General features: G+C 39.5%; 52 protein-coding genes, 4 long non-coding RNA genes, 1 other non-coding gene and 1 pseudogene across 133 annotated transcripts; 29 read left to right on the top strand and 29 right to left on the bottom strand.

Annotated features, from left to right (window-relative positions):
• Window positions 1–20,637: 20,637 nt before the first annotated feature.
• LOC117204362 (protein yellow-like) lies at window positions 20,638–31,229 on the bottom strand. 3 transcript variants are annotated; one of them, XM_033441673.1, is made up of 7 exons: window positions 30,683–31,229; window positions 29,565–30,030; window positions 27,822–28,045; window positions 23,369–23,508; window positions 22,788–23,111; window positions 22,468–22,717; window positions 20,638–21,994 (listed from the first exon to the last, which is right to left on the bottom strand). In XM_033441673.1, exons 3-7 carry the CDS (start codon window positions 28,036–28,038, stop codon window positions 21,054–21,056), a joined length of 1,872 nt encoding a protein of 623 aa, XP_033297564.1. In that variant the 5' UTR covers window positions 28,039–28,045; window positions 29,565–30,030; window positions 30,683–31,229; the 3' UTR covers window positions 20,638–21,053. The 3 variants fall into 3 exon arrangements, with proteins under 3 accessions (XP_033297564.1, XP_033297565.1, XP_033297566.1); XM_033441674.1 differs by lacking the exon at window positions 29,565–30,030; XM_033441675.1 differs by lacking the exons at window positions 27,822–28,045; window positions 29,565–30,030; window positions 30,683–31,229 and adding an exon at window positions 25,444–25,572.
• A 144-nt stretch (window positions 31,230–31,373) lies between these two features.
• LOC117204531 lies at window positions 31,374–37,820 on the bottom strand. Its single transcript, XM_033442033.1, has 11 exons — window positions 37,619–37,820; window positions 37,321–37,499; window positions 36,401–36,867; window positions 35,816–36,059; window positions 35,359–35,541; window positions 33,336–33,594; window positions 33,096–33,259; window positions 32,688–32,903; window positions 32,314–32,585; window positions 31,816–31,948; window positions 31,374–31,707 (listed from the first exon to the last, which is right to left on the bottom strand). Exons 1-11 carry the CDS (start codon window positions 37,815–37,817, stop codon window positions 31,492–31,494), a joined length of 2,532 nt encoding a protein of 843 aa, XP_033297924.1. The 5' UTR covers window positions 37,818–37,820; the 3' UTR covers window positions 31,374–31,491.
• A 2,044-nt stretch (window positions 37,821–39,864) lies between these two features.
• LOC117204363 (protein yellow-like) lies at window positions 39,865–45,843 on the bottom strand. Of its 2 annotated transcripts, none has more exons than XM_033441677.1 (6): window positions 45,657–45,843; window positions 43,273–43,786; window positions 43,052–43,154; window positions 42,883–42,971; window positions 41,899–42,191; window positions 39,865–41,508 (listed from the first exon to the last, which is right to left on the bottom strand). In XM_033441677.1, exons 2-6 carry the CDS (start codon window positions 43,768–43,770, stop codon window positions 41,244–41,246), a joined length of 1,248 nt encoding a protein of 415 aa, XP_033297568.1. In that variant the 5' UTR covers window positions 43,771–43,786; window positions 45,657–45,843; the 3' UTR covers window positions 39,865–41,243. The 2 variants fall into 2 exon arrangements, with proteins under 2 accessions (XP_033297568.1, XP_033297567.1); XM_033441676.1 differs by having other exon boundaries at window positions 43,273–43,771; window positions 45,657–45,842.
• A 6,260-nt stretch (window positions 45,844–52,103) lies between these two features.
• Window positions 52,104–54,157, bottom strand: LOC117204364 (major royal jelly protein 5). The gene is made up of 3 exons (XM_033441678.1): window positions 53,580–54,157; window positions 53,195–53,450; window positions 52,104–52,746 (listed from the first exon to the last, which is right to left on the bottom strand). Exons 1-3 carry the CDS (start codon window positions 53,819–53,821, stop codon window positions 52,123–52,125), a joined length of 1,122 nt encoding a protein of 373 aa, XP_033297569.1. The 5' UTR covers window positions 53,822–54,157; the 3' UTR covers window positions 52,104–52,122.
• A 290-nt stretch (window positions 54,158–54,447) lies between these two features.
• On the top strand, window positions 54,448–57,109 carry LOC117204361 (major royal jelly protein 1-like). 2 transcript variants are annotated; one of them, XM_033441672.1, is made up of 4 exons: window positions 54,448–54,469; window positions 54,946–55,470; window positions 55,951–56,365; window positions 56,440–57,109. In XM_033441672.1, the coding sequence occupies exons 2-4, from the start codon at window positions 54,982–54,984 to the stop codon at window positions 56,664–56,666; spliced, it is 1,131 nt and encodes a 376-aa protein (XP_033297563.1). In that variant the 5' UTR covers window positions 54,448–54,469; window positions 54,946–54,981; the 3' UTR covers window positions 56,667–57,109. The 2 variants fall into 2 exon arrangements, with proteins under 2 accessions (XP_033297563.1, XP_033297562.1); XM_033441671.1 differs by lacking the exon at window positions 54,448–54,469 and having other exon boundaries at window positions 54,764–55,470.
• A 3,419-nt stretch (window positions 57,110–60,528) lies between these two features.
• LOC117204571 (ubiquitin carboxyl-terminal hydrolase 31-like) lies at window positions 60,529–75,605 on the top strand. Its single transcript, XM_033442103.1, has 4 exons — window positions 60,529–61,619; window positions 71,832–72,205; window positions 72,297–73,707; window positions 73,798–75,605. The coding sequence occupies exons 1-4, from the start codon at window positions 60,735–60,737 to the stop codon at window positions 73,912–73,914; spliced, it is 2,787 nt and encodes a 928-aa protein (XP_033297994.1). The 5' UTR covers window positions 60,529–60,734; the 3' UTR covers window positions 73,915–75,605.
• A 2,159-nt stretch (window positions 75,606–77,764) lies between these two features.
• Window positions 77,765–119,789, top strand: LOC117204572 (protein tweety). Of its 4 annotated transcripts, XM_033442106.1 has the most exons (10): window positions 77,766–78,103; window positions 100,211–100,296; window positions 103,056–103,264; window positions 112,934–113,206; window positions 114,531–114,865; window positions 115,229–115,660; window positions 115,927–116,028; window positions 116,100–116,342; window positions 117,527–117,720; window positions 117,801–117,929. In XM_033442106.1, the coding sequence occupies exons 3-9, from the start codon at window positions 103,127–103,129 to the stop codon at window positions 117,696–117,698; spliced, it is 1,695 nt and encodes a 564-aa protein (XP_033297997.1). In that variant the 5' UTR covers window positions 77,766–78,103; window positions 100,211–100,296; window positions 103,056–103,126; the 3' UTR covers window positions 117,699–117,720; window positions 117,801–117,929. The 4 variants fall into 4 exon arrangements, with proteins under 4 accessions (XP_033297998.1, XP_033297997.1, XP_033297995.1 ...); XM_033442107.1 differs by lacking the exon at window positions 100,211–100,296 and having other exon boundaries at window positions 77,765–78,103; window positions 117,527–117,684; window positions 117,801–119,789; XM_033442104.1 differs by lacking the exon at window positions 100,211–100,296 and having other exon boundaries at window positions 77,767–78,103.
• A 4,374-nt stretch (window positions 119,790–124,163) lies between these two features.
• On the bottom strand, window positions 124,164–129,130 carry LOC117204375 (putative pyridoxal-dependent decarboxylase domain-containing protein 2). 4 transcript variants are annotated; one of them, XR_004487073.1, is made up of 11 exons: window positions 128,971–129,130; window positions 128,664–128,849; window positions 127,635–128,048; window positions 127,282–127,563; window positions 127,128–127,199; window positions 126,826–127,062; window positions 126,407–126,751; window positions 126,036–126,321; window positions 125,692–125,949; window positions 125,168–125,609; window positions 124,164–124,670 (listed from the first exon to the last, which is right to left on the bottom strand). XR_004487073.1 is itself a non-coding variant. In XM_033441698.1 (10 exons), the coding sequence occupies exons 1-10, from the start codon at window positions 129,034–129,036 to the stop codon at window positions 125,359–125,361; spliced, it is 2,397 nt and encodes a 798-aa protein (XP_033297589.1). In that variant the 5' UTR covers window positions 129,037–129,130; the 3' UTR covers window positions 124,164–125,358. The 4 variants fall into 4 exon arrangements, 3 of the variants coding, with proteins under 3 accessions (XP_033297589.1, XP_033297591.1, XP_033297590.1); XM_033441698.1 differs by having other exon boundaries at window positions 124,164–125,609; XM_033441700.1 differs by having other exon boundaries at window positions 124,164–125,609; window positions 126,036–126,309.
• Window positions 129,131–129,761: 631 nt separating this feature from the next.
• On the bottom strand, window positions 129,762–130,943 carry LOC117204472 (39S ribosomal protein L12, mitochondrial). The gene is made up of 4 exons (XM_033441896.1): window positions 130,783–130,943; window positions 130,289–130,529; window positions 130,073–130,201; window positions 129,762–129,993 (listed from the first exon to the last, which is right to left on the bottom strand). Exons 1-4 carry the CDS (start codon window positions 130,851–130,853, stop codon window positions 129,877–129,879), a joined length of 558 nt encoding a protein of 185 aa, XP_033297787.1. The 5' UTR covers window positions 130,854–130,943; the 3' UTR covers window positions 129,762–129,876.
• Window positions 130,944–131,601: 658 nt separating this feature from the next.
• LOC117204459 (cytohesin-1) lies at window positions 131,602–192,011 on the bottom strand. 9 transcript variants are annotated; one of them, XM_033441874.1, is made up of 7 exons: window positions 191,846–192,011; window positions 188,354–188,427; window positions 140,410–141,015; window positions 138,207–138,318; window positions 136,305–136,535; window positions 135,078–135,147; window positions 131,602–134,737 (listed from the first exon to the last, which is right to left on the bottom strand). In XM_033441874.1, the coding sequence occupies exons 1-7, from the start codon at window positions 191,922–191,924 to the stop codon at window positions 134,650–134,652; spliced, it is 1,260 nt and encodes a 419-aa protein (XP_033297765.1). In that variant the 5' UTR covers window positions 191,925–192,011; the 3' UTR covers window positions 131,602–134,649. The 9 variants fall into 9 exon arrangements, with proteins under 9 accessions (XP_033297765.1, XP_033297766.1, XP_033297769.1 ...); XM_033441875.1 differs by having other exon boundaries at window positions 136,305–136,532; window positions 191,846–192,010; XM_033441878.1 differs by lacking the exon at window positions 191,846–192,011 and adding an exon at window positions 189,195–189,333.
• On the top strand, window positions 183,819–187,687 carry LOC117204466. Its single transcript, XR_004487094.1, has 3 exons — window positions 183,819–185,826; window positions 186,454–187,256; window positions 187,332–187,687. It is a non-coding gene; the product is annotated as an uncharacterized LOC117204466 (long non-coding RNA).
• A 2,193-nt stretch (window positions 192,012–194,204) lies between the features above and the next one.
• Window positions 194,205–199,563, top strand: LOC117204463 (lactosylceramide 4-alpha-galactosyltransferase-like). Of its 2 annotated transcripts, none has more exons than XM_033441887.1 (5): window positions 194,205–194,590; window positions 194,727–195,018; window positions 196,183–196,573; window positions 197,429–197,639; window positions 198,057–199,563. In XM_033441887.1, exons 2-5 carry the CDS (start codon window positions 194,838–194,840, stop codon window positions 198,324–198,326), a joined length of 1,053 nt encoding a protein of 350 aa, XP_033297778.1. In that variant the 5' UTR covers window positions 194,205–194,590; window positions 194,727–194,837; the 3' UTR covers window positions 198,327–199,563. The 2 variants fall into 2 exon arrangements, with proteins under 2 accessions (XP_033297778.1, XP_033297779.1); XM_033441888.1 differs by lacking the exon at window positions 194,205–194,590 and adding an exon at window positions 195,319–195,506 and having other exon boundaries at window positions 194,880–195,018.
• Window positions 199,564–200,170: 607 nt separating this feature from the next.
• Window positions 200,171–202,226, top strand: LOC117204458 (probable splicing factor, arginine/serine-rich 7). The gene is made up of 3 exons (XM_033441871.1): window positions 200,171–200,274; window positions 200,352–200,779; window positions 200,873–202,226. The coding sequence occupies exons 1-3, from the start codon at window positions 200,267–200,269 to the stop codon at window positions 202,012–202,014; spliced, it is 1,578 nt and encodes a 525-aa protein (XP_033297762.1). The 5' UTR covers window positions 200,171–200,266; the 3' UTR covers window positions 202,015–202,226.
• A 437-nt stretch (window positions 202,227–202,663) lies between these two features.
• LOC117204461 (tumor susceptibility gene 101 protein) lies at window positions 202,664–205,536 on the top strand. 3 transcript variants are annotated; one of them, XM_033441883.1, is made up of 9 exons: window positions 202,699–202,910; window positions 203,073–203,148; window positions 203,250–203,334; window positions 203,464–203,529; window positions 203,605–203,768; window positions 203,850–203,970; window positions 204,064–204,293; window positions 204,364–204,719; window positions 204,791–205,536. In XM_033441883.1, the coding sequence occupies exons 2-9, from the start codon at window positions 203,095–203,097 to the stop codon at window positions 204,975–204,977; spliced, it is 1,263 nt and encodes a 420-aa protein (XP_033297774.1). In that variant the 5' UTR covers window positions 202,699–202,910; window positions 203,073–203,094; the 3' UTR covers window positions 204,978–205,536. The 3 variants fall into 3 exon arrangements, with proteins under 3 accessions (XP_033297772.1, XP_033297774.1, XP_033297775.1); XM_033441884.1 differs by having other exon boundaries at window positions 202,739–202,756; XM_033441881.1 differs by having other exon boundaries at window positions 202,664–203,148.
• Window positions 205,316–206,875, bottom strand: LOC117204465 (transmembrane protein 258). Its single transcript, XM_033441890.1, has 3 exons — window positions 206,375–206,875; window positions 205,705–205,944; window positions 205,316–205,620 (listed from the first exon to the last, which is right to left on the bottom strand). The coding sequence occupies exons 1-2, from the start codon at window positions 206,375–206,377 to the stop codon at window positions 205,705–205,707; spliced, it is 243 nt and encodes an 80-aa protein (XP_033297781.1). The 5' UTR covers window positions 206,378–206,875; the 3' UTR covers window positions 205,316–205,620.
• A 334-nt stretch (window positions 206,876–207,209) lies between these two features.
• On the top strand, window positions 207,210–209,520 carry LOC117204462 (protein abrupt-like). Of its 2 annotated transcripts, none has more exons than XM_033441885.1 (4): window positions 207,210–207,327; window positions 207,806–208,006; window positions 208,097–208,688; window positions 208,824–209,520. In XM_033441885.1, exons 2-4 carry the CDS (start codon window positions 207,812–207,814, stop codon window positions 209,090–209,092), a joined length of 1,056 nt encoding a protein of 351 aa, XP_033297776.1. In that variant the 5' UTR covers window positions 207,210–207,327; window positions 207,806–207,811; the 3' UTR covers window positions 209,093–209,520. The 2 variants fall into 2 exon arrangements, with proteins under 2 accessions (XP_033297776.1, XP_033297777.1); XM_033441886.1 differs by lacking the exon at window positions 207,210–207,327 and adding an exon at window positions 207,504–207,611.
• Window positions 209,521–209,761: 241 nt separating this feature from the next.
• LOC117204464 (transmembrane protein 208) lies at window positions 209,762–211,461 on the bottom strand. Its single transcript, XM_033441889.1, has 5 exons — window positions 211,155–211,461; window positions 210,809–210,961; window positions 210,584–210,720; window positions 210,397–210,481; window positions 209,762–210,231 (listed from the first exon to the last, which is right to left on the bottom strand). Exons 1-5 carry the CDS (start codon window positions 211,158–211,160, stop codon window positions 210,097–210,099), a joined length of 516 nt encoding a protein of 171 aa, XP_033297780.1. The 5' UTR covers window positions 211,161–211,461; the 3' UTR covers window positions 209,762–210,096.
• Window positions 211,462–212,161: 700 nt separating this feature from the next.
• On the bottom strand, window positions 212,162–214,759 carry LOC117204316 (PCI domain-containing protein 2). Of its 2 annotated transcripts, none has more exons than XM_033441580.1 (5): window positions 213,716–213,950; window positions 213,592–213,633; window positions 213,387–213,508; window positions 212,828–213,309; window positions 212,162–212,745 (listed from the first exon to the last, which is right to left on the bottom strand). In XM_033441580.1, exons 1-5 carry the CDS (start codon window positions 213,734–213,736, stop codon window positions 212,231–212,233), a joined length of 1,182 nt encoding a protein of 393 aa, XP_033297471.1. In that variant the 5' UTR covers window positions 213,737–213,950; the 3' UTR covers window positions 212,162–212,230. The 2 variants fall into 2 exon arrangements, with proteins under 2 accessions (XP_033297471.1, XP_033297472.1); XM_033441581.1 differs by lacking the exon at window positions 213,716–213,950 and adding an exon at window positions 214,736–214,759 and having other exon boundaries at window positions 212,231–212,745.
• LOC117204315 (protein lingerer) lies at window positions 214,751–225,265 on the top strand. 8 transcript variants are annotated; one of them, XM_033441572.1, is made up of 15 exons: window positions 214,751–214,861; window positions 216,737–216,935; window positions 217,053–217,416; window positions 217,490–217,753; window positions 217,833–218,026; window positions 218,104–218,343; window positions 218,429–218,749; window positions 218,840–219,277; window positions 219,342–219,566; window positions 219,634–219,841; window positions 219,921–220,120; window positions 221,129–221,338; window positions 221,480–221,602; window positions 221,695–221,970; window positions 222,050–222,298. In XM_033441572.1, exons 2-15 carry the CDS (start codon window positions 216,804–216,806, stop codon window positions 222,296–222,298), a joined length of 3,444 nt encoding a protein of 1,147 aa, XP_033297463.1. In that variant the 5' UTR covers window positions 214,751–214,861; window positions 216,737–216,803. The 8 variants fall into 8 exon arrangements, with proteins under 8 accessions (XP_033297463.1, XP_033297470.1, XP_033297467.1 ...); XM_033441579.1 differs by having other exon boundaries at window positions 214,855–214,993; window positions 221,168–221,338; window positions 222,050–225,265; XM_033441576.1 differs by having other exon boundaries at window positions 214,855–214,993; window positions 221,698–221,970; window positions 222,050–225,265.
• A 1,229-nt stretch (window positions 225,266–226,494) lies between these two features.
• LOC117204321 (WD repeat-containing protein 13-like) lies at window positions 226,495–229,153 on the top strand. The gene is made up of 4 exons (XM_033441597.1): window positions 226,495–227,030; window positions 227,109–227,785; window positions 227,991–228,283; window positions 228,383–229,153. The coding sequence occupies exons 1-4, from the start codon at window positions 226,958–226,960 to the stop codon at window positions 228,627–228,629; spliced, it is 1,290 nt and encodes a 429-aa protein (XP_033297488.1). The 5' UTR covers window positions 226,495–226,957; the 3' UTR covers window positions 228,630–229,153.
• LOC117204322 (rho-associated protein kinase 2-like) lies at window positions 228,920–237,806 on the bottom strand. Its single transcript, XM_033441598.1, has 11 exons — window positions 237,137–237,806; window positions 236,921–237,063; window positions 236,797–236,820; window positions 233,308–236,313; window positions 232,823–233,271; window positions 231,821–232,355; window positions 231,481–231,741; window positions 231,392–231,400; window positions 231,152–231,278; window positions 230,966–231,037; window positions 228,920–230,843 (listed from the first exon to the last, which is right to left on the bottom strand). The coding sequence occupies exons 1-11, from the start codon at window positions 237,228–237,230 to the stop codon at window positions 230,314–230,316; spliced, it is 5,250 nt and encodes a 1,749-aa protein (XP_033297489.1). The 5' UTR covers window positions 237,231–237,806; the 3' UTR covers window positions 228,920–230,313.
• Window positions 237,807–238,781: 975 nt separating this feature from the next.
• On the top strand, window positions 238,782–238,853 carry Trnaq-uug. Its single transcript has one exon. It is a non-coding gene; the product is annotated as a tRNA-Gln (tRNA).
• A 345-nt stretch (window positions 238,854–239,198) lies between these two features.
• Window positions 239,199–241,077, top strand: LOC117204339 (2-(3-amino-3-carboxypropyl)histidine synthase subunit 1). The gene is made up of 4 exons (XM_033441627.1): window positions 239,199–239,788; window positions 239,935–240,242; window positions 240,349–240,732; window positions 240,817–241,077. Exons 1-4 carry the CDS (start codon window positions 239,476–239,478, stop codon window positions 241,045–241,047), a joined length of 1,236 nt encoding a protein of 411 aa, XP_033297518.1. The 5' UTR covers window positions 239,199–239,475; the 3' UTR covers window positions 241,048–241,077.
• Window positions 241,078–241,575: 498 nt separating this feature from the next.
• LOC117204340 (protein dimmed-like) lies at window positions 241,576–243,391 on the top strand. 2 transcript variants are annotated; one of them, XM_033441628.1, is made up of 3 exons: window positions 241,576–242,067; window positions 242,310–242,548; window positions 242,622–243,389. In XM_033441628.1, the coding sequence occupies exons 2-3, from the start codon at window positions 242,324–242,326 to the stop codon at window positions 242,853–242,855; spliced, it is 459 nt and encodes a 152-aa protein (XP_033297519.1). In that variant the 5' UTR covers window positions 241,576–242,067; window positions 242,310–242,323; the 3' UTR covers window positions 242,856–243,389. The 2 variants fall into 2 exon arrangements, with proteins under 2 accessions (XP_033297519.1, XP_033297520.1); XM_033441629.1 differs by lacking the exon at window positions 241,576–242,067 and having other exon boundaries at window positions 242,291–242,548; window positions 242,622–243,391.
• A 191-nt stretch (window positions 243,392–243,582) lies between these two features.
• Window positions 243,583–245,608, bottom strand: LOC117204338 (DNA polymerase delta subunit 2-like). Of its 2 annotated transcripts, none has more exons than XM_033441626.1 (6): window positions 245,358–245,608; window positions 244,979–245,214; window positions 244,598–244,814; window positions 244,303–244,537; window positions 243,946–244,238; window positions 243,583–243,864 (listed from the first exon to the last, which is right to left on the bottom strand). In XM_033441626.1, exons 1-6 carry the CDS (start codon window positions 245,524–245,526, stop codon window positions 243,746–243,748), a joined length of 1,269 nt encoding a protein of 422 aa, XP_033297517.1. In that variant the 5' UTR covers window positions 245,527–245,608; the 3' UTR covers window positions 243,583–243,745. The 2 variants fall into 2 exon arrangements, with proteins under 2 accessions (XP_033297517.1, XP_033297516.1); XM_033441625.1 differs by having other exon boundaries at window positions 244,979–245,283; window positions 245,358–245,607.
• A 423-nt stretch (window positions 245,609–246,031) lies between these two features.
• Window positions 246,032–251,577, bottom strand: LOC117204341 (triokinase/FMN cyclase). The gene is made up of 17 exons (XM_033441630.1): window positions 251,226–251,577; window positions 250,998–251,160; window positions 250,646–250,924; window positions 250,390–250,578; window positions 250,071–250,312; window positions 249,945–249,986; window positions 249,677–249,880; window positions 249,490–249,612; window positions 249,157–249,414; window positions 249,003–249,064; window positions 248,014–248,163; window positions 247,781–247,886; window positions 247,362–247,636; window positions 247,176–247,288; window positions 246,765–247,094; window positions 246,450–246,684; window positions 246,032–246,370 (listed from the first exon to the last, which is right to left on the bottom strand). The coding sequence occupies exons 1-17, from the start codon at window positions 251,400–251,402 to the stop codon at window positions 246,229–246,231; spliced, it is 3,090 nt and encodes a 1,029-aa protein (XP_033297521.1). The 5' UTR covers window positions 251,403–251,577; the 3' UTR covers window positions 246,032–246,228.
• Window positions 251,578–251,847: 270 nt separating this feature from the next.
• Window positions 251,848–254,412, bottom strand: LOC117204450 (MAPK regulated corepressor interacting protein 2). Its single transcript, XM_033441857.1, has 6 exons — window positions 254,102–254,412; window positions 253,938–254,022; window positions 253,543–253,661; window positions 253,337–253,405; window positions 253,106–253,159; window positions 251,848–253,030 (listed from the first exon to the last, which is right to left on the bottom strand). Exons 1-6 carry the CDS (start codon window positions 254,151–254,153, stop codon window positions 252,960–252,962), a joined length of 450 nt encoding a protein of 149 aa, XP_033297748.1. The 5' UTR covers window positions 254,154–254,412; the 3' UTR covers window positions 251,848–252,959.
• Window positions 254,413–255,708: 1,296 nt separating this feature from the next.
• On the bottom strand, window positions 255,709–259,913 carry LOC117204420 (TOM1-like protein 2). 4 transcript variants are annotated; one of them, XM_033441783.1, is made up of 9 exons: window positions 259,270–259,913; window positions 258,852–259,021; window positions 258,253–258,534; window positions 257,888–258,157; window positions 257,411–257,708; window positions 257,218–257,338; window positions 257,012–257,141; window positions 256,520–256,570; window positions 255,709–256,379 (listed from the first exon to the last, which is right to left on the bottom strand). In XM_033441783.1, exons 1-9 carry the CDS (start codon window positions 259,325–259,327, stop codon window positions 256,182–256,184), a joined length of 1,578 nt encoding a protein of 525 aa, XP_033297674.1. In that variant the 5' UTR covers window positions 259,328–259,913; the 3' UTR covers window positions 255,709–256,181. The 4 variants fall into 4 exon arrangements, 3 of the variants coding, with proteins under 3 accessions (XP_033297674.1, XP_033297676.1, XP_033297675.1); XM_033441785.1 differs by having other exon boundaries at window positions 256,148–256,379; window positions 257,111–257,141; XR_004487088.1 differs by having other exon boundaries at window positions 256,252–256,379; window positions 256,520–256,742; window positions 259,270–259,912.
• A 533-nt stretch (window positions 259,914–260,446) lies between these two features.
• LOC117204359 (dynein regulatory complex subunit 3-like) lies at window positions 260,447–263,024 on the top strand. 2 transcript variants are annotated; one of them, XM_033441666.1, is made up of 9 exons: window positions 260,447–260,808; window positions 260,884–261,167; window positions 261,236–261,408; window positions 261,491–261,648; window positions 261,739–261,931; window positions 262,009–262,216; window positions 262,289–262,537; window positions 262,609–262,685; window positions 262,765–263,024. In XM_033441666.1, exons 1-9 carry the CDS (start codon window positions 260,544–260,546, stop codon window positions 262,904–262,906), a joined length of 1,749 nt encoding a protein of 582 aa, XP_033297557.1. In that variant the 5' UTR covers window positions 260,447–260,543; the 3' UTR covers window positions 262,907–263,024. The 2 variants fall into 2 exon arrangements, with proteins under 2 accessions (XP_033297557.1, XP_033297558.1); XM_033441667.1 differs by having other exon boundaries at window positions 260,448–260,808; window positions 262,609–262,675; window positions 262,763–262,893.
• Window positions 262,984–264,685, bottom strand: LOC117204360 (enoyl-CoA delta isomerase 1, mitochondrial-like). Of its 2 annotated transcripts, none has more exons than XM_033441668.1 (6): window positions 264,420–264,685; window positions 264,164–264,287; window positions 263,829–264,100; window positions 263,575–263,753; window positions 263,368–263,489; window positions 262,984–263,300 (listed from the first exon to the last, which is right to left on the bottom strand). In XM_033441668.1, exons 2-6 carry the CDS (start codon window positions 264,261–264,263, stop codon window positions 263,140–263,142), a joined length of 834 nt encoding a protein of 277 aa, XP_033297559.1. In that variant the 5' UTR covers window positions 264,264–264,287; window positions 264,420–264,685; the 3' UTR covers window positions 262,984–263,139. The 2 variants fall into 2 exon arrangements, with proteins under 2 accessions (XP_033297559.1, XP_033297560.1); XM_033441669.1 differs by having other exon boundaries at window positions 263,157–263,296.
• Window positions 264,680–274,712, top strand: LOC117204358 (F-actin-uncapping protein LRRC16A). 5 transcript variants are annotated; one of them, XM_033441661.1, is made up of 24 exons: window positions 264,680–264,870; window positions 265,118–265,215; window positions 265,313–265,363; window positions 265,445–265,638; window positions 265,734–265,911; window positions 265,984–266,222; window positions 266,295–266,389; window positions 266,527–266,565; window positions 266,833–267,020; window positions 267,125–267,202; window positions 267,281–267,614; window positions 267,692–268,088; window positions 268,157–268,475; window positions 268,539–268,652; window positions 268,726–268,931; window positions 269,037–269,124; window positions 269,238–269,462; window positions 269,609–269,629; window positions 269,786–269,927; window positions 270,003–270,252; window positions 270,330–271,114; window positions 271,192–271,431; window positions 271,613–271,677; window positions 271,961–274,712. In XM_033441661.1, the coding sequence occupies exons 1-24, from the start codon at window positions 264,834–264,836 to the stop codon at window positions 272,072–272,074; spliced, it is 4,497 nt and encodes a 1,498-aa protein (XP_033297552.1). In that variant the 5' UTR covers window positions 264,680–264,833; the 3' UTR covers window positions 272,075–274,712. The 5 variants fall into 5 exon arrangements, with proteins under 5 accessions (XP_033297552.1, XP_033297554.1, XP_033297553.1 ...); XM_033441663.1 differs by lacking the exon at window positions 266,527–266,565; XM_033441662.1 differs by lacking the exon at window positions 269,609–269,629.
• A 425-nt stretch (window positions 274,713–275,137) lies between these two features.
• LOC117204581 (uncharacterized protein RAB5IF homolog) lies at window positions 275,138–276,409 on the top strand. Its single transcript, XM_033442126.1, has 4 exons — window positions 275,138–275,403; window positions 275,486–275,589; window positions 275,672–275,801; window positions 275,878–276,409. The coding sequence occupies exons 1-4, from the start codon at window positions 275,305–275,307 to the stop codon at window positions 275,917–275,919; spliced, it is 375 nt and encodes a 124-aa protein (XP_033298017.1). The 5' UTR covers window positions 275,138–275,304; the 3' UTR covers window positions 275,920–276,409.
• Window positions 276,410–276,757: 348 nt separating this feature from the next.
• Window positions 276,758–280,220, bottom strand: LOC117204580 (EKC/KEOPS complex subunit TP53RK). 3 transcript variants are annotated; one of them, XM_033442124.1, is made up of 4 exons: window positions 280,089–280,220; window positions 277,530–277,728; window positions 277,186–277,449; window positions 276,758–277,118 (listed from the first exon to the last, which is right to left on the bottom strand). In XM_033442124.1, the coding sequence occupies exons 1-4, from the start codon at window positions 280,092–280,094 to the stop codon at window positions 276,865–276,867; spliced, it is 723 nt and encodes a 240-aa protein (XP_033298015.1). In that variant the 5' UTR covers window positions 280,095–280,220; the 3' UTR covers window positions 276,758–276,864. The 3 variants fall into 3 exon arrangements, with proteins under 3 accessions (XP_033298015.1, XP_033298016.1, XP_033298013.1); XM_033442125.1 differs by lacking the exon at window positions 280,089–280,220 and adding an exon at window positions 278,955–279,071; XM_033442122.1 differs by lacking the exon at window positions 280,089–280,220 and adding an exon at window positions 278,835–278,916.
• Window positions 277,886–281,694, top strand: LOC117204579. Its single transcript, XM_033442121.1, has 2 exons — window positions 277,886–278,415; window positions 279,369–281,694. The coding sequence occupies exons 1-2, from the start codon at window positions 278,265–278,267 to the stop codon at window positions 280,031–280,033; spliced, it is 816 nt and encodes a 271-aa protein (XP_033298012.1). The 5' UTR covers window positions 277,886–278,264; the 3' UTR covers window positions 280,034–281,694.
• LOC117204577 (rab11 family-interacting protein 4A) lies at window positions 280,523–296,748 on the top strand. Of its 7 annotated transcripts, none has more exons than XM_033442120.1 (11): window positions 280,523–280,661; window positions 283,923–284,032; window positions 284,110–284,481; window positions 286,102–286,176; window positions 288,061–288,099; window positions 288,948–289,065; window positions 295,091–295,255; window positions 295,354–295,723; window positions 295,821–295,966; window positions 296,077–296,127; window positions 296,228–296,747. In XM_033442120.1, the coding sequence occupies exons 3-11, from the start codon at window positions 284,243–284,245 to the stop codon at window positions 296,348–296,350; spliced, it is 1,326 nt and encodes a 441-aa protein (XP_033298011.1). In that variant the 5' UTR covers window positions 280,523–280,661; window positions 283,923–284,032; window positions 284,110–284,242; the 3' UTR covers window positions 296,351–296,747. The 7 variants fall into 7 exon arrangements, with proteins under 7 accessions (XP_033298011.1, XP_033298007.1, XP_033298010.1 ...); XM_033442119.1 differs by having other exon boundaries at window positions 280,560–280,844; XM_033442118.1 differs by lacking the exon at window positions 280,523–280,661 and adding an exon at window positions 282,751–283,456 and having other exon boundaries at window positions 296,228–296,748.
• Window positions 289,072–291,617, top strand: LOC117204582. Its single transcript, XM_033442127.1, has 3 exons — window positions 289,072–289,760; window positions 290,584–291,140; window positions 291,251–291,617. Exons 1-2 carry the CDS (start codon window positions 289,398–289,400, stop codon window positions 290,860–290,862), a joined length of 642 nt encoding a protein of 213 aa, XP_033298018.1. The 5' UTR covers window positions 289,072–289,397; the 3' UTR covers window positions 290,863–291,140; window positions 291,251–291,617.
• Window positions 296,749–297,405: 657 nt separating the features above from the next.
• Window positions 297,406–299,611, bottom strand: LOC117204576 (piggyBac transposable element-derived protein 4-like). The gene is made up of 2 exons (XM_033442113.1): window positions 299,458–299,611; window positions 297,406–299,333 (listed from the first exon to the last, which is right to left on the bottom strand). Exon 2 carries the CDS (start codon window positions 299,275–299,277, stop codon window positions 297,571–297,573), a length of 1,707 nt encoding a protein of 568 aa, XP_033298004.1. The 5' UTR covers window positions 299,278–299,333; window positions 299,458–299,611; the 3' UTR covers window positions 297,406–297,570.
• A 1,225-nt stretch (window positions 299,612–300,836) lies between these two features.
• Window positions 300,837–395,662, top strand: LOC117204396 (circadian locomoter output cycles protein kaput-like). 4 transcript variants are annotated; one of them, XM_033441749.1, is made up of 14 exons: window positions 300,837–301,091; window positions 322,840–322,931; window positions 380,318–380,484; window positions 380,616–380,689; window positions 380,767–380,865; window positions 386,351–386,699; window positions 388,056–388,316; window positions 388,417–388,567; window positions 388,658–388,769; window positions 388,920–390,138; window positions 390,414–390,464; window positions 390,551–390,594; window positions 390,739–390,891; window positions 390,982–395,662. In XM_033441749.1, exons 2-14 carry the CDS (start codon window positions 322,855–322,857, stop codon window positions 391,066–391,068), a joined length of 2,844 nt encoding a protein of 947 aa, XP_033297640.1. In that variant the 5' UTR covers window positions 300,837–301,091; window positions 322,840–322,854; the 3' UTR covers window positions 391,069–395,662. The 4 variants fall into 4 exon arrangements, 3 of the variants coding, with proteins under 3 accessions (XP_033297640.1, XP_033297641.1, XP_033297639.1); XM_033441750.1 differs by lacking the exon at window positions 300,837–301,091 and adding an exon at window positions 360,553–360,635; XM_033441748.1 differs by lacking the exons at window positions 300,837–301,091; window positions 322,840–322,931 and adding an exon at window positions 323,600–325,559.
• Window positions 395,663–396,432: 770 nt separating this feature from the next.
• Window positions 396,433–405,307, bottom strand: LOC117204401 (JNK-interacting protein 1). 5 transcript variants are annotated; one of them, XM_033441753.1, is made up of 8 exons: window positions 405,082–405,307; window positions 402,561–402,785; window positions 401,250–401,491; window positions 400,284–400,559; window positions 399,942–400,094; window positions 399,451–399,731; window positions 399,175–399,353; window positions 396,433–398,734 (listed from the first exon to the last, which is right to left on the bottom strand). In XM_033441753.1, the coding sequence occupies exons 1-8, from the start codon at window positions 405,162–405,164 to the stop codon at window positions 398,662–398,664; spliced, it is 1,512 nt and encodes a 503-aa protein (XP_033297644.1). In that variant the 5' UTR covers window positions 405,165–405,307; the 3' UTR covers window positions 396,433–398,661. The 5 variants fall into 5 exon arrangements, with proteins under 5 accessions (XP_033297644.1, XP_033297647.1, XP_033297645.1 ...); XM_033441756.1 differs by having other exon boundaries at window positions 401,250–401,470; XM_033441754.1 differs by having other exon boundaries at window positions 402,573–402,785.
• On the top strand, window positions 401,430–402,785 carry LOC117204409. Its single transcript, XR_004487085.1, has 2 exons — window positions 401,430–401,552; window positions 402,534–402,785. It is a non-coding gene; the product is annotated as an uncharacterized LOC117204409 (long non-coding RNA).
• Window positions 405,215–407,781, top strand: LOC117204408. The gene is made up of 3 exons (XR_004487084.1): window positions 405,215–405,352; window positions 406,783–407,026; window positions 407,103–407,781. It is a non-coding gene; the product is annotated as an uncharacterized LOC117204408 (long non-coding RNA).
• Window positions 407,782–409,871: 2,090 nt separating this feature from the next.
• On the top strand, window positions 409,872–414,910 carry LOC117204398 (tryptophan 5-hydroxylase 1). The gene is made up of 13 exons (XM_033441752.1): window positions 409,872–410,592; window positions 410,662–410,778; window positions 411,074–411,178; window positions 411,539–411,752; window positions 412,023–412,126; window positions 412,224–412,291; window positions 412,383–412,433; window positions 413,027–413,125; window positions 413,203–413,249; window positions 413,337–413,472; window positions 413,664–413,790; window positions 413,998–414,227; window positions 414,366–414,910. The coding sequence occupies exons 2-13, from the start codon at window positions 410,680–410,682 to the stop codon at window positions 414,706–414,708; spliced, it is 1,623 nt and encodes a 540-aa protein (XP_033297643.1). The 5' UTR covers window positions 409,872–410,592; window positions 410,662–410,679; the 3' UTR covers window positions 414,709–414,910.
• A 371-nt stretch (window positions 414,911–415,281) lies between these two features.
• Window positions 415,282–418,116, top strand: LOC117204402 (suppressor APC domain-containing protein 2). 2 transcript variants are annotated; one of them, XM_033441759.1, is made up of 5 exons: window positions 415,282–416,538; window positions 416,754–416,900; window positions 416,973–417,185; window positions 417,252–417,394; window positions 417,474–418,116. In XM_033441759.1, exons 1-5 carry the CDS (start codon window positions 415,690–415,692, stop codon window positions 417,478–417,480), a joined length of 1,359 nt encoding a protein of 452 aa, XP_033297650.1. In that variant the 5' UTR covers window positions 415,282–415,689; the 3' UTR covers window positions 417,481–418,116. The 2 variants fall into 2 exon arrangements, with proteins under 2 accessions (XP_033297650.1, XP_033297651.1); XM_033441760.1 differs by having other exon boundaries at window positions 417,252–417,399.
• On the bottom strand, window positions 416,943–418,317 carry LOC117204407. Its single transcript, XR_004487083.1, has 2 exons — window positions 418,162–418,317; window positions 416,943–417,150 (listed from the first exon to the last, which is right to left on the bottom strand). It is a non-coding gene; the product is annotated as an uncharacterized LOC117204407 (long non-coding RNA).
• Window positions 418,318–418,453: 136 nt separating this feature from the next.
• On the top strand, window positions 418,454–421,191 carry LOC117204406 (platelet endothelial aggregation receptor 1-like). Its single transcript, XM_033441765.1, has 4 exons — window positions 418,454–418,970; window positions 420,345–420,482; window positions 420,632–420,763; window positions 421,007–421,191. Exons 1-4 carry the CDS (start codon window positions 418,922–418,924, stop codon window positions 421,069–421,071), a joined length of 384 nt encoding a protein of 127 aa, XP_033297656.1. The 5' UTR covers window positions 418,454–418,921; the 3' UTR covers window positions 421,072–421,191.
• Window positions 421,192–421,657: 466 nt separating this feature from the next.
• LOC117204397 (cold shock domain-containing protein E1) lies at window positions 421,658–428,137 on the bottom strand. Its single transcript, XM_033441751.1, has 11 exons — window positions 427,989–428,137; window positions 425,568–426,854; window positions 425,303–425,482; window positions 425,019–425,209; window positions 424,717–424,927; window positions 424,405–424,634; window positions 424,075–424,336; window positions 423,763–423,999; window positions 423,484–423,689; window positions 422,807–423,391; window positions 421,658–422,717 (listed from the first exon to the last, which is right to left on the bottom strand). The coding sequence occupies exons 2-11, from the start codon at window positions 425,961–425,963 to the stop codon at window positions 422,549–422,551; spliced, it is 2,667 nt and encodes an 888-aa protein (XP_033297642.1). The 5' UTR covers window positions 425,964–426,854; window positions 427,989–428,137; the 3' UTR covers window positions 421,658–422,548.
• A 547-nt stretch (window positions 428,138–428,684) lies between these two features.
• On the top strand, window positions 428,685–430,464 carry LOC117204400 (annotated as a pseudogene).
• A 409-nt stretch (window positions 430,465–430,873) lies between these two features.
• LOC117204404 (ataxin-3-like) lies at window positions 430,874–432,982 on the bottom strand. Of its 4 annotated transcripts, none has more exons than XM_033441761.1 (6): window positions 432,666–432,982; window positions 432,427–432,591; window positions 432,116–432,252; window positions 431,749–431,903; window positions 431,552–431,683; window positions 430,874–431,439 (listed from the first exon to the last, which is right to left on the bottom strand). In XM_033441761.1, the coding sequence occupies exons 1-6, from the start codon at window positions 432,687–432,689 to the stop codon at window positions 431,018–431,020; spliced, it is 1,035 nt and encodes a 344-aa protein (XP_033297652.1). In that variant the 5' UTR covers window positions 432,690–432,982; the 3' UTR covers window positions 430,874–431,017. The 4 variants fall into 4 exon arrangements, with proteins under 4 accessions (XP_033297652.1, XP_033297654.1, XP_033297653.1 ...); XM_033441763.1 differs by having other exon boundaries at window positions 431,564–431,683; window positions 432,666–432,981; XM_033441762.1 differs by having other exon boundaries at window positions 432,427–432,601; window positions 432,666–432,883.
• Window positions 432,983–433,247: 265 nt separating this feature from the next.
• On the top strand, window positions 433,248–440,988 carry LOC117204487 (SRSF protein kinase 3). 2 transcript variants are annotated; one of them, XM_033441929.1, is made up of 6 exons: window positions 433,248–433,945; window positions 434,295–434,508; window positions 434,589–434,904; window positions 435,062–435,640; window positions 435,713–436,007; window positions 436,087–440,988. In XM_033441929.1, exons 1-6 carry the CDS (start codon window positions 433,725–433,727, stop codon window positions 436,376–436,378), a joined length of 1,917 nt encoding a protein of 638 aa, XP_033297820.1. In that variant the 5' UTR covers window positions 433,248–433,724; the 3' UTR covers window positions 436,379–440,988. The 2 variants fall into 2 exon arrangements, with proteins under 2 accessions (XP_033297820.1, XP_033297821.1); XM_033441930.1 differs by having other exon boundaries at window positions 433,250–433,945; window positions 434,313–434,508.
• Window positions 440,989–441,541: 553 nt separating this feature from the next.
• LOC117204486 (sodium/hydrogen exchanger 8) lies at window positions 441,542–445,637 on the bottom strand. The gene is made up of 5 exons (XM_033441928.1): window positions 443,901–445,637; window positions 443,636–443,805; window positions 443,189–443,560; window positions 442,790–443,121; window positions 441,542–442,340 (listed from the first exon to the last, which is right to left on the bottom strand). The coding sequence occupies exons 1-5, from the start codon at window positions 445,186–445,188 to the stop codon at window positions 442,316–442,318; spliced, it is 2,187 nt and encodes a 728-aa protein (XP_033297819.1). The 5' UTR covers window positions 445,189–445,637; the 3' UTR covers window positions 441,542–442,315.
• Window positions 445,638–446,125: 488 nt separating this feature from the next.
• On the bottom strand, window positions 446,126–448,198 carry LOC117204488 (2-(3-amino-3-carboxypropyl)histidine synthase subunit 2). 2 transcript variants are annotated; one of them, XM_033441931.1, is made up of 6 exons: window positions 448,149–448,198; window positions 447,920–448,026; window positions 447,329–447,662; window positions 446,774–447,255; window positions 446,406–446,700; window positions 446,126–446,326 (listed from the first exon to the last, which is right to left on the bottom strand). In XM_033441931.1, the coding sequence occupies exons 2-6, from the start codon at window positions 448,022–448,024 to the stop codon at window positions 446,157–446,159; spliced, it is 1,386 nt and encodes a 461-aa protein (XP_033297822.1). In that variant the 5' UTR covers window positions 448,025–448,026; window positions 448,149–448,198; the 3' UTR covers window positions 446,126–446,156. The 2 variants fall into 2 exon arrangements, with proteins under 2 accessions (XP_033297822.1, XP_033297823.1); XM_033441932.1 differs by having other exon boundaries at window positions 448,109–448,185.
• A 2,001-nt stretch (window positions 448,199–450,199) lies between these two features.
• On the bottom strand, window positions 450,200–461,096 carry LOC117204485 (mucin-17). Of its 5 annotated transcripts, none has more exons than XM_033441924.1 (16): window positions 460,856–461,096; window positions 459,630–460,278; window positions 459,296–459,476; window positions 459,130–459,210; window positions 457,477–459,042; window positions 457,158–457,409; window positions 456,966–457,067; window positions 456,651–456,755; window positions 456,167–456,311; window positions 453,562–456,068; window positions 453,084–453,494; window positions 452,763–452,966; window positions 452,151–452,686; window positions 451,839–452,082; window positions 451,673–451,775; window positions 450,200–451,591 (listed from the first exon to the last, which is right to left on the bottom strand). In XM_033441924.1, the coding sequence occupies exons 3-16, from the start codon at window positions 459,398–459,400 to the stop codon at window positions 450,852–450,854; spliced, it is 7,101 nt and encodes a 2,366-aa protein (XP_033297815.1). In that variant the 5' UTR covers window positions 459,401–459,476; window positions 459,630–460,278; window positions 460,856–461,096; the 3' UTR covers window positions 450,200–450,851. The 5 variants fall into 5 exon arrangements, with proteins under 5 accessions (XP_033297815.1, XP_033297816.1, XP_033297817.1 ...); XM_033441925.1 differs by having other exon boundaries at window positions 450,852–451,591; window positions 453,093–453,494; XM_033441926.1 differs by having other exon boundaries at window positions 450,852–451,591; window positions 459,130–459,186.
• A 513-nt stretch (window positions 461,097–461,609) lies between these two features.
• LOC117204509 (PP2C-like domain-containing protein CG9801) lies at window positions 461,610–464,417 on the bottom strand. Of its 2 annotated transcripts, none has more exons than XM_033441979.1 (7): window positions 464,277–464,417; window positions 463,605–463,911; window positions 463,283–463,509; window positions 463,013–463,213; window positions 462,607–462,904; window positions 462,029–462,518; window positions 461,610–461,894 (listed from the first exon to the last, which is right to left on the bottom strand). In XM_033441979.1, exons 2-7 carry the CDS (start codon window positions 463,769–463,771, stop codon window positions 461,679–461,681), a joined length of 1,599 nt encoding a protein of 532 aa, XP_033297870.1. In that variant the 5' UTR covers window positions 463,772–463,911; window positions 464,277–464,417; the 3' UTR covers window positions 461,610–461,678. The 2 variants fall into 2 exon arrangements, with proteins under 2 accessions (XP_033297870.1, XP_033297869.1); XM_033441978.1 differs by having other exon boundaries at window positions 464,226–464,351.
• Window positions 464,362–470,294, top strand: LOC117204508 (protein zyg-11 homolog B-like). Of its 2 annotated transcripts, none has more exons than XM_033441976.1 (10): window positions 464,362–464,496; window positions 465,271–465,518; window positions 465,723–465,894; window positions 465,986–466,180; window positions 466,267–466,661; window positions 466,739–466,884; window positions 467,197–467,585; window positions 467,809–468,178; window positions 468,344–468,683; window positions 469,787–470,294. In XM_033441976.1, the coding sequence occupies exons 2-10, from the start codon at window positions 465,386–465,388 to the stop codon at window positions 469,933–469,935; spliced, it is 2,289 nt and encodes a 762-aa protein (XP_033297867.1). In that variant the 5' UTR covers window positions 464,362–464,496; window positions 465,271–465,385; the 3' UTR covers window positions 469,936–470,294. The 2 variants fall into 2 exon arrangements, with proteins under 2 accessions (XP_033297867.1, XP_033297868.1); XM_033441977.1 differs by lacking the exon at window positions 464,362–464,496 and adding an exon at window positions 464,689–464,995.
• A 2,635-nt stretch (window positions 470,295–472,929) lies between these two features.
• Window positions 472,930–478,786, bottom strand: LOC117204510 (polyadenylate-binding protein 2-B-like). 5 transcript variants are annotated; one of them, XM_033441981.1, is made up of 8 exons: window positions 478,465–478,628; window positions 474,893–475,029; window positions 474,685–474,799; window positions 474,506–474,573; window positions 474,175–474,416; window positions 473,999–474,091; window positions 473,849–473,920; window positions 472,930–472,951 (listed from the first exon to the last, which is right to left on the bottom strand). In XM_033441981.1, the coding sequence occupies exons 1-7, from the start codon at window positions 478,490–478,492 to the stop codon at window positions 473,887–473,889; spliced, it is 717 nt and encodes a 238-aa protein (XP_033297872.1). In that variant the 5' UTR covers window positions 478,493–478,628; the 3' UTR covers window positions 472,930–472,951; window positions 473,849–473,886. The 5 variants fall into 5 exon arrangements, with proteins under 5 accessions (XP_033297872.1, XP_033297874.1, XP_033297873.1 ...); XM_033441983.1 differs by lacking the exons at window positions 472,930–472,951; window positions 478,465–478,628 and adding an exon at window positions 475,618–475,745 and having other exon boundaries at window positions 473,887–473,920; XM_033441982.1 differs by lacking the exons at window positions 472,930–472,951; window positions 478,465–478,628 and adding an exon at window positions 475,610–475,737 and having other exon boundaries at window positions 473,887–473,920.
• On the top strand, window positions 476,027–477,357 carry LOC117204511 (magnesium-dependent phosphatase 1-like). The gene is made up of 4 exons (XM_033441986.1): window positions 476,027–476,254; window positions 476,364–476,418; window positions 476,492–476,713; window positions 476,793–477,357. The coding sequence occupies exons 1-4, from the start codon at window positions 476,209–476,211 to the stop codon at window positions 476,947–476,949; spliced, it is 480 nt and encodes a 159-aa protein (XP_033297877.1). The 5' UTR covers window positions 476,027–476,208; the 3' UTR covers window positions 476,950–477,357.
• A 1,797-nt stretch (window positions 478,787–480,583) lies between the features above and the next one.
• LOC117204507 (discoidin domain-containing receptor 2-like) lies at window positions 480,584–645,932 on the bottom strand. 2 transcript variants are annotated; one of them, XM_033441972.1, is made up of 16 exons: window positions 645,583–645,932; window positions 575,843–576,021; window positions 569,895–570,000; window positions 553,166–553,397; window positions 537,796–537,943; window positions 536,725–537,032; window positions 518,759–518,966; window positions 508,870–509,209; window positions 505,868–506,058; window positions 505,406–505,587; window positions 501,418–501,540; window positions 498,703–498,812; window positions 494,382–494,582; window positions 493,185–493,277; window positions 486,326–486,467; window positions 480,584–485,800 (listed from the first exon to the last, which is right to left on the bottom strand). In XM_033441972.1, the coding sequence occupies exons 2-16, from the start codon at window positions 575,940–575,942 to the stop codon at window positions 485,450–485,452; spliced, it is 2,835 nt and encodes a 944-aa protein (XP_033297863.1). In that variant the 5' UTR covers window positions 575,943–576,021; window positions 645,583–645,932; the 3' UTR covers window positions 480,584–485,449. The 2 variants fall into 2 exon arrangements, with proteins under 2 accessions (XP_033297863.1, XP_033297866.1); XM_033441975.1 differs by lacking the exon at window positions 645,583–645,932 and adding an exon at window positions 627,950–628,056.
• Window positions 645,933–766,119: 120,187 nt separating this feature from the next.
• On the bottom strand, window positions 766,120–896,129 carry LOC117204376 (discoidin domain-containing receptor 2-like). Of its 4 annotated transcripts, XM_033441701.1 has the most exons (12): window positions 895,539–896,128; window positions 856,093–856,140; window positions 845,399–845,401; window positions 816,176–816,241; window positions 802,812–802,943; window positions 791,682–791,787; window positions 784,973–785,204; window positions 776,121–776,576; window positions 771,417–771,624; window positions 770,383–770,934; window positions 769,930–770,027; window positions 766,120–768,735 (listed from the first exon to the last, which is right to left on the bottom strand). In XM_033441701.1, exons 5-12 carry the CDS (start codon window positions 802,885–802,887, stop codon window positions 768,568–768,570), a joined length of 1,896 nt encoding a protein of 631 aa, XP_033297592.1. In that variant the 5' UTR covers window positions 802,888–802,943; window positions 816,176–816,241; window positions 845,399–845,401; window positions 856,093–856,140; window positions 895,539–896,128; the 3' UTR covers window positions 766,120–768,567. The 4 variants fall into 4 exon arrangements, with proteins under 4 accessions (XP_033297592.1, XP_033297593.1, XP_033297594.1 ...); XM_033441702.1 differs by lacking the exon at window positions 816,176–816,241 and having other exon boundaries at window positions 895,539–896,129; XM_033441703.1 differs by lacking the exons at window positions 816,176–816,241; window positions 845,399–845,401; window positions 856,093–856,140.
• Between the last annotated feature and the right edge of the window lie 106,797 nt (window positions 896,130–1,002,926).

The raw sequence follows: 1,002,926 nt of genomic DNA, 5'->3' as shown, positions 1-1,002,926 counted from the left end.
TAACGCTACCTTTTTTGCAATATTAAAATTTTGTTCTAATTCATTAAATTAATAAAGTAGATTTAATCAGAAACGAAGTAGTAAAATATAAAATCAAAGAACGTTAGTCCGTTAAATAAAAATTACACAAACTAATCATTTCTTTTAGATCAGGATTTTCAGGTTTAACCCTTTCCGTGCCCATTGTCAGGATCTCATTCACGTGCCCAGGTGCTACTTGAATGGGAGAAAGACACTGGGCACGATGATCTAGAATTAAGTAATGTAATAATTTGTCAGCGACTGACGATGTGTTAGTGTACCGTGCACGACGTATTTTCCACGTTATGTGTGTGTGTTGTTAGGCCGTGGAACTGCGTCGCTTTTTTTCATTCGTTAAAACATCAAATATTAAAAATGTCGAAACATATATCGATTCAATTTACGTCTCGATACAATCACAATTTGTGATAATATCGCCCACGCGATTAAGTGTAACCACGCTTTAAATATTGCCGTAAATTACAATTATAATTCCAAGTTTACTTACATTTATTTTAACGATATCATTTCCTCAGACGTGTTTTATCACGTTTTACGCAATGGTCACTAGCCTTCGTCAGTCGATTTCAGGAAAACGGTACGTACCTTAGAGTGTGCATGGTGTGCGTTAAGCTCGGGTGTCGGAGGCGTCCCGGGACGTCCTCTCTAGTGTAGGACCTTTGCGCCCGAGCGTTTGTGTGAGAACCGTGGAGCGAGTGTGTTGGTGTGCCTGTTTTGCCATTTTTAAATATAGCGCTAGGTAGGATAGGTAGTATACTTTCTGGTATGTCTGTTAATTATAAGTAGGTAGGGCCGGGCAGGTTGGCACAGTCTCTGGTCGGGTAGGCGCGTTTTCGTGTGACCAACCTGTTTCTGGAAATCTAATTTGAAAAATCGACGGTGAAACTGGCACGAGTAGAGCATGCACTCGTCTCTGGTTTTGCCTTTCGATTTTTCGAATTTCGCGGTCGCGGTCGCGAATGGGTCGAAACGAACGTTTATTGCTCGAGCACGCACATGCGAGTGAGCAACGATCACTGCTGTGATCGTTGGTCAGTCCATGTGCACTTCAATCAGCTTCCGCGGTTTATATTTTTATTTTACCTTGGTAAGTTTTTTTTTTTTGTTTGCGATTTAGAAGTCTCGAGCTTAGATTTAAGTTTCAGCGGGCATTGCGCCCGAAGAAAGAAGAGGCTATAAGCCGAAGAGGCCCGGCAAACTGCCACTCAAGAGGGCAACTACTAATGGCTGCCCATCCTCTGGGTCATCCAGAGCATGGGAAGTCATTATTGTTACTACTTTGTCACTATGCTCGATTTTAGTATTTGTAGTAGTAGTAGTAGTAGTAGTTTGCTTTTTTGGCCGATGTATATATCGGTCCATCGTCCCATTGGGCAAATCGCGATTTTTCTTATTAGTGTTGCGACAAATTAATTACGGGTTGTATTAGAGTTGCGAAATAACATCGCGACTTTTCATTAGTGTGGCGAGAAAATGATTACGGTTTGAATTAGAGTTGCGATAAAATGATAATCGCGTTTGCTTTAGAGTTGCGAATTACGATATCGCGATTATCTTTTGCAATTTTTAGAATTTTTCCTGTTTTCTATTGTTTAAAATTAGATTATAAAAGTGTTAGTTTTCAATTAATTTTATAGTATTGCAAGTAACAATACCAGAATATTCAAAGTAGCTTTTTTATGTAGTAAATAGTAATTTTTATTAAATTCACTATAAGAGTTAGCGTTGCGATAATGTTCCATCGCGAGTTCTATTAATTTTTCCCTTTAGCGTTGCGATAATGAATGATCGCGTTTTGTTTACTAGAGTTGCGTTTACAAAATGCCCAAACCCTCCGACTGCAATTGTCGGATACTGTTCCTGGATCACACGTACAGCTGCAAGAGCTGTACAAGTGTGATCATTCATCGGCAACCTCCTACATGGTTGCACTGCGATATGTCAGCCCTCCACTCGCGATTTTTTTTATTAGTGTTGCGACAAATTAATGACGGGTTGTATTAGAGTTACGAAATAACATCGCGGCTTTTCATTAGTGTGGCGAGAAAATGATTACGGTTTGAATTAGAGTTGCGATAAAATGATAATCGCGTTTGCTTTAGAGTTGCGAATTACGATATCGCGATTGTCTTTTGCAATTTTTATTATGAATTTTTAGAATTTCTTATAGAACTATGCGTATCAGAATTTATCCTGTTTTCTATTGTTTAAAATTAGATTGAGAAAGTGTTAGTTCTCAATTAATTTTATAGTATTGCAAGTAGCAATATCAGAGTATTTAAAGTAGCTTTTTCATATAGTAAATAGTAATTTTCATTAAATTCACTATAAGAATTAGTGTTGCGATAATGAATGATCGCGTTTTGTTAAGTAGTGTTGCGTTTACAAAATGCCCAAACCCCCGACTGCATTGGTCGGACACTGTTCCTGGATCACACGTACAGCTGCAAGAGCTGTACAAGTGTGATCATTCATCGGCAATCTCCTAAATGGTTGCACTGTGATCTCTTGCTATTGGCATTACGTATTTTTTAAATATGAGTGCATAGATTCATATTTATTAGCGTTGCGTATCAAATTTCGGGTATTTTCAGAATTTCTTCTTTTTTTTTCTTTAAATGGTAGGTTAATTGATATTGCAGATATAATGAAGCACCCTTTGTTCGATTTTGCGTTCGATTTTGAAAATATTCTGCTTCATAAATATTAATAATAAGTGATCATTGCGAAACAAGAACATAACATTTAAGCCATTAATTTATGACATTTAAACCATTACTCAACAACATTTAAACTATTACTTTATAACATTTAAATCATTAATTTAAAACATTTAAACCATCAATCTACAATATTTAAACTATTAATAAACGACATTTAAACTACTAATTTATAACATTTAAACTACTAATCAACGACATTTAAACAACTAATCAAGGACATGTAAACTGTTAATCGACAACATTTAAACTATTACTTTATAACATTTGAACCAACAATCTACAACATTTAAACTATTATTTTATAACATTTAAGCTTTTAATTTATAATATTTAAACTATTGCTTTATAATATTTAAACTGTTACTGTACAAGATGTAAACCATTAGTTAACAACATTTGATATGTTAATTCTTCACAATTAAATTATTAATTTGTAACAATTGAGCTAATAATTTATAGTAATTGCGATATTTATTTATAGCATTTTATTATTAACCTAAAACTATTACTCGATTAATTTTTAACAATTATGATTTTAATTTATAACAATATTATAGAGTTATCAAAATTACTATAAATTGAAATTTAAACAAGAAACGAGGGTTATTTAATGTGTAACTAAGACAACCAAATTGATAATTCATAACTCACACTTAACAATTAACAACTCATAAGAATTCGGCAACTAATGATTAATAAAATTCAATACACGCTACTTCTTTACTCTAAAATAATTTTACATCTTCTGCTTCCGATGCTTAAAAACTCTTCACATAAATGGGGCCCGAGCGTAGTTACCTCCTTGTGGTGAGACCTGGTAATTGGCATCGTTTTCCAAAAATTAATCAGCTGATTAATCTTTGGAAAACGATACCAAGCCAAGAACTACGCAACAGTTCAGTTTGGATCACCAAAAGCCTCTAAGAAAATTTTGTTCAAACTAATTGATAGTCGAAAACTAGTATTGAAGAAGTGTGAATGTAGTGTTAGTTTGCAGAAACTATTAAAATGATAAAAATGGATATCGTATTAAATCGTTGAAGTCGCCAATTTACGATAAAAATTAAGAAATTGTTCAATTTGTGTTTATTATAATGGAAAAACCGTCTCCTGCTATGTCAAAAAATCGTTGCCGTTTGATTGACATCTCGACACCTTGTCAAGGTATATAAGGAACACGGAAGTCGCGCGCGAGCTCTTTTGTGCCTGAAATTCCGGAGAGTGAACATCGAAGAAGAATTTAAATATAAGGTAAATAAAAAAAAATATCAAATAACAACATTGCAACTAGTAATTTATAACGTCTAAACCATTAATTTACAACACTTAAGCTATTAATTTATAACATTTAAGCCATTAATTTATAACATTTAAGGAATTAATTTATAACGTCTAAACTATTAATTTATAACATTTATGTTATTAATTTATAACATTTAAGCTATTAATTTACAACATCTAAACCATTAATTTACAACATTTGAACTGTTATTTTATACATTTAAGCTATTAATTTATAGCATTTAAGCTATCAATTTACAACATCTAAGCCACTAATTTACAATATTTGAACTGTTATTTTATACATTTAAGCCATTAATTTATAACATTTAAACTATTAATTTTTAACATTTATGCTATTATTTTATACAATTACACCATTAATTTCTAACATTTAAACTATTAATTTATAACATTTAAGCCAGTAATTTATAAAATTTAAGCTATTAATTTACAACATCTAAGCCATTAATTTATAACATTTAAGCTATTAATTTACAACATCTAAGCCATTAATTTGTAACTTTTGAACTGTTATTTTATACATTTAGCTATTAATTTATAACATTTAAACTAATAATTTATATCATCTGAGCCATTAATTTGTAACATTTAAGCCATTAATCTAAAACAATTACTCCATTAATTCTTAACAGTTATACCAATAATTTATAACCACATTCTCCCATTAATTCAAAGTAATGATGCTCTTAATTTATAACAGTTGTACCGTTAATCGGGAGTAACTCTACATTCATTGATTTAAATCAATACCATCAATTCGTAGTGAGTGAATTAATGATTTATTTTGTTTCATTTTATTAACGAAATCTATCAAGTCTTTGAAGTACTATTTTATTTCTATAAAGCATTATTTTTTAATTTTAAATACAGTATTTAATTTCTCATTTCACTATTTCGTATAAAACCTGTCTTAACACAGAGTGTAATCTTAAGATGTAATTTTCCATGTCTGCTCGAAACTAAGGAAACAACACCATATTCATGGAATCAAGGAAGCGAGTGCAATTTAACCGAAGGCAACCACATCTTATCTGTCAGCTGGACATCAGTCAGAGGACATTTCAAATCATGTTGTTTTTTTGCCTCGGAGTATCGAGACCGTTAGATTACAAGTAATGTAAGAACAAATAAACTCCGGGCAAAACAATGTCGCTGCTACAATGTCGCTTTATTATAAAATAATTTTGCATCTCTGCTTCCAATGCTTAAAAACTGTTTATGTAAATGGGACCCGAGCGTAGTTACCTCCTCGTGGTGAGTCCCGGTAATTGGTATCGTTTCCCAAATAATAATGCACCAAGTACTATTTTGAATATTAGTATTATTTGAGAATATTAGTATTATTTGAGAAACGATATCAAGCTAAAAACTACTTGAATATAGTCTGGTCTTGATCATCCAAAATAGTTTTGGTGATCTAGACCGGACTAATATCCCCCCGCGGGGGCGCCGTGGGACATCGTGGGACATCGTAGGATATCGCGGGACACCGTGGGATGCGAGCGTTTTAGCCTTAATTAATCATAAGATAGATACCTATGTTATGTGCATTGTAAGCTCATTCTGTACAAAGATACTTATCTATCTTGGAACGAAAAATAAAAATCTCGTCTCTCGTGATGCCCTCGCTTACCACATTGGAAAAATTGTTCCTACGATTTATCGGTTCACGGTCGCTCAGTTCTTTCAAACCGTAGCGTGACGTACTCGCTCGCGCGTATTCCGGGTACGTGCGGGTCAACGCGCACTGGCTAACTCTTTCGATTCGTAAGTCGCCCCAAGCACACCTCTGTCTTGATGACTACTCGACGACTGCTCGTCCTTTGCCTCGAATCACGGGAGTTGTCATCGCACTGGTGATGCCTGCGATTCGCAATACTGTCCAATTGGCACTTCGGTACTCGGGCAGAGACCTGCATTTCACGTCCTCCGTAATCCTGTCCAAGTGACGAACCCGCGGGGGTGGACCCCACTGTTCAGTTGGGGCCTTACCTTCGTAATCCTGTTCAGCGGTCCCTCCCCGGACCCTCACTTGCTCAGTTGGAGTGTGTTAAATTGCAGGCTTATTTGCTAGATCGCTAGTATCATCGGTCGGTGCCATCGACCGTGATAAGATCCAGACGACGTGACAGGAATCGGGCGAAGGTCAATGTTTGGGCTTTCCGCTGAACCTTAGGGTTATTTGGTGCACGGAGGTACGTTACGTAGGTTTGTTAGTTCTTTCGAGAGATCGTGATTTCGTTTGTTCCGGGCGCGCCGCGGTTTTTCTTTCATCGTCTGATTGTTGGGGCTTCCTTTCCGTAGTAGCCTCATATTGTTTCTTTCGTTCCAAGTTAGACAAATGTGTCTTTGATACCGAATGCGGCCAGTAGGGTTGCGAATTATTGTACTGATCGATGTAATCGTTGTGTGGGAGGTAGATGGTGTGTTATGTATGTTGTTTTACGTTTGATTCGTGTAACTGCTGCGTAGGAGATAGGTGTTTCGCGGTGAGGCTACGAAACAACTATCTCTTTACACAGGCCCATGGTTAAGTAGAGCCAAACTCGACATTCTGCCAACAGGTTGAATGTCGAGATCGATGTGTAGTGTTACATAACCCATGGGCGGGTCTCGTGCGTAGTCACCTCCTCGTGGTGAGACCTGGTAATTGGCATCCTTTTCCAAAAATTAATCAGTTGATTAATCTTTGGAAAACGATGCCAAGCTAAGAACTACGCACCAGTCCAGTTTGGATCTCCAAATGCCGCCAAAAGAATTTTGGATGATCTAAACTGGACTGCACCGTGGGACACCGTGGGATACTGTCGGTCCAGTTTGGGTCTCCAAATGCCGCCAAAAGAATTTTGGATGATCTAGACTGGACTGCACCGTGGGACACCGTGGGATACCGTCGGTCCAGTTTGGGTCTCCAAATGCCGCCAAAAGAATTTTGGATGATCTAGACTGGACTGCACCGTGGGACACCGTGGGATACCGTCGGTCCAGTTTGGGTCTCCAAATGCCGCCAAAAGAATTTTGGATGATCTAGACTGGACTGCACCGTGGGACACCGTGGGATACCGTCGGTCCAGGACAAATGCCGCCAAAAGAATTTTGATGATCTACTGGACTCGTGGGGTCGGTCCAGTTTGGGTCTCCAAATGCCGCCAAAAGAATTTTGGATGATCTAGACTGGACTGCACCGTGGGACACCGTGGGATACCGTCGGTCCAGTTTGGGTCTCCAAAGCCTCCAAAAGAATTTTGGATGATCTAGACTGGACTGCAACGTGGGACACCGTGGGATACCGTCCAGTTTGGGTCTCCAAATGCCGCCAAAAGAATTTTGGATGATCTAGACTGGACTGCACCGTGGGACACCGTGGGATACCGTCGGTCCAGTTTGGGTCTCCAAATGCCGCCAAAAGAATTTTGGATGATCTAGACTGGACTGCACCGTGGGACACCGTGGGATACCGTCGGTCCAGTTTGGGTCTCCAAAAGCCTCCAAGAGAATTTTGGATGATCTAGACTGGACTGCACCGTGGGACATCTTTGGACACCGTGGGACGTCGTCAGTCCAGTGTGGGTCACCAAATGCCGCGAAAAGAATTTTGGATGATCTACACTGGACTGCAACGTGGGACATCGTCGGTCCAGTGTGGGTCACCAAATGCCGCGAAAAGAATTTTGGATGATCTACACTGGACTGCAACGTGGGACATCGTCGGTCCAGTGTGGGTCACCAAATGCCGCGAAAAGAATTTTGGATGATCTACATTGGACTGCAACGTGGGACATCGTTGGTCCAGTGTGGGTCACCAAATGCCGCGAAAAGAATTTTGGATGATCTACACTGGACTGCAACGTGGGACATCGTCGGACCAGTGTGGGTCACCAAATGCCGCGAAAAGAATTTTGGATGATCTACACTGGACTGCAACGTGGGACATCGTCGGTCAAGTGTGGGTCACCAAATGCCGCGAAAAGAATTTTGGATGATCTACACTGGACTGCAACGTGGGACATCGTCGGTCCAGTGTGGGCCACCAAAAGCCGCGAAAAGAATTTTGGATGATCTACACTGGACTGCAACGTGGGACATCGTCGGTCCAGTGTGGGTCACCAAATGCCGCGAAAAGAATTTGGATGATCTACACTGGACTGCAACGTGGGACATCGTCGGTCCAGTGTGGGTCACCAAATGCCGCGAAAAGAGTTTTGGATGATCTACACTGGACTGCAACGTGGGACGCCGTGGGACAACGTTGGACACCGTAGGACACCGTGGGACACCGTAGGACACCATGGGACACCGTGGGACACCGTAGGACACCATGGGACACCGTGGGATATGTCTTGGCTATGTCGAATCCATTCTGAGCTCATTCTGTACAATGATACTTATCTGACTTGGAACGAGATATAAAAATCTATTCTTTTTTTCCACTGAATCTTGCGGTTATTTTGTGCACAGGAGTGCGTCGCGTGAGTCCATTGATTCTTCTGAAAGATCCCGATGTATGAAATCATTCTCTTATTTCAAACCAATTTTTAACGAATTATCTTATTGTTTCAAATTGAGTTATAACGTCATAAACTTGCAAATTAGTAACAGGTAGATTCAAATACCTCGAAACAAGGTTTCGTGCGCGTTTCCACAGTATTCTTTAAATATATTTAGTGGCGAACTTTTGTATTCTTGCAAATATTTTCCATTATTTAAAACACGCGACTGTAGTGTATTATTGGAATGTATATTTCGTATTCTAATAACGAAAATTCACAGTATATATTCTAATTGCGAACAATATAATTCTTGCAAACGATTGCATTGCATTCACGTTATTCATGAGCATTTGTTTGCTATCGAAAAGTATCTCACAATTTTCGACTAAATAATATTTTTCAAACTTGTTCCAATTTCTTAATAATAATTTTTAAGCGTAAAAAAATAGCAGTATTTTCTAAATAAACGTTCGATAGGAAAAAGAAGAAAATTGTCGAAACGACGTTTCGCTTCTTCCTCAAACCCCCCCCCCCCCCCCGCCCTTAAACAACCGCCATTTCCACCACTGGACTTTACACGGTTCCTGCCTGATGTTAGTCTCCCTGATGATATTCGCTGGGGTGGCGCAGCATCCATGGTACGTCCTCTGTTTCTCCGCATCGAACGGTGAGTCGCATGCATTTTTGTTCCTCCGGTCACTCAATCATGTCGTAGGATGAAAGGTCCGAATCGGCACGGGTGACCGGTTGTATTACGTAGAATTTTGTTGCGAGCATAGTGACCGCGGGTATTTCTTATACCCGTGAGTAGTAACATTCTTTTTTTAAATTTATTAGTCTAGGATAGGTCTTCTTGCACAGCGCGATTATAATAATTGGTTTAAATACATACACTTGAGAATATATTCGTGTTATTTATAAATATGCATGTTAATATTCCATATGAATATTTGCAAATGGCAAATATCTACACGAATATATCTGTATGACATGAATATGCTTGATCTTAAGCAATGAATTTATCGTGACAATATCAAGTCACGTTCGTTTATTTCATTTCGGTTAGAATTTAAAATATGAGTCAAAATTCATTTTTCCCGTACAAGAATGTGTGAAATTTTACGTGCAAGAAGACACTTCGCGACAGGCAGATTTTTGAATCAAAGCAATAATTTTGAACACTGCTTCTGCACTTTCGAGTATATGCTTTGATGAAGAGATCGCCTGAGATTATTTCTTTCTTAGTAATATATTTAGAGTCAATTATTCCATTTGATCGAGTCTCAGTCTTTTTCAATTAACGCTACCTTTTTTGCAATATTAAAATTTTGTTCTAATTTATTAAATTAATAAAGTAGAGTTACTTAGTTACTATTAAATTAATAAAGTAGATTTAATCAGAAACGAAGTAGTAAAATATAAAATCAAAGAACGTTAGTCCGCTAAATAAAAATTACGCAAACTAATCATTTCTTTTAGATCAGGATTTTCAGGTTTAACCCTTTCCGTGCTCATTGTCAGGATCTCATTCACGTGCCCAGGTGCTACTTGAATGGGAGAAAGACACTGGGCACGATGATCTAGAATTAAGTAATGTAATAATTTGTCAGCGACTGACGATGTGTTAGTGTACCGTGCACGACGTATTTTCCACGTTATGTGTGTGTGTTGTTAGGCCGTGGAACTGCGTCGCTTTTTTTTCATTCGTTAAAACATCAAATATTAAAAATGTCGAAACATATATCGATTCAATTTACGTCTCGATACAATCACAATTTGTGATAATATCGCCCACGCGATTAAGTGTAACCAAGCTTTAAATATTGCCGTAAATTACAATTATAATTCTAAGTTTACTTACATTTATTTTAACGATATCATTTCCTCAGACGTGTTTTATCACGTTTTACGCAATGGTCACTAGCCTTCGTCAGTCGATTTCAGGAAAACGGTACGTACCTTAGAGTGTGCATGGTGTGCGTTAAGCTCGGGTGTCGGAGGCGTCCCGGGACGTCCTCTCTAGTGTAGGACCTTTGCGCCCGAGCGTTTGTGTGAGAACCGTGGAGCGAGTGTGTTGGTGTGCCTGTTTTGCCATTTTTAAATATAGCGCTAGGTAGGATAGGTAGTATACTTTCTGGTATGTCTGTTAATTATAAGTAGGTAGGGCCGGGCAGGTTGGCACAGTCTCTGGTCGGGTAGGCGCGTTTTCGTGTGACCAACCTGTTTCTGGAAATCTAATTTGAAAAATCGACGGTGAAACTGGCACGAGTAGAGCATGCACTCGTCTCTGGTTTTGCCTTTCGATTTTTCGAATTTCGCGGTCGCGGTCGCGAATGGGTCGAAACGAACGTTTATTGCTCGAGCACGCACATGCGAGTGAGCAACGATCACTGCTGTGATCGTTGGTCAGTCCATGTGCACTTCAATCAGCTTCCGCGGTTTATATTTTTATTTTACCTTGGTAAGTTTTTTTTTTTTGTTTGCGATTTAGAAGTCTCGAGCTTAGATTTAAGTTTCAGCGGGCATTGCGCCCGAAGAAAGAAGAGGCTATAAGCCGAAGAGGCCCGGCAAACTGCCACTCAAGAGGGCAACTACTAATGGCTGCCCATCCTCTGGGTCATCCAGAGCATGGGAAGTCATTATTGTTACTACTTTGTCACTATGCTCGATTTTAGTATTTGTAGTAGTAGTAGTAGTAGTAGTTTGCTTTTTTGGCCGATGTATATATCGGTCCATCGTCCCATTGGGCAAATCGCGATTTTTCTTATTAGTGTTGCGACAAATTAATTACGGGTTGTATTAGAGTTGCGAAATAACATCGCGACTTTTCATTAGTGTGGCGAGAAAATGATTACGGTTTGAATTAGAGTTGCGATAAAATGATAATCGCGTTTGCTTTAGAGTTGCGAATTACGATATCGCGATTATCTTTTGCAATTTTTAGAATTTTTCCTGTTTTCTATTGTTTAAAATTAGATTATAAAAGTGTTAGTTTTCAATTAATTTTATAGTATTGCAAGTAGCAATACCAGAATATTCAAAGTAGCTTTTTTATATAGTAAATAGTAATTTTTATTAAATTCACTATAAGAGTTAGCGTTGCGATAATGTTCCATCGCGAGTTCTGCTAATTTTTCCTGTTAGCGTTGCGATAATGAATGATCGCGTTTTGTTGAGTAGAGTTGCGTTCATAAACTGCCCAAACCCTCCGACTGCAATTGTCGGACACTGTTCCTGGATCACACGTACAGCTGCAAGAGCTGTACAAGTGTGATCGTTCATTAGCAACCTCTTAAATGGTTGCACTTCTATCTCTCGCTATTAGTGTTGCGTATTGCTTAAATACGAGTGCGTAGATTTATACTTATTAGCGTTGCGTATCAAATATCGGGAATGTTCAGACTTTTCTTTTTTTTTTTTAATGGTAAATTAATTGATATTGCAGATATAACGAAGCACTCAGCGCGTTTGATTTTGAGAATTTTCTGCTTCATAAATATTAGTAGTAAATTAGTGTTGCGAAATAAGAATATTCAGTTCCACTCTCGGCGTGTTGATCGGGTTTACATAGAGTGGAAGACGATTGAATTTTAGTAGCTCTTCTGGCTACTGCTTTGTTTCCTTTTCAGCGCCCCTTATTAGCACGTTTATTACTGAAAATACTGCTATAAGACATATTTCTTTGCCAGCTTTAACGTTACCATGACTGCTAAAATACAGAACTTTATTACGAATGTATAATATATATATATATATATTTACATATATTAATCTGTGAGCGATTTCATGCGCAACAAAGTATTATAATGAAATATCTTAATGTTGCTATGAAGGCTTAAAATATTTTTTAAAATTTAATTCATCGCAATTGGAACTAGTGCTGGTGATTGTTCGTTCTTAGAACCATAACTTTTACATTTTTCGACTGCGATATTTTCAATCTTTTAACAGTAACGTAGAATTTAATAAATATTCGAATTTCATATTGAATTTTTTATTCAGATTAAATTCAATTACTTAAAATACTTGTTTTCAACGTAACCCTAGTTTCGATTAAAAAGATACAAGTGATTCTCTATATTTGCTAAAATTTAATCAATAGTAATTTGATCTATAATTAACCATTATTAGTAGTTTATTTTCCATGTATAAAATGTTCTCGTTTTAAAGATACCTGTTTCTTTCATATACCAAATCAAGTAAATGAGTTTGTTTCAAATTTATCAATTTGCAGAAAGTACATTTCAATTACATATATGAACATTTCATAGCATATTGAATATGTATGCTAGATACCCAAATGATTTTTCTTCCATCGTCTGATTGTTCAGGCTTCTTCCCGTTTCCCCATTTTTAAAAGAAGCATATTGCGGTAACGTTGGAGTATATAACTTTTCGATATTTTCATAAGTTTAGTACAACGAGTCGTATGTCTCTTCTGCAAGACTCTAAATTGTATATGCAGTGTCAATAGTTTCATTTCCATTCTTTCGTTCCAAGTTAGACAAATGTATCTTTGATACAGAATGTTGCCAGTACGGTACCGAATTATTGTACAATGTTTGTGCTGATAGATGTAATCGTTTTCGCAGATTAATCAGTTGATTAACTTTTGGAAAACCACAACATCCATAAGTACAAATATTGCACAATAATTCAATACCAAGCTAAGAAAAACGCTAATACAGTCCAGTTTGGATTATGAAAAGCCACGAAGAGAATTTTGGATAATCTAAACTGGACTGCAACGTGGGACGCCGCTGGACGCCGCTGGACGCCGTTGGACGCCGTTGGACGCCGTGGGACGCCGTGGGACGCCGTTGGACGCCGTTGGACGCCGTTGGACGCCGTTGGACGCTGTTGGACGCCGTGGGACGCCGTGGGACGCCGTTGGACACCGTGGGACGCCGTTGGACACCGTTGGACGCCGTGGGACGCCGTGGGACGCCGTTGGACGCCGTTGGACGCCGTTGGACGACGTGGGACGCCGTTGGACACCGTTGGACAACGTTGGACACCGTTGGACACCGTTGGACACCGTTGGACACCGTTGGACACCGTTGGACACCGTTGGACACCGTTGGACACCGTTGGACACCGTTGGACACCGTTGGACACCGTTGGACACCGTTGGACACCGTTGGACACCGTTGGACACCGTTGGACACCGTTGGACACCGTTGGACACCGTTGGACACCGTGGGACACCGTGGACACCGTGGGACACCGTGGGACACCGTGGGACACCGTGGGACACCGTGGGACACCGTGGGACATCGTGGGATGCGTACGTTTTAGTCTTAATTAATCGTAAGGTAGATACCTATGTTAAGTGCATTGTGAGCTCATTCTGTACAACGACATTTATCCACCTTAGAACGAAAAAAAGAAAAATCTCGTCTCCCTTCACTCGCTTACCACACAGCACTTATTGTACTCGCGATTTATCGGTTCGCGATCACTCAGTTCTTTCAAACCGTAGCGTGACGTACTCGCTCGCGCGTATTCCGCGTACGTGCGGGTCAACGTGCACTGAACAACTCTTTGGATTCGTAAGTCGCCCCAAGGACACCTCTGTCTTGGTGACTGCTCGACGACTGCTCGACGTTCGCATCGGATCGCGGGAGTTGTTGTCGCGCCGGTGATGCTTGTGAATCTATTGGGGATTCAGTCGTGGATCTGCAGTCCTGTCCGATTGGTACTTCGGTACTCGGTCAGGGACCTGCAATTTCACGTCCTCCGTAATTCTGTTCGGCCCCGCGGGAGTGGACCCCACTGTTCAGTTGAGGTCAATGCCTTCGTAATCCTGTTCAGCGGTCCCTCCCCGTGAGTGGACCCCACTGTTCAGTTGAGGCCTCTTGCCTTCGTAATCCTGTTCAGCGGTCCATCCCCGGGTTCCACATGTTCAGTTGGAGTGTGTTAAGTTGCTGGCCTATGTGCTGGATCCTCGGCTGAATTACCCGTGATTCACTGGCATCATCGGTCGGCGCCATCGACCGCGACTCGTGTAAGTTTCGAACGGCGAAACAGGAATCGAGTTACGGTCAATTCTTGGGCTTTCCGCTGAATCTTAGGGTTATCTAGTGCACGGGGGTACGTTATGTAGGTTTGTTAGTTCTTTCGAGTGACCGCGATCTCGTTCGTTCCGGGCGCGCCGCGATTTTTTCCTTTATCATCTGATTCATCGGGCATTTTCTTGTTTTCCAATTTTTAAGGGAAACTTATTGAGATCTCGTTAGAGTTTATAACTTTTCAATATCTTCAATATCTTATAGTGTCGCAAAAGTAGAACGTTAAGCAGTTTAGTACAGTGACTCGTATGTCCCTTCTGCAAGACACGAAATGGTATATACAGTGTCAGTAGCTACATTTTCTTCTTTTCGTTCCAAGTTAGATAAATGTGTGTTTGATACCGAATGATGCCAGTAGGGATGCGAATTATTATATGATATGTGTACTGATCGATGTAATCGTTGTGTGGGAGATAGATGGTGTGTTATGTATGTTGTTTCACGTTTGTAAGGATTTATGTAAGCGCTGCGTTCGAGATATGTGTTTCGCAGTTAGGCCACGAAATAACTATCTCTTTACGCAGGCCCATGATCAAGTAGAGTCAGAACTCGACATTCTTCCCAATAGGTTGAATGTCGAGACCGATGCATAATGTTGAATAATTCATGGGCGGGTCTCGTGCGTAGTCACCTCCTCGTGGTGAGACCTGGTAATTGGCATCCTTTTCCAAAAATTAATCAGTTGATTAATCTTTGGAAAGCGATGCCAAGCTAAGAACTACGCAACAGTCCAGTTTGGATCACCAAAAGCCTCTAAGAGAATTTTGGATGATCTAGACTGGACTGCACCGTGGGACATCGTTGGACACCGTGGGACGTCATCGGTCCAGTGTGGGTCACCAAATGCCGCGAAAAGAATTTTGGATGATCTACACTGGACTGCAACGTGGGACACAGTGTGGGTCACCAAATGCCGCGAAAAGAATTTTGGATGATCTACACTGGACTGCAACGTGGGACATCGTCGGTCCAGTGTGGGTCACCAAATGCCGCGAAAAGAATTTTGGATGATCTACACTGGACTGCAACGTGGGACATCGTCGGTCCAGTGTGGGTCACCAAATGCCGCGAAAAGAATTTTGGATGATCTACACTGGACTGCAACGTGGGACGCCGCTGGACGCCGCTGGACGCCGCTGGACGCCGCTGGACGCCGTTGGACGCCGTTGGACGCCGTGGGATGCCGTGGGACGCCGTGGGACGCCGTGGGACGCCGTGGGACGCCGTGGGACGCCGTGGGCAGCCGTGGGACGCCGTGGGACGCCGTGGGACGCCGTGGGACGCCGTGGGACGCCGTTGGACACCGTTGGACACCGTTGGACACCGTTGGACAACGTTGGACAACGTTGGACAACGTTGGACACCGTTGGACACCGTTGGACACCGTTGGACACCGTTGGACACCGTTGGACACCGTTGGACACCGTTGGACACCGTTGGACACCGTTGGACACCGTTGGACACCGCTGGACACCGTTGGACACCGTTGGACACCGTTGGACACCGTTGGACACCGTTGGACACCGTTGGACACCGTTGGACACCGTTGGACACCGTTGGACACCGTTGGACACCGTTGGACACCGTTGGACACCGTTGGACAACGTTGGACACCGTTGGACAACGTTGGACACCGTTGGACACCGTTGGACACCGTTGGACACCGTGGGACACCGTGGGACACCGTGGGACACCGTGGGACATCGTGGGATGCGTACGTTTGTCTTAATTAATCGTAAGGTAGATACCTATGTTAAGTGCATTGTGAGCTCATTCTGTACAACGACATTTATCCACCTTAGAACGAAAAAAAGAAAAATCTCGTCTCCCTTCACTCGCTTACCACACAGCACTTATTGTACTCGCGATTTATCGGTTCGCGATCACTCAGTTCTTTCAAACCGTAGCGTGACGTACTCGCTCGCGCGTATTCCGCGTACGTGCGGGTCAACGTGCACTGAACAACTCTTTGGATTCGTAAGTTGCCCCAAGGACACCTCTGTCTTGGTGACTGCTCGACGACTGCTCGACGTTCGCATCGGATCGCGGGAGTTGTTGTCGCGCCGGTGATGCTTGTGAATCTATTGGGGATTCAGTCGTGGATCTGCAGTCCTGTCCGATTGGTACTTCGGTACTCGGTCAGGGACCTGCAATTTCACGTCCTCCGTAATTCTGTTCGGCCCCGCGGGAGTGGACCCCACTGTTCAGTTGAGGTCAATGCCTTCGTAATCCTGTTCAGCGGTCCCTCCCCGTGAGTGGACCCCACTGTTCAGTTGAGGCCTCTTGCCTTCGTAATCCTGTTCAGCGGTCCATCCCCGGGTTCCACATGTTCAGTTGGAGTGTGTTAAGTTGCTGGCCTATGTGCTGGATCCCCGGCTGAATTACCCGTGATTCACTGGCATCATCGGTCGGCGCCATCGACCGCGACTCGTGTAAGTTTCGAACGGCGAAACAGGAATCGAGTTACGGTCAATTCTTGGGCTTTCCGCTGAATCTTAGGGTTATCTAGTGCACGGGGGTACGTTATGTAGGTTTGTTAGTTCTTTCGAGTGACCGCGATCTCGTTCGTTCCGGGCGCGCCGCGATTTTTTCCTTTATCATCTGATTCATCGGGCATTTTCTTGTTTTCCAATTTTTAAGGGAAACTTATTGAGATCTCGTTAGAGTTTATAACTTTTCAATATCTTCAATATCTTATAGTGTCGCAAAAGTAGAACGTTAAGCAGTTTAGTACAGTGACTCGTATGTCCCTTCTGCAAGACACGAAATGGTATATACAGTGTCAGTAGCTACATTTTCTTCTTTTCGTTCCAAGTTAGATAAATGTGTGTTTGATACCGAATGATGCCAGTAGGGATGCGAATTATTATATGATATGTGTACTGATCGATGTAATCGTTGTGTGGGAGATAGATGGTGTGTTATGTATGTTGGTTTACGTTTGTAAGGATTTATGTAAGCGCTGCGTTCGAGATATGTGTTTCGCAGTTAGGCTACGAAACAACTATCTCTTTACGCAGGCCCATGATCAAGTAGAGTCAGAACTCGACATTCTTACCAATAGGTTGAATGTCGAGACCGATGCATAATGTTGAATAACTCATGGGCGGTCACCTCCTCGTGGTGAGACCTGGTAATTGGCATCGTTTTCCAAAAATTAATCAGTTGATTAATCTTTGGAAAACGATACCAAGCCAAGAACTACGCAACCGTCCAGTTTGGATCACCAAAAGCTGCGAAAAGAATTTTGGATGATCTAGACTGGACTGCACCGTGGGACACCGTTGGACAGCGTTGGACACCGTTGGACACTGTTGAACACCGTTGGACATCGTGGGACACTGTTGAACACCGTTGGACATCGTGGGGCGCGGTGGGACATCGTTGGACACCGTGGGATACCGTGGGATACCGTGGGATGCGTACGTTTTAGTCTTCATCGCTTACCACACAGTACTTATTGTACTTGCGATTTATCGGTTCGCGATCACTCAGTTCTTTCAAACTATCGCGTGGCGTACTCGCTTGCGCGTATTTGAAGTGCATACGGGTCAATGTGCACTAGACAACTCTTCGGATTCGTAAGTCGTCCCAAGGACACCTCTGTCTTGGTGACTGCTGGACGACTGCTCGACGTTTGCATCGGATCACGGGAGTTGTCGTCGCGACAGTGATGCTTGCGAATCTGTTGGGGATTCAGTCGTGGATCTGCAGTCCTGTCCGATTGGTATTTCGGTACTCGGTCAGGGACCTGTAATTTTTTACGTCTTCTGTAAGCTTATTTTGCCGCATGGGGGTGGAACCCTCTGTGCAGATGGGGACTTACTTTCATAATACTGTTCAGTGGTCCCTCCCCGGGTTCCACTCGTTCAGTTGGAGTGTGTTAAGTTGCCGGCTTATGTGTTGGATCCATGGCTTGATCACCGGTAGATCACTAGCATCATCGGTCGGCGCCATCGACCTCGATTCGTGTAAGTTTCGAACGGCGGAACAAGAATTAATTATACATATACAATCACGGAGTGATTATACGTATTTTATAGAATTTTACTAAGCTTTCTTCGATTGAATTTGTTTTTTCGATTGAATTTGTTTCTTCGATTGAATTTGTTTCTTCGATTGAATTTGTTTCTTCGATTGAATTTGTTTCTTCGATTGAATTTGTTTCTTCGATTAAATTTATTTCTTGAATTGAATTTGTTTCTTCGATTGAATTTGTTTCTTCGATTAAATTTATTTCTTGAATTGAATTTGTTTCTTCTATTGAATTCACCTTTCCCTTTATTACATTTAGATTATTACTATTAACTGTAAAGCAACTGTATAACTGGTATAATTATTAATTATATGGCAAATAATATGAGCTAATTAGCTGCGATCCTGACTAGGTGTTCGTATAAACGAATCTATGGTATATTACATTAGTGAAATACTTTTGGTACTTAGTCAATTATAAATAAAAATGGACTATTCTAGAATTAATCAACTCCATTCACACCTCTTATCGATTTCCATGAATAAGCAGGGTTAATGTTCAATCTACCATTTTTTTTAAAACGTAGCACGGGGTCGTTTACGTTTCTGAATATTCTGGTCTTTTTTTCTACGATTTATACGAAATAAACTGCTGCTGCCTATGTGTCATTCGGTTTGAGGATTACTGTGCGCCCTGTTGCTTAGACTGACCTACTTTTCTTGGTGTAAGGAGGTTTGCTCGCGTGCAGGGATATTTTGGCCAATTTTTAATTGTCAATAAGTAAAAAAGAAAGCCGAAGTCGCAATTGTTTTATTTTTGATTTTCTTATTTCGGCTTCAGGAACACTTAAATTTTCCGACACCTCTAGCCGAACATTTTGTATATGTATTACGATTCAAGTTAAAACTTGCAATATTTTACGTATAAGACTTTTTAACCTTAGACGCCACTAACTTAGTTTTAATCTTACAAATGGTAAAATTAATAATCGCATTTTATTAAAATGAAAATTATTAAATTAATACAAATAATTATCGTTTCCTGTTTCCTTGTTCACAAAATAAAAAAACATGTCGAATACTATCTTTGAAATAAATTTTTGTATTTGTACGCAGTTTCCAGCTTGGGGAAGGTTTTAAATTTTATAAAATCGTTACAAATATCGTACGATTTTATTAGGAATGGAAGGAAGGTTTCGGGCGAAGATCAACAGGAAGGAGAACAGAGATGCAGTTGGTGCATCGTGTCCTCGATTCGCGCTACTTGAAACCGCACACGCGTGACCTACAGCAACCATATGAACCCTTCTGAAACGCTTAGCGCAAATGGAAGGAACGGTTCCCTCCAGAGAGATCATTTATCTTTTAACAAGGTTGTTCTAACAAGTGTACGGTTCTTTGCGAGAGCTTTCCTCTTCGCATCGACGCGTTTCGCGATAAGTACGTCATTTTTGAGCTTCCATTCGTTTACGTTAAGACAGTGATGCATTTATTATACGCAGTATAATCCATTAAATTTACTTATTTACATGCTGTCCCCATTCGAATTCAAACGTTTTATTTAGTTACATTTTCGGTCTGTTTGTTTATTTACATTTTTAGTGTGTTCTCTTATATTTATGGATTACATAAATATATTTTAATACCATTTCTGTGATCAGTGGAATCAATTAATTTCATACGAACAATCATTTAACGAAATAATAAAAAAAAGTTTAAAAAAGACGCCTGCAGGTCGAAGAAACGTCGAATCTCGCGTGGAAGCGGGTTGCATAACGCTAGGAGTCAGAAAGAGAGTAATCGCGTGATTAATTAGCAAAGTTACTTTTATTGCTTAACTATATTCTAAACACGCAAGCGTAGCATACGTACAATGAATAAAAACTGGCAGTGTATGTGAGAAAATTTTCATCCACTCTAAATGCTGGCTTTCTCCGTAACTTGCTTGATTTATATCAAAAGTGATAATGAGTATCTATAGTTTACATTTCATCTAACGAGGAAACATGGGAAAATCTTTCTTCTCATAAGAATATTTTAATGCTACATTTATTTAACGATACGCTTTCTCCTGGTCGCACGATCTCTCGGTGTGTACATTTATTCGTTACCTCATCTTCAATACCATATACGAATGGAATTAAAACATTGTGATCAAAGTGATCACCCAATGTATTTGCTTAGAGATTTTATCACGCTTAAAATATTAAAAAATACAAAGCTTCTCCGTTATTTCCAGTGAAGACGAATTCGAGGTAGTTGTTTTCTCTATTCTCAACATGTCGCGGCGTAACGTCTATTCACATTTGTCTTCCTGAGATAACAGGAACGACTGCCCCAGTACCCTTATCCCCAACATATATTTTCATTCACAAATATTCCAATTTTTTAACAAATTCTTGCCCACCACGTATACCTCAAATCTCTTAACAAAACGCGAAGAATCTTCAACAAATCTCGTCGTAACCGTGCTCAGAGCCAGGCACGACGTAATTAGGATCGCAGACGGTGTCCTTGATAGCCTGCTTAACATTAGCCTTGAACACTCTATAGTTAATCTTGCTACTATCGATACTTCCATAAAGGTACATAGCCAACTTATTCGAAATGAGCCAAATATTCTGATCGTATTCATGATCAACCTTGATGTCATTGGGGAAGACCAAGGACAAATTACTAGTCCCTATAACTCCAAGATTTTGTGGAATATATTCCTTCCTGGTGTCCCAACACCAAACAGAGTCTCTGGTCACCATATTGAAGAACATCACTCCGTTTCTATCGATCACGGAACCGGAAGAATGACCGTAGTCTTTGGCTCTAGGTCTACCAATCGGCATAAAAAGTTCCGTATTCTCTTCGGCTGTCTTTTTATCAGCGAGAATAGACGTCGAAACGGCGAATTCCCGAAAACTGGACATAGGATGGAAGAACAAGGTTCTATCGTCGTGGATATCCACTGGACTCAGAGCTATCCCGAAAATTCCATCCGTCCATTGGAATTTTATACCATGGAGTTCGTATTTGGCGGCCAAAGGATCAGGATAGAAGAAGTGATGCTGGATTCTGAAAGAGGAATCCTTGAAGAAGTCGTAGACCAATAATCCATAGCGGAACACGTCCGAAGCGTAAGCTACCGCCAAATCACAATTCTCGTTTCTGATGTCCACCACGATGTTCGAGTACAACGAATCTTCCTTTACTTGGTCACTCGGTATAATGTATTTTCTGAGAAGGGTATCTGTCGTTAGGTCGAAGATGAAGATGGCCGGAGGACAGGCTGATTTGCCTCCTTTCGCGATATCTACTTTGCCCGAGTCTAGGACCCACAAACGGTCGCATTCGTCCACTTGCACTCTAAAGACGGAAGTCAGTCCATCGCAGTTACCTGGTAATAAAATAACGTTCGCTAATATTCACGTTAAGAATCATATATTGCTCGACAGCATTGTAAGCAACGATATTTAGCGATACGATATCAAAGCTCTCCCTGTAGTAAATGCTTTCTAGTGAGCCATTACACATACAGAATCCGGTCGAATAACATGTAAAAGCGGACACCGCGTGATTCCTTTTGAAAAATAAGAAAAATACGTAGAATAAAATTTGTTCATTCTCGGCTTAGTTTTCGAGAAAATTGAATTTAGAAGCGTAGCAAGTATACATAGGTAATAGCGGACTGGACGGAACTAAATAATCGACAGGAGGTCACTCTACGTGTGAAAACAAGTTAGTCGAAAATGTAGAATAAAATTTCTTCGCAAGACACTTTGTTTCCAATAAAAATTAATTTGAAAATTTATCATATGCATGTACTATATTTGTGTTATTCGGATCTTGCATGTATTCAAGTACGCTAACCTGGTCGATGCCATCCCCAGTCTGGATAAGGTCTCAATTTGGGACTTTTCGTCTTGGAAGGTTTTGGCACGGTAGCCAGTGTAACCGGAATACCGTCTTTCCATTTTGGAAGAGTAATGAAAACCTTGTCTCTCCAAATTTCCAGTCCCAGCGGTAGGTTGTTCTCCGCGATGAAATCTCCGTCGTAAATAGCCGAATCTCGAGCCTCCACGCTGTCGTAAGTATAGTCAATCGTGGACCACGCGTAAACCTGTCGAATTATTTGGAAATTTTAGCCGAAACGTGTTTATTTATTTGACTGGATTCTTCGTGAAACTTACCAATTCCATAGCAGGTCCAACATAATCGTCTTCGATTTGCCCTCGTCCAGAATCGTAATTAAATCCATGAGATTCCAGTTGATTCACCGAATGTGGATCCGTCCTAAATAGGTTTCTTTCCGGTAGTCTGGAGCGAAGCCTTTTCTCGAAAGATTTCGAGAAATATTCCCTCGAGTCCGGCGTCGAACCATAAAGATGATTGTTGTATTCTGGAGTCGTGGGCGATCTCTCCAGCGAATTCTCTTCGAGTTTTGGTGAGTCACAGTTTATGTGGCCAGGAAGTTCATCGTGGCTCGATATCAGGGTTTTGTAGTTCCTTAAAGACTAGAGTATTCGATATTTAGTACCAGAATCCGTGGAAATTATACCGTGTAGCAACTATAGTAAGTACTATGTTACATAAATTTACTCTTAAAGTTACCAATAATTAGGGTGGAAAATTTCAATTATCAACTCGGTGTTATTATCCTGAAATCCATTCGAGAATGAACTTAGATTACTCTCATTCGGAATTACTTTAGTGTCACTTACAAGAGGTAATTGTATGTTATTAAATTACATCAGAGGGAAAGTGTTCGTACCGAGCGAAAGCCCGAAGGCACGCTTCTTTGGCTGATGGTTCCAAGATCGCGTGAAAGCGCGTTGCTTGCAGGCTGGATCGCGATCTCCTGGAGACCGAGCAGGCACATCGACAGCAGCCACGGCATCATGTTCGCCATGCCTGAAAAGAAAGGAGATTCCGATACATGCGAGGGAATTACGACCTTCGTTAGCCGATTTCTCAACCAAGTTCACGTTGACCCGGTTATCGCGATCGAGCGTAACCGTTTTGCCCCGAGCGACGTGAATTTGATAATCGTTATGCAATGGCTATTGGATAATAAACGAACAGGAGGCAGCAGTACGTGGAAAGATCGATGGTATAATTTATTTCTGATGACAGCTGTGAGATCGAGATTTCAATTTTTTACGCTAATCAATACCATTATAACGGAATTTACGAGTCTCTGAATTATTTTTACGACAATACTGGTTTAAAAAAATGGTCTCGAGAAATATAAATCTGAAAGAGAGAAAGAAGACTGAGATCGTCTTAAAGTTTACATTGAACTTTTTCGTTTGAATGCCATAGACATTTATTTGACATTTGGCGAAGCAAAGGTAAGCGAATAAAAGTTCGATCGATGATAAGAAATTCATAACGGTATTTTCAACCAAATTGGATCTACGAAAGTCACCGGAGGATAGAACGTGAGTTACGGCTGCAATGGTGTCCTATACCTGGCGATATCGTGACAAGCTTCCACAGTTATCGCTACTTTCCTATCGATACCTCTCTATGGTATAGTTTCTTGGCCAGGTTTATGACTCTAATAATGTCACTGCAAGCGAGATTCGAATAAAACGATTATTCTCAATGGATAAATTTATAGCCTTGCTTTTAGTTTTTCAGTAAAATATCAAATCTTTAAAAACCTATCTCTCGAAGAAATTGAAATGTTACATTAAAATAGAACTTTACAGGACATTTCATTTTGCCATTTCGTTCTATGTACTTTGTCATTCGTGCTTTACTGTCTCATTTAAACGTTTCATTTAAATACACGATGCGTGTGAGTATAAAACTTGTGAACAAGATATTTACGCCACTGTATTGTATTATCCAGCAACAAGATAAGATAAGCATCTTTTCTCAAGCTGCGTTGATTATAATACAATAATTGCTGTACAAATTTACTACAGCTAGCAGAATATTTAAGAAATGTAAAAAATTAATCGAAGAAATTGAAAAGAATCTCATTGAGTATGATGATCGTTCGTGATAGAGACTTGTGAATGAAAATCGAGCTTGGTATTAAGTACACCAAAATACGCATGTTGGAGTTGCATCACCGGTTGTGAGAGACCGTAGTATATAACATGCAATTAACACGAGTACGTTCGCGTCGGCCAGGAAGACGGCGGATTTAAAAGGAAAGCGAACGCGCTCGTAAATCCAAGATGATTTTGCAGTTTAGCAACTTTCAAGGTGACGAGAGCCGCTTGAATAGACTTTCCCTCAAGAAAATCATGACAAACGATCCACTGAAAATGGAATAGAAAAACGATTTTTGTCTCTAATGTCAATTTCTTCGACACAAAGGAAAATCACCCAATTTTTCGCTCCACGTAAAATATCACAGTATGTCGTCTCCTCGTTGAATGTGTTTTAACGCAAACAAATTTGGAGCAAAAACAAGTATACAGCATTTGACTAAAGAAAAAAAAGAAAAACAAAAATTAGTTTCGAAATGTCGTCACTTCACACGCAAAAAAGTTATGTTCGTCGCATAATGTCATCCTCTATCGGTCCTTACGAGATATACACCTGCTCTTGACAGAATTATTCAGAACTTTTTTATCCCAGAATTTGTTCATTTTATTATTCAAAATTATTCCAACTTTACTATTCACCTTTTTGCAATGCGACAAGTTTCATCCAGCATCCAACGACGCGTATCTCATCACCGCGAAAGTGAAGCGCGGGACATAGCCAATAAATTCCAATGATATTTCACGCTTCGCCGCTATAAACCGACGATATGGAATAAGACAAAGGAAGGCTTGCGAAATAATTGAACTCACAGTGTGGGTTCTATCCTTTCGATCAAAGTACCTGCAAGATTCCTCGGAAGTACGAAGAGTGTTCTTCAAGGTGACCCACTGACTCTCGGTCTTCCTTGGCCACGGTAATTAGTCGGAAAGATCGATGTATTATCGACTGATACTCGAGTTGAGCGTAGAAACTGTAAGCAAGAAACTGCAGCTGGACTTTTGCAAGAAGGATCGAGAACAACGCGCGACAGATGACGGTCAAATGAAGATGTTCGCTCGGGATGAGAGCGTGGATGTTACCCGACTGCCATATTCACTATCCGGGTCATAAGTGTGTCTAGGTGTACTACGAAAGGAGAGAATGGCGAATCCCTTCTCTCGAAGAAGATTTTCCCTCTCGTCGGAGGCACCGCGGTATAGGTCATTGGCGGCGAGTTCATGAGAGCTCGTTCCGTGCTCGTGAAACGAAGAAAAAGAGAGCCGCCCACACCCGCAACTATGTCATATCGCGCGAAAATGTTATAACGATCGGTAACACGAGCTACGCACCATGCGGAACTCGTTAACCCGTTTTAATTGCATTCTTCCTTAACGCTTGCAGATCGAGTCTATCGTTATCGTTATAAATCGTTTCACACGTAGGAAATTTATCTGATAAATACAACTCGTAAATATAGGAACGTTGTTCGTAACAGTTAACGAGAAAACGACAGAAATTTCGTTTGAGAAATACTGATAATTAACGGTCGAAATAAATGGGCTCTATGGCGAAATCGATCGAAGACAATAATTGCGACGATAGGTGACATTTTAGCGTACTTGAGCGTGCACTTAATTGCTCACGTTCTAATACTATAGTGGAAGCTATTACCGACGGTGATTGCAAATAAGTCGATGACTACTTTGATGAATAGTTGAAAGACAATTTCGTTCGATAGCTTCTCCCATGGCGATGTTTTTTACATCGTACTATGTTCTTTGAGGTAGCTGCAATCCGATCGTGTGTTTCTATCGTTGGAAAATTTCAGTCCAAAGCGATTCCAGTCTAAACTAAAATAAGAAACGATAGACAACGGCTACGATTAATGAGTATGTTAACTGGACGAATGATTTAATTAAACGAACGAGATTGTTGTTATTGTTTCTTCGTATCGTAAATCATGTTGGCCAAGTGTTTATCGATTAAGTAACTGTACCTGTACTTTCAGGAACATGAATTCTGGCTCTGCCATAACGTTTCTCGCAATCTAGCTCAGCAACAAACTCGCTACTTGCCCCGATGCTCGATATTCCGAACGAGTTTTGAAGCAATCGTTCGAAGTTACGAAACGGGGGATTCGTTGGGCCGAATGCATCGGAGCATCGTTACGCCAGCATTAATCTCGTGAGAACTCTTTAGTTTCTTCGATCAAAGCAGATACGAATCATGAAGAAGGAGGAGAAGAAGAAGAAGAAGAAGAGGATAAAGAAGAAGAGGGAGCAGAAGAAAGAGGGACAGGAGAGACAGAGATAAATTGAACGTGCGGATGATTGAAATTCCGCGGAGACTGTCAGCCATTCAAGGCAAAAGCATTTCACACTTGTTTAACGATCGCTTGGAAAAAGTATGCGTTTGAGGGACTGCGTTTATATGGATGCGATAGATTCTTCTTGGGTGCTCGCTGCTTCTGTGAATTGATCGATAACTTCAAAATTCTAATGCAAATTTTAATAGCTCGCCACGCTCGAGTACCTAACGACCGGATAATTCGAGCATGTTCGACATTGTCTCGTAGCAGGTTGGCATACACGTCGCGTCGTTCGATTGTCGAAAGCGAGGAAAATCGCATTGCACAATGACAAATTGCGATAGTCGTTGCCACGTCGAAGCAGTGAAAAACGACCGAACAATCGCACGTGTATATAGGTTTTCCCGGAAAGTGATTTGTTTTACGAGGCAAAGTTATTTTTACGAGGACACACCGGCCGAACGCCAGCATTGTTCTTACGCGGCGAAACTTTGTTTAATTTTACGACGTTATGGCACGCGGTCTTATTCGACTTATATTTTGAGTATTTTTTTTTAATTAAAATGAATTGCAAATTTTCATTGGAATATTCCATATCGACGTTTCGATTTCACACGAATCCACCGTTTTACGTATTCTTGCATATCATACGCGTTATCTACATTTTTACACCTTTCTTATCCGCGGTCTAACGTGTCAGAATATTTTTGTATTCTAAATATTCTCAACCTCATACTATTATTTTCGTCGTTACTGTTACTGCTACGTTTGTTACACCACGTCGCTCGCTGCTATTTTTACAATCATTGGTAACACGTATCACTATTTCTTCGTTCTTCTAAATATAATCTCATACGATGTTTCGCAATTAGAAGAAAGTTCATACTACAAACGCTTCATGCCGTAGTCGCAAACCGACGTTCAAACTTGCCTGTGCCAGATGTGTCACGCACTTTAGGTAACTTTTGACCGAAACAGCCATGGTAGTACTTGGAATTAGGGGTGTCCCAGCTGTAACCGAAAGAATGAGTCGGAGAGACGTAAGCATAGCTGTTGGATTGTTTAATGAGGTTGGTCGACGTCCATGAATTCTTGGACCAACCGCGCGTTCCAACTTCCGATTCGATACTTCTCCTTTTTCTCGTCATGGCATGTCTGCAAAAAAGGGAGACGAGAGATCACCTGTACGTCTCAATTAAATGGCGCAATTAGGTCATCGAGAAAGCGTCGTGGAAAAACGTGGACCGCAATATAATAGGCTGCCATTCAAGGCGCTACATACTATTTCGTAATAGCTGCGACCGCTCGACTACGAGTTTTTCTTGTTTTGCTGTGTAAAACTATTTGTACGATGATAACTTTTTTGAACGAGTCAGTTTCTGTATTAATTTCAGCTGTTGGAATAATAATATCTTTCTAATCCTTCTATAATTTTCTAATACGGCAATGTTTCAATTTAATTTATCGATTGAAAACGTTTTGCTAAGTCGGCGAGTATTCGCTGAAAAATATCTTTGGCAAATGTCAGGCTTTTATCTTGTACCTTCTGGTTGTAGAAGTGCATTAAACTTTTAAGGTTCTTTCTCGGCAGCTGCGAGAGAAATATTCGCTGTTTACTCAGCAATTTCACAATACAACCCGAAAAAAGCGAATTATTTAAACACAAAAAGAAAAGTACACGTTTCCCCACAGCCCACGCTAAAAACCGTTTACTTTAATCTCAAATGCTGTCGCAAGAATCACGCTACTTGCCTACTTAAAAGAAGAATATACGCGAGTTAAAACTTGTTAATGTGAAATTTGTAACAGCTTTGTTATGTGTACATATTATGTAACATGCTATATTGCAATGAATAAACATTGATCTTACGAAGGTACTTACATCGAATGCATTCGTTACATTTATAACGCGAAATTCGAACCAATGCCGCGTTAATATTTTCGCGTCAACGAATTGACATTTAACACGCTTGCTTAACAAACGTGTGAACAAGCCGGAAGACGAAGTATCAGCACGGAACTCAAGTGCATCAAGAGAAAGATGCATGCTTGCGCATGTAAATTAGACGCAATTAAATATCGATACGCTTTCCCTTTTTACCGCACACATCCTGCCTTCAGCATATTGTAAATTTCACTCGTATTCGTTAAAATATTACCGAGAGATGTGTCGAACGAATCGTTCGCGTTTAAAGAATAACAGAAGGAAGCGGAAACGCTCCTTCCTCCAACTTGATGCTATTCAAACACGAATCTCTAGCGATTCGTCTCGATCGTATAAAAGTCAAGCTCATGGTCGAACCGACTGAAAAGCCACAGAAACAAATGATCCACATTATCCGAAACGCTACCTATCTCGTTCCAATGACTCGTTCGACAAGTGGCGCGAGACAAATGCCGCGAATTAAGAGTAAACACTGCTTTTCACCGGATAATGTACTTTCGGTTTCGCCAACTATTTCCTGTCTATATCCAGGAATTCTCTCTCTCAGCGAGCAGGAATATTACGGAATATCGACTATCGAAGAGGAAGAACACGGTTAAACGTATTGCTACAATGGATACATTTCCTGGTGAACTATCGTCCAGACGAATATATCAGAACGAACAAATATATCTACATACTTTTAGGAAACTACGTTATTTTTCAGATGATTAATTCTCATCGACTTACCTGTTTATGTATCTTCTCTGTATAGTTACAATCGTAGAAACGTGTAGAAAGATCCTCGCTTCCTTTAGAAATTTCCTAATTTTGTTTGATTCGATCGAATACAGAACATCGTATCATAATAAATTACAAGAACATGCTATTACGGATTTATGAGGACGAAAGTTTCCAAGCCTTTTTATTCTTTTAAATTCACGAGGTACTTGAGAACGGTATGGTAGAAAATATACATCGAGACGTAGGTTTTTCTTCTTTTCAGGTGCCACTTCTTACAATTGTTCGAGTTTCTCAGATGTAATTGGTACACAGAACGATGCACAGAACCGCCCGAGATTATTTAATCGCGCGTACTGACACTCGAGGACCGATGGACAGACTGAAATTGGATCGTACGGTTCGGCCGAACCGAGAAAGCAGAAAGTAATGTTTTTCTACTTCTACAACCGCCGCTTTTCGTGCTCGTTGTTTTCTTTTTATATAAACACAATAATGCATCTAATAAAATTTTTAATCGATAACAACCGCGTTAAACGCAGGTAGTTACTTCAGCGAATAATTACTGTAACGTTTACGTTACGTCATACTTTATTTATATCTGATTATAATTATGGGGGGGGGGGAACATCGAAATATCTTTGATAATATCAATGAAATTTAATCTAAAACGTGTTGTGTAATATTCTCTGTTCGCTATTACTTTCATTTGTTTTTTGAATTCTAATTGAATTACGAAGTGAATTAGGAGGTAATGTTGAACTGTGCGGGAAAGTTAATATGGATGGATAAGCTTCTGGAATACATACACCTTGAAATTTTATCGAGCCATCGCGAATAGAAATTTCAAGAACTTTGTTCGCGTCCAATCGTTCTGGACGCTACGAATTTAATTAATTATCGAATAATAGAGTGAATGTGAAACTCATGGGTGATCTACCTTACATTACTGGCGTTTATCTTTTCGATAACTCGTTTCTGTAAATTTATTTATCACAAAAACATAAATAATCGTAGATTCGAAAAGCGTATTTTATAAATTTTATAATGTCTGTAGTATCATCGCCTTTTCCTGTTTTCCGATTTACGGATTCGATTTGGTGTGACCTTTGGACGATTCAACTTACCAACTATCGTAACAAATTGACAAACTCTTGGTCGAAGAATCAAGTAAAATACAAAAGAACATACTGATGGAGTCATTAAGAAAACCTGTTTCTTATATAGCCGACTAGAGCCCACGCGAGTCATCGCCATTTATAGTACTTATCGTGTTCCATAATCTATAATTTTTGTTTATCCCCTTTAACAATGTACTGTAATAATTTACATAAGACCAAACTCGGTCTAAGAAACGTCAAAAAGTTACGTCATTTCTGCTATCTTAAGAGCGATTGATTTCTTAGGAACCCCTACGGTCAGTTCGGGGAGAATTACTCAACATGCAACAGGTTTTTCAAACAGAAAGGAGAGTTTCTGTTTTATTGCGTAAGTGTTTTAAATTGATCGATTTAATTAAAGAAAAATAAAGCTATGACGATCAAAACGTAGATATCCAGAAACAAGTGTCGAAAGAACAGATCATTCTGTTCGAGTGATCGCATAATTAGGCTTTAAGGTTCGATTATCTCTAGACAATAAACCTTATCTTCTTTTCCCTCCCTTTACTCCTTCTTTGTATTTTCCTTTATTTTTCCTTGCTTACTTCGTTTCTCGGTTCGTAAATGTGAAACGCTGTATTTGCGCTCGCAGTAGAAATAAACTCTTAAAAGCTACACTGAAACTAAGACAATGAAGTCGAAAAATATCATACCAATATTATCACACCAAGTATATTATATATTTCTTTATTTTATCCCCGACCTACGATATAACCGAATTTCGAGTAATATTTATTTCATATCGAGAACAGGATTTTAATAGATTTATCAATAGATCACAGAACGTCGAATAATTGACAGCAAGTGCCCCTTATCAATCTTCCCACATCTCCTTTCAAAATTCGGAAGTTCACGTCATCGTAATCTAAGGTCCCTGCTGCTATTCTTTGATATCTGTTAGTCAATGCCCACAGCTCTTCTTTTCCATGGCAATCCTTCACTTTGAGACCGCTGGTGAATTGGAGTGTCCGTCTATTCCTAGCGACTAGCCCCTACAATTGCAAAATTGCGTTAATTTCTCTAATTTTGCTTCTTAAAAAATATAGCGAGCAATATAATCGAAAGGAGAAGATTAAAAATGTCTATACGTGACTACTCACGATATTCTCCCTATTAAGCGAACGAAATTCGTTCCAGCAACCAATCGACGTGTCATTCACGAGTCCGAAGAAAACAGCTCCGCTTCTCGATACCGCTTTAGCGCTCGCTTGAGTCCATAGAATATCTTCGGCCCTGAACATCATGGATGAAACATAAACGTTTATGAAATTTTTAACTTGTAAGTTGATAAAATGTTTCGATAATTCTCGGTTCTCTTCCCGTCCATATTGCCCAGCAGTTACGACTCTGACTCTCATCTTAACGAATAACGCCAAACCAATCAAATATATATATAAATTCTTATGAGTGAATGTATTTCAATCTTCAAACGTTTCATTCGCCAGAACGATAATTCACCAGAGCCATAAAGACGTAAAGATAGAGTACGTTACGTTTTTAGCTCGACAACGCACTACATCCTTACGTCGTGGACACGCATTCACGTGTTAATCACAGCGTAACATATCAACGAACGCTATTTATCAATATATATTTACACTCGATACTGCACTTGATCGCCCTGAACCAGCATCAGCTGGTAAGTGTCAGCATGGTCCAAATTGTGAGAAGACATAGGACTGAAATAAAGATTGTTCGTCAAGGGGGATATAGCCATCCCCACGATACCGTCTCGTAATTGAAAGCTTGTCCCCTCGATCGTGTAATTTATATATCTGGGATCGAAGTTGAACGCGTTCGAAGTTAGTCGGCGAAATGAACTGCCGTCGTAAACGATTAAACCATAACCATCTACATCCGCTATGTACACCTGTAGCATCAACAAGTATATTTCACTAATTCCAGTAGAGTTACAGATGTGCGATCAAGATTTCTCTTAACCCTGACAGATAAGACATGGATGAAGACTCACGTAGGTTCTGTCGCAATCAGGATTAAAAGTTTGAACCGCTGGAGTTATTAATAATCCCTGACCCGACGTCGAGTTTATCGCAATGTTCTCTGGTATTTCAACTTGTTGCAGCAGCTCAGAGGTTGTTAGATCGAAGACAACGAGCTTGGCGGGACACACGCGATTATCACCGATAACACCGGTGTCTAAGACCCACAGTCTGTTGCATCTGTCGATCTGATAGAAATATAATAGTAAATATTATATGATGGCGAATTTATCTTCTATCAAACGAATTTATCCAAATACAAACTCCTCCTATACGGATGAAGAGTTGCTACTAACGGTGAGAAATTATTATACGGCTTCTAGCCAGATGTGTTCAGATAAATAGAGTTCTGTTGGAATTATAGAGAAATTTTGAATTACCGAAACTCTGTAAACGCTTATAATGCTAGAACAAGTTTTAGTGCTTGTCCAGTTCCAATTGGGGTACGGTGTCAGAAGAGGGCCACCAGGTCCACGTTTATCAGATATGACGTTCAAAGACGAAGGCACGCCTTCGTCCCTTATCACCGTGACAAATGTTAGATCTTTAATGAAGAGTACGAAGAACATTTAATTAACTGTTTTCAGCGAGGAGAAATAATATAGTAACTGATACTTTACTGCGCCATCGATCCACGTCTATGGGATTGACTGTTGTATAATTGTATTCTCCAGAACTAATGGCAGCTTGCCTCCTTTCTTCACTACCGAAATCGAAGTCAATATATTTCCATTCGTAAACCACATGCATCGCATTTTCCAAGTTCCTCGCAAATGGATTATAAGATCTTATCCAGGAAGTTGAGCCTTGACAGATGATACCAAGGAACACAACCAACAACCATGGCGTTAACATGGTTCTGAAGAATAATTTGTCTCGTCAGACAAGATAAAAATCACAAATGGAATATACAGATACAGACAATAGCACCTGCGCGAAATTGTTGCAATGGAAATGCAATATGCGTGAAAGGATTCTAACAAGGAAATGCAAAATTATGACCAATGTTCGGGCAATAAATACAAGTGGTAACGGCCTTCTATATATCAGACAGATAAGATAATAAGTATTGTTCTATATTTAAGGCCTGTTTCCTGCAACTTGGTCACTTTTTAAGATATTAAGTGACAGGTAATGATTTAATAATCAATAATTCTTGGTGAGTGAATGGATTAGCTGATGAAATAGGATAACATGTCCTGTACCGTTGATACAGTTTTTCATACGTATTTAGTAAAAATTTGACGCAATTGTCGCAATTCTATTGTAATAAAAAGTTTCAAATTATAGCAGATCCCTCACGACGATCTAAAATCAAGTGTGCCAATTACCCTTTGAAGCATAAACGTAAACGGAGAAGGAAAGATTAAGAATTAGAACTCGTAAAAGCTTTCGGCTTAATCACATGGAAAGAAATACTTTAGATAAAAATAATTATTTGACTACACGTAAATGTTTTCCAATAATAATTTCCTGTAGAAAGATTAGTTAAAAGTAGATAAAAGAATGCAATTTTTTTAACACAATTAGTCCTGTAGCTCGGTATTGCGCAATGTCAGGGTTAATATATTATGGTACAGAAACATAATAGACGATCAAAGATTGGGAAATTTGTTATAGCTGTTGGAAATGTAATTACGTAAAGTATCTAGGAAAATTCCTTCCCAAATAGTTTATTGGAAAATACGTCTTTAAAATTTCTTACGATATGTGAGTATTTCATATTCAATTCGAAAGAAACGCTTAGGTTACAGTTTCTGTATGTTACATAATAAAATTCAATAAATCACGAAGTCAAATTGTTAATACTCTTTTCCACTTTCATTTTTATTCTTTTCGTTTCAAATAGGACGTTCTCCGTGGTGTACGTATTTATTGGTATTGTGAAACATCCTTTAATTAATGTGTATAATATATATGATATCAGTATCTAGACATATTTATTACTTGTTTATTAATCGTTTGTTGGAAGCACTCGTTACTTTTACCTTATATAAAAATTCCAATTTAGGGGAGTAGGGTAAATACATTCGATGTATAACATCACATACACATTTTTTATTACAATACTAAAACCTGTACAAACATAGAGTGTGATTCGCAATTGCGCGATCAAATAAGCCGATATTAATAAATAACATATCCTAATAAATCTATATTAACAATTAACGCGATTACACAAATTTCTATTACAAATCTAACTCATGGAGTTACCGTTTTTTCAATTTCATATTGTCTATCTTAAAATAGGCTCTCGAAACTCCAGAAACCTCTACAGCACCACGAGCAGCAACAAAAGTTCGTATTTAAACTCAACCTTCCTTCCAAAATCGTGACTTTTCTCCGCTGACTAATACCTTGTGGTTGGTAAGGATTTGTATCCTTCTTTACAATTTATCCTGATCTGAATATTTCAAAATCATGCGATTGACATCAGAATCTTTCGTTTCTGATCCACGAGGAATACGCGTCCATGGATCTGATAGCGAAAGGACGCCATGAATGGAAGTGGTTTTGGGCATAATACGATTCCAAACGATCGTTCATAAAAAATGGTCTATTGGCGAAAGTCGAGAACCGCCATGATGGCCAGAAGCTCCGATGATAATAGTTGGAGAACTGCTCGCGGTGCCACGACTCTCATTGCCGATGAAAACGTCTTCCTAGGGTGGAGACATCGCATTTGGTGCCGCGAACTAATTCATCCACGAAACCAGCTTGGATCCTGAAATTGGTTTCGTTCGAGTGTAAAGTACCGCTCATGTATCTCTGGAAAGACACCGACAGGACCCATAGTTCTTGTTTACCCTTCTTCGATGTGATGATCTAAAAGAGAACATCGATCAGTGTTGGAATTCATGTTACGTCATCAGGAAGATTTAGACTTAGTAACGGATTTTGCGAATGGATCTTCCTAGGAAATTTCCTCGACACGTTAAAGAACAATGTTCCATTGACACGACACGTTTCTTGGCGTGTTACTAAATGCTTCTGTAAAGCATTGACGGAATAATTATACGAATTCTACATAAACGCTTCGAACAATGCGAAATAATCTAACGAGGAAAACTACGAAACATGCCGGATGCTTTGTTTATACCTTCAAACCAGAGGGAAACTGCAACGTCTCCGGGTTGCTGACGATTATCTCGTTATTCTTTCCTCCAAACTGAGGATAATGCTTGCTGTTCCAGCATCCAATCGCTAGATCAGACAACAGTCCATAGAAAAGAACTCCGTCATGATTCATAGCCTCGGCTACGGACTGCGAAGACCTCTCATGTTCAAACGGCACGAACGACCTTGCAGCGGCTTCGGGTTTCTCATGGAAAAGTGTGTAATTCCTGGATTCGAACGAACAATCGTTTTTAAAAGTACCTCTTTGTAATTATGTAATTTTATAACAACTTTGTAACTGTCGTGTGTACACGACAGCCACTCGAGACTTGGCAGTTTGGGAGAAAATATTCATCGACGGCCTGGTTGGTTCGATCGAAGTTACACTCGTTCGGCAACCGGAATTCCAAATTCGAATCTCGCTTCAGCAACCGGATCGATTGAATATATTTTTCCCTGCACGCGTAAGCTCGTTTAAACCGCGTCAAGACAGCGAGAAATGTCGGAACAATCATATATTAACAATCATAAGTTAACTATCATAAATTAACAGTCACAGAGAATTCACCTGATTACAGAGGTAGATACCCAGGATTCCACTCTGCTGGCTAACGAATGGAAATAAAGAATTCTATCGCCGTTGTGAATCGGCCCCAATGCGAGGCCAAGGATTCCGTCCATCAAGTCAAACGTGTCACCTTTGATGTTGAATGTGCCATATGGCGGATAAGGGTAAAACAGGTTGTTGTTGATCTTCCAGGATCTTGAATTACGAAAATCGTAAACGATTAACGCGAATCCTGTCACATCGGCGATATAGGCGAACGTGTCCTTGCAGTTGTTCGTTCTGTCTCGGACGTCAACGGCCACCGTGACGAATAGAGAATCTTCATTTTTGTACTGGTGCTCGGGAAATCTGTACAGCATGATCAGTTTATTGTCACGCAGGGAAAACACGTGCAGCTTCGGCGGACATACTTGTTTGCTCCCTAGCTTTCCGGTGTCGAGAACCCACAGTCGATCGCATTCATCTATCTGAATGGCAAATGATTGAGTATTTTTTAGTGACTGAACTAAATTTCGCAACATCAAGAATTTATAGAATTTTCTTGCTCGGTAAGGAATTTCCTTTTATTCGAGGCCGAGGGTAATAATTTAATAACTTGTTTATCAGAATGCGTCAATGGAAATGGTAAATTCGGCTTAACGATTGCATTAGGAAAACGGAACAACATATTTCAGTTGTGGACTACGTAGAAAAATAGGTTGTTGATAAGTTTATCAGTCGTTGTTTACATACGAAATGCAATGCATGAGTAAACGTAGGCATTTTCTTGGGTATTATTCATACTTCGTCGAAGAATGTGCAAATATGTAAGTAACAGTATGAAAGTAACAATACGAAATATTTAAAATAGTAGTCTTCCAAGTTGCAAATGTCTAAATGTCGAAAACAGTGTTTCGTATGATTGGAAATCTCGATCGTACCTGCATTCTGTAAACGCTGATTATCGAAGCGCAGTTTCCTGCGTCGTTGTAACTCCAATTTGGATATGGTGCGATTAGGGTATTTCCATCGAGCGATACCTCATCGGTGACATAACCCAAAGTTAGAGGTACGCCATCCTGAAACCTTGGAATGGCGATGAACACCGTCGATTTGGACTCTTGAAACAATAACAAAATATATCATTCGTAAGATCGTGGAAAATTCTTTGCAAGTAAGATTGATGATTTTAACTGGAAAAATATTTTGAACTAGAAAATATTACGTCTTTTTTATTACCTCCGTTGTAAACATCGACGTCTATGGGTAATGGCGAACCAGGTATAAAATTTCCACTTTTAATAGCCGCCAATCTAGCATGCTCGCTTGGAAATACAAAATCTAACGATTTCCACGAGTAGATGATCTTCAATTTTTCAAGAGCCCGCAAATTGACGATCGTCAAAAGCAGCAGGATCCACGTGCAAAGCTGCCTCATCTCCTGAAAAATAACGAAATCATTGCCGATTAAACGTTGACAGTGATTTATTCGCAAATAATTCCACGCTATGTTATCGGGAAAATCAATTTTTCGGTTTCATTTCATGAGAGATTCTCTGTAATAGCATATGATTAGAAGCATCAGCGTGATTTACCATTTCTAAGAAAGACTGTATACCTCTCAATTATCTGGCATCTTAATTTCCAATCGATGGTAATTACAATATCGACCTATGTTTATCTTTCTTAAAACACTTGAATAAATAGATGTATCTTGTCATAAAAAAATATGAATACTCAAACAACGCGCTGAGAGAGCCATTTTATGACAACGGAGGTGAAAATATCTAGTCATACGATTGTACTTAAAAAGGAAGCTGTGAATAATGTGAGATTAAAACTTCGATAACATTTATTGCGTTACATAAATACGCGATGTTTATCGCATCTTTGGAACTATCGTCGAAAGGCACGTGCAGAAATAAAAGAGATTAGGATTACGCATACGAAAACCTGTCTAATCTATTTTGCATAGTCTTAGCAACTTAAAATCGAATCATACTGTCGCTATTTCTTCATAGAGCAGAAAAAACGATTATAGTTGTTAAGAAGCCTACGATAACAGAGTTAAAACTCACCACAAGATTGTAAAAACGTAGCGAAACGTCGCGTAGCACTAGCTCACTATCAATTCTTAAGGCGATCTGTAGACCGATCCAAAATTTCGTTGTGTCAAATTGTTCAGGAAAATTCTGTTTCTCTTGCTCGTTCTCTCATGAAATTAATCTCTTTTTGGTGTCACCTGACTCTTTCTCCCGCGCAACTTTCACCGTTACGGACAAGACATTAACAAAAGCTGTTAACAGCCCAATGGCATCGACTTGGATTCGTGCGACCGAAAGTGTCGAGATTCGATTCTCAACGTTTTTTCAAATCTTTTTCGGGAGAATCGGTGTCAGTGACGTTGACGCACTTTGATTCTGGTATCTTCCAAGTGCTAAAATGCAAAATAACATTAACGCTGTCGACGATGTTTACATCGGCACTTTAATCATACGAGTATCAGCGTAAGATAATGCACAAATTAAAATTCTTCCGAGATCAACAACCATGCAAACGATCACTTAGTTTGATTAATTTTCGTTGGAATTTCAAGAGTTCTCGATGCTTAATGCGAATACTTGAAGCGTAATGGATATTATATAAAACCGTCACGAATATTGTCTAGCTTTGTAGAAGAAACAACGAATCTATCTTACATGCAATCAGTTCATTGATAACAAAACAAGACAGAACGGAACGTAGCACATAGCGTCACCGCGTTCGATCACCGACTGAACAGAGAGATGCTCGTGGAGCAACGATTCTGTTGCGAATAAAGTCTCTTCACAAAGATCGAGTGAGTTGAGCTCCTTCGAATGTCGTGATCTCTTTGGTCACGGTCACATGCCAGGACCACAGAATCGGAGAATTTCACTTGGCTATATAATTATCAGCCAGTTAAATATATTCGTCTTTGTCTTATATAGCAAAACGTTAGATAGCATTAAAAAAGGTTAACGCGTGGGAAAATCCCAGTATATTTAGAGAGACAATTAATGAGTGTGATAAATTTGAACGGTGACAAGATGTTCCGAGGAAATTAATCTAAGATTTTACGTAAATATGATTGATTCTTCCTTTTTCTTAGATCGTTATCTTAGAGAAAAGTCGAGATCGTTAGTTGCACGTAAATTTTTCGACACACTGAATTAGGTTTTTGTCGACCAGCCGACTACCGACACTGTAAATTAGTTGCGAAATAGGAATTGCGTATTCTCTGTTTTTAGAGCGAAATTCTTGCGTGATTGTTACATTCTTTTAAAACTGAGCTTCATACAAATGAATGAGTAGAAAATGAATTAATCGAGATCGATCGTTTGATTTTTGAACAATTAAACGACAATTATATATATTCTCTTACACCGAAATTAACAAATTTTACAGGAAATGGAATTGAAGACTTTCGTTTCTCAGGGTCTTCTACATTTTTCCAATACATCACGTGTTGTCACGTATTTTAATATCAACAGAATGAACTTAACAACATGTACATAATACGAATATGTTATTGGCATATTTTCCTTGTTCCCTTGTTCAATTACGAGATAACAAATCTATTACATTTTCTTAATGTCAATGAACTGTCAATAACCCAGTAATGGATTTCGACATTTTTCTGTTCTCGTTTAAAATCGGTGTGTGACGGACGTTGCAATAAATTCATATCTCTTCGGTTATACATAGATAATTCATGGATTACGTAATAAGTATGTGCAGCTCTATCTCCATAGTTGTTTAATAGAAATTTTATCTGTGACGTTATATACATAAACAGCAGCAATTTTCGCTTTTTCTGAAAGACCCGAACGATATAAATGACGATTGCGACAATATCAATTGTGTAATTACGTTTACGCATGCAGAATTTTATTTAATAGATAAACATAATCATTGCGAGTTTGTATTTCGAGTTTGTACGCGAGTTGCGTAGTTCTATCGATTGTTTCTTAATTTCTAAAGATCCCATTCAGTCGGGACATCTTTTTTTGAACGTTGCCTGTTTCTAAAATTTTCTTTCTCTTATTTGTTATAACTCTTTTTCTTATTAATTATAACTTAAACACACATTTGCACTGAGTTTATCAAGTTCGAAATAATTTATCGATTTTTAATAATTTATACAGAATTTTATATTCACGGACTTTTTAATAATTTACAGCCTATATAGAAACCTTGATATTTCACAAGCATTTTGAAAAAGTGACATTTGGATATATGGGATGTGAAAGGAGCTGTATGAGTTAAGAAAACATTCCACGCCTTAAACAAAATACTTCTCCTGGAATTTTATCTGCTGTATTAGAACATGATGTGATTCACTGTGTAAATAATCGTCCGAATGATCGTAGGATTAAACAGCGTTAGCTTTTAATGAATAAATAACGGTATAAAATACTTCTGTTTCTATATATAACATAATACTCGGTTTTACAAATTACTGATACGTTTCTGATACTCTTCAATGGACACCTACGCTGAAATTGCTTAACAATAACATTCACTACTCTCTGTTTTACAAATGTTTATCCATAAAACATAAATATTTATCCATGTTTATAGTATATGATTTACAAAATTGCCGTTCTACTCTACAGTTGCTAAGATGTCAACGATAAACATTTTTCCCTCTTTTCTAACGAGATTCCTTGCTAAAAGAAATTTATGAAGCTTCTTCGATTTCTCTTGTTCGAAGGTAATGGGCTTACCCATATACATCTAGATTATTCTAGGTCTAATATTAGGGAAGTTTAAGAAATTTTCCTATTAGACGTACGTAGGTACGTCGAAGACGCAATCGATTCTTCGACACTTGTTCTTCCTTTTAGAATCCTATGGTGTTGTTGTAGAAATGCGACGGAAAGTCGGAAAGTAAGTAGGTCCGAGTAAAAGAATCGAGGATCGGATGTTTCAGCGGACGCTGTATGGGCATTAGCCTCATTATTCGAATGTTGATATCGCGTGCATTCACCTCTCGCCTGAAGAACTTCTGGAACCTGCTAGTCAATAACCAAAAGTTGCCACTATCGCGCTCCGTCCATCGAATTTCAGCGACGAACTGCAGCTTCTCCGGACTGTAAGCTAAGATCCTGAGGAAAATTCGATCGATACGAATAAAAAGATAGATCATGGCAAAGAGTGGAATCTTTTAAAAAATTCTCTGACGTTTGAGATCTAGTCGGAAGATAAAGATACATGGTACAGACTTCCTCCAGGAGGATCTTCTACCGTTTAAAAATTCGCATGAAACTCTAAATATGTATGTTTTTCAACTTGATTCGAATCGATAAAAAGGTATATAAATAGACTACAAAAAAAATAACTTGTTAAGAAATCGTTTAAATATCGGAGAATTTTTTAGTTTGATAATTATTTGTAAAGCAAACGAGGTTACGAAGGACAAATATGTATCGTCATTCTTACGATCTTCATTTAAATATAACACAAGGTTGTCTTTGTAGAATGATAATAACATGTACCTCTGTTGGTTAGTTTGTGGTTGCCAGGCGGCAATGGCTGTTTCGGTAAGCGGAGAGAAAAGGATCGTGTCGTCTCGTGGATCAACGGCCAGAGCAAGTCCTTGACTAGACTTTTTACCCACCAAGGTCACCGGTAGCTGTTCACCAAATGCTGGTGGACCCGCCTGAAGTGCAGTGGTTGGCACGCTGAACAGACGATCGGTCGCTAGAGGTTGATAGTAAAGCGTTCCAAGTCTGGCAGAAAATGCGAGTCCAACGACACCGTCCAGCAATTCGAACGTATCGCTGCCAATCTGTATAAAGTACGTTTATCCGTTTACGATTTAAATAGTATCTGTACGATATAAAAGAAAACTGTGGTCTTAGATATCGATACAATGTGTTTTTACAAAAGTTGAAGAAAAAAAGGGTTTTCATTATCAAAAGTTTCTCCGATACTACGAAAAAGATCTAATCCTGAAGAGGTCAAAGTGATTTATGCTTGAAAATGAATTGGAGATTTTGTTCAATTTTTTCGGGATTATCATATTATCTTTTTTTTTTTCTTTTTGTTTTATCTATAGGATATCGTTATTGGCTGTTCACTTCCTATAAATTTCCAGAACGAACAAAGCAATCACCTCAGCGTGAAATTTCTTGCCATTTCTTAGATAGTAAAACACTCGACGCAGGAAAGTAAAATCGTGGCGAGCATTACGAAGTTCGACTCGGCTCTGGCTGCGTAACTATTCATCGCGATCAGAAGCCGCATAACCGTAGGAACTCACCACGGAAGAATTTTACAACTCGATTTATTCGCCACGCGTACAATCTTGTGTTGGTTACGAGTTGAATGTGCGTAACGCGTTCGTTCGTAATACACTTAATTAGTACTACGATATATTTAATGATCCATGTTGGCCATATTGCTGTTGGCCATACGCTGTTGGCCATACTTCAGAGAGGAAGAAAAGAATGTTTCGAAGGAATCTATAGTCTTCTTACCCTGTAAGTCGAGAATTCTGGATGTGGATACATGGTTGCGTGCACCACACGCCAGCTCCTGTCCGTGGCACCATCGAATACCAATAGACCTTGAGACAAAGAGCAACAGTAACACTATAGCATCTAAATAAAAGTAAAATGAAATAAATAATTAGAGATTTTTATTTACCAGGTCCTGCAGTGTCAGATATATAAAGGAACACGTCGTCGCAGGTAGTTGCCGCGGTATCATCGATAATGAGATTCGTCATCAACGTGTTTGGTCTTAAAACCTGAAGAGGGAAAGTTGACTTTTTAAAAGAATCTAACTTAAACCATCTCATAAATTCGCTATCAGTCAATCTGATTTCCTTATCAATCAACTGTTCGAAAGATACGTTCAAGACTCACCTCTCGTGGAAACGTGAACTGTCGCACCAGCTGATTGGTTTTCACATCGAACACCATTATTTTCGGAGGACAAACCGGTCTGAAGTCATCAATTGACGTTATTACGCCGCTATCTATGGTCCATAGTCGATTACATCTGTCTAGCCTGGTCCTGTACACGGAGATCAGCTTGGAGCAGTTCAGATCGCCTTTCCCAGCGCTGTGCCAGTCCCAAGAGGGGTAAGCTTGGAGTTGCGGGCTACTTTCTAGCGGAAGATTCCTCGGGATGTAATTCAAGGTCGCCGGGACGCCTGCTCGTAATCTTGGGACGCTTATAAAGATTTTGTCCCACGCAATCTCTATTCCAGTAGGTACTACATTCTCTGGACGATACTGATTGAGAAATTCTTGGTCGTACGGAAGTGCAAAGTCTAGCAACGGCCATTGAGCTATAGTTTCGAGGACTTCTGCGGTCGTTGAGGCGCAGGCGAGTCCTGCTAAGAGGATCAGTAGCTGCATTCTACAACAGAAGTGACTTAGAACGAAGACTACGTAATTTATGTTGTTTGTGGCGATTTATCAGCGAGAACAGTAGATTCTGCATAAGAATAATTCAATGGAATGTGTAGAAGGTACACAAAATGGCTTAAATATCGAAAACCAAGGTTTCTTAGCATTTGAATGGTAGCTCTTGAAACGAAACGATGCAGCTTTACATCGCTTTAACGAGTCTTTGCCTCTAGTACTTTTTATGGCAGACGATTTAACTGTATAAAACGATTTATATTGCCACTTAAACGAAATAAGGACGTAACTCTAATACGTATGTAAAGATGACCGATACATAATATCTCAGTGCAACTGGTTATTAGTTGTGTTGCAATTGATGTCGTAAAAACATTTTTATTACACCTTTATGCATCCTTGGAGCTGAGAAATTCTGATGGTGTGAAAGACACGAACGTACAAATTTTCGATTCCAAAGACCGATAGACATTCAAATAAGAACTGATCGATTAAACTTTGTATCGTGTACCGAAAAGAGCACGAGTAAGCTCACCAACTAATTTTCCGCGTATTTTATAACAACCAACGGTCACAATGCACGCGACACAATGATGTTGATCGGACATGCGTTAGCAAGAACACGTATCACGCACCTATTGAATATTATCACGCGAGTGTCTCACTCAACATTCGTATTGATTATTGTCGTCTTAAATTAAAGATCGCATCAATCGAGCAATTATCTTCATAAAAGTTTCCATAAAGAATTCGACGAGAATTATGAAATTTGGAAATTTTTCTATGCATCATAGTTGGATAAAGTAACACGTGATATTACTTTGAGAAGAATTTTCCCACTTAGTCATCGAACTTGATCTTGAACTCATCGGATATCCGATTTCGATATTCAAGCATAAATTACATACTAGTCAATAGTTATGCAAACTCGCTAGACGTAGTTTTGCGTAATGCGATGATAAATTTTATAAGCGTAGGCAAACGTTTCTCATACGTAACGGTGTTTTCCATTTCAGAACATTGTAGATGTTTGTTAAATAAAATGTTAAAAATTGTAAAATGTAAATATTAGAAAGCTGAAAGATATTGCTAATAATACCAATCGAATATAATATGACTTCGTACATTCAGTTTTATCGATCATTTATAAAATTATGATTTTATTTACGTGAAATGTCATCAAACTTTAAAAATACGAATTTTCACTATCTACGCTGTTTCGATAATTATTAATTATAAAAATGATGTTTTTGTTTATTCATCTTGATATTCGATTTGAACGATGTTACAAACGAGAAGAACGAAAATGTTACAATTTTCCGAACTAACGGAGCATAAACCGGTGATTTGACGCAACCGAAAGTTATCGATTATTGAATTCCAACAAAGTCACGGTCTTAATTCTCCGCTCTGACAATTTTTTACACGGTTCAAGTGCAACGGGTCTCGGATGTCATTAAACGTTGCGTTCGATCTTCAAACGTTACACAACTCGAATATTTCAAATATTTCCCGGGAAGTTACAAATTTACGCTCTAACGTATCGTAATCGTTCTCCGCAGCAATTTTCATCGATCAACGAAGATGTTTCGCGATCGAGCAAAAACATCCTCGGGTATCGTCGAGCTACATTGAAAAACTACTATCAGCTATATTACAGTATTCTGTTTCAATGCTTTTTACCTATAACGATCTTTCTATTATATAATAATCCACGACACTTGAAATATTATTAAAATTTCAAAACTTTTTGTATTACGCACGTAATATATCCATAAGAATTTTCTAAGTGTTCGAGCAAGCTATTCGTGAGCCACTGTTCGTCACTGTCATTGCCAAAGATCGAAAAAAAATCAATAAAAATTATATGAAAAACCAACCTTGTTCAGCCTAAAAATCGTCAAACTTGAAATAAGAAAATCCAAAGGAATTGAAAGAACAGACTCATCCAGCGAGGTCGTGCACCCAGCTCGAACTAGCTGCAAATCCGTTGAACGAGCGTGTACCAAGTCCCGCTGTCTGAACACCGACTGGTCTAATTTTCTTGCATCGACTAGGATCCTAGCGGTCCGAGTGACAGGAGGCAAGCTAACCACAGAAAATCGACACATTGTATAAGTATACATACGGTATATCAGTGAGGCGAATGATCCTTCGTGACATTCAGGGATACACTTTTGCGAAATGTGTTCGATAGATCAAGGTGGGTGTGTTTTCGACAAAGGTTACCATTGATCTTGCCACTGATCTTTAAAAGCTACTTTCGAATTTTCTCTGTAAATTAGTCACGCTAGTGCCCGGTAGAATTCAAGTGAACTTAAATTCTGGTAGATTAGATTTTCGAAAGTGGAATTTTGAATTAAGATAAGGATGGGTCAAACGGGGTTACGGTTCGAAACTTTCGAAAGATTAGAAATAATTCTGGAATATTTATGTTCGCAAACTTCTTCGATAAAAGTAAAGATTCGCAGATAAGAAATTGCACTAACTGTGGTTCAAAGTTCTGGTTGGATAATTTTCATTTCTTATACGCTGTAGCCAAAAGATTACGTTTATAAGATTCTAAAATCTCACGAACTTGCGATTCTATGGTATTAACGATTCAATGACATCGTTCAAATGTTTCAATGATACGGCAAACTTGAGGGAATCATATGTCACGCGAGCAAAGGTTACTATTTGAGCGTTCAGGACTTTGAATCAGAGTGTATCCGATAGGAATCGCTATAATGGAGAAAGCGATTTACGGACAATACTACAAGGACTAACATTCAACATTCATGGTGACCAGCTACGTAAAACGCTCACATGGAACGCAGTGTCCCAGCTGTACAATACAAACGAGAAAATTACAAGTATTTCGTTTCAAACGCTTCGGATTCCATTTGTCCACTTGTATTATCTACTCGTTCTAACAAATAGCTCTAATAAATTTAGTTAACAGTTAACCATATTGGACACGTGTCCGCTCTATCGTCTATTACGAAAGTAATTTCTGTACTTCACATCTCTCCAGGGTCAGATTGCTACATTTTTTTCGAACGAGCCAGCCAAAAACGTAGGTGTATCAAGAAGAGTGGGCGCGGTCTATAGTTCCGGGGACTTTCGATCGGGGTTACGTATCAAGGCCTTCCACATAACATTTACCACTAATGTAGCTCGTTCAATTGCCATTTTCTTGGCGCACCGGTGCGACTATGTATCGGAGATACCATACTTGATTTTAATCACGGCATTCATCGTTTCGTTCGCTCTTTAGCTATAGCCCAACGTGTACTTTAACTACAAATCGTGTAAGATGAATTCGATCGATTGGAACAAACCGTTTCACGGTATCAAATACGATAGAACAGTTTGCTTTGTCTCGAGAATAATTCTTGCCTGAAAATATAAATCTTCGTTTAATCACGCGAATAGGATTTATCGACATGCTTTGCAAATTTTACGTTCATTTTACGTGTATATATTTCTTTCATTTTATTCTATTCGCGAGAATAGAGAAAAAAGACGAAAGAGGATTAGACAGCCGCTACAAATGAATTCAAAAGACCTCGTAAAACTCAGATTTATCAGAAAGTATCCGTCGATTGAAGTAACGTTGAACAAGATTCGCGTGCCAATTTCTTAAGAACAATTCCAACAAAACGGATGCGATAAGGCGGCCCTCGTCAGTCGATTCCAATCAAGACTAAAAGAAATTACGGGGTACCAAGGTAAATATTGCGCAAGAATCGCCCGCGTCGCTGATCTATAGCCGCGAAGAATGAAGCATTTTAGGGTTACGCAAGATGTTCGACTTGAAATATCATGGGAATAGCTGAGTGCATAGGGTCGCAAGAACTCCCACGGAAAAACGGAAGCAACGAAATCTCACTGTTTCCCTTCCATCGTGATTGATCATGCGAAACAGGGCGGATGTTCGATAAACGATTACCAACGACGATCATTTGTCACTTCGCGTGATTCAGAATCGTGCTTGGCATTATGTTCCCCAGGAGAGCGTTTCATTTTTCTAGAACGTCTATTATCCATCACGTATCGGATTTCATACTTTCAAATGTAACGAACTGAGTTTTAAATCCACCAAGGTTCTGTAAGCTTGAATCCTGCAAAATATTATCGGGGTTAATTTTGAGTTATTTGGAGATTTTTACGATCAGACTGTCAGACGCAATTTTCAACATTCGCAGAATGCTACTTGTACTTTTCGCACAAATAGCCGCAGTCCAGTTACGATCGTGCGATTGATACTGTGTGCCAGTTTGTTACGACCAGTAGCTTCGTAGCGTATCGTTGTCAACGACTTTTCTTGTTCGTAAAGAATATGTAGAATCTATGAACAATGTGCTACTGTAATGTTACAGTCGAGTGAAGCCGCGAAAGTGACAGTAGATAAATGATTTGTGACTATTAAAGGTCAGGTACGCGTCGTTTTTGCGAAATCATTCGTCTCTTTTCTTTAGACTAGCGACCAATTCCAACGTGGTTGTCTAATTATTCTAGACAACCACGATACTTAAAATTTTCCTCCGAATAATAAATCATTGGCGAAACAAATAGTCCAATCTATTATTATCAAATTTTGAATTGTTGTTTCGTTTTATGATTCTTCAAGAATCCAAGGCACCGTCGACTAAAACCGCTCGAAACCGATAATTCTCACCTTATCACCAGGAAACTGGCGAGGAAAACAATTATCTGCCGCGAGAAATCTGGACAACGTCTCGCTACTCGGACACTTTCGTTGCATAAGTCGTTTCACGTTCAGATTATTCACAAAGACACAACGGTCTGCCCGCGCAAAAGTACGGGTGCTGCAAGGTTGTTTTGTAGGACTTGCGTCAAGCGATTCAATGAACCCGGCTCTCAGTGTGTTTCCATACCGAATTCATTCTTCTGCAATACGGAACAGCGTCGCATGCACGCATACGTGTCCGTCTTGGAAAGTTCGAATGCGGTTGCTCGACCATGTACACCATTGTCGCACACATTCTGAGTTACGAGATCTTTTGCTGAATTCCACTGATTTAATTTCGCTTATTTATTGAGTCGTGCCACGCCTCAGTTACTCGCGTCGGTGAATTTTTGGAAGAAAATTTTTTCCCATAAAGGAATTTTTTTATTCTCCGACAGATTTCTCATGCGTAGAACGAAGTCCCTTTTTGAAGACGGTGTTTGTAAGGTTTTGCAAATTAAGAGAATGGAAAGGAGCTAACGGTAAAAAATAATAACGATAAATAAAATAAATATATAATTTGAATTATCCGTTTTAGACTTTCGTCGTTTATTTTTTACGTAAAAGAACTTCTGTTGCTAGAAAAATTAGATCACAGATAGATACATATTTTTTTTAATATCGATAATTCTTGGCAAAATTTGTAAGGAATTTAAAGTTTGGGACGTTGCAAAAAGCGCAGAGAGGGAAATAAAAACTCGATCATTCATCAGATTAGTACGAGTAGAATGATACTCTGTTAATTCGTTATATCATCACACAGTGCTAATCATCGTATAATTCGAGTAACGAGGTTTGAGTAATTGCCGCGTAATCGTTGGATTCTATCAAATCTAATTAACGCCGACATTCAGCAGATAAGAAAGAAAAGAACAGAGGGAAAAAATGTTACGGTCGATTTGTTGCGAAAAATTTCACGCTTCTTGACTATCGCTTGAAAAATTGTTCCATATTATTATACACACACCTTCTGATCTGTGTTGAAGTTTCAATTTACAAAAACATGATCGTCCGTTTAGTAAGCGCGTGTCAATCTGTCACGATCAAGATTTCAAAATATCACCCTTAATGCGGTCGGTTCGAAACGATTCGATCGGTGGTACAAAATGGTTACATTGCACGCTCGGATAATCGTATGGTCAAAAATCGAAACTCGATCGCGATCTTGCACGCAATCTTTTGTTCCTTATTTTCGAAGGTATTTGTACTTAAATTTATATTTAAACGTAAGTTTTCAAATTATTGAATTTCTAGACTTGGATTTTTCAATTTTTGAATTTCTAAACTCTTTAACGTAGGCTCTCAAATGTTTCAACTTTTAAGCTTTTAAATTTAGAACGTAAAAGTTTTAAATTGAGATGTGGAAACTTGAAATTTTAGTAAATCTGAAACCAAACGTACGATAGAATTACTTAAATGTAAAATACAGATTGCTATTGACACGCGACGTATTGGACAAGACACGGTGAACGACAGGTTTAAATCGCGCTGGACCTGTTCCGAAGAAACGATGAAAGTGGAACACCACACGATTCTAACTTTTTTTCTATTTTTTGATTTCTAGCAACCACAACAAGCTATCCTATTGAGGAACGAATCAAAGATACCAAATTTAGAAGAACTCGAACGCTGTTACCTACGTGAAAGGAATTTGTAATATTTATTCGCTATTTCCACTTAACTTTCCAGCAATCAGTATTAATTGATAGTTTCAGTCATCAAATTACGTTTCTAGGAATTTTTGATGTCGTTTGAAGAAACTTAAGTATCTCGTAGTATTCATTTGTTATTTCAAAATACTTATTTCATTTATGTTACTATCTATTGAGCTGGCAACTAAGTGATTAGGTGATAATGACAAAATCCTCAATCACATAGTTGTCAACGCAATAATTTACTGCATTATAAAATTGTATAATCTGTAAATAAATACGCTTAATAATAGTTGACGTGGAAATTCATAGAAAAATCCGCATGAAAATTACGTAGCATGGTGAGTAGCAAATCACCTCGTCAAGTGAACTACAATTACGTGTCTTCGTAGAGTAGTAGCTCCAGTAACTATCATTTTTTTCTCAACCATGGTTGGAACACGTTTCGACAGCGTGCACGCTCATACACGTCGCAAGAGGCTAATTAAACGAAGTCGTGATCCCAGCAGACCTCTACGCGTGTCATAATAAGAAATTCTGATGGTAATCGTGCACGCTATACCACCCAATTAGCATAAACGATATCGTTGAATTTTTATTTAATTTATTGTGTCGACAATGATTAGAACTGAAAGCTTTCGAAACCTAGAAATAGAAAAATAATTAAAATGCCAAATAGTAAAATTTGTAGAAACGATACAAGGCCGAGATATTCAACGCTTCAACGAATAAATTCAACGCTGAAAAAATACTTTCTAGGCTGGTTTTATTGGATTTATGCGTATTAGCTGTTGTAAATGGTAATTAATAGGAAAGGCATAAAGAGATATGGATTATTTTATGCGTAACAATATATGGAACGAGCTTTCACTCGGGTAGTTGCAATGCAGGAAACAAATTCAATACCGTATATCGATTTTCATGGAAAGCCGCGTTTCTGCTTTGAAGAAAGAGTTTCGTTCTTTGCAGAAATGTGATAACACGTTGTGACACGCGCTTTCCAATTCTTTTTATTAAAACATTTATGCAATCGTATTGATTGTAAGGGAATTTAAAGATAGTCGTAAGTGTTAGGTTGCCTCAAAAGTTTCTTTCATTTTACAAAGAAACAATAGATGCAAGACATTTTTTGTTTTATATTATTTATCGTATCTATCATTTTATATACATAGTTCAATAAAATAATATAAAACATATCGTGCGTCTATTATTTCCTTTTAAAACGTAAAAAACTTTTGAGACAACCCAATACGTATGTGCATAATATTTTGAAATATCATAATTTAAAAACATTTCGCGACCAACTGTTATTATACAATGGTCTCATTTACCTATAAATGTAACTGTGCAAATCTTAGCGCAGTTGCGTGACCTGATAACCACAACTGTTGGCCAAATGTGACAGCTGGAAAAAATATTAAGTTGCATACGCGTTCTATTTTATCTTTTCAACGTTCCAGTGAATTATTGCCCGTTCGATTTAGCGGAAACGTTTCTTGTTGTCGACTAACGCCGACTAATCATGGTCGCAGCAACGAAGGAGTGATTGTAAGAGAGAAAGGTTCCGTTTTTTCCGACGAAGTTTCTTGGTACCGTTGCATTACAGCTACGGGATACATAGTCAGCCTCACGAAATGATTTGCATCTTGATTTATAGCCCTGTTTGACGCAAACGGCCGTAGAAATGACTGCTGGTATAGTTTTACGGTATCGATTTGAATCGACAGTCGAACCGTATGCATAAATATTTTTAATTCCTTTGTTTCTCTTTCCTTTTCATAAAAATGTAGGATCATCGAAAATCTACGAACATTTCAGTCGATCTCTGCAGAACTATTGAACGTTAAATATTTCAAGACGAGGCAAGGCTAAGAATAAAAGATACGATAAATAGAAAAATAATATATTTCATTAGAATTTAATTTATTTAATGCTAAACCTACCCTACGATTCTCAACGTCACATAACATTCAACGCCTGTGTGGCACCGCATCCAACCGAGCCTTGCATATAATCAGGAAAGTTCGATTCAAGCACTCGCATCCTCCCTCTCGCGTAATCCGCAACCACATGAGTAACAAGGGAACATTCGGCACTGGTGTACACCTTGTCGAAACATCGTGAAACAAATGGATTGACCGCGTCCCATCGGTAAACATCCGGTTCGCCTTCGTACCGGAAGAAAAGGGCGCTGCCATTGTCCGTACCCAAGAAGATCATCTTCTTCGGTTTCATACCAAGATCGTGGATCTTGCCATTCGCAGAACCACTGCGTAGATGTTCCGTTCTGATGGAGAACAAACGGCTACTGCTTAAATAAGTGAAGATCAAACATGTGCTCCCGTCTGAACGTCGGAGAAGCGCAAGATACAAAACGTCTCTTCGGGTTGTGCCCATGGCGACGGCTTGGGGCAAAACGACGCGGTAGCCTCGACCTAGAGTGACATCGTAGACGAGGATGGCTCTTGACGCAGCGTCTGACGCATAGACGAACACTCTGCCGTCCTGACTGTAATCGGACACCAGGTATTGCAATCGGGACGCCGAACTCGTCAATCCAGTCAGGTCTACGGTCTTCACTAACTGTCAGAAAAACGATGGAAGAAATAACGAGGTAACTATAGGATTTAACGACATTTCCCAGTTTTTGGAGACGATTTGAAAGATAGCTGAATATTGTCAAATATCAGGGAATGGAGTGGAAAGTGGTTAAAAAAGTGTGAAACAGTTAGAAGGATAGTAGTCAACCTCGTTAATAAATACTACGATATGAGATTTGACGTAGCGTTGCTCGAGCTAGTCGATAATTTATGCCATACGATAATAAACTTGAAACTTCTATTTTAAAGAATGCAAATCTGTTCTCCGTGATAACGTAATGCAATCGACACTTAACTAGACAGATAATAATAATTATAATCCATTCGCTCCTATTGGACTGACAAGCGTAAAAGTAGCCACTTTGTTTACGCTAGGCGAAAGTATTAATAGGATTACACAGAGACATTATAGATTAGCAAACGACGCTTACCTTGCCTGTGACGACGTTGACAGCGAGGATTTTTGGCGGACACCTTCGCATAGGTTCGTCCAAAGTGTTCACCACTCCAGTATCGAGAACCCAGAGAATGTTCTGAGGATCCAGATAAATGTCTACCACGTTCTGTAGTGCCGTGCAAGTTCCTTCCTCCTGAAGAGACCAACAAGGATAGGGGACCAGGGTTGCTTCGCAGCTTTGGACATCCTGAGAGATCTTCGCCAATGTCACTGGAATACCAGCCTTGTACCTACATCGCAAACCGGTTTGTTCGAAATGAATTAGACGTAATACCAATAGTCTTACCAAAGACTCTAGCCGATTCATCGAGCAGTTTCCTGAGTCTGAAGCATCGAAATTACAATTCTCTGACTTGTACCTGGGAAGGGCCACAATGGCGTTGTTGGTATACAACGCGACCCTGGTCGCGATTACGTTTTTCGAAATGTATTTTCCACTACTTTTGAACATGTTCTTGGTGGTGGGACAAGGCCACTCGAAGTTTCCACCGGTCCATTTTATGGTTTCGGGTAAAGTCGCGTTTCCACCGTTCGTTATCGCAAGAATGACCACAATGGCGGTCGTCGTAAACACAGAAATAAATTGTCTTGCGATGTGCATAGTATTCTTTATGGAGACTAAACTGAAGAGTCTTTAAAATTACGCCAGTTATATACGAGGTAATGTGTTCGCCATGTTGCGAAATACAGGAAGAAATATTTTGCATTTTGACATCCCTTAACATTGTTATCCTATATATCGAACCCGGAAGATTCGTAAATGATCGGATGTTTAATAATCGTTTTACAATTAATTGTCACGATGATTGACCAAATTAGTCATCGGTATATTCATCAACTAACACTATGATCGTGTCAGTGTTATTTAATACAGCTTGAACATCTTCAGAATTACATATTTGTCACGTAATTTTGTGTAAACTGGTGTATGCAGGAGTATGATTAATTTATTTATAAAATTCTTATACGAAGGAAGGAAGTTCATCTTACAAGCGAAGCTTCCTCGTTCATTACTCGCTGTTTGGTAAATAACTTCGAGAATACGCTTCCTTGTTGCTCTCAAGAGTTCGTGCCGTCTCGCTCCGGGCGGAAGTATTGCGACAACCGGAAGAACACGCTACTTTATAAATATACAAAGTGCACATGATTAATTGCTGCATAGGGTTCTACGGACAGTTTGTATATAAGCTGCATGTCAGATATAAGATTCGCGTATTCGAGAGTTTGTGTTGTTCACATCGTAAAATCGCGTAAGTCTTTATCTCATCCAATTAATTGATTTTCGATTTGAAGAATTTAAGCATTTCATGTTTCTATGGCGTCATAATTAGGCTACGAATATTTATGCAGATCTATATTTTTGCTTGAACGCGACTAAGCAAATGGAACCTAATCGGAAATATTTCGTTCATTAAATATTGTAATAAATACATTGCAATTTAAATAACTTTTTATACTTTTTGTGTATTATGTACATCCTACGCGTTCTACGTTCGTACATTTTTACACCTTTGAAAATTTTCATAAATACAGAAACATCCGCAGTCTGATTCTAAATATTTGAGATTTTCGTGTGCAAGTGTTTTGGTCGGTCTCTTATAAAAAGAAGCTACAACGATGACGAAAAGTCAGGATAAAGTTTCTACCGAACACAATTGCTCAGAGTTTCGAACAATTTTAATATTTACTCTTCGTATTCTTTTCTCTTTTTTCACTTCCCTTTTACAGTCCCGTAAATCATTTTCTACGAGAAACGATAGGATGAAAAGATTGATCTACATCGTCCTTTGTCTAACGACCGTAACAAATATTGTACCGCCGAGTAACGGTAAACCAGTGGTGCCAAAACCTTTGATCCTCTCAGGACTTAGCTTAAATTGGCCATGTCAAAGTACGAAGAACATTTACGAGACAAGCGGTCGTTACATCACAAGAAACGTGATCGCTACCAGAGCACAAATATACGAAGACCAAGCGATCCTAGCTCTGCCACGCTATAAACCAGGAGTACCATTTACTTTGGGTGTTCTTTCCATGAAATCGCAAAGTTGCGAGCCAAAGGTAGCCCCATTCCCCTGCTGGGCAATTCAGGAAGAAGGAAATTGCCAGGCACTGCAGAGTGCGGTAGATATAGTTCTGGATGTACAAGATATCTTGTGGGTTCTCGATGTTGGAATCGTCAACACTTTGGAGCAACCTGTACGTAGATGTCCTCCGAAGGTCGTTGGAGTCAACGCCAAGAGCGGAAAGGTAAGTGGTAGTTTGATCGTTGATCTAGGTCAAAGATTGTGCGAGAGTAGAATTAGTCTGTTGAGGTCGTCTGGAGATAAAATTCCAGATTATTGTGAGATATTATGGACATGAAGTTTAGGGTTAAATATACACTTGTTGGAAAGTAGAATCGTGGTTGACGATAGGATCGTTCCGAATGAATAGAATGGCAGTTAAACATAGTAGAAAGTAAAATTCTGGTTAATTAAAGGGAGATTGGAATCTGAAGCTACAAGTGCCTGATATGATTATAAGCCTCGACTTAATTAAAAGTTACCGAGACATCTACCGAGCCATGCGTTACCTAATAAACGAAATTACATTGATGTTTATAACATCAGTTAGCGTCTCTTTAAGGTAGCAATTAAGGATCGAATCGTTGGAAGATTTCCACAATCTTTGAAAATGGCATCATCGTTAATCCATGATCCTAAAAAGAGGAAATATTACCGATTTCAGGTTGTAAAAGTGATCGACTTGAGCTCGTTGGTAGACAATACCTCGCAGCTCCAATACATGGTCATTGACTACGCAGAAGATGGTCAAGTCTATGTGTACATTTCTGACGCTGGTACCGGTGCCATCATCGTTTATAATGTCACGACTGATAACGGATATCGCGTGGTTCTTCCATCAGCAGTGGCATCCAACACAGACAAACCCGACGTCCTATACATGGCGCTCGTTAGAAGGAAGAGCTGCGGATCGGTCGTCTATTTTACGTATCTAGGCTCCAGCAGAATGTTCGCGGTCAAAGCAGTGAATCTGAGAACAGGAAACGCGAATGGATCCATAGTAGACATCGGCAGAAAGAAGAACAAGATCGTACTTCTGGGCACTGACAATGGATCTGCCATCTTTTTCAGAATTAAGGGTAAAGAAATTCAATTAAATTAAATTAGATTTCATTTCTAAACCTTATTTATGGTATTTTTATTGTGTTTTTAGGTGATTCCAATATCTACATGTGGAACACCGACACTCCTTTCGTCCAAGACAACTTCCTTTTAGTCGAACAAGCTGGAGAGTGTCGACTACCAACGGGAGTTATTCCTGGTTATAAGGATCTAATGTGGGTGATCGAGAGTAACTTCCAAGATTACATCGAGAATTCCGTCAGCTGTTCCGGAGCATCGGTGGCTATCCATCCACTAGTGAGTTCTGCCGGCGAATAGTACTAAAAGCCGGAAGCAACGCGCCTGAAACACCACGGTTGCGCGTTATATTATTTTAACTAATATCGTTAGCGATAGCGTTTGAGTTGTAGCGGAATATTAGACACAGTTATATCTTGACGTTGTTCAAAAAGTATTATCAATTTGATCGAAGCTTTGGGAGAAAAACGGAATAGAAAATTTTAGGAAAGACTATATACTGTCGATGCTGTCGAAAGGGGTTAATCTAGTCATAAAACGCTTTCCTTCGAGCATCCTGTACAAAGTGATTTAATCTTCGAGGAACATCGAAGCTGGACAAATATCGACCAGTGTCAAATAAAAAGCTTCGCAGGCCGTTTTCTAAATGGCCGTACGAAACGAAGCGAATCTTACTGCAAAGAAACGGTAATACCTATGTAAACATATCATTGTATTTTTCGTCGTTTTGTCACGTACAAAAATATCGTTAATAATTTCCCTTGCATATATGAATGCACTGAAATTAAGCTTGACAATGTCGTGATTGAAATTTCTTTATAAATTCATCTCGATGTCACGCAAAATGTGAAAGGTATATAAGAAAGTAGATAAACACGTTAGCACAGTATGGAATTAAATCGTTAACCGAGATATTAATACAGTCCCGAATAGTTACGTCAATTCCATTCTAATGGATAATATTAATGTGGTTAGGGAAAATTGTTCCACTTGAATTAGTTTCTAGTGTCGATGTTTCGCACGATTGTTATATAGTTATTAATTTTCGGCAATTATTTTCCGACGACTAGCTTAATTTTGTGAGTCCAACATGTCTCTCATATCGATCTAATGCGATGACAGGCGTTGATCGTTCTAGCCCGCGTTACATAATGAATTCCGACTATATGTACACACATAGCATCTCATTAAATCTAATTATTCGTTTACCGTTCATTGAGTACAACACACATTATCATAATTACTCGACATGTTGACCAGGTTGAAAACGTTTATTAAATGTGTTTTATTTCTTAAAAATTATTAATAGTTATTCAAGCTAGGAAATATTATTCAGTAAAAATTAAATTATTGATGTGTGATTGAATAATTATTATTACGATAAGAAACGGGAAATTCCTTCTAATTTAAGACCAGAAGGTGTAATCAAATGATTATTTTATATAATCTGCTTTTCACTTTTAAATTAGATTTAAATTCATGAGAACGAATATTTTTCAATTTATATGGCTCTCGACTTAAGAGGCACTGACACGAAAGAATGATTAGTGTAAGGGCACCACGAATATCATAAATTCTCTTTTCATACTTTTCTGGCTATCTACAGCATAGTCGCTTGTGCAAGGGTAATTCCGATTCTGGACAAGCATGGAATAGCTTTCAACCAGAAGATAAAAGAACACAATTTGCTTTTCCAAAAAGTCGATTCGCCATGAAAAACGTTTCAACGTATTTAAGAAATGAGCTACTTTTAAAAGGAGTTTAACGTTCCACCGGCCCTTTCCGAGGATATGAAACAACAAAGTCCATCCTTGACGTCACAAAAAAGCCCGCTGGATGCGTCCACTTTGGTACCATGCCAAATAGTCAGTCGTTGCATTTCACCATTTCTGCTTTATCGTACGATGTCAGCTGCAAAATAAAATTAATCTTTCTAAATTAATTGTAACATAAAGTGTAAAAATATAAAAATGATAATATAATAATAATAATAATAATAATTCTACGTACGAAGTTAGGAACTAAAGTATTTCGTTCGTTTCACGCTTCTTTTAAATCTGTGTTAAACGAACCGAGAGTATTGGAACCAGTCATGTACAATTATGAATTCTTCCAAGAAATTGTGAGACCTGTACCGAAAACATGCGACACGTCTGACCAATGGATGATTTTTTATCCTCTTCCGTTCCCTAAAACGAAATTATTGCAGATGTGAAATTTCTCTTTTTCTTAGAAAAGAAGATTGTTCCGTTTCTTCCGTTCATTTACCTGACATGATTGACACAGTCGGTTCTTCTTCAAGATATCCAGTATATGTTTTACTTGCAGAATAACCGAGGACAGAAGTTCCTAAGTTTCATAATGGAACATTAATTAAAACAGCCGACGGCATCTTCAAGATCGCATTAATTAAATTAATTAAATTAATTAAATTAATTAAATTACTTAACTAACTTGGGAAACTAACTTAAAAAAAAAGTATTTTTATACATAAAACGTAGTTAAGAAATACCGCGAAACAAAGTTTTTTCCAAGTTGCCGTATGTCACGCGTTTGAATAAATGTTTGCTTTTTAAACGATGAATGTCTTATTCATTTTTTAAATGTTAATTATTGTCAGAATACATATAGATAAAATATAAAATGTAAAAATATATTGTTCACTAGCTAGTTATTTTGTTTCAAGTTATAGATAACAATCTTAGCCGAACAAGCGAAATTATTTGGCTTTTCCAATAACCATAGACATCGTTAAACATAGACATCCAATTCCATGACTGATCGAAGACATCCATCGTTTACACGTTTATTATGAAAATTAGACGCGAACATTTTATTGATATTGAGGAGAGAAAAGCTAAATTCCGGCCAAATCGTTTCCTTTTCTTTCATTTCATTTTTTCATTTCATCCCCATTATCCGAAATGTCTTTTTGTCGCCATCTTGATACCAATATGAAATTTTGTTTTATATCTTTCTTATTATGAATTTAATTACTATTAATTAAATGACATATATAAATACATAAGATTTTACGAGCAGATAAAATGTGTAATATTAAGAAATGTGGATAATACGATACCTCTGAATCACAAAGAAAACACGACCTCGCCAGATGGCGAATTTCCAGATAAAACAATCTTTTTATAGACTCATGGAAGCAAATTGCCGACAATTAATTCGTGGAATGGAAACAAATACGAAGGAAGAAAGTATCGCGCTGTAAAATATATAATCTGTAGAACGATGAACGATCATGGTGAAAATTGATACGAAGAATATGAGTTTTGCAAATGGATCGACGACTTGAGACTGTATCGTTTCTGAAAGAGCGTCAGCAAAAGTGGAAATATTTGCAGTTTGCAAATCAGCATTCTATGAAAATCGACGACGAAGAGGATGTAAGTCATCGTATTAAGTTGTACATATTAGATTCTTAAATAAATCTCAGCATGGAATAGATTGAAATTCATTACTCTATCACTAGATTTGTGATTTTTACGACCCACCATAATATTTTAGAACAATTTGTACATTTTCTTAGCTAAATTGTAAGCATACACAGTTGTTCAACAATTAACCGTCAAATATATAAATCTAATATGTTTTTACAAAGACAACTCTGTTTTACCTTCTAATATAAGATTACGTTAAAGTATTGTTTTGGTTCAATTATTAATTTAATTACTTACGTTATTTTATACAACAATGTCCATAACTTGTATTTAATGTACGGTTGACTTCCATTTATTTGAACCTGCTGTGCGACAAGTACTTATTTCTTTACTATGTACTTACAATTTTCCATTCGTGCAATAGTAGTAGATGTTCCGATAAATGAATTCAATGACCAGAAGTTTATCTATTCGATCGTTGACTAATGTTTTATTTGCCATTCAAACGAATAACATGCATACATAGTTAATTACCATAGGTAATTACAATCGTAGCGACACAACGTTATAAATTGTAGAGGGCATGAAAAGCACTATGATTTTTTTCGAGGTCGGTATTTCAGAGCGTGATACACGAAACCTTATCGATGTCACGTCTATCATGTCTTTAGTCAATGGCTTTGACTAACGATGGTATTGGTCACTCTCGTCAGGGAGCGCTTCAGTCGCAAACATAATACATCTACCATCATCCATTTCGTGTAGTCTATGATCAAAGCATCATGAAATCGTGGAAGCCTGTGTGATAAAGGCAAATGGCCGCCGTAGTATACGAGTGCGGGTTACGTGTATGATGTTTTTCCGCGAGCAGTTTTTGACGTACGGCATGTAAAAGACGCGTGGGTTGAGCGATCAACGAAAAGCGTGATGTGAACGACAAGCGAAAGCTTAAACGGTGTTTCCGTGGCCGGCGATGAACGGTGAGAATGCTAGTGCGGTGATGAAATCGGTGTCGGTGGGTAAGCTGGGCGTGGAAGAGGTTAAATTACCGAAGCTAAAAACACAGGATTCCGTCTCGCGTTTAAAGTGTACGTTTACATTGTCGAGAAATCCATTTCATAGTGCAAGCAGGATGTTAAGACGACGTGCGAAACAAAATCGCGATTCGAAAGACGGTGGCAGTGCGGCGGGCACCAAAGACAGACACAATATGCAGCAACATCAACAGCAAGTGGAAAGTATGCAGCAGAATATAGGCCGATTGCACGGCAGTCAAAGTTATCCGGATAGGTCAGGTATGAAAAAAGTGTTTCGAAGACCTTCGTGGAGAAAGTTCATCAACAAGATGGTCCAGCACATGTCGAATGTGGGCACACAGAATCACAAAACGTCTCACAGGGACGATCTCGGGTCCAGTGCCGGAGACATAAGGGTACCTCCACCTAGACCGGCGCATATACCACCTGATAAGGTGCCAGGGGTCATAGGTTTACGCAATCACGGTAACACGTGTTTCATGAACGCTGTATTGCAGTGCTTGTCGCATACGGACATACTAGCGGAATATTTCGTGCTGGATCAGTACAAGATCGATCTCTCTAGAAGAAATAAATTGAACTCGAAAAAGTACGGGACGAAGGGAGAGATCACTGAACAGTTAGCCCTGCTGTTGAAGGCCATTTGGAGCTGCCAATACGACCCAGAGATGAGCACGGCGTTCAAGAGCGTCGTCGACAAATACGGAAGTCAATATCGCGGGAACTTGCAGCACGACGCTCAGGAATTCTTGCTATGGCTATTAGATAAAGTGCACGAGGACCTGAACCAAGCTACCAAAAAAAAGTATAAAATCATCAAGGTGAGAGAGTCAACACATTTTTTAAGGTTATGCTCACGTTTTGACAACACGTCTCCCACATAATGAACAGGTTTGTAGTCATTCATTGCGAACGATTACATAATGCCAGTGATATGAATAATCATTAACCAACTACGTTAATTTCTTCGTTTTTCGATATTCTCTTATGACCGTGAAGCGAATTTATGCATTCACAGATGCTAAAAGTATTCGCAATGAGTTTTCGATTCTTTCTTGGTTTGCTCTTGTGTGCACTGTAAAAAGACGTGTTTATACGAACACAAACCTTGAGTGAATTTTATTTATTACTTGAAGAAACAGAAAATCCAGTCAATCGCAAACGGTTATAATCAAGCCTTAACCTAAATTCGTTCCACGTTCAAAAAGTACATACCGCGTTTTCTAAACGGATTCTATCGAAATTCGGCTGAATTCACGCTTGCATTCCAGAAGAAGGAATGGGTAAAACAAATCGTGTACTTACCATATATGTACTTATTATCGAGAATGATACATTTGACTTTTTTATTAATGCATGTGTTGTGTGTTTCTTTCTTTTAAATATTTAACCAATAAAAATATATCCATCAGTAAATATTGAAACAATAATACGAACGTTTGCTTATCGAAGATGAATTACGATTTTTATTATTTATATAAATTTTATTAATTTATCAGATATAGTAATTGTTGACAAATCATAATTATCCTATGTTCGTTATCTGATGCTCCAAATCGGCATTGTTAGAGGCAGCTATCAGAAAAAATTAGTACAAAAGATATCTGCTAATCAGTTAATTATCTACGTATTATAACATCTATTTTTTAGTTGCATATGACAATAGAAAAATTATTGAAGTCTTATCGAAATCATCATTTTTAAACTTAGCCATAATAGATTGTGCAGGGAACAAAGAGAATAATCCTCTGTATGATATAAGACCTAATACCTCGTTTTAACGAAACAAAACAGATTCATTGAAACATAAACTGGTAGTGGTATTTTGAAGTTAAAAATAGTTTGCACTCAATAAACCGCGAACTTGACTAGTGAATCGCTTTTTATGCCAATGTATCATACATATAGAACAAGATAGGGATAATAAAGCAGAGACAGAACAAATTTTAGTTCGCTGATTCACCGCAACGAGATGCCCGCCAATGATAAGTGACGTAATGAGAAAAAAGTGCGCATCATACTGGCCAATTAATTGTTCGTTTTTCGCCATTTTTTAATTTGATATTTATTACTTAAAGGACAGCTACCGAATCATGTTTAAATAATCGAATATTTCTTCCATGTATGTAGTTACACGCGTGAACGCTGCGTTTCTTTCTTGGCTAGCTCACGAAACAACGTGTTTGTGATTATATGTACGATGAGGTAACACATATTAACCGAATATCTCAAAAGTATCGACAGTAAAACGAAATTTTGGTTACATATTACAAAATGTAGAACTTTTTATCATTTATATCGGTAATAGGTTTTATTGGAAGATTTGATATTTTTAAAACTCGTTAGGGATGACAAGTTCGGTTAATAAATACTAAAATTTAACTTTCAATTCTATGTTCTTTCGGTTTTTTTTTTTTTACGTGACACATATATCTAATAATCTTGTTAAATTGTCTGTTTATCGTACTTCAAAAAACAGTAATGAACAAAAGTAATTATATATAGTTAAGCGTGAACTATCTTTCGGAACGACTTGTGTTATATCGTAGTAAAAAGTAAAGAAAGGTTCAAGGTATTTGTCGCGTAGAGAAACAATGGTTATTCATAACAAAAGAGAAAATGTGAAATTATTCCTGACGTTTCGCTTCTCAGTATATGTACTTCTTTGCTAGTGAAACTAATAACCACGACTGCTAACTCGGTAAAACTTAATCGCTAATTATCTAAACAGCTGAATTTCTTTTTAATGTATGTTCGCACTTTCTATTTTACACACAACTTTCGTTAAAATTTTATTGTTCATCAATTGCATATCTTTGTGCCATCTCCCCATCGTTTCACTCTACTATGACATTATGCACAATTGCAAATAGAGATACAAAAATGGAAATTTGTTTGTATCGAGACATTATTTTTTACAGTAACTCGTGAAAATGTTCCAACATTTACCACGGAAACTTTTTTATAACACTGTAATGACACACGACTGCTACGGTTATATTAGGTTGTCCGAAAAATGTCCTTCTTTCGCAAACGTGTTTTTTGCAACAATGCAACAGAACAAAATGGATCGTACGTAATTCGACAAAATAATATAAAACAAAAAACGTTGTGCGTCTATTATTTTCTCATAAAACGAAAGAAACTTTTCGGACAACCTAATGTTAGTAAGATTTGGAACCAGTCTGAAGTTGTATGTAGAAGCTACAGAACATTTATTCCAAACATAACCTTACGAAAATAATTTTAATAATATGCAGCTTGAAGAGCGATCTTAAACATACAATTAATGTTAATGATGGTCTGGCTTATTAATACAATCAAAAACTGACTATTCGAGCATTTTGTTTATTTTTGCCAGCTCTGTTTTGCTTGTAGTAAATATAGTTTCTGTATATATTTTCAGATTGATTTCAAATTTTACCAATGTAATCATGTCTCGTTGTAATGCTAATAAATTTCTAAGTTCGATTTGTATAACACATAATACGTTCATCAAATGTTGTTCATTTTCTTCTTTTTTTCTTTTTTTCTTTTTTTTTTTTTTGCTTTCGCGGAGTAAAGATACCTGCGATAAAAATTGTTTGAGATGTTTGACACATTTACCGCAGGTTGTTACCGACTTGACGCATCTTGTCTGGTTCTTTCTCACTCTCTCTTTCGTACTTCATCCTCTAGGTAAGTAAACGGGCCCACTCGATCCGTTATCTTATCAGCCATTTCTTGCACACTATCCAAGTGTTTGTCGAGCATCAGATAAGGAAGCGATCTTCGACGAGCAAGTCGATAATCCGGATTAGGAACTAACAATGTCCGACATGTCGCCCCTGTGGCTTGTTAACTCGCTGCTCGTGCCACTTTTTCGTAACTAGTTTTTTCCTCGAGTGCCCTTCATCGGCTACGTTGACCGACTTCTTCGAAACCGGTCATTGAAACGCCTTGAAAATTCGAAGATGCTCTCCGCAGGCATTAATGCCTTCTTGCATAGAAAGTCGGTACATTCGTTCTGTACAAGTTTTTTCTATTGCACGCTCAACCATACGTGTAGCGATTAATTCGTTATTTAAGAACGAAACAGAGATCTTGTTTACCGATATACTAAACTTTTTGATAAGGCTAAACTGAACAATATATTTGTAAATTTTATGCAATTAGTACGTTTAATAGAGTAATAACAGCGAAAAGGGAAAAATAATTTGAAGCGACAGACGCGTATTTATATGCTTCAGTGTGCGCAACATAATAATTTTAAATAAATCGATAGCTGGGAAAGTATTTCAGAGAGATTCGACGCTTCTCAAAATGCATGTAACCACTCGAGCACGTGCTAAACGACAGTGCACGTATTATTGACCTTGCGATAAGATCGTCAGCTCTCGTCGCTTTAAAAGTAGGATGCCTAGTTTACCTAGATGAAGATAGTATGCTGCTGCTGCTGATATTATTTATTATAAATCGAATGATCACGAAACGAGGCTTCTCGGGTTTAATTATCAAAGAGAAAAGTGACTGTGTGAATAATCTCTTTCATAACGGCAATGAAAGCTTCGGATCGTTATGCATACCAACTTGTTGCGTTACAAAATAAAATTCTTTCAACTTTATTTATATAACTAAATAAACGTCATCGTGTATCGCTCTTGACGCTACAGCATACGTACCTGTCTGTGACTAAGTAAACATTTAAATTTTTAATTTGAATAAGTAAAGTTTACTCGTTAGTGTAGATCCCTAGATTATAATCGACCGTTTTATCGGTCAAACAGTTTGCTCATGTGTCTTATTATGCACGAATTCCACAGATTATCTGCAAACATCGTTATCTATGGTTTCCGATTATTTTCACGCGACGTCGCACGAACCAATTCCTAAGCGTTCACTAAAATCGCGTCGCTTGGCGCGTTTACGAGCAAACTCCACGTGTCTTTGGTCGATCATTTTACGATTCTCGTTGCCAATGGCTTATCGCCTCTCTTGTTCCTCGAACTTTCGATTATGCGTTCGTTCGTGGCATGGTCGAATAAAATTTACAGATGTCCTTCGCCAAGTTTTCTTTTGTAAATGAATGCCAACGAACGTGAATTGATTTAAAAACAGACATCGGTAGAAAATTGTCGAAGGTGGCAGACGTTTGAATTCGAAACACCGTGACGCAACATCTCATGAAAAACTACCTTTAATGAGACCTTGAGGACGCGTGCAACGCGATGCGTATTTTTATGTCGTCAAAGGTCGTGCCGCTCTAGCAAATCGCGATGAAAATTCAAGGAAAATTTATACACCTCGAAGTGAAATCTAAATATAATTTATTTCCCATTTACTCGTGTTGTGGTTACATGTCTGAAATACAAAACCAGTCCAATTTTTGCTAATTCTTGATTTCTATATCACGTGCAACAAGATTTGTTAGATCGATAGATATAAGTTTTTTTTTTTAAAGATATATAATTTAACATTGCGGCCAAGTAAAAGCACAATTTATTTTTAATATTTACTGTTACTTAATAATATTTATTAATAGCGTTCCTTTGTGTAAAAATCAACAGAGATTCGATTCTTCCGGACGATACGCGTCGCTAAAATTGATTACAGAGAACGTAGATATGAACAAGTATTTTTTTCTTTTTTTTTTTTTCAAAGTTAACGTTGAATGGAATGTTTGATAAGGCTTGCGTAGAAAAAAAGAGAAAAAATAATAAACTTATTTAATTAACTTATCAAGACCCGACCACGTAAGGTCAAATATTTTCTGTCGTACAAACGATCAGCAACGTGCATCCTCGCTCCAAGCATCTTATTGACACTAAAGCGTTGTTTCCCCGTAAATAACGTGGTATTTCTAAATTTAAATTAAAAATGAAATCTTCTACTGATTTTCGTAAATGGACATTTTACTAGGCTGATATATCAAACACTCTGTGATCTTTTTAAAATTACAAAAGTAAATATATGTCGGAGATGAAAGGACACCGGAGCCTTCTCTCTGGAAATTCGGGAAGATCCGTAAAATTGTAATTAAAGTTTACAGTCGTAATTAAACAATTTGCCGTCATCCTGCCCAATTGTACTTGTTTGCGATTTGTGATAATAAACTTGGACTCAAGGCGACCATCAGTCGCCGAACGTAGCCGCGGTCAACGGGACGGACGCTTCGCCTAACAAAGGTGTGGAATTATAGTATGACCCTCATTAAAAGAAATACCAATAGAGGTACTTGACAGTAAAACATTCCAACGGTTCCTTCGGACAATGAATACCTGATGTTGAGGCACATACACAGCACAAGTCCAGTTAGCCCGAGGACCCGCTATACCTGGGTTTTTCCGGCAGTTAAGATTTTCCAAACTGATAGACAGTCTTTGTCCCAAACTGACCAATTGACAGCGACGTCAATTTCCTTTACTTTCGGAACGAGGGCTATACCCGACGGATCCGATGATCTCGTGTCCTTAGACACACCCCATCATAGTTTTTCTCTGTGGCATCATTGGGACGAAAATTCTTTCTTTCTTGAGATCCCACCGACGAAGGGAGCAGCGCCTGACGATCAGTGAGTTTGAGTTAGAGCAAGTATATCGTTCATCCCGTTGACCGTAGATTCGTCATCGAACCTAAGACCAACGTCACTAACAGCGCAAGTGCCCAACCACCGCCGTTGATTGTCGAATCGGTAGTGTCCATACTCGTAGCATCAGGCCGTATCTTCGTTATCATACAACGATGGCCAACTCCAAGGGAGGTCTATCAAACGCCTACAACCCTGTTCCTGACTCCTCTCCGACATATAGTTGGTTCAGCGTGCTTCGCCGGCGTCATTCTTGATATTTTACCGGACTTTAATAGTAATTTATCCGATAAATTGCTTTCCTGACGACGGAATTCTTCGAATGTCTACAAAATGACATTATTTTCGGCCATTCCACTCATAATAATTTGTATCATGTTTATTTTATATCTTAGATATTATATCGTTTTAGTAAGTAGTTTAGAATGTGATTTAGCTATTTGTTCGTTTATATTATAGACAGACGAAAGCGTGTGATACAGTATCGTTATAAGTAAGAATTGACCTTGAATGGGGCCACGAATCAGTCATCGTTCTAAGGCCACATTATGTAGCTTTCATTGATCGATTCATATTCTTTCTTTTCTTCAATTTCGGCCGTATCATCATCCATCATAATTTAATACGATTTAATCGCGTTCAAAGCTATATACGTATATAATTAAATTTAATTAGGCTATGAATCCTTGACATATAAAAATATATGTAATGTAATGTAATAAAGTAATTGGATTTTTCGTACCAAGCATAATATCTTCGTGCTGTTTTTTACCGCGTGCCAACGATACATTTAATAGCGATGATATCGCCAAAGCGACGAAACAATTTGCAAGCTTAACATTAGTCGCGAAGATATAGATACGCTGAAATTAACAAGTTATCGAGAAGTCCAAATTTCAAGGTTTAGAAACTGTCGCGCGATCGCCTACCAGTTGGAAACGTAATTTATCATAAAAACTGTATACATATGTATTATATTTAAATGCTCTCCATTAATTAAAACATTTTAATCAAATGCTGTACTAGACAAAATTTGCTCGAAGCGGTTTCGATTAGAAATTAAATTTTCAAATGGGTTTTTTCCCATTTTATCAGTCAATTGACGTGTAATAACACGCGCGAGTCGAAAGATTAAAAAGATCTTACGTTCTTCGCTCTTTCATCTCGACGAACAGATGCTTCTGTGTAAAGATACAAGTTGCCAACTCTTAAAAATTAATCGCTAGGAAATAATTAGACACGTTAAGATTTTACAGAAATATAAACATGCATCCAGAGCTCTGATTTCTTGCTTATAATCATTATGTGCCGTTTCTATGACGGCCTTGGCGTAGTATTACATATACTTTGAGTCATAACATCGAATTAATTACTATCTCTCCGCTCGTCTAATTGCTACTAATCAGAACACTGATGGCCCTGATGTAGTTTATAACTATTATCGGATCTAGTCAGCGATGCCGGATTCGCAATAAAAAACAAAAGAATAAAAGAAAAAAACAGAGTAAAAAAAAAAAGGAATTCATTGAGTGTGTACTAACGATAAAAAGAAAACGTTTTTGTCGATCAAAGCATGAATACGTTGTACTTCAAATACATCAACTATATGGTAAGATCAATGATGTTGTAATGTGCTTTACCTTTTCCCGATGGCGATGATGTTGTGTAGACTAAAAAATACCGATGGAGAAACTCGAGTACTTTCGGATTCCAGCCACTGTACTGCAACATATTTCAACGCATTCCATGGCTGTCGAGCTGAAAGAAGTTAATTATAAGTTACGGGTCGAGGGACGTTAATTGCTATTGTTACGTAAAGAATGTTTAGATAAGCCACGCTTCCTGTTTTTTGTTTTGCGATTCTGTAAGAAATGAAACACCGATGCATCGATATTTGTCGCGTCTTGTCCTAGCACCGGCAATTTCCAACGAATCGTTTTATGAATCACTTTGTTTGTCTTTAAAAAGGTCGGTAAAGAGAGGATGTTTGTAGTTCGAGCGTGACTTTCGTTAAAACCAAACGTATATGTGTTTCTCCTGAACGTTTCATATCCAATGTACGAGGAAATGAAAAGTAAAAAGTGAATGCAGCGTAAAGTTGTAAGTATACGGTCAAGTTATAGCGAAGAGCTAGTTTCGTTCAAATACAAGAGAAGTGAAAAGAATGTAAAATCGTAACCGGAAGCTGAGCACGGCGAAAAAACAAAAGTTGTCTTCGTCGATATTAATGAATTCCGTAAAGGTTACCGACCGGTTGACCAAACCTGTTCAATCTTTACGTAACTACACATGTACGAACGTGACATTGACCAATTGTGAAGTTGCAAATTGTAACGTGTGTCGATACAACCTGTAAGCATCGAAAATTATTTCCGGCGACCGGATCGACGATACATCCTGTCCACAGCTCTCTACAATTATCGCGTTTCGTGGTTTTTCGACGCATACGAGGAATCGTCATTTGCAGCAGATGATTTAACTTTATCTAGAAAGAAAAGGTCGCTTTTTCCTCGCAGAAAAAAGTCTTTTTCTTATTCACCGGGTACACAACATAATTCCACTTGATGCTTTTACTCTGGAGTCTCTTAAAAATAGCTTTTTCATTCTTAACTATCCCCTTTCTCGTTATTTCATTAAAGGTTAGAATAGACAACATGGACTCGGATAATTCCTGACGGTATTTGGTTTCAATCGAAGATTATTTTATTCAAAACCTTCGATTATATAAAACATATATATTTCCTTTGCAAAGGCTACAATTGGAAGGTCATGAAAATGCACGTTTCGCGATCCTATTAAGGGAAGCCTTCTATGCCGACCGAGCATGCTGTTTCGAGAATCCGCTGATCTGAAAGGGGACATAGAAAAAGCATGCGAGGCTTAACAACGTGTTTCGATATACTACCGATGACGCTAATCGAATTATCATTTTAAAATTTCCGACTGATGTAAGGTAAAAATATACATACAAAATACCAATATATACGCCAAGGTATACGCGTCTGTGTAATATATTCACGACCAAAAGTTATGTATACCTGCGCCCGTGAAAAATAAATACATTCTGTAAATGATCACTGTCGTTTGTTGGGACATTGTTACGATTACTAAACAAACAGATCGAACATGAACTTGTGAATTTTAGCGAGTGAACGGCAATCGTCCGGTGTCCATTAGGATATCCCACTTACGTCGCGTCTTCTATCGGGCCTGTTGCGAAACTGAAAAGTGCAACAGACGGTATAGACAACAACGAACTACCGGTAGACAGCTATTATTAGAACGAACGTGTTATGAATGATCCGTCTTTATGTATCTTGGGTGATGAACTGTTTGTACGATGTCTCGATCCATCTTAAGACAGTTAAAAAATAAATCCACAGGATTCCGTGTTACGTATAAATAAACGTTCGTGTACAATGTACAGTATCAAACATGACAGCGATGGTACGCACTCTTGTCGTATAAAACACGGAAATACTTGGAAGACGAAGCGGTAAACTTACTTTCAAGTTACCGAAGCAATTTAAGGTTATTTATATCTTACTTTCTTTCTGTCGCCTTAATTTTCTTCTCAACGTATCGACGAGTCGACGCTATTGCTTATCCTTAAAGACGATGAATATGTTAAATACGTTAAACGAGATTACTCATTACTAAGATTATTGTCTGTTCGATAAATCTTCGTTTGATTACGAATCTCTCGGTTCGCAACACGTATTTTTAACTCTCGTTTCCTTTATTCGTATATTGCAGCATGCGAGAACGCTAAATTGCGCATTGTCCGATAAAGTTTTACGATTTTACGTTAAGTTTCTCCTGCTAGTATTTTTCCGTCGTTTTTTTCTTTTAGCAAATTAATTCGTATGATATATTGTTTGTTTGGCTTCTCATCGTGTTTAACCAATCGATGACGTAAACTAAAATATTCCTAAGCTTGATTAAATGCAGGTGTACAAAAGTGTACACAGTTATTTGCAGTCTCATAAAACACTATCAATATTCTTACAATATTCATGATAAGGATTAATTACATTGTCATCATTGCTATATTTACTTGAATGCTTTTCGATATCACGACGATAAGGCCGCTAGTGTATCTCAAATGATCGTAAACCGAATTTCATAATATAACGCGACAAATCAAATTGGCATATTATTATTAATTTAACTTTCTAAAAATAACAATGACGAATAAAATCTCAAATTCTATCGTGTAATTCATTGAAAAAAACCTGAAGCTATACCGGGACGTACGTACTTCAAATCTTCGAACATATGATAAAGTAACGTAAAATAATATTTTGCAAATTAGAAAGTTTCTTCATCTCCTCTCGGAAGGTTCGTTCCATTTTTGCTTCCATTTAGCGTGTTATCTGTAAATCGATAAAAAAAGAACAAATCAAATATGATGGATAGTCTCAAATGTACTCATTTATTAATGGAAATCTTTTTATGTAATTTACAGAATTCGTTCGGCAGACCGGATGACATCGTGGCGGCGGAAACTCTGGCGAACCATGTCCGCTGCAACAATTCGTTCGTGCACGCGGTGTTCCAAGCCCAGTTTCGGTCTAGCCTAACTTGCCCAAGATGTCACCGGCAGTCGAACACGTTCGACCCTTTCCTCTGCGTGTCAGTACCTGTACCGCAAAATCACCGCCAGATGAACCTTTTCGTAAACGTCCTCTATACGTCGCAACAACCGCGGCAAGTGAAGATAGGCGTGAGCGTAAACCAGATGGCCAATGTCAGAGAGCTGAGAGAGATCTTGGCCAGTGACACCGGTATCGATGAGAATCACATGTTACTCACGGAAATTCACGACGAAGGATTTCACAGGTAGAACTTCATTGCTCTACGGACAAGCCTATTAAATAGATCGGTATCGCGTTAACTTTTCACTACTTTGTTTGTTATTTATTGTTTACAGAACTTTCTCCGATTGCCAACCTCTATCTGTGATTACGGAAAATGACCCGCTCTACTGTATAGAACTGCCACAGCTGAAAGAACCAGCGGAGCAAGCGTATATCTTACTCGTGTGGATCAACGTTCTCACAAAAGGAGATCTAAGACAGCGTTTTAGCAGTCCGTACACTATGCAAGTGTCTAGAGAAACGTCGTACGAAGATCTACAAAAACTCTTGTTGAAGGAGATGCATAGTGTTCTGGCAGACGATGTTCTTACGTCGAGTCAGAGTCCTGGACTGTTTAACATTCGTGTTGCGGACCCCGCTGCTACACCTATTCAGGACGAGCATCCATGTATAGATCCCTGTGTGGAGCACCCTCTTTACACAGAGCAGATCGAACAAGCGTTGGCCCTTTGTGCCGATGACTCCGGTCCTCAACATGTAAAATTAATTCTAGAGTGGGACGAAGCCACTAAGTGTAATATTATTCAAGATGACAATGATCAAATCGAAGAGCACGCCAGTGTGAAGCAATTAAAAACGAATTCAGAACTAGGAGGAGCTGTTACTTTGGAAGAGTGCTTCGATTTGTATACGAGAGCCGAGATATTAGGGGCAGAGGACGCGTGGCACTGTCCGTATTGCAATAAGAAACAAGAGGTGGTGAAGAAGTTGGGACTTTGGTCTTTACCTGATATCTTAGTTATTCATCTAAAAAGATTTCGACAACAGTCTAAACAAAGGTCTACGTCGAAATTGACCATGTTAGTCGATTTTCCTTTGTACGGTTTCGATATGACTCCACATCTTGCTCATAATGGAGTACAAACGCATAATAACGTTAGTAGTTTAGGTGGTCTAGGTTGGTCGCCTTGGAAGAAACCCAGACCACGCCAACAAAATATTCCAAAATACGACGAAAACGTTTACGATCTTTATGCGATTTGTAATCATCATGGGCAAGATTTACAGGGAGGTCACTATACCGCGTTCTGTCGGAATCCGTACGATACTCAGTGGTATTGTTTCGACGATACCCGAGTAGAGGCCGTGAACGATACCAATTTAATAACAAACGCTGCGTACATGTTATTTTATCAACGAAGAGGGTTAACTAATAATTCTGGAAATTCTTCGGCTGCTTCCACAAGCTCAGCCGGATCCGGACTTGATCATTGGGTCTCGAAAATGCCGCCTTTTTATTTCAACAACAAGACTAATAACAACGTTTCAAATAACAATCAAAGTAAATCGCAGGAAGTGTTGTGTCAAGATAAGATCGTGGAAGAAAAGAACATAACGAATTTCAATAGGGGATGTCGCAATTACGCTACTTTACAACCCAAGAAAAGGAATGTTGCGACAGAAACGGATATCGGTCAGATTGATCATTACTCAGACGATGAAGCACCATGCAGAAGAGAATGGGTAAGTTCAGAACCAACAACGTATAATTTTAGACCCTGGACAATGTACGAGTATTCTCTTTTTAATTTTGGTGTATATGTATGCTTTCAGGCCTCACCGAAGCCCGTTCGAAAAATGTCGTCCATTACGTTAATACCGCAATCTACGATAATTCACAGTGCCAGTAGTGATCCAGACACAACGATAATACACGAGTCGACGTTGTAACACACAATTTAAGCCAGATCTGGTCTGGCTCGAGCAACGCTCAATGTATAGTGCCTGGAACATGGTGTGTAAACGATCAGAGACAAATTAGAACTGAAGACAATTTTTCAAGACAATTTCTCGCGGAATTTAAGTCCATTCGTTTCGTATCGAAGACTTAACATAGTCCGTTTAGAAAATATTTTGTTCCGAATTTATACATTAAAAAAAAAATGCTTTTCTTTTATATTATCTAACGATCGACCGAGCAAAGAATATTAAGAGCCTCTCTAATTTCTTTGTTTTGATATCGAAGAAAAAAAATGAAACTGCGACATTAAACGGATGTTTGTTGACAATGCAAGCGTAACTGGAGGCATTAGTGATTTTTGTATTTATATCGTGTTTACACAAACTGCGTGAATTGTATTGTACATTCTAGTTGTTAGAAGACTTTTTAAGGAAAGGACAAATATTATATTCAGTATCAAAAATTACGAATCCCTTATTTACGAATTGTCTATTGTTAATACGTAGATTTTCAACGCAATAGGTAATTAATGTTCTACATATGTCCAGCAAGAATGTACGTGTGTCAAAGAAACTTTGTACGCGAAATTTTTTAAAACACGCGATTCATGTATCATACCCGTCGCGTTACAATGAAACTATGACAATAACTGAATCTTGTGTGTAGCAGGATTCACGTATTACAGAGACTTCATTTTCAATGATAATTCTTGCCTGGACATACTATGTAGTCGCTAACCATTGTTTTGAATCTATGCTTAACTCTAATATTTATATCGTATTTGTATCACCCACTAGTGGCCTTATCTCAGTAATTAACATTGATATGTCATTTGCAATCATACAAGCATATTTACTATTTCGACGTCGTTTTATTATCGAACATTGAGACATTGTAGCATGAAAGCCACCAAATTGTAACGTACGTATCGTTAATTATTCTTTGGATTCTGACGAATCGACGACCAAGAAAATCAATACATGTACTTCCACTTCAAAGTCTTGTTCTTCCTGCAAACAATCGGTGCAATTGAAATTTATCATTTGGAAAAGTAACGTGTCGGTTCTTAGAAGCGTGGCTTTCGTAATATATCCTTCAGCGATGTTCTCTTTTTCTTTCTTTCTTCTCTTTTATTGTCAAATACTCTAATCTCTCAGTTGTAACGATCATTCCACTTAGACGCGTTTATAAATAGAAAATGATGGAAAGCACGGAAGCATGAAAGTGAAACTGATTTATATATACGTATACATAAATACATGCACGCAAGTGTATAATTTACGAGTGAAAGATATTTAAGTTATTTTAAAAGTAACATTTTTTTATTACTAGTCACACGTATCGTGGACGGGGGGTGGCGAATAAAGAATGTATGTGATGAATTATAAATGTAATTAACGTCGAATTCAGTGTAAGTAATATAAAGAAAGGCATTCGATCGTAGCAAAACAACGTGATGTATACTTTGGTATACTCGTTCTAACAGTGTTTGTAACGTAAGTTGGTTCCTGTGGCAAGACTAGGCCAAATCAAGTGCCATGATGGTCCTGGAGGTATAATACTCAACAAAACTTTCAATATTTTCATACTCGATCACCCGAGAGAATCGTTTCCTTCAAGTCTAGCAATTGAAAGCTTCAGAGTCTTTTAAATGAATAGTCAATCAATTCTATTTATCGAGTTACAAAAAAGTAACAGGTGATATTTCTATAAATATTCCAATTACTGGATTTGGAAACAAACACTGCGTCAGGTGGCTGAGTATCGTTTAGTTAAAGATAAAACGTTCCCTTCGTGGCACTTAAAAAGGTAGAATGAACGTGCAGAATGCGTGATAGGAAGATGAAGCAGAGGAAAGCCGCTACCCGTTTATTATTCTATGATTTTAGAATTTTGTGCATTCACGTTAATCGACTGAGGGATACGTTATTAATTATTCATATTATCGCTGCTGTTTTTGTTGAAATAAATTAAAGAATGTGTATATATATATATATTTTATATATATATATATATATATATATATATATAGATAGATATATATATAGATATATATATATATATATATATAGATCAAAGAACGTCATTCCACTTTGTACACCCTGAATTATGTCAATGCTTTGACCTATGATTCTAAATACTTCGCGTTTTTTTTTTTTGAAGTAATCATTGTTGGAGCTTGTTATGTTTAAAAGTAGGAATTAATTGTCACGTTTTTTATGACTTTTAAAGAGCACGCGTGGGAAATTTTCCTCGTATCAATGAATGAAAATTTTAATGTGGAAAGAAAGTATCGACCAATTGTATACTAGTCTAATATATTTTATTATAGCTTGCAAAATATACGATAATTTGTTGTAACGACGTAATATCGAAAACGAAACTTCTAACAGGACGAATATCAAGTTCATCCGATTTTATTTTAATCACACCAGCTCATGGATAGGATGTAGATCGAATAGGTGAGAAAGCAAATTTGAATTTGAAACGAAATATTGTATAATATTATTATTCAAGTCTAATGTAAAAAGTTTATAAATAATTAGGGATAAAATAAATCGTAATATACAGAGATTTGTCAATAAAAAGTAATATTCATACGTAAAGTATTTGGAATATAGTAATTTAAAGAAAACGATTATGTATTTGGCTATTATTTACATTAAAATTCGATTATAAAACATGCGTTCGTTTCAGCACTATATCGACTCCCCGATCTTTTCTGTTCTTTAAATACAAATATAGTCTTTATTTTGTTATGAAGAAATTTAGCAATTGCGTTATATAATTACTTGTTTTTAATAATAAATATGCCGTTAATATTAAACGGAAAGATATATATATACAACTTATGCTATGAAAGGAATTAAGTATTTGGAGAATACATCCTTCTGTATCGGAATTTTGTAATTTCGTGCCATCTGATTACCACTAAACAGTTTACGCAAATGTAAGTGTTGGACAAAGGTTGCGTTTCTCACTTTCGTTCTATCCGTGAAGGAAGTTTCTGTATTTCTGTTAAAATTTTTTATCCTTTATTTATGTTATTTAATATTATCAAGTTTAAAGTAAATATCCGTTTTTGTTAAGTAGAATTTTATTTCTTAAGGAATTTTAACATTTTCATTCATGAATTGTTAGTAGGTGATCATTGTTGACAGCTGATAACTTAATATAATCGCAACTTATTTTTAACTATATGACGAAAAAAATTTATAACATCATAAGAAAGAAATACAGGCATGTGAAAATAAATTCTAAAATCTAAATCTTCTTAAACTTATCTAGCGTTTTCGCATTGTATTCCATCTTTTCATACGATGTATTGATTATTAGTGGTTCTAATAGCTAACCACAATTGTGATATTTTATCAAATTACAGTCACTTACGTTGTTACATTATTACTATTATTTGAATCTAACTTATTTAGAAACATTTTTCAAAACAATCATTTGATTCGATCAATGTTGAGGTTAAATTAGTTAATACAGAAATTTTTAATATTGAAGAGAAAAGATTAAAAATGATATCAGGATTTATCTTGTAATAATCGATAATGTAATCTATATCTTCAATATCTCGATTCTCAACTCGATTCATACCGATATCAGGCGCTTAGGAATATTTAAATCACAGCATGTATAATGCAGCACACTCTGCACGTTTATTGTATACGCGAAGAGATACGAGAAATCCATAAGCATAAGCTATGAAACGTATCGCTGTTCATAATACATCGAAATTCATACATATTCCTTGCATAGTAGAGCAAAGAGAGTCAAGTGGCTCCTATATTGCACGGTCTGCTCGAATAGATCGTTTCAATTTACGAGAATATCACGAAGCTTCTCTTATTCAACACGTCAGGGCACAATTGGGATCTTGGATAGGGTTAGAGACAGCAAACAATGTCATCGAGCGTTTAATCGAAGGGTGTGCAGAACAGGAGAAGTGTTTTCTCTTCGATATTTACCTCGAGCGGAACAATTCGTCGGAGCGAACTGTACATACGTCTTACGAGGAAGATGGAATTGCGTGTTAGTACGTTGGGATTGGCCGTGGCGCCACCCGCCAACCCACTCCGCGAAGACTTTCAGTCGAGCTCGAACCTTCGTCGGGTGTGGAGTGTGTGTTGTATCGTTGTGTGTCAGTGTTCAGATTATTCACTGAAAATTAAGGTAAGAGAACTTTTTCACTTAATAGCTACCTAAATACATAACAACGATACGTATCCTTTGGATTTATTCGACGATCATAACCGGTATACGGAGCCGGCGAATAAGTCGCGTGAAAAGCCTTTAACCATGTCCTTGTTCTCATTGTTAGCCGATGTTGCATGGAAACGAAAAGATTGGTGTGGTGTGCGATCGAGTTTCAATAATTTCTTTCCAAGCTCATGTTTGAAATACGTACCGGGTCTAAGTAACCGTCGGCGTTCTAACGAAAGCAACAACAAGAGACAGCGCCTCTTCTACGAGAGACAGAGAGAGAACGTGGTGGCGCTCAGAGCTGTCTTCGTGTGTACTCTCGGGATCGATACACAGTACACACTTGGCGCGACGTTCGTGTAAGGTTACGGTTTGTACGGGATCGCATGCGGGTGTGTATAGCAGCCTCTTTCCACGCTTGTCTCTCGCGGCGTCGTCGTTCCGTTGTATTACGTGTCTCCTCTTTACGTGCATGTTCCCTAACAACGAGGGTGGACTTTTGGTCTAGCTACGAGACAAAATTCAAAGAAATCGAGAAGTATACGCGCCGTACTATGCGGGCACCTCGTGAAACGCACCCTCTCTCAAGGCTATCGTGCCGGCAACCGATCCTGAAAAGAAACGCATGAAAATGACAAGTAAGTGCTACGAATATATTCAAAGGGAAGATTCGGTGTTTGGCATTTCACGCACTGCGAATTACAATAATGAGACTTGTTGTTCACTTTTCTTTATATGAATACATTACATAGAAAATGTTACCGGTTACCTTGACCACTATTGCTTGGCTTAAAAGACGGAAAGATAATCTCGCTAAAGTAAAATTAGCCTTGTCTTATAATATCAAGTCATGCTTGTGATGGATTATGGTCGAAGCATCCGAACAAGAAGCATTTTCATTCTAATTTCTTCTCTGAGTTTATAAACTTCAAGATTATTAGGTATTTCTGAAATCTTAGTGATTTTATAAAAGTTACGAAAAACCTATTAATATACTTATACCTATTATACACATATTACGACTGTTCTTTCGTGGACACGATTTAAACTAAGTTCATTGTCACTTTGGAAGAGTTAACGAAAAATAACATTTTACTTTGAATTCGTTACTTTGAAATATAAGTTATATATTAGATTTGCCGTACAAAATATCCACGATCCACTAACCGGCAAAAGTCTATTTAGATTGAACGACAAGCATAGGTTTATTTCGACTGTCAGTCAGTTCGCATAAAAACAATTCCACTCATGATACACCTCTTAACCTCAATAGAAAAATAATATTAAACGTAGCGTGACAACGCGCAATAACGCGAAGCAAATTCTTCTTTCACCGCGCTATATAACCTGCACGCTACTGTATTTCCAATATTTCCAGTTGAATTTTTAACAAGAATATTCTCTTTTTCCTTGTAAGAGGAAGTCAAAGGTGAACAAGGAGTTAAAAGCACACATAGCTGTCGCTCGTCTCGCATCGAATCCGACATTTTTTCGTGTGTTCTCTTGAAAGTCGGCATGGTGACCGACAGCAGGATAATCATAATACGCTGGACAGATTGTGGGAACCGAAGAATCGCAGTGCGCGCAATCGTCTCAGATTAGGATAGGATTCGCTGAGTCAGTGACTTTTTACGTAATGAGAAATTGTTAATATTCTAACCTATTTATCGGCTGAACAATCAATCGTATTTACTAGCGACTAACCTGCATAGATACATCAATGTTTTAGGAAAATTCCTCCGTGTGTAGTTCTTACTTTTGTCTTGTACGTTTCTGACTGCTATGCACATACTTAATTACAATTAATTATTCAAGTTCGAACGTTAACCTTTTGTCTAACGATTTCCCAGTAATTATTTTTACTAAGAGAAAATATCTTTTCCATCTTTGACTATTCATGTCATCTACGATTATTATTTAAATTGCTCCAGTAGTTGTCTTTAACGAGCCTTATCTGTTGCATGAACCATCTGTGAAGCATCCTTTGACTATGACTCACCTTCATCTATGACTTTACTATATTCATGCGTGTTAATGTATAACCTATATGTATATATAAAGTGATCCTACAGGAACTCTGGTCGTGTACTTTTCTTTGTTCCAAAGCATCTGCTAATAGTACCAAAAAGATAGCAGAATAATAATATTCAATTCGTGATCTTCTACAGAAATTTGATGGATTTGCAATGGTGGTTTTGTGATACAATACCTTTTTTGTAAAGTACAAACGTATATTGATAAAGGCTTGCTTTTTTCTTTATTTTGATTTTTTTAATGCAAGCTTTATATTTCACTTAATAATCGTAGTGGTAGGAAGCTTCGTAAAGACTATTGAGGAGTTTTATAAGCAATAAAAACGACACGAGGCGTATTGAGAACTGTAAAGCAAGTACAGGTGTTATTCGCGCGTTTTTTTCGTTGCTAGGGCAACCCAGATCGCACGACGTTACTAACCTTAATGCTTCTTACGGCACGAACGTGATGAATTGTGGAATCGCGATTAATCGATTTGTAATAAGAGTTACGCTGTTAAAACGACTGAAAGTCGTTCAAATCGATACATCGAAACGAAGAACTAAACACGAAATATGTATATACAATGTACGTATACTTCGATAGTCACGGCTTTCACGCGAAATTTTATCCTTGTATGTACGTACTCGACAAGATAGGTTAGTAAACAGCGGAAAAAATCAAAACAGGTGTGTGTAAACTGTGTACACTACATTAGTAACATGCTGGCACTTCGGACTCGTTGTTTCTTGCTAGTTTTTATTTTTTTTCAGTGATTTAAAACCAACAGAACGCCTGTGTGTCAACAGAGAATTTGCGTTTCACGTAACGTTGCTACGCAGCAAAACTCTAGTTCGCTTTTGTTCGAGGTATGAGTTCTCTATCGAGATGTTCCGAATCAATAACAAACCAACTGAAAGTGGTGTCAATTTCAGTGAAACTAGAACACGACAGTATCATTTCGTTAAGCGGTGTGCATGGAAAGGTTAGTCCCGAAATATGCGGTTCATTCAAACTTACCGTGTTTTGCGGAAAATTTATATTTTCGACCGAAAACTAACTCTCGGCTGTCGTGTATAGTGATAAAAACAGTTATCTGGAAACAGAGGTACGTTTGTGTTAATGATAACCTCTTCGTTGAATCACGAGCAAAGATAATCAAGCGGCCGAGTAACGAATGAAATGTTAGGTTATCTCGTAAAGATGTATCTTCACTGGTACTCGCGAATAGTTTGTCGTCTGTCATTTGTTTGCGTATTATCTGCAAACACATATATTCATGAAACATGGTATGACATAGAATGGACACAAAATGTTTGCGAGTATCTTGCCAGTACTGTTCGTGAACTGTTCACGAACTGGTTCGCCGTTGAGCACGCGTCTTAACCTATTAAGGATCAAGAAACAGTTTATCACAATGTTATAAGTATGAATTTCTTGAATTTCTTCATTGGGAAAATTAGAGAATGTAAGTAGAAGGAATAGTGACAAAAAGAATATTGATCGAATCCACTCTTCCTTCTTCTTAGTCACAAAGATATTAAGCGTTAACGCTATGTTATTCCTTAATGCGGTTTTTCTGAGATTTGTATTTAAAACCATGAAGGCCATCAGGATGATAAAATAATCCAGTCATCTCGTCTATTTTATTTGAAATTAAGATAATTGAGATACTGTTAAACACATCCGATGACCAATCGTTTTGATCGTTTAACGATTTTATTTCATGTACCCAACTAAATGTAATGCTTTAGATTTTCATAGTTAATGTTATAATACTATGCGGTAATCCATCCCTTACGCTTTAATAAGCACTTGTTAACACGATGTTAAATATGAATATGCGGGTTAGTTTATGAATAGGTACTTGTATTCTGCGTATCGTATTAAATTCACTCTTCGTTGAATAGGTTCCATGTATTGTAATTCTTGCGACATTAATTTCAGGATATATTGATGTACGATGTCTACTCTTCGCTTAATAATCGAAACAATCGATAATCAGTTGTAGAATGAGAAAATGGAGACTAAGGAACAAAGTAAGAAAACATCGTCAGAACGTTTAAATGTCGTCGCACCAGATTTCTAACTCGGTGGAAATAATTGGGCCAATCAATAGTTACGACTACCCTTAGTACACGCTTCGCTTCTAATGAACTCAAATCACGCGCGAAGTCATCATAACGCGCTCAATTCGTAGTCGATAAACGAGCTATGAATTATATTATGTTCTATCTACATGTATAATTTGTATCATACAGATGGCTATCGTTGTAACGTATCGGCATATAATTCGTCGTCTTTGTGAACTCTTAAGACGGAGTAATCTATACATAAAACAGTAGAAGGGTTGTGTCCGTACGTCGAATAAAAAAAAATAAATCAGTGAACCAGGAACGGCCCGTAAGCTATGGAATCGAGAAAAGCTAATTTTTTGAACTTTCCTCTGTACTCGCATCACGTAGAAACGACTGAATGGATTTTGATGAGATTTTCTCTGTCGTATAGCCTAGTGACCACGAAAGATAACGGGGTGTGTTTCATCTGGATCCGTTTCGTGGAAGCTGAGAAATAGCCTGTCATCTGAGTTGTGTGTGCTGCCACGTTTCCTAAAAGTCAAGCAACGATGATTATTTTTCACGTCATGTAATTTAATATTTTTTACTACAGGGAATAACCCAATTGTTAGCATAAAAAAATATTAATTCGCTTGAAAATTGTTGCGTACATTAGTAGTCCACGCGAACGAAGTCGCGTGCAAAAGCTAATGATTGCGCTGAACAGGCTGCTTCCTATCGACACAATGGTATAGTAATAAACTAAAATAAAACAATGATCGGGTCGAGTCCTCGACGCTTGCACGCTCTTCGTTCCATCGATAATTCGCCTTCTTACCCTCGTACCTTCGTACCTCTGCCTTCTTAATGAAAATACTTCCGGTAGCTACCTATCGTAGACCACCGGATACGATCGGACACGTCAATCATATTTATTAACATACAATACACTATGACATACCTCTCGTTACGATTCGGAATCTCAAACATCCCATTGACATCTATCAACGATCCACGAAAGGAACCATCCACAGGAACTCATCCGTATAGAAAAGAAAGCAGAAACGCTTCATACTGAAATTCCCGGTGATTCATGATGCCCGTGAAAGGCTCGTCGCAGTGTGCGAGCCTCTCCACGAGGAGCAGGCTCTCCAGAGACGAGGAGATTTTCGCGTGACACGCGACCACGTTCTCTCAGAGCACGCGTGTTTCGCGGTTGAATCGAACGGAAGCGTTATTGAATCGGCAATACGGCCGAGTGGCTCATTGGAATGCAGTGATGCATCGCTATATACATATACGTGAAGCTGGCGGGTGCCGGTGGCCGATGTGTATAGCGCATCTTCGGGCTTAAACAAACGATCGGTATGCAAGGTGAGAGGCCGACCTATTCAGGCCTCGACAGAATGCAGAAAAAGCCGACGTTTCCAGACAAAAGGTATCGGCACTAGGTTCTGACCGAGTGGAAGTCTTCCTGGAGCCCGTTATTCGCTTGTCGGCCTGCTTCTTCAGCCTTGAAAACGTGCCGGGGAATCTGAAACCCTCATCCGTACGGGAGAATTCGTTCTGTTCTGGACAAAACGTGTTACGCACGTGCTTCTTCTACTGGAAGATGTTGTTTCAACGAATGGAAAAGCAAAAGAGAACGAGTTAGGCTCTAGGGTTGCATTGGAAAAATAATCGCGCTTCGATGTATATCGGATGTTTGATATATTGACAAAATTCTCGATTATCGACGAGTAGTCAGTTGTTCGAGCTTGTTATGCTTCCAACAACCTGCACTGACTGGAAAAAATCCTGGACACGAATTTCTCGTGTGGTTGGTCTTATGGCTGCTCCGAGTTAGACATGGGTGGGCTCCGAGGCTGCATCACTATTTTTGGAGTACTCGAAGTTGACTACATAGATACTTGTGATTTCTTTATAATTACCATGTTATGTGGTATTAATAATCGTTGCGTTCATGTTGGTTTATGATGAAAATTAGAAAGTGTTGAAGTGGTCACCACTTCTAAGAAAACTCTACATCTGGTCTTTTTTAGTTTTCTCAAGCACTGAAGCCATCGACAGCGTGTAGACAAAAGACTGCGACAAAGACAGACCATAAACGGTAGACAGGCGACGTTGGCTTCGGGGTTTTTAGTTATTGGGTAACACAGCTAGCGAGCGGATCTGAACCAGCTTAAATAGTATTCTTACTTACAATTACACTTCTATTTAAATATATTTTCTGCCTTAAAATTTATCCACGAGTTTTCTCTGTTTACACATCGAATAACCTCAACAGAATGGAAGAAAAACGAGGAAATATTGGTATGGAAAAAGATATTCTATGTAATGTGACATAATCTTCTGGTATAAAACGATATGATATGGTAAAACGATTCGATAGATGATATGGTAAATACGTATATCGAATTTGAGAGAAAATTAAGCAATATCGAGCGGAAATGGTCTGTACAAACTCCAAAAATCACTTTCGTAGAGTGAAGTAAGTGGGGACTGGTCGGGAAACAGCTCACCAGATAACTTCTTTCGAAGCTTTCTCTTCGGCTTATCGGACAACTACGAGGCAATAACCGAAGCCGAACGAAATTACGTAAACGTTTTCGAATTTAGAACTGGATAACGACTAATCCCGAAGGAATAAAGAGTTTCTAGTGCTGTTAATCTAGCACGGAGGAAAAACGCCGAGGGCGAAACTCGGCGTACTGCGACAAAAGGAACTTCTTTCTAGGCTGCTCACGGGAAGGAAAATATATGAACAGGGCAGTGACAAAAAACCTGCCTTATGTAGCTGCTCCTATATCCTCTTGGATTCTTTCGCGAAATTTCTCACCGAACGAATTTAATTTCGAATCGCGCTCGTCCAATTATCAGGCTCGATTCATTAAATTGCCATTGTAGGCTGCAAAGAAGCTCGTAATCGTCCGTGCGATAGAAGTTTCTAATACGCGACTTTTTCAATAACTTGTCGATTCGCTAACGTTTATCGATCGATACATTTTCGAGTAAGAAAGATTCAGGTCGGCGCGCAGAGTGGTATCACGATAAAATTTTAATCAAGCGGTCCAAGCGATTCAAACTGAACTTTATTCTTGCCGATTTTCCCATTTCACCCGTAACGTTGGTAACAAAACGCGAGTAGTGTGAAGTCAACCTGTAAGCTCGAAGAAACGTGAAAAGCGGCGCCGGGTAGCTGAAAGCGCTGTTATAATCATTTAGATATAAAGAACGGTCCGGAAGGAGCAACTTTCAGCCGGTTTCCGTCGCAAATTATCTTTGAATTAACATCGCGAAATATAGTTCTCCGCGGCGACGAAGACGACGACGACGACGACGACGTTCCTTTTCAGAGGTTGAATTTTCCGTGCAAACGCTTCGGGCCTCGTTGCACGAAGTTACCTAGAGTATTGCGAGATCGAGACGAGAGGAAGCGAGAAGAGAAGCAGGCTCAGGGCAGGGACTTTTTAACAGTAGAATTGCAAAGCAAACTATGTAGAAGCGCCTCGGGTATAGCATCTTCGTCTCTCTCGTTCTTTTTATCTTTCGCGTGGCTTGATGAAAAGAAAAATTACCCGGCCAGAAAGAGAGCACAAATAAATTATCCCTCGGATACGGCAGTTGTCCGCCGCCTTCGACACGTTACGCTAATTATTCGAGTAACTTGAGATTGAACAACGCCGTTTATTAACGCGCCTCTTCCTCTATCTGGTTAGAGGATCGTTCGAATGAATATGCAAGCGATTAATCGAGATAGGAAGCGCGTCCAGCCGATTCAAGCGGCATTTTCAAATGTAGCGAGAATTTGCGTTGTCAGAGACAAGTTGGTGATTGTTTCGCGAAAGTGAGACAGCATCAGAGTTAGGTTTATTTCGGTCGATTTGGTTAATCGTTTTGGAAGTTTCAATGAGAAGCGACCGATTCGATGATCGTCTACGATTGTCCATCCGTAGATGTCTCTATGGGTTTATAATTGGAAGTTTGTTTGCTTCTAAAACAACTATCGGAATGAGTCGTATCTTACCTCTGGCTGATCTGAAACCCGCTATAAACGAATTCCTCGGTAGCAGTATAACGATACAAAGACGAAACGATGAAATACAATAGCACAGTAACTGCAAAACGTATTTGTACGCTTGCTTACAGTTCCCAGCGAAGTGCATCGTACGTAATTCGTTTCCTACATCTTTTACGAGGGAAACACTGGAAGAATATTCGTACATTCGTTGCAAGGAACGTTAGGAAAAAATTGCGAGGTTATTTTCTGGAGGGAGAAACGAGGCGGTCGCGTATCGGTGAGTGCATTTTAAAAGTTGCACTGGATCGGTGAACTGGGTAGCGCGAAAAGGGTCGCTAAAGGGAAACTTTTATAATTAAAAACGAGCCAGAAAAAGTAGCGTAAACAGCGTTATAGCCTGGTCCCGGAATGCGTACGATCCCCGTGCATCTAGCAACAAATGTCCGACGTGAAACGTAATGGACGCTGAGGAAAGTACATAATTACCATAAAACGCGTGTAATATTAAACCTAAAGCGTTGGATTTCTTTTTACGAATAAACGAACGTCAGGTTGTTCGTCTCCTCTGGCTGGTGTCCTAAAATTTTTCCTCCACGAAGATTACCGTCGTTTCGACCGTGAAAAGACAAGTGAAACAGCCTAATACGATTTTTACTGTATTACGTAATAACGCGCAAGGGAAATACAATATGCAAGTACAGGATCGCAAAGAGTTAACTATCGTTAGCGACGATGACCGTAAGTCATGTGGCATCGACCTTCTGAATGACCGCTCGATAGCTATAGGGCAGCCAAAGCGGTATCGATCGAGCAATTATTTGTTATTCTTTCGATACTTTTATCTTCATTTGCCATTATTCTTTTGTGTTATATTCCGAACGGTTTACTCTTACGTATTCGCGTTCTTATTTTTATTCGATAAAGACGAATGACTAATAATCAAGGGATTTGGAACGGTCATTCTGCGACAACGGTGATTCATCGAAGCGATGGTTCATCGGTCAACTTAATCCACTTTGACTTTATAATGTCGAGTCAATATTCTTTGTATTATTCGAGTACGTTATATCAGGGTACTATTTTTCAATCGTAAAGTGACGTTAATATCAGAAAATCTCCTGCGATCTCCGTACCATAAAACTACCTTCCAATATCGAAAACATCGAACCCGGGTAAAAAAGATATCGATCGAGCTATTATGGAATTGTATAAAAAGCAGCGTATCCTATCACGAAGAACGTGAAATTCCAATGGGAGAATGGAAAATCGAATCGAACGAGCCGCTCGTAGAAAGCACGGTAATCGAAAGGCACCGGAAACCACGCGGAAAGGAAAGGTTGACCAAAGAAAAATTTCCCAAGCATCTGGTCGACAGTACTGTTTATTCGGTCACATGGTGCATTCGGCTTTGGGAACGTTGTAAATCGTCGCGTTTACCACGAGAAGACACACGATGTGGCATCTGGTCGAAAAATCGCGTCCCTGCTCCACCTTCTACCCAGCCCAATCCGCCTTCGTCGCATGTGCTTTTTCTTCCTTCTTTTCCCCCTGCAACAGTAAATCCGTCTCGCTTCTTAAAGTCCTTCTCTAGGATTTAAACTGGCCAACTTCCGGCTAATGTGCTCGCGGCAATATTTACCTAGTACCTTGCCGTGAATTTATCACTGTGGCGTGCAAGATACGGCAGAGACTCTCGCGATTTTTTATCTGTCGCGACTTAAATTGTTCGAATTGGATTCGTGCACGGTCTCTTCCAGCTCGACTTTCAATTACATATCCGAGGAATGGTGCTAGAGAGAGACCAAGCACGGGCAAACGGCGGAGTCTCGTTAACTCGTGTTCGTCGCTGTAAGAAATATACACGATACGTGAGTTCGTGGGTGTTCGTTGGAAGAAAGATTAATAATTATGGCGCAAATAGTATTAATCGGTTGCTGTTTCCCGAGGATTGCCAAGCCTTGATAGAAACTATTCGCAGACGTGGTCGACGCGTAAGATAGATAGAACGGAGGAGCTCGTTTATCTTTACCGGAGACGATCTTTTTAAATTTATGACGAGGAAAATTGCAAAATGGTCGCTTGGTAATGCATCAATGGCACCGATTGCCTATTTGGAATTTCATAAAACGCCTTTGGCATGATATAGGGCACACTTTGGAACAGCCATGCATAGGAATTAAGGGACGTGAAAAATGAAACTGCAACACATTTTATGTAATCCCCTTGTATCCTCATAGGCACTCGATTTCCTTTGTCATTAAAATTTCAATTATATACTTTCTTCGACATCGCATATTCCGACCAATATTTCTTATCGCTTTCTCTTCCCAACGATACGTATAATAATTAGACCGGATGTTAAACTGGATCGAGTAATAATTAATTAGTGTTATAATTGGAAGGTTTCTAGTATTCTAGCCTGCTTCGAATAGAATTTGACACCAATGGGTATCGATCTACATCGGATTAATCCATCGTTTCGGAATCCGCGATTTTCATCGATACTTGGTTCCAGGAACTGGCTGGCATTCCCATCGACCAACTGGATTCGGTATTTGCATTCCGTAACCATTCCTTGAACGACGTTATTGGTTCCTCGAAGCTCGACGGCAGAGCCAGGATAATACGAAGAACTGAAAGAGATCCTTAGCTGACTGATTCCTTCTCCGGAATGGAGAAGTGCCTTTGAAGATTTAAAACAGTCAAGCTTCGTTCTTCCTTTCTACCTTTGGCTTCCACTTTCTTCTAGCTCCACTTTGTCAACGAGCTAGGAAAAATTAATGCCCTCGTAATACTTATGTTCATTCGGTATTAAAGGGAACGTTATTAAACGAATGTTTGAATAACGATCGCAATTCCTCAGAATTAAAGATATTCGCAGAGCGAAACGTGCGCGTCCGGTGATTTTGCGTAGCAGTCGACATCAAGAAGAAATTAAGAAGCAAAATGACGAACATCGGCATTGGATAATTTTAATTAACCCTTTGCACTCGAGAACTTTTTCGGTCGGGCGTACCAGCTACCCCGTATGATTTAGCGTATACGTGATGCGTGTCTTACAGTTAGCGTAAATTGATTTTATATACAAATTAACTTACAAGAACATTATATTCTAATAATTTATCTATATTTACATCTTTGAAGATATGATTTTGCAATATTAATTTCTGTATTTTCTTTTATGATAATTCATACAGCATTCACCAAGATGCATTCTTGAATATGATCGATCTCATTTTTCGGCAGTTCAAAATCAAGCTCTTTCAAAATCTTCATTTCAGCTAATTTATAAATAGGTTTCCGAAAACCATTTTTTTAAGGTTTCTAAGCTATAATACTTTTGCCATGATCGTCGAATCCGAACTAACGTTGGAGACGTTGTCGGAACCATAGTTTCGAAGAGACATGGGATTAAATATTTCATCTGCATTTTAAAGTCAAACGCTTTACACTTCATAACAAAGAACACAAAGAGTTAAGGAACCCATTTACGAACCAATATTGCACTCTCATCAATTGAAGATGTGGAAATCTAGCATAAACAGGGATTGTCGCCTCTCGAGTGCAAAGGATTAAAAGCATTACAAATAAACGTAGAAGTCGGAGTTCAGATGATTTCGATATTACGATTTCTTGAATATTAAACGTCACGTTAGAGACTGAGAATTCTTTTGTATTCGATGGACTAATCTAAGTAATGATCTAAGAATCGAATCACGGTTAAATGGATAAAGATGTCGGCTAGAAACTATCGCTACCAATCTAAAACGAAACTGGAATCCCGGATTCCGGTTTCTGGGTTGGAAGGAATTACGTTATTTAGCGGTGAAATTTTTCTTGGCGTTGTTCAGGTTACGAGCACGCCGCGGCGCCAGAAGGAACGCGGAAAGGGGAGACGTTGAAAGAGGGCGACTCTCTTTCGCCGGGGAGCATCGACGTTTCGAATCTTTGTAACAGACGGCAGCTGCGGTTTAACTTTGTAACGCGGATAATAGCGTCGCGGCAAGTTTTCCTACCCCTCCCGCCACCATTCTGTCCTCGTAATTTCGTTTCGCTGCAAGCGTACACTTTTATCAAGCGCCCTGCTGCTTATCGATGCACCTCCTCCGATCGCGTACGTTTCCCTTTTGGGCTTTTCGTTCCGCGGAGACAAAAGGTGGATCGATGTACGCGACGAACAATCGCGTTCTAACAACGAGACACATTATACCCATATAATCCATTGTACGATGAATCGTTCGTTTTAGAATTGTCGTTTCTCAAACTAATTCGTGACTAATTACGATACCTTTACGACGTCTGCAAAATATATCTTCGTGCTTGTAACACGAAGCTTCTATTTAATTGTACGAACGCAACAACGATGTCCGTGTCGTATTACGGCGCTTTATCGCTGCACCAGGTTTTCCCGTTTTCTTCTTTTCTCGACGGAGTCGAAGATTTCCAAGAGCGAACTTATCTCACGGAATACCACGAACGTTATTACCTCGTGTAATTACCAAAATATCGTTACGATCAAACGTCACCGCACGAACCACGAACGAATACACGCTGCCCTAGACACGCGGATATCACGAGACGGTTTATCGCTACTTTAAAACTGTCAAAGTTCACGAAACCGCAACCAATTAATTCGAAAGCTCGAAAACTTGCATGTCACCGAACACGATCATTCCGTAATAGCGTTCAGGATATCAATTTCGTATCGATTAATCGAGCCGTGGAACCGATCAAGTAGCGAACGAAGAGCTGCGGCTAAGGATCGCGAATAGATTTCGATCGGTTGGATTCAACGGTTCGATAACGAAGCGAAATATCGAACTGGGAAGGCGTGGCATAAAGGAGCCCGCTGGAGTTAACCGCGAGAGCGCAGAAATCGATCGGCGGAAGTCGTTGCTTTCCATCTCTCTCTCCCTTTTTCGCCCACCCCGCTCACCCTCGCTCTCGCTCTTTCTCTCGCTCTTTCTCTCCTCGTATAGCTTCACCGTTTCCTCTTCGACGTATTGCTGACATTGTTGTGTCGGGTGACGTACACCGGTTCATCGTACGCCCAGAGACAGGAATTACTCGTCGCGATTCATTCAAAATCACCGGTTAACTGCTGCGATCCGGAAATACCCGCTTACGAAAAAGCCGGCCTAGATACGCATCAAGGAAAATCATGATTTTTAAATCACCAGGAACGCACAATTCATCGAGAGTACAAATGCGGCAACTTCCTTTTCTATCTCTTCTTTTCTTCTTTTTCTCTTTTCTTTTTTCGTTTTGTATTTTCTTTTATTCCTCTTCTTTTTTCATCTTCTTTACGGCGATATCTTCTTGCAGTTGATGTGGCGTATCGCGTCGTGTCGATTCGATATTCCGCGTACCAGCGGTGGCTGAGGAATTGGGGCCACGAGCGAAAGAAAGATAACGAAGCCTGACCTATTTGACGCTTTCTTGCGCTCGACGCATTGGGAACGGTTTTTGAGGTACATGCCCCGTTTCTCTCGTTGTAACGTGTGTAGAAGACTTTGTCAATTTCCGTAGAATGCGGTCTGGTTACGCGATGTGTAGGTCTCTTTGTGCTAAATACATAAAAGTTACCGCTCGATGTATCTGCGCGATAATTTAGTAAATTGACAATTTCTCAAGCACTTTGTTATCTTCGTTAGAGTCAAAGGTTTGAGGATGAACACGACCTATAATTAGACTATTAGAAGCGAGGTAAAGAGGAAGAAAATTACGTGGCAAAAGTGGTACGTTAAAATTCAGTAAACTGCCGAGGAAAATGTCCCGCATGATCTTTATCGCGATTTTGCAAACGTTTTACGACACCGTCCAGGGGAAAGTGCAAGTACCCCCTTAATTCGAATTATCCGGGCCGGTTGAACGCGGTCGTTCGAAATTTGTCGTCCAGCCTTTTACCCTGATCCTCTTCCTCGTAGATTCATAGTCGACGACACTGTATCGAGCCCGGAATAGCCAACTCGCCGTGTGCAGTAGTTTCCAACGTTTCAAGCTGTCGACAAGCTCCGAACCGAACGAACTTGCCCCGTAAAAAATGTTTTACCTCTCGAAATACAGGGGATGCAAATTTTTCCTACCTTCCACGCCCGCTGCTTCTCGGCTTTTTTCTGCTCCCGTATTTTAAAAGCTCTCTAACCTCCTCCCTCTCTTGGTGAAAGAGAAAAAGACGAAAGAAAAAAGGGGACAGAAAAGAGAAAAAGTGGCAGCGGAGCGCGGATGGTTCGTGCTTTTGGTCGTGCAAAAGGATTCTGACGATAGAATTTTACGCGTATCGCGAAAGATAGAAATTCGTCGCGTCGAAACAACGCGGCGATGACTAGCGTCACGCGATTCTTTTCGTCGTAAACGTGGCCGATCGTAAAAAAACTGAGGATCATCCCATAGAAAACTCTCGATGCAATTTCATCGCGAATAAAGCATTTCTCCAGGAATAACGAAACGAGGGGAGAGGGTAGGAAATGGACAGGCTGAAGGAGAAAAACGCGATAATTCGGCGCGTCATCGTAAAGCGTGTAGCTTCGCTCGTAAAAGTTGCCTATGTACGTCGAAGAGAACGTTGAAGGAAATCGTTGCTTTCGTTCGTGGAGAAGGTCCGGCGAGAGCCGCGTTGCCTCGTAAAACGAAACTCCTGATAATCGGGAACTTTGAATGGAAAACGTGAATGAAGATATACCGGGTACACGCCTAGATACGGACAACTTTTTCCTTTGTCGCGCGAAGGATTAACAGGCGAAAGAGGAGTTTGACTATTTACAGGCCGATCTTTATCGACGAGGTTGTGTCAGAAATACTTGTCGCTGTTTGCTTAGGCTTGAATGATGCATACGCTTGTTGCTAGACAAATGAATGTACATATATACCAACGTGTCTGAATCTGGCCGTGAAATTCCAGGTAGAAACAGCGACGTACATTACGACGTGTATTACGATATATCACGACAGTTACGTCACCGTGTTTCCATTGAAAAGTATAATCGGTGGAAATAAATCGAATCTAACATCGTTGGCTCGTGGCATTAGCAATCGCGTTTGCAATGAACTTGATTCGAAGTTGCTTTGCGCGAGGCCTACCAGGTTGAAACTTACGAGACGGTATAATTGCTTTTGGCGGAACAATAAGTACGCTCATTGTGCCAGGTGTTTAGAGTTCCGGAGAAGCGCAAATAGAGATTGTCGTTGCGTCGATTAAACGTTTTCGTTGTAATTTATAGGGCGTGTCGCGTAACTCGATGATAAAGTATCTTGATGTTTGTTAAAATGATTTGAGGTGGTGTTAGATGTAAATGCCCAAGAAATACTCTCGATGTTTAACAATATAATTTATTTGACAATCAACAGTCAACAATCAACAATCCCTGCTTCTCGACTATGTTTGCTTCGTTGATACACTTGATCCTTCGCACTTCGCTCCATTACGATATCTGTTAGCTTTTTCGGAACTAGAATTTTCCAGGGTACAATATATCATCGATGTTAGTGAGTAATTAGATTATTCGGGGGCTTTCTTTTATATTCGTCCGAATATCGAAGACTCTTGCCATTTTTAGTTTGGTCTTCGTTGGTACGTAGATATCTGAAATATAGCCGTGTCCTTTCGGACGACCTGACCTGACCTAATGCCATTAGGCCTTGCTTTTGAAAATTCTACTAGGCCAGATCTGGTGCACGCAGGTCACTTCAATGTACATTCTTCGTTGACGTATGGTATCTGTTAAATGAATCTTTAACAAACATCCAACGCCCGGAAATATTCAGGAACTTGAAATGCAATCAGTCGATCGACCAATGAGTAATCTGCCACGCCATAAACGATGATTCATAATTGCTTTTACCGCAATTGCTTCGCCATTGTATTCATCGCAAATACAATTAAGTAAATTAGCCGAAACAACGGTATCGTGTCGTCGTTGCAAACAAATTAAATCTCACTCACCCATTTCTACTCACAGTGGCGATCTATAAAGCGAATAAAACGCTAGTCGTAATTGCCTTTGTTTATCTGTTAACGTTACTCGAATTGGCAATTTCTTAGGCACGATGATCTCTTCCTCAAACAAATCCCATAATTTCTAAATGGAAAAGTTACTCGGCTATGATAGAACACGAAGAGACGAAGAGGCGCTGATCTAAAGTTTGAAATCTAAATCATCGCTACCGACAAGTCAAGTTGCTCGTGAAACAAACAAAACACCTTACCCGCGACTTAATTAAACTTTTTCGTCGGATTGCCGTCAGGAAGCGCGTTCTGCCGGTTCGCAGCTCGGCGTGTGCTCCCGTTAAAATTCAACGCGCGTTGCATGCATGATAACGAGCGATCAGCATCCGTCGGTTCAGCTTGGTAATTCATGCGCGCAAAACTTCTCCACGGAAATTTCAAATATCCGACGCTTGGTCTACGTCGCGACCGGTTGCAGCCATCTCTTCTCTAAAAGGAGAAAAAAAGGGAAAAAAGAAAGACAAAGGAAAAGAGCAAAAGAGAAAGGGTGAAGGGGAGGGGGGAAGTCGATTCGCCAAAGTTTTCTCATTGTCTCAGAGCGCGGAAAAGTTTCGTTGCAATTCCGTGGAAGATAACTATCGACAGCTCGTCGTACTTTGCCAGCTGCTCGCACCCGCCATCGAGCTTCATTTGCAACGAGCTTTTAACGTTAATATCGTCCCACCTAGGTTCGCCGTTTTGGATAAAGAAAATACCGGGAACAGGTTGAACGTGTTCGTAAGCGATTTATAATCCACAGGCGTGATTTCCTTTTTATGCAGCCGCGATATTAAACGGCCGGAAAGCTTCTTGCGCAGCTTTTAAGCGACTCTGCAAGAACTTGAAAGTTTGTACCCAACTATAAAACGATATCGATGGAACGAGACCTGGATTAAGGTAGATTTATAGATATCCGTTTAGAAACACTACGTCGCTTTCATTAGGATAGATAACATCGCGTGTAATTAAACGCGGTGCTTTATCTACGAAGCGAGACACGTACACGTTGATTAAACGACGAATTTTTATGCATTTATAGGAAATTTATGAAGGCAGAAATGCAAAGAGTACGACAAAGAAAAATATATATAATATATAAAGTATTCAATGTAAAGTAGATAGAAAAATTGTTATGTCGATTTTTATAAGCAGATTCATTCGACGATGTTCGGACAGCCTTGCCAAGTTTCAAATTACATTTCCGTTTCGTTCCTGGTCTTCGAGAGTTTCCCTTTACTTAGAGTACTATTCAAAGGAAAGTTCTTCCTCGATCTGGGTCTGTATCCTCTGTTCCCAACTTGTACGAAGTATTCCTAGGCGACTCGGTAGGAGGTAATTTTCGCCGCTTACATTGCTCTAATTACCAACTTTTATTCCTACAACTCCGTTCCTTGGGGAACTCCTTCTCTCTTCGATTACTAAAATTTCTTCGATTCTATCGCGGATGATTTTCAGACAATCTTTTGTGTACCCTACGGTCTTCGTTATCGGGGAATTTGATAATTCGAGAGGAAGATACGAACACAAACGCGAAAAAGAAGCGAGGGAAACGGTAGGGGTTAAAGCCGGAGACTCGAGAAATATTCGAAGCAACGGTAATTTCAACAGGAAATATTCACGGAGCGGTAGCGCACTTTTCTCATCGAACAGGCTGCGTTTTCCAACCCCATCGTCTCGTTGCAGAAGCGTCTCGTGTCTAATAACTGTAATTTACTTAGTCGAGAATCGACGTTTAATTACGACTACTTTCAGGAAACGTTTTCAATCGTTCGTATATCTATGATATTCCACGGAGAAGTTGAAATTGCACGAATTCCAAGTACGATCGTTACTACGAGGCTGCGTTAATAGATAAGAGACGAGTAGATAAGCTTTATATCACGTGCACCGTTATCTCTTATAGTTACCGAGCTAGGAAAAACGAAAAAAGAAGGTGGAAAGATACAAATTATCGTCGATGAGACAGATCGGTCGGATCGTTGTTCGAATTCATAAATTCTTAAGAAATAAAATCTCCGATGTCGCGGAGATTTTCTGCGTCGTTGGCGAGTTTTGTCTCGTGGAGGAACGCACGGAAATAATTTGACATTTCGGAGGAAGAATCGTGGCTAGCCGATGATCACTACGGAAATTACACAGAGGAAATAATTACTCGCACCGCTCGTCGTTTTGATTTTACGCGCGATTCTGTAAACACTGCAATTATCATCGTTCGTATATACAACGACCGTGCGAAACAGAAATCAGCGCCAGACTGTTTAAACAATTACGTGGTCTCGATAAATCATCGAGACGTCGCGTGAAATCGTTGATGACTCGCGATTTCTATATCGTCTGGTCATTTCTGTATTTCCTATCAAGTAATTCGCTAAGAATTACGTGCAAAGTTTACCAAAAATTTAAGCAAATCTCTACTACAGACTTTTGGAAATAATATAAAAACAACGAGTGGAAGATCAGTGGAATAACGTTTGCATCAAACTAATTAGTAAACGTTGATTAACATTGAATAGGCAGCTATACGTATGTGATTTGCGGATATATTCTTTCTTTAGCTTTTAGGTGAGAAATTCATACAAAGATCGCAAAAATGAAAAATTCATATTCTCACAAGAACATAGGTATCGCATATAATTAGGTGGTAATGACAAAATCCGCAATCACTTAGTTGTCAACAAAATATGTTGAGCAACGTTGCTGATATTTCAGTCGACGTTTAACTTGCAACATTCTCTTATGCAATAATTAATCAATTTTTTGTAATAAGAGCTGCAGTAGTTCCGTGTATGTTATTTATCGGAATAATCACGATTTTTCTCGTGAATCGTTGCGACGCTTGGAACGTGACATAGAAAGGTCCCAAGAATGTCACGTGTTACAACACGTAGTAAAAAGCACACTCTGATAAGATAATCTTGATAACTGTGAAATCGTTGACCGCGCGTATTACCGGGCAAATAGGAAATTCAAGTCGTACCTCGTGTTCGACTTTTATTGTAAATCTTCCGAAATCTTGGTACGAAATTTGATCGTACAGTCGCGATCATATTCGTTTGTCGCAGCCACGCTCTGTGATCTCGATCGATCCAAATTTAAAGCGTTACACAGATCATCATTGAACGCAATTGAAAACAATTGAAATCCTCTGAACGAGACATTAAGGTCCTCCAACAACGAAACTAAAAGCAAACCGTTTTGTCCATGCTGCTTTATCGTTATTTTCATTTTCTCTAAACGGTGGCGAATTAGAGCGAAGGAAGTAGATCGTCAATGTCCACAAGGGAATCGTTCCAATAACATAATTGTCCATCCTCTGCTCCATTATTTTCTTTAATGCCCAGCAAATTGCTTCTATCTCTGTATAAAGACCAGTTGCATTGTCATTATAATCGATACGTGCATTGTAATCAATTCGTTGTGGATTACTGTTATTTAAACTAAGCACACGGAATAGAATTTTCCCCACTAAGTCATCCAACATGTAGGTTTCGCTTTAGCGTCTGGCCCTTTTCACTTGGCTCGAGCTTGGATTTGAAAATCGAATTCCTGCTCCATCTATTTTCGTCTACCTGAAACGCACATCCAGAACGTGCATCGTCTACGAGATAAAAATTTCCTTCCCGAAAGTGATTACGTACCATATTGTGTACAAGTATCCTCGAACTCGAGATCGCGCAATTCTCATAACAGCCCAGCTTTTCCAAATTCGTTCTGTCAGACATCCCACGGGGACGTGCCCATATCGTTCAAACTCGAAGACAGTTAACTGGAATCAAAACGAAAGGTCGGTACCAGCATCGCCATCCTCGCTTCCGCGAGGGTGGACTCGTTTCGGACGCGATTATTTGCCACAAACAGTAGCCGTAGAGGAAGGAAGTAGGAATTCTCGGGGATGACTGGCGGAACCGTAACACGGTAGTCTAGTCTCTGTCGCGTGGACACACAAACGATGATGTGCGACTCTTTCGTGGGCCGGTTTGAAACACGGCTCGTAAATGTTAATCACCGTTATACCCGGTGAGGCTAATCCAGGTCGGTTGTACACCGCGTTGGCTTCCCTCCCAGCGGAGCCGAGGTGATTCCTGCAACAATTTCGGGCTTGTTTGTTAATGCAGCGTGCACACGAGCGAACGGTTCCCCGCACTACGATGTATTTAACCTTCGTTGCTGTTGCAATGAAAGATGCAGGTGGAAGCAGCGCGTGGAAAGTTAGAACCCGCGTTTCTCTGACCTGCGAGCTATTTGTCGAGAACGCTATACAATTGCTCGTGAGAGTATTTCAACGCTTGCCGTAAAAACCTTTGACGCATATATTACGCGTGTTACGTGGAACGTCTTGGAGTTTCGTTAGCGCTGCGATATCGCTGAAGTTTGAAGATTCCTTCATATTTAATATGAAACTTCGATTCGATCGTAGAACCGATAGGTGATGATAGTCGATGATATTATTTGCAATCGAATCGCAGAACTGTAATTATTGACAGAGAGACGTCGCTTTGAGTTAGGCTTAGACACGTGTAGCATCTTGAGAGCTAAGTACCGCGCTTGACAATATTTGTCGAGGTGTCGTGCATAAGGTGTCTCGTGTTAATCAGACTCTGCAAATATCTTGAAAATTCGATATGATACGAGACACGCGTTTCGCCGTATTTATATCGCGAGAAACGTTATTTTCTATGAATCAGGCAAATTACGAAAGATACATGCGAGGTATATTAGTGGTACCTTAAATTGTATTAGTCGACGACATCGAGGCTATTCCAGATCAATCAAACGTACATGCGTTTCCAACATCTAATCTGATCACCATATGCATTCAATTTACGCGATACGATTCTACTTCCGATCGAAATTCTCTCGCTCTCGTGAAATACCGCAAATAAAAACTAACCACTCTCAAAGTTTCCAATCCTTCCGTTATCTGTCAAAGCACAGCGCGATTGTAATCCAAATGGACCACTCCGTGCATTGTATTATATAAATCTAACAATTTTCTATGATTTTGAACACGCTTCGTTTATCTGAATATCTGCAACGTAATCGACGCTCTCGTCATACGAAAGCTATGCACGTGGATCTGCACGGAAATCGCTCGATCTTGTTCGCCGGAATGACCTTGTGGATATGCTCACGGATCGCACTGCTCGATGGAATCTGTTGAAATAATTACGCAGCATGGCAAAGCAGAGATGCTCGCACGAATAGTTTCGCAAAGTTATTCAAACAGCGTGCCGCGATCTTGGCGGAATGCACGGCCACCTGAGAACGAGTGCACTTGTTCCCGCGATGCAACCTCTGATGGATCCGAAGAATTTCATGCTCGAGCAGCTGGATGCCTTTGTGGCGTATGGGAACCACGAAAGAGCAACGTCACAATAAGCAATGCAATTGCCGCGGTAGCTTGCCACTCTTTCCACCTTTAATTCCAACGAAACCGCCTGCGAACTACACCGTGTCCACTGATTCCAGATTGTCAGAGAATTTCGAACGTGATTTAAGATTTATAGCGGGTGTCAATTGCCGAACGTTTCATTAAGAATGAAAAGTTTTCATGAAACTTTGGAATGAAAGCGTAGGTGTGGTTAGGGTAAGGAGAAACGATTTTGAAATATTTATCAAAGTTTGAGAAAGAGTCGAGCGAAAAAAGAAGATTCGCGAGTTTCCTTACGAGCGGAGTAATTTTGAAATCTGGTTTAAGCGAGGGTAGAAAGAAAGGTCGTGGAAGAATAATTTATGCGGCTGAACCCACTAACCGAATCGTCGACGATGCAGACGAAATTTCACCCTCGAATTTCTTTCGCTCGAATTTTTATCGAATAAAGTTTCAAGCGTTTGACGTTTAACCAACGACTCTACAATTAGTAGAGACGTTAAGAAGTTTATGCAATAACAAAACATTACCGGAAGTTTTTCGAACTTTTTGAAGCCTAGAAAGTAAAAAATTAAGCTCGTGCATATGGGAACTATTCGTTTAGATTCTGAGGATTTTTTTTTTTTTACAGGACCATTACAGCGCTTGCATAAGGCTCCTTGCATTTTCTATCATTAAATATTCTATGAAATAAGTCCACCATAAGCTTGTAGGCGGGTAATGCATTAGATATCACTAGCCAACTCAACTATTATCCTTAATCCCATGTGGGACCACGTATACCTCAACTGTTGCAAACCACGTTGCAACCTGATATTTACAAGTCTGCCTGACGAATGAAATATTCAAATCTAAATTCGCGAACACGCGGTATTATCTCGTAGTATTACGATATAAGCCGCGAAAACGTCGAAATAACACGATGGAAACGTTCGAATGGTCGAAATTGTGCCCGCAGAAGTAACCAGGTGTAACGTAGTTTAAAGCCGGCATGTGGCAGCTGGTCTTTTCCCACGGTGTTCACGGCAGCCCGAGGAAGTTCAAGAATGGACTGGACCATCGTACTTCCCTTTGCTCCACCTCCGTCGTTTTTTTCACCTATTTTGTCCGAGGGATCCGCTCTTCTACGGTCCTGCGTTTATAATTCCGACGACGACGACAAAGAACTAACTGGGAATGCAAAGTAAGAACCTCCGTTTCTGAACGTTTTTGTGGTCACAGGACAACGATACCTTTGAATCGACGGTTTTGCAAACACTTGTTAACGTATAGATACTATCTGTCCTGAAATTATCTTGTAAGAAGAGATCTTTGTTTTGTCCTGTGAAAAGTTTACGTTTGTTTATGGAAGATCGTTTTAACGTTATACTTCGTACGTAATTTGATCACTGTATTGCGAATAAGATTGCAAATAAAAGGAGTTTAACGTGTGTCGTTCCAAGTTAAAGAAGTTACGTTAAAAAACATAGGAAATGGATGAGAGTAGAAACGTTGGGAACTCGTCATCTTTCAGAAAGCGAATATCACTGAAACAAGGAATAGAAAAGACGGTGAAAGTAGGAAGAGATCGACACAATCGATGACGGCGTGCAACAGAGGAAGGGGATCAATTTATGTCGTGAACAAGATATCGAATAAATTCTAGTTCGACTCGGATCCATGGAAGATTCTAATTTTAAACAACACGTTCGACTCGACTGTTGCGATATCTCTAGCCTCCTATGAATCTCGCAGTATACATGAAAAAAAGACAAACTTTCTCTATTTTAAACGATCGCCTCCTGTTACATTTCACTGGAACGAGGAAAAGGCAGAGAAGATACATCTAGGAAGATGGCAATCGACGATGTCGTGCAGCTGAAGCTTCTACTTGCAGCTGGTTAACCTGTATATCAGATTCTACCGGAAATCATCAATTTTCTACGACGTTAAATGTATTAATATTCTACTTGCTGCTTGGATTCAGAACGAAATCTCCTAAATTTTATATAATACAATTTTATATATATATATAATATATAATATATATTATATATAGAAAATATTATACGTAGGAGGATATCGGATCCGTAAAGAAGATTCATCTGTGTTCACGCATTCATCTCAATTGTAAAATTCCAGAGGATATCGCTTCGGACCGGGAAAATGATATTTCGTAGTCTGCCGGTCAGATTCGGCGGGTATAGAGGATATTATACATGGGTGTGGCTGTCGAAATAGGGGTGGAATGGAGGAATAGAACCCGTAGCGGTTTATGTAAATCAAATGCTACGCGTAGGGATGCCGTCTAATCAAAGATTTCTCCTCTACCCTACTTCCAGTTCGCTGAAATTCAATCTCTTGAGCTTACATTGTGTCTTTGTTTCGTCTTCCTTCGATTAAAACTGTCATAATGTATTTATGCGGGTATTCTAATTGGTCTAGCGCGTCTAGCGTGCCACGGTATTACGTAATTGTAACAGATAATTTTGCAGCTTTGATAATTTCAGTTTAACAGAATTTTAATTCAACCGGTTTAAATGCGGAAAGCTGAATCTGCAACGGAAAAGCTTTGAAAGTTCCTAACCACTTCCTGTGCGAAAGTTTCATAGCTCAAGTTACTCGACATCCTTCCGAAATAATCGCAAGAAATGGTGAATCGATAATTATCTTAAAAGACGATAACACAAATAGAACAATGACGAACAAGCGAAGGAAGGAGCATAAACGCAACAAAGGAAGAAAAGACGAAACTAATATAGGGAAACCGATGTCCGATAAAGCTTCGGTCCTATTCGTGGACCTATTCGAACATAGCTGCCGGAGGGTAATAGTTCGTTAAAAAGAATCTCGAGATGCTTCCGGAAGAGGCACGTGTTCTTGTCGGGTATCGTCGTCGACGAGAGCGGAACGGAGCAGCTGGCACAGATTTCATTAATTAAGCGCTCGTTGCTTCCACAACGGCGCTTCGAACGTAATTGAATCAGTCCTGGCAAAGCGTTTCGGAGAAGTGACAAAGACTGAGCGGTCGAGAAAGAGAAAGAGAGCACATCATCGGGCAGCGTGACGTATCTAACAAAGATTAAACTGCGTCAAGATCGGCCAATTCGACTCGAAACTAAATGGTATCCGGATCGTATTGGATCCACCTTTTTGCGCGGTGGTTACCGGTTTAATTGCACGTTAAATCGGATAATCGGTTCGCGTCAAATATAACAGCATTAGCCGGCTTTCTTTCTATCGCCGAGCGTCGATTTCCCTGATCGATTCGCCGATCCGCCTCATCCTCACGGAACCTTTAATTTTCCCTCTACCCGAGAATCACCGAGTCAATTTCTACAATATTTTCCGTATACACGTATTGGTTTAACGTCAGATTGCTTTGGCAGTTTCAATTAAACTTGAAAATATTGGAATTCGAAAGGAGGGAAAGGAGAAGCAGAAGCAGAAGAAGAAGGAGAAGCAGTTCTTAACCCGCTGACTCTTTGGTGTTACAGCTCTCGTAGCATGTCTTGACGAGTAGGAGAGGCTCTTCAACGGGGTTTTCGGCAGACAAGGGTTCTCCAAAATGGCGGGCGGTCAGCAGCTTCCCGAACAGTACACGGTTCCGCAGCTCGCTAGGGTCTTCCACAGCCTGCCGCACCTCAACGTCTCTCTCCACTCGGTCAATAACACCTTTAATCCACATTCCGAAATCTATCTCGAGGTAAGTGCAAATTTGTCTTCTCTGCTGTTTCTTAAATTTTATCCGAAACCTTTCGGTTCTTCGACGAGAAACGAAACTCTCATCGGGATATTATCGTATCTCGTCAATTCCTCGACGAATCAGACGACAAATTCAGAAGAAATGCGCGAATCGTGTCCACGCCACCGGTAAATTTCGCCTGGGTCAGCGGAATAAATGGCGTATCGCGTGGTTAACAGAATCGTGATATCAATCCACCGGCTCTGCTCTCTAGTTAGGGCAGTATACGAAAGCAATCCAGGCTCGATTCCGTTTTGGCCAACGTACAGAGAGCATTCCCGTCGATTTCAAGCAAAATGTTCCTCGATGCTTTCCCCGTCCTAAAGAAATGAGAGATTCTTTGGCAATGCTCCGTGAACCGAGCATTCGTCGAGATAGTTACAAGCGTTGGATCCGTTTCTGAAACGAATCAAAAAGTTGTTTGGCTAAATTTGAATCTTTTGGAGATGTGGTGGTTCGATGGAATTCGTTGTACATGAGTAGTACAATTTTTATTAAGTTTAATATTTTAATATCGATGTATATGTAATACAATATATATGTCGGAGATGAAAGGACATCCCCAGAAAAACCCCAATACCCTAGTCCAGACTTTTACTATAGCTACACTTAAGTAATAAAACTAAGAAATAGTTTTAATGTTCTAATCCGATTTTATGACGATGGGCTTGGGCTCGAAGTGACATAACGGGTCACTAACGTAGCCACGGTCACGGGAGGGACGTGTACCTAACAGAGGTATGGAATAATTATATAGCTCTCTTTAAAAACAAAGATTGACCCGAGAGGTGGGGAGAAGAATATATAAGGGCAGTTCCACTTGGACTGTGAGTTCATTCAGATAAGTTCTACTTGTACGTTGAGTCATACGTGTATCGCATCGCATTCGTCATCCCGTTGACCGTGGATTCGTTATCGAACCTGAATTCATTGTCATCAGCATCTCGACCATCCGATCGTCGCTATTACTTGTAGCCTCTTGTAATAACCACATTTGTACCAATAAATATCAGCTATAACTGATGGTTCGTCAAACGCCCAAAATTCCAAACTTAACCGGACATATATAAAGTAAAAGCAGAATATCCTATCTTAATCAGATTATCGTTCGATTCGAAGCTTTATTTCGTCTTATTTGCAGTTTCAGAGAAATATGAAAATTGATTGCGGAACGTTAAATTCTTTGTTACATGAAAAAAATCATCCTGTAATTCGTGGTTCCAGTTAGCACGTTAATTAGAGTAATCGTTTCACAGGACGTTTTAAAAGCTATTTGAGTTCGAAAATTGGGCGCCGAACTCGCTGTGCGTGAAATAACCGTGAAATCGTCGAGCTCGACGAATCTTATTAATTCTCTCGTTTTGTACCATTTACTCTGGAAATTAATTACCGCGTATAAAATCTGTGGAACTCTGTAAAATAACTAGTGGAGAAACATATTACGTCTCGTTCAATTCGAAAGCGACCGCGACTATCCGTAAAAATATTTCCTTGAATCGTGCTAATTAACAGAGGCGCGCAATCCTCTAGTCGCAGCAAGATGAAATTACACGATGTTCCAGTCCCATCGGACGTTCGAATCCTCGTTTTTCCACTTATTTTCTTTGCCCCTCTGCCTCGTATTTTATTGACCATCGCCACACGTCCGTCGACGAGAGTGAATTGCCTCGTGTTCCCGTGTCTTTCGACGAAACTCTATACGAATGAACGATAATGACGTGTTAATCGACTGGCATTCTTTTTCGTCAACCGCGCCGGGTCTACCTGGATCCAGTCGCGTGCCGCTCGTTTCAAATCTGAAATCTTCACCGTTTATCGTTTGTCCGCGTGTTATTCGCGAACTGACGCAAACGCGTTCGTGAAACGTGATCGTATCGCGATAGTGTGCGAATAAAATGTTAACGACGTGCACGTAAAGTATTCGCGAACTGTTTATCGGTGAATACGCCTCGTAAAAACCGTTCGAGAGGATGAAATATCTCGATTGACAGACGTAACCTTTTCCGCGAACGTTCGACGAAAGCGGGAAAAATGACGGTGACCTACCCCGAAGGAAACGGGTATCCCAGACGCCACGAAACAGTTCCTCGGTACGTTTTTTTTATTCGGGCGAAGTGTTTCCAGTTTCTTGTCCCGTCCAGACGGATAGCTGTCCAAAAGGTAGCTGTATCGAGGAAAGAATCGCGCGGTTCGGCGTAACAAAGTGGAAGAGAAAGAGAAAGAAAGGTGAAGGAAAGAAGAGACAGGACACGGCCGGGATGAGAAGCGAAGAGGAAAAAGGACGAAGAGAAACGCAGCTGGATGCCACGAGTGCACGAGAATCCAAGCTGTGTGTAACTGGAAAGCACAATGGCCGGGAAAGCTCAAACAATGCACAAAGGCTTTCGTATAATACGCCTGGGGCAACGTGTGGGCTTTAACGGGCTCGAAACGTCAGACCGCTAACTAGCGATGGGCTCAAGACACTTCCAATCGCTTCGAATAGTATCTCCAGTCAGTCACATGATATTTCCGAGTTAACGGTTACCGAATTAGCCTGTTATCGTTCCGTCTTCGTGATCCTTCAGAGGTTTCCACAGTTAGATGTGAAACTAACGCGAACATTGATCGTTCGTTTCACGTGCCATCACTGTTATCCTGTATCTTAATTATTAAAAATAATATCAATAACTTCGAGATTTCTAAGGTCTTCGAAAATGAATCGAACCATTACTTCGCTAAACTAAAAACACGAAACGGCGAAAACCAATGTAAATTACAAAATTTTTTATCGAAACGGTTGCGATCGATGTTCATTGTGAGATACTTGAAACTACGTCGCATTCAAATTTCAATCAGTCAACGTACGATTATATTTCCATATATTAATAAAATATCGTGGAAGAATAATCCTGCACTTTTACCCTGACAAAAGTTACCGAACGTAGTAGAACATCGATATTTCACGTTTCGGTACGAACCTTTCCCCATCGCTGCTTACGCGGTATTCTCTCCCTCTACCACAGCAACCTCTTGCCCCGTACTCCAAAAGCATCGGGTTCTCGTGCCTCTCGACAAGAAGTACGATCGCCTGGTGCAACGTCTTTCGTTGCAGATGTCGAGGGCATGGGCAACATATTACTACGGGATCAAGACGGATATCTCGTTGCGTTTGAGCAATTCGATTGTCGCTCGTTCGCGAGATTTCCTGGGAAAGAGGTGCGTGCAACGGTGCTCACGTACATTGATCCTTTTTCCTGTAATCGGCGAAACGAACGCTGTCCGCCCAATTATCGTAGCGGCAGGTGCCGGATAACGAGAGCAACAGGAGGAAGTAGCACGTGTTTTGACAACGTTCATATCGTACGAGAGCTCGCAATCGAATTGTGAAATTTGTATAATTTTCAATTTCGATTTGGGGTCAAACTTTATGAGTGTGAATATTTGTGCCAAGTAATTATTTGTTTGCACGCTGCGTCAGCGATGTACATAAACCTTGACTGCAATATAAATGTACGATCGCATTTAATCTTTTATTTTCTTTCTTTTTTTTTTTTTTCTTGTTTCAATTTCATGAAATCGTTGAAAAAAGGTCGAAGGAACAAGAATGTGTAACGACCTCGATAAATTCGCGAATAACAAGCATTTGCCGGTTAATGAGCACATCCATATCGATACCGATCGTGGATTACGCTTTCATTACCGCATACAGAGCGTTTCCTGTTTCCTGTTCCAGTTTCTCATCAATCATATTTCTTGTTCATGCGTTTTCAATCATCGTAGATTACAGAGGAAAGATTCCAGTTTCTCTCGCGTCGTTGTTTCTCGTATCCAGCTTTCCTTCGCTTCCTCTTTTGTCTGCCATTTTTCTTTACCCCCTCCCTCCTTCCCCCGCCTGTCCTTCCACTACTTCGTTGCTGCTTTTTCTGCTTCAGTCAACCGGTGGATATTTCATTTTTCCCTTTCTTTCAGACTGTTTAACGTTTTCTTTCTGTTCCTTCGTAAGTTCCATTAACGTGCCGTTTTATGCGCTATTTCCGCCATTTTCTGCCTTTGAATCGAAACAGATGGAATTACCTTCAGCGTATAACGGAATTAAATAATATAGATATTCCGCTTTTCATAATATTCCTTCCCAGTATCGTCTGTTCTGTATCAAGTTATACGCTATATACCTGAATGAACGTTCGAACGTCTTTAAATTGGCATAATATCGGCGGATCGCTCGAAATCGTTCAACGATCGTACGAACCGTCAGAAACGAAAAGTGAGAAAGAGGAAGAAAAGAGAGGAAGGTAAATAGCGTCATAACGTGGAACGTTCACACTGGCCTGGTTGATCGTAGTATATCGGTGACATCGAAAGCGTGCGAAATTTAGCTGGCATGCACACGCAGACACGTTACTCTCGTATGCGTCGTCGGTAGGGTAGTCAGCGAAGGAGAAGCCTCGAGGAAACGCCTGTCTGAGCACCCTCGACGCAACACGAGCTCTGGTAATTGGGTCCCCGGCTATTGTTCCTGCTGCTTGAAAATATTTCACGAAACGCCCGCTGCAACGACACCGCCGCGCCGGGTAATTAAATCGTGAGATGGCGTTTTGTCGTATCTTTCATCGTTTGTTTCCTAACCTCCAATTCGACCGTAGATTAACGATCTCTCTCTCTCTTTTACCACCTCTATCACCTCTGTCTTTTTCATTTTCGTACAAATCGGTTTGTAGAAATTACCGTTTCATTACGCAAATTTTCTTTCGTCGTATCTTGTTACATTACCATGTTAAATAGACAATTTCCATAATGTTTGAAGTTGAAAAAAGAAAAGAGGAAGAAAGAACTGACGACCTCTGGTATCGAAGTGCGTGACTGCCTTAAAGAAGGGCACTGTACTTTAGTTAAGAGGATTTTTGTTCCAAAGGTATCTCACGTACTTACAAACGCCTTGAAAGAAATCGGAAAAAAGCCCGGGTACGACGACCCTGCTGGTAACCCTCTCTCGTTCATTCTATTTTCAGATTAGCATAACAAGCAGATAATATGACACAACTTAATTATACTGTCGCAATTTAAAGAATTACCATACCGTAGAGGTTTAAGCCAATGTACGTACAAATAGGGATATTATCGATCGAGATTAACGACGGGAGGTATCTTAATTAATTTCACATACGTCCATCTCCTCGTAACGAGTCATTTTCTTTTTATCCATATAGTAACGAAACCATGTCATTCTCAATGTCCACGTTTGATAATTAAAATGTTCAATACCCTTTCCCATGTATTTAGTAAAATTACGCAATATTCACTGCGCGATTATTTCCCTCCCTTGATAGAAAGTCATTTTCCGTGTACAGAAAATTCGTTCCGATGGATTAACTACCGTAAATTACGTTTTATGTAACGCAAAATACTTACGCGACTTAATCGAAGTATCGAATATTTCAAAATAGTCGAAAGTATCCAGAGATTTACACACCATGTGCCTCGATTGATAAAATCAGGGAAACAATTCAGATCAACCAGCGATTTTTGCCAACAAATTCTTCAAACGTTTCCGAGAATAAATGGAGTTGTGATTGCCCTCTCAACAAGATAAGTCTCTCGGCACTGCAAAGAGCTTGTTTAATGTGGCACAAACGCGGCGGATTTTTCTGATTAAAGTCGATGTACAACGAACGTTCCTGCTAATTCCACTGATCGTTGTTCGGGGCGGGCTCCTACTCTCTTTCCCTCTTCGCCAGTCACTCGAATAAATGCGTCCGAGTTCTTTACGCGTCGACGTTCTGCCACGGACACAACGAAAAGAGAAGGAAAGGAAGTAGAACGTTTCTACGATTCGTCGACTACGAACGTGGCGGCTACGTGGTGTAAACGTGAAGAGGAACACGAAATCGCACGTGTTACGTTGCGACACGGAACAAACAGAATGGTGTCGAAACACACAGTCGAGATCCTTTTCACTTACGAACTCGATCATTCAGATTCGAGCAGAGTTTTGTAACGTGACGATATAAAAGAACCAAGTATGCTAACAGGGCAAAAGAAACAACGCGTTTTTCGAACGATGCAAGAAGAGAGGGCGGTGAAGCCCGTATTTACTCTTTCAGAGGTTCGCGAGTCTCGAAAGAGAATTCATTTGCGATTTTATGTGCTACCTTCCTAGACAACCGGGTCCCATGAAGTTCGAGCACGCCCTTTCCGCACGTCCCTTCTTTTCTCTCTCTCTCTCTCTTTTTCTCTCTTTCTCTCTCTCTTCCTCTATCTCGAGTGCACTTCCGGATTTATTCCAGAGCTTCTGTCGCACTAGGTGCAACGACCGTCTTCAGTTCGTGTTCCGTAAACTGTAAACAGAGGCTTGCTGTCTAGACGCGATTCAGGTCTCGAAATTCGGCCACTCTTTCTACCTCTATCTTTGACTATCAAGCTTCAAACGAGAGTAATTAATACAGTAAGAATGGCTATTACAATTCATATTATATCTGTGCTGTAGCTGCAGCACAGAAAATGCTCCACGATTTGCAACGCAACCAAACAGAAATCGTTTCCAAACCAACTTCTTTGCTTTCCTGTAGTATTGATTTTCGAAAAGTTTGCCTAGAAAATGATCTAGGTGGATAATGTCAAGAAATCGCATTAGCATAGAAAAACTGCATACGTTCGATTCTTCCGATCGTAGAGCAACCGTACGTGCGAAATTCAGCTCGACGCGCAACGAGGTTTGTTTGGAAGAAAAGCATATCGGTTGCCGGCTGGGAAATGCGCCAGTGAAAGAAAGATTTTCCATAAATTCACACGTCTCTCTGTATCATTCGTCTTCAACTACTCGAAACTGTCGCTGAAGTTCTCGACAAAAGTGAGGAACAGATATCTCCCTGATGGCTAGCATCACGGTTTGCGATCATTTTCTTTTCTCTGTCTCCAACTTGGCGACACATATCTGCTTTTTCTTTGCGAATCGGTTTTGCTACTCGGTACCTCGGTATCGTTGCTGGATGACTCGGTTTCTCTGCCACCGATGATCGTTCGAGGATTTTTAAGGATGTAATTATCTACATCGAACGCGATATTTAAGATATTTTACGGGTTTCGTTAACCAGTTAGCTGTTGCGACCTCTTTGAAAAGTGTGTACCTAAAATGTGTCGCGAAAAGTAAGCGATGACGAGTATACTCGTCAAACACAGAGTATATGTGATTGTTATAATAGAGAATTGAGTAATGAAATGACTGTTTTATTTTCCTTACGCATGACGAGTAAACTCGCGTCACAACACAAAATATCGCCATTTCTTCATGACGAGTATACTCGTCAAAAACGTTCTTCCTCCTCTTATACGAATCGAGGTAATGAAATAGTTTCTTGTCAGAGGAATTCCATTTCTAAATTTGGAAAAAATGTAAAACATCAAATTGGTGATATCTTCGTTATATATTTTCAAACTATTGTATTCGACTTTGCTTTGTTCGCGTCGCTTCAGCAATTTCTTTCCAAAAGCATTGTTCGAAACAGTCGAAATGGACGCAGCATCTAGCTGTTTTCAATATTCATCACACGTTTTGAAATATGTAACACTCGCAATCGTGTTGTTCAGTCTAGAGAACATTCGCACCAATTAAATAAATTATACTTCAGTTTGTTATTAACCGGCCGGTGTAATAAACTGACAAACTGACTGAAATTAAAATTCGTCTCTCATTTTAATTTCATTATTGTCCTTATATTCGAACCGCTTTAAAAAGCCCTAAACTTTGCTACGATTTTTGTGCGACAGTTAATATCCCTGCGAATGAAAATTTTGCCGTTATCGCTGTTTGTTACACGTGGAAACATAGAGACGACCGGCTTCCGCGAAAAATCACAGGCATCGAGAATTATAGGCGAAGTTTATCGATGTCGCGTAAATAATGAAATGCAATATGTACATACACCGGTCGATGTAGCCGGTTTCACGGGGTGGCACGCGAGCCGCGAGGGTGGTTGACCCCACGGTGGCGTGCAGGCCTTTGAGTAACACGACAGAAAAATCAAATCTTCCGCGAGTCACAGCAACAACGACAGTGCGATACACCTTTCGAGCGTACTAAGCTTCCTCGCTAAACAGAATATGCGATAGCACTCTCCGCTACGCGTTAATCCACCCTTTACCAAACCAGATGGATTAATAGAATAACGACGATAAAAGTTATTACACAGCTGATAACGACGACACGATTTATCTTTGTTGGATCACGGTGCCAATATAGCTCGCGTGAAAAAATTCAATTGGCCATCGCCATTAAAAAATAATTTCAGTCGTGAAATTCGGTTATTCCATAATAGTCTCGCCTGTGCTTTTTCGATCCTAGATTTTTGAATCCTATCATCTCACAGAAGCCACTTCGATCAATTGCATAAATCGAAAAGCAAAGAAAGACGGCAATGCTAATTGTAAAAACAATGCATTTTGCTAATTTGCCTTACCGTTACTTTACTGTTACTCGTGTCATCTTACAGCGAATGACCCCGTGGTAATAAATAAAAATGAAATTGACCAATCTGGCTCCTTAGAGGTTCGTATTGCGTATAAAGAAAACTCAATGGGTAAAGAAATGAAATTTCAAATAACAAATATCCATCCGTCTGTCGATAAAACGCATTTACGAGGACAGATTCTTACGAGGGAAGTTTCCGCAGTGTCAATAACGATAACAAATACAGCAACTTGTAGCGGCAATTTCGAAAACTTTTCAATCTTCCCTCGTAATGCCTAAGATACTGGCGGCAATCGGCGATCGGCGATCGGCGAGCATTCTGGAGCACGTGAATTCACTATGATTCACTCGGTGTGAGTCACTGTACGGCGAGCGACGATCTTCGCGAGACAGGCGGATCACCTTTCGACATCCTTGCAGGCAGTTAATTAGCGCGAACAAGAGCAACAAGCGTGTTCTATAGCGGCGTTCGCTAATAATATGCTCCGATCGAGCGTAACCGGTGGTCCCGATTAGCGCGCGCATCCGTCGGCGATCGGCCGCGATTCGGTTCAACGTTCGCGTTATCGGGCCGGGAAATTAAGAGAACGTCGAGTCTAGTCGCGGATGTCCGCGTGGTTACTGGAAATACTCGTTCGCGTCGCATTTCTTTTAGATCGCCACCGAGTGTGACGTTCGTGTTCTGCGTGGTGATACCTCGTGCTCCACGATATCGAGACGGTTATTGCAATTTTTATGCGTTCAGGAAGTCGAGTTTTAAGCTTAATTAACGGTACTGGTCGCGTGAGCGGCAGCTACGAATAATCATTAATTAGAAAGTAGCTGGGAAGCTTCTCTGATCTCTCTCCCTCTCTCCCTCCTCTCTCTCTCTCTCTCTCTCTCTTTCGCTCTCTAACAAGGAGTCATTAGCGCTCGCAGGAAATTTTGGAAAAAGAAAAACGAAAGACACGAAAGAAAACGGAGCATCCCGGCGATGGTTTTAGATTTAATTAAACCTCGAGATTTCCGTCTACGCCGAAAGAAACACTACTCGAACGTTAATTGCCAGAAAAATAAGGCGAATGCAAACGGTGGTGCGGGGGGAGGAAAAACGGAAACGATAAAAATGAGATAAGGAGGTGGTATACGCGAACGGTTTTATTAAAGATGCACGGCGATAACTAACGTTTAACTTTAATTAACAGAGTCTCGGGATACTTGGAAGTATCCCTGCAGCCTGGTTAATCCTGACGTTGCTGGTGCTCCTGGTTTACCTGGTAACGAGATGCTGCGACCGGAAGCCGCGCCCCAGGAGGTCGATAACCCTGCTGAAGTGTTCGCTGGCCATCCTGGCGTTACTTTGCAGCGGAGCTGTTGCCGTCGGCCTCTACGGTAACGACGACGTGCACAACGGTTTGGTGCAATTGGTGGCCGCCGCAAAGAACGTCGATGGTATTCTCATGGGTGTACGGAATCAGGTTGGTCTGCCATCACGAGATACGTCTGTCTGACACGGACTCTCAAACGTCCTCCTGCCCGATTCTAATTAGATACGCTCCGATGATGATATCGTTATTTGCCTCGTTCCAATTACATAGGCGAATATGTCGATTCAGAATGATAATCGATGCTTCGAAATCAATGGCGAACTTGGAAGAACAAATTATGGATGTTTAAGATAGCGACGTTTATGTTGTGCAATGAAATAATTAATCGGAGTAGATTTGTTGGTTCTTTCGAAATTCAATTCGTTGGTTGATGTTTTACTCGATCTATGCATTATTTTTATCTTTTTTTTATCGTATTTATAAATTAAATTAAATCATTTGGAGAAAACGTTGTTTTTAGAGAAAGATAAAGGAAACGAAGAATGTTATCTTACTACGTAATGCAAGAAAGATCTTTCCTACTATTTCTGCTCTCTAGCGACGTTCAACGACTGCAAACCTTCGTTCCGTTCATCTTCAGTAGTCGCTTCTCGAAGGAAACATCTCGTCCACTTCAACTTTCTTATTACTACTTGTTCCTTCGTACATTCATGTTTACACTTTAACCGAAAAAATAGAGCTGCAACTCGTTCATAATTAGTTCACGGTCTTGTCTTCTTTTCCTTTTTCTTTTTTACATTTAAATGTTCCTTGATTAGCGCTTTTAATTCGGGTCAAGAATAGCGAGGAGTTTGCGGACAACCGTAATGGAAATAAACCTGAAAGAAGAGAGACTCGTCTCGTGATAAATAATCCGATTTCCAGCCACCAAGGAGATTCCATTTTTTAATTAAAGATCTTTATCTGACGGACTTAATTTAACCGAATCGCCGTAAACGGGATTAACTTCGTTTTTAAAGAATTCGGCGAGTGAATTATCACTCGTGTCCTAGAACTAGCGATTACTTCAATTATTTCCACGGTAAAGGAAGAAAACATTTTTTTTTTTTTTTATCAGTTTTGGAATTATAGCATAGCGTGATTTTATTGGACATTCGCAAGATCGAGCACGATAAAGATGTAAGACGATCCACGGTGCCATTTTTCGTGCAATAGCGTTCTATCTTCATTATTATAAAAAAAAACTTCAACATTATAATAAATTCATTTAGTTTGAATAGGCGATTAAATCCAAATTTTCAAAATCTTGACTTATGCCAATGTGATTGTCTGCCATGCGAGAGGATAAACTTCATTTGTCACCTTTATGCTCGCTTCATTCTCACAAATTACCCTATTAAATATGGCTATCCCGTTAACACTGTGAGTATTACCTTGGCGGTTGAAATCACTTAAAAGGTATTTGCTTTTCAAGACCGACACCATCGAGACGACATTGAAGAAGAAGGTGCAGCTACAGTTGACTGCCTTGGGGGACGATTTCGATGCCCCCGTCAGCAATAAAACCATGCTCGGTCTGCTGTTGGCCGCTCTGCAGAGCATGAAGCAAAACACGAACATCGCTGTGAACCGCAGCTTCGAAATTCGAAAACCGTTGAGCGGAATCAGCTTGGCTGGCGCGATCGGGATGGGAGAGAAGATAGAGCAATTAAGGTGGCCCGTCACCATGGCCGTTCTCAGCGCGCTACTCGTCCTCTGTGTGGTGCTGGTCGTCGGAGTTGCGCGACATTCCAGATGCGTTCTCATAACGTACGTGTTTCTTTTCTTTCGTATGTCTGGCAAAAACCGTGCGAAAACAGGGTTCTCCTGTCCGACTGGATTCAACTCTCTTAAATTACTACGTTTTTGTGCCTTCTCGCAGCTGCAAACGAACGAACGAACGATGGTAATCTTACATCGGTAAATTTCAGAAACGTCTTGACGATGTTAAAAGTTAGAGATAGGATGAGAATCGCTTTGAACATAATTCGACAACACGATACGATAATATTTCATAGTATTTCACGGTAATGTGAATAAATATCAAGTAGAAATGTTTGAAAAATATGGGAATAATAGATCGATTAGTTCTGGTTACTGTAATAATCGTTCGCTTTGAAATCTTCTTTTCAGATTTTCCGTGTTTGGATTATTTGCGGTGATAGTCTCGTGGTTGATGGCTTCGCTGTATCTCGCAACTTCAGTGGCCTTAGGTGATCTCTGCGTGTCCCCAGACGGTTACCTAACCAGAGCGGTACCGGCCACTCTAGCCTCCGAGGTTCTTTCGTATTACACGCATTGTGAGAACACGCGCAATAATCCATTCAGCCAGAGATTAAACGACGGTCAAATCGCGGCAAACAACATGAGAGACAACATGAGTACCGTGACCAGGTTGGCACTGGAACTATTCAAGGAACAACAATTGCAGCCGAAATTGACCAGCCTTTCGATCGACGTGAACACCGTAAACAAGCTCATGTCGGGATTAACGACGTTACTTGATTGCAAGCCTCTTCACAAACAATACGTTCATGCCGCGAAGAGCTTATGTCATTTAGGATTGTGAGTTTGGCACTATTTTTTATTCTTTCGCTATTTAACGAGGGTCACGAGAAATTGATGTAACTATATATGTACATGTATCATAAATTCTCAGAATGATACGAAACGCGAATGTACGATTCAAACTATCGATCGCGTTGTTTCTATGGTATTTTGTGTAAACTGTTTACCTGCTGCGAAATGATTGATCGCGGAAGGTTAAAGCACTCCATTAACTATCCGAGATGTAATTAAAGAAATACCGTAACACCGTTGAAATTCTTCAGATACGGACTAACTTTCATGCTGTTGGCGAGCTTAGCCGCGGGACTGTTCTTCACCGTGCTAGTTTGGGTAGACTCTCACACTTGGATCTATATTCGAAAGCGGTGAGTGTGTACGTTTAACGCAACTAAAAGATACAACGCGCGGAGTATGATTAACGAGGACTTTGTTCTAGAAGAGATTACCATCAAGTCGATGAGCAGGACCCGTATCTACCGCCATCGGCAGCTTCGCAGGCGATAGCAGCGCGGACCCTTCGAGGCCAAGGGTCGTACCCGCCTACAGCCCCTTCTGTATTTTATCCGAATGCTCATGGCACTCAAAATACCATTAAGCAGCCTCTCTTGCTAACGCCGCCCCCGCCGTCCTACGCTACTGCGACTGCTCGAGCACGTCAGCTGCACGAGAGCATGCTAAAGTTTGTGCATGAGATTTTATTCGGTTTCATTTATTAGCTGTCGTCTACCTTTATCGTACACGAACCTTCCGGTTGCTCAAGTAAACGTCGGTTTAGGGGAGAACGCTCAACGAAGATAGTTATTAGCGTGGAAGTTATCAAGCCATAATTTCGAGTTAATGGGAAGACCGTAAGTGGGCTAGTAAGAACGTGAATTTAAGTAGTACCAGATTATTAAACTTCAGCTTCATAAACGGGGTAATTATGGAGCTGCATTTAATACGATAAAGGTTGAACGTTAAGTGAACTGCGACAGTTCGTCAAATTAATTTTACGATGCGGTTTGAAATGGGATTTAGTTTTATGACGATTGTTCTTTCGGATCATGCGATGGGTGTTAAATTAAGTTTAGTACAAAAAGTTGGCACTTAATCCCTTTTCATAACTGTCATCAAATTGAAGACTTGATGTGAGAACCATGAAATTTTAAACGGATCAATTGTGAATTACATAGTTATTTCATATTAACGAACGTACAGATGTTACATCAAATCTTTACTTGTTCGCTTTACATAGACGATGTGTTTTTTATTGGATTTTATGAGATGCATTAATTTTCTATTTTTACCAGTGTGTTGAATCAATTCAGTTTACGGTTTACGATGTGATTTGTTTATGTCGATAGATACTATGTTAGGTCTGAATGTTGCTTTAATTGTTCACAACACTCTGGTGGCAATAATGCAAACAATATGGTACAGCTATTGATCTTTCAACCTTTACAATGAAATGAACGAAATCACATAATCGCTTGAAGACGAATTAATCATGGTTATCGCCAATTATATTTCAGGACAATAACTGTACAATCGTTTGGTTTCCTCTTTGGTGTTCTTACAGCATTCTGTCAGTTCAAATTTTTTTAAATATTCATATAGATATGTTTCTCAATTTTCTCCATTACTTTTTCTAATCGATGTTTAAAGCAAGGAAGAGAGTTCGTTTTTGCCTTTTTTTCTATACATGAAAACATTAGCGATAGTATGCTTTTGCGCGTGTTTTCATTTTTCATAACGTTCATGTTTAGATTATTTTACGAGATGAACGAATGATACAGAGTTTTCTTGATAGGAATTAGACATCAGAGAACCGTCCGAGAGAAAGATAATGCTGCAACTTTGTTCGTTTCGATTTGCCATTTACAGAGGTGGGGGTATTAACGGGAGCGGAGGAGGCGGGGATCACAAATCGTCTCAGCATAATCAGCAATCGACAGGTGGACGAGCTGAGCACCGTTCTGGGCTCGGAGATCAACCTGGCCAGTACGCGACTTTGAGCAAACAATGCAAGACCCTCGAGTCCAGTGACTTTTACTGAGGGCACGCCCCCGCAGGGCCCGGTAATTTCACCGTTAATCTTTTCTTTAATTTAAATACAAGTTTCAAATTTTGAAATGAAGATTCTGTTTTGGAATCCTAGGTAGAGAACCACCTTGGACACCAAGCGTGGCGTCCTTCACCGGTACCCTGTCTCACAACTCTCACGGACCTGCTCATCTGGCCACGTTCCAAGACTCTCGCAAAACACAGACTCTAGACCCGAAGAATCTAGCGAATCTAAAAAGAGGCCCGACTCCAGCTTGGAATCAGAATCGCCCGTTGCCACCAAATCCCAGTAGTCAACCGACCTGGGAGTTCGAGTCTCGTTCGCAGACCAATATGAATCAGTTTCGATCCCTGGTGCGAAACAAGACGCCAAACATTCGGATTCAAGACCAAATGCAAGATCAGGTGCGAACATTAGATAGAAATTTCACTAGGAATCAGTTCAACGGTACGACGCAAAACAATGCTGTACCAAATATGTACGGAACGTACAATCGAGCGCAATCGAGACAAGAAAACAAGTCAACGGTGGCGACGTTGAGTCAAGTACAGGGTAGCGATCCCAATTTGTACTCCGTAACAGAGTTATAAAATCAAACGACACACCAAACGCATAAAAACTGCCATTATTAAGATTTTTGGAATATCGTCCGATGGAAAGTTCGCTGTGGTCACTTTCACTGAATGTCTATTAAAAAATTTAAATCGTCAATGCACAATATCATTGTCCTAAGGGACTCCTTTTGAAAGCGACCAAGCACCAACGTGCATATTTTCATATATGCGTTCTTATTTTATACGCTAAACCCGAAGAAGAATGGCTCAACCGTTTGGTAACTTTTGATAAGAATCACGAACATTTATATACGTTTAAACGTAAGATTTCATAAAGGGTCTACGTTTTAAGAGTACAATCGGTGGAAACTGCGGAGCTAGAGTTTTCACCCATGCTTTCCGCAACGATATTCAGAATTTTCGGGGAATCAAAACAAAAGGGGAGAAAGAGTAAGATCATACATGTTTTGTAACTATACGATAACCATTCGCACATTTAATATTTCTCATCAGTTTCACGAACGAAAAGGATGAAAAACAATAAAGGAATTGCTATACCAACGTGTAAGAGTTTCGACGAAGATAGTTGTGCAAGCAGGAGTGGCGACAAAATCGAGAAGGTCGGCGAGTAATGTGAGTTAGGAAAAATGGGGGCAAAAAAGAATTTTAGAATCGGAAAGATCACCAGCGGGATGATGTATACCGCATTGTAAAAATTCGCGCTGAAATTGAAAAGCGATTAGAAAAGGTAAAAAGGATTCATTTACATTGATAATCGAAGTATATTTACATGAATATTACTATATGGAATTGTCCTGTGGAAACTTGGAGAACACTAATACGATCACTTTTCTTCTTATCGTTTATTTGTTCGAAACAATGAATATTTAGACCTGCGAAGTCTTGTATGCCCGAGACTTCGTAATTGTATATCATGTACAGTTATTCTTATCATTCTACGTTAGTTTATTCTGTAAATGATTATTGCTTCTTGATCGAGCAGACGAATGATAGGTTATGCGAACAAAGAAGTTGATTGCCATATTTATTATTGCTTGTTAATTATTCATTTTCATTAACATCACACAAGAAAGCACAACTGTATACATAAAGTATTAGTATGTATAAATCGCCTACAAGGAAGATGCAGAGAACACGTTTATCAGGCATTTTTGAAGATGCTGGAAATTTGTTAAGTTCCGTTTGAACGTTTCATGTTCATGGAGATAATTTATGCTGTTAATTTTTAGTCGTTATCGTGGCCTACTACTTTCTCTTATATATAATCGTTCTAAGCTACGTGCATCGTTACTCGCCCACGCAAAGTCATCTCATTCCGACATTTCAGTTCCGTCTCCTTTTAAATTAACTATATCGTACCGAGCTGTAAAGGTGAAACTTTTTGAACAACTTTTTACACGAATTATACGGCGATTATACCAAATGTAAACGATATTCCACGACACAATTTTTATATACTTTTGTATACTTTTTATCGAAGAAAGCACGAGACAGAATTATCATTGATTTTTCGGTGAACCATCTCAGTATACAGTTTATACGTTTGCGAGATAAGTATATACATATTAACATAAGAAGTTACCGCACGAAATACAGAACGAGTGATATGAATATATAAATATATATATAAATATATATATTATATATTATATATATATGTGTATGTATATTTATCAACGTTAATATTTAAAGTTCGCAACGAGACGATGAGTGTTCGTGAATTTCTATCGCAAAATACATCACGATGAACCGAAACGAGAAAACTAACGATAACCGTTGAAGAAACGGATTAAAAAGAAGAAACAAAATATTCTGCCAATACTCAGGCAAGCATACGTTTTTAAGTACAAACACGGTGAAAGCGCAAGCGTTATGTACGTCAGGTCTTTTTTCATTTTTTATATGTGACGAAAGTTCTAGAATCATCTGGTGTATCGATATCGAGTATCCAGATTGCATTTCACGAATTTATCCTTCGAGCCAGAGGGATGTTGGGATCTTGAAGGATAGATCGATGAGAATACCAATTAATCTATGATTCACACACACGCGCGCGCGTGCGCGCCCACACACACACACACACACACACACGCACACACGATGTTAACTTAGATCATAAAATTTGAACGAAGGAATTATCGACAGTCAGAACATTTTTTTCTCTTCTTTCTCTTTGTATATTTACTGTTTAAAAAGTTCAGTGAGAGATTATTCGCAAATATACTGGAAGCAACTATCGTTGCACGATGATGGTATTCTCGTCGATCAGAACAAAGTTTTCGTAATATCGGTGATTTTCAACCGAATAGGAAATAAAGCAAAAAGTCGAGATTGAATTATTTGCGGAGCGCAAAGTCTTCCTTGTAACGGTACTCCTAGTTGAAGGTGTCCGAACGAGATCATTCGCGATTGGTGAAGATAATTGCAACGAACCAGCGGACGACTTTATATTCCGCATCCTATTCAGCGAAAACGTGTGTAAATAGGCAGTAATACGATAGGCGTATAAGGTTGCCGAGGAAATGCGAGGAAGAACAAAAAAAAAAAAAAAAAAGAATGGAATGAAAAAGGAAGAAGAAACAAGAAGATGTACGTGTGATATAACTTAAATTTAGGTGTTACAAATTTTACACAGAGATAATATCGTTCTCCTCTGCCGTTTTCTTTCGTTTCTTATCGTTTCTTCGCTTGTAAGGAGGAACAAGGGAGGGGAAACGAGCGGCGATATCGCTGAGAAGGAGAGCCGCCATTACCGAAGAAATGTTTTACTATTCGTTTACGTTTACACGATATTATCAAGAGAGTTTAGAGGAGGAAATACGATTTTACGTTCACTGTTCGCAACGAGCATAGAAACGGTGTAGGTAGAAAAAGCATGATTAGGTATAAACACGTTTGATCCATTGTACATAGTTGTAATATTTATTAAAGTGCATAAAGTGCATAGAGTATAGCGACACATAGATTTAGTCATTAATTGATCATAATCTTAAGATCGAATCGACGAACGAGATCGGAAACGAATTAGAGCGTGCGTATGTGTGTGTATATGTGAACTTCGTTTTCTTGAATTTATCGAAGAAAAGGAACATCCTAGTCAGTGAGAAAAACAAAGGTTTTTCTTTTCGTACACGTTCGACTTTGTCCGGCAGTTGCATACGACAGAGTTTCTTGCCAAAACCTTTCCACATGGCTCAATTTTTCAAACGTTTTTTTTTAGAAGAGTTCGTTATACCTTGAATTGATGTATTTCCCTTAATTTTAAATATTCTACTTAATTAACTATCGATGAGGAAGAATTTAGCTGGCAAGGGAAAATCTTTGGATCCAAATGAATTTCTCGTCGTTCTTAGATTTTAAGCGAAGTTAGTAATCTCGAGTACGTGAAGCAAAACACGAGCGACATCATACGATGATCTTCATATGTCAATTTTGAGTTTCGGTTGGTACGATGGGGTTGGATAATATATATATAATATATATATATATATAATATATATATATATATTATATATATATATATATATATATCTTGTATACTGCAATATCTTTTTATGTAAAAGTGTATATATTTTTATTTTCGTCTTATTTTAATAAAGATTAACTCGAGATTCTTTGCGAATAATTTAAAAATAAAAAGTATTTTTAGTTTCTATCGTATATTTTATTGACTCCATCGCATCGTTGTCGCTCAGTATCGAGAGTATCGAGTATTATTTAAAATTTTTAATTAATCAAATGATAGAGTATTTAAGTTCTAGTAGGTTAAACAAAAGTGGGGAGCAAAGAATAAAGAATTAACGTAGAAAGACACTGTATGAACACAGTCGACGCGAGACAGTCGAAAGAAAAACCTTGACCAGTCTCTGTCGTCTTCAAGACTGTTAAAAAAACGCGCAAACGGGATCAACACGGTATTTTCCGGATTTACGAAACAAATATCTTTACACGATTTGAGAAGATCGTATGATAAAAAGGGAAGACTATCTTGTATTTTCTTCTCGAAAATATCTTTGTATGTTCTAATCAGAATCGGCCTGACACGAAAGTCTGAGTAAATCCTCGTCTCTCAAAGAGGAGGGCAGATCCACGAATTCGCGAGAGAGACTCGAAAATATCGATAAATTCTAAATATACGTGCACGTAGTCTAGATGGTCGTTGACGAAACTTTAATTCTAATCCTTTGTCAATTTGTATCATTGTATCGAGCAGCAACCTGCACGAGATCAAATTGAGAACCACTTTTTCCGATGAGTACAACCGTATTTAATTTTTCGCATCATTTTGATACTGTGTAAGTGGCGTGAAAGAGAGTTATATGTGTACGAATGTATGATAGGGAGAGAGCGAGAGAGAACTAATTATTTTCAGAAGCGTTGATATATATAGTGGAAATATAGTACGAATATAGGACGTAAAAAAATCTTCTCTAATCGGTGCATTGTTCTGGCCTATGAAACTTTTTAATTAATTTAACGAAGAACCTTTAATGAGATTAGATGATAAGGAAAAACAAATCAAACGTCAAGATTATCGAACGATATAACGTTTCGATTTTCACGAGGGCTAATTTTTCAAAGCTGGATCCATGACGAATGTACGATCGATTCTCGAAAGGTGTCGTTTTCCAATGAGATAATGTCTTGTTGGAACGCGCACGTTCTCTTTACACGAAATAGATCCTTTAACACGATAATCACAATTTCTTTCGAACACGGATATTGACGAATTTTCGTTGATAATTTAATTTAATTAAAACTGAAATTCTGAAAAACTTGATATTCGTTCGACGCAAACATCGCGCGAGAAATATTCGCCACTTAGAACTAGAAAGTTTAGATTCGATAAATTTTGTTCGTATAATAGACTATACAGTGTGTATGATTTCACGGATCAAATCTCAGCAATAAATGTAAAATTATCGTTTACGAACTTCTCAATACTATCTATTCGAATATCAAACAGCATTTAATCGATTAGTATCACATTTAATAAATAATCGTTTTATATCTTACACGCATAAATTACAGCTAAGAAACAGTCGATTTGTTGGGAAAAAGAAATATCGCACCGAATTGCACACACTGTACAGTTCAAGATATAATGTACGCACTCGAATGAAAGAAATTTTAACGCGATCGTTCGGTGTACATCGATGAACACGTTCGTTCGTTCGTTCGTTCGACCAAAATGAAAGAAAATGAAGTGCAACTGAGATCTTTGGACCTTGGAAATATCGATTCACGAAAATAATAGAGGGTATCGCCCCTTTGTTCTTGTGTTTCTTCTCTCTCGACGTACGAAAGAGGTTTAGTCACAAAGTGTGCAGAGGCTATTGAGATTTTACGTAAGTTTAAGATTTCTATGGTGTTTTTGTACGCGCGGAAAGATGCATTCTCAAGCGTGTATTGTAAAGAGAATTCTTTGAGAGGCATATATAAAGAGCAAAACGAAACTCGTTAATCGATACCGTTTTTGTGCATTGCGAATTACGTCTAATTGCCATATTCCAGACTTAATTCCTCCTATTGTAATGGTAACACGAATATTATGAAGAGAGAAAATAAAAAGACATAAGATCCACCGTTGTCTATGTTTAAATAACACCACTGCTCCCTCTACGGTGTATAATCTGTACAAAGCATACTCCTTTTAGATGGATGTTTGATTTTTAATCGATGAAACAATGGAAAATTGTCCTGGATCTTTAAAAAGTCGCTAAAAAAAAGATATAATAATTACATCTTATATTCTCTTGAATGCCATCTATACGTAATTTCCTAATTACATGTAACAATCTAAATTCCTTTGTCCCTTTCAAGGAAATGTTCTATATCTTTAAAAAAATATTAATTTCAATTTAAAAAAGCACTCAAAAACTTGAAGTTATGTTAAGATCATTTATTGAATTGCAGTACTTTATTAAAACAATTTTGGTACATAAATATACATATAATTTAATTTCTTTCCATTCAATGTAGCTATCAACAATTTACCGAATACTGTAATAATGTGAACGTATTTCTTATGGTTTTTTAACACAACAGAACTAAGTAATTCCTATTCCGTTGCAAATTACACATTATTACATCGTAACAATCCAAATTGCTTCAATGTAACTCTACATTATCGCTCTCTCTCTCTCTTTGGTTATCATTCTAATATCGGAACATTGTTCTGATTTTCCTTCTTTTTTTACACGCTTTGTTAGATGCTTAAAGAAAAGCTTAATTTTCTCGAATAAATTTTACAACGCGTGCGTAATACCTTCTTTTTTAAATGCTCGAAGCAATCGCGACTTTATTATGTATGTGTCTTTTTTCCGTTCTTAATGTATGTTGTGCTTCATGAAGAAAGAACTCGCAAATAAAATGTAAAAAATGTAGTCTGTAAAGTAAAATGTGGAAAAATTTAAGTTTGATTGATAAACTTATTCAGAATGTATGTGTACATATCAATGTAAAACACTGTTGTTGGAAACTTAAATAGTCAGCTGTTCAATTTATGTAGTTTTATTGTAAAATCGATACTCATTCGATAAACTAAAAATTTAAAGGGAACTCTTTTCATGTTGCGTTATGAAAGTAAGAAGATACGCTTCTGATTATTGTGCTACGAGAGAAATACTTTAATGAATGAGGAACAGTTATTACTTGTTATCAAATTAACTCGTAGTAAGATTAACATCTTTGCTTATTATCAGTCTAATAAGTACACAAGCCATCTTCGATAGATCTTGCTAGTATCCATGAAATTAAATTGTCGATGAAAGTAATAAAACGGATAAAATAGAAAAAAATAATACGACTAATCCAAGATGACAGAAAAGTAGCATAAAATAGTTTATTGAAGAAAGAACGACAGAAAGGACAGCGTGGCTTTACCTTTGTCGATTTATTAAGCTCCTCAACGCTTTAGAAACGCTAATTCTTTTGCTGTGCTCTGAGAATGTAAAGGGTAGCTTCTACCGAAAACGCTCGATCGTTTCACCTAGAGCATCGCTCCTTTGTCAAGTTCAGAGATTTGAACTTAACGAACTGAATCTTCTTCGATTAATCGTATCGTTTAATGTTTACTACGACTTCACCTCACCGGATTCTTCTTTTACCTGCGGGTGGGGTACGGTATTTGTGATTACAGAGATACTTTTTCCGCTCTGTAAACTGGAATGGCTCGATGAACGACTATGACTTTGGCTACCAGCGCCAACTGGAGTCTGTACAAGGGGCTGTGGTGGAGTTCTAGCACCAGATCCATTAATCACCGTGGAGTTTGGTTGCAATTGCATATGGTATTTGTAAATATTCTCTGTACTCTCGACAACTCCTGGATGCGAAAAATATGTCATTGACTAATTAATTAATTATGGATACGTAAAGGAAGTTTAACGTGTAAATAAAGTATGTACCGGCTTGTAAATTTAAACTACGTCCACGAACTCCAGTTTCTTTCGAGGGTGGACTCCACCAATTGACGAAAGTTCCAACGACAGGCACGTGTCTAAGAATACCTTCTTGCCATAATTTTTCTGCATTTTCTCTTTCCAAGTCCGTCTGTGCTGCTTCGATACCTCTTTTCACCACTTCGGATATAGTATCCAATAGCTTGGAGCTAGCTTCTACTTTTTGACCGACTTGTAGAACTAAGGATAGTAATTCGGCCACATCTGTGAAAAATTATATTTTGTTTCAAGTCCACATGCTAGATAAACTCAAATCAACTGTGGGACAAGAAATGTAAATCTTTGCTCACCTGTATCTTGTGTAACCATACCAAATCGTACACAAGCTAAGCCGTCGGCGCCTTCTCCTAGAGAAAATGCCGCGTCTGTGTTCCGTAAAGCTTCGACTAATTGCGTGTTTAATCTGTTCAATTCCTCTTTTGCCTGATCGGTCATGACGTGGATCCAAGTAGGAGGTGCGTATCGTACACCGCCTAAACCTGCCCAATCAGGCATTTCTACCAAATGTAAAGAGTCATTCTCTGAGACTAATCGCACGAACGTTGCTTTATGCTCGACCGTTGCCTGTAATATTTCCTATTATGCAAATGGCAGTGGTTAGTTGACAAATAATTGTCACTACCTTAACTGCATATGACCGTCACTTTTAAAATATACTCACTATCTGCTGTTCCAAACAAGCTATTACGTTATCTATATCCTCGGTCGTAGGAGGTTGGTCTGGATTTTCTAGAGGACAAATACGAATCGCAATACCATGATGTTCTATTTCACACAGCTCTATTTGTACGTTTTCAATGTCTCTTTGAAGAATTTGTCCTAGCCAGGAATTTAATTTATCGTAATAAGGAGGAACACGTTCTGTTGTCTGTGGATCCCTGTCTGCAGGTACAAATTGAAACACTAATGCACTGGCTACAGCTTCGAATAGTTGTGGATTATTCACGGGGTTTGTTAGGAGCTCGTTTATGGTATACGACCCTGTTTCTCCTCCAGGTGGTTGACTCTGGAAAACAAACCGTACGATTTGGAACGAAAATTCGAATTATGGAACAGGATATCATTGTTCGGATCAATTACCAATATCCTTATGCAAGAAAATTTCTTAATTTTATTGTATAATTCTTCCACAGCCAAAAAGCATCTCTTTAATCTATTATGTACACCATCTCTACCTAACACTTGCAAAGTGGCCCACAAGGGTAAAGTCGGTAAACGTCTTGACAACGAATCTGTCATTAAACCTGATACCAGAGACAAAGTTGTGTCTCTTGGAGTAGGTCGACCACCTTTCGTATCTGTTAATCTATACAGTGTCTATGTATACATTAAGAAAATTTCAACAATACCTAAACAGTATGTATATATGTATAAAAGGATACTACTACTGGTAGTGATGGTATACCAAGCCATATTCCAAGAGGTAACGTAACACTATCTGCGATCTTCGAAGGCTGAAAATCAAGAAAAAGTCCGTATATTACACACTTTTAACCTTAAAGGATAAAATGAAATAAATACTAAATATGAACACACCAGATCCTTCGCAGAATTATTTAACGCTAATGCGGCTAAAGAATGACCTCTAAGGTGGAGCCAGACATTGTACTTGTCGCAAATTGCACGCAATCTAGCGATATTGTCGCAGTGTCCCGTTAATACTGATCCCGCCTCTGCCAATACCAGGAGCGGTGTCACGCTATTTGATTGCGTGTCTTCCGCGAGGCGACGTTCCAAAGCTGACACGTCCATGCTATATCGCGATCCAAACATTGTGTTATGGGGGATGGGTCTTACACAATGGAGTGGCAAAGAAAGCTAAAAAATAGAACACAAATCTATGGTTATATGCCCACATTTTTTGTGAATCAAACTCTAAGTTTATATACCTGTTTGCACAGATGTTGAACCACACCTAAAGGTGCGGCCACAGAACTGTAAATTAAAGGTGGTGAGGCCGCAAGCGCGGTGAAACCTTCCTCCATATACCGGGGATATTTCCTGTGTAAAGCCAACCTGGTCACTCTGACTAAACCTTCCAAGTGATCTTCGTGAAACGAAGAAGCGCAATCGACGAAACGGAAAATATGACTTAGCCATCTGGTTGTATCTGCGGCCAATCGGCCAGCTAATCTCTGAGCATGCGATTTTGGAAGTGCGAGCGCGTAAGCAGAAACAGTGTGTGCGATTAACGCTAATTTTGCTGGCTCTGTTAATGTTGGTAAGGTAGTCACTTGACTCGTTGCCGTTTCCGTTGTATCATCTTTCACCGGTTGGGGAGCGTCTTCGTGAATTACCAAGTCCTGTAAGCATGATTTATAATTAAATTTCAAGTTTTTCCAAGAGTATAATTACAATCACTAAATAGAAATATATGTGTATGAACAAGAAATATATATGTATGAACAAGAAATATATGTGTATTATAATAAATACATGGTCGTGAGTGTAACTCAAATTACGTATATTTTAATGAAAATTGAATAATGTTTACCTATTACAATTAATATATCTATTACTACATCCAATAAAAGATAAATACAAATCGATACATGTTTGTAAGAACATCACGAAATCATATATGAAAAGTGAGAATGAAACCCTGACATGAATGGATCAAAAATTTTGAAAATTTTTACATTTTTTGGCAGATACGTTCAATTAAAGCCCTGACATGAATGGGTCAAAATTTTTGAAAATTTTTACATTTTTTGGCAGATACGTTCAATTTAAATAATTGAAAAAAGAGCGGCAGCTTCCAATTCTAGAAGAACAGTTAAACGATTCGTAACAATCATAGAGCCACGTGACGAGTATTCGCCAAAATCAGAGCTATACCGACCAATTAACATGCAAATCTAAGGGAAACAACCAATAGCCGCGAATCAATGGTTTCTGCTAGCGTCGTATTTACCTACCTGAATTAAAGTTAATATTTCGTCGGCAGTTTTTGATTGCGAGAGGAACCCAGAGGGATTGTTCCAGGTGGTACCGCCATCGTCTGCTGCCTTTTCGACAGCTTCCTCGAGCCTTGATATCACCTGCGAGGCTTGAAACTCTAATGCGGCTACTTCGTTCGACGTAGACCCACCTCCGGTACTGACCTGTCAAAATGATCGAAAAAGACCGGGATAATAGGGTATTGTCGGTAGCAAAATTTCTTTCGACACTTCGAAAGCTACTATTACGTTATCACGCACTGTCTTGATCACGGCTGACACGAACCTCGAGTATGTTTTGCGCTATACTTTCCATCGTCGCTTTATCGTTTGTGTCAGTCTCCTCAGCCATCGTGGCAATAGTCGTCGTGGCGCAGTACCGTCGCAATTCGACTTCCGTTCACCGCCGCTGAACACTAGCAAAATTCCCACAATTTCCGTTCTACGATTAAAAATAGATTTTATATAGATGTATACCCTCGAAACGCGATACACTTTAGGTTCGATAAAAGTATTTTGTATTCTTCTTCTGGCATTAACTGGTAATTAAAGAAAAGACGACTAGTTAGTTGATACGGTCCTTATTTTATCGATACGGCTTTTATCGCAGTGCCAGTTGTTCAATTCGCTGATTAGCTGAAATGCAGTACTTTGCATACGTATCAGCTTATTAACATACATGTGCTTTTAATTTAAACGAAGGACTTCGAATGAATATTGAAAATATGTTAGTTATTTGCAAATGTTCGAAGAAACAACTCTTATTAACGCGATTAAATTTTTTTAGTCGTTTTTTCCGATTTTATTAGAATTTGCAGAAATGGAAATTACGTTTATTTGAAAACATGCAATTGATAATATTAAATAAATGAATATTAAAATGCACAGTTTTTTATTTCACATTATGGTTTTCTGTACAATTCTAAATTATTTATATGATTAAAATTATTAAAATTTTTTATATAACAATAGTGTAAAGCATAATTTAAATGTACACTTAAATGTTAATCTTTACTTGTAAGATTTATTTATGAACAATGTACGCAAAAACATGGAAAATAAGTTGATAAAATGATAAAAATAGTGGAATTGTTTTATTTTTGTTTAATGGATCATTGTAAATGCTTACTTTATTATAAAATTCTATTAAATCCATAAAAGATGAATTTCCGTATATATTTACATAAAGGAATTAAACAATTTCAACTGTAGCACCAACTTTGGTGACAATTTCCTTTATCTTTTCAGCCTCTTCTTTCGGGATATCAGATTTGATTGTAGCTGGTACACTCTCAACAAACTTTTTGGCCTGTATAGAAAAAAGATTACAAATTTTAATGAACTTGATAGGATTTTGTTGTACACAATATATAAGGCAAAAGAGTTACCTGAACAAGATTACAATCTGGTAATATGGCCTTTATCTCTTTTATTAGAGCAATCTTTTGTTTTTCATCAAAAGCAATAAGTTTAATAGTAAATGCAGTTTGAACTATTTGAGGTTCTTCACTCTCTTCCTGAAACAAGACAATTTTTATGCATATATGTATAAGTATGTAATTTTTCTTAACTTTATGAAATTCTTATAATAGCAGCATATATACTTCTGCTTTTGGTGCAGCACCAACAAAACCACCCATAGGCATTATAGGTGCATCTGGCAAGTTTAATCTTTTTTTAAGTAAGTCGCTCAATTGAGCTACTTCTATAAGATTTAAGGAAACAATGTGATTAGCGATCATCTCTATTTTAGCATTAACTGGTTCTTGCTGTGTAGAAACAGACTCAGACACAGAAGTTGTATTAGCTGTAGCAGCAGCTGCAACTTCTGATTGTTGAATAATACTAAAACATAAGAATTAAAATAAAATTAAGAGTGTGAACGATCATTTTCTAAAACTACAAAAACTACCATTGTAAAATAGACACATCATTTTTTTACAATTCAACTTGTTTCATCATACTGTGTTACATCATTTTGATGTAATTATTCGGACTGTATTTTATATATTAAATAGTAGTTTAAAGATACCCAGAAAAGTGAGGTTATGCAATCACGTTTCATTAAATTGCATATTTTCAACATAATAATTCGTACCATTTGTGAAATTGGCGAATTTGATGGATATTCCTTTGACAGCTAAATCGTAATGTATGCATTATATTCATTTTACAGTGGTTTATAAAACTAAAACTTTTTTCACATAAAAACAGCGAACAATGAGAATGAAAACGTTAAGAAATGATAAATGGGTCAAACGTTTCACCACGACATCTAGGATCATTTTAGAGAATTTATAACGCCTACAGTACCATTGATGATAAAAATGTTTTCGTTAGAAAATAGTAAAATAAAAGCCGATTTGTAATAATTCGATAGTTGTATTAAAACGCATTAAAAAATTACTGTTTAAAAAGCTCAGATTTTCAGTTTACTTAATAGTTCGAAAATAAAAAATAACTTCACTTAATAGTTTCAGAAACGAACATTAATTTATGCAGTCGGGACGTATTTAAACTAGAAAATGTTAAGAATATAACATGTTCTGCACAAAATCACTGTTTCAACAGTTGCAGAAGTATAAGATTCTATATTTCTTTCGCAAGCTATTCTATTCTATACGTTACTTGTAATTTCACACTATACTGAATCGATAACGTTGCATGCGACAAGAAAATGATATGGGGGGTCAGGTGAACCCCAAACATGGTTCACGACAAAGCATTGAATATCGCGTGTAGTCTGTGCCTCGTCGGTCATAATACATACGTACATTATATTTTTGATTGGACATTAAAAACATTAAAACTATCGGAAATATATAATCGTATATTTAGTTAAAAAGGTACAAAAAAGACTTTCCAATCTTTAAATTTATTTATTTTAAATAAAGATAGTTGTCTACGAGATTTTTTACGAAATGGAAATATTTATTAATTACGTTTAAATTAATACATATAAGATCGTAAATACAGTACACAGATCAGTATGAATACATAACAATTATCGAGTGAAAATAATATACAACGAAATATACAATTCTGCACTGTAAAATACAGTTTTCTTTATACAATTCTTAGATTGAATAAATCACTTTACTAATACACAAGTTTTATTACTTGCAAGTGTGCATCATTTTTATCACTTGACGAGTTCTTCATCAAGAAACAAAATTTGTGCTCTCTTATTTTCGAATTCAATCAATCGTTTTGATTAGAGTATTTTAGACTAAATTATAACTTTACACATTGTTCGGGTTGATTTTTCTTTTCTTTTTATCACTTTATTTCTTATGAAAAAATTTCTCGTAAGTCGTATCGTTACTCTTTTTAAAATAGGTATTCGAACAATTCTACATCTCTGCACATCAGCGTGTTATTTCAATAATTTGGTGTAGTAGTAAATGTAATTAATCAATCTTTCCCCAAATAAAGTACAAATTATATTACATCAACCTACAAACAATTCTTCAAGGAAACATGATATGAAGGATGTGAACACGTTAAGCAATTCTCCTAAACTAACTTTACACAACTCCTTAACAATGTGTGACCAGTTTTTTTTACATCTATCGTTACTGTAGCATTACGGAAGGAAGGAATCATCGACGTTGTTGGATAAATATTACAGACGAATAATGATCAACGTGGTGTCCCTCGAATTGTTTGTATAATGTGGTTGCAGGCAGTTGAAGAAAGGAAAGAAAAAAGAGAAAATAGTCTGTACAAAGATGATTCAAGGACGGGTCGGTAACCACGAATCAATTGTCTGTCCATTAGTCGAATAGAAATAGTGCGTTTCTTCGAAAACTACAATTGGGTACAAATTACTGTCTCGCAGAACAGTTATACATCCTACCATGAGTAGCGTGACGTTAAAAAACTTATATCCTATTAGTCTTGGCCCTATATAATTACTTTTGCGTTTCATTATTTAATGTATGTATAATAAGGCTTCTTCGATGTCTGACTCTCTCGTATGTAGCAAGAAAAAAAAAGAGAACATAATTAATCCTGGAGTTCTATTACATACTCCTTGCATATGACGGATTAATTGTTACGACTAGCTTGAACAAGATCTCAAAGGCACCCGCATCTTTGCCTTTCCTTTTTATCTTCTTGTCTTTCCTCTATGTATTGGTACGATTATGATTTAAGCTCGCTAGGTAATCGCTAAGATGGACCTACGTTTAGAAATTGCGACACGAAGACGGATCGGTACGATTTCTTAAACTAGAATCGGAGAACAATAGCGAGTAGTGTAAAATCTGCTTCGGCAACTACTTAATTACAAATAAACATTTGAACATTTGAACATTTGAACATTTGAAATGCGCTATTTCCTGTAAAAAGGGCTCGATAAGTAGAAAGAGCTTGACTAGCGACAATCGATACACTTTGTAAATATAAAAAAGGTTGCGGTTATCTACAAAAATCATTACCAAATGTATTCGAAAAATCTATCGTGATATATTTTTCTTTGCCTAAATCATTTAAAAATGAAAAAGCAGGAAGAATAACCTAGACGAATAAGTTATTTTTAACGCATAATAACAAATCTATGGATTTCGTAGATAACGCGGATCCACGCTTCTGTAAATTAAGCTTATATTTCAGTTTTTTGTTGCGAGAATTTAAATACTGTCAGGATGCAGGCTCTTAATTGGATCTTATCAAGTTACTATTTAACTTTCGCGTACTATCATAACTATTATATTGCGATATATATAATGCACAAAGTTACGCGCCTCGTGCGTAATATGTATATTTATATATATGTATATATTTATATTTATATATATATAATTCAAACGAAAAAAACGCAAATCGTTCTAGCCTACTGTCACGTAATTGGCTAACATGCCATACTTACAAACTGTACGACAATGTACAGTTTAAGATGATTTCTGGCATATCGAGGAAACGTTTTGAACTAGTCTTATCTATACACTTTTCATTCTTCTCTCAAATAAATACACAACTATCACATTAATGCACGCGTCTTACCAATTCGTTCTCGCGTTTATAATTGTTCGTTTATAATTGTTTGTAAAGTCTTTGTTCCATCACACTTCCTAATCACCTTCGGTTGGAGGTAAAGAACCTCCGGTTCTTTTTCTTCCTTGCAAAGAACGCGAAACGGCATTGTCACGCGCGAAGGTTCCGTATAAAATAAATATTTTACGCATATTTGGATTGCTCGAAGCAATATCGAGCTTCGGTAATTCTCTAAAGCTGCCAGAAAATAAGAAAGATTTCACTCTTTCCAAAATTGTCTCTTCTTTGTTCTGGACGAATCTATCATCCCATCGATCGATAAGCTACACGCGTCATATTCTTCTATCAACTTCCCCAAACATTCCGCCGAAGCTTCCCTCAGAACATCTTTTACCTATCTTTTTGCGAATTCTACGAAAAGAAAAAGTAGTCTTCTCGCGTCTAATTCGAACTTGTCCAGCACCGTCGACGAGATCGTTGGATGTGTATACGGTTTACTACCTTCAAAGTTACTACAGCTTTCAACGTTTCTCTCTCTCTTTCTCTCTCTCTCTCTCTCTCCCTTTCTCTCTCTCTCTCTCTCTCTCTCTCTACTCGTTCATCTTTTAGGGAAACGTTTCGTGTCTATCGTCGAAATCTGTTTAAATAATACACATCTAGGCCCCTAAAACGCAGCGTAAATTCTTATACAAAACATAATGTCGAACGATCCTCAATCAATAGCATCGTTTTCCCCTTCCTTTCGTATTTGTCCCTGTGTCTTGCGTGTCGCTTAAACTACGTTGACGAACATTCATCAACAGGTGAAGCGAACATCTGTATATCTTCTGCTAGATCAGCGCAGTCGGATGGAGCTCCGTACAGATTAGTTTGATTGTATTTCACGATCCTGATAGGAACGTAGGCTCGTGAATAGACAGTCTTGTGTCTCGCCAGGCTTCTCTAGAAGCTGTGTCCATGGTAAAGTTTAACTCTTCGAATGTACATTTGTCTTTTGCGCCTTCTTTTTCCTGGCTGCAAGCATGTCGTAGAAGGGATTGTGCGATATGCTTTGCCTAGAATTGAAAAAATTGCGAATTATAGAAGCGAATTTGGATTGCATTACGAGCGAAAGATACGTTTTAGGCGATAGTAGAAATATTTGAATTTATTAAATCACTGATAAAATTAATTGCGATGTTTGTGTAAAAGTTGTTTGTGCTTAAAAACTTTTAATAACAAAAAAGAGGAAGAATCGTGTTACAAACCCTCGACCATTAAAAGCGTAAATTATATAAACTCAAACCGTCCACAATTTTCAGTAAAAGATTCACGGAAGCGTTAAATAAGCAGCACTAACCTCAGTCAGAAATGGAAGTCTTCTTTGAATTATTCACAGAATGAATAACAACTTACCGCACGCATTTGATCCATTCTTCTTTCTCTTCGTCCGTGGCCGCAGACATTCTGTACACGGTGTGTTTGCCTGTAAAGAGCAAAGAACAACAGTTACAATTCCGGTGTAATTACTGCGAGCACGACGACGTGCTATGAAAAAAAAGGGCTGCGTTAAATGGCAACGCAACACGCATAGGATTCGATCGTTTCACACGAGAAAGACGTTTTGCCCGACCGATACTTGAATTCTTTATCCTTCGTGCTCTATTAATTCCCTGGCTCTTCCAGGTTTCAATTTAGAGAAGTCAACGTGCGTTTAAAATTGCATTTTTTTCTCCAAGTGATCATTTCGTTCCTACGCTGAAATTACGCATGAGAAAAGGCAGCGTAATGCTTTTGATACGTAATTTAAAAAAAACAATGTGCATTCGCTTAGCTGATTCTCTTAATGGTTCCCACGCGTAGGATAATCATTAACCCATTATAAGAACCAAAGTCACGTCAACGCATCAACGTTTCATTTATAATTATATTCTTGACCAATTGATTACATCGAAGTCATATAATTCGTGCCGTAATACTGCGTTTACAACTTGCGACTTTCACGCGTTATTTCGCCTCTTCTGCCTCGACAGATTGACTCTCGTTCAGATAAGCGAAATTGCTTAAATTCAGGTGACTTGACCGGTCAACGCCGTTAGCCGCGCTGGAAACACTCGTTCCCGGCCGATCACGAAAGTTAAGCAGCAGCGGTCACGGGAGCGGTCTAGGATGGGTGACCGCTCCGTGAGGCGTTGACGAAGAGGAGACGCGCCGAAGCCATTTTTCGCCCTTGGAGTTTTGGGCCAATTCAATAGTCAGGAAATATTAGGACTGGCTAGAACAGAGAACGCGTGAAGGGGGGTGCAACTGAAGTTAATTCATAAAAGTGGTTGCTGGAGCACCCCTGTCATACGCGTTGAATGGTCATCGTGGAGAGTCTTAGTCGGTAAGAGTCCGACACTACTCTGCTGTTACGCAATTACTGCAACAGCGGAGTGTCCATGAGGATTTCTCCACGTACAAAAAAAAAAGGTAACTTGACCGAGCTGATCGAAGTTTCAACAATCTACGATTGTTAAAAGTGTCCAAGTATAGCGCAGGCTCGAGTAATTAAACGCGCTGATAGCCGTAATCGAGTGGATTGGGTGGTAGGTCACGGAACCGATCAATTAAGGCTTTCATCTAGGATCCCCGGTTAGGTACCTTCGACAACTTTTCCCTCGCTGTCCGTCTTGCACGCTTTGATGAACTCGGAGCCAGCGGCGTATAGCTCGAAGCAATGCGGCTTGTGCCGATCCTGCACCTCTCTGACCTGAATGTTTTCCAGCGGAATGATGCCTCGTGGCTCCTTGTCGGTCGTATACTCGAAGTAATACAGACAGTTGTCGTTTAATATGAACCACCGTCTCTTCCAGCTCTTGTAGCGTCCGCCTGAAACAACCATCAACGATTTAAAAGCTAACGATCGATGCACAACTATAATTGCGTTATTTACCTGCTGTCTCCGTCAGGGCAGCAGAGGGACAAAGCGATACGATATAAGAAAAGTACAGACACTTTGACGGGTTTTTCGTCTCGTTGTCGTCGGGGAATGCTTCCGGACCAACGATTCCCAAACGTATTTCCCATTTTTCGTTCTTCCTCAAATCTTGCATGAACGTAATACACGTAATTACGAGGCAGGCAACGTCCGTCAATTTGTAAATTCTATTTTTGCGTTTCAGCGCGACTGAACATAGAATGCCAGCAGTCACGCGTCGTATCTCGAATCACCGCCAGTATCTTTGGAATGCTTGGGCATAATGGTGAAAATATTCGAGTCGCCCGACCGAGGCTTTCGACCTCTGTGGCCGGACAGTTTGGGAAACGCTGTTCCAGGATGTTCTCACTCGTCCCTGTAACCCTTTGCAGCGACAACCTTATCGTCTCATCTGGTTTCGATTGTACACGGAGAGTGGGCTGTTCTCGATCGCGAATCGATCGTTTGATTATGGCTGGTTATTAACGATCGATTCCTTGTACGGATGCATCGAGCGAGTATTTTTGTCCGTCCCGTAGGCCTTTGAATACCCGCATACATCGTGGAAACCATCCGGATCGCTTTACGCGCCATGGGTGGCGTGTACTTGCGGAACTACGTTGGCAATAGAGAACGCGTTAGCTCGAACAACGATCTTGGGAATTTAGAGGATTCAACGGTTTAGATTGATATAAAATATTTACCATGTAGATTAATATAAAATAATAACGAAAATTTCTAAGACCAGAAAGTTACGTACAATGTGAAATGTAAAAAGTATTCTCAGTGGGTGAGAAGTTCGTTAAGTCCTGCACCTGTGATTACTTTGCAACAAGAAACGTATCTTTTACGACATCAATCAGTACGGATCATTACTTTACTTGTATTTACTTTACTTTACTGTGTCGAAAGCTACAAGCTCTACGTGAACAAAAAAGCAGACAGGTCTACTTAACCCTCCGTAGGTAAACGTATTTTTCATACCTCGTAAGCAAACTGCTCCAGGCATTAAGAAAATCTAAGAAACATCTCCAGTCTGTGTTATCTATCTATGGAATATCGTACGCTAAGCCAAATGTACGAAACTTCGTGGATCGCTAATCCAATTTACCTACAGAGGATTACCTAAAGAAAAGGAACAAGTTACTTTCACTATACACAGCCTCTTTTAACATTCCTCGATTTTTAGAATCACTTTCCGTTTTAGGCGAAAATTACTATTTTACTATTTATGCAATCTTCTCTCGATTACTCTTCTCTACTTGTATACCGGAGAAAAAGCTTTCTCCCTGTTGCAAAGAAAGGTCGATGGAAAATTTGTTAAAAAAAAAATCCGCCGCTGTAAAGGGTTAACATCCTCATGCACTCGTAACATTCCCCGGAAGAAAGGGGATCGCATGCAAGCCGGGATACATTCGCAACATTATTCGATCAACAATGGCTCGAGCAGCGTTCTTTCTTCGTCCTTCTCTCAGCCACGCAAAAGACGTTTTCTCGTTTCAATTCATACCGGGTGAAGGGGAGAAGGGAAACGTCAGAAGGGTCAAAAGTCGAATTGTACGTTGCACAGTCTACGAAAGAATTACCTTGCTTCCAGAGCCAGCCTTCCTTGTCAGGGTTGAAGAACGTGTGCATCAGATCGTTCCCGTCGTCTTCCGGTATCTTGAACGGTTCCGTCTTTATACTTTCGTATAAGCTCTGCAAAAGTAACGTACTGCTTTTAAAAAAATACCTATACGATCTTTGCGAGTAAATCATTTGGTTGTTCGAAATCAAGAGATATGATCTCGTATCTCTCATTGCTGTTTCAAAATTCGGATAATTCGGTGCGATGGAATCGCTTGTCTCGACGGTACGCAACGAGGAAGATACTAGAGGAAATTCGAGTTTCTGCGAGCCAAACGTGTCGTCAGTGGAAATTCTAGTTTTCCTAAACGTCTCTCGCAACCGTAAGAAAACACTTACTGCGAACATTATACAAAAAGGATTCGACGTTATAATATTATAAGTACAAATCGATTTACTCCAGACGATGCAAATAGCAAAAGAGACTATCTCGCTGAGAAGAGAAAAGGAAGCTACTCGTTTCATTTTTTACAAAACTTCAACCATTATCCACTTTAACCATTATCGCCAAAGCATAAATGAGAACTATAACGTTTATTCTCCGTTTATATGGCACGAAAGAAAATCAACGATGTACTGGACAGGGGCAGTATCGGCATTCCATTCTGCTCGTCGAAGACGATACATAAAATCGATGATATCCTGCAACTGGTAAATCTATGCTTACATAAGAGCAGCTGCATATGATCGCCAGTCTAGAATCGTTTTCGATCCGGCAACGCGTCGATTAGACGAGGTGAGACGAGGTGAAACGCAACGCGCCACTTTGCATAAATCTACCATTAAGAAATCACCGCAACGGACTTCCCCGTTAGTCAGTAGGTTCATTCTAATAACTGCGATCCGCCGGTTGTGAGGCGACTTGTAAAGCGCGCCAATTGCTTTATATCCTGGCCATGGATCACGCGGATGGAAACACGCGTGCATCACGACATAACACGAACGAAAGGTCGGCCACTGCACGCGAATGACGTACGTCCTTTGTTGCACACGCTATTGCGTTATTTATCGTGTTTGTTAAGACCCACTTGCCTCCTTCTCCACCGATCCTCGGCTCGTTTATTCAATTTGGAATTTTTGCACCAGTTCGTCTAACATTTAATGCCAATCGTCCGATATTCATTGGAATATAAGTCGATTAAATCCTAGTCGTATGGAATTTGGATTATCGAACTCCGTGTAGATACTGCGAGCGGACGACTGAATCGATCGGTCAAGCGAGAATCTACGCGTGACGCAAACGTTTGCCAGGAATTTACCAGAAATTTCTGATTAATACGCTTTACGTCATCGGAAACGGGAACGGGAATAAACGCAGAATGTTTCAATAACTCGGTTAAACCGCAAACAATATCGTAAAGATTGCTTCCTCATCGATAGAACTGATTAAAGTCAGCCGAAGCAATATACAAGTCTCATCTGGAAACACGATCCAACTCGATATTCCGAACGATATTCTAATGGCACGTGCAGCATTTTAGAAAAACGACAAATTGGAATTTCATAGCGCCCTATCTTTGAATTACGTCGAACGTGCACCGATTATTATCGACGATTTAGTATAGCGATCTAATTTCGACGTGTGTATCGCCTTTATTTATTTGCGGTGATAGAGCTCCACCTAATCATTACGGTTGCCCACACGTAATAAAATCGTTGCACCAACAGCGCTGCCCTAATTGCAGGAAATCTTTCGTGTATGTTTTCGCGGCACGGCTTGCGGAACAAGGAGAATTTGCATTTTTCGCGAAACACGAATATCGGGCGAAAATTGTAACGCGAAACGTGAAACTGCGAGTCCAGGTGGGAACGAGATTAAATCTCGAGGCACATACGCGAAAAGTAAAGCGAACCAAGATCGAATTAACCTTCGGAACTTTCACATTTTCATCGTCGCTCGAGGTTCGTACGATTACGCTGTAACGAACAACGAAGAGAAATAATGGAGCATTCTAGAAAATATCCAAAAATGTCCCCCGTCGATAGTCTGTAAATTATCGTTAAACATAGATCGCATGACTTTATTTATCGTCGTACGAGCAAAAAGATCTGGCTGCGATCTGACGTTGTAGGCTAGCTATATACGATTCGAGGAACGGTTCCCATAGAGAGACAAATGACACAGGAAGCGCAGATAAAGCGAGAGCGAGCTTTTGCACTCACCACAAGGAGTTCGCGAGGTAGGTCGCCGCCATTGTTGATGCCACGGTTCATGGAAATGAACTGTTCCACGCTGGGCTTATCCTTGACGCTCGGATTGTGCAGCGACGTGTTCAACATAATGATGGCGAAGCTAAGCACGTAACAGGTGTCCGTGTTGGTGAATATGTTCGGGTTCAACTGGCAGTACCTTTGCGCGAAACACTCCATCATCCGGTCGATCTTCTGCGCCTCACCGGGTAATCTGAACGACCAGAGGAACTGTCGAAGAGCTTGTACCAGGATCAGGTCTGTAAAATCGTGCAGTTCGACGAACGCTCGCAACACCCTCTCGTTGAAGTCGTGTCGTTCGCCCAGGTAGTCGCCGATCGCGGTTTTGTTCAGGCCCTCGCCCTTGTAAAGGAACTGGGCGACGTCCTCGGGCGTCGGGGCCAGCAGATTGTGCTCGATCAGGTACTCGATTCCCTTCTTAGGGTCCATGTTGAACTTCTTACGGCCGATAGACGTCTGTTTCGCCTTGTTCGACGGCTTGGTCTCGTCGGCCGCGAGACCACCGCCCTCCATCGCTTCCATCTCGGCCACCACTTCGCCCAGCTCATCTTTCAGTTGCTGCAACAGAAACGGACGGGTCAGCGAAACGTGCACGACAACGGCTTCCTCGTTCTCGCGAGCGAATCTCCACTCACGCTTCCATCTACCCTTGAATCGTCCTCTTCGTCCCGAATCGAACGATCGGTGTAACGCGATTTGCCAGGGGGAAGGTTCGAATCGAACGTGCCGTTTCGAGGTTCTAAGGTTGCTTCGCGGATCGAAGGTTTAACCTGTCTCCGCTTTCATTTGATTAATGTTGCGTGTAATGCCAGGTAGATCGAGTATCGCTCGAATTAGTCACCACGACTAGCGAAACATTTGCTCGGCGAAGCTTTTCCTGTGGACGTCGAGGATATAGGGACGAATGAAGTTTGGAAGTAACTCAATCTGTTGGGACAGATTGCCCGGAAACGAAAGATCCCGAAGAACCTGGTACATATGTACATCGTGTAGGAAAGTTGCAAAGGAGGTCAAGAAATCCGATAGAATCGAACGCAACTGCGACTTACAGTTACGGTTGATTTCTTCGTGTATCTTTACTTATAGCGATACTTTTAACATCAAATTCCAACGACAATTTGTTCCACCATTATTCGAGGTTCTTTCAAACGATCGGCCGTTTAACCGCATTGCAGCAAATAGTAATATCGCGTTAAGATTCGATGCAAGAAACACCGTAGGATTTCGTAAAATCGACCAAGTTTCTACGGTTCTAAGTTCGTTCTTGCCTGATGCTCCTTCGATTTTTTGCGCCTTACTACTTCCATCCTCCTCCTTCACTGTCGTCCCTTTATAAAAATCATCGCTACGGACGCACCCCATGTTTAAAGGAAGTCCTTCATCCGACATGGTCTCGTCTTTCCGATTTAGATAAGCAAAGAACTTTCCTAGGGTGAATACCGGGAGGGAAGCGTCACGAGTGTCACACCGGTATCTGTCTCGCCCACGTAGCGTTCGAGCTACCGTCTACGGTTTTATCATTACGGAATTAATCACAAATAAGACGCTGAGTTTCGCGTTTCAAGGTTTAGGATTAAAATTGCAGGAAATACCAGTTTCTCTGATCTCGCTATGTAGGATTTACTACCGTTTCGCTATCTTCTGTACAATTTTGAAGAAGGAGAGGATACGAATATCTCAGGAGAGAAACATGACAAGTACATTTTTGGTGATTTTCTGCTTTCAGATGTCGCACGCAACAATCGTGCAACCTTCTTTTTCGAGGTTTGTAAACGCCAAGCAGTTCACCAGCGATCGCAAGTACCAGTACGCGGACTTCCTGCCGAGTGTCTGACTCTACCAGTCGTTTGCAATTTCCTTCTGCGGTATTTCCCGCTGTACGCGCCGGATTTGGAGGGCATGCCGCGGATTCCGGTGTCCTTTTTTGTTTCCTTCTTCGAGCTGCTAAACTACGTCGAAATCATCGAAAGTGCTCGACCGACCAAGCAGTAGTTTTGCTTATTGTTAGTTAGATACGTCCGTATCGTTGCGAAAGAAGCGAAAAATCGTTCGACCGTTGCACCGTAATTGGCTCGACTTTATCGACTTTTATCAACGAATAGGTTACAAAACAGCTTAACTTTCAAAAGAATACAAGATCGATCGAATGTGTTACGAGAACTTGCTCCCCTTTCCCATTTTCTTTCCCCACCGACGTTTGAATTGGATAGAAATACGTGTCAATTTCTTCTACTTAATTACCCATCGAACACGATGCAACGATCTTCCGTGGCAGAAAATAATTCCATGCCGGAAAATCACAATTACGAAAATCAAGGCGAAACACAATCTCTTGTAACGTTGAACAAAAAGGAGGAAAAAGAGAAGAAGCCGCGATGTGTGTACGTAGTATGACAATGGAACGAGCGTACATTTTCATTCGTCGAGGTGAACAAGAGAAAAAATTGAAACGAGAAACGTTGGAATAATATTTCCACGGTGTCGTACGCGAACGCGTGTCTCACGGTTATGTTTTGACCCGGCCGCCTCCCAGAATGCACCACCTCCGACTTTAATACGGGATCAGACACTTCCGGAAAAACGCAGACACGTCTCTTAATTACGATATCGTGTCGAGGAAACTTCGAAATCTGTCGGTTCGGTTTCATTTATCCACCCAGAAGTTTTTTATCTTTGCGAATTTTGCCTGCCCATCCAATGCCTGTTTTGTTAGGATGATCATCTTTGCCCGGTATATCTTGAATCCTTGAATCTGATAAGTTTTTCGATAAAGAACTTATGTAAATAATTGATCAGAGTTGCGGATATATTTTCAAGCTGAATATTTGTGTTTCGATAAGTACAAGCGGACACGAGATCTTACGATCTTATAGCAATTTCCATGCGAGATTCGTTAGGAGAAGTGAAATAGATGAGTTCTTTGTAGATGATCAAAATAGGTTTTAAATGAAGACATTAGCGTGATTGAGCGTGCGCGTCTTGGAAAATGGCTTGAGGCATCACGATCTTGCCAAGTATCTTCTCAACTGCATCAAAATTTAATATCGTCGCAGTAGGGTGAGTCACGAATGCCGACCAATTATGAATACGTTGGAAAAACGAAATTTTTACGACGACCGAAGTTCACGTATAAATCTTTAGTATGAAGTTTCAAATTACTCTTAATTACTCGTGCAACTGATCAGCGCGGTATAGAAATTTTATCTGAGAAGATCGCGCGTAGAAAACATTAATATAAAATTCTGAATGCAATTCTCCCGCGAAATACTCTATTCATTGAATTCTTGCTCACGGTACGCTCACCCCTTGTAAGTTTTTAATTAACAACAGACTCGAACGAGTAACAATCCCGGGGATTTTATTAAACAAACGATTCTCCTTTTGCTCTCGCGTCCGCGGATTCATTCCGCTCAAACAATGAGCATCTCTGACAGCCATCGAGAACAAATCTTCCGGTTTTTCCGTTTTGAAAGAACCGTGAAAACTTTTCGAAAAAGCATGATTTTTTTGTTATAAAAAAAGAAGACGGAGAAATGAAGGGGAAGAAAAAGTTGCCCTTTCGTACGGCAGAAAGATAAATTCTGCTTAATTACCGACAAAAGGATATCCGGCCTAATTAATGTTCGGGGTCGGCTTTCTTTCTCGCGAGAACCGCGCGATATTTCTCGAATGCTTAAGCGAGGAAATTATTCAACGATCTCGCTCTCTGCCCTCCTCCATTGAATTGTTAACCCGATTTCCAGAAATTGTCAAACTAATTGAGCGCGAATCTTTATTCGCGGAGCCATGAAAATTCCTCTTTCTTCTTTTTTTTTTCCGCGATAACTTTCGATTCACGATCATGAAACGAATCGAAAGGAATTCTGCGATATTGTCTTCCGTTCTGCTAGTAATTGCGTGCTAAGGTATAACAAGCCGTCTGTCGGCTTTAATTGCGCGTGTTTATAATATAATGTATTACTTAATAAGGTGGGTGCATCGAACTGGCGAATTAACTTTTTCCGTTAGCCGGCGCTTGAAACGTCTGGTTATCGCTGTGTAACTTTGCTAAGAGAAAGTAAATAACTCGTTGAGTAAGTTATTTGTTACAGTGATATGTGCACAGAAGAGGAAACGAGGATTGCCTTTTTACAAATGCTAATCGGATTTTTGAGTGCTTCGAAAGATTCTATCTCTATACTTTCGACCACATCGTAAGGAATTTTCCAACGTGATACGATTGAACGAGAGACACGATGACTCAAACCGAAAACTCGAATAATGGTTTAGAAAACGTTACTAAACTCGATGACTAAGAAAGAATTCTTCGCTCGAAAATAACCTACGATATTTCATGACGTATTTTCACTGTCTATCGCAAAGACTATACGCACATAATACGCAAAATATGCCTGTTGAACAGACGTCTGTTTAGACTCTATTTCTTCAGTCGTGTTTGTAAAACTACGATTTCACGCGAATATCAACAGACTACTAAATAATACAAAAATAGTATAGTTGCTTATACAAACGTATCGATTTCTGCTTACTGAAATCATTTCGACGTAAGTATACTGTACATAGAGGCATCCATTTTAATATCAAATATTAGTCGCAAATATGATAAATCCGAAATATGAAACAATAAATTGAGTAATAACGGAGGAAAACAACGAGCGCGCTGTTTGCTCGGAATAATAGAAACGGGGGAAAGAGAATTCGTCGGGGATCAGAATCCGGGGCCGGAGTAAATTTTCCACTTCCTTTCAGCCAGCTCGTCCAAAAGCTGTTTATCGAGGCCCTACGCCCAAGGAAGTACAGTTTATTTTTAACCGGATACATTCACGACGCGTTCCACGCGTTTACGAGCGCGTCAACGTCCGTTTTGTCGCGGGACACTTGTCAATGAAAGCCTGACATCGAAATTTCGTTAGCGGAGGAATGATACAACGGAAGCTTGTTTGTGCTTATAAAATATGAAGCAGACGCTTCAAATAATTCAATGGTCACGTTTCTAGACAAATATCGAGAGTCAAACGAAAAGAAGAGATATTACAATCGAATTAGAGAAGAAAAATATTCTTGAAAATTCTTTTGGATTTGTTCGGTGGAACGTTACTCGTGCACCGTTCAGGCTTACGTAAGTCGAATGTAAAACAATGGATAATATGAGTTGTTGAGAAAAGCTACTAATGTTGGGAAAAATGAAGAAGAGACTACGTTACGCGACGAATGTCGAATGCGATGGTGTTAACGGAAGACCCTGAAGAGCAAACGGCTTCGGATAGGTATAATTATTTACTTGATATCCTTAGAGATCTTCGACCTGTGTCGCGATGCAATCGGGTCAGACTCGATACCTATGTCTGGAAGAGAGCAAACGCGTTTTCATATGTTCGAATAGATTTCTAAGAAAACAGTGCAATTTCGTCGTGAAGAATTTAATTGTACGCCGAAACGTCGAATTATTAAACGTTATTTTAACGTCGAAACAAAACAGTCTGGTCTAAACCAGAGCTATTGAATTTTTGTCCCAGAGCAATCATAATAGTTAGACTTTTAAATAACCAGCTAAACGTACGAAAATTAACCCAAGAGACATACAATTGCCTCGTCTAAATAGATAATCTTTCATCCACCATAAACAGTCTCTATTAATTCTGTAGAAAAGTCTCATATACGTGTCGCGTCTTACGACGACCTAAATGATATTAGACTACTTTAATCACGATTACATTCGCCCTTATCAATTACAATCGGCCAATTCACACAATTCCCCCGCAATATAATCCTGCATCGAAACAATGATTCCAATATTTTTCGCAGAGTTGTTCATCGTGTAGACGTGGAAGCTCGATCAAAGAAAGCAGAGAATCGTATGAAAAGGAGAAGGAAACGCGAGAGACTTTCGCGTTGAAAAGAGCGAGGGACAATCGGTCGCTTTCCGGTAGACTGTAGAGCGTTCGATATCCATCCTCTCTGTCTCGACGAAGATTAAACCTTGGTCGGTTTGGTCGCGAAATGACGAGTGAAGAGTATCGAAGGCTTTGTCGGGAATGGAAGGATGGAAGAAAAAATCGATGGATACGTGCAAACGACGCGGTGGTTCGCGCGATATCCTGGCGATCTTCGCCAGTGTCGCCCTGGAAAACGACGCGAACACGCGATCGTAAAATATTTATTCTGCCCGTCGTGGAAAACGATACAAACCGTCGTAATGCATTTCACGTTCGAATATTCCGAGTAGTTAAATCGTTTGTTCAACTGCTATCTTATTTTACTTTATTTTGTTCTTTTTCTTTTTCACTGATTTCCAACACGAAAACAAGTCATCAATTTTTTGTAGCAAGTATTTACTCATTTTTCTTTTTTTTTTTAAAGTTTAGAGTAATTTAGGTAATCCGTTTTTTAGCCTGTTTTTATCCGTTTATTCGCCTTTGATCGTAATACATATCTCACGATTGTTTACAATTTTTTATCACCGCCGTGATTTCATATATTATTATATTCAAAATTTCGGATCGATCAATTGGAAACGACATTTACACGTTCTACGATGTCAAAGATTGACGTGTACTAGTTCATCGTTTTAATATTTAGCCGATAGAACGAGCTCGACATCAATTATTCCTTGAAACGTCGCATCTCGTAAACTATAACATCCTATGTTCGTTATTCGTTAATGTCCACGATGGCTATGTGCAACTTACAATTTCACAACAAACGTAATCTAAAATGTTAACGTAATTATAGCCGCATAGCTCGCAAACTTATTGCATTAACACCACCGCTAATTATATCGAGCAGGAAGATAAAACGCGCGATGTTATTTCGTGTCGATCTCGCCATTCGAAGCGTTAGACATTAGACAAATTTGATGAGAGAGAGAAAACCTAGGAAGAAACATTGTTTGAACGCGAAAGGTAACTGTGCAAAGGTGAACAGCAGGAGTTGTGTACACGATACACCCTCCTGGAGGCAGCCAGCCCTCGGTAATATCGAAAAGAGGTGGGAAGAGGTCGGAGACGTTGTCCTGAGTACACCGACCGTATTAAGCGCGTTTTACGCCGCTCTACTTGTTATTCAGGTTCCACGATCGGCAGTTCGTTCGCAGGGAAAAAGAAATTTCACCGCGTCGCTCCGAGGCATGTCTTTTATTTTTACCACGACCACTTTGAAGAAACTAAAAATACGACTATCACTGAAACCACCCGGTAAATTGACCCTTTTTTCGGAAGTTATTGGTCAACTCGAGTCAAGTTTAAAAACATTTAAACAAAAAAAAAAGAAGAAGGAAAGTTTAAAATTTTGTAGATGTTAGATCGTTCTAGATAGATTTGATTATCTAAAAAGAATGCTATGATTCTAAATAAGGGATATATCATCTATGTTTACCCGGAGGGCGTTGTACAGTTAAGCCACCCTTGTGATGTTTACTGGCGGAAAAGAAACCCTCAAGCTGACCTATCTTCATGGTAGGCTTTAACTATACGGAAAGGGTTAATAAGGGTACGTAAGGATTACGGACAGAAAAACAAGTATTTCGAATCTTAAATTTTTGACTAGAAAATATCTGTCGCGTAAAAAGTATACGTCGCGTAATGGTAAATTTCTATTTAAAAAATTGTCCGCAAATAATTCTTTCATTAAATTTCCTGCTGTTACTTACAACAACCATAGTTCACGATAGTTCCAAAAATGACTGCCGGAACTACTATTGGTGAAGTGTGAAACGAGTAAAGGGTGAAACGATGAATATCGAGGTGTATCAGGGACTTAAAGCGCGAAAACATTGACGTAGAAACGCGACCGGCTGCCTCGGTCGTTAAGCCATTGCTACGTCTGCGGAAGGTGTGGCCCTTTTCCTATAGATAGGCTGATCGGAGGGGCGATAATGTCCCAGAGGGAAGGTAGAAGAACTTCACCCTCCTATACAGAGACCAGCCCTTTTGACTTGGTCTGAAATTTCTGCAACGCCACACCAAACTAATCGTATTTCCAACTGTCTTCGTGCTCGCTCTTAACGCCAACTCTTTTTCCGCCCAGTTCACCGTTCTAGATTTAGACGAATTAAGTTTACTTTTCCTTTTCTTCGAGAATAAGAATCGCGATGCAAGAGTTAATTAGTAGCAATAACATTTCTATCTCACCTAACGTTTTCACTTCACACAAATGGTGTTTTTTTAATTGCTTCGTATTACAGAAGCACAATCTTCTAATTACTCTGCAACATCAATAGTAATCATAGGCGATCTTCAATTTAACAGAAAATTTATTCGACGAGCTGCAAATAGTCGATAGAAAAAGAAAGGACGCGTCGCTACAAAGAAACTTTTTTCTTTCCACAAGTAAACTGATCGTTTAAGAGAGTTTTCCAAAACAAATATTTCGTTAACAAAACAAGCAATCGAATTGTTCGTTTGAAGTTCAACGAAAGCCTATCAACCTCCAATCCTCAATATCAAACGGAAACTTGCCCCAAGACCTATCACGCATCTAAAATCCTACTATGCAGGACAACCAGCAACCACCCTGTACGACAAACCTTTGGCTTGAACAAACGAAAGACAGGCAAACTTCTGCCAAGTTTGTACTCTTGCGCACATCGCGTTAAAGAGGCGATCGCGTTACTCCTTGACAACATCGCAAACCTTCAGAGACCCAGTCCGCTTCGTCTTCGACCCTCTTGTGAAACGGTTGTTCGAGGGGAAAAAACGAAGAAATTAGGAGCGAGAAAGAAAAAAGAATATAAGAAGAAGGAGACGAAGAAGAGATTGGTTCGCATCAGCGACGCAGAACTCTTTGCTCGTGGCAGTATAGCCAGGAAAAAAGGCAGGGAGACCGGAAGTGGGCTCTCGTTGTCTTCGATGGACCTCGTTAACGGGCGGTCGCGGCGATATAGCGCGAGTCACGGACAATAACGTTGGTCGTCTGTGCCGGCACAGAGTGGTATTGTCTGTTATGCAGCCGTGTTTCTTTTGTCCGTTCTCGGCTCCGCATCCGGCCACGACGCGGCCCCGTCCTTCCACGCCATCTTCTCGTCGATGCGTGAGAAAACATGCGTGACTCTCTCTCGCGGTATCTGTTGTATACACCGAGCGCAGACCAGACGCGAAAATGCCAACCGTCTGCAGCTTCGATGCTTCTGTGCCGGTAAAATCGATCGTCCTTCCGATTCGACCTTGAGTAACATCGACTCAAGGGCGTAAGCGCGCGCGACTCAATGAAGCGGCCACTGGATTCGACGCCGCCATCCGGTGCTGAACGCTCCTCAATGGAGAAATTGTTTCGGGGAATCTAAGTAATTGACTGTGCGTCTATGTTCAATTTTTGTCGAAGTAGAAGATGGGGGTGTTTGAAAAGAGCGTTTCAGGTTCATGTTCGCAGCTGATACGTATTCTAAGTTATCGCTAGTTCGAAATATGAATAATACGCCTTGAGGAAGACTTCGATAACTGTAGACAGTGAACATTTGCAAGTTGAATAACGCAGCGTGGCATGCGCATTCGGTTTTCACACGAATTGACGGTGTTGCCGAGAATGTCTTAAGATAAAAAGAAGGCAGTTAGACGAAACGATAGAAGAAACGTCCAGTTAGGCTAGAAGAACAGCGCGGGAAATCGCGCATAACAGCCACTGGGTTCGCATCGCGTATTGTAATTTACATGGGAACGTTTAACGATGCTATCGCTAAAATTGCCAAGCTCCCAGTAGTAAAGTCGCCCCGCGGACTTCTTCACCGCGGTTCGAGTTTAATGAACCTTAACCTTAACTCTAATGAATCCTGTCGAGACGCCACAACGTAATTGTTAACCCCGTTACGCAGCGCGTTGCTACTTTTACGGCTGACTCTCCGTTTCTAAAATAACACCGCTCCGCACTATATTCGTCATTAGATCAGTTGGTGACTGGCTCTTTAAGTCAAATGTTCTTTAAACGCACCGATTTGTTCGAATCTTTCATCCCGTTCTTTTTTTCCTCCCCTGTTCCCAACTTGTTTAAAACGTTCACATTCGCGAAGGGATATCGACTTTCGATTTGGTTCGAACATGTTAAATTACTGCGAGTAATCGCACGCAAATGAGGAGAGAGAGAGAGAGAGAGAGAGAGAGAAAGGGAGTCGTCGTTCAGCGGAGCATACTCCATTTGATTCACCTAAACGACATGCATGCGCTATTTATTTCTCGACTCGCGAGGGTGATCTTTATTTTTACACATCGACCCCATAGAAGCTTTTATTAATCAACCATACGATGACCTCTCCTCTTCACCCAAGGAATTACTCTCTTCGAGCGAATCGAGAGCAACACGTTTACCTCGTTGTTCCTATATGAATATTTTTAGCAGAGCGCATCTAAAAACGTACACTGTTATATACCATCATTATTTAATGTTACTCTCATAACTTATTCGAGGATTAAGAATAATTGCAAGATCCGTTTCATCCTAACCGTGGAATTTCAAGACCACTGACCCGAAGGAGGTTCACTTCGAAACAACCAAGGATCTTTCTAACTTTACGATCAATGGACTCATAAAGCTTTAGACCTCTTTAGAATTTACGATCTAAGATAGTTAGTTTCCCACTAATCTCCGTTAAATTAATTGTTTCCTGGAATCAAATGGACGATTCCATTGATCCATTCGCGATAATCGACAATTTAAATAAAATTAATCTTATCTTCCTTCCTGGTCTCCATATTTTATCGTAAACGAGATACTGTGGGAATATTGCCAGACACGATATAGAGCTAATACGCGGTGTTCCAAATATTAAAACACCTTGTACGAAAGAATAAATATCGTTTAAATCAACGAAGTCGTCGTTGAACGTTAGATAAAATATACAACGCACTCGTTCCAACGAAAATATCGCTTCGAGCAACCTCTAGCTAAGGTATGCGATCGTGCAAGGTGTCGCATGGTGGTTAGCATTGCTAATAGACGTGTTTGTCATCATCGACAGAAAATACAAACGGCAGTCCTTACCTGACCCCGTCAATTAATTCAGTCCGTGACAATGCGTCCCACGGTAAATCAACTACTGTCGTGACACAGGAAGCTTTGTTGACGCCATCTCTGTGAACTATGAACTGTCCTGCTTCGCAATCGACTCGCATTTCCTTTCTCTTATCCAGCATTTTTCTTTTACCTCGTATCAGTGGAGTATTTAGAATTTTCAAAAAAGATAAAACGAATTCTCCAACATAAATACAACGAATATGATTCACTGTGACGTTAATGAATAACTTAAATGCCATTTTAAAAGGATGACGTAAACTGTAAAAGTAATTTATGTAATTCGAAAAATTCTTAGGGTTGGCTCTGTTAAATACCGTTGCTTTTTCCCATTATTATTCCGCGGAATTCAACATTTAACCATTGTAAATTAAACTCCGATGTCTTTCAGCTTTCCCATGTCGAACAATGCGAGACCGCGCGCTCAATGCGATGGCAATTTGCATTTTAAGTCCCTTCCAGATAGAGGAGCATCGCAAAACGATGAATCATTCGCGAACGTCGATGTTCGCGCGGGCCTGCGCGCATTATCGTCGTTTTCGCGATAAACACTTACATAATATCGAGCGAAATACATACATATGTACGACGTGTAACGTCGTTGCGCCGGCTACGCGAATCGAGGCAGCTGATCGTTAGATTAATCGCAGCAACTGATCGCCAGATTAATCGCAATTTGTCTGGCTGTGCAATTCTCAGGATTCTATCTCGATGTTTACGTTAAATTAATCGATGTACGAAATCTAAATGAATAATAAGTCAAAAAAAGAAAGATACAGTCATGACGTTTGTTTTACAGATAAAATAAAAGACGACCCACTAACTCGACAATCTCGTCGATCGATGATTTATAGTCATTTTTCGTGTCGAAAGTATTAAAATAATGGGTCAAACGAAGTTACCGCGATTAACTTTTAGCAAAACATTTTTTTTTTTTTCGTTTTTCAGTAAATCGTATTATTTATTATCTGCAATCGGTTATCAAAGCAAACAGGCCTGGAACGTAACGAGGTTCCACAATCTGTGCGAAAAGGAAATGAGAGTATATAGCTTATCGCATCCTGTGTGTGCTCATAGCGATGCACATTGCTCTTCTTCGTTGCATCTCAGGATGCATCTGCTTCGAATCGTTCACCACGTTATTTACATTTTCTCGTTATTCTCCCTTGCTCCTTTATTGTGTTTACAGTTCATCTTGGCGGACCGTATCTTTCATTTTCGAGGGAAAGAAACACGGTCGAGCAGAGTCCGAGGAAAACCTCGCTGCACAGCTAAATGCACTGCACTAATTGCGTTCTTACCTACTGTTTCACTTGTACTTGAAAAAAAGAAGAAAAAAAAAAGAACAAATATTTCCAAGCTGTTTTACATTTCACCTCTTTCCTGGACAGTTTCTATACTCTTCCCTCTCCTTTCTCCTTTTTGTTTCTTTTAAAACAATGTTGCAAAGAGCTTTTCAAAATCTTGCAGCGTTAGAAACGAATTTAGATGAAACGAATTTTGTTGCAGTAAAGTTACGAATAAAAAAAAAAAGAAGAAAAAAGCGCAATCGAGCGACCTGGGAATTTTCCACGAACGCGAATTCGATCTGTGTACCCGATCACTTGACCCACATGAGAGCGGTGCTTTTAATCACGAACCCTCGTTTAATCGTCCAGAAATGAAAAGCTTCGCTCGACCGTCTTTTGTTGCTTGCGATGAGGCCCGAAAACGTGTCCACGCCGATCGAACCTGCCCAACCAGATGGCGAAAACAAAATTCTGTTCGTAGAATTACCGAAGCTTACTTTCCCTAACAATACTACCCACATACATTGCCCGTGAAGTAAGCCTTTGAAGATTCCGAAACCGAAGTAACGACGAGAAAAGAGAAATCGGATAAACAAGAATGCGAGGCAATCTTTCATTTGCGAAGCTACCGCTTCCAACTTAGTTTCGACAAACTTGCCGAGTCCGATACAAGAAAATGTCTACCGCCTACGACTAAAGGTCCGGCAAACAAAAGCAGCAACGTTTCGAGGAATTCGTACCTCCACGCAATATTCGTTACTTCCATCCCTCTTGTTCCGTACACGGTAAAACCAGAGCATCGTTCGGATTATTGCGAAAGCGAAAAAGCATGCCAGTTAAAAGTCTGCCGGAAGATGTTTCTTGGCCGTTGTCGAAGCGGATTCCCGCACACACACACACACACACACACACACACGTGAGACAACCAGAAGGGAAGTCTGGCTCGCTCCTTTTTCACATTTTCCTCGATACTTTTGCCGTAGGAAACAGTACCAGGCTCTCGTATACAATACGTGACCAAAGGCCTCGGGGAATCTGCATCGAGGACGTCTTTTTTCCCATCTTCCCATTGACATGTCGGAAACAATACCAGCTATTTTCCACCGGGGACAACCAACGAAATCGTTTTCCTTGCGCGAACTACTTCCTATGGGAAGCTTCTTCAGGAATCAGTCAGATAGTCGCGAATTATCGATTCATCGGTGAACCACGAGGAACGATGTTCCTTCAGAAATGAGAGACACTGAGTGGGGAGGATCGAACGATAAGGGACTCGAATTCGACGAATAATAAAGGACGAGGCAGAGATACGGCGATGATGGGGCTTTAGACACGCATTAAGATGGAATTTGTGTACCATTTTATAATGAACGAAGGTTGATCGGTCTGAAATAATTTGAGTATACGTATAGAGAAAATAGAGAAAATAGTCGCAAGAGCCTCGCGAGTATCCCTCTTGTTCATCGAGTGCAGATGAAATACAAATAACTGAGTGAAATTGTTCTTGTTAGAAAAGAGACCTCTGTTGTTGGAGGACGAAATGAAAGACCCTTTGTATTCAAACTTTACGTAGGAAACGTCGACGAAAGACTGGGTAAGAATTGAACCGACTCTAATCGCGTTACATAATTCGCATACAACTTCAAATTTCTCGTAAGGCCGAGACATGGCAGAAAATATCAAGCACTCGGTATGACCACAAAAGTATTCACCCGTAACTTCCACGAGTCGAATATACGATTCGTTTCGAAGGAACGACGCGACAGCCGTGTCTGCTCTCGAAACATCTTCGCGGACTATTTTGTCCTCTGCACGACCTCGTGACATTCTACTAGAATATCCGTCGAATTGGCACAGGTGCAAGCGAGAAGCGATTTAACGCAGCTGCGTTCGTGTTTGGCACGACATTTCCTTTCGACGGAGAAACTCACCCCTTCTGAACATTTTACTATTCCATTTACTCGATTCATTCACTAGAAGATGTCAGGTATTGTGTCATCTTTCGTTCCTCCTCCGCACGAGATCTAGAACAAATTTTCGTTCGTCCTTTTGTCCCTGCGAAGATGATTCGAGTGGATAAACCGGTTTCGATTTCGTTGTCGATACACGTTGTTCTGGATAATTGAGAATCCTTGTATTTAAATTGCCGCATTACTAGGAAATGGAAGTTCCAAATGCTTCGACGTATGAAAAGAGTGCGAGAAGATTTCGTGATTAAATTAACTATGTCGTTTAACGTTGTAATGTAAATGCATTTTATATCTCGAAGACGACTACCGATCCTCCTTCGCGGAATTTTTTCATTCGATCGACCATCGATTCCGACACGCCTTTACGTTCTTCGATCGGATGCTTCTTTCTCGAAGGGAAAAGGATTGCAAACGTTTGTACACTCGTAAACTCTCTAACGAATGATTTAGCGTTAGCCTTTCTGCCGTTAAGCGTTTGAAACGTGCCCGCGGCGAAGTGGCTGAAATGGGTAAATTGCCTTGACGTGTGCCTGTGCACGTGTATGGGGTAAACGTTACACCAAGGGTGGTTACTCCCATGCGCGGTTAGACTGTGAGCTTGACAGAAAACAGAAACTGAAGGAGAAATTTTAGAAGATGAATATAAAGAGTTTCAGAACCAGCGTTCAACAAGAATGGATACTATACTTCTCGGAGAGAAACTTTTAGAAAATTGAAGTTTGATTGGCCGTGGCACCAACACAGTAGAGAAAACACAATGAAAATAACGTATCTTCTCGTGCATCTCTTGTTACAGTCTGTAGTCCTTGAACGCACACCGTATTGTCACGCTATCGTAAAAAGTCAAACGTTACTTTCTACGAAGTAACGACGTAAAGGTTAGATGTACTGATCGAAGACTCGGTGCGCAACATGATCATGAAACAAAACGATGCTCGAACATTATCTTCCGTAATCCTAAGGTCGTGAAAGTTGATTTTTATTTCGTCAAAATTTCATTATCGAAAACTGTAAACAACTAATTGTAATTGTAAATGTAATTGATGACAGTCGAGCGTAAAAATTAGTCGCTGAAAATTTTCTGCATCTATTGTTGCAACGTAAATGCTATCTTTGTATTGGAGCTTCGATGTTCAACCAGTTTGTGCGTGGATAATCCTCGAAATTTACTAGAAGCGGCGAAAGACGTATCTCTGCTCGATTAGGTCGACCAGTTCATCAAGATCAATGCTCGCCTTGCCTGTTGAGCTAGTTAAGTCGTCTAAAATGAAAAGCAAGATATCTGTCAGAAACACGCAAGCCTCGAGCTTCCGCGTTCTTGGAACTCCGATCGCTTAACATCCCTTTAAACAGCAACTTTTGTACGACTAAGATATACCTATATCTACTTATCGGTTATTCGATTCGTTAATCCAAATATAAAGTGAACAATTCGTTCCCTTCTCCCTGATTTTTCCCGAGCGTTCAAACTCACGGAGTTTACCTCTATCGAATTACGGTGCAAACAGCATGGAAAGGAAGATAAATGCAACTGGCTATCGATAGCCGTGTGTTCGTTTTTCACGACGACAACGAGCGTAAAACACGATGATGGAATGCGCGGTTTCCGCCCCAAGTCATCGCACAGATATCGCCTCGTATTTTGACCCGGCGCGGCGATTTCCTTTCGCGTCGAATTGAAATACATCGTCGCACCACGCACTCGGGGGAACGAAAACTAGCAACAGATACCAACCACGGTCAGAAACAGCACCTAAAGCAAAGGAATCCAAGTCTGTGAATCCAAGCGGAGAGAAACAAAAAGCTGACCCTTACGATTCTCCATGCATTCTGGCGTTTACGTATAGCGTTTCTTTCGCGAAGAAGAAAACTCCTTTCGTTAGGAAGCGGAGACGTTCTTTTTAAGATTTGTATAAATACCTGTAAACTATCTCTTTTAATAATTGTAAGCTCAATTTAGTTTTCTCCGCTGGCTATATTGCGTGCACATATGAATTCGGTATTTTCTGCTGTGTCAAACTAATCATGCCACTCACGGAAGCAAAGTACAAGAATCACGATGCGAAATGCATGGGACAAAAACGTAGAGTTGTAGCGCGTGAGTCAAAGTGGCACGACGGATTCCATCAAAGATCTGAATCTTTAATAACGTCTGTCTTAACCGTTTGGTAAGCCCGTAACACGCATTCGGATAGGCCTGACCTGGCCTACATGTGTTTTCTTTTGTGAGTATCCGGAAAAGGAGAGCGTAGATCATTCGCAAAGAACCGACTAAAACCCGTACCTCGTTCAAACCAACCAATTTTTATGCGAATCAACGAACTCTATTCTTATCCTTTTCTTTTCCTTTTTGTCCTCTGGAGAAACCATTGTTTCTACGAGTACAAATCTTTCCCACCTGTTGACCAACTACCTTTAGAACCTAATTTTTCAATTTCCACAAAATCAACGAATGCAATTATGACAAAGACGCAATTGTTTATTAAAGTGGTCCCTTGAAAACCAGTCGATGGAGTTTCTAAATGAATTTCTACTTTATTGACAGACCGATACGACCGCTACACTGTTCAAGTACCACTCTGTGATTAAACGGAGGAAGTAATTTTCGTATTATTGCCGGTTCATCGAATCAGATTTTCTTTCTTCGTACGGACGAGATTCTGTTATACTCCGCAAACTACGAATACAGCAGAGCTCGAGCCTTCGATTACAGAGGCATTGATTCCCTGGCAAGGGAAGTCCGGATTACTGATTTATTGAACCAAGTCACTCCCCCCTCCCTTATATCCGCTGCTCTGATACGCTCTAGCATTACACTAGTCGCGTTACTTTACGCAAAACTCGTTTGCCACCGCTAGACGAGATTTAACGTGTCTGAGATTCGAAACGCAGAATCCATGGCACAAAGAAAAATGACAAGAATGGGGAATTTCGATATTACGATTCCCCTGGAACATACGAAATAACAGGAACGAATATCACGTTCGTCGGACAGACAATGTACCTGCTTGGCCGCCGACATTTACTTAACACATCCATCCTGGCAGATATCAAGCACCCTCGAGGTGCCGCGAAAACGTGCACACGAAACATTTCCACGATTTCCTTTTCCCCTTTCGCGCAATTATAACTCAGCCAGACCAACAGTCGACTCATTGTCCGATATCGATCGGTCTAACCACCCACGACAAGCTTCATCCGCCCATCCATACACGGCGTGCCATTCTCATCCGGCAAGCATTGAACCAAGGGAACAGGATATCGCGACAATTACAAGGAAATTTAAAGCGATCGTAGGGTAAGGTACAAAGAGGTTGGAAAGCAGCCGAGTGTCTCAGTCGGTGTCCGCGAGCGTGGCTAACGGCTCGACCGTCGAGGAAAAGAGGGTTACAGTCGTTAAAAGTCGCTGGAATGCGGCGGCTCGACATTTCTGCGCTCCCCTCCGTTGCATGGCGCGATCCTCGCGCGCTCGAAATACAGCCAGCTTCTGTACAAATCCGCGTCTCCACGCTCGAGAGAGACTTTCGCGGATATTCGCCAACGTTCTCCAGTGTTTCAAGGGATATCGGTGACTTTCAGGATTGGTTCCTTTCGCTTCGTTTCGTGGTCTCCTCGAGTGTGACTCTGTCTAACCGTTCACGAGCCATTATTTACCGCGAGCAAAATTCATAAATTTGGAAATTTGAAAAATTTTATCATCGACCTCTGGTGTAACGCGGTGGGTAAATTTCAAAGTGCAACGATACACGAGGATTTTATAAATTTTTATAAACGAACTTTATTTCGCGGATGAGTAATTTGGTTCGATAATTTTTTTTAAGCTCCGTGGTCCGTGTAATGCGGAACGTGTCTGTTACGCGTGTTACAGGATGGCCTACTGCAAAGGTCGAATTTCCATGTATCGCGATTACACGACGTACGCGTGAATAAATGCCGGCGAATGCGGGTGTCCGCTATTGCAGAAGGATAATTAAATCCCAATGGACAATGGAAGAAATTAATTAAAATCGGACGACTAAATACGTTCGCGATTGCCACGGGCGTAAAGCTGCAATGGGAATTTCTTTGTAGACGCATAGAAGAGAGAGTAGATTATGGAGATCGATTCTATTGATATTCATTAGCTCTGGCTGTGTATGCGAAATTCGTGTGCCTATTAGGGTATATAATTAATTTACCGTGAAGGTAGTACATACTTGATCCTTTATTCTTTCTATTTTCGGTGTATTTGAATCGTTATTGTTGTTTTATGGCGGTGGCATTGAATATTCATGGTGGGTCAACGTAGCGTCCAATTGGACAAACTTTGGAAAGTATAGTGTATTTAAATTACTACTGTGTTATTTTATACCGACGAAATTGAATATTCATCCGGAGGTGGACGTGGCATCTAATTGGATAGACTTCGAGAACTATGCTTTCCTCTCCAGTTAAGTCGCCATGATGGACGTAACCCATCGTAATATCCTGTAAACTTCTGTCAAAACAAAAACTAACGCTGCAGCTGCAACAAAAGTTTCCGCACAGTTCAGCCTATATGGATATCGTGATATTAATGATATTTCACAAATAAATATTCAATTGTGGAACACATCGACGTACCATCATCCCCCGGCTATTATCATAAGAGAAGAACCACGATATCTGGTAGCAAGGAGTCTTTATCTTGGAATTATCATTCGTTCACCGCTAATAACGGAAGCTATTATTATGCTAATTTCCACTATTCTTAGGTTAGCTCACGTGTATTGGTTCTGAAGGGCCCGTATTAATATTTATACAACATTTCAGAAGGGATATCTCCTGTACACCCTCGGTGCTCGTGTCCAGTTGCGATTCGTAAAACATGTGACTTCTCGTACAATCGACGCTCGTTCCTTCTGCTTTCTTCCCTCTCCTGTCCTGCTTTAATCCAATAATAGCTCGTGCACGTTTATTTTAGACCCCCAGAGACGAGACTGCACCGTTTCTGTTACACGAGAGTCGGCTACCTGGCTCGTGACACGCTTATACGGCTCAAAAGTGGACTGAAAGTTCATCTGCAACGAGTCTCAAGATCTTGGTACATACCGACTTCGATATGAATTATATTAGTTTCCGTTAACAGTATTTGTAGGATCGTTTATTCTTCCTTGTCTCATTTTCTTCGGCCGTGTAATATATATCTTTGCGATTGATGACGAAGTGCCTACGCCTTCCCACGCGTTAAGAATAGAATCCTTTGACGTAATATTATTTCTTTTCTCCTTGGCAAGTGCGATGACTCTAACGTAGCGTCGTGTCTCTCTTTGTATCCTTCTGACAGGAATAAGTCTTCCCTTTTTTATGTCTTCAGGGAGCAAACGGGCGACGACAAAGGATTCGATAGAGATGGAAATTTCCTGGTGCGAATCGCGTCCTTTCGCGACACTTTCTCCGTATTAAGACCAACATTCGTCAAAAGATATATTCATATATTTTAATACCCGAGTCTTTTCGATGTGAAATATTAACGGAAGACGGAGAGGGACAAAATTTCACGACTAGCATGAATGAACGATTCGTGCTTAAAAAACCGATCCAATAAAAATTTCGTAACCCACGCACTACGAATGCCATTCATCGTTTCAAAGAAACAGAGGAAAACAAATAAAAATACAAAAGATACAGGTTCAAAACGATTTGTCTGGCCGGAAGCGTATTTACGTCAACCACACCAACTTTCGTTCCATTTTTTTGACGACCTACATAGCGGCCACCTCTACGCGCCGCGACTCCGAAATGGAAAGGAAAAGGAGGTCCGGCTATTTTTTCTGGCGACCAACAGCCTTGTTTCGCGTCCTTGAAAGGTTGGTTCGCTAAGCGAAAAAAAGACACCACGGTAATCGCGAGATCAGAAGCGCCGTGCAAGACACGTGCTGTTAGAATGCTCTTCGCTTCTTTTCTTTCTTGGCTCCCCTCGACATGGCCTTGAGTGGTTAGTTTTCCAATTTATCTACCATACTGTCCGCGCAGCTTTGCCTCTCTTTCTTATTTCCCGATTGTCCTTTTACCTTCGTAACTGACTGTACGGCTCGATGAACCTCGATTAAGTTGGACATCATCATCCGCGCAATCTTCGCTTTTTCAAAAAGCAGCCTTTAAAATTGACTGCTAAAGTTTTACCTCGGTTTTTTTCAGAGATCGCCTCGAGCGTTAATCTAGGCTTTTACGATGGCTAACGAATAATTGTTTAATTATACTTTTTTATTAAAGCTTGTAACGATCGCAAGTTTCAGAGTTTATCCAGATTATGTGTTTCGCACATAGTAAATGAACTCTGATGGAATCGAACGCGCGATTTTTTGTTACGATTCTCTAAAAGATTGCAGACAAGAGCTATTTTGAAAGTTAAATTCTTGGTATAGTAACAGAGAGAAGAGGGAACAAAAAAGAACGGACAAAGACTAGATTTGTATCTAACCAACGGTATTTACCGCACAACAGAGATGCCAGACGTTGACCATGTGCTGCGGTTTCTATTCAATCCGATGCATACTGGGAAATGGCAGCTAAAAGCGGGCTAAACCTTCGGCGTTAAATTCTCTGGTGCGCTTCTTCTATCGCTCAACTCTTGGAGACCCAATGATCGAAACGGTCTTCCATTCTTCTCAGAGTAATAAACCAACAAAACGAACATCGGTTAACAAACTTAGGATTACGATCGAGTCACTCAACAGCGCGTCTCTATACCGTAAGCGAGAGAGTAAGCACATCATTCGGCTCTAACGCACGGTTAGTAGATACTTGTACGATTAGAAGAAAAACTTGTAGTCCGACGAGTTTTGCACAACATCGGTACGGCTATGTCGCGACACAGGTATTTCGCGTTTTCTCGCCAGAAATCTCTTAGTACGCGAGTATTCACGGTGGATAATAACAGGCATGAAAAAGGGGCGGGGGGAGAGGAAATAGAAACAAGATGGAAAAAAAGAAGGAAAAGCGGAAAAGGAGAAGATAAAAAATAAATGGTCGTAGAATGATAAGGCAAGGTGGAACGTGGAGCGTGAATTAGGGAGACGATACGCGTTCCGCCGAGAGAAAACGACGACTCGTTGGAAACGCGCAGACGTTATTATCATGCCCTGGCGGAATACCAGTTACTTCTACCACGTTCCAGTTCCTTTCTTCGCCAGGTATTCAGCGAACGGTCCCGGTAAAGTGACCTCTCAAGGCCGTCGGCCAAGCAACAAGAGAAGAGAGGACGAGGGAATTCCCCCTTTCGCTCGGTCAGCAGCCGCGCGCAGTTTCATCTAGCTGGACACGGAGCTCCGCTGCCGGAAAATGCGTCGTGGAAACACACTTCAGTGATTAGATCGCGTAACTACCTCTTATCTTCTTTTTCTATTTTTTCTTTTTTTTTTTCTGAATACTTTATGCATGCATTTTTCGTTTCACGGTAAATTTTGTCCTTTGAAGATCGATCGAATGATCGCTTCTCACGAAAAAAATGAGCCAAGACTGGTTTCACACTTTATCGTGACAGTCGTACATATAAATCACATTCACACCTATTAACCTAATACAAGATGATAAGAAAATGGTACGTGATAGCACGAAATTAAGTTCGTTTAACACTAGCGTGACACTGTGACATTTAACGTCATTAGAAATAACGATGGGCTAATAACCACTGGTAGCACATTTTTTAGCATGTGATTTTTAGAGGTTCTCGTTATCCCATTAATTTTCCTGATCGCAGAAAAGCAAAGAGAAAAGAAAAAGACAGAGAGAGAGAGAGAGAGAGAGAGAGAAGCTTACCACAGACGTTACAAGTCGTCACGGTAATTAAAAACGGTACTAATGGAATTACGAGCTGTTAACGCGTCTTTTTCAGCTGGAACGGCAGAAAGAACGATTTTGCTTTTGAATTTAGTGGTTTCACCTTCTAGCAAGGCTGCTCGAATACGTTGATTGAAATTATACGCTGCAACGCGCAACGACGCCGTTCTACGCTCAATTATAACCATCGTTCGTGTACTCTGTTGTAATTAACCCGACACCTGCGCCAGTGAAATTATCAAGCGCGGTTATTACGGTTTTATCGTAGCTACCATTAACTTTGCTTTCCGATTATCGATAATCTTTGAACGTTATGCTGCAGCATCGTAACGTGCGATAAAAATACGCTTAATGAGTGAAATCTGATTAATTATAAAAAGATGGATGGAAATATATACCAGTTTTACAAACATAAATTTTACAAGGAGAAAATCGTAAACCGCTTCAGTTCTTGGGAACACGCAACTAAAAGTAGCGCTCCACTTCGTTACGTGAACTTGCAACTTACAATCGTAGACATACATCGCGATATAACGAGTTGCAACTGCAGTTTTAGTCCTAACAGTTAAACCCTAAGTAGGAGGAGGGTGTGACACGTTTTCTAAGTTGGCGTCCTACATCATAGAATTAATTACTCTTTAACTGTGCAAATGTAGGAAGTACTTTGTTTTGCCTTTTGCTAAAAAAATCGCAATTAGTCATTGTTCGCGGAAGTGTTTGTTCGATCATACTCGAACGGTCGCATTTAACCTTGCCGTTGATGATACATAGAAGCAATCGCACATGCTCGTTTCCGTTTCATAGTTCGCTATAAAATTTGCCCCAACCACTATGACCTGATAGCGCGATACGCTCGATGCAGGATACGCAAATCAGGACAAAAGGAAACGATCCTGACGGACGGAAATAAGAATCGCTCTCGATGGAACTGCAGAACTTCCGGCGGCGAAGAATAGCATACCACGTATAATCAGCGAACGGTCTTTCTTTTTCTTTTTTTTTTTTTCAAATAAAATGGGAACACGGCTCGATCGAATCAAATCTTAGGATAAATAAAGTTAGGACAAGTAGGATGAGCGCAAGTTGTTTGAATCAAATTAAGCGATTTTCTTCATAATACACCAAACCCGGCTATGAACAACTTTTAAGCGATTTGTATTTGAAAACGGACTATTTAATTCGTTATTAGTAGCGTGATAAGCAACGAAATATATCTTATACATTGACAAGTCGACGACGGTTATAGGTTTCTTCAAGGATATATCTTGTATTCATCATTCATCAAAGATAAGTTTCTTGAACCAACATTGATATCCTCGTTTGTAATTATCATAATTTATTAGCTTTATTAATTTTCATATAATACTTGCTTGCTTACTCAAGTAACCCTGTCGTGTTATATTTCGTTATGGAAAAGCAGGCATACGAACAATCGAATTTCAGCGATAAGAATAGTTCTCTGTGCGAGAAAGGTGCGTCAGATTCGAACGGTATGCGAGTTTGCAGGGATGGAATTTGCGCGTGCTATTTAAACGAATGATTCATCGACGCCAGTAACGCAACTTCGATTTCTTCCGCCACCGTTTTCGTACGTCGTCTTCTCGCTGATATGAATGAATTCTCGCTCGTTTACGAATTGTATTTATAACCCTTTCGTCTGCATCTGGTTCCTCCTCTTCCGGATGATACACGTTTCTCACAGTACCGTGAAACAATTCGGTTCAAAAGTAGTCACGTTGTTGCTTTAAAGGAGAAACCGAAATATCGTATGATGTAAAAAGATTATCATACTTTTTAGCGTAGTGCGTAGGAGTGATAGAACGAGCGATCGGGGATTGAGCGAACGCTTATATTAGACTATTGACGTGAGTGACGAACGATTCGAAGAACACGCATAAAAATTTACCTGTGTATGGCAAGATACGTGTGACGCATGTGAAATCTTCGAACGAGTATCATTATAGCGTTTCGCTACTATTTTATTAAAAATCTGTCTGCAACCCAGTATTCCTGCGAATTGAGAATTTAAAATTGCCATGCTGAGTCTGAACCTTGCAGTGATCATACAGCTATCGTACCTACAATTATATTTTTACGTTTCTTCAATCAATGCTCTCGTCGATACTATCTTGAGACTTCGTTAAAGCTGAAAACCTGAATTTCAACGTTGAAGTTGTAGTATTACACAAGCCGATAGTTATGCATACCTTTAAGCATGCTTATCGATATAACCTTGAAATGTCCTTCAGTATATGAAATTTAAATTTCAATGTTCACTATTACAAGAGCGTACGCTGTATCCATTTACGAAACATATTCGAAATAACGATCGTTTATGGACGAACGTTGTGAGTGTGAACGTTGCTTGTATAATTCGTGCATTTCATTTCAACATGCATAAGGATGTAAATCCTGGAGAACTAGATGTTCGTTTAGAGAAGGAGGATACGTCCTGAGGAAACAGAAGTTCGCCAACGAAGGAACATAGTGTATGTATAACGCGCAAGAAACCTTATACCGCCAAGCTCTGTGTTACCCAAACGACTCGGTTTGTCTGTGCCCTTTGCATTTCACGTCATAACGGAAGAGTTAACAGTCCTTGGCCTTAAGAAAGGAAGCGGGAGGAAGTTCGGGTCGAACGGACGCTTGTGTGTTATTGCGTCTTCCAATTAAATTAGAACGTTCACCATTTCGCTAATGTTTTTCCGCCGTTTAAACGTTCAACGATACTTCGCAACGCATTTTCTTCTCAGGTCTGAATTTTTCGTTTTTCATTCCATTCGATCGGTGTTCGAAGTTTGAACGACTATTGGCATCGACTATAACCAACCACTATGGCGAGACCAATGCCTCGACTACAGTCGACAATTGATACTCCAAAGCAGCTGTGTGTATCTTCTTCGCAAATGTCTGTGCCATTCCAAATAATTTACAATCGAGAGAAGCAGTCTTTGCGCTACGATAACAAAGTCACAACGAGACTTTTCAATAATCGTTCGTTACCCTGAAAGAGTTCATAGATACCATTTACGACATAGAATATTCAACGGCAGCTGCGTCTACGATTCATTCGTTCTTTGATCGCCTGTTTGCCAGATTCTGTAACCTTGCTTCGCAGACGCCATCGCGACACTTGCAAAACACCTGCATCATTATATTTGCCACTATTCGCTCTAATAGTAGCGGTACTCGAGTACAACTATCTGTTGCGTAAGATTTTTTTTTTAATCTTTTTACCAGTAGCAAACTGATAAGCAGTACACGGTAACCTCTTAATCGCCGTAGTCTCTTGAACATTTTCAATCAAAATATAATTGCAAATCAATGGAAAGAACGTCGCGTGGCTCTGTTTTCCAGCGATTCATTCGGGCGTTTTCGTATCAACACCTCAATGAAACGCACATTACAACAGCGAGGTTCCTCCCACGCGTTGAAAGTTTGCCCTCTAAACCGGTAGCGTTCCATTATTTATTTCTGACAGTGAGTCATTAAATCGAGGTAATCGGAAGAATATCGATGTCCCAATTAGTTGAAAGAGAGACAGAAACGGCGGAAATCTTTGAAGTCGATCGGTGGGCGTGAGACATGTTAATGTTCGCACGCGTCCAGCAAGGCCGAGGACGCGAGAAGCGTAATTGGAAGGCATCCAACTGCCTTAATACTAGCAGAGATTTCTTTTATTAAAAAGAGGGCGGAACGCGCGGACCTGGCGACACTCCAGAAATTATGAATCGGTGAAAGAAAGGGAAGCTAGCCCATAAATGATGTATAAAAGTGTTCTCGATGTCTATCTTTGCTTTTCTACCTCTTTCTCTCACTCGTGCTCGCGTTACGGACGATGACTCCGACTTTTTAAGGCTTCCTTTTAATAGGACGAAAACCTTTTGTATCGGATCTTCAACCGACCTACTACTCTTCCAACCACAAAGCTCACCTCGTGTCTCATCGAAGCTAAACCGATGAACGTGTTCGCGAGAAAATCGTAGCGGTCGATGATTCTCATTGACCCTTTGAACCGGTACGTTCTAACTTGGATATATTTAACGCTAGATCGTGGCTAACTACGCATATTCGTATTTTTACGATTGCGATGGAACGAAAGGAACTTAGACAGAAATTTCTTTCATCTGGTAGATATTACAGAGAGTATTCTAGATATTTCATATATCTTTGCATAATATATGCATTCTCTGCATTTTCGTGCTTTTAAATTTCGCATTAGTGCAGAAAAATCAGCAGCTCATCCGTTACTTTACTTCCAAAAGAATGATTACAGTAATTTTATTTTGTAATTTCATGCACAAAGAGTTTTGTGATAAAGATACCACATAAAAATAAGTTATTCGTCTCTTTTGAAATTACACACCACCGATGTATCAGGATAATGAAATTGAGAAAGTAGCAGAAAGTTAAAGCGAAATTAAGCAATTTCACTCACTTGTCGGACAAGTCAATAATGAAATAATATCAAAGTGTATTTAGAAAACCCAGTTTACTATGGCACAGTAACTTGATCGAATCAAATAAATCAGGGAAGGCTTACGTAGATGGATCAACTGATCGATCACCATGAAGATCAGCTCGTGGAGACCTAACTGCATACAGAGAGACTCTGACTGAAAGTAACCCTGACGTTTTTACTCATCGCAAACGACTTCTCGGTCCTTCAGAAACAGCTATAAAAAGTAGATAGGTACAATCGTTCGACAGACGACTGTGTAATGTGCAAACACACGGGAGAACCGAGTCAGCCACGAATCGCGTTCCCAGAAGGAACCTCTATACTCGAGTTACCCATTAGTCATTAATTCAACAATCGTCGTCGAGGTTTGTTAGCTTTTCGATTATTATCGTACCACGATCGGGTTACGGCGGCACATCACGCGCCACTAAATTCGTCCATTGCAATTTTCTTAAGTACCCGGACCTAATTAATCGATAAGTGTCCCGAATGTCCGTTGAGTTAGGCTTTCACCGAGTGGTCCCTATTCGGTTCCGGCATTGGCTTCAACCGAGTAATCGCATCCTTGCGGAAATATATTTCCATTCAATCGCCCTATTACATTAGCCATCAGCGTTCTGTAAATATGGATGACGAATGACTCTTCGAATCGCAAACGATCGTTTCTACGACTTTGCTGTCCTCTTTATGATTCGCAACTACCACTACTCGTCTATTTTTTCTCGTTTTTACGCGCACGATAATTTAGCTTCGAGAAAATGTACTTTGAAAATTGATAGGTCGGCACGTGTGTTGAAACTCGGTTTAGTAAACGACATTAGGGGCGTCCATTAAATGCTCGCGGGTCTCTGCTAGAAAGCAATACCACGTGTACCATGCAATTAATGCAACTAGGATCGGTTGCTCGAAAACAAGTTAATAATAATAACAGTATTCTTGTAATGTTTCTAACGTCGTTATGCGTGCTTTGGTCTCGCTCGTTACTTTTTATTTACCACTTTCACTGTGAATTCAAACGACGATGTCCCAACTACGATAATTGTGTTGCAAAACTCGAAGAGAAGTTGCTTTACGTGTACAGTTACTTATCCATTCGTTAATATGTACCCTTCCTTTATGTGGATTTTAAAACAGGGAATACATAATTTTGTTCATGCGCCATCCTAACAAATCTTGACAGTTTATACTTTCCGGTGTGACTGTACGGTGACTTCAACGGTGAAAGGATTAAGAAGGGACACCAGGTAAAAAATACCTTAAAAAAATACCTTCGAATTCTAACGTACAAGCTATACAGCGTTAAAAGCTACGCGAATCGGCCGGTCACACAGTTCGCTTCGGTCTATTCGCGGTGCCGAATGGCCGTCGATACGCGGTATGCATACGAAGCAAGAGAAGATCGATATGTATGTCTCACTGTAAACACAATGCCGCGTTTAGAGTTAGCCAGTGACACGTGTTTCACCAGGGTAAACACATCTACGTGCGTTCTGCAGATAAATATAATTTTCCCCACGACCCATATGTTCTTGCTAACATATTGTTCAACGAAATCACCCTCGGCCGCTTACATAGCTTGTTGGAATTATGCAAATTTCAAGGTCCGAATAACACGCCAATTAATGGCGATTCTTTTCCCAGAAGCTCCTGGTAAATAAGTTCTTGTCTTTTCACGGTTCGAGTTCAGATTTCGAGCGACTATTATATTATTGCTCAACTGTGGCAGAGCAACTCGGTAAACCGAGTATAATGCACATCGTGTTGTGCGAATATTATTATTCTCAGCAACTTTGTCGTCCTTAGCGTTGTACGATGTTACAACAGATGCCAATATCGCAATGTGTTCCCGACTGTCGTATCATATGTATACAGCCTTGTATATGTTCTAGCCTTGGAAATCTTGAAAGTAGATGAACTAAATCATCCGTTCGATAGTCTGTTTATTTGCTCATCTCGATCTACGTTTATTTATCTTTTTATCTACGTCTTTTAAAAAACATACACACGTTCTTCTTCTCTTCCGCTGCACGTTCTTGCGAAATTTCTGGCTTTTACGTAGTACACGTATATTTTAATCCATTCATCTTTGTACACAGAAATCCACGTATTGTAACTTCAAATTTTCGTAATCTCTTTCCTTTCCAAACCTTTCATTTTGCGAATTCATACATCGTCTCTCTATTCATACCTTCGCTTTCCTCATTTTCTTATCTATCCAGTATCTATCCCCACCGTCTACGGGTTACGGCTCGTTCATTAAATAATTCGCCAACGAAGCACGATTTTCTTCGGTTCTCGTTACATTACGTCCCTCGACGTTGGCGCTCCAGTTCTTCAGATTCGCGGCACCGTCTTAGCACCTCCGAATTCTTCCATTCACGTATTTACCCAATTATACGTTCCATTCTCCTACAACATCGTCGCGGCGCACACCAGGCTGGCGTGCACCCAAACACATTCTTTTTTCCCCCTTGCTGTCCAAAAAGCAGCCGTATAACCCAGATACACGAGTGCTGGTCGCAAAAGGCGGGAACAAACGGAGCGGATGCGGAAAGAGGAATCGCGCCGCTTAAAACAGAACCTGTTTCCTTTGTTCACCGCGTCTCTCTCTTTCTCGTTTCTCTTTTCCTCCTTCCTCTTCCTTTATTCGGCCACGTCTCGTTGTGTCCTAATAAAATTGGATAGCGACGAATAGTAGGCAGAAAAAATGTGACAAAACTTTTAAATAAAAACGTGAGATTACTTTCGCACACTAAAATAGTTCGTCTGTGTAATCAGTGAGACACGATGTCTCTCTTTGAATATCTTCGTCCGTGGCGCGCCCAGAGTCAGTCTCGTTCGATCATTAAAAAGATAACTTATAGTCAACAGAATGCTTATCAAGATTTCCAGTTCTTACTCGCGATTCCGTTTGCCACATTCGCTTGTCAAATCGATTTTGCCGTTTATACCTTGTCCGAGCCAATTACTTCGAAGCAATTTAACTGGACACTCGCGAAGTGACAACGACCCTGTTTTATTAGCTTTATGTAATCCTCGATGACGAGAAGATGTCATCGTCGCTGGTGTCGTGAAACTGTTGACGTCAAATGAGGCGATTAAGGTTCTACTGATAAACAACCGTGCAAGCAAAGTCAGGTGCCATGGCTACCGATAAGGACTCGCTGTAGTAAACTGGCAATAAAATTTTCACGCGACGCGAGACAACTATATTCTGATGCTTTTATAACCAACTATGACGCCATAATAAAACGATTTGTTTGTCGTACGATTTACGTCAGGACGTAACAAAGATTTATCTACTAGAAGGTGTCATAGGAAAAATTGACAGCTGTGATTCATATTCTTCGAATCAACTTATACTAGTCAATGGTTTATAGAGTACTTTAATTTCGTTATATGCTTCTCCGACGTTCGATTATCTAAACGCGAACTGTGTTTTGCACGAAGTCCGTACAACTTTAACGTATCTACCGTTCCACGCATAGATCTCGAGCCATGATCCGATGCTGCGTTACATAATTCGACATGAAGCAAAGACGAAACTTGAACGACTCCAAACGCGGAAATTGTCTCTTAACTCATAAACTGATCGAATCTAAAGATGTAATCGTGCTTACGTTCGAGTTAGATCAATTTGTTATGAAATTGCAAGTTTAACATCACATGCTACCACGAACGTTACCAATGAACGTTAAACTCGACCGCTATCCTTCTCACCTTCTTTAACAAAAGAGTTAACAGCCTTCCTTCCTACCCACAATCATTTCATACAGCCAGTGTCTTCTATACTTACAGACCTTTAAAATGCTGAATGACTTAATATCACGATATATATACGTAGTAAAGATTGCTCGAGCAAATGCTTCTCCGGCTACTTTTTTCTACACATCACAAGCACGATAGTAGTAATCGTAGCACGTAGTACTCAATATTCGATACAGAGGCAGACACAACAAAAGACAGAAGCTTTCTCTGCCGAAATATGTATTTGTATCGCGAGGCATGCAACAATGCCGGGTATTGGCACCGATGGCTCGTCGCGAAATGTAATTTATGTAAAAGCGGCGTAGGTTCGCGCCGGACAACGGTGAAACTCGGAAACCGATCGACACACTTTTTCCCGTTGGACGATTTATGAGGACTCGATGTTTTAACGCCACGCAACACGACGAATAAATGCGACAGTTGTATCGATCGCAACACGCTGCAGGCCAACAAAGAGCAATAAACAAAGAAGGAAAGACAGAAGAAAAAATGGTACAAAAAGCAAAAAGAGAATGAAGAAAAAGGGAAAAGAAAGGGAAAAAAATTTCTCTGTTTCCTTTGAAACGATCGTCGCTGTTCCTATTCCCCACGGATCACTCGCTCTTTCCGACCGCCACCGAGCCACCCCATTAACCTAAAAATATTGCCGGCAACCACCAAGCTGAATAACTAATATCATAAAGTGTACCGCCGCGCACGTAACGCCACGATGTTACGTAATTTCCACGTGTACCACGATACACTCGATAAATCCATAAACTGGCAACGAACAAAGGAAGAACTGATACTTTTCTCCTCTCGCTTCGCTTTATCAAGGAGGTTTCCGATTAATCCGTATACCGCGAAATATTCAATGACACACAACTCGATTACCAGTACGCGATTCAAGATTCCACGAATTTCATTCGAGACTATTTAGGTCGGCGTAAATCCTCGATAAGCGGTATATACGAGATAGAAATCTCGACATTACGGTTCTCTCTCTTTCGCGTTGTTCGTTACCGAGGTATCACCGGGTCTTTCGAGATAGAGGAAGAAGATTTCTAGGAAGCATCGCTCTAGGAAGCGTGCGCGTGTTACGCGTTGATTTCACTGCGGCAAGGTCGTGCGACCGGCAAATTTCTTCGACGCCTGATCTGTGAACACGCAATTTGACGCGACCGTAAAAATTGATAGCCTCTAACAGCCTGCCATAGGGCAACGATTGCTAGCCGTTCTCACGATGCGTTTCGATCACTGACTTGTGCAGAGGTTCACGAAGATATTCCAACATTGTTCGATACTTGTTCGAATACGTTCGTAGGTTACTGTACGTAGATCATTAGTGCCACGAGCAAGTACTTAGTACTTAGTACTTAGTGCTTAGTATATAGTGTTTAGTGCTCAATACTCAGTGTTTAGTACTCAGTGCTTAGTACTCAGTGCTTAGCGCTTAGTGCTCAGTACTCAGTGCTCAGTACTCAGTGCTTAGTACTCAGTACTTAGTGCTTAGTGCTCAGTACTCAGTGCTTAGTGCTCAGTACTCAGTGCTCAGTACTCAGTGCTTAGTACTCAGTACTCAGTGCTTAGTGCTTAGTGCTCAGTACTCAGTGCTTAGTGCTCAGTACTCAGTGCTTAGTGCTCAGTACTCAGTGCTTAGTGCTTAGCGCTTAGTGCTCTGTACTCAGTGCTTAGTGCTTAGTACTTTGGAACTTTAGTACTTTAGTACTTTAGTACTAAATAGGAAATTACGTAACGATAACAGAATATTGAAAGTAAAGCGAAAATGGGAAATTTTCTCATCGAAAAAAGATGTATCATCCTTTTATCGCGATTTCACGAAAAGCTGACTCAACTATCTACCGGTACTTCGTTAACAACTTATGCAATTAGATTACGATTCTGCGAATCCGTTACTGTACGACCAGCAATTTTCTGATCACTATAAGCAAATAAAAAGTAAAAAAATAATTATCGGCATTACAAACGAAATATCGAGAATAATTATAATTGGCTGCGTAATAGAATGGGAGAATGGAACGCAGGGTTGCGATTAGCTCAACGATCAAAGCAACCCTGCATCAAATGGCCGTCTATTTGCGTAAGATCCATTCGTATCCTGATTCTCTCTATAAATAAGTCACCCTGACTTGGTTCGTCTGTACGATCTTCGATTCGTGACGTCAGAAACATCATGGAATGATATTTTCGTCAGGAATGCGAAAGAAGCCTGGTGCCATTGTAAACGATCGAATCACGTCGTTGTTTACAGAGACACGGTGTTCTCCACTCGTTTAATTCATTCATACAGAAACGTTTTTGTTTTACGGAAGAAGACAACTATTTCGGCGAAGACCCGTTGAAAGAAACGATCGTTATGATCAAAAGATGAAAATTCACGATCGTTAGACGAAGTATTACAAAACTGAAGACAGCCTTTGCAACAGAGATACGATACAAATTTTGGCGAACCTATTTGTTTGGTTCAGTAGTGCAGTCCTAAGAATACAGAAGGCCATGCAATTCTATAGTTTCCACTAGCCTGCTTTTACCTTGTTACTGGTGTGTAGAAACGTTTATCGAAACTTTATTGATCTTTGTACTTTGTGTACACGACGTGGTGATGCATTATCGTTGAGAAGAGCAATGTAATAAGACAAGTAAAAAATGCGTAGTTTGCTTTGTCAGCTGTACAGCCTCCAAGGTACACCAAAGATATACTACTTGTATTGCAAACAAATGTTATTTACGTGGTGTGTATCTAACATCAATTGTCAAACAACACTTCGTCAAATCATTTATTCTCGAAATCGTTTCTTTTTATGGTTGCTACTATTACTTTGTCTCGCTAGTGTCTCGCAAATTACACACTTCTTGTTGAAACGATATGCAAAATAGGGACGTGTCATCCTTTTATTTCTTCTCATGTGTATGTTCGCGCGTAAGAACTTTGGCATTTTTTAGAAAATAACAAGTCTGACTCGCGGAACGCGATCAGATGGACTTACTGATTTCGTCTACCGACTTCGAACGTCATCGAGCACATTCCCTCCAAAAATTACAAACACTTTTCTCACGTACGTAATATTCGTAAACACGTAGGAATTATAGACACGCGATTCCACAGATTTTCATCTTAAATAAATTTGAAGAAATGAAAATTGAATAAAAAATTGTTTCGCTCATCTCTCAAAATACCATAACAAGTACTTTACGTTGCACATTTTACGTATTTTCTTATAATATATACATTCTGTTCTATATCTGACTCTAAATTTTTCATAAATACCTAAAATTTATACTCCATGAGTTATATGCTTTATTAGTCGACTGAGGTAGAATTAAATTTATTCTTATAGAAATGAAAACAAGTTTCGAGAGTGTAAGTGTACATCGAATTGGCTTCATCAGTGTTAAGTCCCTAGAAATAAATTTGGCTGGTCAGCCAACTCCAGAGCGCCACCGTACTCTTATTTTACATCGTTTCTCTGTTCTTAATAGCGTCCGCGATTTATTTAGGAAGCGCCTTTTGGCGGCTTTTCAATTACCGATCGTCGAGATCGGACACATACATCGATCGATCGCAGTTTCTTGTTTGAGTTTCAGTCGCTCGAAGTAACCGCGCATAACCTCAAAATTTTACCGCGGTGTTTCACGCGACGGTTGATCACTGACATTTGTTCAAATAAATTCAACATCTTGCGATCGTTTTCGGAAGTTTTCAGGAATCGTATGCCACTTAAACAGACATATCCTTATTTTCTCTGATCGACTGACTTTACGCTTGACAGGAGCTGTTCGCGTGTTCAAGAAGGTAAATAAACAAAGAAGAATGTTAAGAAGAGATGTTGACATCGCTGACTATGATTCGACTGCACTTCATGCGCGTATTGAGTTTCACGTTATCGTGTAGCGATATATGTACGTACTTACTTCGATGATCAAAGCCGGTGTTTACGATTCAGAAATAGGCGGGAGTTTCTAAAAACCCTTTGTAAACACAAAGCGCACCAATGAATATTTGCGCGTTGTTTTCGTTTATTCGCACGTAAATGTAAATAAAAGAAAATATAAATGAAGATAAATAAGATAAATCGTATGTTTGATAAAATAAAAAAGTTTTGGAAAATACGCTCCTGCCAAATCGAGCAAGGCACGTGTAAGGGAATTTCAAGTGGGACACGTAAATCGTTCGAGGGATATAAGAGCAGCCAGACAGAACGTTCAACTAACCATAGATAATGTGCTAAGGTCCCATGTGCTCTTGGCCTGCTTTTGGTAGCCCTTCTTGTTCCTTTTGCCGGGTCTGCGCAAACTGGAAAACCATCCTGCGGCTATGGCGACGGCGCTAACGTCCCGACGGTTGTCCGTCTGCACGTTGCTACCGCGAACTTCGTCGAGGGCGTCCACCGACCTGCCGGTGAAAATCATGCTTGGCACCGAGTTCGCGTTGCCAAACTTCACAAACCAATGGAATTCGTTCCACTCGGCCCCCTTCACTTCTCTTGAACCGTGATACTTTCAGGAACAACCTAACCACACTTTCTGACACCATGCGCTGCATGCGACACTGTAGCCGTTCGATCTCGAGGGTGACATTGACATACGCTTCTATCGTTAACCGATCGTTAACGCGATCAAAAACGATCGCTCGCGTTACGAGTACTCGAGTAAACGTGACCCTTTGTCGAAAGAAACTGTCGACACGCGAGATCGAAGATCTCAACGGTTCAACGACCCTGAATCAGTAATGCAATTCCTTCAAAATTAGTATCTTCCGATCGATCCACGATCGATGTTTCACTGACGCGTATTGACCACTACACGTGATAATCTATCAATAAACGCATCTAAAATTTCGAAAAACGTCTCGGAATTCCTGATCAAATAATGTTCACTCGTCTATCGATGAAAATATCGGTGAACGAAGTAAGAGTCTGAAGTGTAGAATTTTTTACTAAACCTTATTTATCACTTAACATCGATAAACTCTGATAAGTTGGAATGACAGTAGTCACGCGAGATGATACGAGCAATTTAAAGCTTCCGCGAGATTTAAAAAAAAACACTGTCGCACGATCGTTTTATCTTCTTAAAGTCGACTCTCTCCGATAACAACAACGAAAGCAGCGTAATTTTGACCGGAGACCGCGATTGTATCGGGTTAGCTGAGATCGTAATGCTGCGGGATAAAGAACGATCTGCCTCACGCAGCGGCTGCCGTGCGACTCGCGACAACGAGCTAGAGTAAACGGTCGCGCTGGAAACGCGCTGGCGCCTCGTGGTGGACGCATCGTGAACTCAGTCACGCGTGTGCGAATACAGGCTGATTCTCGTAACTGGTATAACTTATAGCTTTCTTCTAAATAAAGATAAATGCATAGAAAATATTATTAGAATCGTTTGATGAATCGCTTATTCATGTATTTAAAATATAAAAAATAAAACAATACTAAATTAAAAACGTTAAATACGTTCTATCGGTTAGCTGCGTGGTAAATATGTATACAGTAATAATGCGCAGAAACATGCAGATACGTGAATCCCAATTAATCACATTGACCTTTGTTTTTCACGAAGTATTCATTTCCATGATTTGTTTATTTTCTCAAGTGCATGGAAATTTTTATGTAAAGAACAATTTAATTAAAAATTCTTTTACGCGCGATACACAATCGCGGACGTACGCAGCATGAGAATAGAAAACGAACAAGGTTGCATCTTGCACAGATCCACCTACGGAAGAAATAAAACCGATACAACTTGAATTTTTCTGAATCGATCTACGGTTTCATTCTTTTTTCTGCCAAGGGTTTTTTCCCGTTCATCGCGAAAATGAAGTACGAGCCACTCCAATTGCAAGGAGCAGCCTGTACACTATACCACGTTTGCGGTGGCTCTCGTATGAGGTCAAACCGATCCTACTCTTCATGGGCGAAGTACGGTTTAAAAAGGCAGCGAACGCAGGCGCGCGGACCGCGGGAATTTCTCAATTGCATGATGCAGTATCTCCTCGTTACCAAAAGACTTCAGCAACGTAATTTCGGTCGTTTTAACGCGCTACAATATACCGAGAGCAGTGCTTTTCGAAAGATTGATATTTGAAGAACGATAGATATTTTTTATGGCGAGCTATATTTTTTGCAAGGATGTTCCAAGTTTCATTGCACCAGGTTCACATAAATCAAAAGAAAAAAAAAAGAAAGAAATAGACTCTGTTCGAAATGAAATTTTTGAATGTATTGTCAAAAAGCTATAGTTTCAAAGTGTCCACTGAATATATATATACATATATCGTAATCGGCTAAAATTGTAAGTTGTATTTCTAGGAATACTTCATTCGAACGTTGAACATACAGGCAACACCAAGTGTACACTCTAGCACGCATACTTGCCGAAGATCGTGAAAAGAATGCTTCCGAGAACGAGACAGGCTGAAATTTCGCCGACTGCTTATCAATTGGAGGCGCTTGAGTGTCGAGCAGGGCGTTGACAGGCCACGGTTCAATGTGACCGTTTTATCTACTCGCCTGGGCTTCTTCGACAAATTATTTCACCTAACTTTCACGTTACTTAGGTTACCACGCTATTTCGCGTAGCTATATACAGCACTCGCTTGAACGTCAATGTACGGTTCTATTTAAAGTAGCCATCTCGTCCATTGGAACGGAATTTTATCGAACGATTACGCTTTTCTACATATTAATATGTATATATTACGATGACAAAATTGAAAATTAAACATAGAACGTTCCCGTGAAAAACATGATACTCGACGAAGCTCCTTTTGCTTCTTGCTATCGAATTCGACGTCAAGTATCCATTGAACCGCATCAAGCATATTAAAAAACACTGATAAAAAATTTTAAATTAAATAACGAAGTGGGGTTCATTCGGACGCGGATTATCGTTTCTTCGGCCCCGTTGGTTCAACGGTCAGCAATATAATTTGCGTATGTTGCGAAAATTATCAAATATAACTCACATAGATCTCGCTCGCTACTATCCATCTTAATGAAAAAATACGAAAATGCGCGCTGGTGTGGACAAGTGACGCGCTTCTCCAATAGTTAGCAACTAAATATATAGCTCGTTGATTAATTACTGCGTAATTGGGAAATGACCCGGAAAGTCGAAGCTGTAGATCGAATAAAACCGCTAGCAGCTCTATCGACGGAATTACAATGCAAATCAAAACATCGCATAATTCACCGTTTCTCAAATGCGTATCCTATTCGTAAATAACGACGTGTTCCTATTCTAATTCGGATTCCACTACTACGGGGCTGATAAATATCGTCGTGGGACGAAACGCAGAGAGAAAGGGGAATTCATTGCCGAATTGCTGATCACGAAATCTGCTCGTCGCAAAAAAGAATTGAATTCCATCCGCGTGATTCACGATTCACGGCTAGAAGAAACGAACGGAAGAAACGTTCGACTTTGTTTGCTCTCTTCTTTATCGGCTGACGATTCTTTCCCCACTCTAACCAGAGACGAAAAATCGAACGAGAAACAGATTAAGCGTACATCCCAATATTGCGAAGCAGCGAACAAGCGTTCATTCGCATTTGCAAACGATATCTCCTTGGAGTGATCGAATCGGTGATTCGATCACCGTGTTTAAACGCGATTCAACGACGTGTCGTCGTTGCACCTGCTACAGCTGCATCGTGAACGGGACGAGACGATTAACCAGGCGTGCACGCGTTTATCGCGTGACGGTTACGCAGATGCGCGCGCACGCCCCTCACCAAACTTGCCTCGATTTGTTTTGCTCGACTCGCACTGCATTTGACCAGAATTCGCAATTCGATATTTTCTAAATTGCATACGCATGGATTGCATGGAATAGGAAAACATAACAAACGAGATGGTTCTTTCTCCGATTTGTACTGAATGGTTTTCAAGTATCGATTGTGCTAGCATACAGACATGTACGTACAATGGAATAATGAGAATGTACGTATAGCACGTCTCAGAATACATATTATTTATATCATATTATTTATAGCGAGACGCTTTTTTATTTTGATGCAATGCGAGTAAGGAAAAGATTCAATCAAACACAGGTAACAAAACGGTGAGAAAGAACGAATAAAAAGTTTATCGTCCGAAGCGAAGCTTTGGTAAAACGAGGAATACACGTTTTTATTTTTTCTGGGTATACGTTTTTCAGTCGTCAATCTCAATTACAACGACGAAATAATAATAGAACAGACATCCAAGGAAAACAAAGTAAAAAGGTTCGGGATGAATAAAAGTGCGTTCAAGAGGAGGGTAATTCGAATGGTAAAAGTGATTACCGCTGGCAAGATTCCCAGTTATGCGATAACCGAGGACACAATCTAACCGACAGAAAACAACAAAACAAACGAGTCTATTTTCTCAATAAAAGCAACGCGCAGGCGTTACACTGTTAATGATCCATTAACAAGCAATTTCACAGGTTTAAATAATTCCACGAAATCACGATACAAGCAAGCGGGTGTCGTTACTCGACGAAAGTGCACGCACGAGTGTCATGAATTTTGCTCTTTCAGTCCCAGGGGATGCCATATACCGGTCAACGATGTAGGGTTCGCTGTTGCTCGCGTTCCATCACGAACTCGTCATAGTTCCCACCTCCAGATACATCATTAAATTTCCCAGAACGATCCCTAGCCGATATAAAATTACGTATACAAATCCGTGATCTTTTTTAATATTATTTTACTTTATTATTTTGCTTTTTTCGTAGAGAATTAAAAAATGCATCGAACGACGTATGACAAAATGTAGAGTTCCATTTAAGAAAATAAAGGCGACCTTGAAACATTTGGAACGTCTCCACTTTCGGAGAAGACACATGCATCACGTGATGCATCATTCAAAATCATTACATTTTTTCCTAATTAAATTCTTTTTATCTCCTGCCGTTTTAACGTTGACTTGACCCCGCTGCGTGAGACGCTCCGTATAGATTCAGATATGTCCGTGGATTGATCACCGTGGGAAGCTGAATCTGCACGAGGTCTGTGTACTAATACGGCACAATAGAATAAGAATATCGACTAATAATATGCCAAGAGACCCGTCCACGAACTTGTTAACCGAACTGGCATTAGCTTTGATTCAGTCTCTGTTGAAGAAGGTAGGCTACTACGAACGTAGTCCAGTTTGTACGATCGATGCATCAATCCAGTCCTGATGTAATTTAGAGTTTTGCTATATCGTGAAAATTATTATACGCGCGAAAGGATACGCCCTATGACTCACGTTACCTATTAGCGTTACCGCGAAGCACATCTACTAGTTATTGCATTGATATGTCAAGCTTCCTCCATGGGTGCTTGTCACTGTAATTTGACGATTTATTCTCTTTTAAGCGGTCGCATTAAATGGGCATCAAAAGAAATGACTTCGCTAAAGTGACTCGTGAATTTAAGAAAAATGTCAGAACTTGTGAAAAACCTTTCTCGCATATTTTTGAATGCTGTTTAATTTTTTGAGAAACAGTTCCCTCTTCTCTTTTATTTTACTCGATCAATGGAGTTCTATCTTCGAACGACCTTCGTTGTACGAATAATTTCTTGCACCATGGCGCAATACAATTTCTCGGAAGTAATCATATCGTCGTCGTCGTCGAGCTATTCAATTCACAAGTAAAAATAGACACGTTTGATTGCAATCACATCCTCCGATGGTAACGTAGTTTCATGCATACACAACTTTATTAACTTTACGTCGATCAACAGCAAGAAATTCCTATTTTCTTCTGAAGTTTTGAGATCGAGGAAATGCTCCATCGAAGGTGTAATACGATCGCTTCGAACAGCGAATAGTTTGCAAAATAATTATTTTCTGCGCAGCTGTTCTACTGCTTCAGAGCCATGTATCATACGAGAATATTATCAACATCGAGACAAATTAATTTTCTTCAGCTACGGAAGACACGCTTCGTGTCACGTCGTATGACATTCGATTTTGTGTGAATTCCTCGAATAACGGTATTCGATTGAAAGATCTTTACGCGATAATTTTTTTCATTCTTTTACTCTCTTAATATTGACTTTTCTTACGACCCATCAGAGAGAGTGAAAATTCTAAATAAAATAAACTGTTACATCACGTTACGTAATCAATCTCGGTAATCTGGGAACAAATTATTAATGGAAACGATACAGCTAACCGCAGTTAGAAATAAAAGAACATGCGAGCAACGATAAGGAGGCACTTGGACTGATTTGCATACGGCATTTTGAGTGCAACGATCGTATCAGCCTCGTTTGCCCCGTTTCGTGAAAACAAACTAAAGTTACGAAATCTTTCTTTTCGCATTACGCTGATAATCTATCTTAAACACATTAACTGCAGTGATACGCAATTTGCATGAAACTCGAATGTCTTGGAACCTAGGAAATATTCGATCGATGTATAAACGTTCGATCACGTACGATCCACTGCAATTGATTCTAGAAACTTCGACTTCGGTACACGAATTTGCCAATTTTATTTTTTCGAAATTACAACAGGCAACGAGGCGTGAAGCAAAATTTTGCGGTTACCTAGAAGAAAATCGAAAGTGGCGACTTTCCAAGAGCGAGCGAAGTCGAGGGAAAGTTTTTGAAACTACGGTATAGAGAAATCGGAAAGAATCGGACGCGAGATGAGCCGGAGATATCGCGGAGGTGGGAGAAAAATGAGTTCTTTTTTCCTCGGTATTCACTATCCATCGCGGCTAATAAAATCGCAGCAGTCGCTTCGAGGCCCACTGACCCGATTCCCATTCCTCGCTTTTCATATTTTCCGTGGCCGAGACGCGTGCAAATTGAACTTTCTAAGTACGTTTCTGCACGAATCGGTCAACGAAGAACGCTGAAATCAACAGGTCTACTAACATGACTTTGTAACAAACGCCAGTCGTACACGGTTATTTTCAAACCGAAACGTTTAGGTTCGTCCGTTTTTCTCTCACATTTCAAATATGTTAAATAAGCAACAATGAGATTAGAATGCTTGGAGGGAGTTGAAATAAATATAGGTATAAGGTAGAAATTAATTAAAACATTTTCGGGGATAGATACATCGATATGTGTTAAGATTTTGTGATGTCATGATAATTGCCGATGCGATTGCACGGGACTTTCGTCATTCTTGCACGCGCGGAAATCACGGCGAACGATTCTATTTACATCGCTAGAGTAATAAGCAACTTCGAGAACGACCTCAAAGTTAGCCAAATATTTATGATTTAATCGTTCGCTGCTTCGTTTCCAGATCGATTTCAATTGTCAATACGATCGTCACTGATTGACTCTTGCATCATCTTTGTCTCCGTATATCTTTGAATACTTCGTCCTCATGTTTTGTTATTTAACGCAATAGCTAAAGCTGAAACGATTCGTCCGAAATCAACTTGCCGATCAAGATCCACGGACAATCATCCTTCCATATCGAATTGATATAAAAGTTCAATACAAAAGAGCATGATCTTTAAGTCGAAGTTCGAAAAATAAGATTATTTCTGATCTTTTGAAAGGTCAAAACCGTGACCTTGGATGGCAATCGATTTCAGACCGATTTTAATACGCTCGATGGATTAGTAATCAAAATTAGACTAAAAGATATAAACTTGCCCTTCCTTCGCAATTAATATTGAACAAAACAAAAATTATAGAAACAGTAGAGTGATGACGTTGAAAACACGCTGTCAATAGGAAAACCAGACACACACACATCATAAAACGAGCACCAGGAAATCGTATCCAAACAAGCTTTATCAGAACGAAATTCACCTTTCGAGCTCGTTTGCCAGGGCAGAACCAGATAACGGAGCACGAGCAGCAGCAGAGCCATCCTCGTCCGCCGCCACAACGAGAGCTTGACGTCATGGATGTCGAGAGTCAGGATCCACATGGATCAGACGACGGACCGCTAGATCGATTAAATCCATTTAGGAAGACCGACGAGCGCAAGAAACACTGAGGATATTCAGCATGCGACTTTACCGATTACATATCTAGTCGACTCTCTTTTTTCTCTTTTGCCGATCGTGTTTACACTCGTTTGCTTCGTTCCCGTCTATTGCTCCGTGGAACACGTTGAATGAAAGGCGTACGCGCGAGATCAATAGAAACGGAAACGATGAAAAGGTTAGGGATAATCGATATCTACCAGCGCACCGATGTCTCTGTAATTGGAACTGAAAGGGAACGTAACGCGACACGTGACGCGTATCGTACCGAATCCTTTGTTGATAGCTGCAACCTTGTTGCGGGTTACGCTGAGAACCCCTACGAGTGTTATCGCGACTGAACGATACCTTGATTTACGTTTAATTACGTTAAACAAAAGATGAAACCCGCGAAATATCAATAGTAGCTTAATCGGAGGGAGATGTTTATCGAGATTCCTCGTGGCTAACTTCTCAGTTTCGATCGGTAAGATGCTTAGAAAATGATACAGATCTCCGTACGAAATAAATAGATATTGATAAGTAGACTACACACGTGTGTTATGTTTTGTAAATATTTGCAGGAACTAAATCAATGTTCGATCATAATGCTCGAGAACTTAGTTCCGGCAACTACCAAAAACTCGATGCTATACGTCAATATCGTTGGTACTCCTCGACCTCACTAGCATGAAGAAATTCATTCATCAAACTTTTTAATTAGGTCGATCAAAATCAATTACTCGTTTATGGGGACAGTGTTAATAGATTAATTCCCGACGTCGGAAACTTTAACGTTACTCTATATTCTTCGATATTTACCTTTTCTCTCGGAAGCGTCGTAATATGAAATGCGCATGCGCGCAAGCGTTTGTTATTTTATAGAAATTATACGAGATGTATAAGTAAACGAGAACTCTATCAATTATCACGGAAACGTTTTATCATAAAGACGACATCCTGGAATTTTTGTGAGGGCAGATATGCGCGCGTGCCAAGCGCCAAAGATAGATAGCAGTCAGGAATTTTTAGGCAATCGGTCATTTGTTGGACCATAAGGTAAACACGATGCCCACCAACGTAACTACGGATAAAAAAGAAAATCATTCGATTCGCCCTCTATGAAACATTATTGCAGCTATCAACGTGTCTTGTTTATGCTCGAATGTAATTATCAAAATTACATACAATATGAAACACATTGTGAATTATGGGAAGTTTGTGCAAAAAAATATTTAAGATTCGATATTAGAGGTTATGAACTCTCATCGATGTTTACATGCAAATACATATGAGGTTAAAATATTTTTCGTGTCTTTTAATAGTTTGCGAAATACTGATTTAGAAATTAAGATACAATGTTTTTCTTATGTAAAGGGAATATTCCATTCATATTTCATACTAAATAAGGAACACAAACGATAGGTAATTATTTATGTTACTCATTGATAACATACGTGTATATGCGAATTGTTCGAATGAACTTGATGACCTGTGTTCAAAGTCAGTTAATATCACGACTTCAGACTGTCTTACATAATAAAGAAAAAAGAAAGTTTAGAATTCATGTTTACAAACATAAGATAGAATTGCGTATGTGGCGCCCTCATGGTTCGCGACTGGTAACTTAAGCAATCGATAACATAGAAATCTAGTAACGACTACATTACCATTCAAACATTTGTTATTAAACTTATCATTATTAAAAAAGACATGCATTAATCTTTGTCCCACAGATTTTTCATTTTTACAGACCTATTCAAACGGTCAAATTATTAATTGCAGCTGGATATTAAATTTCAAAATTGGATCTACAAAATTACTACGGGACTATAAACTATCCTCATTGCTTATATCAACTATATTGCTATTCACGATAAACATTTCACGTAATAAGACACGAACTCATTTTACGTCGTAATTGATATTTCAAGTTGCAGGAACTGGTGCATACTGCCATCTGACAAGGCAGCGGTAGTCACTCGGACGACAATCGCGATTACTAATTGAACGTTGCTAATTGTCTAGCACAATCCGTCCAACGGTACTTCAAAGCTGCATACTTCGTTGCATTCCCGTGTTCGTTTTAAGTCTCCACCGAAGTCATTGGAGCCAGTTTCCCTTCGTAATGAGTTTCCCTTACAAAGCACTCCGACGTCTATTCAATTTCCTCGGTGTTATAGATCTTCCTCCCTCGAGAAATAACGGTTTGCCGCGCGGTAAGTGCAAAGGAAACGTATAAGAAGTCTATTGTTACCGACAGAAGAGGACAGGAGAAGCACAGGTAAGTCAAACTGAATAAGAAAAGAAACTATCTATGATCTATATCATGGGTTTTGGCTCTTTAAAGTGTAACGTTAAGTAACTGCTGCCAACGAATGGGCTCTTTCTATTCCCTAATAAACTTCCTTTTAGTTGACTCGTATGACATTACGATTCGATCAACTCGTGGTAGTTTGACCAATTTTCGTATCATGCAATCTTTCCCTTTTTCTAAAAACCGCTTTTCTGTCTACGAAATCTGGCATAACAATGTGCTTATAACAACATTACAGTTTTCTTCGCAATTAGAACTTAAAATTAATTTCAGAAAATACTTAATCCTCGTCTTCTGATTCCTTAAATATTCAGCAACAATACAACAAACAAACAAAAAAAATAAAAGTAATGAAAAAACGATAAAGAAACTCAAAAAATCGAAGAGTTTCTTCGAGTATAGGATGAAAGAAGCGTGGAGGATTTTCCTGAGCGAGACTAAGGGCGGTTCAGAGCGCAGCTATCGAAGAGGTCTAAGCTCGATCCCAAGATCCTCTTTCCATAGATGGACCCGTGGGGGATAAAAAAAGCACCTGACCAGTCTTTACCCGAGACTCGTCTGCGGACGAGGACTCCCGCTCCCTCGGAACCTATGTCTACCATGGAGGACACAATGAGAACACGGTGCGCGCACAACAACAGCAGGTTGCGCGTCCATTTAAAAGGAGAAACGTAGGTACAATGCACTCCGAGTAACAAAACGGACATTCACATAGACACGGAGAAACGCGACGAGCTGCTCTGAGCCGATGTTCGATGAGCGTCTATCTCGCTAAATAGTTCAAGCTGTTGTTAAACAACCGTTTATAGGAAAAACCTATGTGTTCGACCAGGAACGCTTAATCGCATAGAGTAAGTTTCTTTCTCTCTCTCTCTTTTTCAATTAACAAATAAAACACAGTCCAGGTTGAAATTATGAAAATCGCATCTTAATTTTTCCTGATTTAGTATTTAATTTAACGATCATTGAATGTTTGGTCAATTTATCGTTTGCGAAAATACATCGTTTGAAACATGTAGAATGTACCGAGTTTCCAACATACGGTAAAACACTACTCATTCGAACGAAATATTTTCTTTTCACCATTACTCAAAATATACATATACAGGGTGGTTGGTAACTGATGGTACAAGCGGAAATGGGGCGATTCTACGCGAAAAAGGAAGTCGAAAATATAGAATAAAAATTTTTTTTTAATTTTTTTTTTAATTTTTCCATCGAGACAACGATCTACAGTGAGATCCGTTATAACGAGACGCGATAAAGTGCACGCGTACCGAGCGAAAATTCAAAGTCGATTTTCTCGAAAACAAAGCCTCGAACGAAAAATTTTTATTCTATATTTTCGACTTCTTTTTTCGCGTAGAATCACCCCCTTTCCGCTTGTACCATCAGTTGTACTTGTACCAACCACCCTGTATATGTTTCGCGAGTTACATATTTTCACTTTATCATTTTAATTATAATTCTGTCGGAAGGTGGTAAATTCAAAAAGCAAACGACCTGTTCAGACTTCCAACTCACTGTTTTCTATCCGTCGAAAATTCCCAGACTACGACAACAGCTGACGATACATCGAGAAGACCCCGAGACACCTGGCCAAGGTACGAGGCATGGCAAAAGTCGATGGATATCTTTCCCCGGAAATATACGAATATTTCACAGCCCCAAGCTCCCTTTTCATTCGTCCCCTTATCGCGATTATTATTGAAAGAAACACTTCGGAACGGAGCACGAATTACCGATGAAGCAAAACTGATAGTGACAAGTGAGATCATTTCTTGTTTATTACGATAAGAGAGCCAGTTGAGAAACTGAATCGTTGTTCTAACGCGGTCACGTTTATTGTTCGTGATAATGCACAGCATCAGCTTCCGTAGGCTAACTGTAATAAACGTAACAAGGGCACGATACATCGGACATGCGATTTTTTTTTTTAACGACTTCGAAATTCGTTTGATTCGTTGCCAGCAAAATTCGCTTCTTACAAAAGATACAACTTGCGCGACGAAAATTACCAAATGGTAACTATATGAAATACGTACGAGGACGAAGGTTGTTAGTGAAAAAATATCTTAAGACCGATTTAGTATTAATATCGATTGGCAGTTTGCTCGCTGTAGCCACTGACGTTTACCAATCGAATCTACGACTTCCTATATATATGACAAAACATATTGTTTTTCCGAGTGCAATCTGTTTTTAAGATTAATCAGTAGCTTCTTTGCGTTGATGTTAATGTATGTCAATGTGAGTGAAACAATAATACGTTTTGCTACTTGTACGTATGTTAACATTTCCTATCCATTCCTTTAGTTGCTGAACAAGCGGCGATCAGTATCCTTTCTGTTTGTAGTGTTTTCTTCCGATACTTCTATCTTCTACTTCTATATCATTATTGTGCTATTGTTGAGTTATTGTTGCCTCGTACAGAACTATTTTGTATAAGACATTTCTTCTGCACGGTAAAATACGTCGAATAAAACACTTTACTTCTTGGAGCAATAGTAGAAAGGTAAGAAGGATAATAGAAAATTTACTTAGATTAAATAGAAGAAAATTGAAAAAGTTTCTTAAACAGTGAATATAAGTAAATTTGTGCGAAAAGAAATTGATTATTCTTTATCAATAAACCGTAACAGAAAAAGACTCAAGCCCGTTAACTCCTGAAGGAGTTCAACAATGTTATTATATATCATCATCGTATCATCATATACTATACAGGGTGGTTGATAACTGGTGGTACAAGCGGAAAGGGGGTGATTCTACGCGAAAAAAGAAGTCGAAAATATAGAATAAAATTTTTTTTTTTTAATTTTTCCATCGAGACAACGATCTACAGTGAGATCCGTTATAACGTGCCGCACGTGTACCGAGCGAAAATTCAAAGTCGATTTTCTCGAAAACAAAGCCTCAAACGAAAAATTTGTATTCTATATTTTCGACTTCTTTTTTCGCGTAGAATCACCCCCTTTCCGCTTGTACCGCCAGTTACCAACCACCCTGTATATTTACTTTCAAGTTTCATTGAGGATGCATCATTATTACAGAATTAAACGCAAAATGGGAATAGGAGTATTATTATATAGTAAAAATTACCGGCGTCGAATATTTTCCCATTAAATATCTCAGCTTGGTAACATAGCCAAAAAATCGAATAAACTAGGTTTCGATAGGGCACGTTCTTCGCGGGCAAACAAATAACACGAACGGATAACAAGCAGAACGATAGAAATATTGTAAAATTTCGGTACGCGAGATATCGGATAAAACTGTGAAAAATTCTTTCTCACGACACCGTTTCGCTTATACAGGCAGAGTCGCTAGAACAGAATCGCGAAGAAGAAGAGGGCAAGAGAAACAGGGCAATTGACTCACTTGTATCTCGAGTAGCAGCTCCGTCTTCTTTCGCCTGATGTCTATTAGAATCTTCTGGTGTTCTGGCGTCAATTCTGCGCAACAAAAAAGAGCAATCTTATTACGTGCACTTTCTTTTGCTATGCAACTGTGATATGTAATTTGTTCGCGTAAACGTTTTACATTAGCGGCAAAGTAACACAGTTCGGCAAATGTTGCATTTCCATTGTTTCGAAGAAAATCAGTTATAAAATCAAATCAATATCAACGCACGTTCGTCGATGAAAAAATACCAAAAATTTAGTAGATTCCAGATCGTGTCATCCTTGTCGTAAACTACGTGGAAAAAGAAAATGTACTTTGTACTTTGAGGAAACTAATTACAAAGAAGATTACGGCTTTCCTATCGTATTTAGTCCAGACAAAGAAGCAACGAAAATTGTCTAGTAACGCTAGAATCATCGAATTCGTCAGAATGGTGAATTTTGCATATTTTATGTTCGCAATTATTACACTTAGATAGTAATACTTAGGTAGTATTTTTTCCAAGGGATTTATTAGAAATACTATCCAACGTTTTCAAATCAAATTAATATCTTCTTTTGCTCGTTTACACGATACCTTTGATAGATTCGAGCATTCGTTTGAGAATCGAAGATTCATTTACAACGAACACAGGAACGTGATTATGACATTACATAAACGACTGTTTATTTTTACCATATCACTTTGGTTGTAATTTTATTAATAGCACTCTAAGTACGTGATATATTTAGATACACCTTACGAGCGTTTTGTTCTAACGTCAATTTATACTAAACCGTTGAATGACAGATTTGCTTGTTACTCACGAACGACTTACACGTGCTCCATTCTTCGGTCTCGTAGCGTGTCGGCGTACAAAAGGGAGACAGAAGCTCGATTGCGAATCAATTAAACAAACAGATACGAACGATTAATAATTGATCGTGAACTTGATTGGACGACAACCGGTCTCGATTGGAGCAGCGTTCGAACACAATAGCGCATCCTCGATGCCAGTCAGGCCGAGGAAGGGGCCTCATTAGAAGCAATTTAACGACAGATCTAAAAATAGGTCTTTCGAATTAAGGCTGGGGTCGTGGTACACGCACTGAATAAACGCAAATAGGATTAGACTTCGAAGGGGAACAAGTGGCAAATAAGTAGCTTTTATTATAAAAACCTTGAACCGCTTTTTGCAAAACTTTCATCTATTGTCATCGAAATCATACGTGCTGCTATATCTTTTTTCATTTCGTCATCGTTCGAGCGATATTTGTAGCTGAACGATATGCGAGTAATTGACCGTTGCCCAAATTATAATGTTTTTATTACACAGGGTGGTTGGTAACTGGTGGTACAAGCGGAAGGGAGGTGATTCTACGCGAAAAAAGAAGTCGAAAATATAGAATACAAATTTTTCGTTTGAGGCTTTGTTTTCGAGAAAATCGACTTTGAATTTTCGTTCGGTACGCGCGCGGTACGTTATAACGGATCTCACTGTAGATCGTTGTCTCTATGGAAAAATTTAAGAAAAAAAAATTTTTATTCTATATTTTCTACTTCTTTTTTTGCGTAGAATCACCCCCTTTCCGCTTGTACCACCAATTACCTACCACCCTGTATATATTTTTTTATTAGAAACACTTATGTATACTGTACGCGAAAAACGAATATGTTGCTTCACTAATGCAGGATCATTATAATAGATTGACATTATTCGTTATATTCTTAGGATACTTTCGTCCCTATAATTAGCACTCCAGTCATGCGTGTGTAAGATCAATGCATACAATCACGTAACAGTAGACACGCATTCTTCATCGCATCGATCGTTTTTAAAAAAAGAATGAGCAATAAGACGAGATATCGATCACAGAGGATTGATAAAAATATAAGGATGTATCGTATATAAGTAACTTCGTATCGAATTGAAATTACACAGAATTCATTGACACATCGTTTTTAGGTAAAACAATTTTCCAAAGTTTTGAAATATCGTTTTATGCTTCTTTACTTGTCTAGTCGAATAGAAGGTCGTTCAACTTGTTAGTCGTACCGTAATTACGGGACACCTTGTACAAGTGAATAGTATTACTAACGACGACGCTCGAACAATTTAAATGCTACGGCAAAAATACTACCACTAGAATCTCAAAGCGTTAACCTTTAAGCATCACGAACTTAGGTTGCGCTTCTTCCTTCGAACGTTAGGCGCGTACCCGTTATAATTTAAGCCCTAATAAAAAGGAACAAGAATCGAGCGATTAAACGATGGTGCAGAAGAGAAATTTCAAAGAAGTAACATACCGTGATAAATTTGAATCGGAATGACACGATCATAGGGATAATAAAACGCGAATGAGTGTCGGAAGTTAATAAGGTGACTGGCGTATAATTTGCTCGTTTCCCGAGTGAGCGTAAACATGAAAATACAACAGAAGAACGACGGAGGGAGGAGAAAAGGAGGAGGAAATGGTGCACCGCGTTTCATACGCCATTCATAATGCGTTCTGCCACCTGCGCTACGTCGCAAGGGTACCGTATGATCCCGTGTCTCGACCTCCGCGCGAGGTTATGTAATTCGAACGGGTACGCTAACCTCTTCCTTTCGCGCGACGAACGGAAAGTCGCGCCGTTCGGATTAGGCTAGGTTACGTGGTCGAGCGGAACAATTAGAAACTGTTGCTTCGTCGATGGCACGAGGAACGTATAACGGGGTCGATAGTCGTGTTTCACAAATCAGAAAGGGTCTCATAGATCCTATTTGCAATACCGTTAACTCTCGATACAATACCTTCGATGGATACCATAACATTAAGAAACCATCTCGTCGCCGATCTTGATACTACGATCCGTGATTGTCAGCAACATTAACGACGCTGCAGCGATAACAGTACTATCGTATTTCCAACGAGATTGGGACCGTCCCAACGCGTGTAGGTATAACACGCGATACGACGTTTTGCGTAATCGTGTGAATCACCAAGATATTTTGTTTCAAGATGCGCGAATGTAAACAAAAAAGATATCGAAACGACGAATGCATGGAAAGGTCTCTTTTTTTCTCACGTACTGTACAATATCGATCGCTAATGGGTATAAAATTGTTTCCGCGAGATTCCCGAATTCCAGTAAATCTCTTGCTCGGTCGCTCAATCTTCTTTGCTCTGTCTCTCTCTTTAATGCTACGAGAAGCTGCATTTTTGTTGACAGATGGAAGGTACACGTTCAAAAAATTTCGAACGTTTTATAACTCTTTATCAGACAGTTAGATGCTACGAGACGAGAATCAGAGTTGAACGAATCCCTTAGATTTTCTCGAGGAAAAGAAAATTTCGTTTTGTTTACGGGATGTACACAATGGAAAAGTAGAAAGAGAGAGAGAGAGAGAGAGAGAGCGCGTGCGCTCTGACAGGGAAAACCTAGATTTTTGCCAGGTTGCTACGTACATAGAGACAGATAAATTAGGCTTATTGAAAATGTTCTTACCCGTTGTGCCGAACTGGTCGAGCTGGTGAGCACCAGAATTTACTCCCGCACCCCCCAGACCGTCCAGATCCTGCCACATTTCCGAAAACACGCACTTTCCGGACACACGCACGCACAGAATCACCCACCTTCACTCAAGCGGCGCCATTTTCACTGTGTACTGATTACTCTCGGCTTATACGATCTAAGCGCCCTCCTCGATGTCGTAGATCAATCTTCAACTAATAGCACGGCGGCGTTTATTTTTTATCGACGATTGCGTAATTGAAAACTATTGCACAAAAAGTCAGTTAAAAATAATTTCACTCGTTCTACATATTTATGAAACGACCAGCTCTATTTTACTGTAGACATTTACAAAATAAATATACTGTCACATATTTATTTTTGAAGAAAGGAAAAGGTATAAAACGCTATTTGCTGAATTTGCAGATGAAAATAAGATCGATATTTCCAAATATATTACAGTAGAAGAATTAGACAAAATTATGTATAACTTTAAGCCCAGACGAAATACAAAATAAACATGACTTGTTATGTAAATTTCTTTTCTTAACCACATACTGCTTTGTCAACATATGTTAAGGAAGATCATGCATTTACCAATCTCCATTGTTGCCCCTGAATTTATCGCAACCATTACACAATTACAATTGCATATAGAATCTGTAGTACATAATCAATACACCATTATTGTACACTCGTATATTCATGTAATATTAATGTTATATATAATTATGAATTGTATTAGTCATAATTCACAGACTATACGAGTTCCAAAAATATTAAGGTAATTTTTTATAAATTTTCGCTAATATTAAGCGCAATTAAAAAACTATTGTAAAACAAATACAACAATCAAATTTACTTCCAGCTTTTTTGTTAATTGATGATTATCAGAAACTACCACTTTTTACATTTATGTGACTTATTATTATTTGGCATGTCGCAAATTATATTCCAAAACGTAGTTTATAATTGCCGTCGACCGGAAGATGATGATATGTCTGATCTTATATCACTGTGTTATTAACCATATCCACAACACAGAGTGCGATTGACATTTGTAATAATTGCGGCATTGAACTAAGCAAAAATCGTAGAAATAGCAATTGCACGAATAGTATTGTAGCATAATAGACCATCAATTATTGTAGTCGAATAGAGCATAGCATATAATACATGTATGTGTATGTATAGGATCTAGCATATAGCGTAGCATTTACAACTGTTCATTTCCCAAGGTACGCGAATGCAAATATAATTATAATCATAAAATACAAGGTGGAATGAAAATGGTAATACAACCGGATAAGGGATGTATACTTAAATGTGGTTAATTCAGAACTAAACAAGTGTAAATAATCGACAACAGTTTAAACGAAATGTGAAAGTAAATAAAAAAATATGGAACGATAGTTTTTCATAAGATGTTTCGTTTTTTCGAGAAAAATAAATTTAGAAATGTACCATGTACGTATATCAGATCAATTCGTGATTAAACATATTCAAACTTCATTTTCTTAAAAATAAGGCCTTGAATGGGAAGATATTATTTAACATCATTTAATATTTTTAACTTATTTTCGCATGTATATATGCCGATTGCTTAGTCATACGTAGTTGATATCCAATCAAGTTACATAAAATATATTCGTAAAGTTTTTAACTCGATTTTTTCAGAAACGAAGCTACATATAAGAAAATTTTATTCTACCCTTTTTAATTATGTTTCCATGTTAGAATCACCCCGAGGCCTGTTGGACTATGATTTCCGACCCACCCTGTATAGAGAGGAACAAGCCCTTTATAATTAGTTTTTGATTTCTGAAAACATCCAGGGAAATTACTAAAGAAGTAGGTATTACAATAAATTTAAAACTATGTCTTTCAACAATATGAACATCTAGAGGCTCTAAAATCTATTAGCTGTCAATAAGATTCTATCAATATTATTTATCAACAAGTAAAGAATAGTAATTAAGGAAATCCATAATAGATTTTGAAAAATGACTAAAAACATAAATTATAACAAAGATGACCGATACAATAGCACGATACAATTTGCAAAAGATAATTCACAATTTTCTAGTTATCTGCAGACAAAGAATCTCCGTCTTCAGCAAAATGTTGATCGCGCAATGTACGTTTAGGTTTCATTTCGCATGCGCGCGACCACCAGTTCGACCACGTACAGACGATAGACGTGTTACTCGCGTACAGTATCGAGCAAAGAAATATAAATACGAAATTGTTAATTTACTGGCAAAATTGTCTCTACGATCGTTACGACAGCCTTGAATAATAAGTTAAACCTATACGTTACACATGATGGAAACGTTTACATTCTAAAGTTTCACATATTTTATTCATACGTCCAGTGTATCAGTGAATGACAACCTTCATATTTTTTTTCGCAATGACAAGGAAAGAATAGAAAAAAATATTTGACTGAAAATTTTCTGGAAAAGTGCTGGGAGATGAATGTTTATTGGCAGAGTGTCGTTAGTGTAACCAGCCAAAAATGATGTGTATTGACGAAAGTAATCAAGTAGTTTTAGTAGTGTTTGTGGAAAAAAGCCAATTACTTCGATACAAGTGTACGACGTTATGTTCCTTGAACGATACGCGCAGAACAAGCAGAACGACAGAATCAATCCCCGGTTTATTGATTCTGTGAGATGAACTAATTCGAAAAGAGGACAGGGGCTAGAGCTGTTACTACCCAACTCGTTGAGTAACCAGGTACACGAATTTCGACCAATTGCAATTCTTTCAAAATATCTTTTTACTCGTCGCCTATTAAACTAATCTTTCTATCATATCAAAAATAAAACTACGTTGCTTGATTCAATATTAAGAAAGTTATTCTGTTTTGAAGGGTGTACGGAGACCTTTTTGACTAGTTATACGCATATACACTAATGTTGCTGACCACTCAGCATAACTAGTAAAACTATTGTAAGTTGTAATCGGCTGTCATTCAAGGAAAATGAAAAAGAGGTTTGTCCTCGGCTTCCTGTGCACCATCGTAATTTTCATCCTGATGATTTCCACCGATAACGATTTCATTCAACACATATCACCGTTCGTGATTGGTGTTTGGAACGACATCACGTGTTACGAAGAAGAAGGCGCGCCGGATGGCCTTCCGGATTTTGATCCGCAGTTAGGTTAGTTAAATTTAATTTATCTTATTTAATTACGATCATCCCTTGTAATTGATATTGCTTACCTTATGATACATGTAACAACTGCCTTACTACAAATCATCTATTTCATAATATTCCAATGAAACATCTCTACGGTGTTTCTAATCGGAACAACCAATCTTACACACATTTTATCTCTTCCTGTGAATTGCGTCGATTGAAGTGTATTTATATACGTACGTCGTTGTTTCTTTGGTGCAAGAAGGCAACTCGGAAGAATTTTGGATGCATTTTTTTTCATTCTCTGTATGTTTGCCTTAGCTTATCGCAGAAGACTGACTCATCAGCCAAACTCGTGAAGCTAAAGAGCAGGTCCTGGGTGGGTGGAGCTAATTTTGCTTCAAAAATTAGACAAAGTTGATTAGGATCGGACCATCCCTTCTAAGGCATTATGTAACAACGCAACTTTCTCCCTACTTACATGGGAGGCGGGGGATCATTAACTAATTGTAAGACATTTTTCAGGCTAGCAAAATTGCGCTTGTGCCTCGCTATTCATCTTCTTGAGGCTAGATAGCTGGCGTTGATAGTGCTTGACTCAATAAACAAATGTTTTTGTCCAAGGACGAAATACAAATTCCAATGTAAATTTGTCTTCTTTCTCTACAAGATAAAAATCATATAACTTCAAGATAAGAATTGTCTAATCGGTAGTTATTTCCGTAACATAATTAATACCTTAAAAAGTGTTCAAGATTTAATGTAAAATTTCGAGGGAAGTATTATCGCGAATTATTATGAAATTATCATTGAAAGAAGAAGAATTTTCAATTAATATTTCAATAATATTTTTCACCATGTTATTCTTTGTTGTTATGTAGACGTGCCTGGTACACCCAAATGCTTCAAGCTAATTGTTTTAATTTAAATCCCTCGTGATACTAAAAAAACCAAACATTAATGATATATCTCATACTCCTAATATGATCACCTAAATTGATAATAACAATTTAGAGCGTGTCTATACAATCACGTGATTAACATTTTAAATGAAAAATAACCGATGCTTTTTACTATATCTTATCATTTATATTGTTTTAAGACTGCTTATCAGGATCTTTTACCATTTTACTAGCAAATTTTGTAACGGTATAACTATATATCCTTTATACTAATCGACAACAGATAAACCAATGACGGATAGAAATATCTTCTTCCACGAGACATCCTGCTTCGACAAAGATGGTTTGGTGCTGAACGCTCGTCAAGCATGTGCCGTCGAATCCGCGGCCAAAATGAATCCAAGTATGAACGTGTATTTGCTGTTCATCTCCCCTTCGAAGATTTCGGATCAATCAAGAGAAATGTTCAATCAACTGCAAACCTATTCGAACGTTCGGATCAGGCATATTAAACCTGAAAAATACATGAGGGACACGCCTCTGCATCTATGGTATAGTAGTGGCATATTGAAAAAAAGTTATTGGCCAAGAAGTCATATGTCAGATATTCTCAGATATCTGACCCTTTGGAAATATGGAGGAATATATTTGGATCTGGATGTTGTTGTCATCGCGTAAGCGCAATTATATAGCACTGTTAAATATCTACTTGTTAAATATTTATTGTCAGTGAGTTTATAATAACGTGACTCTAAATTCATGTTCATATATTCTGCTAACTGTAAAATGACAAATTCATGAGAATATTGAGAAATCCGTCATGAGTATATTTCGTGTAAATATTATTCACGAAAGAGGAAGTTTTCATTGTATAGGCTCTATGGGTGTGCAAAGTCCCAAAAATGTCGGGATCCCGGTGTTCGAGACGGTTCAGGAAGAGATCGATTCGGGTTGGATGAATACCGAAAGTATCTCGGAGATTGAAAATCTCGAGATTCCCGAGAATCTCGAGAACTAGTTTTGTTTAATACGACCATGGTTTCGATTAGAATTGATTCTATGCATTCATGAATTCGATAGAAATTGAAGGTGGCTTCGTTATTCCGCATATTTATCGTCATTTTATATGTTTTAAAATCGAAAGGAAGGAAACTTATTTTGTGAAAGAAGTTTGAAATTACTGCAAATGTATATCGGATTTTCGAAATTTTTGGGAATCCCAAGATTCTCAAGCCCCGAAATTGCTTCTAAATCCGTCTCAATCCTGAAAAGATTTTTCGGCCCGACCCGTCTCAATATTTTCGGTATCTCGCGCATCCCTATTAATCTCGTATTAAGTGTAGTAGAGTTGTGAGTTGCTTGCTATTTGCGTACTTGCTACACTAAACAAGAGGAATGCTTTGTTTATTTATGTACTTTACATGTAAAAAAACAAGGAAATCATGCATGTTTTCATGGATTCTGATAGATTACAATATTTATAATTACAAAATCAATCAATAATATATTGTACGAAACGCTTGTGTCAGATCCCTCGAACGTTTAACAAATTTTGCTGGTGCCGAAGACTGGAAAAATGTTGCTGCCGGTGTTATGGGATTTGACGTTACAGAGTTGGGTCGTCGTATGGCAGATGCCTGCATTCGCGATATGCGAGCGAACTTCCGAGGTGACGTCTGGGGTAACAATGGTCCTGGTGTGATCACTAGAACGTTGCAAAAACTCTGTTCAACTAAATACGTGAGTACAATAATTTGATACTTGTACAACAATTTGATTCGTTGAAAAGTATTATTTTTTTACGACGGCATTGAAATAAATTAATATATACGCTATAACGTAAAGTGGGATAAGTATCGAATACGAATTTTATTCTTCAAAGTAATAATATATATATTATATATATTGATATATGTATTAATAATATATAAATGAACGAAGTCAGCAGATCTAAATATGATATTCAGGAAAATTTATAATTTATCTTTATTACATATTGCGTACTATGCTATTATATTATATGTAGTTAGAAAATAATGATTATACGATACGGGAAACTTCTTCAATATTTTGTTAAATGTACAAAATTCGATATTTCAAATTATTCGTTGATTTAACTTTGAAGAAACGAATATATAACATTTTATCTTCTCCCAGGTTCGTGACATGACAACAAGTCGGTGTCATGGCTTTAAAGTTTTCTCTCCATCGACCTTTTATCCGATCCATTACGAGAAATGGAAGATATATTTTGAAACAAAGGACAAGAACACAACGATGCAGATCGTGGACAAGGCGATGGCCATTCACGTGTGGAATAAATTCAGCAAATTCGAAAAAGTGGACGTAAATAACGATGTTCCGTACGTGATCATCGCGAGAAAACATTGTCCAAAGATTTTTAACAATTGTGGAAAGATATTTTAAAGAATAGAAGTGAATCTAAACAAAATATCTTCTACATTATGTCTTGTATGTATGTACATAATTTTTTACAATAACAAACTCTATGCTTTGTAGTTTGTACACCACTTCTTATCTAAATGGCCAATACGGGTGCTTGTACTCATATTTTTCTTAAAATATTGGTAAAAGATGATGCAGTTCAATCAACGACCGTAGTCAGATGCAAAATTTATTGAAGAGCAGATTATTACAATATCAAAGACCAAATTCAGGAAAAAAAAAAGTAAAAACAAATAATATACATGTATACATATTGTATATCATATCTATCAAATCTATACATATCCTGCATCTAGTTACGTATCTATGGATAATAAGAGACTACAGTTTTAATCGTATCAAACCTTTGTTAAAATATCCACTATTAAATCAAGAAACTTTAGTAGAACGCGAGAAATGACGTTATTTATGAACTATATAAAAATGATTGAGACATTCGATATAATCATAAAAATTCAGATAGGTACATATGTATAATAACTATGTAAACCTGAAAAAGTCTTTCAATCTTTAAAAAACGCTGATATGTACTGTGAAACATTCTTCCGCTGACGCGATTATATATTTTTGCATACCCTCTTCAAGCAGCATTATCTCATCTTTTATTAACAAGCTAAGAAAAAGTTGAAGAGAAATGAAAATGTATCAAAAATCGCACTTGAAAGGAAAATACGAGCATACGTTAATTGATAACAAGGAAATACATATCAGAAATATGTACTGCTCAAGAGCGAATGAATGTAAAAATGAACATTTCTAACATTGAAATATGCGAATTTAAGGTCTAAAAAAAGAGAATGTTTATATTATATAAATGAATGTTTGATGACGTCGAATTGACTGCCTTGTGAACACCCTGTTAATGAACACAGTGTTTGTTCGTGTTCCTATATACATAATATATATTTATATAATTCATGAATTATTATTATGCAAATACAAAAATCTTATTATGCACCCGTTTTGAAGGTTTTATGTGTTTTGTATGCATTTACAACTATTTGCATACCCCGGTTGTATGTTGAGAAAGAAATAAAAAATATTGAACCCTTATACATGAAAAGATAATACAAACTTTTATTAATTCCGTGTATAACCTCGAAAATGAAAAAGATATTATACATATGTCGTATCACATAAATAAGTAGTTAATTGTGCGCAATAATAAGATACGTGAAATAAATGATTCGATAGTGAATATTTGCATCTTTACATTTTTAGTTACATCCATTTATAGATAGGCAATGAAACTATACTCTCCTCTGTTTACATATACTGTAAAATATAATGCTGTTTTTATATTGACAGATAAAGCTATTAAAACTATTAAATTTGCATAATTAATTAATTATCGAGGTTTTGTAAGAGTAAAATAAATTCTATACACTGATATTAAGACAGATTAAGATTAATTAAACTACTATGTGCTTACATACATAAATTTCATTTTCATTTCCGTACGATATATGCGAGCTGCGATCACGGCTACATGTACACAAGTGTAATGTTAGGATAGGTATGTATTGTATAGCGTGATATTTCATAAATGTATATATATATATATATATATATATATATATATATATATATATATATATATATATATATATACATATATATACCATACACATTCCAAATGTATATGCATAAACTGGACTTTTAGATTTAAAAAACGGATATTTTTCAAATAAAGTTGTAGAAATATATAAATTATTACAAAATATCTATAAACATCTGTTATCGACTAATGATAAATCTTCCTAAGGATAAGCTACATGAAAAACATCTAGAATTTTATAGTTCATGCCCCCAACGTCGCTATGAAATTGTCGAGAAAACGCAAAGAATGTACGAGTTATATAGAATGAAAGAATACTACAACGTTGGAACCTTAATCTGATATGAAAAAGTAAAAAACACATAACTAATATCATGTTCGTCCATTTTTTGCCGTAATGTATCAATTAAATTAATTTTTTCGCGTAGCGTGTACAATTCGTTCGCATGCAGAATTAGTATTGAAGCCGTATCCTTCAGAAACCTAACCTCTTTCGAGTATATTAAAGAGATTTTTTACAAAATTGAGAAAAGAATGGCGGTTGGATCTACAAAAGTAGTACAGGTGACAAATATTGCACCTCAAGCGACAAAAGATCAAATGCAAACTTTATTCGGGTACCTCGGAAAGATAGAAGATATTAGATTATATCCTACTATACGGGACGTTGCAGTACCTGTTCAATCTCGTATTTGCTACATAAAATTTCACGATCAGGGATGCGTTGCAGTTGCTCAACATATGACAAACACTGTTTTTATTGATCGTGCATTGATTGTAATACCTTACCAGAATGGAGACATTCCAGATGAACAAAGAGCCCTTGAATTGACAAATAATGGTACAGTTGTTCCAGGTAAACATTAATGATAATCAAATTTTTATCTTATATCATCCTTCCGTAAACTTCATTTTCAGTTCTATATATGTATATAATTTTTATTCATAGGTCTTTATCCTTCTGAGCCCAAATTGCCACCAAATGTTGTAAATGCAATAGAAGGGATTCCTCCAAATCATGTTATTACCACTATGGATCCAAAATTAGAGGCAAACGGATTACCACCTTATCCACATTTACCTGGCCATTTAGATAGCAGAAGGATTGAAGAAATAAGAAGAACACTTGTCCTTGCCAATTTAGATCCTTCTGTGACAACAGACCACTTACTAGATTTTTTCAGTAATAACAATGTTGAAGTGAAGTATTTACGCATGTGTACTAGAGATTCAGATACAGAGCACTATGCATTAGTAGAACTCTCTGAACAAGCTGCTGTAGTTTCTGCATTATTATTGAATGGAAAGCTGCTTATGGACAGACCAATTAAAATTTATCATTCGACTCAAGCAATAGCAAAACCTGAAGCAAAAAGTAATGAAGCAGCACAAAAAGAAATAGAAGAAGCTATGTCCCGGGTAAAGGAAGCTCACAATTTAATTTCAGCTGCAATAGATCCAATGATCGGAATGCTGTCAAAGGACAAACGAAGCCGTAGCGGTTCTCGTAGCCGAAAATCTCGGTCGAGATCAAGAGGACGTAGTAGACGGTCCAGATCGCGCAAAAGATCACGTTCTCGTCACAGACGTTCACGATCACGTCATCGACGAAGATCAAGATCTCGTTCGAAACGTTCTCGTTCTAAAGATCGTAGACGAAAGTCACCTTCTCGTAGAAGAAGTAGCTCTCGTGGCCGACATCGTTCCCGCTCCAGATCTCGACGTTCTCGATCACGTAGATCAAGATCTAAGTCCAAAGATCGCAAAAAAAGATCTCCTCGTCGAAGGAGCCGTTCTCGATCTCGAAGTAAACGTTCAAAATCCAAGTCTAGACGGTCAAGATCTAAATCTAAGTCCAGATCCTCGAAATCAAAGTATTCAGAAAAATCGAGAGATAAAGACAAAGATAGAAGAAGCAAAGATAAATCGGATAATGGCAAAAAGAATGAGGGTGACAAGGTTGATAAAGAAAAGAGCGAAAAAAAATCTAGTAAAGAAAAGAAATCTGACAAAGAATCAAAATCTGAAGAAAAAAATAGAAATACATCCGAAAATAACGAAACAAAGGAGAAGATAGAGTCTGAAACTTAAATCTTGATAAATTACGGTCTATAAAAGTTTATTTACAACTCTCAATCATTTTGTTATTTTAATGTTACGATATATCGTAATGTATCGATCAATAAAAAATATAAGAATATAATACCGAAGATTCTTCTAGCTTATATGTACGGAAACAGTGTACATATTAATACAATTGTAATAACACAAATGATGAATACATCTTTATTACTATATTTTAATTCCTTATCTAACTTCTAAAAAATTTGGTAATGAATAATTAATAAATACAGTTATTCTATATTTAATCTTCCTTTTATCGTTTTAAATATTTATAAACTATATTAGTTAAGCAAGATTTGATTGTTGTAAACATTTGACATAATACATACATTTTTTTAACTTTTATAATAATATAAAAGATGTTTAAACTATAAACATAAACAACTGCAAATTATCAAAAGTAGTAATTATCAAATTTGTATTGTTTCAGAAATATTTCTTATCTAACAGTTTCTTCTCGTTAAAATATTCTCTTTATCATTCATAGATTCATAAAAAATGTCCTCATTTTTTAAAATTTTATATTATAATTCTTCTTATTGTATGTGGCAATAAATAACAAGGAATTTAACATATTCTTAGTTTTTCTCTTTGTGTGATTTTAAAATGTCCGGTATACATATATCCGGGGGCAGCACTAACTCGTTATTGAGGAGTCGATGATTATTGCAACCTCCTTTCAATAATTTTCTCTGTTCCTTGATTCAAAGTATGTAACAAGTAATACCGAATCATGGTATTGTAATGTTCAAGACACTTTAAGTGACAGACGAATGAATCAACTCAGTTTATTTACTTACAAATTGTAGCAGTAGAAAAAATTAAACAACATTTCATTATATGCATGTAAGGTTGACAGTAATGTAAGTCTGAAGCTTTCAAATACGTATAACGAAAGATAACACGGTAATATAATTGCTCCGTAGAATATTCATTGTTAAGAAATTTTGATATTTAACATCGGTAGAAAATCATTCGTACTTTAAAGAGAAAAGCGTCGGTTTATTTATCTTTCTTATATTCAGTAATTCTAAAATACGAGGTTAGATGGTGAAAATGACATCTCTAGATGAAGGGAAAATAAAGCAAAGCTTATCGAAGGTGTGTACTGTATATTTTTTTGGAGTATATACATATATTTTTAATATTATTTCTAATACATACACTTCAATGATATTTATAAAATGTATCTTATCTTTAAGTATCAAAATGCTGACATCACTAAGAAACATGTCATGAAAGTTTTGAGTCTTTATAAGGGTCTAAAATATAATGTAGAACCATTTGGTAAGTGTAAGAAATGTATCTTCTTTAAAAAAGAATGTATTTATTTCCAACTTTATAATAACATATAAAAATAAATATAAGAAACATGAATTCATTAATTTATTGCTAATGTATTTTATCTTATAACAGTATTTAATGATGGATCACGCAAAGAATTGTTTAATTTGCAAGGAACAATACCTGTCTCTTTTAAAGGTGATATAATTAGATACTTCTGTAAAAAGCAATTGAAAAAGTACAAAACAAATTTTTATGTTATATTGATTTTAGGTACCTATTACAACATTCCTATATGTATATGGTTAATGGATACACATCCTAATAATGCACCTATGTGCTATGTTAAGCCTACTGCTGATATGGACATTAAAGTGAGCATGTTTGTTGATCATAATGGGAAAATTTATTTACCATATCTTCATGATTGGGTGCCAGTAAGTAACTTGTATATAGTTATGTCTTATTATCCATTATCTTATGATATCATTATAGTAGTGTATCATTATTATGTTTAGCACTCATCTGATTTACTTAGTCTAATTCAAATAATGATTGTAACATTTGGAGACCAACCACCTGTTTATGCTAAACCACGACAAGGTATACAAACAAGTTCTACACCTTATCCAGTACAACGTAAGTATTTGTCATTTTTAAATATTCACATGAAAATTCTATTATTCTATTATTAAAGAAAATTCTATTATTAAAGAATACAATTTTATATAGCTTTCATGCCTGTACCTGGAAGTGGAACACATATACCTGGTTCTAATTTCCCACCATATCCACAAAATTCGCAGTATCCAGGTGGGAGTAATATTTATTCTCCATACATGTCTACTACATCTTCTGGGTTTCCATACCAGGGCTCGTACGGTTCATATGGAGGAAGTGCATCAAATTATCCATCACAGGGATGTACTGGTTCCTTTCCATATCCTCCATCAACACAGCCAGTAAGTTATAATTTTTAACAGGTAAATAATATACATTATTAGTACTCATCTCCTTTTTACAATTTTCAAGTCACCAACAGTGCCTGCCACAGCTGGTGCATCAGGTACAATTACAGAAGAACATATTAGAGCATCTTTATTGTCAGCAGTAGAAGATAAATTAAGACGAAGACTTAAAGAACAGTTCTCACAATTGGTAGCCGAGCTGGAAACGTTACGTCGAACACAACAAGAACTCACAAGCGGATTTACCCATCTTACCGACTTGTTCGAAAGATTAAAAAAAGAGAAAGCCGAACTTGAAAAAAATATAACTATACTCCAAGACAAAGAAGCTGAATTGGAAAAAGAAATTGCAAAACTTTCTGACAATCAGTCAATAGATGTTGATGAAGCTGTTACAACGATCGCACCACTTTATAAACAGTATGTATTTTTAAATAGTTATTTGTTTTCAATTCTTTTAAGTAACATTATTGTTTTTTGTACAATTGTAGAATGTTAAACGCGTTTGCGGAAGAAGCAGCCACAGAAGATGCTATATATTATTTGGGTGAAGCTTTACGTTGTGGTATCATAGATTTAGATGCATTTTTGAAACAAGTGCGACAGCTTTCACGCAGACAATTTATGCTAAGAGCACTTATGCAACGCTGTCGCCAAAAAGCGGGTTTGGCTGGTTAAACATTATACTCAATTTTTACAAAGTTACACTATTCAATATTTTATTTTATTACAAATGATGTACGCAAAACAAACTATATAAATCCCACAATAATAGAGGGATAGAGATATATGTTATAAAAAAGAAGCATCCTCGTTATAGAAATTGTATGCTATATATACAGTGATGTATTTTTGTTTCATGTTGTATACATTTTGTTCATAACAAAGGACTTGAACGTAAAACTTTTATACATAAAACTGAACAAAAAACATACACAAACACATACATATATATATATACACACACACAAAATGAACGAATGAAGGTTTAAACAATTATACTAAAAATAAATATCTTTGTTTTACGAAATTATATTTCAAAATGTAATGTATTTAAAAATATGTAAAAAGTGTGTAGTTTTTAATTGACTTTTTTAAAACTATGGAAAGAAGTCATATACCTCAAATAGTGACTTTAGATACATATTAAAAAATATAAATGCTTGTTCACTGTGTGATAAATGTATAGATTGATCACTACATTGCACGATTTAGTAAAAATACATTGTTTTTATTCCTAATGATGTGAGATTATTATATAATTTCTTAAATGCTATTACACATAATCCTAAAATTAGTTTTTCTCATTAATCGAATCAATCTGCAATAAAAAAGTGAGGCTTATAAATATTATAAAAAATTACAGTTTAATTGTATTGACTTAAATTTTTAGAAAATAATGTACCTATACATAAATTCCAACCCAAAGGAGTAAAAATAATATACCAAAACCAGAAAATATTGCTGCTACTAGAGAGATTAATAATTCTTTAAACATGTCCCTTGTAAATTTTGTGCTAGTAACTTCATAAACAAAGAACCATGCTGTAAAGAATATTCCAATTCCTAGTAACACCACTGCCAGTAATGGAAAAATTGCAGGATTTATGGGAGAGACATATCTTGTCATAGACTCGATTTCCACCTAAAGTAAAATAACAAGATTTTATTAGGAAAACAAATAATTATTCTCATTTATTTGACATACATACAAATTTTTAAATATCTTTATGAAACCTGTTTCCAAATTTCAAAATTAAAATTAATGTAAATATAATTACAGTTTTCTATTCTCTTCAAGCAGAATAAAACTTTTTGCATGAATGATTTTATAAAAACAATATTACGTAAAACACATATAAATGTACATATTATCAATTAAATAAATATATAGTTTAATATTAATAAGTTTTGAAGATATACATCTTTGGTGAAGAAATGCTGGGAAAGGATTCCATAAAATTATAACTGTACTACAACATAAAATACCGGATTAAATATAATAAAAGGATAATAAAAAGTGACGTTACTCTATGTGATATAAATTTTCATAATAGAATAAATATTACACTCACCATTGTATCAAATATTTTGACGTGGCTTATAGGACACGTAAACTTACACGCGACTAACGACAAGTATGCAATTGTACTCTGCAAACTTCAGTATAATGCACACTTATGAACGCAGTCATATACACAGGTTTCGGCAGTCACTAGTCACTATCAATATGGAAGACAAGTTTCTCGCTTTTTCGAGGCAAACAGAGATGAGTAGACTATCTCTGTTTCTATCTGAGCATTCATAGTATGTCACACATACACAGAATAAGAACTTTCTTATCTACCATGTTGATTTTCATGATTCAATTTTCGGACGGTTTTCCCTAGGCTTCAATATATTAGTGTCGAGACCTATTTATATGATGGTGCCATAGACATAGATATATTCACAGTTTAGTATACTATAGTAATAACAAATATTAATATATTATGTCGTGAGTATGTTCATATGTTCATGGATCGTGCTTATGAAAAGAGTAAATATAAGTAAGCTACCAATAGTTAAAATATAAGTTACTCAAATTTATGAGGATAACACTAAATTCCTACTACCTAGTATTATATATCTTAAAAAGTGAATTAAATAAATAAGCAAAAAATGTTGTCATTATTGACAAACAATTTACTGATTTGTCATTTATCAGTGTTATAAAATATACCTAAAAAAATTGATTTATTAAAAATAGATTTTACGTAATGACATATTATTACATAAATTTTACATTACATATGTACTGATATGTACCGATATATTTTTTAATCGTGACATTAAAAAGAATACAGCTCTAATTTCTTAGTCATAAACCTTTTAACTCATGTTAACACTTTAAAAATTATAATAAGTAACAATTTTTAACTAGGTATAATTATATAACTGATAGTGTAATGAATTTCATATAATTTTATGAATGCTTTTTAAAAAAATGTTACTTCTCTAGCAAGCATATCTCACATATCTATCGAAGGTAACATCATTTTCATTTTCAGCTAAAATTATCTTTATCATTATTATTCGTTTAAACCAATTTTATTTTAAATTGTCTGCATAATAATTATTCTATACATATCAAAAATATATATTTAATATATGTTACACAGAATATTCTTTTTATTATCACTTATTATCAGTTTTAAACCTGCGATTATTTCGAAATCAATAGTATGTTTGTCACCATGATATGATTCATAACACATAACATAGTATTATATTTCCATTCTTTGTATTCTTTGATATCTACAGATATTTCTTGTAGGTACTATGTACAATTCTGTATATTTTAAATACTTAGATATAGTAATACTTTATAATAGTCAGGAGGAATTGAATTTTTCTTGTAATTACATAAATAATTATTAAATTTGTAGTTATTAATTTTATAATTATATATTTTATTCTTAAGCTTTAATGAAATGTGTTATTAAAGAAATTCCTATTATTTATAGATAAACATGGCAAATAATTCATTGTCAGAACAATTCTCCTTAAAGTGGAACAATTTTTCTAACAATTTAACATCTGGGTTTCTAAGTCATCTTACTGAAAATGATCTAGTTGATGTTACACTTGCAGTGGAAGGTCAATTGTTACAAGCACACAAACTGGTTCTGTCAATATGTAGTCCATACTTTAAAAATATATTTAAGGTATATAAATTATCTTTTTTACATGTTAAATATCTATATCTAAATCAGTTGTGATTGCTCAGAAAAGAACTTCTTAGAATTATTTTGTAGGAAAATCCTTGTCAACATCCAGTAATTATACTTAAGGACATGAAGTATACTGAAATTGAGTCACTATTGAAATTCATGTATCAAGGTGAAATAAATATCAATCAAGAAGATTTATCTACTTTTCTAAAAGTAGCACAAACATTACAGATAAGAGGACTCACAACAGAAGATACAAATAGCACAAAATCGTTTCCTAGTTGTGATATTCAATCAGATATTGATTGTAATATACAAAATGTTGCTCAATCAAATTTAAGTACAATAAATAGAACTTCCAAAGAAATAGAAATGATAGATAGAAGAAAGAGATCCCATGACATAACAAAAAAAAGTTACAAGAGAAAAAAACAAGATATGTCCTTAACAGCAGAAAATATTCATGATCTATCTAATGAGAAAGTGGATAATGATAATCACGAAGTTCTATTTTTGACGACTGACACAAATAATGAGACAAATGAAATTGTAGATGAGGAAGAAAATATTAATATTCCTACTATAAAAATCAATGATAATAATAAAAGCGATGATAACCCTTTGCTACCTTTTCCCTTGAATACTGAAAATTCAAGAGAAAATTCAACTCAGCAAGGTAAAGGATGTATATAGATATCAAATATATAGGTGGTTTAAGATTAACATAGAAATAATATTCTGAAATTAATAAAATTTAAAAAACTTAGTAACTAATAAAATTTAGTCTTAATATTATATTTTAACATTATAGATGTTGAACCAGTAATTTACAGGCTTTCTGCACGAGGTCGACCACAATTAGTGCATGAGGGTTATGTTTACAATTTGACTTCTCGCTCTGAGGGATTGAATAGGTCTCATTATAGGTGTGCTGAACAGCATCGTGGTTGTAAAGGTAAATGTGCGGTTATTGCAGAAAGATTTATGCCTACAGGTGTACATGATCATAATCATCCACCTGGGTATCAATCAGAACATGATTACAGAAAAAAGAAAGGTTTAGATGTAGATACTTCTTAAATCATAAATATTTTAAGCTTGTAAACAGCATTTTATCATATTCTTATTTTGTTACTGAAACTTTAGTAAAAATGAAAAGTTCTTTCCAAGTAATATTGGCATATAGTATGGCATATAACAATAATTCTTCATAGAAAAGAAGCATACAGTTAGGAAGTATTCATTTGCTGTGCAATTTTATAGTGAAAATAAAATTTAGTACATTGCAATATTGCAAAAATTGTACATTTATAACTATACATAACAGTAATATAACAAGCCAATGTGGTATATGGACCACTGTATTTCAATAAACTGTGATGCACTTTTTTGCGATATATATATATATATATATATATAAAGAAAAACAATATAAAATAGGTGATGAGTACATTCCATTTAGTATTATATTTAATTTTCATTAAAGCCAAATAAAAGTATTTAATTTATGTTACTTGTTTACATATAGACTACTATTTGTCGTGTAATAAATATAATTTGTTTTTATAAATACATATATGTGTATATATACGTATGTACATATGAAATGAATGTTTTGCTTACTTACATTTAAGTTGTATAAAAATAATTTTTTTCTAAATTATCACACAGAATAATAACTTTAGTAATATATAAAATGAATTAATCCAAAAATTAGAAATTGGACATAGAGAAGTCGTTAACGACATATAAAACATTAAAAATTATAAAAAGTTTATTTTTATATTACACTTCATAAACTTCTTTTCTTAGATACAAAAATTGCCAAAATTAATATGATAGTGTTCATAAATATTATTCAATTTGTAAAAAGTTGACCTTATAATTTATGTAAAAGTTTATAAATTTATAAGAGGACATGAAAATAATCTGTTCATAAACATAGAAAATGTAGGAAACAATGCAGGCTAAGACAAAAGTAAAATAATAAGCAGTCTTGTTGCACAATGTTGCTCAACTTTATCCTACACCCATTAAATTTTTTAATATTTATTCAAAATGCATGCTTATTTCTATTCAAAATGTTAATGCCGTCTAGCCATCTTTTTTTCCAACTTCCGTTGTTTCTTCTCACTAATCTCAGGTTGCTCTGGAGTAGAGGCAAAAAACCATGGAGCTAATATTTGTTTCCATATCATCCAACCTCCCCTGAATGGTACCTGTTGTAATAATACAAAATATTTCATAATCTATTTAAACATTTTATGTACGCTTTAACTCGAAAATCGTGAGGAAATTGTAAAAATGTTATTTTAAATTGTTTTGTAATTTATGATGAGTCAATGTACTATTTTATATTTCTATCATTTACTAAGTATACTTACAAGAAGCCATAACAACCAAAAGTAATTTGATATAAGAGAGAGTACTTGTACTCCTGAAGTTAATATAATTAAATCTTTTACATGTCTGAAATAACATTAAAATGTCATTATATTTATCAAAGCTGTTACAGTCTAATAAAGTGTTATATTATTTGAAGAAATCATTAGAATATGTTGTGATATTTACTCTGCTATACCTCCTTCCATATTAAGATCAATTCCAGAATCTAAAAGCTGTCCGGATTCTGAATATGTTGCATGTGCTATATATTTCATAAACTGATAACTTCCTATATATACAATTGCAGAAAATATGGTTAATGTCTGTAATCATAATACATAATAGAATAATATATGTTGTTATATATGTACACTTTAAAAATAAAAATAATACCTTAAATACAAAACTCACAGTTGATAATGTTGTAAAGTTAAAGAACAACATTGTAACAGTAAAATATATTCCTATTGCTCCAATTATCATATTTTGATAAAAATTTAATGTAGTTTTATTTTCTTCCACTATCTGTTTTGCACCTTTTGTTGCTGCTTTAGTTTTTTTTATCTAGAAATGTAATGAATGACTTTACCTAGTACTCATATTGTTATAAAGCAATTTTATAAAAAATGATAATTATTGATTGACTTTGTTATGCAATGACACATTACAAATCATACGGAAATAATTGCATATCCAGAATGGTTAAGATGTAAAAAAAGAGAAAAAGAACGATATTTTAAATAATAATGTAACTTACCGTCATTTTCTTAGTAAATTATAGGTACAAGTATTTAATATATTTAATCAATTAATATCTATTTAACAATCAATACATGACGTAGACAATCTCGTAAGTATTTAAAATTGCTTAGGGTTTGTTAAAGCCACGTGAAAGATGTCATATGAGGAAGTCTCTAGGTTAACATTCCATAATCTATATTTCAATACAGATACGTAAATATTAATAGTCATCATTTTTTACGATTCATAATCATTCGAAATTCGAAGTTCTAATAAATAATTGTAAAAAAGGGTTACTTTAAACTTTTTACTAAGTAATGGAAGTAATGAGTATAGAAATAATATCTTATGATTATATATTATATATATATATATATATATATATATATGTATGTCTACTCGTTTAGTGGAGTTGTCGAAATTCTTTATATCCATATGAAATTGAAAGAAAATATCGATATATAATTTTCACAAAATATTTCTTATTTTTAAATTTATCTTTTTACATACAAAATTGTATTAAAAATAATACAAATTTGATTTTTACATCATTTATACAAATACACTTTTGCTTTGTTGAATATATATAAATTAAAATAAAAAAGTATTATTACTGCAACAGGAAATCTACATATGTATGTAATTATTAATGTGTGTATAATTAAAAATAATTAAGAAAAACGAATACATAGCTTTTCTATTCACTTCTTGTCATAAGTAAGAGAAGGATAAAAAGAGCTTTCTATCAGGAAGAATTTTCTCTCTGTATATACATATTTCATCAAATCTCATTTTATTATATTACATCACTAAGGAATTTAGGATCATTTAAATTTAAACATTTTAATACTAATTTAAATTGATCAAAAAGAGCTAATGATACATACATATGTACATATTCTAGATTTTCAAATTTTATTAATTTGTAATCTTAAAATATAATAAACAAATTGGATTTTATTTATATGATGATGCAGATTATAGATATTTACATTTAGATCTAGAATTGTTGAAGGTACTAAAATCAATTAAATCAATTTTATTGAATTTAAATTTATTTCTTACAGAAAGATACATGTAATCTAAAGATAATTAAAGTATAGTTGAAAGTCTTGGAAAAGGATTTTGTTTAGAGATGACTAATTTTTTATGTTGATGAGATATGTATCCTTTAATTTTTCCTTCAAAAATTAAATTTGCCACAATGCATTCTACTTCATCCATATCAACATCATCAATTCCTTGCATTTCCAATGCTGAAAGTAAATCTTGAATAGGAATCTGATGTATATTTAATACTAAATACACTTTTTTAAATAAATTTCTGTATGCTATTATCTTCAATTTTTCCACAATTAAATATATTCCTGCTCCTATAAAAAATAATTCGTGTTTTTCCATCACTTTTTCAAGATTGCATAAATCTCCTCTTTTAACAGCTTCCATTAATTCTCCAAATTCCATTAAGTTATATTTTTCTAATAAGTTATGTTTAGGCATATACCCTAATAACATTTTCACTGGCACAAGATAAGTTAAAATTAATCGTTTGTTTTTTGAAGATTGTTTATGACAATGTTCAAAAGCATAAGTAAGATATTCATCAGCTAAAAGATGAATAAGATAATTATTTATAAAATGATTAAAATGTCAAGTTTATTATAATAACTATCAAATTTTAATACTTGCCAGCTTTGTAATCACTATCAAACATTGCTTTACGGCCCACGAAAAATTTATAAGTAATTTGTTGTGCTAATGCAAAATGTGCTTTATATGGGGACGATTCTATTGCCCTTATTAAAGGTTTACATAAATGCAATTTATTTATTCTAAAATAAATTTTTAATAATTGGTTAACTAATGCCAGCATTCCCCATCGTTTTGTATCATCTTCTGAGCTACGATTGTCGCAAGCACATACTCGAAAACATCCCATTAGACAATCTGCACATTTCTCCAAAATTTCTCCAGGCTTCATATTTTTGCTGGATCTTGTATTCTCTGCACAAACTGCTAATAACCGTAATTCTAAACACATTACGTTCATAACAGGCAACATCCAATTTTCTTCCTTTTGCATTTGAAGAATCTTTGTCAAAGATTGAACTGCAGAACTTTGATAATTATACATAGACAATGGGTCATCTTTATGTATTGTTGTTATAGTTCTAAGGATATAAATATTACAGTCAACATTTAGAATAATAGTTATAAAAATATACCAATATTTAACATATTTAGTTACTTTAAGTGGTAAAGTACTAAGTCATCAAGTGGAGCAGATAAATGTTCCATTGCTTTTGCTATTGCAGTTTCAGATCCAATTTGTGAAATTGAAACATGATTATGCCGTAAAGACAATAAATCCTTAAATTAAAAAATTATATGAAGTGTTTATGTAAAATTGGTGTGTGTGTAAATATATTTTAATGTAAATATGTATTATTTACCGCTAAACCATCGCCGTCCTGATTCAACCACATACGTCTGATCTATAAACGTAAATATAACCTCGAAATAAATGATTTCTTTAATTACAGCATATTATATGTTATTAAATGTTTAACACATTACCTGCATTATATACGAATCCATTGTAACATGTGTAATTTAATACATGTATTTATTTTGAAAATGTTTTTGTTTTTAAACTTAATTACATTACTTGAAATTACAAATTGATGGTATATAATTGTATAGCTTAAACACAATTAAATTAACAAATGTCTTTATTATCTGTAATTACTCAATAAAATAATAAGGAAAACATTTCATGGTTCGACAATTAAAACTTATCAAATATATACAGAAATATTTGTTATATATATATATAGATATATAGATACATATAACTGAATTTGCAATGTACACATCCGTGATACATGTACATATACGCAAAGTTGAATCACTAGGAATTACAGTTGTAATGCATAATTGCGGTTATAAACAAACTTGGTCACGTGATAGATGTGCAACGGCTCTAGGAATTGGTTAGCAGTCGTCAGTGAATTATGATTTGCAGGGATATCACTATAGAAAATATTTAAACTATTTGACTAAATATAGTACATTTAAACGATAACAAATATACATCTAATATTATTATTTAAGAGGTTAATGTTTGAAAAAGTAGTTTTCTGTTCTGTAAATTTTACTTTGTGTCGCTCAAATTTTGATCACGCGATTTTACTTTTCTGATTCAATTAATCATGTTGATAGAGTCAGATAGAATATATACGCATATCCTCTAGATATAATTCTAGAGAAAAACGTACTTCAATATCGATAAAATATTATCTAAAATAATGTATTATTATGTGAGTTATTCAGAATGGATACATTTAACTAATAAAAATAATAAAAAATATATGGATAAATTTTTAACTGTATGTAACACATATATTAATATAGAAGAAATAATTAAATATTTGAATAAAATAAATAGTGCAATATAATAACTATTAGAAATAGATTCAAAAAGGATTTTCTCTCTATTATTACATGCCCAATAGTGTAATTGAAAATAAGCTTTTAACTTGCCTTCATTAAGTGTTGATTATACCTAGGAAATTTCTGATTGTCTAGTTAACAAACCTGAGCGTTCTAGTATAAAATCGGCTACCCGTATGGAGCCCGATAAAGCATAGAGGCGGTGCTGCCAAGTCAGGGAGGGGGGCCCGCGGTCACGTGACCGAGCTGCGTTTTGAGCGCACTAACCAGGTACGAGTAAATTCGTTGTTTTTTTCGTGGTTTTTCGCGCGCCACGGCCGAAAAAGCCGAGGCGTCGTGAATTTCGCTTGTTTCTGACTCCGGACGTGTCCTTCGAGTACGCAAACAACGCTTATAATAACTGTGAGTTACTTGCAAATACTTTGACTCAATCATCTTACGGAGATCTATCGATGCTCCACCGCGGCGATGGTTGACAAGCCTTCCTCGCAAAACCAGAAATGGCGTCTACCGTGCACATGGTCTGCGGAAAATATTCTACATCAACGTCATAGTACCGATTCAGGAATATAACGAACTCTACACGGCCAATTTCTTTATCATCCGTTTGAAGAATTTTCACAACTCGCTTACGAACAACAACGCAACGGACAAGGTGTTTTTTGTGATGCGCCAGATAATCCTCCTTCGTCATATTCTCACCGCGCACGTCAAAATTTCTCTCTTTTTTTTTTTTATTACTTCATCGTCATTTGAAATCTTCTGTGTTGCGAGAAGAAAGCTCACAAATCTTTTCGGTGTTTTCGGTGAATTTAATCGTTTGCATTGAACGACATGGTCCTTGGGAATTTCGCAAAATCTTGTGGATAAGGTTTAGATCATTCTGCATATCGCCCTGACGCTTACTTATTCGTTCTTCTTCTAGACAACCGTTTTAGGAAAAACGTGACTATTTTAAGAAATATCTGTTAAATCGTTTGATCTTGTATTTATCATCATTAGCCGACCCTAACCTTTTCATCTATGCTTAAAAGGTAGAAATAAAATTGTATCTTGCAGACGTTTATTTAATGTCGACTTTTTTTATTGTTAATTCTTCATACACACATTTTCATAAATGTGATTTGATATTGTGCTTGACATGTTTTATAACTGTTAAAATGTTTTTAAATACCAATTGTTTTTCTCACTTAGGTTATTTTCAAAATGCATATTTTTATGGTATAATTGCTAATACCGTGGGTTATGTGGGTATTCTAAAAATTCCTAAATTGAACAAGATGTATTTTATTCTTCTTCGCTAATTCTTCAAAATACATAGTTTTATTAGATATAATTATGTGTGATAATCATGGTTATACAATCTATCTGATGATAGTACATATACAAGTAATTTATGGTTATACATTTTTTATAAATATTAATTTGTGTATTTATATATTTACATTATTTTATCTACTTAATGGTATGAAATTTTATTGTATGATATTTTGGTTTATTCTTGATATCAAATTAATATTCTTAATTAATATTAATTAATTCTTATTTAGAAAAAATGTGATATTAATCTATGGTCATTTACTGAAAAATTTAGTTTGTTGAATTAGTCTTTTAACTTTTTAGTTAATTTATGTATTTTATCATATATTCTAAAAGATGTTATTTATTTTTAGAAAATTAGAAAGTGTTTTAAAAGTATGTATCTTATTTATAATATTACAAGTTACATTTTATAATCTGGAATCAATAATTTTGTGCATTATTTATACTTTATTCATCATTAGTGAAAAATAGCTAATTGCTATTAGAAATGTATAATTTTATCATATACTTCTATAAAGATAATAATTGAAGTACTTACAGACATTAATTTTAATTCTTATATAACTTTCAGAATGTAAAATTTATAATTAATGTCAAATATTTTCAATTTTCACAAAATTAAAAAAAAATTCAGAATTATATGTAGTTTTGTTATTGCAATATATTATACATTGCAATAAAATAAAATAATGTTTTTGACTTTTTATATTTTAATTAGTTAATAAAACTAAGTTTGAATTAATAGATGTATTTATAACACATAGTATTTATTTTCAGTATATTATATTAGATATACACAATTAATTGTATTCTTTGTTACAGACTGTAAATAGAGAGTGTATATAGTGTGATAAGGGAGTGATATAGGTGTGCGGCAGTTTAGTTGGCAATGAGTTCAAGCAACAAATCGGTGTCCTCCGGTGGGAGAGGCACCAATAAAAATAAATCATCACAACAACATGGGAAATCAGATCATCATCTAACTAAAGCATCGGATTCGATAAAGCATGAAAAAACGCAGGTCAGTAAATATAGCTAATTACTTTATTATTATGAGTGATAGAAAGATGTCTTTTTATGCACTTTTGTTTTTTGTTTATTCAATAAAGAATTTTTATTAAAAAATATGGCGTTGTAGCCAAACACTGTTCAGATGCGGCATGCACAAATCATTGACACTAGAATGGGCAGCGGTGAAGATCCTGTTTTGAAAGAGCGCATAAAGCAAGTCATGGATATGACTAGACGATCAGAAGATGAAGTTGTTATGGCTTTACATGATAGTGATGGTGACTTGGACCGTGCCGTTAATGATCTTTTGGAGGGAGTAAAAACAGAATGGGAAGTGAAAAAAAAGAAGCCTCGTCAACCTAGTGGTTCAAAACAAAATATGGATACCTCTGGTGGTCAAGATGAAGGTGGTGATTGGGATGAGAGGCGTAATCAACGAGGAGGTGGTCCTCCACGTATGCGAGGTCGTGCTAACCATGATAATCGTGGATGTACGTTAAGATAAATATTATACATATTGATATATATTATTGATGCCACGTGTCTAAATAAATCTTTATTTAGGGCGCGGTCGAGAAAATAAAGAGAACGAAAGAAACATGGAAGATGGTATTCGTGATGGAAGTTACAGTGGTAACAGAAGAGGAAGAGGTGGTCCAGGAAGACCAGGTCGAGGAGGACGAGGTGGAGGGAGAGGACTTGGTCCACGAACATTTGCTAACCGTAATGACCCATCATCTACTTCATCTGCTCATAGTTTTAATCGATCAATTGATACATGGACAGGTAATGAAGAGCAACAACAAGCTGCTCAGGAGCCAAAGATGGGTAAGTCTGTTTAAATATTTCAATTATTCACATTTTAAGTTATTTAATCTTATCTCACACAACAAAAATATGTGAGTAGATGCATGGAATAATTTGGATTCTGCAGAAGACTGGGAGAATGAAGAATATACAGGTTCATTGGCGGATACAAAAGTTTTTACACCGAGCACTTCTGCAGCAGAACCTACACCTTCTACAGAAGAAGCAAAAACTCAAGATCTGCAACCAGTGCAACCTAACCAGACTGTAAATTTATCATTACTACAACAGGAAGTATGTAACATTGCTTTTTAAATCAATATTAGTAATTACATGTAACAAAAAGTATCTTTTTTATTTATGCACATAAGGAATTACCAAAATTATCAGAAATACAACCAATACAACAACAAACTTTAATTCAACAAACTCAACAACAACAACCTGTATTGAGCTTACCTACAATGCAGCTATCACAGCAACCAAACGCTATAAGTGGTGGGGTATTAACAGCTGCCCAAACACAATATTTAACACAACTTACCCAACAAACAAGTGAAAACTTGAAATCTGCTGGACAAAATACATTCTCCTCGTCGATATCCAGCCAGGTAGCTAAATAATATACATGTTTACGAATTATTTTATAATGTAATATATAAACTAGAATATCGTTGTATTTCTTAAATATATCAGCCTCAGAGGCAGACAAAACAACGTCCAAGGGTGCCACCACCATCAAAAATACCATCAAGCGCTGTGGAAATGCCTGGAGATGCTGTTAATAGTGGCATTGGATTTCTTGATGTCCAATTTGGTGCACTGGAATTTGGTAGTGATTCAAGCTCTCTTGATGGTTCTGCAAATGAAAAATACAATTCAGCTAATAATACAATAGCTGGTGTAGAGGTATCTTCTACTACAAATGCTGTAAACACTGCCAATACAAATAATTCCATGGATATCGAAACAACGCAACCATCATCGACGACACCTTTTAATACTACTTCTCAAATGGTTACTTTATTATATAAATATTATTACTTGTCATTTTTTAATGCTTACAATTTATTGAATAATTAATAATAATTCTATATTTACTTACAGTTATCAAATAGCGACAATTTACCGGTATCGAGTGAACATTCGATAAACGCTCAAACATTCACTGCTCGTGGTAGCAGTTCTGGACAAACTTTAGATATAACTAAACAAGATTTCACTTCACAAGTCTCACCAGGAAATGCACCTCCGTATGGTACAACAACAACTTATCAATCTCAAAAGTCATCATTTCAAGCACCTACAGCGACTCCCAGCACTTATAACGCATATTCTACAAATGCTCAATCTGCTCAATCATCTTTTCAAACCGCATCCGGCACGAGTGCTAATAGTTATTCTGCAACAGCAACTGTTTCACAAGCAAGTTATAATTCTTCATCATCATTTCCTCAATCTAATACATCAACCTTTAGTCAAGCTTCTCCCTCTGCATCTGCATCTGCAACTTCAGGTTATAACCAACCAACAACTACAAATCAGGTAATTATTATGTTGTATAATACTAAAATGATTTATATTATATAAAATTCATTTTTTTAAATAGGTATATCAGTCTGCGACTGGATATGTACCTACCACAACATCTCAATATCAAGCACAGTCTGTAGCTACAAATACTGTATCAAATAGTAGTACAGGCTATCAAACAAGTGGGTATCAAGGATCGTCTTCGTTTCAGTCGACCCCACAAGCTTATCAACCATCTGTTACTACATTTACTTCACCTATTACCCAAACATCCGGAGCTTACCAAAGCGCAGCACAGTCTGTAAGTATTTCATTTCATCAGCTCGAATATTACTTAAATGCAAGAAATTACTAAACTATACTTACAGGTATATGCAAATGCATATGGCACATACGCCAGTCAACAACAAACAGCGTCTCACAATCATAAATTGAACAGTAATACAACAAAAGATTCTCAATATGATAGTAACACGACAACATCAAATAGTTCTCTTGCGACTACAACGGCACCCACATTAGGTCTTAGTTCTGCCTCCGTAAATAGTTCACAAACTAAAGTAACAAATTCTAATGGTAAGCAGTATCTAAACACTAAAAATTGAAGTTATTTCTATGGTCAGATAAAAAAAAAATTGTAATGTGATTTTTAAAGCGGTACCGAAAAGTACATCGAGTGGTGTAGTAACGGGTAGTAGTGGAACTGGAAATATGACAGGTGGTGGTGCAGCTGGTAGCATGACTCCAATGCTAAGTCACCAATATATTATGGGTCAAGGTGTACCTTATGCGTTCCAACAACCAATGTACAGTTATGAGGAATTACAGCTTATGCAACAAAGAATACCGCATATGGTCAGTTACTATTTGATTCCTCAATTTATTTATCTTACGTCTCAAGTACAACTTACTCATATGCTAATCGTAAAAGTAATTTGTACTTGATTCCATTAAAATGCTTCGTTAGAGTAATGTACACTTTAAAAAAAGTATATCATTTTATTTCATATACTATAACAGATATTATAACTATTATATTTCTTGAAACAATAATATTAGCATTCATAATCAAAAAGAAAAACTTATATTTCGGGTGTACTACTCTGCGTGCTATTCTATTTTGTCATGATTATTTAGTAAGAAGAATGCTAAAGTAATCATTTGTTTAATGCTTGGTAGCTGCTCGTTATTTCAATATTCTTTTTTCTTTTTAAGAAATTATGGATTTCTTATTCACATTTTCAAGGTGGCACACGAAGTTTGTTGTACTTTTTATAGTGAGATGTTTCGCATCAGATAAATTATTGAAAACATTTTAATTTCTGAAACATTATTTAGTAGAAAAGTAAAACTGTCTGTGATTAATTTGGAATATTATCGTGAAAGATTAGTCCGCTGAAATGAACCTATTACAGATAATATAAAATACCATTTTGATCATAGACTAACTGTAGTTTTTATATATATATATATATATATATCTTCCTTCATTATTGGTTTCATTTGCTCTATACCTCATGTTACGTATTTGAAATTGTATAAAAATATATAATATAATTTTCAAGTGGTTAAGTTGTACTCTATTTTAAAATAAATTACACTGGTATGTTTGTTAATATTAAAGATAAAAATTTACATTAGAACAATAATATTTTAAAACGTAGAAAATAATGGATTTTAAATTACAACATCTAAAGAAATTTTAAGTTAAAGTCTAAGACTCTAAGATAGGTACAACCAAACCGCATGTAACCTACCCCCAACCTAGTACGCGTAGACTTAGATATTAGTTAGCCTTCTTGTATTTGGAGTACACAGTGTATGCATGTAGTTTTGTGTTTGGCCTTCCTGACTAACCTGCAGCCAACTACTGGTTACTATGACGCGGCCTTGGGCTATCAGACAACCGGCCCTGCTACCAGTCTCGGTGGGGGACGAGGAGATGCACTTTCCGGTGTACAAGGTGTTCAAGGAGTACAAGGTGTACAAGGAGCCTACACCAGTATTAGTGACGCCAGGTTCGCCAGAAACGACAGCAATGCATCTCCAGTTCCATCAACTATGTCACAACAGGTGAGGTTTATAAACATTTAGTAGACATGACAATCAGCTTAAAAATATTGTTATAATACTTAAACATTGTTTTGATATTTCCGACTAAATTACAGTATTGTATTACATTTAAACAATTTTTTTAATTCATATTATTTGTAGACTGCTACACAGCATCAACAACCAATGATGAATCCTACACTACCTCCAACATATGCATACTTTGCATATGGTGGTGGAATAATGCCAGGTGGCTTTCAATATGGAACCCCTGCTATTTATCCTGTAAGTTAATCAACTTATATAATTAATTCTTTATTTATTTTTTAATATATTCTAATAAAACATTCGTATTTCATTTATCAAAATTACTATAGCAGATAGCGACTGCTGGTAACGCGGGTACGAACAGTGGTGCATATAGTGCTAAACCAGGAAGTTATGGATCTGGATATGGAGCTGGAGCAAGTTATGATGCTTTAGCATCTGCTGGTCCTGCGGCCGAATATAAAGGTGCGGGAAACAGCTATACCACCACACAAACTGGTAAAACAGGAACATCTACCGGAAATACGAATACTGGTGGATCATCTGCAACCGATATAAGCGCCACTATGTATGCTAAGAGTCATGTAGCGCTTAGTAAAGTGAATGTAAGTATTTCTATAAATCCAATTTCATAAAAATGTATTATTTTCAGCGAAAATTAATAACGCTTTAATGTTATTTCAGTCCTACGATAAACAAACTTTTCACTCAGCAACTCCCCCGCCATTTAGTCTGACTGGGAGCCAAAATGCTGGTTTGCCTGGTGCATATGGAACACCACATTTGTTTATCCCAACTATGCCTCATCAACTGCACCAGCCACTTCATCAAGATGGTGGTAGCAGTGCAGGCCAAAGGTCCAATACAAGTTCCCAAAACAAAGCCCAAGCAAAGCCTGGATATAGTCCTAGTTACTGGACTGGAAGTAATTAAAAAATTGGACTGCGCAAGGAAAATGAGAGGATAAAAGCAAAACTGCACCATTTTAGACAAACTACCATTTCGCCATATGATACACGGTGGTGTGAAATAAGGACATTGACACAATGATACAAAGGACACAAGACAAGACGATTTTTTTCTTTTTTTCTTTCTTGGTGAAACTAAATGATTCTGGTATGACACGAGTTAATGTAAAATATAAAATTAATCTTAAAATGTGGAAGGATTAAGCAATTTTTAAAGATTTTGTGTTTAACACAGTGGTAATATTTCTTTTCCACATAAATCTGCTACAACAATTAGTTAGAAAAAACGTTATACTCTTTTTAATTAGTCATATTAATTTCTACATTCTTATATCTTGAGATATTAAGTTGAATTACAAAGAAATCTTTTGACACGTTATTATTTTACTTATAATAATATATAATTCATTAATTGTATTAAACAGTTTTTGGTGTGTATAATGCAATATACATATATATATATTTATATATAAATATATTTCTTTAAAGTGAAATGTAATATGCAAAAAGAAAAAGAGGAGTGGTCAAATGCAGCATGAAAAAATTGCATAGTTCTTCCTACGTGAGGCGCATTCGTGCCAAATAAATTTATAGCGTTTATAACGTATAAAACCGTGAAACGAATGATCGTACATATTTGTCAAGATAAAGAAGAACAGAATTAATTGTAGTATGTTGAAACGCTATGAGAAAAGGAAAATCAAGATTTGTGAGTAGCTCTCGTGTGAAATACTGAAAAGATGATCTAGAAGAGTAATTGACTGTTAAATTTACTTCCGATCTCTTATCTGTATACTACTGTGCAATTGCGAATATACTGCATCGACTGCAAAGGGTGATAGTTTTTTTGTATGATGTAGGCATCTCGGCTCATTAACATCTAAAGTGCTTCTTTACATGAAAACAAAGCACCCCATACGTGATGGAACATAAAACTATACTATGTAAATTACAATTATTGTATGTATTTAACCATGGAACATCAGGTATATAAAGTTATAATCATCATAATGTTGTCACTTTTGGTATTTAAAAACGAATGTATAATCGCACTAGTTTCGCATTCTTGCGCGCACCCATATATAGATATATTTGATTTGGTCGCCTTGCATTTCTTTTAGTTACCAGAATTTTATGAACGTTATATTTTATTAACAAAAAGCTATTAAACCAAAAAGAAGATACCGTCATACCATGTTTTCAAAGAACGTTGATTTCAAAATGAGAGCGGTACTTATTTAATATATCTTATGTTTATAAAAGCGGCGTTGCAGATTAGATAGTGCCACAAACTACTAAGAAAAACAAGCAGAATTCAGTAATTTTCTTGTGGTGCCTTGAATAAAATTCAAATAATAGAGTTCAAACATCTGCTTTTTGCAGGAATTTCTCATATAACTTTTTACAATCCTTTCATACTGTAAGTTGTATTATCTAAAACGTACATTACCTTACCCTTATTCATATATTAACTTTTACTAATTACTCTATATCATCCATGTAATTTATCTTCTAGGAAATAATAGTTGATGCTTTAGTTTAATAACAATTTTAAAGTTTTCGTTTGCAGAGTATTGTTTGCCCTCTCCAAATTTATAGTTTTCAAAGAGATCCAAATGATTCTTGGATCAATAATTGCATTATACAAATACAATATATCTGAAAACAGATAAAAAGATTAATTTGTCAACAAATTATTTATAATTATTATGAAATAGTTACACCAGCTTTAAAACTACATTTTTGAAACTTATTATGTAAGGAAGTTCTTCGGATATAGAAGAAAAATAAGACACATATTATGACATTCTATTTGATGTTTACAAAATGTATAGTCCAAATAATAATCTTATGTGGCTACGTCGTAAGTTCTTCAATTTCTTTTTTACTTTTTGCTTTTAATTCATACTCATTTCTAGGATCTGCTTAAAAACTGTAATATTTGTTAATACATAAATAAAAATGAATTTTAGTTGATCAAAGTATTGAGTATTGAATGTTGAATAAATTTATGTTGAACATTACATGCTGATTACAAATACGTACATAAACGAGATCAACCCGCACTGTTTACATTTTTTTAATTTAATATTAATATAATTTTTCAACGAATGTAATAAAAAACAAATGTCGATGTTAGTGTACCGCTAATAAGTATTCACAATGACCTGTATCATTTTAATTAGATTATAATAAAGAGGAAAATGTAATTGTCGATTCCGTCTGATAAAACAATTTTCATACTATTACATTATTTATGCTGATTAGAAACATATTGTACAGTTATAAAATAATCAGACGAAAAGGAGTAAAATAATACATTAATTAACACAAGTCATTTTAGGAAACATACATTACATTTTTGTATTGTGGATAGCAATCATTACAATATAATTCCTATCATTAAGAGTAAACGAAGATATGAGTAAAGTATTTTCACGAGATGCTGTTGAAATCCTTACGACCTAGCATGTATTATACTTTGGGAATAAATTGTTTTATCGCAAAACAAGTACCGTTTCCGAGTACCACTGATACGAAAAAAAAGTACATAATTGTAAGTAAAATCTTGTTAGCAATTGCATTATACATATATATAAATATATACAAAATTGAATGACATCGATATGGATAGGATATGTTTGAAAATCATGGGAGACCAAGTGTAGAATAGTTCTCTTTAGAAGAACAAAGAAAATGTAAATCTGTAACCATAAATTACCGAGAAAAAAATGATCGATTTTATCGACAAAATCATTCTCGGATACGGATTATTCGATCATCCTGACTATACAGGATAACGAAACTTTACTGTGTAACACTAATGACTTAATAACTTTAAAATATTGTGCTATACAAAGAAAACTTTACAAATATACGTATGATTTTAAATGGTTGCTAAATATGTTATCATTAAAAGCTTTGAAATTAACTTAAATATTACTTTTATTTTCAATCTAACAAACTCAAATTTACATATTAACCATCTTGTTTTTTTAAAGAAATTTCTTTTTAAGATACATTATTTATTACAAATATACAATTTAATTAACGTTTTGTAATTAGTCCTTTAAGTAAATGTTTTATACACATTTTATATATAAAAAAATTGTTTTTGATTGCTTTAGCTTTACATTATAGTACTTATTCAGTCACCTAAAATCGAAAATATAATATATTTAAAGCGTTTATGTTAGTTATATAAACATTTTAATAAGTTAATAAATTTATATTAAACATTTTTAGAACATCTTTACGCATTCAAAATACGCATATTTATATAAATCCACTCATGTAAACATTTAAGGGTTTGGTATGATAATTGAAAAAATCAATTACTTTTCTTGTTTTTGTTTTTTTTCAATATAAATTTTCAAATATTTCCAATCTTATGTGTATGTTCAAATGAATTAGGGGCAAGTATATTAAATGTAATGTACGATGAAAGATAAAGTTGCAAAATATTCTACAAAATGATAGAATGTAAACGAAACTTAAACATTTAAATTAAAGAGTTCATTATAACAATTATTAAGCATTAATAATTTTTGTATTTTTATCAAGTAATGATCTATCGAAAGATGCAAAATTCATTGCGTCATTATTGCTATTATATAATTATTAAAAAAATAGCCACCACTACTGTGTATAAATATGGGTATCTGAGAATAAATGTATTAAAAAAAACCTGTAACATTCATACATATATATATATATATATATAATTATTGTGTAAAATATTTTAATTCAACCAGTACTATATAATTTTTTAAACAATCTTTAGTTGTCTAAATAAAGAGAAATTATTTAAAATGCAGAAACAAGATATTCACTATAAAGTAATTAATTTTTATAGATATTTAAGATCTTCAATTATTTGTTAATTAAAACCAGATTTGAAAAATCAGCTTGGATTTTTTATAAATATTTATCACTTATTGATCCTTAATTTTATTATTTACGTATTAACGGAACGTGGCTGCATATAAATACATTTTAAATATATAAATTTTAATAGTTTAATATCTAAAAACAATACTGTAAAAGAATGTATATAATAAAGATAAAATTGAAATGATTTATTATAAACATGTAATTTAAATATATATGCATACATATATGTTCTTATATACGAGTGCTTTATGTAACATATGTATGTATATATAAATGTACATACATATGTCTACCGTGCGTATTTTGTAACGAAGAACAAAAATGAATGATAACGATTCAATCTAACATTTTTAACGACAATATACTTAAAATTCTTATTAATTGCGTTTATATAAATTTTCAATATACTGCAAGTGAGAACGTACGAGTTAATGAAATATTTTTAAAAAATGTTACTTATTAACGTCAATAGACCCAAGAAAATTGGCACAATACGTATGTTTTGCTTCAAGCTATGACTAAACCAAAAAATAAAGAAAAATGCACAAAAGAATAATAAATAAAAACATTTTTAAACATTTGTATTATATATTTTTTTACAAAACATAAATTATTTAATAGGTTAAATGTCCATGTTTATGTAGCGTTTTATCTTATGCAATACTATATTTATTTTAACAAATCAGTACTTGATATTATTTGATTTGTATAAATATATAGAATTGTTACTATGTGGCATCAACAAGTTTTTGCTCTTGATGCTAAATACAATGCACAACGTGTAAATAAATTACCTACTTTAGGTTTGTATATGTATATTTATAATTCAATATATTGTAACATACTAAGATTTACAAATGATTAATATAAGATAATTACAGGAATGCTTTATATTCGTCGTAGAAATCAACTGTTAAAAGAAAAGTTTAGTAAAGATCCAAATATTAGAGAAAATTATATAAAATTAAGAGCAAAACTGTTATTTCTGCGATATGGCGAAAACTTAGAACAAAATAGTTTTAGTAGCTATACAGCTGAAGAAGAGAAATCTGAAATTAAAACAAAACTTTATAATATACAACGAAAATCAATTGCAGAAAGTTTTGCCTTTGATGGAATGCATCATGTTTTTGATCAACACAATGCACCTGTAATGATGCTTAAGTTTGCAAATAATGATAGATCAAAGTTATGTTGTGCATCATTAGATGGATTATTATCGATATGTGATGCTATCAGTACTCCTCCAAAAGTGATAGCTTTATTGGAAGGACATAAAAAAGGTGTCACTGCATTAGACTGGAGTATTAGTAATGACCTTATAGTTTCATCTTCTCTAGATGGTACAATAAGACTTTGGAATGTCCTGAATCCAGAAAATAATCCAACTTGTTTACGAGTGGTTAATGATCAACAGCGAGCAGAAGTTTTATGCTGTGGATTTATACCCGTAAATAATAATTTGATTGTTGCTGGTAATTCTCAAGGACTAGTACAGATTTTGAATATATCTACTGGTATATATACTCGCAATGGATCTTGCAAAATTGGTGGAAAAGTTAGTATTCTTTAATCTTTCTTAATGATAAATGTTTATGTTAAAATTAATTATAATTCATTTTAATTCTTATAATAACCTGCCATTTTCTTAATTTTTTATTATTATTTTTTTAATGAGTTCTATGAGAATACTGTTTGTTCTCACTTTTTAAAAATTTATTTAAAAAATAATATTAAATAAAAAGAGAAGTATTCTATTTCAGATTCTGTCATTAACTTGTGAGGGTAGCGGTGGTTCCATAATATGGGTTGGAAATGATAGAGGAATTATTATGTCATTTCAATTGGAATCAGGATCAGGACGATTAACGAAATTAAAGAGAGTACAAGAAATTGGTGGAATGATAAGTAGTCTTTCTTGGCGTTCATGGCTTTCAAAAGATGCTCCATGGCCAGCACTTTTAGTGAGCAGTGCTTGTAATGTAGTATTATTGTATCATATTATTGACAATCAAGGTTCTTTATCTCTGTGGACAAAATATCCAATAAAACACAAGTAAGTTGTTTGAATATTATTACAAGCATAAACGTTTCTTTAATACGAAAAATCTATAAAATTATAACAATAAAATGTAATTCATAAATTTGTTAACAGACAATACCTTGTGAGGTCTACTTTTTGCCCACAAATGGAAACATGTTTAATAGCCACTGGTTCTGAAGATGGTACAATACATTTATTGGATTCAGCAAGAAAAGGCAAAGCAGCAAAAATCAACCGACTTGAAGGTCATGCAACACCGACAATTGCTTTATCTTTTAATTATGATGAATCTCTTCTTGCATCTGCGGATTATCAAGGACTTATTATTTTATGGCGTAATCGTCAACGTCATATATAAACTTTTAATAATGTACAAACATAAAATAATATTATACAAACATTTTATAAAACTAATTACTATAAGTAAAATATTTATAATAAAATTTTAAATGTTCTTTATCTGTCTTGGAACTTGAGCAAATTAATTATATCATCTGTATTTTATCCAATACTATATTAAATTTTTATGATTTTCTGTAGAAATAAACTAAAATTAGTGAAGTTAATCAAAATACACGAAACTAAAATATTTCGTACGTAAATGTGTATGTTATAACGGTATAGGAAATAATAACAATGAAACACATATTCTGTTTAAATCAATGTCTGCTTTGTATAACAATATATTAATCGTTCTCTATTAATATCCTATGTATTATAATGAGCATGGAGTTAGCATTATCAATAGTGATAATAGTAATAGTAATTGTAATGGTAGTAAAACTGCATAATAATCGCAGTGCTATTAATAGTAGTTATAACATGTACGTTTTCGATTTCACATATGTTAATGAAATTATATATCGGTGCAAATATCAAGTATATTGGTATTATTTGTATTTTTTAATATTTTTTATTAATCTAATCTATTCTGCCGCTATATTATGATTTACTTTTGTTGTAGCAACATTGGAAACTTTGAAAGATATTTCCCAAAAATTGTATAATATTAATAATTAACAGTTACTAACATATCTTTGTTGGTTTTCACTTTTATATTCAAATAAATATTTGCATATTGTGAATTTAATAGTTAATACCATATTCATAATAAACAATCTTTTTCTTGTGCACTTATGTCTCACGCAATATTATTCTTCTGTAAAAAATTATCTAAATATTAAAAATGGTTAAAAAAGCTATGAGAGGTGCTCAAAAATATTTAAAAGTATGGAAAATAGTATGCAGGAAAGTACGGCAGCATATTTTCTGTGCTACTTCATCTGCAGTTTTACTAATTTGATTCATCAAATTAATTGAAATAAAAGTGCACAAATTGTGCCCATCACAGTTCTAGTAAAAATAACAGTACAACGTACATTTAAAAAGAATTATTTGTGAATCAGTTACTGTACACGTTTAGCTAAAGGTTGAGACTTAATTATAGTACCGTCCCTCGATTGACACTATAATACTTTTAGAGTAGAGAGCTGTTTTTTACTAATATAATTTTAATATAATACCAAGAAAGATACCGTATTTAAAGATAACAATAATTAAAAATCAATATGAATAATTATCATATATCATCAATGAAAGTAATAACATTAACTTACACAAATTTTACTTTTTTCATAACGATTACGTACTGAACAACTTTTAATAAATATTTACAGATATGAAATGAAATTATTCGTTAGTTTTGATGTAGCTTTTAAAAATCGATTGTCTGCTATTTGATTCAATTAATATTTACGTTTCTTTATCGTCACATGAAGCTAATTGTATAAAAAATTATATCAGTATTAAGCTCTATTTATGTTAATGTTTCTATACAACAAACAAAAATTTAATATAATACTATAGACAATCGATTGAATCTCAGCCACAATAAAAATTTGCTACATCTTATGTACAATAATTCGAGATTCATTTAATAGTGAAATCGTTGAGTAATCACTATACTTTTGCAACGAAATTAGTTCGGACGGACTTCAGCTAAATTATTTCTTTTAACATTTTACTAACGTCTTCGAAACACATTAGTTCTGAGTCAAAACACTACACTTGTCAATAGGCTCAATTTTTTCTTGACTATCACATTGGGCACTTTTTGAAGAAGTCGGATCAAGACTCTTTTTTTGTTGAATGTCTTTGGGAGGCACCGTTGGTAACGTATTGTAATTCAAGGAGTTTGATAGAATATGTTGGTCCTGTGTAAAGTCTATACTTTGCAAGAATTCTGACATGTTTTCTTTATCATGCAACTGTTCTACATTATCCTCTTTTGTTTGTTTATTAGAAACAAAGGGTGAGCCAGTTGTAGATAAATTCAATTTTAAACGATCTCTAGTATGCCTTAATTCTCCTAATTGATATTGTTGACTTTGACTACAATCATTTAACAAGTCTATTCCGTTTTGTGGTACTCCTTGTTCATCACCATCTATTTCGTCTCGTTCTTCAATCACTGATGTAGACGCACCAGGAAAGAATTGACTAACATATTTACTCTCGCTAGTTTGAAATTGAAACGGACGATTTGAACTGCTCACAAAAAACTCTTCGTGTCCTATAACCAAAATAAGTTTGATGATATAAGGTAAAATATAAATTCATAAATATTTTACATATGTTATATTAACTAAATAAAAAAAAATATATATATATAATGCATATAATACCAGACCATACCAGTATGATTGGTATCATCATAATCAAGGGGATACAGATCTAATCGTGGTTCGTCTATCATTTCCTCCCAATCTAAAATTAGAGAAAAGTTATATACGTCATAGATAATTTTCCAATTATTTTCTTATATATGAATTTCCAATTTCTAATATAATTTATTTGTACTTTAAAATATTTAAAATTTACCACTATATGAAGTTGGCTCCCAAGTAGTGGTTGGTTCTCCTTGAGTTTCTGTAGCCAGTGTTTCCTTCGGGTATTCGTATACACAGTGATAGCGCTGTTTCTTAAACCACACACTCTTTTTTTGATCCTGAATAGACCATACATTATAAATCTAATAAAATTTATATTACATTATATAAATGTAATCTAATATACGTAATATACATATAAAGAAAATATTGCTAAATAAGGAATACCTACCAATTCATCCTAGCAGCAAAAGCAAATATAGAAAGATATAAATATTTACATTATATTTAAACAACTGTATAGTAAGTTATAAAACTTACACTAGATTTTAATGTTTTATCTGGAGATCTTAGTGCAGAACGATGAGGCGCTAATGTTGCATTCCAAGCTGATGGTGTAAATTCTTCTTCTTCCTCTTCTTCTTCTTCTTCTCCTCCTTCTTCTCCACCTTCTTCCTCTTCATCCTCCCCTTCTTCTTCTGCATCCATTTCATCTTCGATATCAGCATCTAGTATTTCTCCTTCATTATTACTTAAACAACTTCGAATTTGCACTTGCTCGACATGCGGTTCATTATACCTCTGTAAAACAATATGAAATTATTACATATATAAAAAATAAATTCATATATATTTGATTATTTATTTATAATGCACCTACTTTCCATACAAATTCACCAGAGCTGGAGCTATTATTTTCATCTTCTTCTTCGTCATCTTCCTCCTCTTCTTCTTCATCATCTTCATCCTGACTAACCCACCCATGCTCTGTTCCAAAACTTGTTGACATTAAATCATCTTCTAATGGTAAAGGTAATGGCAATGGAAAAGATGAAGGCAATTGTTGCCATTTAGTTTCCTCCTCTGGACTTGGTAAAGGTGCTCCACCACTCGCCATCATAATGTGCGACTTATCATCACGAGAACGAACTACCGAACAATTATAATCCAGATTTTCTTCTTCAGATAAGTCTCCATTGGTTGTATCTCGTTCATCATCTTGTAGTTTTTCTCCTAGTCCTTCTAACAAAATCATTTTATTTGTTCGAGTATCAACTAATAATACATCATCCGAAGTAACAGATTCTTTTGAAGCGATTGATGTATCCCTAGAATTTGATATTAAAGACTCCGAGGTAAGAGTACTTTCACGTTCTTCTTGGATTGGACTAAGTGGTGAATCATATACGTTATACCTAAATATAATAATAGACTTTTAAGTTTGGTTTTAAATAATAAATAAATTATAATCATTATTAACCCTTTGCGGACTACCGCTGCATATATGCGTTCTGCGTAAGAAATCAATTTGGCTGAGGAACTCATATACGCGTTTGGCGAAAACAACTGATAAAGCCGAATGACTCATATATGTGTCGCTATGGGCGAGAAACTCATATATGCATTCGGAGAAAACAAATGATAGAACCAAAAGACTCATATGTGTGTCATTCTATTTATCCTGTGGAGAATCTGTGCATGTACATATGTCTAAAATTTGACATCTATGAACGAAAAGCGTGTCTAAGCAGAAATGTGCGCTGGTAATTTTAAATAACTATCGTGGCAGCAGCTGGGCCCCACGGTACGGTTGATTACGAATCGTCCCGTCCGCAAAGGGTTAAATAATTTTGTATTATATTGTTGGAAAATAAAACAGTACCTTATTGAAATACCCACTCCTCCACTACCTTGATTAGAAGATTCTTCACTATCATCATCGTCCCAATGTTTACTATCTATATCACTAGATATAGATGGATTATCATCATCGTGAGCTTCTAATGGTTCTACAACAGACATCTGAGCACAAGGTAATTTCTCTCTAAGTTCATTTCGAATTGCTGTTACAAACTCTTCTTCTATATCAAATGATACATAAGAATTATCACTACGTAAACTCATTGTAGAACTATCTTCATCTTCAATTTCATTTTCATTTATTTTGTCTATTTCTTTTTCATTGTCACTTTCATATATCTTTTCTATTTCTTTTTCATTTTCAATTTTATTTCTAGTTTCTCTTTCATCATTATTTTCAATATTATTTTCATGTTTATTTCTATTTTCATTTTCTTTATCATTTTTACTTTCAATTTGATTTTTATTTTTCTTATCATTTTCATCTTCAAATTTATTTGAATTTACATTTTCATTTTCTTCTCTATTTTTAATATCATTTTCGTATTTGCTTTTATTTTCAATTTTATTTTTGTCCTCATGTTCATTTGCATTAATAATTACATTATCATTGTCATTACTAATTCCAATTTCATTTCTATTTTTAATCTCAATTTCACTTTCGCCCTTATTTTGTAAATATTGTTTTAATTCACCTTGTTCTTTGAGATACTTAATATCTGTTTGTATATTATGTTGCTCCAAATCTGTTTCTTGAGAAGAAAAATTGGTATCACTTAAATGTTTTAATTCCATATTTTTCTTAATATCAATCACATTTTCTGCCTGTATTTCTTGTTTATCTTCTGATACTAATTTTATGTCAGTTTCTACTAAACTAATATTAGGGGTACAATTTTCATTATTCTCTATTTCAACTACAGTATCTATAGTATGAATAGAATCAGATTCATCTTCATTTGTACAAAGAATTTTATTTTCTGTATAATTAATTGAAGTTAAGTTTTCTGTCATTTTTCCAGAATCAGGAAGTGTTGCATAGTACTCTGCATCAAGAATAGTATCAAGTTCAAATAAGATTTGTAACTGTTCTTCTTCAGTATATATTGGTATATTCGCTGTAGAATCATTAGTAGAGGTGGAAGGAATTAAAGCATAAACATTCTCTTCTTCTTCACAGGATTCTTTATCTCTAAATCCAGAATCAGAACTTTGCTCATCATCAGGTGTAGATAATTGTTTTCTTTCTTCTTCATCTTCATTTGGTAAACATCTTCGGTTTATGTCTATATCTTCTTCATTAGAAAATTTATCACTTGCATTATACATAGAGTGTTTCTGAGATTGTAAAGTATCTGGTGTAGATTCAATAGTTACAGTTAATTTTGGTGTGGTATTATTTTCTTGTTTAGACGAAGATTCTATATATTCATTAAATTCACCTTCATCCAAGAAACCAGGTACTTTCTTTTCTAAAGCAGAATCCAATGCATGATTCCAAAGTGCAACATCAACTAAATTGCTTTCATCAGTCCCAAAACTAACTGAGAAATTATTAGGAAAACAAATATTGTCGCTGTTTTCATACTTAAATGGATCATTAGATTGAGATTTATTGTTTTCTTCTAACATTTCGCAAGAAGGTGTATCATCAGGTACATAACGTAGAAGAGGAAAATTAGGATCCCCCTTTGACAGAAGTCTTAATACATGTTTTTCACTGCATGCTTCTGTACTTGCACTTGCAACAGATCTAGTGTCAGATGCTTGATCATTTAAAGATAATCTCAAAATCGGAGTTTGAGTTTGATCCATAGTTAATGTCAGTAATTTTGGCCTTTCTGAAATGTCTAACATCCTGATTTTATTACAAGTATTATTTGGCAAAGGATCTCGTAATTTTCTTAACGCTTCGTCAAATTCATCTGCATGAATGCTATGTCTAAGATCGCTATCACTGCCGGTAGCGGGCAATTTCTTTTTCCCATATTTTTCTGACATTTGAGCTCCCATTGATAATTCTGCATCAGAATCAAAATCGATATGTACAAGTACCATTAAGTCAGTAACAGATTTAGATTTTTGTTTCACTTTTTCAGTGTAAACTCCTTGTTCAATTCGTCCTTTCCAACTTTCTTCTTCAGTTTCAGAACTAGATTCATGATGAATAATATTTTTAAAATTTGGTACGTTTTTTACTAGTTCACCAGGTCCGAGCCGAAATGACGACTGTCGAGGTGTATCGTCGACAATAGTGGTCCAATAATCTGAATCTATACTTCCTCGAAGATCTTGTAAACTAGCACTTCGAACATGTTTAGTGTTAACTCGCAAATTCTCCCACCTTTGTTCAAAATCCAAATATTCTGTATATTCATTTAAAAGAAGTTGCTTTACCTCATCCAAATTTGGTCTTTTCTGTGGATTTAAATTCAAACATAAATGAATTGCTTGATATATATTTGATGGACAATTTTCTAGGTATGTTTGCAATACTTGTATACCATTTGATAAAAGATCAGTTCTTAAAGGTAAGAGCATTTGAATTACTTGTTCATCACTCTTATCGTGGTATGGTCTATTTCCCCATGTAATAATTTCCCAAAGAAAGATAGCATAACTCCACATATTTGCTTGAGATGTAATTTCTCTAGTTTCGATAGTAGTATCAGTACATTCTACACTTTCTGGTGCTGACCATCTAATAGGTAATGCGCGATCTCCAACTACATAATAATCTTCAGGGTATTTCTCTACACCAGTTCCATAATCTCCTAATTTTGCTGATAGGTCTGATGCTACTAAACAATTTCTGGCAGATAAATCTGTATGTACAAATCCATGACTATGCATATGTTTCAATCCAGCAGCAATATCTAGTGCCATCCGAATTGGGATGTTTTCTTTATTAAGTGCTTCTTGAGATTTTTTATCATGATTTGATAATAAAAAACCTTTGAGGTCACCTACTGAACATGACTCAAATAGTAATAGATACGGATCAGTTTCTAAACAAAATCCTAATAAAGTTAAGATATTTTGATGATGTAGCTTCAAATATGGAGTAGCCTCTCCAAGAAACCAGGCTTTTTCCTTCATAGTAGCTTCTTCCGTAAGAATTCTCACAATAACACCACCATTTTTAGAAGTTCTCCTGTGTCCTTCTAAATCTGCACGACCTTCAACAACTTTTCCAAACCAACCATGACCTATCTCTCTTAAATACTTCAATTTTTCTCTGGGTACACATAAGTCCTGTGCATCAAACCACTCGTGACAATGTTCTGGGAGAGTATTAGAATCAGAATCATGTTCTTCAAAAAAAGATGTTGATAAAGGTAATGGTTTAGGTTTTGTAGTATTTCTAGGTCCAGATATAATATGTTCTACAGGCAAAGGTTCAAACTGTACTCTCTCTGAAGCAACTAACACATGTGGAACATTCAATTCTAAACCTTCGAGAGAATGTTCAAATACTGATTCCTGACCAATATTGTTCCCATCTTTGAATTCCTATAACATAAAACCACAATTATAGTTTCTAAATCTTTTCATAAAAAATTAAAATATATTAAATTATATTACATACTACAATTACTTGCAAATAATACACATGCAGCTATACCTAAATATTGAAAGAAAAATAACAGACATGATACATTTATTACTTTCTTTATATATAAAATAACATGATTGTTTTACAATATATTTAAATGTAATGAATATTAATGATTTTTTCTACATTCATAAATAGAAAGCTTTTGTAAAAATTATATAAACTGTTATAATTTTATGATCAACAATATATCTGAACATGTAGAATAAACAAATAGTATTTAATGCTAAAACAATCTTTTGTTTAAATTCACATTGCTATCATGCTTTGAATACTTAAATAGAAGGGATTAATTACAACTCTTGTTGATTCTAATATGATTTTCTAATAAAACTATATTTAAATTTTGTCATTCAAAAAATTTGTAGCATTAATTTTACCTGATTGCACTTTCCTGTTTTGTCCTACAATTAGTAACATATAAGTCATTATTCTTAGACAATAAGTAACCTCGGTAAGGAATTTCATTTGTTATAAATAACAAAATAAATGACAATAAATTACCTGAAATCCCTTAGGTCTCCTAGGTCTTCGACAACAAAGACAACCAACTAAGGTAAATGCTGTAGCAGTAACGCTTAAAAGACCAAGGATATATTGTATCCAGTATCGTTCCCATTTTGATGTGGCATAGGAGTATGGCAAATCTATTGTAAGCAAAATAACCTCTCATTAGCAACATGTTATCAAAATAAATATTCAAATATGCAATTAACGTACCTGTCCGTATAGAAGATGATACAGGATAGGCTGTAAGTGTCGGAAGACCCGCCCAAAACAGCCAACATATCCAACATAATATGATATTCAGCATCGCGCATTGAAACTCTTCAATGGTGTGATCGCGATCTATTTAAGTCATTCTTAAAAAATGTATTACTTCTTGAAAAAATGCATGACTGCAAAAGCTGAGAAAATCTAGTAGATCGTAACACGTTCTAATTTTACGACACACATATCACAACTATCTGTAATCTCATATTTTTGATGTCTACAATCTATTGGAAACTAGCTTCGGTATAGAATGTTGTTAAATAACTTTGTCACAGCGATGATGAAGTGTTGCAATAGTATGTAAAATAGAAATACACTTTTCTTAGGGAAACCACCTGGGCCAAGCATGATACGTATCGTAAACCGAATACAATACAATCGGCTACGGTCCGGTTAAAAGGTAGGTGTAAAATCACCACGCTTGCCAAACCCAGTTCTATTCTTGCCCCTCTATTCTATCTATTGCTTTATTGCTCTCTTTCTATCTCCAATGCTACACACTAATATGAATGTATTCTGACTAAACGATCGCCCTAAGTTGTAACATTTTGATTAGTGCAATATTATGTGTATGTTTGACTATTTAATAAATTGTTACAACGATTAAATAATACTTTTTTATTTCTACTATCATACATATGTTGTAGCAGTATATAATGTACATAATAGATTTAATGGTAATTAAATACAACATATATATATATATATATATATATTAAATGTTGTATTTAACCATTGTATGTTGTATATAATGTTGTATATCAACCATTAAATGTTGTATTTAATGGCAATTACAAATATAACATATAATGTTTTATTTGATCGCAATTAAATACAACAAAATTTTGCAAAAATTACGTCTATAATGTTAGATGTAAAGATTATATGTATAATTTAATCTAATGTAATAAATATGAATAATATAATAGGTGCACAATTAATGCTACCGAATAAATAAAAGATAATTTTAGAAAAATAATACCTTATTCTCTTTTACTCTTTTCCCAAATATTTTTTTGCTAAAATTAGTATTATTTCTAAGTAAAATGTTATTCAAATGTTCTATTATAAAAATAAATTTAAAATAATTCTACTATGTAACAGTATTAGATCTTTTCCCTTGTTCTTTTTCTTACTATTTTCTTAACGTATTCTTTTCATTCTTGACGTACAAGACTTTTATGTAAACAAACTTATGTATATATTTTATAATACGTATCTTATCAAAAATGTTTAATTAAGTTAAATATAACTAGAAAGAGTTTTGTAATTACAAGTTTTTATTAAAAATTTATAAACTGCTAATTTGGAAGATTATGTATTGTATTATGATTACTGTATACAATTACAAGAATTTTTAAATTGAACTATACATATGCATAGAAGTACAACAGGCAACAATAAATAAGTATAATATGTACAGTGACCCATTATATTTCTCTTAATATAATGTAATACGTATAATGAAATATAATTTACAATCCTTTAATTGTTAGTACAACAAACAACTTAACAAAATCATATAATTTAATGTATTAAGATAATTAATTAGACGGTAAAATCTTAAAAAATAAAAACGTTTAGTATAACTGGTCCCATGGTGTAATGGTTAGCACTCTGGACTTTGAATCCAGCGATCCGAGTTCAAATCTCGGTGGGACCTTAAAAACATTTTTTTCTAGTACAATAAAAAATTTATTAAATTTTATTAAAGAAAATAAAAAATTTATATCAAAATTTTGAAGATTCAGTAATACATAAAAATAATAGTTTTATAATAGTTATATGAATAACATATTCATTAATAATTTGTTTTGAAGTAAGTAGTTATGAAAACAAAATATAATATCATTTAATATTCAGAATAATAGTAATTATTATTATTATTATTACTATTATTATATTATTTTTATAAAACTTCTATTTTCTTTTGTTGCAAATTGAACAAGACAAAATATTTTTATTCATAAAGTATACATTTAAAGAAGAGGGCGTCGTTGTCAACTGTCACTTCGAAGTTCATTGCTGGTTCGTTCAATTTAAAAGGTTAGGATAATTTATAACCTTTCGTTTTTAGTTTTTGGATAGAAGAAAATTTTAATAATAGGTAGCGTAAATTTCTATCGAAATGAATAAAGAATAAGCTTGTACATTATGAATTCTATATATTATATACAAAATAAATGAATCATATTCGTATAATATACCCTTATATTAAACATTTTTTAACAGAAACGTAGATATAAATTTTAGGGTTAATAAAATTATTGAAAAAAATTGCAATCATGAGCGAAAAATCTGATTCTGTTGTGATAATTAAAGCGAAACCTGTTCGTAAGGTATTTAAAGCTCCAGTTAAAATAAATAAAATACCTGAAGAAATTTTAAACAATTCATTGTTAAATGCAGCAATTGCTGCGTTACCCTGTAATTACAATTTTGAAATACACAAATCAGTATGGAGAATTAGGGAAGTCAAAGCTAAAAGAGTTGCATTACAAATGCCTGAAGGACTTCTAATGTATGCTACAACTCTAGCTGATATTATTGAAGACTTTACAGATGCAGAAACTATTATAATGGGAGATGTTACTTATGGTAAGGAATTTTATTGTTGTGTATTAATAAAAAGATTATTTAATTGTAGGTTTTCCATGTACTTTTTAATTGCTAAAATACATAATTTAAACGTATATTGTATAAGTATATATAATTCCAAATAAAAACTAATATAATTGATACAGGAGCATGTTGTATAGATGATTATACTGCAAAAGCATTAGGTGCAGATTTTTTAATTCATTATGGCCATTCTTGCTTAATACCAATTGATCAAACTGTTGGTATTAAAGTACTTTATATATTTGTTAACATAAAAATTGATACTTCACATTGTATTGAATGCTTACAAGCTACATTATCAATTACAACAAAAATTGGACTTGTAAGTACTATACAATTTGCTGGCACATTACAAGCAATTGCAATGGAGATGAGAAGAAATGGTTATGAAGTATCTACTCCACAAAGTAAACCATTAAGTCCTGGCGAGGTATTGATATTTGTATATCTTATTAGGCTAGACTCAAATTACATATATATCCTTTTGCGTGTATTGTAATCTTTACATCATAAATAAATCATATTATTGCTTAAAGATTTTAGGTTGTACGGCACCACAGATTCGGTGTGCTGATGTAGTTATCTATGTAGGAGATGGTAGGTTTCACTTAGAAGCAGCAATGATTGCTAATCCAAAATTAAGGGCATTTCGATATGATCCCTATGAGAAGAAATTGACAGAAGAATTTTATGATCACGAACAAATGCTAAAAACTAGATTAGCAGCAATTGAACATGCAAAAGAGATTGGAAAATTTGGATTAATACTTGGTACTTTAGGAAGACAAGGAAATCTTAATGTTTTGAAAAATTTGGAAACTAGAATTAATTTATTGGGAAAGAAAAATGTCATTATATTGCTCTCAGAAATATTTCCAGATAAAATTAAATTATTTAAAGGCGTTGATGCTTTTATACAGGTTGTTTATAAATATAAAATTTGTTCTCTTAATTCTATTTTCATAATTATGATGAATTTATATTGTATGATTCCTATATTACAGATTGCATGTCCACGATTAAGTATAGATTGGGGAACAGCGTTTGAAAAACCTTTTCTCACACCATATGAAGGAGCTGCTGCTTTAAAAATGATAAATTTTAATAATGATAAGCCATATCCTATGGATTTTTATGCTTCAGCTAGTCTTGGGCCATGGACTCCTAATTACAAAGAATCTGAATTAGAAAAACAAACTAACACTTGTTGTGGTAAATGTAAAGATAAAACATAAACAATAAAGATTAATTTATATTTAACTTAATACCATTAGAAGTTTTATTTTTTAAGTATTATTCAAAAAATGGTTAGTAATACTGTTAAGATTTTAATAATTTACAAATGCTTTTTGACCCAATATTACTTTGTTATAAATTCAGTAACAAAGGTAATGATTATTTATTGTTTAGTTTTTAATATATTTTATTTTACATGCAACAAAATTTACATTTAATATATTATATGCAACAAACATATATGATACGTTTAACTGTAATTCACGCTACCTTCACGAGTAGTAGTGTGATTATAGAAATGTCCGCGTGGGCGAATTACGTCATACGCCCACCTGTAGCCGCACATCTATATAGTACCTTTTATGAATGTGAGTAATAAGTGTATGTCGCAAATATAATTTTTACACATTGCCCAAATTTTTCAATCCGAGAATTTACAAACTATTAAAAGATTTATATTTAACATTACTACAGCCGATTACACATATTTTCATAAAATTATAGTTTATAATCTATGTGTTACATCGTAAATAAAAAATTACAATTTCGCAGAATATTATTTAATTTTTACTTTTGTTAGTGCTGCGCTATTACAAGCGACTTAAACAGAAATATTTTCAAATAAATATTATATCGTAAATTAATTTTATATACACAAATGAAAATTTATGAGAAACAAACAATGTTTTACGAAAAAGTTATTAAGAAAAGGTCACAGGGTAGATCGCATAGTTCCCGGGGGTGGAAGGCTGTTTCGGCCGCACCCCGGCATCGCTACGTTAGTCGTCATTCCAACGTGGCTCAACAAGTACACGCGGCAGTGTACAGTTGATTCAAATATTTGAAAATGTACCATATAATATAAGATAACTGTAATCTTGTTTTGCTTCCAAATATATCGAAGAAAAGCGTAACGAGACACTCGCGTTTCAAGAATATTAACAAATTTAGACATATTCATTATCCTTATACTTTATTTCTCCATTGATCTGTTAATAGTGAAACAAAGTATCTTACTTGTAAGTATATAAATAACATTTCAATCTTACATTTAGATATTACAATTTTTTATTTAATTTGTATACTAAAAATATTATTCTTTTCTATAAAAGTAAGGATATTTATTTATCTATACATTGACCTTGAAATATTGTTTGTGAAATAATTAAATATTTAAATTATTTAACATTAACAAGGAATAATAAAAAATAATTAATCAAAGTGTGACTTTATGCTATAAATAATACATGACACTTTTAAGAAGGGAATCTCTGAATGACATCCAAAGTGATGAATAGGAATAACTGGGAGGGAAAATGGCCTAAACAACAAACACGGACTAATAAAACAGTACACAAGAACAGTAAGCGAACTAAAAAATCCGGACTAAAGTTATCAAATTCATCCAAAGGGATAACACCTAGACAAAGAACTCTTAGAAGATTGGAAAGTAATGAGAGAGAAAGAATGAGAATGCATAGTTTAAATGATGCTTTTCAGGTAGATATAACTGTAGTAATTTGTAACAAAAATTATCTATTTGTAGAAAAACATAAATGGTTGTATTTTGTAGTCTTTACGTGAGGTAATTCCACATGTATCAAAGGAAAGACGATTATCCAAAATTGAAACCTTAACATTGGCAAAAAATTATATAGTTGCTCTCACAGATGTGATATGTGCAATGAGAAGTGAAGAAAAAACTATAGATTCACAGTCAGAAGTTTCTCAATCTCAAGAATCATCTAAGAACATAAAGATTTGTCTAAATATGAATATTCCTATTCCTTCAAAATCCCGTAGTTAGGGAAATATCAATATTTATTGGAATAATTATTCATACACGTAAAGAAACAATTCTAAAAACACTGCAGGCCTCAGAAATAATAACAAATATTTTACATTAACAGCAGTATCAAAAAGCTGTTAAATTTTACTTTATGTAAATCTTTCCATTCAAGATTTATCCTCATATATCTGATTAAATAATAGGTCAAAGAATTAATAAATTCATATATAATTCTAATCTCATTTAATTTAGTTTTATTTATATCTTTTAGCAGTATTATTGAAAATACAGTGCCAAAGAATACTATTATTTTCATGAAATAAAGCAGTATTATATTCTAGTAGTTACTATATATATGTTGTGTAGTATTAAGAAATATTAATATGATTATAGCAAAATATTTTATTTAAATTGTTTTGAAATTATGAATTGCATGGTATATTGTTCCATATATTGAATTAAATACTGTTAATATAATAATTAAGAATACTTATAATATATATGTACGAGCATTTAAGAATACTATAAATGTTACCAAATATAAATTATTTATAGAATATATGTTATAATTTGTTATGTGAATATATATTATAGTTTGTTTTTTCATATATTTATGTATAAGTAAAAGGCAAATAAAGATATATTTTACTTATGTACTTATTTTCATGTTCTTTTCCTTTTCATCTCTATAAGTAAAGATTACATAAAAACATGAAAAAGGTATACAAATAAAATCGTTTCATTAGAAGAATAAATAATATGTTTGCCATGTACAAATTATGGAGAGATTATTTAAGAAAACTGATTATTTTCTTATATGAATATATTATTATATAATGCATTATCTAATGTTACTATATTGCATTGTCCAATGTCATTGTTTTAAAACAATTAAATATTTTAAGAAATTAATTCACAGCAAAGGAAATAGGCCAAGTTTCTAAATCCTGTAAATTAACTAACACACCTGTTTGTGTCTTAGAAAATGTTGGAATACAAATCAATCGTATTGTTTGTCCTTCATCTGCTGTGAATACATATTTTATTTTACCAAGACTATTTCTTCATTATAAATATAGAAATAAGAATGAATAAAGAATATATTTACCTGTGAATAATTTGGTATCATACTTCTCCATATTACCAACAAAATATATATCAGGACATTCTGTTATAATAAATGGATCAATTTTGCTAGATGGATAAGCTGGTATAGTATCTGGTGCAGTTGGAGCATAATGTCGCCAAAGTAACGTACGTTCTAACCACATTAAAGGTGAAATATCAACAAGTCCAGCAACTTTCATGATATCTATAATTGGTTGACCACTGGATCCAGCTACAATGCGAGAGTTTATACTACCAATCCATGGATTAGTAACTCCATAAAAGCTTTTAAACCTATATAATATGAATATTAACAATATTATGATATTCTGTCATATACACATATGTTTTACATTACCTGAAACATTGTGGCAAAATGCATGGATGAAGTGGTTGTTGAGGTAATGTATGACATGTTGGATCAAATTCTCCAGGCATTAATATTATGGGACAACATTGTATGATAGGATGAAGAAAGTTATCCAATTTATGCGTTATGTTTGCAGTCTCTTTAAATATCGCTGCATCATGTGCATTTGTCTCAAAATAATTTTTATAATTGTGGGTCTCCACAGATCCTCTTACACTATTTCCTATGTTAATATTATTGTTATTTATTGCAAATACTATTATTATTAATACACATTAAATACCTGCTATAATAATACACACAATAGATGCCACATCTTTATGAACTTCTTCACAACCAATCATTCCAGTGATCCATTCAAATAATAAATCTGTACTTAACGATTGTAAATTATTTGCTAGATCTAGACCTGAAATTATTAAAATCTTTCCTTGCGTTTCTAGTGGCCGATCAAATATTGATAATTTTGGACAACATCCTGGCAAACACCAATCTATTACCTGGAATCAATACATTTTATAAAAGAAAAAGAGAGCAAAACTCAATCAAATCAAAAAGACAAAATATCAAACTAAATCTAAGTTACAATTTTTACTTTAATTATATTATGTATTTCTTTGTAATTTTAATTATTTTTGTAAATTGTATAAAAGAAGATATTTACTGAAAGTTCACCATCCTTTAGTTCATGTCCCAATACAGCACAAACAATACCAGTAACTACATCTTGAATATTTATATGATTATCAACCAATTTAATACGTAATGTTTCATCTTCCAAGTACAATATATCTTTAAATGATGCATAATTTGCTCTAGCTGGTTGGGTTTGTAATTGAAGTTCGGTACTAAGTTCGCGTAATAACGATGGTTTCAACTCTTGATGTTTGTATAAAGTGCCTATTATAATACAAGTATCATTTTCGTTTCTTTCACTAAGTTGTTCAAGAGTAACTATTTTATTGTTTCCTACAGCAAAATATTAGATATAAAAAAATATAACCTAAAATGATAACAAATGTAATTTATATAAAAATATCTACCCCATTTAATTTTCGCTTTTTGCAAAAGGTAATCTTTTAATGCTTTTAATCTTGCTTTATAAATACTACAATACTGTTGTTCAAAACGTTGTTCAGAAATATTAAACTTTTTAAAGTCTTCGAATATACATGACTTGCGACGATACGTCGGTTGCGGTTGAATTTCCATTTCAGAAAATGCTTTTATTAGATATTTATAACAATACACTGTAGTTTTAGTAAATTGAATATATTACTATATTCACTAAAATTAAATAATCATAAAAATTAAGACACTGAATATAAAAAAGGAATATTAATGCAATTAAGCAATTTAATTTTTTCTTTGAAAGTTATCGATTTTTAATATTTTTATGACATACAACAAATAACATTTCACAAAATGTTGAAGCTATATTCGTTTTCGAGATATTTTTTGAACATTTAAATTGAAATGTGAAGAAATTAAAATTGCTATAAATACAACCTACTAAATAAATTATATTTAATGAAAGGTACGTTACAGTTACATATACATATAAGACATGGGTCGATTATTTATGAAGATAAGCAATTACTTATCAAAAGTGAGTGAAATCTCCATTAAAATTTATTTTGATATCAATTTTATCAAAAAATTTCATGTAAATATTATATGATTTTATAAAACTGGATATCAAATCTTAATTATTAAGTGACGTATGTAAGATAATTTATTTTATACTGATATCAATATTCGTTATGTGTTGACTATATTATAAATAAAAAATTATGCACAACCTTGAATACATAAATATTGTATGAACAAATAAGAGAGAATACACTTTATATATTAAATTAAATATTACCCAATATTCTACATTGTATAAAACATGATAAATTAATTAAATGATTATGCCGGATTTGGTGGCAATCCCATTGACCAAGTATCTAATAATTTTTTATCATGAGGTCCAGCACCTAAACTAAGCATAAGTCCAGAGAGATCACCACTATGACCACGTCCTCGCATGGCATGAACTACTTTGGCAATGCTACAATTATAATAAGAATTCACAGTTAACACAAGAAATATTGTTGAATATTAATATAAAATACACAATATAATTGTACTTTGCCCATTCCTCTTGTAGTGCAGCAAAATGTGCCTTTAAGGTCGAATTTCCAAGTTTCTCATTTTCAAGTGATTTTTCAATTTTTGTTAATAACGTTGGTAACTTTAGTGGCAATGTTCCTGTCCATCTAACAATATGTGAACTTGAATTTTCAACTTTGTGTTCATCAGTAACAATATCTAATCTACATACATTTGCACAAGGTAAAGGAACAGCTACTGACGTGTCAACACCTGAAATTAATGTGATTATTTATAAAATATTTAATAAAATATCTATATCTTAATATCTTTGTAACAAATAATGTACATACCAATAAAGTTACACTTGTTAGGATCCATATATTCTGTCGCTTGAGTCTTAACTCTTCTACATGCACGTGGAATAAGAGAACTAAGTCCATATAAAGATTCCAATCTTTCAATGTTTGGACCTCTTACCAAAATTTGAACGCCCGTTAAACTAGAATATAAAAGTTGTCTAAATTGATCCTTCCCCAGTACAGCTCTCAAATCTTTAAGTATCACTGTAGTAGATTTCCCTGAGACCTCTGAGAATTCAAGTGTTGTTTCTGGTTCATTTGAGTTTAAAGTTAAATTTACAGGTAATTTGGCATTTACTAAAGTAAATCCATCTTCAGTTTCTAAACAGTGAGAAATGCTATTTGATGAAATAAATTCAAGTATATATTCTTTATAAATGTGGTATTTTTTGTGATGCTAACCAATTTGATCCTCCAAATTGTAATTTAATTCATCATCTAATAAGCTCATGGGAAAAATTTCTATGAAATGTCTTGCTCCTGCACTAAGAATCCATACCAGCCACATGTGGATTCTGGTTTAATTGTAATTTATTAATATTCTATTTTGTAAGTATTGAATACTTATCCCATAACTATAAAACAGACCTTATAAAAACATGTTTCTCATTGGTTATATCACTAAAAGTTCTAGGCTGTCTGTTTGAATTATTATATAATCCTGGTCCATTGTTGGCTGTTGATAAACGAACAACTCTTTGTGGACATTCTGCTTCTTCTGCATTGTACTTCTTTTCAGCAAAATCTTGTAATTCTCGAATTACTTCTTTTAAATTATCAACTAAAAAGGGCCACATATTTAACAGAAATTGTTTATCCCTCATGAAAACAATAAAACTGCACCATTTACGAAAACCTCTTGCCTGTAAAAAGAAAAAGAGAATATCTTAATATTGATGAATTACTTTCTAAATTCCTTTCTAAAAATTTAAAATTATAATTAATGACATGGTTTGAATAATTTGTTGTAATAGCTACCAAACATGCTTTTTCGTTGCATAATTCACCTGGGCATCTTTTAATGTAAATGTATGACTTAAAACATGCCCCCTATATTCATCTCCAAAGTAGCAAACACCTTCTTTACCAGGATGTACTTCACAGCTTAGACTCCTTAAAAAATTAAAACATACATATGATTATCAAATTTTAGAGGATTGAGTAATATATAAATTCATGTTATTATATGTATAAAATATATATTTAAAAAATACGAAGGAATATTTCATAATTATTATACCTAAAGCATGCATGCTTTAGCAAGCACCAAATATCTTGAGTTAATGATTGCTGAGCAGAAAGAAATGATGTCCTTGTTTCATGTTCATTACTTAAATATTTCACATTACCAATACTTTGACATCCTTCACATTCATGCTGTCCATCTTCCATAACACTTTGACTTCGTCTTAGTATTTCTTTTGGACCATAGAATTTCAGTTTCTCTGTACTTTGATTATCATAATTACGATATGATTGAGTTGTAAATATCACTTTAGGTCCATGTGATTCACAGAAAATACATAAAGCAATCACAGCATTCATTGTTAATATTACTGTTTTTTTTATATGAGTGTTACAAATTTACTGTTCATATATTTTTATATCCTTATCACTCTTATCATCTTAAACACACACATTATGTATTATGTGTATGTGTGTGTGCGTATAAATAACGCAATATATTCGCAAGATTTAAATAAAATATTTAAATGTTATACATATTTAAGAATTTAGAAAGTTAGAATTATAATTTTAAACATAACCTCTGTTCATAATGTCAGATATAAAATGTATCTAATATAAAAACACAGTGTGAGTGTATTATTTATTAATTTTTAGTTCACGTTTTGAAACAACGAAATTAATTTTTTTCAGCTTTTTCACGTGATAAGACAGAAATGAAGAGAAGCCAAGAACACGTGACATTATGATAGTCTTTTATACATATCTGAACATACATTTATATCATTCGTTTGTATGATGCCTGCTCACGCATACACTCATAGTTTTGATGACCTCGTACATATAAGTAAAAGCAGAAATATATTTATGTAGCATAATGAATCGCTTCATCTAAGGTGTAACATGTAATATCATTAAATATTTATTAATTTCTTTTCTCATGTATTAATATATTTAATATTAATATAACTAATAATACTTATGAGATACTTATTACAAATTTATTATTTTGTATTACGATAAATTAATTTTAATTTAGTGCCTTCATATGCAGCTCTCATCCATATACCTACTGAATGTGCTTGAGGATCAGGATATTTGAGTTCCTGAAATAGATTTTAAATAAATTTTTCTTATTTTAATATATTATTACAAACTAAAATTTGTGAAGTAAACTATAATATTTTATATTTTTTACATGAGAAGATTGTGTATACAAAACATTTGTAGTAAAATTTTCAGCGGCTTTCACAGCTATTCCAAATGCATCAATAGGATCCACATTTCTACTTAATGCATTTTGTAAATCTATCTGTACTGCTGTTAAAGTCGTTAATAGAGTTTGGTCACCTACAGAGGATGCTTTAAATTGTTCAATTGCTTTATTTGCAGTAATTAACACATGTAACCATACATCTACTGTTATCTCTTTATCATTTTCATATTTTGAAAAAGCCTAAAATGTATTATACATTTAAGGAGTTAACCATATATGCAACCGAAAAGTTAAACATAATATATTATATCTTACTTCAGCAATATAGAAAAAAAATAAAAAATATAGCCTTCCTCGTATATCACTCACTGTCTTTTGAATGATATGACTAATTTGTAAAAATGTTATATACAAATTTGTTCCCAATAATTCATTTTTCTGTAAAATTTTTTAATTAAAATTCCATTATGTGTGTTTTTTTAAAACATATTTAATACCCAACCTGAATAGCATTTTGTATAGCTTTAGCTCCACATGCAAGACTTGTACCATAATTTCCATTGCCATATTTTTGATCCATTATATTCAATTGTCTTTCACATGCTATTATTGCTTCACATGCCATTGATATGATTAATAAAAATGTTTGACTAGTTTTATGATTCATTGTTGGTCCTTGTAAATTTAAAATATTCCAGTCCATATTCTACACATTCATTGAGATTTTATTATACTACATCTTCCATAATGCACTAATAGAATGTAATTACCTTATGGTCCTTTTTTAATGTAATTAATTTTGTTTTGTCATGCTAGAAATTAATTTTAGTTTCAAGTTAAAATATAATATAAATTGAAAAATAGAGAAGAAGCTAATTCCATAAATTTTACAATACCTTTTTAGTTTCTATTGCCTCTAAACCTAATGCTACTGGCCAAGTAGATACAAATGTTGGAAAATCTAAATATTTAATTAATATTGTATTGAATGAAAGATTTAATAGACAAATGTGAAAACCATTACTATTTGAATATTTCATAAATTCTTTCATATATATTCTTTTTAGTTTTAATCCATTTATTTCTATTTGTTGCAAAAGTTCTAAGATAAATATGTTTCCTTGTATTTGACCGCAACCTAAGGAATAGAAAATGTTTCAAGGTAACAGGGTTTAAAAGATAAGCAAAATTTTCAAATGTCTAGTTCTTTTATACCAAAGTTACTTATTATAATTGCAACCTCATGACCAATACAAAACTTTTTGGTTTCATGTATATCTGTTTTAGTTTGATTTTGTGATGTTATATTTAATATATCTATCAGTGGTTTGAGTACTTGTTTAACTAAATTTGGAAACATTTCCAATTTATATCCTTTATGAATTATATTTTCAAAATAATTATCTGTAAAATATAATCTTTTCTTTATATTATATTATTAGACAATTTAATTTAAAGAAAATTGTGTAACCTGTTTTTAAAAGTACTATTTCTCCACTATTTGTAATAGAATTACAAAAAGAATAGATCTCATCTAAACATTTTCCTTCTTCTGACATAGCTCCAGCTATTTTACATATAAAAAGTGTAGGTAAAAGATTATGTTCTTTTACACTATTACCAAAATAAAGCATATCACTGCTATTTATTGTTATTAGTCTAACAACATACCCTTTTAGTTCAGCATATAATTTTGCCAAATTAAAGTTTATAGAATATTCTGCATAATTTTCTATAATTAACAATATACCTGTATATATATATTTTATTTAATTATTTAATAATATAAAATAATATCTTATTATATAATTATATCTTATTACCTTCAGTGTAATCAAATCCAACTTCTTCAATAACTCTTAATATATTATCAACAGAAGGTGCAGAAAAGGTATTTCCTAAAACTGCAGCTGTTAACATCCCAGGACCCACAACTCCTGGATATATCAATTCATTTTCAGCTCTGCTACCAGATATTAATTTAACCTATTATTATAATGCCATATAATATCGTAATTAAAATCTTTATTTAATCATGACAAATTACATACCTTCCCAATCATATTTGCATAATCTTTACGTAAGATTGCATTACATTCTTCTAATGCAATTAAACTATTATGTATTTTTGCCATTCCCATAAGACTTTTATTCATTATTGTATCAAAATAGTCATATTCTTGTTCTCTTAATTCACACATCCTTTTGCATAAAAATATTACCTTCATATATTAGTGGAATAAACTTAAATAAATATTTATAATAAATATATTATATTATGTTAAAAATATAACTTATAGTTTTTAAATATTTGCTTTCAATATCTTATATTTGTAAATTGAAAAGGTTATTTAAACAGTTAACCTACCTAATTTGAGGCAAGTACAATTTGATCCCTTATAATAGGCTATATTTTTTTTCTTATTTCTCAAAACATAATGTTGTTATTCATTTTATTATGAAACAATAATTCAATTAGTTTTTATAAATTTGAATACAGACATATATAATTTAGAAACCTATACATAATCAATCTTGAGAAATTCATATGAATTGACAGTTTTATATTTAATATTAAAATTTATTTGCTGTTAAAAATATGTATAAATCAAATTAATACTATGAAATTTAATGTATCAAAGTTAATGTAAAAAGATTAAGAAAAATATCGTGTATATAAAGATGTATTTATTTATAACTGCTTGATTCAGCCTTAAATGGCCGAATGTTGCACTACATTTTGACTACTTTTGCAAACTCTGCTTTTCAAAAGTATCAACTCATATAAAAATTTTTGATAATCATTTTTTTTAATACTTAAAGTAAAAATTTAATAATTAGATAAGATTAAGTCAGATCAATATGAAATAAGAACTTTGAAAGCAAAGGTTGCAAATACATTGGTGACAAGGTTTATCTTGTCTAATAATCATGTAACAACCTTAAACATTATCAGTCTACAAAGTTATACTAAAATTTGCTTATATAAATGTATTTAGATACATTTGTCATAACAATATCAGCAGTGTAGTCATGCATTCACACAAACAATGCATGTAATATGTACATCATTCTATGCTTAAAAATTCATTATTTTCACGCTGCATTCATACCACGCAGGGATTTCTGTGTTTGCCTAACCCTATCTGGTATGTATTTATGAGTTGTATCTTTACCTGCGTTACTTTAAAAATCTACAAACGGAAATAGCAATCGTACTTTGTATCACATTAATTTTTCACCGGTTAATTTATAACTTTGCAATATCTTCTGAACTTGAACAAATTTTCTGTACAATTTTACATTAATCAAAATTTTGGAACAGCTTCAAACAGAAATGTATAATTTATGTGTATTGTTATATCACAATTCAAGGATAGTGTTGATAATAATGCATATTTAAGCTCATGCAAGTTACCAATCATAATCCCTTACAATATTCAAAAAAATGCTGTTCTATAGTTACATATGTATATGTATTTAAAGTTCCAAACAAATTAATTTTTAAAGTTGCATGTATAATAAAAAGTTGATATTTCATACAAGAAATTCGTTGTAACAAATAATTATGTATGAATTCTACAACAGTTTAAATTCGTCAATTGCAACTTTGTGGTATCCAACAAATTATGTTAATTTCTAATTTTTAGATTCAATTCTACACAGTTATTCACTTAATTCTTCAATTACTTTTAAATTACAAAACAGGCTAATCTTTAGCACTGTTTGCCATTCTGTACTACTTCAAGATGTATTTCCATAACTGTTATAAATTTCTGTGTCTTTCAAAGTGACTTTGTGATATTATTAAATAATCGTTTACCCCACCATGATTCCAAATCAAATGGTTTAAAATCTGAAATAGTATATTTATTTTAATCTATCTCAATTATATATAGTCTTTTTTTAAAAGAGAGAAATTATAGCTTACCTTGGAGGGTATCATTTGGTTCACCATCATTGTAATACACTATAGAACTAGGACCTGAAATTTACAAAATATTTTTGTTTATTATAAATATTTAATCAAATTTCAATTAGTTACTTATGAATTTGTATATACACAAAGATATACAAATCACAAGATATATATTTAATGCTTAGAAAGGTAAATAAAAGTAAAAAATTTACAGTCTGCTTCAATTAGATTTAAAAAACTTACTGGAAGGTTCTGAACAATCTGAACCATCAGAACACTCAGTTCTTTGTCGTGTATTAACTTGATTCCATGCTGATAAATAAAAATGATAATTGTAGTGTTATGATATTATGCAATACAAATACAGTATAAATATATTTCCTTATACACTGTGAAATAAAAATTTTGTTATAACTTTCAAAATCAAGTAACAGAAATGTTTAACCTACATTCATAGACAAATTTAATAAGTTCTTCATGCTGAGGTGTAATAACTTCTTGCATTTGATGCCTCTGTGAACTGAATTTAGATTTCCCATTCATGTGAAAGACTGGTTTTGGCACATGGCTGTGAAATAATAATTGTTTTTATTATACATATTAATGTACGAAAAAACTGCTCATAGTACATCACATAACTTTTTTCTAAAAGCATATGAAAATGATATGATTGTGTAATACTTTATGAATTATAATTTACGAGTTTCTAGGAATACAACATAGGAATTGCACGTGCTTACTATCAACGGACAATTATGAATTGCGTAATGTCGAAATGCTGAAGTTACAAAAAGAGAAAGGAAAGAAACGAACCAGGGTTAACATGGGTTCAAGCATTACTTACCGGGTGGCCTCGTGGTCATCATCAGGATCTGCTTTTCTCGTTAAATCACGCAAAGTTTCCAGCCTCTCAAGGTTCTGACTAATCCCTGAAAGATGATAATGTTCAACGAAGTTGATATTATAACTGTTTATAAATACAGTTAAAAATTCTTCTGGTATCTGTACCTCTTCGTGTCTTAGCGGCTATCTTGCTAGGTCCTTTTGATACAGTATACATGTTTCTTATGAGAAAAGCACAACAATAACTTTGAACTATATTTTCGATACCAGATCATCCGAGATTAATCTTGAAATATTAGTATAGAATCAATCAAATTGTATACTGTGCGTTCAACTAGTACCGATTAGACCAACCACACGGGTTGAAATGATCAGCGTGAAATACACGATGAGTGAACCACGTGACCTTAGCTTGTGGTATCGCAATGATATATATTCACGAACATATGTATCTGTACTTACACATCGATGGACCAATATGAGAAATTTGAATGCGGATATGTATCTTTTCATATAGTGAAACGATAGAGAGAAATAATTTATATACATATATAATATGTTATATTGTATATATTGATAAAGAAAATTTGTTTGATAACCATTTAATATGAATATTATTTTATTATAAAATAGGTCATGCGATCATATAATTATGATTAACAAAATAAAAATTTATTTGAAAAATAGAATTTTAAATAAAAAAACTTACAGTACGACACAATTTTCTCAGTCCTTTTTATGTTATATTCGATAATATATTTGCAAATATCAAAATAATTTAAAATATAGAAATATTGTTGATATAAATAATACCTGTAATTGTGATCTTGATTAAATATTAACATAAATATAAAATTGTAATTTATATAACTGTATTATAGAAGATCTTGATATGTTGTAATTTTATATTAATTTTATATAAGGATTAGAATTTTTAAATATAATCATCAGTATGTTGGAATATTAGAAAAGTTTATTACAAAACGAAAAAATGATGTATAATTTTAAAATATAAAGAAATTATTAAAAATATAAAATTAATTTCTTTCACAATATTCAATAAAAATTGCAATAATCACATAAAACAGAAGAATAATTTTTTATGTTATTACTTACATAGATTACAAGTATTTACGTAGAAGTAAATACAATTCACACAAATAAGCAAATTTAATTTTTCTTTCATCTTGTTTTAAACATCTATTTGAAATATTCTTAAATATTTCATCTATTCTAGAATAAAAGAATTAACATGTTTAGTGCTATACCTGCACTATTTGTCAAAAGTAATATATTTTTAGTAAAAATATTTGACTATTTGATATTAAAATAAAATATTCATTGGTAGAAGGATACAGCCTTATAAAATCAAACATTTAAAGATAGTTTCATAATGATTTATCACATCTTTAAAATTGCATAAAGAATCTTAGTTCTTATCATAGTACTGTCAATATGTTTGCTTTCTTCAAAGTAAAACTATAATTTTAAATTACAAACATAAGATTTACATAACGTTCCTTATTACCAATGATATTCCTATAATATAATTTTAGAATATATTAGTTATTTGTAATATATCGTTACATAATTATAACAATACTATCGATAAATTTATATTACTCTATAATAATAATACTTCATAAAGATCAAAATTACTATAATAATGAACGTATCATATTTATACAAAATATTAAATGATCGACAAATCTAAGATATAAAAATATTTCGATCTATAGCGTAACAAAATCGATCACAAAATGAAATATTAATTTTTTTTCTATTTAAATCCGCAAATTTGAAAAATGCAACTGCATAAATTAATAATTCTTATATAGTTCCAAGGCATGAGACCACACATTGTAATATGAATATTATTTTGCATACAATGTGTTTTTTTATATACAAATAACATAAGTTAGTATTTCTCCTATTTTTGCATTACATAATATTTACGCGTAACGGTTATTTTAAAATAAGTTATTCATTGTTATTAAATTTTTACAACGTAATAAAATGCTAATTTACGATCATTTAGTATCAATTCTATTCTTAAGTACATTTAAGCACAAAGCATTTTCTTTTTACTTTTTTTTATATTGTTTTCTTCAACTTATTTTATCAATGTTTCTAATATTAATATTATTATTAGAAGCATTGATTTATTAAAAAGTGTATTTGATGACCGAATTAGAATAAATTTAATTTTCATCAGTTTTCTAAAATGTAAATATGAAAATTACATTTAAAGAGCAAATAAAGATTTATCTTGATCCTTATTAATTTGACGCTGAATGTTAGAGTTTTCAGAATTTGTAGTATTTCCTGTACTAGTAGTAGTTGTAGGTAGAGTTGGTAGAGCTTCAGCAGCAGCAGCTCGTTCTGCTAAGAAACGTTCGAACTCTGAAGATGTTAGAGATTCTTGATCACCATGTGCTCCTGGCTGAAAAAGAAGTTGTTTTAATAACTACGAAATATAATTAAATGCAATTTACATATAATTGAACATTTTGAAGAAAATTTTAATGATGTGTTAAATGATTATACTACAAATTTTTAATCTCATTGTTATATATAACTCACCGTATGATCTAACCAGGCTGCCATCTCATTAAATTCAGATTCCCGGTTCAGCTGAATATTAAAAGAAAGAAACAAAAAAATAAAAATAAACATACCAAACGAAACAATAAGAATCTGAACATATGCATATATATAGGCAAAAATAAAGCAAAAGGAAACATAAGAGAAAATTAATTATTTCATGCTATAGAAAGCAGTGAAAGGAAGCAACTTCTAAATAAATCTACTAAATGAATAAGAATATAATCACAACGTTTTAATATTACAATGTGTAGTAAGTATGATATTCTTACCTTTATGAGAGTAATTTTAAGCTCATTGTATGAAATCGTAACTAAATTGCTTACAAAAATATAATTTTGCAATATTGTGTAATTAAATTTATAAAAAGTTTTGTAATAATCTTACTCTTTTCAATAATAATCAGTATCTATATTATTCATGATATTAACTAAATGCTTAGCAATAATTATAGGAACAGGGATTACGCACAGAAGTAGCAGTAGTAGAAGCAGCTGTAGAAGCAGTCTGCTGGGGATACTTAGGATTATTGCGATTGAGAATCGCTGTACTGAGACTTCCTCCGCTCACCTGCTCCAAATTATCCTCATATTTGCTACCGCTACAATAAAAATAAGTGGATAGTTATATATTAGGTATACACATTTAAAAGTTGCAATTAATTTAATATTAGAAACCTGTTTTTTGCAGTTTCGTAAGATGTATTCCGTGATTGTGCAAACATATCAAATTCATCACTATCACCTTCTTTCTTCTCCTTCCGATCTATCCTATTTTGGTCAATATTATCAGCTATGCCTGTAATTTAATATAAAAGAATTATCCACACACACACAAACATTATTCAATTATTACAAATATAATACTTACCTATTTCTGTCATTTTTTTCTCTAAAGTATCAGTTTCATCAGATAAATCAATAAGAGAATCAGCTTCTTGTTTATTAATTGATGAAGCAGAATCTATGTTTGGAGGATGACCAATTGTTTGTGCTAAAATAGTACTTGCAGCAACAGCTTTGTTTTTTGTATAACGAGAATAACGCAAAAATAAATTGTTTAATTCATCATTAATACGCAATAATTCTGCTGTCATTTCATCATGTGCCAGCTTTCCAATTAAATCAACAACACGTTCTTGCATTGCTTTGCATGTGGAATGAAGTTCCTACGAATGATAAGTATTATAATTTAAATATATATGTCTACCTTACATAAAAATATATTTTTCAATTTCATATATACAGCATTACATTGTTGAATAGAAAAGGCATTTGTTTTAATGGGTATTTGCTATAAGGTATTTACTGCTATTCATATATATAAGACAAATAATTATATTCATACAGTTAAAAGTTCAAGATCAGCAGGATCAGGTTGTTGACTATTATTCTGATCTGAACTTGTAAAATATGCCAACATTTCTGATAAGACACGCATGTTTCCTTGTACAACATCGAGTTCACTTTGTATTTTAGCCATTTGTTGTTCATTCAATATAGCTACTTGTCCAGATGATTGGTTTTGAAGTTGTTGGACTTGTGGTGTTACAGAAGTTACTGATTGCTGTTCAACTGTAGGTACATTCATGATATTTTGTTCTGACTCAGGTACACTCTACAATTATATTATAATAAAAAAAAATTATAATAATCACAAAATATATAAAACAATAATTTTTTGATCATATATCACCACAAAAAAAAGCTTACTCGTTCTGGAGTGATAATAGGTGCCATGGCATCCAAGTCTGTCATTGGAAATTGAATCCCTTTTACTTTCAATTCTTGATATACTTGAACAACTCCTTGGGTATGTGGCTGATGGCGGAACGTATCTGCCCATGTTTGAATTAAACTCAAGACCTTTTCTTGCACTGCTGTTGGTGGTTCATTTTTTGGTCCAATTAACTTAACCAATTCTTGTACAAATTCTCGTGAACAGGCAAGCGAATGAAAACGTTTTCCACAATTTTTTACGCATGTCTCCAATACCTATTTTTGGCATTCATCCATTAACATATATAAATTAATGCTTATGGATATTTGAAAATAAGGAGACTAGAAGTAAGAAATAGATGAGTTCTAACAAAACAGCTATCATTAACCTACTAATCATAGCTGCTACGTATGGTTAAAACCTAATTCAAATAACTGTAAAAAGAAGCAAATTATTTTGAAAAATTAATTCTGTTAAGAAGTAAATGCTTTATATTACATACATATATATTATTTAATTGTACAAAATAACTTTTAAATATTGCCTATGTCTTATCTGAAATGTAAGTATTATCAAATATATAAATACTAACAGTAAGAGTATACATGACTATAGTATAATTTTTTCCAGCAGCCTGATTTAGTCTACGCTTAATTGCTTTAATTGCATCTCTTGGCCCATCCTCTGTTTCATTTATAATATCACATATTTCCATATTAAGTGACCAATTTTCACTTGGCAAACTACCATCTGTAGCTTGCTCTGAAATATACAAATAAAGATGTTATAATTTATTAATTGGAATAAAAGATGTTAGATAGGTCATGATTCATGATGTGAATGTTGAAGATATATACATATACATGGAAAAAATCTATAAGTATTTAAGCATTCATTAATATTGATGTACAAATAGTTGTCCATATAAAAAGAACTTATTAACTGATTATTAACATAATAATAAAATAACGGACTTAATGGATTTCGTAAAGGTAAATAATAAAACTTACCTATTTTCTGGCCTACTGGTGTTGAAAATGGATTGACATTTACTCCAAAAAATGACATTGTTGCAGGTTGTATGAAACTGTTTCTATATTCAATAATATTACTTTGATTCACTTGTGCTTATGTAAGGCACGTAACAAATTTTGACAGGAACAATACTTGATAATAAATTAAAAACTTCTTATAATGAGTGACAGTATCATATGACCCAACGACGATAAAGTCAGACGTCAAATACAAAGTGACATAAAACTCTAACCAATCAGGCACAGCATTCTGAGAATGCCATTTTGATTGGATCTAACATTTAAAATAAATACATTTATTTTACGAATACCTCAAATTTCTAATTCAAAATAAATGTATTAATAACTTTTTAAATATATCTTCTCGAATAAGAAGGAACGAAATATTTACTTATTCTATATATTTTGTGAAAATAAGAATATTGAAATTTTATTATCTGTCTACCTAAATTTCTATCTAGTTTTATCTGTTTAATCTAACACTTTTCTCTAGAGTTTAGTAGTAACTGGACAAATTAGAAAAGGCGGATTGTATATTTTGTAATTCGTTATTAACTTTTTGTACGTAACGTTACGATACAAAAAACGTAATTTAATTTTACACTTATCAATGATAATTAGCTTAGGAATTTGAACATAGAATATGTAATTCCTAGACAGTTTTCATTCTGGATCAATATTTATATAAATCTCCATAATTACGTGATCAAACACTAGAGAGCGCCGTAAAGCAAAATTATAGGGATCTTACGACTTATTTAAAATAACTCAAACAATTTTTAATTAATAAATGTTTGTATTTAATTTATTAAATAAATGTTACTTAATTTAATAAATAAAACTTAACTTACATACATTAAATACTTTCAAGTTTTAAATTGAACTATACATTTTACAATCAAACTTTAGTGAAATCTCTCTCTCTCTCTCTCTCTCTCTCTAACTCTCTAAGTGACACTTTTTATTTCTTAAACTTTTGTCTGTAACTATTTATAAAAAATAATTGAAAACATTTGTACGGCGTGATCAAATAATAAATAATAAGGAATATAACAATGATATAATCTGACTTAACAAAATGTTGTTTTTAAAAGATAAATTTTGATAAAATAGATTTCTTCGGGTCGATAAAACAGGAAACTTCTTTGGTATGAAATTGACACGACATGGTTCTGAAGTTCGCCACAAAATTAATAAATCTTTGTTGCGCGGCAACCGCAAATGAAGGCTATATAAATTAAATCTTTTCGATGCAAAGCAGTACATACATATGTATATGTACTGTGATAATTGTTCATTTAATTTTGTATAGGATATTTATGAAATATCTAAAAATGATGATTGAGGAAGACGTTCCTACTATATTACAAGAGTTTGTACAACCTCGTGTAATAAATCAAGATATGTTAATAAATTTGGCAATTGAACAAGGGCCAAAAGGAGAAGCTGGTAAACTTTTTTACGAAGATGGTATTAAATTAGATGAAATAAAAGAAATTCGAATTGAATTTCTTAGTACGTATTATACATAAATTTTAAACTTGCATTTAGCTTGTTATACATACGTATACTTGGTATTTTTTCTTCTAGATATTCTAAAACTTGATTATCTATGGGTAATGCCAAATCTAATGACATTAAAATTATCCAATAATATAATTGAGAAAATAGAAAACCTAAATGCGCTCGTTAATTTAAAAGAATTAGATCTTTCTTTCAATCGCATTAAAATAATGGAGAATTTAAACAATTTAACAAAACTAGAAATATTGCTTTTATTTAATAATGAAATTCGTGAGATAGAAAACATAGATGAATTATGTCATCTTACGATTTTTAGTATTGGTAATAATATTATAACAGATACAAAACATGTATGTAATGTGCAAAATATACGTGGATATTAAATATTTTATATTTTTACATTTGTATTGTTATTTAGGTACTATATTTGAGAAAATTTAAAAAGTTACGTAGTTTGAATATGAGTGGAAATCCATGCACTAAAGAAGATGGATATTTGCATTATGTATTTGCATTCTTACCACAATTAATTTACTATGAATACAAAATGATAACTAATGAACAAAGGAAAGATGCTACAGAAAAACATTAGTAATTATAAAATATCCATAAAATAGATATATAAAAAACAATATATATATTTATTTTAAAATATTTATATTTTATAATTTAGTAGGACTTTAAATACTTTAGAAGAAGCAGAAATGAAAGAACAAGAAGAATTGGATGCCCAGCAAAAATATGAAAAGAAATTAGCTATCCTCACTGCTGCATATGTAGAACATCTTGATGGAGATTATCTCTTTCATCAAATGTTTGAAGATGACAAAGGTTTATCAATTTATTTATACATACAATAATTATTATTTACTTTTTCATGCACTTCCACATAAAAATTTATTAAGTGCATTTTGTGTGTAGAAGGAAAGGATTTATCTATAGTAACTGATGATACACAAAATGCACATGAAGAATATAAAAAAAATTTTACTGCTATATGCGAAGAGTTTTGTGAGATAGGTTTGAAAGAACATAATAAGCGAATGAATGAAATAAATCTTTACAATATTGCTGTAAATGAAGGTAAAACCATTTCAGAAAATCAAGGTAGAATGTGAGTGATATATATACATAAGCATCAAATATAAAATATTCAAAATTGATGGTAATTTGTACTATTTCAAATTATAGGATTGTAAATGAAGTCTTGCGCAGGAAAACTGACGCTTTAGCAACTGTTAAACAATTATTAAAAAAGCTAGTTGGAGATGTAGATACTGCTACATTAGAAAATGTAACTGAAATAGCACAACAATATTCTGAAGAATTTAGTGATATGGTAACTGATGCATGGACAAGATTAATGTCCATTGAAGTAGATCTGCATGAACAAATGGAGGTATATTTTAATCATTATGAGTTACATATAGAAAAATTAAATTGAAAATAATATTAAACTTATTTAATAAAGGATATAAATGAAGTATTTAGGATCAACATTTCTGATATGGTGGATTCTTTTCTAACAACTGCACGAGGATATTTTTCACAATTACGTAATTGTGAAGCAGAGTATAATGACACTATTAACGGATTAATTCTGTATTTCCTTAGTGGTATTGGAGATGATGCAAAAATGCCACGTCATTTATTAAATCTATGTGAAGATAAAGACATGTTAAATTACAATCTTAATAATTCTCATGAAAGGCATTTACAAGTATGTACGCGTATCTATGTATATTTTTATTGTTTGTACTTTAAAAACTAATATGAATTTTCTAATTACAGATAATAGATGTTCGAGAAGATATCATGATAAATCGATTAAAAAATTGGGTTGAAGAATACAGTGAACAGCTAATAAGGCAAGTTCTTTCGTTTTTTAGATATTTTCATATCTTTGTGAAGTTTAATTTTCGAAAATCTCTTATTTTGGTTTAATAGGCATGAGAGTGAAAGAAGTAGTCAACAAATATTAGAAATATCACATTTTGCAGATTCTCAACAACAAGAATTTCTGCAAGTATTGCAACAATTAAATTTAAATGTTGATGATTCAGAAATTATATTAGCACTTGATGAGTGACTTGATAAAATGATGCATGATCATTCAGAAGTTATATTATAAACGTATTACTTTGAAAATTAATATAGAAGTAAGTATTTTTGCTGAACTGTATATATTTATTAAACAATATAATATATCTCTTAGTACATGAATATATTCTCGTATAAAATATTTTATTTCTATAAAAATCGTATAAAAATATTTAATCTTTAACGTGATAGTTTAAAATACGACACTTTGATTAAAGTTTCTTATTTTTTCTTCAAAGCTTCCATATATAATTTTAGGCCAGTTTGTACTTCCGGTAATTGAATAAGTGTTAAAAATTGATTTAGATCCATATGTTTGTTTACTTTCAACCATAATGAATTACGTTTCCTTAACTCCATTTTTGTTGCTTGTCTAGCTCTGGCTTTATAAATATTTTATATGGTAAATATTAAGCGTACTTATCTTAATTAAATAAATATTGTACTTACAGGGTATGTGTTTAAAAGATTCAATATAATTTTGACACTTTTGGATTGCATTGGCTTTATCAGAAGCTAATTCATCTACAATTCCAATTTCTAATGCTTCCTTTGGATGAAATAGGGTTCCTCTATGAAATCAATAGTTTTCAATTAATTATAGATATTACTAAATGGGATAAATGTTTTGTTATACATTCATTAACAATAAATTACTTTAAAAGTGCTAATTCAGCTCTTCTATGTCCTAATATGTCAACATATATATTTCTAAACCATTCTGGAGCAATAATTCCTAATTGTGTTTCATTCAATCCTATAGTATGCTTTCCTTCAACTAAAACTCTATATTCACAAGACATTGCTAAAAGACATCCTCCAGCAGGGCTGGCACCCTTTATAAATAAAGTAACAAATATATATATATATTTCTCAGAAAATAATTATACTAATAATATTTATAATAATACATTAATTGCAGCAGCTATTGGCATTTCCAAATTATATAAAGTTAACCATGTGTCTTGCAATGTTTGCCAATATTCAGTTAGCTGTTCTTCAGTCCGATTATACATTTCGTTTATATCAAGTCCTGCTGAAAATATATTTGATAATGAAGATGTTAATATAACACCTTGACATTTTTCTTCTTGTACATCCATTAAGGACGTGTTTAAAGCATTTAATAATTCTTTGTTTAAATTGTTTACAGGTGAACGTGCCATAGATATTGTAGCAATACCTGTTAGGAAAAAATATTCTTGAATAAAAACATAACTTATGAAAATTAGGATTCTGATATTACCTGTATCATTTTTTGAAATTTCAACTAATTTTGAATTTGTGGCATAAGTTTGGTATAAAGGAATTCGTATTTTGTTCAAAATTTTTTTTATAGCAAACATGTTTAATCAGATATGGATTAAATCCTGAAATTATATAATATAAAATATTATTTATTTATACACAAATATTATTATTCACCTTAATTTTTTATTGCACACTTCACAATTATTTTCGAATATTATTAAAATATTGTACTGTATTTTGCTATCTTTTACCTTTGTTTCTCTCTGCTACTAACTTAAGTAACTTATTAAAGATATCTCAATAACCTATTCTGTACAATTTAATTATTTACATTTACAATTTACATTTACAATTAATACATTAATTATCATTTAAATCAGTTGTTTTATTATACAGAACATAACGTTATAGTAAATGATAAGAGTAAAAAATATAGTAAAAGAATTTAAATAAATACACTTGTAAGAATGGAACGGAACGGAGTGGAACAGAATGGATCGCGGGCAGGTGCTAATATGGCGGCTATTCAGCTTTATAGTTTCGTGACATCGCCCTTTATCTTAACATTTTTTTAAGCAAGATAGAAAACTTTGGTCACCGTGTGACGAAAAAAACAATGTCTTAAATGGATTCGTTGATGTTTGAAAAATAAGCCAATTAACAAAATGTCAACTAGATCGCAACTTACGAAAGATTTAAATGGTTTGTCTTCTACTGAATGTTTACGTTCGTATTATGGAACTGTCATACATAAAAAAAATATATTTCTTGTTCAAATAGTTATTGTTATAAAATGTTTATAGAAGTTTCATTAATCCTCATTTTATTTCACAAAAATATAAATTGGATTATAATACAATTTTTTTAAACCTTTTCCTTAATTTCGTATATTTTACAAAATTGCCATTAGCTTAATTATCATTTTTCATAAATTATTCATTATTTGTAGAATCGGTGAAAGCATTATTAGGTAAGCATGTGAAAATATTATTAAAGAATGTCGTAAAATTAGAAACAAAACAAGATAAACAGGAAAATCGTGTTCTGGTAAGTAATATTTGCAGTATTGCAATATTATAATGTATAATGAATTTGAAGTTATTTAGATTTAAAGTGATTCAAAATTAAATTTTTCTGATTTAAGGTTTTTTCACCATGCCGTTTGTTTCTCTTAACGGCCAAAGTGCCCACAAGAGTAAGATAATATGATTATTTTGTTTTTACAAATAAAATTATATGATTATTTTAATAATTGTGTTTAAAATATTTTTTACAGATCGACTGCCATTTTCATTATTTAGAAATAACATCTATAGAATCAAAAAGAGCAAACCAATTATCTTTAAGTGTTGGGGAAAGATATTACAATTTTACTACTACTGGAGCAGGTGCAGATACTACAGAAGTAGATGCAATGATTGAGGCCTTACATACTGCAATTCGAAATATCTTTCCCACTGTACCATTGAAGTATGTGTTTGTTACCTTATATGTATAAATTTATATTTATTTTAATTATTATAATATTAGAATAACTGATATTAAAATTATAATTTTTATTATAGTTATATTATAAGAAAAATAGAAGTAATACCAGCTAGTAGACTGCAGAGTATAAGAGGTAGTGAATTAGCTAGAAGTACAGAAGCAACAAGACATACTGGACCTTGTGGGGGGTTTTCAACCCAATATGCATGTATGTGTGATTTACATGGTGTACCATATAGAGAAGAAGTAGCCTGGGTAACTTGTTAAAGTATATGAAAATGTCCTACTATTATTATTAAACGTTTTTCAAGACAATTATATTTATAGGATGTTGATACAATATACCTCTCTCATGATACAAGAGAGCTAAATTTAAGAGATTTTGATCATTTGGATCAAAAAGATCTGGTGCCAATCATTTCTGCCTTGGAATATAATACTTGGTTTACAAAATTAAGGGCATCTCATCTTAAACTAAGTCACGAGCCTTTGGAAAGATTGTTACATGTTATGCGTAGATCCCTTTCCATTCAGGAACTTTATCTAGATAATCTTGGAATAAAATGGTAAAGCTAAAATAAATGCATAATTATGATACAATTAATTTTAGTAAATAAATTCCAAATATGATTTTTTAGGGACTTTGCGCACAAATTATCATTAGCTCTAATTTCAAATGCTAATACAATGTTACAGACTATTGATCTATCATATAATACCATTGAAGATAAAGGTAAGTATTAATTATAAAGACTTTTATGTAGGATGTTATTCCTTAGTAGATCCATTTTTTGTGGTTTCAGTTCTTCTTTTTTTACTCACTTTTTAAGTATGTTCTTAAAGTATCCCTATACAAATTTCTTTTTATAGGAGCCTCTAGCTTGTGTGGGATAATAGCCAAATTGCAAGGTGTGCAAATAACCATTAATGTTATTTAAGTTTATCCTTATCCTTTTATGTTTAGAAATAATCCTCCATTTATAATTTTACTCTTTTCCATGAAAAAAAGATGATTGTTACAGTGTATATTTAATTGTTTAACTTACATAATGTGTACTTACATATACTTAATAAATAGTATTGTACATTGCTATGCTTAATTTGACCATTAATTATTAATATTAATTAATATATGTGTCTACTAATAATATTACTTATAATAATATTATTTTTAAGGAGGTGCACATTTAAGCGGACCTATTGGAAAATTACCCAAAGGTTTACAAAAATTAAATTTGGCACATTGTGGACTAACTGGAAAAGGAATAAGTCAAATTGCACATGCACTAAGTTTAAATAGAAGCATGCCAACTAGTTTGCAATATTTAAATCTTTCAGAAAACTCTTTAAAAGATGATATCAATGTAAGTTGTTTCTAAATATTATTCCAAAATTTAATATAATAAATGGTTATATTAATATTATAATAGTTGGAAATGCAATTAATATAATTATTACATATTTACAGAATTTATGTAATTTTTTGGCACAACCTAATAGTCTAACTCATTTAGATCTAAGTGGTACAGATACAACATTAGAATGTGTAAGTATATTTTAGTTTTCTATACGTAAAACTCATGTAAGAGCAAATAAGCTCATATTTTACATTTACTCTATCTAGCTGTTTGGTGCTTTACTACGGGGTTGTGCAACTAATCTAGTCCATTTAAATGTTGCTCGTAACTCCTTTTCAAGTAAAAAGACCAAAGAAATACCTCCCAGCTTTAAACAGTTCTTTACTGCTACACTCTCATTAAAGTACTTAAATATATCTTGTTGTAAATTGCCGCTAGAGGCATTGAAACATTTGTTACTTGGTTTGGCATGCAATGAAAGTACAGTTGGTTTAGAACTTGATATGAGTGGAAACAATTTGGGCTCTATGGGTGCTCATGTATTGGAATCATGCATTCATGGTGTACGTTGCATAGCATCATTGGATATATCAGATAGTAGTAAGTACAGTATAATATAAATAAATTATTTGCTTTAATATTTGGATTCTATATCTTGTAAATATGTCTTTTCACAGATATGGATGTTGATTTAGCACAAGTAATAACTGCTATAGGAAAAAACAAGTCGATCAAACAATTATACATGGGTCGCAACACTGTTAGTATGAAAAGCAAACATATTGCTGTTGTAATGGATGCCCTTGTGCAAATGCTTCAAGAAGATGATTGCGTTTTGCAAGCATTACATTTACCAGATTCTCGACTAAAATCTGATCTCTATAATCTTATCAATGCCCTTGGTAGTAACACATGTCTTCATACTTTAGATATTAGTGGTAATCAGATTGGAGATCCTGGTGCCAGATTATTAGCAAAGGCATTACAAATTAATAATCATTTGAGAACTATTATTTATGATAAAAATAATATTACTCTTCAAGGTTATGCTGATATTGTTCATGCTTTAGAAAAGTACGCAATCTTTCATATTAATAATGAATATGTTAATATATTTTCTAATATGTGACATCCTTTTACAGGAATTGCAGTGTAAGACATATGCCATTTCCAATTTATGATTTGCAACCTTGTATGAAAACTTCAGCTGAAAAAACGGAACAATTAGCTAAAAAAATCCAGGACTTGTTACAAAGAAACGTTACTCCTTGTAAATATAGTCATGGACAAGCATTTAGATTGCAACAAGGATTTTTGTTAAGCTCCACACAACAAATGGTTGATAGATTGGTTGTACAGACGCAAGACACTATTAAAGCTATTGCTGCGGAGAGCTGCGATGCTAATAATGACATTAATTATGCAACTGGACTCATACAAGATGCAGATAATTCAAAACAGGTATAAAATACCGAATAATAAATACATTTTGAATAAATTTGTATGCAAATGATACTTTTGTAGCTTTTACCAAGATTGCACGAAGTTCTTCAACGACGAGATGAAAATAATCCAATAGAATTAAAATTACACGAAATGGCAAATGAATTGCATAAAGTTGTAACCATATATTTACAGGTATTTTATTATCAGATATATATTATTCTTACATTAGACATAATACGTTTCAATTATTAAAATTTAAATACAGGATTCCTTAGATGCTATGATAAAGTGTGCAAATGAACAGTGTCCTACGATACTTTCTCAAACGGTAATTAGAGGCGATGAAAGTGAATCAGTTGCAGTGGAAGATGATCTACGAAGTAGTTGCAAAGAAAAAAATCAAATTAGTAGTGAATTCATACATACCACTATCACAGAGCAAGCTGGGGCGGATATAGTCAATAGAGTCAAGTATGGATCATAATTACTTATTCGTTTTGACTTTAATACATATCTGTCAAATAATCAGTAACTTATCTCATTGCTTGTAATTATCTATTATTAATATTTTTATAGTGAATTAAATTTGGCAGTTGCTGCACATGTATCCGACAGAATAACAGATGAAGTAATTGAATCATTGTCAAGAAGCTATAAAAACTTAGTATGTATAATATACTTCACTATGTGTTAAATACATGCTAAAAGGTATTATACTAAAAGTTTAGTATTAAAATCTTTTAATTTTGATACTGATGTTCATATTTATATTTTCAGATTGGTGACTGTGATAGTAGAACAAGAAGCAGTACGCCTGATGTGTTGCGGCCTAGTGCTGGTTCAATGAGCAGTGGAAGTGTTATAGGAGTTACAAGTACTGTAGGTGTATCTACAGCATTACCAGTTGGTAGAACCAGTATTGCCTCAGAAGAAGATTGTCCACCAGAAACTTATTCACTTGTGAATTCTATCGGTCAATGTTCCAGTGATCAATCTCCAATGGTAAAAAACACAATTTTTTTTATTTATGTATATATTATATATATTATATGTATTATATATGTATTACGTATAATATATGTAATACATATATTAGAATAAACTTTGCTACATAATAATTTTAATATAAAACTTCCATGTCTGTCCAGAAATTGGATTATTTAAATCTTGTAAGTAAAGTAAATACATATTTAAAAATATAATGTTTGTTGGTTGACTTTTGTATACCAAATCTTTTGTAGTACATAATAATGAATTAACATATTACAATTATTGTAAAAAATTAAAATACATATTAATGATATTAATTATTGTTCTTTACGTAGGCTACGCCACATTTATCAAATAAACGAAAAAGTTTACATGGAAGGAAATTGCGGCCGAAATCTGTAGTCGATTCTGTGGAAGGTCTTTCAGCTGATGACATTCCAGATCTGTTACCATCCTTACCAAAAAGTCAAGCAGAAGGTTAATTTTTTTTTAACATGAAAAAATGTTATAGTTGATATATTTATCATTCCTGATATCAACATATTCTTTCAGCTATTTCAGAAACAGAACATTCTTTAACAGAATCACTAGATTCTGTTTCTGAATTACCTAATACTGTAGGACAGCAACTGCAACATTTAGTAAAATCTAGACCACGCAGAACAAAAACTAGAGCACCTACAAGACCAATGCTGAGACCAGATCAACCAGTGGATGGTCTTGCTCTTGGAGAAGGCCTCGATGTATTTTTCAGACCAACTACACCAACAACACCTCTTATATCCCCCACAAGTGATGACAGGTATTATTTTTAAAACTGTAATTCATTAATATTTTATGAAAATTATGTACATTACACTTCCTTTTATTTTGCTGTAGCTCTTTGCATACTTTTCCAACGGATGGTAGCCCAAATTTATCTCTTACGAGTCATAAAAGTATTCCACCTGAGACGGATAAAAAACCTGGCTGTAGCTCTCCAATGTTAAAAACACTTCTTGAGCCTGCCCCGCGATCACGATCTAGCGATAATTTAGAAAAGTTTTCTCCTCTTGTTGGCAGGAGATCTCAAGGTGATTCGCCGTTAACTGCATCTCCATTAACTCGGCGAAATACAACAGACAATGCGCAAAATCATGAAAGAATTCTTACAAAATCTGATAGCAACAAAGATACAAGTAATAATGTATGTAATAATTGTGTCGGTAATACCGCTGATACATCTAAACGTAGTACATTACCCATTATTGGTTCTGGTACAAGTACACGCAGTTTACGAGATTCGGATGAAAATAGTAAGGTATTACAACAAACAACTGCTACAAATTCCTCGGATAAAGATGCAACAGCTGTTCCTAAAGATTACGAAACTAGGAAAAGTTTAACAAAAAAATCTGCAATAGATACAGATAAGACTGCAAATCAACCTTTACCTTCTCTTAAATTAAGATCGACAGGTTTTGATCTTCGTAGCCCAACAAATGGTAGCAGTACAAAAAGTAATTCGGAAGTATCGAAATCTCCAGTGTTAAGGTCTCTAACCAAAGGAAATAGTTCACTTACAGATGGAAAAAGCAATGGTGCTCTTTCCAAAACTAAACCTGTTCCGCCTATAACAGCTCCTAAACCAAGACCCTGGAGCATGGCTACTGATAGAAAATCTGGTATGAAAAATGTAAATTATTTAATAATAAAATTCTTAGCTTATATAATAATATATATTATGTGTTTAATGTTTTAGGAGAATTTAATTTATTAAGCGATGGTTCTAGTCCAAATACTTCAGCTGGAAATACACCTGATTCTGGAGATGCACTTGATGAATCAACGGATAGTGGTGTAAGTGGTCCTGCTTCATTACCGCCGACGTTATCAGCAAGTAGTACTGCTAGTTCTTTAAGCAATGCCAGTGTAGAGAAAAGGTCAGTGAGGGAATTGGCAGCTAGTTTAAACAAAAGTAAAACTGAAAGGAAAGAGAATGGTAAGAAGCAAAAATATGTTTTTCTACTGCATGTTCAATGTATCTAATAACATCTTAAACACCATTCGCGATTCACGCATAATTTTTAATTAATTATTAATTCCCTGTTAATTCCAAGTACATTGTGAATATGCATGTTGTATCCTTTAATTAAGAAGCCTTGCTGTATATATTATTTTAGAGCATACCGCACCTGCAGCATGGAGGTCGGTGCTTCAACGTTCTATCAACCAACCAGATGTCAAGGTACCTTATGTAATGTTTGTTTTTTTTTTCTTTTTTTTCTCATTTTTTAAATCATTTAATATAATTTTTTAAAAGTGTGCAGCGTCCTAAGCCCTTTTATGATAGCTTGAAAAAATTGTTTTGCGCTTGAAATCCATTAACGTGATTTTATATTTTTACTTTTTTTGATACAGTTTATTTGTCTTAGCATTACACAAAAACATTATTACAAAATTATAAAAATACTTTGAAGTATCATGTTGGGTTAAATATAATTTTATATATACAATCGTTATATTTTTAGGTAACGGAAGTGCCGAAAACGGTTGAAGAAAATCGTATAAGTTTTAAACTTCGACGTACTTCATTTTTACGTGACTCAAATTTCAACTACAATAATGACGTAGTTGACGTTTGATCGTGACTTAATACAGTAATAATTTACAAATTAATGTCAATGACTGGATACTTATTAAGATATCTTTTATCAAAGTATTTTATATTGGGCACAAAAATCTACGATGTGACACGTTTGTACTTGTGCCATATGAAGTCAAATGCGAAAGCAAGTGTGCTAACTCAATATTTAGGGACAGGGTACTGGGGTCTTTATAGAAAGTACCAATTTATTATTAAGGTGGCATTAAAAATTTTATAGTTTTTTATAGAACTGTAATTTTAACGCAGTTTATCTTAATTTAGAAGTAAATATTTCTATTTAATGTACTAAAATGATTTAATATTTTCAATGCAATAAGTTAAAACACTTACTTCCATGAAGAACATACTAAATGCTTCTACATTCCTCCAGATTTTTAGAAAGAAATCAGTTTGATATTGTCAATGATATTATTTGGAAGATGAGCCATGTTATGTTTGTTTTAACATTTAAATATTTATATATTGTTTGTCTGTATATTTAAACTGATAGACTTTAATATAGATCATAAATTACATGATTTTAATTATTTTAAGTGTACAACCGCTGATCTGTTACCAAAAAATAAGCACAATATATTCTTATCGACATAAAACAATATTTCTTCCTATTATTTAATCAATGTCGCGTTGTCTTCCGAAATCAGTTTTTGTATTTGTTTTATTTTGATTTGTTTCTTATGCAACCAGTTATAACAAAACTGTGATCATAAACAAAAACGGTTCTATTTAGGTCAGGTCAATAATTGTTTACAATATTTTATAATCGTTTCCATACTGGTTGTATTAAGTTATTTAACATTTCTTAAATACAATCGGAATTGATAAGTGCACAAAGCGAGATTCAAGAATCATAAAATGTATGAAGTGTGCCATATAACATAACATAAAATAATAAATGCTTTGTTTTCCACATAATAAGGACAAAATTAAAAGATTTTTATATAAAAGATATGATACTGTCCATGACTATCATTGATTTATAAAAATTTAGTAACAAAATATATAAACATTATGTAATGCATATATAACATATATATGATGTGCGTAAATGGAAAAAAGAAAATAAACTAAACTGTCAGCTAAATTAATTAGAAAAAAGATATTGCAGACTATTATTATATTTCAAGAATTCTTTTGCGATATTTGTAAGCTGTATTCGCTATTTTATACCTTGTTGAAGATATATTGTGATTAAGAATAATTTAGTAAAATCTTTCTGCTATCTGCGTCCTCTTATAAAGGAACAGCTTTTTTACAAACAATTTTTTTGTATGATGTAAAAATGTATCGCAAAATACGAACACCTAACATAAAATTCAATTTACATAAATATATTAAAAGCTAGTTTTTGAATAGCAAAAGACTTCTGTACATATATATGTAAAAAAGTTACATATAGGTAAATTAGCCATAACTATAGTTACAGTTCTTATAGATAAATAAATATTTGAATATCTATTTGATATTGGGTTTATGTATTAATAACTGTGACTAATGAAATATGTAAGTCCTTTTGGATACAGGTATATATTTAACAACATACATCATATAACAATATTAGATGTTTAACTGGAAATATTCTTTTTCAGGCATAATTAAATCAATTGTGAAATGTTGTATTCTAACAAACACATTCTACTTTAATATTCCCTCATTTAAAATTATATATATGATATAGATTGGACATAAAATTTTTAAATCATTTAATTCAAAACTTTTTCTATCAGGTGATTATTTACTCTAAATCTTGCTATATGTAAATTAAATTCATGAAGTATTTGTTAAATCATACATTTCCTCAAATCAATGTAAAAGATTTTCAAATAATATAAAACAAATCAGTATCATAAAAGGTAGCTAATCATAATGTTACTTAATAATTCTTTTCACTGTCAATAATGTTCACTAATAAAATTGTAATTTAGTTATTTCCATAATAAAATAGTATTTGTAAACATGTATGTACTTGTACTTTTGCATAAGTGCATACAATTAACAATTTGTATACATATTACATTGCAGGTGATTTTTTGTATAAAGATACAGATAAATTAATTATGTACTTATGAGCAAAAAATATTACATTGGACTCTATAAATGTAATGTAAGAGTTAAAATTTAAGCAACTGTGCCAAAAAGGGAATTATATTATATGTATGATTAACAAAATTTGCTGAATTTCTAAAATCTTTATCTCTTCTTTAGAAATTAAAAACAAATATAATTTTTCTATATCATACTAATTATTACTTTACATGTTAAAAAGATCACCTGTAATAAACCATGTTTTAGTGTGTAAATATATTAAATACAATTACTATATATATTATGTACTAATGAGTGAGTAATATCATATTCACTCTATCGCACAATCACATGATGCGTGCGGAGAAAATCAGACGACATATACACACATTCTTTCTTCATTACATTCCTGTATTTACATTTACACATGTATACATATGTTGCGATGAAGCACGTTTCAAAATCTGCTATTAATTTTATTATATATGTATTATTACCCAATAAATATCAGTATTTGCAGGTTTCGATACGTTGCTTATTAATCATGCAATATAATTTACTAATAAATAAAGACTCCTATTACATATGCAGCACTAATTGTTTTTCTTATTTTATACACTAGCAACTTTGTATATTTAAATGATTTTCATTGCTAATTTTGGAAAAATATAAAATTTATTTGCTATAATAATAAAATTATATTGTTGTTACTTCAACAGGTTTTTATAATAAAGTTAATATGGTATTCATTGATACAATTATGTATTATTATACGTTCACAATATGTTTCAATGAAATAATTTGGCGGTGGTATAGTATATAGTTATACAATTATATTTTTAAATATTAATGGTGGTATATAAAATATATATGCAAGAAAAGACAAAATAGTTTTATATATGTGTTGTTTACGACATTAAACATTAAACTATTAAAAGTATATGTGATATTTATTGAAATAAATATCAAAAGATATAAAACGAATAAAATATAAAAAGATCAGTGCGCGTGCGTGAAAAATTGTATGAAATGCGTCTTGTGTGGCACATTTCCATAATTCAAGAGATGGAAGTATAGCAGCAGAAGGTTTAAGGAAATAAAGTGTATGGAATCTGTTTCACTTAGGAAATGTTAATGAGTTTTATTACATGTTTTATATTATTAAGCTGAGAAGGTGCAGAAATGTCACGTTCAAAACCTGAAAAGATTGGAAATGGTGGTAAATGCGAATTAAGTGTATGGACACGTGCGATAACAGCAAACTCCGAATGGCCGGATAAAGTAAACATAACCGCACTTCAATTAATTATGTTCTGTATATATTTTCATGATTTCATTCATAAGCGCTTTTTATTTACTATAGGAAGAATTTCTTGATGTTATATATTGGGCTAGACAAGCAATTGGTATTATAGTTGGTATAGGATGGGGTCTTATACCTTTAAAAGGTTTCATAGCTCTACTATTGTAAGTTAAAACATAATATAATCGCAATATATAATAGCAAAGTTATAATTATACATTTCAAATTTATGGTTTGATATTTCAGATTTGTATTAGTTAATGCAGGTGTTACATACCTGTATTTTAGTAATTTTCAACAAATTGATGAGGAAGAATTTGGTGGTATATGGGAATTAACTAAAGAAGGTTTTATGACATCATTTGCTGGTTTTTTGGTAATTTGAAGTTATCTAGTGCTATTTATTTTAATCTCTTTATCTCATAACGTTATAAAAAAATTATTATTTATAGGTGACCTGGATCATTATATATTCAGGACTACATTTTGATTGAGCATTTTCAAAACTGTACCAATGATGATTTGACTGATAAAGATGTTAATACATATATTTCAACAATCAAGTGCTCCATGCATATGTGCAATTTGCCTCATAAACATTTCTGTGAAGAGCAATTACTTATCATATAGATTATATGCGCTTTGAATTTGTAGCGCAATAAATATACAAAAGAATTTCTCATTACTCGGATAACTTGTTATATGGAATTAAACATTATCACAAAAAAGTATTTCTTCATCAAAGAGTTTCTTTTTTTGTATAGAAAATTATGTGTTATATTTTAAAGGTCAATTATTTGCTATTAAAGAAAATGTTTTTAAATATTAGTTATAAAATATTTTTATTTCAAATTTAGTTTCTTTGTTGCATATCATTGATACAAGTAAGTACTGTAAACTATGTTACGAAAACATGTTGCATATGCCAAATCAGATTATATATCTGTGCAGATAATTAATATAAATAAACATTTTAAATAACCATATTGCTCAATATTTGACCAGACTTAATACTGGATGTATCATTCATAAAATTTTTATACTCAATATTGTTTTTACTGTTTAAATATATTATGTATTAACAGTCTTAGCTTTTGTCTTAATAAGCACAAGGCTGTTATATAAAAAATCAATTTGAAATGTTAATATAACTGTGTATATGTTAAATTTGATTAATAACAATTTATTAGAACATTTTTCTGAGAAGTAAATGACACTGATGGAAAAAAATGTCTGTACCTATAAAGTTATTAATGTTCAAGTAAAAATAATAAATCAGAACTAATTAATATATAATCTTAAAATTATAGTTTAAAAATAAAACAGTACAGCTCAAATTTCATATAAGGTGGTTTATTTAAGGTATATTTAACATGTATAAATTATTGAGAATATGTTAATAAAATGCGTTTAATATATTCATAAAAAATATGTTGAAATTAACCGATCATTAATCGTTTCCGTCCTCGTAATTGTACTTCTTTATATTTAGAAACAATTTCTTTACACTGACTTTTATCTGTTCTGTTGTAATGTTTCTGATAAATCTCAAATATCTTTGAAAACAAAAGAGGTACTTCTGAATGTGCACTTAGTAATGATCGTTCAAGAACGTACAAGTCAACTGCTTTATCTTCTACGTTCGCTTCTATACGAGCCAAACCAAAATCTATTATAACAAAATTGTTCGCAACTAGAAGATAAAAAGAGAAATAAATATTATATCATTAAAGTGATCTTATGACATTAAAATGGTATACCATATTTTCCAATGTGATCTTCATCAATATTTTTCAAAAGTACGTTTGAGGTAGTCATGTCTCCGTGAATTATATTTTTCGAATGTAATTTAGCAATAATTGTTCCAAGTCCTTGCGCTATAAAGTTTAATAAACGATCATCATTTGTTTCTTTTGAAACTTTTTCATCGATAAAATCTTTTAGTATTATTGCATCTTGTATATATTCCATATAAATACACCGCCGCTCTAAATTTGCCAAATATATAGCTGGTGTTGCAATCCCTTAAAAAAAGTAAAATCTTAGAAAAAAAGATATGTTTTGTCAAATTATTTTGACAGTAATGATATTCGTATTATTTTACCTGCGGCTTTAGCACGAATTATAGCACGGCATTCAGCTTTTATTCGATCTTTTGTGAGACGCTTATCTAGATCAGCATGTCTATATTTTTTTTCGAATCTCTCTTTGATTAACATTAGTTTACCTAAATAAATACCCTTATACACACGTGCCTCGGCACCTTGTGCTATTAATTCGAAATCATTCATATTATTCAACATCTGAAATATGTATGCAAAAATATGGATCTCGCATACGTATACGTTCTAATCATGTTATTTTTTAGTATCATTTTATGAATTATATGAGTCATTTCATTAAATCAAAAAAAATAATATATATTCTTCATTCTTTTACTAAATTCACTTTCTATGATTACAAAGTTATACTGTCACATTATTGATATAAAGAATACTTATTATATTTGGAATGTTATTCAAACTGAAAACAATATCTAATAACCCGTAATTAAAAAATGTTCACGTGACTAATGTTGTAAATTTTTATATGTAATAGAAAATCAAATAGCAAGTTGCGATTCGTGAGAAGGGAAGATGAAGTTATTCGCGCTAGCAAGGGCAAGATGAGGGCAAAACGCGAATCGATCGTTACCCGAGAGCGTCCTGCGCGCTAATCGCTATCCCAGCGCTAGTATTCGCCTGTACTTTGTTCCTATCGGATTGACAAGCTAATACTGTGCTTTCTTGCCTTGTTCAAATTACAGAAAAACGCTTTTTCATATACCTAACTGGCAAAAATGAGAGACGAGGTGAAGATGGACGCGAATCGGCTAATCGCCGAAGTTTATAAGCGGCCAGCGCTTTGGAACCAAAGGCATATCTCTTATCACAATCGCGAGGTGACGAACCGCGTTTGGATGGAGATTGCATCGATATTCAAATTGCCCAGTAGGTGCATTGATGAAATCGTTTTTCAATCATATGTTATTCCCGCGCACATTTTTATCATTCATTCAAACTATCAGCAAAATTTTTAGTCTCATTTTTAGCATAATATCGTTCTAAGTGTGAACTGTCAATATTATTGATACAATAAAATAATTACTAAATTATTTATTTTCTTAACCGAGAACAATGTTTTTGTTATAATCATTACATATTTATGCAATAATTTAAATTTTACAACGGCGTGTAAGACCAATAGTACAAATTTTTACTTCTATACAGGAAAGGTTTTTTATATTGTAATTGCCTCAATTAGTGCACAAAATATGTATATACATTTAAACAATGCGATTATTACTTATTTGTGTAGTATAGTATTTTAGTGTACTCGCTAGTACGAATCGCCGTTTAGTTAACCTTACTTTTTCGTAGGGTGACATTACCGGATATATTGTACTTTAAATCAATTTGCATGTTTACTGTTTAATATATGAACTTTATAATCACATCAAATCTTACTCTATGAACCATTAATAACTTACAATCTATTGTAGTTTACAGTATTAAAACTCTGGAATATTTAAATCGCAAGTACATACAGACTTCTTAGGTGAAGACGCATGCGTACAAGCAGCCAATAAATTTCGACTATCGTATCTATAAATTACTTTCGTTATATTTAAGATTTTTATGATACAAATATTAATTCATAATTGTATTTTACAAAAATCATTTATTAATATAATTTTACGTATATAATTTTATATGCGAATCGTAAAGTGTAATGTTCATAGAATAAGATAATTTTTTAACTCAATTAAAATTACATAATCTAATTAAATTAACGCAAAGCTGATTAAAGTATTAAAAATATTAATATAAATTATTAAATTAGAATTCTGCAAGTATTTTTATTAGTAAAGTAAATAAAAATACATTGTTCATACATTTTTCAGAACCAGTATTAAAAGCAAAGTGGAAAGGATTACGAGATACTTTCCGGGCGGAGTTAAAAAAGGACCAAGTTTATCGCAAAAGTAAATTTCATCGAAATAGGCCAGTATGGATACATTTTAAAAGTCTGCAATTTTTGAAAGAGCAAATGTTACCCCGTCCTCCAATTTGGGAACGAAGTAATTCTTGTCAAGATGATGATCGGGTGCCTAGCGAAAGTGAGAGTGATGGAACGCTAATACAGAATGGTTCGTCGGTAACAAATAGGAATATGGACGATCGAAATACAATTGCGAATCATCTACTGTCGATAAATAACGATAACGGATTAAAAATCGACGCTGCCAATCATATAGACGTGAAGCAAGAACCCGAGGAGAATTTTGATAATCTTGAATTTCAGAGCGTCTCTGACAATTTAACGGAAAACGAAATGATGCTACAAAATATTTCTCCTGAACAGGTGCTCATGGGTGACAATGACAATATCCCGGTAGATCCTTTAGAAGGCAACCGTTTCGATGATAATTATTATTTTCTTATGAGTCTCTTGCCTCATATAAGAACACTGTCCGCTGACAAAAGAATGTTACTCAGAATGCAAATGCAAGAGCTGGTTTATAAGGAAGTTTATAAGAAAAATTCGGATGGCGTTACAGCATCATAAAGACAGAGATATTAAAAACGAGTACATATTTTGTAACAGAGATATAAATACTTACATACATGTTTCGTTGGACCCGACTAATTTATCAGAATCGTTTTACATTGTGAAATGAAAAGCAAATTAATTTTTATTTAGAAAAATTAATTAAATAATTAATAGATTGAAAATATGATACAAAGGGTAAAATTATATAGGCTTAAGTTAAACTTGAAATAAGTCAATACTCCGTAGGTTGAGAAATACTGGTGCTTTCTCGTACCTGCGGGTACGACCGTGATGTTTAGTGTGATGTATATAGGTGTAGTAAACGTATTCGTGTATTCACGAACATTCCTGTTTCGTTGCGCATGCGTACCTGCCACGGCTCCTCTTGGCTGATCGTTTCGTTCGTTTTCGCGTTACTGTTACGATTCGGTTGTGCTTTCGTTTAGTTTGCTCGCGATTGCCATAAGACGGTAGTGTTCATGCATCTGTTGCCTCGAACTCGATACTGTGGATTTAACTACGTGTTTTCGTGGACGTACCTGTCTGCACCAGAGATAGTTGCTGTGACGTTTTTTTGTGTGCGTCTATTACCTGATCATGGCTTAGTGTATACAGGTGTTTACTTCAGGTGACAGCTAGAAAGGTGCATCTGCCTCGGATTTTTCATTCTTCTTTATGTTCTATACGTTCCGCATTCAAGCGTACATAATTAACTCATTCACTCCATTGCGACCGATTATTCTAAGTTGAAAAACTTCATCTCGTATACATCAGTGAACATAATTTCTCTGCATTTTTTTGGAATTACCTATCGGTTCGGTTCAAGGTGAGTCAACGAACGAGCAACAATGCAAGGAACATCTTGATGTTTCTTTCTAAAATTCTCACCCTCTGAATACTACAAAAAATACATTATGTGAAATGAATACTAACGGGAACGAAACATCAATTATTTCAATGAATTATGCTAAATCAAATGTAGTATTTTCATTTCATTTTTAAATACCAAAATTTGTATATCATTCCTTTGTAGGTTATCACTAAATAAGTTTTGTGCAATGGTTGATCAATAAATAACGCTACTTAGGTACATTGAAGATAACTATTTAATAGACAGGAAAACGTGATATTTATATTTTCCTTTTTCATTAAGTAACAAATGATATTTTGAATAATATTTCGTATGCAATAACGAATAATTGATAGAAGCGATTTTCGTAATCGCGAAACGTTGAATATCCACGTTAATCATTATGAAGCATATATTTCAGTAAGTTAAGAGAGTTTGTAAAAAAAGAGAACCATATTACTTTCATCAAAGCCTGAATAATGACAAAGTTAACGATACTCCCGTGTCATTATAATTAAGGTTAGAGGTATTATACGCTGAGCGTTAAATATATTCTTCGTCTACACTTTCGAGCTTGCTCTAAATAGCGTACTGGAATCTCCTGGCGATTCGAAACGCATCTACGCATTCCGTTCCGAGTGACAAGTACCTGGAAACCGAGACGCCAGTTATCTCGTGGATAATTTTCGTAACTAGTCGTAATAATGCTAATAAAGATGTTTGTATTCAAAGCAGCACACCGTGTATTCATTTATGTATAGGACAAAAATATAAAAAAATAACAATTATAGAAAATTTCATAAATAAAGTAAATTAAGACAATTTATACGTTCGAACTAATAGTTTCTTAACATGTAACTAAAAGTATTGTGAAAATTTAAGTATAATTATTTAATTATTATACAGTTGCATTGTAGATAAGTAATAATAAAAGACTAATGTCACTAATTTATCTAAACGATTGCAAAATTTATCGATAATATTAGCACATGCATCTAAGAAACCTTCAAAACCTTCGTTACCAAAATGACAATTGAAACAGCGAATCGCAGCAACATATTTGTAAGACGATCTGGAATCACTAAAATCGCGGTGTTATATTACTTATATCGTTTCCTTTTTATAGTATGCAAGGCATTACATGCAGATGGTTTATTTCATATAATTTGTATGATTGAAATTTTGTAATTTTGATAATTTTCATATCAATTTATGGTTGTAATTTTAAATTAGAAAAAAGAAATATTATTATTTTAAATAAATAATGTATTCGGTATTTGGAATAGAATTGCAAAATGCATCTCGTTCGAATAACTTGCATTTTTACTAAAAAAGCGAAACACATGTTAGAACAGATATTTTTAAATTAGTATTTGTATTAGTGAAAAGATTCTATTGGTTTCTATATTAGGTGGTAATGACAAAATCCGTAATCACTTAGTTGTCAACCCAATATATAAAGTAAAATGTTTCGGGCTGCTTTTGAAACAGCAATATCCGATGATATCGCGATTATTAAAGTACACTTTTACCGAATGATGTTCCCTTTCGTGATTGTCTCTTTGACTATCTTAATTAGTATGGCTTCATTTTACATGTATAAGGCACACTCAACACGGATATGAAAATCGTTTAAATTAATGACACATGATCGAGTACAAGATAAACTGTAAGATATAAATGATCCATGATTATTTCATTTAATACCGTTAAATTCGTGTTAAGCACTTATATTGTACATATAAATATTATTGAATATTATTTCTTTTGACAAATCAATGAAATTTTTAACATGGTATACAATAAACATTATTTCATTGAGCACTTATTTAAAACAAATCTTGATGTTGTAACATAAAATTAATGACAGTCTTTATCTTCTGGTTTTTTCAAATCCTTCAAAAAGATGACTCACCATGGAACGTATGGTTATATTTCTTTTTACTGTCCTCAATCAGTCATTCTCCTATGTTACTGAATACATACACGTTTGTCACAGTCATGTCTGGCATACATTTCTTTTACGAGTCAGTAGAACGAACAGAAAATGCTGTCAGAATTTTCCCTTTTATCTCACGTGCGATCTAACATGAATAACATTTTTTGAATTCTGCTTTCGTTAAAAAAAGGGAAAACAGAAAAAAGATACATATTTCTTGACCTTGAACTATGCAAATATACCTTAATACATTACCTACATACGTAGTACGTATGTATGTAAACACTTAGTTACTTGGACTTTTCTCATGTAGTTGAAGTTTGACTCAGTGTACCATGACTTATTGTTAGTGCGCTCGGTTCTCACGCTTTTGTCGGTCCCTAAGCTGTATTAACGTTGCATATTCATTAAATCACATTCACATAGATTGTAAACTCATTGCTCCGTAAAGTTAGGAGAAGCGTTCTTACCGGTACAAAATATCGTTATCTCCTTCTTCCTTGGAGGAGAAGCTTGCCGTTAGTTCACCGGTCAAGAATGTTAAAAGGATAAAACGAAGATCATGTTACTTTTCATTTCATCTTTTTATTCGCGAACGGTCTTACTCACTTAAGGTCGGACTAGACTGCTTCGGAGAGATATTTTTCAGGTAGCTTAGCCGAATTTATACTTTTGAATGATTCATTTCATGAAAATATTGTTTTCATCCGCGTTTTCCAAAGTGACCAGTAAACAAAATCAATCTCTACTTTGGATGAATTGAACTGTTAAACGTATTCCGGTTGCCATCTTTCACATGTTTCACAGATGATTCATCCACGGTGATCATCCGAAATGTGAAGGTGCAAATTCGTTTTAGCTTCTCAGTGGATTCTCAATAAGCTGTGCAATTAGCTTAGCTTAGGTTTTGATGAAAATTTTTTTGTATAGATGTAATTGAAGCAAATGTTTTCAAATTTAGTGTATTAATCTAGTTTAGCTTAGTTAGCCGTTGAATCCTTAGCTAAGAAGATAAAACGAAGATCGTGTTACATTTCATGTCATTTTTTCTAGAAGCGATCAGTCTTACTTTCTTGCAGTTCCAGACCGTCTGACTCATTAAGAACGTTTTTCAGTAACGACCGGTTTTACTGGCGAGGTAGTCGGCGATTAAAGGAGCTCGAGCATCCCTCCGTTCTCGTTGTTCACCGAGCTTCGGCTCCAATCTGGCCGATAACGAAGGATGGTAAGCTCCCGTTCGCCCGGTGTAAATGTCTCGCCAGCTAACAGCGTGGCTACATCACGTGTCGTCGTGTCTGACAGTGACGTAGCTCGTGATGGTGACGCCATCTTACCGAGCACCCGCCAATCATATCGCGTGGAGGACGAGGGTGGTCACGTAAACGGAGCTCCTGGTGCCGTCGAATGGAGCCAAAGCGGTCCGCCCTCGCTTTCTATGTCCGTCGACCTGCATAATCTCATCAATCCGAATCTCCAAGACTCCGGGCATTATTCCGCTAGTCTCGAACACGCCGATGCCTCTGCGTCATCCTGTAACGTTAAATCTGCGAAAAATCACGAGGAAGAGGAAAGCTACGAGGCGTTTGGAGCTGTTGAGGGTGACGCTGATGACGGGGTGGAATCACCAGGTGGTAGCAGTTCTGCACCCTCACCCACAGGAAACAATACTGTCAAGTAAGTTCGTTGCCTTCTCTGTTTCTATATATACGTACTACCTGTATATTGATCGTTTTTTTGCGCGATAGTATCGATAGTATCTATACTGGTTTGGAGAGATCGAAGTACATTTTGCGCGCGAACATTTTTAAGTTCGACAAACTTAGATTCCGGACGTGACCTGTAGAGGGTGCATTGGTCGTTAGGCACACGTATATGAATTAATGAAATAATTGTGTTTATAAGTAGACTGCGAATTTTTATATATTTATGGAAAATTGGAAGATGCAAAAATTTGCAAAGTACGTGAAATATGAAAAAGTATGTAAAATATTAAAGGCAAACACACGTTATAATATTTATTAAATGAACCAAATCTCTATTTGGATCTCATTTTTTTAATTATATTGATAAAAAAATTTGTATAAATGTTTATAGTCTATTTATAATTCAGGTATGCCTGTGAAACTTTTAAAAGAACGATCAGGATAATTAAGAAGATAATTGCATTTTGTGATTTCTGGAATAATAAATTAATAGAGAACAGTGGTGTATAAAATGTAACAGATACATTCAATTTAGACTCTAATAAAGGAAAGGAAGATTATTTAGTAAAGTATTATTTAGAATAACGACAGGCACATCTTTTTTCTTAAATCTTTAACATGAAGAAATAATATTATAGATATAATAAATATAATACGTTTCTTTATTGAAACGTATCGAATGACATTTTGACATTTGTTTGAAATAACGATCTATATAAATGAAAATTTTTGATAATATAATATTCATATTATATTATGCTTATTTCAAAACTGCTGCACCGAAATGTGTTTGGTTTTCACGTCAGGCACTAAATTATTTGCCTTGCGAAACTGCGTGTACGTATTGTATTTTGTACGTCGAAACTTAATACAGCTTTTCTCACATTTTATATGAGTATCATTCGGACAGATCTATTCTCACGATTAGATCAATGTTTCGCTAGGTGGATGTGATGTGTAGACAAAAAACTTTCACGTAAAAAGAGAAAATAACTGAACATCTTATTATTTTCTGCGTTTTCCGGAATTATTAATACGTATAATTCCTCCTATTTTCTTCCGAACTGTACTGCGTATATTCTGTTACCTTGTATATGTAATCACCTTCGATATAATTATATCTAAGAGTATATAATATCTCGTATATATATGGTATATATATATATATATATATATATATATATATATATATATACCATATTTATTTCTTATCATTATTAAAACTGAAACCATCAACAAAATTATAATAATTGGCACAAGAAATTGAAATCTGAGTTTAGAAGGTTTCGAGATGTATGTACGTACGTAAAGCCATTCAATGTTAGTCATAATTGAGATTTATGTGCTTTATCATGACAACGTGATACAATGCACTAATTTATAGATAATGTAGATGGTATACATTTTTGTAAATTGTTAATTTAATACCTTCATTTAACATCGTAAGATGCTTATCTGTTAATTAATGGAATTAATGAAGTGTTTATAGCGTATCTTACTCGTTTATTAGTAAACAATATACATACTATTATTAGGATTTCTAAATACAGCTACAAATATTCTTAAAGCTCCTTTGTTCTGTTTTAATTAGAAATCCAAGAAGCCCCAATTCAACCATAGGAAGGCATTCTTGGCTACGAACGTCACTTAGACGAACTCCTCCGTGGTAAGATTTCTTCACTTTTTTTCTTGCAAAAATTCCAAACGTCTTCCTATTCGGAATTATAAATCCTACAATTCGTATTCTGTTCGTTTTATGAGAATCTTAGTGAAAAAGTTTAATTTACTCAAGTAATTGAGATAGGTTCGTGTCCTATATCTGCTTGAGGCTGCTATTTCAAAAATATTTATCTTTTAAAAATTGTAATATGTATATTATTCAAACAAATAAAAAATTTTTCGAGTATACTGAATTTCAACGTTAAGTATTTCAAATATTCACGCATTTGAAAATAATAATTTTGCATTTGTATTTCTGAATACAAACTTTCAAGTGTTCGGTACAAATAGGTACCTTAACTTTTCAATTCGAGCCTCTAAGTATGCAAAGCAACAGTTATACATAAAAGACAAGGTAAATTATGTCTGCAATAAGTCCTGGTTGGAAGAAAGCTCTTGGAATGTAGCACGAAAGTTAGACGGCATGCAAAAACGAAGTTTACGCGCCGCTGATACTATAATCGTCGTGTGTTAGATTTAATTCGCCGCGGGAGAATTTCCTTCGATTCGAAAGATGGAACAATGACGAGGTTACCGTGCGAAAAATTGCTCTTGTGAAATCGTCTGATAAATTACGGTTGTCTGGTCGTGTTAATAGACCGAGGCAGATAAGAAACTGGTTTAATTCCCAAAGAGAGGTATCCTGGAGTTATCTACAAGAAACTCGTTAAAATTTTTTCCAGGAACATGTCTATAACGATCTGTAGGACATGGCGGAAGTTCTTACCAATAGTACAGTGCTAGGAACAATATTAAGATAACGTACACAATGCTTCTGCATTCTATGTTGCGTCATAAGAATTTTCCTAGATAATATTCACTTTACAAAGACAATTACTCGGTCTGTGTAGTTGTAACTAACAGTACCGTGTTTACAATTTGTTCACTGTTCATCAGTCGTGACATCAGACTTATAAATAAACAAGTTAGTGGTGTTCTTCGTATCTGGTAAAATTGGTCTCGGATGATTTGAACCGACTATTAGGAGAAACGAGGTGGAAGAAAGAAGAAAGCGTTTTCGTGAATTAAACGTTTCTATTTCTACGTTTATTATTGAGTATTAAAGCAGAAAAAGTATAAATAAACAACATATGTGAGTCTTGTCCACGTCTACATATATGGATTGACGAAACTTCTTATGCATAAATTATGTGTTATAATATATACGAAACATTTTGAAATTTCATTATATTGTAATTTCTACATACATTTTCGGATTGGTTTTACATTTTATCAATATAATCACAAAAAGTCGTGGCTCGTGATGGTGTGAATGAAATTTTAAAAAGTTTCATATAATGGACACAATATATTCATAAAAATTGTCTATGATAAGTGTTCAAATACCTTTATGAATCACCGTATGTGGAAAATTACAATTTCAGTTGCACATTGTACGCTTGCCAATTATATCAGAATAGAATCGATCAATTTGTTGTTTATCTTTTATAATTATAGGTAATAAATATATATACTTAATACCTTGTTGGCATCGTTTACTATTTCGTAACTAATTTTGGCCTTCATCTGTTCTATTCGACTATATAGGCATTTGGTTCATTTATAGAAATTGTAATTTGACTGGATTTAGGTATTTACTCGTTTAGCAGACACGATGCTAGTTTACTCGAAAGTTTTATAGGATTCATGATTTTGAAATTGAAATAAATAATTGTAAGATCAGATGTACGTGTTGAAGGGGAGAGTGATTGATAGCTGAAATTCATTAACAGTGTTCTAAGTTAAGTCTAACACTTGTGTAGCGAAAAGTTCTATTGCGTAACAATATCTTGGCATATTTTTCACGGTCATGTTATCTTTTTTTTTTCAGTTCCGGAAGGAAGAGACTTAGTTCCAATGCATTAGCAAGGTAAGAACAAACCGTTAATTTCATATTTCGTTTCTTTTTTCTTACGATAACAACATACTATGTGTTACGTAAATCGTTTTTCCTATTTTAACGATAGCTTGAGAACCGCTGTAATCATTTGCTAAACCGATTAACTCCACAAAACAAGAAGTAGAAAGAAAATTAATGAAATTATATAAAAGTAGTGAAGTCAACCCTTTGAACGGTTCAATTAGTAATTAAAATTTAAAAAAAATATAAAATTTACGCGGACGAAACCAGATATTTTGTGTATTCTTGAATTTGTTAAACACGGAAAGGTATCTATAAAAACTAGCAAAAGATATTTTTACGTATTTCATCTCTGGAGTTGGTGAGTTGACGTCACGGGATAACAATAGCAACGATGTAACTCAACAGCGGAGAATTTACAATTCATAGAAAGAACCTTCCAGGGTGTCCTTATTCAACTGATAATTTTCAAGTCGTTCCTTTCACGAAACGCAAAACGACAGACTTTCTAAAGCGTGGGCATTGCCTGCACACGCACTTCCACATCTTATTTCCTTTTACGCTTCCATAAATGCTTCAAATATACGTTTTACTTCGTTATCTATATTTATCCTCTTACGACATTTCATTTTTTTCCAACGGTATCCTGTTTCGAAAATGTGATTATATTGCTAATATCGTATTCAATCGTATCGTAATTTCGTATCGTATTATCGTATTCAAAATATCGAACGTCTATGGTTTTCAGACAGAAAAATTTAATTCAATCGAGTCAAAATTTTAAATAAAATTGAGGTTTCAGTATTTTGCGTTTATTAAAATTTGATATTTGGTTATTCTATTTACTTTTTTTATAGCCAACTTTATCGAAGCGGCAGCTTCAATAGCTCTGGTAGAGGCTCCAACTGTGATCCCGCGGACGATATGTACAGCGATGTCTCCCTTGAGGATGATGTCATTGATCTCAATCATAGAGTAAGTACCATTGTTACCAATTATTAACTTAGATTCGATTTGATACCTAGTAAGTACTACATAGCTTTCCATAATATCACAACACTTCATGTATCTGAAGTTCCTCAGCCAAAGATCAATATCGATATAAAATTTCCTTAGAATATTAATCATGTCAAAATTCATCCATGCGAAATGACGTTTAACCTTATGTTTGTAATTATTTCCAAACAAAATTATCGCTCTTACAGTACAAGAGTAAAATCTAAGATTTTGCCGAATTTGCAGAGAACGTATTTCAAATTTAATGTGTGATGAGAGAAAAGGAATTTTATAAATCATCAGGATCTTAGATGTGTGCTACTATCACACCCTGTCGATCACCACCTCGATCAAGATCTCCAACCGAAAATCCTACAGATGATGTCAGATTCCATCAGCAACATTCACCACATCCACCACCTTATATTTATTATCCGCCGCCTTATCCACATTTGAATCCGTACGGTCCTTATCCGTATCATCCTGGCGCGTTTTATTCACCGCCTTACTGTAACGAGGTATCCCAAGAATCGAAAGGTTCCTCTTGGTTCAGCATTGTGTTACTGGTCTTTTTGTTGCTGTGCGTCGTTAGCATTATTTTCTATCGATCCCTGTCTCGTGATAGTCGGCGAAGATTAAACGCCAGGCTGCCCACCTTAGTGCAACCAGCGCAGGTAAATCTGGCTTCCGGTTGTTGCGTAATTGTAGTTTATTTTTTATTGTCATTTTTCCCCACTAACGTTACGCTACCGCGATTGTTTTAAAAGCATAAACGCCGGTTAATTACGGATCGTTACAAAATTAAATAGAGAGCGTTCAAAAGAAATGATTCAAGATTTTTGGGTTGTGAAGCACTTACTTATGAATTCTTTCGATTCGAAAGGCAATTCAAATTAGTTACAGCAAAATCATAGTTCCGGTATCATTAATAACTAACTTGCTTCTATTTGTAAAAGGTGTTTGTTTTGTTAAAGGTGTGAAAGTCAGTGAACAATAAAGCAGGAAGATGTGTCTACAATGATAAAGTTGTACTAATACTAGACATTACAAATAGGAGGAAGTTAGTTCATTGTAATATTGAAACTGACAGTCATTATTGCTTTCACAGGACTGAGTTTTAGATTTATTTCTATATAGATAGATAAATCAATTGTTCTACAAATCTTGAACCCTTTTTCTAGATATTCCACGATTATTTTAACTGTCAATGAGTACAATCATAATCATAAATAATCATAAATGTATAGAGACGTAAATAGTGATAATATTAAAAATGAAAGATAGCGATTGGTGTAAACGATAAACGTAAAGATATTTCCAATTAATTTCGAGTAGATATAATTTAAAAAATGGAGTGCGTTTTAGAAGATTAATAATAAATAGAGAGCACAAACATTTCTCACATCCAGGATTATAATCGTGGGGACAGGGTCCTTTAAAAAAAACGATTTCCTGACCGGACAACCCCTAAAAACGGTGATCTTTCTGAACCTGTAGACCGCGGACAGAAAAAGGGATGCGAAACAGAATTATCCCGCTGAATTTGTTCTATATTCTGATGTAACTGATCCACTCGATAGAGATTACAATATTATCTGCGATGGATGCGAGGATCGTCAACATGGAAATCAGTCGGACTGTATATGGGACAGAAGTAGAAATGAAAGTATCATAGAATATTCGTCGGAGAATAAAGTCAATGTTGCTACAGATATATCTGGTACGTCCATGAAAGAAGTTTCCCGATCGGTTGCTACTTGGAACCATGAAAGTTGAATAAAAACAGAAATCAAGTGATCAAGATTTAATAAAAAAAATATCACATAAGCAATATCGACAAGCGATAAAAATCGAATAATAAAAATAAAAATTCAAGGAATTTAAATTTAATACATATCAAGAAAACTTTCGATGTTTACACCTTTTCTTGGTACTTCACTGTTTACATATTACACATAATACTACAAATTTATAGGCGAACAGATAATAATTGCGATAACTAGAGGAAGAAATTGTACAATTACGAGTAAATGAGTGAATTGCATAAGAGTAAGGTAACTCATTTTATTAAGAGGCGTGATGTCTGTACTTGATGTAAATTCAATTGCATGTTTTATCGTGCATCAAATTGTACGTTATTCATAAACCGATATATTTATTACAGGTTTAATACTGCTTCTTAATGAAGACAAATAAGATTCTCGAGTTAGACAAGTGTAATCAAAACACGGAATTAATGAAGTCCGTTAATTCATTGGATAAAACAGAATTCCAGAATTTGTTACTTCTTTATAGTTATTAAAAACAACCATTTACTATGACATTATACATTTGATATAGAAGTGATTTTAGACGCTCTGTTAATGTGTATATTTTTATAACATGAACATATAAAATTTATAAAAAATTTTATCGCAACAATAAACCATCTATTGTTATAATAATAGAGTGAAGTAGCGAGGAAAATATTGTTTTGTGGTTTTGTATCGTATTCATTTTTGAACCTCGAATAAAAAATTACACATATTTAACTTTCATAAAAAGATAAATTAGTATGTAGTTTTATGTACTCTGTTATGTAATGCTTACGCGATTTTTAATTGTTCGCGTAAGGAAAACTGAATATATCTTCACGAGAGTAAAAGTAAATTAAAGAGATTTATAGAATAAGTTGGTATAAATGAAACAATTATAGAAACGCGTGAACAATAATGGGGCACAATAAAAAGAACCGTGTTAAGATATTCAATCGAACTAATTAAACTCTTGGTTTTAGAAAACTAAACATAACTACTTCATTAGATGATACGAACGAATAAAGTCATGAATCATGACTCACGATGACTCGTAAAATAAGCATAAAGTTTATTAAAATACATAATAAAATGCATAATACATTTTTTCATCGAATAAACAAATGCAACACTGAGCTCGATAGACAAATACGATCGGCATACGAGATGATAAAATTTATTAGTTGTTATATAAAATCTTTGACGAACTAAATTAGTCAGGTGTTAACAAATAAAACAGAAACGTAAAAATTAACAAGTTTATCGGAAATTAATTTGAAATAAAGTATGACATGTACTAGATTACAATCTGACGGAATTATTGAGTGGAGAAGTTGGCCTTTTATAAATTTTTTTATTATTCTTGTTGTGATTGGTTATCTCGCATGTACTGTTTATAAGAAATTAAAAGATTCGGGTGGACTTCGGGTTCCAGATTTGATGTAATGAAGACCAAGGATCATGAGATACTTTTCCACTGAAGTATTGATTCCATACGTAAGATTATACACAATCTTATACGAATAAGTTTTAATAGACTCATTCAGTTGATACAACTCTATAAATATAAGAGGTTACAGAAAAAAATTTTCTTTCTGAATTGAATAAACTTATAATATAAACTTATAATATACTACTATCTTCGTTTAAACCTTTGTTCATTTAAAACGTAAATTTTGTAGTCATTTATACATGTATATACGATTTGTTTATAATGATAATGGCCTGTTCATGGAAGTAGCTCTTAGTCACGTGTACGATGTTTCACAGATAATTTTGACGTCAAATCTGTTTGATAGTAACACAAACCATGCATCTGTAAAATGATCTGGGGCGTACATAGTTTTCTATATTTATTAAAACTATCGCACTACATATGTAAATTAATAATGACATAAATATGCGTTACTAATCGGAGGAATATCATTTACAATTAAAACAAAATGGTTTGTAATATAATACACTATTTACTTAATAATTTCAAATTCCGATAACTTTAATTCATTATTATATTATTCCTTTTATGAAACTATATACTAAATGAGAAAAACATTTACATTTTCTACTTCATTAGTAGGTAGAAAGAAGCACACAAAATACATTCTATTGGCTTTAATTGGATTTCTAAGGCATGCGTAGGGGTGGGCGAAATTCTGTTCAGTATAACATGCCACGTACGATATGTGTATACATTCAGTGGAGTTAGTCGATACGTAGTATGGAGTTCACAAATAGCCTCTCGGCTACTCCCAGGTTACAGTGGGCGATTGAGACGACCGATTATATTCGAAGTACGCCCAAAGAAACGGATGTGCGCGTAGTGTTGTGCTTCTCTCTGTACATCTTAGATTGTCTTCGTGTTTATTCTCGATATTTACCTATTGTTGTGTACTTGGACACATGAAATTTCGAGGTTAGGTTAGTGACAAGAATTGTTGACCGTAGAAGAGGATGGATAGGGAACCGGCGTGCCTTCACGTCGTTCTAACGGAATAATCTCCTGTATCGGATTAGTCAAAGAGGATGACGAGTCTACCTGACACAGGTGTGACGTGAGAGATCACGAATTAGAATGGATTCGAACAATTACGATGAGCAAACAGACACAGGTGCGATCGAACGTTACGATCGTGATAATCGAATAACTTCCGGGGAGGGGCCGTCTCCTGGACCTGGAGCCGGCCTCGAATATGATTTATGGGAAGGCCAGTTTCAATTTGTCGGACAGCCGTCTTCTCGCGGTAGTCGACTACCTCGTCGTCGTGGTCCTCGGCTTACCGAGCAAGTAAGATAGTATATTGAGATCATCACAGATCATTTTCCACATATGATTTATTCATTTCTTATGAATATTATGATAATGATAACGTAACATTGAATGTAAACTGAACATCAAATGTATCATTAACAATTTTCGGATAGATAAATTTGTTACTTTGTATTCCAAAAGTGATATCTGAAAAAATTTTAAATTATCCTATTGGGCATGATAAATAAAAGATAGTAAATAGAAGTGTATGATAAATAAAAAAAGCATAGTAAAATATATAAATACTAGTATATGGTTGTATAATATTCCTTAAAATCTTTGGAAATACCGGAAATTTCGGAATCTAAAGTGAAAAATATAATTGGCCGGAAACATTTGCACGGCACTGTAATTCAAACATAGGTATTTTTAGTAACAATTATATTTATGATAATTCATAATTTAATTGAATATCTTTTATAGCATCCATAGTAGCTATGCAGTGCTTATCGTTAGTAATAATTTTTTCTTAATACATTATTGCTACTATAATCGATTAGTAAAAACTGATATACTGATTAATGATAAAATGAAAAATTGATAACATAACAGAAAAGTAGATAGCAGCCGTATAGAAAAAATGAATTGGACGTATCAGAATAACGATCTACTCGTTTACTCTCAATTTTTAGTTTAAATGAAGTAATAGTTACGTGAGAATTAGAATGGTAGTTCCTTTGTAGTTGCGATGAACGCGTCTGAGGAATTATTGAAGGGCGAAAGAATGTTCATTCTGTTATACTGTCAATGAACTCCTTACTTCTGTTAATGGAATTTGAATTTTATTTAGCTAATCAACATAATTACGTGACATTAATATAATAATATAATAATAACATTTTTTATAAAGATGGAGATTTTATCGTGTAAAACAGAAATGTCTTTCAGTTTCATAGCAGGGTAAATTTACATTACATGCGCATTTATGTCTGGTATTCTAGAATTGAAGACAGTGGTGCTTATTAAACATATGGTATGAATTAATTATAGATTTGTAAAGAACGTATTGAATTTAAAATGAGATTGTCTGAAACTATTTCTGGTGATTAATACTTAGGTTTCATAACGATATTTAAATTTTGTTATATAAAAATTAGCGTAATATTAATGCAATAAAGCATAATATTAATAGGATTTAATTGTTTCGGCTTGAGAATCACTGGCTGACGAAGTCTATAGTGTGAACGCATACGTGCACAGGGTTTTAAACTCGAAATTATCATCTTTACCTTCAACAGATTAGGTTTCTTTATGTACATCTATGCTATGTCTTTTGAAAATTATGTTCGTAACTTCGAGCATTAAATCATGTAAAGCACTAATATATAATTAAAGGAATAATTTGAAACAATTATCCAATTAAAAATTAAGTATAATTTTAAAGTATATTGTATTTTTTCAGGTTCAAATGATTCAAGAACAAATGCATGCTTTAGTAGACACTCAATCGGTCGGGGAAGAACGGTATGCTAGGGCAAAACAGGAAAATGCTATGTTGCAAGCACGAATACTAATGTTAGAAGAAGCTGCCAAAGATGCTGAAACGAGGGCTGAAGAAAGACTTCAGGTAACTCATTAATTATAACATTCATTATAATATAGTTGATAATTATTGTGTATATATTATATATTGTAAATTTATAATATGTTATAATTGTATCCTAGGCGGAACAACGAAGACATAGAGAATGGGCAAGCCGTTTAGAACGCGAACGACAATTGCAACTAGAAAATTATGCCATCAAATTGCAAGCGATAGAATTAGAAGGAACTAATTTAAGAGATGAAATAGGAAGGTTACGCGAACAACTCGAAAAGGTTAAGGGAGAGAAAAGTCGGTTAGAAAATGATCTCGAAGAGGCTAGGAGAGAAATAGATACCGTTCGCGAGAGTGAGCGACAAGCCATAAGCCGGGCTAACGAAACTCACTATCAACTTGAAGCTATTAGAGAAGAACTTTCTATGAAAGTCGAAGATCAACAAAAAATAGAGGAATTAATGCAAGAAGTGGCACAACTTCGGGCTCGTAATAAAAGTACGTTTTTGATCAAGATTATTTACGAGTAATTGATTAGGATTGTTCGCGATAATATTATGAAAAATTATACATTCTTTGAATTTTTTCTAATAAGGTTTGGAAGAATCCCGAGATGAATTACAAGCTGCAGCGGCTCTGCAGGCAGGCCGTGAACTTTTAATGTTAAACCCCTGTAATAATTCTACTGAAAAAGGACCTAGCCTTGCTGTAGAATTATTAGCTGGGATGAACCAAGATCAAGTATGTTATACTCGTTATTTTTATAGAAAACATAATTCTTTATCAAATAACTAATATAAATATTTAATCTCGCATTTTATTCTCCTTTTTACAATTTGTGTTTTTTACAGATGGACGATCAGCTTCCTGAAGATAATGGTGGACTGTGTAGTATATCTGAAGTATGTACATATTAAGTTATAAATGTGTATATGTATAATTTAAACTTAATTATATCGATTATTACATTATATCATTACAATAATTATTAAATTATTATAGGTAAAACAAGCTTTAAAGGAGCAACAAGAGGTCAATACACAATTAAGGGCATACATTGATGGGATTTTATTGAACATAGTTGAAAACTATCCGCAATTATTAGAAGTGAAACAAACTCATTGAACTATTATACAAATAGACAGTTATTGAATTCAATGTTAATTGTTGAAGGCAGTTGTACATTACTTTGTTGGAACTCTTTATTATTTATAGATTTATACAAGCAACTTTGTCATGGTTATACACAAGTACCATATAGGAAAGCGATTGCCGTCCATGTGAACTTAAAAGTTTAATAACGTGTTATAAATATTGAATTAGCAAATTTTCACTGCCATGTTACTATTTCGGTCATACATTTTTAATATGAAAGGCAGTGAACAAATTAAGAAGTTAAAATATGAAGTAGGAAAACACATGTATAAAACTTAATTAAAAAATTACTGTAAGCTCTATATCATCCGAATTTAAAAATTCGGGGCCTTGTAACGTTGCCTTTATATAAACGGTATAAAATTATTTTCACAGAAATAGTTAATGTATAACGTAAGGTATAATACATTATACATAAAATCACCAAGTTTTTTCTCATAAAAAGATAATATAGTTGCATATTGGTATCATAAAAATTGTGGCGTGTTAACAAAATTTAATAGTGAACTACGTGCAAAATTTAAATACCTTAAAAATGAATGCTGAACGATATTGAGAATGTAATGAAGTGAATATATTTTATTTAAGTTTGAACCTAATTATGAATCTAATAGAACTCAATTTTTGAAAATTAAGAACGACTTTAATCATTTGTTATATTACGCTCAAAATTTTTGAATAAGCCATAATTATAAATTTTGGAATTTGTAACCAAATAATTATCTTTGTAAATCTAAGAATTTTGTAATTGAATAAATTTAATTCGTTTTTATACCTTATTGGGAAAAGAAGATAAAAAGATTATTCATGTCACAATTTTTATAATTATTATTTAAAGAAAATATGACAATTACTAATGAAACTTAATTCAACTATTTTGTACATAATTGTTAGATAACAAATTTTTTACATAACAAAATATAATAAAAAACAAATTCGAAACTAAACATTAAATGTTATCTCTAAAATTATAATGCAAATAAAAAATAAATATAAAATTAATAAATAATGTGCTCCAGGCTGCATAGCTTTCACGCGATTTTGTACTAAGTAAGGTTTTCTTATACATATATACATAAAATATATATAGAAAACGTATCTTACAATAGGATTGATGAAAAATGATGTATTTATAAAACAAGTGGAACATTATAGAACAAATCCAATATTTTGATACATGTAGTTTATGGTTAAAATGGTGTGTTACGATGTTCTTTATTAAAACATGTCAAACATAAATGAGGCTCATTAGGGCAATCAGCACAAAATGTTGCTACTCGTTTTGTCTTATTTCGTGCTAGTTCGGTACCAAAGGTTTTAACGTTTTCTTTATAGCAAGAAATGCAACGTTTTCTTACTGATACCAATTTACCCTCTCTCTTTTTAATTTCATGACGTTTCTTAATGGTTACAATTTCACGAGATAAATTTTGAAACCTCTCATCCTGACAATGTGATAGATAAATGACTAATCGTTTTTTGAACTCTATTAATGAAATAGGATTATTTTTTACACTGTTATGCATTACCCAAGCATTTATAACAGCTGTATTTAATAAAAGTTCAAATGCTAATTTTTTATACCATTTTACATTCTTGTGTGATGAAATACAACATATTGTCATTTGATCAGAAATATCACTTGGAGGCTTGCCTTCATTATAATCAAACAAAATTTTAGGTTTAATATAATTAGATCTTCTTCTTTTAAGAGTAACTGTTTCTGCAGAATGTTTAGTAGACAATAACAAGACATCACGTTTATCTCTCCATTTTATCAACGTTATACCAATGCTATTTTCCTTTGCAAATATTTCTCCTTTTTTTAATTTCTTTGTGACAACTTCTTTAGAAATTCCACGACAATTTCGTTGGACCATTCCTACTAAATGTGTAGTTTTAGTGATTAATTCTTGAGCCAAGTCTATACTCGTGTACCAACGATTAGTACATACAGTATGTCCCTTATAAAATATATTTTGACAAAGTGAAATAACAGCATTTGTAGGATTCGCTCTTTCTTGGTCTGACTTTTTACTGCAATATATTTGAAAGTTATAAGTGTATCCTGGATTGAAACATAATTTAAATATCTTGATACCATATTTATATTTTCTTTGTTTTATCAATTGTTTAATACGGCTATGAAATGGTATTACAAATTCATCGATATAAAGAGTTTCAGGTGGATCATAGTATTTCGTGAAATTTCTATTTAATGTATCAATAATTGGACTGATTTTATAAAGTCGATCATTTAATAAATTTGCATTTTCATTATTTGTAAAATGCAACATTTGTAAAAGTAATTCAAAGCGACTTTGTGACATTATAGATTGTGGGAAACTTTGTGTATATATAGAATCCTTGGACCAGTATAAGTGTAACTGAGGTAGTTTTACTAAATCCATCCAGATGAGAAGACCAAACAGTCTCTTTATTTCATTTTTGGTAGTGGGAACCCATTGGTTCAAACGACTTGATCGTTTCTGTGATAATACTTGTGCTGCATATAAATTAGTTTGGTGTGCTATTTCTTGAAATATTGCTTCAGTAACTAGCGATAAGTAAAAATATTCTTCTTTGTTTGGATTGCATTTAAATGATTTTAATCCAGGTATACCCACAAAGGGCTTGATATCAGGTTGATTTCCAACTGGATTTATCCATACTTGATCTTGTGAATTGATATTATCATTAATATCGCCTTTATTGCTGTCACTTTCATTGGAAAAAATTGAATAAGACTTAGAACTTGAGGCATCATGATTGGTTTCACTTGACGTGAAGCATAATAGTCTGTCAGAAGATGTAATTTTTACTTCACAGTATGGTTTTATGTCAGGTGAGAACTCTAGTTCAACAGATACATCACTGGAAGCCTCTATTTCTTGCATTCCTATATATTGAATTTGTACATAGATAATACAAATTGAGAATTGTATAATTGAACCTATAAGCAAAATTAGATAGTTAAAAAAAAAGAAATACATTACACATATTTGATAAATTAAAGAAGATTTAAAAAAAGGTTTATTAAATTAAAGAAGGTTTATCTTTTCAGATATATATCATACCTGTTATGTCCTATTTATTTAATTTCTGAGAATATCTTTAAATTGATGTATATGACTTAAAGACATTTCATAGCCTATACCATTATATACATCCTTAATAATGCACGATGTAATAACTACTGTCTAGAGTGTCTATGTCTGCTGATATAGTGAAATATCGATAGTCGGCATTATCGATAGCATCCGACAGATGGACACATCGACCATCGATAGCTATCGATAGCGATGGTATATAATACCAAATAATACAATATATTTTGTATATTACACGCTACTATTTTGTATTAGAAATAAAAGGTGAATTTTACTTTAAGGGACGGAGTTAAAGTTGAGCCTAAATTTTTATTTATCTTAGGAAATGTGACTGTTTAAACCCCCCTATAAATAACTAAAATACTATATACTATATTTGTATTAATAAGGAATAAATTTCACTACTCAGAATCGTTTAACTCCTGAGGAGAATATATTCATTTATAACATAATGTGCTACATAAATTTTAATCAAGAATTTGTTAAAGACAATAATAATTAATTACTTTGGTTTGTTCGCCGTAAAACAATGGATGTGAGTATTAATAAGTCAGTTGATCCATCACGTTTATCCACCGTTATCAAAAGTAATAAATTTTGCTGTTAATAAAAGTATAATGAATTAAGATTTTTGTTTGTAATATTTTAATTAAATAATAATTAATTTTGTTGTTGTTTTATCTTACTTTTAGGAAGCTCTAGATTTAAAAATGAGTGCAAAACAAAAAAAATAAATAATTATACTGATGAAATTGGAAATTGGTTAAGTTAAGAAATAGAACTGATGTTATTGATGTAGAATATTCTGTCAAAAAATTAATGCAAGATAAAACATTATTAGTGTGTATGATGGAAAAGTTTCAAAATAATGATGCTGCATATAAAGCAATAATTATTGAACTTAATGATGTTTTTCTGAAGATCGGTAATTTGTGCATTACATAAATCTGTAAATTGATTATTTTTTGATAACAATGGATAACCGTGGTGAATTAATTGACTTTGAAGTTTCTCAAAGACTGCTTTGAATTTAAATCACGGTCACAGTCTACTGGATATGTACATAATATATGCTGTTACCATAGACTTGTCATAAACAGATTTATCACACTATATAAATTTGTATCGCATGGTTCACGAGTATCGACGAAAGACCGAAGGACGGAATAGACATGACATCTTATGGCATTTTGCGTTTCATATACTGAAATATCGACCTGAAAAAGATATTTCCTATGCTGCTTCGTACATTTGGCCACGTAAAAGCGCAGCAACGATCAATGTTTAAAACATGTTTTAAGTATGCCTATCTTATACTGCCCTATAGTTCATGGAGCTATAGTATGTTAAAAGTCGGAACAACAGGAAATATGGCGGCATTGCGCCGAGTACGAAGGTGAATTTGTGTAAACTACGTTTGTTTGTGACGATTTCTTGAGCAAATAGGAAAGACAACATTGTAATGATAGTGTGCAATGCGTAGTGATAACATGTGCAGTGTTTTGTGACGAAAATAACAGCCCCTCGCGGCTGAATCGGATTTTCGGTGTTGGATTGTCGTCACACGAGACGTATAATTGGCAGTGCCCTCGAGGTGGCAGGTACGTAATACAGAAAATCACCCTTAAAAACGTTACAGCGTTATTTCTACAGCTATCATTATACTATTTATGAATACGATCATTAACAAATTTATTACGTTATTTGTATACTGTGTTGTAAAATTCCCTTGATGTTATTATCCCTTAATACTGATCCGTTTACGACCTGAATCGGGTGTGTACCCTGTTGTCATCAACAGGACATTGACTCCTTGAGATATGCCCTTGTTCGACCTTTCCCTTTAACTGCTCTTAAACAACATAAACTACGGTTATTCTAATTCCTTTCAAATACATATTAATATGAACGTATTTCATTGTTCTCAAGGCTCGGATTGAATAAGAACGATATCATTGAAAAACATCGTGAAATTCAAAAGTTTTAGATAATCAGATAAGAATCGAATCGAACTTTGTATTTTCAGTAGCACCACTCAGCGTTTCTCATACGTAAACAATGTGATCAATCACATACTATTGACCTAAGTTAAAACGTTTGCCGTTGGTTAGCTATTTAAAGCGACTGCTCTGGCAATGGCCGTGAATACGTATTTCATCTTTTGTTCGAGTCCTAAATTAGTTAAAGTTTGATCGATAACGTTCGATTATTGTATTTAGCGTTACACACGCATTTACACTGCTATTTATAATGAATGAAATATGGTTGAATGACACTTTACAACTAGGAATTACGAAATGACCTTCACATTCTATTTTGTACAACGCTTATCAAAATGTCAATGTTTTTCTGTTATTTGTTTTTATGACGTATATAATGTGTTATTCATTCCGACTTTGAAAACGATAAAAATAGTAGAGAAAATATTACGAGGTATGAAATAGTTAATTATATGATTGTGATAACGAATAATAGAACACGAGTTATACACGTGTACGCATGCTGGATACATTAGTATGGTACTTGGTATATAGGTCAAGCGCTCCTCAACATCGAGGTCATTGCCCCAGGATTTACTCCGTCGATAAAACAGTCTTTAATTGGCTAAATTCGTTCCATTACCCACATAGGATTCGACGATAGAGGTCACCGTTTGAGATATTCATAATTTATTTCTTCCTCTTAACACTGTTGAAGTTTGATCGGAAGTTGGGCATGTAGTTTTTGATGTGCAACACTCATCACACGTAATAACAAATTACGCTTATCTATTCCGAATAATACGTTTTATCTAACGTTCGTTTTTTTCTTTTTACGTTGAGAATAGATAATTCTTGATTTGGATTTAACGCGATATTGCCAACTTGTTAATTTCCTACATGATTATCATCTTTAAACACTTTTTTGTAATGTTCATTATTATAGTTATTACTATCGTTTTCAAATATTTCCGTATTTTTATCAAATCATCTAGTTACATTGGTGAATCAGCTAAGCATGGTCGATGCTTTGTCTTCTAAGTTAGACTTGGTTAGAAAATACTCAGAGGTAGAGCGTGTTGACCTTGAACCTAAAAACATATTTCAAACTTAACAGTGAAAAATATTCATCTTGTTTCTTTCTCGACAGAAAAATTTCTTATTTTTATATTTAGAATTTTATATAACAGTTTGTTTACAACTATTCTAAATGTATATATTTTATCTGAAGAAAAATAATAAGTAAAACACGACAAATTACACATTCCATTAGTCAACTGAATAAAACATTCTTATTAATAGAAAGCATACGTTTATTACTACGTGACTCATTATTACTCGCTCGTTTCTTTATTCTGACCCCTGTATGATGAATTTAGGGTCAACTTGCTTCGTTGGACTTCCTTTGGTGATCGTGAGACTCGTTATTATCATTCGATCGATTCTGACCAGCGTGTTCATTCAAATTAAAATTACGACAAACTTGTTGCGAGTACGTGTATCGTAATCGTATCGATAAGCATGGTTGTCTTTTAACGGCTTACGGTATGCCTGTTTCAAGAAAACGTATATCTTTTTGTGTTATTTTATTTTATCTCCATCTACAGCTATATCTCGCTTACTCCACATTAGAAACCATTTGTATATTTGGAACACATTAATACATTCTCACTCGCTCGTCCCTCCTGTTCTCACACATTCTCAGGCAGCTAATGCTCACACTCCAATGCAATATTAAAATACACGATAAAAGTTTGTTGGTGGACCGTACATTAAGACTTACGTTTGTAAATTGTTCGTAATACTACATTATCCAGCTTATATGATCGTTATCTAACATAACCTATCGAATGTTTTCTTTCGTGTCTGTGATCGACGGGCGTGTGTGTGGCAGTCAGTTACCATCGTATTAGACCGATCGTCGGTTCAATTTTTCTGTTTCTCTACTTCGCCGATGATAGTATTAACATCTAGGAAATTAACATTAATATCTTCGTTAGCGGATCATCGAGCTTCTCTAATTAGTCCTAGTATTTTTCCCTCTTCCGTTTCTACTTCTTTCAAGCTTTTTAGCTTCTTAAATTTTAGTTTAAGGTGGTGTTCCATGTGCTGTCAGTGATTCGCTCAGTAAGATACAGATTTGCCGTTTCAACTCGATCGGAAACTTATCTTGTGGTGTACATGGAATAACGTTTCAACGATAGAACGAGCTATTATCGAAACAGCAAATTTAGCAACGATAATCGGACGAAACTCGGCGAAGCGTAAGCACGCGTAAACATAATTCGTTCATCTTGACCTAGATACTTTGCGTCTGTTCCGTTGTATTTATAGGAGGAATCTAACCGGGAATTCTCTTTCCATCCGCTTCCATTAGAACTCGAGCGTCGTAATTATCTTCGATCGTGCCATCGATCGACAAATTCGTTATCGTTGTCGTCTCGTGACTCGCATTTATTTCCCTAGCATTCGATCGAATAAAGTACGAACGACGCTTCGATTCTCCTTCGTTCGTGACATCTGTTTCTTCAACGTCTTGCACGGTTTACGTGAGAACGAGGCTTAACGCCGGTTCACGTACAAGAAGCGTTCGATAGGATGTTATTTTTAGTACGACGCTGTCGGTTAGTCGACTAACGAATTATTAATAAATCACCGCCTATTTTTGATTAGGCGGATAGCGTCGATCGACAGACGGGCAAACTACGCGCGAGTTTGCATCTCGCGTAAGTTTGTCGAACGGTTCCACGACTACAGCAAACTCCTGAAACATCGCAAGTTTTCTCTAACGTTCTGCATTCTATAAATTAAAACGTCCGTATCTCTTTCAAGCATTCCACGATAATACGTTGCGTCTTTCGTCGTTTCGCTGTGAATGCAAGATTTTCTTATTCTTCGCGTTTCCAGCGTATGTTAATTGCATTTTACATACTACGATTAACGTATGTTAGTCGTAGAAACCCTCTCGCCATTGTTTGAAAATATAATTGGAAAAGTAGAAGTTCGATAGAAGGTTGTTCTATCTATTGGGTTGGCAACTAAGTGGTTGCGGATTTTGTCATTACCACCTAATGAAAAAATCCGCAACCACTTAGTTGCCAACCCAATAGCAGCTACTACACGATTTAAGCATCGTACCTTGGATATTTCACGTATCTTCCACTTAGTTGCCAATCCAATAGATAGAACAGCCTTCTATCTAATTTCTACTTTTCCAATTATATTTTCAAACAGATGAATTTGCTCGAAGTTAAGCAAAGGTGGGAGGGTTTCTACGATTAACATACGTTAATTGTAGTATGTAAAATGTGATTAACATACGTTGGAGACGCGAAGAATGAGAAAATCCTGCACTTACCACCTAATGACAAAATTCGCAACCACTTAGTTGCCAATAGCAGCTACTGCACGATTTAAGCATCGTACCTTGGATATTTCACGTATCTTCCACTTAGTTGCCAATCCAATAGATAGAGCAACCTTCTATCGAATTTCTACTTTTCCAATTATATTTTCAAACAGATGAATTTGCTCGAAGTTAAGCAATGGTGAGAGGGTTTCTACGATTAACATACGTTAATTGTAGTATGTAAAATGTGATTAACATACGTTAATTGTAGTATGTAAAATGCGATTAACATACGTTGGAGACGCGAAGAATGAGAAAATCCTGCACTTACCACCTAATGACAAAATTTCCAACCACTTAGTTGCCAATAGCAGCTACTGCACGATTTAAGCACCGTACCTTGGATATTTCACGTATCTTCTCGTATTACGAGAATCGTGTGCAATTTTCAAATATCCTATAAATGCATAAATATTCATCCTGCTTGTTATAAAACAAATAGCGAAATACGTTACTCGCCGATGTCTCAAATTTATCGCGAATCGAGTCGAACACCGCTGGGATTATCAATTTGCCATTAGTTTGTACGTCTTGGCAGGATTCGCGCGCGGTTATCGCACATGAGTCAAAAATATTTTTACGAATAAACGATGGTGTTCGTTATCAAGCATCGTAGAGTCAGAGTGGCTACTAATAAAGCGGACGTGTCTACTTAATTAGCACAGAAGGATGATCGTGTGGATTAAACTAGGTCAGGCGAGTGACGCGCTTACATGCCTGACCGGCTAATATTTATTCTTGGCATTGCACGCAGCGGAGATGCTGCAGCCCGTAAAAATATCGTTTACATTTACGCGATTTCCCGAGCGTCGCTTTGTCAACGCGCTTCCGACATTGCTGCACCGCGTGATGCTTGACGCGCAGCTCTCTTGGAAAAAGATCAGAAACTTGTTTGTCGTTAGTTTTAGTTTAACGGATTTACACGGTCTTTCTTATTCGCATAACTTTCATACTCGTCGCATTCCGCGTTATGTTTTCTATTAATATGCAGGGTGGTTGGTAACTGGTGCTACAAGCGCAAAGAGGGCGATTCTACGCGAAAAAAGAAGTCGAAAATATAGAATAAAAATTTTTCGTTCGGGGCTTTGTTTTCGAGAAAATTGACTTTGTATTTTCGCTCGGTACGCGTGCACTTTATCGCGTCTCGTTATAACGGATCTCACTGTAGATCGTTGTCTCGATGGAAAAATTAAAAAACAGAATTAAAAAAAAATTTTTATTCTGTATTTTTGACTTCTTTTTTCGCCTAGAATCACCCCCTTTCCGCTCGTACCACCAGTTACCAACCACCCTGTATATTATGGTCGAATATCTTGCGCGTATACGAGCGATCGATAATATTGGTGAAAAGATATATCGTTCTAGACAGTGCAATTTATTTGTACGTGTATACGTCGGATCCAAAAATATGGAATATTCAAATAGTACGGTAATTGTTTGCTGCTATTTGTATGCGATTTTTGTACGAAACGTTCATCGTGCGCGCGTCTTCGGCACCGATGCTTCTATTTCTAAATGTTAGAACGTTCGTTAATCCTACACCGGGTGCGATAGTCGAGCCAAATCCGCAGGAAAACAACTAGTCGGGCTCATGGAACGATCGATCAGGTGTTACGTGTTGGCTTTCAATGGTCCTTTGATCGCGTAAAACACTGGCGGTGAATCGGATAAGAAACACCGAGAAGTCTGTGAAAAATCTGTATTCGACTCGTCGAATCATTTCGAGTATGTACGCAAGTAAATAAGAAACGTAATAGAAAAGGTAAAATTCGTTGCAAGATATAGGAGAGAAAAGATAAATATTCGCTAATTGCTCAAAGCTTCTTAGAAGATAGTAATTCTTGTGCACTTTTTCATTTCCTAACGATTGTTCGATTCCGTTCAATTTTTCCTAAGATAGAACACTCTATAGAGATTAACGTACGATCGATATCGATTGCTGCGAGAAAGAACGTTCGGAAACGATGGAACTCGTAATTTTCCTCCCTCGAGAACATACTTATCTTGAAAGTTAATATCTTGCATCCAAATGAGATCTCATGGAACGTTGATTCTTAAAGCGAAGCGGAGATAACTTAGCGTGTTCACCTTCGGAAACTTCAGCGTTTGATCGATGGTAATCTTAACGGTCGATGAGAAGCCGGTGCACGTTGCTAATACGAACGTTGCTAATCGCTCGAATGGTCTCGCGATGGAAAGTTAACGAATTAACACTTTGACTGTCACACCAAAATCACACGTTTCGTTGAGGACGCCACGGCAGTATTTTTATTATTCAAAGCATATAATGGCAAAATAATAACAAATTCACGATATAAGACAACATTCTTCCCCAATGGACCGTTTATCTTATTGGCGGTCACGGCTGACCACTTTACTAACAGTTGATAGCGACATATTATGACAAGGCTTTGTTTATTTCAACAAACCATTCGCATTTGTTATTTCGTCGTAAGCAAAACGTGCAGAATATATTGTTGAAACGTGTAGAAGATATTAGTAAACAGTATTTGCTCATGCTATATACAGGGTGGTTGGTAACTGGCGGTACAAGCGGAAAGGGGGTGATTCTGCGGGAAAAAAGAAGTCGAAAATATAGAATAAAAATTTGTTTTTAATTTTTCCATCGAGACAACGATCTACAGTGAGATCCGTTATAACGTACCGCACGCGTACCGAGCTAAAATTCAAAGTGGATTTTCTCGAAAACAAAGCCTCAAACGAAAAATTGTTATTGTATATTTTCGACTTCTTTTTTCGCGTATAATCACCCCCTTTCCGCTTGTACCACCAGTTACCAACCACCCTGTATAATAGTAAGGTATGTGCACACTTGTAACTTTAATTACATGATTATAATAAAGCAGCATTTACGATTATTTTTTAAGCTGTGTTTATAATAATATTCGTAGATTATCCCTCAAAGATATGGATGCAAACACAGTGCACCGTTAGATGCAAGATTCGTTCTCATTTTCTTTTTTATCGATGTTCTAATAAAAATGTTCAATTGTTCAATGGTGCACTTTTTATTTCAAAGTGTCTTCTAATTTATCGGTTATACTCAAAATGCCCTAACTGTCAATTTTCATACAATTTTTGCAATTGTGAGAAATTCAGGCGTTCCGGTTACCAATGGCCAACGTGGCAGTCAAAGTGTTAAGGAGGAAGCGGTTTGACGTAGCCGCGTTCGCGCGTACCAAATCGAGCTCCGACGTGTAAAAGAGTTAACGATTTTAATCGTCCGGGTGTGACCGGGTTCAACGATACGGTCATTCTTCTCGCTAGTCAAATCTGCAAAGCGGCTCGTGAATTTCTTATTTCCATCGGAACTGCACCTGCCGCAGGTGCAGCTGCGAGCCAATGAAATATCGTTTCAGGCCGATGACCAAAAAGTTCGCCACGACGTCGATGGTTTCGGTGAACATGTTTCGATGCCAACCCCGTCTCCTCTCCAGACTATCTGTCTACATAGTAGCCGTAGTATAGTAGAGTCTTCTGCGTCCAAACTAACAGCATTTTCAGCTAAAGGAACAATCGGTTTTCTCGTATTAAATTCCACTCGGTCCACGCTTTGACCACCGTACGCTCTGACAAGCATATAGCACGAGTTCTCGCATACTTTTCGACCGATTAAAAACATTCAAACGGTCGCTCGGAAATCTCGTTCCGATTTACATTTCCACCCGAAATACGTTTATCGAATTATACACGTGGCTTTTCGTTTCACGACATTTCTCCATCTTTCGCGCAATTTGGACGTTCCATCCTTTCGGAAGCTTTCAGGTTTTTCGGCGAGAAACTTCTGATTTTTAACGTCGACCAAAGAGTTAAAAATTGGAAGGAAGTTTAACGAACGTGTAACATTTTATTGGAAATCAACGAGCATATTTAAAGATACTTCTAGTGACGTTTTTTTTAGCGCGATATGCTTGAAAACAATTTCCTCGACGGAGAGATACTAAGCAAAATTGATCGTTTTATTAAATTCCTTAAAAATCAGAACGAACTTTCCGAGCAATCGATATTATATCTGATATATCGATAATTCTTTCGTATTATTCGAGCATGTAACGTAGAAACGTTTCGTTCATAGCATCCATTGTTGCTCTTTTTTTTTACTGTTTTATTTAACGGTAGTAGACGTATGTAAGGCGCGAATTGACATTTGCAGTCCCTGAAGTGTTAAATAGAGACGAAGAAACTTGTCATTGTTTATTTGCAATCGCCCCTTATCGTTTTGGCTAGTGGACCTTATAAATCTTTCATCGCGGGTAACCGTGCAAAGCGTAAAGATATGTAGAAACGTAATTCAAAGTATATTCTTACGAAAGTCGCTTTCTTATTGTGTGTCACACCATCGAAGCTCTTATCCAAATACTTGGTTGCGAGAAAGTGCATCCTCGTCGTTTATTTTCGTCTTTCGTGCCACGATGCGTATAACGTACAGTACAGTGGAATCTCATCTGTATCCGAGCAGCTTGCGATTATTCAAATCAAATAGTTTGGATAACGGATAATACAAATTCTCTAGCTGTCCTTCTCGACTCGTCTTATTACTTCGGATAGTAAGATAACAAGGTTTTGAAAAACGGAAGTTGATCAGTTGTTTCCGTATTTCGTTCGACCATCTTCCGTTTCGACACACGACATTTACTTTAAATACAGATAAGCCATCGTATACTATATTCATTCGAAGAATACGCGTGTTTGTATAATAATTAAAGTTAATACGATGGAGCGCGACAGCTTCTACTATAGGGTCTCGTCTACGAGTTTCTGAGTATCTCAAATCCAGCGTTAGTTTGCTCGCGTAAATGAAATACGAATAAACGATATATTGTATTTGTAACTGGAGAGAATATTTATTAGCATAACGAGTTTCGTGTTTGGTTGAAAGAACGTTTGAACAGCAGAAGGTCAGATATTATAGAATATTTGGATAATGGTAATTAGGATACAGTAGGCTTTACCGCACATAGTAGCTGATGCTAACTACGCAACTAGCGAAAACCTTGCCGTCATAGCATGCGTACGTAGCATTCGATATCTTATCTTGTACAGTAAACAAGTCGCAACGTTATTGCAGTCCGTTTGAAAAATTCGAGAAATTCCTTGTCGCGAATAACGACGACGCAGTACAAATTTTCTATCGCTCGTTCTTGAAAGGAGAAAAAAAAGCAATTGCGAAAAGCGGGTATCGAACGTGAAAAATGAATAATTCACGATAATTGAGCCTGTTAACTGGCGCGTTTCTTAATAAGAAATTAAAAGGTGCTTAAAGAAGAATTATGTATATGGGTTAAAAAAGTACATGCCGGTACTTTCGATACGAATACGGTAATGCGTTAAAAGTAGTAATGAAGAGTAACAAGTGTTTGCTCAAGTAATGGATGAACGAAGCAACGTAGCGTGTAAATTTGAAAAAATCCATTCGAACATTACGAGATATCTTAACACGATTTTACTTCCACTATTTGTTTGCTATTTGTTCGAATAATCCAACAAAGTTGATCGTATTACGGTAAACATCAATTGTCGATTCAACTCGTCTAAAGTTGGTGTACATATTTTAATACGCTTACGTGTTACAAAAAGAGAGAGAAAGAAAAAGAAAGGATTGGATCGATTCATTTTTATCCACGCTAGATACAATATTTCAATACTCGCGTGTTCTGTACAGAATGCTGCAGTTTAAAACGCGTGCTTGGATTTTACAATGAATTGAATTTTCTTTCGTCCTTCCATTGTTATTAACATTTATGTACGCTGCATACAGAACAGACTTAAATTGAATCCGAGCTTCCCATAGAAATTACGTAACGCTACAAAATAAATCGCTACGAACCTTCGAACTCAAATTTTCTCAATTTCCGAATGGACCAGTTGCTGCTTGCATAACAAGATCCAATTATTTTCTTCGACAATGTTTCGAAGCTCGTCGCTGGCTAGTTATCGTGCGACAAGGTCAATAATAGGCCGGTCGTCGGATGTTATCTTCGTGAATCGTAGTAAATAGCTACTGATACGAGCAATAGTTATTTATTGTCGCGTATCTTAGTAATGTAGTAGAACGTCGTTCGTCACTCGTTCGTTGGATTCAAAACTCGAACGCGTTCGAATCTTTTACGCGCAATGACTGGCGAAAGTGTTGGGAAACTCGTAGAAGCTTCCCGTGTACGATATATCGTACAAAACGTTCTGAAATTTCATAACGAGACACGACTATCGTGATAATATCGGCAAAATTTCAAACGGATTTCTAAGAGAATTTATATGGAAGTTACGAGGTATTTGTTGCAAACACGCATTTCGCGAACAAGATATATTAATAAACCGGAAGATACGGTGCTTACAGATCGCTTGAGGCTATCATTCGATCTGTTTGAGACTACTATTCGTGCTGTATATCGATTTCTCATTAAGTATATGTTTGCGACAATATCTTCAGAAGAAATATCCCAGAAGGCAATCGGTGTAAATTTCTTTGTATCGTTTCTTCCTTATATCGTCTCGTTAAAAGAACTGCAATCAACGGAACAATTTAATCGTTGTAACAGATTCGCTGTTTGGTGAAATTATAATTATTGAACTGTCTCGTTGACGAAGGTTCTAGCTTCGGCCAACGAGAAAGTATTAGGTTTTCCGTTAAAGTGTCCTCCTTTTACAGACACGTCTTTTACAACAATGCATCTTTATACAAACATGAAACCTAATCTGTCGAACGTTGTGATCCTTATTTTGATAGAACAAAATAGATCATACGTAATTCGATAAAATAATATAAAACGAACAATATTGTGCATCCATTATTTCCTTATAAAACGAAAGAAACTTTTCGGACGACCTAATATTTACATACGTTCGTTCCCATTCGTTTTCCACACATTTCGTGTGTTACTATTGCGTTGGCAACTAAGTGATTACGGATAATGACAAAATCCGCAATCACTTAGTTGCCAACACAATATTACAATCGCGGTAGTCGTGTCTCGTTACGGTGCTAACGAAATTCCACAAAAATTCGTATATTCTACCAAATGTCCAAATTGGACAAATTGTGAATGTGAAATTTTAAATAAAAAAAAAAAATTCGTATAATTTCGTTATAATTAAGGTGGTCGTTGGTGAATGTGTCCACGAGAAATACTCTTAATGTTCAACGATAAAGTTTATCAAACTATCAACAACTAAGAACAATTAACGATTAACAATTAACTATCAGGAGTCAATAATCCGTTTCTCTAATTGTGTTTGCTTTGCTACGACGCTTAACCTTTCGCACTTCGCAGCTCCGGGCAGAATGAATCTTTGGTTCGAAACCAACGGATTCTTTTCTTTGTTGTCCTTCGATATCCCCAATACGCACGCGGTTATTAGATGTCCGCGACGGTTGCCGCGTATGCAATCTTCCGAATATTCGGCGAAAGAACCATAGGAATATCGATGGTACATTAGGCATGTCGGTCTTACGCTTTGAAGGTATAGCGCTTTGTATCGCGAAGCCGTTGGAAAGTTCCGTGGTCGAATGTCACCACATAATATACAGGGGGTTTGGTAACTGGCGGTACAAGCGGAAAGGGGGTGATTCTACGCGAAAAAAGAAGTCGAAAATATAGAATAAACATTTTTCGTTTGAGGCTTTGTTTTCGAGAAAATCCACTTTGAATCTTCGTTCGGTACGCGTGCGGTACGTTATAACGGATCTCACTGTAGATCGTTGTTTCGATGGAAAAATTAAAAAAAAAAAATTTTTTTTTTGATTTTTATTCTATATTATCTAACCTAACCCCCTTCCCGCTTGTACCACCAGTTACCAACCACCCTGTATAATATATAATATATATACAATATATATCGAAAATATAGAATAAACATTTTTTTTAATCTTTTTTTTTAAATTTTTCTATCGAGGCAACGATCTACAGTGAGATCCGTTATAACGTACCGCACGCGTACCGAACGAAGATTCAAAGTCGATTTTCTCGAAAACAAAGCCTCAGACGAAAAATTTTTATTCTATACTTTCGACTTATTTTTTCGCGTAGAATCACCCTCTTTCCGCTTGTACCACCAGTTACCAACCACCCTGTATATATTATAATATAATATAATAATTTCGTTTCGTTACGCATTTCGTATAAGTTGTACAAGATAGTCGTAAGAGAAGTCTTCTGCGGTAAGCGTTCGAATATACCTTCGCGAGCTCGTGTGCGACGAGTAGGAAACAGATCGCATTGATGCGCGCGGTTCCTGTGATCAAATGTGAGCGCAAAAAGATTCGTTTAAACTGCACGTTGGTCTCATTGTATCGGTGCATTCCGTTGGCTGGCTTTGTAGGTGATGCGCGACGCACACGTGTTTCGTACGAACCAACGAATCTTTGAATAGCATCCATTTTCCGAGAAAGTAATTCAGCATTGATTTAACCGCGTGGGTGTTCATCGAGAGGTGGATGGCGCAATAAAAAGAGAGTATCAGAAATTGTGCCATAACGATTTTCAGCGAGCGCCTCTTTAGATACAGCGGCTCTATTTTTGACCAAACGAATTCGTTCAATTGCAATAGGTTTCGCGCGTCACTCGCGTGCGAGAACGCAGCCGAACCAACAGGCAAACGTCCAGCTCGATGCTTCGTTTCTTCGCGAGAAATTCTCCTTTCCATTGATCTCGTCGTCTTCGTTTGCTATCGTCGGATAAACGCAGCGACCGATTACACGTCTAAGGATTCTTACAAAAATCGATAGATCCCTGTAACGTATAATCGTGGAAAAGTAATTGCCAATTAATCGCAAATAATCGTGGGCAATGGAGAAGTTTCGGTAAGACAGCGCGCGTAAGATAAGACAATGGGTCGAGTAAATTGCGTTAAAAAGCTTTTTACGTCTATCTTCTGATACATACGATTGGATTGCTAATTAAAACAGATCTTAAGGAACTTTGTATAAAAGTAATGGGTATAAAGTTCATCGAGAGATATTACAACAAACGATAGTAAGTAATAGTTGGAATATTTGAATGGAAAATGCGCTCGGTACGTACGTATCTACGATAGATGAGAAATCTCGTCAGTTTTGAATAATCGTGAACCTGTTGCGTTTTATTCGGAGCAGAGAAACGCAGCGAAATAAGATGGCCTGTTAAAAGAGGTAGTAGTTTATTTATTGCCTAGAGAAAACGTAGTAAACATAGTAAGCTGTAAAAGTTACGCGTAGTAATACAGTGGTAAATACGACCTCGCGATAAAATGATGAGAAAATAAACTCAGCTGCGCTGCAAATGTTCGTTGACGCGAATCACCGATTCGCAAGGAAGAAATACCGAATTAATATTACGATAGAATTGAAGCAGAGAAATATCATCGAGCTCGTGACGTTGAGGTTCTTTCGTGTGATTTGTTGTATATCGATCTTCTGGAGTGAGAACGATCAGCAAGCTACCACCACTGTAGGACAAGTTCAAAATCGAATTATTCGATCAACAGATTTGCGAAAAAAATTGAAGTTATTCGTTTATACGAACCATACTCGCTCTTGCTACAGTTTATCGATTACTTGCTGTATAAGACGGCGATAAAATATTTTAACGGTAATTTGGTTGTTCGTGTACCGTTCGTTATGACACTCCTTCGTAACGAAAGGGTTAAAATTATACAATCGACATCGGGGCACGTACATCGTCACCCTGTGTGAACGTTTCGAATTTTGTAGAAAAATGCGCGAAAAGATTACATTTTTTCTTTCATCGAAAACATTATTATTTCAGATGAGTCCGCGAGAAGGAAGAAAAATAAAAGATTTGGAAAAAATGATATCACGAAGTTATATTAAAAACACGAAATGCTTTACTCGAGCGCACTTAGAAGCTTAGATGTACGTGCTAACAAAATTATGTACCGTGTTCCACGCGTGAATGCAACTTTCTTTCGTATAGAGAATTTTCTTGATCTAAAAATTATATTTACCATCGAGTGGATCAATTATTTTCGTCGTCTTAAACGTCTTTTTGTTTTTTAAATATACGACAAAAGTTTTATTTCGGAATTAAATAGTCGTTTCCTCGCCGTTGAGGGTTTCTGGGGATTTCGAGAGATCGCGTTATCTTTTTAAACTTAAGCACGGTATATTTTCTCGTATGCGGCGGATGTTTGGACAATTTCAACGACCTATAATGCAAATACATACAATGTCAAATAAAGAACTAAAAGTAAAGGAGCGAAGGAGTAAAACGACGAGTCTTACGTCATAAGACGCGCTGGAAGTGGTGTCCGTTTGCATTGACGTAACATTGCAATCATTAAATTACTAAAGCTCGTACATTTGTTATCAGTGCTGTACAACCTCTGTAAATGAAGTTTCTTCGTATCTCTGAAAATAATTAAGTAACATAATTAGAAGATACGAGTGGCTCGCAGGAAGTCGCATCTATCGATTAATCCCATAAATAAAGTTGAAAAGGCTCTGACTTCTGAAAGATTGATACGATCGAAGCTGGTGATTTTATCTTGTACACATTTTATATGCGCTAAGGATTAATCCATTTGCACGTGGAGATTTTAATATTTCTTTCTATCAGCTCGATAATTAATAACCGATTATGCCGCTATAAATCACGACTACTTGCTTTCAGTGAGATTAATTTATATCTTTGGGAACAATTTCTTGATGATTACAAGGGAGAGGAGTTGATAAAAGAAATTCGTCCTTTGATCCATTGTAGACTCGTTAAAATTGACAGATCTTTTCTTGGAATGAAATGTTCCACGAATTTCTTATTTAGGAAACCAAGGTAACGACTAATCGTCTGAATCTTTTCTACCATCCAAACGTTCGTTTCTTTCTTCGCGTATAACGTGCCCGAAAATCGCATAAATCGATTACACGAGTATCCTCTTTTTTTTTTCTTTTTACGAACGTTATATCCCAACGTTGAGAAATTTAATTAATATAATTAGAAATTTCTGGTTCTGTACTACCCCTCTTGGTTAAAATATCTTATCTGCTATTTCGAAACCGAAGGAGTTTGTTTATCACTCAATGTAAATTATTCGGTCAGTGTTTCGTACCAGCTTCCATCATGATATAACTTTATTAGGAAAACGAAGAAGCACGAGGAATATCAAACGTTCCGATATGTCTTGAGAAACGAAAAAATGCCACGTTTTAGCCCAAAGAGAGCAATATAGTTACGTAATGTAATTTTTCCTGTGCAAATGCACGCGAGCCGTAGTTCTCGTACTCGAACGGCAGATATTAAAATCGAGCGAAGTCTCATCCTTCCACATACAGCGTATCGCTCGGGATATAGTGTTCCACGTGTACGTCCTGCCCCGTGCTTCAGGGGCAAAGGACTCTGCCTCTGTCTTACCTTCTCTACGATATTCTCCGCGTGTCTCTTCTTCTGGATGTGCATGGATACGTACACACGTATATATGAAATGTCCGCGATATCTATAAACTCTCGGTGAACTTTCGCGATTACATTTCCGCGAAGGAATGTCGCCTGTGCTTCGAGATATCGTTAAGGAAGAAGAGTTCGATGCTACGAAGATCCGCGCCGAGGTGGAGATGCTTGATAAACTCAGCCATTCGACTACCAAAACAACGGTTCCCGCGTCCGATCGATATACGTGCTCGTTTAAACGAATATTCCCGTTTCCCAAAGGAGCTACAATGAAGCGTGATCGTTGAATCGCGGATATTTATGTAAATTCGTTCTTTTTTTTTTCTTTTTTTTTTATAAAAGCAGATAGAGGAATAGAATCTAAGCAGTTTCTTTTACATACTAAATATCGCGGATAGGCAGGGCAAAACTGCATATTTTATACGTGCTTTTGCATATTACGCGCAGTTTTCTCTGCATTTTTTGCGCTTACAAATTTTACATAAACGCATAAAAACTCGCGGTCTAGTAACGACGATCGTGGTCGATTCGACGCATTTTACGATCAACGAAGACACGCGGACGATTCTTCTTGAAAGGCGTCATCGCACCTGTGCTTTTGTGTGTGCTTGGGGCGTTGGTCTTACAGCTTATCGTTATATCACCCTGGTATCAGCGTCAAGTTTTTAGTTTGCAACTACGAGGGACGATAAGTGGAATGCCTTTTAACACGTTCTCTGTTCTATAGTTTTCGTGAAATTTCTAATTCGATTCACGTAGGAACCGGCGATCGCTGTCATTTATTTTATATGCACGGGATATATCGGTGGTTGTAATCGATCAATGGCAACTGATGCAATATGTATGTTAATTCACTCGACCGAGGCTAAGGTGTCGAAGACACAGTTTTTTGACTCTTCCGATTACGAAGCAGTTTATCCTTGAGTCTTTTCGATATCAATATCCAGACTTTCGCACGTATAATTTAACCGCACCGTTGTCTTTGTAGCTATGTAAACTCTTCCAATCGCGAATAATGTTGTTCTCTGACGATACCAGGTCCCTTCTTGTCGATATGGGCTGTTACCTTATCGATTTAACACACCTACGGCATTGAGGCGTAAGTTGTCGTTTGTTTCAGCACGATACATTATCTAAGTGCTTTACAGTGTATTTAACGCGCTCTGTCGCTGTTACAAATTTTCCCAAGAAATACAATTATTCTTTAATTTCAAATCCATCCGTAAGAATTGACATTATGGGTCATCAGTGTCCCCTCCGTCCTATAACGTTATCGGCGTGTCTAACGTCAGTAACCACATAACCCCACGGAATTTAACGCGTCAAGCGGTTAAAGAAATGTCCGTGCTCCCCTAAAACGTGATATATATCACGCCGTTACGGTAGAACGTTGATTAACCAGGAACAACAGCTTCTGAATGGAAACGTAGCAATTTCCTTCAACTTCTGCTCATACGAAGGGCCACCGTGAAATTCTCCATTAATCAACGTCTCGATCATCGATCGTCGATCGTTCCTCTAATAATCGAGGATTTGCTGTGCCAATATCGCAGCAACCCTTCGATTGCGCGGCAGACACGCAGGGGCAGCTTCGAGCTAAAGAGGAGCCGAACACGATCGGACACCTTCTAAATGGACATCGATCGAGCGTGAAGAAAGAAGACAGACGTCTCACGATTCGCAGATAATAATCGGACAGAGACGGCAGAGTAAAACGAAATTGGTAGGTGAGCGTCGTTAACCGGCGCTCGCTGCTCGAGAGAAGAAGAGTCGTGGAACGACGGGCGGTCGCGCGTGCACCGTCACGGCCCACAGTTTCGTCGTCGTTGATCACGAACGTGTCGATCGTCGACCAGACCAAACACATGCACACACCTTGGGGTTATCCTCGTGTAACCGTTGCTCCTCTCTTTCGCTCTCGTACTGTGCCTTCCTGTCTTTCTCTTTGCTCTCTTTCCCGTAGACTCGTGCATTCCTCCGTCCACGGGCACGGTTTACCCTACGCTCGACCAGGAACAACCCCCGAAAATCAGCCCCTGAACGAACAAAGAGTCTAGTGTCTAGACGGCTGGATATTACCGGCGGCGACGACATGCACACCGTGTATCGCATTTTCTTTGTTTCTTTCGGTCGTTCGATACGCCTCTGCCTAGTTGCTGCCTTGGCTTCGTATTTTTAATGCGCCATATAATGTCAGCCTCTAACGCGCACCTAGGAAGGTTTGACTATCGCGCTACGTGGTAGATACGTATCTGGATCGCGTTATGCGGCACGATTGCTTTTCAAGCGATTTTCCAAAATGTTCAGACAGCTAAATAGATAGGGTTGGGTTCGTTTCAGCGGTTCGTTTTTCTTACATCGATCGTCGTTCGTTGTACGCTATATCAGTCAGAAGCGACGATGGATCTTTGAAGATCTCAAGTGGTAGGATTATTGAACTGGTTCCGAAGGATCGATTAGCCTGACGCGGTTAATCACCGACTAAAACATTGGAATTATACCGTATGTTACACAGAATGTAAGAATTTCAAGAGGAAAATTACGCGTTATCGTTAGTTGAGACTAGTCGTTGAAAGTTTGCGGTGGGAAAATTCGATACTGTTGATTCGTGATAATTTAAAGTTAAATGGTTTGCTGAAGTCAAAACATCGTTAAAAAATAGGGAAACGTTGAAAAGTTACTTCGTTAAAATATCAGAGCTCGTTAAAAAGTCGCTCTTTCAAGTTGCTTCTCTCGTAATATCTTATTACGTGTAATTGTTCCCTGCGGCCAAACACCGTACATACGTAGAATTACGAAGAGAAGCTATGTAAGAACGACAAAAGACGACGATAGTTTAAGAATAACGTTGCACGAATTTTCGTTTCGTATTAAAAAATCTGTGCGTTCCATCATCGATCGAACAGAGTGCTTCTTGTTGGTTCTCGTATCGAAACGAAGAAACAATCGACTAATGGATAATCTTCTTTTTTAGCTACAAGGAAAATCTGATCGTTGGATATTAAATAACGCACTCTGTGATAGCTGAACGACGATAAGACGTAAAAATGTTTGTGATTCGATCGAAAGAGACCCATACGTCGCGCAATTGTTCATCCGCGAGCTTGAAGCGGTTTTAAAACGAGTGCATCGCACGTAAGTTGCTTCTCGTCACCTTATCAGTTCTGTTGTATAGCGCACACACAGCGCAACGTAGCGATAGTAGAACGATGTCGACGACCCGATGTATCAACACAGACCTACCTGACGCCAGCTTCTAGATACAGACGTCTATCTATAAACTCGTGTGTCTCCGTACTGTGTCGAGCTACCTCGAAACCATGGAGAACCCTTACGGTCCCATTCTATAGAATTCGAACTGTCGATCGATAACTTTCTTCGATAATTCGTCCTCGATATCGGAATCTTTTTGCCGGCGCGTGCTTGCGAATCGACACGACTACGTTTTTTCGTTGTCTTTCTTGCGTCGTGAAATACACGCGTTTCCTCTTTTCTTTTTCTTCTTGGTTTTATCTACGTACCTTGGAGCGCGAATAAGTTTGGATTCGAAATATACCGAAAGCGAATTGGACAGTCAGTTTCTCGTATTTTCAGTTTTCAGTTGGAAGTTTGCTTTCGTGTTACGATGATGTACGACGAAGTGGACGAGCGACGTAAACATATTATTTCCTTTTTATTTTTCAAAAATTTAGATAAATAGAGGAAAGAATATAAACGTTTGCCAGGTACTGGTCGATTCTATTTTCTAGATGTTTTTTTAATCTTAGCATAACTTTTCTATTAATACATCTGGCGGGTTGAAAATTACAGTAGTGTAAGTCAACGTATTTCGACTCTTAAAAGCATCATCTCTCGAGTCTCGTAATTAAGTTACAACTTTATTCTCAACCGCGGTACGTTTTTACGACCTGGAAAAATATAACGAACTTTCTACGGTAATAAACAGGAGAAGAGAATCGTTTGATGAAAAAAGTAGCTATGGTCTGACTTACGTTATTCCGATTCTCAGCCATTCATACGACTACCCTATACGATGGAATAAGAAACCTCGAGTACGTAAATAGGGTATCACGAAACATTCGCGATAAACGTATTCGACTTGTCCCAAGACACTGGAAAGTGCAGTGAACGCGAGGAAATATAAAGAATACCACTGTACCGTGGCCGCGTCGAAGCGAACCGATTCCGACTGTTCCGGATATTGTAACGAAAGTCAATATTCCTTAAAGAACGGTTTTATCGATAAGAGCGATAAACAGAACCGTTCACCCTGCTCGATCGCACGAAATATCGTCGGTACGAAGACGGACACGCCGAGAAGAGAAAAGGAGGAAACGTTTTCCTGCACTTACTTTCTTTCCTTTTCGTTTATACGATCCGACGTTTGTTTTCGGAAACCATCGAACAACAGGCTGCTCATCTGTAAGTTGGAGCCGGACGAGGAATTCTCCGTGCGATAGAGTAAAAGCAAATCTGTAATGCGACTGTGCGGAATTGGCTGAACGTGAACAAAGGCACCGTTGATCCTGAGCAGCATCGGTTGATTGTTTCGAATTAGCGTTGTTATTCGAGAGAATACGCAATCGGCCCACGCCACTTGATGTTTTGTTCGCGACCACCGACTGAAATTACTTGGATTATGCGTTGCATCGATGAACATTGTCGGTTTCCATTTAACGCCATCGTTTCCTTGGCAAGTTACACGTATAACGGAGGCATGCGCTCGTTTTGATAGCTTCCTTAGTACGATCTTGACGAGATTCCCTTCCGAACAAGGTTTAGACTGCTTTGACAGTGGAAATGTGGCGTGGGCGTTCATGCAATACGTCTTCGATCGTATCTTGGTCTGTGGTTATGCGAATTGCAGGTAGACAGGTAGATATCGTACGATTTGATGGATCAGGTACTTCGTTATTAATCAGATCGACTGCGATTGACACGATTCTTTATATGTATTTCACTATATCGAGCGAAGCGAGCTACGGTGAATTTAATTAATTATAGACTTTCTTGTGATGTATATATATATGTATATCGATGTTCATAATTTATCAGATAGATTTTGAAGGAAATGTTCATCGGGTAGTTTGCAAGGTCTCGAGGTAGATCCTAAGTACGGTTTCCTCGATATGCTATAATTTAGTATGGTCAATAAATAAACGGCTAATACATGTTAACGTTATTTCGCGTTATACGTATCCAGGGTAATTTCGTTTTAGACTCACAGTCTGACACGTAGTTACCATCCAATATAACGATTTAAAGCGGGAAAGATAGGGTACAAAATATAAATAATGAAATTAATTTATGTAATTTTTATACATGGTACACGTGAATCTAAAGAGAATAGACAACGTTTCCTTGATTTAATCCAAATCGAGAATAAACTTTTTAAAGTAACACGCAAGTCGGATCGACTAATTCCATCGAAAATAATCGCTAAACGTCAATCGTATATTCCGATGCTAAATTCAAGAAACTTTTTAGAAAATAGAAAATCAGCATCTACCATACTTTTTATACACTAAAACGAAAAAAAAAAAAAAAGAAAGATACGTATCTCGTTCCACACATCTTGTCATTGTAAGGAAAAAGTATACCTTTACATCAGATATTCATTGAACCAGTACAAGAATATATGCATGAAAATCAACAGTGTATCGAACCTTTTTCACTTCAAGGTTCGACGAATAATTCTCAACCCGATCGACATGTGGCACATCCTTTCGGGAAAGTCTTCAGACATCGAACGTTTGATCGAATAAATTCCGTGCTGTTGAAAGAGAAAGGAAAGTGTGTAATAGATCTTCTCGGAGTAATATCACGAGCGATCTTACAGTTGCCAACGACTCACTGAAAAATCTTAAATTCTTTCTCTTGAATCCTACTTCATCTATTATTCATGACCTGCAATTTTTTATCGTATTCGCAATATTTTCGACGTTACAAATTCGACCAACTTTGTTGCAAATAGTTCGTGACGGGATCTGTCGATCGATCTTCACGTTGAATTGATTGCAATGATTCAGGCACGTGTCATTTTTGCTATATATTAGCGCCGGTAATTATCATTTTTTTTGCATTATCAAGCAATCAACTGTCATCGCCGTCTTCCGTGTGATGTACATCGTTCTTTCTCGTTGGTCGGTATCGTAGGTCTTTTTATCATCACTGTCTGTACCTAACAGATGAGCATTAGCGATAAAACAAGTATGAGAAGAAGAGCTTCGAGACGTTGAAGCTTAACCATCGCGAATTACGAGTACAAAAGAAAATTTCAATATGTATAGAACGAGGAAAAAACATTTTGATTTATTTGATTCTTTGTTAAAATCACAAAGGAAACAATTTGGTTTATTTCCATTGATTCGAAATGATACGTGAAATGCATCGTGATAACTAAAGGACGTATCCGATCAAAGCTATCTCGAGCTTTTCAAAGAACAATATTCGGACAGCGAGTTGTCGTAATTCGCTAAAAAAAGAACTTTCAAAGAAGATAGGTTTCGACGACGCGATAGCAATAAACGTAAATATCATATGTTTTATTACATTGCAGGAAATAATTAAAAAAATGAAGGATGACGTGGACGAGGATGATGCTGGCGCGTTGTCTTCTACTTCTGTGCCGGAAACGACAATCTCGTACGGGTAAGAGTCCAGTTTTTCTACTCCGAATCGTGTTCAAGGTGGAAGAGGTTGGAATTAACAAACGCGTTACCTTCATCGTATATTTATTTCTTAGAAATTATTCGACGAAAGATACATCAGGTAATTCTCAGTAATATGGAGATGCGTCGCATCGAGAGATATACGAATGCGAGATACAAGACTGAAAACGATGACGTATCGACGTTTGTTAATTTCACAAACAACGAATAGCCTGTAATTTAAATTGATGCCAGAATAATTTTAAACAAGCGATAGAATTCTGACTGTACGTACGCGCGTATAATTCGTCGATATGCATTTCGATCACGCGCCACGTGTCCAGTTCCTTATCCTGCGCGAATAATTCGCGATACCGATAAACAGGCAGTATTCGTCGTAGCGTTCGGTCATCGATCGACTGTGCTCGAAATCTCGCGCCTAAATTCAGTAAGAGCACACGTACGAGAATTTGTTTCTTATCGGAACGAGTGGAAGCAGCCTTATACAAGGGAACCGCCTAAAAATGTGTTGTTATCATGCTGCGCGGTCCGAGCGCGGGTAGGTAGCATTGGAAGAAGACGAGGGGAACGACGATTGGTCGTCCGCATGGGAGGGGAAACGCTGATTGTTAGGCAGAGTGGGGGTAGCGCTCCACCGGCAGTTCGCATCAGACTAGCGTACGTGTTGCGTCTTGATGTTCGTTAGCCTGTTTTTGGCAAATGACTATTCTTCTTTGTACATTCGTTCAAGCGTACGCGCAAGTACCGTATTGACAGTTTGACACGCGTTTCGTACGTATCCGTGCATTCGAAGAGGTTATCGTCGGGCGAACCGTGAACCGTGCCGTGGCATTGTATTTCACGCGAAAAATTGAATCGCAGTGTGTCGCGTATATCGATAGACAGCGTAGTTGGGAACCGCAGTTCGAAATCAACGTCTATAACCATACGGGTTTCGTACGTGTACCGATCGAAGTGACATTAGCCGAAACGGAATGTAGCAGATATTCTTTTGGCTCTATCCACGGAACGCATAATCGACGAAATAAGAAAACATTTTCTCCGTTCTAAGAGACATTTGGGACAGTGTGTCAAGGCCGGAAATTCTTCGAACTTACGTTGTGCCTTGGGTCTTTATCACGTTTCACACGATGTAACGGAACGCCTGAGCGGGAAGTAAAGGCTATCGTTTATGCATCTGAAACGCGTTTGGATCCGATGGTAACAGCTCGGCTCGTCGATCGATGCCCCCTCGCGATCCGTCTGTGTCTTCGTGTACGGATTTCCTGCTGCGCCTGGATCTAGAACACGGTGTCAAGGTCAAGAGAATCCGATCAAGAATTCGCGTGCATGTCAGACATCCGTAAGCAGTAACAGCAGTCTGCAAACGCTTCTAGACGCTCGTCGATACGTGACGTTTCATCGTACGAGGATCAGTGTTTTTCAAAGTTGTCGATCTAACGTAGCGAGTGTTGTCAAGATCGTACGATTTTAGGAGAAGAACGTTACCACGATCAAATAAGTCGTGACGATTCGAAGCTGATACGTAATAACAATAATAATAATAATAATATTAATAATAATAATAAATAGCTTCGAATGTAATTCTCGTGTGATCTATCGAGCGTCTACGAAGGTCACCGTGTTTCTACAGTTTTTTTCCATCGATGCGAGCTTCCATTGGACTACAGGCTGGCGCACGAAGCGATAAACTGACGTAGAATTTGGCGGGACACGAAACGAACGCTACTAGGAAGGCGTACGCGCTATTTGATAAAATAATCGGTCTCTTTTTTTTCTTTCTATTCTCCTCGTCTTTCTTTCTTCGTTTTTTTCTTTTTACGCGCGCGTCCGAAGCATCGTCTACGAAGCTTCGATCTCGCCGAGTGTTTGTCCGCTGTTGGACGCAGATAGAGAGGTTTCTTTATCTGTACGCGAAGAAACAAGCGCGATCGCGCAAGCAAGATTAACCGGCGACCTGGCTAATTTTAATTCGCGCAACAAACAAGCAGCGAAGACGCGATTGTCGCGCGATAACGGCCAAACATCGCCGCCGTAACGTCGAACGTCGCTGTTCGCGTGTTCTCCAATATGGCGAGTGACGCCGAAGACGAGTCCAGTATCTCGAGTGGTTTCGTTGTCTTCTGAATCGAACGTATCCCGTTCCAAGTGTCGACTATCGCGGTCGAAGGGCGCACAATCGACCATACAAAGTATACCGTTTATCCAGTGAAACGTTACGAGAGATATCGGACACGGTCGAATTTTTATCAGACTTGGACGATTGACATTCATGCGAACGTTACGATATGAGAAGCAAAGATGACGATCTATCGAATTCGAGGTTCTGTTTCGACGGTACAAGAAAATTTCGACATTCGCGCGGCCATGCGAACCGGTTTGCACATGGTTGAGGCGAATCATTAAGAGAAAATTCGTTGGACACGGTAAACTAAACTCGTTTGGAAAAGATGGCAACATTGTGGAGAGAGCAACAGGAACAAGTGTACCTGCACCCTCAGCAACACCAAACGTTACATCCGGGGATCATGGCCGAGCAAACGCACCATCACCATCATCGATCCACCGCTATCACCAACATCACCACCATGGATCTGCCAGTTCCAAGGTCAGACTCGTTGTTCTATTAACGACATAATGTCGGAGGATGCGTCAAGGTGAACGGATATGCGTGTAATTCCGTGTAATGTTAAAGGTACAGCGTTAATCGTTTTGTGGGTAACCCTGTTGCCCGGCTAGGGTGAAATATTTTTGTTACGTAATCGGCTGATGCCGGCCTATTTGACCGTAATGAAAAAATCAAGCTGGAATTTACATTTACTACGCAACTCTATTGCATATGAATATTAGATTGCTCGATCATTCGATATTTAAATAGGAAAATTTAAATTGCAATTGAACGAATAAGAATCATCTTGATAGATTAGAAATTCCATGCTTTTTTCCATCGCGTTCGAAAATTCTTCGCGCGCGTGGATAACGCGAGCCCTGAATCGAACTTTTCTCACTGCGATCGACATTATTTGCCGCGTTACAAACAAACATCGATACCTATTATTCTGCTCTTGTAGATCTGTTAAACAATAGCACGAGACAGATCGTTTTTGCGAGCGATTCGTTCGAATGAATTTTTGTTTTAACTAATCGCCAGGATTAAAAAGTAACCGGTTCGTGGAGCTCGATCGCTTGTCTATCCCGATATCCGCCGCGAACGATCGACAAAATTCCAGTAATGAAAATTCTTTCTCTTCCATTTTCGTTTCCTTTGATATCGCGTTCTAGTCGACACGGCCAGTTTGAAAATTAATGCGACAGAGAACGGTGTAAGTTACATATGTAGGTAGGAGCGCGCAGAGATTGCAGAGGTCGCGTACATATTGCTTCAACCTTGCAATCTATATTCTACACCGAGCATAGATAGCAGTTGACATTATGTTTATTATCAACGTGTATTATCAGTCCTCTGACAATCGGCTTTAATGGATTGAAGCAGTACTGGGTGGTCCATTAAAAATAAATCGAGACAATATCAGCGTTATATTAAAGAAAAGTGTTAAGAAAAAGTTTCTATATTAAGATTTCCCCAAGTTATCGCCGTTATACCTTTAGAATAGTTCTTACTCTTTATGAACAATTTGAATAAAATTGCAAATTCAAAAAATCCTCAAAGTTGCAAAGTTCTAAACTCTTTCGTATCGAAGATTTCGAACTCTCCGCTTCTCGATATTCTGAATCGTTCAACGTTCGAAATGGCAGAATGTTTCATTCCTTTTCTTTGAAATTCTCCGTTTTTTAAATTAATAATTAACTGTTATTTATGTTTTCTATTCCTGTTCTGTATCACACACGCGACCCCTTCTTTGCATTTAAAACTACGGCATTATAATTTAAAAAACGGCGATCATCGTTGAAAAATTATCAAACAAGCTTCGATTGACGCATTCTCGAGAATGCAAGCTCGAAACACGTGGCGGCTATAAATGTTCTTTATTACGTTTTAAATTTGCTGACAGACGGTCGCGGAAGCTTCGTTTTCCCCATCCGCGTCTCGTCTCGATAATCGAATTAGGAATTAGCTAAGGAATGTTCTGTCATCGAACGTTGAATGAAAAAACATGGCGACAGTTTGATGCAGAGTACACGCTGTCTCTTCTCGTTCGCAACTTATGACCCGTATGCTTTTTTACAAATTGTTTCTTTTTTATAAATCATTGCGAACACTCGATTATCGTTGCAGCCAGCGATTATCATAAACGTTGACTGGCGTATTTAATGTCAGTGGACACGTGAACGTTACACGTGATTCTACAAAAATCGAAGTCTACTGGAAGAGCGTACAATGTTGTTATTCCAGCATTTCATTTAGCATTGCAAGTTATACACAGGAAATTACGTAAAAAACAGAAAAAGAACACTATCTTGAATACATTATACAGTTGTAAGAAGTTTTTACGATATATGTACAACGACTCGAACTTTGAATATTAATGTTGGCTATAAATCGCTAGCCAATGAAAAATACTTTTAACGCGTTGCTTACGTTACAGTAATGCGAAGTAGATAACGGAAAGTACGTTTTCTCGGATACCTGGTGATGCCAGTTGCATCGCTGGTGAAACATTGAAAACGTTTTACACAAGGACGCAACTTGCAATCCCGACCTGGAACAGTAGTATTTATCGTAGATCTCTCTGTTACATTGATGACAACTATTTACGGTACTGTGTTGTATAGCTTTTAGTTCCGATATCGCACCTTGTAACGCACATGAAAAGTTACATGGTAGCTTTTATTAAACGTATTGTGAACGCGTTCGTTTCCATATCTGGTTCACAGCGATGCAATGTTTTCGTTTTAAAATTTCACGAAAATTGCCAACCGGCGAGTCTGTCAAGTTTAAAGATCAAAAGATACGAAAACTGCGTCCAAATTGTCCAAAGTTGACAACATTCACTTAACAATCTGCCACGTTAAACTCAATCGAAGACGATAGAAGAAAGATGAACGCAACAAACGACGCATCGAGCTGTATTCTTTTCGTATTTTTCGTCCATTGACTATATTCAATGGATCGTTACGGTTTCCTCTGCGCTTAAGACGTACGTGCAATTTTGTTTATCACGTGATTCGTGGAAAATCCGCTGCGTAATTTGCGTGACAAATTAATTTACTGCGACGACCTTTATAAGGATCCGCCGGTGGTGTTAACGACGTCTTTGTATCTATAGCCGAGGATTTTGTGTGCATACTTCTCAAGACGTTTTCGGCAGATTGAATGGAAAGAGCAAAGGGTAGAGCCGCGCGTGGTTTTTACGTTTTTCGTAAAATGGACCCGTCGAACGAGTCCAGGTAGAACATAAAATTCTGCGAAGAAAATACGTACTACGTTTTTATCGAACGATTATGTATCACGAGTAACCCTCGTCTACCCTTTGTGTCAATTTTACATGGTGCAATAAATTCTAAAAAGGTAGTAATTTCCGCTGTATCGTTTGAGGAGATCGGCAAAAAACACAGGAAACGATAGGCAACTTTATAATAAATTTTCACGCGAGCTTCTACGAGTACATATAGCAAAATCTTTTAGCTTTTGCAAGCATACAAATATTCTATCAAATGTTCTATCAAAGTTTAACTCCACTTACAGCTTTTTATCCGTTCAACGAAGAAATTTCCAAATATTTTTATCAATATTATTAATAATATCGATGTATATTTGTTATAAATATTCCAGTCATTTTTCACCATCGTGTCAATTTGATATCAGAGAAAAAATTAAGTAAAGAAAGCGTAGGATGAACGAGGATTGAGGGGATGAACGATGCACTTGAACGATAGCTAAATTAAAAAAAAAAAAGAAAAAAGAAAAACATGAAATAACAGAGAGAATATAGATCAGGAATTTTGCAGATGAAAGTAATGTGTATTATCTGCATTCGTGTTATTTTCATTAGGATTCATAGGAATATTCAAGGTTTCCTTTTGCAAGGGCGACGAACGCCGCCGATTAATTTGTTAAAATTAGCCAAGGACTATTATAATTAGCAAATAAACAAGAGTCTGTTGTGTCTACGCTTTTGTTATCGAAAAGACTCATGCTATAAATATGCAAATTTCGAAGGTTATATGCGCTAACCAAGATACTAACGCGTTTACTGATCGTTTGTTTTTTTGTTCAATGTTTAAACGGTGTACTCGCGAGTTAATCATAGTTCGTCCGTCTTCCTCTTTTCACTGATATATAATATTCCTCGATAATTTTTCCACTTACCACTAATCCGAACACCATCCAACTTCGAATAGAAACACATGCGATCACGATTTGATCGACTCGTCGACCTTGCTTACTTTTTTTTTTACAAGCACAACTCGTGTCCGCTCGTTCTTGTGATTTTAGAACGTAGTTTTGATCTACGATCCGTATATTACACTGTCTCTGGTGACTTGCTTTTCCCTTGTCGCTTTGACACAGACACGGTATCGTCGACTCCTTGCCAATGTCGTTACGCAACATCCAATTCTGCAGTTCGAATCACATTTTTCACAGGTAGAAGATAATTTCGATTTTTACCGTTGTACATAGGCAGAGCGAGAAAGAGAGAGAGAGAGAGAGAGAGAGAGAAAAAGAGAGATAGGGAAATATTTGAATAGATCCTCGGTTATAGAGCACCGGGATATTTATTGTGACCGAATGGAAATCAACTTGTAGCTTTTTTGCTTAATATGAAGTATTTATGTTGCTTTGGAAGTAAGCGGCAGAAACTTTTCGAATTTTAATATCCTTCTTTTATAAATAATAGAAAATGTAATTTTGCCTGTGTTTTCAACTGTAACCTTTCTCATAATCAATTTCCATTCCTTTCTCTCACGCGAAGCTTGGCTTACTTTGATAAGAAACGTAGACGACTTTCAGAATGTTAATATAGTTCTATAAAATCTCTATAACGGATGAAAAATGTAATTTATCAAGTTATCTGCGATCGTGGTATTTTTTTTTTTTTAGCAGGTAAGCTTAATCTATAGTTCGATGATTACACAAAACAGCTAATAAGTCTCGTATTAATTCATTACCAAACACGCTGCTTTTTTTTAACGAGCTATCAAATACTTTCAGATTCGAAAAAGTGTATTAGAATTCACAGAAACGTTCTCGAGAATGTGGTCTCGGTTTGACAAAGTTCAATCGATCGAAAATAACCCTGCTCTTTGCAATTATATTGCGTAACTAAAATCAGAATCCTGCTGGTGATACGAAAGCCTCCCCGCTGTGTATCTACCGTTCCACGATCAATTTGTACCTTCTATACAATTCACGAAATTCATTTTACACATGGACGAAAGTGAGCGGATATTTATGACCGAACTTATTCACGAAAGGCTGTCAGTGTACCATCGCTCAGTTAATCTGTATGTACACTTAGCAAAAATTCGCTTATTGTTGCTACGCGTCGACGAAAGTGTTCGAATATTTATGAGTGGCATTGTACGTCAGAGTAATGTACTTAGCGTCGGTATTTAAAATTCACGTCGCGATAACCGCGTGTCTATCGGCATCTATCTACGCTTATTGATGCTTCATTCATACGCGCAACTGGACGCCACGCTAATCCGTTTGTACGATCGGTAGTCGCAGAGAGATGTTTGCGGCGAAGGTGAAGGTTAAATCGTTCTTTCACGGGCTTAACCTTTTGGAAGGATCGAATCGAGAAACTCTCGGACGTGTCGTACGAATGATTTTTATGGCCTTGCGAGCAACTCTTCCTTTACTGGAAGCGTCGGGACGCGACACAATCCGCCACCTTGTCTCGTGACGAAACTTCGCTCTATTGGTCGTCCCAACGTTTGCCAACAAACGTATTCTCTCCGATGTTTAATAATTTCGATCGCGTCCCTGCGTTTATGTAACGCAACATGCATCTGTTTTTCTATGCAATTACCGCTAGTTACCAGATCGGGTCTTCTATTTTCTGCAACGCGTATGTGACGCGTCTTCGTTGCAAATGAGATAACTTGACGCGTTGATGCACTCGTTTGTTGCTAATTAGACGATCGTTCTCACGATTCCTAGTACTATAGTTTTAGTTTTATATCTTATCTTTTTGGGTTATCTAGCGTTTTGCGTGAACGGTAGTATCATAGACTTTCGAAGAAATCGAGTCTTCGTAGTTTGTCGAAGAGTATAGTTTCAAGAATACGCGTGGAAAACATCGTGTGTCTTTCGGATCCTTAAAATCGAAGAAGTTATAACTGTTGGAATGATGTGAGAATCAGTCTTGAAGACGTTCGTGGGCGTTTTAGTTTAGCGGAATAGCGTTTAAACACAGTTTCTTCCAAACTATGATATTTTAAAACATACTCGATCGATTGGCTCCGAAGTTTGCATGCTCCTTCGATGTACGTGTCGTGACGAGTGTTTGTTATTTTTTAAATCCACAATAGATACGGCAAAGATAACAAGATTACAGTCCAATTTCATTTTCAGCTAATACTGTGTATCCACTTACTCTGCTACCTCTGTCGTAGCCAAGTTCGTCCTAATTAAGAATCTTTTCCTTTTTCTCTCTCTTTCTTTATCTCGAAATCTCAAGCTCCACGGTACCATCGATTTTTCTTATTTCGCTAAAAAAAAATTTCTGACGTATTACAACATAAATAAATATCCGCGGAATATCGAATAGAAAAATTGCTCAGGTTTTCCGCAAAAAATCCTAAAGTCCTACAATATACCCTGTATCTTGCAACGTATCTTATCTAGAATACCTTTTTAAACGACTTGCAACGTGTCCTTCGAAATAACTATTTAAACGTTTCTCAAATTGTTGCAATCGTTGCAACACTACAGACATTGTACGAAGCTACGCAACAGTTGTTTACGTTTTAAAGAAACGAATTTTCCTGAATATATACAACTTGGATGAATTTTCTATCTCGGTAATTTTACAGTTTACATCCGCCCACGTACGCTTCCAAACAAATCGCATCGATATTCCGAATAAACTGGATCGTCAAAGAGAAACGTTCCCGTGCTTGTATTTAATTCTATTCGTATTATGCACGCGAAACGTGGGAGTTTCGAACGATCCGAGGAGCCATGAGCACATTCTACCGTTGCGTTATTCGATCGAGTATGGGTCGCTTATCAGTTTTCTAGTAGGCGATCTGGCTCAAATTTACCAACTTCTCTCTTGAATGGATCCAGGAGCGTGAATCAATCCTGTTGCTATACCACCTAGCTATGTGTTGGTACACGTGAAATACAGGCTCGTGGGTGGATCGATGTCGTTTTCGACGAGTTTCCACAGTATGACATTTCGTGCTCTCGCCAAAGTGGAAAAACAAACGTGAATGGTCTTTTAACGAGGTCTAGAGTTTCATTCCGTCGCCGCTGACGATTCACTTCGTTTCAGAATATATGTAACCGGCGTATAAATGTTTTCGTAATGAATGGAAAATAAAAGGCGAAAATAAAAGAGGGAAGGAGAAATTCGTCGAATCGCTGCGATATAATATAGTAGGGATGGCATTAATTTCAATTTGCGTTCGCGAATTTAAGTCGGATTCTAATAAAAATGGTTTTCGCTTTGCCTCTATTTCATTGCTTTCATATATTCGTAAAAGATTGTTTCGGTTCTCGCGTTTGAAAAGCGTGGTCGGTTTCAACAAACAAGTCGATTTTCACGAGTTGGTTTCGAAATACAGAAGGGCTCGTAGGTTTCGAAGATGTACAAACCGATATCGATCGGTTCCGTAGGTCGAAAAATACAGAGAAGCGGCGATGTTGCAAACGCTCTGGCGTTTTAAATTTATTTTAGAATTTCCTGTTATTCGTGCCATCTTCTTGCGACGAATCACCTTAAGGAAGTAAGTCGTTTGTTTCTTGATAATTGGATATTGTTAGTCATTTACTGGTTCGTAATGAAATTAGGAAATTAATAGAAAACGCAGTTGGTTGGAGCTTGCCTTCTGAGAAGCTCACAGCGAGGCCACGAAGTGGATCGAGTGTCAGAGTTTACACGTTTCGAGAATCAAAAAATCGTACGTTATCATCTGAGAATTATTTCTTCCTTCGTAGCACATTCAACGGGATTTGTACGTAACGTACAATTTCCAAGTCAAGTTCTACGTTCTATACAAATTGCTGATTGAAAACGAAGCTTCGAGATTCCGCTCCTATACGATACCTATACGTCTACAGCTACTATCGTAGAATCTATTAGAAAGCCAAAATTTCATGATTTCTCTCACCGTGAAGTACCGTTTCTATTTTACGAAGAATTGATTCGTTTCTTCTTGAAAAATTCAAACCGATTTGCTATATTTTACTCGTTGATTGAGTTCGTCATCGATCGGCTAAAAGTGATATACCGGGAGGAAACACAGTTGCACTGCAGAGAAACGTCGGACATATTTTTCCTTTGAAGATAAACGCGTGAATCCATTGTTTGATAATTTTATTACAGGAAAAGGACGAATATGAGGATGGGAAGGTGCAGGGGAGGATGCACCTTTAGCTCGATTATGTTTTAATTAAACTCGCCCGTGCCACGTGTAACATATTGCACGTGGAGAAGTTCACTCGGCTTTCAAAGCGAATTACAAACCATCCTGGAATACTGTTCGAAATATTATTGAAAATACACGAGCAGAGGTAACTGATAAATGTTATGCTCGCGAAAAGCGATACAGTTATGGAAACACGAGTATCTCGGCTTTAACGTGCAACGTTGTTATTTGGAAACCGATGTTGTTTCTCTCCGTAATAACAAATAAATCACAAAAGAAACGGCCCTCGATATTATATTAATATACATGTGGTTTAATTAACGGAAGGCGAAACGAGATCATCAACAAGGACGTGCAGCAGCTGTATATCTCGTTAAGTTCGAGGTACAGTAGCTCGCGAAAGTATTTCGACATTTGCAGAAATCTTTTCTAAATATTTATCGTGCGCGTTATGCGAAACATTTTGAAATTACATTAACATCGCGACGAGACTCTGTTATCGTGATTACGTTGGTGAAGTTTTAGGCGAATTGCGAGATGTACGTAGAGGCTACGAAATATACAGTGAAAAATATATGTGTTTTTCGCAGAGATTATGAAAGGTGTAAAGAAAAAGAAAAAAAAAAAGAGGAAAAAATGGACTAAACGCACGTAATTACGAAACTATCACGTTATTAAATTTAACCAAGTAAAATACATCAGCCACGTTGGTTTCGTATTTTTAGTTGTGTCCACAGGATACAAGATTCGAGCAAAACTAGTTTGTGTTTACTTGCATAAACAGTGTATTTATGTGTATTATACGAAACTTGTGTAAATATTGTTAGCGCTATAACGAGATACGATTATCCTGATTGGCTTGGTAAAGTTCGAAACGAATCAAGAAAACTAGATATGGAAACTACAAAATATTTGATGCAAGGATATCTGTATATCACGCAGATGTCATGAAACTATTTAAATAGTCAATTATTCGTTGTATTGAGAAGTCTCGTATCAACATTAATCTTTTACCTAATACATGTTTACTGTAAATATCTTGTAACTTTTGTATATACGTTTTCAAATTGGTTTCGAACGTTATCAGTGTAATCGCGACAGTCGCGTCTCGTTACGATTCTAATGATATTTCGAAATGCATAAAAATTTTCAAATACCGTCACGATCCGCTGTAAATCCAGCTGATTGCCGGATAGATTAACGGAAAAATATTTCGCTGTCACGGCGATGTTTATCGCGATCTTCGACCTTACTTCTTTTATCGGAACATTCTCGATGCGGAAATTACTTAATTGAAAGGATGATGTTGTGCGTACGATGCAATTAGCGTAATTGCGCGGTAACATTGTTGCATAAATGAATTGCCGGCGTATAAAATAAATGAGAAGCGTCACTCGCCAGATGGAACGAGATAAGAGGAAGAAGAAGGAACATGGAATTTCATAAAGGCGTACTTTGCGGTAGAGTCGATGGATCGCAAATTTTTATTGCCACGTCGTCGATTGTTTCGTACATACGTACATTTCTCAAAATGCTGTCAGTTTCGTCGGATCTCCTTTTTAAACATTTACCGGATGCCATCACCACACTATTTTAGTCGTGGCGAATCGCTACTATGCATTCCAGCACGGTCGAGGACAGGCAGATAGCGAGGAAAAAAACAAGAAAAAGAAACAGGGAAAAAGGAAAAAATGAATGTTCTCCGATCGATCGGAGCTACGGAAAGCAATGAAGAATCAGAGAGAAAAGGAAGGAACCGTGATCGATGAGAAACTCGATGAGACAGGATTTCTACGCGGTTCGACGCGTTTAGTGGAAAAGACGAACAGAATCGGACAAGCGTTGTTCTTAAAGTAGAAATGGTTGGAGGTCAGCCACGTCACGGTGCATCGTACGTATCGTTGCAAGTGGTAACGCTCGATCCGTCACCACGAGAATAACCAAATTTACCCGTGAACTTGAACTCACCTATCGCACGATGACATTGGCGACAAAGTTACAGAACCTCGTTGTCTATTGCTGCAATTCTCTTTTACATGCTTTTCCGTTGAACAACTTCACGAGTGACATAATCTCTAGTTCGAGAAAACCATTGGCGAAGCAAATTTTAACGAGGTATTCTAAACACGAGTTCCTTCCGCTCGAGCAACATTTGAATATCTTCGATTTGACGACTAATACCACGGCACTATCACGGTGATAGACAAATCTCGAATCTTCAAACTGAATTTCCTGCAAAACAAGGTCCGCCACGAGAAAATACTATTCTATATGTCTGACGACTTTATATTTTTACGAACTTAATTAAATAAATGGGATCTAAACGAATTTGTTTCGTCTATGAAATATCGTGATAAACGCTCTGCTTGAAATATCTCTTTAAGACTTTTGGAATCTTAAATTTTCCAAAAGTGCAGATCCATTATCCACCAGCGATAATATTCGCGCGTAAGTAAAAGTTGGCAAAAGAAGATGCTACTCTTGCAACATTTTCCAATCGGAGAACGAGAATGCAGTCTCAGTGAGACCTGCAGCTCTTGGCGAGGAACTGTGATCGTTAATTTTCTTACGTAACAGTTTACGATTGAAGCTTTCGTTCGCTGCCTGCGATAAGATGATTCTCGTTCGCGTATTTATTGTTTCGTTACCTTGAATTTCGTTCAAGATTCTTGATAGCGTTCAGCCGGCAAAAGAAGAAAACAAAAAGTTATTTACCAATAGGTCGTTTGAAGAAGGTCGGGCGTAAAGTATGTGCATAGCTCGCTACGATCACCGATAACGCGCAAATTCTCCCAGCAAAGTTAATTGTGCCGATCTCGAACGATAGAGCACCGTTTATGGTTTAATATGTTTGTGAAACATCGTCTCGATAACAATCGACAATAACAATAATACGTCGTCGGATTTGTCCTCTGGTGTAACACGTCCGAGAAGACGTTTCTTATCGATTATACATGTGACTCGATATTTCCAACTACCTGTGCCATTTCGAAGGATAACACACGCGGCTACAACAATCACAAACATTTTGTTGGCGATGCTCGTTATCGTATTATCCGATCGACAGCTTTTAATCTGGACGCCGATACGGTCTGTTCTTTGTCGATGCTCCGAGAACAGATTAATCGTCGTATTATTGTTTGTACGAGAAAGTTAAGAATTTTCGCAGAATTTAAAAAAAAAAACAGCCTGGAAATAACACGCTAGATTATTTTATTGCGGATAATGTATTTTGTTGTTTTCGTTCGAGTTACAAAATGACCGGGGATTCTCGTTCGATCGATTGGTTCTTGTTCAAAGTATCGTACGCCTTTGTAAATGGAAAATTGACATCGTTGATATTCGTCTGAATTTCATCTTGATTTTATCTCATTTTACCAAATGAAACGTAAATCCTCCGTGTTGATATTAATTCCTGACGCGAATTAATTTCTACCAGATAAGTCGCGTTCTGAAGCTCCCCGCAAGTAAAACATTCGTTGGACGCTGGATCGACAACAGGGGCCAGTCATTTAAAATTTCGCTATCTTTGCTACAACTTTGTGCCAAAGCATTCTCACGATTCTGTATTTATATCACATGTTTTTCTTACTTTTAATCATAGAATACGCTGACGCAGCATTTGGCGGGACAAGAACGAAACAGCCTGTACGTTGCTCGTATTAACACGTCCTGGCTTGAAGAAACAATCTATATAACGCTCATTCTATTTGAATTTCTTAATATATCGCGTTTACTTCTTATTTTGCAGCTGTTACGTATTATTCCTCTGCTTCGTTCTTAATTGGTTAATTTCAGGTTTGTCAAGGTGGGAGTAGAAGGTTTCTAAATTGGCAGAGAACTGCGCGTCTTCTGATAGAAACAACGATGACGTAGCCGCATCTACGATCTCGTTGTCCTCTACCTAGGACATGGCAGTCTACGTTGCCTCGATTTTGGTTACGTCATTCTCTATCGCGTAACGAACTTCGTAAACAAAGCTAAGAAAATAGATTTGCGTGCTGGCGTAAGATACGAAATGATATATCTACCAATTTGTCGATGCTTGACTGTTCAAGATGTGCTTCTCATACACGTTTATGAAACGTCGTACTGTGACGTCTTGTCATGCATATCCAAAGCTTCTCTTTGTGCGTTTACTTTTTTCCAATCTTCGTTCCTCGCTTTTCTTTTCCTCTTTTAGTTTCGTTTCTCTGCTCTTCTCGAAGTATTCGCACCTCTTTGAAGATCTCTAGTTCGCAATATTATATATTAGCATGAGATGCAGGAACCAACGATAATATTATGCCCCTTTGATCTGTAATTTCAAAGGACATATGGAATAAGAAGTTGCGTTTCAGTTGCTACCTGCTTTTTTTCTTCTTTTTTTCCTTTCTACTTTCTGTAACACGTCGTTTATTCTAACTATTCCAGCTATTCTAACGTATCGATGCTTGTATTAGATAACGTCGAATATTGTTTCTCTTCTAGATTATACGCGAATAAATATATTTAGGTTTATTCTATTTTTCTTTTCGTTATGAAGCATATTACAAAGACACGTTATAAACAAAGTCAGTGGTACGTTCTATTACATGAAATAGCCCATTAATAATGCGTAAATGTTGTTGTGAAATTATCAGTATACGTATCTTCTTTTCATGTACATTTATCTTTCGTCGGTCCTCGTTTCCCTAGCCTCGTTTCTTCCTTGACATTCATAAACACAGTAATGAAAAGATCGATACAGCGAGAAGATGAATTTGTTATCTATGAAAAATACATAGACCAAGTTTCTACACATTCGAACAGTGTAAGGCGTGTGTAAAACGATGTGTAAAAGCGTGATGCCTTTTTATTCTATATCGTAGCCTATCACAGTAACATAAGGAACTCATATCGGTTAAACGAATGATAATTTTGTTTGGAATTTAATGTATAATTTAAAGTATATACCATTGCTCGGTTCTTCTTTCGAGACACTCATCCAACGCGAGGCATTTCCTTCTCGTTGCACTTTTTAATTAAGTTTATCCTGCAACTCGTTCCCGCGTTTCGTATAGCTATGACGATCGTCCACTTTGATACGTAGCGTGTACATGCGTTCCCCGAAGTCCATTTCCTTCGATACGTAAGTTACCCTTTGCCGCGAAAAAATTCACTTCCTTTCTGTCTTAATTAAACTTCGTCACTCGCTAATTTAAATCGTCCCTGCTCCGACGATTAAGAACTACATATAATCAAATATCTATTATCTTCGTACGATTGCGTCGTGCAAAATTTACATTTATCGTCTGACACATTGCTTTGAAAAATTATCGTGACATTCAAGGAAAACATTGAGAAACATTCAGATGATGAAGTGTTTTCGGTAAATCGTCTTTTTATCCTGTTTTTTTCTTATTCCCCGTTTTATTCCTCCACGTTAGTTGTATCGTTCCTACCGTTTGCAAAACCATTTTCTTTTTCAATTTGTACGTTCTTTTTTTTTTTTTTTGGAAATATCAATTTATCGAAGCTTGCGTCGAGCGCTATACAACTACGAGCAGTTTAATTACAAACATCGACAGCTGCTGTTGTCTAGTCGTTGGAACGTAGCGAATATGTTGAAGCAAGTTTAACCCTTTCAGCAGGGGGATCGACTATAGTAATTTATTCAGCCGCGGAATTAAAAATTAATAGAGACAGAACCAGTTCCGTTCGAGGTAATTTTATTCCATGTGAATACGAGAGGATAGATGATATATTTATTTTTTAAATAGAAATGATACGATTTTGATATTTAAAGATGTGGTCAATCAACAGATTAACAGGTTAACGCAAGCAAATTCTTGCAAATGTAATTATGTTATAATGTCTTTTTTTGTTAATTTTAGAAAATTGCCCAGTAAATTATTACGCAAATGAGCTACTATTATACTAATCGCCGGGAGCAGTTCTTGATAAATAGAATCATTTTTCTCTGGGAAATGTACCGTAAAAGACATTAATCTATTTAGCTGCTAACATCATTATCGTAAAAACCTAGTTGATAATAAACGTATATAAAGTTAGCAAGCGTGAGGTAACGAGAAGGAAAATATAGAACCACGTGTTGTAGAAACTCTTATATGGTTTAAAATGTCTTAATCCACCGTAGTGACTGCAATAAGCATTGGCACAAACTCTTATTTTTCATCAAACATCTATCCTTGAGTTTTACATTCCATTTTCATAGTGGTATCAAAGTTTTTTGTAATCGTACGAAGGTTCTACAAAATGAAACGTTTGACATACCTGCTTAATTAGTATATAATTGCTACAATAAATACAATGATGTACTAATATTTATTGTAATCACTGCATATTATGCGATATCAAGTATTAATATCTCTTTACAGAATATCTGTTTACTTCAACCTATTATTTCTATCAAAGTTTCAGCCTAAAGTTACATGGCGCGTACTATATCATTAATACAAAAATTTCATATATATATATATAATAAACAAATTTTCATCCATGTATTTTATCAAGAATCATCCAAACTCTAGAAACACGCCATTTACAGCTAAATTTATCATATTTCCACGAAAGAATTACAAATCGATTATTTTGGCCACACTGGGTAGCTTCATCGTAATTTATTAACTCTATGATGATGTTTGAGCAATTTCATGACCTCGTTATAATTCCTTTATCGACTAAACGGCTTTCTGCGAAGACGAGGCTTTCCTGAACTAACCTGAGGCCACTTCTCCTTGCGCAACAGGTTCAAGGTCCTACCGCAACCTCTCTCGTCCTACCGCAACGTTTATTCGCGCCGGTGTTTCCGTATTCGACGGTCCCTCTCTTTCTACAACCTCGTCCGGTTCCTGTCCGAAACACCTGACGTGGACTTGCGCTCTCTCTTGCCCCGGGTTCCCAGTTCCCCCTTTGTTTTTCGGCCTTTCCAAAGTCGATTTAACCCGGCGACTCGTTACAATATGGAATTACTTTGGTTACGTTGTTAACGAAGTATTGACTCAACACTGTTCAACTATGTAAGTTTATAATATAATCAATGTCCAAGCGTAGCGTTAAAAGTTTTGAAACTAATTATAGTTTGTATAATTGTACGTTGTACTACACGTATTTGTAATTTCGCGTTTCGGTATAATTTACATACATAAACATAGAGCGGTAGAGAAAGATATAAAATGAGTAATTAATTTTGCAGCAAAAGTGGAAACATTTTATGAAATAATTGTTGGTTTCCGACATTTGCTTTTGTTATATATATATAACGCAATATTTCAAAATTATTGGACTATTGCGTTATACCTTTTCCTCTCGTTTATTGTTTTCTATAGATAGATACGATGTAGCATTGAGCATTATCGAGATTATTGCAGTATGTGTTTCCTCTTTGTTTGCTTTTCTTTATCTGGACAGGTACTATTTAGCATTAAACGTTATCCAGATTATTGCCTCGTGATCTTTCCTTTTGTTTTTGCTTCTTTTTTATGATATGATAGGAATTTATCGTCGCTTGAATCGTCGAATTGATTTCTGAGCTATTGGCAAGTGGGATTCTATTTTTACGGTCAAGTTTCGAATGGATTAGGAATTTAACGATATCCTTTAAATGGTCCTACGAATTAGGTACAATATCTGGGTTGACGTTACGTTTGCTCCTTGAATCGAAATTTCTCTGTTCAAATGGAACGATGGATTGTTGCACGACCGTAACAGAAGTTCCATTAAAAAGAACCTGGTTTTTTAAAAAGATATTCGTGACTAATTTTGGAGCGATTCTTACGGTTCTTAACCGTTTGAAGAGGAAATTCCAATATCGTTAGTTGACACGTACAGTTCGTACACATATGTATCAGAAGGGTTCAAAAGATTCGTCAATTTATATATTTTCTATCTATCATTTATTAATTGAATATGTAACGTCTAATGTCGTAATACTCAGCTGAGGATGTTATAGCTGTATAATTAATTTGAAGCAAATGGTAGTAAATAACTTGGACAACTCGCTATATCCAATAACTAAAGCAAGCATTCGTTCAATTTCCATTTATTTAATCTCACATTTATGATAATATCAATTTACTCAAACGTCCACAGTCTGCTAACGCGCATTTAAAAGATTTTTCCCACGCAAATTGATGGACTGCGGATCTTCACGGAAATTTACATTTCTACAAATATAAGCAAAAAGAAACGAAACCTAAATAGAAAAGTGTTCCACCTGCTGAACGTTGTAAGAGACTACTATACCCTAGATATTCTATACATTTTTCTCAATTATTTGTATTTTGCGTATTTCTACATTTTCAAACTTCTCGCAAGCGCATCAAAATTCCCGCTCCACGATAACAGTAACTGCCCTGGCAAAAGTAAAGAACACCGAGCGAAGCTCCGCAACGTGTAGATTTTTCCGAGCGTTTTTGGTGTCAGGACACGATTGCATCGTCTGGAAAGTTGCAGAATAGACGCGTTCCGAGGCGACGCCTGGCCAGAGAGTCGCGGCCGCGGAAAGTTCCCCCGGTTTCGTGCATCGGTTGATAACGCCCGTAGAGCCACGATATAACAGCCTTGACTTATTTCTCTCGTTGCGACGCAAAGAATTTTTGCCCGGGACGTGTAATCGCCATAGGAGAAACGCTCGTTGTACGCGAAAACAAACGTGTCGAGCGTCGTTCGATCGATCGGTTCGCGTCTCCGAGTTTTTCCATATTCTTCTCTTCTCTCGTCCGTCCAGGATGCCTGGCAGGAAAGGATACCAGAGGAAGGATAAAAGGCTGTGACGTTTTTCTCTAGAGTTACGAATGCATAACATCGCACCGTTCTTTCCCCTTCGACACTGATCGATTTCGCGTCGTTCGAGGAGAAACGTCGACCAGAGTTTCCCGACGATAATAACATAGGATCAAACTCTGTTACGTTGCACGTCTGTGTTATTCTGCTGTACAAAAATTAATAACTCGCATTTATTATCAATTGGACCGTTCGTTTTCGAAGCGACGTAGGTCCATTCTCCTTTTGCTTGGAGTTATCGAAGTATTCGCGTTTCTATCGGTTCAATAATCTTGATAACAGGCCCGTTTAGTTTGTATACGACTCTATGTGTACAAGTGTAAGATGTAAATTCATTGTACAAATAATTCTTTACTTTTTTTTTTTGACAATTAACTAGATCAATATCTTCTTGACGGCTAAGAATATACGGAAAATTAGTGAATTGTGTGGGTCGTTCGTTTCGAAGGCGTTTCGTAGAAACATTTTCTTTTTCTTTCGAGATGTCAAAGTTTTTGCGTTTCCATCGATCGAGTAATCCTGATAAGGTTTACTTCATTTTTCCATAACTTGGTTTGTATAGGAGGTAGATGTAAATTTGTTATACAAATAGTTGTTTTCAGAATCAACCAGACGAAATATGTCTTTTTGACGATCATGAATGCTCTTGCACACTGCTTTCGAAATTAACGGTCCGGTGAATTTTAATTATTTAAAATCTACGTCCAATGCTGTCATCCATTTTTGCCTATAAATAAGAGCGGGAAAACGAAATGTAACGCCGTTTAATTTCTGTATCATTTGTTTTTTTATTATCGGTGCCTCGATTGTTTGGACAGGCTATACGGGTTACAGGAAATGGATTTACAACATTTTCAAAATACATCAATGATTATGCAATTCCATTTGTTTCGTTTGATCGATACGAACGAACGTCTCAATATTTAAATTGTAAATTCTTTATAAGTAAGAGGTTCACACGAAAATATATGTAAATTCCTAATTTTCTCGATTTTATCGAAAAATCAACTTACGTCACTTTCGAAATAAAAATGACGTAAGTAAGTAAGGTTCGGTCGTAAGTCGTTGTCCTTAGAGAACGAGAGGTACGAGGATAAAATAGATTTTTATGATATTTGGATTTTGAATACATATTATTGTAGAGGGTGTTTCAGTTTTTTTTTCTACATTTATTTGGATTGTCGAATGTTAGGATATTGGAAGACACCGCTAGATCGTGGGTTTTTACATATCTGAAGGTGCAAAAATGTATATAATGTGTATAAATTTATAAAATATGTAAATTAGAATGCGCACACGTACCTGTTACAATACGAGTGTATAGTAAGTGAAATGAATCTCTGTTTCGGCGTGACTTCTTCAATTTTGCCCACAAACGAATGTGGATATGCACAAAAATTCTACATATCAGAGATTCATAAGCGTGTACGTTTCGAACACTTTTATTATTTCATGAATGAACATATTAAAGAAGTTTGCTATGACACAGGTATTTTGAACATCGAAAAGCGTTATACATTTACATAACATTTTCATAAGTACTAACATGGCAAAGTATGGTAAATGTAAAAGCGTCAAAGAGGAGATTCGCATGTTTGAGATTTTGTAAATGTTACGATACTTTAATATTTACCTTTGAAATTCAGAGTCAATAATTTTCTGTTCGAAAATAAAAAAAAAAGAAAACAAAGAAAAGAGAAGAAGTTGGAAAATGTCATCGAGTATATTTTTCGTGTTTCGAAAATGATTGTTAAAGATATCGCTATGCGCTCGCGCTAATCAGATATTTTTCCAAGTAAAGCATCGATGACGAAGGTTCGTCGAAGCACCGCGGATTTTACCCGCGCTTTTAATTAATTCCAGTCTGCTTAATTCCCCCGAGTCTCGGCTCTTAAGATATTTTGCATCATTAACAAAGATACTAATCTGCCGCTTTCTCTATCTATTAGGTTGTCCGAAAAGTGCCTTTCTTTTGCAGACACGTATTTTATGACGAAACCTAATCTGTCGAACGTTGTGATCTTTATTTTGATAGAACAGAATGGATCATACGTAATTCGACAAAATAATATAAAACGGAAAATGTTATGCATCCATTATTTCCTTATAATACGAAAGAAACTTTTCGGACCACCTAATATATATCGTTTACGATATCTGCAATTACGTAGATTATGATTGTGATCATTGTACATGATATCAGTGAGCAATAATTCGTTTGGTATCGATAACGAGGAACGATCTACTATACCATGAATTTTCTTTCTCGATGATACCTTTGTGAGATACGTTCTGCCTCGATGACAAATTGCCGCGTTTGGGAAGCAATTCTACCACGATGGGAATCTAGCGATCATTCTATAAACGAGATGACTCTTCCCTTTAAGCGATCAGGCATTCTATCGATGAAGAAATAACTCAAATACAGCGAACAATGAGTTTCTTTAGTAAAACGAGCAACGCGAGAGCGTTAAGAAAAATGTAACGACGAGATAGAATTAAGATGTCTGAACGAGTATCAACGATAGACGTCCTGAAGACGATTAAAAACATACGAATACGTCGTGATCTATCGAATGACAAAGCTAGTGCGCGATTCATCTTGCTGCTGATACTAATCTTCAAATATGAGATTCGTCGCAGTTCATTCATCATCGGACCTAGACATTAGATACAATTTATAAACATAAGTGATCCTATCATAAGCCTAAAAGAGCTGATAGAAAGATAGAAAGAAATTTATACATAGTATACAGTTAAGAAACGTAAGTGATCGTATTATAAACGTAGAAGAATTTATAGGAAGATAGAGAGAAATTCTAATCTCCATAGCGTATGAGGAGTCATCGACACATGGAGAAACGAGAGTCTATGCTGTCTATATGGCCCTTGTAGAATTCGAAAACGGGTATATCAATAAATAATAAAAATAATAAAGATAAGAAGTGAGGCAATCTAAATTGAAAATTACCGAGGCAGTACGTGTATGCTGCTTGAGATCAGAATCGTTTATAATGTTTATACCGTTTATACAATTGCAAAGTAATTAAAGTTCAATTTTCAGAATGTCCGAAGATTTAGAAATTCTTAACTTTTCACGTAAAAATGTGCAAATAGTGAATTTAGATAACGTTATGATGTAAAAATATGAATATATACACGTATTCTTCTTTTTGTTTCTATCTTACTTGAATAATGTAGCACAGAATGTCTTGGTTTAGCCAGTGGAATTTTTTGCTTTTATGAACTATCGCCTTTCTTTTATCGGCACCAAACGTGTTTATTATTATTTTATCTACCACACGGCCTGCAAAAGAACCTTGTAAATATCCGCAAAATATCGTGAAACACCTCAGTCAAGTCACGGAATAATTTACATAGCCCAGCCGTACTTTGGACAGATAATCGCGCGCATTGATTACGAGCAGAGAATAGGAAGCACCAAAATACGCACACTGATATTTTTTCTTTTTTCTTTTTTCTTTTTTTTTTTTTTTAGCAAGGGCAACAGCCCTGAAAAATGAATGCACGCGTGACTACGCGTCGCATTAGACGCGCTAGATTGAATGGTTGTTGGCGAAAGGAAAGAATGGCGAAATTACATGGACAAGCCCTAGTCATGAACGGTCGGTTGGAAAAGCTTTTAAAAAAACGTCTAGACAGTTAGGGAGAGAGTGGAAGTTAGGAAACCTGTCCTCGAAATACACCGACTCACGAAAATACTTTGACACTTACCGTAGACAATTTTTATGGATATATCGTGTACATACTGTTGATGACTATAGATTTACGGGAAATTCAGGGATGCAAAAAATGCAGAGAAAATGTACAATAATTATATTTGTAGAATAGTTATACGAATTATATTCACACATCGTGATATTTAAATTCATAAAAGTTAGAGCTCGAATTTAGATATCTTCTAATTATGTATATCGTATATAACACTCCCTTAAATTTTGTTAGCGCTATGATGAGATATGATTATCGTGATTATCTTGCCAAAGTTTTACACACAATTTCGAAATGTTATGCAAAAGTTACAAGCGGTATTTACTTCAGACATATTTCCTAAAAATCACAAAAATATTTGATACGACAGATATAATCATCCCGAACGTATAATTAACGCTAAAAGTGATCCGACTAAATATCGAGGCTTATCGGTACAATAAATAATTTCCGACTTCTGTGAAGCGTGTATTTGTTACAAATATATTTCGTAACTTCCATATACATTTTCAAGACCTGTTTCAAATTTTACTCGTATATGTACTCGTGCCTCGCTACGGTATATATCAAACTCTCAAACAATTTTTTTTTATTACACATATTATATACGTAGAATATGTTTGTACAACAAGTGTTCAAATATTTCTATGATTCACTGTACATAGTTCGTAAAAAACAAAATTCTCTGGTACGAGCCTATCGTTTCTTCGGTAAAACATTGTTTATTTTTATCGTCATTAGTCCGTTATCTGTGAGTAATGAATATTGATAGACACGATAAGAGAATTTTCAAGAAATACGTATTATTGACGAGGCATAACCTGACTTTGATAAATCGAAGGTGTTGTTCGAAGTGTAAGAAGTAATATGCAGTTTTGTTCGATTGCACGAACAACGACACGTTCGGTTCTTAATCTGTTTTCGCAGAAGCGGAATAGAATCTCGATCGGTGGTGTGATAATTTATCGTTTGTCCGTGATATATCTACGTACGTGGAAAGAGGATTGAAACGAGGGGAAGAAATGGTTTTGTAAATCGATTGCGATTCGCGTTGCAAATGCCTCATGTTCTTTTTCGTTCTCGTAAATTTGCAAAGTATCACTTGTGATATCCGTAAGTCGTTTAATCGACTTGTGAAGAAACAACAAGAAGAGTATCGATAAAATTGTCGGAGATACAGCAGGTTAAAATTTTGCGATCAATTTATGGTGTATGATGAAAAGAAAATAAAAGGTTTTGCAGTTCGTTGTTTATTTTCTTTAAATTAGTTGTTCCAGGCTTTCCTTTGTATTGTCATGTGTGACTTTTATTTTTGCAGACGGTTACGTTCCGCTGTTTTCTATATTAATTCATGCGCCTCGAGTTTCTGGAAATCCTTAATTCGAAATTATTTCAACATATCGTAAAAATCGCGATATCTCAGCCTCGTGTTAGACGTCTGATTAATTTTCTAGCAAAAGAAAAAAGAAAGAAAGAAATAGAAAAAGAAGTAAATATACGCGACATTCATTTCTTTGCGATCATCTATTTACCGCTAAAAGATCCAAGTTTTCTTCTTATCGAAGAAGCAATTCCAAACATTTAAGCAAATGTGCAGGCAATGTAATTATCGAAGTTCCATTGAAAAAAGTCATCATAATCGTATTCTTTCACGGAAGTGATATTATCTCATCGTATATTACCTACGATGGTATAAACGCGATCTTGGATAACGATTAGCTGATGCTGCGACTAAAATGCTAACGTTCGTACTACTAATATTTCAACTTCGCCTGATCGAACGATCTTTTCGCATATGTATTGCTCTTTGATTCCATCCGATTCACCTATTCAGACTTACGTCTTCTTTCGTGGAGAAAACGAACTGGAAATTCCTCGACCGCTTGTCATCAGGTTCATGAACTGTAATCTCCAAACGTGAAACGAAAATGCTTAGAAATGCTATAAAAGCATTTATAAAAAGCTGCCATAAACGCTAGATAAGCTTTATCTTCTAACCATTTTACCATCTAACTATTCGTATAAACTTTGTCCCTTCGAATCTTACGTAAAGAAATCGAAATAGAACGACATTGGATAGATACGTGTGCGATACGCAGTTCTTACATATGTCCGTGTAACCTAGAGATGTTCGATTGCCGATGCTTATGCAAATGTATATTTTCACGAACGTATATCACCGACCGATATGTGTACACATTAGAATATCTACTTATGCTTAGTATAAATTGAGCGCCATTCGTCGCGTTTATTTTCTAGCTATTTTATTATAAATCGGTCGTTTATCACCTTATAACGTAAAAATATTAAATAAATTAAAATTTATCGATGCTATCTACCGAATATAACCTTATAATAGGTAGATTATTACGAGTACTTTTTCTTTCAGGTATTTTACGTGTAGGATGTTTCTAGTAACCGGGAAGAGCATAATTCTGTTGCAAATGAAATCAGAAAACAACGACAGAGGAAAATTTTACTGTTTAACACGCTATGCCGTAATACTCTGCAACTTTTCTCACAGATTCACCGATGCACGCGGATGCGGGATACAGTCGCACTCTTATTTAAACACAACTCTACGATCGTTTTTTATTGCACCTAGTTTACTGTATTTTGCATACTTCTAAACACATAAACATGTTTACTTCGTTCACCGATCCGCAGAAGAAAAAGAATAGCAAACACACGGTTTTTATGAATATACATCTGTGTAAGCCTTAATATTGATCGAAATGAAAATGTTGGCTTTCCACGTTGCGTTACGACCCGCACCTTGTGTTTTCCTCGAACGTACCAAAGTCCACGGCCTTGCGATTGAGTAACACCAGAGACATTAGAAACGTGCATGTTGCACGAGTTTCCCGTAATATACACGGCCTGGTGAAACATCTAGAAGCTAACGGTGCTGAAATCTGCTGTCGTGTCCGGAAGAAGTTGTCGCGTGTTTAGACGTCGTTCATGAATTCCACGTAGAGAGAAGATCGGTTGATCACGAAGGACACGAGAAGTACACCGACGAGAGACAGCTTGCTCCTCCGAGATCGCTTTTCGTCCTCGAGTATCGTTTGTCGTCTGCCAGACGACGGATTCTGAGATCTGGTTTATGGATAGTATCACGAACGCGATAACGTCTGTATCTTGTCTGCATCTCGTCTGCTTACCGGTTTCCGCGTTCTCTAAGGCCTGCAACTATAAGATGGAATTCTGTCAGACGCGCGTCAGCTCTCCTCACTTGCGTAATTACGAAGAATGCAAGTTTGACGATGCAAAAGCCAGCAGGGAAAGCCGAGATTTTTATTTGTTCGATCGAATAGATTTTTAATAGTTTTGTTAGTACACCGTCGAATGGGTCGTTGGAAAAGTTTCTTCTTCTGTTTTCAATCTTCCTATTAAATCGCAGAAGCGTAATCTATGCACGCAAGTACGAGAGATAAATGGGACGAAGTTTTGCTGGCAAATACGTCGATATAAATCTTTTCTTGCGCTTATGGGAAATCTCCCATAGCGTAAAAATTCGCAGTATGTAGCATATAATATTTAAATATGCGTGAAATATTCAATATACTATATGTATAGTACTAGTTGTAATATCCAAGTACTAGTTGTAATAATATAACTTCCTATGGAACATCGTAATATTCGTAATCTACTTATAGGGGAATATTAAAAACGCATCCTGAAACGTGCATAGCAATGGTGTTACGAAAAAATTGACGTACGATCAGCATTTATCTACAAGCCGCGAGGAAGTAACGCGGTCGATCAGAAACTCGGTTGCTGATATTTAGGAAAATTGTCGAGGAATTTAGGATACAACTCGAGATATGAAATAAATGCGATATCACACTGGCAACTATATAACCCGAATAGATATATCGTGACATTGTGAAGTAAGAAAAATTGAAAAGATTTCTGTAAATCGAATTCGCGCATATGTTCCAAATTGTATTGATATTTTTCTGGAAACTGCAATGTATCGGAAACGAGAAAGGAAACGAAATTGAAAGGAGAAGAGAAATCGTTTGACATTCAGGTTTCGGTGTGAATGTTCCTTTAATTAGCTTATTTCGCGTAATCGGCGCGAGCTTCTACTCTATTACTCTATCAGCGAAATTTGTAGCTCGGTTCGTCAACCTTAATTGATCGGCCTTACTCGCGACACCTTATTAACTATGCGTGCCGCAAACCGCGGAGGCACAATATATTTCCCGATATCATCGGAGACGGTATCACGTTATTGAATTGCACGTTCGCTAATAATCGAACGTTAACTCGATTATTCGGCGTAACTGGCCCGCGACAGGCAGCAACGTAACTGAACCTCTTATATAAACCTTAAAATATAGTAATTTGCATACTAAACGCTGTTCCTCTTATGCCAATATCATTCATGCCCCATTCGATAAATTATACAAATTCGCAATTGGGTATAGAATTGTTGGATAATTCTGACTGATAACGTTGTTGCCTCTTGGTATTCCATTATTCGTCGCAATCGATGCCTGTCGGCTTAGGATGGCTTTCGACTTACAATAGACAAGATATAATACTATTATATTATAATATTATATGTTACATTATAAGACTGGTTAGAACACTCGTTTTTTAAATATTGGGTTGGCAACTAAGTAATTGCGGATTTTGTCATTAGGTGGTATTGACAATATCCGCAATTACTTAGTTGCCAACCCAATACATAGCTAAAGAACAAGACTAATATCTTTAACGAAAGTATGAAAATTTATACGTTCGAGTTTTTGAGATGAAGAGATGATATCGCGTAAATCGTTGATCACCTTCTTTTAGAAACGTTAGTATCATTTGTTTCGTTTTTTCGGATCCTATCGATCGTTTAGAGTCCCGTTAAAAAATCAGCATTGCTATTCTCACTGGTGACAGTGTAATAGGAAAGTACTTGCGTTCTTTCCGATCACAAGCGGCAGATACTGTCAAATAGAAGAGAGATAAACGTTTCAAAGAAAGACCATTTGAAAATTTCAGCCTCTTACAAGCACTGGTTAAAAATCGGCTTCGCCATTCTTTCGATTACAAGTCACGAAGAGAGCTTCGTTTCTCTTTTCTAATTACAATCGGCGGATAATCGACAAACGCCATTTCATCGTTTAGCAAAAACAGCTGCCTTTTGTTTCATTTGCACGAGGCATCGGCCTGTACAGGAGAAATAGAAGAGGATAGAAAGGGAATATCGATATTAAATTGCACGAGCAGGCTGTGCGGTAAAAATCGAGCACAATTTTGTGAAATTGCATTGAAACCGAGCGCCAGGATTGCGAGCTGGTGCACGCCTTGTTCCTGAAGGTAGGAAATTGCATCCATTAGCAAATTACTCTTACCTACTTTAGCTATGCTGCAAGTTGCTACACGTAAGGGCCTATGATACAAAAAAGGAGTATCGTTATCTATATTGGTCAAGGTAAAAATTAATTCGCCCGGAATTTTGTTCGAGTAAAAGCAGCTTGTGTGTCGTACGTGATTATCGAACGATACGACGCGATGTACGCGTCAAGATCGGTTTATCGTGGACGTTCGTTGAAACGTTCTTTCAAAATCTCTCAATGTCCGGAGTTTGCTTCCGGTAAAAATTGTATAAACTCGTATCTGGCGTGAATTCGTTATCCGAGAATGAGATATTTATTTTGTTATCTTTTTAGATTTCTACTTCCCTGGAGAGAGATTTTTGTTTAAAATGAAAGAAAAAAATAATAGATTAAGATAAAGTTCAATGTACGGAAAAGAAAAATGTTATTCGAAAGGAAATTACTGAATGCAATTTGTTCAAAAACGATAGAATTGGGTGACAGTTGTTTGTGTAGGCGTAGCGTGGATTACCATTAGTTTCGCAATGAATATGCAAAGGATAGTGTTGCACAAATTGTGCAGTATAAAATATCGTTATTTTAATTCGTGGATATCGATGGTGAAAGAAAGAAAATTCAAAAATCATGGAACCATGGACAATTTCGAGAGAACAAATAGACTATTCAACGCCATCCATCGCTTATCGATTGGCAACCTATAAATCGAGTTTTCGTTGGCGGTGTTCATTTAACAACAGCCTGTTAATCTCTGAATAATCGATATTATTTTAATAATAGTAACATGATAATGTGAATGTAGTTTGTAAGCGACAGATAAATCGTTAAGCTGTTGTTCTTTTGAATCTTCACAAACTCTACCTCTCTCGAGCGAATCTCCTATGACACATCGAGAGAGTTTTATCACTTTCGATGGTATAACTGGATCGCAGTCATACTAATCCGATGCAGGTCTCTGGTACTGAAATCTCTGAACGTATGAAACGACGTATCGTGAAATGGAAGGGCGCGTTTCTTGTCGCTAAATGTCAACGCTCACTGTATTGAATCAGTTAACTTTTGATATGCCAATAAAATTCAATAGCGTAATAAAATTCAAGTGTTCAATAGTATAATAAAATTTAATAGTGTCAGCGTTCGTTTGATGTAAACGCTTTTCCATTTTATATTTCCTTCGCATCGTAAGGTTCCAACTTTTCAAATGTACGATGGAAATGGAATAGCAAGGACGCTATTGAATTTTGTAACGTTTACTCGATATCTGTAACGTATGTATCTCGACAAATCATAGTTTCGAACGGGATTTCTTGTGTAATCCAACAAATAGGATTATCGAAATTTTACGAGATTTCACGATAGAGCAAACGAAATATTTTCATCCAACTCCGCCGCTTGAAATCACATGAAATTGCGACAGCATGAAAGAGAAATCTGTGATATACGATTGGTCGTTTATTAGTTCGTTAACATTGTTAGTTTGCAAGTTACAATACGAAAGCGCTCCGTAACATGGATTTTAGAATTCTGTCAATTTTTAAACTTTAGAAAATCAATCATATAAAGCAAACAATAATTATTGCTAACAGAATTCGACACTAAAATGCGCGTATACCTGAAATTATTATGCAGGTATGTATGTATGTATATGTACATTTGTCATAATAGTCGAAGAGTAAGTTGACATATTTTCGGTAATTAGCGTCGAAACGACGTGTGCATTCACGTTAAACCGTGAAACTCGTTAAGTAACGACCTTTGTGTTCGTTTTATGCAACCGATAGAATTCTCACAGAGATAGTAACGAATTAACGAGGAAAAATCGTGGCAGCAAATTGTTGTTTCCGTCGAGCGATCTCGCACTGCGATGATATCGCGAGTATATATGGAGATCGTTAATCATATGTAACGTGGAGGTGATGGGACGTGCGTAATTACATGCAACAGAAGGAGATAATTGATCGCTTGAAGTGGCATTAGTAGGTCAGATGCGTTAAATCTGGAACTTTGTGCTCTGGTTTGTTTGTACAGACAAGGAATGAGTCATGAGAACGTTCGTATCGTCTGTATACCATTTCCAGCGGCTAATGACACCGACGCGGAACTTCAACTATTTGAGTTAACAAGGAGAGGCGACGTTTTGAATAAGGCGACTTTTTGACGATCAGACGCTTATATTTTTTTATTACGATTGTACTATTTATGGCAAATGAAATAATATTAGCGAGAATAGCAAAAGATGATTGGCGGATTCTAACGATTCTATAGATTCTTTCCCTCGTGAACTTTTTAATATTTCAACCACGTTTAGACGCAACTTTTCCGATAAAAATGTTAAAAAGTGTTATAAGAATGAGGATAGTCTGTACTTTCATATTTTTGCAACCTTCGTGCCTATCTTAAATATTCAATAACCATAAATCATACGTCGATAAAGGAAAGATAATATTATAAAACAAATACTTTATATTTGCTAGTATTTTAACTTAAACAAGTCACGCCAGTGATTCTGCTTCCTCAAAGTAGGAAAACATTTTATTACGAAATATTTACAATGCGTATCTGCTCGGTGAGTAGCAGAACGTAGCTGGTATTTCTTCATCGACATAGAGCAATTGTCAGATTTACACTCGTTAGAATATAAATTGCACTTACGCACATCGAGAAACACATTTAAAGAAACAGTTTTACAAAGAAAGAAATCGTCGTTCGTCGTTCATATCTTTTCCGTATTATTTCTAGTAATCTATGTTTCGAATAATAATTAATCGTTACGCTTTATGTGTTTCACTTTGCATAGATAATCGACTAATAGAAAAACATACGAAAAAACAGCTAAAAAAATCTATTAATATTTTTTTTTCTATTGCATGTATTTCCAATAATAGTTAATTCATCGCTACGCTTTATGCGTTTAACTTTGCGCAGATAAACGACCAATAACATATAACATATAAGAAACATATAAAATTCCTCGGTTATATAAACGCAACAGCGTGGCTGTTCTCTCGTGTGCAAGGTCGGTTCGGATGGAGAAGCTGCGATCCTTGGAATATATTCGTAGTTGCTCCAGAATCGCGTCGATTCTTTTTTTAGACCAGCCATAGATTGTCTCGACTACGTTTTGTCCAGCTTGGTCGGTATCTAGTATCTACAGTAAAAATTCTGATCGCACGGACTCTTCCTCTGCTACGGCTTTCTTCCAAGCGTTTTGTATTAGTTCGATATTAATCTGACAGTACGTATGCAACTGACTAAACAATGTCCAAAACGAAGACGTCGTTAATAGTTTCTTGGCCCCCGTCGACAGCTGTCCACACTTTGCCACACTTGTGTCCTTCGTAGCGAACCACATGTGTGGATTTCGTATAAAGAACGCGACGACCGATATAAAACCGTAATCAGTTCTTGATTAACACGATCTCTTCGACTAATTGCCGTATACGTTCCATGTATTATCGTTGCAGGTCAGTTTTTTTATCGTCAAGGCAAACATTTTGCCAGATTTCGAACCTTTCTGCGAAGAAACATTTCTTTCTTTTGGTCCACGGGTTTACTAGCAAATACACTTGCAAATTTTTACGCAAATTTATATTTTTACAGATACGAGATTAAAGGAGCGGAATTTAAACGAAGATTCGTTTTATCCGTGAAACGTCGTAACTGGTACTCCACTTTCCGTATTCTATGGCTTTTGTACGTTGTTGTATCTTCGAATTTCCCCCCTAAATAGATACAAATTTTCAGTTTACTCGGAAAATTTTTTCTACGCGGTTTCTTCTAACGTTATCGAACCGACTCGGTTTGATTCACCCTGTAACGTTTCCTTTAACCATCGTCTGCTTTGGTTTTACTCGCAGAAAAATTAGCACCGATCATCGGGTGTGATTCGTATCGAAAATAGAAATCTGGCAGATTCACTTTTTGTCTCATAATCTGTAGTTTGGTGAAGATTGAAAGGAAGAGTTTCAACTATACCGTTCTTTAATCTGGAATTATTTCATCCTATGTTGTGACACGCACTTTATACGTTACAGTCATACGATACGTTGATACTACGAGTGATAGAAATTTCTTTAACGATACATCGACCGTGTATTCGCTATGTTTTTATTGGTAAATCTTAGAGATAAATGTTATAGGACTGTGCGGTAGGTCTGAGTCGAAGCTATCAAACAAGTACATTAGAATTATCTGTTCAACTTAAACATTTATATTTACTATTTATATCTTTTCTTATCGTATGTTATCGTGCTATACTACAAAGATTATTGGAAAGTGTCGTCGCTTCCTATAACAATTCCCTAGATTAACGAGACATCACTTGTTACATCTACGATACAAATTTAGCTACACGAGTTAAATATTACCATTGATCACTGAGTGTACTCGCATTTCTGTCAATTTAAATCTCCATGATTCGTGCTGATTATCATTATGTCGTACATTACACGTACGCAGATTATACGAGAAAAAATAAAAAAAGAAAATGATTCTATTAATTCATAAGAAAACTAATCTCGACGAGTTTATTTTACAATATGAAAATTTCTACAGCGAGATGTAATGGTTTCGTCAGAAAAAAAATTGCGATTTCAATTTCAATTTATAACTCAGTAATTATAAATATAAGAGGCAGCGCGATCGTGACAGTGTCCATCGTGTCTATCCGAGGTATGTTTATTCGAGGAATAAGCGCTAGAAAAGTTTACGCTGTTAACATCGTTAACGCGATGGCATCGTTCGGACGTTTGCGTATTCAAATCTCGAAAAAATCAGAAGCATCGAAGATCGTACAACCGCGTTGAATTTATCGCTCGTCGAATTTACGTTTATCGCGATTAATATGCAATTATAGAAAGTCGGATGGGTCTAGTAGCGAAATAGTTCTACATATCCGATACGTATGCATTCACTGACGCACATGTTTGTACTTGAAAATGGATTGCATAAATAAGTGACGTTATCGTCCCGAAAGAAAATGTAAATCGAGCACATAATATCGTTTTTACGTAATTCGTGCATTCTATTAGTTTCTATTGTTATCGACATTCACGAACCGCGTTTCTTGTTTCTTTATGGAGTTTCAAGATTTCGTTCTACCTGGTTCACCTTTCGTGTTAATTGCAGGAGAGCAATTGTCTCGACATTGACATATAATAGAACGTATAATATATACGCAATATGAGAAACGTTGGTATATTTTTATTGGCATATATATCGTATGTACTATAATTTCATCTGGAATTGTATTTTGAATGACGCAGCAATTTCGTGCGATTTTTCACTTGCTAGGTAAATTAACTTTACAGAAAATGTATATTTTCTATATACATACTCGATTCCTCGAAACGTCGAACTGGCTAAAACGTGCGATTTATTCTTCTCGCGTACTTTCAACGAGATTTCGAATTATATAAACGATAGAAGCTCGCATTTCTCGGCCATACTGCCGCAGGAAACAGGCGAAATTGATAAAAAACAGAAAACCTTCGAGATTATATCTCGAGGAACATGGAATCTTCGACAACTTTTGCTTTTGCATTCGTCGAATAAGAAATTCGTAACGTTCGCCTGTTTCTTTGTATTCCTTGGTAAATAATACACAAGTGGAAACGCAATTAAATCGAACGATACGACTTTTTTATTCGCTGTGCACGCGACGTTAATCGCGAGATCGATCAGCAAAGGCTATCGCGAAAGCTCGGGGTCTAAAAGCACACCAGGCAGTTTCGTGCATTTCGGTGCATATTTCCACGATCGCGAGTCACGCCGTTCTTTTTTCCAGCTTAAAAATACCTTGTTGCGAGTCCGAGGGGAACCGAGATTTATACGGCGCTTGGATCACTTTGAAGAATATAATTACGATAATCTATTTGTTTCTTTATTTATTCCGCTGTTGTGATAAAAAAAAGGACGGACAAATAGATCCGAAGACACAGATGAAAGATGTCGAATATTTTCAAACGTAATTTGTAATTTTTCGGTACGGAGAAAGGCCTCTATGTTTCTGTCTCTACAAATTTTCTCTGCAAGAGCCCATTTAGGGATATAGAATCCAGAAGATTGCGTTATTGCCGAACAAACGATAGTTCCACTTCGAAATCGTGACTTCCGACAAGAATACAGTATACTATACTTTTGCATAACACGAACAACAAAACGAAAATAAGAATATTATTAGAATTTTTGCAATATTCTTACGTTACGAATATTCGTTCTCAAATTGTTTGACAGGTATACTTTAACAGAGTATTATTATTATGTATCACAATTAGATTAGATTAACAACGATGATGTCCTACCTGTAATTATGATAATGATAATTAGATCCTCGTGAATTATTCGAAACGGTGATAAACGTACGAAAAACAACAAAGTCAAGGATGAACCGAAACGTAAAAATCTGTGTATCTGGCATCGTTTCTCGCATCGATTTCAGCGCATTTTCGAGCCACTCGTTGTTTCACGCGGACGTGTTCCGATTGACAATCATCGAGACACATACACGCGGAAATTCGGCGAGGAAGGGCGGAAAAGAATGGTCGGAAGTCCGTATCCGTTCGTACGGAGAGATTATAATTCGTGTCACGCGTTTTTAGTCTCCTCGGAGTATACAAGATGCGTACAACCATCCGCGACATGTTCGATGCTGATAAATTCGATCCCGCGTGTTTTTTCTTTTTCAAATAATGGAAATCGCGATACGTGGGATGTCTGCGCTTATTTATTTTCTTTTATTTCGAAGATTTCGTGCTTAGAGTAATAAGGATTACGTAGGTAGAGATGTTGAAGTCTCGGCGTTGTGCATCGGCGCATGTCCCAGCCGCGTGTTTTTATTATCACAAATTTTAGGTTCGAAGGTAACATTTACGTTTTAGTATATCACGTGAGCCCGTGTCGCTTGCACACGTGCAAAACGGCCTTTAAAAATACTTATCGGCCAGTTACGTTTTATCTCGACACATTTTATTGACTATGTTTCCTTCTTTCGCGTGTGACTGCTCGATTAGATTCGATTCTCCTAGTTACTCTGTACAGCGTATTTTCTAACGCCGTAAATATTATGTTGTATTAAATATTATATTATATTCGTTTATTGCGATTGACTTCTCCTGGATATTACATCATATCGATATGCTAATATTTGTATTTGAGAAATATAACGGAAGATGAGATTTGTAATTGCCAACGATCCTATTGAAATCATAGAATACGCGTACTAAATCGTAATTTGTATCTTTACGTGTATATGTAATATCAATCGGTGGCTATCGATTCTCTTTATGAAATGCATCGTGTAAATGTGACGCGCAACCACCGCACGAACGTTATTAATAATACGGTTTTCGTTATCTCGAGTAATAAGATTATAAGATCGTATAAATAAAAGTATAAGAAACCCAGTAATTTTTGTTATCAAACCATCTTACCGTTTATTGCACGCTTCTGTTCCACCGCAAGGAACTCCAACTTTCTACAGCGCACAGCTTTGTTTCATTTTTATCTTCGTCGATAAAAATAGGGAAAGTTAACGCGTATAAATAAATTCGTAAACATCGATAATCTTTTTCTTTTCGAAAGGAAACCTTTCTCGTTTCGAAAAGCTTCGCTGCAAAGGAGTGTCGGAATTGTAAGTGGTCGATTGCGTTAGAGGATTCTTGGAAAGGGCTAATACCGTAAAGTAATCCTGTTCCGGCTATTGCAACGAAATAAATTTCGACTTAGCGGATATCGATTTTACCAAAGGAAAGATTTAACTGACTGTTAAAAAAAAAGACTGACTGGAGGCTGACGTAAAAATTGATACATACGAAGATAGGATTAAAAACGTGGAATCAGGCAGTAAAGTGAACGGTACGTGGGAGAAAATCATTATATCTATTTGACATTATTACAGCGTTCGTCCGAAGCATTCAGAGGGATATCTGCTCGTTACTCGTAATACGAGGCCGGCTGATATAAGTACAGCAATTTTCAACGTGTTGCGGCTACCCAAAATAATACGGCCGTCTCCAAAATTCGACAAAGATTTTTTGGCTACAATTGGCACAAATTTAGCGTACAATTTAGTTGCTTGGCTCGTTAACAGTGAAAAAGAAGGAGGGGTGCCGTAAGTCGCTCGAAATTGAGGCAATTAGAGGGAGCAAGATATTTCCAGCATTTTCTTTCGCTTTTTTCGTAGCGGTTCTTGAAATTAAATTTTTGTTTTTTACACGGGAGAGAAAACGGAGGAATGATGCCTCGTAATAAGGTCAACATAATGAGAAATATAATTATTTAAGTAGTATTTGTACCGAGTAGCTACTAGAGGAGAGGAGTTGTTTAATACATAAAGTATTTCTGAAATCATCTCGTCAATTTCTTGCTTACTGCCGAATAGACGGGATGAATTTAATTGCAAATACATATACGAAATGAAGATGAGAAGTTCTGAAGGTATATCGTTCTCGTGCAAACAATTTTAACAAGATGATTTTATTTATACTCTTCTATGTGTGTTTAAGATTAGCGACGATTAAGTCGATACTTTTATAATATTTCTTATCTTCGCTAAATTGAATCAACATAAAGCTTTATTAGATTATGCTACTATCGTTCCATCTTATGTAAACAAATAATCAATATCTATTTTAAATTATTAAATGTAACGTAATGTAATATATATGAATTTTATTTTCAGGCGGTATATCAAGTTTAGATAAAAATTATTCGTCTTGACGAGCGAAACATTTTCCAAATTGTTATTATATAGATCGTTTATTACGTAGATATCGCTATCAGCGTACTTCTTATCAATTACTAACGCTATCAATTTATTACCAATTCATATGTTTCGCAAGCCTTGGTTTTCCTAATTAAACGTAATTATACTTTTTGTATACCGCTGAAATCTGCTCAAAGAAAATTGGATCTCGACAGTGAAACAAGGAAACAGAGGGACGTATCCAAGTGTACGAGATGCGCGGGCGAAAAAGACTCGAAAAGTCTCGCGAAACGAGAAACGAACAGCGCGTATATACACAGACGAGTTCCTACTCTCATCGTCGGGTATTTTTAAAAAGTAAGAAGCTTCGCTGTTGTACGACACATGTAAACTTCTGTTTCCATTCTCGAAATTGAATAATATTCGTACGCTGACGGAATTGTTCGTAGTTTGAACAGTTCCTACCAACGTACACTGTGCACGATGCACACGTAACTCGCAATAAGGAGATAGAGACCCGCAATTCAGCGAATTAACGCGTAATTTTAATGGAACAGGGACAGAACGAAAAGGGACTGGAAGAGAGTTGTCGCGTGCAGCAGTGGATGTCCTGATGAAACTTGGTTGCACATGGTGGAAGGTGAGAGCGGTCAGACGGCGTTACTATGGTCTGGCTACGTACCGTCTGTTTCTACTTGCTTTTCACCGTACAGCGAGCTCTAGGCTAAAGCGATCTACACGCTGAAACGTGTTATCCGCTTGATTAGAAATTTGTAATTATTTCTGTAATCGTAGCCAGGTATATATATTCGATCATTGTTGATTTTATTATTAAATCGAAACTAGTAGCGCCTTAGACACTGATAACGATTCATCTACTTTGATAAATTTATGAATCTGTTTTGTAAAATAGCGGATCTCCAAGGTGAGTCTCTCTTTTTCACGAAATTTTTGATTTCCATGAGACACCTAGTCATGCCAAATATTAATCGATAGACTATGTCAACCGATCTGAAACATTATGATACATTATGATCGTCGAACGAAAAGGAGGACGTAAAACAATACGATCTTTGTTTAACGCTCAATTCCTCGAAAAGCTAACGATCAACTTCGATACGAGTTTATCAGTTTGATTTCGTAGCTCTCTCATAGCAAATATAGAAATCCTTCCTTCGAGCAGAGGCTTATACGGCTAAACCTATGAATTCCAATTTTTTTCAACGTCCAAATCTTCGGTATATTCTTCTAGCAGAGAATTCATTTTATCGTCGATCGAACGGAGAACTATACGCTTTGCTAATTTTCACTGACATCTCTCTCTATTCTCTGTAGCATCGATCGAATGCTGTATTCATAAACATTTGGAGAGGCCCTTAAAGGACGAAACGCGGCCGAAATTATTCCGTGGTAGTTAATGACATCCATCCGTCGAAAGTTCGTAAAAGCGACGTGAAATTGCGAGCAATTCACATCCATTACTTGGATACGGACAGCGTTAAATATAACAGCGAACTAGCAGTACGGTGAAGTATACGTTCACCCTTCGTCCCTAGTGTAAAACCAAGCCAGACAGAGGAGGGCTGGATGATGGGGAACGGGATGAGGCAGCATTGGAACGTGGCTTCCACGAGTACCAGCCAGATCTCCCTTTTGCTCCTTTCTCCCTTTCCCTGCCAGGATTTCGGGACTGAGAGAGGGAGAACGACGGCAACGTTGCGAAGGTCACCTTCCTCTACCACCCTCACGCACCCTAACGAAGGGTGGTCATGGTCGAACGTGGTTCATGCCAGACAGAGAACACTGCTACGAAGAGGAGGGTGACTGGGATAAAAAGGATGCGCGAAGGCGTGTCCTGCGGGTTTTTCATACACCTTCAGAAGCAGCTACGTGAGAGTCCTCCAGGACGAAAAAATACCTCGTTTCAGTTAACGAGTTAAGAGTAATAATTTCCTTTTTTCTTTTTTAAATATCACACGTAGAAGTTATAAAATATTCGAGTTTACAGCGGTGGCTGTATAAATAGAAAAAATCGTTGTAAGTCGAAATCAGCGTGTTTGAGATTGTTGAATTGTTGCTTGTAATTACTCCGGGAAATATATAAAAATTTAGAAGATTTGTTATCTTTCGAATGATTAAAACGAACGAATGAAGAGAGAAATGAAACTTGTAATGCAGTTAGTTAAATTTGTACGTTCTTCCCTATATATATGTCGGAGATGAAAGAACACCGGAGTCTTTGGAATTTTGATTAATCCCGCAACATTGTAACCTAGAGTCTACTATAGCTGTAATTAAACAATTGTAGTTATTCAATCCGATTGTAATTGTTCGAGAGTCGTGATAATGAGCTTGGGCTCGAGGCAACAGCCAATCGCCGAACGTAGCCGCGGTCACGGGATGAACGCTTTGTCTAACAAAGGCATGGAATAATTCTATAGCTCTCCTTAAAAAGGAAATAGTTGTAACACTCGACAGTAAACATTCCAACGGTCTCTGTCCCGTAGCTCGCCACACGCAGACCCTATTCTTCGAGCAAGATGATTGCCAGATATCGATGCGTCTCCGCAGTACATGTTCAGCTAGCTCGAGGGCCCGTTATAAATCTTAAGATTTAGTCAACTAAAGTCCTTCAAACAAACAAACAGTCTTTGTCCCAACTACGGGAAAATAGGGGAGACCTATTTTTCAACGAGCAGCGTCTCCCACTAGCAACTTTCCCTCGAGGGCGGCTAGCATCTTTTTCTAACCACCGATATGGAGATTGACCAATTAGCAGCAACGCCAATTTCCCTTACTTTCTGAACGAAGGCTTTTCTCGACGAATCCGATGATCTCGTGTCCTTAGACACACCCCAATATAGTTTTCCTCTGTGGCATCATCGGGACGGGAAAGTCATTCTCTCTCGCGATCTCATCGATGAGAGGAGTACCCCTTTACGGCCAGTGAATATTACGCGTCCGACTTGGATTTTTGAGCACGTTCATCTGTCATCCCGTCGACCGCGGATTCGTTACTGAACCTAGGATCATTGTCATTAGTTTCTCGGGTATCTAATTACCACGGTCACTTGTCCGGTTCTGTGATAATCGTATTTGCACTAGCCAATGTCTTCTCTATTGCATAACGACGACGTGTAATCCAAACGAAGATTCGTTTCACGCCCCTAATCCTAGTTCTAATGTAAACCCGACATATATATAGGGTGTTGCAATTTTTATATATAATTGTTGCTTATCGTTGGACTAAACAGATTAGACCGAAGCTTTGAGATGAGAATTTTTTTTTTATTTCAATGACATGTATAAATTATAAAATATCGAGCAATGTACACTGGTGCAAAAAGAGTTTGTTTCAATATTTGTTTCAAAATTGGAAACTACAGAGTGTGAACATATATCGTTCCACTTGATATTTTATACAACGAAAAGAAACGTTAATGTATCAGTACGTGTCGTTTCTTACGATCTACCTCAAATATTGAAACTCTATTAAAAATAAAGAGTATGTAAATGTAGTACGTTTGAATTCTTGTGCATGATTGTTCTTTATCGTTAGACTAGAAATTCGAGATATTTGAGGTTGCCTATCACTCGGTTATCAAGATCACGTTGATAGATACAGTTATCTAAACGCGTCTCGCAATAATTGGTATGTTTTTTACCAGCGATTTATTTATTCTGGCCGTACCTTGAGATAGTAAGCACATACACTACAGCGACCTTCTAGTTTCGCGTAAACTGAACGACTCTTTTAGACTTTGATTAGTTCGAAAAATAACAGCGCGTATATTTTCCGTACCGATAAATTACCATTAAGACGATGAAATTTCCGGTGCTACGGATGGCATCGTTTCGTAGGTCAGTTTCAACGAAGCTCTCGTTCCCCTTTATACTCGGACACTACAGATGCGTTTGCAGAAAACTAAACAAATGTTCTAGAAAGAAATGAATAGACCTGACACTCGAAGCCAAAAACGAAATTCTAAATGCGTATCGTCGATCGCCCACAGGCCTTCACGATACTCGCTCAACGAACGAACCTGGCCCAAAAATAATATTCCACGAACCAACGAAATTCGCTCAAGTTGCTTGTTTATCTACGATTCACGGAGGAAAATTACCGCTGCAAGTACGAAAATCTCGCCTTAAATAGATCTCGTTCGCGCCAATCCATCCTTGTGCGAGCAAAAGTTACACCGACGACGACCCGACAACAACGAGCGTGCCAAATCGTCGAAAAGATGGACGAAGAGCCAAACCGTGCACCTGGTCACTGTCTGCGTCGTTTCTCTCCTTTGCGCTCTTGCTGCTGGCTAATTTTATAAAAACGCCGGTGCATGCAACCGCCTTAGGTGGAGAACCACGCCCGAAGCCGACGAAGAAGAGGCTAGACGTCCCGTTCGCAGGCAAAGAAAGGGAAAAATAACTAGATGGACGTGGCTGGTGAATCGGCGGGGAAGTCGACGTCCCTCGACCCACGAGGGAGGATAAAAAGAGCAATCGAAAAGAAGGAGGAGGCGCTCGATTAAGAAATAATGAAACAAAATGACAGTGTGTGGTGGCCCAGCGATGGAACGAGCGCGGGATGAAGAGGCGGCGGAGGACGAGGGAGGACAGGAAGGAGAGGAGCAACTCGAAGGAAAGAGAGGACAAAGTCTGGTCGATTGGACGTATAGTCTGTGCGTGTGTGTATTCGAGGATAGAGAGGGGCGTGATGATTTACGATTCTCGGTTGGGCAAGAGCGACGGAGACGAGAAACGACGAAGAGCAACGGAATGAATGTGGTGGCGGTGTTGGAGGCGGCGGAGGCGGAGGAGAAACACCGGATAGAGTTGTGTGGAATGGAAACGAAGAGACGGCGAAGCAAAGTGGTGGCAAGAGGAGGTTTTTGGCAAAGGGGCGAGAAGAGAAAGGGGGGTTCCGTGGTAAAAGGGATTCGGTTTCGCAGCGACGGGGAAGTAGTTTCGCGAAAGAGAGAGAGAGAGAGAGAGGAAGAGAGAGAAAGGGAGAGAGCGAGGGGAACCAGAAGAGGAATGAGCAGAGAGTCGGCTGTGCCGGTCGGGTTCGACTGGTGGTAGGGGAGAGAAAGAGAGAATTCGGGGCTGTTGACCGGGCTTCGAATTCGAAAGGCTCACGCAGGCTCGCAGTGAGGCAGGACGCGGATGCGCGACGGTGCTGACGACGTCGACGAGAACGACGAAAACGGCTACAACGCAGTCGCCGACACCGCCCGAATTTCACGATGCCTCGCTTAGGTGCGAGAGACCTTCCCTCTACTGCATCGTCGAATTCTGCACTGAGTTGCTAGGGCGATACTCGCTCATTCCTTTTACCCACGGCTGGCAAATGTATGGAATATATACAGGGTGTCTTCTTGAATATATATAAAATACAAGCTTTGATCGTAAATAGGTGGAAGGATCGTGTTCAGTTGGATTTGAGATTCGAGTAATTATTCGTTTCTGCAGACGCAACGAGAAGTAAAAGAGTCGTTCTATTTAACAAGGATATAGAAATTGGATGTTGTTTAGGTATATGTGTTGAATTAAATTTCCACTAATCTCTTTAGCGTAATTGTTCCATTAATGGAATATATTTTTAAACTGTGCATATTTCAAGTCATGCGAAGGTTATTAGATCAGCCTTGACCTCTGACATTATCCCGTAAAAAAAAAAAAAAAAAAAAGAAGAAGGAAAGAAAAAAGCAGGAAAGACGACGTTCTTAAAATTATAAAAGATAGAATCTCGTTTTATTTTCGTAAACTTCGAAAATTTTCAAATTATACGTATACGCTGGTCAGCGGTTTAGTTTAAAAATCTAGAGCACCAAATTCTCCGTTCCGTGAAAAATACGATATATAAAACGCATTTATTGATTTAATGACAAACTGAAAAAAGGAATAGAGATAACGTGGTTTTGTTGATGCAAGTATCGATCTCTCGACGTTATCGGACCAATTCTCAAATAATGTCAAAAGTTTATAGTCGCGAGTTACATAACAGACTTATACAATGTATTTGCAAATTTATCATAATCCATATTTTCTTTTTTCGTTCACGAGGTTAAAACATGCAGAACGCAACGAAAATGAGGCAAACGAAATTTCAGTTATGCACGTATCGCGAGCAGGTCTTATCTTGAGAGTCTTATCACCGGAGTTATCACCGAGTTTGTTTTCACTTCTGCATCGACGAGAAATAATTGGAAATCGTTGTAAGCAAACACTTTCAAAATTTATAATTAACGCGCCCACTCTTCGGCCAAATTTCTTAAATCCGTTCGTCGTATCTTTCTGTAAGCAACTCGAAAATTCTTTAACTTCTACGACAAAATTCTTTTTCGATTTCGAAAGGTAGAACAGAGTATATCGTTGGCACGGCCAAACTTTTCTACATCTTCGATGAATTTAATCTATTCTAATTTTTATCTCTGAACCTTATCAGTCTCTTAAAAAGCTTTCTCGCTGACCATTTAAATTACATCACAGATTTCATCAAAATTTCGATTGCTTCTTTTATAAGTGATAATATTTTTTAACGAGTTTTATCATCTTCCTTTCTTAGAAACAATTAATCTGACAACCAATATTCTTCCTTTTATTTCGTAGAATTGGAAAATGATGCATCAGTCCGAGCGTTTGTCAAACAACGAAATATTCCGTTTGACAAATATCGATATTAGTTAGATAGCAACGAGAATTAAAGAAAAAAATATCCATTGGCCTGCGATATACGTTTCATTCATCGAATGATAAAACTCCGATACAAATCACCTATTCAAACTTTTATAAAACATATTCAATAGCGAGAGATATCAGAGTTTAGTGGAGGGAGTTTATTACCAAAAAAAAGTCGGATAATCTTTGAGAGAAGAGCACACGAATCACCGGTTTCCATGAAACCCGAACTTTCATATTCCCAGGGAATTTGAAAAGTTCGAGATTAAAAATTTCCAGTTTCCAAACGAGCGAACTTGCAAATTTTCAAATTTCGCTAGCGTCTAGCTTCGACTAACGCCACTTTCGACTTCTCGAGCTTCAAAGTTTGAAAATATCAATACATTCGTAAAGCTGTGGAAGTGTGGTAACGTGGAAATTTTGAACTTGCAAGTTTTGCAAATCTAGAAATTCGAAGGTACGGAGGAAGTTTGTGAACTTGGAAATTTGAAAATTTGAAATTACGGAAGTTTGTGAGCTTGGGAATTCGGAAATATGGAAATTTACGCGAACTTGGAAATTTGATGATTGGGGAACGTGCTGGTATACCGCACGGATTTGGGAATTCCAAATGTTCTAAGTTTGCAAATTTAGAAATTTGAAGATACGCAGCGAGTTTTTAAGCTTGGAAATTTGAAAATTTCGATATCACGGAAGTTTCTAAGCTTGGAAATATTCGGAAATATAGAAATTTACGTGAACCTAGAAATTTGATAATTCGAGAACGCGTTGATATACTGCGCGCATTTGCAAATTTCCAACTTTCGAAGTTGGCGGATTTAGAAATTTATAGATATCAAAGTTCATGTAAACTATTTCAAAAATGTCGAAGCGTGAAAGTTTGCCGGCCTGAAAGCGCGAAATCGTAGAATTTTCTAAATTTACAACATCCTGAATCCGCACCGATTCTTGTCATCGAGCCGATGTTCGCGAACGATATGAAAAACGGAAGAGAGCTTGCGCCTGTGCAGTGTTCGCGTAACTCGGTTTCATCTGGCGACCTTGAACGTGTACCAGGCGCAAAGACAGAGAGAAAAAGAGAGAACCGTCAAGAGGGTTGGAGTCTACTCTTCTCGTCATCGAGCTCCGCGTAGACCGGAGTATCGATCCTGAAACGAAGTTGTCGGCCCTATCCCATTCGCAAACCCGTGCTCCGGTAACAACCCCTTCCCCGTCGGCGGGTCGAAAGTCTGGAGGCCTTGACTAGAGAGAGAGGGACAGCTAGCGTGAGTAAGAGAGAGAGAGAAAGGGAGAAAGAGAGAACCGGTCGTCAGGATGGGGACAACGGAGGGCGAGAGCGCGCGAGGGTCATGGATTTCGCGTCCCCGCGTGAAAACGTCGACGAATAGAGAGAAAGCGAAAGTAAAGGGGATCGAGCAGATGAGCTGGGGCGATAGAACCTTCGAAGCTTCCAATAAAACGCGCCAATGATAGCTTGATAAAGGCACTGTTCGACGTTTTACGAACCATTCGTCTCAAAGATCGCTGCATAACGCGTCGTCGTGCGCATCGCGTAGCTTGCTTTACGATGCAAACGATATTAAACGAAGCTAATTGAGCCTAATCTTTGCCTCTTGGCGTCCGACTTGCCGTTTCTATGGGCTTTCTTTTATAAAGGTTTGCACGTTGCCAAGGGTGTTTTAAGGGATCGAATTGGATCGTGTTGTTGGTTTTGGGGATTGGCGAGAGCGGAAAGGTGGAAAGATGTCGGAGGAAGATCGCAGTTTCGATAGAAATGGAATTCTCTATAAAAGCTGATGTTATTTGAGATCGGTTAATCCTGTTGCGTTCCTCTCGGCAGTTTTCACTGAAACTGTATTTTTCTAACGATAAAAAATATTTCATATTTTATTTCGTATTTTTCTAGCGATGGTAGTTAGCTATTGCTTCGAATAGTAGAATATGAAGAAATTCTTATCGGCATGCGTGATTTCTCGTTGAAAATCCGAGTTACGTGTCTACGTTGAAACGTTAGAAATCCTTTTTGTTCGATAAGATTGAAGTCGAATGGAAATATAAAAATAGGAGCGCCACAGGATTAGAAGATGATGCTACAGTTATATATTCTTCTCGTCCTTTCTTATTAGAACTGGAGGAATTTGAAAGCAGAGGAATATTGTAGTTACACCAAGTTCAATTACCGTTTCTGTCTCATACGTTCGGAAACGATGTGGACCGTCGTGCTGACCACGATTTTGAAATTTCTACGCGATCGATCGCGGCGACTGGAAACCGGAGACAGGAATTCGACTGGAAAGTAACTTCTTACGCCGACTGCATTGTTTTCGAGCTCGTCACTCCGAACATCATCGCTATAAACGGCGTCGTATCGTGTGCAGACGCTGACGTGACCAATGGCGTTTTTTTAGATAACGATGAAATATTTTCGACCTTGAACCTTCGGCTCTAAGCTGGTCCCCGAAACTTTTGCATATTTCGTTTCCCCTTTCGGTGTCAAATCGAAGAAAACAACAACGATAAAATTTGCTCAGTTGCATCTTGCTCTCGCAACTCTTCGACCTATGGATATTAAAATAATCTGTTCGCTGCCCCGTTCTATTATTTATCGATAAAGTGCTATTAATTGCGGCCGCATTTTCGTAACTTGCACGTTATATCACCGAGATAGTAGTTTCTTTGATTAAATGAATCACACAGATGCCAGACTGTGATCGACTTCGTCAAGGACAAGTTTGATTTATGAATCTAATCGCGTGTCGTGCCATTTCTTGCATAATTCGAGCGACGTCATTAGCGAAATTTTACAAGCCGCTAGTTACGAGTAATCAGTGGCAATAATTACTCTCGTGCAGCGGTTTGTTGTAGCAACGAGTTTCCTTAAAAAGTAAATTACATTTCACGATTAACTTTTCCGTAAAATCGCAAAGAAAAGGTCTGTGACTCGTACATCGTAACTTGTCGATTCGTTGATATAGTATTCGGTTAGTATAGTAAACTGTTACGCAAGAGTGAGTATTGTTGTTAAAATTGAGAAATCTGTAAGAAGCGAAATTGATGGTTTTGAAACTCTGAATAAACGAAGCGTATTGGACTGTGTGACAAAAGAAAAAAAAAAATTGATCTTCGAAAAGAACTCTCCAACGTTATGAGCAAGATAACGTTTATCGACGATATAATTTTTTTCTCCGAACGTTTCGCCAATTTATCGGCTATTTTTCATTGCCTCTTATCAGCCACGCTCGGTCAATTTACGAGCAATTTTTCAGTAGCTGTTTATCAATCGATATTCGATCGATCATTAAAATGAGCTAGCTTTCTAATTAAATCCATCAATCGTTCACCGATGTATTTGTTCGTTCGTCGTAATTAACTTTGCGGATTCCTAGTTTCATTATTAACTCTCTCCCCACCCCCTGCCCCCGATATTACAAAGGATCACCTTCGTAAACAATCTGAAAATCCCTCCTCCCTCGATCAAATCCTCTCTGATCTTTCTGTTTGCGTCAACCGCTTCAATTTCAATCGCTTTGCTCCCGCATCGATTTTAATATCCATTTGACGAGGAACGCGCGCGCAGATCTGCGTGATTCACGCAGTAATTATCAAAATTTGCGGTTTCCTGGTTTGTGTGGTACGCTTTTCCTAGGAATATCAGAATACAGCTTCATTAAGCGTTAAATGACAGACTGATTAGAGTAAACGTCAAGGAAGGAATTTCTTCGAGAGAGGATAATGTAGCTTACACTGTCTGGCCATGAATATTAGGACACTACAGCTGTTATTTAGATATTTAATAAACAGTGAACAGTTTCGTTGCTTTAACTTTGAAGTTAGTTTATTACAAGATACTAAATAGAGTAACGAAAGTTGCGTTGATACTTATGATCTTCGGTGTGTGCTATACTTGGAGTTTTAAATTGGATAATTATTGTATACCCTGGATCGTTAAAAATGTAAGAAGGTCGAAGAAACAGAAAACGAAAAGAGAAAAGTTTTTGCGATAGTTTACCAACATTTACACGAATTATCGAACTGGTCGTAAAGTTTCTGACGCTTCAAATGCTATTGCTTCGAGCACTGTCTAGGTCAGTTTTCTCTAGCTCGCGTTCCTCAGATAACACGGATGCATCTACGAAGCTAAATACTTTTAAAACAAACTTATGGACTCGACAGTTGTAGTTAAAACACGAACCTTGTAATAAATTTTTTTCAAGGAGAAAACTCGATTCACACCTGGAAATATTGCCAAGTTCGATAATTCTATTTTTCCACTGTGCAGCGCATAAACTGTCTAGAAACATCGACGTATCTGTTTAGACTTTTAATGTTTCGAAAAACAACCGCTTATTCCCTGTGTCAATAAATTTCTACGTAAGTTGACCAATTTCTCGATCGCTCGAATGCCTCGAATTGTACTGTCACCCGTAGGTCAGTTCTCCTCCCTATCTTTTCTTCGCCCCTAACACCTAACGTATGTACAGTACAGTTTCTCGCAAAAGCATTCCAACATTTTTGTTTGAAATTTCATTAGCACTTCGACCGTCTCGCGATTACAGAAATTACAAGAAATCTACATTTTTTCCAAAAAGACACCGCTTACGTCTTGAACGCTGATATTAATCTGACAATTATGCGATATTTTGTGGAAACGTCGGGTAACTGGTCCGCCGTCGTAGCGGAAAATTGAAAAATCTGAACCTTAAATCGCAGAAAGCATTACCTACGCCCTATAGTTTTTAGAATTTGTCAATTAAGCGATGCTTCTATGAAAACCATCACGATTCTCGGATTCGTCATAGTCGTGACGTCTGGTGCTTGTGAATAGAACAAAGCTTCGACCGGCTGGCTGCTGCCAGTGGCCCAGGATCAGAGAAGGGTTCGGCCGTATTACAGCCAGTCGCCCGTCCACGTGCATCGATTCATTCGTCACGGTGCCCCGACCTATCCAACGTGTAACTTCAGGACTTTGCCGCGCCGCCTGCAAGCGCGTGTATTCGTGTGCGTATGCTAACCGCATCCCGTCACGTGTACGACGATTACGTCCCGTCTGCGTATATTCCGTCTCTCCTCCGTTCTCTCTATCTCTCCTTCATTCACCACCTTTTTATGCACAACCACAACGTGCCAATTTATACACTGGATACCATAAGTATGAACACACAGCCGCTCGTTACATTCGTTGGAAAACTTTAACAAATTTTACTTTGCCGAGTATTTTGCGTCATAAGCGAGATAACCGGACCACGGATTTTTATGCAAATTCAAGCTTTTATAAAAATAGGAAATATAAGCGAAAACTTGTTTCGCCTATCGGATATCATAACAATGCAATATGTTTTGTATATTTTGCCATATTTTTATTATATTTGCATTTTATATGAATTCTGCGTATCTGTGCGTCCTCGAATTCCCTGTGTACACGCGAAGATGCGCGAGGTGAAGGTAACAAGCTGTAACAAGATAATTGCGAAATATAAAGACAGCGAGACGTGTTCGCTTTCTACTAAATTTCTAAATAATAATTATTAATACTCGTGGCTGACAGCGTGCACATGTATTTGTTATGTATCAAACACGATACGCCAGTGTAACGTTCTCGATATAGCTAAAGATCTGGTGGAACTGGATGGAGAGCCTCCTGATCCTTTTGGCGAGTCGATACATTCTCCATGGTGGAGTTGTGGTGAAACCGGCTCAAATCGTTTCACAGACGATCCCCGGGATACGTATCCGAAGCACGCACGACATCAGACGGGTTATATTTCATGGAAATAATAAAAACGTACGAATCGAAGATTTCACACAGCGGTTTAATGAGATTAATGAGCGGCGTGGTTCGAATTAATAGGACGTTATATGATTTTTGTGGTGTTTGTGGGGTTTTCTCTTGGGCGGGGGAGATGTTCTTTCTAAAGGGTTTAATTTTAACAGTTTCGCGAATATTGATTTTTGTAAAAATGCAGCTAGACGAGAGGTAGGTATACGGGAGAACTACGTGGGCTGTTGCTCGAACGTTCATTCTCTTTTGGTGAAAAATTCATTTGGTAAAAATGAACTTGCATGAGCGTGGTATGTAGAATATTCATGTAGGTTGGATGTCGGTTGAACATACCTTGACTTTTGTTCAAAAATTTACCTGACAAAAATGGAGTTAGATAATTACGGTATATAAGAGGGTTTTATAAGTAGAATAAATAGCATGTTGCTTGAATATTTATTTTATTAGTTGCTTTATAGTTTCTTTTTTTTTTTTAACGAGTATGTATAACGGTCCATTATAGTCTTTTATGACAGATCTTCTTCATCTTTGTCCTTTGTTCCTGGTCGTCTGGCCACCAGATACGTACATGCTCGAAAAAGTGACGAGTGACGTAAATTAAACAGGGACGTTCGTTTTCGCCTGTAAGGGATTTGTTCTAAGAATTATAATTAATTGCTGATACAGAGGTAACGCGAATCGAGTTCCACTTATTCTTGTTCCTTATCCCCCCAGCTATGCGGTCTACTGAGAAACGTCTACTAATATATCAAAGTTTTAATTATCGTGTAATTACTTCTGCACTAGTACAAACAGTCATTGGAATTTCAAAGTTCATTTCATACAGAACTTTAATATTCTGGAACCTTTCGTAAAACCTATATTAAAACATAAATTACAAATACTTTTTTAATCCCAAAGGATTAATCCTGGCCCACGCCGTTCATTTAAACAGAGTAATCGTTTCAACATTCTATCACAATCGTGGATTAATATTATTACTCGTGAATCCTATAAAACGAAAGGTCGACATCTTAAAATTAAAATATCGAAATATTCGACGTATAAGGAAGAAAAATTCAGCAAACGGGATTATTTCCTTACGCTAACGTTACAGTCTCCTATATCAAATCTTTAATTTTTTTAATCTGATCTCTTGCTGCATAACGCTGTCCGTTCGTACACTGACAATTCTGGTTCATAATGAAAATGTAGAATAAACAAACTGCGAACGTTCGCGAAATTGAATCAATGTTTCGAGCATACGTTGCACACCGATGTATACATTTACGCATATTTCAGAGTAACAGAACAAAGCACGGAAGCAGTTAACTCCTACGTCGGCCGTGGAAGACCGCGCGACCTGACCATCGCAATTCTGCTCGAAATGAGCCACATCCCGGCGAAAGTGTTACTAATATTTTTTTAGTCCCGCCACTGATAACGATTAGGTTCGTTGTACAGCTCGCGATAAGGATATTCTTGATACCAGATACTTGTCGAACTCTGTTCTATTTTCCGCCTCTACAAATATACTTTGCTTCGTAATCAACGTTATGCATCGTGTATTATAGATATATATATATACTTTGCACCAGACTATGGAACACGAGGCAAACTTGTACCACGGGATTATCACATTAAACCATGGATTTTTATGCAAATTCGTATTTTCTAGAATATAATTAAAGATATAGAATCTCGGTAGAAAGTTGTTTTACCTACCAAATATATATTCTAGAAAGTGTTTGGGTCAAACATTCGCGCGCGTGCGTGCGTATGTATGCGAGCTTATACCGTCTTGCCTTTATGATGACGATGATGATGATTTCAGTATTAATTATAGCTACCGCAAGTTCATTGCGTATTTATAATTTTCTAAACAAAGTATTCGTTCATTATACGAAAGTCAATCTCTTACTATCTTATATCCGTGGAAAGAAGAAGCTGCACTTCGAATATTTTCTAATTTTTGAATAATTTATGTTTTTTTCGTATGATATGCTTTCCGTGATAATTTTCCACTATCATCGATTCCTTTTCGTATCCTATTTTGTCCAGCTCCTCGAGATCGCTTCCCCATGGACTTCGACTATAACTGAAAGCATTGAAAGAGGAATTTTTAGCCGGCGCTATCTTGGACGATAACGCGTCCCAAGGCCGACAAGGCAGGGATAATTGGCCAAAGTGATTTTAGCATTGTGTAACATCGGATAACCCTGACGCACTGATTTTTCGATGTTTCCTGCATTGTTACGTCGATTACGGGGAAAGAAACGATAGATCTGGAAGAAAGGAAAGAAAGGAGAGAGGAACAATCGGATGGAACGATTCGAGTTTCTGCGATTGAACAATCTCGCGCGAGAATATCATTAGAATGGAAAATTAAAAAGAAACGTGTCAAACGACTTAATTACAAATTTGATTGTGTTAATCGGCTAAAAGCGATACCCTAGACTGTTGTAACGTTATTCTTTTTGGATAATAACGTTAAAATGAGATATATATGTGTATGTGCGTGTGTGTGAAATTTCGAGCAATTTCGACTGTTTTGATCTGGCGTTGTAGAAACGCCAATGATTGCATACGCGATGGCACATGGTCGTCGACGATTGCCAAGTCGGCCACTTAGCCAGATACGCAACAGAAATATCAGACACCGGGCCAAAGTGTCAGTTGTTTATTGTCGCGGACGTAATTAACAAAAAGCTGATTGTACCGTTACTCCATATAAAGGCAAACTCGATACGATAATGTTGTTTTGCAGATGTGAGTTTCTTTTAACAGTCAATTAATTTTTTTAATTTGTTATAACTGTTAATGTTACTGTAAACTGTACGATAAGTTCGTTATAGTAGCCAGTTATTTCGAAAAATTATAACATTATTCTACACAGAAAGTTATAGAATATATAACGTGTAATCTGTTTCCTTATACCTAAAAAATATCGCAGCTTTGTAAATGAAGTGAATTGTCTGTTATATGTATTTAACTCTTTATAAAGCTACATGTTGAAGTTACATATCGACGCGCATAATCTTTTTTAATTTTATTCAGTTTTACTTGCCCCTACCGTTATATTACATTTTTCATTTTTATTTCGTTTACTTCGCTACATCGTTTATTTATGATAATTATTATTCATCGGATTTCAGACTAAAGAAAAAGAGAGAATATTATATTTTTTGAAAAATGTAAATAATATCTTTTTTTTTTAAATATGAAAAGTCAATTGACCAAAAAATGTAATTTATTAAGTATTTCTCGTTAACTTCGTGACGTTGGACAAGATGTTTCAACTATTGGCCAAAATGCGATCTTTCAGTGCGTTCTATCAGATTATGAGACGCGTAGTACCGCAATTGAAGCCGCCATTGCATTTATGGCAATGATTCTATTATTAACTTAGACGTAGATTATAGTCATAGCAAAGACCTTGATTATTATATGCGCGTACACAACAGCTGTACCATTACGCAAGAATATTAAAAAACAGAGATTTATGGTTTGACTTTATCACTTTCTGCATTCGATCATGGTACAAACGGGTTACGTTAATGCCCAACTCATAATTGGTCGTTGGATCTCGTTTTTACTAAAAAAAGAGTCATTCGATTTTAAGTAATCGATAATTAATAAATATTATCATCGATATTAATTTTACTATTAACCTTTGTGCTGTAACACGAACGAAACTCAGACAAACCATTAATCATCATCTATATTGATCTCTTCGGGAACGAATTTATTGGATTCAGAATTCTTTTTGTTACACAATATTTGTTTAAAATATATTTGTAAATATTGAAAGACGTATTATCGTAAAACGTATTCCAAGTATTTTGAAATGTCTCAGAAAAATAACTGTCGCTTTTTTTTTTTGCAATTATGTTCAAACGAAATGTACACGTAGCATTCGTAGCAACGTTTAAAGAAGAATGAACAAGGTTAAATTAAATGAGAGATTTAAAGGAAAATCGCACGAGTGCATTTTTTCCTCTGAATCGAGATAACAAGGAATACATAAGATTCAAATGTACGCGATTTAATCGTAAATTTCCCTGCTTTTATGACTATGTATAACAGTGTGTTAAGTAAGCATACATTTAAAGTCTAATTCTGCTTAATGTTTCCTCTGGTTAAAGATCTTATCGCTTTTCTAATTCCCTCGCATATAACATAACTGCTATGATTTATCATCTATAGATAACAACGTATTTTTCTATATAATGTCTCGTACGTAAAGAATCTATCGATAAAAATACAATTATTCATTAACTTATCACTAGTCAGTTCGGTTACAATACGAAGAAGTCGAGTCGCAACGGTCGATCATCGATTACTTAATAGTACGCCTACTCAAATCTTCGTGTGTTCTGTCTCTTTTTCTAACAGTAACCATGAAAATATAAAACGAGTCATAATAAATCGAACTTCAGCCGCACAAAGTGCATAAACAGCAACCAGTTTTTCAGCTTTCACGCAGGCAGTTGCTCGCCGAACTGTGAACCAGTTCGGCCCGTTACATCACCCACAGATAAGGTTCAATTTTACATCAAGTGTTACGCGAGAAACGTAGACAAATCGATGGTACGAACGTTCGATGCAGTCGGAAAGACCAAACGTGTTAAACGTTTTATGTAACCTTCGAATTTTGTACTACCGACTCGTTTCAACGTACGAAAAAACCACGTTTCAAGGCTCGATGATGACACACAGACGCTGCTAGTTGGACGTAAAAAGCGAGAAATTCATCGGGAATAGACCGACGAAGAGGTTGGCCGGGTCATGCTGTAGTCTGGATGGGTTCGTACAGCCTGACACGTGATGAATATTTCCCTTCGAATCTGCGTCAAAGTGAAGACGGTCGTTACGAGCTAGACCATTTCACCCGACGACTGCTTGATGGCCTATACATGTGACACCGCACACGGTTTTTTCTCAATGCCTCCTTTTATCGTCGGACAGTTATTCAGACCGTGGTCTACAATCGAGAATAGAAATCGAGATGATCGTCGAGAGGGAAAGACGTTTGGTCACTGGAAACGAGTAGACGAGTGTTCGATGAAGTAACTCTATGAAGTTACGTTTGCTTAAAGTCTCTTCGTTGCGTTAAGCAAAAAGGGAAAATTATTTGTAACAAGAACGTAGGATTACGCGTGTAAAACAGTAACAATGTTCTGTTTTTTAACTGGAAAGAAAAAGGTTTGGAGTTAGATTTTATTCTATCCTATTTATATATACATTCGTATTTGATGGCATAATGAATTTTTATTATAGAGATAATAAGATAACGTTTATCGTAAAACTTATCGTCGCTGGATTATTTAACTTCGTTCAGCCACCAGTACTTTTACTATGAAACACATTCGTATTACTTAGACTATGAATAAGTAATAGATAGTAAGTAAAGATACTATTTTATTTTGACGAAGTTACGTTGTGAAGTTTAATATTAAGAATTCACGAAGTTATAAAGTTAATTTCTCTTCTAATTATACAACTTTTGCAAGCGATGTTTTCGCATATTACTTGCAATACTGAAGTACAATGAAGTGGATCGATCAACATCCAGTGTGTACGCTAGTTGAAAATTTGAATCAATATTGTTCGAACAATTTTTCATGTGCACTCTTTTCAAGGTATTTTATACGTTATTCGCATTATTTGCCGTTTCTACCATTCGACGTTTTCATTATTCGCTATACACGCGTCAGTTATTTGCATGTCCGTCATTTGTACGAAGAAATAAATCGCTTATTTAAATATCAAAGGTGAGAGGCAGTTGTTTCGAACGAAAGTTTAATTAAAATAAACTGCCCGTCGTATTCTTGATCTAATTTTTTTTTAAGTAGCGTAATTATATTTAGTGCGTTCTATTGGTATGAAATATATGTCGTTTGATCGAATTAGCGAAAACGTTCGAAATAAACTATACGTTAAAAAATAGAAAGATATAGAAGATGTTAATGCTCAGTGGACTACGTACACGCCCGTTATCTTCCTCGGCATAATAAAGAATAATTAAATCTTTCTGGCCTCGAAACATTCGGGAGACCTTAATTTATTACTAGTACATCGCGAATTTATATGCAAATTTACATTTTTGTGAACATAGATACGGAAGTAGAACTTGGACAGAGATGTGCTTCGCGTATTAAAAATTTTAATAAGAACCGTAGTTTCGATATCTTCTATATTCTTGCGTATTACATGCATTCTATGCATATTTGGATCTTTAAATCTCGCATAAATGCATAAAAGTCCACAGTCTAATCATTAACGTATACAAATTTTAATATGGTTTTTGTACATTGTCCGGTGAGTTCTCAGGTTTTACGAGTAGACTGCGGATATTTATGCAAATTCATACTTTTACGAACTTTATAAAAAAGAAAGAGAAAAAAAGAAAAAGAAACTCAAGTAGAAGATCTTTCTATCTCCCGATGTATCATCTACTAATATCGTTACAATTATCTACCAACATTGTAACGAGCGCTATATAAGATTTACACGTTACGAACCTAGTCCGAGTATTTTTGCATTTTGAAATTTCCCATAAATGCGTAAAAATCTACAGTTTGTTTAAAAATATAAATTGATTTCCGTTCTGGCAAATCGTAGAGGGTTGGCTGGTCGAATTATTTTCGTGGTTACACGATGCTGCCAGTTGACACACACGGCCTCACACGAGTGAGGAAATTTGGACGCGTCGAAAAACATTGCATTCGTCGGGCTTTCTGCGTCTCACCATGAGAAAAGCAGCAGATGAAACTCGATACGAAAACAAACAAGCTTCGTAGGGATTTCCCGATATCTTGAGTTTCCCGCACGATCACAGAGAATAGAAATTGCGTTGGGATTCGCACGGACCCATTCATGACCAAGCGACAGAAATAAGCATCGTTATCTAATAACACCCGTGACATTTGCACTCTCATTGCCCCCTATTCTTGCGACAATGTGTAATTTCGCGAACGTTTCCTTTGCAGATCTGCTAGAGCCAATACTAAGAGTACTTTCACGCCATAAGTGAAATCGTATCCTGATATATCCCGGTAGATCCTGAACGATGGACCCATTGGGCCAGTTAATGAAATTACCGAACAACTTGCACCGTGTATCCTTTCTCGTTGCTTTCCCTCTCTTTAACCGGTTGATTTTAACGGAACTTCTCGATGATCGTAAAATTAAAAATGAACAGAGACATTGGATTTGGATTTCAGTCGTTTTTCAGTCGATTTCAATCGTTCAACGTGTAAATGCGATGTAGTTGTTAACAGAAAGCGATGCGACGCGTAAAAAGGTAAAAAGTTTCTAAGTAAAAATTAGATTCTCGTGTTCCTTGGTCTTAACGGAGTTAAACAGGAACGAATAAGCGAATAAATTTTCTAAATATAGATGCCATCCCCAAGGGCGAGCAGCGAGCGTTTTTCAGAAAAGCGATCGCGATAATTATTTTCACATAGTATGATTCGATAAAATATTAGATTAAAGTTACATGTTCCGAGAAGTCTGTTTCTAATGCGTGCCTCATCGCCCACGTTAGAAAAATGCCATCTCATACGAAAATCAGAAGATAATTGCACTTTATTTGACTATTACGAAAGAGCGGGAAAAAATGGAAAGCACGGTATGTATTAGATCGATTAATTCGATTGATGAAGAATTAAGATTGCCTGCCTGTATTTTAAGACAGTATTCGTCTACAATGAAAGAAGAGAGTAGAGATTTAAGGAATATCGCGATGTAATCCCTTAATCCGTTGTCTTTTTATAAATCGTACAAGTGAATCGTCTCTAATTTTCGCATAACCGCTGGGATTAAAAGTTTCTAAAGATAGACGGAGATTAAAACGAAGCTCTTTCTCGTTTCTGTTACAGCAATCCAAGAGCGTCACGGAACATGGCAGAGAAACAAAGACGCGACAATCTTAATACGAATATCTCTGCGATGGCGACACTTGTTCCTACCGTCGCCGAGAGTCCAAGGAAAATGGACAAGATATCCATCCTGAGGTTGGCAGCAGCCTTCCTCAGAATGCGATACAGTAAGTCGATGTAGTAATGTAGCAAGAATAGATTGAAATACGAATGTGTTTATTCGTATTCTTCGAACATATAAACGCTAATAGTTTCTCATTTAATCGATTTATACGTATTGATTTGCGTACGTTTTCAGCGGTCGGTCGTGGTACAGTTGACTTCCTCCCTCGAGAGCTTGGCGAGCTGGACCTGGAAAAATATATCGTCGACGTGAGTACTCGTAAATCGATCCAGTCCTGTTACACACGTTTTGAACACGTTAAAATCGTTTTTGTTAACCGTAACAGAACTTGATCGAAAGCGGGGGGTTCTTCATAGTCATCACGACAACCGGGAAGATAGTTTACGTCAGCCGGCAGGTTCAGGAACACCTTGGCCATACCCAGGTAAATTTTCTTTTACTCACGTTCCTGCTATTTTATAAGCGAACATTTCCAAACGGTTGGATCTGGAAATGTAATCGTTCGTTGAGTGACATTCGATCATAGATTCAGTCGCTATTAAATGAAGTAAAATTTGGACGAAATAAAAAATTAAATCCGTAAGTAAATGTTGTAACGTGGTTCTAAAATCTAGCGAGATTGCAATGCTGACTACATGGAACTCTAAATTCGATCGATCGTCGAATTTAAACGACGTTAATCCAAGTGTATTTACGAGGGAAGATCCTGGAACCGCGAATTCGAAAACTTTTGAAATTTTGGGAATATGTAGAGAATATACGGGTACGTGATACTCAATTTTCTACCGAATGATAGTCCTAATTAAAAGAAATATCTTTCGCTAGAAAATCCTTTTCCTCTTTCTTATAGTTGGCGAGTTATAACGCAAGATCGGAAAGTAAGTTGTTCAGGCGTGGATTTCACCCCCTTAAAGTAAAGTTAGGTAGCAAAAAAGATTGCATAATACATACCTCTATATCCTCTAAGTATCTCCAAAATTTCATAATCTTTTTAACTTGCGGCTCGAGTATCTTCGCTCTTTAGATGGAGTAAAAATTATGTGCGTTCGAATAAACCTGGTTTCAACTCCAATAAATGTCAAGGTTGTGCAACGGCATATAACAATTCTAACAAAATCGTGAAACGTTCAACAGTCTGGATAAATTTCTTTGTCTTATGTTTTAAGATTGAGGTTTTTTTTAAATAAGAATTAGATAGAAGAATACAGTGGATCCTTCGTCTATGACTTTATACCTGTTCTTCATCTTGCCTCTATCTTTTTTAGCCTTGCCGTACCATAACGTTGTTTCTCACGAAAAGTTTCCTCCCTCTAAAGTCTCTAGATAATCTGTTCATCGTTTTCTCTAAAACTTTCCTTCTCCTCGCGATCCTCTCAAACTTCATTCCCGGCTCTCATCGCACGCTATCCACCCTTAAAACCACACTCAGCCCATTCACAAACACACATATACACCGACACGCAACTTCTTATCCCGTAACGAAACAAACGCGAATCTTCACGATTTAAGTCACATTCGTTCACATAGGTTCGCATTTTACTTTATCCGGAAATCCTATCTGTTTCTGTCTACAAATTCAGAAATGAGAATCCCGAACTCTTGAAATGTCATTAGGCGGGAGTCTATGCTACGAAGATTTTTATATTATTACACAACATATTTTATACGAACGTGAAATAATATTCGATATTTACACGTTTCGTGTTTTCATTCAAATATTTGATAACGTAAAACCGTGTTCCTTATATATAGTTCGTAACGTTAGAACGTAGAGTATAGTTCAACGTAAATTAACGAGATGTTAACGTCGTCGTTTGAAGAAGGAACAATTTGTACATTGAAAAAAAAGCTAGATCTTTCCATTTTCGTTAATCCACTGGAGAAAATTTGTTAACAAGTTGGAGAAATAGCCTTTTTACAACTAAATGGGTCGAGTTAGCCTTTCGGTGACTTAATAATACCAAAAGCATTTACTGCCTTACGAAACTTCCCTTTGTACGATTGCGGTTCTCTGCGATGCATTAATAAAGCACCGAACCAATTGCAGTTACGGTGAAACGTAGCTCGTGCCAAGGGTCCGGAATTATCGATCAAATGAGCATAACCAGGCCGCCATGGTAACTGACGTGCACCCGCAGTACCTTTTCAACGCGTTATGTCCTTCTGAAAATTCTATATAAACGGACGATTTCATCTGTCAGAAATCACTATATACATCGATTAACGAGTTTTTCACATTTAATCTTCTACCGGTATGTCGCAGATCAACTCTGACGAATATAATATATGTACATATTTTCTTCCGTAAGTTCCTCATCTCGCTATCAGAGACTTCTCATCAGCTGCCTTTGATATTCTCCCAATACAAGACCGATCAAACGTTGCTGATTATTTACTTATTGCATATTTATTAAGAATCTGAGTAGTCCCCGAATTTTTATCCCTAATTTTAACTGTAATTTTGTCTACCTAGAAGAAAAAATTCTTGATATCTTAGATCACGTACATTTATAAACAACGGTGCTCTCATATTCTCCTGAAATTCGATAGAAAACGTTAATGAAACTGTAAATGATGCAAATCGACGATAATTCGTAGCAAGGCATCGTCGAGCAGTATTATATACGTGATATTTCAATTTTAAAACAAACGATTAAAAGCATGAAAAGAGAACTGCCATACGTTTTTATACGAACATAAGGAACAACTAATCAGTGTTATTTTTAACTATGCGAATGATATAACGAGGCTGCAGCATGTAGCGAATAGCGTGTTTGCGTAACGAAGAGGAACATCGATGAAAACGAAACATTATCTTCCCCTTTTTTGGTCTATCGTTATACCGGTTTATCCCGTGTTCCTGTATTTTCGGCCTTTTTCCTTTCTTTTCTTTCTCTTCTTTTTTTTTTTTTTATCCTTCTTAATCATTCATTTGTCATTCTTATGGGAAGTAACTAGTTAGCTACGCGATTCGTGCTCGCTTTTCAATCGAATTGTTTACTGCACGTGTTCGGATTCGGATTATTTCGAACAGAATCCGCGGGGTTTAGATGAATACAAATACCGTGGCGTGTGTGATTTCAAAAGACAAAAAAAAAAAAAAAGAAAAAAAGTGAAAGAGGAATTGAAACGAAATGGGAAAAAATGTTGCCATGTGGAATATTTCAGCGTATAATAGAAAAGAAAGAAACGTCGCATGCAACGACGAAGAGGAAGGAAGCAAAAGAAGGGAAGAATTGCATTGTAGGAGTGAAGTTTTACGTGGCACGTGTTCCACGCTTTCCTCTGACATGGGAGGTTGAAACAGTAAAAAAATTACTCGATCTCAACGGCAAGCGCAGTTAGTTATTTTACAAAAAAATCACTCGGAGGTCGATAAGCTTTTTTTCCTTTTTTCTTCTCGTAACAACTCGATAGCCTGTCGATGGACATTTCGTTCCTATTTCAAAGCGCTGTTTCGAACAGAAAAAGAGAAAAAAAAAAAAAGAGAGAACAAGAAACATAGTAATAAGATACATCAGAGATTTTCCAATATTTTTCCTTCGATTTTTTCATAAAGTAGAGAAAACGTTATTTAAACTTTATAATTCGCTGAACGTTAATTGTCGCGTATTTCTCGATGATGAATCTTCTTTGGCAAAATGATAAATACAGTGGCGTTGAATATATTGACATTTCTTTCTGCCTTTTCGTTTTATTTGTATCGTTAAACGTTCTTAAAGCTAATGTTGCACAACTTACTCGTTGACTTCGCTTCGTTATTAACTTCATAACCGGTGTCCTCTAAGTGAAGGAACATGATGGAAATAACGAATAAAGTTTCCTCTGGAACTTTACATTATGGTATCCCGATAATTACGGAAACTGCGATTGAGAATATTTTTAATATGGAACATCTCGGTTTTCAATCTCATCTCATGGAACATCTCGGTGTTCTATCTTCGATGTACAATCGCATCGTTAATAGGTAAACGCATCCACTGCGTACGTTTCGAACGATACGAATTTATATTTGCATACGATTGTACAATGTGTATAAATTAAAATAAATTTTACCACATTGATGATATAATCCTAATTATCATTAAAAGAAAATAGTCCAAGGTTTTTTTCGAGTTATAGATTTAACGACGATAAGAACAAGCCCGACTGTAACTTAAGTATGGAAAAATGCACAGGCTATATACCTAAGTTACAAAAATATACAAAATTTCCAAAGCAGAGAGCTAGTTACGGCGTGAAAGAAACCACGGTTTTTTAGGTTCCGTCTCATTAATCTCGCTCGTAAAGATATAAATTTACATAAACGTCTGTAACGCTACACGTTGCGTACAAAGCCGATCTTTGTAGATTTTTTGAAAAAGACGATATAGAAATAGATCTTGAGCGAAAATTATCCGTACGAGCACACGGCACAGTAATAAAAATCCAATCAGCGGTGAACGTATTAGACTCAGCTCGGACGACTCGTCCCTTTTATCAAGCGTCTTCGTGCTTCATAGCCGCCCGAGCATGCTACAAATGCCAAAGGGAGAAGCTGCAACAAGTAGCAACAGGCGAAAGAAAGCAAAAAGCAAGCCACCATGGACGACGAAGCTTTTGCAGCTTCGACGAGGAAGCAAACGACGAAGACCAAACTCTGAACAGAGTCTGGCACCGTGAAAGGCAAAAAGTCCTGTTCTATCGATCCACGTGGTTCCGTAATAGAGGAACCTTCGTGGCGTTCCAGATTCGAGCATAACGATAATTCGACGCTCGAGCGTAACGAACCTGATGTTCGGCCGAGTTCCGACTTCGAAAGCGTAAGGATACCAGAAGATGGTTGAAAGAAAGAAGAGGGCTAGAGCCAAGAGGTGGGAAATGAAGGGAGATGAAAGAGGCAGAGACACGAGAGACCAAGAGGAAAGAAGAAAACGAGAAAGAGGAGGATCGAGAGAGAAAGGAAGAAAGATGGTGGTGGTGGAGCGAGGAGTTGTTTGCGCGGGATCCTCCGGGTTTTTTAAGAAGATAGTCACAATCAGCCGGTATTGTTCTCAAGGAGAAACTCCCCGCGGTGAAAACGAGCCCCGTCGCCGACGTGGTGCACCGCGTTTGCCACGATTAAATCGCAACTCCGCCATCGAGATGCAGGAGGAGACCGAGCAGGAACGCGTGGACGTGTAGCCAGTTTCAACGAAAGCGTTCGTGGAATTCGACGGAATCGGGATTCGAGCGGAGAAAAGCTACAAAAGTTCCAATAATAGCGATTGGAGTTGGATCTGAAGCAAGTCGATTGGTTTCGTTTGATCGTAGGTGAAGTTTGATAGATAGATTTGAGCCTAGGTATAGTCAGTTGAGTACAAGGTATTTCATTTTTATTTCTGTTCTATATTTCAGACGATATTCTATCGATATTCTATTGGCGGTCAAAATGCAGTGTTAAATACGGAATAGAATTAATTCCTGCAAACAGTGCAAGTAAGCTGAGGTCCGATAATTTTTAAAGGAAAGTCGTTTGTTTCGAAGTGATAAAGATATACAACATTTGCAAAGTATATGATGTAATAATTGCGAAGGAAGAAGGTGTACAAAGAGCTTGAATTTTCTAGAATTTCAGCTTTCAAATTTCAATGTACTCTCATTTACGTGAAACCAAGCGATGAGATGAATAAAGAGTACTCGTGCGATCAATTTTTGAAACCAACTTTTCCCACATTTTGTTTATTTCATTAAACAGTTTTAGTTGAGAAAATGAAATCAAGCGAATAATTCTGCTTAATTGTAATTATTATATAACTCAAGATGTTCCATACTCCTAATCCTTCTGTATCAATCTTTATCAAAGTATTAAACATTGATGTCTCCATCAAATTGCAGAAGAAAGGGATCGATCGATAAACACTTTAAAAAATATACGTATGGTATTGCAGGCGGATCTTTTAGGACATTCGCTGTACACCTTCATCCATCCCAAGGATCACGAGGAATTAACGAAAAACCTCACCCCGGATGAGATGCAGGGATTGGTGTCTTCGTCTACGCCGCATATCACCGATGGGGTGAACGATAATTCCAATTCGTCGGAAGATTCGACAACACCGAAGAACGATAGAAAACAATTCAGAGAGCAGAGACGTGGCTTTGAACTTAGAATGCTGCATCATACTGCATCGAGGCGCGAGCACACGCGATACGAATGGTTCGAGATCTCAGGAATGCTCAGGCTGGCGGATGCTTGCAAAAATTCCGATTCGAACCCCAATCGAACGAAACATCGAGGTAAAGACGTGTAGTGAAGTTGATTAAGATACCGTAACAGCATTCATAATCGTTAAAATTGAGGCTCGTGGGTGTAAGTTGTGTTCTTTTGGCGAAAATGTCCCGATATTTGACAAACATCCTGACTAATTTCATAAGAAGTCGAACAAGACACTGACATTAATGTACTCTGCCATTCATAAATCGCGAATCACTTTGCACGTTCAAGACAGATGTATGTGAAAATGTTGTAATCACAAAACGTAGTAAGTACTTAGCATGATTTAGTTCTCTTTATAGTATGCGTGTTTGTTAAGAGAGATTTTACACTGATCCGTTTTACTATGCTTTATTTTTTACATTAGCAGATGTTTCATCACTTACGGATAGGATGCTTATGGTGATTTGCTATTAATAATTAATCGCACGTAACAGACGAGACAGGATGTTTGCATGGCCATTTTTCAATATTTACGACTAAATGTCGATCCTTAATAACAAGCTTGTATATTACCTAAAATATTAAACTTAGAATCTTCTTCCAGAAGACACGACTTATACCCCTGAAAATATAATTTTTATACTTTTATACTATTATGAGAGTCTCGAATCTCGGGAATAACAGTATTATTTAGTTTTATCAATAATCTACGCTATATAACAATAATGTAATTTTTGTCATTACGATTTATTCATATTCTATTCGATAAATTATACTCATTCGTACACGAAGCAAATAGTCCATGGATCTTGATTGATTCGAGGCAAAGACGTGTCGAATTTCTTCCAATTCGGATTCTATGGGACGATGTTCCTCTTTTATCACGACACGTCGGGACCGGTAACGTTGGTTTTGAAACGGGTATCGCAAATATTTATCCTAGCCATGTATTTAAATTTAGACCGTCGCCTTCGTCGGCAAAAGGTGTAGGCGTAGAGTCGCAGATCCGTTCAACTGTGTAGATTCTCCGCTTTTAATCTCGTGAATCTACAGATTAGAACACGCATAAATGCATGCAGATGCGTCTTATATTTGAATACTATTCGTTGCTTTCCAATTGTTACCTCACGTTTTTCAATGATACCGTACGAGCAGAATTATATGGAAATCTGGAAGAAAAGATCTATTGCACATTTTGGTGAAAGTTGAATTAACAGCAAAGTATGGGACTCTGTTGATCATTTTAATAAACACAAGTAGCAGATACTTTCCTGACCAGAAGAAACACATTAGACTTTTGAAACTAGCGGAGCAGTGTAGCTTAGAAAACACTTATCTCCAAAATGTATTAAATCGCGCTTTAGTCGCTGGACCATTCGATTCCATGCAATTTGTATTAAACGGAAGATACCAAGGATTCTAATCTTCTTTTACAGAAATCACATCAACCAGCAACGATATCGTTTTTGTGGGTGTAGCGAGATTGTTGATGAGGCGGCCCATTACCAAAATATCGATCATAGACGCGAATAAGGACGAGTATATCACTCGACATTTGGTGGACGGCCGGATCATTTACTGCGATCACAGGATATCGGTAGTGGCTGGTTACTTATCAGAGGAGGTGTCGGGTATGAGCGCCTTCGGTTTCATGCACATGGACGATCGTATCTGGGCGATGGTTGCACTACGTCAAAGTGAGTAGGAAAGCTTGCATTTTTTGCAATCCTGCATTTTTCTTCTGATTTTTTTCAGTAATTATTTTACTTTTCGTTAATTAATATAATAAATTTATAGTGTACGATCGCGCGGAGACTTGCGGATCATCCTGCTATAGACTAACTTCGAAAACGGGCGAATCCATTTATTTACGCACTCATGGATATCTAGAAGTAGATAAGGATTCGCAAATCGCAGTGTCTTTCGTATGCATAAACACATTAGTATCGTAAGTATCGCGGTATATCTCTGGGATGACGCGAATTTTTCTTTTCTTAAATTTGTTACAAACAAATTTATGGTATGGCTATTACGATAGGGAGGAAGAGGGTGTCAAGCTAATGAATCAAATGAAGAAGAGATTTTCTGCTACGATCTCTGAGACTATGAGAGCAATGATTCAGAATGGTGACGATGCATCGATCGACTTGGTAATTTACTTTATAAATTTATGCGTAATGAATGATATAAGATTATATGATATAATGATAATGAATGATATGAGATAAAGAAATGGAAGAATATCATTGAACTAAAATAATTATTAGAAAATTATTAGAAATATTTAATCATACTTGCAGGGTTCAGATTCGCAACATTCGAGAAGTAGTGTGGAGGATCCCTCGCAACTAGAGGATGCAATTACGTATCTAGTTAGCGATTTATCGTCGCCTCTTCCGGAGGATCGCCTCACAGCATCGCCTATGCCAAACGAACAATACGTAAAGGCTGCAATGATTTCGCAACATTTACCGCCAGCTGCTGCTCAAGCTCGGAAACTGGGCATTAAAAAGATCAATCATTATTTGATGGTACAAGGCAAAGGAAGTCGGAATCAAAAACAAGAGTCAAAAGCAAATAATAATAAACACGATTCCAAAGAGAGGCAAGACAAATCAAAGTCACCTGAAGAAAAAATAACGCTACGTGAAGTAACAAAACAGCACAATCTTCATGATAATTCACAAGACAACCAGAGTTCACCACAAATGAACAGCATAATCACCACAAATGAGTCGACTGCAGAAACATATATAAGTACCCAACGAGATTCTGGAATGTCTCATCTTGAGGCCTCTCAGAATGTGAATATTTTGAGTCCTACTGCTGCAGCTGTCAAAGTCTCCGCAAATGTTTCAAATTCGCATAATCTATGTAAAATTAAAGTTGAACGTAACATGGATACATCGACCGTGGATTCATACATAAGTACTCAACGAGATTCTGGGATGTCTCATTTTGAGGTCTCTCAGAATGTGGATATTTTGAGTCCTACTGCAGCTATCAAGAACCCCAAAAATGTTTCAAGTTCGCATAATCTATGTAAAATTAAAGTTGAACATAACATAGATGCTTATACGCACCAACAGAAGCCTGTGATGGATTATGTTGAAAATAATGTCGATAACAATATTACATCTGACTCGAAGAATCTTCCACTGAAGAGGATATATAGCGACGAAGATACTAATACAAGTTGTAGTAAAAAAAGACACAGTAACGTCCCTTACGCGTCATCTGACTCAAGCGACGATCAACAGAACGTTTCATGCAAGTCTTTTATTGACCAGGAATTTTCAGAACATTCATCGGACTTCAATCAGTACAACAATATAAATCCTCAGTCGATAAATGTTGCGGAATCTCCGAATTCAATTTTAAACGACGTCGTTATCGATTATGAACAACAGGTGGATTCTAGCGTACCGTTTATATCCCCACATTTGGATGACGAATTTAACCGCCTTCAGGATCTGAAGGACGATCCGTTGCTGAATCCAGGCCTGGGCGCAAATCCAGGTACCGAACTGAGTAAAGTAACGCTGCATTCATCTACAAACAAAGTAAACAAACAAATTATGTATATTGCAAACAGTGGGTGATACTTTTTTCCATTTATATTTCAATCGTATTTTGTTCAAAATATGAAAAGCTTTCTGATAAAATTCTATAATTTTAAAATGGCAAAAATATGTACACTTAAATGTCCAAATCTTTCTCTTATATCTATTACTTTTGTGGTTTTTTTTGTTTACGTTAGGTTTCAATAAATGATAATTTAAAATCTTTTCCAGATATTATAATGAAAATAATTGATGATTTAAGATATGTACCGATTCTTGAAAGTAAGTATATATATACTTATTTATTATACAATATAAATACGTATCCAGGTGAATTTTTCAAATTACTTTTTTTTTTAATATTTCAGATCCCTTCAATGAAACGCAAGTACAACAACTACCTGATAACAATGTAAGTGTAGATTGTTAAAAATGTTTGGTATAGTATTACAGAATATATATCGATTATTCCGAAAGTCGTCCAAAGCCAAAAGGCACGGACTTAGAATAAATAAAATAAAATAAAATATATCGATTATTATTAATTTTATAATAGATTATCAATAAAGAGATAAAAAGGAAACATCTCCAACTCATGAATAGCATAGCATTACAAGAATCGGAGCTCAATAATATAGAAAGAGACCTGAAAAATCCAGTTTTACGAGCAAAAAGGGAAAGTTTAACACCACAAATGGGGTCCATACAGGTATGGATAAAAAAACAATTTCTAATTATAATCTTCTTAATGCACTTTATTTTTAAAAAATTAATCGCAACTTTTTATTTTGAATTTTAGGCAGAACATAATAAGCAGAAACAAATTCTTGAAACACTACAACAAGATCATATGCAAATAAACATAAAACACAATATTGGTGTATAAAAATTTTCGGGAATGCCTACAACACAGTTTCAAAAATACTTCTAAATTTAGCAAATTGTTCCTTTAAGAAGGAAAGTTTTATTTCACCAAGTTCATAATAATTAAAAGATAAGTATACTGAGAAGAAGTATACAGTTGGTAATGATGTGCGTGTTGTTGCACATCCATCGCACTGAATATTCCAATGAAGTTTACAATAACTTATTCGTCTATCAATGACACAACGATAAAGTGAAAGAACATGTAATAACAATCCAACAATATAGCGAGGTCGATTTCCGTTCTATGATTTAAGAAGAGATAATAATATTTATTATCAGAGACATCTAGTGAAAATAAAGTGTCAGTTGAAAGAATTTCAATATTTTGTTTTCAAATTGAACTAAGAAGAAAAAGCATTGCAAGTAGAAAACAAACTATTTAATTAAGATACTTTACGTCGTGTGTATGCAGAATTTTTAAAACGCACTACACATCGCCTAATGTTTGGCGTAAATATGAACAATTTATGTATTGTAAGTGGTGAGCGTGTTTTACATTTTTCAAGGTCCAGTGTTGCGCAGTTTTCAAATTTTATCATAGTAAACTTGTGTATAGTGTAAAACCAATTTTGGATGGACACACTATTTCTTTAGCCTTCAGGACCGTTTGTGCTCACCCGTTGTTCTCGATTGAGAACGAAAACTATTTCTACGTCGAATAGACTAGAATATGTATATGTATGAATGGATTTCACCAATTCTGTTTAAATTGTACTAATTATCGAAATTCGATTTAATCTATACTAATAAAAGCAAGATGGTAGTACAAAATTTCTGTTTTGAACGAAAAAAACTATGTCTTTAAAAAAGAATATATTATAAAAGGAATATTAGATACATAATTGTATGTAGCTTTTATTATTGTTACTTGAAAATAGTAACAATCACATATTAACTATAAACGTTTCGACTCTTATCGATTTCTTTTTTTCCTAAAACAATTTCTAAAATTGTGTGGATTGCTTATTATTTCTCTATTCATGTATATACTACTTGTGACATACATATGCACTTTTAAGCATTTGACGCATTAACTCGTTATTTTTACAAATTTTTTGAGAGAGTTCAATTCCATTGTATATATACGTAAATCAATGTTATATTTCGTGTTTGCGATCGTCATTTATGACGAACTTTTAGATTTTATTGGTCTCATTATCCATCCATAAGTAGCATAATCAGGCAAATGAATTTGCCATTGAATGTAAAAAGAATGTTAAAATATACAAAATGAAATTGTGCACAGGAAAAATTATACATTATGGACGTATTCAATACATATGAATAATATGTATATCATTTTAGTCCCATTTTCCTATGTACAAGTATCAATAAGGCTGATAGATTGTAAATAAGAATTTCGAATATTTTATTGATCGTATTACCGATTAAGGAAATACGTTTCCTTTTAGGCCGTTTTCTTCTGTTCTTTGTGTATTGTTCATCATTCATTCATGTTGTATATCTATTTACAGTTCATGTGCTATTTCTTAAATACACTAAAGAGTTTTTCATGCTCCTACCTACTGATACGAGTTATGATGATAGGTAGGATTTTAGAGTCGTAATTTACAAATAATCTTCTAATGTTCATGCAACCATCACCCCTTTTTCAACGTAAATTCGTATTTTGAAATATGACGACAAAGCATTGTACAAATGATATTTTTTAAAGTAACAATATTCGAGTAGACTCAAATCAGAGAATACAATTTATATTATTTTATGTGCTTGATGACTTAGCAAAAGTTAATATAGATTATGTATTTATCCTGATTATCTTTGAACGATGCTTTGTACAAATAAGATTTATGAAATTACGAAAAAAGGGTAATTATCTGCGTATAATTATCTACATATATGTGTATACATCATGTTCATTGTAAAAAAAATGATCGTTAACTCGTTTTTATGTCATTGACATCGATGTCAAGCGTATTGAGGTAGATCGTCGTTCTATTTTCATTTTCATCTAGCGTTATGATATATAAATGTATAATATATTAAGAAAAGTATAATATATTAAGATATAAACTATGCTCATTTTTATGGTTAAGAGAGTTCGACTATTCTTACCTCATGATCGCTTGACGTTGATAAGAATCTAAACTTTTTTACATACTATCATACTGTTAGTAAAGATATAAATGATCCCGCGTGTAATCATTATATTATGGGGGTGTTTAGTTAAGTGAATGGCAGATTTTCCAATTTGTCATTATCATCATAGTACAAATAGCAAATTTAAAGTGTCTATGTTTAGTGTCACTCTTGATCCCTTTAATTTATCAAGCAAATTGTTCATATGTTTTATGATTCTTGGTGATGCATTTTGTGCTTAGCCACCGTGCTCATGTTTTGTATGTCTAAAAAAAGTATGCATAGAAATGATATTTCTACAATTAATTGTTATTGAACCAATTACAAATTGGTTAATTTATGTAGTATCTATTATATCTTGTTAATTAAAAATATTATAATACATATAAGTGACTTTTATGTGTTTCTTGAAGCCTTGTAATAAGATAACAATATATAATTCGTATTTATATGAACATTTATTAATGGCAGTGAAAGAATATGTAATAGTCATTTGGTATGAAAGAAAATTACAAACCTGCCTCATCAAATAGAAATCAAAATCTTTACTCGATCAGAAAATATGTTACAAAATGAACAAAACGTGACATAAACAGATGGCACTACAGGATTCGCTATATATTTAATCTTATAATACTGTAAATACTACCTTTATTATATTTTATACTCTGCTGTTTGCACATTAGTGATTTTTACAATTTCTTTCTGTAAGATAACATAGCACAATTCAACACGATTGTGTTATACATCCTTCTTGTACATTTCTATACATATATCTTTACAAGTAAAATGACAATTTTCGAATTATTGTATGATCGAATTACAATATTGATTTGCTGTGCAAGCAATGTCAAAAATTTTTATGTAAAGCGATCGTCTCTCCGTAATCTTGTTTGTAAAAATGGAAACGAAGAAGAAGAGAGATAGAGAGAGGGAGAGAGAGAGGGAGAAAACGAGAAAGAAAGGAGGAAAAAGAAAGTTGAACTTTATGATGACAGTATTACGCTTCTGCGTAAGGTAACCGCATAGTAATATATTAATCATTACTTTTTAGAAATACTGAAAACTAATAATTTAAATTAAAATCTCCATCATGCAATATGTGAGTCGTTTTCTATTGTCAGATATATATATATATTCTTCTTTTTTTCTTTTTTCAAGCTTGCACAGTTGTACTTTGACACGAAAATTGGAAATATTAGTTCCTATTCTTTTTCTCATTTCACTATGTAATGAAATAAAAACGACACATATATTCGCATTCGTATTGTGTGTACAGAATTAATTACCGACTAAGCATCATTGTACAGGCTAATTTAGCTTTTAACTTCGGTGCTCTCGAAAACTTATCGAACACTATGTAAATTTCGCCGTAGCTATTAGGATACCTGCGAATGTAATTCGCTTTTTATGAGCTTCTTTGAAGAGAAATGCGCCTCCAAATTATACTACACTTTGCACATTACATGAAAGCATAATAAAAGTTATATAACTGTTTAATTACAGTTATCGTATATCTTTATTAAGTACTTTCACATTCATATATGTATATGACCTGAATACTTTTATATTAATTTTATATCCACGTTTTTATGTATATATATTTATACTCAATTCGAATATGTTGATATTGGTGAATGATAATCAAAGCAAGGTGTTGAGAATTATAAGAAACTTGTAATATTGGAGGTGTATAGCTCTTCGTAGATTGCCAAAGAATGATAGAAAATATAACTGAATTCCGTTTCTCTGTTTTTTCAAATTGAGAAAAAGAATTGATATTACTGTGCACGATGAGGAGATTCATGCAGAAATTTATAAAAATGTTTACAGTCGCGTTGTTCAGTGCAGCATAGATATTGAAATGAATGAATCTAAAGACAAGAGTTTACCATGTATACAAACATTAATTTCGAGGGACTCGTTTTCCGCTGTTTAATGAAACAAAATTAAAGCAAAAAAGATGTTAAACATGATTGAATTAAATTTTTGTCTTTTTGTTTACATGATTAGCATTAAAAATTGGTCTTAAGATTGTATATCTAGTAGATCGCATTCTTGCAGTAATCATTTCCTAATTTTTGTTTCCAAATAAATTAAATATGATTAAATGATAATACAAAAACGAAACACATATATAGAGAAGCATAAATAATGGGATGAAAAAAAGATAAATTCTTAGTATATTCAATACTGAAATATTATAACAATTGGAATAATGTACACGTATAACTTGTGTCAAGACTGAATTATCAAGACTTTGTAGAAAGCATAACATTTTTGTAAATAATACTGCCTGGGATAAATATATGTAGAAATTATATGAAAAAATTGCAAACATTGCAACCCTCGTTCAAATATGTATTTTAATCCTAATGTCCTGTCTATTTCATAGCATCGATATGCGTTCCTCAGTATATTTAATTGTTTCAATAAAAACAAAACAGAAAGTACAGTAAGATAATAAAATATTTAAAATGATAAGTTTATATTTATTACATAACAGGATCTTAAAGTAACTGCAAGACTGGCCGCCCTGCAAAGTATTACAGACATTATCACATTAAACACTGTCAACATAACTGACAGTATTTCTTCATGTTCTTGCTGGACTGTGATTATTTTCCTGCTAGTTTATAACACATTATTTGTCCCCATAGAATTCTGCTATTCTTAAACATTCTGTTGTTCTCTTGTTTTTTTTCTTTGCTTTTTTCTTCTGAGCATTCATCTAACTAAGAAATAAGTAAAGAGTTCTGCTAAGCATATAGGATTCATTTAGATCATGACTGTCAGAAAAGAACAATTTGGCCAGCGCTTCCAATGTAGGTATGTACATACTTATAGTACACGAACGAACAAAGCGTGTATGTTTGGTAACTTGGTAAACAAGGCATTTTGCCCATTTACCTTATCATGAGATTAAAAAAGAAAGAAAAAATCACGATCGATAACAAGGATTCATTCCTCTGTATAGCTATTGAAAAGTTGCAACCTTAATTTATGATTTTTTATCGAGTGAAGGTTCTAATCGAATTCCCAATCGAATATCTCGACGACGAAAACATCGAAAAACCTCAAATCGAAAGATAGAACGATAAATATAGGTTTCACTTTCCATAAATGATCAACGATATTTCCTTTTCTTCCTTTTGTCATAAGTAAATCTACGTTTCTTTTTAATCAAGTTTTAAAGGTAACGGACATAAATGTAGTCAAAGTATGGTTTTTTGCATCACGCACCTTTTTATTCTAACTCGACGATGCAGTTCATGAAAAAATTCAAGAGTAAGTAATAATGAGTTATACACACGCGGATGATATTAATTTGTACCTGTATGAGAAAATAATCGTAAAGGCACGATACTCGAGGCGATCTCAATCAAAGGCACGTATATTTGATAGACGATGGTGCAGACAAGAGTCTCTTAGTAATGAGTAAGCACTGCAGTTTGTCTCTCAATTTTTATTCAACATACTGTGTGTAACTGAGTTGTTCAATACGTGTACAGCGTGGATCAAATCCCAAGCACGTAATCATCTAAACTAAATGACACCTATAACGAGACTGATTCATTTTTAACATATACAGAAAAAAAAAGAAACTCGAAGAGCAATATTAGTAATTGTATTGGTTGCTACATATAAAATGTCGCTTTTTTCAAATAAAACTTTAACAATATGTAATTTCTTCAAAATACCACATATTTAATTCAAGTAATTTCCACATGATTCATTATCTATTATTTATTATTTTAGGTTTATGAGAATTATCAGTTCTAAAATTCAAAAGGTCTTGAGGTGAAGCTGTTACAATTTCTTTTAAGATGAAATAGGGAATATCACGTCCTTCTCCAAATGGTAAATACATATATGTATACAGTAGCTTTCATGGTATATAAGAAAATTATACGAATATTATAATTATTCGTGACGGCCAATAATAAGGTTGTGATGTTTTAAATATGTAAATCGTCTTAACGTTACATATACTTGATTTATAATAAATTTCCTCTTCTTATTTGTAGTTGATAATTGACAATAAGACAAAATTTAATGGGCATCCCATCAACGACATTTCATATGCACCAATCTAAGAGTATTTTCGTTGACAAAAGCGATACAACGAAGGATGTCAAAGAATTTTCGTATTACGAGACTTATCATGAGACTCACGATCGAACATTATAATAAGTATGGTACAAATTAATAATCGCGACTGTTTTATATATACCTTTCATTCTTATTCATTGTTTATATTTATAGATCGACCTTTTATCGTTCGGTGCGTGCGATTTGATTCGTACTGCATGAAAGTTCGCGAAACGCTGTAACGCAGTACAATCGATAATAATAATCAAGATTCAGGGAGGCCAATGTGCGTTTCAATCGTCGTTTTGCGATTCGAATCATCCGGAGGTCGCGGAATCGAATAAGATCGTAAAACGTTAAAGCCTTATCGTTTACAACGCAATCTATAATTAACGATTCTTTCAGAAAGAAAGATAGAAAAATAGACGTGTCTCTAAATACGATACGATAATAATATCTCTTGGCGCGTTTGGAGATCGTTTCCTTTCCTTTTTCTCTTTTGAAGAAAACGATATTCTTTCGTTGCCACGATTTAAACGTAATTCGGAGCAAATTCGAAACGTTTATACGGTTGAAAGCAATGAATCGGTCGTTCTACACGCGCACGACAAAAGAAATTCAAACTGAAATTTTGTTCGCTACCATTTTTTTTATTCTGAAATAAAATGTTGGAACGATCCACACTATTGTCGGTTTTGTCTCGTTCTATGTGTCGCTATACGGATATCTTGGTCGAAGGATCGAAAGGTTAACGATTAATTCTTATCTGGTAAGTAATTAGTGTACGTTATTCAAATATTAAAGATTTTTCACCCGGAGTTTAAGTCGCCGCATCCCATCGTAGTAACAAAACGTAATGAAAGCGAGGAAAAATGATTTCGCGACTAATGAAATTGCCTCACAGGAACTATGGATTGATTCGTGCATAAATGGAAAGTGGTGAACGCAGGATGGATGGATGAGATAATGGAAAACGGTCGAGATCTGTAGAAATGATAAATTAAAAAATATATAAATAATAGATTAAATTTAATAATTAATAAAAAACAAGAAATATAAATAATAAATTGAATATGTGGAAACAATAGATGGCATTGAATAATCGGTCCCGACGTGACGCTTCCCGAAATTGCTCGATACATACAGATATATGTACATACATATAGGTCTACATACAGGTAAGTACTTATGTGTACATGTATATGCATATATGTATATGTACATAAATTGGGTGTTTGATTCGCGTCTATCATTTTTCTTTTATAATATCTACAACTAAGGGCAGTATGTACAAGGGACAAAGGAATGTGAGATTTATCTTTTCCTCCGTAGCCGCTATACGACAGGCCAGCAGTACAATCTATTCGATATAGATATCCTCTATCGGGAAAGCAGTCTCGATGAACTTCGTGTAGAACCGATGGAAAGCACGCCTACGAAAGAAAACATAATATACTTACATATCAGTAACCTTTTTAACAATCGTAGGTGGTTTGAAACGAACGTTGGTTTATACGGTGGCTTATAATGTTCAATGAAGAGAACAATTTAAATTATATAACGTTACGGCCGATAAAGAAAAATTTGTTTTAATTCAGTCGTGAAATTAACCCCTTGTCCTTTAATTACAAGAATGATTTAGTTGGTTCATGACTAAACAGTAACTATTTATTGCTATAATACAACTTTTATTTAACATTCTCGGTCTAAGGAATTGAAACTGAAGATAGAGTTCTGAACGTAATCTATCTTTATTGAATCAAGAAAGGAATTCTCATGAGTACGATTTTATGTTGTGAGTAAAGGGGTTAAATGAAATTATGAATTATAATAAAAACAAATTGACAATAAGAAAGTACAGGGAAATGCATACCCGACGGCTTCGGCAACGGGCCTCGTAGATTCTTGACCGATGAAAACGTGGCAAGCGAACCTTTGCAAGGTAGGATGCTTCGTGATGAAGCCGAGGTAGCGATGATCACGAGGATGAAACGCGCAAAATGAAACATTCTTAAGCGAGTAGAAATAATCGTGACAGGGTCCTTGATTCTTCTGCAAAAACATAGCGTACCATTTGTTTAAAAGAAAAGGAAAGAATAGATACGATGGTGAAGGAAATTTAAGAAGAACTTTTAAATCTTGAATATACCCGTGGTTTACTTCTATCGACCATTCGAAGACCCTGATCGGACACTTCCAAGATACAGCTTTGTGAAACGGGAGATTCTTGCGAGTTTCCGACAATTCTTCGAACTGCTTGACAAACGACACCAGTGCCTTTATGCGCCAATGTCTCCACAGATCCCAAATAACCAAGAAGGTATCTTTCCCTCTTCACCTTCGGCGCCGAGGGATCAAAGTCACTGTAATCCATGTCGACCGCGTAAGCCGAGGGGAAGATACCTTGGCGACCTGTTCTCAGATTCACACCTTCAATACGAACACAAACATATAAACATATATCAATCATTACTAACAAGTTCATTGTCATTAATGTTCTTTAACTTGAATTTCAGATTGTTCAACATTATGTCATAAGAAGAGTTTCCTTGATCTTATCTAGGAATAATTAAAATTTTGTGTGATTGCTCAAGATAAAGAACGGGTTGGTCAAACCTAAGAGTCAAAGAATATTCGAACCTTCACACCATAGATCGTCAGCCTCTTTCTGAACGTAAATAGGATCACCGATTTCGAGGTCGATCTCATCATGATGTCTTGGTACGAATTTGTGCAATCCTCGATGCGTCGCCTCCAACAGCTCTAATTGAGTAAAAGGCACACCACCGCTTCCTTCGAAGCAACACGGAAACAAATATAATGGAAATTATAATGTAAAATTGTATTGAAAGTTGCAATGAACAATGACATTTCATCGTATGAGAAACAAATAGAAACTCTTAGCACGAAACACACGACCAAGTAAAACTAAGTAAAATATTTATATATAATTTACGAGAATGATATCGAGGAAAAAATCACCTGGTGTACTACTCGGCGAAACAGAGTCAGTGTTCTGTAACGTGTTACAGGGAATCGGCGACACACTTTTCGGTCCATTTTCCGGCGAATGGGCAGTGGAATGACCACTGTCAGTAGCCATTCGCTCGCTGTCAGGTGAACTATCCTCATGACGAAGCCTCGAGTGACATTTTCGTAAGACTAAATGCGGCCGGCTAGAACTCGAACCAGTTGCTGCATTCAATTCATCTGCCAAAGACGATGACGACTGCGTAGACGTCTGACCGATAGACAGAGCTAAAAAAAAAGCAAATATTTTACAAAACAAATAAATTTATTCAAGCAATTTGAATAATTAATAAATGGCTACCTTCTTCCCGAATGAGTAGGTACTTCAAATCATGTAAATTTAACATGTTTAATTTTCATGTATAAACAATGATAGACTACTCATAATGCGTTCGACGCATATTAGTACAAATGTGATCACAGGTCAATAAGTCTCAGTTATATGTATCTTCAACAAGTGACGTGACGTAAGTTAGATGTCATTATGGATTTTCTTTGGTTGCGGTCGTCGATTCTGCGGTTGAATGCATGGTATCGTCAAGATCAGTGAATCAAAACAGATGATGAGAAACGCAAAAGATAAGGCTGATTCGCGATGGATCGTGTTACACATTGAGGGTCACGTTGCCAAGGTATCATAGCGTAACAATCTTTTCCTCACTGACCTTTTATAGTATAAAATATCGTAGCAATTTTATTGTATATCTATTATAACCTATCTTTTTGATTTACAAAGGAATGGAAGAAAAAACCATGAACAAAGCTGAATTGTCTCTGATAAACTATTATGACTACTACAGTTCTATAATACGTAATTTAAGAAGGATTTAATAGTTACTGGGTGATATTATGTCTAAAGGGTTAAACATATGTATATGTATATATGTATATCGATATTTACAGTTTTAAGTTTCTTACATTTCTTCGTTTTAGGAATTTCCGGTAATCTCCGACGTCTGCGCTCGGTGCTACCACTTCCAGGACGATTCGAGGGTACATGTTCAGGTGTCGGCCAGGAACTCAGACTCGAACAGGAATCCCCGACGTCGCTGACTACGCTATCTCTACCACCGTTACCGGTTCCGGCAGCGCTACCTCCACCAGGGCCCGGTCCACCGACGCCTGCCGATCGACCCCTGCTGCTCAGTCCACCGAACAAGCTAATGTCACCCAAGGGTAGTCGTGTAGTGAGCTAAGCTACCTTTCACCATGCCATTTAAAGTGTGTAGATTTTACTTTCTTTTTCTCTCTAATTGGGTTTCCACAATAGTGAGTGCCACTAATAAATTCCCATCACGATTGAGAACGGATAACAAAATTTGTTTCTTTACACAAAAGCACCACGACACTCGTATCCTTGCATGCTTATATCTTTTCTGTTTAATCAATCAGCGGAATGGTCATTCGTTTTTCCTTTTTATTGTAATAAATTTCATTTCATTTGTCGGTCTATATCGCACGCAATTTCAGATCCTATCGCGTATAATGCCTGATGTTATGTAATCTGTTCTCAATGCTTTAACGACAGGGGGAGATCATTTCTTCAGGAGATGCAAGAGGATACACAGATAACACTGGAACGCACTGCACGAGTCACTATCCTAGTCATAAGTAAATCGACGTGCAAATTTGCCTTTACCATAGTAGCATTTCTAAAATTAAAAAAATATCGATAGCTTTTTTTCTTGGAAAGAATAACGAGTGCTTAAAAATAATTGTAACCTTGTACATCTATAAAGATTTAATTGGAAATGTTTAAATTAATAGAGGAACAAAAACTTCTTGCATGCAGAAATTACAAGAAGTTGCATTCAAAGAGGAAACATAGATGCACGACTAAATTTAAATTTGAATTTAAACAGGCCATCTAAATTGTTTAATATCAAACGACACGTAATTTATTGAACATGACATATGGTTGGAAATAATTAGAGGCTTGCCTACTCATTTCGAAAATTATAACTAAAATTCAATCTATTCTTTGAGTTAATTTCTCATGAGCAAGGAGTCCTCTGATTATCTCGAACAAAATTCAAGACGAGTTAGTTAAAATTGCCACTTTGATTTACGCTTATATCAATATCATTATAATTTTTAGAGGAAAATTCTGACTTAAACAAAAATTGCACGATCTCTCGATAATTTTTCAATTCCACAGTCTTGAATCAGAAATATTGATCTATGGAATTTATATGTTCGCAGGCCAAAAGAGAAGTAGTGTGCACTTACGATGTTACCAACCTAAAGTCGCTATCAGCGACGATGGAACAGTTGTGATCGAGATCTTCGCTATCGTCACCGGAAGTGTGTCCGCTCTGATTCTCGTGCCGATGAATGACCACCACTTCCTCGTCCTCGGAATCGCCTGCGACTCCATCGCAAGATCTCTCGACCTCTGGGTCGCTATCCTGCGACGAGGTCGGTGAATCGTCTATCATCACATCGTGAACGAGCCTGTTTTCAGTAATAGTTCGCAGTATTAATTATTGAAATTGATCATTTAAAATATAAAACTTTTAAGAGCAAAGATCAAATGTTACTAATGTTCTTACCAAACACCAGTAATGATCATTATATTAAATTCTTGATTAATTTTAGAGGCAAAGAGTGAGACACGAAGAAGTTTTAAGCGTGAAACTAAGAAATTGAGAAAGCAGGAGGATGATATTAACAGAATGAGAATGTAATGATAACAGGAGCTGTATCTGGAAAGTCTATGTTTGTATATACCAGGGAATCGACTATACAACTGTTAGTGAATCTTATATCATGTAGATGAATGATATATTCTTTAGATTAATTTTTCTACTAAATAATTAAATGTTTTATAATATAAAAATGACGTTCTTGTTATACAACGGATAATATGAAAGGTATATTTTCGTTTCTAGGGAATAAGTAAGATCTTTTATGTCATATTCAACGAATATCAGAATCAATTGAAACTTCGTAACAAAAATAATATGTCGTGTTTTAATACGTCTTCTGTTAAAGTATTATCTATTTAAAAAGCAAGTGAATCAAAGTTTACAGATCGGAAATGCCAGGAAACGTTTCGCGACTAAGAAATACTCGGATACCATTGTCCAACAGGTAAACGACGTGTTATTTTAATCTTGTGGTTTGCGGTATATGTATACGTATCTTCTACAAACTTCAATGTTCATATCGCCCAACAGTTATATGAAAAATTATATTTTATTTTTCTGGAAAATATAACGGTTGTTTTATAGATATAATTATTTATTATTATCGAAAACGGAGAGATGGTCAGTCATTTTAAATCCGATTCTATTTACGAACCTCGAAACTTATAATCAATTCGTTGCTGTAAAGAAATGGGGACGACAGATTAGATAATTAACGATAAAAACTGAGTCGTGACTGGTCCATTAATAGCGCGTGCTTGTTTTGTACAAAAGGCAAGTAATCATGACTGACAGCTAAAGTGGAAATCGTTTCACGTATACGATAGACTCCAATTGATTTTATTTCATTCTATCTTGCCATTGCATCGAGTATCGTTGACCGTAAATAAATAAAATTTTTACGCACATTTTGCATTTTCAAATTTCGGTTGATCACTTGCGAAAATACCATTTGATTTATAGATTTGACTTATTAGTAGCAATAAAGGAGATACTTCATTTTTATATTTTTGTGTTTAAGATCTCTACATTAATTCGTTATTTGTTATGATTAAAATAGAGACAAAGTAAAAGGATGTTATTTATACACTTGTAAAAGTAAAAAGGAAAAATCTTATAATAGTAAATCAAAGATGACATATAACGTTAAAAACGGTAAAGTAATATTTGATTTAATCATAATATCAGTTTAATGAAATATTAAATTTGTAGCTTTTCTTATGGAAAACGATAACATTTGGCAAGTGTCGTATATATACTGCATTCTTCCGCACTGAATTTATTTCACAGACAGGGAACAGCATCGACCGCGCCTCCACAGTGTATCTTTTTGATGCACTTATACCTTACCCCTTTAATCTCCTCCCGAATGTGCGATTCATCGGGTCGAAACCTACTCCCTAAGCAATAAAATCCTAACGCAACTCGACTCGAAATGTATTGAATTAATCATCAGTTACAGAAACGAGCTACAAAAACACAATGACGCTTTTCCGTAATGGTTAAAATTTTGCAATGACGAAGCTATGTCAGACCAGATTAATAAAAAGGCCACAAGTATTTCTACAAGAAAGTAATCGTACTACTACAAGTTAAATCAAGAGGGTTGCTTTTCTTCCCATTGTAATCACATACAATTAATTCCCAATTTCACAATTGCTACAATAGACATGCTATATCATAGACGTTCATTTACACCGAACGTTGCCAATTAATTTCATCCCGTCTCTACTATTTTTACAGCTCCTTACAGCTCGACCCTAAAAAACATGATCACCTACTATACTGTCAGAAGCCTTGTCACAGTGTCGATAGCGCAACCCCTATTTAAGGAGGTGTACTTTTACGTCAAAGATCGTCCTAATTCAGTCATCGTAACAAAAGCCAACATGTTCAAAAATCTACCTTTCTAATAAAACAAGGAAAAAGGAAGAACAAGTAAATTATACACTCTACAAATAGAATGTCCCATCGACGTGTCACCGATGTGCGTTTCACGCCATCCTTTCTAACGATTCGCCTTCAAACGTCAGAGACATCGCACGTTGTACAGGAATATATTCGGAAAGGCAAAACAGGAGAATGGAACGCCGTGTACTCACGTGTAATTGGAAAGTGGTGCCTTGAGATGCTGCGGAAGCCTCTCGAAATAGTGTCGAAATTCCTCAAATTCGGTATCGGCCATTCTGCAACAGCCAGCGAAAAACAGACGGCGTGGGGTCGGTCCTGAAGGCGGCCGTGACGGCCTGATGGAGAGCTGCTCGGCGACCCCCGGAAAACCGTTAGGGCCAAGATGTCGCTGACGTTGGGGACGACGTCGGTCGAGTACCACCGCTTCGACGCTACTCGCGACGCCCTATTGATTCCTGCGTGGTAAGCGTCGCGCACACCCCCGCGTGCACTCGATGATTTTCCGTGAACGCGCCGCCAGGAAATCGAACGGGAGAAGCCAGCCGGCCGAATGTAAGCCGAAACGCCTTGGCGAACCATAGCTCCTCGATTTAATATTTCAATCGAGCCGACCCGATCCGAACTGACGACCTTGAAACGCGCAAAACCAAAAATATCGACACACCATGTACTGAGATCTAACGATCAGTTTTTTACTTCGAAACAGAAGGGTAAATTTCCCTTCGATGGAACGGATGGATCGAGCGGTTTGCTTTCGTTAATGAGAAACCTTTTAACGCGTTCGACGTCCACTATAAATTGTGTATGTACGTAGAAGGAGCGTGTTTCTTCAGGGGATCTTAGAATCGTGGCTTTTTTTATTTTTATATTTTTTAGTATGATGAGAAATTTGATTTTTACAGACATGTAACGATAAGCTATTTTTGTGTAGAATGATTTCTTTTGTTTTATGACGAGGATTATTGCTATCATTCGTTGAATTATGCGATTTTCTGAGTCGATGAAATGTAGTATATCGCTACAAGCTAACATTGAATTTATAATTATGAGTATTCATGTTCTAATTACACATATACGTCTTCAAAATAGTAACTTTGATAATATGAAAATGCATAAAACTCATAATTTGACGATCGGAAGAAAAAATGTGCAAGACGAACGTGCAATTTTTAATATAAGAAAATAGATAGCAAACTAGACGAAATACTAAAAACAATTGCGAATGAAATATTGCATTAACTCAGCGTTGATTTTTAATGAATTCATACCAAAGGCATTTATCTTGAAGTTCAATCCACTTAGGAATTAAGAAAACCGTCATCCATAAATAGATCACCTTTGAACTGCCAAAATGGTGGCAAGTCAAGAGCGTTAATTTTTTATATTGGTTGGAAAGATGTATAGAGTAGCAAATTCCAGAAGGAAACGTTCTACGTGTCCTACATTCGAATACTATATTCTCGAATTATGTTTGTATGGGGATATCAGAAGTATATTTTAGGACGCATAGTAGTGAAGTATAGACTTAATGAAAACGAACTGTAGTAGAAGGGGAAGTTGAGATGAACGATCCAGGAAGAGTAATTAATGCCGGTTAATCGAGTTAAGGAAGTTGCGAGCGCTTGAAGTTTAGTGAAACACCTTGCGAGCGACCTTGCGTTTCTTCTCGATTTCCTGAATCAGAATCCTTAGCGTTTGAAGATTTCGTTATTTAGTTATATAAAATACAATTGGCAAGGAAACAGCACGACAGTTTGCATTCGATCCGCGCCTAAGATTAAATTTGTTCGTAAATCTGCCTATAAGGTAACAATATCGTTTTCAATCTATTTGATTGTAAAATGTTTCCTTTTTTCTACCGTATCTTGACTTTTATTCGTCTTCTCGTGCAGCCAACTTCTTCCTTTGAATCACTCGTGCTGAGAATGCGCTCCAAGAGGATCTTCCTGTCTGCAAACAGCGAATACTCATCGTCTTGTCCTTACTTAGTTGCCTATTTTTCACTAATCGATTAAATGGTTTGAAGAAGCCGATTTGTATTAAGACTTCAGTAGAAGAATTAAGAAGAAAGTAGAGACTCAATTTATATGGAAACTGATGATAAAATGATGATAACGGGCGATTTTTTCACAATAGGTAGATAAAAAGTTGTGTATTTTACATAATAATGTGTTCATCACTTTTGTACATACTAAAAGCTATATTATTTCAGGATATCGATTATACGTACCACAATAATCCAAGGATTATAACATTTTATAAACATTTAATATCCATACTAGGATATATTAATTCGATAACTTTGGAATTATCCGTTTTCGAAATAACTATTTTAATCTTAAAAACTTACAAAAGCTTCGTACTTTGAATTAAGTTGCTGATGACATGGAAAAGAGATGGTATGTAAGCATACAGAAGAAGAAATGAGAAGTAGTGATTTTGTTGCATAAGATCTTGTGTCGGGAAGGTTACAAAAGCAACAAGTTTGTATCTTCATTAAGACGTCTTGCAATATATACTATATTTTTCAAACTTGGCTACAGATTCTAATTTTCAACTTGTTTAATTCGTCTCATTTTAATCTGGCACGTTAAAATGATCGAAGAAGTAGCGAAAGATACAGAAGAATCCATCGAATCCAAACTACGACACATTTTTTGCGATAGAATGTAGTATTTGAAAAAAGTGGTGAAGGTTTAAAGAGACGGTTTCGATGATTAGCCCTCCGTAAGAAAACTGGGTCGTTGACAACCCAAGCGAGATTTCACTCTTGAATTTCTTCGAAACGAATTCTTATTTCTATTGGGTAAAGTTTCAAATGTTTGACTTAACGAGCAATTATAATGTAATATAACGTAATATATATACGTTGATAAGTATAGACCTCTTATAAGCTTTCCAGACTTTATAGAAGCCTAGAACAATAACAAAGATTAGGCTTACATATAAATGACCCAGTTTGCCAACCCAAGCCAATCTTGCTTCTTCCAACGGAGTATTAAATTTATATTACACTAACCATAAATAAAATATTAGTTATATTTAAGAAACCATCGAATTGATCTACGCGTTCAATATTTAAAGTTTAGTATAAAAATATTAAGATGCTTGCATTGATTTTTTATTAAAGTAATATTCATGAAATTGACATTAGTTTCGAACAAAATCTATATTATTATCGTAAGTTGTTTGATAGATCCATAAAGACGAAATATATGTATGCATACATGGCTCGCACGCCTTTCCAAGGAAGCATATTTATAGATCCTGGCACTAAACAAGAAAAAAGAAGGGGTATCGACCAATTTAATCCGTGTGCTTAGAAAACAAGTTGTTATAATTATATCGTTGATGTTGTACAAAAATTTGTATAAAGGATTTCGTTTCTTAGATAAAGATCGAATTGGTACTTTGTGTTTCAACGATATCTTAATCTTAAAGTTATTAGTAAAACAACAGAAGCAAATTACAAATGTTGAACTTTGGGCTCAAAGGACGACAGTATGATAAGAGATATCATGCTTTGTAGAATCTCTGTGAATGGGAAGTGAATTTGGCGATACGGGTAAAGGATGAATAGTACAATAATTACTTATGTTCATACGACATATACTACATGGACCGCCCAAAAATAAAATTTTTATCGAGTACAGAAAGATACGAAACATTAAAAAATTTAACATAAAATAGGAATAAGTATCTAAGCTGATATTATGACTACAGCACTTATCTTTTTTTTTGTGTTACAGTACTATAATTATACATATGTTAATATTTCATAATTATGCAATTAGATGCAAAAAAGATAAGTATTTACACAAATGCCAGAATATCATCTTTTTTTTTAATATCACAAGTATAAATGCATATGTATCTTTATATTTACTCTTATTATAAAGAAATTTTTTAAATAACCATAATAACAATCGCAGAACTGTTAAGTGAGAGCCTTACTGAAGAGTCCATACTAGCAGATCTTGGACGAAACACTCACTTTCTCTCTTCTCTCATTGTGTCTAAGGTATAGGTCTGTTAGGTGAGAGAACAATCACAGAAAAAAAAATTAATTAACAAATGTAACAACCATTCTCAGTTTAGGCTCACTTAAATATATGAAACAACACGGAAGTATCGAAAAGAAATTTTGTACAATGTAGTAAAATATCTTCTGCAAAAAGCAAAACTATCTTACTAAAAGCTTTCGATTTTTTGTCAAGATTCCATCGGTACTTTTAATTATTCTCGTGTTACTAAAGTAACATAGTCTCAACACCTTAACACTTTAAACAACAGAATGTATCGAAAATCGATGCGACCGATTGTTTCAGCAAAACATTATAACACAGTGTCTCTTATCTACTAGTTAAATCTCGCTATTTATCAATATTGCCTGAAAAAATAATCCAAAAGATATTTTCCGCGACGATTTAGTGACTGGCAGGCGGGGCCGATAAACGAAAGATTCTCTCCGCAGATCGAACGATACTCTCAATTCTCTTAATGCCAGAGGAACGCTCGGTATAATTCAACAAGGGTGCTAGCTGATAGTCGTAAGTGATGGACATTGGTAATGTGCTGCATCTGCTTTGCCACGAGGCGGAGGAGTGTTCTCGGCTGTTCGAGCTTTTATTAAACAGCCTCTTTGTTCTGTGGAAAAGATACACAAAAGCGAGAATGATTGTCTCGTTGAAAAAAAGAAACGGAAAAGAACGAAAAAAATTAAATTCTCCGAAGAAGATTACACTTCTCTAAAAGCACTTCTCCATTTAGGTATGTGGTTCACGCTCACTCGCGATATCGTTTCACAATATTTTCACAATCGTGGATTTAGTAATTCAGAAATGTTAATAATACGATAAATTGCGTAACATTTTCTACGACACGTCGTCTATTACAGACATATACTTGCTGATATTTAATAACAATTGAAACGTGTGCCCCGTTATTAATTTATGACTAACAACATTATATATTTAAACAGAAAAATAAATATCGAGAAAGAAATCCGAAAAATCTTCGATGATGTAATTGTTACCAAAACAAAGTCAAAGTCGAAGGGAGTATCACGAGTTGCTAAATGAACGCGGAAAAGCGTGAACTCGGTAAATCGATGGTTGGATTCGTGTCTTTTCCATGGTAGACTAATTTCACTTGGCCCAGAAACTCTGAGTATAAACGTATGGTGCGGATGGGAGGGAAGAAATCTTTGGAGAATAGCGAAGAGGGGTACCGAAAGAAAAGTATAACATCCCTGTTTCGAAGACCTTGCAATCTCTTCTCCCCATTCACCGTTGCTAGTTCTTGCGCCACCCACATTTCGTGCACTCCAGTGACGTCACACAGAATACATCGTGGAACCGGCACAGTCGCCGTTAAATGGGGTGAGCCAACACTCCTCTTCAACCCCATGAAAAGTCTTATCCGACCAATGGGGGAACTTCGTACTACTGTGCGTCGACCAATCGCGAACAGATCGTCATTGAGAAGGACACGTACACGGAGGGGACCGAGGTCTTAAGAAGAGCAGAAGACACTGGTACCGGGACACTGTCGCACGCGGTGCTTAGAGGGACGATTCATTGGATTAACAGCTATTGCCGATTCCGTCGAGAGAAACTGTTTCAGTGTTATCCAAGTTCAACATTTAGATAGATTTTTAAATAGAAATACTTACTTGCATCGTTCGATTGATTTTCTTATTGGTGAGCGAAAATATTATATGTTACAGTATAGATAGAAAATTTTGTAGAAAAATTAGAAAGTTTGTTCAGTTTGAATCGAGGATCAGTATGAGTGGTTCCGGAAAGGGCCTTCTCGGGGTGTGGCTATACAGAAGAGGCGAACACTGGGCCATTAAAGAAGGAAGTCCCATACATAAGTCGAGCGATGTGCGTTGATTTTTGAACTGTTGTTACAAAATACAAAATGCTTTTTTTAACTCGTTGTTCTTTCTTCTTCGACAAATTCATGTTCCGAGTTTCTTAATTGTTCCAAGCTGGAGCAATCTTTCTAATCCTTCTTTTCTTGAGACCTTTTCTCGTACCTATATGTATTTCATTCTTAAGATTATTACGTGACTTAAGACAATGTAGAAAATCGAAGCAAATAACGAGGGAAAAAAGGCGGTTGGGTGTGTGGTAAAAGTTAAACATAACGCATGGATATGTTCTCTCATTCGTTCAGATCCCCATGGTCGAGCGGAAATCAAACAGCGATAATAAAAATTCTGTCGTTTTTTCCTTGAAAAACCAAATCGGTGGCTTGGCACGAGCTCTGCAAGTTTTTCAGGTATGATGTTTAACGATATTACACAGGGCCTAATATCCACCCACTCTCACGCACGTCTGTCTCACCCACGTTAGGGTCAGAAAGGAAATAGAATTTTGAAAATTTATTCTTGCATACATATAAATAATAATACATTTTTTAATCTGTCATTTTTCATAAAAATATGTTAACATTACCTTATTAACGCTTACCTTTCTTTAAAAATCGATATTTGATTATTTACCAACTACAGAATTCTTATAGACAATAAAGATATCTGTAACATCTTTTTAAAGTGTCCTCTAACATTAGAAACATTAGAATGCGTAGAAACTTTCATGAAAATGTACCAATGTATTTTTAAATCAATATTCCGTAAAGGACCTGGGTGTGAATGTTATTCATATCGAGTCACGGAAATCATTGCGTCGCGGCTCCGAATTCGAAATTCTCGTCGATGTTGAATGTGATTCGAAAAGAATGGAACAGTTGACGAGGATGTTGAGCCGAGAAGTCGCTGCCATTAATTTGGCACAGTACGAGCAAACAGGAAATATTCCTCATGCTCCATCACTTTCCGCCGCTCCGAGTTTTGGTAAGTCATTAATAGATTTTATTTCTTCGTTAAATATCATTTTACATTGTTTAAATTTTGTACTTAAACTTCTGACTTTTTTACTATCAATTAGAAGTTTATAATACCTACTATTAATTTTTACTAAAAATTTAAAATTTAAACGATCATTTCATCGAACGATAATTCTTTTAGAGCAATTTCGTTGAATGATTTTTTACAATCAAAATCACTTTTAAAATAAAAAACTTTCCTGAACCAACAAGTGCTGATCATGTTCAAACTTTATAGATTTCAGCGAAGTAGATATGCCCTGGTTTCCACGAAAAATATCGGATCTAGATCAAGCTCAAAATGTGCTCATGTACGGATCCGAATTAGACGCGGATCATCCAGTACGTTTCTGTTTTCAAACACTGTTCTCTCTTGTTAAATACGTAGTACCTAAGATATATGCAACATTATATAATACGTTTAATTCAATATTTCCAGGGCTTTAAAGACCCGGTGTATCGCAAACGTCGTGTGCAATTCGCGGATATCGCAAACAATTACAGATAGTACGTTAAAAAAAAATCAATGATCTTTTACGAAAAAAAATATAATTATCAAATACGATATAAAACACTACTAACGTTAATTTTCTTTTAGTGGTCAACCAATCCCTCGCGTTCAATACACGCCAGAGGAGATCAGAACTTGGTTCGTAAATTTACATCAATGCGTTACGTATTTTCTCTTTTTTTTTTATTTGTTAAAAAGATGTTTTAACATTGTTCCGATAAAAATAAATATGTTCGTTGTGTGTATGAAGTTTCTGATAAAACTTTCGCTCATTGCAAGAAATCTTCGTACGTGCTTCGACAAACATGAAAGCAATCTATGACGGAGAAGAACAAATTCTTTTGATAACTTCGCAAGATTTCCCTTCAATTACGAAACGATATCCTAGTTCTACCAGTATAACAAGGAAAGTTTCAACTTCACCCGTCGCCTACGGGACGTATGAATCAGCCAAGATTGGCCCGCGTTGAATGCACTCCTTAATTGTCCTTATTTAATTTATCCTCGCGATCTTCGAGTGACTTCCCTAACACGATTTTCTCCAGATGTGTATACGAGAAGCGTGGATAAGTAATCTAGTTTCGTTGAAACCTACGAGACATATTCAAGAATGAGAAGATTTAACGCCAATTAATTTAAAACTTAACATCATCGTTAATAATATTTATAAATAATTCTTTGCAATTTTATGTTCTTAAAATTTATCAATGAATAACATTCGTTTTCTATAGGGGAACCGTTTTCCGCGAATTGCATCAGCTTTATCAGAAACATGCTTGTAAGGAATATCTGGAAAATTGGCCAAAACTGGAGAAATACTGTGGCTATAGGTAAAGATTCTTCTTAGGATTAAATCAAATGATATCAAACATAATTAATTTAAATAAACTTCATATTTGATCGACAGAGAGGATAATATACCACAGTTGCAAGATGTAAACGTTTTCTTGAAGCGTAAGTATACGATTAATGATAATAGAATTATTTTAATTAGAAATGAATGAAAAATAAACAAATACAATTTGTCTATGATACTATTAGGTACAACTGGATTTCAACTTCGACCCGTAGCAGGCTACCTTACACCAAGAGATTTTTTGGCCGGTCTTGCTTTTCGAGTATTTCATTGTACACAATACATTCGACATTCATCCGATCCTTTTTATACGCCTGAACCGTGAGTAATTTAAAAGTGTATAAATCATATTAAATAACATAAATATGTTGTACACATAACAAATAGATAATATAGATAAAAGTAAAGCTAGATAAAATTAAAGAATAAAAATAAAGCTGTAAACATATTTTCTTACTATTTCTTCTTTGTATTTTTCCTTTTTTCTTTTAACTCTATTGAATTATTTATAGGGACTGCTGTCACGAATTGTTAGGGCACATGCCGCTTCTGGCGAATCCAAGTTTCGCACAATTCTCGCAGGAACTTGGACTTGCTTCGCTTGGAGCTTCGGACGAGGACATCAATAAATTGGCAACTGTAAGTGTTCTATGCTCCAGGTAGTTTCTTACTTTCATCAAAAATTTATAAAAGCTCATTTCACGAGTGTAAAGAACGTCATATTAAAGAAATTAATATTTATAAATAAGAAGAAAATTCAGAAAACAAGATTGTATTTTATGTTAGCTTTAATTGTAGAAGTCATTAACTATGTTGAGCTCGTCCTTGTTTTATTTTTATTTTTAGCTCTATTTCTTTACGGTGGAATTTGGATTATGCAAGCAAGATGGTATACTTCGCGTTTACGGAGCTGGTTTATTGTCTTCTGTCGCGGAACTGAAACATGCTGTGTCCGTTCCCGAGAAGACGTTCCGATTCGATCCAGAAGTGACTTGCAAGCAAAAATGCATCATTACCGCGTTTCAAAATGCGTACTATTACACGGATAGCTTTGAAGAAGCAAAAGAAAAAATGCGGTAATGTTGTACATACTTTATTCTTCCGAAATTCTAAAATATTAAAATATAATAAAAATATTCCAAAATTCTAAAATATTGAAATAAAAATACAATAAAAAAGAAGATTGTAAAAGGAATATCAATTTCTGCTTTTAGAACATTTGCGAACCAAATACAACGACCTTTTGGATTACGCTATAATCCCTACACTCAATCAGTGGAAGTTCTCACGGACGCTCAAAAAATCACGGCGGTAGTCAGTGAACTTAGGGGTGACCTCTGTATCGTCTCAAATGCCCTAAAGAAGATACACGAACAGGATGATACGGTGGACGTTGAGAGGATAACCAGCCTTTTAACGCAAGGTATCGAATTACCTCAAGATTCTTCGTCTTCTGACAGCGATGTTGATAGAAGTCCTAATGTCGAGTCGCCTGAGAAACCAATAAAAAATCAGAATAAAAACTATTCTTCTGACAATATTGTTGTTAACTCATGAACGTTATTTCTGTAAACGTAGTCTGCGAATAGAACTATCAAAATTAGAAATTATGATTGTACGTATATAATTATAGAGTTTAGCAATATGTATATGAAATATGCACAGTTGTCTATGCTTGTAGAAAACGATATTTAAATTAGAAGATTACTAAAGTTGCACTGAGTAGAATGAAAATGAATAAAAAATTATGTGAAGTATAGTAATCAAAAGTTTTAATATACTAACATATTTACTTTCATCATAAAATATCCTGTTACGTGTGAATCATATTGTTTTAAAAAACTCGTCTGATTTTCTCTTTGATACGGTCTATAACATGTTTTTTGATATTAACAATTATCTTTTTTTGCTTTATCGAGATCCCTACGACAAATACGTATCAACAATCGATAAATAAAATTCAAAAATTTATAGTTAGCATCTTATTTCTTTTATTTATCAAACATCAAAATATCATGATTATTTTTGTAATATATTAATTTCATATATTGTTTAAGTTATATATGTATATATTATGCGTATATAAATTAAATATCATACTTTAAGAACTGTTTCTATGAGTAAAATAACTGTAGTACGTTCTAGATAGATTCGTACTTCGACACACCTGTTTCATCTGTTGCGTTCATATTTAGTTGCATACAATCGAAGGTTTAAAGAGGTTATCAAAAAGTTAACTGTTAATAAAATACAAAAAAGGAAAATGTATTCAAAACGCCTTAAGTGTATTCATATTTGGCACAAATAATTCTACTAATAATTTGGCAGTACACTTTAATAAATGTTAAATAAACGAAAAGACATTTATCAGATGAATGAAACAATATTTAATTAACGAAATGACTAATCGGACAAATATTCCTTAAAAGAAACAATGTTATACCTTCCACTACCAGGAAGGTAATATATGAGTCTGGAATATTTAAATGAATGTATGTTTTCTTAATAAGTATATTTTAAATACGCTTGCATATAAATATGGCGCAAATACAAACTTCGAGCGCGGATGGACTACCAAAGCACTTTGTCACCGCTATGCGTACACTTTTTGATATAATGGATGACCAAAATACAGGGTTTGTAAAATTTTCTGATATTGAAGGCAGATGGCAAGATGATGGAACGCAAGGTCTACCAAAAGGTGTTTTGGACAGCCTTAAAAAAGTCACTCCACCTAATGGATTATTGTCTTTTGAAAGATTTTGTACAGGACTCAAGATATGTTTGCTACAAATTCAAACAGATGGTGACTCTAAAAAACATGATGGTCAACCAAATAGACCACCATCTGCTCCAATACTTATACCTGATAATCAAAATAAAACAACATGGACATCTCCAAATACAGCAACTATTAGGCCAAATAATGCTATATCACAGCAACGTACCTTAAGCATGCCACAATTATTAGCAGGTCGAAAAGATGTTAATCATACACACTTAGAATTAATGGATAGTAGAGGCGGTCCTGAATTGAAGCTAAATAAGGCATATGGACCTCCTAAACCTCCACGGATGGGTGCTGCATTAGAAGCTAGAACTATTAATTCAGAAAGAAATTTTGACAAATCTGAAATTCGAACTGTATTACAAAATTGGCAGATGGGTTTGTTAATGAATGATGATAAAGCTATAGAAAAAAGACAATTACCAACGGTAAATTATAGATCTGACACTAGAACATTATTAAGACCAACCAGAGTATTGGGAGATGGTAAAGCAGTTGAGTTGCAAAATAATCAAGTTGGCTTACAGCCTAAGAAACCGTTAAATAGACGCAGAGAACCTAGGCGTCATACGTTGCAGAATGGTATTGATTACAATATGGTAAAGATATTCTTCTCTAGGATTCCCAACTAACGATTGGTGATTGGTGTTGGGTATGCATGAAATTTGGTGATTATTAACATGTAGACCATAATACAATTTATACTAAATTCAGCATAGTATATAATATGTTTATATTATATTTTAATACATAGTTGGGAAGCCTGTTTCTTAATTTTTAACAGCAGTAACTATTTGATAGCTCTCTTTTTTAGATGAAAAGAATGAAACAGATTGAACAAGAGAAAGATGTATTACTTCAAGGTCTAGCTGCAGTTGATAAAGCTAGAGAATGGTATTTGAAACAAATATCTGCTACTCAGGAAAAAATTAAACATCTTGGGCGTATGGGATCTCATGTGGTATCAAATATGCTTTCCAACTTTATAAAATTATCTGAAATATTCTGTGTTAACGTGTATGATTTTATTTAGGAACAATGGACAGAGGCACAGCAAGAACGTTTAGAATTACAACGTGCTCGCGTCTTAGAAGTCAACAGACACTTAGCTGCACTAATAAGTAGTTGGGAACGTGGTGGACTTCCTCTTCACATGAATCTTGCGTTTCTTAGCACTCCTACATCGACCCAACTTCAGCAAGATATATTATCTAGGTTAAAGCAACAGAATCATAGACTAACAGAGGTAAATGAAATAAATATATATGTAATTAATAATATATTTAATTCACATTTGATGATTAAAAATTAGGAAGTCAGTAAAAAAAGCCAACGGATAGCATTACTTGAACAAGAAAAGGACAACTTGGTACGAGAATTGTATAATAGACAAAGTGGTATAGTTCAATCTAGAAGAGCAACAATGATTCATGAACAACATGATCAAACATTCATGTAAGGTACTAACAGTTAATATTTTAATTCTTTTATGTATAACATAAAATTATATTTTACATAAATATTGTTCTTTTAGAATATAAATAAACAAGAAGATTTGCCTTTGATGATATAATGAATTACATGCAAAATATCAGATACACATATATTTAGAAAAATAATTAAAATCATTGTTATAAACTTTTATATCTGTTATATGTGTTGAAATATTTTAAATATCTGCATAAAACATGAAATATTTGTGTGAAATATTCACAGTACTAATACTCGAATGTACTTATACATTGTAAATGAAGTCTTAAATTTTTTATAATCCGTCCAAGTCTCAAAAGAGAGATTATGTTCTTCTCTAATAAATTATTATTCTAATTAATAAATTGCCTTGACCTAATTTTTTATTTTATTACGATATCATAATCTTAGTTTATACGCAAAATTAAATATGTTCGTATTACATTTTTGAAACTGATTATCCTTATCTTATAAACAACTATCCACAAAAGAAAATTGAACGAATAAATTATACACGTTCCGTACTGTAAACTGTAAGCTACATCTACTTCCGGAATTATGACTGTACGTGTCAAATGTTATCGAACTTTAAAATGTGATAATGTACTTCCCTAACCACCCAGCGTTACTATTGGCACTAAATTTACTTAAAAAAATAAGTGTCATTGCAAAAATGTACAATATAAGAGAAATATGGTAAAAATTAACGTTCGTTGGCATTCTATTTCAACTATAAAAGATATTTTAGTTACAAAAGTAAAGAGCTAATAATGTTTTCTGCCGACCATGTGTTCTGTTTAGAAAAACATGTGCGGAATCATATAACGGACTGGGGCTAATCCCGACCGATATAACGTTCCGTGTCTCAGGTCATATTAGTCCGGAATCTCAAGACCTCTCTCGTTATTTTGTTTAAAATAATATATAAATGCACAAATGAACGATATTGATAATAAAAAATTATAACAAATTTTGAAAAAGTACTAAATTTAAAATTAACTGAACAAAAGTCCAAAATATAAATAATAATTCATATCGGTAGAACAAATGAAATTGTAAATCTATATGTATATGTTTGTTAGAAATATATTATATATAGTCAGTGGCTTATTTTACACCCCACGCATGGTTCTTTAGCTTAGTAGAGTTTGGTGGGTATACTAGCTAAGCGCGTTAGTCCGCATTTAGTTAATAGTCATAGTCATTAAGAGGCAGTTGCCTCTGCTGCTGTCCGGAGTCGGCTAGTCGGAGTTCAGTTCAGTTGACGCGTTCAGCGAGTATAGATGCTAGCTGACATAGGGAACGTTGCATTGGAGCACAAATTTTATCCTCGCGATAGTGAATGTGTAAAGAACCCCCTTTTAACGAACGACCTTTAACCCTACTGAGTTCAAGTAATAGCCTAACTGCAGGCGCTGGTCGTCGATCTCTGTCTTCTGACATCTACAATTATCTGGATTATCGTTATCGGAACAGTTCTCCCCCGGATTTTGTGAGAGCTTTAAGCCCATCATGCTACCAAGACTGATACTACCAATAATTCTGCTACTCGTTATTATAGGTACGAACACGTTACTTGCGTTTCACTAGAATTTTCATACTGATTAAACATATCAGAGAGGATCGAGAAATCGATATTTCGCTTACGATAACGTAATTTATATGGCGGTATGTTATCACTATGAAAATTTTTCTTCTAATTTAATCGGCATATTGCAACTGTATTTTATCATTTCATAATAACTTACTTCTGCATGCGTGTCTTCATCAATTGTATAAAGATGACCTTAAGAAATATAAAAATTACATTAATAAATTTTTAAATTTGAAGGCGATAGATTTTATTTTAAGATCATGGAAAAGTTATTTTCGTATGATATTATTTGTACTACTTTCCTTAAACAACGTTGATTTGAATGTTGAATAGTAACTCTCTAATAGTAATTTGCTTAAGATAAAATAAATGCAACCGTTCTGTTAAAAGAAACGTCTCGGTTCATTCACCGAGTAGACAGATAATGTGTCACGATAATAAAGCGTACTTTCAATGATGCACATTCCGCGTTTCTTCTCGATTGTACCTTATGAAATATGTTTACAATTAAATTTCGTCTTTTGCATGAATAAGAAGAAATATATTTAAGCATGAATTTATTTATAGAAGAAAATAATAGTAATTTCTGATGCATACCCGAAAATCAATTAACCCGCGCAGACATGCTTTATCTCGTTAAATGTTTATCAATCTAGACAAGTGGGAAGTGCAGTGGACACATCCGGTACAAATATGTAGTTGCCTCTGGCAGCGTGTTTCTTCGTAGCATTATCTTTTCAGGGTAAATAAACTGCAGATATATTCACTGCGAACAGAAAATGTTGTAGAAAATGTGCAATTTATAACTTATTGTTTCAATATTTATCGCATTATTTCGTAATACAAAATTATTTTTATTACTAATAAAGTTTGTTCTATTTCCAAATGAATATTCATTTAATTTCACTAAATTTTAATCCACTTAGTTATATTAGAAGTTACATAATTGATTTCATATAGAGACTTATTTATCATCTACTGATAGAAGTAGTATTCTTTTATGCTATTGTCATTTAATCCGATGGTAAACGTTTTATATTCCGCTTATTGTTGTTTCCAGAATCACACATAAAATACAATATGAATATTGTATTAAATTATATATTTCCATACTACTCTTAATATGTATTAAATTATATATTTCCATGCTATTCTTAATAAAAGAAGGGAACTAAAAAATTAATTACTTTGTGTCTTTTTTATAGTTTAAATGATATACATATTGATATTTATGAAAATAACATAAAAGATACGACGAATAGTTAGAATTTGATTATTATGTGCTGTATCATATTGTTATATGTATATTTACTAAGTACTTCGATTTGGTTTAAATAATAGGCACATTATCAAAAGCTTGCGATTTGGATCAAATGCAATATGGATGTCGTATCTATAATGCACAATGCAGATGCGGTTACGGTTGTTCTTCCGAATACAGATACAATACTAACGAAGACTGCAAAGAAGCGTTAAGAGGTAATAACTTACCTGTTAATTTTATCCACGATATTAAATATCACTGTTAAACTTGTTCATAGATACTTAGACGAATACCTATAAGTATCCAATATTAATACTGGGAGAATTAACCGATTGCTTTTTATTATTTTATTATTATTTTTTAGGTAGGCGTAGTGATATATGTTATAGATCGAAACCTTGTTTGAATGGAGGATCATGTTTGCAAATATCATCAGATCCTGGATTTAAATGTCGCTGCGAAGGAACTGGTTATTACGGACCACATTGTGATAAACGTTAGTAATTATTATCATCGATAAGTAATGATTATAATTATAAACTTTGCAGACATATATTTTACTAACTAATTGATAACTATTCAATTCGGTACTAAACACAATCTGCTCAATTTTCAATTATTTAAAAATGCTAATAATATATTATTTAAAATTGAAGTATTGTTTTGATATAAAATTGAATAAGACTAGTAAATAGAAAATATAACAAAACATTTTTTAATGAAATGATACATTTTGCAGCTTGCCCAGGACCAAATAACCAACGTTTTCGAGGACCATTTCCTTACGAGTGTGTTGTAATTTAATTTGTAATTTACCTTCTTTTAATCTATCAAAAATCAAATACATATTAAGTACAAAAAATAAACATATTTTGCGAAAATTTACACATCTTTGTACATACATAATAAATATATTGTATATATGATAATCGTCTTGTTACTAGAAATATTTTAAAAAATTATTAAAATACTACTTACAAATAATATTCATTAAAAAAATTATAATCTATAGAAATCTCAATTTTTTATATATTGTTTAAATCTCTGAAATTCATAGAAAGAAGATATATCTGATATTTTCACTGTTTATTCATCAATAATTTTACAATATGTATGCACATGATGTGTTGGATCCATGAGTTTTTGACAAACGTTTAGTTTGTATCGTGCTTGCGTTAATGCAAGTTGTTATTTTACTCCTTTCCTATTTTCTACATAATGCCACGTGTACCTCGCTTGCTGTTTCTGATGGCAGAACTTATAAAATGCAATTTTTTTATTCTTCACATAAGTACTTTTTGTAATTTTTTGTATTATATATCGACTGAATCCGTAATACTAGTTTGATTTTATAACACGAGACTGCATCAGGAACTTAACGACATGTATATATATTTATATGTTATATATTATCTAGGACAAACAATTGGCCAGTTGTAACTTTTTTTACAAATTCATAGACATTTTCTCCTCAATAGAGTAACATGTTACAATAATTTATATAGTAGAAAACACATGTCTGCTTCTTCCATTAAAAAATTATGTAAATTCACAAATTTTAGTAAATAATACGAATGCGTCTTGTTTGATTTTTTTGATTATATGGCCAATTAATATTATCACATATGCCGTGTATTGCATATGATTTCATTTCCGACTATTATACATTATTTTAACTGATCGCAATACACATTACGGGTAAAACAAATATTCTAAAGAAAATAATATAAATAAAGATTTTATCAACATGTACGTATATTTTTATAAAGACAGACGGGACATTATCTTTGAACGTTACAAACAGACAGGTTGTCAAACAGTTCAATGTTAAATTATTTTCCAATCTATAACTGTACCTATAATAAACTGAATGAAGGAAATATCTTAAAATTTTTTATTGAAAAGAAAATGTAGTAATTAAAAGTTTTAATAATATTTCGTAACCATTGTTCACAATTATAAAAATCTACATGCTTTTCGAAAAAAAGATTTTCAGTAAATTTTTTAAAGAAATTGAAATGGTTCAGACAAACTGCCTTTCTGATTATCTTCATACTTTATAAGATGATAAAATGACTCGTTGTGTTTTATTTTATATTCTTTTCTCAACAAGAAAATCCAATTGATTATTATCAATGTTATTATTGTTGTCACATTAGTCTCAATTTGGCAAATGTTTACGATGCTTATAATAATAATAATCTCGGTACCGAAGTGTATGGACTAAAAACAAGTAATGTAGATTACAATTTGGATAAGCAATAATCCTTTCAATACGACATTACTCTTGGATGGCACCAGGGGTATGCTGGGATCTTTCCTGACTAAATCCACGTGTGCCGTCTGGCCCTCTTGGTTGTCTAACTATTGTTAATTTAGGACCTGTGTCTTCCAAAGATGTAGTACGTAAACGGCTGATCAGACGTTCGGGTCGTTGTTGAACTGCATCACTGTATAATAAAGAAAATAGAATGATATATCAATTAATCAAGATATTAACGAAAAGAAAATATTTAAGTAAACAATTTAAAAAATTCACCTTAATCGCGTTACATTGCATGCAGATGATTTACCAGTACGTTGATTCGTAATCAAAACGAATTCAACCTGATCTCCTGGTTGAAGTATTGCATGATCTCGAACTTCGCTCATGTGGAAAAATAACTTCTTACCCTCATCAACTTCATAAGCAAGAAAACCGAAAGGACCTTTCACTGCATCAACTGTTGCTCTCCTCTTTTTCCTAACTGCTACGATATTACAGGCGTGACCTGCCGAATCAACCTGTAATTGTACAGGATCACCAGCTTGTAATAGTTCTCGTTTGTTGACAAGTCCCATAATTCTAAATTCATATTCCGGAGTATCTTCGTCTTCATTAGCGGCATTTATCTTTATTAAGCCAGCATACTCTGCCTGGTCAGGATTTGCACTTCGTAAAGGTCTAATAACCGTTCCATCAAGTACTTCGCTAACTGGCGTTGGCCTAGGAATGCTTCCACGAGGTAGCAATGTGACGTATTCCGCGGCTACGCAACCACCATTACCTCTATTATTTCCAGAACTGATCGTACATTCAATATCAGCTCCTACTTCCAAAGCTCCTACATCCCCTTCAAAATTGCTAGAAAATAGAAATGATGAAAATATAAAAAGATGATAAAAAAATAGAAATATAATAATATTTTCTTAAATACGTATATGTTAATTATTCACCTGAAGTGAAAAAATATTTCTTTATCATGATTTACAGTCTCAATAAAACCAAATCCATCTTTAAGTGCAGCAATGAAACCTTGACAAACTTGATCATTCAATTTTTTGTTGCCATTTTGAGTTTTTTCACCAGAAGAGTTCACTAGAGATATGTCAACTGCAACAAGTTCTTTATTTCGTTTTACTTGACAGATACTAAATTGAACCTGAAACACTAATACTTTAAAAGAAATGCATTAATAAAATTACAATAGTACATATATATATATATTAATATACCTTGTCACCAAGTCTTGGAATATTCTTAGGATCACAATCTTTACTAAAGAAAATAACGCTCTTTTGTTGATTTTCTTTTGTATATCCAATAAGACCAGGTACAACACCATTTATACCCTGAATTATAGTACCCAATAAATCTTTTTCTATAATTGTTTCGAATTGAACTGTACCAGCTGGTAAATGCTTCAACCTAATTGCACTTTGTCGATTGTTTGAAAATGAAGAGGATGGGTCCTAATGTAAAGATAATTAATTAAAATATATTTAAAATGTTAAAATAATTTCGAAAAATATGTAAATCATACTTACTTGAATTACTGTGAATTCGACCTCATCTCCTACACTAATTTCTCTATCAACATCCAAGACTTCATTAAAGTGGAAAAAAAGTCGTGTATCTCGATCTACACAACGAATAAAGCCAAATCCATCTTTGAGTGTAACTATAATGCCTTGTTCTCGTCTTTCGCCGGATACAGTAAAAGATTCAGATAACAATAAAATTTCAGTAGCTCTCTTGAGTTGATCTCTAGTATCTGTAGCAATACGAAATTGGACCCAGTCCCCATGTCTACAAATATAAAGTCATAATTATTTCAATGAAAATTAAAAATGAATAAAAATATTCTATAAATATACCTGAGAGTAAAATCTCCTTTTTGATCTTTATCACCAAAAGGAATCTCAACTTCAGAATGCTGTGTATCTCTATATCGAATTCTTCCAGGTAATGGATCATTCTGATGACGAGCTGCAGTGCCCCTTTCCAGAGGTTTCAATACTTGTCCTTTTACTACTTCATTGCTAACTTCTTCAAAAACTATTGAACCAGGTGGTAGCTTAGTAATATTACAAGCTACTTCTTTACCCTGAAATATTAACAATAATTAAATTTATCTCAACGAAACGCGCACGATAATTGTTCATGTAGAATGAAGAAAATATTTATACATTTCGTATTTGTATTGTAAATTCAACGTCATCTCCTAGTCTAAGTTCTTCTTTCATAGATTTAGCTTCGCTAAAGTGAAAGAAAATTTCCTTAACTACGTCAGCACGTTCAATGAAGCCGAAATTTTCTTTCATTGAGCATACAACTCCACGATAGCGAACTGGACGTGTTGGATTTTCCAACCTTACATGACATGCACCCAAATTTCCACTGTAATTAGCAGTATTGCATTAACTCTGTATTCTGCGACAATTTATAATGTATAAATATGATAAAAGTTGATAATAAATAAATGATTTACCGTTGAGTCTCAGCAATTTGAAATGACACTCTATCACCAGCACGTAAAGTAACATTTCCTTCAACATCATCTTTCGTATATGGCAGAAAAAAACACTCTCCACGATTTTCATAACTGATACGTCCTTGTGTATCACCATTTGTATGCAATTCTGTTGTTACATTTCCAAGTACTCTTTCTTCATTTAGCACCTATATCATATATTTATGTGATTCTGTGCTCCTTATATATTATATTTAATACTTTAGATAATTTTTGTGTAAATATATTAATGATATACTAACCACTTCTGGAGCAATCTTACTAACAATACTAGCAATAGGTTTGCCTGTCCGTCGATCATAAGTCATTTCAAATTCAACGGGATCTCCAATTTTTAAGTGTTCTATATTACCACTAAATTGGCTAAAATGAAAGAACAACCTTGCTTGTCTTTCACAGCACTGTATAAATCCATATGAATGCTAAAAGAAAATAATAGTATTGTAATTATTATATGGTAAAACAAATATTAAAAAGCTAATAAAGAATAAGTAACAAGATCCTTACTAATAATTTTTCGATTATTCCAGTTTCTCGAGGTCCTTGATTCTCAAATTGATCTTGATAAGTAGAATTATTTGTTGTTGGCTCTTCTGTATAGCCAGTACTTCCTTCCATTCCTGTAAATGTTCCAAAAGGAAATCTGGTAACTTCATTACGTGACATTTTAGTGTTGGGATAACCGGCATATTGTATAGAATTTTTTCCATTCCCAGGAGGTGAATCCATCATATAATGATCACCACTATGATTGGTACCATTTCTGTAGATATTGGTTGTTGGTTGATGTGATCCCGTTATAACTTTGGGACTTGGTATAGTCATAGACTTGTAATCAAGTATTGCAGGGTCAGAGTTCATGATTGGCGGCTGGAACGTTTTCCACTGAGGATTTTTGGACATTGTCTCGAATTTGCAGAATTTTAAATGTAATCTTTACGTATAAGTTTTCCTCTTTTCTTGAAACAATTACTTAATTTCTTTTATGTTCACTTCTGTTTCACCACAATATATATTTATATATATATACTTATATTTAGAAATTTTTAGTCTTTTCAATTATTTAAGTGTTAACATAGATATCACAGAACGGTTCTTGGTACCTTATATCTTCATTCACTATTATAATGTTACAAGAACTTAATACAGAGGAAGAGAGGCTCTTTAAAATGCTGCAGAAATGCAGGCTCCTTTGTGACCAAGAAGTGGAAGGAAGGGTTTGAAAGTATTTTGACGTTTGTCATAAATTATTTATAAGAGAGTACCCAGGCAACTCTGTGCAAAATTGGCACTCTTTAAATACGAATACAAGTGTTTTATTAGTCAAGAGCAGCACAATCTCAGCCGCAATCACAATCACGGTCACTTTATAGCTCACCTAACTCTTTCTCACAAAGCTTGTGTACACAATATACAAATGAACAATATAGTTAATGTTGATTTACGAATTAATACAAGTACAAAATTCTTAGCACGTCATAGACCATTGATACTTTCCATATATGTATGCACATGTTATAACAACTGTTTGATATTTACTCAATTTAGCGTACACTAGAACAACTGTGTTCCTTTTAAACAGCAGTCATCCTTTATAAAAGGAGTAAATCAAAAAACATAGGAGATTTAAAAGATAAATGTTGACTTGAAAATCCTCAGATGTCTTCAATGCGTGCTGAGTGTGATTGTGTTGTTCCAATATTTCTATGTTAGCGTTTCTTTCTTCAGCATTTAATTATGGAATTTACAGTGAGCCTTGGTTTCAAAAATGTCCTAAACTAACAATTACACAAGCTGAAATAAAAAACATTTATTTAATTAATATAATCAAGCACACATTAAAGAAATAAAAATGTATTATCATAATGATTATGAGCTTTATGAAAATAATAGTAAGTAATTACTTTTCCTCTTAATACTTAAAAAAGTATCTACAATAATATACTAAGTTATATGATTATATCTAAAGAAGATTCTTTATGTTAAAATAAAAAAATAAACAATATTGTTTATGTATCTTAGATAAAGTATTATACATTTGTAGTAATAGATTATTTTATAAACATATTGGAATATAAAATTAAATTATTTGTTTCTTATTATGATTTTAATTTGTAATTATAAACTTTTACAACATGCAAAATTAAAAAATTAGCTATCATAAATCAGAACAGAAGTGTTATTCTAACTAAAGTAAAAAAATTGTTATCAGAAATAAAAAGAATAATATCTCATTTGTATATATAGGTTATTATATATATTTTTCAACCCACAATATTCAAATATATATAGCATTCTAAAATATATTTCTTGTGATCTATTTGTGGTTACATATGAGATAAATAAGATATTTACAATAATTGACTGCCAGTTTGACATTGACTTTTTATACTCCAACTGGCACTGTTTCTTCATTGCCTTTTATTTATTTTTCGAAATTTTACTCGTATTCAAAGTCTCATTTATCGATATGATGCAATTAGTCAAAACATCGTTATCATTAATTTATCATTTAAATCATAATTCTCGAACTTTACTGTAAATGGGATACAATACTTGAACACCCACATGAAAATGTTTGAAATATATGTAACAATATAAGCAATTACAAGTTTCTTTAAAAAGTAAATAAACAGACGTTTCATTCAACGGAATTTCATGCAAGATAATATTGAATTCAATATAACGATAACTGTTTATAGGATGTACCCAAACAAAAATCTGAAATATTGTACATGCTCGCTAGTTACGAGAATCTAATTTTTTATGAGGTCACTCGTTTCTTTGGGTATCATAATGATTTATCAAAGTCCCGTATGCATATAAAATATATATACAATTGTCAGGAAGCAAATAATTCTGCTAATTATAAATGTTTCATTGCAAAGCTCATAATCGAATAGCTTTAAAAAGATTTATAAAACTCACCACGACACAGCACAGCACTGACGACATGCCGCCATGTTGAATGTCAACATTCAGTATTCACATACAAAACAGGAGCAACTACAGAGTGACTACAGCTAAAAATTTGGGTTCATAGCCATCTGGTAATATTGCTACAAAAACAATTATTCGCTAGTCCTATTAACCGTAGAAAACTATAAATTTATATTTAAAAGCTAATAAATTTAATAAAGAATAAATAATTGGTTGATTATAGAAATAGGGTGCACATGAAAATGAAAGTGTGTTCTCAACATAACGTTTTTGAGTTATGTCCAGGAAAAATTTAAACCAATGATATTAAAGTGCGTTCGAAAAACTGTCAAGTTTAATATTTTGCCGAAGTTATCAAAAAAGCAAGTGTTTCATATTTGTGTTAAAAATACAAAATGGAGTGTTCTTTAACCCTTAGAGTGCTATGGACGCATATATGCGTCTGGCGAAAGCTATCGGTGTGGACTAAGGACACATATATGCATTTTTTGTAAGTGTCCGGCATGGACTAAGGACGCATATATGCGTTTGTCAATTTTTCCGAACACCTACGCAGAAGTAATACTATTACGTTTGTGTGAGATAAATATAAATGCATTTCTTAGTAACGGCAGTAAACAAATGCCAATAATGCCTCGTTATAACAGTTGTCTACCTGTTTTGCGGACAGTCGCATCTGTTTCGCGGACTGTTCCGTACCGGACAACGACCGAGGACACCCAGAAAATCCGCGGCATAAAGACAATTTATAACAACTTCCAAGAACCTCAGAGGCTCGTCACGTACCGGAGAGTCCAAGATAATGCCCTATATAATCTATATTCACGATAGTGCCCTATATAATCTATTTGATTATCTTTTACTTGTGACACTCTTCAAAATGGCAAGTAATATTGAAGAATATTTTACAAGAGACGACAGCGAAATAGAAAATTACGATTTAGGCGATTTGATGAATGATGTGTACCAATTTGATCCACCATCATCAGACAGTGAAGAATCGATCGATCAAAGAATAAATAGAAAACGGCCTAGAACACTAAGTACATCTTCAGAAGAGAAAAGTTCAGAAGTACCTGCAAATATCGAGACCTCTTACCAAACAGGAATATTATTGTGGTCAAAAACGAATTTCATGCCTAAACTACATATCTTTGAGGAACAAAATGCAGGAGTAAAAGGAAATCTGAACCCAGAATCAACACCTTTAGACGCCTTTCAAATGATATTTTCGGAAGAATTAGTCGCTCAAATTACCGAGCAGGCAAACAATTATTTCAAATGCGTACAACAGTGTACAGCATATAAAAAGAATTCCCTTTTGACGAATTGGAAGGATGTTTCAGTCCCTGAAATGTACGTATTTTTATGCATTTCAATGCTAATGCCGCGTTCGTAGAAGCTGTCTTTGAGAGAATATCGGTCTACGGACGAACTGTTGAAAGGCAATATTTTCCGCAAAATAATGGCACGAGATCGATACGTGGTATTATTACAAATATTGCACTTTAACGATAATAATGCAGCAAGTGACGATCCTTTAGCAAAAATACGACCAGTAATCGATAAATTAAAGATTTCCTTTTCGCGGTCATTTGCACCTTACGAAAATCTATGCGTCGACGAAAGTCTATTGCTGTACAAGGGCAGATGTTATTTTAAACAGTTTATACCATCCAAGAGAAGTAGGTTCGGCATTAAATTATTTCTCCTTAGTGACTGTAAAACTAATTATGTATTGGACTTCATAATTTATATTGGACAAAAAACAAACATTAGTAGAAGTAACACAGCCATTGGAATTTCTGGAGATGACGCTGCTTCAGCCATATCTTGGAAAGGGCCATACACTAATTGCGGATAATTGGTACACAAGTCCACATTTATATACCTTATTACATGAAAACAAAACCAACGCATTTGGAACCATTCGTAAAAATAGGAGAGATATGCCCCACATGGAAGAAAAGTTGAAGAGAGGAGAAATGTGCTACAGATCGACTGGCATTTTATTGGCAATGAAATGGCATGATAAAAAGGAGGTTTGGATGTTGTCTTCTGCACATGCAGCTGCATTGATTGAATCTGAGAAAAGAGATTATCGTACAGGATTATATAAGAAGAAACCATTATGTATTGCCAACTATAATTCCAACATGGGTGCTGTAGATAGAGTTGATATGATTTTGAGTACACTTAATTCCCTATGGGAAACTATAAAGTGGTACAAAAAATTATTTTTCCACTTGTTAGATTTAGCTATATATAATACATATATTTTATATCAAAAATCTACTGCTTCGAAACAAAAATTTAGTGAATTTCATTTAGCGTTGATAAGAGATTTTACGAAAATATTTCCAACGTAGAAGCATGGTAAGAGGAGGAAAGAGAAAGTCTGAGGATTTACCATTTCGTTTAATTGATAGGCATTTTCCATCAAAATGCTCTAATCATGCGGGCACAGCACAATTATCAAGAAGAAAATGTCTTGTTTGTGTGAAAAATAAGAGAAGGAGCGACACGCAATACGAATGCAGAAAATGCGATGTCGGATTATGTATCGATAATTGTTTTGCAATTTTTCACACACAACTGAATTATTAACTTATGCTTATAATAAATAATTAATACTAAAAAATAACGCTCTTGAATCATTTAATCTCGTGCAAAAGAATTACTATAACTTATTACGATTTACGCTTTGAATAGTCAATCAACAGAGTTCAGTCTAGCGAAAAAGTACTCCGTCCACAGCGATCGTCAGTGCTGGCCGCGCGCCGTCCGTACGGACCGCATAGGCCGCAAGTATTCAGCACTCTAAGGGTTAAATAACATTAAGCATTGGTAAAATAAACCAGTAATGCAGTCAATTAAAACTTATAACATGTACAGATTTTTTATTTATATATTTATTTTTGAAATACTTATCCATACTACACAAAGTAACTAGTTATTTATAATTTACAAATAAAATTTATTTTAATATAATATTAAAAATATTCTTGCACATATTATTAAATATTCAATTTCTGTGAAGTTTCTCCATTTGACGTTCTTGAGTATGTACCAAAGTGATTTAATTGATGCCAGTGTAAATCTTCAGATTCTGGCGTTGAAGGAGCAGTAGCACACTCTAAACTTAATTGAAGAGCCCTCCTTAAATCATCGTCCTCATCTGTGTCATCAGTCCCACATGCTTTTTTATTGTAATCATGAAAATCCAAACTTAATTTAAGATATTTATCTACATCATTTCTTTTATTCTCTTCAAAACTTAATTGAAGTGCTCTTTGTAATTCTGTATTTTCATCATCATCTTCATCACTTTTCTCAATCTTTATGGGAATTATCTTTTCTTGTAACTTGCTTGTCGGTACCTTTTCTTTACTAGTTAATGTTCTGGTAAACGTATTTGATATCACATTATTACTTACAGCTGTAAAACGAAAAATGCTCAATGTAGTAGAAGAAAATATGCTATTGTGAAATAATACAATTTCTTCTAGAATGAACAGTATTTAGAAATTCATTATTTTTTCCTTTGATACCTAGATAATAACCTTTTGGTTTTGTTCTTAATGATGTTTGTCCTTTTGACATAGGTTCTATTGGATTTTTCATAAGAATATCATCTGCAGTACATTGTGGAAGTGCACCAATAACAATAAAAATAGAATAACCTATAAAAATATGTAATTACCTATATATAATTTTGTTCTTTACTATATTTCATTAAGATGTTTACCTTCTTGTAACAACTGGGCTAAATACATTGAAAGATAAGTATCCGATATAAGTTCTGGCCCACTTAGGACTGAATTTAAATTAAACCATTGTCTTCCGATTTTTCTTATAGTGAACCAATGACCTTTGTAGTTACAAATATATGCTTTCATTTCTCTAAAAATAATAGGCCTCTTTTAAATTTATACATAAATAATAAAATTTAATTGTAAGTTTTGATATATAATAATTCATGCATATATGTATATATAATATATAAATATAAATTACATATTAATTTCTCCATTTATAGTGATACAAAATAATTATACTTAATAAATATCTTTAAACTATCTTTTAAATGAATTAGAAACAATTAAGTAACATACAAAGGGTCATTCTGTGCCATTATAGCTGCTGATTCCGTACTATTATATGGAATTAACTCCAATCCCCAAACTTTTAACGCACTACTGATTACTTGAACTGAGAAGTATCCACTGTCATCCATATTTCCTGATGGTTGCTAAGCAAAATAATTAATGCCCTTTACCACATATGATATTATTAGTACATATTAATATTTCAAATAAAATAAATTGTCGAATATCATAGAATGTTTAAAAAGTTATAATTTGTTATTATATTATGCAATACATTGCAATAAAAGATGCAAAATATCTACAATGCACAGATTCACCTCTAGAAAAAGTTTATAATCTTCGCTGTCAACACCAGATTCTGCCATTCTTATCCTCTCCTCTTCATCCATTTGATGACCTAAACTAGCAAGATCTACAGCATTGTAATATGGTCCTTGTAGAAGTGCGTTTAAACAATGTTGTGCGCATAAAAATCCCTCTTGCTGTAATAAACTTTGCCGTTAAAACGATTTACATTGGAGAAAGTCATTAGATGCTCATGTATATTATTATTTACCTTCTCATGAAATATGGTGTCCATTTTATTAACACTTCTTTAACGTAGTGTGTGGGACATATAAATACTATGTAATAACCAAATCATACGTCGAAAAATCTAATAAGATTCTACGATCAAACGTCACCCACAAAAATATTTTTTGGTTATAACCAGAAATGTGTCATATACAGTTGGCGGTACTTTTGGATATTATGATTCACGTATATAGTATTGCCATCTTGTAACAGATTCTATAGTTGTACAATTATAACTAAATGTTTCTCATTTAAAATTCGTTATTCATGCGTACTATTAATAGTTATCTAATTTTTTTATATAGAAAGTATTTATATAGATCAACATAGAAATTATTTTATACATAAATGATTTCTTATATAAGATCTTAATCTGAGCATAATGAAAAAATACAGAAGAATTTTATACAAAATATAAGAGATTAATTTAGATATATTTCGTATAATGTGCTTCCATTGATTATATATGTGTTAATTATAATTGGTATGTTATCGTTATATAATATGATACTAGCTGATACTAAACATTATTTTTGATTGGCTGCGATGTGATTAATACATTATTCATCGAAACGTGTTTCAAGTTTCACCAAAGGAAACCTTAAGCTAAGTACAGAGTACTCTATGAATTTCATCAAAGGATAGAATAGAGACTTTAGTATAACCGAAGCATCAGAAACTATAAAATAATTATTTAAAGGCTTTAGATCGAATTGGAAGCTCGATTCCTACCACGGGATAGAAAAGTATACTGAATTATTGAGTAACAAGCATTAACGAAGAGAGAAGTAGGAGATTGTGAGTGGGCGGGGGCGGCCATACTCAAACAACCGCCGAACGAAGTGCGCGGCACAGCGCAGAAATGAGACGATAATAAACCGCATCATAATCATATCGTTCGTAAACCCGGGGTGGGTGACGGTAACGGGTGTAAGTGCCTCCATTGAAACGAAAAATTACGGAAGGAAGCGAAGACGGAAGTGTGAGAAGTGTTAAAGAAAGAGACGAAAGCAGCCCGACGAATCGAGGTGCAGAGAACGGTATGAGTGCAAAGACAGACGTGAACAGGCGAGTCCTAGCAATACAGGCCAAAAAAAAAAGGCACAAGCCAAGTAAGCGAAAAGGAAAGGGTAATACTCAAGATGAATCAGAAACATCAGGAGCTCAATGCTCGAAAGCATCGGCTACTCAACAAGGACAAGGATCAGGTTTCTATCAGGATGCTTCTGCACAGAGACCATATTCCAGTGACAATGGAAACAGGTATCTGAGTTTCTTTAATATGTCATTTTATTCTATTATGTTGATACTATTCTAACTGTCATTTTGTTATTTATGTAAATGTCGTTGATATGATATGAAAGTTCCATCAAACTTTCTATCAAAATCTTTTTTACACAGCGACATGGATAAATTTTATCATTCGATAACTCTTGCGAAAAATAATAAATATTTGAATAAATGTATTTCGTTGTGTTCCGTTTTATTATGGAATAATTTAATTTAGAAACTTTTATCTGTTGAAAGCCCCATGAAAATTTTTGAAAGCAGTCTGTAGTCTTTTATTTTTTGATTCGACTTGCTCCCTACCTTTCCTAACTGGAACTTACAGATTGGAACCATGTCATAGCTCAAGTAACGAAACAATGGAGGATGGTGATGAAGTATACAGTAGTGAGGATGAAGAACAAGAGGACAGTAGTGACTATTGTAAAGGAGGATATCATCCTGTTAAAATAGGAGATTTATTCTTAAATCGTTATCATGTAACTCGTAAACTTGGTTGGGGTCATTTTTCAACAGTCTGGCTTTGTTGGGATTTACAGGTATATATCTGATTTATAATAAAAGGCATTTTTTTGTTCGGTAAAATTATAAGTGGAATGTTCTAAAATGTGTTCTTCAGGATAAACGATTTGTGGCACTTAAAGTCGTCAAATCTGCATCTCATTTTACTGAAACTGCATTGGATGAAATTAAATTATTAAAAGATGTGCGTGATATAGATCCCAGTGATCCTAAACGCAATAAAACCGTCCAGTTACTCAATGACTTCAAGATCAGTGGCATTAATGGTTTGCATGTTTGCATGGTATTTGAAGTGCTTGGGCATAATCTTCTAAAATTGATCATCAAATCCAACTATAGAGGAATTCCAAGAAACAATGTTAAACGTATCATCAGACAAGTTCTTGAAGGTCTTGATTATCTACATAATAAATGTAAGATTTTTTTAATGAAAACCGTGTTTAGTATTTAATATTACTATAGTGGATACAATTTGTGTCAATAGGTTATTCTAACATGATTTAAATTTGACATATTTAACATTATTATCATAGGAATTAATTACTAGCATAAAATACTTTTCTTTTTTAGGTAAAATTATTCATACAGACATCAAACCCGAAAATGTCCTTGTTTGTGTTGATGAAGCTTATATAAGAAAATTGGCTTGTGAAGCTACAGAATTACATTCACTTGGAATGAAGTTGCCAGTATCTTTAATCTCAACTGCACCAAAGGAATTCCAAGAACCTACTCCTAATTCTAAAATGTCTAAAAATAAAAAGAAAAAACTTAAGAAGAAAGCGAAACGTCAAAATGAATTATTAAAGAAACAAATGGAACAAATAGAAGAACTTGAAGAACAAGATAAACTCGCAAATAGTACAAGAGCAAATGGAGAATTAGAAACAAATAGTCCAGATCAAGACATAAATACAGAAAGTATAGAAGATAATACTGAAAGCAAAGGTTCACCTGATATCTTAGAACCATCAGCACCTTCATTACACATAAATGGTGTAGATAGTTTAACAGCTGAAGAGAAAGCAGAAAATCAATTACCTCAACAACCTGAAAAAATGGAAAATGCAAACTCATGTGACATAGAGAAGAATTGTGGTGAAGAAGTACATTCACCTGATCATGAAGATACAGACGAGTGTAGTGAAGGTAAAATTTACAGTACTATATTATATAACTTATAAATAATTACAATAACTTTACATTTATTATTTTTTATAGGTCGCAATTTACATCCACCTGAAAGTAAACAATTGAAAAGAGCATCTGTAGCTCCTTTAGATCCTGCCCTGGTAGAATGTGATGTTGAAGTAAAAATAGCAGATCTTGGTAATGCATGTTGGGTCTACAGAAAATTTACAGATGATATTCAAACTCGTCAATATAGATCATTAGAAGTGTTATTAGGCTCTGGATATGATACATCTGCAGATATATGGTCCACTGCCTGTATGGCATTTGAACTAGCGACTGGTGATTATCTCTTTGAACCACATAGTGGTAATTATTATTGCAGGTAAAGCATCATCTTTTTGTAATTGTTTAAAATTATTTATTAGTATCATTATAAAGTACATTTTGCTTCTTTATTACAGAGATGAAGACCATTTAGCACATATTATTGAATTGCTTGGAGAAATACCAAGACATATTGCTCTTTCTGGCAAAAACTCAAAAATGTACTTCAATAAGAAAGGTGAACTGAAGCGGATTACTGGACTAAAACCTTGGGGACTGTACGAGGTGCTTACAGAAAAGTACGATTGGTCGCCAAGAGAAGCGCGCGAGTTTGAAGAGTTCCTAACTCCGATGCTAGCGTTTGACCCGAGTATGCGAGCTACAGCAGCAGAGTGCCTGAAGCATCCGTGGCTGAAAATCAAAAAGTGATCATTTTTTTTATTGTTTTATCTTTAAATTCTTCAACACAACTACACTTCTACCATCCTGATGTAATTATACATATGTCGGGAGTGTGACAAGAGGCAACGACCGACAATGGTCAGGTTCTTTCGAATTATACATATAGCTTTATTTTTGCGTGACGAGTGCATCACCACTGAAGAAAACGCACAGTATAAAATTATTTAATATTTAATATTATAATATTATTATAATATACATACATAATGTAATAATGTTATAATATTTAATATTACAGAATGCAAAATTATTAAAAATATATTTTATAAATTATAATTTAGAAATGATTTTTACCTTTTTTAGCTATTGGTAATTTTGATTATCATTTACGTCCACGTGATTATGACTAATTTCATACAGCAAAGGAGATATTTAATATTGGGACAATTGGAAAAGAAAGAACTTGCTACATTCCACCAAATTCCAATATTTGCTACAGTTGAGTATGCTTCTAATTGTAACACTCTCGACGATGGCTGCCTACTTGTGTATTTATAAATTTGTTAAATCATGTTTTTCATTTAGTATAATGCTACCTTAAATTAAAATTTCATAGTACTTTATTATTTTACATGGTCATCGTTATATTATCCTTTACACTACTTGTCACTTAATTTATAAAATATCCCAAGAGTCATGGGACCTACTCATAATGTACTTTAAGAAAGGGCAAGCCCATTGTTGTATTATAACGAATATTGAAATTTTCATTAAAATATTTCTTTTTCATTAAATTGATTATTCGAAATTTACTAATAGCAGGTTTTTTCTCTGTGATCTCTCCTTGTGCTTAATTAGTGTGTGTTCAGAAAAAAATATAATAATCATTACTATCATTGTCTCTATACTGATTAAAAAGATACTCATAGCACATACTGGAACGTGTGTTTAAGGAACTGAATCTTTGTACAAATTCAATGAATGCAGAAATACATATATTGTTAGTATAATTAAGAGTTGGTCGCCAGATTCTTGGTAAAACAACAGATATGTTTCGGAATAAGACAGTGCATACTTTATTGAACTACAGAAAATAAACCAGACGAAAGGATTCGAGCTTGTAGTAATATATAGTAATCTTACAATAATTATAAATTTTAACTATCACATAAATAATAAACTTATAGGTATCAAAAAATGAATTTGTAATGGAATTATTGCAAATGCATATACACTGTCGGATTTCGAACAATAACCGAGGCATTCAACATTTGTGGTATATATTTTCGTTCACTTTTATTTATTATACATTTCTTTATACTGCTGAGAAGCGTGTATCATATACATATTGTACAATTATGAAAAAGGGAGACTAGTTTCTACATCATGACTGAAATTTCGGTAAACATAAAATAACCATGGTAAAGGAGATACGATGTTAAGTTCTGCGCGACCTTCTTTACTTCGAGCTATTGACTGATTATTAAGCTCTCTGCCGATAAATTGTCTTCTATTTTATAATGAAGATAGCGAAACAGTACGATCATTGAACTAGTGAACATTCAACATCACAAATATATTTGTGTTGTTGAATTCTGTTTATGCTTCCAAACGAATGTTCTGTTTCGCTGTGTCTGCCAATTTAAAATCATTTCATCATCAAAAAACTGAGTAGTTAAAAAGCATTTTGAATGAAACTGGTAGAGATGCATATGAAAAGGACAGTTATTATTAACTACGTTTCATTAGTTGAGAATATATTTATTCCGGGTAAAAGAGAAAAATAATTACTTAAAGTAAGCTATTTAAATATAGTTACGTTTATTTTTGTTAAGAGTTTGTAAATCAATGAGTCTTAAAAAGAGACTACTCTAGTAGTTTAATCCATAATTCACTTTAACATTTAATATTCGTACTTTCGAAAAATGAAAGGAAAGATATGGGATTGTTGATGTTGACTTTTACAATATTTAATAGAGATACATGATTCAGGTCGTAAGAATATTTGTTTTATTTTATTTTATTTCTATGCATATCCTTAACGAAAATGCCTCTTCTACCTGTACTGTGATCGATGAAATTCAAGCTTTTCATTTCACATTATCGTACTTGCTTAACTATCCCCGTGTAATCATGTGATCCCACCGTAATTATGATCTTGGGACTGATGATGGCAATCGTGTTGAATTTGTACAGTACGCAACCGAAGTTATCGTAATTATATACACCGATATTATTTTATGAAACGCGGCCAGTGAAATCCGGAAACAGTGCAGTAAATAACAAGGACACAAGGAATTGCATGGAAGAATGTCTTTTCCAAAGTACATCTCGAATTTTTGCACGGCCGTCCTTCTAGCTGATGACTGGTAACCGATCATTGTGTGTTTCTATGTTGTTAATGATAATTCTCATTTTGATGAAGAACAATATATAATACGATGTATGTTACCAAGCGAGGAGGATCTTCAAAAACGAATGATAATTTGCAATTGTGCAACAATCATGTTGTATGATAAGCGAATGATTGGTTTTTTTAGTAACGGTTCAACGGATTTCAACGACATGCGATTTCACCGCGTAGCCGCACATTACGATTATACATACCGAAATATACATATAAATATATAAATATATATATATATAGATATACATATATACATAGAATAAATCTAATGACAATTTATGTAGGTGTGATTCGCTGCTTGGCGCTAGGATAGTTAGGATGAAATTAACATACATTAATAGCAAAAAATGTGTATAGCTTGATGTACGAGAGACCGCCCGCCCCCCTCGTTTCCCTCTAAGGTTTGAAGAAGTAATGTATTCGTACATATATTAAAACTTGAAAGCTCGTTGCGCATCATTTTTTTTCTTATAATATATTATATAATTCCATAATAGAAGAACCACTTCTGCGAGTACAGAACAAGAAAGATCAATGAAGAGTTAAGCAAAGCCAAAGAGGCTTGTTTATACAGGGACCCAAATTTGGAACTTTTACAGATTTATGTTCCAGTCAGTAGATCTAATCATGCGCCATGTAAAGATATGACTGAATGATTAAAATTTACGCGCATTAATTATACATAGTGAGCTAAGTTCGATATAGGAAATCTAATTTTGTTCTTAAAATTCGTCTGAACTGGGTCTTCAAGAATTCTCACTATTACATGTTTCTTTCAATCTGCTATCGTTGGGATAAGATTCTTCGATCATAAAAAAGCAAGAAAATAGTAAATGAATTATAAAAACTATTAACGCACTGAGGAGGAACAAACAATATCAGTATCAAGGAAACGTATGTAAATGGAACATACAATGTGATTTTTTGTAATATTGCAACGTTAAAAAACGTGGATCGGCAGATAAAATTGTGGACTCGGAATGGAAATCTGATGTTTGATAAAATAAAAGAAAATGAATCTTACATGAACACCAAGTTATATTATGTAAATTGTGGCGTGTGTAACACACACGTATCTATGAGATATTGTATATATTGAAATGGAATTGGGGATTTTACACATTTTTAGACCGATGCGTCTGCATTAAAAAAAAAAGTTTATAAGTTTAGGGAAGTGCTTGAAAATCTACTCCAATGGATTATGCACGCTGTATAACGACCACTTAGTCAGATTATAATCCCTTGGAACATTTTCTGTAATAAATGGATACAATCGGGTATGATATTGTTTTACGAATTGATATATCGTCATAATGGTCATAGCGTTGTAGGATTATTTAACTCTGCATGCTTAGTCGATTGCTCGATGTTGTACATACACACATGTACTGTACTGAGCATTAATAAGGATATAACTATTGATAAAAATGCATATAGAAGCTCATGATATATGAAGATCCTTTTTAGAACTTTATTGGGTGATAATCCAATGCGTGAATAATATTTGAACAGAGAATATGTATAATTAAACTGACTGGAGCATTAGCAGAAAAGGAGGCAAGTGTGTTCTACCATGCTTTCAGACAATACTTCATTAATCAAAAGGATAATAATATTTATCCTTGTATTAACGTTGGCTGAATAGAATTTAAATTGCCGTAATATCAAATAAAAAATAAATAACATAAAAACAAATGATGTGCTCTTTATAAAAAGAAATGGTGCAAATTTTGCTCATTTTATCAACTTCGATCGTTCTAAAAATATCTTACATTGAATTTAAATTTCATGCAACGTTCATCACTGTATTTCCTATACTCGATGTGTTTTTGCACTAATAGAGGAAAGAAATGTATCATAAAATCAAAACTACTGTTTTCTATGCCTATATACATACATATATACATTTACCTTCATACCATTATATCTTCATGATCAAAAGGAAATATCGTAAAAGATCAATTATAAGAAGGGTATTAGGAAATTGCAGCAAATCGTTTTTAAAGACAAATATGCCTTATGCTCCAGTCAATCAATGTACAACCAGATGAGGCATGAAAAGTGTAGACATAATAAAGTAGAGATAATGATTCGAACAAATAAACGGATTTGATGTTTAGACGCTGCCTCCGTTATGTGCCCTGCCGCAGAAAAATAAGATAACAGACCCATGTACCCACCTTCCGAGATCGGTATATGATATTAAAAATAAATTCACATTAAAATAAAATTTACTGTATTTTTTTCTTTTATCTCCATATGGCCTTTGAAATCACTAAAAAACTTTTTTCAGAATCAATGGTTTGTTATACAAACTATATATTTCGAATTATTAATATCCTTATACATTAAGTGAGATTTTAATTGTGAAAGTTATAGATTACAATTGAAAATATTTATTCCTAAATTGAGAAAATATAACTATTCGATCTAACTATATTAAAATAATCGAATTTATTAGATAAATAAAATATTACAACATAAAAAATCAAGATATGCATCCACATATTGTGATTTATAATTAGTACGATATAAAAGAAATATGAAAGTAAAATACTTTCGTAAATTGTTATTATTAAAAAATTAAAAATTGTTTTCCTGTTTTGGATATGAAATATAAGTAGTACAATCTAAAATTTATTTCGGAAACGGATCATATTATTAATTAATATTACATATAATAAAAACATATATTAAGATACAAGAAAATATATATCTTTTATATCATACAAATTAAAATATAATACTTCACACATATATATTGTATGTACAAAATGTAATCATTTTATACACTGATACTTTAATAACATAATAGGGTATTTATAAATAGTATGATCAATAGTAAGCGACCTTGTGTAAATTTAGAATTATATGCTATTATAACACTAACTGTTACAGATTTTATTGAAAAAATGGAATGTATAAATACCCTATGGTAATATATCTTTATGTATCATATATGTATATACACAGATAAAAAATATGTTATTTTATATAATTCACAAAGAACTAGTTACTTAAAAAAAATTTTAATCGTCAAACTGATATTCGCACTAAATAATTAAAATCTCTATGTCTTAGATTAATCTATATTTTTATGAAATTATACTTATACTTCCTAATAAGTATATTTTTAGTGCCATATGAATTTTATAATTCATACAAATATTTATTTTGCACGATATGCAGTATAACTATTTTATAATGTATATAATCTGTATTGTGCAGAAATTTAAATATTTTTAAAAATATCACATTTCTCATTATTACATTATATTATTTAATCATCGTTAATTAAATCAACGTGAATTAAATACTTTTTCTCGTCCATTACTTATAATATTACATAGTGATTTAAAAATTATAACTTGTAAGTTTTTAAAGATGATCAACTGTATCATTGTTAATATAATGTAGGAATTTGTTATTTTTATACTTTCTCCAATATTAATGTAATATCAATTTCTACAATATGAGTTTGCAGGTATTTTTAACTGATGAAACAACTCATAAATTTATATATAATTTACTTGATACTAAATTTACTTGATCATTAATTAATCAGACCAATCCTCGTCCTCTCTGTAAATTAATAGCAATTAATGTTTCAAAATTTTAAGTGATACCCCAACTCACCCCTCACCAACAATAAGCTTTGACAGCAAAGCAATGTTTAGATGCCATATTATCTTCATTACTAAATTTTCATAACTATATAACAATCATAAACTGTTCATTGAGGTAATAAATAATTTTTTTATTGATATACTTTCTTCTGAAATAATACCTTATTGTCGTAGAGAATATTATTTCATTGCAATATAAATCAGAAAAAAGTGAGTTACGACCTTGGATTTTAAAATATTGTAGAAGAAAAAATTAAAACTATGCTCAGAATCACAGAAAATTTGTTCGTTAAATTGTAGTGGATGTCATTATTAAGGAAAGTTCATATACATTTACAATATAAGCAGAGCAATGACAGCACATTTAGCACATCACACAAAATAAATTAAATACTTAATATAGACCCATGACTTGGACGTCTTTTGCTTTGCTTTCCATGTATTTGATTCTGATTTTCCACAGACAAATTTATATTTAATTGTGCTGTTGATGCAGTTGTTACTTCATCATCTGACTCCATTGGACTAATTCGAATGGCTTGATACCATTGATTTGTTAAATCTGTCATTTGAGATTTACAATCTTTCAGTTCTTGCTGTGTAAACCTCCTTGTGAAAAAGGGGATAAAGAATTTTAGATCCCATCTTGCAAAACCACGAATACGGGACTGAAGAAAAGATACTTCAATCTCTTCTTCTGTAAGTTCTGATAAATGTTCAGAATCTATTGTTTGTCCCTAAAATAAAAACATACACAAAATATAAATATCTTTTTTATATAAATATTTTTATATATAAACATACCCATTCTCTAGTTTTACTTAGTGAAATTTCTTTATCTTTTCTTTTCCTTCTACTATTACTCTTTTGCTTCTTTTCTGCTCTCAAAAATTTCAGTAATGGCATAGTAGAACCACCAAATATTAATGTTGTAAACAATACAATAATTAAAGTAGTGGTTATAATCACATGTCGTGTTTCATCACTAAAATCCAAATGCAATGATAAAGCATAAGAAATAGCACCACGTAAACCACTAAACCACATTATGAACATCATTTTTCTAGTAATCTGATGTTCCCGGAAACGATTTACAAGAAAAGCTAAAGGGAAGATATTTGCAGCTCTTCCAATCAGACATAGAACTATAGACCATATAACCAATGCTGGTTCAACCTACAATTGATAATCAGTATTAATATAAGATATATTATGAAAATTAAATATAAATCTTATATCATATTACTTTACCCTATGTCTGAAACTAAACAAAGCTAATCCCAGATATGCAAATACACAAGTTTCAGCAATAAACGCTAAAGTTCTCATAGTTTGTTGCATTGTAATTTGAGTAACAGTTGATAAATTGAAATGTGTATAATGTGACATTACAATCCCATTAAATAAAATTGCCATAATACCTGAAACAATTGATTATATTAAACTATTAAATTTTTTACTTATCTTAATTTATTTATTTCATTTTTATATTAAATTTAAAAATTCATGTTCATACCAGACAGTTGTATGCCTTCTGCCAAAACATAAGGTGCATAAGTAAATACCAACATAAGTCCAAATTCAAGAGAAGGATTTTTTCTGAGATCCACATGTTTAAGTAATAAAGCACTTATGAGAGCAAAAACAACTCCAATGCCAGCAGAGGCAAAAAACATAAGACAAAATCTATTTAAGCCAAGTATAATGGCTTCACTAGTAGTTGTTGCATTATTGGACTCCAACACAGATGTAGTTAATACAATTGAAATGGCATCATTTAATATAGACTCACCGAAAACTAACATATTTAATACTGGATCTACCTCTAAAGCATGAAATATAGCTACAGTAGCAACAGGATCTACTGCTGATATCAATGATCCAAATGCAAAACTTTCGACAAAACTAAGTTTATATGCTACCTGTGCTAATCCTAACAAATAAATTCCAGCTCCAATAACAAATGCAGATATTGCTGTTCCAAATATAGCAAAAACTAAAATACTACCAATATTTTGAAAGAAATTTCCTTTGTGCAAATTATATCCTGATTCAAATATAATTGGTGGAAGAAGTACGAGAAAAAATGCAGTTGGAGAAAAGGCTTCTTCTTTTCTCCAATTAGCTATATTTTGATTTGACATGAGATTTATAATCATACCAATAGCTCCCCCCAAGAAAACAATTACCACCGACTCTGGTAGGTATTGAAAATTTGTTTGTAACATAAGATGTATAAGTAAAATACCTAAAGCTAAAACACAGAGGACAAAAAATATGGACATAGAACTATTATGTTCTTCTTCTGCGGATCCCTTATCGGGTAATACTGGTTCTGCTGGCACAACTGTTGTTGTACTTGTGTTTGTTACATTACTAATATCTGGACTTTGTGATGGAATTGTGAAATCTGACATATTGTTCCCATTTTTATCATTAATAATAGTTGTAGATATTATATTAACTTTTTCTGTTGTTTGATTAATATCATGATCTGGTCGAACTGAGGTTGTAAGTACATTTTGAGATGTATTTACTGTATTTGAAGCAGTAGCATTCAATTTTAAATTGTTGCTATCAGAGTTTTCTGATGTATGCGATTCTACTGATACATCAGTACTTATCTTTGTTGGCGTGAAATGTTTTAATACGATATTTGTACTGTCCAATGTGATATTTTCGTGCTTGAGGTTAGAAACCTCTTGCGCATTTGACACTACGGCCCACACATTAAAACCAAAAAATATAATATAAATTATAAAACTTTTATATAAGAGTTTATTACTAATTGAATAAAACTTCATTTTTAAAATATTTTCGTCACTTAGATGTACATTTCTCTGGTTATGTTTAACATTGCAATGACAGCTGATTCAGATTATTTCAATATCTCGTTATGTGCTTACGTCATATATTGAACACGTGTTTCAACTTCAATCATAGACATATACAGATATACTACGCATTTCCGTAAGACGTAATGTAACACGGTCGGTAAGAGGCAGAGAAGGTAACCCAGCAATGAGAGAGCAATATTGTGACTATTCCTTTCTCTCTTTAATGGATATTTTGATGGAGGAAGAAAAGGGAAAAAATAGAGGAAGAGCTTATGTCGTAGACGGTGTACGGTGGGTCGCTCCTTTATTGTTCTCCCCACTTTTTGCACAATGCGAAAGAGAGCGCGATACTTCCCGGCGATTTCGGTACTATCTGTGCCCTTCAATGTGGTCTTCAGATCGCATATAAGAATGCGTAGTCTATCTGTCTAAGTCTATGGTTTTGACAGGGAAATTTATACAGACTCATAAAACGTAAATTAACAAAAAATGTTTCATATAAACTATAAGTTATTTTTTAATACTGTTTCAGATAAATTAATAAAGAACGCAGTAAAATTAAAAAAAATTAACTCTTTCAGGAACGAATGCTTTTTGTCATTCTTAATCAGTACATTAACGAGTGTATTTTTAATCAATTGTCAGTAATAGAAACACTTCTTATCTGATTTTTTGTAAACAGGACATAATGCATTTTTTCGAAAATAAACACATTTATCGTTTAATTAATTAACAGTTTGTCAAAATACATGGTTAAGCATAGGAAATTATAGTTTATGCAGTTATAGTTAAGCATAGGAAACATAAAGTATGTGAAAGGATTAATTATATCACTAACACTTCTGTGTAAAGATTAGAGAAATTAAACAACATTCTTTCTCTTGAAATAATAGAATATAGAGAATAGAGTATAGAAATTATTATATTTATTATGTTCATTCATTATTATCTTCTCTGGAAATCGGCTCGTTTTCATAGCAACTTGGTAATCCATAGCGGCCAATTTCTGCTGAATGTACTGCATCTTTGCCTAATCTTTGTTCAACCCCTTTCCACGATCTATTATATAAAAATTCTGCTCCTGCTTTCCCAATTGCAACAACATCTAAATCCATTAAAATAATGGTATTAAACAAAATATGCTTTATTGTAATTTGTTGATATCTTTTGAAACATGTAAATACCTGATGAATTATTAATTGCTAGAGCATTCATCTTGTCTGTACATGGAATATTTTCATCACAGTTTCTAAGTTCACCAGTAATTAAAGAAACATCTGAATCTGTTGATGGCTTAAAATCAACATAATTCACTCCTCCAGGAAGTATTTGTCTAAAATCCATACAATATTGTGTATAACATTCCCTTGAACTATTAAATGCCAATTCTACTTCATAAGGCATTAATAGTGGCTTTAAGAATTCTCTAGAATCAAATATTTCATTTTCGGGGCATGTTATTGCAACAAAAGCATCGATCTGGAAAGATAAAATACATTGTTACCCATATTAGCAATGTATTTAATACTTCAAGTAACATTATTCAACATACCTCAGGAAAATTAGCAAGTTTTGTTGGATTTATTTTACCAACACTTAAAATATAAGATTTTTTCTTTTTTTCTTTTATGGTGTTTTTAACCATTGTTATTATTTTAAGATAATCTTTAATACCTAGAGTAGCCACAACTATACCAACAACTCTAGCATCTTTTAATTTCTCAACTACAAATCTTCTTCTTTTTAACCATGGTGTATTTAAAATTTCATATTCAACAACGCTATTATTTTCAAAATAGTACCATTTTTTTGCAGAGATTGTCATTGCTAATCTAGTAAATGTGTTTCCACCATTTCCCAAGAAAAATGCTATATAATCTTCTATTTTAGATTCCTTATCTAATTTAAAACATCTACCTAAGATTATCGTAGATGCATCATCTTTGACATCTGTGAATTCTACATTAGAGATACAGTTTAATGAAGTAAAGATTAAATTCTTATAAACAGCATTTAATATTTTATATATCTTTTCTGAAATAGAAATATATTTGTAAAAGTAATTGAATACATTAAATAAACATTTTTTTAGATTTAAGAAACTTACCAATTTTATGTGCATAAGCAATATCATAAAAAAATAAAATTTTTTCAGTCTGATCCACAAAATTTAATTTAAATTTACTAATAAGTTCTGATATATCAATTTCTTGTTTGGGTAACACATGAAACACAGGTAAACGAGTAGTTGGATTTAGACAAGCGTGACCAAAATGTATTATGCTATCAGCATTAATATGCTGAGCAGCTATTTCATCAACACAACAACTACCATAAGAAGTATCTCCCAAAATATATACTTTCTTGTTGATACAGTTTTCCAAACGTAATGCAATTTCTACTGAATCTGGTAAAAGGTTATCAGGAAATTGTAGGCAGACCTAGAAATATAGAACAGTTATCAGACCGATATTTGTAGTATGTATTTATAATTATGAACTTGACTGCTTTCAATTGTAAATATATTCATGAAATATTATTGTATATGTCAATATAAGGACAGATACATCTAACCTCCAAATCGTGTTTTTAGCCTATTGGAACTATAGAAGAAAGTTAAATATTTTATTAAAATTATATTATATGTCATATATTTCTAATTAATAAGACAACTATCACAGAAATAAAAGACTCAAACCTTATTTAAATTATGCTCATTAATCCATTTACCACATTTTGCTACCTCGTAAGAATCATCTTTACTAGTATCGTTCATTTTGTCTTCTATATTTCTATTAGTCATTTCTGAAATTATATCATTTCATATACTAATACACTAAATTGTACATAATAAAAATTGTTTACAAACAAATACATTTACATATACCATAAATCTATGAACGTGTTGCATACACATGTATTCACACCTATTGTTAGTACTTAAATCACGTACGCTTATACAACATGAAAAATCTGTATAGATTATATTCACCTATGTATACTGTATACATTACATACTTAAAATGTAATAATATTCACAAAGATAATTATAAATTTGAAGCTCTTTACAACAATTCTTGCATACGTCTAATTTTTTAATTATTCAAATTATTTATTAAATACTTTTTTGATGTCTTATTATGGTTTTAATTTTATAATATATATTTTTAATTTAACTTACCTGTAAAGTTTTTTTTATATATTCTTTATAAATAAAGAAATGATATATTTTTAATAAAATTGCAACTCACTAAAAATTAAATGTCAATGTTACTGAAGTTCTATGAGTTGAAATATTATATTAAGTTTTATAATTAAATTTGGTAATATTTTCATATATCCAATTGATGTTATTTCATTTCTATTAATTCAACAATTTTACATAACTAATAATTAAATACTTTAAGATATCCATTAAAATAGTCTGAAATAATTTTGATAATATACATCTACAAGTAGAAAGCATTAATTTGAGACATGTTAGAAGCTAAATAGTGTGTACTGTAATACAATTCCAACTAATTTTGTAATCTGTGGGATATATTAGAATATAGATACACGTAAAAAACATGTAATTTAATATAAATTTTATGTGCCTCTATTAAAATACTATATAATCCTGACAAGATAAAAAAGTTGACTGAACATTATCTTAAAAGGCACCTAAACTTGTGATTGAAATCAATATTTCCATAATATTAGGAGAGGAATTGTCCACTACAAGATATTCATGATATTCAAAATCATGTAATTGATAATGCTAATTACATTTTATCATATTAACCACTTGACTTCACTCTCGTCAGGCATCTCACATTACTGTGTAAGCTTTTTAGTATTAGAAATCGAATATTCTGCTGCAAACTGAAATTTTAATTATAGACAAGGATAAAAATATTTTCATACACATACTTGTGAAATATCGGCAATTTATTAGGATCAAAAGAACTATAGCATATCCAAATTTTAAAATCTTTGAAGAATTCATTAAGTCACGATTGCCGTCGAGAGTGTAATTGATATTATGTACAAATGATTATTTCTTATTGTAATACATTACATAGTTTTGCTTGATTCTCTGTATATATGTCAGTCTTGGATTGCTTTTGCCAAAAACATTTCATTGCCTCTGTGTATAGAGAGCTATCATGAAGTTTTGTGGGAAAAGGATGTAAAAATACAACCATGTAACTAAATCTTTGTTGCAAAAGCACTGCTGGTGATAATAAGTTATTCTTTTAATGTATGATCTTCAGAAAATGATTAAATCAGACCATAATCTTGTATGTATAACATACTGATTAAGAAATCTGCATTATGTAACATGTTAGCATTGATCGAATAAAAATTACAAGTCAGGTGTACATATAAGATATATTAGTCATCAACTATGTAGAAAATAAAAAGGCACATATAGAAAGATTTGTTTTTTAAATCTTATTCACCGGTCATCTACTGTTTATTTAAAATGTCACCAACATGTAATTACCCTTTTTCCACACATGTGCTCTCTACACATGTACTCATTTACTCAGATCTATTGTGATTTCATGTGATGACAAAAAACTTGTAAAATACTATATCTACTTAAAAAATGTCTATCTGTTTGATTTTGCATTGTAACATTTAAGACTGCATATACATTAAATAGAAATAAATTCAAATTATCATAGAAATTTTTGTGTTCCCTTTTCACCTTATATATCATTTGCCTTTTGTTTTCATTGTCTTCCATTTCAGTCTCTTAAATCACTACTTTCTCTTTATACCATACATTCTCTTCATCAATGTAGTTGATGGTATTGACAATAATAATTGTAATAATAATATAATAATAATAATAATGATAATAGTAATGATAATGATAATAATATTAATGACAATTATAATGATAATAATAATAATAATAATAATCATAATAATAATAATAATACAATTATAATTCTGAGAATGTGAATCTCAATAACAATAATACAAATAATACCAATAATAATAATAATAATATTAATACACATTAAAAATGTATGTACAATTTACCGACCCAGTTTTAAGTATCTGTAAGATTTTTCTACAAGTACTACGGACAAAGTGGAATAAGTTGTTTTAAATAATTACTTTTTACAAAATTACATTACAAAGTGGCAGATTCAAAAATCTGAGCGAATTAACTATTTATTTTACTATCTAGCTATTAAACTATTTGTCTATCTATCCACATGTACAGCTGCTAAATTTAGGTAAACGCGATGGCTTTATTACAGCTAAACTACTGGAAAGTATACTTGTTTTTATATTATGAGTAGTTATTGCCATTGCAGACAAAAATTTTTGACAAATTTTGGAGAAGTATACAAAATTGGATAATCCAGATAGTCGTTTTAATTTATGTATAAATGAAATTAAAATTGTAGGATTTGTACAAATAACTTAGCAACAATTTGCAGGATTTCAAATATGCATTGCCAAAGATAATGTCGCATTCTTAATATCAAACATAGTTTTTATATTATTCACATAACCACAAAAAAATCACCAAAAAAATGTCTAGTTCTTAAAAATTTTTTAAACGAACAATTAGCATGATGTTCACCATTAACTTCACTTGTTTAACATACTTTATTAAAGGAGGGTCACGAGCCTAAAATGCTGCGGACTGCTTGGTCAAGCACTGTGTCCTTTGATTCACTGGATTGTGATGCACTGTTACCACTACTGCCAGATAATGTATTTGTAGGACGTTTTTTAAGATTAAGAATGCTATCAATGGCAGATTGTACCTGTGCGGTAATGTCATCATGTTCATTACCATTTCCACTTTCGGTTGTTACTTGAAGAGAGCCTGGACATTGAGTTTGAGAATGTAAGGCCAGTCCATCTAGGCTGTCTGTATCTTCTAACAAATCTCGCTCGAGATCAGTAGCACTATTCCAACGTTTTTCAAAATCTGGAGTACTATCCTGTTCACAATTGTCCTTTATAACTGCGTTTTGAACTCCAGAAATACTCGTACTTGGTACAGTAGTACGACATTCACCATTTGCTCGTGTTCTTTCAGTTTTTGATGACCTTGTAACAGCCACAGCACATGCACTATTACTACCACTATTATTTATATTTTTACATTTAAACGAGTCTGTGGTAGATGGATATACACCAAGTTCTTTTTGTATTTCTACCCACTCATCATAATCACCACTAGTGCAATTTGTTGATTTAAGCATTGGTTTACATTCCATTTCATCACTTAGAAAGTCATCTTCTAACTCACGTTTTACAGATACATTAGTTAATGTTGGTGATAATTTCTCTTCTTCTGTAAGACCAGGTTCAACCTTTGGCACTAATGGCTTCTCTTCTTTTTTGAACTCTTCTATAAAATAAATACAAGAAAAAGATTATTATAATAAATAACATAACAGAAGAAATTTATTCATTAATATATTAACTTTACCATTAACTTTAGCCTCTTGTTCTCGTAACCTATTTAATATACTTTGTTCTTCAGCAACAAAAGTTCTATCAATCATCATCAATTCCGACGTCCTCACTTCTCGCTGTAAGTTTAAATTAAGTGATTATTAAAATTTTAAGAATAAAATTACATATTTTTAACATACCATACTCTCCATCAGAAGAAGATACGTGTACTTGTTCATCATAGAATTGAATTTTGATAGTAAATGTTTGGCTGTTTCTTCAAACATCTCATCAGCTTTTGCCAAGTCCTTAGAACTAAGTACTTGCTCATTTAAACAATGATACCGTACAAGACGTTTACAAGCATCACGCTTACTCAAAAATGGAGTGTTTACATCTGGATTTATCGCACCGTTTTGATCAATTTTCAATTGTTGCTCTAATCTGTAAATATAAAAATAAAGATATATTCGTATGCGTATCATTATATTAAAATAAAAGATTATACTTACAAATCACTACGATTAATTTGTCTGCAAATTGGACTGGATGCAGGTCTTTTTATACCTTGTCTTGGACTTACTAAAGGACTTGAATTGTTGTTGGGACTAACGGTTTGTTTATTGGGATTACCACTGGTATTTACAGGACTTTGAATTCTTTGTGGTCCTTTGCCAATCACTCTAGGTGAGGCCACCTGTCCTGCAGGTGATCCACTTTGAACTTGTATTTGAATAGGTGAAGAAAGTTCTTGTTTAACAGGACTTGACATTTGTATATTTGGTTTTATGTCTAATGGGTCTGTTTGACATTGGGTTGATTGTTGCATTCCCATTTGTTGTGTTTGGACTGAAGGTGATTGTTGTGCGTTACTCTGTACAGTAGCTACAGAGGTAATTGGTGGTGAAAAAATTTGCATATTGGCAGAGGACGGACTCAATATCTGATTTCCATGATTTTGATAAATCTTGTGCTGTTTTGTGTGCGTTTGGTGTACATTTTGATTATTTTGTTGTACACATTGTTGTCCTTGCACATTCTGTGATATCTGTAAATTTCACCAATAAGTCATCAATAAAAACATAAATGAAAATTCAATTATGATATAAAAAATTATTATATACCGAAAGGTTATTCATATAACTGTTAGATGAATTATTCTGTACCGTCGAAGATGTACTTGGATTCAAGCTTTGTGAAGTTACCACAGTAGTAGATGGTTGTGTTTGAGTTTGTACAGCTGATGTCTGATTTTTATACGAATTCTGGGATATTATATTTGGTGCCATTGTTGAAACTGCATTCATACTAAAACCCGTTTCTGTACCCTATATAAAATAAAATTGCATAGCATTATACATTCTTTTTACATTACTTTACACTTTTTACATTATAAGTTACTACAAACTTTTTGCTTTTTGTATTAATAATATAACAAGACTTACACTACTAACGTGATGTGTTGAAGCACCGATAACCTTTCCACTTGCCACAATTTTTGCTTGGTCTTGATATAACTTTGTTAAAACGGTTTGATCTGGTTGTGAACCCGGTTTACGAGTTAATATAACTTGTATTTGAGATTGTATATTTTTTAATAATTGCTGTTTTTGAGCAGTAAGTTGAATAGTCTGTACTCTTTGAACCATTTGACCATTTGAAGGAACTGATAAATGATTTCCAGGAGAAGATGGAAGTACAGGACCATTTGTAATAATTTGAGAAGATTCACTCTTAATTGGATTTGTACTTTGAGACACTACAGTGTTTATTTTGTTAGAATTATCAACTTTCTGAAGATTAGTTGTATTTGTTGAAATCATTGTCGGGCGGGGAACCGTAATTGTTTTTGTCACCTGTTATTATATTAAATTAACAACAAAAAGGAGACTGAATAGAAAAATGGAAAAAACCTACACATACCTGGGTATTTCCAGAATTTTGAGTAGTAACAGCAGTTTTTGTTCTTTTAATAATTTTTGTCTTCTTTGGCTGGTTGTTACCTAAATTTCTGATTTGCTGTTGATTTAGATTGTCAATAAATTGACTAGGAAAACTAGAATTTTGAATTTGTATATGTTGCGGCATTTGCGAAGGAGCAGCTTGTACTACAATATTCTGTATATTATTTTGAATTGTAGGAGCTCCACCAGAACTATTTACAATTATTTGACTCGTTGGAGTATTGATTTGTACACCTTGTAAATTCTGATTATTTGCATCTGGCTCACCGATCACTATTTTCTGAGTTTGGTTTTGATTTTGTACCTGATTAGTTGCATTTAATTGTCCTGCTAAAAATTGTTGCAACAACTGTTGACTGATTAATTGCATTTGTCCGTTTGCATTTGCAATTAATAACTGTTCATTAGGATTTAAATTACTTAATGCATTTAAAATTTCAGGAGTAATTTTTGGTGCATTATTTAATATATTATTTGTTGTTGAATTAAGCATTGTTGCAGTTTGGGTTTCTACTTTCTGAGATTCATTTTGCTGCATAGCATTAGGAGGTGGAGCATTTGTAATCAGAATATTTTGATGTTGATTATTTTGCTGCGTATTTAGTCCTTGTTGTATAGCATTAACCGTATTCTGGGATTCAAAATGATGCGTATTCACAGAAGAAAATGTGTTTGCTGCAACAACTTTTTGTTGTTGTACATTAACGTTTTGTTGTTGTACATTTACATTTTGTTGCTGTACATTTACATTTTGTTGTACACTTGTATTATGCAAAATAGCAGATGTATTTTGTTGTTGCATACTCGTAATAACATTTTGCTGTGCATGAGTTAAATCACCAATGGCAGACTGCAAATTTTGTTCAATGTTTTGTACATTACTAGATGCATTTTGCTGTAAAACATTAATTGTATTTTGTTGAATACTAGAATGTTGTTGCAAAACATTCATAGCATCATGCTGCATTGCGGTATTGCAAGAACTTTGTTGTTGTAACATGTTTAAAGAATTATGTTGAGCATTTGATCCAGAAGTTTGAAGATTTTGTTCAAAAACTTGTTGGACATTCTGCGTTTGTACAGTCTGTGCTGTTATTTGCTGATGTTGATTATGCTGATATATTGGTGTTTCTTGTTGCAGTGTTATTGATTCCTGCTGATGACTTTGATTACTTTTTGTCACTATGTGTTCATTTTGTACAGTTAAATTATTTGGTAAGGATTTTTGAACATGAGCAGCACTCTGAGATATTTTATTTAAATTTTGTCGCACATTAGTAGTAACACAAGCATTTGTAAGTCGCACTTGACTAGATTTCTGTGCAGAGACATTAGAATTTTGTTGATTAGTAGTCGTTTGACTTGTATTAGTCAATCGAGAATTTTGTACACTGAATGTAGTACACGAAGGTTTTGTTGCTAAAACATCAGAAGTTAGAACATTACTGTTTGGTTGTGGAAGGCTAGAATTAGATGACTGATTAGCTTTTGTTGTTGGTGTGAGATTTTGTACATTAATATTTTTCGATGCTTGCATATCCAATGTTTGTAGAGATACAAGATTGTTTTGAACACAAACATTTAACACAGGACTGGATTCTTGAGGAACATTTACACTTTTCTGTTGATTGTTTGATTTCGAGCATACTTGCACATGCTGTGGACTAGTAGCACAAGTAACACTTTGTGGAGCTGCAGAACTTACAGTAGTAGTAACCGCTGAAACACTGGATGATAAAGGTGATTTAACGAATTTTTGTCTCTGTAGCACAGTACTTTGTGTAGATTGTGTCGTCGTTTGTGCTTGTCCAAGAAGATGAGAAATAATTGGTGAATTTTGTCCACCACCTTGTGTTAATGATCGTATCAGTGCTTGAGCAGTAGCTTGATCCATTTCAGGCTGATTTAGTTCTGGTGTACGGTGTAAAACAACTCTTCCATCTTCTCCAAGAGCAAATCGTAATTGCCCTTGTACATTCTGCACAGGCATCTGAAGTTGGGCAACAAGTTGGCTATTAAATGTCTGAGATGCAGACGTTTGTGTGTTCGTTGTATTTGGTGCAGGTACTTGTATCAAATTCTGAGCAGAACTGGTAGGTATTGTAGGTACTTGAGATGAAAGTTGTCCCAGGTTTTGTCCCGAACTTGATTCAACTTGAACTTGACAAGAAACATCTGATTCAGTTGTAAGATCAGTATCAAAAATATCATCATCATCTCCAATTCCTGATATTTTCATTATACTAGCAAGATCCAGTCTTGGTGGTTCATCATCTTTCCGTTTTGCTTTCTTTTTCTTCTTTGCTTTTTTCTTAGGAGGTGGTAATAAAGTTTGCTCAACAACAGCTTGCGTACATGGAGTGTTACCAGTATTGGAACCTGAACCTACTTGTGAAATTTGTGGCTGAGGGCTTTGTACCATTGCATTTTGAATCACTATGGAATTACTAGTCCCTGAATTAGCAGCTATATTAAAAAATAAATAATTTTAATATAAATATTTTTTAACTCTTTTATAGAAAAATATATTTAAACAAATTTTCAAGTATATTATAAACACTTACGAGGTGCAGGACTAGAGGGAGTATGTCTAATTACTGGAGATGCAGCTGGAGGAAAACCATTAGGTACAGCAAAAAATGTAGGTGTAATGCCTTGTAACTGCATACCTTGTGCTGTGACGACTCTTACTAACTGCTGTTGTGTTAGCTATAAAAAAAAAAAAGAAACAGATTTATACAAGAACATATTTCTTCCACTATATTAACAAAAAAAATTGTCTTCCTAATTTTGTTCATGTTATTATCCTAATATATTTTTCAATATTGTAATATTATTTACACTAAAGTAACTTATCTGAAACTTGCAAAGATGCTACATATAAAACATAAAACACATATAAGATCCAACTGTTGATATAGCATGTAAAAATGTTGATGAACTTAAGTAATATTTAAAATGACATATAAAAATAAATTCATAAAGTATTAAGTAAGCAATGATTGTGAACATGATGAAGTTGAATGGCTGAATGGATGAAACCATCACCTGTGCAGTATGTGTTTGTTGCTGGGCGCTTGCTGGCGTTCTTAGTATGAGCTGAACACCACCTGGTTGTTGCTGTACAATAACGGGTCCGGTTGACGGCAAAACCTATGTATGAAATGTGATAAACATATGAAGCACAAAGCAGATATTTGTGACACTAAAATGCATGTAAGCTCTTACAATAGATATCAAGCATATTAAAAATATTTCATATAATATTGATAACTGCTAAAACAGGCACAATGTGTAAACTTTTAAATGATCACATAACAAAGAGACATGCACATGATGAATATCTTAAACAGATGTTATTACCTGATTTAACAGTAGACCTTGTGCTGTTGGTATCATTGTAGCTGTTGTAGGATTTGGTTGTGGTCCAGCAAGAACTAACTGTGGCTGAGTTTGTTGTGTCACCTTATAATAATTCAATATTTCATGTTTTAATAGAAATAAATAATGTCTCTAAGATATTTCGAATAGAATAGACATTTCAAAATATATTACTTGATTTGTAATTGTAGTATTAACACGTTGTTGTTTTTGTTGTGATCCAGCAGCTTGTTGATTTGGAGGTTTTGGTAAAATTTGTGGTGGCTGTTTTGCCGGTTTAGTCGCAGCTATTTGAATTTGTTGATTTCCAATTAAATGCGTCCTAGTAACCAACTGTGTTGGTGTTGATTGATACCCCTGTGGTGTACCATGAATTATTTGCAATACTTGCATGCCTTGCTGAAGTATTGGTGTATTGGGTCTAACCTGGAAATGAAATAAATGTTTGTGTTCAACTTTTTTTTATTTTACATTAATGTAAGTTGCTTCTTACCACAGGTGGACCAGGACTCCCACCAGGTGCTGGACTTCTGTTGTTCAGAGAGTTATTTCCACTTAACAGATGAGGACTTTTTGCAGGAGGATATGGACTAAGTACAGGACTCTGTATTTGGCTAACACTCATTGGACTCTGCATTGGACTTTGCATTTGTATATTAAAATTATTATTTGATGTCGATGTTCCAACAGGACTTGGACTATTTCTATTAGATTGTATTGAGTTTGATGCTGGACTTCTAAGTAATAGTCTGTTAGGACTAGGGCTTGGTGTAGGTGGTGCAATATTAGATGCTGGACTTTTTAATGGTATTGAAAATGGACTGCTTGGAGAACTAATATTTTGACTTTGAATGTTCTGCATAGATTTTACAGTATTTATTGTACTGACCACATTTGATGGCTGAGATGAGCCCGTTAATGTTACTGATGAACTTAAACCAGGGTTAATTCCCTGTGAATACTGTCGCTGAGGTTGAAATCCAGTTGTCTGAGAAGAACTTAAAGAAGAAGTATGGCTCAGTGACATATTCGGTTCGTTTGATGCAGATATATGCTGCACATTAGATGTTGATACATTAGATAAATTTGAGTGCATTGTACCAAGATGTGGAATATTTGTAGTGAGATTCACGTTTGAAGCGTGATTCACATTTGCTGTGGTTGAATGAATTGGTTCGCTGGAAGTGCTCGTGAATATACTGGAACTTGTCAAGGTACCGGTATTTGACATTTGTGAAATAGTAGAAACGTTTGAATTCGGGTGCTGCGATATAGCAGAACTTGGTACATGTGCAATATTTGACCCAACAATGTGTGGTGCAATGCTTTGTATACTTTGTATGGCTTGGAATGGAAATTGTGTACTGCTGGAATTTAGACTAGTTTGAGTCAATCCAGTTGTTAAAGCATTAATAGGTCGATTGAGACCTTGATTTATACCAGAATTTATACTGGTAGTAGTTAAATTTGTATTTATATTTGGGGTAATAGCAGTTAAGCCAGATACACCAGAGCTTGGGGATGTAAAGTTTGTGCTCAAACTGGTAACATTCTGGTTTATGTTTGAATTTAAACTTGTCAAATTCTGATTTACATTGGTAATTCCAGTATTCACACTGGGCAATCCAGAATTTATATTTGTTGAATTTAATGTATTGAGCCTATTAATTCCAGTATTTATACTATTTATATCCTGTCCCAAACCAGATAAACCATTATTAATACTGTTTGAACCAATATTTGAAGTTAAATTTGAGTTTATGGTATTCAAGTGATTGAGGCTAGGATTTATTGTAGTTAGTCCTGTATTTATACTTGGCAGGCCCAAATTGAGCAGAGGATTTGATGTAGTGATAACATTAGATGTGAGGGATGTAAGGCTAGTATTTAGAAGTGATAGTGGCAATCCCATATTAAGGCCCACCCCAAAAGTGGGGGTGGCCGGGGGTAGGCCCATACCAGTCCCCGAGGGATTTATGGTACCCTGATTTAAATGGTTTAACTGGTTTACATATACTATATGGTTCCCAGTCGTTGACCTATTTCCTTGGTCTTGCGGCTGTAAGATTTTGTAATAGAAACAAATATTACTTACTTACTTTAATGATATATCTTTCCAAATAAATATATATTTTTAATTACTTACATTGTTTGATGTTTGTTGCAAAGCAAATGTCAATGACTGGCCACTCGAATTTTGAGCCTGCAATTGTTGTAACTGTTGTAACTGAAATAAATTGCAGTAAAAATATGATACTAAGTATTATATGAATTTTAGAGTATCATTGAAGGTTTATTTAAAAAGTTCATACTTGCTGATGTGTCAAAACAGCAACAGGATTGTTACGCCGAGCAGTCGGGGAGGTTGTAGAGGATACTGAGTCCCCGAGAAGAGGGCGTGACTGAGGCTGCTGCATGCCCACGCAGCCCCTCTTTACTCCGGGCAGCGTCTAGCCACCTTTTCAGCTTATCTATGTTTGTTTCTATATACCCCTATATATTTGTAAGACATTATGAAAGTTATTAACTAAAATCAAGATAATAATAACTAAATTTAATATAAATATATAGCTATATAAAATTATACATAATTTCATATTTTAAGTTTTTAATAAATGTTGTATGTAAACCAATTGCAGAACTTACCACTCATAAATTACAACTCAATGACAGTAGAAGACTGTATTTGCGCTACGGCGCCATTCAACGCGTCTGCGACCTACGTCTCCTATTCCTGTCATGCATGTAACTTCTTACTTCATCTGTTGTTTAGGCAATACCCTTTTATGTTTTCAAAATATGTTTATTTACATGGATTGTTGATATTAGTTTTTAATATCACACTTTAATGTTACCCATGTTTTTATATTAATTTCTTGTATATAGTAGGTAGTTCTTCTTCGAACTACATTATCCATTAAAGAATAATTGCACAACTGCATTTTGAAAGTACTCTGACTTATCTTTAAAGCACATTTGTTGCAAAATTACATCCATGTATAAACACAATTGAACTACATTTTTCCATGACATAACATCAGAATTTGGGCATATAAAACAATTTTATCACTTTACAAATACTATATTCTGTATTATCCCAATTTATCAAATAACATTTAATAGATATCCTTTAGTAATCCATAGATATTCTTTAGTAATGTTTAAAGCACTAATATCAAGTCATTTTACATTTGAACTACAAACATAGTTCAGAACTGTTTCAAGTTTGGTGTTGTTTAAAAATGTCACATACACTACACTTATGGCTTCACAGATTCTATATTTAATTTGCACCCTGTAACATGTAAACAATATTCAATTAGTCATTGTAGATAGAATAACACTTTATAGTTTCATTCGAATAGCGTTACTTCTTTCGAATTTGCACTAAACTATTAATATTTAAGTTTGTTAGAACTTGTACTATAGAACAAAATACATAATACTACTGGGTAATAATGTCATGTACACTATGTCAGGAATCATGACAATTTTATGACACAATAACACTTGCATGTACAAGTAACCATTTTAAAGTGGAAAAAAAGTTTTGTAGAAAAATTCGACAGCTGGAAGCATATTTTGAGGTTATAACTTGCGCGCCTGTGTGCAAGCATACGTGCCACACAAGCCACTTACACGCATACAAGGGTCGCATACATCTCACTCTCACTTATAGGTACCAGCGGCGCGCGGATGCACACAACAAAAGCCCAACTGACAAGGCGTAAACAAAAGAAAAAGCAACCATCTGTGAAAAATTTTTCGGTTCGAATAGCTGAGAAACCCAAAGAAGGTATCCTGGATACAACTATTTCATATTGACGCGGAAAAATGCGAATAGCGTCGTGATGAAAAATTGTCAATATTACCTCCGCGAACGCGGTTTTGCCACCCGTGTTTTCTTCTCGCGATTTTACGTTTTTTCACACTTCTTTTTGCATGATTTTAGTTCTAGGCACAAAATTTTATTCTTTTACAAACAGAAACAATATAGATTAGGTACATAAGAGGAAAAATTCTACTTAAAATAATAAACTTCTCTGGTACACGACAGTTTCATGTACGCGTTACACTATTCGGTGGCAACGGCCATCATGTATTTGTCAAGGCTGCCATTAGCACAAGTCTATAAAATCCCAGAGCTTTTACCATTGGCGACACCTCGGTTATGGTACTGTAACTTTTTGCAGCACCCATTTAGCAAAATCTTTATCCTGATTGGCCAATATTTTACTTATGACCAATCAGTAAATAGAAAGTGTTGATGATCTTAATATGATAGCTTTTTCAAGATTTTAAACAATACAGATTCGCTAAACATTTTTATTCAATTATATCATAAGTACTTAGTAAACTCGACAATTATTATTATGAATAAGTGATTTTTGAAATTATTTGCCAACGCATTTACATTATGTATATACATAACGTAATGTAATACATAAATATATATATGTATATTTTACTTGCACACATCTATAAATTAAATTTATAATGAAATAAGTATTGCTACATGCTTATCTTTAAATGTATGTTTTTATTTTAAATAACAAAAAATTATATAAACAACTTAATCTCACAATAAAACATTAATTTCAACTCAATTCATTCATAAAATATCACTGTTGAAGAAAATTCTAAAATTTATTAATTTTCTTACAAATTGAAACTGTAATTTGTTATTGTAATTAATTATAAACCATATTCTGAATTGATAGATCCAACTACATATGCTACAACTGTAGCATGATCTAATTTCCCAGGGATCATGGAAACCTTATCCAAAGTTTTTATTCGTCGAGTTCTCTGTTCTTGTTTGGAAAGCTGAATTAATTGGCCATCTTTATTTTGTGCATAATATAAATCTGTATCTTCCAATATTCGTCTTTTAGCGGCAGTTATGCGTACCTTATTATGTATAAAAATTAAATGTTAGTATTAAAATTAACACTATGCCTTATTCTTTTCCTCCCTCATAAAAAGAACTTACAGTACATACATATTGTATTGCGTTCATTACTATTAAATGGTAAATAACTTACTGCAAAATCTAAGAGGAGTTCGCAGAGATGTTTGGCACTATTACATGGTGGTCCTTCTCCAGATACACCCCTTCTTAACAAATCTTCCATTCTAAGCAATGTGAGCTCGTGTCTTTGATATGCCTCAACTACAGGCAAGTTAGATTTATTTCTATTACTATTGCCGGATTCTGCATGTCTCAAGTTTTCTGCAGACTTTCGACGTGTTTTTGATCTTCCTTCAGTGTGATTTTTTACATTTGAATCAGGTACGGAATTGTGACATGGTAAAATAGCAAATTTTCCGACTACAGGATCAAAATTATCCGAAATTCCATCACTAGTCAAAAATACAATATCTCCTTTCTCAACTTCGGTCATTGCAAGAGTCAAATTATTCAATTCAGGATTAGATCCATCCACAGGGCCTAAAGCTCCAAGAGCATCACGCATGTCACGCATACAGTGAATATCATGGGATCCTCTTGTTATTTCTCTTACACCAGTTTTTCTGTCAATATGAAATATTGTTTTTATCTTAAACAATATTCTACTTAGTATCAGTAGGGATAATTTATAAGTTCTTGTTTATGTATTACCTTGAATACACATAAGCTAAACTGTCACCAACATTACAGGTACATGCCATATATTTATTTTTTTCTGTATTAGAATCAGAATTTGGCAGTGGCAGAACTGCACACACAGTTAATGTTGTAAGCATTCCTTGTTCCTGCAAAATTAACGAATGTGCAGCATGGAATGAACGAAGTAGTGCTATAAAAACGTCTTTTGTTGTAGTCATTTCTCCATTAATCGAAGGACAAAAAAGTGCTTTATTTAAGTATTCTATACTTCCATGTACTGCAGACCTTGCTGCAATACTTGCTTTGGTACCTAATAATTTTATTTCATTATAAAACACATATATATATGTATATGCATATATTGCCATATCTCTATATAATCTTATCTAAGATAGTCTACTATCATCTATAATCATACCCCAATTAACACCATCAGCAAGTGCTAAAATAGCTGAATTCGATCTTGCTACAATACCAAAACAATCTGCTATTGGTTCACCATTATTTGTATTATTTGTAGGATTTTTCTCATATAATGTAGTAGCAATTCCATAAGCTATTTCATGAGGATTAAACCAATCAGTAATACCAGCAATTGTAGGAGTTGTTGTTGTTGATGCTAAAGAAAATAATATTGTTAATGTATCTTGCTATTATTTCATAACTTCATAATGCCTTCAATACATACTATTTCTATACTGTTCTCCTTGATCTAACATATCAATGTAATCTATATCAATATCATTAATACTTAAATGTCTTTGTTGTACATTAACAGTTGTAAGTCCATTATCTGGACCTGTATGAGCGGAAACTACATCTCTATCTTGCTGAAAATTTCCAAGCTGCCTAATTGGAAGTTCCTCTGGATTTCTGCCATGCAAAATTGCTGGCCCTTCCTGTTTTGTTTCCAAACTGAAAATATATATATATATCAATATATGTCAACCCTTATTTAAGATGTTAATAAATAAAAATTATACATATGCACATTGCAAAAAGATTATTACCCATCAAGATACCGTGTAATAAAACAACCACTTGTAAAATCTTGCGTTAATGATCTAGGACTACGTAAAGTCTGTTCTCCCTGACTTAAATTTTCTACAGCTCCAGCCAAATTGCTAATAGATAGTTGTCGCATAAAACCAGCAACCTTTTTTCGCAAACTTGGCATTCTTTTATGAAATAAAATTTAAATGCAAGCAAAATGATCAATGCCACATAACATACAACATGACGTTATAAAATGACTGACACATATCAGTGGGCACTTAAACCATGATTTTATTTTGGAAAACACGTTCCTATCTAAACCTTAAAAACAAAGAAATTTATATCACAGTTACAAACTATATATCGCCATTTCTATGAGATATTTAATAATTCATATTTATATCCATACTTATATATGTGAAAAATCTAATATAATGCAGAGTAAAAAAATGATTAAATAATTAGATGCATTACAACTCTTAAAATTGAAAACTTTTAAATCAGTTTCTTTGACATATTCATTATTCATTTAATTTTAGGATAGAATATTTATCATTCTATAATATAAAATAATCATTAAGTTCACTACAAACAAATACTTTTAAACAATCCTTATATAGACATTATAATCGTACCTAGAAAAAATTCTTATGTATATTATACAGAAGTGAAATCGTAATACATACTGAAAAGCACATCGTTTTCCACTTTACCGCCATATTGATAGTGTGTCAATAACCGATGAATTCCCTTACAAGTAATATTTATCTTCTATTATGTCTTCAAGAATGAAAAGATTTGTGTAACTATTAAGGAATGTTCTCTAACTTTTACCTACAAATACTCTTCACAAAATAAATTTTTTTGATAAGGATAACAAATATATCAGATTTTTCTAATTCTGAGGTATGTATGTTTAAAATCATCATGAATCAACATAAAAAGATTTTAGAAATTAAACCAAACAAAAAAATTATAGTAGACAATATACTTTTCTGATTGTATTATTGTACTTAATAATCATGTTCACATATTTAACAATATGCATCTATATCGTATTTTTTAATCTGTTTTGACACTTAGCAAGTCAATATGGCGTCCTCTTCACAGGTGAGAGACTACAATTTTCTGCAGTTGTTTTCACAATTGCGTTCAGTGCTATTTGCATAAATAAGTTTACATAATCATTTAATAATTTTCTAAGAATATTCTACTCGCGAAATAAAGTTTAGTGTATCTAATAAATAACTTGTTAATTTCATACGTTTCTTTCGCTACGTGTTATACACAACGTGCTTAGATTACACAAACTGGTTAGAAACAAATATTTATTCCATTCGATGGACTTGTCATTATGTAATCATTATTTAAAATTCTGTCACCTGTATGTTAGGAATAAAATTATGTGTGTGGTTTTTTCTCGACATTTCCTTTAGAAAACGTCGCGTATACAATTGTATCTCATTTTTTAAGTGTACATTAGAATGTTTTTTAATATTTTGTTATCATAAGAAAGTTAAATTGCATGTGATCTAATTTTTTTCGGATGACAGGTGTATCGATTTTCATAAACTTAGTGTATTTCATTTTATAGTGTATGTTTAATATTAGAAAACTTACATTCTAAACATAGTGCATCAGATGTATATACATGTATATATGTGTGTTCTATGTTAACAGATTCTTTAAAATAAATATGAAAGAATGAGATGTTAAACTATTTGAAATAATCAATTATTTAAAAAGCTATAGAGGAAATAAAGGAAGAATATTTGTGTGTAAACAAGAAAGTAAAATGTTTGAGTCACCGAAAAGCCTCCTTGAGGTTTGCATAGATTTTATTTGTAACAATGTCTTGGATTTGTGTGACGTACACCTAGGTGATATGGAAGAACATTCCCCTAATTCACTGGATACAAACACATGTAGTAAGTATTCATCATAATTATTTAAGAAAATATTTTTTCAATTATCTTATATTTTATTCATATTTTACTTCATTTTAAAATGAATTTAGATATTTCATTAGAGTTAGAGGAAGCTATTTTAATGCAACAATTTGTTATAAGGTCTTAAATCAGTTAGTTAACTTTTAATAGATTGTAATAATACAGATATTTTAAATGCAATAGGTAAAGCATCTAACGATGGATCATCAAGTTCAGCTACAAGACTTAGTTTTAGACATCCAGATGCTTTTTTACCTGCTGAAGTATCAGAACAATTATTGGCTCACCTTTGTGAGAAAAAGACATTATCTGATTTAACAATTACACTTTTCAATGCAAAGTCCACAAGGTTAAGGTACTCATATCTCATTTTAAGTATGCAAATTTGATTGGAATGTAAAATCTACATAAAAAATGAAGTATTCACTATTTTTTATTATCCATAGACATGTACGGTTGAAAGATGCATCTACATTATCAGCGAAAGGCTTAAAAGTTTTAAAACAGCATAAAGTGGTAGATCTAATGGTAAATGGGTTGAAAATAACTGTTAATGATCTTATAAGTTGTTTAGGTGACTGGAGTTTACAAAATCTTAGATCATTAAGTGTAGCAAAAGGAAGTTTTATAGACTGTTCTCGGTATTTAATGCAATTAATTTATTTCTATAAATATAATTAAGTATTTTAAAATATTTAAATTATATATATCCATTATTTCATAATAGGTATTGTGTGGTAGTAACTTTAAGTAAATTGAGGTCATTGCATACATTAAATGTGTCATGTACAGAGTTTAATACACATGGTTTGGGGATAGTAGTTGAGGATCTTCCTCTTCTAGAAAGTTTAGACATTTCATGTACAAAGGTGAATGATATAACAGCACTGAAAAAGTGTAAAAATCGTCTAAAAACACTTAATATGTATAATGTGAAGATAGATGAAAATACAGATTTAGTCTCAGTATTATTGGAGCTGAATGAATTAAGGAATTTAGATATTTCGGATGAAAAAGATATGCATGCTCTTAACTGTATGTTTGTGCCCGGAAAGCCAGACATAGAAGATTTTTTGAAAGCTGTACATTGTATGCCATATCTAACTAGTTTAGATTTATCTGGTAATTATATAATTTATAATGTGTTTCTGTATAATATACAGATCAATTTAAGAACTTTGTCTTAATACTTAATATAGGTAGAAGTGATATAAATTCAAAAGATTTAAAAGAATTTATTAAAGCTCATACATATTTAAGGTTTTTGGGACTTGTAAGTACAGATGCTTGTTATGATGACAGTTTAACAAATCCCGCAGATGAATATTACAAGCCTGGACTTGTTGTAAGTATTATTAGGATATTCTATAGAAAGACAGTTATTAATAAAAAAAATACAGTAGACTCCCATATAACATGATGAAAAAATAGCAACCAGTATTCATAAAAACGTAATAAACGCACCATATGACATGTTAGATAAATGTAACATTTTAAAATATTTTTTGACTTTAGCTTAGAAAAATATTTTTACCTGCGTTATACTGGGGTCCACTACATAAGATTTCCACGAATAAAATATCCTATCTTAACATTTAAATAGACAAATGATTGAAAATATACTTGTATGTTCTAAGATATTTAATGTTTACTGTAGGTTACTGGTACAGCCACAGAATCCCAAATTTTGGAAGGTTTGAGAAGATATACATGCAGACCACTTTATCTCGAGAAATGTTTATTTAATTTATTCCGTTTAACACACAACTTTCTTGAATCACGGATTGATGTTATAAAATTAGTGTTGCCTGCAATGAGAGAACATCCACAAGAAGTACGTGTACAAGTGCCATGTACTGCATGTCTTTATAATCTCACAAAAGGTGAATTCTCCATTATGATTCACCCATCAATTCTCAAACAAGTTGTTGAACTAACAATGATTGCAATGGAATGTTATCCAGCCAACTATCGACTTCAAATGAATACATTATTAATTTTGTGTAGTGACAGAATTCTACAGGAAATTACTTTTGACAAATACAGGTAATCAAAATTCATAAAATTATATCTTTTGCATTTTATTGGATTGGTAACTAAGTGATTGCGGATTTTGTCAATAGGTGGTATTGATAGTTGCCAATAGTTGCCAACCCAATAGAAAGCATAAATATTACTTCTGTCTAAAATTTTATGTATTTATTAATATATAATTGCATTCTTTAAATCTATCTACAATTTATAGTTCAATTATTTTCCATTTATGTAGATGTGCAAGATTAGTGTTAAATTCTTTGTTGACCTTTAACGAACCCTCAATGAATCGTATGTCTGTTGCCATTTGCTCCATATTGGCAGCAAAAATATCAACGGTGGAAACATCTATGCTTGGTGCTCAACCTCAATATATGTCTAAATTATTAGCAATGGTTAGGACTAAAGTTGAAACTAGATCAGTAGACATAACAATGAAGTTTACATTAAGTGCTCTATGGAATTTAACCGATGAAAGTGCTACAACATGTGAAGTCTTTCTAGATGAAGGTGGGATGGAATTGTTTCTGAAAGTGTTAGAAAGTTTCCAAGGACAGTTTAGTGTTGAAACTAAAGTACTCGGTTCATTAAACAATATAGCAGAGGTTTGTAATATAATTCATGATTTTATAAATGCAGTAAATTTAGTTTAATTTTTTTTATAATTATTATATAAGTAGTTATTGTCTGGTTATGATTTAATCTATTAATGATTATAAGTACACATACACAGATTCGTATAATTGGCTATATTTTGTAATTCGTTATAGGTGGTTCATCTAAGACCAAGACTTATGCAACCTAGGTTCATTTCTATGCTTTCTACGTTACTGACATCTGTACATATTGATGTATCTTATTTCGCAGCAGGTATTGCTGCACATTTACTTAGCGATGGTCCACATACATGGCCTACAATATCCTTAATGCCAAGTAGAGATGTATTATTAGAACAATTAGCATATACTATAACACATTGGCAAACTCCTCAAGGGGAAATGGTTGCATATAGAAGTTTCCATCCATTTTTCCCACTTCTTCATTGTTCAGATGCATATCCTGTTCAGCTTTGGGCAGTTTGGGCAATACATCATGTATGCACAAAAAATCGTAAGTACATTTATATGAATGAATATACCTAATGTGATTATATATATGTCGGAGATGAAAGAACACCGGAGCCTTTGGAATTTTGGATAATCCCGCATCATTGTAATCTAAAGTCTACGATAGCTGTAATTAAACAATTGTAGTTATTCAATCCGATTGTAATTGTTCGCGAGTTGTGATAATGAGCTTGGGCTCGAGGCGACAGCCAGTCGCCGAACGTAGCCGCGGTCACAGGATGAACGCTTTGTCTAACAAAGGTAATGGAGTAATTCTATAGCTCTCCTTAAAAGAAATATTTCTGGCGGCACGCGACAGTAAACATTCCAACGGTTTCTGTCCCGTGGCTCGCCACACGCAGACCCTATTCTTCGAGCAAGATGATTGCCAGATGTCGATGCGTCTCCGCAGTACATGTTCAGCTAGCCTGAGGGCCCGTCATAAATTTTAGGATTTAGTTGACTAAAGTCCTTCAAACAAACAGTCTTTGTCCCAGCTACGGGAAGATAGGAGAGACCTATTTTTCAACGAACGACTAGCAACTTTCCCTCGAGGGCGGCTAGCATCTTTTTCTAACCACCGATATGGAGATTGACCAATTAGCAGCAACGCCAAATTCCCTCACCTTCTGAACGAAGGGTATCCTCGACGAATCCGATGATCTCGTGTCCTCAGACACACCCCATCATAGTTTTCCTCTGCAGCATCATCGCGGCGGAGAGTCATTCTCTCGTGAGGTCGTATTAGCGAGTTACTTAGAGTCTGTACGCTCGGTGGATATTCCACGTTTTCGCAAAGAGTCCGACTTAGATTTTTGTGAGCACGTACATCTATCATCCCGTTGACCGCGGATTCGTTATTGAACCTAAGACCAACATCACTAGTATCGCGAATGTCCAACCGCCGCGGTTGTTTGTCGAGTCGGTAGTATCCATACTCGTATTATCAGGCCGTACCTTCGTTATAACCCAACGATGACCAATTCCAATGAAGATTTATCAAGCGCCCACAACCCTATTCCTGACGCTTCTCCGACATATATTTAATCATATTAATAACAAAAATTATTGTTTATGTGTTATGTTTATATTATTACACTGTTGTAGCAAAACGGTATTGCAGTATGTTAGTCAGAGAAGGTGGAGTAGAGATATTAAAATGTTTGGAGAATATGCATACAGATCAGACAACAAGACCAAACCTACAAAGTTTATGTCGATCAATTTTTGAAACACTTGAACTAAATTCTCAATGATCACTATTGCCTTCCAAACTAAATTTGTTGAAACCATGAAGTTGGTATACTAGTCAATGTTTATCTCAATGCAATCTTATATCCTGTTCTGTAGACCAAATAATTAAAACTATTATGTGAACATGGATATTTGTCAAAAGAGGACTGAAATGAAACAAGTCCAGGATGTTGCTATTAAATTTTGTAGATTTACATTGAAGACCTGAATTATAAAGAATAACTGTGCATTATGAATACATTATATAATTATATTATATTATAATATTATAGATCTGATACTCAAAAAAGTATGTTGAATTTGTAGAATAAGTTACATTTAAAGCCTGATTATTACAAAAGAATACATTTAAATGCTTAAAGTTATGTATTGGGAGTTTAAAAGAGACAAATTTTTAACCTTCTAATATTACAATAATATTTTTTAATTATTAATTATATATTAATATGTCCAATATTTGTGTATCTCAAAGTGACTTAATTATGTAAAAATGAAATGATTTAATAAATAAGTGATAATTTTTTAAGAATTAATTTAGTTATCTTTTATAAGTCATATTGTTTGATATTATAAAATTTGAAAATATATTTTCATTTTAAAGTTCCAACCTAATAAATTCAGTAATTATTAAGTAGATTATTGAAAAATTTATCTAATTTACTGACATGTTTGAGGTATTTTTATTTGTACTAAAATTAGGTATCTAATATATCTCTTGTGGCCATTAAAAGTACTAATTATGTTAGAAATATTCAGAATCTGTACACATACTTCGTGTTAACATCACAAACAAAATGATAACTAGACTAGAATCTAATAAATATATGCTTCAAAAATGTAATTTATTTACATTACTATGTAGTTATTAAAAGATACAGTGGTAAATATTTTATTATGTTGTACTTTTAACATAATGAATTCCGGTCTTCAATTTTTTCTGTTATATCCCTTTTACAACCTTCCCATGAATTGTAAACTTTTTAAAAATCAATTGTGCATTTATATGCTTTCAGAGATATAAAGAAATACAAATTCTTCTAATAAAACAACAAACAAATTGTTCTAATAAAACAACTACAACAATATTCTGGTTATATCTGTTATTAAAATATTACTAATTTATATAAGAATAAAATTTATCCACCTGGTAACATTAATTGAAATGTAAAAATATCGGTTTAAATACTACTGACTGTTAATAAACACAAATCATTAATCCTTGGAGAAGTTAATTTTATTTTACCTATTTATAATAATGCTAAATATAAATATATATAAATCCAGTGATATATTCAACATGTGATTTTTAAGCCAAGAAAATCTTTATTGACCACCCGATCATGTTACATTTATATATTACACTTATATGTTAATTATCTTTTCTTTTCTTTTCTTTCTTTCTTTCTTTTTCTTAATGGAACGTAAAAACTGTTCATGAAATTTGTATGATTATCACTCAATTGATGCTGATGCTGCACTGCACCTGCAAAATACTTAGCGACATGGAAGTAACGTTACGAAATGTGGTTCGATTATTAATATGTGGAAACTTGGCTCTCCTCCTAACATCATAGCACAGTGGATTAATAGTTCAAAAACATTTTACACGCATCTTACAAATTAGTAGCAATATGTTTGAGATAAAATTGAGGATGTATAGTTAGTAATAAATAAATGAAAGTTGCACACATTATTAATATCATTTTAGAAATTGTAACAATCATTACTCTCCGCAACTTTCACTTACTGTAGCATACAAAAGTTACTATAAATTATAGTAATATGATATTACTCTAGATATTTACATTGCAGTTCAATTCTTTTCATTGTATATCTAAAGTATATTCTTAAATATAAACTTATACAATTGAAAAATATGAAATTATTAAACATTGATTTTAGAGTTATTATAAATATATGAAAACTATATTGTAATAATATTACTTAAATAGCCACACCATGAACTTTATTTTTAACCATAATTATATTATCAGCCTTTATACTATACCAAAAAATATTCTAAAATTATTATTGCTATTTTATAATTTATTAAAATCAATTTCTAAATTGTTAATATACTTCTTTGAATATCGCGTATACTATAAAAATTGTTCTCTCTGTGTACAATTTAATATTATCTTAACATATTTAATATTATTATCATCTTTATTAACAGTCACAATTATATTTAAGTAATTTAAAATCGAGAGATGATCCTTTTATATATTATATTAATTTGTTTTAAGTAGGAAAAAATCTAATTTTAAATGCATTATAGTCTAATATATTGAGCTAAATACAAATTTTAGCAAATAATAAAAATATTTGAGTTTTTCTACAATATGCTAATATGTCAGGTATAAAAAACAAAAATTACATTTTAAGAAATTTACTATAATTGTTACAAAAAGAAAGATAACATAAGTTACGGATGATGATATCTTACAATTATTTAGATATGCATGAAAAGGAATGACACATTTTTTATTTTGTAATAACCCAAGATATAAACATAAATTTTTTCAAAATGCATAACAGATTAACAATTACATTTCTTTTGTGCTAAAATAGTATTTAGTAATTATAGAGTTGTATATTTATGCATATATCCATATATATAAATTTGCGTGTGTACGTATATATATATGTATGCATTTACGTTGCATACATACATACACGCGCGCGCTCATTTAATCAGTGCATTTTTTTTGTATATATCAATATAATGTTATTAACATCCCAGTGTTTTATATACTTTTGTAATCTAAACAAACTGAAGTTCTTGGGAACTAATAAAGGCTGATACTACGAAATTGTTTGGATTTCATTGTAAATTATGAAAAAATACAATTGAACTGCAATTGCAAATTATCGCTGATCTACATTTGTAATTTTTATATGAAGATTTGTTAAATCAAATATGAATAATTGTGCCCATCTTTGTCCAATCTTTTTTTTTTTCTTTTGACATGAGGTTTTTTCTTTCTCTTTTTTTCCCCATCGTATCAGTTTTTTTTTCTGTGGACATATCATAAGAATTTACTTAAACACTTTAACTGCATGATAGTGTAATGCGTGTTCATAGAAATATGTAAGTTTTGTGTAACCTAAAAATAAGATATGCACAAAAACTTACAATATTTAGTGTTACAGTTCACATGGCCATATTCTATAAGTCTACAATATAAATATGAACATCACTTATTTATTTAAGAACAGCACAATACAAAATATTTAAATCTGCAAAACTTTTGGCAATAAGTAGATTAGAGTACAATAAAAAAATAAAATGTTTCAATATAAGTGTTTCTTCTGTTTTTAATAATATTTAAAATATGGCCAAGTGTTAAGGATGAATACGAATTTTGAGCACATTCCTAAGGAAGCTAATGTATCTAGATATAAATTTTATAATATCCACTGTAAAAGATTGATGGATACTCTGTATAGCATTTTTAATTTTAGATTATTTGACGTCATAAAAAGTTTACAAGATTTGTTAAATTATATAGATACATCAGAACATTAAAACAAGGATCTAGTACATACAATAACTGTCACTGGAAAAATAATAATTTTACATTTATTCAGGAATGGCTAGTGAATGTTATAATAGTTTATTTTATCATTTATCTTAGTATTTGTAATTTTGGAATAATATTATTTTTAACATTTATTATTTCACCAGCTTTTCCTATAAATGCATTGTTCTATAATACATACATTGGTTGTTCAAACAAAAAGATCTTTAACTTTATAGTGTGATTGTACAATACAAAACATATCAGAAATCTTCTGTTTAATGCATGTAATTGTTTTATGTATAAAAATTTATTATACTTTCATCAGATATTTTATGTTTGAACAATCACATAAACAAAATATCTTATAAATCACAATAATATAAAAACTTACCTCAATTTGTCAAATTGCAGTAAAATACATTAAAACGGTCAATACGGCATGTAGTATCCTCGCCTATAGCTTCTATGTATAGAGAATATTAAAAAGAAATATTATTTTGTTTGAATTATAAATAAATATATATTTAATTCTATAATATACCTAGGTCGTCTTATAGGTCTATATCCGAAATATGCACTACCACGTATGATTCCTCTGGCTATACCTCGGTAACCTCGTGCTCCCCGCGGCCCCCTTAAAGTTATTTAAATATACTGTAGTTATTATCTTTAAGAAACATATAGATATAATATACATGTAATGTATTTTTAAAGCACCTATTTGTCACTGATAATCCAGGTCTATTTGTTCTTTTAGGCATTACTTTAATTTGACGTCCTCTAAACATAGATTCATCTATTGCCATAGCTGTTTGTACAGAATCACGTTCTGCAAATTCTATGTAAGCGAAACCCTTGGGATGTCCATCAAATTTATTGCACAATATTGTTACTCTGTTAATACTGCCACAACCATGAAAATGTTGCTCTAATTCTTCTGCTGTGGCACCGTAATCAACCTTTAATTTTGCATAATGTATATTAATTAATAACTTCTTAATGAAATAAAAAGTTGTTTATTGCAATTTGGATGCAACATTTAACTTACATTACCAACATAGATGGACCTATTATCAACTTCCATTTTGTCTTCAAGTGACATATTTAATGGACTTGCTAAAAATTTGACAAAATATTATGTAATCATTTACAAAAAAAAATGTTCATGTACAAAATTATAGCACTAAATTTTGATATATGCTAAATTTAATATAATCTATAACTTACTTATTCCGGGTGGACTACCCATATTCATTTGTTTGTCCACTTCGGATTGTAATTGTTTTAATTTTTCTGCTTCTTCTTCCATCTCCCTAACACGTGCTTTAATAGCCTCTAGTTCCTACAATTAAAATATAAAAAAAATTTAACTTATAAAGAAAAAGTAACAAAAACATTTGTTATTTATTTGTTATAATAAAATAAAACAAGCTACCGGATCATCAATATTTGCTTCATTTAATTCACGTTTTACGCCATCGCACTGCATAATAGCATCTCCATCTTGACCATTTTCAAGTCCGTCTAGACCATCAATATGATCAGCAGCTAAAAGATCTGATTCAGACATTTCTGCAATAAAGATATAAAATACTATTGATATATAAAATATATAAGATATATAAAGATATAAACATACATATAAAGGATAGAAATGCTAGTAATAAAATATATTTTTTCTAAATATAGTATCATATACTTTTTTAATTTAGATTTAAATTAAACGAATAGAGGTTAAATTAACAAATTATTATTAAAAAAGGGTAAATAAAACATTCTATTATATACAAGATATATTGCATAGATCAAAAATAACTATAAACTGAAATTACTGAGTAATTTACAATATCAAAAAATTATTCAAATTAGCAATATAACATACCAAAATTGTTTCAGATGTGGTATAATACAAAAAAATATATTATATTACTTTCTTTCCTTCGCTCTTTTTGTTTAAATTAATGTAATTATAAAATATATTCGTATGATGATAAATATACAAAAAACTAAAATCAATTTAAGCAACAATACAATCTGATAAAAACAACTCCAATAGCGTGCAATGTAACAAAATATACGTTCGTAATCTTTGCGATGTATAAACAATATATAATACTTATTGTTGTTAATTATACAAATAAATATAACGTACGTGTATACCTTCAGACGTTGTTATTTAAAATAGTAATTTTATGATAAATTTAATAATTATTTTTAATCAACAGCTCACGATTCCACAAATTGGCTAAGCGAGATTGACGCTACTACTGAAGATACATACAACAAGGCACATAAGTTAGAAAATTGCCTTAACATGTATTCCTCCTGATTGGTTGCAACGAAATACAGGAATTTAATGTTATTGGTGGAAATAAGAGATTGCCGCATATATGAAAATCTAATGATCGTATAAGATTGTTTTCATTAAAAATACAAAGTTAATCTTAAAAGAATTAATATTATTCTCTTATATATGAAATATAATTTTTATTCTCCTTTTTATATAAGAAACAATTTTTTAACAATTGCTAGTACTTTACTATACTACTAAGTACTACTGTAGTTACGTTAGCAATATATGATCGTAGTTTTTTTACGTATATAGAGTTATCATTTTGATATCATCGTCAATCTTAAATAAAAATTATATTTTAAATATATATAATTTATAGAACTGCAGAAATTCTCTCAATATTATTTGTGCAATAATTCCAATTTAAGGTTATAAACAGTAAAAATCAGGAACAAAATATGTGTAAAACAAACTGTAAACCGAAAATAATTATCTTTGATTTAGGTTAAAAACTTTTTCTTTTTTTCTTACTTTTCTAATTGTTTTCTTATAAACAAATTGGTATTTTATTAAAATAGTAATTTAATAAAATACCAATTTAATAACGTTTCAGACTATACTTTATGGCCATTTTGGGTTGATACTCATGTTATTCCTCCTTTTAAAAAGTGAGTTCAAGGAACATAATTTTAATATATATGATTTTATGATCGGTGAAAATTTCTATTGAATTCGTTTAAGGAAAGGAAATGATGTAGTAGATTCTCGTGGTCAAATTATTCAATATTACAAAGAAGTACCTGATGTATTAAAACATTTATATGAAGAAGGATATGAACTTGGTGTTGCATCTCGTACATCAGAAATACAAGGTGCCAAACAATTATTAAATCTGTTTAATTGGGACAAGTATTTGAAATATAAAGAAATTTATCCAGGATGTAAAGTAACTCATTTTTCTAAGTAAGTATCAATGAAATTTCAGCTTTATTTGTTCCCATTTATCTAGGAAAAGTTGTTTTTATAAATTATTGTTTTTTAGGATTCAAAAAGCATCAGGAATTGATTATAAAGATATGGTGTTTTTTGATGATGAAGATAGAAATATTGTTGATGTGGGTAAACTTGGTGTTACTTGTATATTTGTTAAAAATGGTGTGAATCATGCACTTGTAGAAAGCGTCCTTAAAAAATTTTAATTTTTATAATTTAAGAGAAATGTATATAATAAATAGCTTTATTTTTATATTTTATTGCACTGAATATTTGAGATTAAAATGCTTCTAATTTATATTTAATAACAAATTCATGTTTTATGTATCTAAATTTGATTAATCATTGTAAAATAATATTGTAAAGGGCTATTAATAACAATATTATTGCTGTTATTTTGATTTAGCATCCTAAAATATTTAGCACAAGAAATCTGAGGAGTTTGAGAACATGTAGTTTTCAATAAATTTGTAACACAATCACTTGATAATGATAAAGATAAAAGATCTTTTAAAGTATTTACATCAAAGCTTTTAAATGGACATCCTCCTTCATACATGGGATTTGATGTATTCATCTGATAACATAATAAAAAGGGATGAGTTTGAACTAGATACCAAACTTTCTTGACATAAGAAAATATTACTTACACATATCAATTCGCAAGTAGGAGATTTATAATTTTTCCGAGATCCTTCTAAACCATAAAGGTGACGAATACTGTATATAAATTTTCGTTCATTTGATTTCCAATTATGTAAACAATTAGAAGAACAGGAATGAGGTTTAGAATATTCTTCTTTCCAATAATTTATAGCATCCTCTAGTTTCATTCCACCATCTTTTAAAAATAAACTATAATAAAAACGAGCATAGTGACTAAGTCTATGTGTCGTCCTTAGTTTTGTGTGCAGGTGTTGCATACAAAGTGGAAAATTTTTTATTTCTATGTCTATATTTTTTTTAGTTATATGTCCATATTTGATAGATATTTGATTCTCTTGCAATATTTTAGAATGAATTTTGTAATATAAGTAATTAAGTCTAATATCCTGATTTATAATATATTGCGCTTTTGATTTCATGCATATTACTTCATTACTTATATAAGTGTAAAACAATGATTTTAATATTTTTTTCCAGTTGGAGCAGTATACAATAGCATATCCTGCACTCAAGTCTAGTTTTCTTTTCTTTATTAAATCTGGTATTGCCTCATGTCTCACTTGAAAAAATAAAAATTAACGTAATTTTTAAGTCATTAAATTAGAAATATAAATTGACCTATATATATATATATGTGTGTGTGTGTGTGTGTGTATACCTTTAGTTTTAAGAAAATCACAATTCTCTGTATGATTTTTTGATACAATATGTTTAAAGACAAGCGGTTTTGAGAAGAAATTACATATATCGATTAATGTTCTATTAATCAGTCCTTTTTTATCTTTAAGCTCTCCTAATTGATATAAAATACTCTTAAATAGCCTATATAGTTGTCTTGGTAAAATATAATTCAGCCTAGTTTGGAATAATAACGTTTCTCTGATTACCCAATAATTACATATCTCCTGTGACACAGATGTTAATAATCTAAAACAGTTATTTATATATTACAGAATTGCTACATTAAATAATGAATTAATAAATTATATTAAAAAAACCTCATAAATTTGTATGTTTGAAGATTAATAATTATTGTAATCGCTTGAAAAACTTACCGCAATATAAAATGTCCAATTTTATCATATACTGAATTTTCTAATAAATACTCAAAATCACCATTAAATTCATGAGGTTTACCTTCGTACAATAATTGTAAGTATTCTAACCTATCAAGGACGCACTTTTCTATAATATGAAACGATATTTGTCCTGTAGGAGTTTTAATATAAAACATTTTTTAAATAAATAATACTTTTAAAGATCATTATTTTTTAATTACAAAACATTTTTGTATCTGAATAATTGCTAACGTTAAACATTGTTCGAAACTATTACGTCCAACTATACTTGAATAATCAAGACTGAATGTCACATATAAATTTATTTTATTGCAATACTTAAGACATGATCTTTATATGTTTAACATATTTTCATAGTTTACTTATATTCTGAGCAAATAAATAAGTTACGATTACATTTTCATTGTTTCTTTGTCAATCTAATTTTTAAACAATGGTATTTTAATATTTTGTAATTCTTTTTATGACTACTAAAATTGTATGTTTCGTGTTGTTTATTCACATTTAAATCCATTTTTTAATTTGCTATACAACATTTAATTGAACAAAAATATTATACTTTTCATTTCAATTCAATAACATAGTATATTTATGAACATCATGTGATTTGAGAACACCTGTTCTTTTTAACGAGATTGGTATAGTCATTTGAATTATATATTAATACTGATAGCATAAATTACTTTCATCCAATGTCTAATAATACCGTATTAAATATTTGAATACAATTTATATTTGGATATATTCAATGCTTACTTTGTAAAATTAAATAGATTGAATACAAATTTTTTTAGCAATTTTTCAATGCTTAATTCATCTTAGGAAGAGAAGGAAAGGCAAAGAATTACTAAATAGTAGGTTTTCGTTGAAATGTGTAATATTGTTTCATTTGACTGTTCGATACAAATAGGTTTTATCGTTGTGCTTCCCGCGATTTCCTGCTACTTGAACTTACAACGTGTACTTCCGTCTTTATCGACACATACATATAAGATATACGAATAGAATTATCTTACGCAAGACTTAGATTACCGTCAATAACGTTTAAGTGATAGTTCGCACTTAGAGGCAGACAGATAGAAATAGAAATAATACAATAGTTGACAAATAGGTTTCATTTATAACAATGTACAAACGTACATGTAATTATAATAGAAGAAATAAAAAGGACATTATGTTAAAGGTGCATGTGGAAACATTTATTTTTAGGGCGCGAACATTTCAATTTTTTTCTTTCTTTTTTTTTTTAATTAAAACATAATTTAGAACAACACGTTCTTCGTATGCCGTGTTTCTTTGTAAAAGATTTACTTTAGTTATTATAAAGTGTCATAAATGACTAGTTGGATTCTACACCGTAATACTGTACAGGGTTTCTCAAGTGTCGAAACATTTTCTTCTAAAATTCCGCGACAATCTTGTGTTCGTATATAAGTTAATATTAATTAAATAATTTAAACGATAATAGAAAATAACTTTTCTCGTTAATCAGACATGATAAATTAACGTTAAGACTGTTTATTATGTTATATTTATTTAATACCTTGAAAATTTGTAACGAAATGTAAGATAATTATTTTCTATATATATAATAATAATTATTCTCGATCGGAATTTCAGAACAAATATGGAATGGAGTACCCTATACACATACGTGGCTATTGAGTAACATGTATACTTTTATGATTTGTCCCTTAAATTGTCACCTGTATAGTACAAATAATTCCTAGATCGTTGTACATTGGTATATTACCAGTTTTCCAGTGAAATTTAATTACATTTTCTCGCTCGCTTTCTTATCACTAATTAAAATATATATATATATATGTATATATTATAAATACCTATATATATATATATATATAATTCCCTTTACATAGTCTAGTTATATCAATTTTGTTTAAGCTTTATTAGCCATAGACAATCTGCTTGGTATTTACAGAGATTAGATACAAAATTATAAACAGTTTTTAGTACAAAATAATTTTATGACTATAACGATTAAGGTTTAATAGCATAGAGCAGGCCTAGGCAACCTTTCACGGCCTATTAGCAGGTTTTCTCTTTCCTTCCCACTCTTTCCCTCTTCCTTGTTTTTTTTTAACGTGTTAATGATTATAATCATTCAGATGAAACATTTCACATTTACCAGATTCGCCTGGAGTGTGATATTTACAGATTCTGCAACATTAAGTTCCATTTTTTACCAAATACGCTTAGTTGCCAGGAAGAACATCAACCGGCTGACATCAGATTTCATTATAATGCTAACCGATGACGAACATTGCCTACCAAATGTTTTGTAACAATTATTCGGTATTATTTTGACAAGAATAAAGCAAGGAGAACTATCTTATATTATTCTTATGCCAAGATAGAACCACAAAAAATGATTCAAGTCGATGAAAAATTATTTTCTAGATGAAATATTACAATACAATATTTGATAATTTTTTGGTAGTTTATTTAAATTATTGGTTGTTGAAAATTATTGTCCCACGAAGAGAAAAATGCAAGATGAATCGAAAACTAAATGTATGATGGTATGTTATAGTGAAAAAGCCAGAGATTGCCTGTGCCTGAGTAGAAGATATAGCTAGGTGAGCTCTGCACAGTCTTCCGTGATTACCTCTACATTTCTCTCAATTCCACGTCAGATTAACAATCGGGTGTGCCGGGAATCTGATTCAATAAGACCACAGTTAATGACGCTCTTTTATCTTTGCGAAATTATAAAAGAAATTTGCTTAAAACAGTCGAAACTATGGAAAGTTCGTTTTACATGATGGAATTCGATAACTAATTAACAAATTCGTTGATATATTTGTCGTAAAAAGAGTTACAGATTTTAGCTGTATTGATGAAGATAAACAAGAAATATTCAGTAAACATAGACTGGAAAATTAACCCTGTCAAATTTATATATTTAAGTTCCTATTTCAGTGTACAATAAATAATCTGCGTTAGCTGAGTATTTTTTGTTTATTTTTTGCAAACAATGTAATAGGGATTTGCTTCAGCAACGGGGCTCGTTTTAAATGAATTAAATAAATTAAGTATTGGAAAATTGCTAAATAACATTCATCTAATCTATTTAATCCTGTTCTCAACTCGTAAATATTTGTGCACCTTCGATAATCTTGTATTCATCTTTAAATCGAATGCTTGTTAAAACGATCATACTTTTCTGTAAAGAAATGTTATCTTTAGAAATTTTAGGATATGTTTGTAATAAATATAATATATAATAAATACAGTACAATTAATAAAATATTATGCGAGTATCGATATACGAAAGTTATTACAATTCGGCCACGAGATTAAATAGGAATTTCTTTTCTTCAATACTTAATCCATTAAGTAAGTCAATAATGGAAAAGTACCCTGTATAGAAATCTTTTGCTATTTCGTACCATGCAAAACGTACTTAAACAAACGGGTTGAGGAAAATGCAAATAAATACTTTGCAAAATCTAATATAAAACTCGTCGTGGACTCGGTTACAGTAGAAAATTGGAACGAAACGGCAATTCCACTGTTTACGCAATGCTCTTCTCATTGTCAATACTATTTGCAATAGCACCAACATGGAAGATTGAGCGATCCCGGAAGCCTTGGGGCTTAAACGTGATTGTCGATCGTACACTTGTCGAAAAACATTCGTTCAAAGGGAACAGAAGAGAAACGAAATTCGTTCGCTTCACAGAAAATTCGACCGATTTCCAATTCACCCCGTTAACTGGGATCGTCGAAATCAACGTAGAGCTCACGAACCAAAGTGACGTTTATGAAACATTATTAGGTTCGTTGAAACGATTGTTTTCAAGCGATCGATGTAATAATGATGGAGAATATCTACTGACAGAATATCTTTTCGAAAAGGAAAGGATCAACTTTTAAAAGCATAGGAGATAAGATTCGTCGTAACAATGTCGTTAAAATAATTACTATATAAATGGATTATCTTTGTTCTTCGTTTTAATAGATTTCTTCAATGTTCTAATTCTTAACGATCATTGGAAACAATACTAAATTACTCGAATAATGCAGGACAGATATTTAAATAGAGGGAAGAACGTGCATTTTTAAGAAAATTTTGTGTTGAATCTTAGGAGATCAGAAGCGAATCTACATAATTTTTTATGAAGTTCTCTTAAGAAAACTTCGTTCCTTAAGCTATCTTTCATCAGCTGATATTCATTTTTAGTTTCTATCAATAAAGATAATTCTGTCAGTCGACGAAATTGAGATAGAACGCAACGTAAGATAAATAAACCCCTTTACTACTGAGATTTCCGAACCGGTGTAGGTACAGGTAGGTACGTAGAGATATACTAAATTATCACATGAGTAGACAAGTGAGTTACTCGTTAGCAGTAGGGGCAACGATACAGCCAAAGGCAGCAATATGCTTATATCGATGAATCTAAACGCAACTATGATTCGTTTTTCTGATGTCACATGCGAGTGACGGCAGTTTCTTTTCAATTTTTTCTTTTTTTTTTTTCTTTTTTCTTTACTTTGACGCTAATGAAGTGAAAACTATGAATTCGTGTGAATGTCTATTTTAACAAGGTGCCCGATTTCAGTATAAAATTCTACACTGTTAAACTGTCCTACGTTATCAATACGGAAAACAGTGTCCCTTAATATTTCTTTTTTTTTTTATTATCGATAACATCGTAAACTGATCTACGCTTGATTTGAATTTATATTATGATTATCTCGTATATTTTTACCCTTTTTTATTTTCCACTTCTTTCCTCGACTCTTTATTTCCTTTGTTCAACGACAGAGAAGCAAACTTACGAATATGTTACGTTTAAATTCAACGCACGTACGATTTATATACGAACGGCTATGTCTCTGATATATCTACTTCTTACGCGGCGTTACATTAAGATATATAAATAGTATTTTTAATGTTATAACGGTAACATCACCTACTTACTAGATATTGCGAATGCTATTAATAGTATTCATCTTGTATAAATACATACGGAACATAACGAATCGAATGATTAATTAGTTGAATGTCGTGAGAATAGCATCGCTAAACGAACATCTGACTTGGAAATCTTATAAACTCGTCGTTTTCTTGTCCCTTCGCATTTTTATTTTCTTGCTTCGTTCCATTACGAAACCAAGACTCCGATATGTTGATAACGTTCCAGACTTCACACCGGAATATTCTGTTGCTATCCTTAGAACGACCAATTCCGTTGGTTTCTCAACGGAATCGTGTTGACGAAAGAGACAAAAAGGAACACGGTTCCAAAGACGACACGCAAAGACGAATTGCTTGTACGCTGCTAATCTCGTCGTCTCGTTCGCGTTTGTCTCTCTCAGCGCAATGATAAACGTCTCCTACTTCTCGATGTACGTCTATATGTACAATATACTAGTTCTTTTTTTTGTCTTTGTATTGATCCCGCCTATCATATAAAGTTACAATTATGATGTGTCATAGTCATGGTGAGAGTCACCATTTGTCAACAGCGAAATATGTATATCTTCGTGAATCACGAACTACATGATATCGCCGAGCTCACACGCGAAAATTGCTACTTCGATACATTCGCCGAGGCTAAAAACTTTGTTAAGTCTTTTTCAATCTACAATTCGATTCTCTGCTTAATAACTTAACGATTTAGTTTCGTTCCTAAATATTATCCTAATTTTAATGTAATCCGACCGAATACAGAAGCCATAAAATAATACCATGGCGAATCTTTCTAGTTTACGATGTATGCGATGAGAGCCCTATCGTGTACGAATTACACGAGAAGTTCGATAGTCTTCGTTCGCTTCGTTCGAAGCAAAACCCTATCGAGCTGCCTAACGATTACGATAAATTTACGCACGATGAATTGTAACCACCTATACGTTCACAAACACACGCATTCATACTCGTTTTTTCATATGTCATAATCTTTTTTCCCTTTGTCTACTCGATTGACAACCCACGGAGGAGTTTGATACTTAGTTACCATATTGCCATACAATTGCAATTTCTTTCCTTTCCCTTCTCCTGTTCAGCCATTTTCTTATTTTTCTTTTATCGTTTCTTTATAAAGGAAAGACATTTTCCAAAGGGTAACTTCTAATATCCTAAACGGCGAGTATCTCTTATTTACCTCGAAGATATAGACATATCTTTAAATCCATGCAGGAATGTTCACAGCTGAATTATAATTACACGATATTGCTCCTAAATTTTCGACGATCATATCGAGGATCAACGGATCGCTCGAGATCTTTGCTGTCTCGTGCGTGAAACTGTCAACAGATTTCGCGCAGTCCAACAACTTCGGTGAACAAAAGTCGCCTCGCGTTCTCTTTGTTCGATTGTCGAATTCACAGTTTTACATTTGTATTCCTTATATGCGTCTTACGTCTAAACAACGGTCTCGTCGAATATGCTCTCGCGTCTAGATCATCTAGCGTCTCGACGAATCTCGCTGACTTATGTACTAAGCAAATACGATATTTCCTCGAGTATCTTCCTACTATTTCGACTTTGACACGGACAGTCCTTTTATATCTACGACAGTGCTGCGCGATGGATTATTCACATCAGTTTCCCTGAAAGTCGTTTCGAAGTCTTTAACGCCCCTACGGAATATCTCTTCGTATCGGTATCGTTCGAAAGAACTGTTTCGTGGAATAAATTATGTAAGCAGCCTGAAGAGTTCGATTTCGTTGCCGGAAACCAAGATTGAACCTTATCGTTGTATCTTCTTCTTCGATGTTTCTATACCTTTACGCGTCTCGATCCTTCGTTCGAGTACATCGAAAGCTCGCCTCGTCGAAGAATTCAGAACTTTGTTCTCATGGTTATCCAATGTGGGTAGACGGCGTCTTCGACCAGCCCATGGTCTATGTTCGAGCGTCGTTTAGCCGGGCACGCGTGGCAACCGCCACGAACCATGTGCTCCTCGACTTTACCGGACGTTCAATATCAGGACGTGGGCGCGTAGCCGAGGTTCTTCCGCTGGAGAAACATCGAGATCTCCCGGAAGGTCGGCCTCTCGGTCTCCTCACGTCGCCAACAATCCAGCATCAAATCGTAAATATCCTTCGAGCACGCGGTCGGTTGCGGTAAATAGTTGAAAAGGTTATCGGTATTCTCTTTGCAGCCGCTGTTCTCGCCATCGGCGTCGGTACACTCCGTGGCGCGATGCAATCGTCGCAGGCTCTGGACCACTTCCTCGTTCGACAAGTGCTCGTAGGGGACCCGTCTGCCCAGGTTCAAGATCTCCCACAGGGTCACGGCAAACGCCCATACATCGCTCTTCGTCGTGTACTTGCCCTGTGAACGATCGTATCGATTATTGGTTTCTTCTGGTTACAAAGAATTTGGCTGCACGTGATATTGCTTAGATTTGATCTTAGAAAGCTATGTATGTTTGTTTTCGAGTTGGGTCTAATCGATAAAATCTTTTTTATATCCATGTCACGACTATTAAAATAAATAGCAGTAAAAGTAACGGTAAATGGACTTTATCGTGCGTAATGAGAATCGAACATTTTTTAAACATTGTTTTGATATTTAACTCGATAATGCTTAAAACTAGATATATAGAAAACATATATGTATGTATGTAATAAAAACAAACGCTGATAACAGTAAAAATTAGTACGAACGATTGCTTAAAGATATATTTAAATGATCATACGATAAAAAGATATAGTTGAATTATACAGGCATATTGCGACGATTTGAACTACAATAGCTTCGTATATCGGTCATACACGATTTGTAGACAATTCGAAAACATGCATGCATGAGGCAATGTATATCGCGTTCGATTGGTATCGTTCGAATAAAGCTTACCAGGAATATGGATTCCCAGGCCATCCAGCGTATCGGCAGGGGTACCGTGCCATCGACTTTGTAATAATCGCTCGCGTACAATTCGTTGTCCGTACCAAAATCCGAGATTTTAATGTGATAAGCTTTGCCCACCAAGCAATTCCTGTAATCGAAAATCATCGTTATCGATGAACGCGATGAATCGACTGTTCTGCTCTACAAACGTTCCGATCTGCGCCACTTAATTAACTTCCGAAACAACATCGAACGAGCTTTTATCGTTATTATCGCTATTGCTAACGATCATCTAATTTACCGCACGATAACTGTTTCCATAGGTTTTTGATTCGTGTTATTTCGTCTGTCAAATTTCGTTTCCAGCGCGTTTCACGTGGACAGGAAACGTTGATCGGCTCTTGTGTTTCGTTTGTAGCTTTCGCTTGCTAAAAGGGTGCAGTTTTCTCTGTGCACCTCAAAGGGGAAACTTGTATCGAGAACACTTCGGGAATGATTGTAGGCTCGGCCGCAGATACGTGAATCAGTTTCGACTTCAGCCGGAGAATTCGAATACTTTTCCGACCGATTCATTTCGAATGAAAAAGGCACGGTTCAAATCGATCTCTCGTCGGTATGTGGGGTGCATAGCGTAGCCGCCAATCTGCATACGCGTACGCATTCTGTGCATGGTAGCCGACCGGAAGCAGGAATGGCTGCCTGCAGGCTGTATTTGCACGTACGTGTAGATGAGCTACGTTTCCTGTACAAGCACACGCAACTCCACAATCGAACGTAACGTTGTGGCAAAGTTTACAAGCGACCGGCTGGACCGTTGAATGATCATCGCGGATCGTTATGAGACGGGATAAGGTTCGCGGTCGTAAAAGAATGCGAATCTAAATACGGACGTATCGTGTTCTATCACGTGTACACGTTTATGTATGTACTGTATACATTAGCAGATTTATATACGTTTGTGTATGGTTGTATGGATGTTGCTATAATTCTAGTTTATATATAATATATAATTCAGATGCTGGTTTAATTCTAACTGGATTTGAAAAAGAGTTGTGCTTAATTATGGCTCGATCTATCCCGAAACGTCTATTGCTTGTGATAATTAGCGAGGTTTAAGATAGACTTGAACGTTTAAATTTGTTATTAAACGTCTCGTTTCTATGGTTTTTGGGGGATGGAATGTTTCTAGAAGAATAAAAACTTAAGAAATACCAAGTTGCTAATTTTTAGAAGCAACAAATTCTGTAATTAATTCGCCGTTTGTAATATTAGATTCCCATTAACTCTAAATCACGGAGGTGAATTCTCCTTTCATAAGGCTTTCAAGAACGAAGTTAAGGGAATCAGGCTACGGAGAAGTGACAAGAACGTTGTCACGCGATAACCGACGCGAATTACAAAGTTCGTCCATTAATAGAAATGAATCAATTCTGTAGCGAAGTTGCTCGATGGTCGAGCACATCCGTATACGTTTCTCGTTGTCGCGAAACGGTGTTAATTCGTGTCTTCATAGAGGACACTCGAACACCGCGAAATATCCATCTAACAGCATTCCATTTTGGTGTCGGTCGGCGGACTGCCTCCTGCTTTCAAAGACGAACTATAATTCTCGCCGAGACAAACGAGCAACTGAACGGTATTTGAGTATCCAGCGCTATCGAGTGAATGGAGTCAATTAATTTCGACGGTGGAACAAAGCTTCAATTTGCAGCCAGAACCTAGGTAATTAGCCGCACTTTATCGATCACGTTATTGGCTATAGCATGTTCCTGGAGTACACGGATGGCGACGACGACGACGACGACGACGACGACGGCGGCGACAACGATGCTAACCTGATCCACGGAAGTCCTGGGTCAGAACGTTAATGCAATAAGCAATGTTCACTAGCCGGATCCTATTGAGCCTCTGTGTGAATTATATTAAGTGGAAGTGTCTATCTGCAGATACCAGTATGTTTGACTCGATTATAATTGGATTTCGCGACAAGCGGGGATAGCTAACGACTGACGAACCAACCTCAAACCACTGATGTTCTAATTCGAACTACTCTGTTAAACTGTACTCCGTCGCTAATTATATTTTATAAATACTGCTCGCGAGCTTTCCACACTCACTGTAGACTTTGCTTACGATTTTTCGTTACTTAGGTACTACTCAGTCCCGGTATTAAGTTATTCATCAAAGAGGGTCTTGAAATATTCAGGGGGTCCGTAATGCGCGACAGAAGACTTCTTGCTCGAGTTCAGACGAACGAATCCTCCTCGAAGACAGAGGGTATCTACTTTCCCTCGACAACTCGAGAAGAGTCACTCGTACGGCTATTATCGATTGTCACTGCGTTCAAGTGTCTTCGGCGATGCTCTCGCGTTAGTCGTCGAGCCAAGGAGTTCGAAGGCCCTGTGTGCGATCGGCCGGACTTCGACCTCGTGATGTCTGGACGCCGTCAGATCGAAAACCGAGTAGCAGAGGTTGCTCTTGTCGCTAGAAAGAGGGTGACGGGAGAGGTGAATGATCTAAAAGAAAAAAAAAAAAGAAAAAGGAAGCGAGTAAGAGAGGAAAAGAAGAAAGGGACGGTAGAAAGATGTGGGAGGTAGAGAAAGCTATTCTCTACATTTGTAATCGAAGTCGGAACAAAGGAAGAGCCACGCTTAGTCGGGGTTGGAGTACCTACATTGAGTCTTCGTCGTTCTCCATGATCGAGCTACACGTTCTTGCGGCGTGTGCGACCACTATTGCCGTTTCTGGTAACACCATCACCATCACGAACCACCACCATCGCTATTGGTATTGCTCTTATCCTGACGACCACATAGAACCATTCTGTGTATGTGTATGCTTGTGTGCTGCTCCTTTCTATCGTCTTTCTCTTTATCCTTAAGTGTTTCACTCATACGCGCTTACTCATATACTCTCTTATATCCCGATCACACGCACGTTCTTCCTTTCTTCGACTATTACAGACGCACACGAATATACGTACGTATACACACGTATACACGTACAAGGAAGAGCCCTTCCGTCCGTTCTCGTCCTTTTTTCGATCGTGCCAATTGAATTGCATTACCGTTTGATCAGCGATCGATTCTTTCCTCTTTTCCACTTGGTCCGGCTCCGAGAATGACTTTATACGGCGCGCACTCGCGAATAAAATAAGGTGCCAGGAGAAATTGGCTGGCGAGTGTTAGGATAGGCAGTCGGGGTTGCGGAGCTTCTCCGACACCGGCGATACATACGTGAACTCGCCCCTTCCAATTGATTCTTTCCCTTTTACCTTCACTCAGATTTTCATCATGCTCGCTTAAACCTCGATTGGTTCCCAGCGAGATTTATCTTACCCTCTGAAAAGTACTTCAAATCTCGGGTCTCAAATTCGAATACGAAATATTCTTTCTTTATATCTGACTACAATATGTTGGTCAATCAATGTTATCCCGTGCAATGTTAGACAAAGTTGGAAAAGTAACGAGTCATCGACTATGAATCAAGAAGAGAACATGTAGGAATGTAACAGAGGTACAAAGTTACCTGTTCTTGAAAGAGAATTTTTAGGGACGAAGATTATAAGCTTTGGATTACGAGGTTCGTAAGAGGTCTGTAATAAGCTGATCTCTTAATTCCTCTTTCAGGGCTACTTCAGACTTCACAGAAAGCAGTTCCTTTTTCACGATGCGAGCTTAATTGGTCGTGGCACGCGATGCACGCGTGATGTTTCGATGGACGAAAGGAATCAGGTTTATGCCAGAGGATGGGCCACCTATCGTGGACGTTGCTCTTTCAACGCGTTACAGTCAGCGGAAGAATTTACGCGACGATCATGACGAAATTCCCACAGAATCATATGTTTCGCTGGAAATCGTCGGTTCGTCGCGTCAACGCTTATCATCCGGACGGACGTTTATCTACGGCATTACATTTTGATTAAATTCCGGGCCACCATGAAATTCTGATTCCTTTGCAAATGGATTCACCGCGTTTGCGGCTGCTCTCCAGTTACATCGTGCGACAACAGGTCGTTCACGTTCGACGACCAGCTCGGTAAAAGCCGGTTAAATATTTTCGTCGAACGTCCTCTCGCCGCCTCGTTACGAATTCTCGAAAATCGAACGAGTCACGATTCGACCTGATAAAATTTAACGAGTCAAATTCATCGAGTTATTTACAGTTATTTTTCTCTTCTGATTTCGAGAATTGTTACCTTGTTAATTGAATTTTGTATTGAATTTTCCACTGAAATATAAATATTTCAGCAGTGGTCAAATAGGTTAAATGGTAAAACAAAGAATGGAAAAACATGTGACGTGTGTTTAATTGTTTAAGAAATACTCCAGTGGGCCACGAATTTTGTTTGAACGAATTGCAGAGTTCTATTTTATGAAACGTTCCTTGTTAAACATTGCCCAACGAACGTGTAACTTCGTGTTTTCGTTAATATTCAAACAGAGCTCGGTTATTTTCCGGTTTTCCGTTCACTCGTGAAAAGTTGAAATTCGTGTGTGACGGATCTCGTGTGCAGCTCTCTCGCGATCACGGATATCGCATGTTATACGCGAAGATTTAATAAAGCTGATAGTAAAGTAACTTTAGTTTTTGCAATTTCACAACAAGAATCTTCTCTTTGAATCGACAAAGGGCTGTTTAAAGCTTTGTGGCAACCGAGAAATACGTTTTCTTTCGTCGGATCGTTTGAGGACTCGGACCGTACGAACTTTGATGTTTGGAATTTCCATCTCTATAATTAACCTACATCGTAACTAAAGAAAGAGGAAGAAAAATGCAGGAAACATTATGCTTTGCATCAGAAACATTGGACTTGCGACCGATAATATGAAAATAATTAAATATCATTTTTCTAAAGTCAATGTTAAATTAATTGTTATCGAAACATAAAAAGAAATAAAAATGTCCGATGTATTTAGGGAATGGCGTGGATGATGATGAGATCGACTTAAATCTGCTTCTAATAATACTACGGAGAGAACGTACAGGAAACGCATCCTGGTATTCTATTAAGATTTACGAGCGGTCGTTTGAGAGACACTGGTCAACCGGAAACTAGGTTCCACGTGTTGTAAGAGCACCGCGGTTAGCGTGAATATGTATGTAGAGCACATATGCACATATGTGCATCTATACTTCCCATCGATTCAACGGGGATGGCCATTGCATTTCAATAACAGGAACATGGATGGGTTTCGTTGCATACTGGCTATACATATACGCTTTTGTCTGTGAAAGTCAAGGGTTTCTGATCCTGGATATTATACGCCTTGTGCGGGATGTCAAAGATCATCCAATTCTATTGGCCAATAACAGAGCATTTGTTAGTCTTTAGGATTTTCTCCGAAATTTTTAGCAAATCTGTTGCCTCATCGATATCAATAAAAATAAAGTAAATACCTATATTAAGCGAAGTAATTTTTTTTTATGAAATACAGTTGGACATAAAATATATTCGAGCAAATTTATTTCGGGTCCATTAATTGAAAAATATAAATATAGTGGACTATTACTATCACGTACTGGGCGAGGAACAATATTGGCGAAATTGAATGACGCGTGAAATACATCGAAATAAAATTGATCGCACCGATATCGGAACGTTTCGTAGAATTGGGAATGTCCCATATTACGAAAATACTCTTTCTAGGGGGTGTCACGCTTGTACACTCTATAAAAGTTTATCGGGCCTTCCTATCGAATCGAATGTAATTTTGGTACTGGTACGTTGTTAGGAGATTCGTGCTGTGATAATTTCGTACGACTGGAAAGTTACGCCGGATTTTACGAACAACCAGGTCGAACTAATTTATAGTTGTAATAAACCGAGCAAACAATTTTGATGTTGACGCATAGCCGATAATGACTGCAACGTACACGTTTAATCGTTATTCCACGGGAAAATAAACTACCGTTCTTGCTATTTTCCGCTCGACGTATCGCTAACGAATCGCTGATTTCCCATGTGGTTTTGCGGCTTCGTTTGTTTTGGGGGCTTATGGAAATGCGCTCTGGGAAAGCTATAATTTAATTTCAACTTCAGCGACAAACCCCGATATCGGGTTTTCGCTTTCCTGCGAACTGATGCTTATCACGTTCTAAAGAACCACTTCTTTAAGCGGTATTTATTTCTGACCATTTCGTTAATCGTCAATTCTTTCAATTTTATTTTTATACCACATATCAATATTTCCAGAATGCTTAGAGGCATATCGATTATACAATTTCTTTTATAAACACAAAGGTAACTTTCAAAATTACGATACACATTTTTACCGGTACAAAAAAATAATCACGCTACTGGAATATTTTGTACACAAGTATGTGTAATCATAGAACAAAGAAGTAAAATTTTCTTAGCTCGCATAGTGTCTTATAGAGACGGAATGGTGGATGAAAAACCAGAAAATGCCATTCGGAATCGAATGTAAGTACGAAAACACAGGATTATATTCCAAAGCGAAAGCTACAGAAATTCGTCTTCCTCTATGGAATATCACATCACGGTAATCCTTTCAGGAACCTCGAAAATTGCTTTCTCCGTATTCGTAGCTACGTCTGTGTTGCGCCGACGCGACGAGCGGTTAAAGGGAAATGAAATCGCGAAGAGTACGAAACAGCTTGATTAAAGGACGTCATTTATACGCATTCCCTGTTGTATTCCACGGGCTAGAAGTCGAAACAACATTTACGTATCTCTCTGTCTTCTCTCTTTCTTGTCGACTCCTCCTATTTAGAGTAACAAAACATCTGCGCTACGAACGAAACGATGATAGTTTGGATGTGCGCCGCTAAGACGCGTTTATCCTCGTGGGAAAGAGAGATCCGGCCGGATACGTTCGCTCGAACTTCTCGTCGTACTCACCTAGTAGCCAGATCCCGGTGCACGAAGTTCAGATTCTCCAGGTACCGCATGCCCGACGCGATTTGCGCCGCCATGTAGATGAGACAGTTGAAACTGAAACGAGGAAAGCGGCGTGAGTTGCAAGAGGACGAAGTTAAGGCGTGAGACTGCAAGCTTTTCAGAGTTAGGGTGAGTCAAGGAGAGAGGGAGGGGGGGGGGTGATAGGAAAGGCAGATAGAGGAACAGAGAAGAGGAAGGCCTGGTTGGTTGGAAAGAGACGGACGGGTTCGTCGGAAACGACGGAACGCGAAGGGGGTTGCTGACTGTACTCGAAGGCTACGTCGCTCACGATTAATAAACGCTTCAAACTCCAACCTGGGCGAAACTTATTGGGTGTTAACTTCGCGACGCCTCGCCACAGCGGATGGAACTAAACCACGAGTCTTGCTGACGAACGCCGATGTTTCACCGGAGGAGTTATTGAAATTTTAGCGTTTGATTAATTTTCACGCGTTGCCTCGTAGGCATGGGATCAATCTCACTGTGTACTTGCGAATCCGGGTCAATTTCCGTACGATCCGAACGATATTCGTTACAGTTTCTGATGTTTTATTGCAGTTTCTTTACTTGTAAAGTGATATAACGTTGGCGAATACTGTAAAATACGACGTGTAGTTATAAGTATAGAAAGCGTAAATACTATAGATTATGTACAACGTGGATTAAGATTTTACTAGAGTTCGATGTTGTAGATGGAAAGCTATTACACAGACTAATCTTCTGGTTAAAGTACTCATAAAAGGCTCGAATCTCCTTGCTGAAAGTTTGATTGTACTTGAAAGTACCGCTTACTCGGGATACTTGCAAAGAGTTCTAACCCACCTTGTGAAGATTCGAATCTACTTAAAAGTATTTTCTCTTTTTTCCGAAATCGTCACTCATTAGGTGTTTGAAAGTACGCGGATAGTTTCGATTTTACTATTTTAAAGATATTTCCAAGATCCCATCTCTACCTGATGCAATTTTTATTTACTGTCTGAAGTTTATCAGACTGTGATTTCATTTTCTAAATGCTGTAACAAGGTACATTCTACTTCGGATGTTTTTCATACTGTTGCATATTATCCGCATTCGGTACATATTTCTACGTTTAAATTTAACAAATGCACGAACATTCGAAGATGATTGGTTTTCTAGCGTCGTTAAATGGATAGTTACCTGAGCGTTTTGACACCGATCGGCATAGAATGGGCATCTTCGGCAGTGATATGCGTCTTGAGGAATTGGCAGAGATCTCCATGTTCCAGGTACTCCATTACTACGCAATATGGCTCTTCGCGGCAGCAAGCACCCAGGACCCGGGCGATATTGCGATCCTCTAGAGCTGCCAGGATCCTGACGTCTCGTTGGAAATCCATCCTTAACAGATCCATAGGATTTACTAACTCGTGGCTTTATTACCTACGAATATTTGGTTTAGATGATTCGATCGTTCGACAAAACGAAACATCTGAATTCCAATTTCTTTTCTGCATTCTAACGTGTTCTTTTCTTAGGTAATCTTGTTATTTGTTATCTTCTTCAAATTTCTATCGCCAAGACCCGTGTACATAAACAGAAATTTCGTACGATAAAAAAGAAATAAAAAGAGGAAAAAAAAACAAGTATAAACGTAGAAAATCGTATACAGCGTCCAATTTTACATCAACGCGAGGCAACTGGAAGATTGTTAAAGCAAATGGAGCCATTGCTTGACTCGGCAGTGTCCATCGCGCGAAATAACCGTAAGATTTTCGAAGAAAGTTTCGACGTTTCGTTTGTATGCAGGCACCGGAGGTAAAACGAGCCCAAGACGTAGCCGTGTCGAGGGAAGCTCTGCTTTTCAGAAACGCGGTAACAAGACGCGTTTCCACGCAGCATCGTTACTTCAGCCTTACTTACGATCGACTTGGTAATGGCACTCTCGCGTGATAGCTTAATGCGGCCGTTAACAAAACTACGTGGCTCGTATCGATTCTCCATAAACTGCGAATTCTGGTGCGCTCCATGGTCCTGGCACCTCGGAACGTCGCGTGGGCGACAAATATATCCCTGATGGGGCTAAATTGTAAGCGAAATAATACGTTGCCCGTCTCGATGTCCGTAGGTGGAGCGCGTTAATTGCAGCTTGTCCATCGTCTTCCGATTCTCCTTATCAAATGTCCGCGTGATCAAGCGTCCAGGGAACGTCGTTACGCTATCTGTTCCGCAGGGATAAGCTTAAGAGGCGCGATTCATTTTTCGAATGAATATTCATGGAAGATAGGCAAGGCAAGAAATCGAGAGATGAAAATGTTGGCGAGTAAAGAAACACGGATATAATGAGAAGTGTCCGAACAAAGCTGAACTACAGTGGTGATATTGCCTTTGACCTTGCAATCGAGTTGAACGTAAAAGTAAAGCTACGTTGAAAAATATTATTTCTAAAAAAAAAATTGGATTTCACAAAATCGAAATGTTCGAGCGACTCTGTGTTTGTTCGTGAAAATTGAAAGCATTGTTCGATGGCTGGAGGACCGAAGTTATACATATTCCCCGAAAAATGGCCGCGATTGTTAACGGAGGGAGAAAAACTCTCTTCAATAATGAACGAAACACGAAACGATGGAACGGTAAAAGGGTGCTCAGAGCCGGGAAACGTGAACGCGATTAAATCATATCGCGTATCCGGGATCGAAGAATTCAACGTGCTGTTTTTTAACGAGAATATGACCGGCAGAACATTAACCGGCTCGTTATTTAACGTTGTTTTGAACAAAGCGTACGCCATCAAGAGAGTCAATACCTGTATATATCTTGATGCCGGCTATAACGCATAAAATATTCCTTATTCGTTGTGAGCAGGATCTTTCGTGAACGTAGACCAGTTGTCAAGAGCGAGCTGGTATTCTTGTTGCGTGTTTGGACGAGAAAGTTGAATTGGTTGGATCGTTAAGCGACCATCAAACATTTGCAAAGTGAAAGCCGAAGAAACACGAGATTTTTTTGTCTTTGATGGTGAGATCACGTGGATAAGTTGAAAGCACAAGGTGGAAGCGCGAGGTGGAAAAGGAAGTGGAGCAAGTTCCAGTCACGATAGGGGCGCGATAAGTCATCCTCGCGGTGGGAGACTTGTTGCGTGAGCAGACGTTCGAAGAACCGTGGAAACCACGGAGGAACCATGGGTCGGATCGTTTCGTTTTTTATTTACGATAAGGCGGAACGACAAGAGTATATTAGTAGAAACGATTGGTATACGTGATAAATCATGAACGCAATTACCTCTGTTAATACTACGAGGAGAGTTTCGAAATCTATTGGGTCAGCTTGAAAGCGAGGCAATGATTTTCCCATTGAAATTGACGCGTTGCCGTGTTGATCATTGGTGAGCAACATTGGCAGCTTCGATTAAGTACGTTCTTCATTTATCATTTTATGTTACACGGTTACCATTTTTTTATATTCATTGAAATGTCCGAATGATATTAACGGGTCATAAATGATTACAGAATTATGTGATTTAATTGAAACCTAATCTTAGACCTATCGCAGTCACGTACGATTGGTTGAGATGTAAAGAGAATATAGTATTTCATAAAAAAAAAAGAAAATTGTACGACGCCAAAGATAACGAGAAACAGCGAAGAAGCTTTGCATGTAAAATACCATTCTAAAGAGAAAGATGTTACACCGCGTCGAAGCGTGTGCTTTAAGACGCTGGAGCAAACTGTACGTTAGTGGAGCTTTTCCCAGGATCTCCTCGCTAAAAGCTCAAAGAAGAAGAAAAATCTTCTACGAACTAAATAGACTACGTAAACGACTCGTCTTTCGCATCCTTCTTGTCATCACCCGTGCGACATCATCGAAATTAGTTAGAAACTAGAACGTCACGGTCTTAAAAGTCTTGAAGGCGAATCGTTTTTCCATTCTCCTTTTCAGCAAGCATCAGATAACTCATTCGCGACGATGAAACTTTCCTTATCCCCTCCCTTGCACAGAGTTTCTCGGTCACAAAAGCTGGAGGGAGCTGCAACGATGTCCGATGGACGTTGTCGATATTCGTTTCGGAAGAAAGCTTTGTCGTCTGTCCCTGGTGGATTCGTTTGGTTTGCTCTTCCTGTCCCCTGGCCAACCACCCTATGATCCCTCTTTCGCGTCGCCACGAAGCGCGGCGAACTCCCGATACCCTATCTCTCTGGTCATTGTATGCAAATCTATTCCATTCGTGGAATCGAACTGGCCTTTTTCTGATGTCTAGCTTGATAGCCGCGAGAACGATCGTCTTCGCCGGTATATCTGGACGTTTCACCGCCGTGTGGTTTCCTCTATAAAACGACACGGCCACGATGCGACCGCTAGAACCAGGAGGAGAGGGGCAGAGAGAACCGGTGGCCCCGGTTTCGGAGGAAAAGAAAAACCGGGACACATTTGGGAAGAGCCAGCAATGCTATGAATTTTATGCACAGGGCAGCTATTCCGGGGATGGCGATCGCTCGATGCATTCGCAATCGGTTTGTATCACGACCTACGTTGCTCCTGTGCACGGTGCTGCTAGCGAAATAGACCCGATTTCGTTGCGTTATGCTCGCCAGCCATTGTGTATCTTGCAGGTAGCATCGGTATCGAGGACGCCGTTTCCTCGAACGGTGTCATTTATGTTTCTTTTTTGGTTTTAATCGCAATACTTTTGAATGGGTTTGAGAGAGATTTTGTAGATAGGTTCTAGTCATTATTTTCTATGCGAGAAGTGTTAGAAGCTTCTCTTTGTTATAACGACTACTGTTGCTTGTAAGCAGAGGACTTCTACTTTGGATTGCCGATTTTAACGAAACAATTAAGGTAGGTAATCCGGGTTTCTTTTTAATCAGGTTTTCCAACTGGATAGTTGAAAGATAGGGCAATAACGTCTTACGTCAGGGAAGTATTGGGCTATTTCTACTTGAATCTTGGGATAAACGTTATCCTTCTCCTTTCCCTTCTGCTTTAACATTCTCTCCTGTTTTACGTTTCCTTCTATTTCTTCTCTTTCGTATTTTTCTCCTCCGCTTTTTGCTTTTTCTATTCCTTCGAAGACATTGGTAATATTGCAATACCCGCTATTTCAAGAATTTGCTGCCATTTTTCATGGTAATTAATAAATAAAAATCGGTATTTTGAAAACTTCGAATTCTCGTCTTATTAAATCTACCGCTATCTTGTACTACCGAGGCAGGATAAATTAAATATAAAAAATTAGCCGTAACGAGCCGATCTTTCATCTTTCTTATCACCAACATCTTTCCCGGTGATCAGTTGACTCTTTGGAAAGTACGGCCTTGGTTGAATAGAAGAAGAAATCTTGCGTAAAATCAGGTCTCGCGTAACCGAGGCCGTTCTTCCGCGGTTGTAAAATGTTTATCGCCCTGACGTCGAGAAAAGCGGGACAAGAAGATGCGGGGCAATGGCTCGATCGAGCTCGTTGTAACGGCGAAACGGAATGCAAATTACGTGCGAGCGATGCGCCCAACTTTTCTATACTCACTTTTCTTTCTCGCTGGCTTCCGGCAGTAAAAATTTGACGGCGACGAGACGCTTGCCAACGGTGGTCGTCGTTCCGTATTCCGGGATCCCTTCTGCTTCCGCCACGTACACCTTTATGGGCATAATTTGTTTACATTTTACACGGGAATCGTTTTCGTTTGGGATCGGTCAGCTATGAAGAAGAATACTCCCGGTGCCGACCGTTTATTACAAAATAAAATGTCTGGGTATCGCGAGCTGCTCGTTAGAGCTATAAATTCGTCTAACGAGAATGGATGATCCCTGAATTAGATTATTCGTCGTACGGCGAATTTATCGCGAAACTTTCACCGGAACGGTTATACTCGCCGCCACGTTTGTGGAAGATGGCCGTCGATAGCGGCCAGTCAGACACCGGAAGTCAGATAAGGTTCGATACACACGAGCGATACGATATCGTTTCAGTTTCGTAGCGGTGACATGGCGCGATTCAACTTTACATTTTCAACAGCGATACTGTATGTTTGCGTGCATCGCGTTATTAGAAATACATTAATTGACAGAGTTAACAATATCGAAATTGTATTTATCGGAAGAGAAAGAGAGAAAAGTACGGGTTTCATATTCAAAAACAGGAAAGCTTATCGCTACGAACATACCAGTCGACTTTGAATTTACATAATGGCACAGCGTCACTGCTACGACATCGTTCGCATCAAGCCCAACACATTCTCTGCTATCGACGTGCGAATTACGTCGACGCAATTAACCAAGTAACGGTACCGACGCGATTCCCGCGTCTTCATGCTTTAAGCGTGTCAACAAAATTCATCCCGCGATTCTACAAAGTAGTAGGCCGTTCGTTAGAACAGCAATCGTAGATACAGGATTAGGCTGTATTTTAGTAAAAGCGAATGGGTTAAACAATCAACATTGGAGCATTGTCGCTGCCACATACGATATACATCGAAATCCAGCTGGGAAATTAGTAATTTTCTGATGGTAACCGACACCATTATCCTATGTAGAGCGAACAACGATTAATTCCGCGCTTGATCCGCGGTCGAGATTTCGAAGTCAAAGCGATCGCGTGCATGTAGATGCAGCGGCCGGCTGACACGGCCGAAACTCGAACGGGAGAGAAGCATCTCTCTTGGCCCGGTCATTAACGGTGTGCCAGCGGCCGGATAGGAAACAAAAGGGAATTATTAGCCGCTCTAACGCATTCGAAACTGATTATCCTCGACGAGCTAGACGAGGCGCTATTGTGACGGGAAGAATAACAGGGTGGACACTTCGTTAATCGACGTATTGTTGCGCGTAGCCAGTGGCGAATTGTCCGTGTACGGTCAACAAACGGATTGATTTCTCTCTCACTGGCTCTACTCTCGGTTTCTCTCGTCGCTACGGTGTTCTCTGGTTGTCGTTTAACCACCACCGTGCAAGGAAAGCTAGACGTGTATCGCGCGTATTCCCGAATTCATGCAAAATCGACGGCTGGGAATACCCGTCACGATGCCTCTGTCGCTCGTTGTTGTCGATTGGTTGCGCGAGCAGTGCTACCAACGCAACATCCGGTTCGTTCGTAATATCGGCCGTTTGTAATTTAACCCTGTGTGGCTCGATGGTATTTCAGTAGGTGTTTCCGTTGGTCTGTATTAGCGGGGTAAAGCGACACTTTATAAACAGCCAGTGTATTATGATAATGTTGCGGGAATCGCATAGAGAGGTTAGGTCTGAGGTTACAGCGCCGCCCCGATGATATGACGTACTATACAATAGCATTGGAAAACGCGAGATCGCTAATTTCGTGATTCTGTGATGAACGCGAATGATATGGGGCGATTATGTGACGTTCAGAAGCAACTTGATGTTATACGATGTAGGGATATATTTGTTTTTTTTTTTTTTTTGGATAAAATGTCTCTAACTGTCTTCTTTCGGAATTGCGCTGATAGAAGGTAATAGGATTTCCTCTTATCCGGTTTTCCTTTAATAGAACTCCGCTTTAATTATATTTTCGTTACGAAGTCCAAAGGGATAAATAAGAGAACTTCGTAAAGGAAATTTCAATCGAACGAATGACGAGGACATTCTTTGGATCTAATTTTGAAGCAGAAGAAAAGGAAGGAGATGGAAGTGTGTAAGAAGTTTAATTAAAGAGTTCTGTTTTCCTAGATAAATAATAAAGTATAGATAAATATTCTTGCCATTTAATATTCTGAACGCGGGTTAAAGTTAAAGAGAATTTATGGAAAATGAGGAATTAAAAATTTAGAAACTCCAAATGGAGATGAAAATGAAAATAGTACGATTTTCCTGCAACAAATGGATCACGATCAAGAAAGCAAACGAAAATTATCGATGGAACGTTATTTATTTGCGTATATGTCGTCGTAATATCTATATTTCATAAACAAAGTATCAAAAATTATTCCATTTTATTTACAACCTACAAATGATATTCTGCATATATTTTCAGCTTAATTGATTGCTCATTCATGCATCCCTATATCCAGTCTCGTGAAGACCGACTAAGAGGAAGCCTATCGTACAAGATCGAGATCAAAATGAACAAAGTATCTACGTTTCAATGCGAAGAGGATAATAAAGCAAATCCTAACACGGGGGTAATTCGTTATTGAAGTGGACGTGACGAATCGTCGATCGTGGCGTCCAATTCGCGTGTCTAATTTAAAATAGATATGTGGTTGGTACGTAATAACAATGTCGTTACCGTTCCGAAGGCCCCTTCGGCAAGTTTCGAGAGCATGCGGAGGCGATGCCGTGGGAAGAGCGGGACGCTTGTCTGCTCCAGACGTCTCTTCAGGGCCGAAAGTACCTCCTGTTGAGTCGGCGACTGAAACAACGAAAGAACAATGCATCGTTCGTGGTATCGATCGATAATCAACGATCTATGATCACGCTAACCGCGGTAACACGAGGGTTTCATGGGGGCCGGTCAGCGGATGAATTATTCGTCATTTCCCGCGCCAGTAAATTACCTGTGATGTATTACAAACCCGACAGACTTATACAATAATTTAAGTGGCAAAATTATCTCTATAAATCGGAGCCTATATCTCTCTCTCTGTATAAAATATCTCGTTCATCGTCGATTTCATCCATTTGACATCCCTCGAAAGCTTCCTGTCGACTAAAAATCTATTTTTCGAATAATTTCCATATGTCTATGATCGGGAATTGCATACACTCGTTCGTCACATCGATACTCTCAATTTTACGTTAAAACGTTCATTGTTACCGACGTGAAATAAAACGTGGGAGATGAGGGAGAGAGAGAGAAAGAGAGAGAGAGAGTTAGAGAAAGAGAGAGACAGAGAGAGAGGGAGAAAAAAAAGGGGAGCAGAGATCGCGTCGAAAGGACCAGTCGAACGTGACGGGTATAACATTCGACACGTCCCATTGTAAAACTGCATCGAGCCACCGATAACCCCTGGCGCGATGTTTTCGGAGGACGGCCGTTTGGGTCTAATGACGGATCGCGCGGGGACAATGATTGGCGTCGCTACGATGCGTCAAGGCCAGGCTCGACGAGCCACCCCGAAATGTTTTGACTGTTTCGAGTGGCGCTGTCGTCTGTCAATCACGCGCAGACGTCTCGACGTAGACGACCACTTTGGGAGCATTGTGTTCGAATCAATCTGTCTACATACCGCGGAAATCGTGGCGATCGCACTGCAATCGTTCCGTCCGATAGTCGGTGTTGCGTCTTCGCGTCAGAAAGAAATCTTGCCATCGACGATCTATCACTTCTGACTTTAAGAGCCTTTACAGGTAAAATTCGTACACCTTCACAGGTAGCGATTCATAACGTCGCCAAACATAAAGCTTATAGAAAATTCAAAGAAGTTCAATGGACAGGTAACTCACACGACGAACGAAAGACCCAGATTCGTATTCAGCTGTCGGATCGATCCATTCCTTTTCACTCTGTGGCGGGCAAAGATGTTGGTTGTACAGGGGATGGATGACTGGGTGCTCGATGAAACGGGGCGCGCGAACACGAGATCGGTATTCTCGAAAAATACGTCGTTCCGTCGGTTGGCACGGTGTGTATTCGGCGTACGCGTTGCAGAAAATAAATCACTGGCATGCTACAAATTTGCCGCGGCGTATTTTTATTCCAACAGATCGCGGCGGGTAGGCGCCGATTTAGGCGCAGGTTGCCGAATCAACCACCCCCTATGTGTAATATTTCTGCGATGTCGGCACGCGAGTCGACGGAAATTGGGGGATGGGTTGAGCACGCGAAAACGTGAAAGAAAAAAAAAGAGGGAGAAAGTTGGAGAGAGGAAGAGAGGCAGAGAGAGAGCGAGAGAAAGATAGAGAGAGAGAGAGAGAGAGAGAGAGGGCTAGAACGACAGAGGGTGGCAGAAGGGAGATAGGATTGCAAACGTGATTACACGACGCGCTTTCTCTCCGCAATTAACAGAGCGAACTGGCCCGGAAGCCACCGGACCGCGTAATGATGATACATTCCACGAGGGTTGCTCCGAGGGTATTCGCGAAAGGGTTCGACGCAGCCCGTTGACGGCAGTTCGTTTATACGTCGACAAACCGATCAATCGAATGATTCTGCAGATTGAGCGGAAACGTTCCTGAATACGCGCGATACTTTATTTGTTTGCCAGCGTGCATACCTTTTACGTTACTTGTTATGCGTAAACAACGTTATCCATCGTGCTCGGTGTCTTGATGTTTATGCAAAATGGTCGATACAACGTTTATTACTTTTATTGTATCGTACGATAGATATTGGGTGGTTTGGTTCGATCAAATGTTGGAAAATCTAGCAAATTTTTGAAGGGTAGTATGGAAAACTGAAGATCAATCATCCGAATTGGTAATCGATACAATGTCAGTATTACGGTCACAATTAAAACTGATTGAAGCTAGTTTCGTCAAAGGATTATTAAGGATTAATTCCAGAAATAATGGTATATATCAGAGCGAGGTATTATCTAAAAATCTTTCAGTTGTTAGTTTTACGTAACGCGACTGTATTGGTTTTGCTCGATCTATATTCAAAATACGTATAATTAAATTATCTCAACCAGTTAAAACTAATATCGACGAAACAAATCTGTTAACGGCCAGATTCAATGGAGCGTATTTTGCATCTGTAACATCTATTGCATTGGTTACACGAATTATTATCTAATCCGATAGAAAGCCCGCGGTATCGATCGAAAGTATTCGTATTGACCTTTAGTCGCGATTCGGTGATTTTTTATGCCAAAAGAGAGCCCTGGGGAACGTCTCGCGCGTTTGACGTCGACGGTGCGTAGCTCCTCCGCTTTTTTACTCTTTTCTCTCTTCATCCGCCCTCACGTTCCGGCGTTCTGGTATTCCGGATACGAGCTACGTTATACTGTACCCACGGGAGGTATATCTACCCCAAATGGTCTGCACTCGTTCCGCCATATTGATTTAAATTATTAATTGCGAACTTTCCCTCGACGAATAGAGTGCACGTTTAATGGTTACTGCAGAAATACAAGTACATTTGAGCAAGGGTGGCTATTATTTATAGATCCAGCGATAACGTAGTTGAATTTTTGCGCGTCGACTTTCGTTTACTTTGTTCGCGATCGAACGTTACGATTATTTCCTTCGTCGTCCGGACGCCGTTTTATCGGTCCCGATACGCGTTCTACCTATTCAGTCCCACCCTGCTCGTCTCCCCGTACGCCATTTTGCATATCTTCGCGTTGCGAAATCGAATTAGAGTTTGCATATCAAAGATCCGACCCATTCGGAGAGTAGTTTTAACGTACATTATGAAAATGTTTGCAAATACACGTTACGTTCCAGATTATCTCCTAAGTAATAAATTACGGTATTCACTCCGACGTTGTATTCAACTTTTATTTCCTCTAACTCGGCTACAGGCGTGCTCGAATTTCCCTTGTTAATTTCGAATAAAATACTCGTAATAAAAATTACGAGCAACTAGTTCCATCGGGAGAATAATCATCTCATAAAACACCTCGATAAACTCAGACAGAAATCGTACAAATGCAGTAGTATTGCGTTAACTGGTTCTGAGTAGGTATACTATCTGGCCAATTATCGAAGGAGGCATAGGGAATTGCGAGTATATTTCTTCTCCATTGATTGCGAGTCAGATACATACATTTGTTTATTTTACGAAAGCAACGTTATGCCGGGGTTTCGCATAAAATTGTTCGCCACCAGGTAGCGAGTTGTTGGCATTCTTATCGCGAATAAATGCATTGTGTTTACGTTGGAACTTGCGAACAACTCGCGAGCAGAGTACAACCAGACGTGTCGTGAACAGATCCTTTAAAACGTTGAGTGCGGATAATTCCACAGTGATGTCATGACCTGGCTGCTCCAGAAGACGAGCGACACCACGTCGGCGTCATTAGCACTCAGCGTGTTAAGAAATAAAAAAATTCACTCACACTGAACCATCGCCATCTCATCTCCGCGGTCAACGCGTTAATATATCATCTCTCGAATGAACAATGCCCGCTGGGAAATGCGTCGACGCTACTATCGAACGCGATCTATGATTTGTTCACGGACACCGACATGGATACAGGATTAGACACTTTCCTACGAATTGAATTTCAACATCTCGTAGAGCTAGGTGTCATCCATTTAACGCGACGCGACTGCACTCGAATCGAACTGCTACCCGTTGCAACTCGTACCAAAGTAAGGACGATTCGTACCTTTTTGTTTTCTGTCTTGTTGCCACGCGAAGAGGTCTTGGAGAAGATGCTGTCCTGGTCGCTGGTGCCGCTGGAAACGGCAGGCCCGCGTCCTGTGCTGTCCTGGTTGAGCAGGGGCACCGTGCCGAGTTCCGGTACCGCATAATCGTACGATGTGTCAACTGCACCATTCGCGTACACCGCTGTGGATGATATAGCAAAGGAGGAACGGGCGCGGAACAGGGGGAGGGTAGGGAGAGGAGAGTGCAGGGGGACAGTGTATTGATTGCGGTCAGGCGAATGCTTTGTTGTTTGGTACATACGTACGCGTAGCAGCGGTAGCTCGTAGCGAGCACAGGGACCAACGTGCGCCAGCGTATAAATATACGGTTGATACGCGTGTGTGCACGCGCGTGGTACGCGTACGTATGTATGTATGCACGCAAAACAACGCGGGGCGACCGTGTACGGAGCACGGCATACCTGAGTGATTGATGTTGCTGCCCTTGTTGTTCAGCATCATGTCTTTCATCTCCATAACGACGGTGCTGTAGCTGTAGTACGGTGCGTACTTCAGGGCCTGGTAGGGTTCTTGATAGTCGTCGAGTTTCACGATGTCCAGAAAACGGTTCCCTAAGTCCCGCGGCAGTGTCGGTAGCGAACCACCGGCGTACCTTACGAACAGAAAGAACAGAGACACTCGTTTCACTCGGATTATCCATCGTGGGATTTCCCTGTGTTTCGGTGATGCATCGTGTGGGACTGCGAATGGGAGGTGGCTACGGGAATACGCAGAATTCGGATTCGCTAGGGTGTGAAAATGTCTGGTACTTTTATGTTTATCCGACACCGTGCCGATAGCATAGAATGGAAACAGGGTTGCACCGTTGAGAAATCGACTAGAATTTGTATTCTAGTATTTTGTTCAGTTGGAAGGTTTGCTTTTTTCTTTGCTTTAGCTAAAGGTTTGCTTTAGCTAAACAACAAGGAAGAGTTGAGAAGAAAGGTGGTATGTGTGATGAAATCTTTAATTTGACAAAGAATAATCTGTATGCTTCTAAACACCGAATCTTCTAAATAAATACGAATCTTAAGTATTTTTAATATTTCGGAAAAATACATTTAGAGTAGAACTCTATTTAATCAGACGAAATTGTAGTTAATGCCCGATTAACTAAACTTTTGCTAGTTGAATTCACTTATCTGAACGTGAGTTCCTATTATATGATTGGGAAACGGTAAGTAGTGATAACCTATTTTAAACAAACTCCAATTATACATATAAACTATTTGTCCCGCCACAAGTTCAGATAAATGGAGTTCCAGCGTATTCCACTGTTCCAACGAAGAGTCTTTCAAACGAAATATGTATCTACGTATGTATGTACGAAATTAGGCTAGACCCAGATTCTCTGATAGAATTTAATAAAACTCACAAACTCACGATTGTGACCTTTGAATCGTCGCTAAAGAGTGACGGTATTTTTTAAGCTGTACGACAACCATTAGCCGAAGAGGATGCACCGTTAAAGAGAACAGCGCGACTGGAAAGCCGGCTTTAAAGCGTCTTTTGTAGCGACGAAAGTGCATCGTTTTTCGAGTGGATACTTTTTACTCGGCGAGTTTCGCCGTTCAACTTAAGTGCACGTCAGATATTCGTCAAAGGGTGGTAAAACGTTCGTACGTGCACTTGAAGCACTCGTCTATACGGTTCTCTTTTAGGACATTCTTCGAACGGCAATATTAGGTTGCACAAAGCGGAGCCAAGGTTGAAGATCAATGTTGAAACGTGTAGGTCGCGTCCGAGTTACGACGTGGCTCGAGGATCTCGTCTGGAGACATTCGTGCCATACAAACTCGATATATTGCCCGAGGATGTCCGTTATTGGACATCTACTAACGAGCACGACGGATGGAAAGTTTATTGGAAGGTGGCTTCCGCCGTCATGGAGTACTGTGAATGGTTGTAAAGTTGGAAAAGGATGTTGCGGAATTCCACGTTATTAGAACATCTTTATAATCAAGTAGGTTGCTTTTATAATTCGCAGAATAAGAATCTTAAAAGTATTCCTCGCTAATTGAAGGAGTTTTTAAGAGTACAATATAGAGAGAGATTTATTTAAAATTTTTCTGATTATTTTTCTTACATTTCTTGGATATTTTGGATTTATAGCCTATTTCAAATGTGTATGATGTATAGAGTGATTTATTTGAGTATCTTCCTATTCTCTTTTTTTTTTAATCTTTTAGATGTATTGGAATGCTACTGGAATTCTATTTATCTGGAAATCTTTGTAATTTTAAATTTCTTAGATCGAATTTATACTGTGTTATAGATGTGTATGATATGCAGAGTAATTTGTTCGTATGCCTTCACAATTTCGTTTTTAAATGTTTAGATGCATTGAGATTAAATTGTACTTTAAATATCATTCGTGAAAATATAAATCGTTTTAACGTATTTCTTTCGTCTCGCGACGATAACCATACATATATCGAATATAGCTGTTTTGCAACCATTTTATGCCGACAGTTGGCAAACATCGTTTCATCGGAACCTAAGCAAGGTACTAAAATCGGTAAACCGTGGTGTTTGCACAAGGTAGACGCGAAATCGACGCGAAACCGTAGGCCTATCACGAAAGCTAATATTATTAGTAGTAATATTTACTATAACAGCGAAAGCCGCAAATCCTTTGTGTCCACACCGTTTCCTTTCACCGTAACCGAGTGTCGCGGTGCCAGTATTGTATCGTACCGTTATCATTTGATTTCAAATATTTGCACGAAATATTTCCAACGAATATTTCCAACGAATATTTCGAGTTATTGTAACTAAACAATGGCAATAAATAAAATATCTTTGTTTGTCTACGTAATCCTCAACGATTTATAATAGTCATCTTTTCTACTTATTCTTTCAAATACCTAATCCAACTTTGGCAAATTTTGTCAACCGATGAATTACTACACTGTGAATATTTAAGCAAATTCATCTTAAAGTAAGAAATGGAAAAAATTAAATCTAATCGAATCAAATTTACCTAAATGTAGATAGAAAATTGTTTTACCTATTAAATATTAAATACATTTTTATATATTACGTGTATTCTATGCATCTTTGAACCTACAAATTTCCCATGAGCCTATAAAAATTTGTTCTTCTACAAATCGTCCTCCAATCAAAGAAACGTCTAAAATTTTTAAATTTCGCTTTGTCGTTTTTTAATAAAGTCGAAGACAAAAATAAATGGACAGGCAGTGGAAGATTGCTGAAGTTTAATCGAACTAATACCAGTACCGTGCAGTTTATTTTCATCCATTATATATTCTTACAGTACACGTATTATGTACCAGACAATTGAAATCAATATTTGTATTTATGCGTAAACAAGCCGTACTAAACAAAACTTCGTTGATATCTATTTCTATCAGCTGTCCACTTACTTTTGCCCCCGATTGTATAATCTTCATTCATCGAATACCTTTCATCATCCTCCAAAGTGTACGCCATGAGTGCGGCTCCTTTCTCGACCGTAGCGCAGGTAGATCCAAGATGGGATGGTGCCTTTCCAGTCATAGGACTGGCGAAACACTTTCGTTGCCTGTGCCTGGAGACGATGAGAAATATCGCAACGGCGAGCAGAAGGATCACGGCGGTTAGCACGCCGATCACGACCGCCATGTACGTCGGGTCGTCGTGCTTCGCAGTCGAGACCGGAAGTTCACCCTCCGCGGCACCGTTTTTCTCCACGAAGACGTCGCTCTGAATAGGTGACTCGGTTGTCGGTGCTTCCTCTGGCGTGAAGTTACCGTGAGCCACGTCTGCGTGAAAACAATCACCGGCACAGGGTTACTCGTGGTTCGACGACTATGAAATTAAACGAGTTTCTCGTTCGCTATCCGATATTATCGTGGAAATTATACAAAATCAAGGCACTAAAAATATCGGGAAAATGGAGCAACATTTTGCTTCAACGTTATTTTATCTCCTTCGTGTTCCGTGGTATGAAAATCCCGTTCGTTCCGAGAGAGTTCAGGGGAAAGGGGTTTATCTTTTCTATGGGATTACACCATGCGTAATGTAGCGCCTACTACAGAGGTTCGTCGGCCGCGAGCATTTGGGGCAGAAAAACATTATCGTACGAACCAACGGGTAAACGCGGAATCATTAAACGGAAGGAAGATACTTGAGCGCATATAGACCGCATAATCAACCTATATGCGTTTTGATGAAAAAAAGCGCGCAGTATACCGTCAAGTTCTCCATTTGCTTTATTGCAACGGCACTGAGTGATCCGATTGTCCGATTACCTCTTCGTTCCTCAGCTGTAGGTATATTTCATTTACGTATCTCCGAGGAGAGATTTTTAATATTCGTCGGCTACTCTAGAATTCGGGAAACGACGAAACTTCGTCTTGAAAGAGGGAAATCGTCGGAAGAAAAATATTTCAACAAGCTGTTTTGCCGCGAAAGGCGCGACAGAACCACGTTACACGCTGTCACAAGCAACTAAACGCGGCGTACGAGTCTTGAGCGAATTTTTTCGACACGAGACGCGACACACACGTGTTTCTCGCTGGTTAACTCGTGGTCCCTTTATCTCGGTTGCACGACGCTCGAATAATTCAAGCACCGCGAAAAGACGGTTGTGCGGGTTGTACGAAATTAGTTTCTGCCGCCCAATTGCCAAACGCGGGACCTACGCGTCGAGAAGAAAAAGTTTCTCTGTAGTTAAATTAAATTAGTTAAATAATAAGTTAGTCAAATTAAAGTATACACGATTTTGCATTATCAAATAATCTTTACTACGTTGAAATTACGTAATGTCAAAAAATATTCAGTGACTTATGAACAGAAACGTATATTCCGAAACGAGTTACTTTCTATATTAAGAACGTCCCGTATGATTCAGCGGGAAGATTACCGTGAAATTAACGAAATGGCGCGCGACGCTAATTAATTAAAACGGGCTATTGATAAAACTTGCTATTTCTCTCTCTCTCTCGTCTCATTGTGGGGAAATTTTTTTTCCAGCCCTCGCTCGCTGCTGAATTCTATCTCCGCGGTTTGTTTCGTTAAATGAGATCTTGCCAGACATTCGTGCGACGTAGCGGAGCCGTCGGGCGGAGCAGCAAAAACGGTTCGAGGTTAACGGTGTGATAAAGGAAAAGAAGAAAAAAAGGAAAGGACGGAAGATTGACTCGCAGAAGTGGGTAGCGAGGTTCACCGAGGTTTCACAGGTGAAGCCTTCTCTATCTCGATTCACCAAGCTTTTTCCACTCGCGCCAACGAGCAAACCCGTATTCCGTGGGTTCCTGGCAGGATTATACCGCACGAAACAAAGCTGTCGTCGCGTTTGATATCGGCTTTTACATGGTCTGGCAAGCGTTCTGCCCTCTCCTGTCGCCTCCGACAAACCGTCTACCGTTTCCCGTGCATCCCGTATGAAATCTGATATTAAACATTCTTTGCGTGGCCCAGGGGGTTAACTGTGAAAAGAGGTTTTGTCTCGCGAAGGCCACACCGTCAGATGGTACAGTGCGTCAGGTTCGCTTCTCTCTCTCTCTTTCTCTCTTTCTCTTTCTGTCTGTTTCTCGTTCCGTTCAGCAGCCATAGTTACGGGCACGCTGGTAATCTAACGGTAATGAGTATGCATGCGATGCAAACCAGTGGGGTTGCAGGTGCCGCTGACGAGAACCAAGGTGGTTGAAGAACGAGGTTTTCATACCACTGTTCACCGTTTCGAGCGGAATGGTTTCTGTGAATCGGTAAATATGGTTCTACTCGTAGAAATTGTGTGGTTACAGCAGACTATGTTGACCGGTTTTAATTAACTCTTGGATGGGCAAGAGCGGATCAACTCTGACTCATGTAAGTATTTTATGTTTACCTCTCTGTAAATCACATTTATCAATACGTTCTATCAAGCTATGTATGCTTATACATAAAAATTTTCAGATTACACGAAGACTTCTTTCATTCGTTCAACTATCTAAAAATTCTTCAATACCTTAATAATTCTTTGAACGAATCAAAAACGAATATCGTATTTGTTATCATTGTCGTGTTGCTACTAGATAAAAGTATGTCTATCGGAAACTAAAATTGTACGGCTTGTAGTAGGCTTGGAAGTAAATGCAAGGAAAAATATGTAAAAGGATAAAGTTGCTTTTCGATCAGTTGTTCCCTTTATTACTATAAAATGAAATCGTAAATGAAGCGACAACGATTCAAGCTGTACCGTGCAAACACTGTAGCTGTACGGTGGTAATTCGATGAAAATGGATCTGGCAGACGATAAAGGTGGATTTGACAAGGGCAAAGGTGATCGAAGAGCAATTTTCGTAAACCAACGATTGCGTCTCTTAGAAAAACGATGCATTGTTCGCAGATTGATTGGTACTCGAATAATTGTAGCCATATAATCCTTCTGTACAATTGATCGTTGGTGGCTGAGAGCCGAGATGATTGAAAAACGAATTTCTGGTTTCCATCGGGTGCCCTCTCCACTTTAGAAGAAGCGATTGCTGTACAGAGCAGGAAATGCGATTCTATGGCGGAGGTTGCTTCCATAGGGGACATGCGCGAGCGCACGGGTGTTAACCGTGTCGATTGATACTTCGAGCGCGATTTAAATTAAAAAGCCTGCCGGACAACGCCGCGCCGAACAACGTGTTAAGCAGTGCTCCTATTTTTACGCAACAATTAAATTCTTGTCACGGTTGCGCGTGTGCAAAGGACTTCGAGTATCATAATCGAAATTGAGTTTTCAATTAAATTCTTTATCCGGCGTGCTCGTTATCCTCGTTGCGCGTCCTCGTACACGTTGAATTGTTGCGTCTGTCTTGCGATTAACGCGACCGACTTTTTTCTTATTCGAATTAGTACGTAAAACGTCAAAGAAAGGACGCAACGTTTCATATACTACGATCTATGGTATTTGAATTACGCGCAGTCGAGTCTGGCTTATTCTTATTCGCGACGATCAGTCAAGATGATGATTCGTGCGTGATTTGTGAAATTGATTTATTAAATACATGCCGTGCTAGCTATGCAGCTCTTACTGAGAAATCGTTTTGGTATTTCGTGTTCAGGTATTCACCAGCCACGCTGTTTCTCGTTGCTACGTCAAATATGAAATGCGATGAGTATCGCTTTTGATCGATACGTACGAGGCTTAGAGCGTTTTTCAGATCTGCAGTTCTTAAGAAGCAACTTCTAAATAGCAACAAATGACTCGAATCTTCCAGGTTTCTGTTAGAAAACGTCGTTTTCCTAACAGAAGGTTTCTTTCCGCTATCCGACATTCATTTTTTCAGGCAAATGGTCGTAAAACATTCCAACCAGCCACAAAGATTACTACACCGTCGTATCAATACACCAAATAATATCATCAAGCAAGTACACGTTCGATACGTGGAAGCGGACAAACGATCACTTGCTTTCATATCTCAGATCCGAACGACCATTACTAAAACAATGTTCAATCTACGTCGACGAAATACGCGGTGCAGATTCAGCGGACCAAAAACGAAGGAAATTGCGAACTGGAAATAGAGTCAGAGGCAGCTATACATTACCGTAGCTCGACTAAATATTTTCCAAGTGGCTCCTTCGGCCTGCCTCGATACCGAATTCCCGTTTAATTATAGCGGGCCCTCTCTAGACCCGTGATTATTTCGCCATCAAAACAATAACAGAGCCGTCCTCCCGTGGCTGCATACACACTTCCAGAGTACAGTGGTAGTCAGATTTACGATTGGATCAGGATGCTGCGCGATTGCGACAAGGGTGGGCCATAACTTACGTAGGTGGATCTTCCGCGTATAAATCATCGCGCACCGAGAGATGCAACGGGATGCCTTTCTTCGAACAGGAATGAAAATAAAATCAATGGGAGTAGAAAGGGAGACGAAAAGAGGAGTCCGGTAAGAGACCTCGTTCTTACGTCCCGCGATTTCCTCGCGCTACGCTTTCGTATCTTTCCCTTCTTTCTTTTTCCTCGCTGTTTCTTTGTACCCTTCGTTTCGTCTCTACTTTTGCGTGGTCCGTGCAACAGGCACGTTACAGCCACGACAAGGACAACGAGAGACGGTGCAAAGACGGTTGCACGTGCAGCGTGCACACGCAGCTGACGCTCTACGTCAAATGCAACTAATGCGCTCCTTGATCTTGCGACGCGGTTTCCTCGCGAAGAAATAGGAAAAAGAGAGGCAGAGAGGCAAGGGGAAAGGAAGGCTCAACAATTTTAAAAGCGCTTTGATTTACCGCTGCAAACGGAAATGGAGCCGCGAACTTCGTTTCTCGGCCTTCGTGTTCGACCTCATTTTCAAGCACAGAGAGCGAGGCCGCTTAATCGAACGACGGCCATTGTGAATCGGCCACCGTGGGATTGTCTGGCGAAAGGATGCTTCCGGTGCTTGGAGCACGTCAGACGTCGCCGCCAATCGTTGCCTTAATACATCCACCCCTCGTTTTACCATTATTTATTGCCCGATATCGCGTCTATTGTCCAACGATTTTCCTATTCTCGGCTTATCGTTTCAGTTTCCACCTTTAAATCCGCATATCTATCGAACAATAAAGTATTACATTAATCGCAGATTAGTAATTCCTGGTATTCTTTGCCATTTTGATTCATCGATTGATTAGTCGAACTTGCGTTTGTCTTGCGTTCGTTTAAAATAACGGCAAATCCTTGTCTATCCATAATTTGTAAGACACGAGGCAGCAGAAGAAGGAAACTCTAGCGTTTCTAACGTTAATCTCCTTTTTCTCCGTGATGTTTTGTCTTGGGAGAAATCGCGAGTAAAAATATAAGAAGCGTAACTGGAACAATGTGACACGGTACAAATTTAACGCGGAACAGCTAACAAAGTTCTCGAACGGGGTGACTCGCGATTAATTTCGTCCCCCTGTTTGTAAGGTTTTCCCATGGATCCGAGTGACTTAATCTGGGAGCCAGGCGTACCAGCGGTGTCCCGGTAATGGGATTATTAACGAGATAAGTTTAAGGGAATTTTTCGCGGGCCAGTTACGTTCCTCTCTGTCAATTAATAATCGAGTATCCGGCGTAGAGTCTTTAGAGTAGACACTCGCCGGAGGCGGTTTCCGGGGGCCGATAACACGGAAGCGGAGCACAAGAACCCGGCCGGCGTGCCAGGAAAATGCTCGCGATATATCAGCGCTGGGACACGATATTTTGAATATTTAAGGAACAGAATGGGATGAGCGATCCTCGACGGTGAATCATTTTTACGGCAGCCACCGGTAACCGGAGAGGCGGAGAAGAAAAGGGGGCAGAGCTCCTCCACCTGGCAAGGCGATCCACGACCCAGCTTCTCGTATTTCCCTGTCCAATTACGTTTCTCGTAGAGGAGAACAAGAAGAAGCAGCGTAGAAATCCCTGCAGGACCTTCGCGAAAAATGGAACGAGGAAGAGCTGAAAGAATCTGACCGGGTACATCCATTATAGTATTCCCTTGTTTTTTTCTTATTATTCTTCCTTTCTCCTCTCTCTCTTTCTCTCTCTCTCTTGCTTATCGTGGACGTGCTTTAAAAGTGGATCGAACGATTGTATTCAAAGAAATTGCGAGGAAATAAACGGGCAGGAATTGTCGATAAACTTTTTAACGAATCCCTTTTGCCATCGACGAGGCGTCGCGCGACGCGAGGTTGTTCCAAGGACTCGCGAAACTCGATTGCCACGTTCCAGGCGATTCGTCTCTTTCTTTCGAGCACCTTGGCCTTTTCTTTCCATCGTTTCCGACGCTGTTCATCGTTATTCCAAAGCATCGATGTTTTCGTTAAGCTTCACTGGAGGTGAGAGAATCCGATGAAAATGTCGGTTGAAAGTTGTTAACGGTGAAACGGACTGAATCTATTTTATAAGGGTAATGTCTCGTATAAATTTGTGACTTTAAAGTCGAAAATACAATTATCGATCTTCTTGGAGGTTCTCCGTGACGCTTACATAATCAATTTCCAGCGACAAGCGTTCCCGCACCGAGAACGATTTCCCATTTCGCGGACAGGAATTATTCGTGGACATCAGTCACACGGTGGTCACATTTGTAGGGTGTGCCGTTAGACCCGGGTCATTTTTCTTCGACTGCTATTTCCTGCTTTCTATCCCCCTTTCGCCCTACGATCCTTTTCTTTCGAAATAAATGAGCGGCTGCTGCTGGATCAACGAGCATGAATTTCACGCAGAGCACGCGAATGAAATCCGTATGAAATTATCTGTCTAGAGGAGGGGTCGATTTCGAAAAGGGTGCACCGAGTAAAAGGGTTGTTCCCGATAGGGTGGCAAACTTGTCCAAATAAAGTAGTCGAGCTGACGCGTCATTAGCAACAGCCCGTTGCAGAAGCTTCTGTTTCGAGGCTCCTACAAAAGCCTTATCCTTTCAATCGATGAATCGTTTCGGATTCGTTTCGTCGATGTTGCCGGCCGATTCGTTTACCTGTGCAAAAACACGATTTCGATTAGGATTCCTTCCGGAGATCTCGTGAAATGATAGAACACGATTAAGAAGGGTTCCCTTCCCAATGGTACTTTTCTCTCGGATCATTTATTATCCTCAGAAAATCCTAATATAATGACCAATCCTTTATTAGGTCGTATAACACCTTGACGATCTTTCTCGATGGAATATTTTCTGTGCCACGGTTATGAAAGTTTCTTTTCAGACCTCGATTTTCTATACATAAATATTTAATATCCTCTTGGAATATTATTATATACTTCAGATATACGACCTTATCGATTCAACGATCCCGTATTTCGCTTGAGTCTACGTCTCAGCTTTTTCCAACCGCTATTTGCTCGACGGGAAAATTGTCCGCCGTACAGTTCCATGTACATCCTTTGAGATGGAAAAAACAGCGGACGACGGAACGTAGCCTGGAAGAGTTTCATGCCCACTTTATGAACCTGTTGTTAGGTGGGCAAATCTCGCTGACAAAGGACCCTTTGTGCCACGAATACCTTGTATAATGTTAAGTCTTCTTTCAGCGCTGTTCCTTCGTGGTCTCGGTTTGTGACGCGTTATCTTCGATGCGACGCGTTTTGCCGCGTTTAATTTAAGAATAAAGAAGGAAAAACAGATTACACGGTGTTCCATGTACGCGTAGCGCATACACACGTAAGTTGATTTCACACGTGGTTCTACGAAAACCAGCGCATTTAACGTTGCCTCGATCGTTGGCTGATTCTCTTTTCATTCATCGATTCTTCCGCTCGAAGAGCGTCTTTGAGGTCTATTTAGAAATGCTCTTGGGTTAAATGATAAAGCTCGGAAGTCGAGTTTCGTGACACGGTTTATACGAGGAGGGCAGACTCTTCTGTTCAATTGTTCGGTGACTCGAGCACCGTTGCGTTTAATCCCTCCGCTACGGATAACAAAGAATTTTTCTTCACAGAACCATGGCCGCTCGCTGGAAACGAGGAGAGTTTTAGCGCGTTTCATTCTTGTTGTTCCGGTACCTTTTTCAACGAACGCCAAAGCTTGTTTAATCCCTTCTTTCTTCTCCCGTTAGATTTTTCTCTGCCCTCGGTTGCTTCTCGTTTTTCTTCCTCCTTCTATCCGCCGGTTTGTACATCATCTTCGAATTAATTGGATTTCTTTTCCCGTGACTGCGCCGAACCGGACCGTTCGTCGATTTAATCGCACGGAAAAATGAACTAATTCGAAAGACGCGAACGAAACGGGACAAGGACTCGCATTCGAGGCTACCGTCAATTTTTACCGCTAACTCGACGGAGAACCTTATCCACAGGGACGTCGATTCGAGATCTTTGAATCCGACAAACATTTTCCAGAATCTTTTTCAAATATTATTATGTACGAGTATCTCGAATACGCATGAAATCTAAAGAATTTGTTTCGATCGACTAGAGACTACAATTCTCGATTCCCAATTATTAAATTTAACAAACATTTTCAGAAGATTTATCAAACCGTACGCTTAGTATTTCAACGCCTAAAACTCGGGTGAACTTGTTCGTCGAATATCGCGATTCGCAATTCTCGATTCGCACAAAATTTTTGTGGATATTTATTAAAATCTTAGCTCTTATATCGTGTTTTAAAATGAAAGATCTGCTTCGCATTTCACGATCCTGGATAACCTCGTGTTTCTATTATAAATCCTCTTTATACAATACGGAAGACAGAATATTCTGTAAACGCGGCTAAACTCGACGCAACGAGACGATTTCCATCGAATGCCGCGTTAAATCGTACGGAAGCTGTATTCGGTCGAGAGGATCGAGGACACTCCGTTATTCGTACGTTCGCGATTTTATATCGTCTCGTTGATAAAACGCTTTAACCTGTCTAACATTCGTGTCGTTATTTCTGCTGTCTTCGTCCGGACAACTTGATTTCTATTGAAACAGCTACGCTGACCTGTCCGTATATACCGAAGGCAGACCTGGTTTTCATTCGCGTGGAAGAAAAATATGGAGCGCTAGCGGGAAAGAGAGAAGGAAAGGGAGAAAAAAAAGCAGGGCAAAGGATAATAAAACAAGCAACGAGCAGCAGAAGCGGTAGCGAAGCGAGGTTCGATTTGCGATTCATCCTTCTGCATGAGAACTTATCCACCTGTTATCTTTCCTTTTTTTCTTTCTTTCTGTCTATAGACAGCGTGTGTACGACTTAATCGAAATCGTTTGACTGACAGATATATAATAAGCCGTTGTCAATTACCGTGTATCAATTTATATACACACGGGCCTGGTTTTATTCCTCGATGATTGACAGTCGCTGGCTGGTCTGTCAGATTGGTGTGTACGGGGTGGAAAATCGGTGGGAGTGGAAAGAGGGTTGAGCGCGGAATCGCGGAGCCTGCGAGCCCCGGCAGACTACGAGTCACGTCAAATCCGAATGAAACGACTGGAATTACAAAAAGAAATACCGTTTGTGCGTTCCTTCTCCCTACGGCGTTCACGACCAAAAGTCTGGGTGCCGCAAAAACGATTTTGCGTCACAAGCAGAAATTTTTCGTTTTAAGTTTTCGCCGCGGCGGCAGTACGACGCGTGACAGGACTTTCTTCCTTAGCTATTGTTTTTATCCTGCGATACGTTTTTATCCTCAGACCCGGGGAACGAACGCTGATATAAACCTATATGTATATACATATATATATATATGTACATGCGTGAACGTACTACGGGTACTGTACGTTTTATCGCTCGACACTTCAGACCGGGGAACGAGAAATGTTTCGATGAAGATTGTGCGATATATCATACCGCGGGGATCGCGTGTTTCGTGTGCTTGTTCTTTCGAGAGGGAGCCGCGAATCCCAATATTTTCACGTCGACTGGCGCGCGATTGTTCGAACATGAGGAATTTTGCTCGCTTACCGGAATCGAAGGTCACCTCGCTGATCATGATCCATCTGTCGGAGAAGTGAAGCCTCAACTTCACGTACTTGCCGACTCGATGATGGAGCTTGATGGTGATGTTTCTAGATGATTCGAAGATCTTGTCCTCCATGTAGGTATATGTTATTGGCTCGCCCGTGTAATATTTGCCACCGATGCTGAACAGTATGTCGACTTGGGAAAATATCTGAAAAATAAAGTATAATTTTTTGTCAGTCCAGATAGGAGAAAGAATAACAGAGAGAGAGAGAGAGAGAGAGAGAGAGAGAGAGAGAAAGGAAGAAATTTTCTGAGAGAGAAGATCCGTGGACTTTGTACGATAATAGAAGTGGAATATAACTCTTCGTGCCAATAGGAAACAGCTCTGAGACACGTAAACAGACACGTGAAGATATTGGAGACACGCAACCTCGGGTGGTTTAGGTTTGGGGCGCGATATAATATGAAATTTTGAGGCGTTCTTGGTCGAATCTTTTCTATTTGCGATTTATGATTTACGATCCAATAAGAAGTAACATAGAAATCTAACAATAAGTTAGAACTGAATGAATACAGCGCGAGTCTGACAGAGGAAGGTCAAAAGATTTGAAAAGAGAAGAAATTGGAGATGGTGGGATCGGCTATTGTAGTTAAAACGGCGGTTGATCAGATCTGTAACTTGAATATTGAAATATTTTTTAGATTTTTATTTCGAATACGTGGACATCTTACGAGATTGAAAAATTCTTCTATAGAAGAATTGACCAAACGTCAACGATCTGACGATCCAAGTTTCATTCGATAGGAAGAATGCTCGTCTATTTTATCCTCTGGATCGAAGTTCAGAAACAAAGTATCTGCATATTAGAAGAGAACGGAGCGAAACAAAGATCCATTTCTATCAAAGTGGCGGTAACCGGGAGAGATTGATCGAGGTGGCCTTAAAATACATCGGAAACCTAAATAAGCCGGCGTATAGACGAAATAAAACAGACGTAGACGAAGTGAGACGTTGATGGATAGAGCCGACGTGAAAACCCGCTCTTCGCCGAAGAAGATTTAGGAACAAAGTAAAATACGATCCTCCGGCGCGGAAGAAACAGAGGAAGAGATAGAACGAAGAGGCAAAACGAAAGTCGTATGACTTTTGAGAACGTTATAAAAGTTTAATACGTCCCTGAAGTTCGATAGGGTATATGATCTGATCATAAATCAGGGATATTATCCGAGGTCGCAAAAGGCTTTACTTAGCCAGCGTTGTATCGGCGCTACGTTCGTATGATCTTGCCGGTCGTCACGGGATTTGAGTATTTTACGATCCATCTCGTCCGTTTTTTGTTCCCCGTCTCTCCCTCTCTTCCCTCTTTTTTCCTTTCCCCCTCTACATTTTTTCTATCTCGCTCTTCTTTCTTTTTTTTTTTTTGCTTTGCTATGAAAGCGCATGTAAAAAACGTCGCGTGGAAGATGAAAATTGAAGCTATCGAAAGGAATAAAAACTGCAGCCACCATCGAATTTCACGTTGACAAAAATGTCAAGTAAAAAAGAAAAATAGAGAAAAAGAAGAAAGGAAAAACAAAATAACGAGCGAAAGAGGACAAATTGAATTTTCGACGGTGCAGCCTGTCGAGCGGTGAAATCCAAAGTGGATAATAATGCGAATCGCTCCGGATCGAGAGACACGAACGATAATTGGAAATTTTGTTAATTTCCGGGTAAAAAAATATTGTCGAATAATACGGGTATACTTGGCGCAACTTGTGAAACGAGATTTTAAAATAGGTCAGCAGCTGAAATTTACATGTTACGAGGTTTGAAACGAGTTATTTGAGACATTTCGTGTATAACGAGCTCGAACTTTGTACGGAGCACGCGCGATGTGAATTTGGAATTGTCAGTTTGTAAGCATTGCTATTTTCTTACTACGATACGAGGATTGATATTACGAAAGGGATATACATATTTTTCGATCATAGGCTACATCGGCTACATTCGTCTTCAATATTACACGCGATATATACCATCGATGCTGTTTGTTACGTAAACCGTAGGAAATTTTCTAATTTACTCGTTACATCGTTTTCACCGACTGTTACGCCATGCGGCTTGCCATAGATCATATTCTTAACCGTCGGTCGCGGCACTACAATGTCGCGGGCGGATCGTCGCGGCTACCCGACAAACAAACATTGTAGTGGCAAGCGCATAGTTTATTAAGCAGGGCGACCTCCAGAAGCTTCGATTCGTGGCCGTTATTTTATCCGGCGTAAAAGAATGTGGCGTGATCCGAACGTAGTGGGGGTCGACTTCCAGAAAAAACGGAAAAAATCGAAAGGCGGGCAGAACGTTTCGAGAAGCCAAACTGTCAATACATATCTTATATCGCGCATTACGTAGTTACATTTCTTTTGTTGTTCCATTTATATCCTTCTAATTAATAAGTTGTTGAAATAAACGTTAATTTATTAGTGTTAACACAGTGCTATATTCATTAAACCACCTCTGTTGTCCTAAACGAAACAGGGGAACGACTATTTCGCGGCGTCGATTAACATAATCGTAGCGAGAATTTACAACTCTCGTTGACGTGCTATCTCGCGATCACGTCTTTCCGCGAACGGTCGTAACATTTTGGTCCTTCGAGCCGGATCACGTGCCAGTGAAGAGTGCACTTACCAGTGACCACACAGTGCCACGTGACTTTATCAAAACCAGCAGCGGGAGCGGGAGCAACCACTACAGCGAAACCAGTGACGTCAGGCGCGTCACCTTCGAAGAAGCACATCCCATTGGCAAGGGAACGCAACCACGCAGCCTTCCGCCGCAGCTGGACAGTCATCAACGCAACGAATTTCACAACTTAACAATACAACCGAACGAGTGGCCGTCGGGAAGGAACAAGGCGTTCCTCACCAAACATACACGCGACCTCACGCCGCACGACAGTAAGGTAAGCTCGTTCCTTATTTCGACCATCTCCTATCCTCGGCAACGATGACGAGCGAAGACCAACTCATCTCCCTGCGTCGGAGACGAGGCTATTGTGGCGGCCGATTCACATACTTATCGACCCGACTGGATGAGTACGAGCAATCCGGGAGTCAGCAAAACTCCTTATTAACGAATTACGAGAAACAACTGACCGAAGTTGCGAGTCAATTCGAAGCGATCCAACTCGAATTAGAAGTATTGGACGAGGAGGAACAAGTGCGCGGCTTCGAAATAAGGGATCAGTACGTCGCGGTAGATACAAGGCTACAAAATCTTCTGAGGAACGCGCAAACAGCTTCGCCGTCGACATCCATAAACCCTCCAACCTGTGCATCATCCGCAAGTTTAAATCCGATATCCATTAAATTACCAGATCTTCGGCTCCCTACTTTTGACGGAAGCTTAGAAAAATGGAACACTTTTTATGACACCTTTTCCTCCACAATCGATAAAAATCCTAGTCTCACTGACATACAGAAATTCCATTACCTGCAGTCCGCCCTGCAAGGAGAAGCAGCCGATTGTTTAAACGCGTTACCCCTTAGCAATGTAAATTACAGTCAGGCTATAGCCGTTCTCAAGGAGAGTTTCGAATGTCCACGATACACAGCTTTCAGTCACTGCATGGCAATAATTGATTATCCAAAGATAACCAAGGAATCTCCAACGGAATTAAGGCGCTTAGTCCACACATTCAAACAACACATATATGCATTGAACAAATTAGGAGACTCCTACCCCGATACCAGTGCTGTGCTCACCAGCCTCATCCTCTCTAAAATACCACCGAGTATCCAAAAGCAATGGGAAATGACGCTGCCCAATAACGAGGTGCCTCCGTACATTCACTTACTAAACTTCCTAGAGAGATTAGCACGAAGCTCCAGACCGATCACCACGGTCAGACAAACAAGAGAATCACCGGAACAAACTACTCCGGTCCGTCAACGCGCATCACGAGGGCATGCACTTACGGCGACACAGGTTAATCCAACATGCCCCACCTGTCAAGGACCACACCCCATTTGGAAATGTGACACCTTCAAAACCAAATCCCTTCGCGAACGTATTCGGGAGGTCAAAAGAGCATCACTATGCGTCAACTGCCTCGGGAAAGGGCACACAACGCGGCATTGTTTCGCAGGATCATGTCGCGTATGCGGAGAACGACATCATACAATGCTGCACAGGACAAAACGCCATTCAGGGTCTCGTTCCAGCACGTCCAGCCCGAAATCTTCCCCATCAAATAGCCGATCCACAACACCTTCTTTGCCACCCTACGTATCACCCATTCGTTGCAAAAGGCACACAACAGACCACAGATCGGAAACACCACGAACAGCCGCGTCTCCAAGTCCACCGCCCATTGACAAACGAACACACAACCAATGACGCCGACGATCGACGACTCCGTTGATGACCGAACATATCAGACCAATAGCATCCGAATTACGGTTCAATGATCTAGTCCTCACAGCGCAGATTAACATTTTGAATGATAAACATCAACCAATCCGTTGTCGAGCGTTGCTCGACACCGGATCCAGTATGAATTTCATTACCGAGGAATTAGCAAAATCGCTAAAGATAAGGCAAAACAAATGTTCGGTCCCGATCGGAGCTCTAGATACCTTGACAACGACTTCTAAGCGACACATCACGGCCACGATCACTTCCACTGACGGTACATACACGCGGACATTAACGTTCCTTATCATTCCAACCATATCAACCTCAATTCCCAGCGAACCCATCGATCGTTCGACACTTGAGATACCAAAAAATCTCAAATTGGCCGATCCACGATTTCATTTACCAGCTCCGATAGATGTACTACTAAGCTCAGGTTCAACACTCGCGTCGATGTGTGTGGGACAAGTCAACCTCACGCAGCCAGACGAGCCTGGACTGCGTCTGCAAAAGACGCGATTCGGATGGGTAATCGGGGGGAGTCCAACTTCCCAAACCGCGACAAACATATTTCACACATCCACGACGACTTTACAAGCAGATCTCGCGCGGTTTTGGGAAATCGATGAAGGACCCTCAATTAAACATATCTCAGAGGCAGATCGACGATGCGAAGAACACTTCCAAATCCACACCCGACGCACCAGCGAAGGACGATACATCGTCGCTCTACCTTTCAACGATCAGCTTCAGTCACTCGGATCCTCTAAAACGCTGGCGAGTAAACGACTCGCCTCACTCAATCGCCGATTCCAGCACGACAAACGCTTCGAATCAGAATATCGAACGGTAATACAGGAATACCTGGCATTGGGACACATGACGAAGGTCAATGACAACCACTCCGACGATAACGGATACTATTTACCCCATCATGGCGTGACCAAAGCATCGAGTCAAACCACCAAACTCCGTGTAGTTTTCGACGGATCGGCACCAAGCACTACCGGAACCTCCTTAAACGATACACTTCACACAGGACCCAAGTTACAGGAAGATCTATTTTGTATATTAATTAGATTCCGCGCTCATCAATACGTACTCACTGGCGACATCGAGAAGATGTATCGGCAATTCCTCGTACGACCAGAGGATCGGAAATATCAAAGGATATTATGGCGCAGCGCGAGTGGAGAAACAGAAACATATGAGCTTAACACTGTAACGTTCGGTTTATCCGCAGCCCCGTATCTAGCTATTCGGTGCCTCAAGCAACTGGCAGAGGACGAAGGACATCGATTTCCACGTGCAGCACAGGTACTGCAGCGGGATTTCTACGTCGACGACGCTCTCACCGGAGCTGAAACGAAGGACGAAGCCCTCACGATCAGAACAGAACTCACCAAGTTACTTCAGCTGGCCGGCTTAAACATACGAAAATGGGCGTCAAACGATAATGACTTGTTACACGGACTTTCCTTAGAAGAAACAAATCACCAACATTTTTTGGGCGACTCGCAAACCTTGAAGACGCTGGGGGTGTTTTGGAATTCATTCGACGATTCTATTCTTTACTCGGTCGAAGTCAAACCCACGCCCTCGCGAGTCACGAAACGAATCATCAGCTCGGAGATTGCAAAAATTTACGATCCGCTCGGTCTGCTCGCACCGGTGATTGTTCGGGCCAAGATGCTACTTCAACGAATATGGTCGTCGAAAATCGATTGGGATGAATCACTTCCGATCGAGTTACATACAGAGTGGGAAAGGTACTATGCCCAATTACCCTTATTAAACAACGTCAGGTTCCCACGCAAAGCAATAATCGAGTCCGCTATGGAAATTGAACTGCATGGTTTCTGCGATGCCAGCGAAAAGGCTTACGGAGCCTGTGTTTATCTCCGAACCCTTACCATCAACGGCCGTGCTTGGACCCAACTTTTAACCGCAAAATCGAAAGTCGCCCCACTCAAGTGCCAGACCATTCCTCGGCTCGAGCTGAGCGGAGCACTCCTTCTTACGTCCCTGATGTCAACAGTACAACAAGCCCTATCACAAAAAATTACTCGAACTATCTATTGGACCGATTCCACTATCGTCCTCCATTGGCTCAATACATCACCTCACACCCTTAAAACATTCGTCGCTAACAGAGTCTCCGAAATTCAAACAAAAACCAGCATCCGCGATTGGCGCCACGTTCCTACCGACGACAATCCCGCGGACTTAATATCACGCGGCCAAACACCCGAAGAGTTCCTGCGCCCAACCATCTGGCAGCACGGTCCTGCATGGCTCTACCAGTCGGAAGGCTATTGGCCGACATGGGCTCTAACACCGCAAATTGAAGTACCGGAGCAGAAAGGGGCGATTTGTCTGTCCGCAAACCCCGCCGATTACAGTTTGTTGGAAAGGTATTCATCCTGGCCCAAGTTGATACGAATCATAGCTCGTTGCCTCCGTTGGAGACAGGAAAGGAACCGAGCGGCACCCCTAACCGTTACCGAGTTACGCATAACGCACAATAAACTGATAAAATTGTTGCAAAACATCCATTTCTCCGAGGAAATTCGTACACTCCAAAAAGATCGGAACGCGGCGATAAAGGGTAAGCTCACGCGACTCAATCCGTTCATAGACAAGGAAGGAATATTGCGAGTCGGGGGTCGACTCAGTCATTCGTCGATGACCTTCGCCCAGAAACATCCCATAGTATTACCCAAGTCATCCGTTACAACACGCATCATAGAACACGAGCACAAGATCCACATGCATTCCGGAACGCAGGCTACGTTATACGCAGTAAGACAAAGATACTGGCCCGTCGACGGTCGAAGTCAAGTATGGCGGGCGATCAAAGGCTGCGTCCGCTGCTGCCGCGCTCAACCACCGCCGGTAGAATACGTGATGGGTAATCTGCCGGAGGCGCGAGTAACGGAATCTCGCCCATTCACAAACGTCGGCGTCGATTACTGCGGGCCGTTCCACATCAAGGAAAAACGAGATCGTAACCGTCGTCAGATAAAGGTATACGTAGCCATTTTCGTATGCCTAGCAATTAAAGCGGTACACATCGAGCTCGTTGACGATCTCACTAGCGAAGCCTTCATCGCCGCTCTTCGCAGATTTATCGCTCGACGAGGGTATTGCTCCACCATCCATTCTGATAACGGCACCAACTTCAGAGGAGCAAGCAACGAATTACGAGAGCTTCACGATCTATTACAATCGGACGATCACAAGGAAAAAGTAACCGCATTTTTAGCCGACAAACAAATCGAATGGCGCTTCATTCCCCCTCATTCACCGCATTTCGGTGGGCTATGGGAAGCAGCGGTGAAGTCATTCAAACGCCACCTCAGGCGTGTAGCCGGCAACGAGTTACTCACCTCTGAACAATTGAACACTCTCATCATAGAAATAGAAGCAGTCCTCAATTCCCGCCCGCTAACTCCTATCTCCACCGATCCAAATGATCTCCTAGTCCTCACTCCCGGACATTTTCTCATTGGCGATTCACTAATGTGCTTACGTGATCGAGATTTCAGAGACATTCCATCGAACCGACTCTCCAGATGGCAGCATATCCAACAGCTTAAACAGCATTTTTGGAACCGCTGGCATAAGGAGTATTTGAACGAGTTAACCAACCGAAATAAGTGGAGCAAGGGTGGACACGGCATCCAAAAGGGCACAATCGTCATCCTCAGAGAGGACAACGTACCCTCCATGCATTGGCCTCTGGGCCGAGTTATCAAGGTTCATCCAGGCGCCGATGGTGTCATCCGGACAGCTACAGTTCAGACGGCAAAGAGCGTTTTGGATCGGGCCGTCAAAAGGCTTGTCCCACTGCCAATTCAACCCGATCTCGAGAAACCCGAACAACTAGCCACCGAGACGAACTAAGATAGGAACGTCAACCACATCTCGCTAATTTGATCGGTACCCTCTCAACGGGGGGAGAATGTTACGCCATGCGGCTTGCCATAGATCATATTCTTAACCGTCGGTCGCGGCACTACAATGTCGCGGGCGGATCGTCGCGGCTACCCGACAAACAAACATTGTAGTGGCAAGCGCATAGTTTATTAAGCAGGGCGACCTCCAGAAGCTTCGATTCGTGGCCGTTATTTTATCCGGCGTAAAAGAATGTGGCGTGATCCGAACGTAGTGGGGGTCGACTTCCAGAAAAAACGGAAAAAATCGAAAGGCGGGCAGAACGTTTCGAGAAGCCAAACTGTCAATACATATCTTATATCGCGCATTACGTAGTTACATTTCTTTTGTTGTTCCATTTATATCCTTCTAATTAATAAGTTGTTGAAATAAACGTTAATTTATTAGTGTTAACACAGTGCTATATTCATTAAACCACCTCTGTTGTCCTAAACGAAACAGGGGAACGACTATTTCGCGGCGTCGATTAACATAATCGTAGCGAGAATTTACAACTCTCGTTGACGTGCTATCTCGCGATCACGTCTCTCCGCGAACGGTCGTAACACCGACTACAACGTTATGAGCGTACGAGTGTACGGTAACGTGTTGCTTTGCGACTTGTCGATTCTACCGCGACAGTTTAACGCTTATTTGCATATATTAGTCACCAACTGAAGACGATCCAGACGCATGTGTCCGACGTAGACCTGTTGAAAATCGCTTCTAGGAAATGTTCTTAACAATGTGCTTTCTCATTGTATCGGTATAAATGGTAAAACCGTACTTTGAACCAACAGCTATAAACATACGTATGTAGACCTCAAAAGGTGAAACGAGTTCCGTAAAAAAAAAAGGAAATCCTTGAAATTTCAATTCGAACGAAAGACCATGGAAAAACTACTATTCGCTGTTTTACGGGCTATCGAATTATCCGTGGAAGGAAAACTTGCTTTCAGCCGGCGCGGCGTTGCGGTGGCGTACGAGCCGAAAGTCGATAATGCGATTGTCACAACCGCGGGGCAACATCTGGAACGGATTCGTCGTCGAATCGGTTCCCGAAGATTTCGTTATCGTAATTCGCGTCATGTAAATCCAATTACGAAAGATTCGTTTCAGGCCCGATGGGAGTCGGAAACGATATCCCAACGACGGCGTAGAGACGGACGGAGATAGACAGAGAAACGAGAAAGAGAACGAGGCGTTTATCCCGCCGCTATCGATATCGATGTTCCTGTATCCGTCGCTTTGCCTGGTGGTTCCCTGCTGGTGGATCGTCATAAAACTCGTTTGCTTCACCCTTGTCGTCTCTTCGGGGTGGATTTCGGTGGCGAAGGTCCGTCGACACCGGCCGTGTATTCAATCGAAGCTCGACGAGAGACAAGCGAGGAAAAGCTGTGCGAATGTGTGCGGGTAGAGAACGCGCGCGACCGCGCCAGGAGTCAGATGCAGAGAGACGGAAGCCGCGCACGGATTATCCGATATAATATACCGGATGAAGCGCAATAACTGATCTGGAAGTAAATCTCTTTTTTACAGTACGGTTCAACGAAGAAAAATGGAGAAGCCCGGCCCAGCGAGCGGCTCTTTTTTCCTCTGGACCGGGAAAATGATTTCGTTGAAACGTATCTGCAGTTCTCGCGCAAACAGAGAGCCTTACGCTCAAAGAGCAACATTATTTCATTCTATCGACGATTCGAGTACAACGTAGCAGCGTGTATAAACGTTTTAAAACGTTCTAATCTTTCGTTCATGCACGGATTTTTCCTTCTATCTCGTCATCGTATCGATTCGTCGGTTCTTTCATGCTTTCTCCATCTACGTACGTAGATCCAGTGGCCTACGTGTAATTTAACGAGATGATTTGACTGACGAAACTGGATGGTGCTTTTAATTAGTCGACTCGACGTTTCGTTACATCCTGCAAAGCGAGAGCTCGGACGTTTTTAAAAAATCATGCAGAGCCGGATTCGATTCGGTTCGCGTGAAAATAGTCGGCAGGCTTGGTCAGTGCAACGCGGCTCATTTCGCCCATTAGCCGGTCGTCGAGTCTTATGTATTATGCGGAATAGACGGCGCTCGCTTCCATTCGTGACCGTCAAAGGGAACGCACCCACCGGTGAAATTGAAATGGAGTCCGTAGGAAAGAGCATTCGTAAACAAAATTGACACGAGAGCAGCCTGGGACCTGAAGGGGGCGAAGAACCGTTGCATCGAGACCCGCTAGAGGATGCAATCACGGAAATTTATGCACTTTGACAAGCCGGAACGGTGAACCGGCGGCAAAGTAGACCGGGTTTCGGTCCTTACACGACCAAGGAAAAGTATTTGCACACTGTCAGAAACGCAGTGAAAGATCTTATCAGCTTGTCGAGTTTGCTCGTTTTCGTTTCCTTCTCTTCGACGAAGAAGGAATAAGTAAATCGACTCGCAGACGTTTCGGTCGTTACGTTTATTAAATTGCTACGCCAAACATCTCTCCGCGTATACAAGAAAATTACAAAGTGATCTCGTTACTTATGTTCGAGATTTCGTCAACTTCTATCAAACCGGATGCCGCCATCTCGTTTATGCGCATCAACCAATATCGGAGCAAACGCGTTAAAATGATCTACTGCTCGAACTTCGAATGAAATTCTATGACTCAAGGTATCACGCGTTTAACGATATCCCGGTGTCGTTACTTCCAACTTGAGCAACTAGACCGCGATAGTCTACGGTCTAGAACAACCGGTGTTCATGTACGATCAGAGGATTTTGTCTTCAGCACTTCATTTCGATTCGTCGTTTCGATAATGAAAATTCGCGTGGCTGCATTTTATTACCATTCAGCGAGAGAGAAGCTAGATAAGTCTATAAGTTTTCGTTTAGAATGAAAACGTGAGCTAATTTCTACCACTATACCTGATCAAACAGAGAGTTTTAAGAAACGTGTAAGATCATCTAGGACTGACCAGAAGACAGCTAAGAGTATTTTTTAGAACTCATGACATTTAACACGCTATGGTGGGCACAATCGTGGATACATGAGTTTTAGCTGGAATTATCGTAATCCTAAGATTTGTTACCTGCTAGTTCTGGGTCACTCGAATTAGAAAATATCACAGGACTGGTAGAACTGACTCCGCCATGATTTTGTCAAATCTAACGAGTTTGAAAAGTTTTTTGTCGGATCAGGAGAATTTGAAGTGATTTTGTTTTTGAAATGGTTGCTAGTAAGTTTGATGTGTTTGACCACAGAGACTGTCAGAGTCCACGGATTTGGGATAATTCTAGTTGAATCCTGTAAGTCCGTGCGTATATCGTGGAAGGTCTCAGGTAGGTCCCATAGTGGATACAGTATGCCATGGAACCGGGATACTATCACGGTAATGTCAAATAAATCCCATTGTTCCGGGTTTATATCCAGACGATCCCATGATCCAACTAGAGCACGACTATGAGGTCATTGGATTCGATTCGCTTATAATACAAATGTGCGAGAAAATTTTACGATTCCTGTGAGCCGCTACGCAAAGTGCAATCTCAGATATGCAATGGAAGGATTAAGGAACAGGGAAGTTCATAACAAAGTAAAGAAAGAAAAAAACTCAATGACGCGGAATTTTTTTGCAATTAGCAGTCCTTTTTCTTTCCTTAAATCCAATGGGCTTTGTTATTTTATAGCTGTTAGTTCGATAATTATAAACTAAAGATTGGATTTTCTAATTCCTCGAAACATGCACTCGAGAAAATACCAAGTCAGGAAATTCGACTGTCCACCCCCAGCAACTTGTCCAACTCACAATCATGTTTCCTCCACAAGTCCGCAACATTTAAGACTAAACTCATCGAGAGTACACGTATTTCATCTACAAGTCTGCGCGCCTATCTTGCTTTTTTCAAACTGTCCTTGCGCTTCAAAGAGACTCGATTGCATCAAGTTGCAGTTCGAGGGAGTCGAGTAAAAGTTCGCGTGAGCGATCTCTCGTACTGCAACGCGTACATATCTAGAATCCTTCGGCAAGTACATTGTTTCACAAGAAAAATTCCATCTCCGGTATATACAAACTACGTGTTTGCAAGCGAAAAAGTCCCGTAATAATTAGAAAGTTAGCGGCTCCTTTCGCAGTTCGTTTGCAGCTAATTTCTTGTCGTCTTTAAAGACGACGACGGCGACGCGACGTCTCCTTTTTGTCCCGAACGGGAGAGGCCCGCCCCTTTTGGCAACGTCGGGCAAAACGTCGCTCGTCAGGGCTTTTTTAAACGCGTGGGAGGAGAATAGCGTTTCGTATCGCAGTCTATTATCGCCCGTAGGCGGCGTGTTTCGTTGGCTGGTTCCGTCGAAGGGGAAAATGTTATTTGGATATCAAAGATGCGCCACGGGCAAAGCCCCGACACAGCCATTGTGCGAGGGGTTCCGGTTTATGAGCTTGCGAAACTACGCCGGTAGACGGGGTCACTCTGTATATAAAACCTGGCGACGCGGAAGGGAATCTGGAGGACGATCGGGTGTTCGGGTGCTTCTGTTTCCAGACTCGACCACCAAGAGGGCACCGACATGGCGGTATCAGAGGGCTGCCGCGTCAAAGAGCGTCCTCCCGTTCATAGTTTATTATACGCGCTTGTTACCGTATTCTCTCCCTCTCTTTCTCTCTCCTTCTGTCTCTCCCTTCTTCTCTGTTTCTCTTTTCTCTCATTCTTTTACAATATTCGTGATGGCCCGTGAGCATGCATATTTGCGTACGCTAGCGACCGGGATAAGTGAAGAATTTCGTACGCGTAATTTTTATCCATCCGTTTTGTCGGTCTCGCGAACACGTCACGTATCTACCGCTGCCCCCAGGTTCGTTTCAATTGCACGCGTTCCGCGGTCGAACGGCGAAAAAGCGCTTACCGTGGTCGTTCAGAGGAAGACCGCTCTCCCACGATCGCAACACGTCGAATCGGAACGCAAACGCGTTTTTCGCCCGCCGGTGTTCGCCGCCGCGCGTATTTGCGTTCCGCGGTGAACGCGCTTTTCCTGCAGGCGGGAATTTTTTTTTCTACCCTTCCCCTCTCTCTCTCTCTCTCTCTCTATTTTGTTCGTTCTCCGGTTCGCTCAGTTTGTCGATCTTCGGCATTAATTGCCTTGAAAAACGTGGGCCGTGCACGCCAGCCAAGCCCCGTCGAAATGTCCCGATGATTTTTCCTCTACCCAACCCTATCCCCACCTGTCCCACTGGTCATGGCTGAATAAAATATCGTCAGCTTTACCGTGGCCGCGCGCGTGAAATCGCTGATACCGAAAATATAGTCTCTTCCTGTGTTGGTCGGTGGTGCGCGCCTGTCGAACAGCGCGGCCCCGAGCTGCGGAGATCGAACGTTTCAATTAAACGGTGTTATTTATTCGGACAAAATGCTCCGCGTCAATGTATTCATGAGCGTGACGTCGTATGAAATTTTTAAAGTTCATCAGGCTGGTTATCAACGTTGCACACGGAGATACGCTGTTGCGAACACGAACGACCGTTGTCAGATAATCACGGTAACAATTATTGAAAATGATTTTTTGATGAGCGAGAATACGACCGATGTTCGATTAACATTGTATGATTTAGCCTTATTGATTGAAAGCCGAACATGCCAGGGGCACCCTCGGCCACCCACGCACCCTGTCGCTTACGAAATACACGAAATACCCGGAACGCTTTTATCCGAATCAAAATTCGGCCACTCCCCATTTATAGTACATACTGTTCAATAATCGTCCATGCATATTTCATCGCACGCGCTACCAAATCTTTAAATGCGCTACGCCGACGAGCAAAACAGCCGCGCGAGTTAAAGCGGATTTGCGACGAGCACCCTGTGGATTGCGTGGCCTGGCAAACGCGCTCTACCGGTGTGTTATTGCCGTTTCAAGTATTTGCGTTATCGTAGCACGGCGATGTTAACGGGAGCGAAAGTGTGTTCGCGTTTATCGTTCCGAAGAAAAAGATTACGATATTAATTGCGATGCGTTTGCTTGCGCGTTGCTTTTGCGTACGATAAATAATTTTCATATCAAAGCCGCTATGTTATTTCAGAAAGTGGCGAAACGAGATAAATGAAACATTTTTGATTATTTATCGTTTGGCATATTATCGATTGTCTCTGGCGGGAAGTTCGTTTATAAGTTGTATATACAGGAGAAATTTAATTACGCGAAAATAATTAATTCTATATAAGAATGTTGTACGCGTTCCATGGAACGTGATTTCGTTACTGCCGCGCGAAAATGCCTTGCCGTAGAAACTCGAAGATTGTATAAGCGACGCTTCTTTGACTTTTTTACTCGGTTAGGAAGTGGTAAAAAGCTCCGACGAGATATAGACGGTTTACGGGCAAAAGAGTCTTGATTGACTTTTGGCAAAAGAGATTTAGAATCGGTTAGCGAGGTGCTAGCAAAGATAGGTACCGGGGGTTTACTTCCTTTCCTTCCTTTTTCTTTCCTTCTCTCTCTCTCTTCGATTCTTAGGTTTCTGTTCTTTTTCTCCTCTTATTCCCTACTTTCTCGTCTCTATTATCTTTCCTATTATACTATTTCTCTCCTCCATTTTTTCTTGCTTTTCCCCCTTCTCCGTTCCTATTCTATCTTCTCTCAAAAGACTTCGCTTATATCGGTCAGATTATCCATGATCTGCGCGGAGTTAATCCTAGATATTCATCGTCAGTCTCTCAACTTTCAAATATTTGAAACTCGGGCATACGTAATATACAGGCACATGAAAATCAAAATTGAAAACAGATCCATTTTCCAGTAATTTGAGGAAACCAACAAAAACCAACTCGACATCGATCGAAATCAAATCATTTTGCGGAACGTGCCACAAATTGATAGTCACCTAATACGCGTTACTAATAAGCTTTTACACGTTTGAATATTTCAACAGTTACGATTTAATCCTGTCACGTTTTATCGGTTATTTACCACCCGATTATATCTTTCTAACGTTAAAAGATACATTCGATTTGGGCAGAATACGAAGGAAGAATTTTCATTAGCGCGCACGATTTCTCGTCTCAATTTTATGTCAAACACGGTTTTAAACGTTACGAATTCTTTCTGTTTGCTAAAATCAGAACGAGATTGAAATACAAATGGAACATAGCAGGGTTAAATACAGCTGTCTGCTCCAAATCCTCCGATTATTCTCTTCGTTATCAATAAACATTAAAGCTTTTACGACCATTGTCTTTAAGAGTTACATTATCCTTCTGGTTATCGATATACCAGTGACAAATCGCTGGGTCAGCAACGATTCGTCGAATCGGATAAATCTGCAGTTTTGATCTCTTTGTGCATGGTAATCGTGAATTTTATTCCGCGGGCGGAAATAATTCCATTGTCGGGCCGATTTCGCATTCGAGTCGCATGCGTCCGCCGCTATCGTGTCCGTATCAATGCAGAGGGTGGCGTGGAGCCGTGGGGGTTGAAAGAGAGAGGCGAGCAGATCGAGTGGCGGATGTATTTGCATTATATTATCGAACTTAACGCGGACGACGCGGAAGGGTCGCGAAATCGCAGCGAAACGGAAATTGTACAAGGGATCGAATTATTGGCCAAGCGACGAAGAATGTCACGAATAACACGAGTTCGCCAACTCATTTCCGGTTCGTCGTCACGCATTGGATTATAATCGTAACGAACGACACGCGGCAACGTTTCTTCCGCGTTTTCAAACGACCTGCGATAGCGTTTTTCTGTTCGCGCACGCGCGCGTTGGTATTAGATTTGCGAATTTACATTAATTTTACGGGACCGAAAAAGAAAAAAAAAAAAAAGAAGAAGGGACAGGAGGAAGCGTCAGAATCGAGGCTCGCGTGAACACACTTTAATACCGTCCGGCATGCGTGTAATACCTCGCGTATTTTTGTAATTAACGAAGCACGGGGGAATTAAAGCGAAACTTTCCTTGACTCGAGCTCGTCTCGAATTCATGGCATTTTGAAGCGGGAATGAATTAGTAACAGTCATATCGTTACTCTGCTCTTTCCCAACGACGATCGTTCGTAACGTTGTTAGCAAACGTAACGTAGTGGAATTTTTATATACAGGCTGTCTCGCAGCATGTATGATTCATCCTGATTCAGTCGTATGCTCGGCAGTGAATATAAATGTAATAAGAGGAAACGTTCTTTATTTTTCGTTAAAAGGAATATTCGTAATGTATAATCACGTAACGGAATCATACTATCATAGTGATACCACTTTGTCATTAAGAATTATTTATTATATAGACCATAGGAAATAGGTTAAAACTCGAAAGAAGTATCGAACGACACTGGTCTTCTCACAGATCCTGTGCGGTAGATACAGATAATTTATCTGGCATTTTCATGTAACAACCTAACATAATTCCTATTTATACAAGTGGATCATTTTCGTTAAATCGAATGACCGACAGAGAAGCATAAAGATTCACGATACCAACGTTGAAAGCGAAAAGGGAGCGAATTCGAGCGTTAATGCGTTCGGCTTAAAAGCATATGCTAATGAAAGCTAGATCGCCGATGATGAAAGTAAGTCGCTGGGCTGTTTAATAACAGAGATCACGTGTCCCGATTATTGCTGCTTTTAAGCAATATCGCGCGATCTAGCCAATAAGGCACGCTCCGAAGATACCCAACTACAGGAATTACCGTTTCAAATTGTATTTATATTCAGCCGGCGTCTGACTGATAAAGCGTCGAGTGGAATATTCGATCAACCGTGGGGGGATACGGAGAAGGAAGAGACGCTCCGAAACGACCAACCTAGAGCGAGCTAACGGTAAAAGGATCTCGAACAACTGTGGATGGTGAGCCTGTTGATCGTGCGCTGCTTGCGCATTCCTTACGGGGGTTACAGGAATAACGTCGCCAAAGCGAGGGTAAACGATTTCGCTTTCTGTGTGTTTACGCTGGCGACAAGGGCGTGGATACGTAATTAGACGTAAAACCTGTTCCTTCTTAATTCCCACTTTATCTTTATTTTACCGAGATCCACGATTTATAAAGGTACGGTGGAATTTTATTTCGGATCTTTTATTTCAACCATCGAATGATGTTTCCCAGCGCTTTTACGTGTGGAATTTCGTTAAAGATTCACGTCGCGCCGAGGGTCAGAGGCAACGACCTCTTCGTAATCGCGTTAAATTGCCATCTTGAAATAACTTAGAGCTAATTAAGGCGAGCGGAGAAGTACTGCGAGGTATGGAAAATGTGTTAGAATAATAGATTCTTGCGGAGGTTCGCTATGTACAGTCGACGATGAGAAAAAATTTGTACAGTTCGTACAGAGTACATTATCGCAATTCTATAGAAGTTCGTAAGATTGTACAATCTAAGAGAGCAACTTATAAAAAGAATATTATACAAACTTCTGAAATTCTCCGCCATAACCACAAAACTTTGGGTGATTTAATAATGCAAAATTAAGTGATAGAAGATTGCGAATGAAACACGATGTTGTTTCTCAAATCTCTCACGCTCGATGTTACATGTGCACGATATTGTACTTTAATAAATATCGTTAATTAACTAAACGACAAAGATATTCGTTTTCGATAAAACTGGCCCCAAATTTTACTACTACGCTCTGAGACGATTAACGAATGAAGAATTCAACGATCAGTAAAACACTCACCTGAACATCCTTGGTGAACTGATTGTTGCAGTAGATGTGGATGGCCGAGAACTCTCTAACCTTGTCGAATTCGAACTTGATCTCGACCGGTTGTCCACGTGTGTCGTTTCTCCATCCAACCCATCCCTGCGTGCGATCGTTATCGTAGTATCCCAGTTTGAAGTTATCAGGACCCGTCCTGCCGTCTGTCAGCTGGCCCAGTCCACGTCGTAGCTCCCCGTCCCAGTGTCCATCGTAGGTGGCATCGAAGAATTCCCATCCATTACCCCTTTTATCACCTTGCGGCATCGAATAGGATACCACGCCATCTGCGATCAGGAGGTCAAGGTGTAAAGTCACTGCTGAATGGTCATCCTCCACCTTTTAATGACTCGTGTAAAAGCTTCGACTCTGTCGGCTGACATCGTTATGATCGTATAGAAACACGATACGGGATACGTTAGGAGTTTCGACAATGCAGTGAAAGGAACAAAGATTAATGATACACAAATACGTGTATTTTAATGAATATACAATCCGTAGATATTAATTTTTTGATACCGCGTGAATGTAATTAACGGAATATGTACGATGGAAAATGATACGAGGAATAATGGACGTTTTCAATTAAACGTTGAAACTAAAAGGATATTTTATCCGAAGCAACATCGTTGGTTGATTAAGAGTTCGCTTAAACGTGGAAATTTGCAGTTTTTTTTATTGTGACAATCATTGACATACGCCCGCGTGCGTGCAAGGAAGAAAGAGAGAGAGAGAGAGAGAGAGGGCGCAGTCGATGCAAGTCTGGCAAAATACCCGAAGGCGTTTGAATTCACAATTAATTGGACTCGCTCGCGTTGCAAACGTGCAAGACACAATAGTAGGTCTATGTTGCTTGGTGTGTACCTTTCCGTTTGGTTAAACGTTTAATTCGATGTTGGTTCATCAAAGGAAGAAAGGGATAATTGTACAAGCAAGATTCTGAAAAGCAAATTTGCGCACACGGCAATGGCATAAGGGTTAATGGACAGTCCAGTGAGTATTCTAAGCGGCGGCAAGTTCAACGAAAATTGGAGAGTGCAAACAGCTTACCGCTCCAGTAACATCCGTAGAGCTCGACCCGCATGCAAACCGTCCGCGTGTGATGGCTGTAGGGCAGAAAACGGATCTTGCTCGCCCACAGAGGCGGCTCCAGCTCGTGCTTGGACTCCAAATACGTGTTCGTGTTACCCTGTATTACCTGTAACCGTGGAAACCTTGGTTAAAGACCAGGACAATTCCGGACTTCGGCCTAACCTTTGAGTTCTGTCGTTTCAGCCTCGCGAGAGAACGTGGCATTTCCTCTCTCTCTATTTCTTTCCCCTTTCCCTCTCACCCCACTGTCCTAGATACCTTCAACTTAGATCATTAGGAACATATACGTCACTCGGGGACACTCTAACTTTGTTCAACTCTCGAACAGCATCGAGGAAAGTTTCAACGAATCGCCGGGACGATTCGTCGGTCGTACAGCAATTTCTGACTCTTGCTTGGTCAGACTTTAGGTCTTTCCGGCACCTAAGCCAAAGACATTTGAACTTAACCCAAACCAAAAAGCAGCAGCACGCGTCACGGTGCGATGTTTCGCAACGGGACGTGCTTCGAACGAATGGTTCACGAGGGGAACGTTTTCGACGTGGATCCTTCCGCTTTCCCATGCGCGAACCTTTCAACGTACGTATGTGACGCGACGGCAATGGGAAAAGCTATAATCGGCGCGCGTCAATGTGTCTGCGACAAGTTCGGCCCCTCTTCTGTCCACACGGTATTCTGTCAAAGCACCTCCCTCGCTCGTGATGACATTTATATCACCGGGAAGATGCGTTTCTGCACTTCGGCACATACTGGCATACCATCGTCTGACCGTGGACATCCCGTCACAGGGCGGACACCGCGTTCCATCGCATCAGACGGGGGCTAAGGACTAATTTCATCCCACATTCCACCACGTTAGGTATGATGAGGGAGAGAGTGGGAAGCGAGCCGGGAATCGACGTGGGTTGGATCACAGAGGCACAGACAGGTCGAGGAAGAGCGATAGACGTATATAGCAAGAGAGATATAGTCCGAGGGTTTGAGTTAAACGTCCATCGCCCGCATTCTCTGATCTTCGTCAGGGAGACGAACATATTGCAGATACTCCTCTCTCTCTCTCTCTTCCCTCTATATCCTTGTATACGTTTCCACGTCTACGTCTTGGAACGTGCACATAGTGATGCAATATTGATTTCACGTTGTGGATTTATGAATAAAATAAGCGGTTTATCTGACGTTGGGAAAGGCTGGTGTGGACGGCGTGCAGAAACTCTAAGGTGGAAAAGGGGTGCAAGGTCTCCGGGGATCACGCGAAGTGGCGTTGCCCATGGCGAGTAGATAGCTACCGCCACGGAGATACTCTTGTGTATACGGTATACGTTGTACACACCTCGACACACGGATACACGTGTAGGTACACAAGGGGCGAGCGGATAAATCTACGTGGATGTGTGGACAAACCGGCAGTTTCTTGTGTGTTGCGGCCCAGCGTGCAACACAGTTGCGTGACGGAGCATTTTGCGGCTGGCACGACACATTCTGTGCACGTTTCCTATCCCTCCCACCCTTTAACATATACACGTTCCGTACCATCGGCCAGCCTCTGTCTCTTTTTGGTACGCCTAAGCATCGACTTCGACTACTATTACCGCCTCTATTCCCACCGCGCTCTTCCATTCCTTTGTACCACCGGCGTCACTCCATGTATAACCGAGAGGCCGTTTCTTTCGATTTGTTTGCGCGGTTATTGAAATACCTTTTCCACCTTGTTTTTGGTCGACTGTTTGCTCTTCCTGATATTGGATTACTTGGTCCACTGTTTCTAGCGTGTTTCGAATGTTGCTGTTGATACTTTTATTTTTTGTTAGGGGAGATACCAGCATTTTAGCGGGATAAAGGCAGTTGTTAACCGATAGAATTTCTCTACGATATGTTTTCCAAGTGTCATTTTTCTTTTCTCCCTTCGCATTGTAATTTGTTTGTTTGGGCTTTCCGAATTAACGTTCACTGTATTTTGAGAGAAGTAGATTTGCTCTAAAAATATCATCAAATCGGTACAGCGGTTAACGGATTGAATTCTTCGGGAAAAAATAATACGTTTGTTGCAAGTTTTATAATTTCAAAAAAGACCGAAACAATACCTCGTTGGAAATCCGGTCATTTATATGTAATATAAGTTCAGGATTACGTAAATAAATTACAATGTACCGCATTCGATAAATATGACGTAACTTTAAGAAATATTCTCTTAACCTAACCGTACCAAAAATGTTTTCTACGAGTACGACACGGATACGGGTCGTCGAATACGGAACGTGCCCGCCATACATATCGACTTTTCTTTATAAATATATAATTAAGGTTTTTCAGCGCTGGAGAGCAAGTTTTAGGCTTTTTCCACCCCGAAGCTGGTCCTAGCCGGCTTGCAGGTCATCGCTTCCTTCGAGAAACTGCCACTTGGAAAGCGCTCCCCGAGGTGAACCCTTACTTCTTGGTCGGCATATACCTTACAGAACGCAGAGTAGCAACCCACCCTTCTGTCTGGGGTCGATTCTTTCTCATTTCGGGCACCCAGGGACCCGTACCAGTAGCATGTTACACCATCACCTCTGCCACGCTTTCCACTGGCGTAGAAGCGTAAGTTTGTTCCCTTGGAATTTAATGAGATAGCCACGTGCGAGCAGAATTTAATTTCTCGAAATGGATCCGCTAAAACTATCGCCTATGCGAACATTCGTTCTTAGAATATTCTCGACCTTTGCTTTCTTTCTTCTTGACGTCACATTGAAATTGGTAATCATAGTCATATACACGCAGTGGAACTGTATTCGTTGGAACGAAATCTTTATTTACGGTCGATTAAATAAACTCGCAAATCGAATACATTTATTTGAACTTCTATCATGCGAATCCTGGTTATACGTATGTATCGCTTGCTACGCTCGGATAAATAGAATTCTACTCTTTTCGCACCGAAATTACCACCTCGCAATTTGTAAAATTTAATCGCAAGATCTAAATTCTTTTATCGTCAAATTAATTGCTGTCACGTAAGAGAGTTTATTTAACTACTGCTAACTGGTAATTTGTGTCTTGTGAAATTTCGCTAATACCATTGGCTCGCGCGGGTTCAGACAATTGAATTCGTAAATCCAAGTTAAGTTAATCTTTGTACAATCATCGTTAATAGCTGAAAAATAAATCGTGTCTAATACCGAAAACTCTACCATTGCTTGCCATTCTACTTCCTCGTTCGTTCCACGATCGAAGTTGAAATGTCAACGAGGCAATTTATCCCGTATATATCCAGACTGTCTGCTATACGTCGTAGGTCTCGTGTGATAAACACCGAACAAAGTACGATACTTTCGCGAGGGTCGACGCCATTGAACAGATGCACGCCATTCTTCCGCGCATTAGCCTTCAGGGCGATGACTGAAAAGGGTAGATATTACTTTTCATTACCTTGGCAGCGCGAGACCTTCGAAACGCTAGACGACCTTGCAACTCTACCTGTTCGCTACTACGTTTACACAACCGAATACGTTTACGGGAAAAGAGGCAAAGCTGTGGAGACGGAGAGGGAGACGTCGCGTGCCCTTCTAATGCGATTTCCTGCTACTTTTACTTTCCCCTCTCGATGCACGAATGCGTGCGTGCGTGCGTGCATGCGTAGCACGCCAGTGCATGCGCACAGGGGTCAAGTGTTAAGCGCTGAGCAATTATAGCTGATATCGATCTGCGTTATTGTTCGGGGTTCTCCGGTTCACGAGTGTTTGCTCGTGTGATACGTATTATCTGCCACTGTTCCCTTTCGTCTGACCATTATCATCGATATAATGGAAAGCGTGCTGATAAAATGTTTGGAACAATTCCATCGTGGCATTAATATTCTTTCGTTGATTGTTTGTGAATTAAGTGTCGATTAAGCATTCCTGTTTATTTTCTATTTTTCCTCATATTTTGTATATGAAGATGATAGAGGAAGAACGTGATAAGTGAAACCTTTTGTTCTTATAAGGGAGCAATTTCAAAATTCAATATGTTATTAGATAATCATTTTTTGTTACAGGAAGACTATGTTTTTATTTGGTCTTTTGAGTTAATTATATATTTTGTCTATTTTCTTGAACATTTTCAATACTAAAGAGATTAATACACGCTAGTAATCCCATTGACATTTTCACGAAACTTTGCGGATTTACTTCCTACTGTTAAAAGATTCACGTCGTTGGACCTAACAGACTGTTCTTTACGATGCACTTTCTCTTAATTATAAAAAGGTCAACGAGAAAAAACTTATCATCTTTTCTTCCTGAGATTTTTAAATCGTGAATTAAGGAAACGGAACTGCAGAAGTTAAAAAAGTATTTGGAACAATTCAGCGTGTTTGTAACGTCGAAATGTTTTGAAACAATTTTTTTAATTATAGCAGCACTCTATGGGAGCGCAGAATACGAAAAAAAAGATAAATAAACGTTTACCACGAGTTTATTACGTATTAAGCAAGTGAAATTGTAAGGCGTATGAAGCGAGTTGATCTTGTTAATAACTCGGGGACACGAGACAATATCAGCGAAGATAGCCGTTGTTTTGTATGCCTTTCATTCATCATTCAAACACTATAAAATTACATCGTGGTCTCGTTCCGCGACTATCAAAGATGCGATGTATTTTTGAAGAAGCAAACGACGCGGAAAATTTCTCAAGAGCGATTGTTTAGCCTCGAACGAGTTTTGTTATTGTCTCGCTACGGAATCAAGGTATCCACCTTTACCTCTTTGTTTCCAGCTATATCTATCGTATACTATATAAAGATATGTTTGTAGTAACATCGTTATTCAAGCCCTCATTTTTATGGCCAAGGAAATTGAATGTAAACATCGTATCGAGCAACCGAACGTTAATTGGAAGCCACCGAATAAAGATCATCTTTCGTTCGTGTGACGATAGAAAATAAATTCAAGATTCGGAGCACAAATACAAGAAAAATTATCGTATATACTTACTAGAAAGGGATTTAGCAAAAAGATACTGGAATAGATTTTACATAATATTCCTTTTGTTACAGAAAGGTATTTTAACATCTTTCACAAAAATTTATCATAAAAAATTTGTATGAATATATAATGTATGTTGTACGAATTCTGATTATATCGGTAAAATTTGAAAACAGTTCGAAAACGTATGTGCAAGTTACCAGACATTTATCGCAAACTACGTTCGCCGAGCAAAAATAAAAGAACGGAATGAATAATGAGCTCAAACATATAATTAGTATGAAAGATGGTCTCGCTGAATATTGTGATTTATTTATATAGCGAATAATTGATTATTCAAACTTGCAACGAATATCGTGTAACTTCAGGTTTGTTCCAAATTTTACCGATATAGTCTTGATAATCGCGTCTCGTTACAGTACTAACGAGATTTCAATATGTTTCCTACAACACGTGCAATATATATTCATAAAAAATATCTATAAGCGTTCAAACGCTTTAAAATGTAACACGGCGAAAACTGAGGTTTTAACATCCATTTTGTTTCATTTGAATTGCAAAAGATTGAGAATGACGAGAATATCATAACTTGCTCGTGAGAATATTAACAACGACGAATCAAAAGTAGAAACGGATTTCGCTGAATCGAGATACTCGAAACTCCTGTGTCGTCGAGACACTCGCGGCTCTTTGAAAATCGTTTAGCTTCATAGGTTTGGACGAGCTGTCGATCGAAAGTTAGCAACTTTGATTCCGTTTATATGGATGGGAAGCAACGTACGGGAAAACGCTAAAGAGATCGCTTATCCCCGAAGAGATGCTTGGAGGAAAAATTCGGTGAGCCAGGCGTTCCAACGTCCTCCACTTAAGATACGCGATTTTCAAGTACCTATAACTTATGCCCATGACCGTTTTTGCCTATCGAGCCGGCGTATAAAAGAAATTTATTGCATCGGAGCGTGTACGTCGCGTACCATGGACGAGCGTTTCCGTGAACCGCTACACTCGCGATGTTATTGGATTTTCGGTTCTCGATAGAACGATATTTTTACGAGAACGTTTTACTTATTTGCCTCCCACCGCTACTCGTAACTATATATCTGCAGATCCAGCTGATTACCTTTTACACGAATGCAAACATCGTATTCGCGGTAAATCGACGAGTTAAATCGACGAACGCTGCTCCACAAGGAATTTCGTACAATTTGACGGTTCGAATACGTAATCCAATATGCGATGTATCATATCACCTGTTCGCTAGGAGTGTGACATATTTCAAAAATCCTCAACTTCCACATATCTGTTACAATTAAATCTGTTAAAGCGAGATATTAAGTGGGATGACAATGTCGTCATTTCACCGAATCAAGTTAATGCTATTTGTCGAACGCTATCGAATAACACGAATGAGAAACTGGCTTTAGAAAACTATCGGGGGAATTATAAAAGAAAGCAAACTTCTCCACCGCAAATTGCTCGAGTAATTCAGATATTTCAAAATCTTTGTTCCAAACTTTCCGAAAAATTTGCTTTTCTTAATCGTATTACTCTTGCCGCAAACCGCAGGCCATTGAGATATTTTCCCTCGAGTATTCGACAATTGTAAAATTTCAGCGTGTAAAATCGCACAGATGTTTAATTTTCGGAAACGTTGGCAAGCTTTTTGGTAGACTCTGAAAATACACGTACCTATACATACTCGAGCACGGCTGCACGGTTCGCTCATCGCAGGAAATTTCGCGTTTCGCATCCCCGCCGCGTAGACCGGTGGTGGTTAAACTTTCGAGTCTGTCCGTGGTTCGATATCCATCCTGGTGGTATCTCCGGCAACGGGCGAAGATCTGGTTTCCGTCGAAGCGCGCCTCGCTTCATCCGGCCCATTAGAAACAGTTATGGTACCGGTTAGAATAACAATCGGCCGTGATAAAGCTTCGACCGAGCGTATTCCGTGACGCGGCCGAATTATCACGCGGACAACATTTCGCTAATGTTCCCGGCTTCCTGTGCGTGCGACATTATAACTAACATTACACACCGGCCGCAATATCGCGTCGACCTGTCACCCTTATTTTTTCCACCACCCCATCGCGCGCCATTTACCATTTACGTATGTACGTGTGCGCGTGTATGCGTGTGTGTGCGTACGTTTGCGTGCGTTTGCGTGCGTACGAGCGCGTGATTTACGTGGAATCGTGGCTTAGCCAGGTTCCAGGACTGGGAACCAACGCAACGTTGCTTGCGTGTCGACACGCAGGCATTCGTCTCCTCACGCACCCTCCTTCGCCCCTCTATACTTATCCCTTTCCGTAATTATCGGATTTCCACACGGAATTCCCGCGTCACGGGTCGAGGTACACACGAAGAAAAGCTGACAGTTCGAGCTGGTTGTTCGCGTGACACGATAATGACGAATTGAACGATCGGCGTATAGGGTGCTTTCAGCCTGGTGATACACCTGAGCAGCTGGTTATTCTTCGTGAAAAAATTATAGGGATAGAAGGAAGAAAGGTTTCCCGTTTGAGGCTCCGTTTTGAAGAAAATCAGGGTTGCAAGTTTGCGGCTATACGTGTACTTGGCTCTCTTTAAGCCGAATAGGGGTGGTAGTACGATAAGCAAAGTTACTTTATAGACAAGAATATGAAATGTAAGATAGAATTCGTTTATTTCGTAGGCTTTGTTCTTTAGAACATTAAATTCCGTATAGATGTCATCGGTATATCGTCAGAAGTTACACTGCAGATATTTCGTCGTCCATTGTCCAACATTAAGTGCACGTGCACTCACGAAATTCTGAATATTTTTGATTAATAATATGATATTTATAATTATCAACTATATCGTCTATCTCCAGACACTCCGTATACGCGAACGGCGCACGCTATCTCGCTTAACGACGAGCGTTTCGCGCGACAAGTCGACGAACTCGTTGATTTTACGAAGCGACGTTCAACGGTGAAACGAGTCGAGGAAATGACTCGCGTGACGCGTCAGTTTTAACCATCACCGGCTGTCGTTGGACGTGGTTGTCCGTGTTGTTCACCATGTTACTGGCTACCATCGCGTTTTTCTTCTTCGGTACTTTTCCCTTCTAACTGATGGAAATTAAACGTGGTCGAACAGAGCGCAACTTTTCCTATAAATTGTCGAGCAAAGATAGATAGATAGCTGCGCACGCGACGCTTCTCCCTCGCGCGCGTGCAACCTTTGTATCGGTGCAACGTGCGTGGAACTCCGTGATTAAGTGACGTTTCGAGATTCTACGCGGCGAGTTTGTCATAGTAAAATCGCGAGCTAGAGGACGTTCGTGAAAGAGAAAATGTTAACGATGGATTGTGGGTGGTGGACGATGGGAGAAGGGGCAGGCGAACGACAGCGTCCCTCCAGTGTCGAGGGTCACTGGACTCTACCGAGAAGCATGATTAAGGGTCGTTTTAAAGCTGCCGTACACGGGGATACACGGCCGCCTCCTTTGAGAGCGAAACCGGGTCACTCTGATTAATTGAAGTTTTTGCGAAAACCGGCCGATCTTGCCTGCCCCGATCCTTTCTCTATTTTCGTCCCATTAAAATACGGGTAATTAATGCCGTGACATCCCTCTGTGGGCCGACGTTACGCAACCGTATCGTCCCGCTGGGAGCTCTCGATAAAAAGATACAGAGTGTTTCGAAAGGTTAATTTTGATGAAGGTTGAAAAGAAAATGGTTTTCAGGGGATTATGTATCAGAATGGTTTGTCCAGGCGTTATAGGAATTTAATCTTTCCGATATCGAAGACGAGCGCGATCGTTCGATTGCAAATGTTTACGGATTCGCGAAAGGAAAATTGAAATCAAACAAATCGTCTTCTTCTTCGAAAGTTCTTTCATTTACGATAATGTAGTCCTTCACACACCGAAATAGCGTTCGAGGGACTTTATATTGGCTTTTCAGGAATTTTTAGAAATTACATTTTTAATACCTTCGAAGCCTATCTTCCATTCTATTTTCGTATCGTCAAGAGCTTTACATGGCTTCGTAAATAAAAATCGCGCGATGTGAAATCCGGTGACTTAGGAGGTCGAGCAAAATTATATCGCTGATCGTGACCGATTTAACGTTAAGGTAAACGAACATTAAGAAAACCAGTTACATTTCTTGCAAAGTGTGACGAGGCGCGCGTTGAGCTACAAGCCTCGCTCGAAATTAATATTTGAATAAGAAAACGAGTTTTTAGAAATTGAAGTGTTTTTCATTTTACTCGCTTCTAGCGTCCTGCTATAACTCTCGAATAAATCATTTTTCAACACGAACATACTTTCTAAATGTGTGGTAAGAATTTTGTACGAGTCAGTTGGAAGGCCCTTTATTCCACGAACCACTCTATAAAACACTGAACGGTACTTTTTATATCGTCTAGCAGGGTTTTGCATATTCGTGTGGCGGCATGGAATTTTTTTGCAGACGCGGGACGGCCGGTTATCAAAAGATGTAATCCCGGTTTAACAGCTTACGTTGCACTAAATAAAATAACGAGGCAGAATGGCGGTCGTAGAAAAAGGAAGACAGAAAGTGGAACGGGAAGTACGTCAGTGCTTATTAAAAACTATCGCAATGGAGGAAAGGCAAAAAGTAGAACGATTCTAGGGGCTTCGAGTATCGGTGGAACGCCTATTTTTCTATTTTTCCATATGTTCTCTGCCATTTTTCCTTGTTCGTTCTTGTTGGTCTTTTCGTACGAGAAAAGAGAACGACGTTCGCGAGGGGCGTGACACGTCGATTAAAACGGGAACACGCGGAGTAGCGCGTCGATAATCCGACAATCAGCCGCGAGAACGCTTCGTGTCGTTGAAATAAATCTCGACACGTCGCGTTTATCAGTTTCGGATCGTTGCTCGTAGCACGAGTGGCTGAATGGGGAAGAATGTTTCCTTTTATCGCGAAATCATCGTTTCGTTCGCGGCATCCGAATGAAACCTTTGCCAAGAAGAGACCAAAACTACTGGCCGAACTGGGGTTGAATATAAACTTTAAACGAATCGAAAGATAATTCTGGAAAATTACAGCGACTTCTTGTCGCCAACAGTGGAATTTAAATTATTAAAAGCGGACTCGCTGTTACTTGGATCATTAAACGCAATAAGTGGAACGAAACTTATACTTATTCGTTTTACACAAAGATACTAACTTCTCGTCAATTCCATTAATTACGAGTAACCGAACAAGTAAAAGTGGATAAAATCTCGTTAGAGACCGCTACAAACTCGCTATTATTTCAATTATCAAACGCGATAGATACATTGAAACTCGCCAAAAGAAATTTCCAACTGTCCGCCATCCCTTCTAATTAAAAACTAATCATTTCCTTCCATTTACAAAAAGTATCGCAAGAATTGTTATAGAATCGACAAAAGTCTCGGCCATTTGAAAACGCCATTTAATTATTCCGCTGACTAGGATGCTGCGCAGCCGTTCGTTATCAAATACGAGGACCAGAGAAAAGCAGGCCTCCTTCTTGCCCCAGAACGAGAACGTGCACTCGCATTCGCGGTACTGGCAGAAGGGAGAAGCTTGTTGGCGCCTGCAGCCTTAATTACCTCTGGCGGTCTTTTGAAGCAACACCGCTACCGTCTTTGGCTCGGTGACAATTATTATTACGCGGTACAACTTGCACGGCCGCGTACGCAAACAGCTACGAGGACATTCTTGCCTGCTTTCCCCGCTCTACTGGTAACCTATACGCGCGGTACGAAACACGGATGGCACCCGGCTGCCTTGAAAACTTGAGGCTTCCGCGCCATAGCGAGGCGCACGGTATTCGAGAGCACTCTTTTCTCTCCCTTCTATGGATAATTTCGTGGAAATATCCGAGAAATTCCGACGAGTTAAGCGTACACGTTGATGTCGCGGAAACCGTGGCCAAAAAATGAAGAAATTCGGCTTTCGTCGACGAGGAAGGTTCGTCGTGAGTCCGCAAGTAATTAAGGAATCTGCTGGTCCGCTTTCACGGTTAGGAGGATACGTCTCAAAAGATTACGTTTCTGGTCAAGGTTTCTCTTATTCCGCGCAAATACTAACCTCTCATTTTCTATAAAATGCATATGTGGTAACTGGATTGTGGATTTTTATGCAAATGCGCGTACTACGCAAAATATATAATATATTCAAAGTGCAGTGCTCTAGGTATATACAGGGTGGTTGGTAACTGGTGGTACAAACGGAAAGGGGGTGATTCTAGGCGAAAAAAGAAGTCGAAAATTCTTTTTTTAAATTTTTCCATCGAGACAACGATCTACAGTGAGATCTGTTATAACGTACCGCACGCGTACCGAGCGAAAATTCAAAGTCGATTTTCTCGAAAACAAAGCCCCAAAGGAAAAATTTTTATTCTATATTTTCGACTTCTTTTCTCGAGTAGAATCACCCCCTTTCCGTTTGTACCACCAGTTACCAACCACCCTGTATAATAATATATTCAGTAGATAAAATGAATTTTTGTCCACGTTTCACTTTTTTTTTACCGTATGTAGAAAGTATGGCTGTATTTAAAATAATATTCGCAGAAATATCAAATATCCGCAGCGTGGTTATAACACCCTTGTGTATCGCTTCACCCGGCCAAGTCATCCAGCGTCCGTTTTACTTTTGCTCTTTCTTTCGCTTCATCCAAAACGCGTTAAGTAGAGCTTCCCTTTGCAACGACGCGAAACTACAAGTGTGGCTCGACGAGCGTGTCAGAGAAGAAGATCTGAAAGTTGTCAGCGTTGGAAAAAGCGATGAATAATGGCGGAGTACTTTGTATTTAGAAAAAATACGCGAACCTATGCGTCAACTTAATAAATCGTCGTTTATTTGCTTCAAACGCGCACGATCTTCGTCGCAAAAGGAAACCGTTCAATCATCAAGATGTTATTCGATTTTCAGATGTTCAACCGGTTGTAATCGTCCAATTTACAAGCACGAGGATGGACTTCGTTACACCGACGAAGATCCCGCTGGAGACCGATAATTGGGACAGCCTGGTCGCGAATCAGTGAATAATCATGAGTCTGAAGATGGAAGTTGGTGTTTGCATGAAATCATAAGGTTGAACACGTGACGGGGAAGGCGTCGCCCTGAGAAGCCGAGAGCCAACTTGTGCAGTCTGTTGGTGTTGCTACATTAGCGCCGGCGCAAGTGGTCCATCAATATTAATAAGGCAGTAACTGGACAGCGGATGTATAGAGATGGCCGATCGGATAACCGATTTACCGAAAAGAGAGAGAAAGACAGGAGGTTCGCGATTGGTCGGCCTTCGGGAAAATTTACAGTTCTATTTTGCATGCTGGCTACGAGGGCAGAATTTTTCTCCCTCGGAACGTGAAAGTTCGACGACTACGACTACGACGACGACGGCGACGACGACGGGATGATTAATCCTGTGACGCCTAGTAGCCAGGGATTTGCATTTAATGACGATATCTGCCGGCGAGTAATTCGATATCCTGATTCGAGAATTTCTTTGAGCCTCGATGCTGTTGATAGCTTTGGTAAATCGTAGTTTCGCCTACACAGTCCGCCGTGTCTTTGAACCTTTTTCACCTTCTTGAAAATATCCGATCGGATTAACGTGCCGTAGTTTTGTTGGAAACTATAACCGTTAGAAAAGCGAACGTTTCAGGATAGGCTATAAATCACGAAGCGGAATACTCGGTGTACGTGCAACGTTCAACGCTAATTTCTATCGGTTCGGTAGTGTAGGAACGATGGTTCAAGCGTGCCCCGAGAGTAGTCTGGCGATCGTTATCGGCGTCGAAATTAGTCTTTACACGAAATCACGAAGTGGAACACGCGACGTGAAACCATCGTGGCTCGCAGACGAGACCGCCGGTCCCTTGGCACGTTCGATTCTTGGCTCGCCTCGGTCCATCAATATTAATAAGATCCCAAAGACCGGACAGCAGAGATACCAAGACGATCGAGAGACCAGGCAATTTGACCTGCCGAGCTTTTTCATTCCGCCTTTCGTTGGCAGCGTATCGTTGGTAGCGTCGTAAAACGAAGCGAGAACCCCATTCGTGCATTAATGACCGTCACGTCAGTTGGAAATCGCGCCCTGGAGGGACACACCGTGTTTAAAGTGTCGTAATAGCCATATCGACGAAGTCCATAAACACTGGACGAACCAAAGGACGATAAGTTTGGTAAAAACGTATCGTGTCGCCCTTGGCGAACTCCTTACGAGTCTCTTATTGCTAGTCTGCACGTTGCTTCTACTTTAAACCGGTACTTGTTGAAACAGCCCCGGTATATTCTCTGTCGTGCTATTCCCGCCGTTTCAAGTGCTCTTAATTCTTCGATAAGTTCCTTAGTTGCACGCTTAATCTAGTTTGAAATTTATTGGGACATTGACAGGTTTATTCGAGGCGCGATCGGTTCATTGGCAGGATGTTAAAACGTTCGAGGATTCTCATGCTATTTGTACGCAATCTTTTTGTTTGAACCCTTTCGATTTACGTTTTGATATGTAGGCGGTGTTTTGACAACGGTACCTAATCAAGTACCTCGAGTACCTAAATACCTCCTTTGTTTCTCGTAATGCTATAAAATATTTCAGATACTATTTGTATAGAAAAATGTACAATACAAGATGAATCGAGCGTTTGGAGATTATATCGATATTTTTTCAGAAATAGTCCATCGGGTGTTTCGTCACGACGGTAGAAAAATTGAAAGAAACGATTATTGAAACTTGTGATTAACGAAATTGAAAGCATACGGGTCGTGTGTAATGCGTATTTTCCAATATTATTGAAAAAGGTTAAAGCTGTATAATGCTACAGAAAATTAAAGTGTAAAACTTGTATCAAGGAGATAAAAAACGTATAACGAAAAAAGAGAGGCAAGCTTTTATTCGTTTGAATATTTTATAAAAAATAAAGGAACCATACAAATGCCTGAAAATCGTTGTAAATCCATCAAATTTCTACGAGACGTTACGAATTAATCATTTCGACCAGTAGTTTTAGCGGCAAATGTTAAAGATTCAACGGAACTCGAGCATTAATCTAACATTTTGCCAGGGAAAAATCCAAGATCCGCAGCCTCTCGAAAAGTTCTGTATAATTCAGAAGCCGCTGGCGAAACTCAGGAACACAAAGACCGCAGGGCTCCGGCTTCGGTACGGGCCTCGACAAAGTGGCACATCGTCGGTACGAAATTAGCTTACGGATTCGCGATAAGCTGCTTACGTTTCGAGCGGGATAATCCTTCCCGTTGGTCTTCGATTCTTGATCATAGGCCGGAGCGCTCGGAGCTTGCGCGTTCTACTCGCCCGGCGCGCGCTTCTGCGCTTCAAGAGCACAACCAGGAATAACAATCACGCCGCTTTAATCGTCACGGAATTATTATTTCAGGCCAATGACCAGCCTGCCAATTCGGTTTCGACTATTACGAGCGCAGCTGCTGCCGATCGACGGCGAGCAGATGCGCGAATCGTTCATAAATCACGATATCGTAAGCTGTTTTTATCAATCTCGCGGCTGCGCGTGCACTTTCGCTGGCGACCCTTTGGCTTCTTTGAAACGCTACAACGATCGGTGCCATTGATCGTGACGCTCGTTAACAGAAGGCAAAACATATCCCGAAATTGAAACGTAAGATAGAATCTCGTTAAAACGTATTAACAGAGACAGGGATGTTAAATTAATATTTTCAACGTTACGAACAATTTTTGGTTTCGTTTGGAAAGTTACTCGTTTCGAATATAAAGACAACAAAGCATTTTAATCGCTTCATCCTTTTCCGTATCTCATCGTACGCTTGATACCTTCGTGGTAAAATATCGTGTACTCTTTTAGAGATCTTTCGGTCTCTGAGTTGATTATTTCATTACGCCTTCCGATCTTCCGACGTAATTCGTTTATATTATGTCGCAGAAAAACCTATAAAGGTAGTATCGTATATATGTAATCGGTAAATTGCGTGGATTGAAACAAATCGAAACGATAAAATTACTTTATGTCAGTACCTAACCGTTTCTACGAATGATACAATGCCTATTACCATAACATTGAATCGAATGGAAGAAATAATCGAACGTATGAATTAATATCGTGCAACGAAAGCAATTACGCATAATACATAAGTACTCGATTAACGTTCAATTATAATATTTTTGTACGAAGCGAAGCATCGTACGACAAAAAGTTATTTTATCACTGCGATTTATGTTTAATCGCGGAATCTTCTGCAACGCGTTTGTACAGCGAATTACAACTCATCTTACGTATATTCAGTTAGTCTTGAAACTTAAATAGCATGATCGACTAGATTTGTGATAAGTCCGAGAAAGTCTGAGAGGTATATCGAAACTAGATGACTTCGTGTCAGTAAATTAGTTAATGGAGCTCCGGAAGAGATAAGGGCACTCACCTCTTTTCCTTTGATATCTCTGTATCGAACCCACTTGCCCAGACGCGGTCGCCAGTACTCGAGCAGATACGCCTCTGCATACTCAACACCGAGACCGTTGCCGAAGCGACCTTGCGTAGCGGTAGCCGTGATCAAGTGAACCGTATGAAGGTCGATCTCTAACCATTCTCGGGCTTCTTGGGTGATCTGATTTTTCGGACACCAAGCGCCACCCAGATTCTCCACTTTTAATCTGAAACAGATGGTTAAACGTCGAAGGTTATTATCCTTTCGAACTCGAGCAGTTTTGCTTCCTTAACACTAGAATCTACTATCAGAGTGGTAACAATTAATTTGTAATTTCTCCGATATAAACTTTATGAGTTTTTTTTTATATAGAAATCTTCAAGAATTTCTATGATTTATTTTTAACTACGAAACAAGGCTCGTTTTGCGCTCGGAATGTATTTCTTGTACACCTTTCGTTTAGATTTCTCTTGATACGAGTATCGTACTTCAATCATTGATAGTTCTAAAGTTAATAATTGCAACAATTTATCGACTATTTTTTATTTGTCATTTCTCGTTGCACGAACTAGCGAGCTTGTTGTTGTGAGAGAATCGACAGAAGCCTGATATTCGTAAATCAACGCGAAAGTGTGTAAAGAGAGAAAAGGTTAAAGGGAACGCAATCGAGAGGGTTGTAACTCCAGGCACGCTCGAACAAGTTTTCAAGCATCGGGGTAATCAGACACAACATTCTTGGGAGATTCCGTGAACTTCGACGTTTCTGCCCTGGAACGTTCGCGAGGATCGGCTATTTTTCACCTCGTCTTTCAATACTAAGGCGAACGTAACGAATTAATTAAACGTGAAGATACCCGGCGACCCACCATCTCCTTCTCAATCCAGCCGGTTTGCCGGGATTTTCAAACTAAATTCCGATATCGTAATACGATGGCTCGTTCATCGGCAACTTTTAATACTTTCATTATTCCAATAATAAATTTGAGCACCCTACAGCGGCAACTTCTTAGACTCGGGCTTACTCTTGCTCGATCTTGCACATTAAATACACTCTCGAAGTAACGAGGAGAAAGAAGAAGTAGGAGAAAAAAAAATAAGAAAAAAGAAAGGAAAAACACGAGTTTAACTACTTAATGGGATCCAGCACGAGCAGATAGCCCGGGAGAAGTATAAGTGATACTTGGAAACTTTCAAAATCATCTTTGTCACGTGAACCCTTAGCGCGCTTTAACCACGACAAAGACGTACCATGTTTCCTCCATAAAGCAATGTAGCAAATAGTTTTCTCCGGCATAGAAGGGAGCTTCCTTTCTCACGAAAATTACAACGTTTCGAGAAACTTTGAGATTCTCAGGTTGGTTTCCCACCCCTGCTATCCCAGACCAAACAATTTCAATCGTCATTAAAAAGGAAACAGCGACACGAGCGCTGCGAGGCTCATTTGAAATTAAAAACGAGTAGAATAATCATAACGCTGTAAAATCTTCGTACCCTCGCGAAACTTCACCGCCTGTGGGACCGGGTGCCCCAACTTCCACCCTCTAGGATTAACGTATTTCTCTCGTTTTCCCCCTTTACGCTTATTACGAATAATTAATAGTAAAGAAAAAAGAACGGTGAAAAGTAAACAACGAAATTGCGTTGTTGGACGAAAGAATCTTGCGCGGAATACTCGAATCCCATTTGCATAAAACATAGAACGTTTTGCACGCGTTTCTCCTTCTTTCTTCCGCATTTCCTGCAAATTTCATTTCCAGTTTTTAACGAGAATTAGTCTATGAAATTAGACTCGAATCGGACTATGTTGGCTGACTTGAACTATCTTAAGATCTTCGCTTTCACAAATTTTGTAGTCATTTCACGATATCGTGCATTCTTTTTAACCTCTTGCACGAAACAAGCGAGAAACAAAGAAAATTATAATTTCGATCAATCATTTAACTTACTACGCATATTTCTTACCAAAAACCATAAACCTGAAAAGAAGAAACACGAAATATTTTGAAATATACATTTCTGAACACTCGCCAATTACGAAACCCATTCAACTGTTTCGTTATTCATGGCTAAAGCCATTTTCCTCAAAACTTTTAACACGCAGTTCTCGCTCGCATCCAGCACCGCGATCAAATATAAATTATTCACAAGCCAGCGTCAGGATAATAAAAATTGTAGCTCGCCAAATTGAAAGATGAACGTGAAACCGTAGAAGCTCGCATTATGTGTCCAGATGACGATCCTTAAAAAGAAAGAAGCCGAAGGCTCGAGGTTGTCGAGGAGAGACACAGCGATATCTCTGGACAGCTCGATCCATCCTGACGCGTATACACACAGGTGATCTCGATCGAAGGTGCAAGCTGGCCATTTAATACGTGCAAGCTGTAGAGCTGAGGGATCGGCGCGGTTCGGTTTTAATCTTTCCGGGGGTCGAAAGCAAGGCGCGGAGAGGCTGGCCGTAGTCGGCATGAATAAAAGATGAGGCGCGAAGCGCCTTCCCTAATTGCGTGGACCGTTTAAATGCTTGGCTAAGAGGGAAGCTTCTGCCGGTCGTAACGTCACGCTATACCTGTATACAGCCGTGTTGGTATATCCTTTTGGATGGTGCGAGGTGAATGGCGCGGAAAGAGACGAGAAGCCTACACCGTGGATGGGGGACATCCGACGTCTTCGAGGTTTAAGCGGCACTCTCCCTCTCGGGAGAGTTTGTTTTAGCATCGTGCATTATTCTTCATTACTGGAATATTTGGAGGCGTGTCTTAACAACGTGTACCTGACGATATTTGCTCTATCCTTAATTGTCGCTAGGGAAATCGACCTGACGACGACGACGGCGGCGGCGGCGGCGGCGGCGACAACGACGAGACGACGATTCTCTTTTGGTCGCGATGAGGATAATTCGGTTTCTTTCGTAAGAGGAAAAGAGGGAGCCAACGCGAGCTTTGCAATCTTTGCGGAATTTTGAGAATGTAATTAGGATTTGGACAGGGTCTTCCCTTGTTTAATTTTGTTGATTTTAATTAACGGTGTATTTGCCTTTCGATGCAAATTGCAGCGGGGGAAACGTTTTATTTTTCTTCGTTCTTCGAGCTCGATGGAGAGGAAAAATCAGGTCTAGTCTATCGATCAGGTTTTCCTCTAGAATTAGCTTTCTACAAAGGTTTGTTATCAGATACGTAGTAGGAATAAACCCAGAAAGTTAAGGTATGTAGCAGCATCGTCCAGTGTTTATATATATTTTTCAATTTTCTAGGTAGCGTGACACGTAAATGTATCCGTTTAACGACTTTGTTGTCTAGATTTTTCGTATTCTACCTCCATCTTCTTTCTCTATTTCTAGTCTATCCATTCCACGATTTTTAACTACAACGCCAATCACGGCAGATATTAACATTACGGCTCTGTTATTTACTATAAAATTAAACCACTCGCCATCTTTTCTTCAAAGAGAAAGAGTGTCTCTAGCCACACCCGTTGCGTAAAAATAAATTATTCATCGGCTTCAAATTCCCAAGAGAAATTCTAGGTGTGTCACCGATAAAACGTAATCAAACGATCCAACAAAGCGTTTAAAAAAATCAACGGAGATCGGAGATCATCGTTCCATGTGCAGTCCCAAGAACTCGACACCTCGTGAGATGGTCGACACCTTGACTAACTACTCACGCCTGCAGAAATAACGATGATGCTTCTATCACTTCACGCTGCCTCTATCTCAAGAGGATTGAAGTTGAGTCCAGTTTATCTAAACTCGTCTCACCTGACCGCTCGTTCAGCTTTGCGCGTTACATAGTATTTACTCGCTGGTGTTTCAGGTAATTTGCAACAGGCCGGCAAAATTAATGCGTACCAGGGGATTTTTCCAGGATATTCTCCTATCGCCTCGGCGTGGTATCGTGTCTCGGCGTGGTGGTGCTAATAATCGTGCTTACCGGCCATCAAACCGAGAATGATAACGCGGCGGCGTTCTCGAGGGCAACGCGTCGTTATAACAACGTCTGGGGCCTGGTTTTGCGAGATTTACAGCTCTCACGATGCAACCGCCTCTTTATCCTTAACAACCAGCTCGAACGGTCCGGTTTCCTGTTGTTGGAACAACGAACAAGGAGGCGCAACGATACCACGGCCGGCGAGAACCCAAACGCAACCTGCAATTCCGTGATGGAATAATAGACAAATGGACGCGTAGGTCGGTTTTATGGTGTTGGTCGGGGCATTAGCTGGACCACAGACGCGAGCCAAAGTCGTCTCGTAAAATTGCATCGTCGTACGGCCGGCTGCAACAAAACGTTAATTGATACCGTTTGGCATTAACGACTAATTGGCATGGATCGTTGTATACATAGATGTCGCGTGTTTGCTGACGTGGTGTAACTAAGATATTGCCGGGTTTGCATCTGTTACGATAACGTAACTTAACGTAATTTACAGTGCCTCTGGAACGTATATGCAAATATAGATGCGAAGAATATTTAATTACACAGAGTTTACGATGCGGTTAGCTGCTGTCTGTCTTAAAGAATCTTAAAGCGCTTCGGACGTTCTGCTTTAGGTTTTAGATATTTCTCGGCCATGAGATTTATCGATAGTTTATTGGTAGTTTATGCGTGTGTATGTTATAGCGGACGTACCCCGTAAATCCATTTAAACGTATTACCCGTAGGAATGTTGGATGGTGGTAGACTTTTGACTCGTAAATTTTCATGTAAAATAGTAGTAGCTGCGTTTAGTAAATAATAATTTGTCTAATAAATAATAATTCGATTGCGCGATAATTCTTGCTCTGTATTATAAAACAGCCGGTCGAGAACTCTTACTTTCTTAGATACACTCATACTTTCTCCGAACTCTGAACTTCACGTTTCAATGAATTCTACACCACTTACGCTTGCACGCGGCAAATTCTTTCTTTGCTCTTTTTCCTTCGTTTTCAACGTTTATCCAGAACTTCGAGTTTTCTATTCAACGCAAAGCAAGATCGATTTAAAAAGAAAAAATCATTCTCGCGCTTAATATACAAGATACACTATCACATACGATTTCAAACTACTATCTTGAAAACTTTCGCCCTTTAATGCAGACAATTCCTGATTGAAAGAAGGAATATTTTACTTTCACATGAATTTTACTAAAATCGACGCGTCTCTGAATTTGTAGTATTAAGTACATCTACATTAATTTAAATTTGGAACGCGTAAATTAATCACACGTCTATTTCTCTGCCCTAGACACTCTCGACTCATCCAGCATTTCGTTCTATCACTTTCACGATTTTCTATTCAATTTTTGACCGATGTTACATTCAACATTTCCATACATTTCTCCATTAGCGTCGTCGTAGCCAAGATGGTTAAAATACTCTCCATTATTATCATTATTGGCGTCGAAAAAGTAATGCCGCGATCATCGCAGTTTGCCCCTTCCATCATTTCTGTCTTCAGCCGACATTTAGCCGACGTTTCGTCCGGCTACAGCCTACACGTGCCATTTAAAGCGACTTTTTGCGGGGCCCGGTCTCGAGAAAAGCATCGAGCGCCGTGTGTGGTCCGACGTCCGTCGAAAAAGAACGATCGGTCGCGTGTGTTCCGCGAGAGGAGACTTTGTTTCGAACCTTCGAAAATCCTGTCCCTTTACTGGCTGCATTAAATCGACCACGACCAAAAAAAGATACCGTGACCGGCTTAAATTTCCCATCGCGTTAACCGCTTCGCGGATGATTTCGACTTCGCTGAAATTAGCTGAGACGCGACACTGTCTCCTCTTAGCTGTCTCTTAGCAACGATATACCGTTTATATTATGCAAAATGTTCGCCAGGGGAATTGACATGCGGGTAGACTTATCTGATTCGGGTTGCGTAGACGCGCGTCGAACAAAAGAAGAAAAGCAAGGAGGGAAAAGAAACGACGGAAGAAAGAGGGAAGGAAGAGCAGGTCGTAATTCCTCGATAGGTCCTTGACCGATGGAAATTTCGAGTTCACGTCGAACCGTAAATTTCAGCGTTTTCGTATCGACGCAGCACGCGAGAACATTTGCCTGCTCCGTTTTCGCAGTCGGATCGTTTCCAGTTCCGTTGGATATCCGCGATCATTGTTTTTTAAACACAAAACTTCTTGCTTCCATTTAACGTCTCGATCGCCGTTACAGCAAGTCGGAGAAATTCCCTTTGACATTACGGTTCGATGAGAATTCGGAAGTTTAGAACAGGGGTGGATTTACGGTTGTAGGAAATTTGTAGGTAAATCTAGTGACTATGAGGTGATCTCGCAGTGGAGGAAATCCAACCGATAAGATTAAGGTTAGAATGTAGTCACGTCCCTGCAATTATCCTCTATCTTCCTCTAATTGTATTCTCCGGAGTTTCTCTATCGATCGTCTAATTGTAATAAATGTTTTTGTATTACTCGTTGAGAAAGGTATCGTTAGAATTTCTTATCGTAAAATGGTTGTGCAATTTCCCTCGATAACATGTTTTTCAGTTAATTAAAATACTCTTACGTTTCCGAATTAAACCCGGTAACAAGTACGCGATCAGGTACCGCAATTGGAGATAGTTACTCGATTAGGTTAAAGCTGGAGTGTGACCACGTTCCTGCAATTATCATGTGTCTCCTATTCTCGTTGCTTTCGCTGATGCTTCGCTGGCCACTGTGTGACCTCGGCAATCGCTGTTAGGTACTCTAACAAGGTTCCTGTTCTCCGATGCTTTTATTTTCCCCATATATTACCACGGTCGAGTATAGTTTTATAATTCTGAACACCGTTCTCGAACGTTATTATGAATCGTTGCTAGAATTTTTATTCGATAAGATGAAACCAAGCGATATAGCTACGGCTTTCTACGATTTTCTTTTTCACACTTCTCTCCTCTCCTCTTCCAATCGATTACTATTTATACCCGTTAACCTCCACTATCTTTTTCGTTTGATTATTCAATTGATCGACTAAAACACGTTTGAAATTTTAAATTAGCCAGTTGGAAAATTGAAGTTAACCGATACGGAGCATCGTGGACGCTACTACGTTCGAGCAATAAACGTTATCGCGATACGCTCTGCTCTTAGATAAGAAACTACTTCCTTAAAGGTTCGTTGCGTTTTTCTTTCGCGAAATCAAGAGCACACTGCCGATACTTAGGAAACCAACTATCATCCTCCGTTGGCCATTTTTCGTTCTTTTATCTTGCCACCCTATTCAGGGACGTTTCTATTCTCTCGCGGTTGGTATTGCTTCGAGGAATATCAGAAGTTCGCTTATTGGACCCGTTGAAATTTGTTCTCGTCCCGTACGATTCGATACAGCAGCCGTGCAAATTGAATTCCGGTTTTCGATTTGGTATCAGCGGAGAACGCGTGTAACGCGGATAACGACAGGCTGCCTGATTTTCTCGTTCCCGAATTATCGCGACACGACCCAGTTCAACTTCCCTCTAGTTTCATTAAAAAAAAATTTCTTTCCTCGGAACAACTAAACGGAACATCGTATCTTCTACGAACAATTTTTCTTCCACATCTTTCCCAGGGATCGTGGGTTTCCGATTTTATCAGATGCCTCGAAATTTTATGGAACTTTCGTAGAAGCTCGAGGAACGAACAATGGAACTGAATTACCCTCCTCCTAGCCTAGCGCGAGCAAGATCGAAAATGGGATTCACCTTGGTATCGTCAAACGCGAGTGTGTAATCGACTGCCGAGATACAAAGCCAGCGTATAACCCTCGTAGCTGCAGCCTTATCTGCCTCTTCAAAATTACAGTGTATCAAGTAATGACTCTAAAAGCCATTACTCGCATGAAGAGTCCGGGCTGGACGTCGTCGCGTTCCTCGTTGCACTAGCTAAGTATTTCTATTCTAGCCGACGCTGTTTCGCCATCGTATCTTGACAGTTTTAATTTTTACGAACAGGGAACACAAAGATTCCTCGTTCCTTTAACCTCTTAGGTACGATGCGCCACTATAGTGGTTTTCGCGGATGTCATTTTATATTACGACGCGCCACTATAGTGGCTCACTCATTTGCTCCTCGTTTGAACTGAACGTTCTTTTTCATTTGTCTTGCTTCACACTTTCCTTGTCCTCGCAACGTTTTATAACATTGTTAACAATATACAGATAGAATATATAGTTTTTATTTTTGATGCGCCAGTGTCAGATATCAAATGTTGCTTTCCGTTAAAATAAATATACCATTGTTAGATGCTTTTTTTAACTTGCCGATCCGTATCATTGTAATTTTTTAGAATCTTCAAGCTGAACATGTCGCTTCAAAATAGAAAACGAACAGCAATTTGAAAAACACTATCGCGCTACGAGTGTGAAAATTGTGACGTGTGTCTATGTGCCGTACCGTGCTTTAAAATATATCACACACAATTATATTATCAATTGTAAAGTAAATTATTAAAGTTCAAGTATATGCTATCTTTAAGAAAAGTTACAATTTAATTATCAAAAACTTTATTCCAATGTGCTTACGTATAGAACAGTATTATCCGTCACACATTGTAGTGCTATATCGTTTACGCGTAATTCGCGTCAAACTCTGCTGTACAGAGAAACAGCCCCGTACTTCCCTCCAGTTTCATTAAAAAAAAATTCCTTTCTTCCTAAGAGGTTAAAAGCGGTATCGAGGAAAATTGTTTTTGCCAGGTACGCGTTCTCATCGGCCAGCAAATGGGAATCGTGAAACGAAAAGATATTCCACGATCGGATCGTAGGTTTAGAAAAATGTTCCTACCAGAGCATTTCGATTAATTTTATTCCTTTTTACCTACGTACTCTGTTTAATTTCTTCGACGACGACGACGACGACGTATCCTCTACATTCTGTGATACTATTTCAGAATAAAATACGATAAAATTGTATTCAAAGAGTTTTTATCATACTCGAATAAAAACGAACTGTATAAGTAATTTTATTCTATTTATCGGTTCGAATATAATACGCAGCCTCTTAATGCAAGAATTTAGAAGATAAGTATAAAAAATGATGTCCACAGGAGTTCGAATTCGGCTATTCGAACAAGTTTCCACGATGCACGTGAAGAAACCGGGCAGTTACGTTCCAGTTTTTCCAAAGTGCGTTCACCCCTCGCGTAATTCCAATTGAATTCGCTCGTTGAATCGGACTGTGTGTACACGGTGAAGCAGCGGGCAAACTCGCAGTTGCGACTTGCCTTTTGACTTCTCAATCCACTGCTATTTCTCTCCACAGGAGACCGCTCTCTTATATACCGCGCACGCTCTCTAACCAGTATCTTAATTGCGTCCATTCTGGAAATATCGTTGAAACTGGGAACACGGCAAGAAAAGGGAAAAAGACGCGCGAAAGAAGCGGAAAAGCCATGGTGTCTCTTATAGTAAAAGCACGAGTCGTGTGTCTTCTTACGATGGCGCGCTTGAGAATCGTTTTCTGTACTCGCATATGGAAAACGATCGTTTCGCGCTACAGAAAACGGCTACTCCAGATTTGTCTGTAACATCGTTTCCGATGTTTCGCCATTCAACGAAGAAAAAGCTGCATTCAAGGGAAACTTTGTATTCGACTCGTTTCCTCTTTTCTCGCCCGTTTTTCTTTCTCCCTTCTATCCGTTGTTCCCCGTTTTCCATCTCTGAACATTCCATCCACGCGAAAAGCGTCTTCGGGGATTCGTTCATCGATCAGCCGTTGCCTCTTTATCCCGCAAGCCGCTTGAAATGAAATTATCACGGCGACGTTACCATTTCAACACCGTTAATTAAATTACACCGCGAACGTGTTTGACATCCGTACGAACTTTTTGCCAGAAGCCGAGAGAAGTAACGCGGCAATTTTTTAAATGTCACGCTCGCAACGCTGCCGCGACTGTGGAAACACGGCATGACACCGATTTATCGGTGCTTTGACGCGCTCTGACGGCGATCGTTCGTGTTCCACGGTCTCGGATACGGATTTTCGGTATTTTCGTCGTTTCGCTTGTTGCGGCTCTTTCTCAATTACCCGACGTCCTTAATTTTCGCGAGTTCTGTCCCGGTTTCTCGGCAGGTTTCCAAGCCACAGACAGACCGAGTTACCTTTATACATCAATTATGAACAGGATTGACACGACCTACTGGGGATAATCTGGCCTTAATTGAAGTCAATATGAACGATCGAACGACGTCTGGCATTTTTGTCGGTTCCCTGGCCAGGAAGTTTATATAGGACGAGCTATTTCTGATTTTATCTTTTGCGGAAAGAAGACCGAGTGCTTGAATATTTCATCGATTCAAATATGCAGACAGTTGGGAATTCTACCTTTTCAAGCTACGTAATTGTATTCTTTTCGTGCGTCACGTTTCGTTCCATCGAGGATTTATCGTAACCGCAACGAAAGAGACATCGTACAGACCTATCTTTTACCTTTGAAATCTATTATTTTTAAGCTTTGGTTGGATTATTCGGGTTACTTGAATTTACGTTTCTGTTCATACAAGTTAAGTTACTCGCGTTTAAGTAACGTCATTTTGATCTTATTACCGTTTCGAATCATTTTTCATCTAATCGTATTCCTCTATCGTTAAAAAGTTTCTCAATCTCGAAAATAAAACGGAAGAATCGTTATCGATGTGTGATCGATATTAAAAAACTTTTTTATAGCTTTAGGTGCTTTTATGCTCGTTTTAACGAGATTGAGATAAAAGAATTTAGTTGATGGCAAGCGGATGCTTAAAATAGCGTGGAAGAAAGTATTGTCTGCGATACTTATAATAACGAGAAAAATAGAGAACGAGTTGCTAGAAGTCTAGAAAGACAATACTGAAAAACAATCAATTTGAGGAAGAAAGTAAATTACCAGATGAATACATCAGAGACTTTGTTAAAAAAGTTAGCTGTAGGAAGATAAAGAAGAATATAAAAATCATCTCGGAAGGTCTGTAGGAAAGTTTGATGATTTGCGCGATATGATTAAACGCAAAGTTCATAAAGAGCAGATTAGATTTAGGAAGCCAATAACGAAGCTGGAAATAACATTACGTTACCTAGTAACTATCGTTTCCTTTAAACGATGGAATAGTCGAAAGAATCTCAATTTCGCTTGAAACTTAAGAGGGCCAAGTACTAGAAAACCATACCGATCCTCTCTTGAAAGAGAGAAAAATAGGGAAATATTACGAAATTTCAAAAACAGTATTTTTTACAACTTACATCTTTCTGTAATAAATACACTCGTAAGAATAAAGTAAAATAAAGTTTGCAAGTGATTCGTTCTTGAAAAAATGGAATATGACAACGTACCTGTGCAACGAAATTGAGAAAGCAAAACCGATGGGACCGATCAGCTCGTTCATCGAGAAACTTAGATGACAAAATGCAGAAACATTCTGTACGAAGGAAACTTAATCGAATTATGTGAAATAAAGATACGCGTATAAACCCGAGAGAATACTTGGAATAGTCTGAACAGCGCGATACATTCAAATCGATCGAGTCCATCTACCTTAAATGAAACTTTACAAGCAAGACACAATACCCAGTACAGTGAGTAGAGTATCCAATCACCGCAGTCGCGCGAAACCCAACAAAACCGCGGTACTTTCGATTCGATTTCAATTTATAGCGCCCACCCACCGTCCAATAGCGCAACCCATGTAACAATCTTCGAGTTGGAAGAAGAACGCTGTATCAAATAGCATTGTCGATGGTTGTTCTTTGGTGCGGTTTGCTCGGCGGTGCATCGTCAGCCATTCTAAGCACCTTCGCCCGAGGTCGCGGTGTATTAAATTAGACGGTGACGTGGACTGGCAAAGGAGGCACTTGGATGCGATGCGGGGGCGCCCCGAAGCTCATCAAGAGTCAGGCCCATTCAGCCAGTCATTGTCTGCGGTAATGGAATGTATTAATATCGGAGAGCCCGCGGGGCCGGCGACCGACGCTCTTCGTGTTCCACGTTGCCCGAGCTGGTTGGTTTGGCCCTCGCTTCGAGTTACAACCGCGGCCTGCACCAGAGCGGATATGTCCCGTGGGATGGAATATTCGTATAAACCGTTGTTGCGCTGCAACCGCCGCTGAATACCGGACCCTACGCATTAATATCTAAACGCCACCGACGGAAGGCTATCCGTGGGGCGAGACAAGGGGACGAGAGGGTGCACGAGAGGGTTTGGCTGGAACGAGAACTGGAGTCGGTCAGAAAGAGAACGAGACGAATGGAGTGACGATGGAAGAGAGCAAGAGAAACGGTATAGCGCACGCGCTGCCGTCGCATCTCGTATTCATGCGTTGCACCGTCGGTTACAAGAGGCGTTACATGGCCAACCCTTTCGCCACCAGCCAGGTGTAATATTCTTTTTACGTCGCTGGCCGACGTCAAACATCTCCCCGTGATAATTGTATTAGAGGCTCGCGGCTGCTGTAAGTTTTACGGTGGAAGGGTAGCAAAGGAGTTGCGTGGATAGACGATTTGAATTTCAGTTGCGTCGGCTAGTTGGAGATGAAAGAATGAATTTGAAAAATATATTAGATAGATTCGGACAAAGGAGAGCTCTCGGCGGATATAGTACTTTTGACGATGGCTGTCAGAAGTTTCCTGTCGTGGTGTAATTTTATTAGATCGAAATAAAGAGTTTTTGATGATAAAGGACTGCTTTATGAGTATAGCTTCTACCGTGAGTTATGAAATACAGTGTTATTAAATTTGTGTAAAAGGGACTTTATTAACGTATGATTCAAGCAGGAGAAGTGCAACCTGCAAACTCTTGCCAGCTACTGTATTAAAACAAGCAAGAAATGTCTCATTAATATAGGTCTGCAAATGAATCTCAAAGGAGACACGAACATCCCGCTTATACATATATTCGTAATTCCTTCTTACGAAGATGTCAAATTTACATTGAAGTGAAAAACTAAGAAAAGGCGGAATTTCTTTTACAGAAGGATAAAATAAAAGTCCGACTGGCAGTAAACGTTCGTTTCTCTCTTGTCTTATCTTTATCAATATAGATCCGCCATAGAATGAATACACTATACAGATAAATATATAAACAAACAACGTATTAATACAATGGAATATCTTTTGTTTATTTGTTAAGTGATATACTGCAAATATATATGATTTTATCCTCAATAACATTTATTCTTTTATCTCCAATAAAATCATAAATTGTTTAATCCATTTTCCCAATCATCGCATGTACGCATTGTTATACGCATTGTCATGTAAAATTACTTATTAGCAGACAAAAGTACGGGCGCGGATACGATCGCGTCGATGGAAGACCGATGAATATGGAACGAGGTTCGCATGCGTTCGATCACCGCGGAATTATCGAACTATCGTCCGGTTGGATTAATTGCACGGGGAGCGGCCTGGATAAACACCGCCGCGAAGGAAGTGTTTCGCGTAAATATTAATTACAGCCGAGCGACACAGCGCGCGTACGAAAAAGTGTGGAACATGCGATCCTGGTGATTTAATTGCACGTTGGATTATCTTAGGATTTATTCTTCCTGGAATATGCATCACCCTTGCGATTAAATTCATCAACCTCTTCGCGGGTTGCGAGAATCGAACAGCCTTCTCCGTTTCTTTCCTTTTTTCTCCCCTCTATTTCACCTATCCGAATAAATGAACCTGCACTGATAGGGCATTGATATATGTATTTCGATTAACTATTTATTTTTTCATCGCACAACTAGACTGTGGTTTATTATGCAAATTCATATTTTTACAAATAAAACCGAAGAAATGAGATTTAGATTTGTTCCGCTCCTTACATATTATGGAAAATACTTGCGACATTGAACGTGTGTGTGTATATTACATGTATGTATTGTGAATTAAAAATTTCTATAAACGTAGAAAGATCCGCAATCTACATTTAATCGATACTTTCGTTAATAACCGTTTTGTTATTTTTCATCCCCCGTTTACTCTGTGCTAATTACCATTGTGCTTCGTGTTCTTTTCGTACTTAAAACAACTCGCGAAAGTCGCGTGGTCGTTATAATTGCGCGATTTAAATGGCGTAAAGATTTTTTTCATTGTAAGATGATGTAGGCAATTTCCCATATTGGATACAGCGTCGAACGTTGTAAGCGACGAAATAATTTATAATAGCGTTTTCAGTCCCAAAGCGATATTTTTAGTTTACACTGAAAATTTTCAATACAAATTTCATATACCGCAATAATCACGTGATCGCGTATGCAAAATCAAGGTTTTTCACAAATTGAACCTCGGACTGAAAAATTTTATCCCGCATATTTCGCTCACTTTTGCATAAAGAATTACCTTCTGCATGTTTGTCCAATACGTTTGTACAACCGCAACCTCTATACACGCGTATACTCTTTTTTTTCATACTTGAAAAATTTTGTTAATTTTATCTGGCTGCACGAGTCGCGACAGTGAGAAATACCGCGTAGTCGTCACGTGGTTTCCGTGTATAAATCGGGGGAAAAAGCGCGTGACGCGGTCAGATTAGAAATAATTACTGGCGGCTTTTCCCACTCTGCTCTCTTTGTTTACGCGTGATAACGTCTTTCGTCGTGCGTGCACGCAAACTCGATAAACCGGATTTTACGTATTAACGAGTTACCATGGTGGCACGATGCAACGCATTTTTAATATTCATGCGAGCCGCGTCGCGATTAATGAATCCTGAAGTATTAATTTTCGTTCCCTTCGCGTTTCGGCCGCGATTAAACTGGCTGCCGCGCGTGGAAAGGGGCGCTGATTTACTTTTCCCGGCTGCGTATCACGTCTTCGCGAATTTGCCACGAGGTTTTCGACGCACGAACATCGTCGCCGCGTATGAATAATTCACCGAATAACTGCTTGGTTGGCATCTTGAAATAATTATGGTATAATTGGGCGTGAGCAAATCGGAGCCTCGAAAGGAACTCCCCTCGGGGGAGTCGTTTCTTTGGCTAGTCGTGCATTTGATCACATAGAGTGATTTAAATGTAAGAGATAATATTTCGTCGAGAGAGAGAGAGAGAGAGAGAGAGAGAGAGAGAGAGAGAAGGAAGAAGGGCGTAGAGAAGAAATAGGCAGTAAATTTTCGAGGCTCGAGTAGTTCGCGAGATCGTTCAATCTATGTTTCGAGTTTCTTGGATTTCTCTTTTGGATTTGTTATAAACGATGGTTGCTATTTTTTTCAATATAAAATTGGAATTCTAATGAGCTTCTCTTAATCTTCTGTAACTAAGCAACTATCATATATTATGTAGGTACGTTCTAATCTTCGCCGAAGCTTTTGCTCGCTTTGCAACGTCACGCTCGATTATTAATCGATGGAACAATAATTCCAATATCCCGTCTAGTTAACTGGATAAATAAATTTTATTTCATCCGAACAAATAAAATTCTTTACACGTCGCTCGTAATACTCACATACCAAATCAACATATACGCACAAGACAATACATGTTTGTAGAAATGTAAAGTACAACCACCGAAACTACAAATCATTCCACAATCCCATTTAAGTTTTGCATAACTAGTAAACGTGCTTTCCTAAATAAGTCTCTCCCGTCGCCGCCTTCGTTACCATCGCCAACTCGTCCCCCTTCGTTTACATGTCTCCCAAGATCACCGCTATTTCTCGAAAACATAAACCCTCGTCCCTCGATCTAACGACCTTAGTAAAACCCTCGATCAACCCTCTCTTGCCACTCGAATGGCACGCAGTTTCATCTTGGATACCCGTCTGCTCTAAACTGGTTGTCTCGCGAAATCCATCGTTATAACGGCTATTCGAAGATACAGGAAGGCGCGTAACATTGTCGTAAAGACAAAGTACTATAGAACACCTAACTCATTGTCAGATTCCCAAAGTAGATTTGAAAGTTAGCTATTGGAATTAAATGGGCAGTATAATTCACAGGAAACGTATTTTTGTTATTTATATAACAAATTGTTACAAAGATTTTACATTTATTATCTCTTCTTCGAAGTAATAAATTATCTCTATTGAGATATGTATAATTTTATGTGCTAGACCAGACTGACCGCGTAGTAGTGATACATGTATGTGAATATGAGTGTGTGGAAGTATGTGTGTGCGCGGCGCCTCGAAAACAAAGGAATGTAAATTGTTCAGTTAACAGTCTGGTATGGAAGAAGGTGAGACGCGTGCAAGTGTGCATCGATGAATATCTTTGAAATCGTTTATCAAATAAATATATAACTATTCTAATATGAATTCTGAATGTAAATTTAGTGTTCCTACACCATTATTTTGCCAATTAAGATCCAAAATTCTCAACAATCTCTAAACTGCGGATTTTTATGCGTTTATGGGAAAGTTGAAAATGCAAAATTGCACAGAATGCGCATAATATAAAATGTCTTGGTTATCGTGTGATTTTCATGGAAAAGTAATTATTTCGGCCTTTCGGTGCAAACGCTCCACTGTGTGCCAGCCCCTGCTACTCCATTGCACAAATACAATTTTAAGGTGTTCTTCTATTTTCTCCCATTGTCCTGATCGCTTAGGATCATAGAAGTTTCATATCCGTTACAATCGATCGACAAACAACGAAAACATCTTACAGATTCCTACATTTACCATTTTTGAACTCACTCTTCTTCTTATCCCCAAGCTGTCCCTCAGCAAGTAACTTTCCATGCATGCGTAGTATACGTTGGAGGGTCGTGGCCGATGGCAATTGGATGGCGCGCGGCCAGAGCAACAGAAGTCACCGATAGATAGGGATGACGAATGATATGGAGGGTAGGCTATCGAAATGAAAAAGCGTCGCTTACCGTGCTAGGTGCGGACCAACGTTTCCCGTGTCGAACGTAGAGCTTGCCGTGATATCCGCGTCCGGGATCGCGCCGGATTCCATACCAAGCGGCGCGATGCATTGGGCTGAAACAAACGAAAACAATCGAGTTTAAAGTTTCGTCTTGCAACGAAAAATTTACATACGAGTCTAAAGGAAGAAGGCAGAGAGGAAAAGGTTTGGTTGGGTATCGATGCTCGTCCTGTTTTCGCCAGCGGATCATAAATGGCTAAATAACCAGGTAACCGAGATGAATCTGTCGGATAGAGCCGGTTTACGTTCTTGTATACGACCGCCTTTCCTCCAGCTTCGATGCGAGGAGAACGAGAAGAGTTAGGACGACGGCAAGGACTACCTCAACGTTTTCGTATCTTCGGGACCGATCAAATTGTTTCATAGGGGAACACAGCAGCGTTACGGGGACGCAATGTATCCTGCTACCAGGAACCGGGCCTATCTTGATACAATATTGTCGGCCATGGAGAACTGGCCGCGTTATTTACGGTTTTGCCATCGTTCCGCCACGGCGAAAACTTCGAAATCGTGGCTAACGAAACATGCACCGTGGAGACGTTGTGCCTGTAACGTGGCACGATAAATCGTCGGTGGAACTAAAATTACGATTCGGATGGCAGTTCGTGTAAATTGATATTCCGCGTTGTCATCGATGCTCGTGATTTCATCGTCGAGTCGCGGAATATAGTTACTTGTTTGCATCCGTAATAGAAACTGGAATATTCAGTGTTCGTAACGTTTCACTCTTTACGCTCTGCTCAACTATCTGTGTATCACTTTATCAATGAACACCAGAGTTTATTAGAACGGACAAAATGATCGATACGTAGATTTTCATGGAAACTTTGTAAATTTATCGTTGAGGTTGAGGTTGACTGATTGAAGAACGAGTGGATCAATTTGTGATAGAAAATTATATTGAAATAATTAAAGGTATAAGTATAAGTTCATGCTGATTCAGATCCTTACTCTCTTAGTGTTACTAGAAAATGTTATGATAGCACGTTCATATATTTATAGCAAAAGGACATTACCAAAAAAGTTAAGCTTATAGCTTTGGCTAGAGGCTACAGGGAACATAAATAGAAATCTGTTTATTAGTTCCTTTGTTCCTAGACTTCGCAATCCAAAACATAATGTACATTCAAGGGTACAATAATATACACCTTTCCTTATTTAGAATATTTTTGCGTAATAGCAGTCTGCAGGTCACGGATATACATAAACAAAGATGTAGAGTTTTTCTTGAAGTAGTTGCTTCAACATTTATAACGACGCAATTTCGCAGATTCGAATAATTTCTCGTAAAATATTTCTCGCGTTATCTATATATTCCTACGTATTCACGCTTTTCATTGCAATTTCTCCGATACAATTTTTACGCTTCGGTTATCGATGGTTCTAACGTTAATCCTTTACTTTATCGCGTTTTCAGGAGAAGCGGAAAATCCGGATAAAACAATTTTATATTTACACGAGGGAATCGTATCTGACAAACGGGAACGATAACAGCGAAGAATTAAAATGACGCCTTTGCGATAGAGATGGAATTCCAAGCTTGCCAGTCAGAGGTCCGATATTCACGAATGTCTGCATTTTTCCTCAACCCCTAAATATCATACACACTTTGCATTACTAGTAAAATTGGATATACAATAGGAAGAACGCGTCGAATTCTCTAAATTTGAGGACGTCTGGCTGTCTCGCGAACATAGTTCGATTATCGAGGATGCTGCGAGGGGCGACTGGTGCGCGACGGGGCTGGGGGTGGTTTCGCTTCATGGCGCGGGTCGCATCGATTGCAATTTATGCATATCGAAGTTCTATTACCAACTAAAATGCGCCACGGTAAAATTTGCTGGAGCATCGTTTGCCTGAATGGATCGAATACGCGGCGAATAAACGATAATACGTAATGCCGGATATCGAGTGCAGGTGTACCGGAACAACGTGATGGGAGGTTGCAGCTTTGTGCCGCGAATAACCAGAGACCCCGCGAGAATTAATAGCAGGGAATTCGAGCTTATAACGGAAGGAATCCGTGCTAAGCCATCGAGAAACAGAATGGCCACGTAGGTAGCCATTAATATCGGTGAAACTTTGCACCATCCTTGGACGAATCCGCGACGTCGTAATTTCGTGGATACGATGGCAATGGTAGGGTCCGTCGTGTTATCGTCGGTAAGATGAAATTTCTACAGATTGCGAGCCTGTCGTGAAAAGCACGTTACTCTGTGCTTCGAACCGGCTAACGAAGTAACTCGCGTGTAAATGAATTAATTTCCGCGAACTTGTCGCGCGAACGTGTCCCCGAAAACTGGGGCATCGATGAAACTCGACGGCGCCCCCAAGTTTTGGAAAATTATCGTTACTATGTCGAGAGAAAGCATTCTCGCGAAACGAGCAGCTCGCGAAATAGTTATATCGATAGCTTTTACCGAGCTACGTCTCCTAAGATATTTATACGCCATAGTTTCTACGAAATTTAGATGCGAAAACGCAATGGATGTTTGTTCTGCCGAATACCTTCCGTTTGTGTATACGTATATACAGGGAGAAGTAAGAGCAAGGGAAATATAAAAGGGAAGTAGAAAGGGGAAAGGGGATAGAAAGAAGAGAAGACAGGAGAGGAGAAATGGGAAAGCATGGGGTAGGAGAAGAAAAAAGTAGGTGGATGAGAAAGGCAACGAAAGGGAGATGGAAAGCGGAGAAGCATTTCTATCCATTAGAGCACTCTAAAATTTCATAACAGCTACAAATAAATAAAGAACGATAAGAGGAAAAAATAGCACGAAGATCCATAGCGTCTCGTCTACTTGTATTATGGATCGCGTCCTGAAAATTTACGAGTAAGAATCAATAACGATACCCATCAGCGAAACAAAGCGGTCGCCCGTGAATCAAGCACGCTATTATTATTAATGAAGCCTCGATATATCGCTCGCACCCTCTAGAATTCTCACGATCCTCGGCTGTCGTTGCAACTTCTCCCTTTTCGCGAGGTAAACTTGAATCGTTCCTCTCGTAGAATCCGTTTCCTTTGTCGGCACGTTCTCCCTAACGAGCCACCACGGTGAGATATCGCGCTCGTAAATCGATCGTGAATAACGGGTTTCCGCGGCGTGGAAAACTTACTTCCCTGTTTCTGTTAATTTCGCCTAAGTGTTCCGCGGCAACGTTATTTTTTTCGTCGCTGTTAGCCTCGTTCTCGCGTTGTCCAATCGCGAATTGTCTCTTTCAACGTAGCGGACCCTTTAAGGATTGCGTTTGGTCGCTACGGAAACATCATTAATTGCTTCTACTCTATCGACACTGGGATGAATGGTCCCGAAACGGGGACATTTCTTTCCGCTGGTTTCCAGGAAAATTTATATCGCAATTAAGAGCAAGCATTTGATAAAGCCCGACGATGGCGTTTCCATTTCTTTAATGAAAAACCGTTTTCAACGTACGACCGTACAACCATTTTCAACGAAACGAAAGTTATGGCGATATTTCTCTTCTTGCCATGTATATTTCGCTTTTTTTTAGTTGCTCTCTCTTTCTCTTTCTCCTTTTTTCGTAGGTGACTCGTGGTTGCTCAACGAAACGCGATTCTGAATTGATTCTCCGGAAACGACTCTGCGCTATGTATTACATTAACGAGCCCCTTTTCGTGCTGGAGGTAAGGAGTTGAACGTTTAAGGGGTACAGCGAGAAACGAGTGTCTGTTACAGTTTATAGAATCGATGTACTTTGCTGCAAATGCTCTTGGTGTAAATATAAAGGTCTTGTTTCAGCCAGTGAAATTCTATCTTGGGATATTGCCAATTTTTTCATAGTTACGGCAACCGGTTCGTTCATTTTACGAAACGATTCTCTGGTTGAAAGTTTATCGCGCACGTTGAAAATTCTCGTGATGTTCGTGTAGCAACAGGTTAATACGTTTGCTATCTCGGCGAAAGGAACGTACAGGGATAAGCAGCGCACTTGGCCAAGCTTGTTTGAATATCGATTCGGGAATTTTCTGTAAAACGTTAACTATACGAATTTTGTAAGAATGTCGAACTGCAGGTAGGTTTTTATTCGTTACACGTAAAGTAACATCGATAAAACTCTATTTAATAGCAACAGAAAAATAAGACGATAATGATTTGATTTTAAACTAGTACGACATTTTTAATACTCTAGTGATTCGCTTGAAATTCTCTCGCTTTATACGAGCAGTATCCACACATTCTCCGATCTCCTCAGTTTCGTAAACTAATCGAATATAAACTTGAAAAATTGCCGAATATTCACATGGTACTCTACGCTTTGATCTACTTGCGCGTTCTCTCTGCCACTCGAATTGCTTTCCATTAGCTACCGGTACTTTGGCATTTCAACGTTCATTCAGTTTTCTATCACTCATCGTTCTCAAAGAATTCTCACCACCGCGATACGTGCTCCACCATCGTATACCTGCATCTATGAATTTATATGTACACTTTTAGTTTCTGAAAAGGATAAAATCGAAATGATGTTTCTCCTTCTTGAATCGGAATTCGAAGCACGATCTATCGTTTATCCCGGCTCCCAAACGATTTCGATACTTTCAACTGCTGAACTCGTTACAAGGAAAAGTAACGCGCCTGACACCGACAGATCGTTTAGCGAAGTTAACGGGCCTGCTGGATGCTGACTAAGCCACTCCGACATGCAAATCGATGCAGGTTGCTTTTTTCGTACGGACAGTGGACTGATGATCGATTAAACGCTCGATGTGGACAACTTGCGAGACGTCTACCACGGGAAATTTACTTGGACGTTTATTGACCCATTAAATTCCGGAGACCTTCGGTCGAGAATGGGTGTAAAAGTCTTCTTTTATTTCAGAAAAAGTGCCACTAATGCGGACACATTGAGGTACCTTTTAGGTACCAGTACTATACTTTCAACCGAGTAATGGGCAATTTCTCTACGTATTGTTTTACCTTTAAAAAATACGAGCAAATGTATTTGTTGTTTCGTGTAATCAAAATTCTTTAACCTGATCCAACCAAAGGTTAAATAAGATGAGTTCATTTCAAATTTAGGATACCAGAAACTCGTACAAAAACAGCACCGTATATTTTACGATTAAATTAATTGCTCCTAATTCCGAATGCGAATAATTTCATAATTTGTAACGGTCAACGTTCACTCTACAATTAAATAAATAAAATATTACCTAATCAGAAAAGTGAATATATAAGAAACGCAAATATCCAGGTATGTAACTTTCAAGTCTCGCGACAATATAGAGGGCTAAACGTAGAACGTAATCTCACCCTTGAAGCGAAAACCCGTCGGAAATGAAAGTCCATAACCCGAGACACATATGTACGATTCTTCTCGGTGTAGTTGGCGTACGTTCCGGCATTCGAGCGTACCAACACCACCGTCCGTTTCAATTCCACGAAAGTTGGTCGATCACCGCGAAGTAATTTGGATCGAACAAAATCGCTTGTCGTCGATGCATTGCGCACAAAGGTTTGCTGGTTGTAGTATCGAGCGGGCGTATCATGAGTTCCATGGTGCGGCTCTACTCCCCCTGCCAACGGCCAGCCTCGTGAACACTGTTTAAATACACAACTTCTGCCTAAAAGTTTGCAATTTGAAGAGAGGGGGGGGGTAGCAGTCTGACTGCGAGGCAAATGGTCGAGGGTGTGTAAGAGGGCGGCGACGACGGAGTTACAAACGCGCGAATCCAGCTTTTCCATGCGAACGCGGCCAAAGTCGATTCCGGATCGAAAGTTCGTCGACTGCGGTCAAGCGCCACGTGTATCGTCGTGGCGCGCGGCGCTCCGCGTCTTGCTCGTTAATAACTTACAGAGGAAGTTTCGCGATGAAAACTATAAACCTCCGGCGAGGGAAAGGGGACAGATCATGGCTTTGCAGTGGTCTACTTACAGAGGTCTACGGCGCTCGTCGTGTCGGCCAGAGCGAGAAAAAGCATAAGGTGGACGGCAGGTATCGCCCTCCCGGCGAAGAAACCGAAGCTTTTCACCATAGCTCCCGTTTCGCGCGAGGGCTTCACCCTCGCCCTTTTCTCACCGTGACTCCGACCGTGCCATTTCTGCCTCGTCAACCTGGAACAAAAAAGTAGAGAAAAACATGGAAACCGTTATGAGACTCGCCACCTTTAACGATATACCACCATAGCCCGGGGTGAGGGATTTCGAGGGTGTGTTTTGTTGTTCCTCGCTCTCGTTTCGCGTTCGAACGCTTTCGTCGCGCGGTACCTCTTCCGCTGGCAAGTTCGATGACTTCGTTAGGGTGGTACTCGAGGGGAGATGACAACGGTAAGGGAGTCGAGTGTCTCCCGGCCCGATCATCGATTTTATCTTCAATGAAAATACAAATAGGGTATGGGTTCTCAGACACCCAAACGAGTTTCGACTTTCAACGATCACTGACTGATCGGTCTTTTCACTTGTTGCGTTGATTTCGAAAAATTTTTCCTCGAAAATTACCACGTTCGAGAATATACACGGTAGAACTGTGTATTTATCGGAAGCGAATTCCGGCTAGCACCGGTTCAATCAATTTTTACTGATTTAATTCGCTTGTTCGAACGTGAAGTTATACGAATAAAAAATCATAGGTAATTGGGAGAACCAATGGACTCTTATTATATGATTTTCAATTAAATACATGAACTCTTGGTTGCACGGAATTTTACCATACTTTGATTCGTGTAACGTTCAAAGCGTAATTTATAAAATTTGAAACAACGTACGATGAGTTGGCAATACCGCGGAAGAGAATATCGGCGATATTGCGCGCAGCGTTTGCGATTAATTCATGAAATTATCCCGTTCGTGTCGAATGAAAAATTCAAACCGGACAAAGCTACCGTGAAATTTTCGTTTCCTACCGTGTTAATTTGTTGTTCTCCGAGGAAAAGCAAGCGAAACGGCTCGTTCGAACAATTAAAAACTTAAATCAACGCTCGAGCGTAATGTCGTAATTGTAAAATTATTACGTTCTCAGCATTAGCGTGCTTTATCTTATTTGTGGAAGCGTACGGAGCTTCTAAAAACAAAGCGCAGGGACAACAAACGGGTATCGTGTTTGTCGTGTCGGTAAAACAAAGTTTCATAAGCAAAACCAACAAAACGAGCAGACTCGAAAAATAACGCGTTTAAAAAGCGCCCTGAAGGGCTGCCCGCGGCCGTTTTGTCGATGTCAACCGATCCATTTTTATTCCGGCTCAGACAGGGTGCCGTTAAAACGATAGAGATGTACCTTCCTAATTATCCTTTGCTCGAATCTCTGATACATCGTTGCATGACATTGAAATATACTTGGTGTTTCAGAATAACTTGTAATGGGATAAATAATTTGTCCCATTGCTTCGGAATAAAGTCCTCGTTGAGTTAAAATCTACGAATAATGATCTTTCACAAGAGGCTTACAAACCCGAGATATAAATTAGTCTACCACTTGTTTGCATAAAATAGCGTTCTGCGTTTGTTGTTACAACAAATTTGTACTTGAAATATCGATTTACACTACGATTACGACGATGGTTAAATTATCACGAAACGAACGAATCTACAAAGAATTTTGTTTAAAAAGCGATACGAAGTCTGTTATATTTAAAATTTTCGAGATGAACGAGAAATACTGCTCTTCAGTGACTATAATCTAAGCTAAACGTTCCTCGCGACAGATCAGAATTTATTCTCAAAAGTACTCACTTAACAAGAAAGCCACAAACCCAAGTTAAACTTTTACAAAATTGGGAAACATCTGTATTGAGATACGTGTCATTTTGTGCGCTACTCGTTTCGTAAAACAGATAAATGCAACCGTTTCGTTAGTAGTGTGGTACAGAAGATGGTGAGATAAAAAGAGTGCTGAAACGCGTGCAAATATGTATCGACGAATATCTTGTAAATCACATATTAAATAAATCTGAAACTATTTTGATATCAATTCTAAATGTAATCTAAGTGTTCCTGTACATTTATTTCGCCGATTAAGATCCACGATTCTCAACAATCTTGTACGAAGCAAACGTACATACGAATGATAAGGCAAAGCGATCCGATTGCGTATGCCCGTGTCACTTACCGTTAACTGATCGCGCGACGTGATATCTCGAGACACGGTGTACGCAGGTGTGACGCGGCATGGGAAAGCGAAAGGTCGGATAACTAATTCACGACCGTGGACGACGCAACGGGAGATGGCTATGGATTTATTAGTGTCGAAGTGATTATTACTTCTCAAAAAAAAAAAAGAGGAAAAACTCTACATGATCTGTTTAGTCTTCTAGTTTTTTTGTGTAATAAATTAATTTGTATGGAAAAGAGAAAGGCGGCTGGCAAATGTACTTGAGAAGGCATTGACAAATTAATTTTCAGATATTTACGACAAGAGTTAGAAAATATTAAGAGATAATTTGTAAATTTGAGATAATTGTTTGTAGGGATGTAGAGTTTTAGGGAGGGTGTTGAAGTGGTTACCACTTCTAAGAAAACTCTACATCTGGTCTTTTTTAGTTTTCTCAAGCACTGAAGCCATCGACAGCGTGTAGACAAAAGACTGCGACGAAGTCAGGCCATAAACAGTAGACAGGCGACGTTGGCTTCGGGGTTTTTCAGTTATTAGGTAACACAGCTAGCGTGCGGATCTGGACCAGCTCAAATTATATTTTTACTTATTACACTTCTATTTAAATATATTTTCTACCTTACAATTTATCCACGTGTTTTCTCTGTTTACACACCGAATAACCTCAACAATTAGTTCGACAGTACGATGCCTGATTGCGACGTTATTGTCGGCGTAACGCGTCAAGCGAATAAGCGGCAAGAGAAAAGACGCGCGCGCTGTCGAGGAGACGACGGGGACGATACGCTCGTAAGAAAGGTGCGATTCCCGTGTCTGGACTTTGATGGAGTACACGGCGGTAATTGCGCCGGAAGTGAATAAGTAATGGCGAACGGTAGTAAGAAGTCGCCCGGTCGTAGGCCTCGCGTGCTCGCATTAAACATACATGCGGCAACTTACGGCCGACGAGGCGGAAAATCCACAGTTTAGTGCGTGTACGCCCCGTATACTTTGTGCTACGTCGGAACCGACGTTCTCCTCTCTATATCTATACATACACTGCCGTATCATAAGTATCCGGACGCTTTGGTCGATCTCTGGCGAGAGTATTTGAAGTTGATCAAAGTGTACGAGAAAATGGTGAATTGACATAATTAGAAGCGGTACGTGCTACCTTTGGAATTAAAAGGGTATAAAAAAATTACCTGTTAAAAGATGGGGCAGTAATGTACGAGACTCTTGAAAGGCATACTGATCGACTCCATTTTTTATCAATTTCTCAATTTCATTACACAGGCAGGATTAATGTTCAATTCCCAAGAAGCAAAAGATGTGTAGCCTTAGCGGTTGATTCATCGTAACAGGATGACATAAATAATGGTCAATTTTAAGGGAAATTTGAAAAAACAATGTTCGTAGCGTCATAAGTTTCCTGTACTTTCCAATTTATGAAATCAATCGATGCGTCTACTCGATGGCTCACCCGAAGTTTTATTCGAATCAAGTCATTGCAATTTAATTTGTCCATAATATCGCCAAAGTACGCAAACGTTCTGATACTTTTCAGCGTTAGCGTCTATCTCCCTGGAATATTTTTCTCTGGCGCTCTTTTAGAAAATTCTTTCAACTCGGCCAGGGCTTGTTACGAGACGTACTGGCACGGCAGCTTCAATTGCTGATCAAACAAAGTGCTTCAACCGCCTACAATTACGCCTATTGCGGCCCGGATGAACTTTCTCTACGATCCTCTAGACTTTATCCGCGGTGAAACGATGAAATTCTCTTCCGCCGACCACAAGCGGCCAAAGAAAATCGAAATCACTCGACCACGTCGATTCGTGAAATATCTTCCATTTGGTAAAATTCGAGGCTATGCAAATTTTTCCGTTCCATGGTTCGACGGAACGACGAGCGAGAAAGAGTCCCTCGACTCTTATCTCGATGCCGTGACTCTCGAGAGTGGTTTTAAACATTCCAATCAATTTCACGTCACCTGTTTCCTGTCGCGCGTTCCAATAACGAAATTATTCATCGACTGTTTTCTTTTCATCTCGCTGTTGCGGGGGAGCGGGCGGATTATCGATGCTCGCAAGGGAACAGATGGTGATGCGCGCCGTTGTCTTCATCTCGTTTACGAAACCTGACTCGATTTTCCTGCTCGTCAGGCTAGGCCAAGCTTTTGCAATTATTATTCCATCGACGAAGGAGGTCCGTTTTACGATCGGTATCGTCCTACAATGTCTATATACTTACGTATATACCTGTAGACCAAGCTACCTGCTGTTTATACGTTTATCTTGACTAGGTGTTCGGCGGGTGTGCACACGTGGAGTCGAACGAACGTAAGAGGCCCGGTTAAGCCACGGTGTAAGCCGCGGAGGCTCCCCGTGATATCCTAGTTCGACGTCGAATCTCTTCGTTTGCATAGCAATGAGTTTATGCAGATTAATACACGCGGTACGTCTACGCGTACAACGTCTCGTGGGATGTAAAGCACCGGTACCTACACGGATCCCGCGAGCGTGCATGCATATTTTATTGGCGGCGCCGGGCGCTTAAGGATTCCCGATCGCATAAACCCAGCACGCGCGTCGCGAACCTACACCCGCGATTTGTCTCCCTCTCGCAGTTCCATTAGTTATAATCCGCGGCTCTGAGACTTTATCAAACAATAGCCTGGGTCGGCCTGCTTGTCTCTCTGGGATCAGATATAAGCCCACCGGTCCGCAAGCTGTTTAGCGAATGATAGAAGCCCGATATACGGCCGGTATATATCGATTCGGTTTCTCTTCTCGTGTTTCTTTTTTCGTTCGGGCTGATCCGGCCCGTTGTGCTCCGGCGTTCGCGTGCTATGTCGGTAGTCTAGAACGTGGGCTTAGGATTTATCGGGGAAGATTTAGTGTCGTGTTTCGTTTAGAACACGATGCGTTTCTTCCTGATTGATTTCGTTTTATGGATACCGGTTTTTTGAAAAAAAAAACAAGTTTGCTTTCCGAAGAGCAGAAGAGAAAGGAGTTAGATGGTAAGGTAATTCAGGTAGAGATTAGATTGCTATCTTTTTATATCATCTGTCAAACGTTCAAGTGATCGTAGTCGAGCGTGTCTGACGATTATGTTTCATATTTCTACGAAGATCTAATGGAAATCGAGAGTTTAATTCGTGTTATGAATAATCATACTTTGCGTGGCTATAAGAATCGCTATCATTTTGTCGCTTGAGAAAATGATTATATTATTCTCGTAGAATAAGTTTAAATAACGTAATCGTTTAAAACCAAATTCGAAACATTTTCATCGTCGAGATCTATCTACTTTCGGAATTGCTCTATGTGTTTCCAAATTCTGTCGAAGAATGGTATGTTTGAGCGGCGGAAGAGCGACAGAGATTAGACAATTAGTACCAAGGACAGTTAGCGCTCAATTGGGGTGGTTATTGTAATCAAGCCTTGTACGGTTCGCTTTGTTTGCCCTCCTGCCCACTTTGCGATACAAAAGCTGTAACACTGGTGTTTGCATCTTGACTAACACGTTCTAATTGTAAGTGCTACATGGTTGTTTGCCACCTGTCCAACCTCCCTTTTCAAATTAAACATCATCGTGTTCCTTAGACGAATTACCCTTAACGTTTCGCATCTGTAGACGAAATATCTCGCGATATGATATTCGTATCACGTTTTGGACGGGATATTCGACTGAATAAACATGAGAGTCTGTTTTTCATACTATGATTGAATATCACTTCGTGCAAAAGAATATAAAAGATAAAACAAATTTGTTTTTTGAACTGTAACACTGTATTTAGTATGAATAGCATGGCGAATAATAGCGTAACGCTGTCATTAGCATTCACAGACGAAATGTCTGGCCAAATGACTTTTATTTCTATTTATTGAAGATCTGAAATTTCCATGGGCGTTAATTCTGGCTGTATACGGGACGTAAATATGTACATATAAATGGAAATTTATATTTGGTATTTTATATATATATATAGGGTAATTTTGTAATTTCCTGTGTAATTAAATGTTTCTAGATTCGTAAAGATTACAATATTTTAATATTCGAAATACGTATCTCGTCTATCGCAAAGCGCAATTGAGATATTGCAAATTTTGTATACCTTTTAATGTTTACTCTTTGGAAATTCTTGATTAACTTCTATCCTTCGGATGCGCTGGATTTGCATTGCTAAACTAGATAATTTACATTTTCCCTTTCGCAGTTTCAATTTTAGGTTATTCGTAACAGTAACGAAAGCGAGAGAAATAGCATTTATCGCGACAGTACATTCTCTAATCGACGCTTTACTTAAGTACCATGGTATTTAATTGCCACTTTCACACGAGTTGACTTTTACACCGAGACGATGTATTTACGTATCTCGCGTCGTAATGAAAACCACACGCCTTAAAGATATCTTATGCAAAGTATTGCACGAACAACGCTGCAGCTCGAGATACTCGTATCTCGTGCATATATGCGAAGGATTAAATCCACATATACGAAAAGGTTCGTCTCTTTTTCTTGCAAAAAACAGCATCGATTTCCTTTCTCGTGAAATCGAATGCATAAAGAAACGTGATAAAATACGGGTCTCGCGCTTATCGAACCTTCCATTGTCCGCAATTAAACGTACAACCGCCCACGCAGCGGCTATTTTATTGCACGGGGCGTTAAAACGTAATCGATGTCGCGATAACATCGACGAGGATGGCATCGCGGATAGATTTCACGGTAAAAAGACTGGTGAAAAAGGAGTCGTTACTGGCGCGGTGGATCGCCGCGTTGACCTTAATTACGGATCGAGAAGAGCCTCGATACGCTCTCGACGTTCCCGCGTCAGCCAGATGCAAGCGAAAAAAAGCAAGGAAAAGAAGAAAAAAAGAAGATACACGCGGCACATTGGTAATCCGGCGTATCATCGAAACCGACCAAATGGTGCAGAACGGGAAAGGCAAAGGAGACAAAGGGAGAAAAAATAAAAGGCTGTGTGGAACTGGTGGAAAAGCGATGCTTATCCGCCATGGAAATATGCGTACACGTCGGAAATGGGAGAAATACGAGCACGCTGCGCTCCATGTCCGAACGAAATGTTAATGTCAGTTAATTATCTGTAAAACGCCCGAGGCGGGGGATTCGTTTTCGAACCGGCGTGCTTGTAACGCGTGGGCGCGGCCCGCGTGTTTTCTGGAATCACGACGGCCGTACAGAATTTCTCGTTGTCGATTTCGACCTCGTGAAAAAACGCGGCTCGTTTATGCTTCCTCTTTCGCTCGATGCAACGAGAAAGAATCGCCGCGTTTCGTCGGATAATCAACTCTTTAGAATCTAGAATCTACGTAAATATGCATGTTACGTATAGCTGCAGATACAGTGAGCTTTCTAAAGATTCGTTAAGATAGTTGAAATAATTCTCCCGTGTTCGTGTTTTTCAATTTGTTCCTTTTTTTCCTTCGGTTTCAAGAGAAGGATAGGGCGACCGAAGGAGGACGCTGGCGATATTGGAATTGTTCACATAGCAATCGATGGCAATTTTTCACGTTTTTACCGTTGGTATTTCATCGCTACCATGTCAGCCTTTCGACGAGGGAATTTAACAACGAACAAAAAACATGGACGGATCAGGGCAAGTTTGCGGTTCGATCCTTCGCGTGATCCCCGCGTCCTGTTCGACAGCACGCTTCGACGATTCCAATCCATTCCGAGGCTGAAAATTCGTGTGTCTGAAAAGAGACAGTTGTCCGCCTGACGGACTTTCTTCCTGGCATTTCGTCGGTTCGGTCGATGCACGTTCGTGTTCCTTTCAAATATTTACCCACCAAACAGGCTCTCTGTCCTTGGCTCAAGATGAAAATTGCAAACCGCGATGGTCGTAAATACGATCAGGATAGATGGGAAAGGAAATGGTTTTCCGGCGATTTCAACACGGATTTTCCGCTCGTCTAAGATGCAACGTTACGTGGTGAACGTAATGGAGAAAGTATGCCACCGACTGTTCATCGTCTCGCATCGACAGACATCGGTGGATAAGATACCATGGAATTATGGTGGGCTTTATTCGAGAACCGTGTATCGCGACGTTTAGATTTATAGCGTTGTATGTAGAGGCCGGTCGACGTTCCATTTATCAGAATGGTACCTGTAGCATTCGGTCCGAATGGCTGCGAAACATCCGCAAACTTCGATCCCGCGAACAAATGGATGGAGTTCCGCAAAAGGAAAAACGCGGATGGAAAAATCACAATGGGAGGCGGCTTCGGATGCTTCGACGTTCCCTTCCTATTGTGCGCCGACTCGTGAAAAATGCACACTGATTTTCCGTAACAATGCTGACGAAAGGAGAGTTTTACCGATCGTCGGACTAAAGAGATGTACCGTGAAATATTTCCAGCCATCTTACGGATACGTGTATCCTCCATTGGCCCGCCATAAGTTCTACTATGAACGGTAGACGACAGAATGACCCGCGGTTTGTCATTGACGTTCCATTACGTGGATATTGCATGCCACTTGTTTCCTTTCCAGTATATTCCATTTTTTCTGTTTTTGTTTCTTCATATCAATTTGTCGTGGCATCGTGGAAATACGAGAAATGAGAGCAGGTGAACGTGCATCGAGTTTCCAGCAATTAATTGTATCGTAACAAATTGCGAGCGGTTGTTCGTTGCGAGCGATCGAATTACAAGTACAGTAGCAGAAACGCTTGTTTCAGACTACGGTCACAACGAAGAGTGTACGACTATGTATAGTTCAAAGTCAATGTGATTAAATTCCTATGTTCTGACAAAGGGATGCGTAGTTTTCCTGAAGCGCGTAAAAGCAATTGCGAAACAGAGGAAGAAAGAACAAATGCACGTTAGAATATACGTATCGCGTTAACGATGCTTACTTTTCATACTTAAACTCCATTCTACAATGATACGCGATCGTTGGGATGCTTTGCGTTATACTGTCGCAGTTTACGATATCGTAAAACGATACAATAACATAATCTATCGTTCATTTTCGTATAGCTGATCATCATTTTATTTTAGTATTGAAACGATATCTGGTAAACGTAAAACTTCCTTATCTTTCCGTTTCGAGTATACCGCAATAATATTTTTTTAGAGTATGCTTTTTAAAATGAAAAAGGATTTTGAATCGATTGTGACGAATGATAAATTTTGTACTTAATAATTTAAGTCATGTTTGTATTTTATTTATTCTATTACGCTTATTACGCTTATCATTATATTATCATATTACACTTCTTATATTTACCAATGGAAATTTATTTTAATATTCTTATTACCAAGGATTTTGGTACTGAATATTCTTCGTTATTGTACTTATTGTTATTATTAAAGTTGTTATTATATAGTTTTTATGACCTCAGAAACATTTCTTTTGTAAGATAATAATAGATCAATAAATATAAAAATATTCTACTGTTACGTATTTTTTAAAGACCAATCATTTTGACTAGCTTTGGTAGAGATGGCTACGTCTCAAATGTCGGTAGTTCTATTGTTAAATGCATTAAAGGTGCCGATCAGTCAAAAAGTCTTCCATCCTTCTGCTTTTTTTCTCCTTTCTTTGCTTCGTTTCGTGGAAATTGTTTCGAGTTAATGGTGTTTTCAGGCGAACGAAAATAACGATAGCTGTAAAGCACTCCGCCAGTGTTAATTGTAATTCAATTTCCTCTCGACGAAGTTGAAGCCCCACGGTCCGCGATGGAATTGCAGTGAAAACGTCTTACGGGGGTTGGTTTTCGTGGTTAGTCGGTGCAAAACCATAAAAGGGTCCTCTTCTTCAAGATGAACGTCGTCTAGCTCTTTTCTACGAGCACTCGACGGAGAGCGTCGAGTGGCGCCGCATTAGAACAACGACTTTATACAAGTCAAAGTCGTGAGTGTGTACTCCACCGTATGGTGAGCAGGAAGCTACACTTGTGCCCTGGTTAGGTGCTCACCGAGAAACCAGCCGCATTTTTCACGATCGCAAATTTATACGGTGTCAGCTGTTTTCGTTTACTTTACGCTGTTAACAAAACGACGATGGCTACTCTGATATCGATTGCGGTATATCGGTAGATCACGGATATTTGTTTTTATTAAGATAATTAAAAAAAGAAGAAAAATTGGAATCTAACGAAATATTTATTTCGTCTGTTGCACGGTATCGCGTATTTTGTACATTTTTGCACAGCACCTGCGTTCCGTAGAATTTTGCATCTAATCTTAGTTCCTTCCATTCTAATTTAAATGTAAGTATCAGCTTATAATTTATTTGTGCTACGGTGTAGTATCGTAAATTAAAGCGACGAGTGGAGAAAACGATTAATGTCGCAGGCGTATACTTCGAATATATTTCCTACATTCTGTTTTATGGCTGCATGCAATAAAATACATCGTATCCTACGATCAAAGGTACTTTCCTTGGATACAAAAAAGTCAAGATTCAAAGTTTCAAAGTGTCGCCATTTTTTCATTATTGGCTATTTGTCTTCTCGTTTCGGTATAGTCAAATTCATTTCGATTCAGCAGAATGGACACGGTTTACATTAGCGTCGATTTCGATCAATTTCCCTTAAACAATTTCTAACAAGAGAAAAGAAAACTTAAAAAACTCGCTTCACAGTAGAATACTCCCTTAAAGGGTGAGCCGTTATTTCTGCCTCTACGTAGCCTGTCGTGGCATCGCGAATATGTCACATCACGGTACAAACTAAAATAATAAATGGCAACCGGTGACGATGATTAATAATTTAATATCACGGTGAATATTTCAAGTTAATGATTACGAGGGTAGCGTAAAGTTCAAAGCAGACTGTAAAGCGACGGTAGAAAGTCAATTAAGAAACTGACTGCTGCAGCGTGCTTCGCGTCTCGTTATAAATAGTTTTTAACGTTAAACTCGGCACGCGTGTATCGGCACCGGTGCGACTATAAACTGCCACGCGGATTCCACGAAACACATTTCGCAAATGCAACACTCTTGAAATACTCGAGAACGCCTTTGAGTGTATTTGGCATCGCAGGTGAGCGGAACAATGGTGTCGGATGATCCGGCAGTTTGGTGGCCATTCGAGTAGAGGGATTGTAATCAGCACTTAAACCGAGTACTTTTCTCGACAAGACGAAGTGGCTGAAAGTATGTTGCTTATTGTGCTGCTAAATGATTTTATTTGACCCTCGGATTACCGAGCTGCACGGAGAAAAGGTTCGCGCAAACACTCGAGAGAACTGTTTAGCCGTGGCTGCCATTAATGTCCATTATTCTCGGGGATGGAACATGGATTCGCCGTCGAGTGTTCGTCCGTAACGGCCACAGATCCAACGAAACCACGGCTGGACGTTGTCCGTCGATGTTTCTTTTCTGACCGAACAAAACAAAAGCGAACGAGACGCTCTTCGAGGAGAAGACGAGACGCTGTTCACGCGCGTTTAAAATCTTGTTTGAACGGACGATCTCGTGTTGCGTCGAGATAAACTGTGCTCTTCTCGACCCTCTTTTTTATTTTTTTACGTACCGTGTAAAAATGTTGAGAATATGTAACCGTATTCCGTGAGCCAACATATATGCGAACCACTGGAATGTTTAGATCCACACGTATGTAGATATTTGCACAACTATTCGACGTAGCCGCGTGCCTCAGTGACGTCAGTGTTTGTTCATTTATTTCCTAATCTGGCGTCTAAACGCGTCGTTAGTCTTCTTCAAGACGTTCGTCGTCCGAGAAAGGCGACAACCGGTGCTGAGTCATCCGACTGACGCAATGAAAAAAAGGGGCTGAGAGGAGCGCAATCGAAGTTGGGCCATTTCCAAACGTAATTCTCCTCGCCCGCTGAATCACATTCCGATCTTTGCTACTGATTCGCGCCTTTTCATCCTGAGTATTAGAGTCGGCCATTGGATTAAATCCCCCATCATTTATCAACGATCAGAATAACGTTAGAATAGCTCGTAATGATTCCACGCGTATGCCGAAAAATCTAGAAATTCTCGAACGTGAAGTTCAAACGCCTTACACGCTCGTGTAACCTATGTCGTGTATAATTTGAAAATTTGATCTTCGCAAACTCTTTGAACGAAGAAGCGCGTGATTCAAATTAAGAACATTCGTGAACGTGACATCTGGAAGTTGGCCGTTTCATCGTCGCGTGTAATTTCCGCCGCGTTCAATCATTTGTCGCAAGTGCGTAAGACGTTTATCTGTTAATTAACCAATCACGCGATAGATTTATCCGATGCGTTTGGGAACCGCACAGGCCGTGCTCGGTTTATTTGTCTAACCTGTACGGCTGGCTGGCATTTATTGGCCATTCGCGTGATTTATCATCGCGAGATGAGCACGAACGATAATGATCGGTCGTGGGACGAGAAAGAACGCGCGCTCCCCTGGGTAAACTGGTACAATTTTTTAGGTCAGCCGACGACATTGGCAAGGTTACACGGACCGTTCGTTTGATTCAGCAAATAAAAACGGGGATAAAATTCCGGCTAATCAAACAGATCGGCAGTTCGTGCATGTGGCTCGGGTAAGTGTCGCATTGCGATGGCCTCTTAACGACTCGCGACTTTCCAGGTTAATTTCTGTTCAATCTGACTCGAGAGACTTTCAGGGCTGTCTCTGTCGTATTCTCAAACGACTTACTTCCAATAACTATTTTTCAACGCCTAACTGCTCTCGTTTCTAACCGATAGAAAAATCTAGAAACGATAAATCAATGAACGCCTTGCAGAGTGACAATTGAAATGCAGTGGTACACACGTTGAAATGCAATGTTAGCGACGATTGAACAGGTTGGAGGTGGGCGATGGAAAAGATATCGGTCATCGTATATCAGATCCATTATTTATTGGAATACGCATAACGCAAATACATGAGTTTTCGATGAATCGACCGTATCTGCGAAAAGTGCATGCACCACCAGTCGATCCGCCGAAGGGAATTCAGGGATACAAAAGCGGATGGAAAAGCGAAACCCCTGGCGCATGTATATGTATGCGCGCAACTACGTTTTCCCGATTCGTGTATACACACACACACACAAATATACATATGCATATATACATATACATATATATGCGCGCGTATGTGTGTATGTTTGTGTATACGTATCTACATATATAGTTACCTTTCGCAATAAAATACAGCGGCGCACGTAAAACGCCGACGCGCTCTGGCGAAGCAAAGAACAACAAACAGCGAGTCAGGACGGACGATTTACATGCATAAACTGCCTTCCCTCCAACTCTTTTTACCCTGCCTCCCGCTTTGTCCCTCCCATCCTCGGTTCCTGCGCCCTCCTCCCTCCTTTCCTTTATCCGGTCTACTACAATTTCTTTCAGATTCACTTCCTTAATAGCGCGGGATTTTCCTGCAGTCTAGGAAACCAGAGCTATCCACCGAAATGGAGCTCTGATTTTAATTTTCAGATAACAACCCCTCGTAACGCCGATACATGTGTAAATCAACGAGACGTGATACCGTTTCGTTGAGACGCGAGACTTGCTTTTTTTTTTTATCTCTTTGGATAATGTACAAAGCAGGAGACCGGTACGGACGAGTGCACAGAACGGGAAACGCGAAGATTGTTCGAATCGAGTTTGTATTCTGTGTAATGCGAATAGAGCAACGCGCGCGCAGTCTAGCGGAACCATTAACACTAGAACTATCGATAGTTAACACAAAACTACTTCTAGTCAAAATGACTGGTCTTTAAAAAATACGTAATAATAGAATATTTTTATATTTATTGATTTGTTACTTTCTTACAGAAGGAATTCCATTTTTGGTATAAACGAGGGACGACACATTTTTAAAATTGTAGAACGAGTCATTTTGACTGGTGTGGTATTTCTAGTATTGGCATCTAGAGATCTAACGTTCGATCCGGAATTTTCCTGATAACTGATATCATCATATTGAATGATACGCAGTAAAAATTTTAAAAACGTGTGGCAAGTTGTACAAAACGAGGAAACTGGTTAATTGGAGTTGGATAAACAGATTGCAAGACTTTTTTATACCTTGACAAATACCAGTCATTTTGACCAATACAAAATTCTTTTGAGTTCGAATACATAAAAAACAAAACAAAATTCATTATATTATTCTTTTAGTTATCTTTGCGAAAGTCATTACATCATTGCGGGGAAAAAATATAACGTGAAGTAGAAATTTAAAAATAAAATTGTAAAACCAGCCAATTTGACTGGTGAGGTAGTTCTAGTGTTAACTCTTGTGTCAAGTATAGCAGATGCGTCGTTTATTGCATATTATTTTCAATCGAATTCGTAGCACGCGAACGAACGAAACGAAATATCTGGCCAAGTTCGGAATTCGTTAACGAAACTCAAAATATAACGCCCTAAGAACTTACTATAGCCAATATAATGGAACGTTGGGAAAAATATCACTCCCGGCTCGTAAGAATTTATAGGAACCGCTGAAAATTCGCCGAGACTGCTAGAAGTCTTTCCAGCCACGTTAGAAATCCGATAGAAATGTGCTCAAATTTGTCAGAACCAACGAAAGTTACATTAGACTTGTTAAATCCAACAAAAGCTGCGTCAGATTCGGCAAATCTAATTTCACCCAGATCTGTCGGACTTTTCATAGAAATCGTTCGAAACGTGTCAGACTCGATAGGTCAACTCAATCTCGCTAAATTTAACGGAAATTACGATAATCTTGTCATTTTCGAAAAAGAAATTCTTGAAATATTCCTATTTTTGTACTACGTTCGTACTACTACATATATATCCACATATATACGCGCCGAAAATACATTTCCTCCAAGTATTCGTCTATCCTCCTCTACGTACAATCTCCGACCTAACTTGTAGTACTATTTCAGCGTCTGAGACAGGAACCTTTTAGCGATGAGTAGCCTTACTGACGACTTTGCTAGCGTCGAAACTCTCGCTTCCTTATTTTCCCCCTTTCTCACTACAGCATCACGGAACGATGTCATCTTTGGACCTTGGGACTTGAAAACCACGCAGTTACGAGATTTCTCGACTTAAAGATGGTTTTAGCTAAGTCTCTAGAATCTGGCTTCTATGGACACGAGATACGCAAGGGGGTAGTTCCTGTCTGCACCCTTGAGCTTCTAGGGATGTTAATTCCTGCTGACTCTGGGTCGACCTTTACTAGGTATGAGTTTAAGATGACCTTTACTCGGTCTTGACAAGTCGGAAATGATTCTACTCGGATCTAATTTGTTCACGGTGATTCTTGCTGAGTCTGATGTATACTTAGTAACTAACACGACTCTTATCGAAAATTATAAGAACCATTTTTACCGGTTACTTCAGACTTATATTTTTTAAGGTGGAAGCGACGCATCGGAGGATTTAAAGTAGCCATGTCGATGAAATGGAATAGCGTTTGAGAATTTTAGACAGACTTGAGAGAAAAGCTTCGAGTCACTTTCTATGTCATTCGTTCTCACGTTTCTAACTGTTTCGACTTTCTTATTTCTCTTGTCATATCCTGTATTAGAAATTAAATTTATAGGAATCTCTATAGTCAAGACGTAGGTATTACGTATGGTGTGTGAATAACAGTGTACTCGTTAGTAATTTCATATCAATCATCGTGCTCGTCAATTAGCCCGGGACGGGAGCGTGAAAGCGGCGTTACCAAAATAGTATTGTACGTTATATAAAAGCCAGGAATGAATTCAGCCGAAGGAGATACAATTTAATCGAATGCCTCATCCGTTTAATGATCCGTCAACGGACAAAAGCGACAAATTATGAAGCCCGTAACGAAGCACGTCAGCTCCGATGAAAACGGATCAAGGATAGAAAGAGAAACGAAGTGATTTAAGTTTCCATTCAAAGCGACGCGGCGGTTCTTAAATTACGCCTTTCATGTCCCCGTCGCGCTCTGACATGTTTGTGCCCAAGGAATCTTCCACATTTTCAAAATAACGTCGTTCGCGTCGTCCGCCGCTGAGGAATAAAAAGAGATAGCGGGCGAGGGAACACCCCTTTTATATCGTCCTATTAAATCAAATACCAGAGAGAAACTTCGCTGTGAGAAGCCACTCGTGAAAGAACGCGATTCAACGCGATTAAATGTGATTTCCAAGCGGCAGCTGTTCCACGAGGAATAACGAACTCTGCGGACAAAAAGAAAAGGAAAAAGAAAAAAAGAAAAGAAAAAAGAAAAACGAGCAGCGCGAAAAATCGCCCCCTATAAATCCGGACGCGGACCAAAACAATAATATTCTTAAGTGAAACGGCGAGAAACGAACGAAGAAGACGCGCGAAAGCGTCTGGTTGGAATAGCGCGACGCGATCAAAGCGATTGGTTATTAAGACGGATAGAAACGAGCGGGCTGCACACGCACCAGTTGACCTAAAACGAGAACAGACGTCGCGGAAGAAGAGAGGATAAAGCGTGTACGGTAGAAAAGACGAGGCGCCTCCGCGAACACTCCGACTTCTGTGCCCTCCGGTTCTCTCTCCGCATTCCGTCACTCTGTGTCTCGGCTCCCTAACAAGCCTCTAATGAGGAACGGGTGTTACTCGTGTCCTCCGCGGTACTTTTGCGCAATTACCATTTATCACATCTGCCTCTTCACCCTGCCACTCCTACGTCTCTCTCCTTTCTCACTTTCTCTTTCATTTTCCCCTCCTCCTCTTTCTTTTTTTCACTCTCTTTTCCGCTCCTTATGCCACTTCACCAGGTCTATCTTCCTCGTTCTCTTCCCTTCGCCGCTCCTGTCCACGCAGCCCCTTTCTTTATTTTTACTTCGCTGCCCCTTGTAGAACGTGCCGGGCACTGACACAATGAGCGGCGTGTTGTTTCGACGTATCCGGTACACGTCGTGTCTCGCATACCCGACTTTCCGGTCCAATCAGCCGCCACAGATTACAAGCGGAGCGGTTGTCCGTGATACCGGGAATCCTTGTTTCAGATGGCTCGACTAATTTACAATGAAACGGAACGTATGGTTTCACGCGGTTCCGATACATTTCCTTCGTATCTAATGGTGCTTGGGTAGCAACATTTCGATCGCGTGCAACGATTTACGGTGATGGGGGATGCTTCATCGAATTAGTCCTCGCATCAATTCGACACGTTATGATCAACGTAAAACCACTGTATGGCCACTGTGTCTTGTTTTATTGTTTGTAAACGAAACGGGCAATCGTATACTCGAATGGACACGTATTTCACGTTTCTATTCCCGATACGAGGGTTTTCCATTTCGATTAATCCTCGTTCGTCCTTCCATTAGCTTGCCATTTTACAAAGAATAAATGGGCAGTAACTTAAACAAATCATTAGCGATAAAATAAGAGATAGAAATTAAAACAGAAAATCCACGATATACTGCGAAGATCCTACAGTCTACGGTATTTCAAAATCCACGGCTGTAACGAGAATTATTTGAACAACGCGAACGCGAGTCGCGCTCCTTCAGTCGAACGGAGATAAATATAAATTCTGACATCGCAGCTGAAATCCCCGCGGGCTTCCTGAAAACCGGAGCACGTCGGGTGTTCGCGCGATTCCACCGTTGTCTTCGCCGACCATGCAACAGACGAGGATAGGTTAAACGATGCACGTAAGAACAAGTTTAAACGCGCGGGATAAATAGATTGTCGAGAGTTTCGCGCAAGTATCCGGCAGATTTCCGCAAGATTCGCGGCTACACCGTAACCACCTAAAGTTCGTCGCCCATTACGTAGGTCGTGGGAGAATACCCCGCGAACGTGTTCGCCAGACGATTGATTCGAAATCGTTATCGGTACGGTATGTCGCGAGGCACGTGCACGGGGACAAGCGACTCGCGCGACGGAAGTCACAGAGGCAGACAGCGGGAGATCGGTTTTCTTCGCGTTGATTATTTTCGTTGGAACGTTTCACTTTGCGCGTTCGACCTCGTAAAAGGGGCGAGAAGAAAATCGGCGAAAGAAACGGAGAGGAAGCGGAAAGTGGGACAGCGCAAAATCGAAAATCAGCTTCGTACAAGCGACGACGACCTCGGCCCTAGAAATTTCCGGCCCGGTGATAACATTCCGCTCGGCTAGATCGTATCTTTTTCGGTGAAAAGTTGACCGAGAGAGCGAGGCGAACCGATACCATTCCCCGGCGACTACGACGGAATCAAAGGAAGGTGAACGACAAGTTCTCGCGGGAATTGCAGCCTGTTCTACGCGTACCGTACCTTGTCACGTCATTATACGCGAATTGAGTTACCGGCTTCGATGCCGCGTCGAAAGAAAAGGGAGGGTGCGGCGAAACATCACGCAAACGAAGTGGATCGTTAAAGTCGCGAGTTTCGATCCTCGCCTCCTCTTCGCGCCAACAACGATCTCTCGTGTCCTGGGAATTTAATTTTAAGATACTCGGAAATGGGCGCGATAGCATTGCGTTTTCTTCTTTATCTTTGCTAGCGCTGAATACTTTCTTATGACGGCCGATACCTAATAGTCGTTTAGTCATTTATTTTTTAATGAAAACGGCGAGTATTCGCGAATTCCTAGAATTTGGTAGTAACATCATTTCGATAAAATAAGACACGTAGCCGATTAATTTTCCGTAGATCAAGACAAAGCAAAGATGATATATTATTTTTTAAGATTTACCTTGATTGTTTGTGTCGTCTGTTCGTCTTTAGGCGAGTTGAATATTAATCACGTACTAGACAATAAAATTGAGAAATTTACAAGAAACGAAGTCGATTGGTTTGTCCTCGGAGAATAATCTAAGAACTCAATCGACTTGAACCCGTTCAAACTGCACTTTCTAGTCTCGCTATAACTCACGGATTCGCTGCTTTGTAATTTTACAGTTTACGGCTGTCCATTATTTGTCATCGACATTTATTTCAACTTCGGATCTACCCCCTTCACGGTCCATTCTCCTAGAGATATAAAATAAAATTTGTCAACTCTGCCGTTCACAGTAAATCAGGCAAGCTTTCACAAACACATTGCCTGTAATACGAATAACAAACACCGTATTCAAACGGATTATATTTCGGTTTAAACTGGTTACATAGAAACTACGTTATTCGTTACCAAAATAATATATTTATCATTAAATTCCCTTCGCTTCATCGCATGCATCCACTAAACAAACGAAGTTTGTCTCGTTAAATTGACACGAGTCACTGTACGAAAATCGTTGTGTGTCACACACGTGAAAGTTATAAACTCGTTAAATTTGAGGAGTCGGACTGCCGCTGAACGAACGGCACATCGATAACAGTTAAAATTAGAAAGAATACCCGTTTAATGATGTTAATAACCTCGAAAGAGTGACGTAAAACAACGTTAAATAGACAGTGAAATATTGCCCGATCGCAGCAGACACGCAACCATCATTATCCATCGACGGTGGCTATAGCAGGTACGATAAAAAATTTGGCAAAGTAATTCGAGCTGCACCACGGTGCTGGTGTTGAAGAAAATGCGAGATTTGAGCAGCAAGAGTGAAGGAGAAAGGACGAGCTCGTACAGAGGGCGTACAGAGAGAAAGAAAACGGAAGGGCGCACGTACAAGAAAGTCGATTTACAGCGGCGAGCGCGTTTTTGAGCGGAGGAATTCTCGGGCGTTGATAGCGTCTCGGCCGGATAGATCGAATCTCCGCGAGTGAAAAGTCGACCGGTCGTTTAGTCGGGCATTCCCATTCTCCTAGCCTGGCTCGAGGAGGGTGGAAAAGTAGAAAGGATAGAGGTAGCGCGGCTGGAAGTATGAGAGGGAATAGATCCCAGGGATTCTTTCGAAACGGTTATTTCTCCGTTCATTAAGTTTTACGGTCTCCCGAGCACTGGCTCGCAGTGTTTCTGCGAGTGTAGATCGCGTGCTTCTCCGCGATTTTCAATGGCGTGCGACCTCATTACCGAAATAGTACTCATTATCGTAGCGGAGTGTCGGAAAGAGGGTCGAGGGGTTGAAAGGGGGGCGAGAGGTATTTCGTCAGGGTGTTACATGCCGGGCACTCTATGTAAAAAGGACCGCCTGCTAATGACCGCGAGTTATTCAGAGGCACGTAGTAGACCTGACCGAGCAAGAGAGAAGGAAGTAGAGAACATCGGTGGCAGGATCGTTGGGAATACTTAGCCGAGTGGTTTCTCCGGGCATGGCTGAATAGCTACGAGCATTCTTGAGGTAATCCGACGCACATTGTATCGAGCTAACACATACGCGTGCCATTACACGATCATATATTTTCTTGCTTTTCTTTACTTCACCGGCTAAATTTTCTGGAAATTTCGTTTTTCAGCGTGCCACTTTAACGTCGGGTATAAACCGTAGCGTCTAGAAATTTTACGACAGCAACTACGAAAAGATCGAACGGGTTCTCTCGTTGCGAGTAATTATTTAACGTCACGATAAATTTCTATTTTAAACCTATTTTTATAGAGTAATTCTTTTATTAGCCGTATTTTTATGCCACGCTACACGCCTAATTGATTTTCCTTGCTCGTGTCTTTTCCTTCCCTACTTTTCTTCCTTGTGTGCGGCTGTTTTCCATCGTTTTTTAATAATATTTTTATACCGCCATAAAAGAGGCGTATCAAGGTAAAACAGCGTATAAACTTTCTCTCCTTTTTCCTCTCCTTCTTTTTATTAGTATACCAGGTAACGCTCGAATCGCGAAAATGCCATTTTTCAAACTTTATAGGCAGTAAATGGTAAGCGAACCATCTCTCGGAACTGTTCGCGTTTGACTTACTACTTACGTCCATCGTTTAAAAACCGTGTCGCGAATCCATTCCTTATTTCCTCTGTTTCCCTCATTCCCTTTCGCTCGAATCCTGTCTACTTGGATTTTTGTCAACCCTATCAATTTTGATTTAGATGGCTCGTAGTCGAAACGAAGGCATGAAACGAGCGTTCGAATTACAAGCACACGCGAATGAGAACGACGCCTGGGATTTCCATTACGGACATGCTCGATCGGCCCTCCACAATGAAATGGTAGTTTATTGATATAGATGCGGCGTGTGCATCAACAAATTTTCATTTACCCGACGTGCATCAAGTTTCCAATTCGACGACGCATTACCGTACCCCTATGTAAATTTAAATAAAAATCATACATCCCATCTCTCTCCTTTACACCCGCTTGCATGGCATCCTGGTCGCAAGCGGGCGCGTATTAAAAACAAAAATCGGCTGGACGCTTTTACCCCAATAAAAAGTATATTCCGTTGGCCGTGATATTTTCGATGCTACGTGTAATCCGGGAAACATAATGGTAATCCCACGCTAAGCCGACCGATGAAACATTACGGTTCGTCCCGACCGGAGTATATCGACTGTGTACACGGAATTTTTCTCCCCGGAGAAAACAAAAATTTATATCTGCTTTCCTCCTTCTTTATTCTCCGCCGGGATATCGTTGGCGAGATTTTTGTCATGAATTTTTTTAAACTCCCAAAAATCCTCAAAACGTTTTCATTTGGAAACCAAACGTTTACCGTCGTACCGACCGTTTCCCATCCTATAGACTCGTTTAATATCATTCTCTATCTGCCTGTTTAACCTGCGAACTCTTCATTCGTCATATTCGGAAGATTTATTTTCATTTATTTATATTCTCGGAAATTAGACTATACGTTAAGTAAGTACACCAGTAGATAGCGACGGATAGAAAGGAGTATACGTAACAGAATTACACAGAGATTTACAATAATTTCTGAGGGAAAGTTTTTGATTAATTTGAAATTTCCACGGTTAAATGCAACGCGCAACGTGAAATTAGCACGGATTGAATAGTCTTAAAGGCAGTTACGGTAGGTAAAGGAAAAGGGTCGACTGATAACCGTCGCGTTAGAAATATGCTGAATATCAAGTACTCTTACACGTGCTAGCCAAGAGGATCGTATTTTACAGAACTTCAACAATGCTATCCCTTTCTCGGGCTGTCCTCTCTCCTTACCGTTCCTCTGCCTCGTCTTTCAGTCCTCCCCGTGCTCATCCTCAATGTGCCCGCGTTAAATAACAATGGGTCCGTGGAAGTGGGACTACTCGAAAACATTTGCCCGTTTCCTACCACCTTCCAGCCCGCCATCCCTTCGTCCCTTTCGCCAACCCTTCCACCCCTTTTGTCGCGATTCATTCGTCCTCCCGCATAATGACGCGCCGCGTCTATGGGAGCAGCGCAGTCGCATTCACCGAGCTAAGGCCTGCCAGCATCTCCACCTTTTGTCCTTTCTTCTTTCGCCGGTTTAATTGTTGCACTAACATTTGCCCTGCAGGGGATCGATCCAAGCTGGGGCGAATACAATTACGTCCAAGGTAAGGTGCACCTTGATTTCATTTCTCTCTCTCCTCTATTCCGAGACAGTACGTCCCTCGCGAGAATCGCGGCTGGATGTTCGTGGATGGAATTGATACGAACGAGGGACTTTTCGTGGCTCGAAAGAGTTACGTAAAATTGATAGCGGGGATTTTCATCGGCAGACAGAGAAATTTCCGACGTAGGATGCGAATTTCTTAACCGATTGCGAAAATGTAAATTTTTATGGTACGACTGATCAGCGATTTTAGTGTACTTTCATTATGAAGATATGGGACAGAGAGTTGTATATTGGCGAGGAAAATATTACGAGTATTTGTAAATTTAGAAGAAGCAATTTTTATATTGTCAGTGTCGGTGTAGTGGCACTAGAAGCATACAAAGGGAAAATTCTGAACGGGTTATGAGATTCGCTGGCTGCATAATCAGCAAGTAATCTCGATTCGTAATTGATAGAAATATTCGTGGAAATTTTGGAAATTTACAAGGGTATATTTTTGAAATTTGAACGATATTCAACATTTTTTTATACATCTTTCGTTCTGAATTCTTTGGTGCAAAGTTTATGTATTTATATAGCTTTCAATCTATATTTGTGTAACTATTCACAGTTGATAGTTCAAATTTCAAAAGTTATTTTCCTTACTGTAATGTCTGTAATGTCTAAATTGACGCTTTCAGGAACAGTTTGAAATATTAATTAGGTTAATATACAAATGAGTCTATTAAATAAAGACAAGATACCACCAGGGTTGAAGAGGTAGTTAATGGAAAGACGTTTGCTGGAACAACGTAGTGGAAATGTTAGTTCCAGGAATCACTCGGATGCTACTTGCAAAGGTGCTTTACCGCAGCAGAATTTTGCATATTTTTCCACTTGAATGTTGGGGCATGCCTTTATTCAATAAGAAGATAGAGAAGAAAAAGAAAAAGAAGATGTCGATCCTTTGTAAATATGTATTTCCTAGATGAATACGCTATTCTTACTGAAAATTCTTCGGAGAAATACATCAACTCTTCGATAGATGAACCAATTTTACGGTTGGAATACAATGAGATTCACTAACGCGATCTGATATTTTCATCTGATATTTTACGTCAAAGTATCAGATCTTTCGCGAAAGAAAGAAAGAAAATGCAATTCTAAACGATGTATAACCACATCTGTGTGACTAGTTTCACGCATAGTTCGAAGATACTCGTATTATTCAAGTTTTCAATCGGCTACAAAATGCAATACTAAAAATTTCAAAGAACTTTTTTTTCGATAAAGAATAAAAGCTTTCGTTAGTACGCGTCGCGCATATGTGACGCACTAGTTGCTTTCCACGGTCTCAGCGTCGCACGTATGTGAGCATTCTAAAAGCCGCTTGGATTATCTCTGCTTATCGACATATTACGCAACATGTTGAAAATTTGAAACTCGGACCGTGAACATCGACTTTTTCCTTAAACCGTAGCGAAAGGATCGACAAACGAACTATCTATTTTTGATTCCACAACTAGCTGATATCAAGACGAATTCAACGACCTAATGTACTACGACCTTTAGGTTTAGAGGTTCAGGTTTATAAGTACATCAATGCTATATTTCTTATTCCAAATACGATACTTTCTACTATAATTCCCATTGCAAGTTCGTATTTGTTAAGGTATTATCTCGTAATAGAGAGAGAAAGTCCGGAAAGTGTCTTTCTTTCGCAAACGTGTTTTTTACAACAGTGTACCTTCATACAAACGTGAAGCCAAGTCTGTGAAATGTCGCGGTGTTTATCTCAACAAAATAAAATGGATCGTACGTAATTCGAGAAAATAATATAAAACAAAAAACGTCGTGCGTCTATTATTTCCTCATAGAACGAAAGAAACTTTTCGGGCAACCTAATAGAAAAATATATTTAAGCAAGTTTAAGTACAATGTGTATGCACGCTGGCAGCGTTACATTACGAAAGAGCGTCGAAGTCCATGGGTCTATGGGTATTTATATAATTATGGAAAAACTGGCTTGTCTATACCTCGTTGCATCATCTGTGCAAGGCATGTTCCTAGAAAGCTACGAGGCTGAGAGGCTCTTCAAATTGACTTAGTGCTAAACAATACTCAATGGCTTCCAGGACTAAGAAAACTAAACTTTAGAAAAGATCTGGAGTTTTCTTAAAAGTGGCATCCACTTCAACAATATCGTACCGCGTTTTCCCGCAATTCTCGTTTTTCTAATTAAAGAAACTTAATATTTGTCAGCGTCGTGCCATCTGATCTCAAAACGAGAAATTTTGTCTGAAAAATCAATTAGCAATTACGGTAACAATACCCTGACACGAGATGCCGGAAAACTCCCTTACTAGAGCGAACTTCTTTCTTGCCAATTACGGTCGCATCGCTAATCAGGCATAATTACACCGCTAGCTCGGCAAATAATCCAGCGTTCCGGCTAGTTTCATTAAAGATCGCCGCACGGCAAACATACCGGACCTCGACACAGCCGTGGCGAGTGGCGAAGTTTCGCGATCCAATTTTTCAACGCGCTTATGCCCGGTGGGCAGCTCTTGCTCATCCACGGCGTAGCACAAGGGGGTGAACCGGAGGAGAGTAAGAGTTTGCGCAAGCCGGTCTCTCATTAGGTTAGGGCAAATTAGCACGCAAATGCAAACACACGTAGCCAAGCCTGCCCGTATCCACCACCAACATCACCGCCTCCTGCCTCTCTCGCTTTCTCTCACCCTCTTACTTCTCCGCCCTACAACAATCTCTCCGGGGGAACGTTCTGTGTTTCGAGATTGATTATCCCCTATCGGCTTGTGCAGCGTTCCCTTCACGGCGAAACTTCGCGGGCCAGCGTCGATAATGCACGAGGGGGTGACTGAGGGCCTCGTGTACGCAGCGCTTGCTCCCCTACAAAGTGTGGAGATCGTAAATTTCCTCCGGTGAGATCATAGACTGCGCCGAAGAGGTATCTACATACACCGGACGAGCGTGCAAAGCTGGATAAGCTTTGCGGCGAGATCGCGGTTAATCGGCCGCGATCTGTAAATGTTGTTTTTTCATTATTCGGCACCGTGAATGAGGGATGCAGCGTTTTGTTGCGTCGTTGCACTGGAAAATTGCCAAGTCCGACGGACGCGTCTCTTTGCCTCTCGCTTTCTCGAACGCGTTATCGCGTTCTCTTTTATACAAAACGATCAAAGAATTTGTTTGATTTATTACTCCCAATACTTGGACGTTCATTCCTCTCTAATTTGTACAGTCGAAGCTGTAATCGGATTATCCGAAGAACCCTTGGAAGAACTCATGGTTTTCTCTCGAGAGTATATTAAAAAAAAAAAGTAAGAGAAAGGGGGAAAGCAGAAGTAGAAAGTGGAGTTCTGCCTTATTACTTGGGGAAAACGGACTAGTCGGGAATACGGAGAAACAAGGGCGAAAGGCGGTCGCGTAATTGTTTCAGGGGAGCGCGCAGGAATTCTTTCTCTCCTCTCGCTGGGGATATCAGGCGCGACTTCGTACAATTTTGCAAACGTCGGCCGAGGAATTAGCAATCTGGTGAAAGACAAGTTTGCTGAGTGCGATAACGTGTCGTCGGAGATCCAAAGATCGAACGACCAAGAGAACGACGAAGGACGAAACGAGTGGAAATCACCAACGAAACGAGGCAAGAAAATCGAAGAAAAAGAAGATTCATGGCGTTCCGAGGGAACGAAGAAACCGTGAAATGGTATTTCCAAAGACCGTTTAGTCAGTTAGCTGTTGCGGCTTCTTTGAAAACTGTGTACCTAAAATGTGTGGCAAAAAGTAAGCGACGACGAGTATACTCGTGAAACACGGACTATGTGTGACTGTTTTAGTGTAGAATGAACTTGTAACGAAACGACCGTTTTACTTTTTAATTTTATCAACGACAAGGCTCTTCGTAACACGAAATATTGCAGTTTCTTCGTGACGAGTATACTCGTCAAAAACAGCTAACTGGTTAACGTATATGATTTCCGGCGGTAAATTTGCCAGCGTGTGAAATCGAGCAGCAACGAGAAAATGCGACGGAGGTCAGCGACAGCCGAGAGCAACGGAGTCGGGGATCGACCACATAACTTTCAGATTAATTAAATTTAAGCGCTGTTAAAAGGATTAATTAGCAGTAGGTACTTTTGCGAGGACACCGAACCTCGGGACAGAATTATGCCGGGACGAAAGTTTCGTCGAAGGGAGAATGAAACACCGGCTGCCGAGGGGTAAGGCTGCGTTTACACTGGCGCCAGCCAGCCAGGAACGTCGAATCTAGACTTATATCGGATCATTTAGCTGTAACAGAGCGTAACATTGACTTTAATTTGGCTGGCTGATTTAAGTGTCGTCTTCGACCGTGATTTTTACGGCAATGAAGGAATTTCGTTAAAACCCTTTGACGTCTTAAATACAGAACCAACGTTATCGATCGTAGACCACAAATGGAAGGAAAGTGTCTGAAATTAATCCTTAATTACACACCATTTGTCTCTGACAGCGTTATACGTTCAGTATTAAAGTACCTTTTGTCAAGAAAAACATATCGACAAACAAATATATGTTACATAATATATGTTAGATTAATTCATTGAATGATTTAAACTGTGAAAATCATTATCAATAATTTGAGAAACACTGCGAGTCTGAGAAAGTCTGTGACAGTGATGAAAATACACAGGTCCGTACTAAACGTATTTTTGACAGTTTCTTGGATGTTCGAAAAATATTGATCGTCTTAACATTTGTTAAGACTCGAGAGACATCTCTAGATCTTTAGCTCTAAGAAATTTTATATTCGATAACTTACAGGCTAATTATTACATAACGGTAAAGAAGCGAATACGTTTGAAAACAGGTCTTAGTGAACTATACAACGCGACGTAAGATATAAACAATGAGCGATATCGTGCCATGAAATACATCGTACTAAGAGGATATTGCGCGAGTACGCGGCGTGTGTTTCATAAGAACAATCGCTAACGACCTGTACCTACATCGGGCGGTATATCAAGAAGCCGATATAGAACGCAACGTGTATACGCGTTACCTAACGAGTCTCACACAACTAGACCCCTTAACCATCGCGAATTCATATGTCGCGAGACAAACAGACCGTGCAAACGAATTATAACATTAAATTAGACGCGAACCGCGTTAGCCAACGCGCAGACGACGCTATTAGCATATTCGCTGTAAGCTGTTTTAATTAAAGCTAACAGCGTCGGTCATCGATTCGCCGTAACGGCGAATGCGTTAAGGTAAAATAAAATCGCCGAAGCTTGCCGCGTAACGACCATCCGACCTTTTTTCCTTTCTCTTTCCCCTTATCTTCGGCTAAGGAGAAAACACGAGCCTATCTCATTTGCATAACTCGCTCGCTGTACGCGGTACGCGCGCAACCAGAGTCAGAGAGACGGGGGTTGTAATTTTCCTCGCGAACTGCGATGGCGTGCAGGCGGTGCGTCGCCTCCAACGGTTACGCACGAAATTCGTTGCGCACCGACAGCCGCGCGCGAAAATCAGCTTCACGGTTCGGCGAGCGTTGAAATTTCGACGGTGGTTTATAAAGGATCAGCGACGCGGCTGATGAGTTAAACAAGAGAATCCGGTAGAGGACGCATTGTTATCCGTCAGCCGGCGGAGTATCATCTTACCAAATATGCTTCCTGGCTGAGAAAGTGAGACTGACAAGAAGCACTTGGGGCTCGAGTAGCTTGTATACCTCGGCAGGAGTAACGGCTCGAGTACTCTCTAAAGTCATGAGAGCCGAATGTCGAACGGCTCGGTGTTGAAACAACCAATCCTAGCCGGTGAAGTATTCTCCGCGGTTTGAGAACTAATACTTGCGAAGATGTTGCTATAGTTTACGGAGCCGCTTTACTACGCGGCAAGGCGTGTGCTGAATTGCGCCTTCCTAACAGCGTCCATTAATACCGTAGACAAGAGCATAACTCGAGCACCGGCGCGCACACCGAATCTTCCTATTCATCCGGAAGAAATTCCCCGTGTTTGTTCAGGTCGACGGCCGCGTATCATCGCCACGAGTATTTTTATACACGGAACAACGCGGTTTGCGTGCTCGAGGTAACTATTTGCACGGAACTAAAGACTAATCCGCGCGAATCCTCGATCGCTCTCGATTCCTTTGAAAATTGTTCGCGTTCTTCCGGCAATAATTTCAATTAGGAATTCCATGATTTTCTTAGGTAAAGTTAGTAGGTAAGTTGCTCCAAGAGTTTGTAGATCTTTCGAGAAAAGTACTTTGCGAGAGAAAAGTACTTATCGGAGACTACGCTTCTTTGAACCATTGTACGGTAGAGATGTTCGTCGAGGAAAATTACGAGAGCGAATCGACGTTACGTCCGACACGAGAAATAAATAACGAACTGGATCTGCGATAAATTGGAGAATGTATGTAGAATGACCGCGGTGCAAAAGCGTCGTTGGACGTCATCCAAGAATTTATCCCACCGGTGTCTGCGTATCAAAATTTCAACGTTAGCAGGATTTGACCTACAGTCTGTTTCCACTGCTGAATATCTAATGGAATCGAATGCAAGAAAAGAAGTTTGTCGATCGATATCGATTCGATTTACGGCTGGTCTGTTTCTCCAACATCGTTCTCGCTTGTAGGATGTGTGCTGGAATTTTTAGTATCCTTCTTAAGACGTTCCTCTCGAAGATAAAATTTAAAAAGGAACGAATACAACTTCACTTACTTATTCACGAACGTAAGTATCTGCTATTTATTAGAGATAATGGAAAACACGATTCTGAGGATAGAACGGTAGAAAGAAAATATTCGATAAATAATACTAATGATACAAAGTAATAGTCTTGTACGCCTTGCACGCGAGACTCGTTGGAAAAAGCAACGAGTCAAGTAAAACGTTAGTTTATCCTATCATCTATTAAAATTGTCTAGACGCGACACGGACGATGTAGACGCAAAAAGCAACGTACTCAAATATATTCCATTACATTCTCGCTAAATCCAAGATAAAGTCATTGCAAACCTTGAGTTACAACGTTAACACGATTTCGCTTACATAGGCTCTTCGCTTTCAGCGATTAATTTATTTCGACCCGCGTTTCTCTCGGTCTCGGACGCGCTTGTAAGACGAACCGTGTAAGATCTCGCGGTCGGAATATAATTATCCTAGCGGCGGACGGAAAATAATTTCAGGCTGTCCAAGCGCTATGCATCACTCGGTCGAACCGATCGGGAAAGGAAGTTTAACGACCGGCTGCTCGCATCGAGCACGAGTCCGTCGCGATCGACGATTCCCGGCTCCGTCGTAAATCTTTCTCGAGTTCCATTTCCCACTCGATCTTTCCGGCCGGGTATCGACTTACTTTCACGTGCAGTGGACGTATCGGCGTCGCGCTGGCAGCTCCAACTTCGGGAAAACGCGGCTTATTTCCCGGATCCTGTTCGACGCTTCTTCCACGCGCCAACCTTCGCGGATAAAAGAAGAAAGAACACTCTTTCTCTCATCCTCTTTCCCAGCTCTCTCCATCGCGACTTCTTCGGGTTCGCGGTTTTATCTTGTCGGTATTATTCCTGCTTGGTGGCTGTGGCGGCGCGCGCATTAACGAAATTGTACGAGACGAGGGAAAAAAGCGTAATAACGCGTCGGGGCGTTCGGTGCACTTGAAAAATTCAGCAGTTAGACGATGCGCGGAGGCGGCACGGCCACGGAACGCAGAGAGGGAAGGGATTGTCTGGATGGATCACCGCGTGATACGGTTTCCAGCAGGACGCGTCGGCAAACGATGGAGTCGGGATACGGAGGCAGCAACAGAGGGCGAAGGTAGGAGAGGTTGAAGAGGGACGGTTAGGTCGCTTGTGTCTGTCCCCGGGGGCTCAGCTGCGGCGGCACCACGGTGATCGATGTCTCCACTCTCCGCAATTTGAACAATGTCCCGCTGTCTTGGACAGCTTCTATCTTTCTCTTTCAGCTCTTTCGCTTTCTCTTCCTTTGCTTCTACTACTCCTCTTGCTTTCCGTTTTCTCTGACTCTTCCTTTTCTGTTTCTTCTCTCCGCATCCTCTAACCCCTCTTCCCGCCGTTTTCCACCTTTTCCGTTTCCTATTTTCGTTTCCGTGCCTTTGCTTCCCCCTTTTTTCTCCCTTGTTTTGCTGTCTGACCGCCATTCTCGACATTCTCCGTTAAAACGAACGTTATACCGAGCAAGAAGGATGCGCGCCCATTCTTATTTGCTATTCCAAACGCGGCTGAATGCGAGCAGGAAGAATACGCGCGTGTGTATACGCGGCGGGGTTAAAACCGTAAGAAAAAACGGTAGCGACTTCTTGCCCCAATAGAAAGAACTCTGAGCAATCACGGGCTTCCTCGTGCGAGCTAAACAAACGCCACCGGAATGAGAATTTCTGAAACGTGGCTTGGGATCGACCTTTAAAAGTCTTTACCCCTCCGTGCGTGCCGACCTGCTTTCTTATTGGAAAACGCGTCCACAGATGGGACGATGAGAACACCCGATTGATGTGTTTTTACCGTTACGTTGATTCAGGTTATTTCTTGTTCCGAGTAAACGTTCTGTCAATCTTATCCTTTTGTGAATTCACATATGGAAATTGATCTTTGCTTCGTGGTTTCCCGTTACATGTACACCGTGTCCTCAAAATCGTGGTACAAATAACGTGAGGTCGTTTTTATAACTCGAAAGAGCGTGTACGGTAGAAACGTATTTGAATATCAATCGAGTACGTTTGCACTTGATATGCGAGATCTTTTTACGTCTCTTTATATGTACATAGTTCGACGTCAAGGCTCATTCGCTATCGATACCTTATTATCGATATCAAAGAGATTTTTTAAAGAAATCAGAGAGTTGGCTCGTACGAGTGAGCGAGTCGTCGATTAGAAAAGTTATGGAACGGAAGAGGAAGGAGGAAACGTAGCGAATCGAGCGTAATTCATTTAGGGAATTCGCAATTTCGTCCCTTATTCGCTCGAGGCGTTTGTCCTTCTCCTACATATAGGCATTTGTTATCGAGTTAGATTAGGCCGGTACCTTGAGATCAGAGTATGTTTGCGTAGAACCTTTGGCACAATAGTTCTCAAAGAGGCTGACAAGGAGTGTGCATACCTTGGATGAATACAAACAATGGCACGGAAGCAGCCGATGGTGCGCGCAATTGTGAGCTAACTTATTCAAGGGTTACGTCAATGCGGTACGCTGCCGGTATATTTGAAACTTTAAAAGCAAATCTCACCCTTTGTCCGATAAATTCCGATATTCTCCAGCTATTCGTGGTTCTATTAGCGACGAGGAATGGTCGTGTAAACGAATCGGTCTTAAGATCAACGTAACGACCGTAGGAGAACGATAAATCCCTTCGAATCTTCATTTTTACCTACTTGTTGTCCATATAAATTACTTCGATAAACCTTAACCGCGCATTAGATCCACGTATTACGTTAAAAAGGAAGTGATAAAAAAGCTAATTAGCTTTTTTAATTAACCGACTCCGTGTACGGTACACACGTTTAAGGAAAATTTCGCAATCTCGCTTTAAACACTACGCTCGCGATGCCTCTTTCGAGCATATTCATCTCCACCTCTATGAAAGAATCCGTCTTCGTCAGAAAGAAAAAAGAGAAGAAAAAAAGGGAGAAAAGAAAGCAGAGAAAGGGCAAACTTTTCGACGAGTTTACGCGGGTCTCTTTTTCCTGCGGTCGCGGCTCGAAACCGCGAAAAGAGAGTGAAATTCGGTTCCTGGAGATGAAAACCGCGGCGCGTCACGGCACGCTTTCGTAAGTCAGAATCGCGGTACGATTTTAATTCCGGCATTCGCAAAACGTCGAGGATTACGGAGGCTCGACGACGGCGGCGAGCTCGAATTCCGCTCGGAACCGGAGGATATTCGGCGCTTTACGTTTCGACGCGATGAATATTTAACGGTGGTGCTTGAAAACGTTAAGACGCCTCGTAGACGCGCGACTATACTGCAACGTTAACCTCCCCTTCTCCTTATCCGACCTTTTCATCCCTTTCGTAACGCGACGTAACAGGCGGTGCTTCCGTCTTAACTTCCGCCAACGGGGATCCGTATGTCGTTTCGTTGCGTCGACGTTGTTTACAACTTGCCAACGACGCTTTGCTATAATTACGCTGTGTCAAAAACTGTAAATTCCACGGTGCGTTTCCTCCACGATGCAACTTCGCTAAGACGGTTACAAGGGAGCGTGTACTTGACAAAGGTCGGTTGTTGCGGTGCGGAATAGGATACACCGAGGCTGGAAAATCCGTCAGCAATCAAAGGAACGAGGGATTCGAAGGAAACTCAGTGGGTAATCATCCGAATGACTGAAATTTTCGAAAAGATTGTTAGGAGAAATCTTTAATCTTTGTCGGACTCGTATATGATCCATACACGTATACAGAAGGTAAATTGATTGATTTTATCAAAATACAAAATTAATATATTCCGGTAATGAAGTCGATCGATTTGGTTTTTAAATGAAATGCTCGTTGTACGTATTTGTCACGGGTATTGAACAGTGGTAAAGCACACAATGGAACGAGTAGCCGAACGTTGCTCCTACGTAACGAGGATGCAATGAATTTACTTAAAAAATACAATTTCGTATAGTTTGATAGAATAATTTGTTGCGTGGCAAACTCGGAACGAAGGAAGGTAAGAAAGAACGAGGAGAGAGGAAAGTGAGGCAAAGGTTAGTTATTAGGAATTAACAGTATAGGATTTTCAAGTTCTTGGAATTTTTAAGCTACGTTGCGAGTTACGCGAGTCAAAGTTGCAGAAGTTGAGCCGGTTGAACAGCATGTAACGTGATTAATACCAAAGTAGAATGAAATTTCTGCAAGTTACGTCGCTGCCTGATTAAAACCCTACCTCTATTGTGGAGAGGCAGAAGCGTAACGGCGAACTCGAGAAAGAAAGAGATCGAAACAGAAATTATCGACGCCCGAAGATGGTACACGGCGAGATATCCGAATTGTATAAATGCATTTATCTAATAAACGTTGCTCGGTGAATTTTAATTCGCCGTCAAGGACCGAAACCGCCTTTTCCCGCCTTGTCCGCCGCTACAGAGGTAAAATTCAATTCCGCCGAGTAGAAAGTTTCCTGCTAAAGACATACTTGCAAATACTTCCTTAAAAAGAAACTTTGGAACCGGTGTGCCGCGGAAACTTCGGGCCTCATAAAGTACCACTTTGTCGCTAAGTAGATACGGTTGGAGAACGGGCACCGGTGAAAAGCTGACGTAATTACCCAAGATACATTTAACACGGTGAAACTACGATAACAAGGAATACCCGATGAACGTCTAATCAACCGTGCCGGCGTGTAAGTGCGATCACAAAGCAACTTGCGAAATAATTAACGCGGAAGGTCACGGGATAGTTGTTAATAACGAAAATTAACCGAGCTCGCACTGGACGCGAGGCGAACGAGAAACGGAAACAGAGTTACGGAGAGAATTGGAATTGAAGAGAGAGAGAGAGAGAGGGAGAGAGAGAGAGGGAGAGAGAGAGAGAGAGAGAAAAAGAGAGATGGAAAGAGGAAAACCGATCTTGCACGCCAGCCTTGGTTAATAATAACGAGAATCGCCAACTGTCGCGGATTTTAATTCGGAATGTTCAATTAGCGAGCGCGCGGCGAGCCGTGACACGGCCGTATCATCGCTGGTAACGACTGCCTTCGTTCTTCGCCGGCGTAACAGGCGTAAATTGGAAAGTGATACCGAATTCACGCGTCGCTGGGCGTACCATGCGATCACCGTGTTAATTATAGATATCGGGGAACGTTGCGTCGCCGGTGTATTTTAGGTAATTGGGGGTGGGTTCCTCTCGTCCGCCAAAATCGACTCGCTTACCCTTTTATTTTATCTCTCTGTCGCTCTCTTCCGCTCTTCGTCGTCGCACTCACATTTTCCATCGTCCAGAAAAGCGCGTACACGCGTCTACCACGAAGGAGCAGAAAGTAAAAAACGAAAAAAAAAAAGAAATAGCCCGGCAACGGGAGCCAGGAGGGGAGACTTTAAAATGTCCGACAATTTGTATCGGCCCTTCCGCCAGCCACCCCCGTCGGCTGTTAAAACGTTCGACGTCGTAATTCTCGCTGAATTAATAATTTCACTGCCGCGAAGTGGCTCTTTTTATTTCCTGTTCTTGCAACGAGAAAATTAATCCGGAGAGATTCCGGTGGATTTTGGTTGTAATTAATACTATTTAATGGCTGGTCGTACCGTAAAATGTCGACGTAAATCTAGAGGTAAATTCAACGCACCGAAATGACAAGAAAAAAATAAAAAGATAGAGCTTTTGTGTTTTAATTATTATTCCCCGTTATAATATATTTGCGATTTAAGAACTCGCGTTACAGGATTTAATAATCATACGGTGGGTAATATTAAACGAGTTATATAACCCGGATCGTTTCGATAGCAACGGTGTAATAGTTTCTAGGAAAGTTACGCGTGAGGAAGGGCGAACAACTAGTTTAGCGCAAGAACGGTGGTTTAGAAAGGAAATCGGATGGTGCAAACATTTGCACAAACTTTTTTATCTCTCCCGTGCTCCGTACTAACCTGCAAACTTAAATCCACGCTTTACGATACACCCAGTGCATCGCGCCGACTAATATATTCTTTCTTTACCAAGCCGTTTCACCCTATCCGGACCGGCGCTTGATCCAATTTACGTCGGGTTTATACGCGACGCCAAAAAATCACCGGTTCTCGTTACGAAAACACGCAGCGTGCCGGGTTAAAGCAAAACGGATCGCAAAGTACATACCTACGCGTGGTACGAAATAGCGGCTAACGACAAAACATGGTCGGTTCGATTAATTTCCAGTAACAACAGCAATTACGCGCGTACGCGTCGTTTTCATCTCATTCGTTGTCGACGGATAAACGATGCCGTGTTTTACTTGATCGACGCGTGATCCGAATGACGATCGTTCGTCCCGTCGTTTCGCAGCGGGATCGTAAAAAGGGGACCACGACACGAAGCCGCGTCGTCGTAGGAGCTCAGGTGCCTGTGTTTTGGATGACGCGTTAAGTGATTGGAAATCATCCGGGATCGTAGGCGTTGTATTCTGGTAATTTTCGTGGCGGCTTGCGGCGATTGTGCGTACAGGTACGGGATGTCTATGTACGTGGAAACGCGTACACGGTCGATCGAACCGAGAAACATGCCAGAGCAGGATGCTGCGGACGGAAAAGCGTGCTACTCAGTCGGTCCGTTTGTGATTTAGCGCGATTGCCGCCGCACGATTTCGTTGGCTGCGTGTTCACGGAGTGAAAGGGTGCACGGATACGGCACCACCGTCACCAATAGACGCGTCCACCTACCGGTTTGTACTTCCTAGCGGATGACTCGCCGCTGTACTGGTGTTAGGGGATCCATTAGCTAATGGCCGCACCAGCCATCTGCTCGACGCTAGCTTTTATTCGCCCGTTTCTGCCCTCTCTTTCCCGCACTCCTCTTAGCCTCGCCCTTCGTCTTTTTCTCACATCCCTGCCGCTTTCGCTGTCCCGTGGTTTAGCCAGACCCATAACGGGGGCCACCGATTCATTTATTCATATCTTCCTCTTCTTTTTTCCTTTTTTTCACTCGCAAGCGAACCCCTTGCTACACCCAACCCTGCCGCGGTTCCTTCGCGGTTTTCGTTCTACGAACCAAACGCGCCTCTCGTTATGTTGCTGTCTGTTATGGAATGGAAAAATGGGGTGCGAAATCGTTCCTGTGTGTGTGTGCCTGTGCGTGTGTGTGAGTGGGGAGAGGAGACGTTCAGGCAAGGAACTTTTCGTTACGACTTTAGGTTTGATAACGTAGAACGACGAAATATTGGTGCGATTTCATAGCGATTCGACAGATTTATATCTTTAATAACGAAATATAAGCGAGCGTGTTATGGTTCTGTTGTTAGATACATAAATTTGACGAAACGTACAGCGTGTTGGATACAGAATCACAAAGCTGCATTGTCCATCCGTGTTGCTATCTTCTCGTTTAGAATAAATAATTTTTTAGAAACCATGGAAGAATTATTTTCGAGTGTTTCGCAGAATGTTCGTGGGCTCGTGTATGGAGACAAATTACCAGATAATTTTGAGATTACGTTTCTGGAAATAGTGAAATTCATAATATTCTTGTTGCTCGATTACGAATGAAATGTATCTAGCGAGGAAATTCTAAACGGCATCGTCAACCTTATTTCCCTGCATTTCTTTCTGTCTGGAACGACAGTCTCTTATTTACACGAACACGTTTTTACCACGGGCAGAAATTATTTCCCCGTAAAAAATTCAAGGGGATACATATGGGTTTTAATTTCCGGACGCCTATATCCAGGATCTCGTACAAAGCTTGCTTGTTCCTTTAAAATGAAATGTGAAATCCCACTTCCTTCGCATGAATGTACGCGCCATTACACGATACGTATCAAAAACCATTGTGTCATTTGGTGCTTTTAGCGTTAACTAAAAATATATTGCCCTGGTTAATAGAATAATTTCAAAACTATTCAACTTCAATTTGTCGCGATAGTAAATTTTCAATCGTAGGTCTGTCAAACAAACGAAAAATAGTTTCGAATCAGAGTTTTATAGAACTCGGGAATTTGTATTTTGTGTTGCTTTTCCGCCGAATAAATTTTAATTTCGGCCGAAATGTTACGACGAAATTATTTTTTGATCCATCCTTCACAGGAACCATCCTACTTTCATACAACAACAAAAACGTGGAAACTATTCGCACAGAAAATATCCCCCAAAGACCAGAATTTTCTAAGAATAAGAAAGAAAAGAGACATATTCACGGAAACGTAAAGGCGAGTTTGAAAGCATAAAGCACTGGCGGCGCAGTTTCCTTCCACGGGAACCTACAGCAGCGACGAAACATGAATCACGAATCCACGAAGATTTAGAGAAACATTTTGACAGAAATGCACGAGGCAACGTTGCATATTTCATCGGTCACGGTCTCCGCAGGATCGGGGAGTCTCCTTCGGAAGCGTTCTTTGTCTTCGTTTGGTAGACTCGGCCCGGCTCAAGGGCTCACGAGTGAGGCTGCGAGGTTGAAAGGGCTATGCTTGGGTACTTAAACGCGTGATATATGCGATATATACTCGATGCTGCCCACAGGTACTTACCTGTGTACTGGCGAGGCAGGTAGAGGGCATGAGCTAAGGCCGACTTCTACACATGTTCGCCTACTTTACATTGCGGTGAGTAATGCGCCACGGACCTGGCATTAAAAGCGCCTGCAAAGTCGGCTTCGCCAAAGGATACAGCGCCAGCGACCGCCACGAGAGCCATGCGACGAGAAGATGGACGAGGCAGAATATCCCAGGTCCCGGTTTAATAATATGTCATTAAACGCGTTCGTTTAAAAAAATATTTCGCGTATCACGATTATGTGCAAATGCACTTTTCAACCTGATTCGCTTCTCTTGTTCTCGTCGAGTTCTTGTACGTTCGCCGGAGGAGGTCGACTCGATGTCATCGATATCGTACCACGTGTCCTTTGAATGTAAATTTGCGAATCCTCGCGTCGTTGCATAGCTCGATAATCGTCGATCGAATACGAAGTCGAACAAAGAACAACGTTTGGCTTCGTGTCAGGTATTCAATTTGAGAACCATACACCATCTTTCGACGCGTGCAAACGGTACACGTTTCTGGCCACAACAAGAAACCGAGAGCTGCGAAATTGAAATTCACGAAGTGGCGCCGAGTATTAGCGACGCGTACGAGCAATTCAATCGCATCGGTCGCCGATTTTGCATTTAATATTGCGCTCATTGTTTGTACGCGGTCGGATTAATTTTGCGTAGCAGTTTGCCAGCAACACCGGGCATATTGCTGGCTAATTTACCCACCGAAGAGTAGCAGACTTCGGCTATGCCCGACAAACGTTATTATTCGATCGTAGATTATAACAATGCCCCACGCGTATTTCGCGACCCCGCGTTAGATTTTCCCACCTCTGCAACGGTTAACGATACGATTTGTTAGTTTATCACTTTTGATTGTTCCATTAACGTTTCGATCGCTACACATTTTATACTTCCATTCCCTCGACGTTTTCCGCTTAATTACCCTGACGAGGCGGCATCAATTACGCGGTTACGCGTACCTCGTCGACATTTCAAACGATTATCCGATCGTTTGTTATTTCGTTATACTCCGACCGAGAGTTTCTAAATCAATGGGATTTTTCAAATCCGTCGACGCATAGGACGCACGACTAACTATGGTACACAGAGAACCGAGCCTTGTTGTTTCGGAGTTTCGCATTGCACGTCTGCTTCCCTCCAAGAAGTGCACCTACTAATTACCTGCTGCGTCAGTCTCCTCGTTAACAGTAGACAGGCAAAGGGAACTGCGAGAATACTCCGAGAAAGGGAGTTAGAGAGAGAGAGAGAGAGAGAGAGAGGGAGAGAGAGAGAGAGAGGCAGAGAGAGAAAGAGAGAGACTAGAATCCCGAAATAACGTGGTTAAACCGTGGCAACGAGTCGGATCAATTCAACGTTTCCACTGACAAGACTAGATTATTCTTCTTTTCGCGGTATTCTCGCAAGTATGGTGGTTTAATTATCATTTCGTTCAATTAAAATACCGATGCGCACTGAACGGAAGAGAAATTACATCCGTGCGGATATTTGTCGAAGCGAATCAAACAAGACAACATCGTTGTCGGCGGTGCTGTATCAATTAAATTAATATCAATACGATAAACAGGCGTATATAACGTGATTCCGGCGTTGTCGTTACTTTTAACTTAACCGAAGCTATCGATCGAAACGATAATACGATCGGTTGAACACTGGTCGTTTTTCGTGTCGCGAATCACGATTAGTTACCCGACCGAGGAAGTTTCGTCGTTGACTCGAACCGATTGTTTCCTTCCACAACTGCTCCTCCTAATTACTCGTCGACAGCCCGGAAGTCTTCCTTCTGCTTGGAACGTCCAGACCGTTTTCCCGGAGATAGAGACGCAGCCAGCGAAGAAGCAATCAAGGGACGAACGAGAGGGGAAAAAGTGGAGACGAGCCAGTCCGGCGAATCGAACGGCAAAGATTCGACGGATGAGGACGAGGAGTGCACGAGGACAGAGATTGAGTCGCGTGCACGGTGTGCTCTTCATTCATCGCGTCTTATCTCTTGCTTTTATGAATAGTGAAATTACGTTTAAATCACAATACGATGTCTAGACACGTTAATGATGCTCGACGTACAATGAGATTGTGTTCGTACCTCGAGCGCGCGAATGACCGACCGGAAGAAACTAAATCCTCGATAGCACTTAAAAAGCGGGGAGAACGGTGAACGAGCGTACTGTGAAGCTGTCCCGTAATCGCTTTAACCAAGTAGCCCAAAGGAAACAGAACAACAAGTTCAAAGGGTAAGACAGCCGTGGCGAATCGAATCGAAAGTCTGGACGAAGGAACGAGAAAGGCAACTTGAAAAGAGGCGCGGGATTCTACAGCGAGTATACATCGGTGTGAAAGTGGTTGAAAGCTAGCAGGGACGCTTTTGTTGCGCCACTTCAGACGTTTTATTAAAATTGGCCCCGCGGAAACACTCGACGCTTTACCGACCGCTGACCAAACTGCGAACAGTCTGAGTTATGGTCGCATATTTTCGAACGGCAACATTTACATCTTGGAAATTTACGTCGCGTGGTAAAATCCACGATGTGATTTATACTTCCTATGACTTGAAGCTTACGCTTAGCGAGGTTATTAAAATCGTCGAATTCACCGACTGGCCAAATGCAAATTCACAAATTCCAAGTGATAAGAAAATTGACCGCGGAGTTACGAAAGTAGACTTCGCTTCCAAAAGACCACGGCACCTGCCAGGCCACGATCTCGTTCCAATTTGATATTCCAAATAGCCAACATCGGGGACGCAGACTCATTTGAATCGAACTCGAACAAACTCGACCTTAATCGAATTCTAATCTAGTCCCGAATATTCTACGTCGATCAACCTTCGAGGCCATCGACGATCCTTCTGAGCAATTACCAGCGAAAATCAACCAGCATCCAGATGAGACTGGAACAAATTCTGCGACCGTTTCGCGTTCTACGATCGTTTCGCGGAACGTCGATAAATCCAGCACGCGCATCATCGCACGCGTGGTCTTTTATGGGTCCGTATAGGAATTCTCATTGAATGGACAGGAACTATCATAGCGGGGGCCGGCTGCCTTTTCTTGGAAGCAACGAGCAATCTGGAAGACGCTTCCATTGCTTTATCTGTGCATTCACAGCGTATGACTGTTGGCCAGTCGTCCGGCTGTATCGAATGTCCTGACTCAACTCGATTGCCGTAATACCGGGAAAAAGCTTAACGAACGGATTGTTGCTTCTTCGACAGACGAAACGTGCGGCTGTCACGACGCCGGATGAATGTCTAACAAGTTACGAGGCATTCGTTAGTCGCATGCACAACCGACTCATTCAGACGCCGTTGCGAGTGAATATCTTCATTCGTCGTTGGAAATATTTTTCGATGTCTCCCCTCTGACTAATTAAATTGTAAATTATGCCCAGTCGTGACTTCGAAGCGGCCCCTTTTTATCCGTGAAACCGTCTTTGTACCGTCGATACGAAATGAGCAAAGGATGTAACGAGTCGATTGTCGTTACACCTTGAAACGCGAGGAGAATGGCTGTCGGTGTAATTGGCAGTTTATCGGACTGAGAGGAATCGTCGATCGGAAGAAACGGAGGAAAATTGGCAAAGGTGTTACGCGACGCGTACTATCTAAAAGGTGTTGTTATACGTTTGAGCGATCGATTAAAATATTTTTCGGAGTTGAGATTAACAGAGATACGTAAGTGAGTTCGGCATCGAATAAACTATACTATATACGGTATAAAACTATACCGAAATATTTAGACTAAACTGCGATAGGCGGTGTGGATCAACACGAGAGCAGAGATATAGATAAACTGTTATAAATTGATGTATACCGATACGACTATCCGATAGAAAAATACTCCATGAATTTCGACTTGTCGATCGAATGGCGAGCGAAACGAAGTTTAAGGGAAGACCGTGTGCGAACGAGATGGAAACACGCGCTAGCGCGAGCGCAGAGGTAGAACGAAAATTGTCAGTCAGGATTAACGTTGTCCGTAGGCTCCATCGTGTGCATTACGTCCCAGGAAATATTGGCAATAATTCAAACGAACGTCCTCCACGTACGTGCTAACCTCCTCGGTCACAGTCAATCGCATCGAACGATTATTTCGGTAAACGTTGTTAAGCGTTGAATTTTGTAAAATGTAACTTTTTACACGAGTTTATAAATTTCTGGGAACGAAAACGTTAGCATGTATAAGTCACGATGACTCTTGACACGAAATCGCTGGAGATTATGTGCTCCGCTACTTCAGCTCTTAATCCCCTATCATTTAAATTTTATCAAAGAAAATCGCGACTTTGCTTTAACGCTTTCGAATTAATATTTAACACGTGTCGTAGCTACTATCGCGACAACATTTCCAATGAACGTTTAATCGCAGAAGCAAAACGTTATTGTGCGTTTAATTATCGTAACCTAGTGCCGATCTTTTGATTAATTCGAGATATTAATTACCGGTTTGAGGGTTTCATCGTAATTTCCAACTGAAATACAACTAATTACGTGCGATTAAAATTGCACGCCGCCGCCGTAAAATGTGTATTTCGCGATGCAAGCGTCGCGCCGTCGATCGAAACGACAATCGGCCGCCCCCTTTTTAATCATGAAACGAACACGTGCGCGTGTATATATATATACATATATATAAAAAGGATCACACGAGAAGGAAGAATGTCCGGATCAATATGAATTTTCATTTAACGTTCCCCTCCATCATCGTTCGACCGTATCGTTTGACAACATGTAACAAGCCGATGCTCGAGGAACGTGAAAAATTTCATAATTTCCTGAAATTTCAATATCGAGATAAGCGGTAATATCGGTAATTAAGCAAGAATTCTTACTCATATACACAATTTCGGATGGTTCTGCGCGACCCCGTGAACATGACTCCGTTAATTCTTCCTCTCGTAAATAGGCCGAATTCCCTTTGAGCCGAACACAACACGCGTGTACCATTTGCACGGAAATGCCTGTCGGTATTGAACATCCGTTCATCCAAAGCGCGCATCTCGCGGTTATACGAGAAATTGCTTAACGAACGGGATATAGAACGGAATGAGCTATACTAATTTCGCAGCACGAAACACTTTACCGCTTCTGCAAAGCTGCCACTCATTTCATAACGTTTAAGCAATTCCGTACGGCAACTGATTGTTAGGACGCTGATCGATACAACAAATTGCTTGTGTTTAGGGATTACTTAGGGATCAACAAGGGTTCGAAATAACAAACTTGTAGTAACTTTAACGTCGAGTTTGTTCACCCATTATCCCAGCCTAACTCATTCTATATCGTCTTTCTTATCGTTCAAGTTTAACGACTTTCTAAGATGCGGTGATCTAAACTACAAGTAACCAGAAGTTGATTAAAAACATCGTGCGAATGATGGTTTTGGCAACGTCGTATCGCTTTTGATATCAACCATCGTCGCGAGCAGCAACAGAACGATATGCATTCACGCGTTTTTACCATAGGTTGTCGAACTTGTTTTTCTTCCTACCAGATACGATGCACGTCGGAAAAGGATAAGAAATTAACCCTATAACCTTTTAAGAAGATTTCGGTGCCGTATCACCGTGATCTTAATTAACTGATTCATCGATCAATGAAACGAAACTCGGAGAGATATTACTAGCGGATGGAAGGGGCTCAGAGGATATTACAAATGAAATTGTCAACGCTTTTGAAGGAAACGCGTTCGTTAATGCAGGTTCGAGCGGCCGGTTCTTGAATATTCATCCTGCACGATGTTTCACAATGCACCATTGTTGCATTTCAATAGAATGGTTCTCATTGTTCAAATGTAATGCTTGCACGATCCGGCCGCGGAGGGGCCGCTCATAAACACCGACAAGCGTGAGAACCACGAGATGCTCATAGCTTTCGTGGTGCACGCTGATTTTTGCGCTGACGCGCTCGCGGCACGTCGCCTCCGCGTTCTCAACGGCGTCGAATTTAATCTCTTTGCCCCTTTAATTAATCTCTTCGTATGCCACGTCGTGGCAGTCCGTTCGTACGGGGCTACGGAAATCAGGTTGCGTCGTAGACCAAGGCGCGTACGATTCGCGTCCAAAGAGCTGTAATTACGCGGTGGAATTATTTCGTAGCTTTGAGCGAAGGCGATGCACGAGGAAAAAAAAGAATAGAAGTAGATGTGTAGGTACGTTCTACGAGAACGCGAGTTCCACTACACACCACTGTACACGCTGTAGTAGCTGTTGGTGCTATTACGCATCGTCGATCAGTCGCTAAGACTTGGTCGAAGAGGAACGAAAACCAGATGACTAAACTCGGTGATTAAATTCGACGAATTGGAAGTTGTCGATTATTATAGAAATAGAACGCACGTCGAAGAAATTAGAATAATTATAAAATATGTTAAAAAATTAAATATGATAAAAAATGTTGGGTGTACCGTGTATTAAGAACTTACAATTTGTTTACTAGCGATATTTTATTCATCATTCCAAAGACTGTCGCTTCAAAATCCGGATTCACGTTTTCACCAGTTAGTTATTAGGTAAATTCGTGTTATTGACACAATGCATTGCATTATCAATAAAATGCACATCGGTATGGCGATTCTACAATGTAGCAAGGCAGTTTGCTGGTTGTTACAACCTAGCAGTGGTATGGTTTGAATTTTTTGAAAAGAATGGAGAAAATTCAACGAAGAACACGACAAGGAAACGAGGAGAGCAGTATACCGTTGCAATCGGTTTCTTCGTTGGTCGATCGAAATAACACGTCACGCCGCGCCATCGCGGTGAACTCTGTAATATTAAACGTAATTGGCCCCCTGTGTCAAGTAGTACTTTCCTCTGTAACTGGATGATAAACGAGCGTGTACAGGCCGTCCTTGTTACGTATATGAGCGTATTAGATTTCTTAAGAAACGATTGCGTGAAAGTAGTTTAAATTTAAGTTTTAGCCGTCGGTGGAACGGAGGCGTGAGAAACGCTGCGCGACATCGGGATCTTTTAAGCTTTAGTGGTGGTGAGGAAATGGAAGAAAAGGAAACGGTTCTATTTTCTGAGGAGCGAGGACGTCTCGTTTTCGAGATAATAAGTAATTGCATGGTTAGTGGTTAACGAGCGCCGCGCTACATCGAGGATGCGTTCCGTGTCGAATTCACGGGGTCCGTTTTCCTCCTTCAACACGCTTACAAGCGGAATTGCTTAATGACGATACTCATTCTCCCGTTCACTTAGTTTAGTATGATGCCAATGGGGAAACCGCGACATAAGTGGATGGTGTCCTGTGTGCTTCCAAGCCCTTCTACGGTTAAGTGCACCAAGGGATGCCGGAGGGTGCAGTCACACCACTACCGACGAGTACGCACTACGAACTTGAGGGGATACTGTGGCCAGACTGGCTGCTGTCGCTTTCTCTGAAATTTCATGTTCACAGAGACGACGACGGAAAAACCGGCACGCTAGATTCCTGAATATTTAATTCGCCTTAGACTCCGGCTCATTCCCCTCTTTCTCTTTCTATATTTGTAAACGAGCTATTCTTCCATATAATTACGCGATTCTTTCGCGCATTACGCTGCAATACGTTTAAAGCATAGTTACGACGGGAAATAAATAGCCGGCTCCGGCCTTATCAAAAAATCTGCTTTATTACCTGTTTAATTTCTCAAAGCTCTTTCTTCGTAATGAACAGCCCGAGCTCGTTACCGTTATGCTCCATTGTTTAACCTCGTTCCTAAATTGAGCGAAAGAATTATATTAATCCCCCTCGGTGGTAACATAAAATTCGAGCGGTGGCTCAGCCAGGTGGAAATTTATTTCTCAAAAGTTTCGTAAGCACCGCGAAAATTATTGCCCGTGAACGGTAGTAACCGTGGTGAGCGGAAGAGACGGAACAAGGACGGGGACGAAGCCACTGTAAGGGTGGAACAGGGGTGAAATCGGATGGTACGCGTAAAAAATCGTCGATAAGAGGGAGAAAGAGTGTCCGTGGGGTGTAGTTAGTTTTTCGCGGCACCACCCGTTCTCTGCCTTTCCTTTCTCGTTGCTTGCTTTTTATCGTCCGTTCACGTGTGCGGAGGAGTACGTATGCTGTCAGATCAAAAGCATGAAAATGCGGGGGAACTGCGGCTGCGTCCGGCAGAAACAATGAAAGCAAATACGGGCAATGGAAAACTACCGGCACAAAAGGACGAAAAAGCGGTCATTGCGAGTTACAAAGGACCACGCGTGGAAAAGTACCGTGGATATCCAGTTTGGGCAAACACCGGGATGAATAAAAAAAAAAAAAAAGATACAGGCGCACACTCGCGAACAGAGACGGGTACATTTCGAAAGAAGAGACAGGAAAGAGCGAGACAGAATAGGGTGCGCCAGCAACGATATTGCCCAAAAACCGCCGACTATGGGTTCGATATATCGGTGATCACAGACGTAACCGTCATATGCTCCCTTTCATCGATGTCCAATGAGCGCCAGGTAAAAAACCGACTGGGAATCGATCGAGCTTGAAAACAACCTCGGAACCTGCGTGCGTGCGAGCGAAAAAGGAAATTCGCTACAGGCTAACCAGGTGGTAGGGATGGAGAGTTGCTTGCCGATAATTACGCGCAATTTGCCCGGTGAAATATCTGTGAAAGGCAAACTAATGCCGGGGGTGGTGACCGACGCCACCTATCGCGTCAATTTGTACCTCTGTATAAACGTTTCCGGGCAAATTTGAACGTTATAACACCAGAGAGCGCGTACGCGTTCCAACCACAAATAACGGATGTCTATTCTCGCGGATTGCAACCGGAGAATACCGAGGTACTTGATGCGGGGAATCACGGAAATATCGGTTCATCGCCGTCCGAGGCTGCGGTCTAATAAAGTAACAGCTCGGAATCAAATGGAGAAGCTCTATTGCGTCTCGACGAACGGGAAGACCCAGATGTTCAGACACGAAAAGGCCGCAGATGCGAGACAGTAACGCGACATCGAGCGTGAGACAATATCGTCGAGACAGGCTGTATCACACATCCAAGGTATTACCTGGCGCGCGATTGAATTTACAAACACGTAGAACATTTATATCGCGAGCAGTCAGATAGATCGAGACGATGCACGACTGTCTAGGTCCGTTATGACGCCTGGAAATCGTGCAATTTTTGAGATCGATGCATATTTTAACGACCGCGCGGGCAACGGGCGCCTGGCGAAGATCGTTCCTTCCACCTTTGCTGCAAGTATGAATTTCAAAATAGCAAAGGTACGTATACTTGTGTCGGCGGGCGATTTCGCTTTATAGTCTCGTAACTTCAGAGATTGATTCGCAGATCATTCAATTCCGAGAAATCGTAATCTCTGTAACTGTTTTTGCTGACATTCCTAGTCGCTCAATTTTCCAAGTTGATTCTCAATTGATGTTGCGCCGTAATCGACGAATTCCAATAAATTTCGTGCTTCGTTTAAGCAATTTCCTTCTGACATATTAGAAATCGATTTTCATACTAATCTGCCGCGTAAAAAGGATCTACCTGTTATTAGCATTCTATTCTCACGTAATTACTGGGGCTCGTTGATTACGATTTCTTCTACTCCGGCTGGCAACAACATCCCTCTCCTCCTTTGACAGAAAACCTGTTTGATCCGAAGAGAATAAAACGAAGAAATCGAATCACCTTTAATACGCTTCATTCCGCATGAGCGATTCAATTTCTGCGCACGCAGCCAACGTACACATAAAGTGCGACACGAACGCGAGTACTTTCGTGCCGTGCGGGCATTTCTGCGCGCGCCAGAGGTACCCGGAGTAATTGCGAAAAAGAGTTATTCCGCTGTCCGGCCGCCTTTCACCGAAAGCACCACGCGCGTTCCCTCGGGGAGGTCGCCATTGACTACACCGGACACATTCCCGAGCATCGAACGTTGCTTTTCACCGAGACGCAAATCTACGATCTTACAAGCAAACCCCTTTCGAACTCGCCACGATCTACGAGCTCGTCCTTCCACGCAAAGTCGCCAAGTGTCTCGAGAACGCTCGAGACTCGTTACCACTGCAAACGATTATCGCTTGAAATATATTAGCGACAAGCAACGTAACGATTTTCGAAGCCGTACGTACCTGCTACGATCGTTACCGTACAGATCTTGTAAAATTGTTGGAAAAAGTAATCGACGCGTTCCGAACGGTCAACAATGGAAACGCCGCTCTTGCGCTAAAATTTAATTAATTACAGCGACGAAGAGAGGAAACTCGTCGCGTTCGACGCAGGGAATCGAAAATACAGAAATGTAATTCATTATTTTGATTACGAGTCGTGTACGAGTTTTCGTGTGCTGATGCACAATGCACCGCGTGTCACCGTAATGGTTATGATTTTTCAAGTGCACGCATATAACGAGTGGGACATAGGCGAAAAAAGAGACAGAAAAATGCAGACGAGCGCACATTTAAATTCCCGTCTTAATTTGCGGCACCGAAACGACAGACGGTATTTCCAATTGAACACACGAAACGACCCCAGGGGTGGATTGGTGGCATCGATACAAATCGTACACTGGCGAACACTCGAGGAACGAGTGCTCCGTGCACTTTGAATCCTCCATCCTCGTGTCCATTATAACTGGAACCACTCTCGCGGCGTGCACGCTCGTATTGCTGGTAATAATTCGTACGTCTGTCTCTAAAGGGGGAAAAAGTGTCGGGGTCCGAAAGAAGAACAAACGACAAGTGGGAACACGTGCAACGATCCCGTATTTGATATCGGGAGTGGCGCGTTTCAGTGCTCTCTCGTCCCTCTGTTGCCTTCAATTTATTTCACCTTTCGTTTCTAAACAAAAGATCATTCTTACGGGACTCCGAGTTTCCACGATCGTCGTTGTTTGTCAGTTGTCCGTACTCGTTTACGGAGTAGACGTTCGTCGTTTGTCTTGGATGCCAGAAATGTTAGGAAAGTAAACACGAAAGCGCTACGAATATGTTATAGAAAATTTAGGAAGCAGAGAAGCTTCTTCTACCGGGAATTTAAATATTTCGTGCACATGGCTGTGACATACGCGCCTGCCATTTCACAGTTCGTTTATTCTAGCTACTGATTCGAGTTACGATATTTTGCACGGAGATGTAGATAGATTTTGTAAAAGACATATCATGAATATTTTCTCTAATTGTTAATCGTCCTTTATTCTAAACATTTAGAAGAGAAATATCCGCTGCTACTAAGATACGATTATTCTACCTCAAAAATCAAATACCTTATTCATCAAAAATATCCTTAGTTCAGCTAATAAATATCCTCTACTTCGATCTCGTTGATTACTGTCGCTAAATCTTTTTGTTAAAACACGAAAACTCAAAACTCCAATAATAGCGTCAAACAGTTAAGTTTCAGTTAATTAAGAGATCGCAATTTACGTGTGGATAGCAGCAAATATCTGTTAATCGGTGTTACGTACATGCACGGAAAATATAAGCCGAAGAACAGGGTGTAGAATTAAAAACAACGAAAAGATAGCAAGACAAAAAGAAGAAACCTTCTCGCTAATTACTTATTCGTAGCAGCGGAACGAGCCACTTCATATTCACGAATTAACTAGTTACAATCGAGTGCGCAATTACGAGGGTCGAACTGTAAAAAATTACCCGGTCACGATTGAAAGTGACTACACGAGCGGTTCGGTTTCTACGTCTGTTTGAGCAAATTGAACGGAGTTAATGAGACCAGGTGCGTATCGTTCGAAGCTCGGAGAACCGATCCTGGGAAAAAGAAGCGTAATCAAGCGAATACCGCCGATTTGCCGCTCATATTCGAAATTGCTGTCGTCTCGTAGCGATTATGTCCGAGCCAGTGATATCGAGAGTATGCTAATTCATGCAGGCGTGCGCGCACAGTGAGAGAATATGGATAGCTTGCAGGAAAAACGAAGAAGAGGAAGGAAGAGGAAAGATAGACAGGGTGGAAGTTGGATTTTCATAATGAGCGTGAAAAAGAGACGGTGTCGGGGCATCGGTGAACCAAACCGGAGTGAAAAAGGGGGTCGAGAAGAGTCGTTGAAGAGGGAGGGAACGTGCGAGTACTCGAGGAGAGGGAAACCAGGCTATGCGCGGTTCCATTGAGTAGGGCACATCTGCCGTGGCGCATTGTGTTGCACGCTGCGCTTCATCCCCGTGATCCGAGCTTCGAACGCGATGCAACCACGACTCGCTGCGACAGAAAAGGGTAAGGTAGAAACGGTGATGAAGAGGAATCGGGGGAAACAACAGCGATCGAAGAAGGAAAGCACGAGCTCATCGAATGACGGAAGGAAAAAAGAAAGAAAGGCAGAACCTCCCCTTTCAGTCTCGTGCCAGACCTTTATCGAGTTATTTCGTCATATCGTCCTACCTGCCAACCAATAAATCTGAGCGAGCCCTTTCACCGAGACATCCGTTCTGATTTATGACGGAATTAATATTAGATCCACCGAAAATATCGTCGATATATCGGGTTACGCGATTACCCCCGGGAAAGCTGGGATGGAAAAAAAAGAAGGTGCGCGCACGAGCCAGTCATCCGGTTCAAAATCGAGTACTCTAGCATCTGATATACCCTATACCTGTGAAATATGCCACGAATCTCGCAAGGGGAGGCCTATCGTTTGATTTATCCCTGGTCGTTCAAGGATTTAAATACTTCAGAGATACGTTCTTTGAATAAAAAAGGTGAACCTCGGCTGCGAGATATTTGAAGTCACGAGGCAAGCTTCGCGAAGAAGAATGGTCTTGAACTATCGCCAGGTTTAGAGCGAAAGAATGTATCGACCTAGATAGTTCGAGTTGTAGACAAACCGTCTGACCGAGGATCAAAGAATCCGTGCTTCGATCTCGGCCAAAAATCCGATCGATCGGTTCTTTCTCTTTTCCACGATAAGAGAGACGCTCTAAGCGACTAGAAAACGTCGTTACGCAGAATAAAACGAAACTTAACGAAGTAATATCGAAGATGCGCATGGAAAATTGTTATCCACCGAGCAACAGGATTTTCCGTTCTCCTGGCTGGATATCCGTTTGCTTATAATCTCCAGTGCATTTTTCATAGCAACGCGTTACGTTACATATTTATGTCACGCCCGATGTCCGACTCCTTTCACGTCGCTGGATATGCAGAAGCTGCACGAACATAGAACGAACGTAGCTCGCGTGGCTCTTACTACGTGGTACCCATTAATAATTTAGCAAGTTGAACAAAAGGGCGGTGCTTGAATTTGATGTTACCATAGTTCTGCTTCCATCTCTCCTTTTCTCTCGTTTTCATTCTCTCTCTCTCGCTCTGTGTGTGCTCATTCCCTTCCTTCCTTCCTTCCACTTGTGTCTGCTCCCTGCCTTCGTTCTGTTCTGCTTTCTGTTATCCATGACTCGTCGTACCCCTTGTATCCCTTGTATCACGATATATAAATCCTTTTCAGAGGCGCGCGTCCACCCTCTTCACAGAAAATCCGGACGGACGGGAATGAAAATGGGAGCTTACACGCGATTACAGACCCTCCGCCGGACCCTCCGGCCAGTTAGCCTACTTTCGAATAACTTTTGACATCGCACTCGACCAAATAAACCGGTTAACAGGACAACGGAAGCCTACTGTTGAATACGCTATGAATTAATGATCCCTCGTCGCGATGAGTTCTGGTTCAACGTTAGAAATTAGTCGAACAACGCTGGGTCGTTCGCTTTTTCAACTGGTCGACGCTTTGATGTTGGTACGGTTCGCTTGTATTACAGACAATGTCACTTCAAAAGGAACAAAAGCAAGTAATTCGTTACTATTTTTTAATTTCCCGACGAAACATAGTTAGAGCAACGTTCTCTAAGAGAATACGTGGCGCAGTCCTTTTGTCGTTTACCAGAAAAACCGATTGTCCGTTCTACCGTGACGCACCTACTAGCGTAACCTTTCTGCTATATCTCCAACGCACTGGCGCAGATGACGGATTATGCCGGTCATTGAATTTTTCAATCATGATGCGCGCTTTGTACGCGCTATTGTCACACAAGGGAGACTAACAATCGCGATCAAAGATCCTCGTATTCAAACACCCGTGATCGTACGCCTTTCACGTGTCTCCGATTTACATGTGGGGTTACGGCTCCATTCGTGGGGAAAATGAAATAATCTCGTTATGTAAATGGACATCCAGCGACACCCACTGTCATTACGTCGCATGACTTGGTCGTGTTTCACGGTTGTTTTCTATACTATCTATTCTTATACTCGACGAAAGTCAAAGAGCTTGAATCATCGACATTTCCACATACCTATTTTCCTTCACTGTCTGAACCTTAAAATCACGATCGCCTTAAGATCGCTGTGGTTATTTACATACAACGATTTCTCTATTAACTCGTACCACTTTCCGATCTTCTTCAAGAGGGAACATCTCATTGACTGTGTAAAATTCTACAAGGGGATTCTATCAAACGCGTGTTTTACTACCTCCATTCAGGCGGCCGGTTAATAAATGTTTCGCGACAGTACAGCCGTCGGCGGAAAGAAGTTAATAGGAACCTCTAAAGTTAATTAAGAAATGATAATAACTCACTGGCCGCGCCGGCATTTCTTATTTATGCCAGGCCTTCCTCTCTGCGTGTAATCGTGCCAGTGGAGGTTGCACGGTCCATCGTAACTCGTGTGACGGTAGCACACGCAGCGAGATTATGACACCAGCTCGTTACTCGAATGTAAGCTTACGACCATTCAGCACGAGACATCGCGTCCAGCCTTATTACGAGTGCAACGCGCGATTCATCGTAAATTAAAGGAACGAAGGGAGCAATCAGCAATCTCGCAATAGACCGACGCCGGAGATAAGGCTGCCTCGTTGAATCTCATTTAAGACCGAGTCTGTCTAAACGAAGTCGCTGCCGAGGGTGACTCGTTCTTCTCGACTCTAGTTACAAATTCCACTCCCATTGTCCAGGGTCAGTGATGCCAGAAAAATACTTTTTCCAGCGATTCCCCCACTCCGATATTCTCGGATATCTTCTTTCCACTCAAATGACGAGACTACGAGAAATAAATATGTAGCGAGTCGTTCGTTGGCCTTACCGAGAAATTTCTCCTGTTGCACGCGTGAGAGATACATATGCATGCAGGTCTCGTCGCGGAGCAACGTCACTGATCGTGCGTATTATATTTTTCTCTTTCCACTCGTACACGTACACGTATTTCTCGTTTTATAGCCGCGCGATCTGACATAATTCGTAATAGTTGGCTATAATCGTCGGCTAGAGATTCATAGTCGACAAATTACTCATTAAATTGCGTTATCTAAATGCACATCGGGCCTCGATGGATACGTGTCGCGATCACTTAGCGCGCAAGATGAATGAAGCGCGCTATCTGTATCGAAAAATAAATTGAAAATCTATAATGAAAGATCTTTCTCAATCCATCACGTTACGTCGGTTACCGAAAGAATGATGAAAGTTTGTTAGCTATTTTTTTTTTTTTTCGAATATTTGTCGCTCCACGCTATACGCGGTATTCTCTGTCTTGTCGGTTGTACGTCATCGAGTGTTTGATCGATTCACGATGGATATCGGTCGCGGGATAAATAAAAGCAGTCTGGTATAAATAAAACCGAACAAACACATCCTTTTCTCTATTTTTCGTTCCACCGGTATTATTCCTTTTGTACCTTCTATTTTGACTTTGTTACACGAACTTCCATTAAGTCTCGTCGATTTAGTGCTCAATACGCTATACCATTCTTGTATGCCCTGAATGTAAATAATTTTTCGGACGAATAATAGACGAAAATTGGTACCCACGATAAAAGTACGGAATTAAAACGCGGTTAACCTTAACTCTCGTTCTTAATTTATATCGGTGGTCATTAATGCGAGAGTATCGATAAGCGGGCGAGTAACAGAGGCAGTCGCGCGTTCTTCAAACGATTATACCCGGACGACTCGCTGATTACATTACAATCGTTCGGAGAGTTCTTGATTACTAGGCAATTAATAAAACCGATAACCGGATGCGGAAAGTCGGTTGGCGCCAATCGCTCAACGATAAATGGCAAATGTACGAAGGACGATTCAGAGAAATCGATAATGAGTTCGTCTCTTTCGCCGTGTACTATTCCTCGCCATCGGTAAACCATGGATAAAATGTTTATGTACACTCTGTGGTATATAACGTTCATAAAGTACGCTTTAAACCCTCTCGCGTTCTATATCGGGAATTTTCAGTTTGCTTCTTTCCAAGTATTTCTCCTTTCGATAATTCAATTTGTTATATTTCCTAGCTCTATCGTGATGTACCTAGCAGACATACTGATTACTTTCGTGAATTAAAAGAGTCGAAAGGTAATGTCGTTATAGATATTATTCATTAAAACCTACTTCGAAGTTTACGATTATTTGTGCCATTTCTCTATTACAAGTAACTTAGTCGATGTAAACGATTAATTTGTATTGTGAAAATTAGAACAAAAATAGAAGTTTATAGAAAGTACAGTTGATCAATGTGGCGTCTAGATATGAGCGTAACGCGTCTCAAAAAAGTGCAGAAAGAAGAGAGATAGAAAGAATCGTTAAGGTGTAGTAAACGATTGCAATGGTTACGTGGGAAAATTTTCGGGTAAACGAGTACCTTTCACACGGAAAATCGAGTAATAATACGATACCATGGACGGTATATTATCTTCCATTAGCGAAATCTCATCGTGCCAGGCCTTAATTATCATTAACGACAGCGAAATCGATAGCGGTCTGTCGGTGTACACGAGCTCGTCAAGTTTCACGGAGAGCGTCGATAAGCTATACGAGGCTGTGGAATAATTCGCAATAAGGCAGAACCCTCAGGAATCGTGCGCTCCGAACCGATTCATGGAGAGTTCATCCTTTTTCACAGACGTGACGCACACGCGTATGTAAATTCCCCCGCGTCTCGCTGCAAAGATTCCTTTCGCAGGAACGAGAAAACGCGGTTGTACAGAAATTGCTTTGCCGTGTTTTGCCCGCGTATACGATTTCTCCCCGCCCTTGTCCCTGCCACTTTTTCCTCTCCATTTTCTTACTTCGGTCACGCAGACACACCGTTTCACGTACGGGTCTACTACATGAATGGGATTCGGCGTCGAGACGTAACGTGACTGTGTACGTATTTCACTTTCGACGGGGTTGCTCTCGAGTCTCGGATTTCACGGCTACACCGACCAACCTGCGATTACTTTTCTTCCGCTCGCTCGAACTTTGCGTTACATCCATTCAATCCGGGGGTGTTATTGAGAATGTACACGCCAAGCGAAAAATACTTTACTACGTCAATGGATACGTATACATTCGTAGATCGAGGAACAGAGAAAGTAGTGTTTTTTCTACATATCGTGTATTTTTTAAAGTAAATACAGTTTGTACAGTTTTTATATACGATTTTCTCTGGACTCAGACCAGCGAAAAATAACAAAATTGTCAGCTTAATTGGTTTCTGATTTTATCTAGCTTTTGTAATGGAATTTAGTTATGAAAGATCTAACGATGAAATGAAATAAAAGTTGGTGTAGAAACCTTAATAGAATATTCGAATAAAAATAGTTTAAAAACGGAGGAAGATTTAACTTTGCCTAAATCAATAACTTCGTCGCTTCTCGATTAATTTTTAATCGTGAATTCTTAAAGATCCGCCTGGAACGAGCCTGTTTCTGTTTCATACTAAATGGATCTTTTCAAGACCATTTAAATTTGCAGACGTTCCGTGTCAAAGAGACTCTAGACTCGAACTTATTTCAAATCCAATAATCAAAAGTGAAAGTGAAAGCGGCACGCAGCGAAATACTCGTAACTGTTCCGGATAGATGGATTTGCACGTCCGATTAAACACTTTCCGAACAACGTTATGGTTCGGTGCGAATGCTGCGAAAGCAACGAATTCGTCATCCGAAAATTCTTCTGGCTCCGCCTTTAAGAGGCAGCGTCGCGTGCTTCGCTCGCGAGAGATGCCGACTGAAATTCTCTCGCAGCTCCGCGTCCCGACCCTGTTCCTTGCAACCACCCCGGCTTCTTCTGCTCTTTGCCTCTGTCGTGGAATATTAATTACGACCACTTCACAAAAGACACCGACCGGAAGTTTTTGCCGGTTATCAAATGCAGAACAGGTTAATTAAATTCTCACCGCTCGCGGTTCGCAAAGGAACGCTACGCGCGCACCCATGGCCCGCACAATGCCGGGGTCAGAACACCTCGAGGTTGTGTTAATTAGGCATACGATGAATGGCACTACATTCATCCGAAAACGCTTCAAATCAGCCTCGTGACTATGTCGTCATCTATCGCGCGTTCGAATCTTCCATCATCACGCGGCAGACACGTTCGCGCATCACGATTATCGCGTATGCTGACACGCACACATTCTTGCCCATTCTTTGACCGCGCCAACTGCCGGAAGTGCAATAAAATCAAATGGAATTACCGACGTATCTAGGTACTTGACTTTCATATTATTTCTGGATTGCACACGGAGGCACGATGTTATTTGGATTCGTTTATTTCTCTTCTCTCTTTCCCTCGTTTTGCTATACGTACCGTGAAATTACAGCGAGGATGTTTTTCAGCTCGATAATTTTCTTTCATGGCTGTCCGATACATTTTGATAAATAAAACCGAACGAACGAGCGAGCGAACGGACGTGGAAAATGTTGCGCAAAAAGTATATTATATAACATAGTTGTTAATACGCGAAGGGTATTTAAAGCGAGCTATTCATTTCCGAAAACAGCACATAACACGCTCTTTGTTCGCAGTTGACGAGTCCAGGAAGTCGCGGAATAATCAAACTAATTAGGCGATACCATCAATGCACGGTCAGCGAGGATTGATTTCCACGGACCTACAGACAAAACCCCATAAGCGTAATTGGATAGAGAATACCACCGCACAGTTTATATTGATCGGAATGTTCACATCAACGATGTAATCATATTTGTCCAGGCATGCTTTGGAGCCCATTTCCATTGTGTTTGCTTAATAATTATGGATCGATTTTGGTATTGGATAATATTGACCCCTGTTCCTGCCACATATCACTTCGTTGCGGTGCATAAACGGATAACGGGCGACCGCAATCTAGTGCAATCTAGATGATAGGCTAAAAATCATGTCGGTATGCTAAGCGCCGTACATTCCCATTTCATCATCGAACATCCACTATCTATCCCCTATTGTGGCGACACGCACGTTCGCCGCCCCTCGGCATCCCAATCATTTTCGATTTTCTACTTTTTAACGTACCAAACCTCGTTTACAAGTTCGTTTATTAGAGGAATAATGTATATAGAAAATATGAACGATACGTTGCTATCGAAACCTGTTCCAGTTTACATGCCGAAAATGATCAGCAAAATTTGACATGACCTGGCGTAGTCGTGTTTACTGAGTCGAGCATGGCAAGTTTTAATTAACGAGTCGAGCTGCGCGAGGGTGTTGCAGAAACCTCCATGCACTCCCCTACACCCACCGTAGTTGATCGCTCTAGAGGTATGTAACTTTATGTACATATATGCTACGATGGTGGCCTATAAACCCTTCAGGGATTACACGTGCAGATGCGCGTAAACCCGCTGCTAGATAGTAGCTGGACATCAGGCTTCAGTTATTTCGTCCATCAAAAACGCGCGGATCAACGGTGAAGATTTTCACGTGCATCATTCCGAATTTGGTTTGCGTCCGTTTCATATCGCTATCAACCGACGTTTCACTGGATCTACCAGACAGTTTCCATCGGAGCAATTTTTTACCTTCAATCACCGACGGCTTGCAAAATGTACAAATCCAAAATCTAATCACCTCTAATTGCCGAGTGGATGCATTGTTCGAAACGATTCGATTTGCTACGCGAAGTTCGGCCGGAAATTGTACCCAAGCGTTGTAATTCTATCTGGACCAATTGCTGTGCATTTCCTACCTTAGATTTACGACGTGTCAATATTGACTGTCAAGCACCAAAGAGTAAGATGCCAATAATGTGAAATTCGTAGGTAGATGTGGTAGATCGTAGAAACTTGTCTATATTCGCTAGCGATTTAACCGATAACATTTGCAAATTCAATAATCGAATTTCGAGAAAGATTTCACGAACTCTACAAACATCCTCTTTATACTCATAGATATGTACGTTTACCTTTTCTATGTATGAAGTTTCAAAAATTAAATTTCGTACATAATAAATTAAATCTAATAAATGTAGTCGAATTTTTGCGCATCACTCAGTATACTCGCGCACGGGTGTGTATCGGCCGATGTCGAACGTCGAAAAGTGTTCGTTCGCTCGGCAGGGAAGGTGTTACACGTATCCCAGGGGCAGCGGTGCATGTCGGGCTAATTGATTCCCAACGACGACGCGCACGTGTCACGCGTCATCAGCTGCAATGTGCATATGCACACGAGCAACACGCGCGTTTTATGTATACGAAGGGTAATTCTGCGAGTTTCGGTCTCGCTCGGTGAAATTCATACGCGATCCTCGCGTGACCGTGATTTTTAATTCATTTATGCCGTAGGTCTGAGATATTCGTCGAGCAAATTGGATTTTTAAGAGCTTAAATCGACACGCGGCACTGTATGAATGGAATATGAATAATCATCGGTTTTTCGTACCGTTGCCGATATTCGCCATTAAAATATTCCGCGTAATATTAACTACGAATGAAAACGAGATAATTTAGCGGAAACTCGTGGTTTCCCGTGTTGTACGGCTCGATGTTTTGCCCGTGTTAGCCGATGAATTAACTGATTTCGAGCGACAAGTGTTTCTCGTTCATGCGTGACTACGATCCACGTTACACGGAGAAGGCACTTGCTAAACGCGTTCGCAAACCACGTGTCCGTTTTCGTGGCGTTATCTTGAATCGTACAGTGTTATTAATGAGCTCACAATGTGAACGGGTTGTGCGTATCCCCGACAGGTATACGATGTAATAATAAGCTATTATCGTTGCGCTTTCATTGTCGTTGCGAGCAACGCTAGAAACCTGACCGCAACCACCTCGTCTCGAGATTCACGAGGAGAGATACTTTCTCGTCGGTTGCCTGCCGGGGTAATCCAATTTTTCTCGTTTCACTTTTTTCATTGGTGAACTTCGTTTCGAAACTTGTAATCTCCTAGATTGAATGTATAACCGCCAAAGGGAGTGCAGGTATACGCGTATATATTTCGTTCGATGTGCAAGCTGCATTTTATTAGAATAGTTCGCTCTAAGTTTTTTAATAGAACACCCTTCCTATATATATATATATATATGTATATACACGATGTATCTTTTCTTGTCTAACGCTACATAGCCGGGAGAGTAACTTTCTTTTTTTACAGCAGAGTCTCGAGTTATAGGAAGAGGTACCGTTACAATAATAAATGCTGGTGAAATTTTCGTCGGTAAAACGTAGATACAAAGAGAAGTATACACGGAACTGACGTAATTTTTCTACAGCCATTATCGCATTATCGGCTTTGAGAAGTTACATGCCGTGTGACAAGAAATCGGTAGAAGTTGCCGCGGGGAGTCTCGAGACAACGCGATCTTTTATCGATTTCTTGCTCGCGTCTTCTGCTTAACAAGAGAAATTCGAATTCAAGCTTACAATAGAATCCCCGGCCAAAGGAACCTGCGATAAACGAACAGAAGGGTCTTCATGGCGAATAAACACAAGCAACGGATAGAAAAATGTAATAAATATAAAGCTTTACAGCGACGATAGAAGACACGAAGTACAATCTCTCTTTAAGCGGATCGGTATTTCTCGTTTCTGTAATATCCTTTTCGTTTCCCGAGCGAAAACAAGCTATCGAAACACGGAACGTGATCACACCGTCCGCGTATTTTCCACGACGACGTTGAAAATCTCGACTTAAATCATTTAACAGGAGGTAGCGACACACGCGCGCGTTAGAAGTGCAATGGCAACTTCAGTAGCCACAGCGGCGTTCTATCTCGTCGTTTTCGACTCCTGCCATATTTTGCCCTTTCATTAGGCGACGAAAGCCACGTGATTAATGGAGTTCCGTTACCGCGCGGTTTTCATCACGACGCCCCGACAGCCACGTCAGTCAGGAGTTTCGTGAAGCGCGATACAAACGCGTGGAAACGGAAAGGTTTAACGGATGAAAAGACGAGGGAAGGGAATCGCGCGATCGTTCGCGCGAATCGTAAACACGTACATTTTTGCTACGGTGAACACCGTCACCCGCCGAGCGTGACTTTGCAAAACGAAAAACGCAGGGAAAGAGAGGAAGGTAAAAAACGACAGAAACAGAGGAGGGTTAGCGAGGGGCAAAAAATACGAACGAATCGTGCGTAGAAAAGAGCCGCGATGTTACGTGTCAATGGATATCGTTCTAATGAAGAGAGCTCGACTGATGCACCCATCTTTGCTCGGGCAAATCCTCGATTTCATAAAACGCCGTCTTATAAACGCGTCGACGCGCGTTCGGTGGTTCCTCTACTCTCTGTGAAATCAGTCACGACGACAGACGCAGAGAGTCCGCGTGTACCACGTTTTCGCGTAAAAAGGAAGAGACGCAAATGCTGAGACGCGGTCGTGTGCGTGCGTGTATCCGTGATACAAAACACTTTTGTACGAATCTGCATCGGCAGCTATATGATCCATGCGCGAGCGACCTCGACCCCTCCGGCTCCTTTTCACGAGTGCACATAATGCGATCTTATTTTATTTTGCGCCTCTCCGTTATCGTCTGCGTTCGTATAACGCCGCCGGCTGGCGTTCATGAGAGAAGAAGGGGAGTCGAACAAGGAGAAAAAAAGGAGGAATTTCCGTCCCTTTTCCAGCGCTTCCTCGTCTTCGCGCAAACGAAAGTCAAGTAGATTTTTCACCGACGTTCTTGCGCTTCTGTGCAAAACGCACAGTACGTTCACGCGCTCGATTGTGCATTGATTTGGGGGCAAACGTTGCCGATATATTTCTTCTACTCGATCGGGTGGTGCGGAATAAAAGTGCCGTTATATTTTCCAGAATTGACGCATGACAGGCGTAATCGCATTAGTGGTAACGAACGATAGGAATATATGGAATACGCCAAAGGAATTCTCTGTAACTGGGTTAACAAGTCGGAACTTTATACGATAGAACAAAATTAACTTACGATATTACGAGCTCCATTATATTCTCATTATCTTATAAAAGGCTACTTGCAATACCCTATTAATCGAGCTTCTCTGCCGGTAACAATTTTTGGAAGTAAATAAATTCGTCTTTTTGTAAGATACTATTCGAGAAATGTCGACACGAAAGTCGATATAAAAGATGATCGGCGTATCTACTCGGTGCTATCGGCGCTAGACATCGCGAATCGCTATCGATGGAACAAAGCGCATAGATAATGAACGACATTCGCGACGGGTTGGATCGTTGTCGATTGCCGCGCTCACCGCAACGATAATCGAGAGGTTAACGATCGACGTGACCGAAGGTATTGCGGAAAACGTGACGCGTTGCTATTGATTGTTACGTCGGCGTTGTTCGGAGCAACACCGTGCGTATGCCAGAAGAAGATGGATACAACGTGCGAGAGCGTATGCCGCTTGGCCTCGACCCTCCACGTAACAAATTGTTTATTGCCACATGCTCGACTCTCACACCGTACGGAAATGGGGTTGGGTGGCCGCGACGCCGGCCTCCCAAACACCCAATGCCAATCTTCGCCCATTGCCGCAGCATACGTTGTTCCTTGTCCGGGGGTTGCTGCAGTATAAACGTAAAATCGTGCACACACGCGCGCGCCTGGCTCATTGGCGTAGGGATACGGACACCAATCCCAGAGGGTTAGACAAGTTCGTAACTGCGGTCCGTTACAAAAATTCTAGAAGAGATCGTTGTTTCGTTCCTTTTCTTTTTCCTTTTCTTTTTCCTTTTCTTTTTTCTGCTTTTTTCCCTTAATATAGACGGATCACGCGTGGCTGCCAGAGGCTCATAATACATATCTGGAAGAGTGTGTTCTCGTATCCGTGCGCATACATACACGCATGCGTTCCTTTTCTTCTTTTGTCCGACAGCGCCGGATCCCGAACGTGGAGAGATCGACCGGACCAAGAATACTACGAAATATTCTTCTTGTGCATCCAGATATCCATGTAGGGACTTTCGTACGGAGCGGACGCTATTACGAACCGGTAAGAACGTCGGCGTACCCGAGGCATTTGAAAGATTTCAATTCCAGCGACGGCTCTCGCGGAAGAGACAGGAGTAATCGTCGGGGATCAGGTATTCAATATCGGGGAAGACTGAAATAATCGTGTCGAACGAACGACGCTCCGACACACCAACTTTAATTCAATCAACCGTCGAGTTTCTATCACGATTGATCAATATTTGCTGCGCGATAGTTCCCCGTTATGATTTTCCGTTTTCAAGTTTTCGCAGCGACGACGTTACGGAGCGCAATGTACTCTGTGAGACGTTAGCATTTCACAATGTCGATCTCCGACAATTTCTGCATGAGCAAGCATTTTGTGGTTCCATGCTGGTTTGACAAAAATTCGCTCGATACTCGGTCGATACAAAATGGCGAGAAAAAGGAAGAGAGAGAGAACGGCGGACAGTTAAGCTGGCAACTTTGCTCGAGGACCCTCGGTAAGGAAGTTTGAACAAACGAGCGTGTATCGGCGCGTGAGGTTGCGGTAAACGCGCGTTCGCGTAGGCTAGACGTTCTCCAGCGTGAAATAGGCGGACGAAGAGGCGGAGATCTTTCTTTGCTACAAGAAATACGACGCTGAAGAAGGCGAGAGGACAGCAACAGGAACAGCAGCAGCAGGAAAGGTGGACTCGATTCACCAGACAGTCGTTATCTTATTACTGATATCGCATCGCTGCCGTACGCGTCTCGTCCCGGTTTCGCCCCGTGTCCTGAACAAATGTTTGCGCCACACTACCGCGGACAGATAGTGGTGCAAACCGGTAGACTTCCTGTTTGCCCTTGAGTGTGCTCCGGTGCAAAGAACACGTACACAACGCACACAGCTTGCACGACAAACGAGGACAAACGTAGACAAACGGGGCCACGATCGGCCCGTGGTCCCTACTCCCTACTGCAACTGGGCTATTTGGGTTAGAACGAGTTATCGCCTTTCGGAAGTTTGCACCTAGTTGCACCTTCCGAAAGGCTTTCCGTGCGGTGCGCGCTGAACCTGCACTCTCATAATGCATTATCTCACAGGGAGATGTGTGTTGTACGCGAGCCAACGACGCGGCTAGCTCTCTCGGTCTTGTCGGATCGAACTTGGCATGTTTGCGTTCCTAGTTACGAACAACCACCGTTACGAAACAGTTCGCTTACCGTTTCGTCAACGTCGTTAACGGCAAGGCTGCAATTGATGACAACAGGCTTCTCGGAGATAAGACGTTGAGCTTAACGTTCTGATATGTATCTTCGATCGAGAAAGTTGATCTTTGATTTAACACTTTGATAGACTTACGACTAAGTATAAAGGAACATAAGACAAAGTACTATTTATGATTAAGTATTATACAATACCCAATTCCATAATTTGATAATTGTATCAAAAATTTAACGCACCGTTGCCTCAAGATAATAACAATAAAATTGTAGATACCGTCCAAAAATATTTCCGCTATAGAAAAAACAAAAAAAAATAGTTTTATCGCGCGGATAAACTAAGCCGCTTTAACCACTAGAAAACAGCAATTTCGTTGAACATGGTGCTTCAGCGGAGAGGATTCGATGCCCTCCAGTGAATACATATTCAACGATACATTTTTAAAAATATTCTACGAGGCTCTTTTAAACACCGCCCTCGTAACGTAATGTCGATAGGGGTACGCGTGGTAAATGAACGCTTTCATAATGGGTTAATACAGGCGCATACATAACGCGCGCCACGCATCGCAGTAAACGTTCTCGTTACCTTGACGCATATCCACTTTCGTACAGCCTGAGATAACGTAGGCAGCTTGGTAACGGAAAAGCGGTCGCGGTGAGTAGTTTATGGCATGGAAATGGTATTAGTCCCGATAAATATAAAGCATTCCCCGGGTGGCGCGAGCTGGAACATGGTATCGGCGCGAAAGCGTATTTCGCCTTCTAAGACAAATGATGTATCGCCCTTTAGGAAATATATCAGGCGTGAAAGATATGACGCGCGTGCTAGATGAGGAAAGAAATTCAATGGCAGAGCATCTCACAGGCTGTTTCATCGACGCTGCATGCCAGCCTCGGTGAAAGATCGATTCGCGGTCTAAAAGCATAAGATTCCTGAACGAGCACGCAGACGGCACCAGGTTTTATGTAACACTGTTACCATTACGGATGTTAGGTGGCTCGAAGATTCTATTGGTGGAACCGGATCGCTTTACTGTCCAAGCGGTACAAGCCTGACGCGCTTCTACGTTCTCGCGCTGAACAACTCGAAATAGCAATGTAACAGGCGTGATGGGTAAACGGTCGCGAGACTATTTGGAAAGACGCCGAGATACAAACTGTCTAACGAAGACGGGACTGACCTAAACAACTGTTACTGCGTCCAACGACCAGCGGTCTCGTAGTCGAACAGGTGCTGAGAGAACAGGTTCCTAAATTAAACAACCTCGATGCCAGTTTGGCGAAGTATCGGTTCGAAACGTACCTATGTAACATGGCTACGATACCTAAACGATTTGAGCTGTTTCTGCGATCTCTAAACGGAAGAATAAATAACATCGTGTAGGTAGTAGTAACATTTTTTCTCCGTAACAGGACAGAGTAGTTAAAACACCGAGCACTTTACTAAACAAGCACGCTTCTAATTATTTGGAGCAATCTACTCCGGATAATGGACTCTTTTCGTTGCACGTATGGAACGACAATGATTTCACCAGGTACGAAAGAAACGAAACAAAGAAGTTTGACGTATTAATGGTAGGGACGAGTAAAGTAAGACTTACTCGGGCGATAATAACCGATGCCGGCTAGCGAGATGCCTGCGGCCGATATAGCCTCGTTTATCGCGAAATCCCTATAAAAATGTTTACGAGAAAGCCGAGTCCCCTGACGGCTGAAATCGACGTGTTAATCGCACGCGATGCTGACAGTACTGTGCACAAAATGTGACTGTAATCTCACGCGCGTGATCACTCGACGAACAGGTCGATTATTCATTATGCGCCTCTGAGCTGTTTCAACGTGACGATGTCGTGCACGCAATTACTCCTAGGGGCCTCGATAAATATTTTGTTCGGGCGAAATTAAGGTTTCGGTGTGCCACGATGCTGCACGTTACGAGGCCTGGTTAAAGTGCCGTAGTAAATTGCGCCCGAGTATGACCCGGTGTCATCGTTCGTTACATCGGACGACCTTATAATTGCTCCGACGCGGAAAGAGACGCTCGTCTCTGCTTCCTCTGTCGGGGATGGTGGAACAGCCCCTAATAAACGTCTCGGTAAATATTCCTCCCCGGATAGAGTGTTTCGTTGCGTGAAAAGCGTAGGATCCGTTGTCGAAAGGCCAAAGGCCCAAGAGTGGTTGTTCGATCGAAACCGGTAGCGGTGGTGGTGGTGTCGAAAACGAGGCAGCGTTGAAACGCGAAAGCACAGGCCAACGAGGCTCGTTCCCGAATCGACAGAGAAATTTTGATGCGGCTCGCGCGTTTGTTTGTTCCGCGAACGGCCCGGGTAATTCCTAAATAATTACGCTTTTAATTAGGTAACGTTGAAAACGGGTTGCTAATTTTCATTTAATTTCTGCCTTGTAACGGGTTCTATTCAAACGGTGCGCCCAGCAACCGTGCGTTGGAAAATTTATTATCGCGAACGCACGTAATTGAACGTTCGCGAATATTTCACGAGATATGCGAGCAATTTTCCCCGAATCCTTAATGAAAGCTTATTAACTATTATCGTGGCCGTAAATCCAGCTGCGTAGTTCCTCGAATATATTGAGTCATAGAGGTTCGTGCATCACTTCACGAGCAGGAAACGCGAAAGAGAAACGAAGAGAAAGAGAAAGACAAAGAGACAGAGACAGAAAGAGATATGTCGCGCAAAAAAACCGTATCTAGCAGCGCGCCTGTTTCTCTACGTTTTAAATCATCGTTCTGCTAGGAAACATCGATTCCAATTGTTCTCCATGGACGCGGGTTATGAATTCGAAGCTAGGAAACTCGGAAAATCCGAGCGTTTCCTGGCGAAAAGCAACGAGACGAAAGTCGATATTCGAATTCGTAACAGTTCTATACTGGCGTGAACATTGTGCAATTCTATCCCCTGGGTGATCGTTTCGTGCGTTCGTTCTTCGTTCTGCATCGGTAAAATCCGTTAATTAATTCACAAACGCACAAAGTGAATACCAAATCGTCGCTCACGGATTCCTGCTTGTGGTTTTATCCTTTCACGCGTTACAATGTACCCCGATGGAAGCAACGGTTGCAACTGTGCGCGCGTGTGAGAAAGAGACCCGAATAGAATATCGGAGAAGAAAGAGAGAGAGAAGGGAAGAGAAAGAAAGGGGATAGTCGTTGCTCCGAAAATACGCACTTCGGGAATACATCAAAGGCAGGAGCCGGACGTGCATATTCACTCGCCTACGTTAATTTGATTGTTCTGTTTATTTCTGGTAAATGAAATTAAAATAGCTCTACTTCTCTGGGGCCCTGCAGTTTCGGCGACAACGAACGAGAAAAGAGGAAAGCAGGGAAAAAGGGTGGGGGTGAAAAGGGAAAAAGAGAGAAGGGTGGACGCGGGGCCGGTGGTAGCTTATTGCGACTCCACCTTTTTAATTAAAGTTTGAAACTGAACTAGCGCATGCAAGAGGGTTCCGTGGCTCCGAGCGAAGAGGAGTACGGCACATAAAATAGTCAAGTGTAGCTTTCTTCTCGGCCGAGCACTGTCATCCTGCTTGTTTGACATTCTTGCCATTATAAAATGAACACGGCACTACATCCGCGATGCCCTTCATTTACAAATGAAATTCGGGAAGTTTAATCATTTTACAACCCGTTCAAAGGTATCGTCTCATTCATCCGGTTGTAGCAAAAATTTCACCTATCACTCTTTTGGAGGATTCGATTCTTGTTAAATATAAAATATGTGGCCTGAAATACATCTCTTAGAAAGTAGCTTCTTCCTTTTTATGTTTATTAGCAACTGGATATTAATAAATTCATCATACAACGGTACGTTTTCTTAATGAAAATAGCTTTTTATCAGGTCGTAACAAAAAATTTATCTACTTGTTTTTAAACGATATTATCATTATTACAATACCTATATATAAAAATAGCTTCTCGATATATTTATATCTGTATAATAACTGTGTATAACACGCATCATTAACCCAGGCTCTATATTACTTTGTTTTAATTAATCGATGAAAATCACGAGTTAAATGAACAATCGTTGCGTCACAACGACTATTCACATGATGCATGAATAAGTGCAACTCGCGCAAGTGTCCCGTATCTAATTCACCTTCATAAGCTTTATAGCGGCATTGTGTTGCAGCCTGGAGCTACCATTAATTTCGTTAATGGTTAATCAATAAACAAGCAAGTCACGAGCATTGCTCTAGCAACGGGTAATACGTGTGTTCCTATGGTTTTGGCTGATCATCGAGAAAGAGTGGGAGAGGAAGAAAGAGAGAAATGGACGGGAGAGGCAAGAAAGATAGTAAGTAAACGGTACGTGTGCCCGGGACGAGAGAGCGTAAGAAAATAGGCACCTGTTCGGGCCACTGTTGTGCAGATGAGCGTTTGAACGCTAGGAAAATGAGAGACGGTCGAAAAAAGGAAGCGAAGGAACCAAAGACGCGAGAACGAACAGGAAGAGAAATTATCGCGGAAGAAACGCTATTTGTTATCAGTCCGAAGTAATATAATGGCTCATATGGCCGTTGATTGATGTTGCTACACTACATTTATATGCTCTGTTCAGGCCGATCTATATTCAGAGGAAGCATAATTTAACTTCAGCCCTGTTCTTTGTTGTTGGAAAACGTGGCTGTGGTGACGAAGAAGAATTATACCCTTCGATGTCTACCGAAAGTTTCTTTAAACAGCGCGAGCGAGTGAGAAGCACGCAGAGCGGCACAGTAAAGAAAAACGTTTTTAAATCCACGCATTAAGCGAAAGAAATTACTCTGAAAGAAATAACATTACGTTGCGAAATTGTTTCTTCTATGCACACGTATACGAATAACCGAGGCAAGAATACACGCACCGGGCGATTTGAAAACGCATCATTCAGCTTGCAATTCACGTTTCCACGACAAAGAGAAGCAATTTTCGCCGGACCGACGGCAATATGGACGTAAATACGCCGATTACGCGCGATTAATTATTTATGCGGTGGTCGCTTTATTATCGGTGCAAAACGCTTGTAACTGGTTGATTGTGCAAAACTGTCGTTCCACGGAACGCGCGTGGTATTATCTCAGGAAGATTGCCACGTCGAGTTGATGCGTGTCTAACCTAGTGCAGGAAGAAAGTACACCAAGAGAGATTCTAAACCAACACGTGAATGGATCGCGATCGTAAGAACCTTCGAAGGAGTCGTTGACATGAAGTAGTTTATAAGTAGAATGACGTGCATGGTATACACTACTGCATTACGCGAAGAGAATCGCTTATCGCGAGGAAGCAACCAGTGGTGCAGTTTCCACGTGGCCTTATGACAGTTACGTTTCGAAACGATTAATATCAGCTAGCTGTATGCGTGAACGGGGACATCCTCGTTATACCTATAGATGCGAGTTGAGAATGGTGTACGGACGTTACCTTGTCTCTTAGTCGCGACGCGCAGCGAGATAAGTGTACGAAACAGTTGGTAAACGGTGAAAGATAAGAGAAAACGGAGACTCGAACTTTTCTTCGTAATTCTTCTTGTTTAGAATTGTATACGTAAGCGGGCGGGGAAAGCTAGGAGTTTCTTAAATAAGCGAAACGTGTGTTGGTTTTTTCTGGTTTGTATGGTTTTCTCCGCGCTTCTGTGTATAGTTAGCGATGTATCGATTTGTTTTTACATCACTTTTCTGGCATTATTTTTACGATATTTTTATTTTTGTATTTTTACCCAAACAGTTACAAGATCAATGATTTGTTTTATGAATCAAAAATGAAATTTTTATCATTTATTTATGGAATATGTTTGAAGAAAGTATTTTTACATCTCGTGCCTTCAGTTTCTGGTTCAAAAAATTTGAATGCTCTACACTTTTTTTTATCATCGAACAGAGGAAAAATTATTTCGAGGAAAATATCTCTGAATAGAATAGCAGAGTTGGATTTTCCGTACTAATTGAACCTCCCCTATTTCCTCTATTTAAATAATTACTGTTTCGTCATAATTCTGAATTACTTGAAAATTACCGCATAGAGCTTACGTAATGATTTTTCGTCTCATTATTATAAAACGAATTCGTTGTGTTTAATATACAGAACACGTTTCATTTTTATTAATACATAATTTAAAAAATGAAATAAAAAAGAATATTCTGCTTTCATATACGTTATTCAGTCTAGTTAATATTTTATGCAACATGCTATTTGCATCGTTGCATTAAAAAGAATTGTTCGATAAGCAGTTATACGAAAAAGATATACTTTTCAAATAATAGCGCCATTTTTGTAACCTATGTGATTGCGAACTGCACTGCTGTCGCCTGAATTATGATTATAAATTTCTCGTTCCTACTGCCTTCTAAATCGTCACTTTTTCTTAAAAACTTTACATTTTTAATACGTAATTTGCATTCGGACTAGAAAGGTTCGTGCTTTCTTATAAATTCACAATATAAATATATCTCATATATGAAATACTAATAATATTGACGATAAAGGATTTACAAAGCACCGAGATAGAACGTATACGATTGTCAAATGGAGTATACAGAGAGTGCACCGTGTATATCTATGCCGAGTATGTCACCGCATACGAATACGTTACACGTCCTAATATACATGAAACGACACACATGTACTCACGCGCGCTATTCAAACGGAAGTTCAACTTTATCGGTCTAAGAATATTGGCAGGAAGGTAAAGGAAACACGTCGCCTCGCGCGCGATCAAGAATTCTAAACCACGCGTCAGAATCGAAGTCTGTCGAACTGTCAGTAACGATTGGAACTATCCTTCCTTTACGGGACGTGTTCCACGCGCACGTTCGAAACAATTTCGAAGAACCGAAAGCGAAGAAAGTGAATGAAAATAGGAAGTAAGAGAAAACACTCACGTTTTTTTGACAGCAAAAATAGCCGGCGTGCCTTGCGTTTTCGTGTCGCAGGATACGCTGAATCGTTGATTTCGTCTTCCTCTTTCCTTGGTGCACTGTCTCCTTCGTTGCGTCGTAAGGATATGAAGTATCACGCGCGTAACATGAAACTTCGCGACATGACACCGCACAGAAATCACTAACAGAAAACTGCGAACGATTCACGATCGACGAAATTTCGTCCTTCGTAATGTTAGAGGTTAAGCGTGCGAGTACAGTTTTCGCGCGTTATGACGAACGAACGTGGGTACGGCCAATCGACGAAGGCAATGCGTACCCCTCGCGACCCCGTGACGAACTGAGGATCGCGCTGACGGTACAGCGCCACCGTGACCCGTGGAGACACCGTAAACTAAACTTGCACCCGTATATACCGTCTGCCGTGGGCCCGCACACGCGACTAGTAAATACGAAAGGAGTATCTTCGAAGTTCGGTAAAGTTGTTCGTCTTTCGCATTTTCATTTCGCGTGACTCGATTTATCCGATCGTAAAGTGCTAATCGAATTGTTTGACATTTGTAATAGTGCCGTGATACCTTCCTTCAAACTCTTCGAGACAAGAACTAATCAAACGTCAAAGTGTTGACAGGGGTACAGTTTACTTCTGTGAGTACAAACAATATTTATAAAGACACCGCTTTTTCATGCCCAATGATGTTTTCGACGATATTCGAGAATATATGATGATATATTTGATTATTGTAATTGATGTATATAAGCTACATATGTATAGGTTGTATATGTAGTGATTCTTGTAAAGTGACGCCATTAGAGAGATATCGATATGAGCATAAAAATTGATCGATATGGTATAGATGGAGAGCGTAGACACCAGATTACAATATTGTGTCAGATCTTTTATACAGTTGCATAGATCTTGATAGATTAGGACAATAGAAAATTAATTTTTATTTCTTTAGAAGACATGATATATATTGTATCTGAATTGCTGTTCGAACTTGCATATATCATAATTTAAACATAATTAAATAAGTTTGAAAATGTACAGCGTTACGAACATGTCACGAAAATAACAATATACAATATAACCTACGTGCGCAGTGTATATATAAATTAAAAAATTGATAAAAGTAAGGTTTGATTTTACGATACACATAACCTTAAAAAGCAAATAGTTCTTATACGTCATGCGACGTATCTCTGCAAAACAACAATTTTGTACATGTATACTTTTCTCATATATCTTAAAACTTTGTAATAACCGTATTGGTCGCTTCATGAGGATCACTTTATACATCTATCAATTCGATCATAATTTCCGCTGCTTTTTGCCATAAAAATTCTACAATTCATTGGATTTCAAAATTCGGATGTTGTGTTTGCAACGTCTACACATACATATCGACCATTTTTCTTCTTTCTATTTTTATCCTTTGCAACATCGAACAGTACCATACAAGTTTACGACTGACCGTAGTTTTTCATCGTGTTTTTTTGGTTCCTCCTTTTTCCCCTGTTGTGTTTTCGTCGTTTCGAATGAATTTGAGTTACCGCATCGCTTCTCTACTACTCCGTTTCCATGACTGTAACTTCGTATATGAGAGACTATGCCGCACGTACGACTCCTTGCACGCGTTTTACGATTCACGGTAGACCCCGAGGTCTGATTCGGTTCGTCTGGCGCGACGAATGTCAAACGTCGACGCGAACATTCAGCGGCTCTGTAGAGGAACGAACGGAGCGTATAAGAGGATTCCTTTCAAAAATGTATCCTTAGGGCAGCTTCTGTAACGGATGTTTTGACATATTAAAAATGAAGAAATATCAGATATGAGTAAAACTCACTTCATATAGGAATTCAGACTAATATACGTACCTATACATTGTCAAGACATCTTTACTTTTAAATTCTCTTCATATCTTTATCCCTTCCTCTAGTTCTTTTGTAGTCGAACATAGGAATATTGATTATACACATTCATATCTCTTGTTTGAACGATGATATTAGTCATAATATATGATGATATAAGTATTGTACGTAAATATTTGTTTTTGATATCGTTTGTATAATCTTGCAATAATTAATTAATAGAGTGTGAATGTTTATGCATTTATGAAAAATTTAAAGATACAACAATATGTAAGTAGAAGTGAAGTATGTACTCGTTATAATATTTATTTATCTGTTCATTGAGTATTTTAAACTTGAACGGAGCTTTATTACTGTTTACACGAATATATTTACATGTGTAAATATATTTTTTCCAACTTCGATAATTACATATAAGTGGAATAAATTTCTGCATAGACGCAATTTCTTCAGTTACATTCAAACAGATATGAATCTGATAAACATTCTTTAATACCAATATAAAAGCCTTTAAACACTCTGTGTAATACAAATTTTTTTTTATGCGATTTATAAAAATTCTTACGATTTAAAAAAGAGGTAAAATCGAATTCCGGTATTCAGCTGCGGTGTTCACGCTTCTGATTGAGCGTCCGCCTCCGATATGTCGGCGAGCGTCGCGGCAATGCGATTGTGAACAATATTGCATGTCCATGAATCAAGCGTACCCATTCGAGATATTGCTCCCTATTGCCTTCTGTATGATAATGCATGCCGATAGTACGAAATCACTTCAGAGAATCAATCAGCAGACGTGTCGTGAGCATCTGAACGGAGTATAAGGCGTACTTGTATAACGCAAACAATCTTGCGTGCGACATGTGTAAGGTTGGTGTGTAGTGTGTATTCACAATGCCTTGTTGAAACACTTCAGTCGTACGCTGACCTCACTATGTATAAACCTCTAATCCCATTTAACTCGACGAGCTGTCGTTTTTAACAGTTTCTCCAACTCGTTCCCAGAAGCGTTTCCTTATTGTCTCTTTCTCGTTTCAAATCAACAGTCTACATACGGTATATTATATCTCGTAAATGTCGTAAGATTATTGAGCGAAGATAGTAAATTAATAATTCAATTGTTTAGATTTAATACCGTGTCGCGTGTTTTTTATAGGACAACTTTATTCGATCGTATGTTCGCATCGTTTAGTAATCTATCAGAGAATAGTCTCACGAGTCTTAGCAGCGTTGCGAATAAGCTGTAACGGATCGACTTTCGTTTTTTGCTGGTGATGCAATCGGAAATGTAGAATAAGATTTCCACGGAGCAATTCCTTCCTGATAAGTGGCTGGAGGGTTCAGCTTATCCAGCTGGTAGAAAAAGAAAAGCCGGAATTGTTTCTACGAACTACGCCGTCATTACACTCCTTCCTTTCTTCCGGGAGCTTAGATTTAGTGGCGCGCAGAAATAAACGCTTTCGGTGTAGCGAACAACAAGAATCATTTTTTACGGCAGTGGCAGACTTATTCGTGCGCAGAAAGGAGCTGGCCGCTTTTATATTTCTGCTCAAATTGTATGCTATTAATTAGAAAGGCGATAACGGTGTATAACCTTGGCAACCTGTGTACAGTGGATTTACTTAACGTTGCGGAGGAAATTATTTCGTAAATTATTAACTCGTTAGCGATAACAATTTGGAGATGAAATTTCGTTGCCGTAATTTGCTACAATCTTTGGTATAAACAAGATTATCCATGCTTTTTCTTCATTCTTTTTTCTTTTGGTAAAATAATTTTTAATAACTCGTATCATGGAACAATATGGAAACGACGTGCATTAAAAGTTTTTGTACCAGAGTTACAATTCAGTAGGATTTATACGTATGCATTAACAACAGCGGAAGATACGCATCAAGGTATTATCACTGTGTATAAAAATACCGTTTCCGAGATTTCAGATAATGTATAACATTATTCATAATCTGACAGCAAAAATATTTAGATATTATCAGTTAGCGTTGGAGATGTAATCTGGAAAATGCAGATACTTTGATGTTGCAACGTTAAATTACATTTTTACGAAACAATATTAGCTCCGCTAATATCCAGTCTGAGAAATGAATAAAGATATTTTTCCTATCGTATCATCGACTTCGAAACATGCAAGGAATCTGCCGGTCCGCAGAGTGTTTTAAATCTTAGCGTAGCTCGCGTTCTCCGTGTATATCGAATCAATTTTTCTTGCCACGATAAATTGGACAATAAAAATTAATCCCTTTCCAGAAATTTGAATTCTCGAAAAACGGAAGTCATTAATCATCAAGGTGCATTGTTCCTTTGCGCCCGGGCAAAACTTATCGCGCTTTAAAATCGTAGAGTTTCAAAGGTGGGCCGGTACGCGTTCGATATTTTGTTATGCCATTAATAACCACTGTCTCGCTTCTCGGTAACAGGCTTTCTCAATTAATCTATGTTACGAGTGTACCGAATGGCGAGGGGAATGTAAAAGCTCGAAAATTAATATTAACGCGTCGGCCAGAGAAAGCAACGTATCTGCAGACTGCAAATCGATATTTTACGTAGTAGATGTCAATGGCTAATGAAAACGTCGAATAATCCGATACCGATGTAGATATCCCACGTACTGCTGCGTTCCCGATATTTTTGTGCCGGATACTTATATTCCATGAGCTGATTCCGCTGACTGTAGACTGTAGTCGTTGGGTCAACGAATTGCCATTGTAACCTTGGACTACGCCAATTCAGCGTAGATCCGATCAAATTTAATCGAACACTTATCGCTACGATTATACATTTCTCTCGCCTTTTCGCTCGATTTTTCGTCACTTTCTTTATTTTCATCAAACATACAAGTAATGGTTGAAACATTTCACGTCGAAATAAACTTTAAATAGATAATATTGTTAACTGAGGGAATAGTTTAAAATTTCGAACATTTTCATTATTATTGTGCTCGGCAGTGGTGAAGCGTCCATTAAATGGTAGTTATTTATCGGATTGGATTAATAAAATAACGCGCGCATTGAAACGGATTGTCATCCACAGAGAGAGAGAGGGGGGGGGGTGAGAGGGAGGAGGAGGAAGTCGAGGAAGGAGAAACAGTTTGTTCGCTACCATTGAACGAGTAGTCATCCAGAATTTAACAACGCGCTCTTTCCCTCAGAATATTTTCATACGGGGTCCGTGCATTAAATCTTCATATATTAATTCTTCGCTTCGATCTTTGCATACAATTATCGAAATGTCATTAGCGTCTAATAGCCATTTTCGATTATTAATTCCGTATGAGAATCCTTTAATAGCAAAATCCATCGAACCATCGGTTCCATCCGAGCTTTGCGATTGAAGCGTCATAAGCGACGTTCTCTTCATGGAGCCAATATTCCAGGTAGGATCGATGTGTGCTCATACTGACGGAGTCGAAAGTAGCATGAATTAATCGTAACCAATCCCGGTCTATTTGCTATGCCACAGAGATTCTACCATCTCTGACGATTATGCGCGAACGCACTATTCCTCCTCTTTAGGTAGCTACTGTTCGAAATTCTGGCCGTTACGTCGGCGAGTGAATATCTGTTTTCAGTTGTCTTTCTCTTTCGGGCGAATCAAGGGCCTAGCCGTTAGCTAGATCTGTCTGATTCCTACCAATTTACAGTGGCTGCTGCCGCATAAGTAATAACGTCGCGATATAAACGCAAAATACCTCGCGGCGGGCGGCTACAGGCAGAGTGAGCCGCGGTGAGGGTTGACCTGGCAGCCGGATCGATCCACTCTACGTAGAACCTAGCCTCCTCTTTCACGTTTGTACCCCTGCGCCGCGCCTGCTTGCGCTGATGCCAGCCACAAGGTATCCGCGTTTTACTTCTCGACATTTCGTCTATCCAGCCGAAATCCTGCGCCAGATATTTAGGCCGAATATTTCCATTACGTCGATCGCGTGTCCCGAAAAGGTAAATATAATATAAAGGGAAAGCCGACCTTCTATATGCTCTAAAGATCGGCACGGATACGAAGAATAGTCGTCGAATTTACATGGCAAAGTTCCTGCGTGAAAAATTTTCAAATCGATTTAGGAAGTTACTGAAGTCGGTAGAGAGTAGAACAAAAGTTTTCTCACTCGAATGAAGTTTCCAAGATTGAAAGGAATCGATGTTATCTGCGCTATCCGGAATTCTAACAAATATCGTATTTTGAAATAAGATTTTGGTCGAGTTTTCTTGCAGAAACGATCGAGTGAAATTTATCGTTACTTTTTTGGGGGGAGAGTCTTCTGTTCGATTAGTATCGACGGATAATTCATTTCTGTTGGCCGATGAACAAGATTGTACATACTGTCAATCCGCAGGGGCTGCTCCAGATATTCTGGCCAAACATTCCAATTAGCTGGACTGGCTGCCACTGAACCGCAGAAAAGGATCGAATTCCTTATGCGGTGGATCCGTGGGCTACGAGCCCAGAGAAATCGTGACACGGTAAGTCGAGGGATTCGGAGATACGTCGACGTGTATTATTTAATGAATTCCCCACGGCGAAAGGAACAGGTAAAGAAAAACTGCTCGATCCTGTTTGGAACTGTTTCGCGAATCTCGCGCAGAATCAAGCAGAGACGATAATAATAGCAAAAAAGAAAAACTAAAGAAAGAGAATAAAAAAGGTTAAAGTGCTGATCAAAGAGCCACGGTTATCGGATTAAACTTAAATTAGATTACAGAACGAGGGTAAATCATTTCTACAACAAGTTGAGAAACAAGCGGCCGTAACTAGAATTCATTACGGCCACTTGACAGATATAAACGGTACGGTGGAATTGCACGACCCGAAAGAAACGTTCGTCAAGGTATATCGACTCGGGTCATGTAATACGTAGTTGTCGTAATCCAGTGACCGACTTCTGAATACGGGTCCACGACGTTCGCGTTCTGTCCTCTGTATTCCTTCCAATTCGCAAGCTCTAATGAATCACTGGTTCCCTTCAGACTCGTTGATTTCAACGTTAACGAGAGGATATTTAAACGGTAGCTTCAATTATCGCGTCTTCCGTTCACCGGTGTAATCGCGAATCCTTTGATGGCCAGTTTTACTAGGTCGTAGTACAATTTCGGATCCGGCAGATCTTTTGCTTTGCTGCACGTAGGAGAGGAGATTCTCTTAAGTACCGGAACTACTTTAGGATCCAAACTCCTGCTAGCTTCTGAATTGTTTAACGTCTGGAAGCAGAAACCCGACCTACATTCGTGCTTGCATTAAATATAGAGAGCCCTTCCGTCTAAGAGTGCTGCACGAGAGAATGTGTCGCATTGTTGTATCAGCGTCGGTTACGTATATAGCCTGTCTATTATTGCTCACTTTACACGGTTGTGTGTCTTCATACTGAGATTCAGCTCAACCAGTATCGGCAGGTTATTTCTGAAAGGATGGCTCCGCAGCTGTTTCGACGATGAAGGGGTTTAGATCCGCATTACTACATTAGTACAGTCCACAATTACTGTACCTGGCATGACTATAGCGTTCGCATAATGCATCGATATATGTACGATCGTACCTTGTTACTGGACTACAATCAGCCGAATGTCAATAGTACGCGACGTTAAGGCTATTCCGTTAATCTTCTATACCCGTTCTTTTCAATCGTGGTTACCGAGGTTGTTACCGCGGTGACGATAAATTAATAACATTCCAGCGAATTGACCGCAAACCGATGCCATAATCGAGTTCCATCGACGCCCGATTCCAGTCAATTTCGTTACACAGAAACGTAAATAACGCGTGGAACGAAATCACCATCGTGTATTTGCACCGTATTTAAACCGTTAAAGCTTAGCGCTTGGAAAACTGCCAGCGTTTCTCATGTAGAGTAATTTTCTTAACGCCTCGTCCAGTAATTTCCATCAAATTTCGATTCCAGCCGTTGATCTCACTCCGATCACATAATTAAATAACGTAACTGTGCGGCGCGGCCCGATAGTTTTATCAACGGTGATAATTAAAATCCGGTCCTGTATATTAATTACACGGCCCTTTCGCCACTTCTTTCGTGCTCCGACGAACCGAACAGAAAGGAGGGAAAAAAGACGTTTGCAGAAGGGAAACCGAGGCCAAGACAGACAACGGCGAGACGAGATAGACGACGAGGCTTCGTCCGGACTTTACTCGGTAATATTTCGAAGGGTTTTCCCACTGGGATCACGAGTGACGCCCGAAAGAGAGAGAAAGATAGAGATAGAGATAGAGATAGATAGATAGATAGATAGATAGATAGATAGAGAGAGAGAGAGAGAGAGAGAGAGAGAGAGAGAGAGAGAGAGGCGGCGTAACACAGGCAAGGAACGATCCATCGGTTCACGGGCGTCGAAAAGGGACGTCTCTTGTTTCGCGCTTGGCGCATCCTTAAAGCCTCGTGTATCCTGCTACGGCACGAGCTGGCACCGACTAAGGTGCCACGAAACGACGAGGTGTTCCCCGATGTAGTAAGTGTAGTAGGGTGAGACGTACACAACAAGGGGTCGGAACATTACACCCACCCCTTCCTACCTCCTGTGTGGCGTAAGCGCTGTTTATGGAGACCGCAGGCGGCATCTCCCGTCGAGCTTAGCGTTACTACTGCGCCCAGCCAGCCTCAGTTACGAGCGAAGGGATTTTCTGCCGGATGAGGATACCATCTCCGACAGCCGTGCGGGCTTTTCTGGCACCCCCTTTTGCGTCCGGATCTCGGTTTAATGTATAAAAATAAGCTCGTTCGACGTGCACGCGGCACACGCGACCGTGCGTGTCGCGCAGTGTATAGCTACATCGGTGGTTGCAATGAATTCGAATATCTGCCGCGTCTTTTTCGCGGAAACGCGCCACTGTTTCGCTTTCTTCCGTGCATTCGATGGCGTTACGAATCCCAGTCTGTTACGTTTTCTTTTTTATCTTTGTCGATAAGCTACACCGAACAAAGTACATAAGAGACGAACGCGTATACCTGCGTCTTTGAGAGTTGTTTTAGTAGAAGAACGACTATAAGACACGAAACAGTGAAATTGAGGGGATACCGTGTACGTATCTCGCCCGATACGAGTGGAAAAGAAATGGGGATGAAGTTTGAGATTCGCGGCGTTCTAAAAAAGTTATTGAGGCATTCGCGGGCCGGTACGCGTATTGTACTCCCTGACGTTTATATACGAGTATACTCGAATGGAATGGTTGCATTACGTTGAATGCGTGCCCTTTAGGTATTCGACGATTTAATGCAACCATCTCGAAAACCGCGGCTAGGGAAAAACGACGGGACAAGGGATGGAGGTAACGAAGGAATGGAAAGATGGGAAGCGGCGTGAGGTCATCGTGGAGGGGATGACGAGGGAGTAGGACGGGCGATGGATTAAAACATTTTTATTCCTTCTTTGTTTCCATGTTCCTCGTTCAACCAAGCTATCGCTTAGGAGGCATTGTTTCATGGCCACTCGCGCGACTGAACCCAGTAGCTGGAGGCGCTATCACGCGGACTCTCTTCACCTTGCGTTGTTATCCGGCTCCCTGTTCCCTCTCGAGAAATTATTTTTCTCTACAGACAGGTGAGACGCGTACAGTGAGCGAGATTGGACAGACGTCGGTTCTCACGAAATACAAGCTACTTGATAGAAAATAAGGAAACGAAGAAATAGGAAGAGAAAGAGAGTGGCAGGGCCGCATACCGAAAATATACAACTACCCGAAGGAAACAAATTTTCCTTTGTACTCGTTCGCCGGTCAAGATGCCCGCCGTCTATGAAAAGGATTCGTAAAATATTTTCATCCCCTTTCCATTTCATTTGCCATCGTGAAAACAAGTTCAGCTTTTAAGGCACCGTTTCCAAGGGGAGTAAATATCGTCGCGATATTTGCTTCAATTAGTGGCCCTTGTTGGACTTAATACTTTTCGCGCATTCGTAGCGACTGACTCTTCTTAAATCGCCCCGCGACCGAGTTCAAAAGCTCGACCGGAGGTTTTCAAGCTCGGTCACCCACCAAGGTAGATTAAAAGCTGTACGCGAAAGCTTCCTACCATCTCCGACTGGTTTCTCTCTCTCTCTCTCTTTCTTTTTCTTTCTGCAACGTCCCCTTCCAGTACTTTTTTCTCTTTTTTTTTTGTTTCGTCAGCCACGATATCTAACCGTAGGTAAGAGGCTTTCCCCTTTGAAGTCCCTCACTTCTGCAACTTGTAATTCTTTCATTAACGTACTTTGCTCGCCGTATTTTCACGGTTGTGGCAGGGCAAAACCGTAGAAACCATCGCTATCGCTGTTGCCGTCGACGCTGATGCTTCTTGCCGGTCGATCTATATATATATATACAGATAGGAAATCTTTAAACCATCTTTTCCTTCCATTCCTACGAAATCTGCCTCGTTCGATACTTTCTCTTTATCGTCTGTTTCCCTCTCCGCTTCTTCTAATTGCTGTCTGTTAATCTTCCAGCATTAACTCAGTTCTGAGCGAAATCTTTAGGGTTCTGGGAGCCATTTGGTTCCCGAACGGTATATAAAAAGGAAGAATTAGTATATTTTAGAGGCTATACCGGCGATCAGGTTTGTGTGTATAGGAATTCCTGGTGTCGGTGTAGCCGACTCACGGTGGGGAATGTTGCGAGGGTGAATAGGTGGAGGCTGGTGGGCTCAGGTGTTTCCACCGGCATAGCGGGGCAAAGTGGCGTGGTCGATATGACTGAAACTACCCCTGGTGTCCCCCTTCGATCCCCTCTATCAGACATAGCTTCCTTTTCCACCTATCATACACCATCTCTCTTTTACCGTGCCTGCACTGGCCGTTCTTTCAGTCGTTTTCCTTCATCCACCTTCGTATCGTTACCGCACGATACTACCGGTATTTATGGAATGTTGCTTGATAATATTTAATCACGTTGAATATTGACGACGTTCAGGCTGCACGAACGTTTAAGTTACTTACCAGCTTTTCTTGTACGGCGAATCTATGGTTAGCAGAAAACAATGTGACAAACGATGTAAAGGAAGTTTTTTGTTACATCGTTCTGGTACGGTTAACTTATACGAAACGAAGTGGAGGGAAAACCATCGCATTTAAATCCTAGCACCCGGTAATCAATTTTTCTCAAAGTACCTTTTCATCGCGCGGAATTAGCGCAGTCGGCTGGAACTAATTTCATTGGACGAGAATCGGTGTAATTTTCATACGTTCGTGGAAAACGGTACGGTGGTGATGTTTGACGTGCCGTTTGTACAGCGGAACTGTACGAACGTACGGACGAAGGGCGGAGAAAGGGCGGGAATTAACTTTACAGTCAGTGCACTTTTGTTCGCCTGGTTGAATGAGGTTTATTGATTGAAGTCGATTGTTGGCTCACGCGAAAACGTTCGAACGTGGCCGCGTTTCCTCTATGAAATTCTATGAATTCCGAAGAAACTGGGAGGAAATTCGTGGTTCCCCTGCCGGCATTCGATTTCGCCTTCTGATATAACACGGTTTCGAATCTCGGCTCATCGAATAGCCCGGTATAACGATAAACTGAAATCGTAACTTTTCTACGAGGAAGGGAGGACCGTATTAATCCAATAATCCCAAATAATTCGATATAATCTGCGGCTGTCTGTCAGTTAACTTTCGAGACGGTGCCGAGTACAAGAGTGCTAATTAGGTGATTCGATTAAAACCAGCGGGAAATTAAGATTCGTCGTAGAAAAGCGGCAATTCAAAATAAGACCGAGCCCTTATCGTTTGAATTTTAATCGCCTCGGAATTGTTTATTCGCGACAACGTTCTTTTTTTTAATCGTGTATTTTATTTCATCGTGTCTCTTGTTTTTGTTTTATGTTTTTTTATTTTGCCTTTCAACTAAGCGAAGTTACACGAACAAAGAGACGCGCTTGAAATTAATCGAATTCTGTTTTAGCCTGCGTGTGACATTTCAACGCGTGTAATAATATATAATGCCGCGTGTAATTAAATAAAATCCGTTTCCACGCAGTGTACAAATGTAAGCGATCGTGTCAGCGATAAAAAAAAGCTTATTAGCCGCACGTGCATGGCTTCTTTCTGCATGAGTGTCCCCTACCCCTCTAAAGGGGGTAGACATTTACGGCTGATATTGCAGACCGGTATAAATAATGACTTTGCAGTCAGTGCGACAAACAGTAATTAGCATTGCACGCGTGGACGAATACCGAGAGAAGTTTTTGAATTGTTGAAGGAGGGTTGAACAAAAATATATATGTTGCATAACGATTCGGTGACCTGGCGTACCCTTACTTTTTCATGGGTCCCCTAAAACGTTTTTCTACCAATTCATAAATTCTCCCGGTCTTAATAGAAAATAATCGATGTTCTCGTTTGCACGTAAATAATTCCGATAAATTTAAGGAACGTTAATGGACGAAAATCATGAGCCACGAATACTCGCGTGTGGTTCAGATTCTGCCCCGAGTGATAAATGACGACCGAGAGCTCGTGATAAGGCATCAAATTAAATTAAGGCGTGGATTGAAACCGAGCCAGAAATAATATCGATTGGTCGGTGTTCGTGTAACGAAATCGATGGAACGGACAGCATAGATAGAGGTAAACGCCTTATGACTGATGGTCACAGAATGAAAACGCAGAATTCGAATCGGTATCGTAACGAATTGAGAAATTAGACGAGAGGCAGGATCCCGTCTAATCGGGGATTACGGTCCTTCACCGGATCCCCGAATCGAACCAAACGCTCGCGTTGGGCGTGAAACGTTTCGGTGAGAGATATATTTTATTAAAACCACTTACGCGCTCCGTAACTTGACGAGGATTTCATAAATGAGCCAGCATCGTGATCCGCGTAATGCGCGACTAAAGCGCACAGTGAAAGACGAAAGCCGACCCACTTGTTCCGGTTATCAAGAGATGGAAGGGAGAGATAGAAAGGCCAGGGCAAAAATGAACATATAAAAGGAAAATCCTGGACTCGGTCCATGTCGCGCTTTCCATGGACTTTGGCTCCCGACGTGCCGGACAATTCGAGAGCGACTTTAATATGCACCCCAGAAATTGAATTCTCTCCCCCGTTTCTCCCTGTCGCCTATCATCTCGTCGCCTCCTTCTCTTCCTTGTTCTTCGTCAAAGCGATTTCGGCGCAAGAGTAGAAACGCAGGTGCGGCAAGATCTGTAATATGGGCTTAAGAACACTCGGTGATATTGACGGATATGATCGCTTCGCGAAGGGAAATGCCTGGCTGCTACTACCCTCGACTACCCCGCCATCACCTTTCAACCACCCTTGGTATCGCCAGCGCGTAGCTTCATGCAACTGTATATATTCGCAACAGTGACTCACGTCGCATGCCGCGCAGTGGGTGTTTTTCTCATTCGGTGCGATCATAAAGTCTTATTCTTGCGGCTTAACGCTTACGCGTGATCGGGGTTGTGTATGCCACAACGAGGGGTGTTTATCCGATGACCGTGTAATCCATTATTGCCTCTGCCACTTTCGATGACGTGTACCGCAGGAATGTCAAATTAATCTTACTCCCGTTCTAATATCGCGCCCGGACCACTCGTGAAATATACAGGGTGTCAGCGGGCCGGTCCTATAATCTGTTTCTTCCATACGGCGTTCTGTTTACCATAGAAACCGTACCATAGAAATCGTAGAAATCCGTCAGAATATTAGTAAGAGAGAGAGGGGAGGGGGGGAGTCGCGTCGGATAACGACACGGGTATGGCGAACTTTTAATTCAGCTATATTATTTTATCATTTAATTAAACGAGAGCCCCGGGAAAGTGCTTTGAAGGGACGTCCGTTTCTCTAACTTACCGCGAACATTTCTGCGGTTCACAGCGGTAAGTAGAATTTGCTCTCAAATAATTTCCAGACTTTTTGCAAACACTTTATGCGGCCTTCGCTACCCCTTCCCGGATACCGGCGGACTATTCCTCTTCGAGTAGGCGTTGTATTTTTAAATTTAACTTCTGAAAATCGCATCGCTTTATGCCGTCGTCCGCAGTCAGCTACATAACGTAAATATGAAATATTCATCGGGACCCACGGTTGCATACGTAGGCGGCTAGGCGCGCAAGAAACAGGAAAAGTTACGATTGTTTTAGCAGCCGCCAAGGAAAATAGGGTCAAAGTAATGCAAAGGATTAGAATACCTTATAACGGTGAAAGAAGCAAGTTTCCTATTACTTGTCTATGGAATAAGTAATAACGATATCGAGAATATTACGAGTCACGAACTACGAGTTTCGATAGTACATCCTTTTCTTTCGCTACAATCCGCAAGAACGGAAACTTTTTCATAACCATCGCGCTAAGTACTTTCTCGTTGTTCCGCCGGTAATGAATAATAAATTATCTTTTCGCCCGTTTCGTAGCACCACGGCTTAGAGTGTGGGGCCGTTCAATTTTCAGTCTAGCCTAGAAGTTGGAGAAACGTGGATCGTCGTTTGGGAAATGGTTCGCGGGAATTTCGAAGATGACCGATCCATTCGTATCGCGTAACAAATCGAAGATTCATAGCGAAACATTAGGAAACTTGGACGTTGGAATGGATCTTCCTAAACAGAATTGCAGATACTCCAATCAGTCGCGGAATTACGCTTCTCCTTCTGAAATGGCGGGTTCAGAGGGACAAAGTTTCGTCTTCTCGTTGCGCTATATACGGACCCTTCTATATCAACACACACAGTGCGTACCTACATATTCCTAGAATGCCCTGATCCGGAAGGGCAAACTTCGTTCCCCATTGCTATATGCCGTATCTAACCTGCGCCCGATGTTCCGCAGACGGTCGTTACTTTCTCGTTTACTACTCTTGATAAAGTAAGTCCGGCGTTTCAGGGTCCGCGTACTTTCCGTGCAGGTTAGCCCGTGTACCTAAAAGCCGAATTCTCGAGGCTTCTTGCTACTTACGAGAGCTAAATCCTCGCGATCCGTTAAGACCGGACGTAGAACGAGCTTGACAGTTTTCGGTAAGAAGCGTCTAAGATGAATTACTTCGTTAGAGACTTCTTCCGAGTCCGTTTCCACGGCCTTTGACGCCGGTTCGAGGACTTATGACCTCGTCGGGGATTACCCGAACGTCGATATTTCGGCGAAAAGATGGGGATTTATTATGACATAGCATAGATGATGCGACTATAGATGAGGAGATCGTCGTGTCGCGATATTGTACAGTTTTGCTTCGTAATATTTATTCGCGAGCCGCGATAAAACGATCGCATAAAGGACGCTGGACAACAGCCAGTTGCTTGTAACTTGGCGCGTATATATCCGCTGATTCTGCACGAAGATAATTTTTTACCCGTTTCGTGTGCCAGGTTGCGCGAAAGTGATGCACGATTCGAAACGAAGTTCAGGGGTAGGAATGTTGATGATTACGGATGCTGGAACAGACTATACGTTGCCATCCGGCTCATATTATATGGAGTATTGTGGGTGTTCTGAGGAAATCGATCGTCCACGAAGTGGCAATCACACAGAGAGTGAGACTCGATCACGTGATTTCCCGTGGGTGTCGTCAACGACAAATGACCCAGCTGCCGTTCCGTGGATGCTCCTCCAGCTTTGATCACGCTATGCTTACTTCGACGTTTTGGGACCGCGGCTCAACTCCCGAGGTACTTTTCCTTCGATCGAAGGTCATTGGTAACGTTCGTTTTATCGAAAAAAATGATCGGCAACCGAATGAAGTGGGATTGCACTGGGAATCGCATCGTACCGCGTTCCGTCTGTGCCAAACTCATCTAATAGAAATAATCTTTCTTATATCGTTAATAAATGGTCCGCGATATATGAATCTTTACTGGCACCTGCCTTTGATGCGTAAATAACTTTTGTAACTGTAGAATATTTGAGAATTTTATTAACTCTGATAATTTGTAATTGCTAATACGTGAACTTTGGCTACTGATATCAGCTCGAGCGATAACTGTTTCATCTGTCGTTGGAAATTCTTCAGAAGATCGAACACGTTCTTCAATAGTAATTTTTCGCTATTACTTTGCTTCTCCATAAATATTTATAAAACAGTTCGCCGTGTTCCTAAACTCAACGACAGCGTTCGATACGATGAAAGTAAATATTGAATATCCGATGCAAAACCGTAGACGGAGACAAAGGATCGTGAAACGGGCTTCGCCAAAGAAACGTAACATACTCCAGCTTCAGTTCGACGGACGTGGATCCATGGCGAATTAAATTCGAAGTATAAAGATAAAGTAGTCGGTTCGTGAGCGGCTTGTATCCACAGAGCTTACCCGTCGGGCTGAATGCACGCGTAATAGACACATACCTCGTGCGCGACGCACACAAGAGGCTTCACGCAAGCTACACACAAACGCGTCGGGTTTACCTAAGCATCCGAAACGTACAGCCCATCTGGGATATTACGCTCATTCCTTTCGATCCCCCACTTCCCACCCTCGCCAGCCCTTCGAGCAGAGGCTCGTCGCGGCGGCAACACAGAAAGATATTGCATAATGTCGGTGTATCGACAGGGACCCCGGACTTTTACCGAGATTTATTTTTCAATGCACTACGGAACGATTCTCTGCGGGAATGTATATAGATATATATACGCACGAGTATGGAGGAGAAAGAGAGTAGAAAAAGAGGATGGAAGGGGACGAGAATAGAGAGTTTGGAGGCTCGTGTGTTCAAAAAGAAAAAGGGAGAGGATAGAAGGCGCGGCGTGTCTCCGCGTACTCGATGGCCGCGTGGCGAGAACAAATCTCGCTTTTGCCTCACGCTCGATACCCATTACATTTTCCTGAATATCGTCAGGCAGGACGCGTGTTATTACGTATGTAGTGCGTTTATACACGGCGAGCCGATAGTTGACATCTACGCTCGTAGGAGAGGACACCTCAGTCAACATTCATCCGCGGGAAATGCACCGTTCCGCGGATGTATACAGATATCTGTTTCCTGGAAGCTCGTTGTGTAACGGAGACTCAGCTGTTTTGACGCAGTCAATCTCGTTTGGGGATTCAGGATCTTGATACCGCGAGAGGTGGTACCGCTCCTCTTATTTGGTTTTATGTCGATGGTGGCACGTCGTGGTTCTCGCGCTTCGTCTTTGCCGAAGCGCCTGCGTATTCGATTTTAAATGATCAAAGACGAATGACGAGTGTATATTTGATGGTCGCGTTTCTTGTCGCTCCTGAAAGGTTTCCTGATGAAATGTATGCATACGTTCGACATATTCTAGACGACGTGGTTTCTTCCCTTCATTTTTTCGATCAGAAACGTTTATACATATTTGTATATATTTGAAACGGGCGTGTCAGTGGAAACGTCTATTGTTACTTTATAAATAGGAAAGTATTTTTCTAACGTCTGTGGTGCAATAAAAAGGAGATGTTACGAGTAGGTTTCCGGCGTGCTTTCTTGGAAGAAGCTCGTCGGCAAGGAACGTGACGACATCCGCGACTCGTTTCCTTTCGATGAGTTTGTTCCTCCAGCTGGTCCTCGTCACGGTTTAAAAAACGTGCCCGCCCTTCGCCGTTTCTTTGCCATGGAATTGCGAGACTGTTTGTACAACGTCATCGTCGATACAACTTCGGGATCCACAATTTATTTTGACGAACCGCAGATCTTTCAACATCCTTCGAACGTTATTTAGAGCTCTTACGAAATTTCCTTGAAAAGAAATTTTAGACGCGCGTTGAAACCTGGTTACAAAATTATCATAAACTTTCTTACATAGAAAATCATACTTTTCGGTTTGATTATTTTCATTATTTCAATAACCGCTTTATAAAAGATTCGTGGTTGGATATTTTGATACAGAACGAACGTAATACATATTCATTAGTACAGAATCGTTTCTCAGGCGGCAATTAAAGTGAACCGCGTCCCCGCTGCAATATCATTTATTACATTTGTGTCGTATCGGGACGTTTATGTGACGTATAATAGAAGAACGATGATGAATGACTGGTCCGTTGCTCGAGCTTTGTTTAAATTCTAATGTGCTGTCCTATAAATAACAGCACGCATGATTCGTCGACCATTGTCAGCAAAGACAATGATCCTTGGATGAGGAGTATGCGCAGGGTGATAGGTCAACGGGATTCGTCTGGTCTCGATCTGAATCTCGAGATCGACCGAGTGCCAGCTGCGGTAGCTTCGAATCAGATTTAATCCGAGGTCGTACATTGACTTGACAGCAGTTCAATCGAGGATCGGTCGACGGGTACGTCGATCGACTGAATATTACACGCGCGTGCACTCTAATCTGCGAACTTAAGTGCGCGTGATTAATGGCGTCACGATGCAATGGTCCCTGAGTTACTTCTATCGATTCTCATCATAATTACGAACATCATTAATAACGGGTGTGTTTCGCGTTGCTACGATACCTCAATAATTCCCAATCGTATCGAGTTACGCAAATTGTTCGTGGAATAGAGAATCTGATACGTGATGTTGAATTTTTCGCCTTTGGCGTCATGTTCTACGGTGTTGCTGAAATTGGCGAGCCCCATGTATTCGTATCGGTGCGTTCTATTGATACAGATATCAGGAGGAAAATGTATTTATATTCGGCGTGCGCGCGATAGGAATGCGATCCGAAAATTGGTAATGGACTTTCCGTGTTTTCTGCCGATCAAATTTTCGAATCGATTCGATTCAATTGCGACTGTGCCTCTCTCTTGCCCTACCCACGTTTTCGCCGCCTTTCACCCCCTCGTCGCTTTTTGCGACGTGTATGATAGGAAAAAGGGAATATCATTTGGCGAAGTTGCCCGCAGAGAGCGATAACAACCGCGAATCTAGGACGAGTCCGAATATTATATCGCCACCGCTGCTCCACCAATTCTCGTTGACCGCGATCTCATAATTTTCCTGTCAAATTCTGGACATATATATACTGGGCGATACTTCAATCGATACCACGCGAGTTTCTCTAATAATTCGCTGTGATTCAAAACGGCCAGCACGTTACTTACTAATTTCGTTAGCACGATTGAATAATTTTGTCGCGACGAGCAAAAAGTAACTTATAGAACGTTGTAAATTTCCTTTGTGACGGATATCAATCAGGAAAATATTTCCTGCATTATACAACGAAAGCCAGGCGAGGTACGGAGGAAATGAATTAAAAATGGATCAGAGTTTCTGAAGCTATAGAAAGACAGGTTCGACGACGCACGGTCGCCTCTTTTCGCGTCGAATAAAATATAATAGCGGGTTCCTCTCGGGTTGATGTTATATAATTTTACCGATATCAGCGGTAAGATATTCCTGAATTTACATCCTACAGAGATATTTAAACAACAGGATGGCTCGCGAATTTTCAACAATTTCACGAAAATACATCTCGCCCGTACCCGTTCAATATGAAATGATATTCTGTATGTATTTTATGACCAGTGCGAAACAAGCCAATATTGTTTGTTTAAAAAATGTTTGATTTCATCTACCTTGAAAGCGTGCATCAATATCAAATATCGGAGAGATTCTGGGCAATATAACCGACTATGGCGCACGTGTTTTCGATATTTTTGATATTTCCTTACAATTTCGATTCCGTCTAAAACGAAAAAATTCTAAAAGAAGAGGAAAAACGAGACGTGAACGAGGGTGGAAAAAATGGAAATATTCGAGGCGTCTCGACGTTAGCGTGCACGTCGACGTTTCTGTCTACCAACGACGGATTTCTGTCTCTCTGTTTAATGGTTCGACGTAATAAACCGAGAAAGTAATCCTCTTTAACTGAATTGTTAAAGCAAATGTACGGCCCAGATTTTACAGACGCTTTCCCGCTATCCATCGCCGATTTAATATCGTTGGCGTACACGCGCCTCAGGGCCGCCAACGGAAAAACAAGTTCCTACCGAATTTTACGGCCGATGAAACCGTATATCGGAAAAATTCGTGACGAGAAGCTCGTCGAGCGTAGAAATTTTCGTTATTCATCGCGCACCGCCGCGAGTTTGAGGGTGGCCAGGATACCGGAAATCACCCCCGTTTATACCGCAACCGGATATATATCCGACCGAGCCTGTCCGTCAGGCGTCCGCAACGGACCCCGCAACGCGGTACAGTCGTAAATAATGAGTACGCTTTGGTATTTGTTTATTCAGGGAGCACTCAACGCTGCCCCTCTGCCCCCTCGTCTTCATCGACCAACTCCGCCACCCTTTTCCAGCGGCGGTGGTGAATTGCAACACGGTAGGTCGTCTCTATTATTTACGACACCACAATTAGCTAACCCGAAAGCATCTATCCTTCACACCTGACTAGCCTTAATAATTAAATTAACTGACGTGCGCGGTCCGTACCTCGCCGAGTCTTCCGCGAGCGTCGAGTTTTCTCTGACGCGAAGGCTACATTTTCACACACGGATAATTGAGAGAAGTAGTTAGAAATTCGAATCGTTCGGCAAGCTTTGTCCGTCGTCGACGAGAGACTGAAATTAAAGCTTCGTCCCGGCTACGATATTTTTTTCATGAGACGAAGAATTTGAATTGACGTTTTTATATCAGCTGCACCCTCCTGTCCGTCACCGGCTGTACGAATCGATCTCGCGTTCCACGTCGCCCTCGCGAACGAATCATTTTCAATTTTCTCTATATCTCGATTAACTGCAACGTTTCCCCTTCTTTTTTTATCTTCCCTCTCTTTACTTCTGTACCCTTCTCGTTCTCTTCTCTCTCCGCCGTTTTCTTTATACGTGACACCGAAGACCGATAGTTTTCAATGAAAGAAAATTGGAAAAGAATCTCCAGCGTGGAACTGGCAAGAAAATAGAGGGGCAGAAAGTCAGAGAATTCACGGGCAGGAATTTTCCGACGGTAGTTTCGCTGCGAAAAGTTTCGTCACGTGATGGCAGAAGTTTCGACTGCAACTGGTGCACCGCGGAATAATTGGTTCCACTCGGCGAAACGACGCTGCGGACAATTACAGATATAGATGGTCGACGAGGCGGCGGGCGGTTTTCGAGCGGGATCTCGAGACGGCACAGGGTGACGCGCAGGACCGCCCTTGGTCTTTATTACCACTTTTCTTTTCCTTTCCTTTTAATCGGCCGTACGCGATCGCTCTACAGGTTTGGCGTTTACAACTTGTAGCACGTAACGAGGGCGCGCACGTCCGCCGCAACGAATGTTTTCCACCGTGTCGGTCAGTAACTACCGCCATAACCCGCTCCCATAAAACTGTAACTCCATCTACTCGCATCCGTTGCTCACTCACGGAAAATGTCATCCCTGGAAATTGTAGACGTTAAAGCGAAACGATCTGAAGGGGACCGCCGGAAGATTCGTTTCGTTTCGCTGATTGTCGGATTAAAAAATATTATCCCAGGCAACGTCAGCGGCGAATAAACGAGCCACTACTATTTCCTGTCCACTTACCCTTACGCCCCTTACGACGGATGCAGCCGCTCGTGACACGCTATGGCATAACTATACCATGATTCGATCTTTCTTTCTTCATTCTCCTCTCTTTTCTCGCTCGTTCTCCGAGAAACCCGGCCGGTTAAACGTTCAAGAGTCGTAACTTCGGATAAATCGTTGCGCCTGATATCATTTTCAGCGTGATGTTTAACTACAGGCTTTCTTTTCGCGGGCGAACAATTTACACGGCGCGGAATCGCAGCGCGCACCGGCCCGCGTTATAAATCCTCGTCATAACTTTACATTTGCGGCCATTTGAATCCTCCAGACGTGGCTTTAGACCGGCACGGTAATCCGTAATTATTATTAACGATTTGAGGGGGATACCCGAGCTCCGTTGCCTCGCCCATTTCGACTTCCGTTGCTTTCGGATTTTCATCTTAACCCGCCTCGTATTCGATTCCTAGCGGATTCGTGCCGTTGTGTGTACGTACACGTACGTTGGTCCGTGCGGAGAGTCACGTCACCGAACGATGAAATATGAAGCCACGAAAGGCAAAAACCGAAGGACGTGGAAAACGCGGGCCACACTGCCATTATTTCATCGTGCCTTGGGGTTGGGTGCAATTGAAATATTTATCAGGGAACGTATGGGGAGGGGGGCGAAATACAGAGGCAGAAAAGGCCGAGGAGACTTCTTGGGAGACAAATAGTCTTGTTGCTCGGTAGGCTCGGAGGACCGTTTCGATGGCACAATTACGGTTACCATTTGACCCATGATATATCGAGCCACGTTAGTGAAACGTAGCAATATACAGGGAAAGAATTATAGAAATTTTTTGCTAGATAAAACGTCGAGTAAGAAGGTACGAGGAAATGTTTATTGGATCGGTGACGTTTGAATTCATTCTGAATATATAGATATAAATAATTCTAGGTACAAGTAAAATACTGATCAAGTATGACAGAAATAAAAAAATATATAATCAATATTGAAATGAACTGTGGACAGGTACGTGAAAAATGTCGAAGAATAAGTACATTAAATAAACTTAAGAAAATTTTATACGTAACTTCATTTCTAAAGATAGGACTTTCTCTTTGCCGAAGGAAACGAACTTATTCTCATATCGTGACGTATACGAGTATTATAAAGCGTATCAAAACTTTGAAACGCCTCCTATTCTCTACTAAATTACATTTCCAAGTCGCTCCTTTATTAAGTCTTCCTGACAACGCGTCTTTCGTCCGCTTTTATCCCGAACGTCCAGGATACTTTTTGATTACGAGTATCCGTACGATTTCAATGAGATCGTCGGACAGCGCGGAAAGTGGACACGCGGAGAGTGGTTCAACTTCCCTGACAACTTAATAATCCTTCTCTTCCCGTGTCATCCGCAGAATCTTTTCTCGCGGTTAAAAGTAGACCGGCCGTTCGATATCCGGCCGTGTCCCCCTGAGACAATCGCAGAAATGCGTTCGTCAATGAAAAAAAGCCAGTGTCGGACGAGAGAACGGAAACGAAGGATATCGGAGATCGGTTTTTATCACGTTAATTGCGTTTAACCGATTTCCGATCGACTCCGCAACCATTCGACTCGACTATGGAATCGTTTCGATATACGAGTCGTTCAATGGACCACCGAGGAATTGTAAGTTGGCCGATTTTTCGCGTTTGCGGTCGTTCGTGACCACGTTCTCGTCCACGATGTTTCATTTGGCACGAGGCGGAACTAGGACGGGTCCCAAAGACCCGGACTGGCGTTACTCCGAAAAATCTCTGACCTGGTCGCTTGTCGTGCGTGCGGCTGTCTCGCCAAAATCAGATTACCTTCGGACCGATGGACAGAATTAAGCTTTCGAGTTTCGGTCGCACCATTGCGGCAAAGCTGCTCGTGCAAGATAAGCACGGTGACCCCGGACCAACCGGAAACGTGTGAAATTCGGGAAACACAAGACGATAATTTTCTTTGCGAGAGTCTTTTAACGCTCCATCGAACGTTTGTTATCGGTGCAATTTCGATTTACCATGTACGTACATTCTTAGAATGTCTTTTATAATATCGTGTATACACGTTTTGTTCGATCGATATCTCCGTTCTTTACGGTCGACCAACTTTCACGATGCTATTCGATGAATGAAATTTATCGAAAATTACTCCCATTCAGAGACGTAGATCGTGTCCCGAAAAATTTGTAATCTCTTAACCTTTGGTCGAACGATGATTTTACCGAAATGGGATTATCTACGGATCAGTTGCCGGTACGGTTAAAAGAGTGCTCCATCGCGGTCGAGTTGCTCACGAAAGACGAGCGGTTCGTGAAGTGGCACGTGAGTCACGGGAACCGTACTTCTCTCCATTCATCCACTTTCCCCCCTCTCTGACCGTTTCCTCTCGTTTTCTCTGCTCTCGTCGGACAGCACAATACCTCGCTGGGGAGATATCCCGTGTTTATAAAATAAATCCCTTCATTGTTGCTCGGCAAGGCGAGAGAGTTGCCCGGTGCTTCGATGCATAACGCCTCAGCTGGCATCGCACGGGGGTGAACGAAAGAGAAACACGGCGAGAGGGGGGAATGAAAAGAGGGATCGGCGGGTGGAAGGAAAAACTGGTGGTAGAGCGAGCAGGGTGGAAGAAAGTAAACTGGGTAGAAGGACGAGAGGAAGCAGAGAGCAAAGAGGTGGAGAAGTTTTGCAAGGACGTCAGCTGCCATGCCACGGCGCGAGGCGTGTAACGTTGGAAAAGGGAGGATTAGAATATTTCTGGGACCGTGGCTAAATGTTATCTTCTTCGCTATGGTGAGTTGCTCTCTCGTTTTCGCGATCCGCCGTGTTCCCTGGAATCGCGAAAGAGAACACTCCACTCGGGCCGCATTACTCGGTTAATCTCGCTCGCGTTCTTTCGCTCTTTATCGAGAATGCGTTGCGGATTCTATTGCGTTTACGAACCGTGAACCAGCGAGGGCGCCTTCGCCAGGAACTCTCTGTTCGAAATGTTTCTCCGCGATTCTCCATTTCTTCGCTGTGATTTGAGACACGACGAGTATGCGAGATCTCGATACAACGGGCTAATGCTCGAAGATGAGACGAGATACGATGCGATGCAACGGGAGGATCTTTATTAAACGGATAATTTTATTCATCGAAGAAGCGCGAGGAGTTGGCCGAGGTCGCGAGACACGTAGTAAACGGGTGCGCAGAAGGTTTTTAAACCTAGTCGATTTGTGTTTAACTGATTTTAATCGCAGATCTAATCAAAGTGTATTTTCGAAAGATAATTTCACCGATGTTTATGAATGTTCAAAGGCGTCAACCTTTCGACTGGATCGGTTTTTTCGAGGCTTTTAGGCGGATGAAGGTAAAGGTGGAAGTCACCGAGAGGTCGTAATACGTGCCGCCGTTCCCCGAGCTCATCAGTAACGATAGCGCCACGCCATAACTGTCCCCATAATGGAATTCGTTAATACGGGATGTCGTTTGAGACACCTCGTTTCCGTAATCTTACTCCAGCCAGCTGCACCGTATTCCAGATACCTGGAAGAGAGAAAAAAGGAAAAGGAGGAGAGAAAAACAAGATCGCGAACGGTAAACACCTTGTCGTCGATGCGAACGCAATTTTCAAGGGATGCGATCTAACGACGTTGCTACCTATAGTCGTAGTTTGTAAACTGCATTTAAGCAGATGCAAATAGAAAATTGTGAGCAAAATCGATTCTCGAAACGACGTTGTAGTAGAAATAAGTCGTTGTAACTCGTTCCTATAGAGAAATGTATGCCTCGTTCAGGTTAATCAAGTTACTTTAGTTTAAACAACTTCGACTTCCTTTTGTCGATACGAATCTGTTATTTGACTCGAAATATTATGCAAAATTCTAAGTAGATGAGGTCTTTTTCAAATATTCCTTGACTGAAAAGTAATAATAACTACTGTGTAACGCGTTACCTCGTACTTTGTGCCGGTTAATGTCGGTGTCTTAAACCAAGTTAACTTTTTATGAACTTTGTTAGCCGAGCATTTGATTATGCCGAACAAATCATCAAACTTTTATACACTTGCTTAACGCTTCCTTACCTAAATTAACCAGCCTTTTTTAATATCGTCTTTTAAAATTTTTAACGATTCGCAATCTTTGTCGTTTCCTTTAACGCCATTTTACGTACCTAAGCTCAAGCTGCTCGAGTTCAAGTGACTTTAGATCAAATACACAACTTGATTCTCACGAACGTAGGCTTAAAATAAAATTATTTGAGTTCAAGCGACTCAACAGCAAGCAATTTCGAGAACATACTTCCGATTGTCACAAACGACGTCGAACGAACCGAATCACGGAAATCGAAACTATTCTCCATTGGGCCGCACGGTAGTTTGATTCTTCCACATTGAACGGTATAAATGACGTTAATTGAATAACGAATATAGACAAATAGGGGTGGCATCGAATCGATTTTGACGGACGTACCCGATTCAGTATAGCAGGCCCGACGCTCCTAAATCCTGCGTCAAGATTCATGTTGTCACGAACAGACTCGGACGACGACAGTTTACGATTTTACGTTGGCAATCGGCGCAAACGTCGATGTCCGGCATGTTGGCACGTGTGTACTGTCAATCACGTATGGCAAATCGTGCGTGTGTTCGACGCTCGTACACGGCAACGGGCCCGCGTCTGTACACACTCGAACGGTCCACATCACAACGCATGGATGCACGGCGAAACCAATGCAACGTTTAGGATTGGCCCCGGCATAGTGAGCGGTTGGTCAGCCGGAGATTACCGCGGCATAATTACCTCTGCACTGTATACCTGTGACCTCTGTTTAATCTGCAATTAATGTTTCAAATTGCCATAAACCCACGGAGTAACGGATGCCACTTATCAACGACGATAACCAACTCAGGGTGTGCATTGTTAGCGCGAGCTAAACAATGCATCGCGTTGAGTATTGTTGCGCGAGTTCGCGCATGATATCTAGTCGCCAGTTGTAAACCGTCCGACCGATTTTATATTTCGAGTTTCCTGGTTAATAGCAATTTGTTAACTTCGGCCAATGTCCATTAGTTTCCCGAGGTGTGCTCCGTGACTCGTGATCCTTACGACTACTTAGGACGATGGCAATATACATCTTTAAATATATCTCGATTTAGAAGGTAACATCTACGAAGAAAAGAAAGAACTGTGTATTTATTACCAACTTCGATCGTTCTATTTTGTCGTGTTGTTACGAAACCAATCCAATAATAACTATTACGGTAAAAGGCAATCGTGTTTTCGTATTCGTGTTCCACCCTCTGAAAATCTGTTCGCGGCGATACATATGGACGCGATGGACGGAATCTAAATGGTGTACATATTTTCTTGGCTGGAGCAAAGCATCGAGGGGTCGCGAAGTAATTCGTGGTTATTATTCGTTTACACCGAGCTAGAGGGGTCGAAGACACCCGAAACGCTCTATCCCTCTTTTATGTAGCGACGAGCAGTACGTTATTTCGGGGCAGTGCCTACTTAGGTACTTTTATATTCAATACATCCGCGAATAGCGGTCGGTACGAGGGCGTCTAGTAATCCCTCAGGACACAGCGTAGACCCATCTCAAGAACGAAGGTACTCGCCATAACGTCGGCCTCCATCGAAGGGTTACTGCCGTCTCCGAGGGAGCAAATATATATCGGGTCTATTTTTCAGACGTTGAGAGGCGCAATGGTGGTCGACCCATAGGATTCGGAATGCTTTTATACGCCCTGTTTTTCGACCCTCTCGAACTCGATCGCGCTCGACTTGCGGCGAATGCACGCACGGAGATTACAAGTGAACTATGAATTCACCGGCACGAATTTTATTCAATTACGCGATTAAGCGTAAATCCGTGTATCGTGTCGAGAATACTCTCGGGGATAAAGCTGAGTTTTTTTCCCCGTATTTCACGTACACCGAGCGATGCGGACGCGATTACGGGAGAATTATAAATTTTATACTTCGAACATACGCGATATTACATTATCTGATTAAGCATAAATCCACGAATCGAGTAGAGGGAAAAGAAGCGTGGCTATTTTATCACGTATAATAATATGGTAAAATACATTCTCACATATCTTGCCGGGTCAGCGAATCTTTAGAAAATAGGATCTTTTCTACCGATTGTCAGAATCATACTCTTTGTTCAGCACTTCTTAAATTAAAAACTTTCAACTACCCAATTTCTTTGTACGATTTGTTACGAATCCTAAAGCGACATTTTCACGTCGATACACGATTTCAGTGCCGTTACAACAAGTTACGTGTTTAGAATTCGAAAAATTCACAGGACGAATTATCTTCGAGAATTCCTCTAAAGAATCATCCCCGATATAAGCGTAATTTTCTTCAGCGTATAGTACGGAGGCAAGCGAAGCAAATATCGTGACGTATCGTCGTTGCGGTACGCGTCGAACGAACTCAGTCCGTCAGAATCAAGGAGAGCGGCCTGACGCGGTCGCCATTAGTCATCCGATAATGCGGAAGCACGTTCAGCGTTCGCAAATTTAATTAGCGCCCGCTCTTGCACGTTTTCAGCCGTCGAACGTCAGTGTCGTATCTGGATAATTTATTCATTCACGGGCCGACGCTATCTTAGGTCCCAACGGGAAAGTTGCATCTCATTTTCTCACCGGGACGCTTTCTCGTTGCGTTACGCTTATTTATATTTATAAGAAAAATTTCGCGCTAATGGACACGAGAATTCTCCGGGAGTTCTTTCGCGCGAAGTAACTCGATATCCGAGGAAATGCACTTTCGAACTGTCGCCTTGCAACGGTTACCGGTGAAAATGGTCCGCGTTACTCTCGTACCGTCTACCGATGCCGTCTTTCGCACGTTTGATATCATTTTTCTCCACGTCAGACGTTTATTAGGGCAGTTATTCAAATTACTTTGTTACGCGCTCTATGCTACTGGAGTTATCGAACGATGGCACAGGGACGATACGAGAACGGCAACACATTTAAAATCATTCGATATTTGCATATCGCGATAACGACACATTTATCACTTTCTCTTACAGTTGACGTTTGGTTTAGCGGCTCGACTTGCTTTCGGTAAATATCCATTTACGAACATTCACGGCATTAAACAGCGAAGTTTGCCTCCTTTATTGCATTCCCTCGTCTTCATGTCAGACTATATTAATTTCGTTCTATAAAAGACTTCTCCGGAGTGAGAGAACCGTCGATTCCACAAATCTACGGTATAGAATTTCTATTTATTTCTACTTGAACTTTTCTCTTTCCTGTCTACCCTTTATTTCGGTAGACGAGTTAAGCATACTTCTTAAATGACTTTGTTACCAAAGAGAAGTTAATTATTTTCTTTCTCTGTTAATCTATCGTTATCCTAAATTCGACGAAAACAGAGGCAACAAACCCAGAAAGAGAAACTAAAACAAGTCTAGCAATAAGAAAGCAAAACACAAGCAGATACAACAGTGCTTCCTTTCTCCCTAATAAAACATCGTTCAGCCACGTGCAAGAAGTAGCCGGGCGTTCGTAGACGACAAACACGGAATGTTTCGATAGCTCGTTAACTAATAGCGAGCCAAGCAAAACGTGGAAGGTCAGCGTGGTAATGCGAGAATCGTGTACAAAGGTCGTTCCGCGGCATCGTAGCGCCACCCTCCGAGTCGCAGGATTCCAGGCTTCGCTGGAACCCGGCCGAAGAAGGTTAGGGTTGTTGCTTTATGAAGGGTCAGACAAGCGTGCACGTACCACCGTCGTGCTTCGTCGCATGAACGCCCGTATTATGCGCGTGTACCGCGCCTATTAATGCGTTACCGTTGCACCATCGAGGGGTGAAGGGAGAGGAGTTGTTGGTCGTGCGATCCTGCAACGGTTCGACGAAATCTTCGAGGATGGAAGGGTGGCTGTCAGATGTGGCGTACTTCGACGCCAACCGGTAACACTGCAGCGGAGTGCCGGTAAATTAGATTATGCGCGACCTCACCCTCGACCACCCTCTTTCGCAGACACTGACCCTCGGGAGCCAAAGAAGGAGCGCATCGAACCGAAAGATCGTCCCACTGCCTCCGGATTTACCCCTACTGGACTTTATTTCCCGATATTGCCATGAGATATTTTTCCGCCTTGAAGCTTTCATGAGTGCCTTGAAATATTAATCCTATACGCGGCAAGATACGGCGGAATGTATAATGCACGGCCGGCGAGACACGTATTGTTTCAAATGAAATACGTCCGTTTGGCGGAAGGATGATATCGATCGTTCAATAATACACGCGTGGTATTTCGATTCCCCGATGGTCTTTACCTCTGCCTTTTCTCTTTTTGTTTCGTTAAGCTCGTTGGTGGTCAGTGGTGTTCTTGTTTGAGAGGAAATGGTACGTTCGCGCTGCAGGATGGTAAGTGTTAACGAAGAGAAATGTTTGAAAGGGACCGAACTAGAGGCGGAGAACATAGGTCCGAGATGGGATATATCCAGGCGCTGTGCGTCTCTTTCGGTTGATCCACAATTGTACATATTTCGAAAGAGCAACGTCACTCGGTTTATGGAATTAAATTGATGCCCGTTACAAAAACATTCTATTTTCCACCGACGTATAACAATAAGCTAAAACATTTGAAATTGGTAATTATCCTGTACGACTCGATTGGCAAAACATCACTGGGTCCCTAGTGACATCCCGAACGACGAGGGGCGCAATGGCGTGCGGAAGCGTACGTAGTATAATGACAAAATGATACGTTGAAGCGAAACGAGCATATCGCAAGAACGGCCCCCGTCATTCTGCCGTAATTATCGATGATTACACGATGCAAATACGGTTGTCAGTGTAGAACGGGACTCAAAGGCATCGAAGTCACGTTTGCGCGACCACACTGTTATGCACATCAGTCTAATATGCGCGGAAACCTTCTGACTGGTGCACTCCCTTCGTGTGAACCCTCAAGATATACGCGTGCCTCCATTGAATCGTTACTTAACGAGTGGTTCCATCGTGTAAGCAGCACATCGAGGGTGGCGTTGGTAGGTACCTGCCGGCGAAAGTTAGCCTTTAGGCGGAAAAGCTTTTTATTTCGAAGGGTTGTACGGGAAGAAACGGCTGGATACTGCGCCAGCCAGCCGATGCATTATGCAGCGACTGTTTGAAGTTCTTTCTTTTCTTTCTCTCCCACTCCTCCTCCACCCGCCTTTTTCTTCTCTCTCTCTTTTTCCTTCTTCATCTTTTTTTTCTCTCCCTCTCTTTCGCGCCACCCTTTTTCCACCCGCTCGTTTCTTTTTCTCCGCCCTTTCTCTACTTTCACGCTCTTTCGGCGGGGCAGCGGCTGTAACGCGGCAGAATTGTCGGTGAAATGCGCGCAAATTTCACCGTCGCGCCGCAGACGAGACCCTCGAGGGGTAGCGACGCCCGTTTGACGACACGAATGGAAACGTTTCATGGTGAAGTGGATTGATTACTTAGTTCAGTAGAGCCGCGAAGCAGAAACGATTATACGGCCATCGTTGTATTCGCTGAATAACGTTGAATTAATAACGGGTTAGTAAACAGAATAATTTCATGGGATTACCGTGAATTGTACGCAGGTCGGAGCGTTGTATTACTAGCTCACAGGCAACTTTGTCTCTTTAATGGGAGAAAAATCATTTTTCCCTATTGTTCCTTTTACACAATGTTCGTACCGCGTACCATTTTTCATTCCATGTTTCCTTCTTTTGCTTTCCGTCCTTTTTCTTTCGTCCTAAATACACGCAATAAACTTAAAAGACAAATTTGGGAAAAAACAGACTCGGAATTTCACATTCAGTCGCTCTATGAACCTAAAAACGAAACGTTCGCTATTGCTCTGCCGCTATAAATAAATCATTTTCCTCTTCCACCACGATGCCGCGCACAAACTGTTCCCTTTACGTAGCAAGAATCGCGCGACTGATATCCCAAAACGGTGCGACGTTCTTGTCCAACCATGAAACGATGTTAACATCATTAATCATGGCGGGGAGAAAGGTACGATGAAAAGTCCTGTACACGCGTGAGATTACGAAACCCGATCTGGCGAGGCCGTGTCCGGAGAAGAATCACACGAGATACCCACCAACGCGCGGGATCCAGACACGGCTGTAGGAGCCGTGAGGTGACGATAATTTATCCACGCCAGCCTGAAGAAAGGACGTTTTCACGTGGATCGGTGTAATTCAAGGAATATGAAAGTATCGCTGCTAATGAGAGAACTTGAATAAATTCACTGTCGTTAGGTGGCTGGAATATCCTTTCGCCACGGTGATTTACGTCGGTCTATAATTTATGCGTTTTTTCATTACGAACGGGAGGAGTAAGTTACACACAAGCCTGAAAGGTATCTAACAAACTTTACTCTTTTTCATGACCAGAGGTAATCATCTATCGGACAACGTCCGACTGGCGAAAATGAATTTTTTATACAAAAGAAAGTGGCGAGCCGAAGGGTGTTCTCTCCGCTACTCTGACAAATTCGTATCACCTGGTCCCTGTTTTACGACACATGCGTCGTAATTACGACGATAATTTCGGGAATACAGTGAGCATGAAATCCTCACGGGGACCATAATACCTACCATTACTTTAGAACGAAAAGAGGCAACGGTTTCCTCGGCCGCCATTGTAGGCCCCGGCATGAAATGTTTAGCATATTAACCAGCAAACCCCGGAAATATTCGTCCGTTACTTTCGCGAGGTTAAGGTCGTGATTACGGCTCCGTGAAACAGTGCGGATGGTTAAGGGTGCGGATGGTAAAAATAGCTGGCGAATACTCGAAAGTCCGTGGTCCGTAATGAGGGGCTTCCGCCGAGAGCGAGAGCTCTCGTGCAAATGGATCATAACAAACGAAATTACAAAAACTCATGATCATTCCGCGAGTGTAAATCACGATGGTTCCTCGAGTGGTTTTTCCGTATTGTTTTGGATTTCGAGGAGAACTTGCCGAAAAATTAATCGAAAAACGACGAACATGCGCACGCCAAACATATCCACCGGCGAATTAACGTTTAAAACGTATTTACATATGCACGTTGTAAAGCCGTGTTTTCCCACTGTAAACGAGAAATTTACAAACCCATTACGAACCTCAATGAATAATTCCGGACATTTGCACCAAAATATACAACGTCGTAATAAAATATGCACACCGCGTACGTAAATTCGACAAAACGAATGTCGACGGTCCCGCGAATAAGTTTCACTCGACGTATGGCCGCGCTACGTGCAATATCATCGATCGTATTACTTTCTTTCCTCTGTGTAGTCGCGTGTAAAGTCCCGTCTGGTCTCGCCCCGTCTAACGATATGCGAATCCATCCCGAGCCACGAGAGCGTGCAACTGGATCAACCGTGACTCTTTAACGCGGCGATCAGGCAATATCGTTTAAGCCGTGCTGCATTGCCGATAGGATTAATGGGCGCGAACGCAAGGACAATTTCGAAATGGCACTCGACACTCGTGCACAATTGCAATTGCGTCGAGTGGCGAGCGTGCGGAGCCACGGTTCGGTGCGCTTCTGCATCGACCAAAGGGGGATGATGTTGGTCTCTCGTTGGGAGATCAGGGTGGCGTGCTCGCTCGCGGAGTTAATCACCTCTATAAAAACATTAAAGAGGCGGAGTTAATCTTTTCGACAGTGAGTTTGCATTACTGTCCTCAAATACTTTGTAAAAGCAAACCGCTACTACACTCTGGCGTGCCGGTCACGAGATCGATTTATTCCATTTTGGACTTTCAGAGTGGTTAGTGAAAAAATAATAAAAAGAACGAAAAGGACAGGAAAAAGAATGGAAAAAGCAAATGAACGGCGGAGGAGGGAAAAAAAATTGAACGAATTCGGCGCGGCATCCTCGAAAGGTATCGAATCGTATAAAATTGGCCGAGGATATTGGTTTTCCCTTGTTTGCGCGATTCACTTACCCTGGGTGTTTTTCCAGCTACTGGGTCACGTTGGGAATTAAAAAAATAAAAAAAGGAAAAAGAGAAAGAGAGAAAAATAGTAGAAGACGAATCGAGCAAAAATGTTATGCGACTATCGTTGGAATATCGAGTTTCTTTCGAACAGCAGTCGCCTGCTATTGAAATACAGGAGATATTACGGATATAAAATGTTCTACTATTAACCATAGTTTTGACTTCCTACTAATATTAGATTCTCTTCCGACAAAACTACGATCATCAAATTAATTAAAGTCGATAGCATACGGCATAACGAACGATCGGTAATTTCATTCTACGACACAGCCGACTGGTTGCTTAAAATCGTTATCTTGGGATTACCGTTTTGCTGACGCGTAAACCGGAACACGGTGCAAAAAAAGGTAATGCAAGAAGCGTACAGAGAGAACAGGAGAGAAAGCGGGAAACGGGGTAAGAGAGCAAGTGTCGCGTGTCTCCATTCGATTTGGCTTTGCACGAGTGCCATCCAGCAGCTGGGTTTCGCCCATTTATAATTCCCTGTATGGAGTACGTGGCGTATGCACGTGGGATATTGCATTGGACACGGGAGCGTAGCACACGCCATTTCGGATTACACGTTACGAGATGAAAAGCGATCCTAGGAAGAGGAAGAGGGCGCTGCTGGATTTGCAGGCAAATCATCGTATTACCCTCGTTATTCTCGCTGTTATCAGCGGGATCGAAAGTTCTCCAAAAAAGGTTCTCATTTCTCGTCGAAGCGGAAGGGATTTATTTCTTTGAAACATTCCAAGGAACAATATTATTATAATACCAAGTAGCCATGTTATAATGAACGGCACGTACTACAAAAAACAACCCTTCCGAGAATCGGTCGATTCATTCGTCGAACGATGAACCGAGCTAAAATGCCGTAGCTACGTATTTTTGCGTAATTAAGCGCACACACAGAAAGAGTTTTCAAGGTATTTCCTTTGTTGCTGGAAAACTTCACTTTGTAATTATCTTTCGTTAATTAACATCAAGGGTGAAATACGGTTGCTTATCCGAAGCGGGCGTGTAGTCGTTGATCGAGTTACCTGGCTAAGGAACGTACAACGAGTGAATTAAACGATTCCAGTCCCACTACTGACGCGTTATTCGCAACTAGCCTTAGGTCGTACGCGGATGGCAGATTGCTGTAATTTCGTAAATGCGTTCAGTAGCCACCGCTTAAGATTGACATCGTACGCGCGAAGTACCAGTATAGCGTCGAGCACACAACCTCCATCCCTATAATTCATCCTGGCTTTCGCACATACGCTGCCGATCTTAACGCTACGCAAGAGATCCACGGAGGCGTTCGCTTGAAAAAGGGGAGATCGTCTGACGGGACTTTCGCTGAAATCGAGTTGGAAGGGGAGGCGGCTGTCGCAACAACGCAACGTGAAAGAGACAGCCCCGATTTCTTTGAGTCTCTTCCTTTGAGGGATTTTTTCAATCAGTTAGATAGCATTATAGTTGAATATTCTACGCTCTGTACATTAGGGTAATGGTATGTCTACGAAGAAGCGTATAGGTATAGCCGTATGGACGAGTTCGGTACAAAGTATTCTGTACTACGAGCTTTTACATAGAATTTGTAGAACTGCTTTCGATGCTGATAAATTTGGCAATGAATTCTGATGATAGTACGTATTACGTAGATGTAATAACGCGAAGCAGGTCTAGCGTCGATGATTAGACTGTCGCATGACAAACGATGGTTTAACGACAGGGACACCTGTCAGCGTTTAGGTGGTCAGCATCTGTCACAAAGTATCTCGGATGATGAAGACCTTCTGCAAGTTTTATCCAGCCGACCTGCTACTAATGACGAAGGCTAACGACGCGATCGTGTCTTGCATTATTATCTTGCCCTTGTCGGCAATAATTCCGAGTAATTCTTACACGATAATAACGCCAGGCTTACCAAGTTCTCAGTCCGAAATGTTTCACCCCTCTCGCTTTTTACAAAGACTCTGCTTTCATGGTTTTCGAACGTTCTTGTCATAGCCCCGATTTTCACTCAGCGCATACGTAACACCGACCGACCAGTTTGCAATCACGTTGTCGTAAAAGGAAGGGAAAAAAGAGGCACCTAACCCGAGCGAACACCTTCGAGGCGATTCGCACGTTTTTTCTGACTGGTTCGTTTCTTTTTCCTTTTCGACGTGCTCGCGTGTGCAGGCATGGATACGACAGGCAATTTGCATTAAGTTAATTGAACCCGAGACCGGCTTCTCTTTTTACAAGACAATGCACTTACAGCGCTTTCTTGTGACCGCGAGCCCGGTTGCAGATTGTAAACGCCGCTCTGCCGCCCGTAGAAGCGTTAAGACCGTTTTCCTCAAAAAGACAAACGCGCGTTGCGGACTATGAAACTGCAGGTATAAACGTCCGTCATGACGGTGCGCCGGTAATTAATTCCGGTCGTTCTTTCGTATTATTCTTTAGCCAGGAACACGGTACCGCGTCACGGGCCGTGAATCGGCTCGCGCGCAACAGGAATGCGATAAACGTGAAAAATTGCGTTACCCGGGAGATATCGTGGCCGCGTAAAGCGGAGGAGACGTTGGCAAGAAGACGGCGGTGACGTTATCGGTCGGTTTGATACTTCTTCGTTCGGTGGGAAAAGTCTATGGGAACGAAGCGCGTCCGTGGTTCTATTTGATAAAGAATTTTTCCGCAGCTTTAGCTTTCCGGGTATCTTGCTTTTTCACGTTGGTACAAATAAAAACGGCCGAATAGCTGAAAAGTTTATTTCAATCCATCACGGGTAATCCCAGAGCGCTTTATATAAAAGCATATACTGAACATGAAATGTTTTTCGAATCGTCTCGTTCCACCTTCCATTTCCTCCAGCGCGTTTTTGCCGTTGTGTACGAAATACGGGAAGAATAACATCGGCAAAGTGCAATACCCGATTCTCGATAACCGATACCCGATTTATATGCGGCAGCGTATCGCAGAAAGCGCATCGTGCCGTCGACTACCCTTTAGTTACCGTTATCGTTGATCAACCGGCTCTATAATCTCCGGGCATATCCAGGACGAAAGAGAAAGGGAGAGGAGCGATCATCGACGGGCACCGTTAATTCATTTCACGAAGCAATTTAGATAATCCCTCGGAGGTTATGTTTGGCTTAATCAAGGGGCGGGATCTGTTGTCCATGAAATAGCGAAGGGGCTGCATATGCTCGTGTTCGGGCTGCGTGGAAACACGCTTGTCAGACTCACGATCCCTGCACGCCAAACCGATGCGTTTCCAACTTTTTGAGCTCGATGGGGAGCCGATAGCGAGCCGGCGAGCATCGTCAATGCCCGTTTGTCGTTTCAACCCTCCACCGAGTTCTCGTCTTATCTCGCTCGGCCCGCATCCTTGGGAAATCAAGCACTGCACTCGCTCTTTCGCCCCCTTTCGGCTCGCCATTTGCATAAACACGATTAGTTGCTCTCATTGAATTATTCAAAACGTCTGAAACTATCATCGGGGCCTCTCTCCAACGGGGTTTCACCCCTTTCGTGGGTCCTGTTTCGCGCACCACGCGTCGGATTTCATCCCGCGTGAATTGAAAAATAACATCCGACCCACTCGCCTCGTCGCAATTGAAGAGAATACATTAACGTTGGCGTGATGCCGTTAGCGCCCTTGTTAACATGGAAGAATTAATTATACGCGCGGTGATACATCGCTAACGGTTTGTAAGATTCGGAATATAGATATTCTGATGTATTTCTTTATTTATTTTATTATGTGTCAAATAGATTCAGTACCTTCGAATTTCGTTATCGTTCGTATCAATTCCTCGGTGCTTGAGAATCAACGATATAACTTCTAGAACTAAAAATATAACTTTCGAATGTACCTTTCTTTCTTTCTAGCGTCTAGCGTAAGCCTCGTCTCTTTTCCATCAGAGGCAGCTTTCTCCAGCTGTTCTTTGAAATTCGCTATATCCACTGAGATCGTCTTTTCTTTTCTCTCACTGACAAACGATCTACGAGCATTCGTCGCCGGAGAACAACACCTCTTTTAAAAAATGACTCGACGGGTCCCTTTCAGACCGATACAGAATTACCGACGATTCATTCCAGCAACTTGGGAACATTTCAACAGCATTCGTAATAACGTGTCGGCATCCACGAGACACACGCGCGCCCTCGTGAGATTACATCGGTTTCACGTGGAAAGTGATGCTGCGTCATGGGGTAGAGCACCCTCTATGGCTGTCTACGATCACCATAGAAGAGGCCACCGTCTAGGAAAGCAACTATTCACGCTCCAAACCCTCGTACAACCGAAATGTGTTTTCTCTGGCCATTGACTGAAACGTAATCGTTCCGTTGTGGGAGAGCGACCTTCGAATCGTCGACGCTTAAACGATGTTGCTCCACCCCTCCTGCGTTACGAGCGTATATCGTGACCGTGAATAACGTTGACGAATGATGTACACCCTTTGAGTCTCCAAAAAGTCCATCGTAAGAGGTTTTACAGGGTGCGTAAAGAGAGAGGAAGCTCGTTTCGTGGTCTTAACGTTAAAGTTGGTAAACGGTGAAACTTGGTAAATAAAGGATATGACACGTTAATAAAGCAACCATTTGCGAAGCGGACTACGTTGAGAAAGTTTGGGGAAAGTACCGCGGGACGTTCGCATAAATGCGTGTTCCAGGAACTGTGGCAAATGACTTGTCATCCAGCTTCCTAAATATAAGATTATCTTGTGAGGAAGTTCGCGTGTTTGTACAAATATAGTAGCATTGTTACTTCGTACGTTGATAAATCGTTATGGTTCTAACTACGTAGCCTGTCCAGACATGTAACCCAAACCTAACTTGAATTTATGTTATTCTAAAGTCCTAACCTTAATTGTGATCACATAATCTAGCAAAAATAGACGATATTCTGAGCGATTTTCTTCGTCAACAGAATTCTTCTTCTTTCATTTGGAACGTTCGAACAACCACTATCTGCTCTCTGAATTTAAATGCTCGCGATAAGTCCAACTCTTCGATCGGCAGTAATTTTCAAAATACACGAATATCGATCAATGACAACGAGATGAGGTCACCGAAGTATCCTTTACACACGCCCTATATATCACGTACTTAGAGGTTAACGTATGGATAAGAACATCAAACGATCTGTTTGTATCGAACCTAAAACGTAGATTCCAATCATCATCAGAATTTAATCTGCGTGGAGGAGGTCGTCCTTAGGTACCATGATCATCCAGTCGATCGTCGTTTCCTAAACGTTCTGTCAGGAGACAGATCTCCTGCGATGCCTCGTATCTCGAGGTTCAGCATCGCTTCAAAGTCCACAGGTCTGTTCATGCTTCGGTATGACTAAGGGATCAGTGAACCCTCAGATCGTAGCCACGCGCCCTCATCGTCAGAGTGGGTTTCGATGTACCTCCACCCTGCTCGAATGCTTCGGGAACCAGGCAATTGATTTCGTCTGTCAGGTTTGCAGGGAAAGTATCTTGTACTCCTGTTGGTCTTCTGTTGATTGGCTTGTTGGTACATCTACTGATATGATAGTGTACAAGTAGGTGTACAAACCTTTCGTTGTAGCATTACGCTTTGTGATATTACGCATTGTATATTGCCGCTTTGCTGTACTTTCTTTTTACGTAACTGTGTTGACCTAGGGTCAGCAAACGAAAACTGTTACTTTAAACCTTTGCGATCGGTTGCCTGCACAGTGGCGGCGTGCGAAATTTCTCTTCAAACCGTAAATATTTATTGTTTCGATCAGTTGGTAGTGCCACCGGAAAAATGTGCAACTGCACACAAAGGTCGAAAAAGTCAAACAGACCGTGGTTTTATCGATCTGTAGATTCATTACTCGAATGGAGAAGAATTTCCTCCTAGCCTATTGTTTTTCTCCATGCGGACTAGTGGCTGTTATCGTTAGGAGAGATCGATAGAGAAAGTGTTACTCTGTATTTCCTGGTTAAGTGGTAGACACGAAACGACACAGATATTTATTCGACTTATTGGCTTCTAATGAAATTTCCCGATTCGGCTGCACGAAAGAAAGGCGTGACGAGTGGAAGTTGGAAAGGGTAGAGGATGGAGACCACCTTACGCGTCACAGGGTAGAAGGAACACAGAGGGAGTGTATACGAGTCAAGGGGGACGCGTCTGCCATTGAACATCTTGTAGCAGTAACCCTAACCACCCTTCCAAATATTGTTCCCCGACAATCAAGTGCTTTAAAGCTTCTCAACTCGCGGTGTACGCGCATGTGCTCTAGAATGTTACAGCCAGACGACAGAGACCGGCTAGGTATCTGAATATTTTCGTAACCTTTGGCGAATGCGACGAATGCAGCGCGTTTTGTTTTCACAGAAAATAAAGGCGAAAATTGAACAGCGCCGCGGAGGAACTCGTTTCGTTTCGATCGAACCCTTTGCTGGCTATTTTTTTAACAATTTATCTGTTCGCGGACGATCATCGGAGACTGTTATATGTGTGCGCCATTGCTCGACGAAGATAAATACTGTGTCCGTATTCAAAGCCCTTTTGGAGAAACTTTCAACGACCGATACACGGAATTCTTACAAAAAATAACGAGAATAATGATTCTTTTCATAATAACTCGCAATAGCGATTCGTCGTAATAATTAATTCATTCTCTGTTGGACAATCGCGATAATTTGATAATATGCTTAAGACAATGCTTTTAATGTTGCCTTTGACAATGAAACAAAGTTTGAAACTAAAGCTAGATTCTAAAGAATCAGTAGAATCGGTTATCTCATCCGGATCCTCGTATTGCTCCAAGCTATTAACGTATTCGTTATATTTGGCACCGTAGTGTCAAGCGAGCGAGAAATTATACGTTCTCTGTAGCGATTTCTGGAGAAGGTCCGAAACCGCCGCGAGCATTTAGAAGGGGGAAAAAAAAAACAAGTTAATTGTTTTCCGGAAGTCCAAAGGGACGTTAGCATTCGTTCAGAAGTCGCGACAGGTGAGCAGCAAAGAGAGCCAAGGGAGACAGAAATTTAATATTTCACTTATAATATCTTCGCTCCAATCTGGCCGCGACAGGTCCGCAACTTTGAAATGAAAATGCACGCGGCCGGGCCTCCCCACCCGTTGACGGACAGCCCTTATAAATATTCAGAACGGGACGTGAAATAGCGGGACACGCGAGACTAAAGGCATTCCTTATCATTCCACGGTCGAACTTACCGCCGCTGGTTGTGTATACGCGTTATCTCACGCATTGCTCTTTCGTATTGACCGGAGCCGTGTTTTCATAATTACGAGTTTCACTTTCTGCCGTCTCGTCTCTCCTTTATTTTCGTTTCTTTTCGACGAATGGTGCACGCGACTGCGCGGAAGTCAAGGACCATTATCGCGATCGTACAGGAAGAAAGCAAAACGAAGCAGGAAATTTCAAGTATAAGCGCGATACATCTTCCAGCGACTAAACTCGTATTTACGTGACCAATGTGTACTGCTTTCGTTTTCATAGGGCAGAAGTCTAACGATGAAGAGGGACGAGGCATTAAATCGATGCTGTTTCAACGTGCAGGAAACTGTCCGCGATATTTGGTCAATGATATTCCACATTATACTAAGAATGAATTAATTAACGAATAGAGTACGCGCAGGCTTGGAGTGGGTATTTATTTATGTTAATGTATCGTCATTTACCAGTGAAATTCAACAACTATACGTTTATTAAAATTCGATCCTCTTTGCCATCCAACCGTCGAAACCATCTAGGCTTTTTACATACAAGTAATATTAATTTAATGCGAAAGCGCGGCTCAAAAGAGAACGAATTTTCGGGAGAACGTATGCCAAAAACAGCGAACCGGTCAATTAGCGTAGCTCCCGCGGGTTTCATAAACTCGTTTTTCGTTCTTCGCCGGATTTTCTACAGCTTTCTTTCTCTCATCTACGCCGGAAGCTGCGCCCGATGATAACGGAAATATTCCATTAATTTCTTGTCCATATTCGATCGGATTTTGACAGGGATTATCGAAAATACATAAAACTGTTGCAAAAAAGGAGAAAAATGTAGGGAGACTATACGCGGCGGTTTCAATGGTATCAGCGTTATTAATAAACGACAAAAGTATCGTCGCGGTATTTCAAAATATCCCGATAAACGAAATACCTCGGAACGAGTATCGCAGATTTTAAATGTTGCTGAATAAAAGTTCGTGAAACGCCCGTGATTATCAGTGGGTACATTCGAAAAATTATCGCGACAACGCGGCAGCGGAGAAATGAATGCGATTCCAACGTTAAAAAGTATTCTCTTGGGCGGTGTAATATCGTAAAGCATATATGACGTTTAATAACGTTCTACGTGAAATTACGCGTTTTACAAAAATTTGTAACAATACTCTGTTAATTTTCAACGCATTCTCTTGCCCACGGTCAGATACGATACTGCGTACAAAATACGCATTACGCTATAAACTTGTTGCTATGGTCTATGACATCTATCACGTGATTAGAGATCTAATGAATTAATACACATACATCGATTAGATAGAGTAACTTTGTCAAGCTGAACGTTAATTATGGAAATTGTATGTGTTTATTCCAATTCAGAAACTAACGAACTGTACATTAACGTATATAATAGAGTTGTAGTGGCACATGAGTCAACGGAAGATTCGAATCGAGAGAAACTCATATTGTTGTATCTTGGAGTGCCAACGTTGTTTTGGTTTCCTATGTTCAAAGGTAAACGAACTCCGAACAAAATATTGTCCCCGTTATTTGTAATCGTCAACCGGAGTTACATTCGAGTTTTTTATAACAACACCGGTCGATACAAATAGACGAACGTGCTCTCTAGGACAGTCATTATAGAGTGTTATTATAGCGAGTCATACAGTCGAATAGCGATCGTAGAGTTGAACAGTAGCATTGAGCGAGCGACGATTACCACCGGCACACACTATCTCTGTACTTGTGCTTAAAGTGATTTTAATATACACTAACTATTACAATTTTATCACTCGTCTCTTTAATAAACCTCAGAGTCATGAAATTTTACATGCAATACGATATTTGGCTTTCACTCGTCGGAATTCTAGGCTTGCTAAATCTTACCTCGTATTTCGACTTACGAACGATAATTTACTTATTGTTATATATATAATGTATTATTATTTTACAAAGAATTTACTTATTTTTTGTCGAAGATTTCATTTAACAAACTCCTGCACGAATTTAAACCGTCTTCTATCCACTTTCTTTGGTCCAACTCGCTCAAATACCAATATACCGATCTTCGAACTCAGGGAAATCTTCTAACCTACTCTACAATTGGCGTGGAAACACTGAGACTCGCTCAAAACCGCTCCAGTTCACGCAAATCCGCTCGATCCCGTTCTAATTCACGCGAATATGTTCGAATCCGCTCCGACCAGCTCTGGTCCACTCCAACTCGCGGCTCACCTGTTTCAACTCGAAACTCGCTGGACCTCGCGGGCACGCTTCTGTCCAATATAGCTCTGGTTGAGGTTTGGATCGTGTCTTTCCAATGTTGTCCGGCTTTGCTGTAGTCTCTTGAAACTGAAATGGTGTCAACCGTATCTCATGAGGAGTAACTGAAGTCGCATCTCATGACCCCGATTTCGTGTCAGCCGAGTTTCTCGAGTGTAGTATAGCGTCGAGCAAACTCAACGACTTTGATGTTCTGGATTTACTTAATCTATCGTTCTTCATCCTTAATGCTATATGAGAATTTTGTATATTTATCATACTTGTCTTTGTAATATGCTTTCACTCATTATAATTCTCTGTGATTTCAATGGAGCAATTGAAATGGTGTGCGTTGTAACTTCTGAAAGGAAAGTTTTAGAATAGAACCAAAATGTATATTTCCGTTAATTTTTAATTTTCTCGTTATTCGGATTAGCAAAATGAAGAAACGAATTTTTATTAATTTTTAGATTTACATTATTTACCACACGAACGCTCTGAACTTTCAGCGTATACAGATGTAGATGGATCTAGAAACTGCAATAAATCTTTTGAATATTCGTAACATTTTTCATCGCATTCCGCATAAAATTTATATTGCTGTCCACTAAATTCTCGTTTTCTTTTTTTACCTTTTTCCCACTTATATACGTCGTTTATCATTTCGACTCTTATATCGTGCGACTTTTAAAAAGACGATGGATCTGCCACTGTCTTTTTATAAGGCGATATATGTTCCTTAAAGTCGCATCGAAGCTATTTGTACTCGTTAGAGCTTCAGTGAAATTTATTTTCAATCCGGCAACAGTATCCTTCTTTATACGGTATAGCTGGAACTAAAACTGGCACGAATATAGTGCTTTTGTGGAGTATGTTGCCGCAGCTTGTGTAAACCGATGCTTTGGACCGTGTAACTTCATGACGGTGAAAACAAATGTTGCCGGTGGAAGTGTGAAACTATTAAGACAGATCACTGCGCATCGAGCATTTTCACGAAAAATTTCAAGCGGCGGTCGTTGTCCGGTTGAACATTCTATTTTCTGCGCGGGATGTATTCATCGTTTTTTCCTTGTTATATTTTGATTGCGACGCGCATTTCAATTTAGGCAATACCAATGAATCGGAATTATTAACTAGCCAATTTTTTAGTCTCTTGTCCTTACTTACAAATATTCAGAATTGTATATTATATTTATTATACTAAAAGCTTTCATCCGGAACGAATATTGTTCCCGTTGATTTTATTGAATCAAAATGAATCGTTTCATTCGTATAAAGCTATTCAATGAATCATTCGGACATTGTATAAAATCAAATACGTCGTCAGTTATATTTCAATTGTTTACTAATTAATTTAACCAGTAATTATTACCGAATAATTGAAACATTTCACTTTTATTCTGCCTTTATGCTTCGCAGCTTTACGAAAAATACTCGTCACACCAGATGCGTTGTGATTTAAGAAACAACTTTTTCTTAAGATACAAATTTCTCTCGAATGTAAACTCTTGAGATAAAATTGATAAAATTTCTAACACACGAGCAGTTTTGTTCGAATTACATCGGAACAATCACTTGGAGCTTTTAAGAACGCAAAGCATGCAATAAAATATCTTGAGCTTATAAATCCTGGATCGCCGTGCGACCGGATATTAGATATGTGCGAGTGGCGTGCAACATTGACGCCGATAGATACCCCGTGCACAATGCATCACCCTGACGGACCCCCGTCAGTTTATGGTGGTGCACGTATACGATCATGGGGGTTCGCGCTATCGGCGTCGGAATTCGGGCGCACTTTTTCGTTTCGTATCACGCGATCTATGAAACATTGATAGAAGTCTGGTCAGGAAAAAAAAATCGTGGACGGAAAAGAGACAGAGTGTTTTCGAACGCATGCGGAACGACCATGCATCATCGTTCACGCTTCATCCCTTGATATGCAAGCCAGATCTATATGTAGACCTATATGTACGTACATACATATACTATATACGTAAACCTGCATATTTTGCGCGTGTATATACACACGCAATGCATGTGTGTACGTTCGTACATACGCATACATGTATACACGTGGCAATGTGCTAGCGCATAAATCGAACTTTTGCATTTCCGGCGTCGACAGTCGTCCCCCTCTACGTTCCCTCATTGCCTGGCGTCACACACTGCGTACAGGAAACATTCGCTGACCTGCCGTGCTTTTTTTTGTATTTCGTTCCTCTAACCCCCGGACGTATTCTACGTGTACGGCGAATTTATGTCGTAACATTCGGACGTGATCCGAGCGTACGTTTCTGCGCTGATGATGTTGTTGCGATCGAACAGCGTCGCGTGAAACGGCAGACACAGAACGAGGTACGTGTTGACTTTCATATAGGCCGAGTACTACCACGCGTCGCTTTAACAACTTGCAATTTTTACTTTCGCCAGGCCATCACCGACATTGATGGTTTTTGTTAATCCGAATTACCGTTACTTATATCTTCATCAGGATTATTCTTCTCGTTGTTTTAGCAAGGTTCGTACATTGTAAAGTTTCCTTCTCGCCCTTCTGGACAAGTTACTCGAAGAAGAGGATAAAAAGCAGGTGTACAGACGTGAAATACCCATTTTCATGATGGACGAGATTAAACAGCGAGTAGTACGAAAAACACCAGCCGTATGTACCTTTCATTCTCCGTATTTTCCATCCACGTTCCGCGATCCCTTCTCTGTACGCGCTGTTCTTTGCTTGATCGCGTGGATACCGCGTACGCGGGGATAACGCGACGTTTTTCGAAGCAAGAGGCCAGCCAGAGGAAAGGTGGAATAATTTATGCAAAGGCAGAGGTTAATTTGATTCTGAATTCAGACGAAAATAATCTGCCGGGATCTGCCGGCCGAGCCACCGGATGAGTTTTACCTTTACGAATTGGAAGGGTGACGACGGGACGAGGGCGACGGGTGAGAAGGTGCAGTTGGGAGAAAAGGGGTGGCTAGAAGGGGCATTCGACCGGTCAGAAAGCCGGAGGCATGCGCGATGAGCTTTTCTCTGGCAGCCGAGCCAACGAAATTAATATTTAATTTTCTATCCCTCATCCGCCGCGGAAGTTCCTACGGCCCTCTTGGCTTATACGCCACCGCGCTCGTGGTTTTATTGCCCTGGTGGCCGAGCGTACACGATGCTCCATTGTTTCGCGGCTGTATTATATTGCCACTCGAAACACGGTACTTTCTTCCTTGCCCTTTCCTCCCGACCCTTGATTGCTCCAACGAGCCACGTACGGCTCGAGTGGTGCACGGCCACCGGCGACCACCCGAACGTGCCAACATGGCGAATTAACAGCCCAATAATACCACGTATCATTCGCCATTTCCTCTATACAAACTGCGCTACGGTTAGTTACCAATGTAACGACCGTTCGAGAATCCTTTTGAAATATGTATATACGTGAACAGGTGGATCTCGAGGCCAAGGTCCGTGGAACGAAACTTCGATTTTATAGAATTCCAGTGAACGCGCTGTTGCTGGCAAAAACTCGCCACCCGTCGAACCGACCGGTCGCTTAATAGGGGACCAGGTGCGCCGACGTTCGATAACGCGTTTCGCAATTTTCGACGGGTCTTCCTGAATTTGGCAATCGATCAAAGAACCAGTCCCCCGATGAATCACGGGTGTGTATAGAAAGAAGATGGAAAAGTAGGACGAGAAAGAAGCGAAACCCACTAGGCGATACGTGGATTCGGGATTCCGGTTCGAATCCTCGGATTCTTTTTTTAAATTAGATTCCTTGAGGTTCGAGAACGAGGCAGGGCGATGTCTTCCGTCTCGTTCGTTGATCTTGGAAACAGAAGGATCAAGAAATCTGAACGTTTCCACTTCGTCTGGCCGGCTGGTTTCTCCTCCTCTCTAGTCCGGAACCTTGAGGTTAGCCTCAACTAATACTGGCACTCCGGCCCCAAGGCGATGTAACCTCTCATTACGTTCCCATGTCCGCCGCTGCTTCTCTGACCATCTTGCCCACGTTGATTTGATTATCATAATTGCACTTACCTTGGACCTGCTCTACTCGGCCGCAAATTTGACAGGCAAGACCGAAGGAGAGAAGACCATGGTCAAGGTATCTTGGTACCTCGTGGCTGCTAAAAGCGATAATGATTGCCATTATTTTAATACCGGCCGTAATAATGATCAACCTACGTAGTAATGATCGGCCACCGTGTCGGCGAACGCGTTGTACCAGTCTTTGTACGCGACGAGTGGTTCCAAGTAATTTATCGAGTCGCGGCTGAAACATTCAGGTAACACGATATTCCATGTAGCAACATCGATAAACCTATATTTTGTGTTCGAGAAGAACACGAGAACAAGTTCTGTCTCGAGTAACGTTCGTGAAATATTCTACGCGTGTTTCAATGGGTCTTACAAGCTTGTAATTGAAATAATTGTTACATCTACGATCGCGCTGTGCTATCGAGAGCCGCTTATTTCTCGCTGTTGCGGTTGAAAAGTAGAGATGCGCGTTAGTTTGAGCATTTTGAGAATATCGAACATACGTACGTACGAATTACGGTCATATCTACGTATTTTCGCTATCTGTCCATTTATTTTTTGTCCCCAATTGTAAATGAATTTGTACATCATCCAATCGCGTCCCGTCACTGCTATACGAATCCTATGTTACACAAATTATGCAGGCAATGGTAATTAATCGGCATTTTGTAGGAAGATTTCTTGATCATTTTCAGATCGTTTCCCATGCAGAACGTCGTTAAACTGCATTAGCTAGCAGAGATCGTAAACGTGTTACGTCCTTGCAGATCGATAAATGGAGACGCGTCGCACGTGGAACAGCAAGGGGTCGCTGCAATTGAAGAATAACAATAGCGGATCATCTTACACGAAATAGAACGATGTCAGTGTTGCGTTTCGCCTCTAAGTGAGACTCGATCTTAAAATTCTATTGAAAGAAGACACCGGATAAATTGAATGTTTACAGCGCCTCGTACGATACTTGCTTTTCGAGGGTGATGCTGTCATCCCTCGAAAACGCGTCGGTCTCGTGTGACGTTTGTGTGACAAGACGGGGTTGCTGGGTCCTTCTTTTTTTCTTTCTTTCTCTCTTTTTTATCATCCGACCGTTAATCGATCCTTTGCCTTCATTTTCAATCTGTCACGCGTACCGCAACGATTGCGAAACGCCTGAAATCGTTGACCCGGTTTTGCCAGGCAATATTACTTAGCGTTACGCGAAGTTTCGAAGCGAACGAGCTGGCCGGCTCGATTGATGGCGGGATCGATGCCGTATAATAACGAAATATCCTCGTTATACGGCTGTAACTGTCGTTGCGTAAATTCCATCGTGTTTAATCCGCGATATTAGTCAATGTCAGGAAGAGATTCATATTAGGAGAATCGGAAATGGGATTTATACGGGCGACATTGATAATACGTCAAAGAAACGGCTAAATACGAGACTACGACGTTTCTCGTTTCAAAACTGGTGAACGCGTTAACGGAAACGTTATTAATTCCGAGAGAGAAACGTCGAGCAGATCGGAATTAATAAAACGAATCGTTGATTTTTAATCGTTCGTACGTCAACCGTTCTTAAAACGCACATCCTCCGACTGAAAACCACTGCAGCGTGCGAAGAGCGAGATTGAAGGGTGCTGCCACCCTACGACGGACCAATAAACTCGGAGGATTCAGCGGAACAGGGAAATTCACCCTCATCCGGGTAGTTTTTCGCGAGAGAGCGTACCTTATCTTCCCGGCTGTTCTCTTTATCGCTTACTCCTCCGATATTGAACACGGAGCAGCGCGCTAGAAATTTCTGAGCGCGAACGAATTTATCAACCTCCGTATTACCTCCGGTTCCTCCGATCGCGTTTTGGATTATTCATCGAAAGCGCACTAATCTAATCTAAGAAGCAGCCCTCCTGTTAGAACGGAGAAAGAATTCGTTAGTCTTGATCCCGTTCGAGGCAACGAAATTTCATTTCGCCGGAGCTCGAGAGTCGATGCAAAATTTTAATAAAGGCCGTGGCGCGCGGGAAAAATGCACGCGCTTCGGGAGTCGCGCGATTGCGACTCGAGGGCAGCCTCGATTAAAGCGTTCACGATCGTTTTTCTGTTTTTTACTCTCGGCGACCGATCGCTGGCTTGCTCCCGCATTTTGCTCGTGTTTCCCTGGGATCCTCGTGCTCATAATTGAAAATCACTGTAATCCAATATCCTTGCTCGGGGGTGCGATATAAAACCGAGAGTGGATCCCGCTTAAGGTCGTTCCGCCCCGAAACGGCACGGCCCTCTCCCGATATACCGACCAATAAGGAGGTATCACGGTAACCTAAGAGGAATCTTCGAGTGTGCCTGGAAACCCTCGCCCTTCGGGAACGAAACCGCACACACGTATAACACGGTCGACGCACGACATTCCGCGTATTGTTCCCCGATGGGAATTCGGCTACCTTCCATGGTGAACACATTGCGGACTCCTTACTATGGTTTATTACGACTTACCGGGGGATGTTCAACGGTGTCGAGGTATTTACAGCTCAGCCCATTCCCATTGCAGTCAACCTTTACGACTTCTGTCCCCGGGACATCGGCTGACAAAGTGTTAGGGAAAAATAAGAATTATATCGGTGGCGACGACGCCGTTAAAAGCGGATCGCGTTAATCCATAGGGAGGAGCACCATGTATATTATCAATGACCTTCCTCTTTGTTGGTTAAGGAGATAATTCCTTTTTCGTGTTGTAATTTCTGGTTCGCGTGCGAGGATGTCGTATTTCACTGGTTTTTGTGGCTGCAAAATGTCTAATGGTGGACAACCCCTATTTTTTTCAATTAATAACCGCTAGACTTTACAGCCTGTTTATTATCTGGAGACTGGAGTTTTGTTTAAAATTTATTTCGCATCGAGCTGCGTATTTCGTGAACGTATGATATTCATTTTATTCTTATCCGTATAAAGAATTATACGTATTATTTAATTTATATATTTATTGTAACCATTTCCCTGCCAATCTTAAATTTACTATTACGAAATTTCACTGATCGTGAAATTTCTGTCTCACGAAGCTCCGTATCAAGGGTTAATATTTAACATAAACTTTGAACCCTTTAAGCTTCGAAATTTAGTAACAGGTCAGATCCTCCTCGCGAGCAGCCATCGTCGCCGAGTAATTCTCCAAAGTGTATGACACTGTTCTACTATCTTCGAGACTTTCGAGACATATTTTTCATCGTTCCCTGCCACCAAATTCCGCTGTACGCGTTGATAACAAATACGGTGTGTCTGTATCATTCTTGAATCATAGTCCCGCGAGGAAACGCGTGAAAAACTTAGAAAGAGTCGCACCTCGACAGGATCTGTCGGATTATTTCGCGCCCTTAAAGTTTTCAGCATAAATTGTCATTTGTCCTGGCTCGCGTTGCTATTACACAAGTCACTTGTATTCTTGTCCCTTGTCCCGTATATGGGTTCCTTGTAGGTCGTGAAAAGGTGGCTCCTTTTTCTTTCCCAGCTCTTCCCTCGCCCCCTCTTCCGCGTCGAAGCTTTCCGTTGAACCCGGAGTGGGTCTCCAGGGGCGGTGGCATCTATTTTATAAGACTGAGAAATATCGATGGCATCAATAACGGTTTATCTCGAATACAAATTGCCACCCGGAGAGGACCACTGCCTTAAGAAAACACTCGTAATCCGTGGAGAGTGAAACAGGGGCGTAGCGACAGGTCGTCGGTACCCATCGTCTATCTATCGCCCTGGGGCGCATCATCGACCCTTAGTGTTTACACGGGCACGTTGGTCGATGACGTTCCAAATTAATTCCATCGCCCTTTGCACTGTTGCTCGACTTCTTGATGGCACGCATCGTCCCTCAATTTTTTCTTATCGTGACGCGCGAATTTCGTCCAAACGTTCACGTACCCCCTGTTTACACAGCTTTTAATCGACCTCATTTTTCTTCACGCGCTCCTAATATATCCTTACTTTATTTATACCCGTTTTTAGACACATATTTCTCGACGTTGTCTCGTAAATTCATCTTTATCTCCTCTACACCGTCGCTAGACTTATCGTCGATTGGTTTTGTTTTATATTGACGATGATTACGACGGTCGTCATCCCGCTTATCTTTATCGGCCCGTTCTATCCATTCGTCGCTACCAGTGTCTACCTTTCTTTTTTTTTTTCGTTCAGAAGCCACGACCTCCATTGTCGAACTACCAGACGATCGTTTGGCATGGTTTAATGGCGTGGCCGGTAGTCGCGATGATGAATGACGGTAGCGGAACAAGAGACATTCGGCGCGATCCGACGCTTCAAGAGCTTTTTTGTCACGAAAGCTCGTTACGTCCCGGCGCCAGCCTGGCTAGCAACTATGCGCCAGGAACAATGTTGACTAATCGCTTTCCAAAACTATGCCGAAAAACTGACGGTCGAAATGCCGCACGGTTTTTGAGATCGCGTCGGTTGTTCGAGTTTCTTTCGTTAATCCAATTGTACGGATATAAAAGTTCCTGGGTAACGTTGCTTCCAGGAAAATGCGATCTCTGTAACAGCCGTGCAATTAAATCCCGTACAATTGCCATAACTGCTTTCAATGGTCTCTTAAGATATGTAGGAATATTGAAGTGTCATCTTGCTCGATCGGACGATGACATATTCGAACTAAGGTTTCAGTGTCTGAATTAACGCTGCAACTATTAGAGTGATAAAAATAACCGATTCGTAATTTTTCATAGAATACAAGTTTTATAGATTGACGTTCTTACAAATTCAAACGTTTCTTATTTTATTGTAAAACTTCGTTCTATTCTTTGCACTTTAATTCCTTTGATACAAGTTTGATATTTTAGCTGTCTGTAATTTTAGTGTTAAGCATTGAATTTGATCGCTCTTTCCTCTTGAATTAACGTTCTTCGTGTTCCTTTTACGTTTTCTTTTTCTACAAACACTTCCGTAATATTTCAGCAGATAAAACGTCAAGAAACGTCTCCCAGGGAATGTGACTTCTTTCTTCGTCCTTCATCGGACAGATGAATTAGTCCCCGGAATAATTCCATCGCGAACGCAGAAAACAAACCTTATTATTCCAGTGGATGTGGCTAATTTGATCGGCGAGAATTTGAAATGATAATGAATCCAAGTTTTTCTCGTTTTAGGTTCATCTTCAAACCCGTCCTTTAGCATACGCGTCTCTCAACGTTCATTCATGAATTATGCGCGCAGATTATTTGTATATCAGAGTGTTTGCTTTTTTAAACATTCTGCTAATTAGTTTAGCTAGTTCGTCGGAATTTTTTCCTGTGATAGATGCGAGATATTCATCGTAGGAGGTCTCACTGAAATATGTATAGATGAGAATTTTTATCTTTAAGAGCCAGTTTGCGTAACGCGATATTTATACACCAAATTATCTGTAGCGATATTATGACTATTGATTTACATGTATTTATTTATTTATGAATATTCAAACCTATTAAATTCTTTTACAAACGTAATAAAAAATACACTCGTTTAATCGTTGACGCGAAGATCACGCTGGAAACTAAAGTGGTCGTCGTAATGTTAATAAATATTCTATTCTCATCGTCATTTTATAATTAAACAATAATGTTAGAATTATCGCTTCGAATTCCTTTGATCGTTGCACGCAACATCTCTTTTGCAGTGTCCATAATTCAGACATCGTTTACGTAATTTATCTACTTTCAAATAGAAAATTCAGATTCCTGGAACCTCTTATTGCGATTAACATTCAAGAAATTCGAAGCAGCGCAAGATGTTTTTGCTTCACGTCACAGCTCTCCAACGCATTTACACGTGTATTAATAACACATGCCCCGAATATCCTGGTTGTTTGCCTTTTAATTATTTTCAAGCCGTACGTACGCTGCAGCCCGCAAAGCTTCCTATTTCCTCCACGCACGTAACGTACTCGTAACGATGTAACATAAACATGATTGATATATTATTAACCACATCCATTAAAGGAAAGCACTATGGGCCGGATGAAATATACGAGCTTTCCTGGGGGAGGCTTTCCAGCTCATACCGGACTGGAGAATGGTCGGCTGAATACGAGAAACGAGAAAGAGAGGTTTGACGGTGGCCGCGGGGGGTTCACAAGGAATAAGAAAAGAAAGAGGGAAATGCTCCTGCGTAAATTTAGCTCAAGGGTGACGGGCCGCCATGTGCTGCCGATCTCACGGTTCGAGGTTGCACAAGTGCAACAGCAAGGTCAAAGGGCGGAAGCCGTGCCATTCAAAATCGCCAGCGCGTTCCTTGCGCTGCATAGAAACACCGTTTCATATACGTTTAAGCAAACTTAGGTCTCGTTACAAATAACGTTATGTTATCAACTGCTTATTGGATAAATTTATTTTCAAAATACCATTTTGTTATCGCGACTCGATAAACAGCTACTCTTGCAAAAATGTTAAGAATCATTATCGTTTCTATTGTTAATGGTAATCATCGGTGTTGAGAATTGTGGATCTTAATCGCCGAAATAAAAGTAAAGGAATACTAAGGTTACACTTAGAATTCATATTCAAATAGCTTTAGATTTATTTAATAAACGATTTCCAGGATCTTCGTCGATATACATTTGCACGCGTCTCAGCACTCTCCATACAATCATATTCACATATGTGTGTCACTACTAATTTAATCTAGCACATAAAATTATACATATCTCAATAATGGGAAAAGTCGTTTTTAAAATATTCTTGCGTACTACCAATTAGACGTAGTAGCTTGTCTACTGGATAAAATTTCGAAACGTTTAGGAAACATAGGTGAAAGAATAATAAGTACTCGAGAAACGGTACAGAATAATAAGGAAGGATAAGTATCTAGCGTATTAGCTTGGAAATTGAACAAAAGGCAAGAGGGGAAACGGAGCATTCTACTGGGGGCGTATCCGGTGGTAGCATTTAGAAACCGAATTTAATATCTAGGAGAAGTCGCCGGGAAACGCATCGAAACGAACGATCCGGTCGATGTTGAACAGTTTAATATCTAGAGGACCCGCCGGGGGCGATTTACCTCGCGAAGGGTGAGAATCGTTCGAAAGTCGTTCGCTTTCGTTCGCTCGAGCAACCTTGCGCGCCCTTTCTCCCTTAATCCTTATAGTTCCCCATGCAACTCACTAAAGGCGAATCTACCCAAGATGAAATCGAAATGTTTACGTTTCCGTGATACTCGGGGCTACTGAAACCTTCGTTTTCATCGCGTACCTTTTCCGTTCCTCCTATACTAACCTACGTTAACTTGTGCGAACCGCAGTACATACTTAGAGATACGTTCAAGTTCTTTTGGCAAGCGGAGGAATTTCATCGCGCGTGTTTCCAAGAGAATTCAAAATTCTCGTCACAGGCCGCGCCAGGAAGATACTTGAAACATCAGACGCCCCTTGTGTCGACAACTTAAATATTCTGCGGTGCTCCTCCGTAAGACCGATTCGAAGAAGATTTAGTTTCGCGGAAGGGTAAGACAGGGAAGAGGGACGAGGAGTTGCTCGAGTAGGAGAAGAACGAAGGGGAAAGAAGGGTGGAAAAAGGGACGAGTAGCGTAGGATACGAGACGTGGAGAGAGACAAAAGCGAAGAAAGAGACGAGACGAAAGGAAGCCCGACCCAGCGTGTCAACTTAATGGAACGGAATTGAAATCATTTGCCTTGCGACAGGCAAGGCACGTCGTCGCCTCCTGAGCTTGGCAGTCCAGTCGTCGTCGGTTTCTAGCCTGTTCTACCTATCCTTCTTCTTCTTCTTTTTTCCCCGCGTCGACTCTCTTAGCGAATAATTGAAATTCTCGGAAGGCAAGGAAACAAAAAAAACGACACGCGAGGGATACACGCGGGACCCGAAGGGGCACGAGGGAAACAGAAGCCTTTCGAGACGGATAGCGCTACTAATGGAGTCCTGGTTAAGCGTTGGTCCGAGGTACAACCTTCATTACATTTATCTCCCTGGGTTTGTGGTCCTCCCCAAATGTCGGCCGGAGGGTCCTCCCCCATCGAAACATAAGGCCGTTAAACGATTTAATTCAATTCGTACGGCAGAGGCGAGAGGGTACAGGGGTGGACTCAACGAATTTAACGCCTCCGATAGTTTCACGCTGTGGAATTCTCTCGCGTCGACATACCACCTTACCTCAGCGTTTTAACACCCTCTAACCCTCCCTGTCTGTCGGCCACCCCTTTCGTTCGTTATTCCGGTGTTTCAATTTTTCTTTTTTTCTTTTTCGACTCGTCCCGCGTGAATACGATGCATTTGCATCGAGAGGTACGCTATTCTCACGCCTTGATTTGCTTGGGGAGTTACTTTTATGTAATTCGTGTGAGATTCGTGCATCGATATGGCGAGAGATTTATTATGCTACGCTCGCGTAGAAAAATCAGGCTGGTTCAAGATATTTTTTTTTTATTTCCGAAAGAAGCGGAAAAACGACAAACGAGAGTAGATTAGTTTTGCGACTGAAGAATTGTGAGTTGTAAAAAATTGCATATGGGATGAGAAGGGGAGAAGAAATGATCAAAGGCAGGAGTAAGGAAGAAGGGGAGAGAAGATAAATGAACGGGACGGTCATTAGGATTAGTATCAATCTTTATTTCTGTTGATTCCAATGATCAAACAGGAATAACCCTGTCTGATGTTAGATTTTTATATTCTACCTCCCCGCTACTTAACTCCAAATCTACTTCGTCGTAACTCGATCAAGGTTTTCAATCAACGTAAAATACATGCCATTATCTGTGTCATGTTCGAGCTCTCTACATATTTATGACCGTTAAAACACTAAATTTTATTTCGATTTTAACATTAAGCCAAATATGTATGTACGTACGTGTGTAATTATCAATACACCAAGAACTCCCGTATACGAATTTTACGAAACAAAAGGACGTCCCTTTCATTCGCATAAAAGCATCCAAGTCAAATATTCCGCGTACGATCAACCCGTCACTGCTTCCCCCGGTGGTTTTGACGGCGCATAATGTACGGTTGACACAATATTTGGAAAGTAGTTGGCAAGTTCTGCTTTACAATTATTGCGCAACCCTAACGCGAGCGCTGACGGCCGGATTGGTAGCCGGAGGAACGCGAGGGATACGGGGCGCAAGAAGCTAAGAGAGTTGGAGAGGCTCACTGCGTTCCCAAAGAGAGGAGAGAACAATGCGAACTTCGAGATAACTTCAGAGAAGCGGGAATCAACATGAAAGGGGAAGTTTCCATCTCTAATTGGTATTTAGGAGATCCGAAACAGACCCAACTTGGTGCCGTCCTTACGTGGCCCTCGCGTACAGCCCTTCGAACACAATCTCGTAACCTGTGTGTTACGCGTGGCACACGTACAGCCCGCTCAAACATCGCGAGCCACACCATTTCGAGATTTAATCATGGAAAATGAAGTTGACGGGCTTGACGATGCTCCCCTGCCCCTCCGTGAAAACTTTCGAGCAATTGTATTGCGTGTAATTCGCATCGCGTTCGATTTAGACGCGTCAGTTCCCTTTGCCCTATGAAGCTATATCTATAGATTTGGCTAAATTCAGGGATGATATTCTTGAAAGCAGATGTACAGTTACGAGGATGCAGATTTAAACGCGCGCACAGGAAAGGAATTCTCCGAGGCCTTTGGTGTTCCTCCAACTTTCAGTTTGGCAGCGTATTTATCATCCGGTTCGTGGTTCGGCGGCGAATTAAATTATACACGCGTCGATGTGCCTTAAAAAGACACACCCTACGACGCGGTGACAGAAGACGGGACCGTAGGTAGGTAGGTAGGTAGATGGTATGTTAGGTGGAATAGATGGAATTCGGATATAACACGAGATTGAAGGGGACGCGCGTGGAGAAGGAACGCGGAAAGTTCGGATCGATTCTGCGAGAGGACGACCACTTCAAAAGGCCCCCCAGTCTCGCTCGACGCTCCGAGACTTACTTTTCTTTGTTCCGTATGAGTCGCGTAGTTAAGCTACATGCAAAGTAACGCGTCTATATAGGCATGTACGTGCATGCATCTTTGAAATATATGTACATGTACGCGGCGATATACGGAGTGGTTCGACGATGGAAGCGATTTTATTATTCACAAAGCGACGCACCGCGCTACTTCTTGGATCCCTTCCGTTTCGCTGAAACGAGCGAAAGGAAGTCGAAAAGCCTGTTGCAGCAAATATGCAAATAGCGTCGTTTAACCAGCCCGCGTTCGAGGTCCGCTATGATCGTGTGAACGCCGACCGAATTTCGAAAACGATCATCGGATACCGATCGAGGGAAAAGTATTCTAATGAACGGATTAACTGGATATTCGCTTGGGATTATCCGCTCGTTGCATGTATTATATTCGTTACGATGCGAATATTTAAAATTCGCGCTCGATAATTTGCGACAGCGTCCGCTATGTAAATAAGTAATGGCAGATGGCAGCAGCTGTTTAAAACTCGAAGGATGAAATAGGGTAAATTTCAGGCAAATGATATATTTTAAACAACCCCGTTTCACTTTCCGCGAGGGTTGATATTTGGGGTTGAACGAGTTGCGGTTTTTTCGCATAGATGGCGCCAGTATGCTGTTATTACCATTTGCGAATTTCAACCCCTAAAATGTAGGGTCCATACTTATCCGTGCATTTCGTTGAGATATGTACGAACACAATATACTTATTTAAAAGGAACATGAATTTATATAAAAAAAAGTATATCCATAAATAAGGGTAATCTGCAAAAAATTATTTTCGGCGTCGATTTAAAAGAAAGCTTCGCTTTATTACTGTTTGCAGAGTATCGGAATACTAATCATGAAACTCGAAAATGTTAGGAATAAATTTATACGTTCGAGAGAGATATACGATAAAAGTTATATTGTGGCGTGGAAAACACCATATGAACTTCGCATAGGAAAGATCGAGGATAAAGGATAAATAAACGCCTTTATCGTAAATATGAAAATTTCATAGTGGCAGAAAAATATGGCACAAAAGGCACAAAACCGAGGTCCTTTTGATGACAGCAAGGGGCCATTGAATAAGGCAGCACTTTCTTTCTGCGTTGCCCTCTCGAAATAACTCTTGGGCGTCTTGTCCAAGCAAAGAAATAAAGCGATGCCACCGGAGGGTCGATCGAGTCCCATTAATGGTTGAACACTGAAAGGATCTACAGAACGGCTAGTGGCGACTGAACGCAATGGGCTTTGTATAGGTGTGACGGGAAAAAAGGGGCATGAAAGTAAGATTTCGTCTGGATTCGCGAGGAAAGAAAGCTATTCCGGCGTGTTTTTCCCCTATGCTTGCAATTTTTCTTCCCTTTCCTAAGGATTCCTTATATTCTGCAACTCCGTGAAGAAGAATATCATTCTCGCGTAAAACTATATATGAATAGTCTTTTAGATTATACTTGTAAACCTACCTGCATTATAAATTAAACTTCTTTCGCAATATTTTACATGACCACAGATCTAACTTGTAATTATTGGAACGATAGACCTTTTATGCTTTACGTCGCTTTTATTATAAGTACATAACGGTTCGTCGCCATTATCAACACGTACGAACCTTTGTTGGCACAATGAGTAACGTTTTGATTAGAAATTGTACGTGTCTTAAATCTAAATTGCTTAAGCAACGTGTATCGACTATCGAAGTCGTTCGAATTACGAGCGATAGATGTATATATAAGTGAAATATCTTTTTTAAAAGCTGTAATATATTTTTATTCGTGTAATCTTCAAAGGTCGCTTATTCATAATTCCATTCGTTATAACAATTATAATATCGATCTGTTGCTAAAAGAAATCTATCGTGAATTTAGTTGGCCCACCTTCGTAATTTAGGATATAAAATTGACACTTAAGTAAACGCGAACAATGTTCCGAATCGAGTACCCGATGAAAGTCAAAAGGCACGCGCGAAATGTAATCAATCGGTTGTATCGGCCCTCAACATCAGTTTTGTAATTCGTTTCGAACGAATTCCTGAATTCGTCTCCCTCTTTGGTTCGCCGCTCCTTCTTCGCTCTACTTGGCCGCCTTTTTCTCATTCGTCGAAGCTCGACGCTCTATTAGCAGTTTCTTAGAGTAGTCCCAAATGGCATTTCTATTGATGCTCGCTATGGGGTGTACCTTAACGCTCGAGGGAGAAAAGAGCGCCATTCTATGGCAAGAGAGAACTTTATGGACTGCGCAATGGCTACTGGGTTCTGTTCGAAGCGGACACTAGGGTTCCACCATCCCCCTTTATGTTCCCTTTACCTCCGACCTTCTCTTCCTGCTTCACCTTCTTTTTCTTCTACTATTCTTTTCCCTGTCTTTTACTGTTTCTCTGCCGTTTTTCTCTTTTTTCTGCTCCACGCAATTCCGCGCGATTCTATCCCTTTATTACGACTTCGACTCGCGTTCACGCGTTTCGTGACGATTATTGGCTAAGCTGACGAATTCGACGAAGGATTTCATCGTCCGGACAAAATGAGAAATTGTTTCCTCCGTCGGTTTGATTCGTCTTTCCTTTGTTTATAGCCGATAAAGCCAATATCGATGTTTTATCTATGATACAGGATATGAAATCGTAGGACTGGAAAGGTACCGTGTATGGCGACGCGTGAAAATAAAAATAATTTCCCAGCTTTGCGTATGAACTTTATTCGTTTTAGGGGAATAAATTGTTTGTGAACTCTAGCGTGTTATATTCGAAAGACAGTCCACGTATACGGGGTATATAATAAAATACGGAATGGCATCGTTTATTTAATTAAAGCTAATGAGATTAGCGCTGTGTCGACGGCACATCGAAACTTGGGAACGTAATATAAATTGTCACGGCTAGATGAGCATGAATCTTTAATAAAGTTTCCTGGAACTTTCGCAGACGAAAAGTCCGATCGTTGAACGACGGTCAGACGGCCGGGGCAGACATTTGCACACTCGATATGTTCTCGTATTTCGAAGGATAGGTATGGCATTCTCGTTCCAGGAAGCGGACTCCATTGACCGTAAGGATCTACCAATTTTCCTCTCGCTCGCTTTCCAGAATCGATTTACACATCGCTACATGCATTCGTCGCTCGGTTAAATTTTCAATACGCGCGACGGCTACTCCGCTCTAATCCGCTGTAATTCAATTTACGTTTGCAAAGCGCTAGAGCTTGCGTAAATTTGCACTCGTATATCCTATTCTATCCTATTTCGTTCTATTCCGACAACCTTAAGGAACTTAACCTGCAGGATTTTCTTCCTAAGTTCAACGTATTATTTATTTTATAAATAACATATAATATCGAATAAAATTTGATGTACAGGTCCTCCAATCTTTTAAAATCTCGTGAATAATAAATTTCAAAATTTCTCGCTCCTCTCTTAAAACTTCTTCCATCGTAGTCGTCCGATAGTATCGACGTTTTTGCGTCTACCGAGAGGGAAAGAAATCAGCGTGGTCGATTAATCGCAAAGTCGCAGCACGTCGACCGATAGCGACGAGCATGGTTCTTCATTTGTTCCTCGCCAAGGTAGAACGCAAATTGGATTATTCTCGAGGCGAAGTTGTTTCGTCAAAAGAAGAAGGAGACCGATATGATTGTCGATGTTGGTTCGTCGGAAGCCGCTTTTCCCTACCAACCCTCTCGAATCGCTGACAGCCTATGGAACCGTATTTCTTCCTGTTTTGTCACCAAGTCCTCCATCGCCACCGTTCTCTGATGGATTGATATTTTTAATGCGAAAGACAGCCGATACGGTTCGCGGATACCGAACGGTTCGACCCCCGAAAGAAGACGTTTTCCCTAGACATTATTGTTCCTCCGGGGCTAACTTTCGCTCAGGGTAGAGTGGCATCGAGAAACGTCGTTGTATTATTGCCTAAGATAATGAGTTTTCTTCCGAGAAACCGAGGGAAGACCGATCGGCTGTTCAAATATTGCGAGCAACGTAATAAGCAAAGTGCTCCCGCTGGCATCTAGGGCTGTAATAGAAATTTGGACGAGTTTAAACGACCACTTTCGCTACTCTCTCTCTTTCTCTCTCTCTCTCTCTCTCTCTCTCTCTTCCTCACTCTCTTCTGCGAGGCTTGACACGCTGAAATTCGTCTTGTCCCATTCGCGATGATTAATTGTCCGTGAATTCCTATTTACTCGACCGCTCGTTGACTCTCGAGAATTTCTAGGACGGGGAAAAGACGAAGGAACTTTGTCGGGAGAACTCGAGGAATCGTTAAGTTGCAAACCCTATGAGTGACGAAGTTATTGCCGCATGGCGAACACACCGATAACGTCCCGGTCGAAGCATGACAAACGGGTATCGATGGCTTTTAAAAAATTTAAGAACAATCGATATTGGATTTTGATACGGGCATCAGAGTTCGTTTAGCCGCGCGAATGCAGCCCGTTGACAGTTCGGCATCAATATCGCTACTGTATTTCTGTCTACACCAGAATCGTGCAATTTTTCTCTTGGACAGAACCGCGATAGGCGTGTCAATAAAAATACTGAACTGCTCGCAACTACATACCGTACATACCGATTAGCTTATTCGCGGTAGTTAACTGGTATCCGATAACCGGATCTAAAGGATGGAAACAATAGTACAAGCAATACCTTGATAAATGAATGAAACAGATCAACCGAGATACAGTTGCCCAATTGTTCTCAAGGCGGATTTTCCTATTGTTTATGCTATTTATATAAAGTATCAGTGCTGGTTTGTTGTAACGCTCGAGTGTATATCTATAAAGTTTCGACGAAGATCGATGCTTTAATCTCTTGTAAGAATAATCGTTTCTTTTTCATCGTGATAAGAATTGAAATGATTCTGGATCGAGATGTTTATCAAAAAATTATGTTTGTAACGATGATTTTGAAGTCGATGTAATGAATTAATTTGTCGAAACGAACAATTTTTGTCGAAGTGATCCATCTCATTCGTAACGATAACACAGATAAGCCACGATCCATAGGTCTTTCTACTTATTTCCGAAACTGTTTAGACAATTATTGCGTTATAACAATTGCATTTACTATTCTCGAATGTTTACGTTTTAACTTGATACATTTAAAAACGAAATCCATTTCTGCAGGAATCACCGCAAGATAACGATAATAATGGTCTGGAAACAATACGATCTACCCAGCTATAGGATAAATTCACGCAATTTCCAGCAAAAGTCACGCCCTTAAACCATCGAGAAACAAGCCTGCGCAATACCATAGCAATAACACTAGCTGAGCAACGCAGATTATCGGAACCAAGTTCCTTTGTTCCTCGCCCTTTGACCGGTCGAAGTAGCGAATTAGCTGGTGGAAGTTGCCGTTGAAAAGGGATCGATATTCACCGCGGGACCGTCTCTGGCACTCGCGTCATAAACCACGGCCTATCGTTAATTCCCCGAGAAACCAATACGATGACAACAGTCCTGGATCCCCGGCTACTGTTATTTCCAGAATTTCCAATGACTCTGGCCAACCTACTCGTTGCATTATAGTTCTGTGCTAGACAATGGTCAAGCGAAGTCGGGGTGCAGAAGGACGTTAGTCGAGGTCCGCAATATCGGCGTTTGGCCTGTCGCCAAGACGCTTCGAAATAGTCGGATAACAGGGATGCATATGTATACAGATACATATAAATGTATATATGTATATACATCTATGTATATACATATGTATAAACAGGGGAAAAACGCAAGGCACTATGTACTTTTCCATTCGTTTTCCTTGCTTTTCATACGACAGGTTTTACAAGATAAAAGATAAAATTCATTTGCTCGACTAACGACTAGTGATTTTTCGAGATCGATAATTTTTTTCCAGGGAGTATCAAGACGGATTTAGTAGCGCATTAAAAATTATATTACTATCCCTTTAAAGATACTGCGATCTTATCTACAGGGAATATACGTTCATCTAAAGGAAAGCTAATTTCTGCCTGAACATCTTTTTCATACAGCAGGTAATTTGCAAATTAAAATGTAACAGCCTGTATATATGTATATAGATAAAGGTGGTAGCCGCGTAGTATCGTAGCGTCTGGTAACATTGGTCAAATATTTATTCGCGTTGTTTCACCGTTCACCACCGGTGCGATTCGCTAGCGAACAACTGGAATGAACCTGACCGCTCCAAGGCGTTTCCGGCGGTTGATTTCGAACGCACGCTCCACGATATTCGAGTTTTAGATGGTCATGACGGTAAATGCGTTTTGGTATTCCGGTGTATTTTCCCTGGAGAATTTGCCTCGCCGCTTAGCACAGAGCAGACTGACCCTGTCCGCGGTAATGCTGATTGCATACGGTGTGAAGGAACTTTGGGGTGTTTCAGAGGGATCGTTTGCAGGAAAGCGAAATTTTAGGAACGTGCGAAAGATCGCTTGGTTTGCTGTTCGTTTGACACTGGAATGTTATTGTTGTTATTTTCGTGGAAAGTGGAAGTAGATTTCGCGAGTGGCAATAAGAGACTGACCGACATACGTAGCTATGTACGTAATGCGAGATTACCACGCACTTGGAGAAATGTATGGCGATCGTTAGACAGTGTTTCGTGACCAAGCTCTTTTAACCTTAGATCTACTCGAAATAGTAAAAATTAATTGACCACAGGGTTAATTAGTGGAAGGGAACGAAGTACCTTCCGGATAATGAAATTTAAACGACTATCGATACAACTAATACTTACAGATATATATATACAAGAAATAGGTTCTTTAAAGGTAGTTTAAACTATTATCAATTATATTATATTGTACCAACTTTCCATATGTTAATATTTACAAATTCGTAGAAAATCATGCTCCTTTCATATTTGTAAATAACTTCATTTACTCCGTATACATCTATTAAACCGACTTTTACGTCTTAAATGTCAAATCACAAAGCGATTATTAATATTCGTATCCTACAAAAAGTTAAAACAACGCATCATTTCGTAATGCAAGAGATCTTTTCGCGAAAGAAATAATTATTCCGCCAATCGTTCATCCTGAATTCTTCGTTAGTTAATTACACCATCGAATGGTTAAGAAACGATTTCCCCGTGCTTCCCGTTTCAATACCATTACCAAATCACAATACACCAATCTACCATCAAAACTACCCCTAATGATCGCGGAAAGGAACCAGCTCGAATACGCTTGTTACCCCTGAAACGCTCGTTTCTAATAGCATTTAAACGCGGCACGATAATACGGTGCACGCACTCGCAATCATTTTCGGCTGCGAATCGATAGCGGCCACCGCGTCGTGTCCCCGTTGTCGCGTTGTAACACACAGAGAGTATACGCGTCGCGGAGAGGTAATCGGGCGGAGAAAGAGAAAGGGAGGAATAAGCTGGACATGCTGCATCTGCGCGTGACGGCTCGGTGACAGCTCGGACCACCAAGCCAAAACGGAATCATTAGTGTGGCCCGTTAAGGGGGTTGCGAATTAACGAGCTTTTATCCGGCGGAACGGCGAAATTCGACAATACGCCGGACCAGAGTATTCCATTAGCGATTCCGCGATGCGTCGTCGGTCGGACGTCGACGATCGCTGGCCGACGCCGACGCTGCCCGTAATTTAATACGCGCACGGCGTGTTGGTGTGCACGGGCGCATTCTTATTAAGCGACCCATGGCGATTATCCGTAACCGAGAGAGTTGTTTAGAGGGGGTTACAATCGTGATACGATTATAATGCGGTTACGAGATTGGATGATGGGAGCTACGGTTCTGTACAAGGGCTACGAGTATTACGGGCTTATCTGTCAAAGATTAGCACTTTGTACGCTTAATGTAACGAGAACGTAAAGAGTACAGGTATATGATATAATAAAGTAATTATAAGTTGATCGATGGTACAAGGGTGGATAACTTGTTTCATAGGATGACTATGTGACTTTGATAATATTAATCCTTTTGCTACGAACACGCCGAGAGATACGAACTATTTAGACTTGAATCGTGCCTCTCGGTGAATCAACTTCGCTTCTTATGACTATATGAATTTCGTTGTTCATGTGCATGATTGATATTCAACGCTGAAGAAACAAGTTGCTTGAAGTAACTTACTTGTATAAATTCATTTGTCATAAGAGGATCGTCACGTAAACATAGTACATAAATTCTGAGGAAAATGTTAGGAAATAACGTTTGTAACATCATCACTTTTAAACGCCGTGCTTCTCCTACGTATGTGCTGTATGCATTCATGAATGGCAAATAAATGGTAAGCGACAGTGGATGAGATGGGAGGAGAATATGAATTGATAAATTAGTTTCAGTCTTACAAATTGGTCTGATACGTCACTTTTAAACACGAATGTTTATGTATGTACTGTACGCCTCTATGAATGGTAAGTAGATGGCGAGCGAGGGTGAATAGAGGATAGTTTGAAACGAATTAAAAATTTTGGAATCTACGCCGTTCCGCAAAATGAAGTGTGTGATGAGTTTGCTCATTCCGATAAATACGTTGAACTTGTTTTTTATATAATCGAGACGTAACGAGAAAAACGCCGAATATTCCAATCACGAAATCCTCGATAGAATATTCCACTCGCGAAACATCGTTTGTACACGCTGACTGCTTTCGGTTCTTTATGACGTTCGATTCGTTTTTACGATTCACGGTAAACTGTCGGCTGTGTACAAGCTTTCCAGTTGAATTCAGCCATTCGCGGCAGGGATTCATTTGATAATGGTTTTTAAATTTTCGCCGACCGTTCTTGTCAGCTGGAAGGGAGGCAAAAAGGGAAACGGGATACCTTTAACCGCTTTTGCGCGATGTAATAGTTTGTAAGCGGCTTACAGGTAGTTAGCTAAACTCATTCCGTTCCGGTGTCGGCGAACGGGAGTTAAATATCCTTCGTTGCTTGGGAATCTGTTGCGGTAGAATTGCTAGGCACGCTGACGAACTAACGGCCATTAACGCGTGAAAAGCCGGAATGTTGTAGCTTGTGGCGATGCACTTTCAATAGCGTTAACTCGTTCGTTGTTCGATCTTCTCTTTCAGATGTCTCTTCTATCAGATTCTGTGCGAACATGATCCAGACAGTAAATTATTTCTTTGTATTTGGTCTATTGGATAATCACAGCGTTGATGGATTTCGTTTTCAAAACCGTGTCAAACTCAAAATTAGCGTAGTGTAATGGATCCTTCGCTTTACATACGTAATTGTCGTAATACAATATTTTTATAAATAGCTGTAGGTAAATAAAATTTTTATCGCCGGCTATATTATGTTCATTATTGTAACGGTTAAAAGAGCCTGCTTCAATAAACAATTAAATTTTCTATTAAGATTTTCTATCTAGAATTATATATATAATTATAACCTAGGTTAATTACAATTAAAACTTATTTGATGACAATAATTGAAACATTTTCGTAAACGAGTACAATTTAGAACGTTGATCTGCATAAAAATTTGACAGACAATTTACCAAATACTCAGCCGATCCACCCCTTTCAAAGTTCTATCTTCATCAAGATTAGCCTGTTTCTTTTTTACTAATCGACATTTCAATTCGAAACCCATCCGGCAACGCGAATTTTTTAATGGACACCAATTCAACCATCACGTGTAATAAAACCAAATTAAATCACGGCTGAAGCGTCAGGCCTGTCAATCAATCAGGCTGTCGACGTCGTCGGTGAACAGCGGTGACTTAATCTCAATCGAATTAAGCCTGATCCATGGCGATTAACCTCGGATTAACCGATGCAATTCAACCAGAATAAATCGGTCGTCGGACGAAGGTCACGTAGTCGATCAATTACGGTTCACAGAAGTAATTCCGGTCGAAGGGTGGTTAAAGGTCGTACCTCATCGAACTAGCTACGCCCGGTGGTAACTTCCTTTTTCTTATCTTAATTAGACCGCTTGGGTTTCGGAGTGTGTATAAAGTGTCCTAACGACGTCCTAGAAACGGCGGCTTTGACGCGAGCGGACGAACACCCGGTTTAATAGCATTTCCATTTGCCTAATGATCGCGGGTGGTCGTAGCCGCGTATCGTGGCCCTATCCTCGCCTCTTATCGCATTTCCTCTCCGCTACACACGAGAACCAGCACCGTGTACCTCTGCCTAGCTCGTTTCTCATTGTTGTTGTTGTTGTTGTTCCCGCTACTCCTGCTGTCGCCGTTATTCCCGGTGCATTGTATCGTGCCTCTGTTACCCTCGCAGCCTCCCTCGATTCCGAGGACTTCGTTCCGCGGATGCGTCGCCATTGTGCGGAAGCTACTCGGCAAATAAGATCATTACCGCGTAAATAACTTTCTTACGCGGTCGAAGGCGTATCCTACGAGTCTGCTTGCTTGGCTACGCCATTTTCCATGCCAGTCTGTCCGACGGAGAACGACCGAGATATCGAATCAGTGGGAGGAACGTTGGCTCTATCGCCACGCAACCGATGTACCAGCGCGTAGGTAAATATGTGCGGAAGCGCCTAAACTGGTCGTCGGGCCGCAGACGATGTTTGCGGTCGGTCGTGTGCGAGTTTCGATCGCGATTACGCGAACTGTGTCTGAATAACGCATACCATCGCCGGAGGTAAGAAAAGTGAAATTCCCCTAGGCATCGCGCGATGCGGGTTTTGCGTGATTGTCGTAAGTGATATTAGTTCGATCGGACTTACTAATTCGTGCTGCCGTTGTATGGACAATGATTCTGTCAATATTTTATGAATAGAACGATGGTGTGTACTGGGAGTGAGAGACGAAGTTGTCGATGAACGAAATTTGTTATTGCATAGTTGATGTTGTTGTTCGAACGTAATACGTTATTCTTTCTTTATTGTTTAACTACTTCCGGCACGATGGGAATTTACATGCAAATAAAAATACATATAAATATATTAAAATAATATGGCTATACCACTTGACGATACAAAACGAGACGGCAGAACAAACAGCTGCTCACTTTCGATTCCAGTCAACATTTTCCAAATAACACGTAAACCTACACGTTCCCTCGTTTTTTATTTTACGACTTTATTTTAATCTGTATAAACGAAAGAAACATTCCTATAATATTTTCAGTCACGACCACCCAAAATCTTAAACAATCACGCGCTCGCCTTTTACCCGAGTTTAAAGCAGGTACTTGATCCTCTCTTTCATTTCCAACATTCAAGACTCAGTTCCTAGCTACAAACATTCCTATTAGATCACTGCATTCCTACGATATACGTGTACAACATACGCCCTCTCTTTCCGCCACAAAAATATTTACACACGTTTGTAGGAGCTTTTGGAATATGGGTAGCTGAGTTTCGAAGTAATTTCCGTTGCAGCGATTCGAAGCTGAGCACGTCAGAAAACACAATGCAGCCGTTAAGCGGAATTTCGGTGTCTTCGACTGCTCGTTACCGTTTCTACGACGTGCACGCCGATTCAACGGAAAACTGGCAGCTCGTTGTCTCCGCTTAAATCGAGGCATTGTGCTTCGGGCGCGCACGCCAGCTATTGCGGACGTATCTTGCTCGAGCGTGGTTAATATCTCGTCGACGCGGCACGCCAAGCATAATCTCTGACTCATTGAAACTTCGTCGCGCAAAAGCGCCAGCGACCCTAATAAGGGAACTCCTAATCTGCGAACGCGAGCAACCGGGAACCTGTATGCTCAGATGGGAACGCGATACTGCGGGCTAACTTCTTCGAAGTGAACTCTCCGAGGACTTGGAGATTTTTAGTGCTTCAACGGCTCGTGTTGCGAGACGTACTCGGTGTCCGTAACGCGATCGTGTCGTTTGTTATGGCGAATGCACGCGTGGTACGTAAGCTTTGATCATGCAATCGATGTAGAATATTAAAGCGCGAATGATTAAACAATATTTCTTAACTGATTTTACAAATGACAAATTACATGTTGTCAACATTAATAAATTCTCCCTCATAACGTGTATGATAATAAAACGAACGACGTTCTACGAGTAAATTTTGCACAAGTTAGCCGATTATCCTATGTAATTGTCAAAATCATGAAAATTTGAACGAAAAAATTTAGAACCTACGACATGTAATATATTAAGCTACTTATAACGCTACTAATATTATTAGCAAGTAAATGAGAACGTTCGTGTGATTTCCTTCGTGTAAGCTTAAGTTTAAGTTAAGTAAGTTAAGTGCTGTTACAGTATGCCAACCGAATAGCTTCTATATTGAAGAATGAAAGTTCTGAATATTAAATCCCTTGTACTCGGTTAGCTGTACCCCTACACGACATCACCGAAAGCTTCTTATAAAATTCGAAAGGTTTCGTTCTAGCACAGCACCCATTACGTGCAACATTCTTTCGCTGGAAATTATTTAAAGCTGCCAATATCTCCGCAAAGGATTAAAACTACGAAACGTGAGCTTCGTTCAAATGTCGAATTAACAATCGCTCCAATCAATCTAATTCTTGCCTTTGTTATATTTGATTCCTAATTACGGTACATTGTTACGATTTTAAAGAGGTTCGGTGGTATATATACAGTTCGTCAGGTTTTATATCGAACCAGGATAATGACAGGATGGAGGACGAAAGGGATGGAGGTGTAGTGGATGCGATTAATGCGAAATGCTTTCGTTACGTATGCAGTGTAGCACGTTGCACACCTCCATCGGGGTCTGTAGGTGGAACCTAAAGATTCTAGGCACACGTGTCTCGGTAATGCGTGTAGCGTGTAGCTGCTATACGACAGAAGAGACGCCAGCAAGTTGGCAAGCGTCGGGGGTAGACATTCTACGCCATGCAAATCATATCGCTATCCACTGTGCGTTTCTGTGCTCGCAGTGGGCGTGATACTGTAACGACACGCTTACATAAATATGTTTCTATTATAGGGTTGATCGGATTTACGATTAGCAATGCTATTAACGCGTTCCGTTTCCTTTGGTATTCGATACACTGGAATCATTCTCGCGTTTATTTTTAAACAAACCTGTCTCTAACCCTGATATTTCTGCGCCTGATATACAACGACAAAACTTATGGATTGGTTTTGTTGTCGTACGCTCGTTTCTATACAGCTATACTTTTATCAACGTGGTTTGGGTAATAAATGTAACAAACGATCTAAGCTGCTGTCTTGTTGTCTAACGAAATATTGTTTGGTACTGTAAGATATAATTTGAGTATATCGTTCGAATATATTTTTGTTATGTTATTTGGATACATTTTTATATTTAACACGCGGCAAGATATAGTTTGCCATCGATTGTCTATTTTTTTAAGCGGTTGTCAAGATTAATAATAAGACCGAAAGACACTTGGCGAGATACAACGCGATGTGCAGCTGCAAAAATATATTGGATGTTACTGTTCTTTTATGTTACTTACAGTCATGTATAATATAAAAAGCAATACAAGAAATCTGATTAATTTGCAAATTTACGGTAGTTGTCCACTCGAATAAGAATTTCAAAAGACTGTAAATTCTTGGATGTTAATATTTTAATTTTCTACATTCGAACGACATCATCTTCCTACATATACCATTTCATTGTCCATCGCTATTTTATCGATAATCCAATATATATACCTATATGGCCCGAACACACGGAAGAACGTTTCATTGTAGGAAGTCCTATTGGAAGAAAATCTTCCAGCAAGAATGGTCCTCGCTCCATGGTCAAATTCAGAAGTGTATCTTTCAAGATGCAGACGTATGCTCGTAAATTCCTGGCTGATAATAAAACAAAAATGCGAGACGCATCGCAGCATGGCGAAGGTCTTCTTCGACTTGGCTGGTTCTATTCTGGAAAAGCCAAGGAATAAGACAGTTGTAACCGGCAAGTATAATGACCCGTATTAATGGACGTCGGGACGTCGGGACGTCGTCGGTCCTTTCGAAAACATTTCTCCCAAGGCATTGGATGCGTCGCTTGCCATCCGAGGCACTCGATGAAGAGATGCTTCACAATTTTTCTTCGTCGACGTTAAGACGGAGATTTCCTCGTCTGATACCCGTCTGCATCGATATCAATGCTCAGACGACAATTCTCCTGCGTCGCTCAGGAGGAGACTTTTAAGTAATGGCACGTTGACAGCGGCCTCCCTTATATTTATGACAATAACCGATTCCCCCTTAGGTATCCACCGTGAACTTAAAATGAACCGCCTTATGGCCAATTGTAATGCAACGTCCAACTCGAAGAAGACTTTATTTGTGCATAAGATCGCCGTTAAGGGGGGGGGTCCTTTTCATGCCATTATTTAATGTTTTCTCTCATTCGTTATGGAATTTATGTTACAATGAAGCGATCGATATCTTCCGAGTGTAAGATTTTATGAGGAATCATATTACGAGTCCGAAATTTCATATGGGGTACCATGTTGCAATAAATTGAAGTCATTTAAAATTTCCTATCTTAAGATCCAAGGAACGACTATGTGCAAAGATATATTTTTTTCATTTGAGAGAAATAGGTCAGATTTAAAGTGGTCGATTCTTAATCAATGTCGTCGTATTGGAGCAGACAGAGTATATCTAATATCGGTTTGTACATGATGTTGTCACTTGATATTGTAAGAAGTATACCGATATTAAAATAAACTAATAACAAAATATGTATAAGATAATCATTACATTTGCAACATCGGAGAAATTTTGATGCCACAAGCATTTATCGAATCGTGACAATATGGCATGAAATTGGGAGAAGAAATTAAAAAGTTCTCTAATCTTCTGTATCTTCTATAATCGACACGGACATCCCTCAGAAATATTTAATTAATGTCGCGCATAACCGATCTAATAAATTTCATAACCAAAAACAATATCTTGCTGTATCGATCAATGTGTCAATTTCGTCAAAGTAAAAACGATATTTCATCTAAAGTTACACGAGCCCGTTTTCACACGATCGTGGTGTTTCTCTTGGAAACACCATGGCAGTATAAGAAACACACGCGCATCCCTGGTAATGGTAATTCCCTGTCCCACGAAATGCTTCTGCCAGCCGGCAGACGTTTGTCATTCAAAGCGGCCGATTCTGTGGTCGGAACGGAGAAAGGAACAAGGCTCAGCCGGCTGCCGCGAGTGGGTGTATTTTTAAGTAATTGCGCATCAACTTGGCCGTCTAGCTCACAATGGCAAAGTGAGTGGCAGCCGATGGATTTGCCTGGTCGTGGAGCACGGCGGAAAGAGATGCCGCGTGGCGGGAAACGGTATGCAGCAGCCACTGTTCCGTCTCAGGCGTAGAGCCTGGCGATTATGTAAATGTTGCTCACGGAGGCGCAACAGATGCCACTCGGGCTTCTTCCTCTCTGCCTCCTCTCTTTCGTCATGGTCGTGCTACGCCTACACCCTAATCCCAATAACGTCTCCAGCCGCGATGCTCCGCGGGATATTGTTTAGATCCTCGAACGAAATTCCTTACAAATTCCGGAAAGCACTGGGATCGACCCCTTTCGAGTGCTCGCGGTCCGCGCGACGAGGGTGCGAATTGAAAGGGAAGCGATCGAACGACGCTCACCTTCCCTCAATCGTGTTCGATTATCGGCTATATACCGGCTCTGAAACTTAATGCAAGTTCCACCGGGGCGATCCCACTGCCATACGAATAGACGTCGCGTCGAATGCAACGATAGCAACCGTGTTACGTGCCATGTTACGTACCGTGTTTCACCGGGCATCGTGATTATCGACACAAGGAGAGGAGAGCTTTAATTGGCGAATCGCGCTGCCTCCAACCATTTAATCTCGATTGTATCTCCGCGTGAATTCGTGGTCGTTTCTGAAAGAGCATGATACTATAACGCGTCGCAACGATGACGTTCTATCTGTTTACGAATATCTCAAGAACATTGCATTCTATCTAACACGTTTTACCACTCACCTGGCGAACCTTATATCGAATTACATTATATTTGCGATATCGTATCTCCAAGTGTAGATTATCGAAACACGTTAATGGCACGGTTACCGAAGGACGTTCAAGAGGTTCGTAGCAAGATATTACACGGTATTCTCACACGACCACGCAGCCTTCCCGTCGTTCTTGCTAGGGTCGGCAAACGTTATCGATTAATATTCATACGGATCTATCAGCTGGAATTAATTATCGAGCTCGTCCCGCGATAAATGGTATAGGGATCTATTTAAGATAAAATATATCGTGGCTTCTTTATCCTGGATTTTGCCTCTATTAAACGCAATATACATCAGCCCGTCCGTATAAACGGCCGCTGATAACGGACGCGCGTCTCTCGCCCTGGCGAAAAATCGAGGCGCGTCAGCCGCAACTACGCGCAACAGAATTACTCGTGTTACCGTACCTGCATACCGTATATCTCGGCTAATGGATCCGGTCAGGATAAATAGCCGGGAGAACGTCTCGTGGTGATCGCGCTGAGAGAAAGACAGAGAAAAAGAGAGTGGAGAATCGAGGAAGAGGCCATCGATTCGATCTCGGACGCGCGGCAGGCCAGAGAGCGTCGAAGGTGCAACGTGTTGTTAATAACCGTTTCCACGGCGTGGAATGCCAACTCGAGTTTAATCATCGCGGTCCGATAGGGCGAGAAACAGGCAGCGATACGCGGCGCGGCTAGCAGGACGGCGCGGCGCACGACGCCAGCACGCTTCGTCGGACACGGCTGATTTTCGCGATGATAGAACGAAAGGGGACTCATAAATATTCATGGACGAGCGTGTTACGATAATACCGCAAATGCGCTCCCCTTTGCCCCGTTTACGCTTTTTTTTTCTCGCCCTCGTTGTTGACTCGCATTCTACTGTGAATCCACTCCTCTTCTATTTGCCAGTGAACAGGGTGGAAAGTGGTCCAATGATGTGACGCGTTGTCGCGAATTGAAATCGTTGTTTAATTCTTTCGAATTGTTTTCTTTTGAGAGGATTTTTCTTTTACGAACAAATGTAACGATTTGATAATACAAATTACAATATACCAGAATTTGAAAAAAAAAGAAATGCATAAAGTATAATTTCTAGAGTGAGATATTTATTTATAATGCAATAGATCTGACACTGGCAATAGATCTCACTGAATGGTGTCAAGAAACTTATAGCTTATAGAAAATTATCTTGAGACGTTAGTCTCGAGTGTATTTAAAGGAGAACAAGATCATAAAGCGTCTTTATATTTTCTAAAAGAAATATATTTCAAGCACGCGATCTTTAAACCTTATGAAGAATTTATACAAAATTTAAAGTACAGCATTTTTTGCGAACTTCTGTCGAGCACACAATTATTAGCTGATTGTAGATAATACGAAGAAAAAGGAATGTATCCATCATGTTCAGAAACTAATAGGAACGAGATTACGATATTGCAGAAGAAGGAAAAAAGGTTCTCAATGAAAGGGGCAATTGACTCATTAATCAATTCAGCACATAATATATGACCTCGCAATTCGTCGCAATAGTAACTCTTTAGAAAACACGAAGAGGGCTATCTGGACGATATGTTACCATAAATCTTCTACCGATGAAACGCCCAAGCATCGGTATTGTGTGATGAAAATAAGCACTGCCGTCGCTCAACATCGTCCTCCTTTCAAGATGCCATATTTTTCATTTATTTTGAGGATGGTGTACTTTAATAACCATTATCCGGTGTCTCCATTATTATCTCTAATTTTGTTTATTTTTGCGCCCCCATTCAGCCAACCAAGACCCCAGATTCCATATGTTTAATCGGTGCCGAGCGAATAAAGCGAGTTGCTTGTGGTTAGTTTAGAGACTCGTGTTCTCCTTACCGGTTTCAGCGGCTCACGCTGGTTCGTTGATAATGAAAGAACGCGTCAATATTCATGGCCTCATGTACCATAATCATATGGTAAATGGATCTCATCGATTTTAGGTTTACGAGGCACGAAGTGGCAATGCTCGTCTTCCGATCGCGTTTCATAAGCATCGATGATCGACTGCCCTGTTGAAGGCTTCTCATCGGCCAAGGTGTTAATTTCAACGAGTATCGCGACGATCTACCTTCCATTCGACGTATCGAACATTATCCTCGTAGAGGAAAAAGGATATCAGAGAGTTGGGAAATAACTCACCAAAGCGTTATTAAATTTTGCTTGTGCTTTTCACTTTTTCTCTGCATCCAGTGGAAATACGATGCATATTTTAGGGTATCATATTTTAAAAATCATCGCTTGAGACATTTGAGAAAATTGATTCTAAGAGAGAGAGAGAGCGGTTTTCTAGGACATCACTTAACGAGGAGAAAATATCACGTTTTATTAAAAATTGAAATCCAAAGATTGGTATCTGCATTGCGAAGGAGATAAGGACTTTTTTAATCGCCAAATGTTCGAGATGTTTATGATTTTCTGTTGAAGCAATTACTTCTAGAAAAACTCTACACCTTTTCTTTTATATATCCGTGACCTGGAGATCGCTGTTACGAAGAGAATAGAATTTAGTGAAAAAAATTCAAAATAAGCAAAGGTCCATATTATTGTACCCTTGAACAGAAATTTTGTTTTGGGTTACAAGGTCTAGAAACAAAAGAGCTATAAGTAGATTTATATTACTGTTTCTTGTAGTCTTCAGCTAGAGCTACACGCCAAGGTTAACTTTGCTACAAATATATGAACGTGCTCCCTATCGTACTTCTTCAATTGTATTGTAACACTGAAAGGGTGAGAATCTGGATCAGCATACACTATATTTGTATTTATACTTCTACCTATACTTATTTCAATATATTTTTATATTACAAATTCATCCACTCGTTTTTCTATCAGTCAACCTCAACATTTTCTACTTCAAACCAATTTCCTAACATATTTAGTTCTTCTTATTCTACAGTTTTTCCAAGAAAATCAACGATATCATCCATCCCTGTTTTAGATATTTGTTCTTACATTTTCATTAAAAGTTTGTCTCATCTGCAGTAGCAAGTTACTGCAATATACGTCTCCTATTTTGATATCGCGTTGCAGATAAACGAGCAATAAAATCCAATAGATGAAGACGCCACTGAAAACCGCGAGGAATCGAGACAGCCGCTTCTTAATTGCCGCGTATAGTTCGACGTTCGATGCGACTGCCTCGAAGGCGTTCGGTTTCGCCTTTCTCCGCGAAACTTCCAGTTCCGCGGGCTGCTAGACGCGCGACCTTTTTCCTCGGAAAACTTCACCGCATTCAACTTTCCCCGGAACTGCATTAGAGTTTTCGTTTTCGAGAAGTTGCAAGCCCCAGGCTGTGAAGGACCTTGTGCGACGGCAATGTCTCGCAGAGTTTAGTCCGGATAACGGCGACTCGGTTAAACCAGCGACTATTTATTGCTGGGCTGGCTCTCTGGAACTCCGCAGAGAGTACGCCAGGTTGTGCGTGGTAATACTCCCAGTGTGCTCGATGACTCATCGTGAGAGTCTCGGGTGGCATCGCGGCTGGCCTGGCTGATTCGCTGATTACGGATTCCGTAAAAAGTAAACCAAGAAAACGCGGTTCGGACGGGCCATCGGGGGGAACCCAGTCTCCCAACCAGCTACACACATCTTTCACACTTCCACAACGGATCTACAAATGGACCTCGCTCGCGCTTGGGAAATCGACGAAGATCCACCAACGAAATACATGACTAAGACCAAAACAGACCACTCTTCAGACAACGGTTACTACCTGCCTCATCACGACTCAATCAAGGACAAGAGCCAAACTACAAATCTCCGCGTTGTGTTTGATGAATCTGCACCAAGCACCACTGGAGTTCCTTTCAACGATACCTCCTGGACCAAGCTGAACCACGACATTTCTAGGACCGTGACGGTCCATGATCTTTCCAGGACCGAGACTTTCAACTTCCTGGGACGAGGTGTTCAACGACACTTCGTGGGCCAAGTTGTTCAACGACACTTCCTGGGCCAAGCTGTTCAACGACACTTCCTGGGCCAAGCTGTTCAACGACACTTCCTGGTCAGTGGATTATAGCGGAGAATACAAACGCGGGGTCAATAAAATAGCCCATTACCTATCAATGACGAGGAACAAGAACCTACAGAATAAATATACACCACTACCAGCAATGTTTTGAACGAGACCGTTCGAGGGGGCGGTATGTTCGGAATTTTGAGCGGCCGTCCGTTTATAGCACGGGCAGGCCCATTCCCTTCTTTAGGAAATTCCAAATTACATGTCATCCCCGAGCTGTAAACCTAATGGCTCCAAGGTCAAGTAAAAAACCCCTGGAAGGATCAGCCGGAAGGTTGCGAGGGACAGACGAAACTCAACGGCTGGTAGGGAGAATCAGCAGCGTAGGAGGACAGTTCATCATCAGACATCGTACCGTACGGGTGAAATACTTCACTCCCAATAAGGTCTTACCACCCTCGTGTTCCTACCATCACACTTTACGTTTATACAACAAGTGCAAATACAGTGCTGGATTACTCTAACACTCGATCCGTTAAACTTCCTCCACCTTGAGCGTTAATGTATTTGAGGTACGCGGTTTGACCTCATCAGTTGCTCTTTAGTCGATAATCTGCAACATATTTATCATACATTTGGCAAAATTCATGAAAATATGGGATTTTTTGAGTTGACAAAAAAGTCGGTGCGCCGCTCAGGCTGGCAACTAAGTGGGTGCAGTTTTTGTCAATACCGACTGAACTGCATTCCTTAGTCGCGAAATCATTAAAATGTACAAAACATGCATAAAGACGACATCCATTTGGCAAAGTACATGAAAATTTGGGATTTTTGGGCTGACAACTAAGTCGGAGCGCCGCTCACGCTGGCGACTAAGTCGCTGGCTGAAGAAATTCGGTTAACAACCCTGGATACTTACAACTTAATTAGCAAAGTCGTTTCCAGTAATTGGCTATTTGCTCTGGTAATTATTAATCGTGCTAATTTGCAACGTTTTCAATATTTTAAATATTCGAATCTCAAGATAAAAGCGATTTCCAATCATGTAATTTTCCGCGTCCATGTAATGAACTTCGTTTAAGTTAATTCAACGTGGGATGGTTAAAAACGTTTTATAAAGAGAGCACTCTGTTCTCTTCGTTGGAACTCCGTCCCTCAGCTTTAACGCGTGTAATTAACGAGCTGCCGGTATATCGTGAAAAAGTCTCGACCAACTTGACCTTGACAATAGAATCGCCCGTGTAATGGCGCGAGCGTAGGAACGGCGGTCGCCGGGTGATTAATATGCTGGAACCTCTGTCGCGGCGGCGCCTCAAAGGCTAAAAAGAAGACGAGCACGCCGTGGATTCCGGTAGGCGAAGTCCGATGATCATCCGGTCGACCGATGGAAGGGGAACAAGTGGAATGAAGTACCTATGAACCTCTGACGTTTCTCGTGACTCGTGCTGAGAAGGGGGAAAAAGGGACTACCTGCCGTGTGGCTTGCCGGGAAACAAAAGCCGACGAAAAAAATGTCTTTCGACAACGCACCGATTTCTTGTCGACCTTTGTTCTTTTCGTTCAGATCCGATCGTCCCTGTCGACTACTTTCTCTTTAATTCCCTCCTCTTTTCTTCTTCTTTTTTCGACTTTGAAGCTTTTAGCCGTGGAAACGTACCAATTTTCCCACTTTTCCTGGAAGAATCGGAGGTGCGTCGCGGTCGTCGAAAAACAAGAATAAGAAGAGAAAAAAGGAGTGAGAGGAGTCGAATACCGATGGAGGAAGTGTAAAAGGGAAGGTGGCCCCGTCGATATATTCTTTGACAAGACCGGCAATGATGAATTATTCAACGTAGTAATCGCGACCGTGTCGCGATTGCGAATCGACGCACGGCTACGCGATTCTACGTACACCGTGCATGAAGAGGTAAGTTTAGCCGCGCTTCGATCCCTCTGGCTTCGCTGTTCATTTGTATTTTCCACGTGCGCCTAATGATCGTCGTTTAACGACTACTGATTTCTCGTTGACCTTGGTTAATTAGAGAACGTCATAACTTTACAACTGCCAAGTTGTTCGAAGATATAAACACGCGTATTTCGCATCACTCCGTGCTACTCTTTTTATTTTTTTCTTTTTTCTATTATTTCGAATTATAATTTAAATTATTACGAGCACGAGTTATTTAGATACGTACTTTTACGTACAACTTTGGACGACAGAAGATAGGAAAGATCGAAGATTTTCAAGTAAGGATGAATATATCTGTTGGAAAGAGAAGTTCACGAGGTATCTCATTAGCACCGCGTTTCAGAGTTAACAGTGATTTTACGAAGTCGTTGAACCGCACCAAGCTGCATAACGCCTTCGAAACGCTATCACGTAATGTCGTAAACAGCCGATAGCTTCTGCCAGCCGTAAAATTGCCAACTGACACGAGGCAGAAAACGTCGTGCGACTTAACGACGCTGGGAACGGTTTCCACCTTGTCCACAGTGAAACGACCTAAGATTTCAATATTTTCTTCCACTTTAAATCGATGAAAAATCGATCCGCTGACGCGTCCTCTTCACATTTACAAAAATCTGAAACTTCAAAATTTCGCGATGAGATTGCCAATTGAACCTATAAAATCCATCTGTTACATACAAGTTCACAACTATATTATCTATTATTTCTACTCGCAGTCAAATCTTTCAGTCTTCCTTTTCGAAAGAAAATACCCTAAAATCAACCACGATAATCCAGGACAGCAAGAAAATTTCTTATGGATATCCCATTATCTCGAGCAACTCCCTTGCCATCAGTTCAAATCCTCCGTGTCTCACCGGGATCGCGATCTCATTATCATGCAAGTTCCATTAACCGATATCTCCAAAACAAGCGTTCGAATCTTCGCTTGTTTGGTCAGAGATGCACTACGAACTCTATCTATCTATCCTACGTTGACTCTGAGTGTATCCATGACCATAAAACAGTCGGTTGGCACGAGTCAGGGTCGGTTGTCACCAAGAAAATCCTCTCTTTCTAGCATTTTCTTTTTGGCAATGGGAATGCGCTCACCCTTCGGTGACCGGTGTTCAGCGACGTCGGTGTACGCGTGCCGTCGGAAGCTGCGACACGGTTTGGCTCTCAGGAGGACAAATAGAAATGGCCCCGGGGGAAGGTGGCTCCTAGACAGAATGAGAAAACGTGATAACGACGAGAGGGAGTTTGTTGTCCGGCCTCGTACAACCGTTCCAAGCTTGGTCGTCTCCGCCCTCGACCACCGTCGAATTTCACCGACACTGACGTTGGGGTCCTTCCGTGACTCGGTGCACGCCTTCCACAGGCGTTTCGTGTACGCCAGGCCTTTGTTCGCGGGTAATTAGAGTAATTAACGGGGGCCGTGGACGTTGGTCTTTGTCGCGATTTATACACGTGCTTGGCCCCTCTCTCGCTGCAAGGATTCGTTTCACGGATGACGAGGGGTCGTCGAGAAGAGTGACTGGGATTTATGCGACGACGTCGAGAAAATAAAAGTGCAAGAATTCAAAATTGCCGCACTTTTATATTATTTATATTATTACAATTGTTTCGCGACGATAAAAGTGTGTTAGTGAATGGAAAATGTTAAATCGCGGATTACGGAACAGTTGGTTACGGCGATTTTATGCAGAGACGAATGTAACGAGAATAATTGCTCGATCGATACATAGCGACTGATTGTCCCCTCTCCTGTCACATGATTGCGTTTACGAATTAAAAAATGTTTATTTATTCTATGGGTGCGACTACGACCATCCCTCGAAGATGTATCAACGTTATTCGATATATTTTCACAAGAAGCGATAAGCTGTTTCGGGTACTATTTCTAAAAATTCTTCTCAGCAAAGTTTATCTTTCGTTATCAGATAAATGTTTCTAGAATATACAGAAGCCGAAGCGGAGCCTTTGTAGAGGTCCCATCAGGATCGTTACAGCGTGTAGTCAGCAAGAGCAGGACCGTTAGAGGCAACATTTTCGACAGAACATTCTTGTTGGCATAATCGGCAAAGACGAGGCTAGAAAACGAAGCACGAAGAGATTAAACGATAGCAAGCGGCAGATCGTTGTCGGAGCGGCGCGCAGCAACACGAATATCCGGCATAGTCGCCTAAACCGGCGCGACGGCCGCGCTAAATTCAACCCCTCTGACTCTCCTTTCCGTGACCCAGCTTATGAATCCCAGCGGTGTTCTGCGCTAGCTGAAACCGCGTTCCCAACCAACGTGTACGTACACGCACGCACACACACTCATACACGATCAAACATCTGCAAAAAAAGCGGCACGATAACGTACGCGTGGCAAATTTGTTGGTAACGCGTGTAAAACAGCTGGTTCAGCAACGAAGCTCGGTTAGTTCGGATCGAAAGGTGATTCCAAAAGTCGATTTAACCTCGTTCGTGGAACGTTAACGGGGCGTCGGACAAATTAACAATCGAAGAGTGGCGATTCAAGCGGGGCGCCGGGCGACGATAAATCACTGAGCGCCCGCAGCGGTCGCCGCGCCTAGATTAACCGTTCCATAAATTAAGGTAATCAATTTTAAGTGGAACGTCACGAGTGGACTGCCCGTGGCGAGCCAAAGGAAAAGGAGCACAAAGGAACCACGGGACCATGTAGGTGCGAAGATCCGCTTGGAGATTCATGGCGAAAACGTAGTCGCGATGCCTTAACCCTCATTAGTCGGTCGACACCCATGATGCGCCATATGGCCAACGAGAAGCAAAAATTATATACGTTGTGGAAGATTCTCAGCGTCTTCTGGACTGGTACGATGGTCCTTAGGCCGGTTGGAATAGGACAAACATTTCAGACAGAATAGATTTTCCTAAACTCGTGACTGATCCTTTAAAAGAGGATACTTTCATTCGAGGAGCGTTAATCCTATGAAAACAACCTCTGAAAAGAGGATTGACGTGAAAGAACGAGGAATAGCATCGTGGAGGGTAAATATGAATGCTGGAGGAATTCGAAAGTCTCGAGAAAGTGTACTTTCATCGTTGCACATAGAGGAGACATTGCTCTATTCTACGGGCTCGTCCTTCAATCATTTTTCTCTATCCAACGTGGTAGCTCGGGACGAGAACTCGTGACACTTTAAGTAACCGACCCTTTATCGTCTCGGAGGGTCTCTATGCGATCGAACTTTCCCAGCGACAGCTGGTAGTCGCAGAAACTCAGAAAAGAGTCTTGTACTCGCAGGGCAGAGTACAAGATGCGAAGCGGCCTGTATCACGATGACGGTGCAACGGTGGGACACGAAAGAAGCTTAACGAAGTGTAAGTAGGCGGGGGTCACTCCTCCGCGACGATAATATAAATCGTTAAAGGGACGATGACGAGCTTGTTTGTGGAACGCCTTGAACGACGGTGAATTGAAAAGTTGAACGATGAAACCCTGGCTACCGCGCGTTGATAAAAGACCACTCGTTCCTACCGAAGCGACCGTAATTGGTTCTTCTGGAACCGTATTTCATTGTTGGCCGAGTTTAATCGATGACAAGGTACATTTCGATGGGACCACAATACGCAGGTGAGAGACAGAGAAAGAAAGAGAGAGGAAAGGGAGGAAAAAGCAAAGTTTTATCGCGACCGCGCACTCCGGTTGCCAGAAAATCACGCGTCACTCGAGCTCATTCGTTATGCGTGGACACAGGTAAACACGATGGTCACAAATTAATGCGACTCGTTTCGGCGGTGGCTGTTTATTCAAAAAATTACCCGTCACGAATGGAGCGATCCATTCTCGACGCTCATAGCCCTGGTCGCCTCTTCGAGAACGAATACTGCATGATCCCATTAGCTGCACGCAGCTTGGGTATTCATTATATTCTACTTTTTTGGGAGGTATTTTTTTGAAACATTAAAGGCAAATATAGAGATGTATCATTTTATTCATTGATACACCGGTATATAAAAGTGAAATATGATGACGTGATACATTAGGAATATTTCTCACTAATACAAGATGCGATTTTATTCCTTTCGCATTTAATTTAAGAGGTAAAAAAGCATATTTAAAAAGAGAAGTTTTACTTAAACAAGTACACCAGATTTAGTCTTTGGATTAAATCAAACGAGCTTGTTAACTCGATGCAATTAAATTTTCGCCCGCACGCGATTAACGCTGTTCTATCAATTTAGGTCATCGTTTTCCTTGCATGATCGTCGGTTCTAAAGGACATTCGAACGGGAAAGGGACAACGGATTCGAGTATTCACCGCTATTGAACAAAGTTTCAGTGAACTCGTATTTACTGTAACACCGTATTCGCCCATCTTGTTTTGCGTTGCTGTTTACCCGATAAATTACTGTTTCACCGGCGAGTCGAGCGTTGTTGCGGCTTCGTAAGCATATTAACGTACCTTCGCGATTAGAAAGGTCCCTTTAGTCGCGAAGCGAAGTGCGATGGCTTGCTCGACATGAAAACACAGTTTAGAGAATTCGCTAATGCGAGCATCGAATTGTCTTAATCGTCCGTAATGGGACGCTAGAACGCGCGATCCGTTAATCGACGGTTGTAAATCAAGAGGCCAGTTTCCGAGTTTGAACAGGGTGGAGAAAATAGGACCCTGGGTTGCTTTTAGTATAATCCGCACGTATTTCATCGATTTAAGAGACCGTTAAATATAGGGTCGAAAATTTTTTGCTAACAGTAGCATCAGCATGTTCCAGAAAATATTGGGTCACTCTGGCTCTAGCAGCTTTTACGTTGAGGCTCTTAAACACGATAATCTACTAATTAATAATATCGGTGAATTGGCAAATAACTTTTATAATTTTACAATTTTACGCCAGTGTAATTTATGAAATTCACCTGTAGAACTTTGTCTGTTTTATTACCCGACTTGTTACTGTTGCTCGAAAGAATTTATCAACACAGACAACTTGCCATTTGTTACTTGCAAAATTTCGAACAAACGGGCTCAGCTATCAAAATTATGTGCTTGCATTCTCGTTTATAATTCGCTAGACATTTACTCATCCTAAACGAAATATTCATCGAATGAAAATTGGTCTTTCGTAAGATTTTGAGAACGTATAATTTAATACGCAGTTATCTGTAGCGATAAATATATTTCTCCATTATTCATCTTTCCATCGTTCGTTCCGTTTCAAAATACTCCAACTTCAAAGCACGCCGTAATAACATTTCTTTATCCAAATGAATCATTAAATGGAATGCTGCACACAATACTCCAAGTCGGTTCTACAATCGTACGGGACCAATTTCTATAACCTCACCATCTTCTTTCCTAAACACACTTAACTAGCTTCCGGTGATGGTCTAGAAAAACTGGTCCACTGTACGGTGGCGCGTAATATTTTCATAGGTCGACCATTATAAATTCTTTTATGATGCAAAATGAATCCTGAAGCAAGCCGGTATCTTTCATCGCGCGTAATCTAATTTCCCCTTGGCTGGCTCCCGCGAGATGTTTATATCTCGGGGAATTATGCGGCCGATTTGGATTTATAATAAAGAGCTCTGGGAATAGCGGTGCGAGCTCATTCGGAGGCGCAAGGGCGCATAAATTATGATAATCCAGGGTGAGTATGCGCGCGCGCACAAACGGTCAACGGGTGCTGTAGGCCCCTTACCGACAATTTAAATTCAGTTAACGTAACACGTCCGATTTGATGCCGGCAGCCCACCTGCCGCTAAGTGGCCGCCGATTTTTAAGAATGAAATTCTTAACGAGCCCTATGGCCTCGCCTTCGGTACCCATTCCGCCTCGTTCCACGCACAAAAACAGCCCCCTTCGGATTCGTGAGCCTCCGATTAAGTAAAATATACGTTCCGCATCTCCCTCCAGCCGGCCCTTTAAACTTTCCGTTTCCGAACGACTTCTTGCCGGGACGTGGTCGTCGAATTATGGGACATTAGCGGTCCATGGAAGCGGTATACGCTTAACGAGGCTTATTATTACGAGTCGCTCTTTCATTATAAATTTCCATAATCCGTTGCGGCATTTATCGTTGTGAAATAAGGCTCGCGAACGGTTTGTACGTCTCAATACACGAAACCGTCGTGTCCGATTTGCGATATACGCGACGTAATGGTTTCTCGACGAGAGATGGGAATAAAAAGGGAAGAGGAGAATAAGAAAATAATTGGCGTTTGGAAAGTGGTCGCGTGAAATCGTATTACGAAGATCGGTGATCGACATTGTTTCGCGTCTATAATTTACAGGCATCGAGATGGTAACACAGTTGTAATGTACCGTACGGAAGAGATCGCTGGAAGAGTTTTCGTCGTGTAATCGAAGCTGAAGTTTAGTGGCACTAACCCGGTGCCGTCGTGCTGTAAGGAGCCAATTAATTTAACGAAGTGCGCCATTACCTTCCTCTTGGTGTCGGATAAGCAAAATCAAAGACCCGAACTGCTCGAGAACGAGAACTTTCCTTTCTTTCTACCTTTCTCCCCTCTTTTATTTTCTCTTTCTTTTCCCACTATTCTTCTTCATTCTTCTCCTTCGTTTTCTTCTTTGTAAAGGAGAACGCAGTGCTGGTATCACGCGACTTACTTCGAGTCAGAGCTGGGATGGAGTTGGGTATTTCTCGGATCGACGAGTGCCTAACGCACATTCCCTTGGCGGATTCTTTTTCTCCTTTTTAACGTCTTATCGAACACGCGAGCTGAATTCTTTTCCCCCTCTGGTTTTATCGCCGCCAGATGTCCGCTGTCTGACCGCCTAATTAACCACGATATACTACGTTTTACGTATCCTTTCTAAACTCTGTCCTTTCAAATCGTTTCCTTCTTTACAACGTTGTAGTAACAGAATTATGCGCGTAATATGCAGGATTTATTTAAACGTAGAAAATTGCTCGAATTAACCTTTGATCCTGCAACTTGTATATCGTCTGTGAATGGAGCTTAGTCAGACTTCTGTGATTATACGTGTGTATATGTAGAAGCAGCAAGGTATATTTTCGTTTCAATGTTAGCTTAATATTAAGCCGCGTAATAATTTATTTGCGCTCGTTCATACACGAGGCGTATTAAACGCGATTGACCGTCAGGTTAAACAGATAGGTTACGAATAAATATGTAATATCATTAGGACGTTAAAATTGCAATACGATAAATTTAATGCGAATTAATTTAGCTTCGGCATTGTTGGTCATCAGAACAGTATGAATTAGGTTTGACATACAACTTATTTATAATATCGTTGATAACTTTCATCATGTATAATTCAGAACACAAATAGTAATTAAGTGCTCTAAAATTATCAGTTGTAGTTGATTTACGATAGTAGTTCCAACGATATCATTGAATCAAAAAACAAAAAAAAAAAAAAAAAATGAAACAGGCGTTACAGTTTCCCTCTCAGCTTTTTTATTTATCTTTTACAAAGTATAGATTCATTCTAGCATAGTAATATAAGTTCAGTAACTTCTTTCCCTCTTCGATCATCGGTTGAATTAGTCATTCGTTTATGTTCAAATCTCGTTACGAAAGTCAATATTTACCGTACGAAGACCTTACAGACTCAATCGTGGAACTTCTAATCGGACGTACACATTCGAGTAACGCGACATATGGGTCAATGTATCCAACCACTCGCTTCGTTCTCCCGTGAAGCACTCCCACACTGTATCGTGTTAGGAAGCTGTTCAGGAGTTGGTTAGAATAACAGCGATTGCGTTAAGTCTGCGCAACGTTCGAGAATAAAAGTAACTCGCTAATGGGTTGAAAATGCAGTTGGAATGAACGTTAATGGAATAAACATTTTCCGAAAAGCTCCGTGTCTCGAAGGCATACTTCTCCGCTTCTAGGAATAATATTTACGTAACCGGTCCGTTCCACGCACTAGGACGAGAGACTGCTGCTTAAGGAAAGAAAATAACCTCGCCTGGAAATATCGAAGCGTGGTCGAGTCACGCGGATTACGCGCCGGTTTAAAACACCCACGTGGTTTGCGAAAATCAAACGACAGACAAGTCACGAGCTAGCGATCTCTTCTCTCCACGCGATTGTTCACGGTAGAATAAAAGGAGGTTGTAACTTGTGCTTCACGCTTCCGTGGATTTGTGTCGTGTTTGATTATTCAACAGCATTATGAGTGTAACTTTAACAGATGTAGATCTGAAATTTTTGCGTAATGGTCGGTGGAATATTAAAGTTCAATTATTGTCTTTCTTTTCTACGATAGTTTTAGGTATATTTGGATTAGGTTATTAAACATATATTTAATTTTCATTTCAAGACATGGTAACGCAGAAGACATAGTACTTCATATAAATTATTCATTTGCAAGAGATGAGTAAATCGCTCAAGATAGTAACAATTATTCGCGTTCTCTGTATAAAATATGGAACGAAGCTTATTCCAAAGTTAAGTAACTTAACTCATACCGTTGCGAATCATCCACGATCTAACCAGCTAAATTATTAATTCCATTTCGAAACTGTAGAAATTTTCTTTTACTTCAACGATGCACAAGCTACTTTGCTCCTTCGCTATTATTCTTTCTACAATAGCCCGTATCCTTTCGACGATACACCGTGAGCACAGTACACAAGATCATTTCACTCGAAAGTAAACAGCCGTGCACGAACAGTACGCAGACAAACGGCCGCTTTACAAGCAAGCAACAAAAGATCCTGTGAATTCAAGATAAATTTCACGACATCCAACCACCCTCGATCCGCTCGTTCTCCGTTGGAGGACACCTCATCCGAATTCTTCGAACGTCTGGAACGCAACTTTTCCCGGCGACTCGGCCTTATATATAAGCAACAAGCTAGACGGTTGCTGCCGGAGTAAACGAGCTACGTTCCTTTCGTGAAGCGGTGCGAACGGAAGAGAAACGAGAGGAGAAGGAACGAGCCGATAGCACGGGACGTTTTCGACGTACGACTCGAAGATATTTTACTGCCGGCGACGAAACAATAAGGGCGAGTCCCTGCGTGTACTTTCGAATGCCACGGGCTGGCGAACTTCGCGAATAACCATTCGCCGTAATGGCAGTTTTATTGGAGATTTATTCGCAGGAGTACGCGCGCGCAATGATGCGCGACCCGTAAACAAGAATCAACCCCTACGCGCGTACCCATACGACGGGAACTCCACGGCGAAGCTTTACGTGGTTCCGCCGTTTTATATTCCTACCTAATTATCATTCGTCCCGTGGACTTTCTTCGTGGAGTTTCGCGGTCGAAACGACGCGACGTCCCGTTTCCTGCCTGCTTTCTTGTTCTCAACTTTCGATCGATGAAACGATCGCGGTTTCTTCTTACTTTTTTCGACGTTCCCTGGAGGTCGAAGTTCGTCGTGTCAGAACGTCGATAAATTAACTGCGTTTTTGCAGCGAAAGATCGATAGGTGGAAGAATTGGAATTGGAAATGGAAAAGGGGAGTCGGATTAATTATACGCGTCGTTTCTCCCAGATTTTATTATTTATTGATGACGCGATATCGTAATGGTAAATGCGGCACAGAATATGCGGTGTAAAATACTGCAGTATGCAACTAATGTTTCTTTAGTTCTCTTAAATATGTTACGAACGAATGAAACTTTTTACGAAAATGAAAGACAAAATTAAAATAGATGATGTGATCTGATGTAATTTGCATTGCTGGACGAATATATGTATATACTCGGTCCGCGTCCTTTTGCGTAGTTTCTAGGATTCTTGACGAAACACTAACACTTTCTGTGGGATCTATTTTAATTCTCAACTAATATGATGCAATTCAAATCGCTGTCACATATGATATATATATTTTTATAAAAATAATGCAAGTTCAGATCTCAGCCGTGCTCTTCGACGATTAATTTTTTATTTACTTTATATTTATTAACGATTTGTGGTCGCATCACGGTTGAGGATTAACATCCTTTCTCAATATTATATCGTTGTATTTTATCGGGCAAAGAAATCATCGTAAAGATCGTTTCTCTATAATTATTCATCGTAAAATCGAACATAGTAAAATATGAGTATAACCGGAGGAAAATATTTTTCCAAGAAACAGGCAATAGTTGCTGGGCTAGACCACCGTGCAATAGTTTCCTACGTTCGGTTTTATTCATAGGACACCGTTTCCAGACTCTGTATCCTGCTCATTCGTCAACAAGATCGATCGATCGTGGACCAGGAGCTGGACGGGTCGTTTTGTCTCTTTGCAGCGTAGATATCATCTTCCACGGCGGGAGGGGGACGGATATTAATACACCGGAATATGTAATGAATGATAGGGCAAAATGATACCCGATATGGTCGAGTCCGCGTCGTGTGCGTTTCAATGTGTCAGCAATACGCGGTGTTAACGAGCAACGTGATCGTAAGAGAGCTCGTTAGAAGAGTATCAATCGGAGATAATTGTTAATGAGCTCGCGACTTCTTCGAGGCATTAAGGATCATTGTCGAGCGTTCACGGCTCGGCAATTATAACGTGAAATAACGGTGGCTAGTGGTGGGAACGGGGCACACCGACACACCGTTTAATTGCTTAGAACTTTTACGTCTCGCCACTTGGCCACCGCGAATAAATTAGTATTCGAAAGCGTTGATTATTCCGTTGGAACTTCTGTGATGAATTATCGTAGCAAACTCGATCTTCAACCTTTGTGATAATGATGGGAAGTGTATCTTTGATAAGAATCACATTTTTCAATGCTTGATCGGTGAGTTGTCTTTGTGACACGGTTAACAAGATTCGTATGGATTTTTATGCAAAGATGGGTAACTAATTTTACAAATTCTTATATCGAAGACAGACATTAGAAAAAATTGTTCGTATCGTGACAAATAATATGGACACATGCGAGTTAATGCAAGTAAAATAAAACGAAACATAATTGATAGCGTCGCTTTGAAGTTTCTACGTTTTACCACAGAGAAAAAAGGAAAAAACGGTATTTCAGCCAGACTACACGCACCGCGAAGAAACCGTCTACCCTTCTCTCGCGATTAAATTTTCGCCAGCGGAGAATTTCCTTTCGTCCGGTCGGCCGAGAGACCGAGGTGAGTACAAACGAGAGGAACAGGAGGAAGATACGAGCGAGATGGAGAGGTGAACCGCAATGGGAAAGTAACGTATACAAAGACACGGACGGAATGTGGAATAAATGAGAGGGTGGCAAACGGGTGAAGGGGGCGGGGACGGGCCCGCAGGAATATTCTAGACGAGCCTATCGTTACACCACGCCGTCTGCAATCAATATTTCAGGAAAAGGTGGACCGACATGGGCAGGGTCGAAGGGCACAGTGGCGAAGTCCTGAGCCTGGCATTTACAATGAAACGAAGAAAGGATTCATCCCGTCCTTTTTCCACCTTGTCCTCTTCGTCTTCGTCTCATCCTCTTCGTTCTTTCTGGTCCCAACCTTCCGTTCCACCATCCCCTCACCTTCTTCTCGTTGGTGTACACCACGGTGCTGCTTGACTTGCCCGACGTCGAAGTTCACTTTATACCGACATTCAACAAAGCCTCCTGGCCCCTTCGGGGCTTTATTAAAAATTGAGGATGCAATTTGCCTCGCGGGCCTCCGTCGGCGGCCAACGTGCTCTAAATAAGGGAGGAGGATAGGCGAAGGTCTTAGACGCCACGCACGTAAACTCTTTCGTAACTGTAACCTCCGGAGAAAGTTTCGCGCGGATTTTCCGCGAACTCAGGCCTTGATGGAAGCCACCGGATAAAGACAGATTATTTCTAGGCGGCGCAAAACATCGCGTAATCGATGCGTCCGTGACCGAGTACCAACCATATCACGTTGTACGCCGACGGTGCTTAAGCAACAGGTTACGAGATTGGAAGTTTTTGGATCGCGTTGGGCGGAGATGGAACGTTGGTCAGAAAATTGATTAACTTCTTGATTTCACGATCTTTTTTGACAGTGAAACATATTGAACATTATTCATCCGCAATCTGTTCAATCGGTGGAATTAATAGATATGAGCAAATGCATGCGATCATATAATTGGGATAGGGCAAGTGTTATAATATATGTAGCGGCACATGAGTCAATGGAAGATTTGAATCGGGAGAGACTCACATTATTGTGTCTTGGAATACCAACGTTGTTTTGGTTTGCTAGGTCCAAAGGTAAACGAACTCCAGACAAAATATTATTGACGTTACTCGTAATCGTCAACCGGAGTTATATTCGAACTTTTTATACCAACACCTGTCAATACAAATAGACGAACGTGCTCTCTAGGACAGTTATTGTAGCGACACATATAGTCGAATAGTTAGTCGAATAGCGGTCGAATAGTTGAACAGTAGCATTGAGCGAGCGACGAGTGCGACAAACACACGTTATCTCTGTATTTGTAGTTAAAGTGATTTTAATATAATTGACTACTACAATTTTATCACTCGTCTCTTTATTAAACAAACCAACACGTTTAATATCCATCTCATATATATATATGTAGCGATGATATAAAAAAAACGTTTTAAGCAATTAATATTTTTCTATTATAATAAATTCATTGCTGAACATAGTTGATTAACATACGTAGTTTGGAGCAATGCTCTGCATTTATCGCGTGTTCTAAATGGGAAATCTGCATTGATTCGACTCGTCGAGTAAAATATATAAATGTCATAAAATAATTATCGATTATGTTGATTTCGTAAACAATTGGGCATTACGGCTAAAAGGTAGCGATTCGTATGGACATAATTCCATTTTATACCTGACAAAGATAAAGGATGTACGGTGCGACACGACAGGAACGCCTGAATTGCGAGCCATTGTGCGGCAAGTTATCGCGTGTCATCACGTACGAGTCATCGGTAACCATTCCGGGGAAAGATATCTCTGGGACATCGGGGATAGTCGTCGCGAAACTGGAGTTCACAGCACGTGCCATGGAAACGAACTAATGCACCGGCATTAGATGCACATGCGTCAGACAGCTAGACGATGCTTTTGTCGATCGTCTGAAGTCTAAAGCGATGCTAAGAATAGAGCGACAATCCATTGGTTTAACAGTTTCACAAGTTGTCCAGTGAAATTCCATTATCGCGTATAGAATATCGATAGCGAAATGTTTATGCGGAATGAGTCAGGATAACTCGAATAGCTCGTGAATGAGACGATACGAGTATAACGAAATTTTTGCATTGAAGAATTTGTGGGTATGAAATTAAAATCTAGTAGAAAAATTCATGTTATTCATACTCGAGTATAATTTGGTGTTACGATACAGCATACCATATTGTGTAAAATTATTCAAAAGATAAGAAGTTTACGTAAGTGGTGACAGGGAACGTATCGAGGCATTGCTATCACGAAAAACCATCTGCAGCAATTTTTCTCTGAATAAGTGTAGATCCTATGTATCGTTTCCTGTATTTATTTCGGTTTTGAGAAAAATACAATTGTATTATCTTTTCATTGAGTTCTTCAATTCCAGATAGGTTTTACATTTTTCTATTCGAAGTATAATAACCATGGCCATTAAACCAGTTTATAATAACTGCAATAAATAACGATAATTTAATTTAGTCAAACAAATTATCTACGATAATTAACGCGCAACCCATAAACTGTCGTTACGACTTCACAACAACAGGCGCGAAATTTTCTCGCAAGATTTAAACGTTTCGTTAAACTTGATTACGCTAAGCTCGATACACCTTTCCACAGCTGTAAAATTTATTTTTCAGCGGCGCTCGGAACAGCAAGTCGGCATTAAGCGTTAATCGCGCGGACTGTCTAATAACTCACAGTTGCCGCGGTTCACGGTCATTTTCTGCCTGTCGAAGCGCATAAAATCCGCGCCGGTGTAAAACAAATTTTCCTCTGGACGCGTTACGAAGCCGACTGTTAAGAGGGTGTGCGTTTCTCTTCCGGCTCGCGACGTTCACCGAAATCCCACCCACTGTTTCGCCTCGTTAAATACGGCCGTGTAATTAAAGCCTTTTCATCGCGTATCGCTCACACACACACACGACGATACTCGTGGCTGCAAATGGAAAATTAGCCCGTTTAAGTAATTTTCTATCTTAATATCGTATTTATTCGGTTTCAGGTCAACGAATGATGCGATTCATATCGATTTTGTTGCGATTATACATTGCGAAATGTGGTAGGTCTTGTATCTCTAACGACGCAATGTTATTACATGTTCGTCTGTGCATCGTTAGAAACATAAATCCGATATAAATGAAAGAGACGAATGTTCTATGCAGCTGTGTAATGTCGTTGCGATTTCTAACGACTGATGATACTATAGGATTCGACAGATTTATGTTTTTTAATATTGCGTCACGAGATTAAAAAAGAGACAAATTTGTAAAGGAGTCGTAAGTTGTTGCATAACGGAAGTGTATGAACTTTGGAATGTGAAATAGCAAAATTTCGAAAATTCACGATTTATTGAAATCGCTACTTAAGATTTACTCGACTTTTGGATTGGAATAAAAAGGAAATTTTATATAGGTTCGATACAGACGAATGTTCGACAATTTTATATTTCCTATAGCATACGCAATTATATTGATAAAAATAAATTGTCAGATCACGTAGCATTATTTGTGAAAAATATCGCAACGAAGTTGAATCGGACTTTAATCATATCCGCTGGCCATCTTCGAGTTAACGACGACGACACGCATTAATTACCGTTGCAAACGCGTAAGTCGATGGCAGATTCATAGCAGAATCGTATAAATGTCAGCTGGACATAAATCTTGGGACGCGATCGCGGCCTCGTCCTTGTTTCAGCCTCATTGGCCGAACGCTCTATCTGCATCGGAATTCCCCGCGGCGTTTCTAATTTATGACAAGTCCGCAACGTCCGTGGGGGATCTCCCGGAGAGCTCTGTCTGCGTTCGAGGCCTTCCGGGATAGACGGTCGAATGACGACTCGGTGCCGTCTGTGGGAAACGATACTGGACCTGTTACGAGTTATAAAATCTTCAGATTAGCTTCGTTAGTGGCTTATTAAAAGTTTATATTGTTTATACTTGTTGTTAAATTGTGGTGTAGGTGGGTTATTTGACAGTAGCCTGGATATTTTACTGCTGAAATGTTACATAATTAATTATCCTGTAATATAGTCTAGACGACGTAAATAAGCTAAATTTATTCATTGGATTATTTATCGAACATGAAAGTTTGTCTTTCGAAAACAAAGATACTATTCGCGTCTTTAAGCACGTCAATGAAACATAACATGCTTGAAACGAGGTTTTTAACCCTTCCAGCAAAATGGCTATATTTTAAGCTCGTCCAAGTTAAGTGGATACTTATGTACATTGTTTGAAAAATGCTTTCTGACTCTACAGAATTGTATATTAAATTCAGATCGTACTACCAGGAACAAAATTAATTCAAAAGGTCTGTGTACTTAAATTGCCACTTGCGAATATAATTACATTACTCGTCAAGTTCAATGTAGCTGCGTGGATATATTTGTCATCGCTTTTAGACAGCTGCGATATTAATTATTAGAAACTACACTACAAAAAAAAAAAAGAAAAAAAGGACAACATAGAGAAGAATTATTCTGAGAGATTAAAGTTTAATTCTTTCACGTCGAACTATTTTCTTGAGGAATTGGAAAAATATTTTACCTTTTAGGTACACAAGGTTCGAAGCACAGCGAATAACAGACGATAGATGTACGTTAGTTCGAACGTGACGATCGAGAAATATTTTTCACAGGAATTTTCTACGTCCACCTATTGACGCGTGCGTTACGAGTTTAGTCGTATTTTTTCTTTATACATACCGCCGTTTTCGTGCCAATCGCAGTTTTATTCGCGGGGAAAAAGGCACCTCTCTCGCCCGGTCCAACCTGTTACATTTTCAGGAACGTTCGCAGGAGAATCGGCCCGGTCGTGTATAAAAGTTGCATTCCGCAATATACTCTTGTATGCGCTGTATTCGGCTTAATGTCCATGGCTGAAAATGAAACTTCCACGAACGGCAGTTCCATGCTGCCGCCGTGGCGGCAATCTTTTCTGTTTTTACACGCTCGCTCGAACATCTCCATTCGAAATACATTTTTAATGCATGATCCCTTAATGGAAACGACGTCGTTCGAATTTAATGCATCTGACGTATACCACTCGCAATCTTCTTAGCATCGATCCTTCCTTCCTAAATTTATGAAAATTCGGATCTATGCCATCTCTAGATAAGAGTACTTCAACGATATAAAAATTAAGAATAATCGCGAAAGAGATAGATTTCGTTATGAACGTTTCGAAATGAAATGTCTTAAAAATACCGAATATTCAATATGTATTTGCCACTTAATGTAATGAACTGTGTTTTCCAGTTCTGTTTATTTTCTCTACTTTCCAATTCCCTATAATATTTTATTTATCCTATCTTCGATAAATAGTTGCGGGAAAAGATAAACAAAGCGTTCAATTGCGATATATATCCAAATTGCATGGCTTCGTCTCTTTCAAAATTCTTCTATCATTACGAGATTTCACTTTGTACGATAAAATCTTCGCCACCGGATGTCACTTCGATAACGTCGATCGATCGTAAGCTATCGAAACGCGCAGCTCGACCCTTTCGCAGGCCGACGAATTTTTTCCAGAGGAAACCGGCCGCCTCGCATAAACGTCGACCCATCTGTTAGTAATTTGTAAGATGAGTTGGGTAATTAAAAGTTTGATGCGAGCATTAAACTCGTCGGGTTATAAAACGAGGGGATGCTGACCGGGGCCCAGCTTTCGCTACACACGCCGCGTCGCCTGGAGAAAAAGCTACAAGGGGACAGCGTGGAAACGGCGGAGCCGCAAGAAAGGAAAGAGGAGGAGATTGTTCGGCGAAAGGGTGAAGAAGAGGACGAAAGCTACCTCGATACATGTATCGTTCGTAGGAGGCACGTTGCAGCGGCCATAAAGTGCTTTAAAATGTATAATTTTTTAAATATCTTTATTACGGCCGACGTGTCCCTGGCGGAGGGACGAGGCACAAGCTGGTGGCGGTCGAGTCGCGGTAATTGACCGAGCAAAATCTCGTCGGTGAGACGCGATAAAATGCAGCGTTGTGAAACTTTTAATGGCGGGCCACTCAACGCCGACGACGTGCTACTCGAGGCATCCGTGAAATTTTCGGTCGCACAAAGATCAGAGCGAGGATTTTTATTGTTAGCCCATTTCATCGTCGAGCGTTACGTTCTCGACGCGTTACGTTCGTTATCTCGCGTCTAGCTGACACTCGCGATACTATCATCCCTGGTAATCCTTCGTTTCCATCTTCGTTCCTCTCCTGCTTTGCCAAATCTTTTCGAACGATCGAAAATCCCAGTACACTCGCCCCGCGTCGTTACTTTTAATCTGACTTTGCGCGATTCAATTTCGTAAAGTTGCCCGATTACCATTGAACCGCTTAATTACCAAGGTTTGCTTGCGCGGCCCTTTATCGCTGTAATTTGTCGGTTCGTTTCACGAACGAGACAATCCAGCGGCACGATCGGCGAACTGCCGTTGTGGTTTCCGGATTGCACGCCGGAAATTGACGGTAAGATATCGGGAAAACCCAATGAAAGCCGGTTAATTACGGTTCGTCCTCGTTCGTGTTTCCACGGTATCGTATACGTTGAGCATATACGGTCGAGGCTGGTTCTCGTTTTCGTTTCACCGACTTCTCCCTTTTCACCGTCGATTCTGTTTGTCTCTCTCTCTCTCTCTCTCTTCTTCTTCTTCTTCTTTCTATGTGTGTGCGTGTGAGTTTATCGGCTGTTCGCCGCAGAACGCAAACGTGGAGAATAATACGCGCGCGCGATTGATTTCGCGACTATCGGGGAAACGTCAATCTCTCACATCGCGCAACCGGCCGTGTGTTCGCGTATCGTTTATAAAGTTACTGCTTAGACACGTGGAAAATAACGTTTACGTTTCCCCACGCTGCCAGCCGGATAGTCGATAAAAATATGACAGCCGACCGAAATTACGGTATCCTTTGTCAAATGTCCTATTTCGCTTTATGTCCCGCTCAAATTTTCTGCCGCATAATTTTCATGCAATACTTGTTAAGTATATAAGTATCAACGTATATGGACATCGATTTTTCTGTCTACGTCCATTTGTTTGCCATTCTGACTATCTTTTTATAGATTAACTCTTAAAGGAGTCAAAGTTCACCGTGACACGTCTTTTCTAGATTAAGAATTTAATGCAGCTAAACAAGTGGAATTAAATTTGTATTATTATTAAAAGAGTGGAAAAATATATAATACAGTAGCCAGAAATAATAACATTGGAATTTTTTAAATCCTTTACGGATTAAAGCAATACGTTACGCGAATGTATCGCGTTGTATCGAAAAGTTAATATATTTATGCCCCCTGTAGAGTCCATAAATTCCGTCTGCGTTCAAAAATAATCAAAATCCCCAAGTCCCCATTTGTAACGCAATCTCAAGCGACTAATCGACTTTAACCAAACTTCCGGACAACTCGCTTTAACGATGAATTAACAATCTCCCTTAATTTCGCAAGAAGTTAAAGAGCCGTCGTCCAAGACGATCAAACAGCACTTACCTCGTCGACGAAGTTCCACGATCGCAAGAAATCGAACATCGAATTGGTTGACGGGTTGGAAGGATCGTTTATTTCCTGGGAAGAAACTTCCTCGATGGCATATCATCTGGCGTAAAGTACGGGCCGTCTGATCGAATCCGGGGTCCATAAACCGCGGGACCGTAAAATAAAATCATTCAAACAGCTCCGTCGGTCGGAGGTAGTTATTAGCCCTTAATCCAGCTGTTGCCGTCGTACGGCAGCGACTTTCACATTCTCGTTAATCAAAAGCCGTTACGGGCTGGCCACGGGGCACCGTACGAATTGAACCGTTAAATTCGCGTATAACGCGGCTCTACGGGGCCGGAATATCGGTTTTGCATACGCATCGCCACGCGATCGACCAGATTCGTTATTGCACCTGCGTGTGTACACGTCGTGCTGCGACTTTTTCGCTCGACACCGACTCGTTTTATGTCGACGGGCTCGAAAAACGACCCGTAAATTGCGGAGACGGCGCGCAAGACGATTTTTAACGCGTCCATTCGTTTTTCTCTCGTTTACGAAACGGAATGAAATTTTACGCGCGTTTAGTGTGACTATGGTGAAAGTGTGCTCTGAAATAGAAGGGGCATAAATAGAGATTTTATTGAACCATTTGTACTATTGCTTTCGGTATAGCGTATTTTTGATACAATTATTTGGATGGTATTGTTTTTTGCGTAATTCGATACTGCACAAATTATTGGTGATATCGTGAGATCAGTTTTCGAAACTTCGTTATTCTATATTCTTATAGTTTTACGAGCTTTTTGGGAAGTACGTTTCACCGAGTTTGTTGAAAGTATGAAATTAACGTTTGCTGGAGTTTATGTAAATGTAGTATAACGTGAAATTGATAATAGATTTTTTATTAGATGCGATCAGTGGTAGAAAAATTTATTGAAAATAATCCACGACACGCGGTAAGAGAGGAGATATTTCGAATCGAAGTAATCCATTTTACAATTACTCGTTGCGCAGAATTATGTACATGGTAATAATTTTAATTGAATATAGACCAACCAAATGATTAATTTGCCTAAACTGTTAGCCCAGTAAAGCTAACATGGTGTATGTAATTCCCAGTAAACGCAACCACAACTAATCATGTTCAAATAGATTAACAGACACAATTAGTTTCTGTTAATCCGCATTACCATCCAATAAACATGCAACTTACTAATCGAAATATCAGATTCAATGGAAAATTCAATTACGCACCACAAAATGTCGTTAGATACACTCAGAACTAGGAAATTTCATCTTGGTGCTCGAATTTGGATGAATATCATCGAGTTTGACAAGATCGAACCGAGTTTCTTGATGTCTGACTAGATCCCACGAGGCAGAACAATCTGCTGTTCCGCGAATCTGCCTATGTTAAGCTATGCGATTGTATTCCCGACAATGTAACTATCCTGCATAGAATTTGAATAGACTGTATAGTAGTTATTACAAGAATCTGTGGAACCGCAACTCGATCTATCAAACTCTTACGTAGCTGAAAATGTTCTATCTGTGACTGTCTACGTCTGACTAATTTTATGACGTTTCCCTAGCACACGTACATGTACCAGATTCTCTAGGCTTAACTCGAACTTGTACGATTTTCGGTCGCAATGTATTTTTAGACGTTTTAATCCCTATCGGAACACGTAGAAGAGAAAATAAAAATTCTTTCCTAAAGATAAACCAACGATCGTTTAACTTTTCATCTTACGACTTAATTTATGATTATGTGTGAAAAGGCAATGGAGATGTGGAAATGATAGGCGATGTAACTGTGGGAAAGGTAAAGAAATGATGCTTCTTTGTATATAAGAAAGGATGTAAATTCCACGTGAAATACCGTGAAGAAAGAATTATAAGTGTTGCAATAAATTATTATAAAATGTCCATAAACTGAAAGACGGCGTAAGTAGCGAAATTAGCCGAGACACAGAACAGACATTTCTTATTTCTATTGGGAAACTGCACTTTTTAAATCTATTTACGTTGTTCACCATTTCAATTTCTCGAACCATCAGTTAACTACATTTTGAATTTACAAGTAAATGACAAGTTTGATTAATGTTCGTTAACTTTGACTCGTAATACGTGGCCTTAAATTTAAACCATATCCCGTATCACAAATTTTCCACAATATTATAGCGTAGATTAATCAAACTGTGAACCGAAAGGTTTACCAAAACGATCGAGTTCCCATCAAAGTTAATTTTGAAAACTCATCTTCCACCGAAGGTTTGACAGAGCACGGGTGCGTATATCAATTTTCGTTTACACGCGCGTCTCGCAGCCCGCTATACTCTTCATAATGCTTAGACTCCAGCATTCTAACGACGTCGTTAAAACATACTGACACAGATGAATGAGAATGATAGCGGTCCGGCCCCGTGGTGGGAGGGTTTAAAACAATCATTTCCATGTCCCTCGTCGCGGTAGTCGACGGGGCGCTTTGTTTCGTCAACCAGAGCCAATTTGTTCGTTTGTCAGTCGCGGAAGGATCTCGTCGGTTCGAGTCTCGCAGAGACGCCGAGAACGGACGTGTCTGCACCGAGTCGATGAGGGAGAACACACAGAGAAAGAGACAAGAAACGCAGATGGAATATAAAGCGAGAAACAGAGAGAGAGAAACTTTCGTGAGTTTGTGAAAGCGAGCGAGAGAGAGTGAGAGAGGAAGACAGGCGGATGGTCAAAGTCAAAGGAGACCAAGAAAGACATCGTTCAGAGCGAGAAAGAGAGAAGGTGGTGAAGCAGCGAGGGTCTAGAGGCGCTTAGTTGTCGAAGTACAAATTAGATTATGCGCCGTGTCGCTGCGGGGGTGCCCGGTCCCGTTTGTTCGTAGAAAAGTTACAGCCCTGTCTCGTTTCTGACGCCGGTGCTCGTGCGGTTGTCCCTTTTACGAGGCACCAGCCACGAAAGACCCTTTTCTGGTCGGTCTCTCGAGTCCCCTTCAGAGGGAGCCGCTCGCTAGCCCCCGCAGTTCCCGCGGGAAAAAATATTTCAATATTTACTTAAAGGTGTCCGGGAAATGGAATTTTTTTTCAATCGGATTATGGAAATCCCGGGACTCGGACGATTCCACGCGGTTTCCGTGTTTTCTTTGGACACGGCCACGGTGTCGTCAACAATCACATCGATCGCTTTCGATCGACGATTGCTTCGTAACACAGGAAGAATTTATTTTAAGGAGCCATTTTTCGTACACGGTTGTGTGCTCGATTTTCCAAAATGTCAACGAATCGTATCTTCTAGAGGCACAAATACAGTGGTCTATCGATAGATCGCGGATTTTTATGTACTTATAGGAAATTTGAAGGTGGAAAATTACAGAGAATGAAATTACGGACGTTGTACAAAGTAGCCAACAAATTGCGTTTTTAGGTCCGTGAATACGATGCTGTCAGCAATCGAAGGTTGTTTCGCGTTTGAAAAAAGATTTATGTGGCATCGTTGACAACTTCAATGGTTGCTTCGCGATTGGAAAAGAATTTATTAAGAAACCTCTTACGTTTGCGGCTGCGCGGTCGCCTTTCTTAGTTGCGAACAAACTTCGTGACTGAAATTCGATCTCATTAACCCGAAGCAGCTGAGCTACCACGGAGTTGGTCCACTGGCGCGATAGTTATAACAGGCGAAGTTGACTTTGGGATGGATACGGTTAAGACAGTAGAGACTGGAAGAATCGGTATAGAGAAGGTTGCTACCAAGGCACGAAATCCTATTACATATTAATATCGGTGTTACGAAGCTATTTTGTAACATCTCTTTTCTTCCGTTTCTATCCCCGTTTTAGTCCTGAATTATTGAGTCTACGAAACGCCACGATGAAACGAAGTTTTATCCGAAAGGTGGGAACGAACGGACAGAAATTCAGCGAATTCCGAGAAGAAAGTTTTTCTGTCTCGCACGTAGTAGAAAAATATCACTTGAGGTGTCACTTAAGGTTCGTGACGTCTGCTGTATTATCTATTAAATTTACGAAAGCTTGTCAAAGTAGCCAGCCAACTTACTTCCTACAACTATTTTTAAGGCTATTAATACCGTCACGACTTTCGAATTCTTATATTTCAACCATACTCTCATTTTACCGAACAAAAAGAATCTAAAAAGACTTTCTTCGTATTTCTTCCAAACCGAAGATAACTTTTAACGTTAGAAAATATACTTTGGTGGAAAATGACCGAAAGAACGTGGCAGGATTAAGAAACATTTAATCTATCTATAACTTCCGATCAATCGATACGTTCAGATGATAAAACAATTACAACGGATTACGATCAAGTTGCATACAATTTTCTATTAGAAACGTTTCCATATTTGTTTTACGAGAAAACAAATAACTTTGTTAACAAGAAGGCACACACTTCGATCCAGAGTTCCAAATCGAATTATCAGAATTGTTTTACACGACAAGTTCTCCCCTAAACGAGTAGGAAGACAAACAAGGATTCTGTACATATTTTTCTCCCGGAAACATCAGCGTTCCCCGGTGGTTCCCTGTTTATGTTTCTCCAAGTAGCAGCGGCGAAGGGGGGTGACAACCCTCGTTCGAGGTTCGAATAAATGCTAACCGCATTATACACGTCATGTAGCATTTTCGTCGCGTCGTTGAAATTATCTAGCCACCCTTGCCTCGATATTACCTCGACGCCATTAGTCCGCATCAGCCATAAGCAATTACCAATCGTTCTGATGGATACCGTAATGTATCATTTGTCATTTAAATTGAATTAGGAGCGGAGAGGGAGAGAGGACGACGCGACGAAAACGATACTTGGGTCGTCTTCTCCGCGGCGCAGCTGCTCGTATAAATTAAGTTTTCGAAATTTCGTGGCTGAACCGTGTATCGATCATTCGTCATCGGCGGGCCGAGTTCATGAATTTTCCGACGGAATTCTAATTTACGGCCAGGAACGGCTCTCTTTGCGTTACTATGAATATTAATCCGGAAACGGCCGATTTGCTCGTGGCGTATTCATTAACTGTATTTAATGACTGCAATTCGTCAACCATTGTTGTTTCGTTTCGTAATGCCGCTTATTTATGGAAACGTTACGACGATCGTTGTTTCACGAATATGCCGCTGTTTTTGATTAACGTAAATAACGAGAATGGAAGCTACGTTTATCACGTATGATTTTGATACCGTTAAAGCGGTATAAGTTGGTATGTGGGTGTGTACCGTTACTGCATTATTCGCTGTAATTGTTTGTACGAAATTGAGGCTGGTTTCATTTCAACTTATAAATAATAGAACAGCATTTGGCGGAAATTTCGCGTTTCATTTTCGAAAAATAATTGCTGGAAGTTGGAAAATAAACCGACAGAAACAGGGTATCAATAATTTTCTTTAATAACAAAATTGTGTCTGCGCCGACAGGAATTTTCAAAAGACCAAATATTTCAATAAGTATTCGATAAGTTGCCGTGTCTTCAAGATAATCTAATTTATTTATCATGTATTATATTTATCCATCGCTTGCTAAAATTATAGTGTCCTTTCCGTCGCTGTACATACAAAATATACAATTACTCGAATCTGAAATTCATACCAGAAATAGTTCCCCAATCCTTTTCTATTAAACCGGGCATTCAGGTTGAATTTCCGATAAAACGTACGTATAAAGCGAAGTAATCGATTCCGCCGGAAAGGAAGAAGAAAATAATTCGCGTCATAAGCTTGATTTTATGAGAAAATAGTGTGACACCTTGAAATCGAAGCCGAACCCGGTATCGCTTATAGCCCGGTAATTCTGCTTTGCATGAAACGGAGACGAGCGCGTAAGTAAACGTCAGCGCGGCGAGGGACGTGGCACGGCGCGGTGTGCGCGGGATCGATAATGCTCGCGTCGATTTTACAATTCATGAATTCATAATTCAAGCACCGTCTCCTGTGAGAGTGCCACCGTCACGTCACTATTCGGTCGACGAAGCGTACACCAGTTCAACCTGAGCATCGACTTCCGCAAGTCGAAGTTACATCGCCTTGTAAACAACAATTATAAATTCAGCGAAACTTTCACAACCTTACGCTTACCGTACGCTTTCCAGTCTTTTCGAACACGCTCGACTCAACAAGTTTTCCAGGAGATCGAATTCGACGATGAATCTCAAGAAACTAATAAATCCTGGTTCCTCTGTTTGCGAACTGGAATCATCGTCCGGAAAAGATCGTTTCGCTTGTAGCATCTTCCTCTTCCGCCCTTTCTTCGAGCCACGTTCGATGGCGCTAAGTCCGCCGCATTTACGTATTTTCACGATTCATCGTCGTTCTTCCCATAAAATTCGATGGCCCGTGAAACTTGCCTACCCCTTAAGCATCCTTTGTCCATTCTTTTTAGTTCTGATTCAACGAAGATTTAAGTCTAGTCTGAATTTATCTGTCTTCGTACAAGGATCGCAATTAAGGTGTAGGAATATGAATTAATTTGTTTATATAATATTATGTAAGGTCACCGTCTATGTTTGCCACTAGATTGGGATTAGCTTTCTATACTTTCAACAGGACTGCGAATATTCCTGTGTTTAGACCACGGTCCTGCTAGGTTGCCCTAGTTGATGAGTAGCAGGCGCGTGGGCGAAACACAACAGTTTTCTCTTCTCTCGATACTTCCATCTCTCTCACACTTTTCACCTAAGAATTTAAATTGTATAATAAATAAAATAGAGTATGAAAAAAAAGAAGCTTTTGTAGCTCTCGTATACGTATATACACTCTAGGAATTATATATCGCACAATGTATGCAAAGTGTTAAGAAGAAAGAGTTTAAACCCTCTTGGTAATAGTATTCACTAAGAGGGATAAAAATACGCTTGAGCTTCGAATGTAATTTTGGAGTTTCCTGTAGTACTTTAACGAGGCTTAATTTACTTTTTCATGATAATGTAGGCGGCTGAATTACAGTGAATGGAAAATGTAACGTAACGTGTGATGAAAAGAAATGAATGGAATGTTTGCAAATGCACGTACGTTGTCGGCTCGTACGTGCGAATACTATATTCAAATGAGAGGAGGATATACGAAACTTCCTATTATGAAAGAGGAAACAGAGTTCCGTGCTTCGTATTATGATTTTTTCTTACTGGCGCTAAACTATCATCATGACTAATATTTTGATACGTAACACTTTTCTTATGTTTCTTTAATTGCTCCTTCATTTACACTTACGAAGAATTATCTAAATTATCTGCACATATAAACTAACTAAATAAAGCAACAAATGGATTCTAGATTTCATACATGTACATACAATTAACGTTATCAAAAAATTTGTCTTCGCTTAACATTCCCATTAGACTCTTATTGTTTAACATCCCTGTAAATAATCGTTTTAACAGTCGATTCGTCCAGCTCGGATACATCATCGCCTCGTTTAAAAATTTCTGAAAACATCAACAAACGACATTCGAGTCGCTTATTCGTCAAATCGGTGACTACTCTATGAAGTAGAAAGTGAAGAACATTTCTAAAATTTCCGAAGTAACCGCTTTCACCTGTAAACAGTACATTTTTCAACGTTATTCACAGAATGCCGCGTTCATTGAGAGGTAAGAAATTTTCTCAGGATGAGTCGAAGCAAGGTGAGACACAAGTCGAACGGCGTCACATAGACCGGCGCAACGGTGACAGCTGAACGGCTTGCTCGAGGTGACGACTTATTTCCTCCGACGCGTTACCCAGTGTTCCAGCTTGGCCTTTGTTCGATGAATAATATATGGCGGTGAGCGTCTGCATTGTTTTGCGTACTCTGCAAACGCGCGCTCACCACGCACGCATGCACGACGCGCTGCACGATGCACGCACGCATGCACCCTCGCAAACCGGATGCTGCGCTCGCCCCCTCCTGCGCAGTCTACGCGATTTCCCGCTACGTGTCCGCGGCTACCACGATGTATCCGTCCCGTGAACTAAGCGCGAAACCAGCTTCGTCGAATCCACGTCCAGGGGATATCAAACACGCCGGCTTCGCTTCCAAGAAAACTTGGCGAGAAGATTTCGTTTGAGAAGTTCCTCTTGCGACTGGTCGAAGCGATCCTGCTGAAAAAGTCATGTATAAATGATGTCATGAGATGTAGCGTGAAGGTTTGAAATGTTATTTGAAGGTTCGTGTCCTTCAAAGTGAAACTTTAATTTTGCAAGCAGTCGAAGGTTTTGGCGTCTTCATTGTAGATTAAAGCGATAACCTTGGGAATTGGCAACCCCATCGGTACAGTTGATAGAATTAGTAGACGCAAGAGGCTCCCTTTCTGACATCCACGGGAAACTTGGATAGAATTATGTGTAATCTTCGGGTTGTAGATGTTTGTGCAAATCCGTATTTTTCTAAAACTGATTAAAGGAATGGAATTTAAACGAAGATCTGTTTTAATTATTAAATATTACGATGACTATTTTGCTGTGGATATTTTGTATACTTTTGCCAAATATCTGCCAATAATTCTACTAAGAATACCACGAAACATAGGTCGTTCCACGTGAGATTCGCACCTTCGTATATTTGTGTTAGTTTGCACCCACGTGTACGTGACGCGACTGACTAAATTAAACGAAGCACGGAATTAAATTCGATACCTGGAGCAACGGTGAATTTTACAACGGCGAACCGACATAAACTCGAATAAACTTCACCTCCTTTCTTCTCTCCCCTTTTTTCTTCCAGCCGGTAGATTGCTTTTGCCCTTCCCGTTCCCATTGGCATCTGAAGAATTCATAAGATCCACAGAGGCATCCCTTTCGCGGTAAACAATCGTAAAACGCGGCCCACGTTTCTCTTTATTTTTGGTTAAGGGAATATTTTAGGATAGCAATCCGTTTCGCACGATTATCAACAGAAAGAGAAGACTCATTCTCTTTCTTTAGAGCGAAATTAAAAATATTTTCGAAATGTTTCGAGAATACTTTCGCTGGGAACTATTTCACGAGAAACCTGTGGCACCGTGCCGTATACATTTACGGCTTTACACAAATGTTCCTTTATATGCTGGTCGTGAGAGCATCCCACTATTGCATATTCATACGGTGGCATTTTGACGAATCGTTCGTGAACAAATCGATCGAGACGGAACGCTTTCGCTTGGGAATGTTGGAATCACGCAAACATTGCTTATTTCCATTGTAAACAATCTAGTAAGTGTACTATCTCGATATTGACATATTCCAATATTGCATTTCCATGCTTTTTCCAAATTACTAGCAAACATCAATTGCTTTCATAATCGTTTATAAATTCCTAGATCAATATCCGTGTCTACCAATCTCGAATACAGAATGAAAATATTTTACGTAACAAGATGAAGTTGCCGTGGAAGTAAACTAATGTTTTCTTAGTTTCCAATAGAGTTTCATGAAAATTCAAATAACCCAGTTCGTCATTTCCCATTATTCGTATCTTCGACTCGATAAATCTAGTTGACAAAAATAGTAAAAGTAAACGAAAAATATTATTTTGAAAGGAATAGAATTGGAATAAGAACGAAGATAAATGAATAGATTACAAAACATCTTTAGAATAAAATCGCTATCTGTTCCACGAGAATAACAATGTGACGTGCGAATTTATTGGAATTTAATTGATCGTCATTATACTCGCATGTACGTAAAGGATATTCATGAGCGTGTAACATCCTGCAATACCATACCGTCGTCACATTCAACGCTTCTTGAGTTAATCTCTGGCGGAGATACGAGCATTCGAACGACACGATGGCAGACGTGTAACGTGTGCGGCGCTTGTAAAACGGCAGCAGAGAAGCAGCAGGAAAAACTTAATATCGACGAGTACTTTTAATCGGAGCCGAGGGCCAGCATTATCGCCGGTACTGGTAGAGACATGATTACCAGTTAGCCACCGAGAGTATGACCGGTCGGTTTCGATGTTCCCGCAGCTGGGCGCACAGCGGTTGGTCGTTTTGCGGTTATAGCGCAAAAGACCCGGCAAGAATTAAACGTATAATCAAACGGCGGTTCTTTATCTCGGTTCTTTCGACCATACTGCATCGAAAAAGCCTTTTCTCCCCTGCTTCTGCCAATGAAATCTCAATTTCAAGCGTGTGTTTGCCATTTCGAATTGGCTATAGCCCCCCCTCGAATTAAACTGACTCGATGATTGACCGTTTTATGCACCGTTTCGATTAGGAAGCATCGTTTGCCGTGACAGCCGACGACTGGAGTGCTTTTCAAGCACGAGACCGTTCCTCGATGTGTTCGACCAGCGTTTTCATTTTAAGGGCCTATGCTTCAATGAGTCTCGATTCTTCGTTTGACAGATTCTTATCCGTCTCGTAGAAACTTTTTTGACGAATACGTACGAATTGAGATCATTGATTTTTGATCTTTCGTTCTTTTGTTTCATATTATCTACGTTGGAATTGTTAGTGGTCTAAGCTGAAAATGTATTTATATACGTACGTAAAAGTTACATATTTATATACGTATTATACGTATTAAAAATGGTCCCACTGAATATCGAAGCTTATTAATATAGTGGACAGACGGTTGTTTAAATACTTTTGTAACCTCTGGAAAGTTTATACCTTCTTATATGAAATATATATATGTTAGAATATATAAATGTATCATTAATATATTATCATATTTACATATTTCTTCAAATTTATTTCGGACTTGATCAATATTATCATAACGGTGAAAGGTGTCTACAACTGTTTCAATATTTCCTTGGACCATTGTGTATGCGATAAAATATTCTATCGAGTCCAGAGGGAATACCCAGCAACCTACAAAAAGAGAAAAAATTAGAAATACGAGAAAACGAAAGGAAAAGAAATTGGATCAGAAGGTAAGTGCACGAAACTGATCCAGAAATTGCACGACGGAAAATCCACTAAAAGGCTTCGTTACGTGATCCTAATATACCAAGACAAAATTTCCATTTCCCGGAAGATAACTCTCCGAGTATAACGTTGCAATATTATTGCAAGTGAACGTATCTCAAACCTGGAAGCTTCAAGCAGCAGGAATATCAGAGCCCACGTAGCATCTACCCAATGATTGCTATTTACAAAGAGGCAAGCGGTCGCGTAATTCGCGCAAGAACCCGAAGCAGGAACCGAGCAATAGAAGGAAAGGCTTGATGTCGACGAGTGGCTTTAATCAAATGACTGCTTATTATCACGGCGGGTAGACAATTGATCAATTAGATAATCGACGCATACAGGCGTGCAACGTGTTCGCGAGGCCAATGCGAAACTTGGTTGCTCATTTGAACGAGCAACCTCTTCACGGTCCCCTGTTCCAAGAGGGACGATGGTCCCACGCGAGTCGTAGCATTCGATAGGTCGATTAAAAAGATCCTGCTCGGTTCTAGAAGGTAATTTGGCTGGCCAATTCGACAGCGTAGCCGCGTCATTTTCGAGCACTTGGCTGCAAACCGCTCGATTCGCGAAGTGGCCTCGAGAGGGTCGCTCGATCGGATCAATTTCATCGAAGCCACTCCTGCTCTGTTGCTCTAGATGTCAGCGACAGGGTACTTGGGGAGCGCCAACCCCCTTCGGCATAGGCACTCGTCTCGTGAACGCGTAGTCGTTCGAAAGGATCCTTCGTTTCCTCGAAATTCTCTCGAATCTGACCTGGTATCGCGTGGCTCGAGTATTCACAGTGGGTTATTGGGTGTGTTGCAGTACGAGAGATCGTTCGTGCGAACTTTTACTCAACTGCCTCGAAGTACAACTTAATGCAGTCGAGTTTTTTTATAACGTAAGGGCAGTTTGGAAAAAGCAGGATAGGCGCGTAGATTTGTAGAAGAATTGCGCGTTCATTCGATGAAATTTTATTACAGGCTGACTGGTAAAAAAATGGTTGAAGTGAGACAAGTTGCTAGGATGGACACTCGAATTCCCTGACTTGGCATTTTTTCGACATGAAGGGGATGAGAAGTATAACTGGTGAGTGAATGTTTCGAAGAACGAGGAAGGCTAATATCTGCGTCAATCAGGTAACGGTAGGCCCTGTGATGATCGCGCACGATGTTCGAGTGTCCGACTAACTGTTCGCAAGTTTAAGGAAAGCTGAAAGGGTATGCTAATTGCAAAATATTCTTATTGCGTTGTTGAACTTTCCTTGGTTAAAAACGGTTGCCGATTTCTTAAACTATCTCTAAAAACTCGTTGTCTTATGCGAATTATCGAAAAGAGTATTTCTTAATATTTTGTTACGTCTACTATAAAAGGTTATTATCATTGCATCTTATTTTATTTTTGTTTTGGGTTTGGTAATACCTGAATATTTTAATCCGAAGGTATTTAATAATTCATATTATTCGTACTAATAATAAAATGAAATGAAATCTATTAATATACTTTCTAAATATCGCTTCGTTACTCGAGTTTATCATTCTTCTATATCCTTCTACTCCGATTATGAAATTCCTATTAGACCATCTGTTACTTATACTGACGTCAATGATATCAGTGCTGTTTATAGGCTAGCAGCCAACAAATTTCTAATGCGTCTCATGAAAACCAAGTTTAGAATCTTACTGTTAAAAAAGCTTCTGATGAAAAGTCTCGTATAAGTAAGGATGTTGAACTTAAATAATTGAACTTTTGTAACATTAATTTCGAATGAATAATAAAACCAGCAAATAATTCAACGTAGATAAAATTGAAAGAGTAATTCTAAATTTTCAACCGGTAGCGTATCTATAGATACTTCTAAGCTCAAATATTTCAGACACTATACGCTCAAAATCTATGTATAATAGAACCTACAATACAATTGCTATGAATACGCTTTACAGCAAGATGTTCTCACCAAAATATACTCTATCATCTATAATGTATGCTCGTGTTTCGCCCGAATTCCAACAGTCCCTCCACGTCGATCTCTCCATGGTCTGACATTTGTATCTGCGATATCGACTGCTCGTCCTAAAGTAGACGCGTATATCTTCGCGCCAAAAATAAACTTTTCCCGATGACTGGCACGGCCGAGTCGCGTCGATCCAATTATAAAATGCTGCTGTGAATTTGCCAAGCAATTTCGCTCCTTTTCAAAGGACACTTCTCGGCCGTAACCGCGATAGCGAAAGAGCATTTCGCTGACTGGTGACTTCCTGTTGGCAATTAGAGGCGGGAAGCAAGGGCAAAAATAATGCCGCGCGAAACGTGCTTGAAGTTCTAACGACCCGTTGAGAGGGACAACGACGGACCAGAGCGCTATATCTCACCCCGTTCCGCAGGATATTTGTCTTCGAGCGCGGCCATTTGACATCCGATACTCCGCGACACGGCGTCGCCACAGCGAAAGTAGAGGAGGACGTCGTACGTCCCCTTCGAATCGTTCTCGATCCCTTCTCGTCCGGCTATTCCACGAAACGTGTCAGCGACGGCGCGCGTGCTAATTGCATGAAATATTGGAGCGCGCCGGTGGCCGAGAGAGTCTGCTGACTGCTTCCTCCTTTGCGCTTCTCCTTTTGATACCTTTTGCTCCAGGAAGTTGAACATCGTGGTCGAGATCCGAGAGGGAATGAATGAACGGATAGTTGGTATTTTCGAATGAATGGGAGTATAATAAGCGGTATCGACTTTTTGTTTGTACTAATGGGTGGTTTTTATTAGCTGATTGGATATGAAATCGTAATGCAATGGTTTCGAAGGGATGACGATAATGCCTGTATTATTGGTTTATGTATAATCAATAGATGTAAATGATGGTATTTTACTGGATATCGGTGGTTCAATATACTTACATATATATGGTAATATTTACCATAGAAAGTGCAGTTTCATAGGCACATCTATAGTTAACAGTGTCTAGTACGATTTCATTCAGATAAACATTATTCTGTTCAATTAAATATAAACATACGCTGTACAAATACTTCTAATGATTCAACATTCAATTTATTTCAGATGTTATTTTTTCGTTTTAAAACACTATGTGTCCATTATAATTTTCCGAATATCTCACGTTTCACAATATACTAATATTTGTTTAGAATTAAATGGTTGAATATATAGAGACGTGGAGACAAAATGTATACTCACCACTGTAGATATTGACGTTTAATAGCATGTAATAATATTTATCTGAATGAGACTATATCGACATCATCCTACATACCTACACATATCCAAACGAATAACATAAACCAACATCAAAGCTTCGCCAATCTGCTTATCGATTGTTCCAGATTTTTAATTCGTAGAACGAAGCGTAACACGTGTAACACGTGATAATGCAAATGAGATTAAAACAACTTTTGGTTAGACTTTGAAACGAACTGGACAGCTTTATCTAGCAACGTTCGCCGTGATATTCCAAGCGAAATATGGTCGAGACGTTTGATGAACGTTTAAGTGAGTGGTGAACCGGTGTACTCGTTATTTCGCGAACAGCCGGCCCGTTCGTAACAAGGCATACAGAGAGTTTGTTTCTAATGTCGAGTACTAAAACCCCACTTAATGAAAAGGAGATTAAGGGATCGGGCGGCTCAGAGGGAGATTAATCTCTTGAAAGCTCGCACGTTGTAATCCAACGGGTTCTCATTATTCACATTGTACGTACCGAATATATCGTGTGTGCTAATTCGTCAAACTAGTTTACCTTTATTTCCTATAATTAACGTAATGAAGAGTAAACCAGAACAATCCATTTGGGTTGTCGATATTTACACACTAGCGCGAATATAAGTATTCCAATATCAATACTAATTTTTGAACTAAACCATACTAAATTAATTAATAAATTGTAAATAAGTAAATGTTATGCCAGAAATAAAAGCAGCATTGTCGATTTATTACGTATAATTATTTAAATATTAGAAAACACGTTTGTTATCCTATTATTCTGTTTAGGAAATTTCTTATATTGATAGTAGTTAATAGATAGCCTTATATTAAAAACAGCAAAAACTTCAAGAGGAATATTTGTAGATATAGTGCTAAGTTATCATTCGAAGATGTTCGTAACGAATTTATGGCTGTATAAATACATCCGTTTTAACTTTATTACTTGAACATTGCAACCAATCTTCTACAGAATATTTTCTGCGTTAGTATGGTATGCAAGGTATTTCACAGGTACAATACGTTCAAATATTTATCCTACGTATACTACATGCGAGGACTATGTCTCTTTTAGCCACCTAGCTCCTGTTAAATTGTTAATCAGTCTGTTGCCTAATATAATAGGATATATAAATATTAATTGTGCAATTTATACCTCAATACCTAAATATACCTCACATAATGTAGACCTAAATATAATAAAAATTACGTAATTATTTTTCTAATTTCATAAAAATATCACATCATTATATTACTCGTAATTAACTTACTAACATTTTCGTTTCCGTCTATTTCTGATTTTTATTCAAATTATCTCTATTTTTCTTAACCTTCTTTAAACTTCACAGAGCGAAGTTATGTTTAAAATTCGCCAAAGAGGTTTCCCGAATTCCCGTAATTCGAGGTTTTCGAGAACTTTCGAGACCGGAATTGTATTCGCTTCGTAGGTGATGCGTTGACTGCCATGATTTCGTGGTTACCACGTATTCGTCCATCCATACGCGCAGAATTCCAGGGGCACACGATTGTTAAACCTCTCGCTTAGCATCCGGTTCGTAAAGTTCCACCGTGGGCAGCAGCAGGCTCAGATTTACTTGCGGCTAACGTAGTTACCTGTTAGCCTGAGGTTACGGTAAAGCTCGCTTTATCGTGCCAGAAATCTCGTGGATACGTTGTCATAGTTCAACGCTTACGACATGATTCCTGTTTTCTATTGGCTGCCATTCTCTCTCTCTCTCTTTCTCTCTTCTCCGCTCCTTCGCTGCTGAGTTACGCCTATTGTGTGTTGCAGACACTCGCGCGAATACCGTGTCGATAATTTCCAGGAAATAAGCTGTTATTTCTTTGAGAATTATGCGGAAATTAATCTGGAACTTGCGTGGTAAAATTACATCTTTGGAAATTTTATGGTAAGCTGAATATAAGTTTGTTCGTGTTTTTTATGGATTCTTTAGAAGTTTCTTTAAGAGATGTTTTAATTAAAGTCTATCTAATCGATATCGTGTATATTGTTTTATTACACTATCTTTGGCAACTTATTCGTCTTATTATTTTAAGTCTCTTTCTTTTTTGGTCAAGAAGTTTGTAATTGTAAATTTTCTCCGAATTGTTTGACGATTCTCCCGAAGAACGTTCTCTACATCTTTAAATAATTGAAAATTAGATGAAACAGGTTATCAGAGACATTATCATCTGTCATCTGATTTTAGCTGGAATCTAAGAGTAATAGTTCTACGAGCATTTAAATCTGTGTGGATTTTCCTCTCTGCATATTTATCTACTATAACTAACACAAATAACATCATCATATATCCTTAAGAACGCATATTGCTAGAACATTACTTACTTTACATATCCATAACGAAACGAAATATCTATTCCGAAATATAATATATAATTTCCAAAAAAATATCGCATGTCATATTTCAAATTTAAAAAGAAATTCAAATCTCATGTGACACTCAACCTTATTTTCAAATTGTGGTACGTACTCAGTTATTTTCTCACGGTTAATCTTTGTTCCCTTCAAATTTATAAAAGGGAGCATATTTATCCACGGAATCTGTCCTCTGCCTCCTAATAAGTGCCAAGGACCAACGTCTAATCTCGCAGTAAATTAAGAAACGTGATGTCAACCATCTAGAATGCGGAACTCTGCGTGGCACAAAGGCACTCTTCGTCATTCCATGCCTCCGATTCGACCGTAATTTCGGATGTGATGCAGCAACATTTTCGACCCGGGGATATATTTGCCATCACACGTTCGTTCGTCAGAACCGTGTGATGGATGGGAAACAATAATGGCACCCGTTAGAGGGTTGCGCAGGAAACGCATTAACGCGCCTACCTTTTCGTCATCCTCAGGTGAAGGAGTCGATTGTGGCCACCGACTGTTCCTGAAACCTTCCAGAAAGCCATCTAAGAAATGCCCTATATAGGGGTGTTTCGAATGAATATCATTGGGTTATGTGGGCGTTGACATAACGTCAATTTTACTTTCATATTCCATTAGGGAAACCTTTTATCGCTGAATGGTATCATGAAAAATCATTTCCATTGCGTTCCTGACATATTCCTGTTCCGATATAAAGCAGATAAATAAAAGCAAGCTGTATAATTGAGTCCAAGTGAAATTTTATACTTGAATTCTTCCGAAATATTCTTGAATATTCTTACATATTTGATTTCAGGAAGAATTTTATAATATAGTGGAGATATCGATGAGCATCTTGAAATTTTCTTGGACATATTGAGAACATAGAATATCTAGAAACGAATACCTACAATTAGGCACTCAGAACTTAAAATTAAATCTAAACATAAACGGCGTAGTTTGGCCACGAGTCGTAGAAAAATGTGAAAGGTGAAATCAGAATAAAATAGCATTAAAGATTGAAATATAAAAATATTAATCTAAGTTATCATTATTCGAAGGCGCCGATAATTTAATCGTATCTAGGCAAACAACGGTACAATAATATCTCACAACCGTGCGTCTCAATAACGTTCCGCGTTATCCCTTCACAAAAAAAAAAAAAGATGAACGAGTCTTCCCTCGATGAAGAAACTAGCCAGTGAACCGCAATTAGTACGATTTTCGGTAGCGACCGCTTGCAAACAGCATAATTATCCGAGTGCGTATTCGCTGAAATTTATATCCGTCTCGGATAACGAGTTAAAGAATAAAAGAAACGAGGGTTGGAAGAAAGGGGGAACGGCGGCCAGTGTTGCACGGCTGCCGCTGCTTAAGGGAAGTAACGAGCACTAATAACCGCGAGAATTAATTAACAGCCGACCGAGGCAAAGGGGCAGAGTGGTATAACTTGGAAGGGAATACATTCACCGCGGAAGAATACATTTTAAACACGGCGGTGTGCATCTTACTCGCGTCTAGGATTTAAGACCGTCTCGGTGGCCTGGCTAGATTCAGAAATGCTGAAAACGCTGAAAGGAAGCCTCGGTGCAAAAAGAGAGCAGTAAACGTGCTAAAGGAAAAGAAAGAAACGAGGAGAAGAAGAGCGTATCGGACTCTAGATCTATGCGTTGGGTTTCTCTTCGTGAAAGAAAATACCTGAATGAAGAAGGCCGCGCGAGGAGGAAAGAAATGGGAAAAAAGAACGGGAAATGGAGAACGAAATGGAGGGGAACGCACAAACGATAGAGCGTGAAGCGGCTTGTCGAGGGCGAATTAAAGAGGAGCTCCGTAGGAAAAGAAGAAGAGACGACCGGGAGAGGAAAAGCGGGAGCGAGGAAACGGCGTGTCACCGGGCTCCCGCAGTCATTAAAAACCGTAGCCCCGTCGTTCTGGCCATTAGAATGACAAATGACGTCGTTGACGGTGCCAAATTAGCACGATGAAAGGACGACAGCCACCTCGCGGAAGGCTGTCATGACGCGAGTTGTACGCGGCTACATCGGTCTCCGCTTGTAAAATCTCTGCCAAAGGACGCGGACCGTTTACGCGAGCAGTTTTTGCCCACAGTCATGCGAATGAAATACCGACGACTGCTCGCGATTATTACTGCACCTTTATTACTGTCATTTTCCGCGTAGTTCTAATTTTTCGTCGGTTAATGGACGGTCTCGATGTAAGTCGGTGCTTTCAGACATTTCTGCTCTGTGACGACTAACGATCGAACGCGAGAGAATACGCGTGGCAATAATCAAAGAGTGACCGGGCCGCTTTCAAACGCGTATCCATTCATTAAGGTTAAGCAGCATTTACGAAGCACGATCGGTTCCGCATTCAGCCAGCTGGTAGCCGGATTACCGTAGCATTACCTGGTAATTAGCTTCCGATGAGTCCACGCTTCATTGGCCACGTCCCTTGCTCGATTCGTCTCGTTGATATTCTCGTGCCTTCGATGAAATCGATCCCGATAACTCGATCGGATTTCCCGCATTCGTTTCCTATAATTAATTCTCTGACGCGATTCCTCCCTCTAAATATACGTCGACGCTCGTTCGCCCGGTTAATTTCTATCGGCGAGGATTTATCGTCGGTGACCGTAGCGTAGAAATGTCATCGGAACACACTGATCGAATATCAATCTTGTTTCATACGTTCGACGTCGCTCTTACTACGTCAATAAGTAACAAATTTAAAATATACGCGGAGATGAAATATTTAGCCGATGGACGCGTACCTTTGACAAACCCGTTTTCCCCGCCTCGATCTTCCACAATCTACAACGTCAACAGGCTCGCCAAACTGTCGAATTACAAACGTAACGCGTTAACGAGAAAATAGCGGAACGCGTTAAACGCAAGGAGAAGGGACGATGGATCCGTAAATCAGGGATAAAACGAATTGTCGTTGGGTCCATCGGACATTTATAGACTCAAATTCGCTTCGCTAAAAGTTTTATTTCGTCCAATCCAGGACAGATAGACTGGTCTGTGTTTCCTCTGTGTGTATGCAACTGGAAGAGTGTGTGTGTCTTCTCTTGTGTATCTCTTCGTGTACGATACGCGTGTGTGTTTCTCGTGTGTGCACGTGTTACACTTCGTTACACGTAGTTGTTTCCTCCTACGTCGCAATTAGTACAATATAATATGTATAGTTTTATTTTCGTCTATCTCGTTAGCATACAAAAGGATACAGGCACACAAATATCAAATATGCATCCGGTACTCGTTATTACTATTGATCAATTATAATTACACTCACAGTGGTATCTTTTATTTATTTATTTTTTTTACCTTTTCATCATTATTATTATTATTATTCCATGTCTCGCAATCACGCGTACATACATCCTTCATATGTAAATTTTCACGCTTTCCGTCGTTCGTTCTTCATTCTCTTACAAGTTACACGCTATATGTTACAATTATATACAAAATGGTCACTTCCCGTGTCTCGACGGGCTTATTTATAATACGTTTACACATATTATGTATAAATTACAATTGCTATATACATTGAGAGATAATGCGGCGCGTTTAATAGTTCCGGGGTGGCGAAAATGTTTCCTGAACCGTCGTCCTGTTAAACCTATGATATAAACCGATCGTCGTTGTTTTCCATCCTCGTACCTGCTCGTCGCGTTCCCTTCTACTCGTTGCGTGCTTGTGTAGCTGCACGTAAGCATCCGACATCCCTCATATTTGCACGATCGATGTCGATACGCGAGGTGGTCGAAGTGAACGCAACAACAGTGTCGCTCTGACGATATTTTATTTAGAGATTGTTTCGACAAACAGGCGCTTATTCAAACGAGACTTCGATAGAGTTATATATTTGAGCAAGAAATGCACCGAGATCGACGCCACAGCTGTTTTATTGCAAACTTACATTGATTTCAGTACATACTGTATTCTCAAGTTATGCTAAATTTCTCTAAACTATAACTTACAATATTATCGTTCCTCTCGTACAACATCTAATTCACAGTAACGAAGACAAAACGAACGAAACTCACAAACTTTCACATTTTACTTAAACAATTGCGAGTTGGTCGTTACTTGTTCGATTGAATTTTAATTTAAATCCCAGCCTCAAGATTCGAGTACCCCCGTAATTCGCTCAATAAATTCTATAAATTCTACTTTAGTTCTTCAACGACGTGATCTAAGAGAAGTTGAAAAAAAAAACCGGTAAATACGGTATAAAACATTTCACATTTTATATTATCGTCATACGTAACGTAACTGTTGACATTTGCTTCCTGCAAAAAGCACAATGTACGCATTTTTTGTTATGTCCGAAATACAAAAAAACTTAAGAACAAAGAGATAAGTATCTTGTAAAACGTTTATAATTATTCGTCGGTTTATCACGCTATCAAAGAATTAACAAGAAACAATAGTCCTCGGTGTTGCTCGCCCCAGCCTCTCGTGTCTGACTACTACGTTTGCATCTACTGAACGTGCCAGTACCATCGACGCATAAATTCTGGCTGATCCCCGAGTCTTCTCTGCCACGACCAACAACTTTCGTCGGGCATCTAACAACACTTTCGTGTGTGTGATGCAGACTCACGCATAATATCACCCCGAGGCTCGATCAAACGCTTTGACTCGTCCCGTTTTCTTTTTAATCCTCGCCTATTACGAGGCTCGCGAGCGCACGCACTTGTACGTCTTGGAATAAAAGATGGGCCAGTTTTTCCCCTGTTGGCCGTCACTATCGGCGTGCTTCTTCCCGCATTTCTCATGTCGGATCGAAAAAGGGTTGTAACGGCTGATTTATGCACGGGACTTTCTTCGGTTGCCTCGCTGCAGCTCTCCCCCTACAGCCTTCGTGTCTTTTCCGTATCGTAGGTACCGATGCAGAACCGATCGCGTCGTATCTCGAACGATATCGCCGGACCGTGTTTTCGCGTATCGTCGCATCGACGTTCAGACAGCGGGAATAAAAAAGGCTATGGCCTCATAAAGGCCGCGCCACAGGAAACAGAAGTCGCGACGGTATGGTAATCGTTGCATCGGGCGCGTATCGAAAAGTCTCGTAGACTCGACGAGCAGTAGATGGAACGAGGAGGTCGCGAGGAGTCTTGGTCGATGTTAATATCAAACGACAAGGTGCGTTGAAAAGGGCAATGCTCGATCGAAGTTCTTTCATAGGGATTTTTTGTTAGGGAGCATTCTACTTGCCGAGCTTCTAGATCGTTCTGTCTTCGTCGTTACGAGCCGGACTAACGTGGAAATTGTTTTGCCTACACAGACGTTCTAAGAAAAAGGTTGGCGGTGGATATAGCGGTGCAAAAGAAATACATTCTCGATTCGCGTCTTCTTTAGAAAATGGGTATAAATTTAAATAACTGCCGGGTAGTTTAATGATAAACGACTCGACGAAGGGAAAATCCTCGCAACTCACATCGTTTACGTTATCTCGCGATTATTACGATTTCGAGAAGAACTATCGCTTCCTGAGATGTAAAATCGTGGCGAATATATCCCGTTGAAGATAAAACGGATCTTCCCCCTCCCCGCTGCGAGAGAGTATAGAACGTGTGCGTGTAAAGTTTAATAAAACTCGCGCGAATAAGGCTGTGAGCCACTGGGAGAGAGAGTTGCAGCGACGATTTAGAACGAGCGTGCGATATCTCGACGATCTCGGTGCATACTCGGCGCACCGTTGTCATTGACATGTCGGCAGCATGCAGCTTCGCTGCACAAAGGAACCATAAAGTATCCTAAGAAGTACGCTGCGAGCAGGCACGAAAGTACCGTCCTTCGTCATCTTTATCTTCCTCCTCGTATCCCAAAGAAGAGGGAGTGTGCACCATCTTTAACGATCTCCTTCCATTTTTTTCCACTCCTTTACACCCTTTCCATCTCTTTTATCTCTTTTTTTTTTCTTACTCTTTATTAGCGAATCTCTAAGAACCTTCGGAATTCTCTCCGACCCCTGACCGGTTATTGATTTAATTCTTCCTTAACGTATAGTCTGCACGTGAACGTCATTCTCCTTTTACCGTCTGTGCACGCTTTAAGATAAATTGACGATTATTGCCAGAAGCGGACTGCCTAGGTACTGGAAGTGCAGGAAGTTCAAGGTACTTAATGCTCGGTGCCGGGGTTATTGCAGAAGTTCGGTGAAAAATTGCGGCGCGCAATAAGGATCTCCGTTTCCTTTCTCTGTCCGAGCTCGCGTAAGGCTGTCAACGGAAGTTTGAAAGCTGAACGCGATGCGGAGGAACATCGTGGAACGCGCGATACCGGAACTCGTGTTCACAGCTTCTCGATCGTCGCGATGCCGGATACAAAATGAGAAAGGACCTTGAAGCAACCGTTCTCTCTTCTTTCCTTTCATTCTCGTTCGCTCTTGTCAGTCCGCCGCTGAATTATTGCGATAACGTCGAAAACGATAACGCTTGTACGCGATATTCTTTTTCTCTTTGCGATTCGTTTCATTTTCTTCGTTTTTCTTTTGCTTTTAAATCTTGGATAAAATGAAAGTTAAAAGATAACAACGGTAGAAAGAAAGAACAGAAAACGACGATTATTATTGCGACCAAGTTATTTGCTCAGTGCCCCCCAACTTAAGGCGCTTGAAAGGTGTGTATAGGTAAGAAAGTATACGTGTGTGTGTGCGTGTGTGTGTATGTTGTGTGTGTGTCACGAGGTCCCTAACGGTTATATTTACACTCGAAGCACTCGAAGCTGTCACTCTTACGGTTTACTTTTAACATTCTACGGTGGCGACGATTAAACACTAAATATACATAGGTAAGTTTCCGATCGTTGTTAGATGCTACGCGTGTATCCCTTCGTTCGGCCAGGAACGAGAACGCGGCTTCGGTAAGAAAACTCTTCGTTGAATCTTTCATTAAACGATCTTTGCGTAAACATTGCAACTCCTTTACATCCGATAGAGTATAGAAGTAAAAGGCTCGAAGTATAAATCGAAAATATATTTTGTAAGCGTTCTATACATAGTTGCTTCGAGAATCGTTCACTTAATAAAAGAGAAGTGCGCCGAGATTCGACGAAGAGCTTCCTCGTGGAAGTTAGCGCGAGATCTATCAAATGTGCCTAGAGTCACGTCTCGCGGCTGCCTTCGTCTCGTTCTTCTAACTTTTATTAGTATTAGTTTTCTTAACATATCACAATGTGGTTGGTTCTCTCCATGCTCGCGTTAAATCACGTTTATCTATTTACCATTATTTTCTCGCATCGTTTCTTCGCGTTTTTTTTCATCTTTTACGTACACATGTATTTAATTATTGTTGTCTCATCCCTGTATTGTCGATTCCTTACGCCGGTTAATCCCTTGATTTTTATTTTCTCGTTGCATGAAGGCGATGTCGGTAGTGATAGAGAAATAAAGTTGGGCTTATACAATATATATATAATATATATATAATATATCGTTATTATACGCTTAAAATTCGCCGACGCGCCATAATTACGCATTACCTTTGTTGTATTTATATATCTATTTATATATATATATATTTATATAATTTTTTTTATCTCTTCCCTCGTATATATATCGCACATATACGCGTACGTGTGTATAATACGTATATAAATTAAAGATTCGTTTACGGGGCGTTATATGCTGCGATAATAAATAATACGGCAAAACACATACGAAGGCGCGTACACGTGCCTCTTTGCACGTATTACAGCATAGTCGGGATACTGGATTATTTATCTGACGTCAGTCTTGTGTGAGGCGGGATCGAAGCTCGCTAACGTTCTCCTTTTCCCACAAATCTTTTGTTCACCCCCCTCTCCCGTCCACCCCAAGCCTGTTCTTCCACGTCCCTACCGCTACCGTTTTCCGTTCGATATCATCGTGTCGATCTCCGCACGTTCTCGTCCCCCTATCCTTTTTTAGCTTCGCTCCTGTTCTTACCACGACAATACTTGACGTTCGTTCTATCACGCAGGAATCGTTCATGAATAGCATTCCAAAGCAACAATTAACGGCGATTAATTATCGGTCGTGAGCAGAAATCGCCAAAACCGAATAAATATTTTTACTAGAATAAAAAGACCAAAAATAAAAAAAGAAACCGTTTCTCTGTTTCTTCTTTCTTCGCCTCCGATTGCTTCTTACTTTACCTTTTTTTTTTTATTTTTTGTCTTTTTTCACTCTGCCGTTTTATCGTTTGCCTAGCCACGGATCGATAGCGAGCTCGATCTGGTTGCACATGCGCGCCGAACAGACGAAACCATTAAACACGCGATTCCTTCTGGAAATCCGCTCGGTCGCGTAGCAGCGCCGCGCCAAGTCGCGTCCAGTTGCATCGCGCCGGTTCTCTTATCGCGGCCGCGTTTTTCCGCGGCGAAAACACGACCTACGCGAATTACAATTTCGTTCGCGGAACAACGGTTCAACGAAGCTGCTAACGCTCGTGCATTTTATCGGCCCGGAAGAAATGTAGCATCGCGCGGAAAAACGTTCCGAACACGCGAGGCTGTATCAACGAAAAATACGACTCTCTTTACCTCCTCCCTCTTTGCTCTTTTTACTCTCTTCTTTCAGCCGGAACTTCTAAACCCTCTAACTCACTCACGGAGTTTGGAATTTAAGGGAGAAGAGGGTTACAGGATAACTTTTTCGCGCGTGTTCCATCCTGGCCTAGCTTCGCAAAGCTTCGCTGCGGGGAACGAAAGTCTTTTGAACGGAAAGAAAGTTCGGCAACTGCGGCGTGCGAACGCGTTTCCAAATAACGCGGACTCGTAGCGACCCGTGAAATCGAAGCTTCGTTATCCTCGACTATAATAATTCATGAAAACTCGCTGAAGATCGAAGAACGACGCGTGCTACAACGTTTGTTCTTGGTTCGTGGTCGTGTATACACCCTGTTACTCGGTAAAACTGACAGAAAATATAGAGATCGTAGGTGGTTGTGTTCGACGCGTCGATTTCACGAATCGCGCTTCTTTTTCATTAGTTTCGACGAGACGAATTTCCAGAGAAGAGTCTCGGCAGCTTGCTGCCGTTTAACTGATATGCCAATTGTAGTTTCAACTCCGGTTACGCGTATCGCCTACCTGCCGGTTGCAAGTAGGTTAAGTCCTCTTAAGCGCGGCACTCGAGGTATTGCGCCTCTACTCTACGGTACGCTCGGAAAGTGCGCGAATGGCAGTGCTCGTGGAGAAAGATTTCGATGAGATCGAGACCGCGGTTCGAGTGGCTGCGTCGAATTATAGACGGCTTTTCGCCTGTTCCAATCTTTTTTTTTTTAATTGGGCCGTTCGAGAATTCCGACGCGAACAAAAAATGTTCTCCATGCCCCGGTTGCGCTCGAACTCGATCTCTTGTCGTTTCCTCTTCTTCGTCCTCTTCTTCCGCTTCGTTTCGACGCTTCGACAGCGCTCGAATTTTCGCTAGATCTTCAGCATCCATTGTAGATTCTTTTTTTCTTTCGGGGAATTAGACTCGACGATCGAATTTATCAAATAGAAACGAACTGGGCGGTACATCGTTGCAACGTAAGATTCGTGGAGAACAAAGAATCGTGTAAAGTGGAAGATTAAAAATAGGAACGATAGATGATAGCCGATCTATGGATGCTGAAGACTTGGATCAAACGGTCGATCTCTCAAGGTGAAGTACGAAATGTTATCGTACCTTGGATCTAGCGGCGTACCGCGTGCATTCCGCAGGATGAAACAGTCCTTACGCATATCTGTGCAAAGAGTGTTCGCGGCGCTTGCTTCCTCTGCGCTCGCGCTCGCAAACTGGTTCCGGGCTCGGAGGATTCGAGTACGTCAGATTACTGGAGCCTCGTGGGGGTGGCGCGCTCATCGGGGGCGGTGGTGGAGGGAAAAAGCTCTGCAAGCACGCCTAATGCAACAGAACGTAAAGAGAATTTAACACGTAGCTTAAGATTTTGTTTGCCTATAGTATTGCCTGTATCACAATTTCTAGAATTTTGTTTACAAAACATCGAGATATAACACTTTCAATGTTGATCTTTGAGATACGAAAATATAGTAACGTAAACCATAATGAAAGAGTATTTACGTTTCGTAAACTTCCAAGCTAACAAATACGTATAACTAAACATTATAGTATTTACGTGCTTTAAACATTCAATAGAGAATAGGACAAAAGTTTCCAACAGACACATTTTCGATTTTATGTTCCACAAGCGATATCTAAAAGAATTTTAACAAATACATAACAAGTGTAAGGGTATAAATATAAGTATTGCAAATAAACGCTATTATGTAGTTATATAATATCAATTAAAATTCTTTGGAACATCACTGTATTCTCTTAATAATAGTCACTTGATTAAACAATTTACAATTACCCAGTGTGAAATGATTAAAAATTCCAAACAAACGTATTCTTTCATTATACATGAATAGAGACACAAATTTAGACACAGAATACGTGTAGAAGAATTACGGTGTTTCTACAGCAAACATATCGAAAAATCGGAGAAGAGCGGGTGCTTTCATGAGCTTTTTGTTTCAAGTAGATATCTCAATTAGTTGCTGAGATACGAGATTTCAAAGTTTACGGTATAACATGCACCGGAATATGAATGACAACCGAGATTCTTGGAATAGACCTGGCCTACTTCTTTTCCTGGAAATACGTACGTTGAACCACTAGAAAAAAGGCTGACTGCACGTGTGTCACTGACCAACGTGAAGGTGTTCGAGCTTGGGATAGATCAGGAAAAACGTGTGAACGAGATCCCGCTCGTGGAAGCGAGACGGGAATAGAAAATTGTGGTTCTCTCTAAACCACGATATCTCGGCAATGTAAGGTTGTATCGAGATGAAACAAACGGCATTTCAAAGGGTATGATTTCGCGCTGTTGATGTATTGGTTTTGATATTCTATTCGTGCTATGTAATGGTCTATTGTTCGTGGAAGAAATGGTATATTTGATGCTACGGTGCTGATTTAAGCCATTGTCAGTTTATGATCAGAAATGGTCATTGTCGATGGTAAATCAATGACACTTAGTTTAGTGGTATTTTCATAAGTATGAAGTTTCTAAGGTTTCCATTAAGTACTCACCTTTGCGCTACCCCTTGATGAAGACTTGGAGAACACGCTGTCCTGATCGCTGCTTACACTAGGCACAGGCATTGGTACTGCATAATCGTAGGTGGCATCTGTAAATAAAACGATTAAACTTTGAAAAAGTCGAAGATTTCAACATTTTACTATTGGGCAATTTTTTAATTTGAATCTAATCGAATTTTCAAATTTAAATAAGCCGGTCGTTTCAAAATGACAAAATTGCAATATTTAGAAATAGAAAAACTTGAACGGTTGTAAATTTAAACATTGGAATTTTTGGAAAATTAATCTACAAACTTGAGTCTGAATTTTTATGATAATTCATCGAAACTATTCCCTGAATTCTTGCAACAAAATGCTTATTAAAATCTCGAATTACATAATTACAAATATCAAATATCACCCGAACAAGTATCAAAGCGGTTGTGGGGTATCGATTGCACTTACCAGACTGCTCAACGCTGTCGTGGAGGTCCTTGTTGTCTATAACAACAGTGCTATAACCGTAATAAGCGGCATGAGGCGGTTCTCGGTGCTTGTTCTCGTAGAAGGGTTCCTGATACTCGTCCAACCTGACGTCACCTAGTAGACGATCGTTCAAGTCGCGAGGCAGTGTCGTTAGCTTGGTTCCGGCGTATCGATCGTCGAGTTCCTCGACTCGGTACGTCATCAACGACGGATCCTTCTCCGTGGTACCGTACGCGGATTCTGGCGACAGATGTTGATGATTGCTCGACGGAATCGCGTTCTTGGTACCAAGAGGACTGGCAAAATTCTTTCGTTGCCGATGTCGCGTGACGATCAAGAAAATCGCAACGGCAAGCAGGAGGATGACCGCGGTTAAAACACCGATAATCACGGCCATGTAGGTTGGATCTTCCTGCTTCGCTACTGGAACTTCGGCTTGCAGAGGATTGTCGCGGGCTGAGATTCGATCCCTAAGTCTCGGAGCTTCCGTCGTGGGCGGCGATTCAGGAGTGAAATTTCCGTGAGCGATATCTGTAACGCGACAACAATGCTTCCTTCGTGATCTTGAAATGCCATTTTGCGACAAATAAAAAATAACGTTTGAATAAAGAATATTCTTGCAGAATTGAACTAATATTATCTGCGAAGTTTTCGGAGTCACGAGGTATTAATGTTAGTAGATTTTAGACGTTTTAGAAGTAAATTTTACAAATTACAAATCATTCGATTATCCTGTTATCTATATACCTGTCCTATTTGACAAAAGTGTCGTAAAATTGGATAGAAAAAGTTCTTAAAACGAGTACAATCTACAACTTGTGTCTATTTAAATGCTAATATTATCGAATTATGCGCAAGAGGTCCTAATGTGGCGATTTGAAAGTAGTAAGAATTTATTTGCTGAATTTATATAAGTTTTTTTCAAACATAATTCGTAGATCTGACGGTAGAAGAATTTTTATGGTGATGGTAATTTTCAACTATGAGATATCGTTATCGTAAATAGTAATTACCAGAGTCGAAAGTGATCTCGCTGATCATGATCCACCGTGAGGCGAAGCTGAACTTCAGTTTAACAAACTTGCCAATGCGATGATGCAGCTTGATCGAGATGTTCCTCGAATGCTCGAAGATCCTGTCTTCCATGTACGAGTACACGATCGGGTCACCTGTGTAATATCTTCCGCCGACGCTGAACATTATACTGGCCTCCGAGAACACCTGACATGACAGAGAAACATCTTTCTGTTTTTTCGTATTTCTAATTACACAATATGATATAGAAGGAACCATAAAAATTCCCATCTAACAATCTATACACGAGACCACTCCTCGTCATTTAATATGATTATATTTTACGATTACGTGTATACTTTCCATAATAATCGAATAAACGATAAACGGATCTTTTTTTCTTGATATCAAGTTCCTGGAGATTGTTTTCTATTTTTAAATTAAGCAACAAGGTCTAAAAGGAAGGATGAAAGTCCCCATTTAGTAAGCTACACGCTATACTAATCTCAGAAAGGAGCAATATGATTGTACTTTACGGCTACGTACTTTCCATAAGAACTGCAATAATAAACGAATCTTCTATCCCGTAATAAAATGTACGAGAACTTATTTCATATTTCACCGGAAGCATCTGAACGAGGCTCGCACAACAGGTATATCCTCGTAAGCCGCGTTACCCGGAAAATATACTCATATATAAAATCGCGGCAAAGGTTGTAGCAGGCAGTAAAATGAAGCTTCTCATTGTGCACGCTAAACATGACGTAGTGGCTAATATTCAACATTAATTATATATATAAATCAGCATCTTAAGCCGAGCAAGCTCTGGAGAACGCTGGCCTGTACGTCGTTCCGGCAAGCTGGATATTAATATATCTCGCGATTCCGCTCGCGCAAATACACACTGGGCTATTTACTACGGACATAACGAGCAACTTTATAGAGGCAACACTCGGTTGACATCGACGACTTCGATAATTGCCAGCCACCCGTGGCTGTGCGTACTCCGCCGGAACGGAGACGCGTGGAATGCTAATTCCACTGCGGGAAAGCGTAAGATAGTTACACGAGAAGAGAATGCCAGCCGGAAACTATGAGTAGGAAGCCCGTGGCAGGCGGGGATCGTGCGAGAAACAGGTAGCGAACAGCGAAAGAGTGGAGAACGGGAAGAGACAGAGAGTGTGAGAGAGAGAGGAAGAGAGAGAGAGAGAGAGAGGAAGAACAGGGCGAAGACCAGGAGAACGGCGCGAGAGGCTTGGAAATGGAGATTACAAAGCTGAGATTATCTAACTCTCTTAGCCCCGAACGCAACGACGATGCGTATGGATTTTCAAGGGAGCGCACACCGTTGAAGCTTGCCTTGCTAGAGCAGCTCGTCGACGATGACGGAGGCCTCAACGATAGTAGGAGTATGAGGAAGCCGAAGAAGACGAACGTGGCGGCCACGAAACCGTGCTCAACCACCACGGACGTATATACGAGAGAATATAGTATTCGAGGAACACGGAAGAACGAAAGGGAGAGAGAGATAAGGAGCGCGAAACTGGCGATGCTTTGAAGTGCTGTCTTTCAGAAGACGTGTCCTATCCGCGCGAGCGGGCGCTTGTTAATAGAAGGGGACGTTTAGGGGCGGTTGCTACCATCTCTCATCCCTTACTCGCCCTCATACCTCAAGCCATAGACTGCCGACTTGCCAGACTGTCGGTATTGTATTTGAATACGTGGCGTATCTGCTCTCCGGCTCGTTGCTCGCTAGCATTGTGCGTACGAGAGAGAAAGAACAGAATCCACCTTCAAGCATTCCTGCCGCTAGAGAGTAGAGACCGTTTCTCTTGGTTCTCGACGTTCCCTTCCTGTCTTCCACGAACCATCCTTCCTTCTCGAAGAAGAAGATTCCCCCTTTCGAGCCGATGCAACGTTTCTGCTGCCCTTGCCTCTGCCACCTCTCCGTCATTCCATCTTGCTCGGTAGCGAGTGCACAATCGAGCTTCGAGCCGGGTAATGAGGCGCTCCATTCAAATAAATCTTGATACCAGCAAGGAGAGTGTTTCGAGGCCTATTTTGTCGAGACGAGTATGCCTCAACCGACGTCGACCCGGAAAGCTTCCATTTTCTATCGTTCGCCATTCGCTGGATCGCGCCGGTCATTTTCACGCCAAGAATCCAGTGAAGAGCAGAGGGATTTGCCTTCTTTAATATCTTTATCTCCCATTGATCCTCCAGAAGAGTTTCTTTCCTCTCGCGTTTAGATGGGTACTTAGACCGATTTAGATTCTTCAGCGTATTGTTTGATCAAGGAAAACGATTAAATGTTGGCATACCAATTGAAAGCTACAGGTAAGAAAACGTAATAAGTCACATTACCCGTCTTTCGTAACAAGACAATTTTAAGTTCCAATGTATTGTCAAACGACTCTATATCAAAACTAGTTTTTTATTTTGTCTTGAGATTAAACGTGTGTTTTTATCATCCTCTTGATTACTTGCAGAATATTAATAACGTTAATTACGTAGACTTATGTCGACTATTATTAACGGTGCATCTCTGTTTGATCATACACGTTAGAAACTTTACCTCCTCTACTTTGAACCATACATAAGCACCGAACAGAACAAAAGTAACCATCAATTTAGGTATCTCGTTATTTTACGAAGAAAACAAAGAAACAGGGACGACGACACGAAGAAAGCACTTTAACCTTCTCTGACGCACTCGCTAATACCTTCGTCCCTTCTATCTTGGTTGTTTGTTGTTTTGCAGCCCCTTGGTTGCTCGATTATGGAGCAAAGGCCTTAGCCAGGGTAATGAGGGGCTCCATTGAAATAAATCTTGATACCGGGACGGGGCCATTATATAGAAATTCGTGGCCGGAAGCACGCGGGGCCGGAAAATTTTCCCAGAAACGGGCAACACAGCCGGCGTCGGAACGGCACCAACACCACCATCGCACGTTACTATCGCCAGCGAGCGCCAGCAGAAATTCGGTTGTGGCCAACGCCCATTGTTACCACCCTGTGCAAAATCGCGCGGCTCGTTTCCTCTTTCTCTCCTTTCATCCGCTTCAACCCAAGCCAAGGGCCAACCGTTGTTACGCCTCGTTACCCATCCTACGTCCGACCTTGACTTCAACGCGAAAACTGGATTACATGGCGTACGCCATCATTTTTTTCCCTTTCGTGTTACTCCTCCAGGGCGCGATTTAAAGGCAGGCGTTGGATCTTGGCGCGTATTTCGCCGCGATTGTCTGTCCTGTTTTTCCTCCCCTTATCTCTTGTCTCTCCTATTTTCTCTTTTTTCTCTCTCTTATTCGTAACACGTCTAGCTCAGTCTCTTTGCTCTCCTATTCGACGTCTAGTTTTCATCGCTATACTTTTTCTCTCTCTCACCCTTCTGTATCGTAGGTTTGGTCGCGCGTTGGCGAGTCACCGACCCGGGCCCTTCCAATTTCCTCCCTGTCGTGCTCGTATCTATCCGCCCTCTTCCTCTTTTTTTCACGCGTTTTCGCGGATATTCGGTGAACGATCATAGAGGAAATTTGAAAATAACGCGGCCGGACTTGCGTTCAAAGAGATCGCCGGTAAAGGGATTACGGTGGAAATTCCATCGTCGGACGGGAGTATCGATAACGGGAACGAATCAAAATATTAAAATTTAAAGTAGACGGATCGAGAAGCGGCTTCCTCCTTTTTCTTTTTTCATTTTCTCCTCTATTTTCTTTGTTTTATCTTTTAAGGTAAAAGTACAGGCAAATTTATTGTACGTTGCTCGATGAAATAACGAAGATGGAGAATATTACGTGATGAAAGCGCTACCGGTACAGGCTAACAAACGCCGTTGAGCGTGACTTTGGCTCTGCAGGTTGTGGAACATAAATACGTGACTGTTCTCCGGGCCAAAAATTTGCCCGAGGGTTCGTTCGTGGGGATCACGACCCGCAAACGTTGGGGAAGGCTCTGGTTTCTCCTACCCGGTTTCCTTTCTGCCTCTTCCTTTTGCTCTACTATCGAAATCACGAGGCTGGATCAACCTGTATTGCATTGGTTACCCATCCCGAACTTTTTAACTTCGTCAATAATCGTTTAATTAAAATTGGACTTCGTCTTTCCTTATTCTATCTTATTATATAGTATTCAAAAAAAAAAAAAAAAAGAAAAAGAAGAAAAGGAAATACTGACAATGTTCTATTAATTATGGCAGATATTGTGCACCTTGTACAGGACGCTTCTACTCGACAATTTTTAGTAAATCCATATGTTTATTGACTGTGTCATATTTACCGAAAAAATCAGTTTCCCTGTTCATCTTCGCATAATGATTAAAACACGATTATAGTACTTACTAGATATTTTACGAAAGTTCACTATACGTGTAAGTTAGACATACAAAACAAATATTTATGTTTGTAAAAGAAGATTTAAAAGAAGAAAACTTTATAAAATTAGATTTTAGAAAATAAGAAAAAGAGAAAATGAGATTAGAACGGATAAAGAAATAATAACCAAAGAAATATCGAATAAATCTTAATTCCTTTTAGATTTGTGAGGTTAAGAAATAAAATTCAATAATACACTTTGACTAAAGAACTTACAAACGAAAGATTACATTTACATAACATTACCCTCTAACGAATTCATATCGTTCTCCACAAAAAGCTCATTCAGTATTATCTAAAACTAACTTTACAAAGTTTCACAAAGTTTACCTGTACATCCTTGGTAAACTGATTGTTGCAGAATATGTGCACGGCGGAGAATTCCCTGACGTGGTCAAACTCGAATTTGATCTCGAGAGGATGACCGGACCTGGTGTCGTTTCTCCAACCAACCCATCCCTGACCTCTATCGAAATCGTAATAACTCATCTTGAAGTTATCCGGCCCGATCTTGCCGTCCGTCAGCTGTCCCAGGCCACGTAGAAGCTGACCGTCCCAGTAACCGTCGTAAGTCGCATCGAAGAACTCCCAGTTGCCACGTTTGTCGCCCTGTGGCATCGAGTACGACACGATCCCATCGTTCCATGGGCAACCGTATAGCTCTACCCGCATGCAAACGGTGCGACGATGATAACTGTACGGCCAGAAGCGAACTTTACTCGCCCACATCGGTGGCTCCAGTTCGTGCTTCGACTCCAGGTAGGTGTTCGTGTTCCCTTTGATCACCTGTGACAAACCATTCATCGATAGGTTAGATACGTTCTGTTTGGAAAGTGTTATTTCTCTTATTATTTGGTAAATTGGAATATTGATTGTTAACGCTAAAGCTAACTGATGATCGAAGTATAAAAATTGCCCTAAAGAAATTAACGTAAACTGTTTATGAAGGAATAATAACGCGTTTATGTACACGCTTTAACAAAAATCGTTCAGATACTCAAAAATGTATAAAAATGGTAATTTTGATCACTCTACTGATCGTAATGTTTCTTTCTGTGTATCAATTGTGTATCTTTGTGATCGTGTATCAATAATTCAGTATTGCTCTTTGCGAACATTCAACTCTTTCATCCTTATCTACTTGCAACTTTCTCTATCATAATTAAATTGTAAGATTTGTAAAGAACATTCTACGGATGTTAATAAAACCATCGAAGGAGACAAATTACAACATAAAAGTATTAATTTCAAAGATATAATAGGAACATATCAAGTCTATTTATGCCTCAATCTCTGTCACGAGTCTCGATAATTATTAAAGGAAACGCAATTCACTCGTCAAAATTCTGGCATGGTTAAATTACGCGTGACTGAAAATTTACCGGCTGAAAACTTGGATATATTCGTATCAGAAAGGAAGATCATTATTAACACCTGACATAAAGTCGCTCGAGGGATATCTGTTGAATAATTCATACGGTGCGGCGGGTAGAACCGTACGGAATCCATGGATATACTTGGTGGAATTACGGATTCGGCTCTCGGGGCCGTATCATTAAAATACCATAAACTATCGGCGATCGTATCGATAATGAAGATTCAAATAGTATGCGTATACACCTGTCGGGATCACGACCGCGATGAACCACGGTCACGTAACCGGGCATACGTGAGAATATCATACTCGTGGAGTCGAGTGCCGCTGTCAAGCTCGTAAGTGGAAAATAAGAGGTCCTTTGTTTCGAAGGGACGACCCTCGACGATGCTGCACGAGAAATTCTCGATCCTCTGCTGCGATACAAACGCTTGGGCCTTCCAGCTCGCGCTCCGCCGACAGAATAGAACGTGCGTTGTTCCGTCTGAGAACGCGTGAAACGAGAAATCGCGGCACCCAGGAACGCCCACGACATTTCTACCGACGTTCCCTCGAGCATTTCACCGCTTTCTAAAAGAATTTCCAGGTTTAAGAGATTCTGAAATATCGTCGCTTTGTTAGCTGTTGAATCTTAAAATGGTGAAAAACTTTGCAGCCAGTTTTAGGCTTACTTAGATTTAGATCTTGATAGAAACGAAGAGATTCTAAGATTCATTGGAGAAATAATCGAACGTGAAGCTTTCAATACTCGGCGAATGTATTTCAATATTAAATGAAGAGAAGAAGAAAGGCACTACTCTCCGACTTTATTTCATTCCTTTCATTTGCTTAATTGGTTGTGCTCGAAGAAATCTTCACGATTGTTTCACAACCCACTTCAACTTGTCTTAAAATGTCACTTGCGCTTATAGCAGAGATACTTGAATTCCGAAAATAATTTCAATCTTAACTTTGAAAATTTACCAATCTAATGTCAAACATTCTTCTTGCGATTTGATCTTTACAATAAAAATCGTAGTGATTGAGACAAGAATTATCTCAACCGCTATAATCTTCTGAATTATAATGAAGCTCTCCCTGAAACTTTAAGTAATTCTACGTTAACTTTCCTTTAAAAATACGATTTTCAACAATTACCAACTAATAAACCGCAAGCTTTAAGTTCACATAAATTCACACGTTATCTCTCTGCTGCTTCTAACATTTACCAGCTACAATTTCAACAAGCTGAAACGTTATCAAGATTTCAATGATCGTCGACGAATATTTTTTATTCGGATTAGATTTCTTTCAGAAGCGTTCCGTTTACGGCCGCATATTTCGGCCCCTTAACGAGCGCGGGCGTGCTCATTAAGCCGCTGTAACGAAGTCGAAACGAAACGTGGTCCGCGGCGCGACGCCAGCCGGAATTTCACGCGTGTCGGCTCATTGTATTTCGTTTCGATGCGCCAAACATCAGCTAGAAAGTCGCGGAGGGAATAACGAGCGCGAATAAAACGGTGTCAGCCACCGAGTCTCCCAATTACCGGACCGCCACGCCGCAGAACGTGCCGGTCCGCGTGGTCGACGATCATCTTTTAATCGTGTTTCCTTCGCCACGATCGTAGCTCCGCTTGCGAATTGGGAAAGCACGCTCGTTGCAGGAAATACGAGATACGGTAGACAAACGTTCTATCGGAAGCATCAGACTTCTTGTGTAACTGCTGCTTCAAGCTCGCCAAATTTTAACAAACATAAGCATATTGTAATTTAACGAATGATAAAAACCTCCGAAACTTCAAGTCGTGAATTTTCTAAACGTTTTGAAATTGAGCATTTTTTGTATTTCGCACATTTTCTAGTAATGTGTTAACTTCGAGTAGATAACAATCAGAATCTATTAGGGGAAGGGACTATGAACAGACACTTTTAATATCCTCGTATTTTCTAAATCGTTTTTGCGCGAGGAAATTGTCGAATGAAGAAGAAGAAGAGAAAGTTCGTTGGTGATAAATTGGAAAAATATAAGGGATGAAGTAAAACACAGTTCTCGTATTGCTGTGTTTTCTTCATTGTTTGCTGTTTGAACAAAAAATCACTTAGCTACTGTTTTAAATGAAAAAATTGCGAATTGCTATAAACATAATGTTATACATAATATGTCTAACGATATTTATAGGTATAAATACTTGCAATATGTTCATGCGTGCGTTACCTCAAAGTGAAATACAGCGGAAGCTTTCAGAATGATTCAACACAAAGCAGTTAACATGAAACAATAGATAAGACATCTGCCTCACTTCCAACACCGATAAATCCCTCAAACGTCAGTTCCAGTAACAAAAATATTTCCACCATCCGGTTACCAGCAAAAACATACCAGACATCAAAGTTAAAAGGAGCAGGCTGCTCATCAAACGATCCGATAACGCCAATAAATCCCCATCACCTCGAGATCGAACGCAATCAAAGGCCTCTCGCGGTCGCTTTTAATCGGCTCTGACGATCCGCGAAAGGGGTGCCACAAATTTTCAGTTTATTCCGAGAAAAGCTGAGGCGTGTGATCGTCGCCGCGGGAACGAAAGGCGCGACGGTGAAAATACGACGGCATTTACGAGCCGCCGACTCGTCCAACCAAGAAAAATAAGTAATCTCGATATTTATCTGCGCGCCCACGCGCGCAATGCTTCGCCACTCCACTCAAAGACATTTCCGCGCCGCCTAAACCATCTTACTTCTCTAAAAACGAAAAAAAAAAAAAAAAGAAAACAAGCAAACGGAAAGAGAAAAAGGAATAGGTAAGAAGGAGTAACATCGTTTCGGTTCCAAAAGCGTTTTGGTGGGATTTTTCGTACACAAATTCCGAGCGTAGTACGAAGATGACTGGTAGGGCGTGGCGTGCTACCAACGCCCATTTTATGTTAATGTTTCCGCGCCTCTTAATCTCGAATCGTCAACGGTGGCCCGCCACCGAATAGAAGCATCGTTGATGGCACCGTGTCGTCGAGAAAGATCGTGACGGATAAGCTGTCTGATGGTTTAATTAGACGGATATACGCGACGGGTGGTCCGACGTATAACCTCACGAATTTTCCTGATGCGTCATGTACTCGCAAAACAGGTCCAACGACCTTCTGGATCCTCGAGAGCATCCGCAGCCGCGTCTAATGAAATGGAGATTTGCGAACATATCTATGTACTTCAAAGGAAGTGGTATCTCTTATGAATTTGAAAACATGGCCGCGTCGAGAACGTTCCTGATGTACGATATTAATTACGAAAGATAAAATACTCGTGTATGTGTTCGTAAAACCTGTTTGTTCTTTTCACGAAGATCTATAAGCCCGCATCAATATTTCCTAATGTAGCAGCGCTTGGAATATTCAGGCCTTTAATCCTATTAATTCCTAAACGAGATAATGCTTCTTAGCTCATTGAGATATACAGTCGAAAGTTTGTGACTCAGCGGGAAAGAAGTTGTTCCTGGTCTCCAATTTTTCACAGCTCTAACTCGTGTCTTTCCTCGTTCAAATTTATGATCTTCTCATTTATCAGTCATAACCTATGACACTCGCTAAATCGACAAGCGAAATTTCACTCGAGACAGAAAATACCAGCGAACGATATTTCACAGAAACGACTAGCTCGGTTAGACGGTAAGAAGTTTGCGCGAGGGATCAACGAAATAATTTATGCTCGGTTGGTTATCTCTGTCCCGCCAAATGCGATCGTTGAAAAATATTAGACGCATCCCGCCGGTTTTCGCCTTTTTTCTCGCGTTCCATTCGGATTGTAAAGTGGTCGAGTCGTTGACAACCGCACACTACGGCGGTACCACCGACGTTGCTTGATCCTGGCTGAGCTGTTACGAGAGATTATTCGTCGGATAAGCCGAGTATCGTTGTGTAATTAAGCGGAGAACAGGCCCCTCGCAGCAGGACGAAAGAGACACGAATTTCTGCAGATTTATTCCCCGTAACCACGAGAGGGCGCGTTGCTCTCGGAGTTTCGTTGGGTGGGCTGTTTCGTTTCGAATCAGTACCTGTTTCCGAACCGCTCTAACGAATCTGGCTTCAACGAACGACTTTTTCCTCGGCGAGCACGCTTCCACGAAGAACCGTCGATACGCGAGAATCTCGCTTTCCTTTCACTTTTTTCAACCGGTTTCCTGGCTCGCGGTCGTCGCATGCCGGCCTCGCTTAATTGAACTGTTTATGGCACAGATTAAACGAAAACGAGAATCAGTGGAAATGAGTGGAAGCGATCATGATTTATAACTAATATTCGATAGCGTAAATTCCGTGGCTGTGACAAGTGTGTTGGAGTTGTGTTCTTATTTAATTCTTTGCTTTGAAAGAATAGTTTTAGATGCTTAAAAGTATCAACGTATTGATTATTAAGTCAACACAAATATTACAAATATTGAATATTCTAGGAATTCAATTGTTTATCTAATTAAGATAATTGAATACTTTCGCGAATACGTAAAATCTTAGAAATGAATTTACAATTATTACGTTACTGTTATTATTTATATTACAGTGTATGTTTCATGTTATCATACAATGGAATAATGTTTCGTGAGTGTTCAAAACAAACTAGCTTACGATCGCAGTCCATTATTTCTTGTAGTCATCATCATCTCGTCCACAGAAGTATGTATTAGGTCGTTCGAAAAGTTTCTTTCGTTTTATAACGAAATAATGGATGCACAAGATTTTCCGTTTTATATTATTTTGTCGAATTACGTATGATTCATCTTGTTCTATCAAAATAAAGATCACAACGTTCGACAGATTAGGTTTCATGTTTGTATAAAGATGCGTCGTTGTAAAAGACGTGTCTGTAAAAGAAAGACACTTTTCGGACAACCTGATACTACCGACAATCGATGATCATTATGATAGTATGCGATATAGCCTATCGCATTACTATAGATTACCAAGATCATTTTAACATTGAATTTGAAAGAAATCTGTCATTGTACAGCGGCCGGAGACAGAAAGTTTGAAGGAAAAAACTTGACAGGTACAAGAGGACGGCAGTTTTTCTTCCACGAACACTTTCACTGCCTTTTCCAACACCCTGTTAACAAGAAGAAAGTGCGTGCCAGAAAGTTCTTTTTCCAAGAGAAAAATATTCTCGATGCCTGGAAGGTTATTTCGCCGCGGCATGTAAATGGAGTCGCGATGGTTGAATAAGGGTGGTTAAATTTTGTCGAGTTCGACCTTCGTGCGATGCGCGGCTTGGTAGGTTCGATCGACCTCGGCTATTCAAGCCATGTACGCCTATGTAGGTGAGTCGAAATCGTCTGACCCGCGAGCAAGCACGCGACGACTTTCCCTTCCCTCGTTTTATTGATCCACCCTTCTATACAAATAAGCTCGAAGCACCCTCTCTACGTACTAACTTCCAAGGAAATCCACCTCGTCGACTGGACGTTCACCTCCTTCTTTCCTTTCTTCTTTTTCATCTTTCAATTTTTTTTTTCTCTTCCTTTCCTGGCTTTTCATCCTCCCTCCCTTCCGCCCTTCTTCACCTTTCGTCCGTTTGCTGGTCTCAAGAATCACGACCAGTCGGAATAAACGTCCGCGTCTTATTCGTCAGGAAATAAAATAAAAATACGCGGCTCGAAAATAATGTTATCGTCGACAAGACGAAATGACTTATATTGGTCTCCCCGTCGCTCTTCAGAACAAATATCACGAAACAAGGGAAGTTCTTTGCGGAACCACCTAGTCGTTTCCTCCTTTTTCACCGGCTTTCCAACGACGATGATAAATCGCACGGTGCAACCGAAAACAATGTCACTAAGTTCTAGCTGGCTTGTATCTATTCCGTACCAACGTAGAGTAGGCTACCGGTGGTTAACTTCGCAACTTCAATGAATCGCTTCGACTACTTTTTCTTCGATCGAGATCTATGTCGAGAATGTTTCTTTTCTTGCGAAGGACGTGGATGGACTCTTAACCTGGTAACCGTAGAATTATTACCTGATCTTTGGGATCGTCGATCTTTTGGACATAATAATTTCTCTATTCAGAAATCTTGAATGTACCACATTTACATTACAAATAATTGAAATTCATTTGTAATTCCATGGTCATCAAAATTTCTAGTTAAAACGCGACCGTTTAGTTTACTCCTCCGCATTTGGTATTCCATACTCGTAACATCGTACTGGACTAGACGATATATTTATTTTGAAACTAACCCGAATTTTAGTGTCTTCCTTTGAAAAATCAACGACAGAAAAATATTTCTATTTCTATCCTTAACAACTGATAAAAAAGAAATTTTTTCGAGAACCAAAGGAACGTTTACATTCGCATATATTAAAGGGACGTATCTTCCTGTGTTGCTCGAAAACATTCCAAGCATGTGGCGAATATAATATACGTTTCGCATGCAGCGCAGACTTATAACACCCACGTCAACGGTCGGAATTCCTGGCAGACGCGTGGCCGGTACGCGCGAAGGACAGTTCATTCATCGACGTCAACCCGGTTCTCCTCTTCTCTCCGCCCGTAGAATTCACGGGATTCTCGAACGAGTAACGCGGTAGAGGACATACCTATATTTCTCGTGATGGTAATAAATGAACGACCGCCGCCTTCTATTGTCGAGTGTTGCTAATTAAAGTCGCCGAGTTCACGGTTACCGATCTATTCTAGTAAATTGCCATCGAAGCAGAACCGCGGGACCATTTTCAAGGCGGAGCATATTGCGTCCGAGATTTACGTCTTGTTAACGTCACGGTTTAGTTACCAGGACCCAGCGCACTGTCTACACATGGACCCGCGGACAACCTCCACAAATCATTCCCAATAATCCACAGTGTTCTGCTCGTTTTACGCGTATACTCGCGCGCCGACTAAATTTAACCACTGCGATTCCGCTTACGCGCGACCTCTCGCGTGGATCTCGCCCCGCCGCTGAATTGTTGCGACCGGTTAATTGAATTGAATTATGCGCCTCTTGTGTGCCGTGTACACGGCTCCCATGACCGCGAATGCCAAACACACGTATTGATCGTTAACTGACCTCTCACTCTCTGTTCCTTACGCGTTGCTCTTCGAGCGCTGTTAGGAGGCATCGCTAGGTTTGACGTGAAAGAGTTCTTTTTTTTCTATTATTTGAGATCCTAATAGAATAGAATTACGAATCGCGGTGAGCAAGACATATATTATCTGTCGTAAGTATTAGGATACTAGCTAATTTTCAGTACAAATTGAGCATCTTTCCTCGCTTTTATTTCCTAGTTATTTCGTTACGAGTCTGTTATATCATTCGCGTTATGCGTGTCTTGGAATGTAAGATATTCACACGAATTCTGAACGAACGGGATAGAAGTTGTAGTATAATTTTTCCGTCCATTTAACCATACACTATCAACTTCATCGAACTACACGGATTCGAACAAAATCACAGAAACCACCAACTTATCTTTGTTCATTGACCTAAGTAGATTTCTCTATTTCCTGTCAGACAACAAACGTGCCATCGTAAATTTCTCTCAACTCAACGTCAATTCTCTACTCGTTCATTTAATCGAACGGCTTGCCGGAAAGGCTAGGAACTGTACTATTCCCGACTTCCGACAACACGCGACAGTTTATAACTGTCTTCTAAAAAGGGACCAGAGGAAGAATTTTCTCCTTTTCCTGTTCCATGCTTCGTACTTTCGTTTTCTCTTTCCTGGATACTTCTTTCGACGTAACGGGAAAGCTACTTAGATACTCGTCTAATAGAAAGCGCAATCGACACCTCTCAACGTCTGTAAGCCGGTCAATTATCGCGACACCTTTGAAACGACGCGATTACTTACCTCCTCGCCCCGAACATCCCTGTATCGAACCCATTTGCCGAGCTTCGGCCTCCAATACTCCAGCATGTACGCCTCCGAGTATTCGACACCTTGGCCGTTGCCAAAGCGTCCCTGAGTGCCGGTGGCAGTGATCATGTGGACCGTGTGAAGATCGATTTCCAACCACTCGCGTGGTTCCGTCGTGATCTGCTGCTTTGGACACCAGGCACCTCCGTGGCTCTCTTGCCTCAACCTGCAAGAGTAAATATTTGCTCTAAGATTACCAGCCTCCTATTTCTTCTCTTTCTCTTTTTTTCTTTTTTTATCTCTTCCTCCTGTTTCTATTGCGTCCTCGTTGTTCCGCTGTTCTTCCAAGGTAAATTTTTTTAGCTTTTTTCTTTAATCCAGGGAAACGAGAACGCTAAAACATTTCCGGGGAAACTGCGGTCGATGTAGATTGTAGGAAAACAGGAGCCTTTTTCTAGGTCTCTTTGGGAATTTCGGTGTGTAATTTAATTTTCATGCCACGAATATGGGCTATGTACACGGAGAACCGACGTCGGAATGTTTAAGTAACGTAATTGATATTTGAACTATTCGACGTGCTACTTTCCCTTGGTTTTACCTTTCCATGCTCTTTTTTCACGATAACCAGGAATCGAAAAACGTCCATGTTTTATAGGATAACAACAAAGTATATAAGTGATCGCGATACGTATAGTATACATTCGTTTAAACAACCATCAACCAACTGGTAGTTTTCAAGTTTTAGAAAAGTGAAGAGAACATGTACGAGTAATTGTGATATCCATAAATGTGAAGCACCTTTTTTATAGATGACAACCACGAGCCCATAAATTCTCAAGTTGTAAAAAATAAGGATAGCGTATAATTGTGATAATCCATAAATATTAAATATTCTTATTACACGTCAAACGCGAACTCATAAATTTTCAAGTATCAAAAAAGTCAGAAAAACGTATGCGAATGATCGTGGTATCCGTAAATATTCTTTTTAAAAAACGGCACACAAGGATCCATAAATTCTAAAATTAAAAAAGAAATAAGCGTAACGTACGCAGATGATGGTTATATCCATGAACACTCTTATTAAAAATACAACCACGCGAACCGATAAATTTCCAACTTTCCATAAGATAAAATTAATATATTATGTAAATGATCGTAATATGTACAAAATATTTATCAGACGCCTGAGACATCCGCTCATTTCGCGCAAATAGTGTTCAACGTTTGCAGGTAGCCTCCGGGATTTCGCAAAGTCGGCAATTACAGTGAATCGAGTCTCCCGTACACACATCGTACATATTCACGACGCCTTTTCGTCGCAGTATTCGCACAATCGTATGCGAACGTTGCAAGTCGCAATTGACGTGCCGATAAGAATCTACCGATAAGGCGGCGGGTAAAGAGAGGATGACGGTATAATCGGAAATGTTACATCGTCGCGGGAAAGGAAATCGTATAAATACGTGATCCAGCCGGTAGCTGACGGATAACCGTCACCTCTGCCGGGCCGATACGGGGTGAAATTATAATTTATCGATCGAGTCGAGCCACTGGATGGCATGAATTAAAGATGAGCTGGAGCGAGTACGCCAGAGAACGGGGAAGCCACTCTTCGAGAGCCGGCTAATAATTGTATTCGCACATACCTTTCGTCTACGGCATTAAAAAGCTCCCTTTCTTCTCTATAGACTAGTATAGAGAGTCAGTGATTGTCGTGAAAAACGCGCGCAGAGAGGAATGTTGGCACCGATTCGATCGCCAAGAAAATCGAAAGGAATTCACGAGTCCGTATACATTTGTATTCGGTCGGCGATCAGAAACATCTCACTTGACCATTGTTGTTGTTTTTGTTAACTGTTCATCGCTGTTTTGTTCTGTATAACGCTTTTTAGGTGCTGGTTAAAGAGAGACGTAAAATAAGAAAGATATCTTTTGTAAGGAATTTTAGTCTTTGATGAATCGATCAACCGTTCAAGGAGATTAATACTCTTACGACTTGTATTTTTATTAATAACGAAATTTACGATCAAGTTAAGGATAAGAATTTGGGAAGTTTTTCTTTCAAATATCACGCGTTGTATTACTTGTAATTATTAATTAAAATAGATGCAAGAAATTCATCCTTTTAAGGGTCGTTGATAATTAATCTATCTTAATGTAATTTGTTTATTTTATGCATTACTAAAATTAGACGTCTGATGTTGATTCGTTCTTATACATATTTTAGAATACCCAAGCAACTTCTCACGAGATTTTTTAATCTTTTGGTTGGAATTATAATTACGACATAATTAGAGCTTTCAGAAAAGAATTAAAACTTGGAGGAAATATTCGTTTCTCTGGTAAGTCTTATAAAATGCAAAACTCTCCAACAAATTAAAAATCATCTGGTAGAAAGACGCGCTAAACGAGAGAGAGACACAGTTGTTCAATTTTCTATATTTCTCACACAGTTTGCAGAGAAAGTAGTTACGCTAAGTTTACCCTACAAGCGCAACTGTTTACTGCGTTTACCTTTCCCCAAAATCGAACTTCCCGTGTTTCACCTTTGACGCGAGCAACAAACACGTTCCCTCGCTAGTCACTTTGAAACTCAATTTCAACAATAAAAAACGAGAACACTCTCTTTCTTGCCGGCAGGCCTTCTCGGGCCAAGATTACTTTCGAACAGCACCGCCCCAAAGAGCGCAAAGAAGCCGCCGGTGTCTCGAACGGTTGGAAACGCGAACGGAAGCAGAGGGAAGAGCGCGAGGAACCAGAAGAGTAGGCCGAGCCGAACGAATTCACCAGGGGTCCAGAGTTATATACGTCGGCGAAAGTATTCGCAATAAAGAGGTGAGGCTGTCATGGCAGCCTCTCTGCAGCGTCAGAATTTTAAGCGTCGCTTTGACGCAGGGCCCCGGTAAAAGCGGCCTTGTCCCTGAACGAGTGAACGAACCCCTCTTTCGTAGAGGAGAACGAAGAAACTGTGGGTGCGTCGTCGAAAAGAACGAGCCGGGGATAAAAGGGAGTACACAAACGGATGAACGAGAGAGCGAAGAAGAAGGGCATGGAAGGAAAGAGAAGCATCAGTAAGGTAAATAGGAAGGCGCGGAGGGCAGGCGCGAAAGAGGGAGAGGATACATCCAGCACAGCGAAAGACCATAACTCATAGCCCATTAAGTGAGCTCGAACTGCCTTGGCTGCCACTTTGATACAGTTCAGGGCATCAAAGACATTCCGCGGCTTCGCTCGTGCCACCCGGCTCCCGTGATAAATCTCTAGTCGGACGATTACGCGGACTTTAGCCACGAGAACGGTTCGAGCTACGTCGGCGAAATCGTCGAATGCGCGACACCGCTGAGACGAACGGGTCGATTATCGAGAGGAATGGTTTGTCGAACGCGAGCCAGCGGCGAGACACTTTTCGAAGCTCTTCTTCGAAAAAGAGAACTAACGATCCGTCTGGATCCTCGGGGATGATTTGTTGCTCCCGGCGACAAGAAGAAGCCAGTTTCCGTAGCTATTTCACTCTCTGCGATCTCGCTGATCCACCTTGGATCGCCTCGATGAAAACGTTCTTTCGTGAACGTGCCGAGCCTGGACCCGGAGCGACGTTGTACTCGAGCGGGCACGCGAACGAGCCGCGCACGAACGCGAAGACAAACGACGGGTACTCGGAGGTTGGGAGCCGTGCTTGCTCTCTTATTTACACGCGTCGGATTTCTTTTTCGTTCCTTGCGAAGTTTACCAGGCTCCTAGCTTTTTGTTGTTTGCTCCCGGAGAGCGACCAGGGTTTTGGATTACCTTTTCGTACGTGAGGTTTGCGGTCCTCTCGGAAAGTGGATGAAAGAAAAGTGAATATGTTTCTTTGACTCTTTCATTTTGGATTCTTTTCCTCGAATAAAGAAAATGGAAAGATTACATTTTTAAATATGTATCGCAGAAAAAGGGATTTTAAATGATTCTGGAGCAATTAAAATGTAAAGTGTCCGTAAATATTGAAGATCATATTTAAGAAATAATATAATCATATAATCAGGAAATTAGTTAGAGCTCACTTAATTAAGACGATTCGGGAATATACGAAATAGAGCTAGAGATTAGTGTCAGCTAATTAGTTCTATATTGTCATCATCAAATATACAATTCAAAATGTACAAATATAACTGCAAGTAAAATATTTTTTAAATTACACGATTATTTCATCCGATAATTCCCCAATAAATCGGTTAGAATTTGTAAGAGTTCCTGCGACAAAATGTATGGTAATGTAGAAGTCCACGGGGTAGACAGAAATATTCGAGAACGAAATGTACGTACGTTTCACGAAAAGGTAAGCCATGTACACGTAATACGAGTTAGATTCGCGTATTTTAGGGTAAACGGGAGTCGTATGGGGTAAATAGGGTATTCACCGGGAAGCCCGCAGTATCAGGAAGCCATGGAAGTGCCGTTGAAGAAGGTCTAGACGGTCTCTACCGGTAAAGAGTGTGTGCACAAGCGACGATATCGGTATTGCATCGAAAAGGCTTTCCTTGCTTTATATCATGGCCGAGAGAAAAAAGGAAAGAATAGAGAAAAAAGGAAACGTCGCAGATACCTTCTTACACGTTAAACTTCCAATTATCGTACTGGCATTAATGCAGCTTTTCAACGAAATTCCCCGGACCATAAACATGTTCACGCCTCCTCGTCGTGTTTCTCTGAATCCCACGGTGACGCTTAAAAGCCAGGGACCACCCATCGCTATCAAAGAAGTTCGTAAATGTCACTCGCGTTAATAAAATATTTCTTCTTTGAATAGGATGCATGTAAAACGGACAAAACTAGCAAACTCATCCTCTTTTCGTTTTTCTTAAGAATCCTATTTTCCATCTCTTTCAGAAGAATCTTTTAATATTTTGATATTCTGCTCGTGAATTTCTGTCACCCTTTATTCGCTATAATACTTCCATCTTTTCAAAAAATACAAATTTTTATTTCCATAAGAAAATTACTTCCAAGTCTAAAACAACTGTCGTATATTAACCTTAATTAATTGTATACTCTCCGGTTCTTTTAATGCAAATTTACTCTCCGTGAAATGCTAACAATTCATATTTCTGGAAAATGTAAATTTTTAATTCCATAAAAAAAATCATTCCTAAACCGAAGACGACTATCGTATATTATCTTCAATTAATTTTATATTCTCAACATTTTTCAATGGAAATTTATGCTTGGTGAAACGACTCGATAACGATTTCAGATGACGTCGTGGATCGTTAAGATTCCCGTAAAGGAGGATTTCTTCTTTGGTAAACGATTGGCGAGCCTCGGTTTGTTAACATCGCTGGTGGTCCTTGTCTCGCAGCATCGTAATTCGGGCATTCTGTCTATATCTGGCAAACCCGGTGGAATGCTCTCTTTGGAATGGTAATTAGCTGGCACGTATAATCAAAGGAATACGCGGAGTCCACGTTAACGATGCCTAAGAGCTTCGGAACGTTCGATACAAATGGCTGTGCATGCGGGACATCCCGCGTCATTAATCCTCATTGCGGCTTGAAGGCCGAATTAGACGTGCAGTTTAGTAGTCGGTGATTAATACGGTGACCGGGGTCGAGTCCCGATCGTGAGCTATCTCGGTCGTAGACAGGATGACGGACAGGAAGAGGATCATCCGTTTAAGCCGTAGAAAGCATTCACAGTCAGAAATGTTATCGTGCCGCACGAGCAGAGACTCGTTTTCTTTTTCTGTCGTCAAACTCTCCGCCGCACAATCGCGCTCGCGCATCAATCTGCATCGCGTTTTAAGCTGTCCATCAACCCGCTTGATAAATCCTTTGCGTCCGGAAAAAAACGCATCTATATTATTTATCTCATTGACAAATTTCATAGTGAATTATACTCGATCGATTTCAGACGTGATTTTGGAAGACAATGTTATTAGATGACTCACTGGGAAGATTCAGAGTGGAATCTGAAATGTATGTCTCATAATTTTAGATGGAATTTAGAGCGTAAAAACAAATTTCATTCAGGCGGGGGTAAGGGGCTAAGGTTAGGATAATTAACGTCTCTGCTTCTTCACACCTAGGTAGCATCCTTTCAGAAGGATGATTACGGGCTAATTTTGTTTTACGATTTTTGATCATTATTCCTATTTTAACTGCTCGGTAGTTTTACTCATAAACTCCATTTATTTAGTAATAGACTAATTATTTTTGTAAAATAACGTTATATTGTACCCTGGAAAGTTAAACATCATTCATGTATCTGGATAATTGAAAATTTTCTAAAAGCGTGGATTTGGTTAATGTGGCTCCCAGCGACTTGTTTAATATCACGCTTTTGTCTTATTCGTCGACTAGAGAAGATACAGCTATATAGCGAAAAATAACATCGAATCAGCAAACGACATACCGAGATAAATTTGTTAAAGAAAGTTTTTCAATCTTGATGAAATTTCGTGTAATATCGCGCATACTATTGTAGTATCGAAACAATTTTCGAATTCTCTCATGGAACGTAACAGAATCTTTCGTCGTGTAGATCGCTACAATTCATCCCCGAATAGATCGCCTAACGAAGCGCACTGATTTCGGGAAATTGCATCTCTGTTGGCCAGGCGCAGCGCACAAAGGGGTTAATTTTATCATATTTCCGAATGTGTATTGCATAGCATCTGCATAATGCGTTCTATAAACGAGACGGTAATACACGGTAATTCACTCACCGTCCGTGATGTGGCCCGACGTTTCCGCTATCGAAACTCGAACTCGCTGTGATGTCTGCATCGGGAATCGCACCAGATTCCATCCCTAGGGGTGCGATGCATTGTGCTGCAAACAAAGGAAATTGCTTTGATTATATACACGTCCGTATTCGTTCCACGCGTATTTTAGCCCTGAAGAAGGGTGTGATTACTGCACGAACGCTTTAATTGTTCGGAACAATCATAATATTAATTTGAACACGTTCCTTTGTGCTCGTGTATAGTAACATTCTAGTCATATTATTAGCATGTTTGTTTTGTACTGTTATTCATACATCTCTGTTCGTTAAAATTCGTCTTTTTTTATAAATTTAATCTTGTTTGATTTGTTTATCATCGAGTTATTATTAATATAATAAGCCTCTTGAAAGCTAAACTAATCAACTCCAGCTTTTTTCAATTTCTTAATTTCATTATACCATTGATAATTGGTTGTCGAGAAACAAATGACTCGATTCCATAAGTTCATTCATCAATGGATAATACTAAATTTTAGAAGTAATATCTATAACATCATCGCTTTCCTGTATTTTTTAATTTACACAGTTGATCAATGTAGCTTCTGAATGGTTCATATCATTATACTATAACATCGAACTGATTGATTTCTCTCCAAGTCGAAAATTAAATTGGAAAATGGTAATCAATTACAAAATTCAATAATTTAAAACAATAAAATCCCGGTTTTACAATAGAAGAGAACAAATCATATTTACACGTATGCACGCCTTTCGTGAATTTACACGTATCTTATAACCTGAATGCAAGCGATTAAACACTCTTAGACATACTTGAACCGCAACAATCGCCATACAAGTACCGCCAACCGCCCTTAGAAATATAACAGTACAAGTATGTACTTTAACCATAAACTTCAGATGTATATCAAAAGAGCGTACCGTGGCAAGAGTCCACCATATGTTTTCGACGGGACGTTCCATCGTCAGATGATATCCGCGAGTTTCGCGCCGTTATTTTCGGGCGAGTACCGTGTACGGTTCATCGAGCGTTCATTACACGTCTCAAACAGGCATGAGGTTGCCTGTGCGCAGCCTCGAACCAACTGGCGCGTGATTACGAGGCGGTGAAACAGGGAGGCACGTCGTATTTTTCTCGAGACGATGTTGCGGCCCGGCGATAATTGCGATACACCGTGGCACGATACCAAGAAACGCTTTTCAATCACCAGTCCGGAGGCGCGAGAAACATTTTCGACGACCCGAAATTACACGTCTGAACTGGTTTTCGCTACGGTGCGGGAACACGCGACCGGATCGAGCCGTCGTCGTGCGGATAAAAACGAGCATCATCCTCTCTCCGCCTCCTTCAACGGGGGGGAGAGACCATCAAAGCGGATCTGTTTACTCGAACGCGTGAAATCGGACTTCTCGGGAATACGAGGATAATATACGAGCGTTTAGTGGGAAACCGTGGCAGAGAAACGGACGCGTCCACCGTTTGTGGCGAGAGCTCGATAAACCCGTGTGCGGAGGAGGATTGGATTCGTCGGAACACGGTGGCCAACGACAGCCGTTTCTTCAAGCTACGAGAGCGTCAATTACTATCACGATCGTTTGCTGCCTCCAACATCTTAAATTCACGACCGCCTGGGTACACAAACAGTTTCAGGGACTATTCGAGGGCTTTAATTATTTGGAAGAGTCGTGCCGTTAATTATAACGTCGAGGTGTTTCGTGGAATTGTCGTTGAACGAGTGGACGAGGAGAGATGTTTGTGTGGAATGTGAATCCAACGTGTAGGATAATGAAGAAGTTTCTTTTAATGGAAGTTTATATTATACGTTCTCTAACCTCTGTTGATTGAGTGATTTTTTAAATCAGAAATTCCTACGATCACACAATTAAGCATTGATAAAGGCAAATCAATTTCGGTTAGTTATTTTCGTACAAATCGAAAGAAACTTAAAAAGATGGGTTTCAATTAGGATTACGTCCGAGAGACGCGACTAATCTTCCCTGGTTAAGAGGTAGATTCTTTAACACTTTCAAAATGAATTCCAATGATTTTAATAACAGCAATTAAGCGATGTAAAGTTTCTCATTCCTAGAAGCGAGAACTCTCTCGTCCTTTTTCTTTCTTTTCTCTTTTTTTTTCTTTTTGTTCCTCCGATACTATTCTGTTCACGAGTGATTTCTGAAAAGGCTGACTAAAGTCGAAAATCAAACTTCTCTATTTCAAAATATCGATCCGTACTCGTCACTTCCATTTTCTGTCTTATATCCGGCGAGAAGCTGTCCGCCGGTCGCAGCGACGCGACGCGTTTTTCGCGAGCACCACCAAGTCTTAATTCGCTAGACGAACTTTCCACGTAAATAAATTTTTAACGAGATATACGCCCGGTTCCGAGCGTAGGTCGCGGCCTCGTACGAGTTTTACGACTCGGCGGCTGCTTATTTCTGGTAATTAACTCCTCTACATGGAGCCACTTGTTCCCGGGAGTTGAACCGGCGCGCTTACAACACCGTTTTTGCCATATGAAATTTCTTCGCCGCCGGTTTTTTCCTTTCTTTCCCCCTGGCGGGAACTCGTCGGCCAGCGCTACGCGATTTTACAACGAAATCCTTTCAGCGTAATCGTTCTTACTTTGCCGCTGGACCGTACACCCGACCGAACCGGTATTTTGACGAATTTATGAACCTTTTTTATATTTTTTTCCCTCCCTTTTTTGACAGAAATATCGACAGTGGCGAATTTTTTTGACAATATAGTATTGATTGCAAGTCGCTGTTCTTCTCTTCGTTGTAATTATTATTTTAAAAGGTCTTTTCGTTAAAGGAAATAAAGTATGTAGAACTTAGAAACGCCATTTGCTTAATGGAGCACGAGACAAGTTGAAACCGAGGAACGAGAGATTGATTGTTTAGACACAGTGAGCGACAGGAAGGGAAGGGGGGAACTATGGCGGAGGTATTTAAGAGAGTGATTAGAGAAAAGCCTTGTTATGAAAGAGTGACAGGAGAAAAGAAAACACAGGCCCCAGATTACAGGACACATTCGAACAAACACGCCAGTCTTCGTGATTCAAGTGTAGTTAGTAAAAATAAAGCGAGAGATTGGACAGACCACTTGTATCTCGTGACTCAACCGAAACCATAGATAGCATGCCCTCTACTCCTATCCCTCGACGGAAATTGGATTACTCTGAAACGCTTAATCAACTTAAATTGGAAAAAAAAAGAACAGAGTTTCCACCGAAAACCAAATACCAATCGTATAGATAACAAATTTCATTGAAAAATAACCCTCGCTTCTACTGAAAAGAGGAAAGATCCCTGAGCCCCTAAGTAAATGGGAATAAAACAAATCGATCGACATTCTCAAGCGATTACGATCGTTTACACGCTGATATCGGTTCCCCTTTTCTCGTCCTATCGGCGAAAGGATCCCGCAGGAACAACGAAGGGACCAGTGACGGACGGTAGAGCGGTAGGCAGGTTCGATCCCTGTATTTATAGACATCCTGGAAAAGAGCAGAGAAACGAGAGAAGAAGAAGTAAGTTATGCGACGTTTGGCCCGCCCCAGCCACTCATTCGGCGACCATAACTCTCGCGGAGTGACAGCTCCGAACGGAAGGGTGTGTGCCGCCCTCCATCCGCGAGAAGAGGGAAATTGAATGCCTTCTTGCAACCCCTCCTCGCGACTCCTCTCTTTTCTACGCCATCTGGACCTCCTTCTTCCTCCCTTAACAACGTCACTGTCAAATTGATAACCGCTTCTTTCGCCTATCCGCGTCAGTAAGCGTCTTCTTCAGGAACCCGTCAGCTTCCGGAGAAGTCGAACGAAACCGTTCGTCGAGAAACCAGACACCCTGCGCGAGGTATTATCGTCCCCGGGACAAGTTGATTTCGACGATTTAAATAATTTATGCGACACTTTGAACCTCGAAGGAGGAACGAAAACAAGAATTATACGGAATCGTTACGAATCCAGCGAGCTTCACGAAGATTTGTTGCCTCCGGTACGGCCGCGAGCAGGATATTAAGCGAATTAGACGAAGCAAAGGGAGGAGGGGGGGCGGTAGGTTTTCGTTAGCCGGCGAAAGAAACGAAAAGGAAAAGCGAGATCGGCGAAATGCCTGGCTAACAACGGAGATTTTCTATCTCGACGGATTTAATAATTCCACCTTGGCCCGCCTTTGTTAACTCTACAATTATTATTAATGACGATGTACGAGAGGGTCGTGGTCGTGGCCACGCCGCTGTTGATTCTCCTTCTCCATCCCACACCTCGTTTGTTTCTCCCTTTGCCGCGCGCCTCCCTCCTCCACCGGGCGTGAATGTAAATTAATTACTCTCCGGGTATTTCGCGAAAAACATATTAAGCGCCCCACCTTATTACGGCACGATATTACAGCATAAATCATGACTCACTTACGGATTACTATTTTTCATACCCGGAAGCGCCGGCTCCCTGGGCTAATCGAAATCCCGAAAACCTGCTGAACTAAATCCCTCACCAAATAACCGTTAATGGATTCCGGAATGAAGAGGCATTCACCTTATGCTATCGCGTATTCCTCGTAAAATTACTCATCCAATTACCATCCTATACTTGATAATCACCGACATAACAACTCATGATGCAAAAAATTTAAATGCCCAAAAAGTTTGTATAAACCAAGAAAACCCGAAATTACAAAGCGCCAGGAATGATGGAAAGGAGGACGAGCAGAAGAAGGCGTATCCCGTAGCGCGGTAATAGTACGTCCCTCCTTAATTGCCGTATTATGACAACGCCTAGCCGGGTTTATTTACTTAACGGGATTAGCAGGTGGACACCTGTGGTATTCTTTTTCCTTATTCTCCGTAGTTACGGTGAAACTCTGCCTTCCTCGTTAGGGCCAGGCGAAATTAGAATGAATGTTTGTAAGAGTGACGACCACGTCAGACGATGACTCGCCCCTCGGGTACCCTACTTAAGTGCACTCTTTCCGTGAACGCCACGAACACCAAAACACGGTTTTCCACGATATCGTCGAAACCATTTTCGTTTCTTTCAGAGAAAACAAACAGTCGTTGCAGCCGGAAGATAACGCGGCTCGAGTCAGCGAGGGCGCATGCTCGTCGTTGTGGCGCCGGGACGGCTGGAGAAACGGAAGTACTACTTTTACACGGCCCTTTCGTCCCCCTTTTGCCTCATGACCCATCCCATGCCCTCCTTCCACGTCCGCGGTCTTTTTGCACCCTTCTCCGCAAGCCAACCCTTCGCTATAACCACCCCTCAGGCGTGACCCATCCCCGCTGTCTTGAAATCACCGTCTCGAGTTGCGTGCAGCGCTTACTTCTCAGGGGAGCTGCAACCCCTTTTATGCGTGCGTGCCTCGTGGCGAGCATGTGTTACGCTCGCCTTCGTGGCCTGGATTTATCAAAAGCGAACCTACGTCGCCGCTGGCCGAGACTCGTGTTTCTGACCTCCAACGTTCTCTTCGTTACAGCACCGTGATATGTCGAACTGGTTTATCGTGTCTCCGCAAGACGTTCGCGTTTAACTAATTTTGGATATAATCTCGCCTGTAAAGTGGTTCGCGTAATTGGGTTAAAGGAAAAGTAGAATTTTTTCCATCGAACGTGTATACTTTATTATCTATTTTTTTACTCTCCAACATATTCGAGATTATGGTAACCTAGACGTTAAGTTATGACGACTTTGGGTCGCCTAAGTCTAATTAAAATCTACGATTTGTCAGTCAATTCTCGAACTGCGATTGAAGAATTATTGGATTCGATTGGATTGAATTCTGCACGAAGAATAGAATCGCGGAATAACGTATCTAAAACATAAAATAGTCATAGCTTAACATTGTCAATTTACGAAATATACGAAATATAAGTTATGACTACTGGCAACGATCTTGTGAAAATACGCGTATGCCGAATACGTTAAAGTTCAACAGAGCGTCGCTTTAAAGTCGGAATTCCTAGACGGCACCCTTTAAGAAAAGACTCTTCCTTCGATTCCTCCGCAATCACGTGCGAGATGTAGACCGAACAGAGGAAGGGTTTCAACCCTTCGGAGACGGTACTCGACCCAGGGAATATAGTGTTTGCTCTCGCGGCCTAGACTTATGAAAATACAGATCCAACGTCGGATTGACGGCCGCCCTTCGAGGTCGAAAGTCGAGGATTATTACACCCGACGTCGACGTCTGACAGTCGACGTCCCTTCAACCTGTCTACTCTCTCTCTCTCTCTCTCTTCCTTCTTCCTTCGATTCGTCCTTTCCGAGTTTCTCTGAATACGGCAAGGAAGGAGTCGGTTAAGTCGATTGCCCGACACTTCGGTCGATTTAACGTGATCATTAGACGCGTGTGTAGACGTGTGAGAGAAAGACGAGCGCGAACGACTCGCTTCTGGCACGTGATCAAGCCGGACGGAATCGCGCGAACCAGGCCGAGCGAACAGATGTCGGGACGTTCGCTTGGGAATGTTTACGCGGGCTGGATTTTATATTCGAGAGACATACGACGCACACGTGCAGCTCGACGGCCCCTTTGTCGTGCCAGCGATTCGACGTTTAAACAAACTCCGCGAAAGTAGAGACGCGCGCGGTGTTAATGACGCCGCGACCCGTACAAAGCCGTGACAAATTGCAACGATCACTGCCGCGGCGTGTTGTGACGGACGTGTCGGTCTGTCTGCAGCTTCGGCTCGCTGTTTCGAAATCTGCGGGTTCGTAAGATCGCCGTGACGGAGGATGTTGCCGGGTGAGATTAAGCTTTGTTCGAGGAAATAACGATGTCTTTTTCGGTGCTTTCCACGATCGGTTGTTATTTATTTAACAAGCTGTCCGTACTTTGGTAAAAACTCAATCGCAAAAATTTGTATTGCTTTAAATTTAACACTCGGAAAGATCACGCTAATAATATTATACAGGAAGTAAAGTGATAAAGTGCATCTATTACAGATAATTAATTTCACCTATATTATAGATAAAAGCAAGATATGTTGAGAAAGTGGAGTTGATTAATTTTGCTTCTGAGTAGCTCGTTTATGCGACGATGTAATAAGAAGAGACGTCTATATTAACTACGAAAGCGTTGCTCACAAATGGAATTCGTTATGTAACTCTCCGTCCACGCTATAAGAAAAACAGCTTACAAAAACCTAAGCAAATCCAACAGAACCTCTTCCTCCACCTCCATTCTTAAGCAGAAAACGATATACAAAAGTAAAGGCTAGGTTTGCCGTTCTACATGGACCGACACACGCCCACGAAATTCCATTCATGTTCAAAGTTAACTTATATACGTGTAACACACTGTTGAAGTTAGTTTCACAATTCCTGACCAACGGGGCCAGCGAGAATCGAAGGTGGCTGGAATCTCGAGACTCGACCCTTTTGCTGTGGAATGTGTTGAATTCGCCGGAAATTCTGAACGCTCGAGGATCACACGTGACGCGATCCGCTCCACCTCCAACACCACTGACTCATTTCAATTAAAAAATTACGCCGGAATTCCAGAGATTCTTAAGATGCTGTCCACCAGTAAAATTCCGATGTGCCAGCCTAAAATCAGCACGGTATGCCGGCTCCGCCATAACGCTTTAATTGTCGCTCGGTTATGTTAATACGTCGACAATTTCATCAACGATGCGCGCGTAACTAATGGATCTGTGGATAATTGGAAGGGCAGAGGGGTCATGGGGATTCGAGGGAGGCAACGGGCCGATGACAATGCCATAACGCAAGAGGGCTTCGCGTAACGATTCACCCACCCTGGACACGCTCGTGTACTGCTCCTACTGTCGTCGACGATATGTAGGGACGTACACACATACACACACACGCGTACAAACACATTATGTTTGTGTGTGTATACTTATGCACGTGAGAACGCTTGATCGTCAGACGCTTATGCGGTGAACTGTACGTTTTGATAGATGTTATTGTTATCAGGGGGCAATTGAATTCGATGTTCGTGCTAGGTAAGGAATTACCGGATGTTACAGTAGTGCGATTGAAAGCGATCGTTGATTTGTATTGGGATGATTAAACCGGAAGGGAGATAAGAAACGTGAGTGTCAGATGGTGCATTGAAAAGTAAGTTCTCAAAATAAAGCACTTTCTTCGCGCCTCGTTCCCACGAATGAAGCACATGATTCATGCGAATGGAACGGTTCGTAGCTCTTTCCGTAAGAAAGGTAGGAAAAAAGTGATAAAGACGAAGTTGGCGCTCCGTGGTGGTAAATTATCGTAGCTCTTTCAACTTCCTTCATCGTTTTCTAACTTCTTCCGAACAAATACCATTGTTTTTGTGATCGCGTTAAATAGGTGTGGTCGGCAGAATGGTATTATGCGCAGGTGGCACCTCCTCGCATAAATATCTATTAAAAGCTTGGACAAACTTGTTTGCTCTGATGCTTAATTTCTACAATAAGAAAAATAGATTTGGAAGATCGACATGATTTTCTTCGCTATTTATTGTACTTATTTACTACTGCGAGGTATGTATTCGTTTGAATCAATCGTTTGCATATGAAAACCACAATCACCCGCATCATCTCAATTCCCATGAGGGAAAGAGCAAAGAAAATTGCAGCGGTAGCCAGCAATCACGGGTAACCGAGGAAGGCGCGTATCGTCGTTTGCTCGTTTTCTCGCGGCAGCTTCACGAATCATGTCCAGTGGCGCACGCAAGACGGACACAGGCGTGTCGCGTGGCTCGGCTCCACGGAGCCTCTGCACACGCAGGTTTGCACACGCGGCCGGTAGTCGAGGTACACTCGGTGAATCGAGTACGCGAAACCAAACGCGACTACCGGCTCGATTCCCCACCTCCGCGCGAGTGCGTGCACGCGCCTGTGTGCAAGCTGGCGTTACGCGTGCATCGCGCGCAGACCGCAATCCGACCGACGTACAACATGTTTATGTATCGCAGGCAACATTAACATCGCAATTTATGCGCGCTTTAACTGGCCCGCAGCCCTTCCACCTCTTCGGCTCTCGTCCTCTTGGCCGTCGGCTGGCCCGCTTAACACAACCGCGAATTTACCAACGCGGTTCGACGTACAAGTTCACTCACCGCAGGAGGGCCGAGTATCTCCGCTCCCTCGTCGCTACGGTTTCCCCTGGTGCCCTTCCTAAACCAGCTTTCGTCGACCCGACACGCTATTTATATTTTCGTCGATCGTTACTTATCGTTTCCGCTCGCGTCGTAAGAGACCGACTTACGATCCGCTCGCTTATTAAATTTGGAGAAACGAGCCAAGCTTGTCGCTGGAAATGGAACGACGCTGCGGAACGTCGTGTCTTTACCCGCGTTTTATTGCACGTTCGCGAAGATCGAAACGGCCACGTTGGTATATACGGCTGCGGCCAAGTTTAGAGGCGTGATTGAATTCTAGAGTGGACGAGCGGGGTTGCGCGGGAGATTCTAGGCCTCGGCCGTGATGGAATTCTCTCTCGGATAATTCTCTCTGATTTCATTGCTTCGAACCTGCGAATCGTCCATTTCTACTTATCGCACGATCCACCAACAAACGCGAGAATCTGTAGAAATCGTCGTCTCGTGTTATTGGTTCTTATACAACGTAATGGCCACATCGTTCAAAACGTCTCTGTGGATGTTTGCCCGTGGCGATTCCCAACGTTAGAGCGTCGCGATAAATTTCAATGTTCGCTCGCAAGAACGCCTCGCACCTTCTCCTTCCCACCCCGTGGTTTCGGCAAAAACGCGCATCCGCCCACTCCATTAAACATTCCGCCGGGCGTAGATTTATTTCTTTCTAAAACTGTTACGTGTATCGCGGAGAGGCCGAGAGACGCGTAACCAGACCGAAACGCCAAGGCCATCCATCTTTCGCGCTTTTGGTACGTTCGCCAGGCGGCGGAGTTTCAGCCTCGGGGGTGCGAGATACGTTTCGTAGTCGGGGTTCGCGGGCCCGATTTCACGAACGAGTACGTAAAAGCCTTTCTTCACAGACCGGAACTCCTTGCTGGATACTTTGCAAGTTTCCTCGGCCTGTTTACCTGACGCGGGGTCGACTTCGTATCCGAAGTCAATGGGATGGAAAGCAAGCCGAGTAGAAACGGTGGTTTAAATGCGTGGCGACGGGGGTCGAAGCGGAACAACCCCGGAGGGCGTCGCGAGGGATCCGCTTTCTCGGTCGCGCCTGTTTTTATCGGCCGTCCCAAACGGGCAGAGCCTGTTACCACCAAAGAGAATTATGGTCTCGGATGTAAACACGTATTTCTACCTCGCACCACGGAGAAACGGGGAAGGTGGCATCGATTTTCTGCCACCGGGACGAGTAACATACGCCGTCGAAGACAACCGCACACGGTTCGCTCGAGTACGCGTCTCATGCTTCTCGGAGCTCGTTTCGAATCAATTGGCTGGTTAAGGATGTCGGGTAGTTCTACTTTACTTGATTGTTACCTATTTTGTAGCTGGTAACTTATCCTTTTTCTGCTAGTTACTCTGCTGGAAAGCTGTTTAATGGATCAATCTTAAATAGAGTGGTTACAAAGTATTTGCACACCATTGCGTTTAGGTCATTTGCGTAATAATCAATTAGACCTAAGTAGAAACTACGTATCAAATTATATGATTATACAAATACTTTCCGTACAAATACCAATAATATGGATTTGTTATACGTAATATTAAGGTTATGGAAAAAAGCAGAAGTATTCTGTTTTGTTATTCATCAACTTATTTGTTTCGTAACGAGCGTAAGTTTTTTCGATATCAGACAATAAGGTAATGACAAGAAAGGAAAAACCACAGATAATATACAGCGTGCACTAATTTCGCCTTGTAAGAATTGCTGAAATTAAATAAAGATAATATGAAGATGTTTCGTACGTTTCTTCCGGGAATAGGCTATTGTAGGATCTTAATTCGTCTGGTTAATTATCAATAAAGGATTCTCGGTAACGTCGACAGCTCTGGCGCGCTGTTTATTTTTTACCAATCGCTGTCTTAACGTCAATTACGTTTAATTGAGAACCGTCTAGCTAGGCGTGAGATGAGCGACGCCAGAATCATTAAGCATCATCGATTTCGGCGACATACTCGATCTTTCGTCGCAGAGATCTACCATCTCTACGTGCACATATATACTCACATATGTCTATAGTTCGTCCTCCACAGAAACAGAGGATCAATAGGTAGAAGATGAGGCACGTCTGCAGGTAGTCCATGGTGGCGTCGATGGATGGTCCGCTATCCACTGGTCATCGAACTTTCATAACCGTATCTGCAAGAACGAACATCAAGAAGCAAATGAGAAAGTAGTATATACTTGTTGTAAGAAAAACAACAAAATTATAGAGAAAGAAGTAAAATTACAAACGTTGCCCGGCAAGAGGGACGAAATCACGACTACGCTAACGATAGCGGGCTGAGACTGGAAGAAAGCAATTAAACGTAACTTCTCGGGAACCGGCGACCGATCCGGGTGGGGCACGAGGAACGGGGATCATGGTAAACGTAGAAAAACAGGCTGGAAACGGCCGTTTCGAGCTCCCCGTGCTTTTCGCCAGGGTGAAATGGCGCGGCTCTCGCACCGGACAGATATACGACCGGTACAGCAGCCACGAACAAAGAGCTACATTCACGCCAGCAGCCATTACGCGTCATTATCGAGATTAGGATCGGGAGTTCGGACGTTGAAAGGAGAAGAAGAACGAGTGAGTAAGAGGGAAGGGAAAAGAAGAGGGGAAAAAGAGCTAGTGCAGCATGAAAGATAACAGGAGCGAGAGAGAAGGTACGGAGAACGCCCGTGGGGCCCTTTGGGCTGGTTGTTCTTGTCTTGAACGAGGGGGCGAAACTCGTGTGTACCGGATGAGACTAAAGGAGGGTGAGCCACGCGAGGGAGCCAAGGAGAGGAGGATGTGGAAGAGGCAGGACTGTACTTTATTCACAGTGGTGCCGTCGTGGCGCGTACCGGAGAAAAAAGCAAGGAGGGATCCTACCGGAGAGAGCATAGGCGAGCCTTCACTTTTTGGCTAATTAACGGCAGTTCCTTCGGCTACCAACTACTTTGCGATGCTTATCTGGCAAGTTTAGGGACCCCCTTTCGTGCGTAGCTCGTTATTCAATGACCCATGGAAAAAATCTCGGCTCGATGACGCGTTTCTTGCCTTCTTCTCCACGGTGTATATCGCGGCTACCATCGCGAATAATCTTGAACCTTTCTCTTCGGGCGAGACGAGAATTCCACAGGTAATTCTTTGGATATCGTTAGAGGATCGTGGAAAAAAGGATAAGCCGAGTGATTTTAATGAAGTCGTCGTCGAGAGATCGGGAGGGTCGATCGTCTCCCAGAAATCGTCTCGGCAATCCGTAACTCTTCTGTTTCATGTATGCGTGTGTACGTACGTAATGCCTTGTGTTTGTCTGTGTACTTGTACATTGGCCATCCGGGAACGGTATTCTACTTAATCGGTAAATGGGGAAATTCCATCAAGATTCGGTGAATGCGGCTGCGACAGCTCCATAGAGGCGCATAATCGATTAAGTGGCTGAATCGGATTATCCGACCGGCAATTAAGATACCATTCAGCATGAAGCGGTTACGTTGGTACCGGTGTCGGGGATAGTACGATCACAATGCGGAGGATCGATTAGTCGACGCAGTAATTAAGGTCATAGGGTGCATCGAAGCTCGAGTTACTCGAGTCGGTGCAACAGACCGTGTCGTAGACTCGTGCACTCGTTCCGTTCGTCGACTGCTTGAATTCACCGTGACGCGCGATTAATCATTGGTCACGGCCGCGGGATCTATTTAGAACGCTTCGTGCTCAACGTACCGTTCTGTTCTACTCTCGCGAGCGCAATATCGATCCCGTCTGTCTGATTTTCGTGTTACCACCCGACGCGACCGCCAGACGACCGTGGAGTCATTAGAGAGAAACTCTCCAATTTCGAGGGGAACTTTTCAACCTGGTCTAGTAATTTTAGGTGAAAATAACGCGACCTGGGGAATTCCTACGAGCACCGATTCCAACAATATAAATTTCAATCGTGAAATCTATATCTAGAAAACGAGCGAGGAATCGCTGTAAGGGGTGAGTTTATAGTCGCTAGTTGAAACGGTACGGTTTGCGCTATTTCCAGCATTGGCGTCGACATAACGTCTTCTGTAAATCTCTCAGACGACGATACGGGGGCCTGGAAACGGAGAAATCATGTGGATTTAGTGGCTCGGTTTGTTCCTACGGATACGCACACAGCCATCTCTCATCCGCTGAAGCAGCACCTTCGCCCTTTTACCGCGGGTCGCTACATAAAGTGCCCTTGTACTTCACTCTGGACGCTCGATTTCCACGTTATTCGCCGTTTCCTTCTTCTTAAATAACCCATCGTTCATAAACCCGACTCTTTCTTTTAACGTGTTCGACGTTCTTCTGCTAGTCGCGTCCCTGATTTATAGCACGACCGAACACAGAAGTCTGTTTTTCCACGGAAACTAAATTAAAAGTACGGAATTCGCCTTCTTGCTGTACCAGACTTTCTACAAGCGAAGAAAAGGATTAAAGACATTAGAAAAACATGCTTTACAATCGTATCTTACCGCTTCTCTATTCGAAAATCTATTGAATATCCTCGCGTTTCAAGCTGAGACTGTAATAAGATTTTACCTAGACGGGCTTCTGTAAGTCTGGTTCCACTAATTTGAGCGCAATTAAAACGGAGGCGAGTTCCTACCGCTCGAGACCGTTTGCACGGTCGTTTTGCAGAACAGCCGCGATTTTCTTGAAAAGACACGCTCCCGTAATGGTGGCGACCGAGGAAGGGGGCCATGAAAAAAGTAGCAGAACTCGCGTACAGGCATATAAACGACCGTGCAAGTTCCCCACGCTACCGACGTTTCTGGATCGTTAACCGGGGCTCGTCGAGAAACTCTGGAGCACGGGGAAAAATTTGTATCCAAACTAGTTTCCCTCCACCCACGAGTAGTTTCACCTCGGTGAAAAATATGACGCACTCGCTACCATCGATAAATCCTAAAACGTCGGCCATCCCATTAGTAGTCGTAAGTTTTTTAATCATTTCCTCAACAGCCACGAAAATCCTCCGCGATCGCGTTCGACTTTCTACCCTCGTTGCTCGAGGAAGAAAAAGAGATACAACAATATACAGGCGTTTCTCCATTCGATAATTCCGATTTCGATGAAACTTCCTCGATACCCGGGAACCGTACGTTCATTGTAACGGAGTAAAACTACCCCTACAAGTTCGCGAAACTTTTATTTTCCCCGATATGTCTCATTAACTGCAATAGTTAGAGAATGAGTCCCGGTATTCGACCAGGTAAAACCTTGATTGGGTAAAGCGAGGGTAAAGTAACCATTGCCGTTGCTATCAACTTTATAGGGAATTCTAGTGCGATCAATTATTGAATTACGCGATCAAATAACGTTTTAATCTAATCGAACTTAATCTATTGAAAATTATCTACATACATTACATGCTTTTTAATATCCTATAATTTTATTATCATATTCCTTAGTATTATAATAATAAGTTATATTTTATATAGTATATCCGTAGTATCATCGGATATTTTCCATTTCGTTATATTTTGTCTTTCGATAAACTAAACACTTTATATCAAACATTCTATAATACATTTAGTATTACTTGTTCCATAAATGTAGAATGTAAACCATTAAAAAAATTATATGTATCTTTACCAGTGGATCGAATCAAAAAATTCCAAGAAACAGCGCGCTGTTACATATTCAAATCCATGCAATAATTCTCCGACTTACAAAAGAACCAAAACGTCAACTTTTAATACCTATCTACCCAATGAGCCAAATGAACGTGGCTCCACCCCTATTCGAAGAAGCACGCTAGAATTAACGTATTATTCCGGCGGCAGGTTCTCGCGCGACTAATGGCTGGCGGATCGTTAAGTGGCGGCTGGCGAAAACGAGATCCTCGAGTTCGCTCGAGAAAACTCGCGGCAACGGTTTCCGTGGCGGAAAAACACGCACGCTTTCCGCCCCTAGAGGATTTACGAGGCCGCTGGAAGGAAGTGGTCGCGCGTGCCGTTCAAAGGCACAGTCGTTTTCATGTCGCGTAAATTTGCGCGCGAATTCGCGGAAAGCCAACTTTTGCGCTCGCGAATCTGCGCGTTTCGCCGGTTGAAAGAGAAAGGGGGAGAGAAATGGATAGGAGTGAGTGGCCAGGCAAATTAAAAGTCGACGAAGTCGTCCTCGCGTAATTGCCGGGGCGCGACGCGACTTATTTTCGTAGACCCTCTCATGACGACGACGTCGACGCCGGCGAGAGAAAGAGAAAGAAAGAGAAATCGCGACGCGGGTGGGTCCGCGCGCCACCGCTTTAATAGTAGAACGCTGCGGAAGGTGGAAACACGTGTGCAGCTCCGCGAAACCTCTTTTCTTCTCTTCTCATACTCCTGCAAATCCCTGCGACTAATTCTAGGCTTCTCGATCCGAACCTCTATTACACCCTTCTAACGCGAAGCGCGATCGTAGAGAATAAAGTAGCAGGAGGGGTGTGTCATTTAGACAAGTAGTATGTAAGCAAAGCATTAGGAAAGTTTGGTGTTAAATTCGATATAGGTTTTTTCAGTAGAATTCTTACTTGTATTCTTAATTTTCTTTAAAAAACTTTCTACCTAGTGTATATATTTACGTTCATTTTACTGGAACTTTGTTGATATCTAACTTGTAGGTAGAGAGTGAAATTTGGTGGTTATCCAACAAGTTTATAAACGAATTAGGAGGTTTAAAATGTCAAATTTTGCATAAATTTCGTAAAAGTACCCAATCGAGTAGAGACTCGGAGCGGACCGACGATACTTTCAGTGAAACGTAAGAATATTGCTAAAAGAAGTACAAAAATAAGCATCGCAGTTTTACTTGCGAAATTTCAGTCGCCGCAAATATAAATACGATGTAATTTATTCTTAATGTTGATAGAAACGACACGGTACAATGTCCAAGAGAATCGGCGAGTTAAACGACGAGTTAATTCGTTTTGCCCGGTTAAAAAATTTAAAAGATTCCTTATAAGATTGCCCGATTCGGTATTTCTATATACTAACTTGTTTATTATTCCATTCAAGTATCGCAATTCGTTTGTACACATCAGACAGAGGAATTCAATCTGTTAATTTCATTTGTACAATTCTGTACGGTTTCAAATTCCTCTTAAGAGAAGGGCCACTTTGACGACGTCGTCAAGATTCAAATTGAAGCAAGGGGAGCGAGACAGAAAGCACGAGATAAAGCGAAATGGACGTCGGCTGGATTTCCCTAGGACGCAAATAGCATTTCCACGGAGTACCGGCGGCGGTCAACCGAGTCACTTACGCTTTACAGTATCTTGCCGGAAATGCAACGTGCTCTCTCCCCGGTGTACCTACGTCGGAGGATGTCTCCTCGAAGAGACGTACAAACAGGTTTTACAGCCGGCCTTTCCGCGAAATCAGAAGCAACATCGTGCGTCCCCGGACGTATGCCGTTTGCTTCGAGCAGGATCTATAAAATTTACACGAGCCTCCTGTCTCCTGGCATCCGGCGATTTTCCTTTTCGAGATAACGGCCGTAACCGTTGTTAAACCGATGTAACAGGGGTCCGAGTTATCCTTAATACTATCAATCACGAGTGTCATAAAAAAATGAAATTGAAAGACGTCGTAGCTTTGACAACCAATGACTTGGTATATTTGCTCCTTCTTTTATGTGCTATGAAAGTGAATCCCTTTAAATGAAATTAGACTGTAAATTTCATCGCATTTTATGGTAAAAGATTAACGTGATCCTGCGAATAATTTATATAAGGGAATTCTACGTGTTGAAACGTGTAACACTACGTCACAAATTACTTAATAAATATAGTACAAAGAGAGACGGCAAGGATCACATTTAGACCGAAATACAAAAAATACCAAGATACCATTTGCTTCGTAATGCCAAAATTAAAACAAATAAAAAGTATATTTTAAAATATTTATTCGTAGTCCCTCGAACATTCCTTAGGTTCGCTTAACTTCACACTTTGAATCTACTTTTAGACTTCAGACTAATATGTCGTATAATCAGAACTCTGTCAATCAAAAACCACCACCAAAGCATTTTAGCGCTTGTAACCCGCAGCCAGCTTCTAATTTGCACCATAAAATAATAACACGAACTATGGAATGTGAATCGAGCTTTGATACCCCTCACAATAATCCTCTTATACCTCCTCCTAGTAAAAATCTTCATCAGCGGAAATTCAAAGAAGCGATTCACCCAGGGGTTCGGCCATCCATCAGGGAGAAATTTCTTCCACGAGCGTGCGGCTCGGCACGGCAGAGCGCTTTGATCGGTTGCTGGACACTTTGCAAATGGTCGTGATCGGACATTCTCGGGCGCATCGGCGTCGCGGAACGCGCGAAAAAGAGAGGAGCGCTCGAAGCATGGCTAATTACGAGGGTTCTGTTCGACTACCGTGTGCTGTTCGCGCGGACGCTGCTGGCGCTGATGTTTATCTTCGAACGCGAGCGATGGGAGCCCAAGATGGCAGTGCATCTCCCATTTATTCAACGCGAGAAACCGGTACGCTCTTGCCGGTAGGACGAGAGTAAACGGCCCAAGCCTCCGGGATATCTGCATCTTGTTCCACTCGTCTTCGTTGGCTCTACGCATCACGCGTTTCTCCCCGCGAACGCTTTACAGCCGGTTTCGTATTAATTTCCAGCGGTTTCGTAGCTCCGGGTGAACACTTTGTCTTCTATCGGCGCGTACACGATCTCGCGAAAGCTGAAACAACTCGCACCCTGAGCGCGACATAGCCACGGGCGACGGCGACAGGCCGAGACTGTGCTGTGGATTTAACGACATTCCCCAGGTATCTAAATCAGATTGAAGCTGGTTTCTATGGGGCGAACGATCGTTGGTTCGTTTAGCGTAGAACGTCTTCCTGCTTTGATTTTTCCGCCTTTTCTTCTCTTTTTTTCGTTGATTTAGTAGTTTCTTGCTGATGTATTGCGATGTAAAATCATCGAGGGGCAGGGACATTATATTAATTGTATACGTGGTTCGACAGAAAAGTGTGGTTTATTATATTATTATCTTATTAAGCCAGACAAGTCGATGATAACGTAAAATGTTGTAATAATATGTTGCGTGATTTATATGTTCTCTTACGTGTCGTACGTTGCTCAAGCATTTAGAGTGCCGCTACCACGAACGATTCTCTTGCGCTAACCAAAGGAACTGACAAGCGAAGAAGTTTTACAAGTTTCATACACTGATTTTAATAAAATCAACATGACAGAGAAAATGACCCTTTAATTGTTTCAAGCAGCGTATACGTACATAAGCATTCATACATGTTTCGATAATGTCTAGCAATATATCCTCGCCAAAGGCACTTTAAGAAACATGTATCTCGTCGAACGTAAATCAGCATGTTCGACTCGGCCTTACTCGCGGAATCCATCTCCTCTAAACAGTCACCCCACAGCCTACCACATCGGACAGCTTAAAATACAGTCCAAAGGAGCACAATGCCGAATAAAAAGTGACACGATCGCGTTACAATGGCTCGCATAGACGCGTCCCTCCCCTGTTCGTGTATAGACGTTCAGTCTGGACTCGTAAAAATCCATTACTCCGGCGTTCGAATCTTGTTCGCTGTCAGGGAAGGTATTCAAGGAGGATCGAGAGCGGTCGAAGCGCCCGTGGCGTTCCTCTCGTTAGGTCGCCGCTACCTCGACGGGGGGTGCCGTTCATAACTCAGCCGAAATATTCGCCTACATTCTGCGCGTCGCCGGCGCGATGCTTACGATGCACGTAGAACGCTTTGGGCCAACTTTATCCGGGCATACCGTACCCTCTCCTTTCCCCCTTTCTCGTTTAACTAACGTGTCCTTGTATCCGGACGCGTGCAAGCTTTACCTTGCTCCTCGAGAGTCGACGCGCACGCAGTGTGACGTACAATAACGCGACCGACCAAGTTTGACCCTGGAAAGCCAGGTGGAAGAGCGCAGGAGATCGCGAGGAAGGGAGAAGGTGGCAGTACCTAGGAGGAGAAGGGTTGGCTGACGTCGACCCTCGAGAAGAGGGTCCGTTAGGGAGGCGGTTGGTGTAGCAGGGCCATGAATTATGCAGTTCGCCGGGGGCTAAGGCCTCGCACGATAGAAGAGGAGAATACCACGAAGGGAGACGATGGAACGTTCGCGTTATTCGAAGTGGTAACGAGAAAGAGAGAGAGGAAAAGAGAGATAAAGGTGGGCGCACCTATACGCGGCCCAGAGCCACTTTACCCTTCTTTACCTCCTCCACGTTTCCCCCTCTGGATCTTCCACCTGAATTTCTACATCACCACCCTGCTGCAGCTTCGGCGACGTCGCCTCCTCGACAGTCGCTACGCCGACACTTTAGCAGAGCCGATTGAAATTTTCATACCGACACGTCTGCCGTTCTAGTTTATGTTCGGAACAAGTGAAACGTCGCTCACCATCCACGTCTTTCGCTGTCTTCTTCTGTTTCTTCTGTCTTTCGCTTCGGGGTCTCCTCCCTTTCTTCCCTACCTTCGTTGTTCTTTCTTAGCTACGTTAGTGGAAGGCTCGTCTATAGTTTCGTCCTTCCATCAACTTTCTTTTGTCTGCTTCTTGTCTCTGTTATCATCGACGATTTCGTATTTCTACTTTTCACTTGTTTCGTTTTGGTGTTTGAACACGAGGTAGCGAACGATAACCACCCACGTTGAATGCGTGTCGATATTTCTCGAGTGCACTTCTCTTTCCTGCCTTTTCACGTAGATTGCCTATGTCGTTTTCTCGAATGGCGCACGCTGGAGCACGTGATTGATGCTGAGCCAGCTCGAGTGACTTGTTGTCGAGGATGCGTACTTTGCCGGAAATTCGAAGCACCAGCCTCTCTATCTCTCTGTCTCTGACTATGTGTACACTTAGTAAATTGCGGCACGGTTTACTTCTATCAAAGTAAAATCCTCAATGTCGGGAAAGTAGTCGCGAATAGAATATCGGTATTCTCAGTCTCCAATGGGCAAAAGTAAATTGGAATCGCATGATCAATTCGTGAAACTCTCTTCAACTGAATACCTATCTGGATCACCAATCTCTGCCGTTCTTTTAATTACTTCCCGCGCATAAAATATGAGCCATGGATATCCCCGAGAACAGGACTCCCTTTGCCACCTTGCCATTCAGATTTCAGTGACTGGTCGGTCGAGGCATTAACGAGAACTCGATTGGCCGAGAAATCCGCAGTCGAACAGCGAGCGGTCCAGACGAAATGGAGATCCCTGACAATTGGATGAAGCTCGACGCTCCATTGGGAATGGATATCGAGAACAACGCGTATTGCTGACAAGGCGACGTCCAAGTGACGTTCCAACCTGGCTAAAACTTCGTTTTATTTCGCTGCTTATCCCCCCGGGGGAGAACGGTGCGGAGCATTAGCCTTGGACGCAAATTAATTATCGATTAACAGGCTCCTCCCTGCTCAGTTAATCAACGACTCGAGACGGAGGAAGAACGAGATTGCTCTTTTTACGGGCTAATTAAATCTGCTGACCAATTAACGTTACCTGACGACGATTCCTCGGATCGAGGCAACGACATGCGTGTTTTCACCGTAGGAGAAAGAAGAAACAACATGTCAGACGTACGACGCATCTTTCTAGACAACCAAGAGTTACAGCGTAATAAAAGATCTCTTCACGAAACGAATTAACGACTGACCACCTCCAAGAGTGGTTTTTGCATTTTGTTTCGTAAGACACGCTGACAGACGTGTCACGGATAGCCACTCGATTCTTCGTGCCCTGTTGTCGACGACCTGTTTTTATTTCGAACGACACGCGGATTTACGACCAGTCGTTACTGGCACCCGCGAACGCGATAATTAGATTGCACGACGCGGACATTTCCGACCAACGTCGAACTTTCACCCCGCGCAATAAACACTCAAGACAACCTTCCATCGCGACGATCACTACCACTATACCGACGATGACGGCGAGTTTCTTTGGTCCGGGACGCGACTTTTCAACACAGTTTGCCGCCTCAAAGGCCCTAAAAAATGATCTTGCAACGAAAATCACTCACAAGGCGAAAAGAGAAATATTGTTTCACAGTGTTCGTTTTTAAAGATACTCCGCCTACTCCGCGAGCAACACTCCGCGTGACTAGTGGGTGAACGCCACAAGAAACTCAGAATAGTCGCAGAAATACGCAGCTGACGGTCGCAAATTAGCTCGAGGCGAACCGCGTGGCAAAGCAAACTTTCCGAACTCGTGAAACGATGCCACAGGAGCTCTGATCCCGATCCGTGATAGAGACGTCGCGAAAACGAATTATTCGCTCGTTATCTGTTTTCTCATCGATAATGCATCCCGACGTAATCTCTGTTCGAAAACTCACGTTCCGCTCTGGAAGACATAGCTAACCGGCTCGAGTATCTGTTTCAGGATGGGATGGAACGACATTGGGAGAATTATCCGTACGAACTTCCGCGGAACTCCGCGATCTTTCTCTGCTCGATATAATTGAAGAAACGGCGTATTACCAGGTAACTGGAAAGTTTCGTATTTTAATAACGATATTATAGGAACGCACTGCGCGATGTTTCTTTGAGTTCTTTGAACCTCTGATAAATAAAATAATTACACGTATAAGACGTAATAATTGCTGTCCAACGGTTTCTAATTTGAATGATTTCGTTATAAGATGTGTTGATTAACAAAGAGTTATATATTAATTAAGCACTGTTTTTCTGAACAGTTCGTACAATAAATATTATAAATTCGTGTCTGCCGATACTGATAGAAAAGTGAGATATAATTAGAAAGTACGTCTTATTCTTAATATGTTTGTACGTATTCTTGCCAATCTTTGTAATTTACACTTCTGATAAGTAAGTAGACATTTGCAGTCTGGTAATGATATATGTACGTGAGTACGTAGTTGGAGAGATATCGCGAGTGCTAAGCAAATATTCCTGCTCTTCCATCACTCGTTGCACGCTCTCATTGGCTGAATCAAGTCTAGAAATTACTAGATTTTCCAGTCAGGTTTAAAGAAGCGATCGACGAACAGTGGCTGAAGATTCTCCGTCATTTGCGTTTCCCTATTTCAAATATCCATTTAACTTCCATCGCAATTGTTACGCAAAACTTCCATCGTTCTTTAAAGTTGATAAAATTGAATAAACTCGGATAAAAACCGACATATAAAAACAAAACCAACTAGCCAGTATATAAATACAAATACAGCTTACGTTAAAAAAGAAGCTGTGAAGCTGGAAAAATTGAAGTCCTTGTACACGTTATCGCGTCAAACGCATCGACGATCGACGAACACGTATCTATTGTCCAGGAATTATTACCCGTTGCGATGACAAAGAAGATAACTTCAAACTGGTTCGTACGTGTGTTCCACAGCGGCGATTAATTATCGTGCAACAACGCGAGACTGGATCGCGATCGCGTGCACGTATACGAACGATGGAAAAAAAGTCGACGCCTATTCCAGTCGACCTGCTTTTATTCGGATACCACCTCCTTCGAGCGCAGCCCCCCTGCAGCCATTTCGTCCTCATAAATCGTTTATTCATGTTTAATGCAACCCGGTATTCCGACCGCCGCCGAAAGTTTTCGAAGCTCTCAGACGGAAATCGCGGATCCGACGTTAGGGAAACGGTGGATGGAGGCGCGGGAACTTCGAACAAGGGAATGCTTTTGCATCGACGCGAGCCTTGTAACCGGCTGAGAAAAAAGAAAGTCGTCAGAAACTGAGGAGTCGGATCCCGATATCGAGCTTCCCGTCGTCTAACTATCGGAGGATCTTTCTTTTCCTTATACCGAGGATAGCGTAAAGATAGCGGAGTTTTAACCCTCGGACGGCGGAAGCTGAGTCCGCTTTTGATACATACAGAGATATTTCTACGGGTTTATTGTTTTCTGAATTAACTTTACGACTTTAGGCTGTACTTTATTATAATAGAACATATCTTGATAAATCTTTTCACGTTCTAGACTACATTCTATTGAGTCTTTCACTTTTTAAATTCTAGATTGTATTCTATTAAATCTTCTTATACGATCTTGAACTATATAAGCAAGCTTACATTTTAAGCGAATTTTTCATTGTTATAGAATGGAACATTCGTGACAGCAATGACCCAGTCTCTACCAAGCAAGGAATAAGCAAACGATAAAGTAGAAGATACGAGAAGGAAATGGCAGGTTCAGAATATATTTTCTCATCAAATCGCGTGACTCTGTACCGCTCTGATTTCATGTCCGAACGTTTCGTGAATTCTTCCATCACGATGATTATGACTTCCAACTTATTCGTCGTTCACAAAACCGACCAACTGGTAATTAGAGCGTAATTTCATGTTGCAGAGAAATATGGCGCATGGAACGTATTTACTTTCGTGATCGTGGATAAGCACGCCGCGGTGTAACAATTACTTTGACCTCGAAGAGAACAGGGTCGAGAAGATTTGGGTTTCGCGAAGGAGGACAAGGGCTGGTAATTCGATATGTCGCTTGGCGAAGGAACTACCAACGGATCTCTGTCGCTGTAATTGTCGGTCTCGAAAGCTTCGTTCTATTTTTCGTTCTATAGTTCAGTACACGTAGAAAAATGCCCGATTTTTACGGACGATTTGTCGCGTTCGATCGTTTCCTCGTGGATAGGATCGAGAAAGCCGGGATGTGGACCGCCGATTCAAAGAACGATCATTCTCCCTTAGTGCAAATACGCGGTGCAAGTGAGTCAGAGAAGCGGAAGTTCGAGAAAAAGAAGAGGAAAGAAATAAAGGAGAAAAAGAATGATCCATCCATCGCAGGGAAGGAGCAGTAGGAAGAAAGAAAGGAAGAAAGAAAAAGAGTAGAAGAGAAAGGGAGATGCGCACGAGTGGCTCTAATCCGTCCTTCAGCGAGCTTAAGCCCATCTTCGTGTACCGTGCCCGTGGAATACCGTTTAAGTGTCGCCCGTCTGGGGGTCCTTCGCTCGAGTAAATATTTAGGAATTTTTGAAGAGCTCCGAGTGCCTAAGAAAACAGTTTACTTCGTAGGAAAAGAGGGATCCTTCTCGGGAGAGAGGTAGGACGCGCCGAGACTGGAGCAGTTTTCTACTAGGATTCACTCTTCTACGTCTTTCCCTTCTGCGATCAAACACGACGCAATTGTATACGTCGAGTGTGGAGAGATGTAAAAAAAAAAAAGGAAAAAGAAAGAGAAAAATGAATGATAGGGAGGAGAAGAGAAGGCAGAAACACGAGACCGAGCTTCATTTCGAAATTACCGAGCCTTTGTTCCTCGGCTAAATGCGTTAAGCGCCGTTTCATTTGATCCCAGTCTGCGTGGCCTCTCTCGCGATCCTCGTCGAATTTCCGTATTATTTCGCAAAATGCGTTGAAAAGCGCCTAGGATGAAGCCGGATACTGACGCTAACAGGATTTAATAAGCCGCGAGCGCGGGACTCACCGTTTCGGCGATCGCGTTAACGTCTCACTCTCTATAGGGCTTAATGGCCAAAATTGATGCGCTCACCTGTAACAGAAAAGGCAAATTTCGTAATTAGCTTTTGATTGCTTAATGTAGATCTGATTTTACGTACGAAAAAAAATAATCGCTAATTTACCGAATAATTTAATTATTCGAATATTGAAAAATCTACGGCCGAAAGCACTTCACGCTTGAGTCTCTCAGAAATCAAATCGATCGATTGTATCCAGGTTAATTATACGATTTCCGTGCAATTAAATACTTGTTATATATTCTAGTACCAAAATTCACAAATTTCAGAGAATGATGTTGCTTAATTTTACTTGTGTATATGTCTTATTCAAATTGACGCCTCCAATAATTGCAAATTGTATTCTGTGATTACTCGATGTAACATCTTCAAATAGATATAAGAAAGACAATCTACTATTTATTAAAATAATGTAATTTTCACAATTATCAAAACTGAAGCTTCCGACTGTAAATTATGGACATTTTACAGGAAATATCCCAAAGTATAGCACCTGACTCAGATTGAATGACATTTCCTCTAATATCAGACATAGCAATTGTATCTTCGGTAATCTATTTTACCCGGTGCCAGTGAAATTCCTATCCGACGTTTCTCGATTTTCGACATTGATCGACGTCGCGCAACGAACGAGATTTACTAACAGAACGTCGCTATTACCGATATCTATCTCGCACCATGGTGTCGCGACGTCAAGCATTCCACGCGACAATAATGACAATAACACGACGTATAATAAGACGTTCTCCGGCGTTTTAATGAGAAAAGCAGCACGGAGGGCTCGAGCTCGTTACACCGTGCCACCCCGTAAGAAACGGTCACGGGGTGGTGAAGAATGGCGAGACGCGTGCGACCGTTTGGCCTGGCTCGATCGTTAAGCCTTCAAAATGGCTGGCAAATTCGTGCGTGACTTTATTTCTGGGCCGCCGTTCCGTTTCGCGTTGATGTGCTCGAGCCTACTACTCACAACGTCCAACGATGCCTAATGTCGGAAATAAAAAAATTCCTACGACGCGACATCCTGTCGTTAACATCCTTACGATTCTTCGTGCTCGAAAGTTTATATCGAAATATATTGGTGCAATACGTTGCACGAAAGCGTTTTGGTAATCAACTTGTAGTATAAGGTTTTCATACGAAACTTAATAGTGATTTTACCACGTGACAATTAGGGACATGATCGATGATGAGAATTATGGATTTACAGAATTATAATTACGAACAGATTTATTTTTATAGTACAATGGAGCATGGTTTTTCCTATATTCGAACGTCAGCTGGTACGGGCTCGATAAATAAAAAATAAATAAAAGGGGTGACCACGTTCACCGCTCGAATTGGCTAATGAACGTTTAGATTGGATCGCGGAACGTATCGCGGTGCCAAGAATAATTAAAATAGCGATAGCCTGCGCCTCGAAATAACGTTGACAATTAGTCTGGCTTTAATTTGGTAAAATTGCGATTCAAACTTTCATTAGGGGGTTCCCTAGCGGCGGCGGAGAGGAAACAGGGGACGGTGGGCGGAAGAGGTCGAGCGCATCAGCGAGCCGAAATCATCGAACGACCGACGCGAGGAGCAACAGCAATAAATGCTTAATTACATGCGATAAGTAATTAAAGTGATTAAAGTTTATAATGTGATACGTGCAATTAGTGACGCCGCTAGTGTAATCGGGATTCAACGTCGACGAGTGGATATCGCGAAGCGTGCGGGCCGCGAACCGCGTCTATAAAATTTATAATAACGCCGGTGACGTTTAACGAGCTCCGAGGCCGCGAACCCACTAATAAAAGATACAAATTTCATTTTCACCCACCGCCAGGGAGTCGAGGAACGCGGCGGGTTAATAAAATTTGAACGCGAAAACTCGTGAAACACGCGTTAAAACGAAACGAATTTACGTCGATCCGCCGATCTTTTATATCTCAAGATCGTTCGGATACTGGCGGAGGAGCAAAAAACGGTAAAATGGCAATGTCGGCCGGGAAGAAACTAGAAAGGAATAAAAAAAAAGGGGCGAACGAAGAAAGAAAAGGAAGGATCGAGCGAAGCTCATTGCGATGCAGATATTCGAACCGTTTCGAGGGAGAGTCGAAGCCAGCACCCGACTCTGCGTAGAACCGGCTGCACAAGGCGAGACGTTTTTATCGCGGATTTCGAGCGACTATGGGGACGTCGTTTTCTGCCGCTCGTCGTCGTCTCCGTGCTCGTCTTCGTTGTCGTCGTCGTCGTCGTCGCAGGTAGTCGGTACGTGCGTGCATCCTCAATGAGAGACGTGCGCCCGTTGAATAATGCCGAGAATTCGGGGAAGAAGAAAATAAAGGTTAGACGATGGTAACGGCGAACGCGACGAGAGAATGGAGGAACAGAAGGGAGTAAGAGGCGAATAATAAAACGAACGGAGAAAATGAACGCGACACCGGTGGTGGGGGTGGGAGAGGATAAGTCACATGGTTACCAAACCAGCCGGCGTCTCAATGAACCCCCTCGAGCAACCTCGTTAAAGCGAATCCTGTGACACACAGCGGCGATGCTAAAACCGCCGGCATCTGTTCCCCGTTGCCATTGTCGTTGTGGTCGTCGTAGTAGTCGTCGTAGTAGTCGTCGTAGTAGTCATCGTGCACCACGTAACCGCGCATACGGACTATGTGGTGTCCTGTGACGGAAAGTTCGTTGTCTGGCGAACGTGACGAGTGGGTCGTTATTCCGTGGCGGCCGGGCCACGGGATTACGAAACAGAACGACTCTTCTCCTTTCTTCACTTTTAAAACGCACAACCGTCTAAAACGTAATTTAAAATGTTAAGTTTCAGAAATCTAAGTTCTAGCATTTCCATGGTAAATATATGTATCTACCTAAGTCGGGTTTCCGTACTAAACTTTGGAATTTATAGAAGTTTTGTTTCGTGTCTCTTTGTTGTATAAAGATACCGAGTAGAATAGTACGTGGAAAATATGACAAACGACATAAAAAGCGTAACCAGCAAGCAATACCGGTCTACGTGTAACTGAAGGAATTTCGTTGGCGGGACAAGTTCGCAATTCCAACCCCCGGAAGAAACGACAACGCGTAAGGTATCGAAACTTACGAAAAGTTCGATAACCTGACAGAGAATATACGGTTCTCAGGACATCTGAAATTTCCTTGAAACGGCGACCATAACGCCACGGGACAAACAGTTTTAGGACAACCAGCCAGTTTATAACCAATACCATGGTGCGGTCGTAAAAACACCGGCTGCTAGAGCCGAGACTTTCCGATAAACCATCAACCGTGGCTACCAATGTTATCACGACTGTCGTGATTTCCTCTTTTTCTATCCTTCGCTTTGCCACTTTCGCGGTCTGACTTTTTCCCAGATTCTCCCTTCATGGTTATACTTACCGAGATAATAAATTTCGAGATTCGAGGCGGGTAGACACGGTCGCGCGACTCTTGGCCACTCGCGAATAGCGTTGCTCCTTTATCGAAGTCCGGTAAACAAGTCAAACCAGATTAGGAGCGTAAAGCGAGTAAACCAGGAGAGGAGGTTTTTACTCGTTGCACGCGCGTTGGTCTTTCCTTTCTCGCACTTCCGTCTCCGTACCATCCGAGGATAGAAGCAAAAGGACACGTGACGTGGATCGTAGCGAGAAAGGGTTGCGACAGAGGAGACCGAATACTTAGGAAAAGAGAACAAGGCGTTTCATCTTCTCGTGCGGGCCTCTCTGTTTCTTCCTCTTCCTTGAATTTCCACCGGATTTGGACTTTCTTGTAAACAAGCTCGCGAAAGAATGCGTTATCTCCGGGAATGGGCGACGCTGTCGCGACTAGTGATCCTTCGCCACTGGCTCTTCCTTGGCTCGTGGATTTTTGTGTACACAAAAGGAAGGAAAGAAAATGTAGAGAGGAAGGAATAAGTAAGAGAAACAAACGCTAGGATGCGTCTTTCGTGACTCAAGATTTTTATATACAAACAGGGCATAGGGGAAAAAGAGACAGAGAAAAGAAGGATAAATAGTAGAAAGACACGCGTAATTGTGAAACGAACTCGAATTCAATTCGATTCTATTTGTTTTTAGAAAGGGATGATGGGTTTAAGGGGTTTCGTCTAGGTGGAAGGCTCAGAGGCTAAGTTTCATCGCGATGATACGCGAACGATTTGGTAAATAACGTTTCCAGGTAATCGAGCGAATAAAACGCACGTTGCGATTAGGAAGACAATTTGCAGGGGCCGGTCTAAAATTGGAAGATACCGGCGGGAACGCTCATTGCCATAACAATGAGCCAACGACACGCAACGATTCCCGTCACTGGGGATCAGCACGAGGAATCGTCGCGTCGCGTCGGCGCGTTTCCACGTAGACCGAACGATCCTCGTCCATGCCGTCTAACGACCGTACAAATTGAACGGACGTTGCCGCATACACGGGGCCGGCTTAGCGAACTTCCTGAGTGCGCAGAAAACGGCCGACTGCGAAATGAATCGATTTCTCTGCCAGCTCTCGCAACACCTCGCTCCTGCTTTATCGTGAAAGGAAGTCGAGCATATGTACACATGCTCTTGTACGCGTTCCTTTCTTGTCATATACTGTAGAAAATTCTACACTTATGTAAAATATAAAAGGAAAGTCGAATCAAGTGGTAGTACATACGTATTTTTATGTTCCTGTAATTCAACAGAGATACTACGTTCCATTGACTCCATCGAATAAATTCAATTTGGAAATGAAACAAGTTTCACACTATTCGCAATGGGTTTCTACGGAAAACTCCACCGAGATTTTAATTAATATTTCCATCTGGCACGGTCCAATATCTTTTTCCCCCTTTCAAGTAGGACCGATTTCTAAACAAAGTCTATATTAATCCCGATCAATTTAATTAATCTATTATTCGTTCGATAATATCTAAACACGCCGAATGAAGTTCAGGAAACAGAAATGTCATTACGCACGCTATATCAGATTCAATTACCAGCGACTAAATTTTGCCACTGTTCTCACCGCAGAGAGGAGAAGAAAACTACGCCGGTTGCAAACGAACTTAGTCACATTTTCGGATCCGCAATATCAAAAGCGATACGCGTTTCGGTCGATGGCTATGTACCTATCGCATACCTGTTACCGTACGTAACATGAAGGTACACGTACAGGTGTGTGTGCGCGCATACTGAATGCACACATATCTGCACGAACAATGGCCCGATCCAGGAGCATATAACGGCAACCGTGCCTTACGGCTCGCTATATGCGCCGGTGAATGACGAGCATTCGAGCGAATGGGACCAATCAGACTGATTGGCCGACCGGTATTTACATTTCTGCGGGCAAGTCTGCCTCTGCAGCCTGCCTCGAGCATCGCCAGGAGATTCGAGACCAGAGAACACCGAGGGCTGACTGCCGGCTCCCGCGACGAGACGAACCGTGCAAACTGGAGACGAAAAGTCGTCGTCTCTCGACAACAGAGTACCTCTTGCGGGACCATTATTCCCTAAAACAAGCACGCTTTGACGCGACCGATCGATCCTTAATTAAACGGTGTAACTTTCACGAAAGCTTGCGCACAGCCTCGTTTCGACCGGTAATTTTAGTCCGTGTTCACACGCCAGGTTCCAGGTTTCACGGTTTACGATCGTGGCCAAAGAAGTTGCTTCCCGGGGAAAGTTGGACACGGGAAGTTTGTCCGGAGGCTCGTTGCCGGAAGTTGCCGGTATCTCGCTAGAACGAGGCCTCAGCGAGAAAAGTTTTTCGGTATCTTCTCGCATAATGTTACATAGAGACGTCTACGGTCTACGGAATAGTTTATGGTCGTTGAGGTATGTATTATTCGTTACTTAGGAGAAGGCATTTGAAAGAAATGCGGTGGCTGACACGGTGTTGTTGATAGATATGATGCAATCATAAAAATAAACAAGCGTTGACTGAAAATTGTATGTTTGCATATCAGGTCATGCGAGGGGAGCAAAAGTGAACTAAACCAGATATTCTTCTGTGAATTTAAAACAGTTACTTATTCCAACAATCTGTATCAATTATAGAAAAGTAGCGGGGGATTCGCTTTTTCAAAACCCAGATAATATTTGTGCTCTCGCAATGAACATTCTAAATGTTTCGTGCTCTCATCTGTCTTATCGATGTCTCATATAACATCTTGCTATTTCTCTTGCCCTTCTGCTATCTCAAATGACGTCTTCCGGACGTAAAAAACTACTCACGAAAGTACAATAGTAGTAGCAAGAATTGAAGTAGGGGATTTTTCGCCGAAGCTATTCTATGTTTCGATGGAATTTAACAAACTACCCGATTCTTTCCGAACAAACGGAGAGGCAATTGGAAAACGAACATACACCCGGATGCGTTCAACGAGAGCTCGAGTGAAACGCGAACCGTCTGTCGCGTCTCGCTATACACCGTCCAACAATCGCACCGTGTCGTTGCAAACGGATTCCAAAAAAGGGCGATCACGAGGGAAGCGAAGTCCCTTTGAGGCGGCACCGTCGGGCTAATAACAATCGCTCTCGAACCACCCTCGAGCAAGGCCTGACGCGTTTTATCTCGCGACGAGAGGACGGCACACGGCAGAAAGAACGCGCGAGAGACGATCGTTTACGATACCCCCGGCGGAGAAACGTTCCGCTCTGAGATTCAGAGTTAATTGCGCTGTCGCCGCCTCGTGGTACGGTGTTCCGTGTCTCAACACCTTCTCCTCGCCTTGGGCCGCCCTTCCTCGACTTTAACGCGTATATTACGACTTCGTCGAAGTTTAGAAGTCGATCATGTACGATGGATAAATATAACTAGATATGTATTAATTTCGTAACTTCATTACATAAGTTAATATTCTGCTATTAAAAAGCAAATGTCTTAATTCTATAAGTACATTCATTGAAGAAAGATGGAATAAATGATAGAAAATTGTAAGATTGATTTAGCAACGCTGTTTCTAACTTCATTATTTTTTCTACTTTTTAAGTTATGAAGTCGATCAATCTGACTCCTGAACGCCTCATATGTATTTTTCACTACATTATTACTTTTCCTCCCTTTCACACCACTATCCGCTTAAAAAGTTCTGATACTTCACCCTGCAATTTACAAGTATTTATATGATTTTCTTATATGATAAAGTACCTCGTGAAAATAAGTCGGTTGTTTCTTGAAAAATTGTATAATCAATTTAAATCAATTTCACTGCTGAAATTAAGAAATTTACAAGAACTCGATCTAGCTTCTTACTTTAATTGCCTATGCATAGACAAGCTAAAATCGAGCCTGAGAAAGGTCGTAGAAAACACACTTCCGGATGGCTGCAAGGCAAAGTCTGGAGTTGTAACTAAGCAGACACTAATGTATACATACAGTGTTGCAGTGACGCGACGTCGCATAACGAAAACGATGCATCGGGACTAGCTAATTAATAACCGCGGGTAACAAGCAGCAGATGGAACGATGGCAGAAAGTTGGATAGCACAGACCCTTTGGCCACAGTCGGTCTGTCGACCGACTGGTTGGGACACACACCCACGCGCTGCCCATTATTGCGCACGTGTGGTCCGGATGGTCGCGTGCATGCTATTAGCAAAAAGGAGTGTCCCGAACACGTTACCGGTCCACACGGTAAAACAACTGTCCCCCTTCTTTGCAACGACCTTTCCGAGCGGCGGCCGTGAAAGGCGAGAATACACTCTCGAGCACCGGTTTCCGGTTCTGACACCCAAGCTGCGTATCTCTGTTCCTCTTTCGAAATGGCTCCTCTTTTATTTCGACTGGCTGTTCATTAGGCCGCTAATTAACGCTTAGCGTCGGACGTGTTTGCATTCACGCCGTCCTGCTACAGAGAGAGGATCATCTCGTTCCCTTTCTTGCGTTAAGCAGCAGCTGAACCATTATGGTCATTCGGTCATAGCCCGAGGTTCTTTGGCCAGAGTTATGGATGACGATACACGTGAAGCTTCTAGATATTTTCGTGTCGAGGTGAGAATTAGATGTCTCTATAGCTACCTATAGAATTCATAGGTAATCATCCATTCAAACGAACTCTATTCAACGTAGCTTTTGACTCCACAGGCGAGACGAGAACTACTTTCTGTATACGTCTCAGAGAGACACGTGGAGTGATTCCTCGATCAAGGTTCTCGTGAAGGTTCATCGAGGACCCGAGTTAATTACGAGAATCAGAGATACTGGTCACAGAGTGGTCCGTGAAGCACGTTTCGGAGTGTTAACGCGCCGCGTAATAATCTCGCGTCCGGTTTTAATAACGTCGTACGGAGTAGCCGTTTCGCGAACTCTCTGAATATATTCAGGGACAATGTTATTCCAGCTAGCCACGCAGCCATATATCAGCAACGATTCTATGCGCGGTCGCGTGCGGAGTAATTACTTTTCGGTGCGCGGAGGCATCGCTCAAAAGGCAACATTTGCACGCGACGTGGAACCGACGTGCAGCGAAACGCACGCATGCACGTACACGCGCGTGCATTCGCGTACCCACACGTAGATACGTTCGCGTGTGTCGTCCGTGTACGGAAAGTATAAAAAAAAGAACGAAAGAAAAAAAAGCATGCGGCTGCTGCCACGTTTCGAGGATCGAGGGCGACAATGGCTTCCTGTTTCATCCCTGCGGGGCGTCCAGCTGTCTGTCTGGACTATGGTTGCACGAATGAATCGTCCTCCGACTCCATTGTGCCCGTTTTCCAGTTTTGCGTCGGGATTGTTGCCTGCCATGACATCTTCACCGACCGATCCTTCATCATTTTAGCGTTCTGTTTTCCCTAGCCCTCTTCCCATCCTTTCGAAAAGTGACGCTTTTATTCGGCATCGTTGACTTTGGACGCTACCGTTGAAACCGTTCCATGGATTTATACTTCTGGCGGGCTGTTGTGACGAGCTGGTTCACGGAATTTTTGGGGGATTCTTTCGGTTCAGTTGTGAAAGGAACCATCAACTCCCTGTCATTTTTATATTACTTATGATTTATTAGAATATTAGAGAGCAAGTAATAGCGGATAGGTTCTAACATGCTGTCTTGAAAATCCTTTGAGAGACGAATCACATGGCTCAGCCATTTATCACTTTGATACTGATCTCTTAATACAAATTTTTCTTTGATTTATCCGTCAGGAATGATTAAACCTTTTACTATGAAATGTAGCTGACGACACAAACAGGCATTGTATTTAGTTTGTTGTAGGTTAGTTTTAAATATCGTAATTAAATATTGAAAACCAAGTAACAATTTAAAAATCTTAATCGTTCCGCTATTTACATACCACGATCTCTGATACTCCTGCAAAATCTTCACCGTAAATCAACGAATTAAAGAAAAATACAATACAGCCTACTTTCTCGTTTCCAATCTCCAAGAGGCTTCTTAAAAAGATAACGTATCGCATTGGATTTTTACGACAAGTCTCCGTTTCTCCTTCACTTCCTTTTTCTTTTTTTTTTTTTTTTTCGATAGCTCCACGCCCTGGATAATCGAACGAGTGTAGTCAGCGATATACCGACGTCCCGAAGTCATCTTTCAAAGGCAACCCCGCGACTCGATCCAAACCCGGGATCGCCGTGTACGGGATGAGCTACGGCAAACGAGGTATTTCGAAAGGTTGGAACAGGGAGGCGTAGGCTGTTGCAGTTCGCGGACGCGTATACGTAATGACCTTACGCGGCGCTTTTTTACGATGCTTATCAAATGCAAATCCTTCTTTATTGCGATTGGTATTCTTATTACGTTCCTTCTTTCTCCGCTCGACGTCATCCGCACATTTCGCCACGGTTTCTTTCTTTTCCCCTGCCACGTCTTTTCCGCTTCATCTCCCCTACTCGCTGTTTCTTTCCTTTCCATAACAGTAACTTGACTTTTTCTGCTGCCTTGCGAGTAAGAGGATTTCAAACGTGGCCGCAACCCCTGCCACGAGACAAGATAGCCAAAAGAACGCGAACAACCACCTTTTAACTTCCCATTTGGATTACGCTAGCGGTGGTATGCTCGTGTTACATTATTTTTGCGTCTGTTCGCGCTATTTCTTCGTCCCACCGTGGAAAACATTAAAAAAGGAAAGAAAAAGAAACGGGAAAGGGATAAAAAAATTCTTCCGGGGAAGGAAGGATAGAAAGTAGTGGAAATGTGACTAGGCGACATCGACCTTTTTTCCGCTGTCGTGGAATAAATATTACGCCGCTCTTCGCGGTTGCCACTCCAACCGAGAATACCTACTTCTACCCAGGATCTTCATTAAATGCAAACGCGACCATGGAACTCGAAAACCGTTTACTTGCCATTATTATGTTCGTCGTCCCTTGGAAGTTTGTACCAGAGTAGTCTGCTCGGCCGTGCGCAATTACGTCCCGTTATTTCCTGAATTCGCGCGAAACGTATTAAACGCCGTTTCCTCTTGCTCCTAGTTACTCTTCGTTCCGTTGAATCTGTCAGCCGGACACGAACGATCGTCAAGGAGGAGAAGAACGATCGCTCGGCGTACGCTTCTCCCGAGAACAGAAACGTCAATCGAAACCGATCGTTCGACGATAATTCCCTCGGATGATTGATCGATAGCGTAACAATAACGCGGGCGACAGCCAATGGAGCCCGTCGATTTATTTATCGGACGCCATTCTCTCTACCTGTCCATGAATTATTCACCGCGACCCGCCGGAAGCATCCGTTTCAGACGTCAAATCAGCTACCTTGCGCACCATATTGACTAGAAACAACGAAACTTTTACTTTCTCCAAGAAATCAACCATATCTGCAATTTATTTCAAACTCTCGACCAATTGTGTTTAAAAGTGTACATTCTATACAGAGGAGCTGCTGATTCATAAAATTGAATATATATCCTGACAATGTTTCGTTCTATATTTTCTGCTAGATTTATCGTTAAAGTTCGTTAAAACAATACGCGTGTTCTTTAAAATGCACTAGCACCCACTTCAATGATGGAAAATAAGTGATAAGAAAAGATTTTTATATAAACGAGTGACTTTACTCGAGCGAGGTTACTTTTGTACTTTATTAACCACGTTAGAAAATTCTTTGATCATTTAGAAAATGTTAGGCATTTACATTATATTCATTCGCAACGAGTAACTCGGGAGCATTACTTAATTGTAATTTACCATTAAGAATCTTGGAACGTAACAATCTCTACATTTTACTGTCCATTAGGGGAATGTTATGAAACATTCACAAGATCACACACGAGGAAGATCACCTCAGAAGCAGCCAGTATCCCGTGTCTCGGCGAAGAACAGGTGTATCGATAACATTGACGCGAGTATTGCCACAAACGATTCTGTGAATCGTCCGGTGGGTCGATTGATCCGTGTCCAGCGACAAAACCGAGCAAAGGGTGAGCCAGATAGGTATACATCGAAGCATTTCGTGGAGACAGACGCTTTTTGGGGGGCTCGTATCCGGCTGGAATTTCAGCCGTGCCTCCTTCCACCGGGGGACGTCCGTCCACCGAGGGACAGAGGGGTTGTTTTCGTGCAAAGGCACGGCGTATCTGCGGCGTGCGGGCTGGTCGGTATCAAACTCCGCGTGCCTGGAATTCCCCCAGTAATTGCATCGCGTGGCGCCGCACCAACGATTGCATTTTTGGCTCGCGTCACCGCGTAAATAGGAAAACTCGTGTTCACGGCGCAACCCTCGCGACTCGAACACGTTCGCGTCTCTTTCTTTTTTTTCTTTTTTGTTCTTCCTTTGATGTCCCTCGAACGAGACACGCGAGAAAGATATACGTAGAGAAACGTCTCGGTGGTTCCGTGAGAGACACCGTTCCTCGTTTGCTACCGTTTCTCTACGTGTTAACGAGAACACCCCCGCGAACGAACTGAAGGTTCGAATTGTCGAACGAGACAAAGGTGAAGCCTGTTCCCCATTGTGCCGTGATTGTACGGCTCGTGCAAAGTCGAGGCGTTAATTGAGGTTAAAAGGCTGATCTACACGGGAAGCTGGTTAGAAACGAAGTGTGAGGTGGCTACGATTCAAACTTTCTTTCCATCTGTGATTCAGCCTCGTTCACGCTTCGGTAGGTATGAGTCAGACGTTCCAGCTGGGGCTTTTTTTTGGCTCTTCATGGGATAGATCGTCTAATTTGAGACCGTTCTACTGTAGCATTTGCGATGAACCAAATATTTATTTATGTCGATATATAAAATATATCGACACACTTTTACTATCGTATATCAGAAGATATTAAGATATTTTTAAGTACTAAACGTAATTTTGTGTACTAAACGTTTCAGATCCTCTTACAGAATAAGTAAATTTTTATATATTTCAGTATTGAAATAGAAACACTTTATCGCAAGGTGTTAGATTTAGAGAAAAGGAGTAAATTCAACAAACCGAGATGCTCTCTTTCTTTGCTACAATGTACTACATGTTTTTTATTTAGTTACCGGAAAATTCCTACGATTACACGTTGCAAAAAAATATTAAAATATTTTTAGTGTCAAGCATCGAGAGATACGAACGAAATAATACTTACCACTGACAAAATAATTAATAAATATGACAAAAGATATATAATATAATAAAATAAATTTCGTTCTACCCTCCCTTCCTATTCGGATGTCTTACTCGTGGAACGAATTCTTTTCATACCCAGTCCGGGTTAACGTAGAATACGAATGGGGCAATGCGACGAGAACGCGAAACAATATTCGATCGCACGTTCCCGTAGCATTTGAACGTGTACAGACACGTGTTCATTTGAAACGGAACGCAACGTGAGCTCCAGCAGCACGATGGAGGGTAGAGAACGATGGGTCTCGAATTACTGGGCAAGCAGGACCGATCGTCACTAGGGTGATGACTCGAGGTGTCAATACGTTACTGCGATTTCGATGAACAATAGTATCGGGATCCACGAAACCCTACACCCTACCTATAGCATAAAGGAAGCTGAAGTGCTAATACGACAAAACCCCATTTTTTTTATTAGATCGTTCGGTTAGATCGTCCACGAAATTGTCAGGGGTGAAATAGATTGCATGCGAGGAATCGTAACGTTTCTCTTCGAAATTCAATTCCAATTTGCTGAATATTTATTGTTTATAAACTAATAATTCTGTTTCTCAATTGAAGTTAATGAACAGAAACTAACATAACATACAATTCAGAAGGAGTTTTAGTAATTCTGAAAGTGATTTATAAATAATCTTCGTATTTATATGCATTTATAATAATCTAAAATGGAGTAGCCTTTATCATTTTCAATGAATGAAACAAATTTCTATGTAGATTCCACGTTTTTAGTTCTGTTCGCAGCAATGTTAAATTGTACAAAAATTTGCAGTCAGTTTATAAAACACCTAAAGCAAACTCGGTTTTATGAAGCGAACGCAGAAAAAAATTGTAGTAGATGGAATCGGTAAAACAATGCTCTGCACGAATGCTTTCCACGCCATCCTCGTCGATTTCATAGATCAGAAAAAACGTCTATGTTGTTGAAAGTTTGCACTACGGTTCTCATGATATATCGACATATTCCAACGAAACTACGATCGAATATTTTGTCGTTTAATTTAAACAGTGTCTTATTGTTTACCTAGGATCAGGATTCGTTGAAGAATAGAGAAGCTTCTTAATTTCAAGTCAAGGATATTTGCTGTTCGAAAAATCTCTGAATCGGAGCAACGCGAGACGCTGTTGTTTAAGTAAGGCTAATCTCCCTGAAGAGGGTCGATCCACGAGGCCGTTTCCTATCGAAGAAAGGAGGCAAAAGAAAGCAGAGAGTTTCGATCCGGAGAATCGTCGAACCGATACTCGACTCTTCTTCTCCGACAGGCTACCAGACTTGGAAACTGACGTCTTAAAAGTCCTTCGTTAGTTTCCCAGCCCACGAGACGAGAATAATCCGATCCGTTGCTTCCTCGTCTCGTTCTTCCTTCCTCCCTGTGGAACAGAATGTTACCATCGCTCCAGGGAAAAATGCGTATATTTCTTCCTCCGTCGAATAATAAAAATCAATCACGCATGAATTTCAGCGTTAACAGAGAAACACTTTGCTGCAGGGTATTAGGTTTAGGGGAAAGGAATACGTCCAACAAAGTGAAAGTATTAGAGAGAGCCTTTCCCTTCTTACTATTACATGTTTCCCATTTATATACTTCCAAAGGCTTTTTTTATTGACTCCAGTCATCTACTAGACTTGAACGGTACCTCAAGATCCTAATATCACTTTTTGTAGAATCTTCAGAAAGTTCGCTCTTCTTCTCAATAGCAATTTAAGTTTCCCTAAGCTTCGAGCTGTGATGTCGCGTTCACATTGATTAAAACTGTTCGTGAATGCAGCGTCTACAAAGAGAACTTGCGCATACTCCTATTTTCCAATGAAGCTTTTTTTATCAGATTCTACGTTTCATTTTCATAATACCAAATTTTTGGGGACATACGAAAGTACATACTACCAAATGATACGAAATTTAATGTACTTGGATTTAATTAATTAGTATGGAAATATTATGATAAATGCAATGGTGTGCAAATACTGTGTTTACTCATTATAGCTTGCGTATGTGTAAATTATGAACAGAAGTAATATCATGTCCACATTGATATTCACGGGTAGTTCACAAAGAACATAAAAACATAAGAAATTGCGAACAGATCGTCCGACGCATCATCTTCTAAGCGAACAATCTACAGCGTTCGCTGACGAATTCTCTGTTCGTTACTCGCAAAAGTGTCTACATTGAATCTGTTCTTATCGAAAAACGATTTGCGGTGTGTCCAGGAATCACTCGCGAATTCCAGTGTGCATGCAGCATAACACGGCCTCGATCTCATCCCCCAATGATACTTTGTAGGTGGCCGCTTAATGATACTTGAGAGGGTTTGGGAGGAATTATCCGCCGACGACCTGGGTAGCTTAATTGGGAGAACACCCACCCGGCAAGCGGGAGATCCGGATTCGAATTCCGTACCAGAGCAAGCCGACCCACCGAATATTTTTCTCCCTGCAACTTCAATTCGCAAAACTCTCAAACAATCCTCGATAGCGTATCGAAATCACGAGTCCTTCGACACGACGTTCCTCTCCCTCTTCTCATTATCGAGTCAAAGAGAAGCTGGAAACGAGAGAAAAAGAGCGATGTGCGCGATTGCATGCACGCTTGATCGAGTAGGGAAACGAAGAGCCTCGTGACCGTTCCGTATGTGTGCGACTACAAGGCAGGACCCGATGGATATTTGCACGGCTGTTTGGCCCGGCGTTACGCACACCTCCCACTACGTAGGTGGAGGAGGCAATAAAAATGCCGCGGCCAGAGAAAAGGGAGGCACAATGGAAACACAATAAGCAAGAGTGGATGACGATGCGGGGAATGAGACAAGAGGCCTGGAACTGAGGGGGGTTTGCTTCGCTCCACCGCTGCTACAATTGGCGGCGGCGGCGGCGGCGGCGGCGCGACGGTGGTGTACAAGCCACGGTGGCGGTGCAATCTCATTCGCGCTCTCTCGCATCAGCGAGCACAGAGCGCACTCCAACTGCCTGAATCCCTTGTGCTTTCTGCACCTACTCGCTGAGTACTCACATACATACTCTCTCTCTCTCTTTCTCCTCCTCCCATCTCTCTTTATCTCTTTCTCTTTCTCTATGCTGCATCGAACTCTTGCGCCTTCAGCGTCTAATCCCGAGGCTTGTCTACTTCTTCCCGACGACGCTCTAATCTCGCCCCTCGTTAATCATTCTGACGCGACGTTTTGTCGTGAAATCATGGTAGTTGGTTGCTTCGGGTGGAGTGGGAAATCGATCCTTTTTCAGGCTGAAGTTTTTGCTCGATTTCCCGTCTATTGGAAACGTTTTTGGAGTAATATTGGGCTTCTTCTTGTCGATCGAAGATTTAAGAGTTTTGGTACAGGGAAGTGTAAGAAAGAGATGCGAAGATCGTACACGACTGGAATTGTGAAAATAATTGTTAATTTGGGTCCACAAAACGCAACGTAGCCAACATAATCCTCGTTTATCTTCAGGCGTCAGTTCATTCAACTGTGGACCAGATGGATTCAACAGGAACATATGAACAACACGAATCTGTTCCCCTTATTCGTGTCACTTTCCTCAGAAGCTTCCGAGGATATATACAATATGCTTCTTTTTGTAAATGTTTGATTACGTAATTACTAAATATTCTTACCATTGTTTTGAACGTAGATATAAAAACAGAATAACATTTTGAACGTAATCTTTCATCTTAATCGCTAAAATGATCGTCAGACTTGTCTACAGAAATCTACGTAAAAAGAAATCTTGACGATGATACCACAAAAAACGACGTTTCTCCTACATCACCAAAACAGTACATACAATGTTTAACGCAATATCCCTTCTCTCGCGATAAACCTCGCTCTTTTACGTCTTGCATACGTCACACGGACTAAAACCCACTCGGAGCTTCGACTTCCATTCGCGTTCTTCGCGATTATCTCTAAACGAAAGTTTCTGGGTTCAAAGGCGTTTCGCTGTTCCAGGAACACGCCGGTGTACTCAGATACCGGGAGGGATCAGATGTACTCCGTTTTCCGCGCTCATAAAACCAACTTCTCGTTCCAGATACCCGAGAGCCTCGGTAATTCCGTACAATTCCCTCGTAGCCGTTATCACTCGGTGCGTGCAATACACCGAAGAGATCCCTTCATCGCGTCAGTGCTGGACTAACATCACCGTGGAACCACTTCTTTCCATTCTCCGTTGAAAGCCAGATAACGGCCGTGCCCGTGTAGCCATGCTCGTTTCCTCGTCGTTTTCTCTCCACCAACGCCGCCTGGTCGTCTCTCCGTGTGTGCTCTGATCCGACAACTCGCGAACAGGTGGGTGTCGAGAAAAGGAGATAAGAAATAGCCGACTGAAATTCACGGACCGAGTCAAAACGCCGATAATGCGTCATCGTTCTCGCTTGGACGCGGTGTCGCGTTTCTATCTGAAGATCTCTCGGATTGTGTTTGGATCTTACGCGATTCATGGAGGAGAGGTAGGCGTAGGTACGAAAGTGAAAGAGAAGTAAGAAGAAAGTTAGAATACTGAAGAAAGTAACGGAGGAAGTATGAGAAGATACGGTAGGTGGGAAAATATATAAGTTGCATTGTATAATTGGTTAGGAGTCAAAGTTGCTATGGACGAGCATTCAATCGAACGATAAAGAAATTAGAGAAAAGAACAATTCGAAAATTGACGTTAGCAACGTATGGAATATATTTTATTTATTACGTATTGCTTTGTCAATCATCGCCAATAGTGTAGAACTCTATTAGAACTCATCGGGGTTAAATAATTCATACGATAGTTCACCAATTTTTTCCATTATCACACTCACTTACAAATAAGTAGGTTCAATTGACGGGAGTTTAGTTACTCGAGGATGAACTAAAATTTTCCTTCAATAAATAAAGCTCCACGATATAACTATAATAAATAACTAAACTATAGTAAATATTTGAACGTGTAAGAATCTGAAATCTAGATCGATGCTTCGTGTTAATACTTTAGTTTAGAGGCAGTGCTATATTTTTTCAGTGAACATGCGAGAAGAAAGGCGTTGAAAAATGAAGGTGGTGAACAGTGAATCATCAGGACATTGTGTTCTCTGTAACATTGGGGAGGACGTAACGCGTGCGAGACGATGACCAACATGAATGGTAGTACACAGAGAAATCGGAGCATAGATAAGCTGCCGTCACCTCCAACCTCCAGTCCGTTCACGGTACTTGTAGCAACAGCCTGCTGGTGAATGTTACGGTATGTAGAAGGGCTCCTGTGTCGTTTACACGGCTGGCAGTAAATTTAGATCACCGACACTCTCAACTCGTTACCCTCAAAGCCCGGCTGGAGGATTCATCCGTTTCGGCGAATTTTTCCAAGGTAATTTTAGAACCGGTCCGAAAGATCCTACCACTTTCTGCCACCGTTTCGTTAATCGTTTCAGGCAAATGGTCTCGCAACTAGTCTGAGAAACCATACTTTTGAAAACTAGAAGAAAAAGAAAGAAACGAAGTAAGGAAAGTCGAGGGAAAGAGCAAAAGAGGAGAAGGAGGTTCGTAATTGGCAAGCGAAACCAGGACGCCGCTAGCGGCTTCGAAACGATATTCTCTAATCCGACAGCGGACAATTATCTGGTCCGTCAGAGCAGGACTCACGAACAGCAGACAAGCGTGTACACTTGAGAAACGACCGACGGGACGGCTTAAATTTAGTAACTCCCTTTACTGACCGGCCACGAGGCAGCCGACTGTGTAAACGCGCGTTGATCGTAACGTAACTCTCGCAATCTATCCGGACGGTTCAACGCAGCCGTTTGTTACACCAGAGATCGGCGACGCAGACAGGATTGTTACGTTTACCGATGTTCGCGTCGTTGATGATTTGTTGCGTGTTTTGCATCTAAGAACGACAATGACGAAAAAGACGCGTCCCTCCGAGACAAAGTGGAAACTTCAGATAGTCGAACGTACATCACTGTCAGTACTAAACGCGTTATGTTAACCTATCTCTTTCATTTGTTTCCAGCTGTAATTAATTTTACACCGCGATCCAATTATTGCTTTAATAACGTTTAATTTGTCTCCCTCGTAAACTACTCTTGACATTGACGATCGACGAAATTCTGACTCGCTCTTGACTGCAGTTAGCATCCGGTAGAGGGAACGTCATAATCTCGAGGCAAGAAGGCAAACAGGGAGCAAAGTTCGCGAAAACAGTGTCACGAGCAGGCTAATGTTCGCCTTTTACGCCGCGTCGCTAGTGCCTGCACGCGTTGACACTCGAGGAGTGGCGGTATAGCGCGGTGAAACTTCGCTCCAACGACGAGGCAGAAGCCCTAGAGAAAGTTTTATGATTAAGGAATTAATTACAGCGGGGATCCGCCAGTTTCATTAATGACCGATTAGAGAGATATCTCGAGTGTTTGGGATAAAGGAGCGTCTCTTGGTAACCTGCTGGCGAATTCCTCGATTTTCGACCGAGGCAAGCTCGTAATTTCGATCTCTCGCGTCGCTGAAACTTTCGCAGCTCGAAACTTTTCTTCTCGCACATCTCCTTTTTTCCTCCTGTTCGCCCACTCTTCTCTCTCTTTCTCTTTTCAAGAGTTTGCAATCTGGAACGATGCTGGTAGTAAAACGAGAAATTCCGCGAAAGCAAGGGAGATGGTACGTCAATTGAATGTCTTCATGGTAACTAGTCCTTAATGAAGCAAACTTTTATTTTACTTTCCACTCTTGCAGACGTGCCCCTTCGATATCTCATAGAGGGAGTCCGTTATCCGTTCTACGTGCAAAGACACACCCCATGGAAAGTTTGCTTTTCAGACTTTTCACGGATATATACATACATGTATATCTCTTTAATTTCTTCTCGTAATAATCAAGCATTCGTTTGAAGCGTTAAAGTTCGTTCGTGTGGAGCAATTTAATTATATAACTTTATCGTTTACCGTTCTTCGCTCTAAATTATCTCGTGACAATAATTATGTTTGCTTCGAAACTAGACAAATCTAATTAACTATGAAAAATATAATGAAAAGTATCGTTTAACTCGATATCTTCTAAAGAAAAATTTAATAAAATATTACAATTAATACAAACTTGATATATTCGACGAACGAATTCTTGACGAACGTTTCCATGTCAAAGTGTCAATGATTTTTCTTATTAACGAAGAATAAATTGTAGTGTCTACTTGGAAGACGCTAATATAAATGTTCTTACGCTTATAAAGTACAAATATATCAATAATTTTATTTAAAAAATCATATGTAAATGGAAGTACATAATTTACACAAAATATTGAAGTTTCATTAAAAACAAAAGGTGTTCTAAAACTGCAGCGGGAATGTGGATTCTGATTACAAAAGCAATTTAAACGTTGCCATGTTACGCGGGTTTTAACAGGTTAAAAGGAATTGCTTTGTTTTGCACTGGTCTGGTTCACTTCGTAGTTCATTCCTAGTTTACATTCATTCGCGGTTCTATTCGTTCGTACTTGTGCAATTACCAGCGGTGCTTCGTGGCTCTGATAAACCTCGGAGAGCCTGCGTAATTACAACCAAAACACGTACAACGCACATTGTCCCGAATTTTGGCAGATGTTGCTATAAACTTCTGCCCTAACACACCACGCAAATTATCATCGCAATCGATTCCTAGAATATCCTCTGTTCCTAAAACCAAATTAAACGCAATTCGATCACCGACGATATTTAATTAACTTGATCCGATTAATTGCACTCCAATATTCCTGCCTACGATAGATTTGAATTCGATATGAACGTAAAATTACAAATCGAACAATCGAGGAGCTGAAACAGAGAATGATTTAAGTGAAAGAATAAAGATTTTAAATAGAAACAAATTTCATTTCTGATAGTTTAATTCCTTCGACGCTGTGCACTTTCAACGTTTGCAATTTTTACATTTTTAGAGAAAGGGTAAGTACTGAAAAATGTTCGCAGGTAGTTAAATTTATCTCTATCTGTTTCAGGACCAGACTATTTTGGAGATTTGAGAAAAATTTTCGTCATGAATTATTAATAATAGAAATTCATTTTTTACGAGACTTGTGTAAAAAAGAATAATGCATTAAAATTTAACACGAGCTTTACTGAATACACTTATCATTTAGATAATAGATAGCTTGATAGTTTGTTAACATACAATATTATACGCACGCAATGTCAAGCGAAAGGATAACTTGTAAACATCTTGTCCAACAAAAATTTAGTTAGCATTTACAATAGATCTAAAAAGCTAAAATAAATTGTTTTAGCATTGTATTCCCTCTCTACGCTCTCACTCACAACTTCCTCGCTTCATTCTACATAGAATTTATCTCTTAGTCCATTAAAAAATCGTTTTCCATTTTTTCTCCGCTATCGTTTAGCATTTTCACCCCTCAATTCACATAGTTCCAAGTACACATTTCTTCAATCTATCTGTCAGAGTCTTCTCCTCTACTCGACGGGGTTAATCGACGAGCACAACCACAGAGCGTAGAAGACAAAACATCAATAGAGATCGTATCACGACCGATTGATCCCTGTTAAGTAAGTCAACTTACGATGCGTCAGTTCAGTGACCCCCCGTCGATCGTTCGCTGGATAACGTTCGTTCAGATGATCGGTGGTTGGACACACGATTAATTAGTTTCGAGAGATGCGCGATAACCAACATCGACGAAGAAGATTCGGTCACGAAACTCAACCAGAAGGATCTCGCTGCTGGAACACCGTGTAAGACTCTGCTTGAATCGTCGATTGCTTTAGTGAAATAGATGATATCGAATTGTGGAGTCGATATATCACTGAGTTCCGGTGTTACGAAAAGAAAAAGAAAGCTGTACTCTTTAAATAAGACGTCAGCTGTCAAGCGAGAGAACGATAACAGATTCCAATGTAGCAGCATGAATCTACTTCGTTCCTCTAACTCGAACGATCACTCTTCCCTCGCTCGCTGTTTCTGCTGCTTAATTAATCCACCGTGAATTAAGCTGTCTTGTATCGACATCGCCTCAGTCTCGTTTCGAACAATCCATGTATTTTATTAAACATAGTTTTTCGCGCCTATTAATTAATATACATGCGTTACATGACGAAGATGTCGCGTATAACATTTTGAAGTATCTTCTATCGATTAGCTAACTACTAACAGTCGAATACTAACGAGAAAAAGACATGGGAATTGATCTTTGTTCATCAATTACATGCATACACTACTCGGCTTTTACAAAATATCAAACGTGAAGTGGAGTGTTAGAACAAGCGGATTGTAGAAATAGGAACAGGTAAAGTTCTGGACAGAGAGCCATACGAAAAAATGTTTAATACAATGGTACTTTCTATCGAACACCAAAATAAAAATTCACGTTCGCATTACAAGTTTACTCCTTTAATATCTCACGCATACATTTTTCCTTACAGCGTTCTATACAGAACGAGTTCCTTAATGATGGTTCCTCTTTATTCATGACAACTGTCCATCTTCCCCTGACTTTGACGATATCTTCATCGCTTTGGAAAAGACTTTACTTTTGCTTTGTTAGTAAAGTAAATATCAGTCGGGAACGTTTCGAGCATTTGGTGCATCTGCTTCTCACGGTGCTAACAAAAGTGACGCGTCACCCGGGGCTAGACAAGAAGAGAGACTAGGGTGGATCCTGGCGAACGAGGATCCGGCCAATCGAACCGTCAGGTTGCAGCCTGCACCAGCCAGACAATTAGGCCACGATCTAAGCCCGTGACCGTTCCGATCCTAAACAAATAGGCTTACGATGATCCGTAATGGGATGACGGCGTGTCACGTGGTATCCTATAAATCCTTTTACGGCGCGTACTTCTATTTACAGCGGGGGGTACAAAGGGTAGAGCCTGAGTCAGAATCCCCCGCCCGTCCTGTAACGATCAGAGTATGAATACAACGACCTGGCAAATAAACCAATGGTAAATAAAAATTCTGCATCGTGCCGGGAAAGTGGGAACACGTGGAGTGTGTGCTCTATCAGGGAGGAAATCAATTTTCGCTTGTTTCTTTGTAGTGTGTTTGTTATGAGTGTACATGTAGTTCAATGAACTTTTAACGTATTGGTGTTACGATATTAGTTTTTGGACAACTATTAATCTACGATATGTTCGTAAATATTCTATGCAAATGATTATAATTGAAATGGTATAGTGAGGATAAATAACCTACACATAATTCTGTTTCTATCTGAATAAAAATTGGTATCGGTTTTGTGAAAATCAGCCTCGTGTTATCAGCAAATATAAAAGAAGGAGATTTGATGCGTTAGTTCATGTTCTCCATGCAATTCGAAGAAAGTAACTTCTTCAATATACCTCGCGCTTTTTACGGATATTACCATACTTTTATTTACCATAAAACACGAGTAATACCGATCTCTCTTTAAACAATCGATAAAACTTTCCGTATCCCTGGGGCATAGAAAAGATGGAACTATTATTCTCACGGCAATAAAAAGGAAAATCAATCCAGTGTCTCCGTTAACGAAGCAGAAGACAGAAATCTATCCTGTCTATTCCGTTTAGCAGAGTTCCATTTTCGAAGTCCGTTTGTCCCTCTAACACTGTGCCCCTCTATTTAGGGTGTATATACGTGGCTCTAGCCGTCAGTTGGCTTATGTCACTCGGGATTAGCGCTGTTTGGACAGAGGAAATTAACTACTACACCCGGAGTGCGCCATCTGCGTGGGCGTGCACGACATTGTGTCGCGGGCATCCCCCTTAAGATTTCGGGGCAATGTAATTCACTGGCGAAACCGATCCTGAGGGGGTCGTCGTCCGGCCGTAGTGACATTGCCATTTCCGTGATTAGAAATGACCCCCAGAGTCAGTTCGTTTGACTCCGATTCGAAGACGTTTTCTTTTATGTACTACTACCAGAGTCGAATGGAAAATCGATAGCATTAACGCTCTCCGTTAATATCGTCGCTCTATGGGAATCCATGACATTATACCTATATCCGTCCAAATGCTATTAATCCGAATACGATCGTACTCAAACTAACGACCTTACCGTTCCAGAATTATATTAAATTTGAATGTAATCTCTATGCAATCGATCCTTCTCAATTAACATGTATGAGCTATTTCGAAGCCAAATTAGTCAATTTCATTTTCTGGCAATTTTCCTAATTTAGTATCACAATATGTGAATAGCGATTTACCTTTTGGAAATCAAAGATCGATTTTAATGCGTTTGATTATTTTGTCCCCTGCGTGCTTCGATATACGTAGCAGCTCTTAAGTGGAATTTTCTGTACGCGTCAGACATATACTTTTTACCGGAAAACGCGTTTGTACATAGAAATCTCCCATCACTGTGCTTTCATTACAACGAAGCGACATTCTATATCATATACTATGATACATTGAAGAAATATACTTCTAAATAGTTTCCAACTGCTGTTTTCGAGTCAGTCGTACGTGTCTATCGCTTACGGGAAATTCTACTTCCACGTGAATTCTCGCCATTAGAGAAACGCGCAGTAAAACGACATTTCTACAATCACCTAATCATCCTTTTCATGCATCTTCATACATCCTTTACCTAAGTAGCTTCCGCTTTCCCAATATCTAAGATCTGCTATCTACCAAGTCCTCTTATCTCTAGCCTTATCACTGAAAGCCATTCTTCGCTTCCTTTTCCTTTCTCCCTATCTTTCATCCCTTATCGTTCTTCCATTCTTCCATCGGAGAGTGTCAAGGAGATTCGGTGCAACGAGGACAGGCTCCGTGATTACCCGGAGGCTGCACCTGCGGCGTCCTGGCCCCGGAGGTGGTCACGTAACCGATCATAAATAAGGATGCAGCCTTGCTCGTTGATCGATTGTGTAAATAAAGATCACGTCCCACTCGACTTGGTCTTTCTCCGTACGCGTTACATGCAAGCGGCGATCCCGCTGCTTCGATTATCGTCGAGCACGCAGGCAAGGCGCCGAAGGAATCTGAACGCTGCGCTGACCGAACCGGACCAGACTGAAAGGTACCAGCGTACTCGTGCAAAGGAGGAGAAGCCGCAGGTCGTGGTGCCCCAGGTAAGATTTTCGCACCCGGCGGTAAGCTCGTTAGCGAGAGATTGCGATCAATGACCGAAGATGAACGCGTTCGTACGGCGCGAACTGAGTAACGCGTGTTGCTCGACGAAGACCATCGAACGGTTCGATAAAAATGTGTAAGAGAGATAGGTAGAGGAGATCGAAGTTGTTTTGCAAGCGTTGCCCAGCGGTACACTGTTCGGTATGCTCGTTAGCGTCGGTCTTTCGCATCGATGTCTCTCCTCTTTCTCTCTTCGTTCCTCCGTTCCTCCTCCTCGTTCCTGTCCCCGATCTCCACCCCTCTTAATACGTGTTATCCGTTACCACCGTAGGTGGTTGCGCCGGTAATTGCGTTCACACTTAACCACCTCGTGAGGGATAACGATTCGAGACTTTCCTCGCGCGAAACGCCGTAAATATACTCGTAAGATGAAGGGAGGTACCGGTTCCCGCCAATCTGGAATACAATCGCGAACCCCCGCTGCAACTTCATCGCGCCTGGTAAATCTTACACCCGGCGCAGCTGGAGCGTGACGAAGTCGCAAAAATGCCCTGAAACCGACCGCCAACGGAGCTGATGGAGAAATTCTGACACTTTTAACCTTATGGTCCGTTCGAAGGGACATGAAAGCTGCCGGCTTTTTGACGCACCTTGCGTGTCGAATAAGAGGCGAGAGAGGTTCGTGAGTTCTTTGAAATTACGTACCTGCTATTCCCGCGCGATTCCGTGATGATTTAATTTGATCCTTCGCAACGGGCGTTCGTTCAGTTTGTTTCGATGTTCATTAGTAGATTGCGGATTTTTGTACTTTTATGTGAATTGTCAAAGTACGTAGACCGCATACAACATGAGAAAATACACGAAATATTCAAAGTGGAATATAAATATACACGAAAATCCGCAGTCTATTTATTCGACAGATTATATCGCTAAACAAAAGAAAAATTTGATTCTCATATAAACGAAACAGTGACTGTCTCGCAACAACAAAATTTCCTATTAAAAAGAAATTTTCGTGTAAAATATCTGTCTCGCACCGTGTAGTTACTATCCCTTTTATCCTACATCCTATTCTCCTCAAAGGAATTGAAATCAGCCTGTTTCAAAAGATTCTCACTATACCCAACTCCCAAATAATAAACAAAATATACAAATTTTGCGTCAAATCAAACGCACGAAAATCGTTTTGGATCTCGGCGCAGGGGTGAAATAACGTTCCAAATTTAATCCACGGCTGACGCGAATTCACCAGAGATCCCTCAAGATCTATGTAAATAGAGAAGCGCGTCGACTGGCCGTGAAAAATAAGTAAGAGTTTACAGATCAGTCGCTACTGGTCGAACGCAAATATTTTTTGAAGTTGTCGTAGCTGCAGGGCACAAAGTTTCCGGGCTGGCGTGCGAGTACGAGCGTAAACGGGAGGAGAGCTCGAACGGGTCGAAATTAAAGACCGGCGATATTGATGCTTGAACGGGGCCAATTTGCGTTCCCAGCAATTTTCAAGCCGCCCGAATCCGGGCGGGACACAACGTTGTTTCGTTTGAACGCGGCTCGCTTATTTACTTGTGTCCCACCCTGTCCAGGACGCTTTGACGGACCACGTTATGAGGCAATAAGAAACAGCCTCGCAAATTTCGTTTTTGCACACTGCGCCGCTTCAATCGTGAGTTATTTTTTGGATTCGACAAGTTTTTCGCTTTTGGAGTTACGAAAGGGTTCTTTTATTCAACAGCTACGTATCTTCGGGCAGTGTTTGCCTTGATTCGAACAGGGTTGTAAAACTCTACTTCCTCCGCAATTCGGTTTTGGAAGAGTTCAAATGTTTCAGAGGAATTTAAAGTTTCTTTTTATACGCACTATAAAAATATCGAAGTTTGCTTCTTTCTACAGGGCAATACATAGTAGTTTTGTATACGGAAAACTTTTTGTGACTTCCAGTGAAGACGAGACGTTGCCCGGTGTATGGTGTCTTCTATTCTACACTGTTCCATAATGCTTGCATATTTAACTCTTTGTCTTAGAACTTCAACTCATACTCGTGGTAGAGATTATAGTTCCAACTTTATAAAAGATGGAGAGTAGTCGCGGGAAAGTTTAGTTTGCACGTTAGTTAGTTAGTTTCAACTCGAGTTACAATTTTTCAAACTGAATATTATCAAACATAAATTACGTATAATATTTTGATATTATACGACATAGCTGTAATAGCTACTAAAGAAATGGTAAAAACCAGAGTTGAATCAAATACAATTTTCAAGCTCCTAGAATCAGCTGAAATCAGATACATAGATACGTTCTACAGGAACTCTATTCTCCTCACGCTCTCAAAAATTTACCAGGTATTCTACGAATCGAGCACGAACGACAAATCAGGCTGTCGATGAGAAGAAAAGAAATCGAAGACCAGTCGATTCCGAACTAGAAAACGAACGACGAATGTAATCGACTGTACAGAACGGATCACAGGGAAGGAAGCTTTTCGTCGAATCGATAAAATTTAACTATCCCCGCTGGTTCTTTCTCCGCTCGACCGAGCATTTGGCTTCGAGCGTTTCATGTAGTCCGACTTCATTCAACTCGACCGATTCTTTTCGGTTTCCGTCCGGTATACAGCTTATCCCCGCGCGTTGCTTCTTTCCCTTCCCTCTGGTATCTACATAATCCAATATATGCTGATGCCGAGGTTCGATCAGGGTCGAAGGTCCATGCGAATCGTTTGTTAGCCCGTCCCGAACCGAACCCCTCCCCCCTATTTTTATTATGTCTACCGGGAAATCTAGCATCTCCCTGGTTTCGTCTGCGAGGAACCATCTGGCGAGTGATGTCGGCATCGCAGGTAATCCGGTAAACATCGGCGGTCGAGCTCCAATTAGTGTCTGTTTACTCTGCCCATTTCTTCCGCCCTTTTGACCATCATCCGTTTCTTCGTACCTCGGACGCCACACCCCTTTTTTAATTAAAATTTGTAAGGAGCTTCTGCTCTTTTTCGACCAACGAATCGACGTTGCGAACTTTTTCAGCGACTTTGTTCGCGGTTGGCCAACTAAGTTACGCGATATAATGGCGAAGGGTAGCTTTAAAGAATAAGGAGGTAGCTCTGGTTTGTTGGTATCATTACGATTGTTAGAGTTAAAAAGTATTATTATTAAGGTTTTCTTTTATTGTTATCTCGAATGATAGAAATATAAGTTTTGCTGTTACAGAGATATAAGTCTTCTATTTCTCTCAAGCGATGAGTAAAAGGTAATTGGTATGAAAGGGAAGAATTTTGATTATATCTGGGTAAGTCTGCAGAGAATCTCTTCCAGTTTGCCTCGCCGCGTTTATCAACGGATGCTGGTGAACGATAATATTCTTCGTGCATTCCGTCGACTAGAAACACTCGGAATAATTGTGTGTGCACAAAGAGAGAATGGAATGTAAAACGGAACACGTCGGTTAGAGGTACACGAACGTCGAAACGACGGTCTTCTCCGTATTTCGAGTATGGCGCGATTATTTCGGAATTCCCGAGGCACGCTTCCTATTTACTCCATTTCACTTTGTTTCTTCCTTTAAGCGTTCCTTCCTATTTCCGTTACGACGTACGAGGATCAATTGTTGGCAACGTTTGCATTCTACGTCGCATGTGTTTCAGCTAAGAAAGGAATTTGAATGTAAATGCTTTGGTCGCCTCGGTTGCATGTTTTCCTAGAGTAAACTGATGGAACATGCAACGTCGAATGCAAATGACGCCGACGGTCATTGCAGATTGCCACGAAAATATATAGCGGCCCGTGCCGCGAACCAACGAGAAAGAACGAGAGCTCCCGCGCGCAGGGATGGAAAAAAACACGACGAGAAGAAGGAGGAAAGGAACGAAGAAAACATAACGACTGTTGCGACCACACTACGTATACGTAACACGTTGAAGCTCATGCACGATTATAATAAATTGCTCTGATCGGCGTACGGATAAAGACGAGGGGAACGATCGTCAGAATTGTAACCTTTAAGCTCGTCGAGCCTTCCGAGAAACCTTTCCTGCGCGAGACAATGCGCGATCGTTGGTTGAAAAATCGCGAACAAAGGGGAGCTCGTGTCCTGGAAGTATTTAACGTGACCACCGTACTCAATCTTTCCCACTCCTCTCTTTCTTCTTGAACTATAATTTGACAATTTCGAGACACGAAATTCGACTTCCAGAGTCGAAGCTTTTAATAGAAATGCGATCGTCGTTGTTCTCTTAATTCGGGACCGATCGTAGACGGACAGAGATTATTCGTCACGCGAGATGTCTCCTTGTTCGATGCGTGCGTCCGGATGATTACCGAAGTCTCGTGAAGCCAATGAGACGGTCGGTCACCCTCTATCCCCCTCGAATCGCGGAACGATCCTCCCCCGCGATCGAATAATTCGAAGAACGAAAGCTCGAAGCAATTCCGCGTCATCAGAAAGTCCGGTCGATGTTTCAAGGCAATTCCGTGGCTGGTAAGGGCTTATCACCGGGTGGCACGGCATCCAAAGCCTCGACACGGGAGCTGGTCTCCTCCTATAGAACTTCCACGAGGGTTGTTCCTTCCTTTCTCTCTCTCTCTCTCTCTCTCTCTCTCTCTCTTCCAGGATTTCACCTTTCTCTACCATCCCGCCGACGACCCTCTTACCGCCTCCACCCAACTCCTTCTCCACCTATTTCACCTCCTCCTCTTTCAGCCTTCTCCTCCTTCTACGCTCCCACCTTTTTCACTTCGACTCGACCTGCCCCTCTGCCCGTTAGTCGCTCGCTGCTTGAATTCCACAATTCCAGCAGCGAAGAAAGATCGATAATGGATCCAGCCGGCTTTCCACTCCATTCTATACGCATCATTTGACACCCGGTAGACGTAAGGAGAGAAGAACCGCGAACGCCGTTGCTTCTCCTCGGTAAAGGGAAACGCGCGCGCGAGGGCAAGAGCGGGACACGGAATTCAATAGATAGAAATCACTGCTATTGTCGGGGCGCTATATGACGCGACGAAATCGCGGAAAATGAGACGATCTCGAAGCCGAGGAGGAAGAAAAATTATATCGACGCCGGAATCCCTTAAGATCCACCGTTCGAGCTGCTTCCCTTTCATTCCACTACTTCTCTTCCGCGCTATTTTCCTTCTTTGTCGCTCCTTTTTCTTTTACTCATTCCTATCTTTCCGCTTCTCTACGCTTCTCGAGGGGTCAAGCTTCCCACCTTTTTGGCTCTTTTCGACGCGAGTAACGATAGCCAAGATGCGTTCTGACAGCGGCGAGATCCTCGCGAAAATACCTCCGTTCATACTCATTTCCTTCCTTTCTTCCGTTTGCACCAGCTCGCCAACGTCCTTCGGTAATCCTATCTATACGAACCCACGAGCTCGGACGCTCCTCGAGGATTCTCCCGGAGGACGCCTCTATCCTCGTATTGTCGAACGCTTCTTCGGTGGCCCCGTGGGTCTTTCATCACCTTTCACGAGTCCAAAATGCTCCATTTATAACATCGTCACCCTCCTCGAGTCGGCCGCGATCTTTTTTCCCCACCTGCACAAAGGATGGATTTCTTCGAATTTTCTCATACGGTCACTTTGCTGATTACGTGGAAGATAGAGTGGGCTTCTCCCTCCAACCAGATGATCGGCAAGTAAACAATTTTGGGATAAAGAAGAATCCCTTTAAGGTGAAAATTGCTTCGATAAGTCTGTAAGAAAATTGTTTAAGTAGAATTTAGCTTCGCCAATTGATCTGGACAAACTTATCTGGACAGACCAATTGTTAGATCAATCCGGTCAGATTCCTTGAATGGATCCCACCACGTTAGATTCAAGATGACGAAGATTGGCCAGTCGCTCCCAACTACAGGTATTTCTATACAAATCTTTACTTTTTCCAAAAAAAACCTCGGTTAAAACGAGCTGATCTTACGCAAAGTCAAACGTTTCCCAGAATAACAAGAACTCTTGTTTAAAAAGGAGATCGTATGCAAAGGTCGTGTTCCGTGTTCCTGTAAAGCTGACTTAACCAACCCGTCACTTGCCCTTCGCCGGCGCCAAGATTGTTTTTGCCTCAATAAGACACGGTCATGGCCCGTCTAGTTAACGGAAGCAACTCGTTCTTTCCTCTTCCTTCTCCATCTCCTCCACTTTCCATTCTTCTTCTTTCTTTTTTTTTTTCTCTTCTCTTCTAACAACAACAGGTCCAGAAACGGATGCAGAGAAGAAGTCTGGTAGCCTGGGCCCTCGTCCGTGAGCTGGAGTTTTCGAGACGGCCGAGGCGAGATTATAATTATGCAAATGCCTTGTTGCGGGGAAGAAGAGAGCGAGCAACAGATGTCTGGAACGGCATCTTCGCGAAGGAACATCGCAACGGCGCACGGCGGCCGCGTTCCCGCTGCTCCGAGGGCCGACGATAGAATACAAGGTGGGGCTCGGAAATGAAGAATGACTCGGAGACGTGGCCGTATTCTCTGTGGCCCCTTGTGGCTTTCGGTTCTCGTGCACGGCCGAATCGCGTCGCTGAATTCTTTTGCTCTTCCCCTGCCACGGCAAGACAGGTGGCACAGATTGCACCTCGCCACACGGCCCTGAACACCTGTGTTTCTTTTTATGAAACCTGTCGCCGTTGCCGAATTGCCACTCGTAAAATCTCTCTACATGGTAAACCGATCTGGTAACTTCGGTTTTGCTTGTTATTATATTTCTTGATGGGATATTCCACGACGCGATTGGGGAACGTTGGGCATTTTGAATGTGGAATGAGGAAATAGGAGTCTACTAGTCTGATAGCGATATTTTAAACTTCGCCCTATATTAGAACTATAATATTTAATCGTTCGTAAACAAGCAGCCTCGTTCATATTCTAATCTCCTAAAACATCAGAAATGTTTGAAAAATCCGAGATATTTTTCAATGTCTCTCGTTATGAAATCGTTCGATAAATTAACACTTCTGCTGATTAATTACGACTTTTGTCATCGCTCTTAAACAAAAGTGAAACTTTTACCTGCGAACGATTAAAAAGTTAAATTGTATACTTGCCAAGTGTAGTACTTGCGAGTGACGCGTACTTATAGTAACACACTATGTATTTAGACTGTGGAAGTTGCCGAATATGCTCGAAACCATGGAGACTAATTGGAAGTTACGAGGATCGCGACGAGCCTGCATGAAGCCATTCGTGGCATTTCCAGTTGTCCTGTTTATAAATCATTCCACCCCTCATGAATCCGCACGTAATATAGAAGACAATTCTTCCTCGATCGCGTGGACCCACCCGCTCTGCCTCTACCCCTGTCATCTACCACCGACTATATCCACCATGGTGCGCTCGAATGCATTCTCTCGCTTCTCGTGACAACTATTTTGTCTCTTTCTGGAGAATTCGTAGCGAGGCGTTCTCCTTGGAAGCAGGTTCTCCTGCTCGCCCGGTGAGAGGAGCCAGCCCTTTTATTGTGCGGCACTTGGACGAACAATTCTTATTACGGAGTGGCTGTGTTCGCGCCCCAAGAAATCTCATTACCTCGTGCGGGGATAGAATTGCGTTGACGAAAAGTTCGAAAGGAGGTGTTAAGGCTCGCGCGCAAAGAGAAAATCGAAGGAGACAAAGTCCATCTAGCTGGACCACCTTCAGCCTCCAACCCCTTCTGCCCGTTTCCTCTTCGCTTTCTCCATCATTCCGTGCGACCGTTTCATCCCCCGAGTCGCACTCTCTCTCCTCGCAATTCCCCGTTTTCGTCCGCGTGGCGAGCGAGACAGGGAGCGGGAGAAAAGGGAAACTCAATTTTCCACGGATAATAAAAAACAGAGTATTACTTAGAGACGCGGAATGAACGGAAATGAAGTTTGCGTTCCCGTTGGAACGGGACGCCGCCTCGTTAGCCGCATTCTTCCGGCGCAATTATTCGCCTCTGAATTCGGGTTTCAACGCGGCCAAGGATTTCGTGGCTGCCGAACGAATCGCCTCGGCGAATGGAACATTGTGTCGCAATCTAGTTGACGAGCACAGTCTGCGGCGTGTGGATCGTACCACGTAAAAGAGAAATGGTTTAGAGCGTTCTGTGTCTCTCCCTCTCTCCCTTTCTTCTTTTTCTTTTATTCTCTTCTCTATACTTCTTCTTATTTATTCCTGTCCAGCAGATTCCCTTCCTCTTCGAGTCGCGTTTACGTATCACAGAGAGTTGTGACACAGGTGTATCAAAGGGGAAATCGATGCTCGGCAGGATGGTAAACGTTGTTCAGATACACAATACACCGGGAAGATTAATGATAGTGGCCGCGGTATCATTGCGCTGGAATGCATCCCGTCGTTCATTCATCATCTCGCGCGAGAGTCGCCACCATTCTGTCGGTGACTTATTATTTATTACGAATCTCTCGTCTTCCGCCTTACGGTGGCTGTCCCACGAGAGAAATGCGTTTTCTCTCTGCCTTCCAAGATGTATCGAGCTTCCATAAATTATAACATATGGTCTCGGTTAACGTACTCGTCACGAGTCTATCCCCAAGTCGAACTATGATTAATTCGCCATGGACGATCGAACGAAGAAATAAAATGAATTGAAGAACGACGAAGTACGTGTTACGATTTTACCAGAAGGCATTTAGAAGTTCGACAATACGAGGCAGGCGAGAATGAAAAGTGGAGTGCCGGAAAATGGATCAACTATAATTACGGCGAGAAACGTAGCGTATGCTGGCAGCCACAGATTCGAAACGATCCATTAAACCATCAAACGGCTATTGATTTACGTTTCCTTATTGGCTCCTTGGTACCTCCTTATTATAACAGCTAAATCGAGTCATAAATCAAGCATCGTAGCGGGAAAAATCCTCCTGCGAATTTATATTACACCCCCTGCTTCGTTCTTGCTGTGAGGTTATCCCTTTTTGCCTTTTGTACGTGAATCAACTATAGTCGGCTTATGGTAGCAAACAGAAGGACTTAGAATGGAGATCGCGATCGATAAAGTAAGATTATCTTGCAATAACCATTACATCCAGTTATTTATTTATTTATATGGATGATTTCAAATGTGCTGTCAGAAGAGATTCGCTTATGATTCGATATTTGTTTTCGTGTGCCCTGAAAGATATACATAACAACCGCGTATCTTTAAACCTAATACCAAGCTACCTTAAAATCGGTAAATTACATTCGTTCCAAGGCTATTTCGCAAAGCCATTATACCCAGTTATTTATTTATCTATTTGGATAATTACAAATATGCTTATAAAAGAAATTCACTTATGATTGAATTTTTGTTTGTATTTCCCATAAGAGATATAATACCCGTACATATTATATCTGCAATCCTAATATCATCGACCTTAAAACCAGTAAATTACATCTATTCCAAACACACGAAGCTCGTGCCAACTGATTTTATAGGTAATTTCTATCCTGTTTCTAATCGTAAATCCATCGAAAATGGCGGCCGAGATGAATGGATCAAACCGTATCCCCTATCCGTATTATGTATCCCCTATGAAACAAATTGCTCGCACCTCCATCAGGATTAATTTCCTGCCGTATATTAACCATCTACCGCTTCCTTATTTTCACGGATGCTATCAATATCCTTTTGCACGAATGATCACCTGACGGCGATGGTTAGTATCGCGATGGTTAGATCCGCGTGAAAATTCCAAACAAAAAAGAAAAAATCATTACACACGGATACTTCGATCTTCCATTTCGATTCGTTAGCCGTGTCTATCCATCAGCTAGATACGAGCCACCTTTCGTCCCCGACAGCCATCGAGACAGCCGCGAAATTCGCGGAGGGCAACGTCTTTGGCTGATTAATCCTCCGCATCTCGTTCCTCTCGGCATCCGTCTTGATACCGCACGCGGGCATTATCTGTAGCCGCGGAGGAGAGCTGCAGCGGTTGCATCCAGGCAAGTCGAGAGACAGCGCGAAGAGACCGAGATGAACCACGGAAACGGCAACGGATAGAGAGACAAGGACGAATATATGACGGTGGAAGAGAGAGAGAGAGAGAGAGAGAGAGAGAGAGAGAAACGATTCGACGAGAACGAGAAAGACAGGATAAGGTAGATGGGACGAATTAAAGAGAGAGAGGCCAGCCCCCGAAACTTGGATGTAATTACTCCCGTCTAGCGTGTAAACTCTCGTCTTGTCATAGCTATCCTGGCTGCCGGGTTCAGCTGCGCCACCCGGACTTGAAATTACTCCCGCTTCCTTCTGCGAGACTAATCAGCCACGGCTCCTACTGATAAAGTAAGAATCCTGTTAGCGGCGAAATCGAGATTCCTCGAGAACGTCTAACCAACCTGTGACCAGCCTAGTTCCTTGCTGTATGAGCTATGAATCTTGTTCGGTATCGTTAACTCAAGATTTGGATGATTATTCGATGGACTGGCTGGCTATGTTACGAGTTTATATAACTACTACGTTTATGTAAGTCTAACTGAAGTAATTGGAGATTGAATATTTTCACGTTTTAAAGAATTAAATGAAAGCTATGCGTTTATAAGGCGTACTACATCTATCTTTTTTGTGGGTAAAAATAGCCTAATACTACCGGCACTAGAGCACTTCTGTTGTAATAATTGGTACAGTGCTTTTATAAATCAGTCGTAAAGATTTGCGATCTGAACAGAACCGTGAGTTTCTCAGTCCTAGGGCTGTGGACTGTTAAAGTGCAACACATCTCCTGTACCGTTTTGTACATTCTAAGAAGACGTTCCATTGTAACGTCGTCTGAAAAAATGCCACGAGAAAGACCTAACGCGTCTATGTCCGATCATGAAGGAAAGTGTTTCCTACAAGGAGCATTGTGTCCCTGACAACTCTACGAGTATAGGACACTATACGTCGGTTGGGTAATTGATCGCTATTTAACCAGGACGTGTGGCGATCACTGATTCTAAATAGACCATGGAGTTTATGCTAGTGTCGAGTTGCTGGCTCGACCAATCACAGATACATTACTTGCGAGGAAAAAAATCACTTCATCGTCGAATCGTTCGTTACGACTACGCAGACCAGTCGAACTAACGAACAATAAATATCTCGTTTTATTGTATTTTCTGACGAAAATGATTCCGTATGTCGATCCACTGCCGTTCAGTGGCGCGCATAGGCGTTCGAAATTAGAATAGGAAACGGGTCAGTAGCGTTTCGACCGGTTACTACGGACATTCGTTCCCTATGGCGTATACGCGTCCTGCGAATATAAACTAGTATGTATGTATAAGATGTCCGTTCTAACTAGCTCGCAATATATCAGCATTGAGGGTGTGCAAATGAATAGCGCTTTGACAATGTTTCGATATCAGTTATGCGAATATGCAACACAACGTGTATATGCGTAGACGTGTACACGAAACATGTATATAAATTAGCTGTGACTTTTATGCATTTATGGGGAATTTGAAAGTGCAAAGCTGCACGGAATATACATAATATGAAAAAATATGTAAAATATTCAAAGTATAGTGCTTTCTATAATACCTGATAGGTAAAACAATTCTCTAACAAGATTCTACCTTTTTACATATATTCCCAAATATATGAATTTCCAGAAGAACTCGTTATTCTACGTATAGGTTATTCGAAAATTTAATCGTGCTCTTCTCAGAACTGTTTAACAGCATTGCAAAGTTAATTAAATTCCGACACGATATACCCTACACTCCTAATGATACTCTACGGCTTTTATTTGAGACATCTTCCTTCGACTTATATAACTCTTCTACATTTAATCGGGACACAGCCTATATACATGTACAAAGGCAAGAGCAGTGTCGAAAGAAAGCTCGGTCCAATCTGTTTGCGACACGAACAAGCCCTAAGCTGGTTCGCGCATGTCGAAGAGGAAACGGCCGAGTGTACGCGTCTGGTGTGCAGATTGGCTCGCGTCGATGTGCGTTTCGAGAGGTCGATCGACAACGAACCGTTTACACCTTTATATCATCAATCAAGTGGACCAGGTAGCGCAGGTGTATAAACGCGCGGCATCATTCCGGATTGATCGATGAGCCGGCTAGCGTAAAACGAAAGAGTACACGGTGGAATGGCGACCAGAGAGAGGAACGAGAGAATCGAACGGAAGCCGCGGCTCTGGCATTGAGAGAAAGGGACACCAGCACAGATAGACAGAGATGGAGAAAATGAGAGAAGAGTCAGCTTCGAAACACAGTCGAAGGCTCGTCTATATTTTAACGGGAAGCTCGACAGAGCGTTAAAACGAGCCGTCAACGTGCCACGGCGCGAGGGTATTAATTACGAAGCGATGGACGTTGAACGCGGTTCCAACGATCCGTCCTGAAATACGGAACTCGTCCCTGACGGATATTACGTCGAAGAGATACTGGTCCCTGGATCGGCAGAAAAATTCAACCCCCCGCTGGTAATGACTTTCGACTGTAATTGGTCTGCAACGACCAGAGCCAAGCCGATCGATCCTCCGAGGAGGCTTGTTTTAACGCACCTCGATAAAGCTATTTAACTCGATCTGCTTTTACACGGGTTTTAAGCACGCTTTCACGTTCGCCATGGTTCGTTACATAGACTCGCTAAATGGTACTTTGGTTGATGGATCTTGAGTATAGCGTTGCTCGTAATCGGAACGATGACTCGATACGAATTTTGGAACGCGTTCAACGTGTTCGATAGAATTCCTCGTGATCGTCTTGACGCTCGTCGGCTCGTCAGACAGACGTAACAAATGAAACTGGAATCTTCGCCAGTTCGAAGGCTGTTACGCTTCACGAATTCGAAGAAGTATCTATCTATAGAAAGTCGAACGTGATTGAGTTCGCGCTGTGAATCGAAAATTTTCGGGCTAAACCGTGCCAACGGAAAGAGAAAGAGAAGAGACTTCAATGTTGATCCTGACCCTGTAATAGAATTCTGACGACTTCGACAATAGCGTATTTTCTGTACCGTTATAGCTCGTACGATCTCGGTCGTGATATGTACTTTCCGATTTCAAGGAAGAACCTAAAGGAATCTTGAACGCGATTGAAATCTCGTCGCACGCGACGACTTGGCCTGTGTCAGGCTCGGCTCCTCTTACCTTCGCCCTTGGTAGTTGTGCGCGAGTATGGTATCGATCGTGCTCGGTGAAGTTTAATTTACTGGGACCACGGGTAAACAATTAAAAGGAGTGGATATATAGCGAACGGAGGAACGAGCGCCTCTGCTGAATGGCTCTCCGAGTACCACGGGGCGGAACTAATAACATCGAGAACCGATAAACGCAAGTTACGACGTCTGGTTAACATTCCGCGGGCGACTCACCTCTCTCGGAAGAACATTCTTCCCCGTCGATCTATTCTAGTACCAGATCAAGATCCTACATTAGGTAGCACGCGAACTACCTACGTGCCTAATGTCCCTGTTCAGTTATTCGCGGCAAGAAGGCTGCACGAAGACTACGGCTAATGATACCAACGATCTAACTGCCGTTCACCTGGAAACGCCTCGCTCTGCAAGGAGATCGTTTCCAGGGACCGTGGAATTTACACGGATCGAATTTCGCAAGTTTCTCTTTATTGAGTTAGGTTCACAATGAAATTCTTATTTCGAAGAACGTTTGGAACGACGTAAGTTTTGCAGAACTTGTAATCCTCCGCATAGATGGCGATAGTAACAGTAAACTATTTTGTTGCGAAATCAGATAACGTTGGTGTTCTGTTTTTTTTTTTTTTTTCAAATAAGTAGATAAAATAGTTGTCGTTGAAAACTAATCGTGTAGTTATTCAAATTTATTTCTTTCCATCCACGTACGAAACAGTCATCGACTAAAATATATTACAAGATTAATAGATGGGTCTACTACTATCTTGTTACTTATGTAAACTAAAACATCCTCCTACCGCTCCTCACGAGGAGTTAAACATTCAAAAATTTCGCGTGTCTCGTATTCATAAATTATAATACATGACCATTCTCCAGGCCGTATCCCGAGGAAGTAACCAATCCAGTTGATGCATAATCATTTCTTACAACCGGACATCAACGAACGCTAATGACTATGTTAACATCCGTATAAATCAACTACTAAAAGCCTGAGCGGCCAGCAGCCGTATTTAATTCAACGTAAAAACCAGCGGTTTACCGATCTTGGAAATACTAACTCGACCTCCGAGCTTCGAATCCGAGTCATTTTTCATAACGAACAACCATTCCGTGTCGTCGATGACTACATTATCGTGGGATCAAATTTACGAGCGTGTAACAAGATTCGAGGACGACGCGAGCCGGCGAGAACCGGGAACCAGGTCTTTTTTAGATTCCTCGTAGGTCCATCTGTGCCCGTGAAAGTTAGGTTAGGAAGGAACTCGGCGAACGTGGCTCCCGAGCCACGTTCCTTGGTGACGAAATTATCGTGGGCTCCGGTGTCGTTTATTTCCCCAGGGCAAGGGCCAGCTCTACGCACTCCTCTCTTAACGAGATTATTGTCGTTCTGACGCGGACGTGTCGGCCGATGCGTATCGATATAACCAATCACTGGTCCCTAGGAAGTACGAATGCGTATACACGCGTGATTCTCGTTTTCTCGCGTGGTGGCCGCCTTTCGATAAGCCTTAACGAGAGACACTTTCTCGATACGACAATACGACAACTCGCCCCCCTCGTGCAACACGGAAAAATACCGCTACACGACACCGAACCACTTTTCTTATCCCTCGTAGATCAAAGTATTTTTTAGCATAAACGATCGCAACGGCGATCTGAAAGTTTCACGTTTAATTATCGCCAGAGTTATGATTCGGAACAGATGTCCGATAGCTGCTGGTAATAATTAACAAGCTCCTGGACTGGTTTCACCCCCTTAGTGAAAGGGTTTTGCGTTTCGTACTGGATCGATCGAATTGTTAGATAGTATCTCATTCTTTCGTTATAATTTACGCCTTTGTTGCGTAAGGAAGGAGAGTGTAAATTCTCTTATCTATGGACGAGATATCTCGCGATGTCGATGACGCTGATGCAACGTGCTGGGACTTGTCGGCCACCTAGGGCGAGATACATCATTCGGTTCTGAGAAGAAAAGATGACACGCGATAGAAATCAAAGACAGTTGTTTGAATTTTTGCTCAACACAATAGAGACATAAATTAGCAAATATGAGCACCTTGGTCTTTCGTAAACTGACACTGTATTTATGTCTCACTTCCATTTCTCCTTAAACAATCTACTCTACTAATAGTCGGAATCTTCAGGCAAAAATCACTTCAATCTTCACTTACGCGAAACAACATTCAATCTTAAATATTGAAAAACAAACATAAGAAGTATTTAATCCATAGATTAATATTTATAGAAATTAATATTAATATAAATTCAAATAAATGAAATCATAAAATATCTCACCCCTAAATGCGAAGAGTTTAAAAATTCTAAACTGCAACTTCCTGAAACCTGTAACAGAAAATTATAAACTCGTTTTAATCTCCTCTGTCTTCCATTCGATTCGATACAATCTTCCATTTAGAAAATACGTTTAAATCTATCCTGCTAATATTGCCTGACGGTAACGCCTGTTTCGTCATTGGCGCCTCCAGCGGTATTAACCAACCCTCGAAAAATATTTAATTACGGCGTAACATTGCCCGATCGTCTTGCGAATGGAAACAGGCAGGGAAGGAAACCGCGCTATCGTAACGTCGGTGCGTCTCAATAATTCCGCGTATTGCGAAGAGGGGAGGTCTAAGTGGCACGCTACGCCAACGCACGCTCCTATGAGTCTCGTTTTCTCGCAATTCTCGTTGGCATCGGATTTCGCGATGGGTCAGCTTGGAGACTGATAACAACAGGACACAACGGGGGAAGAGAGAATCATCGTGACACCGAGCAATCAGCTGTCCTCCTACCAGGAAGAGCGGCGCCTGTGTCTTCGTGAACGTCGTTGGTCGTCGAGCAATACCGTCGCGCCGCGCTTAGAGAGATGTCCCCGTCAAGCAGACGCGACAATAAAGCTAATTGTGGCCCTAACGTGAGAAAGCCTGACCGTACGTTCGTATATACGAGAGATTTCAATTACGCCTCGTTATGCCGGCAGATGGGCATAATAGTCCTTCTAGCGTTGCTGCCGACGCTTTAGGCGTTCCAAGAGAGCCAGTTGGAACGCCTACACCACGACTTCGAAGCCGAACCTCCGGCCAAGCTGCTGCCTACCTCCTTCGCCGCAATAACGGGGAAAACGGCTGACGGATAAAAATGGAATTTCGCGGGAAATCCGATTTACCCCGCCTCCTCCCACGCGTTTCTTCCCTCCCCTTCACATACGATTCTATTAGCCGTTTCTGCTTGTCCGCTTCGGGCTCTACTACAACGTCGGACACTTTGAAGAGATACGGCCGTATCTTTGTAAAAGCGTAACGTTCTGTGGCGAGGTTCTTAATTAAAGCATTACGTAGTGATACCGATTGATGTAAGCGACAGTTATTGTTAGAGTGGATACTTGTGGACGAGTATTTTACTTCTTTTAATAGAAATTGTAAATTACTCGATGATAAGAAAAATCGAAGGGATTTCAGAAATCCAATTTCAGAATACCAACAAGTAAGAAAGGTCAAATGGAATCGATATTAGATGCGAGAAAAATTATTATAGTCATTGATAGAATTGACGGTGGTTATGATTAAAATCTACGTATATCCATACTTTGGCAATCTATCTATTGGCACGTCGAATCAAAAGAATTAAACTGAGATATACCGTCATTCGTCCCTGATTCTAGACTTTGACAATTCGTCCATTCTACATTCTGGCGTGTAAACTTCGATGCTTCAGAGATACTAAAATCTTATTATATCCTTCGATGAAAGGATCCTATCAACGTCGCTTCAAAGAACTACTTAGCTGCGATATCGTAAAGGGTTCACGACCCTGCCGATATAATGACGGACATAATGGTCAATGGTGGATAAGTGTAACGCATCTTCTCGAAGTAGAGCAAGTGGTGTGTCACTAACTACGTTGTAACTAAGTAGTATAGTTTTGTCGCATGAGTGAAGTAATTCAGCAATTTAGCACGCGTACGTGTCGTATAATGCATGCGCTGTCGTTTATTGCGTACGTTATTGCGCTACCTGAACCGTAACTCGAAACACAGAATTCGCGTTAAGGATAATTTTCGCGAAATTAATAGATCGTCAAGCGAAACGATTACAAGTCGCGCATGACGAATTGCTGTCGATTTAAATACTTTTCAGGTCTTTGATTTTCACTTGCGAGTCGGAACTATGGTGTTAAAGAACGGTTAATTTATGCGAGTCGAGTAGGCGTACTGGACGCCAGTTAAACGCGATTACGCTACACTAATCGCTCGTGTACCGGTAGTAATTTTCGTTCGTTAGTCGGATCGAAAAAAGAAGTGCTCGCTGAGAGATCGGGCATTGACAGTGCTCGAAACGTCGGATTCGAGGCACGAACGAATTCCTTGGACGCGTACGTGTACCGGCAAGAGGGAAATTGATACGTTATTCGTGGCACCGGCAATATAATCAACGTATTTACCCGATCTGAAAAACAAGTAGCGTGCAACGAGCGTATTTATGCGCAACAGCGAAAGGTTTAACGAGGTGCTCGCGGCCATCGCGTATACGACCGTAACCACGTGTAGTCGTATAATTCAAGACACACACGGTGCTTTCTGAATGCCTCTCAACTCGCATAAAACTCGCGTTTCTCGTTTGCCGCGCCGTCCATGTCGCCCGGACTACTTATTACGCAGTCCAGCCACCGAAGGAAAACGCGAATCTCTCTAACTCGATGAAAAAGTAGCTACCAAATAGAAGTTACTGCCTTAAGTCTACGACTGGAAGTATAGTCTGCACTTAGATCAAACCTTCGAACACGAAAGTTTTGCGTTCTATGATTATCGCTCGCGTAGATACACCTTAATGACAACCGTTGACAAGCAGGTAGGTAGAAATTTACAATCTCTACTTCCAATTTAAATTTGTCCTTCCGTTTTTATTCGATACTAGAAATACTAGTTTCCTTTTCTGATATTCCTCTTAAGTATGCCCTTGTCATGTCCGTTATTATTTTCAATAAAATACAAGAAATACTTCATCACTTTCTTTCAAGTCCATTTATTCCTAGAAATTCAGATAATGCCTTCTTTTAACTAATTGTATAATTATACTTGTTAACGAAACTAATATTAATGTTGTAATATTAACCCATTAGCATTCACAGTCACGCGTCAGGAAATCTGCCGCTCTGCTATACCCAACGTTTAGTGTGAAAACGTAAGTATACCAATGAAGTCAATAATTACAATTTTACAAGCTTTCATCTCAACTATTTCAACTACCGATCAGCGCTCAACTGAGCCGTACCAAGCGATTTCGGACAGATTTACAGGTCCACGTGACAGAGATTTCTCCGCGCGATCTCCTGTAGACGCGGAGGATCGCGTGGCTGGAAATACGGACCGCTGTCAGCGAATAAATCGTCGAACAAAAACCGGCGAACGCTTCTCACCATTTCGAATCCCTCGCTTTACGACAGCCTCGGGAGATCGCTTGTTCCTGTCCCCGTTTCTCGTACAGACGCGTTAAATCCGTCGTGAAAGGGTTAAAGGAAGGATCGAGCCGTTTCTGCAAACGCGGATCGAGCGTTTCTCTTGTCGCGGCAGCTACGGCGAACGGTTACAATGCGTCATGATTTCGGCGACGGGCACGGATCACGGCTTGATCGTTATTAATGGCCACGTGGTCATTGTGCCAACGCGACTGCAACACGCCTTTGTCGTTCCCTCCAGCAAGGCCCGTAGCCGATTGCTCAGCGATTCATTTTCGGCTGGTTTGCGACCGGTCGCTATTTATCGCGACCGCTCGTTAACCGAGGATTCTTTTCTCGTTTGTTCCGAATGTCGAAAATCGCGACTGGACACGATACATACAAAATACGGATAGAAAGTGGCGCGGAAATTTACGTAGCGCGTATCCCGTGCGATTTTTTGCGCGGTTACGTTCGAGGAAGAATTGGAGAAAGGATAATGAGGCGAAGAATGGGTGTTTTTGTTCCTGAGTTTACTAATGATCGTAGGATCGGTGTATTTTTTTATCTGAACACGTTCTGGATAATACCATTTGTTATTGTCAGGTAAAATAATATAGGAGAACAAAAGTAATGGTATTATAAAATAATGATAGAGATCGAATACAACCTGCAAGGTATGCTTCGTTGAATAAACAGTTGAGATTAAATCACAAAATATTTCTCTATAGGATATAATGTATGAATGTTATCGTCGAAATCTGAAACGTCGAATACGGCCCACTTGTCACCGAGTAATGCCTCTAACAATGAGTAAATGTCACTCACTGTGAACGAAGCTTAATAATGTATAAAAACGCGTAGCTTTCGCTCCTGCTGTTTCGTGAATTATGATTTTCTCTGACAAGTGTAAAAAACACATACGCGATCGTACGTATGTGTACATAAAGCGTCAGTTAAAAACATAGAAAAATCACAGCAACTAAATTTCCCAGAAAAGTGAACACGTTTTCTAAATTAATTCACCACGTGTCAAATCGTTGTCTATTACGGCGTTGTCTATTGTCCGTTTACGCCGATTCTCTTTCCGCTCGTCGTCGGATAACGCAGACTTTGCCGGCATTTGTCATCGACGCGCGGCACGAAAATATAAATCGTAAACAGGCCAGCCGAGCCACAGGTTGAGGGGGGCCACGGTGAGCGAGCCAGAAACGGGAATAAATTCCACCGCGTGATAGCTGAAACTTCGCGCGAAACGAGTCGCGCCCCTTTTCTTCCTTCGCGTTACACACCCTTCCTCGACCTTCCTTATTCACCCTTTCTTGCTGTTCCTTATTCATCCACCTGCTCACCCCCTTTATTATCGAGCACGACGCGCGGAGCACGTACCGAAAAACGCATACCCCGTCGTTCAACTCTACCCGTGGCCGTTTCACCGTCTAGTTTCACACGAACCAGCCAATTTTTCTACGTGTCGAACGACTCCGCCGTCTGCGAAACGTTGCATCGGAATACGTAGCTCGAACGTGTTACACACGTGACAGCGGCACGTGGGTGGAGATACGAATTCGTTGATTTCGTTTGATATCGCGGAATAGATGTGCGCCGGTCGGTTCTGAAGATTTTATTCGTAGATCGAGCGAGAATTTGGAAAATTTGCCGTTTCGGTTGTTCAAGCGAATGTGCTAAGACTGAAGTGTATTTTCATACAATCTTTGATTTCGTAGATGAAGATATAATTGATACAATATTATTTATACTATACAATCGAATGAATTGTCCACTCGTGGGATTCGTGTTTTTTTGGTAAGCGAAGCGAAACCACATCGCGAGTTTCTAAACGAAAGTAAATTGTAGAACGGAGAGATTCGCCAATTATTCTAATCAAGTGAACTATCTACTTATTGTTAGCTTTAATCTAATACATAAATTCTATATTACTAAATTTTATATTCGTAGCTGATTATCACCTATAAGTTCCTCCGCACGTGGTTGATTCTATTGTCTCGCGTGTTCGCAAAAAGTTTCACCGTTCAATAGAATTAAAGGGTCACCTACTCGGGATGACTTCATCGCGCGATAATATACCGTGTGCCTTAAAAATTAGACGCTCGTATAAATAACATTGTAACCAACTTGAAACCCGATCCTGTAATCATCTAATGCTTGTTACTATGTTATACACGAATTTCGAGGTCGCATCTTACAGAGAGAGAATCTTGCCAACTCGCATGGAACGAACGTATTCCGGAGGCCCTAGAAACCCTAGCATACGGACACGAAAGTTTAAAGTATTGATTTCCCTGGGATCGCCACTAATCTTCAACGTCAGGTGAGTTACAGGGTTTTCTGCCATTTTCTCCTCCTCCTCCCCGGCCCCTTCTCTCTCGAGGAGCTCCTCAAGAGAGAAAGGCATCCGTTCTCCGTTTTATCGCCCGAACGACTGCTCGATTTTCGAACGTACGAATCGACAAATCGAATTCTAGCTGTTTGTTCACCGAAGCCCTGCCTCTCTCCATTTCTTTTCTCTCCCTTCTTCTCCTGTTCTTCTTTACACAATCCCGTTTCTCTCTCCTGCAGCTACGCGTTACGTATGTGTGCAGTCGGGAGAATGGACTGACGCGATTCAATTTGAAAAAACGGGAAACAACCAAGGCGTCGTCGGAGTCGTCGTGTTCACGGAGGTGAAACAATATTTTAACCGGGCTAGAAGGGGCTTCGAGGGTCCTTTGTCCCTTCGTGTTCTCCAACGAGAGAACGACTTCGAAACAATAATAACAAATATACACCTGCCAAACACTTTGCGTGTCGATAAAAAGGACCGCTCGCTTTTGAGATCCAATCTACTCGAATGTTTCCTATACCATTCTATGCACTGTACACGTTGCCCTAGTTATCACGATACAATCGAAAAAGAGGATGATTCTACATGAAAAAACAAGTCGGGAACGTAGAATACAATTTTTTCATATGATCTTTTGTTCCGGAAAAACTTTGATTCGAAGTAGGCGTTATCCAGACACGTGTATTCACGGAATTTCAAAGCAAATTTTTTCTACAAGAAAGCATTAAATTGAAAAAAATTTGCTCTATACGTGCCTATCGTTATTTTTTACACATAAAATCGTTCCCTATTTGATTCTAATAACTGAAACATTCTGCGTATGAGGAACTTCTTGACGTTCTATTAAACGTGTTCGATATGGAAAAGTTTACCCTTATGCGACTAGATACCACGAAAGGGAAGTTTACTCTCTGAATTACCATCTACGAAAACGGACTATATTTACGTGCCATTTCGGAGGTCGCATTTTAACGCGAACATACGATACTCGTTTGAGCTCCTATCAATCGTCGGCGTCGTAAAGTTCGCACGTGGATTGCGAGATCGTTGCGTTCCAAACGAAAGTATCGTCGGGCTAGCATTTGTTCTCCTTCTGTATGACACACGCTTCGTCGTGTCCTCTTATCGTTAAGTAGAATCGATATCGTGTCGCGCCCAGAAGCCCCGGTCACGCCCCTGCAGGTTACTGCACCCATCGGCCTGTCGACCAGCAACGGCGATCGTTAAATCTTTTCGCGGATATCACTGTGTTATTGTATCCATCGTCGGCCACTCGATGACTCGCGATTCCTGCGGGCCGATATATGATGCACGCTCACTCGTCTTTTGTCGTCTCCTACGCTCCCTTATTTGTCAAAGTTCCTCTGCGTCTTTGTTTGGAACAAAGACACCGTGAGACGAAGGTATCGTGAAACAGAAATTTCAGGAAATTCAGATGAAGCAATTCAGAGAAATATACATATGTAAATTTGTTGATATTTGAGGCGTTCATAAGCTAAAGTGGTTAGCTCCATTTTCTCAGATTTTTCAAATTTTCGTGTCAAAGTATTTCGATTTACGCTTATCTCATATAATTCCATCAATTTCTTCTACTTTTTATCTTATGAAGTTAACCGACTTGGCAAATGAAGCGGTACATTTACTGAACTTATCGGCATCATAGATATCGGATCTGTAACGTCGAGTATTTATACTTTGTTTTTAATATAGTATACGAATCAGGTTCCGATTGATTTTATAGACTTGTCAAATTTTCCTAGCCTGCTCGAGCAATTTGTCCTTAGATCGCGACCATTCGGTATATTGCTCATCGGAATGGTTTCCGGTGTCTATCTAGATATTTCACGACACATTGCACACAGGCTTACCGACGCCGACAATGAAATCGGAAACTGCGGTGAACAGCCTCGATCTTGGTACTCGAACACATCCGTAAGTACCAACGCGAAAAAGCAACCTAGCCACGCACTCGCGTCTTATGAACGCATAACCGTAGAATTCGCCTACTAGAAACACTTTAGAGAAAACCCGGAAACGATCATTGTTTCACATGGAATCAAAGATCGAGGGAAAAAAATTATAAACAACTTGCGCGTTTCGCGACTGGCGACAATAGAACCGGTCGCATCGATTTTTATTAGAATCGATCTGTATATTCCGTGGCTTGCGGCCAACCGACGTGTCCACTGACCTCGATACAACGAGCTCGATAAACCAGCCACCCCCTAGCACCCCCCGTTACCTATCGATCGGACGGTGGATCGATATTTTCATCCACTTCCGTGGAGCGTGTCGCGTGGACGAAGAGAGAGAAAGAGAAGCAGAGAAAGAACGTACAGGATTGTTCTAACTTTCGGCCCCAACGTTGACAGAGCCTGACCCTCGTTCCCCCTCTCGAGCACCGATTAAAATTACATTTGTTCCCTTCCACGCAATCAACGTCAGACTCAACGATCCAATATTTACCCTCGCGGCAGCAGAGTAGTGGCCCTTCGCGGTTCGAAATCCCAAAAATCAATAGCGAAAAGGGTCACCGGCCTCTCGTTGCGGACTTCGAGATGAGCAGCTGCTTGTCAATCTCGGAACGATCAAGAGTGCTAATAATGATGGTAATGTGATGAGCTGTAATGAAAGTTGCAAGTACTTAATACCAAAGTAACGTAGCAGAAATAACTGTAGAGTTTTGGGTATATATGTGATAATTCGGTAAGTAAAATTAGGTGGAATAGGAAGTTACTATTTTGAGCATTAGTTTATTAACTCTACTGTATAAATGGTCTAATGAATATAACTGCAAAGTAGATTATAATTGCAATTCAATGGCTCGGTAGAAGAATGCTAAAAATGGATTTTTAAAGAAGCGCGATAAACGAGATAAGTACAGTAATCGATACGTAACATTCTTAATTAATTGTTTAGAGTACTTTATTATGCATTTACAAATCTTTATGAATAAATACGCTAGTGTGTTTTAATACTTAGGATCATACGGTTTTCTCCATTCGTTTAGTTTAACTGTACCAATAGTTTCCTCTGATTTTGTCACTCGTACCATTTTTTTCTCCGGTATAGTCCTTTCCTAAGCATCGAACACTGTCTTATACCAGCCAATAACTGGAGTAGCTATCACGGCTCTATCACGTGCTTTACACGCGAATGTATCGTTTAGCTGCATCGACCGGACTCGCACGAGTCATAGAGGCAAAGTGCAAGAACAAAGAAAAGAAAGAAGGAAGTCATACACAAGAACGAAGTTCAATGAACACCGTTATTGAACCTAACCTGATCACGAGAATATCGACAAGCTTTTATGACAATCTTTTTACTCGAGGGTTAATCAAGGATGAATTAATCGTATAAGTTTTCATGAACGAGTTCTTCTCGTGATTCATCCTGCCTATTTCTTGTTTCTTCGCGAGACTAAATGAACCACAAAAATAACGACGATCGCTGTTCACCATACGTGAAAAACGGACGAAGCAATTAACAGATCGCCCTGTGGCAACCTATCGCGGACCCGTCACTCGTCCAATTTTTTCCTCTGCTGTCGCCACGTCCGCAGCTCCTATTTTAGGCGAACACCGGCTCCATTTCTCAAGCGTACCGAACAGGGATCGTCGTTCACTAAAATTCTTTCCTTGTTCCTGCGAACGTTATCCATCCGAAACGTGTGTCGACGCATTCCTTGAGCCACCCCTTACACCCAACGAACGGAGAGGGGCGCACAACGAAAAAAAATGCCTTCGAAAGGGCATCGCCTTTGGCCATTACTAATACCAATGACACGAAGATGAAAGATAAAAGAAGACAATGGCAGGAGACAATGACAAAATGGAAAAGGATGTAGAAGAATGTACCAACTTTAATAACTAGTATTGCGGTATGCACGTTTTGGACCGTTCCTGGTAGTGTAATGCATTATTTTAGATAAAAGTTTAACGCGTTTAATCGACCAATTATTTTTGGACGTTATCGCGTTCATTCGTCTTCAATTAATTTTGCCCATCACGAAAACTTCGAATGTCAATTTATTAGTCAAGAGTTTATATATAATGTATCAAAAATTGCGTCGTGTATATGTGTATAAAAATATATGTATATAAAATACTAGAACGCGGTTTCAAATTAAGACGAACAATCGCAAAAATAACAACGCGAGATTTGTGCAATGTATTAAAGTTTCGTGGATCTTTGAATGCTCTTCGTACAATTTAATAGCACGAGGTTGCTTTGTCGATTAAAATGGTTAGGTAAAATTGACTGTTCTATATTTCAAAATATAAAAATATTTTGTTTCATATTTTTGTATAATTTTTAATTGTGATTTATTTCGCCATTGTTTTGAGTATAAGTTTGATACTTTTTTATTGACTGTGAATAATTTTCCATATGACGTAGGAAATATTACGTATAACATATATGCTACACGTTGATTGGTTAGAAATTAGAAAGTAAAGAGGAGGAGTCAAAATCCAAGGCATATAATTGGATACCAAGTGAAATTTGTAGTGGGAGGAAATGAAAGTGGAAGTCTACGCAACTGGTTGACTATAGAAAAAATCCAGGACAGGAGGGGAAATTGATAGAAACTAACTGATATTAGGATGCCTAGTTTGTAACTTAGTTTCTTAGAATTCTTTATTGTTTTACAATCTTTCGTTGTTCCCTTTAGCTATAAAACAAACGAAGAAGAAGGAAGGAAATAAACACAGGATAAACGAAAACGACGATGACACTGTTACCACGAAAGCGAAACCAGTACTAAATTTAATTAATATTCGATGACGCGTCACGCTCAGGTGCGACCAAACTGACCGGATGTACGAACCCTATGGGACACGATTTTACGAGCTACACGCGAACTCTTCCTGCCACGCATCCGACCGGGTCTCTTTAGCCTTCCCCACCCAAGTAGCCACGCTCTTCTTCAGTAGCTATTCCCTCTACCGTTCTTCGTTCGTGTCACGAAAGAGTCAAACCACCTACCACGAGGTTTCATCAACGGCAGTACGCACGTCGGCGCGCGTGACTCGCATTTATCCGTCCACTTTTTTGTCGAGCCACGGCCAATTTTCCAAAGTCCAGCGGGCATTAATCATAGAAGAGACGAGGCTAATAACCCGCTGGATTCGTGTGCACCGGCGAGCTCAGACGGAAGAAAAAAGAAAGCAAAACGAAGAGACGAAGAAAGAAAAAACCGTGACAGGACCACCATAGCTATTGTCGTCGTCGGGGTAACGTCTACGGAATTGCTATACGCTCGGAAACGAGACGTTCAAGAGTTTTCTCGTGTTAATCAAAAAGTCTCATAAAGGTTGAACGATATGTAGTATCGTAGTGGTGAACGTAACGAGCCATCGTCTTAGACTGCAATGATGATCTATTGGACAGAGTATTCTCTTACAGTTGGGTCATCTTCCTCCTCGTATGACACACACCTTCTTTATTTATTTATGACCGTAATCCCTTTGATATAGTGTGTTATATGTGTACATTACTGGTGAAAAGCGTGAGCGGACTCTTTTCGACAGAATATTATTTCGAAATTACACACAGAGAACCTCAGGATGGTTTATCCTTACGGTACGATAAGGTCTGCTAAAGTTAGAAGTTAATATAATATAGAAAAATTAGTGTTTGGAAGTGTCAAGTATTATGGAGCAATTTTATTATTTCATTATTCTTAGATTATTTGAGTGTCAAATTGCACATACGCTAGATTCTTCGAAATTAATAAAGAGACGAATTATGCATCTAATTCCAACAAATTGTGTCCTTTACTTTTTTATACTAATTGTGTCCTTTTTATTTGTCATCGATAAGATTGTAAATAAACAACTTACATTTCATAATAATTCCAGAAGAACATAATTTACCAAACAACTATTGGTTACGATCTTCTGTTTTCCATTAATTCATACAGCTTAATGAGATTCACGTATTGTTGTTACGTCCGAATCGATCAAGATGTGCGGCAGTGTGTGTACCTGTAAGAAAAGACGAGCAGTTTCGAAGAAACTGGTTCTCAAGAAGGTAGAAAATCGGTATGGACGGTCCACGGCGTCCGACTAGGTTCATTAAAACTGTCATGGCTATATTTTCATAGGTTGACTTCCCAACTACCTTACTACTCGAGTTAATAAGTCAGAGACGAGGGTAACGCTTGAATCGTCGATTCGCGAGGTTTTTCAACTTTCGAAGCCAATGGACCGAGAAAAGAACTCGTCACGCGCGAACAGATCCGAACAACCGTGAACACGGCGCTTTTCGATTCGCGGAGCTCTCCCCCTTTTCCAGTCGCATCGCATCGGTTTTTAACCGGTTCTCGCTGTCGTTCGCCGATGGGTTTACGCAAGTATGTAGTTCGGTAGTCGAACGACTATTTTATACGGCATCCTTTGTTTTTCACGGACCGATACCAGATAACGATAAAACGCTTATCTGGCCGTTAATGAAATTTACGATTGCAGGAAACGGCGATTTCGCGGGTTCGTGCGTACATATTTTTTCGTTGGACGCGGCCCAGCCGCAGAATTATGCGTTTGACTAACTAACAGGGCAGATTTACAACCGGAGACTGTGCGCAAAAATGTATTCTCCCGTGGGAAGAGATAGAAAGAGTATTCTACACGTACACGTACAGGTACACGCAAACGTGTCCCTGACAGTGTCCCTGTGGTTTTTAAGATTCTCTCGCGAACAGTCTCGAGAACCATCTGCGTACCGCGAGAATCAATCCGACTGTAAATAACAGCCACTCGTAAAATCCGTCGAACGACTGGGACGTAAAATCCTGGATACCTTTTAGTATGCTTTAGGCTGATAAACGCGTAGCCGAGTCGACGTAAATAAAAAGCAATTAACGATAAATTTTCGTGCGTCGAGACGTGGAGCGGGCGGCCCGCCGCGAGACGTCACTCGCGAGACTATGGCCCCGCCAACAAGCAACCAGACCCGCAATTATGACGCGAAAAGTTTTAATTAAACCGACCGTCCGGAGCCGATGCGGTGGAAAAACGAAGAACAAGTCCGATCTAGGATCGAGGGTACTTTGTTCGACCGTAGTCTGCACTCTACATACGTGTGCACTTGTGCAGTGTGCATTGCCTATCTTCATCCTTCCGAAGCTTCCGTGAAGCTTCCCTTTCTCTTCGCGCTCCTACGGCCCGAGGTTCCTCTCTCATATTCTTCCTCCACCCACTCCGATTACAACCAAGCTCGTTGATGGTGTTCGGTTTCTGATTATCGGAAATCGATCCCAGGCAGGCCGTTAAGGACACGGTTGACTAAGCGATAGGTGTGCCTTCGCTTGTGCTTCTCCGCTTTCGCCAGGATAAACGTACAATCGCTGGACTCGCGATCTTCTTCCGTTGTTTTCGTTGTACGTACACACGTTTTTTCCAACCCCTTCTGTGTTTTCCGCGACGTATTATCGCAACCAAGCTCGCTGTGCATCTCGTTGTGTATCTGGCCGCTCTCGAGACCGCGAGAATAATTGCCCCGAGAAAGATTGACGTTCATCGGGCTGTTTGCGCGGGCGTTTAATTTTGGTAATAAATTCGACGGGATCCTCCGCCGATAGGGGGCTTCCCCCTTTTTAATTGAAACGTCCTATCGAGCCTCTCGAGTATTTTCAATTTCCCCTCTGGGCAATTCTGTCGGCCACTTTAATAACCGTTAATGCGCGCGCCGCTCGATTTGACTGACATCGAGAGAGACGAAGGAAACAGCGTACGACCAGAGGATTCTCGAGTTTCGCCAAATACACCGGACCGGGCGTCCACCAGACCGTGGCCGGTTCTTTTTCCCTCGATTCGTCCTTTCTCGTTTCGGCGAGCTTCGATTCCTGATTATCGGAAATCGATCATCGACAGCCTGTTAAGGACACGGTCTCGTAAGTCGTCGGCGCGCGCGTCTGTTCACGGAGCAAGAGTCCTGCGAGATTCGACGACGCGCGATTCGAGACGGTCGTTCACATTTAAATATCATCGCGCGTCGCGTCACACACCCGTCTTCGCTACGTGAACTTTCAAAATTCGCTGGGTTTCTTTGGGATTTACTTTAGGGTCTACTAGGATCCACTTTGGGATTTTGCAAGTGTTCCTTCAGAAGAAAATTAATTTTATCCCTTCGCATTCGCATAATTTCGTTCGTGTGACATTTTCGACGAAATATTTCACGTATTTAATATTTAGTATGCTATAATACTAAATGTTTCGTTTCGTGTAAAGCAAAAGATCAAGAACTTTACTGTAGTCTCTACAAATCCACGAATAAAATATCTGAATCAATTTCTGCAGGAATCTATGGATTCATAGATGAAATATCTAGCATACAAATTTCTTACCAAAACTAACGACAGCGTTGCATTAGGGATACCTCATAACGTCGTATACAGGACATTAAGATTTTTTACAGATCCACAGATGCGAAAGGATTAACTACCCCGAATCTTTGAAATTAAAAAGAAATTCTTACATTGAAACTACCTGTAAAATTACTCCCTTATCCTGAATTAGAAATCAAATCACGACACGTTCGTCTCAAGAATACCATGAAACCAACAATCTCAGCGTTCCAACGTTGCACTCGCTAAATTTCCCCATCGATTCTTCTCCATTTAAATCCCAGCGCAGCAACGCATCCGCATAAATTTCCTCGGGTCTGGACGAGCCACGTTTCCATGAGAAAAGGGAACGAAGGGTACATATAACCCGAGGAAGGAGAGAGGACGGGAGACAGTTTTGTCTCTAATTCAGCGATTCGTATGCTCGTCCACGAGCGAGCGCGAGGCGCGAGCGAGGAGAAAACATGAAATTAGGTTCCTTACGAGGCGGCGTTTCTTTGGACAGAGAAATATAGACGGCACGCCAGAAACGCGCGGACCATTCCCGAGAATGATGCCAACACAGAAAACGACTGGGTGCGGGGTTGCGAGGGTGCAGAGAGGACGAAAATTGAGCGGCAAGGGCGGTCGTTGTAAATTAAATTCGGTTGCGGAGGAAGTCATAACGACTGGCACGTGCCCCGTGGCTCGTTGCACGGTGCATGCGTTTGCGTTGCATCACGGAAAAATCTTCCACGTACACGCGCAGCCAACACAGATTTTTTTTCTCTCTCGTCAGGAAGCGTGGCCGCTACGTGATTCGAATGTGTCAACCAGGCGAGGATCGTAGCAACGGAAGACAGACTAATTATAAGCTGATTATATACCGCGCACGAATTTATTTCCTTCGTCTCTCTAACACTCTGCGACAGTTTTTCAAGTCGGATGATTCATCGTTCAAAGTCTTCCATTTAACTCGGGTCTTTATAAAACGCTTAAAAAGAGGAAATCGATCGAACAGAACAAAAGGCTTCGTTGGTGACTGCATCGAATGAACAAGTATATTTAAAACAAAGAGTTATATAGTAGCGAATGAGCGAGGGTTGTTAATGCAATACATCGCTGGCTCGTACTGTACCAGTTGGAATCACTGGACGGTGGGGTGTAGCAAAACGAAATCGAGTAATATTTCAAAATGGACGCATACCGGCCACGCGAGCTCGTATACGCTGCAAGAAAAATAGTCGTACAACGCGGTCGGTTTACGTCCGATTTTTTATTCGATTAAATTAAAAATGACCCTTTCTCGGCGGCGACTGCATCATATTTTTTTTTTCTTTTACATCTTTTTGGCTTTTTCGATCGACCGTGCACATACGCGCGCTCTCGAAAACCCCTGGTATCCGATCCGAACTTTAATTACTCGTATCGTTAATTAAATCCGTCTGAGCGCAACGGTCATTCGGTTGACCATCGGACGAAGAGTTCCACCCCCGCCCTCGAGGCTCTCGTATTTCACGAAAGCTCATAATGCGCGGGTAAATAATAAGGGACGTTTCTTCTGCCCCTGAGTACAGTTTACACAATTTTTGCCGTCGAGAGGCACACACAGAGAAAGACGAGAGGAGACAGAAATAGCGGCAGTTTTTCTCCGGGCCAACCGCCCCTCGTCCTGCCAGTCGAAACCCTTTCGACTTCGATGCATTTCAACGAGGTTTGTCCGAGATTGATGAATCGGAAAACAGTAGTTTAAACTGGGAGGAAAAACGCGGCGATTAACGCTTCGTAGCGGAGTTGACCCGCGCGCGCGACGAGGGTCGACGAGGCTCGTTCGGAGCCACCCTCTTTGTAATCGATTGCAGCTGAGCAAACGAAACCTCGAAATTAACGGGCTATTACGAATTTAAACGCCGTAATAACCGCTCGTCCTGCCACTGGCCAACTATTCGTTGCCCCGTTGTTCACCGTGACACGATCCTCCGTTTCGAAATCGAAATAAAACACGTTGCTCGATCGTTTCCCGTCCGGTGACGCGAATTTACGAGCGAATTTTTCTTCACACTGCACCGACGTGACGCGACGGTCACGCTGGTGTCGCGGTAATTCCGTTTAAATAACGAAAGGTACAACCGACAGATCCTAACACGGGAGGGGGGAGTTTACGTTTTACGCGACGTGACGTAGGTGGACCGGTTGCGGCTCTCAGGAAACAGGTGGTTAAGATAAAATTGTCGCGACCGCCGTTGGTTTTTCTTGATGGAATTTTAATCGACGCGAACTAGCGCTAATCGCGACACGAGCATTATTTCCAAGTTAATTAGAAACGTTTGGATGGTTACGCGAGTGTGGTATCCTTTTCCTATTCCTGCTCTTGATTTAGAATTCGCGCAAAGGTGGGCGTCCGCTTAGCGAACCAACCTGAGCCGAGAAAGTTGATCTTTTAACGAGAAATCGGTGGTTAATGTAGGTAGATCATTATTGAGATTTCAATAGAGATAACGCTGTAAATGTTACACGCACTTCTGTTCGTTATTTTCGGACGATTTTTATAAGGTTAACTCGTCTAAGTGACTTCGAAGAAAATTACGAGAGCCTACACGCTTCGAAACTGCTTGCTTTCGAAATAACAACGTTTTCCGCATTTTTCTGTGTTATAAGATAGAGTCAATGATACGACTACGCTTCATAAACGTGTTTTCATTCACTTTTCAGCTCTTTTCTAAAATCGTTTTAAATTATACGGTATCCAGGTTATCATTAAATCCGTAATAAGCGATTCCTTCATAAATATTATAATCACTTTCTTTTATCGCGTCTATTCAACAGAGTTATTCAGAAAAAAAATCGATGGAAGCTTGGAACCCTTAATAACAGGTACGCCTTCTACTCGAATTACATATTATCGGTTTCCTAGAGGAGCGGTACTACAACTAAAAGAAGTAAAGTTTCCAGAAAATTACTTTGAAATAGGAAGATTGAAATAGAAAATTTCAATTATTAATTACTTAACAACGACATAATTTTCCTTCGAATCAATTAATAATCTTGGAATCTTTCTCCTTTCTTTGAATATCAAAATATCTTATTCACTATAACTCGCTACTTTGAATTGAAACGTTATTCTTTTTAAATAAGTATCATAGTTTTATTACGCTCTTACTTTAATAGGTATTTTTACAAATAAATTGATGGTTTGTTAGATGTATCACTCTTCTATCAAACCGACGATACGAAGATCCTTTCAAGTTTATTACTCTTTTCATTTATCTCTCCCCTTCATTCCATCCTCACTTTCACGAATAAAGTCAATGTCCTCTCTTAATCATTTAACCGCTAAATTCCCGAAAACCACGCTTCACTCACACACTATTCCACGGTCTTATTCGAAGAACCGTCTCCCTCGAGTATTACCATCCTCCGCGGGATTTCACTCTTGTTCCACGTCCGTGGAAGAGATCCACGAAAAAAGGGACCCTTTATTCCTTGGGCGGTGCTTATCGGCGCTATCGCGCGTACACTTGACCAAGCCGAGCCATCGGAACCAGACTCGAAGAGAAAGAAAACGGTCTTGCACGATGTCTAGATCATCGAAGTGGCGCCAGCATGCAAACGAGTCGAGACCGGCCAAGAATGTCGAATGAGTCCGCGACTCTAAACTTGATCTTTCCAAGGAAAACACTGAAATTTAAATTTTTGTGCCAGGGATCGGCAGCTTGTAAGAAAATTCAATGGAAACTGTTGGATTATACGCTACTTGCTAAAAATTTCTAAATTGTAACTGTACCGTATCTTTCGTCAATTTTGTTATCAATTTGAGAGTAATTTTATACACATCGATAGCAGCTTTGTTCTATTTCGATAGCTTCCTAAGAAAAATTTACCAAAGTAATAGGATTTTGACCTGATCGATCGATTTTTAATTTTTAGCTTCCATACAACGCATAGTGATTCAAAATCTCAATCTTCCATGATTTTCCAAATCTTTAAGATTTAAGATTCCAGAGTTTCAAAATCTCAAGGTCTCACACTTTAAACCTTGCGCTGCGTATACGGAGTGCACTTTTACGTATTATTTTTTTCTTATACTTGGGAAAATATATGGGCAGGAAACTGAGCTATAATTTCGTTAAAACAAGCACAATGTAGACTCGTAACGCGTGAGAAAGACCAGAAGCTACGTAAAACAGCAGGCAATATCGTTATCTCCAGATAACTCGACAGTGTTTGCCTTTTTCTGTGTATTTGTTATTAATTATCGTTAAACACACAATATCTCGCGGTCGTTTCCGGTAGCCGGAGACCACGTGGCAGGGACTATATTTAGACCGACTTATGCTCGAGCTACACGGCAGGTGGATCGTTAACCGAGGACGTCGTCGCTACTTCTTCGACCCTCAACCGGCGTTTTTTCACGGTGCTTTCCTGTTCCATAGACGGTGACGAATGTCGTGGCACGTGACGACAAGCTGTCATCAGCGTGCATTTTTTTTTCAAACTTTTCAGCATGAGTTTCAACGACGTACTTTTCGACTTGCCTTTACTCGACTACAACATACTTGCTTTTACTCGAATGCATTATATAGTTCACGAGTTACCGATGAATATCACGAACTTCGACGCAGCGTGGCTCGTAAAGAAGCAGTTTATGAATCAAGGGATGAGCTATTAAGCTTTTGATCGTTCGCAAGAGATTCGCAAAGAGGGATGAAATCCCCGTGATCGACGAGGGTAAATTCAACTGGAACGAGCGACCAGTCAAAGACAGCGGTGGTATCGACGATACCCTCTCGCCTCGAGTCGGGATTGTTAATAATAGGAGAGGCATAAATCAAAGTCCCATTCGCGTCTTTATTGCTCTATTAAATGGGACAGCTGGTGCCTGGCGTCGCGTAGCGTCGGTTCTACGTTTCGATACGGGAAACCAGGCAGCAAAAGAGAGAGAAAGAGAGAGTGAGAGAAGAAGGGATACCAAAGGTAGAAGAGGAAAAGGGACAGAGGAATGAGTCGGTTGGCTTCCGTGAGGACGCATTTGTCTCGACGCGAGAGAATATATACCGGGGATGGTGTGAAAACGTGCGGTCTAGAAAGTTATGTCGACCCGTATCCGGTCGGTCGCTAGACGTATCGAGTTAATATCATTAATTTCCGTCAATGATTTCGCCATCGTCCGCCCTCGCGTTTTCGATTCGATTATAACGACCGTGCCCGTTGCTCGTCGCGGGCCGATCGAAGCTTGTTTACATACAAATGCACCCAGTTATATCGCTCCTGCCCCTCCACCTTCGTCCGCTAACACGATTTCAAACTAATTTGCTGCCTGTAATTTTCTATTCGAGCCAAATGCGAAGTCAATTGGTCGGTTCGCCGGGTGAGATTACTTTCCACGGACCCAGTTCGTTGCGAATCCGATTCTCGCGAGACGATTCAAATTGAGGACCGCGAAGGAGCAAGTTCCCGGGAAATCTTCTTGTGTACGTCAATTTGCATTTAAAACGCTTGACCGTCGTGGAAACGACGCGAGGATAAGAATCTTTAAGACATTTAATTTTTATAGCTTTCAACGCAGAAATATCAAATTGTATAAACGCGAGACATTTAAGCCATTTGCAAGGAGAACAGGAGATGCGGTTTCCACTGTTAGGCAGGATCGACACACGGCGCGACCGTGAAACGGTAGGTCGTCGCTCTCTGCATCGTTCAAACCCCTCGCAGATCCAAGATTTCGTCGCTTGGAATTCATAAGCACCAACAACGACGGTAACACGTGCCGCTCGCGAATTTAGATCGTCTCGTGTTTTCCACGTTGTTGCACTGGCTTGATAGCATTAATTTCCGTCAACGGGTTCTCCAACTCCAATTCTCGGGCCCCAGTTGCTGATACCGACCGATCGAAACCCGTTTACATACAGATTCGCCCCGTAAAAGGCCAGCTGCGTGGCGCAATCCCGAACACACTGATCGTCCGGCTAATTTTCGCGCAACAGCGCGCGCCCCTTCTGGCACCCCGTCGTGTCGCTTCGCGGACTCCGCCGTGGAAAGGCCAAATCGCAACAAACTTCGAGAAATTGACGCCGTTTGCGTCAACGATTTTCATTCGAGTTACGAAGTTTGGATGTTGGGGTAACTAATAACGTTTGATGAAATAAGCTTGAGAAAGCTGCGATTGACTATTATTGTACCAAGGGTTTAATTAATGCAGAAAATGAATATGTAGAGACGCAAGATAGAAAGTTTAAATTGGTATTTGTATATGTGAGAAACAATAACTTTTACACGATACAATATTTTGTAATTAGTAAGTCGTGGATTTTGGGTCGTTCGTTTTATTTATTTACTACTCTCTTGTGGACGATGATTTAATAAAATTATGCTTTTTAACCTTGGCTCTTTTCTGGTAATCGTTAATGCACGTAACGTAATTCAAATGATAGTTTGTTTGTCTTACAAACGCAGTCGTACAACGAATCGTATCCATTAAAATTTCTTTATTTGAAAATCATCCTCGCACTCCATTACATACTTCATCATCGGAGTACTGCGTGATTTAGAATCATTACGACTATCGATTAAATAAACCTCAAGTATAACTTTCTCTCTTGTAGATATCTGAAATGTAACCAGCACAGTGAAAGTACCGGAAGAGAAAAACACCCTGACGCGAACGGACGAATAAGAACGGAAGAAAATGGAGGAATACGTTTATTAGAAATATCGCGTGGCGCATCGCGGGAGCGGACCTTTCACGAGAATGTAGCCGCTGGAATCGGCCGCGATATATCGTGGAATGCTGTTCCACGTTGAAATTCCGAGCATCTGGAATCGGGCCAACCATTTTTATTGCCACGAGCCTCTTCGTTCGACGTTTCGCTCGGACCAGACCGAGTACGCATGCTTCACCGCGAGTCATGAATATCCGTGTCCTCGCCAATAAAATGTTTCGAATTCTTTCGATCTGACGACGACGTGACACGTCGTCCAGAACACCGAGGGTGGTCGTCGTCTTTTAATCGACTTCCGTGACATAAACTGTGCTCGCCACGTCCCTTTTACGCGAGCAAAGATCAAATTGCACACGAGTCGATCGCAACTTTCGTGCGGCATACGTAACTAGGACGCCTCCAGCTCGTTTTACGTATATACGAACGATCAAGCTGGGTTACGGAAGCGAGATGGGAACAGAATTGAAGGAGAGAAGAGGAAATTCATTCTATCGGGGCAGATGCAGTTGGACTAGACTGGTGGAAGCCGCGTGTACAAAGCTCCGAAATCCCCCACGGACTCGTCGATTTTGCGGGCCAGAGTCGACGTTAGATACGCTTCAGGGAGCATTAGGAGCCTCGAGAAACCGTCGAACGAGCATTTCTAAGCTGGAAGCCTCTCCCTGAGCTAATCGCGTACCTCCTGGTGCCCTCGTTACGCTTTAACGGCAATAATCTTCCTCGTATCTCGCGTTAGCTGCGTTCCTCTCTGACACGGACTGCGTAGTTCATGGAAGTAACGATCCGGAAATTCCGAGACGAGGAATCATCGACTCGAACTTCTGATCCTCGAACGAACACCCTTGATCGAGTATTGTTTGAGAAATCAATGGAGAACGTGTTATTTCCAACAGAACTTCGATGAGGAAGATCCGTTGACCGGGGTAAGCTGATTTCCTCGCATCAATGGAAGCAACAGCGCGACTCTTAGGCTAAGGAACTATGATACCGTGATGCCCTGTGGTGCACGACGGTGCACGTTTTCTCCCTGTGAGAATCCGGCGGATCGAATCTACGCGAAATCCGTTCGATCACGAACCGCCTCCATCTCATCTCATGATTCGGCTGATCTCGCATAAACCGAGTCACGCGGATCGGTATCGCTCCGTAGAAGCCGTCGAACACGGCCTCCGCGCCTTCGCCTCCGCCACGCTCTAGCCATCTATCGAACCGTAGCACGACAAAGGGAGCACGCTGCGAATTAATAAGCCGGCTCCTCTTAAACGCGCCCAAAGAAATCCCCTATTTGATCCATGTCGAATGATCCCTGACAGCCCGTTCATAATGCGCTGCAGCTGAAACTAGAATTTAGTAGGGTCGCGTTTAAAAGGGCGTCTATTCCATTGTCGGTGATCTAGTTTTCCTGCCGTGGACTCGAGAGACACTGACTTTAGACCCCCTCTTTAAGGCCCCTTTTCAATGGCCAGTAAGAAAAAAAATACACTCGAAGAGAAAAAGAGAGAGCTAGGGAGAGAAGTTTGATTCCAGTTGGTCGATGCGAGCTCACGCTCGGTTGGTTTATTCGAAGAGACTGCGATTTGCGCCAGGCCTCGAGTGTTCCTCTCCATGGGACGTCCTATTATCGTGCTCTTCTCTTTATCCTCCACCTCGTCCCTCCTTTTCTTCTTTTTTTTTCGCGACTCCCCGCCTCGACTAAGTGGATTATCAGAGATATCCGTTTGATCTCTCGGCCGAGAGGGGCGACTCGGATAAACTTCCGAACGTCTCGCAAGCTCGTGCAGGTGCACCGGATAAGTCTCTTTCGTTTCGTGCGCGCGTGACAGTCGGAGACACCGTGACGAGGATGGTATTGAATTTTTCACGAACTTCTCTCTTCGTAGAGCGTCAAGGGATGGCGCCTGTTCGTTGTCATTTCAGGCACACCTATCCAGACTTTCAATTCTTTAGATCGAAATGAGCACGTCCCTCTACTCTAGAGCATCCACAGTTTGGCACAAAAATAAGTGAACAGATAGTGGAAATAAGTGTCAACGAGGCTTCGTTCAATACGACTGGTTTGCACAAAAATAAGTATACGTACACAATAAGTAAAATTCAAGTATATAACGCTTCGAGTAATGTTCGTAGTTCGATTAAACTTCATTGATAGTTACTTCAATTATTTGTCCACAATATCCACTAATTCTTGCCGCAGGCTGTGCACGATCATTCTGTTATCGAGAAAGTTAGAATCGCGAGACGTGCAATTTCATTCCATTACGCTACTCCCGCGTGAAATTTACTACGAAGAAGAGACCCTACTTATTTCTTCTCCGTTGACGCGATTGTTCCCTCTAATTACTCCGCCCTTTCTATTCTCTCGGTGTTCCAGCCACACGAGCGAGAACGTGGTATCGATTAAACTCGACTCCCTCTGCCTCTCTTTTTTCCGCTTTTAGACCGTGTGTCGGCGGTACACGTTGGTTCTTAGTCGAGTCGTTTTCGTCAGAACCACGGCTCCGTAGCCGCAACGTCGACAACGATTTTCAACTACTTATACCAGTAGCCACGTAGGAAAAGAAGCTGTTGGATTGTTGCGAGGCTCGCGTCTACAGACGAGAACGATGACTTCCTCCATGAGGGGTTTCGATTCAATGGGGTCGCGATGATCCGACAATGGAGCCGAGTTTGGACGAGGGAAAGAACTTCCATAAGGGGTTTTCTGGAGGGATCTCCGAGCGAAATAACGAGTCACGCTCGCCCGGTGGCGCGATCCACCGGTGCCGGCGAAAAAGAGAAGGGGGTGAGGCGGATTCAGGGAGGGCAGCGTCCAGAGGTGAAAAGAAAGAAAAGGGAAGTGGAAAAACGAGGAGACGTGTGACAATCTTATTGTCGTTTCTGTATCCGCAGAAAAGTCGTTTCTCCGCTGGCGCATCCAACAATGAGAGGACCGAACCTTCTCTTTCACCCTATACCCTTCTTCTTCGCTGCCACTTTCGTCTCGTCTATTTTTCTATCTCTTCTGTGTACGTGTGTGTGTATGTGTGTTCGACTCGACCAGCCCGTCCGTCAGAGTCCCTCGACGCGCAAAAAGCAGTTAAAGCGATTAAAGTCCCCGAAAGCTCGGCGAGAGGCGAAGCGCGATAGAAAGCCTTGCGAGTTCTTTGCCTGGTGCTCTTCCCCCTTTTTCTACCTCCTGCCCTCTGCCTCCATCTTCACCGCCTGGGACCGAGAACAGGAGCCAGGAGGAGGGACGTTGGGGGCTGGGATATTGCGACTCGTGCTGGAATTGCCCCGGGCAATTGCACCGGAATCTAACTTCCATTCGAACTTATTATTTGAACAGGGGTAGCGGACCGGCATGGCACTCGGATGGCTTAACGCTCCTCCGCTTCCGGTTCACCCTTCCCTTACCTCTAATCCACCATCCACTCTTTTTCTCGTCTTACGATCGATGTCAGACGCGATCGATAGACCGTGAAATGCTTCTATATCGGTACCAAGCGAATGGAGATTCGAATATTACACACTTGGAAATTTTTGGCTCGATAACCAATTTAGACGTCTCTAAATATTCGCTGTCTTAAAGTACAGAACCAGAAACAATTGTGTAATTAAGATAGAAATTGGCATTTGAATAGATTGACTTTATTTATTATCATTGATTGAAATAAGTCTCGTAATAAATGAATAAGTCTTGCATGAATAGTCTGCATAATAGCATGCATAAGTCTGATAGTAAAATGTCAGCGGTGGCTAATGTGTTTGGAATAGTAGGTTTCTGGTTTTTGTTTAGATTTAGTATTCTATTTGGTTCCTATGTGGTTATCCTGAACTTTCAAAGACGAGTATAGGAGACGACGTAGTTTACGAATAGCAATAGAAAGGAATCTGTTTCGAGTTTCACGATGGGGTGCTAAGGATCTAGGTCTGACATCAACGCGGTAGGTCGTAAGAGTGCTTGACAAGACACAGAGGTTCCTCCCGTATTTATACGGTCTTAAGGAGCGTGTAAGCCTAAGCACCCATTCACTACGATCTGTCCTACTACAACACTAGTACTACGTGGATATCATAAAGCTTCCGATCTTTACCTTTTGTAAGATCTAAAAGGAATCTACTTTGAAATTTTTCAAACTCAGTTTACTCTCATAATAGGTTCTTTAAGTAGTCCGCAGATTAATCTCCAGTGTAACACGTGGGTTAAATGTTATATATAACGCAGTATAAATATTTATTCCCTGTAAATACGCGTATTTTTCATATTCGATACGAGAAATGCAGTGGACGTTGACGATAAAGAGATAATTATGTTCTAAACAATTTTGATGTTTCTCATTTTATTACGCTGTCGAACAGATAGATCGATAAAGTCACTCGAGCAACTAATTCTCTAATCATCTTGTAACCAAGTATTAACACATTTTCGCCCCTATCATTAACTCGATACATCGACGGCCGTGTCCCGGCTGATCCAACGAAACCGCCCGACGAAATCTCGATGAAGTCACGGCAACGAAGCATATGATCAAGGTCGTGAGCTAATAATCCCGTGGCCAACCCGATCGTGAAAGGCAAACCGAGCAAGGGTCAAGGATTAAATCTCGCGTCGCGCGCCTCACAGCGAAATCTCCGAACCGGAAGAGCAATTACTACTGATTGACCTGTTCGCGTGGTGCTCGCCAGCCGAACCGTGTAACGGGATTAATAAAGGCCTCGAACGTTTACGATGTGGCCGCAAGGGCAAGGGGAAGGAAGCTCCTCTCGGAAACGTAGAGGGGAAGCGAAGGCACGTGCTTTCCAAGTTATCCCGAGTTTCACGCTAGTGAACGACCGCTTTCTCGATTTTTAACCGGCGCTAATTGCTCGAGCAACAACACGCGCCACGGTAAATTAAGAAGCGAACGCGCGGTTAATCGAGAACACGCTTTTGTCGACTAATGCACTCGAGCTTAGCGGCGGCTAATTGGCCGCGGGACACAATACCCTTCGTCTCGACTCTCGTGCGCAAGTGGGAAACGAGCTGCGGTTTCAACGAACGTTCGTGTCGGTTAATAGCGTAAACGCGTGATCGAAACGAATCGATGGAACATCAGCCGCGTGTTTCAGCATACTGCGAGATGTTTGACTGCGATAAAATGAAATCGAATTTTTTTACGTTAATGCACGAAGATTCGAACGAAACGGAAGGAACGAACGCACAAAGGATACGCTTATCCATCGACGATCGAACGATATCTGGCTGGTAAGCGAAACGTCGATCTATATAATCACCGGACGCGGAAACTCCTTTTTCTTTTTCTTCTTCTACCTCTTCTATTTTTTCCCCTGCTTCACCCCCCCCATTCTCTTGCTCGATTCTCCCCCGTGCTTTCGTTAGGTTCCTTTTTAATCGCTGTCGCAGCTCGCTCGCAGAACGACGCGGTAATTGGACTGGATCGTAGTCACAAAGTCGATAACCCGGCGTAATTGAATCCGTAAGCAGACTGTCGATCAACGGAGTCCCCGAGAAAGCGGCCCCAGTTCGGCTCGATGAATGAGAATGCCGGTTCGGTTTTGCAGCTGGCAGCAAAGGAAGAGATGAAAAGTTCGCCTAGGAGTAGCTGTTCCTGTTCACGGGATCGGCCGTTCGTCGTGATTTTTCGTTTAATCGCTCGGCTGCGTCGCCCCGGAAATTTCCTACCGTATGACGTGTAACAACGAGGGGCGTGAGTGCAGGAAGAACACACGCGGAAAGGGGATCTAGCCCACGTGATCTCGCTCCGAGATAAAATTGTGCTGCACAAAAGGGAACCAGCTTTTATGCGACCGCGCTTGCAAACATCGAAAAGATACATCGTCTTCATTTTCCGGAACAAATGCGGTCCGCGTTCTCGTTTCGATGTGCACCCTTCGCCCGTTGTTCTATCGAACGTAACCAGTGTATATATATTTATATACATAACCTTTTTGTTTTGTTTTTTTTTTGGCATTTTTATCGTCGACTTTCCGCCTCGCCAGAGTCGCTTTTCCGTGGAATTTAACGCGAGCGTTCACCGGAATACCTCACGCTTCGCTGCTCGACTCTTGCGGAATGAACTTGGAATTCGCGAATACGTACGGTGCTCGTAAATAATACGGCCCCTAAGCCTTTGCTAAGTTTTTCACCGCTACTCCGCGTAATTGTTCCCTATTTCATGAAATTCTAAATCGAATGGCCAAAAGTTGCGCGCATAGTGGTGGATGTTTGAGTTGTTGATAGGCTGGACGCTGTTTGGAAATTGACGAATCCCTTATCTAAGGCTTAGGTAAACCTAAAATACAGCTAGAAAACAGAATGTCGACTTATCAGGAGGTTCTATTCAATATCTTGTTCAACACGTCCTATTTCGAAGAAGACTAAATTACCACGTTAAAACCACGAATGGACAAATTTTTACTTGCCCATTAAGAGAGAAATCTAAATGTCTTCTGTTATATTTTTAAATTTTAATTGTGAATATGAAATACATAACAAAGGTATTACAATAGTGTTTCTATTCTATGCTTAAATCATAATCTTCAGGATTATCATACACATTATTCTATGTTGAATAGTGCATTTCGCAATTTTGGCATAGAAGGACCGACGTTTCACTAAATATCATATATCTCCCCTAAAATCTTCAACATCCCCCAAACCCGTTACGATTTGCCCGAATTGTAGAATAGCAGAACCTCGTGAAATAAATACATTCAAAACCCCCCATATCCCGGATCAAAAAATCATTCCAGTCAAATAGCGTACCGGTCACCGTACGAGCTGGCGTAAGTCCGCCCCTCGATTCGTATAATCCGGACCGTGTCATGCCGGAAATTTCTCTCCATATGACGCATAATGTGGGACATACGGTCTGGAGAGGGATCGAACGCCGGGCTTTGTGGTCGCTGCGGAGCGAGATAAAACTGCCTCATGATACAACGATTCCACCGCGACAACCTTCGTGCATCGGAGAGAGAATTCCTCTGCGGCGTGCAAAGGGGTCGAAGAGGGCGAGAGAGGAAGAACGGTAGCTAGCGGTGTCTCGATTCCTCTTTCCCTTTCACGATTCTTCTGGCCGCCTCCCTCGCTGGTGAGCACAGTAGAGACGAAATGAAAACGTTCGCCCGAACAGAATAATTCATTGTCCTGCTGAAACCGGCAGTGCTTCACGCTTGTTTGGGGAGTGGATTCATCTGGTTCGAGGCAGCAGCAGCAGCAGCAACAGCGCTCCTCCACGGAGAAGAGACGGGCCGAAGCGCGTCCGGATAATTCAGCCGTAGCTGCGTCTACCGTTTGTTTTGAATTCTTAAAGCGCAGCGCCATGACAGCCTTCATTGTTCCACCTTCGTCCCCGTCGCGATCGTCGTCGGTATACGAGCGATTGTGGCGCACATTCTCTCCGGAAACCGAGACGAAATTGATTCCGTGCATCGCGAACAGTCGCGTGCTCGCGGCTATTCAACGGCCACGACTCCAGAAACTAGAAGTAGGATCGCGATTGTTTCATAGGAAACGATGTAGATATCCTTTTTGAGTGCGACGTTGGGGGATTTCTTCGAAGGGAGACCTCGTCGACAACGTACACTGGAAACGTATACTCGAATCGATACAAGAAACGAGTTGGTTGTACGTATTTACGGTAGGTCGATCAAACTCGTACGATTGGCAGTAGCGTAGGTGAGAAAGAGTCGAAGAGAGAAAGCAGGACGTGTGGGCTGCGAGTGTATACGTACAGCCACGGGAAAAGTAGACAATGAACGTGGAGTAGGGTAAAAGGGAATATGAGAGTGAAATGGAATACGAAATGAAGGGAGGCTTCTTGTGTCCATGTCGTGTTGTCCGTCAAGGTGGTGGTTGCCACCTCGTTCCCACTCTACGGGCTACGGCCTACCTCTGGTCATATATACCTTCCTTTTCGTTTCATCTACACCACACACGACTCACCCTCCTGTCTTCCCTCCCACCGCACACCCTCAACCACCTCTCGACCCACCACGGCACGCGTTGTATGTCCGGTCCCGGGTCCCTTTACTTTCACGTTTTTGTATGCGGGGTGAGCAGCCCCGCCGCACAGTGGCCAGTGCTCGAAAGGGAGAAGACGAGAGAAGCAGAGAAAGCTGAAAGAGGGAGAGGATCGTGTGGCCAGGCGAGCGGGTCCAGGGGCGAGAGTGAAATCCTCAAAAGGCACAAAGGACGCCCGCATGCATTAAAGGGTAACAATTCCTTCACGACAGAGGCCGATTCCACGTGGTCTGACGTTTGGAAATTCGTCTGCCTGTTGGCCACGCGACCCATCGACTTTTTTTCCAACCGTTTCTTCTCCTTTTTCATGCTGCTTTTTCCTCCTTCCTTTTTTAAAGCTTCCCTCATACGGATAACGTTCATTTTATCCAACGGTAGGACGGCGCATATAGGTGTGCGAACAGACGGACCTGCATGCTAATTTCACGCTAGACCTGGTCCCTTTGTCCTTCCCTTGCCCGAGAATGACGAATTATGGCACTTGGGGAACGTGAAAATGGAGAAGAACGTATGCGCCTCTGTGCCTCGGTGGATATCTCGTTAGGAGAGATTCTGCTTGCGGCTGCCACGAATCTCAGGCGCACACACAAGGTTTTTAGATGTATATACCGATTACCGGGTTTTTCTACCTCCTTCTACGGTTCCTGAGTAAAATAAAAGTCTGCTGCTGCCAAGGCAGGGAACGTAGAACGAAAGATTTCGACGTTAAGAAGCCAAGTTACTTAAAATCTCCAATAGAACATAATTCCCAAAGAACCGGCTTTGAAAAATGACTTAGTTCTGATCTATCTTTTGTTGTTAAAAAATGTTACTTCTTTAAAATACGAGGATGTTATACGATCTTAACGAAGTTACTACGCCTGTTAATTTATGCAGAGGCAAGATCGTTCAATTTTAAAAGAACAAAGCTTTGCTAGTTAACAGGGCGAGTATGTCATTAGAATGCAAAATACGTAGGAGCCCAATTTTTTAGTAATCGGTGCAAAAAATCGTGCAAATGTTCAAATCTACTTTTTTCGAAAAAGAACACATATCTTTTTAGCATCTTATTTAAAAATGTTGAGGTTGACTGATTGAAGAACGAGTTAATGAATTTGTAATAGAAAAGTATATTGAGATAATTAAAGGTATAAGCTTATACTAATTCAGATCCTTACTCTCTTAGTGTTACTAGACAATGGAATGATATGGTGCACTTTCATATATTTATAGCGAAAAGACATTACCAAAAAAGTTAAGCTCATAGCTTTGGTTAGAGGCTACAGGGAACATAAATAGAAATCTGTTTATTAGTTCCTTTGTTCCTAGACCTTGCAACCCAAAACATAATGTATATTCAAGGATACAATAATATGCACCGCTCCTTATTTAGAATATTTCTGCGTAATAGCAGTCTGCAGGTCACGGATAAACATAAATAAAGATGTAAAGTTTTCCTTGAAGTAGTTATTTCAACAAAAGAAAATATCCTTTTTATAGAATATAGAAATAACTTGTGGATGACTGTCTATTCTATATAATTTTACAGACTGAGATTTCCCATAAGTCCGTAAACATCCTCAGATGTTGCTTATCAGTAAGAACCAGTAGCATTTCGCTCAACTAATTATTTCTGTCGCCAACACCAGTTTGACGGGCAATTAATGACGTCCTTGGGATCCCTAGCGGTTCACTGTGCGGATCCTTAACCACGCATATCTTCGAATCCTCACGAGAAATCGATGTTCGAGCTTAAGCTCACGCACGATCGTACCAGGGAATTGATTGCAGCTTATGGATAACGTTTAGAGGCTGTATCTGCGTGAAGATGACCGGCCCTATAAAGTCACCACACCGGAAATTATAACTCGGATGCCGCGGCGGGCCGCGTAAAACGCCCCCTTTTACGAAATAATTTACCAGCCTGACTCGTTAGCGGGGCATTCAAAGTGAGACGCAAAGGAAGAGCCTTGTTAGCCACGCGTATGCTCGCCCTCGTCTTCGTTTTCTCTCTCTTTATATTTCTCCCCCTCTTCACCATTCAGTCGTTCCTCCAGGCGATCCACGATTTTTCGGTGAAACCGCGACCGATCTCCCCCATCCTTTCACAACGTCTAATTGATGCGTCGCGATTTACATAAAGTGTCGGTCGAGCCAGCCAGCTGTTGACACCTTGGAAAAATTTTAATGTTCTCCTACCAATATATTCGTTGATAAAGTGGGCAATATGTTCGCAGTTTTACTTCTGGCTAACGGAGAAATATCATTCGACTTTTGGAACCCTCCGGTGAGCCGCTGGCGGGCCTTTGCGTTTAAACCGGGGAATATGGATCGTATGATACAGAGATAACTTTATTTCGTATGGCTTGCATAGGTGGTGGCGAGATACGGCCTCGTAAAAATTCGCGCGCGCGGTTAATACGAATAATTATTGCACCAGACTGTTGCTTCGGGGCAGTGTGATTCTTGAAACTCTGCAGAGGAATTATTAAGGTTATGCTACAGTTTCAGAAATGAAATTCAAAATCTGGTAAAAATATTCATGCTTAATTCTTAGCATATCACGATGAGATCATTAACACGTAATAAATAATATTTGTAGAGAAGAAAACGTATGATTTCCGATAGACATTTCAAGAACGCGATAATAAAAATTAATACAATAATAGCAAGAACCCGGAAGTCTTGTAAGAACTTCTTTTCGTGAACAACGTCGATCCACTTTGATATGCTAAAGACTAAGATTTCGTTTAACTTTCGTTTCTTTATTATTTTTTTATATTTATTCGTAAGAGCCAAAACCATCGTAATTGAGATTGATTCAGCTCCATTAATTTTTTAATTACACGATTACAGATGCTTCTGATTGACAGATTAAACATTGTTTCAACAAATTCTACTTTTCTTTCTCAGAAAAGGATTCCTGAAAGGACTGTTCTTACTGAAAGGATTATAAAAATCCACGAATGGGTGAAACTACCCTCGATCGTTGAAAACAGGGGTGGTTTAATCGCGGCCAGGCAGATACATTGCTATTCCGTGATCGTTTGAAATTTTACAGGGCAACCCGTAACGCATTGGAGCACGGGTGGCGGCTCTAACTTCGAAGTGGCAGCTTGGCTAAAAGCTTTCCGCAATTTTCGAAACGATTATGATTTCACGAATGGTAATGAGGTCAGGACCGAACGCATTACCACGGCCAACCTCCCTGACTATTCCAGCTTCGGAGTCACGACAGTTTAATTAATTTATTGACCGGACTTTTCTCGTTATGGGACAAGTCCGTCGCGCGACGGACTCCGACTGTTTAGCAAACACGAAAGCGCACGTTCTCAAGTAATTACCCGGTACCGCGTGATTTACGGTTATGCTGCCGCGTCAGTCCGCGTATGCGTTTCTCAAACATCTCACGATCATGCTCTCGAACGTGGAAAATGGATATCCAACAGCGACGAACCTTCTCCGTGCCAAAGGGAAAGGAGTTGAAACGTTGAAACGTTTCATTTCTGACAGATGATTCTCGTTCACGATTGGTCGTCGCGATTAAAGTGCAATTTGCAACAGAAATAGTTAGTAATAACCCTATCGAACCCTAGAGCTGCACGCGGAGAGAGAGAAGAAAGGAGATGATTTAGTGCTGTCGTAAAGTTGGTACAAAGGAAACATCGAACCACGCCTGTAAAGTAACCCTGACTTTTACGCGATTCAAGGATGTAAAGCGACCAAATGAAAAGAATTTAATGGAAGAAAAAAGCTGGGGCATTCTGCTTCTTCGTTTAATCACCTGTAACACCTGTTCTTACTCCCGTCGGAAATATATGGCTCGTGAAAGCCGTTCGTCCAGTTTGTTCAATGAAATCGTTGAAACGAGGCCGGTGGGGGAGATTCTGGTGGGGAAATGTAATGGCGAAATTGTTCTTTGATCTTTTCATGATGCATAAATTAAAAATTAGAATTTTTACTATCGTCTACACGGGCAAATCAAAGTTATAAAAAGTTTTACTATTTCTTAATATTCATTGCCTCTTCTACTTACTAACCAAAACCTTTGACCAATTCTCTCTTAAATAAACTCATTCGCATTAAAATTCACGAGCCGAATGTTCCGCAGGAATAAGCACAGCCATATCCTCTGCATTCATCACTGATCAAGGTCAATTTTCCTGGTCGGTTCACCTTCAGTGAGATTCGGGTCAGCGTCGAAGCACCATGCCAAGATCCAGCCTTAACTCTTGGCCCCGTCTATTTCGCCAATAATCGAATTCTGGCTTATAGAACGCGATATACATTCCCGTCTCATGCATCTTGCCACACATTCGCTGCTTCGACGACGCGTCTCAGTCGTTCGTTTCTCGCGGGTCATTCGAGTCGAGATGGATTTCAATTCTCCTTCTTTCATTTCTCGCTTTTACAAACGATAGAAGAAGAAGAAGAAGAAGAAAACGCGAGAGGAAGGAATCGAACCGAGAGAGAATTGAAAGATGAAAGGAGATGGGGTGGCAGGGTGTCGCGGATAAACGATCTAGATAGCGGACTTTATGGTTCCGCGGGATTACCGGGGTTCGTTGCATAAATTTCACCGACGGATATAATGTAAAGCTAATACGCTGGTTATTCCAGCTGAGGCGGTGGGGGATATTCGTAACGCTTGTGCGGGGTTGGCGAACGTCGAGGGACAAGGAGAAGAAAAGAACGAAAGGGAAAGGGAAAGGAACGGGCGGAGACAGCGCGAGGACGAGCGACTTCGGAGAACGCCTGGGAATAGTAAATTTTCGTTACAACGCGGCATCGTTATTAGCATACAAGTATTTAGAATGAATTATTGGCCGGTTCGCTTATCCCCATGGGTGGATATATTCGGTACAACCTCGACTCCACTCTCTCTTTCTCTCTCTCTGCCTCTCTCCAACGTCAGGTGTATCCCACAGGAGGTAGCATTATATCTTGCATATTTTATCCCGCACCGTTGGTCCCTCTTCTTGCAACACGCTTTTCTTCAAGGAACGCAACAACGGAAGGTAGGCTGCTGCAGGTCAGGAAGAAAGGGATCAACTGTACTATCATTTAAAATTGAAGATGGCTGTGCACGGTGAACTATTTGAACTCTCTTTGCTTCCTGTACTTTTGTACGTGGTTTGTTTCGAAAGTAATAGGATTACTTTATATCTAATATCGATATTTGGTTTGTGAACCTTTTTATATTTATGTATTTCGCTTACATTTTATATTTCCTAATCGATTTGATTAATATTTCATCGTGATTTTATATTCTTTTTCGATAAAAATGATCTGCTATCGAATCTTTAGCTACAGAGGAATTATCCTCGTACGTGACAAAGAGAGATCCTCAATCTTATACCATTGAAGAACAAGTTTTTTTAAAATGAAGACTGCTAACTAGGAGAATTCAGGAGATAATAAATAAGTTCTCATTCGCCTAACTCTTTTAAAACCATCATTTTTATTCTCAAGAATGTAACCTAAAAATATTTTAATAAATAGAGTAGCATTATTTTTTAGACAGACCCAGTATACACCATAGAACACTGTCTTCGATCTTCTTCCTTCTTATCTCGTCACATTATCTTTTGTGAGTTGTTAGGTCTAAGCTAAGCTATTCGGATTTACGATCGGCTCAGCTGGATCAAAGAATCGATTGCTTATAGCTGTGGAAGGAGTCGTTGCTGTACACCCAGGACCCTGATTAAGCGTGTAGGTCGCCGGGTACTGGCCTTGACAAACGATCGGCTAGCAGAAATCGCCGCTAATTGTCATGCTCGCGAGTGGCAACCCTTTTCCCCGCGATATTCGACGAGTAAACCGCATTTGCGGTCAACCCCTCGGTCCTGGCATTCTTACTTTATTAAGCGAGAGTTATGCCCCCGGGTCTCGTTCGCGATCTCTTGATGTCGGACTGGGGGCCATAATCGAGTCTCATTCAGAAAGCTCTAACGAAGGGAATAAAAAATCGGACGTCTCACTCGTTTCACTTAGAGATTGATTTCTGTGTACATTGATAAATAAAGTGTAGAGAAGTGTAGGTACGTAACAACAATTTTTCTAAGACTACATTTTCGATGCTACTTTTTTAAAACATAAAAGAAGAAGCGAAAATAAAATATTATAGAGACAGCTTCGTTTTTGCAACACAAATAATTTTCATATACATTGCTCGAAATAATTAAAGCACTTTTTTCTGTGTCCATTCTTCTGCACTTTGATTTTAATATCCATCCTTACATCTGTACATTGTTCTTCAATAATTATCTAAAATCGTGCTTTTGTCACACGATCATAGATTTCAGGTTCAGCTGTGCTCTGAAGAAATGTTTGCGAAACGTCGGGACAAAACGCAACGTACAAATAAAAGCAGGATTGAAATCCGAAGAACCTCGAATACACCTGATCGTCGTGAAAGTAGATCTAAGATCATCTTAAAGTCGATCCTTATCATAGTATTACGCTATTAGTTATTAGCTACTAAATTACAGCGAAGTATCTAAATCCTCGACAAACACGCGAAACCTTCGTTGGACGCACGAGCAATTTAAGACCACGGACCACCGAGCTGATCTCTCCCATCAATTTTCAATTTCGTTCGGTGCTGACACGCATCGCGTCCGATCCTCTCCATCCTCGTTCTCCATCCACGTTTTCGCTCGCTTTTCCGCGTCTCTTCGCTCCATGGCAAATCAACTGCCGCCGCAGCACGATGCAATTAGAAAGCCATTATAATCCGCGGAGCGTGTGTGCGCGCTGCCGTCGCGCAATGAACGCGCGGACAGGGGCCGAATTCCCGTGGAGTTTCTACACACCTTCTGTCGGGGCTAGATGGATGTCCGGCAATCAGGTGCACAGACCCCCAACTGCCTTTGAATTCGTCCGCGCGGCAGCTGCCTGATATATTCTCGTTGACGCGGGACCATCATCGTGGCCACGGGCCGCCCGCTGCTTCGTTTTCGTGTTTCAACGTCGAAACGCGGCTGGGAAAGGAGCCGAGAGATTCGACCACGCGTCACTGGACCGTACATTTTTTCGGAAATTGACCGTGAACGATTTACGCCTAGCGTAGCTAGTGACGCGTGCGAGATACCGACACCCCGTCGAGAAGCTACTCTTCTCGTCCCTTGACAACTTCGCGCCCCTGTGTCAGAAGTTGCAGAATTTTTCGAAAGTGTACGTGCTGTTAGTCCCTGTTAGGGCGTCGAGAGGAAGGGGTTGTTTCTTTCATTGGTAAAGTGAACGAAGAGAAAGTCTCAAGCAGGGACGACCATAGTTGATGTGTGAATTTATTGCGTCTTTATTTACTGTTAAATTGCGATTTTTATGCATCTATGAGGAAATCGAATGTGCATAACTGTACAGGAAGTACGCAAAAGTACGTATGATGTATGTAAAGAGATACTGATTGTAATTTTTAATATGTTAAACAAATGTTTAGAATCTGTTTCTTTGGATGTATTGTCTCCTATCGTACAAATTGTTGTTATTGTTTGAAAGAGTTATATCTAACAGTGTAACGAATCTCAAACACATGATCGATAGAGTGTAATTCAAGATATATGCGTTCCAACAGAGATCGAATATCTTTGATCGGTTCTAACCGTCATATTAAATACAATCACTAATAGGTGACTTTATGTGCTCAACAATGTTACGAAATCATAATGATCTTTATAAAAATCAGTAGTGAATACTTGATGTACCAGCATATCATTCATAAAAATCAGTATCAAAGTTTGAATTAATTCAACGATTCGTAAATGAAACTAATTAACGGATAACTAAATGTAATCATCGTAAAATAAACGTACAGGGTGCTTATTACGAGTGTCGAATGAACCGAGTAGCAACTAAAAGTCCGAATAAATCGACCGGATGACACGCGTATATCTGCCAAGCGTTGCAAGAAATCGAACACACAGAGGACTCGCAAACATACACACCAGTCTTCCTGTAAGACGCGGAAGATTTACACGGCCAATTGTTGGCCCGCTTGTCATTTCGAGCGTCGAGGAAGGAAATGTAGCCGAAAGAAGTTATGGCGTCCAGACGTCTCGAGGGTGGTTCTAGCCGGTAGCGAAGGAACGCGAGATTTTTCGGAAATTGACCGTAAACGACCGGGTCAATTTACGCTCTCCGAGGAAAGTGACGGCTCGGTTCTCTTCAATCGATTCCGGGGATCTACGCCGCCCTTAAAGGGTGGTGGAAAAATGGGAATTTAAACGACCTCTGCCACGCGAAGCTTTCTAGAATCTTAATTGGAGCCGAAGACAAAGGAGTGGCTGGCACAAAGAGTTAAATCGCGCTCTTTCTGCAGCGACGTCGAAGGAGAAAAAAGACGTTTCAGAAATATTCCACGTTTTAAATCATCGGATCGATTTAAAAAATAAACGAACGTTGTTCAACAACGTTGACGAAATGTCGGTGGCTTTGCGAGTCGATTCGCGATTGTTAAACGTCGGGCAACTTTCGAAATCGTTGAAAATTCATGAGCGTCGGATACGCGCGGTCGAACGCGAATTTCATCGAGCCACGGTAAATTCGCCGGCTACGAGTCAACGATCATTTCCAAGGAGTTAATATTCAAAATGAACATTAACAGGGGGGTCCAGGGCTACCGTTAATCTTCGATGGCATGTGGGACCACTCACGGTGCGCCGCAGGTCGCTTTATCGCGTACGCGTTAATTATGCAAATGAATAATTAGCATTTCGATTATTTCGACGACGCCACCCACGCTAGCCGTCTGGAATCTCGACGATTCGACCGTAAGCAAATTCATTGGCTACTCTTCGATGAAGGGTTGCGCTCCTTAGTTTCCTCGCGTGCTTTTGCTTGGAACTTGCAACTCAAACACGATTTAACTGAAACGAGCATACGCTCGTAAAAATTTTATCGAAGTTTTCAGCAGAAGTTCGATAAGTATGATAAATCTCGACGCGCGAAATCTTTGTTCGCTTGTCTTTCGATTGGTCGGTCGTTAAACAAGAATTCTTCGTACGAACGAAGCTTGTAATATCATCCTTTCACGATGAAGGTGTCATAACACGAAGGGAGAGTCCGAACACGTATGATGTCAAAAATGACAAAAGGTTAAATCAGATATTGTCGAATCGGAAGAGTATAATGGCAGAATTTACGAGGAACAATCGATTGGCTATAGGAATTTCATCGTGGCATGGGGACACCTGCAGCAGGTACCTGGGAATATTAAACATTGGTTCGAATTTGCCAGTGGAGAGAAGGGTTCCACGAATCAATGTCGATTGATCAATGGAAAGCGAATCGACTCGACTGCAGAAATAAACTGTTAGTCTTATGAATATATTCATACCGAGTTCATCAATATTCAAAACCTACTTTCCTACGCTTAAATCCAACTGAAATCGGATGTGACCGGCTCCCAGACGCTCGTACCCTGTCACGAGAACGAACGATTCATGGTTTCTCATCGTAAATCTTTACGATCTTTGGATTCGTGTCTTCCTTCTCGCGACGGCCACGAAAGATGAGATCCTGAAATCTATCAATTTCAATAACCTGACGCTGGTACTACATATTTCATCTTCTGACACATCCGCGATTTTCCCAGATTTCTCTGTATGCCTTAAATTCGAATTTCAGCGAAGAAACGAGATAGATTCGATTCGATTAGATCCATTCTGTCGGATCGTTCTACGCTACATTCACGCGTTCGTCGAAGGAATACTCAACGAGCGATCGTTCAATCGGATCGCGAATTCGGTTCCTTTGGACCATCTCCAATTCTCTGGCTCGTGACCCTTTCTCTTTCGTCTATCATTGCCTGTTGCGTCATTTTGCCAACTCCGAGGCCGGAACGTGAGGAGTATTCCGAGAAACCGTGGAAAGAAAGCATCGTTCGAGAGGCAGGCCACGTCTCGATCCGGGAGATTTACAGAGGTACCAGCAAATAGATCAGCTCGCTAATGGATGGTCGCTCCTTCTCGATATTACCTTTTTGCCCCCTCGAGCTCCGGGCAGGAAATTAGCAAGTCTTAAGAGATCCCTCCGTGTTAATCGTCGGGCTGATTTCTGCGGCGTCGCTCTCGGACAATTTGCCACGACGAAAATTTCATTTGTCCCGTTCCCTTTTGCGTGCCAACCGATCCAGTCGACCCCTTCGAGGGTCTCTTCTCGCTAATCCACCTTATTTCGTCTCGTCTCTATCATCTTTCACCGCTTCTGTCCCTTTTCAACTTGCTCTCGAGAGTTTCCTCATTGGAGAACTTCGGGGACTCGAGCCGGGATAACATCGATTAATCCCGGCTCGTTCGGCCGAAAACCGTGAAAAACGTCACTCGACTCGGGCCCAGACGCGATGCCATGCAAGCTCGACTGACGTTGAATGAAGAACGAAATCAGATTTCAGCCGGCGGCCGTCGGCTTTCTAACAATAAGTCGGATTAAGGGTGGCTCGCCCTGGCGAACGCGGAACTCAGCCGAACAATGATACACTCTATGATCGAGATTATGTACTCTTTCCTTTCTTTTTCGAGAGCCTTCTCCTCTTTTTGTATACTGGCGTTAAGAAGATTCTTTCGATCGGAAGAACACGCTTTGGTGTTACAGGATTTGAAGGAACGAGACGAATTATCCTATGAAGACCGAGGAATAAAGAAGTCAATGTCTCATATGATATATCGTCGATATCGTTTCTTCTTTTTCTCCCTTTTTTTTCAGTAATAGAAAGGGTGAAACGGGGATAAAATTTTCAGGTAATTTAACGTGATCGTTTTATCGATCAATACGTTTTATCGGTCATATACTCGTGTCACATCGCACAATGAAAACTGTGGCTCGTCGTATCCGCGATCCGGCGCTCCGTTCACGTGGCGTATCCGCGTAACGTCAATCCGATAGCCGCGCGCGTCGCGAACCAAACGTTAAAGTAGGACATAACAAATAGCTCACCTTATCTACAATACCGCGTACTGCACGGACGTTGATCAGGCATAGAACGCGCACACACCAAACAGCACGTAAGAAATCATCGATCACAGCCCTGATCTTCTCTTCCCGCCTTTTCTTCTCTTACTCTGCTTCAAATACAGAATACCTCACTTGCTTTCTCTCGTCGCACCTTGCAATACACGTTGCAATTACAAAAACGCACTATTACAAGGTCTACCGAACTAGTCACGTAAAATATATCCTCCGCCCCCCTCAAAGAAAGGTAAAAACCAAAGTCAAAGAACTAAAGAAGAAAACTAAAACGAAACAATCTGATGTAAATAAGCACACGCGACTAATCTCCAGTCACCAAACTGAATCACTGACTATCTCCCTGCTCGTAACAGTGTCCGTCGCGACGATGGGTCCGGAGCAAGGTCCCCATTGAATAGCAGACACGTTTCGCGAGCCGTACGATCAAACGAAACAACGCACCAAGCAACAACCGTACCGTCACGGCGCCACGGCACTAACTGACAAGCTGACGAGAACCTCCAGTTGCTCGAAGGAGTGAAGCGGCTGGGGCGACCGAACCGGAGGGGTAAGGGGACCCAGTTACCAGAGGCTTTCTCGCTCCGGCTAGAGGAACGTTCGGTTTGCTCGCGTTCAATCTCGCCGCGTCTCTCTTGCTCGCGTTCTATCGCCACCTAGTGGCGGTCTCGCAAACTCGTTCACGGGTACGGGCATCCACCTCCCCTTGACGAACACCAAGGCAATCCGGTGGGGGGTGAAACGAGCACGTGGGGGCAGCTAAAGAGGGAGGTCCGTGGCGCGTGAGCGTAGTGGGGGCCAGAGGCAAGGCCGGCTTGGGGGTGAGGTTGCAAAATATGTTGTAGAAATGGGGTGGCCGATGAATGCGGTCGCCCGTAGACTAGAGATTTTATTGATCTTTTTTCCACCCCACGCTCGAACCTAGAGGGGGTGGGTGTTTGGAAGGGAGAGGGGTAGCAGCGGCGCGTACACTCGCGCACGCTTAATTAAGCGGCCGGACTTACGTCGCGTATATACCTTCGTAGCACGCTTTACCACGCCGCGCCGGGACTCTCTCCGGTCATTCCGCGTTTCGACGATCGGCTGGAATCCCGGTCGACGAGCCCATCGATCGATTTGCGGCTAACTTCGAGCCCATTGAAATTAAACGGGCCGAACCGAGCTCTGGGCGGTCGTGTCGCCGCCGACGGGCCATTCCTCGATTGAATTTCGAATAGGTCGCGCCTATCGCGATTACGATCTTATCATCTTGTCTGTACTTAACCTTCGTTTCGTGGATCTATTCAAGATTCATCATGTTGCAGGAGAAGTGTAATTTTTTGTCGCGATTAATCATTAGTCTGTTTTATTCAATTTTTATTCCTAAAACACGAAGCTACAATTGAGGAGTTTTCTAAGAAAAAAGTCTATGGATTTATGGCATAATATATACGTGCGGATTTATCTCTTTTATATCAAGAGAGAGGTTTTATCTCTTTTAGTTAAATAGTCGAATTATTATACGAAGAACAAAGTTTATTAAAAATCATTGTAATCTTCCATTTAAAAGTTTCCTTTGCAGGTATTATAATATTATGAAACTGCAATTAAAGCTTCTGACACGATTGTTTCTAGAAAGTTTCTCAATTGTCTTTCAATCGCCTGTGTTCCCATCCTTTCTTCTTTTCTCTATCCAAGCGTACTCTATCGTTCGTGAAAAAATCTTTTACGCGTAAGAACTAATCTGTACGAGCGAATATAGTTTGTTAATAATATTGGCGAACGAAAAACAACGGGGAGATATTAACGAGTTTGTTCGAGGCGGGATTCTTAATCCCTAACTGATCAATTCTCGAGGCGTCATTGTTCACTAGGATTTATCGTTATCGCAGCCCTAAAGGCCCATAAAATCGCGAGAATTGTGAGATATTGTGTCTTGTCACTTCCGAGCTTCGACTCGTTCGATCGTAGTGGGGGCAGCGCGAACCATCCAGATTCGGATTAATGTTTATGGCGCCCCAGAGTACATGGTGAAATCCCTTCTACCGGCAGCAGCGTATAACAACCTGACAAGTATTAAGAATCGATAGGAGCCTGTACGCCGAAGCGGCTTTATGACTTATCATCTTCACACTGAACGTCTCTCGTTGTGTTCGTTATTAAGGCGACGGTTGCCTAGTCGATAATTAACGTCACCTCGGAACGATTTTCTTACGACGTATCCGCGAAATTCATAAGCTAGTCGGTTTATGTACAACCGCTGAAAATTCTTTATGGTCCCTTATCGTGTTTAAGGCATCGTCGGAAGGTTTAGTATTCGTGTTATGATTATGGAAACAATAGCTTCGTAAGTTTGTATGAAATCGTAAGGACTTTTGGAATTTCGATGTGGAATAATTTACCAATCAATAATATTATTCAATCGATACATTATAATTTATAGAGAGCAATATAAACAATTGTTACAGTTTTTAAACTTTGTACTCAAATATTTGTAAATCGTAGTACTGATAACTTGGAATTTGTAACTTGTAAAATTTTCCTAATAACGTTAGTTCAATCGCGCAACAATATCTTACCGTGAGTTAAAAATTAATTAAAAGGTCTATTGTAGATAGACGTTTTAACGAGGAAAGTTCGTTGAACTATTCTAACGAATCTGGTTTATTACACCACGAAATGATCGAAATAATTAGAAGGATAAAACTAGTTTTGCGTCAGATGAAATCAGACCCCCTCGATCTGGCAGATTTCACGGTAGATCAAGCCGGCCACTGCTCGAGGAGTTAGAAACCGATCAACGAGTCCGTACCGCCCGCGCTCTGTCGATCACGAAATAAACACGATTAATCGTTTCAGACAACTCCGTTCCACGAAGTTCCGGTTGCTGTGGCGCGACGAGCCTTAAAGTGGATTTACTCGATCCGAATGTATTACCTGCCGCGTGGGGGTCGAGGAGCAGCCACTCCGGCTCAAAGAGTTCGTCGCCCGAGAGAGAGCGAAGGCTAATTAGCGATTCGATCACGGGGCATCCGATGCCAGGGAGACAACGTCGCCGCCTTCGCCTGGATTCCCTTTGATCCCCCGTCATCCCTGTTTCGTTCAATTCGCTCTCATCGCTATCCTTTCACGACGATTCTGTTCTCGTTCAACGTACACACGCGACGAGGCGTTCCGTGAGGCGCGATCGTAACAAAGCTACAAAGCAGAAATTAGACGAGGGAATAGCCACGTAGCGTTTGATCCCAGACAATTCCTCCAAAAAACGTGATACTAGAAAGAGGAAGGCGGCCCTCTTCTATACCTTTTCTCGCGTTAATCGCGTCAAACGGGACTTCTATATCCCGGGAATCCTATATCCCGAATAAAAAGAATCATTCTCAAGTGCTCGTATCTATATACATCACCGATACAAATTAACCCAGACCCTTTACCAAGCCACCACGACCAAGAACAGGATCACAGAGGTTCCCTTTGCGGTCCTTCAATTTCTCCGTCTCTACCTCGAACACCCTCTCTCCGAACCAATCCCGGCACGCGAAAGAGGAAGGACACGCGGCCGCAGACAAGAGATCTAATATACCCGACGGTTACATTAGCCGGATTTAATTTAAGCCTCGACCTCGCCGCGAGACTAGCGCGAAGCTTACATTCGAGGACGCGGTTGATTCCGGTGGAGAAAGGAAGAGAACGGAAGGCGGTGGTTTGGTTTGGGGTGCAGCAAGATCGAGTCGACAGACGATGGCTGTGTGTGTGCTGGTAGCTAGATGCCACCGGTTTATTGTAATTGCGCTGTCGCACGCCGTGGGAGCAAGCTTCCACCGGCGAGAACCGGGGCATTGTAGCCGCTAATGCTCGGCCGTTTCGCTGGCTGGGTGCAGGGACGGGAACAGCTTCATTAACGGCAAAAAATCACCGTGACGAGCATTCGCCGCTTCTTCTTCTCGCGACGTGTTTCACCTGGCCGAGTGTAAACGAAAGCGCCAGTGTCAGCTCATTCGAGGCTGTTGCGCGAGCCTTCTTTGCCCTTGCACCAACCGTGATAATTGATGTCGACAGACTCGCGAGCACCGTGGGTAATGACGGGAGGAAATTAGATGGCAGCCGAAGGGGTTTTTAAGTATTTAGGGAGATGAATGGGAACGGGACGCTCGGTGAATGGGATTCGGTGCACCGAGAACGCTCAGAGTAGCAGAGTATTGGATTGCGGAGGTAGAGAGGAAGAGGAGCGTAGAAAAATAGTTGTCGAGATTCATTGTTTAATTGTGGATAGTGCTCTCGGTCGAGTAGTTAGAGTGAAATTAGAAATTTTCGTGTAACGAGTCCGCTGGAAACGTAGATTCGGTAGATTCAATTTTTAATAGCGTTTAGTAATTGAAAGTCAGAAATATTGCTTCGGAGTTTTCATTCTTTTGTAAATATTATGAAGGCAGATCTTAAATATTGATATAGCAGTGAATATATTGCACGTCAAAGGAATTACATTACAGGAAAAGCTTGATGGGATTCACGAGCGATATGATCCACTTACTTCACAAGAGACTATTAACCACTTAACGGCGCACGACCGCAACGTATACGGGTAAAGCCAATACGCTTATCGTTTGACAGTTTTCTTATTTTAACTATTCGTCCTAACTCATACAACTTATCATGGAGTTATTTACATAATAGATTAAATAACTTTTAAAACAGAATAATTTTTTGAGCATTGAATCAAACTGGGTGTTCTTTTTTTTTTAGAAATTTAGAGGATTGGTTTAGTAGATGACGTGTAACAAAAGTTTGGAAAACAATTGCAATTCATCAGAATGACAAAAAAAGAAAGGAAAGTTCTTTCTTTGGAGCTTTTTTATCTCGAACATGTGATGAAAATTTAAACGACACAATTTGAAGATTTATGTCATACATATGGTTGAAAATTATATTGAGATCTATTGGTGGGAAAACAAACATCAGGCATCGGAAGACGTAAAAATCTTTCGATTTTACGAAACATTGTGATTTTCACCATTTTTAACCGCTTGTAGCTTGTCGAAACATTAACTTATTTCGATGAAATTTTCAGCATGTATGTAATTAAATGTGTATAAGTTTATACAACATGTTGCTTAAGTTTTCAGTACAACTTCAGATAAAAAAAATAGTAAATTAATCCTTTTATTCCCAAAAAAAACGCAAGTCGATTGATCAATCCGTGAACATATATTCCGAATATAACTATATCAGTTATGCGAGGAACTGCATATTAGATTCTACAGAATTTTTCGAATTGAAGGTACAATTAAAAAAACGAGTGAATCTACATAAAAGAAAATAAGTCTAAAATATAGAGTGATATTTTTCTCGACTAAATCGAATATTGAAGGTGTATCGAGTACATATGTACGAGTGAAATCATACATGTATAAATGTATGCATACTGGTTGAATTTTTAACATTGATTTACTCGGAAAAAGATTTTCATGCGAAAAGATATCACTCTACATTTTCGTTTTACTTTTTCATGTAGATTTACTCTCTTTACAGATAGCACCATCGATTCGAAAATATCCTGCATATCTTATAAAAGAAATATCACAGCCATTTTCGTTGTTATCAGCAATTCGGTGAAAAATTTCTGCGATAAGGAGTTAAAAGAATTTAAAATCTAAATAACTCGACGTTGTTGACTTTGGCAATTCTTATGCAGCCAGACTCTCGTTTTCGATGTTCCTCGGTTCGCTGTTTCCGTTTGTCGCTTCGCCAGGCAACGACAAATACGCTGGCCCGGAAGGAGCCTAAGCTCATTCTTATTTATGAAAGAAGAAACGTCGTCGAAGTCCATTCGCCGAGCACTCGGATACCTATACACCATACACTATGTTGTTGGAGCGACATAGAATAAGAAATGGCTGGCGTTGGTGAAAAGTTTCATCGAAGAAGGTAGCCGCGAGAAAGTTTTCGACAAGTTGAGATCGCGCGTTTCGTCGCTACTCTTGTTTGTTCTCTAGCGACAATATAACAGGTATGGCATGGTCTGCGTATATATGACATGTATAAAGCTCTGTCGGCTGGTCTTAGCCGCAGGAACTGTTTTTAACTCTTTATGACAGCTGTAAATCTTCGTTACCGTAGCGACCAGGCATCGGTTATCGCTATCAGGGACAATACCTGGTGCAAATGTTGACAAGGTCAGTGTGTCGATGGGATCGGAAATGAACGATGGTTGTTTCGTGACGAAAAACTTTCCCTTAGAGGTATAGAAGTATTCGAACTTCTTTCTTATTATTAGAATCTTCCTGAGTTTTTCTCAGCCTCTCTGATTAGGTTTGTTCCATTCGGAAAAGGATCTACCCTTATTGAGACGTTTTCTCGTTAAAGACGTTACGGCGCTGCATCTGATAATTTATGGTCGTAGTAAATCTGGGCTACCGTGGAAGGACGTTTACAATCGAGCGAGTAAAAAGAACGAGTCACAGCAGGTCACTGTGTCAACTGGAAACGCTAGTGTCCTCCGTGAATCCTTCAAAGGGGCCAGTTCTTTCGACTTCGGTTTCAAGAAGAAAGGGGAAAAACTCGGTCAGAAGGTCTGGCTTCTCTTTCCAGCCATATTCCATCCGACCCAACAACTTATCCCGGTGTTTTACAACGTCTTTAAATCCTCGTGGTAAGAAGTTCGGATTCTTTTTGTCCGCCACTTTGGAGCGTCTTTGGGAGTACCATAGCTACGGGTCACGTACCGGTAGTAAATAACGCGGCGACCAAGAAATCCGTTGGAATATGCACGGCTCCTATTCAGCCAATGGTTTCTCATCTCCGCGAGAGACACCTTCTGCAACATCGTGTACAGCGTCACGATGAAAAAGAAACCGTTACGAGGAGAGACTGGCTATTAATGGACACCATAGTTTCTCTTATATTTAACGTTATACACTGCGACGTTTATCTGCGTACCTGTACGCCGCGTGTATCGATCCTGTTTGTATATTTAAAACCGACACGACAAACACGTTAAGAAAATAGCATGGGAGCGCGAGAGACCGCGAGATGCATCGGCTTAACCAGGTGCAAAATAAACTCGCCTATTTATCGCGGTTGTACGCAAGCTTGGAGCGCGTGGCCGATAGGAAGCCATTACGCTCGCCTCTGCGATGTTTTCCACGGGAGTTTGATGGCTGTTTGCACGGCCACAGAGGGGTATGATCGGCGGAGAAGGGAAAAGGGAACGGAGGTCGGTTGATTCTCGCGGCACTCGCATAAAGCCGGCATACGGACGGAGATTTTATTGGAAAACGGAAATCCGTTCCCGCGTGGGTGCTTCGTGGTCGGGGATTCGAATAAATTGCACGCCTTACGAACGCGTCTCGATCGCCGAAGAGTCCACTCGAAGGAATTTTTCATGAAGTTTTCACGTGGCTCGTGAAACGAACGCGACGCGTCGCTCCTAGCGGACAATTCGCCACGCGACAAAGAGCCTGTTTACGGTTAAATCTCGGCATTACCTGTTAAATGCTCTGCACGGCGTCCCCTCGTCGAGTTTCGTTTCATCTCGCATGCAAATGGAGGTTGGCTCAAGGCGAGCTCAACAGCTTAAATTACGTCTCCTCTTTCCCTCTTTGCCCCTTTAAGTTTTCGATTTTATCTCTATCTTTGTCCGTGTACGTTTTTCTGCACGTCGATCGAGCTCACCGACCAATGAAATTCAAAAGATACGGAAGATCGATGGGTCGCGTTTTAATTATACAAAATTCGGACCGGACGCGAACGAGCGTGAACGTACGAAGAATTTTGAAAAACATGGCCCTGCCGCGAGCCGCGCAGTAACGTTATTTACATTATTCATTAAATACTTTCGCCATTTACATAAATAACCCCCACCCATCGGCCGCGAGCATTCGGTCCCGCGAAAAAATACGAACGACCACTCTGTATGCAAACTACGAATTATTTGCGAGCTGGACGCGGACACCGTGACGATGAAATTTCGAGTATAAACGTATTTAAAGCATCCGATGTCAAGTGAAGGCTAACTATCGTGTTCACATCGAACAATATCGAATACTTCTTGCTTGAACCACCACAGTACTACGTAATACCAGGCATATTCTTTTCCTCGTGACCGAGACGAACTTCTATATGTCCGATAATGCCCACTCTGTCCAACTAAAGATTTATTTCCACCATTTTCACTCACCAACCATGTTAACTTCGACTCTTTCTCAGCCAACTCGAGAACGAACACTCCTGGGTCGTCGGTAAATCTACATAAAAGCCACGCCGGTTTAATAATTTACGTGAGATCCTCCGGCTGATCGTGACTCACACGAATCGCCGAAGAAACGAGGTTACCCTGGTGCACGATGGCCAAATAATAACAGCCACCCTCGGGCTGAAATACCTTCGTACTCTCTCCTCCAGGTGTATTCTAACGCCACCGGTTCACCTTGATTTGTATAACGTATCCTCTGCTCGTCCCTATTTCCCTCTCTTCTTCTCCCTCTATCTTCGTTCCAAGCATACACTTGCTAACCGCTTCGTAACCCGTATTCAGCTGGCCATAATTTTCGTGAACCCCGGCCGAAATCACGACAACCCATCATCGCGTCGATCGCAGTCGACCGGTGGGCACACCGCATCGATACACTCCGACACCGCTGCCACCCTTTCACCCTGTTTCTCTCTCTCTCTCTCTCTCTCTTTCTCTTACACATTCCCTTGTATCGTTGTTTCGTGGTGCTCCTGCTCTTCGCGTGGGCATCTCGAATTTCCGAGCCGCGTTCAGGAACAATTTGCCGGAACCAATAAACAGGACGCGTAACGAATGTCGAGAAGTATTTACGAACCTCGGTTGCACCCACGTCAGAAACAGCGGTCCACTTGGAGTTTCGCGGCGGGAAACGGACGGTCTGGACTGAAACCCATCTCACTCTCTCTCCTCCTCTTCTCTCTCTCTCTCTCTCTCTCTCTTTCACACCATCCCCTGGAATGAAACGAATCAGGGATTCAGACAATACGTTGCATTTTCGACGCGGCCGTACAGAGGCGCACGGACACGCGCGCACACGCACGTGCGTGCCAATCCATTATCCGAATTGGCTTATTGAAATTTCTCCGTGCTGACGGGGAACGGATGGAGATTCGGCCGACACTTAAACCGCTCGTTCGCCGCCTCGTTTCGATTCACCCAAGGTGAAGGGTATATGGACACACCCTAAGTTTCTCCTTTGGGGGCGGCTAGGGTGCCACCCAATAGGACGACGTAGAAGAGTGGATGACGGTTCGTCGTTTAATCTCGTGACTTATGGTGCACGTTTAATTATTGCCTGGCATTGAACGAGCTCGAGTGGAGAACGATCGTTCTACGTGCTGCGTGAAATTAACGTCGATTCGATTAGCACCGTTACAAACGTCGTGCTGAGCCCTGGCGTGAGATATTCAACATTGAAAGAGTGACACCGTGGTGAATGGTTTGAGTAGGACGATATTTTCTTGGGTTTGAATAAAATGTGCCGTGTAAATGAGATTGCTTGATACTCGTTTGTTAAGTAAAATGATTGTAAAGATTTAAGAGACGAAAAATCTTACTTCGAATATTAAGTTTCTTAATCTATTTGAAACTGGTGACGCAACGTGTGTATCGTATAATGGAATTCATGTCATCATTATCAGGCGGTATAGGAAAGACAATCGGAGAAATATAATACTCGCGAATAGAAGAAATGTTGCAAACATTATGCGAGTCAAAAGGTGGTATTAATTTCAAAATAAAGAAAGATGATCTTTGGAATATCAGTTCTTACAAATTGTCTGTTATTTAGAGATCAATCTTGAATAAAAGTTAATAATCATTAATGTTAATTGAAGACATCGCATGAAAAAACAACGAAAATAAATTATAATATAGTCTCGAATGTGGCTCCATGCTAAATGGTAAAAAATGTTTCCTCTTAACCGGAATTTTTCTGGGAACCGTTTGGTATATACGTTTCCATGTTCATCGCGATACTTAAAGGATGACCCTAATTCATCTTTCCCCGAAGAATCGTGGCGGGTGGGTAAACTTCGTTGGAGCAGGACGAGTTCCGGCGTCTGGACGTGTGCTGTGTTCTCTCCTTAGCAGCGACCAAACAAATAGTCGAATATTTATGTGAGTTTTCAGGCAGAAGTACCGGCAAACGCTGCGCCATGGTAGTTAGACCCTTCGACAGCCGACGATGATTTTACCAGTGGTCGGGTAAACTGATGTCAGTCACGAAATTAAATGGCGAGCTTGCGGCTCGTTGAACGGGCGCTTGCTGTTTGAATGACGTGAAAAAACACCGGCTTTGCCAGCATCGCGATCGAAACAAATCACCTGACGTCGGTATTTCGCGTTGCAGTTGCTACTGGCTGGCTAGCTTTATTTAGACTGCGAACAAACGCCGATGAACGTTAGTTTATTTTGTAGAAATAAAACACGATGAATTTCGAACAGTTTCCTTTATTTTACATCCGATATATTTCCATATTTTCTTTTTCATATTCCGCTACAGATACCACCGAATTTTCGATATTTCCAAATCGTACTTGATTTTTCCAATTATATCCATCACTAGTTTCACAATAATGAAAATACACTCGATACAAATTTTATATGAATTACGATCAAAGTTAACCTATCAAGAACCAACGTTGATTATCGAATTTTATTTTCACTGCGGTTATGAAAGAGTACTTCAAAGAATTTTTAATACATCTTTCGTCACTGTTCCGCTAGTGAATTTAAATATGTGTAGTACCATGGTAAACCACTCTTTTTTAAATCACAATAATATTTTTTTCATTTGCCATCTATACAAGAAGCTTTAGTAAAGTATCTATTATTCTAAGGTATGTGTTTGTTAAAAAAAAAAAAAATAATATGTTAGTTACTTTTATTTCGTTCACCAAAAATATTACGTTTACGCACCTTCTACGCGTTATACCATCGCTTGATCCCTTAACAGGCTTAAACGGTACCAAGTTAAGCCACAAGTTGAAGCCTCCGAAAGAACGAATTCAGCATCCTGAACCAATTCAACAAAGTATACGTTCGAAATCCATATCTAATTGTCTCGAACGATCCAGCTTCTCGGAGCTACGCAATGTCATTTCTAAATTCAAATCTCGCAAGGGGCAGATCGAGACTGAAGCCACGGTTTCATCGTAGGCCGTGGGGCGAGGGGTAGTGAGACACGTGTTGTTTTTTACAGAGGAATCCAAGGCACCCCGTGTATCCAGCGCTCGTAAATAATACCACTCTGTATATTTGAATACCCCTGACGGATCCCGCATGCCACTTGGGAAAGCTCCACCGTCGTTTTACTCCGCCTGGTACGCGCACCCGCGCATACAGACGCACGTGGCTCCTTACGTGCTTACGTTCGTTTATTTGTGCGTCGAACACGCACTCAGGACGCATCGTGTTCACAAAAACAGGGAACAGCGACGTCCCTGGATTCTTCCCTTTTGTTTATGCGGTGCAACGTCGGACTTAATGCAACGGGTGTGCCCCCAACGGAGACTCGGAGAAAAATGCCTGTACAGCGAAGTTGGAGAGAAGAGGGACGGATGTCGGCGAAGAGCGCGGGATTCGAAAATCCTGCGATCCAAGGACCAACGTCCACGGCGATAATTCACGCGCGATGCCCCGTCGCGAAGCTTAACTCGCGCACGGCCGACAGTTTCGCACCAGCGCGTCTCACCTAGTAACAGAAGCTTCTAAAAACCGCGTAATCCTGTTATTAATGAGAATCACGCACGGCCGAACGCTCGCCGCGTGTTCCTCGCAAAGTGATACATGGAAATCTACGTGGAAAAATTTCGTTTAAACGTGTACGTGATATATACGTGTGAAGTATCGTTGGATGAGAAGAGGTGGATATTAGAGGCGGAGTGAGAGGTTGAAGTTTTGTATTGAAACGTATCCGGTGCTTGTTATACTTTTTGCTACATAACCGTTCATTGCGGGATTTAGGTTTGCAGGCAGACACGGTTAACATTTATTTCCCTTTATTGTATGGTTTGATAACGACGCAATGTACAAAAGAGATACGACTATCAGGATTATACTAATAACGTCTGAAATAAATCCAACGATATATATTACAGAAGTTACAACATATTCATCGTTACGTACATGCTGAGATGTACGGAAATATTCGAACAATTAATTATCCATTATATTAATAAGCTTCTATATTTTACTAGTAATTATACGTTTAAGCTGGGTCACGTTAAAAAATGTTTTTCAAATCTTGCTAACATAGTTCTGGTAGTCATATCCCATTGAAGCACCAATAAGTGTTGTTCTTCCAAAAAGATGTGCATAACACACGTAATACATTCACGAAATATTTCTATATTTAGACACTGTAGTTAGTCACTGTATTATATCCACTAGTGATATGAAGAAATGTTTAAAATTACGCAATTTCTCTTCTGCAAAAACGATGCTTTCAAGAGCATCCCTGCACATGAATTATTCAGCGCGAAGTCTGAAGAAGCTTGTCGATATTTGCAAAAATTCTTATAAACTATTTTTCAGATATTTGTAGCGGAACAAGATACATGTGGTCGGTAACGTTCCCGTCTCGTCGGTAAAGCCAAAAGGAGTCGCTTCTGGGTGCACTAAAACCCAACGACCTGGCTCAGTATTTCCCTTTTTCTGAGCCACTAGAGTGCAATAATGCCGGATATTACTTTCCATCGGTTCCTCGTAAGACAACCTGTTACATATTCCATCGAAAAAATGTTATTCCTCGCATTTCAAGAAACATTTGCCGACGCCGCGAAAGAATAGGAAGAAGGTTTGCCAGTGGTGGGTGGCACGGGGGGTGCTCCGCCGAAATCATATTTCACGTCGGTCGATGCGAGATTAATAACGGCCAGACACGTTTCGATTTCCCAGAAGTACCTGTCGGCCCGCCCACGACGCGCCATTATATCGCTCGCGCGTTCGAAGGAAAGCGCAAAACCCCGGATGCTGCGCTGCTCTACTCGACCGTGGAAACGAACCGACGATGGTTAATTACCGGGGCGGACTGCTGCTGGCTCGTCTAGCTATTCGGGGTCGCGGCTGATTTTTTCACGGTGAAACGAATCTGCCATAAACACGGTCGCGGGGCTAATAACGAGCCTTGAAAAGAGTGGCTTCATTGTTCCGGCCCATTGTCTACGCCCCCGTGATTAGACCTTTCTTCCTTTGAGACAGAAAGTCTACTTCGTTGTCCAATTATATTTGCGTCTTTAATTAAAAACAATCAACGAACGGGATCTGACCTCCCTTTGAACGGTGAAACGCTTTCCACTCGACGACGACCTGATTTCATTTCAGTCTTCTTCGATGAACTTGTCACTGGGACACTCCACTTGAGGTTACGCGACAATAGGCTGAACAGCGGGCTGACTTTCGACGTTTCTATAGTTAGAGATTCTCAGGTTTAAAATGGCTGTACCTTATAATAGGAGTCACAGAAGCTATACACAGTCGGACACAAAAGTAAGTGGACAGGTAGTAGAAATAGGAGATATCAATGAAGTTTCGTTAAATACGGCTCGTTTGTAAAGAAATGGAAATATTAATTTTAATTATTTGCTAATTAATCTTATGTACTACAAGGATGTACGGTAAGTAAAAGTTAAATATGTAACACTAATACTAGTTTGACTGGACTTCATTAATACTTATTTCCTAATACCTTTTTCGTTCATACCTTATTATGGTAAGTATTTGCCATTGATTTTTATCTCCGACTCTATCTATATGCATGTATATACAGACACGCGAATATTCTGCAGGTGTGTTACAATATGGGAATGTGAGTACTTCCTGAGCAGTAAATCAAGTTTTCCTTGGGCAGAAAGAACGACCTGCGCAAGTGTCCGGTAGTGTTTGACTAAAGCGCGGCGGGACGCCTGGCAGGGTGAAAAGCGGCGCGAACACAGAAGCAAGAAGAGGGCGGGTCTCGTTAGTCGTTGACAGGAAGGCGAGTATAGCTCATCGCCTCGAATGGCTTTCCGGTTTCTATGAAAACCACCGGCGCAAACATGCTGTGAACGTGGTCTTGGGTCGTTCGGTGGGCGTTCGATGTTCGTCCGACGAAAAATAGGTGAACCATCGGTCGATCGGTTCTAGAATCGCTAGACAGCCACGTGGCCTGACGGCTGCAGGGAATTCTCAAAAGAAATTCCTTCCTTCCATGTCTCTCCACGGTTCTGGCGATTTACTCGATTACGCGGATGATGATCCCTCAATTGCCTCAAGGAAAACGGATAGAGACGCGTTTGTGCGTGAAAGAAATTACATATATACGTGAAAGTATCTGATCCAATGGCATGAATAACGTGATTAGACGAAAACGGATAACTTTTCATCAGGAAAGAATTTTCTTCTCTTGATGAACGTACAGTGTATAAAATAATGGTATTTGAGCGTGAAAAATATAGAGAAATTACAACGGAGAGTATACGTAACGCCATCGGAAGGTACGATAGAAAATATTCTAAATGTTCGCAATTACAATCTCTAAGAAATATAAGACGCGATCGAGACGTCACGCTATCTAAATGGTATATATTTTTATCGTTAAATGGCCAGATACGCGGAACATTCGCAACTCCGTCGGTTGACGGTTAAAATATTCCCGAGCACGGTGAAACGATCGAGCATCTCCACGGAACGATAAAGAAACGAGCGCGTAACGCTCGTCGAACGAGCTGATTTTCAATCCAAGAACGAATATCGACGATATCATCGGTACAATAGGGGATGAGGCTCCTCTTCATGGGGCATCCTCAAAGAAAATAGAAAAAGGAAGGCGAAACGAGAAGCTGATATCGCAGGACTTTGGTCTCTGGTACTCTGCCAGGCCCTATTTCCCGGCGATCCAGCGAGAGTGGCGGAAGTCCAGTCTGGTAAGCCGGGGCGGGTACATAGGCTGGTAGGGTGGGAAATCTATTCTACGAACGTTTGTCATGCCTGTTATTTTACCGGTACCGCTGGCTCCTTTTTCACCCGTGACCATACGATAGTTTCTGGTTACCAACGTTTTTGGAATCGCACCGGCCAAAAAGAAATAAGCCGAGTTAAACGAGCTCGCACCAGAAGAAGAAATAGGATAACGAGGAACAAATAGGTGGATTTGGATTTTTTTAACGGACAATGAGTTTCTAGCGAGTGAAAACTTTTTAGCAAAAAAGGAAAACGATTACGGGCAAAGTGGCCCATTTGTAATTGTCTTTCGCCAAATGCAGCAGTTGAGACTGTGGTCAAAGAACGTTATTTCGGCTACTGTGATGTGCAATCTCGCAATTGAATAAGAAAAATAAATTATACTAAACTTTTCTTCTGTTCTCGTACAATTTTATCAGCAGTTGATTATCAAATATTTGTTTAGAAATTTCATATAACTTGGATGATATTCTATTGATATGATATTAATTATATGTTGAATCGATATAAAAATAAGTTATGTGTCAATATTTTTTATAGTCGCTATATTTTCTCAACTAAAACCAAGAATCTCGAGGAATAGAGTAATGCGAGGTGTAAATGGCAGTCGGCGGTCCTCTAAAGAGATCCCATAGCTACGCCTTGTCCCAAATTAGTTGCAGACGTTTCATTTATAATACCGTCGCCATTATACCAGAGCTAGCACAATGCTATTGTGCGTGGAACCTCTCTCGCCCTCGGAAAGCTTGCTCGCTTCGAGAAGGACGACCCTGCATGCCGGTCCTGCATGCCTGTTCCTTGTTCGTTTCCACCGGTATGCGTGCGTCTGCATACGATCGTACGTGTGTATATACGTGTGTAACAACGAATATTGGCCGTGAAAATTTCAACGTTTCGACCGCTTTTAATCCGTCGCTCGCTGCGGTGGTCCCGGACCATTAATCGCTATGAGAAGCGATTTCAACGAATGAATCATCCGGTCGAACGTTGACGGCCGACTTTTCGGCTTATGGATTTTCCGGGATGCCCGTGAAACGGATATTAGCGTGATTAGGGGATGAAGGTAGTTCTCATCGGCGGAGTTCCTGCGCCGTGGCTCGTATAAACGATCCACGCTGTTATGTGATCGGAATTTTTGTTTGAATCATAGAATTACGTGCATACAAAGCAACATAGGGATTCGTGATGCTGGAATTTTCAGAGGATACTGATCTTGAATATTTAATGCGACACGAGTTTACGAATTCCTTTGTCCTGCGGTACATCGATATTAATATTCTAGAGAATCAATGTACTATGAGATAAAATTTCAAATTTTTAAAAGTTAAATACAAATCTCAAAATTAACAGATGTTCGTTTCAGGCCGTTCCAAGGACTGGCTAATCCGAGAACGAGCGCGCAGTCGTTATCGTGGCCGCACAGCAACGCCGAATTTGCGTGACTTCTTTCAAAATTACGAGGGCAACGCGGCGCAAAATCCGCGCGATACCTCGTCGCTAATAAAACGAATCGTGCGCGCCGGGTGATTTAAATTCTGCACGTGTCCGCCGGGAGTTGAAAAAAAATCCCTACGTTTCTCCCTCCATTTTTCCCACCGCCTTCCTCTTCCTCCACTTTTTTCGTTACGTTGCATGCAAGGTTGAGATAGTCCCGCTGCTCCATTTTTATCGCGCGGTCACCGCGGTCTGCCGTATCGGCGTACCGTTCAGGAATTCCCGGCCACGCCCCGCCATTTAAGGGCGATCCAACTTCCGGGTGGCTCCGGACAACACGTTTTTTCCACGCGTCTTCCCGCCATGACCGCACGCCCGTAAATCACGCGACGAACGCTTGCGGCGAAACCACGCCTTGGGAAATCTCTTCCGACAGGCTTGCCCAATTAAAATACCCACGTTGCCAAAAAACTCCCTGGAACCCACTTATCCTCGCGCCTTCCCTCTCTTCGACGATGCCAGTGATGCGCGAACTTTGCAACAGCGTTGATAAATCTCATCCGGTCCGTGACAGATTTGCGCAAAAAAAAATTCGGCAGCACGTGTGTGCTCGCATTCATATTGGCCACCGTCTTTGGAAAGGAGAAAGGCGTTTCCGAGAATCATTAATGCCGTCGAAGATGCCGGATCGTTGAATCTAATTAATCGAACGCTGGTACATACGATCGATGGCGTTCGCGCCTACACAAAGTACGTTTGCAGAAGAAATTTCACGTGAATGCGCTATACACGCGAGAATTTAATTTGTGTTTTTGCAGAATTAAAATTAATTGGTCGCTCGAGGATATATTCGATAACATCCTTTTTTGGGCGAATGAAATTTTCAGAGACGCGCGCTTTGCATATTCAGTATAGAAGATTTTCTACCCTTTTTTTATATTTCATATAACGCCCGATAAAAATTTCATGGGAATATTCCGATACCATATCGTATGAACAAGTGTTATCGTCATACGGTATAAATTGAGAAAGTAATTTGTTTCGTTTGACTGTTAATCATCGGCGACTGTCAATATACATCGAATCGTTCGTATATTGATTTTCTGTGTTTTTTTGCAAAATTACCTGAAAAATTCACCGGCGTCCGTGTCCACGTTTTCTGTAACAGCATACACACGTTTACATACGTTCGAGTGACGAGCGAGCGGGTGTGTTCGACGTGTGTGTTTAGAGTGTGTGTTGAATGGGTGTGGTGAATTATCTGCGGCGATAATGCGACATAAAATTTCGTTTCCTCTTGTTTGCTAAACGCGTCGCACTTTTCCCATTCTTGTTTCTGTTTTTTCGTGCTTTTTCGTGTTTTTTCGAGCTACGATACTATGTTTGATGAAATATATTGTGTTTATACTTGGTTAGTAGAAAAGAATTTCGACGCTGCGAAATTTGGAATTTTAATTCAACGAGGTTGGGAGATCCCAATATACGAGTTCTTTTGATATATTTTTGTTTAATAATAATATCTTAAAAATTATATAACACGTAGTAATTCTTTCATTTCTTCGCAGTTCTTTTTTCTCAACATTCTCTGATACAGTATGTCAATACGAATAATGATCTTAAATCTGTATTAATTGATACAAACCGGGAATTTTTTCATTTCTTTGTCTTCAAATCGATTCTCACAATTGTAATATATACGCTTCAAAAATTCCGTTTCCCTCGATAGTTAAACAAAGTTTCGAATAATTTCGTTTCGTAAACAAGCACCAGAGGACCTCGTAAACGCTTTCGATAAAAGCTTTTCAGAAAACACGGAAAATTCGCAAGTTGCCAGGGCCAGCGAACGACACGAAACAAATCGCGCGAATGGCCGTGCTCGTTAATTTTCTGCCGGAAATAGGCGCGCGAAACGACGAATTTCATTAGGACACACTTCACATTTAATTCAGAATCGCCGGCTCGTTGAGGGCGCGGGATAACGACACGAGTCGCGACAAGTATATTCGCGGTTGAATCCGTCGGCAACACTGGCGTTCCTCTTTTTATTCGAGCAACTTCCGGCGACCAACCACTTACGAGAGTGTCGCGTTAAAACGCTTCATTTGTATTTATCCGGGAATCCCTTTGTCACTTTTACTATCACGCGGTGAATACACGGCCGAAACCGCCTGTAATATCGGACATCAGAGGAAACCAGCCGCGTTCCAGCGGACGTTTTACACCGGCCATCGTCGTGGAATTTTCAAAGCTCCTCCCGCACCACCTCGAACAGAGTTTCACGGAATTCCTTTGATACTTTGCGAAATTAATACAGATACGTGGTTAAACTACGAGGAAAGCCGACTTTTTTGTTCTATTGGAACACCGCACAAGAGGGATATAAGAAATCGATTTTTGTCAGAGCTTTCGGTTTTGGTATCATTTGACGGCTAAAATGGAGTACTTGGCTATGAAATGATTGAAAAATGAAAATCTGTTAAAAGTGGATGATAGGTTTATCAAGTCTTGTCAAAAATCAAGGATGCAACAAATATCATAAAAGTCAACGTTCTCAAATCTTCGTAAGTGGCCAAAATTAATTCGACAATGAAGTTTTTGTAAAATGATATTGAATAATGTAGTTATTGTAATTGTTCCAAGAGGCAATACTACGATTCTATCCCACAATTTATTGGAAACGAAAGGTAAGAAACGCACTAATATGCACAGGAATAATTTATGATAATAGCATTCATTTGGAGTTTCCCTAGAAAATTTTTACGAATGAAATCTCCGTACCGAACAGGTTCTCGCGTTAATAATGAAAACGCCAATTTCCCTTTCACCACGAAATTGTTTTTCTACCTCAGGATCCAGCGAGCGATAGGGGAATCTCGCGAAGGGGAAATCAGCCCTAACTAACCGCCGACTGGTTGGCCCTCGACTCGGAGGTCGCGATTTAAAAGCTCGCGGAGTGAGATCAACGTCGAAAAGAGAAACACGTCGACGATGGATAAAGAGGGCCGCGGCAAAAAGAAAACTATGAGAGTGGAGCGGGGCAGGAAATAGATACGGAAGGAACGGCACGAAGAACGAGGTTGCCGGAGAGGGGGTAAAGAAGACGATCCTCGGGAATTCAGACGCGCGATTCTTGCTTACCGAAGGATTTGCAAAGTCAGGCAGAAAATGCGACTGCCTCGGTAGGTGGCTCACTTTGAAAAAAGACACAGTCCGGATAGGTGGATGGAAGGATGGATAGAGGAAGAAGAGGAGAGCGAGGGGGATGGAAGGAGGTAGAGGCGCGAGGGACGCCTGTTGGAACGCAAAAGGAGATGCACGAGGAAGAAAATCTACGAGCGCAGCGGAAGAAGAAGTTGAACTCGCAGGGGAGAGAAAGAAACGGTCGGTGGAATACGAACGGTAATCGCGGCCTCGTTGAAACCAAAAGGGAAGCGTGAAGAGTTAGGTGGGACGAGGAGAAGAACGAATGATACAATAACACCTGCAGGCGCGAGAAGAGGAGGATGCATGTATGTAAGTAACGGCTTTGAGGAAAGTACGGAAAAAGACTGGCGTCGGAGAGGGCCGAGTGACGAAAGGAAACGATCGTCGAGGAATAAAAGAACGAGCAAAAGGCGCGGACACCGCAACTCTGAAAGGGACGAGGCGCATGTGACTGGCAAGAGAAGGACGATGGGATAAGAGGTAAAAAGTGGGAGGCAACCAGCTTTTCCAGAAAGAAAGAGAGCCGCGCGAAGGCGAGAATTACGAGGCTCAGGTGCACGCCGGTACATTATTAAAAAACAGGAAACCTCATCATTTTCGCCGGCTCTCGTAAAGATATTAAATGGAGACTTTATGTTGCCGGTGTTACTCGCGTATGCCTCGTTGTTGCTCGCGCGTTCTCGCCTACCAATACACACACGATCGTACAAATGAGTAACACTGCCGTGCATATACATAAATATATGGAAGCGTTCGTACGAATGTATCGCGTGTGGTTTAGTAGTGTGGGAGCAGCAGCGTGTACGCGTAGATCGTACGGGGATTTCCGTTTCGTGTTTCACGCGACACACGTGCGCTCGCGCGCGTAATCGCGATAAGTGACGCACGCGCCGCGTGTTGTACCCTGGGACTCGCATATAGCAACGCATACGGAGGAAGTGCATACACCGATTCCCGCACTTCCGTTCTTTGTTCACGCGCCTACTAGCCCGCGGCGGCGGCGACGGCGGCGATTTTCTACTTTATGCAACGCCACCGTCGCTCGATTATCCGAGTCAATCTACACGGCGACCCTATAGGCATATCCCTGACCGTTCAGTTTCTATTGCACGAACCACTATCTTGCGTAATATTCCCGGGTTGAATGCGAGCTTTATTCAGGAGGATACTTCATTCACAAGTTCCTACCGAATGGGGTTGGTACGAAGAAATTTAAGATTAAGGCTTTTTCTTGTAGTCATACTTTTCATTTGCCACGTGCTTTTTTCTTCTCTTCTTAAAGCAATCTTTGCACGTAGTTCGCTATTTACTTGACGAATTGGTTTGCCAATTCTAGCAAATTGGGAAATTAAAACCGATAAGTTATAGACTTCCCTTTTGTAACATTGTAGAATTTAAAGATTAACAAAATTTACGTCGAACACAATTGTCGGATGATTTATCATTTTTGCATTACAAGATTACGTTGATAATACTACTTCCATTGTGCGAAAGGATCCTGACAAGTACATTTCAGAATAGTAGTTATTCATATAACTCGGATACTAAAGCATCAGAATACAGACTACGCATCCCTACAAAGTGCATATAAGAGTAGCGGCGGAATTTCCTGGTGGAAATTTACCCCACTATCCCAGCCCATTCTCCCTTATTACCACTCTAACCGACCAAGAAAAAAAACCTCTCATTTCATCGGATCTCCGTATTCAACTAGAAATCCCTGGCTCGCGTTGTTCCCTCAAAAATTCGTGCAAAAACCGACGGCCGACCAGCTTGGTGATACCGAACGCCTTCCGCTACACGTATCGCGCGTAAACTATCGCTTTCCAGAACGCGGCTCGATTAAATACAGGTTTCTCGTGGCGCACATGCAGCCCGCCTCGGCATCGACTCGACGCGGCAGCATGTCGTGTTCCCACCTGATGTCGTGCATACGTATGCACCCAACGGTCACGTATATACCCAACGTGCTCACCCATATATCCACGTACACACTCACACACAGGCGCCACGTGGGAGGCAGAGACCTCACAAAGAGGAGAGTCCGGCTTTGCTCGCGGAAAGTTGCTGCTAACAAGCAGGTGTTGCAGGTGCCACGAGGCTAGCCCTCTTTTCTCTCCGTTGCAACTGTTTTCGCGGACAACGCAACTTCTACTTGACCCGACTGACTGAGAGACTCGCGTTTCCACGGAAAATCCACCAGGAATTCTCTCGACTTCTTATTCATTCCGACAGGCCACCAGCCCCGTCCTTTTAATGTTACACGCTACTCGAGCGTACATTCGACTACACGCGCTACGTCCACCGTGAAAACATCGCGCGACGAGTATAAGAATACGGACGTCTGGTTTCGGGACGACCGCATACATTAGTGTCAGAACTGTTTCGGTGGATTGTCGTATTCCTTCGGACCTACGTCCGGTCGGAAGGGCCGCTTTTTCCTGATATGCTTATCTCGCGAGGGAGATTTTTAGATTTTACGCGGACGCTTCTGTTGTTTGAGATAAACGTCGGTGAACGAACTCGGAGTGCTAGTGTTAGCTTGTGGCGTGATCGATTTCGAAGTCGCGTATGTTTTATAGTTCTTGGATGGTAGTTTCTTGCGAAAGATTTATGTTTGTGATTAACCCCTTGCCTTACTGTTCTTCTAGCAGCTACTTAAACGATCGTTAGCTATTCATTGTTGCAACATCGCATTGGAGTCGAGATATGGAAACGCTTGTTTCTCGTAGAGAAACACATTTTTTCATTTCAATTTTTAATTGCGTTGAAACTTTCCTCGCACAGGATATTCCCGATAACGAGACCTAGAAAAATGTTCTGCTATGAAGTTCAGATAAGTGTATCATTCATAACTTTCAGATCTTCGAGCTATATAGAACTGCAGTTGAAGCTACAGCTGAAACGAAACTTTCGTTACAATAACATCTATGATTCGCTTTTGTCGAATCTATTATAACCGTAATCTATTATAAGACAAAGGATTAAAAAACGCGTAAGAATAATTAAAACTACAAATCAGTTACCATTTTTCTAACCTTTCGTTTACATGCGACGTTATCAGAAGAAGAGAATTCGATCGCCGCGTAAATCACAGTCGGAGGACTCAAAAATCGCATACGAATCTGAAGTTTCTCGTATACCGTTTAAGCTTCCTGCTTCGATCGAGGAAACGAAACGACTGAGAGAGGAGCGGTAACGCTGATCGATGCTCTTCTCGAGTCGACTGTACTTCTCGCTGCCTTTCAAAGTTCTCGTTTCTGGCTCTGTCGGAAAGTTTCGCAGCGTTTCGTTTGCTTTCCGATCCGGTCGTGCCGTCGTTTCGCGGCGCGAAGGGGACCCAAAACGATACGCGACGGCTTTCTTTGCGAGCATCTAACTCGAGTGGAGAACGCAGAAGAAGAAGGAGAAGAAGAAGAAGAAGGAAAAAAAGAATGTCCACGAGGAAACGTACGAGCGGCTAGACTGTTGATTTAAGCGCGGCGGAACGTCGCGAGAGATTGGTACGTTTGCATGGGTACGAACGTATTTTCGTTCCGCGGTGAAAGAACCTTCGTGACTATTTATACCGTGCACGTGAATCGTACACAGTTTTATCGCGTTTTGCCCGTTTTATGGAGCGTTTATCGCGGGATAATAAAGAGCCACTTTGAGGCATAACGCGACGGGCCTGGGACACGATGGGGTGTAGAGGGTGCGCCGAAAGTGCGCATTCTTGTAGACCATTTATTGGGCCCCATTAACGTCATGGTTTCGCGGATCAGTGCCGGATATACGATTATCGAGCAACATTGTATAAAATCGTAAACCGATATTCGAATCGAATTTCTTCAAGAAACGGCAAAAGTATAACACGAGAGGAGAAAATGAGGTGCAGATGAATCGTAGAATTGTGGAACGAACGGTGTTCGAAGAAATAACGTTACACCAGTGCACGATCGAGTAAGGCTGAGTGGATGGAACGAAGATCTTGGTTAAGGCGGAACACCCAGGTCGAGCTTTGAAGTTTAATACGCATGCTAAATACCAACTATCCAGCTGCTCCTGTTCGTTCTCAAGTTATGAACAACCCGTTACGACAATGAAACGCGACTGGCCCGTGATCGTCTCGCACATCTGGCGATCATTGCCTACCAGATATTATTTTTTGCGGTGATACTTGGGATGAGAAGTTTCTTGCAATGTATCGTATCGCGTTGTCGTGTAGCCAGGATATAAAATTATCTTATACCATTCTCAATTTCTCCAGAGAAACGTAAGAATTTCATCTTCCCTATACCACATACGTAAAAATATCAATTTTCTTCGACGAGTCTAGTTAACGAAGGAACACACTTTTTCCAACTAAAATTGATTTCATAACGAGGCAATTCTATACTTCCATATAAACGTTCTATCGAACGGTTCGAGGAATCTCCCTTCGCAACGAGCGCGCAGGCCAGTAACGAATATTGCACACGCTTGGCGATCCCTCTCGTACGATCTCTCGTCGGGAACAGAAAAGTACGAACGAGCACGGTTTATTGTACCTCTCAATTTTCTCCGCGGAAATCCGAAGCTATAATCAAAGTCGCCGTCCGGATCTATGACCTTTAGCCCCGGCGGCTGACTTCGGTAACTCGCGTAGTCTAGGACAGATAATGCGGGCATACATATTGCAACGGGGATACAGTACATCGTAGGGTCGTTGAAACGTGTCCTTGTCTGCTCGTACGAAGTCGAAGAATGCGAAGGAACACGCAAACTTCCCCGGTCAATGTGGCTATCCCTCTTCTTCGCGCTTTTTACTCTATTTCCTTCGTCCTTTCTGCTCGAAAGCGTCGACGGACGATCGTTCGTACGATGACTTCCTTTATCGTCGCGTTTGATGAAACGTATTATCGTGTTGGGTGTTTCAGATTATGCTCGTCCGACATTATACATGTATGATTAGGCGATGGAAGATTGGGTGAAGTTGTCGAGGTACTATATTGGAAGTGTACGTAGCACATACATGTGTGGGATATGTATATGAAGTGTAGTATGATCTCGAACGATTAAAAAATGTTGATGGCGTATAATAAAACCATACGCAACTACCACTCGTTGCTACGAGAATGTATATCAAACACGATTTTTTTGGAGTTTTTGTTTAACCATCTTTTCTATGACACATATATCCTTCGATGTCACACGATAATTTACCAACTAGTAATACTAGCGAATTAATAAGTTGTAAGTTGTAACTTTCATTCGTAACAACTGCCTTATGATTAGTAAAATTTCCTTCTAAAATCTCGTTTGTTTTATTTCGAAACTTGGTTAGGGTTATGCTAAAGAATTTATTACCATTGTCAATTTGTAATCAATTAATACTACTATGATTCCTACTATGATGAGTTCACTAGTAATTCTTCGACAAAATGCACTTTTATTTCTCTCATTGTAACGTAACGTCACATGTTTAACGTTCATCTTGTGTTTTAACTACGTTTTGTTTTATGCTTAAGATCTTAAAATAATCCTTTTCATTTAGTCGTTCTTCCAACACAATTACGAATAGGAAAATATTTGTCAATCCCACGAAGAAAAGCACAGAACCGTGTCTGTGTCGCTATAAATCAGTCGTGAAACAATTACGGCTAACGATAATTCAGAAAACACAATCGCCAGGGTCGGTCGCGGGGACCACGGCTGTTCGCATAGAGATCGATTCCGCCGTGAGCGAGACGGAAATTAACGCATGGTAATCGCGCGTCAATTTCGAAAATTTGATTTTACCGTCCCCCGCGCGAGGCGTGGAACGGACGCGTCGTGCCGCGTTATTTTATAATCCGTTTTATCCGATACGTTTTATCAATCGCCACGGTGTTCTTCGATTCCCCGTAAACAGACGGTCAAATGAAAATTGCTGGACTCTACTGGCCAGATTAACGAAATGATATTAACTTTGATCATCGTTGCGTGTGTACTACTACTATCGCGAAACGCATCGAAATTCTCGATTGAAACCTTCAAATGAAATTATCGTCGCTGATACCTCTGATTCTCGATAAATCCTTTCTGCGTTTACCGGAGTGTACGAGGTAATGATTTTCGAGCAACGTTCCTCCGTCTTCTTTTTTTACGAACAGACTCAACGCTACGAACGCATGGAGAAAACGCGATTTCACGAAGAACAGAGGCCAACAGAGGTGTGTGGTAGGATAGCTAGCAGGCGTGTAGCCACTAATTGCGTTGCATTAATGGCGCCCATCATCCGGCATTACGCGGTTTCGCGAATGGCGCTAAACTGATTGCACGAGACGTCTGAAAATGTACAGTCGGTTTTTATATTTTGTACTTTTTAAACGTGCAGTGTATTCTTTCAAATAAACATGTCCGATGTGACATTTTTAAACATTTTTAAAACTTTCTTCTTCCATTCTAACGTTTTCTGTAAAACATGTTAAAATCTATCCAATCTTTGTTCAAGATATTTGTTTCTATCTGTAACCGTTCACCGAGCTGGCTTTTAAGGAATTGAAATTTGGAGGGTGGGTTACAGCTCTTAACGTTGAGTTACAGCGATTAAAAAGTATATACGTATCTATGCGATCATTCGCGATCTTTCCTTGTAAGTCGTTTTTTGACTTCATCGTTCGCGGTTTGCTCGCGTAATTACTACCGCCACGTTAAAACACGATGCTCGACGAATCTGCAGTTTCGCTGTTGCCGTTCGCGAAGAAAAGATCGTGGTAATTAACCGTGGTTTTCTCGTCTCCATGGGATTGCACGAACGTTCTGCGAATAGGTGTAAAAATATTATTCATTTGTAATTTAAAGAGCATACTAAGGGAAATACGGCAGTGTGTGTATCCACGATTATCCTAGAACGTCATGGAATGTTTTCAAAGAAAACGTTACCTCCAACAAATCCGCGAAATCCGTTGCGATAGAAGATTAAAAAGTTGTGACAAAAGAGAATTTCAAAATTATGAAAAATGAATTAATCTGCATGCCGCAAAATATGTCTCTCTATGGCAAAATACACACATGTATCCTATTAAAAGGGATATATAAATCGTAAACGTATTTTCAAATTCAAATAAGTTCCGCGGATTTTCGCAACTATAATTAGAAAGTACATAATATTCCGCTCAAAGTCCATGAATAAAGAGATCAGTTAACTCCTGAAACATGCGATTTTGTCGTGATGAGAGTCTGAACCATGCTTCCACCTCCACAAACCTTCCCAATATTTTAAATTTTCAATTAATCTCGGTCCACCTTTTCTAAGAACAGTTGTAGATTAATTGAACGCGAATTCCACGTGTATTTCGATGATTGTTTTCAAAGTAGAGACAAAAGCAAGCGTTCGTTGTTGCCAGGATATTTATCGCTTGATCGTATCGATCGAGCACGAGGACAGACCTTTAACACGGCTCGCGTGGCCGCGTTTCCACAACCTTATCGAAATCGTAAGACGTGGACGTCAAAGCGCGTCCCTCCTCTCTTTGGACGTTTCGCCGGCGATCGTTGTGGAAGGAGAGCCGAGTACAATCACCCAAAGTGAAACTCGTACAAATATGTACCGACTGCTCGCCTAATCTCTCGCGCCGCCCGGTAAATACTGACAGGGTGTCAATATTGAAATATCTTATCGTGGAAAGCGCCATGCATACCTGAAATATATTGGGAACGGGCCGTCGACGTGTGCTGCATGACTCACGACCCCGGAAAGATATCGCCCATCCTGTCTCCCTTCTTCCGTGTGCACGGGGCCGAGTCGAAATTCCGACAACGAACGGAGCTGGAACTCTTTTGACCTGCATTCGAAGAGGGAAAGAGAGGTCGAACGTTGGTGAACGGAAATGAGGAAAAAATAGAAGGATTCGTGACGTAGATCGATATTGCGCGAACTCGTCGACGTTTCCAAGTCGCTTCGGAATCGATTCAACGAACGTCGAGAAACCGAACGTCGGAGTCGAAAACGAAATTCCTCAACGCTCCAACGGGTTCCTCGAACCTCCACCACTTTTGCAGAAACGAACGTATAGTATTATATATGTACGAGTGAGTTGTTCGCCGATGGGAAGTTTCATTGAATAAAAATGGCACGCTATAAAAATATTACACACCGCAAGATCGTTCCTTCCATGGTGATTTTTCAATGGATATCATCGTATGTATAATACGTCGAATCGTCGATAGAAATTTCGTTCGATAAAAATTGGTAACCGCGTATTCGACGTTTCCTCGATTCCGCGTGAATATGAGAAATATTGTTGCCAGGCCGAGATTTGCCGAAAGCCTTCTCGAGCGCAAAAGATGGCCGAGCTACTCGCCGAGAGGAGCTTAGATGGGTAAGCTCGCGAGCTTTGCTCTGTGCCGGGAGATCGACGCTCCTGTATTTCCTATATCCCGGCCGTTCCTTCGGGGGCATAGCTTAGATCCTGGCCATCCCTCGTTAAATCCCAGGGGAACTACAACGAGAAACGGCTAGGCTACGCTGATGCCTGCCAGCTCTGATGTTTTCGAAGGCATAACGTCACCATCTGCGACTAGACACGGATAAAAATTTCAGGTAACACGGCTCGGCCGGACCGACAGGGTTATTTTTGTTTCGAAATATCCTGTTATACCAGCTTAATCTTTTGAGCAAATTATCGTTTCCTCTATTCTAAAGGCATCGTTAAATTCATCGACACAAAATATACATGTCGTATGATAAGAATAAGATTTCAAATTAGTAGAATACTACTTGAAGATTCTTACGGCAATACAAATGATTTAAGGTACATATTTAACGTTAATGCCCGCTCGTCTAGACGAAAAATCAATATAGGGCGCCTTAATGGGACGTAAAATGACATTATCAGATAACTAGAAGACGTTCTGTGGTTTCTCATGAAACAAAGAGAGTTCTATTTTGAACGATGATGCGACGCGACAAGTAGATAATGCCGCTAATGGTTAGACATTGTAAACACGGAACGCTGTTTCGAGAAACCGACGTAAAAAGTCGAGGACGATGCACGATTAAGGGAGGGTTTTAAAATCCAACAGATAAGAGACAACGATGACTACTTTTATCTTGTCCGAGCTAATCCCTTGGTTCGTATTTTATGTACCTTGGGACACAAAGGCGACGACAATAAGGTCATCGAACGTATCTTGCCACGATTCCGCGTATTTGTGTTCGATAAGAGGCTTCACGCGCTGTACCGAACCTTCGATCACGTCGAACAATGAACAACGCTACGTGTGGAGAATTTATCGTTACAACGCTCTTTTACCCGGTAATAAATGCTTCCACGTTATATACCTGTAGAACAACGCCATTCGTTCGGAACAATACGGTTTTTGGCAGTTAAAAAGCTCGAGTGAGAACGGATTAAAAATAATTGAGGAACATTCGTCGAATTAATTACGAGACCAGTTGTAATATCATAGGTTTTTTTCTCTTTCTCAAAGTATAGTCTGAATAATTACTCTCGGGAAGGAAGTTGATTGAATTGAAATTCATTTCTGGCATTATGCATGACATTCCTACGCGATATTATTTTTCCGTGTATTTATGAAGCGTATTGATAAGGAAATGATGGATTGATATAAACGATTTTATCTCCGTCTTTCGAAACCGAAGATTCTGCTTTTAACGTTTTATCATAATAATAATTTCATGGACATAATTTAAATTCCCGTGGAAAAGCAAAAATTACGATAGACGGAATGTTATAAAGAATATATAGGTATTTATTTGAATAAAAACAGTATTTAATAAAATTTCTAATATAATTTTTAATAAAACTTGCAATACCGTAGGATTAAAAGGAGCGATGCAGCTATTCTTCGTTCACAACGAAAATTCACCAAATTCTTCTTTTCAACTCAAAAACGTCTTCTTAACGCAAAAGGATTACCAAAAATCACGCGAAACTTCGAAGGAAAATATTCAACGTCGACAAAATCCGCAACAAACCCCTTTCACCGCTACTTGAAAATTGGCCGACGAGCGAGTCAAAGAATTTAACCGCGAGGCAAAAAGGGAAAGCAACGGGGGTGAGAGAAACTTTTCGTAGCTAAATAAGACGGCTGAAGGAAATCAGCTGCGCGTATGACCAAAGTGATCTCCGCGGTTAAATGGCCGGCTTAGGCTTTGATCGGCATTAAGCTGTCAAGGGTTGCTTTTTCGAATTCCTCGTGTCGGCGTTAATCCCGTTTCAGAATGGAGCCGTCTTCAGCCTCTGTCAGATGTAGCCAGGACCCACATCCTGACCCGCCACAGGAACGTGTGTTTATGTCCCGCACCCTGTGACTCCGTTAATCCCCCAGAAGGGATCGCAAAGGGGTTGGCTCGCTATTCGAGCGTTTAGCATACTTTCCAACCGCTCCGTAGACAATCACGTTCTTACCGTTTTTCAATTGCAAAACGTGATGGGATCATGGGATTCTGACTGTGAACCCCGATTATAGATGGCTCATAATAAGATTGACATTATTATTGTTATTCCTGTTTAGACTTCTGGTGGGTTCATGAATTTTTAGGCGATCTAGTCATTTATCATCCTTCATTTAATCTGTAATCCTAATTTTTACAATCCTGAAATAATTTATAGGTGATATGTGTAGATGTATATTTTTTAAATTTGTTTTTCATTTTATATTATGTTACTCCTTTATTTGTCTTTATCTTACTCTTTTATTTTTCCCAATTCGCTTATCATAATTTTCTGTATATCTTCGTATTAGGTTTGTATATTGTACTTACACTTGTATATCTGAGTACCTTTATATTTTTAGTACAATCTTTCTATTATATTATCTAATTATTATCTTGATATTATATTAATGTCACGTCTTTCTCCTAGCAACTACGACAGTACAATTACACCCACTCAATTAAACTAGCGGAACTTCATGGGAAATATATCCGAAAAGCGAATGTTCGAAACTGGAATCGTCGTTGTAAATACTCACGTCAACAATGAGCGACGTGTCTCATATTGCAATTAGGATGTGGCTCGGTCCGCTCCCTGGCTTTGTTAATTATTCAGTAAACGATGTCTGGCGTGCGTTCTAATAATATCGTCGGTTAAATCGCTCCCGATACTCCTGGCCAACAAGCAGCGGGAAAAAGAGCGCGGGGATGGTCCGAGGTAAAAAGGAGGAAAATAAAAAAAAATGAGGAAGAAAAGAGAAGAAAGAAAAGGAGGGGAGGAAAATATATCGACGACAGATCGCGTTACTAACTGCTCCACGGAAATCGAGACGAAGCTGCTCAAGCGGCCGGTGGAGCACTACCCTTTCGACTTCCCAAGGGTGTACAGAAACACTCGATGAACGCTCGAGCACTTCGAGGGGTGGTGTCGGGTCGAAGGTGCTCGAGGTACTCGGGTCAGAAAATTGCTGATCGGAGAGCAATATTCCTGCTAGCTCGAGAATATGTAGACACTTTTGCTCGTGTACACGACCAATCGATAGATTGCACTAATTAAATGGGCACGTAGTTTTTCCAAAGCTTCAATCCACTCTAACCTCGCTTTCTTTCGTCCTTTGATCGATTGCACGAGGTTTGTTCCTTCTCGACAAGTCAAGATTGTTGCTCGTGGTTTTCTTCGTTCTTTGGTAAACGATAGAATGCAGTTACGTTAAACAGACTAGCCTCTGATAGACATCATTTCAGAAAATAGGAAAATGAATACAAAAATCGATGTTCTTGGAGGAATGCGATTTTAATAATGATATTAATAGTAGATAATAATAATTACAATGTTGCGAATGAATCATTCGGTATACTTTAAATAAGAAAAGTCAACAAAATAGCAACATACATGGACGTGAGTATCTTTAATATATCAGAGATGAATACGATGAATATTTTCCAAATAAACCGTTGTGTATGTTTTAAGAAACATAAGGAATAAACGCTTTCCTTGGGTTCCTCGAAGTTCCAGATGACCCCGTATACCCATCCTGCAAACGATTTCCACGAAGAACGCTTAAGAATCGTCGCATGCTAGTGTTCCCGGGAACTTCGGAAGCACATCTGCGTACCTCATCGATCCGCATTAAAATACTACATCGTTGGTCGGCTTCGAAGAAAAAGAAACGAGCCCAGTAAATATTTTGATGAGCTTACGGGCTTACAAGTTCTTTCTCTTTCTTCTCCATCCGCAGAGGGTAACCATATCTGTCGGGGAAAAAAATGTCTTTTCGGAATCCTTTCTAAATTGAATACAAGATCCCTTTAATAAAATTACGCGCGGCGTGGAGAACTACGGGGTTGAAAGAAAAATATACAAATAATCATTCAGACGATGTATCTCCGTACCATTTTAGTCTACTAAAGACTTCCAAAATGAATGTATGAAAAAGTCTGCAGTTTACTCGCCATTTTCACTCCGGGATAAACGTATTATTCAGCTATGAGGAAAGTTCCTAGCCGAAAAACAGGTTTAACTGTGTGGGTGCTCTCATTTTCCTCTATCCGTGGTCCTACGTGACATACATTAATCATGTTCCGTTCGTTCTTAGACGAAAATTTGATTTTATTCACCCTCCTGCAGTTTCCCCTATAATGGGAAACCATCGACTGTCTGAGACATTAATATTTCCTGTATTTTTAATAAGCGTCGTGGATTTTCGCTCCTCATCACGGTTTCCTTGTTCCCATTGGTAACTTAATATAAACGTCTCATTAGTGGTATTTGCCGACTCATCTGATCGATACGAAATTCTATTTAGAGATTAAAGTTCTAAGACAAATTTAGAGATCTTACTACAGGGTTACTATGTGTATTCGTAATCATCAATTCTTCACTAATTACCCTTAAGCTTTGTACTGTTATTAGGAAAAGAAAAAAGAAAGATTATCTTCGAGTATCACTCATAATACGCCGATTAAAAAACAAATCTTCGACTCAGGATTTACCTCTAAATGAAAATAGTAATCAGAATTTATCGAACGAGGGGTAACGCTCAATTATTCAAAAAGAGCAAATATTTCGTCGTCGGAAATAGAAACACGGCGCATAATTCAAGCGGACAGAGCAAAAAGCGTGGAGGTAGGAACGCTGATGAAAACGATAGAATCGACAGGTTTTCCTGATCGATCCTGGAGGTAGTGGCGAGCGAAAGAGGACGCGAGAGCGAAGGGGGTGGTGGGTGTACCGGTAATAAGGGCCGGTCGCACCCTAAGTGACCGGAATGGCGCAATAATTCGTGGCTCTCGTGACGTTAAGAGGTCTGCCCTTTGCGCTCGTAGGCCCTGCGAGAAGGTGGCCGTTTGGCCTCCCATACGGTTTTGCAGGCATCGTCCTAAATATAGATCCCCTTACAACCTGACGTCCAATTATAGCTCTTTGATGCCTCGCGAGCGTTTCTCTATCCCTCTTTCTCTGTCGCTCTTACTCCTCACCTTTTCGTCTCACCGTTTCTCTCTTTTTCCCTCTCGCGTCTTCTACTCGCGCCACTACTACTTCTTCCATTCCTATCGTTCTCTCGTGGCAGCTCCTCCACTCGTTTCGCGTAGCCAAGTTCGCCGGGCGATAATTTTATCGCGGTTACCGGCCATTCGCCAGCGGCGAATCGCGGTACAGCTTAGTGAATCGGGACCAGCCTTTGAAAACACGAAATTGTCGGTTTTCTACGTCCGTCCCCGCGGATGAGTAACGATGTTTCGCAACAGCCGATCGCCTGCCCGGTTATACCTCTCGTTCAAAGAGTCTGCTAGTGTACCAGACGACTTCTTTGCCAGTCTCAAGGATAACGCGCCGCTTATATTCTTTCATGCACCCTCGAAAGACCGTATACCGACACAAGTAGTGGTTTCTTAGTGGCGTCGCTTGGTTTTCAGATGCGTCATTCAGCTTTCCGAGAGAAACGAGAAGTCTCTCTGTCTATCTAGACTTCTTGCTTGTCCTTTTTTAAGGAATACACGAGATCCTTTTTCGAGCTCGATACAGAGTCGGAGGCAGAGCGGACCGTCGCAGAGGGCAAATATTTATCGACGTTTATCACCGACGTTCGAATCGCAGGAAATTCCCTTTTGGTTTCTTCGCGTGGATTCGCGACGATCAGGATACGCCACGGCTCGTTTCGCATACGTACGCGCCATCATTTGTTTCCCTTCTTCCTTTTGTTCGAAAAACTATACCGCGATATGCCGCAATCAGCGATATGTTAACATACATGAGAGCCACCGTACGAATGATAATTACGACGATTGCAGCCGCTTTTCCATGGCGTACAATGCTCCCGCGCATTTATGTATATGCAAAAACAGTATACATATAATATGTGTGTACACGCAACAGGGCACTCTCGTCCTGATGAAGCGTCCGGGAAAATTTCTAAATATTCCCCGACGATAATGCGCCCACTTCCACAAACGGTGTGCGCCATTTCTGCGCCGTCGAACCCATTGCTGCGCAACCCGAAAAAAAACCCCGTATCAGTCCTTTGCAGCTGCGCTCGCCAGTAGCACGACCAAGATTTTCTCTCTCCTCCCACCCTGCCACTGTCTCCTTTCCGCCAGGATACACTTTGTTTTCGTTTTTCCCGCCGCTCCGTGCTGGCACAATGAGCGGCATTCGTGGCGCACAGACGCCGCTTAAAGAGCCCCGTCTGTGGGAATTAGCATGCTCCGGGAAACGAAGGGGGCTCAGGTGCGTCTACGTCGAGCCAGCTTTCCCGACCACCCCCTGTTCCTCCTCTGCGACTGGCCACCATCCCATTTGGACGAGTGACTCGTGCCACTTCCATCCCTTCGCGCGTTGCTTGCACCTAGGCCACGTGGCGGGATTCGCATACGGAGTAGCACGTTTTTAAACAACACCCCATGCGTGTCGTTAATCCTCCTCCATATTCTGGAATTGAATGGGGACCAAGCCGTAACTCGCCGTTTCGAAAGTGATTTTCCCGAGAATTGTATTCGCCCCGGTATCGATGATCGTCGAAAAGCGGACTAATGTTAGGATCTGCTGATGTGAGTGGTAATTTGTCGAAGTCGATGATGCGCGTATCACTTTGAGAGCATTAAAACCGTGATTACGAGGAATGTCGATTTTTGTGCGAACGTTCGTCGGATTAGCGCTGAAAGTTTATGAGGTTTAAATTTTAAGTAGAGCTTACTCTTGTTAATTAACATGAAAATGTTAGAAAAATGATGAACTAGAAAAATCATTAGGAGGCCGTACAAAAATCCTCAAGAATCAATATCTTATCGAGAATGTTGCTGTATTAAAATTTAATATTTTTTTCATTTACATTATTAACTTATCTTTTGTATTTGCTGCTATTTGTTTTAAAGTATAATGTATATGATTTCACGAGTCAAACGCAGGTACTAGACAAGCTTTTTTGAGTTTGTGTAAATGTTTCCAATGAAACTAAGCATAATTCATTATTTTGCTGTATTGCGTGCGAAACTTTTGACAATTTTTGCCACATGTATTTATAGTAAAGATTAATTGTACCTATTTTTAATAATTTATGATTGAATAACCTGGATGAATTATTTTCGTATGAAATCAACAGACATCCTGGTATTTACGACCGAGGATTCGAACGTAATTATAATATGATAATCACTTAATGATAACCACAGATGTTCCCATATTTTAATAGATAATTTTGGCGCATGCTGTCCCCTCTCTTCCCTTCTGCAAATTCGAAGCACGCTGAAAGTTCCAAGTGGGCTAGCAACGACGTCGCATAGAGAAAGGGGATGGTTCTTTGAAGCGATCAAGCAAGAGGCAGCGTGAAATTTCCATGCATATGGCGAGGGACACGAGCGTGTACGCTAGATATCAGTTGATCAATGAATTATCACGCGCAGTTTTTGCTTATCAACGCGAATTAGAAGTAGCTATCGTAGCCGCGCCGTGGAACGGGCGCAAAAGCCAAGGGAAGGTCGGTAAACGTTGCCGCATCGAAGCAGAAGGGAACTCCCTCGTACGATCGACGCTTGTGTGCTTAATGCGTGTGCGTTACCTGCCTGCCAACACGCACTCGTCCGTTATAAGATCAATATAACGCGTGCACGCATATCCTCACGTACCTGATTTCACCCTCTTGCTGGTATCCGCTTCGTCTCCCTGGCCTTTCCTATCTATCCACCAAAAAAATGTGCGAAAGGGGCGGCGTTCGTGCGTGCACATGTACAGGGTGTTCAGGGTGTGCAGTCTACTTTCGCTCTGTTGCGAGAGCCGAGAGGGTCAATCGAGCTGGAAGATCAGGTATTCCATCGACTTTATGGTTCAGCGAGGTATGGAGAATTTTCAAATTGAATTACTGCCTCGAACGTGTTTCGCATTTTCTTTGTCTTCGATCATTCCATTTTTCGTACCAAATACTAAATTTGTGTAGTTTTGGTGATCTTCTAACTAAAAATTCTTTTTCTTCTCTCACTTTCATCTGTACGAACAACGAATTTGATTAATGTTCTTTTACTAAACTTGAACCATTCTAGAATCATATATGGCGATATTGGGATCAATAACAATCATTATATTATAAAACACAGAATACAAGTTAGGATAAAGTGCTCAAAGACTAAGCGACAATTAACACAACTTATATTAATGACATAAATTGCTTTATGTTAGAAGAATCTCCACCTCGAGGAATACTTAAATCGCAATCTCCACCGTAAATTAATCAATACCACGAATTCTCGCCAATCCTGTTTTCCTTTCTATCTGCCTGGTTCCCGCTCGACGCCCAGAAAATTAACATTCAAGCCAGTAATCGAGCAACGCTGCAACGCCAGAAACGCGGCTACATTACGGACACCCGGTGAACGCGTGCTCGAAGGAACGCTTTCGCGTTCTCAACGCGCGTGTACGCGTGGCTGACTAGCATGCACAGACGACGGTTCGCATGCCAGCACACATTACACCGTCACCCCCCGCGGCTAAACCGAGTTAATAATGCACTCATTATTTTATCAATACCCGGAATATCAGCTACGACACGTCTCGCGTACAGGGGGCGAAAGGTGCTCGCACCCCCCCCCCCCGCGCTGTGCGTCTGGTGGCCAACGGAACTCGGCACCACCCCTTTTCACGACCATCCCCTGTTCGGGTAAAGCGGTTCGGTTCTGAGCGAAAGGTGGGGTTTTTGCGAAGCAGAGGCGCGAGAAGGGCGCGAGTCGGAACGAATTTATGACCGAGGCATATAACCGGCGCTTGATGGTGAGCTCGTTTCGAAATTGCCCGGCTATGTAACAACTGCGAGCATTAATATTTGATTGGCTGCACGGTCGATGGGTTGCACGGGAAAAACGATTTTCCATGAAAATTTCGGACCGTTCGGACCTCGAAACTCTGTCATCTCACAGTTTACACGATTCTTCTTTCTTTTTTCTCTTTTCTGCCGTCCGGCCGTTCCTCTCCATCGCGCTTTCATTATTGTTCACCCCTTTTTACTTTCTTCTCTCTTCCCTTCTTTCGTCTCGATTTTTCCGCCCTTCCTTTTATTATTTCCATTCGTTCCGTACGCGCGACGATATGCTAATCGACGGAGCAGCGTAAATTGATTTTATTAAGCAATTTCACGGATCGTTCGACGGGGAACGTTAAAACCGTCGCTAAAGGGGATTGACGTTGTCGAAGACGGAAGATAACGTGTAGTTTATCGCGGCGCAAGCAAAAGGAACCTCGCGTACATAGATTCTTGACGGCCATTATCGTTCACTTATCGTTTACGCGTCGTTAATAAGGAGGTTTCGCGGGATGCTGGAATTATCGTTCGTCGTAGCTCTCGTGAACGTAGCTCACATCGGTGGCATATTTAATTGACCGATAACTCGACGATGACGCGCCGGATGGGAGAACGCTTTTACCCATGCGAAACGTTCCGAGGACGCTGTATTATTTAATCACTGCGTCGATTGAGATATTGTGGCGCGCGAGCCGGGCAAACCCAGGAGGTTGCTCGATAAGTGCTCGAAGAACACTCGTTATTGCGCGTTATTTAACGTGTCGTTTAAGGCGCGTTGCACCATGCGGTTCGATGCATCGGGAGGATTAAATATTTAGAAGACGGTGCAGCTGTGGCGCCGCTTAACTAACCGCTGCAACTTTCGTTAGGCCATTTTGCTGCGCGTTCCTGTATAACCGCCTCGCCAGGCCTATCTCGATAAAACTTGGCTACGAAGGAAACTTACAAGAACCTTCCACCGTAAAAGATGAATCATGATTATTCGCCTCCGTCTGAAGCAGTCCGAAAAAATATAGCTACTCGACGAACGATCAAGATATCGCGTTTAATGTTGCTTTTTTAGAGCGCCATTAATGCTCGCGACCTCACATGTAGAGGTACACGTTGTGACGTACACACCGTAATAACAGTTACTTCTAAACGTTTCTGTAATTGCTGCGTCAAGAACAGCCGCGTGATCCTGTAACGTTGGTAGGCACGAGCTTTGCAACCTCGATAGTTTAATAATCGGTGGAATTAACCGTGGTGATCGTCGTATCGGGGACGCGAGGGCGCGTGAAAATGCATCTGGCTGGACGGCGATGGCTCGCGAGATCTGCGCACACGCGAGGAAACGTTTCGCCGATAAGTAAACCAGGGGAATAGATCGACCGAGGGAACGAGGCATTGGGGAAAAAGGAACGTGAAGAAAGAGAAAGAAGTTGAGGGATAGAAAAAAAAATGGAGTATATCATAACGGAGCATAATCGGCCGTCCGGTGAAAGTAATGAACGGGCATCGGTGGGAGAACGCGGGATGAAAATTACAAAGTGACCAGAATCGATGGCGTGCATAATCGGCCCCCGTGTATAGTGTCTTTTACAGCCTAGATCACTTATCGAGGCCCGCGTAATTATAGCGATACGCAGTCGGCTTGTCGTGTCTTTGCTGTTTTGCTGTGAAACCGAGCGAAAGACTCGAACGGAACGAGCAGACTCGCTAGAACGAGCAGAATAAAAAACCGAAGGAGGGAAAAGATGGAGGCGCGATCAGCGCTCTGAGTTGCACGCAACAATGCCTTTCTCTCTATAAATATTCGCCGTGTTGCGAACCATGAAGAATATGTTTATGCGCCGCTCGGTTCGTCACGACATCCGTCTTTCTGACGTCTCGTGGTCTGCGAACATACCGTGCGTATTTTTCTTCCAGCTCCCGGCAATTATACAAAGTTAATCGTCGCGCGCTCCGCTCGCCGTTAAACCTGAAAAAAAAAAACAGTTTTATCGGCCGAGAAACGAATGTTCTTTGGGGAACGTCGATGGGCATGACTGAGAGAAATGAGACTGGGCCGGAAAGGTGGATAACTTTGTACTGTTGGGTATATCGATGTTGAGATTACGTGGAAACGTGTAATTACCGAAGAATTAGAATTTGATAAGAAATCGCAAAAATTAACCCTTTGCATTTCGACGTAAATGCGACTCGTGTATTATTAATTACAGACCGCACAAGTTCGACACATGATTCGTTTATAGACTTAAAATACAGGTAATTAAGTGGTCCCACTCTGATGCGTAAGAGATATCGTTGCTGTTATAGCATACACTATAATCACATAGATTGCGAACGTTTATGAATTTATGCGAAATTTAAGGGTGCAAAAATGCACAGAATGTACGCTATATACAAAAATATATAAAATATCCGAAATTTAGTACCTATTACAATATTTACTAAGTGAAACAAATCCCTAAGTTCTATTTTCCAAGTTGTGTTGATAAAAGTATGCATAGATAGATGTGAGCAGTTTAATAGTAAACTAAACCGAGAAACAAGAGTTAATTACGATCGAGAATCTGAAAGAAATCACGACAATGTCCACGGTGCATCTTTCGTCAGAAACAAGACACATCAATCCGGTTGTTTTCCGTATCAAAAATTGCAATTCCGACAAAAATCTTTCGCAACAAAATTACGTGTCCCGTTTCCAAATTCGGACCCTTCTTACCGTGGGATTCGGCCACGAAGCGTCGTATTAAGGGTAGAAAGTATCTGATTCGGGCAAGAAATCGTCAAAGACTGGCAGGAAAGAAATATCGATCGATCGATGGAATACAATGAGGACTCTCCGGAATCCGGAGAATTGGCTCGTTATAATCACAGCCCGGTTTAGCCGTAAAAACAGGACCCGACTGCCTTTGACGGGACGGCGATCCTCTTTCATCGACAAGAAGCGCATGATCGAACGTCGACAAAGTGAATAACTGTCGGGACGCTATCTGAACGGGCCCATCTTGACCATGGACCTTGCGACGCAAGAGTACGGGGCGCGTGGGACGATTTTAAAGCCGGTCAGTATAAGTAGCAGGTAGCAGGTGTTACGTCGGCAACGATCGTCCGATCGAGATACGAAATTCGGCGGAGGCATCGACGTCGTTTAGCGGCAGGTATATACATACAGGGAGCGGAGTTTTAGTCAGATTAGACATAATCGATCGGTGTCGATATTGTGTCCGCGGAGGAAAACGCCGACGTGAGATTCGATTCTCGGCTCTCTTACAACACGGGGACCAATCTTCTTCTACGATCAACGGCTACAATTGGCTTTTCACAAAGGGGATCACCTTCGAAGATGTCTAGGACCTTTTCCTTTGAATCTTTTCACGTAGATACGTCGAATCTTCGATTTGTGCAGCTTTGACAGCACCGTCATCTCCGTATTGGTTCAACAAAGAGGACGCTTTTGTAAGCCGCATGCAGAGCGATTCTCGTGGAAAACTATGCCCATCGGAGGATTATACGATAGGCTATATATCGTGTAGAGGAACGTCGAGCAACACATGGATCTTCGTTTTAATGAATTCTATCGAGTACAACGTTGGAAACGGTGCGTACCTGTTGGCAACGATGGTTTCGCATTGCAATTAATTCCGCGTTAAAATGTTTACCCTGGTCATTTAGCTTGCCCCCGGACGCAATGTATTTCGCATTAAAATGTTTATATCTGATAATCAGCATTGCGAACGAATCTCTAAATTAATGTATATTTGTTCCGGAAATCGGTAGTGATCAATCGTCGCACTATATCAATTAACGTCGAACGTTAAATTTCAGTGAAAGATCGTAACGCGGTACTCGTTAACATCTTTCTGTTCTTCGCGTACAACGTAATATTCTATGAGATTACGATCGATGCATTGGTCCATTGGCACACAAGAAATACGGAGTTTCAAGAACTGTCGATTATTTTCCGGATTGTATAACGCTGATTAAAATGGAAGAACCGTTCGAGAGTCAATTTTTGTTGAGAAGTCTTGGCCGAACGAAGATAAATGAAACGCATCAAAGAGGCGTCCCGCGTTGCTGTTATTATTTGCATAACGAAGCAGCCAGCCTCCTCCACCTCCTTCTCCTCGCTGCTTCGTCTTTTTAAAGGCGGACTTCGAGAAATTCCCGACGAAGTTCTCATCGAGTTAAATAAGAAGCCGCAATTAATCACTTACTGTTTTTCAGCCCGCCTTCGTGTATCCGTATTTAACACCGCTTTTTATACCGTGAACTTTCGGCAGACTTTTAACAGGACGGAATTTTGTTACGCTTCTTCTTCAACTTCTGCAGCGAACTTTCCAGCAACTTGCTTCACCCGAATATTCGGATATTAAAAAATACCGTGAGCCTGCGATTCGGTTCATGTCGAAACGTCGATAAACCATAAATCGAATTACGATAATTCTAGGAGAGATCTGCTTCGTTTTTAAGAATTTCTCCAACTTTATAAATGGCTATGAATATCTGGAAATAAAATTTTGATTCGTGGATTGGGTTGTTATTACGAGTAAGATACGCCACTTAAAAGAAGATTATATGTTATTAAATTGGTTCGGAAACAACCGTTATACCTTAGAATTATAGCTACCTGTTATTAATGGTTATTTTATGAGAATGATGTAAATTGTGCTCGAATAACTGAATGATTTTGATTCTTACGGCCATGTATACGCGTAGAAAGCGAATATTCGTGCTACCGATTAATTCTATAAAATATTGATTTTTATTAAAATTTTATAGGATAATTATAGCTTGAGAAATACTAAACAAACTCCCGCTGCCGTCAATTTCCATCTAAATTACCATACTATCTTGTATACTATATAACAACTATCATTGAATTCCATCAATTCGAATGCAGCTGTTGATTAGCTGTATAGAGTGCGATTGTACGGAAACTCAGCGAGAATTATCCCGGTTCCGTTTGCACAGTTTGTCCGGAAGGGGAACCGATGGTAAGAAAATTAGACGTTTCACGCAAGGAGAATTCCATTCCGGTCCGAAAGACGTTCTCGACCTCTCGAAAATCCCGTACGCACGGTGTTTTAATAATGAGGCGAAAGACCTGACACCCCGTGTCTCGCCGTTGGATTCATTAATTTCCAAGTCGGAGTTTCTAATTGGCTACCTAATATTTTATTTATGAACTGCGCCGATTCCGGGGGCGAGAAGAGCGGTCCCCTGTTAATAACGTTAGTGAAATGTCCCCGTGAATCTCGCCGCGAGTACATTAAAAAAAGAGCGTCGTACCTCGGAGAAATTCGTGCAAATTCTAACCACAATAACGAAACCGATAATCAGCTATGATTTGATCGGAAAACAAGGGCGATTGTCTAAAATTTCAATGTCCTGCGAGCAACGAGAGTTCACTTCCACAAATTCTTCAACGAGCTATTAGAGAAGGGGGAACATAGTTAAAGAGGATCCTTAAATTCATCATCGAACCGGCTCGTCGTTTAAAGGCACGGCTCGTTAAGCCCGGAGCTTATGATTCACGATCGGCTTTGTATCCACGAGCCTCCGCGTAAAAGAAAAGAAACGAGAGATCGGGACGCGCGGTTAGAAGCAAAAGGGGACTCGGTCCAAGGAGCATCGTCGCTAAGATTCCTCGTCGGCTAGGATAATTGAGGGTTCCGTAAATCAATATCGGTACAGGGCCGTGGTCCGGAAAGTGAGAGCGAGAGAACAACAGAGAGCAAATGAGGAAGAGAGAGTGAGATAGAGGTTGCACAAGGGGTTGCTCGCGGAGGGTGTTTCGAGGTATATAATACCCGGTATCCGAAATATAATTAAAGAGGCGACTTTTCAATTTAAGTCCGATATTTTAAAAGATATAATTAAGGAGCTGGTCGGCTCTCAGCGACCAGGCCACTAATTGTGCCAGGGGGAGTCCCTCGGGGATGCTGGCGGCGGTACGATGTTTCGGCAGCTATAGTATTTCTATGCCTGTTCTATCCAGCGTCCTGTATCTACCATACGTGTACGCATGTACGCTCACCTAGCCACACCTACAACACACACGAGTCTCCCTCGTACCACGGTGTACCGCAGCACGACACGAAACACACCATGGACACGTCCTGCGGCACGCCATGGAACACGGCTACCACGAACGTCCCACGGGAACGATCCATTCACATTTCTCCCTCCTTCTCGTTTGGACCTCATCCTCCTCATTCTCCTCATCCTCTAACGTTCCTCCTCGTTCGTCGAGGTTCGCTATGAACCGATCTTTCCCTCTTCTTTCCTTATCTATTCCCTTCTTATCGCTATTCTCCTCTCCCAACGACATCCGTTTTCTTTTTCTCCGTGTTTTTTCTTCCGGTACGATCGAGTTCAAGGTCGACCGATCGAAGGTAATTTTCTCCAAGTTGATCGCTTCCGCTGGTCCCCGGAGTACGATCCACCGTTCTAGCCTCCCTTTCCACCCTTGAAACTCTGTCGTTCGTTCCGCTGTTCCAGCCGGTTTCCTCCGTGGACAGGTGGCGCATCGCTTTTTATCGTCCGTGCTCATCCATCCTCGGTTCTACATTTTTTATCTTTTTTCTGCAAATTTTTTTTTGGGGGGTACGGATCCCGCGTTTCATAAACTCGCGACAGGAGCAGAGCAGGAGAAAAAGTGAGAGTTGGAAGGGAGGAGGCAGGGTGAACGAGAAACAGACCGATGGAAATTGGTTCCAGACGGGTTCGGAAACTGGCCGGGAACGGTTGAATTGGAATTTTTCGAGGTCCGTTTGGATTAAAAAGGGCATCCTTCGATCCTATGGGAAATACTCCTGGCGAAAGGGGTTAGGTCCGCGTTGCAGTACCATAGATACAACCCTCTCGCTCTTTCGCTTTCGCCCACGGTAGATTTACGATCTTCTGCTCGGACGTGGTTGTTGAAAATTGACCGGCACCGAACTAGATTAAATTTGAAAAAGGAGAACACGGACTGAAAAGTAATTCCCTGAGTAAATAATTCCTATCGTTTCTTTCACGCTTTCCTCTTCAGAGTGAACAGCCGCTTTCCGTTTTACACGCGATACTTCACCTGTTTGCCTCGAATGTACCTATGCTACTGTTTACCGCTGGAACTATCAACCTGTAATAGCTCTATGTACGGCGTACAAACGTATATACGTACGTGTAATAGTACGATGAAAATCTTTTCTATCTCTACTATGTATCTCTACTATGTATAAAAGATAATATTAATTTTGTCAAAAGCATTTGAGTATTTTCAGTAAATGTAAAATCTGCAAACTTAAATCCCGTGAATAATTGTTTATTGTACTATATCACTGAGCAGATCCAATCTTTCAAGGAATCTAAATTATCCAATGTGTTAAAATTTCATAGGAAAGAAAAATAAGAATTGAATTGCAACTGTAGAACTAAAATGGGAAGGAAAATGGAAGACCAGAATAGAACAGAATTTATTACTGCACCCAATTGCTACTGTGGTCGTTGTCCAACCCTCGCGTGGCATTTGGCTCTGATGATAAATTCTATTCCGTGCCATTCTTCTCCTCTCTCACACTCCCTAATTTTCCTATATCCCACTAAACCCGGTAAATCCCATCAGAAAATCCGGAAAAAATTCAATTTATCTGAAATGTCTCCTCGCGATAAATATGTATACAAAATAAAAATTCGGCTTAACGCAACAAGTTCCCCTAACTAATTCCCAACGTTCTCCCAATAAACAATTGAAATTACAAACGATCATAGAACAACGATAAATCACGAACAATAGAAAAAATACCACGCTTAACAATGTTATAATTAATATTGCTGCGTCCAACATTGCGTGAGCTTTTGGATTCACCGTTAGATGTTAACACGCGTTAAATATAATAATTCCAGCCACAAAAGCGTCAAGACTCTCGGTAGAAGGAATATCCAAGAATATCCGAATAACATCGGTCGGTTTCACCGCGTGGAATTCGAGAGCACAATCGGTGGTCACTTTACAAACACAACCGAAAACCGGTGCATTTGGAACGGCGATTCGTGTGCACGAGCACGGAACAATTGTCCGTTCTTTTGTGCAATTTTATTGTGCATAGGATCGCGAACGTCTCTGTCGTTTGTTCCTCGGGAGAGGGAACGCCACCACTCGGGGAAATCGAATAGGTCGCGTCAAATTGTCGAAATTTCCAATCGGCAGACTGTCGGTCGCACGCGGAGACCGCGGCCTTTGATCGATTTAACCGATCGGATCCGACCGATTCTCGCAATTTTGCTCGACGTAATTGCGTGAAAGAGAGGCTGTCGCTTTTTCTGAATTCCACTATCCACTACACCGCGAGGAGCATCTCCTACGCGAATTTGGAGATCTATATCAGCCAGCGTGGACAGGTGTAACGCCGCCTGACCGACGTAATGCGATCGATATTCTCTGAATAGACCAGCGATTTCGCGTTACCATGCTTCCAGGTGTGCGTCTGTTTGACGCGGCAACTGCCTTCCACGTCTGGGCTTAAAATTTTAATTAGACGTTCGATTTCGATATATTTTCATCCAAAACGTTATTAATCTTCGAGATAATATTTGTTATCGCGATACGATGTGAGTTATCTAACGTGCTTCGTGTTATCGTTTCGGGTTACTTAGACCGAAATCAGTGATTTTGGTATAATATAGACTTATCGCAAAGAAGTATGTTACTTTATATTATTATTATTAATTCGAAAATTTAATAACGGTATTTACCATTATACGATGTTACGGTAGATAAATTCCATAGTTTGGGATTGAGTTCAGAATGCGTTAATGCGATAACTCTTACGTGATATAGATAGGACACTTGATATAAAACTTTTAACGATCGTACTTTGAAACATTTCTTCAATATTTGCTATCTACAATTTATGGTGTGAAATAAGTACAGAATATTATATGATTTACCTAAACTACAGGTATCTCTTTAACTTTACCTTCATTTCGTGTGTATTTTAAACGATACAAGCTAAAAGTTTACAAAACTCACGGAAGAAAAACTTTCCAAAAATTTGCTAACATCCCCAAGACGTTTATCCATTCTATACCAAACGTATTCTCCTCTCATCCTCTTAATGAATTTTTAATAAACCTGTGCCGTTTGTGAATCGTCTGGTACGACGATACGAAGGAATTAAAAGCGACGCCTGAACAAAGGCTAGAGCAATCTCGACAAATTGTCATTTATATTACGCAGCGCGTGAGACAATGTTGGCCATGTCGAAGGATTTGCTGTCGTCGCGGCACCGGGTGTTGTGAATGCAGCTTAAGCCGGCAAAGTCACGCGTCTGGGACTCTCCTCCGCACAATGTCGTAATCAAAGCCACCACTGTCTTCCCCGGCAGGCACAATAGCGTCGTTCGAGGGGATGGATCGTCCTCCTCCTCCTCCTCGTCGACGTCGTCGTCGCTGGCACTCAAAACTAAAACGACACTAATCAGCGAGCACGGGCTGCGGAGTAATGCGTTCCTTCCCGAAAGTATCTTCCAAAGTGCTGCCGCGAATTGTTAATGCCGCCGCGAAACGAGTTCCTTTTCGATATCGAACGTCGTAAATCAAGAAACATTAACGTCCCTCTTACTTTCTATTTTAGGTCCAATTATCTCTTCTATCGCTTTGTTTTTCATCGTTAGTGTCTGAGCTATCGTTGTAAATTGAATATTTTGTCTCGATATCTAAATTTATCGTCGTTTCACCATGATTGTTTTTCCATTCAAGAAGCACCAGAACTAATTTCGCGGAGTGATTGGGGGTGACCTCAGAGCTGGTTCAGGAATTTGCATGATATAGAAGGGACGAGATTTGTTACCCGTTCTAGCCTCTTTGACAGATAGACGAAAGGCACAATTGTGTTGACCCAATTAAATTTCTTATGTTTAATTCAGAGGTTGTTGGATATACGTGAATGCTCGCTTAATTACCATTTTTGCTCGAGTTCCCCGGAAGGAAGAACCTCTTACCTAATGACCCATTAACTTATACGCCTTTTGTGCTTCTGACAGTTCTCTCAACCTCTAACCAACTCTGTTATTGCAGTTGCATATTTTATTGCACGATGTCTGCCTTCGTTTGCGTCCCGTTCTCCTTCGTGATAAAGGTAATTATTACGAGGGAGACGGGGAAGATGTTATGCAAAATATGGGAAATATGGAATTAACTCCGAATTATTTCGAATTCCTATTGTTATTAGTATCTCAATTTTCGCTTCTACTGACACTAACACGATACTTAATAATTTATTCTCTTGTTGTATAAGTAATTATGATAATTACGTACATTCCGCACAATTCTCTTCTTATGCCTTCAATGGCCCGACAACATGTTCTCGTAAAGCGGACAATACACTCGTAAAACTAACAATTTAATCTCTAATAATTCGAGCCCTAAACTGTTACAATACCATTGCTCTATTATACCGAACGCGCCACCCTTCCGTTTGCCGTGAGTAATAATGCCTAAACATGCTGGCGCCATTAAGCAATTATATGCGCGAAATCCATTCCAATTGGACCACCCAAACGGCTCTTCATGTAATTGCCTGTGCACGATACGGGCTACTCCGAATACCTTGCGTTCGTCAGTTTTCAATCACAGCGATATATTCGATTGATTCGATGCGATTCATAAACGAAGTTAGGTAGATCGATCGAACAATCGTCTCGATTCACGAACAAGATCTAGGATCGGTTAAACCGTTAAGTTGTCAGATTGCGAACATCGCGCCGTGTAAATCGTCGTGTCCGTGAACATCGCCATCGTGAATTAACAGACCGACCGTGGATTCCAGTGACGATTGTGTGTTGTTGCCGTAGACAAGCGGGTTTCGTAGCCGCGTTTTCCACGTGATTACACGACGGCGACAAGGATGGGACAAGTTCTCGAACAGGGGTTCGAGTTTAGTAGACTGGACCCCTTTCCAAAGAGAAAGGGTTCGCGACGACGACGACGACAACGACGGTGGTGCATCGATTTCTCCGAGTCATCGCAACGGTTGCCACGACCGCAAGGTTAGCCAGCCCCTATTCAACCGGAGACTTCACGAGGATTGACCTTTCGAAGATCAAAGGCGGCCGTGGATCGATGAGGCTGCCTCGATTCAATTTATCCGTAGCGATTTTATCGTTGCCGGGCCGAGTCCCTCTTTTCCTACAAATAGGCTCACCTTTTATTCATTATCGAGGGTGCACGAGGCTCGCCGATTCCCGGCAATTCCACGACGATCAGAAAGAAAGCCAGAGAGTCGGACGTTCGCCCTTTTTTCGAATGCCCGTCAGGGTCGACCGTCATTAGTAAGACAGAATTGGTTCGATCGGGCAGGTAAAACGAGAGTAACTCGAACGCCTATCCTTTTTGGAGCATCGGAGAATCCTTTCAAATTTTGCGCGATCACGCTCATGCGTTTGTCCCGGATTGTTGCTGATACGCATATACTTTTATGCAAGCGAGATGGAGACTAGGAATTGTGAATGAAATTCTGTTTGAGTATTCATTGGATGTCTTAAAGCGTGAAATGCAGAATATACAAAAATATATAAAATATAGAAAATGAAATATCTATCTTAATATTCAATGCACATATGTATAATTCATAAATATAATACAGGATGTACAGTTTTAGGTAAAGTTTATTACCGAACGCAAGTCGTTAAAAATTCAATCCGTAGCGAACATGAGTAGCGAATTCTCAGCTCGTGCATAATTCTAAAAGAATTATAATACAATTTTCTTAACTCCTTCGATAGGAATAAAGATGTTAAAGATACTTTAAGCGATTCTTCACTGCAGCTCGCCTGCCCCATGCAATTTTCTTAAATCTTAATACAAAACACTACCAACGGCTCCTCTCCGAAAACAGTAGCTCGTAGCAGGGAAAATCACGAAGAAACGAAGCGAGCGAACAGCTTAAAACCAACTTTTCTCCCTCTATTGAACGACGAAAATGAAAATTCGGTTGAATGCGAGACGCGCGACCGATTAACGAACGTGAGTAAGCAAAGTATGCTATTGTCCCTGGAAAACTTGGAGTTGAATCGACGGAACTTTTCACGAATGCCGAAAGGGCGTTACCATCGGTGAAGACGTCTGTCGGCAGTTAGGAAAGTATGGCACGCTCAGGGTGGATCCGATATGATTTCACGCAATTTCGGGGACAGAGGAACATTGTGAGACCTTGGCGAGACGTGTCGTAGAGGGTGGGTGATGAAAGGGGGAGGTTTACGGAGGGAAAGAGGATCGTAGAGATGGAGGGGACAAAGGGGCTCTCAGTAGAACGATTAGCACGGCCCATTGCCCGATGCCAGTGGCACACAACAGCGACCCTGTTCAACTTGGATCGTTTCCAAGCGGACAGGACTATCCTTTAAGGGTTTCGCACACGGCACGATCTATCGTCGAACCCGTCGACAAATCTTTCCATCCCTGAGTAAATTCGACGTGTGTCGAGATAGATGTTTGTAGTTCTATAACCCTGAAATGCTGTACATACTTCGTTCATTTTTCCTTCAGCTGTTCCCATGAAACGATAGCTTTTTGTTATTTATGTTTGCTGATTATCTTTTTGACACGAAAAGATCAAAGCTATTAGCAATGGATCTAAACTCGTTTAGAGGAAGCGGATACTGTGTTAATGTTCTGTAACAGGAATTTTACTTGCTTATGAGAAGAGAAATTTTAATCGGTTACAGGTTCTCGCTACGATTTGAGAATTGTAAAACAATAATTGCTGTAGATAAATTATTCGGTATAATATGATATGATAGTAATAAAATATAAAACATATATACATACATACGTATGCATAAAAATACATGGACATGTACGTAGCTTTTAAATTGCACAGTGTTATAGAGGGTTAATAAAATTATATCAAAAAAGGACAATCGTATGGAATCTAAATATGTTTGATATTTGAAATTCTTCAGAATTATTCAGACGCTTCTATGAAGTTAGGAATGCTTGGAGGATATACAAAGTACATACTGATGAGCAATCGTCAGATCCAGAGAACACACCACTGTAATGACAGTAGGAGGAGGAGGAGGCTGTGTGAGCAGACCTTTAGACAGATCGTTCCAACTACGCTCACCAACATGCGGTTAGAAACCGTTCCTCCCTTCCTCCGTCATCAACACACCAAGAACTTAATTTTTCTGCGTCCCCTCGCCAAATAGCATACTCGAAGCTGGCTGGACGCTGGCTGAGACTGACCGGTTCGAGGAAAGTCCAAGGCTCGCGTACGCGTTGCCTTGATACCTTATTTACGAAGTTTATTTACCGGGCGGATGAGACAGGTTCTCGTATCCGGTCGAGGTGAGAATACTTACCAGGACGAAGGGAAGAATAAATATCCTGCGAGCAAGAGGTGGATACGCTTCCTCGATGGAACGTGGGAACGCGTCTGGTACTACCATCGAAAGTTGAAAATACTTGTTGAACTTTCATTTTTGGTCGTCTTTCGATATCTAACTAAGAGAAAGAGAGAAGGAACACATATAAGAAGTAGACGATTTATAAGAAAGGAAAAAGAAGGCTGAAACGTGAAGGAAGAAGTGTTGCTTGCTACGAGAATTTTTCATCGCACTGGACTAGCTTCGAAGGGAAGAAGGAATATCGAAGTGGAAAAGTAGGGACGCCGAAGACGAGGTGCACTTAGCGATTCGCTAGAAGGGTAGAGGCGGGGGTTGCCTCTGAGAGTAAGGTAAAGAAGGAGGCTGCCTCGCGAGGGGATGACGACACGATCGGCACGGCTGGTTGGAAATGGGGCTCTTTTTGGTAAAATAGAAGGGTCCAGGCAGCTCGACGAAAATGGAAAGCCTAAGGAAATGCACGAGCCTCTTTCCGTGCCACGTCCGGCGTTCCATGCTTTAAGCTTCGTACCGATTCGATCGAGGAATTAATATCGACTGGCCTCGACTGGCACCGCGAGAACGTTCCGCGCTCGATTACCCACAGCGCGACAGTGATTTATGATCTGGATGTGATATCGCTGTTCCTCGTACGCCCGTAATCGATTTGCGGTATTTTCTAGCGTGGATTTTTCTAGCTGCCCTGATCTCGAGAGCCGCCTGCAAGTCGAGAGTTTGCGCGAGGCTGTTTTTCACGCTGTTTGGGTACCAACGATTCCTCGCGCTGGTTCGGTGAGAAGCGATGATTCGAAAAATCGACAGATTGTGCATGCTTATAGGCACCACGAACGATTCTGGATACACGAGATAGATTTTTACAATCTTAAATTTGTTCCGACTTCATAAAGTCGTTTATAAAGATACATTCTATAACGAGACTACTTTTTACTCAAACAGAATTCTGTGTAATTAATTCGTACCACGTCAAGTAGAACGATTAGAAGTCGCTTTATAAACAGACCGAAGTTCAAAAGATATTAACACAATCTATAGTTTAAAATAATAAAAGTGCGCTGTAAAATTGCATTATGAGATAGTTACTGTATATGTCAGTAAATAAATATATTATATTATACAAGTATATAAGATATTTCCATAAATCTAACTCTTTTATAGGATATACGAATACCTTTACAAACCACGTATTCCTTCCCGTTCATATTTTCCTCTCAACCAGATTACCAATCTCTTTACTTCGCATTCACCCTTTTGTTTTTCATTTTATCCCGTTATTCGTCGTAGCGCAATGCTTTTTACAGGAAATTTTATATCGAATGAATCTACCGCGACTAGTACCTATACCCGCCGTAATAATATCGAAAGATCAAAGCGCGTCTGCGTTTCCCGGGTAAAATCATCAATTTTCCATTCGAGAAGAGAGAGAATTGAAGCGAACGTGGGAGAATGCCGCGAGACAGATTCATAAGTCTCTAGTCTGGAAATCAACGTCGGCAACAAATCGTATCATCGGCAATCGGCGTAACGACGCATTCTCGTAATTGGTGCACCGGTCGTCGGGTCAGTGGAACTTGGAAATTAATTAAGGGCAGAAAGTGCGCGATACAATCTGCTAATGGCACGAGGACACGGGAGCTTGGTCGATCAATGTGAATTTGAATCGACAACCCTCGACTTGGTTCCTCTACGTCCCTTGCTGTACTTACGATCCGAGTGAACCGACTCTTTCAGGAGGCGCTTCCTTCCCTCTGTCACCGGCGTCGTTTTCCGTGCGAAAAGACGCAGGAAGACGATTCTCTGTGAGACGATCGTTGTTTCACGGCTACGTAACCGTCTGACAAAAGTGCTTAACGCTTCACGCTCGAATTGATTTTTAAGTGGCCTTTCGGGAACGATAGACCCTCGTACGCTCGTGCAATTGCGCTACCGAGCGCATTTACATATTTATACGCGGCACGGGGTTGCGAATAAAACGTCAAGTTGCGCGGCTTGTTTTCGACGAAACTGCTGTAACATGTTGCTAAATCCGATTGTTTATACGCGTTTATGGACGTTTCGTTCATTTAAATTGACCAGCGACGTAATAAAATTGCTTTTTTAATTTTTCGCTGAAAGGATATTGTTTTATTATCACTGCCTATATCGATAATAAAATCCAGCACGAATTTTCTCAATATAACCTGATAATCTAAAATTTTATAATCCGTTTCCAGTGAAAATTGTTGATAAATTCGATCATTTATTAATATTTATAAATGTTCCGATATTTAAGTCGACGAGCAACACGATAAAAGGCGTCCTTTAATTTCTCATCAAAAGGAAATTTGCCACGAATATTCTCTGCACGCTTGATAATCTGTTATAAAACAAGACGGTTAAATCATTCGCTTTAATCGATTGGCCGTATGTAAATTTTTCTATATTCATATTAGTAATTGGTAGCAATAATGAGAACCGGTATCAGGATCGGTGCGCCTGCGGGACAGAAAACTAACCGCGAAATTGAACGGCACTGGCTAAACAGGCAAATATAATGAAGTTCGATATCCGTTTAAAAGCGAGAGTAGATAATCGATCGATCGGGCCGCGACCGTGCATAGGAAGGCAAATATCGGGCCGACTGTTATTACCTTTGATGCACTATACATTATACCGGGCCGTATATCGATCCGGATGACCCGTTCCCTCTCGGCGTAATTCAGAGCGAGCCGAACGTCTCGTTACAGAACGCGAAACGTGACGAAGCTGCACCTCATTAGAATTTTCCTATGGCTCGTCTACAAAAGTTTTAACGATGCCCGTAGCCGCGCTCGAGTGTCATCGAAACTTCATTTTCGAAAATAAACAATTACGTTAATGGAAAAAAAGGGCGGGCGGGTGGGGCAGACAGAGGTGAAAATGACATCGGCGTCCACCGGACGAGATTTTAATACGGCGCACGACAATTCGTGGCCGTGCAATAGTCATGAAATTTACATCGCGTTCGATTGTTCGTTAAAGTAAATTGCTCGTCGAATCAAATTTAATCTCGTCTAGGATAGATGAAATTGGTTCGATCGAACCAGCCGAGATTGAATTGAAAAATTTGAATTTAAAATTCAACAGGGTTCCAGGTCGAACTAAACTTTCCATTTTGCCACGAGATTTATAATTTCGCTTTTTAGAATGATTTTATATATTTGAATTGTATCATTCCGTAAAAACCAAATCAGTTCAGTATCATTCTACTATTTTTGCATGCAAAACGCGAGCAACACCTGCTTCCTCCTCCCCGTGTTTCTCCTCATCGATGTCATTCTAGTCCCCTCTTTTTTTAAGACCTTCAAGATGACAGTACAAAAATATCAGACAGACCGAATGATAGATCGGCCTGCTATCGAAAACAAGGTAGTCATTCTTCCCTGGCTGGGAACTCACCCTCCAGCTTCCCTCTAGTCTGGATCGCTCGATCCCTGCGAAATACCACATGGCCGGCTGCCGAAATACAGCCTATCGCGTTCAGCATCCCCATTACCGCAGCGCCAACGGTGAAACGTAATTTCCGGGATGTCAACTAGATTCCAGATCGGTCGTCATCGTCAGTCTGCCTCCATTGGAGCGAGTTGGCGGTAATCGTCGGTAGAGGGGCTGCTGGTCTACAATCTACACGAGATACGAAACGTTCATCCGTCTGTGCTCGCTGTTTTCAGGTAGGCACTTTATGGTAGACGTCGCGTACTTTTCGTCTCGTTATATCATGTTCGTGACCGCCGTTCCCTTTCCTGATTGGTCGCACCGTTAATTTCATCCTCTCGTGCTACGTTCTTTGAAGATGATGCGTGCCAGGAAGACACGGTGTTACCAAGACCAACGAGAGGCCGCCATTAATCACTGCTTGTTTGTTAAGCAACCTACACACCTGCTTCCGTAATATCCTGGCTCGAACGGCAGAGACGAGCCTCTGTTGCCCGCTTTTCGGCTATGTTCCCGGACGTTTGTTCCACGTACACACACGTGGTGGCTCGAAACTTTCGATAAGGTCATACGCGAAGTCACTCGAAATCGGAGGGGATGGGTCGAGGACAGGCCGCGCGACTCGATAAACGGTATCGATCATCTTGTCATACGCTGGCAAAACGATACCGCTATTGTTTCGAACGCGGTGTCGCGGATGCGATACGCTTTCCGGCAGCCAATTAATTAATGTCGTCGCCCTCGAGGGCGACTATTTCTCTGACGCGATCGTGCTCTATTGGCAGAGGGTTGAAGATTCAAACGATACGTTTATCGGCGATCTGTTGAAAGAAAGTAGAAAAGTAAAACAGTAAAAAATGACGAAGGGGATAAGTTAGTTTCTAACTGTTTCGGAGAAAAGGGTAATAATTCTTTGCGCGGTATCGTTTTATTTGAAATCGACGAAGGATACGGAAACACTTTGATCCAATGTTAACAACGTAAACGGTGCAGAAAACGCGAGGTCTTAAATTTAGATTAGACGGTAGGATCAACATGCAAGATTCAGTGGACGACTGTTCCGGGTATATTTGCAGAGCGAGTTCGAGACCAGCTCTGCAGTGGTCCTTCGGGAAATTTCTTGTTTTCTCCATGGTTCAATTCGCTTGTACAAAGGGTGAGAGAGGTGCCTCGAAGTCGCGGTTTGTTCACGCTGTTTCGGAGAGAGATACATATTTTATTTAATCATCCGTGTCTGTTGGTATTGTCCTTTAATTCCTAACGAATCAACCTTCGCCTCAAGACGATTGCAAATTTTAGTTATTGTTTAGTGTCTTTAAATAAACAGAGGTCTTTAAATAGAGGCGAGACTCTCAAGACATGCAGCCTATTATTACGTTAAATTTCACGTTTCCTTCGCAAAATCGAGTATATGGTAATTTGGTCCACAGACATTGAGCTAAGGTCTCCTTTGAGCTGGTGGTACACGAGCCACGAGAGACGTATTCTAATGGACAATAGCCCATTACGAGATCGCTGCGTGAAGTACCCAATTACAGCCAGGAGAAATGGCAATCTCGTAGACAACGAGGGGAACAACAGGTGCAGTGAAAATTGCCCGCAAAAATATCACGAGAACTCGGGGACGTTCTTGCCAGATGACGAAAGAAATTTACCCGCGATGGTCGGCATTCACTTGCTTATCGGTTGTTCACGCAACGCCGCATCGGTACCATTGTAGGGCTCGCAAGAGGCATCGAGGACTTTGTTTCAGATGTGACTCAACTTCACACCTGTTATTAATCAAGTCGACTGGAAAGAAACAACACGTCGAAAGAACCTAGCGTAACGACGTTAATGACTATCTAGTACAATCCGCGACGCATTCCACATACGTATACACATACATAATCCAGTCCCATGTTAACGATCATAAGTCGATTTGTTAGTAAAAAGTAAAATTGAACGAGGTCGTCGAACATGACTACATGTTGTTCGTGGTGAACAGCAAATAGCTATTCTCTTTCACTTTCCAACATGATTTTACAAAAAATAATCAAATCAAACTCTCTACAAAATGTTCCTACATTCTTCTATACGTTTCAACCATCCTCGTTTCCAATACAATTTTCGCAGCACAATAACGGTACATTGCCGGCACGTTAAACTTCAACTTCAAACCATGCGCGTTTCCTGGACTCGTGACGTGTCCGCAGCTCGTAGATATCGTGCAAAATATTTCTTCCGAGAATAGGCTGGCGTACAACAGGACGATTCACTCGAAACGAGGGTCTATCGCTCCGCGGCCGGTCATTATCTCATCGTTCTTGCTCGTTCGTTTATCAAACGATGCCTTGCTTTCTGTATCGGTCCGTATCTCCGTTCGATTCGCGGAATTCTGCACGCGTGTTTCGTACATCCCGCACGCAATAACGCAACACCAGCTTGTTTGTTTGTCGAACAGGCCCGCTTCTCGAAAGATCGCTCCGTTTGCCCTCGAATGTTCGCCTCGTCACTGATAAATCGCGGTAAGTGCGCGCAATTACGAGCGTGGCCTGCACCTCGAGAAATCGTAAAGTATCGTCGGCGATGCGCCGCGTTGCGCCGGTTCGCATCGAGCCGACGCGACGGGCCCGATAAGTATTAAAAGCTCCTAATTGGATTTCACCGGGCTTTATCAGTCACTTAGCGCCTGGCACCGAGGAAATTCCTTGCCCTTCGCGTCTGACGATCGTTCAACCCGCGTCCACTGGCAACTTTCGAGTCATTTTTTAACTCGACGAATTTAACGCTCCCCATTTTTTCGGCTATTAAAAGTATCCAGACGCTGGGATAATTAATTCGGGGTAATTATTTTGCTTCCTTAACTCTTTCAGGTACAAAAACCGAGGAACGTTCCGACACTACGCTATGAAAAGTAATTAAACCTGCTCGTCCTTTCCTATGTATTTTAATTTTTGTATGTTGCATTTTTAACAATTAAGAGGCAAGTTTATTTCTTTTCTGTAGGAGTTCTTATATCTATAGCGATATTTACGGCCGCACAATTTGTGTTGCAACGTGCAACAATTGCGAGAGGAAAATGGTAGAAAAACTATCTCATCGTTCTCGAAAGAGTTGAAGCGAATGCTCCTTCGCTTTTTTTTTACGATACACAAAGGAAGAGATTTAACGTTTTGAAAACAATGTGAACGTATCGATGAAATCTCTAGAAGGAGCGAAATGAATAAACGAGTGAAACAACGCCGACAGGAAAGGGAGACACTTTCTTGTAAGTTTTCGTCGACAAAAAGACCGACAGAAGTAATGAAATTTCTCCCCCAAGGTTCGCTCGATGAAATCGTGCGGCTGGCATCTTTCTCTTAAAATTAAGACAATCGAAGCCTTTCGACGTCCCCCGTCTGTGAAGGCTTTTTTCCAACGGAAACCAGTCCACCCGAAGATAACCTATCAACCGGCAATCTTCGTGTCGTCTTTGAATCAGAGACAATGCACGTCAGAGGTTGAGAAGCTGAAGAAAGGGAAGAATCGCGTGCTTTACCCGCTAGTTGCTCGAATCGGACGATTTACTCGTGTGGAAGTAACATCGGCAATGCCGTCGCTATTTCTCTCGCTTTTTAGCGTCATAAAAATTTCTTACAGCGTAAGGTTGACATTTTCATTTTCCGTAAAATACTTTCCACCAAATAATTAGAAATACGTTGCAGCGCTGCAAACATATTTCAAGATATTTCAATCTTTGCCTTTTAATAAATTTCCCAAGACGAAATTAGCGATAATAAAGATAATAAAAGTAAGAGAAAGAGAGAGAGAGAGAGAGAGAAAGAATTCGTGGAAGCGCCTGAATCGATATCTCAAGGAAAATCTCTATCGCAGAGGTTGCCGTGTCGCGCGAAAGAGGGACGGAAACGTTGGCTGGCAATATGCGTTAACCCCATTTCACCGTGTCCGCCGCAAAAAGGTCAACAGTCCTTGCATTCATTTCCTGACGAGATCAAAGAGGACGAACCTTTTCACCCGAGATTTTCTTCGTTTGAAGAACACGCTTTTTTTCCCTCTTTTTGCTATCAGCTTCAGCGGACGAGGAGCGGCTCGATGCTCGAGGGGCCCGCTCGCTCGAGAGTTCGGTGTTCTATAAGCGAGATTATCTCGTTCCCAGGAAGACTTCGTCCTCCATTCAGGCCCAGCAACCACGGAATAGCTTAAGTATGTAAGTACATATACGCATATCGAGAGGATCCAGGAAACCTGGGGTCACATTCAGCTCCATTCTTACATTGAATACCGCTTTTGTTCGCGCTTTTGTACGTACGCGATTCCAAGTGTCGCCCGTTTCAGTTTGATTCACCGAGTACTCGAGGACCTGATCAACAAGGCCTAGAAATACGCGTATATGCGTTTTGTCAACGGTTCTCCACTAGCTATTCGTCGTCTCGAGCTAGAAGAAAAGGAAAATGAAATTACCCCCGCGGTGGATACCAGACGCTTCGCTGAGCCTTTGTAAACGTTGTTTGACCGTCGATTTCTTCTTCTCTTCTCTTTTTTTTAAACTTCTCCACTCGCTTTTTTTCTCTCTCTTATTCCACCTTGTTCGTTCTGACATCTTTCTCTTTCCATTACGAATACTATGAGACGGCTGAACGAACGATTCCACGGGCACGAACAAGTTCACGGTCGATTGTTTTTATTCCCTTTCTTCGGTGCCTCGTTCCTCGGGGATGGCTCGAGCAGAGGAGGCATTCGTGAGAATTAATCGAGCCGTTCCATTCGACACGGCGTTTCAGCGTCGAACGATTCCAATCCTTTCAATGGGCGCTCGTCGTTCCAGCAAGCGTATTTAACAAAAAGCCAACCAGCCATCGTCGACGCTCTATACCATCGAGGGATGGTTTCCTTGAACGGGATCGCGTCTCACGGGCCAAGTCAACCGATCATGGTACAACGCTCACATCAACAACTCGATTCTCCGATTGTATTCACGAACAATTTAAATACAGCAGGTACCAAAATACTCCGCTCCGGAGACTATAGGGCGTGTAAGCAAGACGGAGTGAGTTAAGCAACGTGGCAGGATCATGGATCGGAAGGTTAAATGGTGGCTGATTCGTTCAGCTTCCACCGCAATGTACCCAACTCCCTATGCATTGACCGCGTGTTCGTGTGTCCCCTATGAATGAGTACACGTCCCCCGAACCTTATATACACGGACACAAGTGCGACACGTACTCTCACGTAGGATCCGGCCGCTGGTACATACGTGCATACTTACCTAGCTCGAGAGAGGTGCCGAAGGGGTTGGAAGGCAACTGCAACAGCAGCACCACCGGCAGCACCGATGTTGCTGCTGTTTGCAAAGCGGTGTATTATACTGTCAGCCATGCTGGGGATTAGCAAACGCAATACATCGGGCTTCGCGATCGTGCTGCGCATCTGTTCGCCAATTCAGGATCCTCCCGTCTCTCCTCCCCTTCCCTGGCTCCTTCTGACCGTCGCTCTCTGTTCGATACGGGAACCCTTTCCCTCCGTTCTCCATTCCAGAGCCATGGGTCTCTCCAACGTCGGTCGTACCGCTCGCTATGCACTGCCTCGTGGCTCTCTACCTACAAGAGCTGCATCGCAATTGATCCACGTTGCACGGTTACGGGCGTGCACGATCTGCAAATAACACGAAAACCATCGTAGCCGAAGGCGACGTCCTCCGGTGCTATTATAATAAGCGCTGTCTGCGATCCTCACGACTCGCGCGGCCACGCCGCCCATTGTTATTACATAACGCGTTACACGCCTTCTTCGGGGGAATGTCAAGGATTTCGGCAAGCATATTAACGCGCCTGCTTCGATGTTAATTACCATCTCGAGGCGTTTCAAGAGATCGCATTTTTTATGCGAGAATCGATAAGAAGCGTCGATGACTCGTGGATTTTACGATCCGAAGGCTTTCGTGTAAATGATAATAGCGACGAAGACTGAAATTTGTCATTTGATATGATGTTGTATATTGTGTGATCGTAACGTGGGACGGTGGACAGAGAGAATTTGAGAAGTAGGTGGTAGAAAAGACATATACGATAATTTTCTTCTTTGTTCTAGACAAACATTCATTTCATCATTGTATCTTTCGGGATACGAAAAAGTGACTATTTCCTCTAATAAGTAAATGATAAAATAATAAATGACAACGATATAAATCGATCAAAATAAGATATCATTTCAAATTCAATCTATCTTTCGCTACTTCGATAAACTGAACTGCTTAGAACGTTGCGCAATTTATTCTACTTATCAAGAATTAAGTTGTACGGTTACGATCTTATTTCTGTATCTATTCGGCGGAACGACACTATCGGTATGTACACGATCTAATCTTCATTTACACGAGATCGTTTCACAATGGTTTCCGATTACAAAGTAGTCATTCTCTGTCCTCAGCTTGCCTTCAGAAACGAGGGTCGGACAGAGTAAATATCCCAAAAAATATCCAATACATAGTGGAAGGCAACGAAGAAAGCAAGAAGGAAGCCGTGTATTAGATCTACCGAAACTGATCCATTCCTCTCTTTAAGAACAACTATTTGTCGTTAAATAGTAGCACGATCGAACTATTTGCTAACAGATCACATGGAGACAAGAAACAGGTCGCTCAGAGGCCACAGCTTATTTACATTCCAAGATGCATTCCGGTCTGAGGATGGCATGGATATATGAGCGTATCGTAAAAACAATGTGAAAGAAACATATTTCGCGCGATCAGTTGCGTGGAGAGTGTTTCCAAATGAACCGGTCGGAGTTCATTCGTACGCAGTGTGCGTATCGCTCGGTCATAGAGGTGCTGCAACGAGCTACATGCACGTTTATTTAACGGGAATTCAATCGAAAATAATGCAGTACGTTCGTCACATTTTATCAGCGTACTTACATAGATGTGCCACAAGACTGGAGAATTTCTCGGACAGATATAGTCGATTGATCCCGAGGTGATTTATTAAACGTGTTGGTTGGTTTATTAAAAAGACGAGTGATAAAATTGTAATAGCCAGTGTTCATTAAAATCACATTAAGTACAAGTACAAAGATAATGTATGCCAGGCTCAATGCTACTATTCAACTATACGCTCGCTATTCGACTAACTATTCGACTATATGTGTCGCTATAATGACTCTCCTAGAGAGCACGTTCGTCTATTTGTATCGACCGGTGTTATTATAAAAAGTTGAAATGTAACTCCGGTTGACGATTACAAATAACGGCGCTAATATTTTGTCCGGAGTTCGTTTACCTGTGAACTTAGCAAACCAAAATGACGCTGGTATTCCAAGGCACGATAATATGAGTCTCTGCCGATTCAAATCTTCCGTTGACTCACGTACCGCTACAATCCTATGCACCACTTTTATACTTTATCAATAATGTCGTGATTTTTAATTCATTAAAAAATTTATTCGTTCGATTCAAATAGTACATACATAGAAGCTGTTTATATATGTACGTTTCAATGGAATCATAAGGCAACTTACTCGCCAACTAGCGAGCCCGAGGAAAGGCGTATGGCGACCCCCTACCAATCGTACAAAACCGGGTTCAGGTTGAGTTTCGGGGACACAGCTGGATATGCGTTCCGTAATTACCCTTCTTTTTATTCTCAACATATAGCTAGCCCCGTTTACAGGTTCGGGCTCGTGCACCCCGTCGAGGCTCAATGATAAACGTTTGGCTGGCGGCAAATTTTCAAGAACTGCTTTTATTTCGTATCGAAGGTACTTTCGTAGGGAATAAATGGCGACAATGGGAAAGGGCAAATAATCCTAATTCGAATTAGATACAAGTGTCTTAAACCTTCAGCTGTCTTTTATAAACGAGAAAAGTAAAATGTCCTTTATTATTTGAAGGTTTCAGTGGAAATACGGTACAAGTATATTCTTTTCGAGGATTTTAATAAAACAGATTTTTCTATTAAAATTTAACGTTATCCTATCTAATGTTAGAATGTTTTAGAAATTAAAAAACGTTATAGTTAAAATCTAATGCTATTCTTCTGTGTAAATGGTTGGAACAAGTGCATGACCGAATATACAAAACTTCCATTGCGTTACTTTCAATGAAAATATTGACAGATTCAACTATCTATCTTTTCATTATATATTGATTTCTCGCTATTCTGTCAGTGAAACGTCAAGGAGCAAATTAACTTAGCGTTAGAAAAACGTGAGAAATTTCTTTCTTCGTCCTGTCATTCAAACATCAATAACGGTAATAATATTACCTGTCGTAAAATGTGGTAAAATGTGCTCAAAATTTTCACATTTTCCCAACTGCTCGCAATCCAGGGAGGGGAAGAGGCAGCCGCTGAATTATTAAACGATCGCGTGCGACCTCGGCGAATTCCGTTCTCTCAAACCCGTGAATTAGAGGATCGGTACCGGTACTATCTTTCTCCAACTGTGTCTCTTTTTTTTCAAAGTCTCGACGCGTCTTCGCGTAGGCAAAACAATAACGTGACGAAATGACAGCGAAAACGAGCGGCTGGTATCCCGCCTCCTCGAACGCGGTCTGCACCACCATTATCACGGATGACGATGCAGACGCGCGTCATTTTATCTCCCGACACGTCCGGCCGATCTCCGGGCGTTCGCGCACGCTCACCGGACTAAACAAAAAGAATAGCATTCCTCCCAACGTATATACATTGCCGTTCGCAAGTTTATTTACGCCGTTCACTGACAAGAAAATCTCGTCGTGGCTTTTATTACTAAGGCGGGGTGACCAGCGACGATAGGGAAGGGAAAAAAAGGAACGTGTATTCGTTCGAAGACTCAACAAAACCAAGTAAAAACGTCGCGGCGAGACGTGTCAGGCTAATTGATTTATTTCGCGTTTCCCGCCGCTAATCTACGGAGATATCTTGATCTTCCGTGATCCATCGCCTTCGCGAATCCTCTGGCGATAAGGGTGCGTGTTGCGGAGAATTTTGTTGTAATTGATAGAACATGTCCGTGGACGCTGGATAGACGTGACGTGAGTTGGAGTTACGTTTCCGTATATCGAGCTTCCCTTCGACGAGTACTGGCACTTGTAACGTAACACCGATTACGCGATGTGAAATTTCAGAGTCACTTCGACGTATAAAGGAGCGTTCAGACGATCAATATTTTTGTCAATATTTAAGATTCTCAACATTCTATCGACATATTTTGATCGTGTAAAAACTTTCTGACGTACGATAATGTTGAGAACTCGAAAATTGTGCAGATATTATAAAATACAGCTTGCAAAATTATGCTTTTCCGTGTATTATGTTTGGGTACTATATTTATCAAGTAGCGCATTCATATCAAGTAGACGACAGATTTGTATTTCTCTTTGAAAATTGTTTAATACTTTTTTGGTGTTTTAGACCATCTAATGATTTTTGGCTAAAGTAAAATCTACATTAGACAAACAAAAGCATTCTTCCTTTTAAAAGTATCGCGCATTCAGCACAATTTCCTGTCTGACTAGATACTTTGACGTAATAACTCTTTCATTCGACTTTAAATAATTTGAAATCCGATTTAAAATCCTGTCTTCAAAAATCGCTCGCTTTCCTCCAAGTCACGCACGGAATTAAATCGTATCTTGTTTTGCAAACACTGGTTTCGCAACGAGAAATTCTACATGCCGAAGGCCGCGATTTATCACTGGGTAATATATCGTATTATGTCTTTACTCGATTGAATGTCTCGAAATTCGACGAGACATCGATCGATCGGGACAGTTCGCCAGGCCGGTGGAAATTTCAGGCCGCCAATGGCCAGGCACCGGCCACCGGCCACCGGCCACCGTTCGTGTCCGCGTACACCGTAGCCAGGTATTTATCGGCGTTCGATCAACATTCCAGGCGGTGCGTGTACGCGCGTGCGGCGGCGCGCTACGCAATCCGAATCAGCCGCGCTTTATCGGTCGTCAACCGGAAACCCGCGTTTACACAGAGCGCCTAAAGGCGAGTACCAGGCATGAGGCCGTGCGTGTGCCTATCTCGAGCGTGATCGATAAAATTCCGTGCCCGGTCTGACCGCTAATCACGTATTTCGAGTCTCGAGGCCGCTCCAGATTTCGATCGAAAACCACCAGACGTCGGTGTCGGCGAGAACGACTCCGATTTCCGCTGGCTCTGCTCCAAACGCGTCGCTTGAAAACTCGCTAATATATCGTTCGACGGAACGTCGATATGGTGCGCGGTGAAAGTTCGCCATTTCGAACGTAACGAGCAGAGTTTCTTTCGAAATGGCGCAGGTTTTGGTTTACGCGAGATTTTCCGCGACAAGAGACAATTACGAGCGACCCATGTTCCACTACGTCTATAGAAAACCATGTTATCTCAAAATCTTCGCTTGGACTTGTGTATTTTCATGCGGCGCCATGGCCAAAATTCGCTCAAGTTTCGTTGTATTCTCGCTCGAACGATCCCACGAACGATGTCGTTCGCGGACAACCCAGTTCTCGAGTCGCGCACTTGCAGTTCACGTCGCCCTGGAAACTGCTTCCTTTCCACGCTGGAAGCTCGCACTTCTCAAGTTTAAACGGAGCAACGAACCGGTGCGACGGTGGTTTCAGCGGTGTCCTTGGAAAGATTCAACCGTTGAAACTGTCGTATCAAAGACTCGAATAATGCAGTGATTTAAACCGAGCAACCGAACCCTAATTTGAAAGCAGAAAATTTCGCATGCAACGTGTCTTCAACCACGTTGAAAAATATACTGTAGCAGTTCGTTTATCCCATCAAAATTTCCTTCAAACGAATTCCAACGATGCAAACGAAGAAAAGAGAAACTTTGATCCGTGATCGTCGATCCATAGAGCGTCACGAAGGACAAGTGGAAGCGGAGAACATCGTCGTTGCTCCTGGCGCGATTTAGCCGCGATTCGAAGGACGTGTTCGTGGCAGGGTATCGAACATGGTCCGCAAGAACGGCTGAATGGAACAGATAGAGTCGAAAAGCACTGGCATGAAGATAAGTAGGATGCCATATTGATTGCGACTGACTCCACCACGGTTGTCAGGAGTTTGAAAGTGAGGAACCGGCCATTGCCGGAAAGACGGGTGCCTCGAGAGCGATAGAGGGAGGAAGAGAGAAACGGGCCGTGCAAGTCGCTGGAGAAAGAGAGGCAGCGAGGGAGCGGCGGAGAAAACGTATAGATGCCTCGGCGGAAAAGAGACCGGCCAAGGGAACGAGCGAGCTCGAAAACCGAGGGAACTCCGGAGGAGAGAGGCACAGAGCGCCGCGAGAATTACCGGATCGATATTAAGTTGTGATAGTTCCCGTTTCGACTACGGGGCGCTCGCGTTTGCGCCCTTACGGCCCACCCCCTGATTGTGTCTACCTGCAGCTGCACCTGGCGACGACCTGACCCCGCGAACTGTGACCTCTAGACCGCGGCATTCCGATTATACAGAGAGACGAAGCTCGATCTCAGTTACCTATTAATGCTCAAACATCGATCTTCACCCGACAAAGCTTAGACCTTCGGCTATCCGATCAGCATAGATCTACTTCGATTAATTCAGAGGCACGTTCGAAAGAAACTGTCATACGAAGAGAATAATAAAACATCGACTCAAAATGTTCTTTTCACTCCAGCTACGTGTATATTTGTAGGTTCGTTCGATAGATTTTTCACGTCCCAGGAAAGTCACTTCTATAATTCAACGTCGTTCAAAATTTGAAGCCGTGGAATAAAGCTTATCGATCGTTGGCCGTGCACGGCCGTAACAAATTTACAGGCATGTTTCATTGATTACGAGCCTCGTTGAATGTTTAAATCGGTTGGGGCCAGTGCGTCGTAGACACGGCCAGCCAACCCGTCCGACCGTGACTCGTTCCGTCCAAATGGAAACATTTTTCCGCGGGCTGAAAGGCCCCGGCCGATCGTTGATCGCCGCTAATAGTTTTCGAATATTTTATTCGCCGGTTTAGCCGCGGTATTTCGCTCAATGCGAGCAGCTAGCCGATTTATATGAAAGCCTCTCCCTGTTGGATCGATGGTTGCGTCGCGTCCGATACGTAACGCAACTCACTGTTACGTGAAACCGTTCTCGTAATAACGTATTAAGAATCAGAAGTAAAAGGCTTATAAGTAATATTGCCGTGCTGCGAGTTTACCCTCTTCAGTCAGTGACAGCGATATAATGGGTTCTCTGATTGCCTCTATCACACCCGGTTGCGCCACTTCCAGGCTTATCCGCCCACGTTTCCTTTCGCGAAAAATACCGTATCGATGAGCACATCGACGAAGTACGCGATACAAGCTGTCAGGAGGAATCGATGTACCGTGGAAAATTCGTAACCTTCCATAGCTCTACGAGCAATCTGATTTCTCGACAGGAAGGCGCGCTTCTGTCCAGGTTGCAATTTTGACCATGAAAACGCTTTCGATTCGAGACGATTTCGCGATGGTAGGCGCACGCTCGATCGACGATAGGAAACCATTATTTCCAGTAAAATGATATCGCGTTTTTCGTTATTTGTGTTATTTGATAACGATGTATCGATGAATAGCGTAAACGATATTTTTTGACCCGCTGTGTGACTTTTGATATTTTTCCACGGTTGCAAAGATACCAAGTTGAAATACGATTTTCAAAAGTTTTTATTACACGGCGATGTGAACGATATCGTTACGATCCGTTTCATTGTTGATTGTGTGAAATTCCGAAAAATAACTAGACCTATTCTGCGCGATAATTGAAATGGCAAGTTAAACAACAGGGGCATTTTCTGTGGTTTTCTGTAATTATTCGTGATGACATTGACAAAGCATCTACGACAATCCACCCCCTCTGTAATTTAACATTTATATTCTGCGATGCGGCAAATAAAGAAGGAAATGAAGATGGCAAAATAGACTGTATCGTACACTCCTGATCGGCAGAATCGCTGCTAGTTAACGATTAGAATCGGGAAACCTTTAATTCAATCAATCTACCCGAGTCATCGACAACTTTATCCTCTATACTTTACATCCGAATAGACACGTACAGCGATTCCAGCCCACTACGAGTTTTATCCAAACTTCATCTCGACCGACACGAACGCCTTACCCGTTCAATTGCAGCGGCTGATTTCTTATCGAAAGCCGGCAGTCTCGATACCGAGTGTTTTCGCAGCACGGTGCATATCAAAAAGCACGAAGTCGAAAGAGAGGCTGGCGGAACACAACGATCGGTCGTGAGAAAGCGTTCGATAACGAAACCGTGATGACAGACACGGCGAATGTGTGTTCAGGTATAACTGCGTGGGAAGCGCGGGGTCGTAGGTCAGGTTGCAATATCGCGCGACCCCTGACACCGAAATGCTAGAGCTCGGTTATGTTGCAGTTGGAGATTTTCAGCGGGTGTAATAGAGATTTAATAGACGATGGGTAGCAGATTGTAGCGGAGGCTCGTGCACGGTGAAGTTTCATCGCGTCGGGCATAACGGGTTATACGGCGTATATCTCAGATTGCCATCTGCGCACGAGCGCGTTTCCAATGAAAATCCACGCGAGAACATCCTTTCGCGATACTTTCTCTCATATTTTATCGAGTCTAAGGCGTTGGCAGTCGAAACTTACGAGGGACGATATTTGTCTATTGTTTCATCCCGACTGTATAGTTACCCGAGTTACGTTGGCGTTTTGTAGTTACAGGTCGATTAAGCTGATCTCTCTTCTACGATCGAACTATCATAGCATTAGTGAAATCTTACGAGTTACTGGTTACAAGTCGTTACTGTACTCTTACGTGGCAGTAACAGCATGGCAGTGGGACGAATGAAGTATAAATTTTACAAATTACGAATTATTTGATAAATGTAATTAGTGAAACTAGAATTCACAAGGTGCTCTGGCTCAAATTCCGTACTGTCGGGTCCAGTTGTTTTTCGAGAAGAAGGTAAATTCAATGTTTAATAACTAATTGGTGGAAAATGTGAAATAAGATTTTGTAGAGACGGGCAACGAATAAGATATTCTGAGTGCGTATTGTTAGAATAACTTAAAATTCAATTCTAATCCAAGTTTTTCGATTATCTTGTTCGACATAAAATCATAAAAGTGTAGGAAGAAAACCTAGAAGCTACAACAATAGTAATTGGTCGATTGTCTAATATTATAATTTTTGTAAATTACTGTAAAAAAAGAACCCTGATACTCATGAGAGACACGGTGGAACGCGAAACGTTCGGTGAACGTAGAGAGCACGTACGGCAAGCGTTAAACGAGCGATTATAGAATTTCCGTTTGGAGATTGCGCGCGAGCCAAATGGCCGCGGCTGGAATTTTTCGCAAGCCAACGAGCTATTTGGCAAACAAATAATCGGAATAGAATCGTCCCCACGGTCCACGGTGCAAAACGACGCGCGCGCAAACATCGAACGGGACCCCCTGGAATATATACCGGGCAGGGAACGAACAAACAAACCACCGGACGGGCATAGTGTTTTCAGCAACAACGTGTTAACACACGCGTAACTTACGCCAACTGTTGCTCGCCGACGTTCAATCTGACACGCCGGTAAATGCCATTAGAATCCAAAACACGATATCGAGTGTCAACCGGCCGAGTCTCACGGTCCGTTCCTGTGTCGTCTTTCAGCACCCACGTCAGCCACAATTAGGCTGCGAACGGCGATGTCGATGTCGCCGACGACCAGCTTCAACTCATCCAACGATCCGTATCTTTCCTTTCTTCTTCGACTTTTTTTCACCCCGTAAGTGGAATGGAACGCGTCGAATAAATTCGTAACGACAAACCATGGAACGTGTCACGTGTTCCGAGATACGCATACGGTTGCTACAACTGCACAGATGTGAATTATCATGGATTTCACGGTATATGTATATTCACGTGGAACGTCCACAAAGATCGACGAGGCGCACGGATGGCGCATAAACGACGAGAAAAAGAGCGAATGAGCGATCATGAGAGGTCACTGCTTCCTGGACGGCTGCTTCCACGTCGTCATCGCTTCCTGTGTTTACAGTGTACCGTCTTGACGTCTCGTTGGCCCTCAAACGTGGTCGCCGCGCTGACAAGTTGTCAGTGTGCCTCTTCTGAATGTTTTCCGATGGGGGACACATGGTGGCCGTGCGCCGCCGTAGACTAAACTTGCGCTCGAACGATGCTGCTGGCCTGCGTTCGCTCTTCTCCTCCACTCTGCTCGCGTCGCATCGTTTTGCTGGTTGTTTTGAAAAAAAGAAAACAGCAGAGCTCCTTCTGGTCGACGCGCGCGATTCGCAGAAACGGATACACACGTTGCACCCTCGTCTCTGGTTAGCTCGATACCACGAGACGAACCGACGAGAGATCGTTCCCGGGATACCGAACCAAATGGTTTGTTTTTAACCCTAGTATGACTAACCGGTATATTTCTTTTTGGAATTTTCTACTTTCCGGCGAAAGTACGATGAAACAGCTTCGAATTTTCATTAATTTTTCGGTAGTTTCATGTCAGAATTTACTTACAAGTTTAAATATTGGAACTTCGAACTTATTTACGTAATTTGTCGGATAACGTTGGATAGCGTTGCGTGAGCAGGAGTTCGTAAAGAAAAGTTTGCGGCCGGACGATTGAATTCTGATGTAATAGGACCATCATCCGTAACATAATGTGTAAAAATAATTAGAAATTACATAAGAAACATGAGTCGCGGAAATATCTCGAAACGTTTTTGCTTTGATTTGACTTCGAATCCGTGGCATTTCCGCTTTGGACAGGAACTTCTCAAGTGTAAACGTAATTACTGTAACGAAGTTCGTTACTTCGGGCGAAGTATATCTTATTTTTACTTGGTCGTTAGCGACGATGCTTCTGAAGGGAAATTGAGCCGTGGAGAAAACTCGACGAGTGGAATGGGCGAAATAAAAAGTTGCGTTATAGCTACGTGAACGGGCGACAACCACGGGGCATCGAGGCAAAATTTTAATCGCGTTAATTAATTATTCCTGGTAGCGGGCGTATTTTCTTATTCCATTAGCGCGTCAACGAATCCCGTTTACGAGCGAGGAATAACGATTTTCCGCCGCAACTTTCTCGCGTACGAAAGAATGCACGAGTTACTTCTCGTGGGAGCCGTCCAGTCAGGGCAACTAACATATAAAGTTATGTTAAATTCGTTAAAAATTTACACCGATATCGGAGTTGCCCACAAATGCTGTTTACCACCGGTGTCTGTTCCTCGTTTCGCGTTACGTACGAAACTCTACAGGAGGAACGAGCATTTTAATCGAGAAACTTTTTCCAAATGGGAGAACTTCGCTTGATATTGTTCCATCTCTGAGTCGATAATTTTACGTGATTGATGCGTGATTCTGATCTCTGGCTAGTTGAACGATAATTAGCAAAAGAAGAAAGTAGAGAAAGGTCAATGGAACAGAAGATAAAAGCGTAAAGAGGAGGAAGAAGAAGGAAAGCAAAGAGAAGTCTTAGGAATAGTACCTATTGTTCCTGCTGAATCCGGGGTTCAACAGGAACGAGGTAATGCTTCCTTAAAGTAGGATTTTTATACTTTAACCCTCCATTATCTGACTCTAAATCTGTCTCGCCATAGTTGAATAAAGAGACTAGTTAAATCATCCCAATTTAACGTAATATCTATATTATACATTCTTAATTATATCGTTAGGAGGTCTGTACAGAATTGAAAGATGTGAGGTGGATTATTAAACGTGTTGGTTTATTAAAGAGACGAGTGATAAAATTGTAATAGTCAATTATGTTAAAATCACTTTAAGTACAAGTACAAAGATAATGTATGCCGGTCGTAATCGTCGCTGGCTCAATGCTACTGTTCAACACTACGCTCGCTATTCGACTAACTATTCGACTATATGTGTCGCTATAATGACTCTCCTAGAGAGCACGTTTGTCTATTTGTATCGACCGGTGTTATTATAAAAAGTTGAAATGTAACTCCGGTTGACTATTACAAATAACAGCGATAATATTTTATCCGAAATTCGTTTACCTGTGAACTTAGCAAACCAAAATGACGCTGGTATTCCAAGGCACGATAATATGAGTCTCTGCCGATTCAAATCTTCCGTTGACTCATGTGCTTCTACAGATGTAATGATAAAAAATATGATCAGTCACATATAAGTCACATATCTTATTCTTTATAGAAGAGGAATTTTAAAATTCGATATATTAACATCCACATTTGTGGATAGTTTCATTAAACTACTCGACTAAATTTTAGTATCTATACGGTAAGTTAGTAAATTACTCGCTATTCTACTATATTACGTGGATACATCTGTACGAACCTTATCATCGAAGAAGACATCGGAACACGACAAAAGAGTCGAGCCGTGTGCTAGCTCGTTCAACGTACGGTAATGTCAATTGCGTTCTATGTATTCCATTCTTGTGTATACATACATCTACACAAGTGTAGACACGCCCTAACGCAGAAGTCGTTTCTCGTAGGTCGACTTGGCGCGGCTAATTAGGGTAATTTCCCCGGAACCAATGTAAACGCTGCGTGGTTAGAGCTCGGTCGAGGAGGCTCGACGTATTACCGGCTTTCCTGTAACTAGAATACCGTGGCCAGGGATTCACATTGTGCCGCGATCTCGACTGGAAGCGAACACGCGTCTTTCACACGACAAAGCACCTACGCAACCGTGCATCGGAGCCTTGTTTCGAGACGGTACCGGTTCCTTCTCGGAAGCAGTCGCTTCATCGAGTTGGCTGGCACTAGCTCCGGGCCGTGGAGGCTCGATGAATGATGCCCGGGATAACGTATCTCTTAATTAATTCCGCGTTAAAGCAGCTGAATGCTTGCGATTTCTGTGGCGCGGTATAATCGAGTGTCCGTGGCCGAGCATTGTTGTGTGATCTACGACGCTAGTTTGATAGGAAGTTGCGTCGAAATTGGAATCAGGTTTCCAGTGAGGGATATTCGTTACCGGCCTTAACCGTTCCTAACAGGATTTTGTTCTACAAGGATCCTCGTTGCTACATTTGTTGCTAGGAGCTGTTGAGACTCGCTCCTGTATTTATGTAAAATTTGTGCAAAAATACTTCCACCATGGAATCCTTCATTCTAGAACAATGGAAGTTTTGATCTGGAATTCTATTAATGGTTATTCTATCCATGTATCGTGTTATTTAATATTGTGTGTGTTGTTTCTATCGATATTCTGTTTTTTGAAGTCTAGCGATTGAAGCATTTGATACTCAACAGAAACATGAGGAATAGCCAATTTTCTAGACCTGAGATAATTTAAAATCGAGCTATAAAGATTGATAATTTTAAACAATAATGATTAAACAATTATATAGAAATCTTAAATCTTCCCTTTGCACATGTTATACTACATTGTACGGAAATTAGCTTCAACACGTGATCATAGTGATTACGTACGGTATTTCATCAAAGGTACAGGAAGTCATCAAACGTTAAACAACATTAAAGTTAACAGCATCAAAATAACCACAAAGGAAAAAGAAAAATCGTCAAAACGACCGTATGTGGTGTTCCAGCATTAAAAAGGACTGTAACACAGGGTTTATTACGAACGAGTAATGAAATATCCTGTGTAACAAAAATCTGTTACAGAACGTTTTAACAGTTCTCGTGAAAAAGGATTTCGACCTGCTGCTTTTGTTGCTTGTCTCTGAAAGTTGAAACATCCACTCGTTGCAGCGCTTAAAAAGTTTAATTGCCGATGTTAACGTTAAAACGTTTCTGCTGCATCGTAATTCCGTGGCGTTTCAGGCGATACTGTATTTTCGTGGTTATGCTGAAGCACGCGTTCCTCTTCGGATGAAGAGGATACTAATTCGTCCCGGGTCAATTGCACGAAGTCTGTCCATACATGCGTCTTGTACGGCTCTACATTCCTCTCGCTTCAAAGATCGTTCCTCTTCGGTGGTTGTGGTCTACGAACGCGGTTACATCGCGTCCACTCGTTCCATGTGCGCGTGTACAGAGACCAATAGGTATCGCACCTGGTGTACCCGTTAATTAATTCCAATAGAATATACGACGTACAGAATGAGTTACGTGAAAGCTCGAAGAACGGTCTTGTAAGCTTGTTTCTAAAAACATTTACCTACCATTAATATAAAATGTTCAGAACGAAATAGGATTGTGCAAAAATATTCGATGTAACAAATATAATGGTAAAAGCGACGATAATATAGAGGATATTACTTTGGATGCATCACGAGTCATTGAATAAATCAATACTCGAAGCGAGCAATCGAGCAAACGACCTACTTTATTTTTACAGGATTATACACAATGATCGATTGGGTTTTGGTTAAAGTTTGATTAAGATCTACGTGTACATTTAGGTGTACGTTTATATTTACGATTATACGTGCATGATGCCTGAATTCTAATATATTGTGCGATTGCGAGTGATGTCGGTTTGAATTCTGAGTGTTTCCTTATGTGTTGCGTTCTGTATCCTGAAGACGGTATTGTACATGTATCTTACGATAGGTGTATTTCGTTAGTTCGGTAAATAGATAAACAATGTGCCGTTTCCCCCTTGAGACTTAATAATTGGGAATAACATAATTTGGCTGTAACACTGTAATCACTGGTCAATTTAGTTGTGTGAGATTTCGATTGTATTTATCACAGCTTCTGTCTGAGTTAAATTATTCCGAAGCTGTTACAAGTAAAGGTTCCGTATAAATATACGTACAACATTATTTAATTAACTAAAGCTTCGATTCAAGTATTGAAATATTTTTGAATATTTTTCGAAAGCTAGACAGTAAAATTGGAAAGCAAGGAAACATGGTACGATGCAAAGTTTCATTCCACGAATCGATTTTATACACGTTGCACGATACATAATGCAGGGGGTTTATAGCCAACTCGGTGTACACTTGTGCCCGAGAGTTACAGAAATAAATATAATAAATAGAATTCTAAGCCGACAGGGGTCCATGAGTCGGTGTCGACACCCTCTGGCAAGAACCCTGTGGTACCCCCTTCATTAATTACAGTCACGAGGGGGCAATATGCCAGGAATCTTGGATACTTCGAACCCATGCTTACAGAGCGAACCCTGCATCTGTCAAATCTACTCTGCTTAGGGGCAGATGATGGATTTTCGCGAAGTCGGTGTACGCATTCATCGTTCGTCGACAGAGCACGAGGTGGAAAAGCTTTCGACGCTTTTCACCGGTGTCCATATTTTTCGAGCACCGTCGACCTAGCGACAGTCTGAGTGCTACTACCATTTTGTTAATCTAATCCCATCAATTCTAAAAATTTTTACCATAGTTAGGTTTTATTCGGCAGTTCAATTTGTAAAATAATGTCTTACAATCGGATCTCACACTTGTCGTTTTACAATAATTCTTTCAAAAGTATAAATAATATATCACCCCCTTTTTTCTTTTTTAATAAGTAAACGATTCGTAAATCGTTTAAAAATTTTTTCACGGTTGATCGTTTCTAATATCGGTACGTTGAGATTATATTGAAAATCTTCAATTTTCTACCAAACCTCGAGGACACAGAGCAGACGTCTCAATAATCCTACGACGCGACTTTGGGGTGTCCCGAGAGTTACACAATCCCAATTAATTTACGCTTGGCCAGCACCATAATCCATAGGATCTCCGCGAGCACGTAACCGAATTGCCGGTAATATGGTAAGTTTATACGGTCGAATGTACTCGAACGGGACCCCCTCGATCTGTCCCAGGTGGAAAGGCCGACTGGTTCCACGCCAATGGGCATTATACGGGACCTGACAGTCAGGCCGCGGCGTGTTGCAGTGATTAATGCTAACTGCGAGCTACCCTTCTCCGGACTATTGCCATCCACCCTCTCGCTCGGCCGGTAACAGATGTACCCCCTATTAATCAATCTGATCCTCCGTTCCTGCTCTCGCAGTATCGCCGTCGGCTGTTCTACTCTCGCGTGTCATCGCTCAACCCTTCTGGTCCTTTGCGTCACGCGTTATGTTCTGCCTCGTTCCTACTAGTCGCGTTCTCGTCGTCTTTTTCGTTTTGTACATCATAAGCGACTCTTTATATTCTTTCGAGTATCCTACGTTTCCTTTACAACCTAATAACATCGATATTACTCCTAATGATACCGATGAAACGTGTGATGCCGCAGAATATGCACGAAGAACTTTTTGCTATTTTGTACGTTTTTCTTTAAATTTATTTATAGAAAGCTTGATAGAATTTCTCAGAACAAACCTATAGAATCTTACAATGTTATGCGGTATAGAAGCTTACAATGTTAAATTGCACACGTAAACACAAAGAATATCGCCGAAGGCAGCCAGTGACAAGTTCATCCCCCTGTTGCATCACCCTATCGTTACTCCCTTTTCAAATATATACCACTATGAGACTTCTACCATTATATTAATTGGCAGGAAAAATCTATCCTCGAGGCGCGAGTCAATTATCACGACGAAATTAAAAGAACACGAAGGCGAAGCTACGCCCGAGCGATTTAATGCTTTTTAGGACAGCGAACCTCGCAATTGGTAGACCGCCCCTGTCATCCCCTTTCGAGCACGGAAACCACCACACCATCTTCGCCCGGAGTGGCTCCTTTATCGAGCATAATATCACGCTTGACAATGCGTGTCCCCGTTCGATTCACGCCTTCCATCTGATGATAATAAATGGCCGCGATTAATTGAATAATGGAAAGAGCGTAATGAGCCGTCACGTAGGAGGGGACGAGAGTTGCTTCTCACCGTAGGTCCGCTGCGATCATCGTCAATGTGTATAGCTACCCCAGTTACCATCCCCTGAGCAGCCGCAATATTTTTCGCGTCCATTAAGCGGCGACCCCGCGAGGTGGTAGTTTTTAAGTGGAGGGTTGAAAAAACGTCTTACGGCCGCAACCCTCCTTCCATTTCTTCTTTTTTTCTCGTAACCATTCTCTCTCTTTGGCCGTCCCCTGCTTCCATCTGCCTAGTCGTCAAGGAACGGAAAAAGAAAATCGTTTCGTTCAGGCTTCCGCGAATCCGGACCCCGTCGTGTTTCTTATTTCAAGCGTCGTTGGTCGAGATAAATTCATCCGCGGTTATTAAGGATTATTGTGCCGCTAAATTGCGTTCGTGAAGTTATAACGCGGCCGAGCTGGATTGGATCGTTATACCGATAGCGTTCGAGTACCGATACCGTGATTATGCTGATTCCAGGTGGATTTCTTTCTTTGAGGAATTACAGAATGTTAAACGGTTTGCTTCGATGGAACGTTCAAGGAAGAAGAAATAAAGTAACGAAAATTCTGAAAGTTTATTATCGATCTCGATCATAACGATATAGCAAACGTATCCTATTGTAGATCCGCGTAATTATACTTCACGGTGGAATTAGTATTCCCCGCATTCTTGGTGGGTACGTTAACGCTTCAAACTTTAATTACGTATTAAAGGTGTGCCAGCGGGGGATACTCTCGCATCAGCGTCGTCGACGAGAGTCACCGTCGGAGGACGAAAGTTAGGGCAAAAGAGGAACGAGATGGAAAGAGATAGAGAACATGGGGGTAAAAAAAGAAACAGGAAATCGTTCTCCGTCAACTAGCGGGTGGCAAAAAAACCGAACGGAGGAACCGAGAAACTTGGAAATCACGATAATCACGTCACATTCTCACGGTGCGTCAGCGCGGAGATAATTAATTGGAAATTAGCGGCACGAGTGCCGCGGGGTTAATCTGATATAAGCCACTCGGCGAAACCTCGCAACAGGCCTTCTCTCTTTCTCCTCTACTCTTACGTCCTCGTCGTGTCCCCTAGTCGAGAAACGAGGAGGAGAACGACGAGGGGCTAGGTTGGAAGTGGAAGAAGAGGGAAGCCTGAAAAGTTTTGAAATTCCGGGCGCGAGCAGAGGAATTGATTACGCAGCGGCGTGGCTCGCGATAAATGGTAGTTAACGGAGCCTCTGCTCGAGGTAGATAGCGACGTCCGCGTACACGAGAGCCAGCCTAGCCGGCTCTGGTTGCACGAATTCTTTACAACTGTTTGCCAGCTCCTGGGGGTTGCGCCTTGCATCTCCCTCAACGAGATAGAACACGCAGCAGCCTCGCGTTACGTCCAACGATTCCCCTCATTCCGGCCGCGAACAGCCACTGCCAGCATTCTCTTTTGTCGTCCGCCACTCCAGACGACTACTCTTCCCGCTGCGAAAGCGCTGCTCGCCGCTCACGGACGTTGATTACGATTAGGCTGTCACGGGGCCTCGTGATCATGGGGTGAATACACGGCCAGAGGGTCGACGACGATTGTCGTCTTGCCTTCTTTGTGTCTGTGCTGTTTTTCTGACATTGAACGCCGTGATTTTTATGGCCGAACCCCTTTGTCGAGCAACCGGTACCATTTGGATCGTGGATTTAAGGATGAGAATAAAGGAGAAGAAGTGGTCGGTTTCTGCTTTTATACAGATCCAGGAAAGTGCCTTCTATGGGGTTTACAACCAGTCTTTTGGAGTATCGTTTCAAAGTATTACATAGTTCTCAACAGAGATATATATATTATCGGATTAAACAAGTAAACTGCATGATTTGTGGTCAAGTCTAAAATTCTTTCGTTGTTTAAGGCTCCGGAATAATATGAAATAATAGCGAGGCACTTGACAATGCCTATATCATACAATAGCTATATTATACAATCATTTGTTAGGCCAAATGTCTAGAACTTTTTCGAATGAAAATAAAAATCCAGAGGAAAGGGGAAATGAAGCTTCAGGATAAAATAAACTCTTGCCTGCATAGAGTTGAATATAAGTTTAAATTAATAATCTACCTAGCAAGACAAAAAACTCAAGAAATATCCAGCGTAATTCAACCCAATGCAGAAGTTTCTCAACGATACGTACAAAAATCAACAAAACTCGAATTAAGTCAGGTATCAAATTATTTAAATCAAACAAGAAGCCAAATTCGATCGATCATTCGATTATCGAAACCGAATATGAACATAACAAAGGTTTTGTTCTGTCGTCAATGTAACAAACGGAGCCGTTCAGTGAGAACAGAGGTCTCAGGGAGTCGTTCATTAGTAAAGAAGGAAGAAGTCAAAGTGAAGGGACGAGGGCCGAGTATCTGTGCGGTGGGCAGGTAATGGCCCTAATCCCGACGTAATTACTCCCGTAATTGCACAAATTCAATTTGTATGAAGCCCCCCGCTTCCGTGTAACCCATATATCTCCCGGTCGCGACTGCACACCTACCTGTTCGCATCGTCTCCGGTGAATTTCCAAATCATAGGTTCGCCTGGCGAGCAAGCTAATGGAAAAGAGGAAAAGAGGAGCGCAGCTGAGCACTGACTGGACTGAGACAGCGAAAAAGAGAGTAAGAGAGAGAGAGAGAGAGAAAATGAGAGAGAGAGGGAAAGTCGAACGAATAGGGGAAGAGAAAGAGAAAGAAAAAACGGACGATGGCGAGAGGAGAGCCATTAATGGGCACGGAGAATGCGGTTTCAATTATTGTCGGCAGGGGTTCGAGTAGCCGTTTTCATTCACGATACCAGGCTTCACGAGAATTATTCGTGTAGTTCATTGGTCGAGCGTTCGATTACATAACCCTCAATTTTCAACGGACGATTTTGGTCTGACGGGGCTCGATTATTACGAAAAAGGAAGAGCTTCATTTCCGCGGGGGAACATGCACACCGGTCTCGTCCGGCTGGCAATCTTGCAGCCACCCTTTGAATCTCTCCGATAAGGTCGGCCGAGGCTGGCACAGGTCTCGAAATTATTCGTGTATCAATTTCCCGTCCCGATGATTTTAATATCACTGGATTAACCAGTAATAATAGCTGTAAAGATAGTATAGGTATACGTGATGGATAGTAAGTGTCGAACGAATAGAGATTTGTTTCCTAGAACTTTGTAATTTCCGTCATCCGGTGTTGGCAGGAAGCCAGGGACGTCGTAACGAAACCTATCCAAGATCAACGATTTCCGCTTCACTGTCGTTCGAGCAAGCAGGATCAGAAACGAAATAATTGACGGGTAGAAAAATCAGGCTGAGATGGAGAGCGTAAGTATGGCCTATTTATTAAAGGGACCGATTCCAAAGCAATCTATCAGCTGGTTAATCGTGCGTCGAACGTTCCGCCTGCTTCTCTCGCAACGACGACGACGACGACGACGACGACGACGACGAAACTTCTCGATCAGGGTGCGTTCAAGACGACGAAGAAAGTATTTCTCAACGTTTCCAGCAGGCTGTCGTGTCAGGGTGTAAAAGTTTCGGTTAAATTACGGGATTCTAATTCGCCGGTAGAAGAAAGTTTTTGGCGCGGGAACGCCATTAAAACTCGGCCGTGTTTCGGCTCGACGTTTCGAACACGCGTGCATCCGTGATTACGGGGCAAGGAGGCGTATCTACAGAAATGATGGATCGTCCTTCATAACTAACCGCCCTCCCGACAGATAATACACAATACAAATCCAGCTCAATTAATGGCGACGATTAGCTTGCATAGAATCCGACACGCCTGTTCGTATTCGACGAACAAAAACCGGAGGGTTTCTCATACGTAGCCAGTATTTGGTCACAAAGAGCGCGATTACTTTCGTGAACGTACCATGGAGAATAGTTCTCTCCACTGTGGTTAGGTCCTTTTTTCCCCTTAGTTTAACGTTTCTTCAGTGTATTCCGCGACAAGGACCACACCGAGCGTGGATTTCGAACAGGTTTGCTCATAAATCATGCGACTGCAAGTGGAAAAGTAGCTGATGTAACGACCACTTTGACCGGCTGATAATGATTAATAACAATTTATCGCGGAGCAAATTGATTTGTTTCATAATTAAAATCCAAGCTTTATGGGGGAAATTGAATCGATGCGGGTCTGCCATCCTCGTTCCAGTTGGATATTATCGGTTTTCATAAATATTAACGTAACAATGGACGCTGCCACGAAACAACGATTTCAAAACAAACAGATGCTTTTATTTCTAAAATAAACTGTTCCTAACAAATTTTCACTGTGAGATTCAATGATCAGTTAATATCGAAACCTATGAGACCTTTGACTTTTACATCGAATCTTTGTAATTTTAGGCTTTTCGCTAGATCGCTACAAGTTCCGAACTTTTAATCCTTGTATTTAATTTATTCGTTGATTTAAATCCTGTATCGAATGTTAATTCTGTAGTATTGCGTTTTTTAATTATCTTTTAATTTATACTCATTTAACTGTACCTCTTGCTATTCGCTATGTACCGATAGCGATCGATTGCAAGCTCAAAGCGACATTCGTAAACGGTTCCTGGCTTCGATCCAACGGTATTGTCTTTTCAACCGATCGGTCGACAGGGTTGCAAGAAACGGAGAGCTACCAATTCGGAAAGTACAATCTCGCGAAACCAGGGGTCCATTCTTCATGTACAAATGGGCATGGCTTTTGCGAACCAAGTACGAAATATCACTTTGGCCCCCATTTCCTCGATGTCTAGTCGTACTTGCAATTACGTGATCGGCCTTTGCCCCATTCCAATCCATTAAGTCACGAAGGGGCGCGACTACGCTCGAGTTTACGCTCGTCTTTCTCCGTGCGAGCATATGCCTATAACTTGTACGGAAAACTAGACATTGTCAAGCGTTTGTGACGTATTGCGCGTAAAAGCGTGATTAATCGGCTTTGTTTGCAAGGATATTCGGAAAATCGTTCGCTTCTGTTCACTGTAGGATTCGTATCAACGGGGAATGTGATTTAAAACTTCCATAGATGATAAATGGAAAAGTTGAATGTTCTTATCTTGTAAATTTAACACGAAGTAGATTTTTGAAAGAAATTTAATTTCATTTACTTGACGACCGAAACTTCAAAGATTAATGCAAGAAACTCCAAATGAACGTTTAATAACATTATCGCGGTAACTTTTCATACTGTTTTCTTAATGTATAAAGACTATAACAGAATAATAAATATTATAAAGAGGAATATTCCAAAAATTAGAAACACGAAAAACATTTCAACGACTCGACTAAAAATAATTAATCACACTGCGAAAAATACAATGTCTTGAAAAGTTCATAAAACCGTAGCGTCTGAATAAAAGAAGAAATAGTTGCGAACGTATTAAAAAAATTCTTAACAAAACGAATAGAATTAGATCACGTTGAAACGAAACGTTATATCAACCTAACCTTGGTCCTCAATGAGCTAATAAACCTCCGGTAAGCTACTAGAAACAACGTGGTCGTTCATTCTGCGTGTAATAACCGAAGAATTATCCATAATGGGGGCCGAATTTACGGTGGCTCGATTGTCTCGCAGCTGATCCAAGCACTATGTCACCTAACCCCCCGTAAATATACAATGGGACCTGGATAATCTGCAGTAGGGTAGCCGCGTTATTCGTCATAAGAGGCAGCGAACATGTGCGCGATGATGCCCGGTTACCGATTCGAGGATAAAGACTCATACGCATAATCCTACCGCAGATACACGTATGTATAACGGATAGGAAGAACAGAATCGGAGAACGGTTCGAACGATCATCAATTACACAGTGCCGGACTGGTTCTCCCTGCGCGTAAGCCGTACGCCGATCCGGTAATCGATGCAATATTAATAAACCGCGATTAGCATGTGCGAAAAATGGATCGTGAACCGATCAATCGTGTGATTAATGATCCCGTGCTGGCCGCGTGTACCTACCGTTTGCAGAGCTTTCGGAATCCGCTGAATCGTCGAATCGTAAAATTAATAAATGACTCTGATCAACGGGCACCGATACTCGTTACCCGATCATGGGTTACCGGCCGTCACTCGCGTGGCTGTTTAATATAGAAATGGGAATTAATATCGATTCACGGGCACCTTGTTCCCTGTCTATCCAATGATCATTACTCAGTGATAATTCTAGCATGACTTCGTGTGCCTAGTACTGGTACCGATTCTAGTACTGGTTCGACGAATGATCATGTTATTACCAGTTGTACTAGATACCCTCCAGACGGTAATAAAACCTGCCTGTGTTCAACATTGACGTTGGATATACATAAGTTTCCAACGTTATCGTCTATTACATATTACCTGTAGGTATTCTCGAGTGGCAAATTTTCCTGTCTGTTTCCTGGCTAAAGCCACTTACCGCTTGACGTGTTCATTAAGAAAATTGTATAATTCTAGTAATCCTTTAAAACGCAACGAAACTCTATCATCGACAGCAGTGTAATCCGAAAAATCAACACTCTGAATCCTCCATATAAAACTGTTCTTTGTGAATGAATTAAAGAGATAGAGAGAGAACCGCGAATTTCCATGAATTACATGGGCAAACAGGAGGACCTGAATACCATCGACGAAGAGGAGGGTCAAACTGAACGAAAACGAGGGTCAAAATGACGAATCCGTGACAATCAATTATCGAGTCGCGTGGCAAAGAGAGTGACAGAGAATATTTCAGTCGATATGTGACTAATCCCGGATTCGGGGATCGATGCAATATTAATAACCGACGATTAACGTGCCCGCTAAAATATACGCTTCTATTATTCCGAGCGTAGCAGGGATAAACAAGATTCGCTGGTTCTCTTTCTGCATTTGGGGCCATGGATCGCCCCGCGTGCAGATCCCCATGGGCTCGTGACAGATGCGTGGGTGGGGCGACGAATATCGAGCACGCACACGTGCATCGTCTCGCTCGGTTCGCACAGTTCTAAGTAGGGATTACGAAGAACGTGAAAGAAGAAAAGGAACGGAGAACTGATGGCAGACCCGTTGCCGTTCCCTTAGACCCGTATTCGCCTCTCCAGCGGTGTTCCAACGATTTTTTCTCCGCGCTGCTCTGACCATGTCCGTAATGATCGGGACTGGCACCTACAGTGCATGCAGAATCGTCTTGACAGCCTGGAAATAAATTTCGTGTTGGCCCCTTTTTTATCCTGTTCGTGGACCAGTGCGAACGCACGACGATGCACTAGCGTGCACCGGCTTCAAATTGATTTCAATTTTCAACAGTCTCGGGTGTCAAATGAACGAGAACTGTTTGTGTGTTCATTTAATAATCTCATTATCAATCGCATGGGTCATTGTCGATTAGACGGCTCTGAAAAGATTTCTCGCGCGGTTTCCATTATGGCGAGTTATGTACGTTATGTACGTTGTTAAGATTAATAATGTAGAATATAGATATAATAAATTATCGAATTTATTTCAAAGTACCGAAGAAAAAATTCTTTAATTACTACGGCTGATAGAAAAGTTTACAAACGGTAGAAAATAATGGATCTTGTCAGCAGTTAGAACGTATCAAATGATTTTATAACGATATTTTATAAGGTAATTGATTCCGATATGTGTTTCTAATATCTAGTTATCTAGATCGAGCTGTCAATACGTACATTATTCGACTTCGAACGTAGTCAGACATGCATCACGAAATCGACCACGAGTTTAATCTGTGCCATGACTCAACCATAGTATCAACCTCGACATTACCATATAGTGTAACTGCAATAAAACCAAAGAATCAAGGACCAACCTCTCCAATTCTATTTCGATACCAACGTATTCTACTGACGAACGCATCGCTAACTCGAGATTTAATCGTCGTCAGGATTCAACTGACCGTTTTAATAATCGTTATTTACCGCCAACGCTGAAGAGAAATGGGACGAAATTTCGACGAGACGGATCCATCCGATAAATCCAACTTCTTCGATGGTGACTTCGATACCGACATTTCTGGCACGTTTCGATAGTTTTCCTTTATACGGTCGACTAGGTCGACGGGAGATTGTCTCTCAGCGACTGCCGTGTATTGCTTGACGATTTCGTATCGAGCCAGTAGACCGTGTGAAAGGGGCCTATCTGTGGTCGCTTGTTTGGTGGTTCGACCGATTGTTCATCCGACTCTGATCGTAGCAGCGTGTGAACGAGGCTCGAGTACTCCGCGCAGATTTCATTGCGTTCTTTTCGTGCTTTGCTCTTTCCCATTTATTTTTTGTAGCATCGTAATTTCGAGTAAACGCGAAAATGGGATTCGTGTAAAGTGATAAGAAACTGAACGAAGTGAGGAATTCGGAGAATGTACGCTTAAGGTGGAATGCACAGTGTCGTGTAAAAAGTGCAAATGACAAGAACGAGCATAGTGTATGTGAAATATTTATGACTGCAATGTGACTAAAGCGCAAGAAAGTTCTGGATGAATAGTTGAACTGTGTGAGTCATTTACATTATTCGAATCTATTGCGTTTGTTCTTAAAATTGTACAACAGTCCTAAAATTATATAATTCCTGAATTCGCCGTTATTCGTCATTGCGTTTAATAAATTGCTAGTCGTTTATCACACTTAATAATTCCTCCACATGTTCTCCTTTTACTTGAACGAAACAATGATCGGTTAATCGAATTTATATGTACAATGGCTTCATTTTGTCAAAGCAATTGGTCAAGCAGTGGAAAACGCCAGCCACAATTCATATTTCATGTACATTTTAGACGATTAATTATAGTCAGGTTTCCGGTCTGGTTGGTCGTAAAGAACGGGCCTTTCCAATCTCGCCTCGGAAACGGTAATCTAAAGCGATACGCGAGTAGAAATCGTCGAAAAGTCATTCCGCTTTCGCTTCTTTTCCCTCGGTCAAGCCAGCTCGTTTATCATCGGTTTAAGCCGCGTGCGTTTGCAGTAAATTGCACTCCACGCTGCAGCGTCATGCCAGACGGTGATATAGCGTTTTCCCGCCTTGCTACCGCCAATCAATGCGCCGGAAATTGACCGTCTAACGGCCGTGCACAGTGCGTGTACCTTCTTTGTAGCTCGTTTCTTCTTTTTTAATCAAATGCAAGATGCTCGACCGATGGTTTACAGGTGTTCGAACATCCAGCGTCTATGTACGTACATTTCTGATACGCCAGTGGAAACTCGATCGTGTTAAACCGAATGGTACGAAGATTTTTATATTACCGTTATCATTCTGCGGTGATGTTTGAAGTTTGTTCTTTATAGAAAAGAAGAGGATGCATTGCGTTCGATCGATAATAGAAACAATCTTAGGTAAGAATAGGCTAGGAACATAATGATAGCTTTCCTTCTGTTTGATGTTGTATATCTATGTATAGATAGATAACGGATAATCAAGATCACGGTTAACGACAGTTCAACGATCTTTCCATCAAAGTTTCTCAAATCACAGACTTGCAACGCGAGTATCTAGGAAAAACGCGAGATCTATCAATTTTCGTTATACGAGCACGATGTTTGGATTCCGACAACCATGAAATAGGTAGATGACGACGTCTGCTTGGCTACAGCGTGGAAGCTGATAATTGTATCGCGTCACGATTTACCGAGTACCTTATTAATCGATATGACAAGTTAATGTGGCAATAGCATTCTCAAAAAGATCAGCAGACGAGCCATCCAGTCCGCAAACAAGTCGTCTGATTAGCATTACTCTCACGATACATTGACGAACGAATCGCGGCCGCTCCGTTTGCTCGTGACGTAACTACTCGTCGATTCTGTTCCCTGTCGATCTACGGCTCCACCCCGTCCGTCTCGCTTTAAAATAACTTTGCCGCGCCTCGCCCGCCGGGCAAAAACGTAAAAAGAAAGGATCGTCAGCCGACGTCAAAGAGAGGAGCGCTCTGTTTGAGATGAGTCCCCGCATTCCCCGCGTGTTCCACGCACCGCAATATGCGTGTGCACCGACGGCACCGTTTGCTACGGCGACGTTCGATAAACGTATCGCGCGGAGTTATTTCATTTTCGGCCGAGTCATGTGTAAAATATCAAATAAAACGCGCGCGCTGTTTATTTAAGTGGCCGTTCGTGGCCACGGCCTTGCGGAGGTCGGGGCGGTAGCGAACGCCAGGGGTTGGATTTTCGGTGCTAGGGGAGAAAACGTTAATATCGCGCGCTACCCGCTTTCGAGCGAGTTGCCGGCTTCACAAAGTGAGCGAGTGTTGACACTAGCCGCTCACTCCACCCCCGCTCTTTGGTCCCATCCCTCTGGCCCTTCGCTCAGCCACCCTTTGCCAGTCTGTATCCACCTTCCGTACGCAACCCTAACACCGACCGAACCACCTCCTACGTTACCACATCCGACTTTGCCTGACTGTTCTAACTCTCACCTCGTTTAAAAAAGAAAGAAAGAGAATGTAAAAAGGAGAAGAGGAACTAGAACCATTCGCTTACTCTCTCTTCTTCTTCCATCTATTCTTCTCGTGCTTTTTTGTCTTTTATTCTAGCAACCCGAACCGCCCGCTCGGCTATAATTACTTTCGCACTCTATTTTTTTCGACGGTCAACTGCGAAGCCTCGCACGAAACTGACCGCGTAACGATCAATCGTTTCTGCGCGAGCGACTCGTGCGTCGCGAACGTGCACGAGAACGCGCTTCCTTTCGTTTTTCTTTCACGCGTGGAATCGGAGGGTGTGGTTTCGGAGCAGACCCCTTCGTCCGACGAGTTCCTCGTTCGCAGCTTTTGTGTTGCACGCGCGTCGGATTCGCGTCACGGAAGGGCTCGTTATAAACAGCCGCCCGTCTCTCGAATTTTTCGATTCGATTATGAACGCGTCGCATTAACGAGAACCGTGTTGATTACACACGATCCAACGAGGACCGGTCGGATTGGTTCCCCCCGTCTGGTAGCTTTCAGTCCGTAACTATCCAATTACGCGGCTTAATTTCTTCGGCTTTGGCCGAACTTCCACTCCGAAGAACCGGAGTATGGTATCTTCGTGAAATCCACCGGCATAAATATAAATTCCCTTTTAAAGTCACCGCAAAATGGAGTGGCGTGTGCTAGCGGGCGAACGGATGCGCGCGCGCGCACACCCAGAAAAATTGAAAAATATATCAAAGCGTCCGTCCACGAGTCGAGGCATAAATTTCCCGTAGGTATTTGCATAGGTGGAGAGGCGCTCGCGCGCAACAGCCGCACGTTTTCTGTAGGTCGGACCTAGCCAGGCGATGGAGAACCGACAGGGCAGAAAGAGGTGGAGAGAGGCGAAAGAGGAGAGACGCCGCGGGGTCGGCCGACACGGTCAAAGAAGACGAAATTAAATTAATATAATCTCTACCGGCAGCAGCCGCGCATTCGCCGCGGCAGAGGCAACAAATTATAATGCCATAATTGAAAATGTTCTGTACTGCGTGCGAGCGCGGCACGGTGCCTTCGTGCCCGGCGTGGCACGAAAATTTCAATTTCCCGGTCCTCGTAAATCTGAGGTGAAGTAATTATTGTATTCCGCCGACGCTTTCTTAGACCATTCACACCCCCGTCGTCCCGACCGACGCCCGAGAAAAGCATTTCGCGCGTCAGCTCGACGACCATGGGCGTAACTAGCGCTAGCTGCTCTTTCCGACTAACCCTTACGAACAATGCCACCCGTTGGTTAAAACGCCGCGTGAAACTTTGCCGAGTCTTCTCTTCTGTCTTCGTCGGCGATCGTTCCGAGGTGCGTGGAAACTTGTAAGCTGTTAGTCTTGCTTTTCTTCCTCGCTTCTCGAATCCTCGACTTAATAGATGCTTCGTATCTGCTTCCCGTGTTTCATATTTATTTTATTTCTAGTTCCATTTCCATTTCATAGCATTTTAGTATTTTATTTTTCTTTTTCATAGTATATCTTGTACTATATGCGCAATAAATCCGTAATTTTTAATAATTCTGAAGATTATTTTCAAAAATATGTAATTTAACGAACGTATTAATTACCAACGCAGCTTACTATATACATTTCTTTGCAACGATACATATGAATTTCCCGCGAGTTCCCTGTCGAGCTGTTTAAATAGATCGCGTCTAGATCGACGTCTCCGAGGACGACAGATCGAACAACGTCGTTCATTCTTCCACCATCCCAGTGATCGTTAAAACGATCGTTTTCCAGATACGCCACCCAAGTACCATCTAGTTGGTGAACCTCGACACGGATTCATTCGTGTCGACATTCGCACCAGCGACATTCGACACCTTCCACAGCGGGAAAGCTCACTGTCTCGACGGCGTAGTCGTTTGTTAATCGCAGACAGCTTTCACGCGGTCGTCGCATTTAATTTTATAATGAGTTCTAACGGCACCTCGATGCCATTCACGCGACTTGGATTGTCTGAGATCGGAATCGACGCGACGAAGAAAAGACACGTGACAAACGTCGTTAAAAAAGAAAACAACGAGGAGGCAGGGGATGGAAGTATAATTTAAAAGAGCATTAAAAAAATACGTCGCGGAAATAGGGCGAAGAAGAAAGAAAAGAGAAAGAGGGTAAGGAAGAAAGAACGGCGAGGGAAGCGTCGAAGAAGATAGAAGAATATTCCGTGGCTTCTGTGCGCCTGGTTCCCTCTCTTTTTTTTCTTTACTTATTCTCCGCCTCCGCTCGATATCACGTAATACCGGTCCGGTTGATCAACAACTGGCGCAAGATGGAGCAGCCAGGCCCGATATTACGCCAATGAATTCTCTCTGCTTTCGAGAGTACAACTCTGTTCAAACTTTCTAGCGGCGTTTCTCCGCCGTCCACCGTAGCTGCTCTGCCCCTCGCGCCGATTAAGCAAATTAAATTTCTCCCGGGAAATGGCAACGAAGAAATCACGGCCTGTGCCTTCGTCCCCGCGCGTTTTAACATCGTTAGCGTTGGTTCCACGCGCGTCGTATCGAACGTCGCGTCGGCCCGCCGCGCCGCTACGATTTCGAACAGCCGATAAAAGTAGCGCGCCACCAAGAATGCGAACAGAACGGACGAAACTTGCCTCTTATTCGAAACTCCGTTACATCTTACCGTCTTGCTATCGCCTATCGTATCGAGACGCGATAAGAACGTCGACGACGGTTGTTGCTTCTTTTAAAAAAGTTTTTCGCTCATTCACTACGGAACGTGATTGTTCGCGATTGGACTCGGAATTCTAGCACCGACGCATTAGCATTCCCGTTGAGTTACACTTCTCCTTCCCCTTCTTCTTCTTCTTCTTCTTCTTCTGCTTTTTCTTCTTCTTCTTCTTCTCTTTCTTCTTCGTCTTCTTCGTTGTCTGTGACAGGCGATAGCGAGGTCTTTATTTACAAGCTCGCCCAACCGTAAAAATATGGAAATGTATTTAAAAAAAATTCCATGGTTCGAGACGAATGTATCACGATCGTACCGCGGAACGTTTACAAGCGTCGCACGCTAAGACACGTGTAGCGTTAATCGATTATAATTTATACGCGTCCCTCGAGCTCGCGTGTATCTTCTTCGACCGTAGGCGGCCCGCTGTTTCTTTTTATTAGAGGCGGGGAAAGAGAGAAGAGAAAAAAAGAAATTGCCGTGCTGGCCGCAGTACGAACGATTTCCCGACGTGGCATTGCTCGGCCTGCGCGCTTGCGGACTCGCCTCGAATTGATTTATCGATCGTTTTCGCGCGACGGCGTTGGCGTTTACCGCAAACATTCGTATACAAATACGAATATAGGTCGTCGTATAGTCGGCTCGTACAGTTAAACGCGTCTACACTCGCCGCGCTCTATTATACTCGACTTTTGACTCCTGGTTAATCCGCTCCGAAGTTCGTCTCGTTTAGATCCGGATTTCTTGGGAATTCCAACATGAAGTTTCAGTTTCGTCGCCGATGAATGATCAGCAAAACTTTGCCGTCCAACTGCTCGTAAATACCCACCAAAGTGTTTAACGATATAGACGTGGACATTCGCAGAGGTCCAGGATATTTTATATTTTAATTGCACGTATACAAGTTACAATCACAAGGGAATAAATTCCCTTTCCGAGTCCCTATCAAGTGTGAAACAAATCCCACCCCCCTCTGCCGCAGGCCACAAAGGGAAACAAAGGTGTAAAACGGAAGAACGAATTTATGGAACGATCATTGGATAGGCGGAGAGAAAGAGAGACTGTTGTCCGGCCGGTTTACGAGGCGGCTAGTGAGACGAAGCACGTGCTGGAGGAAGGCGCGACGACAAATTCAATTTCGCGGAATTAGCCGGCGGTACATGCAAATTGGCACGAAATGAACTCTGTTATATTGTATTAGGCGTCCAGCTGGAATTTCGAAGGGAAAACAGAGTGACGGCTGCCGTGGGGACGAGATAATTGAGGACTGAGACATGCAGATCCGCTAATGAGAGGGCTTGTGTCGTCGAACGCCACCGCCGCGGTACCTTTCTTCTCTCGTTTCTCTTTCTTTTAACCGGTCCTTCCTTCGTTCTATTCCTCGTTTTACGTGGCCCGTACGACTCTTCCATTTGGCCGGCGTCGCTGCCTCTCTGTCCCTTCCGCCACTGGCTTTCCGGTTGGTCGAACGGCCAACCTTCTTCCTCTTGTCCACCGCGAAATGCTCCTCGACGTACATTTAAATTTCATAGGGAACCCTCCATTCGTTCGTCGCGAATTCACGATCCCTCTTGATCTCGCTATGGCCGTCGTTTCTCTACTCGTCCTTCGTCGTCTTTCGACGATTCCTTTTGAATTTCTTTGGAACCGCTGCGAATGAGTAAGTAGCCCTGTCTCTAAGAAATTACGACGATCTTTCATCCGCGATGGCTGACGGTCTTGCGCCCGGCCTAGCGCCGCGCCGCCACTCGCGCGCCGGATTATCAATTGAAATCCACCTTAAGCGGCGCACCAGTTACAGCCTTGTTAAGAAACTTCGCCGCCATAAATTTCGGCAAACCGTTTCCACGGTTTGCTTATAAGCGGTTATTCGTCGTTCGTGTTGGAGAAGAAGCGACCCCGGCTACGATTTAATTAACGATTTCTTTCGGCGCGCCACGGGAAGCCCGCCGGCTCTTACAAACCCTCCTTTCATAACATTTTTTCAACGTGACCGATCCGTGGATCCCAACATGATTCGGAGGAAAGTTTATACGTTCGTACGGCAAGAAGATCTAAATATTTGGATACTCTTTCTTCCCGTTCTGTCGGTCCTAGTTACGAGGTACAAAAAGAACGGAAATAAAATTTCCACGATTTTCGTTAATACGTTTAAAATTTAAATTGTTTCTATGGTAGTTTTATAATTACATATTTAGCTTCACAGATTACGCTGTTACGTTTATAGATATGCGTCATTTTATTCGAAAACTATCCTTATCGACGTTTCAAGATAGATGTAAAAATCACAGCAAATCTAAATCTAGTTCTAAGGTAATTTAGAATTGAAAAGAGTAGCGAAAATTCGTGGAGTTGAAGGGGAAAGACTGGGGAATAAAAATGTACTAGTACAAATAGAAGAAAATATTTCAGCAACGCTGGTACGAAATTACGAAGAATTTCTAACTTTCAAGCTCTTAAACCCTGGTAAAATTTTTCGCCACATAAGAAGGGAAGAAGAAGAGTGAAGTAGAAAACGCATAACGACACGCGTTTGTTCTCATTAACCGGTTTAAACGGCCGTGCCAGTTGAAAAATGAACCTATTAGAATTTTCATGATATCCACGTAGACACTTGGCTTGCCTTTTATTCGGACGATCTCTGTCTCCTCGGTAGTTCTGGTCTCTGTCCTCGTGGCGGCGAGGTGGCCGCGACATCTTGGGATTCCGGATTGGCCACGTTGATCTCGCATTAGTCTCGTAGCTAATTAAAACAGGTAATGCCAGGTACGTAGACGCACACTGAAACGAGGCGGCCGTGAAATAAAAGAGAACAGAGCGAAGGATGAAAGGGAGAAAGAAGAGGGACGCGCGGCACAATATCTTGAGAACCCGCCCTAACCCATCTGCGGGACTGCGAGAGACGAGTTGTACGCCGGAGCTGTCTCGTGCGTTAATTAGCGACCAGGACCGCGCGTTTATTTCGACCGTGCTAATGAGTATTTGAGTAATGTCTCTCCCCGTCCTTTCCCTCCCTGTCCTCCGCTCGATCCTGACATTGACGCACTTCTTTGCCCGAAGTAAATTAACAATTACCACGGAGGTGGGTGGCTCGAATGCCGAGATAAAGAAGAGTGACCCCCGAGAGGGGGTGAGAGGAGTGGAGCGGGAACGACGTTGTCAGGGTGAGAAGTGCAAGGGTATCGGTGATTACCGAATAAAGATAGATGAAGGCTCCATTCCTTTTTTATCTCAGGTAGAACGTGCTGAATAATATATAGAATATCATGGGTAAGTGCAATCCGAGGATATTATAGAAGCAGAGACTTTCAGAAAGGTTCTGTATAGCAAAGTAAATAATTAGATTGATTATTATTAGAGTGTAATACATCGAAGTGTTTAACGATGTTATCTCAAACTCCCTTATAGGGTTTATCGATCTACCTAACCTCCGAGTTCAAATGTACATTCTAATTTACATCTCGCATTCAAAGGTACCTTCGAACGTGCATCGAAGCAGGACCAAGATTTTCCGAAGGCAAATTCGGATCAGCTGGATTCGGTGTTAGACGAATCCTCGCTCGTGAAAATTAGAAGATCCATACACATTTGCATGCTAATATGATTTCCAGGATCCACTCAGCGTGCTTTGGCAGATTAGCAGGAGGCTTCCGTGTAGCCGTGCTCTGGTATTTTAGCAACGGCCATGGAAACGTTAGCGATGGCGATATAACACGCCTGCCTCGGGCGTCGTAGTTCACGAAGTAGCGCCGGAATTGGAAGGAAGGTAATTCACGAATAGCTGATTCAACGTTTCCACAGTTGCGTTTAAACGAACGTTCCTCGCCCTTGAAGCTCGCTCGTGCCCGGTTCGTGGATCTCGCGCGTATTTTGTCTCAAGGATACGTTAAAAGTATCCGGAGACATGGCGGTGCGTGTTCGCCCGCTAATTCTATTACAGCTCAACGAACGAGCTTCCTTCTCATGCTCGATGACTTTTTTCCGCGAAGCACGCGTGGGCTGTCGATCGATAATTGCTCATTTCGGTTCGCTTCTTTCTCGATTCGTGCCCTCGTAAGCGGCACTTGGCCGAACAATGCGTGACATCTCAAAGGAAGAGCGCGGTTCGTGGAACGAAAATTACGTGCATCGAGACTCACGGGCCCGTAATGCGCTTCAGTTTCACGAGCGTCGAGCATCGAAGATTCACTTGGCTGTGTGACAGGGGAAAAGGTCGCGCGCGTTATCATTGAAATACCGTCGAGCGGAAAAAAAGGGAGCTCGGCCGCTCGTGCAGTCACGACCGGAACTCATCGCAGCAAGTTAATTCGCCAAGGGCCTCTTTCAACCCCCTTGCCCACTCCGTGCGTGGCTACGAAGAAAAAAATCGACACTGTTACCCTTCGAAGAGCTGTCACGCGCCACGATTTGCCTTTCGCATGGCGATGAGTTTCCCTTAGGTTGTCACGTCGCTAGCCTACCTCGAAAAATATTTTTCCTCGAATCTTTACCGAATTGCGAAAGTTTGCTTTAATAAAGTTCCTTCGAGAAAGAAGTTTCGACCGTTGGAAATTCCTTGTAAATATTAGACCGTAACTCTAGTTAGCATTAAGTTACGTTGGAAGGTTTACGCACGGTTAAAATAAGAAAACGTGTCTGTGTTTATGTGAAACAAACGGGGAAAGAATTCCGTTAAAATTCACAGTGAGTTACGTAAGGCCGGGCTTGTGAAACTTTGCTGAGCCGCTATAATAGCGCGAATAAAATTTCCGGCATTGTTTTCTGTCGTTAAGACATTTTAATATCGAAAAATTAATTTCTTCATTTCTGAATTTAAGAAGTTCGAAAACGCGAAAGTTTGAAACGAAAATATCCAGATATTCAGACGAAGCGTACGTAATGCATCGCATTTTTAGCGAACTTCTTAGTGATACCGAGGCATTCATGGATTACAGCCACGAAATACCGAAACAGCGTGAATTCGTTCCGAAACACCTCCTCGGTTAGGAAGTTTCGTCGAACTAGCGTCTTTCGAGTTAGGAGCGAACTCGACGGCAAACTCTGCTAGATTTTTCCCCGTGATTTGTCGGGAAAGTATCGGAGAAAAGGGGTCTCGCGCTAGCTTGCTCGTTCTCGAAAAGGCAGACGCAGTTTCCTGGAAGATTAATTCGCCAGGGTCCAGCAAATAAGTGAAAAGTAGGCTGGCGCAAGTTCCTACTGCTGCTCGTTCCGATATTTCGAATCTTTGCTCCGTATCTTGTTACCTTTCCTAACCAAACCAGACTAAAATACGGTCCATCAAAAACTACCAAACATTTCAATTCACAGCTTGATGCTTGCGATTTACTAGTAGAATTCTACGTTTTGCAAACTTTCAAAACAGATTACATATTTATTACGGTGAATATTTTAAACGCCGAGGATTTCGAGCGAGATACGTAAGAACGTAAAATAGGTCAGAGCACTGGAAGCTTGAGCAGTTACCACGATTCTAGTCCACTACCTATTGATTTTCTTATTTTTAGCAGTGACGCCAGGAAGTAAAGCGTAGCATATAGAGAAAAAACAGGACGAGTCGAAAATTGCAATTGCGTTGCCGTCACGAACGTCGCGTCGTTGCGGATCGAAGACAGATTTCATTCTCAATTTCCCTTGTTCGAGCTTCGTTTCTTCCCAATTACCGACCAGGTACGCGACTTTATAGACTACCTAGGTTCTATTTCTAGGCTGGTGGATAAATAACGAGACGCTATTCCAGGATCGAATGAGTTTGCACTGGTCTGTCCCTTCTTCTTCTTCTTCTTTCTCCGCCTACTCTTCTTCCTGTTCGTTCTCCAATTCTTTCCCAGTCTTCCTGCACGTTGTTCCATTGATAAATGGAGAGGAGAAGCTCTAGATCCTCTGGAAGGAGGCTCGCGATGGGCATAGCTCACTCTGTATCGGCTCATGCCATCTTCGAGTTCCTTCTCCTTTCTCTTGGTTGGTCCGCCGTTAACGAGCTACGAGAACGGGGCCTCGAATCGGCGAACAACGCGGTCGGTCTGATGGACGTTCGAATTGGAAACTACGAGCCCAGATAGTCCTCGTTGGTTATCGTGCTGCGGGACCGTTCGAACCCAAGATTTAGACGGAATTCAGATAAATGGCATTTTGTTTGTCGACTCGCGATCCGCCACTTAAAGATTCCTTCGATCACTGTAACTTCCTTTATCCCAATAAGTAATACCTGTATTTCACTGAGAATCTCGTCCGCGTTACTGAGAACGACGAGCATTGGAAAATTAGGAAATAATTTCACTTTACTTTCGTCGATGGAGCAGAAAAGAACGAAACGTTCGAGGAAGCAACGAGGAGAAAAACGGGACCAGCGCAGGTCTGTCGATAATCGCGACTCGTCAAGCACGAAGAACGATCGAATCGATCTAAGGCGAGGAGACAACGTTCACGAATATCGGTGAAAACAGAGACTCGGAGGGGCAGGTTTTTTGAGGACGTTTCCATGTGTTCGACTAACGAGCCGTCGAAACGAGAATTTAGTTTAATGGCCGAACGAAGCGAGTTCGGTCGCTTATCTGGTCGTGCGACGTCTTTCTTGTACGACGTCCTCGTTACCTTAGCTGCAATTGACACGTTCGAATCTATACGACACGCTGCCGGACAGTACACGAGAAGCAGTTTAGCCGATCAGCCGTTCCCCATTGTTTTTTGCCCCTTTTCGCGGCCAGTTCGCACGAAATCCAACTCTCATTCTCCTCCTCCTTCGTTCTTCCTTTGTGAACGAGGCCACGGGGCGTAAATTATGCCCCACAACCGTCAATTACGATTCCGTTCGGGAAATAAGCTCGCGAGATCGCACTCGTTAAACACGTCCGCTTAAACGCCCGCCTATATACGTTACGTACACGGACGCCAGTTACACTGTGTACGATGGACGCGCAACGACGCCTCTATAATGCGTCACGGCGAGCCACGTCGCGTTTCGTCGCATGCTGATGACAGTGCAGATTGTCGGACGAGTATGTGTCCAGTGCCGCCCATGTTTTGCATATGCCATGAATGCGTGTGCCGCGTTTCTACGTACGCCTGGCCCATCCTTCGTCGAGTGTCGTCGTTGCGTAAATAATCCTAACTGGCGAACTCTCGCTTTGCTTCGAGCCTTGGATCAAGAGTAAGAAGAAGGAGGAGAGAGAAAAGAAAGAGAGAAGGTCGATCCTTCTAAGCGAGCAGTTCTCGTTGATTCGCGGTCAGATATCTTTTCGGGGGGAATTGGTGTTTCTTTTGCTCCTCGCGTGGGATTCGGGCCGATGCAAAGTATCCGGTCAGGTAGTTCGAATCTGGGGCCATGAATAATGAAATTTGGTAATTTGGCTGCTTGTCTGCTCGTTTGGTTGAGAAATTGGTGTAGCTTCGTTTGTACAGGTGATTCGTAACGCCTGTGATTCGGCTTGGATTATTTAGATTTAATCTTGGAAGCTTCGTATATTGGCGAGAGAAATTCGGGTTTAGAATGTTGGAGCCACTCGTTCCCTCTTTTTGGAATACGAGTAATGAGTAGCTCACGTGACAGCATATGGTCGGAGCGACGATTAAGAGCGACGACTTCATCAGCACGGTCAAGCGAGACAATAGGACAGGTGTCAGTCCAGCCGACAAGACAAGCCGAGAGAACGGACAAACTGGCATCGATCTATTATTCCAAAACGTTGTTAATACAATGGACGTTGCGTCAGATTTGTCCCGTAAACGTTGACGAACGAATTACCCGGTGGGACCGTTTCCGTGGAATTCTGACCTCTGGCGCCACCGCTCGGTCGAGCTTCCAAGCTGAAGCTTGCATCGATTTTATCCAAATACGATGCACTTCGTCAACTTCGTCGTCAATTTTGTGGCGAATTAAACGATCAATGGGAACGACGCATCGTCGAGGCAACACCACCGAAAACGAAACCACCTATTGAGAAAACGATCCACCAGTCGGTCCCTTCTCACTGAACGCACGTTTCACGCCTCCCCTTTTGTTTTTGCTCTTTGCAGGAGCAATTACCACGTGGCTTTTCGTGGCTGACACGCAATTTCGACGCGGCAACCAAAAGGCAATAGCTACGTCTCGGCAGTCAGGAAAAGAGAAAGAGATGACAAGGGTATTTCCGCATTTTCCCCCAGAGGAGGAACAGAGTCGAGCAGATCTCTACCGGTGGTACCACACGGATGGGGATGTCACCGCGTGACGAACGACGGCGAATTTCTCACTTCGGCTCCCCGCGATAGGTTACCCGTGGGACCACGCTCGCCACGCTTACGCTTCGTCGAAGAAAGGAAAAAAAAGCAAACGGGAAAGCAAAGGGACGACTGCTTTGTGGCTCTGTCCTAATTGTTCATCGTCTCGCGGACCAGAAGACAAATGGGGTTCGCTGGTTAGACAGTGGAGAGCTCGCTTATTAAATGTACTGAACTAAATGATTAACAAGCCTTTCGCGTAGAATCTTGGACGAAGACTGTCACGGCTGAAAGATTAATTCTTTGTGGTTTTATAATAAATCGTTATTATCTTTCGTATTTGCTTTTCAAAGCAAAAAGGAAGTAATTTTACTGGAAAATTCGAGGTACAGGTTTGGTTTCGATGAAATCAATTAAGCCGGATGAATCGCGGAATATCCCGGTGAATTTAGAAGTCAATTTAATTAGCTTTGTTTACTTACGAACCGAGTTAAATCGGTAACACGGATGTGGGCCTGACTCGATGAGATGAAACGAGACGAATCGGATGTGGGCCACAAAAGCGAAATTGAATCAACGAAAGGAGGTATTCTCGAAAAAGCAGGAAACGTATTAATGAAAATCGACCAATAAGCGAATAAAACCCCACGAACCGTGAAATTTCAATATCGATCCGACGATATAACGATAATCCAGTGAAATGAATAAAATATAAATTTCTCTTACTACCGGATTCTCTTTGAAACAACTCGAAAAATTCGCCTGTATTAAGAGCGAAATATAAAAAGTAATCGTAAACAAGGACAGAAATGGGCGTGAGAGGGGAGAGGAAAAACATACGCGTCTCGGTTTAAAGGATTGAGATAATTGACACAGCATCAAAACGATGTTTCCATGGTCCGCGAGTTCTTTGATTAAAGGGACCCTGGCTCTTTCAAATTGCGGGCCGGTGTAAAACAGAAAAGGGCCGAGTGCCGGAGTGCTAGTTGGCCGCTTGTTTTCCTGTATATACCGAAGCGACAACGCGACGTGGCACGGCGTTTCGTCGCGCTCGTGTGAGCGAGCGAGCTAGTTGACGCGGCAATGCGCGCCTATCTTGTTACACTCGGTGAATACATAAATATAAATTACTTAATTTCGTAACTCGGTTTAAGTTCGCGCCTCCCGCCACCGGCACGAGACGTGATCTTGAATTCATTGTCTCATCATGACACGCCTCTGGCTAATGTAACGTTGCGCCAGCCCGTCAGACATACACACCTCGGTGACGGTTCATATAATTTCATTGGCCTAAACTCCCATCGACGATTCCGACGTGTTCGTGTCGTATCGTGTCGCGATCGTTAGTTCATGTTCGCCCTTTGCTCGATCAACTGGCATTGCTAATCGTGCTTTATCGTCACGAACCGTTGTCACAAGTATTCGCGTTGTTATCCTTTTCTTTGTCCTTCGTGGAAGAAAGGGGAACGAATGATAAACGAACGACGGACAGAATTAATTTCGTATTGGTCGAGGTTTACTCTCGGCTACGTCTGTCATTAATTTAAGCACAACAATTACACGACCCCCTCCGTATAATTTTTTCAGGGCCTGTCAAAAGGTCGTGAGCGTGAAAAAATGTGGCGCCCCTTTCGAAGGACCCCTTTTCCCGATGCGGCAGCCGTAGAAAAAAAAAATACCGACGCGTCGGCTAGACCTACACCTCGTCGACGTTTCTAGCGTAAGATTACAGGAACACATCGTTCAAACGCGTATGTAACGAGTATACGTGTCACGTGTGCGACCAGATGAACGGCAGATTCCGAATATCGTGTTGCACCAGAGAGGGTTGAACCATGTAGGAAATACGGAATAAAAGTCGCGCGCCTCCCACAGGGTGACGTTGCTTTCTCTGAGAACGCGTTTGGAAAGAAGATACGTCGGTCCAGAAATACGACCATTCGTTTTTCGAAGGTTCCCATGATAAACGCGTAGGCTTACGAGAAACAGATTCTGCTTCGTTATTATTCATACGATCGTTTAATAACCACTTAATGTCCCACGTTATTAAATATTCTGCTTAAGAAAAAGAAGAAACAATCTCGAATATATGTATAAAGGATACATGTTAAGCGATTTTGTAGTGCTGCCCGTGATTCAGTCGACCATTCGATAGTACATTTATCATAAGAGTTCTTTCAACCGAGTCCAATGAACAGCGACCAATTACGTCTGCTTTCGAATTCGATTTGAATTTATAACGCGATCCCATATATAGAAAGATCGGACGCGCTGTTTAATCGATCTCACTGATTTATATTGCCCCACGGTTTATCGTGTTTACGGAGGAAAATATCTGTCGGTTGATTACAGAAGGCATCGTTAAAAGTATGAAGCGAAACGCACCTTCACCAGGGAGGGATTGCATACCTAACGTCCAGGAGTACATCTCGATGGCGCGCACAGATACAACGCGTCAGCCCATGCTTTTATCTATATATTTTATGGCATCGCCTTTAAATAATGATAGCTTCTCGAGCGTGCTCCCATCGATAAAGAATACGGTTCCAATCGAGATGAATTCGCGTCTGCCAAAGTTGCGAACGCGTTTCTTTTGCGTGCTACGTTCATCGATATTGTCGTGATTTACATATATCAATTAATACCTGTGTCGTGATAACGCTGCGACAAAAGTTGCGTTTTGCGTGGCCACGCGTCACTTTGCCGATATCAAGATTTCTCTCGTTGACAAACGTTACTATACCGAAGCTTCGAGCTATCGAACGTTCCAACGATGGCGCTTTCTCTTCCCAGTTGACTTTTTCAAACGATTCTTAACTCTTAATTGTCAGATGTAATAAATGTTCAACGAGTATCAGTCGTACATAAAGCTGACAGACACTTCGGGATCGTTATAGCGATACAGTTTGTCACAAATCATCTGGACACTGGTACCTGGGACGTTCTAGATTCTCGATCGGCGCTACATTCTGGTCTCGATGTTCTCTTTCGAAACTTCTAAACTGATTTTCAACGAGATTTCCAGTTTGACACCGGCAGTTTGTTAACAACAGGGATCGATGAAAGATAGTATCCTTATTTCGGTACGTAAGAATAGTCGACGAAATGGAAGACTCTGGTCGCTATTCTCGAGGGACAACTAGGGAGAAGGTAAAAAGGAAAGGGGTATTTGAGAGGCATACTTCCGAGAGAAAAATCCATCGTCTCGCGGCGCAATGCTCGTTCGAGTGAACCTATTTGGAACGCGATCGTAAAAGGAGAATGCACTCTCCATATCGGAGTCTGAAGTCTCCATATTATTCGATCAGACTCCACGTTACCTAAATTGTTTCAGCCCGTTCGTGTGGCCGCCACGGAAAATTGGAAAAGCGTCTAGTCGACGAGGACAGAGGGGCCCTTTTGAAAGACCGTGGAAGGACGGCGAGGGAAGGGAGGAACACGTACGGAGTGCGACAATGTAGAAGACGAGGCGACGTCAGAGGTTAGCGAAGGAATATCGATCGATTTAAAGGAACGTGTAACGGCTTGTGGAGGGAAAAAGAGCGTAAAAGCGACCGGTCGAAGTCTCAGCTCGCGGATCGTACATCGTTCCATTTTGTCGTTCGACCGTTACGTGACTCTCGGCCCTTGCGACTATTTCGTGCGATAAGTCACAGCGAACGGCGCACAGGAAGGGAGTATAAAAATCTGATCTGGATCGCGTCCCCCTTGTAAATCATTTCCTCCGTCCTTAAAGCGTCATTCTCATCCATAACCGGTATCGATCGGCCGCCTAGTCTAACTCAACGCTTTTGAGGAGATCTCGCGAGAGGATCTTCCATCACGTCGCTGTTCCCTTGTTGATAAGAAAGCTAATCTGTTCCTCGTGTTAATGCAGGCACTCATACATACCTACGTATATACACTATACTACGTGTTTTCGAGAAAGCGGTAAAGCTTGGGCGATCACGTGAAAAAAAAAGAGAGAAGTTTCAACGGGGTTGAATTTTTAAACGTTAATCGTTCGAAGGTGGTACACGATGGTTCTCTACGTTGAAAACGAGGAGCGCGCACGCGAACGGGGGTTGTTGGTGGGCGGATCAGCGCATTTATCCTCCGTCCCAGCTCCTTTTCTTCCTTCAGAGCGAGGCCACAAATTTTCCCTCTTCGTTCTGCTCTCATTGGACACCACGGGGAATGTCAGGCGTTTCCATTGTCGAGTGCCGCGTCGCACAATGCCCGTTGCCCTTGCAGCTGTCGCGGCGGAAACAAATTTCTAATGTCGCACTAAACAAACCGTCACAATGGTCGGATCTTCGTGTGCCGGGCCATTCGATGCGCGCTTGGATTCGTATTATTGGCCGTGGTTCGGAGGCCGATCGACGCCAGGAGTCACTCGAACAATGGAACGCGCGTCTACCGATCGACTATTGCGTTCAGTGAGCGTCACGTATGCATAAGCGACACCGGCTAACGAACCAGGCACGAGCCTCTTGACGTATTAACGCCGGATTTGTCGGATCGGGGAGATGCCAGATTTATAGGGTCACCCTGATCCCGACTATAAGTATTTCTATTCGCCAGGTCACGTAATCGGGGTCCGATGCCCCTACACCGGTAGCACGTATCTACTTTGCTTCGTTTGTGGAAAAACGTGACGAACACAATGCTGGTACACGATGTTACGCGGTTGGTAATCTTGTCGAGCTAATGTCGAGCACGGTGGGTAGACCGAGCGGTGGATTTTGTTTGAATCAAACGGTGATCGATGACTCGGGCTTACATTGGGTTTAGGTGTGACACAGCATTTAGGAGAAGCAGTGGTGGCAACGCATAAAACGCGGATACTCCTGAAGCGTTTATATGCAACATTGAAAATATGATGTATTTAATCGCTTTTCGTTTTCTTCTAGAAAGAATTCTGTTCTCACTGATTCTACATCATACGATTCTTGCTTGAATAACTTTGTAAGTAAAATTCTGAAACAGCGATTATTACGCTTAAGCCTCGTTCGGATTAGTTAAGCGATTTGAAAGCAAAATGGCTTGACTAAGGTGAAGAAACGTAAGAACTTGACGGGATATTTTAATTCAAGTAAATGATAGGTTCACACTAGAAACATTTTTCCGATGGAAACACGCTTCTCGCAATTTCACGATACGTAGAATTCTACCAATCACAATCCCCCATAAGCAAAAATAAATATCCCACGGTAGAACAAGATTAACATTACTCAAACTAACCGCGTTTTCCGTTAGAGATAACGCGTTTTCATATCGAGTCGATCGAAGGGTGAAAGCGTGGGCGGAGAAGGGAGTCACAACGAGATTGAGTCCCCGCAATAATCCATCGCGAATTACGTACTCTGACGACGCTTCGTCGTCGACGTTAATCCAGAAAGGCCGACGTGATTGGCAGTGTCAGGCCGTGGGATGAAGCGCCGTGGCGCTGGCAACCGAAGCGCAAGGAGAGTAATTTGTATTCACGTTAGGTGTTGTCTCGCCACCTGGCAGCCCGGCCATCCCTTCTCGTCCTATCCGCCAGTCGCCCACACCTTTTCTCCCTCTCTTCCCTCTCCTTCTGCCATTCTCATCCTTCTCGTCCTTCTCATCTTGTCTCTGCCCCGACGCGCTGTCCGTCCCGCCAGCTTGACGTATGTCCCCATCGATCACTTTCCTCGCAACCCCCTTCTGGCTCGCGTTTCCACGTCCACCTTGCAGTGCGCAGCGCGCCGCGCCATTGAAATTCCAACCGGGTATAATAAGGTTTTATTGCTTTCGCGGCTGGGCTCGAAAACAAAAGGGAGAAGGTCGAAGGGTACCAAGCAAGATAGAGCGGGGGGCTGCTTGCAGAGGACCGACTTCCGAGAAGTTCCGTTCGGAAGATACGTAGTTACAACCGGGAGTCTCGTTAAATCACCAACGACTATTTAAGAGATGGATGTTTGCGTATTCGAAAATCCCGATTTTAAATCGGTAAACGGATCGTTAACTTGGAGATGATCCTTCGTCTTTCGAGAAAGAAACGATAAACGAAGAAAAGTTCAAATTGTTAGTGGAAACGGAAGAGTTCGTAACTCGAATCGTTGAACTTGGAACATTTGATGTTTTTTAGTAGTCTGTTATTTTTCTCGAAGTAAGTGTCACACGTGACGTGTCATTCGATGAAGCGAAATGGAGAAATATCCGTGCTTCGTATTTCGTTTCGCGCCGACGATAAAAGCGACGTATTAAATACGATCCTATTGTTCGTCAAATTCTATTCGATATCGTTATCGATCCGGGAGTTGAACTAGCTAATTCGTGCTGGAAGAAGCGGACGAGCGAGATCGATCGGAACGACGACGCGGAAATAATCGGCAAACAGGCAATATATCAGTAGGGTTTCGGACCGGATACGCGTCGTACGGACTTGTTAACCAAAAACAAATACGACTGGGGTAGGTTCTAACACGAGTCAAGGCCCATGGGATTATCCATCCCATCTCGTTTTCGTCGCGTCCCTGTCAACCACCATCTGGTCTTGCTTTTGACGATTTATTCTTATTGGATGTTTCCTTTCCTCTTTCCGCGAGGAAACATCGCGTAGTAATAAGAAGCAAAAGAAAGAAGAACGAAATCGCACGTACGTCGTCGTATTATGCAAACAGAAGCAAAAAGGAGCCGGGTCAAACAGAAAATACGTATTTCCATGCCGACAAGATAAGAGGTATGAAAGGGACGCTCCTCGTACGAGCTGGATAAAAATTTCTGTTGGGAACGTTGGGGAGATTTGCGGACTACGAGAGAGATATCGCGAAACGTACATTGAAAATTTGGTAAAAAGGATGCACATGTTCGTCGGAGTTGCAGGTGCGAAAATTTACAGGAAACGCGTCCGAATTCCCTGAGCCAACACGAAATCGCTCGTTCCCACAGGCATCGACCGTGTGTTTTCATAAGATACGAAAGAGAAAGTCAAAGCACGGCCCGTATCTCTCCCCATAGAGAACCGTAGCTACCGAAATAGATGGATATTAACAACGTTGCACGGTACTTCCTGGAATGTATACTTTCTCAAACAAGTAGAACGTCTTTTTCTTTTCCTTCTCTACTAACGGACACGGACGAATAGTGAATATTCCTTGTCGTGGAAGGGAACAAGATCTTAGAGAGAGAGGAGAGGTATCGTTTCTTGGCCACGGGTCAACATTTATCACATTCAGAGGTTCGCCACTCGTTGCGCGGTACAAGTGTACGTGGACGAAGGTATCCTTTGATCATCTTCCCATCTGGTGTAAAAGATTTAGACCGACCAGCCCATGCTCTTTCATCCCTGCATCGTTCTGTCTGCGAGACGGGCTTTGCCTCCCTTTCTCGCTCTCTTAGCGAACCTCTCGCCGCCACGGCCGTTTGGGAATACAGCCATTATCCTCTCGACATACAGATGAAAGCGAAACCTGACCACGGAATGGATTTATCCGGGAAAATGCGGCATAAAGGGGGACGAAAGTTTTCCGCTAATGCTGCCGCAGACGTTGCGCGACCGCGGTCTATTTTAAAAAATATCCCTCGGTATTTTAATCGCGCTACCTTCTACTTTGTAACTTCCTTCTCTTTTAGCGCGACGTACGTTTTTAAGCAACAGCTTGCGCGCACGCGATTTCTCTCTTTGCTCTTCTCCGCAAGTTTCCCACGAACCGAGGCGATCGTTTCATCGAACGGATATTCACCGCCCGACGAGATCCACGGATATCAAGGTACCCGCCGCTCTACTTCCATAAATTCATAAATCCACCGATTTTGTTTCACTGGCGTTACGTCTAGGTGTTACGTGAATGCATACATTACGATTTTGAATTCGCTCGTGGCAATGCGCGCCCGTGTACGAGGGTAAAAGCGTGCGCGTAAGCTGCGGTAACCACGCTGTAACCTTGGCAATTTAGACGTAAATCGCATTCTCGGCACCGCGGAACTTTCGCATGGCGATATTGTTCTGACACTACGCAAACACACAACGAACGGAGCGCAATTCCGGTACGGGTGTAGCCAAGGCTATGAATTATGCAACCCCTATTGGTTGCCAGCACCCTCCGGTGGACTAGCACAATCCTCGTATTCCACTCTCGCCCTGCCCTCTCTCTCTCTGCCCTCTCATCTGCTGTCTCTTCCTTCCTATTTACCTGTCTCTCCCTCCCTCACCCGTAACAATTCCACTAAATGTACCTATTGTATCGACCAACTCCTTCCAATATCGCATTCGATGCCACAATTTCGTCGCGGTCCGTTAGCATTCCGGTCGACTGATTTTTTGATCGTTGGAGCAACGTTGCGTCACATGGTCCCGCTGCATCGAACAACACCTGTTTGCGAATTGCGTGTTATTACGTCGAGAATATCGATCCATCGACTGATTGGAAATGGGGCTATAATTGCGTGCAAAAATTTTACAAACTGAGCCGGTTTCGCAGCTTTACTTGGAATAATAGGGAATAAAAATATCTCGTTATTCGTTAGAATGTGTAGAATTCCATAATCCGTTCGTCCGTATTCATTATCGTGTGAATAAGCGGGAAACAGGCTGCAGTGGTCAGATTTTTCGGACCTTTAAAAACCGATCTATTGTAGAACACAGGGCGCGACACACGCGTGCGTATACGTTCTCGTGCTGCGAGCTAGACGTAGTATTTACGGCTAACAATAAATCCCTTTCAAAGGCACACGCAGCGAGTCCATTTAGCGTTTTCTTCCCGCTTACATACAACGAACGTAGTAATTACTCGTTAAGAGCACGGAGGTTCACAGAGGGAGAGAAAGCAGGCTTAAATTCTGCAATGCGTCATTTCATTCGTGCCATTAAAACTGTTGAGATCAGCCTGGCAAAGTAAAGAGAGAGAGAAACAGAGAGAGAGAGAAACAGAGAGAGAGAGAGAGAGAGAGAGAGAGGAAAGCAGATTGAGCAAGAGGGATGAAGAGAGGATGAAGAAGGAAAGCTAAGCGGAAAGAGACTCGTAGGAAAGCGAACTGGAGATTTCGACACAGAGTAAGACAGAGGGCGAGGGGGTGAACAGAGTAACGCGAGAAAGGATCTGAAAAAAGAGCGAGCTTTTCTCGATTCGCGACTGTGCTATGCAGTGGTAGCGTGGCATTTGAAACGCTTAAAAAAGAACGCGTCGTAAAAAGGACTGGATACTTTGATGCGGGTTGTACGTTTTATCTTGAAAAAAGGGGAGGTGCGAGGACCGAAGGGTGCTTTTCTCCCCGTTTTCCGTTCTGTCCTCTGGCGCTAAAGAGTCGCGGCTGCTATCTTCCTTCCGCAACGCCATTGCTAACGGGCTGCCGTTATCAATGGCCCTAGCCTAATGATTTTCAAGCGGACCAACCGCTTCGATCCTTCGCCACTAGACTGCCTGCAGACATCGTTCGCCATCCAGTGGCCACGATGAATATTTAACGACAACATATAAAATATGATATGCAGCGTAAAATCGTGGCTAAATTGTTCATCCCTGGCAAACTCTCATTAATTTCAGCATCGTTCAATGATAATAATGTCCTCGTGCGAAGTGATTCATGAAATCGTCGTTGACGTTTATTTCTGCTTTATTTATTATCGGATCAAGGCACGGCTGGTTTACGATTAAATCGAAGTGTGGCTTAATTAGCCGGCTAAACGATCCTTTAATTCGAGGATAGAGGAGAAATCTTGATAGCGGTGTTCGGCTCGTCAACCGTGAATATGTTTCAACGATGAAGCTCATCCGGTGGTTTCGGATGATTAATGGATTATCTTTGGTTAAATGCATCGACTTGAGAAATACCAATCTGGAGGTACGAGAACTGGTCAGGAAATTTTGGTCAAAGTTCAATGAGCTGGTAACATTCTGACATATATAGGAATATTGTAGCATCCAGATTATCCTAAAGAGAAACGTAATCTTTTCGAAACAGACCTTCATTGAAATTATTCGCCTTTATGGAAATCACAGCGTAGTCAAACAACAATTTTTTTCAGCGTAAAACGCGTCGTGCGTTTACCTGCATATTTGTAGCTTACGCTTTACAACTGCGACATACATTTCGTAAAACGTGCTGGGGGCGTCGCTGACAACGATAAACGTAAACACGTTTTTGCGCGGGCCGCAAAAAGATGTAAAATAAATCTGTCCGCAGTAAGGAAGGCAGGATATTTGGTAGACCTGCCTTTGGGTAGAATCAGTTTCTAGTATTTTAAAAAAGAAACAAAGGGAACGATATTTGCGATGCAGAATAGATTTATCATGGAATTCTACAAGGAATTTCCATTACAGGGAAGAAGCTTTTCACCGTCGATTGTCACAGATCGAAAGACTGGATATCGTTTATCGATTCCATTGCGCGACGATAAATTGATCTTCGACCACACCTCCGGCCAAGACGGATGATTTATATCGTTATTATTTCGCGGCGGGCATTAATAGTCTGGCAAACACGGTGGAAACATGTCAGACGCACGCGAAACAGCGAAATTCCACGGGGGGACGTGCACTTTTATTCGTCTGCTTCTTTTCCCTGTCGCGGATCGTTAATCATTCGCCTCGCAGCGAAGAAGGAACAACGCCGAAACAACGAGAGAGAAAAATAGAGCGCGATGAATGGAAAAAATAGTGAACCGAGCTGGGAATTTTTCAGTCAAGCGCTACATCACGTCGTGAAAAACACCACACGTAGTCCCACGGGGGTGTTCATGACGCTATTCAAATGTCTAGAACCTCGTACCTTACCGAGGAAGATACATTTATAATAGCGGGCGCATTTAGCATGTCACTCGAAAATTATGTTCCATTCTGCGAGAAGAACGTAAATTAATTACGTACGTTCACGATCTGGATACTTGATTCCTTTTTTGCCACTT

This window comes from Bombus bifarius, unplaced genomic scaffold (genome assembly GCF_011952205.1).
Source record: "Bombus bifarius isolate JDL3187 unplaced genomic scaffold, Bbif_JDL3187 scf7180000007978, whole genome shotgun sequence".
NCBI lineage: Eukaryota > Metazoa > Arthropoda > Insecta > Hymenoptera > Apidae > Bombus > Bombus bifarius.
The sequence above is the reverse complement of the archived record's forward strand: the minus strand, read 5'-3'. Positions and strand labels throughout refer to the sequence as shown.

Bases quoted from the DNA above. Each gene is read 5' to 3' on its own strand.
- LOC117204582 (XM_033442127.1), top strand. From the start codon at position 289,398: ATGTGTGCTACTATCACACCCTGTCGATCACCACCTCGATCAAGATCT. The intron at 289,761-290,583 runs GTAAATCTGGCT...CTGAACCTGTAG, and splicing joins CCTTAGTGCAACCAGCGCAG to ACCGCGGACAGAAAAAGGGA.
- LOC117204339 (XM_033441627.1), top strand. From the start codon at position 239,476: ATGAGCGAAAAATCTGATTCTGTTGTGATAATTAAAGCGAAACCTGTT. The intron at 239,789-239,934 runs GTAAGGAATTTT...TAATTGATACAG, and splicing joins AATGGGAGATGTTACTTATG to GAGCATGTTGTATAGATGAT. The intron at 240,733-240,816 runs GTTGTTTATAAA...CCTATATTACAG, and splicing joins GCGTTGATGCTTTTATACAG to ATTGCATGTCCACGATTAAG.
- LOC117204450 (XM_033441857.1), bottom strand. From the start codon at position 254,153: ATGTATACTGTATCAAAAGGACCTAGCAAGATAGCCGCTAAGACACGA. The intron at 253,160-253,336 runs GTAAGTTTTTTA...TGTAAATTTCAG, and splicing joins AGATTGTTCAGAACCTTCCA to GTCCTAGTTCTATAGTGTAT. The intron at 253,031-253,105 runs GTAAGCTATAAT...ATACTATTTCAG, and splicing joins ACCAAATGATACCCTCCAAG to ATTTTAAACCATTTGATTTG.
- LOC117204362 (XM_033441673.1), bottom strand. From the start codon at position 28,038: ATGACGAGAAAAAGGAGAAGTATCGAATCGGAAGTTGGAACGCGCGGT. The intron at 23,509-27,821 runs GCAAGTTTGAAC...CTTTCTTTTCAG, and splicing joins GCGTGACACATCTGGCACAG to GCATGGCGAACATGATGCCG. The intron at 21,995-22,467 runs GTTAGCGTACTT...TTTTATTACCAG, and splicing joins CTGGGGATGGCATCGACCAG to GTAACTGCGATGGACTGACT.
- LOC117204404 (XM_033441761.1), bottom strand. From the start codon at position 432,689: ATGGACACCATATTTCATGAGAAG. The intron at 432,253-432,426 runs GTGAATCTGTGC...TATTTTGCTTAG, and splicing joins ATTATAAACTTTTTCTAGAG to CAACCATCAGGAAATATGGA. The intron at 431,684-431,748 runs GTAAACATCTTA...ATATTTTTATAG, and splicing joins AGCCCAGTTGTTACAAGAAG to GTTATTCTATTTTTATTGTT.
- LOC117204376 (XM_033441702.1), bottom strand. From the start codon at position 802,887: ATGGACTACCTGCAGACGTGCCTCATCTTCTACCTATTGATCCTCTGT. The intron at 776,577-784,972 runs GTAAGTAATCGC...GGTTTGTCACAG, and splicing joins GGGATGTTCGGGGCGAGGAG to GTGATCAAAGGGAACACGAA. The intron at 770,028-770,382 runs GTAAGTGCAATC...TTTTATTTACAG, and splicing joins CGACAGCGTTGAGCAGTCTG to ATGCCACCTACGATTATGCA.
- LOC117204510 (XM_033441980.1), bottom strand. From the start codon at position 478,643: ATGTTTTATATTAAAACTCCTACAGGACAAATATCGTTTCATATTATA. The intron at 478,337-478,464 runs GTAAGTTTTTCA...TAACTGTTTTAG, and splicing joins ATTGGACATTTTATATTGCG to ATTATTAACATCTGTGTCAC. The intron at 477,321-477,393 runs GTAAGTAATATT...TTATGTTATCAG, and splicing joins CTACTTGCGAATTGATATGT to ATGAATACATCAAATCCCAT.
- LOC117204579 (XM_033442121.1), top strand. From the start codon at position 278,265: ATGAGAGACGAGGTGAAGATGGACGCGAATCGGCTAATCGCCGAAGTT. The intron at 278,416-279,368 runs GTAGGTGCATTG...TACATTTTTCAG, and splicing joins ATCGATATTCAAATTGCCCA to AACCAGTATTAAAAGCAAAG.
- LOC117204322 (XM_033441598.1), bottom strand. From the start codon at position 237,230: ATGCTGAATATCATATTATGTTGGATATGTTGGCTGTTTTGGGCGGGT. The intron at 236,314-236,796 runs GTAAAATTAATG...TTTATGTTATAG, and splicing joins AAACAGGAAAGTGCAATCAG to GAATTCAAAGATGGGAACAA. The intron at 230,844-230,965 runs GTATGGTCTGGT...TTTTGGTTATAG, and splicing joins TGATGATACCAATCATACTG to GACACGAAGAGTTTTTTGTG.
- LOC117204572 (XM_033442107.1), top strand. From the start codon at position 103,127: ATGGCGGGCGGTCAGCAGCTTCCCGAACAGTACACGGTTCCGCAGCTC. The intron at 103,265-112,933 runs GTAAGTGCAAAT...TTTAATTAACAG, and splicing joins ATTCCGAAATCTATCTCGAG to AGTCTCGGGATACTTGGAAG. The intron at 114,866-115,228 runs GTACGTGTTTCT...TCTTCTTTTCAG, and splicing joins TCCAGATGCGTTCTCATAAC to ATTTTCCGTGTTTGGATTAT.
- LOC117204458 (XM_033441871.1), top strand. The intron at 200,780-200,872 runs GTAAACATTAAT...TTTTATTCATAG, and splicing joins TAATGGTACAGTTGTTCCAG to GTCTTTATCCTTCTGAGCCC.
- LOC117204363 (XM_033441677.1), bottom strand. From the start codon at position 43,770: ATGCAGCTACTGATCCTCTTAGCAGGACTCGCCTGCGCCTCAACGACC. The intron at 43,155-43,272 runs GTGAGTCTTGAA...TTCCCTCTTCAG, and splicing joins AGTTCACGTTTCCACGAGAG to GTTTTAAGACCAAACACGTT. The intron at 42,972-43,051 runs GTAAATAAAAAT...CTTTGTCTCAAG, and splicing joins ATCTGACACTGCAGGACCTG to GTCTATTGGTATTCGATGGT.
- LOC117204397 (XM_033441751.1), bottom strand. From the start codon at position 425,963: ATGTCCAAAAATCCTCAGTGGAAAACGTTCCAGCCGCCAATCATGAAC. The intron at 425,483-425,567 runs GTAAGGATCTTG...ATTTTCTTTTAG, and splicing joins GAATAATCGAAAAATTATTA to CATTCATATGGATTTATACA. The intron at 425,210-425,302 runs GTTAGTATATCA...TATATGATATAG, and splicing joins GTAAGATTGCTCCAGAAGTG to GTGCTAAATGAAGAAAGAGT.
- LOC117204459 (XM_033441872.1), bottom strand. From the start codon at position 175,154: ATGATTTTCACCGGCAGGTCGGTGGACGCCCTCGACGAAGTTCGCGGT. The intron at 141,016-174,956 runs GTTAGTTGAACG...TTTCTGTTGCAG, and splicing joins ACCTTAGCACATTATCTATG to CAACTGAAAGATGAGCTGGG. The intron at 136,536-138,206 runs GTAATTCTTTCG...TGATGGTTGTTT, and splicing joins AGGCTGGCTCTGGAAGCAAG to CAGGCGGACGCTACAAGAGC.
- LOC117204361 (XM_033441671.1), top strand. From the start codon at position 54,838: ATGACGAAAAGTCAGGATAAAGTTTCTACCGAACACAATTGCTCAGAG. The intron at 55,471-55,950 runs GTAAGTGGTAGT...TACCGATTTCAG, and splicing joins TCAACGCCAAGAGCGGAAAG to GTTGTAAAAGTGATCGACTT. The intron at 56,366-56,439 runs GTAAAGAAATTC...TTGTGTTTTTAG, and splicing joins CATCTTTTTCAGAATTAAGG to GTGATTCCAATATCTACATG.
- LOC117204316 (XM_033441580.1), bottom strand. From the start codon at position 213,736: ATGGATTCGTATATAATGCAG. The intron at 213,634-213,715 runs GTAATGTGTTAA...TTACGTTTATAG, and splicing joins TGGATTCGTATATAATGCAG to ATCAGACGTATGTGGTTGAA. The intron at 212,746-212,827 runs GCAAGTATTAAA...TTCATCTTTTAG, and splicing joins TGATAGTGATTACAAAGCTG to CTGATGAATATCTTACTTAT.
- LOC117204340 (XM_033441629.1), top strand. From the start codon at position 242,324: ATGACATCCAAAGTGATGAATAGGAATAACTGGGAGGGAAAATGGCCT. The intron at 242,549-242,621 runs GTAGATATAACT...TGTATTTTGTAG, and splicing joins GTTTAAATGATGCTTTTCAG to TCTTTACGTGAGGTAATTCC.
- LOC117204472 (XM_033441896.1), bottom strand. From the start codon at position 130,853: ATGAATATAATGCATACATTACGATTTAGCTGTCAAAGGAATATCCAT. The intron at 130,530-130,782 runs GTACGAATTATT...CTTATGTTTTAG, and splicing joins ATTCGCCAATTTCACAAATG to TATTATTCAACAATCAGAAG. The intron at 130,202-130,288 runs GTATATATGCTG...GTCTTGTTTCAG, and splicing joins GTGCTGCACCAAAAGCAGAA to GAAGAGAGTGAAGAACCTCA.
- LOC117204487 (XM_033441929.1), top strand. From the start codon at position 433,725: ATGAGTGCAAAGACAGACGTGAACAGGCGAGTCCTAGCAATACAGGCC. The intron at 434,509-434,588 runs GTATATATCTGA...TGTGTTCTTCAG, and splicing joins GGCTTTGTTGGGATTTACAG to GATAAACGATTTGTGGCACT. The intron at 434,905-435,061 runs GTAAGATTTTTT...TTTCTTTTTTAG, and splicing joins TGATTATCTACATAATAAAT to GTAAAATTATTCATACAGAC.
- LOC117204360 (XM_033441668.1), bottom strand. From the start codon at position 264,263: ATGTTTGCTATAAAAAAAATTTTGAACAAAATACGAATTCCTTTATAC. The intron at 264,101-264,163 runs GTAATATCAGAA...TTTTCCTAACAG, and splicing joins AATTTCAAAAAATGATACAG to GTATTGCTACAATATCTATG. The intron at 263,490-263,574 runs GTAATTTATTGT...TTGATTTCATAG, and splicing joins GCTGAATTAGCACTTTTAAA to AGGAACCCTATTTCATCCAA.
- LOC117204531 (XM_033442033.1), bottom strand. From the start codon at position 37,817: ATGAGGCAGCTTTGCACGTGGATCCTGCTGCTTTTGACGATCGTCAAT. The intron at 37,500-37,618 runs GTAATAAAAAAG...TATTGTTTCAAG, and splicing joins CGTCGATGTTTACAACGGAG to AGTCCAAATCGACGGTGTTC. The intron at 31,708-31,815 runs GTGAGTAGTCAC...TTGCAATTGTAG, and splicing joins CGCTTAATAGGGAGAATATC to GGGCTAGTCGCTAGGAATAG.
- LOC117204406 (XM_033441765.1), top strand. From the start codon at position 418,922: ATGCTACCAAGACTGATACTACCAATAATTCTGCTACTCGTTATTATA. The intron at 418,971-420,344 runs GTACGAACACGT...TTTAAATAATAG, and splicing joins TCTGCTACTCGTTATTATAG to GCACATTATCAAAAGCTTGC. The intron at 420,764-421,006 runs GTTAGTAATTAT...TACATTTTGCAG, and splicing joins CGGACCACATTGTGATAAAC to CTTGCCCAGGACCAAATAAC.
- LOC117204461 (XM_033441881.1), top strand. From the start codon at position 203,095: ATGGTGAAAATGACATCTCTAGATGAAGGGAAAATAAAGCAAAGCTTA. The intron at 203,335-203,463 runs GTAAGTGTAAGA...ATCTTATAACAG, and splicing joins ATATAATGTAGAACCATTTG to TATTTAATGATGGATCACGC. The intron at 203,971-204,063 runs GTAAGTATTTGT...AATTTTATATAG, and splicing joins TACACCTTATCCAGTACAAC to CTTTCATGCCTGTACCTGGA.
- LOC117204485 (XM_033441924.1), bottom strand. From the start codon at position 459,400: ATGCAGCAGCCTCAGTCACGCCCTCTTCTCGGGGACTCAGTATCCTCT. The intron at 456,312-456,650 runs GTGATGGTTTCA...TTTTTTTTATAG, and splicing joins AACAAACACATACTGCACAG to CTAACACAACAGCAGTTAGT. The intron at 453,495-453,561 runs GTATGTGTAGGT...ATATAATAACAG, and splicing joins AAAATTCTGGAAATACCCAG to GTGACAAAAACAATTACGGT.
- LOC117204486 (XM_033441928.1), bottom strand. From the start codon at position 445,188: ATGAAGTTTTATTCAATTAGTAATAAACTCTTATATAAAAGTTTTATA. The intron at 443,806-443,900 runs GTATGAACATGA...CAATTGTTTCAG, and splicing joins AGAAGGCATACAACTGTCTG to GTATTATGGCAATTTTATTT. The intron at 442,341-442,789 runs GTCTATATTAAG...ATTAATTTACAG, and splicing joins AAAAGACGTCCAAGTCATGG to AGAGGACGAGGATTGGTCTG.
- LOC117204464 (XM_033441889.1), bottom strand. The intron at 210,721-210,808 runs GTGAGTTTTGTA...TTATGATTACAG, and splicing joins ACTTTACAACATTATCAACT to ACATTAACCATATTTTCTGC. The intron at 210,482-210,583 runs GTAAATATCACA...ATGTTATTTCAG, and splicing joins ATGGAAGGAGGTATAGCAGA to ACATGTAAAAGATTTAATTA.
- LOC117204576 (XM_033442113.1), bottom strand. From the start codon at position 299,277: ATGCAAGAAATAGAGGCTTCCAGTGATGTATCTGTTGAACTAGAGTTC.
- LOC117204321 (XM_033441597.1), top strand. From the start codon at position 226,958: ATGTGGCATCAACAAGTTTTTGCTCTTGATGCTAAATACAATGCACAA. The intron at 227,031-227,108 runs GTTTGTATATGT...AGATAATTACAG, and splicing joins AAATAAATTACCTACTTTAG to GAATGCTTTATATTCGTCGT. The intron at 228,284-228,382 runs GTAAGTTGTTTG...ATTTGTTAACAG, and splicing joins AAATATCCAATAAAACACAA to ACAATACCTTGTGAGGTCTA.
- LOC117204577 (XM_033442114.1), top strand. From the start codon at position 284,030: ATGGTAAGCTCCCGTTCGCCCGGTGTAAATGTCTCGCCAGCTAACAGC. The intron at 286,177-288,060 runs GTAAGATTTCTT...TTTTTTTTTCAG, and splicing joins CTTAGACGAACTCCTCCGTG to TTCCGGAAGGAAGAGACTTA. The intron at 288,100-288,947 runs GTAAGAACAAAC...CTTTTTTTATAG, and splicing joins AGTTCCAATGCATTAGCAAG to CCAACTTTATCGAAGCGGCA.
- LOC117204420 (XM_033441783.1), bottom strand. From the start codon at position 259,327: ATGTCATTTTTTGGAGTAAATGTCAATCCATTTTCAACACCAGTAGGC. The intron at 259,022-259,269 runs GTAAGTTTTATT...TGTATATTTCAG, and splicing joins ACCAGTAGGCCAGAAAATAG to AGCAAGCTACAGATGGTAGT. The intron at 257,339-257,410 runs GTAAGTATTATA...ATTAAATTACAG, and splicing joins GAAAAAAATGACAGAAATAG to GCATAGCTGATAATATTGAC.
- LOC117204398 (XM_033441752.1), top strand. From the start codon at position 410,680: ATGAGTGGTTCCGGAAAGGGCCTTCTCGGGGTGTGGCTATACAGAAGA. The intron at 412,292-412,382 runs GTACGTTAAAAA...ATTTTCTTTTAG, and splicing joins ATCGCAAACAATTACAGATA to TGGTCAACCAATCCCTCGCG. The intron at 412,434-413,026 runs GTTCGTAAATTT...CGTTTTCTATAG, and splicing joins CCAGAGGAGATCAGAACTTG to GGGAACCGTTTTCCGCGAAT.
- LOC117204364 (XM_033441678.1), bottom strand. From the start codon at position 53,821: ATGCACATCGCAAGACAATTTATTTCTGTGTTTACGACGACCGCCATT. The intron at 53,451-53,579 runs GTACAAGTCAGA...TTTGCGATGTAG, and splicing joins GCCATTGTGGCCCTTCCCAG to GTACAAGGCTGGTATTCCAG. The intron at 52,747-53,194 runs GTAAGCGTCGTT...TTTTTCTGACAG, and splicing joins TCAACGTCGTCACAGGCAAG to TTAGTGAAGACCGTAGACCT.
- LOC117204463 (XM_033441887.1), top strand. From the start codon at position 194,838: ATGAAAAAGAGGTTTGTCCTCGGCTTCCTGTGCACCATCGTAATTTTC. The intron at 195,019-196,182 runs GTTAGTTAAATT...AATCGACAACAG, and splicing joins GGATTTTGATCCGCAGTTAG to ATAAACCAATGACGGATAGA. The intron at 197,640-198,056 runs GTGAGTACAATA...ATCTTCTCCCAG, and splicing joins AACTCTGTTCAACTAAATAC to GTTCGTGACATGACAACAAG.
- LOC117204509 (XM_033441979.1), bottom strand. From the start codon at position 463,771: ATGCCAAGTTTGCGAAAAAAGGTTGCTGGTTTTATGCGACAACTATCT. The intron at 463,510-463,604 runs GTAATAATCTTT...ATATATTTTCAG, and splicing joins ATTACACGGTATCTTGATGG to TTTGGAAACAAAACAGGAAG. The intron at 463,214-463,282 runs GTATGTATTGAA...TATTTTCTTTAG, and splicing joins AGGAGAACAGTATAGAAATA to CATCAACAACAACAACTCCT.
- LOC117204358 (XM_033441661.1), top strand. From the start codon at position 264,834: ATGTCAACTAGATCGCAACTTACGAAAGATTTAAATG. The intron at 265,912-265,983 runs GTAACTTGTTAA...TTATATTTATAG, and splicing joins ATAGAGAAGAAGTAGCCTGG to GATGTTGATACAATATACCT. The intron at 269,125-269,237 runs GTATGTATAATA...TTATATTTTCAG, and splicing joins CAAGAAGCTATAAAAACTTA to ATTGGTGACTGTGATAGTAG.
- LOC117204571 (XM_033442103.1), top strand. From the start codon at position 60,735: ATGAACGGTGAGAATGCTAGTGCGGTGATGAAATCGGTGTCGGTGGGT. The intron at 61,620-71,831 runs GTGAGAGAGTCA...TGTAATTTACAG, and splicing joins AAAAGTATAAAATCATCAAG to AATTCGTTCGGCAGACCGGA. The intron at 72,206-72,296 runs GTAGAACTTCAT...TATTGTTTACAG, and splicing joins CACGACGAAGGATTTCACAG to AACTTTCTCCGATTGCCAAC.
- LOC117204580 (XM_033442122.1), bottom strand. The intron at 277,450-277,529 runs GTAAAATAATAC...ACTTTTTTTAAG, and splicing joins AATTCGTGCTAAAGCCGCAG to GGATTGCAACACCAGCTATA. The intron at 277,119-277,185 runs GTATACCATTTT...TTTATCTTCTAG, and splicing joins AGATCACATTGGAAAATATG to TTGCGAACAATTTTGTTATA.
- LOC117204488 (XM_033441931.1), bottom strand. From the start codon at position 448,024: ATGACTAATAGAAATATAGAAGACAAAATGAACGATACTAGTAAAGAT. The intron at 447,256-447,328 runs GTAAGTTTCTTA...TTTCTATTTCAG, and splicing joins TGCTTATGCACATAAAATTG to AAAAGATATATAAAATATTA. The intron at 446,701-446,773 runs GTATGTTGAATA...TTATCTTTCCAG, and splicing joins AACTTGCTAATTTTCCTGAG to ATCGATGCTTTTGTTGCAAT.
- LOC117204462 (XM_033441885.1), top strand. From the start codon at position 207,812: ATGGCAAATAATTCATTGTCAGAACAATTCTCCTTAAAGTGGAACAAT. The intron at 208,007-208,096 runs GTATATAAATTA...ATTATTTTGTAG, and splicing joins ACTTTAAAAATATATTTAAG to GAAAATCCTTGTCAACATCC. The intron at 208,689-208,823 runs GTAAAGGATGTA...TTAACATTATAG, and splicing joins AGAAAATTCAACTCAGCAAG to ATGTTGAACCAGTAATTTAC.
- LOC117204341 (XM_033441630.1), bottom strand. From the start codon at position 251,402: ATGAAGGTAATATTTTTATGCAAAAGGATGTGTGAATTAAGAGAACAA. The intron at 248,164-249,002 runs AGGCACTAAATT...TCAAAGTGTTAT, and splicing joins TGGATGAGAGCTGCATATGA to GGAAGATGGACAGCATGAAT. The intron at 247,887-248,013 runs GTATAATAATTA...TAATTTTTTAAG, and splicing joins CTAAAGCATGCATGCTTTAG to GAGTCTAAGCTGTGAAGTAC.
- LOC117204507 (XM_033441972.1), bottom strand. From the start codon at position 575,942: ATGGTGAAAAGCTTCGGTTTCTTCGCCGGGAGGGCGATACCTGCCGTC. The intron at 498,813-501,417 runs GTAACGACATTG...ATGCCCATAAAG, and splicing joins CCGAAGGGGCCTTCGGAACG to GTGTACGTGGCGGAAGCAGA. The intron at 486,468-493,184 runs GTGAGTACGACG...TTTCGATTACAG, and splicing joins CACCGGGATCTGGCTACTAG to GAATTGCTTGGTGGGCAAAG.
- LOC117204581 (XM_033442126.1), top strand. From the start codon at position 275,305: ATGTCACGTTCAAAACCTGAAAAGATTGGAAATGGTGGTAAATGCGAA. The intron at 275,590-275,671 runs GTAAGTTAAAAC...TTGATATTTCAG, and splicing joins GGTTTCATAGCTCTACTATT to ATTTGTATTAGTTAATGCAG. The intron at 275,802-275,877 runs GTAATTTGAAGT...TATTATTTATAG, and splicing joins CATCATTTGCTGGTTTTTTG to GTGACCTGGATCATTATATA.
- LOC117204508 (XM_033441976.1), top strand. From the start codon at position 465,386: ATGTTTGAGTCACCGAAAAGCCTCCTTGAGGTTTGCATAGATTTTATT. The intron at 466,885-467,196 runs GTAAGTATTATT...TGTTTACTGTAG, and splicing joins ATTACAAGCCTGGACTTGTT to GTTACTGGTACAGCCACAGA. The intron at 467,586-467,808 runs GTAATCAAAATT...CCATTTATGTAG, and splicing joins ATTACTTTTGACAAATACAG to ATGTGCAAGATTAGTGTTAA.
- LOC117204338 (XM_033441625.1), bottom strand. From the start codon at position 245,526: ATGGAAATTCAACCGCAACCGACGTATCGTCGCAAGTCATGTATATTC. The intron at 244,815-244,978 runs GTAAATATCTTC...TATTGATTCCAG, and splicing joins TAAAGGATGGTGAACTTTCA to GTAATAGATTGGTGTTTGCC. The intron at 244,239-244,302 runs GTAATGTAAAAC...CATATTATATAG, and splicing joins ATTTTGCCACAATGTTTCAG to GTTTAAAAGCTTTTATGGAG.
- LOC117204315 (XM_033441575.1), top strand. From the start codon at position 216,804: ATGAGTTCAAGCAACAAATCGGTGTCCTCCGGTGGGAGAGGCACCAAT. The intron at 218,027-218,103 runs GTATGTAACATT...TATGCACATAAG, and splicing joins TATCATTACTACAACAGGAA to GAATTACCAAAATTATCAGA. The intron at 221,339-221,479 runs GTGAGGTTTATA...TATTATTTGTAG, and splicing joins CATCAACTATGTCACAACAG to ACTGCTACACAGCATCAACA.
- LOC117204401 (XM_033441753.1), bottom strand. From the start codon at position 405,164: ATGGCCGATACCGAATTTGAGGAATTTCGACACTATTTCGAGAGGCTT. The intron at 402,786-405,081 runs GTGAGTACACGG...TACTGAAAACAG, and splicing joins GCACCACTTTCCAATTACAC to GCTCGTTCACGATGTGATGA. The intron at 398,735-399,174 runs GTATGCATTTCC...TTTCTTTCGTAG, and splicing joins CCCGTTGCCGAAGCCGTCGG to GCGTGCTTTCCATCGGTTCT.
- LOC117204402 (XM_033441759.1), top strand. From the start codon at position 415,690: ATGGCGCAAATACAAACTTCGAGCGCGGATGGACTACCAAAGCACTTT. The intron at 416,539-416,753 runs GTAAAGATATTC...TCTCTTTTTTAG, and splicing joins ATGGTATTGATTACAATATG to ATGAAAAGAATGAAACAGAT. The intron at 416,901-416,972 runs GTATCAAATATG...GATTTTATTTAG, and splicing joins GGCGTATGGGATCTCATGTG to GAACAATGGACAGAGGCACA.
- LOC117204375 (XM_033441698.1), bottom strand. From the start codon at position 129,036: ATGGCTGAGGAGACTGACACAAACGATAAAGCGACGATGGAAAGTATA. The intron at 127,564-127,634 runs GTATATAAACTT...TCTATTTTTTAG, and splicing joins TTCAACATCTGTGCAAACAG to CTTTCTTTGCCACTCCATTG. The intron at 126,322-126,406 runs GTGAGTATATTT...TTTGCATAATAG, and splicing joins CTTGTTTGGAACAGCAGATA to GAAATATTACAGGCAACGGT.
- LOC117204396 (XM_033441748.1), top strand. From the start codon at position 325,402: ATGGCAACATTGTGGAGAGAGCAACAGGAACAAGTGTACCTGCACCCT. The intron at 325,560-380,317 runs GTCAGACTCGTT...TTTCTGTTACAG, and splicing joins ATGGATCTGCCAGTTCCAAG to CAATCCAAGAGCGTCACGGA. The intron at 388,317-388,416 runs GTGAGTAGGAAA...ATAAATTTATAG, and splicing joins GATGGTTGCACTACGTCAAA to TGTACGATCGCGCGGAGACT.
- LOC117204511 (XM_033441986.1), top strand. From the start codon at position 476,209: ATGTGTAAAACAAACTGTAAACCGAAAATAATTATCTTTGATTTAG. The intron at 476,419-476,491 runs GTGAGTTCAAGG...AATTCGTTTAAG, and splicing joins GTTATTCCTCCTTTTAAAAA to GAAAGGAAATGATGTAGTAG. The intron at 476,714-476,792 runs GTAAGTATCAAT...ATTGTTTTTTAG, and splicing joins AAAGTAACTCATTTTTCTAA to GATTCAAAAAGCATCAGGAA.
- LOC117204359 (XM_033441666.1), top strand. From the start codon at position 260,544: ATGCAAAGCAGTACATACATATGTATATGTACTGTGATAATTGTTCAT. The intron at 262,217-262,288 runs GTATATTTTAAT...TATTTAATAAAG, and splicing joins ATCTGCATGAACAAATGGAG to GATATAAATGAAGTATTTAG. The intron at 262,686-262,764 runs GCAAGTTCTTTC...TTGGTTTAATAG, and splicing joins TACAGTGAACAGCTAATAAG to GCATGAGAGTGAAAGAAGTA.